A 1108143-nucleotide genomic window follows, 5' to 3' on the forward strand; every position below is an offset into this window, starting at 1 on the left:
GGGAGCCTGACACGCTGGGTTTGCTTTACCTTGGCAGCAAGAGCAGTCGTGGCTCTTCAAAAGACACTGAGCGATGTGCTCCACCAAACCACTTGGAATAAACAGCATAATAAAAGTGCAGAACCCCACTGTTGCTGCTTCTCAGCCCCCTTGTTCAGAGCAGAAGGCAAAAGGCAGCAGGAAACATCCTGGAGGCGCTCTAAAAAGTGCCCAAAAGAAAGAGCAATGCGCCTGTGACCCCTGCCAGGGCTGTCACAGCCTGACGTGAGGCCAGCTGCAATCTGTGTCCCTGCTATCAGCCAAGCTTCTTCCAGCTCTGCTGCAACATCTGCTGGGTCTGACCCGAGTCCCAGGTATGGGGCTGCCTTCTCCAAGGGTCACAGGCTGCAAAACAACACCAAAACAGGGGGCTCCCATTGCACTCCCATGACAGACGTTCCTTGCAGAGAACAGAGAAAATCGTGCCCCTGTAAATGACAAATGGCATTAGGAGAAACTCCTTCTGTTCCTTCAGCCTGGTCTCTCCATACCTGATGTACCTCACCTTAATTTCAGCTCTCTGGCAGTGACACCAGCACTCTGGCTGAGAGAAAACAGCTGAAAATGGGTGCCTTTTCTCTTCTTCTGGCTGTGCTGACCATCAGCAGAGCTGAAAACCGGGGTACTTTGAGCAGTAGAAATGAATTTGGGGATTTGATGGTTGTTTCTTCCTTAATAAACACAAAAACACATCAGAGGGCTGAACTTTTGCTTTGCCAAGTGACACTATCATATTTCTTCATAGCTTTATTTCATATTTTTCCTACCCCCAACTGACTTTAACACTCTTAAGAAGAACAAAAGAAGAAAAAGGGAAAAAAAATATTTTGTGCAACTTTATGACATATTTAATGAGAATATTTCCTTTTTTCTTCTTCCTTTCCAGATATTTAATGTTAACCAGGAGCTGCTCTAGAAGTGCAATATTTTCAGAATAAAACTCACAGTGTTTTTTCTATTATGATCTCAGAGGTGCTCAGACTTGAGACCCCAGATTCTAAACTAAAAATACTTAAATGCTTAAAATCACAGTGTACTTAAAAAAAATGTGGAAAAAAATTAAAATAAAATCAGAATAGAAAATTAAGCTATCAGTGGGCTTTGGATGAGTCCAGTTGTGGTTAAAATCAAGGATTAAGTGAAGCATCCATCTTGCCCAGGCAGAGAGCTCACTTTGCACCACTTAAAAAGCATCATCCAGAAGGAGAGGGGGCTTTACATCATCAAGAAAACCCAGATGAATTCCTGTTCTGCAAGAGGTGTTTCCCCCTTGGACTTGAAACAAATGTGTTTGCTTTGTTTGCTCAGCTCCCAGCTCTCAGGATCTGCATTACAGCCCGTCCTTCCTCTTCTGCCACTGCTTGTGACACAATTCCTCAGGGCCAGAACACCCCTGTGCATCCCACAGGTGCCTGTCCCAGAACTGTGACAAACCCTCAAGAGTGGGAGGGCTGGAATCCCTGCTAGAAACATCCCTGGCAGCTTTTCAGCCCCTGTGCTTTGCATTTCTACCATTGCCAGGTGATTCCTCGTGATGCTCTGCAGTGAATGTGATATCCTGGCCATGGCTCATCCCAGCTTGGCTCACACACCATCCCCTGCCAGGCACTTGGTTTGTGGCACTCTGACAACAAAGCAAGGTACACACAGCTCTGTGTGGGTTTGTACACACACACACACCCATCCTCTCCTGCACTTTTATCGGTGTTCAACAGAGAATCCTTTGGCTTTGCGCTCTTTACGGACAATTAACACCTAAGTTCGTTTTTGTAGACAAAGGGACTTTGTATTCATTTTGTTGACAAACTGTCTCAAAATCACGGAGGAGACTCTGTTTGACAGTCCTGGCACATACATGAGAAAATGCATTCAGTTAACTGTCCAATCAGTTATGCAGACAAAATGAATTTCATCATCATTCTGTCAACAAAATGCTAACTCGCTTAAATTGTTCTCTCAACAAAACAAATTAACTTAAAATCCTTTTGTCCACAAAACAGATTTGAGTGTTTAGTGAAGCCTTGTAAATACCATAGTCTGTTAGCTTATCCTGTGCAACTCAAACATTTGGCTGAGTGGAGTCAGCAGGTCCTGTCCTATCAGGCAGGGCTGGTCTTGACTCCTTCAGCTCTTCCATTCCTTGTGAGGTCAATCCAATAAAAGCACCAAGCACCTGGGCTGTATCACATGGAGCCAACCAGAAACCCTGGAGGGACTCTTTTCCTTTTTTTTTTCTTATTTAATCACTAGCAACTGGCAGGAAGAATTTGGCATTAAGTGTAGCAAGCCTAAACAAATCAGTCTGTTCCTCAAAAGAGAGGCTTCATCCTTAAAGCTGAAGTTGACGTGGAGTTTCCATGACAAACCTCCTGATAAAATAGCAACTTAATGAGGGACTGCAGCTGAGATATCTCAGTAGATTTCATATTGTGACCATGAAACTGTAATTACTGTGCTTTAGATATCATGTGTCTAAAGTCTATTACGCCTACAGAAAATTTCCTTCTGCCTTTTCTGTGTTGCTCCAAATTCCAGTTTAAGTTCACGTATTCACATCCTGCTCAGAACCTAACTCAGAGAATGGAACTTCACTGTCATATGGATTCAGCTCTGAAATGAATGAAAACCCCTAAAGTAAGTGTTTTATTTGTTTTTAACAAGTTCCTTCTCTGGAACCACTCTTTTCCAACCACTGCCTCCCCTATTGTTCAGCTGCATTTTAACAAGAAAGAAACACAGAGAGAATTGTGCCTATGTTTTTAGTGATGCCAGTCAAGGAATTTTTCTTGAAAAATGAAACTCTTCCATAAGAAGAGTTTCAATATTTTGCAATATTCTTTCACTAGTGTAAACAGGGTTTTTTGTCCTTTGTTGGGGGTTATTTTGGTTACAATGCAGTTAAATTCCAGGAGTCTGGAAGGTGTACAGTAACACAAAGAAAATTAATGCAACGCTTTTTATGCGCATGAAAAGGATAAAAATGCATTCAAATGCAAATGCAGCCTGCAAGAATGGACAAACCTCAACGTTTTTCCCATGAATGTCTTCATTTTGCTAAAGACCAACTTAGTCTTGAGGAGGATGGGTGCCTGTGTGTGTGTGTGTGCAGGTCCAGACCCTGGAAAACCTGCCTCTACCTGAAGTCTTACTCAGTTTTTGAGACACTTCTGCCTTGTTCCAGCACTCACTGAAGGACAGTGTGTTTATTACTCCCTTCAGAACCACATGTTGTAGCCCCAGAGGGATGAAGCCTGCTGCAGTGTCCATCCTGACTTATGGGAATTTAACAGAGTATCTAAAACTGTGCCATTGTTCCCCACAGCTCTTATGGGCAACATTTTTTTTGTCTGTGACATGCTCTGAATATATCAAGCATAGCAAAAGGTCTAGCAGGGGATTTTCAATGAAATTTCTGTGTGCTAGACAGCCAGGTCCTCCTGAATTTCAGTAGATCCGGGTGTCTAAGTGTCACAAAGCTTCTTTTGACATTTCAAGCCTAAAAGGATGCATTCTGCCGACTAAATTTCAAGAAAAATCAACAGTAACCAACCGGGGAACCTTGCAAATAAATTCCTGCAAAAAAGCCTAGAAAATAAGCACAAGCATCAGCCTACTTAGAGGATTCCCTAGCAAAGAACAGGAGAGCATTTTTAGGGAGCATGTGGCAGGGAAATCAGGTGTTCTTTTACTTTTGGCTGTCATGAAAGTGCGCTTGATCCACCCCACATGACAGAGCACAGCACTGGCCAAGGCCACCAAATAAAGCTGGAGCACTTCTCAAGTTATTTGAGAGCAGCTTCTTCCTCTGTACTGGCTCTGCAGTGTAATGCAATGTAATGGCTCCTGTCTCCCAGATGGGTCCAGAAGGAGCAATGCATTAGAGGGAAAGAAATAACCCTGCAGGCAAAGCCAGGCAGCGTGGTTGCCAAGTTTCTTTTTTGCAGACAGAATCAGAGAATATTCTGGGTTGGAAGGGACAAGAATTATCAAACCCAGCTCTTAAGTGAATGAAACCCTGAAGGCAGCACCTGCACAGGAGTTAATTTAATGCAAAGGGAGTAGAGAAAGGCTTTGGGACACATTACACTGCTGTCCTAGGGGTCACCCTGAGCTCCTCTCACCAGGACATCTGGCAGGGAATGGGGCACTTCTGACTCTGCATTAGAACTTTCTGAAGCATGCAGCGTAAACAAAGGGGTGAAGGACCTTGGCTTGCCTTAGCCTGTGCTCAGACTTGGGAAATCTCCTCATCCAGACCTGCAGAACATTTCTACCCACACCAAAAACACAACTGCAAGGAGGACACAGACAGGGATGGCTCTGACCAGGAGACCCAGCATGGGGACAGCAAGGAAATGTGGGAGTGGAGAGCTGAAAGGCACATGGGCTCTGTTTGTTTATTCTTTATCTCAGGTATCTCAAACTCTCCAACACCTTAACTTGGAACTCCCCTTTGTGAAGGGGAATTTGGAGGATGGAAACAGAAGTATATATATATAAAATATACATGAGGAAGGGGAGAGAATGGAGTGATTCACTATTATCACTTATATATCATTACACATTCAATAATTCCAAGCTAATATATTTTTCTTTATTTCTTGGATAATAAGTCATCATTTGGTTACAAAAGGGGAGTACCTGGATGGAACAGCAGCATTTCTGAAAAATACTCCTGGCAGATGAATGGCAGGAAAATTTATGGATAATTCAGTTTGCCTGACTGTCCTGCCTCCAGGAGAGAAGTCTATGCCAATATCTAAACGTTTCCTGAAAATTCACACAGCAGACACTGTGTGTACTTGATGGAGTGAGGTTTTTACACTTCCCTTGGCTTCACTTTTGTTATTCCTCCTTTGGCAGCCTGCAGAATATGTCATAGCAATGCAAAAGGGTTAGGAAAAAGCTATCAAAGATGCCACTGAGCCTGAACTAGCAGGACTGTCTCTAGGACTTGTCTACATGAAAAATATACTGCTGTGTTCCCCACTTAGCCAGAGTTGTCCAATCAATCAGAGATCTTTCAAGGGTCACCGGTGTTTGTAAGAGTTTTTGAGTACAAAAAAATGATCATCCAGTCTACCATCAGCTTGCTGTTTTCTAGTTCATCTTCATTTCATCTCCCAGATTTTTTTTTTTTTCTCAAGACAACTCTTCATATTTTTTTTCCCCTGTATAAGCAGAGTTATTTCACTCTCCAGCTGGTGCCTTTCACTCATTCTTCATTTTTCTCCCATTACACTCATAGCTGGGTGTAAGTATGAAAATCTGGCAAAAATGTTGAAGGAGAGGGGTGAGGAAGCTGAAGGAAAAGGTGTGGCAGAAGGCAACACAAAGGCAATCTTTACTGCAATAAGGGCAGACAGGCAGAGGTCAGGCCCCATCTTTTCTATTGATACTCAGCTCTGAAAGAAAATTGCTGTCGTCTTTTATGAGCAGCCAAAAGGAACCCACGCCTCACCAAGCCTGGAAAAGTGTAACTCCCCCCTTGCAGAGTCCACTGCTTCTGGTGGAAGGGCATCAACAAGCACTTCTTCCAACAGGAGCATGCCCTGCAAACACAGAGGTTCTCATCTGGGAAAATTGCCTGTTCTAAGCTGGAGGACAAAGTACATCTCCACACCAGGCTTTGTGTTTCCGCCCTGCTCAGCTGCCAAAAACCTCAGCCAGAGCTGGACGCAGAAAAAGACTTTTTCTTTAGGAGAGCCAGCTAACTGGGGAAGCAGCTGAACATATGGGCTAGGTTGTCAGTGAAAATTAGACAGCTACTTCTGAAGGAGAGGAGGAGAGCCTCCCTTGGCAGGTGGCAGCGTGTCCCACCTCCTCCCCGCGCCAGCGCACACCAACCGCGCTCGGGGAACGCCGCTTCCCTGGCAGGGATCACAGGGAGAGCCTGGACCAGCAGCTCATCTGCTGCCATCTGAAGTAGAAGGAAGTGGGTTCATTGCTTTGAAAGCAGAAGGCTTTATTTCCTGCTGGTTTCCTGTTCCTGGTGGCAGTATGGAGAGAACAAAGCCGGTAGAGCCAGCGTGGTCTCTGAATTTCTCTCTGGGAGATGTTTTATCTCCTACAGCAGTGCCCAGATTTCAAGGGTTACACAAGACACAGCGCTGTGAAAAATCAAACTCAAGCTTCCTCCCAAACTGCATTCCCATTGGGCACTAACATCCAAAGCATTAAAGTCTCCCAAAGACTCCCTGCACTAAGGAAGTGTTTCCCAAAGGAATCATCCAAGAACACCAAGAGTTACAAACCAGTTTGTCTTTTGTTAGAAGTGAAGTTGTTTGGGCAATAAATGCAGTAGAGTAACTTCATCAATAACATCAGCACAACACTCTGATGGGTCACATTATTCTTGGAAAAATCTCAGTCTTCCAAACATGCTGCCATATAGGAGACCCCTTCTCCAGGGCTGTTTTGCTCACTAACTCTTGCAAAACTAACCATCCCCAAAAATTTAATAGCCATAATTACACTGGGACGTGAAAGGATTGATGCCAGCTTGAGCATCTCTTATCAAGCCCCTCACCAGCGAGATGTGTTAGGTGTTCTTGAATTCCCTGGACTGTTTTCATCAGTGAGACTAGCACAGCTGGGAAGAAATGGGGATCATAGCCTTTACCAACCTGCACTGTGTTTGCACCCTAAAATCTACATTCCCAGGGTGCCAAACAGAATTTTTAGAGCCACTTTGGCCTTATTGCAATTGCCTGTAGCTTAAGAATATTTATTTCCCTTGCCCTCATCCCCAGCTGAAATGCCTTCTGTGGAATAAACAAGCATTTCACACATCTCTCTTTGTGATTTAGGATGTGAGGGTGTTCCACACCTGATGCAGAAAAGTGTCTGCTTTGAGTTTTCAGCCAGGCATGATCTGTCAGTGGATAGAAATCTCATCTCTGAAGCCCTGGGGCCTCGGCCCCAGCAAGGTAATGTAACAGATTCTATTAGCAGCTTCAGAAAGGTAATCTAACACTAGATTAGCATTAAATGGTCCAGCAAAGCAGACACATGAAGGCATCTGTAAACATCATCCCATGCCCCTGATTGCACAAATATCTGGTTTTTAGGCAAAGAGGCAGTATTTTATTTCGATGCTTTGAGGGGCCGATTTGCTTTGTGTACAAACTACCGCGTGCTTAATGTCTCGGTGAGCTCTTCCCCTCATCAAAGCAAAAAGGACCTGATGTATCCTACAACTTGCTAATAGATGACTAGATAAAGCTAAATTGTGAAATAATCACTGCTGCTCTCATGGCTTTCCTAATATGAGAAATGTGATCAGAAAATAATCTGCTACTGAGAAGGCAATCCGAATCCCCTTTGGGGAAGAGGCTGCAGGAACACAGCGCTGAGGATGATATATTAGCATTTCAAGAAGAGCCTGGAATCGGTACAGAGGATGCCACAGAGGAATAGCTAAAATTTCTTTATCTTTTTCTGCTAATATTTCTGGGAAAACTGCAATATTGGGAAATTGCAGGAAGACCAAACACCTTGTTTTAAATGGAATTGGACCTGCAGCTGTGTGTGACCTGCTCAAAGCCTCCAGTATATGATTTTCCCAAATTAAAAGCAGAAATTTCAGCCTTGGATAGGGCTCCTTTGTCAGTGCTACTTATAAATTTTAGGCTAAGGATTAATACTGAGGTCAGCATTTTCAGAAGTGGACATTATGTCTGAGTGACCCACTGGAGACACCTTAGAGTGGTTTAATTTACTGCAGATGGGGTTTCCATCACTTACCCATCAAATCTCAGAGGGATTGAATAGCCCCAAAGGCTTTGCCAAAAGATGCCACAAGGTTTCTTGGTTTGGTGTTTCTGCTGTTGTTTTTTTTTAATGTGCAATATTTATCCTTCATGTTCATCCTCAAAAGTTCCTTCCATAAAAACAGACCAAGCAATTACGGGCATCTGCACCTACTTTTCATAATAATAAGGAGTTGTAGGGATTTTATATATAGAATGAAATACTGCATAATAGAGAACTTTAAGATAGTAAACAAAGGAGCTCAGGCAACTTTCTAACGAGCTTGAATGATTTATAGCTTCTCAGGCTCTAGAGACACACTTGAAACTCCAATGACTTTCTGCCATGGGCACAGTTAATAAAACTTGAATTTCTAATCTCGCATTTTCCCTAAATGAAAGTTTTCGCTAATCAAAGCATGTACCAAAGTGAGTACCACTGAGTGCTCCAAGTACCCACAAAATAACAGACAGCTCAGGTTACAGCAGAGCCATCTGAAAAACACATCAAAAACATGTACCAAACTGTTCCCATTTCCCTTCTGACATGAGCAAGTCCCCTCGATGGTGTACGATAAAGAAAATTATCAAACGCACACACAGTGTCTTTTAAAGGGAAACAAATGCTGAAAGAATTATTTTGGGGGGAAGAAAGGAAATCTTGTCAATACTTTTTGCTCTCCCAAAGGCACACACCTCTTCCTACAGGGAAAAAAATAAAAAGATTTATTACTTTGGCAATGGAAAGCTGCAATAACAGGCCAATGAAAATAGCTAAAGTTGTAGCCACTTTGCCTAGCAATTACACATGTGACAAATTCATTTATCTGCTGGTCCTGCAGCTCAATTTACATCCCCATTTAACAGTCTGTTCTGGAAGTGCACTTCACTGCAACAGCAGCAGGGACAGCAAAGGCTGGACCCTCTTGAAAGAAAACGCCCTTTTAATAAATACCTCTGCAATTAATTATGAAAAAAACCCACAGCCAGCAGCAAGCAACAAGAGGGAAAACATCACATTATTTACATGTGGAAATAAAGCATCAGTGTGGTAAGAGGCAGATGATGTAGAAAAGTGAGACAAAAGCCAACTAATATTCACAGGAATTCAGGTGAAGGAGATTTAAAACGTCACTTACTAGGAGAACGCTGATGAAAATTAATAGGAAGAGATGGAAGCACCGTTTCTGCATCAGGAGAGAAGAATTTTTCAATGTCTGTAATAAAATGATGATTTATAACTCTTCACTGAAGAAAATTTACACACTGGCCAAGAGCTCTAGTAAGGTTTAGATCAGGTCAGGGATTTCGTGATCGTATTTTGCTTTTGTCAGAAAGCGTTGACTCATCAAAACCACATCTGTTATTTACCACTAAAAGTCTGAATGGTGTTTATTTTTGTCTGGGCTCCTCAGGTCCTGAATGAAACCTCTGGTCAAAAAAAAGAGGGGTGCAGAGTAGAACCAGCAGCTGAAGAGTAAGAGACTTGCCTGCTGTGTAAGAGAGCAGGATGCTGAGCCCAAGCTGAGGCAGGCCAGTTGAATTTCAGTGTGTAACATGCAGACATTGTCACAGTGCCACAGTAGTGTCCTGCTCATGGTCTAAGAGAAAAAGCACAGTGTCCCACTTGCTCTCCTCATGCAGAATTAGAAGGGTTCCTAAATCCAAGTAAGGCACAAGGAATGGAAAAGCAGTCCTTTGTATGGTGTTATGCAGACAAGGACCATAACCCAAAAGCAGCAGCTGACTTACTCATCCAGTCATTTTAGAAAATCAAAGCAGGGGAATCTCCACTTCTCTTTATTTATTTTTAAATTAAAGCCATGATTCCCATTCTGGGAGGGCATCCATTAACAACTTTATAGCTTTTCTATAGTTTGTTTGACTGTGCTGTGGTTCATAATTCACTGGGCATGGCTCTAAGTTGTGCTTCAAATAAGCACAACTGGCAATAGCCAGGAGATTTTCAGCACAAAGGTGGTGTTTTTTCAGCATATTCAGAACCACCACAAGCTCAAAATAAGCATTGAAAATTACTGCCCTGCTATTTTACCAACGCCTGTGTCCTGCATGACAATAAATAATGTGGTTTTGCACACATGTAGGTGGCTGTGGCTCCCCCCAGGCAATTAAGACATAAATCCATGGCATCACATGGTACTGCACAGGGATCACATGTCATCCCATCACAGACTCATGCAGAAGTGATCAGACCTGTTGTTCCTACCAAATTTGAGAAGCCTGGGGAAGGGACTGAAGGAATCCACACAAAGCTCAAGAAGGAAGTAAGAAACATGCTGAAACTGTTGCATGAATATGAAATTTCCTGATGCAATCTAGAGAGTTTATCACTTCTGGGGCTAATCACACTTTACTGAGAGACAATTTTAAAGAGACAGACAGTAAAAGGGTCTTGAGAGGTGGCCTGATATGACTAAGCCCAACAGCTGCCCCTGAAAAAGAGAAATATTTGGCCATGATGCTGGGTATTTTCACTGTCTTGTCCCCATCTGGAAGTTTTAGCATAAAATCAAAGCTTTCTTGGGAGCAGGAACAACAGGAGCACAAAGTTTCTTTATTTCATGATCCAGAACATGTAGTCTCTCAGCATTGCCCTTGTTATTCTGACTTTATACTGCCTAAGGATAAGTTTTGCCAGACAGTATAAATCCTTTCCTGAATGACTTAAAAATCTCTCAAGGTATAATTACTGTAACTGGGCAAAAAAAAAAAAAAAATAAAAAAAAAGAAAAGAAAAGATTTTTCAATCTTACAAGAAGAATGTTCAAGCTGAGATAAACATACAGAGAAAAAGTTTAAATCACAAAGCCCAAATCCTCCCATGCAGCCAGGTTTGACAGACATCATGTGAGATAAGATCATCGAAAAGAGAATTATCAGAGGAATTTTGTCAGCCAACTGGAAATGAATTCCATCTGAAATCATTCTAATTGGCTGTTTTAATGGTAAAGCAATAAGCATATTAGGGGAATCTGGTTTTAAAACAAAAAAATGATAATTTATTTAGTCTATATAGATTTAGCTCAGCTGTAAATCACTGATGTATCAGATAATACTTTGCATTTTGTCTTGAAAAATCACACCAAGTAGAAAATACAATTTTCCTGTGTTATCAGGAGTGGCAGAGGCAGCTGGCTCTCTCCTTGTAATCCTTACTAACATAACTGCATAATCACCTCGCTGAGGACTGAACCTCAGCTCTGAGGGCTCTGTCTTCTTGTTGTTACTTTCCAAAAGCACAGGGAAGATCCTCCCCGAGTGGAATTTGCATCACTAATTATTATGGAATAATTAGGCAGAACAGATGCTGACTTTTGAACTCACTAAGCCTTATAAAATTCCCAGGGGCTCAGAGTTTTGCTATCAGTGAAATTTTGCTTTCTTTCATAGAGGACCTGGATTGCTGTCACCCAGAAGCCTGTGATGGTACCAGGGTTACAGTGACCCACCGTGTAACCCAAGTTACACTGACCCATCTAAATGCTCACAACTAATGGATCTCTCCCAGTGATTTTTTTTTTTTAGACAGGCTCTACAGTGTAATATTTAAGTAGAGAATATCTATGAGTCAATAATAGGGCTTTCAAAGCACAATAAATGACAGAGTATTATTCTAAAATACAGTGCAATTTTTAAGAGATGGATTTTATTTTTTTTTTCCAGTGTAGACAGACACAAATGAAAGGTTTTAAAAGAATAAAATCCTTTTGTAAGTTACCTACATTGAGTCTGGCTGTACTTAGTATATTTCTATGTATATTAAGTAAATCTTGCAAGCAGGAAATGCCTTTACAGATGTCAAAAATGGCACTGGAATACTTAATTAAAGAAGCATTTTTAGACTCAGAAGAAAAACCTGATCCAAGTTCCTCTACAAGCCACTGAATAACCACCACCTGTCTATGACACCTGCAGAGTTTCATGTTCTCCTCAGACACAGAATTGTAGAATCATGGAATGATTTGTGTTGGAAGGGAGTTTAAAACCCATCCCTGCCCTGGGCAGGGACTCCTTCCACTATCCCAGGCTGTTCCAAGCCCTGTCCAGCTGGCCTTGGACACTTCCAGGAATCCAGGGGCAGTCACAGCTTCCCTGGGCACCCTGGAAGCATCCAGGGCCTCACCACCCTCACAGGATGAAATTTATTCCTAACATCCAATCTAAACCTCCTCTCTCTCATTTTGAAGCCATTCCCCTCCTTTCCTGTCACTACATGCCCCTGTAAAAAGTTCATCTCCATCTTTCTCTCTCTCCTTCCAGCTTCTCAGCTTAATGCTGGGAAATGCTAAGGAAAACAAGACGATGCTCAATTACCTGCTCAAGTTTTCATTTCCTGAAAAATAAGAGGGGGAAGTTTTGCTGAACTCAGAACCACACACCCAGTGACACTTTCTGAAGGTCTCTGCCAAATGCCCACTTGTCTTTAATGAACAAAAGAGGGGGCTAAACTAAGGATAAACCTCAGTTTGGGATCAACATTTACCAGCAGCTCCAGAAAGTCCAAATCAGTGGCTGGGATCAGGAAAGATCACTGGTACCTTTGTGAAGGGAGGATCAGGACAATTTAAACCTAATTCCCATTGGGGAAAGATCTGAACTTCTCCCTGGCAGCAAAACACTTAAGGAAAGTATGAAAACTGAGTACACTGACCTGACACCCAGTGAGACTACTCTGCTCTTCAGTGGTTAAAATGCTCATGAAAGGTGGTGGGAAAGAATTCCAGCAAAGAGCAGGAGAAGGTGGCTGTGGAGAGAGTTCTCTTGGCCTGATGGTGCTTTCCTTTAGGCCACTTCCACTGTCAGTTGGGAGAAATTAGCTTCTTTCTGAACCCCAGACCCAAATTCCCTTTTTTGAGGATCCTCTTTCGACAGCTTACACTAACAGTGTAAAGAGAGGAGCTTCTAAACCACTCATGAGGTGAAAAAGCAAATATCTGTGCACTTTTAATGAAGCCACAGATGATCTGAAATCAATTTGTCATTTATTAATATGGGACCTGTGCCTCTGGAAGCTCTGGATCAGTAAGTCTTGACTCCCACTGCTCCAGAGCTGCTGCATCATTTACCTCTTCAGGTCACCAGGATTTTATGAATTAATAGCGTGTAATAATATTAATTACATTGTAATAATTGCAGAACAATTACAAAACTAACAGCAAAATCTATACAAGGCCAACATTGATCCTGTGTGGGAGGCTCCTAGCAGCCCCACCTTAACCTGAGAAACTCCAGACATTTCCAATTCTATTCCTTTTCCAGGGATAACTAAGGCTGCTCCCAGCCTTAGTTTTACCCTTATTAAGCAGCTGCCTCCACAGCCTCATCCTCTACCTGGCCAGGGGTCTTCTTCTGAGCCCACACATCCAGCAGATCCCAGCTTGGTCTCTGGGCTCCATCTGTAAAAATAAAAATGAGTCTTTTGTAGGGGCACCTCATTTCAGTGCCTAACAGCCTTTTACTGGCTGGGTTAAGCCATGTATGGGATCAGAACCAAGGCAAATAATTGAGTCTGTGGAACTAATTTCAATTATCAGGTTTAAATGTCGTAATTCCCATTTTAAAAATACGACTTCTGCCTTGTTTTTGTACCCAATAAATCTATGAACAAGTTACAATTATCCAACCACTCATATTTCTATCAGTCTTTTTAAAGCAGCACTTAGACATTTGCATGCCTCCAAAGTTTTCAGTGCCACCTCTGACTCACAATTTTGGATTACATGGTTCTAGGTGTATCTGTATTTCCTCTCTGCACAGGCAACAATGGATTTTCTGGTTCAGTTGCTGAAGCACAAAAAGACAGAGTGAAAATAAAAATAACAAAGAATCCTGGATCAAACATTTTTATTTTTTTTCTCTCTGCAGAAAAAATTTCCCCCCACCAAATCCTTTCATTTGACATTCCATTTGCTCTGTAACGAAATTCTTTGCTCCACATGCGTAAAGGGAAGGAAATACTAACTCCAATAAAGGAGCAGATGAGAGAAACCTGCTTTTCATCCAGGAGTTTTGACTTCTGTGTGGGTGACAGCACTCTTCAGGAGGGAGCTGGGGAGGGTCTTCAGCACCTACAGCCACCACATTGCAATTTAGCTTGAGTCTGTGTGAAACTAAGTCACACAACTTTCTAATTCTGAGAAATCATAAGGAGGAACCCAAACAAAACAACCTTTGCAGGTGTTGGTTGTCTCCTTGTTGTTTACCTGTAAGAAAGGGTCAAGGTGTTTTGTTCCTGACTGTCCAACCATGGTGATGTGTTGGTTTAATGATCAATGAGCGTTTTACCCTTTCAGATCTTCTCAGAACTGTCTATAGAAGAAGATCTGGAAGAATAAAACTTTCTCTCTTGTGCAACCAAAGCCAGAGGGTCTGTGTTGTGCTCCTGCTGTTCCTGACACATTGCAACACCCAACAAGCCCACCCCGTGCCTGAGAGCTGTCCAAATGCTGCTGCAGCTCTGGCAGGGTTCCCTGGAGAGCCTGTTCCAATGCCTAAGCACACTTCTGGGGAAGAATCTTTTCCTAATCTCCAGCCTAAACCTCCCCTGACACGACTTCAGGCCGTTCTCTTTGGTCCTCTGCTAGTGACCACAAAAAAAAACATTTAAGCTAAGCAAGAAACCAGCCTGAGACTTGCTAAGCTGAGTCAATGCACTTCTGAACCTCACAGCAGGGTGTTTACTGCAGCAGTTTCTGGCAAAGAAAATCAAAATCAACTTTGGGGTGGCTGAAAAGGCACTTAACATTTTCCCAGACTATGGTTGTCAACTCGTTCTATACAGTCACTTAGTCCTGCTGAAAATCCATGGTAAAAAATCCATGTTGGGAGGAAATATCTAGGGAAAACAGGGAGACAGGCACATGCAGCCACAACCCTGTAAAAGGAAGGGTTGTCAGGAGACTAGGACATTCAGGCAAACCACTGACAGCTCCCTGGGAAGCTCATATTTCCCAGGAATTTTTACTGCACAAGAGAGCAAGTTTTATTCTTCCAGATCTTCTTTCATAGACAGTTCTGAGAAGATCTGAAAAGGTAAAACTCTCGTTGATCATTAAACCAGCTCTGTTACTGCTGACCTCAGCTGGGACAGGATGGTCTTCCTCAGTGCAAGAAAAAAATAATAAAGCCCAACAGCTTAAGATTTGCCATGATGCCAAACACAAGTTAATGCCTGCTCTTTCTTCTGGCCTCTCCTACTGCTTTATTGCCAGACAATTTTTCACTGCCCAAGATTTACATGTTTCAGTAAAAGTGTGTTGTTTTTTCAGACTGTACTAGGAGACACACAGTGGACACAGCTTCTGGGCCTGATTGCTCCAATGACAGCCCTCAAAAAGTTTTTTTGACGTTTCCATCAAAAAATAGTTTCTACCATCCATGATGATGGAAGAAAACCTAGAAATGTGATTATTTTTTATCCCAAGAAGTTCACCAAAAGGCAAAGAAACCAGCTTGATCCCAGAAATCACCTCCCAGTACTCACAGCAGAGCACATTAGCACCACTGGGAATTTCTCTCGGCAGCCTTGCCTCCTGATCAGTCAAACCCCTCACATGGGAAAAGTTCTCTGAATTCCCAAAGTGCACATGCAAAGCTCAGGAAAAAAATCAGGAACTCAGAATATTTTTTTAAACTTTCTTCTCCTGCACAGACACAGAGACACATTTCATGTCTGCATGCTCCAGCAGCTGAAGATAACCTTTGGATAGCAAAAGTGACTTCCACACTAATGCCCCACCTATTTCTCATTATATCTCCTCACTGTGTGTTCTTCTATTCACAGCAATTATTCAGATTATTTTGTCTTGTTTTACCAGCCCTCCCTGTGCCTGCAAAGGAAATAAATTAGCAATTCCAAGAGGTGTTTTGAAACTCTTATCTCAGCCTCCTCAGATTTGCCCACTATTAAGTGTCTTATGGCATTATGCTGCATGAAGGTGCATAAAAAAACTGGGAGCACTGTCTTCATTTTCCATTGTTACTGATCCCTTAGTAGTGAGAAATTAGAGGGGGCATCCAGCCAAGTCTTGACACGCTGAGAATTGTACAATTGTTCATCTGAACCACAAAAGAGCACATTTTGAAGGTGCTTTTTTTTCGTGCAGTATTAAGATCACTACGTAGTATTTTTTATAACATGCTTTAAAAAAAACCATCTTTCCAGGACACTGAGACTTCAGTAGTAATTTTGTGATGCAATGTTTTATCAGAAAATAAATTATTTAGGAAAGTTGTTTGGGTTTTGTTTTTTTTTTTTTTAAGAAAGAATTTTCAGAAAAACATTTCCTACAATTCCTCTTTACACAAAGCATTTAATTTCTCTCTACACAAAGCTTTCAGATCAGCAAGTCAAATTGCTCTGACAGCTTGTGAGGCAGTGTTTAAATTCCTGTTCCTTGTAAATGGCACAAGATAAGTAAAAAGTTTTTTATTACATATATATGAATTTAGAAATTTATGTTAATTCATTTGGAAATAACCTATTATTTACTAATGTATAAATAACCACTCAGCTTTACAAGCAGTGCAAAATGAAAACAAAGTCAACCAAAGCCATCCCATTAAATCACTGCAGGTTTCACAGGGCTCTGTTTGCTCCAGAGGATGGGCTCCTCACGAAGAATTTTAAATCAAACAAACCACTGCTACAAAACCACAAGAGTGAAAGGGGTACCAACACCAAACTTCTTTCCCTGCATTAAATTCTGCACAACCTGGGTTATTTCCATGCACAAACTAAAAGGGAACAACTTGTTTTTGTGTGTTTTTCACGAGAGCCTTCATCACGTTGGAATCTGGCAGCGGGCTGCTGCTGGGGGCTGCCAGGAATAACAGGAACAAACCTGACAAATAGGGCTCTGCTCATCCTGCTCTGCTGCTGCTCCATTCCCTCTCTTTCCCAGCAGCCTCCTGCCCTGGCATCACAGGAGGAAAAATCAGCACTTTCCTAATAACTCCTTTTTCTGGCCACTTTCCTGTTCTCAGGACAAGTTCAGTGCAGAAAGTCCATCTGAATAAACATTATGGCACAGGATGAATTAATACAAATTCTTATTTGTTACATTTTTTCCTCTCCTCCCTTTTTTGATAGGTCTGTAAAGCTAATAATCAATATCCTCATTAAATATCTGACCCAAATACAATGTCAAGTGAAATATATATGCAATAAAATCTAAGTGATCATATAGTTCTGAGAGATGATGAAGACCTAGCTTGTCAAAAGATTCCACCTCATCCATCTCTCAGATCCCTACGTATTGATACCCATTAGCCCTCACAAACATTACCAGACAAGATCAGAATGAAAAGTTGTACAACAGAAAACCAGCACCTTGCTCAATATTTCCAATTAAAACCACTGGTAAAAAATAAAATGTATAACTGCAATGTGAATATACAAACCTGGATATGTTCCTTTATAGAAAATGATAGTTACAGATAAAAAGATAAATATCTTTCCAGATGCAAAACCAGAACAATTGTTAGTATTATCCCCACAAGATCAATACCAATCATGCACTGTAGCCAAGCAGGAATAGCTGATAACGATCAGGAAGTGCTAGATTCAATTCTGCTTTAGTGACAGCAGTGGTAAGTCAATAACTTCAAATGGCAGTTTTTAAAAAAAATTCTAATCTTTAGAGAGGCATATAATAGGAACTCATTTGTAAGTCAAGATTTTAAGCAGATACAAAAAAAGAGCATGGCCCTGGTTACCTTTCAAAGGATATTTTTGCTTGGGTTTAGCTCAGCACCAGGAGAGAAAAATCTGTGTCTGTGGCACCACCATCAACACCTGCCTGGCATTTGCTGACATGCAAAAGGTCTCCCAAACTAGGAACATGGAAAGAGTTAAAAAGCAGGTTTTCCATGCCAGGTACATTTCTGCAGATGTGCCATGGACAAACGTGGGGAAATGTCACACAGTTTTAGGAACAGTGGTAGTGACCACGCAGTCTCTGCAGCTTTGGTTGCACAAGAGAGGTAGTTTTGTTCTTCCAGATCTTCTTTTATAAACAGTTCTGAGAAGGTCCAAAAGATAAAACTTTCCCTGGTCACCAAACCAGCACATCACCATCATTGGACAGCAGGAACACCACCCCTTGAGCTTTCCCTACAAGTAAACAACAAGGAGACAAACAACACCTGCAGAGGTTGTTTTCCCTCTCCAAGGACTGTTTGGATTCCTCCTTATGATTTCTCAGGCCAGAGTGAGAAAGCTGTGTGACTTAGTTTCACACAGGCTCAAGCTAATGCCTGAAGCCTAAAAAAAAATCTCTTATTTGAGCACTGTCTGTTCCCACAGGGCCATTGTGTCCTCAGAGGAGCAGCCCAGAGCCCTGGCTGGCCTGCTTTGGTGGCCACTGGGCAGAGCCTTGTTGCCCTGCCTGCCACTCCTCCTGTTTGTTCCCTCTGCAGAGCTCCTGGGGGTCATCCCAGGCCTGGAGCTACAGCATTCCTCACTTGCTGCTTGGGCCTGCAGTGGAAATATCCCACGGGCACAGCCCTTGCACACACCAGCACTGGTGCCCACCATTCTGGGGTGGAAGCCTCCCTGAATTTGCCAAGGAGGCCTTCGCTGCTTGCCTGAACCTTTTGTGCTGGACCTGCTGAGAAACTCCTCTGCTCTCCCTGACTCAGGGTACCAGCTCTGTTTCCTTCCACAAAACCTGGCTGCTGCCCCTGTGCAGCTGCTTTGATAGGAGGCAAATGTGGCCTGAGGGCTACAGGCCGCAGCAACACCAGATTCCTGAGCACTGGGGGTTTGTGTGCCCCAAAAAAGACAGAAAGGACAATGAAGATGCAGTGGAAAGCTGAACATCCTGTGGCTGCTGTTCCAGCACTAAATTCCCACAAATTTATGTGCCCACACTAAGCATGGATAAGGCAATGTCTGGTCCCAGGTCATGTACAAATAAAGATGGAATGAGTGAGGTTGATGTGGGGAGAGTGGCAAAGATCAATCACATATAATCAATCACAACCATATCTATGTCAATCACATACATATTTGCACATGCTTGGGATGTCTTTCACTCATTCCTCTCCCTCTGGATTCTAACAGTCAGAAATTCTCTAAATTCTGACAACAAAAGCATTTGAAGGGCTTTTTTTGAGAAGCCAAAGCACCTGAAAATTATTCCAGTTTTTGATCACAAATCTGTGTAGGTAATATTCACTGATCATTAAGGTTACTCAAAATTTTCCCTCTGTATGATGATGCTCAGGTTTGGCTTTTGCTCTGTCAGACTGACATCTTCTGTGAGAGCTGTCACACACAGCCACCTTTTTTTCTGGAGAAAGAAAGGGGACTGCAGTTGTAATGGTCTGGTTATTTTCCAAATTAAATGGGGTGGGGGTAGGAGAAAAACTATTTTAAGGATTAAAAAATAATAGCAGTTAGTGGGGAGATGGTTCTTTCCCCTGCAGAAAATTCTGTTATCATCATACCAAAAAAATATGGATACAATATCCTGCAAAACACCACTATGGCAGGGACACACAGCCCACCTAAATTTGTCAAAGATATATGAAGCTTTGGAAATAAAGCACAGTGATTTTAGAATAACCTAAGTCCTGACCAACTCTAATGAAAAAAAACCAAACTAACTACATAAGAATAAGCCAACAGAATTTTCTTTAATCATTTTATGCTGCTGATCCTGTAACATAAATGATGGCTGTGCTAATTAATCTTATCTCAAACATTTGATGAAGAGCTTAATTTACTAAAGCCCAAAGAGAAGGGCTCACAGTGTGTATGTTCCCTCAAGCAGTCCTCAATGTACTGCATTATCCAGCCACAACCATGTGAAACCTGCCTTGCTGTACCATCAGGAGAATTACATTCAGACCAAAATATATTTTGGAGTTTGCACCTGACCACCTTCTGGACTTTTAACTGTTCCTTGGCTTTCAGGCTTTTCTCTGTAGCCCAGAGATTTTGTTTCCTTTTATTGCCAGCCTGAAGTTTGAACATTGGTCACTTGTCTCTGGAAGCTGGGATGCACAAAAAAAGTCTCCAAGACGACTTTGCACGTCTGAATGTACGAAACCACTCTAAAAATACACTTATGAATAAAGAAAACTATTGAAGCATCAGCTTTCCCATACAGCTGCAGATGAAACTTCTCAACATGAAAGCCAGTTTAGCCAAGTTTTTTGGCAGCAGAGACACAACACTTTGCTTTCAAATACTCCAAGTGGTGAGTGCTAACAGAGCCCCAGGATATGGTGCATTCCAAGCAGCCATTCCATGCTGGGAACTGGACACAAAACACCTACCAAGGGCTACACAAAACACCACAAAACACCTACCAAGGGCTACACAAAACACCTACCAAGGGCTGTGGGGCCATCATCCTGTGAGAGCCTGTCCAGAACGGCGAGGTGCACGCGGGGTTAGTCACAGGGGCAATGATGCATAATCACAGCTCAAGTGCTTCCACACAGATGAAACACAAGTGAAATCAGAGATTTAATATGTCTGGGCAGCGTTGTTTCCCAGTCACTCTGCACTATGAACCATTTCTGAGGCATGAAATACCCGGCTGACCTTGAAGGGAAGGAGCTGAGGATTTATGGAAGTACAGGAAGCCAGAACACCTCGCCGCGGCTGAATTTTGTTTTGACTCTTGGAAAATATGGCAGATCCCTCACATGTGATAGCTGCTGCCTCCATTAAATGCTGCAACAGCAAACAAATCGTTTGGCCTGCCATGAAAACCCAGAGAGAACAGCCATAAAAAATAGACCTCCATTTAATTGCCAGCGATTTGCAATATCATCAGGTTCTGAGCGAGCCATTTCTCTGTGTTGTAGCTGGTATAGGACACAAGGTGATGTCAAAATGGTCTGGAAGGCCCAAGATAAGAGTCCCAGAGGGTGTGTGACCACCCCTGGACAACCAGCCACTGGTGGCTCCGGGCAGCAGGTTCCCAAGGGCAGACACCCCCAAAAATAAACATCTGAGATCAGCGTCCCTGCAGACTGGGGAGCTGCGAGCACACGGCCAGCAGGGCTCCACCTCTGCCTAACAGGGAAGATATGTCCTGAACACCTGGCAAACCCTAAGGAAAAGCACTGGGAACTGAACAGGACATGCAAAAACCCCTCCTGCCACAGTGGGAAAGGAGCAACAACAACGTGAGATGATTCTCTACCACAACGTCATCGATGCTGCAATTTCCTTACAAGGGGAGCGTGTCTGCCCCAGGAGGGAACCCTCAAGAAAACTCTGATAAGGTTTGTCCCTCCCTCTCTCTCCACTGGCATCTTCCTAGGAAGTGGCAATTGACTCTGCAGCCAATTCAGTGATAAATTGGCATGGGGAGATATCAGAGAGAGAATAAATGGCTGTACGGTGGAGTGGTTGAAAACCCTTTGAAGATAAACCTCAAAAAGAGCAGAAGTCCAGAAAACAAAACCACCTGAAGAGGAGTAAAGGGAAAAGTTCCAAGAAATTTCCATATTATTTTCATGGTTAACTAAAGACATCCCAGAGCCAGAACTTTTGAGCTATTTATCCAGCTGCAAGAAGAGCTGTTCCAGCTGAAGACTGCACGGAGCCCACCACAGGGGCATGCACTGGGGTAAGCCCAGGAAGGCAGTGCCATCTGCAGGGCTCGGAAAGCACTCACCACGCTCATTATTTTTGTGAAAAGCAGTAAAAACAGCTGCTGCCGTGGAGGAGTGGTGGAAGAGCACCCCCCCTATGCACGGCTGCATCTTCGGGAGGAAATTACTGCAGCCGATAAAAGCTCTTTCAGCAGCAGAAACAAGACAAGAGAGATGTCACCACACCAGCAGCAAGAGACTTTTCAAAGGGCTGAAGTGAGAGGAATGAGTTAATTTTGATCTCTGGTAAGTCACATCATCAGCATTTAGGGAAGGCAGGACATGAAAGCTGTGTATTAAAAAAGGGGGACACATCTCTGGAGCTGAAGCAACAAGAATCTGGGATGGTCAAATCAGAGACCTCCAGCAAGGAGGGGCTGCAAATCATAGGGCTTGTATTAACCAAAGGCTTTATTTGGTGACCCAATGCATCTTAACGAGTTCTCTATGTGTTTACACACAATGCTTGCATCACAGAGCAGGTTTGGGAGGAGAAGGCATTTCCTGGAATGGGGAGATTCACTCACTAGGCAGTGTTAGTATTGGAAAATGACTGGTTCCGTGGCTTCCACACCATGAGCATGGATGAGGATATAAATACTGGCACGCTTTCTTTCCTGCACTAACACACAGCTTTAAAATATTTGTCTTCCACCAGGCTTTTGTTCCAGCTTAATTACCAAACAGTTTTTCAACCTGCAGTGTATTTAGAGCCTAACCCCAAAAGAAAGGGTCTTCTGTTTCCTTCCCATCTTAATAGAAAAATAGAGAAAACTATATCTGCTGCCATGCTGTTATCAGGAAAATGTATATATTCATTCTGTATTCTGCTGTCCACTGTCCTGTTCAATTTTGCATTTCAGCTTTTCGTTGCTCTTCAGGGAGTGTCTGAGATTCAGAGATCTTGGAATAGTGAATCAGGGCAGGGAAACATTTCAGCACACAAATTCACCCAGCTGAAAGTGGTGCTGAGATTACAGATTGAGCCAGAGGGCTGGAACAGTCAGTGTTCTCCAACTGCAAGGGCTTGAAAGAGACCTCTCTATTAATTGCAGATAAGTACATTATGCTTGGCACCACACTGGGCTGTCCACCAGGCAGGTTACTGAATAACTGGTAAGATAAATGAACCACAAACCTCTCATCATTCAAAGCTTTGCCCACTCATGAAAGGCAGTGCAACGTTTTTTAATATACTTCAGTGGAAAAACAATTTACTGTTAACTGAAGAACAGGGGCTTAGCTGAAAACCAGCAATGAAACAGGTCTGTTGCTGTGCTGTGCACCAGCATCCCACAGTAACACCAGCTTATTAATTCTGGCCTACCAATCTCTTTGAATGTGCAGAAAACCATTGCCTGAAAGTGCTATTATTTCCCTGAAATCAGCATCTGTTGTTTTCAGCGTGAGCCATTCAATGTCAAAACCAGCATCTGAGCGTGCCTGCTCTCTGTTTCGGAGAGATTCACCACCTCCACCATAACATTTGTTTATTCCCAGTGCCAGGTCAATGCCCTGCATCCCATTACCTGGGAATCCTGCAAATTCCAGCTGGCCCCTCACACGTGCTTGACTAAACACAGCCTCCTGAAAGCGAATTTTGGTGGGCTGGGAGCAGCAAGCTCCACGCTCCGTGCCTCCTGCTTATCTCCATGGGGAATTAATGGCATCTCCCTCGAGTGAGGGGCTCTTGATGGGCTGAACCCTGCACTTTTTGCTCTTGAGCTGCACAGTAGCTGAGATTTAATTACAGGGCCAGACTGCTACTCCCACAGAGCTGGCACTCAGGTGGAGGGCTGGGGACAGGGGAAGGTGACAGAAGGCTGCTTGGGCTCCTGTTGCCCGTTCCCACCATCCCACTGAAGCTTGCCCACCATCCCCTCCCTGTGCTGCAGCCCGTCTCTCCTGCAAAATGGGAAAGAAGCACGGGCTGTTGATGATTTCAGAAGGGCTTTTCAGCCATGAAAGCGCCCAGGTGAAGCGCTGCTGGGAAGCTTTACACTCACAGTCTTTGGAAATCAGACCCAGGCAGACACACAGTGGTCCCCTGAAAAGCAGATGAAACACGAATGACTCCAGCCTGCTGGTGAGACACAATTGTCCAGCACATCCACAGGTAAAAGCTGTTCATCACAAATCTCAGTGCTGAATGCCCAGACCCTGCCACCACAGAGGTCTGTGAGCAGTCAGCAAGCATGACAGACAGAGAAAATAGGACTGGAATTCAGTTTACAAGGGCTGAGTAAAGTGGGAAACATAGGTAAAGTTTTCTGGAGGCTCCTTCTTACAGAATAAAATTTAAAAATAAAAGAAAAAAGAAGTAACGTGGAACAGGAAAAAAAGCAAAACAAACCCTGGGAAAACAAGAGCTCTGGGCTGACTGCAAATATTTACCACTAGCAAGAGACTTTTCCATGCTGATTACACTAGCAATGACCATCATATTAGCACAGCAAAGTGTCAGAATTATTATTACTTTATTTAATTATGTTACTACTGCAGATGTAGAGGGAATACTTAGTACTTTACTGCCCAAAAAGAAGACACAGGTTCCATGAGGAGATCACACACATTCTGCTGTGTGTTGGGAATATCAGATATTGTAAAAAAAAAAGTTGATGGGTGGGAAGGCAAGGGAGAGAAAGATGAAACTAAATTAGAATGAGGTTAAAATATATTAGTTAATGTTGGAAAATAATTTTGGAGCTGTAATACCTCCTCATATTAACAGTTTTCAGGGCTACTATTTTGCCCAGCCTCAGGCAGCACTGATGAAAGGAAAAGGGGCTATTAAAAGAAAAAAGGCAAAGAAACCATTCAACACTTGGTCAGAGTGTAGGGAAAACGCCAGGAAACATCCTTGGAGTATTGCCCAGAGACAGAAGAGCTGGAAGGGAGGCAGGCATGGCCTCACATGAACATCCCCCTGCTCAGCTCTGCCCTGTGAGCGCTGCTGGGAGTGTCCTCCACAAGCACCACACTTGTGTAGGCAGGAGCCACTTACCCCTAGGGTTGCCAAGAGGGAAAGGAACACAAAAACAAAAACAAAAACAAACCAAGCCCAAAAAACAACAAAAAAAAAAATTCCAACAAACTCCCAGAATTAGGGGAGCAATGCATTAAAAAATAAACAGATTGTTTTAACAGGTGTCCCACATTTCAGCAAGAGGTAAAAAGCTTGATTCTGTTTCCAGATGCAAAGTAATTCTTTTGGCATTTGTGGAGTAACAATAGACTTAAGCTCACAGAATCAAACAAAGGATTCAACACAGAATCCATAGTAGTTGTATCAAAGGAAGAGGAAAGGAGAGGAAAAACCATGACCAAGAAGAAGTCATATTCAGAAGATGCCATGTGAAAGTGAAAGAAAATTCATGAGGAAAAGACAAACTGTGGACAAGAGGGAGAGAACTGACCAACAACACCCACTGCATCAAAAATCCCCCTCTGAGAAGAGGGAGAATAGTTTCCAAGGGGATAGTTTGCCTGAAATCCCCTTAGTTCCTGTACTAGGAGGAAAACCACCACAGTGCTCTGACCTGCATGGGGGATGGAGCAGGTGCCAGGATCTGAAGCAGCCCTCCTCCAAACCCTGTGCTGTGCTAGAGCTGTGTCCTCTCTGATCCCTGAGCAGGTCCCTCCATCCCTCACTGCCTCCTCTAGCTGGTGGCTGGACCTGTACCTGAGACACTCAGCAAAAAAGACAGGCAAAACCGTGCAAAGAACCCAAACAGGGATAAAGTCCAAGAACAACACTTGGTCTGAAAAGTGATTTTTCTTTTCCTCTTGAATGGAGGACTGGACACACCTGTCACAAGCACTCCTGCTGCCCACAACACCCATCTTACCAGAGAGCCCTGCTGACTTCATGCCATGCATTGTCACTGGAGGATCCAAGGAAGATCTCAGCTCTTGTCTTCCCCAGAAGCTCCATAGTTACCTTAAGTGACTGATTTTTTACATGCACTGGGTTCCCTGGCAGTGGATCAGAGAAGTTTCTCCTGCATGGAGCCACAGCATCATTACAAGAATGACTGAACCAGTTGGGCCATGTGACATGCAGCAAAAACTTCTGCTAATTCCTAAAACACACCCATGAACCCAACACCAACAGCTGCTTCTTCCTTGAGGCTGGGCTGAGCTTTGCACCTCCTCTCCCTTTTGCTTAAACAGAGCAGGCAGAGCAGTCAGTGTCTCCAGGAGAATTCCATGTGGCATGGTGCCAAAGACTGTGCTAAAGTCTAGGTAAATAACAAATCCACAAACACAATAAAAAAAACATATATAAAAAAAATATAAAAATAAATAAAACAAATCCACAAATAAACAATCCACAAACTTCAACTGCACAAGTTCTCTCTTCTCTCCTCTGCTTTTATTGGCCAGCTTCCCATTCACAACTCTGCTCAGATTATATTATTCACTGTGTTTATGGACTAAAGATGTCATTTCTTTGTAAAAATGAATTAAACACCTGCTTTATTTCAGTGCACATATAACTCCCAATAACACAATGACCCAGAAGAATCAGAAGTATCTTAGCCATCAGTTACCCTGGTTTTCCTATTATCTCACTCTTCAGAATCATCTAAGTGATTCTTGATTCATCATCCAAGGCTTGGTGGTTTTTAAAAATAAATTCCATATGTTAAAACATAATTTTAACATTGTCTTAGCAAACTAAAAAAAAAAAAAAAAAAAGGAAAAAAAAAAAAGAGAAAAAAAAATCCTGACATGAAAAAACTATGGAATATGACTCATGACAGACACCAGATGCAGCCTTATCACACTGCTTTAGCACTGAGGTAAACACACTGACAGCTGTAGAGCCTCTCATGATCCATATTTATGTCAGCAATATCCAGACAGAATGGAACATATGCAGTTTTTGAGCTGAAATTTTCAGCCAGCTCCTCCCAGCTGCCTTTAGCTGGCTCCAGAATTAAATGTTGTCAGACACGGTGCATGGGAAATTCGCTCTTCTGAAGGTATGCTAACACTAAAGAAAGATTACAAGCTTCTAAATGGCTTAAAGGTGCATTTATGGGCACTTTCCTACCTATCAAAATACTCAGGAAGGCCTCTCCCCCTTGCATGGCAGTTCACACAAACACTAGCACACATAAGAAAATTTACTTTCAGGACTAGATCTAATAAAGCCAATAGTGCACTCAAATTCCCAGCAGTGCTCTCATTTACAGGATCATAAGCTGCAAGAGCCTTTTAATTTTTTAATGGAGGGGGATGAAAATCAAGGAAAGTAGATTTCCCTGGAGTTGCTTACCTTAGCCCTGGAATTGAGCATGGGAACAGAGAAAACCCAGTACAAGATGCAGGGTCAAAAGATGACCCTCGTTGCTTGTTATCACTTGCTGAAATCAGCCAAGCACAAGGGCTCTGCACAGGACATGTGCACATGCTTTGCTGTGCTGTCAGCTTTTCACTGCTGCACCTGGCAGAGGCAGGAAAAAAAAGAACACAAATCCACATCACCACTTCTCCAGCAAGCTCATGGAATAAGAACTACTTGGGCTACTAATCAGCTCGCCATCTGGCCAAGCAGGAGCTAAGAAACTATGCAGAGATGAAGTGGTAGTAGATGTTTTCAAACTCATGTGCAAATGTTTGAAGTTTGCATTCTCTTGTTTGGATAACCAGCTACTTTTCTCACCTCCTTCACAGTCCTTAGTAAACTGGGCCCTTGCACTTCAGTAGAAACCCTGTGGAAATCCTTATAAATCCTCCAAGGCATGGGCATCTCCCTGCTCAGCGTGGAGCAACTGGAAAATCTCCCTGTGCACGAACATTGTGGGAAATTTGGAGATCTGAAAGTGATATCTGCAATAAGGGGGCATCATGTGGAGGCATCAAAGGCCCCCACAGATGTTTAAGGCCTGGCCAGGTAACAGGAATGTTCTCCTTAAACCTCACCACCGACAGTGCCGGACTCTGAGGTACTGGGGATTGAGCAAACAGCCCATAGGAAACACAAAAAAAATCATTCATAGCTCATAGATCACTTAATCTCCTCAAAATGCCAGCTTGTGGTCCAGCATCACTTAGCTGCCTTTAAAAGCCAGGCTGTGTAGGATCTGGAGGCCTTGTCCCCCCATGCCCACAGGTGGGCTGTGCACACACAGCACCCCAGCTCTGCACACAAAATTCAGAGGATGCTTTCTCACCCTCAGCTGCACAGGCACTTATGTCCTACTAACAGCTTGCACACCTGCTTGCTGTCTCTTGCTCTTAGTTTATCTGTTTCACCTTCAGAGCCTGCAGGTAATGAGTGGTGCCTCTCTGTGATAGAGACACTCTCCTGTGGGGCATTAAAATCAGCCAGGGGCACTCTCTCAACAGCTTCCTGTAGGGTGTGAAACCACCACAGATGTCTGAAGGCATGAGGCTCCATCCCAGATTCATCCACACACTAGATTTACTCTGTTTAAATTAAGTGGGCTGATGCTGATGAAGTGTTGCTCCAGATTCACATGGTGCACAAAGTGCAAAGATTTTCAGGCAGTGAAACTCACTGAGTCCACTTAGCTATGAAAAAATCTATTTTAAATTACTAATTCCCACGACAAATTAAAAAAAAAGCTGTTTGCTGTACCACATCCAGGCTGAAGAATCATCAGCAGGCTTTGGCACAAGAGCAGAAGCCTCTTTTGAAGAGCCATCTTCCTTCTTCTGGCATGGCAGGAGGCAGGGAGAGAGCCTCACCCACGAGAGGCTGCCTCCTTTGGGAGATGTTTGAAATGAAGGATTTCTCCCTACAAAGGTTTGAACTCCTCATGACAGACCATAAGCAATGTCCTTCATGTTCTGCAGCTGCAGAATGCCCCCTCAGGGCTGAGGTGCTGGCAGGGAATTCAGCAAGTTGGACTACAATGCTCAGCTGGCATAAATCACAGCCAGCCTCCATGGGAGTGCAGGTAAAGATCCTGTTGGAAGAGATGTCTTTAGCACTGCAAGGAGAAGAAGAAGAACATCAGCTGGCTAAAAACAAATTTCTTCCACTGAAGTCAGTGCCACATGCCTCAGCAGCTGATAGCAAAGCAGACAGTGACTGGCACGGACACGCTCTGAGCCCAGCGTGGAAAACTCCTCTTTCAGAAAAGAGTTTTGTTTGAGACCTCCTCTTGCTGAGTGGCAGCTTGTAATTTACTTCCTCCAGCTCCTGGGATGGCAGAACAGCAGCAGCAGAGCAGTAAATGACCTCACATGCAAGTTTATGCCATTCATGTGCTTGAGGAGGGCGCAAACAGGCCTAAACAAGAGGCCCAAAGCCAAATTTAACCACGCTGGACTCTGATTTCTGCAGGACCCTTGGGTATCCTCACCCCTCTGTGCTGCCCCCTGCACCTGGCAACAGGGAGGCAGATCCACAGATGTACTGGAGCCCCCAAATAACTTTACAGGCCCAAAGGTCAATTCAAACCTGTAGCACTGTTTCCACAAGACACCACCCTTCCTGTCAAAGAATCTTGCTTTAAAATACCACTACACCACCAATTTAAAATAGCAATGCACTGCTACTACTACAAAGTAGTGGTGTTTGGCCAGGAATTCTGTGTAGCCAGCTAGAAAAGCCTGAGATTTTAATAGTGGGTGCCAGGGGACTTTCTGAAAATCAGCCCTTTTGAACATGTCAAACTGAGCACCCAGAATTTAAAGCACTTAATGTTTATCAGCCACTTTAAAATGCTGGCCCTTGATTATGAAGGAGTACAGCTGTACAAGAAGAGACAGAAGCTCCTCATGGGAATGATTTGATCTTCAGATTAAAAAGGCAAGAGCCCAGCAATATTTACTTATTTGGCTTTTAAACAAAGTTAAGGGTGGGGGGGGGGAAAGAGGCTGTGGCTAACAGCAGCAAATAAACTTCTCATTAGTGGGTTGTGCCAGATTTTTCATCTAAAAATAGTCTGTTCAGCAGCTTTTGAAAAAACACTGTCGTGTTTAATTGAGATGCCACACTCTATGTAAAAAGCACAATCAGGAATATTATGCCTCTCTTCTGCAATAGCCATATTTCATGTGCTGCTTGCTGAATCTGGGAGTGAAACTACTTTACAGTATTAGAAATTATGGGCTAAGTGGAGCACAGGATTAAGGGGTTTCTGCCACCCCTTTCTTTCCTGGGAATGTCTCACTAAAAAGTAGAATTGGAACCAGTTAAATTAATTTACACAATTAAAGAAGCAATAAGGTAATAGGCATAGAAGATGACAAAACAAGAATCTTACAAGAGCACAGGGCAGTGACTTAGTAAAACCTAAAAAGCAAAAACCTTTGTACCTATAAAACCCAAACAAAGAAACCTCCCATTTTCTTTCCTAGAGTTACTCCAGTGGAGAGTAATGCAGACCTTCTCCAGCTCTTAGAGGTGAAAATTGCTGCAGGAGTTGGTTGTCTCTGTGTTAAAGTCATTTGTGAATGATGACTTCATTTGTGGGCACAGAGGTTGATGATAAATAAATAAAATAAGCAACAAAAAAATAAATAAAAAATAAATAAAATAAATAAAATAAATAAAATAAAATAAACAAAATAAATAAAATAAATAAAGATGTTCTTTAACTGCACCTTTCTGAGGGCATCAATAGTTTGCATCACCAATGTCTCATTCATTCAAGAAAAACTGCAGGTCATGTTCCAGCTGAGCTGTCTTTTGCTGACATTTCCCAGCTGAAGACTCTAATGGACCAAGCAGAGGGAAATTTCATATATTTGTTGCCAGAGTGAGCTTTTGTATAGAGGATTTTGGGATGTCACATATATATTGCAGCTTCTTATTGATTTGTAGCGCAGGAACAATCCATGCAGAGAGCAAAGCAAGTCCCTTTACACCAATAAAGCCTGGCATTGTTTCTTAACTGGATTAAAGTGGAGTCACTCAAAAGAGGAAAAGCTATTTCGTTCTTTACTGATAAAAACAGCTTAAGGAAATTATCTGTTTTATCATGCACCCACACCAGCATGAATCTCTAGCAACTCTGTCAACATGCCTCCAGCAGCACTCTGCACACCCCAGCCTGGTGCTGTGTGGGACAGGGACACCTCGGTGGCTCTGGGGACAGGCACTGCCTAATGCACTCTCTCAGGATGCTCTCCATGGTCATTTCTGCTACAGGGACCATTTCCCAGCCTTTATTTTCCCCTGTGATGTCCTAGCTAAGAGTATTCTGTTAGGCTAATGAACAAGGGGCATTATTGGTTGCTGGACTAGGAGCTTTATTAGAGGATCTTCCTAGAAGGATCCCTCTCCTGTATCCCTCTCCCATGAGGTTTCCTGTAAGAAATGGCAGTGTGGCCATTAAAAACATACATCAGCCATGCCAGCATTCCTCATCTAAACAAATTAATCTCTTCTTAGAACAACTAAAACAGCTTCACAAGAGTATTTGCATTCTCATTGAAACCAGAGCCACTTTAGGTGTCTGAAGCTGATTTTATGGGCATTCCTCAGGTGATGTGGATCATCAGGCTTTATCATGAAGAAGGGAAAAAAAATCTATTTTCTTTTGTAAATTCTAACAACGAGGGTGACCTGGGACAGGCAACAGTTGAAAGGAGATGGGAGAAGGGGCTATAAAGAGAATAATTTATAAACACCCCAAATACATTTGCGCAATTATTGAGCTTCAGGAACGTCTTCTATGTTTCTATGCTTTTATAACACTCCTGAGGAAATCAGATTTACCCTTTTGGCAGCAATACAGCAGTATAGCTATCCTGCTATACACCACACCAGGTGAAGCACTATCCACAGCAGAGGAGACAGGGATGCACCAAAGGCAAGGACGGCAACAAAACGTTTCATAAACATTTGTAAAAGTGCTTTTTCATGTGGACAGGATTGACCAGAATGGGGTTTAAAATGCCAGGCTGATTTCTGGCACAGCACCAAGCTGGCAAATCTCCCAGTTCTGCTCAGTCTGAGTCTTTATTAGGCCATAGATGTACTGTAATTAGTGATTATACAAGATACTATCTGGTGAAATCCCCCAGGCCCTGTTTTCTGTGTTTGCCACATTCTTGATGTTTCTTCTGCCCAAAAAAAGAAACCAAAAAACCCCAAATCTTTTCTCCTTGTTTATACAGAAATACGAACACAGAGCAAGATTTCACTGGGGAAATACTGATGGAAATAGTTGCTCTTACCCAAAGCACACCCATTGGGAATCCCAGCTCAGGATGTGTTCTACACTGCTTTTCCTTGCAGGGAGGAGATGCCAAAACTATTCTAGCCTGAGCTTACACATGCGTGAAAATAAATTCTGTTAAGAAAAAAATAAATAAAAAATTAAAAGCCCAAGAATTAAGCTGCCAAACAAATGCCCACCTTACTGGGCAAGTTGTACATCACATATATTTTAGAATGCTGGCAGAATTTCAGGGTCAAAGCATATCTTTTTTGCAATTTATTTGGATATGTTGCAGCAACCATTAAAGCAGAGAGGCAGGTACACGTTTTCTTAAAGTCAAGCACTTTGGAAGACTCCAATTTTTATTAAAAACACACCCCATTATAAATTCTCCTTGCTACAACTTTCTGTGTTTGATGGTAAGAGGAAGAAGAAGCAATAACAATGGGCAAAGCATTTTGGATAAGTGCCCATCAAAGGCTTTACACCCCTGGTATCTTTTCAGTGTTTCAATACAACTGATGTCTAATGACCTTCAGAGACAGCACTCCAAGATCATGGCCTCATTCCTCTCATTTACCACATTTAAATACAAATATGCCAAAAGAATTATAATTACAAATATTGCAGAGTAGTGCTCCCAGAAATAACCAGATTTACTATTCTGCTCTGAGGATGTGTGCAGAGAAATGAGCTAACTATATACCCACCCATCTGAATGCTGACTCCGGAGTTTATGCATCCTGGCTGCAAAAATCATAAATAGAACAGGAAGGTGAATCAGAGGGTACAGTTTTATGGCTATAATTTTGTTTCATTCTTCAGATCAGATGGCTGAGCTAGAGGAATTAAAGCCCATCAGACAACACACCATATGTCTGCTCAAAATGTTCAATAACGATAATACCCGCTATACGGTGAGCCAAATATTTAAAGGAAGATTTCTTTAGGTCTCTCTTCTTCATGAATAAAACCATTTTAAGGAGCAGATTTGAAGAACAAATCCCAGTTTAAAGAATTCCTGATTCAAATGCTTAACAACACAGCTTTAAAATTTTACCTCCTTGAGTTGCGTTTAACCGGTTTCATTTAACTTCACAGCTCATGTTCGCTTTCACCTGAATTTCAAAAAAAAATATTAAGAGCACAGGAAAGAATCACTAGTTTTGATCTCTCTGTGATTCACTCAGGAGAAAGCACACAGCAAAATCAGATTCACCAGTAGGCTGAGATTGCCGGTTATTTGACAGGTGAGTTTATTACCAGACATGGCAATTTACAGACACAACCTGACATTTTGAAATGCCTGTTCTCATGCTGCTGTAAATTTCTCACTGCAACTTACATTACATTTAGGAAACAATTCAGAAAGGTCTAAAAATCACCTGACTCCAGCTGCTTCAATATCCCTTAAATCAAGACTATTTCATGTTAAGCAAAGCACCAATGAATCTGAAGAGCTGGTATTTTGAGAAGGAGCAGTTTCTCTTACTCCCTATGGAAAGGAGGGAGGAAAGCTGGTTGCAGACTTTCCTCCCAGCTCTCAATCCCTTCAGGTCTGTGCATGGAAACCATGGCAGATCTCAGCCACCCTGAAAGCACCAGGGGTGAAATCTCAGCTCCAGCACTGACACTCTCACTAACCACAGCGGAGCAGAACTCCGCACCGAGGACTGTGAGACACCGAGGGGGATGATAGCCACGTGTTTCTTGGTGGAGGAACCTAATCTGGTTCTATTAACCATACATAAATAATGGTAATTTTACCATTATTTGGGGGTAAAAAAAGGCTGGGGATTCATGAGTGAGCCTTTACCTTCTGTTGTATTACTCTATCACTTGTTATCTGAGCTGTTATTTGCATTGAATTCACAGTTTACTGTCATACCACCCTTCTGCATTTATGTCCAATATCAGGCCTACAAAACACCACCAGGAACTGGTGCCAGAGATGGCAAGCTGAGACTTTTCCATTTTTTTGGATGACTGCACACATTGCCTTGTCCTCTCCTGAGGAAAAAGGTGCTCAGAAAGCATCCTAAGCTGGGGCAGGGGTAAAACAGCTTTTCGTTTGCACAGCACCCAGTAAAACAAGGCCTTGATGCTTGGTAGGCTTTGTGAGGCACAAAGACTACAATCACTACCCAGATGGTGTATTTTATTAGGAGATTTACAGGGGCCAGCACTGCTTAGCTCACCTGGCATAAGCAAACACATTATTGAGCACACCAGGAGTATCTGCTGCACCCACCACCTGCCTTGGCTTCCTGCAAGGCACCTCCTGGCTCTCCCTGGGGCTTGAGGAGAGGCTGAGGGACTCCTCTGAACCTTGGGCAATCCTACACCTGCAGCTTTAATTCTACCACAGCCTCCCATCAAGATCAAGGAGATCAGTTCTTATGACTTTTTCTTCTTTTATTTTTTTTTAATTTTTTTTTTTCTGTTTTTCCCCCCTATAAACCCAGGAGAGCATTTCCCTCCTCCCCTGCACCTTCTACCTCACCTACTTTACAACTCTGACTCCTCAGAAAAGAGGAATCCCTCTGTGTGACAGTCATAGCACCACTTGAACCCAAGCTGTGACTGGTCCCCTAGGTGATACTTTAAAACAAATACTAATATAAATCTTTGCTAACAATTGGCTGGCTGAACAAGGTACCAGGAATGTGCTGCAGATATTCCCCAGTGCTCCCTAGACTTCCCCAGCAAGGTCAGAGAAGATGGAGAGAAGCTGTTCTCTCTAAGCAGAAAGCAACAATTTTTATTTCAAGGTAAAAGCCAAGATGCCAAAATCTGCCTTCCTGCCAAATGAAAAAGGTTTGAATAAGGAATAAAGAAAAAATAAAGAAATCATAAGGAATAAAGAAATTTGCACATTTTTCTAAAAGAACATATACAGTCCCAAGTACTGCAAATTATAAGGCATTTTTTTTTTCTTTTTCTTGCTTTCCCTTCACCTGTAAAAAAAGGACTTTACACAAGTTCTTTGCAGCAGAGGTCAGTGCATGAAACGCTGCTTTCTGCCGCAGACCCAAGAGTCCCCAGCAAGAAGATCCTAGAAATAAACATTCCTCTGCAAAACCCTTCAGCTTTGATAAAATAACATTTTGACTGAATAGATATTTTACCTACAGTGCTCTCTCTAACTTCATTCCAACTACAATTAAGTTAAGAAACACTGCACCTCCAATCCCTTCTCCTCTCCTGTAACCCTCCTAAAGGATTTAAAACTAAAAGACAGGGCTTTATTTTTTCTTTTGTAGAACACTAATAAATCTGCATTCTCACTTTACAGTACACTTAGAAGCAATTTTAATAAACTATTTATGATTGAGAAGGGCATAATACGAAAATGATCCATGTCTCCTTTTTCAACTGATTCATAATATGAGAACAGGAGTTTGAGCAATGAAATTGCCAGCATGCCAGTGTCAAATAAATGAAAGACACCACTTCACACAGCACGTGGGCATCTTATGGAATTTCCTACTGCAAAATGTCTAAATGTCAGGCAGGGCTGAATGGGAATGAGACTGCACAGCACAGTTATTAGCAGTGAGAGTGATGCACATGGAGATGCCACTCCTGCACTGAGATATTTGTGTTTTTTCCTGGCTGTGAGGGTGGAAGATGGACCTGCAGCCCCCATCCAATCCTACAGCAGAATCATGGCATCCTTAGAAAATTGCCCAAGCCTGAGGTGACATTGTTTCATGTGCCATTTTTCCTCCTCACCGTTTCCAAGGTGTAAAATTGGACTTGTGTGGCCTGTTTGCAGAGCTCCTATCTCGGAATGATGATTACACTGGGTGTTTCTGACATTACCAAGCAGCGTGCCACTCGGGAATGAGCAATGAATGTGCAATCAAACCTGGGAGAGAAGGTAGTTTGGCAAGCCTTTGAACCTCAGTATATTTAACAAACAGAAGCAAATTTACAATCAGAACTGCAGGACACAATCTAAGGCCCTAATTTCACATGAAAGTAGATGCTCTTGTTCCCTGGGGACACCCCTGGCTCCTCAGACAGGGGAGATGAGGCCAGGCTGGTATTTGAAGAGCAGATTTTGAAGCGGTTTCATGTCCACTGTGTCCCACTGCAGGTCACAGGCACAAGCTGGACACACAGAGTGGCACATGCTGGTTCAACAAAGCACCACAGAGCATGAAATCAGGGCTTCTAACTCTTTTTAAAATTCTCAGAGTACTTTGCTTCCCCTGAAACGCAGGGAGGAGAAATGATCTAGTTGATTTCCTCTTGTACATTTGATTACAAAGGATGTAATTTGCTTCCTTCAGAAATAGCTATTTCTGAAGTGAGGAGTGTTAAAGAGGCTCAAAACTTCAGGACAGAAGACACAGCACCATCTGGGCTGTGAATTTAGGGACAACAGCCCCCCTGGAAGGCTGCTGCAGTGAAATGAAGAATTATTATGGTTGTTACACAGCTCTTTACAATTTCTTCTCTACTGCTGATTGCTCAGAAACCCACTGAAGACAAGGTGGCAAGCTGAATTTTCACTGTGCCCTCTAAAACAGGGCAGGGACAGGGAGCTTTGTGGTCTGTGCTGACAAAACTCAGAAGGACAAACAGATACCAGAAAACAGGTGAATCTCCAAAAGAGGGAATCCTTCCATTTTGCTCCAATTTATTGGTACCTGATAGAAACCAGGAAAACAAATGCAACTAGTTCAGGTGAAAATCAACCACACAAAGCTTCCTTCATTCCTTTAAACAAATGTGTTCAGCTTCCATACCATATTAGATATTTTAGGAAGAAAAAATGAGTTCCTGCAGTGTCCAAGCCAATGGGTTTACATTTCACAGGAAAAAAAAAAAAATCCCAACAAAACAAAGCACAACAAATGACAAACCTGATACCACAATGTTCACGTGGTAAAAATTTGAGTTTTATTATTTTTGCTTTCATTGCTTTTTTTTATTTTGTCAACACACTAAAGATTACATAAAATTCATTTGGAAAAGATAACACACAGCAGGATTTGGGAATGTGAAATCAAATAATCCCATCAGCTTTGCATTTAGTGCCCAGGTAGATAAAGGGACAAGATCTACCACATCCCTTCTTGTTTACCTGGTGTAATTGCTTTTGAGCTTTCTTGCAGGTGGATTTGCTGAGCAACATTATTTTCTCTCCAGTGTGCTCAGCTTTCATCCCAATTCACAAACTTCTGTGACTACAGACGCAGTAAGAGGGATAGACTAAAAGAACCTTAAAGGCCAGTGTCCCTTCTATTTCTTCACCTGCACAAAGCAAAAGCTGAGTTTCTGACAATCTTCATCAATCACACCAGCAGTGTTTTGCTGAATAAATGCAAAACCAGGAGCCTACAGGCTCACAAGGCACTGTGCTGATGTCCTGCAATCGAGGCTCAGGAGAGCAGGGGGACAGGAGAAGAAAGGAAACAAAAACCCAGGGAAGGATCAATGTCTCAAGAACCAAATGGCAAAGAGAAACAGAGAAAAAGAAGGTAGAAATGGATACTGATGTCAATTCTATGTTAAATCGTTCTGTCAAGAGTTCCAAGTCTGGCAGCAGTTTTGAGATGATTGTGGTCATAGAAACCAGGAGCTCCTGACCATTTCTGCCATGTCTGGCACAGGGATTGCCCTCCTATTTTATCTTTGGCAAGATTCAGCTTCTGCCAGTTGTACCTGTGTTCAGCAGCACAAGAGAATCCTCCTCCTCCTCTTCCTGCCATCCTTTCTATCAAATCAAATTCCTCCTCAGGTTCCATCCCACCCCTGCCAGATTATGGGGTGGGTCCATAACTCTTTATGGACCTTGTTAAAGCGAGTGAAAGGTCCTGGACAGCAGCAGCTGGAAACATGCTGAGTGCATTTCAGGGCTCTTCTGTCTGGGGAACAGCCAGCTAAAAACAAACCACATGGGTATTTGATAATAAAGCTACATAAAAGCTACATCTGGCTATATTTTCCCAGATAAGTAAACTGCATTTGTTCCTCAGGCTATTGCCCCTCAGGATTTTTTCCAAGGTTTTCAAGTTACACGAGTAGCTTCGTTCTTCTAAATCTTTGCATGCTCTCTCTGAATAAAACAGCTCTCAGAACTATCAAAGCAGAGATATTAGTGTACTGGGCCAGCTACCTTTCATTCCTAACAGTTCTCTACATACACAGAGAGAAAGGGGAAAATAACAAAAAAAAAAAAATCTAAAATGACAGAGAGATAGGTTCCATCCTTTATATCAAATCAAATCTGCTTCAGCAGGTCTTTTCTGAGCTCCCCCATCCTTGTTGGCCATCATACTATTATACAAAGGTGCCACCATATGTGAGATACTTCGCTTCAGGGAGAAAATTATCAAGATGAAAGAATTACTTACTCCACTTCCACCAACCTTGTGAATCATTCATGTTCCTCACCTGAATCACAGCCAGCTGCAGAGTCTGTCACATTCTGGACCTAAGCCATGTACAATGTAACATTTACCAATGATCCTTCAAAATATTTTAATAATCCTCTTTCAAGTACACACATTGTGTGCTGGCACACACCACAGGAAAAAACAGTTTATTGTACTGTTCAGTATCTTGCTAGAGCACCACGATTTTAGCTGAAAGCTAAACAGCTTTTTCTATAAGGCAAGGAGTGACTTTATTTATTATTTTTCAAAAGCTCTGTCTAAGACTAAGACATATTTTCCCCTGGGCTTTAGCAACAGCAGGTTTTAGATTCTCAAATGAAAAGTGAAGTAGGTGAAATCCAGTAGTAAGGAAGCCTGCACCTATGATCAGACTAAGTCTTACCAAGGATGCCTATGTACCAACAAGCACTTGTCAGCCTAAATCTCATCTAAAGCTCCCAAATATTGCTGGGAATGCTCCAAGCTCACCTTGCAGGCTATTTAAACACTGAGTTCCCAGCAGAATCTGGATGAAGCTTTATGTTGTGTGACAGGAAAATCAGCACTGTAGTGTGCCACACACACCTCAGTGTTCCCCTCTAATAACCAGGTGTCCATCCTCAGGCCCATAACATTCTCTCTGCAAACAGACACTGCTTTGTGGCTAATTAGGATGTTTTATAACAAAGTTGCTGTCACATTTGCAGGTCAGTCCTGCCCTGAGGCTTTTGAGCTGCTGGTGCCAGCCCAGGTCTCACCCAGGCAGAGCGAAGGCAGCGTGCTACCCAAACGTCTCCTGCAGTAATGGGATTACAGTGAGGATTGGTTTTAAAGCCTCCATTTAAAGCTATTAAAAATAGTCACTTTGCTGTCAGATTATTAATCGCCTGTCATAATATTCTGAGAGATTATTATAGAAAGTGTATTTCTGTGGAGCCAGAACGCCCTCCTGTCAGACAGCGCGGGGGATGAGGAGGCTGCAGCAGGAGGAGTGCCATGGCACAGAAACACTGCCACCTCCTGATCCCCAGCAAGGCACTGCCAGGCAGTGCCTGAAACACTCAGCTGGGTGAAACCAGTGTTAGAGAGGTCTCCTGACCTCTCCTGTTAGGTACAGGCACACACTGTTCAGCTAGCACCGGATAATTCATTAGGCTGCACTAAATCCACCTCTGAGCCTGAGCTCTGTTGAGCCAGATCTCTTTTCTCTCAGGCACCTGATTTGGATGTTTCATTGCTGCAGCACCAGACACATCAGCAGCTGCTCCTGCCACCAGCCATAAAAACAAAGCAAATTTGGTTCAGGGAAACCACAGAGAGATGCGGTGTGAGATGTCCCAGAGCCTAACATGTTATCCTCACACAGAACTTGTTGCTAAATCCCACACAAAAACACAAGGCAAAGCAGCACATCCTGAAACAGTTCTGGGGCCCAGAGCTGCTGAGGACAGAGCCACTGTGCCAAAAATCTTTCACAGGCAGGTAGGGGTTGGGAGCTGCAACCATTGTGACTGTGGAGAGCAAAAAAAAAGAGTTTTGTTGTGAAAACTCCAGCATCTCACTCACTGGAAATGAATCATTTTTTTCATTGTCTTTGTGACTCAGTTAATAGCTCCTTTCCCTTCTGATTAATACCAATATGATCATGGTAAGGGCAACAGTACATTTTATGCTTGGGCTGGTTAATTTTCAGGATTATTTTACAATAATCCAGCTGAGGCATCCATGTATTCATTACACTTCAGCAGCACAGAACGAAACTGTAAATGAATAGTGCAAATTTGGGCATTCTGGTTCAGTGGGAATAAGAAATTGTGTCAATGGAACAAGTGATGTGTTCCAAATTTCTGGTTATGATAAATGTAAAATGAAATAAGGGGTATTACAGACAACAGCTATCTTAAAACAGTATGTCCTTGAAATAGAGAATAAAAGAAAAATATTTGCTCACTTTAGGTAAGATTTCCACTCTATCAAATAAAGACTATGTTAAACTTGCAAAAATAGATTTCAATCAACACCACAGGTTCAGCTTCTGGAAGTCCACGTATTTTTGATGTGCCTTGTCACGCCCCATTTGCACTGGAAGCTGCTCTCAAAAATTGCCCCTAACACCTCATCATGGGCCATAAATTTACCAAGAGTCTGATTCCCAAATATTCCCAAGCATGCAGATTTTGCTCTTAGGAAAAATGGCTGGGTTAAAATGGTGTTTCAGGAGGAGGACACTTCCCCTCCACTCACAAGCAGACTGATTCAAACAGAGCTTGAAAGAAAAAGAAAGTTTTCTGCTATCAAACCATCCACTTTGCTGCTTCAGGTAGGAAACCACCAGGCAGTGAGTGAATTTTACCTCCTCCAGTGGACACATCCTGGCTGGCAGAGAGGGCTGGGCAGGAGGGGAGCACACCAGAACACCTGGGCAAAACAGCCAGTGGCAGACTCTGCACCTGCATGGGCACCCAGAAATCCTGCCTCCATTCAGAGGAACCCAGGAGGTTCCTCACTAGGGAATATCAGTGACCCCTGTGTGTCCTGGTTGTCCCCTAAAGGAGTCCTGGCTGTGCCCTAAAGAAATCCTGGCTGTCCCCTAAAGGAGCCCTGGTTGTCCCTAAAGGAGCCCTGGATGTCACCTAAAGGAACCCTGGCTGTCCCTAAAGGAGCCCTATCTGTCACCTAAAGGAGCCCTGGCTGTCCCCTGAAGGAGCCCTGGCTGTCCCCTAAAGGAACACTGGTTGTCCCCTAAAAGAACCCTGGCTGTCCCCTAAAGGAGCCCTGGTTGTCCCCTAAAGGAGTCCTGGATGTCACCTAAAGGAGCCCTGGCTGTCCCTAAAGGAGCTCTGTGCCCTAAAGGAGCCCTGGATGTCCCCTAAAGGAGCCCTGGTTGTCCCTAAAGGAGCCCTGGCTGTCCCTAAAGGAGCTCTGTGCCCTAAAGGAGCTCTGTGCCCTAAAGGAGCCCTGGCTGTCCCTAAAGGAGCCCTGGCTGTCCCTAAAGGAGCCCTGGCTGTCCCTAAAGGAGCTCTGTGCCCTAAAGGAATCCTGGCTGTCCTCTAAAGGAGCTCAATCTGTCACCTAAAGGAGCCCTGGAAGCAGCTCTGTCTGTCCCCTAAAGGAGCTCTGTCCCCTAAAGGAGCCCTGGCTGTCCCCTAAAGGAGCCCTGGCTGTGCCCTAAAGGAGCTCTGTCCCCTAAAGGAGCCCTGGCTGTCCCCTGAAGGAGCCCTGGCTGTCCCCTGAATGTGGAGCCCACTCCACATTTCTGGAGCAATTGGTGAGCACAGCTGGCAAAGCCTCCTCCTCACTCAGAGGAAACCTAAGGGCTCGAAAAACGTGAATTCATTTTTCCTGTCTCTGGTGTTTCTCTGCAGTCCCATTTTACCTCAGGAAGCACGCTATTTTTTGTTACTCTAGACTACAATTAGCTACAAAAAGTGACATTTTTTAAATCTCATCTTTTCTGTCATATCTTAACCTCCCTAATACACATGCGATTCTTATCTCCCTCCTGCACTTGGATTAACTCATCTGGCACTGCACAGAGAATCCCCAGCTTTTTCCTTGTCCTGCAGACAACATCTGGAGCTCTGACACATCTGGGCTGCTGTGTGAGTCCAGCAGCCCCTCAAAGCCCACCCTGGTGGTCTTGAAATCATCATCAATTTAAAAACAATTGGCATTTGTGGCATTCTTCCTTTCCAATACCACTGGGAGAAATGATCCAGGCAAGCAGTAGGCTATCTGAGACAAAAAGAAGCATTTGTATGGATTCCTGTAGGTGAGGCTCCACACAGGGTGAAATTCAGGAGCTGCAGAGGGAGACAGTAAATGGTGTTTACTGCAGGAGCCATGCCCTCATATCACAGAAGCCCTAAAAGGTTTGGGTTGGATGGAACCATTAAAGGTCATCCAGTCCAACCCCCCTGCCATGGGCAGGGACAAATGCACATGGACCCAAAAAACACTTTCAGAGTGGAAATTAATTAGGACTGGGTGAATTAGTCTCTGTGAATAATTTAGCAGCTACATTTTACATTAATGGTTGAATAATTTATTCACAAATACATTTTCTCAATTATATCACCTCTGTTGCAAAATAACGAATGTTATTTGGCAAATAATTTGCTGTAGAATATTTATATGAATACATTAATTCTGAACAAATTTTGCTATTACCCCTTCACTTCCACACTGTCTGTCTGAGTGATCTCAGCAATAGACAGCAGACATCTTTTCTAAGTAAATTCTATTGCCTGCTCTGGTTCATCCTAATTAAAATGTCTCAGTACATATTCCAAAATATTTCAGCTTGTTCTGGACATGTTCCTGCTGGATAAAACCTGGAGACCTCCTGGGATAAAAGCAGTGATGTGCAGGCAGGTGCAGATACAGGTGGATTGATTGACCAGGGAGGAGCAGCAAACCTGGGAATTATTGAGACAGAGGTTTTGGGGGGGTTTTGAAAGGTATCTGGGAGTATTCAAAGCCTCACTGAGATCTGAAAGGACTAAACACATAATTCCAAGGCTTTTAAGAAAACCATAGCCATTGCTGATTTATGTTTTATCTTTGTAGTACAATGATTTAAACTACTCCTTATTTAAGCACCAGGGCAGCAGAGTGGGCACACTCTGGAGTCACAGCCCAAGAAATGGAAAACACCCAGGCTGCTTTACAGACATCAGGTACCTTGGGCCTTTAGGAGAAGCAGGTGGGGAACTGGCTGCAAGTAGACAAAACTGCCCTGAAATCCATGTAATCAACACCAGCCTGGGGAACCTTTCTGGAAACAACGTTTGCTCTCTCCTCTTAGCCATGAACATCATACCAACACACTGCCAGAGGGCTGTGCTGGACTCAAGCCTGCCCTCCAGCCCCAGCCTCAACCCTGCACAGCAATAGAGAGGCTGCAAGGCACCTAAAAATGTGGTGGAGGAGCATTAAAACACTACCTGCAAGGATGTTGGGTTCACTGATTCATGGCAAACGTGTAAAACTTAATTTATTCCATCTCGTGGCTTTCAGTCCAGCAGCTCTCCCAGCCAAGAACTCCAGAGGAACATGAGACACACAGGGGCTCTGGATGGAGGGCTCCAAAAGAGTATTTTGCTGCAATTTGCAGAAAAAAGCAATGCAGCAGCAAAGCCAGGGACAAGTTCTGCAGGATTTCATCACCCTTTACTTGCCATTTTTAATGAAAAGTTGACATCTTAGAAAAAAATTACTGCTGAATTTGTTTAACCAAATTGACATTTAAATGCAAGAGTCCCGTGCTATTTTCAATCACACTGACAACTGATTATTTTTTTTTGCTAGAAGAGGATAGCATATTTGACATAAATACTTAACAAAATAATAAAAATATCCCTGTAAACACGAAGACTGGCAATTTTGAGCTTCTATTTTTAGCCAAACAAACTGCTTTTTGGGCTGTCACTGGGGTACTTGTGATTTCCCTTGTTCATGAATCAGTCATCCATCTGGGACAAAGAATATAAGCAAAGGGATTTACCCTCTTCTGAGTTTCTGAGTCCCTTTTCAGCAGCATTCTGTGTGGATGCCATGGAGCTCATGGGTGTTTGAAGCCACCTACTTGATGGCCTGCTGTTCTCTGCTGGGAGGGGGAAACTCAGGAAAATCCTTGTCCTCTGTAATTTAATGCCACCACTGCAGGTTGGAACCCCTCAGATTGCCCCTCAGGTAAAGAGTATAAAGAAGAGAAACAGCACTGTGTACATTTGGGATGATTTAATCTCCTTCATCCAGAGAGTAAATGTTGACTGAGACAAGACCTTTATCCTGCAGGGATCATATATATATATTCTCTGCCTTTCTTGTACCTTTTGTATCCTGTGTCCTGAACAGAGAAAACCAATCTTTTCTTCCCTGGATTTTGAGCTCCTCTTGCCCTGAGTTTGAATAGAAACTACAGCCAAGACTGCTCAGGAACTAAAGAGCTCCTCCTGCCTTATTTCAATTTATTCTTTTGTTTGTTTGTTTTCCAAATGTAACTGCTTAAAATTATTTTTCACTTTCCTGTGGCAACCTTTTGATGAACCTGGAGAAGGTTTTCTCATACACTCTCTAGAGCCACACAAGGGAAAGTGAGCCATAAAAGCTGGGGACTGTCACTGCACTTGAGGCTAAATGATTTCTCTCTTCTGTGAATCCCCTCCTACTCCAGTAACAGCTCATACAATTTATTCAAATACATATGGAAAATAAATGATTATCTGTCCCATATCAACTCATAGATGGAGTTGGCTGCAAGAGATGATTACCAGGTTGCAGCCAGCTCTGAACACAAACACCAGGCTGAAAACTTGGAGACACATCCCTTATCCATCTCACAGGGTGTGTGGTTTAGGTTTTATTTCTTCACTAAATATTTATTAATGTGAAACTAGCACAGTGTGTAATAGGATGACAGATCTTGATCTTCATACAACAGGAGTCAGGTGTATTTTTGATTCAATTTCAGCCCCATGCAATGTGTTTCTAGTATTTGTTACTTTGGTTTTAACACCACGTGTCTATAATTTCCTCCCAAACAATTTATCATCTAACTGATCTGCAGCTGGAGGAAACTGAGGAGAGACTGGGAGATCTGCCACTTTCATTTTACACCTGCTTGGTTACACCTACAGGGTGCTCCTTTTTCATGCTCATTCTCCTCATGTCTCTTTCAATTATAGGCAATCTTCTCCCAAATATCATCTCTAAGTAGCTTCCCAAGGAGAGGCTGGATTATTTTTCTTCCTTGCATTTGTCTCTCCAAAAGATGCCATTAATAGTGTCCCTTGGGATACTTTAGGATGGTCTTGCCCCACTATTTTCATCTATTTTCTGTATCTCCTACTCCCTGTATTTGGCTTTTGCAGCATGCACCAAAAAACATTTTTTTCTGAATTATAACAAAGCTGGCTCTGTTAGAAAATTTGCACCAATGCAAAGACCACAAAAGAAGGGGAACTTTAAGGATACATAGCTCTTGAGACACTCCAGTAAAAGGGGGCACCATTAGCTGAGAATTCATTTCTTACATTTGTTCAGTTCCATTCTCTCCCAGCCATGGCTACAAACGATGGTGACCTCAGTTCTGCCTCTGCCAACACCTAACGAGTAGGAAGTCCTCAACTGAGGCTCTGCATCACAAAATACTGTTTTCTACAAACCAGAAATGGCAGCAAAGGGTTGAGCGTTGTTTTGGCAGTTCTCACTCCCACATGACCAGTGTGACATCACGTAGCCTCTCCCTCTCCCCGTCACCAGAAAATATGTTTGTCTGCTGGGAGCAGCCAATTTAGTTTCAATTTGTCTCAAAGCTGATTGTCAGAGGCATGTGGAGGAGGGGTTGCACCTGTGCCACTTGCAGGAATCAACCAGAAGAAGATGGGAGAAGGTTCTAGAAGCCACTGGGGAGACTCTGCCTGTGGCAACCATTTCACATCTCACACGGGACAGGCAGTCAGCAGGGGAACCTGCTGTCCAAAGGTGACCAAAGTCACCTCCAGATGCCACTCCCTGTCCTCTTGGTGGTAATACCTGCTTCTTCTCCCTCCCTCTCTCTCCTCCCCCCATTCCTTTTCCATTTTTCTTCCTCTTTATCTGCCTTTTCTAGCCCTCTTCAGTAGGGACAACTTCTTCTTGTTATTATTGTTGTTTTTCTTTACCAATAAATGGTTCCCAGGTACAATGTTGTCTCAGTTGACCTAATTTCCTTCTAGACCATGTACTTTTCAAAGAACTCATCACCATTCCCCACAGTGGAATGTGACATCTGCTTTTTCACCAAATTCGGGGCTAGAAGCATCATTTAGCCAACAGCCAGAAAAACTCAGCCCTCATTTTTACTGTCTAGCTCTTTTTCAGCTTTGGTTTTTGAAGACCCTGAGGACAAATCCCTTGAGCAGCTTCCTGGGAAGGTCAGGATGCCCTTGGTCCCAGCTGGATTGATGCAGGAGGCTTCAAAGCACTCAGCACCTATTTTTCCTCCCCATATTTGTCTACATCTTCCCTTGTTCTCCCATAACTCTATCACCTGAGATGGTTTTGACATGCTCAATCTGATTTAGTTCCCTTGTATTTCCCCAGGGGCTTGGATTGCTCTTCATGGCCCATTTAGTTTTCCTTTAGAGAGAACACCATTTGGTGTAAATGTAGTGCCCCCAGCCTCAGGAGCAGGAAAAGGAACATGGAGCAATTTCAAAACTGATTTTTTTGGCCCTTACTTTGCTCCCTTCCATCCATGCAGGATTCCCACTCTAGACTGACAGAGTTTTGATGGAGCACCTATTTGATTTCTCTCATTTCACCCATTTTTTTTTGCATTATCTGCTTGAAAGCATGGCCCAGACACAGGTTTTGCCCCTCATGCTCAGCAGTGAGATGTCACACATTCTCAGCCACACAATCTCACCCTGCAGAAAGGAAAAGGGGAAAAAAAAAAGATGAAAAAAGAAAGGAAAAGAAGTCTTCAGGCAAGTAAAGAGCATTGAGTTCTTTAAAAAAGCAGGCTGTGCTCCTTAATCACCACCTGCTGCCTGTGAGGGCAGTATTTCCTTTTCTACTCTTAGGAATTACTTGTTTTATTTCCCTTTTTTATCCCAGCCAGCAAATGCTCAGCTGACAGGATAGCATCTCTTCCTCATTTCCTTCAGGCACACAGGCACTACTCAAAGCAGTGAGAGCAAACCCTCTGCCCTTGTCCAGAAGAACTGAGACAAGAATTGCAGGCCCTCAAATTCCCAATGGATTCTGAGATTCTGTGGCGTGGTTCTTTCCTCTCTGCTCTGCCTGATCTGCCCTTGCTGCCATGATACAACAAACACCTGAGACCCCACAGATTTCCTGATGAAATTTCCTGATCCAAGATGGAAAATCGAGTGGAGCCTTGTGGTAAACATCAATCCAGTTAACTCTGGAGTGTTCCCAGCCAGGGCCAGCCCCTCACTGCCCTCCTGGGCTGCTTTGCCAACACCATGAGCTGCCAGAGTGAAGGAGCTGGGTGGGAGCATCGTGAAGAAAAACCTGCTTGTCTCCCAGGCAGGCTTTAGAAATGTAAACCCATGTAGGAGGATCTATGCTTCAGGCTGCCTCCTCTAAAATGAACAACTCCTAATTAATTTTTTTTTTCTTTTTTTTAATACTGCTACAGGCTCCTCTTGAATTAAGGCAAAGCGTCTTCTATTTTCCTTTATAGAAAGGCATTGTAAATGACACTTAATCTGATTAGGTAGGGAAAAATAAACCAACTGTACTTCTAGGAGCTTTATGTTCTTTTAGGCAGCAGTTGAAAGAACACCCTTTATATCAACTCACTTTAATATGAGGTAGAGCACATTTAAAGAATAATGTTATTGCAGACCCCTTGTTGGAGGACACCTTACAGAGGGAAAAATATTTGAGCAAAAACTGCTGTCACCAAATTGTAATTGGCTGACTCTGAAAGTGTCAAAAGATTAGACCAATAGAAATCTAAAATTATCCACCCAGGAAATGAGTCTTGAAATCTGGAACACAATATATTTGGTTACAATTTCATTTCTGAGAGAAATTATATTTTTTACAAATCACATAAATATTTTCAAACAAGGAAAGATATACTGGGGAATCAGGAAGGGATAATGTCTCCTGGCCATTTCCTCCACACAGAGAATTTCATTTTTCAAAGCAGATGAATCACCTTGGCCACATGAGCAATGAAAAGTCAATTCACCATTTTAAATCAATGGTCTCAGCTGACTCAGCTGTGCCTTGGAAAAGGCTCCTGGTGCTGGATGTGATGGTGAGGCCTGCCCTGGACACAGTGTTTAGGCAGAGCAAGGACCTGAACCTCAGCTTAACTTTTTCTCCATTTATTGTGTCATTTGTTTTCTAATGGAAGGTGTAAACATGAAGACTGGCATTTATGAAAGAGGTGAAATTGTAACCCAGCCTTGTAGTTTGTTCCATGTAAAGAAAACCAAACCCAACATTTAACTCTGGTGTGATCTCAAAGAGGAGATGTTAAAAAGAAGCTTCAAACTCACAAACAGCTACAAGTAAACACAAGTGTTCAGCAGAATCCCTGCTCTGTCTCCAAGGTGTGTGTGTCATAGCAGGGCTGAAGCTAAAAAGAGAGATTGTAATTTGTGTTAGGCAATATGCTTAAGTGAACAGTAAAGAACTGGAATCATTTGTTATAGGATTTACAGAGATCCACGAGAATATGAAGCACTTACAAGTATGCCATGCTGAGGAGAATTCCTCATTTTTGAAAATGGCTGGACAGTGGCATTCAGGAGTATTTTGCCAGCTCTATTATATTTTTTTCTTGGTGGCCTCTTGCCACCTGATACTGAGAGAACCAAGGCAAGGTTATACTCTTGCTGCTTTCATGTTGTTCCTTCCTCCTTAACTTCTGAGCCTCAAGACCTAAGGCACTTTTTTTGGGGTAATGGGTGTCAGCTGGGGAGCTCTGAATACAATTGCTGCTGGCAAGTGGAGAAAATCTGGACCCTTTTCTACACTCTCAGCTGCACCCAAGCTTTTAAGAGAGGACTTAGCCCATGACTCCAAATGCAGGTTCAGCACAGTGGAGAAGTCACTCCTGTGGAGGTCAGATCACCTCAGAAAGGAGGACACATTTCATTCACAAGATGTCCATATTGTTCTACACTTCACCCAGTGCAAAATGACTCATCCAACTTCATCATCTGTAACCCAAAAACAGGTAGGAAAGGAAGATAACAAGCAGCAATAATAAAAAGTCTCCTTTCCTGGAAAAGTATGTCACTTCTATCATACTAAGCAGCATTGGTGCACAAAAATCCACCTGACCCTGCTCATTTGGTCAGATCTTCTGAGCAGAGACCCACACACCAACCCCTGCCTCCTAGGGAAGGATATTGATGAACTTGTTACAGAAGCATCCCACCTTCTAAAACCATGGAAACCCACAACAGCTAAATCCTCCTCACTAATGATTACCAGAGTTTGAACCACTTCCATTTTGAAATTCAAAATAGACATAACACTTGGGCTCCTGTCATTATCTTTATGGAAGTAAAGATTTCCATTAGGTTAGGGCACTTTGCATAGATGAGGCAGAAAAATTACAGGATTCAGGGAGCAAAAGCTGAAAATACACAGGCTCTAATGCAAAACAGGATTCACGTTTCTGCTGATAAAATCAATTAAACACACAGGAAGGTGATAGATTCACCTCCTCTGTAAGTGAAGATTGGATGACTTTCCCAATGGTTTACTGTAGCTCACATGTGAGACAGGAGAAAAATAGTAGTTATTAAATGACATTTCCACTTTGTGTTATACATGATGTCCAAACAATGGCAATGATTCCTCCTGCCTTTACTGTTAACAAAATTTGCAGTTGTTGCTGCAGATTTGCAGCCCACATTTGGATGCTTTATCACAGAATAAACTTTAAAAGAGGAAATGATATTGTTAAACCCTAGACCTCAGCTGAAAACACCAGTACACGGCATGCAGCTAGTATTAAAATGAAGTTGTAAAATTGGTATGTAAATATCACACTACCTATCATTCACGATTCAAAAAGCAGCCAGGAGGATGGGAACCAAAATAAAAAAATAAAAAAAACCACAAAAGGTATGAGCTGTAATTTTATCACTAGGCATCCTTTATGCCTCTCATAAAGTGCTAGATCTGAGTTGCTGCTGAGAGGAGGAAAAGCTGATAGTACCCTGGTTGATGTTGCAGTACAAAGGAAGCAGAGAATCCTCATCTGCAGATAAAAGAGACATAAGCACTAATGAAGACATGCTTCAAGAGAAAGAACTCCCTCCCAGTCTACTAGCCTGAAGGCATCTTAAGTGGAACATCTGAGAATGAAAACCAATCTGTTTAATTAATGCTGAACACTAATCGTTAATACCAATTACATAACAAAAACTATCTCATGACAGGGATTCATGCACTGGGAAACTAGATAGACAAAACAATAATTAAAGAGCTGAACATACTTGGCTCTCTAACAAGTTCTAGTACATTTACACTTGTTGTATCCCTCAGCTGTGACAGGGGTGAGCCATCAGGGCTGGTGAGATCTGTGAGATCTGTGCCTCTCTTCCCCTGGTGAAGTTGGAGGCTCCTACTGCCCAAGCTTTTCTCACAACTGCTTTGGCTTAACTCAGCATTTTGTGAGTAGAACAAGGCAGAGTATGAACAGCAGCTGCTCACAGTCTCTTCTCAAGCAGCAGCTCGCTGGCACCAAGTGGAGATAGAAGTGACAAGTTCACAATAGGTGAAGGAAGTTACCTGCTTCAAATACTGCCAAAGATTGCAGATGTCACAAAATACAGCGATTGCACAGGTGAAGAAATACCGACATTGTGCATTCAGAAGGAAATAAAACTCTACTGAGTTGGAAATTAGAACTGCAAAATGTCAGAAAACAGCATAAAATCTGAGGAAATAGGGAATGGTTTGCTTGTTCAGGCAGTCTTTCCCATTCCTGCTGCCTGAGGCTGGCTGTGGCTGTGCACGAGTCCTTTCAAGGCTGTCCTCTTACTTGGAGATTCTGAAATTACACCTGTCTTTCCTCTGTTAGGAACCTAGAGTGACCCCTCTAGAGGGAATGCTAATTCCCTATAGAATTAGCATTCTATAGTGCTAATATTATATTAGCGTTAATATAATGCTATATATTAAAAGCATTATATAATGGTATTATATAATGTAGGGTTTTCAAACAGCTGAGTAACATGGTTACTTGGCAGACACACATGATTCCATGTCAGATGGCAAACACTGGCTCTGGTTGCTTTGGCTGTGGCATGATTCCATTTCAATCACACCTTGAGCCTTCTGCTGGTGCAAAGCTGGGAGATCCTGAGGAAAGGCAACCCCTGCCACTGCAGCTCTTGCTCTCCTCATAGGGCTGGAGCTGCTGCCTGCCCACAGGTAAAATAAGCACAGCTCATCCCTCCACCAGGCAGGTTATGCAGTACTGATTGCTGAGCCCTGCCAGATGCACTTCTGGAGGTGCTCTCAAAGGAGCAAAGCTGCCTCTGGTGCAGCAGTCTGCACTCCCAAATTCCTGCAGGGATCCCTTGCTGTGCCCTTTGCCCAGCACCCTTCTTCCCAGTCACTGTTCTTCCTCCTCTAGCTCTGACAGAAAAGGCTGAGATGCCCAAAAGCAAACAACCCAAATGGATCATTTTCTTGTCTGACTCAGATCTTTGCACGGTGCAAAGCTCACACCTCCTGCTGACTGCTGGGCCCCAGGCATAAAACCTCAGCAGTGTCTCCAAGAGATATAATAGCTGATGTTATCAGGAAACTGCTGAGCTGCTGTGCCTGATACACTGCCCATAAAGCAGTCACTTCCAACCAGCCTAACACACCACCCTGGATCAGCTGCTCACTCCCTTCACAGCTCTGAAAGATGCTCCCTCAGTTCAGTTCATTTGGCCAGAATTGGTTGTCTCAGGGCACTGTGCAAAGCCAAAGCCCTTTCCTCTCCCTCCCTCTCTGGTTGTGTTTCCTCTCTCTTCCCCCTAAAAGAATCAGAGCAGATTTTTTTTCTCAGTCCATCCACTCCCTTCTGTTCCTGCTCCCCATAACCAGCAAAAAAAGCTTTCCTTTGTCAGATTTGTGGGTCTGTGACTGACAAGCAATTACAATTAGTAATTTCATTTCAGAAGGAAGATAATAAAACGTGATACCATAACTACCCACAGAGCCCCCAAAGTATTCATGTTCACTTTAATAACCTGGTGAGATGCTGTTAATCTTGACAGAGGCTGCCCAGCAGGTGCTGGGGAGCTGAATCTTCATATTCTTTCACTGTTTGATGATCCTTCCACAGGGAAAGCTTCAAGCTGTTAAAATGCAATGGTCCTGCTCTATTTTTTAATTACATTTAGTTTATTAGAGACACAGTCAGATGCATAACTAATCCTGGAGCCTGCCCTACCTTGCTGACAGGGAAAGGGACATCTGATTCATTTAGGCTCTGACAATCTCAGACTTGTGGGGCAGTTTCCCTCTGGGAGACAGAGGCACTGAAAGGAAACAGCAGAGGGGGAATTCTGTTGTTTTCAAAATATTTTCATCAATATTTCCCTGCTCTGCCCATGGAACTCTTCGACAAAAGTTGCTCTTTTTTATCAGATTTTCCTCCTAAAGCCAAAAGGAAACAGGGAGAGGGGGAGCAGGGTCCAACCAGACAGGTTTCCACAGCATCAGTGGCACTTTTTGTGACAAACCTATTTTCAAAATTTCTTTAGCCATAAACACAAAATAGTGGAGATGAGAAGGCAGAGATCTTTCTTGGATAGGGCTAGTTTAGAGGCTGAAATGTGAGGATGCTCCTTTTAAATTAAGAGGAGAAAGCCAAAAGAGCAGCTCCCAGCTGAGGCAAGTGAGGTTATTGCTGCTGAAACTTCCATGTCCACTTGAGAAGCCAGAGTCTAGCTACAAGATAAACTGGAGGGGCAGTGTGTTCCTCATCAAAATCTACAAGCTCCTCTTCAACAGCATCTTGTTCATGTTAAATCCACAGCTGTAATTGAATTGTTTTCTAAGCTCTTGAGAAGTAACTGAAACGCTTAGAAATGATTCAAGGAAATTACAACAATAATTGATATGGCTGTCTCCCTCTTGCAAAGGCAACATGCAGATCTCTGTCCCCCAGCAGGGGGGTTCCTGTGATGTGATCTGTTCAGAAAGGAGGGTCTGCATGGCTCAGATCTCACTCTGTTCCAAACTGGGAGCTGGGGAAGGGTCGTGCTTTGACACTGGCCGAACACCAGGCACCCACAGCTGTTCACTCACCCTCCCTGACACAGCAGGGCAGAGTGGGGGGGAAAAAATTAACAAAAGGTTCATTAGTTGACAAAACACTCCAAGGGCAACACAGACTCAAGGGCACAAAGTGATTTTATTACTAACAAAATCAGAGGAAGATAATGAGAAGTAAAATAAGCTCTTAAAACACTTTTTCTTTCCCCAGCCCCTCCCTCCTTCCCACTGACAGCTCAGGGAGACAGGGCATGGGGTTTGCATCAGTTCATCACCCCAGGTTTTCTTCTGCTGCTCTGGGAGAGAAGTCCTTCCCCTGAGAGACCATGGGGTCCCTTCCCACAGGAGACAGCTCTCCGTGAACTTCTCCAGCATGGATCCACTGTCAGGAGCAGCAGCTCTCCCAGTCCTGCTGCAGTGTGAGTCCCTCCCACGGGCAGACAGTCCTCCCCAAACTGCTGTGCTGTGGGTCACTCTTCCACAGGGTGCAGCCCTCCAAGGACAGGCTGCTCCAGCCTGGAAGCAGGGCCCTCCCTCCATCGGGTCTTCCATGGATCACAGCCTCCTCCAGGCATCCACCTGCCCTGGTGTGGGCACCTCCCATGGGCTGGGTATGGATCTGTGCATCCCCCATGGGCTGGGCATGGATCTGTGCATCCCCCATGGGCTGGGCATGGATCTGTGCACCCCCCACGGGCTGGGCATGGATCTGTGCATCCCCCATGGATCCCCATGGGCTGGGCATGGATCTCTGCATCCCCCATGGGCTGGGCATGGATCTGTGCATCCCCCATGGGCTGGGCATGGATCTGTGCATCCCCCATGGGCTGGGCATGGATCTGTGCATCCCCCATGGGCTGGGCATGGATCTCTGCATCCCCCATGGGCTGGGCATGGATCTGTGCATCCCCCATGGGCTGGGCATGGATCTGTGCATCCCCCATGGGCTGGGCATGGATCTGTGCATCCCCCATGGATCCCATGGGCTGGGCATGGATCTGTGCATCCCCCATGGGCTGGGCATGGATCTGTGCATCCCCCATGGGCTGGGCATGGATCTGTGCATCCCCCATGGATCCCATGGGCTGGGCATGGATCTGTGCATCCCCCATGGGCTGGGCATGGATCTGTGCATCCCCCATGGATCCCCATGGGCTGGGCATGGATCTGTGCATCCCCCATGGGCTGGGCATGGATCTGTGCATCCCCCATGGGCTGGGCATGGATCTGTGCATCCCCCATGGGCTGGGCATGGATCTGTGCATCCCCCATGGGCTGGGCATGGATCTGTGCATCCCCTATGGACCCCCATGGGCTGGGCATGGATCTGTGCATCCCCCATGGATCCCCATGGGCTGGGCATGGATCTGTGCATCCCCCATGGATCCCATGGGCTGGGCATGGATCTCTGCATCCTCCATGGATCCCCATGGGCTGCAGGGCATGGCTGCTTCACCATGGTCTCACCACAGCCTGCAGAGGAACCTCAGCTCCGGCACCTGGAGCATCTCCTGCCCCTCCTTCTGCACTGACCTTGGTGTTGCCTTGTTATTTCCCTGACATGTTCTCACCTCCTCCTCTTCTCTGACTGAAAGAAAAATCTGTCCCCCACTTTGTTTTGATTTTCTTCTTAAATATATTACCACAGAGATGTTATCAACTTCTTTAGTTGGCCCAGTCTTGGCCAGCAGCAAATCCATCTCCAGAGCCATCAGGGATTGGTTCTACTGGAAATGGTGGAAGCTTCCAGCAGCTTCTCACAGAAGCCACCTCAGTGGCCCTCCTGTTACCAAAAACCAGGCTGAACAAAACCAACACAGAAAGGCATGAGCATCATTTCATTTTTCTATTTTTCAACCAATATCTATCCAAATCCTGTGGAATTTCAAGGGAACTCTATTGGTGGTGAACACTGCTCTGGAACACACTGCATATTTGTCTCAGGGATTAATTCCTCTGCACTCCTGTCATTTCTTTACAGCAAATGAAGCTTTAGAAGAGAGGAGTCATAGATCTGTTCAAGATAGCTGAGCTGTGTTTTTCTCCAAACATTTCTCAAAGCAAAACTACAAAATGTTCCTGGTATTGTCTAGAAATCCACTTATGTTACATTACATATATATATATATATGTGTGTGTGTGTGTGTGTGTATGTATAGATATATGTATATATACTTCCCCTTATTCCAGAGGCTCTTCTTGAGTTTGCATAGTGAAAATGGATAAAAAATTGGGAAGTAAATAACTTTGGGCTGGCTTTCTGTCTTCCAGAAAGAGAGGTGATGTAAGAACAAGCCAAGTGCAGCTGACTTACCTCAGTCCAAACCAAAGAGCCTCTTGCATAAAATAAAAAGGTCAAGAGTATAAAGATGTGATCTCGATGGGGAAGAGAGCCAAGAAAACAGTTCAGTTTTTAAATAGCTGATTAAATAAAATATAATTAGGGCTAAGTTGGCCCCTTTCCCAGAGTTCATAAAGGCACTCAAGGAATCTCCTCTGGGGGGCATGCAGCCTGACATGTGCCTTGGTTAAATCAGCCTGTTTAAACAGCTGACCTTTTTTAGTGTCAGCTTCTGTTTGTTCACCCCCCTCAGCCCCCTCTGGAGCTACCCTTTCATACTGCTTGCCTCCTGCCTTCCCCACCTTTAGACGTGTCAGGAGACAAATGAAATAAAGCAGAACTATGACATGATGAGGAGTTCCAGCAAGTCTTTGCTGTAATTTGTTCCCCAGGTTTGTGGAGCAGCAGCCTGACTCGTATGGCCTCGGAAGCTGGGTGAGCCCAGCTCTCTAGGGTTTGGGAATCCCAAATTGTAGAAGACAAAGCTGCAGGTATTTGACCTGTTCTCATCAAGCTCCCAGGCAGACCAAAGCCACATTTTGCATAACCCTCTCTGCCTGACTGGTCCCAGTACCCCGCTGCTCTGCTGAGCCTGAGGAACAGATTCTCAGCAGCAAATTGAATCACTTGAGCACAGCCCACCCCAACCTGTTCCACAGCTTCTAGACAGGTGGGTTTTATTGCATTAGTCCATTCCTCAGGCAGAGAGTTGGCTTCCCGTGTTGACACTGACCATATGGACATGTGGAGCACAGGGAATCCCACATTTGGAAAGAAAAATTCACACCAGCAAAGAACCTACATATGCTCAGAGCAAAAAAATAGGGGGAGAGTGGGATGGAGAGGTTGTAACTGCATTTCTCTCTGCTTAAAAAGACTAAAGTCTGATTGAAAAAAGAACTTGAATTCAACGAGAGTCTCTGCACTGCCTACAGGAGACTTTGAATCCAAATTTGATTTGGGAAGAAGGGGAAGAATTGCAGTGATCAAGACTTTTTTTCTCTGAAGTGAAACAATGGCTTGGGCTCTAGAGCTAGAGGTAATGAAAGGACAATTTATGCTTCACTGTTCAAGGACATAGACGCATTTACCCTGCACAATGTGTTGTGCAGGAGGCACCTCCCTTCCAGGTTGTTTGGATGGGGTTTTTTTAACTCTGATTCCTCTCAAAGTTCATTTGTAGGAGAATAATATCAATTCAGAACATAACCTTCCATCTACATATGTGGAAAATGTGGCCATCCAGTAAATCTGAATTCTAGTCAAACACCACCTCCCAGTTATTTACAATGCTACAAATACTGATTAAATGCATACATTCATACTGATTTTAGCCTTAATTGGTGCTCCACAAATTTTGCACACATGGCTGTTTTCACACTCTTCAGAGGGAACACAATATCAAACACTTTGAGAGGAACACAGAGTGAGCAGAGTCCTAAGCAAACACAAATCCTAGCTGTGTCAAGTGAGGGTAACGGGGAGGATTTTGTACATTTTGTATCAGAGATCCTGAAAAATGTCTCAGGAGTCTTTATTACCCCCATTACAGCAGCAAAGATGAATCTGTGAGATGGAAGGCCATGAACAAAATGACCATAAATACTGTGGAGCTACCTAAGGTCAGAGAATAACTCACAGGAGCCTTACCAGCCCTGCTGCGTTTACCCTGTGTTTCTCCATCCATCCTGAATAACATTCCTGTAAATTGTATCTACTGAATGTCAGGACCAAGCTGCCCACATGAAAACTGGCCCTCCTGGCTGCCAGTTTTGCACTCACTTAGTCTTCCTTTCAGACCATTATGGCCCCAAGCTGGAAAGATCAGAAGAAACTGCTTGGAGATTTCAGCCCATTAGTTTAAAGGTAAAGGGTGAGATGGATGGAAACTCCCCTTTAGTGGCTAACTGGGGGTGCCTCAGGACCTGGGAGCAGGCAATGTCATTTGCCAAGGTTATTTACAGCCCTGTCCTTCTAATAAATAAGATAAATAAACAAATAAAAAGCTGGAGTTCATCCTGAGGGCTGCCTCTCAGCTGCCTGCTCTGCTCTCTCCCACTGCCTGTCCTGAGCACAGTCCTGGCGATGGTCTCCCCAAGAGTCTCACTCACAGCAGCCAGAGCTGCCACATGGACACTGTGGTTCAGCAGGGAACTGCTCAGAAAAAGAGTCCTGGTGTCTGAGCAGCCCAGCCATGCTGTGATATAAATCCTCTCACTCACCACCACCCCAGAAAAGCATAAACATCTGGCAGAAAAGGAATTAAGTAGTGTATAAAAACTAATTGATCGACTATTTAGACAGCCTAAACGCTTCTAAAGGATGGAAACATACCTGCTTTCACTGACATCAAGGTGCTGTATCATGTCTGCAACACTCCAGGTCTGCAAGGGCCCAAAGATGTGTTTTTGCTGTCCCAATAAGGGGCACAATCATGAGGTCTGGCAAAATCATGCTGAAGGCTCTGCTGTTTTCCATCATGAGTTAGTGAGCCCGTGGGTTTAGAGGAAATCCTCCAGGTGTCTAAGTACAGACAAGGCCCAGACCACAGCAGTGTAAAAGAAGAAGACACAACCTTGCTCCAGGTTTTAGCTACCAGCCAGCCTGTTGGCTAATGTATGAAGAGATTCTTTTGAGTGTCCAGCTGTGCCAGATGTGAAAAAATGACCACAAGGATATTTTTGTTCCCTTACTCATCAAGATTCTTTCTCCCCGCCCTTCCTTCCACTTGGTTATTCTGATATATTTTTCAAATGTGTCACATTTTCTCTGTGATTGACCTCTCCTCTCCTCCCACCAATTTTATTTTATTTTTTTATTTTTATCTTGCTATCTTCTCTGCCTTGTTATACTTTGTAAGGGAAGGGTTTCCCTGGAACTATTGTCCAGATCTAATAACCTAGAGACTCAAATGTTCTTATGGACACCTACCTCCTCCAGGCTTGCAGGAGATTCTGATTTCACTGAGGGACAGGGGCTATCCTGGACATAAATAGCTCATTCACACCCATCCCAATTCCCCTCAATTTCCATGGTTCCCTCCTCCAGTGTATTTCATTTGTCCTGGTGCCCTGTGGCACTGGAAGGAGGGAAGCTGGTATCAGAAGCATGAAAGATGAGTTGAGTATTCCCCACCAAGCCACACCTTTGCCAGGCTCCTGCTCCCACTGCAGGGCAGTGACACCTCTGCCACTTGCCCTTTTCCCAGCAGGTTACAAACCCACTCAAATGTCTAACTTCAATGTCTGACACGGACAGAAATCAAGACACACTGCTTTCACCCTCCCTTCTTGTGCTGGAGGTAACTCTGTCTCTCTCCCCGCCAAGAAAACACCACATTTCCAAACCCAGGCAATGACAGACTGCAAAACGTAGATTCAGCACATTTTGCAATATATCTTGACTTACACATCAGCATAATGGTGCTCCTCCTCTCAGGAAAAGATTCTGATTGCCCAGATCAATCTATTCACAAAGGTGAAGAGAACTTCCTTTTAGCCCTTTAACAAAATTATCTCGGTCATCACAAGATCAGCAGCAGCCATCGCTTCATTCCTTGCAAATTTGCAGAGTTTGCTTTTTTATTTTTATTTTTTTTTAATTTTTTTTTTTGCCTGTGTGGTTTGCTTTAAACCTTACTTATATAAGGCTTATTTATCACAGCCACACGGTCTAATTCATGTATATGTATTTAGTATAAAAGCATTTGAATTAATGTTCCCAGCTTGTTTACTTTGAAGGACTGAATGCCCCCTCAGGAAGACATATTGATCTTAAAGGAGGCCATTCTCTGATGAACACTGCTTCCTGCAATATTTATGGCATCTGAAGCCTTTTCTCTCCTCTTGATCTTTTGAAAAGAGATCCCAAAGGAGAGTGACAAAGCTTGGAGAGTGGAGGAGGGAGAAGAAGTACAAGAAGGGTCCCTTTGCACTGAGTACAACATCAAAATGTAAACAGGAAGGTGATCAAGGACTGTGGTCGCTCCTAAATTAAGCATTCAAAATGTATATTAATAAATATGAGAGGAAAAACCCATAGAGCCAGCTTTGTAAAAAAATGTTAAAATGGAGGGAAAAAATAAAGATCTGCAGCTTTGTTCAGTTTTGAAGCTCAGTTCTGCTAATTTAGGGCATATCAACTGTGGTTTTGAGGCCAGCCAAAAGAACTGATGTCAATGGAAACATCAGAAAGCAACTCCTGCACAGTCTAGCACTTGCCATCTTTTTAATTACTCCACACAGCCATATTTCTTATTAAAAATAAAATGTTAAATACTTTTCTGGCTTCTTCAGAGCTGAGCTTGCACTCCATATGAGCTGAGAGACAGAGGAATGCACACTTGATACCCATGTGATGTTCTCCCTCCTTCTATCTCCTGAGAAGAAATCAGAGTTCCTGACTTGCTTGCTGTTTTCATGGCATGGTAAGGAACAGAAAAGGCAAAACACAAGCTGAAAGGTCTAAAGGCCAGATCTAGCACTCTAAATAAAGGCTGATTCAAAATGTGTCACTGAGCCACTGCTTTGTCCATGTTCATTTATTGTCTCAAGCGTTCTGCTTCCCCACCATAAACAGAGGGAATGTCTTCTCCTTTTTGTCTGAAGTTATAATTCCCCAGGAGCTGTGTCTCCACCCATGTGGGCAAGGAGCAAAGGCCAAGGCAGACAGAGAGGAGTTTTGCTGCTGGGGTGGTCCCCAGTGCCTGGGGGAGCTGCCTCCACACTTAACTTGCTTTATTAAGTGCTGGATGCCAGCCTAGGGCTGACCCACCTCATCCACACACGTCATCTAGGGATGCAGCTGCATAAGGGGGGATGCAAAAGGCAAGCTCTGCTGCTCCACCACCAGCCTGGCCTGTCACATCCCCACATGGGACGTGGGAGCAGAGGTAATGAGTAGGAAAACACCAGTTTCTCCTGCTTTGGGAGGAAGTGCCATGATACTCTGCAAAGCAGTGATCAGCAGGTTGATTTGCACACCTCTGTTGAGTGGATGAGGTGTGTGAAGCTGACAGCTCTGAGCTGGGCCTGCCCCCCACCCCTCCCTTACTTGAGAATTTATTTTTCACAGAAGTCCACATGAACATCAGAAAGCAAGGCTGACCCATGGATGGGAAAAGATGAGGCCAGGGGCCCGCTGCAAAATGTGGTGTTTTCAATCAGAGGGGTGTGTTGCACCTGGCTGAAAAAGAATTTGATGGGAGGTTTGACTAAACAAAATTATTCATAGAATTAATATGATGGAAAAGGCAAATATTCAGGGGAAAAAATAAAAAAATAAGGCATTAAAAAGCATTAGCTTTGAAAGAGTTCTGGGAACTTTGACTCTTCAAAAGTGACCTGCATCTGATTCTTCCTGGTAGGAACAAGGGATGTCCAACAGGGACAATAAGGGGATGACAAGGTTTCAAAGATCTAGTGTAGAATGAAGTTGATGATGGCACACAGGCTCTTCTTTACCCCTTTTCCAACCAACACCCAGGAGATGTACCTGCCTGCTCCAAAGATTCTCCCAACAGATTTACCCAGTGGAATGGATTGCCCCAAGATATTTTGGAGGCTAATGGCAAAAAAAAAAAAAACTTTTTAGGAAGCACTGGCAAAACCTATTGGGTGTTTCTGTGGGTGATTGCAGCTTGTGTGCACCCACAGCAATATATATCCCAGCTACAAACACTCAGGTGAGTTTTAATAAGGAAATCCCACTAATTAGGCACACAGAGATGCCATTTGTCTGTCACATGTCCTGTGCTGACCTGCAGCTCTGCATTTCCACAGCTGCACCCACCACAGACAGGGGCTGTAAAATGTGTACCCAAGATCTCCCTGCATGAAAGGTTCCTCTCAGCTGGGCAAAACAATACAGATCTTTGGCTGAAGATTAAGGGGGAAAGGCAAAAACAGACTGATGCCTGCCAAGGTCAGCACAGACACTCTCCCTGATTTTGGCAGAGCTGGGATTTCTGCATGCATTTTGTTCCATCAGCATGAGGGGAAGTGTAGAAATGTGTTGTCAAGAATTGTACTGGAGGAATTAAAATAGCCAGTTTCAGGTTAGCTTTTTGTTTAGTTCCTTGTGGCATCCTGTCACCCAAGGGCCTCTCTTGGCTATATAAAACACTTCCTTGGTTTAGTCATGGAGAAGATGGATGTGGGAGCACTTCTCTCATCCAAATGTTTGCTTTAAGGGGAGATCAGAAAGCTGAACCATGGCAGAGGCTCAAGAGGAGAGATGGGAAAAGGAGTGTTTACCAAATAGTTCAGCATTGGAGAGATAAACGTACATTTGAGCTCATTTCACTACATAATGTTATCAGTTATATGAAATTAGACTGTCAAATACAGCGCTATAAAACGCAAGGGGAAAGCAAGAGGGCAAAAAGGAGAATGAACACACAGGGGACAAATCACTGTCACTCACAAAGGAGTGCCTGGCAGACTAAGAATTAAGTTCACTCTTCAGGGCAAGCCATCCCCAGCTGTTATATAAATACATTTTAATGCCCCTGTCAAGAGTACAGCGAGAAGAAGCCAGCGTTCCCCAGCACAGTGTGTCAGGTGTTCTCTGTCACTCACACAGCTTCAAAGCCCCCCATTCATACTGCAGTTTTGCCACTCCTCCCTGTAGCAGTGCTCAGGCAGGTTCTCTGGGCAGGCAGTGACTGTGGAGAGCAGGCAGGACAGGGCAGCAGGGCTGGTGCCATGCTCCCCTTGCACTGCTCAGGCAAAAAAAGGGAATCTCTTGCACTCCTTCAAGCCCCTCTGGACTGTGTTGCAGAATCAGCATTTCCTCAGCCAGACTGCTGCAGACCTTGCTCAGCCTCCAGCAGGAGCTCTTGCTTCCCAGCAGAGCCATTCCCAAGGGGAGAGCTGAGGCTCAGCCCCAAGTCCTGAGCACAAGGAAAGGATGGTCCCAAGCCCCAGAGCATGCAGTTACCTCCTCTTCCCATTGAGTGCCTTCCCTAGGCTGCAGCTTGCTTACAAACAATTTTGGGGTGACTGTGAGCTGGACTGGAGCCAACCTCTGCTAAAGCTACTGCTTTAATTTTCGTTGTGAAGAGCCCTGCAGCACTTTTTCCAGAAATAAATGCCAGAAGGGAACTTTTCCCCACGCCGTCACACAGCTGACAGTGCTACAGCTGTCAGTCCTAAGCATCTTCTCCAGCAAAATCAGGATCATTACTCCAAAACTGGCTCTGTTTAAGATGAGCAGCTCTCAGACACAGCTCCATCAGCGCAAGAGGAGTGCAATCACATCCCACCTTGTAAATGCACTTTTGGATTTCTGCTGCCTTTCCCTCTGAAATATGAGTTTGGCCCTAGCTAGTCTGTGATCTCTGAGCAGGTGGGGAATAGGTGGTGTTTAGCACACAGGAGATCAAGCTGAAGGATCTAATATGAGACAGCCATGAATAAGCAACTCAAATGGGAGACTACAAAAGAGGAGCTCATTTCAAATGCAAGCATTTTCATGGGGGCTAATGCAAGGCCACTGCAAACCAAGGACCCAGGCTTATAGGGAGAGACGGGTTTTGTGCTTATCTTTTGGGCACAAATTAATAATTTGTTCTCCTCTTGGCATCAGGCCAGTGGAGGACATGGCACACCCATCCCTCTACCCTCAAGCTGTACAAGATTTTGCAAAGCTTTGCTTTAGCCAGAACACTGGAACAGAACAAAATCACGAAACCACCAAGCCACTGAAACCCTTCTCAAGGCACAGACTGGAGAGTGTAGCCCCAACAATTACTGCAGTAACAACAAACAGGAGGCAGCAAACATCACTTTTACTGCCTTGAGAAAGCCAGCATCAGCATGAGGCACAGACCCAGAGCCACAGCCCATTCCTTGGCAGGCAGGTGTTGCCAAGGTCCCACTGAAGATGAGAATAGTGTGTTTGCTGCTCTTGTGCTGTGACTTTTGCTCCTTGGCTGATGTGAATACCTGGTACAAACTGGCATCACGTGCTTCAAAGATGGGCAACAACACCAGCTAGTGACCCAATCCACAGGGCTGAGAGACAGAGGCATCCTTTCGGATCAGGAAGGTTTTGCTTCCATGATTTGTTTCATTCTCATTTCGTTTCTAAATGGCCCTTGGTTCCCTGCAATCCCTTCAAGCAATATCTCATGTCCAGTTACATGCCAAGCTCCCACAGAACGTGTTGGGAAGAGCTATTTCCCTGGGCTCAGCAGCCCCTGAAGGGAAGCATCTGCTGCTGGCTCAGTGCTCATCCCCCAGTGATGCACGGGGCTGTCTGAGCGTGGGCTGCGCTCCAGTGGGCACCCCCTGCCAGGGGCACCTTCCATCAGCATCACTGCAGCAGCAGCAGCTCCTTCAAAGACACTGGGGGAATCTCATATTCCTGCAAGGGTGTGATTTACAGCCCCCCAACACAGATTACTTAATCCATCATTTCCAGGAGGGGAAGGCGGGTGCTAAGGCAGAGGAGGGAGGTTTCAGTCGGGTGAGGCTTGCTCATTATGTAAGTAACTGCTTCAGACAGCACACAAAGCTTCAACCAGAATAAAAACTGCATCCCCCAAACCTGAGGCCTCATCCTGTCCCTTCCTCACCTAGACATAGCCAGATTTCCATCAGAAATACCACACCTGTGATTGCGCTTACAAATGCACACAAGACACTGTGGGAACTGACAGTGCTCAAATAAGAGATTTTTAGGCTTCAGGCTTGAGCCTGTGTGAAACTAAGTCACACAACTTTCTAACACTCAGAAATCATAAGGAGGAATCCAAACAGTCTTTGGAGAGGGAAAACAACCTCTGCAGGTGTTGTTTGTCTTGTTGTTTACCTGTAAGAAACAATCAAGGGGTGGAGTTCCTGACTGTCCAGTGATGGTGATGTGCCGTTTCATAGCCAATGAGAGTTTTACCTTTTGGACCTTCTCAGAACTGTCTATAAAAGAAGATCTGGAAGAATAAAAGTTGCTGTCTTTTGCAACCAAAGCTGCAGAGACTGTGTCATCACTTTGCCATTCCTAATGTGCAACAGTACCTACTGAGATGTCCTTATCCTCCTGAACTTAGGGACTGAAAAAGAGAAGATTTCCTGTTCTCAACCTCCTGCCATTTTACTGCCATAGAGACATAGAATCACTTAGGTTGCAAAAAACCTCCAAGGCCATCAAGTCCACCACTAAACCACATCCTCAGGTCACATCACATCAACAGCTTTTAAATCCCTGCAGAGGTGGTTACACCAACACTGTGCCAGGGCTTGATAATCCTTCCAGTGAAGAATTTTTTCCTAATACCCAGTGTAAAATAGTCACCACTGATGATGGCATAACAGCCTAAATGATTTCAAATTGCATCTCCTTTTGCTATGAATATTAACCAGCTGCACAATGAGAGGAGGAAAAGTGTTTTCTAGAGATATATTTTCACTTGAGAGACCTGGCCACAAGGTGTTGAAACGTAGGATGGAGGGAAGAAAGGGAGAGAGATCATGATTAGCCTGACTCTGCCCATATCTTTAAGCATATCAATGAAGAGCTTAATGGAATCATAATGAACATGTTCTTGGGTACATGTGCTTTTCCAGCAGGCTCTTGTGTGAGACAGACAGCTCCATCTCCTGGGATATAGCTCAGTCCCTGGAACATTAACAGAGGCCTTGAAAGGGCTCATCTTTGTAGTCTATTTTCTCCCCAGTGTTGCAGAATCCCCTGTGAAAGTATTCAGTGACTGTGTGGGAGCAGGGGGAAGGAGAACATATTTTACTTTTTAGACAGCAGCCTTTTGGAAATGTCTACCACAATAGTGCCACAACCAGCTTGCAGGCTTGGGGTTTAGAAAGACCTTAATTTCTTGGTTCATTCCAGTGGACTCTAATTTTTGTCTCTGGATTTCCCACTCTTGAGGACACCATTAGGAAGTTAAATCTCTGTCCTATCCCTGAAGGAAGTCAGCACTATGGTGAGCTGGTACTCCTGCTGCCAGGAGAGTTCCCCTTTTGCTCAGACTGGGGTTCCTGGTGGGGTTTCTCATAGAAAATAAAAAAAAAAAAGCAGGGGGATGCCAAACTGGAAGCTTCTGGGACTTTAGGGTTTTATCACTTATGCTGCAACACTCCAAGTCACTTGGCTCTTGAATCTGGGAATTGATGCAAGGCTCACAATAAAAACACAGGGTTTGGTTAAGAATTTCTGGCTGAAATCACAATGTTAATCCAAATATGGAGGTCGTATTGATGTGAAAGTCAAAATAATTTCAGAAAATACACTACAAGAGTTAAAAGCAAAAAATTATAACAAACTGTGGAAATGGTCTAAAAATACTTGCTGCAAGTACTTGTAATGAAATAATGACAAGGGAAAAACTCTTTTTATTAGATGATATTATTGAGACCTGATGAGGACAGTGTCTAGGAGCTTTACTTAGGGCAGGACTCAGTTCAAGGTATGCCCATTACATCCATAAAATCCCACTCCAGGCTGTGCCTTTGGAGGGATGGCCTGAAGGGCTTTGCCAAGGGAAGTCTTGTGATCAGTGCTTGCAGGGACAAAGCCTTGCACACTCTGCCACTCAGGTGTGACACTTTGCCCCAGAGCCTCTCCAAACACTCACTGGGGCTGCCTTTCAGTGTTAAGAGACTGGGCTGGAGTGTCTCAGCCCACCCTGCAGCTAATGGATGAGCAAAGGCACAGTGCTGGGGGACATTAAAAGGCAAATCATAAAAAAAAAAAAAAAATAGAATTATTCTACAGCTGTATAATAAAAATGGGCATATAAAGGAGGTTCAGAATAGATTGTTACTTTGTTCTACACCAAGTCTGAAATTAGGTAGAATTTATCAGGTAGTTTTTGGGCCAGAGATACAATAAATGCTGATGTCGTTGTTACATCAGGTCTCTCATTATTGTTCAGAATAGAAAACAAGCTTATCTACCGTGTATCTTTTCCCTTGTTTTTTGTTTCCATTTCTTTTCTCTCTGCTTTGAACATTTAAAGGATGCTATAGATAATGCTCTCTTTATACAGGTACACCACAAATGGAGTGGCTGAACTTGGCATAAATAAACCATTGCATTATATGCTGCAGAGGGCTTATCAGCTCATGCCAACAAAGGGAAGTGACATGCTTGGGTGACAGAAATTGCCCTTAAATAGTCTTAACTACCTGGGGAAGGAGAGCAGAAGGTAAGAGGAAAGTGTGCCAATGTGCAAGGAAACAAATTTATTGCTTTCTCCAGGAAACAACTTAACATGTCTCTAACAGCTAATGAACAGCTTGCTGTTCTCTTCCACTACAGCTATATCTTTAGTGAGATAAGGATTGATGTCTACCCACTCATTAAACAATATTTTTAAAATGTGAACTCCTCTTTCTCATTTCAGAGACAAGGAGGGTAGAATATAGAAACTCCAGAGTGAGGTTTTCCTAAAGTTCTCACCACTGTCACCTCTCTGCTCTTGGAAGCAAAGTCACAGCTGATCCCTGATCTGTGATTCTTGCTTCTGGAACATGTCAGTTTTATTTATATGTCTGTGCAGGATGAGGAAAGGAAGGAGCATGTGCAGCTACACAGCAAGGTGAACTGCTACCTGGGAGCAACATTAATTTGGCCAACCCCATTCCAGCTAATGTGGATTCCCTGATGACTCCTAATGTTCACACTGGAAGAGTCAACCTTTCATTTCAAGGGCCTGTTCAAGATGATTCTTGGCAGTTAAGCCTATGGAACTCACTCCATGTAGAAGCATCCCCTTGTCAGTGCCACCAAAACTATGGGAAAAACAAAACCCCTCCAACAACATTTTTAGTGTTAGAGAATCAAGGCATTACTTTATTCTGGCCAGGATGTGCAACAGAAATAATTTCATCCACACATAGCCCAGGTGTGCAGAGAAAATCACTCCATGACACACAGATTTTGCTAGATTTTTCAGATACTTACAAGTCAAGCCCCATAGGAATTCCTTGGTTCAGTGTCCCAAGTTATGCAGATTTTAGTATTTGGTTTCCTCCTGGATATGGATTTCTTTGCTTCTGATGCTAATTAGGTCCTCATCTCTCTTTTCCCAGACCAGGTGTCTCTGACCATGCCAGGGGTGATGTTTGGAGTGGAGGGTCATTAATGGTGGTTGATGGTCATTATCTTTTGTGGATCTTCTGAGCTACTCCCAGTCTGTTGAGACCTCATCAGGCCTCACCTGGTGGAACCCTGGAAAGAAATTTCAATTCCCTTCCCCCAGGGCAAAGGCGAACATTGATTAAACTTGATGATATCAAAGGTGTTTTCCAACCTAGTTCATTCTGTGAATCTGGGAAAATTGATTAAAATTTTAAAAAATTAAATTTCGTATCATGTTGAACACCAGAAGTCACACTGGGACAGAAGTCCCAGGTCTGCTGAGAATCCCAGAGGTCTGGCACATGGGGACAGAGCAGGGGTGTGCCTTGGTCCCTGAGAGCTCTTCTCTTTGTCATTAGGTGCATTGCTGCAGAGCTGAGGTGACACTGCCCTCACACTTGTGAGGTGGGGAGGGGACAAAACCATCCAGAGCCTGCCACCAATCACCTCACATCCTCAAGTGTGAAGGTTAATAACCCGTGTCATTAGCTGGTCTTGCTTCAGAAGTAGTTGTTCTGGCTTTGGTTTCTTTCTGCTGGTGTTTGTTGTTGCTGCTGTTACTGGGGTTTTTGTTTGTCTTGTTATACATATGCATACTAGTAATGATCTGTTATTGCTTTCCCCACGTCTTTGCATGAAACCCCCATCATTTCAAAGTGATAATAATTTGAAGGGAAGGAGGGGGTCACATTTTCCATTCCAAGGGAGGTTCCTGCCTTTCAAACCAAGGCAGTAATGTTTAACAAACAACATAAAAAGATTGTCATACAAGGTCATTATCTCCAGGCTAGAAGGAAAAGGAAGAGGTTAACTGGATAAAAATTAATAAACAAAACAAAAAAAAAAACCAAACAACAATACAGCCATGACCTAGAAGTGGGTAAAGCCAAGTGCTGTCCTGGGTTGGAAAATGTGGATTTAGAGCAAACATTTAAACAAATGTGTTTAAATTAATATGCATGAAACAAGTGTTTAAATGAATAGTGAAATTCTTCTACCCCATTCTAAAATAAATTACAAGACTTTTTTAAAACAAGGAGATGTGAATATTGGTAATTTAGATAAACATATCTCCAACAAGAAACCCCTGTGGGTGTAGTCACTGGGGGCAGACTGTTATGTGCTAGCCTTAAATATGAATAGAGCAGCTCCTTTACTCTCTTGACTTGCACTATCCATCAGTGTCTGCACAACCCTGGCCCTCTGTGGGCTTCTACCACAGCTCATTTCCCATGGCACCAGTTAGTGCTTCAAAAGCACCACCAGGAATGAAAAATGGATAAAGAAATTGGATTTGCCAGTGCTTCTCACGTCAGGCGAAAGAACAGGAAAGAGGAAAGGAAGGGAAAGCCTTCCTCCATTGTCAGGGTGTTTGCTGGAGGGAGAGAGGAGGCAACATGTCTGTTTTTATTTCCTTGGGAAGGAGGGAGTTAAGGGGGAGAAACATTTCCTACCTGCAGAGACAGAACCAAACCACATGAGATGGAGTCGAATTAAATCACTGGGTGGTTTCTGAAATATGAGTGCATCCCAAGACTTTAGCAGCATATCTTGATGTCTCAGTCATAGAATCAGAGAATGGTTTAGGCTGGAAGGGAAAATAAAGCTCCTCTTGTCCCAACCCCTGCCATGGGCAGGGATACCTTCCACTGGGCCAGGTTGCTCAGAACCTCATTCAACCTGGCCTTAAACTCTTCCAGGAATGAGGCACCCACAGCTTCTCTGGGTAACCTGTTCCAGTGCCTCACCAGCCTCACAGGGAGGAACTTTTTCCTCCTATCAAATCTAAACCTACTCTTAGTTTGAATCCATTCCCACTTGTGCTGTGACTACATGTGTTACATGCTCCTGTAGATAGGCACTCTCCACCTTGTGGTTCCTCCACCTACTAGAGGGCCATCATTAGGACACCCCAGAGCCTTCTCTTTTCCAGGCTGAAAAATCCCAATTCTCTCAGCCTTTCTTCCTTGTGGGAGCACAGACTGCCTTGCAATCACAACAAAACCCACCAGCACAACTTGTGTCAGAAAATGATGAAAATCAGAACTTGACCAACCAGGAAACTACCCAAAGGTAGAGTTAAGGGTTTGGAAAAGAGCCCCCAGCAAACACATCTCAGCTGACTGACTAATGGAAGGTGTTGGAATAGATAAGTCTCTTCCAATCCAAATTATTTTATCATTCATGCCATGGGCTCTAAGGTGTCATTGCTCTGAGCCATAAGCAAAAAAAAAAAAAAAATTAAAAACTTCAGCAGTATATAAGAGCAAAAAAGCCATCAAGTCTGCCCCACCTTGTTTCAGGGAACTCCAGACATGATATGGGACTATCTTAGAGGATTAGGCCAGCTCACCTCACCCATGGGCACACTAGAGGGTCATGCCTAGAAAAGACTCCATCCCCTCCCAGCTCACCCTTTCTAATAGGAGTTGGAAGTCTTTTCCCTGTGCACTGTTCTTCAGTCCCTAGAAATGACTCAGGACAGTGAAAACATCACTTCTGCAAAACCTGCAGTCCTAAAGATGCAGCAAATCACGCACCAAAGGGCAGTTAACACCTTAAAATCACAATTGACTCCTCAAAGTGCTGGCTACTATTTTTAGAAGGCAATTCCTTGCTTTGAAGTACCTTGTTTAAAAAAATACCAGTTTTTCCTCATTTCTGTTCATACTTGTGGCAGTAGGATCTCAAGGTCTCAATTACTCTGCTGTGCTGAACCCCACAGAGATACAGGTGCTGCAGCCACCCTGAAAGGAGGCACCTAATGAGATGATTGAAAGGAGTAATCAGGCACTAGGTGAAACACAAATCTCTGGCTATTTGGGATCACTGACTCTAAATGACATTTTGAATCATTTTCCTGTTGCTTTTATTCACAAATCCATGCCAGTCTTTTATCCTTGCTTCAAAAATACATAAGCAGTGTGCTTTGGAGAATGGCACAGGTCACTGTGGCTGAAGCTGGAGATATCAATACTCCAAGAGGTGAACATAGACAACTCACTCGGCAGGCTTTGCTTAAAGAACCTTCCCTTCCTTGAATTCCTCCTTTCTAAGGGAAAATATCTACCCTTGGGGGGTAAAGATCTACCTTTGATCCATCTTGCCTGTTCACAGGTAGGACATGTATCACAGCTCCTGATGGCTCTGCTCCCTCCACACTTTTCCTTTTACAGAAACAAGAACCACCGCCAGGTAGATAAGCACTTCATTATAGTACATAAATAAGAACCAAAAGCAACCAGAGCAGTTTTCCCATTAAATGCATATTGTCCCCATGAGCCTGAAATGAAGGCCTGGGTCTGAATGTATTGTTGACAGGAATCCATTTGCAGAGGCATCAATTATTATGACTGCAATAAATCATTTACAAGGTGCTGTAAATTCCAAACAGATTTGAACAAACACAAGCTTCATCGTTACCCATTTCTCTTACAGCCAGAGCTGGGCTCGGAAGAGGTGCCTACCTTAAACAGGATTGATTAGAGGTATTGTACTCAGGGACCTGTACTCTGAAAAAGGGCTAAACTTTTGTAAAATAAAGGGTAAACCAAGGTTAAACCTCATTCAGGCAGTTGCAGGGCTGCAGAGTTAACCTGCAGCAAAGCCTGAATTTGGAATTTAGAGCTGGCTTGAGAATGCCTGGAGGGGAGGTCCAGATACACCTCCTTTGCTCTGGAGATATTTGTGCAGAGAAGAGGCTCTCACACCTCTGGAGATGATCAGGAAACACTCCATGGCATCTTCTGCCTGGCCTCAGAGTGTCACTGTGCTATCCAATGGCTATGTTCAAACCTATGCATAGGGACAGCTCTGGCCAGGGGGAGTTTCTCCACCAGTATTTAGGGCTCAGAATTTCTCACTGCATCTTTTCAGAACCAAAAACCTGGGGCAGATCCTGTGAGGGATGTCATGTGAAGGTTTCACAAGCACTCATGAAGCATTAAGGGGTGAGAGTCTGCCCTGCATCCCTGAGCCACAAGTGATGCTCTGCAGGCAGCCAGCATGAGGGCAGATCCTGCTCCAGCTGCTCCAGTGCTCCTCTGTCTCATCCAGCTGCTGGCACCCACTGCTGTGAGCAGGCTTTGCAGACTGTGGGACATCCTACAGCTCAGACATTATTTTGCAGATCCCTTCCTTATAAATAAAAAAAAAAATAAAGCAATAGGTAGATGGCACTAACACGAGAGAGCAGCAAAATCAGCTCACCCACTTAAGTTTGCTGCTCTTTGGGACATATTCTCTCTGCCAGATTTTTGAGTCTTGTGGTTCACTTTCCCTTTCTTTTCTGGGCCAAAAAGCTGCTACTGGTTTCTCTGACTCTGAGCACTGCCAACTCCTTGGTCTGAGCCAGGCCACATTTGGAGCTAATTTTTGCCAGTTTTATCCACTGCAAGATCTACAGAGGCAGTTAAAAATTTGCAGCAGGCCACAAAGGCCTTGTTGATCATTTAGCCAAAGCCAGGGCTCTCTGCCCCTTACCCACATGAGACCAGAGTGACTCCAGCAAGATGAAAGGTGATGTGACTCTGAGGTGGATCCAGCCTCCTGTCAGTGAGATTGCAGGTTTGGGATGGTTTGAGAGGCCATCTGGCCCAAGTATGAGCCTGGACTTGATTTCTCCTCTCAGGGGCATCACTGGCAATATAACAGAGCAGAATCAGGCCTTTTGGAAGCAATGAAAGCTGAGATCCAAAGTCACAGGACTTGGCATTGACGCTTAATCACTGAGCCAGCAGTGATTTTCTCATACAGACATACCTTGAAATCATCCCCAGTATGCTGGCAGGGATTTGGAGAGACATGATATATTCTGAAGTACACCATATATCATACTTCTGTGCAATTTAAAGAATTGCTATATGAGCCAAATCTCCTCAGACTATTAAAAATATAAAAGATCTTATAAATATTTTACATTCAAATTCTCTGCAAACAGTTTGCAAACATCCTGATGTAGCACAAGCAGCTGATGGGTGATTAATTTTCCTCAGTTTTGGGGTACATTTATCAAGTTGTGTCATTGCCCAAGTGTTGTGGGCAGTAATGGCTTTCTTTGGGGTCCATCAATGGCATGTAGCCCAAAAGATTTTTGGCCCTTTTGGACAAAGAGATGGGCTGCAAGTGGGGCTGGAGTTTTCCCAACAAAGAACAGTAAATGATGCTATTTTTACCAGAAAAGGCACAAGGATAATTAATTTTCTGTCTGTCTGATTCACATGAAGGCACGTGAAAGACGTTTTGCTTCCCCCTTTTTTTTTTTTTTCCTTTTCTGCTGGATCTGAAAGCATGTCTTTGCATTTCACAATCTGCTTTCCTTTCTGGGTTATGTTTAAGTTATTTGTGAAGGGAAAAAAAAAAAAAAATGCACAATTTGCCTTGCTTCCCTAAACCCCAAATAAATTCTAAACACATCAGTCCTATTCCTCACTGGCCCCACCTGGCACAGGATGAGAGGGTGGAGGGAGTTGAGAATGTCCTCCTAGCTTGGATCTACACAGCTCATTTGGCATCTGTGGTCTTGTAACCCTTTCCCTGAGATCCCCACACGTCACAGAGCTCGGGGAAGCCTGAAGGAAAGCAGTAACAAAGACATTCTTGCCCCTCTCCCTGCCAGGCTCAGCTTAAAAGGCCAGGCAAACAGAGTCAACCAAATGAGTCACACAAAGAGCTCGAGAAAGAGGAAGCCTTTACTCAGCAGACTTTGGGATCAATATCTGGAGAAAGCCACTGCCAGCTGCACTATGTTCAGCATCACTCCTCACTCCAGCTGCACTGGGGTCGGAGCAGGATTTTAGGAGTGCTTCCAAATACCACCGAATTTAGGATTTTTGGCAATTCTGACAAGGCAAACTGCTTCCATGTTTGCCTACACAATTTGCTACTGCCTGCCAGCTGGTGGCAAAGCTCCTGGCTGCACCTTGTGAGAATCTCTCACTTGTCCTCCAGCACTCCCCTGCCCTGGATCCTCACACTGCCTGAACTTGGAGAAGCTTAAATGGACCCAAATCATCTTACAGGAGAAGAGTGCACCTATGGCCCATGGAATTATTTGCAGACAACACTCCATCAGACAAGATTTGAAGTATATTTCCTGTTTGCAATCCTGTCTGAACACAGACCTTCTCATTTTCCACAAGCCTTCTGAAAGCATGTCCCTTCAAGCTTGTGCAAAAAAAGAAAAAAGTCTGAAAGTACAGAAAACTTCTATGCAACCCAGTCAGTGGGAACCCCTACAACAGAAAGAAGTAAACAAAAGCTCTTGCCCACAGGTTGGGAATTTTCCAGTTCAGGCTTTTGTGACTCCCACCCATCTGCACTAATACAATAGCAGGACCATGCTTGGCTCTGTGGCAAGCTCAAATGCAGTTGGCAGAAACGGGGAAAGAGATATGATTGTGTTTCTCCAGGGAAAGTTGGTCATTAGGAGGGTATTATCCAGATAGTGGTTATATAAACTGTGGCTGAATAGGCTTTATTTACAATAAGAAAAATTGCCAGAAAGTGATCAGAACATATGCAATCTGATGAAAAGGCTGCACTTGAGCAACATGAAAAGCCAATAATCTGTGAGGAAGTAGCTGTTTGACAGCGAGGAATTTTAAGCAGGGATAGTGCTGGGGGGGGAGGGGTATTTCAAATCTAACCAAAACATCAGTTTCAAAATTTCTCAGCAGTCCCAAACCTCGTGTGAAATTAGGAGTGCAAACAGGCAGAAGCTGCATGCCCATGGGCCAGGTTCAGACCTGATTTGGACTTCCTGCAAAAAGTGTTTACAGTAGAGCATCCCCTGCCCTTTGGCATGTGACCATTTCACACAGGTAAATCCTATCCTCACACATTTGCTACCAAGGAGGTCATACACACCTGAGGAAGGAATCTGCACGTGTAATGCAGTGGAATTCTTTTTCATGAGCATGTTCCAAGTCTCCTTGAATATGTATGAACTTGTGATGACATCTGATTCCCATTCCTTCTCTCTCTCCCACACAGGTTTTTAGACTCCACCACAGAGAATCAGAGCTTTCTAGCTTATTCAGTACATGAAAACTAACTCTTGATAAACCTTGTTTTCTTTTCCTTTCTCCTCCATGCTTCATCTGATGTAGAGGTGAGAGCTGCCTGCAGGCTTCACTGTGTGGGCCATCCATGGATTTGTACAGCTGCACTGAGAGATGACCCCTATTGCTTTCCCAATCCTGCCAGTATTTTGGGGTTTCTGCTAAGCATTGGCCTAAATTTTCATGAGATTTTCCACAGCAGCCCTCATCACTTCACTGATAATGGACAAGTCAAAGCCTTACTGTTTCCCATAAGATCTTAGGGGGTACTTTTTCTTAATGGCATTTTGTTGCTCTGTGTTGTACCTCACACTTTATTCAGTCACTGCCTCTCCCAGAGGTGTTCACAGGCTTTATCCCCAACCCTGAAGAACTCTGTACCCCCAGAACAGAGACAAACCCCTCCAAAGAGAAGAGACATCTCCCCAAGACAGACATTTCAGATAAGCAAGCTGAGGAAGTTTCTTTTTTCTCTGCAAGATGTGTGATTTGCAGACAGCAAGAATTAAGCAGGATGAATGCTTTGTGGAGCTTTAGTCCCCGAGCTCCCCAAGGTCTAGGGCATAAGAAAGCTTCTGTGATCCCAAGCCCCTCTATATAACCAGTCAGAAAAGTGGGTCTGCAATTGCTGGCAGAGCAGAGTTAGTTTGGGAATTATATTGGAGAAGGATTTTAAAAATAAAATTTAAAGGACTGTTTCAGTTCTTTATCTCCACAGGTGTTTCCTTCTCCTTCCTCCCTCGTTGTTAGGAGTGTGAAGACCCACAAGAGGCAGTACAGCACCTCTGACATCAGCTCAGTGACTCTGCTTCCACTTCTGCATGCAGGACAGGTAAACACCTTCTGGGGCTTAGTTTCAATCTTTCCCTGCTCTTAAACTTTGGACTCAAATCCAAGGCCTGAGGAATTTCTTCCCTGTAGATGACAGTACATCCATTTCCCACGCTGTGATGGCCACCTGCAGTGTCACACAGACCATGTGGAGGGAGATGGTTGTATTTGCTCCAGCCTTGTTCCTCCAGCATGATTAGTCCTGCATCTCCCAGTGCAGGTGCTAACACATCTGGCCACTGTATTCATCGTGCTCTTCAAACACACAGGACCAGCTCCTTCCTAACTTTCAGCTTTGGAGTTCTTACAGATAGACAGAGCTGATGATTTCAGCTTCCCCCGATGATTTTTCTTCTCCGTTCAGCTGGACAAATGAACACTGTTCATTAGGAAATGAGTGCTTTATTTTATGGATTGTTCTGTAAAACAAAAATAAAAATAAATCTTCCAGCTGCCCTGCAATTACATAAGGTTGGAGTGACTCAATATTTAGATAGGTGATCCATCAAAAGGAAGATCTGTCTAAGGAAAAGATGGGTTTTGAATAAAGTGTCTCCTTTCAGGGTTAATGGTGAGCAACATCCAGTTCTGCAGTTGGCTGGAGATTGGTTTTGGAAAGGTGACAGTGACATGGTCCAGCTCTTCTGCCTATTTGTATTGTTTGATGATCTGATGCCAAAGCACTGAGCACAAAGGAAATTATAAAGCTGTTTGAAATTGTCTTTAATTTATCAGCTTTCAAAATAGCCTATTTTTTTTTAACAAACACTCTCACAGCACTCAGAGATTTGAGGGCTTTTCTGCTGTATTTGAGAAAACAAAACCATTTTGAAGACCCTTCTTGAAGTTAAATGAGATCAGCAATTTCTTTTCAAAATAGAAGAATGGTCATGTGCAATTTCTAAGATGTTGCCAAAACTAGACCAAAAAACCCCCAATCTCACAACATAGAACATATCCATCAGCCATTTGGATGCTGAAGTGTTCTGGTAAAAAATCTGCTTAGCATAATTACACTCTGAACAAAGTTCCCCCACCAGCTCAACCAGAAATTGCACGCTGTTTGTCCTGTCTTAGCAAAGAGATGTCTGGTGGATATCATCTTGAACTGCCTACTTCACACTGGTTCTTAGCAAACACAACACCTACTGTGCCATTCATGAATGCATCACATTCCCATGACAGCTGGCAGCCACTGCTTGCTTCCTAAAATATTAGGATATATGTATTCTTGCTTCTTTTCCCAGATGCAAAGAGTGAAAAGGGAATCAGCCCGTGGAGAGATGAAGATAAGCTACAAATCTCTTTGGTCCTTTCATAGCTGAGGGAATAATCCTCTGGGATCTCCATAACCCCAAAGAAAGTAAAGGAAGGTCTCCCCAGAGGACTGAGGCCTCAAATCAGAAGCTCCATCCCCATCATGGATATTCACAGGTGTATTCTTACAATACTCTGATAGAGCAGGGCATATTTCCTTTGTTTCAGGGAGGGACTGAGACAACAGGCAGGCTTTGAATTTGATCGAGAAATAACCACCGGTACAAAGTATGACTCACAAAAACACACAGCCGTGAAACTTCGCCAGATCTGCATCTTTATGTGTTTAATTCCCTCAAAAAATCTGATCCTAGGTGGCTGCTGCTCTGAATGTTACCTGCTTTCCACAGCTCCTTTCCCAGTTTAGGTGCCAGAACCAGCAGACCACCGCAGCTAAGGCACCAGGCTCACACAGATGCCCTGGGGCACACCAGCTGCCCACAGCAGACTCACACTTGCCACCAAGGCTGGAGCTTGCCTGCAGAATAATTATTATTGGAAATTAGGCATAAAAGAGTAAAGAAACCAGCAGGACCTTGGCAGCTCAGGGTAGATTTGCAGGATTGCCAGCAGAGGGGGAGGGAAGTAGGGGAGCACAACAAAAAATAGCCAGTAAAACCTTCCTGCTTGTAAGCAGAGCACATTTTTGGTTGTGTGACTGAACAGCAAATAAACAGAGAGCCAGAGACAATAACCACAAAGACATTTTCACAGAGCCTCTTCTCAGGTTAAACTCAATTTCCCACTAGCTTGTCATTACTTTGATTATGGGGGCTGTTGCTGTTGGTGCATCATAGCCTGAGGTGTGAGGCTGCCAACACACACGAGAGCATCACAACCCCTGGCCAGGCAGCATTCCTGGGAATTGCACTGCTCTGACTGCAAGTGTGCTAGGGAAACAGCTCCAGCCTGGGAGAGGCCCCTTTGGGAGCAGGAAACTGCATTAAAACTTCACACAGAGAATACCACGAGCTCAGTGGTGGTAGAATGGGACCCAGAATCCCCAGGATTAAGACCTGACTTTGCCAAGGGCTTGTTCTGTGAGACAGGCTGGGGAGGCTGTCCAGGCATTTTTGTCCATGCTCTGTGCCCACCCCAGACACCAAGGGGAGCAAGGGGCAGAAGACAGGGCTGCCATCAGCTTGCTGGTCTCTTTTCACACCTCAGGGCCCTGGGATGCTCCGAGGAGATCCATGGAAACATCCACAAATCACACTACCTTTGAACAAGCCACAAAGGAGCCAGGCCAGTGCTGTAACCATTCAGAGTACCTGCTGCCAAGCCAGCTTCTCACTGTCTGGCTATAAATCTGGGTCTGACATGCACATATGCCATGTTTTCCAGCTTTCTGGCATCCTATCCTTTATTTTTTAATTCCAGAATGATTACAGTTAAGGAATACTATCTCATCAAAATGCCTATCAGCACACTAGCTTGTAAACACTCATAATAAGAATGGCTAATAAAACAGAGTGTATTAGTCAACCTTGTACAGTATTTTTACAGCTTTTTCCACTCATCATTGAGGAAAAATAAATCCTTTGCAGCTGTTCTGAAGCTGGCATTGCCACCAGCCTCCCTTGGTCTCACTTGTAATGAGCTGAGTAATTAAAGTCCTTATAGCAGCACCAGGGTTTTTCATTGACCCCCCCCAATCCAGTCCTCTGCTCTCTGACTCAGAGAGGAACTGCCACAAATATTGTTTCCAAAATGGATCATCAACAAAACTTGCTTTTTGTTGTGTTAAATAACAGCTCAGCTGCTTGAGAGCCCTTGTTTCCTATGCCAGAATGCCAAGGAAAAATCCAGTGACTCCTCAGAAGTCTGGTGGATCAAAATCCCCCGGTCAGGACTGGGGAAGAGCTGCCCATGGATCACTGGTGTTAAAATGGTAACAAGCAAATATCTGGAAGAAAGTAGGGTAGGAGGAAGCCTTCACCACAGGAAATTCTCAGGAATCAGTCTGGAGTGATGGTGGATAAGTGGTGATTTCTTTAGGGTTTAAGCAAACTATAAACATTTTGCTTGTATTTATGCCATGATCTTGCTTGTTCTCAACCACCAGCTGGGTAAATGAACCACTAGATAGGAACACTGTAAAAAGCCTAAACCATTGATTCAAAGGAGAATGAAAACCACTTTTTTCCATTTTTTTTTTTAGTGGAAAACCATGCACAGGCTTCTCCAGAACAAGATGCTTTTTTGTAGCAAAGTCTGTTTTTTCAAAGGTACTTGGTGAAGTCAATGACCGTGATATATGGAGTTACTTTCCATGAGGTAAACATAAAACCAAATGTTTGGCCGTAAACATAAACCTCCTAAGTTTTCCTCCTCCTTCTGTCCTTTTATCTCTTTTTACTGCTACATTCAGAAGTATAAATTAGTAATTTATTGAAAAACGAATGGTAACATTTACAGAAGTGGCACTATTCACGACTCATTTTACTGTGGAGAGTCTGGTTTTAGGAGCTTCTTTCTTTATGTTTTTTTTTAAAACAAGCATAAACAAAAACAATCCTGAAAAGACAACCAAAATTATTTTCCCTCTTTACTTGCTTCTTTTAAAAAAAAAAAGAAGCACTTAAATAAAATCACAGGAATGAATAAGGTTTCTTTGTGGGAATAGTTTTCCCTAACAAGTTCCCAGTGCTGCAATCCAGGAGGAGGTACTGCAAAGAGATGTGCACATGGGAACCCGCCAGCAAAAATCCTCAGCAGCTTCACTCTGGGATCCTTATCTAGAGTAACAAAAATCCCTTTGACTCCAGGGACTAATTTAGACTATTGACCTGGCAAAGGCAGGCAGATCATCAAAGGGATTACCCCTCCTTACACTTCCTACAGGAAATGTGTGATTATAGCAAATCACTCCTTCAGACACTGCCAGCAGCCCAGGGCAGGGTTTGCAAGGAAGGTGAATCACTACCAGTGGCACAATTTACATCCCTGACAAAAAGAAATCATCCTTCCTTAGGGTATAAAGCAGTCCCTGTACCTGGGGGCCGTGTGAGAGCAGTGCTGGGCAGTTGTTTTGGTCAGAAGGGCCAGGGTGGTTGCCCAGCTCCCCCTGAGGGTTGCCCTGCAGAGGATGGTGACAAATCCTTGAGGAGGAGCTCCAGGCTGTGACCCCCTCCAGCCCAGATCACAGTGATATCTGCTGCTGCTCATTACAGAATGCTCTAAGCACTGATTCTACCACAGGGAAGCTTTCAGGATTCACCACACAGCAAAACCTTCCTCAGGCTCTTCCTTCCCCAAGCACCTATTACAGGCTGGCTGCTGAACTGAGCAACTGAGGGCAGTCCTTGTTTAATGAAACCCATTCCATTAATAATTTCACATATGTGAAGGAATTCAGCTGGACTGGAAACTGTCCACATAAGTCATCTGTGACTACACTCCCTGCATTTTAATTCTTCCAAATCACTCCTATCTTCTGCTATGTCCTGGAACTGAATAGACAGCGATAACTTTCTGTGGGACAGATAATTCAATTAAATCTATTCAGTTCCAAAAGTTATCACAGTTCAGAAGGAGGAAGTCTTTGTCAGCTAAACTTTCACAGTGTATAACAAGGGACCTAATACACTATACAATTTATATAATGACAAGTGTATGGAAATGGTATAGGATTTTTTTCTCTAAGAGCAGCATCCTGCATTGAGAGAAAACATCTCATTATAAACACATCCTCTGAAGCACTCTAACAATCTAAAAATACAGCCTAAGAGTGAAGTCACACTGTATTTAGTACCCTAGTTTTCTATTTTATACAGCACTTATGCAACCCCATTCACCAGCTGCTTTAGGCAGTGCCCTTGAAGGACTCAGGCATCCTCTAAGTCATCCTCTCACCAGTGGACAACCACACATGGGTGGAAATGCAGGAGGATTTGGATTAGGTTCCCTGCATAAGTGGATTTTGTGCTGCTGCCCATTGCTCTGGGTTAATATTAGAGATGAAAAGCCAAACACTGTGCATGGCATGGAAAGGCTGCAGGATTTGTTTCAGAGAATGACCCACAAAAAAAAGCCATGAGGCAATGAGCCTTACTCTTCAGCTGAGCCCTGCTGCTGAGCACAGCTCTCAGCCTCCAGCCTGCAGCTCTTGGAAGCTTCAGAAAGGCCCTTGGAGAAAACAGTTTGAGAACACTTTGAGAAGTCTGTAGGAATCCCAAGCACCAACCCAGTGTCCAAATCAAGCTTAATATGAGTCACAGGTAAAATGACTGGAAGGTCAAACTCAAGCCAAGCAAATGGGTGAGAAAAGGGTCTTCAACCAGCATTACAGCAGATAAAAACAGCTACCATTACTAATTGGGTAAATCTGTAATATCTCCTCTCCTCTACATAGGATGAGTTCTCAGATTAGCACCAGAAAAAAAAAATTATATACAGGACTGCCTGTTAATAAATGGATTTGAAAGTCTAACCAGTGTTAGAAGTGGCTTTCTCTAGCCTCACATTTCTGTTTCAGCACTGGGAGAAGCCCTTCTCTTGAGTTAATCCTGATCTGCTGAAGATGATATATTAAATCAACACCTGTCAGTTTTCAGTAATTTCTCAAAGGGAACAGCTTTTGTGATGGATTTTCTCTGATGAGGAACTTAATGGAAAGGAATTGTGGTAAAGGAAGGAATTCTGCTGAAAAGCCACTCCCAATTTAAAGTAGATAATGAGCACCAGAGCTATTGTGAAAGCAATTAATTCTAATCACTTACCAGACAATAAAATTTAATTATGGGTTCTTTGAAAACTAAAAACCCAACAATTATTCTTAATAGGCTTTTCTTGGTGGCAGATAGGGAGCAGAATTTGTTGAGGCTGGTTTTCCTGCAGTTAATTTCTTAAAAAAATCAACTTTCAGTTAAGGATGCCTAGGCTCACATTAATATATAAACCAGAGCTATTGTGCTAAGTTGAGATCCCACAGGACACAAAAACAATCTTCAAGGAGCTCCTCAATATGCTTTTACATAATTGGCATTCTCCTCTCTGCTGAGGTCTCAGATCTTTATTATCTGTTCAGGGGTGCTTTCAGCTCAGAACAGCTGGACGTCTCCAGCTTCAATTGAGGTGCGTTCTTGGTAGCAAGAACAGAATTTTCAAGTGTTTGTTTTGCCATGCAAACCAATTTAGGTGCTGTTTGTGAGCTCAGGTGAGGAGTCCCAGTGGTGTAGCCCAGACCCCAGCACAAGCAGGTGACTCCTCTGGGTCGATGTGGCTGTGGCCACTTTCTTCCTGCACCAGGTGCTGCTGCAATTTCAAACAGAAAATTTCTTACTCTCCTCCAGTCTAGCAGCCTGTCTCACCCAGCCTGAGCTACATGAGAGCAGCAGGGAGGTGGAGAAGGACCATCTCTGCTATTTCTCATTCTGATGTCCTGCTCATCTGTTTTTCTCCCAACCAGCTACAGAGCACAGCTGCTCTTGCACCTGAAACAGCTTCCAACCCCTTTCAAAATCTAACAAGATGTGAAGCAATCCTGTCTAGAAGGAGTTACTGAAAAGCCTTTCCTAGCAAACATAAGCTAAAAAGTTTAGAGTTTCCCTAATGGCTTTAATGTCAATCCATCTTCCCCTGTGCACACTCTGTGCCCTTTGCTGCTTGTGCCCAAGTGCCCTCAGGGTCTGCATTTTCTCTGGTTTGCCCAGTTTCCAGATGGTGAATGGCAAACACCCCCTCCTCAGCGCCATGGCAGGACTTCTCTGCTTACCCACACCAAGCTCACAGCCACGCTTTGTTATCTGCATGGAAACTGCACAGGGACACTCCTCTCATGGCACTGCTCCTGAGCCATCAGGTGCTTGGGGATCCACATGAGATAGAAACCACACAGCACTGCTGACACCTTCATTTCAGGACCAGCAGCTCAGGCTAAGCTGCAAACCAGATAAATACTGATATCTTTATAGCTCTAGGAAGAACGCTAAAAAAACATTTTCAATGTCTGTTTTGGGATATACTAAGAAGTCAGCCCTGCTGGCAGTAAGAACCCACTGTTTATGTCCTTTCAGCTGGCCACATCAATTAAGTTAAAATTTGACTAAAAGCTCAGGTTTGACCCTAAGCAAAGGTCACTTTTTGACCACTTCACCTCCACCATCTCATCTCCCACCAATCCTGACAGGCAGCAAACACTTCAAACCACAGCCCACGATGCTTAGTCAACATAAGCCACTTTTCTAAGAGTTGTTCCCAGTGCTTCTGTCAGAAGGGGATGGGTTGTAATGCCTCTCAAAGACAGTGAACAGCAGAGGGACACTTTAAGCTAGAATGAGGTCTCATTAGCAGAAGAGATCTTGAAGGACAAGAGCTTGGCAGCATTTAGCAATGCTCAGGAAGTCAGAAAAAAAGAACAAGATTATCTAGGGCTGGAAGAGCAAATATTTTTCCTGAAAAGGGACCTGATTCTCCATATGAATATCTTGGGTGATCATTTACCCCAGAGGCTAAAAGTAGCCTAAAATCATTACAGCAACATCATGCTGGTTGTGCAAGCAACGCCATAGGGACCACCAAAATCCCATATCCATAAGAAACTTCATGTTATACCAGTTAAAAAACTGGCCTTTAGTAACAGGAAACTTTCCCTGGGAGGATGAATTCCAACAGAACTACAAACCCTTGGCACTCCTTGCAGCTCCTTGCAAAACAGCTGCACTTGCCACCCTTGGATATTGTTTTAGACAATCCAGAGCATTCATCCAAGATTACGGTAATCCCAAAGCATTACTCCCTAGCAATTATTCATTGTTTCCCAAAAGTTCATTATCATAAAGCTTGAACATGATTTGCAACAAATGCTTTTGTCTTTCAGTTTCATCATTACAAACTTCCCTAAATTAAAAGGGTTTATCTCGAGCGGTACTATCAGCCTGCAGAATTCAATATATTTTAATTATGAGGATGAGTGAGAATTTAGCCTTACCTAGATAATGACAAAAGGTTCTCCATTTAATCACATCAAAAAGCTCATATTTAAATTCTCTTCAGTGTAAAGGTGAAACAAATGTTAGAGCATAAGTAGATGATTCCTTACAGCTTCCATTGTGCAGTGGTAGACATTGAGAGGCAGAAGGAAATAAAACAGAGGGTTTGGGAGCTGTTTGGCAGCTGACTGTCGTAGCAGAGCACATTTCCATGTCCTGCAGATGGCTAATGCACTAGTGTTCATATGCTTCACATGGCATGGCAGCACCTCCTGCCCATGCAGAGATGGCAGCAGCACCATCTGATGGAAGCTTCCCAAGCCCAGGCTGCTCTGACCATGGCTTGGTATTAGAAACCCTGTGAACAGAAGGAGCCAGAGGTCCTCTCTCATTTACCACCCCATGTGGGCTGTTGCATGAGCTCATCCTCCTGCTGGTGTTTGTTGGCATCAGACTGGGATGCAGGCAGCAGGTGCATCAAGGCTTGGCACAGCACACACTGCAGTTGTGGATCTTAGTACAGTGATAACTCCCCTTTCCTTTCCTTTCCTTTCCTTTCCTTTCCTTTCCTTTCCTTTCCTTTCCTTTCCTTTCCCCTTTCCTTTCCCCTTTCCTTTCCCCTTTCCTTTCCCCTTTCCTTTCCCCTTTCCTTTCCCCTTTCCTTTCCCCTTTCCTTTCCCCTTTCCTTTCCCCTTTCCTTTCCCCTTTCCTTTCCCCTTTCCTTTCCCCTTTCCTTTCCCCTTTCCTTTCCCCTTTCCTTTCCCCTTTCCTTTCCCCTTTCCTTTCCCCTTTCCTTTCCCCTTTCCTTTCCCCTTTCCTTTCCCCTTTCCTTTCCCCTTTCCTTTCCCCTTTCCTTTCCCCTTTCCTTTCCCCTTTCCTTTCCCCTTTCCTTTCCCCTTTCCTTTCCCCTTTCCTTTCCCCTTTCCTTTCCCCTTTCCTTTCCCCTTTCCTTTCCCCTTTCCTTTCCCCTTTCCTTTCCCCTTTCCTTTCCCCTTTCCTTTCCCCTTTCCTTTCCCCTTTCCTTTCCCCTTTCCTTTCCCCTTTCCTTTCCCCTTTCCTTTCCCCTTTCCTTTCCCCTTTCCTTTCCCCTTTCCTTTCCCCTTTCCTTTCCCCTTTCCTTTCCCCTTTCCTTTCCCCTTTCCTTTCCCCTTTCCTTTCCCCTTTCCTTTCCCCTTTCCTTTCCTCCTTTATTACAAAGGGATACATATATATATACATATATACAGAGTTATAAATACAGAGATGCATATACATATATACAGAGAGATAAAGCACAAATAGACTTTGATACCTTGAGAGTGCAAAATACACATGGTATGTGGGGGAAGGAAAAGAAGATACCTTAAAGGCTGGTGGCAACATCCAGTCCAGGAGATCCAGCAACCTGCAAGGCTCATTTCTCTGCTCACAGCCAAGAGCTCTTTCAGATCAGAGTCATTTCTTCTTGGTTCTTCCCTAGGACTGTCACAAACCTGACTTTGACTGTTTTAAATGGCCTCAGAGCAAAGACGTTTCCTGAAGTCTTTCACAATGTTTTTTTTTCTTTTACTTATATAATGAATACACTTTCACCCTGCCATGTTTTAAGAGCTCTATCAGGAAAACAGAAAGTGGCAGCACTAAGTTGTCCAATCTCTTACATCCTTTTCTTTTTGCTTTCACCAAGCCAAACCATCCCAGCTTTGCTACTAACCTCTGCAGGGGCTGCCTGAGTATTCCCCAGGTGATTTAAGGGGTGCTCAATTCAGAAGAGCAAAGCCAGGAAAGGTGATCAAGTGGAGAAAGAGCCTGACTTCAATATTCAACAGTGTCTCCTGGGAAATCAAGCTTCCAGAGCTTCCCATCACTCAGCACACTTGGAGAGCTATCCTCCAAACCCTGCTCAGCAGATTGACTACTGAGGAAAAAAAACCCACTGTTACTAAAAATTAGTTCCCTTTATATTTCATCATGGCTCTTGTCACCATTTCTTGTGCTTATCTCAAAAGTTGTGCTTTGTACTGTCTCTTAAACCTTCATTAATCTCTTTTATCAGCTCTCTTTTAAGGCAGTAAAAAAGAGTAAAATTATTTGAGTGCTTGTAGATTAGGATATTTCTTAACTGTGAACAGCCTCCTCTTTCATCTGTCATTGTCAACCTCCCCAAGATTAATAAGAAAAAGACATTTGTAAGAGAGAATCTGTTGAGCACAGAGATGAGCTTGGTACAAAGGATACTAATTGTAACTTTTTTTTTAGCTCTGCATTGATCCCAACAGCTGTAGATACTTAAAAATCTTTTCCTACATTGTCCGCACAAAAAAAGAAAGGCATAGCGAGAAAAAAATCCAGCCAAGCATCACTGTCGGCCTGAAGGAAGCTGGGGGATGATTTCTTGATTCCTTCTGACCATGACAGAGGTTGGATTTTCATCTTGCATCAGTCAGAGCAACAGGGAGGGAGGGAAAGAGACAGCAAAAGGAGAAGGAGCAGCTCAGGGGATGGTGTATGTACAGACGGGTCTGAGTGAGAAAGGACATTCCTGTCACCTGCTCCCAGTGTGCATTCAGCCCTGCTGAGTTTCTCTACAGGATTCCACTCCACTTGTATGAGAGCCTGGGGACACCAAAGAAGCTGTGGATTAAGCACCTGCAGCTGCTGCAGCAACAGGAATGAATATAACACAAGTACACATAATACACCCACACTGACAGCTAACTGCAACAGGAGCACTGCTTAACAAAGCTGAATTAATAGCAAAGTCCTCCTGTTTTTCCAGAACTGGCAGCCCTTTTTTAAAAGTCCCCAGCTCTCCAATATTTTCCCACTGCTCTATCCTCTGTCTCCTCACTTGTATTTCACATGTCCTGGGGGGATCCTGGCTTCTCCCTCCCCTTGCATGCACACAGCTGAAGGTGTTCTCCTGCTGCTCTTTTCCCAGCACCTCCTCACCTCTGAGGCATTCCAGCAGCTCAGCACTAAATGATGTGCTCACTGTCACTGGTTTCCTAACAGACCAGTGTTCATCTATGCTTTAAAAATACTTTTTTTTAAAAAAAAGAAGGGCAGGATCCTGCCCATGCAGAATTTAAGAATGAGTAGCTGTCACAATCTGGGCATTTATTTCCTTTTCAACTGGTAAGATGAGTGGCAGAATAAAAGCAGAACAAGAGAATACAGATGTTTTAAGATATTGCTTTTTTCTCTACTAGAGGTGAAAGCAGGGTGGGTGGATGTGAGATGACACCAGCTGTTAATGTGATTTTTGTGACTGAAAAAATATGTGCCTTTAAGAGTGCTGCTTCATTAACCACCATTAGTCACCCATTTCACAACTGGGTGGGTGAACAACTGATGCCTTTGGGCTCTCCTGGAGTTTTGGTTGGCTTGGGGGTTTTTGTTGCTGTTGTTGTGAGTTTTTTTAATACCATCTCTACTCTAGAAGTGCAATGCTCTCCCCGTGCACAGCAGGCAGGGTTGTGTTCATCACAAAAGGTAGTACTGAAGAAATACCATGGAAAGAGCACTTGACATGGCAGGCAGAAAGAAAGTCTGGCTCAGAATTTGGGAGGGGGTAAAGCACTGCAACACTTCCACTTCATTTTCAAAGGATTTGATTTTAATGCCCACAATCACGGCACAGAGTGTTGGACAGCAACACGCGGAAATCTTCGGGGAGTTCTCCCCTTTTGAAGCCAGAAACAAGGCTGAGAAAGAGTCTTTATGATATACCTGAATTCACAATATTGAGTGAGAGTGTAAAAAACAGTAATGATAATAGCCTGAAGGACTGAGCAGAACTTGGAAACAATTCTAGGGCGCACACATGCAGCCTTCTTCTCCCATCAAATCTGCAGGCTGGAAAAGACCAAGCAAAAGCAAAATACATGGAAAGGTGGTTAGGTGGATGATGTGAAATCCCCTCTCTTTTGAGGCACCAGAAGCAGTAAGATTGCAGACTGGAGAGAGTTCTATGCAGTGTTTCCATTGTCAGTCTGTCTGTAGTGGAAGAGACTCCTCGAGTCCAATTTCCCAGAGTATTTGAGAGCTTCAGCAAAAAGCTTTGTCACCTGTCAATACAGAGCAGAGGAGGACTGAGCATTGCAAAGGCTGCATGACAGAGCAGGCTCCACACTTCTCCTCTGTCACCCTGAAACTTCCTGCTGCAGGTCCAGCCCTTGAGTTCATCCAAATCAACACCAATTTCAAGGTGACTGTGCACAGGAGCTGTCTCCACACACAGGAGCCCGTGTGTCCAGCTGTAGATGTGCTTCCTTTGCCAGACAGCTCTATCCTATCAGAGCTGCTGTTTCCACTACAGCCCAAATGTAAAGGAAAGCAGGGTTGTTTTCCTCTCTCAAACCCAGAGATTAAAACTCTACAATCCAAACAGTACAGTGAAAGGCATCAAGCAGGTGTGATAATAAATTTTGGATGGGGACCCCTGTTGTGGTTGTCAGAATATGTTTTGCTAGTAGGCAAAGGATGCACCCTCAATTCCCCATTCCTGCTAACCATGTCTGCCCATTACCCCATGAACCTTCAGCTTGTTGTGCTCCCTGCCCTCCACCCACTCCAGTCACAGCAGAAGATTTTGAACAGAAGATTTTGGACACCAGCTCAAGTCACTGGGTTCCATGTCAGTGTCCACCAAAATCAGTGGGAGTCTGGCTGCTGTGCTTCATGAGAAGCAGGTGAGGCTCTTTTGTGACAGTCAGAGCCACTTGCAAAGGAAGGCAAGGTACTGCTGGCAGCAGGAGCCCCACTTTACAGTACCTGGTCCCTATCAGTGTGTGAAAGGGGTTTGTCAGGAGCTACAAACCCTTTAGTGACTGACAGCTGGGACTACAACAGGACAGGCAACAATTCCACTTGGATGGCACTTCTGAACTGGACTGCCCCAGGGGTCATTCAAGAAAGCACAGCTACCTCCTGCTGTAAGGTTTAAGGACCATACCAGGATAATATTCCACTAAAAAGCACTTCCCATGCCTAATTTAAAGATGTTACACCTAACCCTGTGTGAGACATTTGTTCTGAAGTGAAAATGATGCAGTAACAATTTCAGCAGCACAGCGCAGGACTCAGGACTTGAGAATTTGTATTTCTTCATTTGGTTTGGATTTGTTTTACTCAGAGCAATGTAATTTTATATAGTAGCAGAAAGAAAACATATTTAAACCACTGTGTTGTCATGATTTTCAGATGCATTATTTGTCAGAGATAACGAGGCTGCAAACACTGGAATCTATGGTCACGTAGGGCTTGGAAGCTCTTATGTGTAAGAGGAGAAAGAACAATATGGGAAGTACCTGGAAGTTAGTGAGCAGAGCAATCCCACTGTCAATAGCCATCCTCCGGATCACATAATTATCGTGGACAAACCTGCTGTTGCTGTTGGGCAGGTTAATCACCAGATCTATTTTGCCATCCCTCACCAGCCTGAAGAGACAATGCACAAGGCAGTGTGAGTATGACACTGTGTCCTTCCTCATAGAAACCTCATAAAAATGAATAGCACAGGCAAGCAGCTAAACAATGCTGAAAAGTGTCATTTGAGCTCAGTCTTTGCTCAAGAAACAGGGGTTGGGGGGGTTCAGACATTAAGCTTTGTTCAGGATTTTGGAGTTACTTCTAGTCAGCAGTGCAAAGCAAAATTCAGCCTTGATACAGCTCAGCACAACTCTGTTAAAGGCATGGCTAACTGTCATTAAAAGGCTAAATATTCAGATTTCATGTATCCTTGTGTAAAAATATAACATGGAATAATACATCTAAGCCATACTAAACAGGGCTGTTCCATGAGACGTTCATTAAGCTGAAACCTCCCTGCTGTGGAAATTCCTGACACAAACTTTTGGATTGAATTCAAAGCCCCATTAAATCCCTACCACTGATCTCAACAGGACCAGCAATTTTCCCCTTGGATTTGCTGTCCAGCATTGCAAACACAAATTTGATGAAGTGAGTGTCTCTCTTACCTGCCCACTGAAGGGAGGGTCAGACTTTGTCTTTCTTGTGATGGCCACGCCACAGGATTTGCTGGGATGCCATTAGCATTGAGCCAGGCTGAGGTTGCTTCTGTGGCATAAAGCTGTCCCAAGGGAAAAAAGAGGTTATTTACTGTGTGCTTCAACACCAAAACTGTTCACTGAGCTCGTGTGGGCCTGACCCAACACACGGCTTTGTTGTCAGAGCTGATTTTGGAGGGTATTTTTCATAAAAAGGGTGTCTCTTCCCATCTTTCTGTTATCTGTGATTTCCTGATGGCTAATAGCCAATGAATGGCAGTAGCACTTCCAGAAGCAGTGAAGTGGCTTAGGGAAACTTAAATCTCTGTGACTTTCAATAGGGCTTAAGTTCAATCATTTGTTCATTTTTATTTTGCCATGTTTATTTTCTTTTTCATTCCTCTTTTCTCTACCTCCAAAGAAACTCCGACGTTCCTGTAGCAGGCTGAGGATATTTGAGATTTTGAAAGCTCTCTAGCTTTATCTAAGTGGAACCACCTACCTTGAAGCCTTGCTCATGCAGTAGTTCTGCTACACTGAGGAATCTGGGCCGGAAGGACTTCTGAAAAAGGAAATTTTTCAGATGTAGCACCAAAGGCAGGATTTGGAACAGTACATTTTTGGGCAACATGAAGCTCCTCCACACTGTGCTAAGAGGCAAATACACCTTTCAGTGCTGAGTGTGTGCACAGAAATGTCACATGTGCACGTACAGCACCATTCCCAAGCTATCTGGATCCTGAAGCACAAGTCACTCTGGGCTAAGACATGTTTTGTTACACCAAAGTGTTCCCACACTGAGTCAGACTGCAACCACTAACATTTACAACTGTGTATTAAATATCTGGGCAGCTGCCTTCTCAAATACACCAACCAGAGCCTCCTCAGTTCTTAACTAAATATATTTTCAACCTTTGCTGCAATATTTGCTTTCTCTTCTGGCAGATGATGGATATGGACAGGCTCCAGGCTGCCTTTGAATGCTCGGTTTGCACATTCACACAAATAAGAGTTTGTCCATGTGTGAGTTCCCTTCTAAGTCCTGTGGGCATGTGGAAATGGAGTCAGGAGACTGGGATGCCATGTTCCCATGAGGACATGAATGCCTGACTTACAGCACCTTTGGAAGATTGTCTTATAATCCATATCCAGATTCAAAATGATTTATAAAGATAAGAAAACCTCCTGTAGACATCTGCACTTCAACGGTGAGAGAAAGTATCAGCCTAAGTGTCTTGGGGATGTTGAAGGTACAGCAGTGCAAATATGAGATGAAACACATGCCCTTCTCACTGCCAAACCTTGCTTTCAACCTTAGCCTGGTCTGGTGTTAATGCACATTTGCAAGTAAGATTATTACAAGCTCCCTTGTTCCTGCTGGAGCTACTGATAGCTTAACCTTTATGGATGAGAGAGCAATATCCTGAAGGGTCAACAATTTCCTAGGAAGAGAAGGACTAAACAGAGTTGTTTTGGCTTTTTTTCTGAGCACTCAATCTGAAAGCCATCTCGTTTTGTACATTAGCTGGAAAAATATAAATATACAATGTGACAGGATTGGCAGCTTCCCAGTCAGAGAGAATGGTTCTGCCTTCTGGTCAGGGGTGTTGGCTTTCACAATAGTATTATAAACTCCTATCAAACATGTACTGAACACTTGTGACACATAAAACAGCCTCTCTATGAAAAGAAATTACAGCTGTCAGCTTGCATCGGAACAGCCTCAGATTTACTGGCTGGCTGAAATAACCTGTGTAAGAAACCATTAGTTACCAAAGGTGAAAAGTACAAGCAGATTTACTTGGTGGAAGGTATTTATTGTAGGAGAATTGCATTTATTTTTTTTTCCTTTATCTGAAAAGTTCCATTTCTTATAACCCTTCATGTTTTGCAGCAAGCCTTGCTATTTGTAAAGGGCTACATCCTTAGCTCATTCAACACAGCTACATTGGTTCACACTGAAATCCAGCTCAAAATGAAGCAAGCCCATCTCCAGTGATAATCTCGAATTTTGTATCCAAATCCACAGTGGAGGATGCAAAAAATCTGGAATGTATGGAACCAAGGCAGAAGGTTACCTCGAAACAACAGATTTGGAGTGCCAGGATTTAAAAATGAAATACTCTATCAGTGGTTTCTGCATCTTGTGGTCACCAGCAAAAATGTAAGACAGATGCACTCCATCCCAGAGATATCATTGAATAGCCCAGCCAGGAAAGAATAAAATCCTTAGCTTTTCAACTCCTTTTTGCATGAAATATAAATTACTTAATGGCCAGCTCAAGGTTTCAGCATCACAGATTTCTCCAGACTGTGGGAAGAGGTAGGTTATCTCTTAACCCCAGCAAAGCTGGATTCATTGCCTGGGTGTACTGGGCTCAGTTTTTACCACAGATCACAGCAGTACCATTTGACTCTTGATTTGCAAAGCACCCCAGAAACATTTGCAAGGAAACCAAGATCTCCCTCTCTGCTCCTGTTAACTACATCCATTTGACTTTTACCTTCAAGAAGGCAGTGTCCTCTAACCTCAACATGATTAATAGCAAAGGTATAAATGTGCAGCATACCAAACCACTGAAATATGATCCTAGCTGCTTTGGAGAGAAGCAGAATTCAAGACCATTTTGCTTCTTATTTCTCTCTGCAGCAGATAAAAAGCCAGTCTAAAAATCAGAGCAAGATGCTAGTCATGAAGCAATGAAGCCTTCAAGGCTGGGGATTGAGTTTGAGTGCTTTGAGTTCATCTGCTGCAGGTGAATCACAGCACCTTCCTCAGAGACAGCCAAGGGGGGTTTGTGTATGTGCTCCCAAAAACGATCAGCCCCAAGAGCAGCAGAACAGGTTGCAGAAATCATCCTGTCATTTGGAAACACTTAAGTGATGGTTGGGAGAGGCTATGTGCTATCTGTCCTTGTGAGACTGTGTTTCCTTGTGAGGATACCCCAACAATTCTGCCTGCATGAGGCAGGTGGGGTTCATATTTGTGATTTAAATGAGAACTGGCGTTCACAGCCTGCCTGATGCCTCATTCCTTCTGCCTCTTGTTCCTGCAGTGAGGGGCTCCCCTCTTTTCCAGCCAAATACTCAAGGACCACTTTAATTCTACATGTCAGGTGAAGGTCAACATTTCAACCTGCCCTTCTCACAGGGCTTTATTTTCCCTCTGTTTCAAAGCAGACCATTGAAAAGCCCATAGGTGACAATCTCCACACTGGGGAGGAGGCAATACCTGGTTCTCAGAATCAACTTTACACCTCTTGGTACGGAGTTTAATTATAGAAGAAATATGCTGAGATGTACAGAGATATTTAAGTGATTGATCTGTTGTTTTCAAGTTTCTTCTGCAAGAAAATGAGCTGTAAACAACTCATTAAAAAGACAGAATTGTATTACTTTTAAAAGGTTTGGGAAGTTGAGCTTTTGATTTTATCTTTTCTTTTTCCCTTCTTTTTTTTTCTTAACACTTTTGTACAAAGAACATTTGGCTCAGTTTAACAGCTACTGACACAGAACTTACATAAATGCTTTCTATAGCTAAAATTATTTTTTTTCTGCCCATTCCCCTTTAGCTGCTATCCAGAAAATACACTTAAATCTTAAACACTGCTCTCTCTCCTTTTTTTTTCTCCCAGCTTTGCTTTTCTCCTTTTTTAAATGCTGTTTTAAAATATGCAGTATATACAGCGCCAACTGCCCAGAGCTTCATATTGAACTTTTAAACTTTATATAGGTAGCAAGCAATTTTTCTGCTAATTAGAGGTAACTCAGAGCTACTGCTTCCATCCCCAGATGTGTGTATATATGTTGACATTTAAGGACTCAGTGGCAATCCTTGTTAGCAGGAGTCATGTTCCTTTTTGGCCAGTTTTCACACATTTCCTTCACATCCTCTGCTGGCACAAACAGCCAAAGACATTTTTCACACCCCAGTTGCCTGACAGGAAAATTCATCTATTCTGTGGTTTTGTTTTATCAGCTTTATGCAATCATGTAGAGCATAAGCTTGTTGCAAGCACGATGTGAAAATGGCAGGAAGCCACCAGATGGTTTTACAGGGGCCAGGAATGTTCTAGCAGCACTGGGAGTGTACGAAATGTTGAGGAACATACGTACATCCCAAAGTTTACAAGTGTCTCTGATTCCAGCACCTTGTGCAGCTAGTAACTATTCCTTGATAAAGAACCAAGACTTTTATTTTTCCCTGTTCATCCTGAAAAACACAACCCCCTTGCTGACCCAGGCCTGTGGAAGGGCTGATCCTACAGCAAACCCACTTATGTGAGGGAACTTCCTCACAAAAAGGCTCTTTGCAGAACCCATGGCACTGGAGAGCATTCCCATAATGAGACCATTTAAACTTTCAAACAGAAACAAGTTTCAGTGATGACAGCAAGAGATGAAACCCTAAAGTCCAAGCAGGGAGTCAGGGGACCTGCAGAGTCTCTGTCCCAGAGGCAATCCCTTAGAGGAGGTAGTTCTGGCAAAGTGTGGAAACCAGAAACATCTCCACAAAAATGTAGCATTGGCTCTTCCTTTCTGAGTTCCAAGTTCCTTTCTGAGTTCCTTTCTGAGTTCCTCTCTGAGTTCCTTTCTGAGTTCCTTTCTGAGTTCCTCTCTGAGTTCCTTTCTGAGTTCCTGTCTGAGTTCCTTTCTGAGTTCCTTTCTGAGTTCCTGTCTGAGTTCCTGTCTGAGTTCCTTTCTGAGTTCCTGTCTGAGTTCCTGTCTGAGTTCCTGTCTGAGTTCCTGTCTGAGTTCCTTTCTGAGTTCCTTTCTGAGTTCCTGTCTGAGTTCCTTTCTGAGTTCCTGTCTGAGTTCCTTTCTGAGTTCCTTTCTGAGTTCCTTTCTGAGTTCCTGTCTGAGTTCCTTTCTGAGTTCCTGTCTGAGTTCCTGTCTGAGTTCCTGTCTGAGTTCCTGTCTGAGTTCCTTTCTGAGTTCCTGTCTGAGTTCCTTTCTGAGTTCCTGTCTGAGTTCCTGTCTGAGTTCCTCTCTGAGTTCCTCTCTGAGCTCCTTTCTGAGTTCCTTTCTGAGTTCCTGTCTGAGTTCCTGTCTGGGTTCCTGTCTGGGTTCCTTTTGGCTCACGGGAGCTGTAGGGTAGGGAACAAGACTGGCTGTGCACAGTCATGGAACAGGGAAAGGATTGATGGCAGAAAAGTGAAGGACAGGGGGAAGACTTGTTGGAAATTATACAACTCCTAAATTTTTAAAGTAAAGTCAGGGGTTTGTCACTGCCTTTGACAAGGAGGAGGGAATTAGGGTTTCTCTTCAAATGACTGTTCACCAGGAGTTTGAGTTTCACTGTGTGAGATCTGATGGCCTTCAATCAACAAAAAGAAGATTCATAGGTTCTGAGTTTCACACCTACAGATTGGAAGAAGCCAGAAGATACAGAGGAGATAAATGGACATTAATTGACATTACCCCCTGGTGTGGTAATGGTCTGGGTAAAGATTGATAAGAGAACCAAAGAATGAGAACCAGATTGGCATCCAAGGTGAAGGAATCAATAAATAGAAGACTGAATACTAAGAATTGTGTGATGTAGAACCAATGAACAAGAATTTTTTGGGGATTTTTATGTATAAATATGTGAAAACTCTGCTAAAGAACTCTGTGTAATGGAATGATTTCCACTGCACAAGCTGGGCAAGTGTGGATGGAGTGATTTCTACTGCACATCCTAGCCAGAATAAAAACGTGGCCAGAATAAAGCATTGCCTGATTCTCTAACACTTAAAAGATGTTATTGGAGAATTTCTTCCTTTGCCATAGCTTTGTGACAGACTGATGCCCTTTAACCCCTGGTCCCACTGCACTCAGGCACATTCCCACTGTGACCCCAGTGAGGAGAGGGACGTGACCCCAAGAAATTCTCCTTTGTTGGTTCAAATGCAGAGAAACACATTTAAGCCATAAAGCCACATGAATAAAAACAAGGCAACAGCTACTGAGTTCCTCTGTCTCGGTCCTTTCTTAGCTTTGACTTTTAGGACTCACCTGGATTCCAACCAAAATTCCTTCCTTAGGAAATGTAAACCCTGTGGCAAGCAGAGCCTTCTGGAAGGCAGAGTACACGTCGTCCCCAAAGCACGCAACCTGCAGAAAGGCACAAAGAGTCTGGGAGGGGAAAACCAGAAACAACCCAAAAACATTGCTTTAAAAAGAAACAGGAATGACATTTCCAAACAGGATCCCTTGTTTCTGTGTGTGGAAATTAGACTGCTTTCCATGGAGCCTGCAGGGGCTGGGGAATGGAATAAATCAGAAAATCATTGCAGACAAATCTCGTCATTTTAATGAAGCAATAATGGAGGAATAAGTAATGTTTTATTTTCAAACAGCACACCAAGGAGTAACAATTGATTCTGCTAAGTTATTGGGATGATGTACACAGCCTCTGCTCCAATGTTTGGGATTGCACTGCAGATTATTTAACATTCTAGAAGACACCAGTGAGAGTTGCGCACACAGGCATGTTCTTCTGTGTGCCTGCAAACCAGCATGAGGAAGTGTTCTTGTGTTCTCCTGGAATTTCTTGTGAAGGAAAACCACAAGATATAAATTATAAATATTATTAATTTTCCATTAACAAAATTCAAATAAAATTTTAGTATTTACTTAAGGACAAAGCCATCAGGCCAGTTCATAATAATTTATTTTAAATAAATTTTAATTCTAAAGAAACAGTTGGGGAAGAAACCAATAAGAATCATTTAGCAGCTCTCCAACATTCAGAACTGGATTTGGAGCTCGGTTGCTTTCAGACTATCACATGATAGCAATCTTCTGAAAGAGCTGACCTGTATTCCTAACCAAAATTTGGAATTCTGGAGACAAAAAGAGGAATGCATGAGCTTTAAAAAGAAAAAATCAGCCAACCAAGCAACCTTCTCTCTTTCTGGTCAGCTCCACACTTGCTGAAAAACAATCAGAAGCAGAAACTGTCACTGATTTTTCTCTTTGAAATAACAAATCTACCAACACATACAGATGGGATAAAGGAGCTGATTGAGAATTGCTCTCCCATTTTCCTCTCATGGTCCTTCCCTGACTGAGCCCTCACATTCGTGGTCTTACCATGGTGAGCAGAAACCAGTATTCCATAAAAAATAAATGGTAATTTGCCACATCTGCTGAAGTAAAATAAAAAAAAACAAACAAACAACTAAACAAACAAAAATCCCACAAGGGAGGTGTCGTGGTTTTAAAAATAATAAAATAAATAAATTAAAAATTAAAAATAAAATTAAAATTAAAATTTAAATTTAAAATAAAATTAAAAATAAAAATAATGATAACAATAAAAAATTAAAAATAAAAATAAAAATAACAATAAAAAATTAAAAATAAAAATAGAAATAGAAATAGAAATAGAAATAAAAATAAAAATAAAAAAGTAAAAAAAAATAACGTAACAATAAAAATAAAAAAAATAAAAATAAAATTAAAAAATAACGATAACAATAAAAATTAAAAATTAAAAATAAAAATAGAAATCAAAATAGAAATAAAAAAGTAAAAATAAAAATTAAAATAATGATAACAATAAAAATTAAAAAATAAAAATAAAATTAAAAAATAATGATAATAAAAATTAAAAATAAAAAATAAAAATAAAAATAAAAAAATTAAAAATAAAAATAACAATAAAAATAACAATAAAAATAAAAATAAAAAATAAAAATAAAAATAAAAATAAAAAAGTAAAAATAAAAATTAAAATAATGATAGCAATAAAAATAAAAAATAAAAATAAAATTAAAAAATAATGATAATAAAAATTAAAAATAAAAAATAAAAATAAAAAAAATAAAAAATTAAAAATAAAAATAACAATATAAATTAAAAATTAAAAATTAAAAATAAAAATAAAAATAAAATAAAAAATTAAAGATAAAAATAAAAATAAAAATAAAAATAAAAATAAAAATAAAAATAAAAATAAAAATAAAAATAAAAATAAAAATAAAAATAAAAATAAAAATGTCATGACAACATGATGGAGTTGTTATATCCATATTCTATGTTTTCTACATGTTCCTATGTATTCTATATTCCCAGACTTTTTAGGGTGACAGACAGACCTTCCCTTGCAGGCTCTCCAGCCTGCCAGGAGAGGTTTATCATTATGGCACAATATTCAAAGGGACCCCCAGCACTGTGCCTTCTCCTGTTGTGGGAACCATGGCTTCCAGCAAAATAAATCTCTGCCAGACAGATGTGACAAATTAGAGCCCAGATCAAGCCATGTGTGTGAAAAATGTCTGTGAGGAATAACTGAGCATTTTACCCAAAGTAAGTTATTATCCTTCCCTCACTACAAGAAAGACTTTTCATGTCACACTTTATGGCATTTGTGAATATGGATCTTTCCAACTCATAAAAGTTAATAATCCCTCCTTTATGGCCATGGTAATCTCTTACTTTGTATAAAACCCAGAAGAATAATTCTTGTCCCTAGTTACATTTTTATTCTTTTTTTTTTCTTTTTTTTTTCTGTGAGGAAGTTGTCTGTGTATTCAATTTTGTTCAGAAAATCAGGAAGTCACAGAAGTCACTTGACTTTTTCCTGTCCATTAACTATACTGAAAGGAAATCTTCTGCAATACTGATTTCCAGCATATAATGAAGAGTAAAATAAAGTACTTCTGGAGAGATGTAGGAGACCTAAGGCTGTTCTTACTTTGTATCTGGGTACTTTTTCCTACTAAAATGGTATTTCCTGATGAAAATGGCTCTTTCTGACATACCCAAGCTCACATCCAATGGAGCAGCCCAGCCCCTGCCCCCTGACTACTGATGGTACAGCAGACTTAAGTCTGACCAAATTGCTCCAGTGTTTGATCACTTTACAAGAGGATAATCTGGCCCAGAATAAGTTTTTACTACTGCAACTCATTCTAGAAGCAACAGAACACATAAAATGTGAAGACCACTTGGGTGTATCTATGCACACCCTCTATAGCTCAGCAATAACTCATAAAGAAACCTGTTGTTCCACGTGAGTCAGCATCACTTCAGGTGAAATGGGATGGAAATCTGTGCCTGTGAGGGTGAGGATGCTGAGCCAGGGCAGGAAGATGCCCAGCCCTGTGTCCTCACAGCATGCCATAACCACACCAGGGGACATTCCAGCAGCGTCTGGCTGCACAAAGAGTGGGGAAAGCTGCCTGCAGCCACCACATTTTAGTGTTTCTTTCATTTTGCACCTTGGGAATGCCTTGGTGGTTACCAGGCAACAAGAAAATAACAGATATTTTTGCTGCCTTTAAGCAGCTGGTGCATCCCAAGGCCAACCACTCACGCCTGGGAGTCTCCACGTCGCTGCTGTGGCAAGCATCCGTGGAGGGTGTGAGCCACCACCACTCATCTGCCCAGGACCACGAGTCATAAAAAAGCATAAAACCACTCCCAGAACCCACCAGCTCTCAGATAAACCCATTCCAGGCTGCCACACCAGCCAGGTCCAGCTCAGGGAGCTGACGTGCAGGTAAAGAGGGACATCCAGTGGCTGAAAACTCTGGGGTTTCCCAGGACGCTGTGGCTTTTACAGCTAAGAAAGATGTTTTCAATTTTCTGAAGAAGCAACAGATGCCATCATGACTCAGGAAGTAACAAGATCACTTTCAAAGATTCATGGTGTTTAAAGTCAATTTGTTTTTGTTTTTTTTTTTTAAAAAAAAAAGGAAATCTAAAAGATACCTCCCCAGTAGAGGCCATTTCACATCGGAGAACAGGGTCAGCATCTCTCAGCCTGGACCAGGAAAACACTGGGGCCTGGTGAAAGAAAGAGGCAGGAGGGGAAAAAGAGAATAAAAATGGGATCATTTAAAAAAAATATAAAAATCCTAACTACACTTGGAAGTGACAGAAAGAGACATGAAAATTTATCCAAAAAAAAAGCAGCGGTCAAGCCTGATAAGCAAAGGACTCTTTGGGAAAGTAGCTCCCTCAGCATCTTGGTGATGGACTGGAACAAATAACCATGTATTCCACCAATAAATCAATCATCTAACTGCTCACAATCCATGGTGGATTTTCAGTCAGTGGTAGCCCACTATCAGCATGATTTGAAGGACACATTTTCAAGCGAAAAGGCTGTGAAACACTTAATTCATGCAAGAAGGAGAGATATTGTCTGAATCCAGTTGGTTTTTCAGAGAACACTGTTCTCCATTAAATGTTTCATTTGCAGAAATAAAAACTATTCCACAAGAATGTGTGTTTTTTTCAGAGCAAACAAGATGAAACTTTGCAAATTATTTTCGTGTTTTCCCTCTCCCCCATCCAGAAATACACATTTGTAATTTTCTTCCTCTTGATAAGCTAATGTTAAGCCCTCTGATCACTATTATTATTATTATCTGAGGACTTAGATCACAGCACTGAGTTCTTATGCTAATTGGATCTTAAAATAAGAAACAGGGAGAGGAGGGAAGAAAGGAAAGTCCCTGTTAAGGAACCAAGGACCACATGTAACAAACACAGTAGAAATTTCCTACTACTGAGTCATTTTCTGTAGGGATTCTCCACATCTTAAACTACCAATGGTATTTGCATAAAGGCAGCAAGATTTCTGCTAAAAAAACAAATCTATTTTTAAATTTTTTAGCCATAATTCTGTCCCTGGAGGTCTCTAAGGGTAACACTGAAGATAACACAACTGCTGCTTCATGACACCTAACAATGACCAGTTCAAGTTAGACAGGAGAAATTCAAAATGTTTTTCAAAAAATGTCACGTGTCTTTGTGACTTTTTACATCAGTTTTGTTTCCACTGTAAGTAAAGAGAAAGTTTTCACTCAAGCAGAGATATGGCAGTCAAGACAGATTATTTTAATGCACATTGCCTTGAAAGGTAACAAGCAGCAAAGCCTTCCACCACCTCCCTAATTTTTATCTGCTGTGAACATGAAAACACATCACTGGGAGCAGAATCTGGCACTGCAACTGAACCCCACAGAAAATTTAGTCAGTCATTCCCTACCCAGGATTTAATCTTGGTCAGACCCTGATACTTGCACCAGTCTGGGAGCAAACATGGCAAGACAGTATTTCAGTCACTAAAGCTTAAACACTAAGATTAAATACTCTAATCCACAAAGGAGCAGCTAGGTTGAGAAAGAGGAAAAGATTTTCATATCTTCTTTTAAGAACTACTGAAGAAACAAGATCCTGTGTCCATGCAAATACTACTAGCAATAAATTTTAAGAGGATAGAAAATATGATGCATGAATAACAACAAACAGGCTAAACTGAGATATTTTTCAAAGTTTAGCATTTCCAAAGGTGCTAGCAGGTTTTTATATTTGACAAATCCACACAGAACACAGGCAGTATAAAAAGCTTTGTAGGGAAGTTTTCAAGAATAGAGCTGGGTTTTCTGCTCTGTAGCCAGCATTCCCTGGAGAGACAAAACTCTTGACACTTCAGCTAACAACAGTGCAGAAGCCCCAGGTCTAAACAGTGGAAATTTATAAAAATAAATTCACCAAAGTAAAAAAAAATTATCTCCAGTTCGAATTTCAGATAATGCCTGTCTGTGGCATCAAAATAAAATGTAAAGCTGTATCTAGACTGACTGGCTTGTGACACAAATTTGGCTTCCATTTTAATAGTTCTGAACATTTTATTAGTAGAAAGATGTTAGGTGTTTTCTGCTTCTTCAGTTTTCACTTGATATGGAAGCTATTAAAGCTTGAAAGTTTCTGTATAAACAATTGTCATTATGCTTTGGATTTTCTGCACCACTGTTCCAAATTTTTTATGATTTTATTTTTTCCTTCCACTAAGCATTCAAAAATATCTACCATACACTTTATTATGTTGGGTCCTATACAAGCTCAGTAATTATGGAAAGTAAAACCCTGGCCTGACTGAAATCAAAGGATGCAAGAGTTTCACCCCTATTTTAACCAGTGGTGTATGTAAAGGGGATTATGTGGATTTGACAGCCCATGTCCCAGATCCTGCAGATAAAATGTGGGTGGCACTCACAACACAAAGTTGTTCATGTCCACACGTGTATTACAGAGTATTATGAAATAGCCTGAACTTCAGTGTTCAACTCTGCAATTATAAATTTATTATGCAGCTCATAAAGAGGATTTAGAGTAGGTTAGATGCTAAAAATAAAGAAAGATTTGGTTTTACTGGATATTTTTCCTCTGATTTTTCTCTGAAGTTTCCAAATAGATTATCTTGACAGAAACTACAGAAGGTCAATTTGGCCTTTGGCCAATGAGTAAATGGTTCTCTCTAGGCATTAAAGTACTAATTATATTTTAATGTGTTATGAGCTGACTCTCTGGTGGGGTTTCTGTGGTTCTTTTGGAAACCATACCTTAATCCCAACATATCTGGATGGGAAAATGGGATGTTCCATTGTGGGCAGGGATGACTCATTAACCTGCTTTCCAATCATCACTTTAGTGGCCACATCAATGAAATCCACACCCAGAGTCTTGGATACAAAGGGGAAGGAGCGTGAAGCCCTCAAGTTGCACTCTATCACCTGGTGGGATTTAAAAAAAAAAAAAGAGAAATATCAGGGTCAGGCACTGTGCAAAGAAGAAATAGATTGATCCATATTTTTTGAAATCAGCCCTGAGTCCTCTTGGCAGACATATTCTCCAGATTGTCAAATAAGAAAGACAGAAATTGGAATCATTATTAAAACAGGGGAAAGGGATAGGGAATGGCCAGCCTGAGATCCAAGCAGCCTGTTCTTCAGCTGAGATCCATCTCTGTTGTCTGAATATTAGAACTGAGGGGCAGCCAGACTTCACTCAGAAAACGTGCTTTACTCTAGCCTAAGTTAATGTACAAGAGGCATGGAAACATGCCCAGGCATTAGGAACAACCTCTAGGAGTCCAACCTGTTCTCCCCTCTGTGGGAAAGCAAGGAAGGAAAATCTCTGTTCTCTCCCTCTGTGGAGTTTCTCAATAACCACGTGTGAAACGGAGAGAAGGTGAAGAACAGTAAGTACATTTCACTCAGCTCCTAGCCCAAACACCAGTAATGCACCAATAATGCATCTCTTCTGTCTCCTGACAGGTTTTCCTCCTATTCCCTGTTTCCTCAGTTATACTCTGCTCACATTCCTCTGACCCTCTTCCATTAGCAGTAGAAAGCCAACTGTTACCCAGAAAGGGTCAGGCATCTGCTGCACTTGTGTTGCTAATAGCTACTAGGATTATTCAGATAACCACCCTAAGAGCTTACACTAAAGGTTTAAACACTTACATTGTCTTGCTTTCTTTTCAATCCCTTTGAAGCCTTAGTTTAACATCAAAATAGCTAAAGATGAGAGAAGACACCAGAGATCTAAAAGCCATGCTATCCAGTAGAGGGATGAGGTGCAGGTCCCAGTGCTGTCCATCCTATTCCAAACTGACAATTTTGGGAAGGACAGCATCTCTTCCCACAGTGAAACAAAGCTGGCAGAGCAAAAAGATTCTCTTCACACTCAGTGTGAGGGCAGGGGAGGATGCTCCCTGCCACATATGTGACAAAGGGTGGCACAAGCGAGCCCACAGCCTCTGCCAAGGCAGGTTCTTTGTCCTGGCTGCCACTGCCACACACCAGAGTGGCACTGTGTGTGCCACTGCCCACAGCAGACAGGCAGGACCCCCACACACCAGCACAGCTCAGGCACAGCAGCTCTTACCAGCACATTCTTGCCTTGCACCAAGAACTGGATATTGAATGGACCAGAGATGGCAAAAGCCTTTGCAATCTTTTTTGTAGCAGCTTTTACCTATTAAAAAAAAAATAAAAAAAAATTAGAAAGTGTAAATGTGTGTATAGAAAAAAAAAACCAAATTTAGAAAGTGTAAATGTGTGTATACAGAATAAAAAATTAAGTTCCACAAACTAGAGAGCATCATGGCAATAAATCACCAGACTTGAGGATTTCTTTAAACATCATCTCTCTCTGCCTTGTTTTTTGCTCTATACCCACATTTTGGCAATAGCACTATTCCAGAAGCAAACATGTTTGATTTCTCTAGAGCCTGAAGTGTTATTTGAGGGCAGAAGTAAAAATCAGGTTTTCTGTGTGTGTGAGAAAGCAGAGGGGAGAAGGAGAAAAACAAAGAATCAAAGCCTTGCCCTGTAGCAATTCCTACACTGCACACTGGAGTCTTTATACCTTTCTTGGTGACATAAAGAATAATGTTTTGTTATTTGGGAATAACTAATCAGTTTTGTAAGCATCCTAGAAGTCTTTCACCAACGTGCCTGTCCCATCACAGATCAGGGGGAGGTGGCTGAGTAGATACACTCTGGAACAAACTGGGAGGAAAGTCTTATTTCCCAGGTGTGTCAATACAAGGGTTTGAATAGCTTTGCTTCAGGACACGGCTGTTGTCAGAAACAAGACTTTGGACATCCTTGGAAACAGAGCTGGAGCACAGATCACTGCATTACAGCTTTTGCTGGCTTCCAAACAAACCCTTAACAGGGTGACTTAAAGGGGCATGGCACATTCCATTGAAAAAAAAATGTATCTTAACATCAAATTCTGCATCACAAGGTTTATTCTTCAAAGGGGGAAAAAGTCAAGATTAAGAGAGGTTCATTCATCCTGATGTTATTTTTGGAAAAGCAGGAAGCTAGAAAGTCATGCATCTGACATAACCATGAAAGTATTGTGGGAGAAAAGGAAGTGGACAGAGAACCATTTGGCATGTGTATGAATTAGACAATCCTCTGCTGCTACAGAAGCTGGTTCTAAACCTGGGAAACAAAAATATCCTATGGGTCTAAAAGTGTGCTCATCTACTGCTTGAATTACTGGGATACAGCTCAGACACCCCTCATGAACATACCACACTGGCCTTCAAAAAATCATTGGTAATTTGATTTCTCCACTGGTGGTGGAGGGAAAGCAGAGTCAAACCCTCATTTCCTTTTCTCTTTTCAGTGCTAGTGCAACACATACCTTCTCCAAGGCTCCCTGGCTGATGGTCTGTGTGGGGAACATGAGGGTGGCATCTCCAGAGTGAACACCTGCATCCTCCACGTGCTCTGAAATAGCGTGTGAAATAACCTGCACACAAAAATGGCACAGCCCTGGGTCATTTCACCCTCTCACAAACTGTTCCTTCCTCCCCAGCACAGCCCAGCCTCCTGAACAGAAAGTGAATTTCCCAAGATTTTGGGGTGAATATGCCTGAAGCAGACACTAGGCATGTGAATGAGGAGACATCAGTGTCACAAATATCTGCCACAGCCTGGAGATCCTGAGGCTTCCCTCCCCTCTCTCTCACACGTGGGCTCAGAAGGTAAAAGCTAGAGAGGCTTTAAACCAGCTTTCAAAGTTCTGCTTTGCCAGAACACAAAAGAAGTCATCATTCCCCAGCATCACTGGTATGGAATTTTACCCCTACTCTTCTGTGGTGTTTTAAGTGAAGCAAAAAAAAATCCAGGCCTAAGGATTTAAATTGAATTAACTGCATCAAGGCACACAACCTCAATAACAAAAAAGTGATTGTGGCTGCTGGTTAAAAATTAAAGTTGAAAAAGACTATTTCTGTTAATTGTGAAGTTTGTGATTTTTTTTTTTTTTTTGCCTTTGTTGAGTAATGAAAGGCAAGGTGAAGTTGTAAAAAAATATGAAATAACTGTGGTAATTCCATAACCCATGGTAAAATTCTGATGAAAGTCATTTCTGAAGCCAGTGATTTGCAAATCTGGTAAAAAATTGTATTCAAAAGGATTCATTTACATGGATAAGCAATGCTTAAAAAATTACTGGTTAGATGTATACATTAAGAGAGGTGGAGATTTCCAAGCACAATGGTTTTGAGCCTAAGATTAATACTTGTTTCTTTACTCTCCTCAGCCATGAATCCATGGCTCTACAGTAAATCATTCAAACTACACATTTTTGCAGATCTCAGATCCTGAAAAAACAAGTTTAATGTTAAAGTAAAATACTTACTCTTCCTGCCCTAGCAACAGCATCCATTTCCACCTCACGGGCATCTTCAATAAATTTAGTGAGTACCACAGGGTAATCCTGCCATCAAAACAAGAAAAAATTAGAAAGGTTTTGTAAGAGAGTGTTTGTAGGCCACTTAGGACCCTTTGGAAACAAAAGACCAGAAGACAAATCAATTAATATCCTCATTTCCACAGATAAGTGAACTTTGCAAAGATAGAATGGGGGAAACTTTGGTTTCCCCAAAACCACTGATGCAAAAAAAAAGTTTGAGCTCTCCATAAGAACAGCAGGACAGAGAAATTTGGGGCAAAACCATAGAGGTCATGGCAGAAAGAAGGTAGCAAGAAATGCATGGATCCAATGACCTCTAATCCCATCTCCTAAAGACATTCCTTAACTCCAAGAGCTTCAATTCCCCCTCGGTCTGAGCCTCCAGCTGTCTCACTGGGCATGGTATTTCATAAAGGAACCCACCCTTGGCATTCTCAATGACTTTGCAGAGTGGTTGTTTGCTGGTTTAGACTCACATATTTTATGCAGCTGATCCATTCTTTTCTAATTCCTCTTCCCAGTTTCCTAAGTCTCCCAGGGAGAGGTTGCCACTAATTATAGCTGGCCAGGAACAGCCTGTCCTGGACTCCCACTGCCTCCCCTGGTTGTTTCCCTTCCTCTTCTGCCTGTCTCTGGGATGCCAGCACACACTTCCACTCTCCTCTAATACTTTCTCCTTCCAGACACTTGCTCCAAAAAACTCTAATCTGAATTCTTCCTGGCCAGCTTTGTGTCTCAACATTTTACCTGCCCCGTCCACTATTAACTGCCTATTATTTATTAGAGCATAAAATGAAATAAATGACAGTTTGTGCATGTTTTAAAGGCCCCTCTTGAAAAAATACCAAGCAGCTCCAAAAGTTACAAGACACAGTTCCTTCCATTTATCAGTGCAAGGGTAAATTCACAGGCAAGGACAACGCTGAAGCCTACATTGTTTCATAAATTTAGTGGCTTGTGTCCTGTTACTTTCTGTCTTGCTGCAGTTTTTCACCTGAAGATTTTATATGTGCACACAGCCTTGTTTACTTCAATCTGTCTCAACCTGCATTAGAAATTTTGAACATTATTGACAAGATAAATGCCATAATGACACAACACTGAAGCAGCAAAGTTGTAAAAACAACAGAACAAGGACTAGTCAGGGCTTTTACCTGGAGAAGTTCTGCACTGGCACACTGCCACAGGCTGACCCTATAGTCCTCTGAGAATTAGTTAAATAATTCCTTCTGGTGGGAGTAACAGTTGAACTACCCCTCTAAAACATGGTCAAAGATGGTAAAAAGTGGTCTCCATGCCTCCACACTAACCCATCCTTCAGGATATTATTACTTTGAAAGGTACTTCCCATTCATTCCACCATTTCTTGCTGAAAAGGTTAACTTGCACCGTTTGCCTCATACACTTAAAAATCTCACAGTTCTTGTTCAAGCTTTAGCACCTAGGAATCCTGAGAAAGCAGTAATATGTCAGACTTCCACAGCCAGTTGTGTTTTCAGAGAGTTCCTCTTTGATTCATTCATTTTTGAATCCAAGATTCCTGGGACAGCAGGGTTTATAGTTCCACAACCCTGTTCTGAACAGTGACCATTTGAAAAAAAGAAAAAAAAAAAAGAAAGAAAGAAATAAAAAGGAAAAAAAAAGGAAAAAGCCTTCAGAAGAGATACTAAGATGAAGTATTTAATTTTTCAAAGAAGCCAGGCAAAACAATTGAGAAAGTGAGTGAAAGGTGCTCCCAGTAAGGATATTTGCACAGGAGAGGCTCCCAGGTTAGGGAGGGAGCCTGTTAGGGAACAAACTGAGCAGTCAAACCCAGCACCTCCTCCCCAGGCAAAAAAGAGTGAGGAAGACACAATAAGGAAACAGAGAGAGAGAAAACACAGTAGAGATGAAACAAATAAGGGGAACACAAAAGGAAGTGGCAGCACAAAGAGAGGCACCTGAGAGACTCTGGTGGCTTCTGCTAAGAACTTCTTCATTTCTTCTTCAGTGAATACCACATTCATTGCAGACCCACTGTGGGAATAGGAAAGAAGAGCACCAAGGTCAGCTTCCCTTGTGAATTCTAGGGAGAGATGAGTGTTAGGCACGAGGGTACAGGGTTCACAGGGTTACCAGCTCCCTCTGGATGACAGACTAGCCAAGGAAGCTCCTGACTCCAGCCACTTGCTCTGCTCTCGACTCAGAGAGGTGGCACCCGATTACTTCCCATTATCCTTCCCAGAGAAGGCAGGAGACCTCCAGAACAGCAGTGGAGAAATAAAGAACTGTGTTTTCATAGCCTTAGCACTGCTGCCAAACGCCCTTGCTGAGCCAAGCCTTGGAAGATCCCCTAAGCTGGGGGAGATGGCTCCTCAGCCACCCACCCCAGTGAGGCCCAGACTTTCCCCCTGGGCCAGGTTAGCTGGGAGCTCAGGACAATCACACTTGGCTCCCTTTAGCCCTCAGGGACAGATGAAGTGAGGTTTGCACGGGTCACTGGCAATGGCTGTGACAGTGTAAATCCAGATGCTGTTCTCTGCTGGCCATTTCACTGTGCTCCTCCCCTCAGATCTCATTCCTTGAGGCAGCAGACACTGCACAGCAGATATCTGAAACCTGCTCTCTGCCAGCAGTGTCAGAGAAGGGGATCTGGGAGAACATGGGTCCAGAGTTAGTGATCCAAGTCCCTTTTAAAGACAAGAATCTTACAAAAAAAGATGTTACATTTCCCCCACTAATGCCCAGCTTGCCCTTTGCTTTGATGGGCAAGCCCACAGAGGCTGTGGGGAAAAGTGGAAGAAGGATCTATCCTCCAGATCAGTCACTTTATCCCAAAATAAATAGACACAGGTACCTGTGTGATTATTTTTACCACTTCAGCTGATGTAAATCAAGAGTTCAATAAATCCATGAACTTGTGTCAGTAGTACCACTGAGGATGTGAGCTGGTGTACACAGTACCTAACTGGTGGGGAAATGCATTTCGTTTTCCAAGGAAACTGGCCAATATTAAAGGTCATATCTGCTCAGAGGATGAAGAAATCTAGCTGTGGACTGCTGCTGTTATGCAGAGGCCAGGCAGAGAGCCATGCTAGGGCTTTTCACACTCTCATTCCTCAAAGTTTTACATCCTCCAGTTCCATCCTTCTCCCTGGAGTGCCCCTGCCCTGCACTAACACACATTAACAAAAACTTAACACCAAAAGGGCCTGTAATGGTTTTAATACAGATGGAAACAACAGGCTAAAAGAGGTGCTCCCTCACCATCTGACAAATTACCTCAGGAGCAGTTTTCACCTCATACTTAACTATACTCAACTTTACTCCTGACAGGAGGGCTGTTTCCTAACTTTGCTTGAAACCCTATTTCAAATCTTAGAGACCAGATAGAAAAGTCACATTCAGGAGTCTCTTCTAAAGGATATTTCCTTCAGGGCTGAAGAAACCCTTCTCCTTTTCTTCTTTTAAAGTAAAAATGTGCTTGTCCCCCAGCTCTGAAAATTGATATTGAGCTTCTTCATTTTGATAGGTGTGTCTTTCATACAAAAAGGATCCTGTCTCCAATTTATTTTCACTTGTAAACTGTGCCCAGCAAACTGCCTCTCTGTGCTGAGTCACCCAGCTATGAAGAAGCTTCTCACAGAGAAGAGCAATCATTCAGAACTGGTGAGTTTGTGAGTTTGCTGTGTTCATGTGCTGGTGTAACCTCCTCAAGAAGTCTGTCTGGCTGCTGGAAACGAGGGACTCTGTACAATGTCTGTTTAATGAGAAGCAGCTGCCACAGTGTAGGGACATAAAACATGCCTGTAAAGCAGAGAAGCTTGGCAAATAAGAAGCTGAATTCAAAAGATGCACTGTCATTTTCTGAAAACAGATGCCCATCTCAATAAACAGCCTCAGCAGGTCTCCTTCTCTTTTTCCTGCTGGCAAACAATCTTCTGACTTAATTGTACAGGTAACAATCTCAGGAACCTGAAAGAATGTCCCAGATGGTTTGTGGTTTTGGCCTTGAGGTATGCAAAAGGTAATACAGCTGAACAGACATTCTTGTGATTATGTTCTACCTTTGATCTGTGCCTGATGGGCTTCAGGGATCCATTTGCTTTATGGTTTGAGCAGTTGTCTCACGGGCAGCTTAATGCCACATCCACCCAGCACTCACTTTTCCACACATCACATGCCCTGAAAGCGTTCTCCCTTGTCTCAAAGAGGTTTTTTGGAGTTTTGTCTCAAAGAGTCTTGTCTCAAAGAGGTTTTTGGAGTTCCTACCCCACACTGCTGAGCTCTGACAGCTGGGCCTTACCTCAGAACGTAGGAGGGCCTCAGCAAACACGGGTAACTCACAGACCTTGCAAATTCAACTGCATCTCTCTAAAGGAAGGGAGGGAAAACATGCCGTGAACAAGAAAATACTTAAAAGTCATTCCAAAATTCCAATTTGCACTTCACTAGCAATCAGGATGAGGGCAAAGAAGTTGGGGACTGCAGCCTCCATCTAAAGTAACACACAACATCCTGGTTTCAGAGCTTGTCACCTTCAGACCTCCCCTGTCCATAGAGCTCCACTGGGAAAAAAAGAGCAATGCCAACACATCTCTATTCCTTTGCAATCTCCACCTGCTAGAACACATCTCAAGGCCAGCAGGATATCTAGACCAGCCTGTCAGTGGTGCTAACTTCTGCTGGGTTTATACCCCAGGCTGTGTGAGGTGATTTAAAGGCACTTCCCCTCCAGTTCCCAGCCGGTGCCAGCGCTGCTGCGGCATCACTTTACAGGATCCAAAAGTCCTTCCACACGAGCAGTAAGAAAATGTCAAATGCTTCAAAGTCTTGAAACGTGTCAGTGGCTCAGTCCTTCCTGAGCAGATGCACATCCCAACCCCCAGCTGCTGCAGCTTTTCCCAGATGCAGATCCCAATTTACCAGGGTGCTGACTGCCTTCCAGGGAGCCTGGGCCACGTGCAGCTCATCCAGGACAGCTGAGAAGATGGAGCGATCCTCTGCCTGGTCAATCTTTAAAGGATTTGTGCCAAGAACCTTCACTCCACTCTGGTGCAGTGGTAGTGCCAGGTTATTGGGAATCTGCCCACCTACAGAAATAATGCAGCCACTGCATCCCTGTTGGGAGACAGAAAGGAGCACGGTCATGTCCAGGTTATCTTAATAGGAAGAGCTGTCAGAACAAAAATTCAGTATTTAGATTATGTCCCTTTTCAGGTTGCTGTGAACAAAGACAGGTCAGAGGGTCACAAAGATGATCAGAGAGTTGGAACACCTCTCCTACAAAGACAGGCTGAGAGAGACAGGGTTGTTCAGCCTGGAGAAGAGAAGCTCCAGGAAGACCTTACTGCAATCTTTCCAGAGCCGAAAGAGAGTTTATTAAAAAAGAGGAGAGCAACTTTCTTACACGGGCAGATAGTGATAGGACAAGGATGAACAGTTTTAAACTGCAAGAGGAGAGCTTTAGGTTAGATGTTAGGAAGAAATTCCCCCCTGTGAGGGTGGTGAGGCCCTGGCACAGGCTGCCCAGAGCAGCTGTGGCTGCTCCATCCCTGGAAGTGTCCAAGGCCACGTTGGAAGGGGCTTGGAGCAACCTGGGACAGTGGAAGGTGTCCCTGCCCATGGCAGAGGGGTGGATCTAGATGATCTTTAAGGTCCCTTCCAACTCAAGCCATGCTATGATTTTCTCATAATTGTGCTGATCCAGAGGCACCCAGGCTGCAAAGTGTGATTTGCAGTGTGCATCCTTCCTAAAAAAGCAATATCCTGGTTTAGGATCAAGATCACTCAAAACTCAGCAATAACTGGAGGTCAAATTCCCTAGGAAACCAGAGAAGTTTGCAGCTTTCACATCAACCCATGATTCCCTAACTTCTGCTTGAACCACAGGCTGTCAGCTTTGTTTGCATGTCATGTTTAGGTGCTCCTGCTTTCCCAGAACAAACAAGATGCTGAGGTCTTCTTTCTTTTACAGTCTAGCTCTTGGAGAAAACAGCCTCTCCCATGCTCATGGTCAGGGATTTTCAGAGGAGCAGGCATGCATGCAAAATCTTTTTTATTCTAGAGATGCAAGGCTGTAACCTCCAGCAGAGGGGAAGTGGGAAACAACTGGAATTTATGTGGGTTTTTTTTTTCTGCCAGCACTACCACTCAGTAAGCAAACTACCCTTCCTAGCCCCAGAAGCCAGTCTTTAAGGAGTGTAACAAAGCTAAGCAGAGTCTAAATCAACAGAGCCCAACACTCCACACAGTCTGCAAAGCTATGGATCCACTTAGCCCTTTATTTTAATCAATGCTCCTCATTCCTGACTAGCTCCTCGTTTCTGGTAGTGCCCTGGATGGCAGCAAGTATTCCAGAAAGCTGTCAGAGGGGTTCATTTCCACACAGGTTATTTGTAAGCACTCCATTTCCAGAGGCAGACGGGGCAGAACAGGTGGCACAGCATCCTCCAGCCACAGCCGAGCGTTTCACGTCCGTCACTGGGCAGCATCGTGTTTTAAGTGAGGAAATAATAAACAGTAAATAACAAGAGACAGGTGATCTTGCTTGCTAACACACACCTTTCTACAGGTGCAAATATAGGCTTTTTTTTTTCTTTTTACATAGAACTCCTAATGCTTTCAAGTACAATCTAGTCAGGTGTGAAAATTTTCGATAGAAGAAAAGGCCTTAGAGTACCTACAACAAAGAGCACTTTACTTTCAAATTACAGACAGTGAAACTTTCCCCAAAGGACAATTTGGCTCACAGAACAGCTCAAGTGAAGGGCTCTTTTGAACCAAATGTGTTCTACAGTTTTACCCACTTCTAACAAACGAGAAACATAAATCAAGTGATCCATGGTTTGGCTCTAAAAGATAGAGGAACAATGTTCTTTTAATTAACAAGTGTGTTTTTCCTGAGGAAGGTCAGCCTCACTGGTCTTCCTGGAAGAGGAATTCTTTCATCAGGGATTTAAAGGGATTTGGAGTGGCAAAACTGTAAACTGAGATCAGGATGGACTATAGGTGCCTGGGCAAAAACAGATGATAAATGCAAGTGCAGTCCCCACTCAGCTTTGATGTGGTAATTTCCTGACATAATAAAGATCCAACAGTCTGGCATTTAAGCAGCACTTACTGTCCCAATATTGTTTGCTCAGCAGGCTAATGCAGAGCATGAGGTGATTATCTTTTTTCCTTTTCACTATGCATTCACTTATGGGATGTCATGATGCTGCTGGCCAACAGCAACCATCTGAAAGAGGTTAGGACAGGCAGTGAAAAGGGCCAGGGGCTGTTTTGTGCCCAGAAGAGGTTGTCTCATGACATCAGAGCTCACCATCTCCAGCTTGGAAGAGAAATCTGTGCCTCAGTGGTTCCAGACCCATCCAAAACACAGTAACTCCCTCTAGTCCCTGGGCTCTTTATCCTCCCACATGGAAAAGGCCCAGAGTGTGAATAAGCAAACCCTTCCTTGCAGCTTGGAAGGAGGGTAACAAGTCAAAGTAGCTTTGCTTCCAAGGTCAACCAACATCTTAATCTATCCTTGACATATGTGAAATGTGAAGTGTCCCAGCTAACAGCTTCTGCTCAGCTGCTGCTCATTTCTGCCTTTAAAACAATTCTAGTTACTGCACTTCTAAAATCCAAATACTGCCTACATCAAAGTTGGGATAGAATTAGGGACTTCAGCCCTAAGGAGACAGAGGAGATTCCTTATTCAAGCAGATGGCAAAGAATCATATACTCATTTTTACTCAAGAAGAACATAAATTGAATCTAGCTGCTGCTTACTTTTTATTTTAAAATTCTGCTGCTGTTTCCCAAAGCATGTTCCCACCCAAAGAGCTGTCCTGACAGGGAACATGACTGCTCCACTGAGAAATGTGGGCAGGCAGGCAGGGACCCCACTGCATATCACTTTGTCATCAGCCATATTTTAATTATAAAGAAAATTAATAACATCCTTGCCATTAGATATCGTTAAAATATATGCAATACATAATCTAGTGAAAGAAGCCTAGAGAGAATTATTTTCCCCTTTATAACAAAAATCGCTCTTTTTATTACTACCTTGCTGTTATGTCATTAGTAATAGAGCTGGGGTTTCTTTTTCCCTGAGTTTGAAAACAAATTAGACCATTAAAATTGTACCTAGGAGCCTCCTTTACTTTTATGAATTGTTTCAGAATAATCTCCGAAACACAAAAAAGAATCAGTAGAGGCCCTCAAGCAGATAGATATTAAAATAAAAAGGGAACATCTTCTCTGGAAACAAAAAGCCAATAAATCTGAGGGAAGGAATTTTATTTTTTTTTCTTTTTTAAATTATTATCCTCACAGACTACCACCTAACTCTTCACATTTGCAGTAAATTAAACTTTCCTCCAATGAACAGCTAGCTCTGTTATGCAGAGCTCACTGGAGCTGTGGATGTCAGCTGGAGGTTAAAGAGGACACAGGGAAGGGAAAGAGGGGGGACAGCTGAGTGCACCCCTGGGAGAGGGCTGTGTGGAGCTGTGTGCATTTCTTGCTGGGCAGCTTGCAGCTGTCTCAGTCCTGTTGGGGAACTTGCTCCTTGATTTATCTATTCAGCAAAGCAGGGACAAAGCAGTGCACCAACTCACCTGGGCTTAACAGCTGCCCAAGCTCTGCTGCTAGGTCCTAGCATCGTTTGGGGAGCTGAAATGCCATCTCTAAGGGCTCAGGGCTGTGCCCATTGTTTGCTGATGTTTTTACATACAGCTTGACAATGATCCATGACTTTTCAGTTATTTCCTTTGAAACGCCAGGGGAGGGAAATGACCAGGAGAGGTTAAAAGAAGAGCCTGAAATCATGACACTGTTCATGTTCATGTATGTGAAGCTGGGAGAGATGGTTATCTACAGGTTTGGTGAAGGATCTCAGCATCAAATCAATTTTTAGCTTGATCTTTTTCTTAGGGGTTGAATTCCAGCTGCACTTGCCTGAGGAAGTATTCTCTTAACAGGACATTAGCATTTGGCTCACTCATTTTTCCAAAGAAATGACATATTGCAAATAATGTATCTTAGACTACACTTTGCTGGAGGTCTGGGCTCTGTCTCCAGCTCTGCCCAGGTTCTTTTGCATTACTCTGTGCAGTTTTCTCAGTTTCCCTACTTTCTAATTAGGCATAATAATACCATTACCTTATGTCGCTGCTGAAGAAAATGGTTTCACTATTTATATTTGCTATTCAACTTGGGACTTATTAGACAGTACAACACTGATTTTGGATGTTTAGGCTCAGACTCTGATGGCTTCCACACCTCCAGCACAAACATCAAGCTGGTTGTTTTCACACCCATGCCAGAGTAGCAGAATCCTCTGCAAACTCTGGGTACTACAGGATGCTGCTCTTAGACCTGGAGATCTGCATTGCCTCCCATCAAACTGGCCAAGCCTTGCTCTGACAAGCAGGAAAAAGCAAGTTTCAATATGTATTCAGTATTCTTTTCACATATTTTCCTTACCCAACTTGCTAATTACTCGCCCTCCATGTGGAAATGAGCTCCCTCATCACCCATCTCTACCTTCTCTTTGATCCTGCAGTAATTAGATGTTGTATTTCATCAGTGTTATTTGTCTGACAAACTGTCACACCAGTTTCCTCCACGCCCCTGCTCAGGAGTTCAGTTCTGTCAGGTAAACAAGAGTTCAGTGTTTTTAGAGATGAGCCCCATGGATAATCCTAAAGCATTCAAAAATCAGCCTTTAAGAGTCCAGAGAGCCACCAGAGTCTTTCAGCCCCTCAAAAAATCTGTTTTCCAGTAGTAGTTTCTGTTTGTACAAAAATTTAAAGAAGAGGTAAAACAACCTGTACAAATAGGAAAGTAAAATTGAACTTAGATAGTATTTTGCAAATGGCTAAAGAAGAGAGCCTAGAGTCTGGGACTTAATTTCTGATGAGCTTTGGCCTGGTTCCAAATTTGGGAATGATCAAAACACGGCCAGATTATAAAACCATTTTAGAAATTTGTACCCATTCATAAAGGAGATGAGCTCAGATCCTCATATACCAGGAAAAGAGTCAAGAAAAATCACAAGTTGAACAAGATCTGGGTTCTGCAAAGTTGCTTTAGCAAGTTACATGGCCAACTCTTGCTGAATTTCAGGGTAGATGAAGTTCCTGAAAGGACCTTTATAAGCCTCAGTAACAAATCCAAGATGAGTGTGTTATCTGCTAGAAATCAGCATTTTCAATATTGGGGGCAACAGCTTACATTACATATCCCCTCATTATCAAATATGTCTGGGGCTCTCCTCCATCTCTTAGATCAGCACTTCTGAACACTTGAAAACTGCTGAAAGACCAGAGCAATGTCTGGATCAGGAGCTGGAACATTTTATGGTTTGACAATTCTGTCACCAGAATCAATTCTGCTGCCCCTCCCTGACCTGCCTGGCTGTAGGCTGGACCACATCCACCTGCCAACTGCACTGCAAGGCCAAGCTCTTGAGCACAGGTTGGAGTGATGCTCAGAACTCCTTCATCTGCTCCAGGGGGAGGACTTGTGCTTCAAATCAAGGGTGTGCTTAACAGCTAAAGCCCAGCAGTGCTTTAGCAAACAGAACAGTTTGTGCCATAAATGTCTGTGCAGCAAATTAAACCTGTTTGTAAATATTGCACAATATGGCATCTTGCAAAAGAATTTCATATTTATTTGGCACTCTTTATTGAGCAGCCTGCTAGGAGCATCAGCGATGTGTAAAATGCAACATAGGGATCCAAAGCAAACAGCTTTTGCTCTCTCCCCTCACCCCCAGCTGCTTCACAAGCTAGTGACAGGAATTTAGAAAAAAAATTGGGTTGCTTCGTGGCTTTTTTTAGTGCTTCTGCTTTTCTTTACCTCATATTGGTAGATGTCCAGGATCCTTTCCAACGACAGCTCCTCAAAGTACAGCCTGTCACACTCATCAAAATCTGTGCTCACCGTCTCTGGGTTGCAATTCACCACCACGGTCTTGTTGCCAAGCTGACGCAGCGTGCGGATACTGGAGACAGCACACCAATCAAACTCCACACTGCTGCCTGCCAGGAGACACAAAAGTGGGCAAGGAAAGGAAGGATGCAGAGAAGAAAACATGAGTAGATATTCTCAGCATTCCAGCTTGAAGAAGGAGGGGGGGAAAAGAAAGAAAAAAGTCGGCATCGGCTCCTGTCATCTCGGAGCCAGAAATGTAATTGTGCTCCCATGGAAATTATTCATCCACAAAACATGAACCCCCAAGCACAACAGGTAAGCTTATCTGCTTAGGAGTGACAGACCTGTCTAACACATCTGTCATCCTGTGCTCAGAAACACTTGAGTGTGCTCTTGCTTTCCATGCAATCACTGCTGCCTCCCAACCCACACATCCTGCAGTGAAGAGTGGGATAAACTACACCGAGTTCCTGTTATTATAAGACAAGCTGCTTACTCCAGGAAACACAAAGCATTTGCATAGATGTGGTGTGAAGAACAGAAAACTGAGGTGGTTTTTTACCTTCCAGAAGAGCCAAAACAACAACAGAAGAATTATACCTCAGTGGGTTTGACATTCCTGTACGCTGACTCCAGGTAAGGCAGATCAGTAGAACAACACTTGTACAACCTTTGATCTTACTTTAAAGGCTGCAGGGACTATGACAACACTGTGGGATGAGCCCATCCTACTGTCCCAAACCCTGAGTAAGCACTGTGGCTACCTTGAAAAGAAAGAGGCACCAGGACTTGGTGCCTGGCCTTGGGCAAGCTGCAGGCTCCAGGGAACACTTGAATCGAGACTTGTGCATACATTTCTGTGCTCAAACATCTAAGACAGGTACCACAAACAGAGAATGATGCATATTAAAGAACATCATTAAATGGTTATGTTTACAGTCTACAAGAAAAGCTTGGCCTCGTCACACTGCATTCACAGTCATTACACGATTGTTAACCACCAATATCACTTTTATATAAAATTGTGGGACAAGATATGTTAGAAATTCAGTCTGTGCTGAATTGCTGCCCCCACCACCTAGTCACACACTGCTGGCTGGCACAGGTCACTCCCTGACAGGCACAGAAGTTGTTTCCCCACTTCTGTCAAGCAAGAACCTCAAAGCCATGCCTAAGCTTCAGTTAAAACCCCACAGAAAAGAGAGGAAAATCAAATCTGAACCTGGATATTTCCCAGAAGGGACAGCAGATGCTCATTCACTTTTTGTATTCCACTTCCATCACACAGGTATTTTTATATGCATAAGAAACCTCAGCTTTGGAACACAATGGTCACCTGGAGCCTTCATCTGACTGCTTCAGGTACAACCTGGGAAAGCAGCTGAACAGCTGGTAAGAGTATTCCAGGCACATCCAGTAATGATCATATCCAAACATGGGAAGAGGGGAGACAGAAAATAATATTACTAGTAACGATGTTGTACCATAACCAGGAGATTTGGCTCCTCAGGAGACAATTACTACATCAGTGCATGGATGTTTTTGAGCTCACTTTAACATTTCAATCACGATGAGTCTATGTGCACACCTTAAAATTTACAGAGCACTCTGCTGGCCCACACCAGTGGTGGAAATATATTTATACTGCTTTTAGGGCTGACACACAAACAAACCCCCTCCCAGAACAGGAGATTCCCCTCCTGGAAGCAGGTGAAGAGCGAGGATTGCTGAGGCTTCATGTGTGCAGGAAAGGTGTAGCAAAGCAAGCATTGAAGTTCAAGGGTGTGTAACTGCATTGACCCACATCATGTTTCTATTTGGTATATTAGTTTACAAAAAACTTCAAAAAACCCACTTTAGTGTGAATAATTCTCTTTTTAAGCACAGAATATAGCATGACTTTTGAAATGGCTTCACTTCCCTCAAGTATTTTTATTTCTTTGCAGAAGTGTGAACATTTTCCTGCAATATACTTTCAACTAAAACTCACAAGGGTGGTTTTGTTTCTTTTTAAACTGAAAGTTAGCTTTCACAAAGGAAATAAAAACAATGTCACATATTTTAACTTCCATCCAAATCATTTAGCCTCTTCTAACCTGGAAGAGAACACTGAGTTGATCCCACTGAATTCTGATTACGATACTGAAAGCACAGAGGAAAAGCACACTGCTTACTTGCCTTCAAAGGATAAGAAAAGCAAAAAAGAAAAAGAAAACCCAGCTTGGCTATTGCATTTAGGAAAAAAATTATTTTACAGGTACAAGTAATGGTTTCCTCTAGCAGCTTTTACTGGGTTACAACCTCTTCCAAAGGTGGTCTTGATGGATTGAATCAAAGCTGCAGAGCAGATGAGACCAAGAACAGACCTCCACGTCTATTCTAACCAATGAGGAGTTTTAGGTGAACAGCCCAAAAATCTATTCACATGCATTGAATCAGCTTATGAAATAACACTGCAATCCTTTTCATTTTTTTGTAGCCATGCCATACAACCTGCTGGACAGCAGAATCATTTGCAAAAAAATAAGCTGGATCATGGAGTGCTGCTCCTGATTTCAGTCATCTCAACATTCACGCTGGAAACAGAGTTCAAAAAGTCATGTCCTACCAACAGCAGCAGGAGGGCAGCATATGACCTCTCCAACCCAAGCAAATCAAATGGGTGCAGTTTTCAATCCCAGCTTTCATAACCCATCACCAGTTCTGGGAGATGCAAAGCAGGAATATTTCAGAATAACAAGCAAATTTTCCCTTGTCAATAATTTCGAGCTATTTGGAGGGATCCATGGAAAGAAAAAGCCAAAGTCATTGCATGCAGAATTCAGCAGCCTGTCTACCCAACACTCACAGCCACGAGGAAACTGTTGCTCTCTATAATGATTTGAGTGGGTTGAAAGGAAAAACAACATACAGAGAATTGCTTACACAAAAGCAGCTGAGGAGAACAAAATATTTTCAGAGTCACCTACACTTACAGCTGTAAAATGCAGAGTGTCAAAATCATCATGAGCTAGCAGTAAACATATAAGATAGGTATGGGAGCAACAAACTTCTATACAAGGTATGAGGCTCTCAAGGCCTGGGAAAAAGATTTAAAAAATTCTGTAAAACTTTGTGGAAATCACAACTAAGTACCAAGTGAAAAGCAATAAAATTCTCCTGCTTTTTTCCAGGGCGTGAAATGAAATCTCCAAGCAAGTATAAAATGCAAACCTTCTGTTAGGAATCGACGTCCTGTGCACTGTGCTCTGGAGGGTTTTTGACCATGTGAGAAGAAGAATAAAGGAACCACAAGGATATCTGAAGAAAGCTTGAGGGGACAAGGAGAGCAGAGGAGCTGTAAGAAAGATTTACCTATGTGATACGGTCCACAGCCCAACACCATCACTCCACGGTCATCAAATTTTACATCGTGTTCCTGGGAAGGGAGACAAAAAAGTCATTAGGATCTGTACTCAGCAGCACCTAACTCTGTGCTTTTCACAATAAACAGCTTCTGGTGTTCAGCCCAAATCCAACAATCTGATCCTTCAGGGCTCCAGCCTGATCTTGCTCACAGCAGTGTAAATCAGGTGCAGCTCTCCTGGAATTAGTGGAGCTGCACCCAGATCAGAAGAGAAACAGCAGCTCTAATATTGCTGTTCAAGCAGCCTAAGGACCTGTGAAGTTTCATATAAAAATAATGATAGGATGAGATAAGGGAAATATGACTTCTACATTCCCGGCACCTCCCTGTGCATGTACAGGTGATATATGACAGGCTCTTAACAACATCAGGGCATTAACAGTAAATGCACTGGATCAGCACTGGAGCAAGAGGATGTCCAGGCCTGCTGTAAGGGGATTTTATGTAAAACCATCCAAAAGAATTGCTATGGAGACCAAGGCACCTGCAACATTTCCAGAAATGACGTGGCAGAGGGAGAAGAGATCAAAGCAGACAGCAATGCTGTTCCAGAGGGTGCCTACCTGCCCATTGTATGTGACATACAGGTAATTAGTCACTGCTGGGTATTCTGCTGCCAGGGTGTCAATCTGTACAAGGGAAAAAAAAAGGGGGATTGTGACTTGGCCAGTGCAAGATCTTCCCTACATGCTGATATTTGGGTTCTTTCCTTTTGCTTCTTTCCCTTTCTACTGCTGTTTCACTCCTATTATTTTCTCATCATACCTTTCCTCATATAAGGAGGTGACCTGAACTGTCCTGTGCTGTTCACACAGCACATTCCTGGCCTTGTCCCGACCCTACAGTGCAACACAACACTCTACCATCTCTTTCTAAGCTGTAGTTTTAGCTCTTCCCCTCTTTGTAGGGAGGGGAAAGTTCCCCAAGAACTTTCCCCCACTTGCCAAGGCCCTCATTCTCTAGTTTGTTCAGCAGATTACAGAGATTCCTGCAGGTCTTCTGTCCTTTATAACTAGGCTGTCTGGAATCTCCAGGCTCTACTCTTGACCCCATTGTACCCCCATGCTGAGCACAAACACACAAACAATATCACTTGGAAACCTCGTGCACAATTACCACGTGTTAATGTTACAGCACAACTCGTGCTTTGATAATTAAATGGTACACAAAGCAAGGGTGATTTTAAACCACCCTTTATATGTACTTTTCAACAATTTCTTCCTAAATTAGTCACAAGAGAGCCCAGAATAATTTGCCCATCAGGCTGTTCACAAATTATTTATGTCAACTACTCATGGCATGGTTATACTTGGTAACCAGTCCATCTGGGTCACCAGTGACTGCTGAAGTTTCCTGAATGAACATCTGAAACACTTCTACAGAGAATACTGAACAGGGAACAATATGAAAGCAGCCTTGACATGAATTTTTATGTGCTATACCATTTAAAAATCTGTCCAAAAATTCAAGCACTTCCAGGAGTCCCCACTGGCTGTCCAAATCCTTGTGAATCGTGGAGAATGTGACCTCACATCATTAGCACCGTGTGTCTGATGCTCATTACTGCTGCTAATACCGTGACTTGTACTCCATGGCTCAAGAAGAAACATATGCTTTGAAGGCACACAGGCAGGCACAAGTAAAATGACCTTATTAAGTGCACCTTGGCACACAAATCAATCCAGCAGTGCAGTGCCATATGCAGCTGAAAGAATCAATGCAAGACCAGGCACCTTTCTGCAGCCAGGTGAGGCACAGAAGAAAAACAGCAGCTGGGGAACAGAAGAAGACTTAGGCCTGAGGTTACAGATGAATTCTTTCAGAAACATTCAGTAGTTTGGGTAGGGTTTTTTTTTTACCCTATTTAAAGACAGAAAACCAGCTGGCGGCAGTTTAATACCAGCACACCTTAAATGCAACAGCCCAGCACCAAGTGACACTGCCATGAATGCCAGATGAGCTCATTAGGCTCATGCTATCACAGTGAATAGCAAATGAACCCGTGACAATAGCACACTTCAAATTAAGTGTTAGCCTGTAAAAATTTACTACCAAGAGAGAAGAGAGAGCTCTTCATGGTCCTACCATGGTGGGCCAGCGTTTCCAGCCTTTTCCTAGAGACACATGTGTTTCCCCCTCAGCCACAAAGAACATGAACTAGAATATTCTGAGTCTCTCTTTTGGAATGTTGATGTCATTACATTGATGGCTGCAGTGCAGAAGGAACAGCCACGTGGGTATAAACTGTATTCTCCTCACACCAACATCTAAACCCCTGAGGATGTTAACAGAGCCTGGGGTTTCTAAAGACACAGAGGTCTCCTGCCACTCTTGGGACCCCCAGGAGGCCCAGGGATGTTTCTCACATACCTGTTTCACCCAGGGCACTACATTCTTCCTCACAGCTGGCGGCACTGGACTTCAGTCAGCCCCAGGCATTTCCCAATCTGCTTGTCAGAGAACCCCAGCTGCTTGGCTCTCCTCAGTGTCTCTTCTGGAACTGCTTTGCTGGGGTTAAATAAGAAAAACACCTCTGCATGAGGCTTCACAGGAGTAACTGGAAGATTCATGAGTGCTTCAGAGCACAGAGTTGCCACAGGATCATGCATGTGAAGGCAAGAAAAAGAAGAAACAAAAGAAGAAACATAAAACATCTTTTTTACCCTGGTGCCCCACACAAACAGCTCTGTGGTACAGTCTGCAGGCAGAGAGTGCAAGCAGGAGGAAGTAAAAACCTACTTTCCTTGCATTTTTGAGACAGGACTCGGTGACTCATGATGAGATCCCTCAGGCTGGTACAGGTTGACTGTACCCCCATGTTAGTTTAACACAACCTGGCTTTTAGTGAGGGCAGAGGAGGCCAGGATGTAGAAGTCCACCCACAGCCCATGAGAAAAGATACTCATGCTGAAAAGCTATAATCTAGTGAGAAACTTGAACAGAAAGAGAAGAACCTTGCTTCCAAACTAACAGCTCATCCTTAAAAGACTACACCCCATAGACCCATGGAAAAAAACACTTGTGGAAAGGCTGCTTTCCTCCCTGTGGGAGGGATCACATAGTAGCAGGTTGGGCAGGACTTGTAAAAATTAAAACCACACTGGAGAAGTTCATAGACAACTGTCTCCTGTGGGGAAAACCCCATGACATAACAGGAGAGACTCCCCTCCCTAATCAAACTGAAGAATGATTTTTATTTTTTTTAAGTGACGTAAAAACCCCATGTTTTGTCTCCTTGTGTTGTCAGTGAGAAAGAAAGAAAGGCTGGGAGGTGGACAGGGAAAGGTGTTCTAAAGGTTTATTTTGGTTCTCATTATCCTCTTTTAATTATGTTAATAAATTTTTCTTCATACTTTTCACATTTTTTGCCTGTTTTGCCCTTAGAATGTTTTGTCCTAATCCTTATCTCACCCCATTAACCTCTCAGTTTTTCTTTCCCCCTCCTCTGCTCAACTATAGCAGGGGAGAATAAGTGAATGGTTTTTCCTGGGTGCCTGGCTTCTAGCCAGTGTTAAACCCCACAACAACTGTATGATCATTTACCATTTCAGCCTCCAGAGAGAACCTACAGCAATTCCTTTTTTGCATTCAGTATCACTACAATTTAATGCACAAACTTCAACTTAATATCTCCCTTACATTCTTCCTCTTGGCCTAAACTTTAAACCTAGGCATCACTAGACTGGGCTGGACCAATCATTATGTGGGTGCTTCCATCTCCTCCCTGTCATTGCAGCTGCCCATTCCACCCAAGGGCACGAAATTCTTCAAGCTCTGGGAGAACACACTGTGTTCTCCATTCAGAGGCACAACTGTGCCCTGACCCTCTGACCACTGTGCTGGGAGACACACCTACAATTTGTCCCAGCCAAGTTTCCTTTCTGTTGTTGAGGATGTTCTGCCTGCCTTCTGAGATGGCCAGTCTTTGGAAAAAGCATCTCACTTCAGAGATCCGTAGCAGAAAGGATCTTTAGAGGCTCACACACCAGGTAGGCTTTCTCTTGTAACAATCTCAATATTCCCTTTCCCATATCTTAGTCCTGCTCCTTGAATTAGGAAAATGAGGGGGGATTGACCAGGTAAAACTGGGGTACCTTTTTGATTTCATATTTACAACCAGTGTCTCTCAATACTTCCATACATCCTTGCTCCTTGGTTTTGCTTTTCAGAAGTCCTAGTTTTTGCTGTTTATTTCAAACACATTGCTTCCCCTGCCACTTCTGAAGATCAAGGTTTTCCTGTCCATTTTGCTCTTTGTTTTCTTCATCTTCTCCATCCCCTCTTCATTCACTCTATGCTTTTCTCTCCTACTCTTCATCCCACTTATGTTTTGACTCCACCCTTACAGTTTCTGCCTCCTTCTCTTTCTAAGCTACCTTTTCTAAGCTTAGCTTTTGCAAAAACATAAAAAACCTGTATTTTTATCAGCATTTCTTCTTTATATCTTCATTGCCTAGAGCATTCTTGCCTGCCCAATAAATCAATATTTTATGAGCAAGCAAGCTCTGAATAAGGAGAAAGGAATGATTAACAAACAAGCAATTTTCCTAAATCAGAGTTTTTGAATTATGTCCTTTGCTTGACGGTATTTTAAAATAAATACTATTATTTTATTTGCGTGGGAGAAGAGGGGTAAGACCAATTTATTGGAATGTGTCAGGAAGCTGAAGCATGAAAGAGAGTCATTGGAATGAATTTTCCACTCTGGCCTAGGCACAGAGCAGCTCTGCTGCCCTCAGTAAAGCCAGACTGGTGTGAAATAGTTGAGAGCCACACAAGTGTTAAACCAGCTGTTCTGAGAGCAGAACTGGGAGCCAGAAACTCTTGGGTTCAATTCCCTGGACAGACAGGATTTGCCCAATGAATTTCCCAATGCCACCTCCTCTCTCCCACTCCTTCCTTCCTTCCTTCCTTCCTTCCTTCCTTCCTTCCTTCCTTCCTTCCTTCCTTCCTTCCTTCCTTCCTTCCTTCCTTCCTTCCTTCCTTCCTTCCTTCCTTCCTTCCTTCCTTCCTTCCTTCCTTCCTTCCTTCCTTCCTTCCTTCCTTCCTTCCTTCCTTCCTTCCTTCCTTCCTTCCTTCCTTCCTTCCTTCCTTCCTTCCTTCCTTCCTTCCTTCCTTCCTTCCTTCCTTCCTTCCTTCCTTCCTTCCTTCCTTCCTTCCTTCCTTCCTTCCTTCCTTCCTTCCTTCCGCCACTTCCTTCCGCCACTTCCTTCCTTCCTTCCGCCACTTCCTTCCTTCCTTCCTTCCTTCCTTCCGCCACTTCCTTCCTTCCTTCCTTCCTTCCTTCCTTCCTTCCTTCCTTCCTTCCTTCCTTCCTTCCTTCCTTCCTTCCTTCCTTCCTTCCTTCCTTCCTTCCTTCCTTCCTTCCTTCCTTCCTTCCTTCCTTCCTTCCTTCCTTCCTTCCTTCCTTCCTTCCTTCCTTCCTTCCTTCCTTCCTTCCTTCCTTCCTTCCTTCCTCTGGGGTATGTGAAGAGAGCACTCCACCCTCCTGCAACAGCACAGGAGAAAGGGAAAGCAGGTGAGAATTCTGCAGGAAAGAAACACAATAATTCCTCTTCACCATGTCCCAGCCTGGCCCCACAAACAGCCTGTTCTGCCCTCAGGGGACTCCAGGCATCACCTACATCCTGGATCTTCTCTACAACCTGTACCACACCACCCTTCTCACTCCAGCAGAGCCTCCTCTTCCTTAGTGTCAGAAGGGAAATTGTGGCTGCCACATCCCTGGAAGTGTTCAAGGCCAGGATGGACAGGGCTCAGAGTAACCTGGGCAGGTGGAAAGTGTCCCTGCCCATGGCAGAAATGAGATGAGCTTTAAGATCTCTTTCAGCCCAAACCGTTCTATGGTTGGGTGAAAAAGTCCTGCCTAACCCAGCAGGCTGAGTCTCCAGGTTTCGGATTTCCCAAAGACCCACTTTGTGGCACCACACCGTACTAAAACCCATGGTTTCCATGCTGCAATACCTCCACCAGAAACTCCTCTGCTTCTCTTCAACCCATTCTGCTTCCTGATCTCAGCCCAGAGGCAGGACTTCTTACACAAACCATGAACACCAGAACTGAAGGCATGGATGTGTGTTTTTACAGAAGCAAATACAGCAAACTCCACCAGTTCTCTGTCAAAACTGATGCTAGCAGTCACTGGCTATTAAGGACTCAGCCTCCTCAGGATGAGTGAGTAGACCTGATGACCCCAAGAAAATGAGCCTCTTTCATAGACGTTTACTCCCTTGCCCTCCCTCCCTTCTGCCTCAGGAACACACATAGCTGGCTGTCATAGGATTACTGTCAGAGACAGCAAATTGCCTTCATTTGCAGCTTGTTTTCATTCCATTTCTTGTATCTCATTATAACAATATCATTCACTGTCACCCTCCCTCCCAGCTGGGAGGGTGGAACAAAAGCAGTGATTATTTTGCACCATGATTCCTTTGCCTCGGGCTAGCAGCTTAAATTAGGTTAGGCCACTTACTAATCCATGCAGAAAGGTAACTAGTTTTTTTTACAGGAAAACCAGCATGCAAAAGAGAAAAGACGAGTTTCTAGAGGGGAAATGGAACCATGCATTTTTTTCCCATGCATGTTTTCACCCCTAAAGCATGATAGAAGGAACCAGAAGAATTGGTCCAACATGTTTAATGGGACCCAAATCAGAGAATTGCAAATCCTCAGCACTGCTCTGGATATCAGGCTGCCTCTCTACATGTACTGGACACACATTTTCACAACTGAGTAACTTCCACTTACTAATCATGGTAATTTTTAGCATTTAGGTCTAAACTTTCATGGGAATAATATAAAGAAACATGCAAACAATATGGTAGGGCAATTCTTATCTTGCAGGTAGCAAAACCGACATGCAGAGGTTAAGGGGTGACAATTTTTAAGGGGCAATTCCCACTGCCTTTGCTAAGAGAGAGCCCTTTAAACAAGCAAAGAGAGGAATCAGGCTGATCTCTTTGAATATTTGAGAGCAAATAACCCTTCAAGCTCAACAGAAATCCAGCACTAAAAGACAAGACAAAAATTCTCAGTCCTGGATACAACAAATCACAGGACCCAGTCTCACATCACTGCCTCCCACTTTCCCCATGAGCATCACTTACTTTTCTTACATAGAGCAAAAAGTCTTCCAAAGATTAAACCCCCTCACTGGCTTAGCATCAATTCTGAAACAAGGCAACACTAAGTGACCTTTATTTCAGACTTCTACAACACTCCTCTTCCTAACATTTGCCCTTGCAAAATGAAAGTCAGGGGTTTAAAAGCCTCAAACGCAGACAATTAGACTTTTTGCAAGCTACCATGATTATTAAATGGTTGTTCACCTTCTCAGAAAGCTGAAGTCCCCTGCTCATTTTGCAGTTTATAAACAGAACAAGCCTTTCCCCAACCTTGCTTGTGACTCTGTTTCAGTTTTCAGTGTCGATTTGTAGTTGCTTTTAGCTTTAAATTCCACTCTTGTCATCTTTGCAACTCTATTCACTCACTTCTTCACTAATAAACGATAAGAGAAAATGGAATAAATTCTGCTTAATGAGGAAATTTTCACCTGGCACAGAGAACCTGGAGAAATCTATTAACTGACTGGAGGGATGCTGACAGCACTGAAATTATCAGGAGACCCTGCTCACTTCAACAGAGCCCTCTCTTCCACTTGACCAGCTTTCATCTGATCCACCAATAAAAATGCCAGCAGAAGAAACACTCTTTTTCTTCTCCCCCAAATCAGGCTCTGCTTCTTTTTAGGTATGTTGCCAAGTTTATGCCCATCCACATACTACTTAGGCACATGTAAACGGGTCTGGATCAAAAGGATCAGGAATATTTTGTGTACTGAGAGCCACAGCCTGAGCTGGGAGCATTTGGGACACAGCTGTGTCCCTGTTAACAGGATCCCTGTCAGCTCACAGGCTCATCACCCCTATCCCATCACCTCTGCCTCATCTCAGAAGTTACAAACCTGGCTTGGATGTGCACAGAGGAGCTGCAAAAGGTGAGCAATTCCAGCTCAGATCTTGAATTCGGCTCCTCCCAAGCCTGAAGCAGTTTAAGCCCAGACTAAACTTTAAGCTCAGTTTCACTACAGCAAGCAAAGTGGACCAAAATTTAGAAGTGCTGGAAGCAGAATGCATTATAGCCAGTCCTGAGAGAGTTCTCCCTTTCTCAGTACTCTCAGGCCTGCAGGGTTTCAAAAGCCTGCTGAATTTCAGGCTGAATTATGTACAAAAGCATATTCTTTCTTGTTTTCTCACTGTTCTGCTCTGCTTCAAGGCTCCTACTGGTTTCCTTGATTACTTGTGATGTTTTACAAGATTTTGAACATGCTACAATTTAAAATAATGAGATCATGGTATAAATTCTCTCCCTGCTCCTTTTCTCAATGAGACAGATTGTTACCAGTTTTCCCCTCCTAAGAAACCCATGAGATGACTGACAAAAAGCTGTCAAAGGAGCGTTTAAGGAAGCAGGAGCTGCAAACAAACAAATCTCACTCACAAAACAATTGTCACTCCAGCTCTCTGCACCTTTAACATTCTGGTCCCTGGGCTAATAAATCTCATTGTGGACATCTTGATTTAAGTAATATGAACCTCACACTGTGCCCTAAGACCTGAATGACTCACTCACAAGATTAAGTGAGCTAAAGCAGCTGCTCACACCAAAAACACAGCCAAGAAATGGGTTGTAGATGTTTCCTGAAAGCCTGTTTTCTACCCCTGGTAAAAGAGAGCTTTGAGGTGTTTGCTGGGATGCCATGGTACAGACTGCCCTGCTCCTAGCATTTTACATACTGGTTACAGAGAATCCCCAGGAGCTTTTTAAGGCAATGCCTGTTTATCCTTTGCATCGAGGAAAACATGCATATTGCATTTTCACAACTGTACAGATGCTTTGAAAGAAAATACAGCTGTGAAATTATTACCAGTGGCTCTACAAGACAGACAGAAAGCATCTTATGTTAGATCCACACAAAGCACAAACAACAGTGCTGAATAGCTGCTTGTATTTTATTTTCCACATTCCAAACTTGTTCCCAAGCCTCTCCTGCCCTACAGTTCACAAAGAATTCAAAAGTAATCTTTCCAGTTAGCTGGAGAGGAGCTCTACAGATATGTCACTGACGATTTATGATTGATTTATGCTCCTCAAAGAGCATAAACCAGCACAGCCTCATTTATTGTCACTGGACCTGCTCTGCTGGATGCCCACACAAGACCTGTGTGACACACTCTGACCTGTCCCAAAAGCACAGGGCTCAGCAGAAACTGCTGCTGAGAAAAGTGGGGGTGCAGCAGGCCCTGACAAAGAGCACAGATCTATCTGAATTTCCCTCCCTTCAGTGCTTCCCAGCTCACCTTCTGTTTTTCATTCCATCCTGCATTCCTGTGCCTGCTCCACCACAGCCATGCTTCCAACAAACTGCTTCCAAAGCACACCTTGCAGGTACCCAGGCACATGGGCTCCCAAAAAGCCTTTACAATAAACTTCTCCTGTGGGCAACTGAGCAGAGCACCCAGCTCCAAATGCTGGGCTAAAGTGGGTCTGCACCCTCCCACTTTTGTCTTTTCCCTTTATTAACCTATGTCTCTTTGGGAAAGGCAAGAGTGATAGTCAGGGCTGCACTTACTCCTTTCAAGCACACAACAGGCCAGGAGGTGTTTTCTCACATACTTTCCTTCAAAACAAAGCTCCAAAGTATAAAATTATCAAAATATGATTGGTGCCATCATTTCCCACTGTTAGCAGGCTGGCTGGTTCAGTATCTGCCAAAAAGATGACCTGCTGTTTCAATTAAGGTTAATTTAAAGAGTTGAGATTTCAGGTGACAAGAGTTCAGGTCGCTGCACTGCCAGACTGTCCTTCAGACTTTGGGCAAGCTCACCATCTCTGTGCTTTGCTTTTCACCATGGTGGTTTATTAAGCTCCTCTTTCCTCAGCTGAACTCTACTTTACAGCCTTTAATCAATATTGAAATGACCCTCTTTGAGCAATATACTCACAATTCTGTCTGCTGCAAGATGGCTTTCCTGGGTTTTACTCGGATTTTCTCCAGCAGTGAAACTCACCCTGCTACCTCTACTTTTCCCCCATCCCTATGAGCTCTCAAGTAATGGCAAATATAATCAATTGCAGGTTCCATTTCTACAGAGATACCTAAGTGACTTAGGAACACAAATCCTATTGATTCTTAGAAGGATTTTGTCCCCATGTCACTTGAGCCTAAGTGATGCTTTCACCATACCTCTTTACCTTTCTTTAATCATGTTTGTTGTACATTCTCCTTGCATACAGCCACTGTTTTCAGAGCTCCCCAAATCAGGAAGAAATAAAAATAATCATGGCTGCATGCAAACAAATCTTCACTACAAACAGCCAAAGAACAGATGTAATTTCCAAAAGAGGTTTTCCCTTGCACCTAGGCCTAGTCAAGAATGCCTTAGATGTTACTTCTAAGCCTGGGTTTCAGCTGTCCTCCTGAGGATTCCTGGTATCACTGGACTCTGCTTCAAATCTGATGTGCTCAGTAGTGTCTCCATGGCTTTCCTGGCCTAAAAGTGACATCTCACTCCTTGCTGCCTCAGACAGCTGGACATGGTCTGTCCAAACTTCCACCTCCCCCCTGAGCTGGCAGTGTGATGGAAAGACAGCAGGGTCTCTCCAGGCCCTTCTTCACCCATGGGACTGGCAAGGCCAAATCCAGGGAAATAATTCCCAGGTTTTAGCACATCCTATTGCACTGCCACTGCTTCATACACCGTCATCTGTTCATGGACTGACAGCATGGGATGGTGTTTGCTCTTCCCATGTGAGTGAGTGGTTTTATTTATTTATGTGCATGGTGGGGAAGGTTGTATTTACAATTACAGTCCAGGTATAAATGTAATTGGTTAGACAACAACAAAAGCCCCCTCAAATGTAAGTTTCCAAAATAAAAAATACATGAGGTCATAGGAGAAACAACAGAGGCACATGTTTGACGTGTCTGTGATATTACTTGTTATTCTCACAAGCATGCTCAAAATGGCTTTCTTCTCCCAGTTAAAACTCAGGCCCTTTGCTTTCCTGCAGACACATCACATATCTTAAACAACTTCTTCTCCATCCTACAGGGCCCAGAGGAAGAGTCAAATGGAGCCACTGCTGCAGTGTGACAAAGCTGCACAGTCCCACCCAGCACCAGCACCAGGTCCAATCTTCTTTAGGAAAAAGTTGAGTGGGACAAAGGTAAATGGGGCAGAGGGTGCTTTTCCCAGTCCCTGCTGGCCCTGCAAATGTCTGTCCTTGCCTGTGCACCACAGACAGTGCACAAACACTTATCTGGCAGAAAGTTTTTCCCTCAGCATTGCATTATGCTGCTCAGCCCTTCACTCGTGCGAGATCCGTTCCATCCATCAGTGAGACCTCCTGCTCACCCCCGAATCGCTGCACGGGCCAGGGATGCAAGGCAGCATGTGCTGGGTGAGAGCTGCTTCCTGAGCTGCTCTCAAAGGCCTCCCCCTGCCTCTGATCCCCCTTCCCCACCTGCCTGTCACACCCACTCGCTCTAGCTCTTGATTTCCTCTTGGCAGAGAGCATCTCCTTGCCACCAGTCTCTACAACAGCTCTGCAGGGCCCAAATCAAGACTCTTGTTACTCCAACTGCATCCAAAACCTGACTGCAAAGAACTTCCAGACCGACACAGAGACAGAAAGGAAGGGCTGGATCCATCCAAACAGCCCCTAACCAGCAACAGTGCCTGGAACAGGGCAACCACTTCTGGTTCTGCTAACTGGACTCTAACAACAGAAAGATTTAAAGCAACGATGGCATCGCCTCTTATTCTTTTCAATTGGAAATTATCCTGTAGCACAGGTAGAACCCATGCCAGGCATGCTGGGGACTGGAAACAGCTGGCTGCAGGAAGAGCACACGTGTGCCAAGTCTCATCTGCATCACTCAATTAGCTTTCCCTTGGCTATGGCACAGATATGTTTCCTGATGTGGCTCACTGGACGAGCCTCTTAGCTCAAGCCCCAAGTGTTCTTCCCTGGCTCTTTCCCTTTCTGCCTTCAATGCAATGCAGCTGCACAGTCCATCCCCTCCCTCCAGTGCTGGCTGGGAGGTAAGACAGTTCTGTTGCAAAAGTGTGAGCAATTACAGCAGGGTGAAAATCTGCACTCATAGTGGAGTGAAAATATGCTCTGGTAAGTGAATGAAGGTAAAACAATTTATATGTTCAGCCTGGAAAATGGAAGGCTTTGGGGTGACCTAACTGCAGCCTTAAAATACCTGAAGGGAGCCAACAAGAAAGATGGAGAGAGACTGTTTTACAGAGCAAGGAGTGACAGTGATGCCAAATTGAATTTTGCCTTTTTTTATTTTATATATTTTCTATACTCTTTACACATATATTTGTAGCTAGCATTTTACCTACTCTGTTAGACAGAAAGACAAAATAAATTCCCCAGTGGCTCCAAGCTGTGCACATTTAGGATTAGATTCTCTGAAAAGCCACAGTTTGAAACCAGCTCTCTGAGACACATTTTCATAAACAAAGTTTAGTTCCTGTCTAAAGGAGGGGGAATTCAAAGAGGGTTGAACCAGGGGGGAATAACCTCACTACTTATGTCTCTAACTGGGGATTCTTGTCAGATATGATAATTTGCTAAACATAAAAATTGTATATGCATTTTGCTATGTGAGCATCTTTGGTGTTTTCTACCTGGCGAGCTGTGCACCTAAGGATCCTTATAAAGGTCACTCCTTTTATCACCTGTGTCTGGCTCATGATTTTAGGACCAGTGAAAAGGGGGATGAGGGGGAACAGGTTCACGCTGACAGAGAGAATGTTTAGATTAGCTATTAAGAAAAAATTCTTCCCTGTGAGGGTGGAGAAGCCCCTGGCACAGAGAAGCTGTGGCTGCCCCTGGATCCCAGGACTTGGAGGAATCTGGACTAGCAGAAGGTGTCTCTGCCCATGGAGGGGGTTAGAACTAAATGTTATTTAAGGACCCTTCCAACCCAAACCATTCTGTGATATCACCCATGATCTGATTTTAACTGCAAGAATCCACTTCCAGGGGACACAACTTGCTTGTGTCTGATAGAAATGCAAGGCTGGGTAGTGTGTGAGGGCTCTGTGCAGCAGGCTGCCTGGGCACCACAAGGATGAAAAACCCTCTAGGGTGCTACCAGCTACTGATCACTGGTTGTAAAATCACCTGCCACCCATGGCAGGGAAAGGGAAAGCAACCCCAGCCATACCCAGGAGGGTTCAGGCAGATTAACCTCTGTGGAGTGATCCTGGATTTACACCAGCTGAGGATTCAGCCAGCCTCTGGGGCCTCATTCCAGAGCATCCCACTCCAACAAGCTCAAACTGATCCTGGATATGTTGGGGTGGTTTTTTTTATTTGCTCAGGAGCTGCACGTATATGTTTAAGAGGCTCCAGTGCAACGTGACATAGGTGTTAGAGGACAAAAACTTCTCCAGCCAAACAACAGACTTCTGCAAATAATCAAGCTACCCCTTCTCTTCCACATCTCTCTCCACATTTATTTTTGTTCAGCTCCAGCTCCCGGTTGTTCCAGCTGCAAGGGAGAGCGAGAGCGATGAAAAGCGCGCAGCTGGTCAAAAAGCAGGGATGACACAGGTGAGCCAAGAGTGGCTCAGAGCTCACTGCACTCCCAGTGCCATCGTGTGGTGACACCTGTGCTACCAGAGGCAGCAAACCCAGCACCACACGGCCAATAACTCAGCAAGGAGCCTCTCCCAGCCTCATAAAACACCAGAGGAAAGCTCAAGTCAGCAAGAGCCTGAGCTGAAATATAGCCCACTCCTTTAATTTACTGCTATCTTTCCTGTTGGCTTTTACATGGACATTTTTCTTGAAGGATGAAGATTTATATTTAAATATTTCTGGAGCCATAGATGTTTGAAAGCGTGGTACAAAAGCAATATTCACATATACTGCACAATCACAGCAAAGCAGAAAAGCTTAAAAATCAGTAGTCCAGGCTGGAAATAAAATGCAGTGTTATGTGACCCTTAGGTGCAGTAAGTCAGGACAAGTCCAGCGTTGAGTTTGAGAAGTAACTCTGTCCTAGTTTCATGAGTTGCTCATCACAGATCATCCACAGCCCCAGTCTCAGTCTCAGAGATAGTGAGGATTTTCCAAAATAAACCATAACTTCCATAATCCAAGGAGTTATTATACCACAAAGAGTATGCTCAAAAAGTTTCTGCTGACTCAGATACTCAACTGGGTTTTAAGACAACGCTGTTTATTCCAAGCAGTTGACTAAACTTCTCAGCTTTAAATGCATCTGTGCTTACCATAGGTTTCTGAGCAGGATTCCCAGAAGAATTGTTGTGTCCTAGGACAAGGCTTTTTTTACCTGTTCACATCCTTTAGGATCTTCTCCATGTTCACAATGCTGCGCATCTTATACAGGAACCACTTGTCAATGGCTGTGAGTTTGTGAATGACATCCACGGGGACTTCATTATCCAAGGCCTGCCAAAAAACAGGACAGCACCAAACAGCCCCTTTAACACACGCTGCACAAATACAGATCCAGTCTGCAAACAGGTAGCAGCAAGGATAGAGCATAAAGAAGTGAAGTTTTGTAGATCAAGCTGTACAAACCAAATGTTCGTCTACCTCCTGACCCTGTCTCCTTGCAGCAACAGGAACTGTGCCCCATGAGGAGTGCAGGGAGGCACCAGCCACTTCTCCCTGTGCTCCAAAAGCTGGCTCCTGTTTCAGTGGGAGAACTGATTTGCTTTTCACAGAGCCAGCAGCCGGACAAGCTGATGACAACAAGGCTGGCCGGCCGCTGAGAACGTGCTCAGCCACAGGGAGCCACATCCAGGCCGCAGTGACCAATGCTCCATCTGCACCTCTTACCACTCAAGTTGCCTAAATCTTGGGCCCACTGCCAGCCTCCTAGCTAAGAATATAAAACAGGAAGCTCTGGATTCTCAGCTGTGAAGGAACATTTTGCTTTGGAGCATACATCTTGATATATCCTTGAAGTATAGGGCTGAATCAAAGCATGTGGCCTTGCATTACATCTGAAGCAAGGGAAAGTCAGGTCCTGGGTGATGCTTGCAGCTACAGCATGGCTCTAGCTTCTCTCACTCATCCTCAAGATAATCTCAAGACCATTCAAATTTCCCTTCTTTCTTGCTGGGGTTGCTGATGGGTTTGTGTTTTTTTTAATCAATTATTTACAGCCATGGGGTAAAAAGGAACCCCACAGAGATATTATTCATAAAACAATGGGTTACAAAGCATCATAATATTTTTTAAAAAAACCCCAGCACCTCAGAGAGCCCTCAGTATGATGTATTTTCTATCAATGCAATTTCTTGGGTCTCACCAGCGGTGCACAGTTACAACTCTCCTGACAAAGCAACTATAATCAACCATAATGATAATGCCAGCACGGTATCTTTGCTGAGCTAAAGTAATCAGGCTCATTAATTTCTTACCATGCTTAATTGTTTTCTTGCAGGGCAGCATCTCTGGAACAAATCCAGAGCAATGCCACTGAAGAAAATTCCAGAACTGATGCAGGAATGAGCTTGGCCCACTTCATCCCAGCATTATTCCCCCACAGCAGTCCCTGAGCACTGGCAGTGACCAGGCTGGGCTCAGACATTTCTGGGTACACTACTGGCATGAGACAACTGGTAAGGGGTCCTTCCCATCCTGATTCTTTAGTGCTTGGAGGGTGAGGTCATGTTGCCACATTAGGGGGATGTGAGCAGGTTTGGTTTTTGTTTTTTTTCTGTCCATCTATTTTTAAAAAAACACAGGCAGACTTGAGATCTTCAGGATCTCCAGTTCTCAGTCAATGGTCACTGAGCCACATATACACACACAGGTAGCATGACCACATACTCTAAAGCTGGTTAGGACACTTTATTTAAAAAGTCCTAGGGATCTTCAGAGGAAACTAAAACAAAAAAAATATCTCTTTCACTCATTTATCAGGGGAAGGGCAGAGAAAATCAACTATCTTCATCTCTGTCACACAAATCTGGAGACTGGGAGAGAAGAATGATTTTGCAGACATTTCTTGCTCCCTGTCACCACACTCCAGGGGCAAATCAGGTTTCCAGGCAATCCAGGTGTGGAATTTGTCCAGGGAGGCCCTGAACTCCAGTGGCTTTCATCTCTTTAAACCTGAGTGAAGGAGAACAGCCAAAACACACCATGGAAGCAGGAGGAGAGGGACACAGCAGGACAGTGTGACTTTAGAGCCCTGCTCAACTCCAAAAGCATCCTTCCCATGAGGGACTGGTCCACACTGGAAAGCCAAGGGGTTTCACCTTCACACCAAGAGCCATGGAGCGAGCCTGGCCTCCAGGCCAAGCAACAGAGCTTGCTCTAAGGCCAGCAGCCTTCTTCCTTCAGTTCCATGCTGGCTCCTCACCTGAAGAAGTATTTAGCTGCCTATGGACAGCAACACAAGTGCAAACTACACACCTGCAGCGTGGCCAGCTGGTTGACCAGGGCCCTGGTGTGAAACAGAGTGAGCATCAACTCCACAGCCTGAGCCTTCTGGGAACACTTGTGCACAGCCTTAAGAGGAGCAGGAAACACCTGACACAACCTGAGCATCCCTGCTCACCAGGCTGTTCCATCCTTGCAGCACTCCCACCCAGCACTGTGGTGGGCAGAGGCAGCTCTTTATAAGGATGGACTAAGAGTTTGTTCTTGCTTTTTCCACCAGATCCCAGTGAAAACAGCAGCAGCTGGGAATACCCGGTGTTCAGTGGCACCCAGACTCACCTTCATCTCCCCAGATTCCCTGTGCTAACATGGGTCTAATTTTAATCTTTCATAAAATCTCTCTGAACCACTCAGAGACTCGAGAAGTAAGATTTTTCTCTCAGGCACAAGAAAAAGGCTATAATAAAGACCATACACAGCTGCTGAAGGATGAAGACATGCACTTCCCCAGCTTGAAAAGCAAGAGAGAACAGCTGGACAAGGCACACATTTATAAAACACTTTGTGATTTTTCTTCAGGCCATTCATAAGAGGAACAGCTACGTGAAAACCTTTTAACTAACACAGCACAGGCTCAGCTCCTCACTCATGTGGAGATGTACCTACACAAGAGCACAAAGGGCTGAAAGACCCCACCACACAAAATCAGGGGCACAAAAAAGAGTAATTGGGCATTCCCTGCCAGGAAGGTTTGCAATCTTAAAAAAAATCAAGCCAACAGGTAAGCAGGAGTGTAAAAGACAGCTGTGCCCTACTCTTCATAGAGGGTATGGACAGATGGACATGTTACCTGCAGCAAAACCAAAGTGTGAAATTGCACCTACCTTCTAAAGTAACCCCACATTTGCCACATGATATGCACAGGCAAACACTGAGAACATGAAGGAAGAAATAAATTCACACCCTAGTCCCCTTACAATAACACTCCCTGTTACACAGACACCTTCAAGGCTGAAGTGATTTAGAGAGGGATCAAAAGGATGCAACAGGAAGCCAAGCCAGTTCTGAAGAACAGGGGATTTCTTGTCTGTGAAATTTAACACAGTTGTGCAGTTCTTTTTGTTTCAAGTCCATACCAGTATATCCATTGCAAGCAGACAGTGCTCTCACACACTGCAGCTTGCCATTCTTTATCATCCTTTGTGTTTCAGTTCTCAAAAGGATCTTCATTTATTCCTTTGTAAGCTGCAAAACTGACCAGTTTTGACTGGCACTCACACCAGTGTAAATCAGGGCTGAGCACTAGCCCATGTTTAGCAGACAAATATAATCTCACAGGAGAGGAATCCAGGTGTCCACCAGCACTCAGATACAAGCTAAAGTAGCAGGACACCAGAATGCACCTGATGCTGAAGGCAATGAGCACAGGCTAAGATTGTACCACCAAAAGGCAAAGGCATTGCCTGAACATGGAAGATGCAGAGAGCATAAGCAAGAATCCTACTCAAAGCACTCCCAGTGAGCTTGACAGGAAAGCAAGAGAATGAAGAATATTCAGCCTTTGTCACCTCAGTTGACCCAACCTGGCAGCTCCAACTCAAGGGGCGTAGTTCAAGGTCTTGCTCTCTTTTGTTACCTTGGCTATTGCATATATCCGAGTGCTGGATGGCTCAGAGAGCTCCTTCTGGAGATCCACAATGGCTGGCCAGGCTTTATTCATAGGCAGACGTGAAACAAAGCCATCTACTGAGGGGTGGCACATCCTCAGGGCCTTTTGGAAGCTCTCTTCAAAGGTGCGTCCGATGGCCATGACCTGTGAGGGAGAGCACACCCACGTGAGCCGAGCCTGGCTGTGCCCTGAGTGACAGAACAGGGACAATTCCAGCCACAGAGAGATGGCAGTGCTTGGACTCCTCCCTAAATTAGTCCTGCTGGCTGTAAGGTGCAGCTGACTGAGCCTTGGTAGCCCCAGTTCTAGATCTGCCTCTGGACAAGTGACTGCTTTTGGTTTCCACCTCCATGTCTATAACACGCAGGAGGATGCTGCTCTCCTCTGGAAACTGCTTTGAGGGAAGAGTTCTGGTGGAGGGAAACATTATGGAGCCACATGGGTATAGTAATATAAAAGAATATTTCTGTTTAGCCTGTTAGAGGTAGAAACTCACTGTGTGGGTTTTAAGGTTCAGGAGAAATCTGCTCCTCTTCCTTTAAATTACATTTAACAATATCTCTCCCCTGTGAGGGTTCTCTTAAATGATTACTCCAGCTTTGGTGTAGTAGCACTGGGGTTTCCTTCCTTCAGTCTTGACACCATATCTAATAAGAAAACAAGCCTTTCTGTCTAGAAATCTGTGAGGTAACAGAGCCCTTTCTCAAACTTCTACATTTTTATTTTCCAGTGCAGTGAGACCTCAACAGCATAGAAATCTTCTCAAACACAATGCTGAAAAATGTCAAAAGAAAAAATAAAATCACTTTCTCTGTTCTCACAGCTCCAGGCCCACTGCCCAGCACAACAGAGCTCAGAAAGAGCCAGACCAGACTGTTCAATTAATAAAAATGCAGTAGGTGCTGCGATCTGGCTTCAAGCTCAGGCCTTGGGAGATGACTGTGCCATACTAATATAGGAAGACAGTGGCAAGAAACTCTTTGCTTCAAAGACTGTGTCTCCTACCCACAGGTCCTGCAGATTAACCTTCCTGCTCTGTACCCCCACCAGGTGCACACTGCACCCCTTGGGCTTCTCCATCCCTGCTCCAGCTCACCTGCACTGTCAGAGCACTGACACTCTCCCTGTGTCTCTGTTCTGCCTTTACCCAGCATCCTGCCTGGACAAGGACACAGGCTGAGGCACTTCTGTGACATAGGAACTCTGGAAGGACTCAACATCTCCTTCTGCAAATGTGTATGGCCAGGAAGTTCCACAGCTGATGGTGCAACTGTATTTAGGAACTCCAGTTCTACAGAACAGTCCCAAAACCCCTAAGCAGAGAGGGTTCATATCATAGGGAGCATCATCTCACTGAAAACAAAAAAACCCACCTCATTACCATTAAAAACCGAAAATGGAAGATCAAATTCTAATTAATCTTTCCAGTTCTGATGAAGGCTTCTTGTTCAATGACAACAATGATATTAGGAACAGCTTGCATGACAAAATAATTTAATAAAATAGCTATTTGAAAAGGCAACTGAAAAAATACACAAATAATTCTTTTGCTTTGGTAGCTGATATGTAATTAACTAATTAAGTGGGCAATTTCCCAATTTTGCTTCATTACCCCCTTCTTAAAACATCTGAAAATACTGTTACTGTCCAGACTTAAAATCTGATGTAAGGGACTTCATCTCTAAAAGAAATCAAAACTTGAGAGCAAGATGACAATTTGTGTTTGGATTTGGAAGAAATAAGCTGAGAACTGGCACATGGTTTTAACAGAGAGGACAAATAACTTGGGAAGAACTGAAAGCTGTGGCTCATGGGCACCGCTAAAAATCTTAACACACTGCTACTGGTGAAATGATACTGTAATTAACCACCACTACAGAACCTCAAACTGAAAAGTAACTCTGAGAGCCCTGGAGTGTTAAGAATGTAGTCAACCTCAGGTGATCCATAGTGATCTCTTCCTTTAGGAGTCAAACCATTTGTGAATCCACACTGTGATATCCAGCATCACAGAGTTCTAACCAACTTCCATTAATTATCCTACTGGATAAAGATCATTTGAGCTTAATATATATTTTCACGTTAGGTCCTTGAAGATTGACGTTCTGAGGGTTTCCAAGTGAGAGAAATGTCTTTCCCAGGTAGTGAGGGTCTTGCACTCACCTCTCCCACACTCTTCATGGAGCTCCCGATGCGGCTGGAGGTGTGCTGGAAGCGGTCCAGATCCCAGCGGGGTATCTTGGTCACAACGTAATCCAGGCTGGGCTCAAAGCAAGCACAGGTTTCTCCTGTCACCACATTCTTGATTTCTGGCAAGGGAATCCCCAAGGCAATTTTGGCAGCGATGAATGCCAGTGGATACCTGTCATAGAGGAGAAGTAGGGCACAGTGGAGTGGAAAGAACTCTGGGTTTACAAATCCCAGAAGTGGATCCGGTTAAACAGAGGGGAGGTGATCGCTCCTCCTCAACACAATGGGAAGCTCCTGTGCCCAAGCACACCAGGACACACCCAGCCTCCCACCTCCACTCCTTGCAGAGCTACCTCCCTAGCTCTGGGACTTGCTTTATTATCCACCCCTTTCAGTAGCTGTCACAACCACAGTGAGCCCACTCTTAACAGATATGTTTAGCTGCAAGTCTGTCATCCAAAAAGAAAACAATCAAACACCCACTGTCCAACAAAATGGCTTATCTCCAGCCTGCTATGGCTCTTAAATAACCATAAGAGTTGATGAGAACTGCAAATTAGAGATTAATTTGTGCCTCTCAACAGCATCTGCAAAGTGCAATTAAGAAGCCAATTTTTAAGCAGCCTGCTTTGACTATCCTTATCTTGATTAGTTTATGATTAGCCAACAAAACAAAGGCAGCTAGCAATGCCATTTGCATCAATCTGACAGACAGCTCATTAATAACTGTGCCCTCTGGGTCCCAGAGATGATTTGCAGCCAACATATGGATACAGTGGATGTGCTTTGTAAGGATTAGGCTCCCACACACGTGCCTCCTGGGAGTTTTTCCATTTGTAGTAACAGCATCAGCAGGCTGGAATGACCTGGAGGGCTCACTAACCCCACCCTCCATCTCCCAGCAGGACCAGCTCTCCAAGGGTCAAACCTAACAGATGCTGACAAGAGCTGTTCTTAGAAGCTTCCCACGCAGAAATCTGTACCTTACTGACCTGACTGCTCCAGAATTCTCTCTAACAGCCAGCTTCAGTCCTCCTTGATGAAAATGAGGGCTACAGCTCCATGTTTTAACTACATGGAAGACAGACACCAGAACTCTTTTTCCTTGTAGCTGTCACCTACTTATTTAAATAATACATCCCAAATCCCTTCTTCTCTCTTCCTGTTCTGCTCTCCTCAATTTTTCGTTTGTTCATTTGTTTGCTCCGGAACATTTTGGTTTTTTAAAGTAATCTTACCCTGTGGCCTTGGAGGCCAAAGCTGAACTTCTCGAGAGTCTGGCATTAACTTCAATGATGTAGTACTCCAGGGAAGTTGGATGCAGAGCAAACTGGACATTGCACTCTCCCACAATGCCCAAATGTCGGACAACCTTGATGGCACGATCCCTCAGCATCTGAAACTCCTCATTATTAAGTGTCTGGCTTGGAGCCACTACAACAGAATCTCCTGTTTGGCACAAGGTAGCAGAGAAGGAAAATGAGAAGCAACTCAGCAGCAGTAAATTGTGGCCACACAAGTCCCTGTCTTTGCTAAACCACCACCATTAGCAGAGATTACAACTTGTGCATGCACAGCTGATGAAAAGCACAGATAGCCAGAAGCCCACAGGTGTAGGTTTAGCTTGTTTCACACCCTATCTGGCTGTACTCAGAGCCTGAATAGTATTTTTCTAGCCCCCTTCATCAATCACAAAGCTCTGTCAACAACACCAGGCTTAAAAGCACCGCATAAAAAAAGTCACTGAGGCACCCTGTGCCCAAGCCTACCTGTGTGGACTCCCATAGCATCGATGTTTTCCATGTTGCAGACAGCAATACAGTTATCAGCAGCATCTCTCACAACTTCATACTCTATCTCCTTCCAGCCAACAACTGACTTTTCCACCAGAATTTGCTTAGTCATTGCAAATGCCTGGGAATAGGTTATGGGAAATAAACACCGAAAGAATGCCACAAAACCCCCCAAAAAACCATCACCAAACCCCTTATTAGACCATATTGCACCATTTTTAAGACTTCTGTGACTTTTCTCCAGACATTCCAGACCAAGGAGAGATGAAAATAAGTAAAGTTTATAACATTGATAACAAGCACCCTTCCTTTCCTTTCCTTTCCTTTCCTTTCCTTTCCTTTCCTTTCCTTTCCTTTCCTTTCCTTTCCTTTCCTTTCCTTTCCTTTCCTTTCCTTTCCTTTCCTTTCCTTTCCTTTCCTTTCCTTTCCTTTCCTTTCCTTTCCTTTCCTTTCCTTTCCTTTCCTTTCCTTTCCTTTCCTTTCCTTTCCTTTCCTTTCCTTTCCTTTCCTTTCCTTTCCTTTCCTTTCCTTTCCTTTCCTTTCCTTTCCTTCCTTTCCTTCCTTTCCTTCCTTCCTTTCCTTCCTTCCCTTCCTTTCCTTCCTTCTTTCCATTTTAAAGGAATGTTTGAAAATTTTTATGTGATATATGGGGGGAAAAAAGGGTTGGGCATGCATGCTTGCAAGAGTATATAAACAACAAATAGGATTATAAAAACATCTAAGGCTTCAATCATGCAACAGACATGTTTTTATGTGGGCAGCCCCAAGGACTTCAATAGGAGAACGCTGCAAAAAGCAGAATGAGGGAGCGATGGCAGTGTAGGTGCCAGCAAACACTATGTAATTAATAGCATTAATAATGCTGCTTGTCATTGGCATACTAACCAGAGGCAAGGGTGATGATTTATTCTTAAACTAATCTTGAAAGTATTCCTCAGCACAGGAGGCAAAAATGAAAAATACAGTTTGTTGGTAAATGAGCATAATCTAAGCGAAGACATGGCCTTAATATTAGCAGATAGAAAACATTAATCAATACTCGCTTAAAACCCTAGAAAGTGATGGGCACATTATCAATCCATCCTCTAGCAAAGTTTCTTGTTATAATGCTGCCCATGAATTGGGTCTTCAGTCTGGTCCCATCTGTCATTAACTCAAGCTGTTACTTAAACACTGCCCTTAGCTCCAAAGCTAAGTTTTTAGTTGCCAAAATCACACAAAAATAAAAGAAAAAAACATTTGAGGAACGGCAACTCACGCCTGGCCTAAGCAGGCACTGACTTGGTGGGGATGTAGCAGGAACTCCTAAGCACTCCTGCAAACCAGTCCTGGATGCTGCTCCTGTATCTGGTGCCTTCTCTCACTCCATGAGCAGACTCGGGAGACACAACCTCAAAGCCAGCTTACCTGAACCAGCTGTGCTACCAAACACCCAGAGTTCAGCTATCTGAATTATAAACTCCTCACTCCAGTGCCTGAAAAGCCAATTATCAATTACTACAAATCATCTTCATAACTGCTAGGCCATGGAAATGAGCATCCAGATTTGAGTTCATTCAACAAGACCCAAATTGGTTTTCACTGTAAATTTTGATATATCAATACTGAACTGGGAGGTGCTGTAGACTCTCTGAGGGACAGGAGGCCTTGCAGAGAGATCCAGATCAATTTTAGCATTAAGCCATGATTAATGGGATGACATTTAACAAGCAGAAATGCCAGACTTCAAACTCAGGATGAAGTACCACAAACAGCCCTGCAGACAGGAATCTGAGGGTGCTGGTAGGCAGCAGGCTTACTTTTTCAAAAAAAAACACAATGTGCTGATCAAAATCAGGTTTTTCTGCTAAGTTTTGATGTAGACCTGCCAGAGAGCTGCACTCCCAGGGTTTATGGGTGAGTTTCTGCTTCCTCTGAACGCAGCCCACAAGCAAACCTGAGTAAGCAGCACGTTTCTGACCACATTATCACTCAGTATTTCAAATGTTTCAGCTTCCTCCATGCTGTTCATAATCATCTAGTCTTGAAAGTAGGTGAATAGAGGCCAAGATGTTTCTTTTCAGAGCAAAACTGCTGAAAAACTTGCTCACATTATGACTTGTTTGTCACGATTTTAAAAGATCTGTCACTGAGCCATTTTCATTATCTATGGGCAGGAATTATGAAAAGAGGGCAGTTCCTAACCAGGGCAACGTTTTGCAGATAAGATGAAATGTAAGGTAGTGTCTATGACATTAGAATAGTATTTAAAAAAATGAGATGTTTGAGTCTATTCCCTGAGTTTTCAGTTCCAGACATACCTTGGTACCAAGGTCCAGCAAACTTTCCTTATCAGGACATAGGCCAGAGCCCAGGCCACCAAGGGCATAGGCAGAACGTATCATGACAGGGTAGCAAATCTTTTCAGCTGCCTTCAGAGCATCTTCAACCTTGAAGGAGAGGGGAATGCGTTTCAGAAATAGCAATTCAGATGAATAAAGTCTTCAGCTCTGGTTACAAGGTTAACTGGAAATCCCATCAGTAAGACACTAAAGTGTCTGAAGGTAAAATGAAAATGGAAGTTCACTTTATAATATTCCTTTTTTCTGCTAAACAGCAGGAAACTGGAGCATGAACTCAAGGAGGTGACTTCTGTCCTTGGCTGTATGTGGGCTTCCTTGCTGACCTGCCACAGATGATGTCCTTACATGATCTGTCTGCAGAGACTTCAGCATGAAATAACCCCTCCTAAAGACATCCCAGTTTAAGACCCGTTTGATTTCCTCCAAACTTGAACAGACCTTTCCACCAAACCAAATTTTACGTTTTCATCCTCCCATCCTCAAGAAAGGTTTCAATACTGCTGATTTTGGGGACCTCAAATCCTAACTCTAAATGGCTGGTACGTGTTTTCAGAAAAGTACCCCTTACACATCACACTTTTGTGCTGCAGCACAGGAGTCACCCCAATATAATTTACTTTTTTTGTCAGTTGGTAAATTAGGTTAGGTTTTCACAGTGCTTAATTCCATTTTCACTCATTTGAAATCATGGTGACCCAGCATTAATCACTGAGGAGAGCTGTGCACACTACAGCACCCACAGTTGCATTCAGCTTTCACTCTACAAAACGAGAAACATTTTTACTAAGCCAAATGAGCAACGGTAATAGCAATCACATCTTCAAATTTATCTGATTTACCGATTCCACTGCAAAGCTAGGAGCAATCTTTTCATTTAGCTCAGTTAGTTTGTCAGAAAAAAGCTTCCTATCCTCTGTTGCCATGATGGATTCCACTGAGGTACCAAGGACCTTCACACCATACTGCTGCAGTACTCCTTGCTTGAAGAGCTCCACTCCTGCAGAGGACACAAAGACACACTTCTGAGGATTGATGGAAGATGAAGAATCATAGAATTAGAGAAGGACAGAATGGTTTGAGTTGGAAGAAACCATAAAGCCCATCTCATTCCAACCCCTTGCCATGTGCAGGGACACCTTCCACTGTCCCAGGTTGCTCCAAGCCCCATCCAGCCTGGCTTTGGACACTTCCAGGGATGAGGCAGCCACAGCTTCTCTGGGCAACCTGTGCCAGGGCCTCACCACCCTCACAGGGAAGAATTTAGAGAATTTAGAACAGAGAAAGTATTCAAAATGTATCTGATTAGCTGACAAATTGTCTGGCCTCATCCACAGCTAATTTTATTGTTTTTGTCAGAACTCATAACCATAAGATGAAATTTTCAATCCTCAAATCTATGAAAGCTGGGATAATACTACAGTTACAGCTTGGCCATCATCTGCACCACAGAGCAAAGCAGCACAGATGAATATTGATGCAAGAAGTTACATGAAGGCAACTTTTCCTTTTGATCTCTGCCTCAAGGTGGTCAAGACACCCCAAATCCAACTATGATAAGTAAGATTTAAGATGAAAAGCAGGACATATTAATTACTTTGAAGTACCAAACCCAGCAATTAGATGTTAAGTTCACAGCTTAGGAATGATTCACTGCCCCATGGTTGGTATCTCTGCCTCTCTCCCTCAGTAACCTGACCCCCACCATGTGGGGCCTGGATGCCTGCACACATAAAATCTGCAGAACATGTGGCAGAATCAGAATCATCCAGGTTGGAAAGGACCTCAACAAGTCCAATGTCAACCTAGCAGCACATTAAATCATGTCCCCAAGTGCCACAACCACCTTCTGAGCGCTTCCAGACTGTTCCAATGCCTGACCACCCTTTCAGTGAAGACATTTTTCCCAATATTCAATCTAAACCTCCCCTGCTGCAACTGGAGGTCATTCCCTCTGGTCCTGTCCCTTATTCCTTCACTTGTTGCCTGGTAAAAGCCATGATTTGGCCTGCATGGGGTGCCATGGCACCTGTATCACGCTCACCACAGTTGAGAGCAGTCTGGCCACCCATGCCCAGAATTAATCCGTCGGGACGCTCTGCCTTGATGACCTCAAGGACAAACTGGGGAGTGATGGGGAGGAAGTAGACAGCATCAGCCTGCTTTAAGCCAGTCTCATTGGTCTGCACTGAAGCAATGTTGGGATTCATGAGGACAATTTTCACATTTTCTTCCTGAAAAATTGAAATCTGTGTTAAAAATAGGCACATGTGGGAAAAGAGGCTGACAACAGCAGCGGCACCAGCAAGAAGAGATGGGGTTCATCCAGAAGTTACCAGCAGCAGAATTTTAAAAATTATCTACTGTCCTATAAGAGACTTCTGGTTTGAAGACTGAACTGATGCCAATTCTTTGCTTTTGTGCCTGTGAATCTCGAGGGAATGGAGATTGCCACAGAAATTTGATTGAAATTGTTTAATACATTTAGGAGTCACATAGACTGGTACAAACTCCAGCACACTCATGTCTGTCTTCCTCTGGAAGTCAGATTAAAGGTGCCAAAGAAAAAAATGTAATCAAAAGCTAATCTTTTCTTGCCAAGCAGTAGGTCTCTGAAGTTTTCAGATTTTTGTACCTAATAGTAACAGAAATACATTCTTTTTCTTTGACTTTTCATAAAAATACCTCATTGGTTTTTGTATTATCAGTTTAAAAATCTCATAACTTTTATTTTTTTATTTGATATTGTGCATATTAAAAGAGAAACTCTGCCCTTCTATGCAAGATGAAGTTTAGCCAAAATTTTACCCTGCTCTTTCTCTGCCACAGATGAGAATCTGAGTGACAATAAAGTTTATCTGTTTCCTGCTAGAACAGCCTTGCTGCTCTTTAGCTACGGACAGAAATGCACTCCTTTGCTCATTAATAGAAAATTCTGAGTCAGACCTGGGCAGATCAATCCTCCTCACTCTTTAAATATTAGCATGGAATGAGGAAACCAACCAAGTTTTGCTAAAAATTAAGAGTGTGACCAAGCTTAAAAAAAAAACCTGCTTCAACCACATGCAGTAGACATGCAAATACAGAAAATTGTTCTACTGCTCTGTTGAAAAGGTGGACTGAAAAGTGTAAAGGCTGTGGCCTCATTTTTACAGGAACTCATTCTAATGTCCATCAACTTCATGTAAGGCTAAAAAATACAAACAAAAAGCATTTGCAAAAAAAAATGCTAGTTATAGATGCAAGTTATATTTAAAAAATATTTTCTATATGGAAGTTGTTAAAAGGTTAGAAAATTATGATTCCCATTGAAAAGAGGAGCATTAACAATATTTTAAAAATATTATAAAAAAACAGACTGGAGAAAATGTTATGGAAGTGTTGCTGGGATCAGTAGAGAAAGTGTTATTTTCCCTCAGTTCATAAATAGCATGAAAATGCCATAGGATATTTCTGTGTTTGTTTAAAATTTGTGATTGTTTGTCTCACTGCTTTGGGGGAACAAAGAAATAGCTCACCTGGAGCAGTGGGATTCTCACTCAGAGCTCCCAGTCTTCAGGTGTTAGATAACATTTCCTCTCCTTCCTTTGCTAACTTAAAACACTGCCTTAAAGACTGACTGTAAATTTCTGCTGACCTTTTTTCCTTGGGAAAAGTTGGATTTTTTTTTTTTTCACTGAAGCACATACTCCTTGGAAATGCTTGGAACAGGGGAGGAAAAGAAGACAAAATCCATATGGAAAATATTTTGGATTTAGACAAATGATCCTTAACTAGGTAGATGGAAAAGATCAAAACATTCTTCTCTAATAAATGTATTCAGAAATTCATGGCTACAATTCTGTTGAAACAAATGGTGGAAGGAAAAGTTTATCCCTTTTCCACAAGCTGGACTATCTGCACATCTCAGCTCCTTCTTCCCTGCTTATTTAGGACAAGGTATTCTTAAAGACCAGCTAGCAGTGATGATGAGGATAATTAATGAGAGAATTAATGCTCTCTGTGCTGAGAGACATGTTTCATTAATATCACATCATTCTGGTCCAGTTGCTTGGCATGTTGGACTTGCTCTTGCAACCCTTTCCTACAACTTCTGCCTTTTTTAGTTTTTTAGAAACATACAGAACTCTGTGTAATGGCCACCCATCCTGATGGAGACGTTCGTTACAACTTAATTAACGAAAGCAATGAATTAGTAATACTCCAGGAAGGCTCCACTTCTCTTTTTGTGTCATATCCACCTGTATCCAGCTGAGTTGGGGTAATCCCCACAGAAAGTTATCCAGATTTTCCAGGTGACCACAAGCAGACACAGCAGAAAGGATCAGAACATCGGCATTGAGAACCAGTGTTGATTCATAACAAAAAATAAAACAAAATTCTTCCACAATCCCAAGATGAGTTTAAAGGACAAAAGAGGGAAAAAAGAAAAAAAAAGGAGATAGCTCCTTTCCAAATGGGTGATTATTGACACTCCCCAGCCCTGGAATCCTCCACTCCTGGTTTGTACTCATCTCTTGATGATGTGTTGAACTAGCAGCCAGCAGCAGCAGTACAGCACACAAACAACACACATGCAGTACAGGATGTGCTGCAGCATGGGGATAAACCAGAGCACCCCAGATTATATCCAAAATTACTAAAATTGATTTTCACTCCAGGGCCAGAGCAGGAATAGAATGTTCATGACATCAGGACAGCCTCAGAACCACCCATAGCCATCACCTCTTATGAAGGCAGCTGCTGCTTCTGCCTTGACTCTGTCAGGGCTCTGCAAGCTCCCTCTTCTTTCTTCACATGAGGTTAGACATGAACTCAGGGCCCAGGTGACTCTTACATTACCAGTAATAACCCTGTCACAGGACATTCTACCCTTCTACACCTTCTCCCAGCATGAACTTCTGCCTTAATAACCCTTCTAGGACCTGTTCTGGAAGCAAAACTTACATCTATGACCTTTAAAAAGTTCATCCCATTTAAAATAAATACCATTTAGCAATCCTGCCATGATGAGGGGCTCCTCTGTATAGCAGTAGCCAACTGTTCAGCTGTTATTTGTAGTCTACCTTGCAGTGTTGACATACCACAAAAGCTCCAGGTTTTCAGCTTAGGTACACCTGACCATATTCCTCCTCCTCCATTTCCATCCAGTTTAACAGGTATAACAAATATCACAAATAACACATCACAAAGAGCAAACTGCTTGAAGGCTGTGATGGAAACCCCAACAACATCTCTCTTTGGAAGATAATTCTCAGTGGCTAACTCACATCAGTCAACTAGCAAGCTCAACAACCAAAATTGCTAATTTTTCCTGCAGCCATTTATCCTCACCAGCTTCCCTGCCCTCAGAGGATTAGCTGTGAGAAGGGAAAGATGAGGTTAGTATTTTCACAGTGTCTCCTCACCTTCAAGGCTTTCACAGCCTGGGATCCAGAGTAATCAAATTCCCCTGCCTGACCGATTGTCAGACCCCCAGATCCTAGGATGAGAACTTTGGAGACCTGCAAGTGTCAAATGGCATGAAAACAATCAGTCCCAGGGTAGTGGATGTTGAAAGGAACAGAAGCCATGCAGTCTTAAGTTACAGAACATAAGTTTTCGAAACAGAAGAAGTTACTTTCAAAATCACCTCAGTTTTACTTCTTATCTTATATAATTGGTATATAATAAGTATATAATTCCAGTATGTACTGGAATTCTCCCATATATCTCCATTTAGAGAAACATGTGACTCGTGGATAGGGCACAAAATAAACATGTTAATTGTATCATGTGCTTATAGACAACCATGCCTCACTTTGGCTGCCCACAAAATCTCTAAGACAGCAAAACTCTATGAAATTCAGCTCACATTAGGAATTTCAGGTTTATTTGCTAAGCAACCGAGCACCAACATTACACTGCTGGCACAAAATCTCATGGCCAGATTATCCCAGGGCACCTCATTGTACTACTCTGAGAGTACCTTTCTCAGGAGAGAAAGAAAATACAAAGAAATACAAAGAAAATACATGAAACATCAGAACTTAAAACTCTTTCAAAGAAAACAGAGATGACTGTGAGATAAGCAGCTGTCAGGACTTTTATAAGAGAAGCCTCCTTTGACTTCCAAGTGCAATTTCGTGCCGTGGGTTCAGTAGGAATTAAGTAGCTCCAGCCTCACTGACAGGCATGAAAATATCTGTACACTGACCTCCACTCTAGAAGCTGTCACTCCAGCCTTGGGAAGGACCAAGGGAACGGTGGTGCCCTTCCCTCTCTTAACCAGGGAAATAAATGAATCAAAGAGGAACTAGGAAAAACAAACACATGTATTTACTGCCAAAGTTGGACTAAATAGATACGAAGCAAAGGAGGAAAAAGCAGGCCATTGGTGAACTCATGCAATGGGCTCTAGCTCTGCTGCTTTCAGCAGGCAGGTTTACACCTCCTCAGAAGAGGAGATCATTATTTGAAATTTACACAACAGCTTTGACATATCTGACAAAGCTGCATTCAAGAAAGTGAGGTCATAATCAGGAAGAAAACACCCATCAATCACGTCTGTGTGCTCTGTTTCTGTGCGCAAGGAGTGAACGTGCATCACAAGCTAAAACACAGAAGAGCATACACCAAACCGGCTCAGGGAACCATCTGGAACGGTGCCTACTGCAGAGCAGGGCTCTCAGCAGGGCTGGTTAAACAGGAATTGAGCAAAATCAGTGCTGTCCATCCAGAGGAGGTCCCAGACTGTCAGATGAGTGCTCTCCAGCCAGGCAGGCAGCAGGACCCTCGCTGGAACCAGGCAGCTCCAGGCACCCCACACCTGCCAGGATTCTGACACACAGCCCCTGGGTGCTGGGAATTACCTGTGGAAGGGGCATGGATGGGTCCTGCAAGCCCAGCAGGATATGTTATCAAACCATCCCAGCAGTGGGAGGGCACAGACTCGGAAAAGACACACAGCTGAGTTTTTTCAGCTCTCTGATACACACCAGTCAATCAGATTGCTATCAAAGTTCCCGATATCAAGAGATTTGCTTGCAGATTTAATCAACATCATCAAATTAAGATTAAAATAAGCATTTCTAGGTATTCTTCCATCTTGGTCTCTCAGGAAATGCTAAATAGTTTATTTATGTTCAGACATGCTTCCTCTGCCTTCCACATCCCCTGATGCTGCTTAGTCATATTCTGTGACTACGCAACCAGTGGTTACTGAATTTGTGTGAAGTCACAGATGGGGGATTAAAATTTCATTTCACTTAGGAGAACCAGAATGAGGAAGTATGAATCCATTTACATAACTCTACAGTAATTATAAAATTTGAAAGTGGAACTAAAGTGTATTAGAAAGTTAATGATTTTATTACAAAGCATCTGGCTAGTATTTTTTACCGTTAAGATAAAATTCTATTCCTCTTGCAGTCTCTTTTGCAAGAGATTTGAGCCTGATCCTGCAAGGGCTTAAGCACCTTAGTAACTTCCAACACATGGATAATCCCATCAGGACTCAGTACATACCCACCAAATGAATGGAATCACTGATCCAAAGCACCAAGTAGTCCATAGACCTCTTGCTGCTGATTGTAATTAGCTCCAGATCACAGACACTGTGCATGGCTTTGCTAGGATCCTGACACTTCCAGACCCAACATTTAGGACCATCACCAACTGGTACACCAGCAGGTAAACATCTGAAAGCCAGCCCAGAGCAGCCCCCATACATTACCTCCGTGTCCCTGGGCCCGGGGTTTGCCTCTGGATAGAACTGCACGGTGAAAATCGATCTGCTCTCATGCATAATTCCCTGCAGGAACAGAAGCAACTCTCTTAGACACCTCCTGACAAGCAAGTGAGCAGAAAGCTACACCTCGTCCCTGTAAGCACTGAGGGCCAAAGGATTGATGTGTTTGACACATCATTTCATTCCCAGTCTCCTGCTCTGCTGTTAACCCTCCAGGGGCTGTCCAGGGGCACGGTGCAGACACAGCTTCCACTGCAACACCAAACACCGAGAAGCTGCAAGCATCTGGCAGAGCAGCTACACAGGGCTCCCTGCAGGGCCTCTCCTGGGACTGGGCAGAGAAGGAAAACATACCTGGAAAGAAAGATCACCTGGGGACAAGGCTGTTAGGGAATGAATGGTTTAACCCTGCCAAGCTGATTGGTTCTGCCATAATAAAAATGGATTTTTGTCACACTCTTGATTTCCATAATTGACTTTAAGTGCTGACACAGGGCCTTGATCTCTGCCTTGGGTTGGGCAGAGTGATGAAGGGGACCGCTGCTGTGGACAAACAACAGCTATGAAGGGTCTAAATGGAGTTTGGAGACTGTGTTTGTGGTTTCAGTTGGAGCCAGGAAAAAATGATTTCTCATTTGAGCGCCCTGATAGCACCAAGAAGCATGGTCCACTGGGAGGCTACCCCATGGTCACTGCTCGTGGTCCACAACTCCAGATGGGGGTAGAGAAGTTCCTCAAGAGGAAATTCAAGGAAAAGTAGTCCTGATACAACCTGCTTCCCTTAGAAATGGACAAAGGAGCCCAAACAGTCTCAGGTGGAGCCACAGTGCCATCCAGAGCTTCAGGGTGGCATGTCAGGATAGGGCAGGGATGAGAGATGAGCTACTGACCACAACATTATGGCATGAATTTCTGCTCTCAGAGTAAAGAATTCCACTAGTCTGCCACATTTTCCCTGAATGCTCACGTTCCCTGTAGTTAAATACAAATATCTTTTTAAAACCTTCACTCCACGCCTCTTTAGTATTTGGAAGCCTGTGCTGGCCCTGTCCAACTGTGATGGGTCAGGTCACAAGAAATGCTTTTCCTTTTTCAAGCAGAGGAATGCAGCAGACTGCACACACCAGACTGACCCTGTTTGTGTGTGCTAAACCAACACAATCCCTGTCCCTCTCCACCCACCAAGCTTTAGGAGACTGTTTCTGCTTTGGGGGCTCACAGAGATGATTTTTTTAGCTCAACTCCATTCTTCTAGATCCAGAAGACTCATGTCCAACCTTATCACCTTTGTCTCCAAATTCCAGCTAAAGCAAACATAAAAAGCCCTGGGAATGGACTGGTTTAGTTTGTCAACACAGTGTAAATAAATGCATTTCAAAAATTGAGCAGAACAGACGTCGTTTTTTTTGTATCAATGTTTTGTTTGGTAAAATTTGTCTATGTTTAGATACCCTTCTGTGTTTAGATATCCTTCCACAAGGATAAAGAAAACACCAAATGACAAACCAAACTTACTCTAAAATCATCAGATGGGTAGCTCAGAACATCACTGTGCAACCTGCCAGACTCTATATTGGGCATTCATACAAAACAAGAGAAAGAGGCATGTTTCCATAAGGGAAACTGCTTTTGAAAATACCTTCTTTTCATTGATTTCCTGAAAATTAACAAGATTTCACCAACTTGCATGACATTGGACATCATGGGAAAGATTTGATGTGGGAAGTTAGAAGCCTGAGATCTCAAACACGGATGTCACTTGACATTGGATTCTTTCTTAGATCATGTAAGCTATTCTCTAGGGGAAGCCCCTCTTCCTCACAACTTTAGTTGTTGGAATTATATTTATAATTATAATAACAGACCAAATTAGATGGTAATGATGTCCTGGACAACATTTCTGTGCTGGACAACACAGAACCAACACAACAAACTGGTGACACAGGCTTGCCCTGCTGTGGCACAAACCCTAAGAGAATGGTAGCTAAATGAGCAACACCAACAGTAGGGAAATCATGGAAATTAATAAGGGAAATGATAAAATCACTGTTGCAATTTGGGCTGGTACAGTGGGGAACCCATCTTACCCTGGCTGTAAAGCAGGGCTCCAAGGAAATCAGCAGATGGTCAAATCAACAAATTTAGCCTTGCTAAGGTGAGAGCAGGCTTACAGGAGGTGAAATAAAGCTTCCAGGAGGTGAAAGAGAGGCTCACCTCGTTGGTTTGGTCGTTGGCATTGACAAACAGAGGCTTCCAGCCAGGAGGGAGGGCAGAGCTGTCGATGGCATAGCCGTGGTTCTGAGCAGTGATGACAGCCTGTCCAGTCACTGCATTCAGGACAGGCTGGTTCTGGCCTCTGGAAGAAAGAGGGATCAGAGGACAGAAGTGCCAAATGTGTTCAAGTGCCACAATTAGGGGGAGCTGATAACTGTGGTAACTGTGATAATTATACATAGCAGCTCAATAGCAGCAGTGAAATACTGGCAGCCAGTTTCAGAGTGATAAATCCTAGGAGAAACTTTGTTATTCTTCAGCTTGATAGGGATAAATTACATAAATACTTTTAAAAAAACACTCAAAAATAGTAGAGCATGACATGATGGTTTAAATTAAGGGCCAAGAGAATGGCTGGGATGAAGGAGCAAGGTTTCTGAGATGCCAGCTGCAGAGCACTGCTGTTCCATAGCCCTTTCCAGTGCTGAGCTGCTCTGTCTGGGAAGAAGATGCTGCACCTGTTGGCCATCTGCATCTTGTAGGAAGTAGCTCCAGCTGCTATTCCAGTGATTAGATGCCCCATGCTGATTCCAAACAGGGGCTCTGGGCGGTCACTCTCCAGGACCTAAAAAGAAAAGGTTTTCAACAGATTTTGGAGTGTCTCTGTCCAGCAATTCCAGCATAAAACATGCTAATTCCCTCACAGACTTGGGGGAAAAGCTGAATGCCAGAGTGGTAACAGCCTGTGAAGGAAAGTTTCCTCCTTTCCTCTGGCTCAGAGAAAACCTCAGAGCACAGTTTGGTGTCAGACAACTCACTCAGGGAATAAGCAATGGCACTGTATTACAGCCATTTATTTAGTGTGGGACATTATTCCAGGTGGGAGCTCTGAAATGAGTGCTGGTTTATTCCTAAGGTCACAGAGGACCTGAAAGAGCACAGGGTACTTCAAGGCACTGCTGTGGTGTGGTCGTCACGTTTGCCATGTATTGTTCACCAAGGTCTATAAAGCCTTGTTGTAACTATTGGGCTGGAGACAAATCCCACTGGACCAACATGAGGAATATTCCAGGCAGCTGAAATGTCTGAACAATGTTTGGCCCATAACAGGTAAGTACAACCAAGTGCTACTTCAAGCACTTTAAAAAAAGGCAAATTAAAAAGTACAATCAGCCTGTAGGTATTGCACTGTACCTTCCTGACATTCTGAATCACTTCCTGGGCCTTCATGGGATCCCCTGGACCTCCAGAAATTATGAGTCCATCATAATCCATGCCAGTGAAATCATGGTCCCATGGAACCAGGTGCACTTCTGCACCTCGCTAAAACAATAAAACAAACAAAAAAAATAGAATAAGGGAATAAGAAATGAAGGGAGGAGGGAAACAAATTAAATTCTGTGAGGAGGAGGCTCTTCCTACGGTCTCATGTCCTAGAGCTTGAGTTTGTATTTCAGTCTTCAGTTATCTCCTTTGCCCGTGATGCAACTTCTCTCCACTGTCTGACCACATTAATTTCACAAAACTGGTAGACCTGGCCCCTTTGAGCCACCTCAGTGTTTGTCAGGTTACTCAGAAATTCACTGATGAGATCAAAACTTACTGATGGAAAGCAAAATAAGTGTGTAAGCACCCATGGAATTTGTGTTCACTTGTACACAGTGCATTCTAAATTGCTAAATTAGGGCTTCACAGCCTCGTCCTGTGACATGCTAGAAGCAGTCCTACTCATCAAAACCGAGACAAACCTCTACATTTAATTAAAGAATTGGATCAGGGAAATCCCATGCATCTAGAGAATAGGAGGGCATTGCCTTCTGTCCTCCTGTGCGGCTAAAGAAGCACGGACTGCTACATCACTGTGCTAAAAACAGGAAAAGCTTTTCACAGAACTCCAGAATCAAAGAATTACTTGGGATTCATGAGCCTCATGATGTCATCAGATCCAATTCCTGCACAAAACAGGGGTAATTTCCACTTTGAGGCAGGTTGCTGAGGGCCTGGGGATCCTGTGTTTTTTAACATGATGAACATTCCACGAGTACTTTGGGCCTGTTTCAACCACTCACCACCATCACTGCATTATTTTCCCCCCTCTTTATTTATTTTTAACAATGAAGGGTTGACCTTCCTTCATTGCTCTTTAGAGAAGTTGTGCCTCATTTTTTTTTTTTTTTGGAAAACTCATCTTTTGGGGTTCTTCCCATGGCAGAGAGGCTGCTGTACAGGTCCTTCCTCCTCCTTATCCCCTCAATACACTGTACCAAGTGCAGAAAACACCTGCCAGGGCATAAAGAGTTGTTCCTCACTTCAGGAGGGCAGCTAACTTTAAAATGCACGTGCCCAGGTGGAAGGAAGGCTGGTGAGTGCAGGTGAGGCTCTTGGCAAAGCAAAACAAGTGCCAAGGGACATCAAGAACTGACCTACCTTCACTAGCAGACGGATAACGTTGCTCTTCAAGCCACAGTCAACAGCTACAACTTTAATTGGATTCCCTCTGCCATAAACCTTGACTTCCTAGAAAAAGACAGAGCATGTTGTAAATGACCCATCACACCCTGTCCCCAAAAAAACAGAGAAAATGGGTAGCAGAATAACTTTTCACCAGTGTGCAGCAACAGGTAGTTGACAATCAATTTATGTGGAAATCTCCAGGAATACTGCAGACATTAGTGCTTCCTTCATCTTTCTGTGAAAGTAGAAGTTATAATGCTGTTTTATACACTGTTGATTACAGCAGTAATGCAATCACTCGTTTCCAGAGCTAATGACAACCTTTTTGCCTGTGTGTTACCTCATCAGCAGTGAAGCAAAGAGACAGTTCTCACAGATTATTGCAGCCCAAAAGAAACTGGCCAGGTACCCAGTGAGAGAGCAGCTGAAGTGCAGTCATCCTGAAAAGCAGAGCACAGCTGGGGACAGCTGTGAGGGACCTTCTGGGCTGTGTTTGCATGGACCTGCCAGCTTTATCTCACAACTTCTCCTCTTCCAGCTGCTGTTCCTTAACGCATTCCACAAAATAAATTGTCACCAGTCCCAAATCTGGACCATCATGCTTTGTACACCCAGTTTTCTACTGGTCACAGCCAGAATGGCAGGAAGTGAAGTCAAACCACTGTGTGTTATATGGCCTTGATTCTATGCCATTGCAGCCTTGCTGTCAGACAGCTCTAGCACTGATGTAAGGTTATTTATGGACAGCTTCCTTCTGAAGTTTGCTGAATTTTAGGTAGCAGTTATTGATGTTATTGATGTTATTCATCAATGAGCACATAAGGCTGCCTTCTTCCTCCTAAAAAACAAACTCGGTGCTTACCTTCAGTTACACTCAGCTTCTGAAAGCTGATATTGACAAATGTATTTTGCCCAAAGTGGCTTTTCTCTTGTGCATCATGGAAAAAAGAAGAATGTTTTTTCCTTCTATTTTTTTTTTCCTCTCTTTTAAGACTAAGTAACTCCCTTTTAATCAGCTTCCCTGGCTGATTAAAATATTTCACATCTGGGCCTCCTTATGAAAAGATACTAAAAATCATGTTCAGTATGGCTGGTGAGAGGTGACAAACTGAAGTTTTTAAAAGGCCAGCCAGAAGGAAAGACATCCCCTCAGCAGATAATTCATGATGAAGTTTGTTAGCAGAATATTGCAACCCCTCCCCGTGTGTTACCCTAACTCTGTTCTTCTTTGAACTTTTACCTTTGCAGAGATTGAAATGCAGAGGTTTCTAGTGATGCCTTAGGATTTAGTTTTTATATTTCTCAGATCCTGTACTCCTTTAGTGTGTAACTCTAAAACTCCATACACACAGCTACTGTTCTCCTGTTTTATTCAGACAAAACAATTCCTCTCTAGGCCTGAAATTCAAGGACACCTGACTGTATCAGGCCTCAAAAAGTACAAACAAGAGTGAGTTGCAGGGGAGATAACTTGGGGTGTACGACTTCATTAGCTGAAGCTGTAATTGGAGTATTAAACACGATATGTAAATGGAGAAAACTTATATCTGTATGAAAAACTCGTGACCATTGTCCATCTTGGGCAGCCTCTCGGAGGCTTCTGAGTGCTCAAGGTTTTCTATTTATAAATAATAATATTTATAAATATAAATATATAAATATTGAAGGTATTTCATAAATATCTGCTTTTATTCTCTTAATCTTGTCTAGCCTCTGCTCCAGATAGCCACTAGAATGTTCCAGGCATCTCTGGAATGCAAGAGGGTGTCCTCGAGTGTGAGGACAGCTCTGATCACCATCATCAGGAGAGATTTACTCCCATGTCAGGAGCAAGGGTGCAAGAGATGGAGTGTGAGGAGCACCTCTGCTCACTACAAGGCTCCAAGCTGCTGCACATGAATCACCAATGGTCCCTGCTCCATCTCTGAGGATGTGGCTCAGCCTGAGCCAGTGGTGTTACCAGTGTGTAACACACAAGAATGGAGATTTTTTTCCCTATGGGAACATATCTTGTAGTTCACATTACATAATCAGATGGCAAAGTATCCTCCAGCCCTTTTCAGAATGAGTAGAATCATACTGAACCTGGATCTTGTTAGATCATTTCAGGTTTCTGATAACAGACAATGATATCTCCACAGTGACTGGTGCACAAGTGGATTCAGGTTCCAACAGCCCAGAGTGGAACTGTAACACTGCACACGAATTTTATGGGTCTTCTACCTGCTGTCCTTCAAGATTCTGGGTGGTGGTTTCAAAAAACCCCAAGAACATTATGTTCTCACAGGAACTAGCTTATTGTCCTGAGTCAGACACCCTAAGAAAAACCCACTGTTCTTTTCAAAAGGGGGTTTTGAAGATCCCTCCATTCCTCACAATAGCCATACTTAAAAAAATAAGAAAATATTATGAAGCAAAGACCTCCTTCAAAGGTTCTCCTTAACTGTTCTCATGACCAGAGGGAGTTGTGGGGCAGCACTACTTCAAAGTGCTTTAATTAACCTTGCTTTCAAAACTCTTCCCACTCAAATTAATTAGCTATGATTTCCTTCAGCAGCAAGACTGATTTTAGATGTTGCTGTCTCCACAACCCACTTGTCACACTCTGTCCTGCAGAGATCTGACCTGTCCCCTGCATCTGGCCAAGAGTGTGTTTAGGCAGAAACTAGACTGAGAGCTGGATCAGAGAACTGTTAAAATACTGTTAAAATGCTATTAAAAAATAATGCCTTCTAAAGCCAGAGGATTTCCCTCACCTGTTCATGGGTGAACACAAAAAACTGTCCCAGTGTGAAAGGATTATGTGGGAGAGCTGCAAACCAGTGGTCAGGGAAAGTCAAAGCTCCTGTTGGCACTAGTGCTGAGAACAAAACCAGTGTGTGGGCCTGCATGTGTGGAGAGATGTGAGTGACCTTTTAGCTTGGACTGGTTAACTATCTCTCATCTGCTCTGCCACCCTGACAATCACACACACCAAAAAAAGAATCTCCAACAAGAGATTGTTGCAGTTTTCCATGTTCCTCGCCCTGGATAGGCAATCTTAGCAAGCACGCTCTATATCACTAGCATTTAATCAAGGTGGCAGGGGGTGGGTAGGATATAATAAAAAAAATCAATCACTCCTACAATAGATCAGCAGATTCTGGATCATACTGTATGCTGATTTACATGAAAATCACCATTTGGCAACAGATAGATTATCATGTCCACTAATTACCAACATTAAACAGCTTACCTCATTTACAGCTTTATATGTGATGTTGTTTTTTAAACCCATAAAAATGAAGTTATAAACATAACGAGCCCACCAAAGTGCTGTTAATCTCATTATATCTCCCTTTAAGAAGCTATTTTCAGCACCCTTGCAGTAATTCAGTCTCAGTAATTGCAGAGTTTAGCATCAGCAATCTTACCTGTTTCAGAAACACTGACTGGAAATGGCTCCACCTAGACCTAGATCACAACCTCAGTAAGAAATTGCCATCCTTCTGTGCAGCAACAAGGCCCTGACCCAAAGCACAGTGGAGGTGTTGGCATGAGCTGGGGATGAGATTTGCATGGCACCCCAGGATGCCACTTACTGCTGTAAATCCAAGCCTGCAGGGATTCAAAACCCCACACTTCAAACTCCCCCTTGCTCTCCCAGTCATTGTGCTCAGGATGCTGTTCACCCAGGCCATGAACACACTAGCTGGTGTGTGCAGAACAGCACACAAGCAGCTATTTGCAGAGCTCTTCTGGAGCCTCACAGACCTTGAAGGAGCTGCAAACACCATGGCAAGCATGGAATTTGCAAAAGGGACTCATACACTGGGTTCTCACTCCAGTCAATGGGATTAAGCATCCAGGGCACTCTTTATCCCCCAGTTAAATCTCCAAAGGGGCCACAATTTAAGACATTGGCACTGGTACAAGAATAGTTACCATTTTTAGTATGGGCCTGGTTTCCTACATCCCCATGATTTCTAATGTTCTTCTCAGCTTGCAGCTGAACAGGGCTTGCATGCCCAGCTAGCAGAGTAAAAACTTCACTGCTGGTCTGTTCAGATCTGTGACCATAGCAGCTAATTCCAGATATATTAGATGCAGGGGATTCCTAATTTGGTTCAGTTTTGACATCTGGAAGTCTCTTCTGGAACCACCCCAAGAAATTACGCCTGAACACAGATTATCAAATGGCATTGTGATGATTTCTGCATTTCTTTTAAGGAAAGCATTTCTTTTAAGGAAAGCATTTTAAGGAAACCATTCTTTTTATTAATTCTTTTTATGTTTGAGAACACCCACCATATACCAGGTCTAACTGTATCCCCAATACTTCTCTGTCTTTGTAACACACAATCCTCTGATCAGAGTGTGATTCAGACCACATTCAGCTCAGCACAAACCATTTTTATGTCCAACACTGCACCTGAGGAGCCATGGGGATATTGAGAAAACAGTCCATCAAAGGTCTAGAAAGGTGCATGGTTTAGAAAATGTCACCAAATTGTTTACTTAGAAAAACTGGTTGGTCCCCAGAGCAAATGAGGAGCAGCTACCTGGAGTGTACAGCCCTAAAACTACAGAAGAAATTCTCACCTTTGTTGAAACTTCTGCAATTAAGTTTTGCTTATTTGGGTCTGCAAACGCCACAGGTTGACCTTCAAATTCAATCTTCCCAAGCACCGTGCCCTGTGGAAACACACCAGAAAAAACAAAGCATGAGCAGAGAAGAAGCTGTGAAAACGAGGTGTTGACAGGCCCAGCAACTGGAATGTATCTTTAAATATGGGGTTCTTTGGCAGTTTATAACCATTTTTAGCGTTTTTAGAAGTTTATCAGCCTTCCTCAGTATGAAAAATCTGTTTAAACCCCTTCATTCAGGGGAGAGACATTATCAGCAATAATATTTGTTAATAAGCAGTCTGGCAAGCTGTGTTGTGACATTGGAATTGAGTTATCTTCCAAGAAGATCAGAATTCAGATCCCCACACAACTGTCCTGTAGATCTGGGAGTAATCCACAAAGCGGTTTGAAGATTTTTTTGGTTTTGGAAACCCACACTGTGAGGTTTTCAGCTGCCTCCTGTGGGTAGCTACGAGGCAGCAGAACTGGTGTGAGGCAAAGCTATGTAGGAAGCAGGTCAGCCCAGCTGTTTCCTGAATTAGCTGTTAAAAATAAAAAATCACCTCTAGCAAGCCCTGCTCTATATTGCTGTTACCACCTGTCAGAAGCCTAGGACACTCATGTTCTGCCAGCAGCATATCCTTCTTCTCACTGAAGTTCTCAGTGGAAAAAAAAAACCCTCCTTTGGCTTTGCCCCACTCCTGGAGTAAATGGGATTAACCTAGGGTTAAACCTCTTCTCAGCCTGGGAGCAGGGTATGCATTACAGAACTTTCCAGGGATGGAAGGGGAAAGTAAAAGAGAGGAAATCAATGTTTTGTGGTAAATTTATCACATCCCACTTTCACGATCAAACATGTTAAAACTCGGCTTGCTCTGTGGATATTACACCAGTATCCACACTGGGATTGCTCCTTGGATTTAGTGATTCTCCTTTGAGATTCTTCCCTGGCTTGCCATACCTGAAGTATCCTTGCCATTTCTCTGGGGCAAACAACCACCAATATCTTGCAGTGCCACACACACTAATGAGGGTAAGTTTTAAGGACAGATTTTTGTCCCTAACAGGGGCTGACATCCTCCTTGAGTAGCAGCTAACACCAAAAAGCTGCTCCAAGCTGCTTCATATGAGCTAGAACATAATCATCATCTTCAACAAGTCCTGGAAACGAGGATCCTGAGTGGTGCTTGAGAGCCTTGGCTCTGAGTGCCACCATGCAGTGAGTTCCATAAATGCTGATGACAAAGCTCTTCAAGCCCTCATTCTCAGCCAAATGGTGCCCTGCATTTACCTTTATTCCAGTTTAACAAGTCATTGCTTATTTCTGCAATTACCATGAGGAAGCCCTGTTCTCACCCCAATTTTTATAGAGACAGGGAGTGAAATACTAAGTAGTTTTTATCAGTCTGAGAAAACTGGGTGAAGAGCTGACATTATGCACTTTTTTAAAAGCCATACACCAACACCATTCTAAGTCATAATGGGACTCGCTACCATACACTGCTAAATTAGGACAAACACTGAAAGTATTAACTTTGGATAAAAGGAATGGTAATCTATTATGCCTTAAAAGCTATTTTTTATTGTACTAAATTGTACTTGTATGCTTTCTGTAAGAGCACAACAATGCCAAATATTCCTATAAGAATTCACTTCTACAAATATTCCTCTATTCAAGGTGGACCATTCCTGTTTTGTTCTGTGGAATGAAAGGGGGCACAGGGTTTGGCTGCAGATCACCTAAAGACCAGCTTCAAATAATCCATTAGAAAAGAAGAGCCTCCGAGGCAAATTTCCATTCAGGCTGGCTTTGATCACCGTTTCAGGCAGTGTGAAGTGTACCTTCACATTAACCTGCACTCCATAACGTGACCTTCACTCTACCCATGACCTTCAATTGTCAGCTCTCAGAAAACAGGGAAAAGTAATGACTGCTGAAAATAATAGCAGGTTTCAGCCAAAGAAAAGCTGGTTAGGAATTCATCTTAGATGACTGTAGGCATTCCTTTGTCTCAGAGGAGCAGGACAATTTCCACTGACCAAATGTGCCACTATCTGCAAAAGAATGTCCACAATATCTCACAGACTTGTTGCTCTCTGACTGCTTCTGGGTTAGAATGTGCTTGATACTACCACTTGTTGTGTCTGACACTGCATGAGGCCTTTCATTTACATCACCTTGTGCTGGCTCACTTATGAAGGACAGGAAACCCAGAGCAGAGCCAGGGAGAGAGGGCTCCGTGGGGTCACAGCATTGCCCAGCAGTACAGAAGCCTTTGGAGCTGAACAGCATCTGAAATCAAGGCAGCCCAGCAGTACCATTGCTACTCCAGGTTTGCTGAAGCTGGAGAGGGCCCAGCATTAGCAAGGTCAGTGCAACTGGATGAAGGGAAGCAGATCATACCTTGTCACGAATTAATTTGGACAGCATTCTGGTATCAATCCCATACAGCGCAGGCACCTGAAGAAAGCCCAAGGATAGGTTAGAGAACAAGCAGCTAAAAAAAATTGGAAAGAAGATGGCAGCCAGATCACTTTAATGAGAACATGCCACAGAATGATAGAAGGGTTTGGTTTGGCAGACACCTTAAAGCTGATCTTGTTCCAACCCCTGCCATGGACACCTTCCACTAGAGCAGGCTGCTCACAGCCTCATCCAGCCTGACCTTGTGTTGGGAGTACCAGGCTGCCTCACTGCAGCTCTTCCCTTCCCCTTATTCCCTCTCAGAAATAGCTGAGCTGTTCAAACCTAGTTTCTGCTCTAAAAGGCACAAAATGAAGAGCTCATCTCTCCATCCAGGTCAGTTCTCATTGTGTTGTTACATCTAGATTGCTCACCTGTTCTTCTTGCAACCACTCTCCCAGGCTCTTAGTAGCCTGCCAGTGGCTGTACTCATTGCTGTAATCCTGCACCAGTAAACCCGAAACCTGTAGAGAGAAGAAACATCATTTCACATATAGGTAAAACCTTACAAAAGAAAGGCTTTGTAAAATCATGGTTCAGGATAAGTGTAGCTAGCAGCTGGCCTGGGAAGCTGCCATGCAAAAACACCTTGAGAATGCAAAGTTCATTAACATAACAAACTATTCTTGGGGAGAAAAAGAAGTGCACCTGTAATAGCAAGGGATCTGTCCCATGAGAATCAGTAGAAAAGTATGTGAACATTGTCAGAGAGAAAAGTTTTGATTGATGTGTGCACTCACCATTACCAACCAGTGAACTGAGTTCCTGCCCAGCTGGAATGAAACACGGTGCCTTCTGATAACCACATAAATATAAACTGTGTGCAGTAAAGATGGGGCTGTGGTGGAAGGAGAAACAGGTGCCATTGTCCATCTCTACTATGACAGGACCACAGGACCACCTTTTTCCTTATCTGGTAGCTTCAATTTTCACTATTCATCCACCATAAACCATATCATGGACACATTTCAGGCTATCTCATGACTGTACCTGGGCATTATGACCAGGAAATCCATAGAAGAATGTGACTTGATAGCCAAAGCTGCAAATTGCACTGAGCTGACAAAACACTTCTTGTCAAAAGAAAGAAAATGGAAATTTGAGACAAAATTTATTTAGGTATTTTTTTAATAAAAAACTTTTCACTTTTAAGTAAGATTTCATTTCAAAAATCAGCTCCATTTTTTAATGGAGTTAGTGTATAAAACAGTCATTTCACCTCAGAACAGATGCTTCCACAAGGCACATGGCTTAGTACAGAAATCAAGATGGAGTATTTTTTGCCACCATTCCTCCAAAGGACATCATCCAGAAGAAGAAAAGGAAAGGATGAGCACCACTGATTCCTTCCATGAGGGAGCCAGTAAACTCTTACACACTCAGGCTGCTGGGCACAACCCTTTGATTCTGCTTCTCCCACTGTTACCTTGATCCCATCAGACTCCAGAAACCTCCTGAGGCCCATTTCATCCAAAGCAGCCGTGTCAGGCACTCCACCATTCCCAACTATGGGGTTAGCCAGGGTAAGAATCTGTCCTTTGTAGCTGGGATCTGTCAAGGCTTCCGTGTACCTAGGTGAACAAACAGTAGGAGAAAGGTACATTGGTCTGGAGTCAAAAGGAAAACAAAAGACCCAGTGAAAACAAGACAGATCTGAACTCCCATATGACAAAAGGACAGAAATGGCATTCATGTGAAGATATTATCAGGATAAAAGCAAACATATCTGTGAATATTCCCTGACTTTGCCATTTAATGTGGTTAAACATTTGACATGGAGAACAAGGAAAGACTTTGGCTTCTAATGCTTCATTTAGGAAAAGCACAGAAGCTACCAACAAACTCAGAGTCCTTTGATTTAACACGAGAAACAAGTACAGAGAGGGCAGGGAGATCTCAGCCCTGCACCCTCTGGTAACAGCTTGGCCTGGCCTCTCCTGGGCACTGCCCTCCATGAACTGTAAGAGGGCTTTTTCTGCCCTCTTCTTCCTCTCACTGGAAAAGAAGGCTCCAGCTGAACAGCCAGCAGACAACAGAGTTGTTAGCCCCAGCTTTGTCCCTTCCACACTCTGGATCTTGCACTTCTTGGGATCTTCAGGGCTGTAACTGCTCTTTTTATGGGGGAGGACATAGACAAGTCCTTGGGATTCCTAATCACTACTCTGGGTCCTTCTCTCCCACCTGCTCTGTCAACAAACCCTGCCATGGTCCCACTTCTGTAGCTTTTCCCAGCAGAGGCCTGGCAGTCTCCATGTTCCCCCACACAGAACATCCTTCATTTCACCTGACAAGGCTCCTCAGTGCTTGGAAGCTGGCTAGTGTGTCCCTGAAGAAGGCAAGATGAAGACAGTGCTCTGGGATTCAGCATTCCAGCCCTGGTCACTTGGCTCCAGAGCATGTCCTGTCATTAGCCCAGGCAAAAGCCTGGCAGTTTGTTAAGCACCTGCCTGAGTGCCCTTCTCAGCAAGGACAGAGCTAAAAGCACATGGGAACTTTCTTCTGCAGCAGAGGATCAAACCTAGGATTCCATGAAGTATCATCTCTGGGGCTGGTAGATCCAGTCTCACTTTCAACCACACCCAGGGGGACGGGGTAAATAGGGTCCATATGCTCCTATTCTTCAGCTTCAAATTAACAGTCCTTCACTTTCTCCCTTATATTGCACTATACTGTTGCAAATATCCCTTAAACAATTACTGCCTTTCAACCCAAAACCAGCTGCAATTTAGCTGAAGATGAAGCTACCCCCACAAATACTGAGCCAAATGCATAAAGACACTTCAGCGTGAATCTGCCCTATGCAAAACGTAATTTATTATTGTCATTATTGTTTAAATACTTAATTGGCAACTCCAGCCATCTACCAGATATCAGCAAGTCACAAGAGACATTTTTATGGAACACCAGACTTACTGCCAGAAGATTAATTGTCAAACATTGGGAAACTCTTCACAAAAGCAGGACTGGTTGCTGGCAGATACAGACAATGAAGCACACCAGCCAGCTCTGAGAAATGACATGTCCAATAAACAATGGCCAGGAAATATTTTCAGGTAAGCCACTCCTGATGTTCAAATCTGTATTTGCTGCTGCAGGTAACCAAGCACACAAGGTGCAGAGTGATCCCAAAACTGCAGCAGGCACCAGGCACACGGCACGTGTGTCTTCCAAAAGACTCCTTGCTGCCGACCAACCTGATGTAATTAACCTCTGCATGTCATTTTTAATTAGCAAACAAGGACAGAGAGCCACTCTGAGTGGAGTGTGCAGGCAGATCTTGGACAATGCCCTTTAAGCAGGAGCAATGCCGTGTGGAGCAGAGAGGAGCAGATGAAAACACCAACTCCAAATGTGCTGCAAGGTCTAATCCTAAGGGCTGTGCCTGCCCAAAGGTCTGTCTGATTTCAGTGAACTCCTGTCAACCCATTCCCTCTCTAGGATATCATGGGAAACACACACATTTATTAGAGGTAAACATCTTCATGGAGCTGTTTCAAACACAAGGCATTTTATGGGTTGTAACTCTTCTTCTTTCTTAATTGGAAATCTCTTTTTCTTCCTTTCCCAAACAGATGGCTGCAACTGCAAACAGTAGGTTTATTTTTTTTTCAGCAAATACTTCTGAAAAGTTCATCTTCATGCTTTTCTATCAAAAATTCAACATTTCACCCCCAAAAGAGTGCTCTCAGCCTTCTATTCCAGCGTAGCATGTCAACATTTCAGCAAGCTTCAGCTACTTCAAGCCTGAGAGCTGTATGCACATAAAGTGCCTTGCCTCCCATTTCTATACCATGGATCAGAACGTGGGAGCCCTGATGAGGAGGCAGGGTGCAGACAGCCTATTAATCACCCCAGGACAGAGCCCATGCTGACCCCTAGAAACACCCACTTCATAGCAAGCAGGTCTGAGGTGTATCAGCACCCCTGGCTCCCTGTCATGACAAACTGCTGTGTGCCCCAGCAGCCTGGGCATCTCCTTCACCCATAATCTCCTTGTCTCAGGGAGAAGGGAGAGCTGGCTTCCTCTGGATACCCAGATCTTGATTTCTGTGATCAGGAGGTACAGCTACAGGGTTCCTTTCAATGCACAGCAACCCCAGGACTGCTAGGAAATCTGCCACTTGTATGTTCTGCAACAACACTGCAAAATCTTGTCTTCCATTCCTCTGATTCAATCAAGGTCATGTTCTGTGTAGGGGGCTCTGAAGATACCACCTTACATTTTGAATTGTTTTCTCCATGCTCTCCAGCACAGAAGAGATCTCTGTCACAGCATCCTCTCCAAATGATTAGAAAATGAACAAACACAACTTCTACTGCCACAGTAACATGTGGAGAGGAAATTAATCCTTCAGGTCCTCCTTGACTTTTGTGATGTGCCAAGATTTATGGCCCATAATCTGTCAATGAGGAGCGAACTCTGGTGCCCTCCATCATTCTGATCTATATTAAACAGTGGCTTGTTGGCAGGTATATTAACACAGCCAGTAATTAGTGCTGTCAAAATGCTTAAATAATTGTCTCCTAATGCAAAACTCTGCAAACTGATTCCCCTCTGCAGCAATTTAACATTCTCACCAATGATACCATTTAAAAACTCATCCTGTGAGTACTGAGATCTCCGGAGGAGAGCAGAATTTGGGGAACACAGTGCAGGTGAGCAAAGACAGCTATGAATGACTGCAGAAGAAGCTCAAGCATCAACAACTGGAGAGATGTCTTATCTCCCCAAGGACATGCAGCTGTGCTTTCCAAAAGCCCCATTCCTCTGGCCACATTCCCTCTGCTCAAGCAGTCCAACAAAAGCACAGGCAGCATTTAAATGCCAACCTAAGTCAGCCACAGGCTTCTACCACTCAAGAGGACAGAGAATCATGCTAGGTTAGGCACGAATCTGATCCTGCCCTTTAGTTGGAAAAGGCACAGGATGCAAAACCATCCTTACCTGTGGTATCAGCCAACAAATTACATAAGAGATGGGTCATAAAGGGGGCCAGCATGGGGTTTAAAAATTTTGTACTCAGAAGACAAGTTCCATTACCAAGAAGGCTGTAGATGCTTCAAACCTCTGTAGTTGACCTGGGCACTGGAGGGAGAGCAGACAGCTTCTCTTCTCTGACTCAGCAATTCAGTAGGAAGTGATCAGAACCCTATGTATCCCATCATCAGCATTAGATTAGTCTTTAAAGGTGCTTATCACCACAAATGCTTTGGCACAAGAGGTCTGCCTGATACGTCTTCATTAATTTTCTCTCTCTCTCTCTGGACTACAATGTAGCCTTACATAGAAAACTACCTGCTTGGATCAGGACCCTGTGAGCTTGGAAAATGCAGCTTTCACACTTCAGCAAGCTGCCAGAGAAATATTGGTGCTTGTGTGTTATTTGCCATTGCCTTACCCGGAGAGCCCCGTGCTGAACACGACTTCCCCTGCTGTGGAGGACGGATAGCCAAAAGAATAGCCCTTCATCCTCATCCCATCTTCCAGCACCAAGTTTGCTGTCTGCACCTAAAGAAAAGCACGTGAAGAGGTTCAAACACAGAGGAAAGGCCTGAAGTTTATACAGGTAACACCTAGGACACCTGCTTTGCATGCCTAACACTGTAAGTATTCCTGCTTTTCTCCCACTCCCAGCTGCCAAGACACCACCTCTTTCACTAGTGAGCTCACAGCCCTCACTGCAAGCAGAGCACAAGAGGCCTCATGCTGCTGTTACTGTGGGATCACCCTTCCCCATCCCTCTAGTTCATTTTTTCCACGTATGACATCTTGCAGTTTACCACCATCACAACCCTGTAGGGAGAGGATCGCTTCCCTCCTCAGGGTTTGCTCAAGGCCTGCTGCTGACCCTGCTGGCTCTCATCCAGCTCTGACCTTGGATAGGTGATCAACTTCTGGTGCAACCATACAGCAATGCCACTAAAAATAAGTGTGTATTTTGTTGGTGTCAGACAGCAAAATGCAAAATACCAGCCTATTCTGCTGTAGGACACTCGACCAGAGGAGCTCATGGGTCAGGGGCCTATTTATGCCTCAGGGGTAGGCATAAATTGTCCCAGAAGAAGCAGCTATGAAACAAGCAGCCTAGAGGAACCCATACCTCTCCCAGAGAGTGTTGAGCAGAACTGAGTCCCACACTAACTGTGGGGTGCTTTAAAGACTTCTTCACTGTGTTACAGCCAAGGCAAATGGGACAGAGTGAGTTTTACAAAAGTCATTGTCACAACTGGGCCTTTGTGTGTATGAATAATGTACCACCCTCTCTGACCCCATTTGGAAACTAAACCTTTCTTACCCTGTCCAGGCGCTGGATGGGAAACCACCAGAGAACTCCACCTTCTAATAAATAAATAATGACTAAATTCACAGCAGAAATGACAAAATTAATTGGGAGATTCCCTCCAACAGCAGGATCACTGGTGACATGCAGAGGAAGAGTAAGCAAAGCTGCGAATAGATTTGCCAATGAATTCCTGGGCTTAAAATAATTTGGATGATGAACTTTCAAGACCCTGAAAAACCTCCACTTCCAGAAGGCAAGCACATCTCCCAGGCACAGGCAGAGTGACCACCTGTGGTCTGTGCCACAGGAGATGTGCCAAGCGTGTCCACAGGAAGCAGCTTTCTTCCTGATTTACCTTCATATTGGTTTCTTTCACAGAACTATTCCTCTTACTGGGATTTTTAAAAGAAAAATCAAGATCAATTTGCTGCAGAAGGGAGCTGGAGAGCTGCTTTCCATTAGCTGTAAATCAGATGAACAATCACAGCAAGGAGAAATTTCATTCTCGGTATTGAACATTTTGTAACCATCATGACAAACATTCATTTAGAGCCCCTCTGCAGTTACAAATACCACACAGATCAATTACTAATGTACTGCAAAATACACCAAAAATCAAACTGAGCTGCCAAGTAATTGAATTCTGTGCATCTGGGATGCTTTTAGCCTTGCCATTTTTTCCTCATTAATGTCAAACACCCAGTCAATCTCAAAAGATTTAGCCATAAGTTCTGGAACCCTCCCACACCATTGGACAGTTCAGTCAGCAAGACCAAAATCTCCCCCCTCCCCAGCAGTAAACAGAATGTTTGTGGCTAAATCCCCTAGGTTTAGACCCAATTAGAATGACAGGCTGGTGGGCTCCCTGCACATCTCACTTCAGAGAACTGCTGGACACTCAAAGCAGCACAGCACAGAGGTGCTGTGGGTGCCTCCCACTGGGCTTTGGACAGGACTTGTGCCCTTTCTGAAGCCTGGTGAAAACCCAGTGGAACACTGCTGGATAGTTTCTCCCAGCCTTGGTGTTAAAGATCCCTTTCCCCAGCAGGCCAAGGACTGCAGTCCACACAAAAAGCAACTCCATGTCCCACTACTGGGCACTCTCTGCTGCAGCTGCCTGAACTGTGGTCCTAAGTGCCACCAACCCTGTCAGAATCCTTCAGGAAACAAAGTCCACAATGATGGAATAGCCAGAAAATTTAAGATTCATCCAAGTTTTGAGCCCAGAGCAATTACTGAGCTCCAGAGCCTCACCCTCAGTATAGTACTTGACAGGGATCTGCATGGCCTTCCTCCCACCACAGCTCACCTCCTTTCTACACCAGACAGCACAGAAATCATTTCTGTTGAACAGAAGCCCTTATTATACTATTAGAGCCCCTACACAGTGTTCAAGTAATGCAGAAAAATGTCCCTGAGCACCCATAACCTGCCTGCAAGTTCAGCTATAGCAGGGGATAGATGTTCAAATGTTTCCCTCCCTTCCTTGATTTATTATTCTTAATTAAGTGGTCGGTTCATTGAGCATTCTCAAAGCAATTACTCTTGCTTACATTTCCAGTGGAGGTGTTACCATATCCCTAAGCTGCCAGCCTACCTTGTTTTTTCAGTTCTGTTTTTAAGGTGAAAAGTGATTTACAGGCTATAGAGAAGGCCTGCTGGCTCAAGCAGGGATCAGTTTTGAGGAATACTTACTTTCAAAAAGAGAACAAGCAGGAAGTAAACACCACCCCTAGAGCTTCCATGAGGTCCTTTTGTCTTCACCCCTCCCAAAAGCATCCCCACATAGCCTCAGATAAATCTCTGTTCTAATCTCAACTAAATTGTTTCTGCCACACACCCTCAATGTAAGATATGCCATTTGCAATCCGATTTCTTCTTCTTACACATCAGTAGCTTCACCTTTAGCAGAGGGCCCTGTGCTCTAAAGAGGCTGCAGTGCTCTTCAGGAGCTTTGAGGATGAAGATGGCTAACAGAAAGGGTCATGCCATTGATGTTGTGTTAATAGATTTTGTGCATTTTGTCAAAAAAAAGTCAAGTGGTTTAGGTCCCACTTCACCAAGCACTTCACACATCAAGCAAAGAAAGCAATTAAGAAGTTAAAAGTGAAACAAACCTAAATCCAGTAAGAAAGTAAGAAAGCAGATTAAATTAGTTCCAGATAGTTCCCTGCTGCTGCAACTCTTCCCATCTAAAAAGTGGAAGATAAATATCTGCAAAATCTCAAAATACCTACAGTACAATTGCACACAGCACAACAGTCTCTGCAACATTCCTTGGCTCACATCTGGCTGGCTACAGAACATCTCAGAAGCAGAGAAGAATCCAAAACCTCCAAGATTCCTCCTACAATAAAAAGCTGGTGCCACAACTGAGCTGCATTTCACTTTCCCAAGACCAAACAGCCAGCAACAAAGGAGTAGATTTCTCTTTGATAGAAAAATCAAACTGATTCTTACTCTTCTTCTAAGTACTCTGCTGCCACAGGCTGGAAATCTATCTGGACATGGCTAACAGTCAAGACTTTCTTGTATATATATTTACATCTGTCTGGTTTTGCTCTGGCACATTTGTTTCTGGCTAAAATTGAGAGAAGGAGGCAGGGTGAGAAAAAAGAATGAGTCAAGGTGAATGTCTTGGGATACACCAAAGAAGTTTCACACTTAGGATATTTTTGGGGGAGAAGCACTGGGTTAATTCCTTTATCATCCAAGACAAGCCCAAAGAAAAGCAAAGCAGGTACCATGGTAGAAAAGTCACAGTTCCTGTCAAGTTCACAACTTGAACTCTTCTCAAGGCTGTTCACAATAATTTCACAAATATTTGTTCACCACAAAACTCAAAGGAGAAGAGGGAAGCAAGCCAGATGAGGCACCTAGCACAAGTCACTGAGGATCCATGGAAATAAATGAGCACCCAACAGGAACAGTTCACTAAGTTCCCCCCTCTCTTTGGCAATGGGCTCCATTTTACATCCCCTACACCTCCAAAACAAGGAGTGGAGCACCTTGTGACTCATCTTTAACTTCCTCACCCACCTCTCTCCTCTCCTTGCAGCCACTGTCCCATTTCTTCCCACCTGCCTGAAATCCATTTGAAGAGTCCTTCCACAGTAATCTGAAATAGCTGCTAAAGCCAGCACTCTACAAAATTTCCCTCATTTCTGACTACATTTTTAGCTCATTCCTGGTGGTTTTTAGAGCTCTCCCAAACCTCTCCTTACTGAGCCAGCTGTGACAAGACACCTATTTATTGTTCATACCACCTTTACATGCCCATTTAACTACATTGGCCTCAGAAGAGCATTAAACAACAAGAGCTTCAAACTGAAATTTCTCTGCCTGTTCCTGAATTTTTAACAATCTTGATGAACCTGAAACCAGTGATGAGAACATCCCTACTGAGAGCCCTGAGGGGTCTCTGGTCTGCTCTCTGCCCCTCTTTTCACTCACTGATGCCCATCTCTTCTTTAGGATGTAATCATCTTTAGATGTAATAGGGAAATATGGACCTATGAGTCCCCACATCTAACACTTCTCATCCTGTTTTCCCACACAGGGTGATTTAACTGGACAGAATGCATAATTGAGAGAAGAATTATTAGGCATTCTTCTAAAACTACCACTTCTCCCTCATGCTAATACTTAACTTACACATGGGTTAGATGCTTTCATTGTATTCTGTTACATTTCCTAAAACAGAGAAAAGGAAATTAAAGGCAACTAAATGCTCGTTTAAGCCTGCAATAATGGAAAAATGAGACCATTACCTAATATTGCCATTAGTCCACACACAGCATCATGGATCATAGAATGCCCTGAGTTGGAAAGGATCCACCAGGCTCATCAAGTTCATCCAACTCCTGTCCCTGCAAAGGACAGCCCCAAGAATCCCATCATGTGCCTGAGAGTATTGTCCAAACATCTCTTGAACTCTTGCATGCTTGGGGCCATGACTTATAATTAGTTGTATTTCACTCTTTCCTCAGATTTCTGATAAACACCCATTACTAATGCTGGCTGAAACACCAGGCTCAGCCAGAGGTCACTTGGTCACTTGCCTCACAACTAGACTTAATTTCCACACTCTGATGCAAAGGAACTGGGAACTCACATGCTGGAGGAAGACATATAAACAGGAGCACTTCTTGCCTTATCCTGAATTCCTCTGCAGAGGAAATTTTAAAAGTATCATAGAATCAGAGAATGGTTTGAGTTGGAAGGGAGCTTAAAGACCATCGTGTTCCAATCCCTTGCCATGAGCAGAGACATCTTCCACTGGAAGGCTGCTCAGAGCCCTGTCCAACCTGGCCTTGAACACCTCCAGGGATGTGGCAGCCACAGCTTCTCTGGGCAACCTGTTGCCAGTGCCTCACCACCTTCAGAGGAAAGAATTTTTTTTTGCTGATATCTAAATATTCTCTGTCAGTTTGGATCCGTTCCCCTTTGTCCTGTCAAGTACTGGGTGTGTTGCAAGGAGCTCAGAGAACTCCTGGAAAATGAGTGGCTGTGGGACAGGTGAGAAGAAGCCCTAGTCCTCAGTGGACAGAAGTGATACTGATCAGCCTTCTAGAGCACCCTGCCAGGTAAGGCAGCACCTGCAGTCCAAACCTCTCCGTGCTCTTCCCTATGGTCTCTGAAACACCACTCCTCCAGCTGCTAATTCTATTGCACTCTTCAATTCAACACAACGCCTGTGCAAAAGTGACTTTCAAATGCAAAGTGCATGCTGAGAGAGCTCACACTACACTTCAGTGGGACAGAGCTCCCACACAAAGTCCCATGTCACCCACTTATTGCAGTTCCTGTAGCAAAGAGCACTAGAAAGCTGGGGAAATCAAGAGTTCTCCAGCCCCAGTAAATCAAGAGCTGACACACTGATGCTTTCACAAGAGTTGTCAACCTCTCCAATTAATCTCAGAGCCATTGTAGTTTCTAATACATTGAAAATGGATTCTGTATGGATTCAGTAGGATTAATTACATGCCTTAAGTGATGCATGATTTTAAATATTCAGCCAATTAATCTCATCTGGACTGAAAGATCTGTTCTGTTAGCTATCAATCCTATAGAAGGGTGAGTTGTTTCTAAAGAAAATAACATATAATAATTAACTGAAACCCTGAACTTCCACCTTGCAATTTACCTTGTAACTTCCATTCCAGACTAGACAAAAGTGTGTTTGCTTAGCTAATAAAACCATTTAGCCAAGCAACCCCCTTGCTTAGGGTTCAGACCAATTTCCTCTGGTTCACGTCTCTAGGTAAGCCCTGTTATCTGCAGCAAGATATCTCTGCATGCCAAACACATCTATTAAACAACAGCAGTTCAGTCACTGTTACCTTGATGCTCAACAGTCTGGTGCCTGTCCTTGAGAAACTCCAGTGATCAGCAGACACATTGCAAAACTTCAATCTGCCTTTTAAAGTCTTCACCACTTTGCAAGCTGTCAAAATTCTTGTCATCTCGAAAGCTGCCAATGGGCAACTAAAGTTTAAAGAACAAAACAGAAAACAAAAATCTGCTTCTGTGTATTTCTTCAAGATTTGGTGCTGACAATACAGTCTTGCAGATGACAGGGGAAGAGAACAGAGGCACGGCATGCACACTGAACGGACTGTACAGCACTGCCCTCCACCTTCCCATTTATTCTGCCATTAAAAGCCCCAGGTGCAGCCCCACCTCCTCCCACCCCTCTGCAGAGAGGTGCTTGCTCAGGCACCCTTGCAACACTGCTCCTCAGGCTGGTCTCTGAGCACTGTCACAGGGGTTTAACTCAGGCCAGGCACCACCTGGAACACAGCAAAGCCTGGAAGAGAAATCACCCCAAGATTACAAGAGCATGTAGTGGCAGGACAAGGGGGAGTGGGTTCAAACTGAAAGAGAGCAGGTTTGGATTAGCCATTAGGAAGGAATTTTTCCCTGTTAGGGCAGGGTGGCCTTGGCACAGGTTTGCCCAGAGCAGCTGTGGCTGCCCCATCCCTGGAAGTGTTGAAAGTCAGGTTGGATGGGGCTTGCCCTAGTGGAAGGTGTCCCAGCCATGGCAGGGTGTTGAACTGGATGATTTTCAACATCCCCTTCCAACTCAAAGCATTCCATGGCTCTGAACAGCACAGGCTGCTCACAGTGTGGTTTGGAGAGCTCTCAAACGTGGGGTGTGCACCCTGGCTGGTGGGACAACCCATGGCTGCAACAAGCATCCTTGTACTAAAGGATGTGGAGCAGGAATACCAAATTCCATGGAAAGACAAAATCTTCGTTCTGTGTTTGGAGAGCATGCACCAACACAGGTTCCAAAGAGCTGTCTGTCTTCAAATAAATAAAAAATAAGTTTTTCACAACAAAAAATAAATGGTTTCCAAAGAAGAACATCTTTGGGTAACATTTCAATGGTGAACACATGAAATAAGGTGAAGTTTTTCACATATTGTTCCCTAACTACAGATCTTTGTGACTATAATCTTTGTGACTCTTCATAAAGAATAACACTCCTCATTAGCCAGAGATGAAAATGCCTCATTAAGACAAAAACTGGGGGAGAAGTATGTCCATTTATTATTCTTGAAGAACTAAAAAAGAAGAGGCCTCTTTTGAAACCCAGGTGATCAAAGTTTTAATTGGCTGAAAGCAATATATATATATACACACAGAGTTTTTTTGTGCAGCTGGACACATTCTGCTGTAAAGGATTTTGCACAAGAGACACAAGATTTGGCTTTCTGCAAACAAACAAAAACAAATAAATACAGGAGACTGGAAAATGTTTTTGTCAGTTCTTTCTCCATTTGCTTGGCTCTAGTCTGTAGTGATCCAGAAGCCAAAGCTATGCTTTATATTTGACCCTGCTGTTTTCCCTATTTTCATGCATGTTTTGTTATCAAAATTGATTAAGCCCACCTCAGACCTTCTGAGGTTAGAAAGGTTATACCTCCAGTATAAGAATCTTAAAGCCTCCCCCATGATGAAGGAATTTCTCTCTGCCAAAACCAGGAGAAAACTTCCAAGCTATTAGTCTCACTGCCAACATGCTGGAAAAAAGGTCACAAATCCTGACACCTTAAGGCCAGGAAATATATAATGTATTCCCTAAAGAAGCCTCAGCTCTGAAAAACCTGTAAACACACAAACAAGCCTTCTGAGGATTGGATAGATTTTAATTGTGCTTAACATAAAGACCAGAAAAGGCAGAATCACTAAGAAATGGAATCAATGAGGAAAAAGAAAGAATAGAATTGCGGAAGAAGAGCAGAGATCCGTGGTTTTATGAAAATGAAAGCACACTGCCTAAGCTTGCTGGTACATGACTTCCACTTGTAGCATCCTTACAGAAAGAAAGTTTGAGCAGTGGCTCTGGAGGAAGGATGTCTATCAGAGAAATCAGGAATGGCAGAAGATTCACTCAGACAAGAACAGTTCAAGTACTGGGGAAGAAAAGTGGGAAATTGCAATTCTGGCTTCCTTACCATGTCTTGGGTGTTTGCAGAAAAGCAGAGTGCCTTTTGCTTCATATCCAGTTACACTATTGTACAGAGAGAGGGACTGGGGGAAGGAGAGCAAAATGCTCAGTAAAATGAGGAACTTTTTGTTACCATTTACAAGTGGAAAACCCCAGAAACAAAATTCATCACGCAGCCCCACTGGACCGTAAAATGAAACAAAATCAGTGGTCTGTGGCTTTGCAAATCCCCACAGACAAGAGATTCAGAGAATGCTAAGTACCTACATTTTCAGATGTTTAAAACAAAGTGCTTGATCTTAAGAGAAATGCCCCAGATCTTAAGATCTTAAGATCTTAAGATGCCCCAGAAGTGATGCCCCAAATGGAAGCACCTAAAACCAACAACAGGGAAGCTCTGCTTTAAGCAATGCAGGATTTTTCATTTTCAAGTTTTCTGTAAAAAGCACAAAGCAGTTCCAATCTTGCTCAAGAGGCAAGAGATCAGGGCCAATTTGTGAGCCTGTTGGGCTGGATTCACATCACTACAAGCCCCAAGTAATTGCCTTCAGCTCAGTGGAGCTTCAAGTGGCAAAAGTCTCCCAGGACTGGGACAAGTGTAACAAGCAGCCCACATGAATTGTTTGGGACCTATTTCTTATGGGTGGGAGCAGAGAAAAGATTTTTTTCCCTCCTTATGTCCTTCAGATACTCTTGGAAATCTCTCCTGCCCATATGGCAGATTGTGTCTGATTTCTGACCACCCTGTCTTGCCTCCACTAAATCACATTTGAAAAATATTGACTGGAAAAGCAGAATAGTTGAAAGTTCCAGCAAAACTGCAATTCTCTGCCACCACTGGGAAGAAGACAAATATTCTCCTCCACCTCTACCTCTACAGCTCACACAAAATCCCTCAAAGCGATTTTGAAACCCTCTCTTCCATTTCAAAGCAAGCTCCACTTGCTTCCCTAGGAACTTATAATGAAGAGTTTTGCAAGCACCTGAAAAAATATTGAGAATGCCCATATATTTCCTAATCAGGTGTTAGTTTATCAAGTGAGATCACTGCAGAACTAGGCAGCAATTTTTGATCAAACCTCATTACCTCAGAGACAATAGCTTACTTTATGTGCAGTATGTAGTGGGGGAATAAACCAAGTTCTCTTGTTCATATGGAAATGAGTTAATAGGATCCAGACATTCCCCATCACCCAGTCCTCTTGGATTGCTGCAGGAGAGAAAGCTGCTTTGATCCAATCTCAGATGCAATAGAGCATTTCAAGAAAACCCTATGATGTTTAGAAAATGGCAAAGAAACACGAGCTGAGAATTTCAAAACTAAAGCTGGCCTTCACCTGTGAATATACAGAGAAACTGAAAGGAATAAGGAATAAAAAGGAATAAGAACCAAGCCTTACCCCTCAGCTCTCCTGAATTATGTTGTTTAAGCCACAGACAGAACATGGGGTTTTTTCCACGGAGATTTCTCTATTTTAGAGAAGGTCTGGAGAAAAAGGTATTTTAAATTTTAACAGGAGTGGTTCTCAGATCTTCAAATTCAGGTGCTGCTTTTTGATCCAGTCTTACTAACTCACATGATTGTGCCAGGAATAATTCAATACAAACTCAGATGATTTTTATTTTTTTAGATGGAAACAATTCCAAGTGACAACACAAGCACAATAAATAAAAATTGACTTCTCCTAGCTGCCCACTGTACTTTTGTTTTCCATCCAGCTCAGTGCCTCCCTGAGACACAAAGTGCTCAGTCCTCTTCAGTCACAAGTCCTTTCTACCAGTGAGATCTGGCTTTTTTTGTCCTCACTTTCTCCCAGTTTCTGTGCATAAGTAGCAGTCTCCCTGCTTTTTTACATGACTCAAGTCATACACAAGTGCAATTTGTGACTGCTTCTCATCTAGAAATAGCAAGGATCCTACAAAACCTTAACTATTTCTTGCAGAAGGTAATAATCCATATGAAAACCAGCACAAAATCTGTTTTTAACAGCACAATTTAGATGTTGTTATTATTAAGCCCCAACCTCACAGAAAACAAGTGTTTCTGGGTAAAGAAGAACACAAAAACCTGAGTCCTGAGCCAATGTAAATTGTACAAACAAGGTGCTTTGAACAGGACATACAAACTTCATGTTGGCAAGGGCCTGAGAAACAAAATTCCAAAATTCAGGCTGTCCTTCTCATGATCTTTGGCTGACAAAGGCCCAGCCTGAAGAAAACATGAATACATTCATAGTTAGGGGTGGAAAACACAGTACCCATAACTCAAAACATCTTCCTAATTCAGTCTGAACATCACTTTTTGTTTGGGAGTCCAAACAAACAAAAAAGTATAAAGAAATGTCTTAAATTGAGTTGCCCAAAATCTGATTTTATTAAGTACTGCAAGTAGTTATTTTCACTACTACAGAACACTTTTTTTTAAATTACTTTTCCTCTTTTGAATTAAAAAAAAATTCCTTCTGATTGGTTTTTTAAAACACAAACCTAAAAGCAAATTTCAGTTAGCACAATAAGTGAAGAGCTTCATTTTGATATTTCAATTGAAATGTCAAAAAGAATCAGAATCAAACTGAGATGCCGTGTCATTTTCCTTCAAAAACATTAGTTCAGTCTAGCTGACATCTAAGAGCAATTCAGTTCTGTGAGGTAAATAGTTTGCTCTGGAAGCAGACCCTCATGCCATATTCATAAAATGAATAAAATGGAAAAAAAAACTTGCCTCAAAACAACCAAAGTATCCAGGGATGGTAGAAAATACCACAGGAATTCAGGGTACAAAAGTCTTTGCAAGCACTCAACAGGGCCTGTTTCAATTAACATCCTATGTGATAGTTTTAAAAGCTAATAAAGACTTCATTTTGTAAGGAAAAGCAATACAACAGCATCATTGAAAATCTCAAACCAGTGTGAATTTCAAGCCATGTGAAAGAGCTTTCTAAAAAAAATAGCAAATCTCTTACTAATTCTGAATTGCCTAACTTGGCACCTCCCTTCTTTTCCAAATTTTGTCTATAAGCAAAAATCAAGACAGCTTTTTTGATGAGTAAAGGGAGTTTATAAAATGCTTGTCAATAACTATTCCACATTAGAGAAAATCTATTTTCAAGGAGATTACAGTTTTTATTAAGGCTTGAACAGGGTGCACTCCTCTGTCTGGGATACGGAGCTCATGCTCCACCCAAACTTGACAAAGATAAGGCTCTTATCTTCAGCAAGAGAAAAAGAATCAACATCTTAAAAACGGGTCAAATTTCATTGCTGCTGAGATTAGCAGCTCCTCTTAGATCAGCTGACTCGGGAGAAACAGAGAAAACCCTTGCAGTGACTGGAAAAGACTGCTGTGACTCCAACAGGTCAATTTTGGAAAGTCCTTAGTCAGCCAAAGCCCCGAGCAGGCAGAAGAGCTGTGCCAGGGGGTGATAAGGATAACCCAAAGTGCAGTTTGTTCCCACCACCAGCACCACGCCTCCAGACACAACTCCTGCTCCCACGGTGATGCAACAGGGAGAGACTGGCCCCAAAAAATCTCTGAGGTGCCCAGAAGGCGTCTGCAGTGTTTGACTTCAGGCTGGAGCCAAACTCCATTTACTGGAAGATCTTTGGAGGGAGCAGCATTTCTCGTTCCCTGGGATTTTCCTAAAAGACATTTTTTTTTACAAATGGGGGCCAGGATTGGCAGTCATCCTTTTTCCCCTGTGATTCCAGAGGCTCATGCATTTCACTGGCTTGTTACTGTGGATCATTAAAAACACCAAACTGGCTTTACAAAAGGGTCTACACAAATCCATGCTACACATCCTTTACAGAGGTTAAAAATAACATGATCTTACAATGCAGGATTAGCCACATTTGCTCAAGATTCCTGTTTACACTTGCTTCCTTCTGTAGCAGCCCTGTCATGGGTGAATATGTGATAGGTTTTTATAGCCCAGTGTGTTTGGTGTATCAAAGAAAACTAAAATTGACTTGCCATTGATTACATTATAAATATTTATTTATTTATTATTACTTTATTAATTTATTTATTCATATATATATTATAAATAATTAGGCTTTTATCTAGGATGAAGGCTACAACATACATTGTCCCCAAGCTGCTAATTTATGCATAGAACTCTTTATGTGCATTTGCACATGCAGTGTTCATTGGGCAGATTTGTCTTTTGTCTTTGATTTGATTGTCATTCTTTCCCCACTCACATATAATTCCACTAAAAACAAAAATTCTATGACTGAATCATTTTCCTGGACATTTTGACCTGGATCAGACCACTTGGTCCAGCCTTCTTGGTGGGCACAGAGGATCTTGGCCAGACCCATCACACACAGCCCTGTGATCTGTGATCTTGGGTCTTTGACCAGGGCAACCCAGAAGGGAAATAAGGAAATAAATAGAGGAAACATCCATCAGAAGAGATAAGCAGCACAACAGAAATGTGTGTTATAGACATTTCTGTTTCCTAGAACAAAAGGTACTCACAGCCAGGCACTCTGAAGTGGGATTCACAGGACAGCTACCTGTTGCCTGGACTGCAACAAAACCCAGATAAAACAGGCTTCTTGTTCCCAGGACATTAGTGGGTCAGGCCTAAAGCTGCCTTCATTTTAAAGAAAAAAAAGCAGCTCCACTGAGCTGGTGTAACACAGGATCAGCCTCAACAATTAGCTCAAGTATCTGGGTAAAGTGTCCTCTCCTAACCTCAACTGAGCAAGAAATACTCTCTTAATAATATGCCCTAAAATCTCATTTACCATGACAGATGTCACACCCAGCCACAAGACAGGCTCAAAGCTGCATTTAGGGAGATTCAGACTTAATGTTAAGAAAGGCTTTCTTTACTGAGAGGGTGGTCAAACACTGGAAGAGGCTTCCCACAGGTTGATGCCCCAAACCTGAGAGTGTTTAAATTTCACACTATAACTTTGGCCAGCCCTGCAGTGATCAGGCAGTTGGGCTGGATGATCCTTGTAGGTCCCTTCCAACTAAAGTATGCCATATGAAAAGAAAGTTTTCTACAGAAAGCTTTTTCCCTAATTTCCTGAGACTAAAAGTGAATTAATCATCCCTCCAGTATAAACTTTTTTCCTTTGGAAAGGAGATACACAACGTATCTCTCCAGTTTCTTACCCTTTAGCACCTGTGCAGTGCTAGCTGTCCCTGGTTTTGCTGGGAGGGAGAGTTAACATTTCATAGGAGTTACTTAATGTGGCCTTGGCCTCTCATCTTACATGCAGCATCTGTGATCAATCAGCATTTTCCTTCTTGCTTCATGCTCCAGATTGGAAGGATTTGCAAAATTTGTTTGTCTGAACCTTTTCCTCACTCCTAATTTATTTTTTTTTTCTTCCTGTGAACACCCTGGGGGGGAAAGGCAAAGATAAAAAGCTTTGACTGTTGCACACAGGGCTATGCACTGAAGCATTTTCTTTAATTTACACACAGATACCCATTAGGCAGACACACACGTGAGGATGCACATCTCTCCTCAAACAGCACAGCAAAGTCTTGCTATATGGATCTGTAATGTCATTTGAGCAGGGATATGATTTTGGCTGACTAAAAACATTTTTAGGGCTGGAGAGCAATGAGGTTTGAAGAAGTAATTGATGCTGTCAGGTAAGCGTTCAGGACTTCAGCCTCAGAACTCCAGCACGGTCTCTCCAGATGGCATTGCTGTAATAGCAAGGGAGCTTCATGAGCTAGTCAGTCATAAGTCTGTATCATGCTCCATGGGGATGGCAGGCACTAGATAAAGTTTTATACCCAGTAATACACAGAATCCCAGGATGGGTCAGGCTGGAAGGGAGCACACTGCCTCATCTGGTCCAACCCTCCTGCTCCAGCAGGGCTCATCCAGAGCACACAGCACAGGATTGTGTCCAGATGGGTCTGGAGTATCCCCAGTGAGGGAGACTCCACACCCTCTCTGGCCTCTGTTTGAAAAGTTCTTCCTCCTGTCCAGGTGGAACTTCCTGAGCCATTCCTGGTGTGCCATTGCTGGGCCCCACAGAGCAGAGCCTGGTCCCTGCTCTGAGCCCTCCCTGCAGACAGGGACAGACAGGGATGAGGGCTCTTCTCATCTGTGTCTTCTGTTGAGGTCAAACATCCCCAGTTCCCTCAGCCCAGGAGATGCTCCAGACCCTTCTTCATCTCTGCAGCCTCCACTGGAGCCACTCCAGGAGTTCCCTGTCCCTCTTGTACCAAGAAGCTGAGAACTCCAGACTCCGGTCCCTCACCAGAGGTGAGTAGAAGGGCAGTGCAATGCTCTTCCTAATTCATCCCAGGATTCCTGAGGCCTTCCTGGCCACAGGGGTACACTGCTGGCTCGTGGACAGCTTGATGTTCACCAGGATGCTCAGGTCCTTCTCTGCAGAGCAGCTTTCCAGCCTGCAGAGGTGTGTGGGGTTAATGCACACTGCTGTACTTTAACAGACACAGCATTTTCCTTAACACAATCCCTAGGAACAGTCTCCTCCCCACAATGAGCAGCTGCCTCAAAGACAATCTCAATCTTTTGAGCGAGGGCTCTCACTGCACATCTTACAGGAGGGCACAAAGCACTGGCTGACATGTGAGTGCTGAGGTTTTAGATGCAGTTAGGCTGCCCTTCCCCTGAAGATATTCTGAGCTGTATTGTCCCTGTCACCCGTTTCACTCTGACACCTAAAAATGTTCAGCAAGATTTAAATCAACCAACCCACGGGATCATGGAATCACTCTACATCCCAAAGGCAGCAGGTCCTAATTCTTGGTTCATCTGGAGAGGACAGGGTGTCAAATACTGAACAGTTTTGTCTCTTTCAGCTTCAGGAAAGACAAAGCAGGGGATCACTGAGGAAAACCAGGGAGCTCCAGTTCATACTGAAAAGGCCAAGGGAACACAAGATGTTTTTCCTTCTTCCTCTAAGCACACAGACCTCCACCTCAAAGAGCACAGGAGCTAACCACAGAGCTGGAGACACCAAAAAGGCCTGGGTAGTGCTCTGACAACTGCACTCTGAACTTCCTGGATCAAGTTCCTTGCACTACCAGAGTCAGGAGTGTCAACATGGTACAGGACTATCACAAAAAAAACCCAAAACACGCACATCTGTGGATTTGATTTAGCCCCACAACAGTCAAAGCTGGGGGCTGAATATATCAAATATATGTAGGGGGTTTTAAGCCCACTTCCACTAAGAGTAAACACAGGGTTTAGTTTTCAGATAGTTTATTTCACGAACAGATGTGGTTATAATTATATTAGATTTTAGTAAAACGAGAAATCAAATTGTATAGCAGAGTAGTCCAAAGGTAGATTGTTCACTTTCCTGTACTGATTAAAGTAATTTAAATACTCACTTTTCCATCTTTATCCACTGCTGTAAATAAATGAAAATTAATTCATTTATTTCTACTTCCTATGAATTCCATCACACTACAATGGATCGTAACCAAAGCAACCATAAACTACCACATCCAGTCTGATGGGTGTGACAAAAACCCTGACAAAAACCCACAAGAGCTAAGTGCTGCTGGGAAGTTTTCCTTTCCTTACTCTGAGCACAGAGACATCAGGAAAAGCTTGTGTGCTTTGGAGACAACAGCAAAGATGAGGAGTTGATTTATATAGGCCATACATGGTCAAGAAGAGCTTCAGCTCGTTATTTCTGACTTGAGGGAGGAAACATGGCTTGAAAAATACAGAATACTGGTACAGTGGAAAGCAAGTACCAGCTAGTAAGAAGGGTGAGAGGAAACATTGTGGGGACACAGACCCCAAGAATGCTTTACCTCTTTCCCCTGCCAGCCAGAGCATCAGCCAGTCACACACTCCTGCAATCACATTTAACATTTCCAGAGAGCTGAATCCTCTCTCTCCTTCCCTTCTGCCCCTAACAATCCCCTGCAGCTGTGGCACACTCAGGAGTACACTTTGAAGAGTTTAGATGCTCATTTTGGGCAGCTTCTGTCTGATTTCCAGCATCAACAGCAGAAGAAATTGGTCTCGAGCCATGACTTTGGAAAAGACTTTATAAAATACTCAAACTTTTGATTCTGTTGATTTCTGTGAAGCTTAAAGCCTTTATCCATACAAATGTCTGGCCTTGCCCTAGCCTTCCTCCTCTCCTGATCACTGCCACATTACTTTACCCTGGCAAATACAGGTTTTTTCATCAGACTCTGCCCCTAATACATTTACCTGTGCAATCCAGCAGGTAGAACAGCAGTGTTGACACACTGTGAACGCTTCCAGTTTTCTGCTTACCACCATCCTCTCATCATCAGCTTCCTGCAACAGATGGACTGTAATTTTACAGGCACAAGAAGAGTCAGTAACAGGGAGGGAGAGGCAGGAAAGGCTGCTGCTTCAGTAGCAAGAAGCCAGAGGGAAAAATAAAGGCAGAATGTTGTGGAAGAAATATGGAGACCTATGTTTAAGCATTAGCCCTGTATCAGCCATGAGCACAGCTTCAGCTGTGGCAATTCAGACTGCCTTCTCTTGCCAGTTCTGCCTTTTTTCCAGGGAAATGGGTGCCAAGAGATGCAGCTAAAGACATAAATTAATCTGTTCCAAGCCATAATGTTCCTTTTGTTGGGACAGCACCCAGTTTGATAGCATCAGCCACAGTCCTCTCCGGTAAAGGTCCCTAACATTTCCATCCATACTTCCAGTCAGCTAACATATAGTCTTTCCAAATTTGCAAAGGATCATGTGGGGAACTGAGATTAAATTTCATCTTTTCATTATTTGCATCCCCCAGGAGAAGTCACAATGCACACCTTTTAGGTTTCTCCAAAGGGCAAATAAACAATAACTAAAAACCATCCAAGCAAAATAAGGAATGATAAACTCTTTATGTCTTGACAGTCATCAGCTTTCAAGCTCACCACACTGGAAATGCTATTGTGTTCTGCATTCCCTTATCCCCTCCCCTCCATGTACCTATAATAATGCATATGGAAGGTAGGAAGCCATGAGGCTGAGAATGTAGGGAAGAAACTGCCCCTTTGCTCTGAGCAACATTATGAGCCGGAAAAATATGCTCAATCTCTAATAGCTAAGCTTTAAAAAGCCCTTCTGAAACCAAAACTAGAACAAAATACCTCAAATGCAAAAAGAGCAGGAAGCTCTCTAACACACAGCAAGCTTTTTCCCTGTGTTTCAGGCAGTGACCCATCAAGAGATGTCATTTCCCAGAGAAGAAAGAGTGGTGCTGTGTCCTGGCAGGGCCAGCATGGCTCGTGGCTGAGTGACAGGCAGCTGTGCTGGCCCTGTGCCAGTTGGGATGAGCCCTCCTTTCAAAAGCTTCAGCACAGCAGATCACTTTCTTAAGAGAAAAATTAATCCTGTGGGGTTAGGGACGCATCTGAGTATGAAATAATATTCTAAGGTGCATATCCAAGCCTGCCTTTCTGCAGTGTTTTAGTCAGGGGCTAAATTGTAATTTAATTTTGATGGGATCAGTGAAGTCTGGTCTCAGCAGAGCTCTCTGAGGGTCATTTGGGAAAAGCCCTGCTGATCCATTTTCTTTTTCTGCTGTGCCTAAACCTCAGGGGAGAACACAGCAGCACCAAACCCAGCACCACAGGTGAAGAAGAGGACCTTCACCACACCTGCCTGTTGAGATACCCACAAGCTCTTTACCACCACTTCCAGCTTTCTTAGATTAATAACTTACCACTCCAGTTCCTGCTCAGTCATCAAACTGTCAACACAATTAAACCTGTGTCAGAAAGGACAGTCTGATCTGTCCTCTGCATTCAAGGTAACTCCAAACTCAGCTTCACTCCAAGAAGCAACCAACTGCACCTGGGGCATTGCAGACAATCAGAGTCTTTGCAAAGAGCTGTTCCGAACATCTGAACCATCAGAGAGTTCAGCACAAGCTTACAGCCTCTGGAGTGTTCTGCAAGAGACAGGAGTCTATGGGAAATTGCACTGATTACACAGCATCACACATTTATGGGGGCAGGATTTAAAATAGTGTATTTAGATGTCACAGGGCATCTGTGCACTGCCACTGTTAATTACAGCTATTAGCACGGGGGCTGTGTTAGATGATGCTACTCAATGCATACCTGTGTGTCCTGGTTTAGGGCAAATCTGGGAGACAACCTCTGAATGGGGTCTCTCCAGAAGGCAAATCCCAGTGGCCCCTTCCCCAGCTGGTTCTGGAAAAAAGATTTCTTTGGATAAAAGTGGAACAAACTGTTTATTTAACAGAAATGGAATAATATTAAACAATAAAATTTCTTCCTGTTCGATGAGATGGCAAATGCAGAAAAGTCCTTTTCATGGGCTGTAGCTGGGCTCGCTCAGTCTCTCATCAGTCCCTCTGGTGCTGGAAAGTGCCCAGGCCCTGGTGGGCCACAGGTGTGAGCTCCCAGGATTTGTCTGTGTTTTCAGTCCAGAGCAGGTTTGAACAGATCTGAGGAAAAAGGCAAAAAGCAGTCCAGGGAACTTCCCTGCCTCAGGCAGCTAAAAAGCAGCTAAAAGCAAAGGAGAGCTCTGTGCCGCTGTCTGTCCGTGCTGCAGACAGCACAGTCCAGGAGCAGCATGTGGGGGAGTGAGTGCCACTTCTGAACACAAACTGCGGCTTCTTCTTCCCCCCTTCCTTCTCAGAGCCAGTCTTAAAAGTGCAGAACTTAATAAACAGAACAGGCAATTTGGGATACAAGCATCATAAAGGCATTCCAAGACACTGTGTCTTGTAAGTGTGTGACTCACTGACTACCTGCAGGAGGGTAGTGTGGCTGCAAGGGGATCTGTAAGCTAGAGGAAGAGTTGTAGGACAGTAGCTGCAAGGAAACACTTTGGGCTGAAATTGAGCCACAGATTTTATCACAGCCAATCTCTGAGAAGCGGGAGATTGTGGATTACCTGCTGTCACTGGCTTTGCATCAGAATGTGAATCTCTTCTTCCTCACCAGGTGCCTTCCCTTTGGGATCTAAAGGCTGAAAATGCTGTTTAGGGCACCAAGCCTGACAGAGCTGAAGTGTTTGAACAATATCCTCGGGCACGTGGTGTGACTCTTGGGCAGTGAGACTCAGTGATCCTTGTGTGTCTCTTCCAAGTCAGCTTATTCTGTGATTCTGTAATTTCCCTGAAGGAGATGAGAAGCTCTGAATAAGTTTCTCCTCAGAGCTATCAACCAATTCCCTCTCCAGTGATGGGAAGGGCCACAGAAACAGAACAGTCAGACTAGCAGGAGCAAGGCACAGGAACCAAGGTGAGCGAGCAAACTCGATGGAAAATCCAGGAGGAGGGATCTTCTGAGAATCCCATTACAGGATCTCTGAGAAATGACACTTCAAACCTACCAGGATGGCAAACCTAGGACCTAATGGCACATATTTACTGACTAAGACAAATCTAGACAAAACTATTACCGTAAAGGTGGATGTAGATAATAAATATCAAGATACTGCCACAGGTGCCAAATCATTGCTGGATCAGGCTTTGCAACGCTGCCTGGGTGTACCTATTGTTAATAGTATAGACACTTGGGATTGAAGGTCCTTTGAAAACATGACACTCAGTATTTTCCCACAAAAAAAAGAACTGTACACTCTGAGCAACAGCAGGTTCCATTTTGAAGGAGGGGTAAAATGTACCAAATAAAAAATAAGGTCCTCTCAGTGTCCCTCAGAGTCCTTAGAGCACCTGTAAAGCCTGACTGCATTGCTCAGTGTCACAGAGACCCTGGTCACTGCCTCCCCAAACTGTTCACACTGCTAAGCAAACAAGCCAGCAGTCATATTTACCACAGCTCATCCTGTACATATGCAAAGGTGAATGGAGGTTCAGACAGATGTCAAACACAGTCAGGGTGAGCAATCAGTCATATCCACACATTGGCAATCACATCCAACCCTCTCCCTGAACTTTAAAGACAGGTTTCATGATAAAAGTGCCCTATACAGACTGCTTTAGTCATTATAGCAAAGCAAAAGAAATCTGACTTGATGTCAGTCCTATCCAAGGATCAAATTCTATCAAAGTCTCAACAATCCCTGCTGTCTTCCAAATTACCTGATCACCAAAACTAAGTTATTTCTCCAGTTTTTAGCAGTTTCCTGACTGGTTTTCTTTGCTCCTGACCATTTGTAGCCCTTACTGATCACCTCAATCGGGTCTGCTCTCCAACTTCTCTCTTTCATTTGCTAAAACAGGCTGGATTCCCATTGTTTTGGGGGATATCGACATCTTACGGCCCACAAGGAGGAGAAAATGATAAAAATGAAAAATCACAGAGGATTGCATAGTGCAGAAGCACTGCTCTCTGCTCCTTACACAGCAGGCAGCTCCTCCCATCCCACACTAAGCAGGGCATGGATGCTTTCCAGGCTGGGGGCACAGGCACAGAGAGCTCCTCTGCTCCTTCCTAGGGGGACAGAGGCATCTAGTGGCTGAGTGCTGAAAGATCGGGTAAATACACCACACTCCAGTCAAGGATGTGTTTGTAGTTTAAGTGGGATGCTGCTGCTGCTGCTGCTGCCACGAAGACACACTTCTACAAAGCTGTTCAGCTGCTGACTGCTCTGTGCCCAGGTTCACATGTCATAAAGTAAAATATAAACACATGGCAGCAGGCACAGCAGAGCAGGGGAAACCCTCTCAGAGCCCAGGCTGAGTTGGATGCTCAGGCAGTGTGCTAGGGAACACATGCACCAGCAGCCCCCAGGCACAGCTGTGTCTTTGTACTGGACAGCCAACCACAGGGTAATATAAATAATCTTCACCCCTGCAAGCTGCTGCAGCTGATGTCCACTAGCTTTGAGAGCCAGTGGCTCACCCTCCCCTGGTCACACTTGTGACACCGTTCAAGACTTTGCAGACATCCACTACAGCCCTTTCCAGGGCTTTTCCAGCCCAAATAGTCCTGGCTTAGCTACTTAGTCCTTGCACCTAAGTCATTCCACACAGCTGATGATCTCTTTTTTGGCCTTATTAGTTCTACAACTTGTACTTCCTGCTTCTAGTTCTGCTATCTAGGACACAAGACAGTATGTGAGATGCAGGTGAGCCACAGACACATGTAACAGCATTCCTAGTTTTGTGCTCTTTTTCCCTTCTTACTTTATTTTTTTTTCTTTTGCCTTGTGAGCAGTGTTTTCACAGAAGCACCTGCTATAGCTCTGAGGTCTGAGTGGGAACCACTAGCTCAAAGCCCCCCACTGTGCTTGTGCATGGAGTCAGAATTCTCTGTAGTGAATGCTTGGCTTAATAACCTGGCCACAAAAAATACAGGCAGGATACAGGTGAGCTCTTCTCCCCAGAAATGCTATCAATAGAATCAACTAGAACTATTCAGGTCAAATTATGGGACCAATACTTAGCCTTTGATCTCTTCATACAAGCTGCTAAAAGAAAAACAATCAATGCCATCCAGAAAATGGAAGAAAATACAATAAAGTAGGATGCTTTTCCCTTCTCCTGGATACCCCTCTAAAAGGAAAAAAATTCCACTCATAATCCTGACATATAACATTTGTCTCACCTTCCAAAGCCAAGCTACTTAGCTTCAGAACAGCATTAAGATCTTCAATTTCTTGATGTAGGTTTGCATTTTTACTGATATTGAATATGGAGAGCTGTAGCTCTAATAATAAAAGAATGGCAAAGTTTCTAGAATTATCTCTAGTTTATACATAGCACCATGGCAGAAACAACACCTGATACTCTAAAGTGTTATTTAAAAGTAAGAAAAGGGCATCTTTGACTTTGATCTTTTACATGTCCTAGGACATTTGGACATCAATCTTAAGTATACAGTATCTTTAGCTATGCTGCTGTTGAACAAATAATGTGTAAGAGAGGTTAATGAATACAGATGGGAAGCTTTTACTCTGTGCTGTCTGAAACAGGAACACAAAGAAGTCAACACCAAAAAGAAACAAACCAAAGCAGAGATGGGGAGTTAAATGTCACAACTTGGATTACACCTCTTAAATGTCCACAAAAATCTTGTATTGCAGCAGTTCTGTGATGTAGTAGTTCTGCTGAGGCATCCCTTGGGCAATTTTTCAGCAGATGAAACCCCTCCCACCACCCAAGTACTTTGGCAGTCCATTTTTCCAGGACACACACACCTTGAGGATGACCATGCACTTCCACACAGCCTCTCAAATTCCTTTTTCTAGCTGACAAGGCTACGAAGGACACTCTGCCCTTGCTCTCTGCACTCCCTCACATACAGCACGCAAAGGATAACAAGCAACCCTCACATTTACTATTACAGGGTTACCATGCCAAGCCCATCTGGCTCACAGCACGGAGCTTGCTGTGTGAGGTCGGTCTGACCCTGAGAGGAGGCTGTGGAGGGGGGACAGATGGCAAACTACCATTTTGGAAAGGCCACTTGCAAGTCTGCATCTACACTGCCCACACTGGGCACCTGCTGCATGGAGATTCACTGCAGGTGAGTTTACAGAACTGATGGATGCCTACAGCCGGTGAAGGACGCTCTCCAGCAGGAGACAGCTCCTCTCAGGAAGATGTTTCAGTATGCCCTCAGGCAGGATGCCACTATGCAAACAGCTGTAACATCTGTCAGAGATTTTGGTTTCATATCCTCACTGGAATGAGGAGGGAGCAGACACCCAGGCATGTTGAGGCTTTCTTCAAGGAGGACTGTGAAACATCCATTTCACTCATGTAATCCACAGATATGCCACCAGTCCAGCTGGGACCACCAGCAGCCAGGGCTCTTCTTATGTTGCTAAGATTTAGTATGGATTTGTCTTTTAGACAATGTTGTGGAGCAGAAAATATTATATCCTTTAGTTTTCTCACAGGCAGAAAGACTTGGGGCCATCTATTCAACCACTGATCACAAGTCACTTCAGAGAGATTTTTCTGGGGCTAACTGTGACAGGAGTGCCAGGAAGACTACTAGAGATTGCTTTCTCACCATTTTCCCTGTGCTCTCATAGCTGCATTCTCACAAGATTCCTCTCTAGATATGTCCTGAACAGATCTGCTTTAATAGGTTTTTGGGGTTTTTTTTTCAGAGAATGCAGCATGACCCTTTTCAGACAAAGAAGCCCACTACTCCCAAACAGCCCAAAAGTGACTGGAACTGGAAGAACACAGAAGCAGCTTTCCTCTCAAGCTCAGATTTTCTTTTATTCCCTATTCTGCATGGGCAGGTTACTAAGGACAAATCACAAGTCTCTTACTTGGGCTGAGTGACAGCTGCAGCCTGGATTTCTGGGTTCACCCTGGCACCAAGAGGTGCACCAAAGCCAAAGTCACCATGACCAGCTAGAAAATAATATACTGAAACATAACTCCTTGGCACAGTGGTGAAGAGAACAGGCAGGATAATTTTGGAGAACCATCCTTGTCTTCAAGTGATCAGGAAAAACAAATAATGTTGAGGAATCAAATAAAAACCTTATGCTGGAAGTTAATACTGAACTGTGCCTGAGGGAAGCAGGGCAGTGAATACTGCTTTGACCTGCAGATGGAAAGGAAGACCATGATATAGGCTGTGAATTTGGCCTGAAGCAGAAGACTCCACATTATTTTTTGCTGATGCTAGAGCTGCCTCCCTGAATACTAAAACTGCAGTCCATCTCCCTGCCTTGAATGCAAGGCAGTGTTTACATGATTGAAATTCACTAAACAAGCAACAGCTGAGTGAAAAAAGAACTGAAAGCAAACATAATTGTGACTCCTTCTTTTATGCTTGTTTCTCACCATATCGTGAAATAATTTATTTTTTTTCCTTTGACATCTCATTTTATTGATTGTAATAAAGAATGGAGCAGGGTGTTCTCAGGGTGTTTACAGTCACCAGCATGTAAATTCTTAGAGCAGCATTTTCCCCCTAAACCCACCCAGGTGGATTCAGCTCCTACAAGGGGCAGTGTCATTGCATTTAGACCGTGACAAGGCACCAAGAGCCCCAAAGCTTCACCTGTCACACACTTCAGCAAGCCACAGCTCAAGCAGGGACACCACATCATCTCAGGATGAAAAGAAAGGGAGCTGAGCAGTGTTACAGCGAGGCCTGGATTGAGGAACACAGCACACAAGGAATTGTTAGCCCAGTGAACGCTACCCGGCAGCACAAATTCCATTGGAGAGCTGCAGAGGGGCACACTGCCCCACGACAGCAGCAAGGAGAGCCCCAGCAGCACCACGCTATTGCTGCACTTAGGAGGAAAAGCACTGCTCAGCCCTGTGAGTTATGGAGACCTAACCTCTTCATGAAGATGTAGCTCAGCCAGCACAGGTGAGATGAAGAGCCCCTGTCCCCCATGCAGGCTGGATCCCACCCCAAGGGAGGAAATACTGCTGGGATGGATCAGGACTCAGCACTTTCTGCTTGTGCTGACCCTCTATCAGCACCTGCAGCAGCTTAAGGCCAAACCCACACGGTGCCCATCCGCCCGAGGCTGCTGCAAGGTTCCCCAACCCCACAGGGTCCCCAACCCCACAGGGCAGCCAAATGACCCAAAACCCACAAGGACCCCCAACATGGGACTCCTGAAACGCACAAGGCCACCGGTAAGGGGCCCGAAATCGCACGGGGACAGCCAGAGACAGCTCCCCCCAGCCCCACAGTGTCCCTAAGCCCCACAAGGGACCTCATATTTCAAAGGGCTCCCTAAAGCCCCACCAGCAATGGGCTCCTAACCCCACCGGGCCAGCCGCAATCGCCTCATCAGCTACATGAAACCCTACACGATGAGCTGCCCTTAAGTCCACAGGGCTCCCTAAAGCGGGCAGATCCCCCGGCGGGGCTCTCCGGCAGGCCCCGCGGGCCCTCAGCCCGCCCCCGGCGGGAAGGGCCGAGCGGCGGCACCGGCGCCTTCCGGGGCGGAGCTGGGGCGGGCCGCGACCGAGCCCAGCCGAGCCCAGCGGGTTTCAGCGGCAAAATGATGGCGCAGAGAGCACTTCCGAACCCCTACGCGGACTACGACAAGTCCTTGGCCACCAGCTACTTCGATGCGGCCGGGCGGGTGAGCGGGGATGGGGAGAGGCGGCTGCGGGCCCCGGCCGTGTATGGCAGCTCACAAACGCGGCTCCCCGGCTGCGCGCCCGTAGGGTGTGCTCGCTTTGCTGGTGCCCAGCCGCCTGCAAAACCACGTTCGGTGGGTTTTCTCTCCACAGCTGACCCCCGAGTTCACACAGCGGCTGAATAACAAAATCAGGGAGCTGCTGCAGCAGATGGAGAGGGGCCTCAAGTCGGCCGACCCGCATGACTGCACCGCGTACACTGGCTGGACAGGTAGGGTCGGATCCCATGGAGCAGGAGCTGCCTGGAGCAGACTTCTGGATCAGATCCTGGCATTCCCTGGGGATTCTGCCATTGGAATGGTCACTGCACATCCACGTCAAGAATGGCACGTCTTCTGCATGTTTTAGCCCATTAGAACAAGGGGATGTCTTTCTCTGGAGCCCCCGTTTTTGAAGCAGGTTTCATGCTACAGAGTGAAGACACCAGTTTCATAGGGCAGGATTGGGTCTAGTCTTGGTTAATAGTGCTGGCACTTGCCTGAGAGAAGACATGGGAGCCTTCAGAGGAACAGGCTCCAAACCCAGCCGCGGTGGGGATGATGACAACAAAACCCGTGCTCATGAAGTAGGCAGGTGTACATGGTAGGTCAGTTACCTACAAGGAGTCCTTGCATCTGGCTGCAGTGAGCTTTATGGCCTCAGATAATGTCTGTCTTTTCTGTTTGGGCTGAATTTTATCTGATGACATTGTCTTATTGTCAGATTGCTCCATTCCTGTTCCCCAGGTAGTGCCACTCCACTTAGTGAGCGCTAGTTTTGCTCCAGTGCCTGTCAGAAGGAGCAGAAATGCTAATGTGAGTATAACAAAGTGTGGAGGCCTTTCTCATACTAACAAGTGTGCAAAGCTTCCAGGAACTTGCCTTTCTCCTATTCTGCATTTTCAACCTGGTTTTCCTTCCTTGGGAGTGCGTCCTGCCTTTGCATCCCTGTTTCTCGCCACTGGTGCCAGGGAGGACACACCTTTGTCTGTGCCCCATCTTTAGCTGCTGCTGTGTGCTTTGTCATTTCTCCTGCCTTCTGCGCTGTGCCAGGCCCTATGGAGAGACCCTAGGGTAGCTGAAATTAATCTCATGCTTGCTGCAAGATTTTTTTTTTTGGTGCTGCTTCTTTTCTTTTGGCAATATGCTGCAATCTTAAATGGCAGCTTTCTACAGTACTAGCTGGGTGTGGCTAGCTTGTGTGTGGGTGCTGTGGAATTTAAATCCAACAGTTTGCTGAGAGTGGTGTTCACTGTGTTGGTGCTAAAGTAACATTGCAGCTTGATGACAGCAGTGCTAGAAGGGCCTGCTTCGAAATTCTAGTAAGGCAGGCAATGAGGGACTCAAGAGCAGTTCCTAAGAAATGCTAGGATGCCAGTATTAAATTGCAGCGTGGGAGAACATTGATTTCGTCAGCTGCTGTCTTGGCAGCACTCTGCTCGTGCTGCCAGTGAATTTATGCATTTCTGCTGAGTGCTGGCTGATTTCACCTTGGGAGACATGTTCAGGCTTCCAGTCAGTGTGATCCTGTGCTGAAGTCCCCTCTGATGAAAAGCATTGCTTGGGTAAAGGTAGTCTTCAGTCGTGATTGCAGGGTCTGCCTCTGGCCAGAAAATTCAGGACACAAAGCAAGAGGAGAGTTGATATTCACAGTACTCTCAAAGTCTTTGAGGAGAAGGAAAACACTTTCCCCCAGAGGCCATGTTGCCTTTCTTGAGGTGGTCCTAAGGTACTTCATGTTGGAAAATGACTGCAGTTAGGAAACAGTGGTTGAGAACTCTGGTGGGATTTCAGCTTCTTTTCATTTGAAAGGGAGTTTCTCAAGAGGGATTCTTCTCTTTTATTCCCAGAGATCATTCCTCAATGGCACACAGCCTTCTTGCCTTGGCTAATAGGAAAAAAAATCCATGGATGGATTTCCTGGAAGTCACAGCCAGCGTGGTAAAGTTTGCAGATGTTACACTATGACTTTGTCACCCTACCTTCTTTTCCAATTCTAGCTATAGTAATTTATTCAGAGCTGGTTTCCAGAGACAAAATTAATTGGGCCAAGACAGCAGCTTTTTCCTGTAATTGCTTGTGTAGGAAAGGCTTGTTGAGTATCTCCTCATGTGAATCATTGCCCAGCAGTCTGAAATAAACCCTACTCTTGTGGCCGCTAATAAGGGAGATTTGAAATATGGCTCTCTTGGCACAAACTGCATGAAATGTAACATACTTGAGTGTACTACATTACACTCAGTAATACACAGCATATGCTGGCATTTTACTTTTGGGCTCATAATACACTTGACAGAGCCCTGTTCCCCCAGCGTGCGCTTGTGCCAGGGCAGCCATGCCTTCTTGGCATGAGAATTTGGAGCAGAGGGAGGGAAGGATTCAGATTTTCAGCTCAGAGGCAGTGAAAACTCACTTTGGATGAAGATTATCCAGTGTATGGCTGAATGCCCTCATAACATATTTGAATCATCTTATTACATTGTCATTCAGTTCCCCGTAGAGACCACGGCCCCATAGGCAGCACCTGGTACGTGCTCGAGTACAGACCAGCATCAGCTATTGTGTTCTGCTTTGGCTTTTCAACAGTTTAGGGAGACTGCTGGAAGAGTTCTTTTCCTAATCTGTGTTGAGTGAGGAAAGCTGAACTGTGCTAAGCTAATTCTGAGTCGGAAGTTGTTCAGTTGTTCAGATCCTGGCAGAAGCAGGATGAGTGGCCTCATCCATTTTCAGGCAGATTAGCACGAGGATGCTGAGGGATATGTACATGCCTGTTGGTGTTGGTGATAATGCAGAAGGCCTTGCTCCAAAGACTGTCTTGACTAGGAGCACAGCTGATGGAAAGGGAATGGAAGGAAATTCACTCTGGTCACCAGCTGACTGCAGAAGCTAGGGTGCTCCTGAGTCCAGTGTCTGCTGGACTGCTGTGTTCTTCCAAGGTGATGAAGTATGTAAGGGAGAGATTCACCTTCCTCCACACTATGGTAGCGCATTTGGAATTTGTTTCCCATGCAAGCATTTCTCTGTCAGTGTCTTAGTTGTGGCTTTCAACACTGGTGGGCCTCTGAAACTGCCCAGTAAGTCCAGCTGGTCTGCCCCATCCACAGCTTTTGGCTGGCCCACTGGCAAGTAGGGACAAGGAGCAGGGTTTAGTTGTCTTTTGAAAGGAAAGCAGTGTAAGAATGAAATTACAAATGAAGCAGCTCAGGAAAACTTCTGGAAAAATACTTTTCATTCACTTTAGTGCAATATGTTTTTTTTTAAAAAAAAAATTCTCAGAACCCAGAGAACTTATGTCCCTTTTAGTCCTGTTCAGAAAAATGGGAATCCTCAGATAATCCCTACAGAACAAGAGAAAGTGAGGCTGCATTTACTGAGAGATAATAGAGTGCCTTGGGTCACTCACATAAGCCACGTTCCTGCCAGATGCTTAGCGGGAAGTTTTTGTGAAATTTCTGTTTTTGAAGAAAGTCAGTGTTTGACTGGACAAGGCCCAGAGCAGTGGCATGCAAATTTGAGGTTGACCTTCCTTCCAGAGGGTTGGAGCAGATCACCACTGATCCCTGCTAACCTAACCTGTTGTAGGATTTTGTGATAGGGTAAAACATTTTACAGAAGAAACTCTGTCACCCAGTTTTTAAGGCAGGATAAATGCTTAGGCACCCTGGATAATCATCCAGTGTCCCACAGTGCAATAGGAAGATAAGCTGCAGATTGGCTCCCCAGCCAGCTCTGCACATGGACCTCCAGAGATGTCTCCCTGTTGCATGCAGCATGGCTTTGGCATGCATTTAGGAGTGCAGTGTAGCATCCCATGTGTCTGCACCAGGAAAGATGCTAATTATCATTTGAGCTGGGCCATCCATGCTCTCTTACCCCATGGCTGACTTAATAAAAGGGCATCAGGTGTCTCATTAGAAACCATCAGGCTTCATGATTGTGCAGAGGTTTCTGCTTCTTCCCTCTGTGTTTGACATCCTGCTTTGAGGCTGCTGGCTGACTTACTGCCCTGGGTCAGTGCAAGATCTCTGAGATCCTTTAGGACTCTAGATGGTTGGTTTGGAACAGAATATCCTCTTGCAGCAACCTCCTTTCCTTAGTAGAAGCACAGCTCAGCTCCTGCTGGGCAAGGAGGCATGTTCAGAACAGTCCAATGGCATAAATTGCTTGCAAAGCAAACTGCTTGCAGTCCAACAAAAGGCCAAGTCTAAACTTGCAGAGAAGTTGAGGCACAGCTTCTCTTCCATCACAGGATGGTCATATGGATGAGATACTCTTTTTGCCTACTGCAGAGCTTAAGCTCAGAAGCAAAACCTTTCCTGGTATTTCCAGCAGTGCCTGCTCTGTTGAAAGCAATGGTTGCTGAAGTCAGGGCATCAGCACAAGCCAGAAAACAATTCAATTTCTACAATGTACTACCCCACTCAAATCTCTGGTGCAAAGTAGCCCTCTGCATCTAGCCCTCTGCACCTACCATGCAGAAATGTGAGAGGAGAGGTGCTGTTCACTGTCATTCTGAAGGTATTTGACTAAGCAGGCTTTGTGAGACATGCAGAATTGACTTTGGCCTCCTGATTCCCTGCAGTGAGCAAGCATCTTGGGTATCAGCACACAGCTCCAGTGTATTAGCTCTCTGTATGCTGGAGGTGGCTGTTTCAGTCCTCAGAGCCCTCTTGGTCTGCCAGTAGCACATGTTCAGTGCAGCCCTCTGCCATCAAGGACTCTCTGATGAATTCCCCATCTCATTTGGCTCTGCAGCAGGGGCAAGAAGCAAAAAACTTGGACATCTGAGAAACTACAGAGAAGGTCCAGTAGTAAACAAGAAATAGAAGGAAGCCCAGACATTTTTGGCAGTAGCAGGCCACAGGCAGCCACTGTATGGCAGTTCTGCTTGGAAGCAATCAGAAGTCACAAAATTAGGTCATATTTCCAGCTGGGACACTGAGCACCAGACCTCCAGGGCACACAGAAATGGAGCAGATCCACAGCCTACCTAGTTCCATGTGTCTGGTGATGCCATGGTTGCATACCACTTAAAGCCTGCCAGACAAACACCCAGTCAGTCACAAACCTACCCAGTCAGGGTGGGGAGGATATTGGAGAGGGAGTGAGGCAGAGCTGTGGAAGAGCTTCTGCAGAGCAATACTGCCTTAACTGAGCCAAAGTCACCATGTGGATGCTCTTGTCTCTAGCCTGCACTGCCTCTGAAATGCTCTGCCAGTGTCTTGGCACACAGGTTAACACAGGATATCCCCACCCAGGTGGCTGTGTTTTGTAAGCCTCTTCATGCTTGTGCTTGCCCTCCTCTGCTGCCTTCCCCCCTCTGGGGCTCACAGATGGCAGCAGAGTGAGGAGCAAGCTGAAGGCAGCACTGACTGCACCCTTCTGATCAGTTTGGGAGAATTCCTTGAGGAATTGTGGTGATTTGGCATGGCCTGGTTTTTTTTTGGTAGCAGGGGAGGGCCACAGCGTTAGCTTCTATGAGCAGCTGCTAGAAGGTTCTACCATGTTCAGCAGAGCCAGTCTCTCTGTGATGGCACTGAAGGTGAACACTCTGCTTGCCCAAACACAGAGGTTGGTAACTCCTCTGACATACTTAAGAAGAAAATCAAAACACTGCATGAGCAGCTTTTTCTCCAGGGGTGGGGAGGTGCTGCTGCCTGGCCAGCAGCAGAAATACGATAAGCAATTCCCTGACCTGGAACCTACATGAGATCAACCTCTCAGCACTGCAGAATCTTACAAGGATCTTTGAATTAGTGGAACTTGTTGACAGTGGTACCTACAAGCAGCAGTTTTTTTAATAGAAAAGAGGAGGAAGTGAGGATATGTGGGTAAAAACATGGTGGCACCAGGGTCAGTGGAAAGGAAGAGGGGGAGAAGGTGCTCCAAGCGTCAGAGCCGAGATGCCTCTGCAGGAATGAGGAATGAACCTCTGCCATGGTGAGGCCCATGGTGAAGCAGCTGTCCCTCTGTAATGCATGAAGTCCACAGGGGATGCAGAGATCCACTTGCAACGCATGGGAAAAGTGTTTGTGCCAGAGTGGGTGGATGCCAGAGCAAGCTGTGATCCAGTGTGAAACCCAAACAGTGAGAGAGCTCCTGATTCCAGAGGCAGACAAGAGAGAGAGCCCTTGCTTCCAGACTAGAGCAGCCTATCCTTAAAAGACTGTACCCCAGGGACAAGTGACCCACAGCACATCAGTTTTGGAACAACTGTTTGCCCTTGGGAGGGACCCCATGGCAGAAGGAAAGACTCCTCTCCCTGAGTGAACAGAACATGTTGAGGAGTGATAAACTGACCAAAAACCCCCACGCTATCTCCCTGTGCTGTCAGTAGAAGGAGAGAGACATTGGGGAGAAAATAGGTGTTTTAAAGGCTTATTTTACTTCTCATTATCTGACTCTGCTAATAATAAATTTACTTTATACCTTTTAAATTTGAACCTGTTTTGCCCTTATAGTGTTTTTTTCTCCCAATCCTTATCTCAACACATGAACCCTTCATAATTTTTTTTCCCCCTCTCCTCTGCCCAAGTATAACAGAAGAGGGTGAGCAACTTTCATGGCATATTGCCAGTATTAAACAACAACAGGGATGAATTAAGAAAACTGGATTTAGATGCAGTTTATAGACTTTTCAGTTTTATATAAAAAGGAAAAGTGAATGTTTTGGGAAAGCAACTTCATCCTTTAGTACAGGTCAGTGGTTTTTTGGAGTCTTTCCAAAGATGCTTGGTTCTGGGAGGAATGGGGGTGAGAAATGTTTTAAAAGAGGAGAGGTGAAGAAACCAGAGGAAAACAATGCTGAGATTTACTTTCTAAGAATCCAGTCCTTGCAGTGGTCTTGGCAGGGTACTTATGTGCATAATTAGGGTGGTATGATGCCAGTGGGAATAGAAACTACTTAAAAAGCTAGAAGTTGTATATTAAAGCAGGTAAGTCAAAAGTGCAAGTAGTGCTCAGGCAGCTACCAGGCTAATAAGAGTCTAGAAGATGTGCTAGGTACTAAATATATGAAGGAGAGTCACTTGACATTCTCTAGCTGGAAAAGGAGGGTTCCCCTTTAAAAAAAGAGCTTTATATCTACATCCTTATAGACTTGAGTGATGGCACTGAGCTCTCTCTAGAACTGCTAGCACTGAATTGCTTAAAGAGAGGACAAGGTTATTAGCTTCAGCAGGAAATGGAAGCTTTATATATAATGTACATGTGGAATTGAATTGTCTGTAACATGAAGTTTTGGAGATTACCCATGCAAAATGAGAAAATTATCCAAGTTTGAAATTGTCCTCAGTACCTTGGACTGTAATTTTGCAGCACTCTTGACCTTAACACATCAAAATCTGCAGAGATTGGCTCTATTAATTTAGGCTTAATGCAGGACCTGAGTCTTCTTAGAAATGATTATTGTTAAGGGGAGAAATAAGCTCTGCTCAAAGTCATGTAGGCCAGTAGCTTTCTTAAGTGCAGGTTTGAGGATGGCTCCCAGATCAGAAGGATGGTTCAGTTGTGACAGACCTCTCAGGCACAGACTTACTGAGAACTCCTCATTTACCTACTAAAAGCATCAAGAGCTGGGTGAAGACAAGGCAGACAGAGGCAAAGGACAGCAATTGATGTGACTGCTCAGTAGAATTGTCTTTGTAGCTGGGCAGTCCACTGGAAATCCATGCTGCCTTTTCTAGTATTCCAGGCAGCTGTTTGTGTTTCAGACAAGGGCTGGTGTCATGACAGATGTGCTGCAGAGGAGAATTGGGCAGTCCCCTTTTTTCTAGGATGAACCAGCCCTTGCTCTAAGGCTTGGGACTTGCTCAGCAACAGGAGATGATGTCCAGAGAACTGTAACAACCTTGCTGGTGCTTCCCAGTGGAAAGGAATTTTAAAAAAATAATAGAAAAAAATAATAATTAAAAAAAAAAGTCAAGTAGGATGTCTGGATGTCTTAAGGGTGCTGTTTCTTGGTGCTGATGCTGTGTCACTTTTTTTATAAATCCAATCCAAGCTAAATGACCCAACTGCTTACCCACTAATGATGGAGAAAAAACTGAGAAGGTGACAACTGAGTTTGCTCTGTCACAAGTACCATCTGCCCAAAGATGATATTTTTTCCCCTTCACTGTTGAGCAGAAGTCACAGGTACAGTGTATGGGTTAGGTGGGTTTGTCTAGGTCTCATCTTTTGCTCCTTGCTATTGAAATTTTATGTAATTGTAGGTAAAGTTTTATGCAATTCCGTGCTGCTCTCCAGGCCTTCCTGGGTGTTGTCATGATCTGCCATCCACTCACATGCAGCATCAAGCTACAAGGAGATGACAAAGCAGGAAAGGAAGCTGTGGGTTATGTCCCTGAGAAGCCTGCCTGTAAGGCTTATGCCCTAGATGAGCACCAGGCCAGACTTTTAGGTTCATTAAAGTAACAGAGCAAACATTTCTAGTGGATGCAACCTTTATGTTCCTTCTGCAGGCATTGCTTTGCTGTATTTGCACCTGTATGATGTCTATGGAGACCCAGCCTACCTTGAGGTGGCCCATGATTACGTGAAGAAGAGCCTGAGATGCATGACCAAGCGATCCATCACTTTCTTGTGTGGTGATGCCGGGCCCCTGGCAGTGGCTGCTGTCATCTACCACAAGCTGCAGAACCAGAAGCAGGCAGAGGACTGCATCATCCGGTAAAACACTTACTTATGTCTGTGACCTGACCTTCCTCTTGCTCACAGAGCTGGTCTGGGCTTGTGTGAGGCACCCTCTGACTTATGTGAATACATTTTGTTGCAGTCTCGTATGAGAAACAACCCAATAACTCAGCAAGGCAGCACAAACTTTTCCTGCCCTGGTAGAAGAGGTGGTTTAGGGACAAACACGTTTGCATGGCAGGCTGGGGAGCAAAGATATTGTTCAGCTGGTATTGCCATCTTAAAAATAATTCTGATAAATACAGGAAGAAAAAAAAAGTGCCAAAATTAAAAACAAAACAAAAAAAACACAGAAGGTGGGGTTTGGTGTTTTTTGAGAACATTTTAATTTAGCTTTACAGTCATTTTGATGAAAAGGAAAAATGTGGTAAGATTATTAGATTTAATTTTGGTACTTGCTTCCCCTTGTTCTTTATTAGTTGTCTTTGACTTAAACCTAAGATTGACAGCATCCCTTTCAACTGCAGAATGCAGCTGGTTATGATTCATTTATTTCTATTTCCTGCCTTTCCTCAACTGTTTTCACATGTATTTTTTTGGGGTACTTAAGACAAGAAAAGGACAAACAAGCAGTCATAAATCAGCATGTGCAGAGGAAGGAAAATAGTTAAGGAGATGTAGTTGCAAGCATTTCTCAGTTAAGAGAGATGGATTTTAAGGAGGTGAGAAACAGCCCTGTGGAGAGTTTCCATTTATACATGATCAGCAGAAAGAAAGACAAAACCCCTGACATTTCAGAACTCTGACTGCCCTGTATACAGCCATGAGCAAGTGATGCATAATAGCAATTTTAAAAAGCTGCAGGTCAGAATCAGAAGTGTCTGTGTAGTTTGGACACCAAGTTCCAACTCCCTTTACTAAGAATAGCTTCTGGTTTATGGAGATACAATCAGTCTGAGGACAGAACTCTTCCTTTATTCTGATAATAATCTGGACAAAGTGGCAAATCTCACTATGATTAACATATTTTCTAACAAAAAAGGGAATTAATCTGTCAAACACTACTGGTCAGTTATGGTCAGTGCGTAAGTCCCAGGTTGTAAAAACAGTCCCTAATTTATGTTTTCTTGCTGAGATACCCCCTCCCCATAACCCTCATGTTCTGCCTATGCTTTGGTGGCAGAATGGAATCTTGTGATTAATTTTGCACTGCCATCTAATGGTGTAATAAAGTCAGAACACTGGAAATGGGTTTCTTCATACATCTGCAAGGAGGAAAACGGGAAAATGTGGCTTTCTCAAATGAACACTGTCCTTACTCTGCCCTCAATTCCCAGAGCAGTTAGCCTGACCATGCTCCTTTAAAATGGAGTATTTCTTGGAGAAGTAGCTCCCTTTAATGGTTTTGGAGTATGCTGTTCAGTTACAGAGCAGTTGCTGAGCTGTACAGTGCAAGTGCATAGAAAGAGCACTTTTATCAAAGCTGTGCAGAAGAAGGGCCTCTGCATTTTGTCCTCTGTCTTTTAAAGCATGTCATCTTTATAGAGCCAGTGGAGAGAATCCATCAGCCAGGTTTTACCTGCAGTGGAAGAGACAGAAGCTTGCTTTTTCCTAAATGAGTTCATGACCAAAAAACGTGTTTTTATGCTCTAGAGAGGCTGATGTTTCAGGGCAGCCTATTTTCCAAGAGTCTGTGAAAATCTGAGCCATGTTCTAGGAGCCCTCTTCGTCCTGTCGCTTCCCACCAATTCAGAAGGTCAAAGCTTTGCTTTCAGAGACAATGATGTAAAAAATCCCATTTTTCTCTGCAGCTGCCTTGATTTCCCTGTGTCCAGAAACTGCTGGTTGTTGGCAGTTGAGGTAATAGGCTGATAATGTGAATAGGAGTGGCTCTTCCTTTCAGGGGCCACAATTTACCCCACATTCCTGAGAAACACATTCTGCATGTAATCAGTCCAGAAGCATCCCAGACATCTCTTTTTGAATGCATGACATTCCAAAAACAGCAGAAGCTCCTGGTAGGCTTCCTCCCCTGATGATCCTGCTTGAAAAGAAGTTAGAGGTAAAGCAGTAATGCACAAAGAACAAGAACAGTAGGTCCAGTTGCTCCAGATTTCCCCATGAAAAGAAGGTATCACATCCAGAACTGAGGAAAATCCCTGCTGCTGGTATTGCAATTCATGCATCCATCCATTCCTTGCATTTCACCTGACATTTCCTGACACCTCAGAGCTGAACAACATCACCAGCCAGCTTCTCTTATGGCCAGCCTGCTGCAAGGCAGAGTCTGTCTCTCCAAACACCTCCTTGGAAACCCTCTTAATCTGCCTTCCTTGGACTTTGAGACAGGTGCCATGAGGAGGCAGCAGGCCTTTCCTTTCATCTCCTGCAGGTAAAAACCCATGCCTTGGGTGTAAAGTCTGTCTCTTGGGTTTGACCTGTGAGAAAGAAACCTCCTCCATGGAGCAGGCCACATGTCAAGTGGTACAAGAGCCAATCCACCTTGAGAAACTGCTCCCTCTTTTCTCCTTCAAAATCCCCGCTCACTTGGGGTCCAGTGCCAAGGGCAAGTTTCCTGCCATGAGAAGTCACAGCCCAGCTGTGACATCCTCTCTACTGGAGGTGTTTGATTGCTTCTTTACTTTGCAACACATTGCTTCAAAGTTCCTGGAGCCCAGGGAGCAAAGGCTGCCAGGGCACCTTTTCTGTCCTTCTTCAGGGAACCTCAACGCACACAGAGCTTTTCCTGGCTGGTTTCACAGCAGGAAACAGCCTTAAAGCCACTTATTTTAAAAGTGATGGCACTTTCCAGACTGCTGTCTTAAAGGTGCACAGAAAAATAAAGCCAAATCCAATCACACTGCTACCTGCTGCCCTGACAGGGAAGGACATCCAGTCTTTCTGGAAGTGTGATGAGAGGTAAAACAGAGGAAAAATGGCATCAAGAGTGAATTGGGCTACAAAGCATCAGCGTGAAGTGCTGTCAGTCTCTGTTAGCACTACAGGAATATCACCATTCATAATAGACAAGTGGCAAGGAAAACACTTGACTGCAGCAGACCTCATGCTGCACTTGTGGGCTAAAGCCTGGTGCCAGGCAAGCTCAGAGAGCCACAGCACTCACTCCCACTTTGCCAAGCTGCCCCCATTGCTGCTCAGTTCTCCCTAGAGGCTATTTCTTCCATGTGCCACTGCAGCTTGATGTTAAACAACATGTGTAGCTCCACCTCTAACTTAGGTTTTTAGCTCATGGAGACACCTCTTTCTCACCTGACAGCATTTCCCAGGCCATTTGCAGGCATGGAGAGGAGGGGGCTTTTCTAGCAGGACTTTTGAGCATTAGGGGCGAGATTTTTCCACATACCATTGGCACTGGTTTGACTTTCTAGTATTCCTTAAACAGCCAAATGAAAAGGAGATCCATTTAATTTGAAAGCAGTGATTTTTGGCAGTGTCTGCCTTGCCAATATCATGACAAGGAGATAATGGTGGGCAGCCTTTCCTGAGCAGTCAGCAGCTTTATGCTGACCATTTCTTTTAGCCCAGCTTTCCCCCTCAAGCAGCAATTCCACACCTCATGCAGATGGAAAGCTGAGAGCCAGAGCCTGGCCTGACAACTCCTAGGGCACAGGCAGCATGAAGGAACAAACCCAGGGTTTGAGCTGCAGTCTTAATGCTTGTTTACATGGCACTGAGTGTCCTCTCATCTCCCCCATGTGGATTTTTCATCGTAGGTTGCTCCACCTGCACAAGACTGACCCACGAGTGCCAGATGAGCTCCTCTATGGGCGCATGGGCTACCTCTCTGCACTGCTGTTTGTCAACAAGCACTTTGGAGAGGAAAAGATCCCTCAGAGTCATATTCAGCAGGTAGGGTGCCTTTTACTGCTTTGTTACCTGTCTCTTCCCATGCAATTCATCTTGGGGTGGGTAAAAATCAATGCTAGATGTAAAGAATTCTGGCAATTAGGGAGAAACCACATCATGGTGTGCCTGCTTTTCTTACAAGGGACAAAGCACCACACGTCCCCACTGTCCATGTAAATCCATAGGCATGTAAAATGTGTGCTGGACTGGCACACATTTCATTCCACCCTCTGCTTGGGCAGAAAAGCAAATCTTGCTCAGTGTCACAATACTCACTGTGCTGTGTCCAAGACAGCAACATTTCCCTCATCCACATTTGTTCCCATTGTTCGCAGGTCTGTGAAGCAGTTGTAGCCTCAGGTGAGACATTATCCAAAAGGAGGAACTTCACAGCAAAAAGCCCACTGATGTATGAGTGGTACCAGGAGTACTATGTGGGAGCAGCCCATGGTTTGGCTGGGATTTACTACTATCTCATGCAGGTAAGAGATGGGAGGGGAGGGGCACTTAGCAGCTGTTCCACATTTGTTTGAATAAGGAACAGCATTTGAATTGGCTCTTGGTAATGTCAAACTGGGAAATATGCCTTGTCTGATGGACTTACCCATGTGCTTATCAGGCATTTCCAATTGTAAAGGTTCTCTTCAAATCTAAGATTGAATCTCCAGCCTTGGAGATCTGTGGAGAAACGTGACCTGCGTGAACCAGCAGTGTCACATAATGGAGGCCTGTAGCTCAGCTGGGTCTGAGTTTCCCCCTCAGGTTAATTGCTTCTAAAGTATTCACATTTGTTGGTATCTGCTGGCTCCCTGTGTTTTCTGAGGTGGTTACCTGGGGCAGTTACTTGGGTCAGATCATTTGAGTGAGAGTCTCTGAGAGAAAAGCACGGTGGAAGAAATTGTGCTCATAGTAGGGAAGTGGGAAATGCCTTAATACCCAAAGCAGAACCTGCTTCTAAATGTGAAAGAGGTGGGTCTCTGATAAAGGAACTGAGTTCTGTAGTGCCTGAAGCAGGCAGAGCAAGACAAGAGGATGGGAGATGCAGTACCCCTTTGTTTTGATCCTTTCTCACTAGTTTGCACAACTCACAGGAGCTCTGTCAATATTCCCTATTCTGGCTCTGAAAAAAATGAGGGTGATAATTCCCCTATGTGGGTCCCTTCCTGCATGTATTTACAGTGCTTAAACACTTAGAAAAATAACAGCAATATATAACACTGAATTTTTAAAGCATTAAGAGCACACATGAGCAACACAAAATATTTTGGTCTAGAAATAGTCTGTAATCTTTTATTAGATACAACTCTCAGAGCAGGTGGAAAAGGAAGCCACCAGGTTTCAAGCATTTGAGCTTTCCTTCAGGACTGTCAAAGTTTAAAGCCCATATAGAAGATCAGTAGAGATCCTGTGAATATAACTCTTCTTTGGGTCAGAGAGGAAGAGATGGTGGTTTTTAAGTAGAAGATTTGGCAAGAGGGGGATGCAAGGTGGTTATTGCCCAGGAGCACAGAATAACTAGCTAGGAGCAGGGGAAACCTAAATTTGCTGTGAGCCTAAATTTGTACCAAGTCCCTGAGCTTGTTCCCAAGTGGCTGTTTTAATAATTCTAAGTTTCCCATAAAATACTACATGGGCTTTCTGCTTCTGGGCTATATGAAGTACAGGGAGCCTGGAACAGCCAAGCATGATGCACAAAAAGCCTTGGGAGAAGCAGGCATGAGAAGTATGGAGAGGAGAACATCTTTTATCTCAAATGGTTTTACAGCACAAGTATTGATTTTTAATTTTCCAGTTACCAACCTGGGAACAATGTGATCCTTAGATGAGAGTGCTCATTGCAGTCTGCCATGGGAAATTAGAGCTGCACAGATTTCATGTGGGGCAGTGTCATTGGGAGAGGTCAGCAGTGAAGTCAACCTCTTGAAATTACCCAGCAGCATCTGTGAAGACACAGAATTGCAGGCTGCCAGCTGGGCTGGCCCAGCAGCTAAGGGCTGAGATGCTCTGGATGCTAGGAATCACCCTTAATACTGATTTTAGACTGTTATCTCCTTACTTCAGCTCTGGGTACCTGAAGCTATTCCTGCTCATCTTTAGGAAAAGCAGCAGCAAGCCTTGCTTAGAGGACCAGGTGACATGCTAGGAACAGTCTTTGTTTCTAGGATGCAAGGGTAGGACTGTAAATCCCTGCCAAAAGGCAGGGCAGCCAGGGACTGTGTGAGTAATTGTTTAGTGTGAAAGCCCAAACCAAAGAAATGACTTAACTTATAAGGAGCAAGAGGGAATGTAGCCATAGTTGACTTTGTTTCCACCTTTCAGGAAGACCTTGGGTCTCTTGGGGACAGACAGAATGGTAATTCTCCCTGATTTAAATGTTTTCTCTCTCATAGCCTGGCTTTGGAGTGAGCCAAGTAAAGCTGCACAACACAGTCAAGCCCAGTGTGGACTATGTGTGCCAGCTCAAGTTCCTCTCCGGGAATTACCCTCCTTGTATCGGTGACACCAGAGACCTGCTCGTCCACTGGTGCCATGGAGCACCAGGTGTAATCTACATGCTTATCCAGGCATACAAGGTACCAGAAACCTTGCAAACACCCCTCAGAGACCCCTAAATGTGAAACTTCCTCCGGAGAATATGCTGGGAGAGCACCCCTCACCTGGAAATAGGATGGCTTGTTACAATGAAATCGCCCCACAGGAACCACTGACTGATACAGAAATTAAGTCTTTTAAAAAACATTTCTGAAAATATCCATTAATGCTAGATGTAAAATATAAAGTTGTGTGGACTGCCCTGTTGCAGGTGATGGATGGTGACAGCTAGTTGTGTGTCACTCATGATGTTAAATATATCTTCCTTAAAAAGTAAACAGCAAAGTCACTTCAGCAGGACACGCAAGTGTCTGCATCCCACAGGGATGTTCTTTGCTTGGAGGCCACTGCCTCAGCAAGGAGAGCTGTTTCTTGTCTCTACAGGTCTTTGGGGAGCAGCAGTACCTGAATGATGCCCTGCAGTGTGCAGAAGTGATCTGGCAGTATGGGTTACTGAAAAAAGGCTATGGGTTGTGCCATGGCACAGCTGGCAACGCTTATGCCTTCCTGGCACTGTACAACCTCACTCAGAACATGAAATACCTCTACAGGGCCTGCAAGGTAAGAGTGTCTGTGAGGCAGCAGAGAGGCTTACTCACTTCTGCCTTCTCTATCACTGCCTTTGCCTTTGAAATCCAGTTTCTAGTGGGACAGACATGCAGCTAGATCTGACCAGCTGCACCGGAGTAATCCTTCAACAGTGCAGTCACTGTGACAGCCTCTGCAGAAGGGATTTCCCTCAGAAGCCTTGCTCTGCAGGGGTAATGTGAGGACAAGGGATACTGTTGTCTTCCCAAGGTTTGCCTTTAACCAAATTTGAACAATTTTTGTACCTCTTTTCTCAGTTTGCAGAGTGGTGTTTAAGCTATGGGCAGCATGGGTGCCGGACTCCAGACACACCATTCTCTCTCTTTGAAGGTAATCTCAGTCTCTAGCTTTGTGTTTTGCTCCTGGATCTAAGCTCTTCCAGCACCAAGGAAAACCAAATACTGCTCCACTGGAGTCTTTGCAAAACTCCAGTGGAGTGGACAGAAAGGAAATTGTACCCACTGGGTTTTTCTACCCTTTTGTCTTGGTTTGAAAAGACAGGTGTCTGCTAAGGAAGCTAGAAACCTCCCTTGAAATGGAAAAATGTAAACACCCAAATTGTTATAATCTTGAAATCAAGGTGCTTTTAGGCAAAGATATGGGAATAAAGATAATGGTTCTTTACTAGGAAAATTAAAATAAAAATGCAGTAGTACAAAAAATAAAACCAACAAAAAAGCAACCCACTGACAGAGTCAGAGTACAACCTGACACCCTGTTGGTCAGAGTGTTGGTAGCAGTCTGATTAAATAGTGGCTGCAGTCCTCCTGCAGTGACAGATGAGCTTCTGTTGAAGCAGTGATGACATAGAAGGGTGGAGTTTTCCTCTGAAGGTCCAATGGTGCAAATGGGTCCAGTCTCTTTCCTCTGGGAATTGAGTGGAAAAAAGCTGCTGTGGTGTTCTGAGTCTCCAAAAATACACAGGTTTAGATGCTTGGCTCTTCCCCCTGGGTGAAGCATCTCACACTGGGATGATGTAATTTTATCAGTTGTGCAGTGAGACTCAGTGGCCCATGAACAGAAGAGATCCCCCTGGAGGGAGGATGGGTCATGGAAGAGATAAAGAGCAATGCCAAAACTGGTTTTAACAGGGTAATAGAATACATACCTTTGGTTACACCTTGCACTGCAACCCAAGACACCTTTCCCAGAAGCAGTCTCCCTGTAGCACAGGCTAATGTCTTAGCTGGAGCATCTTGTCCTCTTAGGCCTCCCACACAGATTTTCCATACAGATCTCAAGGGGAATTCTTCCATGGCTACAGGCCTCCTTTTGTTATTTGTAACCTGGCTTCTCAGACAGTCCCTTTTCTGTACATTTTGAAGGATTGAAATCCTTCCTAAGTGTTCCAGTTTGATTCTAAAGGTGAGGAACAAATGGGGCTACTTTTATGGGCCTTGTTGGTTCCTATGGCACTTTGTGCCTCCTGCTAACAGCTCCCCAAAAATCTGCTGTTTGCTGAAGGAGCCAACCCCCCAGCTAACCTAAATCTGCCCAAGCTGCTGCAAGCCAAGGCACAACAGAAGTTGCACCAGTGAGGACCTTGAGCAGCAGTGTCACAAGGACCAGAGTTTGACAGAACTGCCCAGTGTTGAACTTGTGGGTCAGTAAAGCAGAAGGGAGGGAGCTGGAGTGGGGAAAAGATCCATTGTGCTTTGCCAGGTGCTTTTGAACATTTGATAAACTGCAAAATGCATTTCCCCACTGAAATATCAAAGTTGCTGGGGAAACCTGGGCCCAGACCTTGAAAATTATTTAAGACCTTTTCTTCTGTCTTTGTAACTCATTTACTTCCTGGATAACTGAAAAAAATGGTGCCCAAAGGGAATTTCTCTGAAGCACAGTGTTTTTTCATCCTCAGGAATGGCTGGAACAATTTACTTTCTTGCTGACCTGCTGGTGCCTACCAAGGCCAGGTTCCCTGCATTTGAACTCTGAACCTGAATCCTGCTTGGCAGTTTGCTGCCTGTATCCTTCTGCACTTGGAAACGCAGTTCAAGGCTGCTTTCTCCTTTTTCCAGGCTCATCATTGTTCACCTAACTGAATGTAAATCCATCCTCCTGAGTTCTCTAGCGTTTCTAGTTGTCTCATTACATTGTTTAGTTTAAAAGACAGAATGCAGATTTTGCTGTTGTCCCTTAAAAACTCAGGGCTGCAGGTGGGAGCAGGGAGAACTGTACAGTGTTTTGTTGGCTACAGAGTTTTGCTATTTCCTGTATCCCATTTCCTGGGAAGAAGTTTTTTATTGAATGTGACCTGGGCTATTTAACTTCTTTTTGTGCTAACAAACAGAATTGTTGCAGGAATTTAGCTGCCTTTGGAGAACAGGTGATGGAAAGCTGAGACTGTTGCCCTGGAAGTTGTTTTCAAGTGTTTTCTTTCTGAGCACCCAGAGAGCAGATGGTTCAGTATCTGGGCCACCTGAAGCGAATGTGATGGACTGTGGAGTCTGAGATACATTTGTAATATCTTACTGCAGCTGGCAAAGCTGGAACTGACATGCCAAAGGCTTGTCCTGAGTTTGCACCTATCTGCCCTAAAGGCAAAAGCTATGTATAGCTCTTCTGTGCTTTTGTTCAAGTGACAGACAAGGAGTCCACTGCCATCTTATATTAAACCTTGCTCGTCCATTGGTCATCCAGTGGCAACCTCCAGTCCAAAAGTGAGCTAAGCATGCTTGCTTTTGTGGTGTCTTGTTAGCTTTGAGAGCTTATTTTGCAGTCTTTATTTAAATTTATGTATTAGGTGGTGCCAGGTGCCCACCAGCAGCAACAAGGGAAAAGAAATGTATGCCACTGAGTTCTGAGATTATTTAACCTATTAGCTGTACAGATGTTATTTACATGTTTTCTTTTATAAGCTTTCCCAAACCTGGATGATTTGAGTTACTTGTTTGCCTTGCTAGTGCTTATTGTAATTTGATTTGCAACCACTCATCTACCCAGCTGGAAAATCTGCACTAGGTTAGCTGGCTTTGATGTGTCAGGCAGATCAGCTACTTGCAGGGAGTAAATTGCTTTTCCATCCTTAGCTGATGCCTCACCAATTCGCAGAAATCTGGGACTTGACTCTGTAAATCACTTGGTTAGCACTGAGCATGAGCTAAACACTGAGCTCAAGGAAGTTTACAGATGCAGCCACACAGCTCTGTGCTGTTTGAGGGTAGCTCCTCAGCCTGCACCAACGTGGCCATGGGTTTTGATCTTTGAAGCTGCTGAGTGCCTCAGGTCCCATAAGGGCAGGGGAGAAGCAGCAGGGCAGCACAGCCACTCTCCTGGATCAGCAGTGGCGAAGCAGGACCACCAAACCTGGCCCAGTTACACTCACACGTGCCTGAATGCAGGGCAGCTGAGCCCCAGGGGCATGGGGAGCCCCCTGAGAACTGCATGGATCAGCAAGGAGCAGAAACCAGCCCTGGAAGGCTGACTTGTTTCCTCAAAGCCCATGCTCCTGTACTGCCAACATAGGTTTCTGAAAGTCCATCAAAAGACAGCCTGAATGGCAGAAAATTCATCATGAATTCAGAAAATTCATCACCTTGAGGGTGGGCATCCCTGTCAGAAGCCTCAGGCTCACGTGGACACAGCAGCAGGCATCCCCTGTCATTCACAGGACCTAAGCAGCACAGACTGGGAAGCAGAGAGGAGCTGACTAATCCAACAGTGCTTGAAGTTGCCTCCCAGCTTGGCTGGTGTGCTGGCAGTGCAGGCACGCTGCTCTGAGCCTGGGTTTCTCCTGGGCACCACTTCTGTGAAAGGAGAGCTTTGTGCAGCCTGGGTCATGGTTAATGTCCCAGGGTTTGTGCACTGATCAGGGGAGCATCAGGGCCATGTGTACAACTGCCGAGTGGAGCACTGTCTAATAAAAATGCTGAAACAACCAAACTTTGGGTTATTTCTACCCCCTGCTTTGTCACCAGGATTTATATCTGAAGAGATCAACATATGTCACAATAGCTGTGCTGTGCTGGCACCTCCTGGAGGCCTTCCACCCCCCCTGAGTGTTGAGAGCATTTCACATTTTTCCCTCATCTCCAATCCACCAAAGCCAGTCCTGGGCTTTCCCTTGCAGGCTGTGCTTTCATCCCAAGGCATCCTTTTGCACTGGGGTCTCCATCCAAGTCTGCATCCTCCCTCTGTGGCTTCCATCAGAGACCACAGTCCTGTGGGTTACACCAAAATATACCTCTGTGCAGTGCTGGCCACCAAAAGGAAGAGGTGGATCCTCCTAGGAAAGCACCTCCTGCTCAGTGGAAGGACAAACAGGGCACCTCAGGGAGGCTGTGAGCAGCAGCAGAGGCTGTAAGACCAAGCTGTCAGGAATGGGATGGATAAAGGTGATCCTGCCCTCCAGCACCTGCAATATTAATTTGCTTGAGGTCCTACACAACCTGGTTTTCTATAGTTTCTGCTAAGGTTTATGGTAAAGGTCTTGAGGATGAGAAAACAGCACGGTGCAGTTTCTCTGGTTACTCTTCCTCATACAGGGGTTGGTGTGCTGCTGCCCACCTCCACCCACCTTTGTGCCAAGGGGAGGGAGCCAGGAGGCAAGACAAGGCTTGGAAACTCAACTGGTTCTGTTCCAACAAGCACCTGAGAGGGACTTTATCAGAAGTGTAGATATTTGACACTTGTTGATGGTTGTGTTTGTCCATGGTGGTGATCTATTTAAAAAAACAAAAATAAAAAAATACATAAAACAACCTATATTCCAAGAAACAAGTAAAAGACTTATTCTGGAGGCTTTATCATTTGGCTCAGTTTGTGTTCACCTCCTGTGCATACTAGTGTGATTAGCAAGATGAGAAACATCCCAAATGCTGTTGACCAAATGCCATCTGTATGTGCGTGTGTCCCCAGCGTGGTTTCAGCTCTCAAGGGCTGACAGCAGCCTCAGCCATCAAAGATGTGACATAGAGACAGTGCAGAGAGCAACAGATAGTGCTGTCTGCCTAAATAACTTCATTTCTCATTCCTGCAGATTAACTTTTCAAATGCCCACTAACAGCAATCAGCACAGACCCTAAATCAGTGGCTAAATTTTGATTTTTTTTTGCCAAAAAAGAGTGACTTAAAGTTTTTTGCCAAAATACCTTGCCAGGAGCTGTCCTCAGGCCCTGACACTGATAAATCCATTTATGAGCTGCCACTGAATGGATTTGATGCACACTGGTTTCCCTTTGAAACCTCTTTGGAGTAGGCTGCTGGCTTGTGGTGTGGCAGATGCTCTCCTAGAGTTAATAGGTGAAAAGCACAGCAGAAGAGATCTCAGCCTCCACAAAATCCAGCTCATCCCCCTGCCCCAGATGTTTCTGACAGGCTTGTAGCTAAGCCAGGTGGAGAATAAGGGTGCAGTACCACAAAAGCAGCTCTGGGAGAAGCAACCAGTGGGTCTCAAAGCTGCTGGCTTACACAGGTTATCCAGCCAGACGTCACTGCACCACTGTCTCGTCTTTCCAACTTCCCCTGTTTTATTTTGTCCGTGTTTTTGCACTTCAGTGTAATAGCTTGGCCAAATCTGAGCGAGGCTCTTTGATGGCAACTCCCAAGGGAACCTGGCTGGGTCCCAACAAGACCACAAGTCCTGCTCCAGGCCAGTTCCCAGCACATACAGATAATTTGTAGCAAGAGATTTATTTTTTTTTAATTACATACTATTTTATTTTTTTATTTTTTTTTTTACATTGGGAAGAACACCACAGGTTCCTCACATCTTCCTGCCCAAAATGTCCTTTGGCCAAAGTGTCCCCTGCATTCCTTTGGTTGCACCCAGGAAAGGGACCTGAAGGCCAGCACCCAAAGCAGGAAATTTAAACCCCCGGAGTTACAACTTGCAGGTTATCAGTGCCTGAAGACAAACTCCAACAAAGCAAGAGGCAGCAGACCAGCTCAAAATAAGCAGCTGAGGACAAAGGCTGTACCCCAGGCAGGCTCACCCTCGCTGTTGGTGTCCCCAGCAGGTGGCAATGCAGCCTCACAGCACTTCAAGCACATACCCTCAATCCTACTTCTCAATCCTACCTCGGGAGAGTTCGCCTGTTGGTCCTGGCACAGGCACTCAAACCAAGAAAGTCTGCACTAGAAAGGTTGTGTTTGTGTACTGTGTGGGATGACAGATGTGGGAATCATGGAAGCCCTTCTGAAATGCATGCCCTCTGAGTCATATACACCCCTGAGGGGGAAAAAAGGAAAAAAAGGAAATCTTTCCTTGTCTTGAAGCCACCCAAGGTCCCCATAGGGGAGGAGAGCTCATACTCAGGTTATCAAAGAAATGCTTCATATACTGTGTGAAAACACTTTATCCCCCCACATCAGCTTCACAGACATTGCACAAACCCTGCCACCAACCACTCCCAACGTGCAGGGAGCAGAGAGACAAATACTCCTGCTCCACAGGCTGCTCCTTGGCTCTTTGAAGTCTCCTGCACCAAAACATTCCCCTGTAATGCCATAGGGATTGGGGACATCCCAAAAGGGCAAGAGCATCAAGAAAATCCAGGTGCTCACAGGTGTTAGGGTAGCAAGGCTCTCCACTGAGGTATTTGCCAAGCTGGAATGGCTCCAGGGCCAGAGCAGCCTTGGTCTCCCTCACTTGCTGAGTGCCTTGGGAATTTCCAGGCAACCCCCCTGCTTTGGCAGTGCATGAGGACAGAGGAGCACAAGGAATTGGGCTTTAAGGAGTGGGGGGTCTCAGGCCATTGGGTGTTTCAGGTTTTCAGGAGGATCTCTGTGCACAGGGCTGCAGCATTACCATGCAAACTCAATGCAGCAGGAAGCAGATAAACCAACATAAGCTTAAACCCCCTAAATTCGGTGTCACAGCTGGTGTGAATGGCTATGGCAGCATCTCCATAGCTGTGCCTCTCAACTTACCAAGCACAGTTCAACAACTTAGGCAAAAGGTATTTTTCACCTTGATGTGGTCCAGTTCTGGAGCTGCTTGGAGTTAAACTGATTGTGGGCAGTTTAGGACCCAGCCCCTCTGCAATGATATAACTCTGAACACTTGGTCAAATTTCAGATTTAGCTAATAACCTTGTTCGTGCCTGACCTTAAAAGCAAGTCTTGGTTGGATTCCAGCAATATCTGACAGGTAGATTTTTGTTGCTTCATTTTTGTTTGGTTTTTTTATTTGTTTGGGTTGGGGGGGGGAGGGAGAATGTTTGTTTGTTTGTTTGTTTGTGGTTCTTTTGAAAGAACAAACAAGCTCTCCTAAGACTGAGGACACCATTCATCAAACATCCCCTTATCATGAACTGGAAACAGATTCATGATACTCCTACACTCCCTGTCTTTGTCAAAGATTATAAAATACCCCAGCATACAGGCTGGGCCTCAGAGAGCTCCTTCCCAGCTCTGGAGGAAGGATCAGGGATGTTGCTACTGCAGAAGTGATGTTGCTTGGCTTGGGTAAAGCTCTGCAAGCCCATAAAGGCTGCTAGCAGCACTGCAAACGTGGCATCTGGAGCCTGGGGATGAGCATTGCCCTTCACCCTCGTGCCTCCCCACTGGCACAATTTTCCTTTCAAAGCAGAGGATGAGCACAAAGATCTCTGTCCCCTGGGCAGGTGCAATGAGACCCAGAGAGAACCGGCACATCTTTGAATCCTGCAGCATTTTTCCTGTGTCAGTGTCAAACCCACTCCCTCAAAAGCTGTTGGGGAAAAGCAGAACAAAACAATTCTCAGTGTAGCTGCTGATTCAAGACAAGTCTGCTATTTCCTCACCCACAAAACTTTGTATTTCCACATGTTCCCAGGCCACCTCTCACCCTGGTGGTCCCTGCCACTTCTTTCTACTTCTGCTTTACCTCTCTCCTTGCCTCAGTCACCCACTTGTTTCTGTCTCCATGCTGCCACTTTTGGGGAACAAGTGTGGTAGCTTTTACTTGGGATCATTTCACGAATCCAGTGTACAGCAGCACAACAAGGGGAAGGCAAAATGCAGTGTGAGGGGGAAGGCAAAACCAGCTTAACACAAGGAAACCTGAACCCTCCTTCAGCTCACGGGGAGGAAGTCCAGGACCTCCCAAGAACAACCCCATCCCCAGTATTTGGACATTCTAGATGCTAAGAATGCCAGCAGAAAGAAAAAGATAAAATAAAGTTATTTTTCATGCATCCCTCAACTTCAGAGGCACAAAAGCCATTTGTTTTTGCCACCCTCTTTTCTGGACAGGACAACTTGCAACTACCCTTCAACCCCAGATGCCCTGCAATGCCTTCACTTTCCCCAAAGGATGAAAGATGATAAATTGGCCAAAAAAAGTACAATATATCCTCTAATGACTGGCCACCCTTGAAGCCTGGGTAGGACAGCACACTTCTCTGCTTGCCCTGTGTCAAGGAAGGCAGACAGAAATGGAGGAGGCGCTGTAGAAATAGAGGCAGCACTAAAACTCCTAAGCCTTAAGAAGGGAAAAGAGCAGGACTGTGAGGAGCCATTTAACTCCATCTCCTCATGGCTGGGGAATTTCTTGCTAGCAGGACACGTGTCAGGCAGCCCTTGTGGAGAGCTGGTTTTGCAGCAGTTGCAATTTGCTGCAGCATTTGCAGCGTTCGCAGGAGGTAATCAAATCCACTGGTAGTATTTTGCTTTCCATAAATCCCTTTGGAGCCAGGCCCATAAATAGTTACACTGTAGTGTAGAGCTGCATACAAGGCAAGAGCAAATGTTCCACGTTAATGACTGCTGGCCATAATCACACCCAGGAGTCGATCATATTTCCATGATTTTGTCAGGTTTTATTATAGATCCCCCTCTTTAAGGATACCCCTAAGTGGTGAGGGGGAGAGCACAGCGGTGCCAAACAGCTTCCTCACAGGGCACACACAAAGCAATCCTTAACTGCAGGGGTTTCCCCTATTCCCAGAAGAGTTTTGGAACAGTTTTCTCTGTAAATGGCGTGCTCCACCTCCATCCTGACACTCCCAGTAGTGGACAGGAGGGGATCGATCAGATTTTTATGAGTGTCTGAAAAAAAAAAAAAGATACACACCTCCAGAAATAAACTTTAAGAAAATCACCATGAAATACAAACTTTGGATGGAAGTATATCCTACATCCAGGGATACCCTTGCTGGGAATTCATAGCTCATTTAACACCATGGGAAAGAGGACAAACCCCTACAGCAGGGGGGCAATTAGGTGACAGCCACACCCAGATACAGCACAGCAGTTCCCAAAATTGGGATCACACCTCATTAGACTGCAGTGTTTTTATAATATTTGCAAGCCTGACAAATTCATCTGCAAGAAGGCAGGCTCCAGACCAGGAGCAGGAAGCTGCCAGTGGAAGCTTTTGGAAACCCCTGGTGGTTCATCATCACAGGGGATAAACTCCAAGGTGTTGATACCCCCCCAAGGCTGGGAAATATCCCATTCCAGCAGGGCTGACCCTGTGCTTTTCAAGCATATGGAGATGACAGTCTGATGTAGGGATCCCTTCACATCAATCTGGGGTTTGGGAGCGCACACAGACCCTTCTTAAAACAGATCATCTTTCATCCATCCTTCCTTCTCTTTTATTATATTCACTATGCCAGCTCCCTGGCTTTCAGCAGCTGTAATCCCATTGACTTTTTCCAATAATCACTTAGCCTTACACTGAGCATTCAAGTTTGGAATTACTACCTTGTGAACTCCAGGAGAATGATATTAGCACTTACTCCCTGTACTCCAGATTTGGGACAGGTGGTGCCAGCAAGGGGGAAATAGACTTTCTCTGTAATAACAGAAATATAGTTTGTCATCCTTTCCTTGCTTCTCATGGTTTAAATATGATAGGTATTTTACTGCAAGAGGGCCTGATTTAGGACTCTTCCCAGCTGCAATTTTCACAAAACCTATAAGGAAGACAGTCATCTTCCTACAAATTTCCCTCCTGCTTTCTATTTTTTGCTGAAATTAGAGTAAAAAAAAAAATTAAAAATAAATTTTAAAAATCCAAAAACAAACAAAAACAACCAACCAACCAAATATCACTGAGAAAACACAAGCAAGCAAGGCAAATACTAGAGCCTCACCTTCTTAGGAAACCAGGCCAAGAAGAGTGAATCACATTACTCAGAGTATGGAGGTTGCAGCCAAAGTATTCAGTTAGAAAATAGATTAGATGTACCTGAACAAAACCTTTTAACAATCCACATGCAGCTAGGATATTCCTCAGAGAAATGATGGATAAGTTCCCCAATGAATTGCACCATTTGGAAAAAAAGACCTTACTACACTACTGGCCTCAACACATTTTGAACTGTAAATGGTTCATGCTGTGCCCATGCAGAGACAAGTCCTTTAATAATTTCAGCTGATGGAAGTTTCACATCTTGCCACCATTTGTGGTCTGAGAGGAAGGTCACAGAATCCCAGGATGGTTTGGGTTGGAAGGGATCTTAAAGTTTCTCTTGCTCCAGTCCCCTGCTTTGGTCAGGGGCACCTTCCACTAGACCAGGTTGCTCAAAAGCCCCATCCAGGCACATCATTTCCACGTGGGGTACCCACTGTGTCCTCTGTGCAATCAGCTCAAGACAGTGCCCCCACAGCCCTTTCAAAGGCAACTTTGAGAACTCCACTAGGAATTGGGAGAAAGCCTCCATCCACTTGGGGTGGCTGGAGGTTTATCCCACTAAAGGTTAGGCTCAAGCTTGTAACATCTCTAGGTAACACTCTGATAATTCTCCAAACATTATCATTTCATCAAAAGGAAGGAAACTCAGAGAAGAGGTCTGGAGTTTGAAAGGTACCCAGATGAGACAGCCTTGCCTTGGACTCAGCAGAAAAGTGACTCAGCAGACAAATCTCCTTCCTCTGCCTGCAAATGAGCAGAAGAGCCAAGCTGGGGCTCTTCCTATCAGTTATTTGGCTGCTCTCTGCTATGGTTTTCTCTCATTTCTCTTGCTCATTTTCCTGATGTCTGATGCAGAGTTTCCCATTATTTCTGGACATAACACATCACAGAGAGACCCCAATTAGAGCTTGAAATCTCAAGATGCTTCTTTTGCATTTGTCACACTGCAGAGTAACATTTTTACTACACTTAGAAAATGCTGCTGAGGAAGAAATCAGTACCTAAAACTCCAAATACAGAAATATAGTACAAAGCAGTGCAAAATTAATGCTATGACTCCAATATTATGCCCTTTTGAGTCTTGTGAAAGAGAGTCTGGAAAAGGAAAAGTCTTCATAGAAGTGCTTCATTTCCCAAATGAAGAAATGTGTGAATCATTTCTCATCTGATTAACCAATTATCATCATGCTCTGCCATTGATTATTGCCTGTACTTCAGTCAGGAAAGTACTACCATGGCAAGATGAGCTCTGGCTGGATTCACAGTGATCAGGAAGAATGTACCACATCTCTGATAGCTGCCAGCCCTGCAGAACTCTTCCCTCCTTGCCTCCTGTGGGAATTCCAAGCACAGAAATGAAATACAGGGTCCCCTGTAAATCCCTGAGACCTTGGAAAAGGCTTCTGCCTTTAAATACGGAAGGATTTAGGGATCATGGGCAAGAATGTGGGTTTGTAGATTAAGCTAGGTAGCAGAAAGTTTTAAGGTTTTAAAGTGAAGATATAGAAGTAGTTATAAAGGTAAAAAGAAGTTTTAAAGTGTAGCAAATAGTTTTGTGTGTCATTATAAGATTACTTAAGAAAATCCACACTGCTGCATAGACATATAAGACAAAATAATTAACTTTTGGTGTGAAAGTAGGAACATTCTTTTGTGGCAGTAGTATATTGGCCAATTAACCTTTAAGAGACCTTGTAACCTGTGGTCTTGTGACCACTGGCCATGAACACCTGGCAAACACAGTGAAGATGTTCTCACTCCTTCATGAGACTGTAGAAGAAGAATAAATCACGCTTTAAGATGTCTCCCAGTGGTTCCATCTCTCTTAAAACCCTGATAAAACCTCTGGCCAGACCTGCCAGTTCAGCTAGAGGTGGGAAAGCTGGGCAGAAAACCTCACTGCTGCCAGCCCTGGAAGCTTGCAGGAGAGGTGTGGTGGGCTACCTGTTCTACATCAGGCCTGACACCCCAAGAGCCCCATAGCTGCTGGGCACATTCTCTTCAGCTCCAGCTAAATCACTGGACACAACCTTAAGATATGACACGGGGCTGGAAGCCTTGCATGGGCACAAATTTAGGGCTGGGAGAAAAGACAATACACAAAAATCCACCTGGCAGTTTGCAGTGGCCATAGAAAGGTGAAGAGCCCCATCCTCCAGCTGGGATTAAATGTATTAAGGAAAAAAACCAAACAAATATACTAGAAGAATTTTCAAACCCTAGAACAGAGAACTGAAAAACAAACTGAAATGTGATCTTAAAGTGAACTGGAAGTAATGAAATTCCCCATATCTTTGCTTTCCAAAGTGGTTCAGCAACTTCTTTTGTCTCATGGAATGGGGATTCAGACCCCATGATCTGGCCACTGTGCAGATTTGAATTTCCCCCAAAACTCAGAACAGAAGAAGTTGTTCCAGACCCTTGTTTAACTGTTCCCATCAATCCAGCATCCCAGTATTTGCAGACAATATCATTCCAAATTACTGGCTACCAAAATTCTGTGTTTACAGGTTTTCCTAGCTCACCCTTGGACCCATTTACCAGCCTGCCTGCCTGTATTTGTGTCTGCTTAGCACTGGTTCCCATTAAAATCTTTTCCTCCTTAGGTTAAATCCTAATCATACAACACAGAGTGTACACCACAGAACATGTTCTTGTGGTTACAGAGACAGCATTAGAAACAGACTTAGCCATCACTTGCTCTTTAGAAATCCATCTCTAGTAACTGATTTTCAAAATGAAGTGAGTTGAGACACCTTGATCTGGAGGATATTCACCTTAAAAACCTGTGAAAGGAGGCCACAGGGTGGTTTGTTTTGTTTTTAAGAGGAGATTGTGCATCACTTTCTGAAAACCCAAGACAAAGTCTCTCAAAATCACTGAAATCCTTGACCAATAAACAATTACCATCCTCATTACTGAGCAAAGCAATGAGGAAACAGGGAAAATGGAAAGCTTTTTTTCTCCTGACAGGGAAAGCAGATCTGCATCAGAGGGAACAGAAACCCTCAGCTGCTAAAGCTGCCAACAACACATTCCTCCTGGCAGATATCTTCTCCCAGGAGCTGCCCCTGCCACTTCGTGCTGTTTTCCTCAGCTGTTTGATCCCTCTGCAGCAAACACATTGCTCCTCTCCTCCCAGCAGCAGACAGAGTTGATCATGGTTTTTTTTTAATTACTGCTAAAATTAGAAAAAACACTAGAAAAATAGTAAAATAAAATTATGAAAACACTTCACAAAAATCTGTGTAAAAATTGCAAGTATCCTTTCAAAGGGATAGATAAAAATCTGGTCTCCATGAGGGCAACAAAAGGGAACTGCAAGGAGGTTACAAAACAGAAAAGAAAAAGAAAAAAAAACAGAAAAGAAAAAGGAAAAAACAGGAAAGAAAAAGGTGATGCAAAGAGAAAATGAAAGAGACTTTCAGCTCAGGAAGAGGGAGAAGAGAGGCACTGGCAGGAGGCTGCTAACATTACAATACTTCCCATCCTTTGGAAAACACATCCAGTAAGGGAAAGGTTAGATAGCCACAGCCACGTTCCCAGATGCCTTGATTCTCACATCCCCCAATTATCTCATATGATTTTACTGTAATAAGAAACCTGCACACTCATTGCAGGGACCAGCATTGAAACTAGAAGATCATATCTTTTTAAAACTGCTGTACAAATACTAAGTCCCCAAACGCCTGCAATTTAAATCTAACAATCTCCTTTTTCCCTGCCAACTCACTTAAACACAACAAGAATTAATAAAAGAACTTAACCAGTCGTTACCTGTATGCAATATTCACAAATACAAATGAGCACACATAGAACAATTTCACAAATTATTCTGAAGGAGATGCACTGGCTTGCATTCACTGCAGCATAACTAATTTAAAGCAGTCATGACATCAGGTTTTGTGTTGACAACTCTTGCAGGGCAGCATAACCTTTCAGGAGCCAATCCCCCACTTATTTTAGAGCCCCCAAAACTACAGCAGTGAAGCTGCCCTTCCACTGTACTTAAAACACTGTGGCTTAAAACTCTCTTTGCTATAAACAATTCCCTAAATCAGTTTTGGCACTTAGGGTTCAGCTGCACTTACTGTTCCCACTTCTAGGATTTAATATTTCTCAAGCAGGAAGGTAGAGGTAATTTTCTAAGCAAAGTGTTAAAAACCTGCACATACACACAGAGCAACCCACATGAGCTTAATGGAGTTGCTTGGGATGATGAGTTTGGGAAAAAATATTCATTAACAATACCAGGCATTTCTGAACTACCTTTGGGAGTAACAGTCTTCTAAAATATGTCATCAGCCTCTTGGTGGCAGCTCTGAAGCCTCTCATGTTACAAATATCTGACTCTGACAGAAGTTTAACAAGCAGGAGAAAAGCTCTCAGAGCTAGATATTCAAACAGAAGGGGCTGACATATAAAGCCTTGGTTACATTGCACTCCAAGAGATCACCAAACAGCGGATTACACGTGTCTCCTATGAAATGGCAGCTTTAGAGACAGTAACTGCAAGGGCTGCAGGCTGAGACAGAGGCAGCTTGCACTGGCTGCCAAGCTCCAAGCACAAAGAAAGCTTTGGTAGGGTGTTCAAGGTGTTCAGTCACTCCCTGCAGCCAGAGTTCCTCCCAGGGGGTCCTTTATCCCTGGTGTTCTGACATCTTGCCCAATCCCACAGGATTTCCACCTCCTGTATCCAGCAGCACTTTCTGCAGGGGTCACTGTGTAACTCCTAAAAACCTCTGATCTCATAGGTCACACAAGTAGCAAAGTGACATTCTTGAGCTTTACCGTGTCACTTGCCTGCCTACAGCTAAATTGGGAGTGCAGTGGCAGCAGTCTATTTAGAGCTAGCATAGCTTCTTGACAGACCCTGAAGGAGAGACATTTCTTACGTGTACATCACAGCTCCCCAAAAAACAGGCTTGCACTGAGGGGCAGCTCCACTGGAAAGATTTTGCAGTGCTCCACCAGGTTTGTTTTCACACACAGAGTGAGCACACAAGCATTAAGGGCACAGCACAAGTGGCCAAGCTCCATCACTGCTAGTTTTAAGCAGCTTGGCCAGGTTCATCCACTGTGTTGCTGGCTGCAGTGAGACCTTCCTGCCTCCTTGAAAAAAAAGGAAGCTCACTGTGCTCTCTCACCTTGGACTGCAGCATGACTGGTTGCTGAGTCTCCTTTCTCCCACTAAAAGCATTAAGGGACCCACACTGTCACCTTGTGACATTTTTAAAAGCAGGCTCTTTGCCCCTGACTGGTTGAGAGAAGTGCAAGGACAGCCTGCCAGGATGCCACAGCTGGGAGTGCCACAGGGAACACTGCCGCCAGACACAATAACCTCAAACTCCTAAACCTCCAGCCCAAACTGTCAGCTCCACCTTTCCATGGCAGTTCTCTAAATACAGACACTTTTTTTTACACAGGATGCTTAGAAACATTATCATAGTGATTCATGAGAAAAGGGGAGCTCACCAAATGCTTTGTGTTCATTTGTGTCCCCTCAGAAAACTGTGGTACAGATATATTCTTGATATTTGTGGGGACCTCTGTCAGGGCTTAATAAGGTTTCATATATCCAAAGTACTTACTGCTAAACATGGAAATAGATGAAAATTTTTGGTTCCTACAGTTTCATTCTTGCTGGGCCGTCTCAAGGTTTGTATAAGACTGAGATACACAGCACTTAAATTCTAACACAACAGCAAGAATCGTGCAGGTAATTACAAAACTCCAAAATTAAACACGTTTTGGAGTGTCTGGGCTTTTAGCAGTACGTAAGCAAATGCAGACTGTGTGCTTGGCAAAGACAGGATACCAGTGACAAGGACAGAGAACATATGATCTCAGAGAATGATGCTCATATCCCCAAGCTCTGTGTCTTGAAAGCTATCCTCATTGACAAGTCTTACTAATGACTGAAGGGAAAATGAAGTCTAGATTGTGAAAGCACCAGATTTCCTAAAAACAGATATGACCTTTGAGTTTTGTTAGATTTCAAGTCCAGCTGATCCCTAACAGAAATCAGCAAAACTTAAATTATATCACATTAAGCCAGTTAGTCCTGGTCTGAGAGCTCCTGGTCTGACTCAATACCTGGAGCACTTCATGTCAAAAGCAAGAGGGAGAAGTAAAAAAAGCCAAGGAAAAGAGGCTGCTGCCCCATAAGTGACAGTGAAACCCTCCAGGTTTCATTGGCAATGCAGGTGTGTGGGGGGTCTGGGCCAGATACTGAGCTGGCTTTCAATGCCCTTTCCAAGTCTGAAGTCACTCCATCTCCTAGCAGAATAAAATGGGATCCAAGAAAGACAGATCATTCTAAATGGCAGTAATTTAAATCCTCTGCTGCATGCTCCAGTGAAAAGAGAGGAAGGAAAAGGCAAGGGAACCTCTGCAACCCAGGCTGTGGAGCTCTGAAGACACAGGAATCCCAATTGCACAAAGCAGCACCAAGGGAATTTTATCCTGTGCAGTGTAAAGAGAGCATGCAGAATTTAACATCTTATCCAGTGCTTAAAAAATGGTTATGTTTCAAACTACACAGCACCCCTCCAGGCCTGCCAGCTCTCCTTGGTGGAGAGTCCTGCCTGGTGGGATTTGATGCAGACATTCTGCCTCCATCCCCCTCTGTTCATGCATGCTGTTGTCACATTTAGCCAGGCACTCTCATTTTAGAGCCTGGTTGCTCAGTGATCTATAAACTGGTGCTCATGCCGAGGAAACTGAAGTGAAACTGAACTGAAGTGAAACTGAGGTGCCAAGAAAATGGCTGGAAGCTTTACAGGACAGTGGAAGAGCAAACTGCAGTTGGGTGACACTTCCTTCCACAGGAAACGATGGCACGAGGATCGTGAGCTGCCCAAAGGTGAGGCTGAAGGGAGCCCCCAAGCCATCTGGGCATGGCTGAGAAGCAGACACACCTTCAGGAAGCTGCTCCCACCACAGACAGCCCTCCTGGGGCAAGGCAGGGGCTGCCAGACGCTCCCCAGCTCTCCGGGGAACTCCTTGTATGCGCTGCTGCCAGTTGCTGGGGGACGCTGACATCGCCTGGGACGGAATTAGAAAACCTTGACCAGAAGGACAACGTGGCACAAGTGCTAAGTCAGCCATGTGCTATATGTGGCTCACCAGTTGGTGCCTTCTTTCCCCTTCTTTAGGTGCTCATTCCTTTGCCCGCTCCTTCAGCAAGGTTTGACTTCAGCCTGCACTGCCCTGTGACTGCCAGGTGCCCCTGGCTGCATTCAGGCTGGCAACACCTTACGCAGCACCCAAAGGAGCCAAGAGACAAGACTTCCCTCGAGCCAACAGAGCCTTTCATTTGTCCATGCAATCCAGTCTTTGGGCCACTGTATAAAGCTGTGCCCAGTGTTTACCCACCACTGCCCTATTTCCCACCACCTGCAGATCCCATGGGGATCCTGGCTCCTGGCTGCCCTGCAGGCAGCTCCACATCTCCTCCCATGCCCTGCCCTGCTCCCAGACCACCTTCCTAAGACCAAGATCCATAAAACCTGCTGACCAGGCAGTTTTTTGGGCTTGACTCTCTTCTACACAAGCTCCTACAGCTTATCAGGATGTTCTGTAGCTCTGAGAATCCTGAACAGCAAAGGGCTTTGCTATTTTCTTGGAAGTGTCTGTGATCACTGAAAAGCCAACCCATTAGCAGATTAATTAGGCACTCTGTGGCACAGAGCCAGCATTACAGCTAAAGCTGAGACCTTTAAGTTTGCTGGAAGTGGATCCCTGGCTTAATACTTAAAGGCAGTGATGAAACATGCAAGAATCAAATCAGACAAGCAGTCCCCCACTCTCTCATGGCAAAAAACACATTGAAGAGAGCACAAGGAACTCTGCAGCATCTTGGTGTGGAAAAGTGCACCCAGGCTCCCATCAGTCCAAGAACTGCTCAAGCACAGTAAAATGGATTATATATTCTTTCCAAATCTGTTGTGAATTATAGTAAGTCATATATTCCTCATAATTGCCTAAATACCCAGTTCCTTCCTGCACCTTGTTAGGTTCTTGGTTTCAAACAGTCTTCCAAGGTGTACAATTAAACTGGTGCTGGAAAAAAAACATCATTTGCATGTATTAATTTTAAATTTCACTGAACCTCCCTTGTTTGTGTTCAGTAGGCTCCTCCATGAATATCCCTGTATTTACATTGGGAAATGAGACCACTTCTCACTTATGGGCTGAACAAAATATGTGTTTGTTCCATGGGACAGCTCCAGACCACTGCAATCCTTTTGGAGATTGCTGCTTGCCAAATGGTACATGTACACTTGTAATTTTTCCTGCTGACATTGCAGCCACCCAGCCTTCAGAAGAGGAACACAGCAAATATTTAACAGCAACAGGTGTCAGATAGCAGTTGATCACAGGAAAGAGAGAACATATTAGCTGAAATTACAGTGAGTAAGTGCACATGGGACAGGAGAAAGTCTCCAGGAAAAGAGTGGAATGTGCTGACAGCACTTAGGTGTTTGTAAATAGTCTGTATCCTCACACCTTGCCTGAAAGCAAACTTCCATCAGAGCAACCAACATTTCCCCTGGTGCATGATCTGGTATGTTGCCATGAACTCACTAACAATTCCACTAAACAAATAGGAAGTTAATTGCATTTTCAGGTATTTTAGACAGCAAAAGGCAAAATTCTCAAAGGGAGTTCATTATGAAATAGAGCAGAAGCAACAGCACTTAGCTTTTCTTCCAACAGCTCCAGGGCTTGCACAGCCCCCTGAAATACAGAACATCTTGTCTTCTACTTCACAGTATGAATTTAAACCATCAGCTCACAGGAAGCCCAAAACAGAGCTTCCCTTTTAAAAATGGACCAGAAAGACAGAGATCTCAGAATAAACACACAGGGAGTGCAACCCCATACAGGTATTCCCATTTCCATTTTGGTGCTGCAATTGATACCACCTCTCCTGTGAGAAGCCTGACAAAAGGAGCACATTCCACTTCAGAAGTGCCAGAATGAGTCACTTCAATGATCTGGGTGTAAAACACACTTCCCTTATGTTAGTTCAACTAAATCCAGCCCAAATGCACAGAAGTTTTGCATTGGCCAGAACTGTATCCTCATCAATTAAACCAATAAAAAAACAAGCAAGATGCAAGATGTGTGAGTGAGTGTCAAGGCTAACAGGACATGGCTTCCAACCAACACCTCTCTCCCTACTGAATTTTCTGGGCTTTTGGGAAAGATGAAGCTTCACTGTCCATTCCCCTCAATATGAATTCTTCTGCAGGAGAGAAGCATCCATGCACTGTCCAGGAGCTGTGCACCCAAGAAGCCAGATGCCAATGAATTTTCATTCCCAGCTGCTGCTTCTTTCCCTTGGACATGGATCTTGGCAAGTCCTAGCAAGGGAGAGCCTGGATTTTGCTCTGGCAATCCTGCTTGCAAAAAGTGGCTGCTAAAGGTGAAAGAGGAGCCTTCCTGCTGCAGTCCCTGGAAGCCACAGCCTGGGGTGAGATGGCACAGCACTGCCAGAGAACTGCAAGCCTCAGCTCCCATGCAAGATCACAGAATCACAGAATATCCTGAGTTGGAAGGGACCCACAAGGATCACTGAGGCCAACTCCTGGCCCTGCACAGAATCACAACCTGTGCCCTAGAGCACTCACCAAACATTTCTTGAGCTCTGTCAGGCTTGCTGCTGTGACCATCCCTGAAGGAAAATCCTTTTCCTAATACCCAACCTAATCCTCTCCTGACACAGCTGCATGCCACAGGGACACATCTCTGCATCACCTGGAAAGGCTATTGCTCTCATCCAGTTAGTACATAATTATTTTGGGTCAGCACATCACAAAATCACCTTTACTGGCAGAATGAAGCACATCCAGACACATCTGTGTTATTATACAGGCTCCAATTTTGCAAAAAACCCACTAAGTTTGTCCTTCATTCCTGAAATCCTTTCTTCCTTTAAAAACATATATTTGATGGTGGCTTTCAGGCTTATTTTATTGCAAATCACAGGTGATCGTAGAAATTATTAGATCATCACAAATTCTTTCTTGCAATGAACTTCTCACAAGTGTAGTGATGAAAAAAAATTGCTTTAGACTATTTCCATCAAGTTACACCTCCAGGATTCATTCTACAGAACTGAAGTTTGGTCTGTTTTTGTGATGTTTTTGGTCTAAAACATCAGAATCATTAGAGATGGCCCCATCAGGACCCTTGGGGATGACAGTCCACAGGCTCCTGCTGATCAGGAGCAGTGCAGAGTCCATGCTCCCACCTTCCCAGACAGTCCAGCAGAGCAGGAATCCCTCCATAAAGCACCTTGCAGGCAGCAGCAGACCTCATACATTACAGGCTTCAGCCCTAAGGCACAGAAATAGGAAATAAAGTCCATCCTAGTCTGTGTTCCCTAAAGCAGAGACTGAGCCAAGGCTTCAAGTTATATCCATCAGCATAGGTCTACTGATTCAAAAGGGATGACTCAACTTCCAACAAGTCCCTTGCTCAAGGTCATGGGCTGTAACAAAGGAGAGATCTGAGCATGATCCTACATGAAAGTGCACCTTGAGCAACTCTCCATCCCTCTCCTTGGTATGTGTATTTTTGGTAAGTTCACCTTCCTTAAAACACATTAATCAAAAATGCAAGTGCTTGGATATCCTGACAGATTTTGGATGTCCAGGCCTTCAAGCTTTTAACTTCTAAGTGAAAAACACTCAACACAGCAGTTCATGAGACAGAAACATGGGGCCTATCAAAAGCCTTGCACTTCCTTGCACAAAACTTGAGGAATCTGGACAGTAAATAGGAGAGGGATGGCTAGACGAGGGAGGAACAATCAGCACTCCAGGATTCTTCTGTGGAAAATCTCAGTCACATGGACTCAGAGAAATCATCAAGTTTAAAGAGTTAGAAGCTGTTTTGCTGTCATGAGAAAATTCTAGTGAAAGCACAAAAGCCATCTTCTCCTGAAAGCTGTGTCTCTTGGAGAGCATGGAGAGCAGGGACATCCATCCATCAGGAGACCCAGGGGTAAAAAGATAAACCAGGGACACAGGATGGCAGGCAAACAAGGTGGAAACAGAAGCACCTCCACTGTCTGATGGCTAATTTACAATAATAAATACATAACAAAAGGAAACCTTTCATTGTGGGAAGACAACATCCAGCTGATCTCCGTACTTTCAGGGCACAGCTTAACCCCAGGAGAGGGAACAGAAGATCAAAGATTAAAGGAAGCAATTTTCAATTTTAAACACAGTCTTAATGTGATGGAAAGGAAAAGCAAGAACAGCTGAAAGACACCCAGGGTCAGGTCAGGGAGAGATGCCTTGGCTGAAGGTACTGCGGTGTTTGCCGTATTTGTCTGCTTTATTTTTAAACACCCCAAGCCTTTGCTTGAGTAACACTTCCTTGAACAAAAAGGAAGCAGAGGAGGAGAGAAGGGCTGTAAAGAGAGAGGCAAATGGGGTTGGAAAAATATGATCTCCCCAGCCATGAAAGTCAAAATTACTGTTTGAAACTGAATCCTCTTGGAGTACTACACAGGCATGGGGGAAAAGGGGAAGGGAGGGAAGGAAAGAAAGATTTATTACTTAAGCAGAACTAAAATTCTGATGAGAAGAAGGACTGTTCAATCCATATCCAAATTTCAGATCTACAGCAGATCTGAAACTGGGCTTGTTATATTTCCCTCTCCTTTGCATGCATAAAAACCACAGAGGAGGTAGATTGTGTTTTAAAGGGGAAAAAGTCCCTTGATCTCATGAAGCCCTGAACTCTTATATTCCATTTATAGCTCTAGCTAGAATGACATCCCCCTTGATTATGTGCTGTCCAATCCAGCTGCATGTGTCAGTACTGTATGAGGCACTAAGTGAAATATATATATGCCCTTACAGGGTTTAGCACATCGGGTCCACCTCCAGGGTACAGGCTGTAGCTCATTCTGACCACTGCTCCTCTCCCAGGAATCACTTGTTAAGTGGTTTTTTGCTTGGGGTTTTGTTTTTTTGGTTGGTTTTTTTTTTTTTTCCAAACTTTTCTTTTTTTAGGGCACTTTTACTTTTCCAGTTTAAGCAGCACAAAATGGCACCAAAGAAGGACGTAAAGAAACCGGCGGCGGCCGCCGCGCCGGCACCAGCGCCGGCACCAGCACCTGCACCAGCCAAGCCCAAAGAACCCGCCATCGACCTCAAGAGCATCAAGGTAAATCCCTGAGAGTGTGCTGGCCTGCAGGCAGAGGCAGCAGAGCCCTGGCTAAGGGCTGCAGGGAAGCCCTGCCTGTGTCTGGTTCCTCTCTGGGCACTGCGAGGAAATGAATGAGTTACCTCGGCCGATGGGTTTGCTGAGCTGCCTGAGCTTCTGGCTGATTTAGTAGATGCAGGGTATAAGGCATGGCGTGTGATTTAACAGAGCAGGGAAGCCCAGGGATGTTAGAAGTGTGTTGGAGTGTGGACCTCAGAACTTTTCTACCCAATTGGTTCACCTGTTTGGTAAAGATAAATTTAAAATAAACACACAACCAAAAAAAAAAAAAACCCTAAAGTAGGGCCATGAGGATAGGAATGGGGTAACTGAAATATGAAATACAGCTTTTCCCATAGTGCTGTACAAAAACCAATCTTTTACAGATTTCTTTTAAATCTTTTAAAATTCTTTTCCAAATTTTTGAACCACCTGATGACCCTCTGGCCACGTGCTTCGAGATCAATATGACTTAACTTTAAAAGAAACAAAACAAAACCGTTTAAAACAGAGAGATTTGGCAGTTTTGCCTATTTTCATTAGCAATGTACAACGAATATTGGTGAGACCATGAGCAAGAAACCCATGGAGGGAAGCATTTCAATTGATTTCCTCTCACCCTTACATGTTTGCTCAGAATTTATAGTTTGCTGCAAATCGAAAGCAACAAAGAGAAGGAGATTTTTGGAGGTTTCCTTCTGACTGCACTGCCATTTGTTCTCATAATGTCTTTAGATTTTGCATGCCAACCAACATCACTAACTGTTGCCCTGACCCTTTGGAGAAAACTCCTCTATTTTGGGAGATTCTTTACTTAGGAAAGAGGAGAGGGAGGCTAAGCAGTTAAGAGATGAAGAGACAGACTAGTTTCTCTGAGTAGGACTATAAATAGTTATTCTGCCTGGCAAGCTGATTGGTCCCAGGACCAATTTGCTAAATTCTACATAAAGAATCATGCCTATTATGGGTAAAAGAAGGACAAACACTACTAATGGGACCTATACATGAAGAATTGTATTTCAGATACAATTTAACACAAATATTAAATATACAATTTAATACAAACTTGATACATATAATCCTGAGATGTTAAGCCATTTAGTGAAACTTCTCCAAGTTTACTTTAATTTTCCCAAGCTGTAGTCAGTATTTGTCTAAAAAAGTATGTATCTTCTTGTAAGATTGAAGCTGAAGCCATTGACAAGAGGGAAAAAAAAAGACATTTTGAAATACTTAGAATTTTGAAGAGTACATGAAAAACCCACTAGTTTTGAGCATACTGTCTGAAAATTAGATTAGGCCTCACATTGCACTAGATGATGGGGAACCAAGCTAGATTTCCTGCTAAATAACTTAATATGATTTGATAGCTTTCTATGTCCAGTAATCAGGAGAAAATAGAATTTTGAACTCCATTGAGCCTAGCTAATCTATCCTTAAATAAATAATAATATATTATCAGCTAAAAAATGTCAGATTTCACTCTGAGGCATCTTTCCAGTTCACTCCTTTAGTTAAAGGAAATAGCAGCAAGAAATACACAGTGGTAGAACAGAGAGCACTCTCCAGGTTTTGTCATATTCAGACTGATTAAAAAAGGTAGAATTTAGGGAGACTTTCTTTTGAAAGATACCAGACAAAATATTTTCTTCTAGGGTCCCAACCAGCCACCATGGGTTTTTACCCCTTTTTTCATTTTGAGAGTTCAGGCAGTGAACAGAAACAATTTCAGGTCATAAGTAATTTGTCTAGGATATGTGACAGAGTCAGGAATCAAAGTTTTCTGAGTCTTACCCCGGTCCCTCAATTATTTCTCAGTCCTTCCATTCAATCACCAAAGTCTCAGCATGACAAAAGTTACAGCACCATTTCCAGCAAAACTTTGGAGGCAGGGAGTACTTAAAATTAAGATTTTGTCTGGGACTCAGTGAACAATCCTGACCCAGGGCTCTATTGCAGTGATTTACCAGACATGATGACAAAAACCTACATCACTTTAAACAAGGGGATCAACTGGGCTGTGCTTCACTCCTCAGGGGATTAGCAGCCCTGGTAGAGCTTGCTAGTCAAGAGAGGTGTCTGGGAACGTCAGGCTACAGTGCCACGATGATCTGGGGAGCCACACAGCAGGTAAACACCCAGAAAGGCTTTGGTAGCTTTTCTCCAAGCCCCTTGTTCCAGCTTGGCTGGGTAAGGATGGAGTTGCCCAAGCAGGGCTTGCAGCAGCCAAACCAGCCACGTTTGGCTGTGCACTTCATTCTCAGTTGGCATCTGAAGTCATAATAGTCTCCAAAACAAACGTGGTGGTTCACAAACCTGAGTAGTGATCCTCTTGGTGGTACCTCCTCCCACTCAGATGTCCTTCTTGGCCCATCTTCAGGGAATCTGGTTTTCTGAACTTTTTGGGGTACACATTTTGCAACTTTGGTGCTTTTTTTCTCCTTCCTTTAGAGGACTCAAGCTGGGTTTGTCAGTCACCATCAGAAGCTGTGATAAAATTGTGACAGGTGTTTTTTTGTTCTTTATTGAGCTCTTGAAATTAGCCAAATCAGAGCAAATATTTGGTGATTTGCTAGTGCCAACAGCAGCTAATATAAGATGTTCTATTTCTGAGTGACATCTATTGACTATAAAACTGAGTAACAGGAATACCCAACTGGTAGACCCAAATCTCTAAACTCAGCCCTTTTACAGCTTACCTTGGGCTACAGTATAACAACCATAGGAAAAGAGTGAAGGCAGGGACTTGCTTTTAAATGGAAATGTGAAGACCTATTTCCCTCTGCTCAGGGAACAGCACAAAATCTCAACTGCTTTGCACGAGCCTTTCCAAACCAAATGCATATTTCCAGTTTTCCTTATTACTAACATGTCTTGGATTTTCACAGGATTTTCAAAGATTAATTAAATAATAACTGAATTAAGAACAGGGCAATGGATGCAGCTGAGAGCCACCACTAGGAACCAGCCATGATTAAAATCAAAATGACCATACAGATAATTTTCTTAAGAGACCCCCTAGAATTCTGCAATTAAAACTGTGACCCAGTACCCTCCTAAAAACACAGCTTATCTGTTTATCAACCTTCTTGTCACACACAAGCCTGAGTGAGAAGGAATGTTTAACTCATGAAAGGCATTACTATGGGTCTATGTCTGCAACAACTGGGGTGAAACATGAGTGATGCAGATGTCTCTCATGCTTGGTTTTGCAATAGAGGCAGAAGGAAATGGATAAACTTCCCATTGCACAAATCTGTATAACTTAGTCCCTATTACCAATAAAAAAAAGTATGTTGGTTTTCTAGTGGAAAACTAAGGGTCCTTCCCAGTACAGGTAACCAGCCCTTGGACAGAGCCCAGGCTCATAAAACCAACTGGGATATTTTGGGATGCAAAGGCTGAAGATGCTGAGGGCAGTGTCCCACTCTACAGATGGTGTTCTGAATGTCTAGCAGCCTGGTCTGCTGTCACACTAGGTCCTTTGCTCCAAGGATACAGCTGAGTATCTTCTCTTGAGTAGAGACAGAGACTGGGCAAGTGTCCTCTGAGGAACTGAGGTTCAGGGGTACACAGGGATTCCTACACTGGTATTTTTAAGACTGAAATACAGGACATCTATTATGCCATGCCCAACTGGAGATGAACCACCCAAATATTAAGAAGGGAAACAATTGAAAGCTACCAACTAGTCAAGACTTGCTAAAAACTGGTGTAACTGTGTGATGCATGTCAATGATGCCTGTTGCATGGAAGCGAGCCTGGGACTGTTTTTAACTGCAGAGCTCTTAAGGCAGTAAAAGGTGTTTCTCCAAGTGTCCTTATTTCTTGTTACAGTCACTACTTGAGTAGGTCATCTCTGAACATTGCTTTGAGTATAACCAGAGAGAGATAAACTGCCTCAAATGCACTGAGAGAAAGCTCATGGGCTAGAGGGCAGGCAGCACTGCAAGTGTCAGCTGAAGCACCCAGAGAGCTGCTGTGCTGCAGACAAGCCCCACATGAAGCCATGGAGTGGGAGCAGGAATGCCTACAGTAGCTTTGCCCAGGAGTGCTGAGGGCTTTCTTAGGCAACAGCAGGTTTTTACTTGAAACTTTAGGCTCAGGTCTTCAAATCATGCCTGATGTATCTCCAGCTGTGGTTCCAGAAGGATTCCCTGGGATGGGTGATCTGTTGGACAAGGTCAGCAGTCCCAAGTGTCCTTACAGGTAGGAAGGGGATAAACGTCAATATGAATTAAGAGGTGTACAGGTGGGACTCTGATGCCATCCAGACCAGCTTGCTGCTGCTGCTTTGACCCACCACACAGCACCACGCAGGATGCAGCCTGGAGCAGCCCCAGCCCTTGTCTCTGTGAGCCTGACATGTCACAGCCCACATTGCTGACAAACACAGGACAGGCAAGGATGGCAGAAAGGTGTCCCAGGACAGGAAACCTGGACAAGGACTGCTGCACACCAAGACATCCCCTTGGAACACTGCTGGGAGCAACACACAAAACACACAGCTTAGTTTTTTTTGCAGTTTTCAGAAGAACTTGGCCTCCTTTTCTTCCTGAACTGCTGCTAAGCAAGGAGCCCATCAAAAAACTACCTACCTTTATTAGTAGAAACTTTTAATTAATGTTGTTAACTGGAAAAAATTGTTCAAAAAATATTTTTTTTTTCCTTTAAACAAGATACATTCTTAGTAATTCACAGCTTTAGCAGCATTTAAGAAATAATTCCTATAGCCTTTGGAGTCTCTGATGAATGGCAAACTTTGGTAGAAACAGTGGGAAGCAAATTACACAAAATGTAACATTTTAAGAGCTGGCAGGGTACCTCCAAGTGTTAACAGGAGTTCTGTGGCAGAGCTTTAGTCCCATCAAAACCACCTCAGAATATTTCTAAAACACTGTTTTAAGCCCCCTTAGAGAACAGAGACATTGTGAAAGGTAGTAACAAGATATTTGAGTTAATGTTACATAAGGCAAGAAGAAGGTGACAAATTTAGCCAATGACAAGCAGAGAAAGAAGTTGTCTGTAAGGAGATATGAAACAAGCAACCTGGAAATTTGCCCTTGCTGCACTAAGGCTTTAGTACATCTTGAAGCCACTGCCAAGAAGCACTTTGGACTGACTGGTTTACCTCAGAGCACTTAAATGTCAAGTAGCAAGGGTTTAAATTACATTAATACTCTAACAGTGCCACTGGGAGGCATGTTAAAACAAGAAATCCCTCCAAAAGCAGGGCTTCAGAGCCTCACATCTTGTGTATCCCCCTGATTATACACATTCAAGCACAAAAGCAATTAGAAATGGGACATGTTTACAAATGAGCACAGCTGGAGGCACTTTCCTCCTGAAGCTAATGAAATGTATTCAAAAGGATATGATCAAGAGCACATACCCAGACATTTCAGAAGGGCACATTAATTAAACATCAAGGTTCATCCAAAAGTTTTTGCACAGCTGCAAAACAACTGTGAAGTTTCAAGTTTTAAAAATCTTTAAACTGGAAAATTATACAAAATTATTAGGAAAAAAAGTCAAATTAATCTGCAGTAAAGTCATTTAAACTCAGACATATTTCTGAACTATTCTTTCAAACCTCATAGTATCTCACACCTGCAACTTTCTTTCCTGTACTAATGGAAGTTGTGTTTATTCTTTCTTCAGTTGTATTTCTAGGCAGCTCTGTTCGCAAAACAGACCTTGGTTTCTCAAGAGCTCTTCTTCTTCTAAAGTTTCTCTGCCTCACATGGCAGGAAGCTAAATCCTTCAGGCTGCTAATTCTTACTCAGATGAGAAGCAGCCTCTCTAAAACCTGTGACACTGATTGCACAAGTTATGGAACTGAAGTGAGGGATGGCAAAAGGACAGCCAGATTTCAGAGGGGCTTGGAAGCTGTGTAATCCTGCACTCAGTGAGGTCTACTAGAAAAGATGTGCAGCTGTATTAATCAAGGAGCAGACATTAATAGTGAGCAGGTACCATATAAACTACTATAGGCACAATCCTAATTTCGTTAAAAAAAAAATTAAAAATCCCTTCAGTTCTGAATAGAAGGCTAAATATACAATGAGTATCCTAGAAGAATATCAAATATTATCCTCTCTGATTTTCCAAGATATCCAACATGTCTTTGTCTCTTTTAAGGAGACAGTACCCTAAAATAGTTGGTGATTCTCTAATAAACTCCTAAGATGATTCACTTCTTGTCATTCATTCCAAAGGTAACAAACAGATGGAGCAGCTTAATGCTTTAACTCCCAGCAGCACCTTTCCCCAGAGCTTTTCATCCTGTCCACACCTTTCCTGAGTTACAGTGAGCACACAAACAGTGCTCAGTCCCAGTGCCCACCAGCCTAAAGAGGTGAGCACAGCATCACATGGCAAAGCTTGGGCTCTAAGGCACATAAACTAGTGATTTGTGGGAAATCTGGAACTTTGTTAATAATTTGGAAATAAGGATTTGTGTGGATTGTGTCTCCATTTAGCTGGTTAAAAAGAGATGCATACAACCCCATCAATCCCAGCCTTTAACTGGAACCTGGTCAAAATGCCTCTGACTACAGAATTACAAGAAGGTAGTCACAGACAATGCAAGGAACAAAACAAACAAACAAAAAAACCATATTCAAAACACACCACCTTTTTCTTTGGCACAGATATCCTTCTGGGTAATAACTCTGCCCATAAATATAAAGTTAGAGAAATCCAAGTTATTCTGGTCTTTCCTGTGTGTTGCAGTTGCTTCAGCTTTTCATTCTTTTTGCTAGGGGTGGGGCATTCAGTTTTTGTTAAACTGAACCCACTGAAATATCAAAATTGTCCCTGAAGCCTCGAGACTCACAGTGCCACAATGCAGAGAACACTGCCAGGATTAGAACAAATACCAGATCACTGCAAAATACTTTTTTGTCCCTTCTGAATTTTCTGAAATCTCCTTTTAGAATCAGAAATCCCACCTTTAATTTCTTTAAAGGAGTATTTGAAATATTTTTCATCCAGGCCATTTTGTAGCTGCCCCTACTGAAAGCAAGTACACTTTAACCCCCCAGCAGATCTATTGCCCTAGAGCAGGGCAATTCTTCATTTAAGTGAAAGCCTCTCCAGTAAAACTCTGTCTAGTGAGATTTATTCAAGGATCAGTGCTAAAATGAAGGGCTGATATGATGCACTACTTTTGAACTCTAAGCTAAACTCTCCTAAGGTCACAAGACAATCAGTTTATATGTAAACCCCTCTCAGCTATAATATTTGATAGCCTATTTAAGCCAGATGACTAATCCAGGTATCTGTTTCCTATGCCCAAGACAAATGCACTCCAATTATTTTTTGCTTGGCATCTTTTGGAATGAGTTGTTTTGGTAGCCAAACATAGAACCTACCTGCTCAAGAAAAGGAGTCTGAGTTTTCCCTGAAACAAAAACAAGCAAAAAAAAACCACAAACAAACAAAAAAAATCCAAACAAACAGAACAATTCAAATCTGTTTTCAGGGGAACATTTCCCAGTTGCCAGCACTGGAGAGCAAGATGCTGAGGGCAGACAGAAAATTCCACAAAAACCAACATACTACATTGACCCAGACACTATTTCAGCTCTGCCAAAGTCTTTTGAAAGCTCCTCTATTAAAGCACAGGGACTGATGGCCAAGATCTTAATGAGCATTCTCACTCACCCAAATTCCAGCCCCAGCCAGTGTAAATCAGGAGCTCTGCACTGTGCTAAACCTGTATCAACAAACCCAGGGCAAAACCATCAGCCCCCTTTTTATGCAGCCACACCTGTTTGTGGCTACACCATCATGAACACACCCCTGTTCCCACAGGCTAATAGATTACAAATTGCAAAAAAACCCACCAAAACCAACAACAAACCACCCAAAATCAAGGAATTGTCAGTGGAGCTTTTTTGTACTCAGTATATTTCCAGATGTTTCTAAAAATTGCAATTAATTTGTTCAAACAGAGCATTTTCCAGCTAAAATGGCAAGCTCAGAAAAGTCTTTGCTTGGAGGTTAGTATCTCAAATCCACTCAATTTGATTGTTCAGTTTAGAAACAACAGTAAAATTAAGTCTGATTGAATTTGATTCTTTCACTCAGAGCATTCAACATACTGAAAAGACACAATCATAAAGGTCATGCTTCTCATCAGGGTAACTAAGCAAGCTACAGGGGAAGGTTTTCCTCATTAATCACATCTCATCATTAGAAAACCAGCAGCAGTGACTGCTTAGCAGAGGCAACCAACAGAAATTAAAATAGGGGATTTCAGTTCAGAACTGGGAGTCTGTTGCTGTCACACAGCTGTTCCCACCTTGGCTTCATGGCACTCTTGATCTGGTTGAGGCAACAGGGAAAGGAAGAAGTTTGGAGCAAAGTTTGCCAATCCTTTTACATGTCATTGAGATATTTGACCTGGTCTTGGGGGATGCTGCACAGTGGACCTTGGTCTTTGCTGCTGAAGAAGCTGCAGCCTCCACCTCCTGCTCCCTCTCTGTAGGCCCACCGTGACCGGCCTGCAACCCAAAAAGCAAGTACCCCTTCCCCCACTGTGAGCAGTCATCCTTCCAGTTCACAAAGGCTTTTGGGGTCCTTAGCTTATATCACAGCTTCTCCTTTGCCCCAACCCCACACACACCTGAGTAGCACCACTTCTGTACACACCTGTGAGTGCTAAACCGAGCACCCTGGTGGCCCTGCCTAACCCAAGCCCAAGGGGAAGAGTGTCCTAGAGATCACATGAATACAGGTTTCCCACTGCCCTGCAGGGAACATCTACACATCAGCCACTAACTTAATACAATTAGTTCCAAATGACACAGATAATGTTAAAATTTTGGAAAATGTGATCAGTGCAGAGGAAGAGCTTCACAGCACGATACCACCTCTGTTGACAGACAACTTTTCTGCTCGGTGTCAACAACTGGATCCCCCCTGAGAAGACAGGCAGCAGTACTACTCATCTAATAAAGTTGGGAACTTTATTATCCGTGTAAGGGGCTGAGCAAAGCCCAGCAAAGATATGAGGACCATTCACACATCCTGCAAGCCACCCAGCCAGCTGGGCAGACATGAGGCACTCCTCACCCTCAGTGCTCCTTGCTCACTTACTGGAGAAATAGAATCCTTCCCTATAAGGAAGTCTTGGTAGGTCTGGACAAGGAATATCTCCTCCTGATGGTACGGACCCAGAAAGTGCTGACATGAATCAAACTTCTTGCTTGTCACTCCCTGCCCCTCTTCAGCCTCCTAAAAATAGCCATCATAAGATGTCTATCAAGACATGGAGCCTCCTGTCACTTTGCCCTAAGAAAGCTAAAGAACTCGCCAAGGGGAGGGACCTCTTCCTTCTGACACCTAATCCAGGCGCTGCCGTCAGCACGACCAGATAAATAAGGGCAAGAAAGGCAAGGAAAGCAGGACCACTCTCAAGACCTCTCAGCTAATCCTTCCTGCCTGTCTGCTGCGCTGCGTTTCCAACTCAACCATGGTGGGTGCACTGGAGAGCTAATAGCTAGCAGCCAGCCAGTGTATTTTACATAAGTCAATCGGGCTTCTTGCCCACCTTAGGTCTTGGGGTGGTGGGGGAAGGACAGTCCAGAAGACAGTTTAGGTTTGCTTGGTTTGGTTTAAACCTAAAGGACTATGCAAGGCTTTCCAGTTAGCCTCCAGTTCCAAACCAGGCAACAGTACTGGTGCCGCTCCCACAGCTTGTGATAGAATTGTTACAATTTCCTAAGCTTTTTTTTTTTATTAATCAAATGCAACCAGCTAAAGTCGTGAGGAAAAGTCATATTTTTATATAAGTAAATATCATAGATTATTACTTTATGAAACAACATACTGTCAAAAACTAATTTGAGACTTTAAGGGATTAATTTAATTTCTATGTTGATGGAAAAAGCTGCTTGTTTAGAAATATTACTTCAGATTGTATAGCTAAAACGGATCTATGCTAAGACAGTAAATGAACCTGATGGTAATTAATTACTTCTATTTTAGTTGAGACTTTTGATTTTTGTTGCTTCTTGCCACATCTCTGGCTTTTCCTGGGACGTAAATTTAAATGAAAACCTTAAGAATAGCCTTGCTGATACATTTTTATGCAGGAAGTTGCTAGATTAGGTTGCTATGGCCTAACTACATTAGGCAAGACAGAAGTGAAAGCACTCAGGTATTTTCTGCTATTTACTTTCTCTCAGTGCATTTTCAGCAGTACTAGTTCTCGTTTTTCTCTCTCTTTTTCTCCCCAACTGCAGTCCTTCTCTGCTGATGAAATCAATGGTAAGTGAAATCAAAGTTAAGCTTTAATGGGGGCAGGAGGGGGAACAAAATGGCTACCAAATGCTAAATATTCACTAGCCTTAACAGCTCTTTTGCTATCTGCATTGCTTCTGCACATTTGACAGGCCACTTTTTTGCTCTTCTGGAAGATGACTCATGGATAGAGCTGGATGCTTTAGAAAACACACAGGTTCTCCCCCAGCCCCCCTTCCTAAGCTATTTTTTGTGATTGATTTCCTTCCAACAGATCGAGTTCTCCAAGGAGCAACAGGATGGTAAGTTACAAGACAGCTGATGTGTTTTACATGTATGTGGGTTCAAAAAAGAGCTAAAGGCTCAGAAATTAACTTCTATTGAAACAATGAGCTAAGACTTCATCTGGTATAAATCACCAGACTCTTGACTTCAGAGTGGTGATGACTTATGCTGAGCAAGAAGGTGACTGTAGATCTACATGTAATTTATCTGGATCTTTGTTTACATGCTCTCTGAACGGAGAAGTTTTTACCATGGTACAAAGAGGAAACACCCTGTCTCTACCTACTGAACATCCTTCAGTTGTACTCCTGTTCTGGCTCTTCACAAGGATGCTGAAAATAAGTCTTGAACTTGACAGTCCCTGGGGAAATAGGCAGAAGGAGGACAACAGAAGGAGAAAGTGGGCTGAAAATTTAACTTAGCTGCAGTGACTTTGCAATCTCACACGGGCAGAAGATGCAAGAGTTCTACATGTCACTTTTGCCAGGAGGTGCTGTGGAAGGAAACAAAGCCTGTTTTACTGTAAAAATATTCTTTAAGCATGGAAAGAGTCAGCAAATAAGTGACTTGTATAAACTACTGCTTACAAAATGATCTGGATATGCTGCAATTCTTGAACATCTCGCTGTATTCTTTGATTCACAAGCAACTCACAGCTTCCAAATTTTTTGTTTCAATCTTCTAGAAAGAGACAAAAAATCTGACTTGAACAATAGCTCTCACTGAAGGTGAGGAAATCTAATTTTAAGTGTTTCAAATAGCCTAAGATATGCATTTGGGCTATATTAAGTAATATTTAAAAATGTTAAAAAATCAGTAGCACATATAGTAGACTGAAGGAAGTGTTTAGAAAGGAAGATACGAGGATTTCCTAGAAATTCAGAGGGAGTGGAATAGCTAGAAACAGGTCTTGAGGGAGCCCTAAACTTTGTGAAGATGAGCCTTCTCTCAGTAACACCATCAAAGCAATAAGGAGAGGTATAGTGCAGGAAGTGAGACTGGTGAAAATTCTCTTCTTGCGGTCCAGACTCTCTTGGTCACAAAAGAAGTCATTTGGACTTTTCCTTGCTTCTTAATTCTGAAAATTTTACAAAAGAATCAGGTGGGTTTATGGAAAAACGTCCTCAATTCAAAGCTGCTGGCACATGTAATGAATTAAAATATTTCTTTCAGCTTCCCTACGTATTCCACATCATCCAGATGCTGTAACATAATGGTTGAACCAAGCAGAGGAGCAAACAGAAGTTTCTTGAGGCAGGGAGAATTTCCCAAGAGCAGTTATGCTCATCCTCAGTAACTATTTCCATCCACACAGGCTGATGCATCAGCAGCTGGGTAGTACCATCCTCAGACAGACTTAAACAAGTTTGCTCCATCATTGACATAAAATAGTAATGGCCATAAAAAAAAAAAAAAAAAATTAATAAAAAGAAACCCACAGCAAAGATATATTGCTGTGAAATGCCTGAGAGACAAAAATAAATCAGTCCTTTTCTCCAAAGCTCCAAAACCCAGTGAACATAAAACTTCATGGGATTTACAAAATGGAGAAACTCTCCTGATGGCTTTGCTATTGGAACACTGGCACTGTTTTATACCTCTCTGCAGCCAAATGTCATTGATTTAGCAGATGAAAGATCAGATAATACAGAATAAATCGCTACAGCTCCATCCATCTCAGCTGCTAGAGCTGATATCAGGAAGCTCTACACAGGTCCAGAAGGCCATAATTTTATACCCTGCAATAAAAGCTGGAAGGAGAGAGAGGTAGCAGCAAAGGGTTATAGGTGTCTCACATGAGACAGTAAGAGGATTAGTTTCAGATGTATTCGATTACAGCCTAGCAGGCTGACACTGTGTATCAGCACTTTTACTGGGTGCCAGCAACAGCTCCACCAAGGTGGTACAAGGAAGACTAAAGCAAAAACATAAATACCTCTGCACTGCATGTCCCCAGCACAAGATGAATGAAGACATGATCTGAAATGTGGCTTCTTACTCCCAAACCTGCCCCAAAGCAGAATGAACATTACACAGGCTGTGAAACACAAAGCCTGTGTGGCTGCTGGATGAGAATCATGGCCAAGGAAAAGACATTTTACTCAGATTGCTTGAAGCTAAACCACAGCATCATCAGACACTGCAGTGCAGAAGAGATCAACAGCACAGGCCAAGATGTTTGTGGCATATGGGGTTCAAAGATGGCTTTTTAGCCACACAGTTTACCTTTGTCCCCTCCTCTTTTTTAAAAGCCACATTTCTTCATTCAAATATTCTAAAAAGCTAAAAAATGAAAGATCAGATAATATGGAATAAATCACTACAGCTCCACCCATCTCAGCTGCTAGAGCTGATATCAGGAAGCTCTACACAGGTCCAGGAGGCCATAATTTTATACCCTGCAATAAAAGCTGGAAGGAGACTGACATGGAACTTCACAACAGAAGATGAAGGCTGGCAATGCAATGAAGACAACTTATCTGTGCTGATTTTTGTGGGAGAAAGGGCTGTACCTGAAGGCCTTGTCCAACAAGGGGAAATAAGTGAGCCCTGATCACTTGGCAGCACTGAAGGAAGTGAAGTCTCAAAGTGAACACACTGGAAATGCACAGGAAAAGGCACCACATGAGTACTTCGACTGGAAAAGTGGGATATTCACACATCTATAAGAAGCAGGGACAAACTATGAAGAACAGAAAAAAAAAAAAAGGGAACAAACATGTTTGGAAATCCCACTGTAAGGCAATTTTAAGGGAAAACAACAGTAAAAGCATTTGAAATCCACCTTCAAGTTTCCTATTAGCACAGTGTAGCTGAGATGCTGGGATTGCAGGCAGAACCCACTGAAGCAGGCAAAGGTTTTGCACTGCTGGGCACTTGACAGCCCCAGTTGTCTGAAGAGATAAGGTGGAGTGGATAACAACATTTTTATCATCTTCTGCTACACCATGTGAAGAAACCTGCTCTTGAATGACAGTGTCGGTACAGAACTTATCTTTCCCTGTCCTTGAAACAACTACAGGGTCAGTCACAAAGCTATTGATGGCTCTTAGAGCCAGGAGTGATATGAAAGGTAGATATAAAAGTTTAAAAATAGTGAAACTGAAATGTCAGAGGGGAGGAGTTTTTCTTGGGACTGTGGGCCAAAGATTCCCCTGGCTAACTCCCCTGGAGTCAGTGGAACAGTGCCAGGAGACAACAGGCTCACATCTTTGTCAATAGGGAGTTGCCTGGCTCAATGTTGCTCTTCTCTTGCAGACTTCAAGGAGGCCTTCCTCCTCTTTGACAGGACTGGTGATGCCAAGATCACCCTCAGCCAGGTTGGCGATATCATCCGGGCACTGGGGCAGAACCCTACAAATGCAGAGGTCAACAAAATCCTGGGAAACCCCAGCAAAGAGGGTAAGTGCCCTGCAGTCCTTTGGGCCATTCCTGACACTGGGGAACACCAATAGTCACAGCAGGAGAGAGGGGAGCTTTTGCTCTGATGGGGAGTGACGGGGACTATGCAACAATAGGTGGTATTTCACTAATTCCCTTGGAAGAGAATGATGGAGAATAGAGGAAAACCTTCTGCTTAACTCATGGAGAGTTCTCTGTAGGGACTGTTTTGCTGTCAACTCAGTGTGGGTAAAACACACACTCACTGCTCACAGTCCATTAGTGCCACAGCCTTTGCTTGGAGAGCTGTGAGTCCATTTCTAATAACTGATACTCAGCTCTTCAGGTCCTTCCAGTGCAAGAACTTCTGCCAAGAAGCCAAGACATGCCCTGGGACAGGAAACCCACCTGTATATTTCAGCTGACTGGAATGGTCTTCCCAAAGCTTGTACAAACTTGGGCACACTGAAACATGTGTTGAGCATTTATTACTGCAGCTTTTTTTTATTTCCTTTTCCTCCCTTTTAGAGATAAAAATAAAGGATAAAAACTATAGTCCCCTCATTTTAACAAGGACCTAGAAGCAGGTGATCCCTGATTTCAATCATGCAGAACCATATTAAGATGGGCTAAATTGTATTCACATCCTCTGACCTGGTAAAGACAACTGTGAGGAACAATTCAAAAAGCTTTGGCACCAGCAGGAAGCATTGGGGACTAACACAGAGGTGAGACATACCAGGACTTTCAGTGGTTCCAGCAATAACTGACAGTGACTTTGATATAGCTGCATAGTAAAATAGGTCTTGTAACAACTCTATAATGGAAATTATCTGTCCATTTATTTCCATCTATTATATTTTGTTGCTGCCCAGATGAAGGCTGGCAATGGAAAGATCCAGGAGGAAAGAAGAAAGAATAAAAAAGATTCTTGTATTTGGCAGCCTTGCTCAAAAAAAAAAACCAAAACAAACAAAAAAAACCAAAACAAAACAAAATGAGCAGCACTTGGAGAGGTTCTCACTGAAGACTACAACTTTTGGCTCATGAGAGGAAAGGGGTTAGATGAACTAAGCTCAGGAGGTCTTAAATCTCCATTGTGCCCAAATTTACTATTGGCAACCCACCACAGTGTACTTTCCTAGTTTTAAATAGTTTATTCTTTTGCCAAGAAGCTGTGCCACCACATCAAAGATAACCTGAAGAGGTCAGTAACATGTGAGCAACCTCAGCAGCTTGTCTAAGTCATCACATCCCATTCTGGTTACCTTTACCCATTGATGGGGCTCAAGATTTTTGTTTGAATTTATTCTGCAGCTCCCTCACTCCCCAAATATTCTCAAAGATTAACTCATACAGCAAATTTCCTTTCTGAAAGAAAAATATAGCATGAACACAAGCACACAAAGCTATGTGAGAAGGATCCTGGGTGTGAAAAATCAGATGCATGTCAAATAGGATAAGAGAATCCAGATTCTGCAACTTCTGAGTCAAAGACTAGAGTAAAAGCTAGAACAAGCTGTGAAAAGGAGATAGGGGAGGCTCTCCCACATTTGAGGGCAAATATGCCTAAGGAATACAGATACAAACATCTAGCATGTAACAACTGGTGGTTTTTTCCCAGAGATGAATGCCAAGAAGATTACTTTTGAAGAGTTCCTGCCCATGCTGCAAGCAGCTGCCAACAACAAGGAGCAGGGCACCTTTGAAGACTTTGTTGAGGGTCTGCGTGTCTTTGACAAGGAAGGCAATGGCACGGTCATGGGTGCTGAGCTCCGTCACGTACTGGCTACTCTGGGTAAGGGATCATCCTCTCTGCCAGCACTCCAAAAACTGCTGCTGTTTGAAGGCAGCAGAGAGGAAAGGTAGTCCAAAAAGTTTGAAGAGGTGGGAGGCTACCAAGCCAGGCAAGACTCTGGGTTTCCTGACTGTGAATCCACAAAGAAAGCAAACAGAGCTACTAAAGACCAAAGGAACAGGCTAGGTTTATGACATCTAAATTCAGACATTAAGATCATCATCAACTGTTATTTGATGAATAGAGAGAAAAGTCTGTACATCTCAGTGACATAACACAAATGGACAAAAATAGATTTGCTGCATAGTTTCTTTACTCTGTAGGAATAACTAGAATCCCTATGCATGTACATCTCCATTTTCTAAAGAAAGTTAAAACTAATTAAGCTCATGCCATATATAGGTGTTTTTTCACTAACACACAAAATAAGGAAAGCCTTTGGAAAAGCTGTAGGTTTGAGCCTGTGTGAAGAATGAAACAAGTTCTCTCCACTCCCAGGTGAAAAGATGACAGAAGAAGAAGTAGACGAACTCATGAAAGGTCAGGAGGACTCAAATGGCTGCATCAACTACGAGGGTAGGTGCAAGAGTTCAACATCTATCTTACATTTCTCCTCTCTCTGACAATTTCATTGCAGTGGCCTTTTAGCTTCTCAGGAAAATCAGACAAGCTCCAGCTGATTTAGGTCAAAGGACTTATGTGTGAAAAGGACCATGGCAATATGCTTATCCTGCAGTCACACCGTGCAAAAGATTTGATTCAGCCACAGCAGAGGAGGCTGTTTTGGTCCACACCAAATCTCCAGACTGACTTTCTGTAGGGCAGTTGCAGTGATTGTATCCAGTAGCTACTGTCTTATCACACTTAAGCAAGAAGAGAACTTGATTTGTACAACATTAAACACTTAAAAACTTTCTATCACTGTATCAGATCAAATCCAAGCAGGTAGATATTTTTAATGCCATCAGCTCATAATCAGCTGTTAATTTTAGTTATTTCCCAAGGTAATGTTGGCTGCTCCTTCTAACTAGCATATCTGTATTTTTCCACAGCATTTGTAAAGCACATCCTGTCTGTCTAAGAGGAATTCCCCAGGTACCAAATGGTATGTTCTTCTCATTTGCACACTTAACTTCATCTGCTTGCTATCCATACAGGCTTCTATATACCCATGGCAAACAGAGGCTACAAAACCATGATACCAACAATATGAAAATGAGACTGTTGTCCAAAAGCAAAGATAGCAGGAGCCCAGGTTCCTGGCTCTTGTTCACAGCCCTGTAACTCATTGGTGTTTAGTAGATTTTTCAAACACAATGCAAATTGACAGCCTGAGACATTTATCCTATAAGCACAATTGAGATTTTTTTTAAAAATGGAAATCAAAGCAACACCTTCCAATAATTTGTAGATTTCTGTTAAGAGAGTGGCCTGAATACTGAGAACTACTGAGAACAGGTCTTCAAACAAAATAATCATCTGAAGAAGAATATTCTCAGCCATGATCAATAGTCAAAAGAGGGCTTCAAAAGTACTCAATTATTTAGCAGTTCTACAAGTATGAGAAAATAAAAACAACAACATCAACCCTCACCCCCCTGTCCCATAGCCTTTATATGCTATTATTTTGTCCAGAGAAAGAAAAAAAAAACAAAACACAAAAATCAACCCCCAAACCAGCAGCTATCTTTAAAATACAAATAATAGTAGGTATACTGAACTGTCAGGTATTCTATCCAAGGAAATACACATTCCCAACAATGTGTACTGTGTGTATGAAACAAACCCCTCAAAACAGAAATCGAGGGCTCTGCTTGCCATTTCGCTCATGTTTCTTCAGCCAACATTAACATCAAATACAACTCTCCCATTCCTTCCCAGAACAAGCCAAAATTAGAAAGACCAGATGGCACTTGAGATCTGCCTGAAATTCTTGCTCAGTCTGTCACCATCAACATGGAAACTGCATAGAACTGGATGATATGACTCCATCCCACCATTTGTTACCAGCGCATCCATGGGTATCACCTTTGGGCCACTAAACCTTCATTTAAAAAACCCAAGCTTTTACTAAAGAAACTACATGGAATAAACTCTGCCATTCAGGGTCCATCCATCCCAACCATCACTTTCCATGTTATTTGCATTGAAACAATGTAATTTCTTGGAAAAATAAAGCATCCATAAATCCTTGTGGTCACTTTGTGGCTATGAAGCCTTTTTTCCCCCGCATCTGTTCAAACCCACTCAAAGCAGCATTCAGCAGTTAATTAATTTTCCCTGTGTACTGAATACCACAAAATAAAGTTTTATAAAAAAATATAAATATGGACATTTCCAGTAGGTCACTTCACTTGATCTTAATGAAAAAAATATTTTTGGGAGGGTCTGGGAGGAGGAGTAATTAATTAGGGCATACCACCAAAATCAGCACTTAGAACATTTTTGGGAGAAGACGACCTGGTATCTGTTGTCAGAACAGCTCCAAAGGTGGCAAGATCCAAAACCAGGCAGGGTGGCCCTGCAGCAGGGGACAGTGCAGAACCACTTTTCCCAGCAAAATCTCCTCAGTGCTGCTGCAACAGCAGGCAAACAGCACTCTAAGGGAAGACTTCTACCTTCTGCCTTTATTTACAGCTCTATGGACAACTAGAAAGAGCAATCAGAAGTTACAGGCACCCTGAAGAGCTCTGTAACTGGGAACAGACAAAGTAACAGGCAAGAAGAGGCCAGCTCCCCCTTCTGCAGCAACAGTGGAAATAGTCATAGCTCAGGGAAGTATTGTTACATCCCTGCCCTTAAATATCACTCCTCTCTCTTCCTTAAGTGCTCGTTAAACTGCCTTAATCCCCAACTGGGTATCAGCCTGTTCTATTAAAGTCCTACCTTGCCTTATTGAGTTGCTATGCACGAAATGATCATAATTCAAGTGCCAACAGGTGCAGCGGGGGTGGCTGGCACCAGAATAAACCACAGCCGTTCAAACAGCTGCCTCTTTTCTGAGGCTTCCCAAAGAATCTCCCTTTTAAACCCTCACCATGCTGGCACACAGCCCCAAATGAACCTGGGAGTTATTACCCTGTCCAGAGACTTATGCCAGCAGATAGCTTACAAGGGGTGCAGTTGCTACACTCAAAATGCAAAAATAAAAGTGGATAGAAGAATGAAGTAAAAAGGAGTTCTTAAACTTCGTCCTAAAAGGGCAATTGCAAAAAGTGCAGGGTACGTAAGCAGACTCAAAGCACTGCTGCACATCCTACTGTTCCTCAACATCCTGCCCATGCTCCAGGCAGTTTCTCTTTCCAAGAAACTCTGGATTTCAGTTGTTGGGAAAGCAAAAAACTGAAAACCAAACCAACATTTCATTATACAAACATTATATATACATATACATATATATATATCTATATATGTATATGGTGTCAGCCTCTTTTTCACACTGCTTTGGTAACTCTACACTGACATAAAGTCACAGAACCTGCCTAGTCTAAGGCTGGACACAGCCCTAAAGGACAGGTTGAATTTTCCATCACAGTGTTTTTTTAGGATATTGCAAGGTTTTCCAACTTCTAAAATATTTGGGATTTGAGCAACTAACAAAGTCAGATGATTTCTCATCACTGTAGGAGCAGACAGATTTTCAAACTTGCTAATTTTTAAAAACCCGCCTTCAAATTTTTGTTTGAAACAAAGTGACAGCTTATGAGACATAACAAGGCTGACAGCATTTCTCTGGATTCTAGTTGCAAGGAATCAAGGTAATACTAATTACACTACTCTCACTCCTCAAAAATTAAAGTAAAAATAATTGTTGCAGACAAAGCAGATGAAAACAAAGAGAATACTCCTTTCCTATTAAACTGCGGTCAAGCCTCAGAGTATTTCATAAAGTTGTACAGGGAGTGGATTTTTATGCTGTGCAAAAGTTTTATTAATTTTAAAAAAATTCCACCCTAAATTGAGACAAATATCTGAAAAAAAAATAAGATCTCATAAGATCTTCAATAATTCAGTCATTTATAAAGAAAAGCAAATACTTTATATACTACTAGTCTCTTTCAGCTAGTGATAGCTTCAACATAAACCTTTTTATTTATGCATTTTGAAATTGAAGAAACAAGTTGATTTGGAAACCAAATAACATGGGATTTTTGGGGCTTTTTTGAGAAACACACAAAACAGTCTTAAAATTAGCTTCAATTTCATCAATAAATCCCACCAAAATCATACCAAATCTGAAAGCACAGTTTGGAAATGCATAAAGAGCTTTGGTGCCTCATCTGTAGGAGAGCAGAGAAACCTCTTATTTTGCCTCAAAACCATTTAAAGGTTGGCCTTTTTTCCATCTACTGCCTCCATACGAGTAAAACAAGCATCACTCAGAGCTTTGGTCCTGAGAAATGGTCCTCACAAAAGACTGATTTCTCTTATATTTAGTGTTCACATAAGGAAAGAAATACTCTGCACAACCAACCCTTCCAAGAGTGACTGAAGACCCCAGCAGCTGAGGAAGGAAAGCCAGCCTGCATCTGTTCAGGCTCTGAACAGAATAAAAACAATTCTCAGTCCCTGTCATCTAACACCTCTTGCCATCACTACATTTGCTTTGTATTTTAAATAGAACGTGGTTAACAAACATTCTTTCCACTACTCCACCCAACCACCAGTTTAAGTCCTTGGGAGCAAGGCTAAATTCCCAGAGGAAAGTCAAGCTGTTAATCACCAGTCCTTGGACTCGATCTGGAAACTGGCACAGGGAACAAAGCTGAGGTGGAAGTGTCAGAAAGTTTGACAAGAGGTGGTTCCAAGCATTGGCTCCAATGATGTAATTCTGCTCTTGGCAGAGGCTTATTCATTGAGTTAGCCACTATCACACATCTCCACAGCTGTTTCTGCCAGGCCAGGGGTAGACAGAAGCCCTTGAAGATGGGGCAGAAGGGATTTCAGACAGCAGGGTACTTCAGGAGGAGCAATGTCCCTCCATCTAGCACTGTTCAGGGGTCCAGGACCCTGCCTAGGAAACAGCAGAGGCTGTTTTCTACAACTCACACTGCTTTTTTCTGAAGGTATCGTAGGCCCAAAAGTGTCAACAGAACACTTTTATCAACAGAAAGACCTCTTACAAGCAGGAGCTGAGTATCAGAAACACAGATGCTAGTCTTAAAAGGAACAACTGTTTCTGCACTCTATTAACATTCTCCCGATGGAGAATGGGCTGTATTTTAATTTAGTTTAGAAGAAAATGGTTTCCAGCCAGTGGGTGATGCAGCTCTGTGCAGAAACAGACACTCTATGGACAGAAAGGAGCATTTATCCAGGTCAGGTGTGCCTGATGTGCCAAGAGACAGCACCAGTGTTGAATACAGTGAGCTTCACCTGCTTTGGGCAAAGATTGTTCAGACGTGTCTCCTCAAAACGCTCTGTGTGTGGCTCTCTTTTCTCATTTCCAGGAGATGCTAGACACTGATCATTTCTCCCACCTACAGAACAAGAAATGGAGGATGTACAACAGGCTATAACATCACCTGTGTCCTTCACACACATCTGCTAGCCCTGACCCTCATGGTGCAAGGGCAAACCCAGGAGAAGAAAGTTTAGCAAAGACTTCCTTTTTTAGCAGGCAAACTTGACTGTTCACATCACTAAGACCTTTCAGCCTTCCTATCTGTTTCATTTACACTAAAGTTGAGGTATTTTTAAAAAGCCACAGTATACACAACCCTCCTGTGAGAAGAAAATCCACAAATGTAACCTTCCCTGTGAAGTAAACTTGCTTCAACAGCAAAAGGTTTTCCTTTTAGCTCCCCTCTTATGGCACTGCATACCATTATTACAAGAACAATTGTTCCACTTCAGCATGTTTTCAAGCAAATTTCAGACTTAAACGCAACACATTTAAGCACCATTCTTCTGAGTTGTTCCAGTTTTGCTTGCAGGTCTCTAGAAATGGGTGGAACTTAGACCCAAGTGTGTATGACCAGGTTGCTATTCTATGCCACTCAAATCAGTCAGGGGAAAAATAAAGGTGAACATGTGTCATTTTGTTCTGTTTCTTCCTCAGTGAAATTAGCAGTGGCCAGCATTCTAGATTCTGCCTCACTGTTTAAATCACCCTCTCTTTTAGATACTTTTGTTATTGATACTGTTGCTTGTTAATTGTTCATCCTTTTGCTGTTTTTTATCTCAATCCATAATCTCTGCCTTTGTCCCTCTCACACCAGAGGGGGCAGGGGGAGGGGAGCAGCTAATTTGGAATTTAATTCCCAGCTGGTTTTAACCACCACACGAGTACTGTCTTAATGCAATCTTTCCACAGATTTAAATCTACTCCCTTCTTATGCCAGGGAGGCAGACTTTCACAGGGATACAAGCAAGTGCTCAAATATTTAACAGAGAAAAGATATTTCTTTAGTAACCTGTTATTTATCATTTATTTTATAACAAAAAAATGCAATACCTTCATTTACCCAGGCACTTAAATTTACTTTAAAATGAAGTATCAAATGTTGCTGAAAATATCAAATTTCACACACATCTACCTTCTAAACTAATTGGCACAGTGCATATCAGACCATGGTTTATTAAAGCATTAAACTGAATTCTACATTACCAAAATCTATGGTTTGGGAGGATGGTATAGATTAGTTCATAAACTATCATTTCTCCACCAATGTAGCAATAATGGGTAGCAGCACTCCAAAATCAAACTGCTTGTTGTAAAAGAAAGGCTATTGCCAGCCCTCTGGAAAGGCATTGCATTAAGAAATGAATGAGGCAGATTGATAAAAGCAATAAAAAACATCCATGCTGTATTTCCTCAGCAGCATGAAAAGTATTTCAAGAGGGATTATTCACACTGGTTAAAAGAAATAGCAATGATAATACTTATTTGCTATTATACTTTTAAACATAAAAATTCACTTTCACCATGTCTCCTTAGTTTACATGCACCATTTATTTTGGTGGAGAGTACAGTCTTATGCTGGATGAAAGGCATTTAGGCACAGAGAAATGTCACAGGATGAATTGCAGTCAGTGGCTGCAAGGAATTCAGCTCGTGCTCAACCTCACAAATATCCTTTGAAGCTCACTTGTGAGCTTACTCACTTTGTGGTCTTGTGAGTAAAAGTGGTCAATGAAGAGCACATTATGAGAGGGACCAGGAGACAGCACAAAGTCCTGAGAAAGCCAGTGGTAAAAGCAGCACCTCACACTGGCTCAGCAGTTATGCTCTCCATAGCCACCTTGAATACTTTTGTGGTGCCCTTTTCCCTGTGCTGACCTTTTTTCCTTCTCACCTCCCTGTTGTCTGCTGGGAAGCAAAAGAAACTGACTGCTGTGCCTTTAGTGTCCATCAGAGCATGTAGGTTGGAACAATTTCCAACCACTTTTGATCTTACCTAGCAGGACAGGGCTATGTAGCACGGGTCACATCCATTTTCCATGAAGGCAGATCCTTAAGAAAACCAAAAGTGAGGAGGAATGCTTAACATGCACACACCTTGCCACACTGGAGGTTGTTTTTCCATGGCTCTGCTACAAGAACCAAAAATGACACGTAAAAAACCAGAAATGACAAGTAAACCCCATGAAAACCCCATGCAAGGAGTATTCCACCTTATCATATGGAGTAAATGTCTCTCTCGTGGTTGCCATGAGATTTGTGAACCAGGCTTGGATGTGAAAATGTGAAGAAACAAAGCACCTTAATTTGTTACAGATTGGGGGAAAAAAAGTCTCCTGCACTTAAGCCAATCACATTTTGAAGGTTTTGGTCTTGAAACTTGATTCACACTTCATGCAGATTTGCAGTTAGCAGCCACAGAATGCTTGCACTGAAGGGAAGGCCTTGCAATACAACCCATTTAAAAATTAGCTCCTTTTCATGATAAATGAATTTTCATGAATTCAAAGCCCTTCTGGAATTGGCAGAGTTGCATGAGCCCCTGTTAAAAAAACTCAAGAGCATGGCCATACTTAACTTTTCATAGCTGGATACAGAGGAAGAGAAAATAATGAAGAACCCATTAGTAGTAGTATATAGTATAGTCAGGTAGTCAAGTATACCTTGTAGGAAGGAAGGTCAGTCCAGCACAGTTTGCAACCTCAAAAAGTTTAACTTTATTGTCACAGAAAAGCCCATTGGATGTGTCCTTCAGTCACATCCTCTGCAAACAGTGCATGACAGTGACTGTCTGCCCACAGCTACAGTGAGGATGGTGATATTTGATTTCCTAGAGCCTAACTAATTAGCCAGTCATAAGAACATAACCCTCATCCACCCTGCAGAACATTAAGTGTGTCTGGGGCCACCACTTAGCAACAAATGCTTGGAGCAGAGGATACAGAGAGCCTGTGAGACAATTTTAAATCTTTACAAGAAATTATGACTGAAGAAAGCTTTAAAAGCTAAAAAGGAATTGCTATCCACCCTATCATTAACGTGTAGAGATCCAGTAAGCAAATAAAGTTTCTATATTGTTTTCCAGAGTTCCTGATACTCAGGGCTCACTAAGAAGTCTCTCTTCTCTGAAGAGGAACAGCTCTTTCCAATTCCAAGGCTCAAGAAAACCCTGAAATTTTTGGAATTTTTGAATTCCCAACCCAGCAAAAATAAGAGAAAGATGAAACTCCTTCCAGGTAAAAGGGATCAGTTGCTTCCTATGCTTTTGTTACCCAGTTTAGAATTCTGCATCATTCAAGGTACATCAAGAACATATTATATTATATATAATATATATTATCATGCCATGTACACCTGAATTCACAGCCTGGGCTTCTACTTAGACTATTACATTCCTCAGATTTACCAACTCAGAGACACAAAACCAACATAGGTTTTCTCTTATATTTCTAAGTATCAGCTCTCCAGACTATTTGCTCAGGAAGGCATTTTCTTTGGCTCTTTGTGACACAAAAACAGACATATTTTTTACTCCACGCTATACTGAACACTATCATTTTTTAAGTTGTTCCCCTTCATGCAAACGACAGTGCTTATTAACTGCTTCATTAGTTTAAAAAGTTGGTTTCAGTTCAGAGTTTCTCATCTGTAACCATCCTATTTCAAAAGCTAAGTCAGTTTTTAGAAGACAACAAATAAAACACTTCTGCCTCATTACCTTAAAAGGTTTCTTCTGGTCTGTCCCTTAAGTCAATCAGGAGTGTACCTGGTATTCAGAGTTAAGGTTGATGCTCTCACTGTATCTCTTGCTCACCTCTGGTAGGATAAAAACCAGCAGTTAATTGAACATGTGCATGGTATGAAGGCCACACAGCAAAAACACATTTTCATAAGAGCAGGACTCGTTTACCTTCTTAGCAACTGAATTCCTCTTCACCTTCCTGGAGATAAAATGGACCAGTCAGCATTTTCTTTTCCAGGCCATGTGGTCAGCCCATGTATTTTTCCTCCCCAGGCATTTTTTTGTATTTTTTGAGTGTTTTTTTCTTGTTGTTCTGCTGTGGGTGGGTGTGTAGAGGTGTGTGGGTAGGTGGAGGGCAAGTTTTCTGGAGTTCATAACCAGCATTTATTCAATAATTTTCTGTGCCTTGTAGGCACCCCCCCCCCCCCCTTTTTTTCTTTTTTTTTTTTGTTAATTAACAATTCTCTTTTTTTCACTTACACCCACTGGTATCAATTATCAATTTCCTCTCACTGGCAAAAGAAAAGGGAGCTATTGAAGCCCTTTCCTCTTTAGAGGAAACACTTACTCCAAGGAAATACTGTGTAGCTCCTTAGAGCTACTGTATCCAAACCCCAGTTACCAGTACATGAAATTATCCATGTGTATTCTGCACATTTAAAAGGAAAAAAAACAACAACAAGAGTGTTAAAAGAGCAGTAAAACTACAGAATTTAGGATTAGGAAACCCTAGTTTCGAAACTACTTGCCACTTCTGAAGAAAAAGTAGTTCATCTCAGTGTAGTCTTTATAATTTGAGCTCTGTTAAATCAGCCAAATGGAGTGGCTTTCTCCTAAATAGCAAACCAATAAGAAACATGAAGTCTGAAACTGTAAGCATTGATAGTACCTGAACAGAGATGCTTTAAAACACTATTAGAAGTATTTAACAACACAACACGGGTTGCCACTCATTTTGATTCTGATACAATAAAAAGTACAGAAGTATAATTTCATCCTAATACAACTATAATGCTTATTACACATCAGGGGAGTAGTTCTTTTCTGGGAGATAATGCCTTACTCATGCAGCCCTGTTTGCAATGCTTTCAACCTTCAGCAAAACCTTAAGTTTGTTCATGTCTGCTGTGTTCAGCAAGTGCCTTTATGTGCCTTTTATATTCACAAACTGCTCTTCTGGTCTATGTTGCTCAAAAAATCAAGTGCATTTTTTATGGTCTGCAGCTGATTTACATAGGACAAAATGCATCAAGGGACAAACTTCGCTGAAAATTTGAATTCTTCATAGCCCTTTTTGAGAGTTTTACCCTGTGCCTCATGCTAACATAAATGCATACTGATGAACACCTGAGTACATGAAGCTTCCTTCTTTGGTATCAGACTTAACAAATTCTTCCCACAGAGGAAACCAGGCCTTCAGTGTGTAACTTCTATCTTCATTGGGAGTGCTCCCTGAAACTTCTCCTCTTCTTCAGCTTTTGTAGAAGTGGTTTTGAAATAATTTACTGCACAACTCATATGGTCAAGCTCCAAATCGGTGCTGCTGTGTGCTGAGAACTGCTGACAGCTGTCTAAATAACAGATAAAGATATGCCTGCATGGACTTCAGGACAGCATCCCAGATTAGCAACCTTTTTAAAACATCTTAGTTTGAGGTTGGAAGAGCCAGGGAAAAAAAATCTGTCCAATGGTGAGATATCACCTGCCACCATCACCTTCAAACCTGCCAAGTCTCATTCTCAGCTCATGAGACTCCCACGCTTGACTCCCACATGCCTCTTTCTGCTGATTCCCAGCTAATGCTGGACCTCACACACAGGCCTTGAAGGGCTGTGGGATCTCTCTGGTGCTCCAAGGCATGTCCTGAAGGAGATGGCTCTCCCACCAGCTATGTGCCTATATGCTACATGTGGTCAGTGCCGTGGTGCTCTGCCAGGAGGGAGGAATGAGAGCTGGCTACCAGGAGCCCATGCCCACTCGAAGCCATGACCATCCACTGCTGCCTGTTTCTGTCACATTGTCTCATGCCCACATGACTGACACTGTGTGACCCCATGAAAAGGCACACTGAGGAGAGTCAGAGAGTCACGTATCAAGGGAGGAGTAAGCTGAGAGCCCTGCATCTTATTCCAGCTCTCCCTGCACTATAATGCCAACACAAAAAAGTTGGACGAAGAACATGGAGGTCCCCTGATGGGTACCCATGCTAAATTGGCACTGTATTCTTCTTGAAAAAAAGACAGCACATCAGCTTTAAATAACCTACTCAGAAACCAAACCTCTAGGCTATTCATATCATCAATGTTGATACGAACAGTTGGGCTCACTCTTTGCAACACAGACTGAAAGTCTAAAAAGGAATTAGCGTGCTTTGTGAGAGGGGCCAGTGCTGCCCATTGTTGTGCTTTCAAAGCCTCTGGCCAGATCCTGCAGCTTGGCTTTACAGATAATATCACCAGCACGAGTGGCAAAAGAGAGGAACATGGCTAACCACGGCTGTTCGAGCAGGAGCTTCTGTTACCCAGATACAGAGACAGCTGTCTGCCAGAAATCACCCCCAGGGATGGGACACGGTGGCAACAGCTGTCAGGGGAGCTGCTCAGAATGACTGACCATTCAAGAAGAACATACCTCTAAGCAGATCTCCCACTTAGATTTGTACCTTAGAGAGCAAACATTACTCAAAGGCAGGCACATGACAATAAAGCTCTGAGAAAAATTAGGACAGTTGCGTCCAAGGGCTACATTAACTAGTAGTTTTTCACATTAAGTTGTCTGTTATCAAAATAAAATCCAATTCCTTTAAAAGTTCTTTTACTTTGCGGTGGGAATGAAAGACTACAAAAATTATCTCTTCTTAAAAACTGATAATTCTTTTTATATGGCTGTTCTTACCTAAATATACTTGTACATGTTTGGAGAATACATGTTTCTCAGATGAACATTAAGTTTGACAAAAACAGACCAAATTTTCATTTCAACCTGTCTTACCCATAGGGCTTTGAACACTTTTCCTCCAGGTAACCTACAATTCCTCTATTTGCTAACTTGGTATTTAGCAAGGCCATGTGCATTTTTGTCAGCAAGATAATGCTTTAAATTCCATTCACTGCAGTAAACATGTTAAACATTGCTCACAGCAAAGCAGACATTGAAGAGAACGCAGATCCTTTCCAGCTGTAGCAATGACTTACTAACACTGAAAATAATGGAAAAAAAAATAAATAAATAAATGAGTGACTGAAAAGAGACTGCTCAACTAAACTAACTCATAGCAAAGCCCAAATGTCACAAAGCCCTCAGGTCAGGGCTGTACACACCGTGTGGGAGCCCTCTGATTTGGTGTCTTTACATTACACTGGCAACAGTTCTAATACCAGAGGGGTGGATATTGTTACCTCTGGGTATGCCGGCAGCGGCAATGTTTATCACAGAGTAAAACAGATCTGGGCAGTTTGGAGTGTCAAAGGAAACTATCTGTCACTAACCCAGCAGGGGAGAACTACTAACTTGGACAATTTACACCAATAACCTAGGGCAAGCCCTATCCTGTCCTGAGCCACCTATACCAGAGTTCAGGAAGGAGGGACAGATCATGTACTGCTATGGCAGATGACAATAACAAAGAGAAAACATCACCATGATGGGCTGAAAAATAAGAATTAGGGATCTGTGACTATGGCTCCAGGAGGAACAGAGGTGCAGGGACCAGACAGGGCAAGAAAGGACAGTACTGTCACTTACCCCTGGCTCTGCTGTGTCTCTGTAAAGACCCATTAGGCAAGAAAAGCACATCCTGAACTGGAAACAGCATCTTTGAGGAGCAACAATGATTCGCACTCTCTGTCCTGTTGCAGTCATCTACTTCTACTCTGTTTCCTGCAAGCACATTAAAAAGGAGAAAGATTGTCCTTAATGTCCTATTTTTTTGTAGCCACCCTTCTTCCCCAAAGAATGCCAGAGGTCAATCTGATTTCCACTGTCTGTTTAAGGTATTTCCTGATCCCAGAAACTGATCCTTGAAGCCTGAATGAAGTTTACTTTTTTGTGGCTTCGGACAAGATCTTCCACCTTTCAGCTCCATTACAGTGCATGGGTACATATGTGATGGGATATGTCCCACCAGATTTTCTTGCTACAACAAAGCTGCCAAAACTGTAAATTGGGTGACCTGGCTTCCCTGGGGCTACAAATCTCTCTGTCAGCCTCCTGCTTGCTGACAGACCTATGAGCAAGGTGTTGGGCTTACCCAGAAGCCTACACTAGCTTAAGGAAAGAATTTTCCAGGAGGCTGTACCTGACAGGACCTCATAAACACAGCCAAATTTTACCTCTAGGCATCCAAGTAATTCCCAACAATCTCCTTTCTACTTCTTCCCTCTCAACTGCTCCTGCATGGTTCCCTCCTGCCTACTCTGATATAATAATATGAGGTCAGAGTCCCAAATGAAAAGACAGGATAAGTTTCCAGGCTGCAGCTGGATTTGTAATGCAGATGTTCCTGCCTGTAAGTACAGACAGTTCTGTGTATTGCTAATGTGCCACACGGAAAACACCATCCCTGGTCGAGAGGCACTGCTGCTTTCAGACAGGCCCATCCATAGGAATAGCTATTCCCCTAGTGCCATCTCCTGGCTTTAGGTGGAGGAACACAGTAGCTGAAAATATTTTTTATATATGTTAAAAAATTTTGCAACAGGTTTAGACTATGGATCAATATAAAAAAACACCCAAGCCACAAGTATTCTTTCAACAGATTTTGTATAATTCACTCCCAATAAAGTTAAAGTTAGTTTAAAATTATGAAGTTTTGAAAAATATGTTCTGGTCCAATTTTCACTTTGAGACTTTTCACCATTTGTTTTATTTCTCAACAAACATCAAGGTTCAAAACTTCCTTTTTGCTGAATTTTCTTTGTGTCACCTTGTGACTCCAGAGAATTCCTGAAAGTTCCACAACACCACACAGGAAGTGAGGGAAGTATGTAAAGCCTCAATTATGAGAACTGTATATAATTTTAACCCCATATTTAATGATGATTGGTAACACATACTTCCTAGATATCAGATCTAGATATCAGATCTATGTGCATATCTAGTTGTATCAGTTTGTAAGTCAGGCTATTGTTGGTAAAAGAGGAGAAAGATGTTCATTAAAGACTCAGAACTCTCCCAAAATGCCTGCTTTGGGAGAGTATCCTCTGTCAGGACTGTTCACCCTGCAGCACAGTGTCCTCAGGAGCCAAAGGGATGAAGAACTATGAGCAGACTATTAAATCTTCATCCTTGTCCCAACTTCCAATGGTTTGCTCTTCCTTAGAGAAATGCCTGCTACGATATCGAGCCCCCTCCAAAATGTGAATAACTGAGTAAAACCTCGATTTTTTTTGATTTTTTTTTTTTAATTGTTAATCAGTACAGTTATGAGCATTGCAGTAACTGGAGGAAAGGTAATTCTGGCAGTGGGAGACTCAAAGTATTCAAAATAGACCCAAGAATCAAACAGAGGGAAGAACTGCACATGAGGACTAATTTGTGTGAGAAGTGAGAGATACAACTAGCAAATAGGGGGTTGAGTACTAATCAATAAAGAGGTTATGTAATGAAATGTACACCTTTGTCTGTTAAAGTCTATAGTGTAAAGCTTTGATGAATTGGGAAATAGCCTTTTATGGGTTACCACCTAGGTCCCTATTTTATGCAAACTAGAATTAAAAAATATAAATACCTTGCCTCAGTGTGTGAATTGATGCTGTGCAAAGGATAACATTCAGAACAACCTGCATCCTTTAGAAAGCCCCTACACAAGATAATCATAAACAACCGAATTTAGAGAACCCCAAAAAAATAAACAAAACAACAAAAAAACCCAAACCAAAAACCCACAAACAAACATACCCCATAAAACACACGCACAAAAGGGTGCTAAATCATTTTATTGGGCAGTGTTATAGATACTTTTTATATTGTTGGCTTTTTGCAAATATTAAAATGAATGTTATATGAGAAATTTTGTTGTATAAATATAGTTTTCTTTATTTCTGTTATTGATGAAATTTAGAAATAGTAGTATAATACATATATGTTAGGCTATGGCATAGTATTAAAATAAAAACTGCTTTTGTTTGTATAACCCAAAGACTGAGGAAAAAAAAAATAGCTAGAGAACTCCTGCATTTGTAAACTATCTTATCCAGATGAAGACAGCAGTGACCAGAACTCTGGGGGAAGAATTTATTGCATTTCTGGTATCAGGGAACGTAAATCTCAATGGCGCCAAGAATATTGATCTATTGGGAAGGGGGCAAGAGAAAACTAAACAGAAGAACACCAAAGATCCTAAGAAGAATGTATGAATATGGATGAGAATTTATGGATATGTAGTAGGGTTCTGTTTTTAAGGGACAATCCTTTGTCACTAAGGTGTGCTCTCTTGGCTGAATGCAGAGACACCCGGCCGTATTTATATACTTTATTTTTTCTCCCAATTGTCCTTTTCATTAAACTTTTAAATTCTATAAAAATTACGTGAACCTCGTTTTTCACAGGCAGGTTCTGCAAATCGAAACCCGCTGCCAGCAGGAGGGCCGGGGCCGCGAAGGCAAAATGGCGAAAAGGCTCTGTGAGGGGCAGCCCTCAGGGGAGGGAGCTCAGCTTCCCGCCATGCTGGGGGGCTGTCAGCCCCTTTCCTGAGGGCTCCGGAGGAGGAGGATGGAGCCATGACATGAGGGTCGCCCCTCACACGATGGGGTGACACGATGGTCGTGCCATCACACGAGCCGCCTTCAGTGCACAACCCCTTCGTCTGGCTGTCACCTTTGCTCCCGCTGCCCTCTAGACGCGATTGCAACGCTCCATGAGAAAAATATCAATTACGCTGATGTTTCACTATCCTCCCGCCTCCAGCCCGGAAGAGATTTCCAGCCGTAGGTAGGCGGGCTCAGGGATAACTCGCGGGGCTCCAGCGGCGCTGCCGCCCTGCCCTGTCCCGTAAGATGGCGACGCGGCTGCTCCGCCTGCGCGGCCTCCTGCGGGCCGCCGGCTCCCGGCCCTTCTCCGCCCAGCCCAGGTGAGCGGCACCGCGGCGGGCAGCGCTGGCGCGGGAGGCGCCGATCCCTGAGGGTGGGTCAGCGCCCCTGAGCTTGGGTTCCGTACAGAGCGGGGTGAATGTCTTTGCCGAGCTGCCTGGGGCTGTCTGTGGGTATGTGCTGTCCGTTCTGCGGGGATGTGTGTACACCTGTGTGTGTGTTTGGAGCGTGTGGTGTGTACACGCGTAGCGGGAGCGTTACAGGCGCTGTATGTGGGTGCGGGTGCGTGTGCCCCCATCGCAGGCGGTGTAGCTGGGGCTGGGCGAGCCCCGGGAGCTCCAGCGCATCCATCCCCGTGATCTCCCGACCTTTGCTCCACTTCCCGGCGACAACGAGTGCCGTGCTGGCAGCAGGTGACAGCGACCTTGCCCTTGACCGCGTTCCCCCGTGGCAGCTCCCGCTCGGCCGGAGGGATCACACCTTCCCAGACCGAGCTGGCCCTCCCAGGACTGCCCTTGAGAACAAGGGAGCAGCCAGGCCCTTCCCTGTGTGACATGTGTGGTGTGAGCAACAGTTAAGCGAAAGGTTGGGCTTAAATGAAACGCGGCATCATCTTAAAAAGCTTTAAAAATAAGGTGGAGATTTTGAGAGAGTCACTTTGTGTCTAGCTTTGAGGGTACAAAATACTCAACGTGCAAGTTGCTGTATCCAATTTTTTCCAAGTATTAGAAGTAAGTAGAGTCTGTGTTTCGTGGGGATTATTGCGTTGGCAGAGCCTGAGTTACTACATGTGGTAGTAAATAAGGACTTTTGTCTCTACAGCAGAGTAAATAAGCATAGGCTCAGCTGAGTTCTGTAGGATTACACACAGTTGGTGTGTGGAGGACCTGAGATTAACAAAACAGTTTGAGAAAAGGAAAGTGAATGCCTTTTCCATGTACTCAGCTCTGTACTTAAAATTTCTTATGTTTTATGGCAATGCAATAAAAGCAAAGCAAGTTCCAATGCACAAATATGAGAAGTGAATTTTCATTTCAGCCTTAAAGTAGTATGTCATCCTTGATGTTCCAAACCTGTACAAAAGCGTTATAACCTTTCTTTCTTATTTCACAGTTATACTTAACTTGTGTGGTCTCTACTACTGACATTTACCACTATTTCAGTATTTATTTTTCTGTTGAAACATTCTTTTATTTTTACATGTTTTCCTTAGGGTAATGTTATTCTTCTACCTATATATGTAGTAATATTGTTCTTAATATATTTGAAGTGTTAAGGACAAACCAGCCTTGCTTTACTTCCATTAATAGTCCAGTGGAGTACAGTATATGTTAGTTCTTTGTATTTATCATGGGAACCCTTAGGCCTAATGATGTGCCAGAGTTGGGCTGTGAGCTGTGTTTGATTTCCTCCCTTTGAAAAGGGTTATGCAAATAGGGTGCCTGTGTCTTAACAAATGCATTAATTTGCCTTTTTTTAGTCCTCTGCAAACAGAACAGCATGGCACAAAGCGTCTGGAACCATCTTCTGCTAAAACTTTGACTGATATTGGCACTCGGAGGATCTTCTCATCAGAGCATGATATCTTCAGGGAGAGTGCCAGGAAATTCTTTCAGGAAGAAGTGCTGCCTTTTCACGCAGAGTAAGATAACCTCATAAACATTTTGGTTTGCCAATATTCGTTTTTCCCCAAAATGCATTTTGTGGTGTTACTCCTGATACAATAGGATATAAAGGTTACTCATTTTCACGTACAAGCTTTCTATTTCAAACTTACCAAATTGAAACAAACCTGTGAAAGGCATGTGTGAAGGAAAATCACACAAAATCAAAATCAAAATTGAATGTATCCTTTGAGCTCCAGTGTAAGCAATCTGGCATCCTCAGCTTTGGCCCACAAGCAGACAAATGCACTTTGCAGGGTTGCAGCAAAGTTTCCCTGCCTCTAGGATGAACTGACACAGATGTTTTTGGGCTAGAGTTGGGACACAGTTTAGTTCCCACACTGTTGGGAAACAGACACTAAAAAAGGCTTTGATCATGTGTTACTGTCTCTCTTACAGTAGATTTTGTAGCAAGTACTTATACCATGGTGAGGTGAATTATGTATTACCAAGAAACTTGCGCAAAACATCTTTATTTGAATTTTTTTCCTTTTGTTTCTGTGGAAATATGTGCATTTTCTGCACTGAGTAGAAGTGTTGCAATTCCACCGAACTAGAGGCTGGAGGGTGGTTTTAGCCCTAAGGGTTTTAGTCATGTCCAATCACATTACAGTGGCAAAAAGAAAAAAAATTAACTCAGAGTATGGTTTTGAACCAAAAGTGTTAAGCTGTAGTAGTGTCTTAAGCAATTTCTAGTTTACTTGAAATAAAAACAACAAGGGATAGTGAAGGGCTTATTCTGAAATTGCCCTGCTAGATGAGAGGATCCTGACACAGCTCAAGTGTGTATCCACAAATAGCTGAGGTGCCTCAATTGAGTGGGTGGAGCATCGTGGCTCTGGGGAAGGAATGAGCAGCAGGAGGCTTACAGCAGGACTGGAGACAGCTTGATTTTTTTATCCTCAAACCACAACCTTATAACAGTACGCTCTTCCACTGGACTGTCGTATTCTGTCCATAAAACCAGGTGTTTTACCTCATTTTATGTTGGAAGGGCTTCTAGGGCAGGTTTGTGTATGTATACTGGCTCTGCTTGAGGTTGCTGAAGATCCTATTTGTCATCTTGCTGACACAACAATTTCTTAGAGAGGCAGGATCAGGTTGAACTTGTATTCTTGCATCACTTCAGTGGCCGATGAACCACTCTGTTCTCACACCTTTCAAGTAAACAAGGAAGCTTCAGGCACAGTATATTAATTGTCTGGGCTGAGGTGAAGAGACAAATGCATCAGTGAGTGCAGTTGTGGATTATTGTGAGGAGGAGAAGCTTTGGAGCTGGGCAAAGTAGAGACAGGAATGTCCCTGAAAGTGGGGATCAGGGGGAAAGCAAAGATGGTGGAAAGAGATTTAAGATTTCCAGTGGAGGAGCAAAAGCTCTGTGAATCAGTTTAAATACTGCAACAGCTTGCCCAGAGAAGCTGTAGCTTCTCCATCCCTGAGAGTGGCCAAGGCCAGGTTGGATGGGGCTTGGAGCAACCTGGGCTAGTGAAAGGTGTCTCTGCCTGTGGAAGGGGGTCAGAACTGGATGAACTTTAAGGTCAAACCATTCTGTTATTCTATGACTCTGTTTTTATACGTAGGATAAGATACTTGATAAACTGTGTGTAGATAGCTGTGGTATAGCTCTGCTGCTCTGACACAGGTGCATCAGAAAAACATCTCTTTTTCTGTTTACCTATAATTTTAATGGTGGGATTAGGGAAAAAAGACATTAAAAAAAGGAAAACCTGGATCCTTAATGACCATCCAACGTTCTGTTGAGTTGGCAAAGAATTTCCAACTCCAAGAATAGGTGATTCCTGTTAAAGTTTTCCAAGTGTCAGCAGATAATCCTCAACTATCTATTTACACAAACTTAAAAGTACCTTAAAGCAATACTTTATCAAGATACAGTACTGACTCATAAGTACACAAGGACAGATTTTTATTACAAAACTGACTAATATGGTAAAATTTGGTTCTGATAAAGCATTTTTCATTGGTAGAGTTGAAGTCTTTGATGAAAGATACTGATGTATTATACTCACTTTTTTATGTGGGTAAATGTACATTTGTAAATGGAATGTTAGGAGGATAAAGACCTGCCTGTAATTATCCAGGTGGTTGGGGCTAAACTGCCTAAATCTCAGTCTGGTATAAGAGTCATTACAAGTCTTAATGAAATCCTGTCAGGTTACACATTGGAAGCAGGAGTTCAAACTTGTTTTACAGTTGGTGTCCCTGTAATGCCAGTGTCATCTGTGGACCTGAGGATTAGAAACTCTGTGATGAAGCCACTGCTCCTTGGCTGTGACATGTAGCTGTCTGTGTGCCTTCACACTGTCTGTTGGTGTTCCAGACTGAAGGAGCAGCCATGACAGATAAACAGTAGCACGTGGTGGGGGTTCAGTGTGTGACCCTGGTTTTGTGTTCATTTTGCAGATGGGAGAAGGATGGCCAAGTGAGCAGGGAGCTCTGGGAAAAAGCTGGACAGCAGGGTTTGCTGGGTGTTGCTATTGCTGAAAAACATGGAGGCATCGGAGCGGATATCCTCTCTTCGGCCATTGTCTGGGAGGAGCAGTGAGTACTGCATGCTTCAGGAAGAACTTCAATGATCATATTGTTTGTGACTGTATTTTTTTTCCATGAGTTATCCTCATTATGGACTACATTTGCTTACAGAAATTATGTTATCTTTTTTGTGGAGAGGATAGTTTACATATATGTAAATATCTTATGTTTTGTGTATTCTGGATCATTGTGTGAGTAACACTGGCTTTGTGACTGAGGTTATATACCCTCTTGACTCTGAAATTAAATTCTATAAATAATGGTAAAAGTGCCAGAATATCTCTGAGGCTTCTCTGTAGTGGGGTTTTCTTCATTTTTGGGTCTGTGTTGTAACAGTGCAAGTTCAATGTTTAAGTCTTTGGTAGTACTTTTTTCTGAACTTCCCCCCTCCCATTTTTTCCAGGATGTATGTTAACTGTACAGGCCCAGGGTTCAGCCTTCATTCAGATATAGTCATGCCCTACATTGCAAACTATGGCTCTGAAGAGCAGATTAAGCACTTTATCCCCCAGATGGTTGCAGGCAAGTGCATTGGAGCTATTGCCATGACAGAACCTGGGGCTGGCAGGTAAGCCAAATAATAAAACAGTGGTCTCAACAGTATTTGCTCTCTGTTTATTTGTCAGTGAAAAACATTCTGAGCCTCCTGGTTAGTTACTTTATAGACTAGATTATCCTACATTGTAGGCAAGACTCGAAAAACCTGTTACAGATTACTTTATTACAGCTTTGTCATTTCAAGATAGTAGCTCAGAATCCATTTCTGTATTGTCCCACTGTGGGAAAAAATGCTTTGTATTTGCTTTTGCAATCTGAGTTTATAGTTACCAACTTGCTTGTCATGTGAACATGAAGCATAGTCAGCAGGAAGTTACATACCTTGCTAAAGAAGTCTTGGCTCTATTACTAGCTTTTTCTGTAGAACAGAACACCTCGTTTTTCTTTCCTCTGAATGCTTTCAGAGAAATGTCTCTCCTTGCCCAGCCCATGTTTGGAGTAGACACTGGTGATCTGACCAGTTTCCAAAAGAGAGGGACAGGTGAAGTTCAAAACCTGTTGGTGTCATGTTTCTACAGATGGCAGATGTTGCTCAGGGCTTTTCACAGTCTCCTGATCAGGACTGGGACTGTGGAGAGGATGTGGCTTTATCTGGAATTTGTTGTCTGAGGCATACTGGTGTAAGTGGGTGCTGACCTGTTGATGTCAGTGCCTGTATTACACCATCTCCCACAAGCAGAGATGGGGAAATGGCACCTCATGCTCCTGGGTGGTTGCACAGATTTATCATCCTTTTGCACAGTGTGTACCTGTGGTTTCTGTTACACTTGGCTATCTCACAGTGTCACACTATCCTTTCAAGCAAGCCCATGTCTGGATGGTATAAAATCCACCTTATTTTGTACTGGATAGAATTGAAGATGCAAATTGCAGCTTCTGGAGTGATTTTTTTATGGACCTTTTTGAATTTTGTTTTAGTGACTTGCAGGGAGTACGGACGTACGCAAAAAAGGATGGAAGTGACTGGATTCTTAATGGGAGTAAGGTAAGTGCACTGACATGCATACTGCTCATAGGCTTTAGGAAGTGAATACATTTAGCTGAATGCAGCAGAACGTGCACTGCTCTCAGCATCTCCTCTCAACCCTTTCACTTTTGGTTAGGGTTTTTTGTGTGGGTTATGTTGTAGGTAGAATATTTCTTTCCATTTACTTTTTTTTATAGGTCTTGAGATATGTCTGTTGCAGGCAATTTATAAACTGGTTTATGGGAGGGCTTGTTTAGGTTTTTTTTGTAGCTTTAAAATAAGCATTGAAAGGCTTATTTTCCCTTAAACTATGAAGAAAAAGGGGAAAAATATGTTCTGTGTAGTATGAGCAGTATGGTTCTTAGTACTGATGTTTAACAATAAAATATATTCACTACTGCTGTGAAATCTTCTGTGGCCTGAGTAAAAACTTGTGTTGCTGCAATGCAAGCTGTGGAATCTTTATTCAGGAGCTTGCTGGTCTTGTTAGCAAAAAACCAAAACAGCTGCATCGGATGTTCTCTCTGTGTTGTCAAGCTGTGGCAAAGCACTTTTTTCATTACCACAGTGAAAAATAAGAAGGCAGAAATAGTGTTGAAGTGGGAGTGGGAGTTCAACAGACCATTTGTTTGAAAGCTATCAAATGTCTTGATCTTCTTTTGTACAGCTGCTGATAACGTAGCACTGACAGAGACTTCTGGTCTTAGAAGAATTTCAGTGGTGAGAATGTGTGCAAGCAGATGTATATGCATAGGTGTTAAAAAGGTGCTCATGCCACTGATTTGAAGCCAAACAGGACAGAAAGCTTTCTTTTGCTGGACTTGAGATGGATCCATTTGACAGGCTCATGAGTTGTTCTGCAGGATAATAGTAAGCAGTCGTAATAGAAGTTAGTAGAAAATAATAGAAGCCATTGATAGTTTTGAGTGTTATGCCTTACTAATTTAATTTCTAGACAAGAGAACCTCTGTGTTTATTCAATATCTACATTTGACACTGCATTCCTTCTTTATCATGGGACAGACAAAAGAAACAGATGTGTGCATTCTTTTAACTTCACACTTCTGCCCCACACAATACTTCTCAAATTAATGTCTGCCTTGTTCCAAAACACTTAATATCAAAAGCTTGAAATTCTTCTGGACATTTGAACCTTGCCATTCAGTTCACCTTTGAAAGTGTCAATGTAATTTTACTTTCTGCTACTTGGTGATCTCTTCTAACCTCTATCCACCTTGCTTTATTCTAAGTTGCTTTTTTTTTTTTACAGGTGTTCATCACTAATGGTTGGATGAGCGACGTAGTGATCGTGGTTGCGGTTACAGACCGGGAGGCCCGATCCCCTGCTCATGGCATCAGCCTTTTTCTGGTGGAAAATGGAACAAAAGGTTTCATCAAAGGACGCAAACTGAACAAAATTGGCCTGAAAGCTCAAGTGAGTTCATACAACTTCTAATGCAATAGACTTGGAGAAAGTCTAAACCCACTTAATGCCTGGCAACTGCTAAATAAGTATAAGATGGAACTGTGGTTCTATTCTATTTGTTAGACTTCAGAGCACAAACATGCAATATATGTATCCTGATTTTGCCTCTGGAAGTCTGAAGCATGTGTTGTACAAGGAGAGGCTAAGGAAGCTGGATGCATTTATTCTGAAGAAGCCTGGAAGAACAGGATCTTACTGATGTGTTTGGCTATAGAGATGGTGAAGCCTGATCCTTCTTTGAGGAGCAGAGTGAAAGGGAGAGTGGCAAAGGAGACTTAGTTACCTTAAGGAAAATTCTTAGTAGATATGAGGAAAAAAGCTGCGCCAGGAAAGTGATTGGATACTTGCACAGTGGCCAAGAGAGGTCCTGGAGCCTTCATCTTTCAAGCTTTGGAAAGCTTAACTGGACAAGGCTCTCAGCTGATTGTTTTTCTGGAGTTGCTCTGATGACTTCTGGAGGGTCCTTCCAGGCTAAACCTGGGATTTCAAGTTAAAGTGCACAACAGCAAGAAAACAATAGGGAATAATTAGTTTAATGGGATAAGAATGTCAGACTCACAACTGTTGCATTTCAAATCCTCTTAGGACACAGCAGAGCTGTTTTTTGAAGATGTGCGGTTGCCAGCCAGTGCCTTGCTTGGAAAAGAGAACAAAGGCTTCTACTATCTGATGGCAGAGCTCCCTCAGGTAAAAGGAATGTGAGTGTTTGCTGTCTGCAGGAAGAATAGAGGTGGTTTTTGTCATTAGTCCTGAAGTTTGTGTGTTGTGGTGTACTGGGTTGCTGGAGCAAGATGCCTTTGTAAAAACCCCAAATGTTGCTATGGTTAAGCTCAGAGGAGAAATAGAGATTAGTATTCTCAAGAGGTCAAAATTACCCAAGTTTACTGGCAAAATATAGAATATCAAGGAACTTTGACAAAGGATGTAGTGCAACATCCAACTGACATAAAACACCTTAGCATTAGTTAGTCTGTTTAACTTAGCACCCTTTAAATCTATCTGATGTTACATTACCCAAAATGTTCCATGAAAAGAGAATTAGAAGAAGACAGGGAGAAAGATAAATAGAAAAAATACAGAAAAACACACATACAACTACCAACTCCTGAGTCCAGTGATGATGGGGCAGAGACTCCAAGAGGCTGATAAGGTCAGGACAACCTCCCCTTGTGGTCAACCTTTTAAACTCCAGAGCCACCCTGGCCTTGCCCCCAGGTGGGACTATGGTCACTCGGGCATGCAGGAGCTGGCTTAGGCAAGACTGCATCCAGTGTGCCACAGCTGACAGACACTGCAGGGCTGGGATGCTCTAGGGCTGGACTGGGGGGTGTGGTGTGTGCAGAGCAGGACCTGACCTGCCCCCCTACCCCCACACATGCATCCCAGAATGTCTGGAGACATCAATCTTTTCCAGTCTCTGACAGTCTCATGTTTTGTGGATACTGCTGATTTTTAACTGAGCCACGCTGTGCTGGGTGCAGAATTCTTTGGGCATTGTTTGAAGTGTTGATATCCCACCAGCTCAAACACAGATCTCTTAATCAACAACACAGCTATTGAAAAACCTGAGGGTAGTGTATTAGAAAGAACATGCTACAGATTTCTTGTGTACTTCTAGTATAGAAGCACTTGGCTTACTAAATTAAATATGGCTTGGACATCTCTGATTCATTTGGCATTCTCTTTCAAGAAACAAGCACTGCTGTTCTAGCTCTTCTGGAAGCAGAAGCATATTAAAGATACAAAAGTAAAGAAATTGTTTAGCTGCCAAAATACCTTGCTAGTTTACAAGTCAGTTTATGAAGTTTTGGAATTATTTCAGAGGACAAGGAGGCAAAGCTGTTCTTCAAAATGTGTCTGGACTTCGTCATAAGCTATGATGTATTTACCTCTTTTGGTAGGGATCATGTTTTTTAATTTTATGCTGTGAGTAAATATAAATTCTAATCAAAGGAGATTGTTTTACTGCTTTAAATAGATGTGCTCACAAACAGGTTCAATGAAATGCATCAGAGACTGTTTCAGTGTTGCCAGAAGAAATTGTTCTGCATTTAGTTTTTGTTTTTCACTGTGCAGTGGGGAAGGAAAAACAAGCCATTTTTTGGTAGGCTTTTTTCCCCTTAGGATTGTCCTATCAAAATTGTTAAATACAGTTGTTTAAATTGAACAGTGGAAGTTAATAAGTGAAACAGAATATGATGTGAATTTTTTAGTTGGTAAGATTCCTGTATAATAAATATAAATATATATATATAAAAATACAGATTCAATCTGTATTTTTTGACTCATTGTGATAGAGCATTATGCCAGTAAAGACTTAAAAGCAAGGCATTTGTCCGACTCATTAATTTCAGTAATGCAGTATGTCTGGTTTGATATTTTATGTGACTTCTGCTCCCACTCCCTTAATGAACAACACTGAACATCTGTGTCCTAATTGTGCATCTGATGCAGAGAAATGTAGGACTAACTCAACTGGATTCTGTAATTTGTGTTTCAAAAGGAAAGACTGCTAATTGCTGATATGTCTCTTGCTGGCTGTGAATTCATGTTTGAGGAAACAAGGAATTATGTGAAGCAGAGAAAAGCTTTTGGGAAGACAATTGCACATTTGCAGGTGAGTTAGAGCCGAGCCTCTTGTGTACAGATTCTAGTGTGTGTTTGCTGTACAGCTGTTTATGTGAAGTAGTGACTAAATGAAAATCACTGGGCTGTTTTGAAAGGGTCATTTTCAAAGCTTTCACCATTGGACTGTGGCTGGTTTTTGCCTCCGTGCCCATTGTTCATTTTTGAAATGCAGACATCATCATTTTTAAAAAGCACCAGAAAAGCCTTAATGTCTGTATTTTATGACTTGGGTATGTAACCTCTCAGCAGTGTTGCTTCTGAGAGGGAAATAGGTAGGCAGGAAATATCCTGGCTCCTTGCTGCTGCTGAAGAACAATTCCCTTGTTGATCTTAGGCTTGCATTTTACTGCCAGAGCACTGCATAAAAATTATTTTGGAGGCTGCTGGAAGAGGGGACTCCCAGCAGTGACTTTGCTGCCTGAGTGCTGCACAGGTGCTTCATGAATGAGATTCCTCAGCCAGCAGCTGTCTGGGTGTTTGTGTGACTGCATGTAAAACTGTTGGGTCATGCTTTGTGGGCAGAGCTCGCTCCTGATGGGGGTAGGTAATTGAGTTTTGAGACTTTTGTGCCTACACTCCTCAGCTGCAGTCATAAAATAGATGTTGCTTTCCACAGGATTGCTATACTACAATTTTCCTGACAACGACATTAACTGTTAGGGCTGAAGGAGGCTAAGCTCCTGCATTTTTAGTTTATAGGACAGAACTGACTTATGCAAGCTAAAGATGTTGGCTGCCTCTTTTTTTTATATACTTTTGAAAGAGTTAACAAAAAAAATTGTTTTCTGTGTTTTCTATTTCTATGTCTTGGGATTTTGTTTGTCAAACTCAAGTCTTTAGTTGTGAAGAGCACCAGAATTGAAACTTTTAGAGGCTGGATGCTAGGTATCCTTCAGAGGATTATGGTCTTCATCTGTTTTTAAAGTGAACCTCCAGGAATCCATAATTCCAGATGGAATTTAGTATGCACACTGTGTGACTGAAACACAAAAGAACTATATTTTAACTTTTTTTAGTGTAGCTAGGGGATGCTTCCTTTTTGTAGCAGTTCACTGTACAGAGATCTCCAAAATAATCTTGTTTTTCAGGCTAGGCCACCAGGTGGTGGTCAATAAATTTCATAAAGTATATTATTTTTGTCAAAATAATGAATTTCTGCATATCTCTTCAATTTCATTTTTTTTTTGTGGTTGATGACTTGAGTGTGTATATTATAAATAATCCTTTCCAGTTAGAGCTCTAAATTGGGCTAATTAATTCAATCATGCCACATTACAGCATTTGAAGTTAATTCTTTCCTTGTAGCAATACACTGGTCCAGTGTATTTATTGTCAAGGGAAGCAAAAGTTCTTTTTTAATATACATTTCTAGAACTGAAATAAGAAGGGACTTTTATTAGTGGGTGATTTTTTTATGCCCTCCCTACCAGAATTACAAGAAGGTGGTCAAATGCCTGCCTGGTCTGGTTTTACATAACTTTGTGATAGATTTTACCTCTTCTATCTAGACCTCTTTTCCAATGTGACAGAACTCAGTGCTGAAAAATTTTCTAATAGTCTAAAATTTCTTATATTTTTTGCTTCAGTCTCTTTGCATGTAGCTTAAACTCTGAAGAATATATGGAAAAAGCATGCAATAGATGGTGAAATATTATTAATTGGGAAAGTTCAGGGCTCCACAGAGTGAAAGGACATTCCCTCGTGAGAGGGAGCCGAGTAGTCTGACCTTCCTGCCATGTGCTTTCTAGGAATTTGTTTTCCCTTTTTCTAGTGCTTTTTCTCTTAAATTTGTGTTTTGAGTTGACCTTGAGAAGAGCAGTAACTTTGTCTAATAAGATTGGTGAATACATAATTGTCTGCAATGTACAGAGCCAAAGTTTGAAATAGTGATTTCTAACAGCAATCCTTCTTGGAAAACTCAGCATTTTCTACCTCAAGTATTAAACTGCATCTTCTGCTTTCCTCTACCCTCTCTTCCACTTCCAAAACAAGACAATACAGCACAAGTTGGCCGAAATAAAAACGCAGATTTGTGTGGCCCGAGCTTTTATGGACAACTGTTTGCAGCTCCACGCAGATAAACGCCTGGACTCTCCCACAGCCTCGATGGCAAAGTATTGGTACGTGCTTACAGTCATCTAGAAGTGTTACTTGCATGATCTTAACTCTAATGATGTGGTCAACAAAAAATCAAAGTTACATTGAAAACCTTGTGAATCGATCTGGTTAACCAGATCAATTTCAAAATGAAGGCAGACTTTTATAATAGGCTTCCATTAATAACAAGATCGTGCCTCTGCTTTGGCTTTAAGTAAAAGTGAGTCCTCCATTGGTACTTAGACAAAAACTTACATTTTATTGTTAGCAATTTGTTGTTGGGTGTTTTTTTGGTTTTCTTTGTTGTTTTTTAACGAGGTATATGGCTTGGTTTGTTTTTTTTAAAGCAAAATTTGAATATTTGGAGCCAAATTTAAATATATTTGAAGCTCTATGATACTGTTTAGTTAATGTTACTTAACAATTGCTGTTTGGCCTAGCCAGTTTTCAAATCTATCTGGTTTTGGGAAGAAATAGTTGGCTACAATTGCTGTAACTGAGACTGAACAGTGCTTTCTTTCATTGTCCAGAACATCTCCCTCACCCTGTGCTTGGTGGTGTTATATGTTAACTTAGTTTTACCGGAGAAAAACAACTGGAAATATGAGTTAGTGTAGTTTTAACTGGTTGCAAAGAAAAAAAACCACACATGAGGCATGAGCAAAGAAATTTATGGAAGATACAGTTTTTAGGCTTTTCAAAATAAGTATAGAGGAAATGTGCAGAAATATTTACAATGGAAGGAAGGGTTTTGAGTGCTATTCCTGGCAGTGATTACCTAGAAGTACAAGATACAGAAGCAAAGGCATTCAGTTTTGAGGAGGAAACAGCTAATGCCAGCTGAGATATGCAGACTCACTTCCTCAACAAATTTCCCTAAGCAAGGCTTTTGAAACTCTCTCACTTTCACAGCTGTTTACCATCATGATTTATTGTGGATTTCCTTTTTCTCCAGTGGAGTCCCTGTGACCCTCCCATAAGACTCATTTAAATGCTCTGGAAAATGCTTGAATGTAGCATTGCTTTATTCCCTAACGTTTTAGGAGATTCTCTCTGGTCTTGAATTTTCCTTTAAACTTTTTGTATAGTCAATGACATGAGTTAGAGCTTTGAAGGATTTTAAAACCTGGTTTGTGCATCTCTTTTTTTCATATCTGGAGAAAGGTTTGTAGGGTTGTTTTGGTTTGGTTTCTCTTGTGGTGACAGGTTGTGGTATGTACCTAAAAGAATTTGAGAATATATTTAGAAAAGACAGTTGCAACTGTCTGCACTGCTGCAGAATTACAGTTGGTATCATAAACTGTAAGGATTTAAATGAATGAGGGGATGGTTTTGGGAAAAGGCCATTATTCCAGGAGAAGCAATTGGCTTGTCATTTTAATTTCTTCTGTTGCCACTGAAAGCTACACACTTAGGAAGTGGTTTTTTCATGTCTTCTAACTACAGCTTGAGTTTCCAGTGCAATTTTTTTTGCCATTAAATCCATATTTTGCAGTCAACAAATGCTGTTGGAGGATTACAGTATGTTTTAGAATTGTGGAAAAGGCTATTGTGAAAGTTTATTGCAGAAATTAAATTATGCCCAGGTGATAGTTATGCTCAAAGAGTATCCTGGTGTGTTGCTAATGGCTGTGGTGAGGGAAGCCTGGTTTATTGTTAATTTCTGACAAAGCTGAGGGAATTGACAAGAAAAGAACTGTGTCAACTTGCTTCACAAAAGGATTCTCTTGGCCTGTGAGAAAGGTAAACAAGCCTGTCTGTTTTGAAGCCTTTCCTTTTCTGAAAGCTGTCCCATAAAGTGAACAAACCTTTAATGCATTAAATTAAACAGTATTTATTTCTTACTAATCTTGTTAAGTTTTTGTCTTGTTAACATCTCTTTATCTTTTGTGATGTTTTGCAATGCAATGTCCTTCTAAAAGCAAATTTCCTTTTGTCCATTTAAGGTGTTCTGATCTCCAAAACAGCATAGCTACTCAGTGTGTACAAATGCACGGAGGATGGGGGTACATGTGGGAGTATCCAGTTGCAAAGTAAGTGTAACATTTCAGATTGTATGATGAAAGATTACCAGCAAAGTCAAATGAGGCACTTCCTTTGTGTCTGTGTGTTAGTTGTTTAATGTTAGTAGTGATTTACCGTTCTTTTTCTCATTGTGTTTAATTGGAAGGGAATCTACTGCACAGGTGTCTGCAGGAAGGTTTTGTTTTAATTCTCCAAACAGCTGATAAACTTTTAGTAATCATTGTCTTTTTTTTTCCTTTTCTCCACAAAAGAGAAGTTGTTTTTTTAGAAGAAAATGTTAACTGAAAAAATGGAAGCAGAACTATGGAAGTAGAAATGAGGAGTGTTAGTTTATGTTTTATCTGAAATTAAATGCATATGAGTGAAGAAAACATGTTGATCAGATACCACTGAGTATCAAATTGTCAAATCAAGCACATAACTGGCTACATTCAGCTTATTTACACCTTTTAAAAGGAAAAAGGAGATTTATATGTAGAAAAATGGGAATTTGCCATTCCCATTCTTTTTTGACTTTACAAATTTAGAGACATTTATGGAGCTTTTGTATATATCCTTGTGTATTATTTGTGAAGTTTATTTACAGGCCATGTGACACACCAAGTGGAGATTTTGGTAGTGTTTTTATTAAAAACATCAAAGAGGTGGTAATCTGACAGTAGAAACAGCAAAACCCGCTGTGCAGTTGTCACAAGTCAACTAATTTTTTTAACTGACTAGGTTTAGATTTTTTTAAAAATTTTAAATACATTGAGTATGAAATGTTGCTTTAAAATAACTCATTCTTTTATGTTTTTATTGAGTGATTTGCACCATCTTATTAAAGGAAGGCCAGCAAGCCTTGTTTGGGGTGTCCTTGAGCCCCTGTTTGTCTGTGTGTACAGTAGTTGCCCACACAGGGTGTTTTTATCTCTGTAGTCCAGTAATATGTAGATTTCCAGAGAATGCCACATTGCTCCTGGGCTGCTCTCTGGGTGATGAAGCAGAAAAGATGGAAAAGCTCTGTCATCATCCTGTGTGCTGTCATCAGGAAGAAGAATTGGGAGTGGAGTAGGATCAGGAGTCTGGGTTTATAGGGCTTTATTTTTTCTGTTTAATTAGAGACAATCATGGAGAATTTACATTATAAACAAACAGGGAAGAGATACTAACCCAGTTCTAGGTTGGTGCACAGCAGCCTGGAAACTTGTAATATTCTCAGTAGTTGAAGCCTCTTAGGAAATAAGAACTACTTTATCAATGGGAAAAGTATACTTTGAAAAGAGGGATTTCTAAAGACAAAATGCTCTCTTTTTTTATTGTATGTTCATTCTGAGGCATTGTGTATAATATTTCCTTGTTTTGTTTTTTTTCTCCCTCAGAGCTTTTGTGGATGCCCGTGTTCAGCCAATCTATGGTGGTACCAATGAAATAATGAAAGAGCTTATTGCTAGAGACATTGTCAGTGACAAGTAGAGCAGATGCTTACTATATTTGCACTCTTGCAGAATTCTGTTCTATATTAATATATGGCATAAAATGAGACATCAGAATGTAAGTAAAATAAATGTGCTGTATCATGTTCTTTAAAGGAAGTGACACTTAAAGTACATGTTAGTAATAACAATATGCTCACATGCAGGATATCTAATACTTAATTAAAATTTAAATGTCTTTGTACAACACGGAATAGTTTTTCGGGTGTCAAGAGCTGTGGTAGTGCAAGGCAATTCTGTCTCTAGAGTGTTGGGTAGTTTGGTCTTTCATCCTTGAACCCATTGTGTTGATTCTGAAAAGCTAGGTTTGGGTTCGAGTCTCGAGAGTAGCCATATTCTTAAAAAATAAACAAAACTAAATATTAATGTAACTTTGAATTTGTATTTCCCCTTGAGAAGTAGAACTTGACACTTGCTGTTGTTGCCAATACACCTGCTCACTGTGCAGCAGCCACCTGCTGTGCAGCTGACCTCTATGTTTACATCTAACCCGGAATGCCTTATTTTAATTACTTTGGTCAAATAAACATAATAAAGCATTTCTATGCAATCTCATGCTTGTCTGCGGTTACTTCAAAGCCCGCGGGGAAACGTGGCTTCTTCCTCTGTGCCCGTGTTCACCTCAGGGCGGTGAGAGCGAGCTCGGAGGGAGGGAATACGATGCAGGTGAACTTGAGGGCTTTTTATTTGCGATACTAACTTGCAATGCGTGTGTTTATGAAGGTTTTTTAGCTCTTTAGCCATGCTGCGCGGTAAGACTTAAACCCGTCCGGAGCGGGGAGCAGCGGTGCGCCCTCCTCTTCCTCACGGCCCCCGCGCGAGGGGGGGGAGCGGTGTCCTCGCGTCAGGCGGGGCCCCGCCAATGGCGGGCGGCCACGCCCCCGAGCCGAGCCACGCCCCCCGGCGCCCCGGATTGGCCGCGCTCCTCCCCCTGAGGAGCAGGGGAGGCCCCGCCCAGCCGCGCTGCGCTTTAGCTGGGCGCGGACTCTTCAAGAGCGGCAGTGTGAGCCGTGGCGGGCGCCGTGCTGTGCGGGGTTGAGGCGGCGCCAGCGCCGGCGCCGCTGCGGAGAACCCGCCGGACGCGGAGGCAAGCGCGGGGCGCGGCGCGGCGGGGCGCCGTGAGGCGGCGGGGGCACGGAGGGGCCGGGCGGCGGTTGGTTCCCGCGGCGGGAGTGGCGGGTGCGCATGCGCGGGGTGGGGGCGGGGCGGGGGTAACGGTCCGTGCGCGCGGCGGGGCGGGGCCGACGGGCCTGAGGCGGGGGCGGAGCCCGCCCGCGTGTAGGGGCGGGGCCTCTCCGTGCCCGCCCCGCGTGTCCCACCCGGGATTTAAACGCTGCGTCGAAACTTCCCTCCGGTATTCAATGTGTGCCGCACATCCCTGTAGCTCGGAGTGACCCTGAGCGAGACTTCCCACACTTCGGACCGCTAACAGAGCTGGACACTTAAGATGAAGTAGTTAGCAAAGCTTTTGGGAGCAGCTCAGACCCAGGTCCCGTAACCTGCTTTAAGAGTTCCTCTGTGCTCCTGAGCTAGTCTTTCCATCCACTTTTTGCAAGCTTCCTGCTTGCAAAATGAAGTATCTGTCCCCCCAAAACTCTAGCAGTGACTGAGTTACTCCATAGATACCGCTCTCTAATGGGAATCGAATTAAAACCATTCAATTTCTAATTTGCAATGTAAGCCAATTAATAAAAAAAAATCCAAATTATTAAAGTATGCCTTTTGTCAAAGGCTAAATACTTCCTTTTTGTGCTTATTTTAATATAAAGGAAATACTAAAAATTACGCTGGATGAAGCCTGATGGATGTACCAGCTCAGAAAGCAGTCTGTGTGCCTTAGGACTCTCCTGCTGTATTGGTCCATGGTTTGAAATCCTGGGGAATGTTCTGAGGAGATTAAATTCCTGTCATCTTAATTAGTGTCTTAAGAGCTGACTGGGTCTCATTTAATACCAGGTTTTATTGCCCTCTTTTCAAAGGCTGAAATTCAAAAGTATCACTGAAATGTTGATACGGACTTTACAATGAAAAGTATTGGAAAGTATTGCATATATTTTTGTTAGAGAGATATATATGATCTACTTACAGAGGCACCTGCTGTACTACAAAAGGCATTTAACATATATTAAAAATTACTTCAGATATTGCTTTGCAAATATGCTGTTATAGACTGAACAAGAATTAGTTGATGATGTGGTAGTAAACTTGGAAATCATATCGATTCTCTTTTCAGAAGCAAATCTGAACAAGGAAGAAAACTAACCTGTTTAGAGATTTTAATGAGTCCTGGATTTTATCATAAATTAATACTAATGAGTTCCACTTGAAGTGCCTCCTTTTTGATGTTTTTTTATGATTGAAACTTTGGGTGGTCTGTCTTTAATGGAGATCTCTTAGTGTTCAAAGTGAGATCCTTTTTTGGGGGGGACATGTGCTGGTTTTTTTTGGTTTGTTTTTATTTTCAAGCATAAGGAATTTGTGCTTATATCTTCTGGGGCATACAAAACACTGGAGCTGCAGTTTTGTCTGGCTAGTTGTGTCTGCACAGTGAACACTGCTGAATGTGGAGACTCCCCACATAATCCTAATTTAGTTTATGGGGTTTTTTTCCAATCTATTAATAGAACAAAATACTAGAATGCTTAAATATGCATCATGAGTAACTGGTCTGCTTTTGAAGTGAAAACAAAAGCTGCCTACTGAAATGATTGTGGTTTTTTTTATCACTTCAGGCCTGGTCCCAGGTGTGTTAAATATGGACTTCTTTCCTTTTTCTTTCCTAGTCCTAACCAGGACATGCCCAGTGGGACCAATATCTTTTTTATGGTCGTTGCTGCAGACTATTCCATGAGAAAATGCAGACTATGCTATTGAGCTGTTCTTGCTATTCTTAGAAGTCATTATGATCCTGTAGGTTTTCTGAAAATTGGGAGCAGTATTTAAAGCCTGAGGGATGCCTCCCACCAGGCAAGGCTTGAAGAAGCTGGCCAGGGTCAGGTCCTGTCCGCTGCACTCGGCTGAGGCAGTGCCGCAGTAGTGCCTGCCTGCCAGAGCACTTTATTTTTGTCCAGTGATTATCAGGAAGGCTTCCCGGGAGGAGCTGGGGATTACAGGACAAACAGCACAAAGCTGTAGGAAACCAGGTTTTGGCAGTTGTGTTGCAATTTGCTTTCTCAGCAGCCCTCTCTTCTGCAGGTTGTCTCTAAGAGGCCTTAAAATGGGTTGAAATACAGTATTTTTGAGCATTCTTGCTGAGATTAATTTTGGGTTTTTGACCAGAGGCTTTCTGCTGTTAGGGGCTTTGCTTTGCTTTTGAAATGCCATCTAGGCAAGGAATAAACAGTGGAAGTTGGCTTAAACACTGTTAATCTGAATAAACTGGAAACAGCATATTAATTTGAAATATTGTTTGTAGGCTTCTGAGTTTCAAAACAAAAATAAATAATAAATGTATCTCCTCCTGGTCTCGAGGAATCTCATTATTAAGAAGAAAATTTCAGATTTTTATGATGCTGAAAGATGACTCAATTTACAAGGAGAGAAGGCTGTTACAGAGGAGCCTTAAAAAGCCTCATGCAAGTAGAGTTTTATTGTTACTGGAAATTAAAAGATCACAAATAAAAAAATCCACTAAAAGACAAAGCAATCCTCCCCCCAAGCAAAAATCCCCCAGAACACTGTCTGCAGTGTTGTGTAACCAAAGTGATAGTGTTATGCAAGGGGGAGAAGAGTCAAAAAGTGAAAGGATTGTAAACAAGAGCTGGGAAGGGAGGGAATGCCACCCTGTGTGCTGGGTTGTGGCTGGGTTTTGTTGTGTTTCTATGCTGCTAATCACCAACACGAAGACACTAGATTCAGGATTTAGGCAAATTCTGTTGAGGTAAGCTGGTAGGGAAAGGGTAAAATGAAGAAGTGTCAAGGGAGGACGAAGAAATGAGCAGAGGGAGAGGAGAGGTAGAGGAGCAGGAGTCATTGTGGGATGAGGAACCTGTAGCTGCAGTGGCGGAAGGGAGGTGGTCAGGCTGTGGTAAACTACAATTCCCAGCCATATCCTCATGGGTAATTAAGGCATTAGGGGAGGATAAGCATAAAGTCACTTTAAACATCAGTTGCTTTACTGTGTATGTCTGGTACTTGTTTCTTCCCTTCCCCAGTACTTATTTAATATCAGTTTTTCTTTTTACAGTACTTTTTAGTCTTTTAAGTGGAGTGTTTATTCAATAGATGTAAAGCAAACTGTTTGCCAGTTTAGCAGAATTTCAGCTGTTCTGGTTTTGAAACCTCAAGTAAAAAAAAAAAAAAAATCTGTGAAATGGTTTACCCATGACAAAAAAAGCTTTTCTCAGAATGAAATCACTCTTCCAGTATACCATTCTGCATTACTTCTGTTCCCTCCCTCTTTGCCTTAATTTTTTCCCCCCCTCGAAGATTTTAAGTTTTGCTCTGGAAACTCACTTCCAATACAGGTGGAATGAAATAATTTTTGGAGCTTTCTGCCAAAATTAAATAAAATTTGTAAAAATGTAAATTGTGTAACTTTGTCAAGCCAAGTACTTGCACTAAAATTTGTTTATAATTTTTTTGCAGCTGATACTTTGTTTTGCTCCTGTACCTGTGACGTTTTCTTGTGTGTGTATGTGTGTGAACTTCCTGGAGAAATGCCAAGGGCTGGACACTGTGGCAATAGCAGCTTATAGAAGTTCTTTTTGATGTCACTGTAGTGAGATGAGCACACCCAAATGTCTCACATTATCTTCAGGGCAGAAACATTGTCTGAAATTTCCAAGTTAATTGAGTGATTTTCCTCTTGAAAAGTAGTTTACTTATTTTTTAGCTACGTGTTGTTTAAGTATACTTGGTCAGGCACTCTAAATTAGTTAGTGATTTGTCAGCTCTCTTTAGTTCAATGTTTGTGTTCCATATGAGGGTACTTTGATTTCTTCCCCTCTTTCCTCTAAAAGAGTTAAAAAGAAGTACCTCAGATTAAAAGAAAAATAAATAAAAAAATCGGTAATGGCGTTCATTGCGATTTTGGAAATTTGAAACTGCACCAAAAGGCTATGTGGTATTTGAGGGAATGTGATTGAGTTCAAACACAGCACTATGAAGTTTTGTGCTGCCAGTTCTTTGAATAACCTTCATCTTCATAGAGGTACGTGATCCACATCTCCAGAGTACTTTTTTGCTTGAGTAGCTCCACTGTGTGTGGATGTTTCCTGGGTTTCAGGAGTAGCAGCCTGTGCCTGTTAAACCACTCAGACAAAGGGAGGTGGATGGTAAAGTCAGAACAGTTATAAATTCATTGGTAAGTGCATGCAGATACCAGGCTGATGATGCTCTTCTTGGACATCTTCTTGGGGGGTCAAACACAGGGGCTCCTGAGCTCACATTAACCCCATAGAGGAACTGTTCAGTTCTGTTTTAGCCATGCACAATTGCTCTGACTTGCTATAGTTATTTGCCAGTATGTTAGGGGCAGGGAGGCATTGGTGTCTGAATAGATACTCCTTTGGATTTACAAATTTGCAGGCCTGCTAGCTTTTACAAGAGGAAGGACACGAGTCAGCCACATGCTGAGAGCATTGCTGAGTCACCAGAGCCTTTAGAATTTGGGGCTCCAGTTCTCAACAGTGCATTTCCCTGTCTGATCCTAGAATGGGGTTCATCCTGAACAGCTCCAGTCCACTGGGAGGACTTCGTGCTGAGCTCCTCTTTAGGCTGAAGTTATTGGCTTATTTATAAAGGTTAAAATCTTGGGGATTTTAATGGTATCATTTATGATCAGCAGCAGCATTACCAAACCTGGTCTCAGTGATGCTAGGAGGGTGATGTACAGAGATGAAAACTTTATGGATGAAGTGCACATGTTGGAGCAATGACAGGTGAATAAAGCATACAGAGAGTGGTAAGGCACTACTGGAGTATGTGGCTCTCTATGTTTTGCTTCATGTTTTGAGGGTTAAGGAGCAAGTATCCCAACTGGTATTTCTCAGCTCTCTTAAGTTTCCACAGCTCACTTTAATGTTTGCACTTTCAGTGTAAAAAAACTGTAGTTATAAACAAACAAAGGCTTCAGACAGGTATTTTCTTAAAATCCATATGTGTCAGTCTCAGAATCATTGACCCCTATGGGATCTGTGCATTGAAAATTGCTGAGCTAGGCAGTTGCTGTGGAGATCAGGGAACTGGAGACATAAAAAGGAGAACAGTGGAAGTGCTGCTCAACTAGTACACAGTTCAACAGAATTTACTGTGGCATTACTGTGCTGCACTCACTTTTGCTCCTGCTCTCTTATGGTTTCTGGTTTTGTCTCTAGTTTCTTAATGAAGAGCTGACGGGAACTTATCTTTCAGGCTTCTGCAGGCCATGTTCAATTAAATCCTTCATTGGGTTTTTTTAACCATCTCCTAAACAAAGCTGTAAGTACTGTGCAAGTGATTCCTGTGTGGAGCAGATACTGTATGACTTGGCAGCATAGCTGCTGATAAGAAGGGGTGAAGGCTGACGTTGGTCTTTTGATCCCAAAGTGTGGGAACTCTTTGTTAATTGGCAAGCCACAAACAAAAGGATTTGTCAAGGAGAACTGTCTTTTCTCAATTTGTTATGAAAAATAATCTGTATGTATTACACAAACGTTGCCTGATGAATAAAGAGTAGTATACAAAGGTACTAGAAAGAATCTCTTATGGTAGGAAACTTCAGAACTTAGAGTTTTCTGTTTTGGAAGCATTGGTTTCTAACGTGTATTTATATGAATATATAATAATTAATCAAATTCTTGCTTTACATAGATTTACAGTAAATATGTTTCTCACAGTAGTGTCAGTCACATTGCTCAAGGTCATGTTTTTCAGTTTGGGCAAGGTTAGATGACAGACCTGAACTTTTTGGATCTTATTTCTCAGACTGATAGAATCAAAAATGAAATGAGGTATGAACAGTTATTCTCCTGAGATGTAAACACTTTCATTGCACATGGAACAGACTCTGAATGAAATAAAGAAAAAACAGAAAGAGTGTTCTTGTTTGACTTGGGAGGTAACATAGTCTGTGTTCTTTAGATAATGTCCTTTTGTATGGAGTTATTGAATGATGTTGAAAGAATGAAATGTATAACAGAGTTGTTGTATTTGTACTGTGTCATGAAAATGAAAAAATTTACATGGCCCATGTTATTTTCAGGTTTGCTGTAAACTACCTACCGTAGCTATAATGACACCAGCCGTCAGAGAGGCAACAACAAAAGGTCATGGTATCCACTTGTCACCTTCTTTGTCCTCTAGAGCTATGGAGTCTGATACAGCTTTGTGCGTGGAAAATTCCAGAGCAGTGGAAGAGAAGATAAAAGAGGACTCCATTGCACAGATTACTTGCTCAGTCCTGGGGTTTCCCACTGCTGAGCCCAGCCTCAGGAATGATATCTTCAATGTGCAGCATTTTGGTTCCCCACCATCCTCCAAGTGCTATCAGTCTGTCTTGTTAATGAGTACAAATTCTGCGTTTAGCAGCAAAACTGGTAAGCAAACGAAAGCAGGAGAGCCTGGCTGCTCCAAGATGAGAAAGCCATTACATAATGGTGCTGACACACCATTTGGTCATATTAATCGTTCAGAACCTGAGCAACAGGTCAAAGGCGCAGCGTTTTCAGAGACCACATCTCCAAACTTGGCAGGAATGCAGAGACTTTCAGGTTCAAGTGTAACTGAATCCAGTAACGCAGAAGAAATGCAACTTTTAAATGGTAAATGGTACAAGAAGAATGGGGTTTTGGGTAGGGCTTTGGAAGTCTGCACTGAAACAATAAAAGGGGATTTATTACACCAAATTCTTCACGGGCCTTCAGAAGGGATTTTGAGCTGCACCCAGGAGGAGGTGTACGCTCGCTTACTCCAGTGTGTCACTAAGCAACAAATGGAAATCAGTCGCGCCAAAAGAACTCAGAAGCGTTTACAAATGCTCCTGGCAAAGCATGTTATCAAACACTGTGATCAGCAGCTGAAATGCTTTGTGAAACATCAGCTTCAGAGAATGAAGGTTTTCCATGAGCCAGCTAGATTTTTGAGCAATAGCTCCCTCAGATGCACTGAAGGTTGGCCGGAAAACAACACAACTACTTCAGAGAGTAGTTTGAGTGTGGATGTACAGAACGGAGTTAGTGTTGCACCAGGAGAAATCCGTGGCTTTGCACTTTCTACTGGAGGGCTGCTGTCTCGTGTGGAGAAGGACCTGGACTCTGATGCAACATGTAGCAGCTCAGATGAAGATGGTGAGGAACAGACTGTAAGAACAGCTGTGGAAGCGTAAGTGTTAAATTCCTGCTTAGACTCATGTGCTTCTTACTTATAAATCAGGATGGAAAGGTCTAGTCCTACAGATTCCATCTTGTGTGAGTAACCTCGCTCAATAGATATTCTTACTGAAATCAGCAAGACTGACAGTGTGAGCGAGGTTTGGCAAAAAGTAAGAACTTCTAATTAATGCATTTAAGGAGCAGTTGCTTTACGAGATTGCAGAGAGCTAGCATTGGTACTGCACTCTATCAGTTTGCATTACATCAGTACTGCTAATCCTCAAATGGTGCTGTAAATCAAACAGTGGTAGCTATAAATACTTGGGGCCAGAATGAAAATAATTTTAATTTTACTCTGGAGTTATTAAGAATTAGTCAATATTAGGCTCTTGAAATCCACTATATTGTGATAAAGAGTAAAAATTAAAAATTATCATCTGATGTAGCTATTGAGTATTTGGTGGTTGGTATATTGAAAAAGTTTGGTTCTTTAATTTAAAAAATATTAGTTTACTTACTGAAGTCACTCTGCAACTATGAATGTAGCTAGCAATGGTGTTTTTATTGTTGCTGATACCTTTTTCAGGAAGAACCAGGGGGAAATACATATCATTAACCTGTAGTGTCTCAAGTTGGCAGGAATCCTGTCAATACAATTACAGTGGCTTTGAAAATCAGTGGTGGGCAAGAGGAGATAGTAAAATGGCTCTCTGATGATGATACAACCTTTTTTCCTTTTTTTTTACCTCTACCTTGCTACACTTAGTCTCTTCAGTCAAGAAATTTTAGAAAGCAGTGAAAGGACAGCTGCTTTCCTCTTCCCAAAGCTTGAGATACAAGCATGTCTTAAGGTTTGTTGGGATATAATAGTCAGGACTGTGATACCCAGAAGAGAGCTGCACACAAATGCAGCAGCTTTGTAGGAGCTTCATGGCAGTCATATTTCACATGGGCTCTTATAGACACAGGGTTTGTGTTTACCAGTCTTTCCTTATATACTCTGCTGTTAGAGTGTGTCTAATAAAAATAAATTAAAAACCACTTAAAAACATGTAGTTCCCATTCTGCTTCCTGAAAAGCATAACGCTCAGAAGAAACCAAGTAAGCTTCTGAAACTGGAATAGCTTTGCCCTGTTGCATGTTTCTAGCTTCAGTCCAGCAAGGCTGTATCAAATCTCTGCTGTGTTTTGCTGAGCTCTGTAGGTCTGAAAAACAGAGGAGAAAAGTTTTCATTTCCTTTTACGTATTGTCAGAATGGTAAATACTCTGCTGAAGTCCAGCCAAAGCCGGAATTGGCAATGACTTGCCAACTAAGTTAGGAACATCTTAGATATTTGAGTTACAAAATAATTATTCTTTTGAAATATTTTAATAAAAAAATATCATTTGGGCTCTCCCCAGCATAGGAAAATCCACATTCTTCTCGTAATTGATATACTTGAACTTCTGAGTAATAGCTCTGCCTCTAGGATTCTAATCTTGTGATTACATGAACTGAAAAAGAAAACTCTTGAGAAATTCTTGATTCTTGAACAGTAGTGGCTAATGCAAAACTTGGACCAAAGTTTTGTGTGATGGTTTTCTTTTTTCTTCCTGCCAGGGACACTTGAATTTCTAACTCTCCCTGCCAGTCCTTTACCTTTATTCCTTCTTGTGGCTTTTGGTAGTTATCTTTCCACTTAAGGCTTACTCAGTTTACTTTGTTGCACTGATGAAAAAATCCACAGAGGATTATTAAGTGCAAACCCATCACTTTTGGCTCAGGAAATCCCCAAGCTGCTATTGCTGGCAGCTGTGGGAAGCGCTGCTCCCTCCATGCCTGCAGTTATAACACTGTTATCTCAGCTATTCCTAAGAGGCAGGAGAACTGGCTAAGATGATCTGTAGTCTGACTCAGTGTGGCCCTTTATTTTGGGTTGTTTATTCTTACCCCTTTTTTATGCTCTTACTGATGAGCAGTTGTTCAGCAGCAGCGGCCCTGCTACATTGGCAGGGAGAGAATCACTGGCGTTTGAGGTGTGCTGCTGGGCCAGCAAGCTCAGAGTTAAAAGTACTGCCTGATTTAAGCCAAAGACTTGTCTGTGTGCCTAGGCTGAGGCAATGCTTGAATTAACATTGCAGTGAGGATAGGCTGACTCTTATTTGAATTTATTGTTATCTCCAGCTTAGAATGGTTTTCTTCATTTCTCCAACCTTCCTAAGATTTGCCTTTGTGGCTAAAACGCTGCCCTTTTTCTTCTAGGTAACAAAGGTAAATCAGCTATTCACCAGTTCAGCTGGTGAGATTTGCTGTTTCCTGAGCCTTACCACTTTAAGGCCCTCAGGATTGCCTTTCATCTGGACAAAAGAAACAAAGTTAATACGCTTTTTTTTTTTTCTGCTGGGTGGATTTACATGCTTTGAATTGCCTTTCTCTCCTCAGGAATTGGTTATAAGTGCTTTCCAGAAACAAGGGGATCATGTAGGTGAGACAATACTCATTTCCTCACCTGTGTGGGAATTTCTATTTTGCATAGTGAGGGCTTTTACTCTGAATTCCTCTGTGATATTTTTCATAATACTTAACTGTAGATACTATAAGGTTCAAGTAATATAGTGATGAATGGAAAGAATTTTTTGATTTTGCCCATATCTCAGTATATGATTGCATTTAATTTGAGGGTGTAGTCACACTGGTGACTGATCATAGTTGTGACTGTAGTGTTTTTCATTCTTTTTTGTGGGGGAGGAGCTATCAATCCAATGTGCAAGGCAGGGAAGAATCTGCAGTTACTGTGCCTACCTGAGAACAGTCTGTTTCCCATCAGGAGGGAGAAGATGATTCCAGCTCAAATTCCTCATGCTAGTTAAAAAACCTGGAGTTATTTTTAGTGTTTTGAACCTGTTCATTCTCATTATCCTGAAAAGAGTTTTTCCCAATGAGTATTGACATAAGCTCTTCTGAGCTGTATCTCAGTGCTTTGTGGCTTAGGTAAGATTGTCTTTATCCATCTATTTCAATACCTTTGTTGTTTAGTTGCAAGTAGCTGTTGTAAGATATTTAGACCATTGTTCCTGCATTACATAGATTGTGTCCTCAAGACAGGAAAGATCCTTGGTCTGCTGGTGAAGGCAGTTCACAGTACTTATTGAACATCTCTAGTTCCTAGAGTAATGGGAAAGGCTCATCCCATTTCAAGAGCTTGAACAAACCATACTTTATTCTCTTGAGTGTCTGCTAGAAAGAAATACAAAAAAACAGTTGGCTGTCTTCAGGACCTTTGTCAATTTGCTGTTACTGTCAGCTCATGAATGTCTTTAACCTGTCAGTTTTCATAGCACCACATTTCCAGCAGTAATTTTTGTCGTATTTTAGTACATTCCATCCTTTAGGCACAGGAAATTCCCACTACCCAGGGGATGTGGTATTCCTTCTCTGTAGTTTCTAAAAGGCAGCTTTTAGGTGCTGCTCTCTGGCTTGCTGTTAGGTGTTACAAACCAGAGCACCCAAAGAGGACAACACAAAGCCGGCCACAAGTAATTCCTTCAGGGATTCATAACTAACACTTGATATGCAACATTCCACCAGCTGAATTTACTTCAAACTTGTTGATCTTTGTGGTTCATGAAGATGCAAGATTATACATAGAAATAGTCATAGATTTCAAACAAGGTGAATTGGATGGTGATGTGAGCTCAAAAGATTTTCAACAGCATAGCTCTACTCTGGGAGCAGTGTGTATCCTGCTGGGTGAACTCCACATTCTTACTGATGTATTTTGTGTCTATTCCTGATGTAGTAGGAAGTACAGTGTACCACAAAGAACTCTGATGCTCAGGTGGTCATTTGGGAATCCTTTAAAGTTGCAGAGTGTAGTACACTACATATCTGATCTTCCAGAATTGAAAGATACATCACTGTGGTTCCTTGAGGAAACAGCTGCTCACTCCATCAAGCAGTAATACAAGCATCTAATCAATTAGAAAGAAAAACTGCTTGCAATAGATTTTTCTGCAAAATAAGTAGCTCTTTCTACTCATGACAAGTCCTGTGCCTTTTTTTCCCAGTTCTCCTTTCCCTATCCAAATACAATCCTTTTGCATTGTTCGTTGGGATTTTCCCTCTGAAATGTTTTCATGCTTTTTCCTCTGATTTCTGAAAGACATGTTTTACTGATTATCCTCCAGCAACCTCAAGCCTGATGAAGACACACTGTTATATTTTTCCATGCCCACAGGGTTTGTTGTGCCTGGAAACTTCTACAATAAATGTGAAGAGATAGTAAATCTTTCTTTTTTCTTTTTTTTTTCTCCTTTATTTTTTCCCCCTTAGGTTACTAGTTGGAAAGAGAAGATGGGAAATCTGCTTTTAGCACAAACATGTGATGGGGAGGAGAGCATTAAGGCAGAGAAAATACAAGAAGGAAGAGAAAACATTATGACTAGTATCTCCAGATCTAATCTGTTTGTTCAAGATTATTTACCATTTTTCCTAGCACTTTTTCTTGTACTGAGCAACATCAATGCAGTTCTGCAGGCCTGGCTATACACAGCACTGCTCAAGGGACAGGGTTTATTGCAAGTCTTTGAGCCATGTTATGAATGTTTTTGCAAGGTCAGGTCCTAATTTTCTACACTGAGCTGTAATTTCACTTCATACCTGATATGATAACTGAATTATGAGTTTGGGAAGAGAAGTAAGAGAGTGCCAGGACAAAATGCTGCTCATAGGCACAAACCCCCACTTGTTTCCTGGTTTTAAGACCTTTTGTTTCTAAGTCCAGGAAATGTCTTATTTGCATAGAAGATTAATATGAGGGCTTTTGAATAAGTATAAATTCATTGGTGCAAATAATATGCTGATTTAAGAATGTTTTATACGTTGCTTTTTCAAGAATTCCATTTTCTCAATTCTTGGCTCCTATCACTAGGATGTGGGAGGAGAATGAAAGAAAAGATAAAAAAAGCTTTACAATGTCTTCTAATTTAAATGTAAGGTTACACATATTATTTCAGAATATATTTAACCTCACATGGTTTGGTTTCCATAAGATGAATTTATAACTTCTTTAGGGTCCCATGTGCATTTACTGTTTTGCTTTAGAGATCTCATGTGCAGCAATAAAAACTTGCTGTTGATCAAGACTTTGTTCTCACAATATCAGAGTAATGCTCTTGTGAGTGGGGATCCTGATTTTTAACCTGTAATTACGTTAATATTTTTGCAGCTGCTGAAGGCAAACTGAAAGGTTTTAGTGAAAAGCAGAAGGTTTGACAGGTTTTAACCTGCAAGGAACACTTGGAACTGGGAACCTCGAATCATTTAAGTTAGATGGGTGTTGAATTCATATTAAATAAAAACTTGGCATTATTCTTCTTAATAACTTCTTAATACACAGTCAAGATAGCCTAGTAGAATAGCAGATCTAATAAGCAGGCACATGTGTATGCATTTATAACCTTGTATGCTTAATTAAACTGGAGACAAGAATTTGGTGCTTGATGTCAAGTGCTGATTAATTATGGCTAGCTTTTTTCTTTCACTAAGCTGTGAAGTGTGTTTGTTTTAATTAAAATAATTGTTTATAAACAACCATGAACTGTCTTTATAACTTCTTGTAAAGCAAGGGCAGTGTTATTTTGGTTTATAGCTAACAAAGGGATATACCCAGTGCCTTTGAAAATCAGCATACATGGGCCTCTGATACAGGAAATAATTTAAGCACTTTCTTTTTCACATGAAGTAAAAAGTGTGCATAAAGACTTCCCAAAATAGGAATGCTTTCCTGTAACAGGGTTTCATTCATACTGCTAAATATGGCTTAGGAATGTGATGTTAGATGTTGGATTTAAATACATTGACCTGTGCTCTTTTTTTACTGAAACGACTGTAAATTATTTCATTTTCATCCACACACTTTGCCTAGCTCTTGTGAGTCAAAAGAAGTTTTCTGTTGGGGAATTTAAATAAATTCCATTTTCACTTAGCAAACTTCTAATTACTGATACTGGTGTTGGAAAAACAAATAAACCTGAAGGTCTATGCTTGAGTATATGTGCACTGTAAACTCCCTTTCTGCCCAGCCCATGGGGTAGACTGAGCAGCAGAAAAATTCAGTGGAATTCAATCTCAGGCTCGTACAAAACGCCCAGATACCAAACTGTTCAAAGCTACATTCATTGCACTCCCCAGCCCTTGTCCCTGCAGACTGAACTGAGGGGTTTAAGCTCAGAGTGAGCTCCATCCTTGCCCTGCAGAGCAGCCAGCCAGGTTCTCTTTGCTTCCTCCTCCATGACCTAATCCCAGCCCGGCTGCAGCAGCTGGGGGGGCCTGACAGCCCGGGTGTCTCCTGCAGCAGGATGTCCCGTGTTCTCAGTGCCAGAGGTTTCACTCTCAGCACAGCCCCTGGGGCTTCCTTTCCCTCAGGGCTTGAAGTGGGACCCCTGCCATAAGTGTCCATCTGCCTTCCCAGCCAGAGGAGCACTCTGCCAGCTCTCCCATTAGCCCTTTCCCCAAAGCATTCCACACGTGGGGCACATTCCCAGTGGTGGGACGTGGACATCAGTGTGTGGTGGTGTCTTTGCTGCTGCTCCTGTTCTTTCTCCCCTGATTTCTCTGTCATCGACTTCCCCACCTGCCACACCCCCTGACTCTGCTGGCAGTCCCGGCTGGGACAGTTTGGTACAGCTCTGTAGGGCTGTAACCCCTCCACTCCCAAAATTTCCAGTGCATCTGGCATGAGCCTTCCAGGTTCAACTGTTAGTTCTCCAGAATGCCTCAAAAATAATATGTACACATTTTACATTGAAATCTGATACTATATATGCATGCATATATATATATATATATATATACTGACTTACAAGATGCAGTTAGAGATTACATGAATACCATACCGAACTTTTCCATGTAAGAATGTACATACAAATTATAGAATAAACTTCAGTGACTGGACTGGATTGATATGTTGCTTGTGTGCTGCAATAATGTTCCATTTGCACAAATCTTTAAAGGAATGTATTTTGTAAGTTCTGCCTTATTTTATGTTGAGCATGGGCTACAGACGTAGCACTGCATGGTTTCTTTTTGAAGGGCAGTTGTGTAATACTTAGAGAGAATTTCTAGGCCTGTGTTCCTGGTGTTTTGTTGTTAATCTATTGATGTTGTGCCATTTCAAAGGCAAGAAAAGAAGCTCGTTTCTAGGCAGCCCTGCTGTGCTTGAAGTTTCTTTCTCTGCATTTTAGCACTACCTGCTTCTCTGCTTCACGTTGGACTGATGTACAGCATGTTGGGGTGCTGGAGAAAACAATAGAAACTTAAAAATGAATATTAAAGTATTTTTAACAAAAGCCATTGGCAGATACTTAATTTACAGCTTTTTTTTTTTTTAAATTTTATAAAGAGGAAATGCTGCTGGTTGTTTACCTTTTGCATGTTTTTTCTTTCTGGGCAGTTAATATTCTGACTGACTCCACCTTCGCTAATCCATTTGGCCTTTTATAATTAACTCAGCTCTAAAGAATTACGTAAACAGAACTGGAGGTGAAGAGCACCGACCAGGTTGTGAAGCCAGCCACTGGAAAGATTCACCACTCTAAGACATCCTTTAACAAGCTGAAATTTTAATTTATTCTTTCCCCAAACTGAGTTAACAATTCAGTGCAAGTATTACAGTTCAGTTTCCAATATAAAAAAGCAGCAGTAGTGAAATCCTTTGCAGGAACCCTGTAACGGGCAAATAGTGTGTGTGGCATCTCATCAGTTTGGAAGATGTGATTTCTCAGATGAGGGAGCATATATAGTGCACCAGTGAAATTCTTCTGAGATCTCTCCCTTGCTAGCGTATCTAAGCATGGAGACTTTCCATGTTTTCAGTTTTCTACAGATTTTTTTCTCTGAATATTGATTTTCCTCTTCTATCCTTCCCACTGTCCCTTCTCATTTTGTGGAAAAGGTAAAAATTTGATTCCATTGCTACTTAATTCCTTGCTACCTAATTTTTTTTTCCCCATGAATTTTCTCTTCAAGAGAAAAATCACAGCTATGGTTGATAATTTCAGGTGTTACTGCATAAATTCCTCAGGCCTGATGTCATAGCAGAAATGTTCAGCCAGATACAGGTTTTTTTTTGGTTTGGGAAGATAAGATGTATATTGTATATTATGAACATTATATTAGTGGATGCAATTCTGAAAATGGTGGGAACATGCATGGATTTCAGAAATTGCTGTAATAAGCAGTTGCTGATGTCTGTAGATGATAGGGGAAAACTATAACCCATGTTTTGGGAAGCTGTGTAGTGTTTCAGAGGAAATTGTCTGCCAGGTAAAATTCCTATTAAACACCAAAGGAGGCAGCAACCTGGTGGGATCCAGAAGAATGACCTGGCTGCAGATCTTCACAGAGATTGCAGGCTAATTTTGAGCACTAGAGAAATCCCCTCAATTGATGTTTTTGAGATGGAGTTTTTGAGGGGGCGGGGAGTGCATAGCTTCCTTTGGTGTTGGTTATTCCAAAACAGCAGCCTGCTGTTCCTGGATAGTCTGAGCAAAAGCTGAGAGTGAACTGCCACAGTAAATAATGTTGATCGGCCTCAATACTATTTATTGGCCAAAATCATTACAGTTTGTTTTAATCTTTTTTGCATTCAGGAATGCATAGAAGAGATTGCATTCATAAAACAGCACAGACTTGTTTATTTTTTAGTTATGTAGTTATTAGGGGTTTAACAGTTAACTGATCCAGGGGAATTAATGCTTCAGTGGCAACTGAAGTTAGTTCATTCTGAAAACAAACATTATGTAGGTGTGCTGGAAGAATTAGTCCTTGAGAAAGCATTTACGGGTCATTTAATAGTTGGACATATTTGTTCAGCTATTACAAGTGTTGGAAGTTTTGTTTGGGAGTAGGCACACACTTTTATCTCATGACTAAAATCTAGATATGGTTATCTAAAATACAAGCATAGCTGAATTCACCTAATTTGAATATTTTATATTGTATAATCTTCTAGTCTTTGTAGGTAAGCTCTTATTTACTGTCAGTGTCTGCAGAGAGAAGAAAAATGGACATATTGAATTTCTCCACCATGTTGACCAAAGGTATCAGAAGCCCTAAGCCCATATTGGTGGTTTGCAAGAAAACACTTGCATTCAGGACAGTTGCTCTTTGGGCTTTACCATGTGTAGTCAGAGAACTGAGTGTAATGCTGGTGAAACATTAGGGGCAGCTGAGGAAGTTCACAGCTTAGCAGCTCCAGTCCTGGAGGGACTCACTCCACACTAGTGTGCTGTGGAGCATTTGTGATCGTGCCATGTGGAGAATATTTGTATTTTTGTACAGCTGAGTGAGCTTCCCAAGAGGATTGAGGGATGAGTGATTTTTTTCCCAGTGTTTCATGAAACTCATGATGAGTCATATGATGTCTGGAAGGAACTTAAAGACTGGAGAACCTTCTGATTTCTTTCTGCTTTTCAGTTTCCGGAGATCAGTCCTTCATAAAAACAGTAAACTTCTGGAGTTGTTTTCAGTGACTCCCACTGAGGAGGGTGATTAGCTCTTTACCCTGAGGGTAGAGTCACTCTGTGGTTTATGAGCTGCTTCTTGCTCCCAAATACTTCACTGCTATGTGATTTGCAATAGGCCTCTGTTAGCCCAGGAGCTCCCAGTGAGGGGAGAAGAACCAGCAGGGATGGTAGAGGCCACTTTATGACTATATGATCTGAAAATTGGGTGCCAGAACAATGTGGATTAGACCATAGGGAGCATCACCTAGCAGAAAGAGCAAAATATCCCATGTTGAGAGACTGGGCAGAAATGTAAGTGTGAGATGTCAGGAACAACTGCCCTTCTTGTGTTTCATGTAGAATTTTTGAATTGGAGGATTTTTTTTCCCACCCACACTATGAGAGTGCCTTGCTCTCTGGTTTGTGTGCATTTAAGAGTGCTGTTACTTGAAAATTGGTGTTTTTAAAGCCTTTTGAAAGATGACTGTGTTATGTGTTGTCAAATTTTTTTTGAGTTTTGATGTGGGTCTGTTGCAAGCATGCTCCTTTCCTGTTTAGCAGGAAGCATCCTGTCTTTGTCCCTGGAGACATGTCATGGTAGGTCATGTTACTTGTTCTCACTGGGAGTTATAAAGGTGGAAGGCTTTAGTTTGCTTTTAATTTTCAGCATATAAAATAACTTGTGGAAAATCTTATCATGGTCACACGGCTGCACAATCTAAAATACTCTTTCCTGTGCTCATCATACCTGCTTCAACCAACCTTCCTAGATACTTAATGTCATTTCCAGGTTCTGTGTGTTTTGTGCATTTTAAACTCTCTGTTTCTCCATCATTTATGAACTGTTTTCAGGGTTATTGTTTTGTTTGCTTATAAAAATAAAATATGCCTTTAAGGTTAAAACTCCACCTACTCTCATCTCCTGTAAAGTAAAAAACCCCAAACCCACGCACAAGCCCCAAACAGCAGCAAGTGTAGCACAGCAATTTTATCTTGGTTAGCAGCTCCCTTTTGCATTCAACTAGGTTGCCTGCATTTGTTTTTTTTGGGACAAGCTGATGCTAGCTATTGGGAAAACATAAATCTCACCCAAAATACAATGGGGGCCCCAGAAATACTTCTGAGAGTCCTGTTGTGTTCTGCAGTGTTGGTTTTGTTATGTAAAAACATGGTTTGTTCTCAGTGTTTCTCTTTGAGGGTAGATGAGGATGCTAAGGGGTTCATCTGTGCATTCTGTCCTTAGGTCTGAAACTTCCTCCAGTCCCAGCAGCAGTACCAACTGTAATAGCAGTGCTTTGGCTTGTCTCTTCAGCCTCAGCAGAAGCAAGGAGGTTTGATGAAATGCTTACACTGCCTTTGCTGTCACTGATGATCCCCAGCTGAACTCTTTTCCATTCTTTGGGATGCCCTAGTACAGCCTGAATATCTGTTCGTAGCTGCATTTTTGATCATACTTCGTTTGCATTTGCGTCTGTGCTCGTTGTGCCTTGTTTGTTCTCCTGCATTTCTTTTCTGTCCTTCTCTTGTAAGTTGTGCAGGTCTGACCTGCAGTCCAAAATAGAAATGCAGGCAGGTATTTCACATGGAAACAAGTTTCCCCTAATGCAATTCTAGCATGTTTTCCTAGGGCAATTTAAATTAGAAGTTTTATTGATACAAAATCAGTATTGCTCTATTCTCTTCTAGTAGTCCTGGATGAATGTAGGAGGTCATGTGCAGATTTGTAGTCAGTGCAAGAGGAGTAATTTTATGTGCAAATTTAATGTTCCACTGTACTACAGTACTGAGCATGAGAAACTTTACCAGTGTAACATGGTTTATACTGAGTTGCTAGCAGAAGAAGGATTTTGGAATTCCTGTGGAGGATGTATGATCTTAGAGTCAAAAGCAAGGAAACAAAGCAAAGATACTTCGCAAAAGGAGCACACAGGAAACGGGACAGACAGAAACATATTTTTTCTTGTCTCATTCCCAACACAAAACAAGCAGGAGCTTCTACTTTAGCACCTGCTTCTGACTTCCTCCTTCAGTGACAGGCCTGGTTATTTTTGTAACTGTGGTTGGTTTTTTGGTGGGTTTTTTTTTTCTTCTCTGAGCTTGCAGAATTAATGAATTCTCTGAAGCCACCTTGAAACAACTTCCTTTACTGAGTAAATGTTAAGCTTTACTGTAGAGCATCCCAGGAGCGGATTGACACAGGTTTGGATTTTGTTTCAGCGTTGGTTTGGGGTTTTTTTTGTTTCAGAAATAGGTTATCATTTGTCACTTGAGGGACCATACTACTTTGCATGCAAACAGCTCACTTTAGGAGTGTGAGGATAGCTCACTGTGATTTTATTTCCTTTAGGAGTTACAAGCTTGACTAAAAGATTTGTAGAGAAATAGGCTTAGAGGAAAAGATGCTTAAAAATAACGCAAGATCAAACAAATAGGAGTGACAGGGATGGGAACAGAGTTAATCAATGCTTCTGTCTCTTATCCTGTCTGCAATGCATCAAAACTGGAAAAGGGATCTAGACTTCAGCTTGCTTCAGTCATGCTGCCCCTAAAATTAAAATGAACCTGCAGCAAGTGTCTAATCCATGTCACTGTGTAGCTGTCCAAGTCTTTGAGCAGGCACTGGGCATGGGGCAGCCTGGGCTTACAAGGTGGAGAAGCTAAAATTGCTTCCTTTGGCCTGAGCATAAAATGTTTGTGCTTAGTTCTGTGGAAACCTTTCCTTAGAGTGGGGCCTAAGGACATTGTTACACAGTGTAATTAAATGCTGTTATTTTAATTATATAATAGAATTTAAGCCTTAAGAAATACTTGCATAGTGTTTTAGAATGAAGCAAAAACGTACTTAATAAATTTAACAGTGAATGCAATTGATTCAAGATTAAATAGTGTGTATAAGGGGAAAAAAATGCAACCATTTTTGAAAAATAACTTGTGATGTAACTTTGCAGAGGATTCTTGTTTATGTGTAAGACAGTAATATACAGAGATTACACATTTAACATTCCTTCTACTGTCAGCTGTGATTCAATATTGGTTGTGGATTCCCCTGTGCCACACTGATTTCGTGCAGTGTAGGTGACCTAAGTCCAGTTCTGGCCCTTTCCATTCTGCTTCATTTCCCAGCTGTGTACAGGATACTTTACTTTTCTTCTCATTTGCTTCCCGCTCCTCCTCAGTCTGAGAGTAGCTCAGCTTTCTCCCCAGACTGTTACATCTAGTTTGGGAGGTGAATCTGTCCATGCAATTTATTTCCTTTCACCTCAGCTTTCCTTTTACAATGTCCTGGTTTGTGGGGTACCATCATTCATTTGTTCAATTGCCTTTTGAGAAAGGAGCAGAAATAAACACCTCAATACTCCTGTTGGGTTTTTCTCAGTTATCCACTTTAATTCCTTTTTAACTTTTCTTCTTCTTAAAATTATTAACTAAGGGATTTTTGTAGATTCATTAAGCAGCTCTTTCTTATGACTAGCTTTTTGCCAGACCAGGGTCCTGAGACAAGTCATTACTATTCCAGCCACCACACTTGTGTGAACACATTTAATTAAAAACTTGGAATTCAGATTCCCTCCCTTTCCCAGCAGAGCGTATTTTATGACTTTCAGGAGCACAAAAATGCAAAAGCTGTCAATTCCAGAGAAGTTCTTGTCAGGAAGACCTGGTTAAAGCATAAGTAATTGTGACTCCTTACTCTTTGCTGGTAATAATGGAAAGATAAAGAGAAATAAAAAGAGGTCAGAAAAATGACCATTTTCACAAGATGACTTCATATGCCTTTTTTTCCTTGGGGAAAATTACTTGTAGAATATATAAGATGCAAGCAATTTATTATCATGTATATTTACAGAGTTCTTTTGAGTTTCTTTTTGATAGTAATCCAGATAGCTTCCTCACAGAATTTGTATTTAAATTGGATTCAATCACCATAATTTTCTTATGTTCATTTTTTCTGTGTTCGAGAGAGCTTAAACTGGTGATGAGTTATGTGGGAGGATAATTTATGTTAAAAAGGGAGAAGATGATGTATTTTAGGGGTGACCTAGCAGAGACTGTGTCTATCCTTGCTATTTATGATAGCTAAACTAGACTGAAAATTCTGAAATTTCAAGTTATGTTTTATAATATTAGCATTGAAAATTTTAGGATTTTCAAATCTGACGGTTCCCTACTCCTGGCCAGGATATGTCTAGCATCTCCCACTGTGTTATCTTTCTTGTTGAGATAGTTGACACAAAATTCTGCATGAAACAATTACACTTGCATTATGTTCCTGTGCCAGTTCACTGGTGTATTTCTTGTACCTTTTGTGATACTTCAGTGCTCTTCATTGCCTGGGGAAGAGGAGATCATGTGTTTTTCTTATGCAGAATTTACAGTGTCATCAAGGATCTACATCCAGTAATTATCCCAATAACTTGAGGAAGAGCACTTCTTTTCTAGAAGTTTGATTTTTGATTTTACAGTTTTTTAAATTAGCTGTGGCAAACTACTTGGCATTTCACTGGGGAAAAAAATTCCAGCTGCTCTCTGTAAATAAATTAACTCAGTTAATGGTAGGATAATGGTGGAAGTTACATACTAAAATACTGCATTGTCTTTTCTGTGTTGCTTCAACTTACTGAATAGTAAGATTTTTCATTGCATGGTATGGTTTCCTCATTCATTTATTTAACATGTAGGTTGAAAAATGTTTGCTGATACCAGTGATGAATTTAGCATAATAAAATGAAGGTGTTCACAATGTCAAGTACCAGGAGGCAGATTTTTTTGTATTGCACAAAGCATCTATTTTAAACAGTAGTAAGAGTGATCTGACTAAACTAAACTGACACAGATATTTATGAAACAGCTTGAATGAAAGAAGTTGAAACTACTTAGTTGGGTTTTTCAGGTAGTGACTTGATATCTAGTTGGTCATTGCTGGATGATGTTTTATTTGATTCCAGTTCTTAGCAAACCATATTTGTAAAAGCTTGTGGGTGGAAGTATGGTGTAAGAGTTTGGATTCTTGCTGGTGGAGTTACTGGAATTCTTTACACATCTGTAATCAGCCTTAACTGATAGAGTTTAGTAATTTATCCAGCTCTGAGTTTTATAACCTAGAACAAAAAGCTAGCTTAGTGTGGGAATAGCCAGTGAGCATGGATTGTACTGGTTTGGGCCAGTTCTGTTGCTGCAGGAATAAGCTGATGTGAAACTGGATGGGTATAATCAGATATCTTCTGAAAGCAACTGAGATGCTTGCAACATGAGGCAGAGCAGCTGTCAAAAATGTTCTTGTGCAAATGTGGTTATCTTTATTTTTGGACTAACCATCATTTTGTCTTCACAGCAGCTATACTTCTGAATGGAAGTGGCTTGCAGACAGAGCTAGAATTGGCAGCCGTTGGACATGGCTTCAAGCCCAGATTTCAGAACTAGAATACAAAATCCAACAACTAACTGACCTTCACAGGCAAATACGTGCCACCAAGGTATTGTCTGAAAGCTCATAAATGGGCTTTTCAAATCATCTTTTGCCAGTGTTTCTTGTAATATTTATGTACTCTGTTCCTTGTTGCTGTTCTTTTCTTTGCCCTAGACTTCTTGGGTATTTGCAGGCTGTCACCTGCAGAGTTTAATGGGAAAGACTTCAGGAGCTAAAAACTATTGTACTTTAAACACATCAGTACAGGACTGTGATTTGGGAACTGTTACCTTTGAATCTGTTATAGTGACTTTATTAGTGGCTTTCAGGGGCCACCAGTACTGTATTTATCACTGGTTTTTCCCTCTGCAGGAGAGGTGAGATTGCCTTTTCAGGTGGGATTTTCAGTTATTAGTTTTCAGGGTGGGTTTTTTGTTACTTGCAGCGCATGTTTATTCTGAGGATTAGATTGTTAATGTTTGTACAGCACTTTAAACAGGTCAAGGATTAATAATTACTAAAATTCCAGTGTGTGTAATTCATGTGCTAGTTTTTGTAAATTGAACTGTCTAGACAGTGGGAAAGTGACATTCCTAAACCATTAGTAATCTAGCTATCAATTTATTGTGTTGCTCAGGTCATTCTCGCATAAAAGAAGCCAAACCTGTGCGAGGTGGTGTGATAGAGAGAGGTTTTAGAGCAGGGATCTTTGACTCTTCATCAGTGAGCCTCATGTAGGTTCTCTGGTGTGTGTTGGGGTCAGATAAGCACAACTGAGAGGAGTGAGAAGATGCTTCAGAGTTCATGTGGCTGAACTCCCTCTATGAGACTTAGAGGGAGTTTAAAAGGGAAGGAAAACCATCTCAGAGAGTATTTCCCTCTGAACAAATAAAAGAAAAATTATTCCATCTTCTCCTTTTGCCCTCAAAGCCCTTCTTTTCATATCCAGCTTGTCCCCAGTCAGGTTTTTCTTTATAAAGAAATGAAGACCCTTTGTTTAAGGGTCTGTGTAAGGAGATTTTATACTTTGGTGAAGGGTAAGAATGTCCATGGTTTGATGCTGTCCTAAATACCAGACACATGCACACTATTATATCCAAAAGCTGTCAGCCTTTATGATGTCTTAGGTCAGATGAGCTACAGAAGATTGAGAAATAAATATCAGAGAAATAAGAGGAAAAACATTATTTTAGTCACACATTTTCTTTGGGTGGTATGTTGGTTTGGAGCCAAGTCATCTTCCTGGTAGAGATTTTTAGTGACATTCCTTTCTGAAACTCCATTCCCTTTTTACCAGCTGTGATATTTAGTGTTTGGCACTATTTGTGTCCCATAAGAGAAGGCAGGCACCTTTTTTCTTCTGATAGAATTTTTTTTTGTGGACATGTTTCTAGTACACCAGTGCAGCAGCTACAGGACATGAGGGCTGATAGAAGAGCTCTTTGTTTTCATTTAGTGGCTGCAAAGGAATGACACAATATCGTTAGAATTTGCACGCTGTTTAGTGGTTTCAGAGTGTTTTTGATGTGCTTTGAGTGGAAAAAAAATGTGATTCATAGCCAGGGAACAACGATTTCAAGCAAAAGGCCACTCCTTGAGCAGTGTGATGCAATAGGAAGGGAGAGGAGTAACTTGTGGGCTGTTTCCTGGCCTACTACAGTGTGTTTTCTCCATCTCTACAGACACAGAAGTAGCACCTCTGGATATTTGAGAGTCCTTTCAGTAAAAAAAAAAAAAAAAAAAAAAGAAAATCTATATCTGCAGAGCAAAATAATTCCATCTGAGGAGGAAGGCAGTCATTGCCAAAACCTACTGATTGTAATCCATTAACTTGTAATATACTCTGTATTAGTCTTCTAATTCTTTACTCTTCCTCCTTCCTTCTGTGCCTATTCCATCTTTCCCATTCCATATGTTCTGTCAATTTTACTCTTCCTTTTCTGCTTTCCTATTTCCATGCTTGGTAAACAAATTTCTAAAGCTTAAAAAAAAAATAAATTCCATTGGAAGCATGTGTGTGTGTGTGTGTATGTCCCTCTTTTCAACACTTAATGTGTGTCTTCCCATTCCTTTGACCTCAGAATTTTTGTTTTATACTTTATATATATATATATATTTATACCTTTTTAGGTATTAAACCAAGTTTTCAAGCACCTGTGTTTATTTTTAGAGAATATCTTTATTCTCAGCTTCGAGTTTATAATTCAAACAATGGAATAAATTAGGCACATTGAGAACAAGAAAATGTCACTTTTTCCCCTAGTCTCCTCTTTAAAGTCTCTTTGAGACTTGCTTTTATATTTTAAGGCCAGTTGCTGCTGAGGCAGTAGTAAAGGTCACTGAAACTACAGGATCCTTAGTTTTCCACAACCACAACTTAGGTGATGTCTGTCTTGCTTAAAGAAATAGCAACACATCTTCCTTGCGTTCACATTATGGCATTCTTCCTTGTTCTTTTATTGAGTGGAATATTCTCATTAGAAAGACAAATTTGAGGCAGAGTTATAATGATCCCATTCTTTTAATATCTGCTTGATATTTGAGTAACAGTTAGTACTTTAAAATCAAGTAAGTTCTTTCCCTTTCTCTTTGGAAAAAACCTGGAGAGGTTTGATAGCTGTTTCTGGTATTAAATTTATTTGTTCAAGATAATGACAAACCAAGGAGCTGTTTGAGGACTGGGTTTAACTGTCACAAGGTTATTTTTGCTTTTATTTTGTTTAACATTTTAAGTTCTTTAACCAACTGATACATTACCTAGGATTATACTAGATTACCTAGATTATACTATTTTTCTAATCTGTCATGAGGAAAACACAACAGGGGTATTATTTTTCTAGTTCCATTTATGAAACTGTTATTTCCCTACCATAAAAAGTTATATTTATCTTATTAGGTGATGTTCTAGATGTTGCACCGTATCTGATACCGTATTTGTGCAGATGGTCTTGAAAAGTAGTGACAGTGTTAGAATATTTAGGATAGTTACTTCTAATTATGAAACTCTAGAAATGCTTACTGTAAAAAAATCAGTTATTAAATTGTAACAGGCTTTTGTTTAGAATTGTGTAATTTCTGCTACATAAAAATAGCAGTCTTAATGTTTTGCATTGAATAGAGATAGGAATAAGAGAAATAGTGCACTTCAAAATGTCTCCAGCAAAGTTTAATGACTGCAAAGACTAAAACTAAGCTCAGATCAAAGGGTGATTGTTTTTAGAGAAAAACCTCCTCTTAAATCAGCAGGCAAATTATCATGTAATATTCTACTAAGTATGAATTTCTGATTTGAATTTTGGCACAGATGTTTAAGCAGTGGTATAACACTGGAATGATTGCTGTTACAAGGAGTAGCATAATTAATGCAGCTTTTTTTTTTTTTTTTGCTTGCTTTTTTTTTTTTCTTTTCAATGCCTCCTATTTCCATATTTTCGCTATGAAGTGTATTTTAAATCTTGCTAAGTGCTCTAAAATTTTCAGGAGGATTTAAGAGAAATGTGCCAGGTTTGACTGCCCCTTAAAAATTATTTAGGAGTGTTAATCTGTTGTCAACCAACTGTGTTCAATTGCTGTTGTCTAGGGGACAGTGGTCTTAGAAGAATTCCCATTTCCAAAAGACATTTTGAAGAAGCAAATACAATTGACAGACCAAGAAGCTTTATTAAACGCCACAGGGAATTCACAAGCTGCCATCGAGAGACAGAATTCTTTGCCAGAACATGACTTTGAAATGTCACCCAGCAGTCCCACTCTGCTTTTACGAAACATTGAAAAACAGGTAAAGTAAAACAAAACCGAGTTGTCAGTGAAGCCAAATGATTGACTTCAGAAATAGGGAGGTTCCATGGTGATGACTTCCAAAAAGAAAGATATTTTGCAGTCGTGGGATTGGGTGGTGATTAATTGAAGGGCTTAAATAAGTACACTGTACACCAGGTTTACAAATTAACCTTTTATTTCTGACCTGTGTTACCACTTTGTTTCCTTCCAAGGGGACATACAACAGCCTGTAAGAACCATCCACAGACCTGCCCCTGCTTTATAGTTAGGTCAGTGCAGAGTTTCCACAGGAAATGCTTAATGTGACATGAAAGAGAACAGCTGACAGTGGAGATACATTGATTTTTTTTTAAAAAAAGCCTCAGCAGAATACAATTGTTCATCTGCCTTTTCAAACATTGTAGGACTCTGGTTTGAAGCTGAGGAATTCCATGTGTTCACCAGGTACAGTGGAGATACAGCTGTGAGCAGAGTTTTGCTTTGCAGTGTGCAAAACAGCTGTTTCCATGGTTGATTCCAGGGAACAATATGTAGACTCCAGCAGGCTTTTCTTTTGCTTGAAAGTACATAAAGGATGTGGTAGGATCACATTGCTGAAGAAGATACTAGAAATTTGTTTTCAGAATGAACTTATGCAATTTGTGTGAATTGACAAATCTGACAAAGTCACCATTGGGGCATTAATTTGTTGCTCTGCTGCTCTATATAAATTCCTGGTCATACACACATTTTTTAGAAGGGGTATAAGTAGTAGCATTAAGTACTAGTGCCTGTTAATGAATCCCTGTGCCAATTTTTCTTGCTTGATAATCATCCTTTCCTGTTCTTAAAATGCTTCCTTTGGTTGATAAATCATATACAACACAGGCAGGAGTGAGGAAGCAATGACACAGGAAATTTATATGCTCAGTGCTGGCAATTGTATAAGGTAACCCAAAGAGCATTTTTAGAATGTGATGAATGGCCCCTGTTTAAGTGGTGGCTTGGAGAATTAAATACACTTTTCAGTAAGACTTCTGACGATTCAAGGGGTAGTGGTCTGTTTCCTGGTCCCCAGGTAGCCACAAATTCGGTCCAAGGGGTCCAAGAACTTGGATGATCTGAAAATTACTTGGAAGTAGACTAACACATCTCACACAACACATTGGATTTCTTCCCTTTTACACCACTAAAAGCCTTGGGGTCTGATTTCCTTTTTGACTACCAGTTCTGTTCTTAACTCTGAAAGTCTTAGTTTCTTGTTCAGTGTCAGCAGCAATAATGCTGCAGCCTGAAGTATATCTACAGATATTCCTGCAGAATTCCTCAGTCTGGTGTTAAAGTATTTCTTTGTTAAAAATAAGTGATTTTGCTTGTGAACCAAAAGAAAAGTCATGTCAAATGACTTTTCAGTCAGAATAAAAGGGACTAAGGCTGGCAATTTTTATTAACACTATTTTCAAGTCCTTTCACAGTTACATCTATGTTTTCCCTTGTGTTTTGGAAGTCTGCCAATTTTTTTAATGCTCTTATATTCAGTAGAGACTATCCTTACAGAATTAATTCTGCTGAGATTTTTAAATCAATCTGCTAACTATTTTACTGGCATCTTGTTTGTTTTGCCCACCCCTTTTATAATTGACTTGCTGTTTCTGTGCTTTAGTATCCATCCCTGAATTTTTTTCTGATGTGAAATTTTTACCTGACTACATCACCTCAGTGTTAAGAAAGAAAATATGTGAGTAATAAAACAAACAAAAAAATTCTTCCTCTTTCTGCATAAATGTAAATGTAAAATCATAATGTAAGGAAAACTTACTAGATAACCTCTAGCAATTCATGTTTTAAACATTCTTAATTCTGAATGAAAATCCAACAAAGTAATGCAAAAGGTTGGTTTTTTTTTTAAAAAAAAGAAGTATGCCATTTCAGATACATTTAATTTCTGTTCAGTGTGCAGAACACAGCTTCCTCTAAGCAATTTCCTACATTTTTTTGTGAGAATAGCCTTTAAGGTCTGACATTTAAAACAAAGTATCATTGTGAAATGTTTTTGGAGTCATTCCACAATTCATTGCTTTGGGAAGGAGTAATTCTTAGTCTTAACAAATTGGCTACATTTGTTTCATTTGTTTTGGGTCAGTTTTGAAAGTCAGGGGTTTTTGCAGGAGAATGGGGAGGGGGTGTTTGCCTCCTGTTACTATTTTTGAGGATACCAGAAGATCTGTCTGTTGTTACAATAGTCCTCAAGTAGTTACACTTCCTTCTATAAAAACACCTTTGTCAAACTCTAGTAAGCAATGAAGAGGATTCTTTTAAGAACAAAAATACTTTGAGTGAACAAAATGTACGATGAATAGACAGTTGACCTTTTTTTTCCCCCCCTGTTGAAATGCTTGTCAAATAGCCAGTTAGCAGCTCTGGCTGCAGCTGTTGTAATATCAGCCATAAAATGTTCTGGTTTCTTTTTTTCCTTTTAAAGACCTTTGGTTACAGTACTAAAATCAGTAATGTATTTGGGGTACTACTTCAAGTGTATAAACAATGTTCAGGGTTGTGTTGGTGTTTTGTTGGTGTTTTATTGGGGTTTTGGTAGAGTTGAACATAATAATTGTGAAAGAAAAACCATGCCAACGCAGTTATTCACAGGAAGAAACTAAATGTGATTATTCCATGATGTACAGGACTGAAATCCTATGTAAGAAAACAAGAACCCAGGAGCTTTGAGCTGTTGAGTCTGGATAAAAGTCTTACTACCTTTAACTTTTATTTTTTTTTCCAGAGCGCACAACTAAGTGAAATCATTAGCAGCCTAATTGCTCCACTCAATCTGTCTCCAGCTTCTTCATCTCTTTCATCCAAGACCTGTAGACACAGACAGCTGGTCAATGGCATCTCCTTCAGGTGGGTGACAATTTTTTTTGAGAATAACTTTTGGTAAAGTTGTCTATATGAAACTAATAGCCATTACAATATTAAACAAGAAAAAGAGCTGCTTTCTGCAAGCTTCAAGAAAAGTCAAGTCTTGACTGTAAAGTTGAAAATCGAGTTTTGTGTTGTTCCTAAAGATACCATAAACATATGGTCACTATAACTACATTTAAATTCTGTGAAGTTGAATCTGTGAAGTAGTGAAAGAATATAGGAAAGCATTTATTGTGATTGTTTGAAACAATGCATTCTGTCATAACAAGTGCAGCTTTATTTCTGGAAAACTGACAAAGTAGATTAGTAGAATATGTAAGCAATGTCATGTGTCTCAGCAGAGGTCAGTGTCAGGGCTGTAACTTCATTAATTTTAAGCAGATCAGTCGTCAACAGAAGGCCGAATTTATCTTTGCCACCCACATTTTCAGGAATTTGAAGATACTATTTTCCATTCAAGGTATTTTGTTCTGGATGGACATACCTTACAAGATGACTGTAGGTTGAAATTAATATTTTAGAAAAATATTTCTTAGTGCTAGTCCACGCTACTTAGTAATTCTATCTTTTATTCAAAGATTTTAAGTGCAGTACAGGTTGTACTAAGTATTAGTTTCAAAATAACATTAAGGTAATTGAATACAGTTGCAAAAGGTCTAGGTGTATTGGATATTTTTCCTGAGATACTTGTAATGCGATTTTTGAGGATGCTGTTATTCACAGGTCTTAATTAGGATCAGGTGGATGAAGAAACTGTTCCCAGCTAGAACTGGGGTGTTTATGGCAGTGTGCAGCAGAACATAATTCCCTGGCTCCCGACTCCAAGAAGAGCTAGCCACACCGTCTGTTTCAGCTTTGCTGCAGAGGCTGCAGCCTCCCACAAAGAGATTATAGTGAGCAGCTTGGATGGGCAGCTACTTTAGGTGCCGTCTGTTCCACAGGGATTGTGTGATTCTGCCCTAAATTTAAGGATGAAGGGGTCCTGGCATGTGACATCCTTGCTCCTGGTGTATCAGTTGTTTATAGATGATGTAGGAGAAAATCAGGAGGTTCATTTTAGATGTGGACTAAAATTAGCCCTGAAACAGGAGTTGCTTACAGAGATGGGTATGTGGAAGAAGAGAGTTATTTAGGCTCTGTCTTGAGTCTGACTTTTTCATGAGACAGATGAGGAAGAATTCCTGCTTTTAAAATCGTTTCTTGGAGTGTATGAAGTTAACTTCATGATGAGAGATTCTACTGATGTAACTTCAAGCCAATTCTCCTCTTATTTATTAGTCACTGTCCAAAGTTAGTGTTTCCATTTCGCTCATGGCCTGCTCTCTAAGGTTGGTTGTTTTCTACTCATGACCTAAAAAAGTCCAAAGAGAAATATTAGGACTTGGAAGATTTTCTCAGTGCTGTAGCTCTAAACTGAAGTTTGGCAAGTTAGGTGTTGGAAGGGAATCTGAGAGATTTTAGGGCTTTCTAGATGCTGTCTTAAGCATGAATTAAACAGTTAAGTTTAATTTTTCACTGCTTACGAAGTGTTTTAAAATCTGCCAGTAAATACTTTTCATTAAAGATGCATGAAATAGAGTGGTTTTCATGAGGATCCTGCAAGGAAATTTACTGCCTCCTACTTCTTTGGGGTTTTTGAGCATGTTTCAGGTTTTTGGTGGTATTTTGGAGGTTTTAGAGCAGGGCTCTTTGGCTCTTACGCTTAGTAGTAGCTATGTGTTCCATTAATTGAATTAACTTATTAGTTAATTATTAACTTACATGTTGCAGTTAACTTAATTCTTAGCTGCTACTCCCCTTGCTTTTTCTAGAGTTCATTCTGACTGTATTCAGTATTTCAAAAAGCAGAAACCAAAATCAAACGGAAAATAAGGGGATTTTTTTTTTTTTTGAGAGAGGGAAAAAACCAGATTATAGCAACTTTCACTTAAGTAAGTTCTTGAAATTAGTTGTAGGCTGTTGGTGTGAAAAACACCATTTTCCATTTTGAAAGTAGGTTTAAGCATGGGATGCTTAGGGCTGGTAATTGTGGGGTTGCAGTACAGTTGGTTACATGAGCTGTTGGCAGTGGAAGTGGAGGTGCATGGACAGTTCCTGGTTGACTGAATATGGGTAACATTGAATTGCCATTTGTCAAGGCCTAATTACAGTAGTGCCTTCCTGGTTTTTTGTGTGGCTTTTCCTTGCTCAGTTGAATCTAAGTGCCAAGATTAGCCCAAAGTGTTGCATGAAGGCAGATGCTCATAAAAGCAGTTACCTAATCTAGTGATACCCACTTTCTTACGAAGAGAAAAGAAGGAAAAATTTCATACTTCAGGCCAAATAGTGTCTGTCTGGCTTGCTGTGCAGGCTTGCATCTGGAAGGTCAAGAGCTAGAAAGGCAAACCTCTGAGCTTTGAAAGGAGCATTCTAGCAAATTCATGACTTTCACATCTGGCTGTGGTTCATTTTGTTCTTCTGTAGAATCACATTTTGAAAACCACTCAGACTAAGATCAAACTAAACGGGTAACTCAAAGCTTGATTGGGAAACATTTTACACGAGTGGCAGGAAAACCCCACTGCCATGTACTGGAGCTCTCTTCATCTGAAACTGGAGCAGTGCATTGCTGCAAGGCACAGGAGGGTAAAGAGAGCAGCTGTCAGAGACTACAGAGAAATTACCAAGGGCCTTGGCAGACCACCAGAACAAAGGCAGGAATCACACAAGTTGAAGAGCCAGGCTGAGGAGCTTGTTGTACTAATTTTATATGTCCAAGTTGTCCCTCACTTCAGAGAGAGGTATGTGGAAATCCACAAGTTGAGCTTGGGACCATCTGACTTAGAAAATGTTTTTGAGAATTCAGAGAGAGTATTTTAAGAAATCTTTTCCATGGACTGTAAACCTTGTATTTCTTTCTCAAGCCTTAAAAATGCAGTGTTAACATTAAGAATGTCATGCCTCAGCATTTCAGGCTTTTTCTTGGCACTTCTGATCTGTTCCTTTAAATACTTTGTACAATCCCTCTGTTAATTAGCATGTTGTTTTCATGTGTCTGTGTTGCTTATTGAATTGTATTGATGTGTCAGGAAGACAGCTCAAATTCAAACCTGTAAAGCCTTGTTACCACTCCAAAACAGCATGGGATGGTGTTTAATCACACTTCCATAACAAGCCCCTTCATTTAATAAAAATATACTGTTAAAAGAATATCACCTGTCAAAAAGATTTATAAGTGGCCTTGTAATAAATTCAATTTTATGTTGTAATGTGTCATGACTCTACTAATAAAATGTGACTTGTCAAAAGACAAAATAATCATTTGTGCAGATAGATGACTTGTTATGAAGCAAGGCCAAAATACCTTGTGTAGTTGCACTGCTCAGACAGTCCAGAGCTGTGATCAAGGTCTTCAGTATTGTAAAAATAAAAGCACACTTGAGTGCTTTCTGCAGCAAGCTTTCAACTTTGCAGGCAGATATTGCTACAGCAGCAAAATAAAATCAGGAATACCTATAACAGGGAAGTTCATTCTTCCTATTGAGTTATTCCCACCCAAATAGGTGAGTGTTTTAAGTTTTTACCTTGTGTTGCCTATTCTGGTCACCAGACCAGAATAGGTTGGTGAGGATGGTGTGAGATTGTTCTACACATACATGCAGGGACTTCTACTGCTTTTGGCCATGTCTTTGCACTTGATTTTGACTCTCTACATTTGGAAGTTGTAGAGCTCCTAATTTCGATGCAAATGCTTCACAGTGAGTTGCAAGCCCAGTGCTGATTGATCACTAGTTTGTAAAGCTTTACTTAGGTTTCAGTTCTTGAGCAAAACCAGAAAATCTTGAAAGTATTAGGACAGAATTCTAGATCTCCTTTACAGAGTGACTGCTGTCTTGAATGGAACATCAGGATGAGGAAGGGAAATATTAATTGTAACTGGAAATTCATGTGTGTTAAAAATATTAGAGAGTTCTTGAATTTGTAAAAAACAAAACTCTGTATATGCTTGAGGGCTTAACTTCATTTTGACATTTGTTTCCATGAGCAGAAAGGTGAAGAAGAATGATAAACTCCCTTTCCTGACCTGACATGGAAGTAATTAACTAGCAAACAAAGCACATACACAATTGTCTGAAACAGCATGCTAAAACCTTGTGGTGTTTATAAAATTCCCTTAGAATTAGATAGCTAATACTAATCATTGTGTGAAATCTTGGCCTGTGCATGGGGAGCATATCTGACGTTTTGTATTTCCTCTCCTTATTATTCATGAAATTGCAGAGCTTCAGATAATAGAGAGGTATCCTCTTCAAGCAGCTGGCTGCTTGACCATCAGCACATCAAGAAAAGAAGAAGAGACAGGACAAGACTCAGATCTGTCTCTGTGAATAGTGTGAGCACATCTGCCCGAACAAGGCCACTCCATAGTTTCCAGAAGAGGAAACTCTACAGAATGCACGGTGCCTGTCATTGGAATCAGCAGGTAGGCCCTTGCCTCTCTGTTTGGGAGAGAAAACCCAAGAGTCCAGCTGCTTGAGTTGGCATGTCTCTTGTCTGGTGTGCCAGAGGAATGGTGCATGTTGTGCTGGTTATTTGTTGCATTCAGGGACCATAGAGTGCTTGTGGTGGCTCTACTGGATTTGTCTGCAGGAGCTCAGAGTTAATGAGCTGAACATAAAAATTAAAGATAGCTCAGAGTCCTGCTTATCAAATCAGTTTGTTCTATGGCTGTCTTTAAAGCCCTTGTACAATCTAAGAGACAACTTGAGAATTTTTTTGGGAGGCCTGGCTGCTGAGGAGACAGGCTACAGTGTAAAGCATCTGCCTGCTTGTTTTCAGAGTATTTGTTTTAGCTACAGGAAAGTTTACACAGCTGGTGGCACATTATTTTCTAGGAAATTGAATTGCAGTATCTTAATCTTGTTTCCATTTTTGCTATTTCTGATTAGTTACATTGCCTTTTTCATGACACTTAGAGAATGCTTTAAAATTAGAATTTTTTGTGTTACAGAGTAATTAATATTTTAAAACTGAAAAAACCCCACATTGTCTTGTGCAGGGCAAGGCTATCTGCTTACATCTGGTATTAAATAGCATATTGCTGGTAAGAATGTATAATGAGTTTAGCTGTAGTGCTTAAAGAAACAGTCTAATTTGGGAGCAGAAACAGTATGAACTCATTTTTCAGAACAGTGCTAATCCCAAGAGGTTTTATTTCCTTGATTTTACTTTGCCTTTTTAAAAGTAAGTGTAGTATCGAGGAAAATCTCCATGTCTCCTCAGTGATCTGTCTAGGATTTATTAAGTGTGCCAGTGGTCTGGGGAGCAATTTCCCATGCAGGGATGTTCTGTGCTGATTCAGCATTCTCTGCAAAATGGCAGAAGCGTCCTAGTTTTAGCAAGATACTTTATTGTAAAATTGTCCATTTTCTTATTCATTTGAGTTCCCAGCTTCCTGACAGTGGGGCTAAAAGACTTGGCAGCCTACCTGGAAGGTTTGGTGGTGAGTGAGTCTGGGAGCTCTGCCTTCTCCTAAGTACTGAGCCTTTTCATCTTCTTCGCATTGACCAAGGAGACTGTTGTGGACTTGGACTTGCTGTTACATTCAATCCTGTCACAGGGTTTGGAGGCCTTGTGCCGTGGCTGATGCCTCCAACTGCTTCTTGGAGCTGTGGAGAAAGCTCCTCAGCAAGAGACTTGAGGACTTTCCCTTCTTTCTTCTTAAACATGAAGGATTTTCACTTCAGATGCAGTTTCTAAATAACAGGCCTTTCTGGAAGCCTCTGTCTTGCAGGTTCACATATTTCATATGTCTTACAAGCACTCCCTATGTCTCTGTTCTGAGAAGTGGGCCAGAGTTAGGGAAGTTCTGAGAGCATCAGTAAAGGCTTGTGATCAGATACTCCATGTCTGTGGCCTTGACAGCAGGAGTTCAAGGCAGAGTTTAGATATTTACCTTCAACCAGATACAGAGCTTAGCTGCTCTGCATGCTTGATAGTTTACCTTGACCTGTAGGCTGCAAAGAAAGATTTATAATTAATGTTTGGCTGTAGACTGCAAGCAAAAAGTATGTTTTTATGTTAACAGTTAATGCTTCAAGTATCAGAACTGGTGTGTCTGCTCCATGCTCTTGGCATCTCTGGTGCTGGGTTACTTTATATTAGCCCAGCTTCAGTGTCTCTGTACCAAAAGTGCAGAGTCCCAAAGACAGTGAGGTAAAACACCCCTGTAGGGAATGCTATTTATACTTGCTGCAGCTCTCAGCTCAAAACCCTGTGTTTAGAATCTGCTTCTGAATGTCCTTTTCATGAGGAAGTTAACCAAGATGGAGAACTACACTGTGGGATACAGCCAGATTCTGTAGCTCTTGTTCCTTGAGAAAATAAGAAATTATGGCAGCAATCGAGTTATCAGCTTCAGTCGTCATGCAAGCGACAAACTCAATTAAGTTTTGAAAATCAAGCTAAAGCAGGGAACAAAGCCACTCACATAGTATTGGTTACAAACAGAGGATCAGAGATTCTGCTGGAGAAGTAAGTGGTAAAATTAGACTGGACATTTCTAGCACATTCTGACAATCAAACCTAAATGGGTATCGAGGCTTTAAATTAAGAGTCTGCGGCAGCGTATCATTTTATTCAACAAATCTTATTCTAACAGGCCCTGTCACTTTCTTAATCCTGCACTTGCCACACTTGGTTACCCAGCTGTTGATGAGATTGCTCATCCTGTAATGAAAGAGCACTGGCCATCAGCCCTGGCCTTCTGGATTAGGCAGATGTCTAAGGGTAAGGATGCAAAATGGGGAATGGTTTCTGGGATTGATATCTAGTTTTCTCTGAACATGCTTTTATATTCCCCAGAGTAATTCCCCAGAGCAAATTTCCTCCAGACTTTCACAGAAAAAATGAGTAACTTCTTAGCATATGGAAAATAATTGGATTTTTAATGTAACATTAGTAGTGTGTCTTCTCTAGCAAGTGCCTCTCCCATATTTCCTCAAATTTGACATACTTATATAATCCCTGGTACCACAGTCTCTGAGGACCCCCGGTTCTTTAAGGTCACTGGCCTGAAAACAAACTGGGAATCTTGCAGCAGATGTGGAATTAACAAATTCCAGCTTGCCAAAATCAGAGGAGAAAACTGAATCTTCTGAATGTTGCAGTTGTGGTGCCTGGTTTGAAGAGCCAGTGAGCAGTGCCTGGCAGTGCTGAGGGAAGATGCTGCTCTGTAAAGTAATTTGAACAAGATGGTGACTAAAGAATTATGACCAGAGAATGACAGAAAAATGCAGATCTCTGTGTGTGTGACATTAAGAAATGTGGGGACAGCTTTGAGGCATTTTCAAGTGGGTTTTCATTGCAATGACAGGTTGTACCCCTCATGCATCTGAATGGCATTTAGAGTGTCATCCCTCACATCTCTTCAGACTCATTTGGGAATCTCATACTCCCCCTTCACTCCCCTAACATCCATGTTAGGAAAACTAAAGTATGAAACTGTGCATTGCTGTGCTGTCTGTCAGTTCATAAGGTCACTGGGAAGACAGCCACATTTTTTCTCTAAGGTACTGCCGTGCCACATACATTACAATGAGTGTGTATGACCTAGAAGCCTCCTGTTGCCTGTGGAGAGATGCCCTATATTGTCCTCTGCTGTTTCTTTTCTGAAGAGGACTGTGCCTTCCCCTGCTGTGCTAGTTAAATAATGCTTACACAGGGTAGTATCTAAAAGAAAATACAGAAGTGTATGAAACTGTAGAAGACCTTCCAGACTGACAAGATAGACCACAGATAAATAAAACAGGATGCAGAGTGTTTGATTTATCTGTCCCCATCCAATATCCTCAGGAACTTCAAACATCCTTTGGGGCCAAATCCTCTTGTTCCTTAATTCAGAATGACTAAGTACCATAAGATGATCCCTGAGTCATCATTTGGCCCTGGAATCTGTTTTATATCTTCTCTATCTAAATAGCTTTGTAAGAGCTTAGGCCATTTCTTGATTGAGAGTCATGCACGATAAACCGTGGGATTGCAGTCTGTGCTTCAGTCTAGAGGACATGATTGTAGTGGTGCATTTCTTCAGCATGGTGTTTGAATGAATGAGTGATAAAACTTGTATTTAGGACAGCACACAGTTGTAAGCTGCAGGTGTGTTCAAGTGGGAGGAGACAATGTTTGCAAGTGGGAGTTGGAAGTCTGAGAGTGCTTAAATCTGCTGTTCATTTGTGTTGTTACAGCTGTCAAGTCAAAACCTCTGGGTCATTGTTTCCTCCTATAAAATGTGTGTCATGCAGTTTCAATGCTAAGAAAGAAGGCCAAAAGTACCTAAACATTAAAACTGAGAAAGTCTGTAAGTAGCAGATGAGTGTCAGGACTGTAAGACACCTAGTGAATCATTTCTCAGTGGTTGTTGCATTTATAACTGCCTTCCTCCCCCACCCCACATTCTCCAGTCTAATGCCTCGTGCTCCTGCAAATGCTTTTCCTATAGTGAGGAAAATTGTACCTCTGTCTCATGCTGGCTTTTTGTCTGCACTTGAAGGAACTGTATTATCTGTGACATACCAGCAGCTTTAAAAGCAGACAAGTGTTGTACTAGTCAGAAACTCTCTGAGAGGTTTGCTTAGCTTACATGCCCTGATGTTTTCTTTTTTGCTATTTTATATGTGTGACTTGCTGCGGGATTTTTTTAATTACAAGGATTTTGTTTTGCCAGTGTGTTTTGTTAGTTTCTCATTTAATATCCTAATAAAGGATATTAATTCCACTTTTTTCAAGTCATGTTTTGCCAAGAGATGTCATTGAGGCTATGTAGACTTTTAATCTATAAAAACTTTATACAGCTCTAAGGTAAGAGACAATAGAGCTGTGAGATTGGAGTACTGTCAGTCCTGTCTGTTTCTTTGCAGAGTTGTAGAGCATGGTAGGGTTTTTTAATCTGAAAATTCTCATTGTAATCATGTCCCACCTGCTGGAGAAACAGCTGGTTGTGGGGACTGAAGCATGTGGAGAAAACAGAATTCAAATTTGCAAAGGTGCCAACACCCTGAAAGTTGGGAATGGAAGTGCAAAAGCTTACACTTTGGATGCCACAAGCAAACAGTTGGTATAATGTTGCCAACTCATGCGGCTGCATATTGCCACATTTTCTTCTCTGCAGTCTCAACTGAAGTAAGAACAGAAGAATATCTGCTTTCATTTAGTGGTTTAAAAAAAAAAAGTAAAAAAAAAAGTGAGTGCTTGTCCAGGAGGCTCTGAAACAGACAGGAGAAAAGTATTTAAATTCTAGGGTATGACTTTCTTGTTTTGATTTAAATCTCATGGTGGTTCTGGGATTTTTGTGTTCAGGAACATTCCCAGTCCATGTCTAGTGCCAGTGGTATTTTTTGTTGATGCTGCTTGATACATACGTGTGGGTCTTTCCCCAAGTCTTGTTAATTTTGAGGTTTTTGGAAAGAGTGTATATATATTTTTATTAATATATATGCACACACGTATAATTTATATTATATCCAGCATGCATCACCTTTATCTTACTTGCTAAATGTCTGCTATTTGCTAGAGGTCTGTACCTGAGAGGAAAGAAGTTGCACTGAGAGGAGTCTACTGGCTGTCATCCTCTTCCTTGGTATTCTTAGATACTGGTTCCACCACCTGCTTCAGCATAGTTTCCTGGCATTGCTGACTTCTGAGAAAATGTTTTGTTGCCAAGTCTCCTGCAAACTGCTTCAATGCAAGTGGTGTGGTACCTCAATAAGTGGTGTGGATATGTCAGTCTTGTGGTCTGGGAAGGAGAATCCCATGGTTGCCAAGTTTGTAAGTGAAAATAACAGTTAATGAAATTGCTACTTGAACCCTGGAAGTTAAAAAATAAGGCCTTCTGTTAGTTAAAAATCAATGAAACTTGAGTGGCAAAAGCAGTTCTTGTAGGCATTCAGCTCTTCTGAATGTGTGACAAGACTTCTGTCTCTGAGGGAGGGAGGCACGGAGGCAGAAAGGAAGGGGACGGACACCTCTGTCTTTGCAAGTCTGTGATACTGCCAGTAGAACTAGATCCATCCTCTGAGGTTTGTGGCAAGCCAGTAAGCCTGTGAATTCCTTTTCTTCTTTTTTTTTTTAGAATGAAAAACCTTCATGCTTTCCACAGCCTTGCACCTTTAGATTAGTGGCATTTCCATAGTGTTTTACTGATCACGTCTATTCTTAATTTCTGCATGTTTTTGAGAAGATATCCCTATGGATTAACATACCTTTCTTTCTTTGGGTTTAACTGGTCAAAGATTAAGCAATAACCTTGATTTTTCAATTGATTTTCTAGTTGAACAAATTATCTTTGTTTCAGGATGTAGAAGACAGCATGCACTTCTACAGAGCAGGTGAAAGTCCCGTTGGCTTATTGCAGGATTAAAGAAACTAAACTCCATGTATGCTTAGGAGAGGTGGGTGATCTCTGAGAACATTAGAAGCTATCACATCTTGTAGGATACTGACCAGAAATTCTGAATTTGTGACAAGTTGGATGCTGAATAAGTTTTCATTAGCGTTTTATACAAGTCCCCGTTCTCTTCCTGGAAAAAATTGATCTCTGCCACAGGATCTGCCACTTCATTGACAGCTTTAGAGGGGCCAAGGCAGATGAAGTTGTTTACATCCTGGGACACCTTGCATCCCTGTACCTGACATGCATGGGAAAGGTCTGTCCATTTGACTTCTCTAAAAGCTTCATGTGGAAGGGAGGGTCTGACATATGGCAGGGGTGTGTGTGTGTGTCAGCACCATCTGTTGTGCACCTTCCCATGCAGGGATGTCTTGGATGCTTTGCCCACCCTCTCTCCCACTGCCCATTAATAAGAAAGAAGCTCTTGGGGGCTTTCAGATTAACCTTTCACCATCCAGGTATTGTGTGTTGCCCAAAAGCACTCTGCACATTCACCTTGTGAAACACAAGGCTCCATGGAAGTGTGTGCTCTGCCAGAGGGACACAGCTCTGCTCAGAGGAGGTTGTTGAGTGCAGAAGAGGGAGGCCATGGAGGAGTTGGGCTGTCCTTAAGGCAGATGCTAAAGCACTGAGGCAAGCAGGCCACTCTATTGGTTTGATCTGTACACAGCACAGGATTAAAAGCTGCTGTGTTTTGGTGTTCAAAGGGGAGTTGTTAGCCACCCACAGAGAGGTTCTCTTGAGTCCCATAATTAAATCCCTGCAGTTTAGTTGCCTACCCATTTACTGAAGAATAGTTTTTAATATTAAGGGAGATAGCTCTTCTTTGATATTGCTGAAAACTTCTGGGAGTGTGTTTGTAGAGAGAATAAATGCATTTTTCCTTGCCTTTTTGGGCTTAATAAGAGTAATCGGGAGCAGATGTGACAGGTATTCAGCAGAGTGTATTTGAATTAATTTAATTACCTTACTGGATTCAGACACAGTGGCATAATTGTGCTGTGGCTCTCTGTACTGTTACACTTGGGCATGTTTCCAGAAATGGTAGTGATCAGTGGCTGAAACCACAAAATGAGGATTCACTTCACAATTTTTTAACTGGGAGCAGAAAACATTTTTCCTTTCAATTATAGCATGCTTTATAGACTCACACTTTTTTCTCTGCAGAAAGATGGGATGGGCAGTAGAGGTCAGCCTTCTGACCCTTCAAGAACAGAGGCATGAGCCAATTGTTCTTTGTCTGATGCATCAATCTGTCACAAGCAAGTGCAAAAATTGTTTTGAGTATCAAAATTAATTGTTCTCTGTTTTCTGTATCCCAGTAAAAAAGTACTAAGGGGGGAAATAGCCAAGCTCAAAATTCATAATACTCTAGAAAATTAGTGTCTATTGGTTGACACCACTCAGTTTCATAAGTTTCCTAAGTTTAAACCAGAGCTGTTATTTTTGTTGAATATTTAAACCTTACACACTCCTCATTTCCTCTTAAATCCATTGAATTTTCTCTAATACAATGAATTTTATGTAATATTATCCTACAAATCTGCTTGAGCTCAGGAAGCATGAGATTTTGTACTTCAGTAATGAAGAAAAACATCTCAGGAGATGTAGAAGGTGTAATATAGCAAGGGGAAAGGGGAAGATTGATCAGAGTTTTGTAATCTCTCTTGCTTTCTGAAGGGTTGGTATCTTGGGCAGATTTGCTGTAGGGGCCTGTCTCCTAAAAGCTGTGTGCCATGATGTTCCTGTGTCATTGCCATGGCTGAATGGATATATATGTGGGCTTGTTTTCAGCTGGATTTTTTTGTTGCTGTGTTAAAGTTTCAATAATTGACTGCTGTAAAAGGCAGTTGGATTGTGGACTGTATTCTACTTGGAATTGGAAGCAGAGAGAGTTTAGTTTTCCAATAAACAGCTCTTCCATTTTATTTCAATAAAAGTTGAATCACTTTCTTTGAGTAAAATGCTTTAATTCCGGTGCTAAGGGCTTCTGAAATTTTTTCATCAAGAGTTGATTTAGTCAACATTTCTGAGAAATGTCATGATTTCACTAATTCAGCATTTTCCAGTGGAAGACTGCTCCATCAGAAATTTGAACCAGATCTGGTAGCTAGAAACACAGATGCTAACAAATTTCTTAGCTTTTTTCCCCCTGGTAGCTTCACAGACATTCACTTCTATGAAGTCTGTATTTTCATTTGGATTACAAACTGGCTTAATGAAAGATTTCATTACTTAGGGGTTGATGCCAAAGCATTCAAGGCACAAATTCACACATAAGGTTTTGTAATTCCTACCACAGGCAAGATGAAGAAAATAATATTACATTTACTGATATTGCCAAATGGATTTTAATATAGTTTCAAAATGGATTTTGACTGTGAGGTAGTTTGCCCATGTATGCATGTTTTTGAGATGGCTCAGCTGTAATAATCTGGATGAATTTGGGGCTAAAGTGAATTAAAGCAAGAAAAAGTGAGTAAAGACTAAAGGTCTGGGTGTCATAATGTCTTTGTCTTATCTATATACTTTCTAGGTAATTTTACTGTTTAGTTTTTTGGGAATTTCTTTCTAAAGAAGGAGTGAGAGATTTATCTACTGTAATGTGAATTCACTCCTATTAAAAAAAAAAAAAAAAAGGACAGGCAGAAGTGGTGCCATTGCAGCTTAAAGAGTAGAGATTTAGTAGATTACTTCATTTCTAAACCCCAAATATCAAGAGGAAATATGCTTTTGTGCATTTTTGAAAAGCAAGCCCTTAGTGCATTGAGGTAGAGCAACTACCTAAAAGCTCTCAAAGCTTTAGTGTAATGATCCATATAATGGGAAACATTAAGTTTGCTTTAGCATTTATCCCTCTAGTATTTCCAAACATAGGACCCACTTCTGCCAACACTTTATGGATGTTTAAAGTTTAACAGATGAAGAGTCCCATATATCTTTCACAAGAAAATAACAAAACATTGATTTGAAGGAGTCTTGGGCTAGGAAAGAATTCTTTCCAAGTTGAAAGCACTTGTGCATACACCTGTGTGTGGAGATCAAGGTGGATTTAGGACTGTTAATGTTTTCCTGGGGGGGAAAAAAGAAAGTTAAATACAAGAACCTCCACCCACCATCACTGTGTTCTCTGCTCCAGCATCATAACATGCTTACTTGATTTTAGTAGTTTCTGAGATACAGTACCAGCAGAGAGAACTCTGTAACTGAGAGGAAAGGAAGAGATAGAAAGGGGACCTTCTTAATGTAATATTTTCTGAGATAATGTGGGTTGTGAATGTTGGTGCCATGTGGCACAAGGACTGCTTTCACTAAGTGGAGGGAATCCTATGTGATAGATATAATTGCTGTATCACTAATTCATGAATGGCAGTGCTAAAGTGCAGCCTGGTGTATTTCAGGCAGGAGAAGGAGTTTTATTAGATTCAGAAAGCAGAAGTACAGAAAATACAAGTAATGTTCTTTGATAGTCTCACCTTTGATGATACACATTTCCATAAAAAGTCATAAGAAAATGTCATATTCATTCTTACTGGTTTTTACACTGGAACTGTTTCCTAAGGGTTGATAAATGTGATTGTTGGCACAGTGATAGGCACACTAAGTACTCTAGTGTCCCTTTCTCTCCCTTCCCATTTGCAGGATCTGCAGCATTTGGTAAAATATCAGAAACCTATAGAAGCCTTTAAAAATGTCAGTATCTTTGGAGTTACTACCACAAGTATCCAGTAAGAAAGGAACTTATGCCACATTATTTCCCTGAAGTACATTTCATAGCATATTCTGAAGCACAGACTACTGTTTGCTGCTGTCTTGTGTCATCACATTTACTTCTTTCCTTCTTTCAGAGCTCAGTCTATGGCCTGCACTCTGCTGCTTATTCCTGCCCGTTTTCATACTGCCTATTGCCTCAGTCCTGCTGACCTCACATCTACCAGTTCTGTGCCATCCATCATTTTACCTTCCATACTTTAACAAGCATTGTAGCCCAGCAGCTAAATTAATCTTTCTTTGCACCTCTCCCTTCTAGTAATTCCTGTTTCTACCTGTTAATCAGTTCTTGATGCATCCCTCTTCATGTTTATTGCTGTATATCTTCTTTCTGATGCTTATCTGATGTTTAAATAACGAGGTAAAGACTTTGCCTTTTTGGTTTGTGTAAGCACACAGTGTGCTCAAAATGTTCAATATAGTTTCTTTCATTAAAATGTGTGGGTTCAAGGTACCTAGAGCTACTAATGCTAAGAATCTTACTAAGGGGATAAATGAATGATTCCCCTCTATTTAGTCTGGTGTTAGGTTTGTTTGTGCATTTATATCATGCCTGTTATTCTGGAATCAAATTTTAAGGGGTGTTTGTTTGTCATCAGATAGATCAAAAGAATTACTGGAAACAGTTACATTTTATCTGAAAGCTTTGACAGCTGTTTCCTGGTCCTAATTGAAGGAGCAGTTTGTATTCTTTGTATTGTGCACTGTTGTCCATAGTAAGTGAAGGTAAGTCACATTTAGACTGGAGATTGTTGGAATATTCTTCCCATTCACATATTAAGAAGTGTCACTCACTGAATTGTTGGTTTGTTGTTTTTTTTCCTCTTCTGGTCTAATTTGAAAGACATGGGTAAAGGAAAAATTAACCTTCATTTCTGTGTATTCTTGCAGACTTTTCCATCTAGAGATGCCTCCTTTCCATATAAAACTCAGTTGCCGTGTGTGGTGCCAGCCTCCACTTTCAGCAGCAGTGAGTACAGCACAGAATCTAAAATCCTTGATTATGTGCAAGAGCTGGACTCTTCCTTCCATCCAGTCTTATCATTCCCTTCAGGTAAGTAATGCCATGACTCTTAACAGAGTGTTTGTGCTTGTGACAGCTCTAGAGGTTGTGGACTAACTTGTCTATTCAATGATTTTTAGGGCTTAGTTCTCTTAACAGAAAACTTCACACTGTCAAAATACATGAGTTTATACTAAATGAAAATCTTGACTTGATCCTGACTTTTGAAAAACACACATTCTAGGTTTCCCATACTAGCAGTGTGCTTGTAGCTTTGAAAGACTGGTCATGAAAAAAGGTGTGCTTGGGTGTTCCATAGTGTGTCTAACTGTGTTAGTCCTTTAGAGATGGAGCTTTTGCCAACACATTACCATACCATGCTTGTGTTGTTTTCATAAGTGACTTTCTTTCTCTTCAGGCCCTTTTGACTAGGTCTAGAAAGCTTTATTTAGGTTTTCTAACTATTTTTGTGATTTTTTGATTATGTTTGAAGTTTTATGGTTTCTTGTCATCTGATCTTTTAGTCTTTTTGGGCAGTAATGTAGAGAATATTGTCTGTGACTCAACCCTGAAATTAGTGCAGGTACAACTTGACAGCACTTGGGACTTCAAAATAACAGCCTAAATGTTGTTGTTATCAGCAGAAGGGATTGAACTTCTGTGGGATTTTTTTGTTTAGGAAAAACCTATTTCCAAGTAGTTAGTGACCAGTACAGGAATTATGCTGTCCTGGGGGGGCTTCTTTGCCACAAAATAATTCTGAAGATGAAGCTGGGACTTGCATGGAACTGTTCTGATCTTTAATCAAGCCCACTGTCTTCCCAGAATGACAGTGTAGACACTGCAGCTTTGTGTTAGGAAGTCAGGAATTAACTTAAGGCTGGGTTTTGGAGAACTTGTCACTGGCCTGTAGAGAAGACCCAAGTGTGGGCATGGAATCCAGAGAAAGCCTCAGCTCCGTCAGTTTGCATCCCATGTATGGGTTAAAGAGGAGATTATTGTAGGAGCAGAGAGGAGAAATGGTTTCCTTGCTCACTCCCAGAGTGCTACAGCAAACATCCCAGTCAGCAGAAATCTGTTGTGGACAGAAAAACACCACCTAAATCTTTCTTCTTTTACACACACTATCACTTCCCCTGTGACTCTGGCAGCCCAGCCAGACCCCAGGGGTTTAGACATCTGTTCAAGGACAGTCTGTGCTCCTTGTGTTCATTCTTACCTCCCTCTTAAGGGAGGCTGGGGTGTGTAGCAAGAACATTGACCTTTTGTTTTCTCAAAAAAAGCTTTGTCATCATAAAAAACCTAAAAAGCATTGGGCTGTGCTGTGGCTATTCTTGGAACTTTGCCAGGATGGAAGAGAAAAATTGTTTTTAGCTTCATTCCAGTATCAAGAACATATTTCTTAAGGAATATTTATTCTCTTTTCCAGGAGCCTTGCTAATAATAGTTGAGACAGGGAAAAAGTACTAGACATACTATCTCCTGTTCAAATGCACTCCTCATTTTTGAGGGAGGCTATATTCATGCTTTACTTTGTGTGCTTTGCTATCTCTACCTCCTCATGAAAACTAGTCTGACATTTTCTTTCATGGGAAAGAATTATTGTGAATAAATGCATGGGAGAAATTTTCCAAATTGTAGCCTGCTTCCATTTCATGTTTTCTTTGCAGCTTTCTTTTTTGCCCTTCCAGAGTAATAACTTTTCTTAAAATACTGCTTGTGCTGTGCCCACATCTTTATATATAAAAATTGTCAGCAGAGTAAAAGAAAAAGGGGTTTGCATTAATTTTCTCTGTGTGTTAAAAATACATTGTTGGCATTTGTTTCATTTTGGAACTCTGGGATTTGGATTTTTTTTCGTGTGTGCAAGGAGGGATTCAAGATTCAGATGTAGTTCTCTCACCTTGGTTTTTCATGTGGTTTGCTTTAAAGGTGAATCATAATTTGCAGACAATCTAGTAAATAGTGCAGTGGGACTGTCTAACTGATGTACTCTTTTCTGAAAGCATAGTTGTCCCTATTTCAAAGTCTTTCTTCCACTGTTTCCAAATTACCAAGGATCTTGACTGAAGATGTGTCAGTGGTTGCAGTATGGCTTTAACATAACAGCACCTCTTTCAACCTTGATAACTGGAAAATTGTAGTTTGTATCTAATGAGTTTGGGTTTCTGGTATTTCTGCACCTAGGCTGTGGATTGATTGTAACAAGCACTCCTGCCCTTTCAGTTAAGATACCAGAGGACATAATAAAAAATCTGAGTCATCCAGGTAGTTTCCCAGGTTAAAAAAACACAAAAAAAAAACAACCCAAAAATACAAAAGACCAACAAAATAGGAGAAATGTTTTGGTTCTCTCTTTACTTAAATGTTGTGACTAATACACTTTTCAGACTTTTTTTGTTTAACTTGGGAGTGAGAAACAGAAGAAAAGCCTTGGGCCGTTGTGACAAAACAATCTAGTTAGATCCCTATCACATTGAAAAAAAATTGTTCTTTTTATTTGGCAAAATATGTTGAAAGTTTTTGTCCTGGCATGTTCTGAAGACACATGAGGCTAAGACTGTGCATAAATATATGTCATTTAATGCCCACCCTTGGGCCCTGCCCACAGTTCTCATTCTGAATGTACTAGCTGTCAAGTCTACTTCTTACATTGACACTTTTTTCAATTAAATTTTGCTTCATTCTTGTAATTTTTTTTTTTTTCCAGAAAGGCTTTTCAGAGAGAGGTACTTTTTTTTAAGCCTTTCTTCCTTATAACAGGGGGTAGATTCCTTACCACTTGAAATGTTTTGCAGGCTAATTCTGTGTTAGAACTCCTATCAGAATTACATTGCCCTGCTGTAGGGTTTTCCAGGGAGACAAAGAGGGGAATGTACCTTGAAAATACCTATAGGGTTCCAGCAGTAATAAATTCCGAAAGCATTAATTACTTGTGCACAAAAGGCTGAATTGAAGCATCTTCACAGTACAGGAGACTCTGTGCTCTCTGCTGTGCTGGGTTTTGTGAAGGAGCTGGTCAAGAGGGAAGACCCCAGTCTTAATCTCACTCAGTACCCTCCAGAGTCTGTTTCAGTCCTTAGTAATATTGCTCACAGATTTTGTTGAATGTGTTGGGTGAATCAGTGCCTAGATCTTTAGTGATGATGCATAATTCATTGGCTCAGAGGTTGCCATATTTCTAATACAGACACTATTCCTTTGGGTTTCTGCTTTGTTTATTAGATATTCCTCTTCACATATACTTTGAAACATTATTAAGGAAGGATGACATCAAAGGAGAACCTGTTGATACTGCATCTCTGGGAGGGGAGTTTAAAGTAGCTGCTGACAATGGTATGTAAAGCAAAATATTTTAGTATTTGCAAGGCCATGTTTAACTTGGGAGTGGGAAACAGAAGTTTCTCTTTCTGCCATGAAGTGGTTCAGTTTATAAACTTGTCACAAAGGAGGTTATCAGAGAAGGTAGCTGAGTATGGCTTTAGGTGGAAGAGGAATCTCTTCAGACCCCAGTGTCAGGTTCTCCTTAATTACACTGAGATGATCTCACCAGAGGTGTAGGAGGGTATCACAAGTTGGGGGAGTTTGGACCAGGTGCCCAACTGCAGTCCTTTTTCTGTTTGGATCCCTATCAAAAGTTTGGGGCTATTAGAAATAGTTCAGCAGTTGAGATTTCTTGTAAATTGTACCAATGAAAAGTAAAGTAATTTCTCAAGTTGATACATGCTTTTTCTGTTACAGACTATAATCCACATGTTTCTGTCAAACAGTGGAGCAGTGGCTGTTTGTCTAATTCCAAATCTCAGTTGGTGTTAGGAACACCTGACCAGCTGTCAGAAGGAAGGAAGAAAAGGCATCTAAGTGAGACAGCAGTAGGTAAGAGAAAAATAGCAGTGCAAGAGGCTACTACATCTTTTAAAATATGTACTATATGAATATCACTGGGCTCTGAGAATTAACAGTTGTCTCCAAAAAGGATAATGTTATGAAACTTATGAAGAGACAGAACACCATGAAAAAAAATTTGCTATTTAAAGCATAGTAATAATCTTTCTTCTTAAGTGTGCATACAGAATGAGCCAAGCTGCTGTATTTTATTTTATTTATGTCTTAAAGAAAACTGCTCAGCAGTTCAGCTGTGTTCTGATACTGGGTGTCATTCTTAATATGAAAGGGGATTTTTAATAGTAGTCAGTGAAATAGACATTACAAAGTTATCTGTAAAGTCATTAAGTCAGTGAAGCATTTACTATTCCTGGCAACTTCGTGCACTGTATTTCATTTGTTGTGTATGTCATTTGTGGTTCTGGATCCCTTCCAGACTTTAAGAGGACTTGTGGATAGCCAGTTCTTACTGTGTTTTTACTTTGTTACCTTTCTGTTTTAAACCACTGAATCTCTGCTTCAGCGCTTGGTAAATTAATTGGAAGTGCCCTAACAGTTCTGTAGAATATTGTGATGATGTAGGGATAAAAAATTCAGCATACCACTGTAAAGATAAATGGCATTTTACCTCTCCAGAGAGGTAATCTCCAGATTCCTGTTAGAATGCAAAGCCTAACAGATTCTGTTACAGATTGATTTATGTAACTTTTGGAAAACCTTTGGCAAAATTCTTCACAAGACATCTGAAGAAAATAAGTCACTAAGCAAGAGGGGAAGCCATATTAGTTTAAAATTTCCCTTAAGAGTTAAAAGGTATAAATGATCAGTTAACATTGTGGAAAAATTAACTGCTGGTGCATTTCCAGGCAAAAACTCATAGTGTAATGTTTTACTAGAGGTGGAAATACAGGAATTACTGCAGAGATGAATTAATAAAAAATCACCATCTAGGATTAAAACAAACCCCAAAACCCACAGTTCACAACCCCAAAGCGAGGCCACCCAATTAATTAGAAAGTTTTAGGAGAGAATATAAGCTGTTTGGGGGCACACTGAAAACTGGTTTGGGATAAGATAAGCGTTGTCCTTTGAATCCTTCCTCTTGAGCCATACAGCAGTGCCTTTGCTGTACAGCCTTCTCTTACACTCTGTGCCTATCTCCAGCAGGGTGCTGTGCCCTCTCCCCTTTCACCACCAGTGATCTGTTTTCCATTTTCCTGTTTGCCACCTGCTCCCCTGATCACATCCTGGTCCCCTAGAGATGGATGCTGACACAGTGTTTCTCAGTTTCCCTAAGTGTAGTCAAGAACACTGAGATCAACAACTGGAGTTACTTGGGAGCACTAGTAAGAGAGAAAACAACTTGCTACAAACCTTTTGAAGTTACCATTAGTCTTCTGACAATAGTATTTAGGTTTTTTATAAAAGGAACCAAAAAGCAATCTTTTATCATGATGTTCATCCCAGTCCCAGAACAGAAAACTGTTCTGTGGTGCATTCATGAGTAGGAGCACAAATTCTAGCTTATTAGTGCTATGGGTGTAGTACTACATATTTATTCCTAATTTGGGCTTTATCTAGGAGAAATTATCCATGAGGAAGATCAGCCTAATGAACAAGGCCAAAAATAAAAGCTGTGTGCAGGGAGTTGTAGGGCTGCCTGGGAGATGGTAGTTCATGACCTTGACCCAGTCTTTAGGATCATTCTTACATCTTCTTCCATGTTGGAATACACTCATTCTATTTGTTTATTGGTATATTAAGTCTGAATTCTCCTTTCTTACTGGAAACTAGGTAGAAGGAAAGCAGAACAGGTGGGTAAATTATGAATCCTGCTACATGCTGCTCATACTGGAACTGAATGGAGTAAACAGGAATTACAATTTGTCTGGAGCAGTGAATCAGAAGAAACTACTATTGGTTTGGAGATCTAAATTGATTTTGTCTGTTACCTTTGCTGCCAGTTTTATCATTTATTAAGGAAGAGTCAGGGAGAACTTGTGAGATACACCCCAAGTAGAGAAGTGCTGCTGGGGAGCAGGGGGAATCTAAGTCAGATTGCATTTGCTGTGTATTGTAGTCTATGACAGCTCCTGAAAAAAAGAGTAAGGATTTGCCCATATGAAGCTGGTTCCATGAGAAGAAATCCTTCTTAGAATAAGAGGCATGAGTTTTGTGGAACAACAATGACAGGATGAATAGCAAGTGTTTATTTAGATGGCTTTTTTTAGTATCCAGTAAATTGTAAGTGGTTCACTGTAGGCTTCTAGAAATGACTTTACTATTAGTGTGTGGAAAAATATCTGCAGTCTAATAGCCAACAGCCGGTATGTCTTGTTTCCTGCTGTTTTTATGACAGGTGAAAGTAGCACTCAGTTTGAGACCTTCTCCTTCCAACATGCAGAGCCCAAGTCCCACAACAGTTTTACTCCCACGAGCAGTGTCAGTGCCATGTCTCGGCCCACTCACAGCACTTCATCACAGGTAAACCAAAAATACGTCACTGTTGCAATTGATACATCAACAGAGAGTTGTGCAAATTAACAATCCAAAGCCACGTGCCTTTTACATCTGATTTAGTGTCATATGACAGTGCAGAGCATTTTCACAGTGAATTAAGTGGATTACACTAACTAATTTATTCCAGATTGAGTATGTGGTGTTTCTAAAACAGATACTTGCTTGTAAAAGAATTTTGCAGATCATGTAACTGGAGTGCAAGTTTGATTTATTGGCATTGTGCATTTCTCTCTTTTTTTTTCCCCATATTTCATTAAATACAGCATGTTTTATGTTCCCAGTTTGTTGCACTTACAACCCTTTTTTCTTGTTTCAGCTATACAAAATGGCATCATGGTGCAAATAGAGTCACAAAATTTGTTAAGTCTCAGTTTCCCTATTTAAAACCCCTTGTGCAGAAATACAGGCAAAGTCCCTGCTGTATAATTTGTTGAGGAGCAGCAGAACTCTGGCTCAGTGTACAGAAACACATTATTTTACTGGAATTAATGGTAAATTCACAACAAATTCAGATTCAGGTCCCATGGTTTTGCTAAGTATAGTGGTACACTGGTGCTCTGTAAGTCGTGTTTCAGTGCAGAGTTGAGTTTAAATGTGTATCCCACATAGTTTAGTTTAGACTAACTGTGTCCCACATAGTTTAGACAACACACACTCCTTTATTCCCTTGAGTTGATCATCATCATAGAACATGTAAAGGAGCACTTTAGAATAGTATCCATCAAAGTTCAGGCTTTCTCCTTGTGAAGTTCTAATGGTTCTTTGCTAACATGTGTTTCCTATGATTTGAGCTGATGTCCTTTTGTGTTGGTTCTGTTATTCAGCATAACTCCAGGAGGAGGTTGAGAAGTGAGAGCTCCTATGATATAGACAACATTGTTATTCCCATGTCACTGGTGGCACCATCAAAGTTGGAGAAACTACAGTACAAAGAAATCCTTACTCCAAGGTTTGTTCACAACCTCTTTAATTGCAAAGACATGAGAAAAATGGACATGAGAACATTAAGTAAGAATATACTTTACATGGCATTAGAAAATGTTATAATATTAAAGATTATCTTTTCATGCTCTTGGGTTTTTATCTGTGCATTTCAGTTCATGTGACAGAAGTGGTGGGAAGACTGGACAGCTGATAGCACAGGAGAAAGAGTCTGATATACACAGGGATGTGGCAGATGCACAGAGTGGCTAAAAATAGAAGTGGATTTATATCAGTTTTAATTATGACTTTTAATATATCATAAGGCTGACAAGCTCTGAATGGGGTTTTTTTGCTGTCTTTTTTTGTGTGTTCATAAGAAAGTAGTAAATTATTTTCTGTGACTTAGGAGTAATGGATTCATTTTTTATTGGTTTTTTTTTAGCCATTCTGATACAGTAGAATAAGCTTACTTCTTTCCATACAGTGTAGGCCTACAATCCATGATTCTAGAGACCTTTCTCTCCTGTGTTTTAGGAAGAGAGCATCATTAGATTCCAAAACCAGGGTAATGGGTCTCCTCTGCTTACTTCAATGTCCTAATAGCATGTTGCTTGAAGTGCTAAATGTACTTATTCTGTACTTTAAATCCATAATATGTATTTGCTTTTTTCTTGTCTCTTAAGTTGAGAAATATTACTACAACTGTATTGGATATCTTGAAGATATCCTTATCCTTTACGAAAAGGAAAGGTTAGAAACCTTGTTGGGAAATAAAAAAATAAATTTAAGCCATTTGTTATCAGCACCTTAAACTTAATTTGATTTTCCTTATTTTGTTTCTAGCTGGAGAGTTGTTGAACTTCAACCTTTAGAAAAATCTCAAACAGATGAAGAAGAGGTAGGCTGTATTTTAATTAAACCACTAGGTTTATTTAAAGTAGAGACAATATATAATTGGGTTAATTGGTACATACTTTCAGGAAACACTGACTTCATACAAATCCCAGTAAGTTTCAAGTTTCAAAAAACAAAGTATTAAGTATCAGATTGTGAAAATGTGTCTTACCCCTACAGTGAAGATAGAAATGCAAGTATACCATTAATACTCCTTGTTCCTTGTTTGTCTGGCTCTTCTGCCCCTTGCTGCTGCACAGTCAGAGCTCTCAAAGGGTCCCTTGGGTCACGCTCTGCCACCCTGCTCCTGAGCCCTGTAACGCTGCCTCTCCCAGTGTGACTGTCTTCTGGGTGCTGTCCCTCCCTCTCATCCTCTCCTTCTGTGGCCAGTTCCCATGCCATGGTGCTCTTCATATGGTAATCAGGCATCTTGCCTGTGGCTACAGCAAGCTTCCTCAATTTTTCTTTTCAGTATTTGTTTTCCTGCAGCCCTCCTGCTGGGAACAAACTTTTCTGCATTGTCAGGAACAACATAACCGTCAGCATTTCCTGCCTGCCTGTTGAGCTAAGTTTGCAAGTCATGGGCCAGTTTTGCTTCCTCCAGACATAAGAGTCTACCTTTTTCTCCAGGGAATGCCCATGGACTTTGCAGCTTGTCCCTTTCTCCCCTAATCAGGGGCTTGAGGCATTTCCTAACCTTGGGGTGAATGTACCAGCAAGTCTGGTCTCTAGGCTGATTTTCTGTCCTTCCAATCTTTTTGTGGCTTCTCTTCCAGAAACCTGTCAGTTTTGTTGTCTTTTGGACATCTTTAATCTCCCTCCAGTCTCTGCCACTATCACCAATTTTAACTGTAGGACTTGTATTCCTGCCTTTAGGAGAACATCACAGTCTCAGCTCTTTACCTGGTGTAGTTGCACTTAATCTGGCAGCATACTCTTGGGTTGGAAGGAAGAGAAGAGCTTACTCTGTCCCTGCCTTTTCCAATGCCATTGAGAAATTCCTATGAAATCTGTGGTCATATTTATATCACTTCCACCCACTGACTTCTGGGTTAGGACCATCCCAGCTAGCAGGAAACATGCCTGTCCTTCCTTTGTACTGCAGAGGGCAAATTCCACACACAGGAGAGCTCTCCTGCAAGGATATCTAATTAAACCATTTGGAGAATAACGAATAAAGGCAGCAAGGGCACACTGTCCCTTGAGCATCTACTGTTCATTGCTGTCTTCATCCTGGTGTCTGGGGGGGAATGAAGAATTTCAACAGTGATTTGCATTCAGGACTTTGAGGAACTTGCATGGAATCAGTGGATTTCTTGTTTAGATTTCAGATCCCATACAGATGACTTTCTTGTGCTTTTAGTTTATTTTGCTGAAGGGACTTCAAGGTCTCTCTGAATCTCATGGACAAATGTCTGAATTAGCAGCCCATCCAGTACATCTGTGTTTGGCATGACTCTCAATCCTGTATGATTCATCCTCTGGCCAGGAAATAACTTGAGTTAACAATACAGCAGCTTTGCCTCCCGCTGTGGCCCACTGCTTCTGTATCATCTATCAGCTTCTGGGTAGAATGAGGGGGAGAGATACCAGACAGAGAAAAATGCTAATGATATTGATTGTGTAAATCATCCTTTGCCAATTTCCCCCTTTCTTCTGAGATCACATTAGTTGGGATGTTTTTCAGAGTACTGAGAAAAGGTGATTGATTGTAATTCTCCACCTTCCTTTAGCTTTGAGCAATTACATTTGCTACTGAGTAAGTTTGTGAAAAGACATGAGGAAACAGCACCATTGCCTGTTGGCATTTTCTGCACTCATGTTCTGACACTCTTGAACTTGCTCCGTGTGCTGAAGTCAAGGCAAGCCTCAGTAGGTCATTCATGTAACACAAGGGAAGGCAAAACATACTTTCTGCTTTTATATTAAATGTTCTTTTTCTCTATTTCACTGCATAGTATCCTGTGGTGGTGTTGGAAATGATATAACTTCAAAAATTTTTTGTGGTACTACACAATAGTTTCTTTACTTCTCTATCTTCTGTACAGCTAAATTTAAAACTTCAGAGTTGTCCTTGTGTCAAGCAGTAGTCAGAGATTTCTGCTACTGTATTAACTTTTTTCTTTATCTTCATTATCTTCATCTTTGTCTTCTCTGTCTTCTTTTAGAGGCTTTCAGTTCAACAGCCCATATTCTTGCAACAGACCTGCATCCAGCATTTACTAAGTTACAAAAAAATGTGGGGTCCCCAATTTGTCGTGCTCCACATGAGCCACACTTCCAAGGATGGGAACTTTCAGCACTTTCTGGGAATCAGGCCTATTCATTGTGGCTTGGAGAACAAAACACTTACCTTTTATGGGTGTGTTTTTGTTCCTGGAAATTTTGCCTTACAAGAACAAAATTGGCAATGCAAAAGTTAATCTACTATCTATGTCTGCTCTATTACTTGCTCTAAAAATATTTTCTGGAAATAGAACATTTGAGTTTCCTGGTTTGCGTGTATGAATTTGCAGTGTTATTGCTTTAAGGCATGGGAGGGTGTGGCACAAGTTTTCCTGTTTTGTTTTGGTTTTAATTTGTTTTGCCCAGCCTAATGCTTCTGGAAAGGCACAGTTGTAACATTCAAGTTTATTTTGTAGTTGTTTTAGTAATGACAATTTCTTCAGAGTAATTCCTTGTGGGATTAGTTTTGCATAAGTGTTTTCGTGGCCTATGACTCAGAGTTTCCTGTGGTGCCAAAGAGTGAAACACAGATTTTGTTGTTTTGAGAACCTTTCAGAAATATTCCTGGTGCTATTCGACATTAATGCACAGTGTGCTGGAGTGTCATGGGGGGATCCAAAGCTTAGTTTTCTTTGAGTGAAATCATTAGACATGCCTCACAAATGCCTTTTCTCTCAACATCCCTGCCAGATCCATCCACTGAGGAATGACACTTCCATTGTCCTTTTTGAAACTAACCTTAGTGAGAAAAAACACCAAATTTCTCCTGTTACAGAACTTTAAATGAATCTAAAGTTGTTAGAGGAAATGCTGGGGAGCAGCAGAGGCTGTAGTGAGCCAAGTAGAGACCTTTTATTCTGATGTCATGAAATTTTTATCCATAAAACAGATAATGATTTTTAAATAAGAAAATTTACTGTTCAAAAGAATAGGGTAGAACTCTTTTTAAATAAACAAGTGGTTAAATATGCTATCACCAGCTAGGGAAAACAAACAAGGCTTATTTCTGTATTTTTCAAAACTCTTCACTTGGAGTGGAATGTGGACTTTGATTTTTGAATGGAAACTTGTTAAAAATGAAGTTTCTTCCCAGCATGAAAAGTTTTGGCAATCTGCTAAGAAAAGTATTTTCAAATTGCTAAGTTTTTCTTTCTAAATTATCTTTTGTTTCCACTTCAAAGGATATCTGAGCACAGCAAAGCCTGAATTTTCCCCAATGGAATAACACTCCTGTAGTTCATAAAATTGTCACTTTCATGCTATACGTCATTGACCTTGGAAAGACAGAATGTGAACTGAGGTGTAGCCCTGTTTGAATGCTCTCCAAGTGACAGGGCTGGTGAATTTCAGAGAGAGGGGGAAACCCATTAAGTTCACTTGCTTGAAAGGAAACCAGCAGCTAACAAAGTGGTTTGTGTTTAACATAAATAAATAAAAGCAATGAAGGAGCCTTCAGCAAGGAGTGATGAGATGAGCAAACTAAGCAGCCTGTTTGTCTGAAGGTTCTTGTCAAGTGCTGGGCTGAGGAGGAGCTTGGCAGTCACAGGCCAACAAATGGGTCCTGTGTCTGATTCCAATCAAAATGAGCCTTTGGGATCATACTGATTGGTTGTGATACTTTGTCAATGTACCCCTAAGGGCTGTGAACCATCTCAGTGCTGAGAGACTTGATACAGGGATGGCTTCCACAGAAACACGACAAAGTGGAGCACTGCCAGTGTCTCTATGGCACTGCCTGGCACTGCAGTGAGGACCCTGCATTTGGTTCTCTATTTTGTAGGCTCAGTTGGAAGATAAACAGTGTTACTTGTACAACACCACTGAGGATTTTGCTTTAGAAAATAAAAAAATACAATTTATGTTACATGACACCCCCAATTATTAGTATAATTCTTGTCTAGGACTGACCTGACAGCTTCACAGCTCCTGTGACCAGGAATTGTTCTTTCCAAGAATTTCTCAGCTTTTGAGTTGGGACTAGCTGGCATAAAATCCATGATTGCAGCACTCAAATTCCTTCTGCCAACCTCAGCTTTTTAGGTGAACTTTGAATGGTTTGGAGCACTTTGAAACAACTGTGAGCTGTACTGGAGAAACCCAAAGCCAAGAACTCCCCCTGCCATCAGGGGAGTGAGGGGGAAGGGCAGCAAAGTGCTCCTCAGCCAGCCCTGGCTAAGGAACAAACTTCTGGTGTGCTGCCATCAGAGACACACAGATGGCACTTTCACAGTGAAAGTCAGGTGCAATAGCTACATCTTTTAGCTAAAAAGCTGGCTCTTGTTTTACTACAAACAGGTAATTACTGCATTAGGGCAGGTTTAAGCTGTACTTGGGATCATGCAAGCCATTGGGTAAGAAATAGTATCTTAAAAGCAGAAGCCATTTTCTGCTTGGTTTCACAGCAGGAATGTGGCACCTCAGGTTCACCAAGTTCCTTTCTGTGGAGTTATCAAAGTCCTTGGTGATCTCAAACCTATTTCTCAGTGCTTAAAGAGCACCTGGCAAATCCTGCTGCTCCCAGCCTCCTCCTAACGCAATCTCTGGAAACTGTTAGAATTTTTGCTTGTCTTTATTATGCACTTTTAACACTGCCTTAATTTGCAAATGAATACTTGTCCTCTAAATTTTCTGCCTCTCACCACAGAGGAAAATGTGTTAGTTGCATGGAGGGGGTGTAACTTCTATATCCATTCTGATCAACCACAGACATGTAAAGAAATAAAGCTAAAATGACAGCACCCCGTGCACCAGAGCTCTTGTAAACTGAATGCATGTAAATGTGCCTTTGTAGTGAAGGCATGTATTGTGTTGCCTCTTGTTGTTTGTTGAACAGACCTTTGCAGAGTTATGTCCAATACTGGCTGGTGGTGTTTGAGTGCTGTTGATAATGACAGCTCTCCCTGGCTCTCGTTACAGGTAGAAGACCTGTCGGACAAAGCTTTTTCCTTGCGCCACACCAAGTACGAAGAAAGAGAGCGCATGAGGTGGTCGCTGTGGGAGCAGAGCCGCTGGCCCAGGAGGAACAGCAGGCAGGTGTATTGGCTTTGATAAGAGCCTTCCTGTTCAACCTGGTGTGGGTTGTGGTTACAGGAGTGTCAGAAATGCTGTCACAGAAGTTAGAAACACCATTCATTAATTAAACTCATCAGGGACAGTACCAGGTACGTTTAACTTCCAGCTGGTAAGAGAAGGCAGTGTTGAGGCATACATAGTGACAGAAATTGGGCATTTTAGTGACCTGGCATTACTAAACTAACACCTTCCTCCCTCACTGAACACAGAGTTCTGAACACTGTGCCACTCCCAGTCACCATGACTTTAGCCACTCAGTGTATCATGAGTCCTTCTTCACTCAGATGAAACTCCACAGTGTTCAGAAAGTCATTGTGTGAATGGTTCATTCTCACAGGCTTGCCATCTGCTGCAGAACTCAGCAGATTTAAATGTAACCACTAAAAGTCTTGCAAAAAGTACTGTATATCGGGAAAAAATGTCATAAAGCTGCATCTGCAGTTTGGTCCTGAGAAAATGATTCCCATAAATCACTTCACAATCTGCAAGGGCAAAAAGCAGCCTAGAAATGGTGGGGTGACTCTTTCTGCTATTTATCATATGCTTGTGTCTACTCTTGTCTGAAGTGAACCATGACACTAAGAAAAAATAGTCAAAAGAGCTTTTTTAAATGCAGGATAAAAATAGAGGAAATATTGAGGAATTTTATTTTAAGCAATTTTGAACATAAAACCTCCCAGCTTCAGAAAGTGTTCTGAAAAATAAAAAGTTCTGTATGTACCTTAATTTGGAAAATGTGAACTCCTTGGTAAAATCTTAATGCTGCTTGAATTCAGAAGTAAACTGTGCATTGACATGAGCAAGGTCAGGCTTCCACCTGGCATTTTAGATGCATGCCACTGTTTTATATCTAGTTTAAATTTCTGTTTAAAGTGAGGTCAAAATTTTTAATCTTACTACATTTTTGATTGCTTTAGACTTGATTCCAGAGCAGAAGTGGTAAGGGGGAGCCCAAGGACTTGTCTCTGGAGTTGCACTTGGCACAGTGCTGGCAGTGCCATTTGGAGCCCACAGGCTCCTGTGGGTGATGCTGCTCTCCCAAGTGGAACAGCCTGTGGCTCGCTGATTTCTTTTGTCCAGATCACAGTTCTGGTGAGCATGTGGAGCAAGATGCAGGAGTGGGACCAGTCACTAGCTGTCTGCAGCCAGAGTGTGCCTGTCCTACCCATTTTATCCACTTAGTTCCTCCCACACAGTGCTTTGCTTTGGCTCCAGCCAGCAAGGTCAAGAACCACACCAGTTTTCCTTTGCTCTTTTGGTTTAAGCAAGCAGAATGGAGGTAGCATGTGTGGAGAAACTGAACACTTCTAAAAGAAACTGTGAACTGCTCATAGCAATGTGAAAGGTCAGGGAGTAGCTCTTAAAACTCATTTCTAATTCTGCACTAGATCTTACAGCAAAAATGCTGATGGTCGACACGGCCAGGACTCAGTGCAGAAAGACCATTGTGCTGCTGACCCTGCTCCTGACCCAGCTTCGGAATCCCACAGCTCTGTTTGTTCAGAGATGGCACCACTCTGCAGGGACAGCCAGGAAGAGAAGGTGGGTGCTTCCAATAGCTTCCAAGTCTGGTCAGTTCTTCAGTGACTATAAAGAAACCTGAAGATACTCTCCTGTCTCACTGATCAGAATCTCAGGCTGTCACCCTAGTTAATGTGCACTGAATGTAGTACTCCCGTTCAGAACAACGTTGATGTGCTTTGTAAATTAACCCTAGATCTGTCAACAAGTAAAAGTTTCATTGCTCAGTACACATGGCACATGTTTTTGAGGCAAATATGGAAGGACTGGGTTCAGGCTGGGCTTCTTTTAGGGGTGTTGGCCAAGGTTCCAGACAGGTCTGGTCATTAGGGGTCAAACATCCTGATGGTCTGGCATTGTGTAAAAGAGCTTCCTTGCCTGGAAGGGTTTGAGGGTAGGTCTATTATTAGTTCAAAACCTTACACAGCCAGCTTACATCTTGGTGCCTGGCAGTGTTGTATTCTTTATCTGAAGAGCCTTGCAAATGTTGTAAAGAAAGACACTTGTTTGTTACTTGATAGCAAATGATTCTGCACACAGTTAATCAGTTCACACTCAACTAAAATCCCTTTTTATCCTCTATACTCTTTTTTCCACCCTCACTCCTACTCTTCTGCTTCCTTTCAGTCTGGGCTGTGGGAACTTCGAGTTTTTCCACTAAGAGATGAAGAGGTTGAAGCTTTACTGTGCCAAGATCAAGTAACGAATCAGACTGAAATGTCAAGTGCAACTTTCCCCAGCAACTCTCCCTGCACTCCAGGCACACCCACTGCTTTGCCAGACAATGGCTGTCCACCAAGAAAACAATTTACCCAAGAGTCAGAAGACTGCAAAAGTGTTTGCCTGGGAAGCAACAGTACAAGGAAACAAAGGTGACAGGGAATAATGTAGTTCATTAAGAAAGCCAGTTAAGGTGGAGAGAAGTGTAAGGTAAAATCTCTCGTTCACACAGCATATGACAGCACAATTCAAAACCTTTATGTTAGCTGCATATAATATATTTTCTTTCTTGCTTTGCAACAGGCAGGATAAATCCCAAAGACAACACTTTCTTCTTCCTGAACCCCAAGAGAAAGTAATTATTTCAAGCTGGAAGTCTAATAGTCTCAATGTCGGGAGTGGGCGCACATAAATTGCTGGCACCATTCACTTTCTGTTGTCATATTGCCACATTTGTCAATAATCATCCTTTTCTGTTTGTTTGTTTTCAAATGCATATCTGGTTCTAGTGGACTCTGGTGCAGCAGAAGCTGTCTACCTTATCCAACAACTTCAACTGAACACAGAAAAACTACTTGAAGATAGTGGGGATAAGTGTTAGCCTCAGATTATTTCCCTGTTTGGCATGACCATGGGGCAAAAACCTGTCTCTCTGACTGCATGTGTAAGGTAAGGGTAGGTGAGAACCAGCAGTTCAAACCAGGGGATCTGGAAGCCTTGCATCTAGCTTAAGTCATAGAAGTCAGCTCTCAGCAGTGCCAGGGCACATTCCACATTGAAGTCCTCAAGCAATAAGGTAGAAGCAGCCCACTGCACTGCCATAGCCAGTGTATCTGACACCCAGGAAGCAGGGTCTCTGCTTCAGGCCTGTGGGGAGGGAGAGGCAGGAGCAAAGAGGGGTCGAGCCAAATCAGTGACACAGCCCATGGAACGTTGTGGTTTGGATCATCTTACTTCCTTAGTCCTTCAGTAGCTAATGAGGCTCATAATACTTAGCTTTAATATGTTAAAGTCTTGTTCCAATTGCTGTACAGTGCCTTGTAAGAGTCTCATAAGTATGCCAACATTTGGTGACTAGCTGGAAAGGAAAAGATGATTGATGTCTTGAAGAGCAATAAAAAAAAAAGCCCCAAAGCTTTCCATTGTGATTCTGGATACATTTTTCATTTCCCAATGCATTCACAGTGAGAAAACAAAGGCAAGTTGTTCAAACTTGCATCTAAATACCATAGCTTGGAATATATCTGCAGTCCCAAGAGGTATTAACAAAGATTAAACATTGAATGTAGGTACAATCCATCAACAGGCAGTTTTTCTGTGTAGGACAGTTGAAGGCAACTTAACAGGAGTCTCTGTTTTTTGTGCAGTTTTCTTCCATGTGTAATACCTGGAATGGCACTGGACAGATGACCGAGTTTTAGTATCAATTTATTTTTTTGGTCAAAATGACAGGAAATACACACTGGGCATATGAAAACAGTTCAGTAAAGTTTCAACACTACAACCTATTGCTACATTGTAGTTTATTGCACATTCTGATTATTTTTTTTAAACACTTTTTTAACACTGGTTTGTCTTAAACTTGAATCTTGCCTCAATGTCTGATATAATAATCTTTGATGCAAGGTTGGTTTTTTAATTAAAAGTTATTTCTATATATGTTGTATATAGTCTGAATTTGATGACTTTTTAGAAGTGAAGAAGTAGCAGCAGTACTTCCTCTTGGCCTGCAGACCCACTGCAGCTTTGCTGTGGTACTGTCACTGTGCTTATGGCATGAGGCCAATGGCCCCTCAGTGCCTCAGTAAAGAGGTGTGTGTTGCCCTCTCTCTTGCCCTGCATGTGCACCTGCTTCCAGGAAAAAGTTGTCAAAGTTCAGAGTCTCAAGTGTTCTGCAGGTCTTTTCCATACCCCTGTCTACTCCTTAGGAAGCCTGATCTGATCAGCTCTCAGCCTGCCCTGTTCTAAGGTATGGGCTTCCTGTGTTGTCCGATGCCTGGGGCAGAGGGAGGAATTCCTGCACTTCAGGAGAGGGGACAGACCAAGTAAACCAGCCAGCCAGGCCAGCTGCCTTCCATGTCCTGAAAGTGCTGCTAGGAAGTAGAAATACAATCCAGTCTGGTACAGGAGGGTGTTAAAAAAGAGGCCAAAGACCCCTTGTGTCATAGGATCTGGGTTATCCCAGTTTGGCCAGCCTGGGGAACTGCAGAGCATCCCCACACTGCAGTTCAGGTCCCAGCTGAGGTTCTAAACCATTGTGTGGCTGCAGTCAGCCCTCGTGTGGGCTAAAGCAGCTGCTGGGTTCCTTGTGCACCGCAGAGGCACTGAGTGCTCTGAGCAAGGGGAACCACGTTTGCTGTGTCCCCTCTTGCATGTTCTTGCCAGCCCTCATGGGAACTTGCTATTGCTTCATGAGACAGCAATAAAAAGGGTAGTTAGAGAAAGGATGGGCAGGCACAAGAGAGAAGCAGAATGTCTGTTTGGTCCTTACCCAGCCCACTCACGGCAGAAATCTTTTCTCCAACAGCTGCCTCTCAGCTAGCTAGGCCTGTGACAGCAAACTGGCTGCTGGAGCACAGTGCCAGAGCTGTTCCTCGTCCCACAGTGCCAGCACAGGGTTGTTCCATGCAGTGGTGGTGCACAGGGCTCCAGTGGAGCAGGATAGGTTCCATGGGGGGCCAGGAACAGGCTGCATTTCCCTCAGCACCTGCCTGCCTCCAGCATCCCTCCGTGTGGCAGGGCAAGCGAGATGGCTCTCAAGAAGCTGCAGACCTGTGCCCTGCCTTCTCTGTCTCCACTGTGTCCTGGCTCCAGACAGGGAGGCACCTGATTTTTTCAGCAAGCTCATTTCAGTACTGGGACAGGGTTAAAAAACTTGCTGAACTCAACTTGATTGCAGGACCAGCCTTCTCCTTTCATTTGTCCCTGTGCTGCAAGCAGCTGCCATCAGCACTGGTATCATGGTTTGCTGCCTGCAGCCCATGTCCTGGCACAGCTGGGCTCCCACCTCCAGACAGCTGAGTTTTGCATGAATGCTGGAGTAATGAGGAAGCTGTACCTGTTGTGGGAGCAGGCTGAGGGCTCAGGGCTAGGCTCATCCTCAAAGCCATAAAATGTGCAGGATCCCCTGCTTGTTTTCATTCCTTTTCAAAGTTTTAAACAGAAATAAAGCCCCAGACAAAACCCAACCTCACTTTGGCTGTTAAGCTATGAAAACAGCTGTTAGTGCTGCTGCTACCGCTGTGGCTGAAGGTATTACAAAGACTGATTGTGAAAAACCAACTTAAAACAATGCAGCAATGCCCCCCCAGGCATGAAAGTGGGTGTTTGCAACTGCACAAAGCCATTTCCCATGCGCTTTATTTACCATCTTCAACTGAGGCATTTTTTTAACACCACTTACGTTCCGCTTCCTGCTGCTGTGAGGGTTTAAAATGCTTCATCTCTGCATCCAGGACCTTAATGGCATGTAAGTACAAATAAGGATTTTGAAACCCTATTAAAACTAAGCTCTGTCTGCGTCTCTGCAGTGTTTTATCTCACTCAGGGCTGTGACTTGGCTCCAAACAAGTTGTTTTCATCCCCTTTTCCAGTTCAGACACTAGACCAGGTGCCTCAGTACAACAGGCTGTGCCCTCCCTTACTGCTAAAACCTTGTCAGAAGATTGCAACATCTAATGGGCCTGAGGTTTTTTCAGCCCATACAAGAGGAGACCATGCAAGCAGCTCTCTGGGTTTTCATGTCAGCACTCACTTCAAAGTCCTGGGACTCAAGGCTTGTTACCGAGTACGGGAGGACAGGCCTAAACAGGCCCCAAACAGATCACTTCTGTAAATGTACACAGGTGAGAAACTGAAACACTCTCAAGCATTAAAGAACAAGAATCATTCATTACTGTGATTTTAGGGACATGGTCACTAACAGATTTAACCTTAGATGTATAAAAGCTGCTGCAGCAGGAGTCACCTGCATAAACCCACCTGGGTGGGATTCAGACAGAAGCAATTAGGCAATTTTATTTGTGGGTCTAACATCTCTCCCACAGATTCCTAACCCAAGAGTCAATGCAAGTGCAAACTTACCATCCCTAAAACAATTACAGCTACAGCCTATGAACAGAGAACATACCAAAAGGTTCCACAAAGCCTCCTACCATCAGTTAACTAGCACAACTTGGATGTCACCCCTAAATTAATTAGGAAAAAAGCAGAAAGTTTGATTACCCTTTCAATCCAGCTGACACTCAATTGCAGGAGGTTAGCATACTACAGCTATTGTCCTGCTTTCAACAGCATGAAAAGCCAGACTCCACATCCTGAACTAGCATTTTCATTGCAGCTGGTGGCTGTCCAGCCTGCATTTTACCTACCAGAGCCATGACTATTTGTCCATACATTAAACTCCACACTTGTACTTTCCAGAAGCTTGGATAAGGTTCTCTCACACACCCAACAGCCCTGGGGACTAGCTTTTCATGGCCAAGCCTGCTTTTGGCAAACCTCTTCTAAAATATCTCTCGGTACAATAGGTCCAGACAACTTCCTATTTCTTGTGCTGGTTCCCAAATGAGTTTGCAGGTAGAAACAGGAAGCAACATTTGTTCACCTAAACCACAGAAAAACGGTGGCAGTTCAGCTATTTGAGATACTCGAGTGTCTGAACCTGCCTCAGCAGCTGCCAGGTGACACCTGCCCAGCATTGCTGCAAAGAGAACAGACCCAACTTTGGTCCTGTGGAAATGGCCTGGCTCCCCAAGGCAGCAGATTGTTTGCAACCCTTCTGTAACTGCAGCTTAAAGGGCAAAATAACACACAGAACACCATGAAATATTGAAGAGCCATGGGAGACACGTCTACCTAGAAATGGCCTTCTCAGTCTTCCTCTAGTGCACTGTAACTCACCTTCATGTGCTCAAACAGGCCAGGCCTGTGGACACAGCAAACTGAAGGACTGGTAACTATGTGGTTCCACAAGCTGTTTTACAGACCCATCTCCAGGCATTTCAAGCTGCATATCTCTCCAGCAGATTCCCTTCCTGTATGTTACAATCTTAATCCTTCACTCAGATGTATGTACAAACCAAGGAGATTGTGGAGCAAGATGAAGGGTTTTAATTCTTTGAAGAGTATTAAAGCAACATTCTCCTGAGGAATTCCATCAGCTCCAGGAATTAAAACCCAGCTGTCTTAACTGGCTATTTGAAAGGTAAGTGAGAAGATACTCCCCACTTTGTGATGTGGTGAAGAGGCTGCACTGACTTGATGCTGGATTTCTATAGGCCAATTACTTCCAGTGCAACAGAGACAAAGGACAGGAGTATTTCTACCATCACTGCAATGTTTTTTAGCCTCTTATGCTGCATTTTCCCTAAGCTTACTCCTAAACCCACTCATTTATGACAGCTTAAAGAACTTAACACACCAAGGAAGGGGTGTTTAATGCAGTAGTGGAAAAGTTTTGTAGGAATGCACAGATCAAATGACAAAATACAGACAGCAGAAGGCAGTTTGATTAAGAGTCTTCCACAAGAGAGCTTCTTGTGGCAATGCTACACTCTTCTAGCAAGCAACAAACTGACTGTAGTTCAATCCAGTCAGCATTAGAGGTTGTGCCACGAAATTAGCCTCCACAAAATCAAGACACGAGTTCAAACCATTGCATTTCCAACCCTGAAAGACAGCCAGAATGTTTCCCACTGCTGCTTGCTTCATTGCAGCGAAGGAATGATTCCTCTGTTGAGCAGCAAGAAGTTTCTGTAGTTGGTGTTCATCCAGCCCTCGCTTATGCACAAGAAGAGGGTTCTCCTGCATGCCCAGAGCCTTCTGGAACACGGCTTGGGCAGGTCTCACCGATCCAGACTGCGCTTCTGGGCTGCTTCTGAACACACATTCCTGAGGAGGTTGATCACAGACCTTGGGTCTGCGCTCTTCATAATAGCACTGCCAGACACAATCATATTGGCACCTGCCTGGAAGACATCAAACACCTGCTCAGTCACACAGAACACAGCCCTCACCTACAGCTCGCCTGTAAAACACTGCAGGTTGTCAGTTCTGGGCTGGTGTGCAAACAGGTGGGACATGGGATACACCTCTAACTACAACCCCCAAACCAAGTTCAAAAAACACAGCTCTTCCCCAGATATGTAGTTTCTTCATCACATTGTGCCTATTTACACCAACATAAAGGAAATGAACTTCTTTAGCTTAGGGGAGGCTTCAACAGCCACCGTTTTTAAAAAGGCACAAGATTAGACCTCAAAGACATTTTGATATTAAATGTGTTTTATAGTTCCCTATGAAAACTAAAAAATTTCTCCTAAGCTTTGTTTTCTGGGAGCTGATAAGTCTCTCAGTACAGTGACTGAGAATGCTGCTCTGCTGCAACCTCTTACCTCTGCGCACTTATGGATGGTGTCAGGCCCAACTCCTCCATCCACTTCTATATCCAAGGAGGGAAACTGTGTCCTCAGCCACTGAACCTGGGCAACCAGATAAAAATGTGGGCACTGAGCTGCCACCCCACAGCTTCTTATACATCTAGACAAGGTTTATCTATTTTACCACCATACTCCCTACTGTTAATTAGCTTTTAGCTCAATAAATAATGAAAGAGAAACATACTTTACCTTTGGCATCATGTCTTCCATAAATTTCTGTCCTCCGAACCCAGGTTCTACTGTCATCACCAAAGCCATGTCTATCTGATTGGCCCAAGGTGCTAAGTGTTCAACTGTAGTGCCAGGCTTGATGGCCAAGCCAACCTGCAGGAAGGGAAGCCAAATCTCAGTGCACCTTATGATTAGTGCACCTCAGGGCAAGACTGGCCTGAGCTCAGTACACATTCCTAGCAAAGTAATGACATGACTGTGTAATGGCAGGAAGAACAGGCTTCTTGATTTAAAAATGCCACATTTTCTTCACTAAAACTGAAGATTGACTTCATGCCCAGCGTGTTAGGGCTGCATCTGCCAATCCTAGACCACCTGAAGGGTGGAAGGGACCTACAAGGCTCATACAGGCGAACTCCTGGCCCTGCACAGACACCGACCCTGCACAATTGCTAGCCTGTACTGAGAGCAGTGTGAAAATGCTCCTGGAGCTCCGGCAGCCTTGGGGCTGTGACCATTCCCTGGGGAGCCTGTCCAATGCCCCACCACCGTCTGGGGGAAGAACCTTTTCCTGATACCCAACCCAAACCTTCCCTGGTACAGCCGCAGGTCGTTCCCTCGGCTCCTGTCACTGGTCACCACAGAGAAGCTGCCCGCAAGGCAGCTGTGAGCTAAGCACAGCACAGTGTGTACTCCCCTCACCTTCATGCCGTTCTCCCGAATGTCCTTTATCAGCGCCCCGGGATTGTCCGTCGCTTCTAGATGGAAGGTGTACTGGTTTGCACCAGCCACCGCCATGGGCTTCACCCACTGCTCTGGCGCGGCCACCATCATGTGCATGTCTGGAAGAGGAGAGCGAGCGGGCAGTGGGGCCGGGTCCCGCTGCCGAGGGGCAGCGCCCCGCAGCCCCCGGCCCTTACCGAAGAAGGGCTCCTGGCCCAGCCGCTTGCGCAGGCTCTCCACGACGGGGTGGCCGAAGGTGATGTTCGGGACGAAGTGTCTTGGGGCCGAAGAGAGAGACGCGCCCGCCCACAGGTTACCCCGCGCCGGCCGGGAGGAGCGGGCGGTTCTGCCCGCCCCCCGCGCCCCCGGCCCGGCCCGGCCCGGCCGCTCCCGCCCGTCCCCGGCGTTACCCGTCCATTACATCCAGGTGCAGGTAGTCGGCCCCGCAGTCCAGCATGCGGCTGCACTCGGCGCCCAGCGCCGCCAGGTCGCTGTTGAGGATGGACGGCCCGATCCGGCACCCCGACGCCATTGCCACCGCCGCGGCTCCTGCCGGGACGGAGGGAGGGCCGGCCTGGCGGAGGGAGGGCCGGGGCGGTGCCGCCGCCATCTTGGGGCCGCCGCTCCGCCCTCCCGGCCGCGCTGACGCGGCACAAGCGGCGGCACAGGCGGAGCCGGCCCGGCCGCACCCTCCGTCCCAAAGCGGCGGGAGCAATAACAGTAGCAATAACCTCGCCTAGGTGATTTCAAGCTCCCAAGGAAAGTGTATTTTGTCCCTCCCAGTGGCACAGCCCATTGCCGCGGCCCGGGAGCAGATGGGTAAACATTAACGAGCGCTGTCGGGACGGAAGAAAGCCGCGGATGGAAACCCTTGGGAGCGCGAGAGAACGACCGCGTTACGCAAGAGGCTCAAACACAGAACTCTGTACTTTGCCGTCGTTCCTTTGTATTTAATCCTCGGGACAACGTTTGCATAAAATGCTGAGGCAACGGGACCGACTGACACGTGGACAAGACAGGCACAGCCGGACATCGCTGAACACGACATGCGCTTAAGGCGTCTAACACTATGTAAAGCAGCATCGTATGTCTCCACAGCAGAAATAACACCAGTTCTGGTACAGAGATACTGGAGGAAAGCACAAACCAGCTAAAGTACTTTGTTTGCCACTCATCAGGACGGCATTAAATGCAACGTGATATGATATGACAGTAAAAGACGTGGGAAGTCAGGCTGACGGGCTGGCCTGGCTGTGCCACCTCTCAGCAATCGTCCCACAAAACCAAAGCCAGCTGCCCGGCCACCTGGACAAAACTAAATTACACATCATGTCATTTATAAGTTGCATTGATTTCTAGTAGGGTAGACATTAAAAAGAGGCATTTTAGTCCTTGCTATGGCTTACTACTGTGGATTCACCTGTGACAGTGGAAAGTTGAAAGTTACATACACTGAATTAAATGAAGTAAATCACAGTTATTTTGTCATCTCTAGAGTAGAGTACTGGGGGTGGGCTCTACTTTTCATTCAGGAAGATGCTTCCTCATTTTCTGCAGAAAAGGTCACTCTATAAAGTGCACCGTGAATTCTGGATGTGTTGTGTCCCAGCCATTTACTCGGCTCTGAAGCTTTCCTCCCTCTCAGGCTGCCAGTGACCGAGCCTACTTTGGGACTTGAAAGTGAAGCGATGGGGGTTTTCCTCATTTGTGCGTCAGTGTTAATAATAAAACCTAACATCTGGAATTCAGCAGTTCTTGGAGTGACCTCTGAGCTAGGAGCTAATCTAAAGCAGCATCCTACAGTATCTGGCCCTGGCTGCAGTGGGAATAAGGAAATAAGAAGCAGTACAGCACATTTTGATCAGCAGAGGACACGGTTTGTTATCCAGGACACCTGTCGGGACACTGTCACCTCTCTTAAAAGACCAGGCACCCTTTGGAGCTGCATTAGATCACCACCTGCACATTACATAGCCCCATATATGTGGGGGATATAGGTGGTGCACTATAAAATAGTCGCTTTTTCAGCCCTGCTGTTCCCCAGACATGCTGAGATTCTCCTTCTCTCACCAACAGTGGTAGCAGAGCATGCTCAGCACCCGGGAGAAGAATGGCTTTTGCTCTCTGGAGAGGTTTAATGTGAGTGAGTTCCCTGCCCAGACCGGTGTGCGCAGCTCCTGTCAGATGTGAGCATTTGGCAAACGCCAGGCAGCACAGCCCGAGGCTCTGAGGGCTCCACAGGCTGGAACCTGCAGCGGCTGTGTGGTTTTTGTCTCAGCCCCAGCAAAACCCGTGTGCTGCACTCCAGCAGCAAGGCTGCCGTCTGTAGGGCAGTGCTTCAGCAGCTGTTTGAGAGCCGCTGAGGAGAGCTGCACGTCCTTTCTTTGGAAATGGCTAGAAGGATATCATTTCCCTCCTTAGTAAGGCTGGTTTATGATGCGTGTGTCCAAATTGCAAGCCCTCAGGAGCCAAAGTGGTAATTAGCACATTTTAGATACTCTCAGGATGATCCAAAACATTTTCCTCTGCACAATAATGACATGATTATAAACTCCAGTTAGTCTACCATGAGCCAAAAAAGGCAGTGAATGATTCCCAAGGGTATCTTTGGGCATTGCTGATGATTCCGTGGTTTGTTTCACAGCTATTTTGCAGTTTGCCTGTCAGCAGCTAATGGCTAAATTCACATTTCAGTGTAATTCCATGATGCTGCAGCAAAACCCCTTAACTCAGCTGTGACTTCAGCTGATCCCCCCAGGGATCTCCACCTTCTATAAATGTTACATATATTTACCTAATACTTGCAGCTGTGAGCATTACATACATAAAATGGAACCTTTCAAAATACAATCTCAGCATGCCAAAAATAGATTATTTCATCGAGCTTCTGCCCTGCAATATCCATCTTTTGTTAACAATGTACATAAATATTTATATATAGAGTAACATGAAAATACCGTTTATAAATATTTACTTTAAATCCCTCTACGTACATCCAACAGCATCAGGGGAGCAGTTGCTTGGGACCACAAGGTCCATGCATTCGAGATGCAGTTTCTTGGAGTTTTATTTTAAGCTGTGGAGATGAATAGCTCAGGACATTAAAGCAGGACACAGGGTGGGCTGTTTATCCCACCTGCAAACCACTCAGCACCTGCCCCTGCTCTGTGTCTGTGCACAGCATTCCTACTGATGGTATATACTGTATTCAGTTCTACAGAGCAAGTATTTTTGTAGCACAAGGGCAATATTTTACAGAGTGGAATGGAACTAACAGACAAAAGTAAACTCAGTTAAAGTCTGCAGTGCCAAAAAAAAAAAAAAAATTAAAAATAAAAATCCAATTGCTTTACGGTGCTTATCATTGCTCCGCATGTTAGAAACAATGGCCCCAGGCTTGAGAAAATCAAGCTTTAGATTGGTACTTTCTGTCAGTCTTTTCACTGTTTCCAAGGTGTAACAGCCTTGGCTTCAGCTGCTGTATAGCCCTCCTCCCAAAAACACTACAAAAATAGATCTTGGGCACACAGTCTCACCCAGTCCAACAGCCCATTACCCAGTGAGGCTGCTGATCACAGTACATGGCTGCCAGGTTAGGGCTCTATGGACCACCACAAGGGCTCTACACACCCCTATCCTGAGAATTCTGTACAAATTCTTGGTTCCTGTGGTCCTGCCCTGAACTGAAAAGAGATCTCACAAATAGAAATTTGCCAGTCTATAGCAACCAGCTGATAGCTATTTCCTGCTGTTGGATAATAAAGTGCTCTTGTCTTAATTAGTTACTCTTTAGCAGGGAACTCTAAGGAAAGGTACACATTTCCTTCCTCCTCCCTTTACTGTGCTTTCCCAAGAGTTAAACATGAGATTCGTCCAGATCAACATCCGTCTCCCCAAGCTCCACGTGCGTGAAGCTGAAGTGAGTAGCCAGCAAAGGGTTCTCCATCCCGTTGTCCTCACTGATGTGCAGGACAGTGTCCCCATGCTGCAGCAAGCTGGTGGTCTCCAGGCCAGCGTAGTCCTCGGTGTCAGAGAGCTGGGTGGGGGGAGTGCCCTGTGCTGTTGTTGGCCGGGACTCCAAGCCCTCCTCTTTTTCCTTCTCCTCCTCAGCAGAGAGTGCCTCGCTCTGCAATTGAGAAGAGCTGGTGGTCAAGCTCAGAGAAAGCAGGAAGGAGAGGGAGGGAAAAAGGAAAGGAAGGTCTATGAAGTATTTTCTCATTCGGATATACATTTTACCATAAAGAACCAGGCACTTGCTGATTACAAATCCATTAAAATTATACCTAACAATATATTTTTGCTGGTGAATCAAATTTACATCAATGATCAGAAAGGTTATCTGATTTGAGTATATAACACTGCCTCATTTCATCTTTTTTATTGCATGCCTTCAAACAGGGAGTAGGTTTACATTAGATACTAGGAAAAAATTCTTTATACTGAGGATAGTGAAGCACTGGAAAAGGTTTCCCAGAGAAGCAGTGACTGCCCCATCCCTGGAAGTGTTCAAGACCAGGCTGGAAGAGGCTTGAAGCAACCTGGTCTAGTGGAAGCTGTACATGGCAGGGGGTGGAATGAGTCCAAACCATTCTGTGATTCATTCTGTTATTCTGAAGAGAGAGATAATTCATTTGTTCATGGCAGAGGGCATAACCTCAAAAGACACTGGTGATCTCAGTGTCACTGATGTGTTGAAGGGATGACTGTGATTGTCCCTGCACCATCCTCAGTGGAGCCCAACACAGAAAAATGTTGGACAAGCAATTTCTTTTGCAACGTGATGCCTAAAAGTCCTGAGGCTTTGATGGACTCTTTCCTTAAGGAGGCATATCTCAGGGAGCAAGCTGTAAAAACCTGCTGAGGACAGCCTGCCTTGGTGATTAGGTCCAGAATGACACTGTAATTGACATTGGGATGGGAAGACAGAAAGGGAAGATGTAGGAAATATATCTTCAAATTAAGAATTGTTGCACAGATCTGGAAGGGAATGGCTTTACAGAAGCAGGGGGCTTGACAGCAAACAGCCTAAAGAATGGACACACAGCAGAGTTTGCTGTCTTTACTCTCCTGCCAGCTTTCATCAGAGTGCTGCAATGCATCCAGTGCTTCCCCATGCCTGGGCCGGAGCAGTGGAGGGACACGGGCTGCAAACCCAGCAGTGACGTTACCTGGCTGTGAAGATCAGCTACGACGATGGCAGGTGAGGAGGTCAGCACAGGTTTGCTGGGGGGCTCCTGCTGGCTGCTGGCCTGGGGGCTGCTGTGGCTGCAGCCCTGCTGCTGTGCCGCCGGGTCCACGGCACAGGCTGCGGGGGCCTCGGGCTGGGCTTCGGTGAACGTCACCGACCGCTTCTGCTCCGCTGAAGGGTACAAAGCCCAGAAAACTGAGGGTTAAAATTGGGGAAGAAATACACAAGAAAAGAAGATAGACAATCCCTGCAGGTTTTACAGCTAAGACAGGATTTGTGGTTTGTTCCATCTTTCTATAAACTGTCTAATCAGCATCTAGTCTAAAAGTCTTTTACCCTGGGCTTCCACTACAGCCACAGCAAGACTCTGGGACCTCCTGAAGTCTAGCCAGCACACCTATCCTCGTCATGGCTTGGTGAGAAAAATACCATAATATCTTTCCATTCCAGAAGAATACACTGAGTTGAACTCCCATGTGAGTTGGACATTTCTGCCCTCAAATAAAAAAGAAAAACTGTTGTGCAAAAAGACAGGAAAATTGCCCGAGGTTTTGCAGAAAATCTATGAAAAGAAAGTGCAGCAGACAGCCCCTCATTCCTGCAGACTAGGTCCACTAGCCAGGAATAACAGAAGAGCACAGAGTAAAGACAGCTAGACTAGAAACTTAACAGTAAAACTGATATTCCCATTCCTGCTCTTAATTATTTTTGGTTAACTTTTACGTTTAAAACATCTCCAGCAGTGGTGTTGCCCCAGCACACTCCTGCTGAGCACCTAAAAAGCCAGAAAGCTCACAAGTAACCTTTGCTCTTCCAGATGTTTTCGCCAAAGCTCACTGCTCACTCCAGATGGTACAGAACACACCCACCTGCTCAGCTTGGCAGTGCTGACTCCTGGAAACATACAGCACAGACTGAAACAGCCCTACATTCATTTCTGTATACAGTCCTTAAAGCTCTGTACTGCTAAGCTTAATGATGGGACATTTTCTTCTTTCTACTGCTCTCAATAGCATCTTCCAAACTTGTACATCTGGAGATTTTGGATAAGGCATCCTGACTAGAGGAAACCCATCCCCTAAATTCTCTTGGAAACAAGATAATTCATTGTCCATGTCCTGTTTGACCTTGAAAACCTCTGGAGAAACCATCAAAGTGTTTTGAGGGGGTGGTTTTCTGGTAGGATATCCATGTACTAGGGAAAAGTATAAAGCTGCTGGGACATCACTTTAATATAAGCTACTAACAACCTACTATTCCTTTCAGAGATCAAACCACAGCATTTTCTGCTTTCCAGTGTGCTGGTTCTGGACATGCAGCACTGCCCTACCGCAGGGTTTTGGCTTTGGCTGGATGCTGCGCCGCGTGGTTGAAAGTCGAGCTCCGTGACGGCTCCGAGGTTCGGTTTGAGTTTTCTGACGTGACAGCAGCGGTCGTCGAAGCTAAACATCGGAAGAGAGAGTTAGGCTGGTGTACATTCACATATTGCACAGCTTCTTCTCTGAAAGGAGAACAGATCATCACTGTCTGTACCTCTAGATGTCCACTCACTCTGCTCTTAGCAGATAGGTGTTTTAAGGTTTCCATGGCTCACACATTTCCTTCATATGAATTTCTGGGCTTTGTGCCTTTTCAGTTTCAGCCCTGGGTGTAATGCAGTGCAGGCTGTGTTACCAGTAATAACAAGAGGATGAGACTGAGGAATTTAAAACAAAGGGCATCTCCTTCCTTAGGGAATTGCCTGGCTTCACACCTATGATTTGTGCTACGGTTCCTGCTAAGTCAAGGGACTGCACTAGTATAGCAAAAATTAGGCAGAAGGGACACATTACATCCACACATTGTGTCCAAACAGCCACGTACAAGAAAAGCCAAATCAAATCACTGAGCAGGAGAGAAGGTTTGTTTACTGCCCGTGTCCTCACCTGCCGTAGCCCTCTCTTCCGCCCCAGGGGCTGCTGCAGAAGGAGGTTCTGCTGTCCTGGCTCGCTCTGCACACTTGCCACCCTGTTAGATGTTGACAGCATTAGGAGAAGCACAGAAGCATGATGCATAACTAGTAGGTGTCCTGGCAATTGGGACTAAAATAAATAAACAAACAAGAAATCGACCAACCACTAATGGCACAGTCACTTCAAAGAGCAGCACTATCTTTGAAGGATGGGAGGGGACATGTCTACTGGGTTGTGGCTTCCGGGGGCTTGGGAAAGGGTGGGAGGTGGAGTCATGGCATTCAGGACTTGGCCACACACAGGTAGCATCCAAATATAAATAACTGCAGATTTCAGTTTTCAGTCATTGATTGATGCATCCCACTGAGCAGCACTCCCTTCTCTGCATCCTTTGCCACATCAGTGAAAGCAGGAACATCAGCTTCCTAGCTCAAAAGCCTTCTTGTTTGCTTCTCCTTTTTTCAAAGGACAATGTTGTAAAAGCTACTTTTTTTGCTTCCTAAATAAGAAGACTCCATGGCCTCATCACAATTTTGTCATCTGGTTTTAATTTCAGTTTAAGTCAACATACGCAAAGTGACAAAGGATCCATTCACATAATTGATGCATGAGTTATGTGAACAAGGCCCCACACTCAACACTTGCAGCCTCAAGTCTTTTTGTGACTAACAAACAGAAGAGACAAGCAAACAAAAATTAGAGAGAGAAACACAGCTTTTCCATTTTTAACATATTGGCACAAAATATCTGAAAACCTGCAGTAGAAGAAACTTTAGCAATAAAACATACTCGGCTATGTATCATCTCACTACCATTCAACCTACTTAATATAAAAATACCACCCTCCCCTCATTTTTATCAAAGCACTGTATTCCTCCAAACACTGGACATTTAGCAGTCACAAAACACTTTAGCTGAGAGACTTATCACTACAATAGTCACTAACAATTAAGACATACTTCTTTTAACTCAGGCAGCTGCTTTATTTAAGCCAGACTGGAATCCACTGAGCAACGTGCTATTTAAACAACTTCCAGCTATAGCTGATACACACACTGTTGAAGATTCAGTATTGCAATCCATTTTGTCTTTGGATTGCATTAATCTAAAGGAAAACAGTATTATTTTCTCTGGATACTTCCCTTGGATCTCCCTGGAGTTTGTCGCTACCACCAAGAGAATTAAGGCTAATTAGCTGACCGTGCAGGGGTGGAGGAATAAGATAAACCTAGGGATATGGTCAGACAAGACATGGAGGATGACTATGGAGAGGCTTAAAAAGATTTGTCTTCTCAGCAGCTCATTCTTCACTTTGGCAGAAGTTACCAATTGTCCTAATAAGGTTTGGCAGAACAGAACATGAAAGGTTTCTTGCTCTGCTTTGGGCCTGTGAAGGTTTAGGACCTTTCCTTTTTTTTTCCTCTCATGGAATTTTGTCCTATCTGTCTCTAAGAAACCATACCAACCAATACTTAGGAAAGACAAGAGAAGTTTCCATGGGAAGGGTGCAGCTTGCCACTCTCTGAATTGGGGTTTCTCTTGGAGGGGCAGAGATACCGTGAGGATAGGGCTGGGGGAAAATGGGGCTGCCGTAGCTCTTAGCTCTCTTGTTCTCTCGTCTTTGGAGGAGGATGGTTCACCTGCTGTTTGGGGAGGGAATTAATTCACTGCTGCCTCCTGAGCCCGGTCCTGCCCTGTTTTCTCCTACTCCGGCTGAGTGTTTGCTCATGAGAGCAGCCATTGAAGGGGCACCTTATCGGCACTCTGCCTCACTGGAAAGGACCCTTAGGTCAGGGTCTTCAGGGGAGGGACCCGGAGGTCTCCCCGGGGCTGCTGTGGAGGAGCCCGGCAGCCGCTGCCCAGCTCTGCGGCTTTCTCCCGCTGCCTCGGGCTTTTCTCGGCGCTCTAACCCACACCCCCTGCCTGCCGGGACACCCCGTGGCTGCTGCTAGAGCGGCAGAGTTTCTTTCAGCCCCGCGGTTGCTGCTGCAGCCCCTCCCGGCCGCTCAGCCTGGCCGCCATTGCCCGTGAGGGAGAGGCTGCACGGCTCGGGCCCAGCGCCCCCTGGCGGCGCGGGACTGCCGTGCCCCGCGCGGGGCCAGCAGCGCCCCCTGGCGGCCGTGAGCGGAACTGCGCTGAGGGGAAAGCGCCTGAGGGCCCCGAGAGAGAGCCGGGGGCTGTCGCTGCCTTTGTGCTGCTGCTCGCCTTGTTACACCTACAGACACGCAGCAGCAAAGAACTGCTACTCCTCCTCCCACATCTTTGCCTGAAAGACTCTTCAAAGTTATAATAATTCACAGGGAAGTGGGCCATATTCTTCGTTCCGGCCTCCCTTGGCAGACACCTGTCTTTCAAACCAAGACAGAGGCAAACTCTGGTTACCTGATCTTAAAGCCTTTTTCCTTCCTCCTTTTCTTTTAAACTAAAGCCAGACCTTATACTGAATCATATCCATGTGTTTCTATCACTTCTACAGGGCAGACAGTGGGCCACTTCAAGGACAGAGACATCTTGGGACCCTGAAGCTGTTTATCTTTTGGTTGACAGACTACTGCCTAATAATCCTGGGCATGCCTTCAGCAATCTCACCACAGCTGCACCTCGGAAAAAGAGGAAAAGCATCAGCAAGCTCAAAGCCCAAAAAATCAAGATATTTAATATTGAAATTTGAGTCCTTTTCTTCCTTAGACAGGTCTTCCAAATGAAATCATAGTCCCTAGAACATATATCCCAGCTTTTCCATAGGATATTGACATGCTTTACACACCAAACATCCTAAACACTACATAAACACCTGCCATGGGATAAGCAGAGCCCTTAGAGTTGCCTCCTGTTATTAGGAATATGTTCTTAGACATCAATTGCAGCACATATGACTGGTAAGTCCAAAAGCATCACATCATTCCTTATTAAAGCAAAGGAACTGCATTTAAATTAGTCTTTATATGATCCAGACCACCTAAAATTGACTGGTGAATTGCCTTAAGTCTTCTGTTTCTAGGATTACATAAAAACTTCTTCTTCTGAATTTCTAGAAATTTTTACACTGGTTACCACTATGTGAATGAAGTAGGAATTAGCTGGAGAAGTTCTTGAAAACAAGCAGTCTACTGGGCTAGCTTTGAGAATACTGTTACAGTTTCTGAGGAAGGAAAGGTAACTCTCAGTTCTGTGAGTAAGGAGACAGGTCTGTAGCAGAAAAACTGCAATTATATTCAATGCAAAACTCTTCACAGTGCTGAAACAATCTCACTCCACACGTGATACGAAAACACTTGAAAAAGTCATTAGATAATGGGTATACATGGACTGTGTGAGGGCACAGAGGCTGTACACGAGATAAAAACTATTCCCATGCACTAAAGACTAACAACAGGCAAGCAAAAAGAAAAGCTGGACTTCGTGTCTTCCTGCTGGAGTCTGCGATTTTCAGCCTGCCTTATAACATAAGTGAAATGAGTTAAGTGAGCTGGGGGATGTTTACTTCTGGTACTGAATCATTAACAAATTGGTATAATCTGGGATGATCTTACAGGCTAAAATTGCAGAGAGCTATTGCAGGGTGGACCTGAGAGCGGCTGAGTTTTGCAGAGCTGTCTGTGCACAACACAGTGCTGCTGTGGCTGTCTTTTTGCTCTCTATCCCCACATTTTGAAGAAAGAAAGAGAGAGAGGATGATAAAGACCACAAATTTCAGATGAGTGACTGAATTTTCAGATGTAAGCCTTCTCTTCATGAGGGCTTGTGAGAGTTTCTTTTCACATCAAAGAACAGAACTACTGATCTTATTTCCATAAAAACAAGCATGGCAAGCAGGGGGTTAGCTCTGTGCAGCTTGCCCTCCCTCATTTTCTGTCTTTCCTGTCTTACCACACCTGACCAGGAATATACCAGTTTTCTGACAGCCTGTGGGACCCAGCCAAGGAACAGCAAATCAAGTTCCTTTTCAGCTGACAATACATTTCCCCCCTTCCACCATGGCAACGTGATCTATAAGAATAGTTTTTCTAAAGGAAATAAGCCAGATTTATTGGGGAATAAGAAACAAGATTTTTTTTTTCCTGCCCAACACAAAGATGCTCTGTCACTCTCTGAATATCTCTGTCAGGGGTTTATTTGCACAGTAATGTTACTACCATTATATAGGGCAGTGGTGAGCCAAAGATCAAACCAGCCCAAGTTTATGGATGCAGGTTGCCAGCGCTACAAGGAATGACAGAAAGTGCAATCACACAGTGGGGGCCAAAACAAACTTTGTTGGGTTGGCAAGTAAAAGAAGTGATGCTCAGGAATTGCAAGAAAACCAAACCTCGCAGCCAAAAAAAAAAAAAAAATAAAAGTAAGAAGAAAACAAAAAAACGAAACAAAGGAAGCAACGAGTTTCAATTTCCATTAAAGAGATGCACATGCTTACCACACCGTCATGGTAGAGCGTACACATTTTGTGTCCCTAGACATATGAATGAGAGGGTGGGTGGACAAAAGCAGTGGAGAATGGGTTAAATATATTGTATTTCCAGACACATCCCAGCCCAGTTAGCACTAAATCTGCTGCTGCAATTGCCCTGGAAATATGGAGTCAATTTTTCCTGTTAGGAGCCATTAAGCTAGGAGAGGCACAAACGTTACAGGAAAATGTGTTTGTGCAACTGATTTCCATTACAGTGGTTTCACCTTCTTCCTTTCTGATTTGGGAAAATATCCTGTTCTCTCAGATTATAACCACAACAGATCACGATGCTCCTCAGCCCTTTAGCCCAAGCTGTCTGCACTTCAGTGTTCTCCCCTTCCTGCCTACCCTGCTTTTCTTCAAAGCTGTATCTAATTGTTACAGAACAAAGGGAAACAGACTTTATTCTTTTTTGTATTTGTCACAATTTAATTTATTTAAGACTCCTACCTTCCATAAGGGTCTAGTCCCTAGTTAATATTGTTTATTTCTTTATCTCAGTTATGACTAAACACCAGCTTATGCTTTTAGAAGGTGATCCTAAAAAGTTATCATCAAAAGTTATCAGCCAAAATCAGTTACATAAGAAAAACTCAAGCCTGCTTTATTCAGAACTAATGTTCTTGAATGTAAAAACAAATTAACTCTGCCCTATAATCCCCACAGCACATATAAGCTTCTGCAACATCTGCTTTATTATTGCTGTCCTTTAAAGGAGAAATCCAATTTTCACATTTAACAATGAAGTTGAAACGTATTTTCCTCCTCACAGAGATCTAACCTAATCTTTTTAGACATAATTGCAGTGTCTTCATTCCTCCTTAGGGCTTTGCAGCTCTGGTGCCTGTCCTTAAGACATTAGTGCCTGCTCCTTGAAAATAATAATAAATAAACCTCAGCAGAACTGCCTCCCAAGTGCATCTGCTGACCCATTTGCTTTAGGACACCTCTGTATCATAGAGCAGGGTGGATGATGGTGTCCTGGAGGACATGTCCTGGTCCCTAAGGCAAATTTTGGGACAGGAATTAATAGGAACCCATTGTGAAACTGAATACATTTCAGGGTTCAAAATAAATCATTGTGTTTGAACACATTTATTGACTTTGGTGTCTCATAGTGCTCAGCCTCACCACTGTAGTTAGGAGTGGCTACCCCCTACTTAACAAGATCAAAACATTTCAAAACCAACAGTGATGTAACCAAGTATCAGGTCATTATGGCCTTAGCTCAGATACAGACAGACCTTCCCCTTTATCCTCTTCATCAGCTGCAGCGAGTTTTTAGTGCTGCTAAAGGGACAACACTGAAGTTCCTTGACTGAATGATTTCTCTTCACCTCTTTAGCTCAGATGACAATGCAGTCCATCTTACTTTGTCAAAAATCCAGGTAACAGTACTCCTGCCTCAAGAATATGATGTTTTTTCCTAACCAATCATAGACCAATCTGCCAGAGCAGGGTTCACACACACGAAGGACATGTTACATGGAATGAGCTTGGTGACAGCACTGATGATAAACTCTCCTTTTGTCAGCTGAGGAGAGTGAACAAACAAACACAGCAGCCTGTCCCCATCCCCAAAAGCCACTACCAACATCAAAACCCAGGCTAATGGAACAGAAATCATTCACACAAACACCTCTCAACATATCCACAGCTTCCACTGGTGCAGGAATGAAATAGCAAGTTACCCTCCATGTTGCCAGTGTATGGGGCCATGTTCTCCTGGGAGGAAACAGAGATGCTCTTGGGACTAGCAACAGTTCTCCAGCCTCAAGAGGATGGATTGAGAGGTGGAAGCACAGCAGGAGGGCAGGGAGAATTATTTACTTGACAGATCTGGTGTTAAAAGTGCAGCCTTCCCTTCTAAGTTCACTCCTGACCCATTAATGTTTGTTCCCCTATCTATGGGTAATGAGGAACAGCTAGACCTGAACTCCAGCACTAACAGAGCCATTTTAGATATGTATTTATGGTGTCCACCTGCAAGATTTCTAAGGTGTCATTTGAGAATTGAAAATGCTTTGCAAAATTAATGAGAATTATTGTAAAGCACCCACAAAACACTGTATTCCACAGGACTTACCTTAATTAGTTTTACCAGCGAACGGTAAAAAACTCAGATTGATATTAAGTCTTTTGCAGTGACAGTATTGTGAGATGAATGAAAAAACAGATGTCTCCATTTTACATAAGCCTTCAGACTAATGCTTATAACAGGATACAGCTAATGCCTCGTGGATCATCTTTCTCATGCCTTTCAAGCAATTGTTAAACAAGGGGAAAATCCCAAGGCCAGCCTGCTGCTTCATTCATTACAGTTTTTCTTTCCCCTTCTCCTTAGCCTTCTCAAAGTTATTGGCAATCAAAGCTGAAAACTGAAGGTGGGTTGCTACATCTTTGACTTGCAGGCCTGAATATTGATGAGCCACAAGAGACAGAGATGGAAAGAGTGACAAAAGGTGAGGGGAAGAGACAGAAGGTTGGAAACAGCTCGTTTCCCAGCACACACACCGACAGACAGGTAGTGTTAACACTGTACCTAGAAAGGCTGCCCTCAGTGGCCAGGCTCGGGGAGTCATCGAGGACATTAGGTTCACTGCAGGAGGGGCAGGGAGATTAAGAATTTAGGGAAAGAAAATGCAAAAAAGCATGCGCTTGTCTCTGTTTTCAAGGGAAAAAAAAAAGGAATAAAAAAGTAAAAAAAAAAAAAAGGACTGTAACATTAATTGGTCTCACATGCTCAACGGCACATATATGACTCAGAGGAGCTGAAAGAACATCTGATAACAGGAGCAGTCTTTAGAGAGGGTTTACACTGCATGAAGCCTTCCGCATCTCTGCTGAGATTTGGGGAGCTGAGAAGTTCAACAGGATGTGTTTCCAAAGGAAATAAGGCAGGGAACTGTTTTCAAAACTATTTTTCCTGCAGCATTTTGATTTATTTCAGTTCTATTTACTTTTGGCTTCACAGAAAGCTTTTTTCCTTCCCCATGAGCCACCTTCTTGAGGGAGGGCTGATCTACTGTGAGCTATAGACCACTCTCCTTCTGGTGCAACTCTAAGGACAAACATCTGGAAAACAAAGTCTCATAGTGCAATGAAATTGTGAATAAACAGCTGGCAAGGGTCTTGGCAAAGGGACACAATTCCAATGCTTTTCTGCAATGCAGCCATTAGGCAGGAGCAGCCTACTCAGGCCACAGGAAAAACATGAAAGAAAGAAAGAAAGTAGTCTGTTGGGTTACCAGCAGGGAGGCGGTAATAATATTGCTTAGCATTAATTAGAGTACATCTGTGAGGCAGTCTGAAAGCCCAGAGACTATTCATAACTCAAAGGGCATGATGTTGAGGACTATGATTATACTTGCTGAGCTGGTCCTTCCCCTACCCAGATGAAAGGTGATTCTGCTGTTATACCATACATTTAAATAGTAGAGAGTGAAGTTCTGTGTTAATTAAAGTCTTTTTTTTTTCTCAGCATCACCATGATTTGGGACAGCACAAAGCAAACATTGCTCTCAGTCAGGTGTGACTCTTATGAAGTTTATGCATTGAAGACGGTAGTGAAAGATTGAGGAAAATGAAGTCTTGCATATTAATTTTTCAAGAAACAAAGGGACTGAATCAACTGAGTTCAAGAGTCAAATGAGTTCCTGTAAGTCCTTTTGTGAAAATTCCCAGATAAAATCTGTGTAACTTCTCTTGCAAATCACTTCTCCTATCTCTGCTGGTAGGTACCACAGCCGTTAATTTTCCTTCATATATTAAGGTTATTTCTTTAATTCCAGGCAAGAATGGGGGAAAAATGTTGCTTGATTTTTCAGGGGTGGTCAAGACATAATGTAGAATATATTCATTAAAGGTTCAAAGGGAGTAACATAAATTAATATGTCCATTGTCAGATATACTTGGATAACTATGTCAGGGACAAATAAAACAATAAACACTGTTTATTTAGAAAAAACAAAATCACGTTTAAATGCAAAACTTCTCTCTACATCTTCTAAAAATGTACATTTCCCAACAGGCTCTTCCTCACCGTTCCATGTCAACCAGAAATAAGGCATTCTAAGTAATTTGTATCAACAAGTATTTCAGGTTTAAAACAGTATTAAATCCCATCTTTGAACACAGCATTTAGTTTCTGTGATGAGCTAGTTACTTTTCTAGGAAGGACAAAGAACACATGGAAGAAAACAAAGTAAATCAAACTGCCTCTGTCCCTCTTTCCCAGCTTCTCAACCCTCATAAACTGGTTATGGTCCCCTGGTTCAATGAATATTCCAAAACCACATTTCCTTTTGCTATTCAGTGGTAGCAGAGAAAAATAATAACGTAGAGTGTTTCTGAAACTGTTTAAGAGGAAGGTTGCTGTGGATGACAGCTTGTTCATATGGACCCTACGCAACACAGATCACCTTGGAAAATCATTGTTTCCAGCCCTGCACCCTTGCTTCAACACTATTCCAGGATTAATAAATTTAGCATCTCTATGCTGGCACTGATTCCACTATCCCACCTCTCTGCTGTGCCTGGGCCATTTCTGCTCTTGTTATTATAATGGGAAATGTGAAAAGCCCATGTTTTTACCTTTGGCTGGGTAACATGCCCACCTCAGCCTGAGGTGCAGACATGCTGGAGAGATGGCTGGAGAAGCGCCTCCTCCCAATGGCACCCATAAGGTATGTTTCTTGTTCACTTACCACACTGGGCATGCTCAAGGAGTCATCTAGAAAGACAGAATAAAAAAAAAAACCAGGAAAGGAGAGGAAACAAGCACCCAAACCCAACCTGCATCTCGACAGTTGTCAAGAGAGAGCAGGATGCCAAAGGTGTACACAGCATTCACTTACCAAGAGCCCGAGCCTGCAAATTGGAATATTCTATTAGATTTTACAGCCACAGTGCAGAAACACATAAACCTCTGCAGGATGAGGAACCTGACAGACATGGGGCAGGGATTTATGCATTCTTCCAGCTTAAATGGCTCTCAGGAAAAACTGTTTGCGGAATTCAGCTTCCACTAGGGATTAATTCCTGTGATTAATAAATTGCTTGTTAATATACAACATTTCCAGCATAGAAGTTGTAACTGGACATTTTTCTGCTGTGAAATAAACTGCTGCTGTGATCTAGCAAAGCACTGTGACAAAACAGCCAAAATACCTGACAGCAAAATGCAGAGCTGACACCCTTCAACACCCTTCAGGACATGCATTTTAAAATGTCACCAAAAATGTGGATAAATTGACTCAATTACTTCATGCTGCAACAGAACAATGCAGACAGTTGGACTGCAATCAGGACTGCTTGAAATTTTCAGTGCTTTTTCAAATTATATCAAGCATCCAGAAAGAAATTATTGTGGGTTTTGCCACAACAAATTTTAATTACAAGTAAAGAAAAAAAAAGGGGTGGGTTTGTGTAATTTCCTCTCCTCTTTTTGACCTTTTTTTCAATTTTGATGTACTTAAATATTTTACAGCAGTGTTTATCCAAGGCAGGGCTGAGGAAATAATGCTGTAGTTCAGATAGGAAGATGGCACTTACTGTTCCACGCAGTGGCTCAGAATTAATCTGAGGTTGAAACCATATTTTGCCACAGTGGGAAAATATCTGAACAATGTATAAGCACTACAGCTCTGGGTGGATTGTACAAAGTTTAGTGGTGAACCCAGCTAAAATAAAGTTGGGCTGAACCTGCAAAGTTTCAGGCTAACTGCTCTTTCCCAAAAGGCAATCCTGCTGTAACTGCATGCTCCTTTCTCTTGAGCCCCCCATTCTCACTCCTTCTGTTTGATGCTTTTGGGAATCCTGCAGGAACAGGATCCCAACTACAGAGCCACAGCCCCTGCCCACTGTAATGATGGCCAAAGAGAGGCCTGGCTGCCAAATGCCTTGTCAGCACTGTGATGACTGCACATCAGCCCGGGTCTCGGGCACTAAAAACCTCCAGGTGCCCTTCCTTTTGCCCTGCCACAGCTCAGAAGGCAGTCAGAGTTATAGTTACAGCCCAAACTTCAACACCATGTACCAGCCACACCAGCTGCTCAACCTCAGGCTCCTGTGGGTCTTTATTCACACTGGGAGAGGGGCAACTGGGCTGGCAACTGGGCCCCCCCTCCCAGACGGCCTCTGGGCATCAAGAAAACATCTTCAGCATTTGAGGCTTAGTATCTGGCCACGTACTTTCTTCATCCTCCTCATCAGTGCGGCTCAGCGTGTCCTGCGAGGCCTGCTGGGAAGGCTCGCTGTCCTGCTCCCAGACCGTGCCAGTGCCGGTGTTGGAGCGAGACATGGTGGCCAGGCTCAGGCGGTAAGCAGACGTGGAGGTGCCCACAGTGCTGACAGATGTCTTCCCTTGGTAAGCTGCACAAGAGGGGGAAAACCAAACCCAAGTGGCTGATGGCACTGGAAATCAACAGCAAGCCAAGCATTCCTGTCATATTGGGCAGCTCTTTCTGCCTGGACTGGTGGGGCAGGGGGGTCTTCTCTCTCTCTACAACTTCCTGACAAGAGGGTGGAGACAGGCTGGAGTTGGCTTCTGCTACCCTGCCACCAGCAACAGGACAAGAGGAAACGGCCTCAAGCTGCACCAGGGGAGGCTCAGGCTGGACAGGAGGAATTTCTTCATGCAAAGGGTTTCTAGGCATTAGAATGGGCTGCAGTGGTGGTGTGAACAGCCCTGGAGGTGTTCAGGTAATGACTGGACTCGGGACTTGGTGCCATGGTCTAGCTGACAAGGTGGTGATCAGTCAAAGGCTGAACTTGATGATCTCAGAGGTCTTTTCCAACCTTAATGATTCTGTGGTACTGTGACAGGGGTGGCAGAGGTGATAAAATGCTAGCAGCTGCCTTGCTCACCTCACCTTTCCAAAAGCTCTGTTTTACTTAGTCAGTCTGATTTTCACAACATGTATTTTTACAGATCAGCTGTTTTACAAATCAACATTTAGAAACAAGGCAAAATACTGCTAAGGAAAAAAGACTGAAGCATTTCCTTTTGAATTTGTTTTCCTAAGCATATAAACCACCTGCCATCTATGAGCAGCAGCTGCCATCTTGTGGCAACAGGGGTGGTTGTTGCTGGAGAAACATCTCCCCTTGTGCAGGAGAGAATTCTGAAATGCTCCATCAGCTCAGGGATGCTGGTCTGGATGTCACAGTAGAGAAAAATCAGAGACCAGGAGGAAGGAGGAGGAAGACCTGCTACTGCTGAACAGCCAGACCTTTCTGCACAAGGGGCTTTGGCTTTACAGTGGCATGGAGGGACTAACTGCACTGGGGTTGGGGCTGCACAAGCTGGCTGAGACAGCAAGAGGGGAATAGGACTCAGACTTGGTGGAAAAATATGTGCATTTCACAAATAACCTGGACTTCTGTTGGCTGTTCAGTGGCAAGGCTGAGCAAAAGCTCCAGGGGCAGGCTGGCAGGGTGTGTGTGCCCCATTCCCATCTTAGGTAGAGGCCAGGTCTGCCTCACAAGTTACTGTAGGGGCAAGCATCTGTCCAGCCTGGGCTGATGGCCCTGAGCTCTCCTTACCAGACCCGCTGTGCACAGCCTCCTTCAGGATCTTCAGCTCGTTGTTGAACTCGGTGATGAGGGAGCTCTTGCAGAGTGGGCGCGGGATGAAGCGTCTCTCCAGCTGATCGGAGATGTGCTGTCGGGCAGTCAGCTCCTCGTGGTTCTCAGCTGGCTGGGCCAGCAGCTGCAAAATTGGGATGCATTAGCATTGCAGGGAGATGGTGCCCAGGGGCAGGACTAGTCTCCAGACTAGCATGAGCCTGCAGCCAGCAGGCTTTGTAGTCAAGAGGTTTTGACTCCATCTATGAGGTTTCCACCTGTTTTTCAAGGTCAGTCTTATATTTGACTGAACAGAGATCAAAGCCTCAGTGGCGCAGGGTGCATGGAGATGAGGGCTCCCTTATGCTAAGGGAAGGAGGAAGGAGCTGTCTCATGACAGGATCATGAGGATAGCCTCATGATCTTGTCATGGGACAGCTCCTTCCTCCTTGATGATTTAGTCTGTCCAAGAGACAATGTGGGCTAAAAAAGTAGAGTACCATGTGCTAGTCTACCTGGTAGCTGGCAAGGAGCTGTGATTAGCTTAAACCCCAGATGCCTTAGCCTAGCAGCTGCCTGTTCATCCACAAAAGTCCTGTCAGAACCTTCATCCAAGAGATGGAAAGGGGAGTGGTCCTTCCTGGCTGTTAGCTGTGTTGCCCAGCTTTAAGCAGGAGAGAGATTAATAGAAGATTTCTGCCAACACCCTCCCAGGTTCAGCACGTCCACACTCCTTCCAAGCACTCTGAATGTCTTCATTGTAGAATTAAATCCACATGCACTTCCCCATCCAGAGGAACTAAGACTAGCTGTACTCCATAGATCAGAGCTCCTGGATGACTGGCATACTCTTTAGTTTTGGCTAGAAAAAAGCTCTGTGAGTTTGTTTCAAAGTGTTTTTAGGCCTACTAACTTCTGAAAAGTCACTCACTACATATAGTTCTTCCAGAAGTGCCGTTCCTCTGTTCTCAGCTGGGGAATAAGGGCTACCTCACCTTCAGGGAGTGACAGATCAGGAGCCAAAGAAACTGTTACCTTGCACTGGATGAAGGGCCGAAGGAGCACAAAGATAGGGATCCGTGTTCGAACGATAAAGTCGAGGAAATCCCACAGGGCCAGCCCTCCCACCTTCCGCAGGGCCATCTCTTTGACTTGCAGGCTCAGCCAGTACCACTGGCTGTCCAGCTGGCGTTCAAAGCAAACAAGGATCACCTTCAGGGCTACAGGGGAACACACAGCAGCAAAGGGCAGTTAGAGATGGTACCGGTGTCCCTCACAAGCACTGGGGGAAGGATCGGGGGGCCACAGCGAGCACAAACCTACAGAGGCATGCTTTGTATGTATGTGTGCACATGCACACACCTCAGAGTCACAGCTGTCTTTTCTATCGGTCTCCAAACATGGCAGGGAAGGAACAACCAGCCTTCTAGTAGGAAAGGCCTCAGGATCAGGACTGGCAGTCCCATTTCAAGAGAAATTTTTCTACTTCATATCTAAACTCCTCTGTGTTTTCTTGCTCTGGCATTCCCTCTCTCTTCCCTGCAGAGCTCTTTTGTCTTCTCACAATCAGATATTTTGAAAGCAGCTCAGAGTAGGAATACAGCCCTGGCTGATGAGACAACCTCAAAAATCTTGACCAAGCATATCCACACAGAGTCATCCAGTGAGCACAATAATCTACCAATGATTTATAGGGTGATGACAAGAACCTTTCTAGCAGTATAGCTGCATGAGTCATGGCCACACTGCAATCTAAATACAAATATGGTCCAGTAAGCCAAGGGCAGTAATTCACCAGAGCATGGCATTATAAACGGGGATGAACAGCAATGAAGTTCAAAAAAATGCTCTGCATCAAAGTGGGCAGTGGTTAACACTTGGCTCACAGGAGAGACAAGGGGTCTCCCCCTTTCTGTGCTCCCCTGGTCTGGTGAAAAACAGCCAGGCCTGGGAATTGTTGGGGTTGACTACCCCCCCATTAATGGGATGGCCAAGACTTCTCAGCCATTACACACCTGTGTCCTGGTTTGTTTGTGTGGGGGGCTAAATCAGTGCTGAACTGCTAATTTTTCATCATTCCTCAGATATGGGTTAACAAAGACCCCAATATAAATCTTCAGATAAATGCCCTCACAAAACCAGAAACAGAGAAGCTGTTTCTGAAGGGGTGCTTTGAGGTGAAACTGTCCTCATGTAGGCCTGACTGCCTTCAGCCATGCTGCATCTCCAATTTAATTATTTTTCTTTATTCCTTTCACCTGTGGGTCAGATGTGAGATAATACAGACGATATCTCACACCACCCTACATCAAGCAGAGGGCAATAGCAGTCAGTAAGGACCATGTGTGGGACCAGCAGCCACACTGGCCACATCACCTCTCACCCTAGGTAGCCGAGGGCCAGTGAGGCTGTGATGTTAGGGTTTGATGGGCAGTCTGACTCGCCTTTGTGGCTTCACTGCTGTAGCCTGGCAGTTTGAGTCCTGAGCGACTTCTGTGCTGCTCTTCCTCCAGCTGCAGCGCAGACACCGCTCACATTGTGATATATTCCAGAGATACTCCTGGCTTCGTGCTCTGGCCTGGCCCCCTGTTCAGGACAAGGCCTAAAGCAACCCTAAAGAGGTCAGTTAGCTCCTGCCTGAGATGGTTTCCTCTGGTGCTCTCTACAGCCTTCAGTGTGTCTGGGTGCTCAGCAGAAGCCGTCACTCACCCAGGTAGGCAGCCTGGCTGGTGGATTCTGCCAGCCCTTCGCGCCGCAGGTCCTTCCCCGCGTCCCCTGGCGTGGAGCAGTGGGCGGGGGAGCTCTCCAGCATAAAATTCTTGCTGCGGGAAGTGCTGATGATGCGAGGTGGCAGGAGGATATTGATAACAGTCTGGAGCAGCAGCAGGACCTCAGGCTGCTCCAGCCAGGGGCTGTCTGAGATGCGTTGGGAGGGGAAAGAGAGAGAAAGATCAGGCTACATGCCATCATAGACACTCAAAAGATCCAGACCCTGTTCAGCTCCAAAATGGGGCGCATCTCAAATGTCCCCTAAGCCAAAACTCCGGCCCCCACACCTTGTTACGCTGCTTCTCCTCCTGCAAGCAAAGGCAAAGTTTGTTTTAGCACCAGCACAAGCACATACAAACAGAGCTACACAGCACAAGGAAAGGTCCCATTCAGTGGTCTCATTTCCTTTTGTCATTCCCCACTCCCTTTACTCTTTGATTTCATTTAGGGATTTACCAGTGAAGACCCTCTATAGCAGAAAGCAAGGAGCAGGACTTGTGCAAGACAAGTGGCAAGGATTGGGCAAACTGTGATCCACCACAGGGGACACAGTTTCTGTGACCTTTGCTCCCCCCTGTGACTTCTGCTACAACAGATTTGTCTTGCCCTGCACTCCAGTTTCAAAAGCAGGAGCACATCTGTGTAAGACCTGGCTCAAGAACCAAGGCACAGCTGAAATAAAGAGAAGAAATAATAACTAATCCCAATGAGGCTCTTTCCACTCTCAGACCCAAAGGGCACTTAGTTGACATACTGCCAGTGACAAAAAAACAAATTAAAAAAAAAAATAAAATACAGAGAGCAGGGAAAGTGCAAACATCAGTTGTCAGAAAAGGGGGACAAAAATTCTTTTTGTTAAATTAGTCAGACCTTTGCTTCCAGATCCTACTGTGAGCACAAATGGAATCAGTAGGTTTAAAAGCATTCCTTCCCTTCTTTCCTGATTGGTGAATGGGGAGACGACATGGCTTAGGGGAAAATCTTCTTTCAAAGCCTGTACAGTAATAATAAAAAAGGATTTAATGATTTCATCAGCAGATCACACACACAAGTCACTGCAGGGAATGACGATCCCCTGGCCACCCTGTTCACACAGTACAACACCAGCACCGATGACCTGATTGAATGAGATGCCCTCAGACCACTTAGTCAAGAGTAAAGGGAATTCACAGAGTAACACAGGGATCACCTGCTTGTGCCATAGCCAAACGTAAGAAGCCCAGACTCCCAACTCCTGGTTATCATTAACAAAATCAGATGTATCCCACAGGAGTCAGCTGAGTGTCAGTCCTAAGCTCTGCCCTGCTGTCCATGGTATCAGGATCTGACACAGACTATAGAGAATAAAAAGAAAGAACAGAGGAAACTGCACAAATGACATTATCTAAATATTCTCCTCTCTGAACATGGAGGCTATTCCCAAACATATTTTTTTTTTCTTCCTCACTTTGTGCTGCCCTGTCATCCTCCCTAACACAAAGAATGAACTCCTGAAAAATAAACAAAATGCATGTTTACTTCTTGACACACAGTCAAGCTTAAATTGAAATGTCTTTCACCTTCTTTTAGAGGAGGTAATTCAAATGGCTGTCACTAGAACCTTTGCTCATTTACAACATCCCAGTTGCTACAGACTTAGCTGTGAAATGCAACTGAACCTTGCAACTCCTCAAGCTGGCAGACCTGGGCTGAGAAATTCTAGATGTTTTCTGATGGGGTGTGAAGTACTTCTGTTTTGTATTCTGCTGGAAGTATTGGGAATTATGACTTGTGTTTTTCCTGACATGTTCAGATTTCATTACATTTAAGCCCACAAACAAGTGAACAGGGAGAAGAGGATAATAGAAGTTCCCCATAATAATTAAAAATAGATATATTAATTTGGTATCTGTTTTGGTTTTTTTTTAATAGGTAATATTTCACAGCAGGTGAAAGTGGCCTTTTGTTTTCTTTTGTTTTGATTAAAGAACCATTACCTCAGAGCTGGAAGAAATCTGTTTTCTTTCTGTGTCATTTTGCACCAGAAGGTCCTTTTGTGCCTCATGCTCTGAGGGACAGCTTTGTGTGTTGGTCCCTGTAAACCTTCCTTCCCAAGCCACCCTGCTGCTCAGAAACACCTGCCTAAATATTCAACTGGAAGTACCAATGCATATTTTAAAATGAGAGTTGGAGCTAGATAAGGAAATTTGCCACTTCTTTGGTCACCATTCAGACTAATTTCATACCAGTGGGGAGGGAAGGGGACACTGAGGCGGAAAGACTGTAAAAAGTTATAGTTAAAGCTACTATGAGAAAGGAATAGTGATGAAATTCTCCAAAAATCTGGAACTTTTTTTTTTTTTTTAATTCTGGCAACAAGGACACCATTGCGTCAGCAGCTGAAAAGCCAAGTTGCCCTGCTTTTTGTGCTGGCACTCGGTGTGACCAGCTCAGGTAAGAGCAGAAGAGCGCAAACTCCACTCTCAGTTACACACATGGTCCCACAGGAAGACAGGAAGGGTTGCATGGATGTGACCCAAGCCAGGGCCCCATCTTCCTGTGGCAGAAGTCTTGTGCTAACTCCTTAGATCCTGCAGAGAATCCTAACCTGCTTCTCAGAGCCTTGAACAGCATCCATCAGCCAAACTCCCTGGACTTCAATGGCAGTGTTAAGCTGATGGATGCTTGCTGTGGACTTGGCCCCAACAGATGAATTCTGAGCTCACTTCGAGCCTTCAGAAAGAAGGGAGAATTCACATGTTGCTTCTCCTTAATTTTTGATGTATGTTCCACAGTTTTTGCCCAGCTTTTGCAGAAAGAAAACAGAGCACTGATGAGTTGGTGTCTCAACCAGAAGCTCTAGAGGCCTGGCCAGGGGGCCAGGGCAGACACACCTGTATCTGCAATGCTACAAGCCGGACAACAGCTGTGCTGAAGGGCAGAGGTGGCGAGAGATAAGGGCTGAGATGAAGAAGGGGTAATCCGTCAGCCACACTGGAGGGTCCTACCACTCCCATCACCTGCAATACAAACAGAGCACATCACCACAACTGGCTACTTACAGTTTCATCCATGTCATATCCTCCAACGTCAGTGAAATGGAGGTGCCTTTCATTGAGCACTGAGTTGGGGTGGATCTAGCAGAACCAGCCCCCCCAGTGGTCCTTGCAGGAGCTGGGGCCAGTGAGGAGACGGTGTTCTAGCAGGGAAAGGGAGGGGGAAAGAGGGAACCAGCATGGATGGGAGGAGTGCACAGGTAACCCGGTACATTCATAAATGTACCCAGTACCAGCCCTGAATGACCAGCACTGGACTGGTGGAACAGCTAGAGTTGGAGGATATGTCATTTGACAACTGTAACAAATAAAAATCTGTCATCAAAGCAAAAAGTCTGTATTGAAAGTGAACATCTTTTCCCTTCCCTTGCTTGAAAAATAATGTCCTAAGTCTGACCCAAGCCAGGTTTTGTACAATGTTCAGATTCCTCTCAAACACAGCCTGTTTTGGGGAACTGTAAGCATGATTCCTCTCAGCTGACTGACCCCAGATGTCTGCAGCAGAGTCACCTGCATGTGACCTGGTTGTCTGGAACTCCTTGAATAATCACCACAAGGAAGCGGCACTTCTAGGGGAGACTTATTTGTACTGTTTGGGATGTGTCCCTCAGGAGGAATGTTTCTCACCATGACCACACACATCTAGGTGACAGGAACAGGGAGAAGGTACCAGGAAGACACCTAAGCTTATGGGAAATGAATGCATGCCTCTTTTCCAAATTCAGCCTGGGGAAAAGGCATTTTTTTTTGCCAGACAACCAAATGACACTTTAGAAGAAAAGGAGTCAGAACCCCTTCTGTTCATCACCATGGATTATCATTGAGATATTTCCTTCCTGGGTAATTGATTTTTCAGCTTCATGGTCTACACACAATACACCATTGCAGTCAGCACTCCCATAGCTCACAGTGCACCCAGTTGTGACAGCTGAAGGTAAAATACTTGTAGCAGTAAGAGCAGATGTTCCTGGTAGCTCTCCCTGGCATTCCCAGCCAGCAGAATGTAAGCACGATGGCTGCGCTTCAGCACTGCAGAGCTTCCTGCTGTTTTTAGAGCACTGTCTAATTTTTATTATGGGCCTTTGGAGAGCTCGCTGGGGTGATTCAGTCTGCCATGCCTGCTTGACAAACTGCAAATCTATTCCACACTCCTACCTGAGCTAACTGTGTAGCAACCTCCCCATAACCTGAGGGGCCTGATTTGCATTAGCACCAGGTAGCTGCTACCTCTGCTTGGACGAGGAAGAAGTTTTATGCATTCTGACAGGTTGGAGCTTCCCTGCCCTTGCAGCAAGGAGTTGCTGAATTGACTTGAAGGACAGGAACCTGGCAAAACCTGCCATTGCATTTTAGAGAACTATCATTGTTTTTTAAAGCCCCTCAGAGCACTGGTGAACCCTGCAATGTTTTTTGTAAGCTGCTAGATAAGGTTACAACATTTATGCTCTAAGGAGAAAATGCTATAAAAACCCAGTAACAGTAAAATTCTAGCTCAATCTTTCCCCCTTAATTTATATTTTTGCACATGGAGTGAAAGCATGCTTGTTTGCCCAAGTGGCTGGAGTTACATGGATGTCAAAGTGGGGGCTTGCCCCCAGTGTAACATCTGCAGAAACACTATAGTCTGTCACTGAATGACCAGGCAAACTCTGTCCATATCACTTGTCTGTTGTAACACACTAAGGAGCATAAACTTCACCAAGAGAGGGATCTGAATATTGTACAGTGCAAACCTGTACTAGATCAAGCCAGGGACATTACAAATAGTGGAGTTAATTCACCTCCTAAACCCTTCTAGCTATCCAGCACCCCATGGCCTCTGACAGAGCAATCAGGGCCCTTTCCCCACTGGGGATGGTAGGTATCCCCAGTGCCACCCTCTCCCCGTCTCTACCAGGTGTGTGCAGTCTCCACCACCCCATTCTCCAACTTGCAGCCCTCGGCTCTCAGCTCAGTTTGGCAAAGGTGGATCTTCAAAGTGGTGTGTGGGAAGTAATGGAAAATAAATTGCTTGACCACTGCTGTTGGTCACTGTATCTCCCCATGCACCACTTCAAAAATGAACCTTCCTATCTCTAGTGTCACTTGCAGAGTCCCCTTGTGAGGGGTAAAGGGGACAGGTGAAATGACAGGAATGGGAATAAACTGTCATCTTCAGTCCAGAGAAACCAACAGCAAGGGGAAGGTTTAGCAAAAGTTCATGGGGTCGCCGCTCAGCTACTCACCAGATTGACACAGACATTGATCAGAGACCTAAGGTGAGGCAGGAAGGATATGATAGGCTGCCTCTGAAGTGTCAAACAAACCCCTTCAATCAAACTGCTGGCAGGCTCCCACTCAACCTGGCGCCTGCAATACAACAGTAGGTGCCATTAGCCACGGGCTGCTGCCCCCCACCATGCGCCCAAACACGGCCACCGACACACAGTGAAGCCCACAGAGGAGACGTGTCAGACAGCAACGAGGTCCAGGAGGAGCACAGGGAGCTCGACAGGGAGAACGCTTTACCCACGCAGTTCGGGGAGGCACAGAGCACACCGGGTGTTTGAGAGACGAGAAGCGCGGCGGAGCGAGCTGGTGCTGCTGACACAAACCCCTCGCGGCAGCAGTGGTGGAGGAGCTGCTTTCACTCCCAGATGCTTCCCTCTGACAAGAGGGAGCCCACACAGCGGCCTCAGGTGTGCCTGTGTGGGGAAAGGTCTGCTGTGCTAAGCTCCCAGCCGAGACCAAGCCCTCCATCTCATGGGGCTTGTGATGTTCCCCGTGACTTGAACAAACCCCATCAGCCTGAGTGCCCTCTGTGAGCTCCTCTGCAGCCTAGCTGCTCCACCAGCATCGCTCCTGGACACAGACTGCCCTAAACGGAAACTGGCCCAGCTGTATCATCTTCATCTTCTTCCTGTGCAGCACCACCAGCACCAAATCCTTCATCCCAGGATCCTTTCTTCCCTGACACTTTGCTTTTATCACAAAAACTAAATTTAGGGACTATGCCAGATGCTGAAAGGATTCCCCTTCCAAACCAGGAGGAGACGGAGCATAGGTAACATCAAAGTGGTTCACACCCTTATCCCAGGGCCTGACCCTCTGCAGTCATTGCAGTTCAAAAGCCAGCATCTGACTGCATTTACTGGGACAGAAAGAAAAAAGGCTTGTTAGCTCAAGCCTTGAACAATATCCCAGCCAAGCTCTTTAGGTGACTTCTCAGAGCCTCATGGGGAATCAAGTGTTTGCTATGCAAGTTCTTCTTCAGACCAACATATATCGCACCTTTGTGCATCCACTGGAACTAAATCACCAGAACAGTGGTTTGTTCTTGTACTTGTTCCTACATATCCACTGATTGCAGCAGACACTGGGTTTGGAGTGGGATGCCCACAGGAGGCAGCGTATAAGATTCTGATCGTGAGTACCCCAAGGGATGGCTCCTGGGGTCTTGCAGACAGACCCATCCCTAAGAGACTGCTTGACTCAGCAATGGTTAAATGTAGTTGCTGAATTTGGTCCAGTGGCTTTGCTGTCCTTTTGTGGAAAAGAGTAGTTTAAGCCTTTAGATACAGGCATAGAGAGAGAAAATATGAAAGGAATTTTAATTTATGGGCATCCATTCAGCTTACATAAAGAAGAAAGATCTTCAGGAACAGAAACCCCTATCTGCCTTTGAGGCAGAAGAAGGTATGAGCAGGAAAAGAAGGAATGAGAAGCAGGAAAGACATGGCAAAGAATCAAACCAACAGGAGAGAGAAGCACCACAATTTCTACCTCTGAATTCCCTGCAAGGGTGGAGTCTCTTGAAGCAGGTTAACCAAAGAAAAGTGATGGATAGTGATGCCAGAAAGAAGATATCACCTCCCTATTATTCGTTCCAGCTTTGATTCCTAGAGTGACATAATTCTAATGTTCTCTAACATGATTTGGCTTCTCAGCTGAGACTGCCAATGAAGTGCCATTCAAGCAGTTGAGGACATATGCCCATGAGGGTGACCAAGACCAATGACTCTTTTTACTCAGATCACTGGAAAATTCACCGGTCTGAGTGATTTTATACCACCCTGTCTGGATTTGTACCACTGCCTTCAAGCAGGGATGCTCCACAATCAATACTTCTTGAAGTTGCCAAAGCCTAAACATACCATAATGGCACTGGTGTGATATACCAGGCTTCCACTAGACATAGACCTGAAGCAGTGGATGCAGTTCTTTGCCTTTTGCTAGGGAGCAATCAGAATCTACTGCATAGCTCCTATTTTTGTCTTTACAGAGGACATAACAGTATTGCCATGCTAGAAATACTCTTACTACTGTTTAACTTTAAAAAACTCACAGCAAAAGTTAATTAAAAGGGCAATGAGATGGAAAAAATCTGAAGACTTCTTTTGGGAAAAGAAAAATGACATTTCTGGAAGTTCTCTCTTTAGTTCTTAACAACCATGCTGCTACCAGAAGACACAACAAAAAACATCAACATAAACACACTTACAGAGATAAAAACACCTGTGATTTTCTGGTGTGCTGTAAAGGCTCACTGCAACATGACAGCTTGAGGTAGATGACATACCCACACTTCAAGGCTTGCAACATCAGAAACGGACCCCAGAGGGTTTCCAGAGTACCTGCTCACCTCAGAGTAGGCATCTTGTGAATTTTATTGAACATACGATCCAATCTCTTTAGGATGAGGATCAGGGCAGGTCTCACCGCCTCAGCTGTCCAGTCAGTGATGGGCAGCATCTCCATGATGTAGCGCCGGAGCCCGCGGCTCTCCATCGTCTGCGTGTCGTAGGGGGCCAGCTTCAGCAGGGAGTGTGCGATTTCTGCCAGTCTGAAACCACAGGCCATTAACAGGAAAATAAATACAACTTGCAATTCTACACACATGCCAATGGATGAGAATGTCAATATTCAGGAGCCTGGTGAAAAGAAAGTGGTGCAAAAGTCAAATGTGCTGTTTAAACTCTTAGATCTTAGGTTTGTTAAAACTGTTTTGCTGGAATTGCTGTTTATATTTAAGAACACACGAATGGTCTAAATATTACTTCTACATTGACATTAAATGCACCAAGAGAGCATCAGGAATCACAGATTTGTGTAGCTAAAACCAAAGCCCCTGAAGCTGGCATGAAGACTACAACATTGCAAATGCCTTTGAAAGATAGACTCAGCATCACTTGTTTGTCAGTTAATAAGTGATTTGGTTTTGTTCTGTGCTTGTTTTTTAGCATTACCACTTGAGGAAGTATCACTCTGCAATTTTCAGGTGTTAAATTTTTAAAATAACGTGTTCATAGGTTCACACAACATGTCCTTTGTAGGATTGCTCCCTGCAGTTTTTATTTGTTTCTCCTAACAGCTCTACAGATTGTGTTGCTGTTGCTTTTTTCACTCTCCCAGATGGCCTTGTCAATGACATTTTTTTGGATTGACTGTGAAATATCATGGCAGCATTTAACTTACACTTGCAGTCTGATGAAAATCTACAAAATACTTGGATATTTGTGGTAAGTAAAGAGCAGAAAAAAAGCATGAAACATCAACAGACTTTTTTATTGGATGATTACAGTACAAGCCTATCCATATTGTGGGGGCTTTTTCTGAAATACATCCAAGTAATGGAACATATTTCTATTCTCTTTATAATCTGCCTAGTAATATCAAGGGCAACAAGTTCCTCAGATTAACCAAAAGTGGCATAAAATTGTTTTTTTATCCAGTATTTCTCTATTATTCCTTTTTTAGAACTGCTTTGTCATACTATGAAGTGGGTCTGTTTTCTTAAATGCTGTAAAATTTAAATTATCATATAATTAAACTTAAAGCAATACCAGTTCCATGCAATGATATATAAAACTTCCTTATGCATTATGGAGTGTGATATCCATTTCATCCAACTTGAAACATCAATCTCAATTAATCTGCTAGCTCCTTCCTAGCAGAAAGAAGCAACCTGGGAAATTCTTCCTGAAGTACTCTGATAAACAGTTGGATGCACATCTTCCTTTTCACTGGGTGCAAAAAGATCTTTATGGCTTTTGCAGACTAAACATTTGACTTTTAAATGGCTATAATTGGGTAAGATTAATCCTGTCTGAAGTGACTAGCATATTATCCTGTTTTCTGAAGCCTCTGAAATGGCACCTGTCAGCCTCCCAGGATTATGACTGTCACATCACATTCTGATAAATCTGCTCTCTGTGTAGAACTGAGTTTGTCCTACAGTGGTTAAATCCTGTCAGTCATGCCACTGATACTGATGAATTATGTAAGGATTGAGCTACGTTGCTTTTATTTAGAGATAACTGTGATTAAACATTTTAGGTCACAACCCTGACAAAGCAGCTATTTCTAGCACTTTCCAGGAGATTCAAAGGAATCAGAGCACAACTCATTATCTGCTGTAAATCAGTGTTGGTTTAACTGCTGTAACCTCTGACCATGAGAGACCTTCTGTTTTGAAAAGAGTGCAGCCCCTGCATGTTTCAGACAAAAACATGCAACTACACAACCAAGAAGTAAATCCATCTGCTATTATGAAAAAGAAAGAGCTAAAAGAAAGGAATTCCCCTAAAATGAACAAGTAAAAGCAGAATGCCTGTGGAATACCTCATGTGGGACTTCACATCCAGCAGCTCCAGAGAAGTCACTCGGGGCTCACCAGCCAGATTCTGCAGGATCTTCAGCCTCGGACCACAGTGCTTGTAAAACTCTGTGCAGATATTCAGCAGAGACTCCCGTGGTCTCCTGAACTCCTCTCTGGCAATTCGTTCATCCAGCTCCTCTCGAGGAAGACCCTGGCCCTCCTCCATTAAATGAAGATTCTCCCTGGAGGATACAAAGTAAGACACAGCAGTGTTATATACAGTAGATCCTCAGGGACAGAATACAACAACCTCTTCATCTTGTTTTTGCAACAGATGCTCTCTTCTGCAGTTGAAAGAAAGGTAGTTGCATCTGTGATTAAGAAACAAAAAGGGGAGGTTATAATCTTCCAAGTCTTGCTAAAAATGTAAATATTTTCTATATGAACTGTCCTGTGATATGTTCCCTCAAAAAAGACTGCTTGTCACAGCAACCATGTGTGGGAACTGTTCGTCACATATCAGGGGAGACTGGGATAAAATTATACTGTACCTGATAAAGTGCAGTTTGGCTCCCTGTTCTGGGTACCTGGGAAAACAGAAACAGTGAGGTTGCAAAAAGCAACTCAGTAGTGCTTAAACTTGCTTTTCTAAAAGAAAGTGAAACTGTTCTATCCCAGAGGCTGACGCCTCTTACATGGTCAGGATGGTATCTTGTGTCTCTGGAACAATGCCTACACATAGTTACTGACCACACTGAATTGCCTTTATCTCCCAACTTCCATCAAAAAACATATTCCTAGAGTTACTGACCTTTTTCTGAAAAGAGAAATTCAGGCTTAAAAACCACAGCTCTCTTTCAAGTGATTTCTCTTACTGATTTTCACCCCAGTTCTCAGTCTGTTTCACAAAACCAGAGTCACCAAGTGAAAAGAATACCTCAGAGTGGGTTTTTTTGTTCTGTTTTATTGTCATTTTGTTACTTCTTTTTGAGAAAGCATTAATGGATGGTGCACCACTGGGCTAAGATGTCCTAGGCAAGAACAATAATCATTTTAACATGAAACTCCTGCTGCTGCTAGCAGATGTCTGTTGCAAGGATAACATGACAGAAGAAACAAGTGCAGGAAACCTGGAGCAGTGCCAAAATAATTTGGATCAGAGGCTGAATGTCTGATAATTAGAAAAATCTGGAAATGTAAGTCAAGATGCCTGAGTCATGCTGGACTGGGAATGTCTACATTGTCTGTCAACAGATACACATTACCTGCTCTCAAAAATCAGCAGATAGATAACAAAGTGCTACTTTCCATTACACCTTATTTTCCTTAGACTGAGAAATCTTGCAAAGGAAGCAAATGGCAATATGTCCACTTCAGACTTCAGCATGTCTGGTTTATCTGCTGGTTTGTCATGTCTGGAGTTTATCTGCTTCTCAGATCAGGGATTGAAAGTCAAAGCCATGTTTTAACCATGACTGAATAGATTTTAAAGAATAATAGACGGATGCCAGGAGTTACCAACCACAATGTGTCCACATTTATAAACTGACATAGTAGCCCTTTGATGGTCCATGCAAAAATGGATTTCTAAATCCTTGAATTAAAAAAAAAATAATAATAAGAAAAAGACAGATAATAACTTGGAAAACTGCAGAAAAACAGCTACCCCAGCCTTTGTTAAGCTACAATTCCCCTTCCAGGTCAGCACAAACATTCAGATTTTTAGCACAGTAAGGCATAGTCTGGCCAGGAGAAGGCAGAAGACTTCCTGCTGCAAAGAAAAAGCTTCACAATCCCAAATATTTGGTGGTGGATTAAACCCTTCTTCTATGACCAAGTAAATTGTCAGTGGCCTTGTTTAATTTGCTAATTGGAATGGTCACTATGGCCAAGGAGCAGAATTACAGTTCACTCATGCCACGTCCTTCCTTTTTTCCTTCTTCTGTGAGAAAGTTCTTCGGTGTTTTGTTTCGTTGAGTTTTGGGGTTTTTTTAAGAAGGACAAGAATATTTCCAGTCATCCTTTTCACTTCTCTCAAATTGTCAGTTACCCTTCCTCTGCTATCTGTACCTGCAAAAATCCCCCAGATGGATGCAGAGGTAAAGATCATAGGAAGAGACCATAGGGAATGCACAAGGAAATGGGAAAGGGAACAAAAGAAAACTAGAGGAGGTGCCAGTCTCTGTGAGCCTCAACTGATCAGCAGTTTGTGTTTGTACAGGTGTTCAGCCCCTTAGAACAAGGCTGGAAGGGTCTAACCCTTCTGCCAGCCAATCATGCTCTGCCCACTGGTCACTTTGACAGTGGAGTCAGCAGGAAGCAAAGCAGAGAGTGAGTGAGCTTCAGCATATATATTTCTACAGGGAAACAAAGGGAATGAATAATTTAGGATGTGCACCCTCCATTTTGATACCCTGCTCTTCTATATAGATACACTGTTTAAAACTAGAAATCCTGGTCTTGGGTATTTTGGTTATCATCAGAAATGCAGTCCTGGGGAATGTGTTCTTTTGATGTGTCTTCTCCCACACTCCAGTACCCAGAGCACTCCCTCAGCTGTCTGAAGCCAAGCACTCTGAGCGCTGAGAAAAAATAACCTTACTAAAAAAAAAAAACCCAAACCAAAACTGTTTCAAAAAATGATAAAAAGAAAGAAAAGCCTTACCTGGTGTTCACACCTGCTGACATGGTGTGGTTTGCTGTTGTGGTCCCTTTATGACCTTGGTCACATCTGCTCATCTGTGGGGCTGTCATAGGCCTGGCAAAGAGAAGGTGAACAGCACACTACACATGAAATCTAACACACAGAAATTCTGCTTTTGCTCTGAGAACTTGCACTAATTTTACCAAGTCTAATACTCAACCAAAACTCAAGCTAAGCTGCACGATGTGGCCCGCTGTGCATTCCCTCTCCCTGCAAAGCCAGCCAAATGCAGGCTCAGCCCCTTGGCCCATGGGTGGTACCTGGTGAGAACTTCTACACTGTACAGGAGAGCCTGCAAAGAGGTGGCAAGGGCACCCATAGAAGCAATCTCCTCACGAGCTGCTGTCCCAGTGTCCACTTGAGAGGTTTGTCGCTTCAATTTTTGCAGGTAACAGGGAACCAGGGCTTCCAGAACCATCAGCATCTGGAGGCTGGAAAAATAACAATATTTGCTCTGTTATATTTTGTCATTCCTGAGCTCACATTAGGTAGAGGCTTTGGTTCCTATCTGCAGACCCTGGATCTGTCACTAGGCATTCACTGCTTCTCACTAGAAGTCTTGGGCCAAAGAAGCAATTGGATTAGGAACTTCAGGGGAAAATTGGATGATGCAAATATTATCATTATTATATGATATATTTCTATAATTTATTTTATTTATAATTTATTATGTCATATTATTATTATAATTACTAATACAAGGAATTTTTTATTACAATATTATTTTAATAGTAAACATTATATAATTATTATTATTTTATTATCTATTATGATGGATTTATCATGTATTATTGTTATTTATAATTTATTATTGTTATTATTTAAGTATTTATTATTTCTTATTTATTTATTATTAAATATTGTTTATTATAATTATTATTATTTAATTATTATTTTAATTATTATTATTAAAAAAACAAACAAACCCTGAACTTTCAGGTATTTTCCAAATATGTCATCCATTTTCTAACTTCATCATCATCATCAATTTTATTATTTGTTATATTTCTATAATTTATTATTATATTCATACATTATCATATTATATTATTAATTATTATTAATTATTGATATAATAGAAATATTTGTTATTCTAATGTTATTTTAATATATAATTTTATTATTTTATTATTTTTTATTTTATTTTCTATTATTATGGTATTATTATTAACTATTGTTATATATTATTTATCATTTATTATTGTTATTTATAATTTATTTAAGTATTTCTTATTTCTTATTTATTTATTATTAAATATTGTTTATTATAATTATTATTATTTAATTATTATTTTTATTATTATTATTAAAAAACCAAACAAACCCTGAACTTTCAGGTATCCTCCAAATATGTAATCCATTTGCTAACAAGCATTTTCCCTTCCAAAGACTCTTATTCTCTGATTCCCTCCTGCAAACTAACTTTTGTACTTAAGTAAGTTTATCTCTGCTCTCTCTGTTATCTTCTTGTGCTCTCCAGTTTCTCTGCCTGTCTCTCCTCCTCCAGTTCCCTGTCCATTGCTCCTCTGGTGACAGAAACCAGCAGGACATGGTGTGGTCCCCACTGGGACAGCTGCCATGTGCAGTTTTTGTGCCTTTTCTGAGTCTGCACAAATCAGGACAATGGATTATCACCTTCTGAATGACTCAGGAGCATAAGCCACCACTGTCACACACAGCTTGATGGCTTCACTGATGGAAAAGGTCAAGTCTTCATTCCCATAGCAGAAGTCTGAGGGAGGAAAGTAATATCAGAAGACTGTCACACAATCATACTAAGTATGAAAGGAGTAACACACTTCTTTTTCCCCCTCTCCTATTGCTTGCTTTTCATGTTAACAATGCCCAATAGGCTCTTGGACAGATAAAAAATCTGTTTCTGTAAAATAAACCTGTGCTGCACTCCTACTTGAACCCTACTGCCCAAGAACTCAGTAGGTGAAACAGCTCTCAGCAGGTCACTCACTGCTGAGCAGAAGGCCTACAGAGCCCTGTTTGAAACATCACCCATCAAAAGCTAAGTTTTAAGCTCATATATGGCAAGGACACATGTCAAATTAATGATAATTTTTATGCTCCCTATGCTTAGATGTTCCAGCCACACAGAAAGTGATGCTGATGCACCACTGATGGCAGAAGATAGTTTAACTTCTCAAAAATCATGGCCACATGGGTGTCAGCACAAAACTGACTCTATTTTGCTAGTGATTTCAGAAAAAGGTTCCAAAAGCATTTAGGTCACATACTGCAAGTATCACTTTAGGCATCATTAGTTCCAGGCACTAAGAAACTAGAAAGAGTAATATTGGCAAAATAATATTTTCTTTAATAGAACTATAGTCCTTTTTTCAGAAGTGACTCTGTTATGCAGGAGCCAAAGTCAAAGTTAAGGTCCTAAAACACGTATATCATAATTCTGACCCAAGATACCAGATACACAACATTCTCATCCACTGTCTCATCATCAACTCATACTTGAGAATTTTCAGAGATGTTTTCAATATTTCTCCACAGAAACCTCCAAGATTTTACACAAATGTTTGGTACAATCCACAAAGAGGAAGAAATATCTTCTCTTTCTGTACCACTTTATATTAAAACTTTCTATATAATCGTGTGGCATCATGAAATCCCACTTTATTACAAAGCTTTAAGGCCAGACAGGCTTCACAGAGCATCAAGATAACTAGTATTTGAGGGAAGTGTAAATTTGGAAAATAAGTTGATGATCCTTATAAAAATCAGCAAAAAATCACAAACCAGCCAAATTCTTAAACGCAGGATTGCATGGATAGCTATCAAGAGACAGAATGTCCTGGATACACCATACAGACACATAAATTCTGCTTCATGATAAATCAACACCCCCTCCAGAAGCTCAGCACTGCTGGATGTCTGAATTGTATCCATCATCATCTACTAGTCACAGTCTGCCCACGGGAGAGGATGCTTTTGTTTCCTGTGCATATGGAGCAGAGCAGAGGATGACACTAATCTTGTCAGCATAATATAATTTATTAGGCATCTTTATTCTTCACTCACACAAGTTAAAATTCAAAATGCTAGAGGCTAGTCAGAGACTAGAAGGCTTAAAACAAAAAAAAAAAAAGTAGCTTTGGAATAAAATTAATTATTAGCTCCCCTCCTGCAGAAAATATCAAAAGGATGATGGTGATAAAGCCAATCTTAAAAGCCCCATGAGGCACAGGAAACAGATAGAACATTCCTAAAGAAGAGAAGGGCTCTGAAGAAATCATGCTGCATCAAGTGTCTGTTGAATCAATAAACAATAAACCAGAATTACTGAATAAAGGGTGCTTTACCTAATGACTTGAGAGGCTTTTCTGCTTTCACCAGCTCTAAGATGTCCAAAATGTCTGGAGTATCTCCCTCCAAAGACTGCAGCAGGTCAAACAGGCACTGAGCTGACACTCCTTTGCTGGTCCCGTTGTTTGTAGCATCCTGTTCCAACAAGAGAAATTAATGTCAGCCCAGGAATGTTTATCTGGAGGTGTGGACAACCTTTGTTTTCCACAAAGGGCCCACATGGAGTTCATTTCTTTCAACCAGTAAGCATTGCCTGACTCAACAGACTGATAATTAATGAATATTTCAAAACATGACTAATCTAGTGTTAGCCCTCACATGTATACTAAAACTTGGTATTAAGCTTTGAATTCCTGTTGCTGGATTCTGAGAATGGATTTGCATTTAAAGAGTTATAATTCATTATTGTCATTGTTGCTGCTGTCTCAGCACCCTGCTCCACCAAGTGTGCAGAAATAAGTGGGGAGCTGGTTCCGTGCAGCACCGAGTGCTCTCTCCTTGTGACCTCTGATGTGGGGTGGATACACACACACAGCTGGGGGTGCCTGCCCCCCAGGACAAGGGAATAGCTCTTACTCACAGGGAACTCCAGGAGAGGGGCCACGCTGGCAAACAGCTGCAGGATAAAGGGCTTGCGGTGCAGGACGTAGAACTGGCGGCACGCGAACTCAATGGCCTGGCGCAGCTGGGGGTTGCTTTCGTAGTCGGAGTACACCTGAGCACATGGAAAAGGACGTGGAATCACGGCTCCAGAGGAAGGACTCTTCACCTCCTGAGCCCAGACTGAATCAACTACAGCACTGTCATTCCTGATAGGTTGGTCTAAGACGCTTTTAAAGATGGAGACTTGACCACCCTCCCTGGCAATGCATTTCAGGTTTGCTTTTCATTCTTGAACATTCTTTTTTGTCCTACGTATTGAGGTCAGTTCCTTCCCTCTCCTTCCAAGAAGCACTTTGCTTGTTAGAAGCCAGTTAGTGCTTTCTTTCTGAATCCTCATATTTTTCAGCTAACCAAACCTTCCTGTCCTTTCTCACAAGACATATTTTCTACATGAACATCCCTGTTTCCCTGCAGTTTCTTGAGTTAACTGATGCTTTCTCTGAGCTGGATAGAGCCAGTACTTCCAGTCAGGACCGCTGATGATGAGAGCAGAATTTTTCCATGTTTTTCACAAGATACAAATCTGTATAGTCACCCCAGACTGGCATTTGAGACATTTTTCTCTTCTATCCTTCAGCAGAAGGATGCTGTTGATTCACGTTTGGATTCAGGTCTATAATTCCAACATTCTGTCCTGCAGACATGCCACTAAATCAGTTACTTCCAACACAGCGTGTTGGTTTGGGTTTTTTCTTTTCTTTATTTTTTCAGACTGCATCTCTAGTTTGTCATGATAATTTGTACTTCTGCTCTGTCCTCCAGCACAGTGACAGTGCCACCCACTTTCAAAATATTTTAAGTTTTTAGAGTGGCATTTCCTTCAGGGCTGGCCATTGAACCATGCAGAGGATATGTTGCCAATTTGTGGGATTTGTTTCTCAGTTATGTAAACAGTGTGAATTCCCAAGAACAGCTTCTCCTTGTGAGACCTCTGCAGAGACTTCTCAGTGCTCTGGTAGGCTGAGGAAATCAGCAGGGCTTTCATACAGCCAGAACCCTATAGCATGGGGACAAGGCCTGTCAATTACCAACAACATCACATTTTCCTTAAAAAAAGGGAAATAATTAACTGTATATGCATTTTACCAAGGGAAATGGAAAAACACGTGACAAAAAGAGCCGTGTGGGGAAATTTGTATGTATGCACCAGGAACTGCGCTTCAATTGGCAGCTGGATCAAGCCCAGGAGTGGTAAAAGAATTGACCACAAACAAACCAACTGGCCTTGGGTGCCTGGCACAGAGAAATGAAAGTCTGCAAAACCAAACAGGCTCAGAAACACTAGTATTTTCTTTTGGAACTGCTTTTTCACCTCCCAGGAGTGGTATTTTAATAACTCAGTAGTTGATAATAATTGAGGGTGAGGATAGGAAAGAATTACAAACTAATTTCTCTCAATATGAAGTGAAAATGAAGGGAGAATCCTTTGCAGGACTAAATGGTTACTGTTGAGGACTTCAAATTATGTTATTAGGCTATTTTATTTCAAAATGTCTTGTTTCTCATTAATAAACCCATGCTGACCTGGATTCAATTCATACTTATCTAATCATGTCAGGCAGGATATCAGACTTTCCAACTACTACAGACCTTGTTTACATAGCTAAAGTAATCATTGGTTCTAATTATTGTTCTCCATTAACTATGTGAAAATTAAATGTATAGGGATTCTTCTTTTCATGAAAGGGCACAATAATATTTGCATTATAATACTAAATCTCTATTTAGATATTGCCTTGGAGCCTTACCAAAATAATCCTTTCTATCTGTCAAATAATTATTTTTTAAATTTTCTTTTTTGGGTTTTTTTTTCAAGAATCAACAGGAAAAGACGCCTATTTGTTCATCTGAAAGAGAAACTCCACCTCTGACACTTCCAATATTTTTCATCACTCACAAGAAAAGGCAACATGCCATTTTTCATAAATATTTTGAGTTATTTTCATACTTTAAAAGTGAATGTAATTTAGTTTCGATTAGCAAGTAGTAAATCCAGATATTTCAGCTATTTCCCAAACTTCAGCCATCCCTGAAGTAAAAACCATGGAGAGGTGCCCAAGGTCCAAAAATTGTGCAGAAATTTCCCATTTCTGTGTGGAAGTACAGAGAAAGGAAAACAGACATTTATTTACCTAACACAAAGGAGAACAGAAAATTTAGTAATTTACTCAAGAAGGAAAGCTAATTTGGGCCATCCCACAGTTGCCTTCTTGGGGTGCCTAAAAGCTCTCATGAGGTTTGATAGCTCATGAGCAGATCAAAGCTTCCCTGCTAATTCCTCACAGGAATCACAGGATGGTTTGGGTTGTAAGGCACATCCAGTTCCACCCCCTGCCATGAGCAGGGACACCTTTCACCAGAGCAGGTTTCTCCAAGCTCTGTTCCACCTGGCCTTGAGCACTCACAGGGATGGGGCAGCCACAGCTTGTCTGGGCAGCCTGTCCCAGGGTCTCAGCACCCTCCCAGGAAGAACTTCTTCCTCAGATCTCTCCCGAAGCTGTTCTGTGTCAGCAGGAGGCTCCTGGGGTTGCTCCTGGGCACAGCTCACCTGCAGCATGCTGGGCAGCACCCACTGGTAGCCGCTGAGGGAGAAGAGGTGGTTGAAGTGCACGGCCGTGTTGATGACGGTGGCAGCGTACTGCCGCAGCAGGGCACTGTCCTCGGGGTGCAGGATCAGAGCGCCGTTGAACACGTTCAGGAACAGCATGATCTCGTCCCCCCACGGGAACTCGCTGGGCATGCCGAGGAACATCTCTTCCAGCAGCTTAATCCACAAGCTTTTCTGAAGGGTATCCAGGCCAAAGAGCTCTTTCCCAGCTGCAGGGGAGAAGAGCAATCAACAGCAACAGCAGTCAGCTCTGTCCACCACAGCCTCACCTTGCTGCAAAGAACCACCCCACAACAACGACCATCCTTCTGCCTTTTTAAAATCATTCCACCCTTCCTGTGTTTCTTTAAGTGCCCACAGGCAAACCTCAACTGAAAGCATCAATATAAAGATGAAGAATGATAAATATCACACAGTTCATTAATCTGCTGGTTGGACACTCTTCCCTTAAAAAGTGCAAGATCTGAGCTTGTACATGGATCATCTGCCTCACATAGAGGCTGTGCAGATTTATGCTCAGTTTTTATGTTCCAGGTGTCCCACACATTACAGGAAACCGATGCAGAGTTACAATAATGCTTCCGAAATCAAGTGCCTTTAGGGCTGGTACAGAACTTGCCAATGGTTACCACTGTGCGACAATGGCCTATTTAACCTTTTTAACATCAGGCTGGAAACCCTACTTTACCTTCAGAGCAGTTTCTATGTGGACTGTTTCTTTATCCCCACTGCAGAATTTACCCAGTCTTGGATTTCGACTGCTTCCACAAAGCAGATGGCAAAGGACTTTGAGCAATCCTTTCTGGGTAGTCTCATGCATGATTTTAATACTCAATTAAAATTCATTCTCATTTGGATCCAAAGCAAGTAGCCTTGTCTGGAGAATTCTAACAGCAAAGCCCTTTCTGCTGGTGTGCTTACAAACCAACAGTTCTGTATCGGTTTCCCCAGGAAGGGATTCATCAGCTTCCAGAAAAGCTGCAAGCCTGTGTGTTTCTAGGGCAAACAAAGCACTCACTGAAACCTTCTGGGTCTTGAAGAGCCCTGCAGGAAAGCTGCCAGAGGATCATACCTTGGGGATCGCTGAAGAGTGAGAACTCAGCATCAATGGCACTTCGGGGGAACGAAGGCAGGCGGAGCAGGTCCTCCTGGAGCATGGACACGTGAGACTGCTTGTGGGCTGGGGGGATCTTCTGTGTCAGTGAGATCAGGAACAGCACCCGCCCCACCTCCTCCAGCTTGCGGGTGAACACCTGGCAGAGAAAAAGAGACAAAGATCTGTATCAGCCTAATCCAAAAGCTCTTCAAAGTGTATATGCACTTCCCCAGGTTCATTCCTATGGCTTTCTCTGATTGGAGGGATGCTGTACTCATGGCTAGGAGGATCATGATGAAATTCACAGGGCTAGTGCTGCACCCTCTCGCTAGAATTTATGTGACCACTGTTTTCCTGTCCAGGTCTGCAAAGATGGATTGTGTTTGTAAAAATGGTTCTAACAACATTTCCTATTTCAGTCTTCCAGAGTACCCTAAGTGGCTGAGGAACAATTTTTAACTTTGCTATGGGTTTTTCTGTAGATTAATGTAAGCCCCAAGGTGGTCAGAGAAACCAACTCCAAAGTGAAAGCCATATTTCCTCTTTTCAATGTCTTAGACAATAGTCAGCAAGAAGCTGGAATTTCTATCTGTCTTCTGGGATAAGTCTGGCTGACATCTGGCCATAGAAAGTACATGTATATACATTGCAAAAGAAAAGCAGTCAATAAAACATAGGAGACCAGATTCTGTGCTACTGAAAAGGAGCAAAATCTTGCTTGACTTCAGAGATCACTTACGCTTTATACCAACTGGGACACCAAATTCCATTCTACCAGCCTCCTTTGAACTTGTGGCTGATAGGACTGGCCAGGCTAGATCCTCTATTCCTATTCTGATGCTAAAAGTAACCATTAAGGCAGAGTGATATGTAGTTCCAAAATCAGCTGTCTTTGGGAGCTGTTTCAAGGCACCTCATAGCTACTGGGACAAAGCCAAAACCAAAACTTGAAGCATGTGGCAAAGATCAGGTTCACAGGTCCTGCCTTGCTGTGACCTGTGCTCTGAAGTGCACTCAGCTCAGAATTCAAGAATCAATCAACAAAAAAGCAAGTGCTTTTCCATGGATTGATGCTCAGTGGGTGCTTGGTTACTCGTGTTGCTTTCTTTGCTGAAGCGGGATGTTTTCCAGCAACATGACTACAGAGAGGCTGGCAAATGTAGTTTTACCTCAGAAATATTTTGGGTTCTAGGTGCTCTAAATATAAACATGTGGAAAGCAAAATAATACCCTGAGAAAAAAAAGTGAAGCCCATTTAAATATTTTTGGATCATGTAGGGGTGTATTAATTAAACTCTTTTACAATTCCAATTTGTAGGACATCTCCTAGAACCAGAGTAATTTCTGTTTGGAAGCAACCAAGTTGACCCCAAGTAATTCTAGATTTTTATTGACTTTCTACATGAAATATTGTCCTATTCTGTGCCATACACACATGAGATGGCATTGACTTTATTTTCCATTATTTTAGCTGCCAGCAGCATTTAAGCAGCTGTACAGCTGCCTTTTATAACTATTCCTGATGATATTTTCCTACTCTCAGTAAGAACACAACTACAGTAGCTGGTTTTGGCTGCAAAAACACAACTGTTAGTACCAAATGCATAATGTTTAAGCACATTCGCTGTCACAACTGCAGCTGCCAGATAAATTTGGCCAAACTCAACCAGTTTAGAAGTAAAACAAGTCCTCAGATTAGGCGAGGATAGGTTAGATTTAAGTCTAAACAGGGGACCCCCAGCCAATTCCATTTGATGTTAAGTTGCAGACACATCACTGGTCAGAGAGCTGGGTGATTCAAGATCCAAGATCCCAACCAATTGCCCATCTAAGCCCAGGAAATTCAAGGCCCCCATAGAAAGAAGTTCTGAACAAAAAAACAGGCTGTTTGTCACTGATGCTAGGTGAGTCATTTTACATCATGTAATAAATTCACACACATCCTTTTAATAATCCACCTAAAGGAAACTGGCTGGGCAGAGCTGGGGAGGGGGGAAATCCACATCCCACTCCAATCTTCCCACAATAATGTACAGTGTATATGGCCCCAAGACAGATTTCACCCTGATTGCTACCTCTCCAGCAAAGCTCTTGATCTGCATGCAGCATGTGTCTTCAAAAGGGAACAAAAAGATTTATTTTCAAGGTGTTTCTGGGAAGAGGTATTTGGTGGCAGTATGATACCTGCTTCTGAATGAGCTCTTGACCCTTTTCTGGGTGCATCTGCACCAGGTTGAGCTGGGGAGAGACTGACCTCCGGAAAGGATAAATATCACGGACGTAGGTCTGCCAGGAAAGGAAAAAAAGTGTATTTAAAACAAATCTAATCACTATGGTATCACTCAACAGAATGGCAAAAAGGGTCCTTTAGCCCTTTCTGAAGGGCAGAGGCTTTCAGGCATGGTCAGGCATCATGAAATGGCATAAACAGAAGAGAAATTAGATCTTTTCTAAGAAAACTAGACATTCTTGTCTTCTGACTCTTCCCTCTTCTCTCAAATTCCAATCTTTCACCACACACAACTAAAGATGTGATTCCCACAGGACAGAACTCCGTTTATAGGGTGTTTGTTCTCCTTTAGATAACCCTGAGGTTTAAAAAGGAGCTAGATGAAAAGTCACAAAAAGAAAATCACATGGACTTGATCTTTGCCTTACCTTGTTGTAATGAATGAGATTCCAACGCTTATCCATTAAGAAATAATGAGAAGACTGAGTTTCAGGTATGTTAAAAAACTCCAAGCATTCCTGAAAAGAAAGAAATCTAAATATCCTTTTGCTTTTCAGTTGTTTTATACAACTATCACAGCATCCAAAAGAAGAATATCCATCTAATAATCTATAAAGGCACAAACATGAATGCCTTAATCAGACTGGCACACAGTTCTGGCTTTAATTATTTATTTCACATTTTAATCATCAAGTAGCTGAGTATGTTTGTGATAATCAAGGCATGCTGAGAGCACAATCCTGTGACTGGTGTTACTTACCTTGGTCTCTATATATCACACATATTTGCCTGACTGTATGAGCCATATGGGCCTGGGTATTTATCAAGACTTAGTGATATGCAGAGACACTTAAGTTCTGATGCTTCAAAACACTGAGATGTGATTCCCAGTAAAATTTGACATAGCCAGGCAAACTAAAGGCTTTTACAAATCTGTTTCCTATGTGCCTCAATTAAAACTGTTCATGACATTTTTGGCAGAAAGCGACTGCACAGCTCCTGAATACCAAAATATTGTTGTGGCTACTGAACCATCATTTTCACTCTGATCTGCATCAATCTCTCATCTCCAGTGTTCATAAAACTTTGGTTTATGAAAATCATTTAAATGATTTGTGTATTTATCAAAAGTATATAGCAAATACCCAAGCTGCAGTGTCTCCAGATGTAGTTGCATTTGTGAGGTTTGGGCTTTCTGTGAGTTCAGAACATTTCTATTATCCTTAAACGTGGGATCCTGTTTATTGCAACCAAGCTGCCCTCACGGGGAGACAGACATGCCTGTGAGCAGAATTTCCCTCCCTGACTCTGGAACAGGATGATCAGGCAGAATGGATTGCTGGCATACAGGTATGGCAGGTAAATGTAAGCAGTTTGTCCAGCTCAAAAACTCACTCCTACCTTCAGAAGAGCCTCAAACTGTGTGTCCTCGTGGACTGGTAACTGCGTTGGGATGTCACACTCATTCTGTCCATGTACAACAAGGGTTTTTGTGCCTAGAGGAAGAAAAGTTGTTGCATTTTCCTTGGCCTCTTTAATTAGCTCAATTTCAAGAGACTGCCCATGGAGGAAGAGTGGTGCTTGAAATTCATCCTTGGACAGGCAGACAGACTATGCAAGTCCTATCTGAAACTATTAATTAGTGTTAACATATTCTTACACTTCCACAGTTAAATGAGAAATTGATCGGTACTTAAAGGATGAGCTGACTTTAGCAGCAGCTGTCAGCTCTGAGGAAGAAACACACGCAAAAGGCCAAACCTGTTTATCAGCAAGATATCTCTTGTCTGACTCATGATGCCCAGAGTCAGAATGGTGGAGTTTTACAATGATTCTTCTGCCAGCCCAGCTGGCAAAAAGCTCTGGGTTGAAATTCTGTTCTGATTCACTTTCTGTTTGCTTCTTTTAGAGCTCTTAAAGCATTGGGGTTTTTTTGAATCTCAAGGAATCAGCAGTAGAATTTACTGACTGAACACTCAGCTGAAGGAAAACTGCCTTAAAATATGCAGCCATTTGTAACAAGCCTTTTTCTGATCCAGTTCTGATGTATCTTCTTTTTGGTAAAATAGGCCATAAACTTTGAAGTGAAGGAGATTTAAAGGCTTATTTCTCATACCTGGCATTGAGGCAGTCACCAGCAGCTTCACTTCACACTGTTCCTTCTTCATGGTCTGTTTGAGATCCTTGAAGAAGAGTCCTTCAACATAACCCACCACTTCCCAAAGGAAGGTAAGAGTGGCAGAAATTGCATCCATGCCCCATTCACACGGAGTCCGTACAAAATACATGATCAATCCTACCTGCAGGTGATAAGTAAGAGGAATATCAATATCAGGTTGTACACACTCTTTTAATTGTGCAGAGCATTGTATAAACACAGAATAACCATACTGTTCTACCCTTCTTCATTCAGAGGGATAACCTCATTAAACTTTCAGCCTGAAATTTTACACGTATTAAAAAACAATCTGCCTGTAGTATTCTTCCTTTTTTCTAGAGATCATGAGATTGGGGGGCAAAATGTACTCTTGCAGTATAGCCTTAAGCACCACTGCAAATAAGGAAAAGGGAGAATGTCTGCAGTTAGAAAATTCCTATTCTTCCTGCTCTGAAGTGCTGCCATGTAGAAAACTCACAAACTACAGAAGGCTCCCTGGAGAAGGATAAACCTTGTCTGCTTCACCTCCTATCTACAACATTTGTCCACAATCTTGAAAGAAGCTGCTAGATTTGCTCCGAGAGGACTGCCTAGCAGCAAAGCACCTTCTAAACCCAAATTAAGTAAAATAATTAAAAGTTTCTGGTGCTTGGACCCTTCTAATTGTCTTCAACTCATTGGCCAAGGTTCAGTTTAGAAACAGGTTGTTTAGGGGTTTGATAAAAAGAGAAAGGTTCTTTTTCCTCTCCCCAGAAGTCAGCAAGGCCTGGTGCGGCCTGCACCCACAACCAGGAGCAAGTATGAGCTGCATAAGAAAAATTAAGTGCAATTTTTGCTCACATGAAGGCAGAGGAGAGATTCTGTGCTGCACAGCAGGCCCACAAGCTACTCACCAAGTAGTTAAAGAGGATATGAGATGTCTGGGCAGGAAAGTCTCCAATGTTCAACAAAAGCTTCCTTAGCATATACATCAGCTCGTCCTGGAGGAAAAGCAAAGGTGTTTTTCTTTCCCCACCAAAAACTGAAGAACAGATTTCTCCTTTTTGTCCTTTCTTGCTTTGTTTCTTCCCATTTTTCCCTTTCCCAGCTTTGTCTCTCAGCAAATGAAGTAAAACCATACACCTGTTACTGCTCTCAGATATTGCAAAATAAGGCCCGGGGCACAGCCTCCAGGCCGGTGTCTTTCCCATTTAATCTCAGAGAGGCCAGTACCTCCTGTTGCAATTCGTACTGACTGTAACACTACTGACCATGCACTCTGTGATTATCCCTGATGACTACCCAGGTGATCTGTGAAATCTAGCTCATTTCACCTCAACAGCTGTGGCTGCAGGGTGAGAGGTGTGGGCAGAATCCAACTTCCCTTTCCTTGGGAGGCTGCCTGCCTTAAATGTAGACTAAGATATTTCTCAGAGTGTGAAGGGATTATAGAAGGGACAGAATCTCACTGTCAGCTGAAGAGAGAGACTGATGGCCTCACAAATGTCTTCTATGGCCCTTATCCTTTAACCCCACAGCAGATTTGAGCCAGTGTTGTAGGCACAGATATGCACAGGACAATCCATTCCAGTGATACACCTAGCAAAAGCTCCCAGGGAAATAAACGTGTTCTCTGTGTTCTGTACCTGTGGTTATATGAGGAAATGGTGAAACAGATTGCCATGGCTCAGAGGCCTCTGAGGCTGGACAGATTACAGCTTTCTTCTCAAAGGTACTGAACAAACAACCTCTCTGACCAGAGATGTTGTGCATGCCCCATCCCTGGAAGTGTTTAAGGGTAGATTCAAAGGGGATTTGAGCAGCCTGGTGTAAAAAGCATTCTGCCAGTGGTGGGGGGCTGGAAGTATGTGATATTTAAGGTTGCTTCCAACCCAAATAATTCTATGAAACAGATGTGACCTTCTAACCTTTAATAAAAGCTTTGTGGGCAGTGGCTGAGAAATCTCAGGAACAGTAAGTCCACCAATACCTGCTTGCTCAAGGAACAATTTCCTGACATTTCTCAGGTTTAATATTAATTTCAGAGTCAGTTCTTAGGTAGTGGCTTGAAAGCTGAGGCCAGTGATACTATTGATACCACACACCAAATAATGCAGTTGAGAAAGCAATATGGAGAATCTCCCTGCCTTGTACACAATCAGAACTTGTATGGTTTTCTTCCATAAATCTTAGCCATGCTCCTTGAAGCAGTCTAGTAAGCCACAGAGACACAATGCTAGCCCAGCTTTCAGAGAATCTGAATTCTCTGATTGTCTATTCAGAGAATCTGAATAGAGTGGCATGAGTGAAGGCAGCACTGCCTATGCTTCACTAAACTGCTCAAAGCTTGGCTTAGAGGTGATAAATCAGATCCTTAGTGGTGATAAATCAGCTGTGTCCTGTTTACATCAGTGGACAAAGATTGCAGCCAAATGATGACATGCTGCCTTGTAATAGCAAATGCTCTTTTCCAGTGATGCCCACAAAGTGCTCCCCTGCTCTGAGGAGCTCTTACACCTCCTGGGGACAGGAACAGGGTACCTGTCGATTGCTGATCGTGAGCTTCTCAAGGAAGTGGCGCAGAACTGTAGAGGGGTCTTCAATTAAGCAGTTCCACAGAACCTGCTGAGCAACAGCACTTACTGTAAGAGAGAAAGGAAACCAGGTCAGGAGCTGCCTTTTGGAAAAGCCATGAACTTTTTGGATACTTAAAAAAACATTCTTGGTCTTCTTTCTTCCTCTGTTATATTTTTTACTGAAACACCCAAGACTCCATTTGAGGCACCAGAATTCCTGATAAGTGGTGCAGTGATCCCAGTAATAATAATCACAGGTCTAATATTTGAACCTTCCCTAACTACTGGTGATATGACAGGAAGCACTTCACAACTGTTAAGGAGTGATAAAGAAATAACTGTATTCATATCTCCAGAGGGACAAAATCCAGCAAGTGAGAGATATAAATTAATTTATTTTTTTTGTTCATGCACAGAAGATAAATTTCATGGTGATTCATTGAGTGATTTTATCTGGTATTGGTGAACAGTATTAGATAGTCAGCAGGGAATTGTGTTGATGATCAACTCCCTAAAGTGCAATTAATTGCAGTCCTCTGAAGGTTAACAACAACATGGAATTATTCATGATTTTGTTTTCAGTACTCATCTCCTGATCACAAAATCACACATACATTGTTTAGGGGGCTGGCTACATACAGGTAAAATTGAATACAAAATGTAAGGGGAAGTCAAATGCACCACAAGCTGACATGATTAATGGGAAACGAGAAGCAGAACAGTTCACCATGTATTAACAGTTTCAAAAAAACAAATACAAGGAAATATACTATTAACTTACAAAGACATCATAGACCATAAACAAAATGTTCAGGCTGTGTATAGGTGGTTTTCTGCTTGTTATAGGAACAAAAAAATATGAGTGGGAATAGATGTCCAGAGTTCTTCAGTCCAAGCCCCACTTGGGGCAGGACTGTCACCTACACTAGGTGTGTTAACCATAGCTTTGACTAGCCAGGGCTTGATAACCCCTGTGCATGAAGAATCAACAAAAATTATGCTCCTGGTGATTAACTTCCTTCTAAACAATTTCTAAACTGAATGTCCCATGTTGTAAACTCTGAGTTAGTGTTCTTCTAACTCTTTATTTCCTTTGAATCACACCAAAGAAGCACAGCTTCTACTATTACACCTTAAAGGTGTTAGGTCTCTGACTATCCTTGTCTCCCCCCACTAGATTTTTTTCAGCTTCTCAACATTTCTTTTGAATTAGGGGCTTTTTTAGGGTCCTGATAGGGTAAAAGCCCCTAAACACAACTTATGTAGAAAATAAATAGGGAAAACTCTACAAAGATATATTTCTATTGTAAATCTACATTCAGATAGTTTTGAAACTGGTTCTGCCATCCCTAAGCCACAATCCCTTCAAGTTTAATCAATGTCCATACCAGCTACTCCATCCTCCCGGACTTCTCCATCTTCCATCAAATGGACAATGGGGAGCACTGCTGCACAGATGCACGCTGGAAACACAGCCTGAGGTGGCTGAGGCACGTGATGGTTTGGAGTGTGCTCAGTGGTGTGTTCTTCATCTGGAGCAGTAAGAAGAAAAGTTAGGGAACACACTGTGCTGCTAGCCAGGCAGGCTAGATAAACATTTATCTTAGTGGCTCTACACACAAAACAAAGATCTGTTCACTGTGCAAGCATGGCAGGTTTACTGCTATCTCCAAGTAGAAATAGAGCTTCTAGGCAACTTCTTGAGCAAGAATTTTCACCTGTAAATATGTAGTTTTTCAATTTAAGTTTCTTTTCTTGTAGGCAACCCAGTTTCTTTTGATAAAACCCCTTTTTTCAGCTACAGTGCTCCCTGTAGCACTACTCCCCAAGGAGAACGTGAGAAGCAAGAGAAAGTGTTGTGACAGCAGGAGTGAATAAAATAATGAAGGGCAGTAACTTATTATAAAGAAGCACAAGCTTGAGAATATATTTGGCAAAAGGAAATGCCAGAGCTTTATGGGTCAACAGGAAAGGCTTCCAGTGAATGAAATCCTAGGAGGGAATGCTCCAAAGTGAAGTCACCCACCTTCTGCACTGACTGCTGAGCGCACTGACCACACAGAGCCACGGCGGAAAGAATAATTCCTGTGAGAAGTACTGGAGGTGCAGGATGGACTCACAGAGAGACGGCGGGAGGCCAGGTTGGCAACTTCTTCTACTGACAAACAGAATATGAAATGTCAATCCAGATCCAGCTGACAGAGTTCAGGGAATATTTTGAAGGACAGCATTTACAACCAAACCAGAAGAACACTGAAAAGTCAAGTCAGGTAACACTCAAAAGACACAAAGGTCAGTCAGATCATAATTTGCTCATGCTTTGGGAAACAGCAGAACACTGGTCCATAAGTGTTCAGTGCTCTGGTGCATCACATCGTAACAGAGCTGGCACCATACATTCTTTTCATGTACTCCCTGTTAACCATCATTGTTGCTGGTGCTTAGTTTTTCTTAAGAGCTAGGATTTCTGCTCACAGATTTTCCAGTGTATGTTTAGATCTCATCAACCTAATTGCAACCTTGGAATGGCTTTAATGAAGTCTTTGTGCTCTGTTAGCCTGGGTCAGTAAAACTCCTCACCCACAGACTAAGCTTATTGTGACTCATGTCATGTTCCTTTGGCTGTCTGAAAGTTTGGTACTGAGCTTGGTCTGGTCACCTGGACTCCCCCACTATTCACCATAATGGTAGAAAACCCCAGGAGCTATTCAGTATATCCTAAGTTTCATTTCTTAATACAGATGCTGCCAAAGAGCAATTCCTCCCACACTTTAATTATTAAAGAGTCAAAGTTGGGAAAGACAGATTTCACTCCTGGTGTTGTATATTCTCCTGTGTTAAATCCTGCAAGAAACTGAGAGCTTTGAGATGGCAAATGGTGGCAAGTTCTGAAGCTGGGGCAGATGAGGTCAGTGTCTTTATCACCCAGTAAGAACTCTCAATATATCTGAGGTTTTGTCTCTTTTTTTTTTCACTAATTTTCAAATATCCTTTTTCTCAACGACTTGGGCTCTTCAACAAATGGACATGGTTGGTACTTTGCTAACACTAAAAATCAGTTTTCCTGGACATCACTAAGCACTAATCAGTGCTCTGTGTTTGTGGGAAATGCTCTCAGGTTCCTGGAATGCAGTTCTTGGCCCCAGAGCACACCTTCTTCCTCCTGCTCAGAGCTTGGTGTACAGGATGGCTCGTAGCAGGCCTCCTGAGTGATGGGGATGGCAGTGATAAGACTGGCTTCCCGGCCCAGGCGTTTCTTCTCTTCCTCCTGCTGCAGGTTCTTCAGGATATGCTCAGCTCTCTGATGGGACCGTGACACAGCTCGGGCAGAAAATGACTTCTGTTGGGAGGAAGAGAGAAGAAGCACAGCTTGAAGCTGTTAGTTAAGATGCACACCGATTTTCTGGCACCTCAGTGACGTTCAGCAACTCAGTTTCTAAACAGAAGTCAGACTAGTACCAGCTGAGCAAAAATTCACCAGAGATTTATTGGCAATAAGCCTACAATAAGCTTTGGTGCAAACTTCTCCCAGGAGACACCATGTGAACCAGTGCAGACTAAATTGTCTCTCAGGCAGTTCTATTGAAAAGATCCTCTTGGAGAGAGAGCAGCAGTGTGCTCCTAAGATCTGAGTTAGTTTCTCTCACAGGGATGTGAGGTGCAGCACAGTGCCTCAGTGAACAAACAGAAAAGCTTGATACTCATGTAGAAAGTTCTGTGTCCTACATAGAATATACAAGATTTTTTTCCCAGCTGGGAAAGACAATCTCAGAGGTTAATCCACATCTTTTGGCTTAATTTACCTCACACCTCTACAGAGAAAAAACAGTGCTTACTCTCAGGATGTCTGCTTACCGACTGATCTTCATTGATAGGATCCTGCACACTCCCACTGCACTGAGGCACCCAGGGAGGGTCAAACATTGGCACAGATGGCATCCCCAGCACAGGAGAAGGCAGAGTGAAGTTTATACTTGGAGGGGGAATCTAAACAAAACCATGAAAGGCATTTTGTTACAGCAAATTATTATTGTCAGTATTGTTAATTAAATGTGAGGACAAGTACCCAAGACATAAATTAACTCTGCCAATTTTTCCCACCTCTATATCTCACTGGCCTGGACTGTAACACCATGTATGACACACATCTTCACTGATATATCTCCTGACCTGAGTCCCCATTTTATTCTCCCTATTTTATACAGGACTTCTTCATGTCACCTCCCCCACTAGTGAGACTTATACAATCATTTTTTTTTTTTTTTTTCCCCTAAAGGAAATTTCATGGCAGTCTGCCATTACACATCCATCCCACAAGGCAAGCTGTAAATGTCATCACTAAGCTTCATGTGTCTTATCTACCTTGAAGATCTGCTGAGCTCCCTCTTCCATCCTTGGCCACACTTGATATCTGAACCTCCAGAGTGTGTGAAATTTAAGAATGGCATTCAGTCTCTGCACTGTTTCTGGGTGATGAAATTCGGACATCAGCATGTCAGAAACAGCCTCTGGCACTTTCACAGCACACAGCAGGAACATGGCAGCTGCAGGGAGAAAGCATCTGATCACCCGTGTTTCTCAATAATTTATTTGATGTTTATTTATTGATATGTATTTAATTTTATTTATTTATTTGTTATTGTTTTTATTTTCTTTCTTACTTGTTTATTTATTTAAAGTTTATTTGTCAAAGAAACACTGCAGGTGTACGAACCCACACCAAAAGAAACCCCATATCTTGGCTCCATAAATAGCAATCACCAATCCACCAGGCCTAGAGAAAATTGTATTTCTTATAATGAAATACATTATTTTTCATTCATTATATAATGAAACCAAGCAGGTGTGATTCCACCTTCTGGAGCAACACAGCATTACAGCTGAAGCTTGTAAATTCTTCTGGAAAATCTGCTTTTTAAAATAAAGTGCACCTTCGATCTTCTCAGCCATGACTTGTTCAAAAGAAGAGCATCTCTTGAAGTAAAGGGACTAACTGAGTTTGGCTTTCAAAGGTTCTACTTTTAAGTGATTTGTGTGCTGATTAATCAAGGGTGATTTAACAGAAACTCTGGAACAGGAGACAGTGCCCCAGTAGAAGTCACCTGGCTATTTTCATGGGTGAAACCAGTTCTTAGTAAAGTGGGCTCCATGCAATGATTCCAGTCTGTCTCCAAGAGAAAACAGACAAAGGACCACACAAAACAGCAGAATGGCAGCTGATATGAGGAAATAAGCTAGAAATTCCTGACTGAGAGACAGTTTTACAGTCTATAAAAGCTACACAAATTTCTACAGAGACAGAAGTCTCCCACACAGCCCCTGAAACATACAGGGGATGTTCTCACCTGTGAGGTGAGATGTGACTCCACAGATACTTTCCCTGGGAATTGAGAGGAAAGATTCTATGTGTACCCCATCATCAGTTAGGTGGTAAATCCATTGGATCTTAAGCTGCATTGTTTCTTCACTGGCTATATACTTCATATATGTATATATATATGTAATATATGTATATACATGTAATAAATATATATGTAGTATATGTAATATAAGGTGCTTCTATCATGCACTGTATATTTTCTACTAATAGTTATTTTTAATTGCTGTGTGAATAGTGAATAGTCTGTTTAAAATCATGTTTCTGTTAATTTTGTGTCCATTAAATAAATAATTTATTCTATGACAGACCAAATCAGCCTTATTAAAGAACTTGTGAACAAGAGTGAGCTTTGGGGTGCTGGCCACCCCAATAAAGCTACTGTCTGCTGCCAGAGGCCTGGGCAAAAGGCAGGAATTTATCTAAGTTCCTATTTCCATTTGTAACAGTAGCTGAGCTAACCCATTGCTGTTTCAATGGATCCTATTGGAATATAAACAGCCATTAATTAAAATACAGACTGATGGAGGATAATCAGTGCAGATGGTGTCTGAGGGGCACTGCAGGAGACAGGAGCAGAGGGATTAGTGTGGCTGTGGGAGTTCAGTGGTGTTAGAGAATCCATGGCTTCTTTGACCAGTGTGAAAGCAGAGCACCAAAGACAATTTCTCTGGATTTGGTGGCTGTTCCTCCACAGTAGCAAGAAGATATTTGCCACTGTCTTTTCTTCAATGCCTGTTCAGCAGGTGCCAGGCTCCAGAGCAGTGCTTATGGGAGGCAGTGTGACCACTGCAGGAAAACAAGGCTGAAAACAAGTCTCTGACTGCCTGGGCTCCTGGTGCTGCTCAAAATCTGTGGGGACCTTGAAGTTTTACCAGCTCAGACAATCTTCTGCTCTCTGATCTTCTCAGACTATAACAAGCCTTAGTAGGCCAGATGTAAAAGTGTGAGTTCATTCTGAAGCAACCAAGAACAGAAACAGAGCCCAGAGGAGAGGTCAGAAGATTTTAATCTTCCCTTCAGGAAAGGGAGAAGAAGGAAGATCTATTTCAGAGGCTGCTAGCACTCCTCAGGGAGAGCAGCAAAGCTTCATCCCATTCCCTGTGACCCATGCAAATTTTTTTAAATTAGAATCACAGAATCATTAAGGTTGAAAAGGACCTCTAAGATCAAAGAGTTAAAAAAGTATCCAAAATTATTCCCTCAGGAAGGGACTTGAAGCAGGGAAAGGTGTACAGCATCAGGCAGATTATTTCTGTTTATTTTGCTCCTTTCTCTTCCTGTCTACACGTTTGACCTGGGAAAGGCAAAGGTTAAAGGGAGAGCACAGAAAGACCTGAAATGAAGTGGTCTGTGCACTGGTGGAGTACACCAGTGGAAGAAGTAGACTGCTGGAAAATCTGCTTTTCCAGTGAGGGAAAGTGAGGGAAACCTGAAGGCCACGAAGGGGTGTGGGTCAAACAATGTACTTCAGGGCAGAATTCATTGTTAGCTGTGGAAAATAAAGGCCTGGTGTTCTGGATTGAAACGTGACAGAAAGGGGAATGATGTTTGAAGAGAGTTTCAAAACTCTTGAACTGTTAACAGCTTTTGATTAAAAATGTCTCTAACTTAATCTTCAGTGAAAGAACACCTCTGCCCTGATAGGTATGCAAACCTGTGAAAGGAGGAAATCTTCCAGCCATTTCCTTGCCTGCTGGGGGATGAGAAAAGTAGAATTTGAAAGCTGTGGGAGATTGGTTCACAAACAAATTTGATTAATTTGCAGCTTATTTAAGTAAACTGTGTACTGTGTATGAAGGATGTTCACAGTTTCTAAGGCTGTGGCTCATGATTTCTGCTCATCTCACATTAGCACACACTGACTAGGAGTGTTTGGACAAGACAGTAAGACTAGAGAGGACCTCCTGAGCCATGTCATCAAATTCCTTTCATAAGCTCTTAAACCAAAGGGCTTTTGCTTTCTTTTCTGATGGTTAGAAATCTGTTTTCCATGTGAAAGAAGTCATAAAACATTATTACCCATCTTCATTCTCCTCTAACAAGTTATTCTTAAATATTTAATAAATGATATTTCTTTAAATAATAATTAAATAATCCATTAATAATAATTAAATAATTAAATTCTCCAATAATCTGTCATTATGAAGAGTTAAGATATCCCTTCTCAGTCTTCATCTGAATCCATTGAATAAATATCCTATATATCATATAAGCTCTTAATTCTTCCTCCTGTCCTAACAGCATCTGTTACACATAAATATCTTACTTCAGTGACCAAAACTGTGCATTAGAAGTGTTGTGTTCTAGGTAATTGTACATCATGCTTTACAGTAGCATTAATACTTTGAATTGCTAATGAAATACCTCTTATGACACATTCTGACTGTGTTTATTTTTTCACAGCTGGTCATTAGGTCATCTTTTGGCCAAGGGATAAACTCTGAACCCAGATTGTTCCCATGGGAGAAGATCCAAGCTCATAGGAGAAAAATTCTTATTACTACTTTGCAACAACATATGTGATTTTGTATTTTATTGTAATAAATCTCATGCTGTGTGCAGAATTTCAAAGTGCTGCTTTCACAGGTACATGATGTCCTAATCATCTGTCTTAAAGATGCTTCTCAACTATGTGTCATCAGCAATCATCTGTACACTTTAAAACCAGGTGGAAATGGAAAATTTAGGTAGTACCATACAACAACAGTACTCAATGAGCAATGCTGTTGTCTCTATGCAACATGAGAATTTTCCTTGTAGCATAACAGGAGCTGTGACAGTTTCACTCTCATTCCCTGGGTCATTTTTGCATGCACTCACAATTGGTACTAACATTTCCATGAGGCAGCAGACAGAATGCTTTAGCAGACTCTGGACAGACTGAATCACTGTGTTTCCTCTGCCTACAAACCCAACCGAATACAAATACTAATTTTTATATTCTTCAAACATCCAGAGCCTCAAAGAGAGCTTCCTCCTGATCCTTCTGACCACCTCTTTTCCACAGAGCACATAACACTCTGCAGAAACCAAACAGCCCCCAATAAACCCGTGCTGGCCTTCAGATTCCTCCACTGCAAAACTGCAAAGTCCTGGGGTCAGCAGTGAGTTGTGCAGCCTCAGCAGCCCTGCAGAGGGGTTTGCCTCTCTTACCTGCTGCTCCAGCCATGTGCTCATCCACACTGAGCAGGAGCTCCCATGCTGCTGGCTGGATGTCCCCGTACATCTCCTCAGTGAGGATAGGAGCTGCCTTGATCAGCAGTGACAAAGGGGCAGGGGAGAGACTCATGACCTGCAACAAACCAAGCCATGCCTTAGGGCTGAGCTGTGCAAACCATCCACAGGGAAGAACACACTCGGTGATTTTATCCTGGTTTTGGTCTGCAAATTACCCGCTAATAACCTCCAAGTTCATCACTTCAGAAAACTCTCCAGACAGGGAATGTGGCTTGCAGCCTATATACTAAAGTGTCAGTGTTTCTACTTTCTAGAGTCCTTTGCTTGTCCCTCACATCACCAAAACACCAAAAAAGAGGACATAAGGAAAGCCAAACTCTCCCAAAGTAGTGCACAAACAGTGATACAGGTCCATTAAACTCACACTAAGAACAGGCTTATGAAGATTATGTTGCTTTTCAGGAACCTTGAACAAGAACAAAGAAAACTAACACTGTAAACTGATAGGCTGCAGTTAAACATACCTGTGAATTCTTGGGTTTTCTGTATCCTCAGCTCTGGTGCATATGTCACTATGGAAAGCCAGAGATGCAGACTGTGATTTAATGGAGCTAAATGTTTAAAGGATTCTTTGACCATGTTTCCTTGAGAGGTTTAAATTTCATATTACTCAGATTGGGAAAAGATGTAGGGCTGAACAGAGTGATATTCAGGCACAGTTCTTCACATGGGCTTGGAGATCCATATATATTTTCACTCCTGTTGCATTTTAACCTGGCACCTATACATCTACCTCCCTAACTAGCATATGGCCTAATCAGTACCTGATTCCTGATGTACTTTAGCATTCCAGAGTCCTTCTTCCCTTCCAAGTTGATATCGATCACTCTCTTTTTAAGAGAAGGAGTTCTCAGGCATGACTTGTCTGAGCACTGGAAGGAAATAAAAAGAAAGCGGAGTTCACATTTATAGTTCTCAAAATGTGGAAAAAGGAGATTACGTACAAGAGGAATTTCCACATATTAGAAACCATCTGGTATCAGAGCTGTAGCTGGCAACAGGCCTAGTATCAGTGAGACAACACATCTCATCCAATTTTCTTCTATTTTTAACTATGCTTTTCCCAATAAAATCTTAAGGCAGAGGACAGCAAACCAAATGAAGAATATGAATGTTTTCTGTGTAATCTTCACTGGTGGCACACCCATGTATTTAGTTAAGTAAATTAGAGGCAAAAAGTTTACATTTTCCCCCTAAAAAATTACCAGTGCAAGTATTCAGTGTACAGAATGATTGCTCTCACAGAATCATAGAATCATTGACATGTGAAAAGACCTCTAAGATCATCGAGTCAAACCAGTAGTTTAATGCTAAATCATGTCCCCAGGTGCCACATCCTTACAGTTCTGAAAGCCCTCCAGGGATGGTGCCCCACTGCCTCACTGGGCAGCCTGTGCCAGGGCTGGACAAACCTTTCAGAGAAGTTTTTCCTAATATTCAATCTAACCCTCCCCTGGTGCAACTTGAGGTCATTTCCTCTCAATCATGCCCCTTGTTTCCTGGAAGCAAAGTGCCCCTTGAGCCTCCTTTTCTCCAGGCTGAGCCCCCCCAACTCCCTCAGCTACTCCTGGTGCTCCAGCCCCTTCCTCCTCTCCATTCCCTCCTCTGGATACACTTCCATGTCTTTCTTGGGCTATGAAAAAAGCAAAGACTGTCAATTGCTCTCTGGAATTCTTTTTTTCTGCTGCTTCTTAAATGTTTTGATGGTCTGATCTATGATGAAATGCATGTCTGTCTTGCAATTCAAATTTGGAGATGAAACAAGGCACAGAAATGCACAGTTCTTCTGCTGCCTTTCATGAAACATAGCATCTATCATCTCTTGCCTGGCTTGCAGAGGAAATGACTGCCTCTCTTTCTAAATAACTGGTGCTTTTCTGTGCTGGAGGAAAAATGCGGGGTTTACAGTTTTCAGGAAAGCAGAAACATTCGCTTCTGTTTCTCCTGTTCTGTGCTTTCCTCCCTGAAAATATCCTTCAATTTTCTAACTTGACAGGAAACAAACAATCTCCTGGATGATGAAGAAACATAATGAATTTTTCTCCTGCATATGCCACTGCCAGTGATGATAGCCTCTTTACCCAGCTGAAAGCTTCATGAGAGTTTCATGAACACTTTTGTTTTCAATGTTACTGCAAAGCAGTTGAATGGCTCTGCCATTACAATTTTTCAGGATAACTGTAGTCTGTCTGCTGTGGTTTAACTCTTGACACAATTCAGTTGGTGCCTGGGTGGGCACTTTCCTGGAAGCAGAAATGTATTTCCACTAAAGTACACTATGACATATAAAAAGGCACAAAGTTATCTGAATGTCCTGAAATGTCAGTTGTCTGAAATGGTCACTAAAAGGAGACAAACATTAAAGACTAAGGTATACAGTTCTTGGAACAGCTGAGTCTCAGACCTAAAAGAAAGAAATCACACAAGATTTTAGAAGAATTTCAAGAGTGATTCTAAATAACAGACAAGAAAAAGCATGAACAAAGAGAGACAGAATCCACAGGGTAGTAACCAGAGACCACTAAAAATTGAAGTCAGGTTGTAAGCTTTTAAAATTACCTTATCAGTAATTAAGATTCATCCCAATCAACACAGATTACATTCCTTACATAATGATGAATGGCTTAATTGCTGAGGCTTTTAAGCTAAGCTTAGGAAAAGCTACATTCATTTTGTCATGAAAGAACTGTACGAACACATTACACGATTTTCGAAGGCAACAATTATGTGCCTGGACAAACCCCAAAACATTCTGCTTTTTCCATTTACTCACTTCCTTTTGTTTTTTGCCTCTTGCCACGTTGTTCAAAGTGCTGTTCCCTCTCAGGGAGTCCACTGTATCTCCATACAGCAGCTTGATGGCCCGGACAAGGCGAGCACAGGACCGGCTGTGGTGGAGGTAGCAGTGTGGGTGACAGTAGTCAATGTGTGTGCATATGAAACTCTGCTGGTTGCATAATAGGATCATAACCTGGAAATTAAAAAATAAATAATTACCTGTAGAAAAAGGAGTTGCACAGGCAGCCATTGGGACAGTCAAGCAAACTCAGCCTAGCTAGGGAGGTGTGAGCACAGATTTAAAAAGGTGTGTGTGTCTGTGTAGATCTTCATACATACAAGAGGTTTTCAAACTAGCTGGGCATGGCTAAAGAAGCATTAGTGCTAACAAAGCAAAGAAACAGAGCTGCTATAGATGTGTTTATTCAGCTGGTGGCAAGACTAAGGCTGAGGAAAACAGCATCCTCTCAGTTTGCAGAAAAGCTCTCTAAGATTAGAGCCTGGACTGGAAACCATCAGCTAGCAATTGTTATTAAAGCTGCAACCCCACTGTCTTTGGGGGGGTACTTTGCTTCAGGGGATGAAAAGGGAAATATCTCAGTATGCTCTCAAGCAGAAATCAGCTGTGTCTGCTGCCCTGCATATCCTTCCCTCAGTGTCATTGGGCAGACCCATCCAGCCCAGCTCTATGGTAGCTGGCTCAGTTGCTGTTTCTATTAGTGTTGCCATATGGCAGCAAGGAGCAGTAAAACTTATCTAAAAATCAGGTAAATATTTAGCTATGCTGAGCCCTGCTTTGCTGCAGAAACACTGGTATTAGTCCCTAAGCTCCTTAGTTAAGGACAGCCTTGGCAAGCCTACACTTGAGTGAGTGCTCTCTGGTGTAACTCAGATGTTTTCCACAAACCCAGCCTCTTATTAGCACTCTGAGGAAAACACACAGCCACCTCAAAGCCATTCACACTGCAGGGCTTAACAAGCCTTTATGAATCCTTCTCTTCCCCCCACAATCCAGTGCAGAAATACCCAGAACTACCAGAAGGAAGCTATCCCAATTTTCCATCCTCTGTGTCTATGTCTGTGCAGCTGCAGTCTGCTGGATCTCTCTCCAGGCTGCCACATCATTCTCAGCCTTAAAATAATTAAGCTGCTAAAAATCACAGGAGCTTAATCTAAAACAAATCTGTGTAATGTTTCTAGCATTCCTGTGTTTGCCTCCTTGTTCTGGCCTCCTATTATTTCGGGATCAATAAAGAATAACTCAGTATTTGTATCAATGGGAAAATTGTACAGCAGCACTGTCGAGTTTTTACCAGCCTCTGGTCCACTCTGATAAATTGCTGTACATTGACACAGAGTGAGGACACCATGCTCCAGGCTCCCTAGAGGACAGGTAAAGGAAATTTTGGTGTCTTCATAACAGCAATTGGAACCAGTGATCCTTTTGAGTTGTTTGCTTGCAACAACTAAGTAAAGCAGGCTTTTTTTCTTTTTTTTTGTCTGTAGTTTTAGTAACCATCTGGCCATACCTTCTTTCTAACAAATGAAAAAAAATAGCATTGCCATGTAATATTGCTACTTGTGTGTCATTAGCTGTAGCAGGTGTTTTTTCAAATTTTCCTTTCTCCTATGCAAGTGAATCACATGTAAAGTGAGACAAACATCTCAAGTTTCCTTCAGAATTCGTGAGTTCATGCATCCTCCCACACTGAGCAAGGGCACCATGATTTATCTCAAGCTTCTAACTTGAGATACTTAGTTTACTACATTGGACTTTCCAAATGAGATATAAGTGTTACCAAGAGCATTAGAGTACTGTCAGAAAACAGGGCAGTCCAGGGATTGAGATATTTGATTGGAAGACATGGCATTCAAGTTCTCTGCCCTGCCAGCCTCATGTGAAAAAGAGAATTATCAAGAACTGTTTCTGACATCAAAGTATTGGATTAAGCCTTTTCTTGCCCACACCCCATGGGAATAGGGCAGCTGAGAGCAGTCTGTGTGAAATCTCTGGAGAAACAAACAAAGATACCAAGTCAGTATTAACAGCTGTCTTCCCCAAAGGCAACTCCAAAGTCAAAGGGTGTCTGTGCAGTCTTGGGACACCCGGAGGCTGAGCAGTGCAGAGCTGCCCAGCTGGCTTCTGGCAAGCCTAAATCCAGGGATGCCTTAGACCCTGCATGAGCAAACCACAGCTGCACTGTTGTGCACTCCCTGTCTGTTGGACAGAGCCAAAACTACACAAGGCTCTGTTGGCTTGCACCAGCAGCTTCCGAAATGCCAACTCCCAGAAGCTGGGGCCCAGCTCACACTGAAGCCCCATTCTGCTGCTCTCCCTGAAATACACACTACTGGCCATGCTGGAGATACTGAGCTAATGTATTTTCCAGCTGAGGCAGTATGGCTGTCCCTGCACACCCAGGGAGAAAAAAAAAACCAACAAATATATGAACTAGAGAGAAGGAGATTTAAGTCCTTTCTAGAAATGGCAAACACACAATTTCCACAGGTCGCAGCTTATTTTCACTTGAGATCCTTTATGCTATATGGAAAAAGCACAAACTGTGATCTGGTTATTGCCAGACAAAGTTTTTTCTATTGAAAATGGCATATTTGAGAGCACTGCTGGCTACTGGTACTTACGTGCAGCCACGACATGTTCCGATGATAGTTCTCCTCCATGCCCGTGTTGCTCAGTACCTCGTGCTCAATGCTGGGCTCGCTTGCACTCCAAGGGCTCCCTTCTTCAAAAGAAAAATACCCAAAAGGTTGTTGTTTTTATTGCTGCCTATGTGCTTTAAGACTAGGGACAAGAGTTGTAAGCCAGGCCAGCCTTGTGGGAACAGATGAGAGTACACAGAATATGTCACACTGGAAAGACTGCATTTGGACATCCCTCCCCAGTCCTGTGCTGGCTTGACTCTTACAAGAACTGTTTGGACTTGACCCATAGGCCATCCTGTCAGTAGTAAACATTGGTCCCTCCATTTTTATCTTTTTTTTATTTATTGGAAGGGAAATGGATAATCCAAAACCATCATAAACAAATTCTTTGCACCATTCAGATGCTGCAAATGGTTGGTTTAGTGATCTGCATTGACTGGGCTCTGTGGTTAAAAAGGTCAAGAAAAATCCAACCAGAAGTGGCATCCAACTGGAAATGCCAACAGGCAAATTCCCTTCTAAATGCCCATAGAAACTTCTAATGTCATGGGGATGAAAGGGGAAAAAAATCCTGATTCTAGCACACTAGAACACTTTAGAACTCAGCCAAGGGAGAGATTTCCCTGAGAATTTCCCTGACCTCTGTGTTTTCCCTACATACTACATACCCCATGGACCTCCTATAAAACTAATACTAATGATATTAAGATTTGGCTGGAGATGACTTTTGGTTTACCCTTTTTTTTAAGTGAACTGTGACTCATCAAAGTTTACAGAATTGACAATCCCACTCTCCATGTTCTCCTACTGAAGCATCTTTTGGGCAACATAAAAATGAGCATTAAACTTGGGAGGTTATTTCAGCTCTAAATGTATCCACAGTTTTTGGTTAACACCAATAGTGAGGGGAAGCCCTTTAATTCATCTGTGATGGAGATTTCACAGAGTAGGATGCACATCTTTTTTCCCATAAGATAGATGTATGGATATCCATCTTTTAAATACTAAGGAAAGCAGCTGTAAACCACAAAAATAGATGTATATGCCAGTATGTAGAAATATAGTACGCAGCATGTGGATGTTATGCTCTGCATATAGGAATACATGTTTTACATGTCACCCGACATGCTTGTGACATCATATCCAACATGGAATATGAAGTACATGCCTAAATATATATGTATTTATATATATATATATATTTATTTTTTATATATATATATAAAAAAGATACACACATATAGCCAGTGTGTTGCTATGGACACTAAAATATCATATATACACATGACCTCATGCATTCATTATATCCTGTGCTTTAGGGGGGTGGGTGTGTGTGCAGATAGACAGGTGCACGTGCTACCCTAAAGAGAGCAAGCATTTAGCTGGCAGGCCAGCATTCTGAGAGCTCACGCTCCAACACGGTGCTGAACTGACAATCTGTGCACGGAGCCGACACTGCACCCAGGGTTTGTACCGTGTTCCTCCCAGGCCCTAGTCCAGGCAGTCCCTGAAGAGAGCTCTAGATTTTTTCCTAGCCTGCAGAGGTGGGGATCTCTTGTCATTCCTAGCTCTGCTGCAATCACACCAAGAGTTTCAGGTCCTTCCTACCGTCCCCTCCCTTTCCACCCGCTCATCTAAGTTACCTATATCAGTGACAGTGTCCCTGCTGTGGGACAGCTGCAGCTCCTCATTCTCAGACTCTGAGTCCTGCCGTGATAACTTGGTGCTCTTTAGGCTGCCGGCCCGGCGAATGCTGGAAAGGGAACCCCCCTTCTTCACCCGGAAACTGCGGGTTCCTTTAATCTGGAGCAAGCGGGAGCCTCCTATCCTGATCTTCCTGCTGGGAACTGTATTAAAAGAATAAAAGAGGACTTTTTTCCCCTTAATTTTTTCCCCATTTAAAAAAGAAAGAGATGCTGGCCCTCCCCACCCTCCCGACCCTTTGCTGCCAGCCTGTATTGCAGCGTCTTCTGCCAAGGAATGTGGGCTCAGAGGCTCCCTCCAAAGCCAACGCCAATGCAGCTCCATCAGTCAGGGAGCAAAGATGCTTCTCAAAAATGCGTTCAACACCTCATATCCTGGAGATCTGGTACATCACTTCAGGCCTTGTCTGTGTTTGGAATTAGCCTTTGTTCGACCACCAGCAAGTAGAGTCATCTACGCTAACCAAAACCCAAAACGTGGACGAGAAAATCCTACAATTCACACCGATTCCAATCAATTCCTGCCAGGAAGCAGGATCTGCCCAATGGATGTAAATTGCAGTTTTCCTTGCCAGTCCTCAGAGTTTGCATTAGTGCAGCATCACCTCTTGCTATGGATAGCTGGCTGAATCCCAAGCATGAACAAGGCATCTTGGACAAACCTATTTTCCCGTGGGCCTGGGCTCTGTAAACCTCACTGAGCTCTGCAGTAGGATCAATTATTTATTTATACAGCATGTGTGACTGCAAGAGGGGAGTCTGCTCTGTGGGGCTAGCACACAAGGCTTCCTTGAAGTAAGATTTGCATAAATCTGTGTCTCTGCATGTTACTCTTCATCATTAGAATGCTTTAGATGAAACAGAAGCACGTGGATCTTCTCCTTCAGACAAATCAGCAGCTTTCAGGCATTAACAACATCCACTGACACTCTGCATTTTTGATGAGCACAGACATGGAATGGTTCAATGTTTAAAGCACCAACTGTTAGCACTTTCATTCTCCTCCTAGTTCAAAGGCATTGCACGGCAGTATGTCAGTCCAAATGTTGCAACACTCAGTCATTTCACTGCAGATCTAACCAGGCAAGGCCACGTGTGATCAATCACCTTTTGGTGTGGGGTTGGCAATGAACAGCACTGAGCTTTTTTGGATACCACGGGTAAGCAAAATATTTAAATAGAATTGTATTTTGGCGTCAGGATAAAGCAAACACACCTTTGCTCCTGAGATTGCCCCAGTTCCTCCAGAATGGAATTCCCACTCCCATTTCCAGTGGCTAGCGTGCTGGTCAAAGACAGCTGGATATATTTTGAGAGCTACCTCTCATTCCTCACAAATCAGTTGGCAAACCACTGTTGAGTGACCAAAGAATCTCCCTCCAAGAGACTGTGCTAAGCTCCTTAGCAATTGCTACTGCTTGAATAATGTTCTGATCAGTTCCACGAATCCCAAATTGCTTAATCCCAAGCTTGTAACTGCATTAATGGTCTGCAGAATCCCATTTTGGCACCCAAAAAGTACATGTGATCATCTGAGAGCCTGCATCTACCTAACTGCAGTGTCTGTCTTTCAGACCTACCTGGAGCAGATTCTATACAGTAAACCCGTGGCTTTTGGATAGCTGCTAAGCCATGCCTGGTGGGGGGAGCAATGAGAGCAAAGTTTTTAACACTCCAGAAAAATGAAGGGAAACAGATTAGTACTCATCAAAGAGTTTGAGATAAAGAAACCCCTCACTGCAGGCAAGCAAAGTTTAGTTACATTCACACGACAACGTTTTCTTATCTAGAAAAGTGTAGATTATGAAAGATGCCTCTGCATCTGAAGTGTTTGGCCCAGGTGGATCCCCAGAAGAATATGCTGTGGCCAAAGAAAAGAACAAAATTATTGTAACTTTAAAATATAACATTACCTTTCATTTATTAAGCTTCTAAAATAGTGGAATTACATTTTTGCTAAGGTATATTAGGATTCAACCTTTCTACCATAGTCACTTTCCCCATGTCTAAAACGCAGTAAAGAGGCATCTTTAGTCAAGGAAAACTATGTGACAGCTTAGGAAAAAGGGATAATGGAAAGAAAACTCAAATAAAACTGCAGGAAAATGTAGTTTAATGGAGAAAAGGTTGCAGAAAGTCAATACTAACTTCGCAAAAAATACATTACTCCTGTAGCACAGAAACATGCAAAGGAAAAGCTAAGTCAGCATTGTCTCTAAGAAAAAGAGGATGGTTAGAGACTTTCCACCAGCATTTCCCAGCAGGACTGCCTGCTTGAAGGTATTCTCCCACCCAGGTAATGTCCCAGTGGGCAGGACTGTTCCCTGAAAAGCTTAAAAATGGTTTCAAGCAATTGTCATAACTATCCTCAAAAAAACCCCAAAACAAACCCAACCCCAACCCAAACTTTTCCTCATCCAAATAGGCAGATGCATTTATCCCACACATCTTAGACTATCAGATAGACCATAAGGCTGTGTGTTTTTCTGGGCTGCCAACATACCAAGAGTAGATAAATTGAGGTTGAGCATCCATTTATCCAGCTCACCTTTCTTAGGTGGGTACCCATCTGTCTGCACAGAAGTAACTGGCCCAACAGACACACAATTTTGGAGAAAGTTTTATACCACACAAGTCTTGGAAGCATTTCTAATATATTCTCCAGTAATTGTGGCAAGGTCACAGCTGAAGACAAGTTGAAGACAACACAAACTTTATCCAAAGCCAGTAGAAGTCAATAAAAACTCCTCTGAATCATTAATAAACATTACAGTTCTGAGACAAAAACCAGCCACAGACCTCACTGCTGTGAAACAACCATTCAACATTTATCCTTTTCAAGCAGTCATCAAAATTATCATTCAAATTCCTGCACCTGCAAATTCCTACCATGAGACAGAACGTAAACAGCTCTAGGAAACTTGTTAGAGGGTGATCTAGAGGTAGCTGGCAGTTTAATCTCTAATTGCAAATACACACAATGACTATATTGTATTGCAACACTTGTACCATCGGCTAGAATGTGAGTCTTGCATGAGATGGCTCAAAAATGGAAACAATCTGCTGTTCTCAGCAAACACAGTGAGCTTGAAGTTTGCTTGTACAGTATAGAGTATGTTGGTAACATCAATCTGCTAGCCATCAAAAGCCACACAGTGTGTTTTTAATGTGGTAGCAAAGAATTCAAGAGACCAATCACACTAATTTTGTTGTGATGCCGTGACTTCCAAACTGGAACAGATTTTCCAGAGAAAAATACCAATCTTTCCTTCTATCTGTGATTTCCCCAAACTGAAAAAAGTAGGATCAGAAAAAAACAAACACCGCTTTTGATCTTTATTTTTACAGTGAATCAAATGGGGATGTTTTTCTCAGCATCCCACTAAGAGACAGTTTCAAACAAGGCTTGCTCCTTTTTAGCAATTGTGCAAAGCTTTCGCTGTATTTCAGTCATAGCACTGTTTTATCAAATTTAACATCTTTGCTTCTCACATTTATTATATTGAACCCTGAAGGCCAGAAGCATCTGGGAAATGATTTAAAGCCACGTGACTCTATGGCTGCCTGCTTTTTAACACAGTCTATGCAAATGAAAACACAAAATCAAGCGCCACTTCACAAGCCCTGAGAATACAAAAGCCTTATTGTTCTGACAAACCTTTTTTCTCCTCGAAGCCAGCCTCAGATTTGAGGGTGTGGCTGCTGCTGTGTAGGGAATCCTTTGAATCTTCATTTTCATCCAGAACCCCAGCAAAGCTGATCTTTCTCTCATACCTGTGTCTGTCCATCTCAGGATCCAGACGCAGCCTGCAGCACTCCAGGTCCTGCAGCAGGATGTAGAACACACAGATGTGCCGGCAGCATGAGCTAGAGAAGCTTCAGGAAGAACTGCTTCAGATGGGCTTCATTTTAATCACACATAAGCCAACTGCTCTTTGGCCTTGCAGCAGGCTGAGCCACCTGCCAGGATGGGAGGGTTACCAGGTGCTAACACATATTGCTGGTTAACATTCCCCAGTGCATTAACACTCTGGCTGCAGGCTCAGGGGGGGGAAACATAAATCACAGAATCACAGAATGATTAGGACTGGAAGGGACCTCTGGAGATCATCTAGTCCAACCATCCTGCCAAGTCAGGGTCACTTAGAGCAGGTGACACAAGAATACAGCCAGGTGGGTTTGGGATGTCTCCAGCTGAGTTTTATCTGCTTCAGGATCAGTAAAAGGCTTTGGGTGAAATTTCAGTCAGGACCATCGACCTCACTCAGCCCACAGCCTTGGCAAGCCTGCATGCTCTCTTGGTAGCTAAACTAGCTCACCAAAACGAGCTCAGTTGCAAATGTTTCAGTTCTTCAAGGTTTCCAAGGCTGTGCCTCATCTATGGAACCACTATGCCTACAAACACCAGTGGCAGTGAGATTTGCTCTACTGAAATTCCACCCATTATGTACCTGATCTTCTCAGAAAGGAAGCACCACTCCAAAAGCACAGTTAATATTTTAGTCTGGATTATTTTTGCCTGCTTTTTTTCCCTCTGTACAAAGTTAGAAGCAGCACTCTATGGTCATTCATCTTACAGACACCTTCATAATGTGCTTTTGTTTCTTTCATCAATACCTCAGAGAATAATTCCTCCTCCTCGTCTCCCATATACAATTCTAGAAAGGCATTAACCAGTTGCACTTCTAGCTCACATAAAAGCACTAATTTCTGTTGACCTTCATTATCCAACAGATTCTTAGTTCCAGGCCTAACTACTTAATGACATGAATTCTAAACCATGGTATTATTCTGCTTGTGGATGCAGTCATTTATTATGTTGTAATATCCTCAATGGGTTTAAGGAGGATTTTGCTGAATTTATTGCCCTTCTTGCATACCTTGAGGCTGACCCACTTCATCAGAGGTCATCTGCAGCCTTTGGAATAATTTTCAGAACCTAATTACAATACTATCCAGATAAATCAGCCTGTCAAGCATAATTGCCATGACTAAAATTTGATCTGTCATTAACAAAAACCAGGGTAGCGGGGCTAAATCCTTCATGAAAATTTAACTTCTCATTTTTTTCTCCATAATTTTTATCCTGATTTCTTAAAGAAATTTGGCTTAAAGGCTGAACCCATGTCAGCCACTCAATTCTCTTCTCTTTCCATGCTACCCACCTCTGAAGCTGAGCGTCACTGCAACTCAACTCATCAACAGATGACTGTGTGCATGTGTATTTTTTGAAACAGCTGGAGTTTTTACCCTGCCCTACCTCTCATCAGAGCCTGGAATCCACGATTCTGTGAGCAAAGCCCTCTGCAATGCGTGTGGCCCACTTACCACAAGAGGTTCTGTCCGTGGTCTGGGCATGTAGGGAAAGGTCTCTCGAAGGAAAGTGGTTATCTCCAGCAGGAGCTGACACGCAGCCATTTTTAGTGCAAAAGGACAACAACATTTGGTAGGATTCACAGTGCCTAGGAAAGAACATTTCTATCATGAACAAGGAATTAATACAAGATTTGGAACCAAGAGGTGATGGACATTGTCACATATGGTGCACAATGCAGTGAACTGCAGTGAAAAACAGGAGGCCTCACACTTCTGTGCTACTTTTCCTGTGCTAAAAGAAACAGAATCAATCAAATAACAAACCATGTATTTACCAGCACATGAAACAATACTAACATTTATATTACATTATATCATATCACATTTTTTTATATTATATTAATGGTATATTACATTGTATTATATTATATTATTCATTATATTATACTGCATTACACTGAAGTAACATGATAATTAACATATATTATATATTATAGTATATTATGTTACATAATTATATAATTATAACATAATTATAATTTATATTTATGGATAGTATTATATTATATTATATTATATTATATTATATTATATTATATTATATTATATTATATTATATTATATTAACATATATTATATTAACATATATTATATTAACATATATTATATTAACATATATTATATTATATTATATTATCATATATCATATATAATATATCATATTATATTAATGATATGATAGGATAGGATATGATATGATATTGTATATTATGTTTAAGTACCTACTAAACTAACCACAAATTTACATTTTGTATGCATGTCATTTAAGGCTAATACAGGTTAAGAAGTAGATGGAGTTCTTTTCCTCTTCAGTTTTGCATTTAGCCAATTCTTTTGCAGTTGTGGAAAAGAACCACTTTCAAATATAGAAAATTATCTCAAAATAATGGAGTTATGACTAATTAATAAAGAGATACTTTTCCTATTGTTATTATATATATACTACCCTGATAACTGGAAAAGATAGCATTCTTTGAAGTCAGGCTTCTATAACTGTGCAACTATATAGAGATAATCAAGGGGAAAAAATCAAACTACTTAATCAAATTTTACATTCAATTTCTTAACCCAAAACTAAGAGGGGAAGAGGGATTATCAAAATACTTCAAGTTTTGTATTGAAACAATCAGATTTAAACCATACCCTCTGTAACCTGTCTGATACAATTCAAAGCTTAAAAGTATGAAGGATTCTTCCATGCTTGATCAATGTGAAAAGTACTTTTTAGGATAACAGACAGCAAAAAAATAAATAGAAAAGTTAATTGTGACAACAACTAACTGCACCCAGTTTTAAAGTTATTCCTGATATTACCATTTACATGCACTTCAGAGAGATTAGTGGTTTTGCTTGCTTTTCTCATGTGTGAGAAAATTGAAATTGCTTTTGCATAGAAGACTGAACCAAACAAGTGAAAAGACACTGCAGGGATCAGATAAAATCTGATTCTTGCCAGATCCCCTGGACACATCACCAGCAATGAATTGTGGACTTTGTAAAGATTAAAATAATCTGAACTATCAAAAGCAAATGAGACATACAGTTTAATGGAATACCCAGTTGCATATTTAATGCTCTTCCATCTACTTCCTACAGCATATAAAGCAGCTTTTGAAAAATCCCTGCCTACAGCAGGACTGCAGATCAGCTCTTTTCAGACACTGGTTTTCAGGAGAGCACTTGAAAGCTATTAAATGGCTTTCTAGACCAGACCCTGATCTTTCTTTGTCTCGGGGTATCCTTTTAAAGCAGCTCCACATCCCCTGGAGTGCCTGGTATGAGCAGCTGAACAGAGCAAAGAAAGCTGATCCTGCCACTCAGTCATCAGAATGCAGCTGTTCATTCTGTGCTGCAGGAGAAAGGATTTTTGGTGTGCAACCTCCTCCTGCTCTGGCCATACCCCTAAAGGGAGGATGCAGAGCAGGCACCCACGCCCCTGGAGCTGCCAGCACTGGCACACCACCAGTGGCACATGGGAAGGTCTAGCTTAGGGCCAACACCTTCTCTTGAGCTCATTTCTTATAAATGCCATCTCACTCTTCCCACCAGCTTCTCTCTACTGCAAAGTGGGCCCCTGTGCAGTGATAAGAACAAGCCCAGAAGCAGGGGAGGAGAGAGCAGAAGAGAAACAGTGCCAGCACACTACATCCAACAGGGAACAGCAGCACACACAGACAAGCACCAGTAAATTACAGCACACATGTAAACACAAATGGTGTCAAAAGAGCACATAAGGCTTGCTACCACCTTCACCTACAGCTACAACAGGATGTGTTTTGACAATTTATTTTGGTTCACAGGGTTTGCTATAACTTGCATGCCTATACAGACTTTCAGTGATCTGTCACAGCTCTTCCACCCTTATGTACACACAGGCACAAATGTGTGTGGTTTCATCATCTTGTTGTTATACAGACTTTTAATGATGCTTTTTCATTTCTGCCTGAAAATCAAGCTCTATACTGAAGTCAAGATTCAAAAGCCTTTAGCAGAGCTGTGCCAATTCACATCAGGTGAGTTGGCCCTTCAGTGCTCAGAAATGGAAAAGCAGCTGGTCTTCCACAAATATTTTGGCAGAAGTAACTGTGAGGAAAGGAACCTGAACCATTTTTGACGCTCAGGTGACAGCAAGACTCAAGAAATAAATTATATAAATTATGACCCTGTAATTACATAAATTACAACAGCAGTTTCTGTGCACAGGAATTGCTCCTCACTGCCTGGTTTCCCCTTCCCTTTCCCATCCAAGTCTTTCAGTACTGCTACACACTTGTCATGTTTTACATCCAGGCACAAAAAGAACAGGGAAGGATGCTGGGGGTGAAAGTGAGGGACTGGGAAATACAGCTGGGTGGCAAGAAAATGAAAAGAGAAAAAAACTATTAAGTGCTCCTAAAACAGAGGTTCTTACAAGCGGGGGTTCTTGTAGTAAAGGGAGTCTCCTTACTGTCATCTAAAAAGTCTTCTTCCTCATCCTCCTTTCTCAGGCGCCTCTTGGTCTCCTCATCATAAATGAGGCCAAGCAGGTTGGCAGGACTCTCGCTCTCAGCATGGCACAGCTCGTTGAGGCGGACACCAATCGCCTGCAGATGGGGAAAGAGAAACACAGGAGGTGAGAATTTCAGCCCAACCAGAATGCCCTGGCTTTCCTTTTATTGTCTAAAGAGGAGAAAGGGATGACAGAAGACTAATTTCTATCAAAACCATAATTTATTTCTCCTTTTTTCAACAAAAGCTTGCAGTGTCAAATTTCAGGATGAAAACTTTTAGTAAATTTAGTTAAACAATAAACCTCTCCAAACTGGCACATAACAGGCAGAAGGAGATTGGGCTTTTCTGTGGTGGGATTTATGTATTGATATGGTCAGCTTTATTTTGAGGTTACCTAAAATGTGCTCCACTGAGAAGTAAGTGGTTGTACAAGAACCTACGTTGAAACCTACGAGAATTTGGGTCAGCAAGGCAGAACCTGATTTTTAAATTCCCATAAGCATTTGGATTTAATGTCTTCTTTTTTTTTTTTGGGTGGGGGGAGGGTGAGGAGAATGTGAATCATGATTCTCAGGTGAGAAGCACAAAGCTCACTTCCAGAAAGACACCTGTAACTGGTCAAAGGAACTTCTCTCACTATTTTGGGTCGTGAGAAATAACCTGTATACATGTCAAACGTTCTGCAATTATATCCTGGGGGCTTTACAAGGAAACAGCAAGTGGCATTCACAGGGCCAGATAAGGCAGTTGCCTCATTTCTGTATGGTAAGAGAACACAATCAAATAAAACTTGAAGGATTCAAGTACCAAACAAAAAGAGACATGACCCATAGCAGCTCTGTAGAACTCCTTGCCAAAGAATTCCAAGTGCTAACAGTCTGTATGGGTGCAAAGAGAAACTGAATTAAGTATGGCAAAGAGAAACCCACTGCTAAATATACAGCACCACACCTAGCTCAAGAAACCCTGGGCTAAATATATTTGCAAACAAGAAAAATAGAAAGTAGTATCACGGCCCACATTTTCCCTCTTCCTCAGCCATTCAGTGCTGGGAAAAGGAAGAATGGGCCAAACAGATCTTTGGAGAGAACATGTCCTGGCAAAGTGACTTCCCTTAAGAGAAGGGGTGATCCTGGCAGGCTGTGAAGTGCAAGCGGAAGGGAAGGCTTCTGAGCCCCCATCTCACAAGGACTGAAATTCCGCACAGGAATTTTCTATTTTGCCGTATTTTTTTAACGTAAGCAGAAGAGAAGCAAACACTTACATCTCCCCACTGGTAGAAGAGCTTAGCTGCATTCCACTGCAGCTTCTGGTTCCTTTTGTTGCCCACGATAGGGGAACGGCCACGGGACAGCCCCTTCTTGGTGATGTTCACATGGTGGCCCTTCATCCACTCGGGCCAGTTGCCGCGGTTGCAGCGGTGAACGAAACGCGCGCACTCGAGGAACAGGGCTGCTCGTGCCACCACAGGAGCTTCCTGAAATGTTTGGGAAAAACTACTTTAAAAGCAAAGACACACTGGGAAAACTCCCCCAGAATCAGAGCATCCTGCACTTTGAAAACTTCTTTGCAAGCTTGCCAAGGAGTCGCGCAGTAAGAGCAATCTCTCCCTTAAAAAGTTGACACCAGAGTCTCTCTGCGTAAGCCTTGAGCTACTAAAAGCAGGCTCATAAACACTGAACAGTCTTGCTCAGTCCAGAACAGCATAAAGAAACACAATATGACCTTAGAAAGAACATCATACCCCTCTGTAATGTTCTCCTTCAGAAACCATCTAAGTGCAAAAGCAGAAGCATGCACCTAGCACTGTTACTGCACAAATAAATCGAGTTTTACTTTCACCTTTGCTGCTAAGGTTGCAAATATTGCAGGAGCAAATGACACCATGGCCACACAAATCCTAGCATTTGTCGCTTTAGGTTCTGCTTCTGAATCTTGGGAGTGAAAGCATAAATGGAGGCTTGTTAAAACTAGGAAAAGCACTATTTTGCAGTTATAGTTAATATCTGTGGAAACAAAAATATATTACTCTGGTGTAAGTCAACAAAATTTCACTGGCCGAATTTCAATCACTTTAGCAAGTGCCAGGCAATTCAGTACTGAAATAACAAGAGGCAGCTGAGTTTTGAAAGGACTGACTAGTTTCCAGAGGAAAATCCTCCTGTCCCTGGCTTGAAAGAATCACTTTAATGGGAGAAATTATACTGAGTGTATCATATTTTGTACTAAATCACCCAGCAGGACACATGTTAGACCACTAAGGAATGCTTCTGAAACTTTCTGAAATGTTCAAAAAATAGACACAGTAATTTTTGTTTCCTAAAGGGGCTTACTACCCTTTAGAATCAGGAGTAGTTTTTTCCCCAGCAGTCTAAACTGCCAAAATAACATCCTTACAGACATGAAAAGTGACTAAAAAGCAAATGGGTCTCTTAATTTCCATTCCATTTTCCCCTTTCTTCCTGCAATTTTCACAACCAAAACTCCTGCAATCGGCAGTTTGTAAAACTAAGAATACAACAATGCCTCACCAGCTGGCTTTAAAAGGCTCACTAACAGGGATTTCACAGAGCACAAACGTGTTTTAGTTTTACTTTTAGATGCTGACAGCTTTAATGAAATAATTTAAGCAGATCTACTTATAAAGAAGGTCTTATCAAAGGTGGTCTATAAATACTAGACAGGCCCTGAGACCCTGTAAGATTGTCTGTTGAACATTATTAAGGAGAACCTCCATGAGTGTTTCAATCAAAAATTGAAAACAAATTGAAAGAAATTTGGGACCAATGGTCCTAAAGTTTGATTTAAGAAATGATTGCCAAAACATCCATTTGCAGCTTTTGGCCACATTTTTACAGATGTTGGAGGGGGAAAAGCCATTCTCTTGAATGGGAAGATTTTAGCTGCCATGATGTTCTGATGATGAAGGCAGAAATCTGAATGCAGACACTCACTAACCAGAAACAAAACAATAGCTAGCACCTGGAAAAACATTACACACTATTCGTTGGTCATATGCAATATGGAACACAGAATAGCTGAGGATTTTATTCTTTTATTCTCACAAAGTAAAACTTTAACCATGGAGACATACATGAAGAGATAAAGCCCCAGCCTCAGTCTATTATTGGCTTAGCTCACTAGCAGTAAAGTGAAAATTTCTTAATCCTGTAAAGGAATGTGCTGTAAGAACTATGAAAGCACTCAACTACCACAGTTAAAGGAAGATATGTAGGGTGGGGGGCAAAAGGGAGGAGCTGGGTTAATTAAAAATCATTGTATTATTTAAAAATCACTGAACAAACCTCCTGTACTAAGGACTTTCTGAACACAGAGCGCAAGCTCCCTGTGGTTGCTTACCTGAGACTCTGAGAAACCTGAAGCAGCAGCAGCAAGAGAAAGATGAAGATGTGACAGAATGAACAGAGATGGATTCACACAACAGAGAAACACATCACAAATGGAGAGAAAATAATCAGGCAGGTGATGTGTAGCTGAAAAGAACACAAGTTACTGTGGTCACTGTCAAAACCTGACACAGCAGCAATACTCTCACAAGTCTGTCCATGCCCATGCAACTCTTCACAAGTCCACTTTTAAGATTAGACCTACAATTTGCACCTTGAAAATTGTTCTTTTACTGTATAAATTGACATAAATTCACGAATTTGTTAACTATTGAAGTCATGCCATTGAATTTTTTCAGCCGATAACATGATTTGTGCTAAAGAGCAAATGAGCTGGGTGGAAGGAACCAAATACAGAATGGATTTGGAATTTCACAGCATCACATTACTGTTCATGTAAACATGATTCTACAGTTTTATGCCTACAGAGAATTTATGTCCAGTTTGTTTTCAAAAACAATGAATTTTATGACACTAATCAATCACTGGTAATTTTCCTTGAGTCCCTTCTTAAAGCTCACATGGCACTTTGAGCAAAAATTCATTTTTGGCTCTGATCTCTTCAAGACAGAAAAGAAAGGCATGTAATACCAACAATATACTTCTAACAGATGCCAAAGTAAATTTGAGAACTCTCAAAAGGTGCTGACTGGGTAGCTCTGCTTTGTCTAAGCAAAAGTAAGTCTGGCATGAAAGGTGTCTTAGCAGGTATATGAAAACAGGTTGCAAGTAAATTATTAACTACTATCTTGGAGAATTGCCTGTTTCAATTAGCTCAGACCTCTCTGACTACATCTACCAAATGGTCAAGTACAATCCCTGACACAGTTCCTTGTTTTTGTTCCCAGTCTTTCACACTAGGACCTGTTTGTAACAATCTCTGACTTCCTTCCCAACCATAAGTGCTTCTACAGAGAAATATTTCTGCCATGGAAACAGGGACATGGAGACATGGGACATACAGAGTCTGCCTGAGACCCAGGGTGGAATGGAGTCAGGATACTGACAAGTGTTCTTGCAGTTTACACTTTGCTTCTACTGTCCCACTACTTAATAAGTCATCTTAAACAGAATCCTACCAGAAAATATATTGCATCTCAACAAGGATAAAAGATTTGCATCTCAGCAAATGAGCTCACACATCTTATTGGAGAAATGTAATGCTGACAGGTGTCACACACTGTTGTACTGGTGAAAGAAAAGCTGGTCATTTACAGCAGTTTAATTAAGATATTTTAGGTGAAATAGCAAACCAATCCTATGCAGCAGTTTATTGGAACCCTCGACATGAACTTAAGCATAGACTGAAATATGCCAAAGTAAATCAATTTTACTATTGCAAAGTCTGGACTTAATCTGGGGCCATAAAGATGAAGCTGTCTGTAATGTATCAGCTATTACAGAATGCTTGCATATCCACATATTGATTGTAGTTTTAAAAATTTAGCCAATTATGGATGCTGCTTCTAGGAAAATATATTAATTGCATAGCTACTAAACCTAAGGCAACACTCATTTTAATACACAAAAAATTATTAGCTCCATAAGGATGTATCATTTGTTTCACTGTTCTAATTTCTTTAAATAAGTGTGGCAAATCACTACAAACATCCAGGCAGATCAAAGATCTCAAAGTTGTTGCAAGAATATAATTTTACAAACCTTCATGAAAAAACATGCTCAAAAGAATTATGGAAGAACTGAACCTGGAACTGTCATTTTTTAAAGGTTGCCTTAGCAACTAGGCTGGATAAAATGACTTAAGGAGCTTTTCATTTGCATCAGACCTGATTCAAACTATCACTTCAAAAGCCTGAAAACAGAAATGAAACCACCCAGAAATGCTTTTTTCTGGGTGTGCTCTAGTGACATATAACGTGGGAACTTTCCATTGCCATTAACCAATGCAGTGAGATGACAGGCTGTCATCTTTTAAAATATACACTGCATGTGACTGCCTAACTTCTGTACATCTCCAATACTTTGTAGAAAAAAATGCTAACTGAACAGGTACTTGAAGTTCCCCAAGGCTATAATTAAAGCAAGGCTTCCTTCATCTTTAGCTGAAGGCCTTCTAGAAATTCTAATACCAAAATTGTCTGCATTGTTCAGTGGAATGGAGAGACATTTTAGTTTGAAGTTACATTTTAGTTTGCAAAAGTCAGCTCTGGAAGTCAGACATCTTCAAACAGTTCACTCTCACTGGCAGTTCCCAGCTGACCTCGTGCATGGGCACAGAGTAAGCTGGTCTGTACTTAGGCATTTGGGAAATTTAAGAATTAAGTAATGGATTTACAGGCAATAGGGACATAATAGGGATTTACAGGCAATAGGGACAGCTCACTGCAACCCTGACTAGTAAGAGCCACCAGGTGGGCTACTCTATCAGCCACTGCATTCACAGCTCCCATCCAGAGGAAGAACAATCTCTGGCAGGAAGTGTGGGAAACAGTGAATGAGCTGGAAATGGATGAGGACCAATCCAAAGAGAAGAGCTAGGTGGGAACTGATAACAGCAGCAACTCCAGACCAACACTAATGCAGACATGCTTGAATCTGCAGACCAGGTAAGGCAAGGCTAAGATGAAGATAAAAAGGAGCAGTGCACATCCCTACAGCCATGGAACAGGTGATGCAGCAAGGGTCAGGGCACAGTGCTCCCAGGAAGGCAGAGTCTGACATCTCCAGCAGCGAGCAAAAAAAACTGAATTTGAGCACAAATGGCACAGCGGTCACACAGGTGAGAGGTGGGGATGTGGGGAAAAAAGGGATAGAGAGGGTGTGGATGCTCTGAGAGCAGCTTTTTTTCAGCTTGCACACAGGCAAACACTTATGGAAGGAAGTAGAAAAGCAGCATGCAGAGAAATTGCTAATATTTGGCTGGCTTTTCATAGCTGTGTTTGTCACACTCCTTGCTTGTCACATAAACACCTCACAGAGCCCCACTGGCTCACGAACCACAGGCTGAAGGCCACAGCTTTAGAAATGGGAAGGATTGTTAAAAAACATAACCGCAAGGAAAAAAGGAAGGAGACACAGAATATCAGGAAGAAGGGATTGAATTGTGTCACTTCTTTGATTTGCACTGGAAAATCAGCAATATCCACATTTAAAAGCATGCACACTCTGATGTAATTTTTTTTTCCCACTGACTGGCTCTGGTGACTAATGGTTCAGTGTTGCCTAATGTACATATAAATCTGTCAGAACTTGAGAGTGGTATTCCTGCACCTCTCCAAGCAGTTATCCAATCTTCAATCCTTATTCTGTAGATTGACACCAGGAGCAGAAACAGAGCATCTGTGAGCAAAGTGTGAAGACAGCCACGCAAGCTTTGCACTGGCAATAATGTAGTTATGGGGAGCCACGTAATAAAAAAATGATCCATTTTGTCTGCAAACTTTTCCACTCACAGATGCTAAAGCTCCAGCTAACACCACCACCAGCAGCTGGCATTGCTGTGATGCTTTCCATTCTTTGTGTGGGGGCGTGAGGAGCATCAGAAGGATGGTGGACCACCACAAATGCACATGCTCTCAGCAGGTAACAACAGACCAAGAATGACTTACAAGATCTAGAGCTGCTGCCAAAATGGAGGCATCAGGGATGGTGCCTGGCTCACAGCAGTTGAGCAGAAACTGAAAGCGCTTCATGCCTTGGCGGATGGCTCCCAGGTTCACAACGTTCTTGGATTTTCCTCCTTCTTGTTTGGAGGTCAAGTGATCGTCAAAGCTATGGCAACCTAAAAAGGTAGAGAATACAGAGGGGATGCAGGGAGGGGTAGAGAGAAGGGGGGACACAGTCTCTCACCAGTTAAAAATGGGGAACAAAAAAATCTCAATGAGCACAGTCTTAGTGCAAATCCCTTTCTCTCCTTGTGTTATCTTGAAGATAACAGGTTTATTTTTACAATACTCATGACTTCCATGAAACAGATAGACAACTAGTCAGATTCTGGCATATCTGCCCAGAACATTTCCACCATACCCAGTGTGGAAGCCCAGGACCTACCCCAACACAGATGAATTAGGATGTTGTCTTTCCTCCCCACCTCTTTAACACAGATATCTTGCTTACAGACTTTTCTTCCTTAATAATCTCCTACCTTACTTCTCTGTCACCTTTAAGTTTACTTTAAAGTGCAGCATGCGTAACCCTTATTCCTCATGGATCAATTTAGTCATGTATCATCCACTAGGACAGAAAAATCAGTAGTGAATGTGTGTGTGGGAATCAAGCACTGTCCTTTTTTCAGGCATACATCTGCAATTACCACAAGAGCAAAGAGAAAAGCGGGACTGGCCTCAACTCCCAGATTCTCATCATTCCAGCCTCTCTCCCTTGAAGGGTCCTTCTACACTTTGGGATGGAAAAGAGTTCCATTCAAAAATGGAGATGGCATCCCACTTCATGGACAATTGAAACTCTGTGTATGGAGTTCACATCATCAATCAACTTAGTACTAAACAATCCAAATTAGCACTATTAGTGCAGAAGATCATTATGCAGTTGGTAGCCAGAGCTGAGAGAATGGTAGAAAGACAGAGATTAGAAATGAGGAAAGCTGTTTCAAGGCCAAAGTGTTTGGCCAAAAAAAGCATAGTCAGTTTCTGGGCTTTTTGTCTTTACCCACATTACTCTCCCTGTTTACATCTGAATGTACAAAAGTTTACAGAACACTGAAGGATAAAGCACTGAAGAAGAGAATGCTGAGTGGAGAATTCAAAATTGGTTTTAAACATAGATTATTTGAAGAACAAGAGTAAAAACATCAGCTCTACAGTACTTTTTTACTACTTCAGGAAAGAAGAATGGCTGGAACTCAAAGTTCTTTTGGGTGTGCATTCCCTAGAATTGCTTGGGAAGCATTTATGCACCACAAAAAAAAGTCACAGCAGAAAATGACAATGTAGATCTTCACTTTTCCCTTGAAGACAGAAGTATATCAAATTTCAAGAGACTTCTTTACACATTCCTTGTCTTTTTTTCTCTCCAGTGAAGCTGTACCTCATTACCAGCAAACAAAAAGTTCCTGTGTTGGGAAAATGTTTTGTTTGAATGGATCAAACAAAGCAGAAGGAACAAGTAGAACACTTACAGATGCGAGTAGCCACAAGCATCCTTCCAAGTCCTTCTGTTTCCTTATAGCTTTTATATCTATCTGAGCCTTCCTGCTATGACTGTCATAACACTGAGTCATTTGAGGTACAAACAAATGTTTCCTATTCAGGCCCCTGTTAAGCCTGTGTGAGATAAAGAACAGAAACTTGCCTAAGGCCTGTCCCTAAACCACACCATAAAGAGCTAGCAGAGCTTTTGTCCATCTGAGCTCAGTGGCACACCTTGCATTTTGTGGAAGCTTTACAGGACAATTCTTCAGAGGCAGCTGGTGACTGTCCCTTGCTATGCTCATTCTGGAGTGGCCTTGCTGTGATCAGGGCAGCCCTCACTGACCTAATTCATGTCTCAGGCCTGCAGAAGATCTCCCCCAAAGAGCAGAGACCACTTCCTAACACAGGAGGACACAGAAGCTCCTGCCCCACAGTCGCTCCCTCTGTGACCATGAGCTCACCCTTCAGAGCAAGCTTGAGCTTGAGCCACCAACTTCTGTGGTCACAGCATCTTCAGTAAGTGCCCAAAGGCATGGCTCTCATGCAAATGCTCATGTCTATGTGCTTTGCTCTTGGCATAGGTAAAAAGATCATTAAAAGAAATATTTTTACGCATGAATATGTAAATATATATGTATATATATATATATATGTATTCATATGCACACATACAGATACACACATACATATATGTATGCTTAAATACATATGTAACACAGAATTTCCAGTGGTCTACATGATAAATCAAGATGAAGATTACAGTTCATAAATGATGTCACAAATTATTCTACATTTTATAATGTTTAATGCAATTTTTTTCTCCCTTATCCATTTCCTCTTAAATTTGGTCTACACAAAAACACAAGAGGAAACACCACATGGAAAAAAACATGATCAAAGTGATAGCATAACACTGTGAATTACAAAAATGAAAAGGCAGAGAGAGATTCCAATACACTGCTTTAGGGTCAGATCTTGAGGGATTTAACAGTATGCTCATCCACCATTAAAAGGCTTTTTATTCTCCCTTCGTTAAGCACAAAAAAATTGATTATCTGTATGGAAGACAGAGAAGCACTGGATATTTGAAGGCTCAGTGTACTGCTGTTGTTGTACTGGGTTATAAACTGTCCCACCATGAACTGGCCTCACACTGATGCTGCCGTGCACGTGCAAGCACAGACATACACGGGGCAGACACAACTATTTTTACTAAAGCTTCTTGTTTTTCATTGAGTATCAGAGATCCTTGTGGGTAAAGTGACTCAACTTCCTTAAAATCACACTTTGCCTTATAAACTTTTATTACTCTTGTATTAGCAAGAGGAAAAAAACAATTGTTTTCTGCAGGAAAATATGAAGTTCGTCTCACAAAAAGAGCTGAGACAGTCTGTGAAGTTCTCACTGCCCCTTGGCCATTTTTAACCAGTGAGAGCTGGGAGGAAACATGGTGGAAGAATTTCATACCTACTTCAGCACAAAGCAGTGGATGAAGAAACTAATTCCTTCCATCCCTGGGGAATGCTACCAGACTACAACAAGGGGCTGAACTGATGCATTCTCACGAAGGAACAATACCTCTTATCTAGGAGCTAACTGAAAAGCACCACCCTGCACCAGTGGCAGACAATGACCAGATTACAGTGACAAAAAATGCTCATATTTTGCAAGTACCACTTGCCTTAAAAATGCCTTCCATGCATTACACTTCAGGCCTGGGACTGGTGATGGCAAAATGCACACAATGCAATGTCGAAGTGTGATGCCAGAAGAAAACCAAACGTAATGCCAGAAAACGTAGCATATTGTAAAACTACAGAAACCATGCTAAAAAATAAAATTGACTCCTTTTTGTGAATTTTGGGGATCTGGATGCATTGTTTTAAAAAGAAAAATAACAGAGCTTCAAGATACAAGGTTATCTCCCTGACAAGAAGGATGTGCTTTGAGCTGATGACATGAGCATGTCAATGACTGCATGACATTTTAAAACAGATTATACCATCATCTTGTATTATTCATAAAGGCACTTTTCAGACATTGCTGACTTTGAATATACATAACAATTAAATACACTTCTGTGGAAAAGAAAAGGAGTGTTTTTATTATTATGTTGTGTGCTAAGAAAAAGGAACGGCATCCCTAACGAATGGTATGCAGAGACTAGACATGCAAACACAGAAGAAAAGAGATAATTACAAAAAGGTTTGTGTAGGGTTTTCCATTTCTGTGCTGATATTTGATAAAACTGTCAAATAGTTACAAATTGAAAAAACAAAACTAAACAAAAAAACTGATGGAATTGTTGCATTGGACAACAGAAGATTTACACACCTGATTTTGAACTGAATAAGTGCTTTGAAACAAGCATTCATTTTTCAAGTGTAATGACCAAATTTAATTTGATTTTAAAAGCCCAAATGTTGTATTGTAGATTTTATTTGGATAGTCTGATTTTTTTTTAGGAAAAAAAATTACCAGAGCTTTTTTTCTAAATCAAAATAAAAGAAAGAAGGAAGGGAAAGAAAACAGTTACAAAGACTAAAAAAATCAGAGAAGGCTACAATGAAGACAAAAACCATGGTGAAAGCAGGGGAAAAAAAAAAAAAAAAGGAGAAAGGGGTAAAATACAAAAAGAAATATATTTTTAAAATGATTTAAAAAGAAAAGAAAATAAAAAAGGAGACGAGAACCCTGATTTCTAACCATCTTTTTCTTCTGTGTGATGAAGCTTGGATGGGTGTCTTCGGCAGGTGCGCCATTTACCAAGACGCTTGAAGAAATTCTCCTCTTCGTCCCGCCCGTTGTCCAGGCCTCCTCCCGTCCCCCCTCCTTCAGACAGCTTCACTGCGCTGGTAAACTTCACCTGTGCAGGGACAGAGGGGCTGCTCAGCCTGTGCCACAGCTGGACTTGGCCTCAGTGCTCAGGCACAAACATCTGCAGGGTCACCGCAGTGACACAACCGCGTCTGCACAGATCTACATGCACTGAAGCATCTTTTAAGCTTTCTGCTTAAAGGATTGATCTTTCTTGACAGGCTGTGAAAGGACAAAGAAGGAAGGAGAAGTGTGACCAAAAATTAAAGCTGGAGTGTGTTGACAGAGCCTGCACTTGCCTCTCAGTGCAGCAGGGCAGACTGACAGCGTAAGTTTAACCTAGTCTTCACCATGAGTTACAAAAGTTCGGTGTCAAATTCCCATGGCTATACTCTGGAGACTTCTTGTTATCTGCAAAGTCCATACTGAGTAAAAATGTGCAGCTGAAACCAGCCAGACCCTGCCTTTTCAAGCTCCCTGCAATGCAGCCTGACACATTTACCTTGGAGCTCTGCCTGATGAAGGAGAGACGGTCCACAGAGCTGATATCTAGGAGATCTTCCACTCCATCAGCCAGGCCAGAGAGGGAGGAGCGCTTCAGCCAATTCCCTGTTGCAGAACAAGCCACTCAGTACAAATCTAAAAATTACTTCTAGAATTATTTCTATTTCATAGCAATTGCAGTGTATTTCTCCACAGTGGCCACACTAAGGCGTGGGGAAATGGGAGAAAAGCATAAGGTAACATTTTCATGTAACATGTATTAACTGGCAGGCAAGGCCAGGTCCTGGGAATTGGAACGGATATATTCTCTGTCTAACAAATGTTAGTTTGGAATATCTCTCTTCTACAGTCAGGAACAGTGCCTGTGAGATTACAGTACTAGCCTAATGCTTTGGGGGGAAAAGTTTCAATAATCTATTTTGACCAAAATATCCCTTGGTATCATTGGCAAATTGCTTACATTTTCCTTTTCCTCAGTTCCCCATCTGTAAAATGGAGAGAGCAGCAAATCATAGCTTCTTTTGAGAGAATATATGGACAAAAAGGAACTGTGTTGCAGTATTCCTTAAGACAGCTACGTCTAGCTGAATTTCTCTGCACATGCAATATGTATAGAGAAGAGAAAGAGACATACATTTACCTATGGGAAGTTTGAGTTTCTTTCGAAGGGAAATCCGTCGGGAGCGAGAGCGGGAGCGCCTGTCTGTGGTGGTTCCGGAGTGAGCCGTGGTGCACTCGGATGTGTCCTGCTCAGACTGGCTACTGGTATCACTAGCTGCACTCTGTGACTTAAACATCTTCCTCCAGAAGTCCTTGCGTCCCAGATTGGCCCCTTGGATTTGCTCATCGCTGGAACAGAAAGTGTGCAGAGCATGGAGCGTGTATTTCAAAACTGTATTTTCAAACTGAAGTTTGGATGCTCAGGGAAATGAGAGCTCCTTCCTGCAGCTCCCCTCCCCTAACCTCTCTGTTACTTGAGGCTGTTTCATTTTGAATTCCAAATATACGGTTCTTAGTGAGGCATAAGCTTGACAACACACTCGATATTGTTCAAGACGCGGAATAACCATCTTTTCTACCCTTAGGCACTTGTCCACTGTGGCACAACATGGCCATCATCCCCTCCTCTACCACAGAAAGCTTATCTGCTCTGTCCAGCTGGTGCATATGGGTGAGATAACCCAGACCAGAGAGATGCCTGAAAGGGAGTTATCTCTGGTGCCAAAGAGGTGAGAGCCCCAGCTGACAATGAACATCCCTTACCTTGAGAGTGAGATATAAAGAGATAAGCGAGGAATCATTAACTGAGAGACACTTCACAACTACAAAAGCTACACAAATTTTCATGGAAGCAGAAGTCACATACACACTCCCTGGAAATGTGTAGGGCTCCCTCCCCAAGCTTGGATGCATTTTCATGGTTACTTGTCCAGAAATTGAGAGCAAAAGATTTTTTCTGTATTCCTATCAGAAACTGGATGGTAAAATACATTGAATCCTAATCTGTACTATTTCTTCTCTAGCTGTAATATAGGTACCTTGTTATTAAAGTGCACTGAATTGTTAATCTCCTAGTAGAGTTTCTTTTGTTTATCCTGTAAACAGGTAAACTTACTTAGTTAGACAGTTAAATTTGTGTCTATGAAATAAATTATTCATTTAATAAGCCTAATTGGCCATTATTAAGAACCTGAGAAGTGAGAGCAATCTGGAGTACAGGTCACCCCTAAAAAGAGTTACTGCCAGAAATACGAGTCAAAGGCAGGACTTGTTTAAGCTCTCCTCTCCATTCATGTCATTCCAATTTTTAGTTTCTACATATGAAAGTAAACCACCTTCTTTATGTCAAAATGAACTACGTTTATAAGACCACATTAGTAATTTCTACAAGCATGTGTACCGGAAAGCTTTAGGACATCATGACAGCCATTTGTGAACCTGCTCATTAAGTACTGGAATTGGGACAAAATTTTTTACTATATTCTTGAGATGTCCCATGCCTATGGCAGGGCTCAGAGAGGAAGAACTTGCCTGAGTCCTCCAGAGCAGTAAAAGGCTTTATCCTTGCTGTCTCAGACACAGTGAGACTTTGTGGGCTCAGATAAGGCAGGAGAATATGTGATGTAGAGCTCTGGGCCCTTGTAGAAGCAATGTCTTCATGCAGTGCATCTCAAAGCTCAAGGCAGACATGTATTCAGAGCAGTTAAATGACTTGCCCAAAATTACTGAGGGACTGGTGGCCATTTGTTGGATTTTCTTAAACTCTTGAGAGTATTGTTTAATTAATTGTAAATGGCAAAATTTCTTTGTACATAGATTTCAGTTGTGCAATGCCAACAGCAGGTTGATTCCCTGTGCTGAAAAGGGAACTACAGCTCTCTTCAGAGACTATGTGCCCAAGGCAGGTCAGGAATGGGCTGGCTCTCACCAAAGCATTAATGACCCTTAGCAACAACTTGGAAGTAGAAAATTATTAAAATCATTGCCCAAGAGCACAAACAAAGCTTGGAGAACAGTTGTGGTTAATTCTCTGAGGAATTAACATGCTATTCACTGCTATGGCAGTATGGTACACCAATGACAAATCTACTGCACTGTCATTTGGAAATCTCTGCTGTTTCCCTGTCAAAACCAGGATGGCAGCACTGAAAACAAGCATTACCTGGTTGCTTGCAGTAGCTCCTGTGTGGACACTCAACAGCTTGCTGTACCACCCAAACAGCCAAGTCTGCTATCCTGTCCACTTGTGCTAACCCCAGAAGGAAGCTGCTGGCACTAACACATGGAACAATTCAGAATTTACTTACTGCTCTGGAGTTTGCATTGGGCGGCTGGAGACGTAACTCCGGCATTCATCAGGGGCAGCTGAGGCCTGCCCTTTGTCAATGATCACACTTCCTGCCTCAGACCTGTACAGACAAGATAAATCATCAGCCAAAGGAAATGGGTGGCCCATCTCATGGTCATCACACAGAACTGGATATGGAAACCTGCAAAGTAGCTTTGGAGATGTACCCTCTCGTTAGCAATTTACTGTCTCTACGTACATATTATTCCCAAAAAAAGCATCAGCTCTTGGCAGCAAAGCCAAGGTTTTCAGGATTTCTTCAACTTTCTTAATCCTTCTTCCCAACAATTTAATACGACAAATTCATCAAAGCACCAGAGGAAATTTCTTTTTGGTAAAGAAGCATGTCAGTATTAGATTTCTTCTGGGACTTGTTTTACATACCAGGGTTTACCTGTCAGAAAAATAGGTACACATCCCAAAGGATGTGATGCATATTAAGAAGTACATCCACAGAGTGTTCTGCTTCTTAGTTCTTTTAACCTTTCCTTATCCCTATGTTTCCATGGCACTGTTCTCTTATGCCTCTTATATGAGGCTGCCAATGCTTTTCTCTGCAAATTTGTTGCAGTCTCAGGTCATTACATTTTAAAGGAGGCTGCTGCCACAGACTTGTTCAGCACAAGTCTGAACATCAAGAAGTGACATGCTATAAAGACAAAACAATCCCTTGGGCTTCCTACATTTGTGTTCGGCACAGATAAGTCACGGAGTCATATGCAAGTCAGTCATTTACCTTCTCCATCCTGATACCCACCTTTTGCTGCCAGAAGGTTTTGGGTCTTGCTCTGCTTCCTCTGTCTTTTTTCCTGGTATTAACTTTTCAGCACTGTCCAGGAGGGCACTGAGTGCCACTCTCCGAAATACATTCCCATGGGCCTCCTTGATGAACTGGACCAGCTGTCGGATATCACAGTACAAACCCTGAGTAGCAAGACACCACGAAAAAGAACAAATTCAGTCTGCAGTTCCTAAGGAAGCACTGAGAGTCAAAACTTCCTGAGGTACACTTCACCAGGCCATTACTTCTCCTCTGGCTGTTGTGTGATCTGCTCTTCAGGTATATGGTTTGTGGTTTTTGGCTGGAAACTCATAGTGCACTCAGAAGAAGCAGACAGGGAGGAGCGTTATTATGGAACATGATCTGCAGTGGGATACAGGAGAGGTATCAGAGACTAAGAGTCCTGTGAAATGATGACTTAAAGTTTGTTTTATACCACTCATCAAGACCACAAACTTAAAAGCCGTGAAATATCTCAGATTCACATGAGAAGATGCAGAGTGCAAACAACTGCACGTTTTTTTCAAAACCAGTGGGTGTCTTGGGATTTTTTATTTTTCATTATTTTAGAGCTTCACATCATATGAAGAGAGAGGAATGACTCACTCATTCCCCAACCTATCTTCTGCACTCAAAGCCCATTTTAGTTCTGAACATTCATACACATCTGTGATGTGCAAATCACCTCTATATCTGAGGGCAAGGGGATGGAGGGAACAGTTTTACAGGGCTTGATTTTTGATCTGTGAGCTTTCTTGAAAGACCTTGAATTATTCTGAAAATTCTCAGCAAGAAGCAAAGGAAAACAAAACAAAACAAATAAAACAAAATAAAAACAACATAAAAAAACCAACAAAAACCCACCAAAAAAAAAAAACAAAAACAAAAAAAAACCCAAAAAAACCAAAAAACCAAACCAAAACAAAGAAAAAACCAAAACCAAACCAAACAAAAAAAACCCAAACAAAAAAAAGCAACAAAAAAAAAAACCCAACAAGCTTATAATTTCACCTGTATCCTGATTAGGGCTTTTTTAAAAAATAAGATATTGACTACAAGATTGACTTTAAAGAATGACAAAATAACTGCAAATCTGCACACATGCTCTACAGGCTGTATTCTCCATACAGACACAAATAACATTTTTACCCTTAGGGATGAATTTCACCTTACACACTAAAATAGAGTCTAGAAAGATACACAATTTATAAGTAAAATTTACACTTGGTGATCCTAATCTAGGTCAAATAATGGGGCATGTTTTTCTGTATGCCAACAAATAAACTCTTATGAGAAACATAACTTTGATTGAACATTCCAAAGGAGGAATATCCATAAGAACTAGAGGATTTGGACAAAGGTAGACTACTCTGATGATTTAAGGTGTTAGTGTGGTTTTCCTTCTCCTACTCCCCTCACCTCACAGAGCAGTACTGCCCCTTTAGCTGGACTTCAGTGTCTCTACACCTCTGCTGTAAAGATTCACGAATACAAGAATGTTTCTTGTTTGTTTCCATCAAAAATCCTGATTTCTGATGATAAAGCAGGTGGCCTGAGCCTAGCTGCTGGAGTACACCAGTTTGGTGGGAGAGCACTCATGTCATCCAGTCCACTGACTGCTCTGGGAAGACAGAATGTGCATAGCAAAAAGCAACACCTTCCTTTCCTCCACGTGTTCAGTAAATTGAACGTTTGTCTAAACCTTGGGAAGATCTGTTCAGTTGCTGTTCAGTAATTCACAAAGTCTGGCACCCATGGACCATGTGGTTAACCAAGTGAACTGCCTTTGACTTTGCTGAAGGTTAATTCATGGCCCTAGAATGATGGAATAACTGAGGTTGGAAATGACTGCTAACATCCTTGAATCCAACCATTAACACAGCACTGTCAAGTCCACCAAAAAAACATGTCCCTGCTTCCATGTTCACGTTCATATCTTTTAAATCCCTTCAGGGACAGTGATTTCACCACTCCCCTGAGCAGCCTGTTCTAATACCTGACCTCCCTTTTCAGTGAAGAAATTTTTCCTAATATCTGATGTAAACCTCCTCTGATGCATCCTGAGACCAATTCCTTTTGTCCTGTCACTTTTACCTGGGACAAGAGACTGACCCACACCTTGCTGCTAACTCCTGTCAGGAAGTTGTAGAGAGCAAGGTCCCCCCTGAACCTCCTTTTCTCCAGGCTAAGCAACCCTGTTTTCCTCAGCTGCTCCTCATAAGATGTGCTCCAGACCCTCTCCCAGCCCCATTTTCCTTCTCTGGACATGCTGCAGCACTCCAGTGTCCTTCTTTAGTGAGTGGCCCAGAACAGACCCCAGATTCTGAGATGCAGCTTCACCAGTGCCCAGTACAGGGAGACAATCACTGCCCTGGACCTGCTGGCCATGCTATTGCTGATACAAACCAGAATTCGTGGCTCTTCTTGCTCATTAATCCTTCCAGACTGTTCTACTTATCCACTTGGAGCACCAGAGAAGAAGCTGCTTGGACAGAGAAGAAATTTTCTTTCAGACTGCCCAGCTTTTTTCCTGTCTGAGACCCCAGGTTCCAAGCCAGACATGAAACAGGACATCACATTCGTATAATTTTTATAGGCTACATGGATCATCATTTGCTACATGGATTTGGCTAAACTGAATGAATTGTTCACTGCAAAGTCTCACTCATGACACCCAAGTGAAAAAGTGAGTTTGTTAATGTGGCATCAAGTGCTTACCAGGTTTTCTGGGCTGTGGAGCTCATGTGTAGTGGATGCACAGCGAGTGATCAATGACTTGAACATGGCACTCACAATAATGCCTTCTACACTTTGGGCTGTAGACTTGTTGTCCACTGTGCTGAAGTTATTCCCAAATCCAGCCTTATCTGTAAAATTCAAGTATAAGCAAGCCATCTTGTTGGGAGCAGTTTAAAAGAGAGAGTTTAAAGACAGATGTAAAGGGATTAGGGTACGTGAGACAAGGACACATCCCCACCCAATATCCTGGGCTCAGTTCTCACAATCCCACCCCACAAAAATATAGCAGAAGCAAAGGGTAAAACAAATGATAAGTATGAAAGCTTCCCAGAAACAGCTGTATTATGAAAAAGGATTGAAAATATCAGAACAATTCTAGCTTTGTTTAATCCACGTCTCTCATTTAGAGAAGTGCAGAATAAGGCTTAAAATTTGAACAATAACTTCAGCTTTTCTAGTTACCATTCTAAGGGATAAGAGATGTTTGATTAAGCAGCAAAGTGACAACACCCACGAAATGAAAATCTTTTGAACTGTGGGAATGCTTTTCTTGGAAAGTACACAAGGACACCAAGCTTTCAGAAAGACTCAGAAAATAATTACACATTCACATGAATTAAAAAAACATCCCAGTTTCCTGAGATGAGAGAAAAGACTTGCAAGAGCTGCATGAGCTGCCATGCTCCAAAGAATAAGCCAGTCAATAATTGATGAATACTTAGGGAAATGTCATGTGGAAATCTTCTTCATGAAAGATGGCTATGTAATTTTCTTTGATGACATCTCTGAAATTTCTGGCATCAAAGATAGTTTTTAATTAATTTTAATTAATTTTAATCAATTAGTCAGATTCCCCTAATGTTTCAGAGGAGCTGTTCCTACTCTGTAAACAGTCATTCTTAACTGTTGTTTCATGTAGTGACCAAGCATAAATGTTTGATTGTTCTAATATAGCACATATTATAACATAATTTTCTTAATTTAAAAAAATCCTCAAACCTCCCTACATGCCCACATGCATGCACATTTGTAACTGCAGGCACATCCATCTGTGTGTCCATATTCTTGTTCATTCAAGCCTTTCTTGCTGCTTACTCCCTCATCTGAGGCTCCACAGAGGGTTTTAAAGCTCAATTATATCTCCATCCAGAATAAACCGTGTGTTAAACAGGCCATTCCACCTGGTGCCTTGTCGTGTCATGAAGCAGAAAACTTCCTGCCTGAGGTATCATTTAATGAAAATCTCTTCTGTGAAGAGCCACAGACAGGAGGTAGGATCAATCAAAGGGAGGCCTTCAATTTCAGGTGCTCTCTGTGCTCTGAGATCTCAGGGCAAGATCAAATTTGGGTGGTCAAATCCAAAGTGGTCCAACTCCCTTGACCCCCAGTGGCTAAGGATACAGTTTATATAATCTGAGAGCAGAAAATCACATTTTGTAGCTTGTAAAAGACAAGAATGTGGCTTCTTTCTGATGGCACAGTTTAAGAATACACAAGTGACAGGTTCTGATGTCAGGTATACTTACTATCAGTGACTGGCTCCATGCAGAATCCTAGTAAAGCATGCAGGAAATCCACCACATTATTGAGAGAATCCTTGTTCACATAATCTCTCACCGTCTGCCGGAATTGCATCTTATCCAGTTTGTACAGTTTCGTGAGGCAGTTCTGGGCCTACAACAGTGTCCATCAAACCATATCACATCAAAGTACATGTTCAAGTTTTGCTAGCAAGAGCAAGGTAATTTTGCACTTAGCCAGCGCTCTGCTGTCTCTGAATGGTCCCATAACAAGACAGGTTCACCTCTGGAGCCAACAAGAATTTCAGCACAAAAGAGAGTGCCTTGCTCTTTGAGGTGGTGATAAAGCCACTACCAGCTGTATCTCAAGTTCTCTTTTCCCCTGCCCAACCCCAAAGTAAATTCTCACTGGATGTAAATGAACTGGGAATGTACCACCTCTGTCAATGCTCAGTGCCTTGGTGGAACAGGTTTTTAGCCTTAGGCATCTGATTTTCACCCTCCAGCTCAGACCCAACCTATTGAATGCACCAATACCCAATGACCAACCTACATCATACAAATCAATAACTTTTTACTTAAAATTGTCAACTTCTTATCATAAAACTACCCATCCTACTGGGACCCCATGCAGCCTGGAGTTAAAATAATCTAAAATATCATCTCTATAGGAAACATGAACTCTGCTGTTATCTACAATAGGGTGCTTAATTTTCCAGTAAACTCAGACATGATTGTCCACGTAGTCAACACAAATGATGCATGCAAAGCAGTTTGGCCAGACAAACACACAGAAAATGCAGCAGACTTACACATGTAGGAAATTATTTTTCCTCAATTCAGTGGGCCTGATAAGAACCTTGGTTCCAAGAGACATATTCATTTATACTTCATGTTATGCATGGGTCTAAATGCTTTGCTGGCTCAGCTCCAACAGAAATTGTGATGAATATGGTACCTGCTCGACCAGTGCTCGATGCAGAACCTTTCTAGTGTTACCACTGGGACTCTCTCACCCCATCTTGTCCAGCTTGTGTGCACTCCTGCAGTACCTGGAAATCTAGCTAACACAAGAACGCTGCAAGGATACAGAGCAGCATATCCATCTCTGAGAAATCAATCTCAGAGCCCAGAACCTAATTATAGCTCTGTTGGCATGGCTCAAGCTAACCAAAGCCACGGAGAAAAATCTGGTTCATAGGCATCCCCTGGGATTAGTAAATTCTCATTACAGTCATGAAAAATGCTCCCTTCTGCAAGCACACAAGGTGAGGAGGAGGCATGCACTGAGAAGGCCTTTGAAAGGCCCCCATTTAACCAAGAGTTGGACTGATCTCAAACTCTTCTGGATTAAAGCTGATGTCTGGGCTACATTCTGGGCCCTTTCCAATGCCTTAACTGGGGCAGAACACAGTTAAAAATTAGAAAATTAGAAAATGTTAGGAATCAGCAGTGATGACCTACCATATCCTTCAAAAGGGCAAGAGTGAGCCTTTTACTTCCTTGCAGAACAACAGAACAAGTACAGTTCAAATACAGTGCACTCCAACTACCAGGAGCTGATGGAGCAGCCCAGCAGCAATCAGTCCTAATCACCCTTAGGAAAGAATACTTACACCTTAGACTTCTGGATTTACATAGGCACCCCAAGATAGCTGCACCTCTTGTAAATAGCATACTCTTGGGGTACTGTCCTGGGAAAAATTGCTAACACCAGCTCACATATGGGATTTGCTCCCGTGTATTGTCCCAACCCATCCTCTGGGGGGGTCAGAAGCACCCTGGGCCCCAGATGTGCTCTTAGAAAGCCCAGGGACTGGAAGGCAACACTACAGCTGAAAATCTGCTAACAGCTGGGCTGCAACACAGCCTGTGAGCTGGGGAAAAAGCAACACATTTACTGTCAATACAGGGAAAGCTACAGAGAGGGCAGGCAGCGATCTCAGCAGCTGATGTCGACAAGGGGGGGGACACTTTAATGAGCTTTAATTCTCTTACATTCTCCCGGAATACCTGGAGTCTCAGGCGATCTCCAGAGAGCCCTCGGTGTCCTTCTCCACAACCATAGGCACAACCCAAGGACTTGACAATTTTGATCAGCATTGTGAGTGCCAGCCTATGGGTGCTGACAGATGGGCCTTCATCCTGAGGGTCACAGAGGGAAAGACGGTGTGTAACCCTGGCACAACCACTGGCATTTTGTTAGCATTTTACTTCTGACAAACTGCTTTCCATTTCTCATCTCAGGCACTCCATTACTGAGTTGCTGTTCTTGAAGTGTTCACTCCAATTATTTTTCAAGTTTAGAGACCTTGAAAAAGCTCCCATCAAAAAGTTATGCTATAAATGTGAAGTCCCTACACGCTGCTATGCACACCATTCAGAACTTACTTCAAAAAATTATCCCTGAAAAACAGAGTTGGCTTGGCTGAGTGGAAAACCAAGCATCTTTTAAAAACATCTTAGATATTATACTACTATAAATTGCAACTTCAGAGGTCAGCAATATAGCATCTCTTGTCCAATTCTCATAGCAATACTGAAAAATGTATGACTTCGAGTAATCAAATAAAAGAAACTGTGTGCACACACTGGGTTCCATTTTTCCTTTACAAGTTATGAATAATAAACCTGAAAAAAAAAAAATCATTGTGATCGAGGGTTTCAAACACTTTGTCAAGATATTGAAAATGTCCATGTCAGGCTCACAAACCCCATTTTTGGCAGCTGCTTCTCTGGAGTAGTTACAGTGCTTGAATTGCTAATCATGTTTCCTCAGCAGAATCCCAAGTGAGCACCAGAGCAAGACAGAAGGGCAGCTGCATTCACATGCATGCTCAGTCTTAACAGACATTACAGTACATTTGGAATTGTACAAAGAGAGAAGGAAGACAAACCTTTTCTTGTTTTTTGTCATTCTTCTCATATGGCCCTCCTCCTCCTCCACCACCTCCATCACCTCCGCCACCCCCACCTCCTCCACCACCTCCTTCTTCTTCTCCGTCTCCAGCTCCACTAATTGGAGGTGGCCCAAAGCCACAAGCTGAACCAGAAGCAGCCCCTTTAAGCTGGAAGGATCCTTCACTTGGTCTCTTTTCAGGGGCCTCATTTTCTTTGTTGTCGCTCTTCCTCCGAACTTTCTCCACGCAGGGCACCACGCCAAGCTGCAGTAAGCACTCCACGATGTTCAGCGCCACGTCACAAATCCGGGAACTGATGTCGTGGTTCAGAACCAAGTAAACAGCCTTCAGGACCACCTGAGAGATTCAAACATCCTATTTAAAGCCAGAATTACTTTCCCTCCAAGTAATATTTAGTGCCTGGAAATTTTAGGTTCCAGAAACTCATTACAGCGGGCACAGTACAAACTCTGAACAAATAATGCACAACCCTAAACACCAAAAGCCTACAATCTAGATGTCAGACAGGAATCCACAGGCTGAGCACTGTCAGGCTGAAAAGGAAACCATGAGATCTGTGAGCCTGAGAACACTGCTACAGTGCACCAAGAGCTGGTAAATCATTAAGGGGAAGGCAGAAAAAGTGAGGTTTAAGGTGCTGGAAGAAAGGTGCTACTCAGTATTATACTATTTTATAGGGAATTTGGTGCATGCCCCAGGAACACAGCCATTACGTAATACCACTTCAGATTTGATGTGTGCATTCCACATGCACATGCGCTCCTTGCAAGGAGTAACAGGAGTTGCAGCGTCTCAGAGGAGACTTTTAGGATATGCACAAATGTATCTGACTGACCTTTATATACTGCTGAGAGAAGTCATATAAAGAGGTGGAGGAAAAGCCCATCAAACCCCTGCTCTCAATGGTACAGCTATATTGACAGTAGAGGGACCTGGCTTTCCTCATTCCTCGCCAATTACCGAGAGATCCAGCATGCCATTCTTGTGGACAAAGCTGTTGGTTCCATCAATGTGATCCGTGTCCTCCAAGCAGCTGTAATTGATGCAGGAGTCCGTCAGGCTGCGGGGGAGGTTGGCACATGCAAGTGGCTCGTGGGGCATCTCAGGGATGGGCACCTGGTTGCAGAGCTTCCTCATGTGCTCGCTGAAGAAATCGGCGTATCCCACGTTGAACGAGGCCAGGGTAGTGTTGAAGGTTGCCACAGTGATGGTGGAGATCTGGGACCTCACTGCAGGGAGGAAAACAGCTGCCTGTAAATTCCTACCTCTGTAGATATGGAATGGAGGACTGAGCAATTTCCAGCAAAATCCAGCAGCTATTTACTGCATAGAGGCGTTAAATACCTCAACATTCCCTGTGAAACCATTAAAGATAGCAATACCAAGTTTCTGTTCACACTTTTTGTGTTGTGGTAAGGCAAGAAAATCCCAAACCATGCCTTCTCCCTGCTGATGGCCACCAATCTTTTTAACAACTGCACCAGATAAACATGAACGGTCTGAACCCCTCAAGAGACAGAGAATCCAAAAAGGAAAAAAAAAATCAATTAGTCACATACACATAGAAACAGTAACACTTCCTTCCACTTTTTTTGGGTATTTGGTATTTATCAGTGGAAGATCTGTCCTGAATTTACCTTCTTTGACTGTGTTGTCTCCATGGCTGTTTGAGGGGTCTGGCAGCTCAGAGACCAGCGTGTGATGGGAGTGCGAGTGCCTGGCGCTCAGTCCCTCCATCTCCGTCGCTGTGTCAGAGCTCCCTCTCCGGGTGAACTTTCCTAGGGCCATGAAAGAAATGGAGATTCTGTTCAGTTGCCTGAGGGGTGGCTGGCCACAGCAGCTGAGGTTAAAAATCAAAGGGTTGGAGCCTGTAAAAATCAAGGCTTTTCAGCACACTGAGAGGCAGAACCGAATATTATGGTGGAATCCCTCAAGCAGGTTCAATGTCATAGATACCAAATGGCCCAAACTCTCTGTATCATTCCACCCTTTGGGGCATGTTATAGGAATTTAGTTCCTTCTCCTCTTGCCCCTAAAAATAAGTATATTAGGATGAGGAGTGCTAAGGTAAAGGAAATCCTTCAAGAATACAAAAAAATACTGGTTAGTTAACTTAGAATCTTGAAGTAGCGAATTTTTTGGTTCAAACACTGTACCTCTGCAATATCAAGACGATATAAGCCTCACTGAGAAAATATTGTATTTATATTGTATCCGATATGCACTCCAGGATAACTGTGAATAGAACTTTTTGGCATACTAACGACATTGTTAATGATCCTAATGACACTGCTGCTAATAATTGTCACACTAATGATACTGCTGCCTCTCCAGAGATTTCTATTTTAAAGAAGAGAATGCAAGCATTCTTGGAATCTATTTGAAGCTGCACTTGTGCAATGCTTGCTACCACACAGGGAAGTGTATTCAAGTGGAACAGAGATCACTCAGTATCTACAATTCCAGTAAATGGTAGTTTCCAGAGAAAAAGTGAACTGAAGCATAAGTCATTCAAGGTCTGCTGTGAGCAGGAACCAACAGATGTGTAACGCTGCAAACAGAACCAAGGACACAGAGTGACAAAAAGACTGGATGAAGAAACAGCCCCTGTTGTTCTGTGAATGTTCATAAGAGGAACGACACGGAACCCGGGGCAGAGACAGCAGTACCTCACCTAATATGGTGGTTTGCCACCCTCCTCTCTCCATGCCACGCCGGTCCTCCCCAATTCCAGAGAAGCTGCCGAAGGAGAAAGTGCTGCGAGTGGGGGAGACATCCAAGTGATCCTCGTGGAGGAGGAAGGGAACCCCCATCCGCCGCTGCCGCTTCTTCCCGGCGTGGTGGAACGGGATTGACCCTTTGCGCTCGCGCTCCCGGTCCTCTTTGCGGCTCTTAAACTGCAGGAAGAGGAGCAGATAGAGGAGCAGTGAAGAAGCTCTGAGGCACGAAAAACAACCACTTGAGGGAATAAGGTAACACAGATCTGTTTCCCAAGTGTAGCTTTCTACTCTGAGCATTTTATCTTGTCCATTTCCCACAGCAGGATCTAATTGCATGCTGGGGTCCTGTGAGTGTTTGAGGGATTTCAGTCTTTCCCTAGGCTGGGATGGATGCCCTTGGATAATTTTATGACATTCTTTGACCTTGAGCATAGAATGGATGGAAACCCACAGCTAAGATGAGGTAAAAAAAGCCAGAAGAACTCACTGAATTAGCTGGAAGTACAGTGAGCATTTCCTCTTAAAATTCAGCACTGTTTGAGTAGCTTCCTCTCATGCAGTTTCATCAGGACAATTACTTGAATAAAGACTTCAGTATTATGTTTGGGATGTGCATATAAAAACCAATGTAATAACATACAGAATCAATTCCAATGAAAAGGGAAGATACTCTCACACATGGCATAAATATAATATATTTCAAGCAGACCTCGTGAATATATCATCCAAGCAGACCTTCAGCAGCTACTAAGGAAGACTCTGAGGTGCTGAAGCATAGGTAAATTAAAGAGCAGTTTTCTTTCAATCACCTTTTTGAAGATGTTCATGCCCAGGTCTGTGGAGAGATCTGGTACTGCTGGTCTACGCAAGTTGGTCAGTGAAACCTTGGAAAATGCCTCCGTGCTTAGTGATTTTTCTTCCTCATTACATTTTATTGTAAGATCCTGCAGCTCCCAAAAGAGGACAAGCACAAGGAGAAATAGAGGATAATCAGCTTTAAAAAAGGAGCAACTTCTTAGAACTGTCATAGGTGCACTGTAGAGGAAAAAGACCTCCAACTCATTACACAAAAAAATTTACACATTTAAAGAAAAATAAATGGACAAACAAAATTTAGAAAGATCCAGAATTATTTACTTTGTCTAACCTTTCAGTCACCAAAGCTAAAAAAGTACAGCACACTGTGGAAAGCCTCAGGCATTGCTGTCAGCCTGGTCTGCTGGCATGGAAGAACATGTTTGATTCTGATCCCAGGTATGATTCTGAGTAACTACTTTGTTACTTTTTAAAAATTATTATTATTTATTATTATTATTTATTATTATTATATTTTTATAATTATTATTATTCTTTTTTGTTATGTCTTTGAGGTCTTGGTTTATGTTGATGACCAATCATAATGGCTACTCTTTGCAAAGCATTTCATTTAAGATCTATGGCCTTAATAACAGACACATTTAAATACGTATTTTGGAACTAAACTGCAATAAGCAGCACTGTCCCTTCAAGAAACTTTGTTTTCAGAAAATTTATTTACTCACCAAGGAAATCTAAGACTTCTAAATTAGGAAATATCCTTCGCTTGTAATAACAGGTTGCTCCTTCCATCATTTTTCTTATGAAACTTCCCCCTTCCTATATCACAGAATGTCCCACAACAACAAAAACCACGAGGCTCACTCACTCCAGGTGCAGCAGAGCTTTCTCAACTCACCTCTGCACCAAACAACACAAGCTATACCTGCCTGCTGCAAAGAAGGAAATTGGCACAAACTCAGCTTCCAGCCATCTGCTCTCAATAAAGATCTAATGCCAATCTCCCATGAGATGTTTGTGCAGCTGACCCGACCGAATTCCCTCAGGGTGATTTTCTCCTGCCTAAATATCAGCTTGTTTCCAATGGAATGAGCTTTTTCTTTGCTGTCCCACCAGAAATATTCTGCTGGAAAAGTGGGTCATGTTAAAACACCTTTTTGCTTTCAGTGCAGAGATCGCCATGTGTCAGGGATAGACAAAGTGACCGCTGTGACAGGTTTAGATTCTGCCTAGCCAGACTGCAAATTGCAGTAAAGACAGCCAGCCAGCTTCTGTAGTACTCAAGTGTGCAGTTTTATGCCCAAAAATGTCCAGCAGAACCCCGTGACAGTCTTTGTAGCTGAAGCCTAACACCAGTTAATATTTGCAGTACCCAATATTGGAAATCATGTATTTTTCAGACTAATCAAAAACTACCCTTGAATCCTCTTAATTTTATCAGCACAAGAATGTAGGAGACACACAGCAGCAAGGCTCTTCTTCATCACTGTTTGTAGTACAGGTATTCTTATCACCCACTTTGCATAGATGACTAAATATTCAGAGGAGGAGTCACACATAAAATCCAGTACACAGCAAATCAGGATTCAACTCGAGCCACTCTCAACATTGAGGCCAACAAATACTCCATATAGCTTTTTTCTTAGTTTTTATAGCTCTCTGGCCTCTTCAGGCTGTAAAGCATGGTATGGATTTATTTTGGATTAAGTATCATTGTCTGTGGGTTACTGAAGTGATGTTTTAGTAGGTGGTTTAGCACTACAGCTGCATTGGTGCTATGATTAAGTTTTGTTTCTCTCTTCTACAAAGGAAGTGCAAGGCTGTAGCAGCTTGTGAATGTGTGAAGTTTCCATGTCCTACACCTGCCCTAACAGTGAATTCACTGCATACAAGTGCCATACATGTTTCCTTTATCACGTGTTGCCTGGTCTGGACCATGTTCACACCAAAGTCACTTTTCAGAGGCAGAATATATTAATTTTATTCACGCCCATCCATCCCCCTTTTCCAACAAGGAGTGCCAGAACACTGCACTTAGACTTTTCCTACTTTGCTACACAACTTACTAGGCAATACAGGGAGGATATTCCTCATGCCCTCTCAATCCCTGCTGCTTTAGCCCAACCTTTTATCTGAGATGTGATTTTACACACACAGATCCAACAGCAAGTGTGAGAGTTTTGCTGAGGCTCAGGGAGGTGCAGGATCATCAGTTTACCAGTTATCCTGATAAATTGCAGAACAATAGAAACTATGTTGGTTTGCCACAAAAATCTACTGCTCCTTGATGTGGTTTGCAGGCAGATGTGGTTTTCTTTACTCAGTTTTTGCCTGCCACTTTATATCTACCCTGCTGAAACACTGTACCAATGTTTTTGAGAAGTTCTTGATCAACCTTTGAGTATAAATGATGGCACTATATTAGGAATTTCAGATCTAGACAGAAAAATCGGACTTGAAGCATAACCCTGTGTCAGGTGAGCTTGTGAGGGCTCAGAGTACAACCCCTTGTGTTAAGAAAGAAAAAATCCTAGCCTTTGGGAGGTGGCATTCTCTGCTCTGAGCTAGCAGAATGCCTTGTCTGATGAGACTTAATGTAAGAATATCAGTAAAGTTCCTGCAGTTGGCTGGGATGAACCAGAGCCCAGCTGCTTCTGTGTGTTGCACAGGTTTCAGTCCTCAAAGCTGTAAAGAAGGGGGGCATGAGTTGAAAAGTTGCATGAATCGAAAGTTTTGCTGCCTGGAAGACCCTTTCACTTCCTCCATCACAGCTGTTCTGCTTAACAAATTGGAACCCAGGAACGGGATTCTGTTTTGGTGAAGAATGGCAAAATTTCACTGGGCTGACACAGAGGTTACCAAAAGCAATCAAACCCAGCCTTGGAGAGTCCTCACATTAACAGCTACCAAGTATCCAGTGGATTTGCCAAATGGGATTAACAAGAAAATCCTAGAGAAGTGAGATGGAATCTTCTGCAAAGCAGTCTTCTGCAAGCGAAACAGCCTAGAAAAGCAAGACATAGCCAAGTGTGTGAAAGGAAGTGTTTTTACAGCATGAAGGGAAGAACCAGGGCAACACTACTGCAGCCAGTGCCCATGTGAGACAACCTCACCCTTACTGCCTCTGTAAAACACTGACTGCACTCCCTGTTGCACTGGGAGCCAAACTTGCTGATATACAAAACAAGCAGGTTGTTACGAGCAAGAGCAAAGGGACAGAACATGCATGGAAATAGTGAAACACATCAGCAGCAATGTATTTCAATTTTCCCTCCAGGTGATGATGTTAAGGAGGGTTTTTTGTATTGCACACAGCACAGGTAGATTTCTCCACGCACAGGTAGATAAATATTGAATAGTAATTCTTATCACTGGCCTTAGTGGAGTTATGTCAAGCTTTTACAGGGATGAAATGTGTTATACAAATTACACACTAAAGTGTAATACAATTTAAACAATACTGCTGCTGCTGAGCCCTTAGAACCACAAGTAACCACCAGCTCTCATAATAATGGTAAAAATACGTGCAGATCCTGAGATCTAAAACCAACAGTAGTAATATTCATGTTGTTTATGTTTGTCTTCTAGATTTTGAACATCTGGGGTCTACTGGGCTAAAGATATTTCACCTTCCTTCCAGTCAAAATCTGTCAGAGCCCTGAAAGCAGCGATTTTAGGAAAAACACCAAGAGTTCTGAGATTTCTAATTAAAAAAAAAAGATATTTGATAGCAAAATGATCAGGTCTTTTATTTGAGTGTGTCATAAAATCTGAAGGCAAAAATAGAATCTCTGCTAAATTTTTTTAGGAGGTTCCATCAACCAAGTAAATCAGCATTTGCTGCTAAAAGCCCACATGACAGGAGAAGAGGGCACAACGTAAAAGTAAAACAAATCCACAAGGAGATAACTGAAACTGCAACAACATTCCCTTTTTATCCCTGGAACAGGTGAGCAACACTAAATAAAAAAATATTTAAGCTCAAACACAAAGATCTTTACTGCACCATGGTCAGGAGCACAGGGGTCATTGTCCAGCAAACAGGGAGAAAGATTTTTAGGCAGTTTCTCTACAGAGATTATTTTGGCAAATATAAAAAATTACGTAATAAGAATAACAGCAGCAGAAGTAACAACATGGAGAGCTTTTGCTCACTGCCACTGTTTACCGAGTCTAATTCAGTATTTTAACACAAGTGTGAGTGTGCAGTTCTGTACTAAATACAGTTCCTTTTGAGGGAACTCCAACTTTTGAGTTCCTCCATTTGAGGGAGCACACCAGAGAAGCTCAGTGGGCCCTGACCATTGCACTGTAATGCAAAGGCATTGGTAACCATTTCTTATGGCAACTGCATTAGTACATTCCCACATTAAAAAACAATGTTATCCCAGATCACCCTACATTAATTATCCCAAATCAAACCTCCAGCTTTCAGCAGTCACCAGCTCTGACCCTCTGCATCAGATTCTGCCTTCAGAACACTCATGGTTCTCAGGGTCTCTTTCTGAATCAGTGCAAGTATCTGACCTCTGTGCAAGTGAGCCAATACCTAAGCTGTGCCTATCACTGCCTGCTCAGCAATCCCCTCCCAGCACCACCACAGGAGCAGTTCTTTCCTCACTGCTGGCAGCTGCTTACCTGGGTTTTGTGGGTGTTCACCAGAGAGGGAGCAGCAGCCACCATGGAGCTGCTGCGAGGCCTTGGCAAAGGGGTGATCTCAGGCTCGGGTGGCTTCTCTGGTTTTTCCTGCAGCATGTGCCTCAGCCTCTGCAGGTAGTACATCAGTGACCACTGCGTGCCTTCCTCGGACCAGTGGGGCTGCAGCAAGCAGCGCAGCACGGCCACGTCAAAGTACGTGGCATAGCGAGACTTCTGGCACGGTGGAATCACCAAGGACACCCTGCTCCAAAAAGCAGGAGTAGAAATGTTAGTCATCAGATTCCTCATTCCTTTAGATCCTCGGCTCTCTGCATGAAGAACTGACTCTTTGGGACTAAGGAAACTGAGGAAAGCATTATTGAAGACACGGAACTGAATATTCAGCTTTCAGATCCCCAGAGGACTCCAGTACATGATATAAGGTGTTTTCTTGGATAGGGGTGCTTTCTCAAACTGTGATCTGAAGATAAACCTCCAGTACCTGTGCTAACTGAATAATTTGTTCAGCAGGAAACAGACAACCCTTCAGCATCTGATGTCCTGACACTAGTAATACATATTTAGGAATGGTTTTCACTTGCACATATCAGGCCTTACTCAAAAAAAAGTAGGCAGGGCAGCTAAGTTAGTTAACCTTTTAAGCTAGATATAATAAATTTATATTTATTATATAAATAAAAGTTACTATTATGGGCATTCTTTGCTGAGGTGTTCTAGAGAAAAGCACTCTTTAAAGCCTTCACTGTAATTTTCTTGCCCTATTAATTTCCCGATGGATTTTAATATGGAGTTTCCTAAGTATTGTAAAAATTACTGTACACAAAAGCAAGACATCTGCAGTGAGCTTCAAAAATGGGAATCTAGAAAGTTCAGATTTCAAAGTTTCAGATTTTTATGTCATTCATAGCCTATCTTTTTTACAGTAAAATGCCCCAAAATTTTTATTCCTAATCTTTCATACCACTTTTTTCCCAGCAGAGTACAACTGGCCTGATCTACCCTCTGGACAGCCACTAGCTGTCATGAGACAATCTGTCAGGAGACAATCTGTCAGAAAAGAAGCAAGTGAAAGGGACTCACAGGAATGAGAATCACATGGTAAGAGAAGGTGTGAAATTCTTTTTTTTTTTTTTTTTTGTCTGCTGAATACACATTTTGAATGTTTCCACTCTATGTCAGAAACACACTTCTGTGATCTGATTATTTCTAGGATTTTGGGATTCTGTAAAAATGAAGAGTTCTTTCATGCACTATATTCTCAGGCATTTGAGAAGCATCACAAGAACATCAAGCTGGTCTTTTGGTTTTTGCTATAAGCCATTTTTTTATTATCAGCCCTGCAAAACAGCAGGCAAACAGTGTAGGCAGGTCATCCTCATATCCAGCTAGGTACCACCACTTTCTGAACAGATGGGTCCAAGGCCACAGTCCAGAAAAGCCTTGGGGAAGAACAGCAATACTGACCAGTGGGACCTCTGAGTGCTTTGCTGGATCTCTGCCCTGTGCCTCCAAGGCAGGAACTGGCAAATGAGGAAGAAGTGTGCACTGAACAGTGACACCAGTTGGAATCACATGAACCCTGCACCATCTTACAGGTGTGGAAACAGGGGTGGAAGGCTGGGCTTGGATCAACACGTGGATCTAGAGCTCAAACTGGCAGGAGCTGGTTTGCTGGCAGCGCCACAAGGCCGTGCTGGAGGCACTTGGTGACTGCAGACCAGTCTATGTCAGCATGTGCCACACTATCCAAAATACACAGATTCAAAGTGTCTCCCCTAGTGCTGTATTCCAGCTAGAAAGGCTGCAAGCTTGACAACTTTGAAATGAGCTGTTACAAAAACCTGAAAAACTGAGTTAGGAAAGAAAACAATGTGAAATGTTTATGAATGAAATGAATGAAACGAATGTGCTGTAACATTTTCCCCACAAACCTGACATGAAGGGTGGTTTTGTCAATATTTAGGTTGTACCACATAGATTTAGCCTGCAAAAACCCAGAAGTATACTCAAAGTACCCCAGCAAAGGAAATAAAACACATCATGCCAGTAGCAGTTGTGAGAGGTTCTTTTAATTTTGCTCCCTGGTCTCTGCACTCCTATCTGTGGCACTGGCAAACCTGAGGCATGACACAGGCTGGAGCAGGGCATGTTCTCCTTATGAAATATTAATAAATAAAGTCCCTCCTGCAAAGTCTATTTCCCCAGCAGCCTGTTCAATGTAGCAGCTGGGTAAAGGGCTGTGGTTTATCTGCCTCAGGATTAAACTGTATCATCTCTACATGGAGAATCACACTGAGCGACACTTTGCCAGGATTACAACAAGCAGTTTGTTTCAACAGTTTCTGAAGAACCAGAAATTAAACTCTGTAGTTCATTCAGAGGAAAATCTAGTGCTTGTATAATCAGCTCATGGTTGCCTGTGACTGCAGGGAAAGTGGAAATGCAGCCTTCTTTCAACCCTTGGCCAAGGACAAAGGAATACTTTGGCTGTTGGTAAGCAGAGTAAACAACATTTGTTCCACAGTTATCTGTTGCTTGGTAACCAAAGCTCCCTGTACAGTTTTAACTCATCAATGAGTTCTGCAAATGAGGAGGCATAATGATGCTCTCTTCAAAGCCTGTCTGAAGCTTCATCCCCATGGCAACCACCAGACCCTGCTTGACAAATTGATCACCTGATTCTGTCTTCTTAAGAGGCTGCTTATTTTTTTTACAGCTGTGCACTCTCTGAGCAGCAGTGTTCACACACAGAAAGGCAGCTCTGTCCCCACCTTCAGTTTTACTGGCTCACATTAATGCAAATTAAATACAGATCCAGAACTGACAACAGGCTTGATAAAAAATCCCAAGGGAAGCTTCCTGATAGTATGAGAGCCTCAACAAATAGCTTTTTCCTTTGCATCAGTGAAAGGATGCCCTGAGTTCCCATCTGAGAGATCAGAGTTGTCCCTAGCTGATATCCAGAAAATCACTCTATCCTGTAATTCTGTCACTGTAATGACGCCATTTCTTAAGACTGCAGTGTTTTGGATATGACATTTCTCAAAAGAGATAAGCAACAGGGCCAGAGTTTTCAGGTGTTTAAGTGGCACTCCTAAATCCATAGAGAAGTTAAAATTTTAGCCCTCCCTCTCCAAAATATCTGAAAATACTCATCAGCCTGATTTACTCAATGGCACTACTGAGCATCCAGCACTACTGGAAATTCAGTTCTGCCTTTGTGTGCCCAAATCTAGATGAATTTATTAGTGCCAAGCTGGAAACCACAGCCTGAGCCACAAGCTGGACACAGTTGCACAGCTGTGCTTCTTGGTTAGTCTGTTCCTACTTTTTTGGGTCGGTAGTCTAAAGCCAGCTTTGCAGCAGGATGCAAAGGAGGCATAATGAAGGCAAAGGAGAGAGGCTTGCAGAAGTTCTTTGCTTGGGGGAAAGGAAATCTGGCCAGAAGGAAACCAGATAATATTCCAGTTGCCTGAAGCTGAATCTAGCCTAGCAGGGGTGAACCTGAAGGTTATTTTTTGAGTCTTTAATGACCAGAAATTAACATCCTAGGAAAGACCAAAGAAATTATCCCAACAGGCCAGCTAAAGATTTCTCTGAAGAAAGCAGCATTGAGTAACAAGTGCTGCCATCTTTTTCATCACCCAGAATTGCAATTTGTTTAATTAAGAATTTGGTACAAACATCCAGCACCCTCAGCATGTCCAGACAAAAGTGGATTCAAGATGGACTTGTGTGATCTCCACCACTGAATCACAGGAGCCCAAGTTTCACCTGAAGGTCTTTGTACCTGGGATGTGCAGTACTTCTCTCCTGGGAGGTTTGGGAGGACACACTTCCATCCAAGGAGTTTCCAGGATGACATGCTGAAACAGAAGCCTTTGGAGGTACGGGATCTGGCTGTGCTGTCTCACAGACCACCTGCAGTCCCTTCAGATAGTTATAAAAAAGAAAATTGGTATATAAACATATTTCTCTCTCCCATGTTAGTTTTATAACTGCAATTTGAGCTCAGACATGACCTTACTTACACCATAATACCACGGAAAAACATCAAGCCTGGGGCTTCTCAATACGAGGCATTGTACAGGCAAAGGATATACCGTACATTGTATATCTCCTCTCACCCAGGAGAATAATTTGGGATGGACGGGACCTTAAAATCAAGCTCCAACCTTCCTGCCATAAACAAGATCAGGCTTCCATCCTGTAAGACAGGATAAGGCCAAGGAGATCCAGACAGATACACCCCATACCCATAGCCTTACCTTGAAGATCTGTGAATAACTGTGATTTCTGGAGATGGAATACTTTAGGGTGGTAACTGCAAGTACTCTTTCAACATTTATTCCCCCCTCCCTCAGCATCTTATTCAAGTTTGTCAAATCTTAGTGTAGAATTTACCTCAGTACGTCCGCTGTCCAGATTAGGGGATTCACAAGTCATGCTCTGATTATTGGTGGGAGAACTTCTCTTGGCTGAGAAAAGAAGTCAAAGCAGGACATTTCAGGAAATGCCTCCTACACGATAATGCACCTGTTATAAAGTATTATAATAAAAGGATAATCCACAAAACAAAACCAGCATCTATCTGCTGCAAGCTTCCTAGGCATTAGTCACAGCCATAAAAAGAAAACAGGACTGGGTTAGTTTTTTTAGTTCTTTCCATTGTCAACAGCACTGTCTACTGAAAATCTGTACTTCTTTAAAATTAAATTTGAATATAAATTTCATCCTAAATCCATTCACCATCAATTGTGTTTTCCTGTGCAGAGTAGTGCCTTTTACTTTGGAGCTCTTCATCCTATTTGTACATATTTTTAGGTGCTTTTTTAGGCTAGATCTCTCAAAATGTATTGTGATTTCCAACTGGCCAAATGCCTTCAGAACAGGAAATACATGGATGTCACACAGAAAGTTCGATCTGTAATACTGTTGAACACCAAGGGTATCACACAGACTAGGATGACAAGTCTTGAAAACCTGCTGAAATATCCTGTGCAGATGTGACTTTGAATCAGACTGACTGCAAAACAAATATTGCAAAGCAGCTTCATTAGATTTTTTATTCGTTGTTTGAAGGAAAACTGAAATAGATTTTACTTTCTTTTTTCCCAGTTTGAGAAAATGCTAAGATAGCAGCATCTTCCTAGACATAAAAGACCTTATTCCAGTTAGTATTTCTGTCCTGCTGAAATATTTCCTCGCTGTTGTGAGATACTGTCTTCACCCTTCTTAGGAGCTAAGGAAGATAAAGCTAACAGAAATTATATGAGGCTGACAGAAATGATAACTCTACTGAAAAGTTATTAATTTCCTATTTGTGCTGATTCTCCCATCTCCTATTTAATTACTGTGTAAATGTCAGTTGACTCTCAGGGGAAACAACCTTAAACTACTTTAAAGTTTGACTAGTTCCTGCAGGACCAACATATTTCTTCATGTACGAGGGCTACAGAACGTAAGGGCAGCATCAGGCAGGCAAAGGTGAAGGTTCCCCAGATCTCAGGATCTACATTACCACAATGCAAAGTCACAGACCTGTGATGATGTTCCTGATGGGTTTTACAAGAGCATTGAAGGCAGAAACTTCAGGCTGCCTGTGTTCCCACATTGGCTGCCAAATAACAAGGCCACTAGCCAACCGGAATGTCAGGTCAGACTCCTTCAAAAGAAAAACAGAATTTGTTTCCAGTCAGCCAAACATTTCTCTGATGCACAGATCTTACAATATTGTGCAGTTGTCCAGTCAGTACATGCTAACTCAAGGGCTTCTGACAATACTCAGCAGGCTCTATACATGTCACTTATGGCTAGTAAAACATCACAGGGAAATTTCAGTCCAAAAATATACAAAGGTTTCTTTTCATATGAAATTTCTGTTCTAGTCAATGAACTCTATTTTTTTTTCCAGGACATTGAGCTGTAATAGAAAAGGCCATTCCTGTCACAAAGTATCCCTTTTAATTATACGTAACCACTTTATGTTTAGCATTCAAGCTCAACTTTAGTATTTACACTCTAAGACTTGAACTTCTTCCCCAAAAGAATAAGAACACTAAATATTAAAGCATTACTTAGAAACTGAGGAAACATTTAACAGATTACTATGAAGCAGTGGTATACATGACTGTTATCATCAGCCTTGTTAGTACCTCAACTCTGTCAATACACAGAGACACTGGTACTACTTACACTTGTGCTATTGCTGTTTTACATATACAATCAGCTGACATCATGTAAATTAGTACATTAAATTAATTATAAAATAATTATTAATAATTAATGAAGTATATAAATTAGTGTACAAGCAAACCTTTGCAGGATCAAGGTCCATTTAGTTGACCTAATGTCAGATCTACATTAAGAGACATTGATGTTCCCATATAGCAAACAAACATGGTAACAGCAGTTTTTGGTGGTGCATATATATAACATATAATATATTATATATTATTAGTGTTGTTATAATATATGGCAACACCCTCCTATTGAGACATCCCCAGATGCCTTGGCAGCTGGAATGGATGATGCAGACAGAGCTATAGGAATGACAGGAACCAACTGCTTGTAGCTCTGCAGCCCTTCTATTCCCCACCCTCTTTTAGTGCTCTCTCTCATCATTATCAACTCACAAGCTTGGCTTAAATTGAGCTTGCTTTTAATTACTGATTTTGCTAATAGCAGCTTGCAAGGCTTTTAGACCTGGTAGCAGCGACGTTGTGTTTTGGCTTTGCACTGCTCGCTTGTGGTGACGTGCCAACACTCCTGCCTACAGTTATGCACTTAAAGAATTACATGCATCCCTCAAAGCCTGATTTAAATACATTTTTCTCAAGACACAAATCCTCCCAGAAGTTGGGAATTCAATAATTTAGGCCTGTCTATGCAAACATGTGTCATCTTCCTTGAGCCCATGGATTATTTTGGCTATCTGATCAGGTAGCAGTCTTCCCCTGAGACTTACAAGACATTGAGAGGACAAAGCTCACTTAGTGAACCATTCACATGCCTCATTTATCTCCTTTCCTGCACTACATTTTGATGACAGAAATGTGCATGTTTTAATTGGCTTTTCAATGTTCATTACCACGGTATTCCAGAGATCTCAGAGATAATCAAGGTAAACTTGAGATACTGCTTTAACCCCCTCTTGAAAACAACATGCCAGACAGATTAACATAAAAGATTGGAACTCCAATCTTTAATAGCCAAGGTCTACCCCCAGTTTCATTCCATTTATTCAAATGGCAGCCTGCATTTTTGTGTGTAGCACTAGGAAGAATTCAGTATTTCTTCTTGTCCTGTCCCAGTAATCTACAGAGAACTAGTAAGCAAGTATAAAAAATTTGGGCTAAATAAATTAAACCCTACTTTACAGGGACTCAATAGCAGAAGTAGAGAAAGAATCTGGTTCTCCAGTCTTGCTTTTACCTGCCTTAATCAGAAGATTATTCTTTATCTCCTGTTCCTTCCTACCTTCTTCAATTGTTGCAGCATAGAAGGCAGGATTAGAACAGATAGCCCCATCACTTCATGACTTTATAGTCCTTTTTTCAAGGATCTACTCTTTTTTGAGGCTTAGATGGAAACAGAAGGGCTAAATGGCATCCTCCCAGAGGCAGGAGTCAGAGCATGAGGAAAATGCCTTTTCATCACATCACTCTGCAAAGCTGATGCACTCAGCATAAAATTAACAGAGGAACCCCAGTAGACAGGAGGCCTGCAGCCTGCTTCACAACAAAGGAATGCTCCATTGCCTTTGCCACTGCCATGTTTAAAACACCATCCTGCTAATTAGCATCCAAGATGATTAGTAATGACAACAACAAATCCCAGTGGCAGCCCCGTGGTGGAATCCCTGAAAATCTAGCAAGGCTTTTCTGAGCAGGGTTAATAATCACTGGAGCAAGTTAAAGCTCATAATCCTTTCTGCAGTTTTCAGGATCCCAGAGACTTCACAGGGGCCTCAGATCTATGCCATTCCCAAAGGCTAAAAATGGCTCACTTTGTATTTTTTTGTTTTTGTGCCTGCTGGATGCTGTGGCGATTGTTCACATCACTGGGAGGATTTCTTCCCAGTGGCAGCAGCATTCTGCCAGCTTGGTAAAATATTTCCAGCAGCACCCCAGTGTGCACTGTAAGCTGAATTAAATTACAGACACAAAGGCAGAATCATTCCTTTCCTGCTCAGAACTGTCTCCACACAAGAACCCCATGGGTGCACCACTTACCCTGATCCTGTGGACGAGGGGAGCGAAGAGGAACACAAATAGCTCTACTGTGGCCATGGAATTCTGGAAGAACTTCCTTCTGTTATTCTCCTCCTCATCAGCCACGGCGCTGGGCCGGGGATGTCCTGGTGATCCTTGGTTTTCAGCCTGGTGGATAAAGGCACTGCTGCTCCCTCCCCAGCTAGAGCCTCTGTCTCCTCCAAGCCTGTCATTGCTGCAGTCCTGAGGAGCCTCCAGCAGCATCCAGTGAAGGGTGTGAAGGAGCTTTGTTTCAGCTACTCCAAGCTTATCCTGATGTCCTGCATGGAACAACACATCACAGCATCTCACAGGGTTCCCATCAATGATACTGCTGGGATTGTTTCAGAGTTGCACTGGAGGCTGGGCACACATCTCCCACATAAGCATTTGAAAATTAAAATTCTACGATTTTAAAGCACCAGCATTCTGTCTCTTTCCATTTGAAACCTCCTAAATCAGAAGCCTCCATTTATTTCCCAGCATTTGGAGTTCAGTCTCTGCAGTGTCAGCTGCAGGGCATGGACAGCAGCATGGACACAGAGTGGTCCCAAAAGGAACTAACTCAACAGCCTTGTCTGTTCGACTTTGTTGAACAGGAGAAAATTCCAGTGAGCACTGCAAGGTGCTCAAGCTCTCTTCCTAATGTTCCCTACTGGGAGCTCTCAGGAAGCAAATTCCTGCTGAAATCACTGCTGAAATTGGTACAAAAGTAAATAAAGTAAGTTGGATTTGGATCTGCCTCTCTATTGTCTGATTTGCTTTCTGCTGACAGTCACATGCATTGGTCGAAATTAAAAGAAAAAAACAGGCAGAAAAAACCCCAAAAACTGAAGTTATTAAAAGTACCTGCTGCAACTGACCACTGCAGCATGCCTTGGAAGAAATACATATTCCTTCAAGGAATCCATGCTGGGAAATAACTAGCAAAAAATGTTATTGAACTACTCTGACTCCTTAGCCCATCAGACCACTAACTTCACTGGGGAAGATTTCACAGGTTACCCTTCTATAAGTGAGAAGGACAATCGGCAAGAAAGACAAACCCCAGAAGAAAGTAATTAGGATTTTAAGGATTTAGAATTTGTTGTCACCCTGAGCAGCAATCTGTCATGTTTTAACTGATAGTTTCACAATGGAAAACAACCTCAGATGAGCACTAACCTAGCTTATTCCTGTTGGAGAGCAGAGTTGCAGTGCAGTGCAGCACATGAGGGAGCGCAGCTTGGACAAGTTCCCAGCGAGAAATGCTCTGGATGGCTTCAGAGAGAGCTGGAGAAAGGCCATGAAGCTTGTTTTCTACCAAAACTCTTTCAAAAGACTGAAAGTAGAAAGAAAAAAAGGCATGGTGTCTATTTCTGCACATTCCTTCCAGTACATGAACATCCTCTTTTTAAAACCTCTAATCTCTAATTGTATAAATGAAGCAAATTTTATAATATTTGTCCTGAAAAATAGAGACTGTAGCTAAAGCCCACCAGACACATGCATACTTAAATAAGAAATTAATAAGAAAAATAAGAAATTAATGAACCACACAGTGTATTTTCTGCAATAGAAGAGAATTGAAGCAAGTATCATCTGTGTATTACTAAGTGCTGACACCAAGCCAGACTTGCAGCTGTGCTGGATAAAGCCAGTAATCCTGACTTACAGTTGTGCTGGGCATCCCAGTTATCCTGTTAGAAGTCACAGGAGCTAGGAAAGCCTGCATTTGTGGAGCTGAGCACTGGATATTCTTAAATACACATGGTCTTTCAGTTTAGTGTAACATAAAGGGCAAACCACTAAAGGTATACGGGCCTTAGGAAATGTTTTCACACCCTGTCACAAAAAATTATCAGTGTACAAAATTTTTTGTCAAGCTATGATGTAATGGTTGTGTGAACACTTAGAGAGCTGATGGCTGCAGCAAGTTCATTATTTCCACCTGAAGCAACACAAAATAAGGCTATCTGCTGCTGGAATCCCAGCACAGAGGCACAGAAACACATATTTCTCCATTAGAGAAGACTGTGCCAGCAGACTGAACCCTGAAATGATCACAATAACCATCAGAGATGCCAGCAAATATCAGTGTGCAGGTCACACTGCCAGCCTGCTAGAAACACCGGGCTGCAATCAGAAAATGTAATACACTTTCCTGATGGACCAATGGCTGAAATTGGAGGGCATTTGCTGTAATACATGGGAAAGACACTGGCTTCCTGAGGGTTAGTCAGAATTAATGTGCCATGGATCATGTTGTCAGCAACATGTGTTTCTTAGCACCAGGAATGGATAAGCTGTGTACCAGGGAAGGGATGCTTCAAGTCACCCTTATGGGGATCTGCTGGGGGCCACAGCATCTGAAAGGAAAACAGCCTCCTGCCACTCCATCCTATCAGTTCAGGAATGGGGGCAAAATGAAGGGATACTGATGCTTTGAAAGCCTGGACAGGACAGGGAGCAGAGCACCCATGATAAAGCCTGACTATTCTGTCCCAGTCAGGAATCACAGTAGGACAGCAAGTGCATTAGTATAAAAACAACAGAGATTTAGAATAAGTATCCCAGTCAAGGAATTACTACATAACAAAAGGGGGGAAAGAAGAAAAGTATCCCCAGAAACAGAACAAGAGGTACATTGTTACAAACACCACAAAGTTTGTGAAAAGGAAGATGTTTTACTTATTTTTATAAAAAGAGGACAGGGAGCACCCCTTAGTCATTGCTCCAGCCACACACTGCTATTTCCACTCATCCATCCATAAGCTCTGGGGCTCACTGAATCCTTCATTCAACCAAGCCAAGCCTCTACACAGAGCAAGAGGAAGGTCAGCACAGAGGTAAGTAGCTCCTGTCCGTGTTAGGGAGCTGGATTAGCTCTCTGAAAGGCCTGCCAAACACCAGTGCTGACCAAGGCTTATTGAGCTGAATGATATCACCTCCAGCACAAAAGCCAAACCACAAGCTCACACTTCAGTAGAGTTGACAAAGTTACTCATTTTGCAGGGCAAAGGGAGATAAAAAACCCACTGGGAACACCAACCCTGTTCTGTGAAGTGTGACAGAAGTCACACTTTCTATTCAAGGTCTCATTCCTGGGTACTTCAATGACATCAGGTAGAAAGTTCCCCAGCAATTGCCTTCTATAACCTCTGAGCCACAGTCTGCATGCTTCAGTAACTCAAGAGGCAGCTAAGGAGTTTGCAATTATGTCTTTATATTAGGCTTGTATTTATCACAGCATTTTGGGCTGCTGAGCCCTTGTGAAGATTTCCCCATGTGGCTAGCCACCAGATTCTCCTGTTCTTTCCAGGCCTGAGCAGAAAGCTAAACATTTCTGTACTACAATCAAAGATCAGCTTCTGGGATAGCTCATGTGATCACAAGCATCTGAGACAGGAGTACCATATGTTGCCAGAAAAATTCAAACACAGAAGCTGCTGTATGGAGAGCACTGAATGTCCATGGCTGCTACAGGCACTGCCCTGCACAAAACTGCTCCTGTGGCTGCACTGCCAGCACACCAACTAATTGGCACTAAACCCCACACTGAAAACTGTCACAAGCAACAGGAACATGCAGTTCTTTGGACAAGAGCTCCTGTGGAATTTGCCTGGAGCTCTCCATAAAGGTGTAGCTTCTGGCTATACAGAGATGCTCAAGGCCCTGTGTTGCTGCTGGAGAGCCTCCTTTTTTGGTGTGCTGTGGCTTTACTCTTTCAGGACCTGCTACAGGGAATATATAGACACTGGGCAGAAGATCTAATGTTAACCCCACACCTGCTGAGAGGAGCTCCATGGTTAAATAAGAAGGCTGAATGAGGATGTGTGAATGAGCTCCCTGTGAGTGGGTCAGGAGACAGACACTGCCATGCCATGGGTACATCTGGAGCCCCAACCCCAGGGCTCAGGGCTGCAGCCTGGCTAGGAAAACAACTACCTACTTCTACACCACACACACCAAAGGCAGATAAAGAACATCTGCCAAGGGGACAGTGAGGGAAGTGAGTGCCTTGGATGGAGAAGCAGTCCCTTTCAGCAGTGCTGTGTGTGTTCAGCTCCCTCAGGACCACTTACACAAGCATTTTTCCTTTTAGCCTAGCAGTGACAGATGTTTTCACAGGCAGTGGTGGCCAGCCTTGTCTGGCTGCCTTCCCACTGCTGCTGTTCTCCTTTTACCTTCATCTCCACCAAGAACCAAAGGTGCTGCCAAATACCTTGTGACCAGGATCAGTCTGTGTGTCACTGGCTGCTCTGTCCCACACTTCTCTAGGCATCTGGAGCATTCCAAAGCTCAGACTATCTGTTCCCATTTCAGCAGCACTCTGGCTGGGCTTTGCCATGGTTTCCTAAACAGCTTTGCATGAGCTGCATGATCTTGTCCTGCTCTAAGCCCAGGGAAGCTGTACCTGCAGTGAATTGCATAAGGCAGGAGGAGGTCAGCCAGGGGTTGGCAGAGGGTGCCCAGAGTTTGCCAGGGGTTCCCAGAGGTTACCTGGGATGCTCAGCACCTCCTGTAAGATCCTCCCAGGAGTGCCAGGGAGTATCCCTACAGGATACCCCTACAGGATACCCCTACAGGATACCCCTACAGGATACCCCTACAGGATACCCCTACAGGATTGCCCAGTGCTTAGCCCAGGGCAGGTACAGAAGGGCCATGGCAGAAACAGAGAAATGGTTGGTGCTTCTTGAACTTCTGTCCTTGCAGGGGGCCTTGCTGCCCTGTCCTTCCAAAGCTCAGTCTGCACCCCAGAGGAAAGCTGAGACCACTGCTGAAATCTGACTGGAAAGAGCTTGAAGTGCAGGCAGCAAGTTTTGTCAGTCTGGGGCAGGTCCAGTGAGCAAGGAAGAGTTCCTGGGAAGATCTGGGAACCTAAGAGTTCATAGCACAAGGGGTGCCAAGACTCCATTGTCTACTAAACAGAGCAATAGTATAAACATTCACCAGTAGTGAAACACAGATGGCAAACACTTTACCCACAGAAATTCACTTTTCTGCAACCACATCCATTGGCTGGATAAAATAAAGGTGGCCTCTTTCTGAACTTTATACAGCTATATTTTAATTATCCATAATAACAAAACATGTAATTATATTTTCAAAAACATGCGAAGGGAAAAACAGAACAAAACCAAAACCAAAACCAAAGAACAAAACATAAAACAAATAAAACCAAAAACAAACAAAACAAAAAACTCCACAAAAACAACAACAAAAAAACCAAACAAAAAAAAACCAAACCCCAACCAAAACCAAAACCAAACTAAAGGAAATAAAGCCACAACCAAACAGAAAAGAGGGAAACTTTGAATTTGCAGGATCCTTCAGAAAACATTGGAGTTCTTCCATGGCCAATGCAAACCAGAGCAGGAGAATTTAAGCATATCTTCAAGTTCCTTACCATCACCCAAAAAATTAGGTTTGTACAGCACCCACATGTTTTCCTGTGAGGCCATTTACATCTTTGACTCATTAGGAATGGCCTCATGTCAGGGTAGGACAACTTCAGAATGGGGAGGAGGAAGAACAACAAATCCATACAGAGGCACAAACATATTTAGATGTTGTAAGACAATGTATGGGGAAGGGTATTTATCTTCAGCTTAAAGGCCAATTGAAATAAGTGTGATGGCTCAGATAAAGAGAGCAATGCAATGAAAGGGACAGGTTTTTTTTTTTCCACAAGTATTATGGTATAAAACAAAGCTCAAAGAAGCAGTGCAATATGCTCTTGCAGACCAGATGCTGCACTTACTGAACCTCAGGCTCCAGTATCTATTTCCTCCATGCACAATATGCAGCAAATTCTACTGCAGCAAGGTTAGAGCCAGGAATAATAATAGAATACTGCACAATGTCGTGTCATACACATTTCCAGACAGGTAACAGCCTGTAGACATGCCCACAACAATTCTGACTAGAGAATTACAAAATCATGCAACAGGTGCATTGCATCTTTAGGCACACTAGTCAGTAGAGGGGTGTTGGTCAGCAGCAGGTTTCAGAAGACAGGTCAGGAACCTGTCAGGTTCCAGAAACCCTGTCTCACCCAGGCACACAGCACTCTGCTGCCCCACTGGATAATGTGGGATGTGTTGCTGTGGGCAGACATTCCTGCCCAGTAGGTAGAGGAAATGGATGAAGCAGAGGGCAGAAAATGTGTCAGTTCAGGCTATAACTCAAAAATTCCTCAAAAATAAGCTCCACCTTTCAAAGTTTTCCACCATAATTTAATGATTATGTTAAGAACTGGAGAAGAATCAAGTTCCTCATCCAACAAGTGGAAATTCATTGGATCTTTATAAAGTGTCTTTTTTCAGAGGTCCCTTTCTCTTGGCTGAGGCATGGGATTTATGTTGTCTCACAGTTTAGGGGGTTTTGGGGTGTAGTTTGTTTGTTTTGTAGTAAATTCTGGTATGTGCTCACAGAAGAAAAGTGCTTTAGAATTGGCCTCAGGGACCTGATGCCAGCAGCAGAGCAGGAAGCAAAGGAAGTTTCAGGCAGGAAGGTACATCACAGAGAGGGCACAGAGAAGGAAGCTCTGTCCCTTTACCCAGCAGTGACAGCTGTGAGCCCACAGATGAAGCCACAGCCTCAGATTAGAGGTGGCTCCTGCACCCTGCCTGGTAAAGGACATAAGACAGCAAACACCATTCTCCAGCCTCTCAACAACCAGATACTGCCAGTAGGCATGAACCAGTGATGATGCTTTCTGTTGCATACGCTAGAATTAAACATTTTACTCACCAAAACACTAAGCCAGCACTCCTCTATCTCTATTTGGTATCTAGCAAAAACTCTGAAAAATTGATGGATTTCTTAGAAGAAAATGACTCAGCAACAGATAATGCTTCTCCAGCCTAATGCCTTGTGAGAAGGAAGTCAGAAAATTGCTGCAGAGTGACCTAAGAACTTTAAACTATTAAGATACACGTCCAGACCAAATTTTTCCACTCTGTCGGGTTTGGCTGCAGCTGACTAATGTACCTTAAGTAATCCAAAGACCAGAAACCATTCAAAGAATTCTGAAATTCTCTAGATACCCATCTTATTTGAACTTGCTTCATGTCTTCCCTTTTTCTCCCCTTTTGGCACTAACTTGAGACTTTATTTGAAGTACATTTAGAAATAAGAGTTATTTGTATCTGCATGATGGCCCCTCCTTAATCATTCTGATAAATTATGCTCCCTCTAATTTCCAGCAGGAATGTTTCCCATGTTGCACGGGGGTAAAAGAATTGTTCAAAGCCTGTTAGCATTGCTTAGATTTTCCATATTATAAGCTTGAAAAACCTTCAGCAATCACGAACTGAAATGACATCCATCCCATGCAAAAGCACACCCACACAGGATGAACTGCAAGGTTACACCCAGACTGTCAAAGCTTAGTTTGTCTACGTCATTATTTAATTAGTACAGCGTTATTACTAATTAATTACTTATTACTAATACCCAAATAAATTCTTTTTTTGTTGTGTCTAAAGACGGGCACGATACGCAAATTCTCTGTACGGGAACAATTTCAAATTCTTCATGTGATAAAAGTACAAAAATGAAGCAGAATGGACTAAATCCACTTCTGGTGTAAGCTGAGAATCTTGCTGACCACTGGAGTCAGGTTGATTTGCATGAAAAATTGGTTATTTACAAGCTTTGAAAAAGAGACACGTGTACATACCACACAGGAAGCTTCATATTGTTTCCCCAGTTTAGGTCTTAAAAATGCACTGAAAGAAAGGAAAAGAATCATTAGAGACCCAGTACATCACTGTGTATTTTTTCTTAGTTATTTTTAGGATTCTTCTCATGTCAGAAAGTTGTCAAAAGGCTGAGAAACTCAGTGTAAAGGAAGACATAAGCCAAAACTATGCTCAGATACCTGTTGATGATGTCTGATAAATGCTGTTATCTTTTCCAGAAGAAAAAGTGCCCACCCTGATATGTCAAGAGGTATTTAATTCAGCCCACAAGTTCCCAGGGATAAAATCTTCCATCAGACAATTTTCAGCCATTTTACCTCAGTGAAAGTATTTTCAACATACTCTGTTTAAAATTTGTAAAATATTACTAAACTTTGCCTTGCCTCTATTCTAAGACAGAAATCAGATTGCCTGCTCTCTATTAAATATTTTTTTCTGCACAGCTGATGATGTGGAAGGCTTGTGGTGAAGTGCAGGCCTGTGTGCTGTATGTAGAGAACATCCACCCTCTATCATTCTCCTCCAGAAGGAGATCAGAGTAAATATTAAAAAAAAATAATCAGGTCACCTTATTGCAGGGTGGTTTGGGTTTTTTTTTTTCTATTTTATTTTGAAGGACACTGACTGTGGCATAAGGAGATTTTGTGACTGAGGCCTTAAATTAGAGCTTCAACCTTCAAATCTTCCAAGCTCCCCCACTGCCCCCACAATGTTTTCAATTTAGAATCCTGCCAGGACAGGAGGCTGACGGGATTCACGAGGAACATAAAGCGCCAGCCATACATTCAGCTGGTCCCTCGCACATCTCCAACCCCTCACTCTCCACTGCTGTGAAATAAGGTGAGACTTTGACGTATCTGTTTGCCTGCCGGCCTCCCAAAGCATGGATGACACTTCCAGGAGGGCTGCAAACACAGGCAGAAGGAAAGCTGCAGGTCTGGTGCAGCACTGATGATGCTGCTCCTGGTACCAGAGCTCCGTGAGTTCTCTTGAAGGATGGGGGTTGGGGCAGGGGGGGATGGACGGGATGGGGAACACGGGACAGGGAGCAAGGCAAAGGCACACGGAGAAACAGAGACATGGATGGTTTAAAGTCAAACCAAGAAGCTGCCTGGGACTGCCACTAGGTTAAGCTGCCTCCAGACCTCCTCCCTCACCCGATGCACACAAATTTCTCGATGCTGAGTAGAAAACCCGGTGTTTTTTTCATGCCTTCACGTTGCAGCTGCAGTGATATCTGCGTCCTCCCTGGCAGCGGGCAGCAGCGGCTGGCCCGCACCCCCCTCCATCCTTCCACTGCCCTGTTGCAGCCCCAGCCCAGGTACCCCGCTCTTACCTGGTTTGCCTCCATAGGAAGGTCTGGATGGGCAGAGGGATGCCACGGCCACTCTCCTGCTCCTGGCCCTCTGAGCTTTTCCTTTTCACCATGATGCTGCAGTCTCAGCAGACGCCCCGCTCGGGATCTCCCATGGCCGCCTCTGCCTCTCCGCAACTCTTTACCCCCTCCCCTCCATTCCCCGCCGCCCGCCCCCTCTCTCAACTCCGCTGGTGCAAAATGGCTGCAGAAGGCAGGGAGGAAATTAGGGGGGAGCGAAGATGTCCGCGTCCTTCAGCTTCCTCCGTGCCTTCAGCACCTCCCTCGGCGGACAGCTCCCGCTGCCCGGCGCGGGGGCGGCGGCGGCACCGCCCGCCAAACTTCCCGCACCTCCCCAGCGGCGACAGCGACAGCGACAACAGCCACCACAACAGCCACAACAGCAGCGACAGCCAGCCCCGCAGCAACAGGGCTGCGGCCGCCCCTCCCCGCGGCCACCAGCGCAAAGTTGGGAAGCGCTGGCAGACCGCAGCGAGCAGAGCATCGTCCCAGAGCATCATCCCAGAGCACCATCCCAGAGCATCATCCCACAGCATCATCCCACAGCATCATCCCAGAGCATCATCCCACAGCATCATCCCACAGCATCATCCCCGAGCATCATCCCACAGCATCATCCCAGAGCATCATCCCACAGCATCATCCCAGAGCATCATCCCAGAGCATCATCCCACAGCATCATCCCAGAGCATCATCCCAGAGCATCATCCCAGAGCATCATCCCAGAGAATCATCCCCCAGCATCATCCCAGAGCATCATCCCACAGCATCATCCCAGAGCATCATCCCAGAGCACCATCCCAGAGCATCATCCCAGAGCATCATCCCAGAGCATCATCCCAGAGCATCATCCCAGAGCATCATCCCCCAGCATCATCCCAGAGCATCATCCCCCAGCATCATCCCAGAGCATCATCCCACAGCATCATCCCAGAGCACCATCCCAGAGCATCATCCCACAGCATCATCCCAGAGCACCATCCCAGAGCATCATCCCACAGCATCATCCCAGAGCATCATCCCAGAGCATCATCCCAGAGCATCATCCCAGAGAATCATCCCCGAGCATCATCCCAGAGCATCATCCCCCAGCATCATCCCAGAGCATCATCCCAGAGCATCATCCCAGAGCATCATCCCCGAGCATCATCCCAGAGCATCATCCCAGAGCATCATCCCAGAGCATCATCCCAGAGCATCATCCCAGAGCATCATCCCAGAGCATCATCCCAGAGCATCATCCCCCAGCATCATCCCCCAGCATCATCCCAGAGCATCATCCCACAGCATCATCCCAGAGCATCATCCCAGAGCATCATCCCAGAGCATCATCCCAGAGCATCATCCCCCAGCATCATCCCACAGCATCATCCCAGAGCATCATCCCAGAGCATCATCCCCGAGCATCATCCCCGAGCATCATCCCAGAGCATCATCCCCGAGCATCATCCCAGAGCATCACCCCAGAGCATCATCCCAGAGCATCATCCCAGAGCATCATCCCCGAGCATCATCCCAGAGCATCATCCCCGAGCATCATCCCACAGCATCATCCCCCAGCATCATCCCACAGCATCATCCCCCAGCATCATCCCACAGCATCATCCCAGAGCCCGCCGGAGAGCAGCTGCATCCTTCCGCCCTCATCCCTCCCTGCCTCCTTCCCACATGGGGAGAGAAGGGAAGCAAGGCAGAAAGCCTCTCTGAAAGTGAAGGTTGGTGTTGGGAGCAGAGGAACTTTGGGGGAGTTGTTCCACGGATTTTTCTTAGGCAGAAAAGCTGAGGCAGAGGTGGAGAGGATGGGGAGCACCAAAGCAGATTTACTGGTGTTTCCAATTAGGCACCAGACTAATTTGGTTAATACAAGCTTATGTTTGAGTCAGGTTTGCTGGAAATACTTCTCAGGCACTGTTAGATTAGCTCTCCTTCTCTACCTAAGGGTATCAGAGGACAGTATACTACAAAAAATAATATAATAAAATGAAAGACCTATCCAAGTTCATCCCAAAGAGTTTCCACAGGAAAAAAAATAAATAAAAGTGACATTCCATTGCTTATATGAAAATATTGAAAATTTAGAGAGATGCTCCAACGAACCAGGGCCATAATTCTTCCTGTCTTTCAATCTCCCTACTAAATGTTAGGCACCTAAAGATTCACCAAGGTCATTCCTTCCTGGTAGAGGAGCAGAACACATGAACATGAACACTATTTACTTCCTTAGGGGTACTTTAAGGAGAGGTTTGCTGAAAAATCCAGTGCTGCTACTTAGGTAATTTGAATTTACTCCCACTTGAGATGATGTTTTTTTCTGGTGCCTAAGGCAATACTTGATTTCCAGTCTTGATCTCCTGTCATGGAGAACAGGACCTCATGTGATCCACATTTTGCTAAAATTCCCCTCTTAAACAAAATGAATATTAAGACAACTAATTAGAAAGTAATCTTTTAAATAAATAAAAAAAAAGGTTTGCAACCAAAATGATTTTCTTAATTTTTAAAATTTTTAAAGTTTTTAAAGTTTTTAAAATTAAAATCACTAATCTCCCTAAGTACTGAAATGCTGAACCAGTTGTCTTTGTTCATATTGTCTGGATGGGTTCTTTGCCAGCAGCATCTTGACAGAAGTATGGCCTTTTATTAATAGAATTACCTTGTTCAGGCAGGAAATATTTTAATTACCATGTTCTTTCCTTCCATTATGTGTAATTGGACATGGACAAAATTATCTTGATTTCTTAAATCTTTTAAGAATACAGAGAGAAGGTAGTTAAAACTGTTGACTTCTAAATGCAAGGTCCACATCCCTTCAATTAATCCAGGACTTTTGTCTTCTTGTTTGGACAGTTCAGAAAGCAAATTTCAGCATTAATTTCTTCTAGAATGCCTCTTAACAGTCAGTACTAAAGCACTATGCAGTAGGAATAATGAACTTATTTTTTAATAATTGGGTTTTTTTCAGGTCCTGTCATGTGCTATGAAATTATTGACTAAAACTGATACTCAGCAACAAATCTGAAGTCAAATTTTTTTGAGTTTTAGTTATTGTCAAGCAGGCAAATCACGTTCTTCCAAGCAAAGTATGAGGACAGAAAAGTTCTAATGCTATTTGTAATTAAGGAGAATAAGTGAGCTGAGCTGTTGAGGCCTGAAAAAGTGCAAGGTCAGTGTCTTTCTGATGGGTGTTGACAACAGCACTAACTAGGACTCAGCTTTCCCACAGGTAGAAGGATGCAGGCCAGGGGTGGTTTATCTGAATGTTGTTTTAAGTGTTGTATAGTCTCACTCTTAAAGTCAGTGCCATTTTAGTCAGTGATAATATTTACCTACCTTGAGTTTAAGACAATTGCATTCTCTTAGTAACAGGTAGGCACAGTTCAGATGTGTTTGGTTTGTGTTTTGTTTGATTTTAAAAGGGTATCTCTCTTTATTCCTGCTGTCAAGAAGCAGCCACAATAGTTTCCAGTTCATCTCTCTAGGCCTAAGCTTATTGTTCTTATTGTTCCCATGCTTTGCTATGCAACAGGAAACCCAGGACCAAAAGAGAGCACTGCAGCTTGCTCCAGACTACAGCCAAAATTTCCTAATGATTCTCCTGGATGAAATAGACACTAAAGGGCACTTGATGTGGTCAGCTCCCTAATAAACAGTAAGGGATGAAAGTGTGAACACAAAACTCCACCACAAAAAAAAAATAAACCCGACCAAACCAAACAAATTTTATTGGAAAACAATGGCATTCATCAGTTTCAAACCTACACAGGTAAACATCATTGCTGCCCTGAATAGAGGCTGTCCTAGAGAGCAGAGAAGATCACTAGCAGGACTTCATGGGCCTCCAAAGGGGAATCCATTTGGCCTCTTTACAGTCTGAAGGAGAGCAGGAGTGGAGCACACATGGGACAACTGCACATTACTGTCAGTGTTAACTATCACTCAGAAAGCAGGAGGACAACACACCAGTACCTCACCTGGCTTTCTGTTACATCCTTGAAGACTCTTTAGAGGAAACTAATAGCTTTGAAGCTCAGGATTATTTTCCTTGCTCTTTCTTTGTGCATAGCCAGTGCCTTGCCCTGTCACAAGCCATCAGCAAGTGGAGGTCACACAGCCCAGCACTGAGAGGAAACTGAATCACTGCTTGGAATTTTGTTCAGGACTACTTCGTAGTAACTGAAAATATAACTGCAGATTGCAGTTCTAGTCAAGCTTGCCATTTGAGTGCAGCATATTGCTCTCCAACTGCAGCCAGTCACAAAAGACACATAAATCCCTTTGTTTGTACAAAGGTTTGAAGTTACAGAACTTCTGATGCAAAACAAATCAGAGAGCGAAGAAAACATTATCAACAGCTGGCTCTGTCACAAGAACTGCAGGCATGAAGATGTAGATCTCAAATCCAGCCAGGCCACCACCAGCACTAAGCCCAGGAGGTGGCAATGGTGGTTTACATTAAGTTTGACAGTGGTTAGAGACAAGTTTTATTCTTGCTTTGTTTTGGAGACCATGCCCACCACCACAAATGGCACACAAAGCTGAAGCAATCTGTGTCTCTGTAGGTAAAATTAATTGCATGTGTACGAGAAGAAGAAATTTTACAGCCTGTCAGATTTTATTTATCTCTATATTGAGTTTCTGCTGGCAGCAGTGGCTTTCAGATTTGCAGTCAGCATTTGACCACACCTAAATAAATAATAATAATAATAGGTGCTACAAAGGGAAAGTCCTGCAAATCAAATGCTTTCCTCAAAAAGAGGAAACAAGTAGACTCTTCAGAGAGGCCATTACAATAGGACAACAGCAAAGTGTCCTGAAAAATTCACCTGTGCTCTGTTCTCTAGGCTACACTGGCATCCTGGGCTGACACAGAAGCACAGGCTGGTCTGCCTGCAAAAAGATCAAGAGCACTGCAAAAAGTCACTGCTGTCAGAAAGCAGGTGAGGGAAGAGTGGAGAAAGCTCTGCACTACTCCAACAATTCCTAGCCCGTGCCACTGCTTAGTCACAGAAGATGCCTGTGACACTATCTACCCATTTCCTACCTTACTGCAGAGAGGAGGAGTCTGACGTGCCTCCAGATCATGATTCTGCTTGATCACTGCTTTATTCAGCAGACAGTTATGTTTACAATCCATCACAGTAGGATTTAGTTTTGATCCAGAAACAATCAAGGCTGGCAGCATAGCACAGAGTGGGGACACGGAGCAGAACCTGAGCATGAAGCCCCCACCTTAGACAGGAGTGCTCAGAGCAGGGAACTGCTCAAACCTCACTGCCTTGCACTTGTTTCCATGGTTATGTTCTCCAAGTTCCCACCCTCCATCAATCCCTGCCATACACACTCACAAATAAGAATTCACATCTTATTTCTCTGAACTCTCTGTGCAGAATCCAGGCTCTCAAGAGTACGTCAAGCCATTCTGTTGTGCAGCAGCCTTTCCAGGAGCAAAGCTGCAAACAGCTTCTAAATGTCACTTCCAGAGCAGGGAAAAAAATATTTGCCACATCCTCGTGATCTTACTCTTCCACTGGCTGCTGAGCAGACCCATCAAGAAGGAAAACCCTTCCTCTTCTTGGGACAAACAGTCATAGAAGATTAGCACTGATGGATGTCACTCATTCTACCCTTTCCCATATGGGTCTGTCAGGTAGAAAGAAAGTAAAAATGTAGAGAAGCCTAGGAAAGCCCTGTTTTTTCTTTAAGGGCTTTTAAACAGCATGAAAACATTTCAACTAAGGCTCTTTAAGAAGTCTCCTTCACACTTAGCTCTTCTAGCTAGCCCTGCTCAAACATAACAAAACTGTGTTCAGAAACAAGGGTCAATAATCCCTAAAACTGCGAGGATCCCCTAAAATTGCAAGTTTTGCTGCTGTTGCTGCATGAATTTGGGCAGGAGTGGACTGCAGTTCAGTTGGATGAGATTCCACAAGAGCAGTGAGATATTTAACCCCTTGGCCACAATTAGGTGGAACCAGTGGAGTGGCACAGGATTCATGCATTTGAGAACTCTATTTCAAAATGGAGCAGAAACACAGGCCCTCCACACCTTGTGCAGTAAATTATTGCCTTTGCATAATGTTCAAGCAACAAAATATATTCATACAGACATTTAACTGCACTTACATGCATTACAGGCACAGCTAGATAGGACAGGATGGGAGGGAACAAAATCCTGGAGATGATATGGGGGGATTATCTGGATAAGACTGGGGGAAAAAAAAACCCTTTAGCTTTCACTGTCAGGATACCATCAGGACTCTCCATGCTCTGGTAGTAGCTGAAAAGAAGGCTCATTTTGGGGAAAAAAGGGCAACAAACTGCCTTCCCTCAAACTGTGTCCCTCCCAACCATTTTTACCTTCTTCCTAGAGAAGAAAGTGTGGATCTCTTGTTCCACTGAGTTACCAAACATGCTTTCTTTGTTACTCAGAGAGCTGAGCACTGCCTCCCCAGCATGCTTCTCTGTCCAGAACCAAGCTGCCCACATTAAACCAGGTTTGGGAACCCCTCCACTAAAGCCACACTGTCTTTTAGTCCCAGCAACTGGGACCTCTGCATGGCCAAACACCTCCAGGTGTTTCTGCCTCTTACCCATATATCTGACCTTTTACTAAGCTCCTGCACCATGCAAGGAACACCCCATGAGCTGAGACAGGCATAGGATGGACAGATGCTCTGTACCTCTAACAAACATGATAGCAGGATTCCTGGGCCTCCCTCCCTCTCAATAACAAGTAGTTCATCGAGATTTTGTTCACAAATTGTACTGATCTCAATGCTCACAACCCACCAGCAAATTATGAACTAGATCATCTACCACATGCTGTTAATAAGACTCAACAGTCACAGAAATATCATCTCTTCCTTGTTCACCTTGAAAGGGAGAAACAGGTTCTAACTAGCTGTCCTCAACCATTGTTCTAGCTGTGAATGCTTAAATCATGATTTACCCTTTTTTCTTATCTTCTTAATCTTTTCCCTTTCCACAGATAGATGATGCATTAGTTCTGCCTTGTACCTATGCATGCTTAGGACAGTGGCTCTATTGGATAATTAACTGCACTTAATCATTCCTCCAGTGTGTTTGACAGCATTTGCTTAGGAACATTGCAGCATTGTGTGTGAAGTCCAGCTTGCTCAAGATTTGGGATACTTAAGGCATTCAGTTTTGTTTCCCTCCTACAACATGCCCTGTGCTGAGCAGGCACCCAGCACAAACATTCTCTGAGGTATTTGCTGCCCAGAGCAGCAGCAGTACTCTCAGCAGTATGTCATACACTGCAGTATCCTCAGCAATGCTGCCCAGAGAAGCTGTGGCTGTCCCATCCCTGGAGATGTCCAAGGCCAGGTTGGACAGGACTTGGTGGAACCCATCTAGTGGAAGGTGTCATTGCCCATGGCAGGGAGTGGAATGAAATGAGCTTTCAGGTCCCTTCCAAACTGATCTGTGACTTCTCCATTCCACCCTCAGCTGCACTGCCCTCGACCTGAGTTCAGGCTGGGACTGAGCATCCACTGTGGATCCAAAATGACACACTCCAAGCATCCCTCGAAGTCTGCGCTGTTTCCTGTTGGTTTCCAAGATGGACCCAAAAGCTCAGCCCCAAGCCCCAGCTCCCATCCCCATCACCCCCCGGCACTGTCCATGTGCTCCTGCTGTGCTGGGCTGCAGGAATCCATGGGGAGGGTGGGCAGAGGTGGCCTTGGTACCATCACAGCCCGGGGCCACCACTTCCCTGGCGTAGGGGCCCTGAAGGCCGGCGTGCGGCCGCGTGTCACCGCACCGAGGGGCCGCTCTGCCGGGACTCTGCTGCTCTGGGCAGGGTCCTGCTACACAGCACCCCAGGAGGGAGCTGCCCTGCAGAATCACAGCATCAGTCTGGTCGGGAGAGCATCTTGAGACCTCTGAGATCATCGAGTCCAACACTGCGAACCAACTCCACCTGGTCAAGCAGACCATGGAAGCGCTATGTCCGGGCTTTCCTTAAACACCTTCAGGGATGGTGACTCCACCACCTACCTGGCAGCCAGGTCCAATGTCTAATCACCCTCTCTGGGAAGAACTTTGCACCCAGCAGGGAGATACTGACTCTCAGAAGAGGATGCAAGCCATAAAAACTGATCCTTTTGCATGAAAGTAAAAGGGATTAGCTGAACAAGACAACTGGATCTGCTGTGACTGCTCCAGGGTGGATTGAGGGCAGTGCCAGCAGGTGCTGGTTGCACAGGTCTTGGGTTCAGGAGGAGCTGGATCACAAACACAGGAAGCCAACACATGCAATTAGATGACAAGCGAGTTTATTTTGCAAAACAATCACTATACAGCAACAAATACAATTGCAAATCGGATTGAAAAACATGAACTACCTACCACCAGCCATTCAAGAAATGCCTCTTTTATGGTAACAGGCTCTAGAATTATCAGAAAAAACACAGGTTTGTAACAGCATTCCTTGATATCCCAGCATACAGCATGTTTACTTGTTGGCTTTTTCTCTTTGCTAAAGTTGAAGTGGCTTTTATACGTTTGACTTTTCCCAGTGTGAAACTAATTTACCTTCCTGCAGTGGGAATTGCTTGAGTTGCAGAGGGAGTTGCTTTAGCAATCTGACTAGTGAGTGAACTCACAGACACCTAGGCTAGAAATCTACCTGCGCTGATTTTCACAGCTAATGTGATCTACTCTTCAAGGCATTTGCCTTTGAAGGGACATATACTTGGGTTTCAAACAGTATTTAGTCCAGCATGGAAAAATCTGCTCATGTGGTAGTCAACACAGGCTGCCTTTTGACTCCCTTTGAGTCATGTATTTAGGCAGACTTAGATGTGTGAGCAGTCATGATGAGGTTACTACTGTACCATAGCAGAGGGCTGAAAGAATAATTCCGTTTACTGCTGTACAGTGAAAATATATATTGCCCTTGTGGGCTCATAATTTCCCTCATCAGGATTAGTTTTTCCTTTACTCTGGCTGGACAGAGGTTTGCTCATCTTTGATTTCTTTCAGCTTGTGGTTACATAGAAACAAAACTGCAGATGAGGCAGAAGCACTCTTTCATCTCTACAACCTGATGGATTATTAAATTTGGGGTGCTCCCCTAAGTACCCAAACAAGATTTCACCATTCCTTTTCTCTGGATTCTCTGCTTTGTTACAGAATTGGGTCTCAGGCACCCAACAAACCTGCTGGCTCAACATGCCTGTGGAAAAGAAACACAACAGATGCAGTTTCCAGGAAGCTGGCTCTATCTTTAGTGGGCATTACATATTTACAAACTGTTGTTTTTAAAATGAACACCCTTCTTGAGAAGTTAAGATTAGTATGAGCTTTTCAGTGAACATCTAGAGTCATGTAACGTGACTTGGTTTTTTTTTAATTATTATTTAAAAGCACAAAACTCTTAATTTCTTTTCATCTAACTCCACAGCATTCTAGGATTCTTTCTATGGAAGGATGATAATGATTACAAAGGTCTTTGCTTCAGTCAAAACAAGAAAGCTCATTTTAATGCATTCATTAAACAACTTGGTGTGTTACACCACTCTAACTTTGGGACTCATAGGTGGATTAACTAAGCTTAATTTTCTAGAGTATGCCAATTTTAAAAGCAGAATAAAAACACTTGAGTCTCAGGTTAGCACTGTTCCCATGAGATGCTGCTCAGGTTCAGAGAGCAGAGGTTCAGTAGTACCACAGTTTTTCTCCTACACTGGCAAAAGGCATAGAAAGAAAAACCACTGCAAGGCTAATTTATATTAATTGATAGCATAATCAGAGCAGTGTGATACAAATACTGTCAGTTTTCCTTTCTGTCGTTTTCCTGAAAAATATGGGAAGAAGTTTTTAATGCACCTCACTTGACACTGTTTTCATGTGAATTCTTAGGATTACTTTAAGCAGAAGTGTAACAAATACAAGGCAGAAATCAGAATCCTCCAATTGCACTTCGGATGGTTCTAAACTCACTGTCCTTTGTAAGAAATAACTGACTTACAAACAGTGTTAGGTACTTTATTGTGTGAAAAAGCTTTTTTCAGAGCTGAAATGTCATGTGTGGGGCTGTCAGAAGTTCATATTCAGTAAAAGTTCGAGAGATTTAACCACTCTGTTTTGTGTTTGTACTGCTGCAGCAGCTTAGCCAAAACCCCACTTTGGTCCACTGAATATTTACTATCCAGTAACTGCATTACTACCTGAATGTAATGTGGGGAATCCTGTGCCATTAATAATTAGGATTTCCACAGACATAAAAATCTCTGTGAGTCCTTTCAGACCGGACCCCAACACACACATACACACACATGTAAAAATGAAGAAGGAAAAAGAACAGATCAAAAGTTTCCAAAACACATCATTAACCTAATACATATATCACATATAGCTCAACTGACAGTGCAAAGTTTAGTTACAAGGTTTCAAAAGGAAAAGATTAAAACAATCTGCAAGAATGTAAACTGGTCACTTCATAATGTCTCATGTACACAGGGCACCAGCAGGTGATTATTTGCTGCTGAGGATGGTCCCCATCACCAGGGTTCTCTCAGGTAACTCCCCTAGATTGGTTGGTTGTGTATCTCCCTTTTATCTTTCATGCACACTTTTCCTTCTACTTTTTATAGTCAATGTAATCCCACTTTGCTCAGATTTTAAGACACCCTATTTAATTGATGAATCACTATGACAACCAGCCTAGGGAGCTCATTTTTATTTGTTCATGTATTGTAATTTACAGGCATCTTTGCTATGATTATCACTGTTATCTGAGTGCCTGAATGTACATGTGAGACATCACTAAAGGAGTGGATAAAACATCTTAATATTTTTTCTGTGTTTCAACTTTAGCAAAAGAAAAATAATAAATCAAACATTCATTGTTACTATGGGAATGAAAAGTGGAAGGAAGGAAGGAAAAGAAAAAGAAAAGAAAGGAAAAGAAAGGAAAAGAAAGAAAATGAGAGAAAAGGAAAAAGAAAGGAAAAAGGAAAGAAAAAGAAAGGAAAAGAAAGGAAAGGAAAGGAAAGGAAAAGAAAAGAAAAGAAAAGAAAAGAAAAGAAAAGAAAAGAAAAGAAAAGAAAAGAAAAGAAAAGAAAAGAAAAGAAAAGAAAAGAAAAGAAAAGAAAAGAAAAGAAAAGAAAAGAAAAGAAAAGAAAAGAAAAGAAAAGAAAAGAAAAGAAAAGAAAAGAAAAGAAAAGAAAAGAAAAGAAAAGAAAAGAAAAGAAAAGAAAAGAAGAGAAAAAAGAAAAAAGAAAAAAGAAAAGACCCAAACTATTGTGGATTTTTTAAAAATCCATAGTCCAAACTCAGCCTTCTTTGGAGACCCTTTGACAAACATCTGGACCCCACAAAAATCATTCCTTTGTGAAGAAAGGGAGGGAAGGGAAGAAGGAAGGAATCCTTTTTCTAGCATCACAGAATAGACTTGCATCTGTCACTAAAACAGGGTCACGGCTTTTAGTTGTTACAGAAAGCAACTTCATGCTACAATTTTCATCTTTTTTTAAAATGTATTCTTATGAATAGGGAAAAAACCCCCTGCTAACATCTACTTTTACATACCTAAAATTGCAACACCAAAGGGTGCAAGAGACACAGATACTGTGAATAAAGAAGTGGAATATTCAAGTATATGAGGAGGGCGTATCACAAATGGCCACAGAGAAATATATATATCTATATAATACTGTATCAAACAGATGGAGAGAATGTGAAACTGGAGGTATGCACACAAATCTAGCTGCTTAACCAACTTTTCTAGTAAGACACAAGTCTGTTGGGGTATGAGTGCTTGCTTTCAGCAGCTTTTTTATGTCACTTCCCAAAGCACGAGTCAAATGTTTTCAGCTAGTGTTTTTAGTTATTAGTTAAATAATTATTGGCTTTTCAGCTATACACTGACATAATTAACCAGGTTCAAAAAATGTTAATAACTTAATTCAACTTTTGTTCTACTTATTTATACAAAGTAATATTTTTTTAATTATTATTATTAAAGTTGAATTTCCCTATATGCCCTTCCTTCTGGTAAGCAGACTATTAATTTAACCTGTAATAACTTACAATGGGCAACTTTTTTATTTCCCCATCTATCAAAAGAACTGTGAAATGAGCAACTTGGGGTATTAACAAGGCTCTTCAGAAAGAGGTGGATGGCCTTCAGGCACATGAAAGGTAAAAATGCATTTTATCATACTACAGTACTCCATGCAAGACAGAGCAGAGCAACAATAATTGTCCAATGTAACATACCGCTGTATACCCATATAAAGCCAGTGTCTTCCTGTTGTAAATGGAGGTCAGGCCAATTTCTGCATCTATGGAATTTTTATTATTTTTTTTTTCTGTTTTTTTCTTTTTTTTTTTTTTTTTAAACTATATGGTAACTACAAGTCTTGGGATGTAACTTAGTTTTAGACATGGTAAAGAATGAACGTAACACCTGCTCTGAGCCCATTCCTGCAAAGAGCTCATGCCTAAATATTATTACCTCATACAACGCAAAATGAGCAAATTCATAACCCCTGCTTGGCAAGGGCTGCTGTGACATCTTCAGCAAGGGTAGCAAGCTGGGGAGATTCAAGCAGGTTGATGCTTCCAGAGGAGGAGACGTTGCTGAGCCTGCGCGGCGAGGCCATGCTGGACCTGCCCGGTGACTGCGTGATGATCTCAGCCCCGTGATCAACACGGGCCTTGGCGTGCTCTCTGAAGTTCAGCTTTTGGCTGTCAATCTGCTCCAGGAAAACAGAGAATTTCACACATTATATATTCACTGAGTATAGGTCATCGTTTGGGTGTCATTTTGATTACTTTTAAAAACTGTTAGAAGGATTGGAGCTTCTTCGCTCCTTAGAAAATTGAAACTGGACATTTTTTCACCTTGTTTTCACTATGTTACATCCTCCTACCATTATTGCCTCTGATGGGTGCTTTAAAGAGAAGTACTATTGCTCCTAGCTGTACAAATTTCATAAGCACTATGTGGGTGCTATGATTTTCTTTTTCAAAATCTGTATTTTCAAATGTTTGTGGGAGTGATAGTATTTTCAGGATGTTTTCCTCCTGTTTCACAATGGAGTCCTCATCTCAGATCATACCTGTGCTGTCCAACAGTCTCAAACAGTTTAGGGGAAAAGACAGTGCACAAACTGCATGACATTTCACTCTCAGCTTAGATGAGGATGCAAGATGGGTCATTCCAAATTTCAAAGGGAACAAATTGGTATATGAGTGTGCTTGAAAGAGGACAGCCAGATGTTTCCTACTCAATTCAGAGCCATTGCTGAATTCACAGCTCTAATAATTTCACTGGGACACAGTGGGAGCCTTTTCTGACAGCTGTTTCTTTACCTTGACGTTACCACCACCAGGTACATGGTGGGCATTTTCCAGTGAGCCAACTTTAGCCTGAGCTTTCTCTTTGAAATCCAGTTTCACACTCTCAATTTTCACACGCCCACCTCCTACAGAGGAAAAAGAAACACAGATAAAGAAATTCAAATGGTGCAGGAGAAAGTGTGACCTGAAGCCTGAGTGCACACACATTACTTCCCTTCTGGTTGAGATCTAATAGTTCTGGAGAAGCACAGAACAATGCTCTGCATGTTCAGTAAAATATAAAATCTTCAACATACATTTAAACAGTAAGCAGGTGCTGCAGCCCTACTGGTTTTCATGGGATTTAAGCACATGCTTAAGTATTTGACTGCCTTCAGCCTGTATTTCAATCTTATGCCAGAGCACCATCTTTTGGCATTATTTTTTATCACCTCTCTAAACTAGGTGGTCTCATACCATTATGTCTTTATGCATTTAGTGAAGTAGTTTAATGCATTTTTATTACTAAAGAGTATTTATTTTTCTCTTTGGCTGTAAAAGAGATGCATCATCCATGATTTTGAGTTCAAATAACAGTATTAGGTCCTTGCTTTGTCCCACAACCCAGAAATTCCTGCAGTACCTGGTTTGTGGTGGATATTCTTGAGCGAGCCACACTTGGAAGTCACATGACTCAAGTCGATCTTCTTGGTTACAATTTGTACCTGTCAAAAGTGCACACACACTCAAATGACAGGAATGAAGATAATAAAATGAAAAAAAAAAAATAAATAGAAAGCCAAGCCCTGCAGAGAAAGAGTGAGAGGCTTCTACAAACCACTGGAAAAGGAGAAATGGTTGGTAGAAAACAGACCAAGCCACAAAAGAGGAAACTTCCCACCTAGGGAGGTGATAGAGCTGGGTTAAGCTTTCCTATTAGCAAAACGAAGAGAAGGATAAAGGATATCAGCTTGTGGGTTCTTTTTAAAATGTTTCTGAGCCTCCTCCTTTCAGAGTGATTCCTCCAAAGCCCTGCACACAGCAGGACCCATCCCATTTGCTTCTGTCTTGACTATGCATCCTGGCAACTAGGGTATTTTGGTGACTGGTTTTTTTCTCTACCATCTGTTTGGTATTTTTCTGCCTCTAAATATGGTAAGCATTTCCTGTCAATCCACTATGGAGAGTCTGAGTAATCTACACATGTGCCTCCTGCAGCTGTACCTGAGCAGGCTGAGGTTCAGCCAGCTGGCTCAGTGCTCACTGGAGAGCAGCAGCTCAGGCACCCTCCCTCCTCCTGCTGCTCCCTGCCCTGCTGCCAGCCACCTTGCCATGGCTGTGCTGAGCCCAGCCTGGCAAGAACCACAGAGAGACAGTCTCATCTTGCTTGCATTCCCAAACAGCTCCAAGATAAGGCCCACAGCCATAGGCACTGAGCTGGCAGGCCCCGAGAAGCCACAGCCCTGCAGGCCAGACAGGAGCTGCAGGGTAACTTCAATGCCCCTGGCTCACTCACCACACCACCGGTGATTTACACCAGCCCTGGCAGCTGTATTGAACCTGCCTTGATCAGGCATGCCCACACCATCACCTCTTCCCATCTCAGGGGTGATCATTTCCATCAGAACACTCGTAGCCACCTCAGCTTCTTGCACAGGAAAAACGCTGTGACATCAGCACTCAGCATGCTGGCTGATCACACCCTCTTCTCAGAGCCTCCTCTGTCCTTCTGTTTCATTTTTCTTCTTCCCCCCTGCTGAATGCACATAACTGAAAGGTTGGCTGAGGAAGGATTGGTGCATAGAAAATGCCCAACAGGGAGGCCGCAGTCTCTTTCTGGAAATTTCTTGGGCTGCTCCCATGAAAGAAAAGCACTGAACCACTTTGGCTCACACTGCACCTTCCCCAGGGCATTTAGAGATAACCCATCTTTTATCACTTCCTTTCCCTGTCCAAGTTCTGAAAATAGGTTGTGCTCTGTGGGGAAAAGCTCAGGAGGCCAGCACTGCACACACAGGGCTCGCTCGACTACCAGACCAAACTCAGGTGTGAAACAGCAGCGAGAAGGAAAGCAGTGCTCAGAGGAAGGGAAACAGAGAGTTCTGGCTTGTGTGAGATGCATCACCACAGTGGAAGTGCCTGTTCACAGGGTGTCCATACTACTTACATTTCCTCCCCCTGCAGAATGTTTGATGTTATCTCTGGAACCACACCGGGACTGAATATCGCTAAAATCGATCTTCTTGTTTAAAATCCTAACCTAAAAGGAATTGGAGGTAACTTACTATAGACCATACACACACTCAGTTGGGGATGCAGGACAAGGAAATCAGGGTAATTTGCCTCCTACAGTGACTCCTTCTTCTGACACTTGTGTTAAAATGTGAGAAAATGAACCCTGTCAATCTCAGTGCTTAGTGTGTTAACAGCATCTGTAAATATATTACACTGCTCTTTCTCTACCTCACCAAGTGATGGTGAAATACAAAGGTTCTATAGTGGGAGGTAGGAGAGGTGGATTTTCCCTGAGAAATTTAAAGAACTCCATGATTGCCTGGACTGGACCTAGTCTTTGGACATCCTGTCCTAGGGTCTATTGAGTGATGTTCAGTATTTCTGCTGAACTGGCACAAGAAGATGGGAACCCCCCCTTCCCACATCTCAGCACTCCAGCCTTTGATGCAGAAATCCCAGATTCAGCCAGCACAGGCACAGGTTGAAATCCTGAGGTGTTTCAACCCACCCTCAGCAGTAACAGCAGCTACACATGAAAAAGTCCTCAGAGTCTCGTGAAAGGGAACCAACAAAATTACTAAAACTGTAGTCAGGGTTCTTTGCTGCTCTCTCTCTTTTTACTGTCATCTACTACAGGGCAGGGCAGAAAACAACAGCATCAGGAAACCTAGAGCTGCAATCAATGCTTTTTGATTTCTGGTGCTGGTCAGAAATCTGGTGTGCCAGATTTGGGCGCAATTACTTTCAAGTGCTAGCAGCACTGTGCTTCTTTTCCCTGTGCTTTTAGTCTCTTCACACAACAAGATAAGGTTTTTGCTTTTCCCTCGATGATGCAAGCCTCCCTTACACATGCCAGAGTCCACATTTTGAGTATTTTACCTAGCCACAGATGCACTGCAGGCATAAGACAGTGCCTGGAGGCAAACTCTGTCAAGGGCAGGCCACACTGTCCCGTGTTTGACCCCCATGACAAAGCAGTTCCTCCACTTTGCAGAATTCAGATCCATCAATAATTGTACTCCCAGGGAATGATGTGCAGCTGGATGGCAATTACAAGTGGGCAGGAAAAACTGGATGCACACCATTTTCACCATTTTCAGATTTATTTCTGAGCAAGAGCGGAGGATTGTGCTCATCAGTAACAGAGTTTTCAGGTGTGTGAGAATATGTTTCTTTCCAAGGCTGCACCTGCATTCCTTGCATCAGAGTGCCACCCAAGCAGCAAATTCTTTCTCTGGGTTAAATATGAAGTCTTTAATCAAGTGTTACATTGGATTTTATTTTTATGTATTAATATACAATAGGAATTTACTCTCTTTCCTGGACAGAAAGGCAGAGAATTTGGGTTACTATCTATGCATTTTGCTAAATGGCACTTACAGAATCTTCACTGACAGAGTACCCAGCACAGCCCTGTTGGCTACCATTGTAGGTAAATCTACAGTGATTAACCAATATTGAGGTAAGACAGAGGGAAATGCACACTGGGGTTCCTTACTGCAGCTTCTCACCACTTCAAGAGCACAAAGCAGCACCAAAACAGCTAAAGCAGTGAGTGGGAGGAAGAAGAACCCTGTGAAGGTTCTGCTTCCTGGCTTCAGGACCCCAAACTGCCCCAGGTTCCTTGATAAATCTGAGACAAATCACTCCCTCTGTGTCTCACCTCTCCAGACTAGGAAAAGACTATTTGGCCTCTTACAGGGCCATCAGGTTTTGCAGCCTTTACCTGCAGAGGGGGTAACAGCATATTTAGATAGTGAGTTGAATCCTCTGGTACTGAACACCTGGAGTATACCCTTAACTTAAACCCAGTCAACTCTCAGAGGAAATGGTCAGAGGGTCACTCTTTGCAGCTAGTATGAAGAAGTTCTTCATAGCAAGTTGTTTCATGGATCCTTCTTATTACATATAACAACTAAAACAAACCATTAGAATGGTTTAATTAATTAATTTTCTTTTTATTTAAACTTTTTAGTTTAAAGCAAAAACCTTGCTTTAACTGATAAAGATCTGGTGTGATGGCATGCTCAGCAGCAATGATGATGACAGCACCAGCAAACCCCACACAACTCACCTTCAGAAGGGCATCTTCAATAGTCAAACTGATTTCTGTCTTTCCCCCTCCCATCTACTTATCTGTCCAAGTAAACCAATGTATGCTGAAACATGAAAGCAAATGCCTTTGGAATTTTATGCTTGTGCTTTCTCTCAATATAATGTTTGTTTAAAACTGTACCCCGGTACTATATCAGACACATGTCACATCAGTTACAGAAACACACATCAGATGTGTATTCAGATCTGGCTCCCTGAGAGCTTTCAGCCAGACACAACTGGGCAAAACAGAAAGACTTCCTGGCACTTTCTGAGCACATCACATCCAGTGATGGATCAGCAGCACTTCTGAGCTATGGCCACAGGGATGCATTTGCTCTGAAAATGCTGACTTACGGGTCATGGCAAGATCTCTGCACTGTGCACTGGGGGCCTGTAGCTTAAAATGGAGCCAGAGCAAGGTGAAAAGTTGAGAGACTGCCTTTGATCAAGTGCCTAAAGGTTGATTTGCACTCAGAAGTCTGACAGTTCATGAGTCTCATGGCCCATGGACCTGTCTAGCAGATATATAAAGAATCAATCATCTCAATTATCCTGTCTGTCTCACTGGGTGAAATGTGTCCCTGTGTGGCAGGGCCAGCAGGAGACCTATGCATCATTTGTGTCCTGTGCTGAGGGCTGGAGAGAGCTGAGTGACAGGAATGCGTTCTGCTGGTCATCTGGCACAGGGAGCAACTGAACTCATTCAGGTTTTTCCCTGATGATCTGTTTCTCCCTTTCCTGGGGTATATCTGTATCCCTGCACATATTTCAATCATAAACACCCTCTATAACTAAGTGTTCCACAAATGAATGGAGCTTTGTTTCCTGTAGATTAGGGCTTAAACTGCTTAATTCATCCATTCTGTATACTTCCACAAACCCTATCCCTTCTAGCCAGCATTTTGTCCCAAGCTTCCTCCCAAGTCTGCTAGACTGGGCAAACGGGCTAATACACAACCAGCCAGCTGTTTGTTGTCCCTGATTGTGGAGAAGGGCTGAGTTCCCTGCCTCACCAACCACTGATGGTGTTGTGCTGAGTCTCTGTTTCATACTCTGTCAATAACCATCGCTCCATGGGGAAGGACTGCCCGTATCTCTCACCACTGCTCCCTCACCAGCACTGGTTGAAACTGGCCAACAAGTTCCAGAGGAGTTGAGAAAGGCTGAGATTGCCAGCCAGCCAGTGTGACTGCAGGAGCAGTTTTATTTGAGGAATCAGTCTGTAATCAGCTTACCAGAAAGGAACAGGAACCATTTAGGCTAAAGAGAAACTTTGGCTTGCAAACAAAGAATGTAAAGTGATTGTGAATCATTTGAAGTTGGCATCTGGAGAGAAATCTTTATCAGAGCAGGGAGGCTCTGGAACTGCCATGTGAGGGAGCACAGCTACAAGAAAATGGTAAACTTTTATGATGGCACTCGATGAAAGTAATTAGATGATGCAGCTGCCTGCACCAGAGGTAGCACAAACACCATGACTCACCAGGAAAGTTCTCTGTGTTCCAAATGTGTATGTACATCTTGTGTGTGGGTGGAGGTGTGGTAAGGACATGTACATATGCACTTCCATTGTGCTGAAAGTTAAATGAAAGATCAAGCCCGCTCATGCTCTCATTCAGGAAAAGGAATATTTTGTCTGTGGCAAAATGAAAGTCTGTGGCAGTAACTGGACTACCTTCAATTCACACTCTCCAGAAATCCCAACAAGATAATGTCAATTCACACTCTCCAGAAATCCCAACAAGATAATGTCATGAAAGAGTCCCTTGTAACCCTTGCTCTCACTTGCCAGTATGAAGTGGGTACTTTCTATTGTGATGTGATGCTGGTTTGCCCAGGTATGCTGGAAAGGGCCTGGAAGTCAGGATTTGGATTAAGAGAAAGCTGAGGTTTCTCAGCACTTATCATAATTACGTGCAATTAAACCACAGTGGAAAATTAAAGCTTTACAGACAATGCAATGTTTATTCTACAAAACCATATTGCCCAAAAGAAAACTGGCTTCTGTCTGAAGCCCTGGAAGTCTGACAGGTCTTCCCTCACTGTGTTCTGATGACTCCTCAGCAATGCTCCAGGACTGAAGCCCAAGGCAGATTGTGTGCCAACACCATGGCCCCAGTGGCTCCCACTGCCTCCAGAGGGTGCCCAGTGAGGGGGACTCCAACACCCACCTGTGCAGTTTGAATGCTACCTGGGAGAGCTCAGGGCAAGGTGGAGCATTCATGCACAGCCTGCAAGGAAAACAAGTGCTGAAGGTATTTTTCTCAGAGTTGATTTTGATGAGGCATATATTGCTCTGCACTCATCAGAGTTAACTAGTGGCCTGACTGGCAGTCAGAACAGCTGGAGGCTGTGGTCCAAGGGAAACATCTACACTAGAGCACAGGGAATAGTTCTGGGATAAGCTTGCTGGCACAAGAAGAAGACAGGCTTTGAGATACAATACTTGTGAATCTTCCAGTCTCCTGTTAAGCAGAATATGAGCTGGATTTCACAGACTCCAGGTACAACAGTTTGCAGGTCCTCCTCTGCCAGTACCGCACCACTGTGTTTGTGATGAGCAGAAATTTGCAGAAACACTGAGAGGAAGGCAGAGAAATGCCTAAGAGAATTTAATTCAGATGTGTTTACCAGTTTAGTTCACTGCTAAAGAAAATACCAATGTCCAAAAGCTGCTTATGCAAGAGAAAGAATTATAACCATTGCTGCCTAGAATAATTCAGTTCAGCTGCTTTTCCCAAGAAGAGGAAAAGCCCCAAACTTACCAACATCTGGGCAAAGAGTCCATAAACAGCTTCCCTTCTATGGCATACTACACTGGTGTACATTGAAACAGATATTTGAAGAACAAAAATTGTGATGCTGATGAAATTACAGGCTCTGAATATTTTTTTCCAAGGAGATGATAGCTTGTGTTCTTCCTTGCCTTGCAATCAGGGCCTCTGAGAAGCTTTGCCACAAACATTCCCTAAAGCATTTAAAAATACTCTAGCTTGGCTGTACTTGCTGTTTGAACATGCTGTGGAGATGTGACATTGGGAAACTCCAGACTCCTAATAGCTTATCAAAAAGGAAAGGATCCTTTTATTTACCACAGCAATTTGACTAAGCTATATCCCAGGACTAGACATTATTTCAGTGTTTGATCTCCAGGTTAACACTGGTATTTAAGTGAGACAAGAATTGGTCTTGCACAGGAAGTAAGGTTAAGGTTAAAAACTGATTAGAATCAAGAGACAGTTCAAAGTGCTTCCAAATTTATCTGCTGCCAAGGACAGATGATATTAGTCTTCATGCTCCTGGCAGAGGCTACAGGGAGAGGAAAGGGAGATGGAGGGTATTTATTTGGCCTAGTAAAATCCTTGAAGAGAAAGACTGTGCCTCAGATTTTCCACACCTACAGACAGGGCTTGTGATAATGTTCAGCCCTCGTGGTTACACACACCAGCAAGGCTGCCAGCCCAGAAGCCAGTGATATTCAAAATAAAAGGCTGTGCTGGACATAGGCAAAATAATGTACCATTCTCACCCTGCTCTTAGTAAAGGGTGAGCAAGGTACAGTAATTTCTGACTTTTAAAAACATATTGAGAGGCAGGCACTGAGCAGATAATATTGTGATCAGCCAAATCTTGAATCCTTGCACAGGACCAGAGTGGCTGATTTACAAGCTTCTTTATACCTGCCATCACTGTACTAAAGTAATTAATAAGATGGCCATGCTGAATGAGGAATGTCCCTACCAGTAAGGGGAGGAAAGACCTATGGATAAATACTGAGAGGGTCTGCATAATCATGCTAGAAGTACAAAGTGAAATGACCATTTTCCATGCCAAGGAGTTTATAGTCAATACACAACAGCTGGATTTAACAGAGAGTTAAATCCCATGTCCCATGAACTGTAGCATATTCTGCAATCACACTTCTCACTAAAGCTGGGGAGCTGAAAAAAAGAATGGTAAAAAAGTATTGAGGATTCACACCAAAAAAAAATAAATCCTGGGAGTGCAATTAATTCACCTAAAATACAAAATCCTTGGTTTAGTACTGCCTTCAACAACAACAAAAACCTGACAACCACCAAACTAACAGATTTTGCTAAAATTCAGAGTCCAATACTTAAATTTTAGACAAAAGAGTTCCTACTCATGCAAAGAGTACCCTTAGCTTTAGCTCATGTGTTGAGCATCATGTATCAGTTTCCAAATCTGTTCCTGTATCTTTGAGAAGAGATGAGTTTTGAGTCAGTACATCTGGAATGTCTTTAGCATAATGGAGACATTTAGGTTGCTCAGTTCAAGTTCAAAAATATCTTGCAGTCATCTCTTCATGCAAGTTGGCTTTTCCAACATTCATCAGACACATCCCTTAGCATTTCTATATTGTTCAAAACCAAATTTCCAATATAAAACTCAAGGTTTCTATTCTTTCCTGCCCTTTCCTGTCTAGCAAATCAAACTTTTTCTAAGCTTTCCATGCAAAATGGAATACTATTATATGATGAAACAGTTCTGATCCAGATTACATATTCCCTGAACATTTTTCCCAAAGCAGCAACCTTTCCCATTTTTTTTCCTCAAAATTTAGGCTAGGTAGAGCTCATCTGGAAACACCTCCTTTGCTGAGCTTGCTGCTGGGATAACTCAGACTTCCACAGGAATTTACACCTTGATAATTTCAATCTACTCCAGGAAAAAAAAAATAAAAATACAGCTTCTCCCCATACTTATTAACAAGAGAAGATCACAGCTGGGATTTGACTCTTCTGACATTAACCAGCTAAGAGCTGGAACTGGTTGCTGAAGCTGCCAACTGTAGTTGGTGGAAAGATACTGCATCATACTTCAGCCCTAGACTGAACATCTGAGCAGCAGAAATCAGGGCACTGCTGCATCCAAAAAACGGAGACATATGGCTACTGCAGTGAGTAGAAGCTGTGTGAGTGGCTGGAGACCATGAGACTGCTTGGGAGCCTCCTGATTGTGGTTCACAGTTTGCCTCACAGGCAGGGTGCACATTTTACAGATGGGTTAGATACAGCAGAGATGTTACTCTGTCATCACCAGAGAGGAAGTCCTAATTCCCTGCTCATTTCTAGCAACCAAACACCTTTCCCCAAAAAAAGCCCTTCTGGAACTTGCTGGAGGCTGGCAGTGATTGCTTAATTTTTCTAAAATATGAGTCAGGAAGAACATCTAGCTTTTTATCCAGAATAATTCAAGGCTTAACTGTACAGACTGTACTCAAGCAAGCCTTCCTTCAAACAAGTGCAGTCTGAATACAAGAGCTGCAAGACATTATTATTTCTGTCCAATCTGCAATTTTCAACCAAATTTCATAAACTTAAAAATTACAGGTTTGATCTCTGACAGAGTTTTGAAGGTGTACCTGAAAGTCCTAGTTTCTCTTCACATTTGTAGATCTGTAATTAATAAGTGCTGAACTAATTTCTAATTTTCAGTGCAGAACAAATCCCTTCAAATGTCTTGCAAATCCCCAAACTTGGGAATGCACAAAGAAAGCAAAACCAGACTGACAGAGATTACTTTGTTTTACAGCCTTGAATTGTTGAGCTGACAAATGCACAAACTCATTCCAGTGAGTGCAGCCAGCAGTGTGGAAACAATTGCTTCCCAGTCTCTCAGCTACATCAGGTAACAACAACCATGCTCCACCTCAATCCACACCTCCCTGCACAGCTGCCTCACCTCCAGCCAGATTTTCTTCACTGGTTGGAGAAGACACCGAGTTTGGCCCTTAAAATCTCATTTATGTTCATCACTGACTTGTTCAGGAACATCCTCTTAACTTGAGCTAAGTGGTTTTGATTCAGCTGTGTTGTTATAATGGACTGGAGAAAAAGCACATGATGTGCTGGGAGGAGAGTGGGATCCATAGCTCAGGCTGCACTTTGTGTGAAGCCTTGCTCTCCACCATCTTCTTGGACATCTTCAGCAGACCTTGCACCAACACCATATAACTTACAGACATGCAGGTTTTGGGCAGTCATGAGTGTTCATGAAGTGGTGCAAAGACACGTGAAACAGCAGGAGGAGGAATTATAAGATGCCACCTCAATGGGAACTTAACTGAGAAATTCCTGCCATCCTGATGCCTTTTCACTGGTCCTAAAATCATGAGCCAGACACAGTTAGGTGATGAAAGGTGACATTTACAAGGATCTTTAGGTGCACAGTTTGTCAGCTGGAAAATGCCAAAGATACACACACAGCATAACATGTATACATTTTCTATAGGTTTTGCAAATTAACATGTCTGACAAGAATTCCCCAATTAGAAGCATAGTTGGAGAGGTAATCCCCCCAACTCCACTCTTTTTTGAACTCCCCCTCCTCTAGACAGGGACTCAACTCTGTTTATACAAATATGTCTCAAAGGGCTGGTCTCAGCCTTGGTTCCCAGGAAGAACCAAGATGGATGGAATAGGAGCCTCAGCCCCCCAGCTTGAAACCTTTGGAATGTGTTTTGTCTTTCTGCTTATCAGATAAGGTCAGGAAAAGTACTGGAGATAGGCTACAAATACAATGACAGGCTACAGAGCTACAAATTTATGTGTAAAGAACACACAGAGAATATATAAAAGAAGTCAAGGCAAAACCAATCAATTTGGCATAAATTCAAACTGATTTTGAAGCTAAAAAAAGATATCCATTCAAGCCTCCTCCTCTGCCCACCTCTGAAATGTCTTCCCAGTGCCAGTCTATTTTATCATCTAATGCTCATGCCTCTGTTCTCCTTGCAAGCATTTCTGTGATTTTTGGAAAACATACACTGAATAGTGGCGTCATCGATTTGTTCAAACCTGCTGACTCATTACTAATTGCACTTTGTGTGAAGTTCTTCCTTAATCATCCTAAAAACCTTCAAGGAACATTTCATTCTTCAGCATGGCTTAGATATTTCATTTTCCTATGTGTCATCTTACTTCTTACAATGTGCCTGGCTGTCACTATAATTAGTGGTATTTTAAAGCTTATGCATGTAATTCTTGTCTGTGCAGCTCCATTCACTTTGATGAAGCTCTGCTGCTTCATATCCACTGAAGTTCTTGCCCATGGCTGAGATTTTAGGTATACATTTTAAGAGAAAATTAAGAGAAATCTAGGTTAGGTTTATCCTTGCTTTATCCTTGGTTGCTGGCCCATGATGCATTATAAATACTCTGCCTTGCCAGGAATGAAAAGACTCAATTGGTGCACTTCTGTACTCTGATATGGCACCAAACACAATCATAGACAGAATTTCAAAAGCAAAACCAAAAACCTGAACCAAAAAAAAAAAACCACAACAAAAAATGAGCCTTGGCATCTGAAACAGATTTCCAACATCCTCTCCTGGCTCCCCATGCTTCCCTTGGGCTGTCTGAGAAATAACAGATGCAAATGGGCTACATTTGAAAGCACAGCATTTCCTCCACAGCTGATGCAGTGTGAAAATCTATCTGAAGCCCAGCAGACATACCCATAAGCAAGTCACCTCTGAGCTTTGCCAGTAATGATACATTTCACCATACTGTACCATAAAGAGAAAACCAGACAATCACCTACTGGCTGCATCACAGAGCAAAGAAGCCATCATTTCTCCCCACTGCAGAATACAAATTAAAATATGTTTCAAGCCACCTATTCCTAGCTGAATGCAGTGCAGAGTTAGCATTCTCTTCACACACCACACTCACACAACCCCCCATCAGGTGGAATGATTTCTCCCCTTTTCTTTGTTCCTGTGGCTGGCAAGTCAGAGCTGAAGGAAAATCAGTCTGATGAGCTTTTGAGAAAATTCCAGGCTGAAGCACTACACTTCTTGATTTATTTAGCATTCAAACATTCCCAAGAGCTTCTTCAGTTTTGTACCCCAGCCTCTGGCAGTTTCAGAGCGCAGCTTTCTCTAGAACAGCTCGAAGTAAAGACGAGACTTTGTGCCAGGTTCAAATATACCACTGGTAAAAGGATAGCCTGTCTCCAAATGACACTTTTGGGCTGCCTATCTGTATTCCTCCAATGATTTGCATGTTATGTTTATGGACTTAACTTGCCAAGATATATGCTGGGTTTTTCTCTGCTTGTTTTTCCTGTGGCTATTGCTATCAGCACTTCCAGTTCAGGTTATAAAGAAGCTTTCTGTTTGTTTCATGTATCATCACTAAATGCAAATAGCAGATAACAGCTCATTTCAGCCAGGGTAATATTGCTACCAGACATTAAAAGAACTGAGCAGACACAAGGAAATGAAATTAGCTTTCATGTGTTGCTCTCACAGACCCTATAAAACTCAACTGTAGAAAATGGAAAAGAATTATCCTAAAACCACATGTCTAGACTGAGCCACTATGGCATAAAGGAGACATAAAGGAAAAATTTAGTGAGCTCCTCTTTGCCCAATCCACAGCTCAGTGGCTACATAGCACTGGAACTAAGAAATGCTTTAGCTTCAGTGATGTTTTGTTCACCCAGCAGATTTCCCTTGTAATGCCCACAGCAGTGAAATGCCATCCTGTGCCACGCTGTGCCATTCTTCACTGCTCAGCAAGGACTCTGAGCAGGTTTTTATTGCTGCTAAGGAAATTTAGCTCTTTAGGCATGGTGTCTACAAAGAAATACAATTTGCTGTGGCCCCCTGGTTCTTGTATAATTGTTACAGTCCAGAGGGAGTAACAGAGAGGAGGAGGACAGGGTACCATGGTGCTGGTTTTGGGCCCTGAGTCCAAGAGCTGGGCCTGTGTGAGGAATGCCAACCCAGAAGCACAGTCTGAATTTGTGTTGCTGGGGTTCCTACACACCATGACCATCTGTACACGATATATCAAAGTGGAGCTCCCATGCAAAATAATCACACCTGTCAAAATAAAGGCAGAAGTACCTCTGGTAAGGCATTACCTTCTTGACTTTATGAGTAACTGGTTACTGTCCAAATCCTGGAAAGTACTGCATGTGTTAATTTACCATGAAAACAGGATCAACACCTTAGAGGTATCATTGTTTAAAACATGAGCTTGTTCTTTTTCTCTGGAAGACCTACAGCAGGCACAGGGCTGCAATGGTAAGTTTTAACCCAATTTATTATTTCTTTCTGACACAGCATTAGGCAAACTTCATTGTTCTGTAAGTTCCACAATCAAGTCCAATACAAATACACACACACATATGAGTTTCTGATCTGGAAACACTGTACAAACCCAGATTACTGGAATGTCCTGTTTTTAGGACAACCAAATGGGGAGCATGTTATTCACCCTGATGTCCTGCCCCTGGAGGCAGCTGAGAAATGAACCTTTCATAAAGCACTCACATTGCTGTTGCTGTAACTCAGGAAATAAAAGGGAGCTGGAGGCTCTTGGTGTTTTTGCCATAGGGCTCTGTCTAGAATCAATATGAAATACACAGGTACTCATTAGGAAAAAATACATCAACATAATTGTTTACACCCACAAGACTGAATTGTCCACATTTTCAGCATAAATGTTGATAAGCTGTATTCTTTTTCCTCTTTCTGCCTCTTTGTTGCTGAATCACATAGAGTATCAGGTTACTCTGGGTTTTATATCTTAAATCTTAACAGGATGGATGGCTTCCTAGTGTAAGCTGGAACAATTCTTCCAAATGGAAAGAAAAACAAATTGCTTGGGCAGAATTTTGGCTTTTAATGCCATCTGTGTTAGCATTTCTGCATTGCTCAAAAATGAGGGAAGACTATTCCAGCTCTTTGGCTCTGCTTGGTAGAGTATTAAGCAGACACTCTGAAGAGGAAGGTATAAGCACCAGCAAGATTTATGGTACTTCCCATCTGACTTTCCCTCAGTCTCCAAAAGTTTCTGCTTAGCATGAAAGCCTCCATTTTTACTGCCCCTTCAAAAATCTGGTGAGTTCAGTCTGTAATAATGGGATTCAGCAAGGCAAAGTGCAAGGTCCTTCATGTGGGTGAAGGTAATCCCAAGCACAAATACAGGCAGAACAGAGCATGGACTGAGAGCAGCCTTGCCGAGAAGGGTTTGGGGTGCTAGTGGATGAGACCTGGACAAGAGCTGGCTGTGTGCACCTGCATCCCTGAAACCAACCATGTCCTGGACTGCATCCAAAGAAGAATGATCCTCAGGGTGAGAAGAGGATTCTTTCTGTCCCTCTGCTCTCCTGACACTTCCCCTGGAGTACTGCATCCCCAGTATAGGAAGGGTGTGGACCTGCTGGAACAAGTTCAGAGGAGGGCTACGAAGATGCTCAGAGAGCTGCAGCACCTTTGCTACCAAGACAGACTGAGAGAGTTGATATTGTTCTGCCTGGAGTAGAGAAAGCTCTGGGAAGACCTTAGAACCACTTCCAGTGCCTAAAGGGGCTCCAAGAGAGCTGGAAAGGGACTTTGGATGGGGGCCAGGAGCCACAGCACAAGGAGGAATGGATTCAAATCGTCAGAGGGCAGGCTTCAATAGAATGTTGGGAAGAAATTCTTGATTGTGAGGTGCTGGCACAGATTGTCCAGAGAAATGGTTGATGCTCCATCCCTGGAAGTGTTCAAGGCCACATGGCAATGAATTAGATGATCTTTAGGATCATGTCCAACCCAAAGCATTCTGAGATCCTGTGATTTTGCCACCCTACACACAGGTTTGGTCTTTAGCTGAAAGCAATGCTTATGAAAATGTGCTCCATTGCATAACTGCAAGGTATGAAATTACCTCTTTTTTCAGGGCTTAATCACATCAGAATGTCACTGAATTCTTGTTCTTTCAGTGAGAATAGAAAATCCTGATGTGCCTTAAGACACATACTTATGTTTACACTTACATGCATCCTCCAGTTTATACAGTTTAAGCCCTGTTCCTGCTTATTTGAACCCAGGAGCAAGAAAATCAGTTAAGTCTGATATATCTGTCCCTTTCCCCCATCTTTACTGTGGGGTGCATTTACCAGGTTGGAGGCTGCAACCATAATTAACTTCACCCAACACAATGCATGTCATACAAATGGCACAGGAAAAAGCAATGTGCTGTATAATCCTGCTAGCATAGATGTGGATTGATTTTCAACTTGAATTAAACAAACCTCTTATTTGTTTTTACTGATAAAGACTGAGTAAGCAGAACTGCTGAGACTCGGACAGAAACGTATCTATGGCATGGAGTGCAAAGTCCTGTTTGAATTTTTTTAATGGATCTCAGCTAGGCACTGTTAGTTTCCATGTGGCAAGGTAAGTTTTTGAAGATTGTCCTTATTCTTTGCCATTTAACATCACTTAAACAAACAAGGGACTTGGAGAACAGAAGAAGCTTTACGAGGCGACTCAAAATATCTCCCGTGCCATGCCTATCACAAAGGTGCACACAGAAGAGTAAATAACATATGGATGAACACAAAGAGTAGAATCCTTACCTGGCCTCCTTTAGGCTGGTATTTGATATTATCTGTTGACCCAATTTTGGACCTGACATTCTTGAGGTCAGGTAGAGGCTGATTAATAACTCGTAGCTGCTTTGGAGTGGCTGGAGATTTAGGAGGAGTGCGAATTATGGCAACTTTTTTCTCAGTAGGTACCAGTATTGCAGATTTGGGAGTCCCAGGAGTGTGGGGAGTTCTGGAGTAACTGGGTGTCCCTGGAGTGCCTGGGGTACGGGAGGCATAGCTTGGTGGTGTCCCTGGAGTGATGGCAGTGGAACCAGGAGTAGTGGGGGTAGAAGTTCCACTTTTTCCCGTTCTGCTACGAATTGGCTCTGATCCTACATTCAGGAAAAAAAACAAAACAACAGCTTTAGAGGCACAGAAGTACAGCTCTTCTTCCCTTTGTACTCCCAAAACTGCATCCCTATATGCCAAGTGAGACACAGCTCTTGAGATGGCAGTGCTACTGCCAAACCAGCAGCTTGAACGGGTCTCTCTGTGTCTTACTTTGCTAATCAACCTGCCAGCAATTACCTTGCCATGAGGGGTTAAGTTAATGCCCCCAGAGTGACTGAGCTCTCCATTCTGTAACACAGGAATGCTTCCCACAATACCTCTGCTTCCTGCAAAGCTGCCTAAACAAGGCACATCATCACATTTATTTCCATTTTGGGGAAAGGATGAGAAGCATCCTTGGAATCTAGCCTTTGGGACTTGATACAACCAATTGCAGTGGACCTGGGCAATAAACAAGAAAGCAGTAAAAAATCTGATGATATTCCTGTAATGAAAAGCTGTGAGTGCCTGGCTGGTGATGTTTCTCATACCACTGCTGGTAAACTGCAGATGAACCCCAGGTGGGAATTCAACTGGTGAACAAGCTTTAGCTGTGTTTGTGGATGGGTACATGTCCTCATAATTCAATTGCTATTTTTCATTAGTGCTGTGAAAGAAAGCCATTAACAGAGGCAACCTTGATAAAAATTCATATTCTACTTACATTTGCATGCAAGTAAAAAAAAAAAACAAACAACTATATAATTTTGTAGTGGCTCCATTTGATGTTTATGACATTGCCAGTCCTTTTCGCTGAGCACAAGGATCAGCTTAGCTGTGCTTTCTGCATCCAGCTCTGCTCCTAACTCTCAAACATAAATAAACAGAATCTGAGATACTTCCAAAGTAAGATTTTGCTGAGAATACTTATGGAGAGAAAGATCAAAATAACTCTCAAGACCTGGGAACCCCAATGCCGAATGGGCATGTGTGTTTTCACTCTTCAAATGTTCAGGAATTATAAATCCAATGGACCTCTCAAAAGCATCCAGTGAGACTAAACCAATTCTTATTTAAAATATTTGCTAATCATTCTGTTAATGCAATGATGGTGGCCCAAACCCAATGCACTCCTGTCCCTGGAGCTCAGGAGACACTCTTTGCTCTACATGATTCATTAGGCAGACTGAACATACTCCACTCACCTCCAATTTCTTTCCAAACCAACCCTAAACTTTCTCACTATACCATCTGAGACAGAAAGGGAATTATTTTTTTCCTCACCTCCTTGCAGGTCTAGTATATTTATTTTTCATTCCTCAGCCCTTCACCACACTGCTGAATTCTTAATGGGCTCACACTCCTGGTCAGAATGGGCTGGCTGCTGTGGCAGCTGGAGGTCACTCTGCTTTCAAAGGGCCTCTGTTTTACCTTTGGAGCATCACTTATGCATTTCAAAGGACGTTTTCTGCAGAATTTAATCACCTCCTTCCCTTAAGCAGTCTTAAAAAGGGCTGAGATTGGTTTCCAAAGAAAGAAGACAGAGGAACTCCTATTGGAAAGCAGGAAGCCACATGTGGGTTCTAAGGCCTGGCTAAAAGTTCTGGGGTTATTTAGTAAATTGTCTTTGTCCTGTGATTTATTTTAGCTTATGATTTGATAACTTTGGTCCTCATAAAAGGAACCTAGCTGGTTCACTATCTTAACTGCCCCAAGTGAGTCACTCTGCCAGTTAACATCTCAATTCTCAGCGGAGATTTTACCCTAGCATACCCAGCATAGGGAGATAATTACTGGGAAACAGCAAATTAATGACTGTAACTATCAGGTTCACTTTTCCAAGACCCACCAGAATATTTCAGGTTGTCTACTTCAGTTTTGACTCACTATTTCTTGCTCCTATTTATAAATGCTCTATCTTAAATACCTCACCCAGCTCTGAACTCCCTGCAAAGGCATTTTCTAATATCAGCAATTAGTCTGGGCAGAAGTCATCGCTCTGGGCACTGCAGGTGCATCCTGTCCCTGGTTTCAGGCACTTGGCATATGAACAGAACCAGTCTGTAGGCTGTGATTTCCAACAGCACTCCCCAGAGCTACTCCTCTGTCTCAAAGGCAGGGACATGTGGTGCTAGGCAATGTGACAAACCTAATGAGGGTGGAGACAACCACAGAAGTAGGAGAAGGTTAATATGCAAAGAAAAGAAGGACAACATACGGGTAGTCCGTCGTACTGAAGAGGAGAGAGAAGCTGTGAGGGAGAGGGAGTTCTCCTCCCTGTCTCGGTCTCCTGACACACCTCGTCGAGGAGGAAGGATGGAGGAAGGTCTTGGTAGAGATGAACGCTTCTCGGGGCTCTTGCTTACTCCATCCTAATAGCAGCACAGTAACAAAGGAAGGTTTAGTTTTCAAAACTCACTCTTTGGGCTATGACTTCCTGTATCTACACACAGAGGGGGAAACCTAATCCTATGGGCCCAGTTTGCTCCTCACACAGGAACCTGAGGGGTTCAGTCACCCTACGTGCTCTGCTTTGGCTCCCTGGTGCTTCTTTACTGCACCAAAACATCTTCTGATGCCTGTCCCGAGACACAGAGGGATATTATTGGATCTAAATATGGATGGATCCCACAGCTGGCTCTTCATAAGGAAAAAGGTGGGGTTTTTAAGTGCAAGTTGAAAGTAAAACAACTCTCTAGAGCTCAAGTGCAAAACTCCTGTGTGAATTTACATGCAAAGTAAGTGCCCTACTGGTGTCCAGAATACACCATACACTAGATTGGTAGGTGTTGTGTGATTTTTGCATATTCAAACACTAACTTGTAAATTTCTTAGGGAGATAAAATTTTAGCTACAATCTTTGTTGGCTTTTTCTGTTGCTATTTTATTTTTTCCCTGAGTGTAGGATTATAAATCCTGCTGTTTAAATTCCATCTATAATAAAATGTTTACTTTTTGAAATCAGTGCATACCTTCCCTTTACCAGGGTAAAGTAAACCCCTCTTTACCATTAAGGCAGCAGACATGTATGTTAGAATATTTCTGAGCTTATGGGATGTGCAGCCAAAGACAGACCAGCATAAGCAGACATTCTGCCTAAAGACAAATGATGATGGTCCCAATCAGTAAAAGACACTCCAAGTATGGCATTAAACAAAAAATATTAAGTCAATGGCAAAACCAATTTTTACATGGGGATAGTTAACTCACCATAATGTAGATATGAAACACAAGTGAAATGCAAACACAGAGAAGCTGGAATGGACTGTCAAACATCTTTTTAAATTTATACTGCAACTTCTTCAAAAAATCCTATGCACTGACTTAAAATTTAGTTCCTTGAGCGTTTGGATTCTGCCCTATTCTATCACCTACTGCTGGTAATTAGAATTGTACCCTCCTACGCTGGAGACTGAATTTGATTTTGAAGAGAATATTAACAGGTCAAAAATTACATTTTTTTAAACTTGGATGGCAAATTAGTCCTGCTGCTCTTTACCACCTACCCACTTGCAAATGGCTGCAACTTCTCGGCAGTTAATGAAGTAGCATCCATATGATCAACAGAAAGAAGACATGTCTTTCTAGTTATAACTTATTTCACTTACATTTCCTCTGGAGTACCTCTGGTTTTATCCATTTTGTAGCAGAGATCTTGTAGCCTGCTAATCAGTTTTCCTGCCACTGGCTGTAAGTAATCCCACAGGAGCTTTGCAGAGAACGACTCAAATTCAGTGGGTAGATAATGTGTTTCGTGGAGTTCACCTGTGCACCTCTAACTCTCTTTACCAACTCTGCTACCTTACCTTAGCATCTGATTTTGAGTCTCTTGGGCCTGCAGAAGAGGGCCGAACAAAATAACTGTCTGTATCGAGAAATGTGGCCCTTTTAGTGGTTAATGAGCAAGCTGAGCTGGGTCTTGGAGGAAGCAATGACTTTGCTCTAGACTTTGAGGCAGGAATCTTTGACAAAGAGGCAGTCTAGTCATGAGAAAACAAACAAAACACAACATGAAGCTGGACAAAAGGAAAATACATGCAACATGGAGCAAAAAAAAAATAATATGCCAATCTATGAATTAATACTTTTCCTGTGTCTGGTAATGGTCTATGCAGATCTGACAATCATGGAAGTTTCAGTTTTGTGTTGTTTGGCTGAAATCACATAGGTCTGGACAGAGTTATCTATTCTAGGAATCTGCCTTTTTCTGCAGATGTTATTTTGGTCTTATTAGGAAAAACCTGGGGCCAGGTGTGGTATTTAACTGGTACAACTGCTGGCTGGCTGCACTAGAAATGAGTGCAAAGCTACAGAAGCACCAAGAGATTCCAGCCCTTTAAAGCTGAAATATATCCATCCAGGCTAAAATCAAGAATAAAACAGTGGGAATCCTAGAAGCAAAGTTACACCAGTATTCCCACAACAGTGGGAAGGCAAGACAGTATTCCTTCTTTTGCCATTGTGTACAGACAAAATCCCTAACACACACCAGATACTGCTCTGTGCATTTGGTGTCACTCCACAGAAATTAATAAATTTATATTGGCACTATGGAGCCCTGGCATGAGGAAAGCTATATATGCTTGAAAGGCTGACATGGTATGTTACTGTGAACAAATACTTGTTTGATACCAAATAATGACAATATCCCACTGAAAGAACAATTAAACACCAACAGGACAGACAGGAAATCTTTGTTTGTAGTTAGGAGCCCCTTTCTGCTTTACAAAAAGGAATCTCCTTGAAACAGAATGGGGCCACTTTGTTTCTTCCATAGGTATAACTGGTATTACAAAGAGCAATTGCAAAGGTGTTACCTTGCTTGTCCTGATCCTCTCTGTAGTCATACATGAAATTACACACAGGAACAATCCCAGTGGGCCTGTCATTCTGGGATTTCTACTAAACTTCAGCATTGAACTTGGAATTTGAGCTCAATCGATCCCCTAGACTTTCCCAATGTTCAGAAAAGGTACATGAGTTGATTTTAAGTTGTCTTGTTAGAAAATGAGAAATAAGAATGGGCATCCCACTCTGACAGGCCTCTGGCTTAGGCTATATACTCAGCCTATGGAAAACTGAGGCTGGTGTGCTGAATGTCATCCATGACATCACCCACATGATTAAGAGCTGCAGAACTGTGTAACAAGCAATTCCAGCCCTACAATACAGCTGAGAGGAGTTCTGTTGGATGTCATCCTCCAGACCAAGCAGCAAGACAAGAAATTAGGATGGAAGTGCTTTACTAGCAAGAATATATTCCCATAATGTGTTTTGCCTCTTTTTTAATTCTTATTTTACTGTCTGAGAACAAACAGAAGAAAATCAGTAAATAATTATTTTACACAGAAACTACAGAATATGTTTCTGTCAAATCACAGGCTTTTCCAGACTTTGACTGGTTTGTCATAATTAAAATTATGGGTCTCATCCATTTGTGAAACTTTGGATCTTGTTTAGAAATCCATGAAGGTATTTATTGATGCTGAAACTTTATAGAAGCAGAGTATCTGTGTTGGGTGGCCCCAAGAAACAGACATTCTGCAAGCACCTTTCTAAGCACATATTGTTTGAGGCTCAAATCATCATTCTGCAGTTTTCACCATTTTCAACTTGCATGCATGAAACTACCCCTATAATGAGACTGAAAAACTCTTACAGATTAAGCTGCTAGTCACAGACACAGACTTTTCACTTATATTGCTCAGTGTCCTCTGTGAATACATGAATCTAATGTGGATGCTAAAGATGGACAATGCTGAGATCAGTCAGTGGAACAGATGGGGAAAAGGCATGACCTTGAGCTTCTGCACAGCTCTGGTTATCACAGTCTAGAGTCCCTCCATGTTATTTAGGTAACAAAACACTTTTTAGCATCAGTAATAGAAGCAGAATCTGCCCAAAGCTGGTTAAGCAAGCAAAAAAAAACCAATCTCACTCCCTACAGGAAAACTCAGTCTCTGATAGCAATACATCACCTCTGACCTCTGTTTTAATTTATGTTGCTGGAAGGGTCAGCAGAGGACAAAGATCTATGTAATTCTCACTGAAACTCAGGGATTGCTGAAGTGGGGATGCAGAACCCTCATTTTATTTCAAGGTGTTCCAGGTTTTCATCACCTCACTGAACTGCAGGTACACAGCTGCTTCCAGCAGATGGAACTGTTTAGCTTTTCCTGAACTTGTCCTGTGTAAACTGCAGTCTGAACATGGATAGCAAAACTGACCAGGCTGGATGATCTAACATTACCAGTGGGGAGGAAAAGGATGTACTTGAAAGGCATAAAAGCTGAAAACCACGAAGAAAGTAAACGACATAAATAGGGACAGATCTTTATAAAAGCAGAGGCAAGGCACAGCAGAGAAAATGTCCAAGAGGTGTGTGAGTGTGGCAACCAGAAAGGCAAGGCAAGAGGAAGAGAAAGTAAGCAGGGGACAGCTTTCTGATCTGTGCTATAACATAAGGGGCAGGAACAGGAAAGGTATACAGAAAGATAATTTCAAAGAATGATTTTGCAGTGCTTGTACTAGAGCACTCCATAAACACTGAAAATGGGTAAGTATTGGCTTCTCTTGTGCAAGTGTTGATGGTCTGCCAAGAAAAGACAGTAATAAAACATGCTCAGACTCAGCCCAGAAACCTGCCCAGATCTTATTCACTGTACTTTTAAAGAAGCTCTAACAGTTTCCCAGCTATGAGTTGGAATGGGTCAGACCTGAAAAACCATGGTTCTACAAAGCCTCCAATCAGTTGTGCTGCTCTCAGCACTACCAGTTTCTTATGATTCATAAACAATGTGTAGCACTTCATGTGACACAGCTTTTTTACTCCCCAAGGAATTGAGAGTCTGGTTCAACAAGTGAAAGAAATCACCCATGGAATATACTAGGAAATGTATTAGGAAATTTAGAGAAATTCTATAGAAGTTCTTAATTGTTAATGATGGAGGTTGGTCCTGCTCAGGGCCAGGAGTTGGACTTGATGATCCTGATGGGTCCCTTCCAACTCAACATGTTCTATGATTCTATGATAGCAATGACACAGTGTTGTGCTGCAGATGTGGATTAGTATGTGTCACTATCATGGAAAAAATAAATGCATAGGGGAGAGTGAATGGAGGTTGGTTTCCTGGGGATTTTGGAGAGATGGGACAGAAACAGTGCAGTGTCACCAAAGGGAAAGAGTCTTTCCTTAAGAGAGCCAGACACAGGAAGCAAGAAAGTCTGTAGGGCAGCTGAAGGCAAGGCAAAGCAAGGTTGCAAACTGACAGATTATAACACAGACAGTGGCTCAGGAAGTGGCCATACTGAAAGCACTGAATCACATGTACATTCTCCTGGCCAGCAACTTCTACACAGGCACGGCCCCTGCAGAACACTGGGCTGTGAAATGGCTCACCAGGAGATATCCAGGTCCTGGGGGAGGGCTTCTGCCTACACAGAACTTGAATCATTGCACTGGCAATGCAAGTTGGGTGCTGCAGGAAGGGCCAAGACACACAGCTTATCCCACAGGACAGCCTGGCTCAAAATGCTGAGCAGACTTCAAGTCCTGCAGCTCGGAGTCTGTGTGCCCTCTGTGGATCTGCAAACTGTCACCATCTACCACTTGAGACTAGGCTTCAAAGGTTATTCAGGAAAGGTGCTTTTAATTATCCTTTTAAATGAATAATGAATATGGAGAACAAATTTTAAATGGAACACACACTTACTGAATTAACACAAAAAGAGGTGAAAAAAGGGCAAAAGGAGATTATAAAGATGAACAATAAGATTATTTTACTCACTGAGAGTTTTTCCTTTGCTTGTTTAAATACAGCAGGAGCCTGGTTTGTTTCACCACCTGCTGCTGAGAAATCCAAAGAAAGACTTGATAGTTAAAGACAGTAATAATAAGCATTTCCATTTAGTACACTTGTTAGACCAATTAAATGCCTTGAAACTACTGTGCAAAGCAAGTACTTTGTGAATTACCCTCAGCAAACTGTATGCAGACATTTACTTGCCTTGAAAATTTTCTGTATTCATCTTACTTGAGGTAAAATGGTATTCTATGTGTTTCAAACAAAATGAAATTTTGTATTCATGTTCCTAAAAGTCTATAAACTAAAAGAAAAAAGTTCCAGAAATAGCTGAAAAATATAAAAGTTTCATGTCAATCCTCAGACAACTTAGCATCCTGATTTTCAGGACTGTCCTCTAAAAATCAGGCTCCTTTAAATCATCCACAAATTAAAATTTTAAGAGAGGCCTCTATAGTCACCACTTTCAAAATATCAGCCAACATTCGTAATGGAAAGAGAGAGATGCACTGATAAAATATCATCCTAGTTGTGTCAGCAAGGTCAGTGTGTCATGGTTAGCTAAGCTCTCTAGAATTTAGAAATTCAAGGTTCATCTGGGACATCAAGAATGTTAATTCAGTATTTGATTTATATGATACAACATGGTTTGAGATAGGATCTTTCTCTTGGCCTTTGAATCCATCCACACTGGTTTTTGAACGGGGCAGATTTTTGGAAAGCAGGTTATTAGCTTCACCCCAATACTGCTACTTAGGAAGGGATGTGCCACTTAACAACTAGACATGAAATCTTCTGGCACCTGTGCCAGGATGCCCTTGGTAAAGGCAGAAGTAGGACAGCAATCATAAATTATGACCTTCTGCTATACACCCAATTGTTTTCCAACCCTAAACCCAACCCTAATTCCTCAGACAGGAAAGGTCAGGTTAATTTTTCCCTTTTCTAATGCAGGTCCCAGGTGTGGTGAGGTTATCCCTGGTTTTCTGTCACACTACCCGCTCTAGTCCAAGGTGTAGGAGAGAGAGTTTGTGAGGAGGAAAAGAATATGCAACTGCATACTTCAGTTCTTCTGAATTTTTTAAGAGAGGTAAGTGCAGCAGAGCCTTACCATGTCACACTTTACCACAGCTATTACTGCTGCTTTGGGTCTGGTTTCCATCTCTTCTAGAAAACCACAAACAGCTTCTTTCCTCCTTCCCTTGGCATTCAACCCTAACCAGTCTCAAGTGGAAAAAAAGCTGTATCACTTGTGCCAATATGCCTGGTAACAACCACAACTTCTCCATCTGAACACAAGATTTCTACAGGCCCTGCTGTTGGCTTAAATACATAACAAACGTGTTTCAGTCCAGAGGGTGACCCCAGAATTGAAAACAAGAAACATCATAGCCAGGCCATTGTCCTGGCCTTGCCTCCAGAAACACTCCTCTGATAACACAACTGCAGTAGCAAATCACAGCCACCAACAAAATCCAGACCAGGCTGGGGGTTTCTACTCATGGAGCTACACTGGTCAAGGCAAAGACTTCCCAACTCTCTCATCAGGGTTGGCCATGACATTTCTTTTTCAAATGGCAAGGACAAGTCTCTCAAAAAACTGTCCCTGCCTCGTGGATATGGTGTTGTGAGTTCCTGGTATTTGCCAGTGCTTACCAGTGACATGGGAATTGTTTTCAGGTATTGAGGGGCATTAGGGCAAAGATGTACTGTTCTGGGCCATTGTGCAAAACATAAATGAAAATATTAACTTCTTTTGGTAGATATCTGTATCTTATGAGTGGACATGTTTCATTTTGAAGTCATGGTAAATGCAGTGTGGAGTTTTTAACTGGCTGCAACACACTCAAAGCTCTGTGGACTACACTGCCCAGAACTTTTGTGGGGCTCTGTTACCTAGGCATTACTAAAGCTGAAATGACCACTTCAAACAGGATGCACTGACAGTCAAAACTGGCTTCAAGAAATGGTGCTGTATTTTATTTGAAAATGGGAGAGAGACAATGTCCCTCTAGATTCCACGTCCTGGAGAAACCTGGATGACACATTCAAGCTCAGGGATATGTAAGGTAACATAACCTGCACTCTTAGAATATCACATAGTGTTGCAGTCTTCCTCATGGTCTCCCCCCAAGTCCCATCAGGAAGTATAAAAATGGGAGGTAGAAGAAAATAAGACATACTGTAATTTTTCCAGCAACAGTGAGTGTGCTGAAACATTCTGCAAAATATTTTTGATCATTTTCTGTCATAGTTTCAGCTCCTCTGCTTTAGAGCTCAAAGTTCCAGCCACATTTCTGAAAGTTTTATGATGAATCTGGGTCCATCATTTTGGTTGCTGTCCACCAGAGGACTGAAATAAAGGAGGACTTAAGTAAGGGGGGGTAGTTTTTGTATTATATTTCTCACTTTGATTAATACATCTGCTTCACTGTGTATTGCAGTGAGAGAGAAAAACCTCTGAGATGTTTCAGGCACATGTTTCAGGTACAGGGCAAATTTCCTTATCCAAGTCCTTTGGTATGACTCAGTTCTCTTTGGGATTCTGTGGGTCAGAACAGTTCAGAGGAGGTAGTGGCAGAGCACCTGAGGGTGTGACAGCACTGACCACGCAGCTGTGGAAGTGTAGAAGAAGTGGAGAACACTACAAAGCCAATGCTTTCCCCCCACCCATGACCACATCTTATTGAACATCCTGGGGCTTTCGAAAAAACATGTGAATTATGAGTTGTAACTTCTGAGCTATCAAGCTGTGCTTCAGCAAGCAGCAAGAGATAGCAAGCAGAAATGTTTTAACTGTTTTTTAAAATTCTGTCCTCTTGGGTAGTTCTGATCCATAGTGCAAGTTAGGACAGCCCAGAGACTGCAAACTGAGGAGGAGCCATCAGTGCAACACAGAGGGGACTGAACCAGCCTTTTCTTTCCTGGTTCCATTACTCCTGAGAGGGGGAAGTGAAAGGATGGGATCCTGTCATAGGAGCGAGGTGATGGGATCATTAGTTCTGGTGTCCTAAAGGAACACAGCCAGGATACAATCTGCACTTCATGCAGCAGAGGCACAATTCTAAACCTGTTTTAATCCTCTGGCTGCATTTTCACTGGTCACACCTCCCTGCTGGAGCTGCTCTGCATTTACAACAGCAGTGACTGGTGCAAAACTGCAGGGGAATGACTGCCTGGGGACACTCTTAGTATTGCTTTGCTTGTCAATATGATGGGTAACATATCTTCCTGTTAATTTCTAAGCTCTGAGAAGATGCCCATGCACCTCTGCATTGCTGTTCATCATTCTCTACACAACCACACTACAGCATGTGGCTGCATTACTCAACAGAAAACCTGGCCCCTTTCTGAAATTTTTTTTAAGATCACAATGAAAGTCAAGATGTTCATCCTTCCACTTTGAACTCACAGGAACCATGAATAATATGTGAAAATGCTGGAAGAGTTATTTTGGTCCTCTAAATAATGATACACCTATGGAGTCGTAACAGGTATAATTTCTTTCTTCCTTTCATCTTCCTCTAGCAAATATTAAGATTTTTGCTTGGAATGCATTTCGCAGTGTGAGCCCAGATTTCTTCTCTCTCAGCTCCATGCTGCATGTGGCTGGATTCTCCCTGTGGATTTTGACTGTACAGCATAAACATCAGTGACAGATTGGGAATTATCAGTGCAGATAACATCAATAAACAATATGTAAGTCTGAAACACTTCTTATTATGCATGAGAGTAAAAAAGCAGAATAATGGAAATGCATACCATGGTTTAAGTTGCCAACATTTTCCCACCAGAAAATAAAATAAAGCATAATTTTTTGAAGAAAAAAATAAAAATAAACAAAAAAGATGAGTAGAGATTCCTAGAACACCACACTCTAAGCACGATGCCAAGTTACAACCACAGCACTTGGAGGCCCAAGCAATGACAAGCATACATGATCATGGTCTCCATCAAACAACAAACAAATACCAGGAAAGAAAGAATAAAAGAAAAATGGTACAAAACACTAAAATAGCAATACTATTTGTGAAGATTGATACTCTTGGAGGAAAAAAAAATAAAAAATAAAAAATAGAGAAGCTGCTAGAGCTATGAGATTTACAAAAGAAAATGTCTATGTTTGCCAGCCACATTGCATAACTGAACAGAACGCAGTCACCTGTCTGCTTCCGTTTAACACAGGAGAGATGAGTTGGTCTAGTATATTTGATAGCAGGTTTTAAAATTATTTTCCTGGAGGGAGAGTGGGCCTGAACTTCAGTTTTTTTAGCAAGTTCAGCTTTCTTATACACTGCTACGGACAAAAAGAACACAAAAACATAGAATCAGAAAAAAAAACAAGCAAACCATTTCATATGATCAATACATCAAGTGTCAAGCCCACTGCTCCACAACTCCAACCCAATGCTTTGCTTCTTCTGAGGGGAACAAATGCTGTGCTGGAAGAGGGACAGCACTGGTGCATTGGCTCAGATGCATTACCCAGTGATCAGTGGGGATGTCTACAATGAAATAGGACCAGTGGAGCAGTGAGCCTTGGACATGGCTTCTCACATAATTGTACAATATCTCATTAAAGAACTCTACCGTTAATAATGTCATGGTGCACATAATCTACAACAGAGTAACCAGATAGTACTGTAAAATAGTAAGAAAATAAAAAAAAAATTGTAATAGGAGTGTGAAATGAACCTTTTTTCCTTCTCACTTCATCTCTGGAGAGTGTGCTAGGTTCCTTTTTAGCTATTTTCCTTTCAGGAGTAGAAATCCTGCCTCTCCCAGTTTTAAAAGGTTTCTCTTTTTTATGCTTATCAAGAGATGATCTTCGCAATTCTCTCTCTGCTTTCTCCTCTTTAGGAACAGTCTCTAACTGTTCAGTCATGATGCTCCTATCATCATCTGTAGGATCAGAGCAAATTACAACAACAAACAAAAGATTAGCAACAAATGTTAACAATACTTCAGAGGAGCAGGGAAAAAATAGTTGAAGATAAAGCAGATGATTAATTTTTTAAAAAGAAAACTATTTTTACCATTTTTTCTGAAACATGCTGAGATTACTATTATAACTGAAATAATTTTGCTTTTCAATCATTACGATTTGGAAGCAAAAATATTCAACAGACAAAACAGAAAGGATAATGCACACCTTGAGTGTCTGCCCAGAGACTGTCTGTGTCCATGATGGAGTCATCAATTGTTGTTTCATCTTTGTAATCGTCACACGTCTCTGTTTTGTAGTTAGTGAGCAGGATTTCTTCTCTCTGGGGTGAAGCAGGAGCCTCTCGGGAGCCTTCCTTGGGCTCAACTTCCACCTCTTCAACATCTAGCTCCTCTTCAGCCTGGGAGTCTCCTGTTTCAATGTCTTCCTGCTGAGTAGCAGCAAAGCGCACGCTGTGAGAAGCAGATTCACCCTCATCAACTGTTGTCTGCACCACTGTGATAAAGTCATCCTCCACCGTCACCACTGATTCAATAATGCCTTTCAGCTCAGGCAGTGCTTCTGGGCTACCCTTGGCTCCCATTTCTTCTGCAGCAGGCTTGCCAAAGTCTGGGGGCATTTCTGATACAAGGTACTGTTTATCCTCTTCTTTTGCTTCTTGCGCTGCTTCCATCTCTTCCTCCTCATATTCTTTCTCTTCTGGGGCCCCAGCTGCCAGTTCACAAGGCAGCAGCTTTTGGGTTTCCATAGGTTTCACAGCTCTATCCAGAGTCTCTTCAGCTCCTTCTACAAGTTGTGGTATGCTTTCCATCTGAATCTCAGCAGGCTCCTCCTGGAGAGACTCAGCTTTTGGAAAGAGGAGCTCCACAGAAGTCTCCTTTGCTGGTAACTGTGTAGGCACCTCTTCCCCAGACATGGGAGGTTTTGGATGTTCTGCTTTGATATCCTCTGCTTTCACAGATTCTCCATTCAAACTTTCTTGGGCTTGATCATGCTCTCCACTAGATTCATAAGATTCCTCCTTATCAACTGCCTCTTGATGCACCAGATCTGGCTTAGTTACTTTTTCCTTAATTTCTGTTTCTGACAGTTTGGTAATGTCCTTCACGTAACTAGGCTCGGTCTTGGAAAGTACATCTGCCTCCTTTGCTTCTCTGGAGAAGGTGGTCTCCTCTTTCTGCTGAGTGTCTTTGGGTTCAGGCTCTGCTCTTTTAAGAGAGGTTTTGTCTTTCCCTAAAGGAAGAGAAACAACCTCACTAATCTTAGTGTCTAACTTACTCTGATATTCTTGGTCAGCTCTCATTGCAGCCACCTCCATGTCATGCTTAATAGCATTGTAATCTGGTTTAACTGGAGCTTCTATCTCAGCTATTTCAGGAACAACACTAAGAGTCTTCTCCTTCTCCATCAACAAACAAACAGAATCCTTTTCGATTGATATCTCTGAAGCAGAAATTCTGTCACAGATTGAATCAGCAGGTAAATGAACTTTACTAGCCACACTTTCTTCTTTCCTTTCTAACACTGCCTCAGCCCTCGTCTTCTCTGGTTCTGCTTCTTTAACAGGACAGACTTCTTTAGAGTCAACTTGATATTCACTTTTTTCTAGCACAGTATCCAGTTTCTCTTTTTTCTCCTCCTCAAAGTCCCTCACCAGAATGGACTCACCATGCTGCCCTAAGTCTTTTTCACTGAGGAAGTCTTCTTTTGATTTTTCAGCAGCTGCCAGCTTCACTTCTATTAAAGACAAGTCGGGAGCGAGGCCACGTCTCAGTTTTTCATCTGTGCCTTCGTAGAAGGGACAGGTTTCACTCGTTAAATTCTCACTGTCCTGAACTGGAGAAGGGAGTGGTACTGTGTACTTATTGAAAACACAGTAGCCCAAGTCTTCCAGCTGACTTTCAGCTTTTAGAATTACATGGTTTTCGTTTGTCACGGGTGGCAGGGCTGTGCTGCTGTCTTCCACAACAGTGTCAGAAGGAGCTGACTTCTTCTGTGCCCCCTCAGCATCTGCACTCACAGAGGCTAATCTAGATCTTGTCCCTGCCAAATCCAACATTTCAGGCAGGTCAGGAGCCAGGACAGCCCCATTTTTGTAGTAGTCTTTGGCCTGTAAAGATGGTTGAGCTGAGGTCTCAGGCTGGACATTTTCTTCTACCATTACTTTTTCTTCTTCTATGTGTTCATCTTCCTCTCTGCTTTCAATGGGGAAACAGGGGGCCTTCTCCAGTGCTGGTGTGGTTGCTGGCAAGTAGTCATCACCTTCATCCATACTTCCACTTGTGTTAGTTAGAATATCTGAAGCGAGGGGAGAAAGATCATGTGCACGACCAAAACTAAAGCCTAGGGCTATCGAATCCAGACAGGACATGGGCAAGTTAATAGACATACTTCTCTGTTCAATTGCAGATCTCCCCCCAAGCCCCAAGCTCCTGCTTAGAGTTAGGTCATCTTTATTTTTACTGTGAAGTTCTCTCTTATCCCCATAGACTTTGGGGTCAATAGTGAACATTCTTTCTGTTGGAGAACTGGGTTCTTCAGATGTGTCTGGTGTATAGCTCTGAGCCAGGGTACTGTACCCCATTTCACGAGTATGCACATTCTGCTGCTGATTCAATTCTGCCTCTAATTCTTCCTCCTCCTCCTCCTCCTCCTCTTCATCCTCAGGTATTAGACGACCTCTCTGATAAGGCTCATATTTACTCTCTTTAGTGTCACTTAGCTCATAGTAATCACTGCTTTGTTTCAGACTATCTGCTTTGAAGGCTTCCTCTTTCAGAGCAGAGGTTTCAAAATACTTCGACATTCCTGACTGATCCTCCTCTTCTTTCATTTGATGAGGAGCTGAAACAATTGTCTTATCCTTCTCAGTATCTTTTTTAACATTTTTCTCTTGAGAAGCTTCAAGAGTAGGAGTCTTCTCAGTGGTTAAACCTGGTGCTTCAGGGGCTTTCTCTGTTACCCTGGATAACTGAGTGGTATCAGGGTGCTCTATTGTTTTCTCAAGGGTCAGTTCATGGCTTAACTTAGCTGAGGGTACCTGTGTGCTTTGCTGTGCCTCCTTTTTCACATCTGCTGCTGCTGAGAGCCCACTTTGGTCCTTTTCTTTTTCTGCTTTGAGAGTATCAGGTGATTTTTTAGCTTCACCATCCTTTTGAAAGTCTGTTTTGTCTAGGGAAAGTGTCTTAACTTCTGCTTTTGTGGGAGTTTTACCATAATCTAATATTCGAGCCTCCTCTTTATCACAGAAGTCATACCTGTCTTCCTCATCACTCTCATCCTTAGTCATGTCCTTTTCCTCTCCCCATGCAGGGGTTTTTGGGGTGCTTGGAGTTTTCAATCCATCTACAGTTGCTGCTGAGACTTCTTGTAGAGCAAATGTCCTGTCTCTGTGGATCTGTTCGTCTTTACTGAGATCTTTGGCAAACAGTTGGTCAGTAGGTTCCTGATGTGTTTTGAAACCATCTTTGAGTGAAAGCTCCTGGGGGAGAACAGGAGATGGACCTGAAGGAAGTTCACTTTTGGCTGCTTCTGCCTTGGGTTCTGGTAGAAATAGAGAACTTTCACCATGGCTGATGGCACCACCTTGGATATCTTTGAGGTTGTCTTGGAATTTGATAGCCATAACTTGGTTGGTTGATGAGGGCACGCCTGCAGTCCTTTCTTCCATCCTGCTCTCTTCAGGCAGTTGAGATGACAAGTGCTCTTTTTCTGGGTGAGCAGGAGGCTTAGCAGCAGGTTCTGCAAAACTGGCTTCCTCTTTCTTTTGTGAATCAGTTTTCAAGATCCATTCTGACGGAGGTGAAAGCATTTTTTCTTTGTCTTTGCTCTCTGAATCCTTTTTATCTGCAGCCTCTGTTTTTGCTGACTGTGGAACTAAGGCATCATATTTAGGTTGCTCAACAGTCTTATTGTCTTTCCCAGATTCACGTTGCTTTGTGTCTAATGGTTCTGCTGCAAAAGGGCATGTGCCCTCCTGGACACGGAATTTCATCTTCGTGGCTGCAAGTAAATCTGAAGTAGTTTGTTTGGGTTTTATAGCAAAATTATTTAAAGCACTTACAGGCAGGCAATCATGTAGCTTACAACATTTTGGTATGAATGATGGAATGGAAAGGGAGAAAGATGTGAGCATGCAGCAAGGCATCCACCTAGAAATCTGCTTTTAAGTGTTAAATACTAGTTTCCTTTCAATGTATAAGGTTTTATAAGGAAAATGTGAGTTGTACACATATAAATGTGAGTGCTGAAATGAGATGATTTCATGTAAAACCTTCATCTTCATGATTTGTATACAGCAGCAAAACCACAAATAACCTCACTTTGCTGGACTCTGTAGCTTAGTTTTGTGTTAGTAAAGTCTGCAGCTTTAAAGGAATCAATAGTACCTTTGTGTGTTGGTGATACTTAAAACATACAGACCTATACATTTATATGTATCTTTATACATTTTTCCTCTACATGCTGCCTAAACTAGAGATAATGCCTGCAAAGGGTTTTGCAAGTTTCAGAAGAGGTTTGTTTTTTAACTGTACTAGGTTATAACATTAGCTCTTTGTCAAATGACCAAAATCTCACTGCTGCCACCAAACCAGCATGTGGAAATCAGCAACAGACCTATGAATAGTCCCAGATCTTGAAGGTCTGGTCTTCAAAATGGCCAGTCACCAACAGCTGTAGCTGAAATCAAAGAATGCTTAGCATGTTTCCATGACTCTAGATCAGGCCCTAATTAAGTTAATTTGAAACTAAAAAGGCTAGTCTTATACCCTGCCACTTTATTTTCCTAGTTGGTTTTTTTTTAATACTCACTTTATTAATCATTATTAGCTTGATCTTTTTTTTAATGTCCTGTGGAATGTATTGATTCCTAGCTCACTGAAATCTTCCTATGATGGAAAATATGAAGAGGAAGACTGCAGAATATGGCATATCTTTCTGCACTCATCTTTAAAAATGGTTTTATGAGTTTTTTTCTAAAGCTTGTTACAACCAGCATTGGGCTGACTCTGAATTTCCTCAGATCTGAAGTCCACGGAGCCATATTTTTGCTCTGATGAATCTGTTTTTAGAACAATTATTATTGCTCATTCTTTAAATATTTGCATACTTTAATACTGAGTCAAGAAAGCAGCTGCCATTCTAAAACTTACAGGTAACCAAACTAGAAATCTACACCTATGGTAATTTTGCTATTTTTACATTTGGTGACTGCCTTGCAATCCCCATGAAGTGTAAAGCATGGCCACTGGGATGATGTCATCCTCGTTTGACAAAACTTAAATAGCAAAATACTCTTTTCTCCATGCATCCTTCTGTGTCTCTGTGCTTACTGTAGTGTAAGCAAACAACACCAATGACATCAGAGCATATTCTGACTGCCACAGGAATTCAGTGTTCCTCAGAACACAAACCTCCTAAATGCAGCATTCCTTAAGCAGGTAGGAGTGGCTACACCACTACTCCACACAAGGTGTCTTTGTCCTTTGTTCCATTAGGTGAAGAGAAATACCATTAAAAGAGGAATACTGAAGCCTGGTTACGTACTGGTTACGTTTTCTTACGTACTAAAGATGACTGCAGCAAGCATTTTATGTTTTATTTATTTATGTTCAGAGACTAAGTCTAAACTTCACCCGGTCCTAACCTTCACTTTGAAGGCAAACATCACAGTGGAAGTGATGGAGATTTTGCCTAAGAAAGGCACTCCAGCAGGGTAAAGCACTTGTAATAAGGTGGCACACACAAAAAATAAGAGTTCTGGCAATGACTGAGGAGAGGAGGGGTGGATTGCAATGGATGACAAGGGTATGATATCAGAAGCAATAGCTTTAAGGAAGCTAAACCAGAATGCGCTGAAGCACACACAAAAAAGAACCAAACCAACCAAACCAAAAACCTGCACACTGCAAATGGAAACATTTCTACAGTTTAAGCATCTTTATGTCATAGTCAAAGGCGGTAAATCTGCTGTTTGAAAGGAATGCAGATGAACCTCTGCACCAAAAAGAAAAAAAAAAATACATAGATTAGCAATGTGACTGGCAAACACATCTGAGATGGGGAAAAAAGGCTTACACAGAGGAATAAGCTCAGCTGCAAAGCATATTTTATCATGGCAAAGTAAAAAACTCAGGAATCAGCCGCAGCGGTGGGAAACCATGTTGTCATACAGCACCTACACAATCATATTGTCCACTACACACTCTTCAAGCATAATAACAAGAACAGTCATACTAATAAATGGGAAAAACAGAAAATGAAGCAGGCTTGGAAAGCACTGGAGAAAGCTGGAGAAGGATTTGCTGGCAGCAAACACATGCAAACCTAAGGAGGACACACCTTCCCCAGGCAAGGAAGGGGATGTGTCTTCCAGGAGTGCTCCAACCACAAAGGTCATACTCTCCCTGCTGGATGCCACACTTGGCACTTTGTCTTCATGACACACTGAACCAGAATCCCACTGACCCTCACAGAGGCCCTCTGCCTGCTCTGAAGGCTTAAGGGGCCTGTGCTCTTTCCCCACTTGCTTCCCAGGAAGAGCAGCAGGTTTCACTTCTACAGCCATCAGACTCTTTACTGGTTCTTCTTCTTGGGGATGGAAAAAAACAGGTGACATCAAAACCAACAGTAAACACCAAGCAAATAGCTGAACAAGATTGATTTTACATAACCCTTCCAGGACTGCATTTACATAACCCTTCCAGCTCAATACTTTCGATTTAAGTCTGTAAAGGACTGCCAGTACCCAGTTCATTTTAGCCATCATGGAACTGAATTTTCTTTAGGGAAAAAAGCCAAACCTAAAGCCTGCCTCTCCCCAGACAAGCATGTTTATGCTGTAAGATGAGAGCTGAAAGTGTTTTACAGACATACCTCTCCCAAGGGTGACAGTGGGTCAAATAGTCATTGGAAATGGAGATGGAATGGAATAATGGATGGCTCTGACAACATGAACACATCAATAAGCTCAAAGTACACTGACATTTTCTAATAAATGTGCTGTTTAGTCCAGTACAAGACATTCAACTGAGGTGGAGGAAGGTATGAGGCATTGATTTCTTTCCACTGACATGGTAATACAGACCGCTGAATGCCAGCAAGTCAATCTATTGTATGAATCCTGCATTTGGCAAAATACTGAGAACTTTCATAGTCATAACAGGCCTTATGCATGGCTAATAATTAATGGTTTTTGCAAGATTTCTGCCAAAATTCCTACACTGAATGGGTTTAGAAATGATTTCTTCTTTACACTGTCTGACATCTGAAATCTGTATGTGAAAATCACTATTTTAACACAAGGACTCTTCATTTCCTTTGCTGTTTCCCCACTTATCCCCAGGCTCCTCATCATCAATTAAGTCAAAGAAACCAATGAATGCAATATAGCTATTTGTTCATCCAAATTTCTAAAACATACCACTCAGCCTATAGGCTGTTAGGAGCAGTATAGTAGAATCAAGAACAGTCTTTGCTTGTGCCATGGTAGAAGAATTATTAGAAAAATCTCCATCCCAGTCTTGTAGTCCTGCCACTGCTACTCAGACAAAAATTACTGTGCACTATTAGTATTTCCTCTGGTAAGAAATCAGGATTAAGTGTGAATCCTTTGATTCAGCAACATACTCAAGGAGCTGACCAGCAGCCATGCTTGCAGGCAACCTGATCAACATCCCTGAGTTTCAAATGTGTCTCACAATGAAGTACTTTTCCTAATCAAGCACAGAACAAAGCAGTTTTAAATCTGGAAGTAGCTGTATCCAGCCTCTTGGAATTACAAGGGCTTCATTTTTCTCCTGAGATTGGCCCAGTGAAAACCAATCAATCCTCTGTTTCAGCTTAAAAGAGTGACCTAAGAAACATAAACACTATTTGAGGCTGAGAAAATATCACTGTGTAAAGAACAACACAATATTAATAACATAAAATAATTAAGGTTAGATACTGTATCTCAAATGAACAGAAGCCAGAAGATTCAGAATCAGACCCTGACCAATGCCTGAGTGTTGTAGAAATAGAAGCAGATTGTAAAAGCAGCCTTGCAGGACAACAGGTGTGCAGCTACAAAAGACCCTGACTTGAATAACTTGCTTTACTTTTCTTTTTTTTGATTTTATGTACTTTTGTATGTGCTTCCCCTCTCAATTAAAAAATTCTAAGGAAAGTCTCTCCTTTTACTCTGAGCAATACTTCTTCATTTCCTGAAACACAAACCACATGAATAAAAATACTCAAACTAGCAAGTTATCACTGAATTAAAAGAAAAATCATATAGTCTCTCTTTGTGCAGCAAACTCTTATGCCAAACAGACTGCTGGCCAGCAAGAACAGCTGTTTCACACAATAGTCTGGAATAGCTGGAATAGCTGGAAGGGACCCAGAAGGATCATCAAGTCCAACTCTCAAGTGACCAGCCCGCACTTGGCAAAACCTTGGCATTTTACTACTGTGCTCTCACCAGCTGAGAGGATCTCAGGGTCTCATAATGCCAATCTTTCCACTCATGATCCAGCTTATTTGCCTTTTTTCTCCCCCACATGGATGTTCTGAGATCTTACACTTTCACCAGAAGCAAATGTTATGGCTGAAAAGGAAGCTGCCCATGAACTGTTATGTACAGCTATAGGCACACAGCTAAAGTAAGGCTACACTTGTGATTTTTCTATCTCCCTACCCTCAGTCAGACATGCTGACATGAACAATCTTCAATTATTAGTGATGATCTCTTACTGATGCTGTTATTAGGCTGTTAATTCTGTAATTATCCTGTTAATTCTAAACAATGGTTTTCTTAAAATGAGCCAGTGACCAGTTTCAGGGAGACAGCTCCATCCTCCTGAGACACAAGCCTTTAGAGGACCCAATACTGTTTTTAACTTCAGGTCCCAGGACTGAGTGCTGTGAAATGAAACATCACCTATTTCACCTTTGAGAAGTCAGCTGCTCTGTTAGTCACTGAAAAAGATCCTCCCTTGATTTTACTTTTACATAAACCCTACTGGTAAAATACTACTTACTGATGTGCTCAGGTCATAAAAACAGGAAGCACAAAGGGGCTTTTCTCCCCTCAGTGTTTGCAGCCAGCTGGCACAATGCAAATGGAGTGTGTCTGCAAAACAACTGGAAATCAAACATGACCCAATATGGCCTGAAATTATCTGTAAGGGGTAAAACTTACTTCACCTGCTGGAGAATTCAAGTCCTTCCAAGGCTATCTTTGCTATAGATATATTTTTTCCCCATTGTGTAAACAACTGACTTACTTTGAGTAACAATATTTTGGCCTACTCTGCATACTGTTCTTGGCAGTATTTCCCTGGTATAAAGAACAAATTAGCTTCCAGTTCTTTTAACTAGCTGCTCTTTTTGCTTCTGCTATAAGCCAGGCCTGAAGAACAAGAGCTCTGATTTAAGTGGGAGCCATGGTTACACTGACCCCAAAGCTGCTCACGCTGCAGCTTTACCTAGACATGGAGAGACTCTTGGAGGGATGGCACTTCCATCTGGGGAGAAAATACAACTAAGTTTCCCTCCCCAGAAGGCAGCAACCCTAGGCACATAAAGAATGGAATGGATGGCAGGTGAGTAGAGGGGAAGAGGAGCCAAATGGGACCAAACTACATATTAATTACTTAGAAGAACACATGCTGTGCACAAACCACATCTCACAACTCACACTATACCCATATATATTATACACCTGACTGACTGTACTACAAATCTCTGAAGTGTCCTGACATAGTTGTATCCCTCACAGATTTAGTGCTTAAAAGTGAAATATTTTAAAAGTTCTTTAATTAAAAAGAAAACCAGCTTACAATTTGGCTTTATTTTTCATCGTATCTGTTTCAAAATTCCCCACTTTTCCCTATAAATAAGCAGCATTTAAATAACAACAACAACAAAAAAAACCTTCCCCAAATAGGTAGCTACCTTTTTGTTCCTGATAAAGGCCACAAAATGCTGCTCACAGCAGTCTCTGTCCTATATTTTATGCTGTTGTATCACATTTCTGTGAACTAGCTCCCACCTTGGTGTTTGCTAATGCTTTGGAATGACAGGTTTATTCCCATCACTGAAGCCTTGCAGAAAATCACATTAGTGGGACTAATGACAAGTACAGGGACAGGCAGTTGGAGCTGTTTTTGCAAGACCAAGGAAAATAACACTACCCAGTGAAAATGACTGGCCTACCACCTCATCTGTACAAGCCTAGAGGGGAGACTTGGGACCTCCTGTAGGCTGAGGAGTCCTCTCATCACAAATAAAGCTATGAAAAACTAAACATCCAGTGCTAGAGAAAAGATGTTTAAGTCCATTCTCAGTGTGTGAGAACTGGCAGTTTGATGAACACAGATTCACGGGGTGCCTTAAGCAGCTGCAGCTATTCCACTGGATTTCCTACCAGCTTCAAGTACAAGTCCATGCTTTGAGTCCCTGATCTTTCTACAGGCAATTATAACTTACAGGATTTCTCCCAGAGCCCCCAAAACTTTCACTCTTAGATCCAGAACACTAAGTCAGAAAGCAAGGCCTTAACACAGGCAGCATAACAGATCTCCTTGTGGGATGCCAAAACAAGATGGCTCAGAAATGCTACCCTAACTGCAATTAGCCAAGTCTTGGAAACAATTTTGATCCAAAATAATCCCATTTATAAGAGCCCTAAGGTTCTCCCTGGCAAACAGCAGTAAGTTTTAAGTTTCTTATAGTATATCATGAAAAAACAACCTCTGTCTCTTTACAAAAAGCTTCTCTGCTTTCTCAAGTAACTGGCAGTAAGTGTCCTGTAATGTCATGGCATGGATTTCTTCTGCCTGGGAAAGGATTGCTGTAGGAAAAACCCCTTCAGGCTCAATCACCTCCCAAAAGGAAGTAAAAGGAGCAATGAATGGCAATCTTAGCAGCTTATATATGTATCAGAGTCCTGCAGAAGAAAGATGGTCCATGTTTAAGACTGGTGCCATCGCTGAGGCTGGCTGGAACCGAAGGCATGCTGTGTGCACAAAGATCACACATGGAACTCAGTTAAGAGAACTGTATTCACAGATTCTTTCAGGGCACAAAGAGTGCCTGAACCACTGATGGTTTGGCTGCTTCTCTTCTGTAGTGGAATCCAACCCCCATATTCAGGGGTTTATGCAATATTAAAAGAGGCAGGTATAGAAAAATAACCTGGCAACCCGCTTCTGCCAAGCAGGAAGCTCTGCAGAGCACTGCAATAGGGAATGCTAAGCACAGCATTGTGCCCAAGCTTCCCACTTTTCCCTAGTACTTAAGAGCCAGAAGCAAGGTTGCAGGGAATCATGTCAATCTGCTTGCAGTGCAGAACCTGTGGGTTTCTTCTCCACAGCAAAATCCACAGAATTCTGTAACAGATTTGAAGGCTCTCAGGGTTTGTGAAAGGCAAATTACAGGGGGTGAGCCCACAGTTCAGGGCATGAGAGACCAGGAATCAACTCCCTCCTAAATCCAAGAAGGTTCAAAACTTCAACTCCCCCTTCTCTGCAGGGTGCCCTCACACCAGCCCATGAATTACTGAAGACAAAGCACTTGCCACCTCTTCAGCTGGATCTGGGACAACATGAAGGAAAGAAGGGAAGGTGGATGCAGTCAAGAAGCTGAACACAGAGAAGGAAGATGTGCAGAAGGGGAGGTTCTCCTTCCAGCTGTGGGTTTATTTATTCAGGGGCCCTTCAACAGCAAAAGGCATCAACAAGAGTGAAGGTGAAATCCCAAGACTTCTCTATACTGTTGCAAAGAAGGCTAAAAATCTCTTCTTTACAGGCTCTGAACAGATTGTAGGCAAAAACACAGAGGCCTTTCCTCTGCTCCTTAAAACTGCAGGAACTAACAGCAGTAAAAATGCCTAATACACTTTTTTGTGATGGTCCAAAATCACCAGGAGTGGAAAGCCTGGTACTGTTTGGGGCTGTTACATTTGTGGCTATTTTACAAATTTACATTGGTTTTTTTTATCAGTTTGAATGAAAATATTTTCAGAATTAATGCAGATAATTTCATTAACAGGATAATGATGTCTTTAAGGAGGCTATGCTTTTATTTCAGCAACAAGAAAAATCCTTTGTTATTCTAGTCCCTTCTAATCTTTTCCATCTCAAAGCATGGGGAAAATCCCTAATGCATTTTAAAGTCCAAGATTAAAATCACTTCTCACAAAGGCTAATTCTGCTTTACTTTCCTTGTATATTTTGAGAATGCCTTTCAAGAAGTAATTTTCACAGTCAACAGATCCATTTTCATACAACACTTGATTTTTCAGTTTACAACACATTCTCATTTGGTATATAAAGGCTAACCTGACTATTTCAAAGTGAAAGACGGTCTGTCAGAGACACCCTTCTATCCTGTAATGTTTATTTTTTTTTTACATGTAGACATTGTTGAGCATCATCAAAAGGCACAGAGCACAAAAGAAATGCCAAGAAATTAGAATATTACGTCTGTCCTGCATGACCAGATACAACTGATAAAAAGATTAGAGGGTGCTAGAGAGAATTTAATTTCCTGAACAAAATTATGCTATTATAGTTGAAATAAATATAATAATTTCAATAAGGCAAATCAGTTCTCTTACCTTCTGCAGCAGTAAAAAGGGACAGGTTCATTTGAATGTTTTCCTGCAGCCAAATCAAAGAAACCTACATCCAACCGACTTCTTCCTCTCATGAAATAAACTTGACCCACAAACCTCTCTGTCTTTCCTACCTTTTTTTTTTTTTTTCCTTTTAATTTGTGTTTGCTGCATGGCTGGCCACATCCACCTTTGTCAGTCTACAACAGTGATTTCCTTCCTACATTGACTGAAGAAGTCTCTTGGATTCAAAGCAATGTGACACACACTGACAAGTGCATTAGGAAATGCTTCCAGAAGGGAAAATAGAGGTCTGAGGCAGAGACACCAAGTGCTCACCTTTTTTGTTCAATAAATTAATAAACTGTATTTTACTAAGCAGAAAGACATGCAATGTAAGGATGCATGAGGATGGATAGCCAGATGGTATAGGAAACAGGAGGTTTAAACAAGGACAGTAAAATTGGGTCAAACCCTACTGAGACAAACTCTTCTGAATGGGAACTTTGCCTAAATAGGTCTGGATCACTCAGGTCAGGAAAAACTGAACTTACCCACAGAAAGTAAGGACTGTATCTTCTAATACAGAGCAGAGAACAAGATTTTTGCTACCATTTTTACTGCACTGAACTGACAACACTGTATTTTGGTAAAAAGCAACATAATAAATTTCCAGCGAAATTATTTCCAAGTTCTTTCTGTTGCTTCAAACAACTCTACTGTGAGTTCCTGTTTGAGAGCCAGACACAAGCAAGAAGCTTCCAGCACACTTCATTACAGACTCAGGACATCACTTCTCTCCCTTCTTCCCTTGCAAACTGGCCATGTGCTCTTAAAACTGAATCAAAATCTTCTATGTTGTGGAAAAGTCTCTTTTGACTAATGTTAAAGAAAACTATTTGAAAGCTATTAAAAACCATGACATTGTGTAAATCATCGAAACATCTCCCTAATACAGTGCTTTCAGTCCTTGTAACCACCTCTGCAGGTTAAGTGTTATTATATTAATTCAATCCTGCATGCAAGGAAAGAGAAAACCAACAATGTTAAGTGACTTGCTGAGTCATTTGCACAGCTGGAAACTGCAGTCTGGCCCTAGATAATAACCTCAAGCTGCAGAGTGTTTTGCCACCTTCCTGTGTTAGTGCAACCAGCAAAATGCTTTCCATTTGCTATGGGGCCAATCTAAACCTGGTGGCAATTAATAGTTAATTAGAAGTACTTTATAAAATCCTAAAATACATGCAAATATACAGCTGATACAAACAGCACACAAAGCCAAACCTAAACCTGAACCTAACAGAAGAACCTTGACATTGGCCTGAAGCAGAAGTTCAAGCCCTTTACAACAATATGAAAAATCAAAAAAGCTTACACAGGACTAGCCAAGTGAATTACATACTAAAGCATATGATAAAGCCCTGGTAACAATTATAAAAATCTTTGCTAATGCCTTAACAATTCTTTTCTCAGGTAATAGTTTTGACTGCCATTACCTCTCTGTCATGAGTCCAGGAACTGCTGTATTATTTTTTAAACACACAACAAGCAGATGTTTCTTTAAAAACAAAAGCAATCAATTATTCAAGTTCTTTATGTTACTAACTGTTACTAACCACACCAACTAGGCCCTTCCAGTAGAGCAGACTGACAAATGTTGTTGCTAACACAGCCTGTAATTTCATTGTGTCAAAAATGACTGCACGATGGAACATGCCTAATTGTAGCGTCCTCATCAACTGAGTCAGACCATGCTAGCATGTGAAATAGCAACCATCCACTTGCAAAATTCATAGAGGCTCTCTGCTAAAATACCAACAAAGTTTGTTCAGCAGATGATAGGAAATTATCTTCATGCACTTATGTAACAAAAAGAAAAAGAAAATGCTGAAAGAAAATCCAAGAAGGAAGTGAGTGGACACATAAAAATGTGACTGAGATGGCGGAGTTCAACTGACAATCCCCTGGAGATTCTGAACCCAAATCCTTCCTTCCCCATGATACAGCTCAATTTTAACACACTGCTGTCTCCCTATAGTGCTGGCCTTGATGCAGCAGCAGTCTTCTATTGAGCAAAGCACTCTCACACACACCTACACTGCAGCAGCTGCACTGGGATTTAGGCCCATGTTTAACATTAAACCAACACTTCAGTTCTTTGCTGGAGGAGGTTTCAGCAGGAGGAAAATACAGTGATCACGGGCTACTGAAACTGAACACTTGTGCAGAACAGAAATTTGCTTTGCAAGACTGGAATGTGACTGCTGCACTTTGTGTACAGAACTTCAATACATGCAGGCACTGGAGCATGAATTACAGGTCAAGGGCCAAACAAGTGATCCAGCTCTGAATCTCCTTGCTTTCATGCATTTAAGATTCCAAACCAAAAGGCAATGGTAATTTAAAAAACGCAGCCAAACACATCTCAAGAAACAAAAGATGACCTATACTTAATTGTAGGTTTGGTGACCACACTGGGACAGCAGACACCTTGGCTCTTATTGCATACAACAGACAAAAAAGTGAGCAACTCTATATCTCCTTTTCTTTAGCATGGATGTACTTAGCATATCCCTCCTCTGTGCATGTGTCTGCCTCATCCATGCACTGCAGTTGGTTTGCAGATGGGGAGTTATTGCTGAGAATGCCTTCTCTTTTGACATGAAAAATATCTCCACTGCAGAAAGTCTCTCCATTTTCTGATTCCCCCATCCTTTAGACTCATGTCTCGTCCCTCTGCTGACAGCTCTGCACTGCAATGTCCAGGGGACCCTTACCTTCCTCCAGAACTCCAGTCTGCTCAGAAGCTGGTGATGGAGGTGGGGAAGGAGGCAGGTTGGCTGATTCTTCAACTGCTAGAAATCAAACAGTGAAAATGAGATACAGTCATTAATTCCAGGAAGACCAACATATGATATAAGCTGCAGTCAGCCTGTTTTGCTCAGCTGAGGAATTAACTGATGCCTGTCAGATTTCTAGACAGACCCTTGCAGAATATGTGGACTTCTGAAATGATAATAAAAGGATTTATTCTTCTGTTGTTGATTTGTTTTCTAATGGTATGAATTATTTATAAAATTCTGGTTATAGAGAATGATAAAAAAATGAAATATGAGATACTCATTTAAATCAGTATTGCCTCTCAAAAAGCACTCAGTCATCCAAAGCAACAACAAAAAAGCACAGAGGTATTATAAATTCACACCAACTATCAGAAACTGGCATCCAATCTCTTTAATCCACCTCGAGTACGTGAAAAAACTCCATTCTGCACACTTTTTTTTTCTTCTGCTGAGTTCAAGGTTAATTGCAGAACACATGCAAATATTGCTTGTCTAAATGCAAAAGATATCAGCACAGGGAACTTATATCAGCTGTGACATAACAGTGATTCAGCTGAGCAAGGCACAGTGGAAACTTAGATGTACTTGGATTGGGATTTATATTCATTCCCAGTCATGAGACAAGATGCTGAAAACAAATGATTTTTTTTTCAATTACTTTAATTGAAGTATGATGAAATCCTAAACAATCTTCTTAAATGAACTCAGCATAACCTCTGCATTTGATCTCATACCAACCACTTTGAGAATTTTTTTTTCCACTCCTGGGGCTTAACCAGTATTTTAAAAAGAAAAAAAGAAAAAATCCAAACAAGTCTGTTTTAACAGATCTCTCTTATCAACAGCACCTTTCAATAGGCAGATCTCAGTTTACTATTCAGGGCTTCTTTCCAAGCACAGACAGGCCACTTTCAAAGCCCCAGCAGAATTTTCCAGGCTTCTTCCTATTGATTTCAGTGTGGTTTGGAAAAGACTTGTCCTTAAGATGTGCTGCCCAGGGACAGAGTATTTATAAACTCATTACTATGCACCTGTAACACCAACAGTCATTAACTGAAGACATACTTCTCACAATGTCTTTTAAATTACTTATCTGACTAGATGGAACTGAATATCCAGTTTGCTTCTCCCTGGCCTGAGTGATTTGGGAAATTGGGGTCTTCCATTTAAAACTGAGGCTCTGCAAAGAAGGGAATTACCAAGCAACACCATCTCCCTGCTGCAGTTCTAAGTTAGTTCATTGAAGCCAAAAACCGTGGGAACAAAATTTTCACCAAATATTCTACATTACTCACTGAATTTAATTCATTCCCAGGCAAGGGCCAAGCACTGCACCAAAGCAGGCAGGTTGCCTGTGGGGAAAACACCGCAGGGCACTGTTTTGATTTGATCACAATGAAGATGCACTCAGCAGAATCTACCCTAAGACAGGCTAGGAAGACTTCCTTACCTCAAGATGGAGTATGTCTTTTCTCTGGCCCTTGGTGTACATGTTTTGAGCTACTGCAGAAGTGTTCTGGCAAGGAGCAAGCACTTTAGGTACAAATGGCTGTATACCTACCTTATTTTATAGATGGATAGATAGATAGATAGATAGATAGATAGATAGATAGATAGATAGATAGATAGATAGATGGATAGATAGATAGATAGATAGATAGATAGATAGATAGATAGATAGATGGATAGATAGATAGATAGATAGATAGATAGATAGATAGATAGATGGATAGATAGATAGATAGATAGATAGATAGATAGATAGATAGATGGATAGATAGATAGATAGATAGATAGATAGATAGATAGATGGATAGATAGATAGATAGATAGATAGATAGATAGATAGATAGATAGATAGATAGATAGATAGATAGATAGACATATTTCAAGGATATTTCACAAAGGAGGCAACAGAGGATGGAGACCATGGACCAGTGGCATTGTTACCCTTTCCAATACAGACTGCTGACATTTGCTTTTACCACGTGACTCCTTCTTCCACAACCTCTCCTCACTCTGCCTGCTGCTCTCAACCTGGTGTGCCCCATTCCTTTCTGCTTCCTGTGGAGGTGCTTCCCCTCCATCTATCTGAGCAGCTACCACCCAAACAGCAAAGCCTCACTTTGTTTCCATATGTCATTCTACATTTGCCTCTTCAGACATTAATTCTTCATTGCTGTACATGGCTGAACACAAACAGTGCCACGATGATGACAAAACCCTGCCACCAAACACACTCATGGCTGAGCCACTCAGGAGTCAGAAACAAGGTGGAGAGCTGCTGTTAGAGCAAACAGGGAGTGAGACAGTCACAGGATCATGAAGAACCAAGAATAAAAAGATCCTGCCATAATCCTGTGGTTCCAGCATTTACCCAGTGGTGGCTGTGGTTCACCCACAACCATAACCAATGTGAACACCCAGCTGGAACTGCATTTTTAAGTATATATACAGACATTTGCAGACACAAGGATACCTGGAGCATTCTTTTGTCTCATTTTACCTAAAGGTAGTGATCCAGGCTGATCTTTGTGCTGGGCTTCTTTTTCCTGTTCACCTTTCAGGACCGCTACAGCTTCAGCTGTTACTACTTGTACTATCCTCGCAGACACTTCTTCTGTGGCAGTAGCAAAGTCAGGAAAAAAGAAAGAAAAGCATGCTAATCAGAATGGTGTTTTAAAATCAGAAAGATTAGCTTAAACAAGAAAAAAAAACCCAAAGGGTGACTTAATCCATTTTTAAAAGGTAATTCTTTTTCCTGAAATAGAAGGAAATAATTAAAAATAAAAGAGAAGGACCAGATATTCCAACGGTTTCAGTGGAAAATGCCAAGTATTTATAAAAATCAGGAGCTTGCTCGAAGCAAGATGCACAAAGCATCATTATTAAATGTTCTTCCTCTTAGGGACAACGTGCAGCAAGTGCAATATTTTAAGACGATCATCTATTCAATGTCTAGAAAAATTTCTGTATGTAGGTATTGTTTTCTAAACAGGGGTAGAATGAGCAGCTGAGTAATGTAATTGCTTGACATTTAATATATGAAGTTAGCTGCATTCCAAAATGCCCTTTGGATGCTAGTTCCTCCTCAGCAGCACACAGTATGCATTAAAGGCACTTCCCAGACAACCATCTATGCTGATGAAGGACTTGAAGGTCCAAATAACATTCCTGCATGATTAAAATCAATACTTCATCTTCCTCATCCCTTTTAGGACTGCCACACACACAAAGCTTTATTTAGGGCTGAGTATCATGCAGAGGGATTGCAGAGGATAACATTTTTTTGGTGGAATGGGCTCCTTGCTGCTGCCCCCTGACATTCTCTACGTGTGGATCTGACTCAGGCACTGCATGCTTGACAGAGCTGGGTGCCACAGAACCCACACTTTGCTCTTCCCCACTGCCCACAAGGTGTAACACACTTGAGAAGGGCTGAGGAACTGCCTCCTCTGGTGAGAAGAAAGTAGTAGGAGCACTCAAGGAGTAAATTCTTCCAATCTGAGAAACTGTCTCAGCTTGACTCCAGACCCACTCAAAGGTGCAGTGAAATGTGGATGCATGTGGAAGTGATGAGAAACAGAGAAGTTTCCTCCCCTCTGGAAGTTCAGGTACCTTTGATGTAACAAATCAAGATCTTAAGGGCTGGCCCAATAGAATTCAGAGGGGAAAGGGTTTGTGGTTCTTATCTGTATATATGAATCTGTTCTCCCTTAGTCATAATCAATATATTTCTCTCTCTCAGCCAAACTCAGTGGAAATAAAGCCCTTCCCTCTCCAGCTACATCCAAGTGCTGTCTGAGAACTGTTTCCATTACAGATGGAGCTGACCCCTAGGGAAGGCCACAAGCTGCACAGTCACAACCCACCAGCAGCACAGCTGGGCACACCTGGGAGCAGGGCGAAACTTCACTGCTTCTCCAGCCCTTGTGTGCAGACAGAGTTTTGTAATGCCTGATGTCAATATACACCACTCCTGCCAGAGCCCCCATTAATCACCATCCTGAGGGCAGGAATAAAAGCTCTGCTCACCCATTACTGGCATCCTTCAGGCAAGAACTGGCTGGGAAGGGCAAGTATGTTTAAATCAATGCCCTACATGTAACTTGACAGCAACCACACTGACAAGGGACTGCCCATTAGATTAATAATGATTATTTTCACAGTTACTCTTACAGATTTCCCTTGTATTTTTAATGTTAAGCTATTCCTCTTCATTTGTCCTTTAGAAAAGCCAATTGTTTTTCCCAAAAAAACACAGATGTGAATTACCACAGCCATGTTTGTCTAAAACCAAAGTACTAAGTTAATCTTTCTTTTACACAAACTATTGAATGAGATATTAAAAATCCCCACCCACTGGCAAAGAACATTCCTAATTATTGGTGTTTATACCTTACAATTCACTGCACTCCTGGCTGGTCACCTGGAGGGCAGTGACTGCAACAGCTCCATTGGCTGCTGCCAACAGCAAAAGTAGATGGATGAATACACCAGAACAACTATCAAGCAATGAAAAAAAGCTGATTTGTAAAACATGAATTTGAAAAAAACCCATTTGAAACACAAAAATATAAACCTGAGGATAAATTCAGATTAGAAATCTAAAGATGCTGCTTTCCTACTGTCAGGGGTGAGAAGTTCTGGCAGCCTTCCACATTGGAGGAAACAAAAACTGGTTTTTGAGATGAAGCTATGTATGATATAGGTGCCTGTAGGAGGAGACTATGAATAGCAGCTCTAGTTCTGTTCTGCTATTCAACAACACATCCCTAGTATAAGATGAAACTCCCCTTTGTGGTTAAGTAGATCAAATTGAGCACCATCAATCAAGTCACACATGTGGCCAGTCCTATAGATAAAAGAACAGGGATATTGATTTAAAGCCCAGCAATCTTCTCAGATGCCTTTCACAGGGCTGCACATAGTTTTGGGGCTTTGCACCTCATTTTGGGCTGCTTCCACACCTGCTGGATGCTGGGGGTGTTTCTTGGCACCCCTTGGTTCCTTCCTCTCATTCCCAGACGCTCCCAGACTCTCAAGGGTGCTGCTGCTGCAGACCAGGGGACTGGACACAAATCTGGAACCCTTACAGGCTCCCTGTGTTGTGAGGCACACGCAGCCTGCAAAGCACAGGCTGGGAAAACCTGGGAGAACAATCGTGCGGTTTGCGCCATCCTCCTCCTCCTCCAGACACACGGGGCCCTCCCCACAGCACCTTCCATGGCTTGGAGACAAACTGCTCTTCCAGAAAGCTTCCTTTCATACCTGCTATATCCCTGTTGGGATTCTGCTCTTTCAGATCACCCTGACAGCTCTGGGGAGCACGGAGGACATGCAGAGCTTCACTGAGTGCCACGGCTACAACAGACCCCGCACCAATTCCTGCCACCACTTCGCACCTGAAGGATGTGGCACGTGGCCCTCCTGTCAAAATCTCCCCCAAGCTACTAATCACAGCACCATGGACAAAAGCAACATCATCAAGGCTATTCTATCAGCTCAGATGAACAAATCAAGACTCAGGGAGGAAGACTGTTAAAAGAATCCATTTTTGAGGCTTATGTTCACATGAAAATTTTAATGAAAGGCACCAATTAATTTCTGATATAGAATATGCAAATTCTAATATGTATATCAGATTCAGTACCCTGGAGCATATCCAAAGGAAATCCCCTTGGTCAACTGCTTTCCATCAGCCAAGCTGCTGCAACCCTCCTCCAAGCAGGGCTGAGACAAATCATTAAAAACTGCCTCCTTTCTAATAGATTTTAAACTTGTTCCCATCCAGCCTGGTTCTCTGGTACAAATGGGCTCTACAAGCCTGGAAGACAGTTCTCACCCTCTCAGCTCTCTTCCTGATTTAATTTGCTTGGGACAAAGATAATGCTCCATAGAGAGCTATGTCAGAGGGTGAAAGGTTGTCTCCTGATAAATAGAAATTTCTATTTCAGGCTACGTAAAATAAGTAAATAAAAATACAAATGGCCTCTGGGCTTGCGGGTTTTGTTCAGTTTGTTTTGTTTGGCAGTGTTCTTTAATCAAGAAAGGCTTATTTCTGAACACTCTGGTGATGGATATTTTGGGTGACACAGGAGTCATGGGCAGTTCATCAGAAGAGCAGTGCTTTTGCCATACATGACTGCTGCAAAAGGACAGACTTTTCTGTACTAATGGACACTATAAATAGAAGATCCAGTTCCTAAGTCAAATCCTCACAGGGCTGCTATTGAGACTCTTCATAGTTTTCTTATGGTTCAGTTAAAGTTCAAGGGAGCCTAATGATAAAGAACAAACAAAAAACCGAATCAAACAACAAAAAAAAAAAATAAAAACAGGGAAAAAAAGGAAAATTAGGCAGCTTGGATGCTGTGGAAGCTGAGCTATGCATTCATTAGACATGGTTTTGCTTGTAGACATTTATTTTCCCTCTCTTTAAACAGGCAGACTCTCTCTGACTCTACTTCATGGCAAAGAAACAGCACTAACATACAAGTTACAACAACTAGATTTATTTCTTGAAAGCAGTAAGGACTTTATGTTAGACTCCAGCAGAACAAAGAACAGCAACATGCTTTTTCTTTGCATTTTGTAGAGAGTAAAATGCTGCTTCTTTTTACCAAGATGTCAGCTGTTCATGATACAGGACACAGGAGCTTCACAGCTTGATTTCAGGGAATACAGTACCCTAAAGTATAGGCAATCCTTGAATGGGATGTCCATAACAGAGAGAAAACACAGTGAAATCCCTCAGTGTGAACTCCACAAAGCCCTGAGAGGGAGCAAGCTGAGGTGAGAGGCCAGGGGCTGACATAGCAGGATGGTAGACCTCTCAAAGGTCACTTGAGAGCACACTCCAACAGTGCTGCCAGGCCAGCTGTGCCCAGCTGCTGCCAGGGCTGTGGCTGTTCTGGGGCAGGAACAGAGGACTCTGCCCTGCTGAGGGGACAGAGCCCTGTCTGGAGGACTACACTAATTTAAACCAAAATGAATTAAGCACTCTGTGCTCCTGGTTTTGGAAGTCAGCCCAATTCTTCTCCAAATCCCAGTTTACCTAATCAGGGGATCTAAAATCTCCGTGTCCCAGAGATGACTCGGGGACACAAACCCTTTCAAGAGTATTAAGATGCACAGGGGATGCTGAACCAGCTGCTGGTGGGGAGCCACAGCTTTCCCTCTTGGCTGTGTTTAGAAGGCCTGCTGCCTCCAAAGGCTGCTGCCCTCCTCACAAGTACACCCAAGGGCGCAAGAGCTGCCCAAACCCTACCACAGCCACGCCAGCACTGGGAATTGCACCGAAGCAGGCATCACTCAGACACTCCCTCCTGACACCTGAGACCCCCTTCCCAGACAGAGACTCAGACAAGGGGCTGCTAAATGAGGTTACATGACTGGCTACAGCACAATCCAGTATCTGAGATCAGAGCATGTGCAAGGCCAAGATGTAATATTAAAGCTCTCCTTCATTCCTTATTGATACTGCTGCATTTGTCAATGGACTGCAGATGTCTCCACTGGCATGTTACCTACAATACTTTTATTTCCCATGACAGCTTTCCATTCCATTAACTTTTATAATAGACAGTATGTTTACCAGCCCCAGAGACAGATATACAGATGGTGGCAAGAGTCTTTTAAAATAAGTGTCTGAGATTCCAGGTCTTGACATAAACATTTCCACAAAATAGTTTAAAAAAATAGGGTTTTTTTTTTAAATCTGCAACTATAAAGGCAAGAACAAAAATCAGATCTGTGAATCATCTCCACAGTGATGTGCAATGACTGTTCTTTTAATGGTTGTCCTTCAGTCTCTAGCACTTTTTCGTCTTCCTCTTCCAACCTACCACAACCTCAGACTCAACTCATGAAGCAGCTGAGTTTGCTATGAACAAACACTGCTTCTCAGGTGAAACTGCTCAGCTGTTTGTTCCTGACAGCCCTCATCCAGCAGAGCCTTTTATCTTCTCTCCCCTATCAGTCTGTGCAATGCTGTCTGATTATTCTGAGGACTGGTTTGGATGGGAGACACTGCCTCTCCCTGCCTCACAGGGATTAGTGACTGGCACTAATGCAAGGATCCTGCTGGCACACTGGGAACTGGTTCAGCTCGCCTGCTCATCACCTCATGCAACAGTGTCACTGACTTCTCTGGCCAGAGCTGCTCCAGTCAGATCAGAGTTTGTCTCCTCAGCTCTCCTCCTTTCCTGCCTGCAGTCACCTGTGTTTCATTACTGCCATCCAGCAAGATCACTCAGCCCACTTATCTGTTTGTCCTTCCCACCTTGGGAACCCATTTCACAACAACAAGGACAGCACTTCCTAATATGAAAACGCATATCACATCTCCACAATTTCATCAGGACAGTCTTCCCAGACTAGAGCAGCATCACCCCTTCCTCTTTCTGGCAACAGCTCTACCCCCCATGCCACTACAGGGTGGCAGCAAGACCTTGAGTTTCCTGTGGCCACAGAAGATGCCACCTGGTCTCTGTAAAGCATAACTTGTTTAAGGAATAAACAAAGTTTAACATGCTCGAACTGCATGGCACAAGAAATGCTCCAGGAGAAAACCAAAGAACAGGGATGATAGGAAGGAGGGACAGAAAGGAGGAGACTGCAAATTGTGTCAAAACTTCACACACATTCATAGGGTCACCCATCAAACACCTACCAAGAAAAAACAGTGTGCTGAGTTAAAAGAGTAATTAATGTCCCTGGAGCACTGAGGCAAAAGAAGGGATTAAAGAAAGCTGTAATGAGATGGAAAGGATAAAATAATATGTTTCATTAATTTTGCTACATTTTAGGGAAAGAACACAGGCAGAGCACAGCGAAAGGATTAGCTACATGTATACTTGCAGAATTATGAAAACAAAGCAATTTCAGTCAAGATGTGCCTGTCAAAATCCTCAGTGGGATTCAGAGCTGTTTCCAAGGTAACCAGCACCAATTCTTGGCACAGTGGAATCGAGTCAACAACAAAAGCACAAAGCAACCTGCACTGCCTTGTGAGGCAAAACACCCCGCATATTCCTGCAGAAAGAAAAGATACAAAATGGTTATTTGCTATCTTAGACGGTCTGAAAAGCAAAACAGGACCTATGGATCTTTTTTCCCCAGGGAACTGCAGTTCTGAGTGCAGCCAGGCTATAAACCAAATAGCTATTCGATTTGTTTAGAGGCATTAGCCAGTCCCCTAAGGACAGGTCCTGATGTCATGCACAGCTCTCCTGGAAGCTGGTGGATGACTTGTTTCAGTCAAGAGTACTGAAATGTTGTGGGGGGAAAAAAAGACACAGGTATCACACAGGTATCACCCAATGACATTTGGGGTGGAAAAACCAAAGGTACATCTTGGACCTGATCTCTGGGATCACGACAGCTCTAAATACTGCCTTTTTGCATGCAGACTAAAAGATAAATGCACAGCAACAATCAAAGTATTATGAATAAGTTATATAAACCCCAAAAAGTGCCAACAGATTAGTGCTTGAGATTGAAGAAAAAAGCCCCAACATAGCTTTACAGAATTCAAATATTGGCTTTGAAACAGCTTTTTGTGAGTGTAAATATTTTGCTGTAAGTAGGTCCTTGATCTGGATGTTGGCAATAATAACAATAATTGGCAGGAGGTATGAAGGCAAATAATAGGAACATCGGCTTTTAAATTAAATGCAGCCACAACACAACTAACAAGTATCATTTTCCTAGTAAACTCATTGACTTTAATGTACTGCAGCATCCATGAAGATAGTAACAGATTAATTTAATTACCAGGATTCACCAGCTAACCAATGGAACAGGTCAGAAAAGGTCTGGTTTTTGGGAAAGAGCGAGCTTTGATAGTTTAATGCATTGGATTACCATTGGGGAAAGATGGATTGCAGTCACTGTGTGAGAAGAGCAGGAACAGGGGAGATACAGCACAGCAGCTTCGTACCCTGGTGAGCCCCACTGCAAATGTGTTACGCCTCCGTGTTTCAGGGCATTCAACAGCCTATGCTGTCCTTAAACTCTAGATTGTAAATCTAAACTACCACTATCCACCACCTCAACACTTTTGAACTCGATGATCTTGGAGGTATTTTCCATCCTTAGTGACTGTATGATTCTTGTGCTGTCTGCTCTATATCAGAGCAAATCTGGTGCACAGCTGGAGTCCTGGAGGGTGGCTGTGGTCTGGTACAAACACAGGGTTGGAGGGTGGCTTTCCTGGGCACCCTCAGCTGCTCTGCAGCACTCAAGGAAGCAGCAGGGAAACTCAGGCTGCCTGTGCTTGGATTGCCTCCACATGTTCTGTGTGTGTGTCTCAGTTCCCCTGCTCTGACTGAATTTTCCTGATCACTTTCTTCCGTGAGAGAGCTGGACACATAATCCAAATCTCCAAGGCACACAGTGCAAAATCTGAAGTGACTCATGCTAGGAGCCAGGAGCCATTCTGAAAGCATCCTCCTCCAGCTCCCTAGCACATGTATTAGGCAGAGGTCTCTGCCATGCTGTCAAGCAGCTGTAGAACGAAACACCAAGGGACCAGTCCCCTCCTCAGCCCCCCTGAAATACGTAAGGCTGTTAAAAAGGAGTCATACCAATGTTAGTATAATAATGCAACACTTTAAAAATGAGCCCTCGTTACTGCAGTACTTGTTTCCTGTGCATCCCCTGAGTCCACCTTCTTAATTCTACTGCCTGGAACAAAATATTTACTGTCAGCATTTCCCAGACAAATCACAGGTGGGAAAAGCTATCAGTTCTGTTTTGTCTGATGCATGGGCAATACAGTTTAGAGCTAACATGCAATATTGAAGCTGACAAAACCAAACCCTCAGCCAGGGCAATGCAGTGATGTCCCACTGCCTTTCCTGGGACTTGGTATCAGCTCAAAACAACACTTGCCCATACAAAGCAGCTATATCTATCTTTCCCCTAAAGTATTAATTCCCTAGGACTCACACAAAAGAAACCACTTTGGCTTCAAAACAAAGAAACAGATATTTAATCCTTCAAATGTGAGTAAATACACATAATGGGTAACTCACTCTTAAATCAATATTAGTTTTGGACTTCAGCACAAGCTAACATTTTAAACAAACTGACTTTTAAGAACCTCTACAAAAGTCAATGAAGCATCAGCCACCTACAGAAGACGGTGATGCATCCCTTAAGGTTCATTTTTAGCTCCTTTTGGGATGATTTTAAACACTTTTCACAGTGCTTTCTTTTATATTTTTTTAAAAGGATTCACAGTATGCTATAGAAACTTTGCTGGATTTAAGTTTAAAATTAACCTGTGCACTTATTGTGTGGGATTTAGTCATGCCTGGTCAGAAGGACTGAAGATCAATCTGTCAATGGTAACAGAATGCTGGTTTAACCTATCAGGGGATATTTAACACATAAAACGCAGCAATGCCATGCCCTGCTCACCTCAGTGCTCACACTGTTGCTCCAGTGCAGCTCTGCACTGCAGCAGCAGCTGCATGGCTGATCACTTCCAAGCACTGCTTCCCAGTCCTGCTTGCACCTGTACCAAGGCAGAAGTGTTTGGAGGAATGGTGCTGCATCCTTCCAAAGGAGCATGTACAAGTGTCTCCACAGACAGGCAGACTGAAAGTGGCCTGTGTCATGTACAGATTAACCCAGTCCCACAGGAGCTGTGCTGTGGATGGACTTTCAGAGCAGCTCTCAGCCAAGGCCAACACTTCTCCCATCTCTCCCCATCATTTCTGGCACCGTCCCAGCTGAAGGAAGCCTTTGCCTCTGACCAGGACTCACCCCTGAATGTTCTCACAGCCTGCTCCTGTCCACTGCCTGCCCACTCTTGGAGACTCCTGGCTCACACCTCTCTGTGTGCAATGTGTTTAGGAAAGAGAAATGTGCAGCTGCTCTTGAAGAAGGAAAATGTGAGATGCACATCAAACAAAGCCCTCAGTGAATCTTCAGTGCCTGTCAGCACTGGCACAGAGATGCTGTGGCTGCCCCAGCCCTGGAACAGTCCAAGGTCAGGTTGGGCTTGGAGCAACCTGGGATAGTGGCAGGTGTCCCTGCCCATGGCACATCACTGGAATGAGATGAGGTTTAAGGTCCCTTCCCACCCAAATCATTCTATGGCTCAGTGACCTTCTAAACTACCTCTTCCACTTCTGCCAAAGCTGTGTTCTCTGGGCACCTAGATACCTGCAAGCCATTGTGCTGGAGACATCCAGGTGCTGAGGGGAGAGCTGAGACCAGGGCTGGGGGCACTGCAGCCTCCAAGAGAGCTGCAGCCAGAGGCTGAGCCCCTAAGTGCACCGAAAATGAGCAGCAGTTGTGGAAATTCCAGGTCACAGAGGAGCTACACTGGATGGGTGGGATAAAGCTGGAAGCACATATGAAGGGCAAGATTAAAAAAAGATAGAGACAACATAAGTGAGAAAGGAGAAAGAGAAGGAGGAGTTGACAGAGGAATTGTTGAGAAGGATGACATATTCTTAAATACAGAGAAGGGATGATGGGAAAAGGAAAGAGAAAGCAACTCATGCACAGAAACAGCTAGGGATTAGTTTCAGCTCACCAACCACCTGTGTGGGCTGCGTTACCCTACATGGGGCACATCCTCTGAATTTGGGGTGAAAAAGCAAGAGTCACCACTGAATCCTATTCCCTCTTCTCATATGTGGTGCGAGGCTGAGGATGAAAACAGTTTCAGTGCATCAGCTAGAGTGCCACATCTACACAGCAGGGGCAGCTGATGCGTTCATAAAGAGGAGCAGAAGTATCCGTCTGGCCAGATGCACAGACAGAGAACCAGAATGTAAATCAGTTTTATCCTAACTGCCATAGGCTATATGGGTTGCTGGAAGCTCTACCAAATTGATCATGCATCATTATGAATTAGCCTCAAGGAAAGAAAAAAGAAACAGAAAGGGAAGTTTATACCTGGGGTTTATTTTCCTCTCCCAAAATACACAGCGCCTCCCAGTGAAACCGATTTCCATGAACTATTCAATCTATTTCACTCAGTCCTGAGTGAAATGACTCTCTGGAAAGCATCTAGGAGGTTTTCCTGCCCTGCAGCTAATGATATCTCTCAGTTATTTTCCAGATACCGCATGCTAAAGTTTTGAACATTTATTTTCCACACACAGGAGAAGGGCTCATTCCCAATATCTAATGTACACAGCTGGAGCGCCTTGAGTTTCCTGCACTTTTTGCATGTCATGAGGAATGCCCCAATACTAACAAAACCCCAGGAAACAACCAAAACTGCATTTCTAAATCATCACTTCAGAAGAGGTTTTCCAAGCACCGCTGACTGTGCTCTGCAGTCAGTCTGGGAAACAGCAGAGAAAAATGTAAATGTTTTGCTCAGAATCTCCCAAAGAACAAATGACAGCGTAAATACCATCACACAGACATCTCACTTTGAGTCTTGTCTTTGAGTTTCCAGATCAGCCATTGGTAGGGACATGCACTGGATCATCAGTGCTCATCTGACAGATAATGCCAGCTGTTTTGTGCTGATTTCCACCTCTTTAGCTGTCAAAGGCAAGCAAATCTGTATTATCATTAAAAGGACTGTTTTTAAAGTGAGCAGTTAATCTACCAGTAGCAACTCCACAGAACAAAAAACCCTAACCAAAACACTACTACACACTAAGTTTTGCTGTCCTTATCCAGGTTATGAATACAGCAAAAGGAGAGATGGTTTCTTCTCTATGCTGTAACCTCACAGATTAAAACAGCATAAAAGACAAAGACAGGGAGTTGTCCCTTGCTTCCCTCTTCCTTTTCCTTTGAGTTTCTCACTCAAATTAAAACCCAGATTGCCTTTGCTTTCCAATTTTAATACAGAGTGGCTCACTGTGGTTAGTCAAATCAAGGAATTTGCATATATATATATCTCTTGTACTTTGTACAGAAAATATATCCCAAAGTAATATTTTCTTTTAATTTCCATGAAAGTGGTGCCTCAGTGAGGACCACAGAGTGAGGTCCCAATCACAAAGTGCTTGCAGCCTCTTCCTTATCTCCCTTAACCTTGAGAAGCAAATGCTAGAGGAAAAGAGGAAAAAAACTAAATCTTCCTTTCCTTTGTCAGCCAGCCTGACTGTGGCTCACAGACGTCACAGGGAGCCTGTGCACTCCTGAATGCTAAATAATCTCCTAGGCTACATACTTTCTCTCTCAGCGGAGCTTAAAAAGAGATCTCACTTTGAGCAGGGCCATGTTGACATGGCAACGGGGGAAAAAGGGAATCAGCAAGCCTGGTACTCCTTGCCAGGAGCAGCAGACTTTTGTGTGACTCTCATTTTTGTGAGAGATGTGATGGTACCTACCTCCTCTCCATCAAGAGTTAAAGCTGTGCCTAGTGGGTGAGGAAGGGCTGATGTCCTGGACACCTTGTCCTGGGCTTTCCTTAGCCTGGGCTGGAAAAGTGCAGCAACCTAACACCTGAGCTTGCACAGTGGAGAAATGGGAGGAAAGGCTTTGTGAAGCGTGGGGCTGAGCGGGTTAATGCCTGCCTTCATGACACAGGGCAAGGGACCTGGAAATGGGGCCAGCAGTGCTCACCAGCACATCCCATAATGTCACCTAAGAACCTGCTGCTTCCCTTTCAAGGTGACTTTGGAGAAGAAGATGCCATTTCAGCTCTGCCTGAAACAAGAGTAGCTGTGTGCCTGCAAAACAAGGCTCTGTTGTTTAGTAATGAACCTTCTTCCAAAGCTTTCTGCCCTCAGATCAGAACTGGAATGAAAGATTGTGTGCTGGCAGAGTCCCCAGCAATACCATTTCTCTGGTGCTGCTTGGTGCCAAGTGTTGCCCAGTGTTTCTGAATGTCCTTTATGATGCCATCATGGTGATGGAGACCATGACAGACTCTTTAAACACAACAGGAATGAGCCATTGAAGTGCCCCATCTCTACTCCTCTCAAGGGGGAGAGCTGAGACCAACCCAGAGGGCAGAATCCCGTGGGGAGGTGGCACACAATCCTGCACGGTGCTGGGCCACCTGTCCATGGCTCTGCACAGACCTCCTGACTGACCTGACCTCTCTCCACCCTTGTGCTTCTTCTCCTGGCTTTTACAAGTCCTGTCTACTTTATGTAATTCATAAATGCACAAGCTGCCTCTTACCACACACTTTATAAGCTGAAAAGGACTCCAGCAGAACAGGCCACAAATTGGAATGTGTCTTCTGGGCACAACTGCCCCACCAGTCACTCAGCTAATGCTGGATGGTTGAGATCTGACCAACAGAAACAGGGAAGTCTGCATTTACAGCCCTCATTAGAACAGGTACTTAAACATGAATGGTGGGGAGGGAGGGCAGAGGCAAACATAAAAAGCAGAGACAAGGCAAAAATGAAACTGCCAGAATACATTTGATATTTGATATTTTCAGCAGCAGTAACTCTCCTGGCTACAGCAGTCACCCAAAAAGGGCTGCAGATGTTTCCAAAAGGCAACTTTGACAAGCAGAGCTCATGGCATACAGTGTAAACTATGGTGTGGCTCAAACATGTTATGAAAGATGCTTCTTCCATATCCCAGCCTTGTTGTTCCTTGTTACATCTCCGAGGTTATAGATTATGCTTTCTGGGAGCACTGACAGCATCAAGTGCGTGCTGGTTGCCAAGCCAACATGCTCACAGGCTCTCTGCTCTCACTTCTTAAGGAAGCACAGCTGCTTCTGCAATGCTTGTATTGTAACAAGGAAATACCAAAGTGAATTGAAACACCAACAGGGAGCCCAAAGGAAATGGCTGCTGATGCCTTCTCTTGGCCAAATGCAGCGCTGATGTGGCATGATGCAGAGGTTGGCTCTAACATTGTTACAGCAGCTGCTTTGAGACACGGTTTTCAGAAGCAAATCTGAGCCACACATTCCCAGAGGAGCTTAGGGATACAAGAGACTGATGGCTGATGTTCTCTACATGACTGAGTCCCAGCCATGGGAACCAACAGCACCTGTACACCAGGTAACCTCACCCTGCTCCCTTTCAGACAGTAATTTCTGCATTCTGCCCACAACTGTGCCAGACTCTCCAGCTCCTACCGACACATGTCAATCACTGACTGATTTCTGAAGCCCTAAGAGGAGGTGGAGGGGCAGAGCCAGCCTCCTAGAGAGATTGTGAATGGACAAAAAAATGATGTATTACTGGATTGACTGATAGGACCAGCCACAGAAAAACCGACAGAGACTGGCCTACATAGTAGTTTTGACTATTTTAGAGTAAGGGAGAAGATAGCTGTGGGTAGGGAATGTGAAAAGATGGAATTTCTGTGCCTTTACTCCTGGTCCTCTGCAGGAGAACAACTGAGAAGGACCTTTACAGCAAGGTTAACAGAGAATAGTAAAACTCCCAGCATTTTCTACAAGTGCCCCAGAGGGGTTCTGTTGCACCCACCTACACTGTCTTCAGCAACATATTTTGAATACATCTATAATATTCCAATAATGTGTCCCAGAAAATGACACTTGTACTACACTTAACAGAGAAGAAAAGTTTCAGATGCCTAGTATGTTTGTCTGTATCTAAATTGGCAGAGATGATGGTGTACAGTAATTACTGTCACATTTCCTGGGCAAAGGGAGGGAGATCAAAATGCCTAATTAACAGCTTCTTTCCCATGGGAGCCATCAATGACATAGTAAGATACCTTCTTCCAGCTCTGTAAATTAAATAACAGAAATGGGACAAACCCAGCAGTCACATTCAGCTCTGAATGTCACTGACTTTACATCCTTCTGTGCATTTTGTCTGCATTGCTCAAGACATGCCGCTTGCTGAAAATGCACATCTGACAACAAGGCTGGGAGGCTCCTTTGGGAAACAGGCATTCAGGGAGCTTTTTGGGGGAGGTTTACTAGCTCCACAAGGACTTGGGCAGCAGCAGGACAGTCAGTACAAACAGCCAAATGAAAAGAAGAGCAGTCCTGTTGGAAAGACCAAAAATGCCTCCATACAAAGGACTCTTTATATGTCTACTGCCAGTGCTGTCAGACATCACCACTTGTATAGCAAGAGAGAGAGAAAGGAAAAGGAGATTAAACAAGATGTCACTAGAGGAGGGGACAAACCACTAGCACACCATGGGACCAGGCCATGACTCCCAGTGCATTTCAGCCTGGAGAGGCTGCTGCATTTAGTGACCCCAAACACGGAGCTGCCATTCTGCTCCATCACACCTCCAGGACTAGTCAAGAGGGGCTCTCAGCCCACATAACCAAACACCATGGTGATTTTCCAACAGGGCTGTGCTGACAAGGGCTGTGAACAAGATCCTCTTTACCTGGAGACTGGCTACTACAAGGCAAGGTTATGGAAGACAATGGGATACAGACTGTTTCCTGGACACACAGCTGGAGGCTGAAACAATCACAATTCCTGCCTTCAACATGGTTTTGGTTTTTGGGGTTTTTTTTATAACTAACCTAAAGGGACTCTGCTCAAGCTCCACTTGCTATGACAGGGCAGTCTTTCAGGCTTGCATTCCCTGCACCTTATAGAAATATGCTTGTTTTTTTTAAACAGTAGATGGTCAGAGGGATAAGTCTGTTCCAGACACCCATTTAGTCAAGCTTTATAAAGCCTGAAACAAAGGGCTGAATTAGGATAAATTACATTCCAAATTGCAACGTGGCTTGTCCCTTCCCAGTTTTCAGTTGTTTCCTGCTGTCTGAATCCCCTCCTTTCTGGGGTAGAATCTGCCATCACACAAAAGCTGGTTTGTCTCTAGATCAGCAGATAAAATTGGACCTTTTTCTATTGTCCTTAGCTTATCTTACAATATTCCTTTTTCCTCTTCCCACCCCTGCCTTGCTCCCTCCTAGCCTCCATCTCACCTGCTCTCCTGCTGCTGAGTCTGTCTCCCCACATTCCTCAGCCCCTTACTCCTCCCTCAGATCAACACTGCCACTTCTTCATTCCTCTTCACATGTCTGGGGCTCCCTCTTTCTGCTTCACTTACAGACTGACATACACCAGTGTCTGCATTCCCCCAGCCTCTCTCACGGATCTGTCATGGGCTGCCTCTCACCCACCTTCCTCATGACCCCAGAGCCAAAAGTGCCCAGCCTGTAGTGGGATTGCTGTGCCATGCCAGGGCAGTCACTGCTGTGTGCTGCAGTTTACCACAGTCCCTTTGCACCCCACATGGATGGATGATGTTGAATTGCTGGTTCCCAGAGAATGCTGAGGCACATCTGTAGTCCTCCTCACAGCTTCTTCCCAGTCAGCTGACCAGAACTTCCCAGTGAGCAAAGAAAAGGCTGCCACTCCTGTGTTTCACTGCAAGTCAGGCACATCCTGTGCTCTACCACTGGGTCCAATACAAAGCTTTCCTTGTCAGCCTACTTCAGAGGGAGTTCCTGAGGATTATGCTATCATGTCCCTTTGCATCACAGATTTCACATGACATTAAAATGTTTGGCTTGACAAAACCTACAGATCTCATTATCCACTCCTAATAATTCCATGGTCTCCACCAAAGATGCTCTGCGTGTGCAAGTGAGAAGGGACATGGAGCATGAAGCAGGGGGAGCACATCAAAACTCGGTGGTCTCAGGCTGTGGGATGCTGCAGACTGCACCAAAGGCAAGGTGTCTTCAGGAGCACCTCCAGAACAGCGTGGGATTTGTGTCTGGCAGAAGCACAGGGCTCAGCTGGTCTGCAAGGGGTAGCCCAAGTACATACACGAATTTATATCCACAAAATGCGTACAAAAAGAAATAGGGGCTTTACCACCCAAATTATATCACACCTCTAATAGCTTCCTGTGGGCTATGCCAAAAAACCAGCCTGTTCTCTTGCACACATCTGCCTTTGACTCGGGTGGCTGCCGGATCAGGCCCTGAGGCTGCCCTGCCCACAGCTCTCTGCACTCTCCCACATTCCCATCGGTCTGTTTGAAAGGAGGGCATTGATGTGTCTCCATAATTCAGCCATTACCAGCACGATGCTGAGACAGATCAATCAAAGGCAATACAACAGCCAGATTCAGAGGATTCCAAAAATTGAGGTCAGATTCAGTAACTCTTAGACACTGAGAGAGAGAGAGAGAGACATATATACACAAAGACAAATTTCAACTGTGCAAATCTAAAAGTGTCACTTGTAGTGATGGATTGGATGCATTTCAGGAAGAACTGTTACTTCCTCCCCCATTACCATCCCTTGCCTCTGCATCAGTGCTGGTATAAGGTGACTTTGTCACGGTGGCCTCATCCTAACTTTTCCCTTAACACATGGCCCTCTGATTTTACAACACAAGCCCTGCAAATGGGTGTCCTGCTGCTCTGCTGTGCCTTGAAGGGTCAATTCCCAGCTACAGAACGCCTTTCCCTAGGAGAGGGACATTTTGTGGCTAAATCCCAGCTCCTGGGTCAGTCAGATGCAGCAGCCCTTTCTAAGGGGAAACACCTCAAAATGCACCAGGGATTGGGTGATGGACAGCTGCCTGGGACATCTCTGTTTAAACTAGTGCTCTGATGCACATAAGGTTGTTGCAGTTGCTGGGGATTTACAAACTTCAACATGAAAGCTGAGAAGCCAAAGTTTTTCCTAGGTTATAGTGCTGGACTTGTACCAGAGAAAAGAAAATCCCTGTAAATCTACTCAAACCTACAGCTTGGATTAATTATCTCCATCGACCTTGGCTTCCTGATCATTTTCTCCTCAGATGTTTGGAATCAGTAAGCTACTACAAATAATTAAATGATTCATATTATTGATAATTGTGTGTATCAGAGTGGCATTTAAAAACCCTACTTGATGCAATACCCCACTGAAATTACAATTTGCAAGCAGACAAACGCAGCAAAGATGACTAAATTTTGTTGTGAATAACAATCCTTGATTTCAAGATCAAATTCTGAATTGAACACCAAAAATCTAGAAGTCCTGTCCCACATTGCATTAAGCACATCCAGCTAGTAAATACTAGTATGAAGTGGCAATACCCACTCTGGTCCTTTTCTATCACTATAGTAAATCGCTAACTGGTTTCTCCTTCAAAAAGAGAAAAAATATTGAAATAAATGCATCTTAAGTATTCTACAAAGGTTTACATTTCACCAATTAAATGTGGGCTTAGCCAGTGCCTGCTTGTGCAGTGCACAAGTTTACAGAGAGCTAGGAATTCAGGCATGAAGGCAAGCAGTTCTAGAACTTTTCCAGGGCTCAAGGACAAAGATGTCATGAGATAAGCTATAATAAGACTCCCAAACAAAAGCTGTACATATTGACAGTAAGTCTCCACACCAGAGATCTTAAAGAATCTGAGCAGACAGTGAGAAAACTGCAGGGAAGAGGAGGAAATGAGGCCACAAAGTGGTGTCTGAAGCAAACTTCACCTGGATCAAGAGTAATCTTGTTGCCTCAGCAAATGTGTGTCCCCAGCACTACTGCATGCCCTAGAACAAGCTTCCTCATTTTGTCTAGCTCTGCTTTTAACCACTTGCCTCAAAAACCAACATGAAAAGGCACTACTATAATGCCTGTTGATGGCCAGCAGTGGTTTCCTTTCTCCTGTCACCCATTAGCTGCAAACTCAGTTAAACATTTGCATCTCTCTCTGACCAGCACCCAGAATCTGAGCTTGAGAGAGCCTGAGAAAAGCATTTCTCTCCTTCCTTTCTAAGGATAGGAAATTCCTCTTCATCCTGTAAAGTTAACCCCATTTTTCCATACGTTTGGGGGAATTGTCCAACATGGGGTGACAAATCTGTGGCAAAGATGAGAAATGCACTCAGACTCCTCACTGCTAAGAACTCCTGCTTATCTCCTGACTAAACACAGAATAAACCTGGGTTACAGCAAAAAAGACAAGACCTCATTATCATCTCCCCAGTCATCAACACTGTGTTCACCTGAAAGCTCACACACCATTTCTTTCAACTTGGCCAAAATTTGAAAGCAAATTTGCAGTAAGAGACTTAAAATATAAGCACATTTACTTTTAGTAGAGATCTCAATTTCCAACACAATTGCTTATGAAATGACTGTATGGTCAAGGAGCCTTAAAATTCTCCAGCTGCTGAGAAATTATGGATAGCATCTCCAAATGCTGTCAACAGCCAGAAAAACATTGTTAGAAAGATCTCTTTAGCATGCATGAATGGATGCATCAAGGGCAGTTGTGTCTATACAAGAGAAATCCTTCTTGCACTGTGCTTTTGGGGTTTGGAGTGGGAACTCTGCACAAAGATAATTAGCATTTACTTCTAAAACAGGAAACTTGCTTTGCATATTTCATTTTGACACAGTCACACTCTCCTTTTTTTTCTGCAAATAACAAGCTGAATTCTAAAAACCTTACATAGTTTACAAATAGACTAAGTCCCAGTGAGCTTCCAGTGAAAATATGGCTGGGCAAGGATGAATAAACACTGATACTGAATCGTGGTGTTCCCAGCCAGAATGAGCAATGCATTATTTTGCAAATAGTACATGGTTTCAAGAAGGTCTTGTTTCTTGTGAGCAATAACAGGAGAATCCATCCTTCTTGCACACACAAATGCATGAGCCATCCATGCAAGACAGCTGGGCAGTTTCCTACTCCCTTGCAGCCAGAGGACCCGAGCAGCTGCTCTGTAGCAGTTGCCACATCTCTGATGGGTAACCATGACTTATTTATGAAGAAGGCCTTTCCTGAAGCCTTCTCAGAGCAGTGCCCAGAATCCTAAGCACGTGTCATCTGTGTAAGCCTGGGTGAAGATGCAGCCCTTGCTGTGAAGAGCTAGTGCCCTTCCAAAGCACACACACCCTCATGTCATCTCCCCCATGCCCCATGGCACGCTTGACTCCACCTAACATTTCCTCTTGGAGAAACACCCAAGGTTCTGCAGCAGGGCATCGAGGTGCATTACCTGCAGTCTCCCTGTTCCCTGATGACAGCTCTCCGTTGATGCCATTCTCTTTGGTCTGAGCATACGTCCCTGGCTGCTCGTGGCTGCCCAGCCTCAGCTCCTCAATCTCTTGGTACGGAAATCCATTGGCACTTCTGACCAGTCCGGCACTCGCGCCACCCTGATCCTTAATTTCAGGTGAATGTGGGTGTGAGGAAGCCTCTGTTAGCTGACCTGAAGTCCAGTGTGGGGCCTTGGCTTCGTCTTTCCTATCCTCGGCCATGGCTCCTTGCCTTCACCGCTTGGCCTGTAACGACATGAGCAGGAGAGATCAGTTCCAAATGGGTGACTGTGAGCGTCAGCACAAGCATGTCACCACCACTGCTGCTGGTAAATTCAAGTCTGGCACAGGAAAGATGTATATCTGTGTGCTTGTCCTAGCTGTGAGTGAACTGATTTAAACCCAACACAAACCACCAGCAGGAAAAATTATGGGTCAAGTCCTCCCTGACTCTCACATGCCTTGCAATTATCAGCACCATTTTCTTGATGGCTGCCCGTTCATTAATCTGATTTTAACGCATTAATTACAGTTAAAACATCAACCCAATTAACAAGAGATGAATCTGTCGTCACAGTGCCACAACCTGCTCCCAGGGCAATAAAGGAAGAATGCCACTACTGCTACAAGTTGAAGCTGCTGCTGCAGTTCCACCAAGGGGGTGCTTGTTAGGCACAGAAGCACAAGGTGACGTGGCCTCTCCAGCACGTGCAATCTGCTACTTGTCATGACAGAAGCAAGTCTGGGAATGCACACTGGCTTCCTGAACACCCATGCTGTTTGATTCCAGTTAAATCCCCTCTCATTTGCTGTTATGTGAACATTCACACACATTTCTCCAACCCTTTCGTCCAATACAGTCCATGGGGAACAGTTTGTTTCTCACACAAGCATTTGCATTATCTTTTGACTATCAGTACTTGTACAGAAATAAAACTAATCATTATTTGCTACTTCACACACATTTCACTCCTATTAGTTAGCTCTCATTTGTCCAAGCCAAGGAAAAAAGCCACTGCATAAGCCATAGTGCTTGGCTAGTCCTCACAGATAAATGCAGCAGTAGTTCCTCAATATGTAAACCTAGGAAGGCAATAAATCATAATGATGATTTGATGACACAGTAGCCTCTGGAGAGGAGAAGACGACCTGTCCTGAGCTAGCTACTTCAAAATGGAAAGCAGCAGGCCTTTTCCAAAAGCACTTGCCACCTCTTTTTTACCCTGGGAGAAAAACACATAAAAGCAGTGAGCTGAATGCAGTCAACCAGCCACATATCACAGGGGCTGAGCAGTCTGGAAAAGGCAGCACACACTGGATAGTGCATATATTCTGCAGACATTTAACAAAAAACAAAACAGAAGAAGAAACTAGTTTCCATAATGTCAGGTCAGTTTGAAGAAAACCTCTAAGCACAAGAAAAGGCTATTTGCCAGATAATCACTCATAATTGATAATTTGCCCTCTTTCTGATCAGACATTATAACTTAATAATGATGGCTTTCAGAGCTTCTTTAGATTTTTTAAAAAACATGTTGCATCACAAAATTACATTTCATTCACAATATGTGACTCAAACTGGAGTTCCATATCAAAAAGGACTAAAAATTCTTTTGCCCCATGGTGAAATAATGTTATAGAAAGTGCTCTGCCTGCTCTCACCCTGACCCAGCATCATTCCCTGGATTCCCTGGAGGTACCTGACTGCATAAAGACTGAAGGATCCACTGAAACTTGAAGCCCAGGTATTGCTTTAAACTGGAATGAAAATGATGGGATGGGCATTATCACAAAGGAAGGAGATGTGTGGCAGTCAACCACAAGAAGAGAAGAGAAAACACACTCCAGATCCCTTTGCCTTCCCCACCTCCTTCACCCTAATGGGAGACTCAACAGGGAGACGTTCTGCACGTACAGACAGAACTTTAAAGCAGCCATCTCACATCATACCAGGAGAGCTGATGGTGTCATTAAGAAGAACAGCCCAAGACAGGAAAATAACCACTCCTACAAACCAAAAAAAAAAAAATAGACCTCTGCCTCTAGATCTGTTTATTGCATGATTCTAGAGAACATTTTCTGATCAGAGCCTTTCTAAAACATGAGGCCATGGGACAAATGTCTTCCTTTTTACATAAATGAGCAGTACACATTCAAAGCCACCAACGTTTGAGATATGAGGACAGAACAAACCTGTTCTGGGGGGGGAAAAAAGAGAGATAATTATCATTTATGTCCCCTGGGGAAGCTCAGGAAAAAAACACAAAAATCTCAGAAAAAAACAACCAGAGAAAAAGCCCAAGCCCTAACTCAACACTTCCCTCACCAACCCAGTGTGCTTGGAAGCTGAGAGCAAAACCCAAAGCAGGATGAACCTGCCCACCAGCTTCACCAGTTCAGCCCCTGGGTCAGCCACGAGAGGAGCCCAGAGGCACAGCAGGACGGGGAGGGTTATGAAAGAGCCAAGTGTGGGGAATGTGGCTCTGAAAATCACTGGGACAAATGTAATAGTTGTATTCCACAGTTCCGCAGTTTGGTAGCTATTATCCCTGAAATATCCTCTTCCTGGTTCCAGGCAGACACTCCCTGCTTCACTTGAAGCTCTTGAGGAAGGATATTCACATCTTCACAATGGACTGTGTCACAGAAGCCCCCAGTGAAAATAACAAAAGTGCTTTTATCTTTAAAAATAAATACAGTGGGCAGACTTCAATGCGAGCTGCGTGTATCTGGAGGCAGAATTTGGCTCAGTACTTTTAAAAGATGGTTACAGAGTAAAGCATGGATGAATTCATTCTTGCCTCTCTGTTATTCATCAAGTGCTCTCAGGCTTTATAATGGTAGAGAGAAACAGCAAGTGAGTCACACAATGCATCTTTGTACTCAGCAATTTAGCAATGACTATCTGCGGTGTGCTGTGATTCATCCACAGCTTGGGTTCAAACCCAGAATACACAGGTGTGTTTTCTACCATCAAGTGAGTTGTTTTTCTTTCATTTCATTAGCATACAATGGAATTAAATTAATCAGGTAATGTAAATAATGACAGAAATACCAAGAGTGGCCAGACAATATAGCAGAATTTAAATAGTGATAACTATGTAACAAGAAAAAACCTAGAATAATTTGGGCAACCTATGGAAACACTGTACTTTGAAATACAAATAGTCCCTCTTTTTACCAGTTTCTTATTCTTTGCATAAGCTGCAATGAAGGCTTTCAGAAAAACATAGATAAGAAGGCACAGCCAGTCCTCTAAAATGTCATGTTGCTTTAGTTAAAATTGATTTGGATCTTTATGAGCCTTTCTTTGCTAACCATTACAAAAGAACTGCTTTATCAGGGAATACACAGCAGCAATCCTACAGCATGTTTTCACTCTTTCTCTAAGGTCAGTGGTAGTGAGGGGGTGACCTAGGCAGGTGCTTGAGCACAGCAGAAGGAGCAGTGGAGCTCACAGACAGTTCCAGCCTTGTCTTCACTGACTCACCAGCACAGCCCCTTCCTCCAGAGCCATTGTGGCTACAGCCACAGGCTGTGTTAGCTACACAGCACAGGACTGTGGTAACACTCCTCCCTTGGGATGCTCCTCACCCTGAACTCTGATCACAGTCACCATACATGCAAATCACAGTGTAAGACTGGGGTGGGAAATGTGCCCTCCACCCAGAGGGATCAAGCAGGTGCTGTTGAGCACCACAGATCACATCAGTGGTACTGACCCACAACCATGGGCCATGCACAGCCTTCCCAAAAAGGCTTTTCTTGTCCAGAGTGACATGGAGGATGCTGCTGAAGCAATTGCTTGTCTGGAGAGATCATGCTCCACTGGCAGCAGCAGTGATGCAGCAGTGAAGAGACACTTCACAGACCTTAAGTTCATGTCGTTGTAACTCAGGCAGTGCACTGAGGGGACAGCATTATGGATCTGGACATCCTGTCTTCTGAACTAATAACCTGGAGGAGAAACGATGATAAAAATGAACCCTCCCAGCTTTTTCAGCCATTTGGGAACTTTACAGAGACAGAAAATACTGAAACACAGAGGGACAAATCTCGTGGGGGATATGTGGTCTGACATTGCAGTTGCCTCCTCCTTTTGCAGACTCTCTACATATATTTATTAATCCATAAGCTCTTCCACGTGACACCAGCTCCCGCTGCCATGGCTGGCTTGAACCAAGCCTGAGTGCTTTGAACTCTGTGCATAGCAAATCACCCACAGTAATACAGCATGAGGCCATGATATGCAAAACTCAAGGTAATGCTGATTTAAATTTCCTATTGTGCCAGCTGTCCAGAATCATCTTAGTGTTACATTAACACTGCCTTTGCATATAAACGGATGAATTTTCTACAGATTCTTACTTTTTAAGACAACAGAATTAGGCCAATACTGAAGACTTCTGCAAACAGCCTGCCTTCCTGCTTCAAGCCGTGTTTTTACCTGCCCTTGTATCTGTGAGTCCATTCAGAGTGAAACGAGGATATTTTATTTCAGGGAAGCTAATTTATCAGCTAAAAGAAACAGCCACCTGGATATATGGAGGAAGAACTACAATTCTAGTGCAGGCAAAAATTGTCACTGGAGGTTCCTGAAGGGAGAGACAAGACACTCTTTAAAAAAAGAAAAACAAACTCTGGCAGGGTGTATGGCCAGATCCTGAGGACAGTGGGAAGAAGAAGAGGGGATGTGCCCTGTGTATGGCTCCAGGACCAAATCCTACTTCCCAGAGGGCAATTTAATTCAGGTGCACCAGAACACTGACTCAGTTGCCCTGAGTTGCAGCTGCTTCCAAGTGCAGAGCCAGGAGAGGGAGGGAATTGCTCCACAGATGCAGAATGGAGTGTACAGATATGGCTAATGACCTCAGGTATCCAGGCCTTCCAAAACTCCTCAACTAGACTGCCTAGAAGAGATTTTTTTAATAGAAATTTAAGAAATCCAGATAATTTCTTTCAGAGAAAAGAAATTAATGGGGCATCATGTTCGTCATTTTTTTGCAGAAAGGACACCAAGAATTAAAGAATAAATTAAGATATCTTCAAAATTAGTTATAAATAGCGTGCAATTGAACTTACACTAGTAAATAACACAACAAAAGAAATTTCATGACCACACACCAACTGTCCAACAGAGATGATGGATCTGTATATTAAATACCAGACACAGTGATTTAAAAGGTCCCAATGGAATTTGCCAGTAAATTTAACTTACTAACAACTTACATCTAGAAGAGCCAAGGAAAGCAGGGAGGTATCAGGAGGCTGGAATAGAAACAAGAGGTAGAAGGTGGGAAATTTAGATGGACAAGTCCCAATAACCTCCTGCCACCACCAAAAGCTCAGGCTGTAGTATATAGTACACAAACCTTACCAACACTGTTGTCTTCATGGACTCTCCACATATTCACATAACAAGAAGGCCAGTTTTGGATGCCATTTCACTCCTGCATTTCAGCTAACATGCATCTCTCAAATTAATGTGATTATTTTCAGACATGAGTGGTGTGCTTCACATTGCTCAAACAGAATGACAGAACCCAGCAAGGGATAGGGAGAAAGTCTCATGGTGTCTGATGGGAACCATGTCAGCTTCCTAGGAGGAACACACAGTCATGGTCCAGAAGCCACAAAACAATTAACCAAAGCTACACTTGATGCTAAATGTCTAAGTGCTGTAATTGCAGTAATATGGAATATTATTAGAGAGAATTATACATTCTCTCCATGGGAGCCACTTTACCTCTCTAGCCAAATAAATCATGAACAAATTTCTCTGTTATTTTATAACAAATATGATTTATTTCTTCCTTGTCCACTGCTTGAGTTGTTAGCTTTCAGCTAGATCCCTCTTTCTCAACAACAGGAGCAGGACTATCACCTTGCACCCCTTAAAAATGCAGGCAGCATTCATCTCCTCACACTTGTACTAGCATTGGTGGGTTTTAAAAGCTTTTACATTTCCACACTGCAAACAGTTAGTCAATAGCCACATATTCTTTGAAAATCCTTTTGATTGAACCTTGGATTATGAAGCAGATAAAAAATAATGGATGATCCCTGGACCAGAGGAAGCTTTCTGTGGGAAGATGAAGAAAACAAACCACGATGTCCATGTCTGCCAGAGCTGAGAATGAGGGATGGCTGCAGCCTTAAAAGCAGTGGATCAGACTTGCAGCACTGGCACAGCAGAGACAAGTCCTCTGAGCCTTCCTGCACAGTGTCCAGGCCTGTGACAGCAGAGATTTTAACCCTTCACAGAGCTCCCAGCAGTTGAGCTGGACACCAGTGGAGCCAGGCAGGTGGGAAGGGTGGGTTATCCCACTGCAGAAATTGCCCAGGTCCTAAAGAAAGGGGAGTGCTCTCACTTTGAGAAATGTTTACCTGCCCAAGCCCTGCTCTGTGCTGAGCTGCAAACCCTGCTCAGGCAGGTGGTGCACCCAGGTGCTGTACAGAAGGGATGAGATGCAGCATGGTGCATTGCCACTGGTAGCAAGCAGGTGTTTCCCAATGCAGAACACAGGCACAGGTACAAGAATGAGACATTCAGTTGTTACTCCTTCCTCCCTTGGAAAGGTGCTCATTTCTCTGGGCTGCTGAAAAGCACCTCAGCTGACTCCTCTTGGGTGTTCCCCTCTGAGACATTCTTGCCCAGCTTGGAGGGCTGCCCTCACTCCCATGATCAGGAACCAGATTTATCAACTTGCTCAAACTCCAGAATGTAAAACTGAGTCCCCTTCTCTCTTGAAATGGTGACATCATGGTACTAGCAGCTTGTGACTAAAAAAAACCAATAAAATATCTACTAGAGCTCACTTCTAGATAAAAAGAATCCCTGTACACCCCTTCTTGATTCAACAACAACCCTTTTCAACAAACCCTCACACTCCTATCTACCATAATTGCTTCCTGCAGGATACAGGAAAGGCATTTTAGCTGGTGAAGGAGATGGTAACCATAACAACAGCACCATGACAACTACAAGTGATATCTGAAACATGAAATACAGCAAGAAGTTATTACCGATAAATTTGGTGAAAAATAAGGATGGGAAAAGCAGCAAAGGAGCCATAGCAGTTAGTGCAGGTGCCAACACAAAGAAACACAAGTATCCCTGGGTTAAACTGCATACAGTCCTGCACATCTTAAGATGAGGCACCATGACAGCCCTGTCTTCTGATCAGCAAACAGAGAAGGCAGTGTCTGCTTAATCCTGGACAAGATCTCTCCTGTCTTAAGGGAGCTGGAGGGATTGAAGGATGGAAGGAGAGCTTCTGGGAAGCCAGGAAGTTTCTTGGCAGCTCCCAAATTTCTCAGTGGAGCTTTATGTTTCCACAAGAGTCATTGAAATAAGACCTGAACAAGAACAGGGTTCCTCCCAGGGAAGCATCTCTGTGTCAGGCACACTGCATTGACTTTTCCACCAGGCACAATTTCAAATGGGCACCGTGCACTTCAGTTGGCAGGCTTGTCTGAAACAGGAGGCTCTGCAGCCCTTAGCCAGCAGCCATCTAAACAACCTGTGCCAAGGCTCTGACTTCAATTCTGGCAGAGAAAAAGATTCACCAACATTTGTGGCTACATCAGCTTTTTCACCCCCAGTGCAGAAGGCGCATTAAAACCCACCATAAACAAACAGCACGAGTTCCAAGGGCTGTGGCAGATGAAGTCATCTGGGGGGTGATCAGACAACATTCAAAGACATGGGCCTCTTAGAGCTTTTCACAAGGAATTCAGCTCACTGGATGGCTACACAGGATTGCTCAGGGTAGGCACACCAAGCAGTGGGTCCTTTCCCAGTTCAAATACTTTGTCACCCTCTGCACAGCTTTCCTCTTCTAACCCCCTTGTTCTTTGAAATACTGCAATAATCTAACTGGGAAATAAACCTTTCTTCATGGTACACTTCAGAGATTTTCAGGTATACACTGAAGGCTTAAAGAAATAAACACTCAATAACTCAGTCCTTATTTTTACTTTTACAGTCTGCTTTTTCCTACCAAAATAATTTATTTATACTACATACATATATATAATATACATTAGATAGATAGATAGATAGACAGATAGATAGATAGATAGATAGATAGATAGATAGATATAGATAGATATAGATAGATAGATATAGATAGATATAGATAGATATATAGGTATAGATATAGATATAGATATAGATATAGATATAGATATAGATATAGATATATAGATATAGATATAGATATAGATATAGATATAGATATAGATATAGATATAGATATAGATATAGATATAGATATAGATATACACACACACACACATTTATACAAAAAAATTCTTCAAAAAGCTAAAAACAACAGAGGAAACCTTTCATTTATGGAGGTGGTTTTGAAGGCAAAAGATGATTCAGATTGCACCCAGGAAATCTGACTCCAAAATAAGAATTTTTTTTTCGTATTTCCCTCTTACCACAGTCACTTCAAACCTCAGTAAGAAGATAGCTGAAGATCCATGACAACACCATAGCTAGCTGGAGGATGGGCTATATAAGACAAGAGTACTCAAAATACTGTTTAAGGAGGAAAATTCTTCATCAGTCAGGGAAGAAGCAGACAATGTGATATAGCTATTGCAGGCTAGGGAAGACAAGGTAGAACAACAAGAAATACAAAGACATCAATGCTGCCAACATTCCATTAAGTCTGGCCAGCTAAAACCTTGGCTGGCTAATAGAAATGAATACTCAATACTTGGTTCCTCTCCCCACTGCCATTTCCATTATAACCTTCAGTATTTATAAACAGCTGAGACCAAACCATCGTCTTATTTATTGCACAGGTACAGAAAGCGACTACAGCATACACCACACAGTACAATCATCTAATTCTCACCCTCACATTTTCAAACCTGTTTTTTGAAGGGCCAGCCAAATTGGGTATTTGCCACAGACCCTGCAAACAGACCACACGGCTATATGTGCTTCCTTTGCTCTCAAGTTATAATTGATCAGCACTTGCATTTGGACAGGGGCTGGTAAAGGTAACCCACAAAAACACTGGGGTGAAAGTCTCAAGGGTTTGTTTTCCTCACATTGACCTTGCTAACACATGTTGATTTGATGTTGCATCTCTTAAGAGATTCCAGGATGGATGACAGCTCACATAAGGCAGTGAGGAATTAATTAATTATGCTAATATATTACTTGCATGTTCTTCACTTAGGACAGGTCTATGCTCTTTTCAGCTGCAGGTGAGCTGCTCTTCTTGCAGGTGAGGCAAACTGGACCATTCAGCAGACGTGATACAAACTTGTCTGCTAAGCAAAAACACCCACAACAAAATCTCATTTATCCAGAATAAAGCACTTTAACTACACTGCTACGTCTTTGCCTTTTCTGCACACATAACTTTTTGACATAACCCTCATTTATTTATTCTGATTTCACCAAGATCTCATCAAGCATGACACATACACATGATCTTGACTTTATTCAGTGAGCTTTTAATTATAAAAAAAATAAATGCTGCCTCTACAAATGTGTCTGCACATTTTGATTTTTCAAAGGTCTTAGCTACCTTTAAAAACTAATTCTGCTAAACCCCTGCTACAACACAACCTTTGAAAAAACTTAAATGCTATCTTTGGGAACATCATCATGTCAGCTACTACAAATGGTAAAAAATATGTACTGGGGTAATTTCTGGCAGATTGTTCCCTCTAAATACATGCAGGGGAAACAGACTACAGCAGAATTCTGAAACAAAGCTCTCTGCACCCTCTCCAAGGCCATGAACCCAAAAGGGGATCCAGGGATGGAGCTCCTGATCCAGCTGCCATCCTAACTTAATTCTGTCCTTCCATATGCTGAATTAAGGGAATATGGTCCATTGTTCTATAACTGAACAAGCACCACAAAGATGATGATGCTAAAATGAAATATGAAGGGGCTAAAAGGAAAGGATCTTCAAGCTGTTTGGGTAAAAATTCTTGCTCATGTGAAAGAAGATTCCTCCCCAAGTAAAGGGCAGCAGATTATTCTATTACTGAGAGTGCTCTGAGCTTCTCTTCCTAACATTTGGACACACCAGGCAATCATGCCAGGCACACAGTAAAGAAAAAGCATCACATTGTCTACCAGAGACATTGTTCATTCATGCTGAAAAAGAGCATCAGGCAACAGAAAGCTGGTGCCCAGATCCCTCCACCCAGACTCACTTAAACAGCTTTGATTCTCAGTTTCATGGTGAGGAAACCTTAGAGGGCCCAGGAACCCATTAAAGCCAATGGGAATCAAAGCTTTTAGCTGTGGCACAAAGCATCTAACTCTAAATAAATAAATAGAAATAAGGAGACAAAGCACTGGAAAACTGATTGGGAAAGGAATTATTCACAAATTCAGCTTGTTTACTTATTTATAATAAACTTGGCACGGATTAGTTAGTGCTAGAATTTTCCTTCCTAGAGAATGCCTGAATAGTGTTTGTTGTGCTGTAAAACCTTGGTCAGAAGTGGTAAGATTTTCTAGCTAATGATGTTAGAAATAAAGAATTTATTTTAAATTAAATATACCCTTATACTTGTACAACTTAAAAATATGCTGTCCATCCCACACTCAGCCACCCACTTGTATGACCAATAACTGTATACCCTGGCAAATAAAATAATATCTCCCTATCTCAAAATGAGAATACCCAGAAATCCATGCTCTAAATACTCTAGACAGTAAAATCACAATATTTGGGATATAGTTTTATCATGTGGTAAGTTTACACTGCCAGATCTTTACTCAACCAACCTGTAAAAGAAAATAAAGCTGGCAGTCACTCTTTAACCTGTTCAGGCAGTCAGACAAGAGGGCAGGGAGGACAGAGACAGTACTGAAGGAACTTGGAGCCACAGGAACTGATTTTGTAGCTCTTGCTTTCAGCAGAAGTTTTTCCTTCAAAACTGTTTCTACTAAGCTCTTAGACTGTGCACTGAAAGAGGAGTATACATGCCTCAGCCTGTACTTTAACTACAGTGATATTTTAAAAGTTTAATTTTTAATTCCTTGTGTTTTTGACCTTAGAAAATTAAGGTGTGCATGCTGCATACCCATGCATATCCTGCATGAGCAGGAAGCAAGCCCCTGAGTCACTCAGCCTTTCTGAAGTCTTAATTGCAGGATTTTCTTTCACAACAAAGGACTATTCCAGAGACTTATTTCCTCCCTAAGCTTCTGTGGGTGTGTGCAGCTACCTGATTCCTGCTACAGGTTGAGTTTAACCTTGTTCTGCTGCCACCCCTTTTCCTGCCACTCAGTGCCAAGGAGCTGATGAATGTTAAGTCAGTGGCGTGCTCCTGGGATGAGATGGAGTGAGTTTGTGTGAGGAACAGAACAAGCCCAGGGCCAGGGTGTCAGGAAAGGTAAGAAAGTTGCATTAGATGAAGGAACACATTCTTGGAGGAAATGATCTGGAAAAACCCCAAGCCATGGGGCAGAGTGTGTGATGTTTTAATACAGAGAGACAGACTGTGGGAAAGCTAGATTAATCTCCAATCAAACCATCCAGTCTATTCTCCTGCCATGAGCAGCTCCACACCAAGAACCAAGGAGCTCCACAGAGCTTAGGTCAAATATCTGCATTTTCCCAATGCAGCCTCTAGCAAGTGACACAGTTCTGGTGATTTCCATCAGAGCCAGGTGCCCTCATGCCTGCAAGGATCCACATCATCATGCTTAGCACTACACACAGAAGATACCCCCAGGGTGAATTTCTCTACAATGAAAGTTGTCTGTGTCCTTCCATGGGCTGCAGTCAGAGATTACCACTAAAAGGCCAAAAAGACACAAAAAGCACAACAGGTCATGCAGAGCACTGATGGACACAGAGTATTCACACGTGCATTTAAGGACTTCTGATGTCTTTTTTGAAAGGTACCCAGGATCCAGCCTGGGTCCTGGATTCATCTTGAATTTCTCTGTACATTTCCTTTTGTAAAGTCTGTCAGCAGTACTATTGAAGATGTTTGTTTAGGATGCCTGAAAACATTAATTATTAATCACAAATGAAATAAAGGAGAGCTGGATAAGGTACAAAAGAGAGCTGAACAAGGATGATAAAAGACCTAGAGAAGCTTCTGTGAAAGGAATGACTAGACATGCTAACTCTTCATCCTGGGAAAGAAGGGAACAAAAATGCTTACAAAAATGCACACAAGTGTGCAGGGAGAAGATAAGCAGAGAAGAGAAAACAAACAATCCTCTCTTCACAAAGAGCTACAGAGCATCAAACAGAACTCATGGGTGATGGGCTCCCTGCAAAAAAACACAGCAGTGATTCTTCCCACCTTATGGAATTACACTGTGCAGCTGGTGTTGCATGATGGAATTTTACATAGGTTCAAAAGCAAACATCTGAACTTTCCTCTCATTGTTTTTCCCATGGTTTCTCAATCTGAGAGCCTTTTTGGGGAAAGCAGAGTTTTTACCACATAAATAATATGTAGCTCTAATGTGGATTAGTTACTTTGTTTGCTGTTTTAATATTGACTTTAAATAATTGTGTGGGGTTTCTTGTCATTCATTTTTAAAGGCCATTAAGTGTGATGAAATGTCACAACCCCTCTCTGAGCACCACAATGTTTAACAGCTTCTAATGAAAAAACACTTTACAACACAGACTATTGCTCTGCAAATGAAAAGCACCTATTGATAAGGCAGGCTCCAGGAAATGAACAACTTTGTTGGGCTGATAAGTTTCAAATTGAAACACAACATTAATCCAGATATTCCTCTGCTGATGCAGCAAAAGAGGCTCTGCAGACCATGTCTGGCAACTTGCATAGAGCTGGTTCACCACATGAAGAAAGGGGGTGCCCATTTTCAACTCATTCTGTGGAATCAACTTGATCACCTCATGTTGAAAATCTAGAGGCAGCACTGAGGTGACCACAGTGACACAGATGTAATCATCAGGTGGGGGACATCACCAGGAAGATGACCTGAGAAAAACATTCTGTGGCAGGGGTGCAACAAGGAAGACAAATGACCTTCCAAAAAGGACCTGGTTATATATCCAGAGACACTACTTGTAAGAGGTCTGATGAGATAGCGTGTGTAAATGTTTTATAGCTGAGAGGCTCAAAGCTCCAACAGTGTAAGCAAAGTCTTGTACATTTTCTTTTTCATGCAGGGTAAGCAGTTGAAAAAGCATGTCCCACCAGTGACCTCGACTCTGACCCAGAGGGGCTGTCTGTGGTTGAAAAGATGATTCATTCACTCAGCTAGATTGGCTGAATGAATAGGCAGTATTCAGACTGCAGAACACTTATCACTTGGGATTCCCTCAAAATTTAGGTCTGACATGACTGGGTCAGTAACCACGTGCTTTTGTTCCTAGCTCCTTGAACAGAAATGTCTCCTTGCATTCTTCAGTGGTTCCCACAAATCAGGTCGATTTTTATGGCTTGCTAATTATTGCTGCTAGACTTCTGCAGGGCTTCACGATGAAAAGTAGTGTATTTCTGAAAGCTCAGGGCACAAAACTTACAGAATAAATCACTGTCTATCAGACAGCAACAAAATCCAGCCATGGCAGCCACTTGAATGTACACATCTGGGTAGTGCTTAACTTTTATTTGTTGAGGAAAAGAAAGTTTTTTTTTTGCTTCTGTTGATAGAGCATACTAAAAATTGCCAATAACACAAAAAGAGCAAAACAAGAAACTGTCACAAATCAGACTTTGTCTAGAGGTGTATCAACATCTATCACACATACAGAGCAACCTGAAATGCCACTAGGGTTGCACAGGTACTCCTCAGGAGTTGAGCTGTGAAAGAACAGAGGGATAACTGCATAATCCTAACTGGGTCTCCTTCTGCATATGTAGGCTACTGCCTAGTTCAATAAACATATTTTATTCTTCTCATTGCCTCTGTCTAGATTATCTCACTGGTGTATTTACTGCACCAGCTGCCCAGCCATTACCCCATGGGCTTCAGTCCCTCACCCAGGGGCTGTCCATGTTCACTGTGCAGTCTGCAGCTTTCACCACTGCAGACATTGTGAGTGCTATCCTTCCCACACCAACACCCACTTCCAGGTCCTCTCCTGCAGGTTTCATTCCAATCATTCCCATTCCTTTATGAACTTCCAGTTTTCCTTCCTGGACTTCTGTCCCATTCAGCCCCTCTCTCCAACCTGCCTCCATGTCACTGCTTTCCCATCCTCACCTTTCCCCACACACATTTTTATCAAAGCTGTTTCTTCTGCCCTTCACTCCCTGCTTCCACAAGATTTTAGCCATGTTTTCTAACTTTGGTTTCCTGATTTTTAAAGCACATACTTTCTTCTCTTCTTCCAGAGACTATAAGCAAAGGAGAGGGCAGTAATTAATTTTTTTTCCCCCCCACTCACAGTGTTATGACATGACATATATCAGGCTTGTCAGGCTCAGAGAGGTTCGAAGCAGCAGAGGCTCCAGCAAGTCACTCCTGACAGCAAATGTTGAAAATACGTGTTAGCCCCTCCTCAACATCGAGGTCATTAAAGAACTTCAAAGACAAGTTTTAACTTTAAATGGCAAACCTGGATTCCTCAATGCAGCCAGGGAAGTTAACTTTTCTCCAGGGAAGGACAGCTTGGGCCAAAACATGTGCATAAGAGAGCAATACAAGACTGACTGCCAGAGAGGAAAATTGCAAGCTGAGCTACAAAAAGTTTGGCAAAGTGGTAATAGAAACAGGGTCTAATAATGGAAAGTAGCAAGCTACCTGAGCTGTCTGCCTCACCTGCAACACCCTGATAAGAGAATGTGTGAGGGGATGTGCATGTTATGCTCAGAGACACATGAGCAGATAGGACTGCTGTATCCACAGGGATGGCAAGCTGTACACTGACTGTACTGCAGGCCAGAGTCTGATTGTCTGATTTGAAGTACAAGGTGTAAAGAGACCTGCAAAGACTTTTCTGAATAGGCAGACAGTCCTTCTTTGTATCCTCTGAAAGAAAGTATAGATTCAGTCAGAGAAAAGCTAAGAACTCCCAACAGAGGCATCTCAAAGACTTTGCTAGATACTCTTCATCAGCAGAGCGCTGCCTGCCACTCAGATTTGGGCTCCATTCCTGTCCAAACTCCTGGTGCTGCTGGAATGGCTTTTGGGAAGAGACAGCTTGAATTCTTGAAAGTTCAGAGGTGTGACAGCTATACCTGGTCTATGGCTGCACAGATAATTTGGCCTAACAGACACCAGCTCAACCAGCCTAGCTCATTAGAGAAACAGAAGTGAAAAGGCCCTTGGATATGATAGTGATATGTTGGATTCAAGTTCAAACAGAGGACCCCAGCCAATCCCTTTGAAGTACAAATGCACTCATTGGCAGTGAGCTGGGCAGAGCTGAGACCCTTGGCTAATCATGTCTGTAAGCACAGGCAATTTGAAGCCCAACAATAAACTTTGGCCGCTGCTGCATGAACATCGGGGTGTTCTTGTTGCTTATCTGTCTACAAAACTGGGACACAGAGGGAATGGGTTTGGATTCTCTGGGGTCCTCTTGCTGAGAATAATGCAGTGTTCATTCCTCTTGTGAATTCCATAATCTCTGGTCTTTTCCTCTGGCACTGCCACCACAAAATGCCTCAGCCACAGCTGCCCCCACCCCAGGAAGGCCCTGGCCACCAAAAGGGGCATAACATGCCAAGGTCTCCCCTTCATCTCCCAGTGAGCCAGTGCTGAGTAACAGGCAGCAAGATACTTGTCCCACATCCAGTCTCAAAGGTACAAAATCACCTGAATTTATTCAGCCTGAGCCCTGAGAAGAGGTTTGTCCTGGGCAGTGCCTGGGCTGTAGCACAAAATGTCACACTGAGGCTCCCAACAGCCCGTGCAACAGACCCCAAGCAGAACATCACAACAGCTTTTCCTCGAGTCCAGAGACCTGCCCCACCTCCAAAAATTATCAGAAGCAATAAACCACCATTGCTTTCTCTGCATCTAGATTTGCACCATGTGAAAGAAAAGACCTCCCCCCCAACTTCAAATATTGGATACCCCCTCAAAACTGTGAGAATGCAGCCGTGAATAAACAAGCAGGAAAATCAGTAAGACACAAACTGACTGCAGCTGTGCCAATGTGTCCCTCCAGTCTCACTCCTCTTAGCCCCTCTCTGGGCACACGAGATGTGCCTCAGCATACAGCCCACATCTGCCAATCTCTGAAACACCCCCATGGCCATGAAAATGCAGATGAAGACACAGGTTCAGGGACTTCCTGATCAATTCAGAGATTGCCATAGCTCCCTCCCACCCCACACCTGATGTCTGCACTTTTTTTTAGGCTGATGTGGCATTTGGAGGCATTTTTCCAGGGTAGAGGATTGAAGTATTTTCCAGCATCACTGGGTACCCTACATATGCACTGTCAAAGACCAAGAAATTATGAAAACCACTTTATTTATTTAATTTTTTGACAGAATACTTATATATATTATAAAAAGAATGACTTTGCTGCTGTCCTTTTAGCTATTACCAGTTTGAAACACTTTACATGAGTGGGGCTGCAGCACAAATTAGAATAATGAAATCCTAAAAGCTCCTTTTCCTGAAGCACTGCTAGGATCAAACTGTGTGCATGCCAATTGGCAAAGATTTTCAGAGAAGGCTTACTCTGGTGCTTTGTCACTGTTCCTCTGTGAATATTAAAAAAAGTCAGGAGATTTTTCTTGAAGCAAATTTTTGCAGTCCTCAAGACATTTCAGTTTTCTTCACATTTCTGATCACTTCAGAGGTCTTTGCTTGTGAAGTGCATACTGTTAACATCAGGCTAATAAAGACTACAATATCCACTTTATTATATTTGACATAAAGACCATGCTCAGTGAAAAAAAAAAATTACCATTTAAAAAATACAGTTTTTTTAAATCAACCATTCAAATGATAAGCTGCTTTGAAGAATGCAGTGCACATCACTTTGCTGTAGCACTTCCAAGGAGCATTGCTCATGACCAACTGCAGCTTCTGAAATGCAGGTGGCATTCTTCCTTTAGCCACAGCAAAGAACTACTCACACACACATGATCTTAAAGGGGTTTCTATCAATACTAAATGAACACAAAGGTGACAGGAAGTTACTGTATAATCAGTTCTCTCCATATAGTTAATATTTCATTTCTCTTTGTTCCCTAGCATGAAACCAAGCTTGGCTCTATTTTCTTTAGCTCTTGACCTTTTACTGCTTTTTACACTGATTTACCTGTTCAAAACCCCAAGAGGCTTTAATGTGAAAGATTTCCAATGACAACAGGAAGATTTATGAATACTGCCCAAAGCTCTCCTTATCACACCAGAAAAATCTTCTGCATCCAGAAAGGTACAGAAAGAGCTCACATTAGGGACAATCAGTGCAGCATTCATAGTCTCCTGCTCACACTCCCAGACTAGTTCTCAGTCAATGGTATAAAAAACAGCCAGGGAAAATATTCTAAAGGCATGGTACAAGAACACTTCTCATTCCATCTCTTCATAAAATCTAGATTAAAAAATTCATTGTAATTTAACTGCCAACATTCATTTTTCCATTTCAGCAACTGCCAAACAAGACACATGATGATAAGAACAGGGGCAGCAGCAAAGCCCAGCTCTATAGCCATGGTACAGAATATACATTAAGGCCCCTGGACATCCCCATTTCTGCAAATCATTGTCAAGTGTTAATGCAAGGCCAAATTAGGTACGAAAGGGCTTTAGAACTGGACTTTTATGTAATAAAATGAATAGCCAGTCCCTTGGCAGGAAGAAGTCTAAGCATTCAACACGTTCTTGAGCAGAAGGAAGAGCCAAGCAGCCCAGCCTTGCAGCAAAACCCGTGTGGAAAGCCAGGGAGACAAGGAGAGTTTTATTCTCCACAGCCAAGATGTCTCTATCCTTACCCAACCCCTAAGTGCAGCATTGTCTCAGTGGCAATCCTGGTGTTTCTGAAAATCCTCCTTCCAGCACTTTTCTGATGGTGTGGGCTTGGTCCTACCAACAGCCAGGCAGGTCTGCTGGGAAATCAGCAATCTGCATCAACAACCCCTGACATAAGCTCCTGAGACAAGGATGTAATTCTTCTGCAAGTACCCTAGGCAAGGAGATTTGGGGTGTTACACTGTTAAATCCTTCAGTCCTTCACTGTTCCTGTCCTGTAAGCAGGCTGTAATAATAGCAATTAAAAAAACCAAACAAACAACCCAACAAAAACAAAACAAATCCCAAACACCACCACAAAAACAGAACCACCAAACCACACCTAAAAAAATGGAACTTCATGTATTTAAGAGCTGGAAATACTCAGTACATTTTCTCATCACAAATCAAGTTTTTTGTTTCCTCAGCAGCTAAGAGTGAGCTGTATCTCAAATTTTCTAACACAGGATTACTGACCTGCATTACCTTGGTCAATGCCAATTTGCAGGACTGCAAATACATGGCACTATAAAATACTGGGTGCCACACAGCATCAAGCTCAACACATTTACATCACACCTAGCAAAGCACTAGACACAACTGACTTCCATGAGTTAATATGTTTTCTTTTGTAGTTTTTGTCATGTAGTGTTTTCAAGATCATTAACAGGAGCTGAGGCACTCAAACCAGATCCTTCACAATTTCATTTTAACCCCTTCTCGCTGCTTTTCTCTGCATCTTTTCCTACCTGCAGAAATACATGATAACTCCATACAGAATTCCACAGTTTCTCAAGGATTTTCATGGGGCTCATGTTTACAATAGTGAATCAAAACATCAGTCAATAAAACTGCCTACCTCAGGAATTAGAAATATGGCATAACTGTGATGCCAGAATACATCTGAAAGAACGAAATAGCAACATAAGCAGTACATTACACACTACTTTAATTGCACCCTCTTTATAGAGAGGACAACAATGGAACCTGGTAAAAAAGATGATGAATGTTTTCTGCATTTAGCAGCACCTGCTTCCATTATACTTCCCTTGTCATCTCTGCACCAGAAACACTGAAATAACCAGCATCACTGCAGTTGTAATGACTTGAACACCCACCTCAACCACATACAGAAAAAAGCCTAATTTTGTAGGCTTTGGTGCTTTTAAATTATGCCTGTTACCATGAGAACTCGATTAAAATGCCACCCACAAGCTTGCAGAAAGGGGGTAAAAACAACAACAAAACAAGAAAAAATTAAAAAATAAAAAATATATACTTTTAATCAGTGGTAGTACACTTGCTGCATTGCAGCATTCTCACAAGCTCCCCAGCCTTCTGCAGTAAGAGGCAGCAGAGACACCCAGAGAGATATATTTTGCTGAATACTTTATTCAGGAAAAAATTCAGTTGACTGATTGTTGTCCAGTATTTTTGTACAATATTCCATTCAAAAAAGCACATAAACATCTTTTACACCGTTATACAAGGTTTGATTTGAAAACCAGACTGTTTCATGTATGTTAAATGTGAGGGCAACTCTGACAGCCACCCAGGACAAAAAGGTTTTTTGCTGTTATCTGAGATAAACCAAAGCTATGACACCCTCTGCTTTCCCATTCATCCTACCAATTTGTTAGCTTTATAAATTTATGCTGAATTTTATGAATATTTACTTCTAGAAACTCAAGTGATAGCACTGTATCTTCTAGGCTTTGTTTTTTTTGCTTTTTAATTTACAGCCTTACATTTGGATTAATGGACATGGATGCTGCATTCCTGCAGTCTGACCAGGAGCCAAAGTTTGCACCTCAAGCCTTCAGCCATGTCAGATCAGATAATTACACTGTGGCCAAAACAAAAGCCAGCAACAAACCACACCAAACAGCTTGGTCAGCAGTGTGTGTGTTCAATGCCACAACTGATGCAGGCTGTAGGAATGGCCTGCAAGCAGTGGTAAGCAAGAAAGGAGGAAGAGTTTCACACCTTTGATCAGAAGAACTTACTAGGCATTTATTCAAAAGGAGTCATGTCACTGAGCTCTCTCTTAAAAGACATATCTACTCCTCCACAGGAGGGAAACGATTGCTGTTGTAATTAAAGGGACCAAGCAGACTGTATCTCATTGAAGGTGAGAACAGAGTTAATTTCCCTGTGGAAGATCAATCCCCCTTTACACAACACTGTCCATACTGGAGCATCCTTTAGCCTTCAAAAGCAGCATCTCCATGAGGAAAAATCTATCAGCCAGAGAGAGAGAGAGATGAGCAGGAACTATGCCAGAAACTCTGGATACCACCTTCTCAAAAGGAAAATGTAAACTAAGCTGAAACAAGGGGGATAAAATAGACCTTTGATATGGCTTCAGGGGAGCAGTCAGGTCTCCCAGTCCTTCATTTGCATCTCTACACAACATTAATAGTTGCTGTCTCCATTTTGAATGTTATGTGTAATGTGTGCACTTGCAGCTGTACTTTGACCTGTCATGAGTTAAGCACTGCAGATGACCAAGGGCTCCAGCAGAGGAGGGAATCAAACCATGCACCAGCAGCAGAGGACACCCTAAAAGACAGAGGTGTCCTATCCAAATCACACAGGCTGCATGGGAAGATTGTACCAGCCAGGCTGGGGGAGGCACAAACATCTTCCAGTGACACCAGAGGCTCTCAGCTGTGCAAAAAAATACAAGTGTATTTGCTTGAACTTAGAACATCAGATGTGGAGAGTGTCATAACCCCCATCAGGCAAGATCCTAAAAGAGACTTTTTAGATCACTGTCAATCATATTTTGGGAAAGAATTTTAAGGAGCATCTATCACAGGTAATTTCATCGAGGTTAAGAGAACTACCTTGACTTACCTCACCTCCAAATCTGTACCCACTGACTGCCTGGAGCTTCCATGTCAGCCCCTTCCTGCTCCTGCACATGTACAGAACTGACTCCACCATGGGCTGTACACTGCACAGACAAAACATGAGCAAACCTCGACTCTGTATACTCAGAAGACCACGGGCATATCATACTGGAGGATGAGACATGGTGCAAAGAAATACGAGAACAGGGCTGAGCTGAAGATAGAACAATCAGAAAAACATTAGCCATGGCTGGGCTCTGTGCAACCCACATTCATGCTGATGACCCACAACACAGTGTCTGACCAGTTTAGGCCAGCAGAACCAGCTCAGACAGCCCCTTGGCTCAATGGCATCATTTTCTATTGCTTTTCCTCCTTTTCTCTTTCTTTCTGATAGTTGCAGTGACTCTGCAATCATGCCCCCATAGAGTAGCAAACAGGAGAAGAATAATGCTGATGATCATCCAAACCTCCCACTGACAAAAAAATACCATGTTCAAGTAAAAGTTTGACTTATCCTTCATAGGCATGGATTTACCAGGAGATTAATAACATTAGAAACTTTATATAAAGAGATTTTCCTCTAATTATCTATAGACTGCTAAGACCATGATTGTCTCACCTCTTCTATGGATTACTGTTAATTTATTATTTTCTGGTAATTTGTCTTCATCCACTAGGCATCACTTGCATAGAATTTGCTGAAGTTCATCAAGGGATGAAGAATTTCATGATGTGCTTTCAAGAGGTTTTCTTCTTTGTGCAGCTGTGGTGTAATATATACATTCTTAAAATCATGAGGATTTTTAGAAAGGCAGTTTATGGATAAGGTACTGAGATCCAAGATTAGAATTAGACCAGGACTCTGCTGCTCACCTGGCACTAGTACCTTGAATCTATGAATAAGCAAGCCCATGGCTCAGTTCTCCTAATTGTAAAATATATATTATGATATTCACATTGTGTGTAACTTGCCTATTTATGCTGCAAACCCCTCAGGGCAAGGGCTGTGTCTCTTCCACATGTGCAATGGCTCCAAATGAAAGCCTTTGGATCCAGGTTTCACCAGGTTTCACCAGAAACCAAGTTTTTGCTCAAGGAAGGACATTTATCAGGCACAGCATTTGCCTGAAGGCAGCACAGCAAACTTGAAGCCACAAAAAGGAGTCTCAAAAGGAAGGACTGCAACACTGGCCACTGGCACCAGAGCCTGAGAGTCCTCCAGAGCACACAGGGAAAACAGAGGGATCTGGGGCACTGAGTGCCTGCTTGACAGCTCTGGGGATAGAGGCTGCCCTGAACTCTGGCTGTCAAACAGCTCCAGTCCCTGGGTGCCTCAAAGCTCTGCTCAGGCCTCCAGTGCTGCTGAAAGGGAACTTGGTCCCTTCAATCTCTCCATCAGCCTGGACTGATAGAATAGCCACAGTTTTAAATACAGATGTGGAGTCTCTGATGAAGGTTGCAGCCTACAAACTACATTAAGGAGTCCCTGCTGTTGGTATTATCATAAAAACAAACAAAATTGCAGATTCTTATTTCAACTCCATAGGGCTGCTGGCCTGAGCAACTGGCTTGTCTTTAAATGACTTCTTTCACAGATACTCCACAGCACTTCCCACATCTTTCCTCCAGGAATCTATATAAAGCTTGCTGCATTTCTTCTTCTGATGGATGCTCATTGCTAAAAATACTTGTACAAAGAACTGTCTTTGGTAGGAATTAAAAATGTGACACAACATAGTGCCAGAATTCATTTAAGAAAGCAAAAAGCACAAGGTATGCATCAAGTCCCTGATACCAATCTGTCACCATCCATACACAACAGGTCCTTCAGATTCCTCCCTGATGTTAAACCAGTACTGGAAACTCCCTGGCTGATTCTGCTGGTCACCTTATCTGAAGATAGGAGAACACACAAGCAACCCACAAATTCCTTAATTCTCTTACACTGCTTGTGCTCCTCTTTCCTGTCTCTGCCTGTCTGCTGTGTCTATCCACACTCGTAATTGTCAATCACACTGGCCAATTTCTCCCATGATTCACAGATGATTTTAAGCTCCTACCTACCACCTTAGGAAATCCACAGATGGATCAAAGAGAGGATAAATGCCTCTATGAAGGGAAAAAAAAAACCCAAGGAGAACAGCTCAGACTGTATTTCCCCTGTCTGGCAGTATCCTGGGGGTCTACTCAGCAGATGTGGAGCTCACATGCAGCCACAGCATATACTCTTTCTGGTCAAATTAACTGCCTAAGCACAGGCAGGTTAAGGATGAAACAGGTGCTGGTTAACCTACAGAATGTGAGAAGTCACTGCAGAGAGGACACAGAAAGTTGCTGAGAAAATGCAACATAAGTCAGGAAATCCCAAAGGTCCAGGGAGTAAATGGAGATAATTCAGTGAAGAACAAGGAAAAACAACACAGATAAGGCAAAGTGGGCATTAAAGGAATAATCAAATGCTGAGAATCTGAAAGATCACGGTAGATTGTGTGAATCTTCCACAGGGAACCAAGAAGATGAGAAAATTAGCAGTACATGGTACCATTGGAAGGGATACAGGGGCTGGTGAGGCAGGGTAGAGATTGTATATAGAACAGTGATAAACATCACAAGCTCTAAGTAGACAGCCAACACTGGATGCCACCCCACACTGACAAATAATGCCCATTATTTTTATTTAAAAAACAGTTCAGTTGGCAACACCATTTCCAGCAGTGAGCTGAACTCAAACCAAGAGAAAGTTCTGACTTCAGGCATTTCAAAGTACAGATTTACTCTGCAAGGTCTACATATATTTCAGCCTGCAAGAGAAGGTCCTTTCATGACTTTACCAAATCTACCTCACTCAGGCCAGAAAGAAATAGGTTTTCTCATCTTTACTTGATGGCTTTACTGGGAGCTGGGAGGCAGTTATCTGAACATTCAGAACCTAGGGGACAAAAGGGGCAGCAGGATAGTCCAATTCTGTTCTAAGGCCAAAATTTACGTTAGTTTTAAATGGAGCTGAACTATTTTGCCCATTTCTGTTACTTGCTACAGTGAACAATATGCAGAAATAGAGCTGCAATACTAACTAGACTTTTGCTGTATTAAGGCAAACATTAGCAATGGAAAACATACAAAAACAGCAGAGACAAACAGGAGGTGCAGCTGACAGGATTTGATCCCTTGTAGGCTGCATATCCTATGAGGATACAATTTCACAGCATGAACTATGGGGTCTCTAAGGTACTAATTACAAATACTGTCTCACCAGTGTGTCCTCCCTGGCTCTATGGAGATTTGACTGTAAGCTCCATGGGGTCTGGAACAATTCTGCTGTTTGAGCACGCAGCATCCAACACAGCAGTGATCTAATCCAGACTTGGACACCTAGTTACTAATATTATGATAGATACAGCAATGAATCACGTAGCATTAAGAAGAATCACAGCAAAAGCTGTTGTACACAGTATCTAGTTCCCCAGGCATGCCACCATTAACCTTAGCCTCAAAATTCTGTTGTGTCTAATTCTGTTTTCAGCACAGAGTGGATGTTCTTATGATTTTTAGCAGCCAAACTGATGCAAGAGTAACTGTATAAAAAAGCAAAAATATTTTTTTCTTGCCCCAAAGAAGTTACAACTGAAATAAGAATACCAGGGAGTTATTATTAAGAGCATGCTGCAGGAAACCCACAGAGATGCAGGTATGGGCAATATTAGGAATTAGTCATTGAAGTAGGACTCCTGATCAAAGTGACCTGCAATTTACCCCAGATTTCCCACACAGGCATGGCAAAAGGCAAAACAACCAGAAATCTTACAGCAATGTCTTGAAGTCTTGCAAAATTCAAATTTCCTGAAGTCTGATGTAAAATTCAAGGATGATTTGGAAAACAACAGAGACAATCCATGTGAGGATCTCACTTTTCACATCAAGACCTCACTTGAACATTTATTGTATGGTGTATTATACCCTCTTCCCTATGTAATTATTCCAACTGTCCAAAATGTCATGGCTAGAGACTGGACTAAATTATAACTTCCTGCTCAGAAGGGACCAAAGTCTTAATAAGAGAAAAAAAATTAAAGAAAAATACCTTAAAGATGACAATTACAGTATTTTTTGGTCATTATTATGAAAGATTTTATCAACTATGCTGGAGAAACATTAGGATTCAAACATCTGTTCTTCTCATAAGTGTTGTTCCTCAATACAAACCAATCTGTGCCTCTCAAACTTCTCTCATGGAGAATGCTTACAGCACTCATTATTCCCATCTCTTTCAAAAGCATGTTTGTTATCTCAGCTGCTTAACCACACTTAAAGAAGGCTTAACTCTGAGTGCCAGGTTCCCTAACACTGAACTTACAAGCTGTATTGCTTAGGAACTGCTGGCTTGCATTACAAAGCTATTTACAGGTATTAAGTGTGAATGGGATTATTTTCCCCCCAATTGCTTTGCAGGCAGCACTGACTTCCAGCTCACCCCTCAGTGAGAGACACAAATCCCTGAGTGCTGCATCCTTGTCCTGACACCAGGCAGAACCAGATGCTCCACAGGAAAGTTCATGAAAACATGGCAGGAGGACTAAGGTGTTCTGTGAAGATGAACAAAGGACATGTGGTCCTTCAGAGCACTGGAGGAGACGATACAAGGCCTTTCTGAGCAGGTCCCCAGACCAGTCACACCTGACAGATAGTGCAGACATCAATACAACACAGAGCTGCCCTGCAGTTCCTGTGAAAGAAGGGCTGATGTGCACCACTCAGCAAGGACTTTTGAAAACTGAAACTGTATTTTTTACAAGTGTGAGCAATTCCTTTTTTATATAGCTGAAAAGCTATAATCCTTAGCAAGATGATTAGTTTTCAAAAGGATGTTCACAGCAAAAAATTCAACTGCCTTTGGAAGAGATGAGCTTCTGTTCCATGGTGTTTTCTTTCCCTCTACGTCATCCAGGGGACAAAACTCACAGTTGTGAGAATTCAGCATTAGCACACTGAACTGGTTCCTGAGCTACATGAGGGGTTATGGTGACTTAACTGCTGGAGATGCAGAAACAACCACAGTAAGTGTTCACAAAAATAAAATGCAGCTCAGCCACTCACCATCACTTGCTTAATTTTGCCCCTCTATAAAGTCACTTAAGTACTGCACAGAAATGGAAAAGTTCTCTATTGGGGTTAGCTGCTGATCCTGACGAAGGAATCAAGCATAAGCTGCAACACACAGGATACCTGTTTCCCTTCCTTATAAATCTCTTCCTTGAAGTTAAACTCCCCACATCACAATAGAGAGGAAAGGAAGGGTGACATTTCCTTCTTCCTCTCCCCTCCTGGTCTCTCTGGTCCACCTCTTGCATCAAAAGAGCTGGGAAGAGGCTTACTGAAAAGCTGCAGTAGATCAGGTAATCTGTCCATTTCTGTCTGAATTGCTTTGCTTCTTGGCTGTAAACAGGTTTTAGGCATGTACTAGTGACTCAGCCTGCTACACAGGAGTATTACTAACTCCACCACCGTCATCATCGTGATTTGACAGTAACAGAGGACATTCTGTGTCCTTCCCACTGCTTAACGATCACGTCTGAATCCTTTCAAAATGTAGCAAATTCTACCTTTGATATTCACTAATACAAGTAACAGAATATTCAAAACAGTTTGTGTTCAAAACAGGTGTTTGCAGATGAATGAAGGTGCAGGTAGACTGATGCTAAGTGATAAACACAAAGAGTAAATCACGAAGGCTAGTTGGGTATACAAGGACCTTTTGTAAGTTTTACCTGGAAGCTAAAAGTTTCTTGCAAGTGACATTGTAGAACAGCCTACTGGTTGGTAGGAGACTATTTTTAAGAGGAAGGCTGATGAAGGAGGAATGGATGCCACACTGACTATGACAGTAAGTGTGCCAAGAGCCTCTTCAGCCCCATGTCAGAACCACCCAGTGGTGATGCCTCACTGCAGCCCTCCCAGTGCTAAGCAGGAGACACTCAAGCCATGGGAAAAGAGAAGACAACACAAATAATGCCACCAAGCTCCACTTTGCACTTGCCAACTTTTCCTAGTGCTACAACAATCAGTGCAAAGAAACCCAACAAACAACCCAAAGTAAGCAAAATGAAAAACAAGAACATCTCTAGAATTTTTTACTCTTCAGAAATCAAGCCAACATTTCTTCTGCAGCTACTACAGGAATCCCTTCTAGTGAGTATCAATTCATATCTCTTTTCTAAAACTGTTCTAATCATTCCTCACTGACCTCTTTCTGTATAACATTAATTTTCCATCACTGATGAGGGAAATTTCTAACCCTAAAATACAAGCTATGGTGTATTTATGCTTCGTACAAAATTCATCTAAGATGAGCCTGTATCCAAAGAGGTTCCAGCCTAAGTGAACAAAATATCAATACACAAATGCTCTCCCTGAGTACACTGCATGCTCACCTTGACCTCCTGCTGCCCTCAAGGCTCTGTTCCAGATGGCTGCTGCCCAGCTCCATCCCCATTTACATGCCCCCCCTTCTGAGCATTAGTAGGTTCACAGCAGAAAAAGAAATTCAAGCAATGCTTACATTCAAAAGATTACTCCAAATTACCTGCAATCTCAATGTGACAGAGACTTAAGAGGATTCTCCTGCTTAGAAACAGGGCTAGATCAGCAAATGGTCTTAGCACCTTCATATTTTGGGGTCCCTCCAGAGAGACAGCTCACACACAGAAAAGCTCATGGCAGAAGGAGATGCTTTGTTCACAATGCACAGGGAATCAATCACAGGGCCAGTGACCAGCATGAGGAGTCACTGCAGCAGCCCCAGAAGCATCCTGCAGTATCAGAGAATGCTGCAACTCTTCCAAAGCTGAGTCCTCAGCTCCAAATGCTGCAAACAGGCTGTACTGACATCCCAGCTCAGAGGAACATCAGCTCTATCACCCATTCCTGATGCCCTTACACAGGGGGAAAACACATTTCTGCTGAGCCCCCATCTCTGTCACAACTTTTCCTGTCACACACCTGTGGTACATTATTTCCACTACTAATCTTCACTTTTAGCCACACAGAGACAAAGGACACAGGACAGCAATGCTCACAAGATCTTATACCTGTATTTTATCTCCTAATCACTGATGTAGCAACCCTGCAAAAAAAAAATGTTAGTTCTGATATATGATTGTTTCTCTCTCTTTTAATTTCAGACTTGCCAACTTCTTAAACTGTCTGTGGCCTTTGAGCAGCATCAAGAGGTTATGCAGCACTCCATGGATATACTCTTTATTTCAAGAGTAATAATTTAGGTCTGTGAGTTAAGGCTGGGATCTGCACAGACAATTTAAGCTTTGCACAGCAGACAACTGAGAACTTACTTTATTGCTAATGGAATATTATCGATAGTGAAAAGGCAACTGCAATAAAACTGCCTGTTACTTTAAGTCTTACAGACTAATTTAATCCTTTAGTACTTTCACTGCTGCAAGAGTATTCTGAGGCCATGGGAAAATTCCTGAAGCATGCAGGATCACTGTTTATGGTGCCCCTCCTGCCTGGCAGAGGCTTGGCAGGAGCCTGCACAGCACTGGATGTGCTGGCTGCCTCCAGGAACAAATAGGAGCCTGATGGGAGCAAATGCCAGGGCTGTGGTGGCTCCTGCCCTTCCACAGTTTGGGGCTCAGCAGGTGAATGGGTCCTTCCCAAACTGCTGGGCTGCCTGTGCTGTGCTTTCCAGGAGGAGGAGCAGCACTGAAATTCTGTGAAACAACAAGCACCTTAACCTTCAGGCACATCATATGTCTCAGGGACAGGAAAGGCTGGCACATACACATTTTATGTGCCTCCATGTCAGGCCTGTGTTGCCATGGCTTGTGAGAGAGGAAAGTTCACATATGGAAAGTCAGCTGCCTTGTACTTGTGTGTCTGCTTTTTACAGCCTACAAATGCAGAGAGCCAAATTTCATTCCCTATTTCAATTTCCTTCAGATTCATAAATCCAGGGGAGACTGCATGCAGAAGTAAACTAGGGGCTGGTTGGGAAATTGATAGATTTACAGGCTTATAATAGCTCAAGTCCAAAACCAGCTTTGTACCCAATGCATACACATACAAGTGCATGTGTGCATGTCCACACAAATCCCACAACATACACTATTACCTTTTTTCATCCTGTAATATCAGCTTGCCCTCCTTTTAACCTGTGCTTGATCCTTCCATTTTTTCATTGTTAAGTATCCTGGCAGCCTCAGAAGCATGGCACTGACTGCTCAAGGAGAATACAGAGATTTATTTTGCTCACTGTTCAAGTATGATCTCACAGAAGAAATGTGTTCCAAACTGCCAAAATCCAGCACCTTCCTTTTTATCAGTGACAAGGCAGGATGGGTACTTTTACCACCTGAATAAAACTTCCATGCTCATGTTCATGCTATTTTTCAAAGGATGCAGAGTCTGAACCTTCTCTAGCTTGCTGGACTGACAGGACACCCAGGGAAGGGGACCACCATCCTGTCATGAGTTTCTACAAGCATCTCCTGCATAGGCATCTGTGCTCACTGAAACCCTCACTGAAACCCTCACTGAAACCCTCATTTTGCCTGTGCTGCAAGGCCAGAGCAAAGAAACCACTTCTTCCCAAAGTAATGGCAGTATTTCACCCTGCCCAAGTTACACCAGCAGAAGCTCAGGCACTTTGCCACTCTGCTCACACTGCATTTCTTCCTTACACTTCAGATGTAGTTTTTTCAATCAAACTCTGTTTCCATTTGCTGGAGTTCAGTATTCTGTCTTTAGCATTTTAAACTCATGCTTGTGAAAACAGTGTCTGTGTTCACTAGGAAATCAAACTGAAATGAATATATGTGCACACAGAAATACTGACAAAACAAGTATCTCATGACATAGGTTTTCTTTAATGCTTGTTTTTATTCTTCTGGGACAGGAGTCTCCTGAATGTTTTCTCCTTCCAAAAAGCAGATAAAAGTGCATTTCTTCGATCCAACCCAATAATTTTTGATTCTGGAGATCTGGAAGCATTGTGCTTGTGATTATTCTGTAAAATCATTCTCATATTTTCTGTGGTATGACTCAGTGCAGCAGCAGGACCTGACAAACCAGAGCAGAGTGCAGGATCACTGTCACCTCTCTCAGATGCTCTGCCTTTGTATCATCACCATCTTAGGCCCTTTCCAAGGAGGGCTGTAAGCAGGTTCTTGCTAAGCCAAAAGTGAGCCTAAGATGCTTTGACAATGGATAGTGCAGTTCCCATCAGATGCAGAAAGCTTTAAAAAAAAAAAATAAATATTTAAAATGCTCCTAATTTTTAAAAGTTGGAGTATTGCAAAAACAGAAAGTAGCCCCAGAAAAATTAAGTGCTCCAGGAGCTAGAGAAGTTTTCTCAAGCCTTCTTAGTTTGTTGAAGCAGCCTGCTTGTTAAACTATGCTAACAAGTTAAAAGGTCATACCTGGGTAGGCAGATGATAGGATGCTGCGTCTGGTCGTTAAACAAGGGAAACTCTCTGTTCCTAAAAAGAAATAGAAAAATATGATCACTATTTAGTCTTTATGCAGTGAATTCAGCATACTGTAAGGGAGTATAAAATGTCTTTATAGCTTATATATACATTCCCTGTCCAAGCCTTTTTCTCTCAGCTTTATTTCCCAAGACTAATTAATTTAGATTCCCTGTTATGTCCAGGCTGCTTTGTGACCACCAAGGAGCTGCTTACTCCCTAGGCCAGCCCTAAAAAAAGCTGGAATTGGTTCCAAACTTTGTCCATCAGGGAAGACAAATACAGCACAGCACAATTCCAGCCAGCCTCCCTCCACTGGGAGAACTCTCAGAGCTGCTATAGGCAGAGACTCTACTGCAGGGCAATCCCAAGCAGGACTGAGGAAAGTGGTTGCTAAGATGCACAGAAAGTAATGGAAGAAGAGCAAAAGTCCCTCAGTGGCTTCCCAGTATGACACTTCAAAACAGCTGAAGATACTAAGGCAGGGAACTACTACAATTTCCTCCTTAAACTCTTTTTTTTTTTGCTGAAGTTGTAGCAGAGGGTCTTAAGTTTAGCTGGGATAAGTAACAAAGGTTACCACAGATGTTAGTGCCCTTTTTGTGACCCTCTTTATCAGAGAGAAATACCTGGGCAGTATTTTATTTCCTGTACTGTTATCCTTTGTCACTGAATTAGTCACCTTGTCTGTATCACATCACTGGCATGGGGTTGTGTTAACTACACCTTTCCATCAGTTTCACCAGTTAACATCTAACAGGAACAGAAAGATTTTGCTGCCCTGGGGGAAGGTTTCATATGGTTCTGACAGCAAATAAATGAAAAATTTGAAATAGAATAAATTCCACCTTCCTGCAGAGGCTGAATGCACCATTCACCTACAAGCAATAATTAGTTACAGTAAATGAGCTATGTGGAAACGAGGTTCCAGCCAGCATCAACTTCACCAACCCACAGGACAAAGAGGAATGTTAAAATAAGTTAATTACATTTTCTCTGGCTCAGCAGAAAGATCAATGTTCTTGACAGTGAGGGTTCAGCACGTGGCATCTCAGCAGCCCTCTGATGTGTCACCACAAGAGATGAGACACCCCTCTTGGGAGAGGCAAGAGCAGGAGACAGAGGCATTCAATGGGGATGTTAACAGAAGGATGGAGACACCTGCTATGTGTATGCCAGATGGTGAGATGGCATTTTTACCAAAAACAAACTTGGCTCTGCACTTTCATTATCTATTCTACCACTATTAAACACGTGTGCCAGTAGTCTGAGCTGAAACCTCACCCGCCTCTCTGCTGAAGGTCCACTGCAATAAATGTGATTTTAGCCACCAGCAGAATACCAAAAATACCAGACAATCAAAATACAGATGCCAGAAAGGGGCAGTATTTTTGCTGCCCCACGAATTTGCTAAATTCAGGCTGTTAAGACCATTTCCACCTCTTGCTGACAGGGAAGAAAATGAGATGATTCAAAGGTTCTTCTGCTAGAGAATAGAAAAGATACTCACCCACACAGAGATGCCCACAATTGCACATTATGGGCATTTAAACAAAAAACAAGAAGTTAACATTTAAGTGCCTGGTCAGAATGTGGCACCACATATATCAATGGGGTTTTCCACTTCCTGTAAGCATCTTCTAATAATCACAGTGCAGAATGTATTAGGAAAGGTTTCTTTTTGTTTGTATTTCTCCCAAACCCTGTTGCTTGAGATAGAAATCCAGAAGAACCTGTCCCAGTAAGGAAGTACATGAAACTGGCAGTCTATTTAGAAAAGCTTTGTGCTCTGATGAAAGGACATGCTGGTTTATTGATGTCCCAGAGCCAGGGTGGCAGGGGATGGAATTTTGGCTGCTCCAAGTGACACCTTCCACAAGGGACAAGGCACAAAACAGATGATCTGTTTTTTTCACTCCTAATGGAAAGCTGTGTTTAATATCTTCCATCCTTGAGGTCTAGTCCACAAATACAGCCTGGTAAGTGCATTCAGCACATTTTCTTTCACTGCAGTACATCAGACAGATTCTCTGTTGATGCAGACTTCCAAAGGGTGGACAGCTCTAGGCTGGATGCACTGTGACCCAGCATCAACAGCCAGGGAAACCTGTTTATCCTGGCTCTGCCATTTGTCTGCATCAAGCCTACTACTTTCTCTGCTGTATCCATTAGGGGTTGCCTTTTCTTCTTTTTGGTAAACACTGTGACTTCTACCTACAAAAACTGATAGAAAAAACCCAGTGTGCATGTACATACACATGCATAACAGAGTACTGAGGTTCTATTTCATGCACAAGGTATTTGTAACTATTCTTCATTATTGTGCACTTACTCCACTTCTCCTCTTATAGAACTCTCAAAACCAAGAGGATTGATAAATTTATATGTTGTGCTAATTTTTAAAAAATATATCTGTCTTTTTTGGGAGCTGTTTTACTTTCTCATTTGAGGGTTTGTGTGTGTTCAAACACTTCTGTGTGACCTACCCAACAACACACCTGCTCTGCACAGTCACCTGTAATGAAAACTGTAAGGATTAAGTGCATTCTTTTCCTAAGCTGTTCCACTTGTTCTCCTGAGGAAGGAGCTGTGCTGTTATCCTGACAGGTCAGCCGATCCACCTGAGGCCCTGACTCTGCCTTGCAGATATCTGTTAGCTTCACCCATCTGCCTGCAGAAATGCACATTTAAGGTTACAAACTCTTAAGTCGGGGAGCTTGACTTTTGCTATAGAGCAACATACACACAGTGATAAAAGCCTAAATTGCCACAAATTACTTTTCAACATTTTGTGCTTTGCCTAAAAATATATAGATAAAATAGATCCAATCTACTAACACCAAACCTTTCCCCACAGCTTCTTCCTTTTACACTACACTCTCCTCCTCCTTCCTACTTACCATCTACTCCATGCTTTCCCCTTGGCAGCAGAGGATTAAAATAATAGACATTTTTCAAAGGGATGCAAAAAAACATATTCTGGTTATCTGCAGGGAAAAATTCACTACACATTTATTATTATTCAGTTTCCAAAGTTCTCGGGAATGGAGGTCAAATATATCTGAACTTCTAGCTAGGGTTGATGCAGTGAGAAAATGTCTTTAAACCACTTCAGCTAAGGGAGGTAAACCAGAGGCCAGGTTGTGGTGCTGTAAATTACTGACCATCAGCAGAAGTCAGCAGCTTACTGTGGCTGTAGATGTGGCCCTGAAATTCAGAAAGGACTGCAGTAGATGTTGTCTCAACTTGAGAATCAAGACTCCAGAGCCACAATGACTGAGGAAAACGTGTACCAAGATTTTCACCACCAGCTTGAGCTGGCTTTGGGCAGCACATAACTCAGTACTTCTCTCACTCCTGGAACATGTTGCCTCTGAAAGCCAGCTTAGCAGTATAGACATGCTCTCTTTTGACCAGGCTGATTTAGAAAAGGTTTTAATGATGCAAAACCAAGGAATGCTGATCACACCATCACAAATTTATTTACAAAAAAAACTACTGCACTGTGTCTGCTTTAAAATGACTGGATTACTTCCAACACTTCTTAATTCCCATTAAGAAGCTTGTCTGGTGACTCGTTTTCACTAAAACATCCACACCAAATCTTTCAATAGGTTAAAATAAATTTTTAAAACCCTGCAAACTGAGAAAGGTCTATAAATGGGGAAAAGCATCTTGGGGTTGCTACTGCCAGTCTAAGCAGCTCACAGTCATTAAGGTAGAGGAGACAAAGTCTGGCTTAATTATGATTGTGAGGAGGAGATGGGGAAGGTGAAAAGCTTTCTCAGCATCCAAGAATCTTGGCTAAGTGGGGCCTGAAATACACAGCACACAGGAGATACTGTTCAATCATTTATAAAAATCAAGGTTAGCAGTGTCAGCACATTTGGCCTGAGAGGAAACAGTTTCCTGATCCTCTTGAGGCAGAAGTAACTTGGCTACATTAGTGTCTGCCACTAAGTAAGGATTAAAGAAAGAAAACAGAGAAGGACAAGGACAGCAAAGGATAAAATGAGCTTGTCAATATTTTCACAGCTTGTATGCAGCAGCCCAGCTAGATACCTAAGGGGGTTTGCTTCAGGAACCTCAGAGACAGAGACAACTGCTACATTTGATGGAAATATACGGTGTCTGGGTTTTACAAATGGTGTTTCTAATAGTTTATCTGGTTTTGTAACTAGCAGGGAAGGAAATCGTTCTGATGACAATTACCACTGAGGCATTTCGTTGTGTTTACTGGCACAGACCTGTCATTAACACTCCACTTCTCTTAACCACAACTTACTTCCCCTGTAGTTACTCACTGAAGATAGGTCTGGGGGCTGTTTTTCTGGTGTTGTCACGTTGAATTGTAATACATACTGCTTGGAAGATGTACCACCTGCTATTATATACCTATAATTTTTTGTATAATGAGTTCCTATAAATTCTTATGATAGCTTAGGAGACTTGCAGGATGGATTACTAGCCTATTTTTTTTTTTCCTCAGTTTGTCAGCAAAGCAGAGAAAGTCACTAAGTTCCTCTTATCACCCACTTTGGCCACAGCTCAGGCTGTCTCCCTCCACTGAAGGATCTTACCTCCAGAAGAAAGGCTGTCATAAGATTCTCACTGTTAATGAAGATGCTGGCATAGCCATGTGCTACAGTCTTTGCATTCACTTTAGGAGGCCCCAGCTATTTCAGACACCCATGAAATGGTTGTATGGGCACAAAGCTTTATCTTCACGTGTTGGAGAGGAAAAGCTCACATGGGATTCTGGACAGGGACTGTAATTTAGTGAAACAGGAACCACCAACACTACAAGTTGGTATCCAAGAGAAAATACTTATTTAGGATCTGGGACTGAGAAATCTTCCATCTATTAGGGACACACCTATCCATATCACACACATAGAATATGTTTGATATGTTTCCATAATTCGGTCCAGCAACACAAATAAGAGTTCCCATTGGAAGCTAGAGACTTCCATCTGGGACATCACATTCCCCTTATGTCTCAGAGCCAAGGCAATGCAAAACACCACTAAGAAGTTTTAAGAAGTTATTACAATTTCCTTTTTTTTTTTTTTTTGTGAACAGGAAAAAAAAATAAATAATAACCTACTTCAGAATACAGGTATTGTACTATATGTATTTTATTAAACTCTGCTTTTAATCTGTCTTTGGACTAATATCACTTTCTAAAAAACACCCTAGCCCTGAGTTAGCTTATGGATGCAAATCCAAGACTGTGTGTTGATATCAAGCTGTTTCCAAGTAGAGTTCTTCCAGTGAATAAAATTAGGATGTGCCAGGATTGCAGAGGGCTTTCACTCACAAGCAACACACACAATCAACAGAGAAAATCAGACATTGCCTTTTATCTCCTTACAAATGCCTTGACAACCAAGATGCTGCAAACCAACAAGAGTCTTTCCCTTAGTCATCACAGTAATTCAGAGAGGGGAAAAAGGCAGGGAGGAGAGGATGAAGAAGAGGGCCTGAGGAGCTGGGATGAAGTGTCAGGACAAAGCATCACAATGAGACTGACAGCTGGCCAGAGCCACTTCAGCTTTGCTAAGCATGGATTTAAGGATGCTGCACATCTGGACAAGCCTGGCACGAGCACACACAGCAGGATGGCCTCAGGTCTATGCTGCCACACTCCAGGAACACACTTCAACTCAGAAGCAGTGAGAGCATTTTCTCAGCTGCTGCTGCTTAGCCCTGTCCTCCCAGAGCTCTAGGACACTTGCCACAGAAGGAAAGCAGCATATGCTGAAATCATTGTTGCTGTGAAATTAAAATTGTCCAAAATTAAAGATGTGTTTCCTTTCCCTACAGCATCCAGGACTGTAACACAGCTATAGCCCATGCATGGAGTGGAGGTGAACAGACAAGGCAGATGAAACAATCACCTTCCAGAGGCCAGCACTGGAGCCTTTCACGTTACTGATGGGGCTGGAGCAAGTCTTATGCCAGGAAGAAATTAAGGACATATGAGTTTATGAGACAAGGGTTAGAAAGCAAGAACTGCTGCACTGTGCAAACTGCTGGTTTGGGTCTGTCCTCTTGCTTGAGCATTCTTTTCTGACACATCAGTTCTTTTTATCCTGAAGATTTGCCTGTGATATACTAGGCAGATAGAATATTTCCTCAGCACATCCTATAACCTAAGAATCAACTTGGTATATCAGAGATGTGATGGAAATACAAAGTAAGACACAATTAAATATATCACTTTTTTTGGCTTGGGATGAGTTTATTTTTTCTTATCATCCATGTGATATTATACAATTTAAGGGTGTCAGTAAAATTTCAGATGATTCTCTTGAAAAAGTAAAAATCCCCTTTGACAGGACTGTTGAGTGAGAGACTTTCTGTGGGTAACAAAGCAGGTCCTGTCTGAGACAGGACCAAAACCAAGGTCTCTCAGCTCCTGCATCAAAAGATAAGCTGAACATACACTCCCAGCATAGCCATGATGTAGCAACAGTGTGTAGCTCTGTAATCCTGTAGTAACCAAGTGCAGCCTTTTCCCAGTGTGCCAGTTAAAATAAATGATGGCAAAAGAACAGCAACAGAGAATGCACAGCTGCCCTGGGAGTGCAGGAGCCACGTTAGCCTATGGATAACATGACATGGGTTTCTGTAACCAGCTGGCTCTATCTTATCTCTGATTTCAAGTGTGTTGAAGTTAACTTTGAAAAGTCAAGAGTAAGCTGGGAAAGCTGTGCAGTACTTTGAAAACTGAGCTCAAGCTGTGGATTTTTGCACTGATATGGATGTCTTTGAGATTAGAAGGCCCAAAGCACCATATCCGCTAGAACATATCCTCGAAGGCATGGCTCCAATGTCACGGCTCATGTGCCACCAGAGACACCCAAGATAAACACAAATGGCATAAAAACATTGTCTGAAGACCTCCACATGGGAGCAAACATGACAGGGGATGCAGTACAGGTTAGCCCGTGTTCCCCACCTTTTTAAATAAATTTTTGTACCATACTTTGGATTTCTGTTTTCTCTTTCTCTCCAGATTAGAGCATCACAGCATTATAGCCAGGCAGTACTGACCCCATCCCATGGCATATTCTGGAAATTTCACTGGCACTATTTTGGGAAGAACCACAGGATCACATTAGAGGATCACATTTCACACACATTCCCATAATACATGCACTTCCCATACACAATACAACTGCTGAGCAAAATCTCCCAGAGGCTTTAAACCTGCTATTTCTTAAGTCACCTCTAAACCACTTATCTCCATTAGCAATCTGGAATGCACAAGTTACCTGTCAGAGGGTGAAGGGGAATTAAGTAAAGTCTTTCAGTGGTTGAAAACAGGAAGGTTTTTGCTCACTTTGCTGGGGATTTTCAGACATCCTTTACCATCATTTCCTCCAGGCCTGCCTGAAGGTCTGCACTTTGAGAGTCCCTAGAAATGCCCACCACCTCTCACAGCACAGCCAAGCTAAATCTGAAATACAGCATCACTTCATTTTCTGCTCAACCAAAGCCAATGCTAACAAAAGCAGAGTGTCTCTCCCAGGCCAGGGACTGCTGAAGCAACTACACCTGCCATAAAATTCCTCTTAGCATGCGTCCTGCTTTGTGGAAAACCTAGTAACCCACTGATGACTTATGCAAATAAGGAAAGCTCCATGCCAGAGACAATACGATACCAGAATCAGTCAGGAAGAGATGTTTTCACTGTGAAACAGGACTCACCAGTAGTCACATTATCACCCCCAGAACACAGGATGGCTGGCACCAGCACATTCACATCCAGCCTTGCCCCCTTCAGTATTTTCCCTTCATTCCATGTTTTTTCTCTCATCCTTGCTCTTAAGAGCAGCAAACTCAAGTGACATTTGCTTATCATCAGGCATTTGGTAAGAGACACCAATTTCATTTAAAAGTGATTGATGCTTATGGGACATGGGTCCCACAAGTGCCAGAGTTGTGTCAGCCACAGAGGTATGACAGTAGGAAAATTGTCCAGACTACAGTATGATAGCTTTCCAGTCCTTAAGAGACTCAATCCCTGGATTCCCTATAAAAATCCCCAAGTTCTGACTTATGTATCTAATAAAGAAACAAGGAAAATAGTGGCAAAGCCTCTTCTCCTGCTGTCCCAGTTTCATGAAAGCCCTTGTCTATTTGCAGTAGAGTACAGGTGGGTTCTGCTGATAAGTATTCAGGCACAGATATCTTACTACATGCAGGTAATAAATTTGTAAATAGAATGTTTGGGTTGGGCAGAGGGATGACCTAAAAGAGAATTTCAAGCTGGGGTAGAGATCAGATCTGTAAACAATTTCTAGTCACAAAGTTTACACCATTATACTCAGCAAGTATGTCACCCTCCATTTATGTAATTCGTAAGGAGTCTGGAGCCCTGCTCATGGCAGAAATTTTCAATCTTCATTCTCCTTGTGCCCCACAAACATGCATTGCCCAGCTCATCCTGCACAGGCTCTACAGGATGCATTCCCACACAACCTCCTGCCACTGACCCACACCCTCAGCCAGGCTCAGAGCTCGCCAGCACTAACATTCCATCTCTGGAACACGTGGGAACCAAGGGCCAGCCTCATGGAGCAGCTGGCTTTGGGGCTTGTGGGCACTAGCAAGAGCATCCTGTCATTAATTCATTCTGCCTGTCTGCTCTTACAAGGAATCCTATTTCATTTTCAGGGCTCTTTCCACATAGGATGCCAGGCACTAGGACTGGAGCAAAACAATGTGCCCATAAATACAGCTAAAGACACAAGTCTTCCTGCAACCTCTTTACTGTTAACTTTTTTTTTCTCCTATCACATTTTTTATTAATTACATTATTCTTTTACTTCTTAAAAAAAAAAAAAACAACAACTATGGGCTGGCCTTGTCCACGTGCTGGGCACATGGGTGGCTATTGGGGCAGTGCCTTCACACCATGGGCACCCTCTGCAGCTCCAGAATCCCAAGCTGATTCCATACCCCAACAAGCCTTGCTGAAACATGAAGGATTTCAGCTGGGCTCAGGGGACAGGCAAAGCAGTCATGCTGCTTTTGAAACACAAGTCAGCTTTTCCCTACTGGGCTGTACTAAACCAGGAAGGAATTCCCTGGGTATATCAGTGCTGTACTGCTGTGATCATCAAAGCCCAGAGCTGGCAGAGATCACCTTGCCAGGTCCTGTAAGTCCTAAGTATTTCAGAATAGGTCAAATGGGATGCTTCAGCTATGTTTCTTGCTTTTTTTCTTCAAGTTTTCCTTCAGAAATTTGAGCTATTCCAAACAAAATGAATTTTTTCTTCCATTTTAACAATGTCTAACAAAATACATTTTAAAATCAGAAAAAGGGGAAGGAATTTTCAGGAATAGGAAGTTTTTGAAACAAATACTTTCCAAAAAAAACAGGTAGCATTTTACACATAGATTCATTACATTTTTCTGTTAAAAAACCTGTTTGAGTAGATAGACTCCATTAAGCTCAACTTCCTACTTCAGTATCATAATTCTGGGAAACAAGGCCTTTCTTACTTTCTCCAGAAACAAGATAGAACAAACTGACTAGCTTTCATCTGGGAGATGAGTTTGCTGTGAGGACTCTCCCCAATAATGTATATATATTCAAAAACTTGCTTATTTGAAAATGATGTAGTTCCTGGGAAACCAAATGTTCTATATTTAATATCTTGAGCTATAACTCATAAAAGCCCAATTCAGCAGAATGTATGTTACTAAGAAATAGGGCTGGCTGAGGTCAAGCTGAGGCCAGAGTGCCCATAATGAATACACACATCTGTGTCCTTATTGAAACTTAGGGTTTTAGTAAAAATAGGAAATAAAAGGAAAAATAGTTTTCCTTTTAGATCACTCATTTCAGATAGTTTTGTTTACTTTAATAAAATACCCAAGATCTTCCACAAAGTTTAAAATAACTAGAATCTGACAGAAGTGACAAACCACTATATTGTGAGTTTAGGAGGAACTGTTGTGCTTTTTTCCCCCCCACATACTTAAAAATAACACAAACTCATAACTACTTTTTGTTATAAGCCAGAAGCTGTGTCGAGGTTCCTGCAGAAGCTCGAGGGCTCAATTATCCTACAGAAATGAGTCCCACCTCCTCTTTTACAGTGAAGAACTCAGTTCAGCTGAGCCTGGAGCTGCAGAGGGAGTGTCACCCTTCACTGCTTCACCAGTAACCTCACTCAGTTTTTAGATCTGCAGATCTAAAGGCAACTTTTTGCAAATTCCAAACATCAGGTGGTCAGACTCAGTTAAAGTGAAAGGCCTTGGTTCCAGCAGGAAGTCTGAGCTGGGCCAGTGAACAGGATGGCCCTGCAGCCATCCCAGGTATCTGTGCCATGGGGATCCAGCAGGGATCCTGCCTCACATCCTGTCTGATACTGACAATTCCCAACACACAGCTAATTAACAGCTGATAACATCGTGACATGAGACTAGGGCAAGATGGAGCAGTGAAATAAAAATGGAGGAAGTTGAACGGGTCCTGGTGTGCTCTTAAATCCCCTTTGTAATATCCCCTTTCCTATGAAAATCCCAGTGCCAGTGACTGGACAAAATCAGACAAACTCATCAGGAACACTAATTGCCAGCACAGCAGGAGGCACAGATTACATTGCCAGCCAAAATGCTCCTCCTCCTAATTTTCTATCACCCTTTCTCTAATAATTCCCTTCATTTATTAGCAGTTCTGAAGTGTGTTCCACTACTACACATTAATTTGCTTTTCATTAAGCAAGCAGGTAATGCTAAGGAGATGAGAAAACATCAATAAAATACAATACAGTAAATAAAATAAAATACAATACAATAAAAAGCATTAAGATTCCTTATTTGTTCCCCCAGAACTGTGTGGTGTAACTGAAAACACTTAGCAAGTGGAAGCCAACAAGAAAAGCTGGACAAATACAGATTCCTAACTTCTTGAAACTAAATCCCTGCAAAGAAAATTACTATTCTCTCTCAGCACCACATGCTTTTGATTGTATCAAAATGCATTAAAATAACATTTTACCCTAAATGGACCAATCTTGGGAAACGATTTGCATGGTGAAAAGCTGTGCTTCACTGGCTGGAGACTATGTAAGTACTGGGCTGCATCAGCTACTCACAGTGCCACGCTTTCTCCAACAAAAGCCAGCACTGATTGCAACACTTTTATGAAGACAGAACGAGTTAAAAATAGTGTTTTGACCTTAAGATTACAGACTTTATGCATCACAGCAAAGCCATTAACACCTGTTGGAACGATTTTTAAACTAAGTATTCTATTCCCTAACTCACATAGCAAACTTGTCTCTTTTTTAGAGCTAGCACGTAAAACTTGTGGATCTTTCAAAGCAGAAGGCCATTACTCAGAAGCACATAATAGCCTCCTTAAAACACAATGCTCTGTTACAGAAATACCTTAATAATGATTAAGGAAAGTGCCTGAAATCAAAGATTACCAACCCAATTGAGCACAAGAGCTGCAACCTTCTGCAACAAAGGATTTGAGATACTTTAGCACGATGATGAGTCACACATAGTGGGAAGACTTAAAGAAAACTCAGTTATATAGAGACCAGCATTTCTGCCCTCCTGGAAGATACATTTTTTTTTTTTTTTTTACATTTCAAATCCATGCTTTCAATTCACACATTTGAAAATGGTTTCCAAGATCTGGAGACAACATTACAGAGCTGTTTAAAATAAAAAGCTGTTTAAAAATATTTGTGGACAGCAATGAAAAACACAATAAGGAGAATCTCAATTTCTGCACTGATGCATTTGCTAACAAAATTCATGCTTTCTATTTTGAGGCTATTACAATTTATAATCCCACCCTACAGCTCAAAAATTATTTCCATAAATGTGAAGACATAATAAATCGCCTTAAAAGAAGAGGATGATCACACTTCTTAACATGATGCCAAAAGTACAGGTTTTACTTTCAACTCCAGAGCTGTTGTGCCCTTAACATCATGTGCAGGAGGATGTGACAACGCTTGCAGTTCTCATTCCAAAGTTCAGGGATTGCTCCTGGGTGAGCACCTGTCAGGCAAGGAGCTCTGCTGAGGGCAAACTTCTGTCTTAGAGAAATATAAGGAAGGTGTGTGAGGTAACCAAATCTTCTCAGCCAAGAGGAACAGCAAATTTCCATGGCTGTGCAGAGGCAGAAGGATCTGTACGCTCCCAGAGCTGAAGGAGGCAGGTTTACCTGCACACATGGAAGGTACCACCAGATTCCAGCAACAAATTAGCCAGACAGTGGCTGCCAGATCCTACAGTGTGGATCCCCTCTGTTGAGAGCACAGAGAGAAACACTGCTGGAGTCAGTTCTTACAGCCCCATGCAGACTGAGCTCAGGCTGAGAACCATCTCTCTTAGGGGATGAGCCCTCTCATGAACCTTATGGAGCCAAACCAACTCACCTGTTTCTAGCTGTCTTTTTGTACCTCAGGCCCAGGGACTGAGGCACCCAAACTCTGAGAAAAAGGTTTCCCTTCAAACCACAGGACCTGAAAAACTTCCTTTTTTCAGCAGACTCCTTTGAATTCTGTATCCCACAGCTTGATCAGCTCTAAAATGTTGGAGCAAGTCCAGAGGAGAGACACCAAGTTGATTAGAGGGCTGGAGCACCTCTCCTGTGAGGAAAGGCTGAAAGAATTGGGACTGTTCAGCCTCTAAAAGAGAAGGCTTTGAGATCACCTAATTGCAGTACCTGAAGGGAGCCAACAAGAAAGACTATCTGTTAGACCATGGGGTATCAGAAAAGGGGGAATGGCTTCACACTGACAGAGAGCTTAGGTTTAGACTGGATATTAGGGAAAATTTCTTTATTGGAAGGGTGGTGGGGCACTAGAATAAGTTGTCCAGAGAAGTTGTTGATGCTCCATCCCTGGAAGAGTTCCAGGCCAGGTTGGACAGGATTTGGAGCAATGTGGTCTAGCAGAAGATACCCCTGCCCATGGCAGAGGGGGCTGGAACTTCTTCAGTTCAGTCTTTAAGGTCCTTTCCAACCCAAATAGCTCTGTGGTTCTATGGTTCTAATCAGCACAGCAAGCACCAACAACCTTGTAGGATCTGATTATTCTTATTTCTAGTTTATAACCAAATTCCAAGTACATCCCTAACACATGTAGGCCGTGGCCAACAGTGGGAGCCCTTAGAAGTAGGCAGTGCCCTTACTGAGAAAAGGAATCAATCCTTGAACAGTTTATATCCCAATACAGACAAACAGAAGAGAGATAAGGAAACCCCTGTTGTTGCTATGTACCTGTATTTATGATGCAGAGTCTCTCTGTAATAATCAAACAACTTGTCCTTCAGCATCAGTGCACAATATGGTTCAGATGCAAATTATACAACAGGGAAGTTATCTATGTTTGCTCTCCCATAACGTGATTCCCATTCCCCAGCTGTTCCACTATTGCCTGCTCCCTGCCTCTGATTTTTTAGGATTTTATAATAATTTTCAAAAATAGTTAAGAACTGTGTTGAACTGTGCTTTTTTTTTAAAGATTATGAATTGAGGCTAAGTAAGATGAAATGCCTTGCATGAAAGCATGCACGGGCTCTATGGTATATCAGGAAAGCACATGCAAGATCTTTGGAGTTTCAATCCAAGTTCTAGTGACAGAATCATTGCTCCTGCTTAACTAAGTCTTTATATGCAGTAAACAAATCATATGGGCCATGGGCCTGAAGTTTATCTTAAGCTCCTTTAAAAACACCGCTCATTATTCAAAGGAAAACATGTGACCTTTGTGACATCTCTCTGGAAGAAGCTTTCATGTCTGCTGCTCTGAGATGATTAGAAGACGTGGTATTTTGGATGCAAACTAAGAAATCCCAGTGCTTTGATGCTTCTTATTCTAAGGCATTAAGAAACAGATTTCTCTGGGTTTTGTAGGAATTGGAGAAATACATGAAAACAGGAAATGAGCAATGGAGTGGCAGGGAGCTTTGTCTGGCTCCTACTCCACTTCTCTTTTCAGATGCTGAAGGACACTCTTCAGCTCCATATTGATCAGAGAACACTGACTGGAAATTCAAGGTACCTTTTACAAATGGACAGCTGCTCCTTATTCTGCCTTTCCTTGTGGGCACACACTAGGGCATTTCACTGAACAGCTCCTTCTCCACCAAAACAAAAGCTCACCTACTGCCTCAGCGGACTGCCCATGACGTGCTGTGTTTCCTCTTTCCTGCTGCATGAGGTCCCAAATGGTGAAGGAGGGAGAATGTCAGGTGATATAGACCCTGTACACACACTCCCTCCTTTGGGAGATGATCTCTTCAGTTCTAAGTGTGTTTTGGGGAAGAGGCTCTAAGACTATGGGAACAGGACTGGGTTTGATCTTCCAAAGAAAGGATGATTCCCTATCCAGTGATGGCATCACTGGATATAGAAGAATACAACTGTACCTTATTAATAACAACTACACCTATCACTTGCACTTCTCTATGCTCACCTGGCCAGAGTTCTATCTCTTCCTAATGAAGTATACTGTTACCAGGCCTGGCTTGGCTCAGCTCAAAACAAGCACAGTGACCTAAATAGAACAATTTTAGACTCTATCAGATGAAAGTGTGGCCTTAAAGCATAAGCTAATTTAGGTAGAACTCAAAATTTGATCATCAATACAGTACTTGTTTAAGGCAACAGAACAAGTCAGAACTGGAAACTAAAAAACACCTGAACTGAGCCTCCTTGAGGTAAATCAGATATTATTGGCCTTTATTAAGGTTTCATTCCTTCAAGCCCCTTGCATCCACATGTTTAGCGACAATTTTCTTGTAGCCTCTTAATACTGAGCTGGACCATTTCCCAGAAAACATATGCCATGTGAAGTAGCTCACCCCTACAAACTAATTAAAACAGTTTTTCGAATGAATTGCCTCTTGGCTGAGCATGTTTTTTTAAAGCTGTATTTTGCTCTCCTTATTGACTGTCACGGTCTTTTATGGAAGACCCCAGTCATGGTGGCATTAATCCAAAATTGCTTGAGGGAACCTAAAATCTTCCCTCTTTTGGCCAAAGAGCACACAGGTATGTGCTCCAAGCTGTGCCACATCCCAGTTTAATGATGAGGATATTGGGAGACAAGAACCAAGGTTGAGACAGAGAAGTTCAAAGGCCTCCTACCAACAATTAACTGACTTACAAAGGCAGAACTACAACATGGTGCTCTTCAGTCAGGGGAAAAAGAAAGGTATTCGATAGGAGAAGCTGCCACCAATATAGCATTACCTAAAATGTGTGTCTGAATTCTCTAGAGACATATGGTGTCCCAGCAACAGGCTCCACCAGAAGTAAATACGGATACAACTCATCCTGAACATGTGTGACAGTGGGGCCATAAACTCTGTGAAACCAAAGACAGAATTAATCCCCTGTAACCCAGTATATGTGCTCAGTGTCACAAAATAAATAATCAATTTGCCTCAATTAGGCTATATTCTCCTGCTGTCACACAACCTTTACTTGGCAGCCAGGCAGTTGGGTGAAAACAACCCCTTATGTATCAGTAACTAGTGAATAAAATTTTGCCACGTTCTAGTATCTCAATGGCTCACTCTGTAAAGTTAGCCAGGGTATTTTCAATTCAGATGGATATATGAGATGGTATACTTTACTCACCACTTCACCAGTAACAGCTTGAAAAGATCAAGAGGATTTAACCAATTAGCCCAAACCTCAAAAAAAGTGAAACGAAGAAATGCCAAAATAAAGACCGAGCACATTCTTGGTATGAGGGTAAGTGTCTAAAGCAAGAAAATAATACTACAAAACATTTTACTGTATTTATATGTGCACTTGTAATAAATTTCCTTCAGCTCTTTTCAGTTGTTAACAGCCTATGGAGTAACAGTCTCACTAACACTACTCCACAAGGCTATTTAATGCCAAGATGGGTGCTTAGATGCCTTGAAGTGATTGAAGAGGGGACCTATTCCTTTGGATAAACTGAATGTTGTGAATTACTTGTTCCAATCTTGTTATTCCTAAGAAAAATAAGGTAACTAGTTAAAATAAACAAACAATCCACCCTAAACTTGCCAGTTACAGGGGAAAAAAAGGGAAAGAAAAAAAACAACTTGCAAAAGGTATTTTATTACTAGAACTAAAAACTGAACTACACTACACAAGAGGCAAAATCTTGCATTATGAGGGCTAGCATGTGTTTTGACTTCCAGAGGTGATAAACTAAGAGCCACCAGGACACAAAAGGCATGTCCTACTGTAGCACATGTGTACAAAAACAGTAACTGACTTTAAAGGCCACCTGTGGCTTCAACTCTGAAAATTAGATGTGCATCCCCCACTAGAAGCCTTTTCCATCTTTTCCATAACATTACTCTTTCCTGTGGATCGTTAGAAGTAACAACAACTCACAGAAAATCATCTCCAAAAGTGACACAGGGAGTTTAACAGGAAACCATTCTCAACTGGCAATAGCTAAAGAAGCTCACAAAGGAGTGAGAGGGGAGATATTCACTGTGGCATCCCTACAAATGCCATGAGCTCAAAACTTGTGCCCAGTTTTTAGCCTTCCCTCAACAATTGAAAAGCTGCTCAATGGCACATATGCCAAATGGCAAATAATCATTTCTAACATGTTACAAAATACTGAAACACACACAAGGAAGCTAAAAGCCATCCCCAAAGTCTATACCATTTCAACTGCATATGCTTTAATGTACTATTTGCAACCAGTCAATAAAACCATAGAAATTTGTTTGAATAGAAAAATGAAAGCATTTCAGTGTAAATTTAAGTTTTAGGGTTGAGCCCACACAGCCATGTGTTGCTATTAAACCACTTGTAAGTAGCAATTTATTTCAAAGGGCTTTTTTTTGTATTTTTCCCCACCATTCTTAGCTTTAACATTCAGCCAGGTCTATCACAATTACTGTCTAAGTATGCATTATAATGATGTAAACATGTGAATTAAAGCACTTAAATATGTATACATACAGCACACACTCCACCATCTCTACCATCACACCCAACTGTACCTTAGCTAATTAATAGTTGGATCATTATACTAATTTACTCCACTGAAGATGATCAACCAAGGAGCAGACATCCCCAGCAAAATGCTGTCAGCTTTTGAGATGTAAGGGTTGTATTACAGTACTATCTGTGGCAGTCATGAGCATCATAGAGGAAATGGCAGTTTGGAAACTAAAGCAAGCCAAAGCTTTCCCATCTCAATTTAAGTGGATAATTAGAAGGTGAATTTTAGTCGTTAATATTAAACAATAGATTGTCCCATCCTGCAAACATTATTAATGTCACTTCTCAGCATAATGCCAGCCTCTGGCAAAAGTCTCTGTGGTGACAATTCCAATTAACTCTCCTCATCTTTATCTCACCTGTCACCTGTTAAAAAATGCATGTTTACTCCATGTTCTCCCTGAACAAGACTGGCTGCAGTTGAGGTGGGGTTCTAAGTCAAGTAGGTCATGCCATCTAAGCTCCACTTTGTACAAGTCACTCTGCATGTTGTTTGAGCTGGCATCTGCCATGCCTTCCTCCCCAGCTGCCTCGTGCTCTTGGATCAGCCTGCCTCTCCTTCCCTTAGCAGTGGGAGGGAACCCTAAGAGCCACTGTCTTCACCTGCAAACCTCAGCAGAAAAGACCCCCGCTAGCAAAAGCAGCCCTTCTCATCTCAGTACCTAAATTTGCCTACTGCACTCTTTACTGATCAAAGCAGGTCCTTAGGGGACCAAACCAAAACCCTTGAAGCTGATGAAAGTTTTCAGCTGAGTTTCAGCAGACTTTGAACCACGTTCTCTTGACAGTATCACACACTCCTGGCAAGTAACACAGACAGAAAAGGAGGAGAATCTGTTTTATGCAATCCTGAGTTCCCCTGCCCTTAAGAAAAGGGTGGTCAGAAGGATCATTCTGATATATCAAGAGTGTTTAGGACCCGAGAGGCGGATTCAGAAGTCAGCTGAAGAGACACAGTGGGATGGTGGGATACATCCTCACAGAAAGCATCTGCTTCCATCCTGGATGCTGCCGTGCAGAGACAGTTGTAGCTGAGAATTTTCCACTATGAATACCACCTCCAGTCCCTACCCCTTTGCCAGGGAGTGAGTTCTTTCCCAAAAGGGAACTCGTATGTCAAACCTGAAACCACATAAACCATCGTATCCAAGTGATATGATACCACATGGGTGTCACATAACATCAAAATCTCTACAGGCCTAAGAGCCAGATTGACTCAGAAGGGATGTGGTCCCAGAGTGAAGAAAAGTTCACTCTTTCTTGGGCATTCAACAAAGAAAGTGCACACTTGTTTAATTATCCACAGCCCCTTAATACACCTATGGGTCAAATGGTACAGGTTTTGCATTCAGACAAGCCTTTAAGAGTTGACTGCACACAAACACACACACACAAGTTTATGGAAAGATTAGATGGTTCAAGAAAGGGGAAGGTGAAGTTACTATTTTAAAGCACTAAGATCAGTTGTTAGATCTCAGCTTTCTGATGGAGTGTAGAGAAAAGTAATGGGAAGTTCACTGCCCTGAGTCCAGGAGCATTTCTCTTTTTGTGGCCTTCAGTGTCAACAACTGGGTCTTTTTTAGGCCAGGAAACAACTAAACTCAGGTCTTCTGATAGCTCTATCTTGGCATAATCAAACAGGTACCTGCAGGAGTTTCATATAACACCTGCTATACAGGGAGCCTTAGGCCCTAACAGCAAGCTTTGTATATCATGACTTTTAAGCAGTTAAATTTTTCATTTCTGGTGTTTTAAATACAAAATAAAAGCATTTGCCATTTCTGCTTATACAAGCAAAGGCTAGGCTAGTGCCCTGCCATGCTACAGACCACAGGGTTTTGTTTGCTGCCAAAAACAAAGCACTGTCATTCAGCTCTTTGCACATACCCCATCCACAGCATACTCTAACAGCAATGCCTTCAACTTGTGAATCCTTTTGCATGATCTAGGTCCATTCCTGACAAGTGACTGACCTAGTCACCCCAGTTTCAAGTGAATATAAGATATGTACAGGCTTTAGATAACTATACAAATTCCTATAGTTTAGGTATCTACCTCATGGCCTCCAGAAACACGTTTTCCACGTGTTTTCTAGGTAAGAAGGAGTAATGTTGTCTGGTGTGAGAGCAGGAATTAAATTACTCATCCCAAATTACAGAGAAATCAGTGGAAGATCTAGGAGAAAACTGTCCTTGTGCAAGCAATTTTGTCTACCAGCTTCTAAAGAACTCAAGCACTGTAGAGCTGCCCCATCACATAAGCTGCTTAAAGTCTATGGACTGCCTCTTCATCTACAACCTTCTCCTCTTCCCCCTGCCAGAAACTGCAACTCCAGGTACATGAGGACCACCAGTTGCATGACTGGAGCCTAAAAAGACAAACCAAAACTGAAACACTAAAGTGGGGAAGACCCTATAGGCAAGAGAACCCAAGGAGTAGTCAATAAACATGCAATTGTGCCTGTTTCTGGAGCTACCAAAGAGATACTGCAGCAGGCTCCCACACAAACGTGCTGCCAGCTATGGGAACAGCTGTCTTCCCAACCCATACATTTTACATACACACTACAACGTGCTGGAGGGTCAAGGCTTTAACCTGAGGGTGTCTATTTGCTCCAATCTATTTTTTTTACCCTTTAAGGGCTGCAGTTGTTCCATTGCTCTGAACTTAAAAATCACAGCGAGTGAAGTAATATATTTTCATAAGTGCAATGGTGTTGTGTGTCAATGTCCCCACACCAGCTTCCTAACTCTCAATTTATTTTATTCAGTGTGTCTAACCATCCACAGTTACTTATGTTTTCTTTTGCAATGGCTAACTATAAACTCCTTAGTTTTACTTAAGTGACAATGCAACCCCACAGTCCTTTCTCCTCCCATCCTAAATGCAAACAGTGCTCAGGGTGGTTAGGGCAGGAGGAATAAAGGTTCATTTTCTACAAATTGTTACTCACTGCAACAGAAGAATACCAAAGCCACACAGAGGGCCAGTCTCAACAGGAATTTAAAACAGAATAGAATCTTTCTATTCCCCTTCCTCCTCTGCCACTCTCCTTTTTGTTTCATTAGGTGGGGTTTTTTTCAAGTTTTGGATTAAGTTTTGCAGATAGATGCTTCCCCTTCAAGCAGCAAGGGAGCCCTGACACAAAGTAGCTGTGACCATGAGCACCCAAAAGGAAATATTCACTTGGTCATTCCTTTGCTGATATTGTCAGCTACCACCACCACTGACTCAAGAGCCCAGGCACAGCACTCCATAAAGATAACCCTTTTAGGATCTATTAAGAATGGATTCATGCAGTGCTTCCTTGGGCACTTCGAACTTTTTGTAGAAGCTCAACAGGTATCAGTGGGGCAAAGACTAGGAATGGGAAAAAAGAGACCAGACCAGAAAGAGACATTTCTGCAAAGACCTTAAAATTCAGTTGTCTATTAATTCATTCATGTACCATCCACCTCCCAACTTTCACCTCTGGTAAAGGCAACAAGGTCCTGAGACTGTTGTCATATTTCACATCCTGGAGGACTCGCCCCTCCCTCTCACCCTGTCAGAACAGAAACATGTGTAGGATTTTGCTACAGAAAGAGCTAAGACTCCATTCAATTTTTAGTTCCCAGATGTGCTCTGGCAAATGACAGTGTTAAGCACCCAAAGACAATTCAATCGTCTCTGCACAACCCTGCAGCCCTCAGCAACACAACAGTAAGAGGACACAGTAAGAGCAACAGAGGAACCCTAAACTTGCCTGGGCTTAACCTCTGTCTGAGGACAGCAAACACCTTCAGAAATCTTCCAGAAAATTCCTGCTTCCTTGCAAGTATTAAAACTCTAATGACAGGTTGCCAGAGGGAAGAATGTCTCCTCAGTACTTGCAACCTTTTAAAAAGTCTTCATTGTTAATGTTGAGAACACTTGGAAAGAACAAATCAATAAATCATGAATTGCAGAGTGACTCCTATTCCCACTCACATGCAGTGCTGCAAGTCTCCTGCAGCTGCTGCATGTAACTGGATCCAGAGGTGGTCCAGAGGTATCAAGACCTTCAGTCTGCTCCCTACTGCCATGTGGACAGTGGAACCAAGCATCAGCATATGAATCACTACCATCTCCTGACAGCAGGTAAGCAGACAGACTGGGATAAGAACTGGCACAACAAACAATGTCTACAATGCATTACACATTTGCACTGTACTTTTATTACTGTTAGCCCACTTGAAAACTCCTTCAAACCTCTTAACTCTTGCTAACAAACTTTTTACAGAGCTCCCCGAAGCATCCTCCACACCCAACACTTGTTCTCCTTGAAAGTCTGCTATTTTTTAACCCCTCCTAATATTAAAAAAAAACCAAAACAATCATAACATGCATTTTGGCTTTCAGTGCTTAATGCTCCAGCTATTGTTTAGATGGCCACTGCCTTCTGTTTAAAGCAAAGCACCCTATTAAAGTGCTGTGATTAATCAGGATGATAAATGCTGCAGTGAGGTCCCTGCTATCAATCACATTTCTTGTGCAGAAAGGCACTCACGACAAAACAGGGGGAAAAGACTCATTTACCACTATTGTAGTAAGATTATTTTCAGCTAAAAAAAGTGGCAGCCTCTTTATTCAATAATGAATGCAGACTGACCAGCAGTTTAGAGACCTAGTAAGATATGGTTAAAGATGATAATAAAACAAAGTTACCATGTGTAAAATAGGACAGATGGCAGCCACACAATAGCCATCAAGTCTATTTAAAGAGATAAGTAGTTTTCCTATGCCCAGCCCAGCTCTAGATGTGATGATTCAAAGGCTGGCTCTTGTCCCACGGAGCCCTCTAACCTAAAACAGGTGCAGAGGTCATGGGGGTCCCTTCCATGCTTTCATTGAGCAATTCAGCCATTCTCTCCATCAAGCACGACACAAGCAGAGCCTGGGACAGATGCTCCTGCCCAGCAGTGATAAGCTACGCCTCTGAGCCTTGCAAACACACGCTTCAGACCCAGGGACAAAACAGCACAGCTCTGGGAAAGACAGGGGCACATTGTGCTGGAAATGTGGCAGGCAGCCTGGCAAGCCCAGAGTGTCATTGGGGCTCTGAGACAAGCTGCCGTGGACAGCAGAGGGCCAAAGCCAAAAAAGCCCATTTCGCTTCAGGCATACAAACTTTCTGAATAGACAGAACCAGTGACAGATACAGGGCAAAAGGACCAGAAAACCAGTGTCAGCTGGGGTAGCCAGAGCCAGTGGGCTGCAGTAAATATTGAATGACGTGGATCAGTGAAAGACTTAATTCCGCTAAGTAGCCAAGGGGCTCAGATCCAAGGCAAATTTCTGCTGTGAGGGAGCATTTTACCAAAAGCAAAAGCTGCTGATGAGCCTGAAAAACAGCCAGAGACAACCAAAAAACTGCAGGGGACACATTGGAGGGGCTGGTGAGTGACATGCAGTCAGAGACATCTCAGCAAGTTTCTGTGATGTCTGGCGGGCCCTTCCCCTACAGACACTGCAAGACTGGGGATTTTAATATTGTAAGGATTACTTCAATCCTTAGGCTTAACCTTCATACAGCAAACCTGCAGAGACAGTGGCACTGCCTTTGTGCTGGCAGGCAGCCCATCAACCACAGCCCTAGCAGTCAGCATTTCTGGCATGGCTACATTTCAGCAGCTACAGCTTCCCTGCAGGAGCTGAGGGTCCCTGCTTCCCACCTCACTGACATCTTGCACTTCTTCATTTTACAGATACCTGACTCCCAATGATCTCTGCAAGCAGGATTGCTGGGAAATTAAAATTAGTTCAGTTCTCATAAACACTCGTGGCTGTAAATCCTCAAAAGCCTTTTTAAGCTTTGTCATAATATATGACTTTCTCACAACACGGTTTATTATACGACTATTTCTTTCTCTTGATTTAAGAGGAAAGGAGCAAAACTGCAAGAAAGCATATTAACACCATAGCATGAATCCAAAAGTGGTGCAAGAGCCTAATAGTAAGAGAAATAATATGAGAAAGGCTTCAAAAAGTGCTTTGTCATTATGTCCACTTATCATAATCACTCTTTAACACCTGAAAACTACACACAGTATTGGACTTTGAGCAGCCCACCTTCAGGCCCATAAAAAGGAAGGCAAAACTGGCATAAAGCATGGAGGGGAAAATATATAAAAATATATAAATTTTTGGCTTTACCATTTAATCTTGTTTGGTTTTAATGCCGATTTTGGGAGTATTTTGCACTTTCAAAGTTCTTTCTGTTTTTTACACAGAGACTTAGCTTTCTTTGCTCTTCTGGGTTTAAACCTGTTCATAACAGGTGGTAATATATTTTTGACAGAATGCACATGAAGATTTTGGGCCTTTCATTATATTTAGTAAACTATTCAAACAGAAATATATATGGACAGGAGATGCTCACATCTGGGACTATCCTTCACTGCAAGCCTTGTCTAAGGTTTTTCAAGTCATCACTCAATTCCACTAGGCCCAGTAAGAGTATTTTTAAAATGATTTTATCAATTTTAGCTCAGCAACAATATTTCAGAACACCTACATAACCTTTCTGCCTGACAAGACAGAAACAACCATCTTCTCTCTGACAGATGTAGAAAGTTAAAAAAAGAAACCCACCCTAAAACATCCTAAACACCGGGGTTTTAAAAACTGAGTAAAATTCTGGATGAGTGAAAGAAGTTACACTGTTTTATTTCCCTCCTGACACCATGGTTTTATATACATTTCTATATTATATTTGATTATGCACATATATACACACAGAATAAATTCATATCTGGTTACAGTGTTCACAGTATTTAACTGCAACAGATCTCATAAAAATATTTCTAACTCCAGCACTCCTTCATTGATATTAGATAGAAGAGTTTGTTTTGGCATTTCTCATGGCCATTTGGGTACTGCAGAAAAGAGTTTTATAAGTCACAACAGCATTATTACACAGGCTAAACACGAAAAAAATGTAGGTGAGCATGTGGACACAAATGCAATGATTTTACTGTATCCCCTTTTGTACATCTCACTACTTTTCTCCACTGTTAATGACAGATATTTTGGGGGTAAAATCATAAGTATTTTTTAAAGCTATTCACCATGGCTGAATACTTAAGTCTGCTGGGCTCAGATTAACCTTTAACATATGAAGAACAATAACAACAAAAAAAGTTTTGGGTTTTTTGGGTTTCTTTTACAATAAAAATGTAAGGAAAGTGCCAAAGAAACACAAAAATAAAAACCAAAAATAAAAACCTTCCCACCTAAAGACATCCACAAATGCCCAGGAGCAGAACAAGCTCCATTCAACACACCCTGCTGCTCTTGTTCCCTCTGTTCAATATGCTAAGATTAAACATGTTGTATTTCCTACAGACACACAAAATGAGAAATGACAGCGCACATGAAAGGTATACTCTAGGCTTTTCTCAATCTGTGAATATCAGTCTGAGGTAAAAGTTACAGGACAACAACACTGAAAACAACAGGACTTCATCACAATAACAATATGCCCACTCAGACACTAGAATCCAGCCTAGCCAGTTCCATGTACTAGCCACCCTCAAACAGATTTCCATTAAACTGCTGCAGCTGTGGAAATCCTAAAGCATAGTTCTGTCCTAAATTATGAAATGTTAATGCACTTGTCCCTTCTCTAACCCCTGCCAGAGACAACTTTAGGTAGACTATGACTGCAGACAGGGTTTTTATGTCTCTGATTGCAGAGACAAAGGCAAGCTGGAGCTACCAGTAAGCTTGTCTTCTGGTGTGCTCGGGGAAGAACGATGCAGCAGTGCTGAATCCCAACAGGGCAGGCTGGTTTCCAGGGCCAGACTGCCCAAAGGCACAGCCTGATCAATCTCCAGGTTGTGATAGCCCTGTGTTGTGCACATCTGCTGCCCCTTCTCCATGGCACCTCAGCCTCGAGTATTTTAAAAAATAGCGGGGGGGAGGGGGATGTGGGTGTAGAAAATCCACCCTGCCAGGAGTTCCAAGCCTGTGAAACTCCAAATCCACTCCATTGACATCTTGTATTGCAAATTATCAGCTCAGAAATGCCAATAAAAACCCTCCCAATGCTCAGAGATGTAGAATACAGATGCAAGACAGCAGCAGTCCCTTGCCTGTGCAGTGCTGCCAGAAGCTCAAGCAGGGCCTGAGAGCACACTGAGCACCACTACAGCCCAGGATGGGCAGGTGAGCAGTGCTCCTGGCACTACAGAGCAGGAAGAACTAGGGGCTTTCTCCAGAGCAAAAATGAGACACCACTTCAGCAGAACCTCCTCCCTGCTGTACTACCTGTGCTCGGGGGCTGTGCTGCCCTGTACTTGCAGATGGCAGTGATTTGTCAAGGAACTTTTCACAGAGGTGTGCTGTGACCTTGTTTCCACATCTGTACCTCAAACACCTGAAAGAGATGTTGGAGGATGTGCAAGTCCCCAGAGCTGTCCCATGTATCTTCTTCTCCCCAGCCAAATTCAGGGCTATGAATAAGATCAAGCTTCTCAATTTCAAATGCTGCCATGCTGAGGAGCAGCAAGAGTGCTCAGGCCCCTTTGGGCACGTGGAAGGAAGCAGCTTGGGAACCACAGAGACAGAGCCAACTGGATGAGACAGGGACTTGTATCCTGTCACTTAATACACACCTCTGCTCTTTCCCCCATTGCTCTCTAGTCCTGTCTCCAGCAGTCATGAGCCCCTTCCCCTTGACAAGGAAAAGGCAAAGAAAGGCACCTCCTAACATATGATTCATTTTCTTTTAGCCAATTTTAGCCAATTAAGGTATACCTTTGCATTTTTAAGCAAAATATACACACCAAATAAAAAAAAAAAAAGAGAAATAAATGCAGTTTACTAACCATATGCAGCGAAAAACTCACCTTATCACTAGAACTGTAATGACTCAGAAAATAAATGTAAATAGCTTCTGTGATTTAGCACCGACTGACACCCAATGTATTAAAATAAATTGCCCATGATTTCTCGCAAGCTCCATGCTAATGCACTCCATAAAAGGTCAGTGAAAACAGCAGCAGTGCAGAACTATCTAGATGCTTCACTTGGTGGCAAATAATGAAATTAATTGTCCCCTGACCAGGATGGGGAAAGGAAGTTAATCTGCACCTCCAGCCTTTCAGGGAATGTTCCAGGGTTGTAAAGCATGAGTCAGCAGCATTGCTGCTATAGAGGTTTTTCTCTTAGCATGCTACTGGCAACACAGACTCTGCCTTTCACAGCTTTGGTATGCCAGCTCAGTGTCCATCAGGAAACAGCCATTCTTTTGTATGAAATGGGACAGATTAATAGATTACTATTTATTCATTAGCACCTTAAATGTCACCACTGACCTCTATGATCACAATGTAATTCAATACAGCAAAGAAGAAGGAAGAGTTGATGGATGTTGATGGGAGAAATCAAGTCTTAGTAAATGTATTTTAACCTTTTTATTGTTACTGCTACTGCAGTAATACCACAAACACCTTTGTTCCTGCAGCAAAGACAAAATCCACCATCCTAAGACTCCTGATCAAATTTCACAGATCTCTGTAATCAAGGATCTCAATCATTTTGCTAAGCTGATGAATACTTCTCCTCAGAAATACACTAGCATTTCTTTGTCTGTTTCAGAGACAAAGAAAATAATGAAGAGAAAGAGGACACAAACTTTCAGGAGTTAACCTGGCAGTTTACAGCTGTTCACAGGAACCTCAGTCCTGCACCTAATCATGTGCACCTTCTTCCTCCAGCTGAGGCCATGCCAGCACAGCTCCTGGTCCAGTTCATCCTCCATTGGATTCTTGTGCTTTAATGGTTACCTTCTTGACAGGTTACCCAGGGTCCTTTCTAACATTACTAAACCAAACTTCTTCTGCCTAACTACCCCTATCTTTTAATACTTAAGTGTAGCTCAACAGAGAATTAGGGACAGAAACTTTTCTTCCTAGAAATTAAAACCAAAATTAAATTGGAATTTTTCCTTTAAATGAAGAAAGCACTGCCATAACATCAGCACTCACTGTCTCTGACCTTCCAGACAAGCAGCACATGCACACAGTGGCCAGTCTGCAGTCAGAGCAGCTCTAGAGCACGCAGTGTCCTTGCCCAACTGGCAGCACACGGCCACACAGAAACTGGAATAGTGGAAGCTTTGGCACAGGAGGAGAGGACACAAGATGCAAATGCATATAAAAGAGCTTTCATCAGAATATATTAGCTCCAGTCGCAGTCACTGAAAGTTTTTTGTAGATTATGTTCTCTGCAGTTGGTAACTTTTGCATCCCTTGACCAATTTCAGCCTGTTTTGTTACAGAGGTAACTGCCTTCCTGCAAGTCTCATGAAAACCAGCATTCAAGAAGAAAAAGCAGACCCTGCAAGTGACCCTGCTCACATTTCAGCTGGAAGAAAAGCCATAATATTTGCCACCAAACCATCTGCCTAGGTGACAGTCTTTCTAATCAGTAAAACAGCAGGAAAATCATCACTGAAAATTGTTCCTCAAGCACAAGTCACAAATCAAAGTCAGCACCATTCATTCCAATGCTCAAACCACTACTTCTTTCATGTAATCATAGGACAAGACAACATTAACCCTGGTGATTGAAACAATCCAAGGATGCTGAGACCCAGCCTAGAACAGTCACCAAGCAAATGGTGTCCTTACCTCCCCTTTACGAGTGGGGTTAAAAAACAGATGACAATCTCAGGGCAGGGGCAGACATGGAGGCCCAAGTCCACTCCTGCAGCAGAGTCCTGGGGATGGGCTGACACCACGTGCTCCTCCTGGATGCCTTTGGTGCATTTGGTCACCATATCATCATATATTTAATTGAAGGTGAGTGCCAAGCATCACGTCATCCTCAGAGTCCACAAACTGTAATCCAGCACACCTCACTGCCGCTGCACACTCTGGCTTCTGTCGCCTTTTTGTACCAGCTAACAAAATGGTTTTCTTTTCTTATTCCAAGCCAGCTCATGTTACCCCTCTGGCCACAGGATTTTTTAAGTCCTGTCAATCTAGAATTAATTCTCTTCTTCCAGCCAAAGTGCACCTTACCTCTTAGTCAAGAAAATGATATTGTTTGAAATAATTTCCATTTTTGCCAGTATAACATCTCACTTTATTCTTTGTAACCTTAAGGAATGATTTGTAGAGTGAATCTTAAAAGCCCAGATAAAAGGAGGCCAAAATGACTACTAAATCAGAAGTACAAGAAATGTATATGTATTTTTATATATAGTAAAAAATCCAGTCTCTACCAACTCTGATTTAATAACAAATAGCTGATGCCCTTCCTTTGTTTTTAGGATACCATAGAGGATTGATAAGATGTTGTGTACAGGAGATAAGAGACATTTCCATAGCAGGTGAAAACCTGCTGGGATCTGAAGAGATCACATTGTCAAAAAATTGGACTCCTTACCCATCTATACTACAAAAACTAGGCAGTTCTACTTGTCTGCTTACAATGGTGTAATTTCTATTTGTGAGAGATCCTTCCTTTCCCTTTCTCCAATGCTGCAGCAAAACCTTGGATTCTGACATCAAGCCAGCAAGCAATATTAGTCTTTGAGACAGAGTTTGCAAAACATTAATGAAATCAGAATGAGACTGCCGTTAGGCTTGTTGCCTTGAACAATGGAAGTGAAATTCAAAGTAGAGGGAAAAGAAAGGACTTTCTCTTAGCTAAAATCAAATAGTTGAATGCATTTTTCACAAATTAAAGCATTTTAAACACTATTTACTACAGGCTTTTCTATTTCCATGAGTCTAGTGATAACTGATACCAGGAGGAAAGTATTAAAAGCAGCTAAGATAAACTAGCAGGTAAAGAATTCCTTGCAAGATTTTTTTTCAGCCAGGTAAAAAGCCTTCTGCCAAAGACAGGAAAACTAAAAGGGTCAAGAGAAAGGCGGGATGCGTAGAAGAGGAAAACAAAGATAATTGTACGTAAGAAAACAGGAGAGAGAATATTTGGAAAAATTCACAATGCTTTTCCTCAGGAAACAGCATTTATCAACCAGTCATAGACATTCATTTCAATTATATTGATTATACATCACCTTTCTGTGGCATGCTTTGTGTTAGCAGTGGCCCACACCTTTTCCAGTGCCCAGGTTCTGGCTTGGGACTCCTGCCTCTCTGGGGAGCCACACTGGCCATTGCAGGAGCCTAGGCTTTCTTAAAGAGTGAAACACAACCACCTTTCCAGAAAAAAAAAAACTCTGTGGGCTTTTTTTCAGGTTTTGAAAAGGCCCCTTAAACCTTCAAACTAAAGACACATGCATATTGTGATTGCACATATTCCCTCCAGGTCTGAATGCAGACCTAAGAAGTATGACCATCTGTAGGGTACCATAATAGAGAAGAACATCATAAAGTCAGGTTTGATAGGTGTTGGGTGAGAACTGGTACCTGAGAAGTTAATTCAAGATGGATACACCTTTTCCTCTCTCCATTAAAGTGAAAGGGAACAGATTTTCAATCCTGCCTAGATTAATTTTATTATTATTTTTTTAAAGCACAGTCCTCACTGCAAATCAATGAAATCTGTATTCCTTAGCTACCTGACACACCTGGAAGTCCAATACAAAGTAACTTAGAGATTTTATTCTGTAACATTTTATCTCCCTCTTTTCTTTACAGGGGCAAGGGCTTTAAGAGGACAATCAACAGCTACTCCTGGGAATTAGCAATGACATTGTCAAAAAAAAAAAAACCCAGCTTGTTTTCCTCCTTTTGATATGCAGACATAATTTCTGAAGTGCCAGTAGTATGTCAAAAAGCCATCAGACAGATGCTCACCCAGCCCTGACAGGCTGCTGGAACCTGAGCTGCTAGAGCTGCTTCCTGAGAGAGACTGTACCTGCTTGGAACAAGGCTGTACAGTTTAACCCTGTCCTTGCTGATGCTAAAATCAGTATTAGGATGAGCCCAAACGTGGTATGACAGGAGGCAGCTTGCACCCTCGCTATACTAACACAAGACAATAGGCATTTGGGTTTGTATCTCACCCTTTGCTGGCTGCAACCAAAAGGATTAATTAGTTACCTAGAGCATATGCTTACACATCAAAAATAACTTTACAGTGCCTGGCACCGTAAATCTCTGCAAAGCTGACAAAAACAAAACAACTACTGTTTAAATTAAAAAGGAAAAACAAAATAACAAAGAGAAGCTCACAGTCTGTACCATATTCATTCTCATATTCAAAGAGAGGAGTCCTACCTTTCCGATCTTTGAACAGGATTCCAATCAGCACGCTGTGTCCAACACTATACACTGAAGAATCTGCTAATACAAAACAAAGGGAGGGGGAAAAAAACCCTGAAAACACTTAATTTTTGCTTAAAAACAGTTTTTAGCTAAAAAAACCCCATATTTTAGCTATGTAGTCTATCATACAAAGACAAAAATGCATAAACATATCCAGACAGTCATCTGTGTTAGAAGGTGTGTCTGCATATAACACACACTATGCATGCATCAATGTATTTATAAACAAATCCACAGAAGTTTATTACCTATTCATTTTAATTCATCCAGTGTAATTCTGCAGCATTGCTACAGATTTTAATCTACGACAGATAAAATCCAAAAAAAAAAGCTTCAGCATAAAGGTACAACTCTCTCAAATTCTCAACAAGCAAACAAAGCTGACATTTTTTAAAATAAAATCATTACCAGCTCATATGCTGCCATACCACAAAAGCCTATCCTTAAATAACTGCTGCATAATCATTCTCCCGGAGTGTTGTTATCCATCGGCTCGCTGCCTATCTCCAGCCAGACGCAGTCTGCAAGCCACCAGCTTGTAGCTACCATGTGCACGTCAGGAAAAGGAAAACTGCAAATTAGGAAAAGTCCCCGCAGTGGTGAAAAGGAAAAGAGGGTGAGTGGGAGAGGAAGAGGGAGTTCACTGGCCACAGAAATTTCGAGAATGACGACAAGCCAGCCAGCTCCGCCATCATCCACTTACAATAGGATGCTGCACCTCGCGGCTGCTGAAGCAGTTTGTCAAGGGGTTGCTGGTATCAAATGCCTGACAGGCATTTTAATTGCATCCAACCAAGTGTGTCCCCAGGAATCGGGCCTTTAATCCTATGAATATCATCAGCTGGTTTCTTTTGTGCTGCTGCCAGACACACACAAGCCTGCACTGCACGCAGGCAGCGACGCACCCGGGTTCTGCCGTGATGCTGATCCAAATCCCAAACAGGGTTTATGGATGGTACATGCCAAAAAGGAGGTCTGGAGGGATTTAGTATTTTCTGCTTTACAGATCAAGAAGGAAATTTGCTCTCCTCTTTTATTTTTCTGTCTAGTGCTGTTCACGTGTTGGAACCAGCTCCACTCTGTTATTTGAGCCTTGCATTTGCTTATTCACACCAAGGGGAAATAAAACCAGGGAAAATGCAGAAATGCTGCAGGACTGTAGGGGCAAGCGAGGACCCTTCTGGACTAATACAAGATTATAACAGGGCTCATTGCACAGCTCAGCTCAGAAACAAGTTCTTCCTGAAGTGAGGATTTTTAGTTTTACTGCCACTATTCAGTTGTTGTGCCTGCTTTGATCTCACCTCCTTATTCCAAGGCTTTCTTCAGGACAATATTAATCTCAGTAGGAAAAGGAACCTATGAATTCAGAAATCACCCCGTGTTCTGTAAGGAGCTGGAGTGTTAAACAGCTCAACTGGGGAGGGATAGTAAAGAAGGAGTACAGAAACATAAACGAATTTTTAAAAAGAATATTGGAAAAACTAAAAGATGAACTGGTTTGTTTTCAAGCATTTTAAGTTTGCAATGAAACAGCACACACAGCAAATAAGCAGACAGTTTGGAGTAACCAATGAGCCCAGGACTCTTAAGGACTGAAGACAAGCTTAAATTTCCCTGCCCTTAGGACACACAAGTCAACTAGGTTCACTTCCCAGCAGTAAGCTGGTGTTTCTCAGTCCCTGTGACAGCAGAACACCTGACAGGGAAGGCTATCAACAGGAAAATGAAACAGCTACCACAAAATTTTTGGGAGAGGTCCAACAAACCCCATTTACCTTTGAGTGGACCAGGGGGCTTACAGGAAGGAGTAACAAATTTCCCATTGATCTCCAGGGGCTGTCTCCCAAAATTTTGGGGGTAGAGGGATGCAAAGGGAATCAATTCCTTTCTGTCTTCCCCCACAACCACAGGATGACTTCACACATCTATCAACCGTTGCATCAAACAGAAATTCCACCCTCGCTGCTATAAACAGATCTTAGTAACTTTAGAGCATCTGTCCTGAGCTGACAGTTTTTCCCCACTCTCTCAACCACCACAGCAGCGAGGAGGATGAGGAAATGGAGGAAGGTAGGCTGTATGGGACAAGGATAACAGTGGAGCAAGTACCACATGGCGGCAAAAAGGCCTTTTGGAAGGAACAGAAAAGAACAAGCGTGGCACTAGCACAGTTCTTAGACCTTTCCTCTGAAAAAGCCTCCTGTGACTCATGGGAAGGGGTGCCTGCTGCTGCCAAACCTCCCACTGCAGAGATCATCCTCTGCAGAAACCAAGGAAACCCTAATCCTGCCTTGTCTTCCTTAGCTCCACCATTCACCAGCTGCTTGTTCACTGCCTTGCTGTGATCTCTGCCTCACTTCTACAGCTCCCCTTCACTAGCCAACATAACCAGGAGCTCTGGGAGGTCCCAGCAAAAACACCGTGGAGCTGGGATGGTGGAAGAATAAGAAGTCCTCAAAAGTGTCCTGTAATTTGTCTCAGAGGTTCCTAAGAGAAATCACATGTCTCACAAGGGATGGATAAATATTGCCAGCCTGTGTCCTACACCCTGGAGCCTAGGGATGAATCTTCAACCAGCTACCCAAATCACCTCCAGTCTGCCCGTGCAAGCATTTCCAGAGACACAGTCTGCTGAAACAGCCCATGGCAAATGGTTTCATCTTAAGATACTGCAAATAAAAACCATCTTAATCATCAAGTTTGTTCTGCCTGCCCTGCGATATATGTTTCCATACCTATAAAAATGACAAGACAAAAGGCATTGATGAAAAGCCTAATCCAGACAGATGCTGGAACACACAGAACACTCAGCCCTATCTGAGATTAAACCTCATTTTTACCTGGCTTACTCACAGAAGTAGGAAATTCATCACACCAATGCATCCCAACACAGTGAAAATACAAATGTAAGGAAGTTGGCAAGTCAAAATCCTGGAAATTATTAAATTATATTTTCAGTACTGTACTTCTCAAAGAGGAGTAAAGACATTTACAATCTCAGTAAAGGAGATGGTGAGACTGTGACTGAGGCCTGATCTAAACTTTAAAAGATTTTGCTGGTTCAGGTGGGTTTTATTTCATCATCACATTCACACAAGATAATGAACTTCATTTCAATTTACTGTCCAGCTGCACACTGGGTCCCTCTGTGCAAGAAGACAGCTGCCATTATAAATTAGAAGAGCCAAAACCCTAAAGAGATAATGAGGAGGTAGGGGGAGGAAAGAACAATCACCAATTTGTGTTTTCCCAAGGTCACACACAACTTCTGTTCCCAAATAAAGCAAGATGCTGCCACAACCTCAGCCTAAGATCTTTATATCCAAATTACTGCTGAAGCCATGCAACCAGTGTTTAACAAAGGACTTGTGGGTTGGTTGCTTCTTTTTCAGCAAGGACTGGATGAACATTTTATGCAATGCTTAAAACAGCTTCCACTATCATCAGTGATGTAGATTAAGAGGTATAGGTCTACTGAACAGGAACTGCACCACTGGTAAAAATAGCCCTGGAACAGAGAATTTTCTTTTTATTCGCTATTGTCTTAGCACTTGAAACAAGGATGGCTTCCTTCTGGAGAGCTTGAGAGGAGATAAATGCTTCACCACATTCTCTAAATATCTTCTGATCTTCTGCAGTAGTAATAAACGTCAGATTATCTATTTTACGATCCATTTGAGGGAAAAACTTGCTTTCATTTTTTTCCCCTTCTCAAGGCAGGGGAAAAACAAAATAGAAGAGTATTAATTAATTCTAGGAAAACAGATGCAGTTTAGCACACGAGGGCTATGTAGTGAGGAAGGCTGTAAGGCTGGAGTCACTCTCTTCCTCTCTGAGGTTACTGACAAAACAGAGGATGGATGTGGAGCAGTTACAAAGAGCCACAGGCTGAGTAAGCAGCCTCTGCAGGTAACAAGGATTTCAAGGCAGGTTAGAAAGTTTCAGGATACAGGGGAACCCTGGTTTTGTTTTTAGTCTTCTTCTCCAAGTAGAAGCATGCAGGAGCTGATCTGCCCACCTCATGCAGCCAGGCCAGGGCCCTTTCAATCATACTATTTCCTTTACACCAGCAGTGCCACCAGCTTTGTATCCATAGCAGATCCCAATATCTTCACAGGACTCATCTGTCCTTCCTCCCAAACTGCCAATAAAACAGACCTGTACTGGTGACATTACCCTTTCCCAGCATTCACCCAAAGTCATCCCCTCACGCTGACTGTCGTGGCCAGCTCTCTTGCACCCACAGACACACACCTGCTGATACAGCATGGGGTTCTGTGCAGCATGATTTTATAATCTAGTCTTCAAATCCCAGGCATATTATGGCTTCTCTTTCCCCTACTTCATTTTATTTGTTTTAAACATTTCACACAGATAATTTCAGGCATGATCTCTCTATTGTGAATCCTAGCTGACTTTCCTCAGCTAAAGAATTGATACATGGAATATCTAGAAAAGGATTTTCTGTTTCTCTCTGTGCCACCATGTCACTAAAATCAAGCTGGAAGACGTAGGATATTCAAATACTCCCAGGTCTGGTTTTTCAGAACAACCAGTTTCAGAACTGCACTTAACCTTTTGAAGTTACCAAATTCTTTGGCTGCCTGAGGAAATCCTTTAGTTTCTAGCTTGCTGACCAGTGAGAACAAAAAAAATAAGGAATCAAAATTCATGAAATGTGTTTGTTAGTCCCTAAACCTTGTATGTGTATGTGGCAGAGATACTAGAAACAAGCTTCTGTATAGTTACCCCAAAACAAACCATCCTTTCTGTCCTAGGTACTGCATCTGGAGGGGAACAGCTCGTTCAGGGGAACTCTGCCTGTTCAGCCTGCTGTTTCTGGGGTGCTAGTATCACTGACAACTGGGCAAAAATAAACACTCCAACCTCAAAATCCATCCACAAAGGAAAAGCAAAGAGATGAGTGAGCAATCACACCCCAAATTTTGACATGGTAGAAGCAAACTTCCATCTCAGAGAATCACTGAAACGTTATAAAGACATCTGATGTATCCCAAATGGTACAGCCTAAAAGTGCCTTGTGCCTGCACTGCTTCTCAAAGGCCACCTAAATTTTCAGTTGATTCCCTGTGTCCACAATATCAGAAGAAATTGATAGCACCAACCCTGCTGCATCAACCAGTGCCACCTGAGAGTGCCATGACTTTCCTGAAAACCAGATCACTGCACACATCCAGGAACACAATGGCTTTGAACAAGGCTGTGAGACAGACCTGTGCAGGCAACACTGCATTAGTGGGAGGCTCAAAGATGATATGAGTGAACACACAGCCCTTGTCCTGATGCTGACCACATGACAAGCTGTGCATCAAAGAGAAACACCAACTGTTTTTCCATCCTATCACATGGTTTATGACTAAGAAAATACTGCAGATAGAATCTGAACCACTTGTTCTCACCTTTTCTCGCTCCTGGCCTACCAGTGGGGTGATGAGTCAAGACAAAAACTCGCTTACTGTAAAATATCATAGCTACTGTACTAGAATTTATTAATACATCAGTTTGTGCTTCACTTAATCAGGTAGCATAATGCTTTTAAATTGTCATGTCATAACTTTTAACAGAAGTCTTAGCTATTACTCTATATTAAATTTATAAATAAAATATTCTAAACTAATGAATCATTTGTTGAAGCAGATTTTGAAAAACGTGCAATTAAAATATAAACAAAGCTGGCATGGTCTTAAAGACCTATAAAGCAGTAACTCCAATGCAAAATACACAGGTTTATCTGTTTGTCTAATCATCTGTTTTGGATAGTATTTCAATTCAAATACCATTTATATTTAGGAAAATATGGGGTTTTTTCAGTCAATAGGATGCTGTTATATATAGTTCATGCAGTACTGAAAATAGAAGTTCCCCTGAATCAGGTTGGTATCTGTTACCTCTTCCAGTGAAAAGATATTTGCTCCTTAACTTAAAGATCAATCTTTTCACAGAAATATGTTCTCTAGCAGCTAAGTACTGCCTTCCTAAAAGCTGCCAGATGATTATTTTCTCTTAGGTCCATACTTTCCTTCAAGAATTATTTTTTTTTTAATTTGGTTAGCTCAGCTAACTGCTGTTTCATGGCAGCAAAACTAACCAGACAGGCAATATAAATTGCAGAAACATGTAGTAACATGTAGCACAATTGGTTTCAACAGCTTCTCACTTAGCAACACTTTATGTAAGGAAGGCAGTCAGGCAGAAAGGCATGGAAGAGCTCCCAGCAGCTGAGCCATGTGGAGGGGAAGCAGCTCTCTCCTCACCTCGCAGGAGAGACAACAAAAGCAGCCTTATGAGAATGCTGCTGGCTGTCAGCCTGACCCACATGGGCTCAATGTGGCACTGCCAGAATGATGTAACAGCTTATCCCCTCTTCACATGGGCAGCCAGGCTGAGCCTGGCCAATACCTGCCCTCCACACGCTGCAGGTTTCCAGTAAAACCAACCACAGGCAGCAGCCACTCTGACCTCTGAGACAAAGTCCTGCTAAAGACCTTCCTTGTCTCCAGTGCACCTGGACCAGAATTTGTACTTCTGCACACTCCTGAAGCATTTCAGATAAAGGTGAGGAGGGCTGGCAGCGTGCACTGCATGTTACAGATACTGTCTTTGCAGAGGACCCCCTTGCAAGGGTTTCTTAATGGATTCTGACTATCACATTTACTGTGAAATGAACAGAGCAGATACTCTAGGCTAGTTCATTAGCTACTTATGATTGATTCTTGTTTTCATCATCATAAAAGCCGATTTCCTGTGGTTAACACAATGATTCCAATTCCCTCTTTGCTTAGACACATTTAAGTCAGCCACTGCTCCACTGAATCCACAGCACTCACCACATCAAGACTAAAACGGGTTTGACGACTGAAGACTTGGATAACTTTAACACAGCTTTCATTCACCCTGGTCTCACACTACTGTCCACAACTATTTTTAAGCTGTTTGTACATGCAAATTACATCTCTCATCTGAGACAGGTAGTTGCCCCAAGGGTGAAAGGCAGTAGTTATTTCACAGCACTCACATTGTCCATGAGCAATCAGGGTACAAAGGGTGCCACATCAAATCACCATCACCAGGGAGACTTTTGGGAAGTGTAATGTGATTATAGTCAAATCTAGTTTATCAGAATGGGGTGAAAAACATTAAAGTCATTAGACAAAAGGGATTTTTGGATAAATAAAGCACCTTGGAACTTATCTCATATACCTCAAGGGACGTGACCTTCTTTGAGATGAAGTAATGCTTTGATCAATGGCATTTTAGATGACAGGCCCAAACAGCAGTATGGACAGTAAGCCAGAATACTTCTCCTGCTGTTTCAGTGACTGGCACAGGACTTCTGCTATAGCCATCCAGACACTGGTTTCAAAGGATGGTACTGTATAGAACAGAAGTGATCCCACAGCAATTTTAGGGCATCAAGGAGAATATGATCTGGATTTCACAGGGGGAAAGGCAGAAGGGAGGATGGAGAGAGGAGTTGTCAGTCTTGGCCCCTCTACCATCCTACCTGAGCTTCTTTGGAAGATTTGCATTCAGTTTGGCAGGGAACAGAAGCATGGACAGCTCAAAAGGTAAGGGTTTATGCTCTGTGCAAGGCTCTAGAGATACAAATAACTAGAAAGTAAAGGCAGAATTAAGAGTTTAGCAGTGTTAACAACAAACTCTACAAGTACATAAGAAGAACATGCTAAGCTTTTTAAGAGGCTGGATATTCAAATAAAAGTCATGCAGAAATCAGAGATAAATCCCATATAAATAAGGAAAAGCAAAACTGAGAATATAATCAGAAAAACTAAGGAACAAACTGAATTATGATTAGCCAGGACCAACAGTGAGCAAATACTGTATATGATTGCTTTAAAAAGAAGGAGAACTTCAGGTTAGAATAGGAAAAAGCAACTTAAGAAACACTCAAAACAAAGCAGATGCGGCTTAGAAAGTTGTGTGGATCCTCCCTGACTCAAGAAGAGTATCTCAGACTTCAGAACAAAGCAGACAAGAGTCTGCTTTATCTTCACAAACATCTTCCCAAACACCATACTCTCTCTTGAGAGGCCTCTTGAAGCTGTGGAAAATTACAAACCAACCAGTTAAATGCTATCTTTGCAAAGATTTTGGAAAAAATAAACCAAGTAGTGTACAAGTACCTAAATACCTACAGGGTAAGAGCACAACTTACAAAATACTTCTGGCAGTATCAGTTTGTCAGTAACAAATGCCAACAAGCTCATCTCACCACTCCTGATTTTGCTTTTATAAAATTTGGGTTTCACCCCAAGTTAGGATGAGTTTGTCACAGGAAAGCATCTCCAGCCAAGATCCTTGCAGCATACTGCACAGCAGCTCCCAGATCTAAAAGCAGGAAATCAAGGAAAAAAGGACTGAACAGCACATTGAGAGACAAGGCCTCAAACACATAACTAGACAAATCAGGAGTAAGTAGCTCGGCAGTAGTTTGACAGGAAAAGGCTTACTGTGGGCAAAAAAAAGATAAACCACAGTTTTATTTATCCTAATGGGGATGCTATCCCTAAAACTCTGGGATAATTATTCCACTTTCTTTCGTGGTGGTGTCTCAGCTGGAGAAATGCCAAAATGTGGGGTTTGCACAGTAAGATAGATACTGGCAAACTGGGGAGAGTCCAGATAAGCAAAAGGAAGAGTTTGGGAAAACATTCTTCTAATCTTTCCTTGTAAAGCACATGTTTTCAGATAGGTTTCTCTAAAGCACAGAAAACCCAAGCACTAACAAAAATTTTTCAGATAATATAATTTTTGAAGATGAAGGAAGAAAGCAATTACATTCTAAATCAATGGGGGGGATGGGTGAGGGGGATCAAGGAAGGGGGGAATAAAAGAGTAATTCACTGGGCTAATTAAAAGCAAATCTCTGTGTGTGTGTGGTGTGTGTGGTAACTAAAACCCCTGCTATGAGGAAGGTTAAGCTATTTATTTTTATACAAAGGGCACCAGGAGCAGTGCCTAGACAGTCTGGCATCCTCCCTGAAGAGAGTAAGGATCCTGTTGTCCTGCAGGCATCTAGTTTCTCTAACTGGGCAGCTAGTACAGCCTCCAGCAAAATTTACCTGGCCACAGAACTAACTTTCACCACCTTCTCTCCATCCTCTCCAAGCCTAATGAGAATTGCTGGCACAGAGTACAGCACTGCTCCCTCCACACCTTCCTAATCTGGGCCAGCTGGAGTGCTGGGAATCTCAGCCCCAATCTGCCATTCAGGCCCAAAGAGCTGCAAAGCCTACAGCTCCAGGGACCCTGGGGCTGAAAAAGGAATGCCAAGGGGAGCTCCTACAGGGCTCCCGCTACATCAGCTCAGTCTCTCAGAGGACAAGGCCTGTAGTTCTTCCACATGAAACCCACCTGCTCCTTCCCTCTTTGCTGCTGGAGGACCTCAGTGGGGTGGAGAGGGCACCAAGGCTGGCCCCTGACTCTCCACAATGCCATTGAGATTGGATTAGGATCTGGAGACAACAATTTTACTGGGTCTGTGACCTGCCATCCCCCAGACTTCCACCTGGTCCACAGGGTGCAGTTCAGATAAAGGTGTCTGACCACTTATTAACACCACCGAAAAATAAAGATGTTCCAGCATTTGCAAGAAGATTTGTTCTTGTTCCCTACCTCTTTTTAGAAGGTTTTAAAAACCAGGTTAGTCTTTGGGGCACAATGGCTCCTATATTTGAGGAAACAAACCCATGCAATGGTGCAGAACCTGTGAGTGAGAAAGCAGGAGAGCAGCACTATTAAGAAAGACCGCAGAAGGAATGAAGAGGAGAGAATAAATGGAATAACTAATACACATTTGCTCCAAGGTTCTCTCTGCACCAATTGGCAAAAAGAATACAACTGAATCATTAATAATTGAAGGAACTTGAAGACAAAGAGATTTTCATCCAATGTTAAAAGGATGAAAGACGGCTGTAATGAGAATTCTGATGATGAAATTATTTGCAGAGGAACTGGGAAGGAGGAGGTTATATTTTAAAGAAATGGTTCCTTTGTAAGACAAGAGCCATCATTCTCATTACTAATGCAGACAGACACATCTGAAAGACCTTATTCAGCTGGTAGTGTCACCAAACACCCTTCTGGACACAAGCTCTTCACTAACAATAGTAAACAAGGACAGGAGACTGCTGTAACAAAATATAAAGTGTCACTTGTTTATTCTTTTTAACCTCATAAATCATTTAAGGATGAATATTAACAAGCACCCAGTTTTCTGTGCCTTTCTTAACTGATGATTCTCTGCACATAGTTGATGGGAGCTTGAGCTTTCACTGCATTTGGAAGTTGGCCCTGCAGACCAAGTCAGGACCAACATCAGAAGCAAAACACGGGGGTATCCTTTCTTAGGAGCTGAAGCTTGTACAGAGGAATTTCCACTGACACCATCAGCACTGGAGTCATGTCAGCCTCTAGTTCAAGGCCTGGAGTTTTGCACAAGACAGTTCCTGAGCAAACAAACTGTGCTAAGAGACAAACAGCACATTAATTTTACTGGCTTGCTGCCATATTTGAGGGGAAAGATGTTAATGAAACTCAGTAAGACTGAAATGCATTGTTTTTCTCATAAAGAATAAAAAGCAATTCAATTTCAAAAACAGACAGGAATCAGACTAGATAAATTTCTTAAGAGGAGGAAAAATCAGAAACAAAGAAACAAAAAGGGGGAAAAAAACCAAAACCAAACTACAACAAAAAAACCCCATAAAACCAATGCACAACTCTTCATCATTTACAGAAAGGACTACTAGGATCATACACTGAACCAAAAGCTCATGTTATCAGGGTAGCCAACTCCAAATTAACTACTGATCCCCTAAAGCTATCCTTGCAAACCTTCCCAAATCCCAGTGTGGTTTGTGGCAGTGCAAATCACAAAGGCCTTTTCAGATTCACGCTGTAACATCATCACTCACCGCTGTTAAGTCAGTGAGAAGCAACTAGTCCACTTTCCTGCAAGGAAGTATGACAGAAAATGCAACACAGCATGGCTCAACCTGTCTGAAGCCTCACCTGAACAGAAGCCATGAACAGAAGGGTGTCCTCCTGCAACCCTTCACACCTCAGTGGGACTTCTTCCCAGCTCCACACAAAGATATTTTCTGGTCTGCTGGCTTTGCTCAAGTTATCTTCTGCCATCCCCTGAATATCCCCACTGCCATCAGCAGGATGGCTGGAGCTGCAACAACCACTCCCCCAGGTGAGTGTGGCAGAATGGATCCCACAGATTCTGCTCTTGGCTGTCACCTGGCTGCAGGTACATGCACAGAGCCACGAAAGCCCAATAAACAGAATCTTGTTTTTGAGGAAACTGTGCTTTTTTGTGTTATTTTTTAGCTGCTAGGAATCTTGTTAGAGATGTTTTCCTCATAAAGTGTTAGTCTCACCTTCGTAAACCCTGGATTTTGGGCACTATGCTATTTTCTTGAGTCTCCCTGAGATTTTCCCTTTGCAGAACTTGCATTTTACCTGGTAGAGAGTGCAAAGGAAGCTCCAAGGGCAATTCCCTCCACCAACCTCAGTACTGCAAGTCTCCACCAAAGACATACACTTACCTCCTACAAACTGACTTCAGATTATAAAGCAAACCCCAAATCAACTCAAATACAGCAAACTTGGGATGCAATTCTCTCGACAGCAGAAGTCACAATTTCCTAGTATTTTGTACTACCTTCGTTAATCATTTTCGCTTTCCGGTAAACACAAACCATGAGCCTTGGAACTTGCAACTGGCAAAATCATCCCTCAACATTTCATTGCTTACACTCAGATATAAATCTTCTGCCTGATAGAACTTTCATAGGACAAGAAGTTAATGAAAAAGGAATGGGTTTTTGTTATAGAAATTATACTCTCTTCATTGCATATGTGAAGTTTTTAAGAGATTGTGTGTTGATTTGGAAACTACCAATCCTCTCTTTGACTTAATCTCTTATTCTTTTGTATTCAGAGACAAAATTCTGGAGAATGGAGAAAGAAATATCTATTTCACCTCTTAATAAAAGGAACCATGAAAATTTATTAAAACTCAACAGTTTTAGTAATAAAAATACACAGGACCATGCCAAAATAACCAGCCTTCACCAGCTGGTGATAAAACCTGTACCTGCTGCAGAGAGCTGCAGGTCAAGAGTCAGAAAATTCACATCTGGTAAAACTGCCTGATCCTTTATTAACTTGTGATATTACTCCAGGATATTTCAGTTCTATGCTACAAGAATTCTATGTCATCTGTTAATCTGTAAGAACTCGATTAAAATTCATGCTAAATGTTTCTCAAAGACCATCCACTGATTACATCTGAGTACTGAGCTCTGACCACTGCAGTTCTGGGCAACAGTTTTCTCCCAGCCCTTTTTATTCCCCTAACAGATTGTATTTGGTGATCCTCACTGGCTTCCAGCAGCTGCCTCCGCTTAGTCCAGCAGGAGGGGGCCCTGATGAAACCAACTTCCTCAGATTTTCTTCTGCCACTGTTCCCCCATCTCACATGCACAGGTCTCTGCTCCAATTTCTTCTTCAGCCTCTCCTGAGGGCAGGGTTCAACACTAAAGAGGCAAGTCACTCAAAGAGCACGTGCCAAGGTCCAGTGAAAGACGCTGGCTGGACCAAAGGGCTATTCTTTCCTTCCATCTTTGGAGAGCCTTAAGAGCATCTGATCAGTAAAAAGACATGCCTGCACATATCCCATATACTGACTGGCAAACACACCAGCTGTGTCCCACTGTGCTGGTTTTGCATGGCCTGGTTTTTGGTAGCAGGGCAGGGGGGAGAGGGAGGGGTGGTTGGCAGGGATGTGTTTCTGTGAGAAGCTGCTGGAAGCTTCCACCATGTCCAGCAGAGCCAGTCCCCAATGGCTCTGAAGATGGACCTGCTGCTGGCCAAAACTGGACTAATTAGAGAGTTTGGTGAAGTCTCTGTGATAACATATTTAAGAAGAAAATCAAAACAAAGTGGGGGACAGATTTTTCTTTCAGTCAGAGAAGAGGAGGAGGTGAGAATATGTGAGGGGAACAACATGGCAACACTAAGGTCAGTGCAGAAGGAGGGGCAGGAGGTGCTCCCAATCCATATCTCAACTCAGGAACCCTTTGTTATTATTTTTTCTCTCTCCTCTGCCCAGCTGTGGCAGAAGAGGGTGAGTAAGCAACTTCTGTGAGTGCCCAGCATTTGGTCAGTGTCAAACCACAACACTCACCCTTCCCAAAATCCAAAATACTCTCTTACTCTAGAGTTTAACAGGATCTATCAACAATTAAACACAGTAAAACATTGTGAATATTTAGAAGCATTAAAAGCTTTTGGGGAAAAAAACAAGGAAAAGGCATGAGCTTAGCTTATCCTCTGATGTCTGCTTCTAGAGGCCCTTCCTAGGGGTCACACTAGATGCTTTCAGGTAAGAAAACATTGTTTTCTCCTGAGAGATTTAGGATAACTCAGAACTGTTTCTGTGCTATAAATATAGGAGCAAATGTCAGTAAATTTGAAATTAGATAAAAGTGTAATATACACAATGCTAACACTTCCATTTTTTCCATCTTTTTTCCCTTGTTCTTCAACCTGTTTGCTGAAATTTATAAAATTCTCTGACTTTGGCTTTCATCCATCTCTTAGCGTACCTTAAACCTTTTTCCTTGTCTCTTTTCATTCCCTTGAACAAGGGAGAAACCAAGTGTGAGAACGTTCTCTATATAAAGCTATATTTTATTAATAAGTATAAACACATGCATTGGTTCAGATTGACTCCAACATACAGCCAAGACAGAAATAACTGGCAACTATTTTATTTTGTAATGCCTTGCTAGAAATTATTTTATACTTCAGTAATTTGAAAAAAACTCACTGTGACCTGAAAATGCTTTCTACCCTGCGACATGTGATCAGCAGACAAATGGAAGGCAGAGTGTAAAGGCAGGTATCAGCTGAAGATAAAAAGTCTCCTTACTGCATGCCTCTAATATCCAGGAGCTTGCCATATGACAGAGAACTTGGAGAGTAAGCTAAACTAAAGAGCTTAAGGCACTTTTTTGTGCTTTCATTTTATTTTTATTCGACTACCACTCTACATGTTGCTATTTAATTTCTGTGGCTCAAAGGTTTTGCCCCTTTAAAAGACCAAAAGATTCTCTCATCCTGAACTAATCTTTCATTCTTGAAAAGCACTGGGCTGAATCTCCTTATTTCCCCTGGGTATACCAAGGGTAGTAACAGCTGCTCCTTGCCTATACTGCCCAGTCAATTATTCTTATTTTCCTTCTGAAGCCCACAAAGACTCCTCAGTACTGAAAGCTCTCCCAGTGTGAGGGCACCTGCTAAGAAATTAATGCATGAGACCAAATAATGGGTGGGAGGAGGAAAGGGGCTGAAAGGCACCAAGAAGCTCACTGGAACCAGAGGCAACAGCTCAGCCCAGCTCCTGCATCTCTGCTCTGACTTCCAGAAACTGGGCGAGAATTTCTTCAACCCAGCTTTACTACACATTTAGCTTTCCTACCCCAATAGCAGGGCAAAAGATTATTGTATTGTTTCCATTTTGTGTACACAGCAGCAGCTTGAGACCTGAGTTCCAAATCAGCCCCAGGACCCAGAGGTTCTGCATTCATCCTTGTACCAGCTCCCTGTTGGTGTGTGTAAATAGAGACGGACAACGCCTGCCGGCTGCAGGTGAGGTGATGTCTCAGTGGGGACCTACTGAGGCACTTCCAGCTGGTATTGCATGACACAGAAATTCTCTGAGAACAGCACTGTGATTTGGCTGCCACAAAATCCTTCCTCACACCTCCCAATCCATGTGGAGGGTGAGCAGGAAAGAATGCAAAGAGGATGCAGCTTGAAAATTCAGAGCAAGTGCTGTACGGACTGCTCCTAGAACTAATACACACAAAAATTTCAATGAAATAAAATCCCTATAAGCAAAGAGCAGTTGGGTCCAAACAAGCTCATGCTAAAATAGACCATGAATGTCTCTAACAGTCTCTCTAAGTGAAAGAAAGCAAAACCCCTGGATTCAGACAGGTGTCTTCAAGCTCATAAAAGCTACAGAAAGACTAACCCAAAGAATTCATTAAGAGAAGAAAAATAGATTTTAAATAAAAGATTTGTCTTAACTGAAATTACATTACATGAAGTGAAGCCCAGCCATACACACAGGTCCTGCTGAAAGCCTGGCTGCTCTCAGGGAAGAGCTGATCTGAGCAAAGGCTGACCTTAGGGACCAGAGTTTGGGGAGAGAAGGGGAGAGGCCTCTCATCTTCCCAATGAGATCCCAGCAGGAGCAGAGGCTCCAGTTGGAAAGCCCATCTTTGGCCAACATGGGATACACATGCAGAGCAAAGCCCAAGCTGGCAAACAGATTCACTCAATCGCTGGCTGTTGATGAAGCACGGTGCCATCTGCTTTACTCTATCCTTGGAGGGCTGTTGCAGCAAGGAGGAAAGCAGCCTGTTTGCCACACTCCTGCTGAGGAGCACAGGAATGGCAGGCTGCTCTGTGCAGAGAGGAGCTGCCCCTTCCCCAAAAATATATGTGTGGAAGGGGCCAGGGTGCAGGGCAGGCAAGAGAACGGAGGGAACGAGACCAGAAAATAGGTGAGGAAAGCAGCCAGGTGACTTGGTAACCCATCAGAGGCTCAGCACTGATGCTGCTGGCAAAAGGGAGGAAGGAGACTGTAGTGGAATCTCACCATGGTCAGAAGAGCACCCATCATCCCAGTTATAACATCCAGAGTGCTGCACAAGCTGGATGGGATGCAGCCCTCGGCAGCTGGGCTGCTCCAGCAATCTTAGCAAGAGGAGGGAACCCACATTCCTGCAACTTTGCAGGATACACAACCACTGCTTCTCCTTCTAGAAGTTATTCCCACCCTGATATTAAAGTACTAAGTACATTTAAGGCCCAGATTCCTGAAAAAAATTGTTTACTGATTTCAGAGCTGTGAAGCTTCAAACAAGAAGACACAACAACCTTTGAAAGGGTGTCTTGAGGTTGTCACCAAATGCAACACAGCCACGAGCCATGGGACAGCTCACTGAACATGTGCCCATCTCATGTGGTTTTGGGGATACCAGTATTAGATCACTCATCCCATCCCACCACTGATGCCATCCTCTCACCCATTGTGGTCAGTAAAACCTCAGCACAGCTCTGTGGAACAAGTGCTAGAGAACTTCATATATATATATGTGTGTGTGTGTGTGTGTGTGTATATCCAGACACAGAGCACATAACTGTGAAACACCCCATCTGCTCACGTTACAACATTTTAAACACATGCAATTAACTGAACTGAAATGGCATAAGGATCACTCAGTGTCTTTTTCCCTGACTCCCACTATTTCCACCTTCCTCTCACCCTAACATATGGGAATGCCATATGAATTACTAAATGGATCATGCTAAAACTGGAGACTGCAAAATCTATTTTTAACACAGATTATGGGGGGATATTGTCAGTCCGTGGTGCAGCATTGTTTCCCTTACAAGTTTGGTCTGTTACTACTTCTGGCAAGCCCTACTTCCAGTGCTGACATCTCCAAACTCTCCTGTATTTTTCCCTGGTGTTCTGAAATAAAACTGTTTCCTTGAGAGTTCTTTGGTGGGAACTTTGCAGGAATAGCAGGTCAGGAGAGAGTTAGCATGCTGCAGTTTTTCCAGCCTGCTGCTGCCCTTCTGAAGTAGCCATGAGATACCCAGTTTTCCCTGTCAAAGCTACCGAGGTATTTATTCATCAATCATGTAAGGCCATTACCCTGAGCTTTCACAAAATGTCATGGAGACACACAAATGATGTGCTGCCCCAAGGAAATGGACAGAGAAAGCTCTGTATGTTGGGGTTTTTTTGTCCTCTGTTACAAACTGGGAAGGTATACAGTTTTTTCACTCACTCTTGAAAGCCCCTCCACCCTAAGGAACTGAAAAAACAAGGTCAAAGTGTTAGCAGGAGAAATAATTGGAGCAACCTGATTTGTTTATATGTTGATTATTAAATCCTGATGAAAAGCTAAGGAGATGTACACTAGAGATCTATCAGCAAACAGACACAAAAATACAAAATCTCTTTACAAGGCCACAGCAAGTTCTACTAAGCATTTTAAAGCCAAGGCAGGTCAGGTCAGACAATTATTATTGCTCTGAGCAGCTCACACATCAGGGTTAGCATGTGTTACCTGAAATTGCAATGGTTATCAAGAACACCATTTTCTCCTATGCTTGAAAATCAATTAAACCTCATCTTTACAGCCAAATGCTCTATCAGCAATGCAGACTCAATCCAAAACCAATATCAGATAAAAACCTTCAGGTGAGATCACAGAGGACTAGAGGGAACACGTGCCAAAAGAAAGTGATTTCTGGACAGTAACCCCTTCTTTCCTTTTAACCTGTACAGACTTACCAGAATTTGGCTCCACTAGAAGCTTTTTCTTCTATAATGAATTTAACAAGACAAAGAAAAACAATTCACACATACACAGAGAATCATGTGGATGCACAGTTTCTAACTGATTCCAGAAATTATGTTCATATTTGTATATTAGATTTTACCTCAGAAAACACAGGTGCTACCTAGGCAAAATGGGATGTTGGGATCTATCCAGCATTTCCAGCTGTGGCTGGAGACAAACAAGCCAGGGGTTCACAGAGTTCCCAGTAGTTGAGGAAGGGAAACTGGGTGCATTGAAGCAGCTTTAAAAATATTTAACAAAGCAGAAACTGGAACTGATGTGTCATAAACTACTATCAGCTACCATGAAACTGTTACTTCATTTTAATGTGCCACAAATCTAAGCCAGCCTCTTCAGGGTACCACCATTTCACAAGCAGAGGCAGTTCAGAGTCTCACACTTAAAATACTTTCACATATTTATTTTGCCCTCAATGAAAAAGAAATTCCCACTCATTCCTTCCTGGCTACTCTCTGCAGGACTGAAACTTCAGAAATGTTCTCATGGTTTTCCCTGTGAAAATTTGTTGGCAAGGCTGTGCTTTCTTGCATATCAGTTTTTTACTCTTTACAGGCAAACTCTCTTTTCTCTTCATCACTCAGCACCACAGATTTAATTTCATTTTTCCTGATGTAACCATAGATCAAGGGATCTGAAACATTTTAGAGCACAACTAGTATCTGTCATGGATTAGGCACCCATGTAAAGGCATAAAGACCCTGTGCTCCATAAAAAAACAGGTTCCTACTCTTCCTTTGTCAGAGGAGATCAGGAAGAAGAAGTGGGCACCTATTTCTTACAGTCAGTGCGACCAAACTCAATCGGGAAGGAAGCCCAAGTTGAGATACAACCACCAGAAAAAGCCAGTAAGAAATTAAACCTTCAAGAAGCAGTAGTGCTGGGGAGAGGCAGCATGCCTGAGACAGAGCTCAAGGGGAGAGACAGCTCAGCTTCAGTGACCAAGACACTGCCCTCAAATGACAGCCAAGCCCTTGAACTGGTCAGGTGGAGCTCCCCCATCCCATATGTTCCTCTGGCTCAGAGTGTGACACCTTTCCTTCAGAGGGGGGAAGACAGGGAGTGACAAGGGGACAAATTAACTCAGAAGCTCTTTGCAGGCATAGAAGTAAAGAAATAAAGACAGAAGTTACATAGAGCAAGCTCTGTGCTGCCAAATGAAGTCATGTGTGTCATAGTTCTGATGTGAGTGTATTTTTTAAATCTTTATTGGTGTTGTTGTTGTTATTATTATTATTATTATTAGCATTTGGCAAAAAGAGACAGGAAATACCTTGCTGGTGATGTCTGCTCCCAGCACAAGCCAGTTTGGAATGCTGAATAGCTTACCCTGAAAAAAAGGGAGAACCAACTATTTTCAAACCTCAGCTTAGACTGTTATTTACGTAAGCAGCATTGCAACAATTTTAGTTTTGTTTCTATTTTATAAGAGGCTATTATATGATGAGAACAAACATCCTCAAGAATGCTTGCTTTTCTCCTCCTCTTAACTGGGCATGGTCTCCGAGGGAGGGGGAAATTTGCACACTTATGCACTTGTGAAAGTTGAGTTCAATTTAACAGGGAAGAGCCTCTGTTCAGTTAAAAGCCTTATAAAGAAATGAATCCTGAAATAATCCTGTCTTTCAGATATGTAAACACAAAACCAGAATACACTGGCTCATCTGTAAAGTGAAATACATGGTCCCACTGGAGGACATAAGTAACTCCCAGTCAAACCAAGGGTTGGCTGGCTGACATGAATGACTTGCTCCCTGCAGCAGCAGAACAGTGTGGTCTAACAGGGAATCAAATTTGGAAGGAACCTGTTTTTAACTCCAGGGTGAAGAAGCAGTTTAAGCAAAAGGAGGCTGTAAAATTATGTTGCTTACAAAAGACAGCTTCAGTTTAGCAATATACAGAGCACCAAATTCATAGAATACTAGGCAAGCCACCTACAAATCTCTTGCTTGAAGCGAAAGCCAAAATTACAGATCTCTTCTCTGACAGAATACATCCCTCCATCTGTTTGCTGCTTCAGGTCAGATTAAATACTGCAGCTTCCTAGAAAGCTAAACAAACTTTACCTAAAGAGACCCTCAAAACACTGACATGTGACTCTGGCTGGCTTTATTCCTTCTCTCCAGAGTCTGCAGCCACAGAGAGTCCTGTGCCACTGCTGAGAGACTTACCGCACTCCCCGAGGCAGCGCCTCCTCACACCAGGCTGTTATGCCAAATGCTCTATCTTCATCATGTTACTGAAAAGCAGTTGGATGCTTCTCGTGGGTGAACCCCAGGACCAGATTCTTTCATTCCTGCAGGCTTTTTCAGAAGCCTAGAAATGAGCTCTACACTTATGTTTCACCCATACACATCGGGGTCCCATTTGCACAATCACATACTCAGCAGCACCTCTGTACTCTCGGTAGCACAAAGTGTGTCTAGAGCCAAACAACTTTCAATCCAACAGCCTGATGCCAATGTTGTGAATCAGCATAACAAAAATTCAGATAAATAAAATTACTGTGGATGTTTCATTCTCCTGCTGGTGGAATACCAGGACTCCAAGTCCTTGGCTTCAAAGCACAAGACTTCTGTCATCTCAAATGATGGAGAGTCTCTACAGCTCCTTGTAGTGGTATACCTTCAACCCAGTCTTCATGGGACACCACCACTATCCACTCCTCATTTTATATAAGCCAATATTCAATTTAAGGCACTCATCTATGCCTGCCCTAGTTAGCACAGATGTGTGTTATCTCTCTTTCTAACATTACTGAAAGCTAATGACTGTTTCCATCACTTCCTAATAGAGTATTTCATAACACACTGGATTACTAGAAAAACAACTTCCTCTTCAAGAAGAGCATGAACATATACATAACATTGAATGCAAAACTAATCTTACTGAAAACTGTCCTTACTTAACTAAGACTTTAGCAGATGAGAGCACTATAATGTAGGGGGTAAGGAACATGAACTAAACTTGTTGAGGAAGATACCCAAAACAGTTTCCTAAACACCCTGTACAAATAGTTACTTCAGAAGCACCTGTTATGCACAAGTGTTTAAGAAACCAGTGTTATTTCAGAGATGGCATTATGTGCTTTACAAGGCTACATGTCCAAACTGGCTCGATTCTAACGTTTTATGGACCAAACAAAATTTTCATTCACTCTTACACCACCACAAATTCCTGACAGAAACACAACCCTGATAACCAGCCATTTACAAATTGCTCTTTCACATCTTGGCCTCACCTACCTGTTTTCTTATAGCCATGGATGACAGAAAACACAGATGCATGCTCTGTGTGGAAGCAGGAACAGTTAGGCTTATAGCTATTATTAAACCAAATGAGAAGCCAGTGAACAGACCAAGGGAATCTGATGTGTCATAACATCAACCATATTGCATTTATCTCCTGTGGTTAGGATAAAGACAAAACTTAAAATTAGTACAGCTACACAGTGCTTCAAGAAGAAACAGGGCAAGAGAACCACAACAGAGCAGCAGCCAAGCACAAGCTGATTGATGGTACCAGTAACCCTTCAATGTGTATTGTCACAACCTGGTGTCAGCCCAACAAATTATTCAGGAGCACTTGCTAAATAAATGTGAATCACTTTGTTGCAGCAGCCTTTTTCACTTTACATTAGGTGTGACAGCTGTGCAGCTGCACCAGCATGCAACAGCCCCCCAACAGCTTGTTCACCCAGGACACACACACCTTCTTTCACCTACAGAAAAAGTAGCTTGTTTTCTTGAGTAGTTGTTACATTGTCACACAGCCTGCTTCCTGGTAAATCCCTATCCTGTACCTCTCCAGTAGAGCAAGGTATGTCTATAAACAAACCATAAATATCAAAAGGATTGCAGTCTGATGCAAAACTCCTAATGCCCAAGTCCAGGCTGATTTGCTTTATTGCAGAGGGGCTGTACTCAGAGAAAGACAAGCTTCTCAATGGTAAACAAGTGCTCATTTGTTTCCATGCCCACCAAAGCCTGTGTCAGCCTGCAGGACAAGCAGCAGGTTCATCACTTCTGCCATTCTTCCTCAGATTTCTGGGATTTCTTCCTCAACTGAATGCAGTTCTTCCCATTTTCAACTCTTCCACCTTTCACTGTCTCCCTAAGCTGAAAAACTTCTGTTTGACAGAACCACAGGGAAAGACAAGGACACAAACATGTTATTCACAATCCAGAAAATCAGTTTTCTGAATTAGAAGCACCCAAAGGCTGAATTCTCCAAGGCAACTTTCTATGAGTACTTGATGTGGCCAAGAATAAAGCTGACGGGGCAGAAAAACCCCTCGGATTTAAGCAATCAATTGCTGAGCCACTGAACCAAACACAACTGAGGATGGGACTTCAGAACACTACTAGACACATCTTGATTTCATTTGTGCTTCAGCAGCATCCCTCTCCTCACCTGTGTCAAACATCTGCAGCTCTGCTCAGCACAGCTATCAAGGCCAGTGTAGCCCTTCCATCACCACCACAGACCAACAGCCATTTCTCTGGGAGGATTATTTGGAGTTCATTCCCCTTGGCAATCCAGTTTGCTGCAGCCATAAAAATAACTCTACTTCAATAAAGCAATACCTATGCAGAAAGACTAAATTAACAGAAGTTCGGACAATAGCAGAGATTGAAGTATCATATTCAAATGTTCACAAGATTACTGCGCACAGAAGAGCATACATGCAGTGGGCATGAAGAACAGGCCATTAAAGCATTAAAAATCTAAATAGTATTGAAGGAACTTTCTATCAGTAAGGACAATGAATCAAAAGTTAAGCAGCAGTAGCACCACTCTATGCACTGCATCTCTGAACTACAGTAAAGGGACTGGGGAACAAGCTCTAACTTCTGACTAACCAACTTCCTTAACCCTGCCAAATAATTTTATTTGCAATTTTGGCAGCTCCTAACACAGCTTCTCCCCCTCCATTGCTGTGATTTTCAATTTAATATACCATTGTTTTCTCCTGCTACATTCCCTCTGAGCTAATATCCTGCTCCCATGGGCAGCACAGAGCATGTCTGCTGGATGCTAATGTTCCACTTTGCAAGATGTGCAATGCAGCACTTTACGCACACTGCAGGAAGTTTTAATTCAGAACCAATCCCATGAATACCTTATAGGCACTAGCTGGGTTGTTTGGTGAGAAAAAGCAGCTAGGAGAACATTAGAAAAACACTATATATGCCATTTCTTCAAGCAGCAGGGTGCTATTGATAACAAAGTCTTGTCTCCCTTGCACTGCCAGTCTGTAGTAAAAGGGCTGGAGGCAGCTCTGTGCCAATGTTATCCCAGCAGGCAGCAGAAAGGCCACACCAACACGTAGCTCCAAACTGGTAGAACACAGATGCACTTTGGATGGTGGGGAAGAGTCACCACGTTGTTTTCCCAGGGCCACCAGAGTCGCTGCAAGATCTCCATAAGGGATCCCACCTACGGTCACGTTCCAAGGCGCCGTCTGTCCCCGTTCCCGCAGCTCTGCCGCGGTGTCATAGCTCCTTACATAACGCACTTCCCAAGCCAGACAGAGAAGCCCTTCAACACACTGGCATCCTATCCAACCCTTTTCCCACCAAAGAGTTTAATGAGGGCTGTTTTCAAGTAAGGTTAGGAGGAAAACAATTATCTTTCTTATTTGTACGAGCACAGAAAATAATTGAGCGGAGTACAGAGGGGTGGGCAGGAGGGAAAGAAAATGCAAGGCCTCCACTTGCATGTAACTTTGAGCCTTAGAAATACTGAGGTAAATACTTAAGTTCAAGGGATACACAGTATCCAAACGGGAAAAACATGAAAAGAAAGAATAAAAACATCCACAAACCTTCAGCTCTTTTTCTTGACTGTTGAGGAGATTTATTTGGGTTTTGCTACTCCTGCCCAAAATCAAAGAGAAACTGCAGTGAAGCTGAAACATTTTGTTCATTCACAAAAATTTTTCTGTCTTGAAATGTCTCACATTGAACCAGTCAGACCAATGTGAGAAACATTCTTGTAGGGAGTGTGGAGTTATGATTTGCTCAGTGAGGAATGACTTGATTTGCCTTCTACTCATCAAGGCTTGGCACAGCTTACATGTTTCACCAGCAATACGAAAAACCCAACTATACAACCATAAACTCATACTGGTGCTCAATTGCTCTGCAGAAGTGATTGCATTTAAGAATGTTCTTTATAATCCATGTACAATTACAGCTTCTCCCATTCTTGCCAGGCTTCTCCCCAACATCCCTTTGTGAAAGGTTACACCTATTAAAGCTAAACCTCATTACTGCTTATTTTGATCACAACAGTGTTTAGGAAACAGCTGAGAATGGGTCTGCCTTGTACCAGGTACTGTACAAACACACAGCAAGAATATTTATACAGATACATAGATTGATGTTTTTATGGAAAATGAGCAGTAAAAGCATATCACAAACAGATTTTCTAGCAACTCCAGGACTCTTTTGCAGTGGGGTAAAAACACTGCTTTTGCAGTGTATAATACATAACATATAATAGAATACATAATGTATTTTTGCAGTATAGAAGCTGTATGCATTTATTTTCATTTGGTGGCAACTTATGTAGCAAAAATAAATCAAATTTTGAAAATGCAAGTATTACTGCAAGACAGTGGAAGATCCCTGTCCCAACTAGTCAGCTATCTCAGTCATCATTAAATATCAAAGTGGGAGGAAAACAACAAAGTTCTTCATTTACATGACATAAATACACAGTTTCTCTAGACAAAGACTACTACTTTAAATACTGCAACTTCTGACGAAAGCAGCAGATTTTTTTTATTATTTTAAACAACTTCAGCTAGAGAGCAAAACCCTAGATGTGGTGGACAGTCAACATTTTATACCAGAAATGTTTTGCTTGTTGTAAAGCATCTCTCATGTTTAAAAGACAATTCAAACTAAGTGCACAATTCCATTAACATTTGTAAGTAATGTTAAAAGACAAGTATCCCAAAAATCCCGGTGTGTTTAACATCTTTTTGAATTTGAAAACTGTTGTAAAGGATGGAAAGTAAACACGATATTGAATGAAAAGACCTTCTTGCTATTTTAACATTTTTTTATAAAACCCTATGTAAATGAAAAGGGCTATTCATGACCTCAAAAGGGTGGATTGTCTATGGAATTCTGTTCCACTTCCCACCTACTGATTTTATAATTAAAGTAAGTTTTAATACTGATTAAATTATCCAAATACTTATTATGCTATACAACCCTATTCTGCCATGCACCCCCTCAGGCCCCTCAGAAAAACCCAAAACCTAACCCAGAGGTTATTTTGGTGATTATTTTTTCCATGGTAAATAAGCAAGAACACAACAGCAATAACATGCTTTCTTTCTTTCATACAATTCTTATAGCTGCTGACACTGCGTGAGGACTCCTTCATCCTCACTTAGTTCAGTGAAATTTTCTACAGAATCCCTTGGGACAAAGTCCTTAAACACTGAGTTTACAAAGCATTTAAGCATCTGTATAACTTTAAGCACTTGGGCTATCCATCCTCACTTAGAGCACTTAAGCACTTAGACTAAATCATGCGCTTGGTGGCATCGCTGACTCGAGGCTTTAGTGTTATGTCTTTACAGGACTATCCAGCTACCACTGAAATACAGAACCTGCAGTTCCAGAAGTTACAGAACAAAATTTCCTTTGCTCTTACACTGTGGTTACCAGATGCAGCATGCATTTGTGCAGTACATAAAAACCCCTGATTGGGATCAGATGTTGGCGGAGTCAACAACTTGCTGCTAAATGAAACAAATTGATTGATGATGTGTTTCAAATGACAGGGAACCTTTAAAAACCAGCATTTAGTAAACTGTAAGTACTCTTCAGAATGAGGGCAGCACTGAGCACAACGAATGTAGCGTTGGGTTCACCATTATGTACCTGAATCTCTGCAAATGGCAAGGCCAATTTGTATCTCCTGTACTTCTCAATTACAGATTACTCCTGGTCTAGTTTATTGGCTCATGTCACCATGACAACACATCCAAAGTTATAAGATACTTACCCTTCTCCCTTACATTCCCTGCAGCCAACTTGGAAGACATTTGGCATTTATTTGAAAGCCTCCTCCACACATAAACCTCCATATGCTGAGCTACTACATGTGCTCCAACCAGAAAGGCTCTGTATTTCACCCTCTGCAGGTTCCAAGGTAAATAGACTACAGGATTTACTTTGCCATTGAGCACTCTACACAACCTGATCTGTGTGTCAAGTATTTGACACTTTTCACAACAAACCCACCAGTCCTTGGCAGGATTGCTGCCTGATTTAGTTACTTCTGGTCCCATTCATCTAATCATTAAAAAAAAAAAATAGTCTTTAATTAAAAAAAAAAAAAAAAAAAAAAAGGCTCTGAATTTCCAGGCATAAACCTTTGGTATATTGACCTTTTACTGCCTAAATCTGGAAGTTTAATTACAGCCCTAAACAATAACTTCACAACTTTTAGTGCTACTTCTTCCCCTAGATGAGCAATGGCAACATCTCTGTTTATTAACTTAGAAATGTTGTACACAGGAAAGCAAAATGTTTCTCTTTCAGAGCCACACAGTTTTTGTGTACACAGAAGAAAAAGCTAACAGAGCACTGGCTAAAGAGAAAACTGAGCCAGAAAGACGTGGAGGCAGGACCAAGTTGTCTTCAGAAAGTCCCAGAGGAACAGAAGACACAGAGCACACAGCTACACCATCATTTAAGAGCCTGCTGTCAAGATTGGATTTACCCATCATCCATATTGTAAATCCCTGGCTGATGATGAGAGGATGCTTCATCCCAAACTCTCTGGATGAAGGGATTAGTAATGTTCAGCATCTTAGCCACAGGCCCGGACTATTAATGGGATCTAGACAGCTTTGACATGGGAAAGGTAAAGCAAGCTACTGACAGCCCACCAGTAGACTGGAGATGATGGCTCCACTTAAGCACACTTCAGATGCTCTGATCCAGGTATAAAGCCCAGCTCTGGCATGCCACAGTGAGGACTGATGTGCCAGACTCTGCATCTTATTTCACATTGCAAAATCAATCAGAGCTAAGAGAGGTGCAAGAACTACCATAAAAAGGCAACAGTTTCCTATACCATAATGATGAAAAATCAACATCTGAGATCAGGGCCCAGCAAAGGGAAGAAGGCAAGGAGGAATTTGAAATGAGGTAACTTCACAGACTGGAAATGTCCCAAATGAAACACACAGTCAGAAAACTACGGAGAGCAAAAAGCAAGCTACTCCAATAAAAGCATAAGTCCTTGTGCATTCCCAGAAAAGAACTACCAGCTAGTTGAGGTTGGCAGGGGCCTCTGGAGATTTGCCTTGTTCAACCCCTGTGCACAAGCAGGGTTGCATGTGTTCATAGCAGCAGCTCTTTGTCCAGAAGACAGCTGAAACAACCCTTTGGGTCAGTTTAATTAGAAATGCAATTAAAAAACCCACAGTCCTGCATGTTAATTGGTCAGGTCAGTGGATGTTAGTCCTTTCCCACATGAAAACACCGATTTTCACCTTCATTACAAATCATATGATAATCCCTGGCTTTGCACAGCCATCAGCTAAACTCATACCTCATCTCAAACTTGGCTCTACTTGGACACATTCCTCAGAGGTACCCTAAAAGCATTTTCTGTTACACAGAAGACAATGAACAAATGAGTCAACACACACTGGGTATGAACTTGTGCTGCTCTTGGCTGCCTATTTATTTCTCTAAGTGTAAGTCAGGAACAACTCCACTACTGTCAACTGAATTATATCAAAGTAGGAAAGTGCACACAGCCTTCTAAATGAAAGAGGCAGCATCAAGTTTCATAGCTTGTGTAAAACACTGCATGTCATTAAAGGCTGAGCAGAACATGGGTGTTTCATGTCCTATTTATTAAACCATACTTGCTGTCCTACTACACAAAAAAGGGATATAAGTCTCCCATACAAATGCAAACCTACCTGTTTTCTGAAGTACTGCTAAAACTAACATGAATAAACATACCCCTTTCATTAAAGGGATCAGGAGAAAAAGAAACTGAAAGGAAATAGAAAAAAATGGAGAAGAATACAGGACAAAGTCTAAGATACATAGCAGGTAATGACATAAAAAGGACATAGGATTGTGATTTTTAGAAATCCAGGGGTAAGCTCTCAATAGAGCACCTGCTTTAGAAGAAAAGTATCCAGCAAATAAATGGCCAGCAAAGCCACCCCTCTGCCAAGTGCCCCACATATGCTGGGAAAGCAAGTATGTGACTCACATTGCTGCTGAGAAACTCAGCTCCTCACACAGGTCTCATCACCTGAGAGTTCTTTGCTCTGAGACTGAGCACCAGCTGGAGTGCTCCCCTTGCTGTTGAAACTCCCTGCTCTCCTGTCTGGAAAGTGTCTCAAATACTTTCTTGTTTTGCATGAGAAGAGGACAAGAGAAATCCCTTGGTGACTTGGTGGGTAGAAACAAAAGGTATGACTCAGTATTATTATACTGGAAAGGCAGCTGCCTAAAGGCCAGAAACCATGGAGATAAAACCACCCATTTGGGTGGGCCTTTGTGGCATCACTTCCATAATGATTTTCTGCCTTTGAAAGGAGCTTTGGAGAACTCAATTACTCAAGGCCTTTGATGCTTCATGAGCCAAACCACCACTAGGACAGCCATGGAAGTACTGGCACAAATTTGTTTTCACCTACAGAAGCACAAGATCTCTTTACATCCTCTGCTAATTCTCAAGTTTCTAAAGAATCTGCTTTTACTGCCTGGTCCACACCTGCATCCATAGACATCTCCTGGACTGATCCTGTATGTTTCACCTAGAGCACTCATTCCTCTGCCTCTGTGAGAGTATTTAAAATCAGAATAGGGAGCAGGGCAGAATCCTACAGCTCAAATCATTCTAAAGTGAAACAAGGAATCAGCATGCTTCCAAAGATGGGGATAATAGTATGCAGTTCAGTTTTGAAAGGAAAAACAAGGCTGTACAGATGAACATGTACACACCTCAAGCATTTTCCACCCAAAACTTGAAATGTTTCAGCTGCAACTGAAAAGGAACTGTCTCTTTTATCTGATGTGTTGCTAAACAGTTGTAAACTCACTTTTCTTGTGGTATAAGCACGTTTTTTCTCTGGAGAGATGCAATCTGGCTTACACAAGAGAGATGTTTTTCTAAAAGTAACATTCTTCCTTATGCTCTCAGTGCACCACATGGATGATATCTGGGATGTAAGCACTTCCATGTTGGAATGACCAATACTTCCTCCAGTCTTGTACACCATCCTCAGATATAGTGGACTCCAGAGAATGTAATAGATCATCTCCATTTTAAATATTTTTTTGCATGCTTTGTTCCATTCACTCAGCAGTTTCACTGACCATGAGGCTGTCTTCTTAGGATAGGAGCTGAGTTCACTAACATCTCTTCTGCATAAGCAGGAGCCAAGAGAAGCATGTTTAAGCAGACAGATGACAAACAGCAACATTCATATCTCAGGCTTCAGGCCACAGCCCAGGAAAAAGCTCTTATGTAAAGAGAATAACTTTAATAATACACGTAGTCCTCTAGAATCTGCTTACATGCTTGAAAATTAAGACTCTATTTCATTATTTTTCTGGAGGGAAGAAGCCTATCATTTCCTAAAATGATGGGAAATGGAAGCATTCCAAGACAACTGTATCAACATTATGGTTTAATGTCAACGTTCCTTGGTTTGGCACTTCAAAATTACCTTTAACAGTCTACCTGCAGGACTTCCAATACCACTGATTCAAGGTTTTCCAGTAATTCTTTATTATTTAAATGTGAAATGAAAACAGAATAAAAACACAACAGAAGCAAACACCTTTAGAGTGTAAAAATGACAAAGAGCCCCTCCTGTTATTAAAGGTATTTTCCAATCACACCAACATATTTGTTTCTAGAATGAAGAGAATGAGGCCCATCAGCCCAATGGTAATTTGCAAAATAGTTCATGGAAGATAATAAAGATAAAAAGGCATAGTGATTCAGAACAGAAATGTCACCTTGATAATAACTATTGTTTCTCTATGAAATAGGTTCATTAGTGAGGATGATTCACAGCAAACATCACTGCCAGTCTACCCAACAGTATTTAGTTGAAGTAATGCTGCAACTGTCAGGAATAACATGTAATAACCACATGATTTCCTGCAACAAAATGTCAGTCCAGTGCTATTGCTGTGAAGGCTGCAGCTGTGTCCAGTGAAGACCAGAAACACTCTTCCCACCCCCCAGCAATATTTCAAAGCAATAGTGGCACCTTGTCAAGAGGGCAGAAGTCACACCTCCTCTCAAATCTGCCAATGATTATTTCTTGTCATTGTAGCACAAAAAAATTTGCCAACATCTTATTTTACAAAAAGGCCATTTCAGCACATGCTTTTCTGAGTACAATCTATTTCTTAAAAATACATGAAAGCATTTGTTCACTGAAAACTAACAAGTGTCACAGTGGCTCTAAGGATCCAGAAACTACAGGAAAAACCTAAAGGCAATTTTTCAAATACTTCCCAAATACTTTCCAATACTTCCCAAATACTTTCCAATACTTTTCCAAGATCAGAGGACCAGATGTGCTCATCCTAGAGTAGCCAGGTTGACATTTAAAACACAACCAACAACCATTCAACACATGAATGCAATGGGAGGAAAATCCAACTATTGCTAGATCTGACATGTACAAACTATGTAATTTCAGAATTCAAATGACTCCTGAGACTAAGTCTCCATGTCTTTTTTCAGCTGTTACTACCTATAGTAAAGTAACTAGGCACATCTTCCTAATTAAATATCTGATCACCTTACTGCAGGTACTACCAGGGTATCTGTCTGCAAGCACCAACACACACATTCACTGTTCCTTTATTAGGAAATCCACCCTTTCCCTGTGCATACCATGCATGCTTCTGGCTTTTTGCTTGCAGAATGTGCAGCTTTCTTGATCCAGTCCAGAAATGAGATTTACAAAGTTGAGGAGGAAGAAGCACTCCACAGCTGACACTACCATCTGTGGAACAGTAACTGTGACAGCACTGCCCTGGCTTTCTCCTTTGGCACTCCTAAGAACCTGGCTATCAGAATGCCTTTCAAGCCCCAGTTCTATCATCATAGACTCGTTATCTCCAACTCACCTTCCTGCTTGATGTTAGCTGTTTTTAGAAAGATCCACAGATCTTTCAAAATCTTGGGGAAAAAAAGTTCAAACAGACTGAGATTGGTTTTAAATACACATGATTTGCAGCACGACATTTCTATAGACAGGATTTCCATTTCCATTAGTGGAAAATGACTGTTCTAAATGATTCCACTCTCACATCTCTACTCTCCTGTGCTTTTATTTGGATCACATTTAATTTGCTCACTCTCTCCATACATTCAGACCTCTTTCACTAACATCAGGCTGGACAGTGCTGGCCTCCTCTTGCACTCTCAGTGTAAGTCTCCTCACTTTATTTACTACTCAGGTGAGCTAGCAGGCCTGCTACTGCAACTCCTTATGTGCTCCAAGATCCTTATGTGACATAAGCCTAAATGTTAGCAGTGTCAGGAACAAAACTGCTTTTGGCTACAGTAATATCAAATTACTTGGACCTGGCTTTAGCTCAACAGTGATAACCAGCACAGGCTGGAATGTTCACTCTGTTCTGCTCTCATGCACTGATGCTGACTTTATGATGTGGCTTAAAAGCTTTAATCCAAGGTGATCAGAATACACGTTACCTTCAGGGCTTTCCTTTTGGAACTGTAGCCTGTCTGCATGTAAGAAATATGATAGCAACACTGCCAAGCAGACCCTTTTTTCTTCTTAAGGAAAAATAAATTAGGGGGGAGGGGAGAAAAAAAAAAGGAAAAAAGAAGGAAAAAAGGCAGTAAAAATAGATCTGGCTGAAGACCAGAGGCCACAAGAACTGGCTTACAGGAAATTGTCCTCATCAGTTACTAGACTGAAAATTTTTTCCCACGTATTACATGGATCATGCAGGGACAGGATGGTTTTACACTCACTCCAAAAGGCATGTTATCACAGGACAACTGAACATCCAATCTTATATGGTTGGGAAGAAAGGGAACAGAGAGTCTGTCTCTTTCCAGCCAACCCCAGCAAAGCATAAAGGATTTCAGAAGATGCTTTCCCCACTTTGTTAATTTGCCAAGTTTCAGTTACTGAGTTTTAAAACAAAAACATTAAAACGTTTCTGTTAACATGAGGCATCAAAACAAAGTCAACAAAACAGTAACAGATGAAAAAGTGTTTTCAGAGCCCTTGACTTCAATGTCTCTACTCATATAAGGGAGCATTATTCATAACACCTCATTCATTCAGGTCTTTACATGCTCTTTCCTTGCAGAAGTGTTACATCTATTTTCACTGTACCACTCTAATTGAGCTTAATAGCTTAATATTACTTAACCAGGCCCACAGCTACAGGCAAAGCCTTTTAATACAAAAATTTCCTAACCTGCCAATATGAGTGTTCTCGTCTCAGAATGAGGAAATGTTTGCACAAATGTGGCTGCTATTACAGTGTGTTGTTGTTGGTCTAAGCCATGAATGAACAGCTATATCTCCTCCCAAACAGCTTTTGTGATGTGCAATGATAATCACTATTTGGCTGTATCATCTGGCTAGGACTTCATGCAGATTTTACTAGTTACTCCTCAGTGCTCTGCAGGCAGTAAACCATAGGCTTCTCTCAAATGATGCTGACTCTTCTCTGAAAGCTTGCTTTTGTTTATGAAACCAGTTTTCCCAACAGCAACACTACTAATGCACATTTAAGGAGAGCAGACTTGCTGCATGGTTCTGCAGCATGCTAAATGTGTTGTAACACTGCTTGAGGACACCCAGGAAATCAACAGCAGAGCTGGGTTTGGAGCACAGCCTGCCTGAAACCCACTCACCATTTCTGCTGGCCAGGGGACCAAGATTCACAGAGACACTACACTGTGCTCTTCATCACAGTCTTCAAAGCCAGTCATGGTCACAGATATACACACACACACGCACAGCAAACTTAGAATCAATCCCACCAACAAAGAACCAGAAAACCTTGGACGTTTTTCTACCTCCTGCTGAGCTTCCATGACCTCACTGAGCCAATTTTTCAGGCTGGTTCTACTGTTCCCATTACGTGGCTTTGAATTATAATTCCTAGAAAACCCATTCACCAGCTCTTCTAGGAACTCAGTAACTCCCCCATCCCCAGCACCTTTTTTCTGTACTTTTTAAGGACCACACACACATACTAACTAGCACCTTCTTTCCCTAACATTTCCACTGCTGTCCTGAAAATTAGATGCTGTGGCAGAGTTTGGCTGTCATGCAGCCAGCACAACAGCAAGGGACCTGCACCAGTGCTAAATGAAAAAGTTTACTGGGCTGCAGACATGGGTGTGAAGGCCAAAATCTGGACCATAAGCAAGGACTGGTCTGGGGAAGAAGTTATATGAAAGTGCAAATTTAAACATGTAACACATAAAACATCTTGTCTAGGAAGTGTAGGTGAGTTGGTTGGACTCCCTACCTGAATGCAGAGGTATTTGGCAGCGTTGCCACCTTCTGGTGCTCACTCTCAGAATTATGTAAAAGTCAAAAACTAGGGGATCTGGAAGATATGTTTACTAGAAGACAAAGTTCAAGATGTTTAAGACACTGTACCTCCCTTTATTCACCTGTAGCTTTTAATACCTGAAACCAATGCTGCCCAGACTACATGAAGACATGCTCTTACAAAATGTGGGGGTGAACGTAGTGCCTCTCTCCACTGAAGAGTCTTCAAAACAATTTTACACCCTGCTTATCAAGAGGCAGGTCAGGGGCTCCTCCAGAACCCCACAAAACTAGACTCCCCCTCACCTGGGGAGACAAGTTGTCTCCTGTATCACACACAGCTACAGAGTACTGCAAAGTATGAAAACTGTAAAAAAAGATGCTCATGACAGAAGCCTGAAGTTTTTCACCAACTCTTTATGTTTTAGCTCTCATATGTTCCAGATTTTGTACTGCATTAGCATACAACTCTGAACTTCATACGAAGTGTTAGCAAGTTCTCCTCATGGTTTAGTTAGACAAAACAATCCTTTAACAGCCCAAGAACCAAGGACACCGTTACAGCTTCAAGCCCAAAAAGTATAAACAGGGAACTGAGGAGAGCAAACTGGGAGGATGGGACTTCAAAACCTGAAGCTGTATTTGGACAATTAACCCCAATATGTAAATGGACCAAAACTTTAAAAAGTGTGAAAATGTGACCATGGTGGGTGTAGCCTCAGCCAGGCTCTTGTACTGCCCAAGGTGTATTCTTTCAAGGCCTTTTTAATGAATACCTACTTTATTCCTTTAACATTGTCTAGCCTCTGCTCTAGGTATCCTCTCAAGGCATCATTTATGTGCAGACCATGGTGTACTAACTTCATCAAACCAAATTCCCATGAATTGTGTGTGACCACACAAGGCACAGCCAGTCATTGTCAGCCCTGTTTTCCTTGTCAAGGACACCACCAGAATACGTCACCTCTGGAATCACATCTCCAGGGAGCTCTGGCACTGCCCTTGCCCTGTCCTATGGCATGGCTCATTTACCTGGCTCTGAGCACTGACCTTTTGGCCATTTTTATTTCCTAGCTGCTGCACTCCCTGCAGCTCACACCATCCCTGATCTAACCTCATCATGGTAAATAGTCACAGTCTGTTCTCTGCGCTCAGGCAATATTTTCATCTGCACCGCTTCATTTGGCCTAACTTTCCCAGATTTTGTTATTCCTGCCTGAATAAGCTATTCCTACATCTCTACAGCATTTTTCTCTCCAAGTTCTTGTGTCTAAGAAATGTCTTTTCCACTCCATCTCCTTCAACACCTAGAAAGCCTACAAAGACCTCAGCAGCTAACCTGTTATAGATCAAAATATCCCTGCTATTTACCAATTTGTTTCAAAGCAGAACACTACATGGATCTCTGCTTTACCCTGAGGAGCAGAAGAAAGGTCATGTCTTCTACTGTTCTCCTGCTGATAATCCAAGCAGTCTTTCCTTTTCCATTTGCAATCAACACTCAGAAATTCTGTGGTTTAAAGGCATGACCTAACACAATGCAGCACAACCACATTACACAAAACCAAGAGAAGGCACACAATCACAGGGGCTCTGTGGAGAGATACAGTGCCCCATAAAATACATAGGCTGTGTGCCTCTGAAACACAAGATGTGTATGGGGGCAAGAGCAGTGCCCATTTCCCAACAACTCACCAATGCACCTCGCTCCACTGCTCACTGGTGGAAAAGAGGGTCTGCAGCAATACTTGTTAATCAAGGGGAAAACAGAAAACATCTCCAGAAGAGGGAAAGATTTAAACAGGAGAATTAAAGACAGCTTTAAGTCAAAGTGATGAATGTGACAGCTCCCATGCAAAGAGTCTACTGGCATATGTATTAAGACACACTGAACTCACATAAGCCTTCAAAACTAAGTAGCATTCTTGCAGAGGAAATCAATCAGAGCTGAAGAAAACAGCCTTTCTAGAAATGCAAGCACTGACATTTTACAGGCTGTTTCTCAGGATTTCACAGCTAAAATATTTAGTTCAATCTGCCTGGAAAACAGACCCAGAGCAATGCAAACAGACCAGGTCCCGGACTCTTTCATTAACACAGCATCATTTTTATCCCCTGCTCCAAAGAGTCCATTTTCAGACTCACAGGGTGGATAACAGCCTTCTGAAATCTGCTGCCCTTGTGAAAGTTGATATGAAAAACACTGTGGACTTAACATCCCCCTTTGAAATGTCTGCACCTGCAAATGTAAAACTCACACTTTCACCTCATTCCTCTATATCTTTCTGATTCTCATATGCCATTACTGAACTTATACCTCAATTCCAACTTCCAGCTGCTGTATATAGCTAATTAGGGAGCAAATACTGCTTCCTGATGAAGGCAGACAGCCCAATAGAGGCAGGGCAGTGTCTACTCTGCACTGATTGAGAAGAACACACTGAGCACCCCCTTAACCTCTCAGCAAGGGTTCAGCCTGCACTGACCTGGCTGCAGGGCTGGGTCATGTTGCCCACTGATAGAAGGTTCTGAAAAATGCCATCCCCTGCTACAGCTACAAGGGACTCTGTGCAAGAGGGAAACCACAGGATTTGTGGACAGGCCAGCAATATTTCCAGACCTGTAAAGTTAATCTTAGGCTTTCCTGCTCAAAGACCCTAAACTTTTTGTTTAATATAGAAAAAAACTCCACTGCTTCTTTTAAAACTTCTCAGTCATACCACTTAATCTAAATGTCCTTCTCTTTTATTTCCCCCCCTTGCAAGAGTAAGTTTTATCCACAAAATCATGCACTTTAAAAATGCCCTGAAACCACAAATCACAGTTGTTATGCCCAGACACATGATTCATAACCACAATAAAGTTTAAGGCTTGCCTTCCCTCTTCTGGATTGACACGAATTCTAAAGATGAGGTGCAGATTGCTTCTCCTGCAAATATACTCTGTAACCTTGAAGAGACCTGGGCAACCTTCAGCTTCAGCTTCATTCCTTAGCTGCCTAAAGAGACTACAGTTTAAAAAAGACTGCATCAACTACATCAGTGGCCAGCATCCATGATCCATCCTGTGAATACTGCTCCCAAAGAGGAGTGCTTGCATCTTCAAAACCCATCTTCTCAATGAGAAATACAGGAAATGGTTCCATACACAAGAGCAACCCTCTTGTGCCAGTCAGGTCTTGCCACAGCCATGAGGACTCATGGAGGAAGGATGGGTGAAGTCAGCATTAGGGAAACCAACATCCTGCTCCTGACTTCTAGATAAAAAATATCAGACCCTACTTTAAAAGAAATTACCTGCCACTGTTAGTCCAGGTAATCTGCAGGGTCTAAATGGCACAATCTCCATGAAAACCACATCTCTCCTCCAACTCAGAAGCCTCTCCAGGTATGGCTCAGCTGAATATGAACCTTCTTGCCTCAGCAAACAGGCTGCAAGGCCCACCCATCTTTACTCCTGCTGCCTTCATTGCAACCACAGGATACAGAACAGTTCGACTCTCAGGGTCCTGGAGTGGGGTCCTCCCATCAGCAGGGAGCTGGGTCTGGGCATCTCCTGTTTCTCTTCTGACTGCTCTGACTCCAGCCAGGAGTAACACAAGCACCCAGACACTCTGAGCTCATCCACCAAGTCCTAGCACAGAACTGGGTAGGATGACTGGCAAGCTGCTTCTGTTTGCACATTTGATTTTATCATCTTCCTGAATGGAGGGTTTTGCATCAGTACAGTAGCCAAGAAAACACAGAACTGCTTCAGCTGACATGCAGCAGAACTTTCCTAACCTCTTTTCCTTCAAATTATTGCAGTTGCCCCAAAGAACGCAGTGAAAACAATATTTTCCCACAGGCATGAATAGATTACAACATTTCTCTGAACTGCTAATTATTCTATTCTTAGTTTATTATTAGAAGTGCTGTAGGAACAGACCAAACACTTCAAACTCAGCTCTAGATTTTGTTCTGAAATTCCCTTTCCATGTAAGGTGCTCTCCATGGTACTGCACTTAGGAAAACAGAATCACTTTTGTCTATTCACTGAGACACCAGGAAACCATTTTAAACAAAGGGATGGAATTGTCCATGATGAGCAGAAACAAAAAAGCCAAATTCTTGCGCTACAGTACTTTTGTAAGAATTGCTTCTTCCATCTCACATGGTAACAGATGAACACAACTGAACCAAAGATGAGGCTCCTCAAAGCCAAGTCCTTGTACCACTACCATATCTGGCTGTTGTAAACTTAGTCAGCATTACATTCCCAAACAATTTGACCAGTCTGACCAAAGAGAAAGCAAACCCTCCACCACATTCTCCCTGTTGCTGCCAGGGTCCAAGACCAGTTGTAAATGAGAAAAGCATAAAGGCTTTCCTGTTGCTATGCTACAGATGTTGTTCGGTATCTTCATGGTGTTTTTCTGAGACTCAGGTGCCTGGTTTTGCAGGACATAACTGCATGTGGGTGCAACTCTATTGAAATCAATGGATCTAAGCAATTTCAGAGATAAAAAAGCATCTGGCCCTGTTGCTTCAAGCCTTCTAGCACAAATACAACATGCACAATTGCACTGTGACATGAAGAGCTTGAGTACAGCAATCTTTGGCTTCAGCTCTTGCTTATGAAAATGCATAATTGTCAATACAAAACACTGGCAGAATCAGACAGAATTGTATTTAAAAGTCCAGGCTTTCTAGCTCAGCTCCCATGGCCCATGGAGCTGAGCTAGCAATATGAAACTTGCCTTTCAGTTTGTCTGAAAAAAGAATCAGATTTTCATCCAAAGCAATAGTTTCCTGCTTGATGGGTTGGAGTCCACGTTGTCTCCTTCTGAGCACATTGTAAAGTGGCATGCACCCCTGCTCTAATTAGAAACAAAATACAATTTATACCAGGATCTGCCCATACAGTTATTGTTTGCACTACAGAGCTATTTCTCAGTTGTTAGATCGGGCTAAGCTGCTAATTAAGATGTACAGCAGAAAAAGCCGCTTTGGTGGAAGAAACAACAAAGCGCTGCATGAGGCTGAGGAGATTGGAATCTTATCCCAGCTGGGTCACAGACTTGCCTACTTATTGCCTGCAGATAACATTAATATCTTAACACTCCTCATTTCCTCAGACACAAACTGGAAACACTAATGGAGTCTCCTAATGGAGATACTTTGTATTTCAGGACTGGAGCTCCAAGAATTCTCCTTCTTCACTGTCCCAACTCTGGAACAAAATACCTGCACAAAAGAGTAACATGGCATTTTTCTGGCTTCTAAACTTGGCTTCCTCATCACAAGGCAAGCAAAGACACAGAGCTGTACCCTGTGCACTGCTGGAGAACAGGGGCTTCCCCTCTACCCACAGTCTTGGATGAATTCAAACTCATTTGTGACTCCTGAACCTTTACATTCACCTCCCATCAAGGATTTTTGTGCAGGCACTATTCCCGGACTGGTGTTTTTCCAAACCAGGTCCAAAAGCCTTTCTCAAATGTAAACACTCAACCACACAGAGCCTCACCACCCACCTGGCTCCTAACCCTGTTACATGTATTTCCATCATCTTTTCTATAGAAAGATCATTATTTAGTTCAACAGGTACCTCAAGGGAAAAAGTAATTAGCAGAAGTTTACAAAGCTCTGGATTTCAAATGCAGCACCATTGTGATGCATTGAATTTCCCTTATCTCTGAGATTCTGATTCAAATATTTAGAAAGAGCAGTCTGAGTGAGACAGCTCTGTCAAAAGCACATGAATCATTTGAATTCTTGCCTACAGTTTCATACCATAACTAAATGTCTCCTAGGAATGCACTTAAAAACTAAGGATTGATGTTTTCATGTTTTCAGTCATACCATTCCCATTGACTCATATGCAGATGATGGTTCTTTGGAAGCTCAGCTCAAAGCAACCACAACAATGATGTGTGAGAAAAGTGCATTTATATCAATGTCTGGCAATGTAAAGCGCCACGTTTTACAGCATTTGGATACAAACCTATGTGATGGAGAAACACAGCAAAGCAGCCCCGTGTGCCAGCAGTGGGTAAATATGGACAACAGAGACATGGATGTCTAAAGAACATTATTTTTCTCTTTTTTGATCAGAATCAAAACATTATCCAGTCCCCTAGAAGTATACAGTTGACTTGATTTTATCAGGATTTCAGACACTAGTCTTAGCAGCCTAGGAATCATAAACCTAACAAAGTTATTTCAGCTACTCAAAAATACCCAGAGATGTAATACAGGTTGTATGATCTGTGTATTCTTAAAAGTATAATGTGCTTCATTCATAGAACAAAATAACCTAATTATATACTATGTATTATTTATTTATCTATATTTTCACATATATATACATATACTACAATAATAAAAAGGAAAATCAGCTCTAAGCAAAACCAGTTGGGTTTCACATGAAAGTTTTAAAGTCAGTAACTCCTGTCTTGATAGATTTCTCACACAAATGAAGTGAATTCTACCTTTCAAAGCCTGAAAAATCAAGAATTTGGTGAATGTCTTCCCATTAGTATCATAAGCTTCCAAGGTGAGAAGCAACTCAAAAGCAAAAACTGTATTACCTTTAGATGATGAGTCATGTTTGTGCCTGCAGCATTTAAGAACTGGAAGAAAAATAACTGATTCTTCCTATGACTGCAATTTCTTTTTCCTCAAGATGTCAACACTTTTCTCTTACAGACCTAGCCACACCAGAAAATCTGACATTTCCTTTTGGCAGAGCTTCAGTGAGACACTTCATACAGCCCTATCATATTTGAATAGCTTTAACCCTAGTTCTGTTATTACAGGTACAGGTAGGAAAAAAAAAATGATGAGTGATTTTATGGAAGAAAGATTTTTGACATATCAATTCTTAAGTGGTAATGTGTCCAGAAACCTGTGAAGCTATAAGAAATGGAGATAAAAATCTATGAACAGGATATGAGTTGGGGCTCTAAGCAACAGAAGAGCTTCTACCTCTGAGTCCTACACACACTGCAATGCTCTCTCCCCACCAATAATAAAAGACACTGAAAATGTTAAGGCATTACAGCCACTCTTTTCAAAGGTTGTAAGTGAAGCAAATCTTGTAGATAAAGATACTATCTCCTACACCTGGAAGGGGGCAGGGAGTAAAAACACACACCAAAAAACCTTTCAGGAACAGAAACCTTTATCCAGGTCTTCACCATTCACCTGCAAACTTACCCATTTTTCCTGCTGTATCAAATAATCTCATAAAAGATGTTTTCTATCTCCAAAGAGACTTGTCTTGCTGAATTTAAACCTTTCAGGTTAGAATTAAAGGGCATAACATTTCTTCAAGACTGTCTCAGAAGATGTCACTGCTGCACATCACAAAAAAGGTCTGGCTCCCACTCCCATTCAAGTCAAAAGTAAAACCCCTACTTTCTGTTCTGGAGAAGGATCTAATCAAAACTATTTATTCTATTGCCTTCCAGCCTTCTGGTATGGTATGCTGGAGGTAGTAAGGAATGGGGTTTTGTCCCACTGAATAAAATAAGGTTAAAAAGCATTGTAAGGGCCTACCAACTGGTATAGCAATTTATTCCACATAAATGAATGGCATCTCAGAGCATCTGAAGACTAAGCATTAAGTAGAAGCAGACACTTGCATTTCTACAATATTTTTCCTTTGAAAAAATAAGTTGTGTGCCACTTGTTCCTTCCATTTTTCTTTTTTTTTTATTTTCTGAAGACACTGCTGGCAATGGAATTAGCCATTAAAATACAACCCACAAACATTTACTTGGTTAACTAACTAGCACTCAGAAGCTGCTGGCATCAAGAACAGCTTCCTCAGACACTCCCTCAATAAATACAATAGCCTCTGGGTTTCAGACATGGTGTTTGGTAGAATGGTAACCCAGGCATTTGTTATTACTCAGAAAACTGCATCTTTATACATCATACACAGTCTCCAAGAATAAAAAGTAAAGTGAAAAGAACACCTATTTCTGTTCATTCACAATCTCAGGCTTCAGATTATTTGGGCAAGTGGAGTTTGGACTTGCAACCCAAATGCCCAGATGCACCTGAAAGAGAACTAAACCAAGTTCTGCTGCTGTGCAATAGCAAAATATTTGTGATAACTTGGGTAGAGCCATGCCAGTGAGAAATGTGAGATTTCATGCTACCAGCACACCTGGTTCAGAGTCATGTGGGTACCAACTGGTTTGTCTGCAAAACTTCTACAGCCACCACCTTCATTCAGCAACTCCCAGTTATTTGCCTTCCTGATAGAGGACTTAGGGCTCCCCTAGTCCCCATCCTACCCACAAGCTTCTGGGGAAGAAGACATCACACCAACACCTTTCCTGCTTTTCCATGACCACAGGGAGCATCACACAGTTCTTCAAGGCCACAAGCCAGGGCTGGTTGATGTCACAGTTTGATGGCCTCCATCCTGAACTGCTGGATGCAGCAGTTTTTCATGTGTTTTTCTAACTCAGCAGCATAGTGGCTGGGCCACAGCCCTCCCACTGGCCAGGGCTAACAGGACTGCCCACTGAGAGTGCAAGGCAGCACCCTGCACATCCCAGCAAAGCGCTGCTTGGGGCAAACACCAGGGGAGAACTCTACATGGAGAAACTCTCTCCCTCTGCCCCATACCCCTCCTTGTTACATACAAGGCTCCTTGTTACAGGAGGAGAACTTGGAACAACAAGACAAGGAGCAATTCCAATAAACTGGGATGCTGGTAGGTCTTTTTGGGGCAAGCTCAAGTTGTTTACAATGTCAGTGTAAATAGTGAAGGCTAAGTCTAAATAGCTTCTACCTCACACAATTCTCTCTCAAAGAGAATCTCTCCAAAGGATGTTGGATGTAATGTCAAATGCCTTCAACAGATAGGTCTGGCTTTCTCTTTTCTTTTTTTACATCTTAGCACAAGGAGAATATCATACAGAAAATCTGTCACACAGAAAGAAGTAGGGCCCAAGGTCCTGCTGTTTGACCATGTTGACTGCTCTCACTCCTCTGTACCACATGTGACATTGCTTTCCTCAGGAGCCTCTGCTTTGGCAGCAATTTGAACTGCTGAATCCCTTTACACTTCCTGATCCTAGCAGCAGAGTAGGAGGAATGGTAATGGTGTGTACAGGTAAGCAGCTCTGCAAAACAATTTGAGGTGCATAAACTTACACTGGAAACTAGAGAACCAGTATACCCTGGTAGAATGAAACTTAGATTTCCCCAAGAGATCAGGTGCCTTATTACAATTTTTTATTTGCTGGGCTACAGCAGATCACTTGTACAAGAGAAACAGCCCAGAACAGCAGCAATTTAAAGACAGAAGTACAAAAGACTCCACAGTGTAAGTGGTGATGCCAGTTCTTGTATCTTTTAAAAACAACATAAAGGCAAATGTTCAGCTAGCTCTGTCTGTTTATAGGGCTTCTAAGAACAACAGCTCACTCATTTCTTTCATTTTACATATTCTAGATTCTTCTTCTAGATTTGATGGAAGGAGAGAAAATGGCTGAGACCGTCCCAGCTTCCTGAGATGCTCTTCTACAGTCTCTGCTCTCTGCAGGAGGTGAGCAGGGTAAGCACACTGCTTGCAAGCAGTAATGACATACAAGGGCCTAATGCTAGGCTAGGCAATGCAGATCTTCAGGCTTTTGAAAAAATTCTCTTCTGTTTTTTGTTCACACCACAGAGAAATTCACCTTGAATAAATCCAGGCTTTGGTACCATTACAAACACTTAGGTTGTTCCTGTGAAATATTCTGATAAGAAATAAAACCATCTTTTCATTGCCTTTTTTTTTTTTTAACCCAGGTTCTCAGTAAAATACAACAGTTCTACTTACATTTAATATTTTCTTTTGAGGATTGGGGTTTTGTTGCTCTTAAAGCATGAAAAATTAGGTAATATTTATGTTCAATTCATGCCTGAACTTGCAGAGACAAGCAGTCTTGCTTTCATTCCTTTGTGCAAGATACACTGCTGTCTGATGAGCAAAGAAGGTGCTGGGGCAGTTCAGAAAGTGATGCAACAGAGTGAGACCCATAAATAGGTGAAGAGCTTCTCTGTGCCATTATATGGGTTGTGTACAAGCCTAAGAGAGGGTTATAAGGAAGACTATCAAGGCAAAAAAAGAGAACATCCATGATCTGCATGTGCCTTAGATTCACATGGAGAAGACAGAAAAAGAACAAAACCTAATAAAATTGAAAAAGTTTTATGTGTTTAAACAGCCTTGGTGCAAGACCGCTCCTCTAGTCTCTACTGTGTTCAGCTTAATAAAATGAGATTTAGACAATGGATTATTTAATTACAAGAAGGTATTTTGCTCACCATTTATGCAGGAACACAGCTTCTATTGATAAACTGTGAGCAGCTCAAATGCAGGTGAAAGTATCAATATTGTAGGCACTGGAAGAATTGGATTACTACTCAACTCTGCCTGTGAGCAGACAGGAGTTTACCTGTCCCTTCCAGATGAAGTTCACCAGCCTACTCTGAATTTCCTGGTTACACACATCTGCTGTGATATATCTTTGGTAAGAAGAGATCTTTGGCATTCAAACCCTGCCACAAAGACCAGCACCAGTGAAGTGAAATGCAGAATGAACTCTCCTCAACTTCCTTGCTGCTCTTTGCAAAGGGCACCCACCAAACAGCTCGGTCTGCACTTTTAGCTCAGATCCTCAATCACTTCTTCCTATTAAAGCATTTGGCCTTACTACAGCTTTGAAAGACCTGTCTCTTCCTGACCATTTAACTTTTTGCCAAATGATTCAAGTTCAATGACATGCAGAGGCTGACAAGGAGCAGATAAAAGAAACCTCACTAAAATCGAAGCTAGACCTCACTGGATAAGGATTAATACCATGAGCAGGGTCTCTGGCAGCTTCCACTCAAGAACAATGACAACAGGAGCCTTGCTGATAAATTCTCACATCTCATCTGATTCTCTCACTGCAAGAGGGGAGGCTTACATGACTGTGGCAATTTTTTAAAACATCTTGAGAAATACAATTGGTACATCTGCACTGCAGCCTATCACAGTTATAATGCAGTATTTCAAAGCTGGTGACAAGAAACACAGTCTGAAATACCCAGCAGAGAGATTGGTTCTCTGCACTGAAATACCACCACTCACTCTCTGGCTGTGGACACATACTCCAGAAAGACTCACACCTTCACACAAAGGAAGAAGCTATGACCTCCAAGAGAGAAATGTGAAGCTACAGTAAGAGCAGCAAGGTTGTGACCAGAAACTGCCCCCAGCACACAGATACAGGCTACACATGTCCCAGTTTTCACTTCATTCTCTACCCTATAAAGAAGACAGACAAGAACCAACTACAGAAAAGATAAAAACCAAATCCAAGAACAAAATCCAACTTCATCATGACTGTGCATTATAACCAGATAAACCTGGTGCTTGAAAACTTAACTTTTCTTGGAAGAGGAATGACCAAGTAATTCTTCTTCCAGTTATCAATGGATAAAGTGAAAATGGTGCTTACCAGCTCTCTTTGTGCTGTTTTTCACTTGAGTAGTTCAAATAACTAAAAGCTGTCTGCACCCATTACACAAACTCCCCTCTGGATAGATAATACCAGGGGTGCAAGAGGGAAAGCCTGGGATCAGCATCTCTTTGCATCTGTTCCAAATTTGCATATCCCATAAACAACCTCAATAAAACATTTCAACAGAGCAGAACAACGAATCCTCAGACAAGGTGAGCATGTGGTGACTAACACACAAGTAATCAGCACATATTGCAGGGAATATTTTTTTGCTAGCTGTGAACTCTAAATTTGAAGTGTGAAAAGGAAAAAAATGCCACGTCACAGATTCAACTTACAGTGCTTGTACTCAGCAGCAGCAGCTTTTGGATAGCTCACAATGACAGGAGGACATTTCCTACAGAAAAGATGTCTACACAAAAAACTTGGCAAAAACCCCAATGTGTTTTTATTTTCACTTGTTTCCAGCTCTGTGCCATAAACACCTCCATTGTGCAGCACAGAAAATGTACATATTTTCTTCGTTTGAAACACCATTACAGTACATAACTCATGTACATGCAGGCATAGGAGGAGTCCTGTCAAACTATTTGGGTTTGTTTGAACAAGCCCCAGAGATTAGGCAATCCATCCCAGAAAAGTCAAGATGAACAGCATTTCCAGACCCCTGGAATTACTGATATGAGACAAACAAAAACAGTAGACTCACCTTATGGTGTTGTTGTCACCTCGTCAGTGGCAGGATATTTTATTTCAGGTTTCCACAATCTGAAACAAAACAAAAACTGTCAGTTAGTGGCAGAGGTTAAAGGGGAAAGCTTAAATTTTATTATATGAATTAAAGACTCATGAATTGTGACATGCTAGTCACATGTTTTCCTTCTCTGCTTTTAGTAACATGTGTAAAGTTACACCAAATGCTCTTTTCCAGTGACTAGAACCCTTCAGAATGCCTGTTTTTGTATAATGTCCATATCCATGGAAAAGCTGATTCCTTTGAAGCACAGGCTATGCTATGGTGTCTGTTAGGATCAGTTTCTTAGAAACAATTAAATCCCTTCCTTCTTTACAGAAAGAAGATGATCTGAAGGCAGAAGACCTTTCATGTATCTAGATTAACTGGGGATGATTTGCCAAAAATTAGAAAAGACACTTACAGCAACAGTCCTAAGTACAAGAAGTCAGCAAACAAACAATGTAGATAATACAACCTAACCTGCCAAAAGCTTCCTTGTTGCCAGGAATCCCACAGTTACACTGCAGAGTAACAAATGATGTGCTTACAAACTGCAGACCAGACTGACAGGACCTATTAATTCAGTATCAGGTAACGTGGTATCAACTACCAAAGAAAATCTGCAACAGGGAAGTGCTGTTGAGAAGTCAGAGAATTCTCTGGTACTACAGCTGTTTTACTGCAGGGCCTTGGGCATTTTTGCTTTGTGCTTGAGTTACTAAACATATCTTACAATGGGTATAATATCATCACAGTGGTATTAACAAGAACTAATTAATGCTTTGGAAATCTTGGGAATGGCTAGGCAAGGGAGAAGCACCTATAAACTGCAAATTGCTGGCATTTACAATTGCCTGAGAATTGCCTGAGAAGGAAGAAGTACAGACTTCCCCACCCAGCTTCAAGTCAACAGCCAAGAAATGGACCATTTTCCAGCCTATCATCTTCAATCAGCATGAATCCTACCTGCAGAGCTAACTCCTGCCAAAATACAGGTAACAAAACTCACGGCTGGACAAAGCTATTTAAGATACTCATTGCTTCACAAAGGAAATATGGAGAGAAGATAAATGTCAGCAGGAATAAAAGCACCTTGTACTTTTAGTGAACTTTGCTATGCTTCCCTGTAGCCATAAGCATAGGGGTTATCACTGAAAGCAATGGGAGGCTCATCTCTGACTTTACCAAAGCTAGAGAAGAAAACATTTACTTAGACAGAAAGGTAGAGAAGGACAGATTCAATGTCTCACCAAAGTTAACAGGAAGCAGCGACTGAATCATGCACAGAAAGCAAGGACCCCATCCCTCCCTCCTTTTAAGCAAGGGGCAACTTTCCAAAAGCAGAAAAAACTTAAGTCTCTACAGCACACTGCTGTGGTAAGGGTGAGTAAATGTGACATAAATGTCACTGAGGATGAAGATGGAGGTGCAACCAGAAGAAATGAAGAAGCAAATTCAAGCTCAACTATTTCTTCTTTCCTCTCAACACCAGCAAATGAAAAGTCAGTTCTTACAATATACTGGCCAGGCATGGATCTTACTATCTTTGGTTAATTCCGTATGTCTGAGAAGAAAATCAGCTGTAAGCCGCTTAGGTCTACTAAATGACATTTGTCTAAGGCACTACCCCCATGTGCAGAGTCATGCACCAAAGATTGAGCATTCTTTAGGAAGACACTACTGGCCCAGACACTGTTAGCAATGGTCAGCAAAACACAACCATGTAACAACTCATACAATAATATTCCCCTCTTGAGCAAAACCTCATTCAGCACCCTCCAGTCTTTGAGGAGCTGCCAGTTCATATCCAAATATGAAGAAAAGGAGGAGTGGTTCCAGCAAGATCCCTTTTCTCAGGCTTCTGATGAGCAATGATGGACAAGCACACAACCCTCACCCCTCAAGCAAGCAGAATTTTGAGTATTTTAACAGCTTGGTCCACAGTTATTTGCTCCTTAGAGACTCCAGACTCATCCTACTATCTGTGGTCATAATAAAAGGGAAACAGACTTGCTGCTAAAATGGCCACAAAACACCAACCAGACACCTCTTTACACTCCTGCTATGGTTACTCTCAGTTAACTCCACTTTAAAAACATCAAGATTTTCCAAATGACAGCCCTGACTCATGCAGCCTGTGGTGAACAGGGGATATATTCTGGAAAAGACTACTAATAAAATGCCAGGCAAACTGCTTGACTCAGAGAAAACAAGATTAGCACTGTGAAGTGTTGGCATTTTGACTTCTGAATACTTGCTGGATGATAAAATCAGGAGCTGTCTTTAAAGTCTACACTGAACAAAACTATCCACTCCTTTCTTGTAACTACGGTGGCATTTGCTAATGCTGTCAGCTTTTATTCCTGCAAGGAGTCACACTGACAGCTCTGGTTACCAAAGTCTTTCACTAACTGCTTTCCAATAACATCCAGTAGGAAAATAAAGCTGTCCAGTATTTTTCATGTTTCAGTATACACCTGCCCCAAGAGATGAGCACGATATATATGTAATGATATATAATGATAGCTGAGCTTATCCAAAAAATTAATTGGCATAACTGGACATATTTTCCAATACCCTGGGGATGATTCACATCAGAAGTTGGAGCTGGTTTGGCTAAAAGGGAGAAACTGTTTGGAAATCTGAAGATGGAAGATGGATTGGGTAATGGTGATCACAAAATGATAATGCCAACTATTCAACTATAAGGAAGAAACAAATAGAGCAGATTAAGGACAGTGAATCTCAAAGAAAAAAGACGGATTTTAAGCAACTCCACACAGGTCAGTAAGGCTTTATAGAAGGCAAAAAAAATGCAGAAAAGTACTAGAGGTGAAATAAAAATACAGAGAAAAACTACTTTATGGTAAAACAAAGTTGGGATATCAACTGACTACAGTGCTGACCAGAGAAATATGTTTAAAGAAGGAATTAATGTAGGAAAGTCAACTTAAGCAAATTAAATCCTATTTTTTTTATCATTAAAAACATCCCAACCAACAGACTGAAACCACACACTAATAGATTAAACCACTGACACTGTGAACTCACAGGAAATGAGAGAAGACCTAAAGCACTGCCTAAAAGCAAGCACAGAACCACCAACCACCATAAAAAGGAAAGAAGATGATAACCACACAAGGAATTGGAGACCAGTCAACCTAACTCAGACTCCCAAAACAAACTCTGAATTAGTTATAAAAATCTGACAGACAGATGGGCAAATCTACTTCTACTGGAAAAGGGCAGCACATAACCTATATTCTTTGGGGCAGGGGGGCACAGTTGAATGTGTGCTCAGGGAGTTGGGGTTATGGTTAGGGTTATGGTTAGGGTTAGGATTTATGTTATGGTTAGGGTTATGGTTAGGGTTAGATTTAGGATAAGGGTTAGATTTAGGGTTAGGGTTGGGGTTAGGGTTATGGTTAGGGTTATGGTTAGGGTTAGGATTTATGTTATGGTTAGGGTTATGGTTAGGGTTAGATTTAGGATAAGGGTTAGATTTAGGGTTAGGGTTGGGGTTAGGGTTAGAGTTAGTGTTAGGGTTTAGGGTCAGGGTCAGGGTTAGGGTCAGGGTTAGTGAGCCTGAGCCTCACCTCCTTGCAATGCTTTGTGTGAGTAGCCAGAAAAAAAAACACTGAGCTGAAAGAGTTTATGAGTATTTAATCACATTCAAAATCATTTAAAATCAGTACCATGGAACCCATTGATCCAAAGTGGTTTTGCTGCAGAGGCAGCAAAAAGGAAATGTTGCCACATAGAGCTTCATCCACCAACATCATACTTGATGAACCAACAGGCTGAGCCCAGGTACACAACACTGCTCAGCCAGGGCCACAGTGCAAGCCCACATTCCTCTCTGCTGTGCTGGCTCTTAGGTGGAGGCAAGTCACACCCCACAGAAATAGCCAAGTGCACAATTGAATATTCAGCTGCCACTAAAGAGGTGGTTCCTAACAGGTTCTCCAGAGCTCTCCTGTCAGAGCCATCAACCTCTTACTGTTGTTTGACACGCAGGCATGCCTTAGCCCAGGAGATAATCCTACAAAGTATAATGCTAGCAGTTGTTCAACATGTCTGAAAGGCTTGCAAAGGCAATTTAGGGTAACTAACTAAATTAGGAACCCTCTGAAGCTGTCAGTTGCCTTCACTGGACAGCTGAAAAGAACCACATCAACAGGATGGAAACACCTCAGGAAACCTGCTGCCACAACCAAGATCTGCATTTTATCTCTTGCAATTTCTTCCAGCCCTGTACATTTACTATTCTTTGATCTGCTCACTGAAGATAAAGGACAGTCCAAGATTTTGGCTCTTCACCTGCCTGCATGTGATGAAGCTGAGCTGCAGGAGCTGTGGCTGCACAGCCTTGGCCCTGAAGGTACACTCAGCTAAATGACATTTTGCACTGAGGTTCACATTTGAAGCCCACTGGTTCAGCAGCCTGCTCACTGCAGTCCATGTGAAGGAAGAACATAATAATCTTCCATTTCCTTAAAAAGATAGAAATTTCAGTGCTCAGTTAAACTAACCTAAGACAATTCCTCATCTGCTATGGTACTTTTTGGTAGCCTCTCTTACCACTTCTAGTGAAATGCAAAGTTTAATGTGTTCTAAAACCCCCAGAATATTTGAAATTGTTTACAGGTGAGAAATGATCTGTGGCTCAGAGCTGAAGCAGCAGTAATGTAACAGATCTGTAGGGCACCTTCCCTGTTGTACAAAAAAGGAGCAGATACACATTCAACATTTCCAATGGAAGTCTGAGAGCCTAGTTTTCCAGGAGCACATAGCCTTTCAATTTTAGTCTGATTTTAGTCTGCCTGTTTCAGGGACAGGAATTCACACAAAAAATACACTGAGCACTGCCAGTACTTCTCCAGTGAAAGACCCTCAGAGCTTCTGTTTGGTTTTCTAGATGATCCTGTTACCCATTTTTTTACTGTTTGAACACATTTTCAAGGGTGCAACTCAAAACACTGCAAGGGTACCAACAGTGCAATAAAATATGTAACAGCCAAAAACTGACTTTCAAGAGAGATCAGTGTTGTTACCGTTTTTCCTATTCAAGTAATTCCTTTATTCTCATGACAAGATACTTCTGTTGCTATGAGCCTGCAATTTTTAATTGTTCCCCATTCTCATTCACATGCAATGTCTCCCTCATAGCAATTCTGATTTCCAGGAGTTTATTCAATTTATCTATTTGCAAGTAACATTAGACCATATCCTTTTATTATCTGGTCTTAAAATTTTTCCATTTATTGGCATCAACACTATAAGAGTTAACATGGTCAGAAGCTTTTTGTGAGGACAAGAGTTGCCTGAAACTTTTTGTTTCCTTCATCAGATTTCATACTCAAAGACCTGACTCCTAGCTAGGACAGATCAGCATAGCTCTATCAAAATTCCAAGAAATGCTACCAGTTCACAGGAGTTAAGGATGCTGGACACTTGTGTCAGGAAATCACAAAGTGAGTTATTCTTTTCTCTGCAGTAATGAAAATATGCTTGAGAAATATCTTTGCTTTCTTTTCCTGAGAATTTACATGTTCCTAGAAAATCCTCGAGCATTTCTTCTGTTATTCTCAGATGTGGTCCTGAGCCCATAAAGTCAAATTGGAGCTTCACCACTGACTACCACTTTCCAACCACATAACCACACTCAGCCCTGCCAATTACAACTTTTCAAGAGGAAGTACTAAATGAACAGTCTCCCTTCTCCTTTACAGGCTCCTACTGTTTTAATGTCCAAATACCTCCTAGCCTATAATCTTCCCAATTCTAGTACCATACAGCAAAGGATCCCAGTGCAGAAGGGTTAATGAGGCACAGAGAAATTAAATTGTTTATTGCAAGCTCCCTATAAAATCTTTGGAAGCATTTACAGACCTCAAGTCAGAGGACATCCATTGCAGCCTCAGATGATGCTAAGAGTTCTCATCAAACAGGTCCATGGCAGCTACACAACTTTGAAAAGTCTAGGAACAGCACTAGTTAAGGTTTAATAGTTAAAAAAATCCTCTTTCAATACCACCATAGGCAGCTTCCTTTCAACAAACAGCAAATCAAAGAATAAAATGCAAAGCTTCAATAATACAGAGAAGAGTGACACTCACTTCTAAAAATCAAGTTCAATTTAAGGCATTCATATCAGAAATAAATGAGAGTTCTGGAGTGTCACATACATGAAGGATTACTTTGCAGAATCTTATTTTAATTCGATAACATATCAATTCAATTTGTGGTAACCTGGGCTTTTAATACTCACATGGGGTGATATATGAATCTTGAATAAAGCAAAAGGATTCTTCCATCCCAGAAAAGAAAAATTTAAATAATTAACTTTTCTGAGCAGTTTAAATTCCAGTTTCCTGCTGCACAGTTTAGCCAACTGTTTCATTCCCAGCCCCCAGCCAGGTTCTGGTAACCAACCCACTTCTACATGCCCAAACTCTCACTCAGTACCAGAGCACAGTGCTACAACTCCACAGTGACCCCAAGCAGCTTCCACTGTACACCTAAATGTAAAGTTACTCATACTTCAAATCATTTTTTCCACCTCTACAGTGGAAGTGCCCATCCATTCACTGCAGAGCTCAGAAATATGAATTCCTAAATGCAAGATAATATGACTGATATAGAAAAGTCAGTATTTTCAGGGCAGTCTTACACAGTTTGCAGAAAGCAGAAAGAATTAAGATGTGTTCTGAAAATACAGGAGAAAAGCAAAAGCCCTGAGTGGCTGTTCCCAAATGGAGGAACATGTGCTTAATGAGGCAGGAGTTCTACAGAAACAAGTAATAATATGATCCCGTAATTAAAGACTGCTTTGTAATATGTAGGCAGAAGGCTGCCACAAAGACTGCACAAACACCCCTTTTTCTAGTGTTTCCTGAAATGAGCCATTTGACTCAGCAATGTTAAAAGGTTTCTTTAACAGCCTTTTTTGGTCTGTGATACATCATCTGATGTGACTGAGTCCAGTGCATTAAGAATCTGTGTAACATTTTGTGCTGCAATATGACAAAAGAGGCACTGTCTGAGCTGCAAGGGCTGACCAGCACTCCATCTATTTCTACAGCCATACTAGAAACACATGTGGAAGTGTGCAGAACTTAGAATTCGTTTTAAAACTCCTTAAGTAAATACTTTATATTTTATTTATATAAAATATAGAAATACAAAGTCCTTGTGGCCCCCTAGACCATATATGAAAGAGAGGGGCATCACAGAAACAGCACATTAACAACACTACCACTCAAAAGGTTAAAAGGGGAAGGCAAAGCCACTTAGTAGGGCTTTCTGTGTGCCATACCAGGGAGACCTCCATTACAAGTAACAATGGCAAACTCATTCAAATCTAGCTTAGAAACACCATATTTACAGATTTATTAACTTTTAGTTAGTAGGTACAAGCATCACTCTAGCTCTAACAAATCCTTCCTTGGGAAGTGACATTATCTCTATTGTATTTTGGTGAAGGAAGGACGCATGTTTTCTTCTATTAAAAGGGCTGACACTCAGTAACACAAATAATGAGTAGCTTTGAATGTTATCTTCTTTTGAAACCCTCTATTCAGGATTGGAACACTGTAATTATAGGTGTTGAGTAAAGAGCTTGTCTAGGTACATTTCAAAATGCTACATATACAATTCATCTTAAGCTTTTTTTTCAAAATAGGTATTTTCAAAGACTCGAGGAGCTTTCAAAATTGGGAATTTGATTTAATTGGGACTGGTCACTGAAAGCAGATACTCAGAAAACTGCTCCAACAGCCCTAAGCTGGCCACTGTGGCAACTATTCTATGAGTAAAAATGTAAACTGGGCTCTGACACAGCAAGATTAAGTGATTCCTGAAAGTAGTCCCTCCACCACTTAAACAGCCCTGCTAACCTCAGTGGGTCTTACCACACAACCACTTGTAAAATCAAGACATACCAAGCACAGGGCTGAAGGGATCCCATGTAACATTTCCACTAACATTTTAGGTTCTGGAATAATCTCTTTGACAGCCTATTTTTTATTTTTTTTTTCAAAGATACAAGGAAAGCACTTGTGAGCAGGCAAGTACAGCTGCAGCATTAAATAAATTAGAATACACTTGTCAAAATTCTAGACAATGTGTTGGTTTAAAAGGAGGAAGGTGTGCGACAGAGCATGCAATAACCACACAGGCAGAGGCCACTTGAAGTCATTATATTCAGGATCCACATGAACAGGAGCAGACTGTTTATAAGCTGCACAAGTTCTGGTCCTCAGTATTTGGGTGTGCATGGATGGATGGATAGGGGTGTTTGCATGTATACATCCATATACATATACACACACAGAAACTATGTAAACTATTTTTTTTTTAATAGATAAGAATGGAAAGCAGGTGGAAAAGGAAAGTTAACCAGGACACAAACATCCAAAGAGCAAATATATTAAAAATTAAACATCCTATTTGATTATAGTAGGTTCTACAATTATTTTCTGAACACTGGCTTCTACAAGCTTCTACAAGACTGCCACTGAATAAGAATTACCACTTCCAACTCTGAGATAAAAGCAAGAGCACCACTGATTTGAGCCTTCTGCTGTGTCAATGGAAAGGCATGAAGCCACAGATATCTATTTTTTTTTTTGATCTTATAGCATAGTAATTCTGACATTGAGTCCCTCTGCAGTGGCTGAAGCACACACTATCTCAGGGAAAAGCCTTGTGCTGGCTGCCAACAACTAAATCAAGCTAATCAGCAATGTGCCGATGCATGCTGATGTTGACACTTCAAGGATCACAAAATATTCAGTTCTACTCATTAATCCTTTAATGCTGGTTCCCATCAATCAAAGAGCCCACTCTAATTACAGGTTCCAAAAAGCACCAGTAAGATCATTAACAAAGAAATGCAGAGGACAGCACAAGAAGAAAAGGACTTCAGATGCCAAATCCCTTCTATGCCAAGCCTAGTGTCTGCAATTTCCTCAGAAGCATCGATGTCAAACTACAGGCAGAATTACCTGCATGTGGTTCACAGAGGTATGGTAAGCCAACAAGCTGCAAGAGCACACTGCAAGCATAAATCACCTCCTGGGTGCTAAACCAGTCCCCACAGTTAGGTACATACACATCACACTACAAGGGCTGAATCTCCTAATCTCCTGCTGATTATCTGGACACTGGACATTTGCACCAGGGGCACAGTTCTGCTGCTCAGCAGCTCACTCTGCTGAATAGAGCCCAGAAATCATGGAAGAATCTGCAGAAAATATGACTTAATGACTCTGCAGTTTCACTGCCCCCTTCTATATTTGGAGCTAATTCTTCTCTGCTATATACAGTGAGCTTGCAGTTCTTCAGAAAAGAAATCATTCTTCTTACTGGTAAGTCACATCATCCAATTTTCAGTTTCTAGCTGCACTGTACTAGCTTTATATTTTACACTTTCCCTCCCTTTCACCATTCCCAATTTACTGGGCAGCCTTTTGCAATCTCTCAGCAGACAAATCAATTCCTACTATCATTCTTTCACCAGTCTTCTTGAGTAACATCAGTGATACATGCAGTGGCTTTGGGGAGCTGAACACTTTTGGTAAAGATCAATTGAGGTAGACACTCTCTAGAAAATGCAGTCAAGAACCTTCAGGGTGCCAAATTGTTTGAAAACTAAACAGAGCAAATAAATATAGGCTCTTCTGTCCAAGTGTTAGGATTTTTCCCACTTCCTCCCTTCATGTGTTAAGTGTGAGATCCTACCCAGACACACAGACCCCATGCAGGAAAGCATACACACATGAATTATGCTTTATAAAGGGAGGAAGAGATAATATAGAATTTAGAGATAAATTCTATATGCAATTTCCAAAAGACAAACTATACTCGGCATTAAACATTTAGACAAGAGCTAAGGAAAAATAGTCAGAATAACTAAAGTTGATCACTCAAACTGCATGTTACAAGTGGAAATAAAGAATTTTCATATTATGTTCTGTTTGACAATAACATAACCTTCAGTATTGTTTTCCAGCAAGAAAGGCATCATTCTATTTATTATTATTTAAAAACATCTGTGCTTGCAAGTATCCTTGTGAAAAAGTGCACAGTATACACCTTTTGCAGAGACCAAGGGAAAAAGAAAATCAAATATCTCAGTATTTTCCTGCTGTAAAGAAGAAGGCTCATTAATGGAGCTGCCTTGGCAGCTGTCATAAAAATATTACCTCTTTTTGTGTGGATCAGATGTAGGTCTTTGTTTTCTGGTTTATATTCCATTCCTGGCAATTATTCCATAGATCTCAAGTTTCCCTAATGGAAATCCCTCCTTTTCTTTTCTTAAACATATCACAGTTGTAAAAGGAGATTCTATGTTCAGTTTCCTATGCAAACAGCAGCCTTCTGGGGAAAGGCGTTTTGTTCACTCCTTCTGTTCTTTTCACTTTGTTTTGAGGCCACTGAATTCACCATAAAGTGATGTTTGACAACTCTCATGCCCTCTATCCCAAAGGAATGTTTTGAAACTATAAAGGATGTCGGTACTTTGGTTGGGATTCTTTTTTCCTATGAGAATTTTCAGTATATTATACAGTAGCATAATATAAAGGAAAAGATCCCCATGCAGTACAATGGTGGCAGAGATGGTCATAATGTCTCCTCAACCTCTTTTTTTTGTGGCATCTCTATCAGGTTGGCAATAGGTGAGGACAAAACAGGGCACTCCACCCACACAATGCAGCAGAAAGAATCAGATATTCCTCAACTCACTCAAGAGCTGGAAAAACCTGATCACAGTTTGCCTTTCCATTCTCAAATGAGAAGCAATATAAGGAAAGATAAGACATCTCTTAGAAGTGTATTTATCTTATATTTTATACATTTAAGTGCTACTTCCTTTATGTTCTGTGGTTTTCTGCAACACATGGGGTTTTTGCCTCTATCATACGCTATAGTCTCATTGCTTGGGACAGCTGGGATATTCTATTTAGTAGTCATTTCTTGATCCTTCTATCATTTTCCCATCAGCACAGCCACTCAGCCATTCAGGCAGCCACAATATATTACAGCATCTTACTTCCACCTATTGCTGAATCATCAAAATGATACTTCTGAAGAACACAATTAAAATATTTCAAAGGAACAACAGATGCTGGAAAAGATAAAATGCACAGAGGTGGCAGCAGAATGCCACACCACCATTCCACCACAAGGCCATGGTGAGAAGCACATTGTGTACTGCAAATGCCCTGTTTTTCAGCCACTGTTTACACCTTAAAATGGTCTTCCCAGCACATTACTCTTTATGAAGCTTGATTTCAGTTTAGGTGTTATTTCATGGAATGCCTCAAAATGTACTAGTACAAATTGTTTCAACTCTCAATTCCCAAAAATTACTAACACTGATGTTTGTCTGCCCTTCTCCTCATACATGCAGCATACACCTCCAAAACTAAAAGAAAAACAAAAAGAGAAAAAAAACCCACAGAAAACCAGAGCAGTGCTGCTGCAACATAATCTGTGTTGGCACCTACATGACCTCAAAGGTTGGGTGGAATGCAGACAGCCTTCACAGCCCATATCACAATTGTACCAAACTACCTCACTGCCACCAAGTCACCCTGGCAGCAGAACAGACCAGAACAGAGTCCTGTGTGACAGAATCCAAAGGTGCCTACAAGGACCAGAAACACACCTGACATCCCAGCAGCTCTACAGCTGCAATAGTGCAACATTTGTTCATAACCTAATTGTCTTCATGTCTCCATTTATATACCCACTGCTGGGTCTTGGACATCATCAGGGGACTTTTGTAGGTACATATGATCACTCACATGGAGTTTATGGGTTTTTTGCAGTGCATGTGAAGCTCTCAGCACCAGAGAAATTATACTGACTAATTATGTCTGATCACAGCCAAAATTTCAGAGGTCAGTGAAATGCTGCTGTTAGAGTGATGGTCACACAAACACCATGTTCATATGTTCCCATGCCATATTCATTTGCTACAGGATACTGTGCAGGGCTCAGAACTGGCAGAGAGCCCAAGCACAGTAATGCACTGGAATGAAGAGATCCTTGTGAAAGCAGTAAATCTTAATAATAGTCTGATATTAGCCACAAATGAAAGGTGCACTTTATCTCAAACACTTTATAAGAGCTTCTGAAAGATGTTTTCAGTCTTTAGAGATAAAGACATTTTTTAGTCTAAGCATTTCCATAGCAGATCCCCAAGATGGTACTGAAACACAAACCAGAAGCTGGTATTGTTCTTGTTTTTCTCCCAGGCTCATTCACTTTTCACATCCTACCTCATAAAAGTCAGTCTTAACCAGGCAGAAGACATTTAACCTTGGCACAAGTTATAAAAACAGCCAGCAGCTCGATCTTGGTAAAAACATTTATCACCCACAAATTAGCCAGAGGAGGAAAAAAAAGCAACCTACAATCAGTGGACACATTCTGATGCCTAGAGAGAATAGCTGCTGTGAAGAATCAGCTGTTTTGGCCATGAGTTGTCCGTGGGCCATGTGGCTGTTCAGCAGCCAAATTGTTAAGTGCTGTAAACAAAACCGCTCTCTTCGTATCTTTGCTATGATTTTCCGATGACCCATTTGGGCCACTGTGCCCTCTCTCCTCAGGAAAAGCAGTACAGCTCTTTCCCTGGTACTTAAAAAAGACTCTTTGCTAGGCCAGGAACATCACATGGAGGAGTTGCTTTTAATAAGCAGCTAAGGTATACAAATATAGGAGTGGAAAAAACCTAGTCTGCTTCAGAAAGCTACTCTGCTAGTTTTGTACATCTGCTGATGTTTTTTTTGCTGTTCTGTAGATGTGCTGGAGTTCACAGCTCCACCACTTCTACACAAAATTATTGTTCAACAGCTTACAGCAAACCCTCTAAACTAGAACAGCAGCAGAGCATGAGCTGGTATGGGAGGAAGATTTGCACACCTGCTTTACTGAATCTGTAACACTCAAAGTCAATGCTAGAACTCCACCCATGAGTCACACAAAAGCTGCACAAGCTACACAAGAGCTGACTATCCTCAAGCACATCTGATTCTCCTCATGGGTTTCCATTCAAGAGGCCACAGTCCTCACACAGATGTAGGATCACAGAATCAAGAAGGGTCTCTTGAGGTCTCTTGTCTATGCACCTATCCCAAGCAGTTCACCCAGACCTCATCCAGTTGAGCTTCAAAATATCTCCAGAACTGCAGTGTCTACAACTCCTCACAGTCTCTGTTCCAGTGTTTGACCACCCTCATGATACAAAAGGGTTTTTATATCTATCTGGAATTTACCCTGTTTCAACTTGTATCCTTTGCGCTGGCTCCTTCATCATGCACTTCAAGAAAAGTTTAGCAGCACCTGTTCTACACCCTTCCTACCCACAAAGTAGCTAAAGGCAGCATTGAAACTCCTGAATAACCTCCCCTCTTGGCAAATAGAAGAAAAAAATTTCCAGATGGAAGGAAAACATTTCGCTGTGTCTCTCCTCAAACCTCATTGTCCCCTTAATCACCCACTGGATTAATTCCAGTACATATCAACGTTGGTTTTACACTGGAGAACCTCAAACTGGCCATAATATGCCTTACCCATACTTAGCTGTGATTCCAGAGCTCACCTGTCTGAAGGGTGGATTGTAGTATATTTCAGCTAAAAACAATGCACCCGTGTGCAATTGAGACAGGAAATCACTATAATTCTGCAGAGTGGCACTCCCAAAGACAGATAAAAGATGCTTACCAGAAATTCTAATTTACTTTGTCAAGCCTTCGCTCTTAACTTACTTTGCAATGAGACTTCTCTTCCCATTGTGAAGCATTTTGGAGATTCAATGTTTTTCCTCTGTCTTGAAAGCAAGAAACACCCTGATGCAGTGTATTACATCTGAGCAGAAGTATTTTATGAGTACAGCTCCAGCTTAGAGCTAAATCTTACTAGGAAATAGCACAGTAGCTCCCAATGACACATTATACCACTGTTACAGAATTTCCCAGAAATGCAGTGGCAATGTGGAGTTCAGGTTTATCCACACTGCTTGCTGTGACAGACTATATTTCTCACACAAAAAGGAGCAAGCAGTTAAACTCTCCGTGATGGGACTTCTTACCATTAAGAAGAAAATATAATAAAAATTCAGTAAGTGACTCAGAAAACTGAGGCTGAGTAAAAGGCAAAACCCTCACTAGCTTCTGAAAACAAACTTGACTTTTTTTATTAATCTTATTATCAAGTGCACTCTACATTAAAAGAGTGCTTTGCTGTTCAGAGCTCTGAAATGCAGCAAAGCTGGAGCAACACTTTTTTGAAATAGTAATGACAAACTCAGTTCCAGGCAATCAAAGGAAGGAGATATTGGAAGAAAACAAACTAAAAAAAATCTAGCCCCAAATGGAGCAGAGGACAAGGTGTTTAGAATAGCAGAAATGTGGGAATCTGTGAGGCTCACCTTATGAGGTGTCTGTGAGAACAGGGATTTAAATTGTGTAGTGAATTTTAGCGAATTGGAATGTGAATGGAGGAACATCCTTGGTTTTGCCTCTTTTTGCAAGCCTGACCTGAACCTGCTGGTGGAAGCTGTTAGCTGGGGAGCTGATCCCAGCCTGTGGTACTAATCACTGGATCAGGTAATGGGACTGCTAGATCTTGTTTGCCTTAGTTGGCCTAGTAGTGCCTTTCAATCTGTGGCACTAGGGTGAATAATATACTCAAAATTTCTCCTGGTATCTTCATTGTAGGCCATAGGTCTTACAATGTAAGTTATTAAATTACTGTAGATGAAACACCAGAGAGATTGGTCCTTGAGTCCCTTGGGGACTGCAGAATTGCAAATTAACTCCTCACAATTTACTTAATCAGAGCATGTATTTATTTTTTCAGAAAACCTTCTTGTGTGACAAAAGTTCATGAAGCGGCTAATTGGAACAGAGGTACAGCTGGGACTGACAGCTTCCAAGAGTAGCAAGCTTCTTTTGTGCATTCTTGTGCCAGCTCTCTATGATGTACTGATATTTAAGGAATTTACATCAAACCTCTGTCACGGGCAGATGGGCCCAAAACTCCTCAGCACTCACTATGGAGGAAAACTACTGTGCTGACACAGTGCCTCACAGAAAATGTGGCTTACTCCCAGCTTCCAACATCCTCTTCTTTGTTCTTCTCACTATAATTAATGCTGCAGGGGATATTTTTGTTAATGTTACTTGTCTTTCAGAACAAAAATTTCTACTCTTTTGTGATATATCGTAAGGTGATGCATCTCCAAGTTCATTGGATCTGTGGTGTCAACTACAGTTTGTATAGTTTAGATCGTAGGATGGCTTTAGAGCATGAAATCTTTCTTGCTAGTCTGAAAAATCTAGATCCTCAAAGAGAATGAGTACAAATGTTTGGCTTTTCTGTGAAGTGATCTGTTGCCTTCCATGTGCTTGCAGGTGTGGATGTAGGGGCCAAAACCTATGGGCTGATAGTTTCAGAAGTATCTGAGTGAAATGTCATGGGAATTGGGATGCACACAAATCCTTTCTTTGTACACAGGCCCAATAAGTCATGGGCAATGTGTAATCCAAGCTAAATGTTTTCCTTCTGAGCAGCTCAGGGTCTGGGTGGGTGACTGCATGGAGCTGTGTGAGGTAGACATTCAAGCTGCCCAGGTGCCACCTGGCTGAGGAACCTGCTGTCCTCCTCCCTGATGGACAACTGTCCCAGGGGAATTTGGCCCTGATGTTGATGTCCTAATTCCCTACAAGAAGTGTAAGACAAAAGAAGATAAAAGTTCTTAGGTCTTGAGCACAGGGACAATGTTTGTCTAAAAAAAGTGTGTCATTATTTCAGTTCATGAGATGGAATGAGGGAAAAGACTTTAGTAGTCATAGTAAAGATTTTATTTTGAGAGAAGAACATAAAGTGAACTTCTCGCTCAGTTTACTTTTCCTAATGCTCATTAAATTTATCTTCAGTGCATTTGCATTATGTTCAGATTATCTAATGAGCTTGCAATTACTCCTCTTTTTCCACCCTCAATTTTCATCTCTACTATCATCACCATGAAAAAAAACATGCTATGGCAATAGATTTGCTGCTCTAAATGAAAGAGTTCTTTTTAATAAAAGTTTATTTAGTGTCTAAAACCAGAAAAGTCATGGTTTGTCTCCTGGATCAGGTGGTTGTAGTGGTGAAGACCAGCTGACACAGGAGCTTTTTGTTTTGTTCTTGGAAACAACTATTTTTCTGATAAAGAAGAACATGCAACTTTAGGAATTTGTGGCTACTTTAACATCTGGTGTCAACCAAAAGAACTGAGTGTGCTCAAACATCAGAATATTATTTTTCTGTAGTTAAGACTGTGTTATGTTAACATACTTAAAGTATGTTCAGAAATCATAAAGACTTTTAGAGTCTTTAGGGATTACAGGATGATAACAACTTGGCAATTAAAGAATAAAAAAGGAAAATTTGCCAATTGGAAGTTGGCTTCAGATATATTCTCCTGAGTGGATTTTTTTTAACCATATCATAACAAAAATAAATTGTTATATTTAGATTACATCAGATAAAAAAATTCCTAGCAGTCTGTCATCTGGGGTTGGATTTTTGTGGTGAGAACTGCCATCTCAAAAGGAGAGATTCACTTTTGGCATTTAAAATGCCTGGTGTTTTTTTTTATTGCTGTTGTTTTGGTTTGTTTGGGTGGTTTTTAATATAGCATCCTTAGCTATCCTGTAATTGCAAATAATCTGTGTCTCCAAATCCTAGCTCTGCTGGAAGTGTGGGGAAGTGAGGTTCCTGGGTGGTGTTGCTAAGTCTTGGCATGCATCTGCCCCTCTAGAGACACAGGTGTGTTTAAAGTTGTGTCCCTGCAAGCCATGGCTGTTAGTGAGGGCTAGTTTCTCCATCATGCAGCACACTGTGACAGTGCTCAACTGATACATCTTCATGGATACAGATCCTGATCCTGCAGTGTGCTCTGGAAAGAGACATTCTGGTTCTGCCAGAGTGCTTTGAACAGGAGTGGATTGCTCTGGGAAGATGTGACTCCATTGTGGCTCTGCCTATGACTGGGCTCTCCATCCCCCCCTTCTTCCTTGGCCTTGAGGAGAACCAATGCCATGCACAAAACCCAAGTGATTTCCCGGAAGTCGTTCCAGTCTGCTTTGCAATAATTCTCTCTTTGAGTGAATTTGCTTGGTAAATTAGCAATAGTGTCTGGCATACTGAGTGCAGAGTTTCCTGAAGGGAAAACAAATATGAATTTAATATGAAGAGTTAATTTACATGTTTCTGTTTTGAAAATGAATTTTTGCACTGTTCTGGAAGCTGGATGAATAGTCCTGGAAACACAGAGAAACAAGAATAGGAAACATGCAGCTTGAGTGCAACATTTGAGATACTGCCCTGTGCAGAGGCTAAGCTGGAGATTCCAGCCTAGCACATTGGGGTGGAGTTGCTGAAACAATCTTCTCTATAAAACAGACCTTAGAATGTGTTTTGCTGTTTTTTGTAATACATCAATTGTGAATCCTTGTTTGCATTATTCATTAGGCCTCAAAGATGGAGAAATAGGTTTTAAGGAATTCATGCACTAATATTTTTCCATCAGTAACTGAGTCAATTCTGGAGGTCAAGCATCTGTTTCCATTTGAGATGTGTGACCATTCAGACCCTGGCATCTTTGCTGATGCTGCCACTGAAGAGGCCAGCTGTGTGGATAATGGATCTTGGGACCCAGCTGTCTGTCAGCAGCTGGATTGCATCATCATGGAATTTCATGCAGGCTATTTGCATAAGGGTTGGGTGAAGCAGCACAGTGAGTGAGGCTTGGGAAAAGGTAGCACAGGTAGGCGGTGCTGTGGTACCTCCCAAAATAATAATTTTTTTGTTTGTCCTCTTCTTGGAGCACACGTGCTTATGGGAGAGGTTACTGCTCCAGCCACTGTTGCCCATTCCTGGCTGAGACAACTGTGCTGCAGGCTCTCCCTCCCAGTTTGCAGCCCCAGTAGGAGATAGTGTGTTTATGGTGACTGGGGAGCAGTAACTGGGGAGCTACCAATGCATTTTTGTTTGTAGGCAGTATGGGAACACCAGATTTATTTTTTTTTAATCTTTTTTGCAGTTTAAAACCAGCTGTTTTGAACAAGCATTGTTCATGTTTTGCATTTGAGCCTTTGGAAGTGGTTGTGGTCAGAGGCACTAGCAGCACCTGCAAGTGGGCACCTTAGCTAATGCTTGGTCCCTTTTCAGTTTTGTGACATCTTGGAAAGGGAGATCAAAAGACCTGGGAAAACTGGTGGGGATGAGTGGGTGAATTGAAAACAAAATGGTTTGGTCCAACCTGTGACTGGAGGAAGATGTGTTCTTTGTTTTGTAGACAGAGTACTTTCAGGGCTTTGCCCTTGCTGGCTAAGATTACATGGACCATGTGACAATCAAGGGCATTCTCTGCTGTCACAGACCAGTGGTAATTCATAACTGGATATGTCATTTAATTTCTTGCTGCCAGGTTAAAAAGATTAATAAAAACTACACAGCATCTTTAGAGGGCCATCTTGTATGAGCCTAGCAAGAGGACCAGAATGGAAAGCAAACAGGGCTGTGAGTCCAGGCAGTTCCAAGCCTCTCCTCCTGTGACTCAAAGTGAACAGCCACTAGAGTCTCCACTTCCAGGTCACACTGTGCACTGCCAAATATTTTAAAAGTCACTGTCATCTTTTAAAGAACTCAAAATTACCTGAATACTGTCTAAACGTCTGTCGTAATTAATCATCTACACAGATAAAAAGTATCTTTTTTAGATTTGGCTGCATAAATAAAACATTATATTGGGCTGATCAATATATTGTTGTAAAGCAAATGGTTTATATAGGCTGGTGACAAGCATCCCTCACCACATGAAGTGTAAATATAAGTGTGACAATTAATTTGTCTCCAACCAGTGCAAGAAATAAGGTTTTATCAAAGATAAAAAAAAGTCACATAATTGATAAAAACTTTTGAGATTTGTTTCTGTGGAAAATGATGGATGTTTGTGCTAATTTTCAAGTTTTCCACCTATATATCATCAAATATAAGGCAAAAAATATTCAGTTTACAGGTGAAAGGATGCAACTTCAATGCTTTGATGCAGAATACCTGATCTCTCTTTTCACACAACTGTGAGTATGAGTAATTCAGCTGGAAATTATGAGGAAGACTCGTAGAGTTCTCCAACTGGTTTTTTATTCATCTGCTCCAGTTGATAAAATACAACTTATGTAACTAGGACAAGGCAATTGAGCAATAAAGACAACACAGGAAATGCCATTTCTGCCATTAATCAAAATACTCATGGCATTTACATTCTCAGAGAACCACTGGGAAAGTCTTGTTCCGTTTTTCCTTTCTTTCTTCAGAACACAAGTGTTTATAAAAATCAGTAACACCTCCTTTTTTTCTCCACCCACATGGACTTGGCAGCATATCCAATATTTTCTTATGTCAGCTTCGAAAAACTTGCATTGCATTGCTTCAAGGCTTCAAGAAAACCAAAACAGTTAAATTACATACTGATTTAAGACCTGCCTTTTCTCCTCTATGTGACCTGCACTCAAAGAGAACTTGGTTCCCCTGCTAAATCTGGCCCAAATTCAGTGGCTGATTGGAGCTGGCTTATGGGATTAATGTCCATGATACAAACTAATAAACATTTATGAATCAGGAAGTCAGTGTACTGGACAGTGTATGGTGTTATCACCAGTGCATGTGGGTATAGTGTTAGGGTGTTGGAGGTTAGGTGTCCTTCCTTTTGTTCCTTCTCACCTATAGAATTTTTATTAATTAGTTGCGGGGAAACCTGGTATTTATTGGGTTCTTGATAAACACGGGGAGTTTGATTGGGCCCAGAGGGGAGACAGGAGGAAAAAAGGGGCAGAGGCAGCTGGGGGCTGGCTGCTTTTTCTTGGAGCTCCAGAGCAGGACACACTTGGAGCTGTGGTTACTGGGAGAAGGGAGTTTGCCATGACCCAGACAGAGCTGCTTCCTTTTTCTTCTGTTCTTCATCTGGGAGCCCCCACACCCTTCCTGTCCTGCCGGGACGTGTGGCAGTGCCAGCCACCGCCACAGAGCTTGATAGACTTCATCCAGCAGCCTGGGAATTTCTGCTCAGTCCTGCAGTGCCAGCCACCACCACGGAGCTTGATACACCTCATCCAGCAGCCTGGGAATTTCTGCTCAGTCCTGCAGTGCCAGCCACCACTGTGGAGTTTGATACACCTCGTCCACTGGCCCGGGATTTCTGCTCATTCCTGCTGTTCCAGCTGGGTGTTCCATAGAGTCCATCCAGTGCCCACAGGGGGTTTGTGAAGCAAAGCCTCTCCTCCATCCATTTCTTTCGGCCAAGAAGGCTGTCATGAGGCCCCCGGTTCTGTTTTGTTGTTAATGCTGTAATTATTGTTGTTTGTTTGCCTTGTTATACACACTAGTAAAGAACTGATATTCCTATCCCCAGATCTCTGCCTGAGAGCCTCATGATTTCAAAATTACAGTAGTTCAGAGGGAAGAGGTTTACATTTTTCATTCCAAGGGAGGCTCCTGCCCTGCTGCTCCTGCAGACACCTGTCTTCCAAACCAAGACATAGGGCTTTAAAAACTTGCACCAAAATAATACTCTTGAGATGAAAACCATGAAGGAAATAGCAAAATCACCCAGACATCCTTGGAGCTCAGAGGGACCATGAAGTGCTGTTTCTCCTAAATGGAAGCAGTCCCCTGCCTGCCCACACCAGTTCAGTAGGCTGGGCAGAGGAGGTGGCTGCCTTCTCTATAAGCATTCACTGGCAATTATCAGTGCAACCAAAGAGACAACCACAAATCACACAGCCACCTACCTCAGACACAGCACAGGAGTCCAGGATCACAGAACACAGGCAAAATACTCAGTTCCAGCATACCTTTCCTCTCCAGATCCCTTGGCATCAACATAGTTCTCCCTGCATATTTAGCAGCCAATTTCAGAGCAGACTGAAACCTGCTTTTTTTTTATAATACACCTACAATTTTGGAATCTGTACCCACAGATTCTCTCCTAACACAGGCTGTTCTGAGCAAAGGATGAGTTTTGCCCCAAAGGCTTGAGAGCTCTGAGGACAGTGCCACAGCACGGTATGCACTGTTCAAAGAGCAGGAAAGGGAATAACCACACTTTAGGTGCTAAACAGTCTACAAGCACAGATTCCCTGTTATCCCTAATGAACAGGCTGGCATTCATGCCACAAAATACCTGGGGTTTTTTGCTAAAGGAGAAGGGCCTCAATCACAACTGGAAAAAAACATCCAAAACTAGATTTTGTCTTTGACTGGAAAATGCCAAAATGAAACCTTGATACAGTAACTAAATATTATCTAATGTCCAACAATTAGATGTCCAACAAATAATGCCAGTAATTCAGGCACATATTTTACTTATACCTAAAGAGTAAATCCTGATTGGTGGTGTTTAAGCAGGAAACCTTCCCTTGACACATCAAGATTTATAAAGCATGCTGGTTGTTTTACTGCAAAATAACTCTCATAAAAAGATTTCCAGAGATTACAGTCCAAGTTTAACTGTTGAACTATCAAGTCCATAGAATACTATATAAAGAAAGAGTGAATAGAAATGCTGGTTACCCTTGGAACACTGCAGTTTCAGACCCAGCACAAACTAATCTCTCTCTGCCACTTCAATGAGTAGAGAACAAAACCCACGTGAATGCTCACCTGCGTGCATATTCACATACTTGTGTTTTAAGATTAATTTGCCAGCTTATGTTCATGGTCTAAACAGGCAGGAAGTCTCCTTCATCCTTCCCAAAAGTTACCATACAAGTTACATACAATAGTGTACAAGTGACACTGAAGGATCTCCACTTTCTCCCTTTAAAAAAAGCTGGCAGGCCATTGAATTTGTTAGATGTTGTCCTTGCTCTGCAAGGAATCTCTTCATAAATCCCAATACATCAGTAATTATGCCATCATTTTTAGTAAGGTCTTTATGCTGCTCACTTGTAGGACAGTCTAGAAAATTACAGAAAAATCACTAAGAATCTCATCCAAGTTACTACTGACCTTCCCACAAGCTTTGTACAGAACAAAAGAGAGCAACAGGCTTCTTATAAAATTATCCCCACATGGCAAGTGGGGTAAAACAGGAGTCTAATAACATTATTTAATAGTTCTTTTCTTGTCAATTGATCATGAAGATTGCTATAATATGAATGTTCATATTTCAAAAGATGTGTACAGATCATTCCTTCTTTACATTTCTCAGTACAGCACTACATTATTCTTATTGTGTAAGTCATTGCTGTCAGAGGAAAAGCTTCCTATTTATAGTTTTTCTGTATGTGCAGGAGCTATTATCCTGACATGTGAATATAGTATGCAGAAGGGTTTAGTGATTCATGCACACCAGTGCAAAACTGAATGATGTAGCGCTGACTGCAGGTAAAACATATTTCACTTGAAAACTGTCCTGGTGACAGCTCTCATGTGTTGGCAGTCATGTCCCTACTGTTGACATTGTTTCTGTTTAACACAATCCAAGTATTAAACTCCAGTATTATTTGTATATTAAGTTCCATTCAGCTCAGTGGAGTCATATATGTGCACACAAAGGCATGCACATGCATAAATAGTTTTATGAGTAAGGATGTACAATGAAAAGTTTACTGGAAATCAATAAAAGGATCAATGTTGATCAGTATGAAATATCCTTGGGGAACTTCATAGGAATGCAAATCAGTTCTGCAAGAAAATGTTAATATCCTTAGTGCTTTGCAGGGAAAAAAACTTCCTGAAGAATTTTTCTAAGCAACAGATGGCATTATGAAGCAGGAATAATTTCCTAGTAAAGGGCTGAGTTGGTTTAAAATTTTCACAAAAATGTAGTAATTCTCTACAAAATTGTCAGATTCAGCATTGGACACTTGTAGAAAATCATCTTTATTTTAGTCTCCTCCCCAAATGGAAAAAAAAATCCCTGAGTCACAGCTCAAGAGTCACAAATGCAGGACTTAAAGCAGACCACTATATGACTCCAGGAAACTACCTAAGCAGGAAGTATCTAAGCTATTTGCTGAGAATAAGTGACATTAGCCCAGCTAGGCACTTTCCAGTATCTCAAATGACATTTTATAAAGATGCACTTTTCCATCTGACTAACAGCATGATTTCACCAGCATGATTGTCACCATAAAAAAATCTACACGGCAAAACCAGAATCAAACAACAGCTTTTTCAGTATGGAAAAAGGAAAACAAATATCTGCTCTGCTTTCTGCCTCCCTAGTTAGTATATTAAGCTAGACAATGTGAAAAAGCACGATTTTAAAGCACTGCTATAATATTATTTATGTCTCTGAGCCATCAAAGAAAATATCAATGTACAGGACCGTGATTAAATCACACAAAAGACCACTTCATAGCACTATTAAAAAGCTAGGCTGAAAGAGGCCTTTCTCTAGACTGCAAAATTATGTCAGCCAAACCCTTAAAACTCAAGACCATTACAATCTCTTTTGACCATGAATGTCTGTATGACACATCTCAGTAAGTACTTCATGACATTCCCTAGCAAAAGTAATATTGTAAACAATAATTACTACTATTAATTGGTTGTAAATTTGAAGTCTTGAAACTATTTTGTCATTAACATCCCCTACACTACACTATAAGTCTTCTGGGGAAAAAAGATAAGAAAAAAGCCTAAAGTTGTCAGGCACAAGCAGAGAGCCCTAAGCACCTTTACAGACACATTTACAGACCTTTACAACATTCTCAACGTCTGATTTAGTGTGAAGGCAGGTGCCAAAACCCCTACACCTAAGAATAACAAACACCATAGTCACTCAGCTTCCAGCTTGGAATGAGTCACAGCCTGCTTCCCCAGGCCCATTCCAACCAAAACTCTCTCTACTGCTTCATACATGCTCAGGCCTCCAGCAAGTTCCACACCGTGTTAGAACTAACTCCAACTCCCCGACAAAAATGAGATTATTGTGCCTGTGTTACCACTTAAATGTTTCTGCAAAATATGCTTCTTTCAAGGACTAACCCAAGCCCAGCAGAAACAAAGGAAAGCCTCCTAGCTAAGGCAAGCCACCTTGCAGCCCAGTTCACAAAGGTCTTTATTGGTAGGTCTTTATTAGAGGTCTCTCACTGGCAGGCCCATGGGAGCACCCACCAAGGCAAGACATCCCAGGACTTCTCCATTCAAACTCTGAAAAATGCCACACAAAATACAGAAAGACCCATACCAGAACCCTCTACTCATTTTAATCCCAATGCATTACTGGAACAGTAATTCTGTACATTTAGAAGTACAAGTCTTCATCTGATTTACACACTGTTAGCAGCAGGACTCCTGGGCAAAAAGAACTCATGTTCTGGTTTTTGTCCCAGCTTCAGAGAGCACCAACACAATATGCTAATTGTTAAGCATCTTGTCCTTCATTCACTGCTCAAACATTGAAAAACCTGCATACTCCCAAAACTAAAGCTGCTTGCATCACATTGTCTAAAGGAAGTACCCTAATTCTGCCTAATTTAGGATTTACATTTTAATTTAAACTTCAAGGCAACTGGGCTATTCTCAAGGAAAAACCAAGACCAGCACAGTAAATCCTTCAGGCAAACTCCTCCTGCTTTTCTTTCCAAGCTGTTGCTGTGGGGTTTTCGCTGGTTGGAGACACCATCAACACAAGCAATAGAATATTTCTGCCTCTCTGCATAGCAGACTACTAGTGCAAGGACTGCCCAACCTGGGGTAGTAGCTTTCAAGAACTGCAAAGATTTATTTTTTCCTCTCTTGAGAGTAAAATAAATGCCATATAGCCTTTCAGATTCAGAGAGACAAGAAAATGAAGACTTAGTGAACAATTTGATCCACCCTTTCAAGACAGATGTCCTGTATTTATGTGGCTGCCTCATACCATGTGGCAGAGTACCATTAGCTTGCTTTGAATAAAATATGAACACTTCAGTTGCATAATGGAAATTAAGATTGTCTTTAACAAGGATCTCAGCTGTAGAACCAGCCCCACAGGATGTAGACTTAAAAACTGAAGCAATACATAGAACAAGGTTTTTTAGGTGGGTTCCTCAGAACTCACTGCATTAAATTCACAACAAGCTTTGATATCAATGCTAACAAGTGCGGTGGCTAACAGCTGGCCTGAAGGCCTCACAATTATAAGCAATCCTAACTACAATTTTATAACTGAAACATTACTGATTATATAACTAATTATATAATTACATTGATTATAAAACTCCACCAGTCTGGGCTGTTGAGGAGCAGGCCCAGGCTGTTAGGTACAAGGTTGGCCAGCTGGCCAGACAACAGCTGGTTCAGCCATTCAGGGTTAACCACGCACATTTTCAAATCTGTGTAAGGAGAACAGCACTCAAGAGAAGTGCTCAGTCCTACAATGATTCCTGCCACCTGGGATATTCTGATTGTGAACCTAAGAGATTGGTTTTTTACTATTCCTTTACACCTAGGTGATACCCCAAAGTTTGCTTTCATGGTGCCATCCACTGATAATGCTGCACCAGTTGAACGTTATCAATGGAAAGTTTTACTGCAAGGGATGAAAACCAGCCCCACAATTTGTCAGTGGTATGTTCCTCAGGCATCATCATCAGTAAGAGAACAATTTCCAGGAGCACAGTGTTACCATTACATGGATGAAATCTTAATAGCGACCCCAACCAAAAAAGATCTTTCACAGATTTGGCCAAGCCTGATGCAAGCATTAAAAACATTTGGGCTGCAAACAGCACCAGAAAAAGTGCAACAGCAACCAGCCTGGATGTACCTAGACTCAAAATAATCAAACAGACAATACAGACACAAACAATTCAACTGTCAACAAAAATTCAAACTTTAAATGATGCACAAAAACTTTTGGATACCACAAGTTGGCTCAGACCCTATCTAGGATTGACCACCTCAAAATTAGTAACCCTATTTAACATCCTAAGAGGTGATACTGATCTAAATTCTCACAAAAAATTAACCACAGAGGCAAAAGGCACTCTTCAAATAGTAGAGCAAACTATCACAAACAGTCCACCAAACATGCCCAGATGTATGCATTACTGTATTTTCATCACCAGTTTTCATCCTACCAGGATTATTGGACAGTGGGATACTCAGTGGTCTGACCCTCTGCGTGTTTTAGAGTGGACATTCTTCCCTCACCAACCTAAAAAGACAGCACCTATCATCTTTGAGTTAACTGCACAATTAATCATCAAATGCCATCAAAGATGTTTACAATTAAGTGCAAGAGATCCTTCCAAAATTCTTGTACCTGTGCCACAAGAACAATTTGAATGGTGCTTTGCCAACAGCATAGCTTTACAAAGTGCTTTGCAAAATTTCTCGGGACAGATTAGTTACCATCTACCACGCCATAGAATACGGCAATGGAGTGGAACCATGGAACTATCCCTAAAACCACTGAATAGTTGCACGCCCCTAAAAGGTGTTACAGCATCTACTGATAGTTCTGGCAAAACAGGAAAAGCAATTGTAACATGGAACTATCCCTAAAACCACTGAATAGTTGCACACCCCTAAAAGGTGTTACAGCATCTACTGATAGTTCTGGCAAAACAGGAAAAGCCATTGTAACATGGAAGAGGAAAATGTATGGCAAACACTGGAAGGTTGTGAGAGTGGATCACCTCAGTTGGTGGAGCTACATTCTGTACCTATGGCTTTTCAACATTTTCTCCATATTCCTTTAAATACTGTGACTGACTTGGCCTATGTTGCTGACACCACACAGAGATTAGACCAAGCTCTGTTAAAAGAAATTGACAATGCACAATTATTTGACCTACTAAAAACTTTGTAGCATACCATCCAGGCCAGAACTTGGCCTTACTACATCTTACATATTAAAAGTCACATGAATTTACCAGGTTTTATTGCAGAGGGCAATGATCAAGCAGATAGCCCTGCCTGGACAGCACCACAGCCAGATATGCCAAGCATGCCTTCTTTCCATCAAGGTGTTCAAGCTCTAGAGACAATTCCTGCTGTCAAACACAGAGGCTTGTAATGTAGTTAACAGCTGTGCTGACTGCCAAGGCCACACTGTACCACTGTAAACAGGGTAAATCTTTGTGGGCTGCATTGCTTTACAAATATGGCAAACAGATGTCACACAAATTCATGAATTCAGACGTCTAAAATATGTGCATGTGTCCATTGACACCTTTTCATCAGCCATATGGGCTTCAGTGCACACAGGGGAAATAACTCAGGATACCATCTCACACTGGCAATCAGCCTTTCTGCTTTAGGTATCCCCAATACCATCAAAACAGACAATGGCCCTGCACACATTTCACGAAAGATGAGACAGTTCCTTCAGCTCTGGGGTGTGTCACACCACACTGGTATTCCCCACTCAGCAGCAGGACAAGCCATTGTAGAACGTGCACATGGAACTTTGAAACAAATACTGGATAAACAGAAAGGGGGAATGTGTGGTGAGACCCCACAGAACAGAGTGGAAAAAGCTGTTTATGCCCTGAACCACTTAACAATACTAGAAAATTCCCAGAATCTAGTAATATTAAATCACTTTTTATCATTGCAATCATCTAGTGATACCAAATCACCTAAACCCAAGGTAATGGTAGGAGATATTACCACTAATAAATGGGAAGATCCATGGGATCTTTTTACTTGGGGATGTGTGTACACTTGTGTTTCCACGGACACCAGAACACGATGGACACCTGCCACGTGTGTTTGCCCTGCTCTATGTCCTGCTTGGAACCAGAAGCAACACCATCCTGACAGCCCCTCAGCAGACATCATGGAGCAGTGATTTAAACAACTTCTACACCTGCTACATGGAGATCTGGGATTTATTTAAGAATTTTTACCTAAGGATATGAAGATTTTATATGTTTAAGAATACAAAGACCTAAGGATTTTATTTAATGACAAGAATAACAAACCCGAACTAAGACAAATCATTTCTCATGTTATCTGGTTCTATCGCGGATCTAAAGTTGAATTGTTTCCTGTTAGTAGAGTTAAGTTGTAAAATTGTAACTTTTAAGTAACAAGACTCCACTGTGCCATTTTGAGAATTTGTATCAGTGATAATCCCGTGTGACAGCTTCTGGACATGAATGTTACCTTTTTAATGATACATGGGATACATCACTGGCTGAAACTTCACTAGACTTGTCGAATTGAGTGGAAAGCCTCATTCAACCTAGGCTTTTTATTTGTGACATCTGGATTACTCCATACATTGTGCTGTATTTGTCATCCTGTCTGCAGGAGGATGACAGATACTACTTTTGTGTTTACAAACAAAAAGGGGGGACTGTGGTGGCTAACAGCTGGCCTGAACGCCTCACAAGTAATCCTAACTATAATCTTATTTTTATTTTTTTTAATTTTAAATTTTCTATTTTAAATTTTTAACTATAATTTTATAACCACAACATAACTGATCATATAGCTAATTATATCATTACATTGATTATATAACTCAACCAGTCTGGGCCATTGGGGAGCAGGCCCAGGCTGTTAGGGATAAGGGAGGCCAGTTGGGTGGATGGAGCTGGTTCAGCCATTCAGGGTTAACCACTTAGACCTTCAAACCTGTGTAAGGAGAACAGCACTCAATAGAAGGTGGCTGTTGTGCATGAACATGACAAAATATGAGTGTTTTGTCCCGTGCCCGTCTCCAACATGAGCGACAAAAATGTAATTAAATTGGTGTTCCAATTGTATTTTCAAGTTGTGCTTACAAATGTTTTAACATGAAACTGACAAAGAAATACACTCCTGCAAAGAAGCTGCTCGAAAGAATATACAGGATAAAAGCCAGAAATGTTCTTATTTTTGTATCAACATCATGAGAATGAAAGTAACGAACAACCTATTCAAGCTTCCTGAAGATGCTCCAAAGTATTTGTAAGGAAAGCAACCAGCATTTTCCACAGGCCCTGGACTAGCAAAGTTTCTTCAGCATTTGTTCTTCTCCCAAGGTAGCTAAAGACCTTTCAAGAGCAGGTAAGTACTACAAGGCGGTATCGATCAGTCTGGGATTCAGCAAGAGCCGGGAGATCTGAGCCACGTATTCACAGAGCAGCTCCCTCAATAAAAGGCACCTCCCAGTGCAGCTATGAGCCAGCCAAAACATACCCACACACCTCAGTACTGCCATGCCTCTTTACCTGCTGGAGTGAGCAGATGAGAATTGAGGATGTAGGAGGGAGAGCAGTTTCCTCTTGCTCACTTCTGTGCAACCACACAGGGTCAGCCTGAATTCCTGACTCCCACATGCCACCGACTGCTGCCAACGGATCAACACCACAAAAAATGTTGAGTACTGCTCTGCCCAGTTCTCTATTTCCTTACTAATATTCTTAAAATTCACCTGAAAACTTTGAAACCTTGAGCCTGCCCTTTATGGACTGCAAGCACCTTGATGGGGAAACACAAAACAAAATTAAATGTAGGTAAAACATAAGATACTGAGTCAGGCTTATACAAATCACAAAGTGCAAACCACACAGTTGTATTCTAAGTATACATTTATCCGCTGCACACATGAATATTCAAAGGGAAGTACCCTAAAACCAACTGGCCACAGGAAGCAGAACAATGCAAGTTGCACATTACTGCCACTGCTCACAGCTCTGCCATCTCTAGCCCACCTGCCACCACCCTGGGTGGCTTTGTGCCTCTGACTAGAGTGCATGGGCTACTTTGTCAGTCACCTAGAAAATACCACTCTAGTATTTAAATCCTAACATTTCAAGTAGCTCTAATTCAGCTTTCAGCTCAGTTCTTTGTCCTCTAAAAATAACTCGTGTTTAATTGCAACTGGCTACAATTTTCTAATTCTTTGTGACCCCAAACCTCTAAATCTATTACCCAGAGACAGCCAAAGTAATCCTTAATGAAGATATGGGTACAATGCAGCATGCTAGGGGCCATCTGGCTGCCAGGTGTTTCCTGGCTTAGCTTTTCTTCAGAATACACATCACTCCTCCTCCCCTAATTCCAAGGAAGGCAATTTCTACCTCAGGAAAGTCCTTCATTAAAGACACAGACAAAGGCTTTATTGCAAGCAAGTCAGCTGCAGCACAGCGAAGTTCAGAGCCCTCAGAAGAAAGCCTAGAAGGGCTGTTATTTACCACACATATCTCCCTGTGACTATCACCAAAAGACTGTGCCAGGACTATTTCTGACTGTTAATAGGAAATGCAATATTTTCACTGTGACCCTATGCTTTGTGTCCTTCACCAAAAAAAAAAAAAAAAAAAAAAAAGTCCAAGGTAAGAGCAGTTTTTTATAATAGCTCCATTTACATAGAAAAAAAGTGATTTAAAATGTACTAAGCAAGATTGACAACCAGGGTAATTTGATTTCTTTCAGGGAGCAACACAACCTATCAGTGTGGTTAGATCCAGTGAACCTTATTTTCAAAGCAGAGCATTTAACTTCCTTAAAATCTTTAAGACATGTAAAAGCATTCCAGCTTCCAGACACAAATTCTTGCCTTCCCCCCACTCCCTTCACCAGTGCTCTGGAACAATTTAGGACTGATAGAAAGTAATTTTTGTACAGCACTTGCATTGCACCAGCTGAACTTACTAAGCCAGCTTCTCACAGGGTCAGGCAAGGACCAGACACCACAGGAGCAAAGAGGCACAAGACCCCACAGAACTAGTTGGGGTAAGCCTTGGCTGCCAATAGACCACCTCCCAGACTACTCAATAGGAAGGGTTCTCCTGGTTCCCACCACTGCACTAAGATTTAGTTTGCATAAAGCATCTCTTATTTCAGGCTTGTGACAAGCAATTGCATGGACTCAGATTGGTGGGGATACTGAGACATTTATTGTGAGAAATAAGTTGGTTTTGTACACTTCTTCAAGACACAGTATTTCCTTATCTGGTATTTCTTCACTAAGTGACCTACACATTGCCACATCAGGAACACATTTTAATGTCCTTATAAGTGGGTGACCATGTGCTGTTCACTGTCCAGCAGGCTCCTCTCCACAGAGCATCTGCCACATCACACCTCCTCCCCTAAAGGTCAGGTGGAGACTAGCTTCTCTGTGCTGTCATGGTGTTAGGCAGGCACATCTCACAGATTGGAGCTCAATTCTATCTTATCTCTCTTCTACACATCCCCCTTAGTTCTGTTTTCAAACTATACTACCTTTTTTTCAGTGCTTGATCAACTATACAAACAAGAATCACAAAACAACACACTCCCAACATTAGACCGTGTTTGATCCATGGCCCAAAGCAAAGAAGCTCCATTCATCTTGTTCCCTCAGTTTCCCAACAAGCTGATGATGGAGCTGGAGCAACTAAGGCTGGTCAGGCCACTCTTGCAGGCACCCACCATGGAGTGGAATCTGTGGAAACACAAGCATATCCTTGCCCCCACGTTATCAATGGAAAGGGTCCTTACCATTTTCCACTTTCAAGTTTCTTAATAAGTGCTTGAGCTTTTCCTAAGTGAGCCAGTGATCCACTAAAATGGTGTTGGATAGGGGTTAGGTCATTCTGAACACAATTCAAAAAACTAAGGACATATAAGGCTTTTTACAGTCTTTCATGGCAGCTATATCCCATCCCTACACTTCTCCTTTTTTGTTTTAACCACATGGACTCAAGAGTCCTATGGGCCCATTCAACAATCGCTTGACCTGTAGGGGAATGTGGAATACCCATGACACAGTGCACCCCCCACAAATGAAAAAAAAAATCAGCCATCTGTCTGGATGTATAGGCTGGCCCATTCTCAATCTTTATGGAGACAAATACTCCAAGGGCTGCAAAAGTGGACAGAAAATGACACTGAACGTCTTTCACCTGTATGGGTGGAAGCAAAAGTACCCATGGAAAAGGTATCAATCATAACATGAACATATTTCAACCTACCAAATTCAGGAAAACATCTAACATCAGTTTGCCAGATCTTTAGAGCCTAAAGTGTTAAGTTTACACATCAGTTTTCAACATAAAAGCTAGGGCGAGGAAATTAACTACATGTGCCATTTCAACTCCTTAGCGTTTTATAATTTATCTCCATATCACTCACTGGAGTTTGCCCAGGTTCTCTACAAGATAACATGACTTCACAAGAGCTTATTTTCCCCATGAACAGGCCGACAGATCAAAACACACAATAACTGGCAACCATCCTTCCCATGAATGGAGACAGTGATTTAACAGACAGAATCTTGGGAAACAAAATTACAAGGAAATGTTTCTGCCTCCAGACAGGAACCAAATATAAGCAATACAGAAGAGAGTTAATGGTTTTGTGTAATTTCAGCTTGAAAGAACAGCTTTCAAGTCAGGATTATCACAGGAGCATCCATCACAAAAAGCAATCAGAACAGTGCAGGCAATCAGCAGGATACATACAGTTCATCTTAGTCCTGCATCTTCCCTTCCCTAGGTAAATCCTGCTGTGTGCAGGGAGCAGCTGCTACAGCTGCCACCACACTCTCACAGAGGGCAGCTGGAGAGGGAATACGCTACCAGGAAGGTAGCTGCTCCCACCACTCACCGCAGCACCGCTCCAGCTGATCCCGCATGGTGCAGCGTGGCACAAGCTCTTTTATGACACCATAAGGCAATCCTTTCCATCTAGGTGGTTGATTGGGCTAGTAAATGACCAGAAGAGTATGCAATAAATCCACAACCCCCTCTGCAGCAGCTTGTTTTCTCACCACTGCCCATCGGTCATGTGGACTGGGGGGGAGAAGATCAAGCTCTCCCCCAGGATCAAAAGGATCGGGGGCAAAGGGGCCATCCTCCAGTTCTCCTTCCACAACCCCAATAAGTTTATGATTAGAACCTTGTGTTTCGCTCATGGGCAGCACAGAAGTGGCCGGTGCAACTGCTGAGGCAGCACAAAGCATCCTTCTTTTTCCAGTCTCTGCCATATGTACCATGAATGCCTCAAATACTGCCTGCCACAGACACAAAAGCTCTGCCAGTGCTCTGTCACCACACAGCATCCCCTGAAGTGTTCCATGTCCATGGGTCAAAAACATTGGTGCTATTTAGAGTCAGATCACAGTCCTTAGCCCATAACAAAAGTCTGCTCTAAGCTGTAGATTCAATTCTCCTGATGTGTTTTTTCAAAATCAGTTGCATCGTCTCTGGGACGTCTTTTTGTTCCTGGGATACATCACTCCCCATAATTCTCGGCTGCTTCCTCTCACTCCCACAGAAAGGTCAGTTGGCACCACAGGCTTCATTTCAGCCCCCAGGCTTCATTTCAGCCCCCTGTAAAGTTCAGCTGAGCATCGTCACCAGTGCAGCCACTAGTTGCCTATTTAAGTTCCTGTTTGGCTGCCATTCGTGACAATTAATTGCACGGACTCAAAGGCACTTGTCCAGCAGGCTCCTCTCCGCAGAGCATCTGCCACATCACATCTCCCACCAAGGTCAGGCGGAGACAAGCTTCTCTGTGCTGCCATGGTGTTCAACAGGCACATCTCACAGCCTGTAGCTCACTTCTATCTTATCTCTCTTCTACACAGGCCAAAGCCAGAAAACATTTACTTGTGTACTTGCAGTAGTCAGTTCTCAGGAAAGTTTCAGTATGAGTAACAGGGTCAGTGGGCATGCACAGAAAAATGGTGTCAGTATTTCTCAAATATGACAGGGAAAACTAATTTTTACAGCAAAGACAAAAGCCCTTGTGACTCCTTCCAGTGAATGGAAAAGGGGTCTCTCCTGGGGAACTTTCTACAAAGTCAGGATGCTCCTGCTGTGCTTGGGAATTAGCAGGTTATGAAATGGAAACAGCTGATGCTCAGAGAGCAGGGCAAAAATACCAACTCTGCCCAGCATCCAGGAATCTGCTTTGCTGGTCTTGGGCACCCAAGTATCCCCAAAGAACCACTGCCCCAGCAGTCCTCAGCACAGTCTATAGGCATAGGCTTTCACTGCCTATAGGGATATGACAGGCCCTGACCAATTTATTGGTGGATACAAAGCCAAAATTTGCCCAGAAAATCGCAACACAAATAATTTCAAAGCCAAGAAGATTTTCTCCGGTTCTACTGTGGATCCAGACCTTAAGCAAACAGGACAACCTAAAACCAAAACCAACAGCACACCTGTGATGGACACACCAGGGAGTCTCACCACTACCCCAGAGCCCCACCAAGCTCATACGCACTGTTCATCCCACAGTTGTCTTGCCCACGAACCCAAGCTCCTCAGAAAACAAACATCTCATTTCAAAACAAAATCCAGCAGAAGAACATGTTCTTTTTCCATGGTTTCATCTATACAGCAGGTTTTGCTGCTTTGTGGAGTTCTGCTCACACAATGTGCAATATGCTTCAATACAAAATGAGTGATTAAACTGAAAGGTAACAAACTGAAAAAGATAAATGCAGACAGAGCTATATTAGAAGGGGAAATTGCCCAGCACCAGTTGTGAAGGATTTTTAAGTTCAGCTACAAAATCCATCACAGAAAGGGAAATATTAACAAGTGACCAGAGATACAGTACCTTTATTCTTGAGGCACACTTATTTGCTTGTTCATTTTACTATCTGTATATTTTAGCATCTTTTAAAATGCAAGTTTCTGTTAGAAATTATTTTCACAGGCTTCAAAACATTCTTCAAAGAGCTACTCATCTACTTAGGGACATAGACATGGGGCAGGGCTTATTTATTAATCTAGGAGGATTACACTTCAATCTAGATCAACCTTTGCCTGCAGGTAAGAGCAGTAGGGCAGATAAATCCATCAGATTTTCCAACTGCAAAGGCATGAAAGGAAAAGAATCCTAAAGAAAATTATGTCATGCTTGGATGGGGAAAAGAGGTGAATATAACGATAGCCACTTCTTTTTAGCTGTTGTTCAACAGCTGCTGGAACAGGCAAATTCTATTCCTACTGACATATCAGCTCTGAACCTACCTCTAATAGCTGAAACAAGTCTCCATGGCTAGTTTTTCAAGTGAAGATACAGCATATTTCTCTGATCTCTTTTCTTCTGCCTTTTTAATGTGCCCAAAAGATCACTCTCTTGCTGGAGGAAACCTCATTTTTCACTTACCTTCCCTTTCTCTTAGCCAAGCAAGAAAAAGGCACCAAAACACTGCTACAGAAAACACAAACACACAGTACAGGTAAAATATTCCTTCTCTTGCCCATCCCAGGATACAGACAAATCACTTATTCCACTGCACACTAGAATAAGCAATATCACTGAGACTGATCTTGCAATAACTTAAAATGCAGAAGAAAATTCCAGCCTCTTCAGGAAAAAAAAAATTACAGCATCTACCACTATATAAAACAAATTAGAAACAAAAATAACTCAAATCCTCCAAGTAACTGAAACTTCAGTACTTAAATTCACATGAGTTTGGCAGAGGAGTAAGGACAAATCATGTGGTGCTGACCACAGAGTTATTTCAGAGAAATGCCCCATAATGCCAAATCTGCAATACACTGTCTGCAAGGAAGTCTTTCCCCTGGTACTAAACATGACTTCATGTCCTGAAGTATGGAATACATTCATTTTGCTCAATATTTTTTTTCCAAGTATTTATTCCATCCTGCTGCTTGTAATGGGTGGTTGAACAGTTCAGTCCTAAAATACTTAATTTAAAGGGTAAACAAGAGGACAGCTTGCACATTCACCAAGTTTCTCTATTCCCATAAAATAGAAAATGCATGACACCACCCAAAAAAAGGAGTATCTGCTTTAAAACAGCCAGTAGCATTTTTATCTGCTGGCTCAGAGAGGTACACGCTTTCCATCAATTAAATATTGTCAATGTCAGCACCTTTAAAAAAATTAATTAATTACAATCAAGGACTACTCTCTCATAAATAGCAGTGTACAAATCCATTTGTGCTAAAAAACAAAAAGTAGAATTAAGTTCATAAAAAGATTTCAAAGCACTGAATAAGGCATTGTCTCAGTAGATAATACTTACTGTGTCACAAAGCCTGAGCTTACAATACAGGGTTCAAAGACTACTTAGTCCAGATGAATCAAAGGACAGAAGTCCCTGTAATTACAGCTGTTCAGTGCACATCAAGCAACACTGGCAGCACTTTCACAAGTCAGCACCCACCCATAGGTCAGTCTCTGAACAGACTCATGGTCTGCAGGGTGGCTGGTAAGAAAGGCCTGACTGACTGTGCCTACTGGTAACTACAGGTAATGATGCAGGTCAGAGCTGGCCTTCTGATACCAGCATTACCATCTAAATAAACACACATTCCAGCATCTGAAGTATCAATATCATAAATATGGTAAAATAAGAAATGTGTTTCTAATTTCCAAGTGCCTGTAATTATCAATTAAAGCTCTGCAACAAATTATTAATTCCATTTATTGCTAAGAGTGATGCTGCAAGCGTACAGTGGACCAAAACAAGTGAAGGAAAAAAAAAAGCCTGAGTGAATTCAGCTTTTGTTGCTCAGAGAAGAGTACCAGAGGACATTCTAAGAGCATACAGTTGGATTTTTTTCCCAAATGAATTCCACAAAAAATGTTCTCAACTATTCATATAGAAATGTACATTTAGAAGAGTTTTTAATGCTGCATTCAAAGTACTGCTAATGTTTTAGGCTAGTAGCACACCATTAAAAATTATCTAAACTAAAAGACAAAGCATTATCTATAAATCACTTCTGCTAATTTTGGCAAAATGTGAAGTATAAAACTATATATATTAATTTACAATAACATAAAATGCCTTTTATTAAAAGTTTAAACATAAATTTATTATATGCTGTAACAGACAGCACTGGGTAATTAAGAAATGCTTAGAATCAATATTCTTCTGAGTTTTATTCAGAAGCACAACCAGCTCTCTACAGCCTGAAAAGCTTAACTTTGCAGAACAACATGGAATGAAAGCTTATTTACCACACTCTATCCTTTGCTCTTCAGAATGAATCAGGTTATTAAGCATTCCACACATAGGGGTTTGTTTGATTTTCTTTTTCTTTTTTTTTTTTTAATTACTCTTGGAAGTTAGGATTTTGGTTGTGGGGTTTTTTTCTTTCTCTCAGGGAATTTTGTCCCATTTGTTGCCTAAGAGATGGTAACAATTGGTACTTAAGAGGCAAAAGTGGAGGGAAGGGTGCAGCTGCCTACTCTTAGCTGGGTTTTTTTTCTCTTGGGAAGGGCAAAGACACCAAGATTCTGGCTGGGGGGTGAGAGACTGGGCTCAGCTCCTCGCTCACTCTCTCACTCTCAGACTGGAGGGGAAGTTGTACCATGGGGAGCATTCACTGCCACCATGGACTCTAGCCCCTATACTGCTTCTTTTTTACCATGGGTGAGCCTTTTCTCCTAAGAGCAGCCGGTGAACTGGGACCTTAGTAACACCCAATTGCACTGGAAAGGATCCTCACCATCTACTAGGGTGTCTCAGGGGAAAACCCAGGAACCCTTCCCCCTTCCTGGAGGGGGCATATCCCGGCTGCTTTCCCTTTACTACTTCAAGAAATATACATATTTTATCTCCCTAAAACAAAAGAAATACACAGCTTCCTTCCACCTGATTTATATGTCTCTTACTCATTTTTCTGAAAGAGATTTTCTTTATAGGACATCAAATCAATCATGTTGTAAAAGACAGATGATGGGCACACCCTTCCAGACACATTTAGCCACAACCCTAAATACCTAAATACCTTGCAGTAGGTCTGCTCTGGATTCCTGGCAACACAGACACTGACTCCAGGTATGTTCTGAGCATGCTGATAGCCTGTGAAGAGCCATCTTTGGCCCAAACACTGCCTTAAACTGAATCAATGTAAATCAAGAACTCTGATACAAATCTGGAGGAGCTGACACTCTTATTTTAGAAATATCCCTTCTATTCTTGTGGCTACATCCCTGCACTATGTATTTTGCCATATAGGTCGCAGGGGAGCACTGAAGGAGGATAGGGTATCCAAGCAGCTTAGGGCCATCACATCTGCCTTCCTCTCTGATGCCCTCCCACCCCAAGCTACAGGTTGACAAGAAGGATGGGATATGAATGACTGACCATCCTGACCACCCCTTGAGCAAGGTCTGCTCTCTTCCTTTGCAGATCATCCAGCTCCATCCCTGCATGTCTCCTTTTTGAGTCCTTGGGGGATTTTTTCTCAGTCTCCTTGAACAATTTTCTAATTGCTGATGGAAATAAAAGCTAGTATTAATTTCAGCATACTCAAGGGAAGCAGACAAATGCCTACGCGCATGACTAGAGTCTTGCTGCAAACAGGCAGGGCAACCTTCCCTGCCCGGCACACCCTATAACACAGCCTGCAAGAGGAGCAGCCCAACACCTGAAAGCACATCAGGCACCAGCAGCCAGGGATGTGTCAGCAGGAGTCTTCTGTCAGCAGAAACCCACACATGAATGTACAGCTGCTGGCCATCAAACCACAGTCACAGTACTTCAAACAAAGGGAGAAGCTTTGCTGTCTGAGCGATACCACGTGGTCAGAAGAGGAAGGGATGCCTAGGCACACCTTAGACATCACACAGAAGCAGCTGCAAGAATCGGGCAGAGGCATTAAAAGACTGTGGTGTCCCTTTGTCCAACAATCAACCAGGGGCCAGTAAAAGAATGTTAACATTAGCAGTAGGTCCTGGCACAGTACACAGCCTTGGGTCTGGCCAAACTCCTCATGAGGGGATCAGATCTTTCTGCTCAGACCTGGCGGTCACAGAGGGGCTGCTGTGGAAAACAGAGTAACTTGACACAAGAAGACCTGGTTAGCTAAAACAAGCTGACCAGACTTCCAGCTAACCAGAATTCAAATCCACACTTGAATCCTCCTTAAAGTCAAAGGGTTTTGAGCACACACTTTCAGCCCATTTCACAGCGGACACAGAAAAAATGCTTTCCTCACAGTCCTTCTCAGACTCTGAGCCCTCACAGATATAAGGGTGTCCTTGCACTTAATGTCTGGCACCTTGCAATTGCACTTGCTGCACAAGCAATTCAGACACCCTCTACACAAAGTGAGAACAAAAAGAGAGAAACTTCACTGTACCTCAAACTCAGCTGAGGCTCCTCCAGGCACTGCCTGGACAACACCGTGGTGGAGACACATAGGGAAAGAGGCCAATCCATCTTTGCTCACAGCCAGCAGATACAGGATTCTGGCCCAGTAGTAAAGCACACAGGCTACTTTTGAATGTCTACAGCATTTTCTACTGTTCATCTCTGGATCAAATTTGGACCAAGGCTGGAGTTTTCAAAAGCACATCCCAAACTATGTTCAGAATCTTTATAATATGTTTTCATTTTGAGACATTTCCTAGCTTTGTTCATCCAAGATCAGAACCTCAGGAAAAGTGGCAAGTTTTGTATAGCCAAGCAGCTGTTCTAAGAGATAATCTATGTTCCTAAAGATAGAACTGACAGTTCCTAGTTCTAAACCAGAAATCAGCCCCTGCCATTCTCTCCAGAAAACAAAGTGAAAACATAGGGTTAATTGAATCAATAGGTCCTATAATTAAATGCTGCCAAATTAGCTGACATGATTGGACTACTGGGTTTGGTTTGTTTGGGGGGTTTTGTGTTGTTTATCCAAAGGTTATATATACTTTAAATACAGCTAATTTTGCAAACAGCTATTGAAATTTAGTTTAAAACTCTCTTAAGGAATAAAATTACAAGTTTCACAGAGACATGGACTCAACTCACTGGAAGCTACTGCAATCTGTCTTACTAGAAGTACTAAAAGAAAGAATTCTTTGCAAGGGGCTTGACACAAGACAACAAATATTCCTCAGCTGCTTTTACCCATGAGTGCCAAATCTAAATGAAGGAGCAATTAGGTCCTTCTAGCATGAGGTTAGAGGACCTTAATTCCACCTACAAGTCCATAATTTAAGAATTGTCAGGTGTAAACTGATTATTCCCCTGATGGCAAAAAGTACCCCAGATTTTCAATAATCAGAAAACAGAGCTGCAAATGGCATTGTCTCTTTCCAGATGGTGCAACTCAGGCACAGATTCAATGAATTCATCACAGTATTCTAATTTTCACCACTTAACACTGCTGGTTTTAATAATGTCATTGCCTCCCTTACACTATATGAAACACATATATATTTTATCTGGAAGGATCATATGCTAAAGCAGATAGTTTCTGTGATGGAATAAATAGTCTCATTGCATCACAGATTTAGAAAAGCATGTATAAAAATGCTAAAAGAGAAACAGCATACCATAACACTGGTCAAGCTTATCAACCAGCACTAACCCATCTCACAGATTGCAGAAAACAAAGAGAATTGACCAAGCCACACCTTTTCCCCATAATTCCTTTCAAACTGGCACCTTAACAAAGATACAGGATACACTCTGAAGCTGATGTCTGTTATGCCTTTCTGCCACCTCTCCAATCAAGAAAAAAGAACAAAGATCAGTTTCATCTGCAAGACTGCTGTAGGGAAAAACAGCAGTGAGCATAAAACCATAAGGATTAGCTCATCTTTTCTCCTTAATACAACAGCAAACAATTAGTGTTAAAGTAAAATGGGTCAATCAAGACCTCAAATCCTCTTAACAGCTAGCACAGTAACCCATGTGGCCACAACAATCCAAATTAACCCCTTGGATACATCAGTTCTTTACTCCGATACCTAGAAAGCAATTACAAATGTCACACTGAACAGCTGTCTAAAACACCCTTGTGTAGTTTAGTAGCACAACCTGTGATTAAGCCTTCCCACAAAATAAAAGATTTTTTCATTAACTGAGGCAGGCAGCTTAAACCATCTCTTTCCCAGCACCAATCCTCTAAATCAGCTCCACCCCATGGAAATAAGTCTTGTGCTGTTTTTTTCTGATTAACTGAGATTCAGTACAGAACTGTTGCTAATAAGCACACCTGTACATGAAGCAGAAGGATGGAAGAAAAAGCACCAATCCTAAATATGACCCACCCATACTCTGCCTCAGTGTGTGCACATGTACTTGGGAAGAGATAAGCCATGTAATGATATCAGAGAACATTGCACATTTCCATGCTTTCTCTAGAAGTACTTGGTATCTCTAAATATCATCAAGGGGTTTACAACACTGAGTCCACATACTATGAATTTATCTCCTTTCTCTTTTCAGAAAAAAAAATTGCTTTTAAGCATGCTTACAGCTGACGTTCAAGCACAATTAAGCACATGTTTGAACTGAATAAATATAGATGGACCAAAACGAGCATCCTTGAGTCTTAAGAAACAATTCTACATATCTGCACATGCATACTTTTACTTCTTCATCAAGTGCACACATGGACTTAAAAACAGCACAAAATCCAAAATATCTATATAATCAGATAACACAGATTAAAAAGGACCTTGGGAAGTCACCTAGTCTTAGGACCCCTATTACACCTTCCAAATACTGGTCATTATTTGTGCGCATGTTAAGTGCAACACTCCCTAATCCCTTCCTAGTTAAGGCTTCAATTCAGCTTCAAATGTCCTGCAGTCAGAAATGCTTCTTCTGAAACCCAGATAAAACCAAGGAGTGATTTTTTTTCTTTGACTGTGAGCCAGAAGTTTTACCAGCACAACTACTGTCTGCACTGTAGGTAAAAGATCTGTAAGGAACTCAGGCTTTAGGCACCAGTAGAACCTTTATTTTCATTTCTTAAGCTGATTATCATTTTTGCCACCATGGCAGATCTGATTTGAGATCCTTCATATGCTGCAGATGTATTACAAGCTCTGTCAGAACCTTGTGCCTTTGCAGAGAAATCAGTAATCAAAAGGTGAATTTTAGAAAGCCACTGTCATAAAGTCTTCACAACCTAAATTATTTTTGACTTCTCCCAACCCCATTAAGAAAACAAACCTGTCTCTAATACATGCATGACATGCCACATTGGTAGGTGAAGCTGAAACAGCCCAGCAGAATCTGCAATGAGCCTCACCCTTGTTTCTGGGTTAGATACTTCTAGCAACTTCCACAGACAGTTGTTAAGTGACTACAGTGCCAGAGCTAGAGAGGCCAGAGCCCACTGTGGTGTCAGCACACATAGCAAATGTTTCCTCTGTGAATTTAGGTAGATGGTTTAGCAAAGGGTAACTTGTACAGAAAGGGACATGACAATAGACTGAAAGGAAAGGTATGGTTCTGGAAAAAACATCTAGCAAGAAGGCAATTCTTAACCCACAGACTGCAGCAATTCATTTAGGGACTGCTGTGATCACATCACTCCTGCCTAGGCACAGCACCTCAGGGGTCAAATTTCAACTATTTCTTTATTATCCAAACATATTAAAGAACACAGCTAAGTGGGTATGATATAACATACCATAACAATTACATCAGACCTCTAAATCAAGGCTCAAAATGCTGCTTTATGTAACAAACTGCATTATAAGCACAATGGCCTGCCCTCCAGTGTGCTAAAACTCTCCACAGAAGAACAGCAACTTTTAATTCTCAGGATGACAGCTCTTTGGCTTCTCTCAAACACCCACAGGAAATGTGCAGTATAGGTGCAACAAACTGAAAAGTTCCATTTACCAAATCCTGTCCCTTGATGAGATAAGAAAAGATGAGAAGAGATAGAATTTATGGCACCACGCTCCACTGCTGAGATCACCCTTCTTCCCAGAACCCTGTGCCAGGGCTCACATTCATGTTTCATTATCATGCAGAATGGCCTCACTAAGCTATTGGGGTTATTTTCAGTGCGTTACTTCAGCTCATCTGTAAATGCCTGAGCTCTAGGAAACTGGTACCACATGAAGACTGACATCCTGCCCACTGCTGAGTGCACCATCAGTGTCTTGCAAATGAAATACACAGTGAGGAATTTGGTGGTTCCCAAGTCTTAGGTGATACATGGGTGAGTCTGGGCTCCATTACACGTATCACACTTTCAGAATATCAGCTGAAGAAATGAACAACCATCCACAAATTTAACTGCACTGCCTTTAGGCTAACTGAAGAGAGTTTGTAGTACACTCAGGGAAAGTGCACAGTCTTTTGCTGTTCATGAATCACTTCTTCGTAATCTGTGATGTAACACAGGGGCAACTTCACTGTGTCGTGCCCTCTCAGCACATCCTCTTCCCAGGCAAGGTCTGAGATGCTGTGATTACGCCATCCAGTCAGGAGGAGCAAATGAAGCTATAGAAAATAAATGCATTCTGCAGCTGAGGCTCTTCTTGGGTCTTTCAGCTAGGGATGTCTAGATCTGTAGTCTAGACATCCCTCCTAGTCTCAACCAGCACAGGTGAAAAGAAACAGCTTCTTTCATGGAGAGAAAAAAAAGGTTTGTGGCGAAAACGGGAAGAAACGGAACCAAAAGAATATGTGATTCACATGGAAGAACCCTTCTGAAAACAAAAGGGACAGGTTTTCTGAACAATAAGCAGCACAAATGCTGGACAGCAAATGATTTTTTTGTGAAGGGATGGGGTACGATTTATTGACATGACCACAGAGACATGACAAATTACGAAAATTGATGCTAGAGACCTAGAATAAGTAAGGCTTAAAACATATGTGTGCATACATCCCATTCTACTGCATGACTCTATGTTAATGCCCACTTACAAGTGAAAACCAGCAACTCTGTCTCAGGAGGAATCCTAACACGAAAATCCACCAAAAAAACACAAGAGAATATTTTTATCTGGAGGAAAACTGAAAGTTCCTGCTTAACCCAGGGAAACTGACCATGTCGGTACCTTTCATACCGAGAGCAATTCTCCCGGCATGCGCCACACCCCCTTCTTTCCCGAAGGTGTTCCATGAAGCACTTGTTATCCAAAGGGCAGATCGGAGTGTGTCCAAGGAGTACAGGGCAGATGAAGGCGAGCAGGGTTTATTCGGTGCCTCGGTGCAGCACCACGGCAGCACAGCAGCGCAGCACACGCCTACGGCTCCTACCTGCAGCCATCTGAGCCGGGCACGTTTTACATCATTTTCTCTTACATAAAAAGGCATTGTTCGCCGCTGGGCTGCCGTGCACGGCTGTTTTCCTCCGTGATCCATGCAACACAGGGAAACATTTTTTAGGTGGGTTGGTGGTTTTTTTTCCCCCCTCCCCGATGCAAATTAACAGCGCTTACAGCCCTCGCCTCACACAACGTTCTTTGTTCAGCCGCGCAGATCCCCTTAGAGAAGCTTAGGGCTGGGGGCAGGAGAGGACAGAGGTTCACATCCTCCGGAGGGGTTTACAGCCCGGAGAGATCCTCAGAGCCCTCGCAGGCAGCCGCCCCCATGAAGGTAAAACGGCCCCGGGAGGCCGCCGCGCTCCATTTTCACCTCCGGGAGGTCGGGCGGGGGCGACCCGCGGACAACTCCGCTCTGAGTCCGGGACTGAAGGGCCCAAAGGAGGGACGGAAGCCCGAAGGGACGGCGGGAGGGAGCAGCCGCGGCACGCGGGCGGCACGAGCCCCCGGGAAGGGCTCGCGACAGCCGCAAGGCGGGAAGCGCGCGCGGCTGCCCCCCCCCCCCCCTTCCCCTGCACTCCGCAGCGGCCCCGCGCCCGCGCCCCGCCCGTCCCTCCTCTTCCTTCTCCTTCCCCTTCTCCTTATCCGACAGGGCTCGGCACGGTCCTTACCTGAGCGCCACGGCGGCTGCCGCCACCGACGGGCACACAGAGGACGCGCCGTAGCCGGCGCCACCGGACCCGCCCCGCCGCTCTCAGGGCTGTCGCCGGGACGCGGCCGCCTGCGCGCCGCGAGCCCCCGGGACCCGCCCCCGGCCCGCCCCGGCCCCGCCGCCCCTCCCGCAGGGCCCCGCGCCTGTGGAGGTGGAGGAGCGGCCCCTCGCTGCCGCCCCGCCCCGCCCCGGCCCCTGCATTGCAGAGACACCGAGGCTCCGGGACACCCTGCCCGCGCCCAGCTGCGGGCCCGGCCCGTGGCGCCGTGTTCAGCCCTGCCCTGCCCTGCTCCTGCGAGAGCACCTTCCCGAAAGCCCCTCACCTGATTTCATTTGGGTCTCCCAGCGCTGCAAGCCCGGCTCAGTCTAATTCCTCTTTTTCCTCTGGAGAAAGAGAGCAATAACAGTGAGATCGGTGAAAAAACGCGTTTACAAGACCCACAGACACCGCACTGCTGCTCGATTCCACACTGCTTTCGTAGGGCCGGGCTTTCCAGCCATTTCCTGGACTCTGGCAATAGAAGATATCCTATTACTTTGTCACCACGCTCTCGAACTGAACTCTCCCGCTCAGGATGTCCATTACAGCCGCTATATTCCAAAGTCATTCCTCCCACAGTACCGCTGGTGCGGTAGGGCAACAGGATGAGCTCATCTCACCTGTTACAGCCAGAATCATGGCATTTCAACCAACCTGTGCTGGAGACGAAAGAGTGAAATGATGCCTTCTTACCTCTTCTAGTTCCTAAGCAAATTTTAGTTTGTTAAAAATTCATGACTGCAAAAGTCAGTCTGTCAGAATCTTAACCAAAAATTCTGAGTATGTCATGTATATATTGCCTTCTAATAATGTTTTGAAGGTACTATATTTTGATTCGGTGAATCAAAAATATATCTTTTTCTTTATACTTGGGGACCTAGATTGCACACTATTACCAATACTGCAGTGGAAAAACTTTGAACATTAATTTCAGTTTGGTTCCATTTTGCTGCATCACTGTGAGCAAATTATCTACATTTTTTTCCAAAATATCTTTAATTTTAGGTAACCAGTTTGATTTCAAACATGAGTTTCATGAGTACTGAACGCTTGTTTTCTTTATGGGCAGGTTATCTAGAAGATTTCATGTCTGTAATTTGGGCCACATGTGTCTTAGACTGAGTGGTTAAAATGCAATTCAGGAAAAAATGCAGTTAAGAAAGCCTAGGTCCCACCCTTGCTTCTGTTTCTTCATAAAGAAATGTCCATCCCTCAGCAACTACTACATGTAGTCTATGTTAAGGTTATGTCAGTGTTAATGAATGAAATTGATTTGGGAAGGCCAAATTACTTTGTTAAGTATTTTTATGTATTTGTAAATGAGGAAATTTTAATTTAGAAAGAGTGAAGACTACAAATATTTCTTCCGGTACTTTTCCTGAGCCCTCCTCAAGCTGTTTGAGAGAACTTCCCACCACTGCTTTTTTCTCACATTTCATCTGTAAATCAGTGCCATGCAAAGGGAGCAGGATTTTGCCAAAGTGACAAAGTCATCATGTTCCCTGCTCATTACTCACCATCAGTCATGTACATCCTTCCAGAGGAGATGCTTTCAGAAGAAATGGATTTTCTGCAGTCAGGCTTTCTCCCAGGCTGCTAGGAGGAAAGACACTGGTTCAGGGCATAAGGAATGTGCACCAGTGTCTGCAGTACCCTGAAGACAGCAGTGTCTTTGTCCTGCTGGTGTTTTACAGTGCCTCTCCTCAGAGGCTTTGGCATCCATGCTAAGACCTTGATGGAGTTCTCCCCACAAGCACAGGAACTTTTGCCCTTCCTCTCATCACCTCGATAATGCACATTCAGGCTTAACATAAAGTCTAATCAGAAGCAGCCCTGAGAGGGAATGAGCAGTTGACTTGATCAAGAAGAAAAAGTTAAACTTCATCCAAATGGAAATTAGATTAATTTAAAGCTTAAAATTTAATTTATTTTTTTTAAAAAAAAAAATAAGAAGGTGGAGGGGAGGAGAAAGGACAGCCTATACTTTCATTGGAAATAAATACTGCAGTGGGTGTCACTGAAAAGATGAAAAGATGTCTTCATGGAAAGACACACGTACAATACACTGTGCACTGTCCATAAACATTCCTAGAGATCAGAGGGGTGGTGTAACTAACCAGAGACATGCTCAGAATATTCCATGGGTGACAGAGAATCAATGCCTCTAGCTCAAATGCAGTACAGCAGCAGCCTGTCTCTTTTCAGCAGCAGCCTGCAGAGAGAGAGAGAGAGAGAAAGAGAAAAGGTGAGTCTTGGAAGTTAGTCATTCACTTGTATCTCTCCTTTAAACAAACATCAAAGATGATGAAAAATAAGCACAGAAAAAATGGCAGTCACCATTTTCCCTGAGATAATTATCTAGTCAGATTACTTTATATTTCACGCGAAATATCCAGCAGCAGTGTTGACATTAGATGTTTTAAGACAGAAAAAAATATTTTAATTCACATTAGAGGTATTAAAATGTATGCACATATTTTTATTAGAAATATTAATGCAGAGATCAGAAAGCATCATTCCACTAAGTGATAGTGGGGAAAGATTTTTTGTATAAAGGAAAAAAATTTTATATCACCTCATAAACCATGAGCTTTATAGTAAAGCTTTGAGCTACTGAATTATGGATCTCTGTATGGAAGTCTAGTAAGTCAAATACAGAGGATTTTTTACCTACCTACTAAGAGAAAAAGGAATGACATTGCCTGTAGCTGTCTTTAGAACAGACTGATTTGAAACTGTGTCTGGGAAATGCTGTTTTAAAAGGAATTTGTGTCAATACTTTGTCTCTTACAATATAGTTAAGCAACAATTCCCCACTGCTCCCCGGAGATTTTATTGGGATGCAGTAGTGGCAATGTAGGTATTTGGCAAAGCTTCACACTGGGTAAGGAAACATTTAATTTCTCAAAACCACGGTGACTCAAGCCTTGGCACCAATGTCACAACATTAGCTGAGCAATCAGAGCAGTCAAGACAAAGTCAGCTCTTATTTATTGATGATGGGAAGAGCTGCGAGCACCAGTGAGGTTAATGATACAAAGAAGTATGGCTACGGCCCCCTTGCATATTACTCTCAGTGGTATATTTGCAGTCTGTGGGCATGTTGAGCAGTTTTTTCCCCACCTTTCTCTCTGGAAACACCTAGGTTAAGGTGACCTAAGCTAAGGAAAGACAGGGCTCCGACCTCGGCATTGATGGGATTTTTTCATGGGCTGGAAAACTCTGGGGTCCCTCTAGTGTCCGACAGAGGCAAAGGGGGAAAAGCGAGCTGAAGAGCTCCTTCAAATCCTTATCAACGACTAAGCAAAACCAAATCTTCCGCTGAAAATAGATTGGACTTATCCCTGGCTTTGCATCACAAACTATGTTCATTTTTTTTGCTCAACTGTATCTCATCAGCTCACAGTAACATTTCCATGTAAAAGCCTTCCCTTTTCTGCCTGTCTCCCTTTTGATTACATTTACCATTCAAAGATTATTTGGAGATACTACCTGTTTGTAAATGTCTCAGGTTGCTACAGGAAAGCTTTAAGCAAAGGTGAGATCTGGCTCAGTGGAAGGAATTGTACAAGAGCAATGCTGCTTTTGTACTTTGTTATCTTTGGTTTTTATATCCAAGGGACTCTAAGTTCCCATGTGAATTATGATGCAAGAATTAGCTTCAGGGAGCTACACTCTAATTTGCTAAATGCTTTTGATGTCAAAAGCCAGTCTCTGCATTAGAAGTAGAATAATTTGAAAGCAGAGAGAGGGTACAAAACACTTGGGCCACCAGATCTTGGGGCTGCAAGGAGATAAGAATTGCAGAGAGAATGCATTACAGCAGAACATCTTCATTTCTCACCGCTGGGATTGAAAGGAAAGAGTCTCCAGTGAACCAGTGTGAAAAATGGACAGTAGTCCATTACAAGGTTCATGGTTGTGTGCAGAGCTTCCTCCCCTGTCATTTAACTAATCCAGCTACTTTTTCCTCTTAATTCTTGAAACTTTGTGAAATTTTAGTTATGGATATGATTCCTCTGCTGAAAAGAAGAAAGCTGGGTGTCAAACTTACTGTGACACCTCACAGACCATTTTTTAAATGTATTCAAAATGGATTGAGGGGAATACTGATCCTTACACAATTCAGCTGCAGAAAGTTCTTAACCTAAACCAACTTTCACTGCTTTAACCCATTTTCTGGGGCACAGAACAATAGTTCATCTATTAAATTTCCATCTGATAAATAAGAAAAAAACCCAAAGTCTCTAGGAAAACAAGTCTTATTACTCTTGATATTTTTTAGTTAAAGAACGATGATTGTGAGGAAGTTTCAGGCCAAGTTACTTTTTTTGCCATCTCTAGCTTCTCAGTAATAAAAGTGTTGTCTTCTTTATCTATCTTGAGAATTGGGGGAATAAAACTAATGCACCATTCAACCCTACCAGGTCTTCGAATGAAAAAAATGAAACACCCACTGCCTACTTACAGGACCAAACAGAAGATGAACAGAGCACACAGTAAGTTTTATGTAGTGAAATCTCTTTGCACATTGAATCTCCAGCAAAAATACATGAAAAATTTGTTTTTCAAAATAAATATGATGTGTAACTTACAGAATAGTCAAACTGGTTAAAAATGGTGTATTTCTTGTATATACAAGAATATACCATTTTTGAGATTTAATCTCCTGTTCTAGGGAACAGTCTGAATTGTTCCAACAGTAGCTACTGAGGATTAAAGACCTGAGAAAAAAATCTGTGAGATGCTTGCACATGGAAGCTCATCAGTGCTCCGATACACTAATAGTGTGTTTTATTAAGGTGGAATTTTGACAAGGCTTTCTGATATGATCCTCTTGTTACATTCAAACAGATAAATGTTACTGCATTTTCCAAGTTTAAAGCTTAAATCATCAGTTGAAAACAATGAAGTTAACACCACGATATGGGGCAACATAATTCATCTTGGGTTTGGGCTTTGCATTTCTTTTCACCTTTCTATGAATAAAATGCTGATGTTACTTCTTAAGAGAAAGAAAACATTACAGACAGAAGGAGGGGCTATTTTCCCATAACTGTGGCTGGAGGTTAAGCATGTATGTAGTTGGGCTCTTTCTCATTACCAAGCTTCAAACTCAGGCTTGTACTCAGCCTTTGTGTGAGCAACAAACACAGTTGTCCAGTTTAGGTTTGAGAAGGGCCCTAGCCTGATGGATAAGCATACCCACCACATCTTAATGGGGCAGCAATACTTCCCTGAGTTGAAGAAGAGGGTCCTGAATGCCTGAAAACTGCCTGTTGGTGTCCTGTATTATAAAAATGTACCTTAGCCAGGGCCATCACCAGCATGAGAATCTTAGTGTCTATCAGTGCCCATATGAGTTACCCATTCTGAATTACAGATGCTTTTGCAGGTTTGGTCTAGTGAACTGATACACGTTCTGCAACCAGCTCAGCTGCAAACGCAGCCTGAGCACCTGAATGTTATCTCCTGAGAGCAGATCTGAACAAACCACAGGTTCGGTGAAGACCAGTGCCTGTAAACACACTACCATAGTCTCTGCCATGCCAGCTGGTGGATAAACTTAAATAAAAATATTTCCAAAAAATGGTTGATTGATCTTATTTGATCTGTCATCGCTACAGGTAACCAGTAATTCATGCAACATGATGGGTCAATCAGCCTAGCACCCACATTTGTTGGATTGACATAGACCACTTCTTTTTCAATTACAGCTGTGGATTTTATAATTTGAAAAGCCTTCACTCCAACTCAGTTCAAAGAGAAAAGTTAGCAATGTTGCTTGGGGTGCTCATTCCCATGAGGTACCTCAGCCAGTGATCTAAACGCAAAAAAACCCAAAGCAAATAAACATTGAAAGAAGGATTACTTCTGCCTTGAATCTTGGATTCTGACAAAGAAGCTGCAAGAAAAATGTAAAGCACATTATAATTAAGGAGCTGATGGGTGGAAAAGGAAGTATTTCAGATGGTTGTGACACCTATAAACATCCATTGTATGAAGCAACTACTTGTCATCGCTTGGTATTTCTGGCTTTTGAAGCATCTGCAGATGCTTGCGCAGGCTGGTGTGTTGCCATGGATACCGTGGTGTGCCGAGGCTTTTAGCAAACGGACTGATCTGTTTGTGTACCTCCAGAGTGAAAAGAAAGAAAAAATCCCATCATTTGTGTGGCTGCTAGCAAAGGGGGCCTGACAGTGAAATGAAATGACTCTGCATAATGGTTTTCAGAACCTCCTCCTCCTGGAAATGATGGGGTAGGAAAGAAATGGAAGGTAATGAAGAAAAGGAGTGAGGAGAGCTGTCAAGTGTTTAGCAAAACCCCTTCTGCATAGCTCAAGGCAAGGTCCTTGCATGATAACGTCAGCTATATGGTCAAGAAAAATCAATATGAGGTTTTAATAATTCAGTTTCCTAATGGTCTGGAACCTTGGCTTTCTGCAAGACAGGAGGGAGAAGAATAACAAGGATAAAAGGCAAAAAGGAGTGATCAACAGACAATGCAACACAGCAGAATATTTTTTTTTGAGTGATACCCTGGGACCAAGTAATGGGTATGGATTACTAAACTGACATTTAGCTGGTGTTCAAGTAATGCCTTTATCTGGGGACAACTCCATTGCAGAGTGAGAGGCAAAACAAGTTTAGGAGTGACAGGCAAGCAAATACACAGGAAACCAAGTAAAAATCCTGGGTGGTGTTCCAAACTTTGACTCATTTCTTGGTGTTAGAACAACCCCATAAACTGCACCTATACATGGTACAAGTCCCTATGAGCTGAATTTCCATACATTAATGCAGTATCTCATTAGGCAACAATACAACATTGTCCCACTTGATTACAAGTTTTGGGGTTTTGCCCTGCTGTTCTAAAGGAATCGCATCGCCATGTATTTCACCAAGAGCTTTCCTTCCTTTTGAATTTAGGGTCAAAAAGCACTAACACTTTCACAGCAGAGGTTTGTTCCTCATTACTGACATAGAATGCTTAAGCTGTTGACATGAAAAAATAACAATGTGAAATCACCCTTAGTGCATGTTTTCTCAGTAGCACTGTGTCAGCATATACGAACCAGAAATCCATCACACAGTATTTCATAGTGAGCTCCTCTCCTCTTAACTAATCAGGTTTTATTCATGTCATTCCTGTGTCTTAAAACACGGGGAAAAGAGTTGATTCCTACTATGGTCAGCTATGGTGTTTCCTCAAGCTCACATCTGCAATGCAAACACCAAGAGCAATCTTTGGAGACAAGATAAAAAGAAAACCAAAACTGCAATCCTTGCCCTTCCCACAGGTCCCCTTGGTCTGGCATCAAACTGGAGGTGCAGGCAGGAGCTTGGTCGCTTTTGAGCCATGGACCAACACAATCACTGTGTTGAAGCTCTTAAGCACAAAGCCATTCCAGCCTCTCCTTGAGACCTTGCTCCAGGGATGGTCCGACACTGTCCAGCCGATGGCTCTTATCTCTGTTTCCTGGTGATGACTCACACTGAAGGCAGCTGAACCTCAAGAAAATCAATCCCCAGGCTACCTCTCCATACAAGTCCCAGCCACAGTCACCACAAAGCTGAAGTATGAGTCCTACTAGATGCTGCTGGAGGTTCAGAGAAACCTTCTCTTGCATGCAGATGAACTGTTACTAAATTCAGCTGTTGAGCTGAGCACTCACCTCCAGACTATTAATTGATGTTGCTGGAAGGACAATGTCTTTCATGTAGCTGCTGTGAAAACCTAAGATGTGTCCTGTGCAATTGGTGTCACTCATTTTCATGAGGCTGCAAAAACGCGATTCCAGTTTGTGAAGATAAAAATTAATTCCCTTACACAAACCATCAGGGAAGAGCTGAAAGGTATTGGTGCTGTGGATAGAGATCAGTAAAAATATATAGCAGCTATGGCTAGTTCTGCAGTTCACATTGATACTGCATTGCATAACCTGACTCCAGCAATTAGGACCTAACACTGACAATCAGTTTTCCCTTAGAAAAACCCCCAAGGATCTCCTCTCCTATCCTATTTCCCTTTTTTAAGGACCTTTGTTTAGCAATTTCGCCCCAAGCACACACCTTCCTTAAAATCAGTGTCTCTGGCCGCAGCTTGCAAACAAGCCAGCTCCAGCAAAAGCCAAGCCATTAGCAAACAGAGCTGTGCAAGTTAAAGCTAACAGTCATGGTCACTATAACCTCAGAATTCAGGATGTGTAATATTCCTGCACATACACTGATGAGCATCCTTTGGGTCTTGTCATATTTGAAATCCCTCGGTGCCCACTCTGCTATCATTTGGGCTCCTATTATTAGTCTTGTAACTAAGCAACAGATGGGCAGTCCAAATGATGTGGCAAGGGCAAGCTATCCTGCAGAAATGTGGCAATTCACAAGGAAAGTAATACTTTGAAGTTTGGGAGAACCTCTACAGCCCTCAGTGTGCTTCAGTGCATCAGTGCCCAAAGAACTCAAAATCTGCCAGTGAGGTTAGGACAACAGGTCTACACTCATTGTGACTGAGTAACAAAACTAGAAAAATTACCTGCATGGCAGGAAATTCATGGCCTTCCATTTGCTGAATGGCAAGTGAAAATGAAAAATTAAATTAAATTAAAAATGAAAACAAAAATGAAAATGAAAAGTGGAGGAGCATCAGCAAGATTAAAGAAATCTATCTGGGTAAGTTAGTTTCTAACACTCAAACACAACCAACACAGCTGGTCCTAGGACTACCACACCTGTCTTGGAGGCTAAAGAGGAATCATGACAAAGAATTAATAAAACCCCTCTATTAACATTAATGTTTAGGAGAAAGCTGCCCCTCCCAGGGATCCTGGGCTGAGGATCAAACTGTAATTCTGTCATTTGGTTCTGGGGAAATTGGCTACCTTCATCCTAGTCTGAGCCACTTGATAAAGCCCTGACTCTAAGCCCAGTGGTGCTTTCTGGTCTGAGCCAGATCCCAGCCTGATAAACCTGTCTAAAGACCTGCAGGCACTTTTGTGGCCAAAAAAAGCATGGAAATTCACTTTTTTTTCATTGCATAGAGCTCTGAGGTAGGGATAAAATGCCATTTGGCAGCTTTCCTGAAGCAAAGTGCATGCACCATCAAATATAACTTCAGCACTGAGGTATTCAAGCTGCTGCTGCCCAACAGGCAAGCATGCATATCTCTTCTAAAGCATCTTCACTCTGCTTTTAAAAAACATTTTCAGACATTTATGAATCAATGCCACACTGGTGCCCTAGGAAAGGGCTGGCTGGAGAGGCAGAAGCAGAACAGCTCAGTACCAAGATGTCAGGCTGGAAGCAAGGGGCACTGAGCCACCACCTTGTCCTCCAAAGCTGCTGTGAGGCCAAAGACATAAAAGTGTATCAGGCAGCCTGTGCCCACCTCCTGGGAGCTCTGTCATTTCTTATAATGACAATATAACAATAATAATCATAACATTTCTGTCTCCTTTTCAGATGAGCACATCAGGGTTGCGCAGAAACTTGGTGGTAGATGCAGAAACAGAGAGGATTTTGATCTGACACCATATTTCACCACTTTCTAGAGTTCCTTGTTGTTCCTTTCACCTTCTCAGGCATTAATTTCATTGTTAATTCTAGCTGTGGAAATCTCAACATCTTCCCATTGCAGGAGAAAAGCTAAAGCTCAAGTTTCAAACCCACTTTTAGGACCTGGGTTATCATCAGTGACGGGCAGCTCTCCCTGCTTTCAGTCAGGATTTACACAGGATCTACCAGTGACATTAGCCTTAGGCTATTTTATGCCTGGCAGGAGGCACCTTTATTGGAACAGATGCAGCTGATCTGCAGAACTCACTAGCAGAGGACTCTGTGAAGGTGAAGAACTTACATAGACTAAAAGAAGGCAGAGACAAATTCATGGGCACTGGAACCTGCTGAAGGCACAGGGTCAGTCCCTGGCATCTCTGAGCCTGGAGCACCATGAGCAGGAGCTCCTTAAGTTCTCTCTGTTCTCATACCCTTTCCCAAAGCTTTCAGTGCTTTCCACTGCATTATCCCTCTGCTGCTCTAAAACAGCCACAGTAATTCTTTTCTTAGGAAGAAGACTGTAAAAAATATTGTCATTTAAACAATGCATCAAGTTTAGCCATTTCTCCAAAAGTCTTTTCAACTCAGAGACTCTGAGCAGAAAAAAAAGGGCATTTTTGCAGTGAGTGTGGAAGACTTTTGGCTCATCTCACAAAGTGAACTGACAGCCATAAGGTGTGGCATGACCTAATTTTAGAATTATCATCTAAGGCACTACATTTATTTTATTAAAGAGAGCCATAACTAAATTTTGATGCATTAGATAATGCAATTAAATATTGGCTTGCTTGCAGGTCTTTGTGTTTTGCTACAGATAAAAAAGACTGTATCTACAAATGGATGTCTTCTCAGATTTTCTTCTACTGGATATTTAACAGATACTGACATATGAAATAAATCCTTAAAATCTAAACCAAAGTCTTTTAATCTACAGAAGCAAACTGAAGAAAGTTGTATCTTGACATGGGAACCTACTAAACATTTGCTACTCTGTGAACTCCACAAACTTTAAAACCTTCCAGGTAAGTGAAAAATAATTCATTTAAGCTTTCTGTCATTTTTAGATGAGACAATAAATAAAACTATATGAGTTTTCTCAGGAAATAGAAAGACTGCAGAAGTAGAAATGGATTAAAATTGCTATATAATCATTTAAATCCCATTAATATGGCCTGAAAAAAACCACTGCATTTAGTATGGTTTCAGTAGCTTGATCCTGGGTTCAGAAGTTATAGCTGAGCAATATGAGGGCAGTTTGAGGCAAAATGTTTGGAATCCATCAGAGGTTCAGAATTTGATGGCCACAATTTGAAAATTACTCTTTTCTTAACACACAAGAAAATACACAAACATAACTTGGTTCTTACAGCAGCCAGCAAAAACAATCAACTCCTAGATTTTGTACCATCAGTAAGGTCCAGACCAATTTTCTCAGTTCACTGCAAGAATACCTTGGAGTGAAGCAAGCACAGCACAAGCAAAGCACAGCAGTATTAAAGACCCATGAGAGGTGATATTTTTTACACAGAATAGTTCAATATTTGCATCAATATTAATGTGTGAGCCAACATAGATTTGACTACAAACACTGTGCTTTAAAAATAAACAAAGGCACAATACGCTGTGCTATTAATAAATAATGGTAATAACAATAAAGTGATAAAACACTGGCTATTTAATTTACTTTTATAAGAGCCAGCTCACATAGGATGCCTTTGTGTGGAAACATTAACCACTATTTCTATTTGTTGATGAAAACCTGAAGAGAAAAGCTCAGTTGCCTTGTAGATTGCAAATATTAAAGACTAAACCACCAGCTTTGCCTGTGTCCTGGAGGGAGAAAGAGAGGGGAAAAGGGCAAAAAAGGAAAAGGTAATTCAGTGGAAATTAGTTCACTATGCTATTAGGTTATACTTAGACTTCTTTTATATCTTGATGGTATTACTTGTAGCCACATTCTCCAAAGAGAAATTTTGGATAAGAGAAGAAGTGCAAGGCTCAAAGCAGAGTCACAGGTGTTGTGACCTGATTTTTTCTACAAAAACAAGAAAATTATATGCACACATGCTTGTATGGCAGATTCATTCCAGAAAGTACACTTTCCTGAGTGTTCCCATCAGGACCAAATTAAATGTTCTATTTAATGCAATTGTTTTCTTAATCAGATGTATTGATCCTTTCAGACCTCTCAATGCATCTCAACAGTTGTCTTAGGGAAGACTGAGCATGTAGCTGAAAGCTGCAGATTCAGGATAAGAAATATGCTCAAAACAAGCTAATTCACCAGCAGCATGACATTATGTGCAGAAAAACAGCTGGAAGTCCTGTCTCCCTAGGTGGTCCAGACTAGACTCCCCTCCCCCAGTCCAGTCAGAGCTCCAAGTCTGCCAGTGAGATTAAGTTCTTGTGCTATGGAAGTGCTTTTGAACATTTTGTCCATAAAACATTTTTTTTTTCCCCCTCCATATCTTTCAGGACAGAAAATGAATCCCAGTAATTCTATTAGGTAAAATGAATTCCTGTTATCCAAAGGATGCTGGCTTACTCATAGGGCAGGAGAGTGTTCAGCCTTCAGTGTGGCATGTCCTGGGCAATGGAGGAATGAGTGAGTGGCTGCCAGTGGCATTTTGAGATAGTTTGCCTTGATTTCTCAGATTGCTACAGAAATTCATGACTATATAAGGTGACCAGGCTCAGACAGACTCCAATTTCTCAGTAAAGGCCTACCTTCTATTTCCTTCATTATATATATATAATTAATCTTACTGCAAGAGCTTAGTAAAATTGAATAAATGGCTCCAACTGGCTTCCTTGGGCACTGGTTCAAAATATTAATCTGATTATCATTATGGCTCAAATTCAGCATGGTTGTTAAGTGCACATCTAACTGAAAGCACCTGAACAGTCCTGTTACGATGATTCATGGATTTAAAAATAGAAATATGTTTAAATGCTCTCTTGAACTCAATTCTAAATGAAAACAATATATGGCATGGCTCTTCTTCATGAAATATTAAGGCAGGATACATAATTTATTGTGCTCTGTGTATGCGTATGTATTTAGCACTGATTATTCTGTAATAGACCAATACATAATTTAAACTATATAGCATCCACTTGGTGCATGAAGGAGGGAGAAATCTTCATTAAACCCCAGACAGTACATTGTTTGGTGAAGTGGGGATTCAGTTTATTCTTATTCTGTGGATGTCTGCATAATAAATCTCTGCACACATGTTCAGAAGCCCTTTTCCAGAGGGAAAAGAAAAATCACAGCCTGTTGTGAGGCTGTGGGAGGAGATTCTGTGAGCTTCTGCTGAAGGATGGGACTACAGTGAGCACCAAAACCACTGCAAGGGCCACCAGTCACCCCTCAGGATTATCCCTCAGCAGCAAAGCTAAGAAATTCCTCATTGTATTTAATGGTGCATTGTCCTAGGGAACCCAAAATGTTAATTGTATTCCTTATGTACCTGTGCTCAAACTTATTATGGCCTGTTTAAGACTTTGAGGCCAGAAAACAGAATGGAGGCACAGGGGCTGAGGTGTCCTGGGCTCTTTAGAAGTCGAGGCACTCAGGCAGTCATTCTCTGCCTCTTGGCTTTTTCTTGCCTCTACTTACAAGAGTTGCAACTCAAGAAGCTGCATTTTGCAGTCAAAAACTGTTTCAGATTGAATTTTGCAGCACCAGTCTGTAGCCGTTGTTATAAATACATAATATTGGCATTTGGCAAATATTAAATGCTATATGTATAATGTTAAAGTAGCTATATAGTTTTTATTTCTGCTATAAACTAAACTTAGACATAGTAGTGAAATAGCTGATATGCATGTGGTAATTGAACTGCCTGCTTGGTTGGGATAACATCCAATATGATGAAGACCCCTGCTCCTGATGTGCCAACTCTCAGCACCCACCATCTGAAGGTGCTGAGTATGGACCAAAACCCAAACTGGAGGTGATAATAAGAATGGGCTAAAACCACAGCCAAAAAATGCACATGCTCTAAACGGCTGTCCTGAGGAGGGGCCATGCTAAACAGTTCTTGGAACATGTAAACTAATCTGGGAAAAGTTTAAATATGTGTAATTGTTTATGAAAATGCAATAGGGTGATGCAACAGGAAAGGAATATAAAGGGTGTCTCTGAAATGGCAGGTGTGCTCTTGGCTGAATGCCAAGCACCTGGCTGTTAAACTTTGCTTTATTATCTTTGTCTCCTCTTGTCCTTTATTAAACTTCAGATATAAAAATTTCCATTTTTTAATAAACTGGGTTTTTTTTCACTTATATCTACTCATATTCATTTATCCTTATTGGTGGAAAGGGAGGTAAAACTTAAAAAAGGGAGAGGTAACTCATCTTAGAGTGCCCCCTTTAAATTGTTTTAAACCAAGACATTCATTCAGATGGACAGGCAAAGATTGAGCCTTCAGAAGTAAAGCCTACCTTATAACTACCAGGGATAATCATGGTTACTATTGGTTTCTAAACCAATAAGATAAATTAAATAGATAAAATTAGCTAGTTAGCTTCACCAAACTCACTCTTCACACAGCTGGATGCAGTATTAAAAAACACTCTGTAAAATAAGAGCTAAGAAACCTTTTTCTTTCCTTTTTTTCTTTCCCCCTAAAGAAGTTATTTTTAAATGCTGACAAGAGTTATGTTAATTCAATAAAAATAAAATGCCCTTGTCCTGTGCAGTTGCAGAGACTTGGTGACAGATGGCGCTACGTGAATACGAATTTGTTTTTTAAATAGCTACATTAAATATTTAAGATTACATTTCCTTACACAGGAAGTACACCTGAGCAGTGTTAGCATTTTAATTATTTCTTACACATAATAAATAATATATTAAAAATAAATCTCAGGAAAAAAAAACTCTTGAGATGTCACAAGAGAGGAAAGGATATATTCTCTTTGACTCAGCTCTCTGGACAAATCTCCCTTAAAGCTGCGAGTTGCTGCCATCCTTAGCCAACAGCTGAAGGGTGGAAGCAAGAGGAGGTGTTGTAGGTCAGTTAATTTCCAGAACACCACCTGCACAGATTTTTTTCTAATAGTAAAGCAGCTTTAGTAAATATAGTAAATATTTACACAGCACTGGTAAGTGTACCACAGCAGTGGTAAATTTCCATTTGACCCAAGCACTGCTCTGGTCCTGGCTGGGGATGGTCAGCTGGCAAGGCAGCCTCTGGAGGAGATGACACCCTCAAAGCACAGACAGAAGGTGGAGAACCACATAAATAGAATGAAGAACAGAGAGTGGAAAAGGCATTCAAAGCACATCAGTGAGAAGACTGGAAGTGAAGTTGCAGAGACCCACAATAATGTGAAATTTGTAGAGAACAGTAAAAAAAAAAAAAAAAAAAGTCCAGTTTTTTCTTTGAACAAAAATTGTCTTCTTCTCTGCTAATTGGAAGTGATCAAAGCCAGGCTGGATGGGACTTTGGACAACCTAGTCTAGTGGAAATTGCCCCTGCCCATGGCAGGGGCTGTGGAATGAGATTATATCTAAGGTCCCTTCCACCCCAAAGCATTCTGTGATTCTGTGACTAACCTGTGCCAAGAGAAAGTTCCTACTGACTCACTGTAATGTTCTCTGCATCTCTCACTCCTACTCATAACCAGATACTATAAAGAGAAAATGTGATCACATGAATTTACCTTGATTTTTTTCCTGGTAGGGCTAGTAACATCAGTGGTTGCCTGAAACCAGCCTCTGACCTGCTGGATTAGCCTCACATTTGGGACTCCTCTAGAAAGTGCATTGCAGTAATGTCTGGTGAGAATGCCTGCTCAGAAGAAAGGGACAACCAGAGCCGAGAGAAGAACACTAAAATGTAAGTCACAAGATTTTGTATGATGTAAGCTGTGACCAGGAGAGATTTTCTTCATTCTCTGCATGTGTGGACTAAACAGATACAAACTTCTCTCCACTGGTTATTTAGGGAAAGTGTAGCACACAGAGACAGCTTGAAGAGCAGGAAGCTCAGTCTATCAGACTAAAATGCCCCAGAGGAGTCAGGGCAGCAATGCCAGGTGTTCATGGAGCAGCCACCTCTCTTGCTTCCAGTTTTGAAGAAAACCTTCCAATCATTCTCAACTCCTGCACTTCGATTCACATGGCAGAGTATCCTCAAAGCACAAAAGCTGGACTGCTCTGGGACCATACTAAACTGGTGGTCAGTTCCTATCATCCAGGGGAACTCAGGCTGCAGGCACAGAGCAGAGTAAAGCCTGGAGAACAGGCACAGCCAATGCTCAGATCCTCAGCATCTGCTGTCTCTCCTTGCAGAGTGTCCCCCTGAGCACCCCCAGCCACATTGCTGCAGGTGCAGCCCTTGCCCTTGGCACAGACACCACTGACTCCTCCACACAGTGACACAGCCAGTGCCATGGAAGTTCAGGGTCATACTCTGGCTGAAGTCACTGTTTTCCTATCCTTCTTCTCCCTGGTTTCATGCCCACTTCATTCTGGGCTATCAAGAGCTTCCCTCTGGGCTTTTCCTTAGGATCAGCATCGTGCAGTGACAGCTGGTAGAGCCCCACCTGCCAGCTGGACCCTGCAAACTTTCACCCCTCCTCTTCCTCCTCTCCATCAATGTCCAGCCTCCACCCCCAGCTTTCAACAGTGAAGTGAGAGAGCTCCTAGAGAGTTTTTCTTGTAGAACTGAGTGGGGAATCATTTCTATGACATTAATTGTATTATTAAGTATGCAAGGTCTAAACTGCATTTAATAACACACTTGTTCCAGTTAATCTCCCACCATCATCTCAGCCCTCAAAATATTTGAACTGTAGCTGTGAGGTTTATATGGGCTAAACAGTAATTAGAAAGTTTAATAAGTACTCAGGGAAGCTTCCTGAGCTGTTCTGCATTTTCTCATTTAAGTGAAATAAAATCTGTTGTTCTGTCTTCTAAAAGGAGTTTGATATTTCCTAAAACTCAGTAAACTGCTGGGAAGATTAAAGTGGGCTAAAATGCTAACTGTATTGGGGATGAAAAAACACTTTCCAAAGCTCACTATTTATATATATATATATATTTCCTGAAGAGGTTTTGAGAAGTGTTTAAGAGTTTAGAGAAATCTTTTTACAAAAGCCATATTTAAAAACATGGAGGAAAAAAGTACTTTAGGAGATGGATCTTGAAGCTATGCATCCCCAGGGGAATGATGCTCACCTTGGGGTCATGCAGAGTTCTGAGCTGTATCTTCCTCAGATTCAGTACCTGACATCCTTCACAGGACAGGAATTAGACCAAGAGACTCAAATTAAGAAGAAATATACATCCACCCTTCTGAGTCCTGTTGAACTTTACAGAAAACCAACCATGCAAACTTTACCAAACCCCAAGGATAAATATTTTAATGTTTCAATTTAATGCAACCATCTAGCACTAGAACAAACAAGAAAAATACCACTTATACTTACAGACTTCAGTATTTGTTTGCTATAGATAAACTGCAGTGGAGCTGGAACATTCCCAAAACCATCAACAGAAAATCATAACCTTGCAGAGGAAAGCAAGGACATCTCCTGAGTTGTGAGAATAACATCAGGGAAAAGGACCCACAGCACATTACAAAGAGAGAGGAGTCATCTCAGAAGAGGGCAAAACAGCTGTAAAAATCTACTTCTCTGACTTCCATAGTAGGCAGGAACTGAAGGCCTGTTTTCAGTTTATGTTTAACCACATTTAGGAGATCCATAAACAAGGACATTTGGAGCATTAGCACAGTAGTGAAGACAGAGTACTTGGGAGAGAATCAGGTTGGTGTAAGTTCAGGAAATATTCACATTGAAAGCTCCCACAAAGTTGTTAATTGCATTTTGTAACATATTCATACCTATGTCTCTTCCTTTAGACACATCACTTCAAATTGTAGATGTAGATACAGGCAAGCAAGGGAAGGAAATTTGAAACAGTAATATCAGATTTTTAGAGGTAAATATTTCAAGCAAAATTCTAAATAGCCTGTGCTCAGTATGTTTCCTTTTTTCATGTATCTGTATCATGCTTTGAGGGTGAAGTTATTCCAGCAGCTCAATGCAGAATTCATCTGGAAAATGCTGGAGGGAAGTCTTAGACTGGAAGTACTGGTTTTCCTCATCCTCCTTAGCTCCTGTTATTTGTCTGCATAATTTCATCTTAAGTTATCTTAAAAGTATTAATGTGCCCATTATATCTTCTATCTCCATTTAAATAGCGGAAATTCCAAGCAAAAGTCATATTAAAAAAAAAATACAACTTTCTTGCCTGAATAAATAAGGAAAGCTGTAGATCTTCAGCAACTGTTCAGTGTCAAATTCCTCCTGTTACATGTCATTCCTCAGCACTAAGGGAAAAATCCAATAAAGCTCCATTAACTGCTGCTGCCCTTGAGCCATCACAAGGTTGTCTCAGGCTGTATTTTTGGATAAAGCAGGAGGGAAGCGTGCTGCTTTCACAGCTCTCCAGTGCATTGAATGGAATCACATCAAATCATAGTGATGAACCCCATTATCACTCCACTGCTTTAGAACATCAGTCCATTTTTGTGTTTGCTGTACTTTTGGGGGAGAGGGAAGATTAAAGCCTTGCATAAAGTGTCAGAAACTGAAGAACAACTTTTATCCATGTGACTCTCAGCCTGGGAGAAATTATTTCTTTCAATTTCACTTGCCACACAAAGATATTCACAAATGTATTTTAATTCACTCACTGTTTGCTTCAGATGCAGTTAAACTGCAGCATTAAGATGAGCTATAGCTTTTCTCAGGCTTCCCAGAAGATAATAACATATACATCAGATATAAGGAAAACTATTTGCATCACGAGGATGGTCAAACACTGGAGAAGACCACAGAATCTCCATCCTTGAAGATGTATAAACCTCTGGTGGAGAGTTTTATAGTGGAGAGCCTGATTTAAGAAGATTCCTATTAATTACTCTATATGTCCATTCTATTTCTCTATATTTCTGGTCATTTCAGACATTTGTAGAAGTTCCACAAAACCTGTACTGCAATTCTGCATCTGCTAAGACTGCAGCAGCTAATGGAGCTGTTAAAGTTCTGAGAATGAGAAAAGGCCAAAATCCCAGAATCCCAGAATGGTTTTGGTTGGAAAGGACCTGAAAGATCATTCATTCCAACCCCTACTGTGGGTGGGAAGACCTTCTACTAGACTATGCTGCTGAAAGCCACATCCAACCTGGCCTTGAACACATCCATAAGATAGGCTGAACTTCCAAATACAGGTTGTGCAGCATCCTCAGAAAACAACACCTGCACAGTCTGACTCTTTCCTGTATTTTGTGTTTTTAAGAACAATGGAGATGGAGGCACCTTATGTTTAGAGGCATAGGGATGGTGAAGAGAGGGATGGATGGGTATGAGAAACAGACACTTACTTAGGAGGCACTGCTTAGTCCCTCTCATGGGATCCCTTCTCTGTGGTGACCAGTGACAGGACCCAAAGTAATGGCCTAAAGTTGTGCAAGGGGAGGTTGAGGTTATCAGAAAAATGTTCTTGTCCCAGTGGGTGACTGGAACAGGCTGCCCAGAGAAGTGGCCACAGCACCAATCCTGACAGAGCTCAAGGACCATTTGGACAATACTCTCAGGCATATAGTGTGACACTTGGGGGTGGTCCTGTGCAGGGCCAGATGTTGGACTCAGTGATCCTTGTGTCTCCCTTCTAACGTGGCATATTCTATGAAATACATAGAACATTAATCTACAAATTTTAGTTTCTTGCAGGTCCCGCTCCCTTAGAAGCATTTACTAAGTGCTGGTATTTAGTCCTTTACATATTCCTTTACATACAAAGGACTTAACATAGTCCTTTACATATTCCTCCAGGTAAACAAGCCAAAATCACCCCAGATCTCCTCATGACCATACATGGATAGTTCCTGCATTTCTGTTTGGACACCATCACCTTAACACTGCTGCTAAACTAGGTAACAGGATAATTAAGCATGAAAGAGGTCAGAGCTGACATTTTGGGTACCTTCCTGAGCCAACCTAGTAGAGTACATTGGAAAAAAATAAGGTGCTTTGCGAATTTCTGAAGTCATTCTGTTTTGGTACTCAAGAGTGGGGTTTCTGCATTCTTTACAAGTTGCCACTGGGGATGTACCTGCCTTGTTTTTGAAAGAATGTAAGGAATGAAGAATGAGAAGCTTTTAGGGTTTGGAATTTCATAATTCACAGAACTGTTTAAAAGTCCTTAGCTTCCAGTCAACTCCTGCTCTCGTGGTCAAACCAAGAAAGTGAAATTTAAAAAGTTCATCCATTTCTTATACCAACTCAATGACAACAACGACAACAATAAATTAAAAATTAACTTCAAGTTAAAAAGGACTTTTGCTCTGAAACACTGATCCACTCTACTGAACTCGTAATTCCTTTCAGGAAGAATATTTTGTGGTTTGCTCTGTCCCCATCAATAATGTATCAGCAATGTTACAATTCTAGAGCTTGGTAGAAAACACTTCGGTTAGCCAATGAATTTCTTTAAGACTACAAAAATTGCCCTTTTCAATGCTGGCACAAATCCCTTCTGCAGCCTTTTTCCCCATGACAAACAGAAAGGCAGGGAAAAACCCCTGGGAATGGGCTCCTAGCAGGGCCATCAGGATGGGGAGCACTCAGGATGGGTTTTTCTTCTCCTTTCCCTACTTCTTTCAAGGGCTGCATGTGACATGCCAGAGGTCTGCAGGCCTGATGAAATATTTCCATCTGGATGACTCAAGCAAGATGATCTGGCTGTGCTCCCATTGAGTTAGTCAAATAATACACCTCTGACATCTTCTCTGGAGAATGAATCACACGTGTAGGGACAGGCAGCCATTCAGATTTGTAAATGGAAACACAAAGGTAGGCATTCTCCATGAAAAACTGCCTCCCAACTAAGCCCTTAATTTAGTATAATGAATACTAAATAATAATATAAATAATAAATATTTAATATTATTTATTTATATAAAAATAAATAATTATGATAAATATTTAGCATAATAAATACTACATAATAAATACATATCATAATAACAAATACAGTATCATAACCCATTGTCTTATTCTCACATCTAAAGGGCAGATTTTTAAATGAGGTTATTTGGGAATGCACAATTAGGATATTTTTATGCCAAAAAGTAGATGTGTTTTCTTAACAAGTGCTCTCTCATCAATCTGACATGCTATAACCACAAAGACCAGTTTGTCTTCAAAACCACTTTGAGTTAGGCAGAGCCTCCACACAAGTTACATCAAGGTCCAGGTAACCTTTCAAAATGTAACTAAAAGAAGCAAGATAAACAGAATCTCATAAGACCTTGGAAAATGTGATGCACTTCTGCTTTATATGCTAATTTCCCTGCTGAAGATAATACAACACAGAATTAGTAGTTTAAATGCATTCTTAACCAATAGATTACTCAATTTGTTTAAAAGGTGCATTTTTTTTATGTATCCTGTTGACAAATTTTTAGAAGGAGAAATCCATGGATGTTTCTGGAAGCTTTAGCCTTTACAGACATAAGTGTGAACTCAAAAGTGTTTTATTTCACCAAAGATAGTAATTATCATCAGTTTTTGCTTGGCTCCTTACCCACTTTACTTTTTCCAACAACATATTTTATCACAGTCCTGCCACTATATTGATCATATCACTAGGATGTACTATTTCAAAATTAAAAAGAACAGTTATTAACTAAGCTATGATTATAACAAGAGCTCCTGGCATTTATTTAGTTCCTTTGGACGCTGGTCTGAAACTCACCTAAGTAATGTGAGCCTTAAATCATCTTAAACTGCATCCTCTGGAGCACAGTGTTGGTACAATTTGTGCTAGTGCAATGCCAAACATGTTAAAGGATTTAATGACCATCAGGTCCCAAAATAAATCCCCATATTAATTTTCCAGTTTCAATGCTACCTATCCCTGTTGATCCACTTTTACTCTAGTCTTCTCTGGAGGGACAAAAGAATTTGTTATTAAGACAAGCTATGGCCAAAGACCAAATTTTTCCACAGCTATTTCAAATAGTCTTGAATTTTTTGAAGTTCAAGCTTATAATCATCTGACACACTGGGAAACACACCAGGAAGACACAGTCCTCCTTTGATCACTTTGCACTAATTTTTTGTACCAGTTTCACTGCACAGACCTGATCTTTGTCCCTATTTCTGCACCTTACAAAGCATCCAGTTTTCATCAATTCACGTTAAATTAATATCCCTTTTTTGCATCCTGCAGCTTAAAATACTTTGTTCCTCTTACAAGAAGACTTACACAACCAGCAATTTATTAAATGCAAACTCCTACATGAAAACCTCCAGCACAACTCTCTTCCATCAACATATTCCTATCAGAATTTTACATTGTTCCTAAGATTCCCACCCAAAAAACATCTGGAAACAAAGATCCACTGTCATAACAGCTAAAACTCCCCAATGATCCCTGTAAAGTTAAAACTAGGACTGCACTGTGATTTTGTTGGTATGTGTTAATGCAGAGCTGGGTTTGAGAGCTCCTTAGGGTACACTTTACAATTTCATGTGGCATTTTCTGAAAAAACAGTATTTGCACTCAGAGAAGTGCTATGTATTTGCACTATAGAGAAGGGCACATAGAAAACCTTGTTTAAAAAGAGCCAGAAGAAAGTTTCCCTTCAGTGCTCTGAAGCTGAGGGGAATCAGGGAGATCTGTATGCTCCAGGGAATACCTTCTGCTCCGTGCAGAATATCTGCTTGCATTACTAACCTGAAGATCCCTGCCCTAAGCAGAGAAAAAAAAACAACAAAGTTACTATTTTTCAAATCCAAATTCAGCATTTGCAGTAATTCAGTCACAAAATGGATGAAATTAGAGCAAAACCTCCAACTGACCCTGTTAAGGTGGCCTGGCTCTGGTGCTCACACACAGATCCTTTGACAATGAATCCAGCTCTCACCAGAAGTGAGAATCACAGAAGTAAATCATTTGAAAAAAGAAAAATCAAGACATCACACAGCTGTTAGCCAAACCTGCTGCCTTTTTATGAGAAGCAGAGGTAGCACTGGTGAAAGAGCTGGGTGGTGCTAAAACCTCAACCAGTGAATTCTCTAAACTGCAGAGCTTAGAGTTTTGTGCACATTATATAAGAAAGTTCTGAGCAACAAAAGCGGCTGTTTGTTGAGGACCCTCAGGAATTTGTGTCATTTCTGTCTCCAACCCCTAATGTAATATGTGTGAGAGAATTTTTATGGCCTGGGAGTTGATGTAAAGAGTTTGCAGGTCAGGCAACTCAACTCTTGCTGCTCATCATGGTACAATGCCAGGCAGGGAAACACCCTCAGTGAGGTCACCAGGCCTTACCCCCTTCTCCAGGACTGGTGCAGGCAGTGGCCCACAAGACTGGAGGTCCAGAATGTAAATCCAGAGCAGGAGTTTTCCATACCCCTCTGTTTTATAGGCTCACAAGGCAGGGAAATGCAGAGCACCAGCCATCAAAAGCCACAGGCAGAACATTGCTTTTAAAATACCTTATTTGTAATTGTTAAGACAGCCTGAAAATATGGAAAAGTAGTATTTCAATGGCTCTGTTACCATTGCAGAAGCATGGAAAATACTTCTCACACTGAATAATCCTCACCATTCACAACAATTTGCTGTTTAATTAAGAATTTGAATATTACAGTCTAACCCCTTCCTTTGTGGCAGAGCTGACTGTGACTGCCTTCTGTGACTACATCAGTGTGCAGGAGAACCTCCCACCTTGTTAAAGCTCTGGCTTGTGTGGATGGAGGAGAAAAACATCACTGCCTGCACTGAAGGTACAAAGCCCTGTGTGTGGCATGAATAAATAGAACTCCTCAGACCAAATGACTGAATTACCTGTATTTTATGGCAGGTGTTAGGAGCCACAGGTTAACAGCACAATGTTGGCACAAGCTAGCATGCCCCATTAAATCCAATCTATAATGAAAATGTAACATTAATATTTTAACAAACTGCTGTCTTGCTACTTTTAATACATTCAAGCTGAAAAAGCAAACTTTTTTCCTTAAAAAAAAAAAAAAAAGTTTTAATTAGTAGTACTGAACATAGAGGTTTCTAAATTGACGCCTGGGAAGCCACTGTCTGAAATACTTATTTCAGGCCATCTGAGTGAACATCAGTTAAGTTTGTCAACCAGAAAGTAACATTCACCCAGAAAAGGTATCAGATTTACTGGTATTCCAATAGAATGCTTTCTCATTACCCAATTACCCCTCAGAGGAAGGGGTGAGGTTGTAATACTTTGACCATACTTTAAATTCTGCCTTGCTTTGTACTGCCTTCCTCCTGCCTGACTTACACTGCCTTGATTACCTTGCCTTGCCTCTGCCCTGCCCTTCCTCAGCCTCACCTTGGCCCTTCCTGTGGCCTCTGCCCTCTTTTCAGCCTCCACTACTTCCTGACCTTTACTTCCCTCCAACCTCCCACCACTTTTAAGGCTTCACATTTATGGCCACATCTTGTTTTCCAGCTTCCCATCCTTCTTAAAACTTTCACATCTTTTTTGCCTCTCCCATTCCCCTTTCCATTTCCTCCCCTCCACACTTCCAACCCTTTCACTCTCCTGCTCTAATTTAGCCTCCCATCACTTTTAGGGCTCCATTATTTTTCTGGCTACTTCTTGCTTTCCAGCCTCCCACCATCTCTTTGGACTCTCACACCATTTTAGCCTCCACTCCTTTTTAGCCTCCACTTTTTCCTGGTTTCCACTTGTGCTCCAGCCACCCACAACTTTTCCACATCTGACAGAATTTGACCTCCACTGTTTTCTGGCCTAACCTTTTCCTCAGACCTCTCACCCTCTTTGGCTTTCCACCACATATCAGCTTCCACTTTTTTGTCTCCTAAAGTTTCACTCCAACTTAGCATCCCTTTCCAGACTTCTACCCCTTTTCACCCTCCCACTCCAATTTAACCTCCCACCACTTCACAGACTCCACTTTTTTCTGGCCTCTACCCTTTATTCAGCCTTCCTCCCCATTCCAGCCTTTATATTTTTCTGGCCTTGATCTCCAGTTTCCCTCTTCTTGGCCTCCCACCTCTTTTTGCCCCTCTCTTTCTCCCTCTCCCCACACTCTCCCTTGGTGTTTCACCTTTCAAATTTTTGGTCTATACTTTGGGTATTTTTTGCTTCCCACATAATTGTGCCCTCCTGTCCTTTCAGCTTCTGCATTTCTTCTTCTCTCCCACCTTTTCTTGGCCCTCTACCCTTTTCCAGGCTCTGTTTTTTGTTGACTCATTTTTTCTTCTCACAGACCTTTTTTTAATTGTGTTTTATTCTTTTGCATACTCTTTTTTTTCTGTCCAGTTTTCTTTGTTACTTCACTTTCTTTCTGGCCTCCCTCTCATTTTTAGCCTCTACTTTTTTTTTTTTTTAGCCTTCCTTGTTTCCTCCATTTCCACTTTTTTCCCCCCCTACCTTCTACACTGAGACTTCTGTTCTTTTTCAGTCTCCCATTCTCCTTTATCCCTCTATCCCTTTAGGGCCTCACTTTTATATTAAGACTACATTCTATTTAATGGTTTCTCCTTAGTCCTCCACAAAAAAGATTTCATTAGTGTCCCACAGTACTTTAGCCTCTCCCCAAGTTTCATCCTCCACTTTTTGCCCTCCAGTCTTCCACATTTCTTTGGCTTCCTATCCCTTTTCAGCCTGCACTCTTTTCAAGCCTCTACTTCCCCTCCTGACTCCCACTGCTTTTCAGCCTCTCACCAGAAAAAATGTGCTAAGATCATGGACTGAAATGCAGCTGGAAAACACTTCTTTTTTATTATTTTTTTTTTTTTTCTTCTGCTTTTCCTCAAGTAGTGTGTTAAGAACATCCTGTGCCATGTTTTGTGCTCCAGAAGAAACCGTCCGCACTGGGCAATGGGTTACCCAGTATTTAATACTTAGGTGTCAGCCAAAGGGTTCCTCAAACCAAGGGATTTAAGGCTGCCCAATACTTCTAATAAGACTCAGCTTTCCACTTCCAATCCGTAATTCTGCACCAAAACATTTAGGAAATGCACAGCCTGAAGTATTAAATATCAGCTGTTTGGGGGCTGGAGTTGTTTTGTTCGGCTCTGATTTCAGACACAGTCAATTCCAGGGGCAAAGCTAGGGAGGAATACTTCATCCACCCACACAGGCAAGGAAAAGCCAGACCTTTGTCTCAGCAGCTCCAGCACTTTAATTTCTTGGCACTCTGGGATGGTGTGAGAAATTTTACATTATATCATGAGGGCTGCAACAGGGTCAACAATGTACCAAGAACACTCAGGCATTTCAGTTTAAGTTCTCTACAGATAGGCTGAATTTCCTGGTAACTGATCTCCACAGACCCCCTTGAGAGGGGATGTGAGGCAATGGGAGGAAGCAAATGTCTCTAGTAGTCATCAGTGGTGGCAGGAGGCTTGGCTGTGGCTGCGGGGATGGGGAACAATGAGCGGAAGAAAGGGAGATAAGCAGCCAGGAAACACGCAGGGCACAGTGGAGCAGAAAGCCACAAGAAAGCAGAGAGGGAGAGATGCAAGGCAAAAAGCAAACCAGCATCCAGATTTGAACAGGAGGGATACCTGTATCAGAAAGAAAGTCCTCAGGTGGCATGTCAGAGTGAGAGTGCAAATGGTAAAGGTTCCATAAGGCCAGGGGCAGCAGGAAAATCACACTGGCAAGAGAGACTATGAGCCTCTTCATGAAGTCCCTGGGGCAGTGGAAGCTGGTGCATGGGATGGAAGAACCTGGTTATCCTGTCACTCAAACAATCTCCCAGAGGGAAATGCTTGAAAAAGCTGGAATTATGCAGGTAAAACCTGGTGGCCAATGCCCACTTTCAGATAGTCAGTCTGGGACCAAAAATAAAAGTTGTGCAGGTTTTCCTGCCTCGGCAAAGCAAAGAGAGGGCCAGAAGGAGCCACAACACCTGGGACAGAAACAGGTCCATATGGAGGACAAAGACAATCAATTTTCCAAATGGATCATATGAAATAAAGTGATCAAAACCTTCTGACCTATTTCAAATCCCAGATAACTGCACAGGAAAGTCAGATTGCCAGTGTTCAGCACTCAAAATTCAGCAGGTCCTAATATTAGATCTGCTGATGACACATGCATTTAGTTCCCCTATTCACCTGTGACAGTCTGATGCTGTCTTTAGTCATACAGTGACATATCTGTGCTTTTCACAATGCACTGCTTGGCAAAGGGGCACCAGAGCAGTCACAAGTGATCTCTTTCTTGTACTCTTGTCCTGAGACTCCTTTTCCATCCCTCCCCCATCTCCCTTCATTATCATTTGTTAAACCTCCCAAGCCCTCAGGAAGGTGAGGGGCAGTTGGCTGGCCCAGAACACCCTACTGGCCACAGGAGGGTTACTCCAGAGCCAGCAATCTCTCCAGCATGACAAGTCTTATCTGGGCTCCATCTAGGCATTTAAGCTGCTCTGTGAAGGAAGTGGTGACCTGTTTTGCCATCCCCAGCCTGGATTGAAGCAGTGGGCTCAGTCAGAGCTGATGTGGAGTCCTTCCCATGGGTTTCACAGCATAACCTAGGCTCGTTTGTAAAAAATTACTGAGGGAGTAGCTCAGCCTCAGGATCAGGATTTCCTATGTCCTCATCTGCCCTACTTCGTAACCAAAGAGAAGCTGCCCCCCAAACCAGCTGCTGCTTCTGAGGTGGCTTCAGCTAATTCCGCATCTGCACATATTTCTCCTGAAAAACTGAGGTGTAGCAAATGTCCAAGAAGCCCTGTGTGAGGCAGCTCCAGGTTTGGAGCACAGGCAGATGCTTTCCAGAGGCTGAGAAATGTGGGAAGAACCAGGCATTAAATAACCCAGTGCTCAGGATAGGGGACTGCAATCCCCAGTGTGGCAAGTCAGAGGGGCAGCCAAACACATCTCACCCAACGACCCTACAGGAAAAAAAGCTATGTTTTTTCCTTTCTTTCCACAAAGCAGACAGAACAAGAACATTTTGGCAAAGAGGGACAAGCCCAAGCACTTTTGCAGCTGACCTCTGTGTTGGAGTGGCGCTGTCAGTGACACTGAACCAGTTTTCTGGCTATGCTGTGTTTTGGTGTCACCCTCCCTGACAGCAACCATTCAGGAATGCATCTTATCCATAAAGCTTTTACCCTAAGGAAAGGGCAACTGCACAGCTCATGTGCAGCAAGACATCAATCATCACCTGAGCCCTGCATCTTCCCAAGCTCCAACAGCACTGCCCAAGGTGAATAGTAATCAAATATCCTGTACCAGAGGCAATGCAAATACCCCTCCATGCATGACAGAATGTCTTACTAGGATTTCTCCTGCAGGACAGGGAGCTGTTGGACTGTCTGACAGACAGGACTTTTTAGTTTTTAAATTATGTTGCTGTGCCAGGGAATGAGGAAGCAAGCCTAGGGTGTCACTGATGCCTTGAGAAGGCTGACCTAGAAGAGAGGCCAGACAGAGTTAAGAATGAAGTAGGTATTTATTGAAAGGCCTTAAAGGATACACCTTGGGCAGTACAAGAGCCTGGCCAGGGCTACACCCAAGATTGACCTAAAAATGGTCACAAAATGGATGACTGGTCACGAGGTCTCACATTTTTATAAGTTCTGGTCCATCTGCATATCAGGGTTAATTGTCCAATTACAGCTTCATGTTAGGAAGTCCCATCCTTTGTATTTTCTCTCTTCAGTCCATCATTGTTTATGCTTTTGGGTCTGAAACTTGTGATGATTGTCCTTGGTATCAAGCTAGAAAAGGAATTTAGGAATTGTAAAAGGCTCTACCTACTCTGTGAAGAGAGCTCACTAACACTTATTATGAAGCTCAAAACTACACACCTAGGCAACACAGAATATGAAAAATATGAAAGCTAAAACTTAAGGCATCATCACTCAGGGTAGATGTATTTCATCCCATCTTTGATACTATGCTGAACTGATGCTTCTCTCAGACTCTATATGCTAGACTATTACAAAAAAAAAGAATACTCTGATTCCAGTTTAGCCCTGCAACCCTGGCTGACAGAGCTGTGTTCTTCTCACTGGCTCTTTTCTCTGTGCTCTTCATTCAACTGTGCTCTTCTCAAAATGTTCAAGTTGTTTTCACCCAACAGACTTTGATAATTATTGGCTTCAGTGGAAGGAATTACACTCCAAAATAGTAATTCCCAGGCTGAAATCAAGCTCTGTTATTTTCATGCCACTGCTAACATGTCTGGAGCAGATTTATTAAAGCCATGGGTGAACCCCTGCCAGAAATTAAGGACATTGCTTGTGAATAAGCAACTTTGGTGTTTATTCCTCCTCCCTCCTCATCTGTTGAGCTGCACCAACTTGTCAGGCTAATTATTCACAAAGATTTTAAGCTGCATATTTTCTTTCAGCTCTAATCTGACCCAGATATGGAAAAGGCAAGGTTTTAATGAACCCTTCTGTACATCCCATGATACTGGGTCACATGTGCATGTGTAGGTATGTGCATCATGTGCATCACCCAGTAAAATAACCACACTGTACAACATTTAACAAGCTGGCTATCACATGCTGCTCAGTTTGCCCTCGTTTTATAGGATTTTAGTACTGCTTCCAAACAAACAAGTTCTGCAATGAAGCAAGGAAATACCCTGAATGACTACAGAGCGCTTTTTTCATAGCTACAATTTTTTTTACAAAAGTAATGGACTGGCCATGACCTTCAAATAGTTTCACTGCAGCTAAAAAGGCAAGATTAAAAGCTATACACTGTCTCTAAACTGTTCAGTAAGATCTTGGGAAAGAAAGTGAAATCAACCTTCCTTCCAGCATATGGAAAGTCATTTAAAAGGGACACACCACCAGAGCCCGCACTAGAAGCTTGGGTGCAGCCAGTGCTCTGAAGCAATTCAAGGTATTTTTTTCCTGCAAGTGACAGAGCTAGGCTCCAGGGAGGGCAGAGCCCTGCAAGAACTGCAGAATCACTTACCAGCATTGCACTGAGAAGCACAGGCTATGACAGAAACAGCTGCTTCTTGTCCCTGGTGGCACCTGAGGTCAGGTGCTGCTCTCTATGCAGTGACAGAGATAGCTTTGCTCCCAGACTGTACATTTTCCTCTTCTTCATCCTCACACAGCAATATTTTTATTTTGGCTTTAGCTATGGGGATTGAAAGATGAAGTAGGAGTATCTTATTTTAAGAGAGGAATGTAGATGTTGGATGGGAAGCAGGACTTTTACCAAAAAAAATTAACTGAATAAAACACTACCTGTTTTAGCATACACTGACCCAGTTTGAGTGCAGGACTTGGGAATATAAAGCAAAGCTCCACCCAGCTTGGGGAAGATTACAAAAGCACCACATTTTCACACCATAGCCTCTACTTCTAAATTGCATGGGATGTTCAGGTGAAAGGAATGAGAGGGATGTGTCTTTCCAAACAAGCTGTGAGCCTGCTGGTAGATAAAGCCAGATCCTGATAGGTGAAAGAAGCAATGGGAGGGACCATAAATTCCAGAGGAATTCCACTAATTCCTCTAATTGACACAGACTGTCACCCAAGGCTATGCTAAATTCCTGGACTTAAAAAGAACAGAGATACAAAGAAAAGATGGATCTGTATTAGGGGCTTTGGGAAGTCTGTGCCTCTCAAGTACCTCAGCCGATGGGGAAAGAGAGAGGAAAATGTGGCCAGGAAATTGGGATAAAAAGAAGGCTGCATCCTCCAGCAATTCCAGAGACCCCATGGGAAATGTCCCATGGCCTCTCCCTTTGTTCAAATAAAGTTACAGCAATCCTCTGTCTCCTTTTTGGATATAAACCTCTGACATCATGGATTAATTCTCCTGACAGGGAATCTCAAACAGGGACCTAATTAGGCAAGATGTAAAATAAGAAACCTTGATTTCTTCCAAAGGCTTTGAGAGTGAGGACTGGAGGACAGTACTAAACATGATAACTCAGAAGTTTGGTTTTCTTGGCTTTTTGTGCAGCAGATTTTCCTTCTCACATTAACTGATACTCACCGAGTACTTAAACAAAGAAAGAAAAAAATAATCCAAAGCCCAATAATTAAATAGGATTGACAATAGGATTTGCTGATTCAGTGGTGATGCTCACCTTGCTATACTGAGTGTGACAGGCACAGGCAGAGCTGTTGGTGCTGGTAGCACATCTGGAAAACACAGGAACCAGGTGTGGATGAGAATGGAAGCACCAAGCTACAATATCCAATACGCATCACAGTGATGTTTTCAAATGGGAGCAGCTGTGTTGTTGTTTTTGACTCATTGTTTACATAAATTAATAAAACTGGAGGAACAAAAAACATTACAAATCGAAGCAAAGTCACACCCCAAGTGGATGCCTTTGAAAACACTGTGCTGAGGGCTGCATGCTTCTACAGAAGAATGTGCTATATAGTGCATTTTTGAAAGCTTAATGTAGGACCAGATCAAAAATGTGCACAAAAAGGGCAGAAAGGGATTTCCTGGGGAAGAAGCAAGAAAATAATGTGCGACTATGTTAAATTAATAAGACTATAATTTGAATAAAGTCACTTTAAAACACCAGTTTCAGAGTAGTCTAACTTTAGCAGCAGTTTTGGAGTAGTCTAGTTTGTCATAAAGCCTTCACAGATGTAGTAAAGCAGCAAGTACAGCTTTAGAGCAAAAGCATATTTCAGTGTGCTCCAGGCCACAAAACAGAAAAGCAGTGTCAGAGTATGCAAAAGGCTCTTCAGTTAATCAAGGGATTGCAAAAAATGCCTCTTGCCTCTTCCAAGAAGCCTATCATGCCACCCTCATTTTTTATATGTTAATGAAAAATGCTTAATTCCTTTGGAAAAAATGCAATTTGGTGACTTCCAATTAGGGAAATATTTTCACTGTAATATCATGACATGTGTGACTGTTACAAATGCTGCTCACTTTTTTCTCATTGAGGTTTAAACACAACTTAACAAATTGTTCCATTATTTACCAACTCAGTAGAAATACTTGTTAAAGTCACCATCCCTGGAGCTCTTCAAGAAAAGACAGGACATGCAATTTAGTGCTCTGGTCTAGTTGACGTGGTGGAGATCAATCAACCCTTGAACTTGATGATCCTGCAGCTCTTTTCCAACCTAAATAATTCTGTGATCTGTGTGATTCTGAGAAAATACTGGGGATTTAATACCTGGAGGATTAATATCCTTCTGCCAGCTTTCAGAGCTAATCTTTCCCCTAAATTATTCCTTTAATTATAAATAAAAATTTGAGTGTTGCAGGATGTTGTTCTTTTCAAACTTTCTTGGTATCCAGCCTGGTGGAAAACCTGCCCCAAGACTGCTGGTTATTAACTGAAATCTTAAAAACAGCATTACTGTAAGATACCAAATACTTTGGTCCTACTTCTCATCATCATATTTTCAAACCACCCAACAACTCAACACTATTTTCTTACTGAAAGGCAGCCCTAAAGACAGTACTGACACCTAGAACACAACAGTAATTTGCTCTTTGTAAGTAGAGCCAGTTCCCCTTTGCAGACTATGCCAAAGAGGATTGCTCTTTGATGTACCCCATTTTAATTTCTTTTAAGCATGGGAGAGCAGGAAAAACAAAAATAATTTCGAATATATTGGCGCCATCAGCAAAGAATTCTACAAAAACACAAAAATTAAGGGTTTTTTTTTGTTTTTATATTTTCAAGAGTAGTATTAGCAGTATGATGTTGGTTCAGAAGTCAGGTAAGGTCTGTGTTGGTGACTACAATTCTTTTATTGGACATATGTATTGAACATTTGTTTATGTAGGCACGGACTTAAGAATAACAACACAAAATCAAAAGGCTAAAACTGCAGCTGTACTGAGAAGCAGGCCTGGCAAGTCTGTCTACTCCTATAACTCAGCTGAGAAAAGGGGATAAAAACTGCCATTATAAGAGAAGAAACATGTTATAAATTATGGTTACAGAACTAGACAATCTTTCCTTCAAGGTCCAAAGCACTGGAAAACCCAGGTTCCCTGTGTGAATGCACATTGTGTTTGTTGCAGGAAAGATTTAGACTCTGCCTTATACAAGTGGTTTATCTGTAAGAAAACTTAAAAAAACTGTATTGATTCAAACAGTTCTCTTAACAAAAAAAAAAAAAATTATATATTTCAGAATTATATTTCAAATATAAAAAATGACACACTTAAGCCCAAATAACAACCTACACAAAAGAGAGCAAGTTTCAGCAAACAGTGACCAAGAAAGAGTGAACAGGGAAAGCCAGTGTGAGTCATGACTTTAAGCACTGGTCTTTGCCGGATTTCATTCCTGCTTGCATCAGAACTTTCTCCCAAAGAAGATTCAGGGGATAAAAAAGGTAGATTGAACATGTCCTTGTCTTTCTTCATCTCATAAGGGCAGTTTTCTACAAAAAAATATACATTTCCAGAACTTGCACATATCCAAAAAGAAAAAAAGTTGGAAAACGAGAGGGAGAATAAAAACTAATAAAAGCTAAAACATTATTTTGTAGTAAACAATAGAATATAACGTGCAATAGTGCAATTCCTCCTTTGCTGCTCCAACAATGAAGTCTTGGTAGACAGTCCCCCTGCATGTCAGCGTGCAGCAGCCCAGGTTTAACTGCGTGGCTGCTGGGCACTGCTGGGATTGCCAGGCTTGGGAGCCGAGTCGCTGTGTCCAGCCTCTCCCTTCCCCTTCCCAAGGTGGCGGAGTTTCTGATCCCAGCGCTGCAGATGGAAAGGCAAAGAAATCACCAGAGAGATCACAGAACCACGTGTCCACAAACAACAGCAAGAGCAGAGAAACAAAACAAAAGTTTAACAAAAGTTGGTGTTTCTACCATGGCACCCCGCACCGGGCTCAAGGGCGCAGTGAGAGCTTATTGGGGAAAGTCATTTAAATAGTCATTTAAATCCCAGCTTTCTTGTAGCCTCTGTGGGTGAAATAATGGCTTCAGCACAAGGGGGACTCACCTCTGAAATAGTGAAATTTAAATGAAGCTAATCATGAAAAAACAGCCAAGGGTTTTTTTTTTTGTTGATTTAAAAAAGCTAACAAAGCGACCAAAGAAGTGTTTGAATACAGTTCTAATTTATTTAGCTTTTAACTATTTTTAATAGCTATTCAGCAACTATTTTAATAGCCAATTATTTTAATATAGTTTTAATTATTTTTATTTTAATTATTTATGTAATTATTTATTTATTTATTTATTTAATTGTTTTTCTTTTAATTATTTAATTTTTAAATGAAGATCGTCTGACTCTGCTTTTACAAACGTGTAATCGTAATATTTAATTTTTTTTTAAAAAAAAAAATTATTATTTATTTATTTATCTGTTTTTCAGGCAACAGAAATCACATTAAAAAAAAAAAACACATAATAAATATAGTTGGTACAACTATACTTATGTTGATATGACTATATTTATGCTGATGTTCTTGGAAAGGAAAATGATGATGATAAGTGGGTGGTGACGTGGCAGTGTCCTCAATAACAGACAACAAGGAAGTAAGTGAGAGGGTAAGTGTGCTCCCCCAAAAAAATCCAACAAATGATGTTACCACCCATGAACTGAAACTGAGCAGAAGTCAGCCCATGGCAGCAATGTGATATTTTCTCTGTGGCACTGGATTTCCTAGGGTTCTGCCAAATCAAACAACAACCTGAAATAAGATCCCTGTACCTTCTCACTCCTGTAATCTCCACTGATGTGAGAAATGTGCTCAGAAAATCTTGCTTTTATAAACACAACAGTATTCTCCTGCTAGTGACCCTCACACTGATGAAGAAAGAGCTGAGTGAAGGAGAAGACTGATTTGCACAGGCACAACCATTATGGCAATGGCTGAGAAACTGTGTCAAAATAAGAATATTCTGTACAAAGTGACACTCATAATAATGTCAAAACCACTGATACTTTGCAGTGCATCGAAACATAAAAAAGTAATCCTTCCAGAACTTGGAAGGCATTAGAAAATACTTTAGTCAGAAAAAAAGAGATGTATTTTGATATAGAAAGCTGGGGTTGCTTAGCCTGGAGAAGGGTCCAGGGAGATCTCAGAGTACCTTCCAGTACCTAAAGGGGCTACAAGAGAGATGGAGAAGGACTTTTTTACAGGACAATGTAATGACAGGACAAGGGGTAATGGCTTTAAAGTGACAAATATTATATTATATTAAATTATATTATGTTATGTTATGTTATGTTATGTTATTTAAATTCTTGTCTGTGAGGGTGGTGAGGCCCTGGCACAGGCTGCCCAGAGAAGCTGTGGAAGTGTCCAAGGCGAGGTTGAACAGGTCTTGGAGCATCCTGAGAGAGTGGAAGGTGTCCCTGCCATGGCAGGGGGTGGAAAAGATGGGCTTTAGGGTCTTCCAGCCCCAAACCATTCCATGATTCTATAATGCATGGCTTGCATTTGAGCTCATTGCTATCACATGACTTCCCCATCAGGTTCCTCCCTCAGCCAAGTCAGGAAGATTGATTTAAAATACTTAATTTAATAGTTAATTGAAAATAATTAATTTTAAATAGTTGCTAATCCACAAAATTTGGCAAAAGCAGAATTCCATTTAAATAATATTAAATCTTGAAAGTATAACCTTGACTGATTCTGAAAAACATTTGAAAAGCCCCTGATCTGTTTGTTTTACTTTAATTCATATCACCACCCCAACTAAACAGGCATGTATTGTGGAACACACAGCTTGCCTACAGAGTTAAAAGACTCCTGCAATTTGCTTTTTTGAGACAGAGGTTTTGATTGCTGCTACACTGGGATACTTTGGAGTAATTTAATGTATCCCTTTAATTTACTCAGCATGCAGTTCTAAGTAACCCAGCAAATAACACACCAAGTTAGTTTTTGATACATTATATTAATTAACAGGAGGCAGCATATGCATTTTCTTCCCATATATTGAAAAGACAGGTAGATGTTTTATAGCACCCCCAACATTTGACTTCTGGTGAGGTATTTTCTTACCTTTATTTTTTTCCCAAGACGTTCCTTCCACTTCTCAGCTATGGAGCCTTCCACCAAGAGTAACCTACACAGCAGAGACAACCAGTTACTCCATCTGGAGGCTACACAACCCAACACACACAAGACTTAACATCTCTGTGCCTGCAGAGAGCCTTGTCCTCCTCCCTGAGCACCATGAAGGAGATGTCCAGACACCCACACCAAGTTTTCCTTCCTTTTGGCTCTGACATTCAGATTCATGACAGGGGAACAGCAGCACCAAGCCATGACACACAAAGTTACCTGGAGCGCTCCTCGTCCTCGTAGCCCATGATGATGTACTCTTCCTTGGCACTGAGAGGTGGGCACAGGCAGCCAGAATTGGTGTGAAGGTTTACAGTGTCCTTTGGAATGTTCACTAGGGAAGATTTCAGGATCTCCTTTACTTCCACTACTGCGGTGACGTCGTGGCATTTAGTCTTCACCTCCTTCACTTTAGCCCGAATGACTGGGGGAAAGTCACAAAGAGCATTGTTAGAAGCAGCAGATAATGCAGGTCACTCCTAAACTGTTCTTGGTGACCTCTGGGATTAGTCTTTTGCATGGTCCTTTATCAGAAGCTTAGCTCTGATAACTCCTGCAATGTCTCTGCCTCCATCTCTTCCCTTCATTACTTCACCCTCCACCAAGGAGCTCCAGGCAGCTCAGTATGTCTCTTAATATGGTCAGGAGCAGGAGTTATGTACCAGTTGGATTTACATCCTGTTAAAGCTGGGCTTTCACTTCCTTCCTTCCTTTCCTCTTCACCCTTTCCACATTAAATATATTAAATCTATTTCTTGTATGCTCTGCCTCTCCCTTGAGCTGTGACTGTTCCCTCTTTGACTACCTGCAGCACAGATGAGCAAACTTTATCACTCTCAACCTTACACAAAAAGTGAATGAGCATTAAAACTTCTCATATCACTACTTCTGCTGGATGACAGGCCCTTACCTTTTTTTTATTCTCTCCAGTGACCCAGCACTAATCTGCTCTGCTCTTTATGAACTCCAAATGCTCCTGATCTTGACCCAATGATCTCTCTAATTGTTTCCTCTCCCACCCTTTCTTTTTGCCTTAAGTTGCACAGGAGGAAAGGTTCCCTTTCAAAGGCAAAGCTTTTCATTCTCTCATGGTGACCAGTGAACTGATACCGCATGGAAATGCAAAGCCAACCCAGAGGTCATGCTCTAAAGAATGCCACATCATTCACAGCCTGCAAACAAGAGTCCCTTTCCACACTAAAAATAGGATATACCCCACATTCCAAATGTCTCCTGTGTGAAAAAGGTAATATAAAAGAAAGAAAACCACTGACTTACACATCTCACTTCATGTGCACTGCCCATATCATTAACCAGCATGTATTCCAGGCACATTAAATAACATTGCCAACAAACACTAAATTGTGCATCCAGTACACACAATTTACCCTAAGTAATCCCCTTTCTCAAAACCTTTTAAGATCTCAAAATAAAATATTGCTTTACTTTGGAGGTATTTCAAATGCCCTTTTGAAAGCTATTTAATTTCAAAAGCTTGAGAAAATGGACAAGGAACATGCTCAATGACTCTGTCATATGCAGTTTCTGACTAGAGAATAGTCACTCTAATTTTTTTACAAACAAATCCACCAAAACACCATAAAACTGACAAGTGACCAAAAAAGTGTTTTGAATACAGTTATAATTTTATAGCTTTTAACAGCAACTATTTTTAAAAGATTGTCTGACTCTGGTTTTATAAATGTGTAATTGTAATATTTACTATACAATTGCTGTCATTTAAATAAAGCCTTAAAGTTCACTGAGCCTAAGGCTCTTTGCCTGATTAATGGGGAAAAATGAAGTGTTGCATAGAGGTAAAGCCTTATAAAATTAGGGCCTTGTTACCCATGTAAAACCATGGTTCAGGCCTGCTACTTTGGCCAAGCAGAAAAGGGCTATGGGAAAGAGACTCAGCTGAATTAGAGGCAGAAAAACAAGTTATATAAACATTGTGTGTTCACATCGTGGTGTATGGTGGCTGGTTGGATTATGTTTGTTGTGATTTAAAACTGTGTAACTGGGAAAGGCCTAAATGCTCTAAAAGGCCTGGTTTTTGCAGCAAGGAAGGGCCCAATTGTTCAGCTCCTGTCAGTATTCAGTGGCTTCACTGGCCTAATTGGCTTGAAACAAACAGTATGAAGGAACAGATGAGCCTGGAGCTGTGAAATGCCTGAAGATGAGGACATGTGCACTTTTACAGGTGTTGCTGACAGCATAACACAGCTGGCAAGATGCTCACAGCTGCCTTGAATACACCAGAAGGAAGAGAACCTGCTGGATCTCATGGAGAGCTAGTGGCCATGAAAGCTACTAAAAACATCCCCCTCTGCAAAAGCTGAGCATAATTGAAATCACAAAGGCAGTTCAGGCACAGCAGCCCACAATATCATTTTTGTTGCATCACTCTTCACACTAGAGAAGTACATGAACCCCAAATGCCAGCACTAAAACTGAACTAACACACCAAAAATACTCTTGTGCTAACATATTAAGCTTATCCCCTCCATCCTTTTAGTTTGGAAATGTTTCAGACTAAACCTTCCTCCTGCAACAAGTAATACTGGGTTACCTTCAGTAACTGTGAACTTTTCAGGCTTTTTTAATGAGAACTTTTCCCTTCCTGCAGCCTTAAAAAAAGCTGGGAGCTGGCCAAGCAGCTGCTCTTACCGTAGTTGTAGTTGTTGCGTAGGTAAGTCTTCTGGGTAGCCTTTACAGGCTTGCACTTGCAGCGGTCTACAGAAACAGAAAGCTTTGTTTAGGTAGAAAAGGGCATGTATTCAGTGATAATCTTCCCAAAACCTTCAGCTCACACCTAACAAAAATTTCACTGAATTGACTTGCTTACTGCAGTGAAAAAGCCACAGGGAATTCCTGGCCCATTCTGCTGGGAGATGTGGAATTTTGTGTGAGACCTTAAATGTTTTTGTTAGGAGAAAACCTAACATACTGAAATTTAAAAAAAAAAAAAAAAAAACCCAAACCACAACACAACAACGAAGACACACAGACTTTGAGTCTGAAGTGACAGAATCATCATTTTAAGCCAATTCAAGGTTCAATCCTGGGCTCACAGGTGCTGTAATTCCATCCTTGCAATGCTGTTCTCTCTTCTGCACAAGACTTGAGGAATTCCCTCCTTTCTGTTCATTTTATAATACAGACCATAAGAGAGACACAGAAAGAAAATACTATGGTAGTTCAAGACTGAACACTTTTTTGAACCCTATGTAGCTCAGATTAGTTTAGCAAACTGGAATATTCTGGATAGCAAGCATTAATTGAATAATTGCCATTGAAAGGGACTTTTAAAGACCATCTAGTCCAACCCCCTTGCAAATAAGCAGGGACACCTTCAACTAGATCAGCTTGCTGAGAGGTCCATTGAATTCACCATTAGGAATTGTGTAAATTTTACACAATTTTATTATGACCCAGAAGCCCAAGTTTAATGAAAATAGAGAAATTCTCAACCCTTGTGGCCAGGATAGCCTTCAAAAAACAACACAAATGAGCACTGTCAGAGTAGCATTTCCAAAGGTGCAGATGCCAGACAGCTGGGAACTCTTAAGAGAGGTAAAAACATTTTCATTAGTGCCCAGGGAATGCTAACACTGAAGCTCCAGACCCACAGTGGTGTTCATAAACACCACTGGTGTTTCAGGGCTGGTTGTTCTACAGCAAATATTTACTTATTTTACACTAGTAACACTATTTTTTACACTAGGAAAATAGGCAGAGCAGCTTTGGAGGAGTAATTTCAAACAGCAGATCCCAGTATTACATATGCATGGCCATCTATTTTGACATTTGATTTGGCATAAATGGAAGAAAATTCAATGCATCTTATTTCTATACACCATCATTCTAAATATCAATGCATATAAGCTGTTGATTTAGGTAAATCCAACATGAAGAGTCTGAAAAAGAATTTTTATTTACTATGTAAGATTCCAGTGTATTAAAAAAAGTTAAGAAAGAGATGCAATCATACGGTTACCAACTTCTCAAATCATTATTTATTTTCCATTGGAAGAATTTTTGTAGCTGAAAATACAAAAAAAAAAAAACAAAACAGGAAAAAGGAAAACATTTCAAAAGAAAAGTGTATTATTTCCTTGAATTTCAAACACATCCTCAGGAATCTATATATAGATTCCTACAGACTTTTCTATGTGCTCGTGTTAAAATAACAGAAGCAGAGAAGGGAAGTGATTTTTGGCTTCCCTTCTGCCTTTGTGAGCTCATGGATACTGCAGGCCAAATTATAACTCCTTTTATAAGTTGCCTTGAAACAGAGCATAAAAGATGTGCTTTTATGACCCACACTCACACAGGCACCTCAGCACTCAAGTCCAGCAAGTTGTACCACTCTACTGTACTTTGCACTGTGTCCCAGGCAAAATAAAACAAACTAAATTGCAAGACAAGAGCACAGTCTCACATTTCCTTCAGTTTCAAGGCAACATTGATTAATTTTAGAATATATTTTATTCGTCTAGTTCTATTTCTAAATTATAGACCTGCCCACGTTCTTATTGAAGAACCTCCTAGGCACCCTTGTGCTTTTTAAAGTTACATTTAAAAGAGCTGTACAAAATGCTGCATTATTGCTAATTACTATTTAGAGATACAGAAACTAACACAAAACTCATTTGCCAGGGTCAGAGCCAGAACCAATTCGTCTCTCCCAATTCCAGGTACAGTGATTTTCAAAGGAAGGCAAATGCTGACCTTCCCCCAGGGAGTGGGAACACCCAAAAAATGTGGCTTTAAAAATGTACTGCATCGACTGATGCTGAGGGAAAATCCCATCCTACCTGACAGCCTCCTCAGAAGCTGCCAGAATTACCAGAAGAGCTCAGAGACCACAGCAGTACATCCCAAGCACAGAGACAGGCAGCAGAGGCTCCCACTGGCTTTGATTGAGATTAAATTTTCTTTCCAAGCAAATACAGGACTACCAACTGCTCAAAATCTCTCTTTGAAAACTTCACTCTGTAAATGCCAAAAGACATGGACTACACAGGAGAATGGTTTTCCCCATGGGTTGCTACCAAGAAACATGTGTGTCATCTTAAATATATGTGCATGTATGGCTGAAAACCTGGCTGACCTGTACAGGCAAAAACCTGGCAAATGCTTCCCAGATAAAGGATAAAAAAAAAAAAACACTCTAGAAAATCTTCTAAGAGACTTCAGAAGCATGTGATCAAGGAGAAAACAATGTGGTTCACTGCCAACAGAGGTAAAATGGTCTCCCAAAAACAACCCCCAGGCAGACTCGGAGGGAAGGTTTTGCCAGCAGACACTTCCAGGGAATAAAATGTGTCTCCAGCAGGGATAACCCATGAGTCCTGTTCCCTGTGACCATGCACAGCAGCACAAGCAATAAGATGCAGAAATCACAAAGCTGACAATGGGATTTAAAAAGAAATACACCAGTTTGCTACTTGCAAAACAAATGAACAAAAGGTCTCTATTTACAATGGCAAAACTGTAAATTCACTTTATTGAACATATAAATAAAGCCATTTTGAAACACGGCCTTTTAGGTGATCCAACTGTGTTTGTCAGCTCAAACTGATGTAGCACACTGCACCAGAAATCATGTGTGTACAGTAAAAAAGGCAGTGATATCAGCAGATATTGCACCAGCAAGTTTTCTGTGCATCCTCACCCTGTTTTCTAGGTGGGATGTTTTTTTTTAGGTCTGGTTTTGCCTTCAGTCATTGAAAAGCATCACAACAGTAACAACATGACTGAAACTTTCCTCTTCCCCTGCAGGGTCACTCACTGGAATTACATGCCTTCTGCATGCCTCTGCACAGGCAGCAGTAAAGATATGCTTCACATCTTGGATATATGACACTGAGAGCTTTGCCTTCATGCTGAAAGTGAAGCTTATATGCTCTTTGTACAGTCTGCATCGAGCAGGAAATCCCTGCTTTCTCAATGGGACACAATTGAAAAGGGCTTCAAACTATTAAGATACTAATGTTAGTAACAAATATCTTCAGCAAGTCTTCCAGACATGGTCCCATGCTCAAGAGAATTTAAAGCAAAGCTTGTTAAAAGGCTTGTTTTTATGAGGTTTTTTTAACTGTACCTGGGTTTCTAGAGGGTTTAAACTGTGATTTAAAGAATATTTTGCACCAATACAGCTGCCTTCATATTGGGACCTACTGATCAAATTTTTAAACTGTGTTACAAACCGGGCATTACTAATTCAATTTTGCAATTTGGTCACAGAGCTTAATGCTGAAATTCTATGTACAGGTATCTAATGTTAGGTTCAACAACCATGCCCAGGTGTTTATACTGTTGGAGTGAACATCAGTGCACACTGTAGCTCATCAGCACCTCTGCAGAAGGAAAGAAAGGTTAATGCTAAGCTTCCAGGTCTCAGATTCTTGACAAAGACGTAAGAGGAGAACTTTGGATCGAATCATAATAAAATTCGAGGAAATCTACAGTCACTGGTTTGCTTGAGCAAAATATTCACATTCCTACAATTATTAGCTACCATCCTAGGCTTTGCTTCTTTGCATTGGCAAGCAGTGGTAATCCTCAAGGGGTTTTATTCAGATTTATTCAGTTCCAGCAAAACCAAAACAGAAATAAAAAGCAACAGGGGACATGCTGGAATAAAACCAGCCTCAGAGGGTGCCACCCTCAACTTCCTCAGGCTAACAGGAGTATTGCCATTATCTACAAAGAGTACTGAATTTCATTTGAAAACTTTAAGGTCAGAATGAACCATTATCTTCACTGGTTTTGGCCAGGGAAAAGTCAATTTAACGATTATTAATGAACTCTCTGTTCAAGACAAAACTTCTAGTAAAACCAGCACAGCCCTCTTGCTTTGATGGACATTTTGAGGCTGGCCAGCCCCAAATCCCACCTGCCCATGGAATGCAAAAGCACAGACTACAGTCTTCTCAGTCAAGAGTAAGTATTTAAGTAATCATCACTTAGTACCCCCCCTTACCTAATTAAATATTTAAAGGATTTGAAAGTCTACAGCTTATGATACAGTTTTATAAAAATGTACTTACCGATGCCGGCGCCTCTACAGTTGCCATTATTAGAATCCATAGGGAAATCTGGCATGGATTTGTAAAACATGGAAAGAAATGTTAGTATTTTTAATATTGGATTATTTCACTACACCCACACGACAACGTTTTCCCTTTCTCTAATATTTAGCAGGTGGAAACTTAATAGCTTCACTAATAAACAGTTTGTAATATTCTAGGGGTCAGTCCAGTAAAGCTGACACAACATCTTACCCAAAATTTCACCTGAAACCAGCACATCATGTTAAATGCTGAAGCAGACTAAATATCCCATTTCCATTGCTACAGACTGGCAGGTTTCAGACAAGGGTTGACATTCATGCCATGAATTTTGGTCACCTACAGAAAACACATGTAGTGTTTGCATTTAATTAGATGATGAAGGAGAAATTACTTTGGGGGATTTTTTTGGTTACTGAGGAAATCAAATCAACCAGCCATAATCATACTGTTGAAGTAAATGCCAAAATAAATGTTTCAGACCTTCCCACACACTGATTGCTCTGAAGGACAGATAAGGAACAGAAGTTTAAAAAGGCACTATGCCCAAAGAACTGCTTTCAGACACATTCATAAGTGGAGAGTGTCCCACATTAGTAAAATGTATAATTTCAAACCTATTTATTAAATCACACAATTTAATGGGTTTGTACATATATTTAATCATGGAAAAAAAAAATATGTTAATGCATATAACCTTGAATGAGCTAAGGACAAAATAAATTCAAGAAGAACAAGAACTGGGAGAGAGGCAGGATACTTTATTAGAATGGCACATAAAATGGAAAAACAAATAAGCTTTCAAAGAAAAAGCCCTTCTGTAATTTTGCACACTTAAGTCATTTATGCTGCTCTTCCAGTTCTAGAATCTGGCATCCCACAATCATCTTTCTTAGATTCTTAAATAATGTTTCACTGTCTTTACAATGTAGAACCAATGTAACAAATGCTCCTCTCTTGCAGCCTGAGCTGTAAGAAAACAACCAGGACACTCATGATACTCAGTATTCATGATGGCTTTAGATGTGTGGATTAAATTTTAAAGGCCAGGATCATTATTTAATCACAAATTCTGTAAATACCTGTTTGCAAGATAAATAATATTACTTTGCTAACCTTCTAATTTTGCCATCCTTGTTTAAAAAAAAATTTAAATCTCCACTTAATGAATACTTATACTACTCACAGCAATATAAAACTTCATTTACATAAATGAGGATGCAGCTAAGTCACAGTCAGGGCAAGAGTAAAACTGAAAACCAACTAATTCCCTCACATAACAATTAACTTAAAAAAAACCCTGAGACTTCAGGAATAATTATTCTAACCAATATAAAGAGCAAAGGGTATAGAAAATAGCATAGAAAGATTCAACAGATGCTCTTTTATATTTAGTATCCAGCAGCTAATAATTCACCACATCCATTTTCTTGCAAAGAAAGTTTCAAACTGCCACAGGGTCTTTGTTTATAGGAAAAAAATTATATTTTTATGAAGCCAATCTGATCTTTGCAATCAGGTACTTCCACAGAACCTCTGAATCTTCACCATGCTGCCTTCTAACAAGCCAGTCTATACAAGCTAGTTCTTACTTACATGTTTGATTTTGATTATTCACCTGAGTTATTCTCAATGCTTTGAGAACACATTTTATATTGTATCAAATGCGTTCTGGTATTCCAGGATGTGATGAAAGTGGAAATGAAATGGCTTCCTTCTGCAAATGGTAAACAAAAGGGTGACCACACTTCTCATTCTTCCTCTCCTGGGCCAATTATCTATTGTCTTGTTCATTCAGCCAAGCTGTAGCTTTAAATCTACAATTCCTTCTGATGTGGTAAAAGCATCTGCTCCAACTAGAGACAAGAAGTCTGCAAAATCCTCCAGCCACAGAGAGGTGGCCATACAAGCCTCTCTGTGTACCTAGGACTGGCCTAGGTATTTCAGCACTCTGGGCATCCAAAACCCCTGCAGAGAAAGCTCTCCAGACCCACTGCTCCTCTCACTCAGTCACCAGAAACATTCTCAGGTTTCCTTGAAGGTTCTCTGCATATGACCAAGCCAACTCCTCTGGCTTTTCATGTGGCCCAGCAAGCTAAAATTCCTACCAAGACAGGAATTTCAGGGATAGTTTGTTGATACCTTCAAAGCACATTCTCCATTCCATCAAAATTGTTACTGGGGACAGGAAAAAATCTTCATCACGGAGAAGGCAAGAGAAGTATCAGATTAAATGCTGACCATCTTCCACCCACAGAAGGAAAAAGAAGCCCTGAAGTGCACTGTCTCTAGCTAAACCAAGGATGGATCCAAGCAGGCATGACTTCATGGTGCTTGAGCAAACCTAGTCCAATTCACATTGAAATCACAACTCAAAATAAACCAGAGCCCAGTGAAGGGTTCACAGCCTTCCCTGGCCCGTGTGGAACATGATGCTCGTGGGTGTTGGCTGAGGAATTGTCCTTCAGGAATCCAACAGGAGGAGGACGGGTGAGCACTTGATGTGGCCGCTATAAACCTGGCCCTGCAAACAAGCATGGAGCTCACCTGCTGTATGCCAGATATTCCCGTGCACTCTTAGTGCACAACTTCTTCTTAACCAAATTACAACACACCCCAGCCTCCACACATCCCCTAATTCTGCACTGCCAGGTCACCTGTCCTACCCCAAACCAGTAACACCCAATGTGTGTGCAGCCAGAGAAATTCAGACAGTGTGCAACGCACCCACTGATGGAAGTGCCTGCACAAAGGCAGCAGTGCAGCCTTGCCATCAGAGCATTGTGTCCACCAGTGAGCAAAGGAGGGGTGAACAGCCACTGATACATCACCTTGTGGTTTATTTTTGGACTTGGGAGGGCTTGGGCCAGGCACGTATTGACCTTGCCTTGATGTTTATCCTTTCCAATGCACTCATGCCTGTTCAGGGATGACTGGTTTCTAAGATGCTTATGGAGGGGACTGGAGACCTCTGCCACTGTATGACATCTCTCAGGAAAGTCCTCTCATTTCTCTGACCCTTTCCCCAGTGAGGCTTACACAGGCTGGTCCCTGCAGGGACAGGAGATTGGAAGAGGGTCCAGGCCAGGCCTGCCAGCAGCAGATCCTACATGTCACCTACAGACACCACCTGTCAGATCTCAGGTGGCTGTGAGCACCCAGCCAGCCCCTGTCCCTAGCAGCCTGATGGACAGGGGCCTCTCCCAACCAGGAGGTGTGCCCTGCTGAGACCTTCAGCTGTAATGCAGAGGGGAGGAAAAAATGCTATTTAAAGAGCCCCAAACAACTGACTTCCTATTGTTCCACTTCTCTGCACGGGCAAACCCTCTGCCAAGTTCTGTCTGTGCAAAGCAATCCTTCTGAAATAAATACCTGTCAGTGATGATTAGCAGGATTGCCAAAGAGGGAGATACTATCCAGAGGTCAAATCCAAAAGTTTCCTATTAAATTTTGTTTAGGAGCTGGGGACAAAATCCAAACTGTTTTTTCCAACATGCCATCTTAACTAATTGTTTTTCAGAGGGATTTTATATAAAACAAAACAAGAAGAGCTAAATAAAAGCCACTTACACAGTAAGTGTGCAAAATAACTTTTATTTTTTTTACACAGTAAGTGTGTAAAATCCAGGGGACTCAGCCTACAAAGGCAGCTGAACAGTAGTGAGAGTGCCTAACACCACTGGTGTTATCTTCATTACTAAGATTAAAATTCTCTTATTTACCTCTCCTGTCCTGTTTCAGGCTTGAAGTTTGTAATCATTGTTATTTAACTGAGAAATGAAGCTGCTCCCAAGTTTTGAGCAAAGACCTAAACAAATCCCAGCTTTATAAACAACAACATGGGCATGACTGCTTGTCCTTAGCACAGCCTGTAACACTCCCCCAGCACCACTGTGCACATCAAACTGCTCTAAGTAGAGCTAGGAAAAGACTGAGTCAGAGTAAATTTGATCTGGAAATTTGGAAGCCACTGTTTTGGAAATTAAGTTAATACTATATAAGAAACAAGCATGAGAAATGGCTTGTTCACTTGTCTGTTAAGCCTGCAGTGCCAAATTAACATACTGGGTTACTATGAACTCATCCAGACAGACATGGAGGACTTGGGCAGCATGGAGGAATCATGGCTTAACATATGATTTAAGAAAAGAGGTGTTCCTCATGTGAATAATCTGTAATTTTCTTCAGTGTTTAAGAGATGGTGGTTTTTTTAAAAAAAAATCAAAGTTCTCTTGAGACATCTTACGATAGTTTGGGTGTTAACTACACATGGTTGATACCTTGTGATGTGGCTTCCCTTTTCCACAACATCTTTATTAACAGGCCAACATGCCTTGAAGCTATATTCTTATCTAAATAAGATATGGTGAGACAACCTGCCTGACAGATCTGTCTTCCAATACGCAGAGTACACATCACTCTGTTCTGTTGCTAGTTCCCTCTTCAAAACAGGAATAAACATTTCACTTGAGACATAAACACTCTGCCAGGCAGTAGCAGCCACAGCACACATGTCAAATTTTTAGTCAGCATCCCAATGCCAACACTGGCCACTTATTACCTGCTAAACTAAAGACAGGTCCTGCCTCTGAAATTCTAGATTTGAGACAATTTTGTCCCCCAGCAGTCCCTGCTGCTTCACAGACCTATGAAGGTTTGACAGGGGCCTGAATCTGATAGATTGGAGGAAGAATAAGCACATGCATGTGAAGACTGAAATACATGGAGCAGGTGAACAGGACCTCCCAGAGATGTAAGACAGATGCCATAGGAAACTCCAGACATTAGCATGCACTAATCTGAAATATGGGGTGTCAATGTATTGTCAGGATGCTCTTTCATCCTCCATCCTGGATGATGATTTGTTGGATCCTCCACAAAAAGCCAAAATATTCAGCATCACACTTGCCTCTACAACACCCACACCATGCCTGCAGCACCCCTCTGCTTTCTGGCTGTTAAAGGAGCCCAGATGTTTCCCAAAGAGAATAAAAAATCGAGAAACCTACACTTCCCACATGACACTTGTTTTAAGCTGGTCTCTGTAAGGTGAGGAAGTTAAGACCTCCCAATCAGCACTCCCACTCAGGTTTTGGAGAGCAGCACAAGCCCAGGGGGTGTGCACAGCTATTCCTCTAACTGAGCCCAAAAACACAGCACTGTTGTCGGCTTTCTCCATCACAGAGAGAGCAGTAGCTGCTTCACCCCTTCACCCCACACCTTCACCATGCCTTCACCTTAGTCCTGCCTTGGCAGGAAGTGTCTACCCCTTTCTCACCACCTGGGCTCAAATGGAAAGATGTCCTACAAGACATCTGTGGTGTGCCTCAACAGCTGAAAGTGAACTTCTTGCTGAGATTTATCACAGATTTTACCAACCACAGTTCCTCCGGATTTTGCAACAGCCACAGGCTACCGGGATGCAGGGAATATAACTGATGGAAACTGGGCTTGTGAACCCAGTCCCTGCTCTGACAAGGGCAAACACTGACTGCATCATCCCTAAGGCTGCTCCCTTATGGAAGGGACAAGACAAATGTTCTAATGTTCATCAGCAATAATGCAGAAACCTCAAGAATAAAGGAAACAGCAGAACCCTGTTACAAGTAGCAGAAGAATGAAAGCAAAAACAAGATTTCACTTCTGAAGAATAGAAAAAGGCCCTTCTACAACAGAAAGCCATGAAACAATGAATTATATTTCTGCTTGTTCTATCAGATGTAGTTTACAGAGAGCAGAAAGCAAATAAGAGCAGGTATTCTGCACGCTACTCATCAGGCAGCTGGTTATTCATGTCTTCTACTGAGCTGCAATCCTTTATTTGGAGAATTGGATTTGAAAGTGTTCACCTTACCTCTTCCTAGAACAGGAATCCTTCCCCCTGCTTTCTAAAAGAACAGTTTTATTCCCTCAAGAAGGATTCTTTCAGTCTGGTGCATAATGCATCAGTTCAAAATATTCAGCCCAGAAATGAGAATGTCATCAGGTTCTCATTCACTGAAAGAGAGTTTTCATGGATCTGGCCCTGGAATCCCTCAAAGAGGTTATTGTACTGCTGAGGTCCTCAGGAATAGGTAACTCGGGGGCGATTTCAGCCAAGCTTCCTCCCTCCAGACTTGAATGTGATTGCTTTCAAATTGCTGCAGACCTGCCAAACCCAGCTCATGCTGGAGCCATTTTTAAGGTGGTTTTGAAAGCACCTCAATGCTGCAGAGAAAGGTGCTTGGTGTTCAAAACCACATCTCCCCAAAACTACCCCAGCAGGACTGCAGCCCTCAGAGAGCAGCAGCTGATGGCAAAAATAGATGGTTGTATTCATGGGCTGGGGAAAAAAAAGTAGGAAAAGGCAAGAGGGAAGCAGTTAGAGGTTGGAAATAGCAGTAATGAGTGGATATACAAGGGCATGGAGGTTTCAAGAGGTCCAGAGGATAAGAGAATAGAGTCAGAGATGGAGTAGAGTTTGTCTGGCCTGTAAATAAATGGAGATGGAGAGAGCAGCTTACCTGGGAAGGTTGAGCTGGGGAGCACAGTCAGGAAACCGAAGCGTGATATTTTGTTAGGAGAAGAAAACAGGAATTACAGCGTTTGGCATTACTGGCAGTGGGAGACACAAAGCATTTGGTAGTGGGACAGAAGTACAGTATGAAAAATCCCCCTTTCATTCCCAGGCCACTGCTGGGGGAGGACAGAGAGGCGATATCCACTGCTCCCAGCACTGCAGCTGTGGGCACTGAGGGAGACAGAGAGGAGCACAACAAGCTCGTGGGGTGCGTGGGTGCTGCTCTGCTCTGACCCCTCTGGTCTGCTCTCCCACCCCAGCACTGCTCTCCTGATGGAGAGGTCTGGCAGAGCCACCAGCACTGCAACTTTGCATCAAAGAGAATGGTAGCCCGGTTCCACCAGCAGCAAGTGCTTTCCTGAAAATATACAGGAACCGTAGTCACTTTGTAGAAGGTCAGAGCTCACTCGTGATAACCACCCACTAGCTCGCTTTAATTTCCCGTTCAGCAGACCCTGGCATTCAATATCTCCGTGGTGCTCAGCTCACCACACCGGAGCGGTGTCCTGCCAGCTCCTCCAGCCCAGGGGCAGCTGTGACAAGAGCAGGATCCCCGAGCCACAGCAGGTTTGTGGCACGGTGGCAGCCCCAGCCTCAGCAGCCCTCGCCTGACTGTGCAGAGATGCTCCTGCCCCCTGCAGCACTGCTGGATGGCAGGCAGACACCCGGCACAGCCTTCCCGTGGGATCGCAGTGAGCTCGGCTGGTGGAACAGGACGCACCGAGGGGCTCCCGCAGCCCCTCTGAGGCCACAGCGCTCTGACACCACCGGGAACGCACCGGAGATGACTCGGGGGCAGAAGGCAGCATCTGGCACGCTTCAGGGATGTCGGGAACAAAACACAATGGAAGGCCGCTCACCTGGCTATAACTCTAGAGCCCAGGGACCTGCTGGGGAACCTGCGCTGTGACCTGTCCCTTCAGTGCTGAGCGCTGAGACGAGCAGGTTTTCTCCCCTGCAGGTGTGCATAGCAAGCGGCTGGGGAGAGCCCAGCCCCACCCCAGCTCCTGTGCCTGGGACTCCTCCGGGCACAGACCTGTCCCCAAAGCCTGTGCAGCGGTGGTGGCCTCGTGTGGGAAGGGAGCGACCTGCTCCGGGTGGGAGCGGCTGGAGATGAGCAGAGAGGGGCAGAGAGGAGCGGGGCAAGGAAGGGGAGCCGGCAGCCGGGGGCTGCCCCTCGCTCGGGCGGCTCTTCCTTCCCTGCCAGCAGCCGCTGGGTGACCGAAGAGCGGCACGGAAAGCTTTCCCGTCGGTGTGGAACGAGGCCCGCAGCTCTCACACTGCACGGTGGCGGGGCTGTCACTTGTCACACAAGTGACAATATCACACAATATCAGTGTGTACTCTCTGCGCACAACAGCAAAACTTTCCCAGCAGCGGCGCGGCCGCTAAAGGCAGCGAAAAGACGGCAAAAGAGCGGAGAGCAAAGCAGAGAGAAGGCGAGGGCGCTCGGAGGGGAGGCAGGGCTCCCCGGCTGCCGGGCCGGGCTGCCCTCCCCGCCCGCCGCCCATTGTCCCCGGGCCGGTGCCGCTCCCCGCCACTCACCCGCGCCCTCGGCGGTGACGATGGCCTCGGGGGAGATGCAGACCCCGCGGTCGTAGACCGGCAGCTCGTCGCAGGCCAGGCTGTCGGGCCAGGCGTGGCCGTAGCGGAGCAGGACGGGCTCGCAGCCGGCGCGGGCGCGCTCGCAGACGGACTTGCAGGGCTTGATGGGCTCGTGCTGGAAGTCGATGGTGCAGATGGGCGCGTACATGGCGCAGAGGAAGAAGAGGAGGTCGGGGCTGCAGTTGGTCCCCAGCAGCCCCTCGAACTGCTCCATGGCCAGCACGGCGTTGGCCTGCGTGCTGTGGTGCAGGTGGTTCGGCATCTTGGTCACGTTCCAGGGCAGCGGCTTGCAGAGCGGGATGCGCACCGGCTCGCAGGCCGCTCCCCGCCCCGCCGGCGCCCGCCCCAGCAGCAGCAGCCCGGCCAGGGCCAGCGCCGGCCACGCTCGCCACATGCCGCGGGCCCCGAGGTGAGCGAGGGCCCGAGCGGGCAGAGCGCGGCTCGGGGCGGCTCCGCCCGGGCTGGCTCGGCCCCTCCGCGCTGCCCCCGCCGGGCCGCACCGGGGCCCGCCCCGCCGCCCGGCCCGAACAAAGGAGAGCCCCGAGCGGGGGAGAGGCGGGGGAGCGCTCGCTGCCAGCCAGAAACTCGCCTCGTCCTCGCCGGAAGGCGGGCGAGCGCTTAAACTCTTCCCCAAGTGAGAACCTTGCTTACTTTTTCGGGTTTCGGACCGCTCTCTGGGAGATATACTCGTACCTTCTTAGGAAACACTTATTTTTATTTTATTTATTTATTTTGCACACAGCACGCTGATTGCAAATGCTTGATAAGCAGGAGGTGCGCACCTCCGTGTCACCTAGGCATAGCCATGGGTGAGCAATTCTAGAGGAGAACAATAATGATGAGAAGGTTAAAAACGAGGGAGATTCGGCTGAGCAGCTGGGGATGCTTTCTTTTCAGAAGGTTAAAAAAAAATAAATTGAAGAGGCCAGGTAATGTTTAAGATACCTTGCAAAACGGTGGTGCGATAAAGGGAGGCTCGACTTGATCTGGAAAAAAGTGGCTTCAGATAGTCAAAGAACATTCTGAGTTGGAAAGGACCTTAAAGATCATCTAGTTCCAACCCCGTGCCATGGACAGGGACACTTTCCACTAGACCAGGTTGCACAGAGAAAACAAGCTGACATTTATTAGCTGAATAAATTATGTCCAGTTATAAACATAACGAGCAATTGCTTGATCAGGCATTTGTTATTCCAGTTTCTGCCCCTAAATCAAAACTGTGAGTAGAAACCTGTCTGCCACAAGCCAATGCTCAGAAGCCAGACAAAAAAAATGTGAACCATAAATACAGACTCACAAACACAGGGTCAGAAGCCTAGAAAGGCTCTTCTGCAGATTTTAATTTTAATTTTATGACTGAAGATGAGACCTCGATCCCTTTAACTCAGCTGGTAATGTCCTGGTTCCAGCAAAGGCACATGCCAAGCAAACAAGTTGTAATACAGCCAGTGGCATAGAGGTACCTTTTATTTACCCACCTCCACAGATGCTAATTTCAAGGAGTAAAACCTTGTTCCCTGCACACTTGGAGGGAAATTTGGGCCTCAAAGAGAGGCAGAAATATTCATACACGTGTTCATGTGGCAGACTTAGGAGCCATCAGTCAGGCTGCCCATGACCCTGTGAGTCTGGATTGCAAAATATCCATGAAGGCAAGCAAAGGGAAGCTTGCTCATCTGCAGGGGGAATTAGAGAGAGAAGTGTTTTTACTCATCTTCTTACCTCTTCAAATTTAGTCACAGCAAAGCCTCAGGCTTGAGTTTTCCCTAGCAGTGTAAAAGAATACATGTTTAAAAAGCATGTGGTGTATGAAAAGCCTTACCCAGCTGGTTGGGAAAGGAATATATTGGGGACTTTTTCTGACAGCAGTGAGTGTGAGCAGTGCATCCTTGAGACTGAGTCCAGAAAAATGGGGCAGAGCAATGCAAATTACCCATTGACATAAATGAACATACTTTTCTACTTCAATATGAAATTATCCCATCTCTGTATTTTTTCTTGGATTTTTTTTTTCAGATTGAAAATTGAAAATTATACAAAACAGTTTTAAAAATAATTCCTGTGCTTTGGAGGAAAGAGCATTGATAATAGTGAACATTCCCATGCCTGCAGTAAGGCTATCAAGTCCATAAATTTAATTTTTTAGCCCCCAGTCTACATGATCTACACGAGAGGACCTTGTACTTCTTTATTTAAACAGTAAAATTACTGAAAATTCGTTCAGAACAGCAAATGCTGGCATCCCCACGAGATCACAAACACACTAAAACACGTCCCTACGCAATGTGGCTTCACATTTCCCGTGCTGGTGTGAAGATACACGCCGTGCCATCAGCAGCAGAGCACTGCTCACTGCCCTGCTCTGCTGGCAGGCTCCTGGGAGAGCATCAGCTGCCAGCAGGACTGGGGGCTGTCTGCATCCATTACCTCTTAATGCTTCCACTATAAATCAACTTATACGAGGTGGTAAAAATTCACCTCTGGCTGGAACTAGGAAATCTGATTACTGACCTGAAACACTGCTATTTTAACCAAACATTTACACCCCACCCCGTGTCTGCCAAGTTATTTTCTGTTATACAGGAGGTATGGTCAGTCTTGACACCTTTTTAAACAGATGAGGAGTCTGGTAAAGCAGAAAAAGAGAGAGTGAAGAGGAGGGCTCTGGTTTTGTGCTATCAAAATGCTACAGTGCTCTGCTCTGCAGGTAGAGTTACACTAGCAGGAAAATAAAATGGCTAGAAGAAAAGAGCAAAACACCAACCTACTCTCTGTCTTCACTGCTAATTGGAGCTATAATAGGTGTACCTACTGAAAATGGTGATTTTGTGTGTTAGCTGAGAAAGCACGTGCTGTGGTATCTGGCATTTTCCACCAGTCTCAAAATATAAAGTAGCTTTTGCTCGGGGTGCGACCACAGCGCTGTCAGGAATTTCACCTCCTTCTCTCCCACCATTTTTGTCAGATTTATGAAGAAAAAACAAACTCTTCCTACAGCTTCCATCAACATAGAAGGGGCAGTGCTAAAATTCTGGGGCTGGGTTGTGACAACAGTCAAATTCCTTACCTTGAACAACTCCAAAAGGGCTTAGTCAAATTATGATATCACCATTCTATCAGCTTGATGTCATGCATGACCAGCAAGAATTTCTTAATAAAAGTATGCCCAGGCAGCAGTCTGAGATCAGCACTGCATGTCTTTGAGTTTCGTGGTAGGCTTTGAGGGGTTGGTAGTAACCTATAAACTTACAGAATAATAATACAGCCCATAGTATCACACAAAGTCATTTCCTGGAATAAACAAGAACTCAGTGGGGTTGAGGCCTAAGGCAGGCATTTGCCTCTAGAGTAGCTCATACAAAAATTACAGAAAAAGGTGTTGGTACTATTATTATTATTATTATTATTATTATTATTATTATTATTATTATTATTATTATTATTATTCCCCGCAAGAATCACCCTAGCCTACAACAGTGAATAGTGCCTGGACTCCAACTTATTCATCCATAACCCCATTTAGAAACACTGGTTTGCCTTGGAGTTTGGTTGCCTTGGAGTGCCATGAGGATGGATTTCAGCAGGAGGTGGCAGGATAATGCTCACAGCTCTGGGGATGGCCAACCAATTTTATTTGGGGATACAGAAACAGAGCAGGAGGAGGAGGGCTGCAGAGAGGATTGGAAAAGGGATTGTGGGCTTTGTTGCACCTTTCCCCAAAAGGAAGCTAAGAAAGGAACTGCTTCCAGGCGCCTGGAATTAATTTATTTCTTTGTTTGTTTTTTTTTCTTTACATAGTATCATTTCTCTCTCCCCCTTGTTTTTGTCTTGAGGCAGATAAACAGCAACAGGCTTAAGAAGCAGGAGCTGGGTTTCTGAGATGCTTTGATGTTCAGCTCCACTGTTAGAACTGTCTGTTAGGAAAACTTCATGGCTTGAAACACAAAAATACATCTATTTCAAATTTAAGCTGGAACAACTACATTACTGAATAGAAATGTAGAAATATGACCTCATTAAAAATAAAAACTGAAATCTGAAGTTTTCTTTGCAATAGTAAGAAACACATAAAGGTTTGGTCAAGATTAACATGTTGCAGTCAAGGCAGTCCCAGGTGTATTTGTTAGTATCAGTTTTATCCCAGTCCCAAGTGTATTTGCTAGCATCAGTGTTATACCCCAAAGTGTTATAATCTCCTTTTAGAGATAAGAAACATCCCCATATACACACCCCAGCATCTTACCTCTATAAGCAAAGGGTGCCTATAGGCCAGAGGAGGCACAGGGAGGATGAAGGACCAGCTCCCACCTTCTCTGGCTTGGGGCAGAGCTCATTAGATCAACAAATCTGTGTTTACATTTCTAAGAGGTACTAAGTACATGCTGTGGATGCGTTTAATTCCATAGTCTAAAAGTGGTTGAGAAATGAGTATGTGTCCCAAACAAACTAGAAGTGACATGACAAAAGGGAATGGCTTCAAGCTGAAAGAGAACAAGGTTAGCCTGATATTGGAAGAGATTCTTGGCTGTGAGGGTGGGGTGGTCCTGGCACAGGCTGCCCAGGGAAGCTGTGGCTGCTCCATCCCTGGAAGTGTCCAGGGCCATGTTGGAAAGGGCTTGGAGCAATCTGGGATAGTAGGAGCTGTCCCTGCCCATGGCAGGGGTGTGGGGTGGAATGAAATTATATTTAAGGTCCCTTCCAACCCGAGCCACTGTATGGTTGTATGAATTTCAGAAAGGGAAAATCAGAGATCAGGAAAAAATGCAGAACAAGGGTGTTATTTTTCCCGGTCTAACATCTGCCCTGAAGATGCAGTGGCCTGTGTGCAGGCACATTTGTATTTTGGATACTGCAAACTTCGTTAGCAGTGGAGGGAACAGCCTGCATTAGGCTGTAAGCTCTAGGTGACATTGTAAGAAATCATCTCTTCACTTTCATTTTGCATGTTCTGCCAGAGCCTTCCCATCAGTGACCTTTAGCAGTGTTCAGAGAGGACACAAGCTCACTCTGTGCTTGGGGGGCTCCCCATCATCACTGCTTCAGGCAAGGACCCAGTGGGCTGCTGTTTATAAACCAAAACTGCTCTTTATGGTCTGGTCCTGCCCATTCCAACGGAATAAAAGGTGCAGAAGTGACTGTATCTATTCAGGATGTTCCAAAGGATAAAACTAGCTGAGAAAAATACTTCTTTAGAACAGGTTTTTGTTGTCCTGAATCTTTCTTTGGCAATCTCAGGATTACATGTGATTTAATTTACTTATATACACTGCCTTAGAAAAACAAACACAAAACCACAAACCAAGGACAACCACACAACTAACTGAAAACTAAACCCTAAAATACTTCTTACATGCCTGTTACTAAAACTATAAAATCATTGACTTACAGAGTCATAAAAATGGGATTTATTGTATATTTCCTGTTTCAGCCAGGGTCTTGTTACAACTCCCTCAGGCAGATAAAACACGGGGGACTATTAACTTATTCTAATAATCTTTCAGGCTTCTCCATGGATGGTGTGGAAGTAGGAAAGAAGAAAAGGTTCTTTTGATGCAGTATTTCAGACAGTAATATTTGGGGCTGTTTTTATTAGGCAGATCATTATTAACTATCCCTTGCTCTTGGGATCTGCATGGCTTTTTTTTTCATAGTAATATTTGCTCAAATTGCCACTGTTCCTGAATTCCCAGGGAAAAAACCAACAAAAACAAAACTATTTTCCCAGTGTTTTGCATCCACATTATTGGTAAAATTCGTAGTATGACTAGGAAAATATGCTGCTTTATCTTTAGACACCAAGAAGCCCAACTGACATGCATTTCAAAGACAACATTATGCCAATTCTGTATGACAGGCTTTAAGTCTCTCCACAGAGACACATATCTCTCCCACAGCAGTCTCATTTTGCAGAGTGATTTTGTTTGATGGTTAGGATTTTTCCCAGATTTTTTTGTGGCCATGTCAGGGTTTAGAGCTTTACAGTACTGAAATTTGCTACCTGCAATGCTGATTTTTCACCTGGACATTGGAGCTTGGATTAGTGTTTCTATGGGAAATCACTGCCACATTTATTGGAAGTTGTATGTGCTTCTCAAAGCCCTAAGCCATGCTGAAGGGACTTACAGCAGAAGACAGAAAGCTGATCCTCCTGATGTGTCTTAGCAACCTTCCCCAAAATCTTCCCAGCTCATTTTCATTGTAAAATATTGTGCAGATGCAAGCCAAGAAATTCTGGTGGAACAGAAATGCTCCTGCTCCTTGTGTAGCTGAATTACAATGTCAACAGCTTTCCTGACTCCTTGGTTTAGCACCAAGAGTGCATGACTTAAAGCAAGGGATACAACTGCCATTTTTTTCCTTTGGGAGAGCACACCTTAAATTCAGAGGCGATAAAAGCACAATAAGTTGGTTAGTTGGGTTAGTTAGCACAGCACCTGAGCTCCTGGACTTCAAACTGGGAAAGCATCTGCATGTGTTTCAGAGCAAAGTAGCTCCATTTTCACTTAATCCCACTGTTCCTGTCTGTGTGAATACACCAATTCCTCAGGACAAAGATGAACAACCATCTACAGTCACTGAAGTACTGATTGACACATAATTAGTGTCCTGCAGGCAGTTGTTGCTCCACTGGTTGTCCTGCTGCTGCAGAGGAGGGGACACAAAGGAGGATGCTTGGCTGCTTTGCTTGCCACCATACAGGTTTTTTTCTTTTTTTTTTTTTTGGTTTAAACTCCTGCTCAAGTGTTCATGACTGTGAGATAGCATCCATGGTATCATTCAATTTCAATATGCATTCAATTTGTTACTCTAATGTGACAAATTGCTGTACTCTATTACAATGACCACGCAGATAATAAAAAATACATCTCTCTCTCCCACTGTGGGCCATGACAGAGACACAACCACATCCCCTGAATCCTCTCCAAGTTATAATTGCTTCCAGATGGAGTGTTTAAGACAAAAAACCCCAAACCCACAGAGGTCTATAGTACTCTACACATTACACAGCATTTCTACTCTGGCCCCTGCAGAAATAACCTGAGAGGCCTAGCTTAAAGGCAATAACCACTCCAAATTTAATTTTGTTATACCATAAATTTACTATTTCAGATTTACAGCCTCTCTGGTTGCATGGCCTGAGCTGCTGCTTACCCAGATTTATTAGCAGTGCCCAGCAGTATTAAGCCCCAGATCACACCCATGGCTAAAAATAAGCCCTGTACAAACAGTTGAGTTTTGCAGTACCAGCCTAACATCACCAGGTGCTGAAATCAGACTCATCTCTCATTTCAGTGGGAGCTGATTGGGTTTGATGCACCAAGGATCAAATAACACCCCTAAATAGAAGCCAGCCCAGTTTCTGTGTATTTTTACTCATGTTTTTAGCCACTGGGATCTCTAAGGGTTCACTATGGAAACCTCAGCAAATCTGGGAGAAGAATCACCTTTCCTGATAGCTTCTAACACACTTGCTGAGCCATACAAAGAGCAGATGCTCCAGCAAGCTGAAAACTATGAAATCTAGCCCTGTAAAAACAATTTCATGTTAAAAAGCTAACCCACACACAGAAGTTCTTAATTTTCCCAGATTAAGGTTCCAGATTTCTGTATGCCTCACTTGCCCAGTGCTCGCTCAGACCCTTGCAGAGCTGATAGTGCTTTTCACATGAGTAGCTCCTGGGTGCTTAATTTTAACTCCACAACTCAATTTCTCATCCCATCTCTGATTTACTGAAAAGCCTTAAAGTTGGGGAGAGTTGCTGAGGCTGCAGCTGCTGCTGTGACTTTGTCACGGTGTCCCATGTTTTGCCAGTTTATTTTTACTTCTGTGAGAGATAGCAATAAAAGTAGAAAATAGAAAGATACCCCAAAATTAAGGAAGAGTGGGTGGTCTGTGAGCATAAATCCACACAATGTTTCAGTGTGAAGCCATCAAACATTAACATAATCCACAGCCTAGTCTAAAATAAGTGTCCAATCTCTTAGAAAATCTTGTTTTTCTGCAGAAGCCTTTCCTTGCCCACCACATCTTTTAGACTCCTGCAGCAGTCCACAGCCTGCCTAATGATTTACAGTCCCTTTGAAAAATGCACCAGGCTATGCTGAAGCCCTACCCCCCTCAAAACAGTGATTTGGGGGATATTTTGGGAACTCTAGGACGTTCAGTTCTTTATCCCACACACACTTTAATTGTGGTAGAAAAAAAATCAGAGCTACCAAATGATTACTATGCTTATTTTTTCCAGTTATACCCTGATGACATTAAGATTTTTTTTAACTAAGATTTTTTTTTAAAAAAGGTTAAATAATAGGATGACAGTGTTGAGAACTAAATGTTTTAAAGTTGCTTTAGTTCTCTACTCAACAAACCTCCACAGCTCAACTAATACCAAGGGGAAAAGCTTTTCTAGGAAAAAAGTTTTTCTAGAAAATATTTATAGGTTTTAAGTGTTGCCATTCTCCTGTCCCTCCCCTAGTACTGCTTTCACAAGATCCATAAAATTACCCTTCCAACCAGCTTTTCTCAGGGTAGGGTGTGCTGTTGGGTTTCTTTGCCCCCACCTTTATGGAATCTTTGTTCTTAAAACAATGCTGCTTTTTCTCCCCCACCTGAAGCCACAGACTTGCTTACTAAAATTTGAAACACAAATCTTTTTGTAGCAGCATAGCTCACATACACACAAATATTTGCCAGTTTAACTTGGTGGGAATAAGCTTGATCAACGCTTTGTGGCTTAGAAAAACTTGTGTATTTGTATTTGATATATTGTATCCTGCTCAGTAAGGACTAATGAAACACCCAATGAGCCCAGCCTCTGTTTGCAGGGCTGCCAGTCACCATGCTGGAATCATCAGAATACATCTTTTTTTAGAAAAAGCCTTTTTCCAGTACCATGGGAATTTCTTCTGTTGGGAGCTTTCCTTAGGAAGAAGGCAGCAGAGGTTTTATCTGCTTTGCATCTCAGCTCCAATGCTTTTGCAAACTATCCTCACAGCCCCATTCCACTTGGTTCAAGCAGGATAGTTTTAAAATGACCCTCAGAGGTAATCACTGCCTTTAATTTCCCTCTCCTCTGCACACCAGGGTTACAGGGACCTTAACAGCATGTACACCTAGAAGCTGGGATCCAGGCACCTCAGTGTTATGCCAGGGGCTGTGTCCTTAACTTGCAGTTCTTCATCTCCATCTCCTACCTGCAAAATTACAGTATAGATATGCAATTACTCTTTTGCTGCTTGCTTCTTCTGCTAGTAACTGGGATTTTGGGAAGCTCTGATGTGATGTTGGTTTTAAATGCTCCAGGACTCTCCTTGAGAAGCAACTGTGCTAAGTGTCATCTCTGCCAACAAAATCCACAAAAGGTGTTCACTTTACTGTCTGGAGAGAGATTTGAAACAAATGAACCTGATGTTTGAACAAATGTCTGACCCCAACACCTCTTAGCAAAGGACTGTGACCACCACCAACCAGTGCCTGGGGCACCATGGATTAGCCAGCAAACAATTACTATGATATGATAAAATTCAAATGCACTGTAACTTCCTTGTTGCTAGTTTTTGAGTTTTTACTAGATAAAAGTTCACATATTTTCTTAGCACTCACACAAAAATTTTTATGGAAACAGTGGTGCAATTGTTCTCCTGATAAAGTTACCTCTAAAGCAAATACCAGAGGCTCAGCCCATCTTCTCAGCCTTTAGATATGATTTATCCAAAATAAGAAATTGCTGAGATGAATTCTTTCACTTACCTGATCCTACTGCAACACTCAACATCAATCCTGACACCTTCCAGTTTAGGCATATATGGAACTAAGTCCAAGCAGCACACACCACCTTTAGTGGTGTTTTACATTTAGTGTTTCATGACAAACAGGCATGAGAGAGATGGTCCTATCCAGTTCTGCTGACTCAGTCTTGGCAAACACAAGCTCAAGACGCCTCAAAGTTTTACACTTGCAAGGATCCTTTATTTACAAATAGTCCTAAGGCTGGATCAGTTCGCTTCATGTGCAGTATGAAGAGGATACATCAGCTGAAATTTTTAAATGCAATTCTGAACTCTGTGAAATACAATATAGATTTGATCCACAAAACATCCAGTGACTTCAGGGTCACAAAATGGAATCAGAGTCACTGAGCAAGGTCTTTCCCAACTTTTCTGATGGCTCTGTGATAAGCATTTTGCCCTCATACTCCCCTTTTTTTCTCAGTCCCCATCTGTATGACCATAATTGACACAGTCTTAGTTTACAATGCATTTGTTGTGATATTACCCTCTTGTGTGACTATGCAAGGGATGATTTCATGGTTGCTGACATTGTTCTTGCTACTGTTAAAAAGATTAGTTGAATTTGTATTAAGAAGTAATACTGCTTTTACCAAACATGAGTCTCGTGTCCCCTGCACTGGCTGCCCATCGAGATTCCCTCAAAATCAGCCAGACACAAAGGCTGATGACAAGGCTGGAAGAGGGCAAGAAGAGTTTGCAGGTAACCTGGGATATGGTCTTTTCCACACCCTGGTAGACACATGATGTGAGTACTGACAAGATAGGAAAGTATGTGGGCACTGAGAAATGACCTGGATTAATGAGCACTGGGTTTTAAAACAGCTGTAAGAGCTTGGCAGCTCACACCTCTCTTCACACAGGTGTCAGTATAATTCTTATTGCTTACCTTCACTTTTTGTGAGAAGGCACTTTGTAAGATTGCTATGATCATGAGCAAGGCAACAACAAAGTCTACATGAGAAATTATTCAAAATACCCTTACTTCATGCAAAGCTCAATAGAGGCTTTTCATTCTGAATTTAATGCTCACAATTTCTCTTCCTGAATTGTGTGAGACACACTGACACCATATTCAGTGAACAGGTCGTTTCGACCCAGGAGTGCTAGAAAAAGCATGACTAATAGCAAACAAATATGGTTTTGGACACAAGTCAGAGGGACATTTTGATTTTGTTATGAGTTAGTACAAATACTTAGAGACTTTGTAACATGACAAATAGCAAAAACCATACAAGGAGCGGTCAATTCAAGTAAAAAAGTTTTGTCATTGCAGGGGAAGATTTAGCTTTATCATTAAAGTGATTTAAAAAATTGTACTTACAGAAGAATACAGGCAGAACTTCAGTATTTTTGAAAACTGGTTATTTGACAACATTGAAAAGTGTTTCTGTCCATGAAACTAATTCATGAATGTACATAGCTGCCAATTACCTTGCTCTGGACATGCTGTGTCTGTGTTTCAGAGCTAGCCACAAGGACTGAAATGGAAGCAGTTCCCTGTATTCTTCCAGTCCTTAGTTCAGCAACCCCATTTAGTAGTGAATACAACTGCAATAAATTACTTCTATTGTATCCAAAATGCACTTTGGTGTTAAAGGATGCTTGAATTTGGATGTGAGGCCAATTTGAAGCCTATCTCTAAAAAAATCTCTTTCACTGATTGAACAGGATGACTTGCTACACCTAAATGCCTAGCTTTGAGCTTCATTCAGCTCCAGGGAAAATTCACAGAAAAAAAATATTACAGCATTAATTCAGACATACCTGAACTTCATGAATTTATAAGTTACTAGTAAGCAATTGAGGGGTTCACTTTTTAGTATGAATCACAGTGTTGAATCTCAGAACCAGGGAAGTATTTTGGAAAAAATACAGTTTAGAGGCCAAGCATATTTACTTGTGGTCCGAAATTCTTGAATCTGGAATGAATAAGTTCTGAAGTCATACAAGCCCATGCTGACCTGCTGAGGAAGGCTCATATCTTTCTTCAAATCATCAACATTTTTGGGGGAGAATGCCTTTCTCCAGTGTATAAAAAGTGATACAGTCTAAGTGTTACCAATTCCTTTTCCTACACGGAAAATAAAATAAAAAGGGTTTAGGAGTAGCCCTTGCTTTCAATAGTAATCTTTTCTCCTGGCAGACAGATCTTTTTAAACTATAAAAATAGTTCTGTGGGCAGCAATGGGACATTCTTCTGCACTGTTTCTCACATGAGGCAAAACCCTCCCCCACGAATTAGACATTTGATCCAAACTGGCTTCATATGGGGCCAACTCAGCCCAGCCATCTGTGCTTCATGCTCCAGGAATTACAAACACATTTTGTTTGTAATGGCACAGAAGGCCACCTGAGATATACAGTGGCAAGTGTTGAACTTACGAAGCTGTGGACAGAGGAAAAATTCCTTCTCTATCTTCCTTCCCAAAAAACTTGGTTCACCAGGCTCTTGCCAGTTTGTGCAGTTCATGGACCTAGGCTGCCTTGAGGACCAGGCCTGATGTGCTCTGTCTTCCATGAGCAGGCTAAACCCTAAATAGCTCTGTGGTAGGTCAGCTGAAACCAGGAACAGAAATACAGCAGGAACAAAACAAGGAAACCCTTCCAGCCCTGCCCAAATCCAGCCAACACATGGATGAGTCCGCATGATTCTTCCCCAACTCTTACCTTGTGTGGCTTGTTCTGAGCTCACCCAAGTTCCTGCAGGAAGAATTAAAAAAGCAGTAGTGTAGTTAAAAAGGCATCACCTCAGGGATTTGTGTGCCAGACACCACATGCAAGGACTCCCACAGAAACTACCATGTCTAAAAGGTTCGTGCCTCAGTCTAATCCAACTGTGTCAGAAGCAGCTTCTTGCAGAGACATCACACTCATTACCTATTTGTCAGTGATTACCTGTTTTCTAGATTTGGTTCATTAACACCACAGACAGTGGAAATCTGGGATCTGAGGCAAATGGGCACATACAAGTGTTTTGTATTTAAAAATATTAAAGGCACAAAATAAGTTCTTTCTTAAACTCGAGTTTTTCAAGAATCCATCTTGAAAATAGGCATTGTTTTCCCACAAAAGGCTACATCATAATCAAAAATCTTAATTTAAATCAGAACATTTGAATGTATTAGACAATAAGTATTACAGAGCAGAACTCTCAAGTCTTGCATTCAACCTAATTACTTTATGAACAAACTTCTTCATAATGGTACTAACTCATCCATTTAAAAACACTTCCATAGTTATAACAGAAAATGCATAATTAGGAAAAATATAGATGTACTGTCTTACTTCCTTAGGACAATTTTATTCCAGTACTTTTTTCCTCTGGACAGAGGAAGCTATTGTAACTGAGCACACAACAGCTCTTTCATAACAGAAAAAGTTACCAGCATGCACAGAAGTTGCACCAAGAACAGGGGCTCTATACAATGTCAAGAGCCTGTTGAGGAACACACAGCTTTTATACATCAGGGATTACAGAGCACAACCATCTGGTCAGCTTTCAGGCTAAATGAGCCCATGCTATCCTGCAAGGCCAATTTGCATGACTGATAAAAAAGGGACTATTATACATCTGTCTCAGTCATGTCTGGTGTTACGGTTTCAGCAACATTCGCCTGTTCTAGGATTATTTCAAGTTTCATACTTTAACAATGCACTTGTATCTATGGGTACAACTGGCATTGCTACATACTATATAAATGCTTTTCTTGCTTTATTATGTAAAAATAAGATTTAAAGGATAATGGCACTAAACTGACATTTTTAACATTGTTTTTAATTCCTTCTTCCAACTTTTTACAAGATTCACTGTCGCAAAAGGCAAAAGGTGAAGGATTAAAAGAAGTCTTCACATAAAAGCTCTAAGGATTGATATTTAATGAACTGTGAGATGTAAATCAATGCACAATAGCACAGTTAAAGCTTAAAATACTAGAATAACATTTATATTAAAAATAATTCACCTACAGATAATACAGTCTAGTGTTTATTGTATGTTATGGAAGGTACACTTGAATTTCAAAAATTTAAAACATATAAAAAGTGGTTAAGGGCTAACGTTTTATCAATATATGATAAATGTGTAAGAATGTTTATTATACAGCAGAGTACAATGGTAGTGTTAATGCCAACAGGGCACCACAGAAGTTAGTTTAAAAAAAATTTCCACTATGCTTTATACAAACACCACAACTTGCAGTTGTTTAAGAGTATTGGGAGAGGATCACTGTCTGTAGGATAAGCAGTCCTATGACATTTTTAATGTTAGATAGTGTCATTGTACATAGATTGGTGAACATTTCAAAATAAAACTAGAAATGCTGTAATTACTTCACAGAAATGCACATCTAATATTTGTTTTCAATAAGAACAATAGGTACAAGTTTATAACTCTCCCTATTTGAAATAATTTACACACAGATGAAAGCTACTCTATCTAAAATAATCACTACATACATTTTTCTCTGGGAAATAAACAAGCAATTTTTGTTTTGCATGATCAATATCAAAAAACATATAGCAGAAGTAGTATTTTTAAAACATAACTGGTGCTCTAAAGTTAAAAAAAAAAAAAAAAGGAATGAGAAAAAAAAATTTCCATAAGTGTGCAACCTAAAATCAACCAAGCTTATATTGTAGTACAACCATATTAAGAAACCACTGTTTAGGAATACAACTTTATGGAAAAAGTCTATAATTCACAAAACTGTTCATCAGGCCATAGAGTAAAATAGCTCCACAGTTTACAGATAAAACTGAGGCCACACAGATGCGTGCTATGTCTTATCTCCAGTAAGTAGATACTTAGGCAGAGGATGTAACACTTTGTTTGTAGACAGCATGGTATGCATTTCTCAGCAAGACATAAGGGAAACAAGACTCCAAGAGATCCATTGTCAGGAAGGGAGACTCCTGCACAATCTGAAAAAGACCAGAAACACCAGGTTTTGCAGAACACCTTCTACTGCCTGCTACTGATAATCTGTCTCATGCAGATCCTTCACACCACCACTCACATATTTCACAGTGAAAATAAATTGCACCAAGTTTACTCACTGCTTCTCAAAGCAAGAATTTTGCTTTCCTACATATGTATAGTCATCTTCCAAAAGATACTGAGAGGAAATCCTCTGAGCAGAGAAGATTTTCTCCTACACACTCTGAACACTGTTTCTTAAACATATAGCATGTACTAAGTGAACAATGAAAATTATCTGAACAATGTGATACAATGTTCTAAGCAATAAAGGATGATGGCAATAATATATGCATGTTGGGGGAATGAAGAAAAAATACTGACATTAGAATGCCAGGAAGAACAACATAAAAATTATTTCTACTGGTTTGTGAGCTACAAATAAAACACACAAATGCTCACCATGTCTAGTAGTAGGTAAACAGATTCTCGGTTTCTTGTAGTAGTTTTGTCCGTCTCCTGGCCAATCTTCAGTAGACTGGATGATGCAAGCTATAGAAAATGAGTATTTCAAAGCAATAAATAAAACAAAGTATTGATGAGCTTCTGCTATTTTGTTACACAAAGCCAATGGACTCTGCATTGTTCTAATAATGACACAGGAAAGCAAATAATCCTGAGCACAGGAACCATCACTGGGCTTTAGTCTCAATGTGCCATACTGGCTTATTCCTAGTAGTGTTTAATAAATGACACGTGCTATTTTAATATAAAAAGTGAATTAATTTATCACAGAGAATTTTTTGTTGTAATTGTTGGTTGACAATTATGAAGTCTCCTGAAATAAATGACAGAACTCCCAGGGGATCAAGATCTCACCTCTGTCCTTCCCAATATACATTTCAACTTACTGCATTTTTGTAAGTTTTACACTGATTAAAATATTTGTTTGAAATTTTACCCATTTTGCAACAGAAGAAGGTTTGAAGAAATGTCATCTTAACTGTCAATTAATAATATTTTACCAATATGACTTCAGTATATGCTCACTTCTTGGGTACCAAACTGAGCCTGGATAAAAAATATTCACAGTAGCTGTAGTTATAGTTAGCATCTGTATCTCAGCCAGTGGGATAGCCAGTTGTGTAAACCAGTGGTATGATTTAATATGGAGTAGAGACTGGACAAGGTTGAGTCTTGTTAAGTCTCTAAAAAAGGGGGAAATGATGTCTATTGATTTCTGTCTTCTTTCATGTATTCTCTGTATTCTTTACACAAATATTTGGGGCTCTCTAGCCTAATATTGTATTCTAGCTGGTTTTCCCAGTACTTTTCCATGCCCTTTCCCCAAGCAGAAAGACAAAACATATTCCAGAGCTCCAAGCCCTGGGGGATAAAAGGCCCTTTCGCTATCCTGGTTCTTCCTGGCTACCAAGATTGAGAACAACTCTTCAAGATACATTTTTGTAAACAAAGGACAGCTAGTACCAAAGGGAGGGCTCCAGAGAAGGGGCTTGACCTGGGGGAGGAACTGCATCACCACTTGTCCTCCTAACTGATGCTTTTTGTCAATTATGTTAATTTGCTAAACTTATAAAAACTGTATTCATCCCATGTGGCTGGGTTTTTGTGGACATTCTTCTATAAGTGCCTCTGGAGCTCCAATAAAGATACACTTTTATATTACCTCCCATTATAGTATTACCTCAAAAGTGTGTGTTGTTTCATTTCTAGTAAGGATTTTAAATTAAAATATTAACTTTAAAAATCTAACTCAACATTCTTGTTGAAAACAAGGCTGCATGTCAGTATGTATACTTCATGTCAGTATGTATACTTCAAATATTCAATCCAAAAGATACATAGTACATACTCATCAGCATTAAATAACCTTGTAAGTTTTTTTCCTATTTAATTGACTTGGAGAGGAAAGCAGATCATCTCCAGCAGTAATTTTCTTCTCAAGAGAAATGTTTTTCTTTCAGACTAACAGTAAGTGTTAAAAAAGAGAGATTAACAAAATATCTGAACCATCAAGTCATAGTCTGTGCAGTAAAAGCAGTGGTCTGAAAGCAGTCCATAAACACTGAAAGAATGCAAACCTCATACCAAAAGCATTTTTATCACATGAAACTATACTGGTTTTCTTCACTTGTCAAATGTATGCAACTTGATACAATCATTTCTCTTTCATGTTTTACATCCAGCAGTTGCATTAGACAAGGTCAATGGCCATAGGGGTTTTTTTTCTGTTTTACAAAATGCAATGAATTACCACAAGTGAAAGATTCTTTTAGGGGGAAAAAAAAAAAGAAAAAAAAAGAAAAAAAGAAAGAAAAATTGTTTCTGTGAACTTATAGTTACAGTAAGTTACCTAAAATAAGGAGGGAGGGGCTTTTTCTCCACAAATTTTAATGCCAAACAGAAAATCAAACCCCACTCAAAATCAACAGTAATTTTTAAAAATTAAAGTGATCCTGCTCTTTTAGTCTTTAGTTTCCTTCAAGTACCAGCTAATTAAAAGCCAGTTCTTTTATTAAGAAATAAATATTTTTAAAAATTTTATTTCTACTCAAGCAGCACACCAAAATGTATTTAAAACACGTCACCATGACCTAAAAACTTTTGATTTTTTCCCTAAGCATCACTAAAGATTTCAGTAGCTTTCATCTTCAATCTGCTCTGAGGGATAAAAAATTTCCTTTTCCCAACTACCCCTGTAACACATGTTGCTACCTGGCTGTTCATTTTTAAGGGCAGGCACGTCAAAAGGTACAACACAGAAGCCACTCTGAAGTTTATCTTACTATTTCAGAGAAGGTAACCAGCTAAAGTATCCACCACATCATGGGAAGAAGTCAGCTAGACAGAATTTTGATTTTATATGCATTGCTCATTTTTTTTCTCAGTCATGGGCCACACCATGTGAGAAATGGTGTGTGCTGAAATACTAAAGACTGTACTGAAAAAAATTATGACACTTGCACTGATTTGCTCCTCCAATTTTCCAACATCACACACAAATGTTTATAAAGAGCTACTGCAAAATTTAATCTATGTATAGACTTGTATATAGAAGCATATAGAAAATACTCTTCTCTCTTGTGCATCAAAGCAAGATTTCTGTGGAATCAATTGCATTGCATCCCAAATCAACAACACATTTCAACAAGTAGGAATAAAGTTATACATACAGCCAAAAATTCTTTAAGACGGTCTTCAATGCTTCCCTTGTGGATGGTGAATAAAGCTGCAGCAATCTGATTGATAGCTTTTGCCAAGCAATGAATGTTGTTGCAATGCCCTAAACAAAAACATACTCAAATCATCTCAGCACCATGTTGGAAAAGACAGTATTCTTTGGAAAATATCACCAGAGACTAAAGAGACTTGTGAGAATGAAATGTCCTCTTCCACAGTGAACTTGCTAACAGGAAAGTCACTGGAAGTACAGATCTGCCTTCCAATTCCTAATGGTCACAACAACCTGAGAAACAACATGGGGCTTTTAGAAATAAGCAATATATTGGAAGCTTATTTGGTTTCTACAAAACTTAAGAGTGTTACACTTGACTAGGCCAAAAGTACATGATCTTCTCAAGCTAATTGACCATTTCTCTCCTCCTCTGTGTAAACGAATGTCTCATGCCCAGAGAGTATTCCTCAAAGAGATCTACAGGTACTCAAGAACAAAGGTGTTCCATTGCTGATTTTCATACATAACATCTTGCCTAACATTCACCCAGGCTTCAGAGCCCTGGAAAGTGGTTAAATGACACCAGTTTTCACAGAGAGCAGAAGAATTGCTCCTCAGTAAACCTGATATTTCTTCCAGGCAAATTAAGTCAAATATACCACTTCACAACAAAATCAATATACACTTAGGCAAGTATCTTAGACAAGTGTAAGCATATGAAAAGGAGGTGGTCTTTGAAGGAGTTAACAAGTATTCAAGCATGCAAGCATGCTGATTCTTAACTTATTTTTGACCATTGTTGAGCAATGAGCTCATCTTTTCATTCAGTCATTTACCATAAGTCCAAGTTCATGCTTGCATAGTGAGGTCAGCTGGACATGAGAAAAATCCATTTTTTTCTCCATGCATATCACTGTTGTTTCTTAAAATTACTTTTAGCTGTCATTTTATTTCCCAGTTTACTCAGTATCATACCTCTCTGCAGCTCTTCACTCCTCTAATACCCTCAACAACTTCACATGATATATAAATGTTCTCACCTCACTCTTCAGCCCCCCAATCTGTGAATGTGCAGACTAGTAGGTCCCAATGAAGATCCCTGTGGATCTCCATCAGCAGGGCCCCCAGATTTGATACTCCAGCTTTGTCTCCTATTCTTATGTGAACATCAGTCAAGAAAATCTGTTCTGCTTAATTCTGATTCAAATATGAATCTGTCTTTCAAGAGGCTCATTTTATTCAAGAGACTTCATTTTTATGTCTCTGGCTGTAGAAAAAACATCAACAAGGGAATTCAGGAAAAGAACTGCTATCTTCCAACTCACAACAGGTTTTAAGTATTTAGGAAAGAACTAGGGCTCTTACAGACTAGTATTCTATTCTACCCTCTAGTTGAGAAATTAGACCTCTAGCTTGGTATTTGACTAGATTCTGTACTGGAAACAAAAGTAAAGGTCAGACTTTGAGCCTTTATCTGGAACTAGTGGAAGAAACAGACTTGATCTTGAAGCAGAGGGAATACAGACAATGCTACAGCTGTCCAAGCACTGTCTGTATTTGGGAGACATGTCTTGCCAGAATAGAAAGCTGAAACTACTTCAAATCTGTGACTCGTTGATGGATTAATTCAGGATTTGTCCAGGGAATTTACTTCATAAAGCAGAATTTATTAAGTTCACATTCTGGAAATACCATTTTTATTAAGTGTTTCAAGCCAGATGTTCTACAATAAGGGTAGAACACAAGAAAAAGTAGTATTATGCAAGGAAGGCAGGAATGACAAGGTCTATTCTGTTTGTTCAGTTATTTCTGTAGAGTGAACATATTTTATGTATAACTTTTGCTAGATTTTCCTCTCAATAAAAGAGCCCACTCAGTAAAAAATTATGTAATACACAGACCACATCTCACAGAACCAGTAGCAACTCCTAATACGGGCTTGAGTGCAAGATGTAACTTCTCTCCAGTCACAGTTTCATGTCATCTATTAACTGTACTTTAAGAGCTCACTTTGAAACAAGGCTTTGCCTGACTTCCTCTTAAGAGTTATTTAATGTAAATGAAACCATATAAACTGGAATATTTATGCTACATTATATAAAACAAGCAGAAGATTATCTGCTTGTCTTCAACAGAAGAATTATCTGTTGTTTCAGCCTGCTAAAAACATGATGACTAAGAGGTTCTTGGCAAGAGAGGAAGTTGAGGAAGGCAAACTCACCTGAGCTTTAACCTGCTGGAGAACCTCAGAACCTCTAGCTAGACTGACATATTCTTAGCAATTAATTTGCAGAGGGATAAATGTGAAAATATAATCACCAGTAAAACGTTTAGTGCTGCCCCCCTGGCAAGCCAGACAGCTTTGGAGACTCTAGAGTTGGTAAGATCCTTGAAGGAGAAAGAAACTGGTAGCAGGAAGTGCTTCCAGAGGATTTCTTTTACAAAACTGTAACTAGGTAATTTTTAGGAGATGTGATCTAACATATACATAAACAGGTTCATTTGGACTGAGTGGAGACAGTCAACCTGATTGTCCTCAAACAAGGAAGTTTTTACCTGTGCACCTCAACAATCACATTAGATATTCCCTGCTCACACCTATATTCCAAGATTTTTACTCAAGTACCATCACTTGGAAAAAGCTTGCAAAGAGCAACAGAAGTACTACAAGAGCACAAATAACAGGAAACAGCTTTGCAGGTTACAGATTGCTCTCCCTATTCATCAGAAAAAGCTTTTAACTTGAAAATTCTTAAATTTTCAAATCAATATTCAAGTTCTACTCATACATCAGATTTGTCTAACATTTTCCACAACTAGAGAAGTCTACACTATCTGTTTTAAAATTAAACTCAACAGATACCTAATAATTCAAAACTGAAGAAAAGGCTGAGTAATCCCATATAAAACAGAAATTCTGGGTCTCTAAAAAATGTGATTTGCATATTACACCCTTTCAACATTTTTGGTATTTTCCTGGTAATTTAAGTATTCAGAAGATAGTTTACACTTACTTTGTGAGTTACAATTTTGAGCAAATTAAAAAATAATGCAAATTTAAAAACCAATTAGAGAACTGGAGAAAACATGCATCCCAGTGAATGGAAGCAGTAGAAACATGATCTTTTACATGAGTCATATTATACATTACAAAGGAAAAAGCTCAGACAGCCAAAAGGTGACTTTTATATGTGTTGGAACAGTACTGTCTGTCTTTTTTCAACTTAAAAAGAGAAAGAAAAATGTGGAATACCTGCAAAGAATTTTGTTGAGGCAAAGAGAATTTTATTTAAATAAGAAAGTTGAACGATTGTGCAGGAAATAATTCTGTTCACCACTTACACCTTCAAGATTCTGTTTTCAAAACTTTATGCTTGGCAATATGAGCAGCATATTAAATATAGAAAGGACACCTTGTATGACTGGCCCAAGGCCAATGTAAAGATTAATAAAATATTAATACTTATTAGAATATATTATATTAGATAGTGTCACACTAATTAATGCAGAATGTGTGCTCCAACAACCCCACATTAGGACAAGATTGCCCCCCACAGTGTCTGAACTGTTTTGAAAATTTCAAGTACCAAACTAATTTTTCACAGAAAGTTATCTCAGACAAGTGTTAAGTAAATGTTTTTTAAAGTACTTTCAGAAGAACTTGCATTAATTAAGGCTAACTGATTTTTAAATCTGTTCACTATAAAATATAATTAAATATTAAAGGTGAATGTATTCAAGACACAGAACTATTGTGAAGACAGCATTCCCAGCAAATATTGAGCTGACTCTACATTACCTTCGATGGCAGGGCTGTACTGAGACATCACATTACTAGCCAAAGTAGGCAAGGAGACAGCCACGAAGACCATTAGAAGACAAGCAATTTTATATTCTTCTTCTGGACTAATGTTTTCTAAAAACAAAAATAAAGTTCTTTAATTAAAGAAATAATCTTGAAATATTTCCTTTCAGCTGCAGGTAGATTAGAATGTAAAATGTCTGAAAAAATTGAAATTTAAAGCAAAATCCAACAAAGTCAATGTTTGTATTGTGAAAAGAGGAATATTAATGCCAGTCTTGCCAAAAGAAACAGTAGAACTGCAAAATGTCCAGTCTGTTATCTAGGAGAACAAATAGAAGCCCCTGCCATGATATTACTTCTAACAATTTAGTTACCAAGTCTCTAATATGAAGAGCAGAATAGTAATCTTTTTTTCATGCTGGTCTAAGTCCACTTATTGCTCTAAGGTAAGAAGAGCTTCTCTTGCACTCTCCCTTTGGCAAATGAGCAGAAGGTGATGGTGAACTCTGCACTCATGTCAATTCACACTAAAACCTTGTGCTTACAAAAGTAGCAGCAGCATCACACATTAGCCTAAGATTAGTTAAAAAAAAGTCAACAATTAGTGACATATAGGATTTATCTCTATGAAAACTGAATAAAAGCAAAATATTTCAAACTCCAAAGATAACAATCAAAATACAAGATCATGAACCTTTATGAGAATATACAGAAATTCACTTTGTTGACCTAGCTTAAACATTTCATAGCTGTACCACAATGAAAATAATCTATTTAAAATAGCATTTTAGATACCAGATACCTAACAAGAATATATTTCTGTATATTATACGTATAATGTAGAAAGAACAAATACACTTTGGGTTGCTTTTTTTCTAAGTACACAATAAATTGTGCTTGGGACCTAAATTCAAATATTGAAATGCCCCTCTGTATTTTTCCCCTCTCAAAATAACTATTATTGAAGTAAGAAAAAACAACTTAGGTAGCATTTAAAATATTAATTGTCTTATTCTAACATTAACTATCCACAACATACAGGGGGAAAAAAAGTAATGAACTGCTCAGTAAGGAAGAAAGGAAAAAAAGCTGAACACTATAAAAACACTTAGGAGTCTTAATTCATGTATTTGAAGATGCCAGAGTAAACAAAACTGAGAAGCTTAGACAGCAGTGCCTTAAAGCAAAGAAGAGGAAGCATGATACATGTTAATTCTCTAACATGTTTGTTTTACTGTTTTCCCTTGTAAACTTCATGTTAACATTTGCAGGACACACTGGCAACAAAAATATTGTGAAATTCATGAGCTCCATTCAGCTCCTAAAGCTGAGGTGACAGATTTGTTACACATCTGTGCAACAGAACTGATCAGATTGTTCACAAGACACTCTTATTGTCATTGTTCTTAAATTACAGCAGTGTTCACCAATAAATTCCTTCTACATCTACCTGTTATCCTTTTCTAAACATCCCTTCATGCATATTTGAAAAGATTCTCAAGCTAACACCAATAAACTGCAGGCACAAGTAATTCATCCTCTTATGCTATTTATGAAGTTTACTGAAGGAATATAAAACAGTCAAGATAAACAAGTTTCCTCCCAGCACTTTAAACACTTCTTTTCTCCTTTTAACATTTATATTTTTGAAGCTGGAACTTCTTACCTGATTTTTGGGAAGACAGTGCTACGACCAAGGCAGGATCAATCTCACAAGGCAATCCAGCAGCTGATGACAGTTCATATACATTCATTGCCACCTGAGGACCAGAAGACAACACCGAATGCTTTCATGTAAAGATGCTGAAGCACAGGTTTTGCTATTTAAAATGAGTGTGAGGCATTAAGATTTGGCAAATATTAGACAGAGACTGTAGATTTGGTCTGTTCCTAAGCTACACTGAGCAGCTGTGTCTGTACTTGGTGCATCAGATGGTAACTCTGTTGTGTCAAGCCAAGCAAAACTCACACACTTTCCCACATTACCTCTGCTGCCTTAAGTTTTAGCTTTCATATTTATCCCTAGGTGTGTAGTTTGTAACTTCATATTAAGTGTTTAGTGACTTTCTTCACAGAGTAGGTAGAGCCTTTTACAATTCCTAAATTCCTTTTCTAGCTTGATACCAAGGACAATCATCACAAGTTTCAGGCCCAAAAGCATAAACAATGATGGACTGAATAGAGAAAACACAAAGGATGGGACTTCCTAACATGAAGCTGTAATTGGACAATTAACCCTGATATGCAGATGGACCAGAACTTATAAAAATGTGAGACCTCGTGACCAGTCATCCATTTTGTGACCATTTTTAGGTCAATCTTGGGTGTAGCCCTGGCCAGGCTCTTGTACTGCCCAAGGTGTATCCTTTAAGGCCTTTCAATAAATACCTACTTCATTCTTAACTCTGTCTGGTCTCTCTTCTAGGTCAGCCTTCTCAAGGAATGACCTCCAAAGAAACACCCTGTTTCCAATTAGCTGTTTCTACATCTTCCTTTAATGTTCAAAAGAAACTTGACATATTTTCTCTTACCAGATCTAAAGTATCAGCTAACATCTAGAGATACAGCATTTTTAAACAAAAGCCAACAGTCATAATCTGGTGAAACAGAGTAACAGAGAAATCTTACAAGATGCAAGTGTTATACAGATTCGGTGTTCATTGACTCCAGGCACTAAAAATTAGAGTGTAAGTGGCCACAGCACTTGGAGGAACAAAGAACATTTTGAAATGTATTTCATTTCCCAGTCCATCCCAGGATGTCTCTTTTGTTACCATTAACAAACATTCAGCACTGTTGTTTTCTCTTTCCATTTGCTATTTCAATTAAGTTTCTGAAACCATAGTTCAGATGACTCTCTGCAAAAGCAGGTCTACACCAAATACAAATGAATACAGAAAACACTAGCAATGTCTTAGTGCCATTAGTATTTGGGAAGTTTTACACTGTTCCCATAAATTTTTCATGTATAGTTGAGCAGCTCCATGTAGTGAATAATGTTCAGACCATCCTTGTGTGCTCCAGCCTGGCTACCTGATGGAAAGCTTTGGTATGAAAAGCATACAATGCTGTTTTGCACAGTCCTGCATGAAAGGAATTACAGAACATACGGACAGGGCATGGCTCACAGCCAACAGGCTCAAAAGAATCACAGAATCCCAGAATGGTTAGCATTAGAAGGGACCTTAAAGCCCTGCCACGTGCAGGGACAACTTCCTCTATCCCAGGTTGCTCCAAGCCCTGTTCAACCTGGCCTTGGACACTTCAGGGATGGGGCAAAAACAGCTTCTCTGAGCAACCTGTGCCAGGGCCTCCCCACCCTCACAGTCAAGATTTTTTTTTCCTAATATCTAATCTCAACCCACTCTCTGTCATCTTAAAGCCATTCCTCCTTGCCCTGTCACTACAGGCACAATGGAACAAATGTAAGCCTGCTTCTAAAAGCCTGTACAGACAGCTCAAGAATTTAATATTAAAAATATCCAAGTAAAAGGAGAAGAGATCCCCATTTTGACAGTCACCCCAAATCATAAGTTTTGGAAATAGTAAAATAAAAATAATGTTTCATAACAACTATTAATTTCATCAACAGCTTTAAAACTATTTATACTTTGCTTGGTAAATTCAGTTACAGCCTTTATCCCACCTTACTTTTCAGCACTTCTTTGATACCAGAGGGTGTAAGCTTTCTGAAAAGATCAAGCAAAGCAAGCAGTGAACTTCTAATCTCATCTCTTCTGGATGCTGATTCCTCAAGTTCAATAATGTACTGAACATGATATTCTGCTGATCAATGACTTTCTCTGCAGCTACAGGTATGAATTTTAGAAAGGTTTTTCTTGAGAAGCGCAAAGGCAACTTGTGTCATTTTGATACAATTTTTATCATGAGCTTCTACATTTGAAATTAATTTCCCATATCATTTCCACAGAATTCCTTTGTTGTGCTATGAATTTCAGTGTTTTCTGGGACATCAGACATTTGTGGCTGGTTTATTAGCATTGCAACTTTCAAAGAGCAAGTGATTACATTTTGGAATGAAATAGCAGTTATGTAAAATTTCACTAATTTTAACTGAAAATGAGCCAGAATATAATTGCTATACAGTGTCTTCTGAAATCATGAAGCTCACAATGATGGACTCTGAACTTTTAAAAGGAGAAGGATGTTAATGTTATTTAATGAAGTTTCATACACAGAGAACTTAGTTACTTTCCTCAAGAGTTAACAGCAAAATGTGAACTTCAAGTTCAGGGGTAACAACATATTCTGGCCCTTAAAAACCATACTTAGCTAAAGAGCAGATTTCTAAAAGTTGCTTCTGGGAAAGTTCAAGAGATGTACATTGTACATCCCAGTGCACATTCTCTGCAAATCAAACTGCTGCAATACCATTAAGCAGCTGAAATCCTTCAGACTCCAAGATGCAATAAAAAATTAAAAACCCTGCTAGACTTCAGCTACTGTGCATACATGTCCAGAAGCCATGTGATGTGTCAACAAGGGTTTTTGGACAGAAACACTCCCATTCAGAATAAAGGTACCTTATTTAAGCTGCTAACTACTTTTTTCAAGCATTTCATACAGTGGGTTCACAAAAAAAATTCAATTTAAAGTCAAAATCAGATTTGTCTCTATTACATGCACTACATACACATGTACTCTGTACATGCATTACATACACAGAGTCCTTGAAATATTTTGTTTTACCAGTTGTACTGCTCACAGTGTGAAGCAGCTCAGCACTCTTCCCCTTGTCATGTTTTTACACATGATAAATTTTGTTCTTAAGTCTTTGAAAGTTCTCAAATGTGATCATAGGCAGATAGAGACTTGTGTGTATCCTATCAGGTGGTTGTGATTTTTTCCCCAGAATATTAGGAGGCTGCAGATCCACAATTACTAATCTCTTAGGGGAAAAAACCAAAAAAAAAATGGGTGTTCTTTGTGTCTGGATGTTCAACACTAAACATGAAAGTCTTGTTGCTTACATATTTTCAGTAAACTCCAAAATGACTCTATCACTCTTTCAGCCAAACATTACCTTCATGTCAGTCTCTCTTGGAATGTGATCTTTGAAGTCCTCAATGGAACTTACAAGGAATGGAATGTGGTAGGATAAGACCTAAGAGACACAAATACATACAAAATGAGAAAAATTACTTCCCATGTTAACTATCAGTCAGACACTACCATTATTTTACTGGGTTTATTTCCTTCTTTAATGGGTTTTTATTTTATGCATTTTTATTTGTTTGTAGATTTAAGACGTTAAAGCCTAATAAATGTTTGCAATAAAGAAATGAAATAAAAACCTTTAAAATGAGTAAACACAGAAAACATGATCTAAACTAATTTGATGTTTTAATGTAACAGATCTGTGAACAGTACTCAAAAAATAGAATCCCTCACCCCAGGTTGCAATTTGAAATTCAGTTACAACTGAGTATTGGCATTTTACCCACATGTTGTCAACCTTTTAAGAAGTAGCATTCCTGAACAGTTAAGCTTCAAATATCCTATCATTCCATTAAGTAAAATACAGTGAAAGTGATTCAGAACATATTCAGTTCTTTCTTACATCTCTAAGTGCTTCCTGTGCCAATGACCGAAAAGACAAGATAACACCAATAATTGTCATTCTCTTCAAAACGCTGTCAACAGCTGAAAAAAAAACAATGAACAAAGTGTTGATGCTTACAAGCTCAATTCTTCAAATAAGAGAAACCAAATATTTAACAAAATATTGAAAACAACAAGGTACTGAAACAAAGCCATTTCTTAAAAGAGCCAAAATAAACAGTGCTAAAGCAGGTTTTTATAGCTGAATCCACAATGGATTTTTAGTAGAAGACTATCACATTTACCACTCCTTGGAATAAAACCTAGTACACACAGCTGACAGTACTGGATGCTAGCACTGATTCTGTCCTTTCTTGAGGACATAAATGTCTCTTTATTGTAATTATTTCTTGTTTCACATTCCAGAGCTATGTACCAGGCATTCATATTACTGCTCCTACAGCTATGTATTATCATCCCTGAAATGACACTCAAAACCCATCACTAATACAGTGCCTGTGCACTAAATAACACTGAAATCTCACTTTGTACATGAGAACACTGGAAAAGTTTGAAATGATCCACCAGTTTATACGAGCTCATGTACATTTTTCTGCTTATGGACATTCAATATAGAGAAATTAATTTTTCTCATTTTCTTTACAAAGACAAATATAAAAAATAACTCTGTATCTTTAGCAGGATGTTGTTAGATACCCACATGATAATCTTTTAAAGAGCGCTGCCATCTGGTCTGGTTTGTCAAAGCTGGTCCTCATTTGTGTTAGAACTTCAACGTTCTCCACCACAAGTTTCTGAAAAGAAGCAAGGATTCATGTCACTTATAGATTCCAGCATGTTACCTGGGTAATTGACTGATTTAGGACATTTCAACTTTGCAGAAAAGCACCTAACCCCACAGAATACAGATGTATCCACTGTGTTCTTAATGGGACTACAATATCATTATCATCAGTCACTACTATACACAAAAGCAAGCTCTGAATCAAAAAGCAGAGGATTAGATACCCCTTAGAACATGATTTTTGTGCTGAGCAATGTGTACCACATCTTAATGCAAAGGAACATAACTCTGTAAAAAACAGACAATAGGTCCATGTGCCACTCAGCTTTTTAGAAGAAATGTATATATAGCACAATGTAAATATAACTTCACAAAGTAATCAATTCTTTGGACTGCTGCTCTAATTATGCTAAAATTTAATGTTGGTAAAACTGAAAAATGCAATCAAGAGTGGAAGTCAGATTGTTAAACCTTGGTGCAGTTTACTTGAAATTTTCTTCCAATATAATATGAAAAAGCAAAGACATACCTCCAAGTCCCAACACCTTAGCCTGAAACAGTTAAAACTCAAGTCCAGTAGTTTTCATTTCAGTTTGGCCAAAAGAAAATGTGTCTGTTTCTAATTTTTAACAGTTCTCATATATGCAAGTTGTTAGAGTACATGTAATAACTTTCCTGAAATCATTCTCCAAATATTTTTCAGATTAAAATTTAAATTATAGAGATTGCATAATCACATCTCTAAAATGTCAGATCCAAATTTCTTGCTAGCTGAGGAACTTAGGCTGTGCCAAGCAGTATTTTTAAACTCTCATCAAGCAAAAAAATAGGTACTTTATTCTTATAAAAATATTTTTGCAATCTCAATGCTAAGTACCCTATTTCAGAAAGTGAAAAGTGATTCGCCCTCTTTATGTAGAGGACAACCAACAGCTAAGAAAATGCAGGTTTCTTGTGTTCTTCTGAACATTGAAGTGCTTTTCCTTCTGTTTAAAAAATACTTCAACTAATGCTTTGTATACTAAATGAAATCATTGTAAAAAAGAACTGAAGGATAGAGGGAGAAACAAAGATACTCTGAATTGGGGATGGTCTTCCAAAGTGACTATTAATAGTTTTATTTTTCAAGTAGGTGCATTCCAATCCATCTTAATTTCCAGAGAAGGCAGCAGGAAAAATTAATATTCAAACATATAGGCCACTACAATTTTGGAACACAGTTACATATATTTCATAAAATCTAAGAGGCATACCTGCAGGAATGCTAAGAATCCACAAAGATCTAACCTTTGACAGCTTTGCTAGCTACTTTAATAGTTTTATTTTGCTTCACTTCAACCCACACTGAGAACAGGGCAAACACAGCATCTGGCAAGCAGGCAGATTAAATTTTAGAGTAAATATTCCTGTGACCACAGGAGGAGAAAAAAAACCAACACAATCTATAATGCTTCTATGAAATAAATGGTGGCCTGTATTTATTCCCACTTCGTGGTAAGTAGCCTGTGCAAAGCAAATCTGTCCAAAAACTGCACTGTGTCATGATCATGCTATTCCCATAAACTCGAGCCTATCCATAATCCACCCACTCTCCCTACTTTCTTATTTTCACTGAAAATCAAGGAAAGAAAGAAGCTATACAAAATGCAGCAAATTAACCAAGAATCTTAAAGGTCCCTTCCCTTCTGATGCCTAAGCTTTCTATGTATTTTTTATACATCTGTAGCTTTGTGAATTGCTAATGCATGGCTGTAGATCCAGTACTTTTCCTACCTTTTCCCCCTAGATTTTAGAACAATAAGCCAACCATGTAATATATTCCTGAAAATACTGTTTAGTCAGGAAAAGGGCCCACAAGAACATTTTTGGTTTTCCAACCAGAATCTGAAAAGTCATAACAAGAAGTGGGGCAAAGAAGCCCTTGGATCACCTCCAAGGGGCTGACCCAGAGGTGGGTTACTGGGGAAACTGAATATCCTACTGGATATACCTGATAGATATCCTAATTAATTAACCTTATAAAATTGTAGAAATCCACTAGGACATCAGGACACTTCCAACAAAGGTCTGCTCTTTACTTTGCTATTTTAACACTGTTGCAAGGGTCTTTTCTCTTTTTTTTTAGAGGCAATGCTTCCAACCCAAACCATTCAGTTACTGTGAGTAGAGAGCACATCTGCATGGAATGACAAACTTCTATGCTGAAAGCCAAAGCAAGATTGGTTTGTGTTGAAATCAAGATGGGCAATTTTAAATTATCTGATGTATCAGAACTTGGCATTTCACCTTAAATCCCTCAAATCTCTCCAGAGTGCAAGACTGAAGGCAGTAGCCCATGCATTGTTACTCAGTCGAGTTTTCAGCTTCACAAAGAATAACCAGCATATTAATTTAAGATTTAAAAGGAGTAGGCTGGAATGCAGTTGAAATAGTGGCTTAAATGAGGCAATCTTTCCCTTCTTGCCCCAGTCTTAAACTTCAGATATAAAACTCTGCAGGTTCAGCAAAGTGGAATTTTTACAAATTTTTACAGCAAGCATTTTGAACCCTACTTGTAATAAATTCCCCATTGTCTCCTATTGTTGCTTTCTTCCCCCAAACACAGATGCTCCTCAGGGCTTCCTTGCTAAGCCAGCTATCTCAGCCAAAGAGATGAACATTTTATTACTTTGTTTTTTCCTCCAAAAATGTGGTCATACACATGTGGATCTACATCATGCTCTGCTTAACCTCAGCAGTATCAGAATACAGCAGATTTCAGACACAATTTAAAGTTGCTTTTTAAAAAATACACACCTACAACATAAATTGTGCTGATTTTGAGGAAATATGATGACTCCTCAGTAAGTGTACTAATAGTACAGCAACAAACACTTGTCAAAGGCCTTTGTGCCTCACTTGAAACATGACAGATGTCACATTGTGCACGGCGAGGAGCTAAACCACAGCATTCTCACCTGGAAAGCCTCATGCTCTAACTCAAAAATTGGAATGGGCATAACAATTCCCCTGGCAGGTTGGGCACTCAGGTCAGGGTTGCTGCATGCTTTTAGACCATCCTGGAAAGCACAAGCAGCCCCTCCTTCTTAAGCTATGACAGTGAATAAACGCCTTCAAACCTTTTTATCATACATCTCAGCCTTTCAGCAGTAGTGTAATTAAGGTGTTTACAAAGAAAACAAGATCCTTGAAAGTGTAATGCAGGATACATTGAAACTACATACTTCTAAAGGTCTGGTATGCTAATAATAAATTGTTATTAAAGAAAGAAAGGAACTTCCTTAGATCTCTTAGATCTCATGTACTTTTTCAAAAATATAGTATGCATGAATAGTTACAAAAAATTTCTTCGTTTAATCAGTGATTAAATAAACTGAAAATTATGAGATATAATAACTTGGAATTGCATTTGGAAATGACACTAAAAAAACAAGCCATATAAAAAAGATTAGGCCAATTAGTGGCATTTGAATAGTATGACTATCCAAATAAAGTAATAAGATATTATAACATTTATTAAAACTTCTTTCCAGATGGAGCTAGCACCTGGATCACCTGTCACTGCTGTTTTGAATATATATGAAATTAACTTCCTTGACATACCCCCATTTCCAATTTTTTTTCACTGCATCAACTTCATTCATTGTTTGTAGTGCAGTAGATGTGAGATTTACTTATCAGAACACAGACATTTATAATAAAGGGTTACTGTTGAGGGAAAGACATGAGGAAAACTAACAAAGAAAAAAGGACCTGAGGTCTTTCATCCATGTAAACTAAACAACAGATGCATACAGACATTGTTAAGAAATAAGTCCTTATAGATTACTGAAGTAGATTTGAGATATTCCTGCATCATTTGGAAAGTCAACAGTCTTGGGGAAGGGCTTCACTAACACCTGGAGATCTTCAAAAACCTTTCTCTTCCCACTGATGATAAAAGAGAGTTGATTTCTAACTTAGGGTATCTAACACAGAAATGAACAGTCGGCATGAAGTCCTGCACAATCAACTGTTGAAGAATGTGGGTTACACACATACTACCTGTGCAAACTTACTACAAAAGAGTAAAATTCACAGCTTTACCTGTTTGTTTGATGCAGTCATTTTAAAAAGACGGCATACAGAAACACAGGTATTTAATAACCTGAAGGAAGCTTAAACAGAAAACTACTGCCTTCCCACCCACCAGTTTCCAAGGTTACCTTAAGCTCAGCAACCTGTGAAGAGATGTGCCACATCAGACTCTCACTTAAGAACTTCATGCCATATGGTCCCAGAAGTTCAGAAAGAGCTCTCATTTCTGAGAAATAAAAGAAACTGTTATACCTCAAATATTCCATCTTCATTTATTTTCAGCCCATCGTGTATCTAGTGCAAAAATATTTTACCCCAAAGTATAAAGACAAGAATTTATATGGTAGTAAACTGAAGCAGTAGTCACCAACATGTAGTATACCCATCTTTTTAGCTTAAATGCAACACTACACTTTGACCAAAAATAGGAAAAGTGAGACAAGAGGCAGCATGAATAAAAAGTACTTAAAATACTACTGAAGGCTAGCATTTGTTAATTGTTAATTATGAGTTAGCTGTTATTTCAGTGACAGTTACTCTGAGAGTTGATTTTATTCCAGTTACTCAAGCAATACAATAACTGTCCTTCACAAATATGGAGTAGAAGTATCAAAGCTTACCTGATATATCAGAGTATTCCTCAGCATTAAATGTCAATTCATTTTCTGTAGGCAAATTCACGAATGCCTTCATAGCTGGGAAATAGGCTATGTGACCATTGCTGACTTGTCGTAGCAAGGTTTCCAAATACCTTATCAGAAAGGGGAAATGTTTTAGGTGAAAAAGCACATGTTCATGGATATTCTATACAGATAAAATACAGTTGTGTGACAAGGCATTGTTTTCATGGTTTTCATACACTAAAGCATTGTTTTCATGGTTCAACTGATGCTTGCATTTTACTCTGAATCTTGTCCCTATAGAAAGTATAAAAGGTTTGCCAACAGGAAAACTTCAAACTGCTTTTTACAGGTACAGAGAGAAGTAAACGTGATGTTGGAAACTTAGGAAAATTCAAAATAACTCCACTTCTCCAATTACAGATTTTTCATTAAACAACAGCATGAAAAAGTCTCTAGAAAATTTGTAACAAGCATTCATATAATACTTACCAATTTGTGTACAGACTGGTAATGGTTGGCTCACCATGACTATCTAAATGCTGGGTTTGCTGAAGCAGAACATTGTTAAACACTCGTGTAATGTCAATCTGTACATAATTTTCTATTGACTGGAGGACTGTCATATAGGCTCTTACACTGGTCAACAGCTCTGAAGGCTTTGCAATCTCTTGTGTTGCTTGATTATACATAGTCATTCCAACAATTGACCTTTTAGGAAAAAAAAAAAAGGATTGGAAACAAAGTAATTTCTTAGTAAAATTCAACAAAGATGCAGCTATAAAGATGATTTTATATCCACAAATTTTCAAAGAATCTTAGAATGGCCTGGATTGGAAAGGACCTTAAAGACCAGCTAGTTCAACCCCTCCTGCCATGGGCAGTGACACTTTCCAGTGTCCACTTAACAGGCTGCTCAAGACCTCCATCCAACCTGGCCTCAAACACTTTCAAGCATGGAAAACATCAGTTTTACTTGAATACTTCTCAAATCCACAAGTATAAAACTCTGATCAACGCACACACTACACCAGCACTTTTAAAAACGGTTTTGGATTCCAAGAAAAACTGTATCTGTGGTTCCAGTAAAAATTTCATGAGACTAAGAATACTCACCAAGCTCTTTTGAAATAAAGCTTTTTTCCCCCCATATATATATATGAGCAATCCACACCATTCAAGGCTACTTCAGCAAATAAATTAATGCTGAAGTCTTTTAAAATGCAGAACTTTTGGGAAATGCAAGAGCAATTATGTACTGAAGTGTTCAAAGCATATAAACACAAAAAAAAAATACATCTCCCTTTAGCTAACACAGTTGATTTCTATCTTCAATGAAGGAGCCAAGAAATTGCAGGACATACTTTAATTTGTTCAAATTCTCACTATAAATAAAACCAAGCTTCTAACAATAGATGTTCACAGGCTGGCTTTCAAGCTAGAGCAGAATTGTACAAAGGACTGTACGTTCCATTCTAACATACATGAACATGGACCTTACCCAGTATGTCACTAGAACCAGGTACTCAAACAAACTGTATCAGGGGATCCTTAAAAGCAGTCTTAGTAAACAAATGCTTGTTGTAGTGCTTATTTTAAGTTTATAATGGTCTCAGACTTTAAGAGCTAACCTTTCAAGTAATATGTACTTTTCAAAGACAGAACAGCAATTTAAAAAAAAAAAAAGAAATTGGTGGATCATGACCTTCATCACAGGTGAACAGGATGAGTTTTTATGGAGGAGAACATCACATTATTTAATTTTTTGTTGTTGTTTGGATATATGTAAGTAAGAATTTTCAATAGTTTGTTTCTGAGGCAGTCTCTTATTGTAAAATAAATTCAAAATTAATACAATAACAAGATTAAGTGGCATAATAATAAGCTCCAGTCCAATCACACATGACACAGAGGAGCTTAAAACAGTAAACAAACCCTAACAGTGAGACACTAACATTGTCTTTTAAGGAACACTGCAAGCCCCTGAAAGAAATGCCACTTGAAGGCCTGTGAAATGATTGTAAATTGAATATCTATTCTGCTCAGCTAACAAGTTTCATTTCTTCCATGAAGCAAGAAAAAGGAAAGCAGTCTCTAAAAGTAATGTGCCTGTTGCTTCAGCCCCAATCCACAAGCCAAGATCCCACAAATCAAAATAAACACAAGTGACCAACACTGGTCTAAGCTCATAAACCTGAAGAGCTGACTTCTTAAATTGTCATTAAGTTATCTTCATTTTCATGAAGATACCTTATCTTACTGGTGGAATGCTCCAATGACCTATTATTATGCCTTGATGATTAAACTGATTAAGCCTTATACCCTGCTTGAAATCTATAACCAGTAATCTTTGGTATAAAATAGTACGATAGCTGGCTGGTTTAATATGAAGTCCTCTCCAGAAGTTGCCATTTGCCTATTTCTGTAAAAAATTACAGGAAGACCAGGTAAGAATGGACAGGAATATCCAAAATCAACACTTAATTGAAAAAAAAAAAAAAAAGAAACTGCACATATTCTCAGTTGGCTTTGTCAGATCTTGATTTCTGATATTTAGATTTCCTTTTAGCAAGGCAGTGGACTCAAATATATGAAAATACTGCAGAACTGTGCAAAAGAATGGTGGGAATGCATGTCTTCATATGTGCCTAAAAACAGCCATCACCAGCTCCTACAAAATACACAGGATTGGGAGTGCAGAATCTAGCTATTAAATAGATTATATGGATTTCAACATATTTTATTTTAAAACATCAATTGACTATTGTGTATGTCTGCACATGCAACTTAATAATCATTTAGTTGGGATTCTACTCACAGTTTTCATAAGCTTTAAAACCTAGTTTAATGTAGTAAGTACACAGTATTTCCAACATAAAACAGCAAAGGCTTATCTTGTGTATCAATGCTTCTAACTCTACAATATTTCTTACTTGGTAAAGCGGATTTCCAGGTGAGATGTCAAATATTCTCTTGGGGTAAACGTGTGTTCCCAAACTACCATGTTTGGTACATAATTGATTGAGAAGCAGAGCTCAGAAAGTGCAGTATGCAGTTTGTCCAGGCTTTAAGAATAGACAAGAAATTAAGAAAAATATTTAATGCAACAGAAGTGTATATTATGATGGAAGGCACATACTGAATGGATAATGCCTCAAAAGCAGGTACAGGTCTAATTCTCATGATCTGCTTTGAGACACTTTTCTAGCATATTTTAAAAACAGTATTTTGGCCAAGAAGACATCCTACAACTGAATATTGATCTGCATTGCATACAGTGATGTGAGATTTCTTTTTCTAATATATATATATATATATATATATATATATATATATATATATATATATATATATATATATATAATATATATGTATTTTTTTACCCTCCAAAAAAGAATAGACATTTAAGTGATTTTTCCCTTACTGAACTAAACAATATAAATAATATTTCCTAGCAAGCAGTAATAAAAATCTAGAAATATTGGGGGAACAAATCTTAAACTAAGTTCTTTTCCGTCAACTCCTCTAATCTTTACAGTTCTCTGCTGTTCAGTTGTTGCAACTGTAGCAAAACCACTTCAGCAATGCATGAATTTAGGCACTTCCAATCACACACTGTTCTTTTTTTAGCTTTTTTCCTCTTCATACTTTTATCACTCTCCCATCCTGATCTCTGATCTCTCCTTGCACCTATCTTACAGTCATTCCTACCCTATCATCTCTTACACCCCAAACTGTATTTATTAACCTTCCATCTTACCTATTCCAGGTGGGTTTTTTGGTTTTGCTATTGATTTACTGGTGCTCTCAATCATTTCTACAGCCACTAACAAGGAAACCTCCTCCACTTGGTTCAGGCACTGGAACTGTAACTCCATATCAGCCTTTCAGCAGCAAGAAATTCCTGTCCAGCCTGTACTTAAGGGTGCTAAAGCAAGGTAGAATTGAAGATGCCACCTACTCCTTGAACTCACATGCCCACAGTTAATATGACTATTCAGGAAGCCTAGCTGCAGTACAGGGACTCTTTCTGCTGAAGGAAAGGAAACAGTCAAGGGGATAAATTTAAGTGACAAACATTCCTATTACCTATGTAACAAAATTCATTATCTATACAAGTCACAGAAGCATCATAAGCTCACAAACCTAAAGTTATAAAACTTACAGCCAATTAAATTTATTCAAACAAATTAAGCAAGAAACATTCAATATGTAAAACATATTTTTACTTTGGATTCAAGGTGAAAAGAACAGAAGAAGCAGCCTACTTTGTCACAACCAATCTGTTTTTCCTCATGCTTTCTACTCCTGGTTTCTCCCTTTCAGGTTCTCCTTTCTTTCCAGTCTGTTTTTTTGACTTCTTGTTCACTGCTTGACTGATGGTTTTGGCACAATGTTTTGGCAACAACTAGTAAACAAAAAGAAATAACCAGTACAAATTAAAATCCAATTTTTTACCACACTTCATCACATAAATAACACATTCTTCCTTTGACACAATTCTAGCATTAAAAATTCTTGCTCAAATCACCTTCAATTTTATGAACAGAAAGCTTACCCAAAACACAGAGAAAGAAGTGAACAGAAAATACCCAGAAAGTTGAATGCAGAAAATCTCAGAGAATTAAAATAGACACAACCATACTCACCTGATCACTCAGTGTACATTGTTCTGTGCAAATGTCTGTGATAAGATTTCGAGCTTGCTTAGCCATTTCATCCAAGAACATGTTACACAAGGAAAGACTGCGATCTCCAATATGATGTCGCTGTTAAAAATGGAGAAAAGGAATCAGGATTTTCAGTTTCTCATCAATCCTAAACTGCTGCAGAGAACAGTTCACTAATCATGTAACTAGGATATAGGAAATAATAAAATAATTAGTCCTCAATAATCTTGACTCTAGGCTATTTTGTTCTTTCTGGAAGCAATTTGAACCATGAAATTTTCAAATTCACCATTAAACATATTTTCTGTAAAAAGAAGTAAAAAAAAACCTTTTAAGAAGTATGTTTCCACATTTAATTTAGGACCAAATCTACTTTCATGTGCCCAATATTCCAAGGTCTCTGTGAATGTTAATATGTGCCAATACTAAGTCTAGGGGGAAAAGGGCATGCAGCTCAAGCTATAGAGAAAGAAGTGTCCTTCAGATCACTGAACAAGTCAAAGATAAAGCCCTGCTGCATTAATTTCTGGAGTCTGTTCCTTTGTCACTGGATCTGCACAAGTGCAGTCTCTGTCTTGCTGAAATGGTCCTTTCACCACTGATGTTTACTTTCTATCAGCCACACTATGACACAGTACACGGCACAGCAAAGAGTATTTTTCCAAAATTATAATAGATACTAAGGCATACAATTTAGATACTGAATTTCAAGTTCTGCTGGCTGTGACAAAATGTGCCTGCTGCAGCTGAATGCACAGAGTGGACTTTGGCTACTGATTTCTTACTGTTACTCTCACTGCTCTCAAAGATGTCTCTTGTCCTGAAGGATCAAGCTTTCCTGGAAACTTTTTATTGCTTGTCTAATATAAATAGCATTGGCAGCTATTTAAAGCAAAGCATACACTATATAGATGTATATTGTAATGAAGTTTAGCAGAAAATAATTTTATGTTTAATTAGGAAAACCCCATAGTCTGTATATTACAATAAATCCTATTCAACTAATTGTTTTAGATGAGCACTGTTAGGAATGAAAACAACATTTTCATGAGCAGTACATAAAAATGGCCAAGTTAACTCCCAGGCTAATTCCAAAGTCAATGAACATACAGGAAATGTACAAAAGGATTTATGTCCTCACAACAAAAATAGAAAGAATTTCCTCAGATTCAAACTGCTTCCTTTAACAAAAAGTGCATTTCTTCAAGTGATGCAGTATTTTTTTTAAATTCTAGCTCTAACCAACAAGGTTTTCATTACCCAGTTTTGACCAAAGCAAATGCTTGCATTATACTGTGTATAACTTTTTTTTGTTCTTACTGAAGAAAACTCTAACAAGGCATACAGAACCCCCAACTTCCTATTTCCTTCCCCAACTACAAATTTCTAAACTATTTAACAGGAAAACTGTTCCTTCTAAGTTTTAAAAGGCATAAAAATCAAAATGTTTCCTCACTTCAGAAAAGGATTTAGAGATTTATGCATGAAGAGTCATGTAACAAGGTATCCACTTGTTTTAACTCCATTTTTATATTTTTAGCACACTCCTCCCTCAAATATTGAACTGCCATAACAAACACCTTCTTACAGTGTTCAGCTCTAGTTCACTCTACATTGAATAAGAGATGAAAATAACTAAAATTTAAAAATTACCTCTTCAGGGCACAGTTCATGGGTACAGCTCATAAAGTGAGTACAAAGCAGTGGGAATGCAATTGAATATCTTGATTGAGAAGGAAGCTCCAAACACTGCTGAAACATCTTCTCAAAAGCACGACTATAAAAACTGAACAGAATTAACTGGTTATTAATCAGACACTTAAATGCCATATATATGTTTTTGCTGCAAATAAGGTTTACTTCACACAAACAAAATGTGACCATAAACGTATTTTGTATACCAAAAACTTCACCATTTTTGTTTTTTGCATTCACTTCTTATACATTTGATTTGCATATCTATTTTACAACATTATTATTATTATTATTATTGTTATTATTATTATTGTTGTTATTGTTATTATTATTATTATTATTATTATTTTATTCTGATGTTTGCCATACAGGGACTGTAAAAACCCGCACATTTTGCCAAAAAGTATAAAGGAAAAAATCTGCAAATGATTCCTAATCAATTATATAACTGCATGGAGAATATCTCTGACAGATGTTCATAAATACCTTTTTCAAATTAATTCTACTAGAAACCAGAAATGTCAATCAATTCTTTCACTGGCCTATCATCCTATAAAGTATACTATTTAAAAATTACAACTTGCAAGGACAAACCAAATAATAAATAATAAAAAACTTGTACAGTCAGGTTAGTAACATACCAGAAGATAGAAAGATCTGAGGTTTCAACCAACATCTCCACCAAAGAATCTACCATTTTTGTGTGGAAAATGATCGTGTTCATCATTTTTCCTAGCTCTCTGTGGTCCGCGAGACCAAGCGAAGCTTTAGAAACGCTCGTGTAGGCCTGGAAAGACAATACAATTTAAATGTTATATCTGCAGCTGCTTTTGTGCAAATTCCATTGCTATTGCTCAATACCAATGTTAAATATTGTCTGTGTTATGCACAGGACACCTGCATACTTAAAGACCATGCAGGAATTTTTCTCGCTAGAGCTTTAAAAAAAGCAAACTGCCTTTCAGTGAAGTGTCTAAACACCCATTGAATACGGCACTAATTCCCAGATAAACTGCAGAACAAATGTATTGGCAAAACACAAATTTGTAAGCTCTCCCCTACCAGTGTAGGCACGCTGAATCACACCCTGAACACCCACCAAACAGCTCAGCCTCAACACATTCTATTTCTGAACTGTTATAAACACCCCAAGGGATGATTTGCAGAAAGTACCCAAAGCAGACAAAGTTATATCAAAACATAGCAAATTATCTGTTAAATTATTTGTTTGATATGAAGAGTAGATTATTTTTAGATAGCCTTTCACACGCTTGCAGTGTGAGAGTAATCTAGAACAGTAGTAATGTATGGAATGTTTTTGCTTTAGGTTAGTGAAACGTCTTAAATGCATATTTACCAATTCTTACCTGCAATCTAAACCAATCTAATCTCATTCCTCTGAAGTCAAATACCTCTCCATCTTCAACTGAATCAGGGAAAAATATAGAACAGAAAACCCTTAGAAAACAGTAACAAATTCAGATATATTTTATCAGAACTTCTAAAAACCCCAAAGTAAAGAACTGTTTGGGTAATGAACTTCATATTTTTACCCAAACATTTTGATCCAGTACAGTTGCAGTAAAAGGAATTAAAATATCTAGATGAAAATATGTGTAATATTTTTTCAATATTAAAAGGTAGGATTACTACCCATCAGCATCCTTTGGAAAAGGGACACATCACACGAAGCAGATATAAAAAAGGAAGAGAAACAAGGGAAGAAATGCATTTATCTCCTACTGATTATATGAAACAAAAGGGATGAAATTTTTCCAAGGAATCTCCCAGTCTGTTACCAGTTATCCAAGATAATTTAAACTTACCTTGTTTCACACTTAGTGAAGTCATTGTGTTTACAAAAGAGGACATGATGATTGATTCATCCTCTGGGCACACTGAAAGGTTCTAAAATAAAAGGTGTCAATATTATTATTATTACTTTGAACTTGGTTTATGAAACAATGTCAATATCCATGCCCCATTTATCAGCTATACTCTGAAATGTTCAAAAACCTACAAGAGCTAACTTAATCGATGGAATATTTCTAGTAGTGCTGTTTAATAACTTTCACTTTTTAATTCATTGGTTGATGACAAATACCTAGAAAAGATTGCTTCCAAATCAGTATCAGCTCAAAACAGGAAGATCTGTCAGTAAATGTAGCTATGCTACATTTTCTACCCTGTCTGCAAAGAAAAAATGGCTGGATATAATGGAGACATGCATCGCTTTACCTCCAGAGAAACCCTCTCTCAAATTTTTTTTCATTAAAAATTCAAGTTTATTTAATAAACATTCAAATTTTACAAAATGCAACATAAATCTTTTTAGTTTTAGGCACCAATAGGACCACACTTCTGTTAAGTAATGCAATGCAGAAGTTTCTCATAATTCCAGCAATAACTGACATTGAAACCTAAAGGCTGAAAAAATCCAAATTACCACTCAATCACTTGTCTAATCTGTCTAATCATAACAGCTTGATAGCTGTTATGAATTAATGACAACTAAAATTCAAGCCCATTTTTTTCCCTTCGTTTCAGTTTGGGCTCCATCTAGTGGGGTCACTAGGGAATAAAACCCAAGCACTTCAGAAAATCTTTAATTTCTTGTTGGTTGGCCTAAATAAGGAAATGTTTCTAAACTCCTTCAGTGATAGTACCTGTTTCACTGTTTCTAAACATAATACTGCTTCATAATTTTCATATATGAATACTGAAGTATATGAATTCATACCACTCAAAATGGTATGTAGCTTTCTCAGGGGATGTTTAGGTAGATATCAGGAAAATGTTCCTCCCTCAGAGAGTGGTTGGACACTGAGCAGGATCCCCAGGGCTTGGGGCACTGCCCCAAGAGTTCAATGAGCATTTGGACAACACTCTCAGGCACAGGGTGGGATTATTGGGGGGTCCTGTGCAGGGCCAGGAGCTGGACTTGGATGAGCCTTGTGGGTCCTTTCCAACTTGGGATATTCAGTGATGTTATATAGAAACTATAAGTACAATTCTAAATCCCAGAATTAAAAGCTGATTTGTTTTATTCCATAAAATACATCAAAATCCACAAACTGGGATGCATTTTATGACATCATTTTGGACAAAAAGCCTTTGTTAATATTTGCATTTGAGAACCAAGAACCATGATGCTGCCATACCTGCACAAGCTCATTTAAGACCACTGCATCAAAGCCAGAGAGATACTGTACATAGTATCTCTGCATCACTGGTCCATATTTTCTCACGTGTGCCCTGAGCTCCTCCATGTAGAATATTAACTCAGCTATGTGCCTAGACAAAAAGACAAGGAAAAGCTTACAAATATTACTCAAAACATTAAAAAAAAAACATTCTATTAGTGGGATGCCTCTCAAGGCAATTTACTCCTATACCTCGCTTTTAAAACAATTTTCAATAGCTAATTTCTCTATGTAAGTATTTGTTAATGTAAAAGGAGCTTACATAGGTAATTTCTTCTGCAAGGTCAAATCCACTCAACAGGACATAAGTCAGCTGGATACCACCATAGTAATTCTCAAAGGTTTGTCTAACTATTCAGTTATTTTTCTGAATAAGAAGCCCTTCTGAAAAGCTCAATTTGAAAAAATATTTTTCTCAAAAAGAGGTTAAACCTGAAAAATACAAGTTTAATAACTGCTTTTCTGGCTTTTTTTCCAAGGCATGAGCATGGCTAAATATTTACACAGGTTGTTTCAGAGAGGCTCTGGAACCTCCATCTCTCCTTAGCACCTAAATCTAGTGGTGAGACTCCAAGATTTTCCCACTCCAGCTCTATAAATGGCTTTCTGATTGTTACTTATTTAAAATCCTGCAGTCTTTCAGTTCAACCTTGTGTCCAATCATCTTGAGAAGTCTCCTGCCTATCCACACTTGTAAGATCTTGTACTCATAGTTCTCATTTTTACCATCTGCTTATGATGACACTAATGCTGTATTGCATTAGTGCCGATTTAAAAGACAGTTTTGTTACAAGAGACATTCTATAAATCAACAAAAAAAGCTTTTGGAAAGTTTTCTTGCCTCCAAAATTGATTTGATCAATGCAAAATCAGTGAAGACACATGAAAAAGCTTTATTTTTGCCTATTTAAAATTAAAACCCGAAACTTATATAAAATATTTTTATTTTAGAAATGAATTTTCACTGATATGCTCCAATTTCTAGGACAGTATTTCTACTTTTCTGTTTTGATGGGACACTTAATATTCTCAAGTACATTTTTTTTGAACATTCCCAGCTGCTCCATACAGCCAACCTCTACTGAGATTCCACTGCCTTCAAATTTGTCTGTGAAATTCTAGTATTGAAGGTATTGCATTAAAAATGAACATACTTATCTATGAAATCATCTGCACTCTTCTTTGGCATATTATCTGCATGACGAAGAAGCCAAATAATTTCATCACGAGCAAAGGATAATGCCATAAATACAAAAAGTGCCTGAAAAACAAAAAATTGTTCACAAGCTTATCAATACACACAAAAGCTGAATAGTTTGTGCACTCAAGAGGCAACTAGTCCCTAAAACCCAAGAATTAAAAAAACAAAGTAGGTTTTCTCAGAGTGAAGTGAGGAGTTTTTCCCCAGCAAAAGAAAATAAATATTTGATTTACCATTGAGAAGCACACAGGTTTTTGCACAAATGCAAAGTATAAAACTGTCATTACCTTGGGACCCAAGAGGCCTGGCTGATCAGACAAGACAGTGGCTAGTTCTTTGAGTGCAGAACGTAAAAACTTGCGTCTCTCTCTATGCATTGAACCACTGCACCAAAAGAAAATACATTATCCATGATGCTAGCCACCGAATACTTGATTTTCAAAAGCTTTTAAGACCAAGCATAGGCAGATTATATTATACCAACTTCAAAATTTCAGAATTTTGAAGAATGTGGTTTAAAAAATTAGCATCCTCATCATCAACATCATATATCCTTGAAGCATCAATAAATTTAATCCACAAGTTCTCTGCTCCGTCACTGTGATGTGCATTTGACTACATTAAAAGATTTCTATTTAATCTGCATTCATATTTTGTAATCAGACAAAACATAACTAATGAATAAACTAAATGCTTCCATCCTAATAATTTGAAGAATAATCTAAAACTTGGGAAGTGAAATTGGAAATGACATTAAGTACATGCAGATTTAAAGGAATGATCAGCAAATTATCTCTTTGACAATGCATAACTAATTCAGCATTTGACAAATTCTGTTTGTACAATTTTATGATTTTGTTTTAAGAGAAACAACCCTAAAATGTGTCTGAAAAACTTTTAAAGACACTTACGCATGTGAAACAGCAGCTTCTTTGCACTCTCTGATGTCATTAATGCGCTTGTTGTAGCTGCAAGTAAAAACCAATCAGATATAGTATAAGAATGGTACCACATTTTAGAAAGAACTGACATGGACTTGAGAGGAGCTACAATGTTATAGCAAGCAGGATACAGCAGAAAATGCACACCACCTCCTGAGCAGAGCTAAATGCCAAAACTAGATACCCAAACCAAAAGTACTTTCTACTCAAGTGCTCCTGGTCTTTGCTGGTAGAGGTCTCAACTTTGTTCCTGAGTTTTCATATAATGTACTGCAGAAACAGCAGCAGCAAGATGCAATTTTTCAAGCAAACTCCACATTCTTAACATCATTTCCTTTCAGTAAATCAAGATTTGTGGGTGAGATCATTAATCTTAGAGACTAATTCACCAGGTTTTCAGAACTGAGATAAAAAATAGGTGTGGTGGTTATGAAATCAGGCCCCTAAAACTCATGCATTAAAGAAACAATTAAGATACCAAGCAAAACTGTTTGTGTACCTAAGCAGAACTTAAGTGAAGCAGAAGTAGTCTGTTTGAAACAGCTCTTCAAGAAATACAGTGTTTTTAGCAGAGATTCTGAAAGGAGAACAAAACCTTACCCTCTTATGTTTACAAACAAATCCTCTGCAGCTTTGTGAATATGGAACACTTCGTCCCGAAACAGAGCCAAGCAAGAGCTGCTTTGAAGTGCAAGTTTCCAAAGATTCAATGCTGTAGCGTCACTATTTAGGATTCCGTGGCACAAAATAAATCCAACTTCAAAAGTTCACATTGATGTATGTCACAAATCAGGTGCACAAAGACAGTAAGAGAACAGTGAGATGATTATGTATTTTCTCTTTAAATAGTTTGCATAGATCATTAATAAACTCTTTAATGGATAATATGTTCTAATATATAAAAAATACCTCCCTGCTTCTAATGGAGGTATTTTTGCAATATTTTTGTGAAATTAATTACTTTATGTTGATACTACTTGACTGTTTTCATCAGAATTACTGAAGCCCTCACTTCCAGTCAAAGTCTGGAACATGACACACTCTATTCCAGCACCCCATGCTGAATTCTAGTTTCACTGCATGTTAGTACAAACGAAATTTAATCAAGTGCTCCAGAATATTACTTGAATACAACAGCCATTGTACAGTACAGAAAGCAAGTAGCCTTTTAAATGTTAACCATTTTTTTTAATACAAGCATGAGTCATTTCAGAATATTTTACTTACAAATGATCCATTTTTCCATTGCATCCAGAGATAGGTATTCACATGGCATCTGTTAAAAAACATTAATTTGTAGCACACTAGTTATAAGTACTTCTTAGCAAAAAGGGACAAATGAAGTCTTAAATGCTGAAGAATCACAGAAGGCCACTGACCACTAAAAGTCACTGAAGTGACTTTTTTTCAGCACTTCAGAAACTGAGGGTTAGAATACTAAGTGAGCTTCCATACCCTGCAACACCTTGAACAAATTTTGACAAATATTTATTTTCAATAAACACTGTATTTAACAATATTTAAGAATAAGAAGTTTTTGATGGATACTAATCACTACTTTGCAACTGTTAAGAGTTTCAATTTTTTCAGAAAGATAACCATTCATATCACAACTGAGGCAGCAAGTGCAAACACAAATTTTAAAGGAAGGACCAGTTCTGATTTCCAGTCTCCTGGCTCACAAACATGTGAGAGGGTACACGGGATTCTTCCCCTCTACACCTGCAGAAGCTAACACTGCTTCCCTTCATCTTCTGGTCAACAAATTACTGAAACTGAAGGCACAAGTTAATGTAACAGAAACTTTACTTAATGACAGAAAACTTCTCCCCTTTACTAATGAGTGTCCTTATTCTTCTTCTCTGATTAAAAGTCACGTAGAGGTAATCCAACAGACAACTATTTTACAGAAAACCTTACTCAACTCTATCATAGAATGTAAATTAAAAGACCATACTGTGTCAGACTGTGCAGGATTAAGCATTGTACTGGGGGCACTGATGAGGCTCAGTAGTTGTGCGTTTCTCCACTGGTCAGCTGAGAGATTTCGTCGAGGATAGACCATCTGGAGTGAAATCAGAGCATCTGAAAGGGACTAAAAAGCAGGCTAATGATTAGTTTGAATGGTTAGTAATATTTCATCAGTAGAGCTGTTTCCTCAACATTATTACTAACAGTCATCAAAACATTTTAGAGAACTAGTTTTGAAACTAAACATAAGGTTAAACCCCATTGAATCTAGTTTATTTAACACATAAAATTTATATACAAGAGCATTAAAAAAATAATACTGAGAAGTAAAGCATCTTTGTTAAAATGTGCACCAGAAAAGATTACTTGTAATTGAGATCCTTAGCTAGGTAAGTCTTTACAAGACAGGAACTGTGGAAAGTGTAACAACAGTAAGATTACAGACAATTTATAAGTATTGGAAACTATTTCACTTCAGAGCACTTAGGAAAGTAGCTGGAAAACTCTGAACTTCTAGTGACAATACTGAAATGTTTAAGGAAATTGAGAAAAATCTCAAGAAAACTAGAGAAGAAAAGCACAACTAGTGCCTAAACTTCAAAACAGGTAAAGAAAAACTCAAACCTTAAAAACTTTAGGTAATAACTTGGAAGGTAACTTAAGCTAGTGCCAAAGATTTCAAACTAAGGTGTAATTGTTAGGCAATTAACTTGAAAGCACCTAGAAAGTACCATCTTTATAATAGTTGGTCAATCCTGACCAGAGAAATCTAGTTTCCTTTGACAGAATAGCAGATCTAGTGAACAAATGGCAAGTGATAAAACAGGATATACTTTGACTTCAGCAAAGCTTCTGTAACTTTTCCAAGGTATTCTTACATAAAAATACAGCCTAGATAAAATATCACAAAACTACCACACAACCAATAGGGTAAGAATAGAAACTTAGAAACATCTGTACAAAAAGGAATTGAGCTCCTTTAGCTCAGTAAAGGCAACTCAGCAGAATGTCAGCTTTTGGGTACAGGAGCACCTGTTAAAGAGGCAGTGGTAATCTCCAGGATTCCCAGTTTAAGGACAACCCAAAGCAAAACTCCTCAGGTTACAAAATAGAAAATCACATTCATCTAGGATGGCAAAATAATCAACTTCACAGAAACACTGTAAATCTCTTTAATTTCAAGCTACAAGGCTACACAAAACACAGAAGTAGCTATTCTCAGACGATCCACAACTGATTTTTAATTTCTAATCCTTAGTGAATAAAATGTCACCTTATTAATGGGTCTTAGAGTTTCTGTACTTCTACAGGTTGTGCTTTTTAATAGGGTATCAATCCCCAGCCCTAGACATTCAATGTAAGCAGAAATCTCATGTGAAATGTATACCAAAAGGCCTTTAACAAAACAAACTCTTGCATATTTACTTTCTATCTGTTTCTCCCAATTAAGGTTACTGCATCCCTGTGAAAAGAAGTTACATACTTTACTGTGAGGCACGAATTCCTCCATCATTTTCTTTAATGGGTTTTCATAATCCACAATCATCTGGCCAAGGCGTGGATATTCTCTGTCACTAAAAGCAAAAACAAACAATTCACTGAGGTAGCTGTTACTATCATTAACATTACACAAGTCTTTTATACAATAAATTATTTACCTCGCTCCATGTGTCATTTCATGGGCATAGTTATACAATCCAATGATAGCCTTCCTTTCTTCAATTCGGGACAGCAGTATCATTAGAGTTGTGTAGGTTATAATCAAATCTAGGTAGTTCTTTGTTAAATCAAAATTTACAGTCTAGAAATGAGAACCAGTAAATTATAATTTAAAAACTTTTAGAAACAATCATAAAGCATTTTTCCTTGCATTTCCATTTTCCTTACATTTCAGCATTTTTAAATACAATGGGCTGTCCTTTGAATAAAGTTCTTGTTCTGGTGGATTATAACTCTCTATAACCTTAATTTATTCATCAGATTCTCAGAACTGTTTGCACTCATGAAAGCAATTAAATTCTTCCTGGCTTAAGTGTCACAGATTACCTGACAAACAGGAAAACTTCTCTTGCTTACTAAGCAGTCAGCAGTGTTGTGCCTATGAACTGTATTTTAATAAGACCCTAACATAAAAGACTAGCACATATCCCACTGGCCTTGTAACATCATTCCACAGAACACATACCTGTTCCTTTTTCATATTATGAATCCAAGTTGGCCAAATATAGAATAATGACAAAAACTAACAAGGTGATGTTAAGAACATTAAGAAAGTTGAAACCAATAGGAAAAGGTGTTGGAGGCTTTCTTTTGGGGGCTTTTTTCCTATGTTTGTTTATTGGTGTTTCTTTGTTTTGTTTTTTTAATTGGGGTTTTTTGGGGAGGGAGGCGAGGATGGTCATTTTGTTTTCAATATAAGACTTTTAGATGCTTTTGTAGTTGTTTAATCAACCCCAAAAGTGACCTCCTCGAATAGCTTAGGTGGACACCAGTAATAGTCTTGTCTTGTGAGTCTCACAAGGCATAAGTATACAGATGACTATGAATTAACTTGCAGATGCAATAAATCAAAAATTATTGAAAAATTTTTATGTCTGGTAACAATACTGTTACTACTGACCATAAGAAGCCCACTGAGAAAGGTCTGTCTCTCTATTATATAAGTTAGAAACACTGTTTTTATTTCTTTTGCATTTATAACTAGAGAGGTGATGTTTCTTGGACTAACAAAAGCAAGTTCTTCTCCCCACAGGACTCTGAATGGAAACATTTTTGAAAATTTAAACCTAGAAACTTACAATATCAAAGAAGACTTGGCAAACATCAATAGTGTTTAGCAGCTCACAGACATGGTCCTTGAAAAACAAAGGAACAACTTTAGTTTAAAAAGACATCATTAAATCACATTACTACAATTAGTGAGGGAGCTTCATTTTTTTTAATTTGAAGAACAGACCTTCAAGTTCAGCTATTTCATTATGTAGTGTTATTTCATGAACAAAATTACAGAAACCTAATGTGACAGAACTTACACATTTGTAATACCTTACCTTAAATTCCATAACATCAACGAACGTGAAGTAGTATAATGCCAGGTTCTTCAAAATCTCTGATTTTTCTTTCTGGAGCTGAGCAAGCTGTTGCTAAAAGAGAAACATAAACATGCACACTGTTCTTAGAAGATCTTGAGAAGACTGCTGAAAAGTAACACCTGTGAAGCGCAGAGTAACCACCAGGCTATGCAAAGAAGCTGTAACATGGTTTGCTAAGACTGAGGTTCTGCGTGTGTCAAATTCACACAGAGTTCTCAGCACTGATCATTTTAACAGCTGCCAACTACATTTTGAAGATAAAAGTTACATTAGTACCCATTAGTACCAGAGTTATATTGTTTAGCTCAGCTAGAGATGAAAATGGTAGTTAGGAAAAGTGTTATGTTATCATATGTATAATTCGCAAAAGCAGAACAGTACATGAGCACAAATCAATACGCCAAAACCAAAATAATTATGTTACTTGAGGTGGAAGAAAATAAGGTGGCAGGTTACAAACTTTACTGCAGAAAAACATTATGCTTTTAAATTCTGAACTTACCAAAAAGAATATCCAGGCAAAGCCACGTTAAGCATGCAAAATAAAATGTAGATACAAACATAAAATACAGTAACGGTTCTTTGACCAGTTCCATATAAACACAATAATACATTCAAACAAAAGCAACAAAATAAAGAAACATAAAAGAAGCAAAACACTAGCATTAGACACTTGTGGATAAAATGGAAGAGGCAAACGTGAATACAAAGGTAAAATAATTCACATGGACTTATTTTTTTATATATTTCAAACAGACAATGAAATACCATTTTTTAAAAACAATTTTCTGAAGGAATCAGATTGATCACTTAGACAATTAAGAACACAAAAAATCAGAAGTTAGTGAACAGCCATTCTGTTTATCTATGTATGACAGCCCCACAGTACTGCAAGTATCCAAATACTGAACTGGCAATATCCAGCTACAAATTCTGTCTCCTTCCAGATACAGGAATTGGAATGAGTTAAAGCAGTCACAATAGGAAGAAGTGCCCTCCAAAAACCTGCAAGATTTTAAATTAAAGATGACCAAGTGAAATAACATCTTTTTCTCAACAAGAACGATCATATACAAGACAGATTAAAAAGCTGCTTCAAATCAATTAGCTTATTTTCATGAGAGATTAGAACTGAGTATGCTTCTTCAGCTCCCTCTCTTTTATAAAGCTATGCTATGTATTCTCAGTTTTATGTAAAGCATCAAAATTTCTCTAATTGTAAAATTAACTGCCTGGATCAAACCTAGGTATCATATGTAAAATAAAGTTTGCTTCTCTCTGAATTTTTAGAGGTGATGGTGATTTTTTAGAAGTCTTGAGCCATAACATTTTCATTATTGCTAAGGAAGACAGGAATAGACAGTTATGAGCAAATCAGAATGGCTACATTATAAAATACTCCTGCCTACTCTGAAACCATTGCAAAGGATTGAACTCTGAATGCCTGCCTATATATTATTTAAGTCTCTTTCACACAGGCATCAACCAAGGCTTAACTGAAAGAGATGCAAGTACATGTGTTTATTTTTTAACTTGTCCTGATAAATCTCACGCACCAGGAAATAGATTATTTCCATTTAATCTGCTGCTGTACAAAAAATCTTTGTTTTCAAGTCCCACAACTTGTATTTTGATTCTCAGCATGAGGATTTAAGCTATACTTTTTCCAGTATATAGCTTTAACTTAAACTGCCTTGAGCTCAAGAAGTGAAGCGTGTGGCATCATCACGCACAGACTCCAGTACACCTCCAGACCAGATTGTGCCTACACTTGGAACTGCTCCAGAGGAAAATCTGCTTTGTACTTTCAGGGCTGCTTCATCAGTCAACAGTTCTTACACAATGAAAATTCAGTTAAAGATGCGTGGTTTTGATTTTGCACCCTGGCCCTAGCACTTCAAGCATTTCTTGCCAGTTTGTAGAAGACTAAGCAGAAATAGAGTTTTTTTCTGTGCAACTAATACAAGTGTGAACCAGATGAATCTGAAAAGCCCTGTCACGAATTTTCAGGAAGGGACGACAGGGTGTGATCCACAAGTAAGTTTATTTCTAGTGCAGAGAAAAAACAAAAGCAGAACTCACTACCACTCCACACCCCCTTAAACAACATTTTCTGCACTGCAATCCTAACTCGTGGTAAGCAATGTGCAATGCTAAAGGAGACTCTCAAGATTATAGGTTGCTGTACACTACACCTATTTTTGGTATACCAAAAGCAGCAACTGAATGTCCACTCCTGCAGGACACTCAATTTCAAGCCACAATAAGTGAAATGGGAAGATATGGCAAAAAGGGAGATGGTGTTGGGAACTCTGATTGCAAAAGAAATAATAAATTTTCAGAAGTTCTGTGAAGCTTTGCCAAGTATAGGGAGGTATTTGCCACACTCAGCTAAGGATTATGGAATCACTGCTGTGCATTCTTACCTTGTTACCTATATTCCCAGAAATAGTCACACTTAAGTGATGTACACTTGAAGTGTAAGGTGATGTAAACTTAAGTACACTTAAAACTTTCCTAGAGAGTTGAGATGATGATTCTTTGAATGCTGAGTGTTGAAGGGGTCAGTAAACTTTTATTTAAAATAGTAGTACCGAAATAAAACAATATATAAACTAACTGTTATATCAGTATAGGGCAAATAATTCAATTTATAGAGCACAGCCTGATCAGTGATGGTTGGAAGAACAGCTTACAAGGCATGCAGTGTCTTGGATGTTTATTTGATTTTTTTATCATTCAAGAATGTGGGTGTAGCTCTTTTCCATTACTAATTTCCTAACATCTGTTTAGAAGTTGCTAGTGCTATATTGATTTGTATTTGATTTGAGGCTTTTGTTCTTAGCCTGCAATTCATTATTGAAAGTTTCCAATAACCAACAAAAGTAGGTATATCCTAAAAAAGGATATACTGAAGAAATAAATCTTTAATCAAAAGATTATTTTTACTATAGCTGACTATGCCTTGTAGACTGGCTAGCAGTACATGGTTTATTCTTAGAGAATTTGTACAAATTATACCAACAGTATTTTTGTTGAATGAGGTGAATTAGATTTAAGAACTATGAAAACCTGTAGAAATTTCAGCATAATATGGCAAGATCAAAAAAACTCTCAAATTTTTAATAACAATCTGAGATTATTTCTTTTGGCTATTAACAAAATAACACATCTCTGATCATGTTTGATTATTATTTATAAATAAGAGTGAAACTAACATTTTGTGAATATATTACCTACAGGAGAAGGAACTGATCTTTAGTTTGTGCCTTTCCTTCTTTATATTAAATCCCAAATACCCTTGCACAGTCAATTATGTAAACAGAGAAAGTACATTAGAAGAAGAAAAAAAAAAATCTGAAAATGTAAGACAGCCTCACTTAAAGCTTATATGAACACAATGGCTCAGAAAAGGGAGAAATTATGCAACCCTGACATGCTAATCATGTGAATAAATACCAATTTAATACAATGGCTCATGAAAAATACAAGACAACTAGAAGAGGTTGTTCAGAGAGTCTTATGTGTGTAAAAACAAAGGTACTCCTAGTCCTGCATTTTTTTATTATGTTTAATTGACTGGTAGCAGCAGTATGTGAATAAATGTCTTATTTCATGATCTGCAAATATGCAGTAGGAAGGTGAATTTTCTGCTTTTTATATCAGTGTAATATTTTTTCCTGCAAGTCTGATCATTAAACACTTGTATTTGTTTTATACAATCCAACACCATAGATATTATCATGTCCTCAGCAAAAATACCATCAACTCAATCTTGCCAGCTGGAATAGAAGTCCCAAAAAGCAGTATTATAAATTCTAACTGTTAAATTTCTGGAGAGAGACGTAAATCTTCACTGCCAGTATTCTCACAGTCATTTGTTATACTCACTATGCTTGTCACCTATTGTCTTTAGACAAACATTTGAAAAATTCAATTAATTTGAACAAAGCTCTGTGCCTACAAAATCCATAGCAAAAGAGCAGGGAAATATAAAAGCATCTAATAAAATGAAAAAAAAATCGTTTTAAATTCTGTAAATTAACTCCAGAATGATGGATGTGTCCTTGGTTTTCTTATTCCAAATTAAGAGCTATTTCTGAAGTACCATGCTGCATATAAAAAGATAAAATAGAATGTTTAACGTGTTTACTAATTAATGTATGTCTACCACAAGATCTATTTTCATTTGTTTTCAAGTTTCTAGCACTAAGTTAAATGTTTTGAAAAGGAAATAACCACCTGTGATGGTCCATAACTGTTACCATTCCCAGGGAATTAATAATGGAAGACAATTGGAGCATGGAGGCTTCTCTTTAAAAACTGATCTACCTCTGAGCCATAAGAAAGAATTTCCCTATTCTCTCACCTTCATTCACAATTTTTGCAATATTTTTACAATTCATACCATTTTTTGTATTTTTATATTTTTACATTTTTATATTTGAGTGCCATCTCAGTTGGAGTTTTGTTTTTGTTTGTTTTCTTGGTTTTTAAGGGCCAAGCTCTTAAACTATCAATCATTAAAGCAAAGAGAGTTTTACTGGATGAAGGAGAGGGTAAAGTGTTGCACACATTCACTCCTCTGCAGGCATTGCAGACACCATGAAGCAACAAGCAAGGAAGATTGATTTACCTTGGCAACTGACTTGTATGGACTTACATGACTTACAGCAGCCTTCTGCAATGATTTATTACAAATAATGATAAAAAAAATACAGTATTTAGATGCTATTCTAACTCAAATTCAGGCCCAGTCAAAGGCCAGACCAAGAAAATAAACTTTGTAGCTAACAACACTTATTATTTTGAAAAAATACTTTACATTACGAGAATTCTGTTTGGTGAAACAATTTGAAGAGATTTCAGGATCCCACATGACCTCTTAGAATTGCTATTAAAAAAATGCTCACTTGCAAATGACTGTTAGACTGAAAAACTTTATATAGTATATTCTGCTATACAGGAGACATCATTTTAAGTCAGTCTTACACCTCTAACAATTGAAGACATCAGACATGTTACTGCATACAAAACCAGGACAGTAAGTATAGTAGTATCAGAGCGAGGCATTAGCTGACCAATTTCAATTCTGAATGACTTTTTAGTAAAAATGTAGATAAAATTTTATTATTTGTAGATATTTTGCATTTTCTCATGAAATAAACTATCAGTATATTCTACTCTCAAGCATAAGACATCTTAACTGATCATACAGAGATGAACAGAGTGTCCTGAATAATTGCTCATCATCTGACTTCACTCATGCAGGGGGAACACCCATAACCTTGACTGCTGCCTCAGTGACTTCTGGAAAATTCATCTCTTTTGCAGTCCTTTACCACTATCAGCTCCCTGAGGAAGAACAGAGCTGAAAAAGCAGCTGTGCATGGCACCCCCTTACCTGGAAAAGGTTTTAATCTTCATGGAAAAGGACAATTAAGTTTTCCGGTGGAATCTGGGGTTTTTTGCTTAAGCAAGCTGTAAGTTATCTGAAAAGTCAAGTCTCCCATGCAAGAAATTTCACACTCCAGAAAGGTATAGAAAAATATTAATATTTATTGAATATGGAGATAATCTAAGCTAGATTTATGAAAGCAGCTGTGATAGCTTTAATGACCATATGATTTCCTCAAAAATAAATGACTAGTGAAAAGAGATTACCAATACATGAGGCAACAGAGCTGAGACCTAAAAGTTATTTTTCCAGAGATGACAGTTTCTAAATTATCTTCACTAGTGTCATGAAAATTACAGTACTAAATGTTTCATTAGAAGCAAGCAAACAAATGACATTTTCCTTGATGTACAATACCACTTGCAGGGGCCAAAAGAAAAAGCTTTGAAAAACAGGTTATTATTTGTATTAAGTGTTTTGAAAAAAATTAACTACTTGAAGCACCTATCACAAATGAAAAATCATAAAGTTATAAAGTGTGGGTTTTCATTTTTTTAATAGAAGAAAGCATTTAATAAAAGCATGCATTGATGACTTCTAATAAGCTTTAGCCAAGGAGGTTCAGATGCCCTGTGCCACAACACCTCTCCCACATCCATCTAATTTGCTGAGTAACCAGCTCGTTATGAAGTGAAACTGTGGAAGACACATGAGGCAAACTACACACCCACTGTGATCTAAAAGGGAAAAGGCAAAAATTCAAAAAGTAAAATTAACTAATTCAAAACTATAGATCCTAACCCTGGTAGACTAGAAATGCTAACACTGCTTGTCCTCTGCTCTAAAGTGTTCTTATTTCCAGTCCCCACGGACACATTGCAACAGAAAATTAGTCAATACAAAACACAAATCAAATTGATATGAACAATACTGAGAGCATAGCTTCTAGATGATGAAGACTAGCATTATCTGGAAAGCAGATCTTTACCTCACTAACCATACACTTATAAACTTCAAAGTGATGCTTCACTGTTCTGCTTTGTGCCAGCAATGACTGAACCGCAATTTTTCCATGAGACATGTAAAAATAAAAGTTTTTCTACAAGGAAATTGCTGAGGAACAAACCATGAAAAACATATATTTAAGAAAGAAGGCAGATATTCTCACTACTTGTCATATATGGTGTTTGGGAAAGCAGAAAAGGGGCTACAACTTCATGATACAAAGACATGGAGCTTTATCTGCACAGGCAGCAGATTTATCAAGTCCTACTCACAAACTAAAAAAAATTCCTGTCCTTTGTCTCTGTATCTTCAGTTCCCCACTGTGAAGTATATTATTCTGGTTTTAAAAGGCATTGACTGAAAACAGAGCAACTTTTAGGTTTAACACTGCTTTTGAGTTCAGTATGTTCTCTTTCAATTTCTCTGTGACAAGAACCTCACCTGTACACCCTTTCAAGAAGAAGCAGTCTAAATAGCTGTCAGAAAAACCAGGCTGCTTCTGCATCCCTTACTTTGGAGCTTTCCTTCTGAAGTTAGCCCAGGAAATTCAGTAACAATAAATGCTATTCTGAGTCAATACAAGCACAGATCTGACCAAGAAAATAGTGCTATAAAGTTTTTGGAAGCAGCTTAGAAGTCATTTTCAATACAAAGCTTTACTCAATTGAAAATAATCAGAAATAGTAAAGCTCCCCAAACACAGAAGAAACTTTCCTTTCAAACAGGACTCTATCTCTCTCATTTCTCACTTTCTAAATCCTTCAAGATTTTGTTTATATACATTCCTTTCTTTGCAGGTTATTTCATACAGTGCACAGCAATACTACCTTGGTGGTCTATTTCATTAACAGTTTAAGAGCCTGCACATATTCAAGATGATGTGATTCACAATGGTTATTGGAAAAGAAAGGGCAAGTGTAAGACATCACAGAGACTGCCCTCAAACAATGGGAGAGAGAGATATGAACTGGTAAGGTGCAGAGTTATCAATAATTAATCCTTTGGAAGATAAACTACTCCATTTAACTTTCCAGCCTGGTCAGCAAGGATTCATCAGCCACTTCACTGTTTGAACTGCCCACAAACTTTCAGTACAATACTGAAAATCAGCAACTGTCAGACACTGCTCTGATGACTCAGCATGTCAAACACTGAAAGAAGAACAAAACCAGGAACTCTGTTTTCTGTGGATAAAAATGTAAGGTATCAATAGCAAATATAACAGAATTACTTGTTTCAACAGAATGAAAATTCATGCCTTTCAGGATCATCTGATTATAGCAAACACTGCTCATCCTCTTCAATAAAACGTGTGGCTCATTTTTAAGGCACAAAAAACACTGTAAATGACAATACTTGAGAAAAAAACAACTAAAATAGGTCCAAAAATATTTTAAAAGCTGGCACCATCTTTTCTCTAAAACTGAATGCAAGCTTAATCAGCACCATCACCTACTGACATGTTAAAAGCATAGGTACACAGTGCTAGGCAGTAGCAACTGCTGCACTTGAGCATACAAAATCCAAAACCCTTTCCTGAAAGGGTATCCTGGAATTTTCACTGCTAGGAGGAAACACAACTTATGACTTCTTAGCTATTTCCACTTTGGTAATCCTTTGTGATATTTCTTTAATCAATGTGTCTCTGTTCCAATTAGCTTCTTGCCCTTTCAAATCTCTGATCACCCTTTTTTTCTTTTGGGAGTGACAACACTCTATGGAAAACATCTGTAAATGCAAAATGCCGTCAGCTCTGATTACAGGACAGAAACCCCAGCTGCCTATTGCTAGAGCTCAAAATCCTACTTTAAAACATGCTCAAAACCACTCAAATGTGGGTAGGCTTTTGTCAACTCTGCTTAATAAACACAGGCCTGGCTGGTTCATACTAAATAAATACACAGCAGTGACAAAACATTATGTGTGTCCTATTTCAGAAACTCTGATGGTCAAAATATAGCAAGTTTTCTTTGATCTCTTTCTATAAACTTCACAGCACCAAATCCTTAAATATCTATCATTAGTTAAGCTCCAAATTCATAATCAACAACTGGAAGACATTTAAAGCATACATACAACTGCAGTAAGAAAACTTTATGTACATTATCTTTTAATAGTTGATCTGCCACCCAAGCTTAGAGAATACAGAAGCATTTATCAACAGTGGTTTAGCAGATTTACTATTTTTACATAAATTTCTATATTTGCTACTAACACAATCAAATACAAAGATGAGCAATATTAAAGAGTACAAAGCATGTACAAGTTTTAAAGTGAAAAAGCACATTGTTAATGGAATTGTTTCCTCCATAAGGTAAAGTTTTTTTCTGGTTGCTTTGTGATTTTTCCCCATTGATATTATTGGAGACATTACATACAAATTTGAGATGCCAATGTAAAAGAAACTAATTATTCTCATTGCTATCACCACTACCATTCTACAGAAACCTGAAAGCTTAAAGCAAGCCTAAATCTCCCAAGCACACAGGCAAGCTCTTGCATGTAGGGAACATGCAAACCCAGCACCTACCTCCACTTTCCACCTTTGGAAAGAAATACAAGCAGGTAAAACAAATATCTTATGGACCCTTATCTTTCAAACAAACAGGGAAACAAGTGTACAGTGCCAAAATGCCTGCCTCTAGCCTAATAATAACTAAAAAAAGGCTTCAAAGTCAAAATGAGCAATACTGAGTCACTCAAAGGTAAAACATAATTTACTTCTGCAACTGAACTCACTATATGAGGAGGAAACAATTATATTTCCATATGTTTGTACTTCACAATGTTTCTCCTTATGGACTAAAGCATTCTTTATTCCCACAGGGACTGACTCCAGAGGCAAGGGTACCTGTAAAGTACAAACACTTCTTCCCACCTTGCAGCCAGGTGTTTTTTACTGATCTGCTGGTTAGGACACATCACAAATAAAATTATGCAACTTTCATCTTCTGCAATCAGTCTGGTCGCCAGGAACTTTTCCTATTAAAGTAAGGCATGATTTTTCCAAGGATTTCTTCCCATTGACAATTCTTTGAAACAGAATAGAAGAGAGCAGGCAAAAAGAAAACCAGAAAGAGTCCTAGCCTAACAAAACCCATCCAGAATTACAGTACAATATTCTCTCCTTAAAGATAGTTCCTTCTCAAGTATCCTGTCAGACATTTGAATCAAGAACTATATTCCAACTGCAACTGTCAGCATCAGATGCTTTATAAGAAAATGTAAACCTCTCAGACTGTGCTGAAAGAGTAGTGAGAAAAATAGTTATACAGCCATGTGATTACTTACGTTGTTGTTGCGTGTTTCTACTGCTGGAAACTTCCTGACTATGAATTTGACAGCAGATTCCAGGTTTTTGTCAATAAGATAGGATGGTTTGGCTTTGGGGTCACCACATGCCTATAAAAAAAATACAATACAAAATGAAGTAGAAACACAATTATCCATATAAAGCTAAGTGATAGTTGCAAATCTGAAGACAAACTAGAAAGATTCCTCTTTTTGTTTGTTTGCTTTTAGTGAGCAGGTGATAAAATGAAAGGCAAAAGTGCAGGGACTGTCACAGCTGAAATATGCAATGGGAAACAGTACAGAGATGCTCTTCTACTGAAAAAGATGCATGGAAGTATCAAAGCAGTTAGTGCAGAACAGCAGTGAGGGAAAAAACTCAGTCCTAAAAGAAGGAGAAAAAAAAAATGTTTCCTTTTAATGCTATTCCTGGTTTGAGGTAGTATTGTATTCATCTGGAGTTAACAAACTGTTAGAAAACTCAATCATGTCATCATCTGTGGAGGACAGTGCTGGGCACATTAAATGATTAAACTATCCTTTGTGAAACAAAACTAAACACCCCACCACCAATCTGCATTTAATTTTTTTTCCAATTGTTAACTGTAAGACAATTTTCCATCCCACAATCAAACCACCAATATTTGCCTAACATAGTCTATTTCCTTAACTAAGAACTGAAGTTTTACTCGTGTTCTTTATTCCTAGAGCAGCATAGGCTGAGCTTTGAAAGCAGCAGTCAAAAAGTTACGCTAAATTTTGATGTGAAGTCGCGACTGTTAGGTCTCTTAAATAACTTACGTAGATGGATCAGAACAGCTTCTCTGGACAGACACCTGAGGAAGCACCTACTGTTGCCAGCTACAGTGCATGCTGTCACACGCTACTTCTCTGCTACTCTGGCTAGTGAGCCATGCGATACCATCTCATTTGGAGTAACATACTAAAAGCAGCATTACTTACATGACAAAATATGCGCTCAAACTGTATTTCTCTCAAGTATTCATTTAGTTTTATTTTCCTCAGAGGGGTTTGCAAAGGAGTTTCACGTCTCATGCAAAACTAAATTACATGCTAGGCGTTTCTACGCAACAGAGTGAACTCGAATGGCAACTCATTTAAAAACTTTTCCACATTGATTTCTATGACCGAGCTGTGGACTGTAGAGACAGAAGTCATGGAGTATGAGACCGATTCTGAAAGCGGGCAAAGGGAAGGTGAAAAGCTTTGCAAACCTTCCAAACTTGTCCTTGCTGGGAAAGCAGTGTAATAAAAAGAGAGAAAAATTACATATAAACAAATTACTCTTAAATTCTAAAGTATTACATTTATGTGAACTAATACACTAATACCTACATCCAAGAGAACATTACAACCATCTGTTACTCTAGTCAGCACACTTTCTACAGGACGTTGATTATTCTAATACTCACAAACAACTTTACACTTATTTATTAGAATTTTACTATTGTGCAAAGCACTGTGAATATACTGAGACATGTAACTACTAATAGTACTTCCAAACTAAGTTCAGGTAGAGAGGGAAAAAAGTTAACAAACATCACATGCAACTACAGGGGGAAAAAGGAGAGACACTCAGTGAAGTTTTACATACCTGAAAAAGAAACGGTAGCCAAGAAAAAAAAACAACAAAAGAGTCATTATTGAAAGTTTCTAAAACACCTACTAGTAGTACATGACCATCATGATGTATACTCATGTACTATTCTGATATCAAAATGCTCATATTTGCTAATTTCCCACAAAAGTACTAAACTTTATTACAGCATCATATCTATAATACAAGAGGAATTTATAATAAAAATAAATTCAGCAACATCCACAATATGTAAGATATTAAACTGTTGCTTCAATCTCCTTGGAGCAGCAAACCATACATGCCAATAAAAAGCTATTCTGTACACACCTTAAAGTCTATACAATTCAAAAGTACAAACTATACTGTAAATAGGCATTACATATTAAGCATACAGATTCAAATTCATGAAGTTTTAATTAACTCTGTGTCATGGGTGTCAGAATCTTTATGAAATTATTTCAATTTGTTGTTCTTGCTGCAAAACATGTAACTTTCTCTACTAGAAGGATAACTAAGGAAACAAGTTAACTGACACATATTCATGACCTGTGTGCTGTTACTACCCTGTTAAATTTCAGTACGGTTGCTGTTATAGAGGAGACAAGAAATCTGCCACTGTTGACTTCATAAATTTTTCAGTCTGAATTCAAACACTCCTTCCACGTACACTCCTTATTTTTCCTAGAAACAGATGTTTTCCATCCTATAAATCAGCTCTTCAAAATGTTTACTAAAACTTATGTTCTACCCATGCCCTTACATACACTCTCACAAGGAAACAGAGATCTCAAAACATCAACATGCACATCCTCCTGAGACTTCAGGAACTCAGCCCCCAGAAAAGACAAGTGTTATCCTCAGTCTAACTGGCAATCCTCTCAATACATGTGAACATGTTCCTTCTTTGCTTCTTCCCATTGTTTGTTAGCTGACATCATACTTGAAGCAACTGTAACTCTTCCTACTAATAAACAACACTAGACTGGCCTATAATAAGAAAATTCTTACTTGCTAAAAGCATCCCTCACACACACCACCACAATTCCAGCTTCTAGAAAGCTGTACAAGCCTACCTAGATTGAATTGAGAGGACAACAGAAGTCACTGAATGAGTGGGTCAGTGCTTTTTCCTTCACTCTCCCATGTTCCACGGCAGCTCAGCTCCTTTATAAGAACTGGTATTAACAGATTACTAGCTGTTGTTGCATCAGTAGTTTTCATCCACACAATTACCTGCATTCAGCATCACAGGTAAAACAGTCTCCACAAGTTAAACCTCTCCCAAAACTGTGAACAGAATTCAAACTCCCTACAGTTTACTCTACAAAGCATAAAAGAATGAACATACAAACCCCAATCCTAGCACTTTTGCACAAACATGAAAGTGTGGTAAGACACATAAACAGGATTTTGCTCTAAAAAGAACAGTATTTTGAACAATTTAGGGCAATAGCTTTAGAATGTAGGTAAGAAATTAAGTTTTTACTTTTAATAGTTGTATTAGTCAATACAAAATCTATAATGGTTAGGAACATTGTGGTAGAACGTTGTGGTAGAACATACAAAGGCCACTTGCCCATATACAGCTCTCCAGTATTCACTGAGAATGGTGCAATTCTGAGCACCAGCCAAAACCAGGACCCTTTCTCAGCCTCAGCACTTTTTTACCCCCATATGGGTTGAATAACCATTCCTCAATTCATTTTTTATTAGGAAAAAACCCATAAACCAGAATTACTACAATTTCGAGCATTAAAAAGTTAATAAAAATTAAAATTCACAAATTTAAAATGGTCTTACTAGTGCAGCATTCACAGAATACAGTTCTGAAGCCATGGGATTCCAGTTGCTTCAGCCCCAAAATATTATACTCAAAGAATCTCACAGCAGTCAACTCTGAATTCCTTTGTATATTACTAAACAGCTGATAAACAGCTATGCTGAAAAAGATCATGCAAAGTTATGGTTAGAAACTAATCTACATAATTTAAACAAAATTTTAATGGACTCACATGCTGGATTTCCTTCAAGTTACACAGCACTTCTTTTCACAGATCTTTAGAATAGTACCCTGCTATTATAAGCTCTCAACTAAGTAAAGTCATTCTGTACACCATTCTGTGCAGCTACCAACAAGAAAAATATGATTTCTATAGCTAAGAAGTTCACTATTCACAATACTGATTTACTATCATATGCAGTTATCAAGCTTCAGAGAGATGAGACTACATGCACTGGTTGCACATGCTTCACTAGGCCATGTGTTTTGAATTAAAGCAGTATTTTCCTGCCTACCCTAGTGAGGTAAATAATTATATTATTATTAAACAAAATTCAGATTCTCTTCCTCACTTGGTGCTATTAGGTTCTCCTATACTAATTTCACTTTAAAAATTAAGAGTACTACATATCTATACCTTCTATGTTGTATTCATTCAGAAGCAGCCAAGAAGAAAACAGTCAACCACAAAAATCTGCTTAAGGCCTACATCTAAGATAAGTGGCCTCTAAACAGGAAAACAGAATCCAGTTCAACTGCCTTTGGCCCAGAATACACCAACATTAATATGCAGCAAAGAGACCTTTCGCCCCAATACTGTTACAGCTCTCACTGCAAAAACTTAAGTGTAACAATGTACTTCCTACTTGAGGGCAAAGGATTTTGAAGGAGAAGAAAAAAAAATATCAATCAACAAAATTACTATATACGTGCAGCTGAAGTGGCATGAATTAAAGAAGTTTATGTTCAGGCACAATCACTGTCAGTAGTCAGTGCCCCAAACTTGCATTTAAAACTCCTGAACTTCACTCATGCCACTCATTCACATCAATCTGTTATGTGCCCTTGAATAACAACACTGGGAAGTATCAGCTGAATACATGGCTTAGGATGGTAAAAAAATAAAGCCTAAATATTTACTGTATTATGGTAAGACATATTATTTATTTTCTTTTGTTGTTGCTAAACCCAGCCTATTCCAAATCAGTAGCAGGGCTGTCTCCCAATAAAAGAGAAACAGGGCCATTTGAATTAAAATTTGGGATTTTCATCCCCCAAACCTCCTACATTAGCAGATTAGTATAAACCATACTTTGCAGCAATTTAATGTGTTTATTACCTCAAGAGATCTTGATTTGCTGTTACTGCAGAGTTGAGATAAAACACTGCTAAGCACAGTTCCACTTGATTGTGACAACATACATTGAAATAACCTCAGTCAACAAATCACCTTTAAGTTTCATTTACAAATCAATCTGCACTAAAAAAAACTCTGTGAATTTTACAAGGAAACTGATGAGATTTTAATGACAGTAAAAACTATGCCATTCCCCAAGTTAGTAACTTAGATTAGTAAATGGAAATACTTTCAGGATGCCTCAGACTCAAAAACAGGAATAGCTCTTGTATGTCCCATTTACAGTTTACTACAGCACTTTCTTTTGATAGGCCAGAAAGGCAGGCACAGTAAAACTGTTCTTCTCTTGTAAGAGCTGCTGGCATTAAAGACTTCATGCTAAGACATATCTCTAAGTTTGCATGCCTGGTTTCCAGCTGCGCATCCTGTAAATTATACTAAATATAAAAATCAAAAAAACATTCAAAGAGATACTTTCACCATTAATTATATTCTTGTAAGATAAAACCTATTATATACTCTTTGTTTCTGCCATGCATTTAAAACAATTAAGATTATGAACTCACAATCTCCAATTCTGAAAAAGCAAAAGTACTGAGAAGGAAAGCGAGGGGAATAAATAATAAAGAGCTGCTTTGAACAGTGATTCACACTACATTTGCTTTAATATCTCTGATTAAGTCTACAACTGCTTGCCTGTATTTTAGGTTGTGGAAGCCATTATTAAACAGGCTGGTCCTAGATAAGTTTTGTGAATAAAGCCTTGTCTCTTTTAAAGTTTATCCAACAAGATGCATGAATTAGTTGGTCACACATGGACAAATTACTAGAGTATAGTTTAATACTTTTGATGGCTAAAATTTAACTGTCCTACACCAGCATAGCTAGGGTGATCTAGTACTAAGTAAATTACATTACTTATGGTTGTAGTTACAGAAATGATACTTGATGAAAGGTAAAACCTGTACCTTAATAGAAATTATGCTAATAATTTCAGCCAAGTCTCTATGTAACAACTTTACGAAGATTTTCTGAAGGCCTTGGACATATCCAAAGTATGGCACAAAATTACTAGAAATTTAACAGCTGTTGCACTTTTCATTTACTAGGGTTCCAAATTTGAAAGATAATGTACCTTCATATCAATTCAAAATTGCAATTAAAGGTGTTACAGTCAGTCCAGTGTTTCCTAGATCTAAGCAAGACATCTTCCCTGTGTTTACTCATTATTTGGTATACACCAAGTATACACCTTACTTTAAATCCTAGTGTATCACTACTCAGAAATTCAACTAAGTAAAATGTAAATTCCTGTGAAATCAGAAAAAATGGCTAGAAAGGATCACAAGAAACTGCCTACCTAGCTCTCCTTTTCCAAGGCAGAATCAACTGTATCTGTGTTGCTCCTGGGATACGCCTGCCAAATCTTTACCTACAGGTCTTGAACAGGTTACATTCAAAAACATTCTCAAAGTCTCTTCAAATATTAAAGTAACTTTTCCAATATTTAACTTAATCCATCACTTCTTGATCTCTGGTGGTCATACTGGATGGCATAAACTATTCCCCATCCCTCTACTGCAGTCCTAAATACTTACAAATCTGTATTACTTATAAGCTGACTTGAAAAAACGTTCCCATTTTTTTAACTGGCGCAATTTTCTGCACCACTTATCCTTATTATTCTGCTCAGAACTTTCTCCATTTTGTCCACATCTTCCTTGAAAAGAGTGGTCAATCAAATATGCTTTCAATGAATCTCAATGAAGGAGATGCAGAGCAAAAGGATTACTTTTCCTTCAGATTATCTTACACATTTATATAACCTCATGCCATCCCTGATTTTTTGCAGCAGAACTTACCTGGCTCTTGTTTGCCCTGGAATGTCCCTAACCTTTCCCAGCTATTTTCTCCAGACTTGATAACTCATTACTTCTCGTTTTGTCCTTTAAATTCCACTAAGCACAAAATAGCTTATAATCATACCTGCTCAGCAACCTCCAAGCCTGTTAGACCATACCTACAATTTCTAAGCTCAAGCTGAATTTCAATTAGATTCTGTAGCCTGCCCCAGTTTCCTATGTATAAATTCATTAAGCGCACTGTAGCCATCATCTAGGTTGTTGAAGCAAAAAGTGACTGGAACCAGAGGTAACACACACCCCAACAAGAGCCCCATCTGACAATGAGTTCTTCACAATCACTCCCTAATATGGTGATCCATCTGCTTTCATCATTACAACTTAAGGCAGACTGTACTTCCTTAGATTGTTCATGAGAACAAACAGATGAGGTCATGTCAGCAGCCTTGCTAAAGTCAACATGTAAAGTATCTTCTAAGCTGTCCATACTAGAGTGACCCATCACCTTGTGAATGAATGAAATGTACTGGGTTTGACACTATCTGTGCAATGATAAATTCACATTGTCCTCTTGTGTTTGTAGCACCTGTTTAAGGACTTGGTTCTATTAATCATATATGGGGCAAGTGAAACACAAAGGATAAAAAAAAAAATTAAGAGAAGTTTCACTGCCACAAAATGTTTCCTCAATGTAGTTTATAAAATAACATCTTAAAAAGAAGCAAGGCAATGGAAAACCCTTGTCTATTCTGAACCTCAAATGAGAATTGTTAGTACTTTTTAGGTGTATCTCCTCTGCACACAACTTTAAAAATCTCTTGCAACTCAAACTGCATTTGGTTTTGTGCTAGCACAAAATGAACAGCGATTGCAGGAGGCAAGGTAACTTGTATTTGTAAGCCAAGAAACAAAGCAAGATAATTCTGGGCATCTATTTTTTGATGCAAAAGTAAAAACCCACTCTATGTATTTTAGAAAAAAATCATGGGACATTTTTATTTTATTACAAAGTTTTCCATTTCTTTACAAATTTAATTGCTTTTCTGAATGGAAAAAAAAAACCCAAAAACCAGTATGATACAGTATCACTAGCTGGTATTTCCTTCCTGACCAAAGAAATTTATTTTTTATTGCCAGCACCGTGACTTTGTTTGGGGCTTCCTCCTCTGCTTATCAATAAGATGGTACTATAAGCCATTCCTCCAAGATCACAGACACAAACATATACTGCCATTTTAACCTTTAAAGAACTGCTGACATCTGTGGAAGCAATACTGCCCCACCCTGAGAAACTTCCCAGTGACCTCAAGACGTTACCTGACATTATCTGTTCAACACCAGCCTTACAATTCAAACCTAAATTATTGGTGAGCTTTCCCTCTCAGCTCAAAGGTCTGCACTCCAGCACAGAGCTCTGTGTCCAAAGGGTGATCTAATCCTACACCATTCCAAACTTCAGAGCTCTGCAGATTGGAAACTTCCCCATGCTTTTCCAGTCACCTAAAATCTCTTCCACTGTTTCCTGAATAATCTCTCAAGTGCCTGAGCAAAGCTGTACACTTAATTGACTGGTTCTATTAATAAAACAATCAACTAGCTTTTACAACTTTTAAATATAAGTAGTAGCATCCTCAATATAGGTAAAAATCCAGTATTTCCACTATTACATCTTTAAAGAAAATATAAAGTCAGCTAAAGCCTCTGCAGTTATTAAGTTCCATATCTATTACTTCAGTTTGATTATGCAGTTCATATCTAAGAATTGGTTTAAGAGTCTCATTTTTCAGATACTATGTAATCAAATCAGGAAACTCAAAAGAATTTGTTTTGTTAATGACATTTTAAAATATCTTGTGAACAAAAGTAAAACCTATACTGTAAAGAACAACAGAAAACTGCTAGCAAAACAATTCATGCTAAATAACAGACTCATCATGTTTGATTAACATATATTCTAAATAATTCAAAACTTTGACTTTCATCCCTACAGTCCTGTTGACTGTAGTACTGCTTCAACACTCATCAAAATCACACCCCCTTGATTTGCTGTGGCTAAATCTCTACTTCAGGTATTTCAAGATCAAATCTCTTACTGTAAACACATCCTGGTATCCAAGGGCTTTATAAACAAAAGACAGGCCCACAAAAAAGATTATTCTCTGTTGCCACCACTCTCAAGCAAAACAGTTGACAGTAATGGTAGAATTTACACAAACCTTACCAACACAAGACTTGGTCTGCTCTGGAAGGTAACCATGAAATCCAAGCTTCATCTGAGCCAGGATGGCATGAAAAATTCCTGCTGTCTTTGATTTATAGAAGTGTAGTTGTAGGCAAGTAACGACAAAAGTTACAGAGAGATAACTGTGATTAAATTCTTTAAAAACAGAAGGAACAAACCAAGAGAGAGAAACCACAAGGCTAAGATTTCTAAGGTCAGTACTAATACTGATCCCAATGCAAAGGACAGCTGAAAGTAGCAAGAGAGCCATCCTTCAAACTAACAACAGCAACAAAAAAATCCACCTCCTTACAGGGTGGAAATATAAATTCTGTCTCATCATCCACTATTACCTTAGTAACTTCACTTTTCCTAATTTCCATGTCATGCTCAGAGACAAAAAAAAACATCCAGTCAGATACTCTGTTTTAAAAACAACAAACTTTTAACTGTTTCAAAAGACAACAGTGGCACAGAAGGTCATTAAACAGGAAACCATGAACAATTATCAGCTATAAACACAACAGCAACAAAACTGACTTTTGTATAGGAAGATGAAATATAAAGAATCATTGTTTCTAACTGCTTTTAACAACTGTGATTCTTTGGGAAGTAAGATTTTCCTGCTTTGTTTCTAACAGTTAAGAAAATTCTTAATCCTTGAAAATCTGTACTCTCTAGACAGCATCTACAGCAATCTCTGCTGTTGCTACATACATTTCAATCTCTCACTTCCTCTTATTAAAAAGAAGTCGTAACCATTTCCTTTAACCGCAAACCCACATATTGTGTGGTTTTCTAGTAGCTTCAGTTTTGGTATCATCTTCAGCAGAGGTGGCTATGACAGAATCTTAAACAGCAGCTTTCGAATTGACAGCTTAAAGAGAGAGAAAAAAAAAAAGGAATAAACAAAACTAAAGTGTTCCAAGCAGTCAGCGATGCTGCAGCTGGGCTGAAGAGAGACTCACAATAAAATACAATAATCAATCCCAAGATTTCTGGGCTCGCTATCTGAGCTAGCCAGTTCCCCCTGTCAAGCAGTACTGACTGCAGCTGAAGAAAACTACTATTTGAATTCACAAATCACTACATGACCCCACAAGAGTTGTGCCTGGGACATCTCCATATTTGCAAAACTACACATGACACAATAATCAAGCCACTTGGACATGCCTACTCTCTCTCTCTCTGTATGCAAGACCTAGCAATTTTGGACTTGGTTCTTGGCATTTGCAGGAAAAAGTGGTGTCACCTCCAGTGCTGATGCTCCCCTACAGAGAATCTGTCCACCTGCATCACTTCCTAGACATGAGTAACAACAGAGGCCACCACCATATGGGGCAACACAGGCAGGACTCTGCCATCCAACAGTGCCAAGTAAAAACATGCCTCTAGGCACTGGGCCATCTAACAGGAGTAAATGTCCCTGTATCAGAACACTGGGAATGAAAACAGAGCCCAGACTCACAGTGGCTAAGGCAGAGCTATCAAGACCAGGTTTAATTTCTCCAGTTCTGTTTCCTGCCCCACAAAGCGGGGCTGTGCTCAAGAGAAATTCCCCTTGCTCATTTTTCATCTGGGATATTTCTCTCAAAGTGCAACAAGAACACACATAAACAACTTCCTCGTTTTGATGGTTTTACCAGTAAATTGTGATTTTCTGTTTGTTAGAGGTATAAATATACTGTTATCATTATTAAACTGAAGTGATTTTGTAATGTACAAAAACTACAGGCTAAAAGGAACCTTTCAGAAAGACCAGAATTTGCAATCATCCAGTCAGAATGCCTTATTTATGGCAGTGAAGAAGATTTGCAGAAACACTCAAGTGCATATCAAATAGTGAAATGGCTTTGGATGAACGCTGACTTCTAAATACTTCAATCACTTGGTTTGTTGGGTTTTTTCCCCTGAGAAAACACCTAAATTAAAATCAACATTGCACTTGATAGTCCTTACTTCTTCTGGTCTCCCATATGAGCAAAAAAACTTTGACAAAACACATCCTTTACCTTGGATTACTCAGGCAGGGTCACTCCTGACAGAAACCTGGGTCCAGAAGTCAGAGGACCAAGTAAGCACTTAGAACTGTAAAACTCCCTTTGCCATTGCAGCTGAACCCAGCATGGGAACAGCACTGAAATTATAATGTGCTGAACCCACAAAGGTTCAGCTGCTCTTAGGTAATAACTAGTATTTTCCTTGAAATAAGAAAAACCTCTCAAATAACTGTGTTCAAGGCAAAGCAATAAAATCCTAACTAGTATTCCTTACTGGAAGTGGGTGAGGGGCCATATACTTTCAGACGACGTAGCACTCTTTAGGAAAATGAAGCTGGGAAGGATACAAGCACCCAGCGCAGGGCTTGGAACTAGATGATCTTCAAGGTCTCCTTCCAACCAAAATCATTTTATGATTCTGTGGCCATGAACTACATTTTTCCCTACAGGAAAGCACAACGATTACCTCCAGAAGAGAAATTAACCGAGCACGAAGGCGTGACCCATCCTTCTCTCAACACCCAGACCTACGGCTTCCTGCACCGCCGAGCCACCCCACCCAGGCCAGCACCGACCAACTTCCAGCCGGGGAGCTGCTCCAGCAGCCGCGGCAGCTCCAAGCGCCCGCTCCATCTCACGCCGGGAGCTGCTAAGCAACCGCGCGCCTCGAGCATATCGAAATTAAACTTACTAATTTTACCCCAAACCCCTTTTTCCGTACGGTAGCGACAGCTTTTGGCGTGGGAAAAGCCCCGCGGCGCTGCCCACTCGCGGCTCGTGTGAGTCACGCACGGCAGCGGGGCGGCAGCGGCTCCGAGGGCTGCGCCGGGACCAGGCCCCGCTCCTTGCGGACACCGCCAGCATCGGCCCGGCCTCCTCCATTCCTTCATCCTTCTCTCCCGGTATCGATGCGGCGGCCGCACGAAAGCCCAGGCCCGCCCCCCCGCTTTCCCGGGCCAGGCGGCGGCGGCGCGGCTCCCGCCCAGCCTCCCGGGCCCCGCCGCTAGGCCGCAGCGCAGCCGGCACCGCCGCAAGCCCAGCGGAGCGCCAGCCCGAGCGGCGCTGAGGATCTCGCCGGGGCGGCTCCCCGTTCACCAACCCCCCCCTTCTCCGCCGGGGCCCCCCGCACCTTCTTGATGTTGTAGAGCCGGGTGAGCATGCCGACGCCGCGGTCGTTAAGGATGGTGAGCTTCTCCGCCAGCTTCTGCTGGCTGGGCTGCAGAACGGACCGCGACATTGTGGCCCGCCCCTGCCCCCACCGCCGCTCACAGCCCCGCGGCCGCCGGCCTGGCCCGGCCCGGCGCTTCCTCCCCGGCTGGCCCGGCGCTCGGTGCCTCCGCGGGGCGTGGGCACGGCTCACGTGGGGCGGCGCTCGGGCTCCCCCGGCGGGCGGGCGGCGGAAGCGGCCCGCGCTCAGCTCTCCCCGGTTCCCGCAGGTTCGGGCGAGCTGAGGGGGGTGTGAGGGGGTTTCGGGTAGAACCCCAAGCTGTGCTTCCAAACGATGAAGGACGCCCATTTTTCTTCACTGTTTACAGCGAATAAGGTTATGGATGCCCGCTCCCGGGAGGTGTTAGCTGGATGGAGCTTTGAGCAACTTGATTACTGGAAGCTGTCCCTGTCCCTGGTAGGGAGTTGGAACGAGATGGTGTTTCTAGTCCCTCCTAAACGAAACCGTTCTGTGAGTCTCTGAAAACCCTATTTTTTTTACTCAATCAGCTTCACTTTTTAATTTAATCAACTCAATTTTTTTTTTTACTTAAACAATGAAAGTCCTACACTTTGGCCACAGTAACTCCTTGCAGCTCTACAGACTGGGGGCAGAGTGACTGGGAATCTGCTCAGTGGAAAAGGCCCTGGGGGTGCTGGTCAACAGCAGCTGACCCTGTGCCAGCATGTGGTGAACCTGAGCCAGCCCAGGTGAACAAAAAGCCCAATGGCACCTGGCCTGTGTCAGAAATAGTGTGGCCAGCAGGACCAGGGAAGTTAATATGCCTCTGGACTTGGTACTGGTGAGGCCACTTCTCATGCGCTGTGTCCAGTCCTGGGCCCCTCAGCTCAGGAAAGATATTGAGGTGCTGAAACTTGTCCAGGGAAAGGCAAGGAAGCTGGTGAAGCTTCTTGGTCATGTTCCTGTGAGGAGCAGCTGAAGGAGATGTTTAATCTGGATAATAAGAGACTCCAGGGGAATTCTCTCTAGAACTCCCTGACAAGAGGGTGGAGTGAGGTGGGGGCCAGTCTCTTCTGCCATGCCAGTGAGAGGATGAGAGGAAATAGCCTTAAGCTATTAAACTATTAAGGGGATATTCAAAGTAGACATTAGAAAACTTTTTTCACTGTTCGGGTGGTCAGACATTGGAATAGGTTGCTCAGGGAGGTGGTGGAGTCACCACCCTTTGAGATGTTTAAGAGGCACTGGGTGATGTGGTTTAGGAGTTACAGTGGCAGTGCTGGATTGACAGCTGGACTGGATCATATTAAAGGTCTATTTCAACCCTTGACGATTCTAAGATTTTTTTACATAACCAACTGGAATTAAGAACTGAGGCCCAGCAGAACGCTGCACAGAGTAATACTGACACACTGTCACTGCTGGTGACCCTTGTTTTCTGAGGGCATTTCCGTCAGCCCCAGAGTATCACACCTGCCCTGGGAAGTGGGAAGAACCTGGAAATACCCGTGGAGATGCTGCCAGCAGCTCCCCTGCCCCGCTCATGAGGCTGTCACCATCCCCCTGAGCTGTTGCTCTACAACAATGTACAGCAAATTCAGAGAAACACCATATCACCAGCTAGATGAGTCACATCACTGCTATTTTTTTTTTTTTTCACTTGAAGCCACAGGAATTAAAAGCATATATTTTTAAGGAATGGTGAGATTTCTGTGCTGTTCATGTCAACAACAGACCTCCAGGAGACCATCCCTTATTATAATGTCATAGGGAGACTATTTCAGTGCTGAGAGGCCAGCACAACCAGCTGGGATGCAGGGATCCCCAGTATAGGGAATGAGAGACACGTTTAACCTTCTAATCTAATTATTTTTATAGTGGCACCACCATCTGTGCCTTTTCTTGCATATTAATACTTGTATTTCATTTTCAGTTCACATTTTTGCATTAGAAATCAGAATCAGTCTCTGTCTTTCAGAGATTTTAAACTAATCTACTTTAGAAAGCATAGAAATGAATGTAGTTAAATTATTACTGACCTCTTTCTTCACTTTAGCAATTACAAGACAATTTAGGATTCAGAATAATACTCGGAAGCAAGAACTTAGAGTTCCAATCAGAAGGCTGCTATTGATTAATTCATTGGCCTTTATCAGGTGATTTTATTTCTTAGCTTTGTGTCCAAAAGTAAGGAGTTCCTTGCAACAATGTTGTAAAGATTAATTAGGTTAGACCTGTTAGACCTGACTTTACTGGAGTCTATGGAAAACATCAGAACTATTCAAATTGCTATTTAAATTTATAAAGCATAAAAGGCTATGTGATTTAATGTGATTTAATTAATAATATCTATAGTAATGTTTTACACAAAGCATCTGCCTTCCATTATAAATTGTTTTTTAAAGTATCAAATGTAATAGTTGTAGTTTTTCTAGAAACAAAGGTGTTTCTCATGTAGTTGCACTGCAAAATAAGAATCATAGAATGGTTTGGGTTGTAAGGGACCTTAAAGATCATCTCATTCTAAACCCCTGCCATGGGCAAGGGCACCTTCCACTAGACCAGGAGCTCTGTTCCTGGCCTTGAACACTTCCAGGGATGGGAGATCCACAGCCTCTCTGAACAGCCTGTTCCAGTGCCTCACCACTTTCACAGTAAAGAATTTCCCTCTAATATCTGATCTAAACTTACCTTCCTTCAGCTTAAAGCTATTTAAGAGCAAATACTAGTACTTTTTTTGTTCCTCACCTACACACCTATGGCTAACACAAAAGCACCCCATTTTTAACTTCATATTCAGTTATTTTTTACCATATTAGATGTTCTAGAAGTTTTGAACAGTAACAATCACAGAATTTGTAATTTATATATAGCCAAGCAAGTGGAATTACATCACCAAGACAATTCATTGTGAGTTTTTGTGTGTTGTATTGAAACATCTATGATCCAACATCCTAATCTGTCTTCCTCGGGAATTAGTAGAAAAATTACTGATCACATTGGAGTCAGAGCTACTTGGTTTGATAAGGCTTGTGCTTAATGGAGCTCACTGGAAAACTCTCAAATTCTCTGTAACTAGTTAGGTAGTTTTTACTGTGAGACCTCTCCATGCTGTACAGATAACAGGCTAAGGCACAGAAGGGAGAAATTACTGACTCTCCCCTTTGAAGCAGAGCCCTGTTTGCAAACTCTCACATTATTCATCAGCCTGTTTACAAGATCCTATTATAAGGAGCACCTTGGGTTACTATAGTTTTTTAAATGTAAATATGTGTCAAGTTAGCTGCATTCAATACTGAATATTGGAACAGGGAAAGGATCAATATCAGTAAAAATAATTTCTGACACAAGGAATTTTTAATGCTATGCAGTCTACAGGCCTAATACTAAATAGATGATCAGAATTATCACTGTAATATGATTACACACAGACTTTTAACAATGCTCTTGGTCAATGTCAATGTCAATGTATGTACTTAAGCACTCCACAGTTTTGTCACCAATTTTAATGACAAAAGTATTAAGCCCATGTTGTCATACTACTTTTGCTGCAACTTTTTGTAGAAGCTTCAAGAATACAGGTAAATTTTCCAGCAGGAAGATTTATTGTATGCTAGATTATAAAAATCACACAATCTGCATTCACCAGTCTACCAGCAAGCATGATAACATGAAAATATAAGTTTTGTCAGTAACAGCACAGCTCTTACAGGTGTGGCAAAATTGAATGAACAAGAGAGTAAGGCTGAGAATTATTTTTAAAACACACAACTTCTGTTTGCTCAATGGTTTATTAATGATTAAGATTTAAACAGCTTTCTATATTTATTCCAAAAGTACAAGTTTAGGGCAAGTTTGAAACAGCACTTCAGATTTGGGTCAAGCTCAATCATTTGACTCACTAGACTTTTAAAGTCAATTCTCTGTTCAGTATAGAGTTTAATTTGCTAATCACTATGGGGCTTTCAGACAGTAATGAAAATCATAAATTTATTTGGGTTGGAAGGGACCTTAAAGATCATCATATTCTTTGAGCAGCCTTTTCCAGTGCCTCACACTACAGAATTTCTTTTGTATCTAATCTAAATTTCCTTTTTTTCAGTTTGAACCCATTCCCTCTTGTCCTATCACTACAGTTCCTGAAGCAGAGTTTTTCTCCAGCTTCCCTGTATACCCTTCAGATACTGGAAGGCTGCTACGAGGTCTCTGTGCAATCTTCTCCAGGTCAAACAGTACACAAGGATTTATACCTTTCTAGCACTGCTATTTTAAAACCCATAGTGGGCAATTTACTACTGCAGACTAGGCTATGTTGCCACCTAAGTCTTTGCTACACTTATTACTTATATCTCTGTAGTAGTAGTAGTATTTAGATTTTTTTTTTCCCTTTCCTGTCTGTTTTTCCTTAGTTCAACTTCTGGCTTGGATTTTCATGTGAAATGGCAATGTGCTGGCCAGGATTTTCAGTGAAATGGCAGCCATCAGCTGCATTCTCCATGAGCAAACTAGTGCAGCCCACTGCGTGACTTCTTCCCCTTTGGCCAACAGATGTCAAGAAACAATTTTTAAAGACTTGTCTTGTTCAATAATTCCTTTTCAGGTAGAAACATTTCAAAACAGGAAGACATTGTAATTTTAACAGACCAGAATTTTTAAATGGTCACCATAACCCAAATTATTTGGGTCATGTCTTAGTATTTATTTATTAACAATATGTATTTATTACATTATTGAACTTGCTTGTAAAGGCACACAGGCTGAATAACTTTCCATACAAAGGCTATAATATTGTTGAGAGACCCTAAATAAGTAGCACTGAAAAACACAATTGTCTTTATCAGGCAGACTTTTAATTTTATGTAAAGAAGCTACAGGTTCAAAAGACCTATCATTCTCACTAAACCAAGCTGACAGATGCATTATATTTCAATCAATAATTTTCTTGATGAATCCAAACCTTTTTCACTGTTTAATCCATCATAAAGCCAGCATGACTGCAATTTGCCATGCTCTCTTCTTTCCTTCCTTTAAGGGTATTTGGGCATTATTTTAACCTGTTCTCCCATTAAAATGCAAGCTCATATACGTGCCTTTTCAATTATGTGTGTGTGTCAGCATCCTTCTAGCTGAGGTTGTATATGAACATAGAAGTAGCTCAGAGATAACAGACCTTTGAACTTAAAAAACCATGAATTTGGTAGAGGGAGGACATAAAAGAGGTGTGCCAATTCATTTTGAAACAGATGATGAATACCATAGCAGGTATTCTTTCACAAACAGCAGATACCTGCCAGTTTCAGAATGCACAAGCGCTCCTGCTTATGCTGGAGGGACAGATTGACAACTCTGCTCCAGGACTACTAGCCTAACACTATATAAATGAGTATTATCAGTACAGAAGCAGGCTGTTACCAAGACTTGAGTGCCAGTCTTCTCAGTGTATTCCAGGTCCATGACTAACCCATGAGGCTTAACTGGCTAATCAAATGTCAGCCTGCTGGCTATAGAAGTTTGGGACTGCAAGAAGGAATTTATTTACATGTGAGTTATCAGCATGGCTAAACAGAACGAGCTTAGAGGGCATTGGTGGGCTAAGATTTGGCCTGTTCCAGCCTGAGGCACTGCTTACTTTTAGAGCAGAAGAGGAATCAGGATGCAATTGTTTAGTTTCAGAGTTAGAATTACAATTAACTCCTGCAGAAACCATTGAGAAAAGGGATTAGTCATTTTCCCACTGACTGCGAAACAAAGTTTAGGAGGGCTGTCAGAATAAGCTACACAACTAAATGATGTTATTGAACAGACACAGTTGTAGACCTTAAATTAGCTTTCTAAGCAGGCATTACATTGCCAGCTTTAAAAATTTCCTGGCAAATACTGAAATCAGAAAGAGCACTGGATTAGGAGTCCACCTGGATTAAGGGGCATTTTGTTCTCAGGCTCCCTACAGGCCAAAGAGGCAAGAATACCCAATGGTGATCTCCAAGATGTCTGTGAGGCCACTAAATATTGACAGAATGCTTAATGACTTTCAAATCTTTATCACAAAGATGAGCTAGCCTATGTTAACTGCTCACTGACCAGAATAAACCACGAGTGTTCAGTTTGCAAAGAACAATCTCTGATTTCTTTGAAACTGGGATGTATTCAAAATGTTGTGCATTGATGCTGGAATGTAGATGGCAAAGCCCTATTATGGTGTTCCAGCACACAGAAATACTGTAGGGCTTCTGTTGGGCCTACAAGTTTAACTATCTTCATGTACCTACAGAGGCTTTTTTGGCAGGCAGGTACAAGCTCCAGGGCTCTGATCTACTTTCTTCAGCCTGTGTTACACTTCTGTCCTGGATAAATGGAGTAGCACATGTGGCTACAGTTGAAAAGGTACAAAAATAACCTATTAGAGGTTATTTTGTCTTCTCCCTTCCTCTCCCTTTCTCTCATGAGAACCCAGTGGAATAGCATGTCCCTCTTTAAATACAATAGCTTTTACAATTCATCCAGCAAAGACTGAAAACAATAAAATAAATAAAATAAAACAAAAAAAGTGGATAAGAATTAAAATGAGTACCACCCAAATTGTCACACCTGTGATCAAACTGGGGAAAAAAATTGAAGAAACACTACAGTTATCTTCCACATTTCCATCTGTAATGGGTTTTTTTTTTCCATTTGAAAAAGAAATATGATTTTTTTTTGAGGGTATAAAAAGCCCCAGTTGTTTCACACAGCACAGAAATATACAACTTAGACCAGAGATGGAATATGATATGACAAAAGTCTATCCCAATATGCAGCGTGAAACCCTCTGTGTGGAGAAAGGTAGAAGGACAGGGTAAGGCTGTGAACACTAAGGAGTGGTCCTACTTCAAATAACTGTAGCTAAGAACTGAAGTTCAGTGGTTATTAAGATTGCCACAATAAAAATTATGTGCAGCCATCAAACTTATATCACTCAATAAAAACATATGGGATGAATCTGCATCTTAACTTTAGCTGTTTAAATAGCCTAGTTTGAGTTCTTCTTTGAAATTAAATGCAGAAAATTTTGCTTTTGGGAAAACCTGGTACAGTAATTTTCCTACAGGAAACATAAGTACTTTGAAAATACTTATTTCCTGATGATTTGTTCTCTTGATAAACAGTGCATAACTTCCTTTGATGAAGCAGAGGACTAGATAGATATCAAAGAATTTGATTGTATAGATGAGTCAGACAACTTGTATTTTGTGTATTTAAAATTTGGGTTTTTTTCAACTTAAGTAATACTGTTAAGAGTTATAAAGAAGAATGTGAAATAACAGAAACACAATTTTGAGGATTTCTAACAAGTAATAAAACCATTAATCAGAAGATCTATACCAATCATTACTAGGGGAGTTCCTTACACAGATTAGTTCTAGTGCATTTAGAGCTTTCCACATACATCTCTTTAGTGATAAAATGTTTAGTGTTTTGTTGTTGTTGAAGTTATTGTTGCAATGTTTAGGGTTTTTTAATTTTATTTTTTTTAAAGGGTTTTAATAGCAGAAATACCTTTTACCATGGTTGAAAAAAGTTTGGCTTATAGGTATAATTCATTATATATGTCTTCCAGGTTTGTTTTGGTTTGTTTTCCCTGCAATATATTTTGATGTTGATAATGAAATTGTTAATGATCAAGCAAGTGTTACTCACACAAAATAATAATGTCTAATCCAGAAAAATCTTTTCCCTTCATAGTGTTCATGTCAAAAATAGTCTCTTGTTTAACTTGCTGAATTAACGAGGAATTAACAAGGAATGCCATTAGCAAAGTAGCATCAGAGATTTCATCTGCTTCAGTTAATGAAGCTCATTGTTTGGAGTTGGACAGAAAACAGCCATTACATCTTATGAAAAATTGTGAAGTTTTAACCTTAAGATGAAGCCAAGAACACTCAGTTCAGTGCTGCTCACAAAGGGTCATTGACTGTTACTCCAAATACTAGATGGCCTTTTTGGTAGGACATTTGTCCTGTCAATCAAACTTGAACAGAAATCTTTGACATTTGAGGACTATTCTTCAGTGAGCTTTTGGTGATTTTGAAATTGTGGTTGAAAACATGAGATGGAAAAGAAAGAAAGGAAATTCTGTTCATGACTTGCTTTTACAAGGTAGTTCCAAAGGAAAGAAATCTTCCTAATTAAGATGTTAACAATATAGTAATTAAATCTATTCATAATTACATCCAAATCTAGTTTTCTACCATTATCATTTAGACTTTAAAAGTCTAAAGTAAATAATAATTTTCTTTTAAGTAGCTCTCCTGTCTTCAAATGACCAGTAAAACAAATCTGTAGAGAAACAAAGGTTGTGAGACAGATTAATGGCATTTTTGCAGTAGACTGTTAAAAGCTGAGGTACAAAATGGAAATTGAAGTATTCTGACAAAAAAACCCCAACAAATTAAGAACAGTCATAATAACCACTGAAAAATCATAACCTTTTACTTCGCATCTGCCACCTAAAGTAGAGAAAGAAAACCACATTTCAGGTTTCAAAGGACTTGAAAGCATTACAGAAACTCACATTTACATCATCTCGCAAAGATGAGCTCAGATTTTCTTATTTTTGAGAGTCCTGACCCTTACAGGCTTTTTTTGAGCTTTTACTGCAAGGTTAACTTCTCTTAGGCTGGTTTTTCTGAAGTGAAAGTACAGATAAAAGGAAATAAACACATAAGTGGTGGAGAAAAACTTCCTTGGTGACTGATGGTCTATGATTACTGCATAGTTACTCATCATTCCTTTGCAGAGCAGCCAGCCTGAATGGAAGGTGTTTCATACATGTGCATTTTTGTTAAAAAGTTCTTGTAGTCTTTTGATATTTTTCTTTTCCCTGATAAACTTTGCCTAACTACTGCTGAGCTGACATACTTGGTTTTACACCAAGCTAAATGAACAATTTATATATATATATATATAGTTTGTGAGATATATATATATATATATGTGTGTATGTGTGTGTGTTTGTGTATATGTATCTTTGTTAATCTTGGCTAACATTACTGCAGAGAAGCAAGTTCAAGTCCACCTGGAGAACTGAAACCTGGGCACAAATGGGAGTGGAATTCAGATCCTACTCATGTAACATAGACACAATTTCTTCCAGATCTTCCTCATACCAATAGATCCCCAAGGGTACTCCCTTTGGCTACTAAATATTTCAGCTTTACATTCTACTCTGTTCCTCGGTGCTCTTCATTAAGCACAATCCCTGCCACACTATAAAAACACACATCTTTATATCAGTGAATCTGTCTGCTCATTTATCTGGATTGCTCACAAAGTGTGCTTAGAGCAGAGAGGAATGCCCTGATGTTTGTAGGGCCATGCCTTTGGTCGTGGGCATGACTTTGCTTCTGGGGAGATTTCCCTGCAGCAATACAAGAAGATATACCAGTGGAAACACCACTGGCTCAGGATAGCTTTATAAAAACCAGCAAATTATGCTGCTTGAAATAAAATATTAAAGAGCAGCTGCCTACTCTTCAGGCCAGGGATAAAAGGCAGTGTTTGAAGAAGGTTCACTCACAGACTTAATACTATTATTAGGAGCAACCATTGGGCCTCTGTTCACAGTCTTTAGCAGTCTGGACTGGGTTTCCATATTGCACCTTACCAAAGTTAGTCTCCTAAACTCCAAAGAGTTGAGGAACTGGCTCTCTTTCTGGGCTTGACCAAAATGCATCATCTGCTCTTACCTAGCACACTGCATAGATAAAGCTGGTCAAGAGTGACGCAGCATGTATTAGCAGCATGGCTTTAATGGATGCTTTGATTTGTATGCCAAAAGAACATAGGAAGAGAGGATACGTAAATGGGTGCTTAGGATATATACATCCCCTTACAGTGGAAAACCCTCTGCAGCAGTACATGAGCACCACAGTTATGAAGAAAAAAAGCACAAAAATATGTACAGTTGACTCCCACCACCTCTGGCTTCACCCTATTCCCACACACAAGTAACTGCACTTTGTTTAGCCAATAGGGTTTAGCACTTCCGATGTGTTACAAACTGGCAGATCCAGAAACTCAGAGCTAACACCTTCCAGCAAAGCTTTGCTCACTAACAACCAGGTCACAGTATGTGTTACTGCAGCACTTTGTGTAGGAACGCCCTGTTAACTTTCTGTACTCAGCCTTCAGCATGGTCCTGCTTCCCATGTAGTCCAACTACTACAGCAACACATTTAAAATGCTATTTATTTAATCTGCCCTGAATTCATCCCTCATTCCTGCCATCCTAGGAAAAACCCCCAAAATCCATAGTAAGTGGCAAACTTAAAATTTCTTAGGCCTTCACAGTTCACCTCAGCAATGAACTCAGTAGACGAAGCTGAGAATCCTTGTGGACTTTTCACTCTTCACTATATTAAGTTCTGGAAAAGGCCTTGGTACAAATTCATTCTTCCTTATAAAATAACATTTCAAGATTTTGTCTGCACTTCACTAGCTTTTTTGAAATCTCAGTTTCCAATCAGGATTCCACTTATGACAGATTTCCCAGACATGTTACTGGATACGAGAATAAAAGAGTTAATATCTGCATCCTCATTTGGGATGTGGGACAAAGGTACACAACTAGGCTGGAAAAGAATCACTGTCCATCAGCATTGCTGAGACTCTAGTTTTCTTCCAGAATATTCCTTCCCTACCAGATATTGGCGAGTCTAAAGGATGGAAAACAAAGTGATGAGAACAAAGGAGTGGTTGTCTCTCAGTCAAACCTCTCTACATGAAGGAAATGACATGGAGCAGAGACATATGCCACTGAAGGGAGATGGGAGCATGTCATACTCCAGCCAACTTCCCATGTACTGTCTTGCTGTCTTGCTCAGGGTGTGAATGATCCTGAGCTTGTGACTCCTAACTGCTTCAGAAAGGGAAAAGCCAGCAGGAGTAGGCATTATGTTTTGACGACTTTGCAAAGCTGAAACCAAAACTCTGCTCCAGCTAAGGGCCTCCAGGCTGTGTAGGAGACAGCATCCTGGCATGTATGAGGCAGATACACTCAAAAGTGTTTATCTGTGTTTTGGCACAAATGGTGGTGAAATAGTCCCCCTGCAGGAGGCTACTCCCTCCCAAGTCATCATGGACAGGAGCTGCCTGTCCCAAGGGGTCCATGTACCACAGAGTGCTTTGATGAGAGTCTGACAGATACAGTGCAATTTAAGCTTTAAACTATTCTTTGCACTTGTTTCAAGTATGAGATCAACTTTCCTGAATACCATCATCCCCAAATAGCACAATGCACTTCCAAAAAGGCTTATTAGAACTTTACATAATGGTATTATTATTTCCTTCTCTCTGTTTTAAATACCTCCTCATGCATTTCACAGTCACACTTGCATTTCTCATCACCACACTACATTCATGATTCACCAGTCTTCCAGTCACCAACTGGTGCACAGAGTTATTTTCAACTTCTCTGTTATTTTCAACCAAGGAACATAGAGTCTGAACCAGAGACATTATTAGAGTTAGATATTAGCTGACAATACTTTGATTTTCTCCCCCATTTCTCTCACTCCTCAAAGTCATCTGGTAAATGCAGTTTAAAATGTGACACAATTAGTGTATGAATTAGGGTTCAGTTCTCCATTTCAGTTAAATTACCAACCTAAGAATCAACTGTCAATTTTCAGTGCATTTTATAATCTAGCTCAACCCTCTAACACATGCATTTTTCAGAGGGCAAGGCTGGTTTTTCAAAGTCAGCTATCTGGAATGTCTGGTTATCACTTTTCTGATAGAAGCCAGCTCTTCTGCATCAATAATTACAGGCAGTACCTAGTCCAAAATAATAGTGGAAGGAAATAGATACAGCAGAGAGATGATGTACTGCCATATGAGCTCTTTGAATATGTACAAGCTGCTTTTTATAATAATTAGTAATTACAGTAGACATTTCTTAGTTTGTACCCATTGAACAGGTTCTGATTAACTTCTTGAGACAAAACAGAAGAATCAGAACATTAAAAATTACTTATAACTACTGCATTTGCATTTATATGTAGCTTATTTAAAACCTGAAGATCCAGAAATACCACAAATACATTCAGCCAAGGAAGTAGAGAAAGCATCCAGCTCCTGCCACACCTTTAGAGAAGTCTTCTAATCTAAGCAAAGCATGCAAGAGGAATATAGGAAATCATCTTAAACTGAAATCCCAGTTTTAAACTCTAATTCACAATTATCCTCTCTTCTATCCTGTAATGAACAGTATTAACAACTTGACACCATCATAGAAATGCCTGCTTTATAAGAAATACTGTCTATGAATATTCAAGGTAGATCTAATGCTTATGACATGAACGGATGCACTAAATAATAAGATAATAATTGTGCTTATAAACATCTGCAGTGTGCTTGGATTTCAGAGAGAAAAGAGCAGTATAGATATTTTTGTCCAGTAGGGACCCCTGGTGTTTAAGGCAGTTATAACAAGGATCAACATCCCTAGCAGAAAATGAAGCCATTAATTTGGAGTCGGATGCCTTTCTGCATCCACACCTATTGCATCTTCCTCCTCTGAGATCAAGGAACAATACCTAGCTGTATTATTAACTGTGAGTGGCTTACAGATTTCTTAGTCTTGCAAATGCTTACACAGCACACTCCATACTCATACAGGCCAGAAGTTGGCTACAAAGCACCTGGCTACTCTTAAGGGGCGGATGCTGGGGCTTGTCTGCAAGCAAATTTCGCTAAGTCCTTGCAAATTTCCTGACACGAGGCTGAATCACCCCAAACCGGGCCAAGACACACTTCTGAGACAAAGTCTAAGAAGTGGAGATATTTGCTTTATTCAGGGATCATTCCTCCTAACAGTGCACACCCAGACACACAGCAAATTACAATATATGGCTGCATTCATGCATATTCATAGTTTCTTAGTACTCATTATTATATTAGCGTACGCGAGGCGCAGGTGCAGTGCACCCTGGTGATGGCATTGAGGAAGGCTCTGCACCTTCCTCGCTGTTCTTTCTGATGAAGGCTGGACATCTTCATCACCTTGCCCTTTTCACCTTTCTCCTGCAGGCATGCACAGTCTCTTGTTAGCTGTTTCAGCCATTTCCTCACCAGTTTGAGCAAGCTCTGTCCTTCATTTTTTGCAAGTTTTGTTCCTCATTTCTTGCCTATTTTCACCTAGCTTCTATATTGGTTAAAATTTATCTTATTCTTGCCCAAGTATGCCTAGGCACAATTATTTTAACCCTTTCAAGGCTCTCTGCATTCTTGCAAGGTACCCTAATATCCTTGTCTTTCACAGAGGCACCTATAGTGAGCCAATGCAGCCTGAAAACAGCCATGAAATTCCATGCAATTGCCGGCTCAGGCCACAGACCTAAAGCTCCCCATCACTTCCTTTGTGATCAACTTCATCAAAATAACTGATAAGACCTTAACAAAAAACAAATGAATCAACTTCTGCATCATTATAATTTTAAGTTAACGGCTATGAAGCACAGTCCACTTGTAGCAATGGGAAACAGACTCCCTGTAGCTCTGAAGAAGATCTCTTTATTTCCAGAAAACACCCCCTCTTTATACCCCTATTTTCCACTGGGCACAACCAAAACCAAACAGAACAGAAGAAAAACACTGCAGTGCTGCTGTCCACGTTTCCTATCACCCTATCAGCTTCCCACTCATACGCTGTGCAGATGTGCACTTATCATGCAGAATGTTACAAAACCTCTTACTTGTACTTCAAGGTGCCTTTGTCCCCCTAACTTCTGATCTAGCCCAGATCTCTGTTCTGTTCCTCTCTCTACACTAAGCATCATCTTTGATTTCATCTTTCTGCTTCTGCAGATAGTGTGTGGGGTGCTCTGCCTTTTTTTAGATTACCTTGATTTTATGTCTCATTCCTGCTAGAAAACCGCCTCTGGCATTCCCAGAAATAATTAATGCTCTTGCAGTTCCTACTAGCATTCTTTGCTTCTCAAAATGCCAAGGCATTTGTAAACCTCTCTACATGGAACTAAGTTGCCTTTGGTCTCTGTTGTATTCTGGGGGACTATCAGGAGGATCTTTTCAGAGTGATCATATCCCTCCAGCATAAGTTTGAGGAATATTACAAGAGGAGAAGTACTGTAGTAATATGTCCTTATTCTATAAGCCTACACAGAGGATTGTTAGCAAATTGAAATGTATTTCTGGCAGAATTTAAGTTAATAGTATTACCATCTCACTTTGCAAGCAAACATTTCACACACTTACGTAGGCTTCCATGATCTGAAGGGACCTATAAGGAAGAGGGATTCTTTATCAGGAACCTAAGCAACCAAAAAGGACAAGAACTAATAGGTTCAAAATGAAAGAGGGGAAAAATAGATATCTGGAAGAAATTCTTTACTGTGGGGGTGGTGAGGCACTGGAACAGGTTGCCCAGGGAAGCTGTGGATTCCCCATCTCTGGAAGCATTGGAAGCCAGGATGGAGCTTGGAACAACCTGGTCTAATGGAAGGTGTCCACACACAAGGCAGGGGGGTTAGAATGAAATGATCTTTAAGATCCCTTCCAACCCAAACCATGATTCTATGACTGTGCTGTAGAACATTAAAAATGGTATGCTACAGAGAAAACAAAAACGTGGGCATGAAGTCGTTTGGGAATAAGGGAATAACAGCCTCACCTTGCCTCCCTTTTCTTCATTTTGCCTCTTTGGTAAACATAAGAAGCTGATTTTGCTTAGTCTTTAGTCATTAGTCAAATGTCTCTGGGGAAAAAATAAACCAAATATATTTAATTCGAATATTTTCTTTACAATATTTTCCCTCGCTTCCCGACAAGCCGGTCCCGATCAGAGTCAGACAGGCTGCGTGGCCCGTTCTCCAGAACAGCAAGGCGGCGGACAGCCGGCTTTCCGACGCGGAGGCTCCTTCGGTTTCGCAGGGCAGGAAGGGATGGGTGGGGGCCCTGCGCTCCGAGGCGCCGCCCCGGGGCCGCGTCACGGGCGGGCGGCCGGCGCGGCGCGGCGCGGCCGGCGCGGAGCGCTGCGGGCAGTGGCGCCATGCACTCCCTCGCCCAGGAGATCCGCAGCTTCTCCAGGGCCAACCTGCGGAAGCAGCGCACCCGCGTCACCACGCTGACCGGCCGCAGGATCATCGAGACGTGGCGCGGCGCCTGCCTGCACATGGAGGAGGAGGAGGAGGCGGCGCCCGACGGCGGCTTCGTGCAGGATCTCAGCGCTGACCTCCAGGTCGGCGTGGTGAAGCCCTGGCTGCTGCTGGGTGAGTGGGGCTGGGTGAGTGGGCGCCGTCCGCCGGCCGGGCGGGGGCTCGGCGCAGCAACGGGAACGCTCTCTCTCCGTAGGGTCGCAGGATGCTGCTCACGACCTGGACACCATGAGAAAGCATAAGGTAACGTTACACGGACATATAAATGCATCTCGTGTGATGCGCGCAGTGCGTTTCTCCTGTAAATTAAAAATTCGAAGTGATTCTTTAGCAGATATGAGGAAGACTGTATTCCACTTGCATTTTCAAAAGGCTGCTCCGTTTGCAGGTGGATGGGTTTCTGTTGGCTTCACGAGAAGCTGAAATGCTTTCAGAGAATCCCAGAATCTTCCAAGGGACTTCTGGAGATTATCTAGTCCAAACCCCCTGCCAAGGCAGGGTCACCCAGAGTACGTGACACAGAAACGTGTCCAGGTGGGTTTGGAATGTCTCCAGACAGGGAGACTCTGTGACCTTCCTGGGCACCTGTTCCAGTGCTTGGCCACCCTCAATCTGAACAAGTTCTTCCTCATGCTCAGGTGGAACTTCTTATGTTTTCATTTATGACAATTGCTTTTCATCCTGTTGCTAGATACCACTGAAAGAAATCTTGCTTCCCTGCAAGAGTGATGATTGTTTAGAGCTGTTTAATGGAACAGATTCCTACACTGCCATATGCATTTGCATTCAGACACTAAGCAGCACCATTCCCCCTTGCCTTACGTGGATTGATAAAACTGGAAAAACAAAGCAGCTTCTCTAAGTCTGTCCCAAAATTTTGTCTTTTTACTCTTCTCTGTTGCAGTAATGGGGTGATAAGGCCTTTGGACAGTGGTGGTTCTGCATGCACCTGGTTGGCATCTGGTGCCATCTAAATGTCACTTTACTGTAACTTTAAATAACCCACAACCTGACTGTAGCCTGGACAGAGCAGAGATGGCAGGAGGCCAGAAGTGGTGTCTACTGCCAAGAACAGGTGTAGTTTACTCTGAAATCCTTCTGCTCCAGCAAATGTTTCTGGTAACTAACCAGAAGGATTGTTAAGCCGATGGGTTAGAGCAGGATTAAAATCTGGGCGATTTTTGGGTGGTCTGTTCTCTCATTCCTATTGCTTTCTCTTTTATTTTCCAACCATGTGATGAAAACTCCCTTTTCTGTTGAAAATCCATTTTTATAGTCTGTGTTTGAGCACTGATCTTTTCATTTCCTCTCTGAAAAACCCTGAGATTTATCACAGTATGTTTTAGCACACTTTGAAACTTTGCTTGGAGAAAAGTGCACCACAGACAGCACATGTATGTAAAACTGAACATTGCATCAGTGTAAGGTAGAGTGTGTGTATGCCTAAAGATTAATTCCCCTTTGTTACTGCTCATTTTGCTTGTTATCTTCAGAAAATGCCTTTTTCCTTTTTTTCTTTTATTCTTTTGACTTAGGTCACTCACGTTCTAAATGTGGCATATGGAGTCCAAAATGCCTTCCTTGATGACTTTATATACAAGACCATTTCCATTCTGGACCTCCCAGAAACTGATATTACCTCCTATTTCCCTGAATGTTTTGAGTTTATTGAGAAAGCCAAGATCCAGGTACGGTCTATCAATAATTAATATTAGTAGTTACCCTGTTTAGATTATTTATAACATTACTTAAGAACTAAAGCAGCTTCTTTTGTTAGAAGAAAATATGGTACCAAATGAATAGTTTTGCCATTGTCTTTTTAAATTTTAAGTAGAAAATCCAAGTAATTTTTAAGTATTCCTAGAGACATGGCACTGCTGTTAATCTTTATTCCCTCCAGCATTGCTTTTTCAGAATTACTGTCTTGAGTTTTAGAGAAATGCTTCTTTAATACAGGTGGACCAGGGCTTGACTTTAAATTACACAACTGCATTCTAAATCCAGGTCACTACCCCTGACGGAAGGAAATTAAGAAAATTTATTTATCCTTTGGGGATGTTGTTGTGTTGGATTAGAAACCAGAGTGAATTAAAAGCAAGAAACACAGCTTTTACATATCTGTGTGGTTTATCATCAGCTGTTCACCATGCTGGTGCTTTTCATTATAGAATCATTGAATGGTTTGGGTTGGAAAGGACCTTAAAGATTATCTAGCTCCAACCCCCTGCCATGGGCAGGGACACTTCCCACTAGACCAGGTTGCTCAAAGAAGATGCTATGATTCCATGTAAATACCCAGAACATCAGAGAATGTGTTAGTAGTCTTGGAGCCAAAAGTGATTTAACTGTTCACAAAATCTTGAAAGGATGTGATAGAGAAAAGTGGCTAAAAAAACCCTTCTGGGGTTTCTTGGCAGAATTATCTGTAGCCAGGAACATGCCCAACTCACAGCTGTTAAATCCAGGCTTACTGTGTAATTTAGGACAACCACTGTTTTGGTATCTAAACTATAACTCAACAACCAAACATTATTGCATGCTATTCTACTATATCTATCAGGTTCATTGTTTATGTAGATTGGGATAAAAGATGATCTTGCCCCAGTTTTCGTTGTGTCGCAGTGTTCTTTCCTTCTCTCATTTATAATTTACAAGCTATGTGATAACGTATGATCACTAAATTACCTTTTCAAGGTTTCTAATTACAGTTTCCAGTTCATTTCTAAATGAGAGTTGCCATTCACAACTGCACAATTTTGCTTTCTGCCTCTGGTGTTTATATCTCAGTTACTATTTTGTAGGTTAAGGAGTTTACAGGAAAGCTTATACAACAACATTAGTAGTTTTCTGATGGAAGAGGTGGATGAAAGACAAGGGAGTTGGTGGAATAGTTGTTCTCCAGAATCAGTTCAAAAAGCACATGATAGTGGTATACAGAGACAGATCTCTAGGTGGTTTGAATTACTTTACTTGCTTTGTCGAAATAGTGTTAAAAGAGCTTATGATAGATTGTGTCATGAGTGCTCTTCTGTTTAAGTAACCATAGAGATACTACTGTTTCATCTCTTAAAAATGGGGGAGAAAGACATGTTCACTGGTGAGAGAACATGATATATGAGAAATTATTTCTAGAACATGGTTAACTCCATGAAGGAAGAATAAGAGCATGTGAATTTGAGGATGCACTGTTCTGTAAGTCATTGACAGCTGGGCACTTGTAACAGGATTCACTTTTCTAAAACTGTAATGGCTCAAGTCTCTAGATACCATGGTACAAATTCTGATACTGATCAGAGCTCAACTTTTCTTCTAGGCTCCAGCTTGGCAGGCAGGTTTTCCATGACATGTTCAGTGACCCATATCAATTCATAATACTGTGAATGATGGATACTTTTTGATATGTTTAATATCTAATAATAAAACTTCTGAAATCTTGTGTTTTCAAAGAGAAAATCTTTGCTTATTCATGAACATCACTCCTTATTGCTCCCCCTATCTTTCCTAAGGAAAAAGTCTCTTTTTCACTGCAAAGTAAAATGGATCCATAAGGAATTACATTAGCCTTCAACTTCACTAAAAACTTCATGCTTCTCTTAAATTTCTTTCCTTGGTGAGGCTTTTTGCCCACTGTGTATAACCATTGTTTAATCACTTTTTCTGATAGTGGAAGGTGATTTTGTTTCTCTCTCCATAAAAATTTTTAAAAAAACCCAACTTGGTCTTGAATCTTATATGATTCTTTCAAGTCCTCTGACCATTTCTTGGCAGGAAAACTTTGGGTATCAGGAGCAGAGCAAGGAGTTCTTGGTAAACAGAGATGAATTTCCTGTCTGCAGTCTGTTTCTCACTTTTATTCTGTATTCATAGGTAATAAAACATCAGTTAAGAATGACATGCCAAATTCATTTTTGTATGAATTGTAAACAATGGGCTATAGCAAGGAAAGATAAATATCCTCAGTATTAAAGTTGGCTTAATATTATGGCCCAGATTCATTCATGTTCAATAATTTTCAGAATTCATGGGTATCACTATATAATTTTTGGTAGTGTAAAACAAACCAGTTATTTAAAAAGGTACATCAGACTTTAATGTGAAAGAGGGAAGTAAAGAATGAACTGTACAAAGGAAAAGAAAAATTGCTTCCAGTGCATATTATTTACCCTCAGTGCCTCTGCTAGACATTGATCTGGATTATGGTATGCTGTGTCTAAAATAACTCCCATTAAATCAGTAAATACTGCTCCAGATCTACAGTGGATAACCTTCAGCAATTGCTTCATCAGCAGTAGCATAATTTTTAGTGTCATTATTCTGGATTTACAGGTCACCACTGGCATGTCCTCAGGTAGCTGAAATTACAGATCTGCTTTCTACTCTGCCATAGTGTGTGTGAGGACACGTGGTCCTGGGAATGTGAGCAAGGGAATGAAGAGAGCAATTTGCAGCAGGCAGTGCACAGGAGATGTGATTTTCATTGCAAGGAAGGGTGGTATCATTGTTTGCTGGGATGTGGGAGCTTAGACTTGGTTCCTAGCTCTATCAGAATGTTGCACATCATTCTTCTAGTCTCAGCTTGGGATTTCTCCAACAAGGATAATAATACTCCATTTCATACTTCTTTGTTTTGTTACTTAAACTGGAAGATTTTTGGAGCAGGAACCATTTTCTGGTCTGTGTGTCTTAAAATACTGGGAAATTGTAGCTCCCAAATCTGTAATATAAACTATTGAGTTCCTAGAAAGGAACCCTGGTGCTTAAAAGATCTTTTTGTCTCTGAGTAAAATTCCCATTAAGTAACTTGTGCCTGTTAAGGGCAGACAGAACAGGCTGTTTATAACTAAAATAGTTTTGTTTAGCCTCAAGTATCTGAGCACATCATGTCATGTTTCAGTATTTTCATTCTGAATATGGAGGTGCTGGGGGTTTGGTGGTTTCTTTTTGTGTCAAAGGAGCATTTGGTGGACAGTTTGGACTGAGGCTTTTCTAGGTCATAACCTGACATACAAACATGACAACATCATGAAGCCTGGGCCTTGCAAGCATTACTTAGGAGATTTTAGATTGTCTAGTTGTCTTTGCGTTAATTTGGGTTTATTTCGTAACAAAACTCAGTGTCTAAATAAAGAGCCATTCGGGTATCTCAAAGGTTGTGTGGGAAATCTTTAAGTAGGATAAAAACCATTAATTTTATATATAATGCAGCATAAGCCTGAATTCAAACCCCAGAAGAAGCATTTGTGAATTTATGGGAGTTTGAGTAGTTTTGGATTTGCACTCTAGTTCCCAGTTAAGGCGTGTTAGTTGTACCAGTGGTGTCATGGGAAGGGAGAGATCTGTTGCAAATCACACTATATCCTTTCTAATTTTTCTGTTCCCGTGCATGATCCCTGTTACTCAGAATCTTCCCTGCAGAGTGCACAAGCAACATGCTACTGGAACTACAAGATGTTCTAAAATGTGCCTCTCTGCCAAGCTGTTTGCTGCCTTGCTATGTTTTTAACCTTTACCAAGATACTGTTAAGTTCCTTTCAATATTGCAAATAAAATCTATTTCAAAATTGGCACCCAGTTAGATCAGATACTTTGGTATCCCAGGTGTCTGTGATTTGGTTTTTACATGAACAGACTGCTGTAAGGCCTCGGGAAGAAAGACAGAAGATGTGTTTTAGTACTATGGTATGAGTTAGGTTTGATGAATTTGGTAATAATAAAGCATTTTACGAAGAAAAATACTTAATTTCATGCTTATATCATGCTTATGTCTGTGTTTGGACTTACATGTGTAAATATTTGCTTTGAGCTCAGTAAGGAGGTTCCAATAAATCTTAAAAGAATGTTATATAAAGTTTCTTACACTTGTAATCTACCTAATGAATATCCCAACTTATGTTTAATTTCTTTCTTGGAGGATGGCGTGGTACTGGTTCACTGTAATGCAGGAGTCTCCCGTGCAGCGGCTGTAGTTATTGGTTTTCTAATGAATTCAGAAAGACTGAGCTTTGCCAGAGCCTATTCCTTGGTGAAAAATGCAAGGCCTGCAGCTTGTCCAAATCCTGGCTTCATGGAGCAGCTTCACAAGTACCAAGAACAGATTGTAAAGGCAAATGGAAGCATAAACAGTCACGACTGATCCAAAGCAGAAGTGAAATAATCTGTTTTGACTATACAGGATTTGTATGTACTTTAAACCCCTTTCACATGTGCATTTTCAAGTCTTTATATATTTTTTTCTTGCCCTCCTTTCACCCTGTTTTTTTCCAGCATGTCATCAAAAGGTCAAATGTTGTTCCGACTTCAGAGAAGTTTTGCCTATAACCAGAGCACTAATAAAAAGATACAGCTCAGTTTTCCTTGAAATATTAGAAAACAATGATGGTTTGCTTATTGAACCATGAGAAAATGCAGGCAATAGAGAAAGGAAGTAAAATAACTGAGATAAGTTGCTTTCTTTCCAAATCTGCACATTCTTACTTGGTTGTAAAATCTAGATAATAAAATGTTCAAATAATGAAGTACCTTGATATTGGAATTTAAAATTAGATTGCAGCTATAGATGATATTATTGAATTTTGTGGGCTAGCCAGCCATTAATTTTTTTTTAAATTTAAACGATGGTCTTTTGAGGATGCTCAAAATGCATAGGATGCTTTAATGCTTCATGTATTTCTATTGTTTATCATCTAGTAGTGATTTGAAGTGCACTAACATGATGAATCCAGTCTTGGAACTAACAGGGGTTTTTTACCTGTAAATCATTTCACTAGAGATACAAAAGATTTTGATAATGATTTGTCTCTGTTCATGCTACTGTCTTCACATCTAGTCCTCACATACTGTCCACTCACTCCATTCCACATCATATGTAAAGAACATATAGGGTATGTAATTTTGACCGCCCTGAGAGATCCCAGGCTGAAATTACTGTCTTAATATGTCATGCTTTAAAAAAAAAAACAACAAACAAAACTCCACAAGATTTTAATAATATTTTGTGGCCTTCAAGCCAGCTCTTAATATATTTATTAATATGCAAAAAAATAAAGAGAACACTGTGTTTGGATAAATTGTGTGCTAAAGTGATTTTAAAGGTTTGGTTTCAAGATCAGCGTTCTGTCCTGGTACCATGGACATGGTTGTTTGAACTATGACATCTGTTGTGGATTGCTCATGCTCAAGAACGTGTGGTGACACGACAAGGAGGAACGGATTCCAAGAGAGAGAAAAGGCTGGGATTAGATTATTTACGCTGAGGGTGGGGTGGCCCTGGCACAGGCTGCCCAGAGAAGCTGTGGCTGCTCCATCCCTGGAAGTGTCCAAGGCCACGTTGGAAGGGGCTTGGAGCAACCTGGGACAGTGGAAGGTGTCTCTGTCCATGGCAGGGATGGAGCTGGCTGAGCCTTAAGATCCCTTCCAAGCCATTCCACGATTCTATGCTAAACGTTAATGAGGGAATTAGACAATTCTGCTCGCTGTTCGTGGTCAGCGATCCCCGTGTCCGTGAGGGAACAGCTCACTGCGTGCTCTCGGCGGGCGGCTGTGGTGCCGGCAGCCCGGGCAATGACTGACAGCCTTTCCCCGGGGCGGCAGCGTGGGGAGGCTGCTCTGAGCTCTCAGCCCGTGGAAGCAACCCAGGACAAGCCCTTGTAACTGTAACCGCGGTTCCTTCAGCTCTATTCGCCACCTCCCCCTTCTCGGCGGGACCGTTTGGCCAGGAGCCGTGAGGCGACAGGCCGGCACAAGCCCATGACTGGCCCCGATAAACACCCACCCTGACGGGGTTCCGCCCGCCCCACCTCATCACAACATGGCCGGGGGCGGGTCGGAAGTGACGGCGGCAGGAAGCTCCGTCCCGTTTGAAAGCGCCCGGCGGAGCCGCTGCCGCCGCCTCTTTCCCGCCATCCGGGCCGACATGGCCGCCTTCGCCATGGAGCTGCCGCCCGCAGGTGAGCTGGGCCCGCGGGGTCCCCCCAGCCGCGCCGCCTCAGGGGCCGCCGCTGCCCGGCCGCGGGTGCCCGGCGGGTCCCTCAGCGCTGCCCGCGCTCCTGTGAGGGGAGTGGGGCCGGGGCCGACCCCCGCTGCAGGCGGGGCAGTGTGGATCCCGCTGAGCTGGGGCGAGCAGTGGGAGACGGCGCCGGGAAGGGACGGTTCGCGCTGGGCTGAGGCGAAAGGGGAGCGGGGTTAAATTGATCGGCCGCCACTTGTAGTTGCTAAGAATACAAGGTTGTGGTAAACTCGACTTACCTGTAAAATGAATGATGAAATCACCTTTGGTCTCATCAATACATGTAAATATCTCAAAGGCGGGTGCCAAGAGGGTGGTGACCAGCGACAGGGCGGGGAGTAATGGTCATAAACCAAAACACAAGGGCTTCTATCTCAGCATGAGGAGGAACTTCTTTACTTTGAGAGTGGCCAAGCCCTGGAACAGGCTGCCCAGAGTGGTTGTGGAGACATTACAAACCCTTTCTGGAGACATTCCAAACTCACCTGGAGGTACACCTGTGTACCTGCTCTGGGTGAACCTGCCTTGGCAGAGGGATTGGACTAGATGGTCTCCAGAGGTCCTTTCCAACCCTAACAATTCTGGGATTCTGTGGTCTTAATCATTTACTTGTGTTATGTTTCTTTAAAAGAGCCCACAATGGAAAAAGTTAGCTCACTTAAGTCTTTTTCTTAACATCTTGTTTTCAGGAGCTGAACCAATGACTCTTGGCTCCCCAACATCTCCCAAACAAGGAACTAGTGCTCAATTTCTCCCTGGGTTTTTGATGGGTGACTTACCTGCCCCAGTGACTCCGCAGCCACGTGCTTTATACGGCCCTTCAATTGGTGTAATGGAAACAAGGTCTCCCCTACTTGCAGGTTAGAATTTGTTAAATGTTGGAAAATTGTTGTGAAAGCAAAAAATTGGTTTGTCTCATTGTTCTACATGACAGTTGCTGACTTGAATCTTTATAGTTATATCTTTCTATATGCAAACTCCACTGATTGAATAAGTGGTAAATTCGGTGTATTCAATTATAATAAATGTTTTAAATGTGGCAGTTTTGGTATCAGGAAAAGTTTGTTTTACAGGGAAGGCACTATGAACCTCTACTAATACAGGATCAGTTTATATGACTCTTTACTAGTCAATTACACATACATCGATGTTGAAAACAGATATCTGCTGGCAAACTAAATGCAGCTTGTGCAAACTGCTGATTTCTTTGCAGAATTTTTTCTTTTTCTTTGAATTCTGAAAGGTCACTTACAGATTGTCAAAACTTACAAAAACTGGGTGGAGAAAAACTGAAAATAGACTTCTTAATTAGTATCTAGTGCTTGTAGTTAAAGTCTTGATGTCTGCTGTCATTGGACTGGAGTAGTGACTTTTCCTAGCTGTAGATGCTCATTTCTCTTCAACCACCTAATTAATCAGACTAGGAGAAGTTCTTACCCACGTTAGACCCATGTATGTCTGTTTTCTTCTCTGAGAAGAATGAGTGAGTAGTTGACATGTCATAGGTGATCTTGGCTTTTGTACTAAATCAGGTGGCATAATTTTATGTCTGAGGGTGTTAACATGCTAGTCATTTTGAAGGAGAGATTGTTGATTAAAGTACTGCAAGAATTTATCTTAATAAAATACTCTCTTCTTTGGCTGTCAGGCCAGATAGGACTCAGTGATCTTTCTAGGTCTCTTCCAACTTAAAACGTTCTGTAATTGGAGGTTTATTGGTCTTCTGCTTCTTACTCTTGTCTGCCTGCCCTTATATGTCTGGGAACAAAGCTCTTATGAAAATATTTATGAAATTGAAAGTAATCACGTGAATTTCACCAAATTGTTTTTTGAAGGGTTTATTATAGCCTCAGAGTATCAATTTTAGAAAGAGGGAAGCCAGTCAGATACTAACACAGACTTCCCAAAGGGAGTGATCAGGTAGATCACTTAAACTGAAAACCTTGATGGGAGAGTGCTTTACATAATGCACATTATTCCATGTAACAGTAGCAGTTCTCATATGTGTTAAATAGTTCAGAGTGAAGTCTTGAAGCTCAGAATTTAGGATTGAAGACAACCTTGGAAAAACTTGATTTCCAAACATTTTGCAAATGAAAACTTGATGCAAGCTACTTTTTTTTTTTTTTTTTTCCCCTAGGGTAAATCCACACAAAGTGTTAAGATCCATCAAGTTCTTTCAAGAAGTTTAATTCTCAGTTATACTGGAAGTTCCAAAGTTTACAAAATGGGAGAGCAGCTGGTTTAACTTTATCATGTCTGTATGCAAGCTAGTCCCTGCTTTCAAGAGCTTATGCTCTTATTTAATATGAAATTAGATGGGAAGGAAAGGAATTTGGAAGTGGGAATGTGAAAGTAACGTGCAATGTCTCTGCATTTTGGTATGGTTCTTTAACATGTAGAATATCTCAATTCTTGAAAATCTTGCTTTTGTATCTGTACTGTAGGCAAGTTAGTCTCTGAAGCAATTGAAATAGATTTCTAGCCTGGCTTAAAATTGAAAGATACAGCAATGCTCAGAACTTCAGTGAAGGAACATGTAAACAGTGAATATAATGGGTTAAGAAGAGGTCTGAAAGTTCTAAATGGTACTTTTTTAGCATGCTGTTTGAGACACATGTGATGCTCCTACCTACAACATTCAAACCTGTACAGCTTGGTAGGACAGATGGCTTTGCAAACCTCCAGTGAAACAAACAGTCTCAACATCAATCAACATGAGAGCATGGCTGAATTTACTATTGAAGTTTCCAGAACAAGTAGCAGCAAAGCAAAATTACAAGTTTTCTCATGCTCTTCTTTTGTTCCTTTGAATTGCAGGAGGGTCTCCCCCACAACCAGTAGTCCCTTCGCATAAAGATAAAGGTGGTGCTCCACCAGTTAGAAGCATATATGATGAGTTATCTAGTCCTGGGCTTGGATCATCACCTCTATCCTCAAGAAGACCAGTAAGTGTCTTGGATACTGGCCTGTTCTTAGCAGATGTGAGGCAGCTTACTGCCACAGTGAATTCTCAAACTTAGCTGTATAAACTGCTGTAGCAAAATGACTGGTGACCCTTCAGATCATGCTATTGCTTAATCTGGGTTGTTCAGCCTACCTGTTCCTGTATGGACTAAACAAGAGCTGTGGTCGTGAAGCAAATTCCTGTTATTGCCAATTTTCAATACAGTAGGAAATGAAAAATGCAAATCATGCCTCAGTTATGCTTTCTTGTACAAATTCAACTTTGTTTGTCAGCTTTTCACTTTTTTGTAAATTTTTTGGGCTGCTGATTGACAGAAATGCCCTTTCACAGCTTGAAAGGAAGTTGTAGCAAGGTCTCTTCTCCCAGGTAACAAGTAATAGGACAAGAGAAAATGGCCTCAGGTTGCACCAGAAGAAATTTAGGTTGGATATCAGGAAAAATTTCTTCACTGAAAGGGTGGTCAGGCATTGGAACAGGCCACCCAGGGAAGTGTTAGATTCTCTATCCTTGAAAGTGTTCAAAGATGAGTGGAAGTGAACTTGGGGACATGGCTTAGTGGTCAAGATGGCAATGTTAGGTTATGGTTGGACTCAATCTTAGAGATATTTTCCAACATTAATAATTTTGTGTTCCTGTGATTATCTTCTAGAAGGCAATACAGGCACTTACAGAAACAGAAGGAATTTTTTTTCTGAGAAAGATATCCGATCAAATTTGGGTAGACAGTTGGGGTTAATTTTGAAAGAGGAACACTAAATTTCTACAAGGTAAATTTTGTAATAAGCTCTACTGCTTAACTGACTAATCAGGCATTGCTAGGTTCTTTTTCACTTTTGATGCTAGGAGAACATTTTTCACTGAACGAGCAGTCTCTCTATTGAGTGTTGCCTTCTGAAAAGTTTATTCTGAAAGTAGATGTTCTCTGGGAAGGACAGAATCCTATAGTGTCTTAAAGGACTGGATATTAAATTTAAAAAAATGTTTGAACATATGTTGCTAGGTCTACAGTACTCCAGGCTGTTTGATCGTGTATCTAAGAAATGCCACTATTCAGGCTAAAAATAGACTAAAATTGTTTTGGGTATTGAAATCCTATGTTAAAAAGAAAACATCTACTACCATTTAAAACTCAAAGTATACTTTTTTTCTATGCACTAAATAGTTGAGCAAGAAAGTAAGTCCAGTAATAGTCTCTGTACAAATGAAGGCTATGTTTCCATGATTTCTGAACCCTTTAGGCAGTGACAATGCTGATAAACTTAGGATACAAATATCCTTCCTAATGTGTGAATTATTACAGTGTAGCAATAGTGACCTGACTATTTTGAGAAAGTAAACTAAAGGGTTTCAGAGTATTGATACTTAAAGCTACTTTGTTTCACAAAGCAAATGTCATATGTATTGTCAAATAACTTTTCATTAATACCCCTTGGCAATCTTATATTAAATATACATGCAAAAATCTGTCCTTACTCTTATTTAGGAATAACATAAGACAGACAGTTAATATTATTACCTGAATGTTTAAATCACTTGAAAATTTTCTCTCTTGATGTGAGCAGTATACCTATAATAATGATTTGTTTCTTTCTGTATATTAATGCAGGCCAGCTTTAGTTTAACACAGAGCCCATCAGTTGGAATTCTGCCATCAACACCGGGAGCAGGTAGATGTCCTGTCAAAATTTCTATTCTCTTTCCTTACTGTTTTCTTTAATACAGAAAAATCATCACTGTTAAAGCTACATCCATTCCTTGCTAATTTGTGAAGAGGTTGTGTGTTTCTTAGCTTTACAAAGGTGTATGGGTATTAGTAGGAAATAATTATTCATTCTGAGACTGACAGAGTTTCAAGCAGTTTTTCTTGTTCCAAATGTGTTGAGCTGAGCACAGAGGTGGTTGTAATTGAATGAAGAAGCTGAGATTGATGGATTGCCTTCCATCTTCACAAGGTTTGATATCTTGTGTAAGAAGCTGGTGCTAAAATTTATTGTTGGCCCATTCCTATTTGGCAAAATTAAACAATAGAACCTCTTGCTGATTGAGGAGATGGTAAATCCAGAAGGTCTTTGCTGTGGGCTGTAGCTGGGCTCGCTCAGTCTCTCATCAGTCCCTCTGGTGCTGGAAAGTGCCCAGGCCCTGGTGGGCCACAGGTGTGAGCTCCCAGGATTTGTCTGGGTTTTCAGTCCAGAGCAGGTTTGAACAGATCTGAGGAAAAAGGCAAAAAGCAGTCCAGGGAACTTCCCTGCCTCAGGCAGCTAAAAAGCAGCTAAAAGCAAAGGAGAGCTCTGTGCCGCTGTCTGTCCGTGCTGCAGACAGCACAGTCCAGGAGCAGCATGTGGGGGAGTGAGTGCCACTTCTGAACACAAACTGCGGCTTCTTCTTCCCCCCTTCCTTCTCAGAGCCAGTCTTAAAAGTGCAGAACTTAATAAACAGAACAGGCAGTTTGGGATACAAGCATCATAAAGTCACACCAGGACAATGATTGCCTTACTTTTTCTGTGTGTGAGTAAATCCCCATCAAACTCTTCCATATACAAGCGATATGTTTGACATTGAATTTACTCTTTTATTATAAAACTCTGTCTTGCAAAAGAAATTTGTTAAACAATGCTATTTCAATTTAACAGCTTCAAGCATGTTCAGTCCTGCAAGTATTGGGCAGCCTAAGAAGACCACACTATCTCCTGCTCAGCTAGATCCTTTTTACACTCAAGGTGATTCCCTTACTTCAGAAGATCAACTTGATGACACATGGGTAACTGTATTTGGGTAAGTTGATTTTCAAAGTATCAGAAAAACATGGGTGAAGTCCTTGCAGAATATGAGAAAAATACTTGGGCACTGGTGTTGTCTGACATTGGTATGTGCTGCTATGTTAACCATAGCAAGCAAACACATACATTTCAGTGAGATGTCTTAACTTGAGCTACACATTATTTTTTCTAGATAGAAAAACACCATTCTGCTGTTGGGGTGTGTGGTAAAGTGCCTGCAAAGTGGCATTTCTCAAGTCACTGCTTCTGATATCATTAAAGTGGTCTCTTCTGGATTTCTGTAAATGCTTCATAGGGTTGTATCTGAACACCTCAATTCTTAAACTGCTCATAATTTTTTGGGTATTTTTTTTTCTGTCTTTCAGATTTCCTCAAGCATCAGCTTCCTATATTCTACTACAGTTTGCTCAGTATGGAAACATATTAAAGCATGTGGTATGTTTTAGTTTGACACATCAGAAAACATTGTGAATTAAGCATTTCTGAAAAAACTACATTTCACAATTTTCACTTAATCTCATTCAGATGTCCAACACAGGAAACTGGATGCATATTCGATATCAGTCTAAGCTTCAAGCCCGGAAAGCCTTAAGCAAAGATGGAAGAATTTTTGGTGAATCTATCATGATTGGTGTCAAGCCCTGTATAGATAAAGTAAGTTAATAATTGCTTTTAGTTAAATATAAGGCACTTTGCTTTTGGGCTTTCTTTTTATTTTCCCTGATCTCTTTAATTTTTTTCCTTTTGGAATTGAAAATTGTAGGTAGTTCATCTATATAGTCTGTTACACATTTATATAAGTTTTTTCTTAAGTATTTGTCAACATCATCTGCTGAGAAGGATCACTATGGGCAATCTCTGTGCTCCTTGGAAGTTGCAATGCACATTATATTGCTGTACAAGACAAGGAAGTGAAACCATAATATGAGACAATTGAGATAAATTTTCTGACTGTAATTTGTGGCATTTAGGGCCTGCAGTAGATACCTAATGGCAGATTAAGATTATTGCTGTGCCTAATTGTACCTCTCTATTTGTTATGTGACTATGTGCTTCTGGCTCTTGGATTTATCTTAATTCTTTGAAAATTTGTTAGCAAGAAAATCCCAATCCTGTTCTCCCAGCTTCCCCTAGGAAAACGTGTCAGTCTCTTGTAAGAAGCAGTTAGGGGTAGACATGGCTGTCTTGTAGTTTTAATATTAACATGAGCTATTATTGTCTAGGTATTGGCAATATTGCAAGGCAATATCTTGACCTGTAATTCTTGCAGTGCTTTGCACTGGGTACTGTACATTAGCTTAAGCAAATAACAGTCATTCTTCTATAGTGCACAGATTATTTTTTTGTCTCCTTTAAGGATACACAATACTAAAGAGTAATATAAGCTTTCTAAGCTGTTCTGAGAAGGCAGCCCTAGAAATTAAACTTGCATTACTGAAGTTTTAGCAGTCTGAAACATTTCTTACACTCAATAAAATTAAGAAACAAGTAATTCTGCGGCCTTTTTCTCTGTGGACTTCTGCTGGTGGTCCATCCAAGCCTTTTTAATATTTTGCTGTCCAGTTTTTATCAATGAATGGTCGGTAAGCTGAAGCTCTAGAAGTAATGATCTAAGACTTATAATCGCCAGGCATCTGATTTTCATTGCTTTTGAATTCTCATTATGTCTTTGTGGATAGTATTCACTTTCATATACCAATAAATAAACCCATAGTCATTAATTTGTGTTTTTGGAGGCAAAAGATTTCAGGAGACTAATCCATTGAAGGATTTGTTTTGGTAAGACTTTCCTGGAATTGAAAACGAGATATGATGGATTTGACATCAGTGCTTAGGCTTCTGATTTAAAAGTATTAGTTCCATGGGTTCCCCTTGTGCTAAGCAGAGAGTCAGCTGCCATCCATAGTGTACACCAGTCCTAGTGTTTATTTTGGAAAGTGCTCGTCTACCAAATGTGCTGCTGAATTTTTGCTGTCTTTAGCCTGGTTGAATCCTATGCTCCACTGAGTCTAAATCCACCAAATCACATCTCCCCAGGCAGGTTCTTATTTACCATCTTGTTTTCTCTGGTTTGTTGAAGAACTTGTGGTTCCCATCAAGTTACTTGCCACCTCTTCCATTCTACATGCATTCCTTTCTAAACACAGGCTCACAAAATGGAGCCTTGAAGCTTACTGCAAGTCATACAGTGTATTTCCTCTACATTGTTTCAAACTTGGTTGACATTTAGTACAGACAGTAAACAGATTTCAACCTTCCACTACTTTGCAATGGCATAATTCAACATGACTGCAGTGAGGAAAACGCTCGCTGGTCATGTGTACCTGTATGTTCTGTACTGGTACACCTTTTATCTTTTGGGATCCATGTTTTATTAAAAAAAATGTTAATAGTAGATAATTTTAGACAATAAAGGTTGGAATACTGCTTTTCAGTGTTTGTTTACATTATATTAACCCTCTATTTAAGAGTGTGATGGAAAACTTTGAAAGAAGCTCTACATCCCCGATGTCTTCGATTTTCACTCCGCCTACAAAATCTGCTGGCACACCAATACAACCTGCAAATAATACTGCAAGGATTTCTACAATGAGACCTCTTGCAACAGCATATAAGGCTTCCACTAGTGACTATCAGGTATTTTGAGGGAAACAGAAACGTGTTTTTGTGTTGTCTTCCCTTAGCTCTTTGAGGCTGTACACACATTAACTTCAATGTGACCTTACCTTTTGCTGTCAGTTCTTTAACAATGTGGTTCAAGTACAAGCTCAGTCTGTTCAGTCTCTAAAATAATAATAAAAAGTACTAAGTTAATGACTTTTCACTTTTCCAGAAATTAAGGGCTTGTTTTGAAAATATTTCAAACATATTTTGTCAAAATATAATAGCACTTAGGAAAAAAGAAGTAAATGGTTGGTGTAAAAACTATTAACTACATGTTAACTGATTCTGTGTTTTCTCTTTCTGTTTTTCTCCCTGCCTTCTAGGTGGTTTCTGACAGACAAACTCCAAGGAAAGATGAAAGTATCGTATCTAAAGCAATGGAATATGTTTTTGGCTGGTAATACACAAGAGGGAGTAACACACTAAGCTGGTCAGGGTTTGAACTATACTACTGGCACTTGTAGTTAGTTGTATAACTACTGGTGGCAGTATTTTATCTTACAGAGCACCTGTTATGCCTTCAGTTTATTCAGAAGACATGTAGCTTGCACTTTAAATGATGGCAGTGTACACATGGTTTTACAAACTGAGTAAGTGTAAATAAAAGTGCTTTTTCCCCATTTCTGCTCTGATGGCATGATTGTGAAAAAATGTCAGCACTGACTTTTCCTCTGTAATTGCTTTCTGTGAATTACTTCACAGTAAGTTGGAAATGCTTAAATTGGCAGCTAAATTTACTGATGTCTTTAATTTTTTCCCCCTCTGGAAAGGTGATTGGTGACTTGCAGGAGGAACACTATGCAGAGCTATCTACCAGGGACAGGGCATGTTATTAGTATGTGTGAATTATTTAAAATTGAGATTTGTTGCTGTTTTACAATCACCTCTGGCATACTATTCTAAATGTCATAGCAACCTTTTAACTCTTTGTTTCATTAATAAAAATTAAGTTTCTTTTCTTAGATTTTTTTTTTAAACAAGTATGAGTTCTGTTAGGAAAAACTATTAGCAGTACTCTTAACTGATAAATATGTTGTTGCCTAAGTTTATTGAAGTGTTATTGGCAGAGCAGGTGCTGCTGATTTTACCAAAGTAGGATTCAAACCATTTACCAACCAGGATTCAACCTATAAGGATATTTTATACCATTGTGCACTTAACAGGTAACAAACTGTAGCATTCTCAGCTATAAAATTTTTATTTGAAATAGCTGAAGTGAAAAATGCAGTGTGTCAATGAATGTAGTAGCTTCTTTCATTTCAAAAGGTGTTTGAGAAAATTTCAAACTTTCAAAATTGGCTGAATGCCAATTGATTTTCATAGTTTTATTTTCTAAATCAAACTTTTCTCCTTTGAAGTTTTGGAGATGAGACTCTCAAGTAATTATAGGCCCTTTCATCTGGAAAGAGAAATTTTTTCTGTTATACTTTGGAAACTACAGGCCACTATTCCTTTTTGTGATTTTGTGTCTGTGTTAGTGTGGGTCAACATCAGCCTTTTAGTCTCAGTCAGTAGCATGTTGGCCAGGTAAATTTCCAGTTATACACATTTCCATGCCTTTCTTCATGCTGCTTCTTCATTGGATGAAATGAGATTGAAAAAGTAGACCAGAAGCATGCCTAATATCCTTCAAGTGCTACTGACACAGCCCTGAGTAAAACCCCCTAGTGAGAAGTCATGTTTCTACCTCAGATTTAGTGATTTTTGAGATGCCTTTTTCTAACTTGCTGGCATATCCTTTCAATTGTATTGGTTATTACTTTGGTTGCAGCTTATAAAGGGCATCAGACACAGTTCTGTGTGCTCAGCTCCATGGATCCTCATGAACTTTCAGGCTCACAGAGTCCAGTTACAAAACTAGAAAAGTTTAGCAGCTGGTCCCACAGAGAAGATTCTAGCCTAGAAGCTGCACAGCCAACAAGACAATTCATCTTGGGATGGATGGAGAGGACCTCAAGGGAGTCCAGAGGAGGTAAGAAAGGGCCAGGAAGTGGTCCAAGAACTGGAACATTACACTGATAGTCTGGGAGAACTGTGAATGTTCAGCTTGGAGAAGGCTCCAGGGAGCCCTTAGAGCTGTTCCAGTGTCCAAAGGGGCTCCAAGAGGAGCCTTGGGCAAAAGCCTGGAGTGACAGGGGGAATGGCTTCCCACTGCCAGAGGGTGGGTTTAGATGGGATATTGGGAAACTCCTGTTCCCATTGGAAACTCCTGTTTCTACTTCTGTGAGCTACAAAATTTAACCAGCTGATATTTTCACATTGGATCAAAATCCAGAGGAGGGAAGGTAAAGATGGATTAGTCCAATTCTTCCAATTCTAATGGAAGATGTCCCTGCCCATAGACAGGCAACTGGAATACAGGATCTTTAAAATACCTTCCAACAAAAACTGCTCTGGGATTCTGCGATTCCCAGAGCTAAGAGCAAAACTGCAATTGCATTCAAGTTCTCAGCTGCTGAGATGATGAGCAAACATCACAGCATACAAAGTTTTAGGACTCCATCTTAGCCTTATATAGTCATCACACCAACTCTTCAGTCCCAAATTCAGTATCCTTATTTTTATTGCAGACTCTGGAATTGGTGCAAATTCCTTTTCCCAACATTAGATGGCCCAAAGGCAGCAAGTAGAACAGGCACTGACAGAGGAGCTCCTTCTTGCTGGAGAAAGCCACATATTTAAACTGAAAAAGGATAGATTTGGGTTAGATGCTCTTGTCCTTCCAGGTCTCTCCACTGTGCACGGGGCACTTTTCATGCCTGTTCTGAACAGTCTTTGGACAATAGAGCATGACCTGGCTCTGGCTCTGGGGTCAGCAAGCACAGGTAGAGGAAGAAGCAGCAGCTGTTTAGCAGCCAAGAGAGACTGGCATGGTCTCTTCCCACTGGTCTCACTTTGGTTTCTGACTGTGTATGAGGCAGGAACTGTGATTCCTCAGTTGTGTGGGGACCAGAACCACACCCAGGATCCCAGCACTGCCTCACAGTGCTCAGTTCAGTGGGTGGTCATGTGTCTGAGCCTCAGCCCCTGTGCTGCTGCCTCTTTGGTTTAATTTTGAGTATACCCAAAGCTCACTGTAAATCAGGGTGGTCTCTGCCCTCTTCCTTTCCCTTGTGAAAAACGAGATTTACTTCCTGGTAAAAGTTGAAAGTTTTAATAAGAGATAATAGGAGACAAGGATAAAGCAAAGATTAACAGCCGGGTGTTCTGCCAAGAGCACACCTACTATTTTGGAGACACTCTTTATATACTGTTTCTGTTGCATCAGCCTATTGCATATCCATAAGCAATTATACATATTTAAACTTTTCTTCAAATTAATTTACATATTCTAAGAACTATTTTACATGACTCTTCCTCAGGACAGCCTTTTTTTAGAGCATGTGCATTTTTTGGCTGTGGTTTTAGTCCATTCTTATTATCACCTCCAGTTTGGGTTTTGGTGTCCATACTTTCTTCAGATGGAAGAAGGAAGCAGGGGTCTTCATCATATGTCCATTGGATGTTATCCTAACTAAGCAGGCAGTTCAAGCATAACTATCAGCTATTCTACTACTCTGCCTAAGTTTTGTTAATAGAAAAAAAAACAAAAACAACTATAGCAAAGTTACTTTAACATATATATAACATCCATTCCAATATTTTGCGAAAAGCCAATATTATAATGTGTATTTATAACACCTTGTTTAGGGAAAGGAGCACTGCTGTGCTTTCAAGGAAGCTATTCTTGAATAACTTCCAGTATTCCAAGTTCCTTTGCCCTCAGTGGATGATTGCCACGGAATCCCTCTCAGCTGGATTCAGAAAATACTGAAGTTGGCTCTTCTAAAATCCAAATCTTTGTCTTACTGCTGACCTTCAGTGTGTTCAGCAAGACCTTTAATTCAACAATGTTGTGAAACTGGACTTTCAGGGCAGAGACCTTTCTAGCCTGATCTGCCCTTTTTCCACTCTGCACAAAACACAGTGCAGAAAAGAGCAGCAGGACAGGGCCTGTGTGCTCCAGGGCTCAGGTTTTGCTCCACTTTAGCTCCACAATGATACAAATAAGGTAAAGAAGCTGAAATGTTTATTAATGAAAATGTTTATTAATGGCAAGCAAAGCAAAGGGATGAGCTGGGAGGAGAAGAAGGGAACGGGCAGGGTCTGAGGGCTGTAGGGAGGGATCAGTAAAGAGGGAAGGAGAGGCCAGGAGCTACCCAAGCTTCCAGGCAAGCTTAGGAGTGCTCAGCATCAGCTGTGCCTGGAGCTCCAGATTGTCTCCTCTTGTTTGGGGTCTGGTGCTGTCCTGGTTGTCTTGATCCAGAAGATGAATTTAGTGATGCAGCTCTTTCATCCAACATGACTTGAACTATCAGGTTTGTGTTGGAGGGGCTCTCATCTTGGCTAAGAACTTGAAGGGCTGAAACAGAGAACAGACAGACCCATGGTCAGAGTGAGGAAACCCCCTGAAAGGACGCTGAAAGTCTACCCAGTTCTTGCCATGGCCTAGAGGAAGCAGGAGACAACAAGGATCAGCTGGAAGGTGCTGGCCACGAATATCCCACAGACCCCTGAAACATTTCTATGCTCTGCCCACATCACCCCTTGTCCACGCAGGGAGCAGAGCCCTCTGCAGCCAGGGCAGGAATTGCAGCCTCCCCCTCAAGCTCCCACTGAAACCTTGCTGGCCTCACTCACCCTCACAGATGACCTGCAGCTCTTCCTGCTGCCCCCTCATGAGCATGCTGGCAATCCCTGGGAACACAGAGCCTGTCATGGCCCCTGGCCTGGATCCTCCTTGCAATGGGGAAGGGAGGGACCCAGACCCAGGGCATGTAGCTCACCAATGGACCTGATGGCTGCCTCTCGCACGGGCTCCTGTGGGCTCTCCAGATATGGCAGAGCCTGCCGCAGGTGCTTGCCCGCTTGGCTCCTGTCCTCTGCCAGCTGGAGAGAGCGGCAGGGCATGGAGGGAAGTGTTGGCACGGGCTCTGCTCCTTGGCCAGACACTCCCTGTGCCCAGCACTACCTCCCCTGCCCACACAGCCCTGAGGCCCGGCCAGCAGCCACTGGCACCAGGCTTTGGAGGGGGCAGGGGGCCTGGGGAGCCATGGTACTACCCCACACCAGAACCCAACTGGGTCGGGTGCTCCATCAGCATCTGGCTTGGGGCCACTGGAGCCTGGAGAAGAGCTCATGTGGCCCAGGTAAAGAAGCAGCATGTGGGGTGCAAGCTGGTGCCCCGGGGTGCAGCACTGGGCAGGGGCACAGCTGCCAGCCCCACACATGGGCACCACAGGCAGGAGACTTCTCCAGGCTGGAACGGGGGCTTCCAGGCTGTCCTTACCACACGCTCGCCAAAGCTCCATGGGTCCTCCGTCTTTAGCAGGTGCTTGAGATCCTTCCTATTCAGGAAGCTTAGTGCAGAAAGCAGTGTTTCCCGAGCAGACTGCAGAGCAGCAGAGACCCAGAGATGGCACCACAGCCCAGGGCACAGGACCCATGTCCTTGTGCCAAGGCCAGGAGGAGGCTGGAGCCCATGAGGTGCCAGGGTGTGGGGAGACAGTTGAGCCCCCTCCCATGGGGCCACTGGCCCCCAGGAGTCCTCACCTCTGCCACACGCCTGTTCTCACTGTGGCAGTGGAAGAAAAGTGGCAGCAGGCTCTCTCTCACCAACACCTTCAAGGGCTTTTTTCCCTTTTCCACTACCGATTCCATCACTTCTTGGTAGAGTTGAATGGAGAGCACCTGTATGTGGCTGTTGTCCTGTTGGAAAGGAAAAAACTCAGCACTGGATTCTCTAGACTCCCCTGTGCACAGGCCTGAAAATGCACAGGGCACCACACTTTCGGGCAGCACCCAGAGCCCGTGGCTGGGGGCACAGAGCCTTACATTGTCAAAGAGGGGCCGGAGAGCCTCAGCCAGTTTCGGGGCCGTGGGGCTGGATACTAGAATATCTTTGTTCAGGAGCATGTTCATGAACACAGCGAGGGTCAACCTGATCTCCTCTCCATCTGCATTCCTCAATAGCTGCACCAAGCTTTCAGACAGGTTGCACATTTTTTTGGCCTGTGTGGAATACATGTTTGTGGTATGAATCCATGAACAGCTGCACTGCCAACACCGCTCCAGTGGTGCAGCCCCACCCTGCTGCCATGTAGGCCAGAGGCCGAAGGCCTCTCCCGAAGCACTCGGGCAGCTAAACAGCGACACAGGAGAGCTGGGAGCAGCTGCCAGAGCTCCCAAAGCCCAGCCAAGCCCAAGAGGCTGCTTTCCCCAGCCCCACACTGCCAGCACAGCTTCAGCCTCTGCCTCCTCACCATCAAGGGATTTTGGCTGAGCACCACGAGGCCTCTGAGTGCCAGGTGACACTCCTCCTTGGACTCGCTCTTCAGGTGCTTTGTCATGATCTCCAGGATGTTTTCACCCCATTCATTCAAGTCCAGGCAGTCCAGGACCTGAAAAGCAAAGAGCAGTGACAAGGGTGTCCAGTTGCAGGAGCTCAGAACTGCACAGGGCTGAGCCAAGGCAGCAGCACAGGTTGTGGGCACTGTCCCAGGCAGCCACAGCTATGAGAGGGCAGAGAGGTGGGAAGCAGCTCAGCAAGGCAGCGCTGGCCATCGGGCTCACCTCCACAAGGAACGCCATAGCAGCAAGTTCCCAGCGTGGTTCCTCCTTGTTGAGCAGCCTGAGCAGGCGAAGTGCAATGCAGGAACACAAGGGTATGGAGACACGGCGCATCTCTCTGGCAGGGGGAAAGAGGCACCGTCATCCCTGAGATGGGTGGGAAAACCTCTCCCAGGACTGACAGAGGTCTCATCTTTTCCCAAGCACCCTGTGGGCACTTCGGGAGGTGGCTGGTACTGGGCACCCTCCTCTCCCTTTTCCAATCTGCTCATCTGTCTCTTTGTGACAAGGCTCTCTGGCCCATGACCGTGGGAACTGTGTAGGGCACCCTGGGCACAAATGACAGGGGCAGTAGGCAGAAGGGGCTCTCACCTGGCCAGTAGACCCACGGCATAGTGGTGGGTGTCAACACAGAGCAGCGTGTCCCAACCACACTTGCGTTCCATTGCAACCAGTAAATCCACACACTGCAGATGGTGGAACAGCGCCCTTAAAGTCTGCATTGCAAACCTGTGTGCACAGCAAAGCCCAGGTCATTCTGGGAGCCCAGGCCGCGGCCCTGGGGATGTGGCAGTGACAGGAGGACTGGGATGGAGCACCTGTTGATGCTTGTGGAAAGGCTGTGTTCCTCCTGACATGTCCTCCAGAAACTATCGACCTCCTCTGGCACCTGCTCTGTACTGATGAAAACTTGGAAGAGCAGAGCCACGACGAGATGGGGGGAATATTCCATAAATGGCTCTGGGCACCAGGGCAGGCGGAGAATCTCCCAAACCACCCTGGTTGCCTGCAAAGGATAAACCACCCAGAGACAGCACTCAGTGCCAAGTGGCAGGGCTGAGTGTGCAAGGGAGAGGCCAGGGGAGACCAGCGGAGACCTGGCCTGGTGCCCCTGAACCTGCCCCAAACCCAGGTGTCAGCCCAGTGCCTGAGGATGGAGAGGCAACCTGGGTGCAAGCAAAGGCCAGTTCCAGAAACTCACAGCCAGGGAAAATACATCCTTATTGTCCCCATCAGAGGTGTACATTCTCTGCTGTGGCCAGCCATCCATCACACAGAGCAGTGATGGCAGCACCTTGTCCACTGTTGTTCCTGATGATGCTATGGTTTTCCACATGATTGCAGCACCCCTGTAGGACCAGAGCTGTGTGTCAGAGGGGTCTCAGCCAGAGCACCATGGCCTGGGCAGCCACAGGGGTCCAGATGACAGAGCCACAGTGCCCTGAGGGGTAGGGAGGGAGCATGGCAGGAGGCTTAGGGGCTGGGAAATGGAGGGTCCAGTGGCTCCTGGAAGTCTGCCTGTCTAGAAGACCCCACTGGATTGGCTGTACAGGGTGATGGGCCCTACAGGCTGGTTAGACCTGAGCCCTCAAGGCAGGTGGGTTCTGTACCTATCACATGATGGGGCACAGCGCAGGAGGGTCACTGCAACATCAGTGGGGTGTGCATCAGTCAGCCTCAGGATGTCCATGAACAGCCTGTCATCTGGAGGCTCATTGGACATGAACCTCTGATGCATGTTCCTAACAAAACCTGGCACCTGGAGAAGGCACAGGGAGACTTGGAGAGCTGCCAGAGGGAGCAACTTCCCCAGTTTCCACTGAGAAGTGCTTCCCACCACACTGGGTTGAACTCAAAGGCTGAGGTGGCCCAGTGGAAATGGCTTGAGGCACCATGCAATTCCTGGGGACACCCAGCCCTGGCCACAGGCTGCTTACTTGATTTGGACTGGAGACAATCCTGTCTCCAAAAGAATCCATGCTGGGAGCAGGAGCTATGCTCTGAGTGGGTGCGGGGTCAGGCTTTGCCGCACGCTTGGTCAACATGGTGATCATGTCTTGATACCAAGTGCTTTTGTTCGTAAACATCTGCAAAAGAAGGAACAAAAGGGAAGAGAAGGATGATCCACCGAGTGCTCCAACTGTGCTGCTTGGCTGAGAAGGTGGGGATGGTTCTCAGTACCTGGCCTATAAAGCGCCAGCTGCTGCGGGCAGAGTTCTGCTCTTTTGTCAGGTCCCTCCCTGCATCTGGCAAAGAGCAAGGAATGTCAGAGCTCAAAATGCTGCAGAAGAGGCTGGAGAACACAGCCCAGCCCTTCAGTGCCCAGGCAGGAACAGTCTCAGGATACCCTGAGGATGGAGAATGGCTGCCAGGGGGTCCAGCCCCCGTTTCATCCTATCCATGGTCATGTCCACTGGGATGGGATGGAACAGGGCCAAGCTGGTTGCAGGCACCAGCCCTGTGGGCCAGCTCTGCCACTCACCTTTCTGCAGCAGCTGGAGCTGCTCCATCTCATTATGTTGCTGTGGTGGGGCGCCACCAGGGCATTCTTCCACCTTCTTGGGTGGGTTGGAGGGTTTCTCTGCCATGTCAATGTCTGGATTTATGGCTAGTTGCAGGGGAGAAAAGCTCCTCAGAAAAGCTCCAGGTCCAGCAAGGGCTGCAGCTGTGCCTTGAAGGGACCTACAAAAGAGAAGCCTTGGGAAGGCTACAGGACACTAAGTCCTGCAGTTTGGCCTCAAGGCCTCCTGCCACAGTGACAGGAGACATTTCGTAAAGGCTCTGTGTCAGCAAGTCCTACAGACTGCCATTGAGGGCACCTGCAAAAAAGAAAACTTGAGAAGCCTATGGTCACCAAGTCCCACAGTCTGGCTTCAAGGTCACCTGCAACAGTAACAGCTGGGGAAAGCTCCAGATCAGCGAAGTTGGCTGTGTGGGGGCTCCTCACAGCACTGCTCTGTCCCGTCCTGTCTCGCTGCGTGCACTGAGCACTGTGGCGTGGCTGTGTCGCCACCAGCACCTATGTCATGACTTGTCACAAAGGGTCACCCTTCTACACTCTGTCCATTCCCATCCCACGGTGACCATGGTGCATTGTGTCACAAAGAGCCCTAGGACACACCTCCACATGCCCTGGGGTCACACCCACCCCACCCAAACTGCCCCAGATTGCGAGGAAGACATTCCCCCAAGTGTTGAACAAAGCCAGATAGGGACAATAAACAAGCAGATGCTCCTCTGCTCTGCCTGCCCAGGGCAGCAGAAGGAGCCTCCATGGGGCTGTAGCGGGAAGGGCACCAGGGCCTTCCACAGAAGCCACCACAGCCTCTTTGGGACACGTCCCATTGGTGGGTGGCTGTCATATATGCAGGGGTGTGACACAGACTCGGGATGTGTGGCCCAGGGCACAAATGCTGCTCAGACCCCTGGGGAGTACTGAAATCAACAGGGGGGGCAGAGTCCCTGCCACTTTCCCAAGCCTTGCCAATGCTGATGCCCATGTCCTACCACAGAGACCTTTGCCCCAGGGGACTCCTGTGCCCAAGGGCAGCTAAAGCAAACACACATTGGTGTCTGTGCTGCTTTCTGCAGGCGGCTGTTTATTGCATATATTGCATGTATATTCTTACAAAAAAAAGGCCTTATAAAACCATGGCTCAGGCTTGCTGCTTCAGCTAGGTGCAGCTAACAGCTAGCCTAACAAGTTCCTATGAGAAAGGAATTGCACCTGTGAAAATAGAGGACCCATAATCATATGAAGCATCTTCCCAGGAGACAAGAATGTAAACATCTCTTAGAGAAGAAAGTTGACTTTCACAGGACAATTAGATTCTTAGAGAGATAAACTGTCAAATTTCCTTGTGTTCTTCTGAATGTTTTTCTTGCTTTATGGAAGAAAACATCAGCCCAGCATCTGGTGCCCAATGCTCCAGTTGCTGCCTGGCTGGCTGTGGCCAGAAGCTCGTGTTCACACACAAATGGGTGCCTGCTGGGCAAGGGAATGGACAGGTGTGAGCAGTGATTTTCCCTGCTGAACCTGGGAGGAACCTAGGGAAGTGCAGAAGATAGGGATAACTCTGGGATGAGAGAACCTGCTGTGTTTCATGCCCTAAAGCAGATATTCTTCCTTATTGCTTCCCTGCACAGGGGTGATTCCTTATTCTGGTATTACTAAGTCTAAAGCTTTTTGTCAAGTTATGCTCACGTCATGTTAAAACTGACAGGCTGAGTTGAGACAGCCTGAGTTGAATCTTCTTAAATAAATAAATTTCTCTGTCTTGCTTATCTACATGAGCGTAAGCAGCAGGATGAGGGAAGTGATTGTTCCCATTTAGTGAGCTGCTTCTTTGATTATATTTTTCTGGGGCTAAATGCATTAGAGGAGGCAGAGGCTCCCAGCATGGTTTGGTAGATACAGTGCTCATACTTCTGGGGACAGGCAACCCAAGCCATGTGACATGAGGCTGCTGTGCTAGAGTGGGACACACACTAGCAGACAGAAAGGAGAACACAGTGAAGTTCCTCTTGCATCTTGCTTAGCAATTTATTATCTCATCTGATATCCAGCTCTGACAATGACCTGTGAATGCCCCACAGCACCATGGCCTGTGCTGGGGGAAGGTTGGAGCCCTGGGGCCATGGTGCCAACCACCTCACAGCTTTCTGCTTCAGCTGCCCCTTTTCCAAGGGCTGGTAGTGACTGCACCTGCAGAAACTAGGTGCCACCAGCTGGGGGAGGACAGGTGTCCTTCCCCTCCCAGCATGGGCTCCAGAGCAGAGCAAGCAATTCAAAGGCCATCACTGGCACCCACAGTACAGAGGTCAGCTCAGCAGGGATTGTGCAGTGCCTCCCCCTACCCCCAATGGTGGGCACAGGGGAGACCCCAAATCCCACACTATTGGTATAGACAGACAGCCTGTGACAATAAAGGCAGCCTTGCAACCTAGGAGAGTCTGTCCAGATGTCAATTACAGCACAGTTTGGCAGCTTCGTCAGATCTTAAAAATGGTCTGAAAAGGCACTTCACTCCCCATCTGAAGATGGAGAATATACCTGGAAAAAAAACTTAGAAAGGGAATGTTTAGAAGAGGTTTAACAGCACGCAGAGGCTCTGCAGCACCAGTGCAGCACCCCTTCCTGGCAGGGGCAGCAGTCCACAGGTCAGCGCTGAGATATCCCATGCAGCACACACCGCCATGGCCCCATGCAGACACCGGGATCCAAGTCCAGGGCCACGGCACCCCCAGAGGTCCAGGTTTAAGCAGACAGGGCTCCCTGCTCCTCCTGCCCTGCCTCAGCTGAGGGTCTGGCTCTGGCTGGCAGCTGCCCAGCCAGAGGGCTGCTGGGATGCAGCCGGCAGAATCGCCCCAGCGTCCAGATTGGGAAGATGTTGCGGTACGCGGTGTAACTGATGGCACATGACTTATTGAACACCCCAGCAATGTTCTCCTGGGAGAGAAACAGAGAGCAGAATGGTGTGAGTAACAGGGGACTGCTGCATGTTCAGGAACCTCGGAAAGACTAAAGATGTACCTGAGGCCAGTCCCCATTGGGCAGCTGCTTATCCATCAACACTTTAATGCCTCTTTCCAGCACACTGATGTCAGGGTACCTACAAAGCACAAGGGAAATGTAAGCATCTTTGTCCAAACCATCTGCAAACCCTTATCCATGTGCCTGGGGAACTCAACCACCTCCAGGCTGCCCCAAGCTTGCCCCAGGCATGCTGAGTGCTTTGGGAAGGGCTTCCCACAACCCCAAGACACTAAATATGAATATGGCACCATTTTCCCAGGCTGAAGGCCTGCAGTCATGACCAAAAGCTTTGCTTTGCACTGGGTCACACTAGTCAGGCACTAGGCCACCCAACCCAGCTTGCATCTCTTTTCCCTGAGCACTGGGGCCAGGTGAGGCTCCTCTTACCTGACAGCCATGAGTCCAAGCAGGGCCCAACAGGTGTTGTGGATCTGCGACTCAGCACTCTGCACGTACTTGCGCTGCTCGCAGGACTCAAAATCCTCTCCCCAGCCGCCATCTGCCATCTGCTTGGAGACGAGGAACTGGCAGGCCTGGGCCACCTCTCGGCACACAGTCCTGCAGAGATGGGGGGCAGAATCAAGACAGGATTGTGGACAGAGAGTGTTTGGATGCCCACAGTTCTCAGCTGTGAAGAGAAGCGGTGTCTATGGCCAGCACTGCCCCAAGAGGTTGAGGGTCAGGCAGCAAGTGTCCTGGCCATATTGCAGGCACAGGATTTGGAAGGAACAGTCCCTGAAGCAGAAGAGTCCATGTGCAGCCAGGGCATCCAGCCAGCCCCACCATGGAGTCCTACCCTGGCCCAGGAGGTAGGTAGGGGCAGAGCACCCAGACATCCCCTTCTCACCCGTTGTGGTATGTGTGCTGCATGCTGGCAAACGCCTCCAGACCAAACCAGGTGCCATAGGTGAAACAAACCCCCCAGCTCCTAGGAAGAAGGGGAGAACAGCACTATCAGGGGTGCAAGGCCCCAGGGAGAAGCAGGCTGCAACACAGCTGTGATCACAGCAGAGCAGAGCCAGGCACAGAGCTGCAGCCTGCCTTCCCCTATGGCCCAACCACACCCCCTCCCACCAGCACCTGCTCCCAGCTAACTCAAGTGTCAGCAGAACTGGGACCACAGGAGCTGGAGCCACCCCAAACTTCTCTGGGTCTTGTGCAATGCACAAGGTACCTGTTCTACCTGGGCTGGAGAGGAGTAACTGAGAGCAAAGCACAACAGCTAGAGGAGGATCAGCCCCTACTTCCCCTCCCACAGACCCTGCCAGCCAGGGACACTTGCCATGATGATCCCTCTCACACTGGGGCCAACTGAATGCTGGGATCTCTGCTTACCCTTCCCAAGACCCATCAGCTCGTTGCTTCTTGCGACAGAAATCCAGGCCCTTCTGCAGAGTCTCCCTGGACAGGAAAGAAGCCATCCACTTCAGAAGCTGCTCAAACTCAGTGTCTGCTTCACTGGGGGCTCCATCAGCCCCTCTGAGGCTTTGATGGGTCCCATTATTGGAAGGCACAAGAGCCAAGAGCATGCAGACAGGCAGCTACATATTTTAGGAGGCCATGGCAGGCAGCTTGGGACAGTAAGCCTGTCTTCTCCCCTGCCCAGCTTTCATCTCAGTGCCTCCTCACCTGATCTCCAGGGCTCGGTGCTCAGGGAACTGGCTCTGGAAGTGTCTTAGTGCCTGCATGACAGCTGATGTACATTCCACGTATGTGTAGTCAATCATGATGTCACCTGCCAGCAGGCAGTGGGTATCAGTGCCACAGCCCACTGCTGGCCTGTCCCTCAGAGCCTGTCAGGCACCCACTGGGCATGCTCAGCCCAGGCCACTTTGTCCCTTCACAGTGGGCAGGACAGCCAAGCCCCACAGCTCCCCTTACCAAACACCTCCGAGGGGTTCAGCAGCTCCAGTAAGTGGCCTCCTCGTTTGGTTTCATAAGTGGCAAAGCCTCCATCTGAGTTCCTCATGCTCAGCAACTGCCCAGACAAGGAGAGAGTGGGGTGGGACAACCTCATGGGGAGTACTAGTCCAGTCTGGCCCCAAGCCAGCTCTGAGGACAAAGTCAGACCTACAGGTCTATGGGGCTGGCAGAAAACCCAGGTCCCAAACCACCATGACAGGCAGGCAGGCCCAATCTGGGCCATCACATGACACCAGGTAAAATAGGCAGCTCTGAATCACAACAGTGTTGCCACACCAGGCCTCTTACTAGCTCAGATCTAACCAGAGCTAATACCAGAGCTAATACTAGATTTAGCAGTTCCTTGGGCCTTGGCTTCTCTTACAGTCCTGCATGTCCCTTGGCCTAATTTTTGCAGCTCTTACCACATTCACAGCATCAAAGAGGCGCTCAGCAGGCACAAGCTTGGCTATGAAGGGACACTTCTCCTGCAGCAGCATAACTGCCTTCAGCCCCTCCGCTGTGCAATCTGCCACAATCCAGCCACAGTCCCGCGTGCTGAAGGGGAAGCCACCCTGGAAAAGGATCAGGTAGGCTTAAGGAACAGGATCACTTGCCCTCAGCCACTCTATTCTTGGAAGAGAGCAGGTGCTGCCCCTGATTCCTATTCCCTCTGCCCAAATTCCTGCCCCACTCATGCCCCTGCCCAGCCATCATACCTTGTTCATATGGCGATAATATTTCTGGTAGTCGGGTGGGTTCTCTGGGATCTGCAGGAGACAAGAAACAAGTGAGGGCAGCCTGAAGGTGCCTGGCTGCAGGACCATGGGCTGAAACCACTGCAGGTACAGAACCATGTGGAAGTGGGCAGTACCCGCCTTCCACTGAGGGAAGTAGACAGGAAAGTGGTCAGCTGTGGAGCAGGGAGAAGAGAGATCACCTTTTGGCCTGCTTTCAGCAAGTGCTGCTGAAGTCCCCTTTGGGAGCTTGCCTGCCAGGGAACCATCTGCTTTCAGTGCTCCTGTTGGCAGCACCATGAACAAGAACCATGACCGCATATGCACCAAGCTGCTGGTGACATTGACCCTCACCTTGAGCCACTGCTGGCCTGGCCAGCAGAAGATGAACTCATACAGTCACTATTGAATGATACTGGGTTTCCCAGAAGGGTGCCTCAAATGTGTTAGTACCAGACAAGATGAAAGGCAAATAACCCTAAGCTTTCAGTTTTCCAGCCTCTCTAAGCTCAGGCAGACAACCCAAGCACTCCTGGGCCTTGCCAAGGTCCTCTCCAAGCTTCAAAGACGGTTCCCTGAAAACAGGGAGTAGAAAACAGGAGGCTGGGACTTTGCTAGTCAGCCCTTCAGAAGCTCTTTTCAGAAGGCAACAGATGCATCCAACAGGGTTCTGAGCAACAGTCAAGCCTGCACAGCCAGTATGTGAGACACCACTGACCAGCTCTGCTCACCTGGGAGAACTGGAGGAACCCATGGGCATTCTGGAGGCAGGAGGTAAATTCAGGCATCTCCTGGGCTTCTGCCTAGAAACAGAGATGCACAGTGAGCAGTCAGCAAGGGGCTGTAGCCAGACATTGCCAGCTCAGTCACAGAATGCCAGGCCAGAACAGAGCTCCAAGGGGGTGCACAGCAGGAGCTCTGCTCTTTGGGGACTCATGAGCAGAGACCATTTTCCCAAGGCAGCATGTAGCACTGAAGGGTGCATTACCTCCAAGAAGGCTTGGATGGCAAAAGCAGTATCCCAGAGCTGGGATCCGTTTGTGCCCTGGAAGACAGAAAACAGGTAGTGAGGGGCAGGTGCTAGCAGCAGCCTGACCCAGCTGTGGGGACTAAGGGACAGCACATTCCTCCTGCATTACCCCCAGTGTCACCCTACATCACGGCTGATGTGCTGGCACAGAGAGGACAGATCCAGCAGGTCAAGGGATAGCAAGGGAATTAAATAGGGAATTAATAGGAATGAAATAAGACAGCTGCTTCAGTCTACTCTGTGCAAAGCCAAGGCGGGAGAGGTGGCTAGCATTAAGGAACAGCTGGACACAATGGCTCTGAGAGAGGCAGAGCTCAGCCCACACACAGGATAAGGGGCCTGGATTTCTCCTGCCCTTCTCCCAAGGCTCATGAGGATGGAGGGAATGGAGGCCTCTCAGCTCCCAGCCACAGGAAGGCAAACTAACAGGACAGACAGTACTCCCTCCTGGCACAGCTGGGGGAAGTGGCATTGAGAAGGCCACCAGGCACCAGAAGTGAGACACCAGGACACCAGTGAGACACAGGCCTGGGATGAACACACTATCCCATTACTCCACAGGCTGCCCCAGCACACCAGGGTCCCTTCAGTCACAGGTGAGCTCCTACAGCACTTCACCTGCATCTTCATGCCGTCGAGGCCCAGCCTGTGGGAGGAGAGAGCACAGAGCTGCAGCACAGGCACAGTGGGAGCACCAGGAGGCAAGTCAGGAGCCATGGTGTGCTGTGCCAGATGGGACACACTCAGCCCTTACCAGAGATAGTCAGGGATCCTGGACACATGCTCCTGGAAAGCTGGGGAGTCCTTCCCTTCCACAAACCAGCGAACCAGCATGTTGATTGTCTTAGAGATCTGCCAAGAGGAGCATTGTCACTACTCTGGATAGAGCTTCCTCCAGCCCCAGAGACATACATCCCCCCCACTCAACACAAAGCCATCCAGAGGTTCTCTCAGCCTTGATCCCAATGGCTCCACCTTTGGCATCACCCAGCATAGCTGAGTTAGGTGCCATGAGATTACTCCAGAGCTTCCTCTCAGATCATCTCCCTGGACCTCAAGGACAGATACTCCTCACCAGGGCCACAGCTGTCCTCATGCCCTCTGCATCTCCTGTGCCCTGTCAGCCTTAAACTCTTGAGCAACAGGAGCAGTAGGAGTTGAGAGAGATCTGGTGATTATTACATTCCACAATTGCACAATCTGGTCCTTAAAGAACAAAGGGTGAGATATGAAAGGATTAACAGCAAGTGTCCTCCTACTGGCCCGATGCTGATGCACTTGGTGAATCTATCATCAGCCTTGATGTGGTCGTACAGCTCTGTGATGGCTCGCTGCCGCAGGTGAGTGCTGTGGTGAGCTTCATACATGTTCATGATGGCTACAGGAGAAGAAAGGGACATGCAATGAAAAAACCCCCACCCTGTGCAGCCAGATTCACTTGCTGTGCCCACCTGAACTCACACAACAACAGATTAAGCATCAGGACAATGTGAAGCTCTGCCCCAGAGTGGCCTGAGGACATGGGCACAAGGCCCTCCTGCTCTCAGGGGGAGAACCCCACGGATCACATAATTCCTGTCTCCATCCCAGCTGCAGGGCATACACCAGCAGCTGGTAGTAGACCCTAAAGAGCTCTGAGGGTACAAGGGAGCTTCAGAATTCCTCACAGCAGCTCCTGCACTCACCATAGGCAGTATCCAGCAGCCAGCTGTGTGGGGTGTACACATCACAGGCAGCCACGTTGTTCCTCTGTGCTGGCCAGTCTATGCTGGCATAGTCTTGCACATAGAGCTCCTGGCACAGGACAGCAAAGGGCAGCCTGGTCAGCCAGGAGCAAGCACCCAGGGCAGTTACTGCTGGGAGCTGCCTCTGCTGTCCGACAGAGACTGTGCAGCTGATGAGAGCTGCCACTTGGCAAGCCAGAGGCTGGCTCACAAGGGCATGGCCAGCACAGCAAGTGGTCATGGAGCCATGTATCCCTGTCCAGCAGGATCAGCTCCTTCCTTACCTGCCGCAAGCTCCGTATAAGCTCATCCTCTTCTGCTGACAAACGTTTAGCATAGCAGTAGCTCATGGGAAGGTAAACCTGGCGGCAGTGACACCAGAGCCGCGATGGATGGGCTGGGAACCATGTGGGAAGCAGCCTGATTGCAACAGAGAAAGAGCTGCTGTGAGGAACAAGGAAGGCAAGGGCTACTGGAGAGATGTGCAGAATGCCCAGAGCAGGGCAGGCCTTTCCCTGTCCCCTACACTAGGGGATATAGGGGATATACACACAGCCTGGCCCTGCTCAGACTCCCCCTCCTACAGGGACACTCCCTCCTGAGACCACTCCAGGCCCAGCTGACACAGGGCAGGGAGGACCTCAAGCTCAAAGAGGAAGGAGAGAAGCCAGTTCAGTCACATGGGATGTTGAAGGCCACAGTTAATGGCATCTGCTGACAAAGCACCAGCAGCCCTTGGTACTGTGCAGCCCCTGATTTCCTCCAGGGATAGTGTCAGACACTTTCCCCCTCTGACATCCAGCAGCCCTGTGAGGATTCAGAGAGGGTACATGTGGCTGTCCCTTCCTGCTAGGGTCCAGTTCTGCTGCTGGAAATACTGGTAGCAGGCAGGGACCACATTAATATATTAGGGACCCTGTGGGAAATGGTATCAGAGCTGCACTCTGGCATCTCCCATGGATGCAGTGTTCAGTGCTATCCACCTACTGGCTGGCCTGCTGCTGGCTCCCAGCTGACGAGCAGCCTGAGCACCTCCAGCTCCTGGCAGTGCCTGGGACAGTTCTGGGTCAAGGCTAGTGGCAGGACTGAGACCGCCTCCTCTCTCCACAGTGAGGGGGCACATACCACATCTCTGGGAGAAGCGTGTTCATTCCCTCCCAGCTGTAAACGTTCAAGACAGCCAGCCAAAACTTGCCCCAGGAAGGGATTCCCACAGCACCTCCTGCACAAAACAGTATCAGCTTTCAGGGTTAACACAGCCATGCCAGCTCCCAACTTTCTTCCCCATCACAGGGCCCACTTCTCCCCATGTTTGGGAGCACTCTACTCAGGCTGGGATACATGTCCCAAAACAGGGCAAGCAGGCAATGGTAGAAAAATGCAACACAGCTTCCCATCATTAATTGAAAATGCAGTTGCCTTGGAAAGTAACAGCAGTTCTTCCACTAGCTGGCAGCTCCCAGTGCTCCCTGCAGCCCTCAGGTCTGACCAGACCTCTCTCACCAGTGTACCATGGCTGACCTTTGCTGTGCAGGTTGACACGGGCCCGCACAATGTCAGGATCATCTGGTCCAAGCCCCAGGATCCTCAAGGCTATGTAGTTGAGGGCTGTGCCAAACACTGTTGATTTGTCTTCCACATGTCTGCCAGGAGCATATACAGAAACATCACACCCATTAGTCAGCTATTGCCAGTAGCCAGACACAAGCCACTGCACAAAGCTGTCTTTGTTAGGGTGAAGTGGGATACCAAGGGTGACTTTGGAAAAGAAGGAACTAATACAGTAAAAAACGTTGCTCTGCACTACCCTGTCACACATGATGCTTTGGGATATAGTGTCCCTGAGGTGTGGCCAGACCCGATGCTACGGCCACCTCTGTGACAAACAGTGTACCTGGAGTGCTGTACAAGCAAGACCAACCACCCACACCGATCACAGGTGCTGAGTCCTCCTCCCCGAGCCTGAGCAGATCTGACAGCAACTCCAGGTCCTGGGACCTTGGAGCGGCCGTCACTCAGAGAAGTATCTTTGCTACTCACAAGCCCCAGCCTCCGTCCGGGAGCTGCACAGAGCGCAGGTAGCGTACCATCTCCTTCCGGAACCCCTCGGGCAGCTGGATTTTGGCGGTGTGGCAGGTGATGAGGAGACCTAGAAGGACCAGAGAGGCCGGCACTGCAGAGAGCCGAACCACAGGGCACTCACCCCCGGCCAGGTGCCCAGACCTACCTGGCAGCAGGAACAGCGGCCCGCCGTAGTCGCCCGCCCAGTGCCCGTCCTCAGCCTGCAGCGCGGCGTAGAACCGCATCCCGTTGCGAGCCGCCTCCCGGGCCGAGCCGGCCGCCGGCAGCGTCTGCAGCGTCGCGCCCTGCGGGGAGACAGGGGCGCCTCAGCGGTGCGCCCCGGGCACGGCCCCGCCGCCCCGGGCACGGCCCCGCCGCCCCGGCCCGGGCCCCCCGCACCGTGTCCAGCCCGAGGCTGTGCTGCTCCAGCGCTGTCTGCGCTCGCCGCTCCTCGACATCGCCATCGCCCAGGTAGCGCCAGAGCTGCCGCCCGCCCTCGCAGCGCAGCCGCCAGGCCGGCAGCTCCGTGGCCGCCGCCGAGCGCCAAGGGCCGCCGCGCCGCCGAACCTCCCTGCCGGACACGGGCACCGTGAGCCGCGGCCGCCGGGACCCCGCCGGGACCCCGCCGCTCACCAGCACCGCCGCTCCTGATCCCGCAGCCGGGACCCACCCACTGCCCCCCACCCGATCGGGTGGGATCCACCCACTGCTCCCTCTCTCGATCCCGATCCCGATCCCACCGCCAGAACCCACACAGCGCCCGCCGCCATCGCCGCTCCCGCTGGCAGCGCCGGGACCACGCCGGCTGGCCCCACATCGCCTCACGGGCGGCAGCCAATGGGGGCGCGGGCCGGGACGAAGCCCCGCCCCCTCACCTCTCGGCCCCGCCCCCAGGCTGTCCCCGCCCCTCCCGGCCCGGTCCCCGGGCTGTCCCCTCCCGGCCCGGTCCCCGGGCTGTCGCTGTCCCTCCCCGTCTCCTCCCAGCCCCTCCTGCCCTGGGACATCGCCCGGCCAGCGGCCGGGGCTCGGCCCCTCTGTCCCGCGTGTCTGCCCCCGGAACACCGACCGCGCTCGCTTCCCCAGGAGCGCCATCCCCCCACAGACCCCGACAGCCGTCCCGTCCCTTTGGGTAACAGCGCCAGCCCCGAAAGCGGCTGTCCCCGCCTCCGTGCACCCCAAAGTCCAGGCGTGTGGTGTCCGCCGTTAATGGAAATAACAAAACAACGCCGGCCCAGCCTGGGTGCCCAGCTCATGTGGGCCACGAGGGACTGTGTGTGTATCCCACAGAAAGTGTACTGTCTACCCTTGCTTTGGCTGGAGCTGCCACGCCACCCCATCCCATCCCATCCCAACTCCCCTGGCTGGCAGGGACACGTTCACCTCCTGAGCTGTTGTTTTCCAGGGCATCCTTGGTCCTCGAGGCGATCCTGTGAGTACGGCCCTCGCCCTCCCCAACCCTTCTCACAGCCAACACCCCCTCTTCATTCTCATCATTCCTCCCCAGGGGACACAGGGGCCCACAGGACTTACTGACCCAAAGGGTGAGCATGGACACAGGACCTTCTTACCCTGACAGTTTCAGAGAAATTTGGTAATGCAGTGGCTGCTGTGGGTGAGCCTGCTGAAGTTGCTGGAGGGCATCATCCTGGTCCTGCTGCTTGTGCTTTTCGTTTTCAGCTGGTACTTTCTCCCTGGCAGTCATCAGCCTGATCTGGCATCAGGTCTCTTTCTGTCCAGTTGGTACCTTCTGCAATGTTTTCCAAGGGCATAAACTTCAGTGGATGTGTGGCTGCAAGCCAAGCAGGGCCATGGCCAGCCTGTGCCTGGAGCTGGAGCTCAGAGGCCCTGGAAAGGCTCGGCCATGCCTGGAGCAGCAGCTTAGCTATGCCATGGCAGTGATGTCATGTGTGACACAGTGACAACAGCACTGCAGCCTGGCAGAGGTTCAAAACGGGAAATTCAGGACCATCCAAGCTTTACAACTGCTTTACCTGCAAAGCATTTGCAGTGAAGCTTTGCAGAAAAAGCTCTTAATGCATTAAACTGCCTGTAATATGAGTGAGAACTGCACTACATCAAGGTTTTGACCTAACAGCTTAAATTTCAACATTGATCAAGTCAGATTGGCGAGAGCTGTTTTGAAATGTTTAATAAGCTTTTTGTTTTAAGATTTACTTTACAAGGCAACTTGTATCACTTTCATCAGTATCTCAATACAAAAGTCTTACAATGCTTTATTTGCTAAAAAACTACAACATGGAACTGGGGGTTAGGGACTTGTCTCCTTTTGCCAGCTGTTTCGGTAGGAGGGGTGTCCCACAGCCTGCTGCTGGAGGCTGCTGGACTCAAACAATAAGTTACACAAGTTCTGTACATAATTACAGTCAGAGTATGCAGCTGTATTATACACCACAGGTAAACACCATCAGGGCCCATAACTACTATAAAGGAGAGCTGTTTCTTGAAGATTTCAGAGCTTATCTGACCGTGGATAAATCTGATCTATAAGGGGATTGACATCCATCGTTCTTAGGCACTGATCCAGGCAGAACTGCCTTGCAGAATAAACTGGCTCTTTTGCAAACTTGTGCATTATTAAAAAAAAATTATGTAGCTCTCTTTAAGAAATCTATAAAAATAATTATTTACTAATCTTGTGCCTACCTTCAAACACAGAATTATTTTAATAACTTCATATTCTCTTTCTGCATTAGGTTCACTGCAGTATTAGATCAGGCAGAAACTTCAAAACCTTAATTAGTCCAACTGTGACTCAACCAACTGGATATTTTAGCCCAAACAAAAGAGTTTAAATACAGTCCCAAAGAAAAAAAGGAAATTTGTACCACAGCAGCTCAAGCTAACTAACACTGAATAGGTTTTTAGATGGTGGGGAAAAATAACTATTTCAAGTTTTAGCACAGAATATTCAGGGAAAACACTTTGTAAGCCTATGCTTTGTAAACATTTATACAAATCATTCAGAGTGGCTTTGGAATGGATTTTCAAATCCTTGGCATTATGCAGGGCAGGAATGAACAGCTAACACTATGAGAACAAGCGACTTTGACATAGAGTTAGAAGAGCAAGAGCACTGAAGGCTCCTGCATCAAGTAGTTAAAACTGGGTATTACTTTATATTTTATTATAAAGTTTATAGCATTTCAGAGTCCAGCATGGCACCATAAGTAACCTTGTTACAGTATTTGTTTTTGCTTGGTACAAAAAAGCTGAACAGCAGCATAACTGTTACACTGAATCCAGGATTGGAATGGGTTGGCTTCTTCTGAATAGGGATGAGTCACTGCTTTAAAATAAAAATGCTCTATTTTTAAATCTCAAATATGTGCAAAATTCCTTTCAGTAGAGAATGTGGCAGAGGTGTGTGCAATGTTGAAGGATATGCCCCAACCCTGATACTGCCAATATACTGCAGTCACATGGAAGGTGAACTCTGGATGGTTACTCACGACTTTGGGTGCTGTTTCCACGAGTCCTCCTCACAGCTGGTGTTCTCTCCCCACCCCACTCTATGTCCTTTTATGCAGTGCATCAAGTACTGACATTCATAATTATTCTCTCCCCTCTGCCCCTTCCCCCCCAAATAAAATTGGTCCATGATAGTTCTAATAAGCTTCCTTCAGGAATTCCAGTAAACTCTCCATCCTAAGACAGCTGTGACTGTTACAATGAGTTTATGAAAGCAAATGCAGTCTCGGAGATGAAGGGCTGTATGTAAAGAGAAGTATCTCCATTTTCCTAAGGTCTTCAACAGCTTTTAAAAACAAGAGCATGGATTCCAATGTTATTATGAGGAAAGCCCCTTGGATTTTGGTGCTTTAGCCTTGATGTGATTTGCTGTTTTCACATGTTGTAGGCAACATAAATAGGATCCAGCTGATCAGCTAAAAATCCATCTCTCAAGTGCATCCGTTGCTTCTCCCCACGGGAGTTGATGGGAATGACCCCGGGATCCACGATGACCACAACACCAACAATTAGATAATGCTCTTCCAGGACCACGTTCGTCACCAGCGCGACCAGATCCAGCGCTTCCTGCTCTGAGCCTTCCAGCTCCACCACCACCACCAGCAGGTTTGTCCAAGTAAACACAGCACTGTTGGAAGGACACACGTGTTAATTGGGGAGAAAAAAACACCTGGACAAGTTATTAAAAGAGATGATTGAAAGAAAGACAAGACCTCCCAAAGTTTACAACTAAACCTGAAGGCTTAGAGGCTGGAGAGGACCTACAGCCAATGATACACATAACTCATGAGGGCCAATTTGGAATAATACATGTGAGAAGAAATCATCCATGAAATCCTTGAGATGTGTTTACCACCCCCATGTGTATATTCCAACACACCCAAGGAAGTTACAAGTTCTTCTGCTTTAGAATAAATAAAATGATAAAGAAGAATAATGCTGTGGTTCTTACCATTCTGCAATGCTCTTATGTGCTCTGATTACAGAGGTTTCTATGTCGATGGGGTGGTACCTCATTCCTCTGAGCTCCAGTGTTTCATCCAAAGAGCCCACCACATACAAGGCATCATGCCTCTCTGCAACACAGCACACACATTTCAACATCACCACCTCTACAGGACAAACATGGTCACTTGTAAGTGCTGATTCCTGACGTTCTAAGATGATCCCAGTGCTTCCTAGGAGAGTCTATAATACAAGCTCTAGCATTTGGAGAGAATTAAGAGCTCATGTAGCACTTCTGACTATGACTTCAAGCAACTGAAACCACAATAAAAAAAATTTCTGGGTCATCCAGTTCTGTCCTTTCTCTCAAGTAATGTAACCTCTGTTCATAAACACAAGCAAAATCCACCGTTACAGCATCTTTTTGTTCTACTACTCTTACCAGAGAGCTTTTCTTCTCTGACCTACACAACCACTTTTCCAAATTTAACTTTTTTTTATCCTCTTTTTAACACCAGTTTCTATCCACTTGTCCTCATGCCAGCAAAACTCTACTCAGCTTCTTAAGCTCCCAAGTTCACACAGTAAGAACAACTCTGTCGTCTGCTCAGCCTCAGCTTTGCCAGGTTAAATAAGCAAAGCTCTGCTAGACTCTACCTGAAGGACACACTCTCCACATTCATCCTTGTAACTCTGTTCAGTTCAATTTTGCTTTTTCTTTGTTAACTGTTTTATAGTCTTGCTCAGTTGTGTCACTGGAGGAGAGAATCGTGCTGGGAAGCTGCATTTCATATATACTGTATGTTAATTCACTGCACAAAGCCTCTCAAAAACTGAAGGACAACTGATATTGTTCCCTGGTGATAAAAATCTCTGTGATTATTCAGAAAGCTGCAAGGTACAAAAACTTGCTATTACTATTCAGTGGCAGCAGTCAAGACACTGACACTATTCATCAATTCAAGTCCAATCATAGAAAACCAGCAATATATATTTGTTACTAAGTTACAAGTATTCAAACCCCTTAAGAATGTTCAGAGATTTATATTTTAAATATATGATGATCAAGAGCAATATCTACTTTGTATTCTGTCTCAACAAAAAACAGAACACATGGAAGATAAACTTTTCCCAAGTTTAGACATCTTGGCTTAGTTCAAAAAAACCCCAAGATTAACTTTATTTTCTATACTGGAAAGTTTCTCCTCTAGGATCTTTAACTTCTGAAAGACTGCAAAATCACTGGTGTCGTGCCAAATGAAAGACAGAACATCTCCTCCTTAATTCAGGAGTCTTCTGTGATGGAAGTCAGCATAAATTTCCGGACAGCCCAGTCTTTGCTGGCTCAGCTTCCCCTAGGAGCCTCACACAAGTGCCCCTGTAGGTCCAGGTGTTTCCTCTCACCTCCGCTGGCATCTGTCAGCTCTGTCCTGCGCAGGAAACCCAGGTAGCCGGTGCGAGCCCACATGGTTTGAGTGTCCCCAAAACTCAGGCGAGCAGTGAAATGATCAGCATGCAGTGCTTCTTCTCCATACACCGTGTAGTAACCAGTAGCGTTGTGTGGGCTACTCACCCATATCTAGGGGACAAACCAAATCCAAACTGCAATAAACATAGGTTATTTTGCCAGACACAGACAGCATGGTTAATTGATTTGAAAGATCCGTTTCACTGACGATTTTGACAGCTCCAAAATGCCAGTTTTACTGAAATAATTAACTTCTGACCAGAGAAAAGGAGTTTCATATACATGTAATTGGGGGATGGTAAAGGCCATAAAAAATGAACCAGGCATTTGGCTTACAGGAAAGCTAACCTATTAGCTGGGCATCTTATTACACAACAAAAAGATGCCTATAAAACAAAGGTTAAACCAAGCAGCAAGTTACCTACTGCTGCTGCCCACTGATGGGAGTACATCCCTACCTGCTCTAGCTGCCAGGCAGACACAGACTAGTGCCCTGGTCTCACCTGGTGCTGTGCAGCCACATGTGCAGCAATGCACACAGTGCAAGCTCTCTGTGGGGTTCATTCACGTGCCACACCAGGATCATCCTGGCCATCCCACTCAGGGGAAGGAAGGCATTTATCCAACAGGAGGTATTGATGTATCACATCACTGCTGATAAACCCAGTACAACAGAACCAAACCTTTACCTCTCCCAAATGCGAGTCTCCCAGAGGTCCCTTGGTTTCTGTGTGTGCTATGATGACCTTTACTCCCGGAAGAATCTCAAATAAGAAGCAAACAGAAGTTAAAAAAATGAATTCATCAATATAAAAGTTAATCAGAAGTCAAGAGCCTGCGCTTCTCTTACTACTTCTTTCTGCACCACAGATACCAACCATCTCTTCCTATCACTGTTAACTTGTTAAATAATTTTAACTCTGAGCAGCTGTTTTGCAGTGTTGGTTTCATACCTAGAAAATGCCCTTCATATGAAGGCCTCAGATTTGTTTTGGTGGTAGAAATTTATCCTATTGCTTCATGTCATGCACCTGGCTTCACTTTAACTACTCAGTCATAAACTGTTCTCCTGGACAGGTACTGATAAGCCAAGCTCATCCCACACATTCTTTATCCAGGTGATGCAGCTCCCTGCCCAGGTGAAGGCCACGAGGACATAAAGAGTGTCAAAATGCTCAAAACTGAAAGAGGAGGTTTGGAGTAGATATTGGGAAGAAATTCTCCCCTGTGAGGGTGATGAAGCCCTGGCACAGGCTGTCCAGAGAAGCTGTGGCTACCTTACCCCTGGAAATGCCCAAGGCCAGCCAGGTTGGATGGGGCTTAGAGTAACCTGGCATAGTGGAAGGTGTCCCCCAACCCATGGCAGACAGGAACTGGAATGAGATGAGCTTTAAAGTCCTTTCCAACCCAAACCACTCCATGATTCTGTGAGGAGGAAGGATCACACTCAGTCTCTCACCTTCCCAGACTCCATAAGTGGCAGACTGTGTGGAGAACCTCTCTCTACCAAACGCACCCTGTGAAAATAAGAGGATACATTTGTACAAGACTTTATGAACAACTGGAACTAGGATTTTTTTAAAATTTTTTTCCTTTTTCTCTCAGGGAATTTTCTCCCATCTGCTGCCTAAGATATGGTAATGACTGTAGTACTTAAGGGAGTCAAAAGATGTACTGTACCTGTCGTGTCGAAGCGCTCTCATATCTACATAGACTGTTGTTGGATCTGGTCCTGCTGTTCCCTAAGAATAAGGAGGAAGAAACAAATTCAACAGAAGCTACAACACCCTGCTTTCATTCTCACAGCCACATAAATTCACAAATTACTCTCCTTTTTTTACTGACACTTGCATAGCACTTCCCTAATGTACAAGAAATAAAGTAGCCCCCCTTTCTACTGTGACTACTGAAGAGCCTTTGCTTTTTATGGAATCAGTCAATGAATGCACAAGTGAAGTATGCATTAGAGGCTAAATTTGCTAATTTTTTAAATTTAATATCCAGCTTTTAGGATTTTATTTGAGTAAGCACCTGCTCTAAAACCCATATAGCCAGTGCAAAAGGATGTAAGCACAAAACTGTGTGGGCCTAGTCTCTAACACTGCAGAACCAGATGGACTTTAGGATGTGACAAGCACACATGCATCACTATACCTGTTCAGCCAGCTTGCCCAGCCTGTTTGGCTGACAGCAGGACCACAAACAGAAGTAACAGAGGCCATCAAAGTGTGGGAAACAGAGAGAAAGGGGAAAAAAGGAAAATACAAACAAAGAGGCACTGGAAACATAAGATACACACAGTAAGACAGAAAACAAAACTTACACTGTTTAAGAATGAAAAGAAAATTTCCATTTCAGATTATTTAAGAGCTTGGCACTTTTAGGTAGTTCTTTTGGAAACATGCAAGTCTCAGATCATGAACAAAAGAGGGCTACAGCAACTCATACATTGCTTTATAAAAAATCCCTTCTCCTTCTGTAAGACTGCTAGCAGCTTCAGAAACACCTTTTCAGTGAACCAGATCAGCAGGGTTGGAAGACATGTATTTATCTGCCTGCTAATTTTTAAGCTTTTGATACAAGTTAGGTCATTAATTAACATTCATTTAAATCTAATAAAAAAAGTGTAATCAAATTAAAATATGGAGGTATCGCTTTGGAAGAATGGGGGGAAAGGAGTAGAAAACCTCTCCACTAAAAAGGGGCTCAAGAATAGAAAACAGAGATGAAAAAGGCATAAAATGAAAGGAAGCTTAACTGCTCAGCAGTCCTGCATTCCTCACCAGGTTTTTTTTGGGAGTACTTTTCATGTTGCCATTCAGTATTCTGCAGAAAAACTGTTTCCCACCCCTTTATCCCAAACTGGCTTTTGAAATTTCTATTTACATAGGAAATTTGGAAAGCTATTATTTCACACTTAGGAGCAGAAATGCTGTATTCAATGAATTTAAAATCTTAATTTGCAGTCTTCTTGATTTCGTGTATATACTTTCTGGCTTTCCATGTATTGATTCATAAAATCACTCTGAAGTTATTTCTTGGTAACCATTTAGCTTGGTCTTGTTAAAAATCCTTTCTCCTTTAATTGTGAAAGAAACTATAGAAACTAAGGAAACAACTGTGAATGGCAACATATTTAAGTAACTTCTCTCTCTTGTAGGAAACCTAGAACACTCTAACATATTCTGAGAGTTGAAAAGGCTTTTCTTCATCTAGTGGGCACCAGGAAGAAAAAAAAAAAGGAAAAACAAAGTTTTGCAGAAGTACAGTAGCAATTTTCATAGAATCCTATTTTATTAACTGTAATCCATACCAATAAAATTTGAAATAAAATTTACAGTTACACATACTTAATCCATGTGCCCCCTAAGATGCTGTCCACATACAAAGCTACTGCCTCATCTGAAACCTGAGCTCAGTATTCACTAAATCAAGCATCCTCCAAACTTTGGGGTGCTTTCCAATTTTCTAGTCCATGCTTACTTAACACCTGATTTTTCAGGTAAGATTTGGAATATATATTTTATATATATATTTTAAATCTCCTGACTGGAAAATAAATACCTTGTTAAGAAAAATCAGACTTCCTCTGGTTAAATTACACATAAAAGATTATTATCAGCTGAATACTAAACTATCAGAGGTGGTTCTGGCCCACACCATGTCATTTCCTCCAGACTATGAAGCATGGCCAAGTAGTTTGTGGGCATATCCTCCCTCTCAAAGCTTCCAATTTCACACTTTTAAGTAAAAAAATAGTCCAACTTTTTTTTTTGTCCACACAAGGTGAGACAAAAATATCTGCATGCTCCTATTACTCATTTGGGATCTTTAAAAATAAAAAAACCCCTGGCAACTCTGTCAATTTTCCTGGATCTTATTTGGGAAATTCTGTCTTCTGTTTAATTCCACATTATACACAAGACAAAATCTGAATCACACAAAAACAGAAAGAGCACTGCTTGTAACATGTAATATTAATGAACAGGAAGCTGCTTATTTAATGCTTCTCTTGCATAGTAGGAAGGAAACCAGTTTCTTAGTACTGACCCCTCTGGATTAGGAAAGTAAATCAATTGGTCAACTAGTATAGAAAAGTGAAATTATCATAATCAATACCATATTAAAAATGTTATTAAAAAGCTTAATTTCACTTGGTGATGAAGCAAGCAAGCAATGGAGCTCTAGTTCATTAGAAAAAGAAATCCATTCAGCTGAAGATGATTTTCTACCAAGTTCCCAGAGATTCTGTGTAAGGAACAAGCAGTTTAGCCTCACCTGTAAGCAAATTGCTACGTTGACCCTGCACCCAAAGGTGGTGCTCACTGCACGAGCAGAGAGGCCCAGGTCTTTGAATAACTTGGAGAAAGACTGGGTGAGGGTGATCCTCGGTCTCTCCTCTGCCACCACCATGCAGGTGCGCACACAGGACAGGTTAACCCCCTTCATCTGCGAGGGCAGGAGGAGAGAACAAACATTTTAACTACAAAGGCAGCAATTCTAGAAACAAACCAAGGAATTTTACAACAGAATGGCTTTGAAAGCACCAGAGTAAGACATGAACTGGATTAACACTACAGATGTTGTGTAGCTGCAATGCACATTCACCATTTTGAGCTGAAAATCCCTCAAAATTTTGCCACAGGGCTGGGCTCACCAGAGACTTCTGGCTCCCAGCACTGCACAGTTTAGGTGTCCCAGACATCATCAGCTCCTCTCAACATGAACAGCTGTGGGAATGCTCCTTCCTCTTTAAGAAAATTAAATCTGAGCAGAGAGATTTCCCTCAGAAATAAATAGATGTATTGGAGTGTATTTGATATTGTCAGGAATCGAAGAATCATACTCATATGCTTTGAGTGGGAAGGAAAGAACTTTAAAGCTCACCTCATTCCAACCCCTCTGCATGAGCAGAGACACCTTCCTCTAGATAAGGCTGCTCCAAGCCCCATCCAACCTGGCCTGGAACACTTCCAGGACTGGGGAAGATTACATCCATTTTAGAACTCAACACTTTTGGTATCAAGTGATAATCTGAAAGTAAGTGAGACTTGCTGAGTTTTGGGGGGCTTTTTCTTTTGGCTGTTTCAGGATTTTTTTGTTTGGTGTTGGGCTTTTTTCTTGTCTCAGACACAAATAAATTGACAGGCTTGCTATGTATTTTGCCCAGAATCTCAAAAACATCCAGCAGCACAGAGTTTGCACAAATAACTAAAACTGAAAATACAAGACTTCTTTTTTTCCTCCACCAGAAACGTGGAAGCTGAATCTTCCAGCAGCCTCAATACTCCCTGGAAATCAAGTCATAATGGAAGGCTCTCATGGGAACACTTAAAACCTCATCTTCTCTAAGGCAAAACGAAGTGTTTTTAGAAAGCTACACGTATGTTTCTGTCAGTATGTGGGGAAATGAAGCCCACTCACCCGGAGAACATCGGTCTGTGTCCCGAGGCCTTTGGTGCATATCTCCATCACAGAGTATGAGCAGAAGGTGACACGCACTTTGTACTGGCTGACAGCAGACAACCACAGAGACACATTGCTCTCCAGCTCCAGAGGAGGCACCAGGATGGACTGGTGACCTGAATATATACTGGGCAGAGGAAGCAACAGGAACATGAAAATTCAATTAATTAATGCATATGACATGTTTTAAAAGGCAAAAAAAATAGCAACTTTGCCAGATGTGCTGCATTAGAGTTGGGATCTGGTTGAATCAAGTCAAGATTCACTCCTTGTAAGAAACATTTAATTGCTTCCTTTAGCAGTATTTCTTACTGCATACCAATCTTGCAGTGAACACCTTAAAGGTCTTGTTTAAAAGGATTGCTTATGAACACCTTAAAGGTCTTGTTTAAAAGGATTGCTTAATCTTGAAAGACTTTAAAAGGATTTACTTAATGTGAAACAGACAGTGAAGTCCTTTTCTTCCTTGAATTTGGTATCAAATTAATTCCACTTGCAATCCTGAAGTTACTCATGTAACAACTGACTTAAATGGATTTTGTTATCACAAAAGATGTTTTCTGAACTGCTGATAAAAAGGCTAATTTGGCTTTCTTTGACAGTTTCAGCCATGTCCATTCCCTGGGGTTCCAGAGAAGGCTGGCCACACGTGGGGAGAGCTCCAGAGCCATACCTGCACAAGCACCACAGTGCAAAGCCCAAGCCACAGTAGGGGTCCAGGCAAATGGCAATCTGTCGGGATGGGTACAGCTCACACTGGAGCTTTATCGAGCGGCATAAGGCACTTGTAGCTGCGTGTGACATCTGCAAGAGGAAAACAGGACCTCTCAGAAACCTTTTTCTAGAAAAAGTGTTTTACATATTTCTTTATAAATGTAAAAGAACAAAACATGATTATCTCTTGTTACTGTACCTTTACTCCTGCTAATATACCAGTAGTAGACACGCTGAAGTCCAAGTATGCTAACATATCTGGAGATGTAGGTCTGAAAACATTAGCCAGCTTCTTTTTAGGCATATCATCTATTTAAAATACATAAATAGAGGAGAGTACCATATTATTTTGGGAAACAGGCACTGGACAAACAATGTATCTTTACAGCATTATCACCAGATCCCCCTACAGTTTCTGGACAGCTATTTAAATCCAATGCACAACACATCCACTCAATCAGGCAGCTGTGGTGTAGCAAAATAAATACATCACTCTTCAAATTATTTCCATTTTGGCTATCGTACCTGTATCCAAAATAGTGGGCCACGTTTTAATATCTACAGCTGCTGCAGCCTCCTTAGACCTGAGCAGTTTCATTATAGCTTGGGTGGTCAATATACATGCAGATTTACTGACCTGCAAAAGGCAAAGCATTAAGACCATTGATAAAACCAGTGCATGCTCAAAGTCATACATGCATCCAGATGAGATAACCAGTAAGATGAAGAGATGAAGAAAATAATTGGAAACAAAGCAAAATAAAGCACGAGGAATGTCTCATACCTACCTCTACAATCATTTTGACAGTGGGCAGAGTGGTAGCAAGGTTCTGTGGATGAGGTGGGCGGACAGTGATGGGAACACAGCCAGCGTACAAACAGCCATAGAAAGTTGCTATCAAGTCTACTCCTGGAAAAGATATTTGTGAAATTAAAGCCATTTTTATCAGATCAATAGGCTGAACTTTTTCACCAAAATCAAAATACATACTGATTTTTTTTATTAAGACACAAAGATTTGTCACAAAGTGTCTCCTCGAATCAACAGGCTGTTCCACACCCACTTTAAAATGTTTTGCATTTAAGAGCTAGCAAAAATTATTCCAATCCAATTAATGGACAGAACTTCTTTTCTTGTTCTGTTTGATTGTGGGTTTTGCTGTGTGTGTTGCTTTACCTGGAGGGTAAACCAGGGCCACATGGTCACCAACATTCAGCCGTCCCTTCTCCATCAGCGCGACTGCCACTCTCTCTGCCCTCTTGTGCAGCTGGATGCACGAGGCAGTGCTGGCTACAGTACCCTGCACAGGAGACAAGTGACAGCAGAAACCTTTATAGGAACAGCAGCACCCCAGTGACTTGGGTATTGACAGGAAAAGGCATATACCAGAAGGGTTTCTTCTGGAGACATGTGAACACACCGACATACAGCAAGGTAGCTCATCACTCCTCAGCTATTTAAGACAGGTGTTCACCGACAGGTAATTTCTCTGTGCCCAAGTTTTGTGTTTCCTTTTGCACAGTCTCCGTGTCAAGAGTAAAACCTGCCTGAAGTGACCTGGGAAAGGGCTGCTTCATACTAGAAAACTTCCCTCAAAATCTTTACTCTGAAAGAATAAACCAATTCAACAATAATGATGTTGAAACAATTTATTTTGCTAAAGCACAATCTCAAAAGAAAGGTTAGAAAGTTTGAAGTAATGTCCTACACTCTTTTGCCATTCTGAATGAGACCTACAAATCCTTCACTTCCCAAAGACTGCTGCTAGACTTTCTGGAAGACTCCTGTCTGCAGTACAGCACAGCACAAGGCAGTTCCAATTTGTCCCTGGGATGTTACTGTCACTCTACATGCCATCCTTTCTGAGGGCAGAGCCTAGCCCAGGGCAAGGCATCAGTATCCCCTGCTCCTGGAAAATTTCACTTCAAAACTGTCCCAAGGGCTCTCTGCTTAGCCTCTAGATCTTCTAATCAGGAAATCCTCCATTTCTGATTTATATATTAAAGTTAATCCTTGTGATCAGGAATGAAGACAGAACTATGGCTTCCATTCATATGACAAAAATTGTAGTCCACCAGAAAATGCAACTACTGCAACTTTTTAAGCTAGGCAGAATACATATTGAAATTCCAGATGTGGAATAAAACATATGACCTAAAATTCCAGAAGTGGAAAAATTTATGCTGCTTACTACAGCAATTTTTGTCTGCTTCATTAAAATAATCTGCAGCATTTCTAGAAATGCTGCAGATTCCTATAAGGAGTTTTCTTAGAATCTCAATAATCTTTTGTTTTGATCTTAATCTCCAAGTATGACCTAAAGTGCATCTTACCTTAGAATTCAACAGAAGGAAGAGGGGATGATCTGGAGTTGTCTGAGCTCGCCACTGAAGAACATCTGCTAAATACAGGAACTGAAAGGGAAGAAAAAGGATACACTCAAATTCACTCAAAGTGCCCCAGGTTTATTTTCAGCAGAATATCATAGCTGGTCTTCTGTCACTCTGAATAAGCTAATTAAAATATTTAATAATACCAGGATCCCAGTGTCACCTTTCTTGCCTGGTCATTGTCCTCCAGCTGGCTAACATCTCTCCCCGAGGCTTGTGCAATCCTCTTGCCAGCTACGAGGTTTCCTACAATCATTGATGCAGGACCAACATCTGCATTTTGAAAAGAACAGTGCAAAATGAGGAAAAACAACCTAAGGAAAAAGCAACATTTCAGCCTGCAGGTGCCCTGTGTAACATAGGTCTGGCAGAACCAGCACATACTCAGGTTTCCTCACCTGGCTGTTTCTGCCGCGGCTTGGGCAGGTTGGTAACACAGGTGTGGGGACACATCAAGACGTTACAAGGATGCAGAGCACCCTCCAAAAAGCGCTGCTTCGTTTCTGAAATATGAATTCCTCCGAGTGGAGCCTTTGGCAAAGTGTTGGCTGGCACCAAGGCAAGGCAGTACACACCTACTTGGTGAATGCTATCAACTGCCTTCACAGAAATTAAAAAAAAAACACAAAACATTCCACATTATCAACTGGGATGTAGCTAGAGCAAGAATTTGAATTCAATTCATTTAAAACATTAAAATTTTTACTTGTACCACAATTTGCAAATAAAGGGTCCAATTCTGCACTCACTGAACTCATAGAAGCTGTGCCATGACTTCAATGGGAGCAGGAGCAGACCCAGGACTTTGCTTGTGCCCTCTATCAAGGGGATGCCACCTGCACATCAGGGATTAGGAAAGTCTCTTAAAAGTGGGCAAAAAGTGCAGAGATTTTCAAAAGCCAAAGTTATATCACAGCAAATTTAGCATGTATGGCACAATCACAAAAGCACAGTAGAACATAAAAGTCACAAAATTTAGGAGGGAAGCATCTTTGCTGCATAAATCTTAAGTGTCTCTTTTAGCTATGACACTTTAGAGAAACAAAAATATTTTCTCCCAATACCAGATATTCTCTCCAAAAACATAAAAAAGGTGAAATTAAGACAGAAACCAATATTACTCAACTGCCTTACTCTTAAGAGCAAACTTCCTTTAAGTTGTTCTCTGGATCCCTCCCTTCAGTTGTCTCCAGAGTCTTTCATAATTGATCTCCCCATTTTCACTTCCTGAGAACTGATTAATTCTAAAATCTGCAAATGCAGATCTAGCACAATTCCCCTTCCTTCTGTCCTTCAACCCCAAGAAAATACAGTAAAATAATTAAGGGAGAAAGTTTTTATACTTCTTGTTGCAAATCTAGAATAAGATTGTTAGTGATAAAAAGCCTTTGGGACTGTTCATAAACTTGGCAGTATACTTATGAATATTTTCAGAGGTAACTCTTAGTATGAAATCAGAAGAGACATGTAACATGAACCCAAACAAAACCCATCATCCTTAGGGCTTTGAGAATCCTAGTAGTAGGAAGTCAAAGAATATTCTGAAAGGAAGTCTTACATTTTACAAAATTCTGTTAATTCTCAACCCTGAAAAAATTATCTTATTACAGCTCACTGTGGTTACACTGGTAAGTTTTGCTAGTGGAAAAAAAAATGCTCTAATATTCTCATTTCATGCATCAGCCTTATTCACCTGGAAAGAGAAAAGGACAGACTGACTACCTGTAGAACCCTGCTCATCCACTGAAAACTATCCTCCTCTGAGGCGTCAGGGCGTTGCTCTGCCACAAGCACTATCCGATCATCATGCAAAACGGGCACAGAAAACACTGCTATCCTAAAACACAAAGGACAGAAGAATGATAGGATGCAACACAGAGCATGGCTTACCATCACATGGGAATGGCTGCAACCTCTTCACACACACAAGCATTATTCATGCCAGATCATCACAAAATCACAGAAAAATTTAGAACACATGTGGGTTCCCTGCTGTAATTCATTTCTGCTGGAGGTCAGGTGGATTTGCAGTCACCCATGTAACATGTGTCTGATAGGCAATTTTCATACATGTAGGGGCTGGGCAAACATTGTCTACAGAACTCCATTATGCACACTAGACTTGTAGCCCCTACATACAATGTCCCTTCTGGAAGACAACTATGTCAAATTACTGAACACCAGATGCTTGCACTGAAAAATACTTAACTCCCATTGGGCAATTACCTTAGTTTTAGGTTTGCCTCTTCTAGGATAAAATATTAATAATGCCTCAGCCTGGACTGAATCAATCAGCCCCAATCTGAACCCTGAAAGACTCCACTTGTCACTGATCTCCACTGGACCACTGAAGGGCACTCAGGTTGGTGATACCACACACTATCTTTGAGGGTCCTTCAGCAGCCTAGTTTGTTCTTTAGAAAAGGCTGCACAGTTCCTCCCTCAGCCACCCAAAAGGCTCAGGGAACAGAAGTGCTTTACATCCGGCATATGAGCTTCATTTGAGTGTCTTAGGAGAAGCTTTGAAAGAAGTTTTAACAGGCACTCTAAGATCTACCTTTAAACTGTGTGAAAGTAATTTAAAATCTATTATGCATGAAGCAGGGTGTCAGTATTTGTCTTTCAAGTAAGAAGGAACAACCAAATTCACAATCTAGTGTCAACTTTCCTACAAAACACACATGAGAAAGTTTATGTGCAATGCTCCTGTGTATGCTGTGTCACTTGATGACTGCCTGTGGGTTAAAAAAGGAGCACCAAAGCTGAATCAGCAGTGTTGAAGTTTTTAATACACTCACCTTCCCCGATAAACGAACTTCATGGGTTCAACTGCCAAGGCGGTGGCTACCACATCATCTGCATTGTGCCTGCGGCCACTGACTGTCATCAAGCCATCCAATTTTCCTACCACAAACACCAAATAGTCCTGAAAAGAAGGAAGGATTAGAAACAGAGCAGAAAAACCTCACTCCTGGCAATACATGCCTGACTCAAGCCAACAATACTCTTGAGATTTATAGGAGGTCAGTGCCCTGACACAAAGTTCTACTGAATTCAGGGGCATCACTTTAGAGTTGGGAGCCAGGACAAAGCAGGGCCCTGAGGGCTTGTTCACACTTACAGGACCCACAAAGCCAAGCAATCCTGTTCTTGTGAAGGGTTGGTCTGATACAGGCATGCCAGCTGCCGTCACTGGGATGGCCTGGAACAACACAGAAGGATTCAGACACTCACTGGACTGATAAGGATTTTCACTCCTTTCCTGCCAGAATACATGAAATGGGGTACCACTGCAAGGAAAAATATGGGCAGAAAGATTGAAATGCCTTCAAGTAACTATATGTAAGACCACTGTGTTAATTCAGAGCTAAGACAAATTTAAATGCTCACATAGGCACTACACTGGACTGTGGAATACAGAAGCTGACTGACTGCAGGTGACACTTGGTATTTTTGGTTGTAAGAGACAGAATGTCTTCTTAAGATTCTGTGAATAAAGCAAAGTGTACCTGGCCAGGGCTTTTTTCTAACTAACTAAAAAGCAAAGCAAAGAATAAAACACCCCCCCCCCCAAAAAAAGACCTTTAAGGAATAAAGAAGTCTATTTGCAAGGAGAAATATTAGAAATATAACAATTACAAAGAAATCCAAACCTCAAATACATTCTTGGTGATTCCGAGGAGGCCAAAATATGCTGTCCCAGTTGCTCCTGAATTCACACATATTTCTCCAACCTCATCAGCTTTACACAGATAAGGAGTTCCATCCACCTTTACAACACACATGCTGGCTGCACAGAGGGAGAACACAGAATCACAGTGTTAGGCTGCTCCAGCAGCTGACACACATGGTGCTCTGCCACTGAAGATAAAGATTTTAATATATATTATTCATCAGCTACAGCAAAACCACAGCATGTAAGACAGCTCACTTTAGCTTCTTGACAGACTGTGCAATCTGTTCTCCAAGTTCACAAATGCAATGTTTTTTTATTACAGCCCTTCACAGCCTCCACATCAAGTGCAGCTGACTCCAAGGCACAATGGACTGAGGGAGTTTAAGACTCAAGATCAAGAAAGAAACCAATAAATCTGCCCAGGTCAGTACAGAATAAACATGGCAAAACCAACTCTGCTGTGTGCATTGACCAACAACTGGTGGTAAAATAGGTTTGTGGGTACATTTTCAAACCTTAGGGAAGTTTTCCAATTGCCAGCATTCTCAGTCTGAATAGGTGAGACAATCATTCACCCTACCAATACATCAACCCCTAAATTATCTCGGTTTCATAAAAATTAGCTATCAGAACAACTAGCAGTAATTAGTAATTGTTTGAAACCATGCAATGATAACCTAGGGTGACCAAGTAAAGAGATGCTACTCAGTATCTGGTACAGCTTCTGGATATTGTATGTGTGAACTAGATGTCTGGAATTAAAATCTACAGTATGAACTGTCAGTCATGCAAAACCCCATATTTTGCAATTTAGAAGAGAAAAATAAAACTCAGTGGTAAATTGAACCTGACAAAATAGTTTATTACTAGAGGAAATAACTTGAGCAGACATCAGAACTCTGTATGTAACGCTTAAACAATGATGCAAAGGGAAGTGGTAATAACTGGAGAAAGCACAGTTTGTGGGCATTAACAAATGTACAGCCCTCACTGTATTCACAAACATGGAAAAACCAACAGATCAGCCTGCAGTCCCTAAATGATGCTCCATCTGTGAAGCCAAAGGACAATCCTATCACCCTGATCAAGTAAAAAAAAAATACTTACCAGTAACCAATGTATGATACAGGTAGTCTACAGGTACATTCTAACAGCAGGCACAGTTCTGTCCTGCCAGGATATACTGCAAGGCTGCCCTTCTGCAGTATCTGTGGAGCCTCTACTCTCGCTTCTCCTCCTTTTCCTGCTTCATGTGTGACATACAAGAGAGTGCATCTACCACCATTTCAGTCTCTCTCAACAGCATTGCATCTGAAAAAGAATTAAAGAGAAGGGAAAAGCAGATGGGACAGGAATGTACATGTGGACTGCATGTCACGAAGAACACAGATTCTGCTAAGAAAGCTTTCTTTCTTCAAATGAGTCCACATGTACATTCTGACAGATGGTGACTCGCAGCAGTCAAACTTGCCAAGGAGTATCCTGGCAGGAGATGAGAATCTTGCTGTGCCAAGGATGGCACTGATGCCCTACCAAAGACTGGACTAGCACAGCAGGAATGCAAGAAGAATGCAAGGGGCCTGCCCAGCAGAAGGCTGTGGCCAAAGGTACTGATGAGGGTCAGGAAGTGCTCTCTTGTTCCCTTTCCAGAATTTCATAGTGGATCCATATACTAAAGCTACCCTTGCATTACAGTCTTTAGTAAGAACTTCTCTTCTAGAAGCAGGAGGTCGTAGGAAAAATACTAAAATGCCAGGATAAAATGCCTCTAGAATCACTGTGGAAGGTATTTCCAGGGTTTCCAGAGAAACCTCATCCTTGAGAAAAACAGCATATGGGGATATCAAATGCAGACCTGAACCTCTTCCTGCTCCTGTGGAAAGGGCAATAGGCATAAAGCAAGCCAACTTCCCAGATGAGGATGAACATAAATCTAGACTCTAGAGGTGATCATGAGCATCCAAAGTGTAACATTTAAATTGAAAGAAAACATCCCAAAACAACACTGGCACAGGTCTCCAAGAGAAGTTCTGCAGTGGCTGTTGTGCCACTGTGTGAAGACTCAAGCCCTGAGGAACACAGACCTGACGAATATGATAAATTCTAAGGGCTGAGTAGAAAAGAGGTGCTGTTAACCCACAATCTTAGGAAAAAAACCTGAAAGCTTCACAAAGTTGTTCTGTAACAACTTTTTCCACTGAGGTAAAGGAACCAGAGCCCTCTGCAGTGAAGATGTGTTGTGGCAAATACCAGAACCTAGGCAAATGTTTGCTCAGACACGAACAGAGGAAACAATGAAATACAAGACATCCATGGGCTGGAGACAATGTGAGCATCCCAACATTTAGGAAATTGGAACCATCTCCATAAACTTCCAGAAAAGATACTGAATGCAGTCACAATCCAGAACATGATTCTGTTCATTGCCAAAGATCTTGCAGAAGCCCAAAATCTGGTGCCAAACTGAAATTTTCTGCTCGAGTGTAAGAAAGTAGCTGCTGTTTCTAGGAACCAGCCTTTGTATGATTAGAGGCTATTGGGATTTAGCTTTTGTCAAAAAAAGAACATGAGAAGGATCCCAGTAAAAGAATGGAAAGGATTAGTTGGGAAGCAGAAGGGAGACAAACTTAACTGCAGTTAAGTTAATATATCCATTAAGCAACATATCCAGGCTCAGACTTAAGGTGTAATATGCTTCCAAGATGACAGATAACATGGCAATCACATTCCAGTTGACGTGAAAGTTGGAGGCTGACAATGGGCAGAAGAAAAGAGATTTGGCACTCCCCCTACCGTCTTTACTGTCCAATTTGAAAAAATGAGCTGAATATTGTTCGGAGCCAAATTTAGCAATGCCAATCCCAGATAGAAACTATGCAAAATAGCCCAAAAGTTGGTCAAAAGTTGGGGTAAAACATCATTCCTTCATGACAGGATTCCATGGGAATTCATACCAGATTTTCTCTTAAGAATTCCCCTTTGAGGGGAAGATTTCCCTGGGGATGCTGGCACAGCTCTTGAGGGTATTGTGATGGGCATTGATGGTAGATAATGAACATGAAGGGAATGTGGCATCAAGAATGGCCTATGGATTAAACAGCAGTAACACATGACCCTGGTGCTGATGGCTCTGTTGAGTAAGATCCCCATAACAGGTAGGCTCACCATCTCAGAAAAAAAGCAAGATCTGAAGAAAAGGAGGGTGTGAGCAGACATTTTATCCATGACCTTTTAACCAGGCAGTTCCTGAATAAAGCATGTTAGAGATCTTCACAGGTAATGAGATCAAAACCATTTGGCTTGACCATTTCCAAATGAGATTCAGGATTGTGAGCTCCTACGGCACAAAGTATTTGAAAGGCTAGATCAGACTTCCAAGTTCAGTGGATATCAGAAGATGGGACAAAGCCTTCAGAAAGAAATACAAAACCAAAAGCAGATCAAGACTCATCAGTCAGCAGAGGGGCAATGAGCAGGTGGTGGTATGTTCTCTCCTGTATGCCAAACACCAAGCCAGAAGGGACAAGGACACACCCTCCATAAATACTACACAGGAAAAGGCATAAATCTTACCAAGTTAGGCACAATTATCTCCACTGTTAGAATGTACATGCAGACTCATTTGAAACTAAGTAATTAATTCACTTAACTCACTAATTTTTTAATTTAGCACATCCCTGTAAGTAGCTGCTAGTCTTCTGACTTCCTTTGTACTCCACAGGTTTTTTTAAGAGACAAAAGTTATCAATTACCCTTTATAATGAAATCTATCATGTATATTCTGACTTAAGGAATGTACAGAGAAATTTCTGCTGGAATTCTTAGTATGTGGATAAATTGAGACAAATCTGCCCCAGATTCTGACAGCTCAATGGTACTAAGGGTTTTAAAGGAGTTAATGAATTAAATTGCCAAATTCTGCTTAACCTAAAAGTAGTTTTACCACTTACTACTGTATTTTCAAATAACAACAGCCAGCAATTACAAGTCACATCACTCTGAGACACTTAATAGTACACAATTAACTCTTCTCCCCTCACAGAATCAGATAAGTCACTTGACGCTTCTTACTCATGTAGAAAGTTATGGTAGCATTATCACTGCCTGTCGGTGGCACCCTAATCCAGAACAGTCCCCTAGATTTGCCAGACAATGCCCCAAGGACTTCTGACAAAGGAGAAGGGTTTTTTCACAGATCCCTCTGACTGCTGAATCAGACATTTCACAAGGGCAGAGTTGTATTTTTTGACAACTCATAATGAGGTGAAATTACTTAGCCACAAGCATACAGGGAACTTTTCCAACATCCTAAGGCAGACTTGAACCTGCCCCTGAGCAGATGTTCTGTGGAAAATTAACCCAGGGGACTTACAGCTTCAACAATTGAATATGAATAATAGCTGCAGGCAGCTTTGTGCCTTAGTGCAGCCAAGCACACTTTGCTGTGAGAGCAAGCCTACAGCAAAGCCAGGAGCATCCCTGTGTTCGTTTTGCATGGCCTGGTTTTTGGTAGCAAGGGGGCCATAGAGGTGGGGCCATACAAGATAAACTGATCCAAAGAAAGATTTCAATTTATCCTGCATCTAATACCAGTTTTTTGAACAGCAGCAACATTGAATTTAAGCTCAGTCAGTTCACCAAAGGATTCATGACTACCTCAAGGGCATGCAAACTTGTTCCCTTCACGTCCCTGTGTCTAACCTATAATCTAAGGAAAACATTGGGAGCACAGCTGAATTTCAGTGAGGTTTCAAGGGGACAGCAGTAGTGTGGACACCCCAAATAGACAGCAGTAGCAGTACATGTAATCTGTATTCCAGTTGAAGCAGAAAAATCACTATTTTTTTGAGACACTGATGCCAGTCCCAGAATCAGAGAATTGATTAGGTTGGAAAAGACCTTTAAGATCAAGTCCACCTGTGAGGCTGAAGTTACTACTGCCTTCCTTGTATTTTATTATGGACTTTCAAAACAACTTCAAAAGGTCTTAATACAAAACAAAAAACTTGAGAAGCTACACAACAACCAACCGATTCCTCTGCTTCGATTTGTTATGAAGTACAGGGCTTTTGCTCTGTCTTCAGAAGGGAGCTCTAACAAATCTGAGTTCAATAACAACTGAACCATTGACTTCAGGGGTGGCATAGGGCTTCTGAGGATAATAAGGAAAATTAAACAAGCCCAATGAGACTAGCACACAATGGCTGAAATTTTCATCAGCAGAGTGGGAAGCTGTCTACCTCCTCTTATCTGCATTAGGGGTGTACAGAGAAGAGGTTGTTACTGGAAATACCCAAGTTGAGTCTCCCACTTTACCTTGAGTATATGCTCCACAGACAACAGGGCATTAGGACCACTGCCTTGCAAGGCAGGAAGCTCATAAGGAGACCAAGAATAGCAAAGGTGCCAAGGGCATGACCAGAATCAATCAGGTTCTTTGGTAACTACACAATAAACTTGAGGAGTGAGGAGAATTCCAAAAAATCTGTACTACATCCTCTCCAAGTACATCGGAGCAGGTCAGGACAGGGCCTGAAGCTAGTAGTACAGACCATGCCATGGAACTGACAGCCTAAAAGCTGGAGTAGATGGCACCAAGTGTCCAGTCCTTCATCCCACTGCTCACAGCTTTAGGTTTGGTTTGGCACCCTACCTTTACTAACCTTCTTCAGAGTGTTCTCCTCTCCAAATGCAGCTGGGTCTCAAATGAGAACAATAAGGATGAGACAAAGTCTCTTCAATTAATGGGCTGAGGAACAATACCCAGCTCTACCTAATTCAGGAACCACAGTGTTGCAAACAGATGTCATTAGGAAATAGGTTAATCCAGGTAACTCCTGATCACTTTCTTATACTCCATGGGCATGAGAAAATAGTTTCCAGAATTAGTTGTTTCATCACCTTTGCAGGGTTTGAGATGAGGTCCCTTTTAACTGAAATATTCTATCATATTCCACTCCACTCCATTCCATTCCAAAAACAATTCTGCAACAAGCCAAAATCATTTACCCATACCAAAATCTATAGTCATTCAGATTTATTGCTCATGAAATTCTAATCCATCATGTGTTTAGGTAATGTGTCAAAGCATAACTCATGCTACCTTAAAGGAAATTAACATTTTTATTTATTCCATGCACACAAGTGTAATAGTAAAGGAAACTCATTTGGAATATGCTGAAACCTACACAAAATGCTTTCCTACCTCCAGGCATAATCTGCCCAACATCCTGCACAGTTAACACTGACAACTTCTCCTCTGTATCCACTCGGATCACACCGAAACTCAGACAATTCATGGATAACACTGCTTTTCCTGGAGGGGGGCCACCCAGTTCAGAAGGTCTGGAAGACAAAGTCCAGTTAGCTATAAATTAACTGGTGATAGAGTCACTAAAAACATTGTGCTGGCTTCTTAGGCTTGGTAAGGTTAAGAAAAGGAATGGTTTCTCACTTTGAACAAACAAGATTTCAAGACTTATATGGTAACTAAATGAAGAAAGAGCTAAAACAAAGCTCTCCAAAATTTCAGCTTTTTGTTTCAAGGTTTCTTGAAGTTGACTTCCTGAAAAAAGCACATTTTGATCAGAACCACTATCAAAAAATTCCAGCATATCCCATCCATATATCTATTAATAATTAAAGTATTTCTTTTTCTTGGATCATCCCTTGCCATCTGCAGAAATCCAATGGTATTTTTCAGACCAGTTACAATTTTTAATTTTTTTTTTAATTTTAGGCCCCTGTTTACAAATCATCATACATAAGCAACTGATTGAGGATTCACCATCTTCTTCCTCCCAAATAAGTAGGTCTTATTTTGGGGACATTTTAAAAGGCCCTCCAATGACTCCAGTGAGGATGAGACCTCACTTTCCCAAAGCATGAAAAAAACACCTTTTGCCTGACTGGTCTCAGAAAACATGAAACTTTTTAAAGAAACCAAACAAAAATCACCCACCCTTCAGTGAAAGTGTGAGCTTCACATTTCCTCTGCTTAAGTCTTTGGGCATCTCTATGTGGGTCATGGTTATTTTCTGACTATCATCTTAACATGAGATTCCCCATCCCTGCAAGTGTTTAAGGCCAGGTTGGATGGGGGCTGGAACAACCTGGTGTAGTGCAAGGTGTTCCTGCCCATGGTGGGGAGGTTTGAACTCCTTCCAACCCAAAGCATTCTGTGATTCTATGACACAACTCAATAGTCAAGGAAACATTCAGTTCACTTGTGGGAAAAGGGAATTACCTGCGGATAGCAACAGTTAGTGCCTCTGAAGAACTAGCACAGGGACAGATTACTTCTGGTCTCAAACCTCTGGATTGAAATACATTCAGGAATGCGTCACAGGAAGATATTGACCCTAGAAAGAGCCATCACATAATTAGAAATATTTTTTTAAGAGCAGGAAAGCTTGGACTGCAGGAATTCAAGATATTGACCCTAGAAAGAGCCATCACATAATTAGAAATATTTTTTTAAGAGCAGGAAAGCTTGGACTGCAGGAATTCAAAGTCTGTGCTCACACTCAGCTCAGTTATATAAATACTGTTGCAGTCATATACAAACCAAACAGTCTTCCAAATTGTCTGAAAGGTACTTCAGTTTACTGTAAGAGAGTAGATTTGGAGAAAAAACTAGTGACTAACAACTATGCTGAATGAAATTCCCAACTGCCTACTCCTCCACTGGCAGCACTCCCCAGCACTTAGTAAAATGGAAAGTCCTTCAGGAATCAGAATATTTTGTCACTAAGGGTAATTTTATGTCAACTGCCTAGACAGTTCCTATCTGATTGTTTCTTACAGAGGTCACAGCACTTAAATATCAAACACTTCTGACACACCTTCACAATTATATCAGGCCTTTAGCACTTGGCCCAAAGTGGATTATATCTATATTTACATCTTGTGGGTATCAGTTCGAGTCAATTCATGGATGAATATAACACTAATGAAAACATGAAGTTCAAAAAATGAATTTACACTGGTAAATACAGCCAAGAAATGCAAACAGCAATGAAAAAACAGTGGCATCACTGGCACACAATTAAGTGTTTTACTACAGAACAAACTGCTTAACTCCCTAAGCATCAGCTCTGACACAGGGCTTACAACAAACAGGATCATGGCAAGACTGACACTCGGGAAACACATCCATACTCACATGGATTGGCTCCATCTGCCACTATTAACATCCGTAAGGAGCTCAGGCTGACATCTCTCTGATCCCTCTGAGCCAAAAGTGACCAGTGCATATCACGGGATTTTACTACTGCTACACGGGCTGGAAATCAAAACAATAATTATGCTGCATGTGCAGAACAAACTAAAGAACAATTATAAAATGATGTAAGTATTCTTGTGTATTTACACAAATTCCTGAAACTACACACAAAATTTATGACACTACAAACGTAGAAAACAAATACAAATGCCAAATATTCAACTACTATAACACATGTATACTCAATGTCTCCAGATGGACTTGATCATAGAATTTGAATGCTTGCTACAAATTCAAATACTAAGAAACACAGTTTCTTTAAAGGTCTCTCAGAAGAAGCCATCAACATCACTCATCTGTGAAACTATAAGCACACAGACACTGAAATGGGGTACTCAGTGGTACAAAGACATTCTGCACAAACAATTTAATTTGTTTTTAATAAACCAAAAAGAGATGGGTGAATAAAAACAACCTTTAGGGTACCTTTGTATAAGCAGACTTTCTGTATCCAGGAAAGGGGATTAACCTTCATTAATGCATAGGGAATACTGATGACATGCATCCTGTTCATAACACTCTACAGGAAAGAAATTAAAAAATAAACTTCCAAGTGGCTTAAAAAATATAGAACATGTAACAATACTTAAATAAACCCCCCCATCATCACAGCTACAGCATAACTCTTACAGTTAACTGCTAGTGAAAACTATGCATATACTCTGAAAAAATAGGCTACACAAGTTACTGAAAAAAAAAGTTTATTCTGAAAAATATAAATATTGCAACAAAAACCATTTGAGAGAACTGATGAATTTATAACCTCATTCTGATATCAGTACTCTACCAATGAAAGAAGCAAACTGCTGCAGGTTTTTGCCTTTCTTGCAATACTCACCGTTAACACTCCATGCCAAAGGCCGGCCTCTCTTTTGAAATCCAAGACATTTGTTAGTGTTTCAGCTGAAAGTGAAGGAAAAAATGACAGATTTAAAAAGCATATTTATAAAAATACTTAAGAATTACAAATATTTGTTAAATCAACTCTGAAACTTCCATGACTGCTGAAAACCCAAAGCTCTGTTGCGTATAACAAACAGGCTGCTTAAGCTCCAAGTGCCTTTTATAACCTACTGCAACCACCTTTGAATTATGATTACTAGACTAGAATATTACATGTATTTAAGACCTTGATTCATTATAATACCCCTTCCATGTGCATTTGTAACATCTGCCAATGAACTATGCAGACCAAAAATTTAGTCTTGAAGCAAACTTCTTCAGTTGAACAGAAAAAGTTAATCTGTGTTTGAAATAATTGGATCCAGTAAGAAATATCACCATGGGTCTACTAAATTTTCTTCAGTATTTTCTCTGAGGAATTTGAGTATCTTATGTGATTCAAAAAACCAAAAAAGAATCAAAGATTTTAAATCAAGGATTCAACCCAATTTTTGTGGGATATCTTGTACAGATTAGGTAAAACTTGCTTATCACTGATGCAGGATGGATGTATGCAGGAAAGTACTTGCTTAAGTAGTAGCACAGATTAACTCTAGGCAGATGGTCAAAAACAAGCACATTTCATGGCTGTGCATTGGAATAATGACTGCAAACAAGCAGATCTCTCACTATATTCACATCCCTGGGGAGATGTTCTTTTATGGGACATGACTAGGTGAAGAGGAAGATCCTCTCCTTGATTATAATTTCATAGGTGGCTTAACGCTCTTTCCCACATCACACCCTTTACAAATGAGGAAGCTTGTCCTTTCCTTTGAAGCTGAAGCTACTACTCTGTATCTAAAGTTTTCCAAAGACAGCAGACACGATTATGCAACATAAATTGTCTGAAGGTGCAAAGCTGTCAGTATCATTTTGAAGTTCCACCTAACTTACCTTCTGAATAACCACATGCCTGAGTCAGTGCATGACAGTGTGCCAGCATGGAGGCATGAGACACAGTAATGCCCACTGTGCTGCCCTCTTTACTTGTTTTGTACTGAGAAGAGAAAGTGTATGCAAGCATTAGATTAACAGCAAAACCAAGAAATTTTATAGTAGAAAATTGTAAACATTACAAAAACAAACCCAGCTTTTTTAATTCAAAAAGCTAGCATAAAATCTATATTTATGTCCACAGATACACTGATATGGTAAAAAATATTTGTCTAGTCCAATTAAATTGTCCTGGGGATCCCAAAATGCTGATTACCCCCAATATTTAACCTCACTCCACACAGTTAGTGAATGGTCTGCTTGGCAGCCTGATGGAAACACTCTTGTTTCACAGTTTAAAATACTACAGCCATCTCTTTTATTGTATCAAGAGTTTAAAGGAAGAAAACATCCCATAAACTATGACAGGGTAACCACAGAAATGATCACATTACACTAAATCACCTCGATATAAGCAGTCTCGGTGCTGGCATCCCGGACCTGTGGATGCCAGTCCTTGGCTGGTTTTGCCAGATGCTTCCCATCAATCACAAACCAAATGAGACGAGGCCAGCCTTCAAAGAAAAATAAAAGCTACTGTTCACCATAGGTCCAAAATTCAGAGTTTTTCTCACAGTATTCAGGGATAATGACAGGAGGCAAGCAAAGGCAAAATCCACCCCCAGATAGGAAGAAACAGCACAAAGCAGTACCACAATAATCAAGGCAGCTCTTCATAAGAATCATGCAAGTAAACCCAAAAGCTGAAGTTTGACAGCAAAAATGAATATACCTGCTTTTTATCCCATAAAAAGTAAACCCACACCTTTGAATGTCACCACCTCTCCAGTCTGAGCTTTTGGGAGGCCTTTCTGACAGGCATCAGTGGTTAAAGCTAATGTGACTCCACAGCTGCCCAAAAGAAACCCAATCTGCTGACTGCCAGCGTCCTGTAGAGAAACAAAGAAATAGCAAAATTACAAATAACAAAGCTTTTGGACAGTTTTTTGTAACTTCTTCATGTTTAGAAAATGTAACTCAGTTTATAACAGGAAAAAACAAAAGCCTATCCCATAAGACCTTTGAATGACTGAGAAAATTTAGTTTTGCTTAGTGCCAACGAAGATTTGCAGCAGATCTAGTAAGGAAAGCAGTGTCAGAAGCAATGGCTATACATCCCTACTCAACCCAGTAGGGATGTTTATAAATTCTGCTAAAGCAGAAAATTGTTTTGATGCTGTTTCTGAGTCCTGACACACAGAAGAACAGAGCCTGTACCTTTTTAGGTCTTTCCTAGCCATCTCCAGGTGTGTAGGATTATACCTGTATTTCCAGTAACTATGGTGTCTCTGCCTGCCTCATTACTCAGCCTGAGAGGTGAAAAGACAACCTTTCTCTGATGTACTCAGAGAAATACTTCTGCACATATTTTTGCAAATAATGGATTGAAATTTCTACAATTACATACCCTAAGTACTTAAATTACCAACCTAATATAATTCCAAGCACAGAATATACACTGAACATTTCACCTAATGCTTTCTAAAGAGCAGGTTCTGAAGGACCCCATACAAGGACTGTAGGATTTAGACATACACACACAGACAAGCACTTCATTTATTTATCAAACAATAAAAATGTTGAATGTATCTACCTACCTTTCTTGTCAGTGGAACTTCTATTGGGACAGGAATAAGTTCTGCCAGGAGACATCCATAAAATGCCACCATAAACATAACTGGATCACTATTAGGAAATACGAGAGCTACCTACAAAAGTACAGTAAAACAAGAAAATATATATTTTTTTTGTCATTTGGCAGAGAGGGAGGCTGCTTTTTAATTTGTGAAACAAAATTTTCACAACAATGTCCAGGTTCATAGATAACCAGGCAGAGAGATACTAAGTATTGAGACAATGTATTATTATAAGTCACAGTAATTATTTCACAGTATATTATTACAAGTATTATTTTATTACAAGGCTTTCTTCAGCTAAAGCTGTTCCTCACTATTTCATCCATAGGGACCACTTCCAACAGCAGCCTACCCGGTCTCCAGGCTTCAGCAGGGGCTCATTCTTAGTGGTTAGCTTGTTCAGCAGGGTATAGGCTAACTTCAAGCTTCGACTCCACAGCTTGCCTAAAGAATTATAGAAGAAATTAAGAAGCAGAAACTAAAATTTTAATATTTAATTGGTAAACCTCAGTCCCTCACACATGCACTAAGCATGACTGTATCAGAACAGCTGGCTGAGTCCAAGTACAATTTAGAACTCAGCTTCTTTTTGGTTTATCTTTTTTTTATTTTATTGTTTTTTTAAAATGTAAAACGAAATATGACATTCTAAACAACACTCAAAACTCCACTGCAGAGTAATTAAATTACTGTAGATGCTCAGCTATATTTTCTGCATCCTTCATCAAACAATAAAGTTTAACATTCTAACATATTATACAATGAAATGCTGCAGTGAGCTACCCTGAAGGACACAAAAATGCAATTTACTATAATGCTTCCAGTTCATTTATACAGGCAAGTTTCACTTCCCACCATTAACATCCTGATTATGCTCCTGAGGTATGAGTCTTCTCTATAAGGCTCTGCAGGAAGATGTTAAAATGGAATGTGTCCTCTGGGAATCTGAAGAGTGCACTATTTGTCATCTGTTTCTACCTCCCAATTTATACTGGGTTATTTTTAGCATTCTTTTAGGAAAAAACCCACACAACTCTAAGAGATTTACAAATAGCCACTTGGAAAGAATCAATATGCTTTGCAATAAACATTTTCTCTTCCTTAACTTCTTTAAAAACGTTTTTCATATACAATGAGTTAATAATTTACATTGCTACAGCAATCTCCAACCATGTGTTACAAGCACAGGCAGTCCCTCTCAAGTAAGAGGAACTGTTATTTCATGATGAACACCTGATTCCTCCCCACAGCTGGCTCCAACACGTACCATAGGTCAGGGTATAAATTGCTTTCCCAGTGGTATCCAACGCTGTCAGACAAGGGGCTTTGGACTGGGTGGTCCCCCAGCGCTGCAGGGCAGCCAGCAGTGAGGGGGGCCAATTGGTCACAACCCCCAGGGGTTCTCCTTTAAGTACATTAACTTCATTTCCTTCAGGCTTTGGTTGATTTGGGTCAGGCTGTTGCACTAAAATCAGAGCACAGTAAAAGGGAAATGTCAATCTGTACAAAACGTGTAAGTTACACTTCACAGATTATTCTATGAACCATTCACCTCTTCCTCACATCTATCCTTCTCCTCTGCTTTATGATGATGTTATGCTAATCATCTGTTGGCTTCCCAAAAAACAGTGACCAACACTTCTCAGTTGTGATTTCACATTATTGAAAGAGCAGAATTTGAATCTCTAGCCCAATTCTCTCTACTTTAGAAAACTGCTGTTTTCTGCTACTTGTTCTCCACATCTATTTCAATAAAAGCCTCCACGAAATCAAGAAGGGTTATCAGAGACAACGGTTTCAGTGACATCTGGACACTGATTTTTGCTGCACTGAATTTTCAACAGGTGATGAAAAACGACACTTTGCCTTTCTAACAAGGCTCCAGAAAGTGAAGTACCTTGATCTTAGTTAGCAAAGTCCTGGTTGAAGTTAGTGAACACTCAATGTAGACAACCAGCAAAATTAATGGTTCCAAGTGAAGCTTTCCACAATTACATGCACCTCAATGGAAGTCCAGCTGGCAGCAAAGACTAGAATCACAAAAGCATTGTATCTTACAAGTATCAAATCAACAGTAAGGGAACTCTAGTGGTAGCTGCTCAAAAATGTCACACTGACTAGGAGGGTTGAGTTAAAGATTATCTTCCACTTGTGATAACATATGATCTTTCTTGCTGCTCTGTATAATTTTAGTATGACTAGTTTTCTATTGAGAAAAAGAAACCAGCATTTGCTAAGGATCAGTTCTGTCATGAACCACTTACACAAGGAGTAAAAAATGTATCTGAAAGAAAATTAACCTTCTAGCAGTTCCTCAAAATCATCCACGAAAAACTCCTTCAAAGGTGGGCGCTTCGGTCTTTTCAAAGTATTTAGCAGCTGTTGGATTTTAGAGGACACTCTGCTATTCACTGGGACACCTGCCAAATGGAAAAGATTTATTATTTATCATATATTAACCAAAATGCACTAAACCACATAACTTTCAGGTGGAAAAGTCATTCAGGATGAGTACCTAGTTTAGAAGAAAACAGCTTAAATCACTTTCCACCACAGAAACTTTTATTTGCTTTCAAACAATGCTGTTCCTTGGCTACCTGGCTGATGCAGACATCTTCTCACACTTTATTTTAGCTTTTCAAACCCACTGGCCCCTTCATGAGATTTCAACTGAAACATGAAGAATGTCCTTTACTCCAGGAATCTAGGTATTTACTAAACCTTAACATTCATTCCATTCTGAAAGCATCAGAATGCTGGGAAAAAAAAAATAGTGAATCTTTCAATATTTTACAGGGCTTGTAAAAATAATCACAACACAAAACATGTAAAATACTGATTTTCATTGTGTATGTTAAATTACATGCAAATACATGTTTTTATCAAACTTAAAGCTCTGAGGCAATATAAAATTAAGATGCATATGAAGATATATATACAAGGGGACACAGATGGAAAGGTAGGTGGTCTATAATGCAATCACCATCTGCAGTTTCCAGAATGCTGCTGCTGTAGCCTCTGGGCACTCCTCGCACGGATGCGACCTGCGGGCGCTCGTGGTGCAGGTATTCCACCAGGCCAGTGGTCACATCAGGGGGGGCAGAGTGGTTCTCTGCAGAAATGCAAGACAGATACAGGAGCTCATCAGGCACCTTAAGAATCGACACAAACAAAATTGCATCTTACATGAGGCTTTTTTTCTTACATTGCACCTCACAGGGGCTTGAGAACCTCCTTACAAACCCGGAGGCACAAGCCTGCTTTGCTTGGAGCTGAGCCCCATTTCCTGGCTGTAGAGGAATGCTTAGGGAACATCACAGAATCACAGAATGGCTCAGGTTGGAACAGACCTCAAAGCTCATCTTGCTCCCACCTCTTGCCATGGACAAGGACACCTTCCTCTATCCCAGGATGCTCCAAGCCATGTCCAACCTGGCCTTGAACACTTCCAGGGATGGGGCAGCCACAGCTTCTCTGGGCAACTTGTGCCAAGCCAGGGTCTCACTACTCTCACCGGGAAGAATTTCTTCCTAATCTGAGTCTCTCTTCTTTTTAAATTTAAAGCCATTCCCCTTTGTCCTATCACTAACTGCTCCTGTAAGAAGTTGCTATCATTATTCCACAACTGTAACCAAGGTTATAGAATGGTTTTGAATGGAATGGGTTAGGAAATGGCAGTATTTTTGAGAAGTGTTTGAACAATGGACAACAAGAAAAGAAGGACTGAAATATTCAGAATCCTGATGAGTAAAACCAGGAATGCAGCAGGGAAGAGCTGGAGAAAACCCTGCTGCCCAGGGCTCAAGCTGCCTCTGTAGACACAGCCCTTGGAGGAGCTCAGCATGTCACAAATCCTGCCAGAAAAACTCCAGGCAGAGGGAGATCTGAGCAGTGCTGTGAAATACAGACATTATCCTCCACTCTGAGGCAGTGATCAGCCCCAAGATAGCAAGTGCCTATTGCACTGGTCCCACATTGCCAAATCTGACACACAAACCACAAGTCCAGCTCTAAGCAGTCTTAGAGGGATCACCAGAGGAAAAATTTAAATCCATTCCCATCCTTTCCAATGGAACTCACTGCAATGCCAATGTTTGTATTGCAGAGACTAAATTCCTTTCATGTGGATGAGGTACATGAAGGGAAAAGTGTTACTTCATCTCTCAGAAAAATGCTCTGGAATCAGTAACCACAAAGATGACAGCTGTGTAAAGCTGACCTGTACAACCATTGCACAGGACCCATAGGGAGCCCATGCATACACCTGCCTCAAGTATATGTTCTCACTCTGTTCTGTAGTGTTTTTAAGTTGTTTTTTGGTTTTTTTGCCTTCTTGGCTTTCTCAAAGTCCCAAACCATAGGCTTCCTGCAGCATACAGCTTGGCCAAAGAGACAAGTGTACCTGGATCCCACTTCCCACCTGACAAACCCTGCAGGGACTAGCAGTGTCTCACCATGTATGGAGAAGGAATAGGTTCAAATTTCAGGATTTATGCTCAGATAAAAACCACATTATCTCAATTAATCATTTGAGCATTTTATTAATAAATGCCTATGAGACCCCATGCCATTAGTTTGTATCATTGAGAAATACCATGGCACAGCAGGGTAAGAGAAGTGGTGAGGAGTTAAAAAAAAAAGTGTGAGCAGACTTGTGACTTCAGGAAGAAAGGTTAATTGGATTCAGACTGAAGGACCTTTCCATTAGTGATGACCAGACAGAGATAAATGCAAGAGAGCAGTATCCAAAGAAAGAACAAATGGGGTATGACAGAGCATTAAAAGTCATGATGATTTGTACTTCCAGCTGCTCTAAGAGTTAAGGTGGGAAATACTCCACGGATGATATGGTGCTCTTGAATAAAAACAAGACATATTGCCAGCCTTACTCATTAAAAGAAAAAAAAATTACACAAAAGACAAAAAAGCCTTCCAACATGAAGAGTTGTCCTTGCTGATATTAAGTGAAAGACAAACATCTTAAAAATAATGCACATTCCTATCTGACTCCATTAAATACTGTAACCTTGCACTTCCAATACTGCAGCCTGGGAACTTAGTTTGAGCTTACCATTAAAAATGCAGGCTGGAGAAGATGAGCTGCAAGGGAACAAGCTGCTGAATTTAAATTCTCAACATCTCAAAACTGTGACTAGCTATTCAGTACATAACCAAAACAGAGAATATTTCAGTAGGGCATGGCAATTAAGACATGTAAGATGCCTTTCAGATTGCTGATATCAGCTCACTCTCTGAAAAAATAAATAAACTCTTCTTCCGTGCTCTAGGACAAATCAAAGCCCCTTTTAGAAATTCTGCAGTGTAAGAACTGAGTAAGTTTTCATATTCTTATGAGCTAGGAAAGGACAGACAGACAGGATAAATGTCCCAACTGAACTGATATTGGCCATGCATGAACCAATGCATGGAATGAAAACCAAGCTTTACCAAGTTACCAAGCTAGGAATGAAAAGTGATAGAACATGGCAGCCAGTGCAGAAATGAGGAAGACAATTCTTATGTGAAAATGCATCTTTTTTTTTTTTTTTTTTTTTTTGTCAAAGGCACTGGAAATTTTACCTTTATAAATATTTTTAATAGATCAGCTCTTAATGATCCCTGAGCTTCCTTCCTTCTAGATGCTATAATTATTTGCCATGAATGAAATTTTAAACTTGCATACAGTCCAACATTCAGCTGCTTAAATGCTGGATTCTGACCTGTTTAATAAGGCCTTGATTTTGCATTCAATGTTGTTGATTAAAAAGTCCTGATAGACAGGTCTATCTGGCCTGGGGCATGAGACATACCAAGATGCTGTGCTACATTTTGTGTATCTTGCAAATTTTTACAGCTATTTTAATACATATATTTTTTTATTTACAGTCGGTTAAGCTTAAAAGGTTTGCCGTATTTGACTTTTTAATTTTAAGGAGTTAAACATGATTTCTATTAATCCATATGAAATCCCAAATGGCTTGAAGTAAAGTGGTGACAGATTACCTCTTTCTTACAACCACCAATGACAAACAAAATTGCAAATTCCTCATTATTAATAAGCTTGGAAATGGGAATACGAAAAATTAGGTTTCAACAACAAAAAATTTTCCTAATGATTAGCTGACTCCATTTCATACCTTTCCCAAAGATTCTGTGTGTTTTTCTGTCTTTTGGGTGCTTGGCAACTGAATCATGTCTGAAATACAGAGTCTGACATTGTTTAGGGTAAATACATGCAGATTGGAAAGCATGCACCAAAACCAGGATTCCTCTGAAATTCTGCTTTGGGATCCACTAAAACTGAACCTTAGTTTCTTGGTAAAGCAAGCATTTTACCAAGAAGAATGCACATTCAGATCTCATGAGCAACTGGCTTGGGTTAAATACAGATACATCACACCTACCTGGTCTGTGAATTGCACATTTTAAGGCTATTCACAGGTATCTATCTCCTGGTGAAGACCTTTGTGTTTAGCCCTGCTTTGAGATTTGTAATCTGATTTCATTCCAACCACACCGGCAGGTTTACTGACCTATCTGCGTGTGTGCCATGAGATCTGCAAGCGCAGTGGCAGCAGTGGTGGCAGGAGCGGTATTGGAAGCAGCAGCAGGTTTCCCTCCAGGATGAGATGAGGTGGAGGATGCAGAGGATGAGGTGGAGGAGCCCTGAATGACCCGGTTAAGCCAGGGCTCTACGTTGGAATGGCTCTGGAACGGAGTGGAGCTGATCCGCCCTTGCCGCCGCAACGAGCCCTCATCTTCTGATGCTGACGATGTGTCTGTGGTCAAAATAATGATGAGAGGCCTGTAATGTGGGAATGGGAATGACCCAGCACCAGGAACACGGCATTTGGCCCTGCTCCACGTGCTCTGTGCAGCAGTCTCACGTGCTACACGTGAGGGGCGCGTACTAAAGGAATGGGATATTCACACACACAAACCCCTCTTGCTGCCGTTTTTTGGGTTAAGACAACAACTTCTACACATTAGTGCCAGAACACACTTGGAGCTAAGTTTCTGTTACCTCCAACATTTGTAATGACATGAGTCAAAACAGGCTTCTACCTACAGCAGAGGATCAGTGAGAATCCCATCCCACCTCTATTCCACTGAAAAAAATAATTCTGTTCTGAACAGGTAAATTTTATCTCATTGCACCTGAATACCTCCCCCCCCCTTTTTTTTTTATTTCCTTTTTTACTCTTTTTGAGGGGAAGGGAATTCTTCAGTTTCTGATTCTTCTGACAAGTTGTTTTGAGAACTAATTCTTAAAAAACCATGATGCTCTGAAGTTCAATGAAAGAGTAATTACAAAGAATTACATTAATTAAGTTGTCAAATTATTTTAACAACAAACTGTTATAATGAGTAATACACAGAAATGCTGAGTAAAGCATCTTTTCATTCTAGATGTATATTTGTTGTTGTTAGAAGTCTGACAAAGGCCTCCTAATTTAATTACCATTCAGTTACTTACAACTTTCCAGACGTTTCCCTTTGGCACACAATCTTTTCTTATTTATTATCCATCCAATAAAAAATAAAAAAGTCATTCCAAATATCAAGAAAATACATCCCTTATGATTTTGAGCGAAAAACAGAAAGTCTTATTATAGAAAAAAAATCTTGCCCTCATAAAGAAATTGCTGCATTTTAATAATCTTTTACATGCTTTATATAAGGTAGGGTGTCTGTTACTACGCTCTAAGAGTCCTAGACATGGAAATCTGGGGTGGGTTACATAAGGAATTCTGCAACCTTAATTTTGGCTATTTTCTTAATCCTCTGGACATATAATTGGTCATCTAGATACAATTGTTCAGCTAGATACAATTCCATATAAATTTCTTGAAGCAACATAAAAAAAGCTACTCTTCATCTTGGGCAAAAAACATTTCATAAGATTTCCATTACCTTTGATAGCATTTTCTAAGTTAAAATTGTAGATATCTCATTATTTGACCTCCCTCATCAAACATGACAATTTTGAATGAAAATACCCAAACAAGAGATCTTTGAGAAAATTCATCTGTGGTGCATCCCCATTCTTGGGTCCATGTCTCATGTGATACTTCTGGTCTGCTGCCACATTTGGAGTTTTTGGCAGCTGACTCTATTTGCTCCTGGAGAGAAGCCAAACTTGTCCCATATTGCTTGCAACCTTCCCTTTCTTTTAAACAGAAAGCAAAAAGAAATAATTCCAGGAATATGGAATAAAATAGGATTATGAACAGCCAGGAATTGAAAAAAAAAGTCTAACCAAACCACCATGTCTGCAATTTATAATCACTTCAGAGGGAGAAATATAGAAAAAGCAGATTTTGCACAGAATTCACACTCTGACAATATCTCCTTACCCAGATTCAAGACAAATGAAGTCTGTGTAAAAAAATAGAGGATCCATGGTAAAAGCATTCTAATATCAAAACATAAATACATCATGAAGTAGCAAGATCACCCCAGCAGAAGCCCTGTGACAGTGGCAGGGGTTAATCCATTGATCCTGGTGTGTGGTGACAGAACAGTGACAGAATACTGTGTGCTTGGCTTCCAGCTCTTCCTGGCTGGGAGCTGATCCAAGACAGTCACAGAAACCACCCCTCTTTGAGCCAGACTTGCATGAAGGCTCAGCTCCAGTTCTGATCACAGGAAACTTGTGTGGGAAGGATCAGAGACTCAATAGGATGACACCAAAAGTGTGTTAAAATTTTTGGAAGGATGATGGATAAAAGTAGTTCCTTTACTGCCAGACAGGAGCTGGATTCCAATTTAACACTATGCTGAGAACCTTGGATTCACAGAATGGTTTGAGTGGGAAGGGACCCTAAAGCTCATCTCATTCCACCCCTTGCCATGGGCAGGACACCTTCCACTGTCCCAGGTTGCTCCAAGCCCTGTCCAACCTGGCCTTGGACACTTCCAGGGATGGTACAGCCACAACTTCTCTGGGCCAGTGCCTCACAAACCTCAGGGTAAAGAATGTGAACCTGATACTTCCTTCCTGGTACCTGATGGTAGCTGTTTGTAACAAAGTTTCAATCACTAATAGCAAAGCATGTTTTAATTGCATTAACTCCTGCCAAAAGAAAGACTTAAGGCATTGGGTGAACGGATTAGATGCTCAGCACTACCAGGGTTTTTGCAACTTCGGATCCTTCTTGCTGAGCTAACTTTGCAAATGAAGTCAGGACCATAAAAAGACAATTATTTTTATGACTTGATATAGCTGAAGAAAGTACCTAGAATATTTCTGAATGTCCTGGTTCCCCATGATACAGAACTTAGCCAGTGGCCCATTCTCCTATAGAGATAAGAGGATCTCGTAACACCTTCTCTTAAAAAGAGCTTGACAGATTATAAAGGCACTTTTTACAGCATATCCTGAGTTGGAAGGGACTCATGAGGAATACCAAGTCCAACTCCAGGCTCTGGACAAGAGCACCCCAAGAATGACACCATGTGGAGTGTTGTTCAAATAGTTCATGCACTCCAGCAACCTTGTGGTCATGACCACATCCCTGTGGTGGTCACACCACCAGCTTCCAGTTCCTCTTATTTAAGGTGCTACTGCACCCTGCTCAACCCCAGTGTGAGCACACTTGGCTTCTTTGTTGACCACCTGCACAGGCATGTTAGAAGATGACACTCCAGCAGCACAAACACACAAAAAACATGCAGATCCCACAGCCTCTTCTTGCTCTGTTCACACATGTATGGCATGGAGTGCAGGCTTGGGGGCACGGCCAGGCACGTGTTCCATTTACACACCACCAGCCCTTTTGATCCTCTTATCCTGCTGTTTTCCCCACACTTGTTCATTCCCAAGTCTGCCCCTTTGCCTGTCTGCACTTCCTCACCTTAACATCCCAAAACAAGACTCATGCAGCTCCAAAATATTCTTTCCCTGCATCGCATACAGTGTCCCTCACCCCTCTGTGTGAGGTCTTGATGGGCTTCACCCTTGTCCAGGAGGGCTGAGGCTCTCCAGGGACAGGCCTAGACAGGGTGACCCTTCTCAGAATCCTGAACTTGGCATCCTGCCTGTTGCTGTTCCCAGTGCCCCTCCAGGTTTGTGCAGATGGGTCTGGGACAGGCTGGTGGCTCCTGGGATGGGGCATTATTTGGGCTGCCCTACCTGCCATGTCCCACGCTCCTTTGCAGGTGAGCAGGGCAGCTTTTATCACACACCCTAACATTCTCTCCACAGCATCTCAGCTTTTTTTTAAGAGTCACTCAGCATAAAAGGATACTTTAATAAAAATACTTAGCATATTTTCTAGGTAAAAACATGAAGGGTCAAGAAAGACCACATACATAAGAATACAGATTATTGTTTATTAACTAATGAAATAATTGGAGAACTCACAAAAATAATATACTTAAGTGTGTGACTAGCAAACTCAAGTGGAATTCTCTTTAAATGGGAAGAATAGAAAGAAGAACTACAGCTCAGAAAGCAGGAGGGCAGCATACCAGAACTCTTCTTTTAGAGAAGTGGGGTAAGAACTAGAAATGACAGAGAAGGGCAGTAGGTGTCTGTGTGCTTCTGCTCCTGGGCCTCATTAAAAAAGACACGTACACGTTCTCAAAATTAAACATCTTAGGAAATCCCTCTTTATACAGACACTGGCCTCAAACCACATGGCTTGCTACCACAATATGTTGTTCTATTTTCTTAACCTCCAGAAAATTCATTGTGAGACAACAGAAGATTACCTTTTCCCCCTAAAAAATTAAAGAAGGCATTCTGCTATAACCAATCTGAACAATGATTTTCTGACTGTTTCAGTCTGCTCACCACTGAATAGCTGAAACCATCTGATGAGTGCTCTGCAATTAATGCAGCAACTTACTGCCCTGGTACTTTCTTCAACTTATAAAAGAAGAATCTTCTGCAATGTGAAACGGGGTATTTTCAGCTCTGACATACTTGCCTAGATGATACCCTCTGAGTGAGATATGATGTAGGAAAATATACGTAATGCAGAAATGACACCTGCTCACTCTAAGACTGCTCTCTTGTGGACTTTCAACAGCTACACTCTCTAGATGAGACCCTAAAAACCACGAGGAGAAACATCACAGCATAAATCCAACCAAGATCTTATTATTGGGAAATACAGCCATGATACAGAACTTCAGTGCAACCTAACAACTACTTAGAGCAGGATCACTTTCTGCTATCTCAGGTTGCCCTGTTAGTTGTCTGTGTTCACTCAACATGTACCTGGAGGGGTGTATGTCTCTACTGAAGAGTGCACCAGGACAGAACGTCTCTTTGAGGGCATGGGCATCTTCCTCTCTTTGTATTTTGCAAGTGCTGCTTGTACTGCTTCAGTGTGGACATCTATATAGGAAACAAACAAACAAAAAGGTTAGAATTTCAGTTAATCAGGAGGACTGAATCAACACCACTTGGAGCCTCCAGCTCCAATCCAGTGCAGAAGCAATGGTTTCCCAAAGCTAAAGGAGAATATAAGCAGGGGCAAGTTGATACATTTTCCTCATGAAATCAGCCTGAAAATGCTCTCTGAGTAGCATTTCAGAAACCCCCCTGAAATAAACACTGCAGTTACAGAGTACCCAGTATGTTTGTTTTGAACTATCAGTTGTTTTCATTTGAGGGGGAAATTTCAATGCAGATTCTGTAAATTTGCAACAGCATTTGACTCTTTATTGTCAAAATCCAGGAAATGAAAAGAAGTACAAGCACATGCATATCTGAAGTTCTCACAAAACGATGCAAGTAATAAAAACCAGAAAAAAGAGCCTAATGGACTCAATGATCTTTGAGGAATTTTCCAACTCTAATGAAATTCTATGATTCTATATGAAGAATTAGGGAAAAGACACACAGATCTTTCACTTTCCTGAAAGCAAAAAATTACCCTAAGAGGCTCAAGGGCTATATTTTAACTTTTCTAATTTTTAAGCCGAAACTGAGATTAAAGAGGAATTCAGCATTCAATCAAGACCTCACTGCAGATAAAATTTAATGTATTCCAGTGATTTTTCAGCAGATTCTTCGCTTTGATCTCTGCATTCCAATGGTGCCAAAAGCTAAATCTGTGCACTGGGCTGACCACATTTCTTCTACTGAAACTGCTGAACAAGGTTTTCAGAATTTTAACTGTTCAATTTGAAAGAATATATATATTCTTTCAGTAAGTAGCTATCTATTCGTTTGCTAAGATGCAAATATGTAACAGACAAATTTGAAGGTATGAAACTATTTGTAGGTATGTAAGTATATGACAGATATATACTTATACAACTTACATATAATATACAATGTAATGTAATTACTCTATCCCTGTACCTATCACTTTTCAGTCTGCAGCTCCCTGCAGATAATCTGTTCAGAGCAATATTTAAAATATGGATACATGCAAATATACTATCCCACCTGTGTGCTCCTACAAGACTCAGGAATGTACTAAGTAGATGATTATCTCAAAGAAGAACTTTTTGTGCAACAAACATGGGAGGTTCAAAGATAATACTGCTATGAGAGAAAAATATTAAGAAGGGGAAAAAAAACCCAAAACCCAGTAAAACCTCTACCCTTCAATGTAAACATTTTTTTTTGTCCTGGGCCCCCTGTCAGATTTTTGCTGCAGTCCTTCACACCAAGGACTTAATAATAGACGTTTTATAAATTAAAAATTCCCTTTTTCTTATGTCTGCATGCCTCCTTCTCCATTCCCACAGCTAGGCTTTTTGTCAAGTGTTAAGTTTCTCCTGATCCTTAGTTTTATCTGTAATTGTTCACCAATTAAGTTTATTCCCATAGATACCCAGAAGCAAACCTTTTATGCCCCAAATTCCAGAAAGTTTAAGCAGGATTCAACATCAAATTAAGGATTATTTTTGCACACTTAAAAGGGGCAAAATGGCCATTCTGCAGGACACATTTCCTTGGCAGAACTTCCAGTCAAAACTAAGCTGGAATGTTTCTAGAAAGAGACAGTAACTGTGAGATGCAGTCACTTCCACCATGTCTACATCTACATACAGTTTAAAAGACATTTTTGTTAAAGTAACATCTGATAGGACGTAGGGGAACATACATTGTTTTTCTCCAGGAAAGGTCTTCCAAAGACCAAAATAACACACATCATTTGTAGTCTCTATATAAATACATTAAGTCATTAAATAATGTGGCAGATAAAAAAATGAAAGCATTCTTAGTTGTGCATTTTGGGAATGGAAAGGCCTAGTTGGAGACAAAGATGTGCTGGGGCTTTATAACAAAGCAGAGCAGGGCAGGTCATAACATCACACAGATTTGTGGGAGCAAGCATGGGAACTACTTTTTATTCCATTTCCAGAGGGCAAAATCACCACCACCTTCTTCTCTAGTCCTAACTCCCACCCCAAAACCTCGAACACAGTAGATTAACTGATAAAAATGCAACCAGGAGACAGTCAGTAGGAATTTTTATCCTGTTCCATGTTTTATTTTTACAGTGCCAATTTAACTCATCATTCCCTCTATACTCATTAAGATCTATTCCTGGCTTGAAATCTTTCTTATAATATCTTGTCCTTGGACATCAGCTGAGTAGGAACATCCTCTCTCATCCAAATCAATGAAGTAATTGCTTTCACTTCTTCCCTGGAACACTTTGTTCCTATTCCACTTTTGCTTTAAGAGCTTTTCTACATGATGAAACATATTTCAACAAAACAAGTAAAAGGAATGACATTATTTTAAAGAAGCAGAATGCTTAGGGTACAAAAATCTAATCATAAATTAGTATAAATTGAATTTTAACTGGCTATTGGAATTTGATATGGATATTGAAAAAAGAAGTTCTCTACCACTGCCTGTTACTTAAATTCTTCAAAATTTACTGTGAAAGTGTCACCATGTAAGAACTGGAGTTCAGTTTTCTTCAGGGAATTAAAAACTCATAATCAGAGCAAATGTGTCACATTTTTGAGAAGAGAGATCATGAATGCTTAACAGTGATCACTGGAAGTGATGAACAGCAAGCCCAGCATTTCACTAACAGAAAGAATATATGTACCAAAGTGAAAAACAACACATGCTGCCATCCAAAAGCAGAATAAAAAAGCCTTGGAGATGTATTTCTAAGCTTCTGCACTTTATGAAGCTGGAAGCAACCATCAACAATTAAAAACTTACAAACATTTTCTCCTGTTGTAGTAAACCACATAATCTTCTCTCCTGTTCCTTGTACTTATTTTCATTTTCTTTCCTTCCATGTGTCCTTAAAAAAGGGCTAAGTGAGGAAAACTACAACAGTTTGTGGACTATAAATCACCTAAAAACTCTTACAGCTTCTAAACTGTACAGCTATTAGAAGAGCCTCTGCCCATTTATCAGCCTCTGATTCTTTTCCCTGCCTTAAGGCACAGAAGGAAGAATTTCTACAGTCAGTCAAAGAAAAAAAAAAAGACATTTATAGGCTGACCAGTGTCCCTGCTGCTCATGGATTTCAAAATACCAACAGATAAAGCAATAAGCACTGTCTAGGTGGGATGGGGAGAGGACCTGGAAAAAGGTAAAATCCATGGCTTGAGATATGAACAATAATATCTGAAGTAAACTAAAATGTAATAGTAATGATGATGTTCATAATAAAAGAAAAAAAAAAAGAAAAATAATAATATATAAGCATTATTCTCATTGTAAATCCTAAATACAGTACCGTACCAGCTATTAAGAAGAGAATTAACACTATGCCAGCTGAAGCCTGGACAGCAGGCCTGTATTTATTAACAGTATTCACTGTTGGATTTTTTTTGATAATATTTACTGTTTGAAGACAAGTATCTGGGGATGACAAAAACATACAGTGGATTTAAATATACAACTCTTCTGTGAAACTATTAAAAAAAGTGCTTACCAAGAGTAAATGACAGATTAATTGTATAAAAGATAGAACTGTTTCATTTCCTTGCTCATTTTAAGTAATTTATGTTGATGGTTCTAAAGTACCTAAAATTGCTCCAGAAAGAGATCCTGTTCTAGGAAAACCTGCATTCTCCTCTCATCAACTACTCTTGAAAAAGACATAGATGAGATTTGAAGAAAGGAAAACAAGAAATAAAGACTGAAGAGAAAGAAAAAGGAAGAAACAATACTGTCCCCTCCCCATAAGAGTCTAAAGAATAAGTAAGGCGTGAAATTGAGGAAAGGAGGCTGAGGCTGGTTATCCCTCATAACAGTCAAGGTGTGTCAGCACATAGGGAAGTTAAAAAATGGAACAATGTCTATCTCTTTGATGAGGTAAAGAAGCCAATCACTAATGCAGTAAATGTGAAGATTTTTTTTTTAAACTACAGAAGAAAGATGGGAATAGATATTGGCATCTGAAAGCCATATCTACATTTCCTTGTATAGACCTAAATAAGTTTAACCTAAACCGAGTCTAACAAAACTGTCACTATTTGGTTTTGGTACCACCTGGGCATATTAAGCCTTGTCATTTATCACTAATAGGAGAAGGAGAACCAATTATGTGTGTTGTAACTAAGAACTTTCCAAATTTCCAAGTAAAGAACGTGTTTCTTCTAGGCAGAAGTATTTAATGAAACATTAGTTTGGGGAGCAGTGATAGGAAACCACAGAAGGACATGGTAGTGCCCACCAAGGACTACCTCCCAAGGATTTCCTTAGTTGTGCTCTTCTTGTAGATTTTTATTTCTCTTTAACAATGGCACATCTTACTCTCATTATTTTCTATAATATAATTTTCTAGAACATATTTCTTTAATATTTTTAAAAATATTTTTCAATATAATTAACTAATTACAACACTATGCAATATTTCCTGGCATTCAGAAGTTTCTTCTCTGTGTAGCTGAATAGAGGCACCTTTCCCAGGAGTTTGTATATATCTACAGAATATTTAAGAAGTCTCATTCATCATTCAATTAGCCCTAAGGAATGTACAAGGCACAACTTCAACTCAGGAGCAAGGTTTTACATATCAGCAGGGCAAACAGGATGCAATCACCACTCTGCCCAAGCAGTGGCAAGAAAAGGTGACCCAAGACCAGCCTCCTGTTAAGGATGTGCAGTGCACGTCATGACTTGCACTTCTCATCCCCAAACCCAAGACGTGGAATTACCCTGCACAACAAACAGAAAAATATCCAGCTAGAAGTCCAAAAGTATTTAGGAGAGAAAAGCTTCCAAACACCTGTTCTTCCTCACTATTGTGACAAGGAATTTCACAGGGAAATGGTGCACTTCAATCACCTGAAAAGTAACAATGGGAACAGGATGCAATGAGGATATTAGTATTTTCACACAATTTTCCAAAACAGGTTTGTCACTGTGGTGTCCATTTAAAATGAAGTAGAATATCCATTGTGACACTTCCTTTTTTGTGCACTTGCTTTAAACCAGGAAATATTTGAAAGAAAGCTACAATAAATATAAAACCTTGCTCTAACAAAATAACCCAAACATGCAAGCAAAAAAATCCCACACACTGTAGTCTTCAAAATTTTTAAGTAACTGTTCTACAGACTGGAAACCCAATTCTGTTTTCTCAGCAAATATGAAAAAGCTGTTGAGATAAAGGTAAAATTCACAACAAGAAGCACATCAGAAGACAGGTCTACAGTCTCCTTCCCTTCTTGCATTTCCTCCAGGCCGGATTCAAACAAAACCACTTGTGTATCAAAACAAAAAGATACTTGAAAGACATTCATTATCTCTTCCCCTCTTCCAAAGCTTTCTGTGTAGGTACCATTTTACAGGTATACTTTTCCTCTTAGGACACGTGATGGCTCAGCTGTATCTGTGTCCCTTACCAGATCGGAAGCGTTCGTCCCTTGAGTTGGTGGATCGGGATTTCTGCTGTTTGGATACCCCAGGAGCCGCTTGGGAAGAGCCTGGGACTCTGTTCTCTGCTTGCAGGGACGGATCCACACCTGAAACACACTTTATTTTAGAACAAACTCGGCTTTGCAAATACAGTATCTGCTCTCCATGTCTACATTGTTTCACTACCCTTGATACTTACTCATAAATTCAACTGCTGCAAGACAGTACTTTAAAAAGCGCTTATCTTCTACCTGCATTTTAATCCCATTCAATCTATACCCACCATTTAATAGAGCAATACTCAGAGGATTCATATTTTACAAAAATGCTGCAATTCTCTAATAAAACCTTTGCAGATATTAATGCAGAGTTACTGTCAGCTTCAGCCATATAAAAGCTCCCACTGTAATCTAAGTTGTCTGGGTGTTCCACGTACTCCTGAAACAATGACAGACCTTCCCAGCCTCACACAAGGTAACAAAAATAACAGGAACTGAGCCATTCTCTAGTTGTTTGCTCTGCACCTTATTAGAACAGGGCTCTGATAACCCAGAGCAGTTGCTTCTGTTTTGGCTGGCTAATATTCAGGAAGATGAATCTCAATTTTACATTGTAGCAAAACAGGAATAAAAAAAATCAAAGGGGTGGAGAGTAACCATTAAATATCCACCATCACTTCCTGATCCCCAAAATGAGGGGACACCCTGCTGGCTCTTGATCCATCAAGGGCTATATAAATTTGGACTAGGAACTTCCATTTACAATTTTATTATACAGCCACACTTTCAAATGTAATGTAAAAATTCCAATGCAGTTGGAAGGTTTTTTGCATAATCCTAACATAAATTTAGCTTAGTGCTGTGTTTTACAATAAACTTTCCTCATGTAAGACCTACTACATCAAGTTCACTGTATTTAACTCGGTCTCTTGTACCACACAGGGCTGAATGTATCTTTCCCTTCACTCCTTCCTTCCCTTGAAGGGAATTCCTTACTCTTCCCATTTGCAGTCTTGTAGTAACTACAAAGCTTTGAAATCAGGACTTGTAAGAGTCCATTTTCCACTCTGTGATCCCCTGTGGGAGGAAAATAATCTGGAAAATGAGCTGACTGGTATACTCCATCAGCAGATGGCAACCTGCATATGGGATGTCCTGAGTGCAACCTGAGCACTGCTGCTTGGCTGCACCAATACCTGGGGCAGGAGGAGCAGGGAAGAAGTGACCACACATAACAACAGGAGTGTATGACCAGCTCCAAAACCAGGACACTGTCCTCCTCTCAAGACTAAGATCAGATTTTTGTGAATCAGAGTTATTGTGATGAAGTATGTATAAGTGAATCTCAGAAGTTCCTTTGAAATTAGGATGAGGCATGAAATCCTTGGCACTGTTAGAAACAACAACTCAGTTTCTTCAGACTCCCCTCTTGCTTTCTCAAAGTAGGTTTCATATCATAGTGCAAACATACCAACAGTGAATCTGAAAAGTGTCACTTTTGGGTAAAAACAGTAAGATAGCGCATCTGACTCTTAGGCTACATATCTATGTGCCAGTAAAATGCTGTTCCACGAGCTTGGTGAGCTTTTTCATTTATTCTCCTACTATGCAAACCACTACCTTAGCCTTTAGCAAAAGCAGATGGGTAATTAGGCCAAGTTTCCTCACTCACACCAACACCTTTACAGAAAAGACATATACTAAAGGCACTTGATCCATTATCAAGTGCATTTTCTCCATTTTTAACTTGCCCAAAGCTAGCAAGAATGAAGTCACCTTAAAGAGGCTGCTTGTTCCAATTAACTGAACAATTTACTTCTACAGGATGAAATTAATATTTGAATTATTCCTGTATTTGTCCATCCACAAACACTGGGGAATTAAGACTAATACTGGCATTTCAAACAATTCTCATTTATACAAGTAAAAAATTATTTTACTATAAGAACAGTGAAGAGCTGCCAGGACAAGGAAGATTCTCTGCTGGCATCACTGGGGAGGATACGCAGCTAGATACCAGGTAGGCAGAGATCAAATTTCCAAAACATAATGTATTAAAGAGCTCTGTAGAGCAGAGAAGGGAAGAGGGAGACCAAAGAGGAAACTCCAGACTCTTTGTACATTATCAAATCTTTCTGCAGCTATTGAATTGGGTCTGGAAGTAAGAAAGGAACAAATTACAGCAGCCAGGTTCAAAGTGTGAAAAGAAAGGAAAAGGTTTGACAAGGCAGAAAATCCAAAAAGTGGAGGTCTGGCTTTGGGGCAGTTACTGAGTATCCAATCCTCATTCAAGATCACAGTTCAATGTTATCATCCTTTACTGTCATATCAGAACATATTACCTGCTGTACACACTTTTTTTGTCTTCAAGATCCAAAACTAAGTGTTCAGCTCTTCCAGATTAGAGGGACTAAAAGAGGGTTTACCCAATGTAATTTATTTCCCAGAATAAGGTATTAGAAATTCAAGAGATTAGAAATAATAAAGGTAACCAAAAGGCATTATCTTCTGACAATCTTCCATGATCTTCCAATCCATGATTCTGTAACATTTTGCTCTACTCAAGGAAGTAAATTCCAGCTCATAAGCTTCAACTTGAAGCATATGAAACTATTTTAAGGGCATTAACACTTTCTGTTCAAGGAAGCATGAAACAGCAGCAAAGAACACAAAAGCATAGAAGACACTTGTTATAAATTCAGTGAAACCAAATACAAGTCAGGATTTGGATCCAATTCAGAGAATCCAAACAGTGACTAAACCATTTCAATGAAAATACCCATAGGCAAGAGACACACTTATTTATACACTATGACAGACTGGTAAGCAGAACACCTACATGGCATTAGCTAGAACATAAATTTCTCAAAATAATAGTCCATTTTAAGCAGCAGTTCAGGAAGTGCTTCACAAGCAGCCCAGCACTTCTAATTTAAAAGGATGTGCACTGAATTGAAAAGGCACAGGAATTGCAGTCTCTTGATATTTTGAGAAACTGTGAGCAATGAAGCTATAAACTGCTTTTTCAACTAGTCCACGTGAGCAAATTGCATTTTCACATACCTCATTTAAACCAAGTACACCAAGACCCAACCAAATTAGCCAATTAAAATTTGGACATCTTTTGATCACAGTCATTATACCCATAGTATAAAGTAGGATTTTTAACTTTATAGCACCAAGAAAGGTACTTCTATGTTTTTCCTTTAAATTATAAGAAATTATAAAGGTCTTGGAGACTCCAATACACCAGAGGAAGTTGCACATTCCTTAAACATGAAACTACAGATACTAAGTGCTATAAGGGTATGTAAACTCATCCCACTCTAATTGAATGGGAGGGTGATTTCTGGGTACTGCTTACCCACAAAGACATAAAAACAAAAATCACAGTTATACAGAGTCATGGAGCAATCCAGGTTGGAGGGACCTTGAAGATCACCTGGTCCAGCCAGGAAGAGAATATGTCTGTATTCCTGGTAGCAGCAGAAACAGACATAAAACCATGAAAATGTAAGAAAAATAGAAGGATGGGACATGCCAGCCTCAACCAAAATTAGAGATGGTTTTGTCATCATTTTCCATTAAAATGAAGATTTGAAAATGGCTTACATTTCAATTTTGCTGGAGCAGAAATGTTAAGGAAGAAAAGAGAAGAATAATAATAAAAGAAAGTAATTTTAGAGTGGAATCACTCTCACACCAGAGGAGAAACAAAGTCACCCACCAAGGTGTTTATCTAGCACTAACTAAACCCAGTGAAATAATTTCCAGGGACTGCCCTGTAAAGCACCAGGACACTAACTAATTTCAACCTCATTTACGCAGCTGAAGAGGCAACTTGAAAATAACCAGCAACACTGTAAAAAGGTCAGTAAGAAATCAAAATAATCAGGAAACAACCATCACAAGGCAGGAGTTTTACTTGAGATATTAGAAAGGAAGCTTAAGACCATCAGGACAGGACACTCACTGTAAATGCTGCTTATTTTATTGTGTTATTTCTGAATGTTGTTACATCCCAGCTCTACCCACATTCAAAATCACCCTCTGCCATGTATCTGATGTTATCCATCACTCAGAAGCTTCACCATGCAGCATGCCACATTGCCTACAGATATAATTAATTATTTCCTCAGAGTTTTATCTGTAATTTGCATGCAGAGGTTGACTGAGGAAGCCAATTACTGACTGTTAAATTTTACTTCATTAAAATAATTAATTACTGTTTAATGCTTGCTATTACTCAACATTTGTTTTTGATTTTGCACAGTGCACTTGGTTGGATCAGTGAAAAATAACTCGTTCTAGTTATTATTTCCATATAACTACACTGTTCTATGGTTCCTAAGCTAAATCTTGACATTTTCACTAACTCTTCATCACTGCAGATTTAGAATTTTAGAATACAAAACAATCTACAGGAATGAGACTCTTGAATCACAAGATGTTCTGCTTAATTTTCCTGTTAACTGAAAATGTGCTTTGCAGCCACTTGTGTATTTTTCTGTTCAGCAAGCCCTCTGTGGGGTTGTTCAGCACTGTCTGGCTAATGATAATCTGGCTCCCCACAGATTCAGCTGTACAGTGCAGCAGAACATAGCCCAGTGCATTTTACAGGGTATTGAGAGAGCAGGAGTTTGCACATGATTAGTCTGTAGGTGGCAGCTGATGAGGTGAAACAGGGAAAGTTAAACTTCCAGAACTCAAACCTCTGGGCATGCAAGTACACTTTTAAGACATAAAGCTGTAGAAATACGTGATTTAGTGGTCCTAGGAATGTCAAATCATAGAGCAATAACTCAACAAATGTAAAATGCTGACATTCATCAGTCTGCAAAAGCTTGATGGATACTGAATCCTATCAGGAATGCTGCAATTAAATTGTTAATGATAAAAAATTTCTGCAGGCTCAAAGCCTTTGGGACTCCCACACACTATTCTGAGCCAGGCTGAAGCTGTGTCAATTAAGAAATTTAAGTTAGAACTGGGTTAATGGAACATATGTCAGGAAACTGAAACAGGCAGTTAGCTTCATGTCTTAGGCAAATTTTATCTTTCTGCCAGAGCATCATTCTTTGTGCTCAGAGGCAGACAGTCTATTCATTTTTTTAGTATATTAAAGCTAGATCCCTGTCAGCTTAATGCTAAACTAGGCAGAAGTGGTAAAAAAAGAGCAGGTAATCTGGTATTTCTTCGAAAATGTGGTATCGAGCAAGTAGGACAAACCAAAGGATTTGCTGACTCATTAAGCTACTGCTTAAGGCGATTAAGGAAAATATAGCTGAACAAGGAGAAACATCTTTAAGCAGCTGAAAATCTAAACTTACTTTAACAAGTATGGCAGACAGAGTACTGGAGTTCTGTAAGCTATGCTTAAGAGTTCAGTACTTGAATATTTGTGCAAACAGCCTTTTGAGAGCTGACAAGGAAAAAATATGAAGTAAAACCCCCACTGTCAATAGAAAGGAGTGAAGGCAGAGTAAATCAAAGGTGATGAGAGATTAAGAAAGAGACAGAAATCCAAAGACATGACTTTCTAGGAGACAGAGAGCATCGAGGGAATATTTCTAGTAATTGTAAATCCTTAGTCAAAATTCATACTTCACCTTTCTCAGAATCCTTAATAAAGCTGAGTTAGAGGACATGGTATTTTGAACAGAAAATAGAGACAGTTCTTTCCAGAAAAATGGTGTAAGGAGGAAAAGCTGTGGCAGGTGAGGCTAGAGCTTGCTGCTGACTGTCAGTCATACTAAAAATCCAAACTGCTTCTTTGCAAGGAACAAGCCATTTTAAAGAGATGAGTTTGGTTCTGCTTGGCCTACAGAGATTAAAAATTTGCTAAGAAAAAAACTACATCTATTCTTAAAAAAAAAAACCCAACACAAATAAAAACAAAAGGCACAAAAAAGAAATCTTTGCTAAGAACCCCCATGATGAAACACCAGATTACATTCTGACTGTTCAACACTGTCTCAGTTTACAGTGTCTCATTGCTTCTACTCACCTTGGTTTTCTTCTCATTTTCCCTTATCTTAAAATCTGTCAAACTATTGAAAATTGGGGGATTACAGAACACCAAAGCTCAGTGGCAGCATAACAGCCCTAACCCCAAGTGATTTCAGTGTCCTAGTATAAAAATAAATTTTAAAGAAAGTTGGCCACTTAGGTTTTGGCTGCGGACGATGAAGTCTGATAATAAGCAGCTTCAGAAGTAATAGTGTATAGTAAAAAAAGTCAGTGCTTAGAAGAAACAGAGGGGGTGAGGGAGTGTGTGGAAATGGGGTGAAGCACAGGGCAAATGCAAAAAACAGCACATTAAAACATGAGAGTGAGGGCTACTGAGTATTTTCATTTAATGAAAGCAGCCAGTTTGCTTTTAGCAATAACTATTCATCTCTAAAATTATCTTAAAGTCTTAGACATAGATGTCAAACTGAAGTTTGCTGAAAAAGTTACCATGTAACATTTCTTATAAAACTATAAAAAAAATTGTATTTCAGGCTTTTTCCTTGCTCTGCACTTCTCTGTGACAGCCATTTCCCACTGCTGGTTAGATACAATATCAAACACTATTATAATTAATCCTGTCTATTTAGTGAGAACTTTTCCATTTCATATTTTCACAGATTTGGCACAAAGGTGTAACTTCCATGCAGTTTCTCACCTTGAATTAGTGGTATATACCGTGCTAAGAGCTTTGCCCTCTTCTTTTCATATCCTTTCTGAGTGATGTCTCCTAAAGAAAAAAAGAAATAAATACACGCTGTTTGGAAATTCTACATTTAAATCTTTGCATCAAGCACATTCTGTCAGCAACATATTGGTGAAAGAGTTTAATAAAGCAAATTATGCAGGGAAAAAACCACCAACAAAAAAGGCATTAATTACATATATATGGATTCAGCCTACCTCTGGCCAAGCACAAATCCTGCTACTCAGTCAGATTTTACACAGAAGAATTCTTACTCTTTATTTTAAAATGATTCTCACATACTTTCCTTAATCCTTAAGGACTGTGTTTAATTTTTTACTTAATATTCTTAATTTCCTCAAATATCCACCTCACCCTTATATCAGAGAATACTAAGAGACACAAAGTAATTTCTTTTTACCATCCCCAACCTCCACTCAAGTGAATGTGCATCACTTAAAGCTATTGACATTCTCCCAAAACAAGCAATGGGAGTTCAAAGACATTGTTCAAAATAGGTAAGAAAAACAAATGCACATCCTGGAGTGCTTCAACCACTGCAGGTATTTCAAACTACAATCTGCCAGGTTTTTTTATAAACCCATGTAAATATTATACATAAAATTTGGACATAAGACAGAAATTACCATTTTTCTAGAGTGGGGAAAAAAATTAGCAGAAGAAATACACAGAAATACAGTTTTTATTTATATATAGTATTATTATATCAAAATGAGAATTATATCAAACTAAAACAAAGCACCACAAATGCCCAAGCAGATTTGTCTGCCTGGGAACAGGTAGTCAAAATGACAAACTACACTTTTTATGAAAAAAAGGAAAAGGATACCAGAAGAGATGCAACATTTTCAGTTATGGAAGGAAAAAACCCAACCCAATCCAATAAAAAAGAAGCACCAGTTTTTCTTAAGCCAGAAATAATTTGGAAGACTAAAGCTCAGCAAATTCTTTAAGGATCAATACTGTACCTTACACAAATGGGCTGCACTGTAATCCAAGTGAAGACATCAATTTGCACAGCTTCATAAATGCTCCACAGAATCCTTATCCCAACCCTCAGTGCAGCTCAGCCTCTGCCAGGTACCACCCAACTGCACAGGTTAGCCATGGAAGCACTGATCACAACACAGGGCTGAAGAGAGAGTCCTACTTAAACCAGAGCACTTCACATGCCAGCATTTGCTGCACTTGGAAATTCTTTCATTTTCCTGGAATGCTGACTTGAAGGACGTTCCTTCAACGAGGTTAAGCAAAAGATGAAGTCAAAAGCATCTCTGCTGCTTTCTGCAGTGCTGTGGCAGGTTGAGCTGTGCTGCCCAGCCAAGCTGGGCTTTGTTCCTCTCTCCAAAGCCTGGGGCTGGGGCTCTCCCTGACAACTGTTCCCCCCCTTGCCCCCAGAGCCTCAGGGGGATTTACCCATCATATGGGTTTTTTGTGATCCCTCATTTCTTCCAAAAAGAGCCACTTTGCCACATCTGGTACACTGGGGCCACAGCTGCTGTCATTTAGCCTCATTTTATCCTGAGTTACTGGATTACACAAAAGCAATCTGAGGTTCCTCGGCCTCAGCAAAGCACCTGGGGAGGCTGCATAAAGCCAGAAACTGGGCTGAGCTGTTAGAGCTCTGTTTGGAAGAGATCTTTACTTGAAATATCTTAAGTATCATAAAATATATATAGTAAAATATGTCAGAAGTGCCAAGAAAATTAATCTAGACAGAGATGAAAGTGTTAGCATTTCTTAATATGATCTAAAAAAAATATATTCTTCATTAGTATACATAAGAATCTGTCATGCAGTTGCACTGACTCTACCCAGGCATGGTTCTATTCCACCATGTTAGCACTAGACCTAACAGAATCCTAATGCCAAATTCACTAAACAGAACTGAGAATGGATCTGTGAGAGCATGACACTTGCTAAAGACACAGAAATGGCTCCTGGTCCCCAGTTTGCAGAGCTCAAGAGCAGAAACATTTCTAAATGAACTGACTGTACATTAAACATGGATGAACCTAACCAGCTGGATCAGCTCTGCCGGATGAAACCTTTAAGAACTGCACTGTTTGGCCACTGGTGAGCACAGTCACAATCACAGGTCCACCACCTTGACTGCAGAAATTTTGCCAGTTCCTTCAGGACAAAGTCACAGGCATGAACACTGGCTTCTGCCTGCAGAGGCTCCTGGAAAGCAGGCAAGCTGCCAGTCTAAAACATAAACTCACATGTCATCTGTAGAAGTATTTAAAGCATATCTCCCATGGTTCTGGGATAGGCTGTCATTGTATTTGAAAAGTTGGTGGAGGTGGAAGAATCAGTTCAGCAGACACCCTTGCTAATTCTACGTCTTAAACAACCTTTATAAAAAAGTTGCTGAAGATGAACCAAAGATCAATATACAAATCCTTTAAGATAAACTGTAAAAACTTTGGAAAAGATGGAAGAAGGTTAAGGAACAACTTCAGAAATTGAACAGTCTAAAGAAAACTGGAAGTGGTTTGGGACATATTTTCTCCATACGCACAGCTGTGAGCATCAACCTGGGACACACAGGTGTGCCACCAAAAAATTCTGCCTGTGACAGTTCAACAATCACTTTTATTTAACCCACAAGCTTTTATCACCACCTAAACCTAGGAACCAGAACAACTCCTCCAAACCTACTACTAGTACCCATTCCCAGATGTGGTTACCTGGGACATGTTCTCTAGATACTACATTTGTGTAAATCAGGTAAAAGCCAAACTGATCAACAGGCAATAAAGGAAGTAGAAGAGGAAAACCATTACTTGCAATTAAAAAAAGTTTTGGCTCTCCAAACTATAGAGCAGCCAACACTTACAACCATGATTGAGATATGGGTCTGATTGAGATATGGGTCATGATTGAGATAGGTCTGTGCCTACCATATCTGATAGGTCAACTGATACCTTAATTTAGTTTGCATATTGAGCTAAGTGAAGTGTGAAAACATCTTGATTGGAATCTTTCATATAACAGGAATCTCTTTAAAATGGAAATGACATCTGATCACTTCATATGGTGATGCAGTTAACTAAGCCAATAAAAATTCTATTTCAAAGCCCCTATTTGAAACATCCTGAGAATGTCACAATGCCTTTGTGTCTCAATTTGGCATCCACGATCTCAGGACCAGGCCAACCAGGAATTTTGTGGCAAAATTAAAATAGGGACGGGTGTGACAAGGATATCTGAAAAGTAAGAGTTTAATGGCAAACAAAAGTGAGAAAAAGCTGTACACAGCATAGGGATGATCCTCAAAGACCTGGTAGTGGGTCAAACATCACAATCTGTATAACACAAGTAATCAATCGTGAATGAGAACCACAAACACTACCATATATGTCAAACATCCAATCATGAATAAGAACTCAAAACATAACCTGATATAGAACTAACATATTAACATAACTATACCCACAGTCCTGTTCTCTTTGCTATAACCTAACTAGATGTTTCCTATGGCCTTAAATCAATTGTTAACTCAAGTTGGCCAACTCCCACACCCTTGAAGCAGTATTAGAAGTTTAGCATGATTTCACTGAAAATGTATGTTACTGGTAATTCTTAATTTGCAGCAGGACTTGAATCCCTTTGAGGGAATTTAAGTTATCAAAGTATAAAACTTGTGTGATGTAAAAGTGGCAGCATGGACATATACAACTATATAAATGCAGAATTTCCTTAAACCTTTGCACATACAACAGAATCACTGAAACATCAAGTTCTAGACCCTAGACAAATACTGACTAGCTAATTATATGTATCTTAATGACAGAAAGGGAAGGAATTTGACCAATATGTTAATAGCAAAAGATATGGTTTTCCACTCTGTTCACAATTACATGGTGGAACTATATTTTACAGTACCATTAACTGCCTAATAAATTGGGGAAGGAATTAGCAAAACCAATAAATTTAGTTTGATCAAGCCATTAGACATTTTGCAATTAGCAAAGCAATCCAAAGTAACATTCAGAATTAGAAAATTTGAAATTAGAATAATAAAATTCTATTCTTACAAATTTACATATCACCTTTTCACCTTGAGGTTTCAAAGCAGATGCAGGACAAAGGCCCTGCTTGTATTTTAGGACTTTAAAAACCCAAGGAGGGTGAATCCTGCAGTTCAGGGAGGATACATACAACCCTTACTTGTGAACTGTGTGTGTACGTAGGGAGAAGAGAGAGCTGCTCCTTTTACAATCTGGAAGTGCCTGGCTTAAACACTCATTTGCTTCATCTGCCAGGAGTCAGCGTTTGACAGCATGAAAGAAGGTTAAATAACTGGATCACAAAAGCAGCCTTAGCAGCAGTTTCTAGGCTCAGTTAAGCCAAATTAATGACTTGTTCTTCCACTGCTGTGGTAAATCCTTAAGCTTGGTCTACAGGGAGACAGGGAAAGCTCTAACTCTACCACTTCCCCTCTACGCTGCTGGAGCTCCCTGCAGAACACAGACACAGACTGACAGATGCCAGCTACGGTACACCTGGGGGTGAACAACATCTATCACACCAGCTACCACTTCCAGTTCTCATTATCACAGAATGAGAATTATCAAGGTTGGAAAAGACCTTCAAGATCATTGAGTCCGTGATCAAAAATGCTACTTCAAAATAATCAAAATTTCAGTGTACTACAGAAATGAAAACACTCAGAGTTTCTGTTTGTCACTTCCTAGATACATCAAGGATAAAATATCAAAGTAGAATAACTGTCTGACATGTAGTAACCAACTATTATAATGAATGAGACCAGAAATAATTGCCTGAACTAAGTAATTCTATAGTATCCCCCAAAATTCCATGAAAACTGCCTCCAAAGATGCAAATCTTGACACAATCAGGTATGGAGGAATCATAAAAAAAAAGCCTTTCTAAAGCACAGTTTCTTTTCCTTTAACATTCTTCACATACTTATTATATCAGGCAAAGTGATTAATTAACCCAATGAAGATACTTCAGACTGTTAAACTTGTATGAAGCTTTATTTTTATGGTCTGTTTTTGGATGTCAGCAACATTGATTTTTTTTTTTTTTGTCCTCCACTAATATGCAAGAAGTTGCCCCATCAGCCACAAATATTTTACGAGAAAAAGAGCATTTCATACTTACTACTTGCAAAAAGCTTGTATTTAAATTTTGGTAGCAACCACAAAGACCACAGCAAAGGTGCCATTTAGGTATGATGCACCACACTAAAGACTGAAGCAGACTGATGCAAAAATCCATGACCATGGAAATATGCAACTCATAAATAAGACCATGAAAATCATTTAAAAACACACCAGCAAACTCCAAAATACTCAAACAGCATCACAACTCTCAAAATTCACCAAGTATGTTAAAAACATACAATGAGATGGTCTGTAACCTGCAGTGTTTACTCCATACACAAGTTATTTCAATCTGTATACTATGAAACTTTTTCAATTAACTTCTAGATCTGGGTTTCAGATTTGATTAGTTTCCTGGCATGTCAATACCATGCCCTCAAATGCACTGTAAAACTATGCTTTTAGGGAAAAGATTTACAGTTAATCTTGAAATAACTGGGGTGAGGGGGGTGGCTACTGGGCAAAATTTTATGGTGAATGCAGACACTTTGACTTCTTAAAATAAAACATTGGCATGTTTAAAAAAAAACCAACCAAACAACCCAAACTTCATCAGTATTCATGTTGAAACTACATAAATAACATAACACAATATGATTTTACTAATAAATCTGACCTCACTAATATACTGGGTGCATATAAGTCATCTGACATGATCACAAAGAATCAGATGAATGATTCAGAGATCCTGGCTGAACTACAGGATGATAAACTGAAAAAAAAAACAAACCAAAAAACAAACCAGCTGAATTATTCACAGAAGGAGGCAGCAAAGCAAGCCAGCTGGTGCACACAAACATCCTCTCATGGCAGGAAAAAAACCCCATCAATCCTTATTAGAACCAGAACAGTTAAGTGCTTGCACCCTTGAGAAGCCCCAGCATGGGTCCATCCCTGTGCTGGCTAAACTTATTTACAATTTATTTCCAGTTGCAACACTACTTATTAAGTGTATTTTCTGATGAAATGGAGCTCTCCCTGAACAGTATGAACCAAACATTGGCAACAAAATGATGAGCAGGGAGGTTGGACCAGATGACCCACTGTGGTCCCTTCCAACTGGCCCATTCCTTGATTCTGTGGTTTCTGCCAACTGGACCTTTTTTATCTGTTAAAAAGAGCCAAAGGAAAGCCAGGTTTGGCTGCAGTCTCAGATGCTCAAGCCCCCAGCCAGCACCTGTTTGAGGCTGAATGTAACATGCTGATCCCAGGCTGCTGCCAAGGCAGGGGCTCAGCAGCAGTATTTTCTATGAAGTAAGGTTTGTTAAAACCTTATTTGTGAAATGCAGCTTTATCACAACAAAGTACTGAACACAAGAATAATTTTTAAATCAGCTGCTTAGGAACAAATCATGTCTGGGAGAAAAGGTGAACCAATTCCAGTACATATCAAACATGTTTCCAGAATGTTCCATGCAGTGATCCCCATATAATCAAAGGCCTGAAAAATCCTTTTTTTGCAGTAACATATCCTTACCAACATTAATGATGATCTGGAAGAGATAGATTGGCAGTATCTTAAGTCACTTATTCTTCCTTACCACCTCTGCCTCATCTTTGCAATTGCTGTTTCCCAAAATATGCATATGGATTCTGTCCTGCATATTTTGATCCTCTATCCATGTATTTGATGTCATTGCCTCTAAATGTCCTTACCAAGCTACTTGATTATTTACCTCTACTAATTCTACTGTAAGATAAAAAGTATTTGATTGTCAATTGGATGAGAAATAAAAGTGCCTTTAACTAGACCAAACCTGAGAAATCTACTAAAAATGCTGCCATGTGGGAGGTGGTCACATTTATTGAATCAGAGAATGGTTTGGAGAGAAGGGGCCTTACAGCTCATCTAATTTCAATATCCTTCTACGGTCACACTTTACACTAAACCAGGTAATTACTTATAATTTATAGTTATTATATAATGAGTGTTATAATACCCACAATATTATTAAAGTACTATAATTTACTATGATAATAAAATTAATATAATTTATAATTCCCTTATTGAGGTCATATCATTTAACTGTTTTTCAATTCATTCACAGTGACTTCTTACCTTTCCAGCTTCTTACTATCACATCACTAACTGCAATACATCTATTTTTTTCCTGTATTCCCCCATGGGAGTTACTCACAGTCCATGCAAAAACCTGTATTCTCAAGTCTTCCCCATTCCCATAGGCTGACCTCCTCCTGTCCTAAGATATGCTCATCTATTTCCTGCCAAATTACACCTCTGGTTTTCTGGTGGCCAATTTCTTACTCTTTTGAGTCTGGGAAACAGACAGAAGACAGAAAAATACCAGTAAATTATTCAGAAAATCTGTACTAGAACAACCATGAATGTCAGACAGGCAACTCAGTTTAGGTTTTCCTTTTCCTCCTCTCACATGTGATCTCTCTATGTCCACACCATGGATATTCACTGAGGGTTTATGTCAAATCTGGTGTGCAGCTTTGGTGCTGTCATTAATGCCAGCACTGTTGAATGGTCACTTAAATGTGCTGAAAACTCTGTCCATCATGAGGGTGGCTGAGCAGGAATGCAGCAGCAGAACTGTGAGAAACAGAAGCAGGTAGGCAAAGGGTGTGGATGCAATGGGAAGAGAGGGACCTGCTCCCTTTTGGATGCCCCAAAAACAACTACCGAGGACACATTCTTCATCAGGCCCCTCAAAAACCCACAGCATAACAAAGCTTCAATTAAACAAAAAGTTTCAACAAAACCTAGTTTCAAGGAAGCAACAAAACACCAAAGTTCTTCCACTTGACACCAAACAGTTCTGCTTTCCTCAAGCTCTTCCATTACAAGCAGCTTTTACCACCACAGCTCCTTAACACTGAGCACTATTAAGTAACTACAAATCATTTAATCACTTGGAATCTCTTTATTGAGATAAAAAGATTGCAAGCAATTCCCTTAAAACAATATTCATCTATGAACTTTGGAAAGTTCACGTATTTGATGCCTCAACAGTGAAGGCCAGTACAAAAAACCCACCAATGCAGTGCTACCCAGTACTAACACACCACACTGAGTGTCCAAAATGCAAACTTAAATTATTACACTTACAAAGACAAATACTGGAGTACAAAAATATCAGATTTAAGCTTATCCATTGAGTCCAACAAAGACCCTTGCGTGCAAGTAGTAGGAAAATCTACATGACTACGTTTATTTTTCAGCAAGACCCATGACTCATTCAGGGCACTGAGGAGACATTGTTCAATAAACAGAACATTGAATAGGTATCTGTTTTGTTTAATTCTTTTTGCCAAGAGAGAAAAGGCTTCAGAATGCAGGAGCTCATGAACAGGAAGGTCATGGATAAAGGCAGAGATTGGTGGTACTTGTGAAGGAGAAGTTACCACCTGTTTCAACTTTTTCATCCTAAACCAGAAAATCCCCAATTGTTTATACTCATAACAGTCTTATCCAGACATGTCACAGTACGAAAAGTCACCTAATCCTGAATTCAGATCTAGTCTGAGTGTGGATTTATTTCCAACCTCCTCCAAGATCATCAGCAGCACCTCTTGCTGGTTTTGAAACCTGGTAAAGCATCAACAACCTGCTGGATGCTTGGGACTGGATGCAGGACAGAAAGCAGGACCACCCAAGGTCTTCAAAACCAAACCAAGCCACAAAAAAACCCTCAAAAAACCCCAAACCCAAGAAGAGATGCTACTGTTCACATGGAAGTCAGTACCTTCAAATATCTGCTTTCACCTTGCATAAATCTGCATTAAAATAGTTTCAAGACACATGCAGAATCAAGCAATCTACTGTTGTTTTTCACACAATCTCCTGCATTTAAACTGAGGCAATTGGAATATATATATATATATACACACATCAGTAAAGAACTGTTACTCCTTTTCCCACATCTTTGCCTGAAAAACCCTTCAAAGTTATAATAACTTGGAGGGAGAGGATCATATTTTCCATTCCAAGGGAGGCTCCTGCTTTCCTTAGCAGACCCCTGTCTTTCAAACCAAGACACCTCCAGAAGAATAAGACTGAAAACAAGAAATTCTCAAGAAATCTCAAGAAATTCTATTAATTTCAGGCTAATACAACATCCCTAAAAAAATTCCCCAAGTCACTGCAGGTGGGAAAGAAAAAAGAAAAAGTCATTTCAAAGTCAGTAACTCTGCATGCAGATTTTCCTTAGGATCCTGGTGTTACATTCTCTGTTGTGAGCAAAAAAAAAAAGTTCACTACAAAAACCACCAGTAAAGGCCCTTCCTGCAGAAGCTGGAAATCAGCAATGTTATTAACATGGTGTCAAGATCCAGTAAGATCTACTGAAAGGTCAAAAGAAGGTTAAAGGCATCAACACAACATTCTTCTGTCAAATTACATATTCTATGCTTAATTCTGTGTGTATGCCTCACTTTCAATAGCCCTCAAAGACCTGCTGCTCAGAATCTCTTTATAAACTCATGCATTCAAGATTCTCCAGAAGTGTCATGTGAAAGCCTAGACAAAGGAAACTTTCTTGAAACACCTAAAAAAACCTCAAGATGAGTCTCAAAGGTGTAACACCAATTCCTATGAAGATACTAACTGGATTTCCTTTAAACCTAAGTTTTCCTCAGTCTCAAAATGCAACCCACTTGCATTTACCATAAACACCAATTGCTAATTCCACTGAGTACATATTACTTCACTGTTACTAAAAGTGTCTACAAACTGACAAATCTGCAGAAGTTACTACACTATCACCAGGTTTATCATCTGAAGGTAGTATGTAACCATGATTTTTTTGGGGTTTGGCAGGTTACCCTCCCCTCTGGTCACAATGTAAAAGCATTGTGCTTACAGAAATATCTATTTAAATTACTCTGAACTATGTTTTGCTGAAGATGTTTTTACTAATTACAAAACAGCAACATTAACTTCAAGTGAACTGTCATACCATCCTTCTAGCCCAAAATTTGGCCATGGTCTTTACACAGCATCAGGTAACAATTTCACTGCAATCATTCTCCCAAATATGACACCCACTGATGAGGGCCACAAAGTAAGTTCTCAAAAAAGTAAGTTTTGCAGCTCGTAGCTTCCCTTATGAAAGGGCATTGAGAACCTATTTCATGTGATGAACACAATTTTGATAGCATCAGTACTGCATGAGTCATCAATCGATCTCACAGTCCCCTTCCATCACCCCAGGGAATTATCTCATACCGATTCAGAACCTCTCTTTATTTTGCAGTGTCAAAACATTGCTTGTTTGAACACAGCAAGGCTATCTCTTGTAATGAGTCAGTTTATTGGGCTTCCCAAAATGCACCAGCTGCACCAACATGTGACTGCAGCGCTGCAGAGTACAGCTCCAAGTTGAGCATAAAGTGTATATCAGTTCACTATTAACAAATATTCACTAAAGAAAGGAAAACCCTCCAAAAAACCTCGTGGGTCATTATTATTAGTGCTGAATATTTTGGACAGAAGTGCATAAAACCAAGAAAAGGCTCTTTCCACAGAGGAAAAATCTACCTGTTTGTAGCATAATAGTGGCTAAAATGCCCTAACCCAAATAAATGGTACAAGTTGCCCTGATGTAAGAGCTTGCACATGGAAGATGCTGTAGGGCACAGAAAACATATAATGATCACAAGAACAAGTTGTCAGTTATTAGCTATTCACAAGTTTTGTACATTTAAAATGATTTTTAATTTTTTTCCCTCTGGATGCAGTCCAGGGAACACTGGTCCTGCCAGGAAGAAGAAGCAGCAATATGGCAGCTGTCTAAGTACATACTCAGCCACTGAGTTTGTCAAATCTAATTTATATGGCTTCCATTTTAAATAAAAATACAAGACTATTTATTTCTTACTACTATCTACCATTTTCTGGTTTCACTAAGCATTCTGCTACTTCTCCTTTGTCTCAAACCAGCCTGTAATCACCTCATCCCAACTACCCTGCTACAACTCTGCAATACAGACTTCTCACAGTTTAAGAGCCATATAACTTTGCAAGGATAAAAGTAACATACAAGGATTTATATACAGACATTTTATAATTTAAATGATTATTTATAATCTTAACAGTAATTTAAGATTAGAATATTGAGTCACAGCTACAAGCAAATACAGAATATGTCTGTCAAGGAAGGCGTTTGTAGTTTTGCTGGGGTTGTGCCACAAGTTACTTACATTGTAATTAATAATGAGGTAAAAATCAAATAAAAATCAATTCCACTGGAAAAAGGCAACATCCATAGTGATACCTTTTGCAGATCTTTGTCCCAGCCCCTGCCTCCTGTAAACACCTTAGGTATACTTAAGGTATTCCCAGCACCTTAAGTTCTTCTTTCAATTAGCAGAATCTAAACATTCTGAAGGGCAAGTGAAAACATCTTCTGATACTAAGGGAGGAGTCTCATTTGTTAGTGGACAGTCTCAGGCACTGATATATTGATGTCCTGTGGAAATCAAATCAGAGCCCTGTCAATATCTGCTAAAGCCCAAATCTGAAGAAAACTATGACTTTGCATTTATTTAGGCAATAGTTGCTGATACATCTAATCCTGGCTTCACAACTGTGAGAAGTCTAGAATCACAAATACGATTTGTTTTAACCACTAAGTTCATCAGAAGAGTCTCCTGTTTAAAAACACCCATTTCCTTAACACATTCCTTCATCTGTTGCACGATCACACTGGTTGATTACTATAAGTAATGCTTAAACAGACCATTTCATTAAATTATTCATGAAAAGTAAACCAAACCCTCTCTAACAAGGAGGCTGTAGATGGAAAGTGAGCACAGGGATAACAGCACCATGGCCTTGATTCCTGTGCTATTGCTCAAACCGGTATGGCCAGCCACAGATCTGGATCTGACCACCACAGAATATATTATTTCTCAGTTTACCAAACTGCTCAAGGCAGACAAACACACAGCAAAAATACAATACACAAACCCACAGCAGACAAACTAATTTTGACCTCACTGGTGTTTCTGTGTACACAGTCAGCTGAGACTATGTAGAGTCAAACTGGGAGGACCTCCAGAGTGAAGCTCTTAACATGCTTGCACTAGACCAAGGCTGGGGAGGGGAGACAGGGAAAAAAACCCCAAGCTCCTGCCAGGAGTGATTCTGGGGTCATCTACTTGACTCTCAAGAAGTTTCAAGGTCATGCATTTTACTACACAGACATCTAACCAAGAGGCAGTAGAAAAAAGGCAAAGAGCAAGAATGAGCATCCCCAAGCACAACCATTTTTAACTCAACCACAACTAGCTGTTTATAAAGTTTAAGCTTCTTCATGATTTTTACTTAGCAAATTAGAGCTTAGGTAAAAAAAAATCAGAAAAGATGTTCACACCTAAATTTGCTTTTTTCAAATACTGTTTTTGAAGGAAGAATGAAGAAAAAAATCTTTAGTGAGCTGCCATCTCTGAAAACTCTGAAAATACTCTAAATAATCTTTGCAAGGTGAAGTAACTCCCACCAAATACAAATCATACACAAACATCTGAAATGAGAAACTTCAGTAGTTTTGTTAGACAACACGTAATTGCCAACAAATGCTTTGTGGTCACAACACCTTTTCTTAACCCTACCAAACTGTGTGCTTCCACAACATGGACTGTGGTTGCTTTCTTTGCAACCACACATTCTGGTGCTTTCTAAGCATTTCTTACTCTTTATAGTGTCAGGCAGAAATCTCATCATGTGGGACTTTGACAGAACTCCACCATAATACACAGGCAGCTGGTAGATATGGAGCTGAAGCCCCTCCAGTTATATTCAACCCACCCCCCAACACAGGTTTTCATTTCTCTATAAGCAAGTAACTTCTCAAACATGATTTGATAAAATGCTGAGCTGGCTGGTATTTTCCCTGTGTCTGATGAATCCTAGATCTGTGGGACACAAACATACTGATTATGATTTATGGGAGCTTTCATATTTCAAGTTCTAGGACAAAATGCTGCTACAATCAGCAAGTCCTACGTTTCATTTGAGGCTGGATTCACAACAGATTGAAGGAACAGCCGTACAGATACAGGCAGACGCTGAAAAAATTTATTTCGGGTATGGATTCAAGTTGCAGCTAAGCTGAAGTATTGGCACCCTCTTTCACTCTTCTGCCCTCAACCCAATCCAGCTCTGAGGCCATATGGCTGTAAGTAGGAAAAAGGAAAAAATAAAAAAAACATTAAAAATTTGAGCCACAGTGAATTATAATAAAAAGTCAGAAAAAAAAAGATTATTTGCATCTGTCTTCATAATATTAATAACAATAATAGCTATTAGTATCTTTTTAGTGTCCATAAACAGCAAATCCTACAAGAGGCAAATTTTTGCCAGACATCACTGGCATCCAGCAGAACACTGAACAAAAACTCCCTGCTAGATGAGGCCCAACTGGATTCACCTGGTGTTGGAATTCTCTTCAAGTTCTTAAAGGGATGTACACAGAGATTATCAAATAGAAATGTCTTGACCTTTAGAAGGTAACAACAGACATAGAAGATTAAGAGCTGCTTCTTTGTTCACTGAATTGTAAATCACAGATACCCACTACAAGGCACAAGCTTCCACACAGGAAAACAACAACAAAAACCCACAGAAGCTTAAAATCTTTGTGTTCTGTGGAGCACTGCTGAGGAAACAACATCTTGAGAAAGAAGGAAGGTCATAATGAAGCAGTGAGCAAGTGATAGAAGGATATGATGATGATTTGGGGGCTTTAATTATTCAGTCACACATTTCAACTTGGTCCTCTGAATTCTGCATTGCAGAACTGCATTGTTAGACCTCTGCACAGGAGAATCACATAGTCTATTTCACTGCACACCATGGTGGGGTAACAGCTGGACTCCATGAACTCTGAGGTCTTTTCTAGCCTAACCAATTCTATGATCTTTGCATTTGGATCTGCAATCATCATGCCTAGAAAACTCAGGTGAATGCACCAAATTTATGTTTCCTCAAGAGCTACAACCCCTGTGCCAAGAAACTGTCAAATACTTTGATACTTATTCCAAGGTAAATACAAGGGTTCTTAATAACCAAATGACTGTCATGTAATCAAGAGAGACTGGTATGTTTTCCCTCTCATTTGCATACAGGTATATTAAAGTCTCTCAGTACCAGAACTGGGTGATACATCTGTAACTCAGCTGTATTTAATGTCATCAAGCAGACACCTTCTTTAGTCCAAGAGATGCTGTAGCCCATCCTCAATGAAATCACATTTAAGAACAGCCAATTCCTTTAAAAACCAAACTAACCCAAAGATAAAAAATCTCCCCAACAGCATTTTAACTAGCAAATTGAAAAGACAGTCGCTTCATGATCTCAGGATTGGCAGAGCTTAATTTAGGTCTAGGGGAAGGATAGGGAGGTAGAACATAGGATAATATTCAATGCTAATTTTATAAAGGTCTATTTACTTCATAAATGTGCATTCATAATTTTAAGGAAAGCTTATCTTTGCACAAGAACACCTGGAAGAAAATGTATTTCCTTTAATTTTCTTAATGTACAGAACATACAAAAGTATGGTTGCCATCATACTTTTGTTCCTCACCAGGTTTTAACCTTCCTTGCCAAAGCAAGATATAAAAGAATAACAAGACTTCTACTCTAACACAAGGATGAGATTAATTTAAACACTGGTTAACTACAGCAGAAATCCAGAAGACAACCAATAAAAGCCCCAACCACCTAACTGCCTGAATTTGAAATTCTGCTTTGATGGGAAATGAAATTAATGACCTAGAAATCCCAGTTTTCCTGGTTCAGAATCTTCTATTTCCTCACAGTGATAAAGGTAACAGAACAGTACATGTAGTCCTTTTTTCTGCAAGCCTTTAGGTGCATCATCATCATTCTTAAGCTGGAAGCCAGAGCCAACAAAATAAGACTGGATGTCCTCACTGCTCACAAAACTGTTTCATTAGAAATAGCTAAAGGTAAGAAGTGTGAGGATACTGTCAGCTAAGATTAGATACCTTACTACGTGCTCACAATGGTAAAACCTACCATGGGATGGCTGGAGACCTACCCTGTGCCTCATGCCACTGCCCAAACACCATCCTGGGACTTGAAAAGCAGGTCCTTTGGAGGCATGGCACCCCTGAGAGGATTGAGTTGGACAACAGGACTCGTTTCAAGAACAGCCTTATAAACAGCTGGGCTAGGGAACACGGCATTGAGTGGGTGTACCATATCCCTTACCATGCACCAGCATGCACCAACTGAGAAAGCTGAACAGTGCAATGGACTGCTCAAAACCAGCTTGAATGCACTGGGCAGAGAGACTTCCAAAAATTGGGAGCTGCATTTACTAAAGCCCACCTGATTAGTTAATGCCAGAGGCTCCACTAACCGAGCTGGACCTGCCCAATCTGAACCCTTGTGAAGAACAGAGATAAGGCTCCAGTGGTACACATGAGAGTTATCCTGGGAAAAACTGTTTGGGTTAATTCTGCCTCAGGCAAAGACAAACCCATCTGTGGGGTTGTCTTTGTTCAGAGAGCAGGTTGCACCAGGTGGTGCAAAAGGATGGAGAGACACGATGCATCCCTCAAGGAGACCTCGTTTTAGGGTGAACCACCTGTCACACTGTGCCTGTAGCTAAATCTAGGTATATGTATAAAATTGGGGCAATGCGTGTATGTACTTAGTTTAAAAGTTTAAGTTTGATGTAACATGTTGGTATGGGAAAAAATTCAGGGTGGACAATGTTAGAGGTTAGAATCTTTTTTTTTCCCCCCTCTCAGAGAATTTTCTCCCATATACTGCCTAAGAGATCTACCACCAGTACTTAGGAGAGACAAAAGATGTAGCCAAGGAAGAGGGGGAGGGCTGCAGCTGGCTGCATTCTGGTAGCTGAGGGGCTTTCCCTTGGGAAAGGTGTGAGATTTTGGCTGGGGAGCGAGGGGCTGGGCTCAACTCCTCACTAGCTCTCGGGATCAGAGGGGACAGCCTGAAGGACATCAGCCAGGTGCCCAGACCTGCGGGTGTCAATGTGTGAGAACAAGATTTACTCAGTTTCCATGGGCATTTGGCAAGCCCCAGGTACAATCACACAATTAACAGTTTCTGTTGGAGAGCCCAGAAATTAAGTAAGAAAGATGCTGCAGGTCAAGCTTCACAGACTGCCATCTGTCTCCCCAGTCACAACAGTTCTTCCCACTGACAGCCTCAGATCATATTTATTTCCAAGTATTTCCAAGACTTCCACAGCAGAAAACTACCATTTTAAGATCAAAAAACCTTAACACCTGAATACCGTGATATATCACAAGAAAAACAGGTGCAAGTGTGTGTGGGTGTCTCTTCCTCATCTGATTTCACACAAAGAAATTTAACACCACATCAATACTGTTGATGTAACAAAAGGACCTAAACTTTTCAGCTCTGACCACCACCCTGAGGTTTTATAAGGCATTCTGACAAAAAAAAAGAAGTAATCTTTCATCAGTTTATTTTTTTTAAAAGCCAAATCAAACTAATTACCAAAACTATTTGCTGGAAGTATTGCTGGGATATTTGCAGCAGCCAAAGATATCAGACATTAAATACCATTACTTTTTTCAGGAAATATTTCATAGCTGGTATATTCTTCCACTCAGGAATTACCTGCAGTACCTCAAAATGTGCCAAAAAACCCCAATCCTTGCAAAAAGAAAAAAATCCCCAAAACAATAAAACCCCAGAGAAAGCCTCCTTGTCATGCACACAACTACTTCCTTTCCAAAAAGGGAAATAAAAAGTTGGGATAAAAATCACATGAGAGTCAGCTTTCAGTCCAGGCAGAGTAAACATCTGAAGGGGAAGCAGAGCAACCAGTCCACTGACCACTCCACATAAACTGCATCTTTTACCACTAAAACTCAGCCAGGCTCAGAAGAAACCTATGAGCAGCGTGGCAGGAAGTGAAAAATGCTCCTCCCCAAATCAACTAAGAAATAACTGAGGTTATAATTAAGATGGTAAGCTACATGAAATACTTTTCTATCTCTGAACTAATCCTACAGCCTGTTTGATAGAAGCCATTGAGAACAGTGTTCCCCATCTGTGAGTAGGTGAAGTAATAGAATTTGAACTAGCAAAAAAAATCTCTTAAGCCTGTTTACTTAGGTAATCTCTGACTTGAGTTTCAGCCTAGTTCATAGAATCATTAAGGTTGAAAAAGACCTCCAAGATCACCCAGTTCAAAGTAAGACCAACCTACAAATTCCTAGCAAGCAGAAGAAAATCCAAATCCATATACTTAATGTTTCAAGCTGCAGAAATTCAGACCAAGAAAATGTTATACCACTGACACGCCAGTCAAACACCACCTCAAAGTTGGTACAACTGTATTGTTCTTCCTGCAGTTTTAATCCAATTTTTACTGAACACAAATCTGCTTTTGTGCATCCAAACTCCCCGGACTAACTAGATCAAGGTAGCAACAAGCATCAAAAAATCCCAAGAAAAAAAAGTCGTATGTTATATGTCATATACATAATCATATGTTTTTTTAAGTCCCTGAACTGCTGGCTGTTGTAGATGGGTAATGTGATGGCTGGCTCTCACAATTATGGGATGAATATTGTGTATGTTAAGAGAACTTCTATTGATGCAGAGTTATGTTATTGTGATTTGCTCTCCCCATGGTCCTCTTTCCCCTCCCCCTTGTGTTGTGGCCACTGGAGTCGGGGCATTTTGGGGAAAAGCAGGCTTGTAACTAGAGGGTGCAGCACTGCAACACCTGACCTCCAGTCAAGCTGTAAGAAAGTGATCTCCACTGATGGGTGGCAGAGAAGGAGCTGACTGACAAGACTTTGGGAGAGGCCAAGGGTATAAAAAGCAGAGCATCCATTTTGTAAATGAGCACATGGTGGTTTAGTTCCATGCTCGCAGCGCTGTAATTTTTCTTATACAGTCATTTGTTGTATTTTGTTAAGGTTTAATAAACCTTTGAAATTTTAAAAGTGAGCATCGTTTCTCACATGGCTGAGGGCACTGCCACCACCACCAGCCCTAGAAGATGAAGACAATATGAGCTGACACCAGGTCCTCACTGCTACATGAGCACATCACACAATTTTATCTTTGACTACTTCTATGTATCTTGTCCTTAGATGATAAAGGAACAAGTGAAGCATTCTCCTGCACAGACAACCCAGAAGAAGCAAAAAACGACCCAATTCCAAAGTGGTGTACAAGTACATTTAAGTATATAATATATATAAATATATAATATATATTTAGGTATATAATATATATATATGCATACACATGATGCAGTATCACAGAGCAAGTACAGGTTTTAAAATGCACATTGATGCCTTTCCTACAGAATCTCCACTGCAGATGAGAATTTTTTTAAGAACTGTTTATAACCTTAATTCTTTTTCAGAGCAGGGAAGGAAAAAAACCATACCAAACCTCCAAAATAAACGAACAACCCCCAAAGCACCAATGTTTTATAGTTACTAATAAACAACCTGAAGTACTGGAGCTTCACAGCATCCCCATCATATTCTGACACAGATCCTGCCAGTCTGATTAGGGAACTCTGTATCCTTCCATTACATCAGCATCTTAGAGCCTTAAGATAAGCAAGTGTAGTCCACAGATCCATCAGCTGAAACTCAGCTTAGGTGCCAGGCATGGTCTCAAAACTGTCCTTATCTCCCCAAAAGGTTGTGGCAGATCTCTAAGTTTTCTTTAAAAGATTCACAATTTTTTTTCAACAAGAAAGAAATTGGTCCTGATATAACAAAGCACCACAGTAGCATCATAGTAGGATCACTTTTTATCCTGAACTATTATTTTTCTAGTACATAAAGAATACAAACAATGTCAAGCAAGAGATTAGGATCTTGTAAAGCTGAAGGATTCCTAACCATGCACATGACTGGAATTGTAGCATGAACTGGCATTCCATCCCCATGCAAAATTCTTCTCAGCTGAATGCTCTGCTTAGGATTTTGAGTTGTCTTTAGAAAGCACCAATGTATTCATGTCCCCATTCTTCTCTATAGCTCAATACATACACTTTTCCCAACATTTGCTATGATTATCTGAAGCAAAACCAAAGGAGGAGATTAATCATCTTCCTGACTTATTTTTTACAGGTGAAAATAATGTAATCAAAGAGAACAGACATTATTCCTGCCTCATCACAACACACAATATTTCAATTAACAAAGTACACAAAGTAGAAAGGAACTTGCTCTCACGTTTCTCCTTTTCTCTTTCTCCCTTCACACTTCCTCTCAGATGATGAGAACATCCGCCCAAGTACTGACCTTCTCTAAATTGAGGCATATTTAGCATAAGAAATCTTAGATTGCTATTCCTTCCTCTCCAAGTAAGCAAGTTTTGAGCATTAATGATGGAGGGCTCCATTAAAAGCTGCCCATACAAACGTCAAGCAATGGCAGGATATGAGCACGTAACATATTACCAGATGTTGAAGAACTACTTGCAAATGTCTTCCAGTTTAGGAAAGACAGAAAAGGAGTCACATCTAAGCTCATATAAACTAAGTCTTCAGAGTGATCAAGAAATTCAAGCTCACATTACCACTTCACCCAATCGCTCCATTAATCCAGCAGCTACACAGCAATACACATTCCACATCAGACCCACAGCACTGGGACAATGTGCAATCACTTCAGGCATCTCACGGGTTTAACATATGCAGATCCAGCTATAAAAAAGTATTTTATCACTTAAACGAACACACAGTCAGGAACTACACAGCAGAGGAGCCAGCCTCAGGATATCCCTGCACATGTCAGCAGGCACACAGGAAGAACCACTGTACCCAGCACGGCCATGGAGCACACGGTCCCAGCTCACACGCAGGAACTCATCGAGCACATGCAACAGGGCATGCCAGGTACTGCTTCTGACTGTGCCAGCAGACATGCAGCAACAGGTTACACTTGGACAACAGTCACCCGTCCTACACTTTTCCCCTACCTCTGCACCAAGGCTTCCACACTGGAGATGACGACAGCAGACCTGTGAATAACTTCCGAAACTCTGACCTGAATCAGGCAGCACCTTTAGGTGAAATAGGCCCAGTTTTGCCCAGCTGAAATCTGAAAACTGCAAGGAGCACACTGAATGCTCCTAATCCCAAAACCACAGATGGTATTAACAGGCTTTTAGCTCCTCTATTCAAGGGTGCAGCTTGACAGTTAACTGGGGAAAATGCAATGAGCAACAGCTGACAGAAAATGCTGCCTCAGTCACCACCCCAGCATGTCCTCCTGTACCAAGTGCTTATACCTGCCTGTCTGCAGGATGGGCCACAGCAGAGAATCAGCATGCAAAAAATCCTTTCCCAGTTCTTTAACACAGATACCTCTACTAACACCCACAGGGATCACAAAAGGGCTGTTACCAAACACTGACCTGGAGGTGGAAGGGATGTCTCCTTTACGGGGCTGAAAATCCATCAAATGGTCACAGTGCCCCTTTGCCTGGTACTGCAGTGTCACCTCTGGGCTCACTAATGCACAGGGTGAAGCCCCTCTGCTCTGGAGACAGCCAAGGAGAGCTGGGGGTTTTCAGCCTGAGAAGAGTCTAAGGACACCTCAGGGCCCCTTCCAGTGCCTGAAAGGGCTCCAAGAAAGCTGGAGGGACTTTGGACAAGGGCCTGGAGTGACAAGAGAAGGGAGAATGGCTTCCTGCTGACAAGAGGGCAGGGCTAGATGGCTCAATGGGAAGAAATTCTTCTCTGGGAAGGTGCTGAGGCCCAGGCAGAGGTTGGCCAGAGAAGCTGCAGCTGTCCCATCACTGGAAGTGTTCCAAGGACAAGCTGGATGGGGCTTGGAACAACCTGGTCTAGTGAAGATGTCCCTGCCCATGGCAGGAGAACGGAACTGAACGAGCTTTAAGATTCCAACCCGAACCATTCTATGACTATGAGGTTCTATAAAAACAGATCGAGCATGATCATATTCCTGGCTGTATATACAGTGAAGCACAAAAAAAGTTAGAAATTAATGACAGATACAGAGGGAAAGATTCAAGGTTTTAACTACAGTTAGGAAAAGATACTAAACGGATATGTCTTTCCAGAGTATCCAGCTGCAAGTTAACTGCCCATTTGGAAGAGCTCCTGAGGGGCGCCGGCTGCAGGGGCCGCGAGCGCTCGGTGCAGCCGAGAGGATGGCGGGGCCCGGCGCAGGCCCGCCCGAGCCCGGCGCCACCGCCCGCTCCCAGCTCCCAGCTCCCGGCCGAGGGCTCCGGCAAGAGCGCAGCCCGGGCCCGCCGAGAGCCACGCCGGGGAGCGAAGACGCCGCCGCCCCGGAGCCCTCGGCGGCACCGCAGCCACCCGCGGCCTGCCGGCCGTGCCCGGCCCCACAGCCCGCCCGCGCCCCGCGCCCGGCCCCACTCACCCTCCGACAGCTCCAGCTCCAGCTCGGCCAGGCTCTCGCGCACCTCAGGCGGCAGCGGCACGGCCTCCAGCGCGCAGCCCCCACGCTCCGCCGCCATGGCGCGGGTGGGCGAGCAGCGAGAGGGCCCGGCGGAGCCACCGCCCAGCGCTGCCGCAGGTGGGGCCGGGGGCGGGCCGGAGGCGGGCAGCGGCGGTCCCGGGCCGGGAGGCAGGGAAGGAGGCTGGAGCCGGCCCCGCCGCCCCGCGCAGCCGCTAGCGCAGCCCGGGACGCGCGGCCCGCGCCGGGGGCGGGCCGGGGCCGTGCCGCTGGGGAGGGGCCGCAGCACGGCCCGCCCGCCGCCGAGCCGGCCGCTGCCCTTCGTGTGCCCCCTTCCCTTTTCCTACCCTTCTCGCTGCCTCGGCACCTGCAGTGGCTGAGGCCCCTTTCCTGAATATACCGAAACTGCCCTTTCCCTCCCCACTTCTTCCTCCCAAAGGAAAGTAGGAACTGTGACCGAGCCTGAGCCCACGGGGCCCACCCAGCCCACTGCGTGTTCCAGGATAGGGCATGGACATTTTCACGGCACAGAATTCCACTGTGAGAGCCTGCATGTCAAGTGGTGCCTGGGACTGCATAAAATAAAGAAAGAAAATTAGCGTGTCTTTTCTAAAGCAAACCACCTCTGGAAGGGCAGCAGAGAGCAGCAGGAAGCGTTTGGCTTGGAGGCTGTGTTGAGGCAGTAGCTTTTCCCCTATATTCATACATACATACATACATACATATATATATATATCCTATATATTTCAATTACAGGTTCTAGGGTGAGTGTGTGGCGGGGCAGCAAAGCCTGATGCTCTGTCATTCCTGCAGCCTCCCAGAGGCTCGGGCAAAGGCAAATCTGAGGGCAGACACACCACACCAGCACTAGGAAAACCATTACTGCTTAAAATGTCATTCCTTACACTGGGCAGAAACACTTCTGCTTCCACTACCCTTCAGAAAGCTGTCTGTGGGTATTGGGAAGCTGAGGGGAACACAGTCATGGGGAACACATTACCTATAGCTCAGATCCTACTGGGTTGGATTCCTTTGATGCCTTAAGTTTTAGCTCTCATATCTTCCAGATTTTGTACTGCATTAGCATACAACTCTGAACTTCATATGAAGTGTTAGCAAGTTCCCCTCATGGTTTAGTTAGACAAAACAATCCTTTAACAGCCCAAGAACCAAGGACACCGTTGCAGCTTCAAGCCCAAAAAGTATAAACAACAGGGAACTGAGGAGAGCAGAATGGGAGGATGTGACTTCAAAACTTGAAGCTGTATTTGGACAATTAACCCCAGTATGTAAATGGACCAAAACTTTAAAAAGTGTTAAAATGGGACCTGTGGTCCATCGTGGGCGTAGCCTCAGCCAGGCTCTTGTACTGCCCAAGGTGTATTCTTTCAAGGACTTTTTAATAAATACCTACTTTATTCCTTTAACATTGTCTAGCCTCTGCTCTAGGTATCCTCTCAAGGCATCAACTTCTCTGCAGATTTCTTTTCTGAGTCGTAGGCTGCAGCATCTGTCCCTTTACCCCCATGTCCCACCTGTGCTCCTGGAAACAGTGACCACCCAAGAGGACTCCTGCAGGGACATGTAGAGAGATGAGGGAAGCACTGACTGCCACAGAAAAGTTCCTCTGAATGCAAAGTCCTGCCAAGGCTTGGGAAGAGCCCTGCATATTCTGGGACATAAAAAAAACCCCTGCAGATTGATTTAAAAATATGCTAATGCAAAGCCAAATTCCCTTGAAACAGAACTGATGCCCATAGGATGTGCCAATTGTCCTTTAAAGAGTAACTTTTAAACTGTCCTTTAAACTAAAGTGGAGTTTTAATTGCCCACCTAGAAGTGCCAGATTTTAAAACTAGGCATTAATTTAGTCAATACTGACTGGCTAACTGAGCACAGGCCCTCAGGTCTCACAGCCCTCCTGTTTACACTCAACATGGAACATCCAGCTGTGAGTGTGCTATTACATATTGGATTTAGTGCCAGTTCTAAATGCATTGTTCCCAAAAGGGGATCAACTTGTGCTGTGCTATGCAAAAAGGGCACCAGCACCATTCAGTTTGTGCAGTCTGACCATGTTGCATCTAGTGTCAGGATTCTTAGAATCTGATTTTTGAAAGAAATATGATGCAGTCACTGAGCCAGCATAAACTTAGTTCAAATTGGTTTGGAACTCTGGACAAGTTAAATTACTTCTGCCAAGCTTTTACACCAAATCAAGTATTGTTTGTTCACAGCTCTCTTAAATTTATGCCAAATCAGTTCAGGGGTTCTCCTATAGCTGTCAGGGGGTAATAAATCTTTACACGTGTCAAGCTCTATCACTACCACTTTTTTTTTCCAGAGAACCAAATTGTGATCTACCTGACAGATAAATATGAGTTTACCAAGACAAAAGCAGCTAAATAAGTAATAAAACAATCTCAGATGAATGCAAATATATAATTCTCAATAGCCAGTAGAGAAAATATTTTAATAGGCTGCAGCAGAACAATTTGCCTCCAGAAAAGACTTTTCTCATGCTCCAAAGTTCAACACCACATCTGCTTCAAAGGCAGAGATTTCACATGTCCAGAGGTTTAAAATATTCTGGCATTATAATTCTTCCTATGCCTTTTCTAAAGAAATAGAGAAATATCACAGGAAAGTCTTACTCAGCATGATACTTGAATCTCTCTAATTTTTTCACTGAGACATTGTGATAGGAAATGGGTGTACCAACAGAGCATCTCTTTCCTCTTCTCCTACCAGCAACTTCATACACATTTGGAACTGCCCCCTGAAGGTAGCTACAGAACAAGATACCAGACAGAGGCAGGATCACTTACATTAGATGTAGATAGAATTCACATGTTTCATTTAGTACATTTTGCCAAAAATGCAGAGTTGAACAAAATTATGGGCCTTTTGAACTAGAAAAATGAAGCTAAAAGTGTCCAGAATAAAAAGGAGAGACTGAGGGAGGACTTAAATACTGAAAAATCAGAAGAGCAAACCCCAAATTCACAGAAGGCTACAGGTAACTTTTAAATTTTTGAGAGTATTTGAGCTATTCCTTTAATTGGAATGATACTACAGAAATATTAAACAAATCTAGGACAGCAAAACAAATAAACAGGCAGAAATAAACAACCACACAATGTAAGAATTCACTAATAAAATGCCATTTTAATAACTTTTTTTACAAGGAATCCAGCTATACACTATAGAAAAATAAACACCACAGAGACTTTTTGCAGCTTACAATACAGCGATGCAGGCACACTTCAGCTGTTGACTTAATTTCACATGAGAATGTAAAACATTGTTCTTAGTGAAAAGTAAGTCCCTCTTAAAGTACTAAAATATAATAAAAAGAGTCATATAAAAATTTGCTCTAAAAGCACTGCCCTTTATTCAGTTGCATGGGAGATTGCAAGTGCCTTTGTTGAGTGAGGACCAACTCAGAGGAAGCACGAACTTGCAGGACAGATTTCATAAGCGTTCCCATCACTTTTTTAGGTTTCTCTGATGAGGTGAAGCTAGTACTTGCCCTAAATTAAAAAGAAAAAAAATCTGTATTAGAAAACTGTTTGTATTATGAAGCAACAGCATACAATTATCAGCATATTTCCTCAAAGCACTTCATATGAACTATACACTGGAAGCAATTCCAATTTTCATCAGTCACCTAGGAGCAATCCCAAACAGGATTTGAAAGCCTAAACATCTGCCAAAGCAAACCTTCATAGCCTGTGACCAGTGCTCCATCACAGGCCTGCTTTACCCCCAGGGACAGCTCAATTCTGCCATTCCTGTGGTGATTCTTAAGGACATTGCTGGACAAGGTCTTGCCACTGAATAGATGTCCCAAAGCTCATTAGGAACTGGGACATCTCTTGGCTGACAGCACTGTTCTAAAGATGGCAGCATCATTCTGTAATGACTGGACATTATTGTCCTGGTAACATGGAAATGATAGAAATTATATGCACTTTTCACAAAGTGCTGTTCATGGTGTCCCAGCCCTGGAGTACTTATTCTGCATTTGGAATGAAGCAAAATGTGTTACTTCCATAAAGGCTGACAGGTTTCAAGTCTAAAATCCGTTTATCTATCTGAATCAGCCATGCAGCTGCAGTATTTGGGAAAAATCCCTCAAAACAAATACACAAAGTCATGGTAATAAAGTTTCTAGGTAAAGACCTGCCGAGAACAATTGTCAAAGTTCCCAAACTCTTCAGGATTTCAGAATGATGTGATGACAGTTTGCAAGTTCCTCCTTAGGACCAGGTTTTTCTCTGCTATAATCAGTGTGTAACGAGAGGAGGTAATTAGACTAGGGAAACTAAGTAAATGTGGTGGAACTGTTTTAAATAGCAAAGCTAAGTGCCACTACAATCCTTTGTGTGCTCTTTGATAAATCTTAAAACTAGATGGCTGTATTTACCAGCCTCCAAATATTTTTTTAAAATCTGTTATGGACATAAGGGAGTGATAAATAAGGGAAGCACTACAGTTTGTGCTGCAGAGAAAGCCCTGCTCAACTATTGCAATAGCTATGTTTGACTTTAAAGCAAATTAACTCTATAAACTGTTTCATCTAAATTGCAACATTTGTTTAGACTTGGAAACAGGACTGGGGCAAAAATCACATGAAATTATTCAATCTTATCTCTGTCACTATTACCTTAGAGAAATGCCACACTGGAATAGTTTTAGACACGATTCAGAAAGGTTTCCTTTCTGGGACTGATTTAGTTGTTACCCCCCAATAATGATAATTGTTCCTTAAAATGATGCTCTATATTGGCACTGTGTACAAAGAACCTTGTGAAAAGCAGCCCAGACTTGCAGGAGCTGTAAGGGGTAAGAAGGTGGTTCTTACCTGGCTGCACCCCTCGCAGCCTTTGCTGAATCACCTCCAAGCGATGGATATATTCTGTGAGTGACTGTTCAGGATCCTGAGGTGGCACAAGGGACTTCTCTGGAGCTGAACTTGGGGACGGATGCAATCTTAAAAAGAAAACAAATTATTTTCTCCTTCTCATGATATACTCTCAAATATATCCAGAAGATACATTCATATAGTCAGGAATTCTGGGCAAAGAAAACTGGAACCACCACCACCCCTTCCATCTGTATAGCTGTTCCTGGAAACAAGAGCAGCAACAAGCATTATTTAGCACACCTTGGATCTACATCAGACCTGAGGCACCACCAATCCAGTCACACTGAGCACCAGCCAGTTATTATGCTCTTATTAATATCATGTTCCAGATCATACAGGTGACTTTTCTTAGCAGGGCTGTCAGAGACAGACACATGCCATGACAGAGGAATAGGGTGAGTAAAATTAAGTCTTCTGAAAGTGCTTGCAGGTCTCAAACTCTCCAAAATGTTTTGCTAAATTACATGCAAACCAGAAGACTACCTAGTTGTTTAGGACAAGCACAGTCTGTCTCCCCAAAACACTCAGCAAAGTTAAAAAAAAAACAACCCTACAATAATTGGAAACATCTCCCATCTTGGCAGACTGACCTGTTGTGCGAGCGGGAGGAGGACCGTGGGGAGAGGCTCATCAATCTTGCAGCACAGATGGGTCTGTGGCATAGCCCTGTGTTCCTGTCCTGGGTAGGGGGAGAGCTGATGGGAACAGCTGGGGGCTGCTGCTCTCTCAGGACTTCTGTTCTAGCACCAGAGGCTGTGGTAGATATGAAGGGTTAAAAAAGGAACCATTGAGAACAAGATATCATAAACACATCCAATAAACCCATGAAAATGATGCAGAGTATGCTTAAGTTTGGTTTTAAATGCAGGTAAATACAATTTCTACAGCTAACTGCTTTTTTTTTTGTTTGTGTTGTTTGTTTTTATTTTTGTTTTAACCCTATTTAACAGAATTGTGATGCTATTTTGTATTGAGGTAGAAAGTTCAGCATTTAAGGATTCAAGTTTCTTAGGAATCATACCACAGTGGGTATATGTACAAAGGTATGCTTTTTAAAAATAATTATTACCAGCAACTTAGAAACAGTGAAAATTACGTAGTACCACGTAATGAAAAATACACTATTTGATCTGAATTTTGTTAAGCATTGAAAAGGCACAAGTAATGGAATTTTACATTAAGCACAACAGTTCCTCAGTATTGGGTGCCACATTAAGATGTTCATGGAAATTCTTACAAAGGCACACATCAGTAACTCAAAGGAACACTCAAGTGCTCCTGACCTGCATCAGACCATCTATCTATCTACTCTACAGATGGATAGGGGCAACATAAGCAGATTTTCCCACTTGGGTTTTGTTTTTAAATGAAACACATCACTGAAATGAAATTACAAAGAAAACAATGTACTTGTCCAAACACATACCTGTGTTACCTCCTATACTGTGAGAAATGCTTTCACTCTGTGTGCTCTTCCTGCCAACTTTGTTCCACTTCCTCACCAAAAACTTTAACCTTGATAAGAAAACAAATTTGTACAAGCATTAAAAATAAGAAATACATTAGATTTTATTATTATTTGTTGGTGTAGAACCTATTAAGCAACATAAGCAATAATTGTTGTGGGAATGACAGGAGAATTCTTCAAATTCAGTTTTGGAATGTTGGGTTATCCTATTTTACACTGCAATGATCTTGGAACTGCTGAGAACACTTGCATATTTTGGCTCTGCTCCTAATCTCCAGAGAGCTCTTCCTACCTGAGAGGAGGAGTTTGGAGGTTACTGCATGAGTCTGGAGGTCCTGCAGCCTTTGCTGCTATTATGGTATTCATGTCAGACTCTGTGTCATCTCCTGATAGAAACCTTCTAGGAGTCACTTTAACTAGTCAACGAAATTACTCAGAAATAACCACCTATTACATTTAAAACTGCTTATTTTTCATTAAGTGGGCTTAAAGCTACTGGGAGATGGCATGTTGTCTCATGTACAGCTAGCAAAACCCATTTGATAGAAATACAGCACAAAAGAATCACACCCAATGAAACACATGCTCCTGGATTCCAGAGAGAACCATTCCTGACAGATCACATTCTGATACAAGACAGACTATCCAGTGAGACCAAGGAGACAAGGGTCAGCCCCAAAGGACTTCAGTTTGCAATGCTGTTCCCAAATATATTGCAGCTGGGTATCACTCAAGTAGCTTTTTCATAGAATTATGGAGTGGTTTGGGCTGGAAGGGATCCTGAAGAAGCCACCTTGTTCCATCTCCTGCCATGAGCAGGGACACCTTCCACCAGACCAGGTTGCTCCAAGCCCCATCCAACCTGGCTTTGAACACATCCAGGGATGGGGACAGCAACAACTTCTCTGGGCAGCCTGTGGCAGGGCCTCACCACCCTCACAGGGAAAAATTTCTTCCCAATATCCCATGTAAACCTACCCTCTTTCATCTTAAAAGATATTTTTTACAAATCTTTAGTGCAGATCAAACTCAGCTAATAAGTCATGCTTGAAACACTTCTGGAGATTGCATCTTCTTAATATCAATGTAGGGTAAGCCACAGGAACTATCAATTATTTAAGTTTCCAAGAAAACATCATATATAAGAGGCAAGGGAGTGTTTTGGCTTTACCTTGAGATGGCAATGATGGCTCTGACTGCACACTTGAACTTGGTGAAAGGCCTGGAGCGTGATCTAGAAAGCTGCAGGTCTGCAGGAGAAGGATAGATTCCCATGCGGGCGATGAGAGAGAGAGTTGCTTGCTCACAGTCCTGAAACCCACCAAGCAGCAGCAAGAGGTATTTCTTCTGATAAACTAGAGCCTTTCTAAAGCTCTCTGCTCGAATGTACTTCCGATACAATCTCTGCAACTGCAGAAAGAAAAAAAATAAATTCAAAAAGTTCAATTTTTTCCACAGTTACTATTGCAAGAACCCAGCCACAAACCACAAACAAGGTGTCTTCAGGTCAAATGTCCAGACTGAAGACACAAGGGCAGCCAAAACAATTCTGTACACTGCTAAAACACACCCAGATTTGGAATGTCAGACCTCTTTAAATCTCCTGAATGTTTTCAAGCAAAATTATCATACTCAAAACTCTAAAACAGTTTAACTCTTTAATAAAGAAAATACATCTGCTTAACAGAAAAAAAAAATTAACCAGGAAGCATGGTGGGAGAGATGCCTATCAGATTTGATTACAATCAAACTGTCAGAAAAATAAGAAGTATTTAAGATTAGTCAGCAAGGATTAAAAATAATGAGTGTTTTCTATTTTCATGCTTAGACAAGAAATCTAAGTCTCCCTCTCATTTAACAGTGGAAAGAAATTCTGAAGATCCAGATTACTTTTGATGCAAGTTCCTGTCTAACAATGTTCGAAAGTTCCAAAGGAACTTCTCTGATGAGTTACATATGGGGAAAGTTTCTAATTTAAAATAATATATCAAACTGTTCATCGAGAAAATCAACCTTTTAAAATAGCAACCAAAGATTACAGCAGTGAAAGATAAATACCATAATCTGACAGATCCCTTTTTTATCCCTAGCAGATGAGGCTGAAATGCTACCTCCTCTGGCTGTGGTTTGCTGGCTCTCCAAGCTCCACAGACCCTCTTTGTCCCCATGATTTTACCTTAGGATTTGAAGTTTCTGCCACTGGTTTGTTTTCAATTTCAGCATTGGCTTTAGCCAGCTGGGATTCTGCCTGTTTCAGCATGTTCTGCAGCGTGTTCCTCTCCCGTTGCCAAGCCTCTCTTTCCAGCTCTTGAAAAGGGTCAGCATCACCTGCAGATCTCATCTAAAACAGAAACCTAAAGGAAGTGAGCCACAATGGGTTTTGCACATTACTTCCACAATCAAACATCTCAAACTGAGTAGTAACCCAACTTTATGACAAATTAAAACATAATAACAATGAGCCTGAAAACCAGCAATGGCATTCAGGTGTTAAACAGCACAATGGGAAACTGAAATGCATGAAAAGTCCTTCTGACTTTCATCTGACTTTCTTCTACACCCACAGGCAGCACTATTATTCAGAAATAGTGAAAATTTCTGTGTACATGCAAAAACAAGCTGCACATACATCAAAAACAAGTTGTGAAAAATTCTGAAAAATCACATTCAATTCTGAGAGTCCGTTGTTCAGAAAAGCTGTGGCTGATCCATCCCTGGAAGTGTCCAAGGTCAGGCTGGTCAGGGCTTGGAGCAACCTGGGATAGTGGAAGGTGTCCCTGCCCATGGCAGGGGATGGAGTGAGATGGGCTTTAAGGTCCCCTTCCAGCCCAAACTGTGCTGTGATTGTGTGAAACTGAATTTTGTGGTAAGTCATCTCTTGTAGGAATGAGACCCAGGACTCCAGCTCCAATTCTTCATGAAGTTCTGACTTCATAACCCTCTTTGTATCAACTACAAATTTACTGGTCAGTCATCAGTTACATCAGTGCATGATGCAGTAGATCACAAAAAGAAATAGATTTTTTTTTTAAGGTAGTTGATGTTTTATCCCTTGAAGTAAAATCTATAAATTAGAGAAGCCAGTACAAACAACTGACCTCAGCTTCTCCTAGCAACTTATTTCAGTCCAATCTGTAGTATCTGAAGGAGTTCTACATGACTCATCTATGTCCTTGACTTCTACTGCACTGCTTGGCAGCTGATTAACGGGACAGCTCAATTTGGCACAGATTTTCCATGCTGACATTTTGCCAGGTTCCCTGTCCAGTACTCCCCCATTTATTGCAACTCAAGGTGGGAACTGCAGAAAATTCCTTTGGTCTCCTGAGCACGTGGTTCAGTACCTTAAAGGAAGAAGAAATTCAGGAAGGAGACTGAAGGAAAAGGTGAGTCTGGAAGAAAAAAAGATCAAGGCCTGAAAAGAAGGCAGAGAGGAGGGACTGTTTGTGCCCACAGAAGAAAAGCTATTGAGGTGGAGTTTTTGCTCCTAAGCTCTAGAAATGCATGTGTCTTTAAAGTTCTCTACTGAACACTTTTTTTGTTAAACAAAATTGAAGTAAGGAAACTTGAGTTCCTTGATTTTTGTGTGGTCCATCTCTGAAGGAGGGAACTCTGCTCCAACAAAGGTTTTGTTGACAGCTGACAGCTCTAAAGGTTTGTGAGAGAAAGGCTTAACCAAAATAACCCCATGAACTTGGAGAAGAGGCTGCATCTCCCTCCTCAAGGCTGGAGATGATCCATTTGGCAACCACCTCTGTGGCTGCATAGGTGACAGAAGGAAAACATTAACTATATTTTATTTTGTAAGCAGGGAGACACAGGGAGAACTGCAACATGCCAAGGCAGCTTATCACACACCAGACTTGTGACCAGAAGATACAAAAACCTTTAACTTATCAGACAGTCATAGATCTCTGTCTGTTGCAAGAGAAAGACATAAAGCTGCAGTTATCTGGGGAATCAGATGGCATCTAAAAGTTATGCTTTTATGTATTTTCTATCAGTAGACCTGAGCTTGATCTTTGGTAATCTCTGGGCTTGTGTAAAATATTAGCAATACCACAAACTTGGGTCAGAACAGCCCTCCTGAGATTACAAAACACTTCTTGAACTTGTTTTTTGAAAAGTTCTTGGCATTTTGGTGAAAAACAACTGTCTCTGAATGCATGAAGAAGATACAGCAACACATCCTAAAGCTTGTGATCCTTTGAAACATTACATATCTAGGAAAAAAAAATGCTCTCAGAAGCAGACTCTGCAACACAACAAAACAGATTTGGACATTAAAATACATTAATATTTTCCTTACCTGAGATGTAGGAGGAGACAAATCTGATTTTAGTTCCCTTAATGTCTGCAGTAAAGAGGCTACAGCTTCATCATTTGATGCAGACCAATCATTAACCGTTCTGTTTAGGCAGAAATACCATTTCAGTATCAGGCTGATTTGTAAGAATGTTAACACATGTTTAATTACTTCTTCCCACTACGTGGCCTTTAAAGTTCTGAGGCTTTACTTATGCAATGTTTACCACACAAATTACTACACATACACAGAGAAATGAGCAACTTCTGTTAATTTTTACAAATTAAAAGAACTAAGGGCTCTCAGCCATGACCCACACAAAAAGCAGGATAGAAAGCGAAGTGCTATTTTACAAACTCACTTATCCAGAGTTTTATAAATGAACTCATTCAGGTGCACAGCCACAAAGAACAACTGCTGCCTTATCTTCTCCAGCTGTTGTTGCTGCTGCTGCAAGTGGGGTTTTTCAGTTTCTTTTGTTGCTGGCTGTGTGGCACTTCCATCTTTGCTTGAGCTACACAAGAGTTCCTCCTGACAGTTTGGAGCTGGAGGATTTCTTTCTCTTTCTTTTAATACTGCCAGTATTTCCTGCAATTCTTTAATTCTCTGTTCATCCCTTTGGTGTTGCCGTTCCAAGTTTTGCTGTTTGAAAAGAGTAAGTAGTAGTTAATTGCATCTTATATATATGTACTTATGTGTCACCATACCTAATTAGCATATACATCTGGTGTTCCTTAACTGCTTTTGGGGGAAGGCTTTCCTGCTTTCCAGGGCCACCAGGAAGCCATTTAATGACACTGGAATGGGCACTGTCTCCATCTAAGGAGAAATCAAGGGTGAAACCAATACTGCCTAAAGGCTTGATTTGGATCCTAGCTCAAAATAAGGGCAATGACATGAAATCTAGTTTGGTTCCCATTAACTCATTCCCATTTAACCCATATTCATCCCCACCTGTGAACAACCAGCAACTCCCAGCACAGGCAAAACTTTAAAGATCAATTTCCACCAACAGTAAACCCAGACACAATCCTTTGAAAACAGCTACATATCAGAAAAGCAGGACAAGAGCTCATTTAATGCATTTTTCAGAATGCTTTAACAGAAGGAAATACTCCAATTGAAGAACACCATCCAGAGAGTTAAATCCTAGTGTGTGGCTATTTCAGTGTACGATAGAGCATTCTCACCAGTCTCTCCTGAACTCTGTGCCAGTCCTTCTGTTTCTGTAGCTCTGTCTGTTGCTGCTGTTTCTGCTCTCTTTCCCTCTCCTCTTTCCTGTTCTTATCTTGCTCTTTAAGCAGCTTGAAGAGTGACTGCAGTTGCTCCCAGTCAACTTTCAGCTTGACCTCTCTCTCCCTCTGGGCCTCCAAGGAACGGATCACCTCTTGCTTTTGCGCCTGAAGAGACTCCAGGGTGGCTCGCAGCTTGTCACTGACCTCCCTCTCCTTCTGGGTTTCCTCACAGCACATCTGTACCTCAGCCTCCAGCTGCCTCTTGGACAGGATGGCCTTCTCGTGCATTTTCTCAATAACAGCAGCAAGCTCTGTAGTTCGGGCCCTCTCCTCTTCCAGCTGGGCTTGGAGCTCTCGGACAAAAGCTTGTTCCAGCAGTGACTCCCTGTGCTGACAGGAAGCACCTTCCTTCACTCTCATGCTCAACTGCTCTGTCAAAACACGCTCGTGATTCAAGGAATCCAGGAGCTCCAACGAACGATTTTTCTCAGCATCCAGGTTTTTCTGTAGCTCCTGCAGTTTGTTCTGTTCCTGGGACAGCAAGGCTTCACAGCGGGAGTGCTCAATCTGCAGCTCCTTGCGGAGGTTATCTGTCACTGTCTTCTCGTGCTCTAAGGACACGAGCAGCTGGCAATTCTGCACCGACTGCACATCCAGGGCAGCCTGCAGCTCCTGGGCAGGAGAGGGGAGAACACATTAATATGCCAGCACAAACACTCATTTGTGGGACTGGCTGATATTTAGCAATGTTCAACCTCCTATTTTATCCAAAAATATATTCAAGACTTAACTAGAGTAGTTCAGGTACTAAAAAGTTAAATTTAAAATTACAAGTTTCAGAAAAATGCTCCTTAGCAATATGGCACCAAGCAACAAACCCAAAAATTATCATGTTAATGTATCTGCCAGTACATTATTTCTTCTTTAGTTAGTAAGACTCTCATTAGGAAATCACTACTTTTTACATCACTCAGTCCCATTAATAAGTAACATCTGAAACAGCAATAACCCTGTTGTTTTAAAAAGAAAAATCTAAGCAGTAAATGCAGATGTAAAACTTCAGGACTTTGCAGCCCATCTCTTCAAATAGTCACAGAATGGTCTGGGTTGGAAAGGACGTCCAAGCTCATCTCATTCCACCCCTTGCCATGGGCAGGACACCTTCCACTGTCCCAGGTTGCTCCAAGCCCTGTCCACCCTGGCCTTGTACACTTCCAGGGATGGGGCAGTCACAATTGCTCTGGGCAATCTGGGAGCCAGAGCTGCACCACTCTCACAGGGAAGAACTTCTTCCTTATATCTAATCCAAATCTACCCTCTTTCCCTTTAAAATCCATCCCTAGGTCCATTCTGGGAGCCAGCCTTTCTTCAGAAGGAAAGGCGGGGACTGAAGGGGCAGTGTAGGGCACTGCAGACAGTCAGAGCTGGCACTGCTGTCCTAGCAGGGAGGTCTACCCTGCCCCCACCTAGCCAGCACCATTTGTTATCTCCTAGAAAGGTCAGATGCTAAAAGGCAGAAGCTTTCCATAAAGGGGCTTCAATAAAGATTTGTGAATGCCAGACCAATCTGTCTGTCCAAGAGCTACCTCCAGGGCAAAGCACTTTTCTCCTGGCCTTGGCTACTGTATCCTCCTTGCATAAGCAGGTTCCTGAAAAAGAGGATGGTACCAGCATTTCCTAACCATACAGCAGTAACAAATATCCCAACAAAAATCACTCACAAACCTAAACCTACCAGGAAGATGACAGGAGAAGCCAGACTACAAGGAACTTAGGGAATTTAAGTAGGATTGTTGGGAGATGAGTTTAGTTTTGGGGTTAAACTCCAAAGAAATGGTAAATGTTAAATCTTCCTCCTTTTCCATTCACTGTAGGCCTTTTACAAGGACTGAATCATTGCTATTACAGTCTCGGAGAGAAAGCTATTTCACTTGTTTTCTGTTCAATTTAGAAGGGAACAGGACGACTTTGGTTAACTTCCAAAAATACATATAATATTGAAAAGGCTCCACTTACTCTCTGCCAAACCTATTTGTCTTTGTGTGGTTTTCTTTATAATCTCAGAGATCATACACCTCACACCCCCATGGTAAATTTGCTCCAGAATTAAGGGTGCAGTTACACAGCTGTAGAATCTGGCTATCCCTACTCAGCAAGGGGCAGTACACAACAGGGGAAAATGGGGAAAGAAAAACCACTAAGATGTGGGAAAAAAACCAAACCACCACGGCACTCAACCCTGCTTTATTTCTGCACGTGCAATTAATAAAAGTAACTGAAAGCTTTAACTCTGAAAAGGGACGCTGTGCACATTCAGAAAAGGTTTGGGGGTTTTAACAGTTACTAAACAAAAAACAGTGGAGGTGAAGAAGACTGCAAAAATAACCTGCTAGTTAACGTCATGCCCCAGGGGAGCTGGGCGTTACCTCCATGGCCTTTGTCTTTTCATCCTCTGCTTTCCTCTGCTGACGCTGCTGTTCCTCAAACCAACCTCGCAGCTCAGATCCCTTCAGCTGCTCAGCCTGCAAGTCTTCTAGTGCAGCTGCCAAATCCTTTTCTTTTTTTTCCAACTCAACACTGCAAAGTTCAAAATGACATTTCTATGTTCAGAACAGAACATCCTTCACCAACATCACAAGCAAGACGTTTTGGGTTGGTTTCTCTGAGTTTCTCTTGAGTCCTTTCTATTGATTTGTTTTTTTTAAGGTGGCCTCTATTCTTTCTAATGAAGGTCAGTTATCAAGTCACAGCATCTGAAAACATTTACTTCCCTGCAAGCCAAGCTAGAATTGCTCGACTTAGTAACAATTAAGAGATAGGTTATTTATCATGGCAGAGGAAAGCTGTTGTCCTTTGGGACGAAAGCAAAATATTGGCACACACTAAGAAGGGAGGGGGGAAGGAACATATCCAAGATGACAATTTAGTAAAGAAAACAATCCTTAAAAGTGAAAGACCCTAGTTTTCCTCCCTGTGTTTCCAAGTGCTAAGCTCTGTGTGGATCCATTTAGTATAAAGCTCTTTCAGACCTACTGATAAATCAAGTAAATGAATAAATCTACTTCTCACCGTAAATTATTTATTTCCCTCTGAAGCTCTTCCAGGGATTTCTGCAACCTTTCATTCTCTTGCTTACTTCCAGAAAGCTCTGATTTCAGGGATGCTTTTTCTCGAGTCAGGAGATCACATGTTTCAGAGGATCTTTTCTGCTCCTCAGAGAGGGTGCTGTGCAAGTCACTTACAATAGATTTTTCCTGATGAAGCTTATATTCCAGTAATTCAACTAGGATAAAAAAAAATTGTAACAGTTATTTATATTACAGAGACCTTGACATTATGATATCAGTTACACTAATTCAAATTAGAAAAAAAAAAATCAGCTGTATTAAATTGTTCTTGTCTGAACAATTAATCTCTTTTCAAACATGAGAGGAATCAGCAGCAGGACACACAAACAATATGATTCTATCATTGTGATATTCTGTAATATCACTAATGGATTTTAAAACTTCATTAAACAAATTATTCACTTACACAAACATTTTATGACAGGAATCACTATACAGAACCTGTTTTGCCAGCTCTGCTCAGGCAGGCGAGTTCAGAGAAACAACTCTCCCTAAATTTGGAGGTTCCTGTTTGATAAGTACGTAAAAATATTTAATGTACCTATGTCTACAGTATTATGTAAATAAAATTAGCAATAAACTTCTGGATTTCCAGAAAACTTTCCTCATTGGACTAGTGCATGTGCTATTAAATGGCTGAATCCTGAATGATAGTGATGAAAAAACAAAAATAAGGAAAAAACAAAAATAAGGAAAAAACAAAAATAAGGAAAAATCAAAAATAAGGAAAAATCAAAAATAAGGAAAAATCAGTGTTTTGCTTTGAAGAGACATGTTTATTTTTGACCAATTTTTCACCTGCACTTGTTTTTTTATTACATAAAGGGAATTTGCTGTGAAAACCAAGGCTTGCTTATTTCATCAGGAGCATGGTTTAGCAGTGGGCTTGGCACTGTTTATGGTGGGATTCCACAGTGTTAAAGGTCTTACCCAACCTAAATGATTCTGTGATTCTATACTAGTAAACATATAGATAAACAATTCTCTACAAACAAACAGAGAGTTTACTGTCCTTGCTGGGTTTTCTCCATGTATACACTATTTAAGTTCTATTGCTTTGGGTTATTTTACAGTTTCTCTTTGCTTTTCATAGATTTGTCTTAACTACTGATATGATAAAGAACTACTAACATCACAGGAAACCTGAGTGCATTCAGTAAAACTGAGGAATTGTACAACATCTGCTTCTTTGCCAAGACACCTTCTTTGAGGCAATAAGGAACTGATGTAGAAGACAAAGAACTGACAAAGACCGTAAGTACTACCTTTCCTCCGAAGTTGGTGTTCCTGTTTGTTCCCATGATCTTCAGCCTTGGTAAGGGTTTCCTGTAGCTGCTGGAGCTTCTCCTGGTTCTGGAGATGTGTCATGCGGAGCTGGGCTCGGAGGTCCTGGATTTCTGAGAGCAGGCTATTCCGGTCCGAGGAGAAGAGGTGCTCCACAACCATCTGCCTCTGCTCCTCCTGAAACAAACCAAGGCCTATTCAAACTACAAGGCTATTTCCATATCTTCTGCAAGGATAAATACTAAGGAAACTCTTACAGTACAAGTTTTGTACAGAAGCACTCAAATTACTAAGTTCATGCTTCACATTAATGCAAAATGTTAACGTTATGTAAAAAAGAAAACCCTCACTTCACTTGCCTTGTCGCGTTTACATGTAACAATTACAACCTAGAAACTAAATATTATTGGCAAAAAGCCCCCACATTCAGAGTTAGTTCAATATATACCCTTTGCAAGAGTGCTCTGTGAAGTTCCAGACAAATGGGAAGGAGAGAAAAAATTCAAGTATTTCCTATTCACTATCACTTTCTTGGTGCCAGTTAAAATAACCAATAGGCTTTGTAACACCATATACAAAGTTCAAGAAAAATGCTACCACAACAGAAACTCTAAAAGCTACTGATCCCACACCATCTGCATTAATACACAAGATTTAACAACAGAAGCAATAAAACTGAAAAAAAATTAAAAGTAACAGAATAAAAAAGTGATTTATAAACAGCACACTTTAAGAGCTTTTCATACTTGTTGTTTCATTATATACTCCAGCTTTTCCCCTAGTGAACTTGCATCACCAGATGCAGGATTGGAGAAGTGAGACCTCAAGTCAATTTGCAACACATTTCTCTCCTTCTCAAACACACTCTGTACTGCTTGCAGAAGTTCTCCTCTCCAGTCAGCACCAACACCTGATGTTTCCTGTTAAAATAGAATTTTTTTAAATGGCATCTCTCTCAACCTCTAACCCAGCATCCTTCATACCATAAGAGTATATCTGTTAATTTAACCACTTTTAGAAGTGTTAAAAGAGTACTATCCCTTATTCCTTAAATATATACATACACACAAGCCTCATAGTATAAGCCTCATAATATATTGTATATATAATGCACATTTATATATATACACACACAGGCTGATGCCCTTGCTTAAAGACTATTTTATAGCCACACCTTGTCTCCTCTATCTGCCACCTTGCTGAGGTAATCCTTCAGTGACTGGATAGCATCCAGCAGGGATAATCCCTCCTTCTGCCAGCCCTCCAAACTCTGAGGGACATTCTTCAGCTCCCTCAAACGAAAGGGATGCTCTGACAAAGCCAATATTTTGCGGCTCTCCTCATACACCATTTTCAGCACAGTCTGAGAAGATAAAAAAAAAGATAATATCAGGAAACAGGCAGCAGCATCCTGGCAGTGTAAGAGTAGGATGGGATAGTACTAGACAACGAAAGTAAGGTGTCTATATCAACACACTAAGATGCAATTAAGCAGAAATTATTATTTATGACAAAAGGCTGTACTTGACCTTTGTTTCTGAACCATTTAGCTAACTTTACGTGGAATAATTAAATTCTATCAAGTCTGAAGCTATGTTACTAAACCCCAGTGATGCCAGAAAACTGAGCTATGTATTTACACAACCTTAGCTTAATTTAGCAAATTATGTACAAATATCAACTCCTAAAATAACCAGCTTTAATAATTTACAGAGTGGAAATTGTTTCCTCTGACATTGTCAGGCCAAATAATGTATTTTAAATAAATTTCCCGTTCACATACTATTACATCATGCACAGATGTTTCTGGGCCTCCTTTCAAGGAAGGTCACTGGGGATTTAAATCCCTTTCTTAAACACATCTCATCAGCATCCTCCATATGGAGCTGTTCTTCACTGCTACGCACTTCAACAACACAGAGTACTTTTATTTAACTCTTGATATTCTTTCCTTGCACTTTTTTAAAAATAACTTTGGAACAAACATGAGTTGTTTTTCTGTCACTGGAATCAAAATAGTGATTACTTCAATAATCAATGAAAACTTTCAGTAAACATTAACATTAAAAGCACAGTAAAGTGTTCAAACTAAACGTTCAGTACTGGAATATGCACCCAGATCTTACAGCCAGTAAAGTCTAGATTCATACTCCACAAAAGAAACTAAAACAAAACAACCAAAACCAATAATAAAATAAAATCTGTTTCTTAAGGTAAAACAAAATTCACCTCTTCCACGAGTCTCTGACACAGAATTTTTTAGACACAGAATGGTTGTCAGTTGGAAGAGACCTTTCAAGACTGTATTTAGTCCAACTCTGCTGTGACAGGCAGAGGGAACATCTTCTATTATTTCAGGTTGTGCAAAGCCCCCTCCAATCTTGTTTTGAATGGATTGAATGGGGGTCCACAACCTCACTGTGCCAGCATCTCATCACAAGAAGTTTTGTACTCATGCCAAATCTGTATCATGATCTTACTGGGCAGTGAGGTGAGGCTGAAAGATCAGTAGTTTCCAGGGTGCTCATTATTGAGCTTTTCAAAAAGTATGCTATGTTTCTCTTTTCTCCAGCCGTTAGGGAGGGACTTTATCTGACTGCTGTGACTTTGCAAAAATTATGGAGAGTGGCTTGGCAATTACAACTGCAAAATTTCCTCAGAACCCTGGGATCCATGTCTTTGGATCCCATGGAATTAACTATGTCCAGGTTCCTCTGGTGGTCTTGAATCTGATCTTCTCTTACAATAGGAGATACTTCATTCCTCCAGTCCCTTCCTCATCCAATTTAAAGCTTCCCTTATAGGTTTGGCCAGCTTACTGGTGGAGACACTCTAGTCCTACTTGGTTGGTGAATTCCATGAGCTCCCAACATTTCTGGCTTCTCAAAGGTAAATCCATGATAATAAAAATGAAAACCTTGAGTACTGCACCAGCTGCACAGCCATGGATTCACCTCTATCCTGGTCCCCATCCTCTGACTGAGAGGATAGAGGACATCACCCATGCTCCTGAACCTTTGAACTGTCCTGTTACAGTGCTGTTAGACCCTACACAGGTGACAACCTGTAGGGCTCAGTCAATTTGGCAGCCTCAATGATAGCACAAATACAAGCTGCTGGTAAGCAACAAACTTCTCTAGAGAAAGTATCTCGATGGCAAGAAGGTGCTTCAGTGCCTCTCAGTAAGGAATCTCCAATTACTAACACCTGATGTACTTTTCTGGTAGCACTGGTTCTAATGCTGGCAGATGATTTCATCAGCTTTGCACGTTTGGCTTTTCCTGCATCACATCGGTTATTACATGTGTTCTTCAGTCTCCAACCCTAGAGCATCATGTCTCCCAAGGGCAGATAGATGGGGGAGAGAGCTTCCTTCACATGAGCAGTGATAAAGGCCCAGTCTCCTTCACCTGTGCCAGCTGGCTTGAGTGAGTTTGAATTCAGGCTTACCTTCTTGCACAAGTCTTCCTCCATTGTGCTGAGCAAGCTGAAGGAACCTGCTAAGCATGCCAGGAGACAGGATTCACTTTCTAGGAAGGGTATTTCTTCTAGCTTCTTATTACTTGAGAACTCACTGTAACCTTCTGTATTCTCTTATAGATGAGAATCTCTCCCTTTCTGTAGCTGGAATTTTTGAAATGGAGAGCTTGCTCAGCAAACCAAAGAGTTCTAGGCATATACTTCAACTTTCCTTACTAACTAGAGTGAGTACTCCCTGCTCAGTCTTCTGTTTATTCCTCATGCTGCTTGACTGGACTCTGACCTATCCCTGCACACCTTGCAATGGTGTTTCCACAGCTCTTCATCACATCAGGATGACAAGAAAGGCAGAGGAGCAACATGTCAGTCAGCTATGGTTACCTCTGAAATAAGCTTCTCTGAAGCCTCCAAGGCAAAAGCATAAAGCAGAATAATCAGTCCTTGTACCCCCACGTTCTGAAACAGCACCAGTGCTGTCCTAGAAAAACTAGTTCAATTCTAGCAAGTACAAGCAAATATCAATAATATTGTCACAAGAGATGCAGAGACAAGAATCATAATCAACTTGAAGTTTAAACCATTACAGAACAGTTTTCAGTGTAAATGTAGCAGCTACTTTAGATTACCATTTTGTTTTTGCTGTCCAGTTTTAATTTGCTGGTATGCTCATATTAATCATACATTACCTTCATCTCTGGTGAAAGTATTTCCTTTTCTTTCATTGATTCCATAATATCTGGAATCATCTCCCGGTATCGCAGATAAGCCATGACATTGGCATCTAGGTGATCTGACCTTTGTAGCTCCTGCTTTAGATTAGCTGCCAAATTTGAGCTGGTATCTGAAGGAAGAAACAACCCCCCATCCCCACAAAGTGTTATAAATTTGGAAAGAACTTCAAACTAGAACCACCACTTGAAAAATAATCATGATTTCTTCTGTTTATATGAATGCAGGGTCACATTGGGTTGGTTGGTTGAGATCTTAACTAACTTAAACAAGTTAAAAATCATTAAGTTGCCTTTAGAACCAGAGAAAAGTGTTGGAGTTAAGTCAGGACTCACTTAAACCCCTGCCTCTGTCTTGTATGTACATGAAAAGGTAAAAGCATGCACAATATACATATATACGTATGTTTCTAAATAAAAAACCACCAGCCTAAGGCATAACTTTCCAATAAAAGACCCACGTTTCACCCAAGTAAAAGAAAATGGGAGAAACATATTAATACATGTTTCAATACTGAAGTTAACAAAAGATAAAAATAATCTACAAAGTTCAACTTACTGCTGCCACACCCATCGCTCATCACAGATGCTCTTGATCTTTCATCATCTTGTATATCAGAAGGGGTTAAAGTCAGATTATCAGCTTCTCTCATCTGCTTGAGAATAATTTTTTCATGTTACTTTGGTTTTCTGAATGTAGCTGTTGGTTTCTGCATTTATAACAACTTTTTTAATAGTGTGAATTTTAGCAAATGCCTACTTGATCCAAGTGTTAGAGATGGCAAATACCATGATTAGTGCAACCTTGGTGCTCTCTGGAAGCCATTCCATCTCAACTTTTTCCTCTTTTAATAGTCTTAAGATACATATATTTATATTTAACTACCCATCAAAGCAAGGCAAAAAAACATACAGCCAAAGATGAATTTTCTTAAGTACAGACTTTATCTTCCAGTGAAATTACAGAACACAGACAATATATAAAATATTGCCATTAAAAGGAAAAGCCTCAATTCTCTAGTTTTGAAAGAGCCTCTTCAGATTGTTGAAGTGGGGAGCTGTTATAGTACACTGAGTACTGTGGTAGCAAAGGTTTTACAGGTTTAGCTCAATTACTGACACATTAAGTGTTATCACAAATTTATCAGTTATTATCACAGTAAGAGAGAAACTAATAATTGTATATCCAGAACTTCACTGGACCTACTCCCAGCATTCTGTAGGTTTCTACTACTTGGAGCCCGTGGCCCCTCAATGATCACAAGGGAACAGGGCTGAGGAGTCTTGTTTAATAAGAATTAAATCAGACATGAAATATCACTTACCAGAAACTTCACCATATCTTCATCATCATCAACAGAATAGGTACTTTCAGAGAAAGCTGGAGATTTTCTATCTGCTCCCACTGCTGCATCCCCACTGCCATTTTCATCCAGGTTAGAATATCCCAGTGATATGGAATTATCTCCTTGCAGGGATGACCTTGTGTGTACAATTTGAAAATCTGTGTTTTCAGCTTCTGAGAAGGGTGTCAGCTGAAGCACTGGCTGAAGTTCCATGCTTATATCTTGTTTTCTCATGATCTCAGGCGAGCCCCATGAAGACATACTTGCAATTAAATTCTGGAAATTTTTTGGAGTCTCTTTGTCTGTGTTCAAATTGTGTTTTGGTGAATCAGGAGTTTGATGTATTGTCAACATTTGCTGGCAATGCTTTTTCAAATCTTGATCCCCTTCTGAACTGCAGATCATGTCCAACTCCTGGCACAAGATATTTTCTTGTGATTGCTTAATCTGCATTTTTGGATTTTTGTTGTCAATTGTCAAGTCAAACATAACTTCATCTTTTTCCTACAATGAAATAACACATATTAATTTTTTAATGGAATTTGAGTATGATTTTACTAACTGAGAAACATGCACTTAAAGACCTTATAGAATTGATTGATTTTTCCTTCAATCACTTTATCTAAGTAATTTTAAGCTAAAATTACTCTTTTAACCTCTGATTCTGTGACTGAGTCTAAATAATGCCCTTTTTAGTTTATTTTAAACCTGTCAGCATGGAAATTTTGTTTCATCCTCCATACCTGTTGTCAGATACAGTGAATAATTGTTATCCCTCTCATTTTAGACCATCATCTTAATCATTTTGTGTTAATTATCCCACTTAATCATCTGTTTTAAGCCTAGTACTAGCTGCCAGGATTTAACTCTTTTTACTGCTCCTTCAGCTTTCATTTTAATACATTTCCTGATTTTCACATTGTTTCCACTTTGGAACCCAAGCATAACTGCAGGAGGGATTCTTTGCTCCTTTAAGAATACTGTATCATACATTTTCTAGTACTAGGATGAGCTAGATCCCTAGTAAAAGTCTATAGTAATGAATGCCTGAAGACATGGTGTTTCTTTACTTTGATTCAACATATTCTTCAATTTTGGTAATTATCTTTCCTCAGTTTCCTAAAAACTTTTAGCACTTAAATATGGAAATATATATAATGACATATAAATATCAATTTAAACCTTTCAGAGGCTGAATTTCTACTTGAAAAGTGATTATTAAATCATTTAACTGCCCCCAGCATGCTAGCATTCCCTGATATCCTTCAAAATGTTATCAACTTTCTCTTCACTGGATCCTAAATTACTTCTGTTTTTCAAACAGGGATCTGACAATCCCTCCCTGTATAAACAACATGATCCAGTAGCTACTGGTCTGGAAATCTGCTGCCTTGTACAGACACATTCCATGGTCTGAAGTACATCAATCTGCATGGGCCATTTAACACTTTTCCTACCTATTTCCTTTTCCTGAGAGGTTTCTGGGGCAGACCCTGAATGCATAGTGTCACCCAGGCACTGATGGCACTGCTCCACACTTGAACTTCCAGGCAAATAAAAATATAAACACCAGCAATGATCACACATGTTTTGCATAGCTACACTCTCCATTTCTGCTTTAAAAATAAACATGTCATTTCACATAACAATTATCCTATCATTTCTTTAAATAAGTCATCTACCTTGGATGATTATTATAACATACTGCCAAGCAGGGCCCTGAAAAATCCACATAATCTGACACTGAATGTTTCTCCTTTCCTGTATACTCAAATACTTCATATAAACCCTCTTAACTAGCACTTATCACCTCTGTAAGCCAGCCTTTAAAGACAGTAACTTGGTGTATGACAGATTTCTACAGCTCCCTGAAAACAGGGTCCCCTGGGTCCTACTGCTTTCTAAAATTGAGTGATTTAAGAAGATTAGGTTAGTTGGAGCAAATGGTTCTAGAAAAGATTCAGAATAATTACAAGAAGGAGTTACAGTAAAAAAGGATTTCTGAAAAGAGAAGGAGACATGATGAAGTATTTTCTAGTAGTTCTCCAATACAGGCATGAAGAATTGCAAACAGTCTTGGTAGCTCACAGTGAGCTCATTGTTCAGCTTGCAGATGCCCACCCTCTCACTCTCCATCCTCAATAGATCAGGAGGAAAAAAAATGAGATGGGAAGAGCTTACAGATGGAAAAGAAAGAAGGGATATCACCTACTAACTACTCTCACAGGCAAAATAGAGTAAAATGGGGAAAATGTATTTAATCTATTAATCTAGAAATAGATTATTCTAAAAAAAATCTCTACAACAAATAATACTATTAAAAATCAAATAATGTACCAGTTTAGCAGTAGGGAAAGCCAATACTCCAAATGACTGATCAATATTTGTTTCTAATTCCTGCATTCCATTTTTAAAGGCTACATCTTTTCTTTTACTCTGGCACAATGGATTGAGAAATTTAGTCTCTTCATGACCTACTTGCTCTGCCAGCTTGGAAGACTCCAACTGTGAAAGGACTTCAGCTCTTTCCAATCGTAAGGCTTCGAGCTCTTTCATATGGGCTTTGATTTCACCTTTCAGTTGTGCAGTGCTCCCTTGCAGTTCCTTGATTTCTTTCAGATGGGCTACTTCTTTCTGATTCAGTCCTTGCACCTGGAAATCAAGTCTAGAAACTTCTAACTGAAGACTGTAAACATCTTGTGCCTGACTCGCACCTCTCTTTTCCAGCTCTGTTTGGAGCTCTCCTGCCTTTTCTGTTAAGTATTGCAGCTCAGTTACATCAGCTTCTCTTTGATCTGCCATTGTCTTAATTTGCATCTCTTTCTCTAGAATATCTGCTTCCCTTTCTCTCACCTTATCTTCAAGTTCTTGAACTCGAGATGTAATCATCTTTATCTCAGCCTCTTTCTGAGACAAGAGAGTTTGGGAAACACTGTATGCTTCCTGAAGTGCCTGGTGCTGGATTCTTAGGGAGGTGAGCTCTGCAATAGACTGCTCTGATGACTCTTGCAACTGTTGGCATTTTTTCTCCAAAATTTCCACTTCTGTTTTGAGCTGCAATTCCGTTTTTTCCAGTTGCTGCTGCAGAGCTTCTTTAGAAGCTGAGACAAGCTCCAGTTCCTCCTGAAGTTCTCTCACTTTGCAGAGTACTGATTCGTTTCTTCTGTTTGGATCAGCATCACCTTGACAAGCTACCAGTCCCTTCAACTCATTCTGAAGGTTTTCCACTGACTTTTCCAATGGAACTTCATAGAAATAAACCTGGTTGTCACTATCTTCATGACATACTGGTCCAAATTGTGCCAACTCTTTATGAAGCTTTTCAATTACTTCATGGAGTTGCTCCACCTCTTCATCCTTGTCCTTACGCAGCCTCTCCTGGTCAAGGCGAAGGTGCTCAACCAGTGATCTCAGTTCTTCAATTTCAGGCTTTTGGTCTTCTGCAATCTAAGCAAAAGGATAAGGACTGAATGCTACTCTATGTAGGCAATTATTATTGCACACAGAGTTTATATTTCTCTTCTGAATCACACAGGCATTAAATCACACATTTAACAGCAGGAAGAACCATACATTTCAGCTGGTAATTTCTCAGAATAATCTCTACTTTCCTGAGAGAATTATCCAACAGATTTCATTTACAATAACAATCTGCACACCTTGATTCCCCTAAAAATCAAGCAATGAACATACAGTAAGCACTCTTACTTTATTCTCCAGAGCATTCTGCAGTTCATGCTGAAGTCTCTTCATCTGCTCATTCAAATGATCAATTTCTTGATTCTTTTCTTCAAGCAGTGCTTGTGGTAACGACAGGGCTGAGAAATCACTGATTCCCAGGTCCTTGCTTGGCTTCACATCAAGTTTTGTTAGATCCTCCTGACCAGAAAACACAAAAACCTTACTAGAAAGGACCGATACTTTCTCTCTCAACCTAACAGCAGAGCAGAACTAGAGGCTTTATTTAAACATTCTCCTCTTCACTAAAATGGTGAAAAGCTTAGGAACACAACTACAGCTTCTTCGGGTTTGCACTACTATATTAGACTGCCCCAACCCAGAAAATAACCTCAGCTTTTGATTTAAATCGAATCACTGTAGAAGAAAATGCTACAAGCATGAATCTAGAATACTGGAAGGCTTTAGTCTTATTAAGGCAATGTAACATGCTGATAGCAAGAGAAACAACCCAAATATCTGATCACAACATCATGAGATGAAGACCTCAACACTCAAGAAAGCAGGTCTCTGACATTTTAAGCGGTGCACTAAAGCTAGAGGAACTTACCTGTAAGTGTTCATTCTCTGCCTGAAGCTCAATGATGTTGGAAGTACTTAAGTTTTTTTGTATCTCTAATTGCAATTTCAGTTGCAATATCTCCTCATCTTTCTTGCTCAAGTTATCTTTATATTGTTCTACCTGGTCTAGTAAGCTTGCAATCTAAAAAAAAAATAAAGATAAATAGATAGCATAGTTGTTTCAATTAAGTCCTCCAAGATAAAACTTTGTTTATTATATTATTTAATCACAAGAAATTACTTCAGCAAATTCAATGATTTAAACTCTAATTAGCCTGCATTAGTAAAACACCTGAGACATAAAAAGAGTGAGACTCCTGTATTCCAGCTCCTCACCTGCAAAACCAAAGTACTGCAAAGGTGGGTTTTTGTTTTCTTTTTTAGAGAAATCTACCTGTTCACAAAAGATCCATTAATCTGCACTGTGAGTGATCAAGGCTTGACTGATGTCATTTGATGGGACATATTAGCATTTGATGTGCAACAATGACAAGCAGTCAATATAAACACCATCCTTGTCCTCCCAGAAGCCAGAAATGAGATAATAATATAAACATACAGTGGGGTTGTGTATGCATTTATACATGTAAATCCAATAAGAGTTCCAGATATTGTGAGTAATTTCTCTGTTTCTTCTTAACTTGACACAAAAACTCACCACAAACATTCTCTCAAAATGGGTTAAATGACACCATTATGGGTAATTGCCCTTTCTGGTCTTAAAAGAATTATCTCTCACTTGCACACCAAAACTTATGTACCTACTTCAACTTTGGAAGGAAAGGAAAATCAGTTTACAACTGATACTGACCAGTCTCAAAAGTTACATGAACAATCACAAAACGTTTTCCAGCAGGAAGAGAGATGGACACAAAGAACAAAGCAAGGAATAGGAAGGTTGAGGGCAAAGCAACTCAAAGTCTGTAGAACTCTCCCAAAGCTCTCACCTCTCTGTCCTTGACCTGGAGTGCTTCCTGCTCTGCCTGCAGCTGCTCCTTCAGCAGCAGGGCAGAACTGCCATCCACCGGCACTCGGTGCCTTGCTTCATCCAGTTTAGACTGCAGGGCAGAGATCTGGATCAAGTTATTGTACTGCTGCTGTTGCAATGCCTCTTTATCCTGAAAAATGGGTTTTTTTCATGTTAGAATTAAGTGCTGCCAATATACAAACCTCCTTAACCAGAGCAGTCCTGCTGAAACACTTCATCAACCCTGACACACCCAGTACAAGAAGTACATAATCCCAGTGGGCTATAAAGAAATAGGAATTCAAAACAACTGAATGTTTTTAGCTCATTATAGGTTTTTACCCCTTTATTTTTTGTAATCCAATTTTAACAACTTCTGAAAATTTAGCATTCAGTGATAAATTACACTTTCTCAGTTACATAGCATTTTTTATGTATAAGAACATAACATCTTGTTCTCGTAGCCATTTCCAAATTTATTATGATACCATATACATGCCAAACTAAATTTGATAGATGAACACAGTTTAAGAAATGAAGAGTTCTGGGTAGATCAAAACCTACTCACAAATACATCAAGTTCAGTCAGAACGTGATAAAACAGCACTGAGTTTGTCCAACCTGTGATCTGCTAAGCTATCATAGCTTATTTTATTTCTAAAAACTTGGTTTTTGATCCTCCTTCTCTCACAGTCCTTCTCAGGAGCTGAGTCAGTCCAAGGAGGAAAGGTTCACCTGGGAACTGTCCAAACAATAAGCATACATATCTGTACTTAGTACAGTAAAGGAAATCTTGATAAGAAGCCTAAGGCAGTAATTGCCTCTGCTGTTCAACACTTACTCTGCCTATAGTTTAATGCACATACCTTTAATAGGTTATTTTAGACTCACTGTATGATTTGTAAAAACATACATAAATTTAAGCATCTTTTCTCTAGTTCAAGAGATTTAAGACTCAGAGCACATAGCTACCATCTTCTGATTCGAAACTGAAAGTAGTAGCAATTAAAAAAATAAAAAGAAATTTCAAAGTTAATGCTGTGCCACAGTATCAAAAGGTAAAAGAAAACCAGAATTTTTTCTCGCCCTTGCATGAAACCTGTGATATCAACCAGCTCCTCTGGCAATGCCTCAGAAAAGGACACACAAAATCAAACCAAACCCCAAGCAACAGCAGAGCCTTTTTTGGTTTTTATCAACTAAAAACATTACCCAAACCACAGTGGTCACTGACTTAAACCCTTCAGCAACACTGTGCAATCCAGACCACTGCAGAAGTGGGCTGCCCTGCCTTTCCTGGACAGCAAAGCTGTAAGTGTGCAGTGTCAGTTCAGCTCTGCACACAGGAGTTCAGTTCCTCCTGGCATTCTCCAGTTGCCATATCCTGGGGTTGCTACAGCAACTCAGCAAAATCAAGTGGCAAATTAGGCAAAAATCAGGGCTTTATATAATATACCTCCACTGTACCTCCTGGGTGGTCATTCACATGCAGTCTAATGTGGTGTCTTCTTCCATGAATCCCAAAATCCACAGGAGAGCAGACTCCCTAAATTAGCTCCACTTCTTAGATCTCAAGCAAAAGGACGAACGATCCCTCCAACACAACCCTACCCAGGAGCTTCAATGTTACATATCAGCAACCTGAACCACTGGAAGGAACTGGGGCAGGACAGAACAAGGATCTGCTCCATGCACATCAGTAGGGCCAAATGAACCTATTAGCTGTGACTTTACTCAGTATTCCTCACAAGCTGTTCTATATTCAAGACATTCTATTTCCAGACCTATTTCTTATTCCTCCATCACCTGCAATACATGCATTTTTCATATGTTGGAATTTGGGGGACAATAAAACTCTGCAATTACCATTCACATCAAGTGTACTTTTGCAGAAAAGTGCCATGGCAAGGAATTGTTCTTAGAGCTCCATTGGAACTTATTTACTGCACAATATTGCTTCAAGACAAGCTATTACAGTGCTTTCACGTGGCAAATTGAATAGTACAACCTTGTTTAGATTGGATGAATTAGTTTCTGGGGGAAAAAAAAACCCAAACTCAAAAGTGTCTGAGTTTATTTATTTAAGATATTTACAAAACACCAATTGATGGGGACATTCACACAACCAAAAGAATATTCTGAATTCACATGGATAGAGAAGGCCTGTTTAACAGCAAGCCAATATTCCAGAGGAAAGAGCAATTTGCCAACACCAAGCAGCACCACAGTCACCATCCACTCTGAGGCAGACAGAGAGTAAATGGGCATGGCTTTTTATGTTTGGATAAAACCACAGAAAAAATTAAGCTCAGAAAGGTCTTTAGAGTTCTCTGACTCAAAGCAATTCTCCTATCTCCCAGTCAGAGACACCACTGCCACTCTGAGCTTCCTTTAAGGAGTGGCTGTGCCCAGTGTGAACACTTCCCCCTTCCATTTAATTGGAATTTCCTTTGTTTACATGCATATCTTCTCATCCTTTCATTTGCACCTTCTAGTCTGACTCCACCTTCTTAAAACCTCTTACAAAACTGTACACAACAAGATCTCCACAAAGGTTTAAACAATACTCAACCATGTAAAATTATTGGGAGGACACTGAACATTCAGTTTCAGATGGTAGAAAAAGTCAGTCAGATGTTTAGTAACATTTGCTACATGGATTGTAATTCTTAACTGTAGGCTGTGATTACCTCTGTAGTAGTAACAAACTGGTAGAAGTTTTGGACTATGGCAAACAGATCCAGCTTCAGACACAGAGCAACAAGGGCTACAGATTAAGATAATTTGATTTTAAACACAGGTACTTATTGAAGACCCTCAGTGTTTGATATTCAGTAACATCACCTTCTCAGAAACTTCTAGACAAGCACAAAAGCAGCTCTGAAGGAGCAAACATGACAACTGCCAAAAGCAGCCTTCATAGTAGGACTTGGAATAAGTCTTACTTAAGTCTTATAAGTAATATCTAAAGTACATACTACTTACAAGTAGTACTTAAGCCTTTATAATGGACTTAAGAGTTTGTAGAACCAGAGATTATTTAAAACTCTGGCTGTGATATGTGCCATTAATACACCAGTTTAACTCACCACTGGGTGCCAGACACTGTCATAAACACTACTGACAATGCCCAGAGCCACTGTCACGTAATGCAAATCCCATTTAAATAAGGACTTAAAAATTACCTGTTTCAGCTCAGTTTCCACTTTCTTCATTTTCTGCAGCTGTTGTTCCAAGCTGTGTACTGTCTTTGAGACCTCAGCACCACTGAGCTTCAGCTCTTGGATCTGTGCCACCAGTTTTTCTATCTCTGTATCACGAGCTGCAATTTCTTGGTGTTTTCGCTCCTTTTCTAGTAGCAGTTTATTGTAATCATCCATCTTCTCTTTTATTTCTGCTTGCAAAGATTCTACCTACATAGAGATCATAGCATACAGATATTCAGGCAATATGAACAAATTTCCTGCCAGTTGAAAGCAAGAATCATTTCACATTAAAGCAAATTTTACTATGGATTAAAGTGGTGCTAAAATCCCAGGTGAAAATAAAACTAAATAAAGAAAGTAGGAAGAGTTAGCTTTTTTTCTGAAATCTTGTTTTCCAAATGCAGCAGCTCTTAGTTTGATTAGTCTCTCAACATCTGCAGTACTCTCAAAGTACCAGGATGAAGGTAAACTCAAAGGAGTCTTTTGGTGATAGGGTTAGTTGGTTATGAGATTACAGATCCATCAAGATCACATGAGTTATTCATAATAACATTGGATTATGAACCCTCAGAACCCTCTTCCAATATTCCAAGGAATTCCAGTTTAAAGGAAGATACCAAGAACTGAAGGATAAATATGCAGTCAGAGATTCCCAGGAGTCAACATAGGACAAGTACTTCTCTTTCCAACAATCACTTAAATATGAAGAGGATACAAATTTTGAATTTTAGCTGCAGGAAAACAGTCATTCATCCCAGTAATCAAGGTGAAGGCAAGGCTAGGAGCTTTGGTGTGACAGACAGACTATCTCAGGGTGTGATAAAGTCATTTAGCATAGTGAAAGCAAGCTCAGGCAGGAAAGCAGTGGGAATGGAGAAGTAATTTGGTCAATACCCATGAGCAAGGAAAAATGGGATTTTACAAAATAAATGTTTTGTTCATCAAGAAGTGACTGAATTGATGTAAATCCCACTTCAACATTATGAAATAAAAATTCTTTGCATTAACATAGATCTTTATATCTTCAAAGTATTGTGCAGATTTTACTAAAGCAGGAAGATATGCTCAAGCAAACAGAGGAATCAAATTAATAAGCAGGGAGAATGTAGGAGACTGGTTAAGAAAACCAGAAGTTATAAACATTACATCTTCAAACTGCTTATAGGCATAAACCTTCCCTTGACTGTGTATGTATCTTACTCCCTTCTCATCTCATCAGCAACTAAGCATTGCTAACCATAACACAGGTCTTACAGTGAAGTTTTTGGGCATAGAAAAATCTTCTAGAAGTCTAATCTTTCTAATGCTACAAAATTTTGGCATCAGAATCCCCAAACTATGACACTTCAGACATAAAAAGCATGTTTTTAACACCACATTGCTGGAGAGCTAGTGCTGTGATCCTGTAGCTAAGAAAACACTTCCACGTAACCTCCACTCTCACAGTGCACACTGCAGCTCCCAAGAACCAGTCAGCACTCTTCACAAAATTATCCCACTTACACATACCCTGTATCTAGTAAACACCAGAGGGGGAAACTTGTTAGAACTGCTACATGCAGAAATCACTTTACTTGAGATGATTTGGTTTAGAGTGAGTTAAGCAGTTACTGATGTTACAGCTGCATTAAACAAACAACTGAACAAATGCTGACATTTCCTGGCACAGAATGCCTGCATACCTCACTCTATCCACAAATGTCACTTGCCTAGTTACCATCCTTGTGGGTTTTTCTCCAAGTAAGTTTGCATCCTTTCTGAGAGAGGTTGCAAAGCTACAGTGTTAATTTTTTCAGCTATGGCCTCCAGCATGGAAAATTCATACACTGGAAATTCATTCATATCAAAGGTAAGGATTGCACCTCCTAACACTGAGGCACACAATTCCATAGCTATACATAAACAGGCAGATGGAAATTAACTATTAAAATGAAACTAAATTAAAAATAACTACTTTAGCAGTTTTGATAAGAGCCAGGCCACAAACAAAAGCTGAAGGCTAGGGCACAGTTTTATCATCACTATTCCAGTATCTTTGTTTCATGCTCCAAACCTCAACTTCTCCTTTTATAACAAGTGGCTGTTTCAGTGAGTAACTGCCTGCAACACCTTTGAGCAGTAAACCAGGAGAGCTAATTACTAATGTACAGGAAATTACATTGAAAGCAGTTCTTCATTCCCTGCAAGATTTCTGCCACCCTAAAACCTATATCCTTAGCTCCAAGTCATACTGAGTCATGCCTTGGCATATCAAGAAGAGGAAAAAAGCTAAAGCACATCTAGAAGGGATTGAAAGAAAAAGGAAAGAAAAGTTAAGAGACATTCATGCTGTTTTCCATACCTGTAGAATCAATTCATAGTTCTGTATAATGTTCATTTATGTGAAAAAAAACAACAAAAAAACAACAAAAAAACCAATCAAAAGGGAAAAAAAAAAGCAAAAGTTAATCTTTGAAGCCAAGCATCAAACAAACAAAAATGTGTAAACAAAGACTCATTTATAAACTTAAATAGGATGAGGCATGCAGACAAAGGACATCTCTATTTCAATTGTTTAGGTGGAAAAAATAAACACATTTAGAACCCAGAAGTAATTTCTCAGATGTGCTTTTTAGAGTGGAGTGTCTGTAGTGTTGTCCTCCTTGGTTCATTAAAGCCAGACTCAGAGGTTCCTTTAAACCAGACTCAGAAACTTTACTATAAAGCACATGCAACAGTTCTTTCCATCTTTGTAACAAATAATATAATGCACTCTCATTCCTTAAATATAGTTCAATCAGCTGGGGAAAAATCTGCTCTCTGGCTAACAGAGGAAAAAAAGTCTCCCAAGAACCAGACCCCCAAAAACAAACAGTTTTGTTATTTAATTGTATTAAACTCCATTGGCCACCAAGTCTGATTTTACTCACCCTATGCTCTCTGGACTGCCCTGAAGTCTGTGATTTTGCTGACAGTTTTAACTGTTCTTCCAATTTCTGAATTTCCTGCTGAAAATCATCGCGTTCATGTTCCCTTTCTATGGCTTGTTCCTGTAAATGCAACCAGAGAGAATCAAAATGTTTTTGAAGATTTCATTACAATCTTGAGTACAAAAATAATTGGGGTTTATTTTTGTGGTGAAGAAACAGTTAATTAAAAAAATAATTAACTGATTACTAATAATTAATCAAGACTGTCTTCCAATAGTCCTGAAAGCATATCTACAGTTAGAGAGAAAAAAAAAAGCACCTTTTTGACTGCAACATACATATAAACTACAATTATCATTTAATAAAAAGGAAAAATTACCCTGAAATATTACAAAAAATGAATTGAAAATTTTACTTTTTTTCTCTTCTATGAGACTAGAACAACCAGGTCTTAATTTCAACCAAAACCGAAAAAAGCCCACTTTAGGAACCGCCTTCCATGTCTCAAGCCAAGATGAGAATTTATCGCCTCCAAACCCATGAAAATGTGGTCTCTTACTTACATCCATGAACTGCCGCTGATTTTTAAGCTGTTTTTCAAGAACTTCAATTTGCTGTTTTAATTCAGCAACCTCCAGTAACTTTGTAGCCAGGTCTTGGTTACTGCACAGCTGCTCTTCCAGTTCCACCTCCAAAACTTTCATCTGAGAGCGTAAGTTGGAATGGTCTTTTTCTGCCTGACACTGAAGCTCAAGTTTCTCCTTTGACAAAAATTCTACTTCCTTGAGTAGACCTGAGTAAGAACACAAAAATAATAAAAGCTGTCAGTGAAGGCTACAAAAGTCAAATGTTTCAGATGAGATTAAATTTGGATATTTTGGACAGCATCAAAACAAAGAAAAATATTTATTCCTGAGGTGGGCTCTAAGAGACATCCTACACTGCCCCACCCTAAATCCAAGTATCTCCTTAATCAAGCCATCCAATACAGAATTCTCTGTTCCTCTAAACTCTCATGCCAAGATCCTCCTAAGACATCCAATATCAGTCTTGAGCTAATTTCTCCATTACTCCTGCCTTGTGCCATGCTGGTGAGTCAGTACCCAGTCCCATCTTTCTAGTGGCCACTGGTGCCCAGCCTGAAACCAGCCGCTAGGAAAAAACTAAGTTACTGCATTTCTCTTTACCTGAGTGGGGATTAAAACCCAGAGAAAAATCATGCTTACAGAAAATCAGTCCAGTTCTGAGGTTACAAAGGAAAAAAAATGGCACATATTTTCGCAGACTGCAAAAGAAATACCAAAGAGGGAAATGTACATAGCTGAAATTATTTAAGTTATCAAGAGTTATCAAGATTATTTAAGTTACCAAGAACACCCTTGTAGAAAAGCTACTTTAATGTGAATATAGTTAGTAAACTGAGAATGAAAATAATTCTGTCTATTTTGTTTCAAAGCAAGGTCCTGCAAGAGCTCATGATTTTACTTTTCAAATGTTCTATTATTCACCTCAAATGTTTTTGTCACAGGTTAAAGGTAAGTCTGTGATCCAACAAGGACCTTAAGAAATCACCCAGCCCAATTTCTGAAATGGACAATTCCCTTTTTGAAGTATAACCAATTCAATGTATGTGATTTCTGACTTGATGTCATTACAAGCTGCTCTTAAAAATCTTTGCTACCACAGCCTACCTACAACATTTTTTCTAGGACTTTATTATCCACAGATATTGAATGACATTTCTAGACCCTTGACACTAAGCAAAAAATCATGAAAATTTCTATGTTCACATATAAAAGGGTAAGTGTGACAGGCTTGGAATAATGCAACAACATTTACACTACATATTGGGGAAAATGTCACTACAATGAGGATAATGGAAAACAATGTCAAGAGTGGATGTGTCAATGTGAATTCTCTGGTTCTGAAAATCAAAAAAAGCCAGACAAAGAGAAACAAGGAAGTTTGGGACAAAAGCATTGACTACATGAGCTCTCAAGCTCCACAGCAATCCTGTTATGGATTACAGCTACACTCCAACTACATTTTACTCCAAGCACTAATTATAGCCTACATAATAACCACAGTGCAATCACTGTGCCACACTTCCTACTTTTTATTTTATTTTTAAATAACCACAAAAAATAATCACAAGTTTATTTGGTTGTGGATGTACTCAGGCTCTGGCAGAATGCATGAAGTGAAGACTCTCCCCTAATTTCTCTCTCAATCCCCTTGGAGCTCTATTGTACACATAATGTATTAGATATATATGTATATATATCATTTCCATCATGTGATGCAACAGACAAAAAAATCACAAAACCCAACAATAGTGTGAATTCCATTAGGACACTCAATCCCAGCCATAGCTGCATGACAGAGAATATCTTTTGCCAAGAGCTGTGTTTTGCCAAGCAGGAGATGGGAACAATGTGAATAAAAGAGCACCCTAGTGTATTTACTTATACATGGTGCTGAGAGGAGGGCAATGGCAGGTGCTAGACATATTTAGGCACCCAAAAGAAAGTCATGGATTTAGACCCTGAAAGAAAAGAACTAGGATTTGGGAAAAGAAGCACAAGAATTTTGCCTCCTATATCCTAAGGAACATGGTTGATAGCTTCTTTTTCAGCTTCCAGAGGAACACTAGTGTTTTTGAGGAACAAAATACTGATTAGGCAACACTGACATACACAGTCACAATCACCTTCTCAGACAGAAATGCAAATTAATTGACAAAAATAATTAGGCAAACAGATTCTACCTGGAATCAGCAGTATTTCATAGAAAGCATGTATCAAATTTTGGAAACCTCTAAACACAATCTGACAAAGTCTTTAATTTTATTTTTTTTAAGCACATGTTCACCAAGTGTATAAATAGAATTTCAAGCAACACACCAATAGATTATCAGCTCACAGATTTGTTTCTTTGTAGGGGCAAACCTATTTTATTAATGCTACTTCACATCATGCAAATCCCCTTCAGAAAGGCCCCAGCACACTCCTTAGGACTCCCAAAATCATTAGCAAATGCCAAGCTCCATTCCAAAAAAAGTTTTAATTAGCAAGGCCATTCTACTCACTTTAGTACTCCACATGAAAAACAGGAGGAGACGTCAGCTTTTCAAGGAATAAGCCCATGCCAATCAACTCCAAACAATATGATTTATATTTATCATGTTTTCCCACATACTACAAGCAAATTCAAACCTGAGGAAGAGTACTACAGATAGCTGGGGTGAAGAAAAGGGGATGGATTTCAGGACTTGGCCCTTGCAGCAAAAACTGGTCAAGTTCTGAGAAGCAGCTGGCAAGAGCTGGGCTGCAGCTCTAGGGAGAATGTCAATCCCAAAATACACCGTAACCAACTTGGTTCTACATTCCCCCTCATTCAGAGGGCAGCAGCAAATTTCAGGACAGTGAGGTGGATACCAAAAATAGGTTAAATTAAAAATAGTGTTTGAGGGACATCTGAATAGACAGAAGGCATAAAGATCTAGTAATGGATAAGAAAGCTCAGTGCTGCTATTTGAACCTAACAGGAATTTACCTACATAAATTTTTATTCACCTGAGTCATTTGGTTTACTCAGCTAACACTGAGAAAAAGTCCAGAAATAAGAGGCAGTGAATATGCAAGAATCTATGACTATATATGTGTTATAAATTAAATTAATCTAAAAAACCATAGGAAAATTATATTTTGAGTAGACCACAAAACAATCATGGCAACTATGAATTTATCAGATCTAAACGTTAGCCACTCAGGAGTTCAGTATGTAAACTTCAGTTCAGGAGGAGAAAAAAATTTCTCTTTCAATTTGGCATCTACAAATTTGACTACAGCACTCGACTTCCAAAATTAGACTTCCAAAATCCTTCCTGCTTATTTCTGGTTTCCTCTTTCATTGCTTTACTAGCCTTCCCTACCATTCTGCTTTCCTTTTTTCTGACCTACCAATCCATTCAGTTACACTTCTCTCATTTGCCTTGGATGTCCATCTTGGAAGATGTACTTGCTGTACTGTTTTTAGCTCAAGTTTTATGTCACCTCAAATATTTTTCTTTTTCTCTGTTCTTTAACTTAATTTACTCATTACTCATACATAAATGAGTACTCATTTACTCATTAATTTACTCATTTACAGCCCACTCTGTATCACTAGCAGCTCACAGCCAGCCTGCAACCCACTCCATCCCCTTGAAAAAAATGAAGCTGGCAAACACAAAGACAATGGCACAATGCATTTTAAGCTTAATGGCAGCAAAACATCTTTGTCATTTCAAATATTCATTATTGAATTGAGTATTCCTAATTTTGCAGCACAAAAGTAATAGCTTTTTTTGGCCAAGATAATTATAAACCAAATAACCTGTCAGGCCTAATTATTAAGTACTATTCCTCATTGTTAAAATAAAAAAAAAGTTATCAATTCATTCAGTCAGTGTTACAGCAACATGACAAGAAAAAGAAAAATCCACACTTGTCATTACAAACCTGAACCTTCTTTTTGTGCTACATTAGCAACACATGTTCCTAGAAATCAAAACACAAACACATGTACAAGACAATTAGGGCACTGTGATCCATTTCATCTTCTTGGCACAGATTGTGCCAACCTTTAGGCATCTCATCTTCATTGTGCCACGAAGCTCCTGATGACCTTGATCCACATGTGTAGAGCTTTCTGCCTTTCTCACCTGTGTACCAGTCTGAGCCGCTCATTAGGTCATCAAACCAAACTCTGATCCATGACTGAAGGACATTGCAATGTCCCCTGACTGGAGACAACTTTGTTTTGCACTAAGAATGCTGCATTCTACTCACCAAGGATTGCTTGCTCCTGGGTTAGCTCCTGGAAGCGTTCCCGCATGTTCTCCAGCTCCACAACAAGACGACGCTCAGATTCCTCTTTCAGGTTTAAGGCCTCTTCTAACGCAGCTTTTTCTGCAACGTAGCCTTCAATAATGCCTGGAAGCCAAGTCAGAATGCAAATAAAGCCATAGACAAACTCATCTATTGGGAAAAAAGCAGCTTGAAAACATGAGTAAACAGTTTTTGCCAAACAATGGAATGTGATATAAAAAGGAAGAACTAAAAGATGATTTATGTTTATACTGTAGCTAGGCTTTTGAAGTATCTTAAGGAATAAAATGTACTAGTTAATGTATTCTAAGATTATCAAGATTTTACGAGGCTGACACATCACAAAGTGTCTCCAAATCTGTAGAATTCAAATGGGGATCATTAAGCTTTGATGGCCTGGGATGAGCTTACAACACATCCTCTGCTGAGGGCTGACGTTTGAAGAAACAGAATCTCCAGAAAGTAAGATCAAATGTTAGATTTAGAGCCCAAGAAATCCAGGAAACAGAAAGCACATCATAGATACTGGGAGGGACAAGCTCTGAGTAAATGACACTGCAGTCTCACTCAGCTTCCTTTTCTTACCCTCTGCCTTATGAAGCTCTAGTGCCAGCTGGTTCTTGGCCTCACTCTCCTCACTGAGGCACTCCATCAGCTCCTGGTGCTGACTCACCACCTGGGCGGTCTCCCGATTGCAACGGCTGAACTCTTCCTCAAACTGTGCATGGTTTTCATGCATCTTCTCTAGCTACAAGTGAATAATTTCCCCAGCATCAGACCTCAGATGCACACGCAAGGTAATAATACCGCAGACATTTCAACAAAAACCTTCTCAAATTTTTAATAACATTTATGCATTAAGGTCCAAGTTTTGAAGTTTCATTTTACTACTAAGCTGACTTTGCCCAAAACTTCTGGATACTTCAGTGAATCCCTGTCCTTGTATACCAGTATTTTTGCCACAAGTCTTGCTTAGGAACATGTGTTTCTTCACTATTCATAAAAATAAATACTTTCCTATAAGCTAAACTGCTTAGCTTGACACTTCCTGAGCCACTTGAAATTTAAAGCATCCTTACACTTGAATTCTTCAAGAGATTCAGTCACCTTTAATAGACAGGGAAGTCCATGTATCATCAGGTTTCCCAGGTACACCACCAGTAAGCAAAGTATGCTGGATCACAGCTGATGAGGGCCACCTAGAACCCAGATCTGCCATGGCTTGGGCAAGTGCTTTAACCACAAGTTAGCTATGTCTCAGTGGAACCATCATCAGTACCTAAAATTAAATTTATGCACCTCATTCTAGGAGGGATTTTTGAAGATGGTGAATATGCATTTCATACAGACACACATATCTGGGTTTCACAAAATACCTGATGAATAGATTAATTTCAGACATGTTTTTCCCTTCCCATCTGCTCTTCAATTAGGGACTTCCTTACCCAAAAAACTAATTATTATCACACTAAATTAAATCCTCAGATGTATATAGTGCTTGTGCATCTACTCCAGATGTGCAGTCTAAACACTGCAAAACTCAGTATGGAAATGTTCAAGTTCTTTTATGATACTAAGTGCATCTCCTTTTGTCAGAATTAAAGCAGCATATAATTACAAGGACGTTTGTTTGCTGCTATCTACAAATTCCCCAAGCATTTTGACATTGGACTGCATTTTCCTGAACCTGCTTATCAGTGTCAAAAAAGCATCAATGTGAAGCGTGATAAAATCCCCTCAAAAAAACTACTGGTCTCCTGAAGTTACCAAATTAATTTAAATTCTAGTTTAGATCTACTTAAGGTGACCAATTTATTGCCTCCCCACAGGATGTATTAAAAGACTTAGAACTGATTTCACATTTTCAGTGTTGTACACGAAACAACAAAACTGTTTGTGTTGAAAGGGATCTTTAAAGACCAGCTAGTTCCAAACCCCTACAGGGACATCATCCACTAAACCAGGCTGTCTCTGTACAGATTAAAAAGCTTTACTTGTTTAGTTGACTCTGTAACCAGTTCCAGAAGTTTCTCCACTGCAGTGTGCAAGCGATGACAGATTTTCTGTATTGTTTCTTCACTTTCACACGCCGATTCTGGCTTTGCAAAAACACTTTCACATAAGTACTGGCTCAACTCGGACACCTCGTCAGATGCTGGAGACTGCTGGTTGTGTTCTGTGAGAGTTTCATCAAGCAGCTCCTCTACTGAAAACAAGGAAGCTATTGAAAAACACAGGAAAGTGACAGCTAGCCACAAAACTGGTATCAGCCAGATAACTGACATCAGGCAGTGACATGGTCCTGGACATGCACTATGAGATGAAAACTTGGACACATCAAAAACTCAATGCTGAAAAATCATGAGGTTTTTCACATGGTTTGGGAATCTTGTGCATACATCAGGACCTGGAACTCTGCATTCACCAAGTCCATCCTTCCTGCCCTATAATCTATACAAGCTTTTCTAACAACATTTTAGTAGTTGCATATTAAAAGAATTAAACTGAGAGAACACTGGTAGACACTATCTTAAGTGTGGACCAACTTTGAAAGACACAAACATTGCAAAAAGAGATAATCTCTTTCTGATCTTCATCCATTCAAAAGGATATGAAAAGGCAGTTTTCAAGTATTTTAATTGACAACATCCAGGTTTGCTGCTTTGTACTCACCTTTTTCTAGATGATGGCTTTCTTTGACTTTAAAATACTGCATGAATCCCATTTCTTCCATAATATTCTGAGTTTCTTTAGAATCTCCAAAAGCCAGGCTGTCATCAAGACCAATCTTGCTACAGATAAGGTCCTCAGTAACTATTGTGGCCTTCACCACTTCCATAAGCAGCTTCAAAACGTGCTGGTAAGATTCACGCAGTTTTTCCCTAGAACAAAAGCATACTGAACATTTGAAAAATTGCACGCACTTGAAAGCTCTATTTCTATTCATGAAAATATTTTAGTTTTAAGATTAACACTAAGCCAGTTTCTGAAAGATGAGAGAGAGAATTCTAGAAGCTTATGCAGAGTGACAGTTTCTCTAATCCACACATCCCCATGACACATCAAACCAATCCACTCCATCTGAAAGCCTCTTGGTCACAGAACCTCTCTCCATTTTTTTAGATTTTTCCAAGATTAGAGACAGCAGAAACCCCAAAACACCAGTCTTCGTCACACTGAAAGAAAAATAGCAAGAAAAAAACCCAACTTGCTCTTAATGTCAGAACAGATTGATAACTTAGAAAACCTCAAATAAATTGCAAATAAAAGCAATATATCATCCTTCTATTTTGAGCTGGCTTAGTGTTGCCTAATTATCGATTTCTTCATGAGAAGTGAGGAAACAAGCAAACAAAAAAACTCCAAGCACTAAGAATTATGTAACCAAAGATGAACATACTTTTCCTCCTTGGACTGCTCAATATCAGACCTCAAGAGGGCTACCAAATTTCCTCCTTCTTGGTTTTCCCTGTCCTGCCGCTGAAGGAGTGTCTCCAGTTCAGAGTTGGTCTCCCCTATCTCATGCTTTAAAGATGCCACTTTCTCTTCCAGCTGTGGAAATACAGTAACAACACAAAGTCAACAATTTTGCTTAAACTTTGCTTTAGAAACTCTACCTGAAAACAAGTTTCTAGAAGATTACTTATCTCCTTATATTTATTTGTTCAGATGATACCTATACCAGATTAAAACATACGATTACATATAAATAAAAATACGTATTTGTACGTATATACCCACCCCCACCTCCAGAATTTGCTGCCAAACAAATTACTGCCATTTTGCTAGAAACTGTCTCATAAGTAAGTTAAGCAAATAAGTCAAAATATCCATTTGGGAGAAAACTGCAAAGACAGAAAAGCATTCTGTTCCCATGCCAACATTCTCAACACTCATCAAGTCCCACAAGAAGAGCTGGAAAGAGTCATGCATTCCCACTCAGGAAACTCTTAGTGTTATTCTCTTTTCCCCTAGTCTAATATACCACAATCATTAAACCTGCAGTCCCTCTATATACACATTGAGACAGACCCCCGTGCTAAAATATAACCCCAAAACCACATTTAAAATCTAAATTTGAAGTAATTTCTCCACACCTGGATAATTATTGCTGCCTTTTCCTGCAGTTGAGCTGATAACATTTCTTGTTCCTTTTGGTGAGCAGCCTGTGCCTTCTCCCTCTCCTGAATCAACATCTGTTCCTTGTCCTTTTTTTCAGCTTCAAATTCATCCTGCATAAATCATATATACTTGGATTTACTGAGAGAAGAAAAAAATGCCCAAACACCACCACTACCACCCTCCCAAAAATCCTCAAACATCCCCTGTACTTTTTCTGTATTCTTTAGAAGTACACATTCTGCCTTTCAGAATAATAAGCAGTAACTTACATATCAACACTTCCAAACAACAAAATTATGCTGAAACTGTGATCAAAATCAAAAATAATGTGGCCAGCAGAACCAGGGCAGTAACTGTCCCTCTGTACTCATCACTGATGAGGCACAATTTTATCTATGAACACCAATACACGCCAACATGAATTTTTTCACCTATTTTTTACATTGGCAAGTCAAGAAAACAGTTTTCCCCCATGGCAAGAAATAAGACTTCAGAGCAGAAGACCTGCAGACCCAAGCTGACATGAATCCTGAGCCAGTCTGCCCCATGCTTTAGCAGTTAGGAAGGTAAAAATGAGCTGACACAAAGGGGTAGGATGATTTTCCTTGACCTAGAACATGGCATTTGTGGACAAAATCTCTGAGGTAGCCTGCTTGTTCTTCTCAGAAGCACTTAGAGAGTATGTCAGAGCACAGACAATTCTGAATACCTCAAATCTGCTAGGGGAGGCAGAGGGAAGAAACCAAGGGAACATGTTGGCTTGAAGACAACTGCATAATCAGCACAGGGGAGTGGGAAGGGAAAGGCTTGTTGTAAAAACCTGTATCAGCCCACAATACAGCTCAGTCTGACAAATGCAAAGAGATCCAGCCAATCTCTTCTGAGACAAAACACTGGTCATCAAGCTCATGAGGCAAAAAAAAACCCAACTGAATCCATAGTCAGCTGAACCAGCAAGAAAAATAGCCCTGGAAAAGTTTCAACAAAAAGTGAAGCTTCTGGTGTCACAAATGCTTATTAAGGCAGCATAAGAGAAAAAAACCCAGGGATAATTTCTGGAGTTTCTGCATAACACTCAGTTCAGTCCCAGCTTTTGTGGGCTGGAGGCTGGGGTTCAGCTGAGGACAGCAGTGCCAAATTACCTGAAACAATTTTTCAGGATACATTTGTGTCCTCTGTTTCAAAAGACAGCTGCAGCAGCCAGAGAGAGGTGAAATAGTGATCAGGACTACACAGAGGGCCAGAGGCAGGAAACATCTTGAAAATGCTTATCATAATGTTTATCATAGTGAATCAATGAAAGCAGAGAGTAATAACAAGAGTATCAACAAAATATCTCAGACAAAGTATCTGACTGCCATCACACACTTGGTACAAGCTTAGATAATACTGAATATTTTGCCACATACACACAGTATGTGCAGTAGATGTGGGATGATAGACCAAGAGCACAGTCTCTGCAGACACTAAGAGGAAAAAGTCTCAAATGACAAATTAAACATGTACACAAGGAATGCTGCTTAGAGCATGTCCCACTGATTTTTTGGTTTTAGCTGAAGGACACCTCATATCCAGTTCAGGACTTGAAGACAACCCTGTGGTAAAGGCAATTGCCCACAGTACACTGCTTTATTTCCAATGCTGTTGTTCTAGTTCTAACATTGTGAACCATGGGAGAGATCTCACTCAGACTGTCATTTTAGAGGCTGAAGAACAAAAATCTTACACCAATTGTTCTTTTTCAGTGAAACACACTCCCAGTGCATACTCAGAAGCACATTTTCACCAGAGCCTACCTTCAGCTGTGCAATCTGCTGTTCCAGCAGCACCTCTGACTGACACTTCAACAGCTCAATCTCCTCCTGGAACTGAAGCTGCTGCTTCAATTTTACCTCTGCAAATTGAGCCAGAAGAGCTGTTCTCACAGATTCTACTTCAGAGGCTGATGCAGAAGCATACAGCTGCAGACAAGGAAGGAAAGTAAAATATTTTAGCCACAGTGTTAGAATTAAGGGAAAGATGAAACCAAACTAAACTGACCAAGCTAAACCAAATTCTGAGAGTACATTCACAATCCTCAAGGTCATACAGGGCTGTCATTTATCATCAGGCTGAGTATAGAAAAAAGCAGGTTGATAAAAATAGATAAACAACCAGGCATTAGGTATCAAGTATCTCCTGTATTCATGAGGCCATCAGGTCAGACCAACAAAGTATTTCGGACTTACTCTTTCCAAGAGACACTTCCCTAAAAGAAATTCAAAAAATAAAGAGGAAAGAGGGGGAGAGAAACACAGAGACAGCATATTTTGTTAAGATGTGATTTCCCTTGTTCAAATGGGAACAAACATTACACATCTCTATTTAGTGCAATTATCCTGGGATACAACAGTGAAAGGTTTGAGAGATATTTGTTCATTTAGGGTTTTTTATTCTACTATTCTCTCTAAGAAGAGTCACTGTAGTCATCAGATAGACAAATCCTTTTCCTAGGATGATGCACTTGAAGACTGAATCACCATTAGAACATCCCAGGAAACTAATGAAACTTCCTCCCCTGGCAATCTACTCTTCTAAAAGTGATTTAAGAGTTATTTGGAACAATATCAAATTTTCAATTTAGTAAGTGAAAAAGCAAAAGTTAGTAGTAATGTTTTAACTTAATGTGTTCTGTGGTTATAACTGGATAAAGCTCATTTTGTTTGTGACTTTTCCTACTGTATGAGTGCAATATGTAACACTAGCTGCTGCTTGCATCCACAGTAGTCAGATTATATCCTCTTACTACTGACACTATTAAAAAAATTCCAAAACCATCTAGATATACAGCCTTATTTCAAAGCTTAATAAAACTGAATTTACTTTATGATAAAACATGGTTTGTTTTGAGTTTAGGTGTTAGCAGCATTCTGACCTCTTGCTCACGTTCATGCTGTGCTTTTAGTTTCCCTAGCTCTTTTTCCAACTCCATGGAGTACTCTTCCTTATGTTTCCTAATATCTGCCTCATGAAGGTCCTGAAGCTCTTTGAGTGCTCTCTTGTGCTTTTCCTCCATCTGCAACACTTCTTCACGTAACAGATCCAGAGCCAGACATTTTTCTTCCTCCAGCAACTGCCTTTGATTTCGAAGAGCCGTGTTCAGATCATCCTGTGTAAGCATTAATTTAAAAAAGGGGAGGGGAAAAAAAGCAAGTATAAATATCTTTGCAACCCATTTGTCAAGCACATGTCCTGCTGTATCAAAGCTTTTAAAGTAAACAGGAACAATATTGTTTCATGAAGGATGAGCATACATACATATACATACTCTCTAAAAGCATTTAAATGGGTTTATTTTTATCTAGTGTAAGTTTTGTAAATCCTTACTTATTCAGAAAGATCTTTAGATTCCTAGAGGTGCAACTTAACCTCCAAAATTGCATTTGCTTTGGTCTAATCACTTTCTGAAGACTTACACAACAGCTCTACCAGGGAGAGAAGGTCTGAGCCACAAAATGAAGACCCTCCAATCTTAAAAACATTAAAAGATATATCTCATTTGTACCTTTTCCATAAATAATATAGAAAATTCATTAGACTGAGCATTTGGGGAAGGAAGCAACAGATGGATTTAATTTTCAGCTGGAGTTTCCTGTTTCAGCTCATAATATGGCCACATACAATATGTCTGTGCTGGCACAAAGACATTGTGAAAATATCCCCCAAGAACTAAGGAAAAGGTGATCCCATACAATGTGTCATAAAATTTTACCTCCTGTGCTAGGTCTTCTTTCTGACTCACCTTATGAGCTTCTTCTGCTTCAAGAGCCATGGTTTTCAGCTTTTCCATATTAACAGTAGCTAGCTCAATTTTCAAATTATTTTGGATAAGTTGAAGTTCTTCAGCATGCTTTAATTTCAGCATCTCAACCTCCTGAAGTAGTCGTGCCTGATGCATTTTATCCTGCTCTTGAAGCTGCTCCCTGTGCTGCAGCTGCAGCTTCTCCAGAGCCCAACTGTGTTCATCTCTTACACTCTGAATTTCAGATAGGTAGGAAGACTCCAAGGAATCCAGATTTGATAAGTGTTTAACCTCCAGCTCATCAATTTGGGCCTGATGCTTTGTCTGTAGTTCAGCAACACAACTTTCAAGCTGAATCTGCTGTTTACTTTCCAGTGTAGATTTAAGTGTCTCAATTTCAGCTTGGTGTTTTGCCTGAAAATCAGCTGTCAGAGACAAAATCTGCTGCTTATGCTTCTCCTGTAACTGCTGACTTTGGAGTTCCAGCTCATCCACATGTTTCATTTTCAGCTTTTGGAGAAGAATCTCTTGCTCAGTTGTAAATTTCTGAGTCACTGCTTTGTGTTCCTCCATAAACCTGTTTTATTTCCAAGAAAATTAAGAAGCTATTGTCAAAAAAGGCATTGTTTTTCTTTTTTAAATGATTGAGCTAATAAATAATAATCCAAGGAAAATAAATAGAGCTTGCTTAACCTCCACAAGTTTTATTTGATGCTTCAAATAGAAAAATAAATTCAAAGCAAGCAACAACAATGATTTCATATCCACATAATTAAAGCTTTCTGCAATGTCACTTGGGAGTATCTGGTTATTATTAGAGAACCTGGCACCCCTATTAACTTACAAATAGAGACCAACATGTTTGAGAAATGCTAACGTGACAGTATCTCATGGTGTATACATTGCTACATCTCAAATGTGTTATCTGCAAATAAATGGACTGTCATAACAAACACCTCTAAAAACATCTGGTAAAGACAGAGATAAAATCACTGTGGAGATATATGTGGGATACTTGGGGGCTCCTCCAAACTCAGCTAAACTCTGCTTAAAGCTTGATGCAGAAAATCTAGTATCTGAAGTACTGCCATTTACTGCAATCAGTAACTACAGGATTTTTGCATGCACACCAATAACTGAAAAAAAACTTATCTAAAAGTTAAGTTGCTGCTTTCAATGTTTACTAACAGTCATTATTTCTCCAGTCTTGTTCTGTGAACATATTTTTGGGAAGGGAAGAAGGGATAAATTTGAAGCAAAGCATGCAAATACCAACATGAACTTGTTTACTTCCCTTAATTCACTTGAAACAACAGGTGTAGGAAGGGGAAGAAAAACAGTAGTTTCAGAACTAAAGAATACCAAAGGGGGCCCCATTAACCTCAGCATTCAATGGTTAGCACAAGTTTCATTCACCAGGAAAAGCTTGTTTACATTCATTCAAATTGTTTAAAAACAGAGAATTTTTCTGCTTATGTGGAGGCCCAAGTGCCTTAACCCTGGAGAGACACCCCTCTAGATCAGGGTGGGGAAAACCTTGTTCTCACGGGTTTTTGCAGCCACATGTCAGTACCTATTGGGTTCTGGTGTTCTAGTGGTTTGTGGAAATTGGTATCACCCTTGTTCAGCCCCCGTTTGCCATTTATGTAAATTTCCTGGAATCTTCTTTCTTCCCTTAACCCCCATTGGCTCTGTTTTCCTGCAGAACTCCACCCCTGTTGTCCTATTGGCTCTCCCAACCTTTAGCCACTCCCATGCACCACTTTTCCTTAATCCCTACTGGCCCTTGACCATCACATGCACCCCTTCTGCCCCCATTTAACCCTGAGCCCTCAGACCACTTCTTGTTCTCATCCCTGAACCTGTTTGTGGCTGTGTTCAATAAACCAGTTGTTGGAGTATCAAATGAGAATCCATCCCTTTGTCTTAAATCACCAGCATTTTCTACAGTGTGCTCCAGGCTGAGTGACACAGGTCATCCTCTGGGATCTCATTGTGGCACAGGCTGTAACACACTCATATATCCTGTCACGCTTCTCTTTGAAGGCTGGTCTATGATTTCCATCTCTGCTGTAACTCCTAACAGGCAAAACCCGACTACATTTTATTTGCTAGACTAGATGAAATGCCTTTACACAAAGCAGAATCTACAGCAGATGATAACAGACAACAGTGCTGTTCCCTGGGACAGCAGCTTTACATATGTAAATCAGATAGTGCCATCAAGTGACTACCTTGCACTCTCACTGAGTTTAAAACAAGACAAAGCAACTCTAACAATGAGTGAGCTTCTAAGGGAAACTTACTTGTTTTGTGCTTCCAGGAGTTTCAGTGCACATTCTTCCTGCAGGCTGAGTGTGACTTTTTCCATTTCTTTCGCCATGACAGCTTTGACTGCCTCCAGGTCCGCTTCATACTGCTGCTGAGCTTTCTGCACAGCCTGGGCACCTGCAAGGCTGTCCTCCAGCTGCTGCAAGTTGTTTTGCTGCTCCTTCACCAGCTTTTCTAGCTCTAGAATTTTGGCAGCTTGGTGATCTTGAAGCTGAATCATTTCAGCTTCACGGAGTTCAAACTGTTTCTGTAAGTTCTGCTTCTCAGATTCCGCTCTGGTTTGCAGTTCCATGTGCAATAGCGATAACTTCTCTTCTGCTAGGATTCTCTGGGCCTCACTTTCACACTGCCATTTCTTCTCTTTTTCTTTGTACATATTCTCTATTTTCTGGACTTCTTCTCTTAATTCATTTTTGTGATCCTCAGCAATTTTATATTTTACCTGTGAAGACAATTATTTAAAAGAAAAAAGAATAAACCACCCAAACCAAACTGAAGTGCATGAAATGAACGCTCTCAGGTATTTAAGGTTGTGAAAACGTTAAATTCTTGTAGTGAAGTAACCCTTCCTAATGAAACTAAGGCTGAAATAACTAAATTTATAAGCTGACATTATGCATTAAATTCAATGCATTATTAAGAATTAATTTGGGTTATTAAGATAAGAAAAAAATTAAGGCAGAATTCTAGAATTAATATGGTACTCTATGTTGACTTTTCTTGAGGTCGTTTATCTTCTTTTCAGGAGTTCAATTTATACAGCTATGGGCATCTTAGGTGTTTATATTAGGCATGAATAAAAATCCTCTTTAAACTTCTTTTAAAAGCCACATAAAAAGCGTCTAACATAAAAATAGAAGCCAAAGCAGCAAATGATTGCTCAGTGACAGAAGGCAAAAGACTCTCTAGCTTTCTCTATCAATTTCTAAGCCTGGAAAAGGATACATGGCTCTTTAAAAAGGATGGAAAGGAGGACTTGATAAATAAGAGTTTCACCCATCTAATTCTCACAAGCATTCAAATATGCAACAATTTAAACAAGGGATTAACATCCAATCTAAGTTAATTCTCAGATTGAACAGCTGATTTAACATGTAAGAGTGATGGTAGTGTGTATGATTGTCTCAGCTCTAAAACTTTGAGGTACAAGTATTACACCAAAACAGAAATGTATTCCAACATTTGTGTCTATCCAGGCAAGTACATTTAAAGTTTAGCTACTATCCCCAGACCAGGGACTTCTAAGTGCAAGTGCTGCCTTCCCCTCCCTTGGCCTTCCCACCAGGCTGGAGCTTGCCCAACTCTACACAAAACAGTTCTGTAGTACAAATTACCTTTTCCATTTCTTCTTTCAGATGCTTTTCATTTTGCTCAGAAAAATCTTTTTGTTTTATAATCTCTTCCTTTAAATGCCTTATTTCCTCTGAGAGCTCTGCAATACGCTGTCTCTCAGAGCTGGAGAGAGCGAGCTTGGCTTTGTGCTCTTCCTCCAACACAGATACTTGCTCAGCCACCTCTATCTCAACCTGACATGCTATATCTTGAGTACTCTGGAGACACAGCTTGGTGATTTCTGGAAGGAAAAAAAAACCTAAAATAAAAATCCAGGCCAGACAATAAAATGACATTCTGGAATTGATTTCAACAGCTCCTATTGATGCACAGAAATAAAGCTGAATGTTGTCAGCTGTGCAATTCATCAGTAGCCATGCTAACTACAGGACAAGGAGAACCCCTTAGCTGGATGATTTTACATACTCTGTTCCATTTTATCACTGCCTTGGGAATTTACCAGTATTAACACACAGAGAAATAATCATAAAACTTGTGGCATGACCTTCCTCCTTATCTGCAACGGCCAGAGGAGCAAACTTTCTTTATGGGCAATGTAATGACAGATTTATGGAAGTTTTATCTGCTCTTTTGCACATCATATTATACAAGGCATTTCCCTGCAAGTCAGATGGGACAAATCTCTAAACATTCTTATTTAAGCAGTTTTGATAGTCTCTCTAGTATTAAAAATAAATAATTGAAGGTAAGAATTATAACTGCAAATTTAAAAAGATTTACTAATCCTTTTAACCAATATACAATGGAATACAATTATAACCATGTGTGTTAAATTAGCTAACTAAGTTACGTATTTTTAGTCCAAATGTTTGTATGACAGTGCCCCTCTGGGCACCAGAAATGGAAACCTGAACAATTCCTTTTAGCAACTGTTCCACAGTTCTAGTATAGTTTTTACTACAGAATAAATAACTTCAGGTCACCAAATCTTCTGAAGTGCAACTCAACATGCCCATGAGTGCTCAACAAAAGGGATTAACATCTGTTCAATGTTCCCCATAGTTTAGGGTAAACTAATAAGTTGAAAACTTCTTCAGATAAGCCTGTTTAAAGAAAAATATAAGCCACACAAGCAACTTACTGTTTCCCTTCCCAGTCTCTCAGACCATCCTACCTTTAGAATGTTCTTCTGAAAGTTGGGCACGGAGCTGCTCAAGTTCTAAACAATGCTTTCTCTTCATGGCCTCAATTTCTGTTACGTATTTGTCTGACAGATCCATCTTCATTTTCATCAGGTCCTCTTTATACTGAAGTGCAAGGGAGGATCTTAAGGAATCCAGTTCATGCTTGTGTTGTTCTGTAAGCTGTAGCTGCAAACAGGCAAGTTCTTCCTACAGAAATAAAGGGTTAGGAAGAGATCTTTAGCTTCTAAAAATCATGATAAGAACCTTTCAATAAGAGAAAGGAAAATTCCTTTTTCAAACACATAGTCAACTTAAAATAAGTTGAGCAAAAATGTTGAGATCTTCAGTCACAGCAAGGTGTATGAAAATAGGGGCATAAATTTAAGAGGGAGCAAATTAGCATCTTGGCTTGAAGAGAACAAGGACAGCCACAATTACTACCAGAACTACAGAAAAGAGAAACACCATGAATTCTGCACTTGTGTAGAAGAACTGATAAGCTCCTAACTCAGCACAGGATAATCCAAACACCACACAAAATTACAAAGCACTGTTTCAGCTGTACTACTAAACAGCCTCTCTGAGGCTGAGAGCTATTTAAAGATGGTAATTTACAACATTCCTGTCAAAAAATAATTAAGCCCTACTAAACATGTGAAATTAGTTTACCCTTTGTAAGAGCTAGGAATCAGACATCAGTTTTCATACAGGTCATGTGAAGAACAGTAAAGCTTAAAATATAGCAAAAATCCTACCTGTTGTTGTTCAAGCTGTTGGTTTAGCTGACCAAGTGCACCACTTCTCTCTTTCTCAGCAGACTCTTCAAAAAGTGTGACAGAAGAACTGAGAAAAGGGTTTTAAAGTTTAAGGCTGTGATATGTCATGAATTCAGTTAAATTTACTTGATGACTTATGGTGTAGTACTGAAAGCAAGCAAAGAGCAACTACAACAACTGCTCAGGACTGGGCCATCACCTAATACTCAATCCCAATAGATTTAGATGCTAACATCATCTTTTATGGTAAACAAAAAGAAAATGGAAGCATGCTGTCATAAAATGAAAGGGAAAAGAACAGATCACCTGATATCCCCTACTTGATCTTGACTCATTTCCAACTCTGACAGTGAATAGTCCTTCAGTTCTTGCTGTCTCTGATGCAACAAAGTCAATTCTTCTTTGTAGTTTTCTTCAGCAACAATTAACTTGTTTTCAAAATAAAGTCTCAGTTGCTCCAATTCAGCTTCGTGCTCCTTGTTTCTCTGCTGACGCTGCTGTTCAAACTCCTGTTTTAAACACTCTATTTCTTTTACCTGTGATGCTCGAGCCAGGAGCTGCTCTTTTAGCTCTGGAATGGAGGCAAAACCAACACAAGCACTAAGAATATGTATCTTTCAGCTAAGTGATTCTGTGAAGATTAGATTTAGTTGCAGAGTGTCAGTGGTTTAGGAATGGCATTGCCCCATTAATATTTCCACCAAAAACACCACAAGCCACTTCCTTCTCAATGGGACTCACAGAAGGCAGAGATCACAGGTTGAAGTGAGAGCCATTTACTGGAAATAGCAATGAGATAAAAATGAACTTCTGAAAGACAAGAACTCCTTCCTCTGAAAACATTCTCAGTTACAGTATATTCAGAGAATCCATTCACATGCTAAGAATCAAAATCACCAGCACAATGTTAGGTCTCATTGTTTTCTTGCAGTGCAGGACTAGGCTGGTAACAAGCAGAGTCGTGCACTATTGCTTAACCTTCACACCTGCTTGCTGTTGTAGCACCCAGAAGCAATAAATTATTCAAGAACATTTAATTTGCTCCAGGCAAAACTATCCAAACAAAACCAAACTGAGCATAAACTGTGTAGAAAACCAAAAATCACAGGAAGGAAAATAAAATCAATTCTGGATTACTTTAATGATGGTTTTCTACCCATTGTGTGCTCAGAGGCTGAACTGTCTGGATTAAAAGAATCGACCAATAAAACAGGAATGCAAGTAAAAAGCAGCTACCAAGGCTGCCCTCCTTCCAGAGAGTAAGAACAATGGCCAGCATTGCAGCCTTTTCATTAGCCCTCCAAGAGACTTCTTCCCCACCTTCTGTATTAAAGCAGCAATAACATTTTGGGAAGTTAAAAGGTAGGAAAAAAAGGGGAAAAAAAATCTCAAGAAAGGTAAGTTTTCCCAATAACTCAACTTTCTAAATAATTCAAGTTAGTTAAATCCCCAAAGAATCAACTGAAGTGGGAAATACACTTGGAGGAGTTCCTTGAAAAGAAACAACTTGCCTGGAGGCAAGCAATTGCTTATGTTACACAAGAGAAACTTAAGAAACATTGATGGAAACAGAGGATGCCAACCAGGAGTAACACAACTGATTGTCACAATGTGGTTTTGTGTAGCAAACAAGAAAATGCACTCCCACCATGAAAAAATTCCCACTGAGAAGAAACAAGTGTTCAAGGCCAGATTGGATGAGGCTTGGACAGTGGAAGGGTTGGAATGAGATGATCTTTAAGGTCCCTTCCAACTCAAACCACTCCATGATTCTGTGAAGTCCATGGTTCAAGCTGGCTTGCAAAGGATGAAGCTGCCAGGCACGGGGACCAGAGGAATCAAGTGACAAGAAGGGACAAGGGAAGTCCAATCTGATGCAGGTAGGTTTTGGGTAACCAGCAAAATCTACTAGCACAAAATTAACCCAAAAAAGTGTTTTGTTGTTTTGAACCGGCATACCATTCTTACACCACTGCAGCAACCCCATCATGCAGCTGCTATGATTTAAATCCCACCATCAACCCAAATGCATGGTCAAATCATCACTCAAATGAAGAACAGCAGAGTAAAACAAAACACCTTTGAGATGTCACACACCAAAAGAGATCCTCACCTGGACCATGAGCCTGCATTCTGGTCTCATCACCTTCAAGAAAGATGAAGAAACACAAAGGGTCCAAAGAATGGGATTGTGAGTGATTAGAAACATGGGAAGACATGTGAAATGTTAAAGATTAGATCTACAGAGAAGAATTCCAGCAAATACTATGAAGTGCTATGTACTGTAATTCTGTAATATCAAAACAAAAAAAAAATGAAATAGTCAAGGTAAAGTCTGCCTAATAGAAAAAATTACTTATTTAGTGTATGACCAAACCAATCAAAGAAAATGGTTGCTCTAATACACTTCAAAAGCTACCTACAGTTATATTATTCAGAAAATCTGTAAGTAGTATTTGAAGTATGTTACATGTGCCTTCTGTTCTAACTACCCCAGCAGAACTCAAAAACCTCAAGACAGAGTTTCAACACAAGGAGAACACTGGCAGAGTCATGGTTTCTAGGTTGTTGGCTTTTTTCCCCAGAAGTTATTTAATGTGTTATACATGTCTGTGCACATACATCTATGACATGCTATATTTTATTTCAAAAGGGTATGTCATCTCCAACCACTACACTGCAAAACTGGATGTTTCATTTAATACACCTGGGTCTTGAAACAGAAATACAAATAGGATCATGTTACTGCACTGACCAGCATTTTCTCCAGTTTTTAATTACATGATACTTAATTTGACATTTCAATGAAAATCCTTTTGTTTTCACTGAATATTTTTATAGTGTGCAGGAAGGGAGTGGGAAGGGAAAGGAAAAGCACAGAAATAAGCTTTTCCCCACAGTCATACCATGCTTTTTGATACTGTAGAACCTGTCATCTGACACTGACACACCTCAATCTAGAGACAGATCATTGGGCTACAGTGCACCGGCACTGTGGCCTTCCTGTGTGCTTCTGGTACACAGTTTAAAAGCATTTTGTGTAAATAATGTCTACTTCTGTATGAAGAAGAGGCAAAAACCAAAATGTGTTAGTTATGAACATACCACTTAGCTCTTGTCGATTTGCTCGGGTACTGTCAAGCTGAGACCAAAGCTGCCTGATTTCTTCTTGTGACTGAGCCTTGAGTTGCTCATGCTTGACCTGAAGTTGGTCCAGCTACAAAAAAACCCCACATGTTAAAACAACAACAACAAAAAAACCCACCACAAACAATTTTGTTCTCAGGATTTATTTTACATGCAAGAGACACCTCTGTCAGAAGTAGGTGGAAACCGTGACAACACCACTCTCAGATCCTGACAGTATAAGAGATCTCAGTAGCAGCATCTCTTAACTATTACACTCCTCTCAAAGGGAAGAATGTGTTCCTGACGTCACAATTATCTTCACTGGCAAGAAAATAAGACATTAGCCAGACAAAAACAAAATGTGAGAACCAGAAAATTAGGAATATAAATACAGAGGAAGAGATGACACCAAATGGCACAAAGGCAACTGCATTCCAAAGGTTTTGAACTCCTGTGGAAACTCAGTATTTACCTGCTTCATGGTTCATTTTGATTTTTCAATAACATCCCTAAATACAAACAGGTCACCCAAATGATATGTATATGGTCTAGTTTTCATTGCATAAAGAGTAATCAACTACTCTAAACAACTAAAGAAATGTAATTTACCTCCTTCTGAAGTTCCTGTTCCTTTTCTTGGCTTTTCATCTTTATGTCTTCTAGGAGTTGGTTATGTTCAGCCTGCAGCTGTTCTTGTAATTTTGTGATAGCTAACTGGTGCTGCCTCTCCAATTCTACACATTTCACTAAAATTAAAAATGAGTTCTGTTACTCTGTCATCCCAGTTAATGAATAACCTGTACAGCTTCTGTGCAACAAAAATAGGAACACATGTCTCTACCTTAAGCACTAGCTTTTAGGGAATCACAGAAATGCTTGAGAACAGTAAATTATTTGAAAGTCAAACACTTCCATGCACTGCTTTGTAATTCTCTGCATCCCACACTGTCAGTTAGCCAAGAGACAACCATTTGTTCCATTAAGCCTTAACTATTCACAACCCAAATGCAATTTTTTTGTTAGAAAAAGCTTCTATTAATATTAATCACATTTTTTATTAACTCAGCAAGTGTCAAAACAGGTTTTCAAATAGAAGCAAAACAGCACCTCCCTTTAATATTCACCTTACATCTCATACTCTGTGGAAGTCAAAATGCAGCAATGCTATCCAAGTTTTAAACAATTCTTCATTTACAACCTGTTGTCTAGACAGTCTTACGCCATCATCCCAGGTTTTAAATAAGGCTACATAAATACATCTTGTATTTGCTTTTATACACATTGTCAAGTCACTTAGCTATGTCACTATTCAATAAAACAGCTGCCTCCCAGACCATAATACTTACTTTTAGACTGTACATTCTCAACAGAAAGAAGCCCCAGTTCTGCTCTGACTTTTTCCAAATCCATTTCCAGAGATTTCTGCAGTGCGATCATCTCAGTCTCATGTTTTTCAGACAGCTCCTCACACATGTTTTTTAAACGTCTATCAGACTCTAATTCCCAGTCTCTTTTGAGGGTCTAAGAGAGTAAGACATGCATTATATTAAAACAAACACGTTTAGTAAATTAATAAGGTTTTATTTCTCCATTTATTTGTCCTTTACAATAAATGTGTAGCAGATCTGGGACTTGTACCAGCTCTTGTTTTCTGAAAGGAGCTTTATTTTCACCTTGTATAAAGAACAGAATTTGTACCTCTAATGCCTGGACATGTGTGTCTTCCATTTCCAATTCTATTTTCTTTCTCTGGTCAACTGTGAAATAAAATACTTATTAATAAATTTACATAAAATATTAAATTATAAGTAGAAATATGGATGAGATTACAGTTTTCAACATCAAACTCAGGACTTATATGGGCAGGCATAAAGCAGGACAAGATGCTCAGTTCATCCACACCTGCTTCAGGTGAACACTGGTTCACTTTCATTTTAGAAAACAAGCATTCTAGAACTTACAGCTTCAAAGACTACTCAGAAAGTGAAGTTCAATTTAATTAGTAAAGCCTGCTGAAGTCTACAGAGAATGTGATACTAAAAAGAAAAATAACCCTAAAGGTACAAATTCAAATGACTATTGATGTCATTTTAACATTTCACTGCACACCACTATCAGCACAAAATCACCTCCAGAAAGACAGAAGTAGCACACAGCAGCAGCAGGAAACTTCAAATTTCTTCTACAAATGTCTAGGAAAAAAGACTGCAAGACAGATGCCACTATCTGCTCAGTTATCACTGACACAAATAGATTCTTCCTTTCCAGATCCTCCCTCAATTAATTCCAGCTTCTTGTTCAGTCTCTTTTTTGGTTTGCAGGAACCCTGTAAAGGTCTATTAGCCACCTTCCCACAGCATCAAAGCACTGTTACCTAGGCTTACTTATAATATATAATAGTTTATAATATGCAACCATGATTTCAAGTCTTTTCATGGGAAATGAAAACTTAGGGATTAAACTGGTATTAAGTTGCATTGGCAAAACACACCTTAACAGGATTGCTATTAAGAACTGCCTCTTGACCTCCTGCTTTCAAATCTCACTGTGCTATCAGTTCACTGCACTACTGGTGGTAACAAATGGTTTCCCTACTTTTAGATCAAAAAGAAACACCCTTAAATGAATGTTCTCATTCTCTTAGAGAAGGACACCTAAAGGAATGGTTTCTAAACCATATTTCAGAGCTCAGATGGGTGTGATGAGCACTGCAGAGCCTAGCTGGAGGCCTGCAACTAGCAGTGTTCTCCATTTATCCACTGGAATACAAGGAAAAACTTCTTTTCTGTGAGGGTGACAGAGCCCTGTAACAGGCTGCCCAGAGTGTCAGTGGAGCCATTTTCTCTGCAGATATTCAAAACATTCCTGGACACAATCCCATGCAAATTGCTCTGGGTGGAGCTGCTCTAGCAGAGGTTTGATGATCTCCAGAGAGCCCTTCCACCCTGACCAGCCTGTGATTCTGCAAACTTCTTCAGAGAAGTGCTGCGAGATTCACCTTTCTTCAGAAATTTCTCAAATTCTGCCATACAGGTAAAAAATGGTCTGACCTGGAAAGAGAGAAATTTCCCAAACAATGCCAAGAGCATCAGCAGCAGGCCTTCAGTACTATGAGGTGCAGCTGCCTTCTTGCTTATGCCACAATACAATCTTATATTAAGTGCAGCTCAAAGGACACCCAGCTACAGGTTCTCACTGAGCCTTTCAGTTCCTTCCCAATTCCTTCCTAACACTGACAGGGGAAGCCAGGAAGCATTCACATATCTTCTCAGAAAGACAACAGTTGTGCTGACTTAGGGAAAGAAAAACCCTGAGAACATAAAGGATAAGAGCCCTGCTCTTTTCACTGATCAAGTCCTTTATGAGAACTTGGTCTAAAGCCTCCTGAAAGAAAGTAGTTCAGTTTAGCACTAATTTACAGATGAAGAACAACTAAACTTGGTCTGCACAACTTCATTCTCATATATAAAACACGCACTCTTGCACATGGCAGCCCTGCCCATACTAGAGGTAACACCAGCTGTCATTCACAGGCCAGCTCTACACCAAGACAGGAACCTGTGCAGGAAGAAAATACTTATTCCCCAGTTTTAATACCTAGTTCTTGCTGATACTTGGACTTAAGGTCTTCTTTTTCCTTCAGACACTGTTCCTTCATCTTCTCCCACTCCAGCTGGTGGCGGCTCTGCAGAATCGCTACCTCCTGAGCACGTTTGTCATTGAGCATCTCCCGCAGCTCCATGAGGGCAGTCTCCTTCTCTTTCCTCAAGTTTGACTGTGTAAGCTCCAGCTGAGAGGTGTGCATATTGTTTAAGGTCAGGCGTAAAGCTTCCAGTTCAAGGCTGTGCAGTGTCTGCAGTGGAGTAAAAAAGGGTTTCTCCCTCCCCTCTAATGAAATATGCTTGCTTTTTCATGACTAGTTTAAGTTTTGACTGTTAAACACATCTGAGTTTTGCCTTTCTGTACTTGGAGACTGTTTCTTTGTGGCAAGGACCCTTCAACCCTTAAAATAAGCTGCTATAATGAGACTTGAATGTTCTCAGTGCAGTGTAAAAGGCTTTCCTTACCTGCCTCCCAATTTCCTCCCAAATATCCTGTATCTGTCTACTTCCTGACATCAAAGCAGAACACAAGCTCACTCCAGCCTTTCACTGTCTATTGAAAGAGCTCTTTATGTTTGGTGCTGGTTATAATTTGTTAACAAAGTAAAGTTCTAAGTGATATTGGAGAAGTAGAAATAAAATTCACCACTTCTCAATTCTTAAGTAAACTAACCAGTGTACCAACAGGTTATAATTCGACCTAATCCTAGACATATTCTTTCCATTTCCACTTTGCATTTAGTGGAAATGTTCAAAAACCCAGGAAATATATAGAAGTAAAAGTCAGGGTTTCACACTTCAGCTTAGCAAGAAAGCATTCCTAATTATTAATAGTAGGATAATTAAAAAGGGGGAGGGGTTTATAGCCTTCATAGAATTTACTTGTTAAACTTGCCAAAACAAAAAATTACAAAGCTGTTTTTTCTCTCTTAAAATCATCCATTTAAACATCCCGTTTTCTTCAGAATTCATGTTAAAATATAATTGCAGTGAGGATTCTGGAGAACTCCTCTAAAAAATATCAACTACCACCCACTAAGAGAACACTCCTTTTACTTTGGTTGTAGCACCATGTGAAAGAGCACATGTAATAGCCACAAAAATTAAGGAGAAGGCTCCTTGATTTCTGTGTATGCTGGAGATCATCAACAGTCAGCTAAGAACTATATTAATCACTGTGTTTCTTGTTTTCACCTGGGATTGGAGCTGAGCTTGCTCATGCTCTGCTCTGTGTGTGGCTGCCATTTGCTGCTGGAGCTCATCTAGTAGGTGCCTCTGTTCCTCCTTTAGCTCGGCACGGAGCTTCTCCATTTCCTCTGAGTGTTTAGCAGCCAGCTCGGAGATTTCCCGATCGTGCTCTCGTTCATGAACCTGCAGAGAATACTCAGATGACAAGCTTTCTTCAAAATATGTTTGTTTAGCCCTAATTATGGAACAAGAATTATCCCCTCCTCCTGACCCCAAAATGAAAACACCACGGAAAGAAATAATAAATAGAATTTTGCATATCTAAAATGTTTACACTGCTTACATGACAAGGCAAAATAACTTTATTTTTCCAAAACAAACCAAATTACAGCACATACCTTTTTTATTATAGCAATCTCTTCCTTTCTTTTTTCTTCCAACTTCTGTTGTTCTTCCACTTTGTCTTTTATTTCAGCATTTAACTCTTCTATCTGAAAACAGGCATACAAACATTAGAAATGGCTACCTTAAGCATTCCAAAACCCCATGACTCCTGCAGTTTTCAGGGTTTCCTACCTCTCTCTTGTGTGCCAAACTCACTTCAGTTAATTCAGTAAGGTGCTGATTCTCCATCTTATCCATTTCCTCTTTGTAGTGCTTCTCCATCTTGGACTGAGCCTCCTGGGCAGCCTGACAGGACTCCTGCAAGAGAGCCTCAAGCTCCAAATGAGCCTTTTTCAACTGAGCAATTTCTTCAGTCAATTGGCTTTTTTCCTCACTGTATTCAGTAGTCTTTTCCTTTATTTCAGCAGTAAGTTTATTAATTTGTTGGTTGCTGAGGTTTAACCTGTCCTCATAGCTCAGTCTTTCACACTCCTGTATTTCTTTGATGTTTTTCATTTCAGCATTAAGCTCATGGATGTTTATCTCAAGGTCCTCAATGATGCTAGCATTCTCTGCAAGTGCTTGTTCTGCTTTTAACAGATCCTCCTCAACATGGGATAGTCTTTCTCTTAAGGCTGCTTTTTCCTTCAACGAAAGTGCTAAATTTTGTTCTTTAGTACTGATTTCAGCTTTGAGCAGTTCCTGTTCTTTTAGCAATGTCTCTTCAGATATGGTTTTCTGACTGCACAGCTCTGCTATTCTCTGATTTTCAGCCTTCTGAGCATTAAGCTGGCTTTCCATCCAATCCCTTTGACTTTGCAAAGCTGCTAACTGATGGTCAAAAAGAGCCTGCACTTCGCTTGTCACGGAATCAGAAGCCATTTTCTGCTCCTGAACATGTCTCACTAACTCCTCCTGAGTTTGCACCTGCATCATCAACCTGTCTCTTTCCTCCTGGAGGTCTTTCACCATTTCTAGCCATGTACAGGGGTTTGACACTTGTGCTGGAGATGGCTGGCCTCCATCCTCACTCTGCTGCTTTACTAGAAGCATAAGTTGATTTTCAAGTTCTTTCTCCCTCTCCATTTTCTGAAGAAGTTCTTTTTCACAACAGATCCGTGCTTTGTGTTCTTCCTGCAGTTTTGCATGCATGTGAGAGAGCTCAGACATAGCTTTCTCCCAATTTTGAACAGCTTCTTGGGTGTCCTGATAAGGCATTTCCAAGGCTGACTCCTGATGGAGCTGTTCAGCTGGCTTCAGAGGTCTCTCTACTAAACACATCATCTCATCATCTATGTCACCGTGGTCTCCAATTTTATTTTGCTGCAGGGAGTCATCTGACATATATGAAACAAAGGCTTCTGCTTTCACCTCTGCCCCTTCAAAAACATCTTGAGCCAAGCCACTGAGACATGTCCCCTCATCAAGGCTAGAGTTTAATGGAGAAGATATAAAATCTCTGCTGGGTTCTAGGAGCACACTGTTGTCTAACCCATACATACTGCATCTGCCCTCTTCAATGGCATGGCCCTCTGAGGAGTTGGACACACAGGAGTCTTCTGGAGTTTCTGTGGAAATGAGGTATTTAGCCAATATACCTTCATCACCACTGAAAAGCCCTAGTTCTGACAAGGGTTCTTCAGACAGGTTCTCCCCTTCACTACTTCCATTATCCTTCGTGATCTCTAAATTCTTTGTTTCTTCTAATTGATTCCTTGAGGAGTCATGCTGGAACTCCAGTTCTCCATGCACTGGCTCATCTCTAACTTCTGACTGGTGTGCTGTGTCCCACATCTCCTCAAGATCCACTCCCTCCAACTGAGACATCCTTGAAAAAATCGGGCTTTCCCTCAATTCCAATAACTTTTTATTGGAGACTATCTCTCCTTCATGCTTTTGCCTTACATCTATACTTTTTTTAGCCTCATAAAGTTGCTTTTCATTTAATTCCCGGATGTAGGAATTCAGTTTCTGAATCTTATTCAAGGACTGTTTTTCTTTTTTATATCGCTGGGCTTCCTTCACTTGCTCTTCTGCATGAGAAAGTTGGTAGTTAAGGCCATCAATTAAATCCTTGTATTTAGTTTCTATTTCAGATTTTTCCCTCTGGAAGTCTTCCCGTTGGTTTTCAAGTTTCTTCTTCAAATTTTCTTTACTAATTTCAGATTCTTGAAGCCTTATATTTAAGTCAATTATTATGCCATTCAAATTCTGAATGTGTTCTTCAGAATTCAAAGCACAGAGTTCTTTCTTTAACTGTTCAAGTTCATTTTTATATTTTAAAATCATTTCTTCTTCATAGACCTGCTTGGCTTCTGCAATCTCTCTTCTGTGGCACTTCTCCAGCTCATTTCTCAAGTTATCCAGCTGTCTGCAAATATCCTTCTCATGACTGATTTTCAGTTCTTCAATATGTTGCTGTTCTTTCACTTTGGATAAAGCGATTTCTTTTTTTAATTCTGTTATTTCTGAGTCCCGGAGAGAAAGTGTGTGCTGTAGTATAGATAAGCCAGATCTTTCTGATGTCAGCACATCTTGAAGACTTTTAATAAATTGTTCTTTTTCAGCTATGCTTTTGTATAGCTCTTGCATTGTATCTTTCATATCCTCTTCCTTTTGGACAAGAGGGTTTTCTTTATCTTTGGTATTCTTAAAAATAAAACATTACATATAAAATATGTCATGATTTCATTTCCTTAAACCTCACGTTTTTAATTTGCATTCAGAAATAATGCTTAAGTTTAAGGTTTCTATTTATGGCACTACTAATTACATTCTTAAATGAAACCAGACATTAAGCTGTTTCATTAATGTATGTTAGTCATCACAATCCCTATGAATTTATTTCTATATAAAAAGACTTTTTTCATGAATATGTCACTACAGCAAGTTCAAGTTATCACCAAATTTGAAATAAATAAGAACAAAAAAATTATGTTTTTACCTTTTGAGAAGACTCCAGCTGCACTTCCAGGTCATGTGCTTTCTCACGCAGTATCTCCAAGTGTGCATTTTGCTCTCTGAGACAATCCTGAAACAAGGACATTTGCTGCTGAGCTTCTAATTCTTTGTTTTTCCTGAGACTTTTATTCCTCAGTATCTCAGTAACCTGGACACGTAAAAGGCACTCACAGTCAGGAGAAAGTTTATATCCAAACAACTCATACACAAGACTCACTGAAAGCAAGTGTATTTACAGATTTACCCTAAATCTTTCATTCTCAAAGAATAAAAATCATCCTAAAAAAGCAGACAACACTTGTCATGTTTGAGATACTATTACTGAAAAGATGCAAATGTTAGATAATTCATCCCTATGGTGAATTTTCTAACATTATAAACCTATAAATCTAGCATAATAAATCATACTGGATTCCTCCAATATGAAGCAGAACTTCCAATGGACTAGACATGCCATTAAGAGGACAATGAATAAAACCAGTCTTCTCTGCAAAGCATTTACAGCTCATTACTGAAGATAGTTTTTTCCCTCTCCACATCCCTTCCAATGAAAGGAAAACATTTCCCCCATGAGGGTAACAAAATATGTTTTATTTAGCATATTTTTCTCAATATGTCACTAAAACCAAGGAAGAATATGTAAGACAATATTAGTGCCTTCATCTGTTATCAAAGTTGACATCCATCCACAAGATGCATCGTCTCACTAAACTTAGAATATGCCTGAAATGCTACTTGGAGGCTTGATCATTGTCTTTCAATGGCTTATGGTGCAAATCCAAAACACCTGTTGAGTAGCCTTCACTTTTACCATATTTTGCTTTTGCAACCAGAATTGTAGACACAGAGCAGTATTTTTTGTTATTCTACAAAATTTCATTTAGCAGACAGTTTATTTTTCAGGGCATAAGCAACTTGTTTAAGATAATTCCTGGACTTAAAAAGTCTCCATTTTTATTTTTAAAATATTTACACCCCTTTCCCTTCCTATCCAGACTTTTAAGATACCTAATCCCATGTAGAGCAATTCTTATCCTGCAAACCTGAAACAGTTACTGTACAGAAACACTTCTCTTTGGTGTATATTACAAGGCTACAAGGACAGCAAATACATAGGTTGAGAGAGAATGGCCAGTAGAACACCGAGCATCACCAAGAAAGGATAAAGCACTTTTAAAAATACATTTTAAAGCAGTGAAGTGCTGCACTATATCTCGTTATCCAGGGATTAGATCCATGATCAACCCAATGCACTGAAGCAGGTTCCTGTGTGTCACAGAGGCTGCTTGAACCATGTGATTTAAATTTCTTTCTTTGAGCCAAGTCACATTACCTCAGCACAGCAAGTTTCTGTCTAACAGCTGAGATGTCCCAGTTGCCCAAGCAGAAACTCATAGACTTCTCTGGTAAAGGACAAATGATCACATGCAAATCCAAATAATATAGCAACTGTTGTGTAAAAGCCACAAACCACTTGTGGCAGGACATTCCCCTACCACAGAAGGGCTTCTCTGTTCTGCCTATCAGCTGGTGCAGTAGCTCAGGAGATCTTCCCCCCTCAAAAGAATTTGCTAATCGTTGAAATATCTCAGGCCAGACATCTGTCTGATACTGAGATATTTCTGGTGCCATGGAGGTGGCATTCCCAGCTGACAATAAATATCTTGCCTTGGGAGAGAGATTGAAGGAAGATAAGCTTGAATTCCTGACTGATAGACACTTTACAAATTATAAAAGCTACACCAAATTTTCATGAGGCAGAAGTCTTCTGCACATTCCATGGAAATGTGTGGGGCTCTTCCCTCAAGCTGAGATGCCACTTTGTGGTTACTCTCCTGGGGGTTGAGTGAAAGCAATCTGTGTACCTCAACATCAGTTTGGTGGTAAGTTCTACTGACTCCTATCTATATAACTTCTTTGACAGCTATAATGTAGGTACCTTTATGTTGTGCACTGTTTTATGTAATCTACTAGTAGTTCTTTGTTTTAACCTGTGTAGTACTGAACTCTGTTTAAAGCCATTTGTGTGTTAATCTTCTGCCTACTCAATAAGTAACTCATTTTGTGATAAACCTGATCTGCAATTCTTAAGAGCTTGCGAGCCAGAGAGGTTTAGGTGTGCCTCACCTGAATTCAAGCTGCTGCCAAAAATCTACACCCAAGGCAGGGCTTGAATAACGCTTTTACTCAGTCCATAACACCACTAACAACATTGTATAAAATTCCCTAACAAGGGCTTAAATTAAGGATAAAAGAAATGCAATTACCTTCAAAACATTATGCAAGCAAGTGGAAAACATGGGGATATTTCCAGGATTTCTCCATAGCAACCAGGAAAAAACCCTGCCTCAAACTGAAATAATTTTGACTGCTGTGCTACAAACTGGACTATGAAGAGCTGCATCATCAGCTCAATGTTTTTACATTCATACTCTAAAGTTGTTCTTGTGGTCTCTGTAAGGACTCACAAATTGGAGGAGAGGCACACCTGATGCAACTGGAGCTGTAAATCATGGATCTGACCAGCCACAGATGAAGCCTCTTCCTGTAGCTCATCCCGGTCTTTCTTGGCCTGTTGAAGGCAGGTTGTTAACTTCCAGATGATTTCATTCTGCTCTTGAACCATTGTTTCCTACAGGGATCAGAAGAAGTGCACTTTTAACATTAAAAGAGTCTTAACATATTTGGAACCAAGTAGGTTTTCTTGAAGCAAAGCCATTACAGAGTCTGTAGTTACATTTCAGTTTTAACCAACTTGCACTGAAGAAGTCTTTGTGTCCAAGGATGATGGCAGGCATGATGGAAGAGAAGTCTTAAACTGATCTCAGAGATGACAAACCTAACCAAAAGTGATTTTAAAAACAAATTATGGGATGCCAGCAATGAAATGGGTATTTTTACTTCCAAATTTACTTCCAATTCTTATTGAAGTAAAAAGCAATCAAATTTTCAAAAAGGATATAATGAATATTTAGTACCCCCTAAATTATTTCCTATCTGCCAGCAATTCCCTTCAGTCATGTGAGAGGAAGCTAATGAGATAGGATACATTAATCCTATTTTACATTAATCACATTTATCTTTTCAATTTATTTATCACCAACAGTAAACGTTTTTGTTTCCCCAATCCTAGAATGTGAAAAAGAACAAATAAAGGGGAAAGTAACTAGTCTTAGAAAGCATCTGGTAATAATTTACCTGTACACAGAACTGCTAGAGAAAGGGAATTCAAATTATTATTTAATATTCTGGAAGAGGATGATGCACTACATGTACTCACTAAGTACTTCTCATTAAAAAACAATAGGTTTTTGAGTTCTGTGTTCTAAATATTCTTAGGATTAAAATATGATAGTGTTATCCCAATACCCAATTCTGTGAAACATCATACCTGAAGCTGCATAGAATCGTTGTGCTGGGTGACTTGGTCCTGCAGCTCCTCCATCTGTACAGTGAGCCTTTCCACTGCTCCTTGTTTCTCAAGCAGTCTGCTCTCCAGCTCAGCTATCCTCACCTGACACATCTGAGCATCAGCCTCGCTGTATTCTGCAGCAGAATTTATCCTATCTTTCTTCATTAAAAAAAAACCAGAAAGGCATTTATTCACTAAAAATACCATTTCTGATTTGTGATTAGTCTGAAAACAAATTCAGCTTCAAGGTTAAGTCCTGGGCAAATTCTACTTTAAAAGTAACCCAACACTGAGACTTTGTACCTAATAGAAACATTACCTACATAAAGTTCTTAATGCCTAAAAATTTCAAATTAAAAATTATCATAGATAATAAATTTTTATGATAGTTTAAAGCACAAAAGTAAAGTAAGAGTGTTGTGATTCTATAGCACCAAATGGTGGCAACATGCCACTTTGGCACGTATTGGGATTTAAATATCTCCAGTTGTGAGGAAGGAAACAGAATGCTACCAATTTAAACAAACTTTTTACATCCATCTGACCAGAGAACAGTCCATGAGAAGCAACAATGTAAAGCTCTTCAATTACAATGAAAATTCTGTGGTTTCTTAGGAGCAACATTGTTGCAATCATCACAGAGGATACAGTAGCTTAAGTTTTGAATACTTTTGGTTGTATTGTTTGAAACAATGAAAAAGGAACTGGAAACATTAGAAACATTCAAATTTCTCTGGGCAAAGTCTATGATTTTACAAAACTCAAATTTCTTAGCAACCAGTTTGCACAGCCAGTACATGTACATACAGAGAAATGCCCATTTTATACCATAAAATAGTGAAATCGTATCAGTTTTATCCTATTTGATAACAATGTTTAATTAATCATTTTAGCCACCAATTATCACAGCCTTCTTTCAGCTCTATCCAGCACAAAGATAAACCCTTTCACACTTACTTGAGTTGCATGATCATCCAGTGGCTCCCAGCTAGACAAATCAGTGCTGCCCTGGTAAATAAACAAATCAACACTAAATCATAACTATTTTAAATAAAAATAAGGAAAAAAAGAATTATTTTGGAAAAACCTTAAGCATGAGCCAGAAAGGTCTGTGTTGTGAGAGACTGACTTTATATTAAATCCAGCTGGTCTTTCATGATGAAATGAACTAAACTGCAAAAAAGTAAACAAACAAAAGTATTATAATGTCTACTTAAATTTAGGGCTAAGCCTCAACACTAATTCAATACTTGATCCTCTGCTGTTGTAGCTGGCAAATATGTGAGCAATCTTTAATCTACTACTAAAGATTAGCACACTGACAGGAGATTATTTAACAAACATACTGAAACCATTCAGGTAATCACAAAAGCAACATCTTTTTCTGACACACAGATTTAACATAGCTTGATACCTTGAAAGAGGTTTCCCTCTCACTAAATTCACAAGACCAAGATGACTATTGCATTATTTGGAAAAGGCAGCCCACAGATCACCCTGCATTTTGAGTCTGCTTGAAGTAGTTCCCAATGATTATTACCTCCCTGGAGGTATCCTCTCCAGGTAACCTAGAATTCCAGTTGCTTCACAAACCAGCTATTTTGAAAAAAGCTGCTTAGTAGCAATAAGTGATTTTTGCTTGCTTTTTTAAATTTAAGCTCACATGAATGTAGAAGGGACATGGCTTTGGCTGAGTGACAAAACACTACATTTTCCCTCAGTGCAGACACTCATGTGCAGCTTCATAAAAGCCTTTGCAATACTAACATTATGTTGAAGATATCCTGAAAGCATCAGGGATACCCTCACAACAGAAAGCGGGATAACACACACAAATTTCATGTCCCATCATTGCAGGTTTGCAAACACGTTAGAGTTTGATGCTATTGTGGTATGTTGTGAAAATACACCAACATCTAGAGATGCTTTTGGTGCAGAAGGCACCAGCTCCCCAAAATTTCTTTCACAGAGAACATGACTATCTTCAGAGAGTCATCAGTATATATATATATATACCGAAATACACCAGACACAACCAAAGTCACATCTTAAACAAATCTGTGGAAATTACATCTATGCTAGCTTTAAAATGGCTACTAAGAGCTTGCTGGAATAAAATACAGTTTTTCAGAAAACACTAAGAATATTTGAGCCAGTCAAGTGATACAAAACCAAATTAATGGTGCGCATTACAAGGTCCTGGCAGTTTTTAATCTGTTGATGTCCCAGTCCAGACTTGCCATTTTGTGACTTCACAGCCACATAACCCTAAAGTCTGCCCAAAGAGAAGTCATGACAGTGAAATACTTTAATTTAGGAGGTTAACAGCTCCCTGGCAACAACAGCTGCCCAGGCCATACCATGGAGATGTCTTACTCAGCAAATGAGATCACTTTGTGAGAGAGTGAACTATTACAAGTGAAGATAACACCAGTTCACTTACCTCCCAAGGTCAGCTGGTGGCCAGTGCCAGTGAGCTAACACTCAATCGAGTAAAACAACCACCTGAACACTTGTTACCTACAGATGGAGCAGAGCAAAGGCAAGAAATACTGAAATTTACCTGTGCCTCTGTTGTTGCCTCTGGCAGGTTGGTGTCTTCAGCCTGACCCTCTACACACTTCCCAGCATCTCTGGCTGCTACTGGGTGCTCTTCCTTCGGAAGGTCATGCGTGTGGACAGCCGAGCCCTTCCTCTTCGCCGCCTTTTTCTGCGACTGCGTGATGTCACCCTTTGCTTTTCGCTGTCTGAAGTAAGCAAACTGTTCAGGAAAGATTGCAAGAGGTACAGGGAGAGGTAAGCAAGGAAAAAGTAGCAGAACCACAAGATTAACACAGTCATGGGTGACAGAGCTCCTGTCTTGATAAAATATGTACATCTGCAGAAAAACTTCTTTATCTGCCTACTATCACAACATACTGGATAACTGTGCCCTTAAGCAACAAATCTCACACCAGCACTAAAGGCTCATTTCCACACAAGAATCAAAGTTTTACTCAGTGAAACTTTGTGCGTCAATGATAATCCAGAATTACAGCAAGACAAATTAATAAAGGAATGAGTTGTCAATATACTAGAAGCATTAGGAAAAAATAATAATTGAGCAGTCTTTCTGTAAGACCAGCCAAACCAAGAACCCTCTTGTCATGGTGCCAGAACCAGCACACCCCTACAAATACATCTAAACAGGTCTTAGCCAGCGTAAGCTTTGAGATGAGGATTCACTTCCGTTAATTTTAATGCTCCTTCCCTGCCACCCCCTTAAGAGAACACAGCAAAACTTCCTCGCCAGAAAGCAGCCTCCAGTACATAAATAGAAAATCAATTAAGCCAGGTCATTTTAATTTCTTCTGTTGAAGAATCAGATGCTCTACTTTATCAGGCTATCACAGCTATGCAAAGCCCCAGGGACTTGTAAAGAATGTCACTGACAATTTATTACCCAACTCACCCTAAACAGCTTGAAAAGGATTATTGTTATTTTCAAGTCTAGTATAGTGTTTAGGCACCATTTCCAAATAGCATCTCCCCCAGAGAAGAAATCCAGACATCCTTCTCATAAGGAAAAAGTCTTCTTCAAGCTTAAAACCACATGCTAACAAGTTTAGTGTCATATCCTTGTGATGAGGATACAGATAGTTAACTGTAGATGACTGAATGTAAACACCACTGCCAAGCTGTGCCAGCAAAACACATGAAAATCCACTGTTTGACAGCTTGGTTTTCCTGTCAGCCACCTTGCAGAAAAACCTTGTCCCATTCTTCTCAGATTGTGAAAAGGATCTAGTTCAGTCCCCTCTCCTTACAGGAACTTCTACCTGACAGCTTACCAACTCAACAGGTGCACAGTTGCACATCTGCTACACCCAGCAGCCTGTTTAAAAGGTATATTTGCAGAAAGACATCAACTTCTTAACAGCTGATATAATTTTGATGTACAAAAAACTTATTTTTTAAGACCACCTTCTGTAATTTCTAGTTAGTTATACTGAAGTGCAGATTAAATGAAGATTGCCAGGCTTGTGCCTTTCATAATAAGCAGAATGAACAGACCATAAAGCTGCAGTGAGACACAAATGCCATCCTGTGAAACCAGGTGTCAACTCCAGCACTTACTGATGGCAATGTATGTCAAAAATAGCTACAGCACTAATTAACCTGATAACATGGGGAAACAGGGCAGGAGGAAGCATGCAGAAAAATGGAGAGTAGAGGAAACTGCTGAAGCAGGGAAAAAGGGAAAACAGGAGTAAAACAAGCAGAAAAAATTAAAGGCAGAGAGAGTGGGCATTACAGAGAGCAGTTACTGATTAATGAAGGGAGAACCAGAGACTTGGCATGGCTGAACACCAAAACAGTATAAATTTTCAGAAGCACAGGTAAAGAAAACAGAACTTACTTTGTGCTATTCACATGCACTAAACATATAAAATCATAATATATACCATGCAAAAATATCTAACTACACCAAAATTTTATGGAACTACTGGACTTGGTGGAGGGGCTGGATTTAATCATGCTCCAGATTTATGGGAAAAGTTCTATTTAGAACAATATCCAGTTTTCATGTGAGAGAATCTCAAATTCACAAGCAGCCATCCAACATGAAGTAGTGAGTATGAATGTAAAGAAAGCAAAACATAATTGCCTCTGCCTCATCACAGTGAGATCCCATCATGCCTGTTTTGAATTAACCCTCCTTTTGCTTTCTAGAAGCACATGCAAAGGTGAAAGCTTCACTTTTAGCCAAGATTGCAACAGGAACCCTGAGAGCATTGTCCTCCACAGCATTCCAAGCAGCTGTTGTAACATAAGAACACCTTCCTACAGGTACCAATGCAGTGCAACTTCATTGCACCAGGACCAAACAGTTAAAAGTTGATGTAATACTTTATGTGCTTCAGAAATTAGTACCAAAACCAACACCCAGAGAAAACGGAACAGAGCAGAAAACAACATCAGCACCAAACAGAAACAGGTTGTTCAAACAAACATTAGTCTAGTTCTTGGATACAGCAAACATAAGCAATAAGTGTTCTTAGACAAAACCAAGAAATAGTTTCTAGACCTTCCTCAAAATGACGAGGTGGGAGAACTTCCTGGAAAACCTGAACTCATTTTTCAGGTCCTAAGTGTAAAATGGAAGAGGAGAAAAACTTCCCACACCCGAGGTACGGCACAGAAACCTCTGCAACTAGAGGTACAGGTGGTCAACATGCAGATTAATTAATATGAGGTAGAAAAAAACAAGGAGAAAAAAGCAGTAGTTAAGCTTGTTCTGTTTCTCAATTACTACTCTGGCTATCAGTATTGCACTTGTTGGAAGCAGCAATCTGAGGTACCTGATACAGTCAGTACTCAGCTGCCAATCACGGTCTCCAATAAATACAACAGTTGGCATTATCATTATTATTAGGTGATAACTTAAATGCATCTCAATAATGGAATGCTTATTCCTATATGGAAAAGAATAATGCAAGTATGGTTTGAAAAGATTTAGATCATGTTTCTTTGGAAAGTCATTGCTTAGCAGACTAAAATCTAAGGATGCTAAAGATAAAATAATTCATTTTGTGGAAGGTGGCAGTTAGACAAAAAGCCCTCAAGAGTTGACACCTTCAGACTGAGGCAGTATCAAACTGCAGTTACATCACTACACAGGTTGCTACAACAGAGGCCTCTCACATGGAACCAGCCTCAATCCTGTCCCCTGCTGTCAGGAGTGCCTGTAGAGATGTGTGGAGATGGTTTAGAAAGCTGATCTGGTGGACACTGAACATTTCTGTGTCAGACCAAAGATGAGATCACCCTAAGCTGCTCTCGGCTGCACCACAGGAAGGAGAACCTGTACTTGCTCATGGTTCTTCCTCCCTTTCAAAACTGTGCTGTATCCATGAGGAGGAGAGCACAAAGAAAACGAGAAAAAAGAAAAGCAGAAGAATAAAAAAGGGGAAATGTCACCTGGGTGCTTTTTGGAATCTGCCAGCCAAGGAATAGATCTCTGTGACATTCTAATCAGCAGAGGAAGCACCACATTTATCTCTGTCCCTCTAAAACTCTTCCTCTCCTCTCAGAATACCATATGACACCATGTAGCAGCAACACTGATGGGACTGCTAATGATATATTTTTTTTAAAATGGGAAGAGAGATTTAGTACACAGTATAGAAAAGCAGTAAATGCAACACTGGGTCTGCAGGTGTAACTTGAAACATAAGTCCCTGCTTTTTTTTTAATGGCAAACAACAATTTTCCAACAGGTGTGAGTTAATAACTTATTCAAGCTAGGTCTGTCACATTTTTCTAATGATAAACAGGTCCTGCACCTGGAATTATGCTAACAGAAGTGTTAACACAGGTTGTGCCACACTAAGGTAAACTGTCAGCCTTAAGAACTCCTGCTCTCAGAGTTCTTTCTCTTGAGCTAATGATACAGCTGTTCTCCAGTACAGGATTGTGTTCTTACAGCACATGACAAGGCTGGGAAGGCAGGCACATGAGAAACTGCTGAGCAGGAACAGGCAGTGTGGAATCCATGGCAGCATCAGGGAGGGCCAGGCCAGGGATGGAGGAGCTGTACTGCCCATCACCAGGCTGCAGCTTCAGCACAGCACCAGCTACAAACTTGCTCCCTTCCAGAAAAGCTCCCTGGTTTCCTTGTACACAGCACTAGCATGAATTAGCTGAAACAGAAACACAGCAGATAGACAGGACAGCTCCAAGCCACCTCTGACCCCACTAGCCAGATATCCAGACAGGTTCCCTGCAGAAAGGGCAGGATCTGGAAAGATCTGATGGGTCCAAACTTCCCACGACCCTGTGCAGCCTCAGCTATCCCTGTCCAGCTATAGCATCCATTCCAGTCCTACTGGAATGCTGAGAACTAGAAAGCCTTATTTAGCAGGGCCTGCCAGAAGGAAAGTATGACAAAACCAGCTCAAAACCCAGCAGAAACGCTAAATTAAAAGGAAAGTAACCAGGTATTTCCAACCAGCTCCTTGAACATTATTAATAAAACAAAGCAGAAGTTTTTATCTAACAGGATTAGAACACAACCAGCATTAAACACATGGTTGTAAGTAATAATTACTTGGAGAATGCTATCTTTATATAGGCTCATCCTGTGAGCTCTACAGAAGTCCTTAAACTACACACAAGTGAAGACTTTTTTAAATGTTCAAAGCTTATGAAGTGTTTTCCACCGGCGTGACTGGAAACCAGCAAACCGAGCCCAGCTCTCTGCTAACCCACCTGCAGACACACAAGCAAGCCAGCGGAATAATAAAATAACACCCGTTCTTTGGGATCCTCAGCTGGAAATGCACTATTCCCACCAACACTGAATCCTAGGCAAAAATGGGATCCTTCCAAAAATCCTTCCCTAGTTAGGAAGGAAAAAGAAGCCAAACAAAGAAAACAGAGCCTGAGGGACGGTATATGCACTGCTGTCAGCTGCTCTGTGCCTACCCCAGGTAATGTTTCAATGCCTGTGTAGCAGGATGGGGGCCCCGCAGGCAGCCTGCACGCACAAACACCTCCGGGCACGACTTTTCCTGCGGAGCCATGGTGCCAGGGAAGCCCCGGCCTCTGTGGACAGTCCCGGGCCGGCAGCAGACCCCGGTCCCGCCGCTGCCCAACCCCACGGAGGGGAGAGACCGGGGGCGATCTGAGGCGAAGCCGCCCCCCGGCCTGCCAGCCCTCTCAGCGCACAGAGACCGGGGCGGGCGCAGCCTCCGCCTAGCGGAGACCCCTTCCCCTCACCTTGGCCCTGCCAGCCTCCAGCTTGCGCCTTCGCGCCTCCTCCTGCGCGTCCATGCGGCGGCCGGGGCGGTTCGCGCCCCCCGCGCCGTCACGGCGGCGGCGGCAGCGAACCCTCGGTCATGGCCGCCCCGGGCCGCCCGCCGCCGCGCCAGCCACACCTCGTGGGGCGGAGCTCTGCGCCCATTGGCCAGAGCTCCTGACGCTCCGCGGCCGTCGACCAATGGCGACAGCGTATCTCAGCCGGGCTCCGCCCACTCCCGCTAAATGGCTGCTGGGATACCCCGGGCAAGCCGGCGCGAGCCCCCGGCCCCGCCCCTTCCGCGGCAGCCACAAATGGGAGAGTCCCGCGCCATTTCAAAAGGGCCGCCGGCCCCGCCCAGCGCGGGAGACAGCCAATGGGAAGCGCGGATGTGAGGGCAGCCAATGGAGGCGCGGCTGACGGCAGCCAATGGAGGCGCGGCTGGCGGCAGCCAATAGGATGAGGGGAAGGGTTGGTGGTTCCCTTCCCGCCTTTTGGCTTGTTTGTAAATCTTGTAGCGAAGGAATAAATTAACGTTCATTGCTTCTGAGTTGCATGATTCTCTTCAGTAATCAGTATGCTATCGTCTATTGCTTATTGGTCTCTCGTTCTTCGTGCTAATTTGGTCGGCATTCTTTGAACCCTCTATCGTCATTTACTCGGAGATGGAGTCTCCGGCTGTCCAGGCCTTAATCCCCTCTGGACTCTTCTGGTTACTCCAACGTCTTGAAGGGCCATAAGATCCCAGATGTCCAATCTTCAACTCCTTTTACTCTGCTTATTAAAGCTACAAAATTGGTGCCTTCTTTGTGTTTAGAAATCATTAAGTTATAAATTTAATATATCTTTTAAATATAAGTATATAAATATAAATTTATAAATAATATTATAAAAATGCAGTCAAATCTGTTAGGGCAGTGTGCTGGATTGGCAAGCATTTAAAAGCATTAAAAAGCCCATTGCAGAGGTTTGTGGGGCGCAGTATTTTTGGCTTTCCTCTTCACAAATGATTTTTTCTCAGGAAGAGTGGAAGTTTCTGTGAGCAAACCACGCTCGTGCTAGATCTGACAGGGAAGAAGATGTGTGCTCGTGTTTTTACAAACAATTCTGAGGGTGAAGGTGAGGGTGTCAAAGCCTTTGAAGTGTCTTCATGTCTCTACTAACTTCAGGCAGCAGGTTGGTTGCAGAGCCCACTCTTGAAACATCCAAGGGTCTGCACAAGGCTGAACTTTTGAACTTTGGGGTAAATAATTTTTTTTTCCTGGTAGTACTGTCATGCTGTCTGATTTCTTAGCCAGGATTCTGAGATTGCCTGCAGTCATTACCAAAAGACAAAGACTGAATTATGGAATGTCTTAGTGAGCACCTCCCAGGATCAGGCAGCCACAACCTTTCTGGGGAAACCGTTCCAGGGCTTCACAGAGAAGAATGTTTTCCTAATACCCAATCTAAACCCGCTCTCTGTCAGTGGGAAGTCATTTCTCCTTGTCCTGCCACTCCAGGCCCCTGTAAATTGTCCCTCTCCATCTTTCTTGTAGGCTCCCTTCAGTCACTGGAAGGCCACAGTTAGGTCACCCTAAAGTTTCTCTTTTCCAGGCTGATCCATCCCAATTCTCTCAGCCTTTCCTCACAGCAGAGTTGCTCCACCCCTCTAATAATTATTATCATAATATCTTTTTAAATTGTCTTTTTGAACTCACAGAAATGAAAATTAAGGATATAAAATATCAGAATCAATAAAAGACATCAAAGAAATGCAATATTGGTACAGACCTCATCAGGTTATCTAATCCTTTTTTGTATCTTAGGAGTCCTACAATGGTTCAACACATTTGATTTTTTAATTTTTCCTAAACAACTTCTGTGAAAGTTTTTTTTGTCTAATAGCTGTTCCATCATTTCCCTTAGTGGCTAATGAAGATTTCTTTCCCCATTTTTATCAGGCTTTCTCTTCCTCACTAAGCGAAATGCCTGTGTTTTTCCAGATGGAACTCCCCCACTCCACCCCGTTCTTTGATTGCATCCTCTCATTTATTAAAAAAAATTTGGCCTGTCCTCTTCTCACCAGCTACTTACTAATTAAACAAAGCCAGTTCTTTAAAGTCCTCCTTAGAACCTTCCTTTTTGTAAATGCATCCTATTTTTTTTTTTTCCTGGACTTACTTTCCTTCTTAAACCACCATGTCTAAAAATAAGCAGTGTCCAAACTCTGACTTCAGCACTGCTAAATAGAGCAGAATAATTATGTCCTGTGAGGTGCATGTAACACACCTGTTATTCCTCTGCAGGATTAAATTTGTCTGGTTTTGCTCTTTTGAATCCTCATTCTCAAGCGTGATCCCTTATTTGGGATTCAGTGTAGCTACAGATCCCTTTCAGCGAGATCTTGTGTGTGGCTGGCACATTTCTGGCACCCCATTAATCAGCAGGTTGTAAGATGTCCCAAGAGTAAGGATCACACTGTAACCAAGGCATCCATAAGTGTGGGAAGAGAGAGATCCTTTAGCAGCTTTGCTGGAAAGCTTTTTGCTTTTTCTGCCTTTTTTATCTTTATTTTTTCCTCCTAGTATTGGATTTTCTCTGGGATACCTGTCGCATCAAGGAAGAATTTCTCATCATTTCCTCTTTAGTAAATTCAGTTGCTTAACACTGGTGCTGTACTTTTAATGGAATGCTTATAGCTGGTTCTTTTTGTCAAACTTACTTGTAACCCTCTATTCATACTGCAAAGAAGGCTCTAGAAATTTAATTTTTAGGGGCACTGTACTAAATCAGTTGATGGTAAAATAATCAGCTCAATATTCACAAACAATCAAAAAGGGGTAGGTTTCTTTCCCAGCACAGAAGCAAACTATAATGATGGATTTTACTGACATTACTAGGCTCATGCTTATGGTTAAGGTAACTAGGAAGCTCCTTGCCAAACACTGTTGCAGCTGCTTGGATGAAGGTCTCAAAGATGTCAGAGAAAAATCCTGTTGGGGTTTTAAAGTACAGAAATGGACTTTAATGAGTTGTTTCCCAGGAGAACTGCTGGCAGGTGAGAGGATTTTCTGTCCTGGCTTGTCGCTTCTGCCATTCACCACAGAGCCCTGCCAGAGGAAGCTGAACCCCAGCTCTGACAGCTGTTTTAGGGATCCCTGCACCTTAGTTTCCCTAATTTCTCCATCTCTGAGCTGCTCCAGCTGCCAGCACTGGCTCTGCTGCAGTTTTGCTGTGACCTCTGAGTGAGGAAGGCGTTGTAACTTATCTCTCCTGGGAGCAGAACTGGCCTTAAAATATGATACTGAGGAGTGTCTGTTACTTGACTTTTTTTCTCTTGCCTTGCTGTTCATTTTATGGATGTCACTGATAAATGTTACCCTGTTTTGATGCTGGTGGGGCTTTGCTGGGAGAGGGAGACACTCTACAGGTTTCTTGGGAGATGGTAGCCAAAAGGATGTTACACCATAACCTCTTTGCTCTTGAACTTTCCCAGGGGTGAGTTCCAGCTATGCTCCTTCATTTTTTTAGTTACTGTGTGGTAATAACTCATGTAAAGGGCTTTGTCAAAAGTGTGCAGACCCCTTATAGTGGAATAAACAGGCACCAGTCAGCAAGATCATAATCTGACCGCTGGCACTGAGCTTGTTTTAAAGAACCATTGGCTTTTATTTCTTGTTTTCTTGTCCACTAATGTGCCAGGCATTTGCCTTACCAAAGGTACACAAGCTTCTGTGCCTGGAGATTAAATTATTTATGTTATGTATTGACATTACAAACTATAGCAACCAGGTTACAGGCACAAAGCTCTGAGCTAATTAGAAGGCTCTAACAACACAGATGCCAGGCTTAGCGATGCTGCCAGGGGAAGGATAGCAACCATTAGGAACAGACAAATAAATATTCAGTCTCAGTTACCTTCCTGTGAGCAACCTGCAGCACAAAAGTATGTTGAGAGAAATGGCAGGAAAAGCTGTGTCTGTGATGTTGTGAACGCCTGTACTCATTTTTACCTGGGAGTGAAACTGAAGCTTTTATCTGCTTGTCTCAATTTCTACTCTTCTTGTATTACTGTCTTTTAATAATGGAATTATTCTGTGAAGACTGTGGAGGGAAAAAAAGTGAGCACTGAAAAACTATCTGCCCCTGTTTAGACTTTTAACATGTTTTTACCTGCCTGCTCTTCCAGGAGATAATGGCAGATCCTTCAGTGGTGGACCACCTGACACGACTGAAACTCAAACTCCTAGAAAAGGTAAGAGAAACTCCTAGAAAAAGTAAGAGTTCTGCAGTGTTTGTTCTGCCTTTTGCTCTTGCATGTTTAAGCATTAACAGTGTATTTTAAAACAGTATGACTCTACTGAGATACACTGAGGAGTGGTAATATTTACTGTTACTTTCTTAACTGACATTGTACAAGTTTACATGGAGCTACAGTAAATAAAATTGACTTTGATTTTATGGGAGATGTCACCAGTTAGCTCAAAGCCAGTTTGAGCTGGGACAGGCAAAGTTTAGGAGTAAATTTTGGGTAAAGAGAGTCTCAGATTGTTTTAAGGCAGTATCATAGCTGTTTTCACATAAGATGTGTTTCCTGGTCACACCTTTGCTGAATCAAAAGTCCAGATCTTGGACTATCAGGCAAGCCCAAACTGGACATTATCAAGTTCTTCATATGATGCAGCTCTCTGCCCTACAAAATAAATTATGTATATGTCTCCTGATTCACCATGCTATTAATTTTAAGGTCTGGAATAGCCTGGGCAGCTGGAAACATGACTATTCATTACTGTAACTAGATTTGTAATGAGACATTTCATACTTTTTTAAGAACCACCATTTTTCTCCACTTCTGCTCTATTTCCTCCATCCCAAGCTCATGCCATAGGCCTCTAAATCCTTGTGAGCTTTTCTGCCTGACTTATAACCAGTCCTGGTTATGGTTCTGCCCACAGAGACTAGAAAATGAACAGGAGAACCTAGAGAAGATGGAGATGTCTCTCCCAGCAGCAAGTAAGAGAAGCATTTGTTCTAATTACAGGCCTATTTTGGAAAGGGCTTGCTTATGTTATCAGGCATGAGTTCCTCAGGAGATGATCCCCTCTCCTCCCTAAGAGCTGTGAGCTAACTGCTTTTTATCTTTTGAATTTCTTCAGCTGTTTTTTTCCTGACCAAGGGAAGTGAACAACCAGCTGAGCACTAACATAAGATGACTTCCTGGCTGCAGGTATCCTCTGCAGCCTCTCCAGCTGGCTGAAGATCTGATGGTGATCCAGTTTGTCCTAGCTCCTACACCTAGGAGTGAGCCCCTGTTGTAGTCCAGCTGTTTGCTTGTCTTTGGTGATTCTGAAAAGGCAGGAGGAGCACTTCATTTCTTTGCATGGCACATGCACTGTTTATATTATTTATGGATTCAAGGCTATACCAGTAAAAGCTCAGTGATATTTCTAAATTGTACTGTGGATTCATCGATCTGATGCACAAATAGCTGGAGTCTTCTAATACTGTGGCCAAAATTTTTTAAAAATCCCCTATAACAATTTACAGTTTCAAAATATGAAATGGTGCTTTCCAGAGCAGACACCAAGCATGCCTCCAAAGTACCTGAAAACACTCTTGCTAATCTTCATTTCAAGAGAGTTCAAAATCAGCCATGTGTGGGATGAACTGAACAGGAAGTTGATTCAGAACAAAATAGAAACAGAAAAGTTGACATTCAAACCGTAGTTTGTTTGAGCTGTTACTACAGCCAGTCATCCTCTGCATGCACAGGGTACATCCAGAAACTTTCAGCCTAAAACCGATTCCTAAACCAGGAGGTTCAAAGGAGGCTTCAGAGAGCAATCTAAAGAGTTTTCTTTAAGAGGTGTTTTACTTTTGTAGAGCTGCTGAGCAGCTGTGACTGCACATGCATAAAGTCATTTTCCATACATGTATTTGGCAAGAAACAGCCTTTTCCTCTTGTGGAAGAACTCAAGCTGTTAAAGCAGGGCAACACAGAGTCCTCAGGCAGGTGAAGAGGGGAGCAGGTGAAGGTTTTTTTTATTGCAAAAACCAGGCCTTTTAGAGCATTTAGGCCTTCACCAGTTAAATAGTTTTAAATCACAACAAGCATAATCCAGCCAATCACCATACACCACGATGTGAGCACACAATGGTTATATAACTTGTTTTTCTGCCTCTAATTCAGCTGAGTCACTTTCCCATAGCCCTTTTCTGCTTAGCCAAAGTAGCAGGCCTGAACCATGGTTTTACATGGGTAACAAGGCCCTTATTTTATTATTATTTATTTATTATTATTATTAAGGCTTTACCTATATGCAACATTAAGCTATCTAATAACACATTTTCCACATTAATATTGTAATACAGGTGCTGTAATAGCTCTGTCTTTGTGATCCTTTGGGAAGATAATGGACTTTTCCTCTTGCAGGGAACAGACCTCAGGACATGCTCCAAAGTGCCCTGAGGCAAAGGAAAGATCTGCTGCAGGAGCTTAGGGTAAGAGCCCTCTCTGGCCAGAAGTAACAGAGCCCAGTGGCCTGTACATCCACTGCTGATGTGGATTCAGTGTTTTACTGTCCTTTAGTTCTGGGGCTGGGCAGGATTTAGTGCTCTGCTGCTTTAGAATATATTATTATTATTATTATTATTATTATTATTGTTGTTGTTGTTGTTGTTATTAATAATAATAAGTGTATATCTATCTATCTATCTAAATAATATTATAATATATATTATATTATATATAATATATATTTATATAGATATAGATATATTTATTTTTATATATCTAAATACAAATATATCTAAATAATATTATAATATATAATATCATATATAATATATATTTTTATATATATAGATAGAGATATAATATATTTTTATATATCTATATCTATATATCTATATCTATATATCTATCTATACACATATATATATATAAAATATGCTTTGGGCCAGCTAATTGGGGAGAGCCTGGGGAGCAGCTTGGCTGCCCTCACTACAGCTCTTGGAGCTTGCACCTGCCTCAGGTACTACAGGGGGATGATTCTGTTTCTCCTGAACTGCTGTTCCATAAACTTTCTATGCCAAAATGCAAAGAAGGGATTTTTAGCGATGCCAAAGTAGAGACAATAGTAATTGTTATTTATTCCTAGTTTGTGGAGGATACCAACTATTACTGAAATGTTTTGCCAGACTTTTGGCAGCTTGTTCTGCACTTTGTTTTTTTCCCCCCAGTCCTTTTTGCTTATGCTTTATACTTACACAGGCACTGCTCTTGATGCACTAAGGGGCTAATCCCATTTAATCCAGAGAGCATAACCATTCTCTCTGCCGTGCTGTGACCAGATTTTCTTCAGGAAAATACTTGACTTTGCAGGAGCAGCACCTTCTGGAAGAGCTTTCACAGCCACCTGCACCAGCTGGGGGACACTGCCATGACCACAGAGCTGCCCTCCCACAAGTCTACCAGATCCCTTTTCCAGCTTCCCAAGTAGAGCCACCAAGGATTATCCAGCAGGCAGTAAGGATTGTCTCCTAGAAAACACCACTAGCACTGTGCCAGTCTGAGCTGACAATCATTTGGGAGCTGCATGGAATTTGCTCAGCCCACAAAAAGGGAAGATATATCTCTTGCTCATTTATGGGATTTTATGGGACCCTTGCTGCCTGCAGCAAAACCTAAGGGGAAATCATCTTACAGATAAGGCCCAAAATTAACAATAGGAATGGTTTACCCTTGGAACAAGATGGCAGAAGGAGTGGCAGAGCTGCCCACACTCCAGCCTGGCCATTCAGCCACTTTCTAATACAATCAGTCTGCTCATGCAGCCCACAACCTCCACAGCTTCTCCACAAGAATCCCAGGGTTTTCCTGAAGCCTAGGCAGATGACAGCTCTTCCCATAGATAGACCAGCTGGCCAAATCCAACCCTGACTTCTCCCCTTTCCTTCCTGTTCCAGATGCCAACTCAGCCTGCCACCATCATCCAGCAGTTGCCCCAGCCATCCCCTCTGGTCACACAGGTTCTGCCAGCCCAGCCCTCTGCAGCCCCCAGCCCTGGGAGCATTAAAGAAGGTAACAAATTCTCCATATAGCAGCCAGCTCCTGTCACTAGGCCTGCAGAGGGGCAGGGCAGGTGGCAGGTGGAAGGGGACATGGGATAGTGGCCAAGCTAGTTAGTGATGTGCTGTTTAATGAGCTGGTGGAGCTTTGGGAGTTGTGCTTCATAAGTGGGATGGGTACCAGTTGTGAAAGGCATTAAGGCAAACTCTTATCACTAAAACTAAAGAAAGAGGAACTACAAACTCAAGGGAAGATTGGGAAAGCAAAACAGCTCAGCTCATGAGTAATCAACTCATGGCACTGAGTAATATTAACAAAGTCAACCCCATGCACTTGGATGATTCCAGAATTAGCAAACAGGCTTTTAATATCTGGTTTTATTCTTTTGTTCCTTCCTAACCGGCTGTTCAATCTCCTCAGGCTTTTATTTGTACTCTGTGTTTGGAAACAAGACAGAGCATCTGAAAGTGTTGTTCTAAATATAGTGCAATGCCAATAAAAGAGTTTGTTTCTAAACATAGATGGGTGCTACTGTGAAGTAATACATGAACTAAAACCTGGGACAATTTCCCTGTCTCAGCCTTCAGCCAAAGGTTCATCCCACACAGGAATCCTCAGTCATGAAACAGCAGTATTTCTCAGCTCACACTTCATCTAAGTGTCTGGATTTTTGAATCAGAGTTTATTTCCATAACCAAAATAGTCCAAATCCACTCATGACTTCTCTGAAGCTGCTCCATGTAAACTACTTCTTGTATGATCAGAAAAAAGGAAAATGAGAGCTGCCTTCATCGCTTTTTCCCTTCTTTTTTTCCTCACCTGCCCTTTTTCACTTCTCCCAAAGGAAATTAGTTATACTGCACAAGTCCTTTGGATCCCAGAGATCATGTAAGGAGATTTGGTGTGCATGAAATGACAGATTAAGGGTTGGACTTGATGATGTTAAAGGTCTTTTCCAACCTTTACAATTCTATGAAGCTGTGGACTCTCAAGGTGGCAGTGCAATATCACATAAATTTGAGGAAACCTCTCACATGGAAGCAGCGATCTGGGGCTGAAGCAATGGAGAGCACAGTCAGGAGCCTGTCCATGCTGGAGTAAGGGAAAGCTGCATCTCTTCTCCATCCTGCCATCCAGCATAGGTGGGGGTGTGGGCTTGCAGGGCAGGCAACAGACAAGATACTCAGCAGCAGCTTTCTTGTAGAAGGGAGGAGAAACAGGAAAGCTGGTATGAACAATCCCATTCACAAACATTAACTTTGCATTTTCTGGGGAAATATTGCCAATATTCTTCATGTGCCTGCTGCTCTGCCTTTGTTGCAGTGACCAGTCTGTGTGCTGGAGGGCACTCCTTGCCATGAGGCCTCTGCTGCTCGGCAGCTGTGGATAAAGCTCTTACTCTGCTTTTCTCTTCCCAGATATGGTGGAGATGATGCTGATCCAGAATGCTCAGATGCACCAGATCATGATGCAAAACATGATGCTGAAGGCTCTGCCACCAACGGTGCTCACACAGCTTGGGGGGGCCAGCTCTGCCCTGCCCCAGCACACGCAGCAGGTAACAATCCCCCAGCCTGAAGGGCATCCTTGCCCACACCAGGCAATGGCTCATCTCCCTGAGTGGGAACAAGGCCTGGACACAGCACACAAAGGGCTGGGAGAGCCAGGGGACTGTGGAGGACACTGAACCTTAGGAAAGATGACAGAGGAAGAGCATGCCCTGATGCCCACCTTCCTCTCCAGGCCATCCTGTCATTCTGCATTTCCCTGACATTGACTAATGGAGTAAATTGGAGGGAGCGGGGTCTGAATATCAGGTGAAATCTGAAGTCACCAAATGTTCTTGGACCTTCTTTACTGGAACCTGCAGACTCTTCTCCAGACACATCCCAAAGGCCTTCCTTTCCCAAGGGGTGGCTGAGTGGAACCCTGACCCCTCAGCTAGGGACCCCCCCTCCGTGGGGACACAGGTTTCTGCAGCCACCCTTTGTCTCTCTCCACCAAGGACCTGCAGCTCGCTGCTCCCCTGGCCATGAAAGCAGACAGGCCCAAGCCACCTGTGGTGCACCACCACCACCATTACCCTCCCACAGAGGTGTTCCCAGTGACCCCCAGAGGTTTCCTGTCCACATCCCCAGCCCAGCACTGGACTGCAAGCTCTGCCCAGCCTATGTAAGTAAGCAGGCAGCTGTGAAGTGCACTTCACAGTTTCTCCCTGCCCAGGTGGGGTGGCAAGGCAGATTGTGAAATAAACGTGGGGATCTGACAAGGATGAAGATCACACAGATCCCCCCACCCTGCCATGCTGCATTGCTTTGCTCTGCAGGGCCTTTTGGCTCTCCCTGTACACCCAGCAGTCATCTGCTAAATAAGGCAGGAGGTGGGGGAAGTGTTTTATGCTTGGGCTAAGGTTCCCAGCAGGATTTATGTTCTTAAAGCACTGCTGGGACATTTGCTAATCAGAATTTCCCGGGGAAATAAAAACCCAAACCACCAGCTAAGAAAAATGGTACAAAGGGAGGGGAGTATCAGAAATACTGATTTTTCTGATCATTTGCCATAAGCTTGTGCTTGCAGTTGAAGGGGGTGGGTTTCAAGTGCAGAAATGGATGAGCTTTTTCCCAGCATGCTCCCAGATCCATGGAGCCCTTGAGCCCTGTGCAGAGGTCACAGCCAGCTCCTCCAGGGGCTCACTTGCTTTGTGCCTTCATCTGAGCTTGTCCTGCCTGGCTTCATAGGTGCTTGGAAGTTCTTGTATGCCAAGGCTGGTAAAGAAGTGCACCCTGCTAGAGCATGGAAGGGAGGGTGACATGGGGACACACTGTGGGAGCTCAACTTTTATTTCTGTGCCATCGCTCTTTCAGAGCCTTAGTGGACAGGAGAACAGGATGGAGGCAGCTGCAGCCTTGGGCACAGATGACCTGCTGGCAGGGGTGTCTGTACAGCCCTCTTTAGCAGAGGATTTGAATTCCTCAACAGATTATTTACCTAATGGGATTATAAGGGATGAACATTTCTACCTATTTCCCCTTGACACGGGTTTGTAATCTGAACCAGTAAAGAACTCCTGGCTCCTGTCAGGATCAGTGCAATTCACTGTTTGAAGAAATCAGGTTTTGTCATGGCTTTTAAACTATGTTCTTCCTCTTCTTCAGCTGCCTTTCCCCACAACCTATGAGACCAAGCACATCTTTTTGCAGCTGAAGCACTACTGGCTCTTACTAAACACAATAACCCCATTTTTCTTGTTGCAGGTGGCCCACATACTGACAGTACAGGATCCTCTGCAAGTGGACCATAGCCTTTCTAAAAACAATAAAGTCCTGATGTTCTTCCTCAGCCATTGACATGTCTTTTTCTTCAGCAACACAAATCGAGCACTTTTACCTCCTTTACTTTTCCCACTAGTTTTCAGAGGGCAGGCTTTAATCCATACCCATGTTATCCTGTTCTTTTTAGTTTTATTTAGAACTTCTTAAAAGGCTCACTCAGAGTTTTTAACAGGCAACACTTTTTTATGCTCTCAGCAGCCTGATTTTGTTTAATATAGAAAGATGAACAATCATTTTGTAGCACTTTCTCGATATCTTCCCACCTTCTGGTTTTAAAGTGGAGAACATCTCTACACCGGGTTTGCCTCATGCAGTTTGTGAGCGAGTCTGATTAAGAAAACCCAGGGACCTAAATTTTGTTTGGAATGAAGAAAACATAGTAACTGGCACTGCTGGAAGCTAAATAGTGTGCTGTGCTCCAAAATAAATTAATGAATAATTTATTTACTGTGTAAAACCTGCCTTGCTCTTTGCCCTCTCTGCTCTGTCATCTCTGAGATTCTTATTGCCCTCTACAACTTCTCACTTTCTACAACTACCTGAAAAGAGGAAATGCCCTCAAGTTATGCCACGGGAGTTTAGATTGAGTATTAGGAAGAAATTCTTAACTGGAAACATTGTCAGACATAGCAAGAGGCTGCCTAGGGAAGCATTTGAGTCCTGCCCCGTTCCTGTGGGTCTTTGATAGCCATGCTGATGTGGCATTTAGGGTCACAGCTTAGTGATGTGCTTGGCAGTGCTGGGTTAACAATTCTCAATGTTCTTAGAGGGCTTTCTCTACCTTAACAACGCTCTGAGCCAAAGCTGCTGGTGCCTGGCAGGTTTAGCAATAAATTCTAGTTGATGATACAAATGTCTGCAGTTTCACTGTCTGCTGTTTAATTATTGTGTGTTGGCCCTAACTGGCTCCTCCCTTTTCAAAGCTTACTGTGAGCAGCATTGGCTCAGCAGAGCATTTCCTCCCAAGGATGGGCATGTGAGATAATGCCTGCAGAGATGTTTCCTCACAGTCTTGTCTAAGTCCTGGAAAGCTTCTGCAGAGCAGACATGGACCTTTTCCTAAGCATCACCCCCCAAAACGCCTGAGCCACACACAGCTTCCTTGGATGAAAGATGTGCTCAAGGATGGGATGAGGCTCCTGGGCAAGTAGTGTGGCTTCCATCCCACCCTCAGGAGAGAGTGTGTGAGGCTCCAGAAGTCACTCCACATTGTCCCACCAATGCCTTTGCAGTTGCATCCCAGCAAAAGCCTGGCCGATGCAAAAGCCTGGCTCCTGCTCTGTGTGTATTCCTTGGAGACTGCAGGATTGCTCTACAGGTTCCAAAAGAGGCCTTTGGATAAAGCCTGACTGAGCTACACCACGTTGCTCTCTCAACACCTCAGCCTCAGCCAGGCTGACTCCTGGACAGTCTCTGGCTGGGAGTTAAACTTTAATATGGATTGGGGGAGAAGAACCCAGGCATGACTCAGCCACCCACAGTCCTTCCCTTCCCCTCCCCACTGGCAAGGGCAGAGGGACTGGGGAGAAGCAGAGGGATCAGAGACTGAGCAGGGATCTGAGAGCCAGGGGCTGACCTAGCATGGAGCCCTGTGACCCACGAGGGAAAAGAGTTGCTATTGTCGGTGGTGGTCTGGTAGGAAATGCCTTTTAGCTGCTGCATGATTGTGTTTGCTGGGGAGCTGGGGCTGTAAAAACACTGCTTGAATGTGGGGGTGAATGCTTTTCTTAAAATCATTCCTCTGTCAGATGATGGGGTGTTGCGAAGGGGTTGATTGAGTTCCTACTGTGGGAGGCTCCTGTCCTTTTCTCGGATGAAGGGGTTTGGGTAGTGGGTGGAGCAGTGGTGCCCAGGTACACACCAAATAAAAGTCCTTGTTTGGGCTGCCAGGTTCCCCAGTCCCTTGGCTGATTTTGGCTGTAATCAAATCTCTAGTGTGAAATACTTTGTAAGAACTGAGAGTGGTAAAAGCCAGGCTGGGAGGAAATGCCTTCCTCTGCCCACTTTTGTTTGGGAATGGTTCTCATCTGCTGCTACTTGCAGAGAGGTGTGACACTAAAGGCCAGGCTGGATGGGGTTCTGAGTAACCTGGTCTAGTGGGAGGTGTCCCTCTCCCCCATGGCAGGGGGTTGTAACAAGATGGTCTTCAGCATCCTTTCCAACCCAAACCATTCTATGAGTCTGTGATTCTGTGACAGCTCGGGGCATTGCAGCACCTACATCTTTCTCTTGACTTTTTGGACATTAGGTCCTTGGAAAAGAGTGATAACAGAAGAGGCTGTAGTTCTGGCAACAATTCATAATGGAAATTAGATTTTAAAATTAATTTAAATTGCAAGCAGGACATATTTGTACTGTTCTCCCTCACTATGTTCCCAAGGGAATGCTGCTGCACTCTGAATTCTAGTGAGGAAGGTAAACAGAGTCCAGAAAGGAGCTGGGAACTTGTCTACACCAGCTCCTGCTGCCTCTGGCTGAAGAGGTGAGCCCTGCTGCACTCAGCTGCTGTGTGTAAACAAGCCTGAGCTTGGTATAAACTTTACAAACATTTTAGACTTTATAAAAAGAGTTTTGATGGGTTGCTTTTGTCTCGGAGACTCTGCAAACACACAGGGCTGCCAGAGGACTTCAGTAAAAAATCTTCCCAGGTTCTTGGTCAAAGGATCTCCCCGTTTATGCTGAGCTGCATCCCCTGATCACTTCTTTCCTTTGATGCATCTCAGTAGTGCCCTCTGAAACACTTCACCCCCCATTCCTGATCCTTTTCTTGCAGGTGGGTGCGTTAAATGCCTGTTTCTTGGCTAGACGAGGTTTCCATGTTGACGTTTATGAAGCCAGAGAAGGTAAGGTCAGCCTGATCATTACTGAGAGCTCCCTGAAACTGCAAGAAAATAACCAAATTTGAGAGTGGCAGTTTGGGGATATTCTTTTCTCTCTCCCCTTTAGCTCCTGTGGTGGGGAGGAGCATTTATTTGAAGTTCATCTTGTGTGGAGGGAACGCACTCTTTATCTACTAAAATGATGCCCTTTTTATATTCTTGGCTTAAACACTGATTCAGATCCTCACCTTTGAAGCCTGTTCTCTGCAGGAAGCATTATAGTACAGTGCTGGGCCAGAAGGAGAGATGGAGCCTCCAGGTCCACAAGGCACCACAAAAGAGAAATTAGGATTTAGAGCTAAAGGCAGAGAAATTGTTCATCTTCAGTATCTGTCAGCTGGCAGACAAAAAAAAAACCCTTGGTAGAGGTGGCAAACTGAATGGCAGGTGGGAATGATACCATGGGAAGAGAAATGACTCAAGTGTGCAGTGAAGGGGAGGAGGAGCCATGCCTGACACTGCAGTAACTCTCCCTGCCCTGACAGACAGCAGAACAGGCAGTTCTGCTGCATGGCTTACAGCTGACACAAGTCCCACAGCTTCAAAAAGCCTCTGGTTGCTCTCACCTGCCTTCTGAGTTGGATGGATCCTACTGTGCTAGTCCATTTGTCCCATTGCTTACAGCGATACCCATGTTGGGATGAGGAGGCTCTGTCCCATACACTGGCCAGACAGCCCAGGAAGTCTAAAGGAGACAACTCAGAGGAGGAACAGGCCAGTTCCCAGACATTTCCATCTGATCTGGCATGGAGAAGGTGACCTGCCAACATCACAAAAAGCATCAGTCTGTGGACCTCCGCAGAACCTGGCAGGCATTCATTGCTCAGCCTTCTCCATTTAGAGGGGAAATGGCTCTTAATGTTAATGGACCCTCTGGCAGGTGGGGCGCTGTCAGAGTCCAGCATTCCCTTTGCAGCACTTGGCTGCAGCTGCTTCTGCCAGGCTGGAGGTGGCACAGAGGATCCAGGCTAGGCTCCCCCTACCCCACCTGCTGTTGCTGCAGGGGGCTTGGGAGATGTTCCCCTCCCCAGGCTGTGCTGTCATTGCCTCCACAACCAGCTGCTCTCCCCTGCAGATATCCGAGTGGCCGGCTTTGCGCGTGGCAGGAGCATCAACCTGGCCCTGTCTCACAGGGGACGCCAAGCCCTGCGAGCTGTGGGGATGGAGAACCAGGTACTCTGGCACATCTGGTGCTGGTGGGGGTCTCTGTGTCCTCTCCTTTCTTGCCCTGTCCCAGCCAGACCTCTTCCACTGCATGCCTGCAGTCTGGCTCTCCCCTGCTTCACAGCACGTCTGCCAGCAGGACCTTCCCCATGCCAGGCAGCTGGGCTCTGCACCTGGCAGTGGGTGCTTCCCTGGGACACCAAGCACCTTCCTGTGTTTACCTCCCTGCTGTGCTCCCCTCCCTCCTGGAGAAGAGGGCAAACAGGGCAGGAGTAGATGGACTCCCAAAAGAGCTGATGCAATAAAGCAGGATGCAATAAAGGCAGCTGTTTTCCCCACTGACACGTCCAAATTTGTATTTTCCCATAAAACCTTGGTCTTTGGGCTGACCCCTGACATCCATCCACACTGCCTTCTGCCCAGCATGCTGGGCTGGGAGCCCAGCACTCTTCTGCAGGGTACTGGCTACCATTTAACATCCAGCTGTTGGCTGTGGTGGGATCTTCTGGTCTCTGGATCCCTGCAGAGGAGCCCAGGCTTTGACAACACACATCCCAGTCCCAGGATGTAATTTGGCTTTCATCCCCTGCCCTGTCCAGCACTCTGGGATTTTACACGTCCCTTCTATCCAAAAACAATTTCCCTCTGATTTTTATGAGAATGAGCTTGTAAGTAATCTCAGTAAACTGCAGTAAATTGATGTGACAGCCCTGGTTTTCCCTGGTTATTTGGAAATGTGTGAGGAAAGAAACCCCCATTCTTCCCTGAGTGCAGTGCTTGGGTGAGGGGATGATGCTTGGTAACCTGTACTAAAATCCCAGAGTTTTGGCCAGAAGCATGGCTTGTGTTTCCCTGCTGTTTCAGATTGTGGCCAAGGGCATTCCTATGCGGGCAAGGAGGATACACACACCTTCAGGGAAAAAATACTCTATCCCTTATGGGAAGAAGAACCAGGTACTGGAGTTGCTCTGCAGAGCACAAGAGGTCTTTGTTAGCATTTGTGTCTCTGTGTCATGGACAGTGTGGGGCTCATGGATGTGGGAGAGGCTGGAGAGAAGGAGGGAAGGGGATTACTGGGAAGGGAGGGTTTCCTGGCCATACAGAGTGTCCTTCAGCAAAGCTTTCTGAACCCCCTGTTTGTTTGCCTTGCAGTACATTATCTCTGTGGACAGAGCAAACTTAAACAAAGAGCTGCTGACAGGTAGGTTGTAACTTCTGTTTGCAAATTCTTCTAACACACTTTTTGCTGGGAATTTTGGGTTTTCCCCGTGACTAGAAGACTTTGAGCCCCAAGCTCCCTTATCCAGATCTCAGGAAGTGCAAACCTGAACTAGCAGAGGAAAACCTGTGCTGTTCCCCAGCTAAAGAAGAAGAGACCTCCTCAGCCTTGTCAGAGTTTGTGGCATTTTCCATAACCCCTGATTGTACAGAGACAAAGAGAAATTGGAGCTCTGTGGCCAAGTATGTAATCAGACTAGACCAAATTTATGCAAATTCCCCACTGACTGCAGGCACCTCACCCCATCCTGAACTTGAGTGATGGTGGAAAGCTGTCAATGGCTCATGTCATTGTAGGGAAGAAAAAAAACCTTGCAGGATTGCTTGCATTTTTCAAATACTTTAAACCATAGTTGACCAGTCCCAGTGTGCCCTGCCTGCTGGCCCCCACGCAACACAGCAAATTATTTGCTGTAATGGCAAAAATCCCTATAATTTAGGCATCTCTTGGAAATATTTTTTGTGGTCACAGTAAACCCCTCTACATTTTGTTGTTTTTTCTTTTCACAGCTGCTGAGAAGTATTCCAACACTAAACTGTTCTTTGGACACAAGCTCCTCGGGTGCAATGCAGAGCTGGGGACATTATCTATAAAAAGGTAATGTCTGGACAAGCGTGGGATCAAGCATTGTGGTCAGTTAGTTTCTGCTTAATCATTCATGAAACCTCAAACAATTGAGCAATCTCAGTTTTGAAACTACTGTGCAGGCAAAACTTTGTGCCTGTTTTGAAAAGGAGAGACATCAAGACAGCATTCAGGGAGAGACTGAGAAAGGTTTAAGCAACTCACAAACCCCCCCAGCCTGGCAGCAGGCACACATTTCCTGACTTGTGCAGGGGACAAACATACCACTGGGTTCAGAGACAGATTGCTCATCAGGGAGGGTGGATAACTGGTGATTCCCCATCCCTGGAAGTGTTCCAGGCCAGGCTGGATGGAGCTCTGAGCACCCTGGTGTGGTGTCTCTGCCCATGGCAGGGGGTGGGACAGGCTGAGTTTTAAGGTCCCTTCAAACCCAAGCAATTCTGTGGTTCCACGACCTTGTTTCACAGTCTTTTGTGGAAGTTCTGGTCCTACCCCCCATCCTCCTGGCAGGTGCTGTAGGCTCTACAAAACAGCAGTGTTATCCCAAAGGTGCCTCCTGCAATGCTGAGTAGACCTGGCAGAGTTATGCTTTTGATAACCTGCAGGATAATTATTTATCCTAATGCTGTGCTTCCCAGGCAGTGAGAGATGATCTTCCCTAGAAGATTACTAACACATTTTGCAAAAGGCAGGTCCTCTGGGCACAGTGGTGCTGAGCTGGCCCGGAGTTACAGGAGGATTATCCACAGAATCATGGAACGGTTAGGGTGGGAATGGACGCTGAAGATCAGATTGATCCAAGGTACTGTCTTGCTTTCAGATCCGACCAGCAGATCTTGGAACTGACCTATGATCTCATTGTGGGGTGTGATGGAGCCTTCTCAACAGTCAGAAAACAGTTCATGAGGCAAACACGCTTCAACTACAGCCACGAGTACATTCCTCATGGCTACATGGAGCTGACCATCCCTCCCAAGGATGGAGATGTGAGTGTGCCTGTCCCAGGGGCCGCTACAACCTTCACAGGTTGGATATCCCACCCCCTTCTCACTCTGGCTCTGCTAGAACAGCTTTGGAAGAATTCATTTCTCACCTGGGGTTCAGGCAAGGGATTAAACCTTCCCTAAGAGAAGACATAGATCTCTTCCTCTTCCAAAAGTGGGGCCAGTGTTGGTACCTGCATGCAAAAATCCTAGAGTGCCTGTCCTGGAGTGGTGGGATTAATTCTGGCTCTGAGAGGTCCTGGAGGTATGGGAATGTGTCTATGATGACATCAGCAATTGCAAAGCATCAGATTTTTGCCCATATTTCTTTCCCTTGCTCTGTGTCTCCCTGAAGCATCAGGGACCAGAAAGGGGCCCTGTAGTTGTTGTGTCTTCCCATAGGAATTGTTGTGCTGTGTGGAGGGAAGCCAGAGCCTGGGCTGGGGAAGCTGAGCAGGGCAGGTCAAGGATACAAGGCAATTTTCTTTCTCTTTCAGTTTGCCATGGAACCAAACTACCTCCATATCTGGCCGAGAAACACCTTCATGATGATTGCACTGCCCAACATGGTGCTAACCCAGGGCCATGTTCTCTTGGGGCACAGGAGGGGGTTGGTGGGGACGAACAGCTGTGGTGGCAGGGATTGGGAGGGTCAGGAGTCATGGGATAACCAAAACACAGGATCAATTAGATTGGAAAAGACCTCTGAAATCACAGAGTCCAACCTATGACCCAATACCACCTTGTCAACCAGATCATGGCACTGAGTGCCATGTCTTTCCTTAAAAACCTGCTGGGACACTGACTCCACCATCTCCCTGGGCAGCCTGTTCCAATGTCTAATCACCCTTTCTGTGAAGAAATTCTTCCTAAAATCCAGTCTAAAACTCCCCTCGTGCAGCTTAAGACTGCCTTCTCTTGTCTTGTCCCTTGTTACATGGGGGCAGAGCCCGACCCCCACCTGGCTCCATCCCCCTGTCAGAGTGTTGTGGAGAGTGATATGGTCTCCACTGAGCCCCCTTTTATCCAGGCTAAGTACCCCCAGCTCCCTCAGCTGCTCCTCACAGGATTTGTGCTCCAGACCCGCACAAAACAGCACTCTGCAGCTGGATGTTTGTTATAAACTACATACCAGCAGCATCAGGACAGTGTGGCAGGCTCATGCCCACTGTTTCTGCCTCCCCTGTTCCTGCCCAGCATGAGAAAGGGGGTGGCCAGACATTCGTCCCTTGCTGTGCCAGTGGGTCACAGGGATGGCCAGTGGGTCACAGGGATGGCCAGTGGGTCACAGGGATGGCCAGTGGGTCACAGGGATTGCCAGTGGCTGGGCACTGAGCTGCTGCCTCAGGGTCTCTGGGCTTCTTACTGACCTTTTTTCCTGGCTGGCAGGACAAGTCCTTCACCTGCACACTCTTCATGCCCTTTGAGGAATTTGAGAAGCTCACAACAGGCGAGCAAGTGCTGGCTTTTTTCCAGACCTACTTCCCAGATGCCATTCCCCTCATCGGAGAGTGAGTGTTCCCATCTCCCCTATTCACTCATCAACAGTTATCTGTTATGGGATGGGCTTTTTCTTGGATGATATCAACAGTCTCAGCTGTGTTAGGCAGTTTCCTCTTAGAATGAATTATCCCAGGATTTCATATTAACTGAGAAACTCAGATCTTCTCTGGTATGTCCTTCCTACATTGGCCAACAGCTACTGCAGCTCACAGTGAGAGGATGTCAATAATCAAGTAGTGTGCAGAACTTAAAACCTAAAGACAAAATATCTGGTCCACAGTGGGGAAGTTGACTTCCACATTTTTCCCAGCACAAACAGCCTAGTACACAGGCTTGGGGTTTGCATACCAAAGCTGACAGTGCCTGTGGCCTGGCTTCCTGAGCTTGGATGCAGCATGGCTTGCTCTTCTCTCTTGTGGTTCCACACAACAAAATCTGTTGTTTTACCTGAAGGCAAGAGCTGAAGCACGATTACTTTTTGCTGCCAGCCCAGGCCATGATCTCTGTGAAGTGCTCTTCCTACAACCTCTCCTCCCGGTGCATGCTGATGGGAGATGCCGCGCATGCTGTTGTGCCCTTCTACGGACAGGGCATGAATGCAGTAAGTTCATGGCTGGCCTGTCCCTCTTGGTGGGGATCCCACTCCTTGCACCCACAAATGCCTGGTTTTAGCGTTTAACTCCATAGAGCTCATGGGCTGGCTGTTCCACAGCCTGATGTCCTCTGAAGAGCAGGGGACAGGGTGATGATGCCACCTTCCCATGGAGCAGAAGACTACATGAGAGGGGGGTCCAGGCAGCTGGAAAATCAGCAGCAATCCCCTCAGTTTCTCTCAAAACCCCTGTCAGCAGGGCCTGGAGTAAGACTCCTGCTCTGAAACTGTGGTCAGTGGGACCAAACAGCTACAATAGCTAAGGATCCATGAGAACACTTCTGAATGTATGGGTCCTTTACGCCTATTAACCCCCTAATATTCCTTCCAGGGCTTTGAAGATTGTCTGGTCTTTGATGAATTAATGGACCAGTTCCACAATGACCTTGGTATGTGAGGTGGCTGGGGAACATCCCTCTGCAGCTGAGGGCAGCTGGATACCCTGCAGGAGCTGCCTGTGAACTGTTAGTTTCTTCTCCCAGGTGCCTGCCTCCCTGAGTTCTCCAGACTGAGGGTGCCAGATGACCACGCAATTTCAGATTTAGCCATGTACAATTACGTAGAGGTAGGTGAGAGCCCCACACAGACCTGTGGTTCCGTGGGCCATGCACACAGTAGTGCTCTCAGGATGCATGCAGCAGGCAGGGCCTCTGGCAAATCCCTGGCTGGGCTCTCACCCTGGCAGGCTTTAGCCTCAGAGCTCCTTGGGAATGTCACTGTGGCTGAGGAGGCACTGGTCCCTGCATCACTCTCCTGGGAGAGGTAGCAAAGCACAGGGGAGCTCTGACAAAACCCATCACAAAGGGGTGACTGTTGCTCTGTTGCAGATGCGTGAGCACGTGAATTCAACATGGTTCATTTTCCGGAAGCACGTAGACAACTTTCTCCACGCCCTCATGCCTTCCACCATTGTCCCACTGTACACCATGGTAAGCCAGCCTGTCATTTCCCACTGATGTGAGCTCCTCCTGCCTGGCTTTGGGGTGGTGACATTCTCCTGCAACCCCTGCCAGGTGACCTTCACCAGAATTCGCTACCATGAGGCCCTCCTACGCTGGAAGTGGCAGACAAAGGTTGGTCAAGGGTGGTGCCCATCCTCCCCATGCCATGAGCCTTGGGAGCATCTTGCACACCAGCACTGCCCAGCTTGGGGGGGGGGATGACAGCTCTTTTGGTGGGATACTGCCAGGTGTGATGACTGCTTGGTGTTGCAGGGTAGGGGCCAGCCTCTGATGATGTCGGGGTTTCTCTTTGCACTTGCAGGTAATTAATCGAGGGCTGTTTGTTGTGGGAGCAGCAGGACTGGGTGGCACCTACCTGCTGATGAAGCGTCTGGCACGGAACTCCAGCTTCTGCTTGGAAGACTTGTGGGGCTGGTCCCATTATCTGAAGAATATTGGAAATCTTCCCTTTGGCAAACAAGTGGTTTAAATGTATGGGGAGCTCTTTGTTGTAATAAAAATGAAGGCCCAGACTGTTGGCTCAGCTGGGTGATTTTGTTTCTCTTGGGATGTGGTTTGGCAGCTCCTGCAGCCCCTTGGAAGCAGTTTGGCCTCTCTCCCTTTCCCAGGTGAGAGGAGCCCATCAGGCACAGTGCCCAGAAAGCTTCTCCAGGGTCTCAGGTGTGTAACCCTGGCAGCCTGGTCTCAAGGGATGTCATGTGTAGATCTGGCACTTAGAGATTATGATTTAGTGTTGGAGCTGGCAGTGCTAGGTTAATGGTTAGACAGTCAATGATCTTAGAGTTTTTTTCCAACCTGACTGGTGTGTCCCAGCCTGCAGACTGCTTTGAGCAAAAACAAGCCAACATTTTGAGGGTCCTGAAGCCAAAAATAGCTGCAGTCTGGAAGAGAACTAGGTGGATTATCAGACACACTTTCCTTCTAACCTTGCCCTGGACCCTCAGTCACTGCTTAAGAACAATAAAATGGCCCAAATTGACCCCTGATCTGATGTGGCACCGCCAGTCTCATTTGAGGTGGTCTGTGAACAGCTGCCAGCACATGGGCAGGGATGAGAACTGCTCTGCACAGTTCAGTGAGTCAGTTTTGACTCACAAGGGAGCACCATTCAGGGCATAGATGGCAAATTGTGTAGAAAACAGTTTGCTTCTCTAGCTGGGATCTTTCCCAGGCACTGTACCTATGGAAGATGGTGGCAGCAATGACAAGGTGTGATGGTAGTTTCTCCAATCAATGCTTTAGCTGCTGCCCTTGCACCTAATTCTTAGCAGGACAGATGTATTTACCTTATATATTAATCTTTATTCACATTAAACTTCTTCACAGAGCAAATAAAGATTCAACACGATACAACTCTATGCAAATTAATCCCAAACTTAAAGAAAATAAGGAATTGTACCACTATTTCACAGGAATGGCCCACAATGTAAGAGCAACCGGCTGCTATGTGTGGTTGGGATAAGTGCTGAGCTGGAGAGGCTCTGGGTACTGCCAGATGTTTTGCACAGCTGGCTCCTGGCATGACTGACATGCTCGCAATGCAGAGAAAAGATCATGCCCCAGGGGGTGGGAGAAGCTATGGCTGACCTCCAACCTGCATTTTCCAGGTGCTCATAGATCATAGATCAAGTTCTATAGATCAAATAGTGGCTCCTTACTGCACAGAGGACTTCAAGGCATGATGGAGACAAGGCAAGCATGCAGAAGCCCAGGCAGAACCTGGCCTGAGGTAGGTCTGAGCAGGGAGCGATGTCAGGAAGCTGTTGGTGATCTGGGAAAAAGATCCAGTGCATGTCCTCCAGCTGCTCTTCATCACAAGGTACAGGTGCTCACTAGCCCTTAGGGCCTATCACATCACTGCAGTTGCTTGGACCCTTTATGTCCAACTCAGCAGTGAGTTCTCAGGAAAATATTGCATAGTGCTAGAGACCAGTGCTGCAGGGGAAGGCATGGAGCAGCCTGGAGGCAGATCCTGCTGGAGCAGAAGAGAGATGGTAGTTTTGAAATCCCAGCTCAAAATAAAAGCTGGAAGCACTCTGTACTCTGGCTTCAGGGTCAGTGTCCAAGACTGCTGCCAGAAAGCAAAGTCAGCATCAGGAGATGGGGCAGGACCCATTGCATATTCCTGTGGTGTTCCCCTTTACCAGCTCCACCAACACAACTGGAAAGCAGGGCCAGGAGACTGGTGTGGGTGCAGTCCTTCAGTCAGCACCTGACACGATGAGGGCTCTTGGAAGAAGGGATGAAAACATGAGGATAAAGAAGAAGGGGTGGGAGCCTTAGTTTCAGATTTCCTTAGTTTGAGCTTTCCTTAGCTTGGCATTTCCTTTTTTAACAGTGCATCCCAGTGCTGCCAGGTATTGCCTCATTCATTAAACCTGGGGTTGACGACAGTGGTGGTGGCACTCTTGAAGAGGGGATTATCAGCCTGGAGGGAGAGAAGTGAGAGGCTTGTGATGGATTTCCAGCAGAGCATTACCCATCCCACCCATCCCAATGCCAACAGCACAGACAGCACTGGAAGAAGAGCCCATAGGGTGTTTAGGCCCCTAAATGGCAAAATCCAGCTGGGCTGAAAAATGAGCAGTGGGGAGGGCTCAGGTCTACATGGCTGCCTCGGGAAAGGATGTCCCCTCCGACTGTCCCCAGTGGATCTGAGCACCCCAGAACACCCCACTGGCACGGATGGGCTCTCTTACATCATTCCACTTGGCTTTGGTCTTCTCCTTCTCAAACCGGCGGTATTCCCGACGGTCAAGCAGCTCCATCAAGAGCCGCCAGACGACCAGGACCAGAATGCCAATGAGGAACACGCCAGCGATGGTGCTGCCCACGATCAGTGGGATGTTGGGAGGCTGTGGGCACTCTTTGGGACAGACAGACAGTGTCAGGCTGCAGCCCCTGGCAAAGCAGCAAGGCTGCCATAGCAAGGTTGGCAGCCTGCCTGTGTCAGGGCAGGGGGAGCAGGGATGGGATACCTCTATCAGGATCAACGATGATGGTGTACATATCCTCGCCATCCTCCTGGACCATACGGAAGGACATCCAGCAGTTCTGCGAATCCTTTTCTCTGCATTTCCTATCATTTATGCTCACCTCTGTTGAGTTTGTGTGCAGCTGGATGTTGGGACAGGCCTGGGAGCAGTTCTTCTCAAAGGGACCACTGCTGAAGAACTTGCACTCCACGCAGGAGCTGTAAAACAAGCAGCCACAGCTCACATCTGCAGGGGCAGCAACCCTCTCACCTGGCTTTGGCTACAGCTGGGCTCTGCCCAAGCACTGGCAGGGCCTGCCTGTGCCTCCCTGGGATATTAGGGATCCCCCCTGCCCCCGTGGCCTCTCTGTGGGCATCACTCACATGTATCTGCCACAGGGTGAAGCGCAGCCTGGGCACTCCCGGCAGAAGGGGGGCTGGTAGCCTCCCCAGCACTGGCAGCGGTTGCAGTGGCAGGTCCCGCGGAGGCTGCAGACGTGTCTGCGGGTGTTGAGGCAGCCCTCCGTCGACTGCTGGCACTGGCAGGCGCTGCCCTCGTATCCAGGCAGGCACTTGCACGCCCCGCAGTCGCATTGCCCTCGTGCTGCAGAGGAAGATCTTTCAGATCCTGCAGGCAACCAGGCCACCCTCCCTCTGCCCACGCTTGGAGAGCGTCACCCACCCTGCGCTCACCACACCACCCTTCACGGGATGCCCAAGGAGCTGGTGTGGTGGGACCCAGCAGCCCCAAACCCTCCCACTGGGCTTATGGCACAAAAAGGCCGCATCTCCCTGGGCATTTAATTCCTCTAAGCGGTGGCCAGTTGGAAAAGCTGTGGCAGGCACATCACCTGGGCCGCCGCAGAGGGAGCCGTTGAAGAACTCGCAGTTCATGTTGTCGCACTGGCAGTAGGTGCCGTAGATGTACTTGCCAGGTGTGTCACTGGTGTGGCAGACGCACTGCCCGCACACGCAGTCCCCCTGCCCCGAGCAGATCACCGAGCTGTTGTCCCTCCGGCAGCTGCTCTCCAGCTCCTTGCTGCTCTTTCCTTTGGTGTCGCACTCACAGTTCTTCCCTGTGTATCTTGAGTTGCAGCTGCCGCCAGAGGAGACGAGCAAGCTTGGGTCAGTGGCCATGGGGCATGCACAGGGCCCAGACCTCCACAAAAGTGGAGCAAATCTGGGACAGCCTCACCAAAAACCAATCACAGCATGTTGGTGCTAACTCCGTGCTGGAGCAGGGTGGCTGACTGGGAGCAAACCTCAGAAATGCTGCTTTTCCATCAGTTGTATTCACAACACCAAATAAATGCCCAAAAATTATTGTTATATTTATAATTTCTAAGCCCTTGCCAAGGAGATGTGAGTATTTCCTGAGGGAACCCAGTCTTTTCCTCTCTTTGTCACTGAGAGGCCATGAAGCAATAATTATACTTAAAGACCTGTGAGCTGCAGCCAAGAAATGGGATTTTCACCCACTACAGAAACCTGTGTCTGCTCGGTGGGTGAATTGGTGGATGATTTGATACTGGGATGGACGGGTAGATAGCTGGATTGAGGCCCTTAGGGAAACAGCATAACCTCCACCAACAGAAGAGCCAGCTCATTGTGTCCCCTGCCTCCATCAACACAGGGGACAGTTCCAAGGGAAATGCACGGATCCACCCCTCTGAACAAAAAAAATTTGTGCAAAGCTACAGAGCCCAGCCAAGGCTTGGCCCAACATCCCTCTCCCAACAATTCCCCAGCTCTGGCAGCATTTGAAATTGTGTTTTGGGTGGACAGCACATACCTGCAGATGCCACATTCGATGATGCCTTGCCCGTTGCAAGCGGCTGGGTCAGGCTGGTCATTGCAGTGGCAGTCACAGTTGCTGGCCACATGGACAGTGAGGGTGTCTGTGAAGCCTAGTGGCCTGATGGTGAAGGAATAGTTTGGAATGCACGCCTTGGCTGTGACCTTCACTTTGAAGATGACCTAGAAAGTGCAGAGTAGGACAGGGAAGGGCCAGATGTCACAGTGTGCAGGCCCTAGGCTGAGGACACGCACATCCAGAACAAGGGCAGATCTCCCACATTCCATAGCATTTTGGACATTCTTGGCATTAAATTAGTATAAACAGAAAGCCTGGAAGAGCAACCAGGCTTCCTGTCATTAAACAGGATGGGCAACAGAAACTGTGCAAGCTCTGGGGTGTTCCTGCTATAGGAGAACATACCTCATCATTTATCTTGACATTGTCACACTGGCCTCTTGCTTCATCCACAGAGTCCTTGTCATTTTTGCATTTGGAGTCATATTTGACATCCAGAGTGTCCAGCAAGGAGGAATGGTCCAAGATTATCCGTGAGGAGAGGTTCTTTGAAAAAATGGTGGAGAAGGTGCCATCAGTCCAAGAGTAGACTGAACCAAGAGGGTTTGGGGTTGCAGGTCAGGAAAAAGAGCCAGAGAGCACCACAGGTCAGGATTTCAGCTGCCTGGGGTGGTCCTGGAAATGCAGGTGATGTCACTGGAGAGGTGGGAACTCCCGCACTTACATTGTAGGCCACTTGGATGAGTTCAATGATGTTGCTGGAGTCCTCATTCAGCTCTCCCACCGCTGACTTTGGGATCATCTCACTGAGTTTCTGCCAGTGGAGAGCAAAGAGGTGAGCACTTCCTACCACATGACAGCAGAGCAGGAGACAGCAGCAGGAGACACACACAGCTGTGTCTGTCCTCCTGGAAAGGGGAAGGAGGCACCTGGACCATCTGACATATTCTCACCTTGTAAACATCCACCACCCTACTGGTGACAGCAAAAATGGGCTGAATGTTGTTTTCGGCAAGTTTCTGGACCAGCTGGCCAACAGAGGGGTAGTCCTGGATGGGGAGAGGGATAGCACACTCAGCACAACCTCCCCCACCAGCAAAAGAGTAGACACTTTGGGTGTGGCAGCACAATTTAGGGTGATTAAGGTGGTATTTTGGTCTCTGAAACAGGCTGTTATTTACATGATATCATCTTTTCTGCCTGGGGAGGTGAGGTGGGGGGTGTTGGAGATGCTGAACAGCCCCCAGGTACTTACAAACTCATTGCTCCTTTTGTACATGTTGTCCTCCAAGTGGCACTTGCCATCGTTGGGGGTCAGGATGCCCGCAAGCTTGCCATCCCCGGCAAAGTGGAAGCCGTCATCAGTAGCAAACACCAGCAGGCGGGTCACGTTGCGCCAGCCGATCAGGTCCTGCAAGTGGCACAGAGAGTGGCCCCTGTCCCTGGGCAAGGCTGGCAGGACAGTGACCCCACCCATGGTGTCAGCCCCAGCACGGGGCAGGGGGCACGAGGAATGTGGGTTAAGGGAGATGAGGGTTAGGAGGCTCTGGGGTGGGATGCTCTCTTGTACCCTCCAGAGTGACCTGCCCTGCTGCCAAATCAGAACTTAGGCAAGATGGGCTTCCAGAGCACACCAGGAGAGGGGCAGAGCCACCTGTGTGAGTGGGCAGCAGCCCTCCTGCCTGAGCACACCCCCTGGCAGCAGGGCAGGTGCAGGACTCACCCCACACACTGCTGCCTGCATCATGGCATCCAGCCCCCCCTCTGGGGCATCCAGGTTCCCTGAGATGAACTGCTTCCCCACTTCGTTCTCAAACTGCTTGGCATTGTCAGTCAGCGACAGGATGTGCTTAAAGGCGAAGGGAGGCTGGCACTTCTCGTCCTTATTGGGGCAGGGGTTCTGCAGCTTCTCAGGGTGTGTGTTCACAAACGGCAGCACTGTCTTGTCCACAAAGGAGCCAAACCCTAGGGTAGCCAGACTACAGTTTCAGGGCACAGGGCATGGACAATCTGCTGGCCCTCATGCACATGCCCATGTCCCTTGCCTTGCCACACTCTTCAGCCTGGCAGAGGACACCTGCTGTCCACCTCCTGCATCCCCCTCCAGCCCTGCAGCTCTTCCCAGCAGCAAACAGATGTGCCAGGCTGAAGACAGGCTCACCAATTCTCCTATAAGGAGTGGTGCTCTCCAGCGCCCTGAGCAGCTCCCCTCCCAGCTTCTTCACTTTCTCCAGGTCATCCAGCATGGAGTAGGAGAGGTCCATGAGGTAGTAGAGATCAATGGGATACCCCATGGCACGGCGAAACTTCGCTTCAAACACAGCAGGCTGGCCTGAGGGACAGGGATGGCGGGATCAGCTGCCGTGTTGTGCCAGCTTGTGCCCTCACCCACCCCCCCACTCTCTGGGAAGAAGAGGGGTGGAAATGCAAGCTGCAATGTGTTGCTGTGTCTCAGGTGGGTCTGGGGATGAGTGGAAGGGCATTGCTGGCAGGCCACAAGAAGAAGGGTGTTGGGAATGCCAGGCAGAGCATACCTATCCGCAGTTTCAGGTGCACCTCCTGTGGAGTCAGCTGTATCTTGTTGCTTAAGGGAAGGTCCTGTGTCCTTTTGATCTCATTGCCTGGAAACTCAATCTCACTCTCTGGGCATCCCCTCTGCTTCAGCTGCTCAATGGTGTCGCAGCGGATGGAGTCTGGCTCACCCGCTTTGGTGAAATCCTGCATGTGACAACACCAGCAGGAAAGAAAAAGTAACAGAGGAGCAGGAGGTGAACAGGCACCATGCAAGATGACCTGGCCCCCAATCCAGATCTCCATGCCATTGATGGAGAAAAGAAAGCCCTTGATGGAGAAAGGTTATAGCTGTTGGATCCCTTCTGGCCCCATCCTTCAGGCAGGACATGAAACGCTCCCACAATGAAGTCAGGCAGAGCCAGGCAGGCAGGGTGACTGCCTTGATTGATGCCTGTTAGCTGACTGCTGGGGTGTGACAACTAGACAGGCTACATGGACCTACCAGCTTCTTGCACCAGGCGCATCCTGGACCAGACTGAATGCAGTCCTTGCATGTGCCCACCTTGATCTTGGGGCACTCCATGGCAAAGGCTGGAAAGGCAAGAAGGCAGAGTTGGTGTGGGGGGAAGTTGGGGGTGTTCAGACACCCAACACCATGCACCCAAGCTGGCCTGAGCCTGCCCTGCCTCCCAAACCAATGCTGGGGGCTCTGGAAGGGCCATCAACTGCCTTGCTGTCCTTCAGCTGAGCTTGCTCGTGTTAAGTCCAGATCCCAGGAAGTGTAAGGACACTGCCTTTACACACCGCTCAGTGCTGTGTCCCCTTTGCTGTTGGGCAGATTTTGGATCCCCCCACCCTTTCACTGCCTGTGAAAGGTGCTGGGAGGAAGGCAGGTCGTGCTCACCTGTTGTCACCAGCAGTAGCACCCAGGTCACTGCTGACAGCTGGAGACAGTAGTCAGGATACATTTTCTGCAAGACAAAAAACATTCTTGTGACCACCTGGGATGTGTCGCAGGGATGAGGCAGCTGCAGTTTCCCTGGACGACCTGTGTTGAGATCACATTCATTAAAACTGTCATGTGTCACACCTTTCCCCAGCAAAGCCCTGGAGCAAACCCTGACAGTCTAATGGCCTTGCAACATGGATGAACATGAGGAAGTCAGAAAAGAGGAATTTGTTAAAAGAAGAAAAAGGAATAATAAAGTACAAAGGAACAACAAACACTCCCTTTTTTAGCAATATTAGACACAGTGCCTGAAAACCAGGTCATCAGTTTCAAAATAGCTCTGATAGCTGCCCTGAGTAAGAAAAGAACCACTCCTGCCATTGCCTCTTCCTGTGAACTTACCAAATAAACAACTCAGAGTGATGTGGAAACGAGAAAACAAGGCAAACTGTCAAAAGACACCGAGGCAGGTTAGTACTTTAGGGCTGCCCAGGTCCCCTTCTCAGGCATCAGGGTGTGCTGCCTTAGCTCATCAGCCTCTGTAAGACACCACACCAGCTGAGGATGACACTGGTCAGCCTTGAAAGGATGTCTGGTCTTCTCCCAAAGGCAGAGAGAGGGTCTAGGTAGGTCAGTGGGTAATGTTTGCACAGTGAGGTTTGGTGCCCAGCTGTGATACAGTTAGTGGCCATCACTGATTATGGCTGGGGCCATCTGGAAGCCCACCCTGCCCTGGATCCAGTCCCCCTGGCAGAGCTCCACAGCCAACGTCACATTGCTGCACAGCACAACACAGCACAACAAAAGGCACTGCTGTGGTCACCCAGCCAAACCCTCAGGGTGACGAGTTTACTCTGCCACATCTGCACCATCCTGTGGTGGGTGGCCAGAGCCCTCCTGGGCAAAGAGCTCTGCAAGTTCCTCTCTACCACCACAGTCCCCCATGGTAAGATTTTAAATGCATAATTTATTGTCACAGCTGCAATGTCCCTGTCTGTGTGTCATGCTGTGCTCAGCTGGCCCAACACATTCTTATCACCTCCAGATTCTGCCAGCAGAATTTGAGCTTGAAGGAAAGAAAAGTGGGTCCTGCCTTTGTTTCCTGTAGAACTCAGTGACTGACACCCCATATGTGCCTAATTCGGCTCCAGTTCTGCTACAAACCAGAAGTTCCCTCACATGCTGTGAGGACCAAACCCCTGGGCTCAATGAGCTCCTGCTGTTCCACCTGCCCAGTGTTTCCAAGTGTTTAATTCCCACTGCCATGCCAAAGCGTGCAGTGGTGAGGGGATAGAGCTTTGTGAGCTCCTCGTTCTTGCTGGAGATTGGTTACAGGCTCATCTCATAAAATAGAGCAACCCTGAAACTGGATTTAGAAAAGCTTCCAAACTCCAAAAATACAGAAATACTCTCAACACACCCCCAGTGCTAGCTGCTATCAAATATTGTATAGTAGGGCTCATGTTGTGAGCTGCATTTGGATGCTTTATTTCACCCCCACAGTGGCTTCTTGCCCTTGTCACAAGAGTATCTCCTGATACTTGGAGAGAGCAACAGCAGGAAGTTCAACACTTCTGCCATGGAGGGAAATTACGCTGTGGTGTGTGGGCGGGTGAGCACAGGGCTTTCAAAGAGCACTAATGGGGTTTCTGCCTTTGTCTGCCTCCTCACAGCCTTCAGAGGAAGGCAAAGCAAGCTTTCAGCCTGACTCTGCATGAGCAGGGCACTGACATAGGCCTCAGCAGCACTTCCTTCAACGCTCTTGATGATCCCTTCAGCTCATCCCAGATTTGCAGTCACCACCAATCCTGGGTCTCGACTCCCGCAAGTGCTCTTCTTGTGAAATTGTTTTCTTCCCCTTCTTTCCCACAAATTCAGGCAAGCAGAGGGGTGCATGTGGTCCATCCTCCTGCCCTTCTGTGAAGGAACAGAGCTGCAGGGCTTTACAACCACCTTCATCCCATGGTGGGGAGTGGAGTGCCAAGATGGAGCAACCCAGCTAAGGGCAGGACACATTGCCACCAGGATCTGCTTCCTGGCCAGGACTGCATGGTGGCATCAGGGGGAGAAAGCTGCACCTCAGGACCAGGGTCCTTCTTGGTCCTGTGCTCTGATCTTCTCACCACATGACTTGGGTGGCTCAGGATCAAGCCTCGTCTTCAGCAAGCCTTTTGCAGAAGCCACCAGGATATTCCACCAATGGAGCATCTGCCTTAGGGCAGGGTGCCCCCCAAGGGTCTGCATGCCAGAAGATGTGAAGGTGGCCTCAGGGAAGGTGCATAAGTTAAATGCTGGGTGCTGTCCTTGCTGTTCTGCCTGTGGGCAGGGTGCAGAGCTGGGGCACTCTGGCACTCAGGATTTGCTGGGGGCTGCTGTTGGGATGAAGCCGGCTGCTGTGCTCATGGAGGAGCAAGCTGGGAGTTATAAATAAGGCTGAAGGGGAAGTGTTGATGCCAGCAGTGATCCTGTTGCTATAAATAAAACAAGTGTTCAACAGCAGAGATGAGTCTTGAAGTCTGTTAGCCACAAGCTCCCATCAGGGCTTTACTAAACATCTGTTTTCCCACAAAAAGGGGGGATATGCACTCATGCCCGGTATCCCGGGGGGACTCCTGTGGTGTTTGCACCATCCACCTGTAACAGTGAGGTTCCACTAGCACCAGTGCCCACGGGTGCTTGCTCCACACTGCCAAGCATCCCTGGTGCCAGGTCACCATCATGCTGTGACAGAGATGCCAGGTATTGCACCCAGCAGAGCTGCTCCTTCCCACCCCTGCAATCTGGGCAGCTCCAGACCCCTGTACAGAGGGGAGATGAGCAGAGTGGGGTATGGTGAGGATGGGAGAGTGAATGTCACTTGACTTGGGGCTGATTCTTCTGTCACTCAATTGTGTGAGATCCCACCCAGGTGGTCTTTCTCTGTCCATACAGAATATCATACTCAGAGTGTGTGTGTATATGTTTTATATATATATATATATATATTGTTTTTATAAATCACAGGAAAAAATATAAAAAATAAATATATAGAAACATTTTTTTTAATATATAAAGAAGACATATAATTAAATAAAAAATATATACATTAACACACACACATATATATATCTATATTCCCATGTCCTATTATAGGAAATACAAATATATTTTATATATATTTCCTTCCAGCAGCCTCCAGTGCCTGCAGAGGATAGAACTGCGGGGTGAGCTCTCTCCCATGAGCACCAAGATCCCTGGGTGCCCGTGGGACCCTTGTCCTGCCCTGGGATGAAGGGAAGGAAGGGGTTTGTGCTGCTGGGTCTGCCAGGGTCAGAGTCCTGCTTGGGTGGGAAGGGGCTGCCCGCTATCTGCCCTGGGTAGTCTGGGAACACCACACCCTCCAGCCTGCCTGAGATCACTCGGAGCAGCACCAAAAGTGCAAAACCGCTGTGAAGCAGGATGTGACAGCTGCCACAGCTAGGATAGCGAAATGCACCATTTAGAGACTTCCCACAACTTGCAACAGACCCATTCTAGGGTTTGTGCTGGTCATAGGACATGATGTCACCGCATGTGTTCACACCTTTGCTCCTCACCTGCTAGGAGGCTGGGAGCTGTAGCTGTGACACTGGAAAAAGCATCAAACACAGGGACCCAGCTGCTTTCCCTGACACCTGGGGTGTGCCCCACATTCCATCTGCATCCAAGAGCCACTGAGATGTCGGGAAGGACCCGCTCTCCCCAGGGTCACATGCCTGCAGAGTATTTGATGTGCACAGCACACAGAGAGATGGAGAAGAACGAGGCTCTCACTCCCTCTCCCAGCTATTCCCCCAGGCTCACAGGAGTGCAGGGACAGCCGGGAGGGTCTGTGCAAAGGCATTCCAGGTGGTGACAACTGTGCTGAGTCCTGCAGGCAGCCATCCCTACTATCCTCATGCCATGCCACCATGCCACTTCCCTCTTTCCCACTGCAACCCATGGCTGGCAGTGGCAGAGATCCCCTTAGGAAGAGAAAGGGTCATGGGAGGGGACGGTGGCAGCCCACAGCCCTGGTGCTGCACGTCAGCACACAGCCCATGCCACCCTGCCCAGTGCCATGTGTGAGGGCGTGGGAAGAGCACACTGCACCCTCTCTGCTCTGCCTTCCGAGCCTGCAAGGTGTGAGAAAAGGGAGTTTTGGAAGTCTAGCATCGTCCTCACAATAACCACCTGCATTTCTGGGCTCAATGCTACCTCCAAAGGCAAAACTGTCACAGACCAGGCAAGCTGCCTTTGCAAAGGCTGCACAGACTAACCCACCAGTGGGAGGGACGCCACACCAAGCTCCCTGAAGCTCCCTGAACTCAGGTAACCAGAGGTTAGATCAGGAGTAATAAAAATACGCCATTGAAACACCAGAGCTACAAAACCTCTTTGTTGCCTGCCTACCTCCCCCCCAAGAAAGAAGGAACAGAAGCATAAAAATTGAGACACTGTACTTGCCTGGACTCTAGCCCTCATCTCTATCCTGGTACTTGGGCTGCGATGAGGATGGTCTCAGCTTCTTAAGTTTGGCTGGGAAAAGCAGCTGGGCATCAGGAGCTCTGTGATGTACCGCAATCTTTCCTTCCTATTTCTGTCTTGCAGTTGCAGGGGAAGAGGAAGTCAAGTGGTGCCCTGCAGGAGGGTGTGTTTCCCCAAACCTCAGCCAGCCCCACTCAGCCTGGCCAAACTCACAGCATCCTGCCTTGTGGGACTGGGACCGGACTCCCTGGGCTACCCAGGGTCTTGCAGCCCTCCTACTGCACCTAGGAAAGGGACCCACACAAACCTCCATGCTTCATGAGAACTTTTCACCTTTCACAGCCCTGCTGGGGACCGGCGCTGACCTCAGTGGGCAAACAGAGCTGGGAGAGGGTGAAACTAGTGAATTTGGGAGCTATTGGCAGCCCTTGGGTGTGGAGAAGATGGGGAGCTGGCTCCTCTTAGACTGTGGGTTGGGCTCTGAAATGTTTCTGCAAGGGTAGTCAGGCCTCCTCACATGACAGAGATGCAAGCGCTGTCCTCTGGCAGAGCTCAGGGCTGTGTGGGGAATTTTTTTTAAGCAGCCTTTTACTGTTTTTGTGCCGGCTTCAATAACTCCTCCCAGCAGCAGCATTTCCCTAAGCAGAGAGGAACGAGCTTCTGGCAATTTTCTCTTAACCTCTTCAGGGCACTACAGTAAGAAAAATAAAGTCATTTAGAAAACATATAGGACCGTAGGGGTTTTTTAAAGCTAATAAATGTGAGTCTTTATTAATTGCTTTGTAGGTTTTCCTTCCAAGGAAGCTGATATTGAGCCACCATTTTGCATTATTATGGAATCCCAAAAGAGTTTGTGTTGAAATTACAGACTATCTTGTTCCAATTCTCTGCCATGGTCAGGGCAACTGGAGGCATTACAGTACCCTGATGCTGTTCACCTGCTGCTGTGTTACAGTTATGGGTTTATTTTTGCAGTAAGAAAAGCAATTGCAGTGCCAGCAGAAAATTTCCAAGCCCTGTGGATTGTAAAATTGATAAAATTCCTTTGCTCTGTGGATTGGTGCTTTTATTAAAGAAGACATCAAACCTGGCTTAGTTTCATCACAGCCAGGTGCAGCAGGAAAGCATCACAGTAATCCTGGCAGTGGGACAGGAGCATCAGAGCATCTCATGCAGGATATGGTGGGGATGGACCCTGAGAGTGAGCCAGCTGGAGCTGGGACACTCACCCAGCCTGGATGGCTGAAGCTGGATGTTGCAGAGAACTCCCCAGGCCTCCCAGGAGTGGGTGAGCTGTGGTAGATAAAAATGGGAAGGTTGGTGGAGTTCCTGCCAGTGGTGGGGGTTGCAGATCTGGGGGAAGGAAGTGTGGTTGAATGAGATGAGCTGCCGTAATTTTCCTTTTGTATGCATTAGGCCCTTAATGTATCGGTCTTTTCTCCCCAGTTATTTCATGGGGTTTGTCCAACCACTTTGCTTCAACTGACTCAAAGCTGCAGGAACAGGGTGGGAGGGCTGGGAGCCCCCAGAGTTGGAATGGTGGGAGCAGAGAGGGTGTACCATGGCTCCTTGCAGCCAAAGCTGAAACTTGCTGGCATATCTCAGTCCCTTCCAGCTGTTCCTCAGGCTCTGCTGCAGCTTTGGCCTTCAGCGCTGCAAGTGAAGCTCGCCCAACCATTGGGAATATGTTTGGTCACAGCACACATGCTCCCCAGCCTGTTTTGTAAGCATTTTAAGCTGCTAAACATTCCCTTTCCTATTTTAACTGCCTTTATTTTTATTGGTTCATCTTTTTATTTATACTAGCGTGGATTGTGTTTCCCCTCACCACTAACTGCAGGACTGCTGTGGTTTATATAGGATGCACTTGAGCAGCTGGGGTGGGGAGCTGGGCATCCACCTGGGACACTGTCAGAGTGGTTTTTTTTCACAAAGTCATTGACTTTGATGATCAGAATTGTAATTTTGAGCCTTTGCTCCTAAATTATGCTCACCCAGCCTACAGCAGGGTAAGGGAAATTTTCCTGTTGTTATTTTCTATCCCTGTTGAACATTAAATCTTGTGGATGCCCCCCATCTCTGCAAGTGTTCCATGTCAGGCAGGGTTAGGCTTGGAGCAACCAGATCTAGAGGCAAGGGAGTGGGACAAGATGATCTTTAAGGTTCCTTTCAACCCAAACCATTATGTGATTCCATGTTTTCAACATCCTCTCAAGGGGAAGCAGAGGGCCAGACACCAATCTCTTCCCTCTCGTGACCACTGACAGGACTTGAGGAAAAGACAGGGACCTGTGTCAGAGGAGATTGAAGTTGGATCTTCCAAGGTTCTTCCCCCAGAGGGTGGTGGAGCACTGGACAGGCTGCCCAGGGAATGGTCACAGTCCCAAGGCTGCAAGAGCTCCTTGTTTGGCCACCACTTTGAGCTGAGATTTTTGGGATGTCCTGTGCAGGCCCAGGAGCTGGAGTCAATGATGGGTTCCTTCCAGCTCAGCATATTCCATGATTCTGTGATCTTTCCAAGTACCTTCCCAGAGGCCTCTCCTCCACAAGGAGTGTACTTACAGCTGTGCACTTCCATGGCCCAATATCAGGCCCTGGGAAACACAGCCTGGAGCGAAACGGGGAGGGCAGGGGACGTGGAAAACAAAGATGTATTAACCAGGGAGCACCGCTCAGGGCTTGTTAAGATCAAACAAACTGTGGCTCCAGGCTTGGAGCTTTTTATTCATCTTGGAGCAAGGAGAAGCAGCTTTGCATTTTATCCCCTCCTGTGTGTGGAAAGGTGCAGCCGAGGCTTGGGTTGCTTCGTTGCAGCATCCACCTGGGCCCATGACTGCAGTCTGGCAGGTGTTTGCCCTCCCTGGGGGCTTGCTGGGTATTTTCTACTGTTTTAACTGTAGAAATAATTCCTGGCAGTAATTTTTAAAGTTGTTTTTTGTCCTACGTGGCAGCCTGGTCACTAGCTGGTGCTACTGTTACCGAGAAATCTCCAAAATCGCTGGGATAAATAAAGCTGTCTCTCTAAAACTGTCTTTTCAGTGTCAGTGAGTGAGGCTTTATTCCTGGCCAGGACGAAGGGTGTGTGTGGCTAAATGTTTCAGCCTCCACACTGACCCCAGTACAAAACTTTTTTCATTTATTTATACATTACAGATACATATATATATATATATATATATATATAAAATATATATTATAGAAACTGATGTAAATTACATAATTATCTTATTTAGTATTCTAACCTGTATTACTTGTTGATTTCTTGCCCTTCATGCTAATTTATCCCACATTCTTTAGTCCTCTTTCTATTCCTAGTCCTCTATTTCTCAGTCAGGGAGTTTCCAACTTTCTAAGCTTCTATTTCCTCTGGTATCCTCTGGTTACTCCAACCTCCTTGAAGGGCCATGAATTTAAGATCTGAGATATCTGATCTTCAACTCAATTTGGCTCTGCTTATTGAAGCTTGTCAAGGTTAACCAACTATAGGTTTTAATGATCAAAGTTAACATTAAGAGCCTGTGAAGAAACTTAAAAAGTGGGCACTGCTTACAAGTAAGTGATCAACTAATTATAATTAGTTTAGGAAAGTTATATAATTTCCAATGCTACCAAGAGGCTCTCAGCTCTTACAAAGGCGTACACTTGACTTTAAAATGTTGCCGGGTGTCTGGGTTTAACCTAAGCACGCAGAACACCTTCAGGCCGTTCACAGGACCCACCCTGGGCAGGCCGCAATGGTCTGAAGGCGATGACCGGCAGGCCGCCCAGCAGAGAGCCTGACGGCATAAGGCACTCATCGGAGCCGCCACCACACCACACAGCCGGGCCGGCTGAACAGCTCCGCCCGTGGAAGGCAAATTTCCAGCCGGAAGGTCCCGCCCGGCCCGGCCTTTTCCGCCCGGCAGCGCCATGGTGGGCAAGGCCCGGCGCCCGCGGCTGCACCGCGCCGCCCCCCGGCCCGCCCGGGAGCCGCCGCCGCTCCCCGCGCCCGGGCCCGGCCCCGCCGCGGGCGGATGGAGCGCGGCGGCCGGGAAGGTACCGGGGGCAGGGACACTCGGGGAGGCGGCGGGCGGGCCTCCTCGCAATGGCTTCTCCGCCTTCCCCCTGCGGAAGGGGCCGGTCCCCGAGCACCCCCGGCCCCACTCGAGCTCTTGTGGGTCTGCCCTGGCTGCCGGGGGTGTGCGTGGGAAGGAGTGGAGCAGTGCCGCTCTTCAGTTTTTAGGTTGGGGCAGATGGAGAAGACCTGTTTATACAGAAATATTTAGGATATTCTGGTTTTCACCAGCTGTGTTTTGAATATACGGTTCAGGTGCCTCCACCTAGCCCCCCTCACAGCAAGGACACAACACCAGTAAATGTTTTTTATGTGCATAAGCTTTCCTTGTGAGGAGGCAGGAATTACCTGTCACACTCCTACCTGTGCCAAATACAGCTGGGTTTATACCACTGTGAAGTTATGTATTGGTGATGGTAGATACTGTTGGCTAAAGTAATAGTTTCCAATCCAACCAGAGTAGCTACTGCAGATTTTAGGGAGGCATTGCATGCTTAAAGCATGATGCTGAAGATTTGGTGAGTTGCTAGTAGTTACTGAATCTGCTTAATGTCCATTGATTAAGGCTTTAGTCCCCTAATCTTCTCATTTGTTGCATATCTATATTGTTCTGTACCTCTAACAAATCTGTCTTTTCCTAAGGATGCTGCTCGCAGCCCTCCTGGGAGTGAACACACTTGAGTGAGGCAGGAATCTCTTAGGAACAGAACAGTCCAAAATGAGACTTTGTGAAACTTCCTTCTGTGTGGAAGAGCCGGGGGGTAGGTGGGAGGGGGAGCAGGACGGTAGGGTGCCTTCCTTGCTCAAGAGAGACACCTGCTCACTAACATTGTTCCTATCTGGATGGTACTGGGTTTAATTTTTTAAATTTTTTTGAACGTGTGTTGCCTGGTGGTGTATGTACTGATTCCTGCTTTGTTTCTTCTGCATAAGGACTGGGACTTCTCATCTCCTGGTGTATTTTCTGGGCTGAAAATTGACCCTGATACCCTAGTAAAGAAGCTTGACTTGGACTCCAGAAGCATAATTTCCTCCAGAACAGGTTTGTTGTATTTTGAATGAGTCCTGCATTAGGTTGTGAGCAAAGATGCTGAGAACTGTATTTGCAGTGGCTTTTAGTGGCTATCCCAGGAAGCTCAGGGAGCTACAATGCAAACATTGCTTCCTGTGCTCCTGTGAAGGCTTTTAGAAGAGGTTTGTTTTTGTTTTGGCTTCTGCATGGATGTGCTTAGTGATAGCCAGGTGGGGGCTAGCTTCAGGCTATCTATGGGATATTCTCGTGCAGCCAGAGACTGCCAGGGCTGAGAGCACAGCAGAGCCCAGGCTATGACCTGATCTCTGGGCTTGCTCTGTGGATGCTTTTGCCTCACCAGCAGCTGCTATTGGAAACCCAGTGCTTTGTCAGCAGGTTCTCATTGAGTGCCAGCAGTGCTTCGCTCACAGCCTGTCTGCAGCAAGTCTTCTCCCACCCTTTGCTGTTGTGGGGTCTGTGGTTCGAGTATTCCTGGGCAAGAGAATCTTAACTCATAGGAAGTATAGAAAGTGAGAGGGGGGGAAAAGGGAGGACATGACAGAGCCCTTTGATTTTCAGTCCCAGAACAAGGAAATGCTCTCTTTAACTACTCACTGTGAGACAGAGCTTTGTGTCTGAAAGCAGTTTTCAGTTCTAAATGTCTGCAAGGTCTTGAAAAATTTATCTGAAACCTGAATCCCGGCCCCCCCACAAACTATGTAAATGTTTAAAAAATCCCAGAAGGAACAAACCACCAGGCAGAGCCTGGTAGCACAGCAAGCTGTCCTGGTGCAGAAGATGCATGTGACTCCCAAATACCTTCTTTGCAAACTAAATTAATTTATTTTCTTCATGTAAATAAATACTACAGTGACTTTGTTTTCCCGTCCAGGGCTATAAACAAATCAATCACACAAGGGAAAGTGGTTGCCTGAGCAGTGGCGAGCTGCCCATCAGTGCCATTTGGGCACAGTGAGGAAGTGAGGAGGTTGTGTGAGGACACATTTGCCTGCTCTCTGTACAGAAACCTTGGCAAAACATACTGCTTTTGAAACACTGGGCTCATTGTTGGTAATTCTCCTGGGAAAAAGGACATGTATGCATCAATGTGTGCATGTGCACGTTGCCATCTCTTTAATTAAATCGGACAGCATGTTGTTGGGGGCTGGCAGCCTGCAGTCCCAGCCTTTCATTGCAGGCTACAGCTGTACATGTCTGGGTTATAAATAGAGCCGTGCTGCTGGTCCCCGTGCAGTGCTGATGATGCAGATGTGCAGTGCCTGGCTGCCTCTCCCTGGGCTATGGGCTGGCTTCCTGCAGCCAGCCGTGCTGACCCCACTGCTTTGTGCTCTCACGCAGTGTCCAGATGATTGGCTAAAAATAACTGTTCATTTGGGGGGCTCAAAACTGCAATTCAACGAGGCAAAAAGTGATTTCATTATTTTTTTACGTCTTCCCAAGCTGTTATGCCCTTTCTTCTTGTCGCACTCTGGAGCCATGTAGAGGCTTTTTCATTATGGAAATCAGTTCGTTGTTTTTTGTGTTAGTTCAGTGAACTGTAACTAAGCTGTGCATACAATGGCAGACACCGTAGAGTTAGAAAAGAGATGTGCTTTGTCTCCTGGCATCTCTGGTCAGCTCAGAGCCAGTTCTGCAAGAAGTTCAACCTTGACTCTAACCCTCCCTCTACCTCTTCCTCCCTTTTCCCCTCAGCTTAGAGCACAGGGCAGGAGGGTAGGATTCTCCTACACATTGCTATTTTAAGATTTAATAACAAGACAAAAGCATGCTTCCCTCCCACTTGCTTTTCAAGCTCTGAGAAGGTCAAGTTGGCAGACTGTAGGTGGGCTCACTATCTCCTGTGCTTTTTGTAGCTAGAGAAGATTTTTTTTTTTCTGCCAGGGCTGCTGTGTGGCAGTTGGGAAAACCAGGTATTTGTCCTGTGTGTGTGTATATCTCACATTATCCAAGATTAATTCACATTGTCCAAGATTGCTGGTATCTGTGTTTTGTGTTTAGATCTGATCTTATGCTGTGACTCTCTTCCAAATAAAACGTAGTCTGAGGGAGATCTTGGAATTGGATTAGATTTTAGAGGATGTCAGCTTGGAGCTCAACAGTCAAAAAAGCCAGCTGGATGTTGGGAAGTAGGAGGGAAAGAGAACATGGAGAGCATTGTTACACTGTAAATAAACCCATGGTATAGGCAGCTCTTTGATGCTGTGTGTACCGTCACAGGGGATAACTAACCAACAGCAGAGCATGGTTACTTCCATGGGATAAAGGGCTTCACCTGGAACAGCTGTTTTCATGTGTCAGAGCCAAAGAGGTGCAGTCCTGTAGGAAACCAATCCACTGCTGTGCTTGGGCTTTGAGGGCTGTTGCCTGTGGTTTCCAGTCTCTGCAGTTTTTTCCTCACAGTTTTCCTCAATTGGTGAGTGACCAGCTTTTGCTGGTTTTTTGGCTGTGGTGGTTTTGAGGGAACAGGAGGAAACATGATGTGTAAATTGGAAAGCCCAGCATCTCTAGCAGGGTTATCCTGTTTAACATGAGTGCTTGTGTGTGCTGGAGCTGAAAGGAGTGAGGCCCCTTTTTGTGGGGGAGCAAACTGGTGGTGTTGATTTTTGTTAGCTGAAGGTCTTTTTTTTCTGGGGATTTCTGAGGACTGTTGGTGCATCTGGTTGGGGCAGGGTGCCCTGGGGATGTATCTGCTACTCATGGTAGTGGTCTGTTGCTTCCTTTAGATACAAGGCTGATTCAGTGTGCTTGTGATTAGTGTGAGGTACCAGCACAGGCTGTTCTGGCATCAGTAATCCCTGTGGCATGAGAAGGAGAGGGTGGAACTGTAATGAAAAATGTCACCAAAATGGAATTCCTTGTAGGTGAGTCTTGCCTTATGTGATATAAAAAGCCAGTTGTCTAAAAAGGAAAGTATTTTAATATGGTAGCTCTAAGCTGTGTCGTGCTTAGAAGCAGACCTGCTGCAACTGCTTTCCCCTGCTCTGCTTTTTGTCTTTAATCATTAGCTGAGCTTTACACCAGATTCCAGATGATTTCCACACGTGTGTAGGTAAGAAAAGCCAGTGCCATCCCTGAGAATGCTGGAGTTCAGTCCATGAGTTACTTTGTGCTCAGTGATTGCTTCCTGTCAGTATAGTTTACTTAGCCACTGACGTAATGTAAACCAAAGTCTTTGCCGTAATCTAATCCATGCAGGGACCTCTGTGACTCGAGTGAGTGGATAAATCTCATTTGGGTGAGCCTCTGTAGCGTGGGAATTAAATGTTTCCTACCAAGTCAGAAATAATGGCCTGTCATATTGGAGTTGCTGCTGCTCATTTTATGTTGTTTTCTTTAGCTTTCCTTCGTCAGTGTTTGCTCCTTGAAGCAAGGGCCTAGTCAAGCTTGGCTCTGGCTGAGGAGTTGCCTATGAATGTCTCTTTTTTTGGAGTGGATGATGAACCAATTGTGGAATGATATGAACAACTGGATTGGTAGCTTCCTGCTTCATTTTCAGCCACTCCAGAAGGGAACGGTGACAGGCTGTGTTGTTGAGAAAACAGAAGAGCAACAGCAGCAAGTTCATAATTTTTTGCAAAACTTGATGCAAAATAATCCTGATTTCTGAGGTTGGATAGGACATAAAGAAAGACTTCTCATTTTACCATGAGGGTGATGAGGCTCTGGCACAGGATGCCCAGAGAAGCTGTGGCTGCCCCATCCCTTGCAGTGTTCAAGGCCAGGTTGGATGGGGCTTGGAGTAACCTGGGATAATGACAGGTGAAGGAGGGCGTTTAAGTAGATGCCATCTGCAGGTTTCTTCCAACCCAGGCCACTCTGTGTGCTTGTGATTTATACCAGGGTGTGAAGCTGGTAGAGTGAGGTGGGTCATGAGCCTGAGCAGAGGTTGTGCTCTGAAGAACAGGACTGTCTTGCAGCATGGGAGCCACTCTCAGTGACACACAGGGGCGTAGAGGAAGGAAATGACTGACCATCTGACAAAGAAGGAATTCGCTTCTCCTCCTGAACAAATGTGGAGATAGGAGATGATAAAATCAGACTAAGCAGGAATTCACTGACAGCAGTGAATTTCTGGGTTCTGCAGGCTGTGTACAGCCTTGCTTTCCTCCTTTCTGAGGTTCTCTGTAAGTTTATTTTGTTACTAAGCCTCTTTTTGCAGAGTCACTGCAGATCCCTTCTGGTTTGCACCTCAGCTTCTGCTCTAAAGTTCCAGATCTGCTGGGTCTGTCACCTTATCTGCTTCTGCTTGGGTTCTGCACCTACTTGTCCAATTCTGTTCTCCTTTTTTAGCCTCCAAGAGGAACAGAAAAGCTGTGGTTGGTTGGCATTATGGTCCTTCATTAGCTTCACGCAGTATGATTTGCTGTCCAGTTTTGGGGATTTTTTTATGGATGTTGTACCAGAATGTTACAGAGTTCCTGTAACACCTCTTCTCTGATAGCATTGCTGTTCCTGCAGTGTCTAGGTTTGCAGTTACCCCTACAGAGGATCCACACCACCCTGGAAAAATTGTAGCTATGACCAGGCCCCCATTACTCTTCAGGAGCTCTTGACAGGATGCCAATCTGTGTGTCCTATGGTTTATTCTTGTCTGTTGATTGGATTTCTGCGTGTTTATTGCCTTTAAATATTAAAGTTCCTCCTCTTTTGTCCTCATCCCTCATCACCTTCCTCTGTTTTGATTTTATGTTTTGGGTTTTTTCCACTCTTCTGGAATACCGGGGTGTTTAACAATTGAAGGATTAAAAAAATAAAAATTAATCCTGTTTGTTTTAATGAATGCATCTGTTCTGAATATCGGTTCTAAACCTCTGCTGCTTTTTCTTAATGCATGCTTGGGGAATTTTGAAATCTGCTTGTGTTGGTCATTCTCATCTCTGGTGTAGAAAGCTGCTGGATCCTCACAATTCTGCTGCTGTTGCTTTTCTTCAGCTTATCATTCTGTGCTGGCAGTTGTCAGGCCTGTCTTTTGTTTGTTTTGTGCAGAACGCCTTCCTCAAGCTGTTCCCCACAGTAACACTGCTCAGATGGGAAGGGGTGTAAACAGGCTGCTCCACATGCTGAGGATGGCAGGGAGCGGCTGCAGCACCTCCAACGTGTTGGTGAAATTTCCCTGGGAAATGCCTGTGTGCTGTGCTAGACCCAAGTGATGAGGTGTTCCTCCTCCATCTGGCTTTGTTATTAGCTGCCCAAGCTTTGGGCTGTGTGAATTTGGGGAGTGGTGAAATGCTCTGTCCCTGATGCTTTCAGTGATGCCCTTGGTGGTGTAGCACTGGAGCTCTTTTAATGCCTTTGAAAGTATCTGATGGGCGTGTGGGTGCTGCCCTGGAAGGAGCAGCTGTTTGAGTGGTGTTTGAGCTGGGAATTCTTGCTTTAGCTCCCCTCTCCCTCCACCCCATACCTTCTGCAATGTGTCTGTGTCCATTGTGTCACCTGAACAGGTCCAGGATGTGTCCCAGGACTGAGTGTACAGCTCTCAGCTCAAAGGGGAAACTTCCCTGCATAAGCTGATGTGGCTTCTGACATTGTGTGTGAAAGTGTTTGAAACCTCCGGTAACAAAGTTTGCAAGAAAGGAGAGTTCCCAGGGAAGGGAAAATGCTGTGTAGGGGTTAAAGTCTTTACCTCTCCCCCAGGTCCAAGGTTGGCCACCCTGGTAGCTTGATAAAGTGACAGATGGCAGTTTAGCTTATCTGGGTGAAATGCTTTAGGTAGCAAATTGCTGTACATTCCTTCTTCTTTGCTGTTTGGCTGAAATTTACTTGGTTTTTTTGACTGCATCATTAGGACCCGCTTTTATCTTGACAATGCCAGATCACCTTTTAAGGGCAGATTTGGTGTCTGAGAGTTTTGTAACAGGCTATTAGAAAACTGCACTGTGTTTGAGAGGAGCTGAGATAGCGGTTTGTCATCTGGAAAGCCTTTCCAGTGAGGTCAGACGACCTCAGCCTGCTGGACACCTCAAAGAGATTCTGTAGTTCCCAACAACTTGCCTCAAAGCTAGAGGGTTTTTCTGTTCCTTTGGTCCAGTGGGATCTTACTTCAGGAGTCAGGTTGACCAAGTTCTGTAGCAGTGGGGAACAGCTGTGGGGATTGGTTGAAATGGAGAATGGAGACCTGCTGTGGTCTCTGGGCAACTGTGGAGTGGGGATCCTACTGAAAGCTCAAGACATTGGTGCCTTAAATAATAATAATTAAAAAAAAAGAAGGGTAAAATCCATGCTGCTTAATGTTGCTTTAACAATTTGTGCAGTGTGGTGCTGGCTGTGAGAATAGCTGTGGGAAGCTCCACTTTAATTAAAGTAAATGCAATTAATTGAGAAACTGTAAATAAGCGTCTGAAGCTCGCGCTGTTTTTGGTGCTTTTACTTCCCTTCTGCAAATAGAGCATTTCCATGTTGTGAGTGCTTTCTGCCAGATCACAGGAATCACTTGTGTTAATATTTATGGAACTAATTAACTTTTTTGTTTTCTTTCCCTCCCTCTAGCTGTGGCTAAGTCTCTGCTCTTAAAATTAACATTAAAAAACCAAAAGACTCCAATTAGCTCGTGGTTGAGCACGACACAAACACAAACATTTTCCAGAGAGCCCAAAGCTTCCAAAATGTTTTGCAGCCTACTCCAGGGGAGGAGGCTGTCAGTGGGAAGAGCTTGAAATGAGTCCTAGGAGTTTGAAGGATGTGTCAGAACGCTCTAGTTTCCTATTTTGGTTGGTTCCTTGGCTGTGCCTGCTGTGTAATGCTCACCAGTAGCACTAGTGGAAGGTACCTGCCCTGGAGCAGCCTTTCTGTGCTGCTGAGTGGATGGGGAGGAGGATATGGCTCAGTGAGGGATTGGAGACTTCGTTGGAGAAGCTCCTGAGGTGCTGCTCTGTGCTTTTGCATAGCCTTCTTCCAGATTTTGTGAAAGTTGTGTGCTCAAACCTGAGCTTTTTAGGTCAAACATATCAGTGCCTTGTGCCACTGAAGGGCTTGCTGAATTTGAGACCAGGGTAACCCCTTGCCTTCCTGGCCAGGAGTGGTTGGGCATGGCAGTTGCATGTCATGCCATGTCTTGCTCTGTGTGATCATGATTCTTGGAGTTTTAAAAAAGATACTGATCTAGCCTAGTATTCTCCTGTGAAATGATTTTAAAATGGTTGGACATCCTTACACAAAAATAGATCAGCACTGCTTAGGAGAGTACTGAAGCTGCGGTGTTACAAAAGAGGGTTATGAACTGAAATCCTTGTCTTTGCTGCACTAATGTGAAAGCTTTAACATAATTAAATTATAAAATTATAAATTCTACAAAGAGAGAGGTAGAATGGCTCTGCACTGGTGCCAAAAGGGCCTCCCAGCACAAGTTGAAGTAATGCAAACCTCTTGTGGGGTGTTAGAAGGATGGCTCAACACTGCAGGAATTGAGAGACCAAACCTGAAGAGGGGTGAGGAAGCACTAGTGGAAAGGGGACATTGATAGCTCTGGAAGTCAGAGCCATTTTCTTGTCACCAGCAGTGGTATGGTAGTGTGTCAAGCTGTCAAATGTCTCTCTGAAATACGTGTCCTGGCAGTTTAATAGATACTGTTTAGAAAATCGGTGGAGGCTGGTTAAAGGTGGATAGTATGAGAGGTTTCCCTCTTCTGGGCTGACCCTTCTGACTTGTCTTGATAAGTTTCTGAGGTGGAGGAATAAGTGAGTATTCTCCTGCTAACCCCTCTGGGAAATGCCTCCATGAAAAACATTATTTTGCTTGTTTTGGTTTGTTTTTTTTAAACAAACTTCTATGCTATATAAATCACATTTCTGATTTACTAAGAGATAAATCTCTGCCCTGCTGATGTGGGTCTTACTGAATTACAGGCTGTGTTACAGGGAGATCTCAAAAGTTCATGTCTGTCATTCAGACCTAGTGGGATCTATAGTGTTATTCTATTCTATGCAAGTTATCCTTTATTTCTGGTCATTGTGAGCAATTTATGGACCAAGGTTTTCTTTATGCTTGGGTGGAAATGCATGTGTCAGCTGAAGATCTGTTTATCCCCTTCAGCATTTCAGAGTGGCACTACTGATGTTCATATGTGACATAACTGGTAATAACATCTAATTTGGGCTTAGGTTTTTAATCAGGTGGCTTGTAGAAAGGAATTTTTGTTGTTTATTTGGGTTTTTTAAATGAAGCTTTTAACACACTAAATCTCCAATGTACATTGTCTGAGCTAAATGTGGGAAACACAGCTATGCAAGGATTAAATGCAGTGGTTACTGGAATATTCTAGGTTGTTTGAAATGATAATTTGGACAAATTTAGACTGAACAAGCAGTGTTGCAAATGTCCTGTAAGGCAAACCACAGAACATTCTGGAGAAAATCCTGCTGCAGAAAATTAGGCTATCCAAGCAGTTCTTCAAACAAGAAGGGACTGTGAGTTGGAAGGTGTGTAGTGATAGTGATAACCAACTCCAATGAAATGTGGTGTTTTAGAGAGTCCCAGGCAGGAAATCGGAGTGAAAATGGGGCACACAAACTTGTTTCCTGACCCACTAGTGCTGTGTTCTTGATTGCTTGGAGAACACACAGCAAATCAAAAGATCTTCTTAAAGAATTTTGGCTTCTATGAATGCTCATGGATGTTTGTGTGTGGTGTGGCTGTGCACGTGCATGCCCTGGGCTGATTCCTATTGCATTTCCTAGCTCCATGGCTTTTTAACTTTGTTTTTCCTTGTGTCTATTTTCCTCTCCAAGGTTATTTGTAAATTCAGGTCACTGAGTGTTCTTATGTAACAGGAATGGGCTTCTTTAGCATGGAAAGGACATTTCCAGCTGCCATGGGTACAGGCTGTGTCTATACACGCAGCAGTTATTTCGCAATGTGGTTTGAGTTGAAATAACCTGGTGTGCCTGACGACAGGGAGACATGGGAAGGCTTTTCCACACTGCGGGAATTCTGTTGTTAGAAATCACAATTTTAAATTGCTTTGTTCAATGACACTTCTGTATTTTGCTCAGCAGAGCCTCTGGCTATAGCTTTTGATTCATGCCAGTAATTTGTGAGGGCTGGGCTTGGGTAGGGCTGCGCTTAGATGTGCTCCTCTGCAGCTGCATGTCTGCTTGTTGTTTTAGTGTCTGTACCTGAGTGGGTTTTTATTTATGGAAATAACATACAGATGTCTAGATATTGTTTGTGTGGGGTTATTACAACTTCATGTATTTTCTTCCTCCAAAATAGAGGGCATTGGCCTGTTGACCTGTATGGGATGGAAGTGCAGGGTTTTGGTAGCAGGACAGAAGTCAGAGCTGTCACATTCTGTGCACTGTCAGGCACAGTGGTGCTGTCTCTGGGAAAACATAGGATTAAGAAGGAGTAGAAAAAAAGTGAGAGAGCCCTAGGAAGACCAGGGACAGAAAAGGAGGAAAGGCGGTGCTCCAGCCTCCAGACCCCAGTGGGTAAGTGTGAGGAGGAAGAAGCAGCAGAGGGTGACTGTAATGCCATTCCCTGGCCCCTGCACTGCTCAAAGGAGCCAGGAATGAAGAAGTCAGAATGAAGAAGCGGAGCTGAGAAGGGGGTGGGTGAAGGGAAGGTGTTTCAGTGTTTGCTTTTCATCATCTGATTCTATTCTAATTGGCAGTACATTACATTAATTTTTCCTGAGTCTGTTCTGCCTGTGATGGTAATTGCTGGGTGATCTCCCTGTTGTTTACCTCAGCCCACAAACTTTTCACCTTATTTTTCTTCCCTGTTCTTTTGAGGAGGGAGGGAGCAGCTGGGTGGGCAGCTGGCCAAGGTCGGCACACAATAGCTCAGTAGAAACTGAGATAAAACTCAGTACTAGGTGGAACTTTCTCCATGGTGGTTCCTCTGCCTTCCTGTGTTTTTCAACTGAATGTTTTCTGAGCATTGTGCAGGTGCAGAGACACCCTTGCATGAGAACTGAATTCCTTTGCTTTTAATTGAGGCTCACAGGTGTTGAAGCAAGTAATTCTTTCACATGTCTGTGGTACTTGTATACCTGTAACAACGTTGTGGCCCTTGCATCCTGAGCCTCAGAATTGGGAACCGCTCCCCTCCCTCTATTCAGGCAAAGAAAGGGAACAGAACAGGACCCAGCCATATACTCCAGTCTGAATTCAGGGAAGTACAGAACAGATCTTGGGCCTATCTAGGTGTTTCTTCTGCCTGTCTTTGCAGTGTAGGAGGTGCTTCTCCAGCTGTGTCTGCATTGCTGACAGCTTTGTAGCACAAGAGGACGTACCTGTGGCAAAGCAGAACAGATCTCTTTTGAGACTGTTCTTTTTCAGATGTTAGATGTGCTCATTAGAGGGCAGCAGAATAACTCTTCCTTTTTCTAGGTCAGGTCTATATTTTTGAATATTTTTCATCTCTGCAGGGCATAGAACAAAATTTTCCAGTTCCTCCGTCAGTTTTTCCTGGTGCATTAAGTGTACAAAGCAGCAATGCTCATATGAAAACCTTAGCCTGTACAAAGAAATATGGAGTATTTATAGTAAAACTTGCCTTTTTGAAGCTTAGGGGGGTTGCAGGCTCATATGAGAGAGCTTCATTAAGATTAAACCACAAATGGTTAGTACAGTATGTAGAAAAACAGCCAAAAGAAAATTTCACAGCTAACTTGGTTTTTGCTCAGCGTAATTCTTATTTGACCTATATGTCCATATGCATCTATGGATTTGTTTGCTGCACTCCAGCTGATGCTGCCACCTTTTTCTGCTTGAAGAAAATGTTAAAGAACCAGTGTTGCTTTATCCAAAAGTAATCTTTAAATGAGATCTGATAGTACACAGCCCACCATCCTCTGGAATGTAAATACTATAAATAATTATGGCACTGTCTTTAAAGGCTAAGTGAGGCTGGGATTTGGAGTCCAGCATCACAATATTAAAATGCATTATTTATTATGTAACATTCGTAGGAGGTGGTTGTAGCACTGACTTTGTAGCCAGCATGTTTCAGGCTTCTGAAAGAGCAGGGTACAAGTCCTAGCTAGGAGTGAACATCTCCCATGCACACCTTACTGGCAGTGTTTTGCATGCTGTTGTCTTTTGGAAGAGGTAAGCTGGTTCAAGACAGCTGGAATAGCAGGAATTTTTTTGGGTTTTTTTTAAGTTTAGCAGCATCAGCCATTGATTTCCAACAGCTGACTGATTTTGGAAGGTCTTTAGTAGAAGTAAAGCTTCATGAACTAATCTTTGCTCTGTGGCCTGATGTGGTGGTGCAGGTGGGAGGGTTGGCAGGAGGAGACATGACACCTTTCTCTCTTACCCACAATGTGTTGTGTGTATTTTGACATCCTGCAGGCTTCTTTATCTGCCTGTCCTCTACCTAAAGGTGCCTGTGTCCACCCAAAGGGACAGGTCCCTCAGGGATTTGTGAGGGCCTTGTGTTCCTCACATGCATGGGGGCTCTAACAAAGCAACATACACTTGGCTGCTGCTTTCTGCCTTCAATTATTTTTAGAGTGGCAATATCCAAACCCACAAACTGCTGAAATGGAACAACCTTCTTGATACTAGCAAATGTTGATCCTGGCACGGTGGCTTGGATCAGTCCTGCCTCCTGGAGAAGTCCAGATTGCGCTTTGCACTCCTGGTTTGGGATCCACCATGTAGCTGGCATTTCTTCACGTAATGCTGCAACACCTCAGCAAAGTCAGCATTAATGGGGAGCTCCTCATCAGGGAAGGAAAGCTGAACAAAGCCATAAAAATGTGAACAATGGCTCATAGTTCTTGGCAGCTCTTGAGCCATTAGGTAAAATTAATATCCTGTCAGCGGGGTAAAAAGATTAAACTGAGTCTTACACCAAGTGAGAAACATGATGAGTCTGTAGGCGTGTGGATTTAAATCCATTGGACTGTGATCCATATTAGGAAATTAGCAGGCACGGTACTCGTGCCACAGCCTTCTTCGTGCAGAGAAACATTCTTCCTGCCAGCATCATCTGTGCAATGTGGGAAGATTGCTGGCTTCCCTTGTGTAATGAAAGTCTCTCCTGGGAACTAACATGGTATTTTGTTGGGGATACGGGAGTTCTCAGTAGGTGTTGTTTTGGTTTTTTTTTTGGGTGTGGTGAGCCTAAGTATTGCAGATACTACTTGGTAAGGGGAGTGTAGCTTTTTTGTTCAGGGAGCACTTTCTTCGCAGGAAGAATGCCAGTCCTTGTTGCCCTGTAAGTGTAAGGATACTGAATGAGAGGTGAGGGGATGGATGGGCAGTCTCAAGGTTTGCTGCTGCAGTCCCAGACCTGAGAAGATCAAGGGAATGCCAAATGTCTGGCAGCTCTGAGAGCTGACAAGGAGTGTCAGAGAAGCACCTACTCATGGTAGTTTGTTCCTTTGCCATCCCCTGTTATTTCTTCTAACATCATGGGTGTTCTTGCCACAGCTCTGTGCTGGCAGCTGCTGCTCTCATCTCTGTGTGGGGTGGATGGGGCTGGACCCGTTCATGCTAGTGCAGACAGTGTAGATCAGACTTTATTGTCTGCCTGTGCTGCTGGCAGGCAGGAGCATCAAGTACAAAGTGGCAGAGCCCTATAATTTTTTTAAAATTTCGCTTGCTTTTAAAATAGATTCTGCCAGGAAAATATCATTCCAAGATGGGTAATGGATGCTGACCTGCAGGGTTGAAATAAAGTAAAGGTGAAGAGGTGATGGGATGGAGAAAAAAAACAAAAGAGCAAAACAGTTTCTAACTCTTCTAGAGGGGCCCAGACCTTGATTTTCCTTTTAAAAAAGATTTCTTCTGCATTTAAGTGAGCCAAATGAGTATATTGGAGTAGAGGGGCTTGCTCTAAGACCGTTTTTGAGAAACAAGTCTTGTGTGAGAATCGCTGTGGACCACACAAAGAGCTCCATGACGGGGGGCAAGCCTAGCTTTGTCAGGAGATGAAGAATGCTGTGGGGGTCTGGAGTGAGGTGATGGTGGGGTCTGTTCAGGGGCTTGGTAGTGGGATGGTGCCCTGTGTCCCTGGAGCCAGAACAGGGGCTGGAGCGGGGTGTGGATGTAGGTCTGTCCAGGGGGGAGGATGCTGTGTGTCTGTGTTGTGTAAGATGACAGAACTGGTGATCCTGTTGGTGCCTCAGGGCTTTTGGGAGCTCTGCATTGTCAGCTGAAGTGGAAGAGCAGTTGAGACAGCACAAAAGCAGCCACCAGAAGTGGCAGTGGCAGCTGGAAGAGATGGTGAAGCAGTGTTTGGACCAGTTCCACTTACAGGGCAGTCTGTGCTCGCAGGAGGAGGGAAGGAGACTTGACATGCTTGGGCACCACCTGGAATGAGTGTTTTCATGGGCTAGGCTTGTTGAATTGTTTAATCAACATCACCACTGTGAAAAAAAACCCATCAAAACTGATAGTTCACTGTGTCTTGTTTGAATGCTAGAGCTAGTAAAACCCTTTCAAGGTTAAAGTGCCATTATGATCACACAGGGGCTTCGTGGAGACACAGGATCACCTTGATCTGTCCTTTAGGGGCTTCTGCTTGGCAGCTTCAGTCTTGACCTTGTGGTGAAACAGTTACTTATCGATGGTACTCAGTTGTCAGTGATGTGGTAAAAAAGGCATCTTGTTTTGGGTCTAGACATAAGCCCTTTGAGCAGGGAAGGCTGTGTGCTCACGTGAGGCAGGAGGGGGTGCCTGGGTTCTGCAGATGCTAAGCTGCAATATATGCCGAGAGTGGGCTCAAGTTCCATCCCCACCCCGATCACAGACCAGAAGAGCAAGGATTTTATGCCTTGTACTACTTCAGGCAGTTATTTTTCCAGCTCCATTCTTCAAATACTTCCCAATTTTGAAATCTGCTATATGTGCCCCTAAAAAAGGGGGAGAATGGGAGGTGTTCTGCATTGCCAGTCCTGCGTGTCAGCTGTTGCCCAGCTGAGCTGGGGGCTGGAGATCAAATATATGCCTGTCCCAATTTTTGGGCAAGCTTTCCTGGGTATTCTCACCCTCCTTACTTTATGTTAGTGTTTTAGTCCTCTGTGTGTGCAGCAGTTTATAAAGCCACTTATGATGCAAGTGGTGTTTGAACTGATTATCAGAATGTGACCTGATCGAGCTAATAATTCTTAAATGATGTAAATAATGAAAGTCTCCTGGTGTTATACAGGCTGAGTTGTGGTGCTCTTTTCTATGTCCAAATCTAAAATTACTTTGTATATATTGCCTAAACAGACTGTCAGGTAAAAGAAATGAGTATGATTACATTTAATATGTGGCTGCTCGGTGGTAGATGATGTGGCTGGACTTAGTGTTTCCTCAGTGCTCCCAAGCTGCAGGTGTGTGGGTTTCCTGGAGTGTAGGAGCTCTGACAGCTGCAGATGGTGGGATTAACTCCTTGACGTATGGTTGTGCAATAGATAGGGCAGTGTGGGGAGGGGGACTGCACTACGCTAATCTGCCGCTCTGACTTAAAAATCAAGGGCAAGCTTTGGCATGTGATTACTCTTTTCATTTCACTGTCAATGCATGGAGTGTTGTGAGTGGGGAAACTAACTGATGCCACAGGGAGCCTGAGACCAGACATGTTAAAGAATCCAAGGAGGAGTGCCAGGAGAGGAGAATTAATCAACACTTAAAATAACACAGTGGAAATTTTGCCATGGTCCTAAAGCTCTGAGTAAGGTTGAGAGTAATTACTTCATAAAAAGAATTGATTAGAGCAGTCAGGAAATGTCTCTAGAAACTCTCCTTCTGCTTTTCTTTCTGCCAGGGTGTAGGCATTGCCCAGGTCCTTGCAGCTGTGAACATGATGCCAGGTTCACCGAGCTTCCTTAGCACAGTGGCAGGAAAAGCACATGTGCCTCACCTCAAAGGAGGTATAGGAGCTCACAGCAGTGTCTGCAGTCAGTGCTGTCCTTCCTGAGCTCTCACATTTATCTGCAGATCAGGTTTTTGGCATTGATGCCAAAAGTGTGGAATATGAGTGAGTAATGACACAATTGATCAGAGCTCTTTTGCTTGGAAAAGATGACGGTGAGAAAAGAGGAGCTGATGAAGTTTAATCAAGTAGGCTTGCCCCAGGAACTAAACTTGTTCCAGTGTCTTCCAGTAAGCTAAGCGGGGAAAAAACAAACTAGAAGATGCTGGGTTCAAGGTGGGCAAAGATCCTTCAGTAAAATGGCAGCTAAGTTGCAGTTCCCCTTGCACATCGTTGTTCTGAATGTCTGATACCCACATGGATTCAAAGCAGATCTTCCAAAATAAAAATTCATTGGAGGTACTGCATGCAGGCACTCTTTACTTTCACAAAGCTGTGGTCAGGTCTGGTATGTTCTTAGCTCAGTGGTGCTGTTTGCTGGTGGTAAAGCTGGACACCAGGGCTCTAGTTCAAGTCCTCAAAGTGCCTCTGTTAATGCTTTATGAGATGTTGGTGTGTAGGCTCTGCCTGTGGCTAGCTGGACAAGGTGAAAGGCCAGGGGGGCTGCCCATAGGTGATCCAGTGGGTGTTCCCTCCAGCCCAGTTTCAGAGGGTTTTTTTGTTCTCCTGAAGCTACAACTGGAGATGGGGCAGAGGGGCTGCCAGTGGTACAGCTAAGCAGTGCCAAATTGGAATTTTTTCTTCCCACCCTGATCCCAGTCCCAAATACATTCATTCAGTCACTCTGCCCCTTGGCTATTTTAGCATAAAGTTGCCACTACAGTATTTTTGTTGCATTTTAAAAACTGTAATGAAAGTGTTAAAAATCTGACCTTGTACATGCTTTTAATACAATTGTGCTGGAACTGAGAATAGCTGATTAAAATACTTACAGGGTACAAGTTAAGCTTTGGGCTTTTTTGTCTATTCTGCCTGTAACATTTTTGTAACAGCCAGAAAATTGGTATATCTTCCCAGTCTGTTTTGCAATCATTTCTCTGTACTTTCTTATTTCCTGTGCTTCCTGCTGTCCTTCAGATCCATCATGGAAATAATTGGTGGGGAAAAAAGGGCAGGGAAAGAAATTTGCCTACTGCGCATGGCAGGAATTTAGCTGGCAGTGCTATCTCAGGTTAAGTACGGAATTGTAACATGCCTTTCTGTCAGATAGCAGGCATCTGCTCCCTGTTTCTTGCTTCAAAATAGGATATGCAGATTTTGTCTGGAGAATAAGGCCTATGGCCAAGATGGGAAATGTTTGCTACTTAGCACTGGGCCGGAGAAGAGGGATTACAGTTCAGCAAGCAAACAGGGCAAGAATTTGGTAAGCAATAGAAATGCTGACTCTGCTGCCCTCAGAAAGGGGTAACTAGAGCCCAAGTGGTTGGGAAGCCACTGTTTGGAGGCCAGGAAGGAGCTACTGTTTGGAAAGGAGAGGCAAAGGTCAGGGGCTGATTGGATTAACTAGGGCACCACTGAAAGCTCATCAAAAAGAAAGTAAGGTGGGGAAAGGCTTTTTTTAACTTCTTATTGGTCTTGCCCAGGATTAGGCACTGGGAGCTCCTTAGAGGAGGCTGGAACTTTCTCTCTGCCCCTTTGTCCCAGCAAAGGATGTGTCTGTGCTCCTAGCGTGAGCTTTCCTGGAGCTTGGTCTCTGCACACTGCAGAATCCTGGATCGTGTGGCCTTCTCCCAAGCTTTCTGTATCACCTCATGCCTATTCATAAAGCAGACCAGAGGATTGAGTCTTCTCCTGGGCCTCTCTTCTAATTCTGTTTTCTTCTATTTGTTTGTTTATGCTACAATTCAGGCTGTATCTGTTTATTCCTTGTACAATTCCCATGTGTGCATCTGAAGGGACATTTCTGTCATGTTTGTGTCTTTAATTTAGAGGCACATACTCCTCTCTGGATATGTGCTCTGGGCCACACAGGGCAGAGGAGTAGCACTGGTTTTATGTGTATCCTATGCTCTGTCATGTGCTTGGAACCAGTTAGGAATCTGCTGTTTGCAAACACAAAACATGTAACTTGTAGGGCCATGTAACTTGCAGGATACAGAGATGTGTGTCTCCAAATGTTAAGCATATCTGCTGTATTTTCTTATCTTTCCTGAGGCCCCTGTGGGGGAAAGTCCAGTGTCCAGACATCTCTGCCTGATTTTTTTTCATGTCAGCAGCTTTCCAGGAGCCAGTTCAGGCACTTCCTTGTTATGTGTGTCTGAAGGCTGCTGCATCCTTGGTGGGCTTGCACAGCCTCTTACCACCAGCTCCCTGATAGTATTTTGTTGTGTAGTTTCACAACAATCTTAATCTTAAAATTTTAAGATCTTAAAAGATTAGCTCACCAAGATCTCCCTTCTGGGTTTTGAGGCAGAGGTGTTGACATCCCAGTACCCCTAAAGAGTGAGTAGGAAAGTAAGGGAGGACTGTAGACATGGTGGGCAGCTCATTCCTGGAACAGTTGTGTACCTTAGGAGGAGAGAGGAGGCACTTCTGCCATGACAGGCTAAACTATACAGCTGTAACTCAGTCTGTGGGGAAGAAGAGAAGGAAAAGATGCTGTAGTAGTGTTCACTGTAACTGTTTAACAGACAGATGTGGGAGACGCAGAATTCACTTCAAAAGCTTTTCATTCAGAGTGTACATCCAGGTTTCTCTGTAGGACTCCTCTGCCAGCTGCTCCCCTCCTTTACCTTCTGTCTAACAACAGAGGCTCTTCTGGAGTCCTATGTCAGAGTGTAGCTGGGAAATCAAAAAAATCAAAGTTGTGGTGTTGTGCCAAGTCCTGCCTCTGGTTATCTCTCTTCTCCCATGCCACATGTTGCCTTTTTCCCCAGTGGAGCTGTGGCCTCTGCATTTTGGCTGGCTGTTATTCTAAATAGGTCTTTGGGAAGAGGCAGAACCCAGCTAAGAAATCTGTAGCTAGAATTACTAAAGGAGAAGGTGAAATAGGGGAGGAAGGAAGATTTTTCAGGCTGTTGATGAGCTGGTGTTAAAGCAGGTCAAAACCTGCTGCTTGATGTTGACCCCTGAGCTATTTCTGAACATGCTTCTGTTTTTTGCTTCCAGGCTGCAATCAGAGTGGGAATTGGTGCTGGAATGTTTGATCAGGGAATTTGTTTCTTCCTTCTGATGGTCAGACACATATTTCTCTATGGTTCCTGTGTGTGAGAGAACTGTGTTTGGAAGGTGGAGGTTGGGGTGGGTCACCTAATAATTTTCATGTTTCTCTTGTTTCTGGTGGCTTGGTTGCCTTCACTACTGAATCTTTTACTGTGACAAGATCATTCCCACCCACCCACAAGGCTTGGCATAGGAGCTGGTGTGCTGTGTCAGAGCAAGAAAGAGTATCCAAATTGGGCACTCCCATCTTTTGACAGCAGCCAGCAGGGAAAACCTTGGGAGTATAGCAGCACTTCTCTCAAAATGCTTAGCTGAGTATTTAAAACATCCAGTGCTTAGTAACTTACAAAATACAAACTAGTGAACTGCACAAGTAGAAAGCTGTAGGTACCACCAGTGCCAAATCCACTGAGTGTCCCTGTTCCTCCAGCCATGAGAGGTTCTGCACACATTCCCTCTGTCCTTGCTTGTGAATCTGTCCTGAGGATTTGGGAATGCTTGTGTGCTCATTCATGTCAGGCTGGAATGGGGGGCAATAGTTGGCCTAGAGAGATGTTGCTACTGATGAATTTTAACTTCTGTCTAAAATAGATTATGGGTACTTTAGACCTTGGGACTGAAGTTTAAAAGATCGGTCCAGCTGTCTCACAGAGCTCCCTGTGCTCCTGTGCATCTCCCTTAGTTTGGCTCAGCTCATTAAAGAAGCAGGAAGCTGACCTGGGTGCAGGAGAGTTTGGATTGTGTGCAGGACCTGGGGGGATAAGCTAAGCCAAGGCTAAGCTCTCATTTACCAGCGCCCTGAGCTGCTTTGGAGCCTGCTTGCTGTTGTTTCTGTGCCAAGTTTCCAAATGTCATGTGTTGATACTGTCCATGGTATTGATAACTGCTTCACATTCCATGTCGATCTTTCCAGGGGAAACAGCCCTGGCTCTGTGTCATTAACATAGAAGTCGATTACAGTTGATTTTTTTTTTTTTTTTTTTCTTTAGTTCCATTAGAGCCAAGCAATCCAATATTGCATACAGTATTCCCTGGAGCAAGTCAGCACTTTGCAGACCTCTTCCCTGCTCCCCAAAGCACCCCTGAGCATCCTGCCAGCATCACTGCAGAATTTGAGAGCATGTCTGCAATCCCTTTAGCAGTAGGCGGGGTGTTGGCATACAGAGACCTTGGAGAGTGGTCTGGAGATGTTACCTGTATGGGCATGTGGTGAAAGAGGCTGCCAGTTTGCCAGGAGAGCTGATTTACTGAACAGAGAATTTATTAAATTAAGTGGGGGATCCTTCCCTGATGTGTGGCCCAGCCAGAGGTGAGAGCTGCCTGCCTTAGGCGTGGCTGAATACGCTTGCAGCAGCGAGTGAGGGATTGGTGATTGCCGCTACCTTTTGAAAATGTCTCCAGGTGGAGGTGTTTGGGTAGGCAGGAACACAGCTTCACACACACACAGCAGCCACAGAGAGCAAAAGGAGCCAGGAACCATTGAAAGGGTCTTCTGTATGGAGTTATGATGGGGCTTATTGGGGCCACACACCCAAGGGGTCCAGGGATGGAAGACAAGCATAGGCTGAGGGTCCAGGATTATATGTGAGTAAAGGAGGGTGGATCAGAGGGTCAGGGTCCAATAGGAATAGGGAAAGGTGGTGTATAGGTGGGGCAGCCAACTAGGAGAACCAGTAGGATAATGGGATGGAATAATGCACCAAACTGGGGCCAATGGGGGAACAAGGGAAGGAGAACATTCTGGGGGATGTGCATGAAAGGTGGGTGGGAGCTAAACTGGGTAATGTCAACGAGATAAACCACTAGGGGAACAAACATTAATGTAAAGCTGCTGATGTCTAAAAGGAGAGAGGCCTCTCCCACCCCAGCCTTGGGAGGCATTACTTATGGCCTTCTTTCCACGACTGAGGGATGGGGATTTTGGTCATAGGCCTTTGGGCCTCCACATACACTCAGGTTTTTTGACTGTTGTCTGTCTGACATGTTTGGTTTTTTTTAATACGTGTTTTGGTGAAATCCCAGGTTGACTGTAGATGCTAAAGCAGTATTTCTGATTAATGGAACTTTTTTGAGGAGGTGGGAGGGAAGCAGAAGTGTGATATTTCAGCTTCCTTGTCCTTGAGCTATGGAGCTCTCTGAACTATGGTGGCAGGATGGTCCTTCCTACCAGTGTCCTCTCTGCTGAAAAGGCAGCCTGAGATAGCTACTTGCTGGTGTTAGAAGGATGCATTCAGGGCCATCCAGCAAATCCTTTCTTCAGGTCTGGATTGCAGCACACCCTTTAAATGCTAATTTAACAAATCTCCTAAGAAGAAACAGGGAAAATGTAAACTGGGAAGAATACTTTTGTGGATCTTCAAAGGTTTTTCTAGGATTTCTCATGGTTTTGAACATGTGCTTTCAATGTATACTTGTATTTCTTGACACTTATGACGAAGAGGATTTCAGGAATAAATTTTAGGCAGTCTTTTCCTACTTTGGGCAAGTCCAAGTTCATATTGGTGTTGGAATAGTTGTTGCCATGGGAGATGGAGGGGTGCAGAGATCAATATGATCAGGATGTTCAGGTAAGCTGTCATGTTTGATGAAAAGTCATAGGTTCAGATTTTTCTGGAAAGCACTGATTGGCATAAGCACAATTGCTTCCCAAATGGAAGTTGCTGGAGTGAAGTACTTGATGCCCTTCTAACAAACTGGACACGGAGGAAGTAATGGTAGGGGGGAATTCTCTCTTCTCCCAGCTCTTCTCTGCCTTCTGCTGTGCCCCTGAGTGCTTATTCCTTCTCAACTGATGGAAGGAGAGGATCTGTCCCCTCTGTGCCTTGTGTGCCCTGCGGAGAAGAGAGGGCTTAGCGAGTGGGTGCTTCAGGTAGGAACAGAAATGATCCTCCTGCCAACCCTTCTCCCTTTCTACCCAGGTGGGCTTTGGTTTTGCTGTGACAGCCCCACACCTTCCTACTGGAAGACTGAACATTTAATGGTGTCCTGTGGGCTCCCTTTAATATTCTTGTTTCTGCCCCTTCCCTCGCTGTTCCCGCTTCTCCCATTTTCTCTCTGCAAGAGCTTTGTCCTTATGCTCCTGTCATTTGAAACTGTGATTTCAGCCAGTTTTGACAGTCTTCTCTTGACCTTCATGGCTCAATTCTTTCCCCTTCACTGTGGAGACATTTGTGATGTGATCTTTTTTCTCCACTCTGCGCTGCTGAAGCTCCTGTGTGTAACTCCCACTTATTGCTGATCTTGTGATGGTTTTGTTTTTACCCTGAAGTTACATATCTACAGAGTCTACTCAATGCAGTTTCTGGCTGGCTTTGTTGCCTGGAAATATAATTAAATATTGATTACTGGGCATTCAGCAGTCAAATGAGTTAATGTATTAATTATGTGTAAGTGTATGTCATTCCAGTAATGTTTGTTACCTACTGGCTGACATCGTGTGTGTTCGGAGAGAGGATGTAGATGGACTTTGGGAGTGGTGCTTGCTTTCTCTTTTGCCTTTTCATGGTTGAGTCCCTTGACTGATGGTGGTCTGGGCATTGCTGTTTTCTGGTGGTGTTGTTTCTTGCCTGTTCCTGCTCATTGTTCTCCGCTGATCATAAATTTTCAGAAGCCTTATACTACCTTAGTGGTTGCTTCTGTTGGAAGCCAGGCTGGAATAATCCCAGTTAACATCTTGCCTTCTGGGGGCTTCCTGGGAAATGGCAGTACCTCCCTTATTCAGATTGTCTGTCAGGTGAGTGGTTGGCCTGATTCAGGAGCTAGGTAGCTACTGGCTGGAAGATGTGTCTCTCTGCCAAGCCTTCACATCACAGAGAGTGCAAAAAAATCCACCTTGTTCTCCTTGCTCCCTGGTGGTCTTCTGCATGGCTTAATGTGGGAAAAAATGTTTCTCTGCTGCTAAGTCTTGCTACCAGTTCATTGGATTCTGTTCATTAAAAATCTTTGAAAACCTCTGGCCAACAGCAGCTTTTAATAGGAGCTGTGTGATTAACCTGAAACAGTCCCTGCCAGCTTCCCTTGTGCCACAACTGGTGTAAAACATTAGCCTGACCTCAGCGTGCGTGGTGGGAGATTCTTCACGTGTCCAGAGAAGGGTGATGGAGCTGGTGAAGGGTCTGGAGCAAAAGCCTGATGAGGAGCGGCTGAGGGATCTGGGGGGGATCAGCCTGGAGAAAAGGAGGCTCAAGGGGACCTTCTCACACTTTACAGCTCCCTGACAGGAGAGTGCAGCCAGGTGGGGCTTGGGCTCTGCTCCCAGGGAGCAAGGAACCAGAGGAAATGGCCTCATGTTGCACCAGGGGAGGTTTAGGTTGGCTGCTGGGGAAAAGTTATTAACTGTAAGGGTGGTCAGGCTTTGGAAAGTGCTGCCCAGGGCAGTGGTAGAGTCACATCCCTGGAAGTGTTCAGAAGGCGTTTGTGGAGCTTAGGGCCTAATGGTGGAACCTGCACTGGTGTGTTAGTGGTTGGATTTGATGGTCTTAGATGTCTTTTCCTGATACCCAAGCTAAACTTCCCCTGACTCAGCTCCCAGCCCTTTCCTTGAGTCCTGTCACTGGTCATGAGAGCGAAGAGATCGGTGTCTGCCCCTCTGCTTGCCCTCAGGAGCATGTTGAAGACCTCAGTGAAGTCTCCCCTCAGTCTTGCCAGGCTGAGCAAGGTGACCTGAGTCATTCCTCATAAGGCTTCCCCTCCAGACCCTCTCCCATCCTTGTGGTCCCTCTTTGGAAGCTCTCTATCAGCTTGATGTCTTTTTTGGTGTTGTGGTGCCCAAAACTGCACACAGGACTTGAGATGAGGCCACAACATGCAAAGCAGAGTGGGACAATCCCTTCCTTTGACTGGCTTGCAATGCTGGTTTGTTTTATTTGTTTTATTAGTTTCTCTTCTCTCCCCAACACTTCCCAAGTGAAGTGTGCACTGTCTTTGCTTAGCAGCATGGAAGGGCTGAGCCCTGGGATTCCTCCTGCCTCTCTTTTTCTATCTCCATCTGAGGAAAGCTGTAGCTCTTGCTACTGGCTGTATTCCTGCTTTGTCAGATGATTAAGGGAGCGGTTCCTGTGGGCACTTGTTTCACCAAGTTGCACAGTGAGTAAGGGTCGGTCTGGTTGCCTGTCATTTCTCATTTCAGTTAAAGAAATGATTCCAGATGATACAATCTGTCTGAATCCCTCTATGTCCTGTTTTTCCCAGGAAGATGGCTTTGATTGCTAAACCTGACTCAAAAAAATTAGGAAAATTTGGTACTTCTGCAAACAATCAAATGAATCTATGAAATGTGTTGCATGTAGGAGTGGGGGGGGGAAGGTGGTGCTCTGCACATAACAGATTCAGGTGTTTGCTGTAATCCCTGAGAAACAGCAAACAACTCCAGAAATCGTTGTAGGTAATGTCTCATACCTCCTCCTGAGTGCAGCTGGTCTGCTGCCTGTGCAGCTGTGGCACCTGACAGTGACATATTTGTCTGTTTGCCTTGGAAGTCTGTTGTCCCTTTGTGCTTTTTTCCCTCTGAGCATATTTAAATCCATATTTTGTTTCTCTCTCTTCGCTATTTTTGTCTGCTCTCTTCACCTTTCCCCAGCACCCCATCAGGCCACTGCTTTGGCTTGGAGGGGAAAAGCAGCATGAAATGCTGCCTGAGGCAGGTGTGGTTGGAGCTAGATGATCTTTAAGGGCCCTTCCAGCCCAAACCATTCTGTGATTCTATGATAAAATGCAGTGTCTCCACTGAATCCATCCACTGGGAACGTAATAACAAGTATAGCAGAGCAGAGCTGCCTCCCCTAAGGTGCTGAAAGAACATATATGAAGGCATAGGTAAAAGAAATGCCAGGTGACAAAAACAGTACGAGAAGGATTATAGGAACTAGTGGCTGGAGATGGAAAACTTCCCTAGGGAATGCCAATTTAATTGTCTACTAGATAATATGCAGTTAAAAGACAAGAAAATTAAGGTAGACTGTTCATGCTTTTTGCATAAATTAGAAGTACCAGATAAAATTCAATAGTGTAACTATTTCAAATCTTGATCTTTCACTGTGTAATACTGAAGAGATACTGAACTACTGATTTTTAAAGCTTCTCAAAGGACAGGATAGTCAAAGATAATCTTATTAGCAGGAAAGAAAAAGATATTTTGGGGAAAATCTCTTTCAAATGCAGACCTCCAAGGCATTGTCAAAAAACATAGCAATGTTTCAATATTCTGCCTCCTTTAGCAAGCCCTAAGGACAGAATTTCCCCTTTGGTAAACATGAATTACTCCTGGTCTCAGAATAAATCTCATTCCAGAGGTTTGTTGCTGTTCAAGCTTTTATAGAAATGGTGTTTTGTTCTTCTCTCTGCCCTTTATTGAAACTGCAACATCCACACAAATAACTATATGGTGTGTGTATCTCTGTTCCTAATATATAAATTTTTATCCTGTGTGAAGGGAATCTTGCCAGCTGTCCAAATTGTGCTGCAGACTGGGTGCTGCACCTTTGGGAAGGCTGGGCTTTGGGGAAGTGAGGATTGCCTGTGCTCCCAGGGAAGCTTTTCCCTGAGAGTCTGAACTTGAGGAATGTATATCCTTGTATATATGTGTGTGTTTCTGTATCTTCCCCTGTGTCTGAATTGCAGCAGAGGAAGCTGCTTTAACTGGATGGCAATGCTTAATGCCACAAGGTCACTAACTTTTGTTCTTCAGGAATATCTTGAGCCAGTCAGTGTTGTTTCCTCTTGGTGAGGGAGGGTCCAGGTGTCCCTGGTGCTGCCTGAAGCAGCATTTGGCCTCAGCTCCACCATCTGCACTTCTTGGAGACTTTGGGGCTTGTAGATGGGGTGGTGGAAGCAATGAAAGCATGGTTGATTCTCCTCTCTTGAGGGGCTGGGGCTGTGAAGTTGCCCTCAGAAGCCTCTGGTGGTGTTTCTCTGCTCACAGTGTTAAGGCAGGATATGGGAATAGTCAGGTTTTTTGGCTGAGTGTGGAAAATGAGGCCGCTGCCAACCTACAGCTCCTTGGACCAGCTTGATTGCAATAAGGCTTTGCCATTCATACAATCATAGAATTGTTCAGGTTAGAACAGCTCTGTAAGACTGAGTCCCACCATTCCCCTGCACTGCCAGGTGTACCCCTAAGCCATGTCCCCAAGTGCCACATCCACACCCCTTTTGAATGCTTTCAGGGATGGTGCACTGATGCTGTAGCCTCTGCTGCTCTTGTGGCTGAATGACCTTTTGAAAGGCTGGAAGCTGCAGCAGAGCTTGCTGAAAGCTGCTGGGCATAACGTTAAATTCACTGTGATCATGGGTACTTAAATTGTTTATGGGGCTGTACAGAGACAAAATACATGCCAGAGATAGCAAGGAAAAAGTCAACTTTTTTTGCCATGCCATTCCTTGACAAATAAGAATATTTGCAGTTTGTAATTTATGATACTTTTGGAGAACTCTTTTGTTGGAAGAAGTGTACGCACACTTGTTGCATGTACATGGAAAGGGGGGGGGGTGGGGGGTTAAAATGTCTTTTCTTCTAAGCAGACTCATTCTCCCAAAGCTGGAAAGCCCTGTTTTTTGAAGGAGATCACACCTGGTCTTTGAAAGTCCCTGACATGGTGTGTGTTTCCCAGGGCACCTGTCTGAGCTGTTTTGTGGGTTTTGAAGTTTTCCACATCAGGGAGTACTGAGACATATCCTTCCCTCCCTCCCCTCCCTTTTTCCCCACTGCAGGGGTTTGTAATGAGTTACTCTTCAAGGTCCCTTTTACCCCAAACCATTCTATTTCTTTGATTCTCTGAGTCTGAAATAGCAATACCAAGCTCCTGTATTAGACAAGGCATTCTGCAGTCCTTGTGGCATGCTTGGCTCAGAAATCCGGGTTCCCTGCGGCATTTTCAGCCTTGGTTATAAAAATAACCTTCAGCTGCACAAGTGGCTTCAGGAACAGTGACACACTGGGCCACCTTGAGCATCCTCTGTGTGCCTGTCTGTGACTGAGCCTTTGAAGGGCAGCCTTTGTTCTGGGGAGGGCTGCTGAGAATGTGCAGGTGGGAAGGATGAGGACCTAAAGTGGAAAAGGCCTTGGGCAAAGGAGAAGGAAGTGCTTTTACCTTGTGGAAGGGGCTGAGTGTGCCAGCAGTGCTTAAGACATCGCATGGAGGCACAGACTTTGTGTCTGAAGTCACCTTTCACAGCCTGCTGTGCAGATTGTGACTTCCTGGTCACCTCCTGAGGGGATGTGGTCCTGCCTCTAATGGAACATCACTTGTGTGCCTCTGTGAGCCCAGTCTGAGCTCTGCTGCACTGGGAGGCCTTGTGCCCTTGCTGGGGCTGCTTGGAGCCTCGGGATGTTTACCAGGCCTGAGAGCCATGACCTTGGCGTGAGGACACGAGCTGCACTGCTGCTCTGGGCTTCCATTGGAAGCCAGGCTTGGAAGTAGGCTTTGCTTCAAATAACTAGGGGATCTGAAGGGGCAGAGAATGCAGATCCTGCTTTTTGTAGGATGCCTTGCATATTGGGGCAGAAGGAGCACTTGCGTGCTGGTGTAATTATTAAGTGTGAACAAAAATAATGTAGCTTGTTTTAGGTTGTGAAAAGCAAATGCTGTATCCATGGAGAAACCTTTTCCTCCAGCACTGGTTTCCAAGCCTGCTCAGGGTACAGCAGGGCTTGGACTGGGTAAACCCAAACGTGTCTTCTGTGGCCACATACAGGTACCAAGCTGTCCCTGGGGGCTCCCCTAACAGCCAGAGGACAGAGGGCTTGGATACAGCCCCCTGCCTCTGTCCTTGCCTCCCCCAAGCCTTGGTCACACTAGTGACCCTTCTGCATCACTGCTTCTGGGAGCAGTGGAGCTGGAGTCAGTGATTGGGAGCTGTCAGTGGGATGAGGGGATGGAGCTGTGGAGCATCCTCTTTGCCAGAGGACATCTTGGCTGGCTTTTTGCCTGGCCCGTGTTGTCCCTCATCTCTGTTCCTAGAGGAATAAGAACACCTTTGGGGGTTGTGCACTGACAGCTGCCAGGTCACAGCACTGTTGTGTGTGCCCCAGGAGACTGTCCTTACCATTTCCCAGGCTCTTTCATTGGACAAGAGTAGTGCACAACTTAAGAGTGACACTATGTAATTTTAAAAAACAACTCCAAACCACACCCAATATTCTGCTTTTGGATGTAGTCTGACTTTCTTCATGAACTCATCCCACAGCTGTAGGCATATGCTCATTCTTGTTGTTACACAACTGAGGCTAAAATTAAAACATCTGTTGTTATTTAATTTCAGTTTGCCAAAATACTATGTTTTGAGCAGCAACAGCTTTACTGTTATGTATCATTGGGGTTTTGGAATAATAATTAACATTACATGTTGTTTTTTAATGTCTCATAGCCCAAGTGGAGCTTTGCAGGGCAGAGCAAATGCCTGATGCTCTTCTGTCCATGTGGCATTGCACAGGTTTATTGAATATTTCTGCTCATGGCCAAATGCTCCAAGTCGTGTAGTTTCCTGGAACTGTCAAACCCTCTTGGCTGTGGAGCCAAAATTAAATAGTGGGATCTTGGAGCAGGGAAGCCTGTAGTGTTACAGCTTTAACTCAGTCCAGCTTCTTTCTGGATGCCTAGAAAGGATAAAGTGGGGATTTCTAAGGTAGGATTTCTAGATATGTTTAGTCTAAGGAGTTCTTTATGAAAAATAGTCATATATATATGTATATATATATATATATATATATATATATATGTGTATTCAATTTTTATTTTTAGTCTGAGTCCTTTACCAAAAAACCCTCAAGATTTCTGAAATCCCAAGATTTCTGAAAGCCATCCTCAAAAATCTGCTTCTCTGTCATGAAAGCAGGATCCTGAGGATTGCCAAGAGTAGTACCAAATGCTTCATGTAGGTGGCAAAAAGCTATTGTGGTTTTTTTTAACCTGTTTGTATCTGGCATGTCTTGTACTGCACAGATCAGAGGGAAGAAAGAAAAAAAAAAACATGTTCTCACTGAAATGAATAATTGTCAAGTTTATAGTATGGAAATTATCCTTAGCTAATGTAATGGGGTTTGCTTACCTTTCCACCGTGCATAGAGTTTCAAAGGCAAATTGTTGTTAAATTACCTGTGGAATGGGCTGGAGAGGAGGATTCAAACCCTTCTGATTTCACAGGAAAATAATTAAGACAGAGCTGCAGTTTGGCTTGATCTCAGAGGTGCTTGCAAGCTAAATAAAAATAAAAAGGCTACCTTGGGGACAGTCTGTGCTGTTAATTAACTAGCTAAATTCTGCCTTCACTGTTCTCCAGCGGGTTTCCAGCAGTTTTGGCACTTGACATCACAACTGGAAGCTGCCAAGCACAACTTTGCACCTTCAAGCAGCCGAACAGCCTTCTGAGGGCAGGCTGGGATATGGAAATTGGAGTGTCTGGGGAACCAAGTGATGGAAAAGGGCAGGAACTGGCTGCTGGCAGAGAAGGGATGCAGCTCCTTTCCCTCAGGCACCCTCTGGATATCTGTGGCCACCTTCCCCCGGCCAGCAGCAAGGTTGGGTTCCTGCCAGGAAAACAGCTTTTGTGTTTCCTTAAATATTCCACTACCGTTTTGGGGAAAAGAAACACCAACCCAAACCTGAATTGCTGTTATTACTTGAGTTTGCCAGCTGGCTGAATTGGGCCTTTTTATTTTCATTAACAAATGCTGCCAGGCGATGTTTTTCCAGTGAAGTCATAAGTGTGTTTCCAGACGAGGGGCAGATCTTTCCAGCACTGCCATGGCTAAAATCTGGACAGGCTGGAGCAGTTGTGGTGTCCTGTGCAAGCAGCCTTCTGGAGATCATTGGGATGGGATAACAATTCCATAATAGTCATACATATGTGATAATTGACTATAATTCGTCCTTTTTTCCCCTGAAACCACAGAAATGAGGGGTGATGGGGGGTGGGCATAACTCAGGGTTGGTTATTGGACCATGCAATTTGTTGTATCAAAGCATCTGCTTTGATACCACAACAAACATGGTTTTAGTAAGTGCTTTTTGGGAATTGATTTTTCTGGGAAACAAAGCTGTGGAAGCTCCAGCTTCATTCTCCTTATCTCAAAACATGGTGGTGATTGTTGGTTTTATGGAAAGGTCTCCTTAGCCCCAGCAGGTTTCTTCTGCTCTGAAGAAGTTACTAAGGCATGCTGTTGTTTAGATCATCCTAAAGGATCTGTAGCTTCAGAGAAGTTATCCTTAGTGAGTTGTTTTCATAATTCTGTTGAGTTCCTTTTCTCTTTATTTTGGGGGAGGCAGGAAAAGGGGTACTTTTTCTTCCCCAGACTTAAGAATAAGCTAAAGTGAATGGCGTGATCTTAGGGGAGCTTGTTACTCTATTGGAATTCTGGTATTTCCAGCACATTTCAGGACAAAAGTTGGCTAAAGTCAATTTTGTTTTAAACACGTGAGATAAGATATAATTTTACAGCATTTGAAACAGATCTCTAGTAAAAATATTTGTGATGGTATTTTACCTTATATTGGATATCAGTGCCCAACAGCTGCTTTCAAAACACAGAATTTGGTAAATAGTAGGTACTGGTCTTTTTTACAAGCTGCTGGTGAGCAGCTGCTCCCTAGGGCTGCCCTGGATATATTTCAGACCTTTCTCCCTGTGAGGGTGGTGAGGCCCTAGCACAGCTTGCCCAGGGAAGCTGTGGCTGCCCCATCCCTGGAAGTGTTCAGGGCCTGGTTGGACAGGGCTTGGAACAAACTGGTCTAGGGGAGGGTGTCCCTGCCCACAGCAAGGGGCTTGGAAATGGGATGAGCTTTGAGGTCCTTTCCAATCCATACCATTCTGTGATCCTGTGCTGATAATCCGATTTACTTGCTTGTTTCTTGGTTTTTAACTCACAGAGAGCAGATTTGATTTGCATGGCTGAAAGTTGGGGTGCAGGGTATCCTCTGGATCTGCCTGCAGCCTGCCTACCATGCCAGCAAGTTCAAAAGCAGCAAGGGTTGAACAGAATCTGTTATGCAGGAGCCAGTCTCCATCTCATGTCTCTTCTCTTCCAGGTTTGGAAGAAAAACCAGTTATTTCCAAGAAAGAGAAGATGAAGCTGAGGAAGGAAAGATGGCTGCAGAGTGAGTATTCCTGTGACATGGCATCACAGAGCATAATTCTGATTGATCTCTGTACTCTGGGTTTGGGTGACAGTGCTGGAAGAAGTTGAACACTTCTCAGAAATCTTCATCCCTCCCCAGCACTGGAATAAAAGTTCCAGTTATTGTTTCTCAGTGTTCAACACCAAGACTTAGTCATTGCCCCAGCTCTACTCTTGATTTTTCACCATATGTAATGTATGTGACTGCATAAACCCTTTGTTAACCCAGAAGGGCACTGTGCCCATTAAGTTTAGCATATTTTTCTATCGTTTAAAACTCTGGTACAGATGTAAGTAGCTGTCTAGTGGACCTCCTCCTTACCCAGGAGCTGTGGGGATGGCAGGACAGGCTGGAGCTGAGATCCATGCTGCCACCAGCTAATCCCAAACCTCTGTGGTGAGACCCTACAGTGGCCTGTCCTGCCCCCTCAGTAAGTGAGAACTCTGGACACTGCTGGTTGTGTTACTGCTCTTTCCTACATGCTACAGGTCAGTGAACCCACCTTTACTAGACAGTCTGGCCTCTCTTGAGGCAGTGAAATATGAACTAAGCAAACCCAGCCCATGGTAGAAATGCTTCTCTTCCCTATTTTTGCTTTGAATGTCTTAGCACAGTAGGGGACTATACTGTCCTACCCAGTGGAATTCTTTGTGTCACCTGAAGCTGTTCTTGGGACAGGCTTTTCTCCTTACACCTTCTTGCCCAACAGAGTTGGATACAGACTGTGTTTGGGGCAGAGGGATGCAGCTCTCTGCTACAGCAAACACTCTCTATGCCTGAGCTCTGAGCTCAAGTTCATTAACCTTTGATTTCACCAGTTGTATTGAAGGTGTGTCTGGCTCTTCTTAGATAAAAAGATATGAATTTAACACACGTGAATGTGGAGGAAACCTCCTCCCAAGCAACCAGCCAACAGTTTCTGAATGCCTTGACATCTAGCTTGGACACAAAACGCAGATGGCTGTGCTAGTCAAGGTCAGCCGCTTTGGAAAAGCCCAGGAGCAGGATCCCTACATGGTCTTAATCCAGGCCTCCTGATGCCTTTGTAGCATCAGTCTTTCCCAAGATCATGTGTGCTATTTTGGCCCTGCTGTGGTCTCTTTCCCTTTCTCTTGGCTCTGAAATTACTAAGGTGAAATGCAGAGGCTTTGCTTTGAGGAGAGCAGCAAGACAGTAAACTCCAGGCCAGATTATCTATTTTAGGAGATACGAACTGCTAGAAGTGCTTTACAGGCACAGAAGTACCTAAAAACTCTGCCAGTTCTTTGTGGAGAAAGAGCTTTTTGTGCCCCCAAAGAGAGCCCAGCTTTGACTGCTGAAGTTATCTCTACATCTGTTTTCCTAAATCTGAGTTTGTTGTTTCTTCTTATCCCTGGGCTGCTTTTGTGACACTGGATGCCAAGACCCTGGGAACCAAAGATCAGCCCAGTGTAAATCAGTGCAAATGCAAAACTCTCTTCCATTCCAATAAGTAATCTTAGGAGAGACTAGAGGGGGAAAAAAACTTGTGTAATGCTTCAGACATTAGAAGTATGCACATTTAAAAATACATATATCGCGTGGCTCCTCGGATGAACAAGATTTCATAGGAAAAGAATTTGGGATGTTTGCACAGAATCAGGTGTCTGAAAATTTTGAGCACACACTGTTTATGAAAGCACTGAAGTAGTCAGCTTCATAAAGCCAGACCAAAAAAAGAAGTAATGCAGAACAGAAAGCTGTGTTCTTGGCAGGGATTGCTGTGAGGAGAAGTGTTTCTAATCCTGATTTGTCACAAACATCCATGTACAGCAGAACTGTAGTTCATGAAAAACTGTTGCTCTTCGACTCAGCTGAGTTGGAGAACAAGCAAGGCAAAGGTATTAAAATTAAAGGAGCCAGCCACTGAATTTGAGTTCTGCTTCCCTGAGTGTGGGAGCAGGATTATTCCCAGGATTGTGGTCTGTAAGTGGGACTGTCTGCTTTTGTGCTCCCACCAAAAATACTTCTGGCTTCTGTGGCCGTGATGCCTTGGGAGTTGCTGTCCTCCCTGTGTCACCAACTCAGCCCCGTGGCTTCTGGCTCACTGTCACATCCACACAAGGAGTTTGTAGCTCAGCACTGAGGCGCATCCTTGCAGTTGTCCAAGGGACTTGTGGGTCAGGTGGGGCATCTTGGAATTCAGCTGGAGGCTTGTAGCAGTGCTGGGCTTTTGTGGGCTGTCCTGAAGGACATATTCTGCTGGTGCTCACCCTGGAAGCTGCTGGCTTTGAGAAGCGTGGGCAGCTGTGGGACTTCCTGCTACATCAGGGAACATCAAGGACTGAGGCAGAAGCCTGTGGATTTTAATGCCTACCTCCTAAGGCAAAGAAGGAGACAGATGTAACATTTATGGAGCTTTCTGTGCCCACACCCTTGTCAGAACTGCTGGTGGGAGACAGAGAAAAGCCATCTGCATCTGCCACTTGGTGCAGTGCTTTTCCAAGGGTCCAGTTTATCCAACATCTGACTGCTTGCACTCCAGAGTGAGTCATGGAGGTGGAACCTTGACTCGCTTCAAACTAAGTAAACAACTGACATTAAGTCCATCTTTTCTGCCTGCTCTAGGAGACACTTGTTTAGTCCCAACAGCAGTGCAGAGAGGGGACTGTGCCTGTTTAAGGCCAGATGTGGAGTTGACTGTATTTGGGTTGTCCCTTCCCCTCATTTCCCAATTCCATGCAAGGTCAGTGTGGTTTTTACCACATCCAGGACTCCTGTGCCATTCTGCTGTGAGCAATGGATGGTGTAAGGGATGGAAACAGACAAAAATCTGTCTGGGAATTTCACTTTCCATTGCAATGTCAGAAGGATGTATATAGTTACAACCAAATACATCAATGGAGGGAATGACCCAGCTGCACTTTTTCATTTTTTCCCAGGTTTAAATCTTCTGGCCTGTTGTAAATGGTAAAACAACTTATGAATTTCTTAGCTCAGTGGTTATCTCCTGCAGGCGCTTTCCCTTCTTCCTGTAATGCCTTGTTTCTGATGCAGAAATAGAAAGTGTCAAGATGGCCAAGCAAAAACAAAAAGCTGAAGCGAAACGGAAAGCAACACCTGTGGTGGGAGACATGCAGCCCTTGATGGAAGCACTGCCTGACCTCTCTTACCTGACCACAGGTGTGAGGGGAAGGAAGCCTCTCAAAAGGTATGTGCCATTTAGAGATGGGCTATGTATTTCCCTTCTTCCTGTGGGGTAAAGCGTCTTTCAGCTCAGCTTGTAGCTACAGGCAGCAGTCAGGAGAACAGGGTCTCATTTGCAACTCTATTTTAACCCTTATCATGCTTCACTTGACAAAATTAAAAAAGATGAACCCAGAGCTGGGAGGGGGAACCATGTTGTGTGGGTGAGGCTTGTCATGAGACAGGCTGGGAGCATCCAGGTGTCCTGGGAGTTGCATGAGTGGCACATAGGTGTCCACACTGTAATGCTGCTGAGCTCACCTGATAACCTCGTCTTGTGGGGTTGCAGCCTGATATTCCATCCTTCCAGACCTTCATCCAGGCATTATCCCGTGGCAGTTCAAGCCCTTTGAGCCCTGCTCTTTGTGCTCTGGCCAGAATCTTTGTTGTCTTGTAGTATGACTTTGGCCAAGAGCATGGCTGAGTTGGCTGTTCCCTGTGCACTGCTAGCTCCCTCTCTCCCCATCCCAGACCTTTCCCAAAAGTCTCTCCTTTCAGAAGTCCAAGTTGGCACAGTGGAGGTAGGAGTTTGACATGGGCTGATGTCACCTACATTGCCTGTGACCTGCTAACCCCAAATCAGCCCCCCTTGGTACTGGCATAGAGGAGCTACAGGCTCTTCTTCCTGACTTCTGGCTTCCTGCATGTCTGCATAGAAGTGTTTGAAATAATCAGAGGAGGCCTTTATAGGATTTGAATCATTACAGAAAGGAAGGGTAATACTCTGGTGATTTGTCAGCAGTATTAATAAAAGATTAGATTCTCCAGGAATTTGATCTCCTGCAGGGTAAAAGTGCATTACAGGGAGGTTTTTATTCTGTTTTATAATGAATGAAGGCAATGAAGTATAATGAAGCTGAGCTGCTAACGGGGTCCAAGTGAACAGGCAGCATGCTGCTGGTTTGGAGGGGAAATCCGGTGGGGAATATACTCTAGAATAACTTTCCTTTAGGCTTTGTCACCCTCTGCAGAGCTGCTCACCTCTGAAGGGACTGCCTTGGTGACTTGGTGGCACACACAGATTTGCCTGCTCTGGTGACCAAGGGGTGCCATCCAGCTTAAGAAAGGATTTTCCTGAGCTTCTGCAAGCATTCTAGGCAAACTAGGACCAGAAGTTGTTCCTGTGCTGAGCAGTTAAAAATGAAGAGAGGAAAATGAGCAGAAACTGACTGAATAATGACAGGTGATGGAGATGAGTGAGGTGAAGGAATGTGAGACAAGGGGAGTAAGAAGAAAGAAAGAATGGGGAGAAAAAGGCAAAATAAGAGGATGGAGGGTAGCATGCCAGAGAGGGAAATAGGAAGAGGAGGTCACTGGTAACAAGAGACCAGATCCTGCTGTCTTGAAGAGGAGGTAAGAAATTGTTGTGTTTCCTGACCTTTGTGTCAGATCAGGTGGGGATGGTTGTAGTCCCCAGCACCAGGATTATTACTCCTTGATCCCTGCTCCAACAGAGAGGTGGGATGCAGGCCCTCTTTCTCCCCCTTGTCCTGTATGCTGGGGCTCTTCAGGGCAAATTGGGGAGGAGCTACCCCACAGAGGCAGAGCCTTTTCCCAGCTTCTTTCTCCTGTTAACTTTTGTATCTGTGTAATCCTGAAAAATGGAAATTTCTTCTCCTTTCCTTCATGTTCAGTTCTACCAGCAACTTCCCTTGTGCACCACAAGTCCCAAAAGCAATCTCTGCGCTTCCTGTGTGTCCCTTGCTGGGGCTTAGTGGTAAATCTCTGCTGCTGCCTGGCATCAGGCATCATGAGGGATGGTATTACACCTCTGGTCTCCTTGCATTTGCCCAGGAAAAAGGAATGCATAGAGAAGTGGCAGCTGTATCTTCTGCTGTGCCTCTTCTGCACATAGTGCACCATTACAGTGTGTTATATCCCAGTGATCCCACTGCAGGAACCAAAGCAGGGCTGGCAGCTCCCTCCTCTTGCTGAGTATCCATGGTGCTCTCTGTAAGGGATGGCAGGAGAGGCTGGAGCTGTGTGGTGTCAGCAGGGAACATGAGCTGTACAGAGGTGACATGTGGGGTGGGGAGGTTTGATGGAATCTTTTCTCTGAGCAACAGGATCGGTTTGACCTGGAGGTCAGTGATAAGCAGAAAGTGATCTGGGCATGGGCAGCTAATGACCAGTTCTGGTACTGAGTGATCTGGTTTTCCTGTAGTGCCTCCTGCTACGTCAGCCTCGAATGGAAGGAGTTTGCATTTCCCTCCAATGCATGGCTGTGGAAATAATTGCCTTTCAGGACAATTTCCATGCAGGACAATTAATTACCTGTCCTTTCTGGAAAGGCAGAAGCAGAATCCCTGGACTCTCTCCATCTACACAGCCATGGCTAAATTAATGCTCTAGCACTCACTTGTTTTGTTTCTTCTCTTCACAGCCACATAAAAGCAAAGGCAGAGCCAGCAGACTTCTGTCTGATGAAACAAGCTCAGAAACATCAGCTCCTGTAAGTACCCAGTTGTTAGTGTCCAGTTCCTGCTGAGCCTCATGAAATGGTTGAGACTAGAAGGGACCCATGGGGCTCACCTGGTCCAACCCTCGTGCTCAAGCAGGGTCACCTAGAAGTGGTTGCTCAAGACCCATGTCCACATGGCTTTTGAATATCAACAAGGGTGGGGAACTTAAATGGGTCCAAGTAACTCCTGGACTTGGTCTGGCAACTGCTTATTCTCTATCTGTTGGATAGCCATCAAGAACTTCGTTTTCCCTCAGCACAGGTCTCCTGGGGCTAGGCTCTGTGATCTGGCAGTGTTTGCTTTCTTGTTTCCTGGATTTCTGTCAGTTTTGAGCCAGTCAGCTTCAAACTGAGGCTGAACAGTCAGGCTACAGATCCAGCACTGCTCTCCATGAATACCTTCTCTGTCAGAAACAGGCCAGTGTTGGTGCTGGGATGCCTTTCTTGCTGGGTTCTGCCTTGCTTTACTTTTTCATGGTCTGGCAAATGTATGCTTCTTGGGAGGGAAAAAGTTTGGAGGAAGGTCTTGAGGTTTCTTTTCCAAGGTATGAGTTCAGATGAGAGATTCCTAAGCCTCACCTTATTACCCCAACCCAAGCTTCAGGAGTATTGGCTCCTCTCTTTTTCTCTGGCAGGAACATTGAAGGGAAGGGCTGTGCTTGGGAGGGGAGGTAGCTGTGTGCTACCAAGTGTTTGTCTGGCGAGGCTGTGGAGAGCCTGGCAGTCTGAGAGAGATTCAGATGCTGTGGTAGATGTGGCTGTGTGCAAACTCAGGGCTTTTTCTTATATTCCTGCTCTGTTCTTGTCCCTCCCTGCTTGCTTGCTTTTTGAGACAAGGCCATTTCCCCAGGAAGCAGCTGTGACCAGGCATGCAGAGGTAATTCTGTCATACTCTTCCCTGGTGTCCAGCTAGTGTTGTGTGTAGGATTACCAACGCTCAATGTTCAGCAATAAAGAGAGTCAGTAGATAAGCTCTCTAAAGAGAATTTGATTTTGTGCTGGTGCAATCTGAAGTAACTTTCATTCCTGGTGATTCACCAGATCCAGAGTCTCTTGTTTCTGGTTTACTAGGGAAGAGCTCTTAAAAAAACATTCCCAAGTGATGCTGGACACTATTGTGGTTGTTTGTGTCTCTCTGGCATGAGATCAAAGTCTCTGGCTCCCACGAAGCTGGCAGCAATTTGAGCTTTGCCCTTGGCTAAATTAGGTTTATTCTTACACTGTCTTTCTCTGAGATTTACACCCAGGATCACTCTGTCTCAACAGAAATCTGCTGCTGTGTGAGTTGGTCCTTATCTGCTCAGTTCCTTTCACATGAGGCACTTAGAGAGCTGATGTGTTATTTTTCTTTCCTCAGTGAGCAGGAAGTGGCTCGGTTTCATGAGGTTATCAGCGATCCCCAGTACAGAGCCAACCCCCTCCTGGCCATCAGCAAGCACCTCTCCAAGAAGCTGAGGCAGGACGAAGAAGGGGAACCCCTTTAGAGCTTCAGCTTTGCCCGGACATGCGCAGGCTGTGAAAAGGAGCACATCCCTGGCACGACATCCCAGCCACTTTGGTCCTTGGAAGCAGTTCAGCAGATGGTTAAACCAACAGCCCTGCTTTCTGTCTGCAGGAATAATGCAGCTCTCTCCTGACAGGGGCAGCTGCTCTTTTACAAGCAGTCCACATGGAGCAGGGTGTTCTGTAAGATTCTTGTGCAGGCATTAATGTCCCTGCCAAGTGTCTTGATACATTTGCTCTTCTTGTGAGCAGGTATGATTTCTGAAACTGTACCAAACGGCCATGTGTCTGTGTTCTGTCATTTTCCCCCCCCATCTTCCTGACAACTCTGAGAAGAAGTTCTTGCTTGCTCTGTTGGGATGGTTCAGGACCCCAAGCCCTGGAGCCCAGGAGGCTTTTGGAATTTGTTATGACCAGTGCTTCTGTTCATAGACACTGTTTTCTGTGAGAAATTTAGCTTTTGAATAAACATACTTTCATACAGCATTGAGTTTATCTGGCTCTTGTTTTGGTAAATAGGAATTGAAATATGAGTTTATTTCCTTCTTTGGAAAAATGAATTAAAAATATTGTTCTTTCCATGTGTACAGTGGATCAGGGGGGACTGCTACAAGCAATGAGAAATGACTGCAGATCACGTCTAACTCACAGACGTGCCTTCCTCCTGCCCTGGGAGCACGTGCTTTCTGTGAGTGATTCTCGTCCCTTCTGGCCTTTGTGCACTGTTTGGCCTGCCCTGTAGGAAGCATCCCAAAACATGTCCAGCCTGCAGGCTGTGAACTTCAGCCAGTTGTTTTGGGGATTAGGAACCTCTGGAGCAGGCTTTTCCTGTACCCAAACACCAGTGTTCCCAAAACCCCAGTGAATTTTCATGGGGGACAACTGAAGGCAGGGCCATTCCCTATTAGAGATGATCCTGATTTGACACCCAAAAATACCCAGTGCTGTCTTTTAAACTGTAAAAAAAGTTTACTGATGCTTCTTAACCTTGGGAAAGCAGCCTTCTGCAGTTGACTCTGACCCAAGTTAGTGCCTGAAATGAGTTTCAATGGAGGTGGCTGGCACCTTGATCATACTTGTCTTGCCTCAACAGTAATGCTGCTGCTGTTCTCTCTCTAGGCTGGCACTGTTGAACAAAGGCTTTGTCTGGTGCCTCTTGGCTCTGGCAGCACAGACACTGTCGCTGACTCTGCCACGCCTCTTCCCACAGGGCCTGGCAAGAGCTTCCTGCTGGCAGAGGCCACAGAGAGATGCTGACAGTGTCCCATCCTTCATTCTGTTGCTCCCAGGTTGGCCAGCCCCAGGGGCAGCCATTCTTGTGCTGGAAGGGAGAGAGGGTGGGAGATGAAGGAAGGCAAAGACATCCAAGAATTGAGATTGTTCAGCCTGGACAAGAGTAAGCTCTGGGGAGACTGAGCCCCCACCCCCAGTGCCTATAGGGGCTTCAAAGAAAGCAGGAGAGGGGCTGTGGACAAGGGCCTGGAGGACCAGGACAAGGGGGAATGTCTCACACTGCCAGAGGGCTGGGTTAGATGGGATATTGGGAAGAAATTGTTTCCTGTGAGGGTGCTTGAGGCCCTGGCACAGGTTGCCCAGAGAAGCTGTGGCTGCCTCATCCCTGGAAGTGTATAAGGTCAGTTTGGACCAGGCTTGGAGCAGCATGGTCTAGTGGAAAGTGTTTCTGCCCATGATAGGGTGTTGGAACTGGATGAGCTTTAAGGTTCTTTCCAGTCCAAACCATTGTATAATTCTCTGATTCTGTGATTCCAAGTACAAAGGAGGATGGAAATCTGGAAACAGGAATGAGATAAGAAAAGGAACAGTAACAATATTAATAACAAAGGAGGGGGTGATTCATGTGCAGAAATGCTCACCCAGACCCTGAGACAATGAACGATGGCAGACAATGCTGCTGTGTTTTCCTTTGACTGCAAGCCAGAGAGCTCCTAGTCCCTGTCACAGTAGTGTCACAACTGGTCTGAGCTGGACAAGGTAAGTCTGGCCATAACACAAATCCAATTGGGCTAGCCTAGTTCATTCCAGAACAAGTCTCAGTTATAAGTTACAGGGGACCCTCAGCCAACCCAGTTTGAGCTCAGATGCAAGCACAGCACTGGTCAGAGCCCTGGATGGAGAGAGATCCCAACCAGTCAGCTATCTGAGCCTGGGAGATTCTAACCCCTATGAAAAAGGGCAACCATGTGAAACCCACTGCTGTTGTCTCAGGGATCTCTGAGAGTTTGTGTCGTTCCTGTCTCCAACCAATGACCCCGTGTAACATGCCCCCATCCTGGTAATGGTGTGAGGTGGTATGGAAAAATCCCTGGTCCTAGTCAAAACTTGGATATACCTCTGCAAAACCAGCTCCAAGCACTTTGGAGCCCCCAGAGGCATCACTGTCATGAAGGGCTCTGTGTGTATGTAGGTCTTTCTGGGGTGGCAGCCTAAGGGGTCCTCACCCCTTAGACTGCACCTTTAGGTAGCTACAGCCAGAGCTGTGGAAATTTGGACACCAACAAAGGAGTTGTGAGTCCAGCATTTCTTCCTTGCTCAATCTGCTTGCTGGGTCCCATTCTTTCCCTTCAAACCTCTGGGAGCCAGCAGAGCTGAAGCCTCATTATCTGGGACGTGAAGGGGGGACTGATTTGATAGAGGCGTTGAGCAGGGTGACCCCTGTTTTTACTGCCTGGTAGCTGTCCCCACATGGGGGTGTTGGGCCAGTGACCCCCCTCAGCACCTCCTGTACCCACCTGGTGGTCCTTGATCTGCCTGCACCATTGTGCAACACATTCACAGCTTTCCTTCACCTTGGATGGGCCGGCACCCACTCGGCTGTGTGTATAGCTCTGAGCCTGCTGTTTGGAATTGTTGGTCCCCCAGGAATTTAGCAGCAGTTAAACATGTGAGTGTTTAGAGCTCCAGTTCACAGCCTGCTGCTGCAGGCATCTCCTGCCCCCGCCATCTGAGCAGTTGAGCAAAGGACTTAAAATCTGCCAGGAAACAGGCGTCTGAGACACAGAGTCGCCTTCGCAGTTGGCATGTTTTCAGGATGATAAAAGCTTTCACGCCTTTTTTTTTCTTTTTTAGATAGTAGGGTGGGAAAAAAATAGCTTCCAAGCTGTAAGGAGTAGCTGTGCCAGAGGGGTGGGTGGGGGCCCAACCCGGCAGCTCCAGACTTGGCACGAAGTGAGTAAGCAGTGAATGCACCTCAACTGAGCACTGGAGAAATTTGGGGCTACATTTTTGAGCTGTTCTCTTCCTTGTTGGGGATTTTGCCTTTGAAGGCTCTTCATAGAGCTGTGTCTGAAAGTGGGAGCCAGGATATCCTGTCCATCTGGTGGTACCAATGGATATTTGCAGCTACACGCAAAGCAGTGGGTGGAAGGGGATTCTCCCTTCCCATCAGCCCATGGGTACTGTTGTTGGTGTGCAGGGATATTTTTTAATATCCCTGCTCTTACTACTCCCACATTTCTCCGTGGTACCTGCCATGGCCCGTTGGGTGGTTCCTGCTGGAGCAGGGCTTGCATTGGGGCAGCGGCACAGCTCAGAAGGGTGCAGTGAGTCACACAGACACAGTCCCTGCCTTTCTTCTAACTCTAGGAAATCCCTTGGGTTGTAAGCATGTAGCCTACCTCCTTCTTCCTTCCGCTTGCTAGCTGGTCTGCCCTGAAAAGTTTTCCTTACAGACCTCATACAAGTCCCCTTTGCCTATGAAAAGTGTGGCTTTTGCTGGGTAGAGAGCACTTTTGCTTACACTCTGTTTGAGCTGCCTTACGTGCCCATGGCTTTCTTTGATCCCCTGGAGCTAAGCATGCGGGATGGCTTTTGCCAGCTCTGTCAGCCCCGGCACTGAGGCACGTGCTGGTGCTGCAGATATTGGGGTCGAGCTGGCTGCCTCCCAGTCTGCTACAGAAGCCTTGTGGCTGCTGGGTTCCAGATGGCTTATCCCAAGTGCTGGCTGGGAGCAGTGGGGCTGGGGGACTGCCATGGGCTCCTTGAGATGACTCCCAGCTTCTCCCTTCACCAGATGACAGCAGGCCCTGGGCCATGCCATGGTCTGGTGCAACTCCAGTCCTCAGCTACACTTCTTACACTGTACTTAGGGTGCCAGTGGCAGCTGGTGAGGAGCAGTGGGAATATCTGGAGCATTGGGTCTCTGCTGCAGTATGGTTGCTCTCCTCTGCTCCCTGGCTAGGGCACAGTAGGACTGTCTGCCTTCCCAAGCATTTCTTTACCACAGCCACTTGCCAGTCTGAGCTTTGAGCCTCCGTGGATCGTTTGGGGGTGCATCTGTAGGTTTGCTGTCTGGGGATGAGGAATTGTCTCCCAGCTCACAAAAAAGACCTGCTCTCCTCACCCCTCCGTAACCTTGCACGTGACCAGTCACACCCCAGCCCACAGGAGAGTCTGCTTGGGGCACCTTGCCAGGGACGTGGCTGCAGGTGCCAACAGACCCCTCCAGCCATGGTGACTGTCCTCAACAGTCAGCTGTGCGCAGTGTGGCTGACCCAGCTCTCAGGCAGCTCCAGACAGCTGAAACTCCAGTGTTTCCTGCTCCTTCTGGCTCAGAAAGTGTCTGGCAGAGCAGAGACTTGGCACTTCTGACCTTCTGCCACTTGTGCATGCTCCAGCATGTGCAGCAAGTACTTTCCGTGTGTGGGGTTATTTCCTTCCTCAGATGCCCTCTTCCCTGGCTGATCCCTACATTTCCCACACTTGTATCTGTTTCTTTTGCCCTTTATTTACCTTTGAAACCAACCCAGGTGGGTTCTTACAGGGAGCAGCCTCAGGGAACCCAAAGAAATACAGCTGCATGCAAATTTGAGCTGCGTGATGCTTTTGGAAGCAGATGAGATTGGCACCAGCAACTCCTTGCACTGAGGTGTTGCACAAGAGAGGGGTAGAGGTGAATCACCTGATCCAGCCTTTGCCTCAGAGCACAGCCTCACTTGTCCCTGCCCAGGTTTCACCATGGCCTTTTTGTCTTTGTCTGTTGGCATCGCTGCCCTTGGTGGCCCTTGGTGGCCCTTGGTGGCCCTTGGTGGCCATCCTGCATGGATGTGCTGTCACAGTGCTGTGTCCTGGCCTTTTCAGAGCACTCAGGTAGGATGCATTGGACTTCCCTTGAGAGGAGCAGTCGTGTTCCTGCTTTTTCCTTCCTGACCTTTCACCAGGTTCCTAATCCCAGGAGGGCTCTACTTCTTATCCCATGGCAGCTCAGTTTCTTTAAGAGCTTTTGGGTATTCTTTAAGTGCTTAAGAGCATTGCCACATACCATTTTGAAATCCCCATAAAGTCCAGTTAATTGGATCACCCTTATCTCCATACTCACCATTTCCTTGCAAGGGAAAGCCATGCCCTGCATGCTGACTCTTCCCAATGAGATAATTATCTGGGATCTGCTGATTGTGCTCTGAACCATGGTTGCTTTATGTGAGGCCTTAAACCTGGCTTTGTGTTTTTAGTTTGACAAGCAATTTAATGCTGTTCACACATTTTTTTTATGGGAGAGGCAGCTGGTGTGTGGCTCTGTGGTTTCTCTCCATCCGGTCCTGATGCCTCACTGGGTGCTCTGCAACCCAAACTGGGATTGGCATCAGGAGTGGTGTTGCTGACAGGGGGACAAGGCTTTTTTGTGGTGGCTTTTTTTCTTTCCTTATCTGATTCAATTTTCTTTACAAAATAAGTTAAATATGTGCAAACATATTTAAATAGTGTGAAAAACCACAGTGCCTTTAAATTTAGACCACAGGTTTTAGATTTAGATTTTAAGATTTAGACCTTTGCATCTGGATTCTCTGAGATTTTCTGGACTGCCTGATTACAAGTAGGATGCATAAAATATTATCTAAGGGCTTCTCTCTGCTTTAACAATTGGTGTTTTGTACCAGATGGGGTGTGTTGGTGACCTTGTTTGAACTCAGTATGATTTGTACATGAACCATACAGGTCTGCCTGTATCTGCTCCTTGTGGCTTGTCATCTCCAAACATCTGAGCAGCCACAGTTCTCCCTGATGGTGCTACCCCAGGGTAATGAGGAGTGGGGTCTGGATCCATGCTCAGTGTTCCTAAATTGAGAATTTCTGTGGTTTAATGCCATGCAGGTTCTCTTTGAGACTGTGTAAGCCATGGTCAGGGGGTTTGCTGCTGGTCTGTCTGCTCAAGGAGTGTGTAGGATGCAGTTTGCTGTGGAGGATGTTGACAGTAGGGTATGACACGTCGTTTGCCTGATGCTCCCTGGACTTGGTTTCAGCAACACAAGTAGGAGAGGAAGCTTAGACAAAGAAATGTCCCAAACAGGAAGGTGCTAGAAAGGGAACAGATATCAGGCCCCAAGCAGGTAAAAGCAGATGATTCCAGGATATCCTCCCAAGTGAAGGAGATGAAGGAAGAGATAATCACCCCGGTGCAGGCACCCTTTGTTCCAGCTCAGCCAGCCCGGATTGGGGTGAGGGGGGAAAATGGACAGACCGTTCTCAGCTGAACACTTGATCCGTATTTAAAATGTAGTTTCTCTGGCTTTAGCAGGCACTGTTTGAGGGATTGATGGACAGAAGCCAGCCCAAGAAAGGGGAGAGGAAAGAAGAGTTGCTTCCCTGGGGGTGCTGCTCTGGTCCCTTGCTCTCCACAGGCTCAGCAGGGAGGAAGGGCTGCTTGGAGCCCTGCTGTGGGACAGGGCCATGGGGGCATCATGAGGGCTGCAAGCCCAGGCAGCTTGATGGGTTTATGAACACACCCCTGGTGCCATGGCCCAGAGCTGTGTCAGTGGCTCCAGGCTGGAAGCAGTGTTGGTGCTCTGGGCAGAGGGGCTGTGTTTACAGCTGTTTTGGATACACTTAATCTGAATGCATTTACAGTTGCCCTGGGTACATGTAATCACTGCTCACCAATGTGATGGTTCATCTAAACACCTTCCACTTCACTGGCATAACAACTCCTGCCTGCCTCATGAATCCCTTTGCTTTGGGAGCAGGAGGTGTTACTATGGGAAAACACTTAACTCTTAAAACTCTGTTGAAGTTCCTCCACCCACCTTTTGGCCCTCTGTATAAAGGCAGAGATTGTGCTGCTTTCAGGGGTGCTGTCCCCACGATGCCTGATGTTGATGGTGGGCTCCTGGTGAACATTGGGACGTTCATTATTGCTCAGTGTGCAATTTACTTTTTTTATTTTTTTGACCACTCCTTGTCACAATTCCAGAAAAGGTCAGCTTGGTCTGTCTTGGTGGCAATGCCTGGCAGCTGAGCAGTAACAGCCAGACTACACTACACCTCATCTCCCATGACCAGAACACCCCTAGATGCTCATGGTTTAAAAATTGGCCTTGCATTTGAGCAGGTTGGTCCATGACCTGTTACTGGGCAGTGCTCAGACTGTCCAAGGCAGTTCTGCATTTTGGTCTCTGGTCCTGCCTGCCCACTGTGACCCCAAGGGCACATTTTGCCATGCCCCAAGCCTGTGGCTGCCTGGCCTGGGGGTGTGAGAGGATGAGGGGGAGCCAGAGTCCTTCCTCTGCCCTGTATTGCAGTGGGCTCCCTGCAGGTGGGGTGAAAAGACCAGGACCGTTGGTGCTTGTGTGAAATTGCATTGGGTGTCACTCTTCCTCCAACCCCAAGGATGGAGTTCCCCGTGGATGGAGATCCCTGTCTTTAGGATGTGTTCCCACCCCAGTGTGGGGGCCTCTCTGTCTTGGGGCTGCTCTGATCCAGCTCTTCTCCTGGATGACATCAGGTGAGGCACTCTGCTTGGCTATCATCTGATCTGTTTGCTCACAGGCAGTCTGGCATCACCACCCTGCCTGTAGACCCAGCTCAGGGCACCTCTTAGGCGTGAGGACACACCTGGGCGTTGTTCAGGGGTCTACACAAGCAGGTTACTGCAAGAGGAGCTGCCAAGCTGCCTTGAAGCATGTACTGGCCTTAAGAAATTCATGTTACAGACCATCTGTGAAGGAGCTGAATCTTTGATTAGGCAGCTACGCTCCCCAGTTGCCCTACAGCAGCAGCCACCACCCCAGTGAAGATGCCATTGTCCTTCCACAGGACTGCCAGCTTGCCACTCTGCATGGAATGGGTTAAACATCCTCCCTCCTACTTTTTGCAGCATGGATTTGGAAACAGGTTCCCCAGGCTTGGCAGCTGCCCCGCTGAGGATCATATGGCGACAGCAGGGAGAAACTACTAAGCTTGGATCTGCTGCCAGGGCTTTTCAGGGATGCAGCTTCTGTTGGGTTGGTGGCACAGAATGGTGGAGGAGGTGCTGGGTCTGGCAGTACATCCACCACATCCTCAGGTGAGCTTAAGGACTCTAAAAGTAGGTCTGTATGAACTGGCGTGCTGGATGCAAGGTGTGTCTCCAGTATGGTGCATATGGGATGGAGAATCCTTACTGTGGAACTGTGCACCAGGACCAGCACATGAGGGGACCTTGAGGAGCAAGACCAGTTTGCAAGTCATGTTTCCCTGAGGTGGAAAATCACTGCCAGAGTGTGGAAACTGTGAAGCTGCTTTTGACTTGTGGTGTTTGAAATGCGCCATGCTCACTTCTATGAGTGACTGCCTAATAGTTCCAATTTTGCAGGCCCTTGATGAAAAAAAACATTGTTAAAGAGCCATCCATTTATTAAAGTGGGTTTACATAAAATAAACCAAGCAGAAAAAACCCCAACCAATAAAAAAAAAAAACAAACCCACACACCAAAGTTTGAATTACTGGGAAAACTGATGTTTCATAAGCACCAGCAACTGAGTCATTGTGGCTCGTCTCAGCAAAGCCAGCGCTGTCTGGGGAGGGAGCCCCTTTGATTCCACAGTGGCAGGGAGCCAGCAAATCCATGGTGGAGTTGGGTCTGCCATTGAGTGGGATAAGGAGCCTTGGACCCACCCTTGTCCCTGCCACATTTCAGGGTTGAAAGGAGCCACAATGGGTCACCTGGTCCAACCTCCCAGCTCAGGCAGGGTCATCCCAGAGCACATGGATTGTGTCCAGCGGTGATTTTCCCAACATCCTGGTGGGAAACAACCACTTTGGCACAGAGGGGGAACTGAGGAAAGTAGTTTTGTTTTGTGGCTTCACTGCTGATCCTAAGGCAGGGGAAAAATGCAGTAATTAGTGTTAAATTCCCTGAGTATAAAATAGGATAAGGAAACACAGTCATTCCCAGAGGTGCATCAGCAGCCAGAAGCTGCCTGCCCATTGGTGCTGCTGCTCCTGAGCAGGGCAGAGGCGAAGGGCTGTGCCTGAGAGAAGGAAGTACAAAAATAGGTTGTTGTTTCCAGCACTGGCTTTGTGCTGGTCCTCTTTCCCCTCCCTGTGAACGCCTGCATGGATCTTTACCCCACCAGGAACCGGGAGAGAAAGAAGAAGCTACGAGCCACTCAGTGCTGCACCTGGAGCCCATGCTGGGGACTGAAGGGACATGGTAATGTGTCTGTCACCACCTAAATACTCTGGAGTATTTAGGTATATTTCTGGAGAAACAGGTGAGAAGGCATGCAGAGTTCTCAGCATGAAGTTTTAGTAATGCCAAGGTGGTTGATGCAGCAACATGTGTCAACACATACCCGGGACCATAGGAAACAGCTTCAAGCTGCACCAGGGGAAGTTTAGATTGGATATTAGGAAAAATTCCTTCACTGGAAAGGTGGTCAGGTAACCTCAAAGGGACAGAAAGCTGGGAAAGTTGAGATTTCTCTGACCAGTTGATGTCTGTGGCCAGGAATAAGATTTTGGGACAGGATGCAACTGTTGTGAAGGGCAGAGATGAGGAGTGATATCAGGCTGCAAGCATGAAAACCCTTGAGCCACAAAAACTGGGAAGAGCAAGGCCAGCATGACGTTCCTCTGTGTCCTGCAGCATCCCATGGGCTGAGCTTGGTTCAGGGCCTGCAGGTGTCTTCAAACTGCAATGACCTGCAGTGGTTTTAAACTGACAGCCAGTGTGTTTAGATTGGATATTGGGATGAAATTTATGGCTGTGAGGGTAGCGAGGCCCTGGCACAGGTTGCTCAGAGAAGCTGTGGTTGCCTCATCCGTGGAGTGTTCCAGGCCAGTTTGGACAGGGCTCGGTGCAAATGGTGGAAGGTGCCCCCACCCATGGCACAGGGTGGAATGGGACGAGCTTTAAGGTCCCTTCCGACCTAATCCATCCTGGGATTCTTATGTTAAGAGCAAAATGCAAGTCAGAAACCTGCTCCCTAGGTGACCACATGCCTTCGTTCTAAGCCTGCTGTCACAAACAGCCAAGGTTTAAAGCAGTTATTTAATCCTTTTTGGATCCCCTGTTCCGCAGGAGGCTGAAGCCCTAACACACATAGCGAGTCATACACGTGGTGGAAGCACTGATGAACTTTACTGATGATGTTTGGGTGGAGATCTCCCACTGATTTCTGGAAAACCAGAACTGTTCGGCCTTCTCATCTTGGCACGGTGGGATGCACTGGGACACGGACACCGCATCCAGGATGCCGCTGGAATGTCAGAGGCTGAGTCCGTGGGCCCCGTGGAGGGTGCTGGAGGCCCCGGCAGTGGAGGCTGGTGCCGGGGTCCCTTCGGGAGCTGGGGGTGCGGGTGTGCATGCCGGGCTGTGGGGGGGGCCTGGCCGGGGCCGGGCTGTGGGCGCGGGGGGGGGGACACGAACCGTGCACCTCACG

General features: G+C 42.3%; 20 protein-coding genes and 9 long non-coding RNA genes across 185 annotated transcripts; 13 read left to right on the forward strand and 16 right to left on the reverse strand.

Annotated features, from left to right (window-relative positions):
• Positions 1 to 86889: 86889 nt before the first annotated feature.
• On the reverse strand, positions 86890 to 175276 carry CPS1 (carbamoyl-phosphate synthase 1). The gene is given in 39 exon segments (XM_023930633.2): positions 86890 to 87358; positions 88601 to 88730; positions 89270 to 89382; positions 89802 to 89861; positions 95297 to 95395; positions 99002 to 99076; positions 101644 to 101814; positions 102971 to 103060; positions 104246 to 104353; positions 105248 to 105325; positions 107242 to 107317; positions 109587 to 109654; positions 110207 to 110401; positions 116138 to 116319; positions 119567 to 119630; positions 120182 to 120247; positions 121989 to 122020; positions 122023 to 122126; positions 134002 to 134120; positions 137704 to 137880; positions 139900 to 140098; positions 141165 to 141375; positions 141696 to 141840; positions 144020 to 144148; positions 144901 to 145058; positions 146103 to 146292; positions 149467 to 149562; positions 150255 to 150353; positions 151773 to 151850; positions 154002 to 154143; positions 154520 to 154626; positions 155196 to 155324; positions 156429 to 156518; positions 161037 to 161129; positions 163468 to 163524; positions 163902 to 163991; positions 164954 to 165098; positions 168927 to 169036; positions 175154 to 175276. Coding segments are annotated over 39 exon segments (4497 nt in total). The 3' UTR covers positions 86890 to 87259.
• A 12405-nt stretch (positions 175277 to 187681) lies between these two features.
• Positions 187682 to 213830, forward strand: LANCL1 (LanC like glutathione S-transferase 1). 2 transcript variants are annotated; one of them, XM_086896006.1, is made up of 10 exons: positions 187682 to 194228; positions 194380 to 194497; positions 202727 to 202934; positions 206633 to 206768; positions 207101 to 207247; positions 209156 to 209338; positions 209742 to 209918; positions 210203 to 210275; positions 211807 to 211913; positions 212779 to 213830. In XM_086896006.1, exons 1-9 carry the CDS (start codon positions 194145 to 194147, stop codon positions 211881 to 211883), a joined length of 1203 nt encoding a protein of 400 aa, XP_086752132.1. In that variant the 5' UTR covers positions 187682 to 194144; the 3' UTR covers positions 211884 to 211913; positions 212779 to 213830. The 2 variants fall into 2 exon arrangements, with proteins under 2 accessions (XP_086752132.1, XP_023786402.1); XM_023930634.2 differs by having other exon boundaries at positions 211807 to 213830.
• Positions 194504 to 200707, forward strand: LOC147652164 (uncharacterized). Its single transcript, XR_015288812.1, has 2 exons — positions 194504 to 195080; positions 196115 to 200707. It is a non-coding gene; the product is annotated as an uncharacterized LOC147652164 (long non-coding RNA).
• Positions 201903 to 207223, reverse strand: LOC147652165 (uncharacterized). Its single transcript, XR_015288811.1, has 2 exons — positions 207042 to 207223; positions 201903 to 204939 (listed from the first exon to the last, which is right to left on the reverse strand). It is a non-coding gene; the product is annotated as an uncharacterized LOC147652165 (long non-coding RNA).
• On the reverse strand, positions 211812 to 239978 carry LOC147652166 (uncharacterized). Its single transcript, XR_015288810.1, has 3 exons — positions 239911 to 239978; positions 215039 to 215176; positions 211812 to 214609 (listed from the first exon to the last, which is right to left on the reverse strand). It is a non-coding gene; the product is annotated as an uncharacterized LOC147652166 (long non-coding RNA).
• On the forward strand, positions 231899 to 250157 carry MYL1 (myosin light chain 1). 2 transcript variants are annotated; one of them, XM_086896007.1, is made up of 8 exons: positions 241574 to 241726; positions 242496 to 242520; positions 242768 to 242795; positions 246037 to 246180; positions 247784 to 247957; positions 248456 to 248533; positions 249010 to 249062; positions 249839 to 250157. In XM_086896007.1, exons 2-7 carry the CDS (start codon positions 242509 to 242511, stop codon positions 249036 to 249038), a joined length of 465 nt encoding a protein of 154 aa, XP_086752133.1. In that variant the 5' UTR covers positions 241574 to 241726; positions 242496 to 242508; the 3' UTR covers positions 249039 to 249062; positions 249839 to 250157. The 2 variants fall into 2 exon arrangements, with proteins under 2 accessions (XP_023786403.1, XP_086752133.1); XM_023930635.2 differs by lacking the exons at positions 241574 to 241726; positions 242496 to 242520 and adding an exon at positions 231899 to 232203.
• A 5200-nt stretch (positions 250158 to 255357) lies between these two features.
• LOC111931776 (uncharacterized) lies at positions 255358 to 264114 on the reverse strand. The gene is made up of 7 exons (XR_002865722.2): positions 263920 to 264114; positions 260848 to 260982; positions 260242 to 260302; positions 257853 to 257936; positions 257272 to 257302; positions 257080 to 257177; positions 255358 to 255493 (listed from the first exon to the last, which is right to left on the reverse strand). It is a non-coding gene; the product is annotated as an uncharacterized LOC111931776 (long non-coding RNA).
• Positions 263652 to 280136, forward strand: ACADL (acyl-CoA dehydrogenase long chain). Its single transcript, XM_086896032.1, has 11 exons — positions 263652 to 264172; positions 265612 to 265773; positions 268217 to 268354; positions 268749 to 268913; positions 269822 to 269888; positions 271141 to 271305; positions 271942 to 272043; positions 273860 to 273973; positions 275977 to 276104; positions 278028 to 278114; positions 279468 to 280136. The coding sequence occupies exons 1-11, from the start codon at positions 264099 to 264101 to the stop codon at positions 279559 to 279561; spliced, it is 1296 nt and encodes a 431-aa protein (XP_086752158.1). The 5' UTR covers positions 263652 to 264098; the 3' UTR covers positions 279562 to 280136.
• A 266-nt stretch (positions 280137 to 280402) lies between these two features.
• On the forward strand, positions 280403 to 342068 carry KANSL1L (KAT8 regulatory NSL complex subunit 1 like). Of its 25 annotated transcripts, none has more exons than XR_015288822.1 (16): positions 280403 to 280668; positions 286765 to 287882; positions 302691 to 302832; positions 306346 to 306543; positions 309307 to 309428; positions 313710 to 313911; positions 324538 to 324700; positions 327875 to 327985; positions 328391 to 328525; positions 330894 to 331018; positions 331879 to 332003; positions 332822 to 332876; positions 338015 to 338131; positions 339559 to 339712; positions 340319 to 340621; positions 340715 to 342068. XR_015288822.1 is itself a non-coding variant. In XM_086896031.1 (16 exons), exons 2-16 carry the CDS (start codon positions 286795 to 286797, stop codon positions 340821 to 340823), a joined length of 3087 nt encoding a protein of 1028 aa, XP_086752157.1. In that variant the 5' UTR covers positions 280403 to 280668; positions 286765 to 286794; the 3' UTR covers positions 340824 to 342068. The 25 variants fall into 25 exon arrangements, 9 of the variants coding, with proteins under 9 accessions (XP_086752157.1, XP_086752149.1, XP_086752152.1 ...); XR_015288813.1 differs by having other exon boundaries at positions 338015 to 338127; XM_086896031.1 differs by having other exon boundaries at positions 338015 to 338127; positions 340319 to 340563.
• On the reverse strand, positions 341824 to 348675 carry RPE (ribulose-5-phosphate-3-epimerase). 2 transcript variants are annotated; one of them, XM_086896033.1, is made up of 6 exons: positions 348156 to 348675; positions 347943 to 348022; positions 347725 to 347864; positions 347041 to 347175; positions 346807 to 346893; positions 341824 to 346380 (listed from the first exon to the last, which is right to left on the reverse strand). In XM_086896033.1, the coding sequence occupies exons 1-6, from the start codon at positions 348353 to 348355 to the stop codon at positions 346258 to 346260; spliced, it is 765 nt and encodes a 254-aa protein (XP_086752159.1). In that variant the 5' UTR covers positions 348356 to 348675; the 3' UTR covers positions 341824 to 346257. The 2 variants fall into 2 exon arrangements, with proteins under 2 accessions (XP_086752159.1, XP_086752160.1); XM_086896034.1 differs by having other exon boundaries at positions 345825 to 346380; positions 348167 to 348602.
• On the forward strand, positions 348118 to 355043 carry LOC147652167 (uncharacterized). The gene is made up of 4 exons (XR_015288829.1): positions 348118 to 349884; positions 352820 to 352945; positions 353288 to 353349; positions 354200 to 355043. It is a non-coding gene; the product is annotated as an uncharacterized LOC147652167 (long non-coding RNA).
• On the reverse strand, positions 348675 to 469297 carry UNC80 (unc-80 subunit of NALCN channel complex). 14 transcript variants are annotated; one of them, XM_086896013.1, is made up of 65 exons: positions 468875 to 469297; positions 467517 to 467565; positions 461012 to 461168; positions 459830 to 460128; positions 457137 to 457260; positions 456000 to 456073; positions 455386 to 455525; positions 451575 to 451836; positions 446930 to 447064; positions 446075 to 446297; positions 445038 to 445178; positions 444361 to 444629; positions 443377 to 443736; positions 442493 to 442624; positions 440486 to 440633; positions 438939 to 439087; positions 436197 to 436363; positions 435399 to 435500; positions 433232 to 433440; positions 432590 to 432696; positions 431977 to 432136; positions 427729 to 427901; positions 422017 to 422229; positions 420673 to 420844; positions 417714 to 417847; positions 416044 to 416209; positions 412326 to 412529; positions 410662 to 410762; positions 408014 to 408211; positions 406005 to 406112; positions 405157 to 405295; positions 400986 to 401167; positions 400479 to 400610; positions 399777 to 399963; positions 398650 to 398781; positions 398012 to 398155; positions 396589 to 396689; positions 394962 to 395048; positions 394027 to 394210; positions 393312 to 393406; positions 392339 to 392428; positions 391865 to 391966; positions 389657 to 389837; positions 388525 to 388793; positions 385894 to 386028; positions 385310 to 385448; positions 383622 to 383718; positions 382247 to 382417; positions 381948 to 382040; positions 379834 to 379869; positions 379306 to 379524; positions 377327 to 377527; positions 374931 to 375054; positions 372544 to 372669; positions 370541 to 370664; positions 369611 to 369817; positions 367937 to 368121; positions 366881 to 367046; positions 365528 to 365707; positions 363929 to 364067; positions 361878 to 361934; positions 354859 to 354940; positions 354264 to 354375; positions 352914 to 353104; positions 348675 to 351871 (listed from the first exon to the last, which is right to left on the reverse strand). In XM_086896013.1, exons 1-65 carry the CDS (start codon positions 468964 to 468966, stop codon positions 351602 to 351604), a joined length of 10047 nt encoding a protein of 3348 aa, XP_086752139.1. In that variant the 5' UTR covers positions 468967 to 469297; the 3' UTR covers positions 348675 to 351601. The 14 variants fall into 14 exon arrangements, with proteins under 14 accessions (XP_086752139.1, XP_086752138.1, XP_086752144.1 ...); XM_086896012.1 differs by having other exon boundaries at positions 433226 to 433440; XM_086896018.1 differs by having other exon boundaries at positions 398650 to 398778; positions 420709 to 420844; positions 432037 to 432136; positions 442478 to 442624.
• Positions 469298 to 477193: 7896 nt separating this feature from the next.
• On the reverse strand, positions 477194 to 698889 carry MAP2 (microtubule associated protein 2). 40 transcript variants are annotated; one of them, XM_086896040.1, is made up of 18 exons: positions 698743 to 698884; positions 654110 to 654168; positions 608781 to 608843; positions 578502 to 578561; positions 548265 to 548550; positions 528915 to 529025; positions 526343 to 526420; positions 511175 to 514969; positions 510718 to 510924; positions 510185 to 510319; positions 506008 to 506066; positions 502027 to 502200; positions 500439 to 500592; positions 497939 to 498282; positions 484392 to 484484; positions 482868 to 482949; positions 482258 to 482370; positions 477194 to 481638 (listed from the first exon to the last, which is right to left on the reverse strand). In XM_086896040.1, the coding sequence occupies exons 5-18, from the start codon at positions 548524 to 548526 to the stop codon at positions 481423 to 481425; spliced, it is 5823 nt and encodes a 1940-aa protein (XP_086752166.1). In that variant the 5' UTR covers positions 548527 to 548550; positions 578502 to 578561; positions 608781 to 608843; positions 654110 to 654168; positions 698743 to 698884; the 3' UTR covers positions 477194 to 481422. The 40 variants fall into 40 exon arrangements, with proteins under 40 accessions (XP_086752166.1, XP_086752163.1, XP_086752165.1 ...); XM_086896037.1 differs by having other exon boundaries at positions 506008 to 506069; XM_086896039.1 differs by having other exon boundaries at positions 526343 to 526417; positions 528915 to 529028.
• LOC147652168 (uncharacterized) lies at positions 535245 to 541222 on the reverse strand. Its single transcript, XR_015288831.1, has 3 exons — positions 540962 to 541222; positions 537836 to 540841; positions 535245 to 535444 (listed from the first exon to the last, which is right to left on the reverse strand). It is a non-coding gene; the product is annotated as an uncharacterized LOC147652168 (long non-coding RNA).
• A 2140-nt stretch (positions 698890 to 701029) lies between the features above and the next one.
• On the forward strand, positions 701030 to 710978 carry LOC111931777 (uncharacterized). The gene is made up of 4 exons (XR_002865724.2): positions 701030 to 701068; positions 703251 to 703322; positions 709313 to 709400; positions 710854 to 710978. It is a non-coding gene; the product is annotated as an uncharacterized LOC111931777 (long non-coding RNA).
• A 15875-nt stretch (positions 710979 to 726853) lies between these two features.
• On the reverse strand, positions 726854 to 728803 carry LOC147652169 (uncharacterized). 2 transcript variants are annotated; one of them, XR_015288833.1, is made up of 3 exons: positions 728635 to 728803; positions 728354 to 728524; positions 726854 to 727140 (listed from the first exon to the last, which is right to left on the reverse strand). It is a non-coding gene; the product is annotated as an uncharacterized LOC147652169 (long non-coding RNA). The 2 variants fall into 2 exon arrangements; XR_015288834.1 differs by having other exon boundaries at positions 728354 to 728555; positions 728635 to 728799.
• Positions 728804 to 731027: 2224 nt separating this feature from the next.
• FRZB (frizzled related protein) lies at positions 731028 to 750126 on the reverse strand. Its single transcript, XM_086896079.1, has 6 exons — positions 749604 to 750126; positions 741479 to 741526; positions 737091 to 737156; positions 734640 to 734844; positions 734358 to 734421; positions 731028 to 732094 (listed from the first exon to the last, which is right to left on the reverse strand). Exons 1-6 carry the CDS (start codon positions 750055 to 750057, stop codon positions 731984 to 731986), a joined length of 948 nt encoding a protein of 315 aa, XP_086752205.1. The 5' UTR covers positions 750058 to 750126; the 3' UTR covers positions 731028 to 731983.
• A 13083-nt stretch (positions 750127 to 763209) lies between these two features.
• Positions 763210 to 821064, reverse strand: NCKAP1 (NCK associated protein 1). 6 transcript variants are annotated; one of them, XM_086896085.1, is made up of 33 exons: positions 820852 to 821035; positions 819997 to 820165; positions 810138 to 810155; positions 808903 to 809013; positions 799167 to 799259; positions 798915 to 798971; positions 797775 to 797917; positions 797600 to 797690; positions 796103 to 796240; positions 795373 to 795421; positions 794746 to 794902; positions 794116 to 794172; positions 793492 to 793588; positions 793158 to 793264; positions 791962 to 792094; positions 790627 to 790708; positions 790168 to 790226; positions 789442 to 789587; positions 788759 to 788891; positions 787085 to 787204; positions 786704 to 786843; positions 785369 to 785500; positions 782928 to 783146; positions 782436 to 782566; positions 781944 to 782041; positions 777655 to 777748; positions 776953 to 777035; positions 776416 to 776496; positions 773038 to 773131; positions 771366 to 771482; positions 767565 to 767674; positions 764833 to 764922; positions 763210 to 764375 (listed from the first exon to the last, which is right to left on the reverse strand). In XM_086896085.1, exons 2-33 carry the CDS (start codon positions 820015 to 820017, stop codon positions 764259 to 764261), a joined length of 3318 nt encoding a protein of 1105 aa, XP_086752211.1. In that variant the 5' UTR covers positions 820018 to 820165; positions 820852 to 821035; the 3' UTR covers positions 763210 to 764258. The 6 variants fall into 6 exon arrangements, with proteins under 6 accessions (XP_086752211.1, XP_086752207.1, XP_086752206.1 ...); XM_086896081.1 differs by lacking the exon at positions 819997 to 820165 and having other exon boundaries at positions 799167 to 799253; positions 820852 to 821019; XM_086896080.1 differs by lacking the exon at positions 819997 to 820165 and having other exon boundaries at positions 820852 to 821018.
• A 173-nt stretch (positions 821065 to 821237) lies between these two features.
• On the forward strand, positions 821238 to 843109 carry DUSP19 (dual specificity phosphatase 19). 2 transcript variants are annotated; one of them, XR_015288835.1, is made up of 4 exons: positions 821238 to 821400; positions 835717 to 836156; positions 837578 to 837730; positions 841954 to 843109. XR_015288835.1 is itself a non-coding variant. In XM_023930655.2 (4 exons), exons 1-4 carry the CDS (start codon positions 835937 to 835939, stop codon positions 842173 to 842175), a joined length of 642 nt encoding a protein of 213 aa, XP_023786423.1. In that variant the 5' UTR covers positions 835870 to 835936; the 3' UTR covers positions 842176 to 843109. The 2 variants fall into 2 exon arrangements, 1 of the variants encoding a protein (XP_023786423.1); XM_023930655.2 differs by lacking the exon at positions 821238 to 821400 and adding an exon at positions 836239 to 836285 and having other exon boundaries at positions 835870 to 836156.
• A 204-nt stretch (positions 843110 to 843313) lies between these two features.
• Positions 843314 to 853076, forward strand: NUP35 (nucleoporin 35). Its single transcript, XM_086896088.1, has 9 exons — positions 843314 to 843988; positions 844737 to 844907; positions 846868 to 846995; positions 848622 to 848682; positions 849646 to 849787; positions 850158 to 850227; positions 850318 to 850446; positions 852262 to 852429; positions 852780 to 853076. The coding sequence occupies exons 1-9, from the start codon at positions 843850 to 843852 to the stop codon at positions 852855 to 852857; spliced, it is 1086 nt and encodes a 361-aa protein (XP_086752214.1). The 5' UTR covers positions 843314 to 843849; the 3' UTR covers positions 852858 to 853076.
• A 1151-nt stretch (positions 853077 to 854227) lies between these two features.
• On the forward strand, positions 854228 to 856049 carry LOC147652170 (uncharacterized). Its single transcript, XR_015288836.1, has 2 exons — positions 854228 to 854428; positions 855007 to 856049. It is a non-coding gene; the product is annotated as an uncharacterized LOC147652170 (long non-coding RNA).
• A 473-nt stretch (positions 856050 to 856522) lies between these two features.
• Positions 856523 to 861882, reverse strand: LOC111931894 (maestro heat-like repeat-containing protein family member 7). Its single transcript, XM_086896087.1, has 16 exons — positions 861730 to 861882; positions 861329 to 861528; positions 861028 to 861092; positions 860784 to 860933; positions 860457 to 860605; positions 860048 to 860195; positions 859665 to 859852; positions 859438 to 859575; positions 859069 to 859183; positions 858759 to 858896; positions 858331 to 858507; positions 858049 to 858204; positions 857786 to 857887; positions 857283 to 857385; positions 857137 to 857193; positions 856523 to 856858 (listed from the first exon to the last, which is right to left on the reverse strand). The coding sequence occupies exons 2-16, from the start codon at positions 861432 to 861434 to the stop codon at positions 856674 to 856676; spliced, it is 1977 nt and encodes a 658-aa protein (XP_086752213.1). The 5' UTR covers positions 861435 to 861528; positions 861730 to 861882; the 3' UTR covers positions 856523 to 856673.
• Positions 861883 to 863364: 1482 nt separating this feature from the next.
• LSS (lanosterol synthase) lies at positions 863365 to 872701 on the reverse strand. The gene is made up of 22 exons (XM_086896086.1): positions 872590 to 872701; positions 872236 to 872407; positions 872003 to 872141; positions 871816 to 871924; positions 871297 to 871418; positions 870901 to 870997; positions 870060 to 870195; positions 869737 to 869845; positions 869311 to 869429; positions 868806 to 868903; positions 868670 to 868697; positions 868010 to 868066; positions 867753 to 867824; positions 867004 to 867054; positions 866710 to 866859; positions 866264 to 866360; positions 866012 to 866117; positions 865718 to 865783; positions 865230 to 865310; positions 864770 to 864940; positions 864380 to 864458; positions 863365 to 864295 (listed from the first exon to the last, which is right to left on the reverse strand). The coding sequence occupies exons 1-22, from the start codon at positions 872604 to 872606 to the stop codon at positions 864104 to 864106; spliced, it is 2268 nt and encodes a 755-aa protein (XP_086752212.1). The 5' UTR covers positions 872607 to 872701; the 3' UTR covers positions 863365 to 864103.
• Positions 872702 to 873970: 1269 nt separating this feature from the next.
• DIP2A (DIP2 acetate--CoA ligase A) lies at positions 873971 to 947157 on the reverse strand. 14 transcript variants are annotated; one of them, XM_086896089.1, is made up of 39 exons: positions 946887 to 947157; positions 925318 to 925389; positions 918639 to 918758; positions 913072 to 913191; positions 908378 to 908623; positions 904828 to 904956; positions 904145 to 904264; positions 903112 to 903309; positions 902197 to 902288; positions 901806 to 901916; positions 900974 to 901097; positions 900613 to 900722; positions 900109 to 900211; positions 899108 to 899172; positions 898696 to 898789; positions 898150 to 898269; positions 897232 to 897346; positions 896191 to 896330; positions 889963 to 890099; positions 889431 to 889511; positions 889108 to 889235; positions 888032 to 888146; positions 886708 to 886909; positions 886473 to 886582; positions 886253 to 886333; positions 885096 to 885219; positions 884707 to 884828; positions 884444 to 884555; positions 884118 to 884227; positions 883878 to 884008; positions 883163 to 883331; positions 882017 to 882187; positions 879893 to 879922; positions 879419 to 879480; positions 879198 to 879255; positions 878428 to 878502; positions 877675 to 877849; positions 876278 to 876401; positions 873971 to 875953 (listed from the first exon to the last, which is right to left on the reverse strand). In XM_086896089.1, the coding sequence occupies exons 1-39, from the start codon at positions 946981 to 946983 to the stop codon at positions 875701 to 875703; spliced, it is 4746 nt and encodes a 1581-aa protein (XP_086752215.1). In that variant the 5' UTR covers positions 946984 to 947157; the 3' UTR covers positions 873971 to 875700. The 14 variants fall into 14 exon arrangements, 13 of the variants coding, with proteins under 13 accessions (XP_086752215.1, XP_086752216.1, XP_086752224.1 ...); XM_086896090.1 differs by having other exon boundaries at positions 886482 to 886582; positions 946887 to 947148; XM_086896098.1 differs by lacking the exons at positions 879893 to 879922; positions 946887 to 947157 and adding exons at positions 926334 to 926599; positions 946546 to 946650.
• A 2913-nt stretch (positions 947158 to 950070) lies between these two features.
• PCNT (pericentrin) lies at positions 950071 to 1021332 on the reverse strand. Of its 50 annotated transcripts, none has more exons than XR_015288840.1 (54): positions 1021004 to 1021332; positions 1015806 to 1016003; positions 1014200 to 1014250; positions 1013222 to 1013401; positions 1012319 to 1012462; positions 1009814 to 1009978; positions 1007062 to 1009518; positions 1006884 to 1006976; positions 1006492 to 1006668; positions 1005293 to 1005548; positions 1003394 to 1003452; positions 1003042 to 1003216; positions 1002305 to 1002441; positions 1001672 to 1001783; positions 1000680 to 1000712; positions 998873 to 999137; positions 998546 to 998633; positions 997781 to 997997; positions 996648 to 996886; positions 995289 to 995755; positions 992983 to 993559; positions 992116 to 992349; positions 990998 to 991162; positions 989177 to 989311; positions 988480 to 988631; positions 987753 to 987961; positions 987074 to 987285; positions 985665 to 985827; positions 985041 to 985184; positions 980772 to 981001; positions 980209 to 980328; positions 979641 to 979661; positions 977279 to 977506; positions 974074 to 974244; positions 973116 to 973268; positions 972536 to 972706; positions 971306 to 972274; positions 968807 to 969331; positions 968041 to 968134; positions 967440 to 967594; positions 964448 to 964636; positions 964020 to 964193; positions 963255 to 963450; positions 961931 to 962144; positions 961288 to 961438; positions 958817 to 959533; positions 957988 to 958268; positions 957630 to 957729; positions 955497 to 955674; positions 954492 to 954730; positions 953279 to 953367; positions 952443 to 952605; positions 951790 to 951917; positions 950071 to 950455 (listed from the first exon to the last, which is right to left on the reverse strand). XR_015288840.1 is itself a non-coding variant. In XM_086896138.1 (54 exons), exons 1-54 carry the CDS (start codon positions 1021055 to 1021057, stop codon positions 950412 to 950414), a joined length of 13239 nt encoding a protein of 4412 aa, XP_086752264.1. In that variant the 5' UTR covers positions 1021058 to 1021332; the 3' UTR covers positions 950071 to 950411. The 50 variants fall into 50 exon arrangements, 47 of the variants coding, with proteins under 47 accessions (XP_086752264.1, XP_086752252.1, XP_086752256.1 ...); XR_015288839.1 differs by having other exon boundaries at positions 987074 to 987300; XR_015288838.1 differs by having other exon boundaries at positions 968041 to 968137; positions 987074 to 987300.
• Positions 1021333 to 1021446: 114 nt separating this feature from the next.
• C7H21orf58 (chromosome 7 C21orf58 homolog) lies at positions 1021447 to 1032835 on the forward strand. 6 transcript variants are annotated; one of them, XM_086896152.1, is made up of 10 exons: positions 1024865 to 1024950; positions 1025194 to 1025259; positions 1025960 to 1026017; positions 1027438 to 1027505; positions 1028389 to 1028532; positions 1028973 to 1029087; positions 1030494 to 1030633; positions 1031081 to 1031247; positions 1032231 to 1032245; positions 1032328 to 1032414. In XM_086896152.1, the coding sequence occupies exons 2-10, from the start codon at positions 1025200 to 1025202 to the stop codon at positions 1032374 to 1032376; spliced, it is 816 nt and encodes a 271-aa protein (XP_086752278.1). In that variant the 5' UTR covers positions 1024865 to 1024950; positions 1025194 to 1025199; the 3' UTR covers positions 1032377 to 1032414. The 6 variants fall into 6 exon arrangements, with proteins under 6 accessions (XP_023786431.1, XP_023786432.1, XP_023786433.1 ...); XM_023930663.1 differs by lacking the exons at positions 1024865 to 1024950; positions 1032231 to 1032245 and adding an exon at positions 1021447 to 1021527 and having other exon boundaries at positions 1032330 to 1032414; XM_023930664.2 differs by lacking the exons at positions 1024865 to 1024950; positions 1032231 to 1032245 and adding an exon at positions 1023905 to 1024062 and having other exon boundaries at positions 1032330 to 1032414.
• Positions 1032836 to 1033900: 1065 nt separating this feature from the next.
• KMO (kynurenine 3-monooxygenase) lies at positions 1033901 to 1042926 on the forward strand. 2 transcript variants are annotated; one of them, XM_023930669.2, is made up of 15 exons: positions 1033901 to 1034042; positions 1035181 to 1035250; positions 1036362 to 1036459; positions 1037315 to 1037404; positions 1037603 to 1037651; positions 1038239 to 1038326; positions 1039135 to 1039300; positions 1039795 to 1039866; positions 1040687 to 1040808; positions 1041254 to 1041401; positions 1041784 to 1041841; positions 1041935 to 1042017; positions 1042280 to 1042381; positions 1042466 to 1042525; positions 1042716 to 1042926. In XM_023930669.2, exons 1-15 carry the CDS (start codon positions 1033989 to 1033991, stop codon positions 1042881 to 1042883), a joined length of 1428 nt encoding a protein of 475 aa, XP_023786437.2. In that variant the 5' UTR covers positions 1033901 to 1033988; the 3' UTR covers positions 1042884 to 1042926. The 2 variants fall into 2 exon arrangements, with proteins under 2 accessions (XP_023786437.2, XP_086752279.1); XM_086896153.1 differs by lacking the exons at positions 1036362 to 1036459; positions 1037315 to 1037404 and having other exon boundaries at positions 1033954 to 1034042.
• A 769-nt stretch (positions 1042927 to 1043695) lies between these two features.
• Positions 1043696 to 1059113, reverse strand: ITGB2 (integrin subunit beta 2). 3 transcript variants are annotated; one of them, XM_086896664.1, is made up of 18 exons: positions 1058869 to 1059104; positions 1055667 to 1055840; positions 1055129 to 1055261; positions 1050620 to 1050686; positions 1050218 to 1050306; positions 1049736 to 1049919; positions 1049363 to 1049533; positions 1048925 to 1049166; positions 1048457 to 1048612; positions 1048155 to 1048250; positions 1047926 to 1048015; positions 1047607 to 1047747; positions 1047181 to 1047365; positions 1046240 to 1046484; positions 1045773 to 1045992; positions 1045393 to 1045607; positions 1045114 to 1045280; positions 1043696 to 1044842 (listed from the first exon to the last, which is right to left on the reverse strand). In XM_086896664.1, the coding sequence occupies exons 3-18, from the start codon at positions 1055144 to 1055146 to the stop codon at positions 1044780 to 1044782; spliced, it is 2349 nt and encodes a 782-aa protein (XP_086752790.1). In that variant the 5' UTR covers positions 1055147 to 1055261; positions 1055667 to 1055840; positions 1058869 to 1059104; the 3' UTR covers positions 1043696 to 1044779. The 3 variants fall into 3 exon arrangements, with proteins under 3 accessions (XP_086752790.1, XP_086752789.1, XP_086752788.1); XM_086896663.1 differs by having other exon boundaries at positions 1058392 to 1059074; XM_086896662.1 differs by lacking the exon at positions 1055667 to 1055840 and having other exon boundaries at positions 1058869 to 1059113.
• SLX9 (SLX9 ribosome biogenesis factor) lies at positions 1059036 to 1097973 on the forward strand. The gene is made up of 6 exons (XM_086896665.1): positions 1059036 to 1059184; positions 1060137 to 1060245; positions 1090230 to 1090298; positions 1093335 to 1093488; positions 1095907 to 1095975; positions 1097342 to 1097973. Exons 1-6 carry the CDS (start codon positions 1059059 to 1059061, stop codon positions 1097466 to 1097468), a joined length of 654 nt encoding a protein of 217 aa, XP_086752791.1. The 5' UTR covers positions 1059036 to 1059058; the 3' UTR covers positions 1097469 to 1097973.
• Positions 1097974 to 1108143: the final 10170 nt, after the last annotated feature.

This window comes from Cyanistes caeruleus, chromosome 7, assembly GCF_971803275.1.
Source record: "Cyanistes caeruleus chromosome 7, bCyaCae1.hap1.1, whole genome shotgun sequence".
In the NCBI taxonomy this organism is placed as follows: domain Eukaryota; kingdom Metazoa; phylum Chordata; class Aves; order Passeriformes; family Paridae; genus Cyanistes; species Cyanistes caeruleus.

What these genes read in the sequence shown, in the direction of transcription:
- C7H21orf58 (XM_086896152.1), top strand. Translation starts at nt 1,025,200, where the DNA reads ATGGCAGATCCTTCAGTGGTGGACCACCTGACACGACTGAAACTCAAA. An exon ending in AACTCAAACTCCTAGAAAAG is followed by an intron (nt 1,025,260 to 1,025,959) that starts GTAAGAGAAACT and finishes TTCTGCCCACAG; the next exon opens with AGACTAGAAAATGAACAGGA. An exon ending in ATCTGCTGCAGGAGCTTAGG is followed by an intron (nt 1,027,506 to 1,028,388) that starts GTAAGAGCCCTC and finishes TTGACTTTGCAG; the next exon opens with GAGCAGCACCTTCTGGAAGA.
- LOC111931894 (XM_086896087.1), bottom strand. Translation starts at nt 861,434, where the DNA reads ATGGCAGAGAAACCCTCCAACCCACCCAAGAAGGTGGAAGAATGCCCT. An exon ending in GCTCCAGCTGCTGCAGAAAG is followed by an intron (nt 861,093 to 861,328) that starts GTGAGTGGCAGA and finishes GCTCTTTGCCAG; the next exon opens with ATGCAGGGAGGGACCTGACA. An exon ending in GGCAGCCATCAGGTCCATTG is followed by an intron (nt 857,194 to 857,282) that starts GTGAGCTACATG and finishes CTGTGTTCCCAG; the next exon opens with GGATTGCCAGCATGCTCATG.
- ITGB2 (XM_086896662.1), bottom strand. An exon ending in GCGCCTGGTGCAAGAAGCTG is followed by an intron (nt 1,049,920 to 1,050,217) that starts GTAGGTCCATGT and finishes TGTCACATGCAG; the next exon opens with GATTTCACCAAAGCGGGTGA. An exon ending in ATGTCAAGATAAATGATGAG is followed by an intron (nt 1,047,366 to 1,047,606) that starts GTATGTTCTCCT and finishes TGCACTTTCTAG; the next exon opens with GTCATCTTCAAAGTGAAGGT.
- FRZB (XM_086896079.1), bottom strand. Translation starts at nt 750,057, where the DNA reads ATGTGGCGAGCGTGGCCGGCGCTGGCCCTGGCCGGGCTGCTGCTGCTG. An exon ending in ACGCAACAACTACAACTACG is followed by an intron (nt 734,845 to 737,090) that starts GTAAGAGCAGCT and finishes ACTTTCCCCCAG; the next exon opens with TCATTCGGGCTAAAGTGAAG. An exon ending in GAGGACGAGGAGCGCTCCAG is followed by an intron (nt 734,422 to 734,639) that starts GTAACTTTGTGT and finishes TCTGCTGTGTAG; the next exon opens with GTTACTCTTGGTGGAAGGCT.
- PCNT (XM_086896102.1), bottom strand. Translation starts at nt 1,021,057, where the DNA reads ATGGACGCGCAGGAGGAGGCGCGAAGGCGCAAGCTGGAGGCTGGCAGG. An exon ending in GATCAAGTAGGGGATATCAG is followed by an intron (nt 998,634 to 998,872) that starts GTGATCTGTTCT and finishes CCCTTTTCTCAG; the next exon opens with TTCTTCTGTCACACTTTTTG. An exon ending in TGTCTCCTCCTACATCTCAG is followed by an intron (nt 955,662 to 957,629) that starts GTAAGGAAAATA and finishes TTTCTGTTTTAG; the next exon opens with ATGAGATCTGCAGGTGATGC.
- SLX9 (XM_086896665.1), top strand. Translation starts at nt 1,059,059, where the DNA reads ATGGTGGGCAAGGCCCGGCGCCCGCGGCTGCACCGCGCCGCCCCCCGG. An exon ending in GGAGCGCGGCGGCCGGGAAG is followed by an intron (nt 1,059,185 to 1,060,136) that starts GTACCGGGGGCA and finishes CTTCTGCATAAG; the next exon opens with GACTGGGACTTCTCATCTCC. An exon ending in CATAATTTCCTCCAGAACAG is followed by an intron (nt 1,060,246 to 1,090,229) that starts GTTTGTTGTATT and finishes CTTCTCTTCCAG; the next exon opens with GTTTGGAAGAAAAACCAGTT.
- NUP35 (XM_086896088.1), top strand. Translation starts at nt 843,850, where the DNA reads ATGGCCGGGGGCGGGTCGGAAGTGACGGCGGCAGGAAGCTCCGTCCCG. An exon ending in GAAACATATTAAAGCATGTG is followed by an intron (nt 850,228 to 850,317) that starts GTATGTTTTAGT and finishes AATCTCATTCAG; the next exon opens with ATGTCCAACACAGGAAACTG. An exon ending in TCAAGCCCTGTATAGATAAA is followed by an intron (nt 850,447 to 852,261) that starts GTAAGTTAATAA and finishes CCTCTATTTAAG; the next exon opens with AGTGTGATGGAAAACTTTGA.
- KANSL1L (XM_086896031.1), top strand. Translation starts at nt 286,795, where the DNA reads ATGACACCAGCCGTCAGAGAGGCAACAACAAAAGGTCATGGTATCCAC. An exon ending in AGTCTTATCATTCCCTTCAG is followed by an intron (nt 324,701 to 327,874) that starts GTAAGTAATGCC and finishes TTTGTTTATTAG; the next exon opens with ATATTCCTCTTCACATATAC. An exon ending in TGGCCCAGGAGGAACAGCAG is followed by an intron (nt 338,128 to 339,558) that starts GCAGGTGTATTG and finishes ATTCTGCACTAG; the next exon opens with ATCTTACAGCAAAAATGCTG.
- LSS (XM_086896086.1), bottom strand. An exon ending in CCGGACGGAGGCTGGGGCTT is followed by an intron (nt 871,419 to 871,815) that starts GTGAGTAGCAAA and finishes TGCTCCTGGCAG; the next exon opens with ACATGTGGAAGACAAATCAA. An exon ending in AGGATCCCTGACTATCTCTG is followed by an intron (nt 868,698 to 868,805) that starts GTAAGGGCTGAG and finishes CTCCTCCCACAG; the next exon opens with GCTGGGCCTCGACGGCATGA.
- MYL1 (XM_023930635.2), top strand. Translation starts at nt 232,084, where the DNA reads ATGGCACCAAAGAAGGACGTAAAGAAACCGGCGGCGGCCGCCGCGCCG. An exon ending in CTCCAAGGAGCAACAGGATG is followed by an intron (nt 242,796 to 246,036) that starts GTAAGTTACAAG and finishes CTTCTCTTGCAG; the next exon opens with ACTTCAAGGAGGCCTTCCTC. An exon ending in GGGAAACCCCAGCAAAGAGG is followed by an intron (nt 246,181 to 247,783) that starts GTAAGTGCCCTG and finishes GTTTTTTCCCAG; the next exon opens with AGATGAATGCCAAGAAGATT.
- LANCL1 (XM_023930634.2), top strand. Translation starts at nt 194,145, where the DNA reads ATGATGGCGCAGAGAGCACTTCCGAACCCCTACGCGGACTACGACAAG. An exon ending in CGCGTACACTGGCTGGACAG is followed by an intron (nt 194,498 to 202,726) that starts GTAGGGTCGGAT and finishes TTCCTTCTGCAG; the next exon opens with GCATTGCTTTGCTGTATTTG. An exon ending in TGCTTATCCAGGCATACAAG is followed by an intron (nt 209,339 to 209,741) that starts GTACCAGAAACC and finishes TTGTCTCTACAG; the next exon opens with GTCTTTGGGGAGCAGCAGTA.
- KMO (XM_023930669.2), top strand. Translation starts at nt 1,033,989, where the DNA reads ATGGAGCCCTGTGACCCACGAGGGAAAAGAGTTGCTATTGTCGGTGGT. An exon ending in CTGTGGGGATGGAGAACCAG is followed by an intron (nt 1,036,460 to 1,037,314) that starts GTACTCTGGCAC and finishes CTGCTGTTTCAG; the next exon opens with ATTGTGGCCAAGGGCATTCC. An exon ending in TCCCTCCCAAGGATGGAGAT is followed by an intron (nt 1,039,301 to 1,039,794) that starts GTGAGTGTGCCT and finishes TTTCTCTTTCAG; the next exon opens with TTTGCCATGGAACCAAACTA.
- ACADL (XM_086896032.1), top strand. Translation starts at nt 264,099, where the DNA reads ATGGCGACGCGGCTGCTCCGCCTGCGCGGCCTCCTGCGGGCCGCCGGC. An exon ending in TGATGGCAGAGCTCCCTCAG is followed by an intron (nt 272,044 to 273,859) that starts GTAAAAGGAATG and finishes GTGTTTCAAAAG; the next exon opens with GAAAGACTGCTAATTGCTGA. An exon ending in TGGGAGTATCCAGTTGCAAA is followed by an intron (nt 278,115 to 279,467) that starts GTAAGTGTAACA and finishes TTTCTCCCTCAG; the next exon opens with AGCTTTTGTGGATGCCCGTG.
- DUSP19 (XM_023930655.2), top strand. Translation starts at nt 835,937, where the DNA reads ATGCACTCCCTCGCCCAGGAGATCCGCAGCTTCTCCAGGGCCAACCTG. An exon ending in GAAGCCCTGGCTGCTGCTGG is followed by an intron (nt 836,157 to 836,238) that starts GTGAGTGGGGCT and finishes CTCTCTCCGTAG; the next exon opens with GGTCGCAGGATGCTGCTCAC. An exon ending in TTGAGAAAGCCAAGATCCAG is followed by an intron (nt 837,731 to 841,953) that starts GTACGGTCTATC and finishes TCTTTCTTGGAG; the next exon opens with GATGGCGTGGTACTGGTTCA.
- MAP2 (XM_086896074.1), bottom strand. Translation starts at nt 548,526, where the DNA reads ATGGCCGAGGATAGGAAAGACGAAGCCAAGGCCCCACACTGGACTTCA. An exon ending in AGGGAACAGGGAGACTGCAG is followed by an intron (nt 529,029 to 548,264) that starts GTAATGCACCTC and finishes CTACTGCCACAG; the next exon opens with AAGAAGTGTCTGCGAGGATA. An exon ending in AAGCAAAGGAAAAACTCTCA is followed by an intron (nt 500,593 to 506,007) that starts GTGAGTAAAATA and finishes TGCTGCTATTAG; the next exon opens with GATGGAGTAAGCAAGAGCCC.
- NCKAP1 (XM_086896080.1), bottom strand. Translation starts at nt 820,959, where the DNA reads ATGTCGCGGTCCGTTCTGCAGCCCAGCCAGCAGAAGCTGGCGGAGAAG. An exon ending in CAAGAGAGACTGACATGAAG is followed by an intron (nt 773,132 to 776,415) that starts GTAATGTTTGGC and finishes TCTGGTCCTCAG; the next exon opens with GTGGCAATGAATGTATATGA. An exon ending in TTTACCTACTACTAGACATG is followed by an intron (nt 764,376 to 764,832) that starts GTGAGCATTTGT and finishes GGTCTTTTTCAG; the next exon opens with ATTGTGCAGGAGTCTCCCTT.
- DIP2A (XM_086896089.1), bottom strand. Translation starts at nt 946,983, where the DNA reads ATGGCGGCGGAGCGTGGGGGCTGCGCGCTGGAGGCCGTGCCGCTGCCG. An exon ending in AAGTTCCACTGACAAGAAAG is followed by an intron (nt 901,098 to 901,805) that starts GTAGGTAGATAC and finishes GTTTCTCTACAG; the next exon opens with GACGCTGGCAGTCAGCAGAT. An exon ending in TTTGGCATGGAGTGTTAACG is followed by an intron (nt 898,790 to 899,107) that starts GTGAGTATTGCA and finishes TCTTTCCTGTAG; the next exon opens with AGTGTTATGAACAGGATGCA.
- RPE (XM_086896033.1), bottom strand. Translation starts at nt 348,355, where the DNA reads ATGGCGGCGGCACCGCCCCGGCCCTCCCTCCGCCAGGCCGGCCCTCCC. An exon ending in CACCTGGATGTAATGGACGG is followed by an intron (nt 348,023 to 348,155) that starts GTAACGCCGGGG and finishes TTCGGCCCCAAG; the next exon opens with ACACTTCGTCCCGAACATCA. An exon ending in TTCGGGAGAACGGCATGAAG is followed by an intron (nt 347,176 to 347,724) that starts GTGAGGGGAGTA and finishes CCCTTCCTGCAG; the next exon opens with GTTGGCTTGGCCATCAAGCC.
- UNC80 (XM_086896008.1), bottom strand. Translation starts at nt 468,966, where the DNA reads ATGGTGAAAAGGAAAAGCTCAGAGGGCCAGGAGCAGGAGAGTGGCCGT. An exon ending in AAACCTTCTGGCAGCAAAAG is followed by an intron (nt 435,501 to 436,196) that starts GTGGGTATCAGG and finishes TTGTCTGTACAG; the next exon opens with GTCTGAGGCAGGAAGTGTGA. An exon ending in TAGCTGATCTTCACAGCCAG is followed by an intron (nt 351,872 to 352,913) that starts GTAACGTCACTG and finishes TCTCAATTGCAG; the next exon opens with AGCGAGGCACTCTCTGCTGA.